This window comes from Ambystoma mexicanum, chromosome 14 (genome assembly GCF_040938575.1).
Source record: "Ambystoma mexicanum isolate Mex_15411 chromosome 14, UKY_AmexF1_1, whole genome shotgun sequence".
NCBI classification, from domain to species: Eukaryota; Metazoa; Chordata; class Amphibia; order Caudata; family Ambystomatidae; genus Ambystoma; species Ambystoma mexicanum.
In genome coordinates, this window is record NC_090940.1 from 371,222,349 (window position 1) to 372,375,781 (window position 1,153,433).

General features: G+C 46.1%; 1 long non-coding RNA gene across 4 annotated transcripts; it reads right to left on the minus strand.

Annotated features, from left to right (window-relative positions):
* Positions 1 to 224,584: 224,584 nt before the first annotated feature.
* LOC138527299 (uncharacterized) lies at positions 224,585 to 845,470 on the minus strand. Of its 4 annotated transcripts, none has more exons than XR_011283874.1 (5): positions 845,352 to 845,470; positions 844,950 to 845,034; positions 547,272 to 547,424; positions 367,565 to 367,623; positions 224,585 to 225,938 (listed from the first exon to the last, which is right to left on the minus strand). It is a non-coding gene; the product is annotated as an uncharacterized lncRNA (long non-coding RNA). The 4 variants fall into 4 exon arrangements; XR_011283872.1 differs by lacking the exon at positions 845,352 to 845,470 and adding an exon at positions 845,152 to 845,265; XR_011283871.1 differs by lacking the exon at positions 844,950 to 845,034.
* Between the last annotated feature and the right edge of the window lie 307,963 nt (positions 845,471 to 1,153,433).

Here is a 1,153,433-nt window from a genome sequence, read left to right on the forward strand (position 1 = left end):
AAGGACCTGAAAGCATACTTTTGCAAATCTGTCTTGTGTTTTATTTTTCCAAATTGTCCAAATGTAAGTACAGAAATAGTGCTATAACTTTGGTGCATGGACATTGAGCCTGGCCATCGGCAAGTATGAATGTGTACTCTGATTTGCTTATTGGGGCATGCGGCATGGACAAAGCTTTAGATTTAAATGGGGAAAAAAATTCTGCTTGCGGCTGCAGCCTGGAGTGCTGGACGGGATTGCAGCAAACCTGCGGGAGTAGCATCAGCAAGAACCTGAAAGCAGGGTTTTACAAATCTGTCCTTTTTTTTTTACTTTTTTGAAAGTGTCAAAAAGTAAGTAAGAAAAATTGTGATAAGACTTTGCTGCCTGGGCTGTGGGCCTGGCACTCGGCAAGGACAAGTGTCTATTCTGATTTGCCTATTGGGGAATGTGGCATGGCCGAAGCCCATGCCCCATGAATTGCAGAGACTGGCCATGCAAGCCATGAGCACTGGCCATTGGTAACACTATGAGGGTATAGTGGAAAGTGAACGAGGATACCTGATAGGTGCAGTGGATAATGGCGGTGGTTTGGTGGGGCTGGGGACATGGTTGAGCCTAATGTCCTAGGCAATTCAACCATGACTTGCATCCCCAGCAGGCGCGGCTGATAGTGACACACATCAGCATGCGTTCCAAAAATCATGTTCGTTAAAGGAGGTTTACAGTTCTTTCATTTATGTTAAAAGAGGAATTAATAATTACTTATACACAGAACATCATGAAACATTTTCCCTCATAAAAACCTATGAAATTCACAGAAATAATTTGTTAAAGGGACGTTATACTGAAGTTGCACTAATAAAAACCTATGAAATTCAGTGGAAAACTTTGTTAAAGGGATGTTATGGTTAAATTGCACTAATAAAAACCTATGAAATTCAGTGAAAAAACATTGTTAAAGGGACGATATGGTTACAAGTAAAAACGAAAACCCCCCTGAAATTCAACAGTTATGGTAAGCTAAGCAAACATAACTCGCACCACCACTGTGCACTGCTAAGACTATCACCCAGAACATCAAAGATGGCATCACAAATGTCATTGATGACATCACGGGTGAAATCACATATCCGTGACTATCAATGCATAGACTCAGAGACAATGCTAATCAGAAGATAATTACCAAGCGTGCCGAACCAGGTGCCCACGTGGTCACCAGGCCACCACTTGAAATCATTACCCACCCTTGCGACCATAGTGTGACAAGATATTGGGATTGGATGCTGGACTCATTTCCACAGCCTCTCAGCAATGACTGGCCCACAATCCACATGCCGTAAGAAAGACTGTTTTCTGAGTTCTAACAATAACTGTAGCATCAAGAATGGTTTTGAAGACTGCTTTATTAGAACAACAGTTACTTATTGAATAACCCAGTGCTGAGGTGAACAGGGTTCACTCTCCTATTGCAAACCTAGCACTTGAAGAAGGAAGGGGACCTTCACAAAATAACCCCATCACCAACAGCAGGGTAATCTTTTTAAAGTACTAGATGAAGTGCAGTGATCTTCCCATTCTAAAGCCCTTCAATTACTTGATAATCGTGTACTCTGATTTGATTATTGGGGCACGCAGCATGGCCGAACCCTAGATTTGAATGGGATGAAATATTTTGCTTGCGGCTACAGCCTGAAGTGTTGCGGCTACAGTCTGAAGTGCTGTACTGAATGACAATAAACCTACACGAGGACCATCAACAAGGACCTGAAAGGATGCTTTTGCAAATCTGTCCTGTGTTTTATTTTTTTGAAAGTGTGGAAAGTGTGGATACGCAAGTACAAAAAATAGTGATATAACTTTTCTGCCGTGGGCAGTGGCACAAAAAATAGTGATATAATTTTGGTGCGTGGACAATGGGACTGGCCCTCGACAAGGAGGGATGCCTATTATGATTTACTTATTAGGGCATGCGGCAGGGCCAAAGATGTAGGTTTAACTGGGAACAAAAATCTGCTTGCGGCTGCAGCCTGGAGTGCTGATGGGAATGCAGCAAAGTTGTACAAGGGGCATCAGCGAGGACCTGAAAGGATGCTTTTGGAAATCTGTCCTGTGTTTTACTTTTTTTGAAATTGTCGAAACGTAAAACCACCTGGCCTAGACAAGTCATTGAACAAAAACACGTGGCCCAGTTATGTGATATTATCAATGACATTTGTAATGATATGATAGGTTATTTATAACATGCTTAATACCCAGAGGTTTCTAAGCGCGGACCCGCGGACCGAACCTGTGTTGCTCCGTGTTGTCTTGCTTCCAAGGGGAGCACGTTGCACCTGAGCTATCCTCCCGAGACATCTTTCATGTACTGAGTGTTTGTTTTAGCAGTGCACAGTGGTGGCGCGAGTTATGGTTCCTTAGCTTACCATAACTGGTGAATTTCTGGGGGTTTTCGGTTTTACTTGCAATCATAACGTCCCTTTAACAAAGTTTAGTTATTGAATGTCATAGCTTTTTATTAGTGCAAACGAATTGAATGGGTTTTTATTAGTGCAATTTAACCATAACGTCCCTTTAACAAAGTTTTTACAGTGAATATAAATATATCTATTTTGCAAACTCTAGCAGCTAGCGCAGTCATACACTTTGAACAGGAATGCAACACCGAGCACCATAGGGACACCAGCGCTCGTATGGACCTGATGCACTGTCCAAATCTCACACAGACTGTTTCAATGTTGCTGGTTTAAACATCCACCAGCCTTTATGACTGATAAAGTCACTAATGGAGTCAGTATACAGCGCCCCTACCTGTTAAGTCATCTTAAGTCATCATTTCGCGTTCTGAAACACTTGTGTACGAGCGCGATAGAAATAAAATATCAATCAACCAATCAATCATATTATGGGCTAGCGCAGCAACGCGCTCGCTAGTCACTTAGCGCCACCACCTGGTCTCAGGGGGATAGTTGGAAATATAACTGTTATGTTCCATACATAGGCAACCGTCCCGAGTTCTTCCTAGCAGAATTGTGACCTAATTGGGGCGTCTACCTATACATACCGTGATACTTTTGGCTAAATGTAGTGTATTTTTGTACTTTTCATTTTAGGTGGTCCACCCCACAACAATTATTGTAATGTATGACTTCCGACTTTCATCCACATGGTTACTCACTTTAACCCATTGGGCACCAGGCACACCCGTGACCTTTGAGTGCCTATCCATGTATATGTACCTAATATGTTTTATGAACACTTAACAAGATGAAAAACTTACCATGTGTTAGCTCTTGAACACTGGTAGTGATTCTGTTCCCTTTGATTTCCCTTAACGTTCTGAATAAATGTCTCTCTAAAGCAATTGGAGGTGAGACCATTCCAATATATACTCTAGTTTGGAAACGCTTTAGTAGAGGCTAATTGAGTTTTAGCCACTCAATGTAAGCAGATAAACCTTTCAACAACATTCAAAGAAGACAGTCCTGAAGAAGGTGGCATTAACCACATAGAACACCGAAACCGGTTGACACACATGTTGGGATGGAAGGAGGCTTCCGTCCGGCCACATACAATGCCAGAACCATAGGGAGACTTAGTAACCATAACTTCCACCCCCCTGGTTCAGTCTTCACAGTACCTTGCACTTATTTTTAGTTATACTTATAATTGCGGGTCAGTTCCCTCCAGTATGGGCTAACAACACTGTTTTTGCCATAGTACTGATTGGGAAATTGCTTTACCGCCCCCCCCCATTTTTATATTTCATTGAAGTGAGGCTTTATGGGCTGGTCATCCTGCCCTTACCACGATTCACTGCGGGAAATGTAATACCTAGGCTGTCAGATGTCAAATTACTACAAAATGAGAAAAACTATGTAAAAAATACAGCTTTATAATTCTTATTCTATCCACTGAAAGATAGGCGTCACACCAGCACATACTAGGAACACTGTGTAGGACCGAACTTTATCTGTCCTTCTGTCTTTCTTATCAGGACTTGCCCAGGTAAAAGTCTAGCTCCTTTCATGACCTAGCAGGGAATCGTCTCTCCAGATCCAAACCTGGATGGAACCAGCCTTTTTTACCTCTTGAGACATCGTATTACACATGACGGATTACGAGTACCACCCTTGCGCGGTTGAGCCTGATGTTTGGGTTTGACTGCCCTTCTTTGTGTTACAGAGTACCAAGGAAGGAGCCAGGAGCAGCAACTACTACCTCTCGTGAGCCTCAAATGACGTCCATGACCTTATCCCAAAAAAATGAATCTGTCCGGCAACTCCTTGTTTTTGTCCCATGATCGAGGATTCATAGGATAATGCATTCCATGAGGCCTGCCTTGTTCTGTGTAGGATGTCGCATTGTAGGTCTTTTTTTTGGTGATATATCCTTATCACTTTAGGAGGTTTCTGTTAAGCAATCGTAAATTGTTGTTTTTGATGGTGAGATATCTGTTTAGTTTTCATTTAAATCATAACACATTTTAGATTGCTTTATCCGCTGGTTTGTAAAATCATGTATTTTGCGTGATGACGGTATATTTGGTTTGGTTTAATCCTTAAGAAATGTTTTACATTTCGTGTAACTTATGTTTCATTGTATTATGTTGTATGGTCTGGAAAAACTGAAATAAACTTTATTATTATTTTTATTTGGATGTATGACAGTATAAATGCGGACAAATAAGGTCACACACTAGCTCAAATTACAGCTTAGAATAACCTGGTAAAAGAAATATGGACATGTGTTTTTACAGCTATGTTTGCAGATATTCAAGAGTGCTACCTCATCTCCATAAAAAATAAACCACAATAATAAAGTAGAACATTTCTGCAAGGCCTGAAAGGAATGTAAAATCTACCATCAACAAAAAATACATAAAGATACTTGCAACGGTGCTCAAACAAAAAAAAGAATCATGCAAGGCAGCAAACAAATGGAATCCAGTTAGCACGGTTTAACCTGCCCTTGTGTGTAGCTTGCTGTGTTGTGGGGGAACTGTATTTTTGGAAACAGAACAACACTGCATAAATGCTATATTAATGTCTGCAAAGTGCATGGGTAATCATGGTGACTTAAGGCATCAGAGACACACTGGTGTCAGTGTTAATGTTTACTGAATTGAGGGAGGCAAGAACGTTTGGTGAAAGGAATAAGACCCAAAACATGTAAAGTGAATAATAGCTCAAATGGAGACTCCACAAGAAAGGAGGTGCTTATGTCCTCCTGTCCTTAATAAATATGGCCACCAATACATGCTGATTGGCAGACAGAAAAATTAGATTCTGGTAATAGCTATCATAAGAGTGGAAAGGTGACTCTTGTTCACAAAACGCTAAAGAACATTTCCCCCAATTTGAGTGGCCAACCAGGTCCAATGTTTTCAATTCAAAATTGCACTCAAATTCAAATAAGGAGATGGACTTTTGGCATCTGCTAGAAGAAATGGTAACTATCATTTGCTAATAGGAGTGCTTGGTTTGTGTGATGAAATAATAATTTGACTCACAGTTGCCTTTGTCTGAGGTCCGCACACGCAGTTCCCTTTGACAGCACAATTGTTCAGCAGCACTGCTCCCCTGGCATCTCTGCTGGCAGTAATCCGGCCATGTCAGCACAATTGTTCAGCAGCACTGCTCCCCTGGCATCTCTGCTGGCAGTAGTCCGGCCATGTCAGCACAAATGAGTGGTAGCACTGCTCCCATTGCATATCTGGTGGCAGAAGGGTAGCCAGAACAGCACAATTGGGTGGCAGCACTGCTCCCATTGCTTTCTCTGTTGCCCGTAGGCTGGCCATGACAGCACAATTTAAAACTTCTGCCATTTCCCCCTGACCTACAATTCTCACTTTCCCCCTTCACATCCGATGCCTCATCCACCAACACTGCCTTCTCCAGCTTCTAATCGCTACTATATGGGCCTCATTACGACCCTGGCGGAACGGGTTAAACGGCGCCGTAAAAGGCTGCGGTGCCGTTCAACCCGTTCCGCCACATTACAAGGTCCCCTCGCAGGACACGTAAAGCACGCCTGGGAAAACCAGGCGTGCATACCGGGTCCCGCGAGGGGAAGAGGGAGCAAACAACGGGCCATCTCGTAATGGCCCGTGGTTTACTCCCTCTCCCATTCCCATTCAGCCCTATGGGGGCTGAAATGGGAATGGGGATGAACCATGTCCGTGTCCTCGAGTGAGGAATTACCGGGCCATCCGAACTCGGAATGGTCCGGTAACTCCTCATTCTGAGGACACGGATGCGGTTTTGCCGGCAGCCATGGCGCAAATTGCGGCATGGCTACCGGCAGAACTTGTAATGAGGGCCTATGTCTCATTCTCCTCTCACTTCCCACTGGTTACTTTCACCCCTAAATCTCAGCATCCTCAACCATGGGTCACCCCATTCATAAGTTCTCTGTGCATAGACATGCGTCAGCTGCTGCGCAAATGGAGACATTCCCACTCACATGAGGACCTGCACCTCTACATATATGCCCTGAACTCCCGCAAGTTCACTCTCAATAGAGCAAAAAGGGAATTCTACCAAACCCTCATTTACTCTCACTCCAGCCATCCTCGCCGGCTACAGGGCACCCTAAATTCACTCCTTCTAAGTCTATGACTATCAATTACCTCTCACAGCTAATAACCTAGCTGAATACTTTGCTGAAAACATTTCCAAAATTAGAAAATCTCTGCTGTCCTTCCTCACAATCCCTCCTCTTACAATGTGCCTTCCACCTACTCTACCATCATCCACTGGCTCTTTCTCCTACTTTAGTAACATTAATACTGGTGAAGTGCTATCTCTACTGATGAAGGCTAACTCCTCTTATGCCCCATCAGACCTTCTTGCTCCTGTGCTAGTTAAGCCTATTGCCCGTTTAGTCGTCTCTCACCTTGCTGAACTCTTCAACCTGTCCTTCGACTCAACTTACTTTCCCCCTGTTTTCAAAACCGTCACTGTCATCCCTCTCCTAAAAAAATAAGGGACTGACCCGAACTTACCAGCTAACTTTTGCCCTGTGTCTTTAATTCCACACTTGCTTGAATGGGTTGTGTTCAACCGTCTTACCAATTTCTTACACATCCACAAACTTTGAGACCCCCTACAAGCAGGTTTCTTCTCATGTCACTCCACAGAAACTGCTCTCATGAACGTGTCCAACTTCATCGCCGCTGCACAGCACTCCAACCTATCCTCTATCCTAATTCTCTTTTACCTGTCTGCTGCCTTTGACACTGTTGATTACTCTGATCTCCTTAATGCTCTCTTTCTTCTTGTGATTCAACTCACTCCTCTAAATATTGGTGTTCCACGAGGCTCTGTCTTGGGTCTGGTCCTGTTTACACCTATTGGGAAGCAGGGGAGAAAGTCCCAGGCCCCCAGGCAATATAGGACGAGTTGGTTGTAGAAGGAGATGCTGGAGGGGAGCTGGGAGAATGTAGGCAGGAGGGGGCCCACTCATAGAAGCTGGATTGTAGTGGTAACGTAGTGAATTGTAACATTAGAAACATGTGTGTAGTGAAACTCCATTTTAGAAGTTAGAACTTGGAATTGAGGTCTAGTGCCATGGCTATGCTAATACACTTACATTCAGTCACAAGGGTTAGAAGGGTGTGCATGTGTTCTTTGCTCGCAGCCCTAGTAGCTTCGCTGAGGGTTAATTTCTTGAAAACACACACACACCGAAGTCTTTTCTTGCGTCTTATCGCCTGTGCATGTAACCCAGGAAGAATTGGACCTGCAAGGCCCAGAGAGGACTGGAATGGGTCTTTGGATAGTTATCCTGCAAGAAAGGGGTGAGGGCTCTAGGCCTTCACTTTTCACATCTATAAGTTATAACCCTCAACCCCCCAGACACAAACCTTTGAGTGCATTGATCGGCCCAAGACCCCTGGTCATAAAACTGCAAAATAACCAATGATCAGGAAGATAAAAGAGCAGGGGCAGCCTGCCCCCACTATTAGTTCATGTGGTTTGTGCTGCAAGGTCCCATGAGAGAAGGTAACAAAGCTATGCCACGGGTGGGAAAGATGTGGAGGCGTCATTGTGTCTGGGAAAGAAGCAGGGGTTCACGTAGTCCTGTGAAGTTATCATGACATCAAAAAAAGCTATCTCGCTCATGTCCTTGGTACCAGGTGCACTGTAGAGCTGTGAAATAATAAATTGTGCAACTGAATTGCCAATTACTGTCTCTGTACTTGATGACGACAGAAGAAGATCCCCACGTGGAATAAAATGGACAGAAGATGCTGGGACCAATCGCCTGTCATCCCGTGTGGAGCTGTCTATATGTGTATAGGGTCATACCAACCAGCTACCTGGATTTATAACCTATGTGATGTACGTCAGTTGTGATGCTGTGCACCTTTAAAATCTATTGCTTATGCTGTTTTTGCCAGAGCACACCATGGCAGCAAAGTTCTTTGCTTGCGCTTACTTGTATTTTTTGTGAGATTAGACCTTGTTCTCCTTGCAAGAGGTGTGCTGGGCCTTTTTCCCTAGTGGGTTGTATATTTTCTGGTGTGAGCATTTACGGGTTTTCTACAAATTTGGTGACCCCAACGTTGTCCCAGATTTTCCACATAGACAGAGGATTCCAGCCCGCACATATGGAGGGGCTACACCAACCTGCAGTGACCAGTACCATGTGTGCAACCTGTAGTGGAGTACAGGAGTCGTTTTGACAGAATTCCTGTCTGCTCTTTGGAGCGGGGCGCGGCTCCTACCATGATGCAGTCCGTTAATAGAACCCCATGACAGAGGAGCTTGGGTGAACACGCTTATGTTGTAAGTGCACCTCTTGCAGGTGAAAACAATGGTAACAGATGTTGAGAGGGAAGTTGGGGGAATGAAGAAAAGTGTGTGTGGGGTTGTATGTGTTAAAGAGGGGGAGACAGGGTATAAGGTGGAATGGTGTGTAACTGAGTTGAGTAGTGTGTAAAGACCACATGGTGGTTATGTATCTTTTTATTAGAGAAACAGAGAAGGTAGGGAAGAAGATGGCCCCATATTTTGAAATAAGATAAGAGAATACAGAAGTAGGAGCCCCGTATAATTAGTGGACTCTAATTCCTGTGCCCAATATTTCCCGGGTTGGAGAATAAGGTGAAGTAGGGGTTGTTATTTTAGTTGATTGTTTTAGCTTGTTGTTTTAGTGTTTTAACGTGTATTGCGCAGGGAGTGGGGGCCAAGGGAGGGCTTGTGGAAGAAGTAGTGTGGGTGTTGTGCATAGGAATACTGTGTGTGTGGATGTGTGGAGTGACTGGGAACGCGTAAAATGAACTATAATTTGTATATGGTGTGATATTTTGTGTAGAAGGCTTTCAATCTGGGGGTAGCTACACTTTTATAGTATAAGTGTAGCGCATTGCCGTTCTATAAGGATACAATTGAGAAATATCACAAGCATTGGTTGGCAGAAACACAGGGAGGAATGTTCCGCCCACGGCCAGAACAAGATGCAAATAATAAAGAGACACTGGAACACATGTACATGTTTATGGCTGCTAAATATAAAGGTAAGAAGCTTCAGAGGAGGAAAGAGATTTTAGAGTTATGGAAAATGGTGGAGGACATAGAGGACAATAATGAGTGTAAACTTAGTGTTGCAGTGGCCCAGCCAAGAGTGTAGTCAAAACGGCCATGCCTGAGGAAACACAGTCACCCCTACTCCCAGTGGGATGTTACCCAACCAGTCCTGCCACAGGATATACTAATCCAACATATGTGTCCCCAACAGCCACAGCACCACCCCCATCTGTGTTACAACCCCATATCAAATAAGTACTAACACTGCTGTAGCGATGGATAGGAAACCACAGAAGGAGTTAGAAGAGGCTTTAATAGCAGCGCAAACTGAACTGGAGTGGTTGAGGGCTCTCTGTAAAGAAGGGAGCAAATCACAGTGTGGACTAAGGTGTGGACTAGATGGATGGAGGGCTGGAGACATTTTATTTAGATTAGACAGTACTGCGATCAGGGATGTGCATATTGAGAAGGGGAAGAGTGATGAACGAGGAGCGGGAGTATAGATTACGGGACAGTGAGGTCGGATGGAGATACAAACAGAGAGTTGCGGGAGGATGAGTGGGACACAGTGGATGAATTGGAGGATGAAGAAGAGGCACCGGTAGTTACCCCATGGGTAGAGAGTGTGTGGGGTCCGCAGTAGAGGATCAGATTTGGGCGGGCAGCAGTGGCAAGGAAAAAGGCAAGTGGCAGTAAAAAGGCAAAGAGGGGAATGGGCACACAGCTGCCATTATTGCATAAAGGCCCCGGAGGGCGCAATATGTACATTTGGCCCAGATGGATAAAAGGAACGTAATTAAAGTGCTCCTGCCCTCACTGTAGGTGCTGGGAAATGGATATACGCTTTTGTGGAAGATGAGGCAGGGGATGTTTTGATTAAGGCTGGATATCCTGAAGTAAAAATAGATGATGATGTACATGATGGGGTTCATTTTAACGACATCAGAGCACAGGTGTGGGCTGCACTGAGGCGGGCATATCCCGATACACTAGACTTGCAGTCCATAATGCAGTACACATTGGATGATGATGAAGACCCCGCTCAATATATTTTGTAGGTGCAGGAGATATGGAGGGCAGAGATGGGGGAACAGTGATCAGTTCTGTTTTTCTGTTTTGTTATCAAAAGGGGATTTCCCATGAGGTACAGAAAGTTCTCGAAATGATTGTGGGTAGAGAAGCAAAAGGATGGCCCGAAATACAGACTATTATTATACATCACTGTAAGAAAATCAAAGAAATAGAAAAGGAAATGGCACAAAGGTTGCAGGATGAGGAAGCAAATATGGTACACGAAAAATTGGCAAAAATAGCAGTTAAATGGGCAGTAGTGGCAGTTACTCAAACGGATGCAGCAGAGCAGGCAACTGTATGAACGGATTCAAGAATAGCAGCGTTTTGGTTAGGCGGGGCAGTGGAACAGTGGATCTCAGTCGCTGTATCCTGAGTGGTACCAAGAAGGTCAGCAGTGGGGAAGAAGAGGGTTTCAAGGAGGAAGGGGGAAGAGGTGGATTCAGCGGTATGGGGTCGAGTGGTGGAGCGGAGCCAGTTAGTTTTTGGGGATTTTTTAAAATGGGTCATTTTGTGAGGGAGTGCCCCAAATAGGTAAAGCATGTTGGCGGATACCACCTGATTTTATCTTCAGACCCGTTGTGCCCCCAGAGCTCGTGGTGTGGACCATACTCTCACTGGACCTAAAAGGGTTGGTGGTGTCAGAGAAAAGGATTGTTGTAGTTGGGACTGGTTCAGATGAATGTGAGTGGCGCACTGTATTGTGTATTGCACTGACAGTACACCTAAAAGAAGAAACAGATGCAGAATTGTTTGAGAACCAGGTTGATGATGGAGAGATAATGTTGGCTATTTGCCTACCCTGTGTGATAATGGTGCAATATCGAAGAGTCCAATGTTCTTTGATGGCCCTTGCAACAGTGCCCTCTTTCACTGAAAACGATTTAGAACAAGTTCCTGAGAGGTTGTGGGCAACCAGTGCCCACAATGTCGGTCCCTTACAGGGAGTGGCATCCATTCAAATCAAACTCAAGCAAGGTGCAGTGTTGCCCCGGCTGAAAAAGTACCCACTGTCCAAAGAAGCAGAGGAGGGAATAGGATATACAGTTTCTGCACTCCTACATCAAGGGATTATTGTGCCCTCCAACTCTCTATGTAACACAGCCATATACCCAATAAAAAAGGCAAGGGCGTGAGGTGAAGCTGGAGGATGATCCAGGATCTCTGCCCTTTGAAGGACATTGTACCTTTCAGAATTTCCAATAGTTCCTAATCCTGGGTCCTAGTGCGCATAGCTGTTTAGTATTCTTCATTAAGGTACTCAGTACTTGGGGCTTAATTGATGCATTGATGATAGCGCCGTAGTTAGACTCCTCTCCGACCTCTCTCACCACATGGATATTAGTTATATGATCGTGCCAAGATTCAACAGCTATTAATGCTAAATTCTATTTATGAAATTAAGCACACTCTAAGGGTGCCACACACCACACCAGAATTTCTTACCCTTGTCCAGTGATACTTGCACCTGTTCTAAAACATTATATATTTTCATTTAATCAAGTACGAATTTTCATCTGCAGAATTTAAATGATGTGCAAAATGCAAAATGCATAAGAGGCCAATTTATAAAGAGCACCTGTGGGTGGGCATCTGCAGGAACGCACCCAGAAGCTGCGGAACCTGTCACAGTGGAAATATGTGCTCAAAGGGGCGTGAGCAGCGGCTAGTATGGATCAATGGCAACGCAATCCAAATTCAAGTGGGAGAAGGCTGTCTTTAAACAAACACCTGTGCCAGCACATACTGGGGCGGTAGAATTTGTAAGGCGATTAGAGGTAATTACTTATCCCACTCTGCCTAGCTCTTCCATTGCACAGCTACGCGTATGTAAAGCACGAAGGCTGCAATGTAATACCAATGATTTGTAACCTAGTCCTCCTCTTGTGAAATTAAGGGGACTGCCCCTTTAAGCATGTTATCACCCTTGAGCAGTTTTAGGCAAAACCAGTGGTTCTATATACAGATACAAATTGCAGTTGCTATCGGTATTTGGTCATTGCAACGACAACCAAACCATTTAATGCCATACCATTGAAAAAAATGCATGGAAAAAGAAAGCATTGAATGCATTTTTTTAAATGGTAAAGGGTTTAGTTTAATAAAAATGGGTTTTAAAGGTTACAAAAGTGGAGTTGGGGGACACCCCCCCCATTTAAAAAAAAGAAAAAAAATGCATTTGATGCTTTTTTTCTGTGCATTTTTTTCAATGGTATGGCATTCGACGGTTTGGCTGTCGATGCAATGACTATGAACTGTTGCTATCCTATATCTAATGGTTAGTCCTGCTTAAATCAGTTTGAGGAAAGCTTGAACCACCTGAAATGTAGGTGGTTTGATGCCATTCGGACTTTTGAGATTTTTCTGTGGTTCTGCTGAAAAGGTGTCCAAGATTTAAACAGGGCGCTGTTTGGGATTTCAGGCCACCATCACTAACAGGAATCTAAAACAGACTCTGCTGTCCTGCTGGGTCTAGCCAGACCTCCTCCCACCCCTCGCAGGACAATAGGACGTGTCTTCTAGTTCACCACACTGAAAATAAGTGAAATACATATTGTTGAAGTTTCAGAGCAAGCAGTCCCATTAGCTCAAGAAAAAGGAAAAATATCTTTGCTGTTTGAAGTGCAAATGGCATACTTGTGCTCAAGGGTGGACTGGGAACCAAAAGTGGACCTGGAAAAGTTTTTCAAAGTGGTCCCATTTGGCACCATGTGAGCAAATGTAGCGAGCAAGCCCAAGCTCTGCAATTAGGGTTAGAGTGATGGTTCTCTGCCCAAGACAATTTCCAAAAAGGGTTCCACATAGTGCATTTTAAAGCATGTTTGTCCCTTTACAGGGAGTTATTTATTTATTGAGCATTTGTTAGGCACCTATGCAACAAAACAGTGTTTCAAGGCGCCACAAGGCAAAGTGGGGAGGGAAAAAGGCAAGTGAATAACAATGACAAAAACAGCAAATATACAGTCATGGTCCTACTAGGCCTTTTGGCATTCGGACGTGCAAGTGCAATGAAGAGAAGTGCAGGAGATAGGGATGGGTGGTGGGGAGCGAGGGTTGGACAAGTGCTGGTGGGGACCCGGGAGGCAAGTGCCAGGGGACCAAAGGTAGGAGGCCCCAGCATAAGTGCTTCAGCGGATGAATCCCAGGATGGGATGCACAGCCACCAGGCAGGAGACACGCAAGGGCAGTGCTGAGGGGGCGAGGGAGGAGGGGGTGCTGGTGATGACTGGGTAGAAGGCCAGGTATCCTGTGAGAGACAAAAGGACCAGGCCACCAGTCTCAGTGGCAGAGGGGTGATTAACAAGGAAGGGAAAAAGAGAAAGAGGTAGAGAATAGCAAAGATTTGAGAAGTTTCCAGAACTTAAGGAGGTCCGGCTCAAGTCTGAGAGGGACAGGGAGGCTGTTCCAGAGGGAAGTACCAGTCGAAGAGCGAGATCTGTCCCCCACTCTCTGCTTGAGGAAGCATTTGCCAATCAGAGAGTTGGAGTTAAAGGAGCAGAGGGCTCTAGAAGGGGAGTATTTAGGGAGGGAAAGTTGGAGATAGCATGATCCCAGGCCCCAGAAAGCCTTGTGGATGATGCAGATGGTCTTGAATTTGATCCTCGCGGCTACTGGGGAGATTTTAGGGCTGGAGAGATACCATCCATGGGTTTGAGGCCAAGAATAAGTCTTGCAGCCCTATTCTGGATTAGCTGAAGGGGGCGCAGGGAGGAAAGGGGACAATTGAGGAAGATGATGTTGCATAGTCCAGCCTAGCCCAAGCTAGTCAAGGGCGGGCCAGATCTACCTGGCTGTTCGGCTGTTTGCTGGGTCGCTGAGTTGCGAAGGTGGAAACCGCACAGCGGCACGAGAGGCTGCCATAGCGAGACCTGACCTTGGTGTAAACACAGGAGGAGCTGCACGACTTGCTTCAATGGGTTGTCTGATAAGCGATCCGACCGAGCTTCAGATAAGAAAACGACTGGCCTCACACCCGGCCATTTATACCTCGCCTTCACCACAACGCCATTTGAAAGATAAACAAACTACGTTTTTAAAGCAGCTCAAGCTCCCTTTTAAGAAAGATCAAACTTTGCTAGAACAAGACTCAATAAATCTCTCGCAAGATTTGCAACAAAGTCTACTAATGCCACCTACCACATCACAAGGAGAGGAAGTAGCCATTGAAGGAGATCCTGTGTGCTCACCGCCGTACCCCACACAAATGATATATATGACACCTGGGACAGCGGGTGAAAACCAGGAGGTTTTTTCCCCACAGACAGCGACAAGGGAGGCACAGGGGGATAGCCCTGGAATGGATACCGTGATGGCAGAAAAGATTCCTATCAAGCCAACACAGAATCTAGCCGAAGCAGATAATCCTCTGCCTCCACCCAAACCCGAGCTCCCCGCTCTGCCTCTGGAGAGCAGTCAGTCTATGAATGAGGATCACTCCTCCTATCCCACTACTGCTGACTCATTCATTCTATTTAGTGGCTGGCCCTCTTCCTCTGGACGATCAACTGTGTGTGGAAGCTCAGATAATAGAAGAGCACTGCTTAACGAGCAAGGTGGCGGGGGATCAGATCTGACGCTACCCTCTCCTCAGACGACAAAACAGAGCCCAAAGCCATCGGAACTTGACTATTCCATTCTTGAAATAACTTCAGAAGTAGAGAATAACGTGGAAGAAGAACCCTCACCTCTGGTAGAAAAGAAAACCCTGATAGAAGAGGTCGGTCAAGTGAAAAGTAGCGAGATCATTAATAGAAATGTTGAAGTACAATTAGAAAACAAAGATACTTCTCAGGCACCAGGACACAGGAAATTCGAACAAAACTTGACGATCCACCAGTTTTTGCAAACCATGAACATCGGCCGCTAAATCAGTTGAGGACTGCACGTGAGCAATTGCTTGCCCGGACACAGAGAAGGTGGGCCTATGAATCTAGTACAGGTGAGATCAGTACCAAAGACTTAGAAATTTGGCACAATGAATCTCTCTGGGCTGAGAAGGAATGCCCTGGAGAATCTCTGCCCACCTGGGATAGTAAAAACAAAAAATATCTAGATGACACCACTCTAAGTGAGCAAAATCATATTCCCAAGTGGGGCAACCAGATATCCTAACAGGGAAAAAGAGAGTGGAACATAGGTGCTCAAAGATAGCACCTCAAAGTAACTTAATCCTGGCTGAAAAACTTATACAGGACATTTTCGATTCTAACTGGGAAAATTACATCGGAAAAAAGGAAAAGTCTATCATTTATAAAAGAAAAAATAGACGCACTCGATGTGGAGACTTTACCCGTGAATCTGAATCAAAGATCCTGTAGAGACAAGGAGATTGCCTCCTCCACCCCAACAAAAAACCTCGCTAATAAGAATAAAGAGGACTCCATCCAGAGACCCAAAGAAAATACGGAAATGAAGATTGATGAAAACTCGCTGGACAAAATAAGGGAGTTATGTTGTAAAGAGAGAATGGAGGACCTTGGAAATGTAGTGATGGCAGCTTTAAATATTGCAATTGCTCCTTATATCAAGCTCTATGAAAACATCAATGATTTTCTGCAAACAGTTCTCGCAGTAAACTCCAAAACAAGGGAGCAAACACTAGAGACGGTGGAGTGTCTAAAAAGATTTGAGCAAAGGATGGACCTGGAAGCAGAAAAGTCCAATGAATGGCAGGATAGGCTAAGTGAGATGGCTCGTAGGGACTCCAAGGACAGGCAATCATTAATGGAGGCTATATTGGAAGCCCATAAGTGGCAAAATTCATCCATTCAACAAGTGCTCGTTAAAAACACAAAGCCTGATGACGATAGAATGGAAACAGCGGAACCATGCGTACCAGAAGGTCATTCCTCAGTACCATCAGAAGGAATTACACAGAGACCAGTGAAAAGAGCACCACTTGTCCTAGGGAAGGGCCTAATAAAACCTAAAAGAGGTCACAAGGAAAACAAAACTGCCTTGTCTAATAATCCTCTACGATCAACGGAAAAGGTGCAAAATGATGAGAACCTTAAACCAAGCTATGAAATATTTCAAGATGTTCAAAAGGAAAGTAAACAAGTAGCTACAACAGGTGGAAAGACAACTGCAAAAGATTTGCAGAATAAATTGGGGAAAAAATCGAAGAACCAAGTAATGAAGAGGAAGGAATGCGGTTCAAGAGCCTTCCTAAGAAATATTAAATTACCAGACAGAGAACTACTAAGTAACCCAGCAAAGAAACCAAGGTTGGAATTGAAGATAGTAACTTCTGACAGCGAAAAGGAAATCTTAAAAAATCAGACACCACTGGAAATAGACAGTAAATCAGAGACTGAAGGGCATCTAAGTGACTTGATTGAAGTTATTGAAGAACATCAGGAGGATGAACGCTGGCAAAATATAAGTCCATCAGAGTGGCAGAACATTGATAGCCAGCTGTACCATTATGAACAGGAAGAAAAAGCAAAATACGAGCAAAAAAGGAAAAGATATAGAAGGAACAGTGGTAAAATGGAAGAAAGGAAGACCAATGAAGCAAGGAAATGCTGGAGGAGTGATGAAAATCAAAAAGAAAATACAAAAACAAGAGCAGATGCCACTGAAAAAACAGAAGAAACAAAGGGAAAATTGCAGAAAAAGGACACTGTGAGGAAACGCCCAAGGAGCGAAGATCCAGAAGAAAATCACTCAAATCCAAAAGTGGACTTCTGGAAAAAATTGGAAGATCGCCGTAGTCTCAGATGGCATGCAGCGAGATCGATTAGCAAAGCTGACCTTAGTGACAAACGGAAGTTGCAAAGACACACTAATAAGGGCTGAAATGATGAACAGTATCACAAGGCAGCAGGAAGCAGAAAGCCCTCACAAGAGATGCCCACTCTAAGATTGGAAAGAGCGGCAAAGAACTTCAAAAGAATAATTCTGAATAGAAAAATGTGATGTCCATTTTCAATCAATTGACTATCTTCAGAAAAATCTCAACGGATGACATTCTGATCATTGAATTTCCGGAAGAAAAAAGACCAGATGTGAAGATACTACATATTATTTCACAAAGGATAAAAGAAACTATCTGGAAAGCCAGGGAAAGATTAGCTGAAGCAGGTTTCAGACTATCGGAATCCGATCCATTGGAAAGAAGGAGAAGAAAGTCAACAAATGAAAACTCAAGAAACGAATACGAAAACTTCGGGCCGAAAGCTCCTCATAAAGAAAGCAAGAACTACGGCTACAATACATCAGAAAGCGAAAATATCGAATCGAGATATGAGGATAATAGCAAGGGAAAAAGCCGGTTTTATGGAAAAGCTGAGGGAGGGATCATAGCTCCCAATTATACTCCGGTCCCTAAACGAATACAGTATATGAACAGAGAACATCAAAAGTACCGAGAAAAGGCTTCTCAGGATGGCAGGAACAAAAGTAGAGAGGGTCATAGGCCCAGGAATGACTCCTGGTGGGAAAAAATGAAATTCACGGTGAACAATTAAAACTCAAGAAATACACCACAAACGTCTATGACGGAAGCGTCGAAACTGAAAGAAAGAGCGAATAGAAGTAATGCTCATGACCAGAAGAAAAAAGGGGAGAGTGACCTAAAATCTGAAAAAAAGAGGCAATAGGCCGGGAATGAGGCAGAAAGGGGACAATCCCTTCTAGCCTCATGGAACTCCAGGGGTTTTTCTAATCTCTTTTCAGGGGACTGTGCCTTCCTGGGGAAATATGATATCGTATGCTTGCAGGAATAATGGATAAGAAGACTCCCAATCTGTGAAGGCTACGAGGTGTACATAAATCCAGCAAAGAAAGGTTTATTAGGCAGACCACGTGCTGGCCTCTTGACACTTATAAGAGAAGGAAGTGACCTCCAGGTGCTGCGACACCATACCCCCAACCCTTATGTCCAGATTCTAAGGCTAAAGAAAAAAACACAATTACATGAAATTGGAATCCTAATAATTAACACCTATTGGAGGCAAATGGACTGTGTAATTAACACCTACTTGTCTGATATTAAGTTGGAAATTGACGAATCAATGATAACGGAAAAAAATCAACTTATTCTCCTTTGTGGAGATTTGAATCTGAAACTACTGGACACAACTGGGAAACTAAAGCTGAACTCCGCGTTAGAGAGGAATGCCAAAAGATGGATGGAGGAAATGGAAATAAGAGAAATGAGAATCTTAAATGGTCAGACAAAAGGAGACTTAAAAGGAGCCCCAACTTGGTTCAATGGCTCTAGCAGTGCTGTGTTAGACTACTGTTTTGTAGCGGAGAATACTCTTAGCTGGATAACGGCAATGAGAGTAAAGAAGAAGAAAACCAGTGACCACGCCTTACTCGAAATTGAACTGAATTGGGACTCTGAAAGGGACACAGGTCCTCCTCAACCCCTTCTAGAAGTAACAGGGGGCAGAAATCGTCTGAGAATGAAGCTACCAACAATAGTCAAACTCTCGGACAATTATAAAAATCATGTTGAAAAATATGCAGAGGAGGTTGAATATAAATGGCTTCTCAAAGAGTTTGAAATACAACAAAAGGGGAAAAATAATCTCACCATAATAAGAAAACATGCATATAATGCTGATCTGGTAGCCAAGAGAAAGGATCATCGAGCCTTACTCAGAAGTCTAAAACAAAGTGCCCAACCTAATAAAGAGGAACAAATCCGGCATTGTAAACAATCCTACAAAAACTGGCTGTCTGCTTCAAAGGCATGGCGAGCACATGGCGATGCAGAAACAATGCTAACAGCGCTGCAAAAAGCAAACACACGTAGTTTATGGGGGATTGTCAATAAAGGAGAGGACTTCCAATCAGCTCTCACCATCTCGCAGGTTTCGACAGAGAATTGGGTTAAACATTATACCAATCTCTTCAAATCAACTGCTGGAGAAGAATCTAGTTTATGCCCTCAGAATCGGAATAAAACACCTTGGAAAATTGACTTTGATTATGAGGACATCTTGGGGATCATTAAAAAGCTTAGCTCCTCACGAGCTGCCGGGCCAGATGGCATCTCAAACCAACTACTGAAAGAGAATGGAGAAGAATGGGCAAAATGTATCCTACGGCTCTTTGAACAAATAAAGAAGAATAGAAGTATTCCGTCAACATGGAAGGAGGCGTTGGTAGTCCCTATATTTAAGAAAGGTGATCGGGAAGACCCGAAAAATTATAGGCCTATCGCCCTCCTGGATTCTATAGGTAAAGTCGTTGCCTCCATCCTCCTAAGAGACCTGAAAAAATGGGCAACACAGGCAGGTTTACCAGACAAGCGGCAAACAGCCTTTGTGAGCGGGGTCGGCACCACCCTGAACTTATTCATCTTGAACCTACTAAAGCTTTGGGCACTTGAAAAAAAAACAAATCTGTATTTGGGCTTCATAGACTTGGAGCAAGCCTTTGATGGAGTTAATAGAGGTATCCTCTGGGCAAAACTGAAGAGCTGGAATTGCCCGGGCGACCTCCTGAAAGCAACTCAGGAGCTGTACACGGGAACATCCATCCAAATAATAACAACAAAAGGAGGAACCACCACGGAAAAAATCAACACATTTAAAGGAATTAAACAAGGTTGTGCTCTAGCGCCATTTCTATTCATTTTGTACCTGGCAGACATGGCAGAGTCCCAGAGCAAGATCCGGGCTTTCCCGCCGAAAATAAATGGCGAGGAATTAGCTTGGATCCTCTACGCTGACGATGTGGTCTTTATTGATCAAACTGCTGTAGGTCTGCAACGACGCATCACTGAGTTTAAACAATACCTGGATAGAAATCAAATGAAGATAAATATAAAGAAATCGGTTATCCTAGTAATGAAACATCCAGAGGGCCAAAACCAAAAAGAATGAACTTCGTCTGGACCATTGATAACCAATATTTGGATACAGTGGAGTCCATGATATACCTGGGAATAAGAATCAACAAAAATGTAAATGAATATGCCCAATACTCTCTCATCAGAGAAAAACTGCTAAAACTAACGAATCAGGAAAGAGCCTTACACCGAAGATATGGAAAATTTTCAACAACGCCAATATTAACTTTCTACAAACAAAAAGTGGTAGCTATTCTGTCATACGGCGCTGAATCCGTGCTAAATCTGCGCTGGGAAACCTGGAACATTGTAGAAGCATTTTCTGGCGAAAGATCTTAAGACTACCTAATTGTCTGGCAAACTCGACAATAAGGCACGAATTAAGACTTCAATCTCTGAAATCAACAGTCCTATGGAAGACCATTGCTTTCTACAGGAAATGTATTCTGGAACCTCCTCCTGCGCCTTTTGAGATCTTGGCTAAAACATCATTGGAGGAAAGAGACAAGATTCTCCAATTGTGGAAAACAAAATGTCAGATGGTCTTAATACATTACAACATAAATGAAGAGACCCTTAAAACAAATCCAAACAAAGCAAAGAAGATCCTGCAGGAAAATGACTGGGACGAAACGAGTACCCTAAAGCAAAGCAATAAATTATGCCATAACATTGTTTGGGAACGTAAAACCCTAAATGTTCCCCCATCTTACCTGAGGAAATTTTCATCGTCCCACTACAGAGACCTCTTGATGCGCTGTAGGCTCAATATCCTATTAACCAAAGAGGTCTTACTGCAAAGAAAATTGATAGCCCCTCTGGATGCCAAATGTCGATTTTGTGGAAACTCTAATTCTATGGAAACAACAAGGCACCTGGCGCTATCCTGTCCTAAATTAACATTAGAAAGAATGCAATGGCTGGGGGACTATGTCTTGCATATTAATTCAAGCACGGAAGAGGAATACTGGGAGAGACTGATGACAGTGGAAAAGCTTGGCAAAACGCTTGACATGCTAAAGTTCATTGAAGACCTCTTAGGAAGATCCGACCAAGACACGGCCCCAGGATCCCTGGGAGGACAATGGTCTGGCCCACCCACAAGTAACAATGTCACTAGTGCCCTGGAAGCACGAATTTTTGGCTCTCATTAGGCTAGTAAGGAAGGACTAAACTGGTCTAAATGCGGACAAAGATGTTTGGGAGTATTACCAAAGTGATGACAAGTCATGCTGTATTATGTTAAAGGTTAAAAAAATATAACTAATAAAACATATAATAATAAAAAAATAAAAAATAGTCCAGCCTAGAGAGGTCCCGAACTCTGGAGAAATTGAGCTTTTGGGAGAAGGTGAGGAAAAGGAGAATGCCTCTAAAGAGTTGAAGCTGGAAGTGGGCCTTCTTGGCAAGGGCCAGGATGTCAGGGGTGAAGGAGAGAGTAGAATCGAAGGTGACCCCGATGTTTTTGACCTCACAAGATTGAGAGGGCAGAGGGCCCACAATGAAGTTGCATATCGCAAAAGGATTGTAATAAAACAGGTGTTCATAATTAGGAAAACATATTGGGAACTGTATTAAAGCTTTATGACAAACTCTTTGCTTCAAAGGGATATGAGGAATGAAGACAGATGAAAGGTGGAGGGCTGGTGTGACAGAAGGAGGGTAGGAATACCAGGGTACCCACACAAAAGAGGCCCAAGGTGTAAATACCCACCGGGAAATTTCCAGCGTTCCCTGTACCAGTCCACCATTGCTTGTGCTTGAAATAGAAAAAAAAGATATTTCACAAAAAAGTTATTTCTAGGGTGTCAGTGTGCTTCACCGTAAGAGCAGCTGGAGCAGTGACTCACAAATGTCTGCCGGTCGCTTGTGGGATGGGTTGAGCAGACCTACTGCTGCTTCAGTCAGGGTATTTGGGTTAATAGGCTATCAGTGTGCAGGAGCAGTGCTAACAGCATCAATAGGGGTGTACAATAGCAGCTTTGATTCCCGTTCTGACATTACAGGTGTGCATACCTTTCCAGGCTTTTTGCTGTCGTTTATAAGTTTACACTGGACAAAGAGCACCAAAGAATTCCAGGCATCTTGGTTACATTTCTTTCTTGTCAGCTGGCTGATATTAGGGTGTGTGCCAGGATGATATTTGCAACACATATCTTCCTGCTTCTTCACTCTCATGGTGGTTGGGCTGTGACGCATGGCTTGCTCTCTGTTGGATTTGTTCTGTGATCGTGAACCAATAGACTATTTTTTGTTTTGCTTGATATGATGGTGCGGTTCTTTCATCAGGATCATTCAATACCCAAACTGAACTTTTGGGAGTTCATTTAAAAGCACCCGTTGTGAAGGATTGCCATCTGGCAAGAGTGTGGAAGCACTAGCTTTCTTTTTTTTATTGTATGTAAAATGATGCAGGTAATTTTCAGGGAGGGGGGTCTACTGGCCAGACCCACCTCTCCACAAACTCTATGCTTAAACAATAGTATGCATCTGTACCCTGCTGAAACAGTTTATGGATCTGCAGCCCCTGTTCCCTTGTGGCACAAAGCAGTCTCAGTGGGTACAGGTCCTCCCTGACAGCTGAAATGATACCCAAATTGTTGCAGCACAGGGGCTGTATTAAAGACATGCACCTCTGTTCCCAAACCTCTTAGTTATGAGAGTTGTTATCCTGGTAACAGTTGTACATTTTAAATGCAAGCCATACCCGTGTTAAGGTATGGTGGCTACCATCTCTCATACTTATCACAGCCATATCAATTTGATATCTTATATGTGTCAGCTCTGTGAGTACAGCTCTGCTGTGGAAGGGTTGTGTGTTTTCTGGTAAAACGGCCCGACCCTGCCAAGTGACATGACAGAAAAATAGATATGCCACTCCTTTTGATCCTTTGTGAGGATGGGTAACACCTGTCTCCAGTGATCCAACATCCCCGCAGGAGCTGGTCTGGGAAACAGGAATCAAAGTGCCCACCCATCCCAAAATGGCTAGCCTCAAACGAGGGTACTGCCTACCAAAAGGGACTTTGATGCTATTGATAAGAGAAGGGGGGCAGAGTTAGTGTAGACAGGGGGGGAGCTCAGACCACCTGGAGGAACATTCCACCATCTTATTGTTTCTCTTTATCACTCTTCCTTGCTGTCCCTTCCATTTCCTTTAACACAAAGCACTTTGGATATGGTGTCAGAAGGCAAAGTCAGTGGGCCTCATTACGAGTCCGGCAGTAACCGAGCCCGAAAAACCGGCAGGTTACCGTCGGACCCGTATTACCATTCCGCCTCCGTGATTCCCAGAATCACCGGGGCGTTATTACCCAAGTGACCCGGGAATTCCGGAGGCAGAATTGTGTAAGTCCCCATTCCCAAGTAGCCCCATAGGACTCCATGGGGATGGGGCCAATGGAAACACTGGTTCCGTCTATGACAGAGCCGGTGTTTCCATGTCCGCCTGCAGGCGGGTGGTGTTAAACCCGTCATGTCAGACTTGGCGGGAGTGACACCTCCCGCCTGCAGGACTCTTAATCAGCCGGTCCCAAAAGAACGATGGCAGCGGTTTTACCACCACCGTTCTTTCCGGACCGGTAGGGTCGTAATGAGGCCCAATGTCTCCTAAGGACAGAAATTCGACCCCTAAAGCAGGTTCGCTTTATTCAAATCACCTCTAGACTTTTGACTTTAAAAGAAGAGGTCTCCCACTCCTTCATTGATTCACTTTGGACCAAACACTTCAGGAAGAATTTGTTGAATCTCTGTTGAGAGAGTTGACTTTTCAAAGCCCTCCACAAGTGAGGTGAAGACTGATTATCCAAGGCAGAGACAAGCTCTGTTCCCTACCCATCCCCATGGCACAATGGGAATGATCTGCTGCTGGAACAAGACCTGCATCTCTGCCAGTCACGCTCAACTGCAGCAAGACCCACATCTAGTGGGGTTCTTTGTCTCTGAGGACACACATTTTTTGTTTCCCCCCCCCGTCCTTCTTCTTTGCACTAGTTTTCTTGAAATATATGTACACCTGTAACATTAGGACTCGTGCACCCAGATGAGCTGGAGCTCATTGCACACTGCAGGAGCAGTGCCCGCCTTCACCCCGAGAACCCAGTGCGCCAGGTAAGCCTCAGGGCCCTGCGCACCCGTCTCAGTGAATCTCCTGCTTATCTCGTTTGATAAGAGACCCTACAGGGGAGGTGACTATATGAGGACCCTTGCACAAATGGAGATGTTTTGGATAGATTCCCTAGACACAATATCACCTAAGGGACTCAACGAAGAGTTTTCACTTAACTGCTTCCTATAAAACTACCTGGTATGGGCATTTGGACCATTTTGTAATTGGCATATTGAGTTAATTTGGGTCGTGTGGTTAACCTCATTTGTGTCCATACATGCTATGTATGGTTTGACTCCATGTTTTATTAGTTTACAGTGCACCTATAGTTTTTTGTGCAGTTTATGGTATAGGAGGCCAGTATTGATTTTCTCGTTTCACTATATTTTTTATAATTTCTCGATTTATAAATTGAGTTTTCTAGATGATCCTCCGGTGTATATTCATTACAGGTCCTAGTGACCCTAGATCAAGTGTTTTCTTTTCTTCCGCTTACAGTTCAATAATTTTCCTTGAGTTGACTCTTTATTTGTACTACGTTTCCTGATTTTTGGTAATCCCCTCAGTTTACTGTTTGGGGGCTCTATCCGGTTGTATTTACAAATTACGTCAACATTACACTTGTGATGCTACATGATCATTACACTTGTGAGGTTGTTACCCCCCCCCTCCTTTCTGCATGGAATGCATCATTAAGTTTACTAGTAACTGATAATACGGCTACAGAGCTCTTCGTGGTGTAGCGGTCTAGTTGAATCGTGTTGCCGCACGCTTTTGATGTAGTCACGTCATGTGCATCGGTCACATGACAGGAAATACTTGCATAGTGTATTCAAAATAAGACAGCGCTTAGCGTTCCGTATGCCGTAGCCAGCAGTCACCTGTTACGGAGTCCGTGTGTACCCGTTTAGGTAAGAAATATATATTGTTTGCTTCAGGAACAGTGCATGTTAACTCTAACTAATATATGCCCACAGTTTGACGAGAGTGCAGCTTTTTACATGCTTATTTGGTTGATATGCTGTAAGGTTACCATAGTGAGTATTGTGGCCAGGCCAGACTCTTCATTGTCTGTGTGCAGTTGTGGATATAAGCATAACCTATGTGTTATAAATCCTGTGGCCTGATTAGAGCTTTCATTGTTCGTGGACATTCGTGGATATTAATATAACCTACGTGGTAGAATTGCAGTCACAGAAAGTATTTAAGTCGTTAATGGGATGGCAGTGTGTCGTCTTGATGATTCACTACAGGGGACTTTAATCGATGGGGGTTTTGTCTAATGTTTCATCACAAATACCTATGTATGGTGATATACATTGATGGGACTTCTGTTTACTGTTTTTTACTAGCATCCCAAAACATTTGTGCACAGTTTATGCTGTACTATGCACTATTAAGGCATGTGCATATCGATACAGGTTCGTCAATTGGTTGGTGTAATATCCTTAGGGTGCTAGCGTCCCCTCTAAGGACATCATTGTTAGACTATTGTCTAGTATCAACAGATTGAAGCTGCCTAGGTAAGCACTCCATTTGGACAAGAGTGTTTTTTTTTGTCTACTTTACACACAGTTAGGGTTAATCAATTGCCTTGTGTATCTTTTCTGTACAGCTGCCTGCAGATCGTTTCTGGGTACGAGTTACCTCAGATTTGACATAACACTTGGAATTCACCTTTAAGGGGTTCTACTTTATACCCTATCTAGACCAAGTTTGGGAAGTAAGCATCCTTGGAATAACTTTAATTATCTGATCTCCGCTTTTAGCAAACAAGGTACACTTCATGATTTTGTTTTTCTTTTGAGTTCTATCACATGTTTCTCTTCTAATTGCATTTTTTGGAGTCACACCAAATGTATGTTTGGTCACATTTTACATTGAGATGTTTCTCTATCACAATATGAATCAGATCCATGCTAGTATGCGTGGCACATGCTCGGGCATGTTCCTTTAATATTTACTTTTGCAAATACATGTTTAGTGATTTCTCTGTTTCTTGGAAAATAACCTTTAAATATTCCACTCATGGATTCTCCATATGTATGTATGATTACAGATCACTTCGCTCCTGAGGAAGGGGATGTTCCCCGAAACGCGTAGAGCTTGAATCTTCATTTAATCACAAGAATATTGTATATATATATATTCCTTTGCTTTATGATGGCCGTTAAAGAATTTTATTTTGTTTATCTACATGGAAATGTTAACCAGAAGTCTCTGAATGTAATGAGTTTTGTTTACCTTTCTTTGTGTACAACTTTATTACATTATTGTAAAAATTCAAATATTGTCTTGACTGATTTTTCATCAGCTTTGATTGGTTTGCAGGGGACGGGAGTGTCTTTGGAAATAGACACTTTTTTCTTGTTCATTACCCACCAACCCACCATTCCTACCAACACCACCCACACATGTAAACCTCAGCTGCATACCACAACAGAGCTCCCTGCTGCCCCCAATATCAACATACTCAGGCCCTTCCATGCCACCTGGGACACAACGCACGCACCTACTCACCCCCCCAACTGTGATACCAGACTTTTCAGAATCCGAACACGCACAATACCAAGGCACAATATCGCCCTTCCCACGCCCACTACGCTTAGAAATCTAAGACTAGGAACCCGCACCACTGTGAGACACCCCATTCACATCACCTGCTTACATACCCCTAAAGCCGAGCTAACCCAGCCACATAACACCAGGCCCTCTCTCAATCGTATTAAGCCATCCAACTCTCCACCTAAAGCATGCCTATCTAAACTTTGTTTAGACAGCCACTCACAATCACTGCATTACAAATGCGCCCTGCTCAACGTTTGCTCTCTACCCGCTCACGCTCTTTAAATAAATGACCTCATACTTAGTCAAGATTTAGATATATTAGGCATCACTGAAACCTGGCTTCACGAGGCATCTGGCCCTGCCATCAAGCTAGCCCTGCCTGCAGGTTACTCTATCCTTAGACAAGATAGGCCATCTAAAATAGGATGGGGTTGCACTAATCTACAAAGATGCCCTATCCATCAGGCCCATCCCTCACCCCTGGGAGGGTAATGCAGACATCCTATCTACCAAACTGTCACTGTCACCTAAAAACACCATCAATATTCACGTCATATATCGGCCACCAGGACTCCCCACAGATTTCTAAGGACACCTCATCTGCTTACTTAGGGACAACATTAAAAAATCCACAAAAACTCTACTCCTAGGGGACATTAACTTAGGATTCAATGACCCTAATGATAAAGCCGCTACCACACTCGCCAAAGACTTCGCAGACCTAGGATTTATCCAACAAATTATAAGCCCCACCCATACCAAAGGCTGCACCCTTGATTGGGTTGTTGACCACAATTGTGCCTCCTCCATCACTTCCAATCTTGCCTATCAATGGACAGACCACAATTGCATTTGATTACCACCCCCAAAGCCCCCTGCACCAAGACCACCACACCTGCCCCTGCTACACTAGTACGAAGCGCTAAAAAGCTTACTGCAGATAACCTCTGACCCTATCTTGACATCCCATACCTATCACCTCCCATACCTATCACCTCCTTTCTCGCAAGACCCCAACGTTTTAGCTGATATATTTAAGGACATCCTCACCAACGCAGTAAATTCCATAGCCCCATTAGAATGCAAGAACGAAAGAAGTCTCTTCACTCGAACTCCTGGTTCACAGAAGAGCTCCAAACCTTGCGTGCCAACAAACGTCAGGCTCTCAAGATCTGGCAGTCTAACCCTAGTGATGCATCTAAAGAAAATTTCAAATTGGCTGCCTTGCAGTATAAAGAGGCCATATTCACTGCTAAATGTAATTCATTCAATCTACTAATTTCTAATGCCAACTCCCAATCCAAAGAACTATTCACCATCTTCATTGAATTTACTGCACCTCATACCAGCACTGACGAGATCATCAAAGATGAAGCTTGGTGCACAAGCATACAAGCCGCAATGCTCAATAAAATAGACCTCCTACAAAAGCACTATAAATCCCTATTTAACAAGAACCCACCCCCACAGATCCTGCCCAACCTCAAAGTACTCAATCTCCCTAAATGCTCCTTTCATGGCATCTCAGAATCAGAAGTTATAACCTTTTCAAACACCTTAAACATCGCTGTGCAAGGGCGATATATGCCCCCCCCCAAGATCATCAAGGACTGTGCCGTGGCCATTGCCCCACTCCTAACGGCCTTTATCAACTAAAACAGGCTTGGGTGCGCCCTCTCTCGAAAAAACCTACATTAGATCCTTCCCAGCCTAACAACTACTGGCCTATAACCGCGTCCCATTTCTTCTCAAAGTATTAGATAAAGCGGCTCATAGCCAGATCAAACTATACTTGGAAACAAACTCCATCATAGGAAAAAGAAAGTCCGAGTTTCGCAAAGGGCACGTTACCAAAACTGCCTTATTAGACCTAAAAAATCAAATCACTCAAATCTTGGACAAAGGCAAGCCTGCCCTCCTCCTCCTTCTAGACCTCTCGGTGGCCTTCGATCTTGCAGCTCATAAAACCCATACCGCCCACCTTACGCAAGCAGCACATTTCTCCAATCAAGCAGCTTCCTGGATCACCTCCTTCTTAGAAAGTAGAGCAATGAAAGTATTCTCAAACATAGCACCCAATATCATTCACTGCAGAGTCCCAAAGGGATCATATACCGCACCAACTCTATACAATCTCTTTACAAAGCCCCTTTTTGATAAGCTTGATGCACTTGGGATTGCATATACAAACTATGCTGATGATACTCAAGTACTCCTACAGTAACTGGCTCATACGACCAAGACGCAAGACGCAACAGCGCTATGCCAAATCTACGCCACCATCCAAGCTTGGATGATGGCAAATGGCTTATGCCTCAATGGAGATAAGACATAGATTCGTATTCTTGGCCAAAAGACTACACTAACCAAGCTAGACCGTCTCTACTCCAATTTTAGCATAGATAACGGCATCATCCAAGTTTTATCATCTGTGAAGACATTAGGGGTTCACATTGATGCCTCACTATCTATGAACAAGCAAGTTAGCGCCATTGTCTCGGCTTCCTCCTTAAGCACTAAACTTATTAATGCCATAAAACCATTTCTAACCAAGTCTAACTGTCTCTCAATAGCCAGAGCCACCATAGGTGCCAAGCTAGACTATTGCAACGCTCTCTTAGCAGGCACCTCCATGAAAGACATACACAGGCTCCAAATGACTCAAAATAACTCGCTAAGAGCAGCTTTAAGCATCCCAAGAAGAGACCACATCTCCCCAGCTAGGCAGGCTGTTCACTGGCTCCAGTCAAAGACTGCATCACCTTTAAAATCCTCACTACCACACACAAGTGCATCAACTTTACTGCACCCTCCTACCTTTCAGAAACATTATCCAGAACAATCTCAGCGTGGCCCACCAGAACAGGATACACTAATCAACTCACCATGCCGCACATCAGCAGGGCTAAAGCAGGAGGGATATGCTTCCCGTATAAAGCCCCCAAGCTTTGGAATGCGCTCCCTACTGCCCTCAGAGCTGAAGCCTCGCTCCTTGCCTTTTGGAAAAATCTGAAAACTTCCCTCTTCAACTAACACTCACCGATGCATACTTCCCAACTAACACTATACCTCCATCCCTCTCTCCTCTGTTTCACCTTAATGTCCTATGTAAATTGTTTTGTAGAAAATGTACAAAAAGTATACCTGCTATCATTGTAACTAAGCTCTTTTTCACTCTCTGTAATAAGCGCCACGATGCCCACGGGCTGTTGCGAGCTTTACAAATACGAATAAATAAATAAGTAAATAAATTATGTTTACTGTACATGTGTATATGTCTATATTGGCCCTCAATCATGTGATGCACTTGCCTCCACTCGTAATATGATCAAATTCAATGTGGAGCTTGAAATTGTTGTTTATTTAAAAATGTCTGGCTCATTACAAGTCTGAGACTCATGCTCTGATTCACGTTTTGATCTACGGCAAACTGGTATGTACCACCTTTATTGTTTTACAACCAGAACTATGATGAACATGAAATAAATCCCATGTTTGAGCCACGTGAACAATGCTAACAGCAATTGTGTAATTTGTTTATGAACTATAATCTTTGTCGTTGCACCTTTACCCCTGACCAAAGTATAGGTCACTGGTGATTTTCTGAACACCACCACAATCCTTGATGAATAGGAAATCATGCTTTTCTAATAGTATGATATAATTTGGACCAGCGGTTACCCCTCCTGTGCCACACATTCCTGCAAAGCACCCCGTCATGGAAAAGGACTCCTGAACATGTGTGCCAGCCTCCGCTGTGTTGGGAGCCTAAGAAAAAGGACTACACTTGTCCCTGAGAGCCCGAGAGGGAATCACAGCACCTGAGAGCCAAGAAATCCAGAATTCCTTCATTTACCACCATCGAACCACTTTGAGTCATTATTTTAACTGCTTCACCACATTGCATCATCAGGACCCTCCAGAGCTGCCTTTGGTAGTCATCCAATCTTTGAACTGCTGAACTGCACTTTTGAACCAGTTCACCACCACAATGTACTAACTGAGCGCGTCTTTGCCTCAGGTCCAACTCAAAGCTCCTCATTGCACTTGCTACCTTCGAACCACCATTTGACCCCCCCCGGACCTTTGCTGCCCATCTTCATCAATGTTGAACTAACCCTGGTGGTACCATCAAACCACCCAACTTAAATTGCGTATCCAGTCACCATAATCTTCACTGTCGAACTGACCATCAAACGAACCCTGTTGCCCCTCACTACCCACCCTTTTTGAAGCAACACTTCGAACCACAATGAACTTCAGTTTGACCCCTGCTCGAAACTCCTCTCTGCCCAGCATAACGTGACCACCGGTTTCGAGCTGCTATGAACTGCACAGACAGCCCCTAGAAGCCTTATTCGTCATTATCGAACTGCCAAAACCAGAAAAAGGGTACTTTGTTTGATACCTGCTCTCTTGGTCCATCGTTAGGGTCCCAGAGACTAGATAATTATCCCTTTTCGCTCAAGTTCATATCCTTTTAACTATCATTGTAGTTAATTATTGCCTTTTCTCATCCTGCTTCATTATTCAGATTGCCGCATTTTCCATCTTTGCATATTCCCTGCTCTTACCACAGCGGTGGGTTTTGTACAGTGTTTTTCTATTTAGCTTTCTTGAAGATCGTGTATTTAAATAAAGTGTATATATTTGTATAGAACCTTGGTTGGACATTCTCTTTAATTTAGGCTGTCATACTCTGCTGTTTGGGTTGCTACTGGATCACATTCACACCCCTCTTGGCAGTATAGCTTTCCCTCGGCATACATTATGACAAAAAGGCAAAGGAGGTAAATCTCTTAACTCTGTCTGTTTTACATTTATGATTGGGATCACTCTTCTGTTGTAGAAGTGTGAGGTCTGAGCAGGTGATTTAGCCACTACTCATGCTTATAATGCTAAAGGGCAGAAGTCATTTCATCATATTGTATAATTGCATCCAATAGCAACTGTGAGTTTCCCTATGATTGCTGGCATCTCATGATTACAATATCGTAGGCTTCATAGTAACTGGGTGACAGTAAGTTCTGAATTTTGCAACATAAACCTAGTATTTGTGATGGTGTACTTAAAGTAAAGACTGGGGGAATTTTTGAGGCACAAGGATGATGCTTGTAAGAAGGTGGCTGATTTCTTTACTTTTATGGGTCATGATTAGGAGTTTGGATTTTCTTAAAACTCTGGGAAGTCATGGTACCATATCACAGTATGACCTTATACAATTTCAGATCATTGAAACAAAGACATTGAAGCAGCTTCGGATGGAATAGATCTTCTCCTCTGAAAACAGCAATAATATCATCCCTTCTCTGATCGAAACTTGTTCCACACTAGGACAGCTTCAAGTAGGAACCACCACTTCCCAAAGCTGAGAATGAGTGTAAGAACATGTTTTTTTAAAACAGCATACTAAATTGTATCCGATCTATAATAATGGATTAACAGAAAACGACCCTAAATTCCATTCCTCCGATTGCATTGTTGCAATAAGGATGTAATAACACTGACCATTGCATTTTAAAAAGAATGCTTATTCCCCAATGTGTTTGCCGGGAATATCTTGCTAACAAGATGTGGATGTATGTATTTTGGCATATTTAAAGCTATTCCATGGGGAAATGGAAAGTGTGCTCAGTAGCCCAGAGACAAAAGGCCTTAAGAGTCGAAACACATCACCCTTCCGAGGGTTGTAGAATAGTCTTGAGTCTGACTGCGGCGGAATAGCCTCTTATCGAAAAGATGAAGTTGGCTTCTGATTCACCAACTACTTATTCACACATTTTGAAACTGGTTTCTTATTCTACCAAATTCTTTTTAACTGGGTAAAGGAAAAACTGCTTATTTTTTCACTGCCTAAAGCACTTTGGGTCACCTGAAATGATGGTGTTGGCTATTAACATTGCCGTATTAAACCCTGTGGAGTCCCCTAGGCAGTCAAAATATCACCCGCTCTCCAAAATGATCTCCTAATACGTTTTTAATTTTCTGCACCGCTTTATTTTGATCCTTTATCACGGGGCCCCTAAAAGGAGTGGGGCCTGTAGGCCGGTGCCTACTTGGCCTAACAGGTAATCCTGCACTGGGTATTAACCCATTGTGCGTAGAAACTGATCTCTTCCATATTTCCGTAATCGCTTAGGTTTCTTATCAAATGACCTCGAGAATATTCAATTGATATCATTTTAGGATGTTGGATTATCAGTCGCTAGACGTTTTAACCAATCTTGGGGATCAAAGGTCCTGCAACGTGCTCCTTATATCTCATAGGTTTGTTTTTGCAAAATAGCTTAAGCACATTCAATTTACTTCATATTATGGTTTCTTGGCATCTCATTCAACTGCAGCTTTAACACATTAGAGCTCATTTTTGTTTTGGTGTTACGTGGTTGAAATCTTAAAACTAAGAAAAAATGCTTCAAATACATTCCTATGGATAAATATTTGAATAGGTAACTTTATGTTGATCCACAGATGACAGCATTTAAATACTACTCCAGCCTATCCAAGTATATGTTGCCTGGTCTGAATGCTTTTTCTCCAAGAAATGGGAATAATGTGCTCTACCAATTAATTCCTATGGAGAAATTTTTGAATAAGTAACTGACCATTTGAGGTCATGAAATCTGGTAAAATGAGAAATGATGGCCTCTTGTGTGTGGAACAAAAACTCAACTCACAGGGACCTCTGGGTACAGCCTCAGTAAGCCACACCCTGATTTACAATAATAACCGGACACAGGCTCACTTAGTAAATAACTCTTGCAAGAATAATTGACAAGCAAATTATTACTTATTGCAACTCAATAATACAATTACACAAAATCTACAATATTACATCTAGGGCAACAGCACATAACCATAATTCAAAAATCATGTTTAAAAAAAAATACTTTCAATGACCCCACAGACCAAAGACCAAATCTGATATGTTAAATATAGCATCACTCTTTCTAGGTGTAGACTCTAAATATAGAGAAGTCCAATAACAATCAAAACATGTCAGCGTTACATAAGGCCCTAATCACCCAATACACAAAAAAAGGCCCTGCATGTTTTGTACCTCCTGGCTTATCCTGGACCTCCATCAGGGACTACTAAGGGATCAAATGCTATGTTGTCCTTTTGGTATATATTAGACGTTCAACAACAACATCCGTAACATTTTGGCATAAGTCTCAGTAATCCTGTGCCATACACTTTGGATGTTTCTTTATCCCTTGTTGAAAAGTATTGCACCTTTATATCCTGCACACATGGCCCGTTTGCCCATCTAATCGTAACTTCTCAGTCATTTATTGCACCATGCCCATCTTTATACTGTGCACAATTATCGTGACATTCTTTATCACTAATTGATTGCACATTGCCCACCATTACATTGTGCACAATCATGTGTTCCTCATCTTCAAAAATGTAATTTGGTCCACTCCTACTACACATTGCGCATCTATTATGCATTACAAGTATGTTGAACTGTAGTTTAATTTCATTTGTGAAAATCTATGGGAAAGCAATGCCTTTTTGGCACAACAATGCTTACAAAATGTAACACTGATAATGAAGCAGAGGACATGAGTCCTTTACAATGGATGAGAGAGTGTGACTAAAAGACCAGCAGGGTAATTCATAGAAATTCGCACAAAAGTGGCGCACGCGACTGGCGCACAGCGTGCCCGTGCGAATGTCTGGGCCAGCCGCGTGCGCTAAAATCGATTTCCGCGCACAGCGTATTCATGGATTTTCGCATCCAAAACCAGCCGTGGCGCAGCGTGGCGCAGCGACCCTGCAGCAGCGCCAGTTACGCCCCCAAGAACGCCCTCGCGCAAGGAAAAGCCTTCAAAATCCCCAAATAATCGCAAAGGGCTGCGCTAACCCTGGACCAGTTCACAGGGCTGGCAAACAGCAAACGCCAAGCGGGGAACGTGTATTTCAGTGGTTCGCGGGAAGTTCCACACGCGATTGTCCTGTGTACGTGTGCATCAGGGGTGCGCGGGAAGTATCACACGCAAAATCAGCAGGGTTTGTGTATTTCAGGGGTGCGCGGGAAGTATCACACGCGATTCCAGCAGGGTACGTGTATTACAGGGGTGCGCGTGAAGTTCCACACGTGATTTCAGCAGGGTACGTGTATTTCGGGGGTGCGCAGGAAGTATCACACGCGATTCCAGCAGGGTATGTGTATTACAGGGGTGCACGGGAAGTTCCACATGCGATTTCAGCAGGGTATGTGTATTTCAGTGGTGCACGGGAATTTCCACACACGATTGGCCCCGTGCGAGCAGGGTACGTGTATTTCAGGGGTGCGTGGGAAGTTCCACACGCGATTGGCCCCGTGCGAGCTGGGTACGTGTATTCCAGGGGTGCGCGGGAAGTTCCACACGCAATTTCAGCAGGGTACGTGTATTTCAGGGGTGCGCGGGAAGTTCCACACGCGATTGGCCCCGTGCGAGCAGGGTACGTGTATTTCAGGGGTGCGCGGGAAGTTCCACACGCGATTGGCTCCGTGCGAGCAGGGTACGTGTATTTCAGGGGTGTGCGGGAAGTTCCACACGTGATTTCAGCAGGGTACGTGTATTTCAGGGGAGCGCGGGAAGTTCCACACGCGATTGGCCCCATGCGAGCAGGGTACGTGTATTTCAGGGGTGCGCGGGAAGTTCCACACGCGATTTCAGCAGGGTATGTGTATTTCAGGGGTGCACGGGAAGTTCCACACGCGATTCCATCAGGGTACGTGTATTTCAGGGGTGCGCGGGAAGTTCCACACGCGATTGGCCCCGTGCGAGCAGGGTACGTGCATTCCAGGGGTGCGCGGGAAGTTCCACACGCGATTTCAGCAGGGTACGTGTATTACAGGGGTGCGCGGGAAGTTCCAGACGCGATTTCAGCAGGGTACATGTATTTCAAGGGTGCGTGGGAATTTCCACACGCGATTGGCCCAGTGCGAGCAGGGTACGTGTATTTCAGGGGTGCGCGGGAAGTTCCACATGCGATTGGCCCCGTGCGAGCAAGGTACGTGTATTCCAGGGGTGCGCGGGAAGTTCCACACGCGATTTCAGCAGGGTACGTGTATTTCAGGGGTGCGCGGGAAGTTCCACACGCGATTGGCCCCGTGCAAGCAGGGTACGTGTATTTCAGGGGTGTGCGGGAAGTTCCACACGCGATTGGCCCCGTGCGAGCAGGGTACGTGTATTTCAGGGGTGCGCGGGAAGTTCCACACGCGATTTCAGCAGGGTATGTGTATTTCAGGGGTGCGTGGGAATTTCCACACGTGATTGGCCCCGTGCGAGCAGGGTACGTGTATTTCAGGGGTGCACGGGAAGTTCCACACGCGATTTCAGCAGGGTACGTGTATTTCAGGGGTGCGCGGGAAGTTCCACACGCGATTCCATCAGGGTACGTGTATTTCAGGGGTGCGCGGGAAGTTCCACACGCGATTGGCCCTGTGCGAGCAGGGTACGTGTATTCCAGGGGTGCGCGGGAAGTGCCACACGCGATTTCAGCAGGGTACGTGTATTGCAGGGGTGAGCGGGAAGTTCCACATGCGATTTCAGCAGGGTACGTGTATTTCAGGGGTGCGCGGGAAGTTCCACACGCGATTTCAGCAGGGTACGTGTATTTCAGGGGTGCGCGGGAAATTCCACACGCGATTTCAGCAGGGTACGTGTATTTCAGGGGTTCTGGGGAGTACTACACGTGAATTGGCCGTGTGGGTCCTCCCAGGTGTTCGCTCTACAACCTCCACGGCCCCTGCAGGCAGCCCACACCACGGGGGACTACCCTGCACCCCTGCTCATGTCCCGCAGGGAGCCCATCCACCATGCACATGCCCCCCAGCCAACCCACATGTCACCTTGCACTACTGATCAACAATGCATGTCTCCCACCACCGCCACCCCCCAGCAGTGCAGGGGCAGCCTCCACCAGGCCCCCACCCATGTCTACCACCACCCACACCCCCCAGCCACCAGGGGCAGCCTCCACCAGGCCCCCACTCATGTCTCCCACCACCCCTAGCCCCCAGCAGTGCAGGGGCAGCCTCCACCAGGCCCCCACTCATGTCCCCCTGCACTCCCTTCCCCCAGCAGTGCAGGGGCAGCCTCCACCAGACCCCCACCCATGTCTACCACTACCCCCACCCCCCAGCCACCAGGGGCAGCCTCCACCAGGCCCCCACTCATGTCTCCCACCACCCCCAGCCCCCAGCAGTGCAGGGGCAGCCTCCACCAGGCCCCCACCCATGTCTACCACCACCCCCACCCCCCAGCCACCAGGGGCAGCCTCCACCAGGCCCCCACTCATGTCTCCCACCACCCCCAGCCCCCAGCAGTGCAGGGGCAGCCTCCACCAGGCCCCCACTCATGTCCCCCTGCACCCCCACCCCCCAGCAGTGCAGGGGCAGCCTCCACCAGGCCCCCACTCATGTCTCCCACCACCCCCTACCCCCCAGCAGTCAGGGGCACCCTCCACCAGGCCCCCACTCATGTCCAACTCATGTCTCCCACCACCCTCAACCCCAGCCACCAAGGGCAGCCTCCACCAGGCCCCCACTCATGTCTCCCACCACCCCTACTCCCCCAGCAGTGCAGGGGCAGCCTCCACCAGGCCCCCACTCATGTCTCCCACCACCCCCACCCGCCCAGCAGTGCAGGGGCAGCCTCCACCAGGCCCCCACTCATGACTCCCACCACCTCTGTCGCAATGTTCAGGTTCACTGATGCAGCCTAGTCATCCTTGTATCCACTGTATCTGTGGTGTACGAGGCCAAATGGATGAAACTAGGGTGAAGTGTGTGCATGTGATAGGCATGGCACATGATGCATGTGAGTTCCAAAACAACAGTGTATGTTTCAAGAATCACTTGGACATGTATGCTAATGTCCATAGCATGCGCCATGCCTGTTACCGCATGTGTTTTACCTGCACTGAGCCATGTGTTGTGGAGGGACATGATGGAAGTGATCTTTGACAGTGCCACTCATCTGCTATTGCTTCCTGTCTAGGGGACCATTGTACAGTACCCTGATGCTTGTGTTCTATGTCTCCCTCTACACAGCGCCACGTGAAGAAGAGGGCGGAGACGGCTCTGTGGAGCAAAGCGGCGGGGATGCCCTCACGGCTGCAGTGGAAGGGGTGGGTGAGCCCCCACAGGGGCTTGCAACGGCGGAAGACAGGGTGGAGCCATCCAGGTTGGTGGTTTCCACAGAGGAGGAGGAGGCCGCTACTGAGGCGCACATGGGGCCTGGTGGGGGCATCCCTGCTGGTGCAAGTGTTGCAGTCCAGGGGCAGGGGTAGGAGGCAGCACAGGTCGCCGTGGAGGGGCCTGTGCATGTCACTGCCCCTGACACTGTGACTGCACCACCATGCACCAGCAGGGATGCCCCATCCCAGGCCCATCCGCAGGTAGGGGGGATGTCCATGTCATCTGACTCCCCTCCACCTGTGTACGAGGGGACCCCTGGCCGTATGGAGAAGGTCCTGATTGGTGTCGCGTTGCGCACAGGTGCAATTCGTGATGAGGTGTGTGCTTCCCGGGAGGAGCATGCACGTCATCACGGAGAGCACCGTGCCGACGTGGCCCAGTTGGGAACGGCCATGGTCGGGGGTTTCCTACATGTGTCGGCCAAGGGTGGGCCTCAGCAGTGCAGGGGCAGCCTCCACCAGGCCCCCACCCATGTCTCCCACCACCCCCTACCCCCCAGCAGTCACAGGCGCCCTCCACCAGGCCCCCACCCATGTCTCCCACCACCCCCACCCCCCAGCAGTGCAGGGGCAGCCTCCACCAGGCCCCCACTCATGTCTCCCACCACCCCCAGCCCCCAGCAGTGCAGGGGCAGCCTCCACCAGGCCCCCACTCATGTCCCCCTGCACCCCCACCCCCCAGCCACCAGGGGCAGCCTCCACCAGGCCCCCACTCATGTCTCCCACCACCCCCACCCCCCAGCAGTGCAGGGGCAGCCTCCACCAGGCCCCCACTCATGTCTCCCACCACCCCCTACCCCCCAGCAGTCAGGGGCAGCCTCCACCAGGCCCCCACCCATGTCTACCACCACCCCCACCCCCCAGCCACCAGGGGCAGCCTCCACCAGGCCCCCACTCATGTCTCCCACCACCCCCACCCCCCAGCAGTGCAGGGGCAGCCTCCACCAGGCCCCCACTCATGTCTCCCACCACCCCCTACCCCCCAGCAGTCAGGGGCAGCCTCCACCAGGCCCCCACCCATGTCTCCCACCACCCCCTACCCTCCAGCAGTCAGGGGCACCCTCCACCAGGCCCCCACTCAAGTCTCCCACCACCCCCACCCCCCAGCAGTGCAGGGGCAGCCTCCACCAGGCCCCCACTCATGTCTCCCACCACCCCCACCCCCCAGCAGTGCAGGGGCAGCCTCCACCAGGCCCCCACTCATGTCTCCCACCACCCCCTACCCCCCAGCAGTCAGGGGCAGCCTCCACCAGGCCCCCACCCATGTCTACCACCACCCCCACCCCCCAGCCACCAGGGGCAGCCTCCACCAGGCCCCCACTCATGTCTCCCACCACCCCCACCCCCCAGCAGTGCAGGGGCAGCCTCCACCAGGCCCTCACTCATGTCTCCCACCACCCCCACCCCCCAGCAGTGCAGGGGCAGCCTCCACCAGGCCCCCACTCATGTCTCCCACCACCCCCACCCCCCAGCAGTGCAGGGGCAGCCTCCACCAGGCCCCCACCCATGTCTCCCACCACCCCCTACACTCCAGCAGTCACGGGCACCCTCCACCAGGCCCCCACTCATGTCTCCCACCACCCCCACCCCCCAGCAGTGCAGGGGCAGCCTCCACCAGGCCCCCACTCATGTCTCCCACCACCCCCAGCCCCCAGCAGTGCAGGGGCAGCCTCCACCAGGCCCCCACTCATGTCCCCCTGCACCCCCACCCCCCAGCAGTGCAGGGGCAGCCTCCACCAGGCCCCCACCCATGTCTACCACCACCCCCACCCCCCAGCCACCAGGGGCAGCCTCCACCAGGCCCCCACTCATGTCTCCCACCACCCCCACCCCCCAGCAGTGCAGGGGCAGCCTCCACCAGGCCCCCACTCATGTCTCCCACCACACCACTCCCCAGCAGTGCAGGGGCAGCCTCCACCAGGCCCCCACTCATGTCTCCCACCACCCCCTACCCCCTAGCAGTCAGGGGCAGCCTCCACCAGGCCCCCACCCATGTCTACCACCACCCCCAGCCCCCAGCCACCAGGGGCAGCCTCCACCAGGCCCCCACTCATGTCTCCCACCACCCCCACCCCCCAGCAGTGCAGGGGCAGCCTCCACCAGGCCCCCACTCATGTCTCCCACCACCCCCTACCCCCCAGCAGTCAGGGGCAGCCTCCACCAGGCCCCCACCCATGTCTCCCACCACCCCCTACTCTCCAGCAGTCAGGGACACCCTCCACCAGGCCCCCACTCATGTCTCCCACCACCCCCACCCCCCAGCAGTGCAGGGGCAGCCTCCACCAGGCCCCCACTCATGTCTCCCACCACCCCCACCCCCCAGCAGTGCAGGGGCAGCCTCCACCAGGCCCCCACTCATGTCTCCCACCACCCCCTACCCCCCAGCAGTCAGGGGCAGCCTCCACCAGGCCCCCACCCATGTCTACCACCACCCCCACCCCCCAGCCACCAGGGGCAGCCTCCACCAGGCCCCCACTCATGTCTCCCACCACCCCCACCCCCCAGCAGTGCAGGGGCAGCCTCCACCAGGCCCTCACTCATGTCTCCCACCACCCCCACCCCCCAGCAGTGCAGGGGCAGCCTCCACCAGGCCCCCACTCTTGTCTCCCACCACCCCCACCCCCCAGCAGTGCAGGGGCAGCCTCCACCAGGCCCCCACCCATGTCTCCCACCACCCCCTACACTCCAGCAGTCACGGGCACCCTCCACCAGGCCCCCACTCATGTCTCCCACCACCCCCACCCCCCAGCAGTGCAGGGGCAGCCTCCACCAGGCCCCCACTCATGTCTCCCACCACCCCCAGCCCCCAGCCACCAGGGGCAGCCTCCACCAGGCCCCCACTCATGTCTCCCACCACCCCCACCCCCCAGCAGTGCAGGGGCAGCCTCCACCAGGCCCCCACTCATGTCTCCCACCACCCCCTACCCCCCAGCAGTCAGGGGCAGCCTCCACCAGGCCCCCACCCATGTCTCCCAACACACCCTACCCTCCAGCAGTCAGGGGCACCCTCCACCAGGCCCCCACCCATGTCTCCCACCACCCCCACCCCCCAGCAGTGCAGGGGCAGCCTCCACCAGGCCCCCACTCATGTCTCCCACCACCCCCACCCCCCAGCAGTGCAGGGGAAGCCTCCACCAGGCCCCCACTCATGTCTCCCACCACCCCCTACCCCCCAGCAGTCAGGGGCAGCCTCCACCAGGCCCCCACCCATGTCTACCACCACCCCCACCCCCCAGCCACCAGGGGCAGCCTCCACCAGGCCCCCACTCATGTCTCCCACCACCCCCACCCCCCAGCAGTGCAGGGGCAGCCTCCACCAGGCCCTCACTCATGTCTCCCACCACCCCCACCCCCCAGCAGTGCAGGGGCAGCCTCCACCAGGCCCCCACTCTTGTCTCCCACCACCCCCACCCCCCAGCAGTGCAGGGGCAGCCTCCACCAGGCCCCCACCCATGTCTCCCACCACCCCCTACACTCCAGCAGTCACGGGCACCCTCCACCAGGCCCCCACTCATGTCTCCCACCACCCCCACCCCCCAGCAGTGCAGGGGCAGCCTCCACCAGGCCCCCACTCATGTCTCCCACCACCCCCAGCCCCCAGCAGTGCAGGGGCAGCCTCCACCAGGCCCCCACTCATGTCCCCCTGCACCCCCACCCCCCAGCAGTGCAGGGGCAGCCTCCACCAGGCCCCCACCCATGTCTACCACCACCCCCACCCCCCAGCCACCAGGGGCAGCCTCCACCAGGCCCCCACTCATGTCTCCCACCACCCCCACCCCCCAGCAGTGCAGGGGCAGCCTCCACCAGGCCCCCACTCATGTCTCCCACCACCCCCACCCCCCAGCAGTGCAGGGGCAGCCTCCACCAGGCCCCCACTCATGTCTCCCACCACCCCCTACCCCCTAGCAGTCAGGGGCAGCCTCCACCAGGCCCCCACCCATGTCTACCACCACCCCCAGCCCCCAGCCACCAGGGGCAGCCTCCACCAGGCCCCCACTCATGTCTCCCACCACCCCCTACCCCCCAGCAGTCAGGGGCACCCTCCACCAGGCCCCCACTCATGTCCAGCTCATGTCTCCCACCACCCTCACCCCCCAGCCACCAGGGGCAGCCTCCACCAGGCCCCCACTCATGTCTCCCACCACCCCCACCCCCCAGCCACCAGGGGCAGCCTCCATCAGGCCCCCACTCATGTTCCCCTGCACCCCCACCCCCCAGCACTGTGGGGCACCTGCCAGCAGGCCCCCACTCATGTCCAACTTATGTTCCCCTGCACCCCCACCCCCCAGCACCGTGGGGCACCTGCCAGCAGGCCCCCACTCATGTCCAACTCATGTTCCCCTGCACCCCCACCCCCCAGCACTGTGGGGCACCTGCCAGCAGGCCCCCACTCATGTCCAACTCATGTTCCCCTACACCCCCACCCCCCAGCACTGTGGGGCACCTGCCAGCAGGCCCCCACTCATGTCCAACTCATGTTCCCCAGCCAACATGTCATCACAATCTAGATCCCCGGTCCCTATGGTCAGCCTCCAAATGCAAAACACCCACCCGAGTATTGCATCCACCCACTCAGAAATGGCAATAACATGATAGAACTGCAATTGCAAGTTTGGAAACGAACACATGTCCCTCACATACACCCAATGGGTGTCAGTGAATCTCAAAACCCATATCATGATATGCATGAAACCAATGAGATGATACTACACATTGAAGTTTGATCAAAAAATATGTATTAAAGAAAACATGAATTGAATCAAAAATAAACTAACAGAAATGGGAATGTAAAAAAAGTAAAAAGAAGCATGTCCATGAAAAAATGCAAAACCAAAAATCAGAATCCAAAGGAATGGTGTCCAAAGTCACAGTCCAGAAAAGAAAATCCAATGGGAAATTATAATTGAAAGCCATTGCTCCATGGGTAAATTGTAAAAAGAAAAGAAAATCCAACAGTGAACTATGTACAGGTGAACAAGCCAGGGTCCATATTCCCAACAAAAGAAATGAAACCTATCTAACAACACTACCTAATAAAAAATAACCATATACAAAAATGTGGCCCATTGTCCAAAAGGTCCAAAGAAAATGCAAAAACAAAGGAAACCTAGCACTAACTACATAACTATTTACATGGGCAGCGGGCTAGTCCAACGGCTCACTGGATGTTGTCATGGGCCAGGGCATCATCGAACTCCTGTTTAATGGCTTGGATGCGGGCATGTTCCCTGGCCCCGAGGTCTCGCAGGGATAAAGCAGTGTCCAGCTCCAACTCCCTGCGAAGACCCTCGAGGCACTCAGCCCGCCTCAGCGCCCTCCGCATGGAGTTCTCCGCCCTGACCATTGTGAGCCGTTCCTCCTCTGCCCGCTGCCGCTCCGCACCTATCTGCTGGCCCAACCGCTCCCACACTGAAGCCACTCCCATTCCAAGGTTCTCCTGCCCTCCGGCCGATGCCTGCACCCCTGATGTTGATGGCCCCGAGCCATGATGCCTCCCACGTCGAGCCTGCCGCTGCCTCCGATGCAACTTCCTGTGCCAGCACGACGGCATCCAGGCTGATGGTATCCACCGACGCCGTCGTGCACGTGCCCTGCCCGATGATGCCGTCACATCCTCCATCTGCTGGGGTCCAGTTGCTGGTGTGTCCACCCCTGCTGGACCTCCGACTCCCGACTGTGGCAGGGATGGGATCCCCACCGAGCCGGCTGCATTGGTCGGGGCAGGTCCACAGGGGGCCCTGGTGGCATCTGGGCCGGAAGACAGCATGGAGAACGACTGGTGCATAGTCTCCACAGAGGAGGAGAGGGTCGCCAGATTGGCCGACACATGTAGGAAACCCCCGACCATGGCCGTTCCCAACTGGGCCACGTCGGCACGGTGCTCTCCGTGATGACGTGCATGCTCCTCCCGGGAAGCACACACCTCATCACGAATTGCACCTGTGCGCAACGCGACACCAATCAGGACCTTCTCCATACGGCCAGGGGTCCCCTCGTACACAGGTGGAGGGGAGTCAGATGACATGGACATCCCCCCTACCTGCGGATGGGCCTGGGATGGGGCATCCCTGCTGGTGCATGGTGGTGCAGTCACAGTGTCAGGGGCAGTGACATGCACAGGCCCCTCCACGGCGACCTGTGCTGCCTCCTACCCCTGCCCCTGGACTGCAACACTTGCACCAGCAGGGATGGCCCCACCAGGCCCCATGTGCGCCTCAGTAGCGGCCTCCTCCTCCTCTGTGGAAACCACCAACCTGGATGGCTCCACCCTGTCTTCCGCCGTTGCAAGCCCCTGTGGGGGCTCACCCACCCCTTCCACTGCAGCCGTGAGGGCATCCCCGCCGCTTTGCTCCACAGAGCCGTCTCCGCCCTCTTCTTCACGTGGCGCTGTGTAGAGGGAGACATAGAACACAAGCATCAGGGTACTGTACAATGGTCCCCTAGACAGGAAGCAATAGCAGATGAGTGGCACTGTCAAAGATCACTTCCATCATGTCCCTCCACAACACATGGCTCAGTGCAGGTAAAACACATGCGGTAACAGGCATGGCGCATGCTATGGACATTAGCATACATGTCCAAGTGATTCTTGAAACATACACTGTTGTTTTGGAACTCACATGCATCATGTGCCATGCCTATCACATGCACACACTTCACCCTAGTTTCATCCATTTGGCCTCGTACACCACAGATACAGTGGATACAAGGATGACTAGGCTGCATCAGTGAACCTGAACATTGCGACAGACATGTGTCATGCATCCCTGGCATTCACAAGTCACAGACACGCAGGTCAGACACACAGACATGGACAGCATACATGTACATGGCATCAGCACCCATGCCTCACCCCCACCCATGTCCAGGAACAGAGACTGGCATGCTTTCATGTGGCCATTCCTCATAGGGCAACCCATGTTGCATTTGAACACATGCACCAAGCGTGTGGTTCACACATTACTGGTCTCACATGCATGACGTCCCTGCACACACACATGCATACATGGCCTATGTCACACATACAGGCAAGTATCAGACAACCAGCACACTGCGACATGCCCTGTCTCACACAGCAATGCTTGGCCACTTACCGCTCAACTCCAGACGGGTCTGCCTCTCAAGGATCTGGGCGTGGAGCGCTGGGCCTACGCGTTCCAGGACCCTCATCTGGATGGTACTCATGCGGCCCCGGCCCCCCTCCACGAAGCGCCGGGCCTTCAAGAGCGTCCTGGACCTGCAGTCATCCCAGCGCTTCTTGACATGTTGGTAGTCGCGGACTGCCACCCCCTCCGCGTGGATGGCAGTCATGATGTCCGTCCAGATCCGAGTCCGTCCTTCCTTGTTGGCTCGCTTACTTCCGAAGAGGGCATCATACTGCCCCAGGACTTGCTCCACCAGGATACCAACTTCGGTGGCAGTGAAGCTGGTGCCCCTCTGCCTCTCTGGCCGGGGGTTGCCAGTGGTGCCAGATGTTGCAGTGCCCGACATGGCAACCCCAGAGGCAGGAGTGGGTGGGCAACTGGGTCCTGGGGCTGGGCTGTGGAGCGATGGTATCCCAGTCGGGAGTCTTCTGTTCCAGCAGGGGTGGACACAGCAAATGGACCCCTGCAGATGGCTGATGTGCAGGCACCAAATGGCAGGGCACGGTGGCATCAGGCAGGCAGGCAGGCAGCAGCAGATGGCTCGTGGGAGGCTGCTCGGGGCTCTGGGGGGCAGTACTTCAGCCTTTTGGGCAGGAGCGTGGTCTTCCGTGTGCTTACACGTGGCCAGCTTGATACGGAGTTATTTGGCACGTGAAAATCCTGCACGTCTGCGTGTAAATCGAGGAAAGGCCCTTAGCGCGTATGCACGTCAGCACGCATATGCGATTTCATTGGACCAAAGGCCCTTAGCGCGTGAGCGCGTCTGTGACGTGAGGCGCGCGGGTGTTTCCCTCATTACACGTGATGACAGAGCACACGTGGATTTCCACCAATTGCGTGTGGAACTTCCTGCGCACCCCAGAAATACACGTACCCAGGCCAATCGCGTGTACGCTCACTTCCCTCCGATTACACGCGATGACACTCGGACGTGCAGTTTTACCACGTGTGCTTGCACATGCGATTTCATTGGCCCAAAGGCCACCATGCGCAGCTGTGACGTCACGCGCATGGCCGTAGAGAATGGCGCGTGTACAAATGAAGAGATACATGTCCGAGTGTCAAAGCGCGTAATTGGTGGAAATGGCCTCATTGCGTATGCGCGTCTGTGACGTGTGTATAAAAGGTACGTGTAGAATGCCATTTCCTTGTACGTGCTTTTCGTGGAGAGCGAGTGGGTGAAATCTGTACTTCTTGTCGGTTCACACGCGATTTACTTCACAGCATTTCCAGTTCGTACTCCCTGTTACCTCTGACAGCTTTTTCTCTTTTCCTCTTTTTCCTGGGCCTGTTTCCTCAAACAGCGTTCCCTACTACTGTTGTCCTGTCTCCTCAGACAGCGTACAATTCTTCTTTTGGCGGGGGTGTTGCCAACGCGCACACGCGCATATTTTTCACGCTTTTGTTCCTGGCGGACGGTGAGTCGCGCACGTATTTAACATCTGTGCTTGCCCCGTGTGTTGCGTACCCCTTCAGAGGTCATTCTAGGCTGCGTGTGACACGCATATGTTCATTCTTGTGTTCCTGGGTGCCACAGCGTAGTGCAGGTTTATTTTTCCACGCACGTGGTCTAGGAGGGGTTGCGTGCACCTTACTTCGCTTTTTTGGGGTGCCTGTGCGTTGCGTGACCCGTCATCTATCACCAGGGGTGACATACAGCCTTTCTAGAGCACTAGGGTACGATTACCATCTGGTACCCAACCCCTTTGACCCCCAATTGCCCAGGACAATAGTTCACATCGACTCCCATACGCACAATAACATCAGTGCCATGGCTGGGAGGCGAACAAGCCGTAAGGGTGGCAAAGGTGGCCGAGCCCCAAGTGGTGGCCATGGGGGATCCGGTAGGGGATGTGGCCGTGACTTGCAGGGTGCCCCTACCCCCCCATGTGTGGAGGAGCAGTCAGGGACACCCATGCCCCCCCCCTTTTTGAGGTTACTTTGGCTGACACCATCCATGCTCAGCCCTTGTTGGACCAGCCCACTGTGGAACCAGACCTGGCACAGGGTGACTCCATGGCTGACTTCCAGGTCCGCAGGTCTAGGACACGTGCGCCGGTGAACGTTGGTGTCATCAGGCCACGTGGATCAGGGGCAGCTAGGTCATCTGCTGCCCCGCGTAGGCAGGCTGGGGAGGCTGCAGGGGCAGCTGCAGCTCCATCCACCCCACCTCTCACACACCCATCCAGGACAGTGTCGGTCCAAGTCCATCATGCTGACATTCCCCCTGACACCATCACACTTGAGATAATGCCTGCACCAACTCCCATGCTGAGTGTGCAATCCCACGCTCCTGCCCCTAGTGTCCAGAGCGGTGCAGGACACTCTGGATCCCCACCACCTTCCAAGCGGAAGAGGAAGAGTGCTCGTCCAGTAGAGGCTGATGCCCCACACAAGGCTACACAGTCCGGCCCGTCAAGGAAGCCCAGCTTCAATGAGGCCGAACTGAATGCACTTGTAGAGTATGTGTCCGCACATGACCGCGAAATGGTGATTGTTGCAGGATCCAAGACCACACCTGCACAACGTCAGGCACACTGGCAGACCATTGCGGACATCATAAGTGCCCTTGGAATCGTGAGGCGCACAGCTAATGAATGCTACAAGCTCTGGAATGACCTGAAGCGCAGGGCAAAGAATAAGCTGGCCTCAAGCCATGCCGCAACTCTAGTGACTGGAGGTGGGTCTCCAGCAGACGACATAGAACTCACTCCACATGAGCAGGTTGCTGGGACCTACGTCACGGAGGAACAGATCCAAGGCGTGGGAGAAGTGGCAGATTACGAGGCATTGTCCGGTGAGTGCACATGCATGTGTGTGTCATCCATGTGCATGGTGTGTGTGGGAGGGCTTCTGTTTGGGTGCCAGGGGAGGGTGTGTGTGCCTGAGTGGTTCGGCTGACCCATGTGCCTCTTCCTATACATTCTTGGCAACAGCATTTGGGTACAGCAGCATCCCTTCTGCCAACATTAGACATCCAGCCCAACACCACGCCAGTTGCCCTTGGAGTGTCATCTTGCCACAACACTGTTGCTTATTTACCTCTGTTTATTCAGGCAGATTGTTTGCATACCACCACTTTTACTCGGGATTTCTCAGTCCTATTGTCACATGTCTGACATGGCTATGGTACAGTGGACTGGCTCAGTTTCGTGGACATGATTAGTTTGGACATGTCCCTGTGCTATAGGACCATTTTTGACTGGCAGCTGCAGGTTAAACATTTGAACCATTACAATGAAAATAATCAATCATATGAACAAACTGGACTGAATGAACAATTGGTGACCTCCTCTCCCTCTTCACTTCATGGCTAGGGTACATGCCATCTGTGTGATGACATGTGTATTTGACCTGCCAATCACTGGCCAATGTGTGATGCCACTGCTAGGCAGCATGCAGCAAATGTGTTCATCTTCCATCTTGGTGTCATCAATGTGTGCCATCTGCCTCCCCATCACACGCAGTGACGGTGCATGCATGGGAGTGTTTTAGTCATGTGGGACATGTGTCAATCAAGTACTGTTTCTGTAGCCTCTCAGCCCTCATTGTGTGCCATAGTGCTAATGCCTGTTTCCATTTGTTTTCTTTTATGTCTTTGCAGGGGAAGACGCACCTGATACTGCTGGGGTTGTGGAGATGGTGCAGACCCAGGAGGGGTCTGAGGGCCGACCGACCACCAGTGAGGGACGTGGTGTGGTGGTGGGTGAGAACCCACAACTGCTGCAGGTCGTGCTCTCAAGGGGTGTCTCTGGCTGCACCTCCCCCGAGCTGTACTCAGGTGTTGATTCGGATGATGAGACCTACGTGCCGTCGCAGGTGAGTGTTCCTGGGAGGGATTCTGTTCTGTCCGACCCACCTGCACCAGGGTTAGAACCCTCAATGGGGATGTCAGTGTTGGCAGGTACGCCTTTGGTGGTTACGGATGCAGGGTCACACTCCGCGACATCTGATCCTGTTCCTGGGCCAGCAGATCAGAGGGGGAATGCAGTCCTGCAGCCTCAGGCAGTGCCGGCACAGCAAGGCGCAGTTCACCTTGCCCCAGACAGGTGTGGTGCCCGCCGACATGGTGGCCGTACGCCACCTGGCAATACCGCATGGGAGCAATCCATTTACGGTATGGCAACCCAACAGGCAGCATCATCAGAGATGATGGCTCAGGCCATGGATAGGGTGGCCACTTCCATTGTCCCCTCCGAAAGGCTGATGGAGCGACTACAGCAGGCAACCGACTCCATCTGCCAGTCACACAGGGAGGACATGTTGGCGTCCGACAGGGACAGGCGGGCGGCACTGGCGACTCTGCAGGAAGCCATCTCCATAGAGTCCCAGGGCCACGGGGAAGCCCTGAGGCTGGAACTCCTTCACCTCAGGATGACTCTTGTTGAGCTTGAGGCTTCAACAAACCGAAGGACAGAACAGCAGCTGGAGCGTCTCACCCGTACGCTCTCAGCTGAGATGCAGGCAACTAGGGCGGATGTCCGGGCATCCCGTGAGTTGTTGCATGGGGACCTCCGCACACTTATCCTCCAGAACGAGACCTACCACACCCGCATGCTTGCAGCCATGGAGGAACAGACTAGGGCTTTGCGTGGGCTGCCTCCCATAGTGCCACCACCTCCGGATGCAGCTGCAGAGGGTGAGGATAGCGACAGCAGTGATACTCCCACAATAGGGTAGCCGTGTAGGCCATGAGCCCATGGAGGTGTTTTTTTTTCGCAAGATCCACACAGGTGGGTTTTGGTGTGCACCCTGTCCTCGGACCTCCTGGGTGGCCTCCCCAACCCCCCCCCCGGGCCCATTAATGGGCATTTTTGATTTTTTTTTTTTTATTGATTTTTTTTTTTTTTGTTGGGACAGTGTGTTGCCTTGTGTGGCTCCCGTGGGCATACGCTGCATTGTGGCTGGGCACATGCAGGCTTGTCATGGATTTGGTTCAGATGCTTGGGTTTTTGTCACACACACCCCTCCTGCTTCCCGTTTCCATGGGCTTGCAAAGGGTGTGCCCAAGTGACATTGACGTACATGGTGACATTGGACTCCCATGAGCTGTGTGGGCAGTCTGTAGTCAATACTGTGTATACATTCATAGTGCATATTGTTGTTGTATTGTACACTGCGTGGTGTATTGATATGTGCCTCTGCATCCATCTCATCCTCCATATTTGCAGGTCCATTCCTCATGTCTTCACAATGCGGTCCACCTTGGAACTGGAGTCCATGTTGTAAGCAGTGCACCTACACTCTTGCGTGGCGCTTACACTGTATACTTGGAAGTGTTCGGAGGGCTGTCATCATCAGGTGGTGTGGCTAGCTAATTTTTAAGTCTGTAATGTCATGTTTAAGGTAGGTTGGAGGTTGTGTAGGTGATTGGTATTCTTGGTAAGTATTTGGTAATGTGGGTTGTAGGTCCTGCATTACTGTGAGCATTTCATGTGTGGACATGTTTCCATTAGGGACACTGTAGCTGCTGACACTTGGGGCATGTTGTGGGGATTATATTCTTTCCTCTCACATTGCATGACATGCCATGGTGTGTTGTGTGGCCGTGCCGGGGAGGGGGTGGGTGACATGGCACTGTTTTCATGTAGTATTTTGGAAGTGGGTATTCATTTCTGCAGCATGGAAGTGTCTTTTCATGACACTGCATTGGTGGTGTTTGTGTAGGTAGGGATGCACACATTGTGACACTTCCACATGAACAATCTCAGGCTGCTATGGTTCTGACAGTTGGCATTCCCTTTGTTCGTCTTAATTGTCAGGTCGAGTCATCATTGCTTATCAGATGGTATGTGCCAGGCCTGTGTGCACTCCACTGGGGTGTGATTTCTATGTGAAGTAATTAGCCACCAGCTGCGTACGGGCTGCCTCACCCCGTGCCCTCTCCCCTCCCATGCGCAGCGGGTGTGCGTGTGGTTGGGGATGTGGGGGCACCTCCATGTCCACGGCCAGGCCCCGGCGTGTTGCAACATTGTGCATGACACATGCTGCCACTATGAACCTGCACACTACTGGGGGCGCATATAACAGCTGCCCGCCCGAACGGTCAAGGGAGCGAAAGCGTGACTTGAGCACTCCGAATGTGCGCTCCACTATGCCCCGGGTTGCAACATGGGCTGTGTTGTATCTTACCTCTGGAGGCGTGGTGGGGTTCCGAATTGGCATCATCATGTGGGTGCTCAGAGGGTAGACACTATCCCCTGGTGAGGAGGTGATGGGTATCATTAGTGGGGTAGTGACATAACTCTGCATCTGACATGCATGCATGTGCAGTGGCATTCATACTCACCAAGCAGCCATGTATCGCTATGTCGCCCAGCTTCTAGGTCCCGGCTTATGGTAGACATTCAGTAAATGAAGCTGTCGTGGGTGGACCCTGGATAGTTGGCATATACTGAGGTGATGATTCCCTTAGCATTACATACTACCTGCACGTTGATGGAATGCCAGTGCTTGTGGTTCCTATAGATGTGCTCAGACGCCCTGGGGGGACGTAGTGCCACATGGGTGCAGTCAATGGCACCTAGCACTTTTGGGAATTGTGCCACACCGTAGAAATCGAGGGTGGCAGCCTGCCTTTCTGCAGGTGTCCTGGGCAGGTATATGTGCCTATGGACTGATGGGCGTGCAGTGATGATGTTCAAGACCTGGTGTAGGCAGCGTGACTGCGTGGCCTGTGACACCCCACCCACTATGGCACTTGTCCGCTGAATTGATCCTGTGGCCAAGAAGTGCAGTACATTGAGGACCTTCTCCAGGGGGCTGAGTGCTTGGGAGCACAGGGTGGGTGATGTGAGGTCATCCTCCCACTCACTGACCAGGTCCAGTATAATGTGTGGGGGAAACCTGTACCTCCCATACACCTGGTCATCAGGCATCCCAAAAAGGCTGGTTCTGGGAGTGAAAATTCTGGGCCTCACTATCCTCTTCCTCCTCCTTTGGTAACCCACAGCCACTGCTGCTAGGAATGGTATATTCATCCTGGCGTATGAGCTTGTTTGTTGTTTGCGCGCACTTTTATGCTGCACGGGTCGACGTACGCCTGCTTCATGCTGGCGTACGTGTCTCAGGATTGGACCATTTTTCGGCACGTCGTAGGCAAACGTGTGAATCTTCCCGCCCACCCCAGGAATACACGTAGCACGCTCTCACAGGCACAGTCGCGGGTAAATATTCCCGCCCACCCCTGGAATACATGTACCCCACTCTCACAGGCCCAATCGCGTGTGGAAGTTCACGTGCACCCCGAAGTACACGTACCCAGGCCAATCGCGTGTGGGACTTCCCGCGCACCCCGAAGTACACGTACCCAGGCTAATCGCGTGTGGACCTTCCCGCGCACCCCGTAGTACACGTACCCAGGCAAATCGCGTGTGGAAGTTCACGCGCACCCCGAAGTACACGTACCCAGGCTAATCGCGTGTGGAACTTCCCCCGCACCCCGTAGTACACGTACCCAGGCAAATCGTGTGTGGAAGTTCACGCGCACCCCGAAGTACACGTACCCAGGATAATCGCGTGTGGAACTTCCCGCGCACCCCGAGGTACACATACCCAGACCAATCGCGTGTGGAACTTCCCACGCACCCTGAAGTACACGTACCAAGGGTAATCGCACGGCTGGGGGGTGGGGGTGGTGGGAGACATGAGTGGGGGCCTGGTGGAGGCTGCCCCTACACTGCTGGGGGGTGGGGGTGCAGGGGGACATGAGTGGGGGCCTGGTGGAGGCTGCCCCTGCACTGCTGGGGGGTGGGGGTGGTGGGAGACATGAGTGGGGGGCTGGTGGAGGCTGCCCCTGCACTGCTGGGGGGTGGGGGTGCAGGGGGACATGAGTGGGGGCCTGGTGGAGGCTGCCCCTGCACTGCTGGGGGTGAGGGTGCAGGGGGACATGAGTGGGGGGCTGGTGGAGGCTGCCCCTGGTGGCTGGGGGTGGGGGTGGTGGTAGACATGGGTGGGGGCCTGGTGAAGGCTGCCCCTGACTGCTGGGGGGTAGGGGGTGGTGGGAGACATGAGTGGGGGCCTGGTGGAGGCTGCCCCTGCACTGCTGGGGGGTGGGGGTGGTGGGAGACATGGGTGGGGGCCTGGTGGAGGCTGCCCCTGGTGGCTGGGGGGTGGGGGTGGTGGTAGACATGGGTGGGGGCCTGGTGGAGGCTGCCCCTGCACTGCTGGGGGGTGGGGGTGCAGGGGGACATGAGTGGGGGCCTGGTGAGGCTGCCCCTGCTGGCTGTGGGATGGGGGTGGTGGGAGACATGAGTGGGGGCCTGGTGGAGGCTGCCCCTGCACTGCTGGGGGGTGGGGGTAATAGGGGACATGAGTGGGGGCCTGGTGGAGGCTGCCCCTGGTGGCTGGGGGGTGGGGGTGGTGGTAGACATGAGTGGGGGCCTGGTGGAGGCTGCCCCTGCACTGCTGGGGGGTGGGGGTGGTGGGAGACATGAGTGGGGGCCTGGTGGAGGCTACCCCTGGTGGCTGGGGGGTGTGGGTGGTGGGAGACATGTGTTGGTGATCAGTAGTGCAAGGTGACATGTGGGTTGGCTGGTGGGCATGGCCATGGTGGATGGGTTGCCTGTGGGACATGAGCAGGGGTGCAGGGTAGTACCCTGTGGTGTGGGCTGCCTGCAGGGGCCGTGGAGGGTGTAGAGGGAACACCTGGGGGGACCCACATGGCCAAATCACGTGTAGCATTCCCCGGCACCACCGAAATACACGTACCCTGCAGAAATCGCGTGTGAAACTTCCCGCGCACCCCAAAGTACACGTACCCAGGCCAATCGTGTGTGGAACTTCCCGTGCACCCCCACCTAGCCAGGCCAATCGCGTGTGGAACTTCCCGCGCACCCCGTGGTACACGTACCCAGGCCAATCGCGTGTGGTACTTCCCACGCACCCCCACCTACCCAGGCCAAACGCGTGTGGAACTTCCCGCGCACCCCGTAGTTCACGTACCCTGGCTAATCGCGTGTGGAACTTCCCGCGCACCCCGAAGTACACGTACCCAGGCTAATCGCGTGTGGAACTTCCCGCGCACCCAGGAACACGCGCACACGCTATTTTTCACACAGCGGGTGTCTGTGTTTGTCGGTGCCCCTTTGCACCTCATTTGTCCTAGAGGGCCACTGTATGGCCCATTCATCATGGCAGTCTATGGGTGCTTTTTGTTAGCGCACATTTTGGAGCACATTTCTTTCTGTCGCAGGGACACTACCGCCTGCTTTCTTGTGGCGTACTTGTTTGGCCCTGTGCGCGTCTTTGACCGTGCGCTGGTTTGCCCTATTCGATTCCATGAATACGGGTTGTAGGCGAGCGTTTGGGCGTTCCGCGCACTTGCCTCCTGTACTTCCCCCGTGACGCCCATATTTTCACGCGTTGTTCCCCATTCAGAGTGTTACGCCCCGTGTTCCGCCTACTTTTGTGATGTGCGCCGCGCTATGTGCGATTTCGCAGTGGCCGTGGCGCACGCTGATGGATGACCTGTGCGCACATCCAATGTTTTTCTCGCGCACGGACTTCCATGAATCGCTGTGCGCTGGTTTTCCTGCGATTTTCGCACTTGCACTGCGATTTTCGCACTTTTCCTGCGATTCGCACGTTTTGGCACCTCTGCACGGGAATTTTCGGCGCACATTAATTTCATGAATCGACCCCCAGATATTCCAGGGGAAGGTGGAAACATAAACCAGGGGCGAGGACAGGGCAGAATGACATAGGAGAAGGATGGTGGAGAAAACATTAAATTAAGGATGAATGGGTGACGGAAAAGATCTGTAGGTCTGTCTGTGCAGGGTAGGGAGAAAGGAAAACAGGGTAAAGCAGTAGGGTAGAGTACTAGGAAATCAGCACTTCAGAAAGAAGGTGAGCTTTGAGGTTGGATTTAAATAGTGGTAGAATTGAAGTAGTACTGAGATTCCAGAGTAGGGGAAGGAGGAGAAAGAACTAGCGTAAACGACGGGGAGCACAGGGGGCTTGAGTGGTGGCAAAGAGGTGACCCGAGGATGATAATAATGAGTGAGGAGTAGAGTAGGGAGGGATGAGCAGATATATACGATGCTGAGAGTCCATGGATAGTTTTGAAGATGATGAAAATAAGTTTATACTTAACCCTTTGTTTCATGGATAGCCAGCAAATCTGGAGATGGCCAGAGGAAGTAGAGGGAAAGCGTGAATGGTTGAAAAGTGTGCAAACCGCAAACTTGATGGCTTTGTTAAGAGGTGAAAAAGCATATTTGGGAAGGCCATAGAGGAGGCTGGCACAGTAGTCAGATCTAGAAAGGACTAAGGAGGAGATTAGATGTTTACTAGTATTGAAAGTAAGAAGATGACAGATGTTTCTGATATTGAGGAGGATGAGTCTGGCTGCAGTGGTTTTAGGCAAAGTTTGTATGTAGTACCCTCTGGGACCACTAAACACAACTATGACTACAGGTGTAAGCAAAACCAACCTTTATTATAAGTCTGTACCACACAGTTTTTGGTAGTGAGCTGAGCAACCAGGCTTATCTCAAGACAGAATGTGAGCTGGAAGGATGTTACACAGAGGTCTATAATAACACGTTTTCAAGTAGACTCTTACACTCAAGGTTTCTTGGTAAAACACATCTTAATTTATTACACAGTTAGTTAGAAAACATTCACTAAAAGTAGGCAATCAATATTACACAAAAATATACTACAGTACTTCACACCATCAGGTTCTGAGGCATTTAAACTACTTTGAAGGAGGAGCAAAATGGCATTCAGAGCATTTGAAGTAGGAGCAGAAAGGCATAGGATTATAAGACGAATATTACAGTTACTCTTAAACAGTGCAAATAGTTTGAGTTCACCAGAGGAGTTAATACATGCAATAGGTAGGCCAAAGTCAATGGGCTAGAGTATTGTATAGGTAAAAACGGTTCTGGTAGTTAAATGGAAAAGTCTTTGCCACGGTTCTCAGAAGTAGTTAATAGAAGAAAGATTCATATGTCGGGTCACAAGCTGACTAGGCCTGCAAGTTGCCAAAGTTTCACGCAGTTTCGCAGTGAGAGTTAAGTTATCTCTGTCGGGTTTTCACAGTAACTTATTTTGAAGAAAAAGATGCAGCTGAAGACTTCTGTTCCTGGCAGTTCCTGCAGATCTCGCTGTTGCTGAGCCTCAGTCGTGGGGACAAGAGGCAGGACGTCGGGGGACTCCTGCACTGCACGGGGGCTTGTCACAAAGCTGGCAACCTGGCAAATCTTCGATTCCGGTAGCTGTAGTCAAGCACACAAACTAATGTCCTTCTCCCTGGTTATGCAGTTTCCTGCAGCACTCTGAGGAAAATACAACCAGCGCCGAGAATGGTGTTCAGGTGGCTTATGAGTTGATTGGTCCCACCAACTCAAAGGGAGAAAGTCATCCTTGAAGACCTTCTCTATCGAGATAAACTTGGCAATTAGGACTTGCAGCAGGGCTTCACCGGGCAAACCAATGGTCCAGGAGTTGCAGCAGCTGTCCTCTTCCAGCTCATCTTAAGTTCTTCCGTTCCAGTGGTCGACTCTGCCTCCCAAGCCAAGAGACTCACCTTTTATCCAGTTGTCTCCCATTCATTCCAGCCTAGCTGCCACTCACCCAGCAGGGTGGCTGTCCTTGCCGGACAGTCAGCCAGCCAATCATGCCAGAGTGCATTTGGGTCTCCTAGGAGACTAAGCACAGGGAATTTCGGGCACCTTCCTCACTTCCTGCCCACCCCAGACACTCGAGCACCAGAGGCGGTCTTCAATCCTGAAGCCCGCCAAAGGCGTAGGAACAAAGGGACCAGACCTGGTTTGGCGCGCAGAGACAAACTCTAGAAGGACCTTTCCAAAAAGAAATGGCGAAAAAAGAAGACCACAACCTGTTTAAACAAAGGGGGCTCAGATGTCATCTTGAAAAACATGGCTTCTGCGATTTTTAGCTACCGGTGTTCGCGGTCGGGAAAAATCATGGTAGTACATTGTAAAACCACTGCCACCAGCCGTTTCAATAGGAAAGGGTAGCATTTGAGTGCTACATGAGTTTCTAGACCGAGGGGATACTAGGTAACCCCTCCAGCACTCTATTGTAAGATAGTGTGTGCTGGGTCTAGGAATTTGAAAAGAATAGTAAAGTAATGTTCACTTTACTTTCTCTGGGAAACTGTAGTTTATCCCAGAGAAGGTATTTAAACCTTGGGACAGCCTAAAAGGCTTCCCTGTGTCACTGCACTAAGGGTGCTGTGTGACACACATGAAAGGATGATGCCTATGGAGTTGTCTAAAACTCCATAATCAAATAACACAAGAGTAAAACACATCAAAATACATGAGAGAGTGGGAGAAAAGGCTCACACTCCTTCCAGGAAAAAACATCAAGTCCTTACATTTATGAGAATTCTCACTAACAAGGAGCAGATTTGGAGATGAAGAGCGAGAAGCTGTGTGATGGGTCAAAGATGACACAGAGGTTAAGAGTGGAGAAAGAGTAAGGAAGGTATTTAGGAGAAAGGACAGAAGAGGGAGAGAGGAAGAGATAGCCTGTTTGGCTGGGAAGTAGAGAACTTTACTCTTAGTGAGCCATCCAATATTTGATGCCAGAGAGACAGTTTGACATTTTTGACAACAATTTGTTGGATAAGGAGTGAAAGGTGAAGAATAGTTAAGTGTCATCAGTGAAGAGCCGATAGGAGAAGCCGCAAGAGGAGATCAGGGTGTCAAGAGCTGAAGAACAGAGAGTGAAAATAATTGGACCAAGGACAGACCCATGGGAACTACGACAGTAAGTGGGTGAGTGAGGAGGTAAGGTTGTTCCAAGACACCTGAAAGTATGAAGCAGATCAAGTGAGTGCCTTATCTCTGATGCTAAGGAGGTACAATATAGAGAAAAGGTCAGAATGGTCAACAGTATTGAAGGCAGCAGACAGGTCAAGAAGAATAAGAATAGATGAAAGGTTAGCTTGACAAGTGGAAGAGATGAAGATGCTGACATTGAGGAGAACTGTTTTGGTAGAAGGCAAAGGCCGGAAGTCGGACTGAAGAGGGTTTCAGAGGTTGTGAGCATTAAGGAATGCTTATGAGTTTATTGAATATTCTCGCTCTAGGATTTTGGAATAGTGTGGTAGAAGAGAGACAGGGTGAAAGTTGGCATGACAGTTAGGATCTAATCCAGGTTTCCTAAGGAGAGGGATGACAGTATCTGTCTTATATAATGAGAGAAAAGTGGCATTATCAAGAGAGGCATTGAAGAGGGAAGCAAGATGTGGAGCAATACTGGGAGCGATATGATTCACAATGTGCGGGGACAGTGGGTCAGTCGGGGCACAGGAAGGGTTAGCCTTGAGAAGTAGGGCAAGAATCCCATCAACGTTGGTGGGGGCAAAGGAAGGCATAGTAGTGGCGCGAGAGGAGGGTAGGAGTGGTGGAGACAAGTGAGCAGGAGGAGGGGATAGAAGGTAAGCAGGGAAGGTATTATGAATGGTAGAAATTTGAGAATCGAAGTAGAGAGCACAGTCATTTGCAGAAAGAGTAGACGAGTTAGAGGTGGGTTTAAGGGGTGAGAGAATTGCATTGGGATATATTTGGAGGTGCCTAGGTTGGGAGGATTGAGATGAAATGAGAGAGAAATAGTCATGTTTGGCAGAATCAAGAGTAGAGTAGTAGTTTTAATGAGCTGTGAGATAGTGTTGGAGATCAGAGGAGTGTCTTGACCTCTGCCAAGTGCAAAGCTTTTTCCTCATTGTTGTTTTCAGGGTTTCCTGTGGCCATCTTAGATCAGACCATTCTCCAGCTTCACTCCCAGCGTCCATGTAAGATTGGTGAAATCACTTCCTGTGACCATCTTAGATGGATGACATCACTTCCTGTGGCCATCTTGGATCATCCCAATCTCCAGCTGAAGACCACAAGCGACTCCTCTGGAAACACCAATCAGAAAGAAATCACCTCATCCCAGCAACACCAGGGACAAAATGAGTGAGAGCAACCATTGATGGACTAGGTGATCAGGTAATGGGAGTGTATGTCATCTCTTCTGAACTCCCTAGGGGCATTCAGCCAAGGGTGTCCCAGTTAAGGGCGGAATGAACAAAGGGTGCAAATCAGGTATTCACCATCCTCTTTACCTCTTCATCTATGAGCCTTAGGTGAAGAAGTAAAAAGTCTGGTCATATAAACGGTCTCAGATGTTACCACAACCCTCATTCATACAAAGTCTTTTGTCAGTTGTCATATTTCCACACTCCATCCGGAAAATGTTGGGCAGTCCACTTGCAAGAGTATTAAATCTACCATTAATCATGCTTCTAATCCACATGTTTACCTAATTTGATGCAGTCAAAACCTTTTTGTCATTCATTGAACCATAGCGGTTTATCAGTCTGCCACTGTGTATCCAAATCACAGCAAGTCTCATAATAATTCTTAACCACTTAATCTATGATATAGCTAAAAGATTTGAACACCAAATGACTCTTCAGATACACAATTATCCCCTTGCAAATTCTTATACCCTCCAGAGAAACTAAAAATAGCAGTATCATACGGTACTCTCTTCAACACGTGTAAACGGTAACATCTTAACTCCAGGCATGAATCCCAGCTCTCTGCTACAAACCTTGAGGACTTTACACTCCAACTGGCCACTGAAAATCAAGCCCTGCATGCCGGAAAACAATTTCAGGTCTGCTTGCCAGGATTTTAGCCATCTCGCACCTGAAAGGTGGAATGCCCTTTCGAAGTCCTTCTGGCGACTACCCTGGCACCCCTCAGTTGTGTCCTACATGCTGCTGCATGGCTCATCAAAACACTACGCAAATTCGACCACGCCACCCTGACCCTTATCAAACTGCACTGGCTCCTGCTATAAGCATGTATCATCTTCAAATTCTGCTGTATCCTCTCAAGGCTGTTGCTCCGGAAATCCCCAAACTACTGCACTAAGCTGCCAAAATGACCTCCTTCCCTCTCCCCCGTTGTTAACCACCCACTATCTTGTATCTCTTCTTCCCTCACTGTGTTCTTCCCCCTATGACTTGAAAAGTGCTCCATTGCTCCCTGAAGCTAGGTCTGCACTCAATAAATAACTTAATAATAATCATAATAATGATAATTACAATAATAATAATTAGTGCTAATTCCATAACAATGAAAGCCAGCTTCCATTCCACAACTGTTCCCCAGCTTTGAGGATTGCCTCCGCAAGGTCCTCCTGCTTCAACCATGAGAAGACAGGAAAGCAGCTACTCATCTTTGCTTGGCCCCAACACACCTGCACAAACCACCCACATCAGTATCTTGAAGATGATCAATCCAAGAAACACAGTGGAACCAGTTAGAACAACACCCACAAACTGTTTAAAGCTCCACATGCCATAAACTGTACCAGAAAGTCCCACAAAAGGATGTTTGTACTATGACAAAGAAACTGTGGAGACACCAGACAACAATGACAAAAGCAGGATGCAAGAACTTCAGCCAGCTGAAAAAAACATTGCGCTGCCAGGCCAACAACTTCATCAATATGCTGGCCCAGGAAACTGATTGTACAGTCAGATCCTACACTTTGGAGGGGAAATTGATCGTTATTCATTGCCAAACCCATGCAGCCCCCTTCAAATACGTGTTCTAGGATATTTCTAACCCATTTTCAATGTAGTCATGGAAGTCATGCACTTTAATTTACAAGCAAGAACCCCACTTCATTTCTGGTAAATCAAGAGTAAACAATTGTAGACATAAGGTGACAGCACAACAGCACATCTTTCGAACAGCCATTCACCTCCTAACTGCCACTCTCAAAAGCACTCTCTCAGCACTCAATTCAATTCACCAGCACCACTAATGGCATCACTCAAGTATTCTATAGCAGCATCAATGCCCAACAAGAAAGGATTTTGGTGTCACAGTACTCATACTTAGTGGTCTGCTTGTTGATGTTACAAACAGGTGTGGCCACCACTAGTTTGTAGGATTTAAAGCTGACAAAGAGTAGTTCGGAATTTCACTGCAGTCAATCCATCTTCGGGTTCCCTCCTTAATCCTCTTTCCTTGTCCCTCTTTCCTTTTCATTTATCATCTTTCCTGTTATGGTCTCATATTGTTTTCTGTATTTCTTACCAGAATTTGGGTGACTAACAGTAGTTTGAGACTGACGAAAAGTGAATGTTGGGCTCGAACCCCTGCATTATTATTTTAAAAAAGGTCTAATGAAAAATTGATCAAGGCTTTTGAGGGTGCACCAGACTTACTCCATTTAACCTAACTGAAAGAGAGAGAGCACTTTTTAAATACTTTCTCTGCAGTCAAACAGCGTGAATTACTCAGTGGTTCAGTAATATGTATTAGTTACACTGTTTATTGGTTACGGAACTCTTCTAGAATTTATCATGAAGATCAGCATTCAAACGCAGATTGCAAACTCCTTGTGCACATTCTGGCTGCCAAAGTAAAGGTACTGCTAGACCGTCAAGAGCAGCCTCATGGATTTCCGGGAAGTCCATTGAAGGTTACCTGTAACTAGAGATGGTGGGAACCAGGAGCATATGTCGCATGTATGATAGAGGTCTGTTCAGTGAGTAGTGGTGCCATTTCGTGTGAAACATGCGCTTTGAAACACTTGTGTATAAGCGCATAATAAATAAATAAACAATCAATCAATCAGGGAAATTAATCAGCTTGTCTGATTGTGTTCTTAGTGCATAGATGCTGACAAATGATTGCTCCTATCAGTGTAACCCTCAAAGATGTGATTTATTTATTTATTTTTATTTATTATTACATTTGTAAGGCGTGCCTAACCCTTGGGCATCTGGGCGCAACAATCTTAAGAACATGGTTACAGAGACAACAATTTAAGAGATTGGTTACAGGTTTGACTTAAGGAAGTGGTTACATGAAATGCAGATCATAAATAAGCATGATTAAAGAATATGGTTACAGGATAGACCTAGTAGGCCTTTGGTGGCTAGGTAAACAGACTTACGGATATGGATGCAGAAATTGTATGCTTGAGAGATTAGTAATGGATTTTGGCAGGCTTAAGAATATGGTTACAGGTAAGGCAGATCATAGAGAGGCATGCTTAAGTATATGGTTGCAACATTGCGTGGCAGAAGTTGGTCTGGGCTTAGTGTTGCCACATTGTGTCATTTTAAGCGTATGGTTGCATGTCTTGTGGAGACTTACGAGGGGTGTAGGTCCTGGTGCAGGTAGGTGGGTACCGGCAATAATGGGTTACTTACAGGAGGGAGGGTGTAATTTGATGTCTATAGTAAAGAAGCAGGTTTTTATTTTTTTTACGAAAGGAGAGTAGGGCTTGGTCCAGTTTTATCTCCAGTGGCAGGGTGTTCCAGTATTAAAGAGGTTATGTGCACTAAATTGGATTAGGATAAAACTGGAACATTTTACAATATACTTTTTAGTAGGATATTTGCTCATGTAATTATAACACTCTGTTATCATTTACCATAAAACACCTTTATGAACAATGTGAAATGAAAGAGTGATGAATTTGATAAAATATGTGTTTGTCAAGAAAGTTGCCCAGCTTCTCTAATCACTGACAATGGGGTGGGGTCTAGTTAGTATCAAATAAAATGGAAGTAGGCATATCTCCACCTGGAATATAACAACACAAGACAGCCTTGCATCAAATCTGAGGCCGATAGCCTTGTAAATAGATGTATACTTTTAGCAAAAAGTGTACAACTATATATCAAGAACAGCTTACTAGCATGCAAAGGTTTGAGTCCATTATATAGCAATCACCCCTGAATCTGGGGTGTACATGGCCAGTAACTGCCTGCCTGCCCGGGCCTAGGCAGGCCTTGCACAGACCAGACTCGGGTGTGATAACTATTCCCAGCCTGAGGTTTAACGGGTTGCATATAGTATCATTTGTTTTTTCGGGAGATGGGCTGTATGCGTATTGCGCAATGCCAATCCCCCAACAAAAAAGAGATGACCACCACCATAAGAAAAGGGACTTAGTCTTTCCATTTGTATGGTAGCAGCCATGGGCAGGAGGAGCGCCAGGACTGGAGCACAAAGCTCTGGTCCAGCAGGTAAGTGGAGGTGGGAGAGGGGGGTAAGGAAAGAGTATTTTCTGGGGGTGGCGGTGAGTTGGGAGTTGGGGGAACAGGGAGAGGCTCCATGTTGTCTCCCCACAATCAAGATGGCACCTCCCGGGGAAGATCCTCAGGTGGCTGGAAAGAGCAGGCAGTAAACAGTGTATTTATGCCTACTCTTCAAGCGACCTGATTAGCTGAGCTCCCTTTCCCAGAGTGCGAATATGAGATCACGCTTGACTATGGGGTTACATCATTTCAGCTCTTGTATGTTCTCTACAAACCTTGGATAGTCTACTCTACAGAAATATCTGGAGACATTGGTGGGGATTAAGCTGAAATTCCAAATAAATTGATCTCTTTCAGTTCATAATTGGACTTTACCTGTCATCATTTTAAAACAAATGATCCAAGTTTTCGTTAAGCAGGGGTCAAAGTAGAGACCATCGGTTGACAGAACTCCAGCTGATCTGTATAACTATAGTGTGGTGGTACAGACCCTATGACTAAGCCCCCTCATGTCGCTGGGGATATAGGGCTAGGTTTATTTTAACAGTAATGTAACAATCAAAAAAAATAAGAAAGCAATATTAAGAAAATATAAAAAGAAACAAACAAATAATACAAGATTTGTTACCAGCATTTTACATAAATAGAAAAAGCTGTTGTAAATTTTTCTGGCGTTAGATTTATCAATTGTCAAAAAGGAGTGTCAACTCACTGGAACATCGCTTCATAGAAAAACCGGTTACAAACTTGCAAGGCTAAAACTAATCTTTTGGCAGAAATTGTCTGACCAATTTAAGTGTTCAAAAACAATGAATGAGCCATATCTCGTAACAAGTAAGAGTTACCAGGGCAAGTCTGAATTGGGTAAAACCTCTATTGTTTATTAAAATTGGAAAATTGTTTTTCTAATTGCCTTATGAACAGGACCTACACATGTGGGTATTTGAGGGAATGAAGGACACAGCTTTTCAGTATTAAACAAAAGTTCCTTTTTTCAGGTTGACAAAATTAGATCTTTGTTGAGTCTTGCTTTAGACTACCAGCGGTACTTCAAACGGGCTACAGGCATGTAAGGATGTAGTCTCCTAACTGTGGCTTTCTCAGTCCTCGTAAGCCCACGTCTGGTCAGTGACTCTTCCGATGTCGGTCTCCTGTGAAAGGGAGAACAGTTAGTCTCTGTAGCCCTTTCATCACTCGTATTTACCTGTGCTCCATGTACTGCCCCGCCCCCCTCAGTTCACGGCCCAGCACCCCTGCCGTGCTGACCACCGACTGTCCCCAAAGTCATCGAGTGGAGGAAGGCCAGAGAGAGAGACATCGGTAGGTAAGAGTTCATGATTCGACCTGCCATTCGGACTCCTGGAAAAGTCTAGTAGCATCGACCCGACTGACATGAAGGGCCGATGTGGATGAAGGGTTCCTTGGGTGGAAAACGGAGTGCCGTAGTGCCGATCCCCACAAAGCACAGAAGTAGGGGTTGCAATACTCTGAGAACCAGGCAGGTCTTCGGATACATAGGGGGGCCTGGCTGCCCCATCACAAACCCCCTCCAAGGGACCAGGCCATTCGGGCAGGTCCAAGGCTTGGGACGAGTATAATCAACAACCAACTGGAAGGCAGCAGGCTTATGCACAGTCTGAAACACAAAGGACTGCAAGGTCAGGAACCACTGCATCACTCAATGGTTGGAGTCGTTCTGCATGGCCAGCCACTGGAGAGGAATATGATCCATAAATATGGAGAAAGATCGACCAAGTAAATGGTACCGGAGGGCTTCCACTTCCCACTTGATGGGCAGGCACTCTTTTTCAGTGGTGGAGTATGGCAGTTTGTGCGGTTGCAACTTATTACTGAATAAGGTGACTGGGTATAGACAATCTTCAGAACCCTGGGACAACACAGCACCCAATCTGTTCCCTGACATGTCAGTCTGTAGATAGAAAGGCTGATCCAACTCTGGACATTGCAGAGCAGGTAAGCCCAAGATGACCTCTTTCAATTTCTCAAAGGCATAGATAGCAGTTCCGTCCGTAGAGAGGTCCCCTGAGTGGGAAGCTTTGAGGTAGTCGGTCAAGGGGGTGCTATGGTAGAAAACATAAGTAGCCGACAAACCCAAGAAAGTGCCATATATCTTTCTTGCTACTGGGGAGAGGGAGTCGGAGGATGGCCTCCACTTTGTCGAGCTGTGGTTTGATCAATCCCCCTCTGACGGTGTATCCCAGATAACGAGTCTGGGTAGAACCTAGCATGGTTTTCCATGGGTTGATGTGAAGACCGGCAGCCTGTAAAGCTCTGACCTCATTTTGCAGATGTAACAAGTGTTCTGACCAGGTTCCGCTGAAGACAACTATGTTGTCACGGTACGTGGAGCTATATTCTGTGCGAGGGTCCAATATCTTATCCACAAGGGAGTATAACGTGGCAGGCGCGCTATGCGGCCCAATGGGGAGAACTATGGATTGAAAGAGTCTGCAAAGAGTGGTAAAGAAGGTCTTTTCACGGTCTGCTTCATGTAAGGGAATCTGCCAATATCCTTTGGTAAGGTCGATGGTACTCAAATAGGAGGCGGAACCTAGGCCTTTCAGAAGTTCGTTGAACCTCTGCATTGGGTATGCTTTGTAGCTAGATATCTGGTTTAACTGGTGGAAGTCCATACAAAACCTTGTAGTTCCATCGGGTTTTGGTACCAGAACTATTGGGGAGGACCAAGGGCTGTCTGAGGGTTCTATAATGTTCAGTTTGACTATCTCCTCCAGCTCTGCCTGGACTGCACCTCTTCTTGTTTCAGGTATCCTGTGGGGCCTTACCCTTACCGTCTGGCCCAGGATGGTATCACCTAGGGTTATCCAGAAGTGGACCCCTTACTAACTGTGCTCAGAGAGGCACAGCTCCACCTCAGTGATGAGGCCTGACTAGGCCAAAACATGTGTCTGGGGCTGCTATTGGTACTCTTGTTCAAAAGAGGACTGCCTAGCATTTAGATGCTGGACAGCTCAAGTGAGCGGAACAAAGACTGATATACAAATGGATAGTCCTCCGTTGTGAAAGGTACAATGAACTAAAATGTGCCTGCGGACTCTCAGGTGGGTACCTTCCCATAGAACGGGTCATTAGGCCATGTTCGTTCTCGCAGAGGGGCGTCCGTACCTTTTTTTCTATGTTCAAGGAACTTGGAGTTGTCACCCTAAGTTACCTAGGGTTATCCAGATGTGGTCACCTTGCTCAGAGAGGCACAGTTCCACCTTACTGATGAGGCCCGACTAGGCCGAAACACATGTCTGGGGTTGCTATTGGTATTCTTGTTCAAAGGAGGATTGCTTAGCATTTCGGTGCTGAACTGCTCAAGCGGGCGGGACATAGACTGAAATGTAAATGTATATTCCTCCTTTGTGAAAGGTAAAGTGAGCTCAAATGTGGCTGCAGACTCTCGAGTGGGTACCTTCCCATAGAACAGGTCATTAGGCTGTGTTCGCTCTCACAGAGGGGCGACTGTGCCTGTTTTTCTTTGTATAATATTATATGGGTGAATTCAAGAGAAGCTATTGTTCGAATGTTTTTGAACGGTATAAAGCATATTTTTTTCAATTTTAGCATAAATCAGACAATTAGGGTTTTTATACAAGAAATGTACAAATGAAAAAACGAATAAAGAAGAAAAAGAAAAGAAAAGCAGTTCTCAGACAATACAATCCATAAGTAACCATCGCTAAAACCATTTTAACATTGTTCCGCATTTTTACCATGCGATAAATCAGACTAACATTACTGCCACCAAAGAATGTAGCGAGGATGAACCACACATTTACTAAGCATCACTATGGGATTTAGTGGTAATGTCAACTGTAATCTGCTCATAGTCAGTAGCCTAACAGGCATTTAACAGAAGTTATTATTGTATTGTGCTGAAACTGTGGTAAGTTGGGATCCATGAAAGAACATCCTTTTGCTGCTGTTGAAAACTCTTTTAAGTTGCATAGTGTTAGTTATTTAGTTGAATCCTGCAAATATATCTGAAAACCCCTACTTGAATCATATCCCTCTGTGTTGCCTGGTGCAAATCTTACTAGCATTGTGACAGGCCCTTTCCTACTTATTGTTTACAATACCATCTTAGAAGTCAATTTCATTACATTATCTTTGCAAACAGTGGTGGCCATTGTGGGCTAAAAAGACAGCCCCAGAATGGCCAAGATAGTGAGGCAATGCAAGGCCATACGAGAAGAGCAAAGCTGGCTTGTGCAAGACCCATTGGAGTATGCAGGCCAGTCCAAAGCACTTCTTTTCCAACATGATGCCTAGTGAAGGAGCGGGAATGGGCCTCCCGCCATTTTGTTAGAATGTACAGGCACTCAGTTGAAGAAGAGTGCAACTCAGAACTGTAATATTACTAACATTGTCCAATGGATTCCAAAAAGACATGTAGCATTGCAGATGCTGACTTCATGTAAAAAGGGAAAATGCCCACTTTGACAGATTCAAAACTGCAAAAGTATACATGGAAAGAAAAGATACATTGTAAACACTGGGCATTTGGAAGCTAAAAAGGAAGAATGAAGCCTTACATTTAAGAAATAAAGTCGAATGACAGGCTGCCTTTTCAGGAATAAAGAGACTTAATTTCATCATATAAAATGACAGCATGTAACGAGAAAAGCCTATTTCGTGTTTGCGTAGATTAACATTGGTTCTCTATGTTAACTATGGCCTATCTGTGTGCAGGAAACCAAGAAGTAATCCACCTCTGTTCTAATATAGTAGAAAAGAAAGATTGTCTTTATGAACAACAGGCTTAAGTGTGATCCACAATTCAATATGGTAAACACATTGTGCCAATATAAAAGGTTATTCTTGTAGAATTATGCATGTAACTGGCTACTGTTGTTGTTCTCCATGTAACTGAAATGGTTGTATCTGGAACTGTGACCCCCAGATCTTTGGGCTGGATTTATCAAGGACACAGGCTTGGAGCTTCAGTTCAAAATATAAGAAATTTTGCAAGAGAGATCAGGACTTTGGCGATTTACATAAATTGTGCATTAACTCCGAGCAAAGACCTTTGAAGCACAGGAGGGGCGGGCAGAATCACATGGGTTGAGCCAGATATCTCAGTGATGTGGTTTGGAGAAAATGAAACTGCTTGGGTTCGACCTGAAGTAAATCTAGGAGCACCTATTGTGCAGTGCCATTGATCAACATTTGACTCCTTTTTCCCTAATAAAAAGATAATTGTGTGTCCCAGTGAGCCCAGCACAGATTCATATGAAAGGGTATAAGGAGCCTTTTGAGACCATATAAAAACAAAATGTGTGTGATGGATGTGATTTAAGTTATGATCAAAATTATGATTCTGACATTTTCATAAACTGGAAAAATGGATAGAGTGATAGATGGTGAAATAAATGTTGGAAGTATGTAGTGTCAGAGTTGTAACTATTATGGCACACCACAAAGCATGAAAAAAATGATATCTCCGCCCAGGAAGGGCATGCCAAAATAAAATTAATACTGTCACCTTGCCATAAAATGTAGAGTCCAAAGATATATAGATTCATGTAGTTATCTAACAAATTTGCATATCTGCCATGTTGTTAGATTATCAGAACCCAAAAAGGTAAAACCTACCTGTCTTTTTGAAATGGTATATTTTTACTCTTGCCTCAGCCTACATCATACACACAGCCCCAACTCCTGGTCCTATCAACAGGCAGTGTGCGTCTTGGTGGGAGATTAAGGGAGGATGCTGGTCAATCCTTACCATAGGAATAATGATAATGTAGGAGTGTCATCAGCCCTATAAGAGGTACATTTTGTATCAGAACAGAGCTTTTTCACTTCATTCCTGGAGGTTTTTCACTGCCAGACTCTTGCAAGGAACAACTAGCAGAGATGTCTCAATCCATGCATTGGAGACAATGACAGGGAAATCTAGAAGCTAGCTGGGACCCCTCGTCAGAGGAGCCAGAGCCAGTCTGGGTGCAGGAGAAAATCCTTGACTGAAGCCCTAAACCAGATCTGTGCTGTCCTCAGAGGAGCCCTGCTGCTGTTTCCCTGGATTCTCCATATCAAGGCCTCCCAAGTAAGTAGAGCAATCTAAATGCCATTAAAAGTGTGAGGGGGAAACTGCCAGCCTTAATCTCCATCTCACATAGCGGGTAGGAGGTGGTACTCAGAAGACCCTTGACACATTTTATTAAGTCTAATTCTAATTATTTCCACTATAGAAAATCATTCTATCCATTTAAATTCAATTGTCTTGGGAACCGCCTGCCTTAATCCTTTCCATTAAATTGTGGAGAGGGGAAGCTGTGCATTGAATTGAAGTTAAATCAGTTAATTTCCATATAGAAAATCACAGCATGAGTGTTGTTAGAGTTCAAAAAGAACAAAGGTCATGCCCAGTGTGTTAGAGCTGGTATAGACAATGAAGATGTGGGTGACTGTCCTTCTGAAACCCCTGAATTCTGTCCAGAAGGAGGGTCCTGAATCCCAAAATAAGTAACCCCAAAACACTGCTATTCAAGTGAATATAGATGGTGAAAAACGAAATTTCCCATTCATTTACTTGCACCCCAAAATGATTTTCCCAAAGCCCTGCCTTTCTTGCAAATAAAAAGCCCAAAATTATTTTCCCATTGAGTTCCTTTCCTGACTTTGCTTTTCATGCATATAAAGAGCCAACACGATTTTCCCATTCAGTTTTATTCTCAAACATTGCCTTTCTCAAAATAAAGCCAAAACGATTTTTCCATTGTTTTGTGAATGTTTTCTATTGGTTAATTTGCAATTAAATCTGATGCAAATTGTGACCGACAAATTCAAAGTGTTGCCTGTGTGTTGTAAAATGTATAATTAATTAGAAATATAAGCCAGCCAATTGGTGCAACAACTTTGAATTTGTGATCTTGTGTAGTGCCACAGCATTGGTGGTTGATCTTTTGGTTGCTATTCCTTTTTGCCAAACCTTAAATAAATATATATATTCTTACTATACACCGGCCTGGTTCCTAACTCATTTGTGGTACATAGGGTATTTGTTGGAGTGGTGCAAAAGAAGTGGGAGGCCTCAGTAGGGAGGCTTCAGTAAATGTTAATCTGTATAAGCGCTTTGGGTGTGCGTCACTTTACTTGTGGGGGAACGGAACTCCCTGAGTTGAGAGTGACCACCTACTATAATGTGACAAAGCTGGGGGCTCCTGGCCGGGGTTTGGTTGAGAGTCTTCACTTGTGACAGTGCAGTATCAGCAGACTATTCATTTGGGTGTAATTGCATTGCAGTGGGTGGAAAGTTGTTTTGCATTGTGAAGGTGCCATTCAGACCTGTACCCTTGGTTCCAGGGCGTTGTATAGATAAAACAGTGTGGATTTTGAGTTGTCATTGTGAGTGGAAACTAAGCAGGGACAGGGTTGATATTTTTGCCCTTGCATAGAGAGCATATAAGGTGCAGAACACATTTCAGAATGAGCACCCTAGAAATCAATATGGCCAGGAAGCACCTCCTATCCAAATTGTTTATTAAAGATGAATGGGTAGAACAAGAACATGAAATGTGGCAAGCCAGAATGATGCAGGATGTTACCTCTGCAAATGTTGACATGTGGCATAATAATGGCCCGACAAACATTTACATGACACGAACTGGCAAAGATGAGCAAATTAAAATGGCTCAGCTCACAGCATGTATGTATTTCCATGTGCTGATCATGGAAGAAAGACACCAGGAAAGTGTGGCAGTTGTGCAAAACCAGGCTGAGCTTTTGAATCAAGCCCAGAAAGAGCTGAAACAATTAGAAGCAGAAGCGCAACAGAGCCAAATCTAAGAAAATATTATTGAACAGTTAAACAATGAGTTGAAAGCACAGTCACAAGAAAATGGATAGCAGGATTCTCAATTTTCTGCACTGCAAGGGGAGTATAAAGAATGTGTTGAAAATCTGAGCACAAGTCAATACAAATAAAATGAGCAGGTTGTTCACAATAGAGCCTGCTTAGAGCACATTTTCACATTTCAAGCACAGGTTAGTCAACTGAAAGCTGAAAACAGCCAATTGATTATTAACGAAGTTAATTGTCAGGCTCAATTCGATCAGATGCACCAAGATCTGAACACCGTAAAACAGCAGAGAGAGAAGTTGAGGGAAGAAAATAACAAATTAAGTCAAGAGAATAGTGCCCTGTTTCGGGAAGTGAGTCAGCTAAGGGTAGACATGGAGAAAAGTGAGCTATGTTCTCAAGAACTGACTGACATGAGGCTAGAAAATGCAAAATTAATGGAACATTTGAGGCAAGCAGAGGCTGACATAGAGCAGGCACCACCAGCCAAAATTGCACAAGGGGAGTTGATTACTCTCCTGAACAAGAAACAATCTGAATATGCGCAGATGATGCAAGCCTGAGAGAAGGGAAACGAGTCCCACTGTCAAGAGAACAAGGGACTAAGAGACTGATTCATGGCACAAAGTAAAGTGTTAGAAGCCACTCAAGCACTGGTGTCAGAATTAAGAACTCAGGTCTCTGTACACCACCAAGAGATAGGGACTGAGAAAAACAAACGTGAGAGGTTGGAAACTGAAAAGACAAATATAAACAGTGTTTGAGGCACCCTGACCAGTCAGGGTATGGAAAAGCACCCTCTGATTAAGGAGTGATGACCTCCTTACCAAGGACCTCAAGCCAACTCACTGCCTCATATGTACAGAGTGCAGCTGACTTCATACCTACCACTTCTCAAGAACAGGGAAACATGAGGCAGCTGGACTCTCCAGCGCATGGTCAAATTGAGCCAGAAGGCCAGTCCTTATCAGATGTTGATGAATGTATGAATATTCACCTCTAGCAAGCAGAAGGGAAGGTGGCCGGACCGGTGGCCTCTGGGAATTTAAAAATACCCTGGCAGGTACTTCTGACTGGAGGGATACTATGATGAAAATATCAGGGAGTTAGACTGGCAGAAAATGAAGTTACAAAGGGACCACCTGGTCCGCTTTGCAGTCAGAAATAAACCAGAATTTAGGCCTCAAAAGAGCATCTCAAAAACCTCCAAACATTCAGGGAGGCGGGGAGAATTCTCCACCATACCCGGAAGGAGGGATGAGAAGGATGAGTACTTCCCAGTGCGAAAAGGGGAGTACAAGGGAAATGACCCTGAGAGCCCACAGCACAACAGGGGAAAAGAGTCCAGACCCCGTAATTCTGGGAGGTATTCCCAGTCTCACAGAGGTAGGGAGCATCTAGAGGATAGGGAATGGACCACCAATAGCAGCAGCTCTGAGTCAGAGGGTGAGTGGATGTCGGTGCAGTTGAAAAGAAAGCCTGTCCAACAGAAGAGAGGTCTTGTGAAAGACCCTATTCAGCAGATAAAGGCCATAAAGAGCTTTATGACTCCCTACCATAAGAACGCCAAATATTCAATATGGGAGCATCTAGAGCTTTATGACCAAATGATGACTTCATTTGGTATTAAGAATGATAGAAATTGCATGGAGATTGTCAAATGGACATTTTCCCCTGAATACACCAGCTTTTTTGCAGGGCTGGAGGACCAAGATAACCACAAATGGTCCACCTACAAGGCGGTTATTCTGAAACACTTCTCCATTCACAGGAACCCTCAGGAGGCCCGCAAGGTGGCCTGCAACCTGCAGTGTGGGGAAGACCAAGTGCCTAGCTAGTTTGTGCAGGAGCTGAAGCAAGCATTTGCACATACCTCTAGGCGGGTGAACACCAATAGCCGGGAGTTCATCAACACATACTTCCATCACTCCCGAAATACATTATGTTCCAACTAGTAAGGGATTTCCATGAGCGTAGGACCCTGGTTTGGGTGAAAGAACAGACCACCCAGATTTATGAGGTCCAAAAGCCCTCTGAAAGCAAGAAAAATCAACAAAAACAAATACATCATTCACACCTGCCTCTGCAAAGGTAGCAGAGGTGGAAAATATTCCCCCATTGGACTTGGAGACGGGGGCCTAAAAATACTCCTGCCACCAACAAGGAAAATGAGAGGCATAGGAGACTCTTGGATCAACCCAATTAGGTGGTAGCCAGGCAGGGTACCAGACCAATGCTCCATCTGACCCTGCCACCTATATCAATGCAAGATACAAGGGTAACAGACCCTTCCTGGGGTATACATGGTCTCCGTCGGCACAAGGGAGGGTCCAATCAGGTAAGTACTGCCCCAGGAAACCTTCCTAAAAAAATCCCTCAGAACGGCTCTCAGGAGGGAAGAAATACTCCACCCCCAGCCTAAGTTTCTTTCCCAGATACCCTTCGAACCCCAATTTCCAGAATAATCCTCCTCTCTCTCCTCGCTTTCAGGACAATAGATTCCAGATTCCTGAATCCGGAGAAGGGAGACCTAGGAAGGAAGGTTATCAGGGAAACTCCTGATACCCAAGCTACTCCAGGAGAAGAGACAGCTACCCCTTACGGGAGCAGCAAAGGTATGAATCAAGACTTCCCTACCAACCAGAAAAACAGTCACAACTGGAGTAAAAAGTCTAACAACTAAGTCAAGACCTAGGTTGCATGTTGAGGGCTCAGCAGAACCTTCCACTGGAAACTGCTGTCCAGAATAACTTGACACCCGGGTCTGGTTCCCCAGAGCAATGACAGGAAGAAACCGCAAGGTTCCAGAGAAGGGGGCCCGGGTGCAAGGGAGATGCGAAGCGCTAGAGGAAGCTTTCGTTCCTACCAGAACAAAACCCCTGGAAAACTCCGAGCCTGAACATAAATCTTCTACCCCCGAAAAGCTGGAACCTAAGGAACTGAGGGTAAGTATGAGAAATCGAAAGCCAAAGACAACCCACTTTGTGGAGGAAGTCTGCATAATCCCTTTTGAAGGAGAAGATTCCCTGGAGGATTCAGGGAAGAAAAGCTTCTCTTTCAGAGATGGAGGGAGCCTCCCAGGGAAACATAGGTCCCAACAGACCCTGATTTTAATGTGGTAAGTATGGAAATGACCCAGACCAAGAAGCTCTTAAACCTACACAATGTTACCCATAGCACCCAGAAAACACAGAGGTATCCTCCCCCAAACAGGTTCGGCTAACTGGCTCCAGGAAAAGGGGGACTGCAAAGAATCCGAGGCAAAAGAGGACTTCCCAAACCCACCTGTTTCTGGGTGCAAAATCTTTTTTACAGATTCTGGACTCCGACACAGAAAACTGTCCAAGATCACACAGTGTCAGAGTTCAATATAAAACATTTAAACGCCAAGCTGGCACATAATGCACATTTTCTTTGCAACCTTGAGGAGAGAGAAGGAAGATTCTATGTTTCTGTCAAGGTATAGGGTCAGTGTGCATTGTCAGCACAGGTGGACATTGGATCCAAAGCCACCCTCCAGTCCAAAAAGGCCTTCGACCAACTAAATTCAGGAAGGGGGAGAGTCCCCAAATTCCACACAAACCTCTTCCCGGACAACTCAAAAACTTTGATAGGAATGATATTTCCGTCAAAGGGACTGCAAATCTGGAGATAAAAATTGGGTGACACAGGGTGAAATACCCAATGATAGTCGTGACTCCAAAGGGCACACCTTGACTCTTGGGGAATTACCTCCTTTGGAGGTTGTCACCCCTGATTGACTGTGTGAACAAGGTCCTCTGGACTCAAACTAACCAGCTAATGAAATTAAAACAAAGTACAAATTATTTGAGTTTAAATGGCAGATGTCACATGATTGACCAGCGTTCTGACAAAATAGAATTCCATTTTAGGAAAAATCAAGTCCCAGACATCACTGTCATCTCTGTAGGAGAACAAACTGGTGATGGGAACCTTTCTCCATCTTTTAAAATCAACCTCCCTCCCAGTTTTAAGTGGCATTCCACAATAGAGGGAAATACTCTGATGTTTTATACCAATCCACAATCAGAGGAATACCCAAATCCCATAACAGAAGATGATGAAAAACCAGCTCAAATTTTGACCGACCTCCAGATAAAGAGTGAACAGCTATTTTTCACCATTCAGGTTAATGAGGGGGAGGAGCCTGTTCTCGCCAGAGTTGCCTGAATAACAGAAGAAGCTTCATCAGTGAAGCATTATTCAGGAAACTCCCAAAGATCAGACCATTCCCACATTTAAATTGATTGATAAGTGGGAAATGGGCCTGAAAACTCCAACTTCTAAGCATCTCCTGCCTAGCAGGTGTATACTAAAAATGGCCATTGGTGACCAAAGTATAGAACATAATTGTTGGCTTGTGAGAGATTTCCCTTCCACCTTTTACTTAAGCAGTGACATTCTGTCATGTCACGCGGGAGACTGGGGTCTGCCGCTCCCATTTCCTCCTGGCGAGTCTACCCGCGCGTTCGCGTCTGGGGACTCGCCGGGAGGGGAGCGACGGGTTACGGGGCCGGCGGCCTTCGGCGCATGCGCGGAGGTCCTCTCTCTCTGTTCCGCGCATGCGCCGTAGGGGCTTGCCTCCCAAGCCTCGCTCTGGGTTCGCCGGCGCCCGGAAACGGAACGGTTTGCGTTCCAGGCCTCTCGGGCGCCGGCGGCCCATAAAAGAGGCCGCGAGTCAAAGCGGGCCGCGTCTCAACGCGGTTCGCTTTGCTCACCTCGTTGTTCCTGCCCAGCCTTACCTGTGGCCTGTCCTGGGCCTGCCTGCCTCCAGCCTTACCTGTGGCCTGTCCTGGGCCTGCCTACCTCCAGCCTAACCTGTGGCCTGTCCTGGGCCTGCCTACCTCCAGCCTTACCTGTGGCCTGTCCTGGGCCTGCCTACCTCCAGCCTTACCTGTGGCCTGTCCTGGGCCTGCCTACCTCCAGCCTTACCTGTGGCCTGTCCTGGGCCTGCCTACCTCCAGCCTTACCTGTGGCCTGTCCTGGGCCTGCCTGCCTCCAGTCCTTACCTGTGGCCTGTCCTGGGCCTGCCTGCCTCCAGTCCTACCTGTGGCCTGCCCTGGGCCAGCCTGACTCCAGTCCTTACCCGGGTCCTGTCCTGGACCTGCCTGCCTCCAATCATCACCTGGGTCCGGCCCTGGGCCAGCAAGCCTCCAGCTACTACCTGGGTTCTGCCCTGGGTCAGTCTTCCCTCAGCCCATTCCGGAGTTCTGTCCTGAGTCATCATTGAGTAGATGGGACTTATCCCACACTAGCCTGCGTTCCCCCTGTTCCATCTTGGGCACGTTCCTACAATTCTCTAATTGGCCAGATTGCTAGTTCCAACTGTCCTCACTCTTTCCTGTCTTGCCTGACTCCGAATCTCATCCTGTGTACCATTGGAACCATCTGCACCAGCCAAGCTCCTTTTGCCTACTGCGAATACCTTTCTGCTACACTGGTCTATCTATCAACTGTCGCTGCACTGAGGTTCTTGGAAGATTCATGGTCTTGACTACAAGCTCAACCTGGACTATGGTTCCATCCATCTGAGCCTACATCCTCTTGTCACGCTTACCTGGGAGAGTGCCTTCGTGACATTGGGGGTTGGTCCATCCTTCACCCAGTTCCTCTTTTGGGTGGTGGAGAGGCTGATTCCTCGTGCCGCTATCTCATCGGTTCCTGGACTCCAGACTGGCGACCTCTGCGAGACCAACCACCAAGACTACAGGTACGCGGTCCTCTCGGGCCAATCAGCTTGACAGATTGAGACGCCTTCCTCCTGATTCAGAGATGGATGAATCGCAGGACATGAGGAACGAGTTGCTAGCGCTCAGGGCCGAGATGACCGCCCTGCGTCAGGAGAATCAAACATTACGACAAATGATAACGCAAGGAGCACCTAGTACCTCTCAAGTAGAAGGATCATTGGCTCATACAACACCCATCAAATTCGACGGAGACCCTAGACGGGTGGCAGAGTTTTGTAACCACTGCAGGATACACTTTCTCTTCCGGTCTACCTACTTCAACAACGATAGGGCCAAGATTGGTTACATCTTGGGGAACCTAATTGGGAACGCATTAGCTTGGGCAACTCCGTTTGTGGTTACGAACAGTCCTATTTTGAATGACTTTGCTGCCTTTGAAAAGGCCTTTCTTGAGGTATTTCAGACGCCGAACCTGGCCTCCGTTGCACAGAATCAATTGATGGACTACAAACAGGGAAGCAATGACGTCATCACCTACATCAGCCGTTTCCGACTTTTGGCTACCGACTCCCAGTGGCCCGAAATTACACAGAAGACACTGTTTCGTCGAGGCCTGAGAGAGGAGTACAAGGATGAGTTACTTCACATCCCTGAACCAGAGAGCCTTCAACTCTTGATTGATCAAGTACTCCGTATTGACCAAAGGCTAGCCGAACGAAAGGCTGAGAGACGTCGGCTTGACAGAAGCGGTCCCCGGACAACCAACACACCCGCTGGTTCGTTCGGGTCGACCGAGTCCGGACCTGAGCCCATGCAAGTAGGAGCCATGAGGGGACCTTTGACGGAAGAAGAGAAGAAACGAAGGAGGTCTTTGCGTTTGTGTCTTTACTGTGGAGCAGCTGGACATTATTTGGGTACGTGTCCTTTGCGTCCGCAGAAGAAGAAGTCGGGAAACTAGGAGACCTGTCGTATACAGGAAGGGCAACGACAGGTCCCATTCCTTCCTCAGACCCTTCTGTTATTTGTTCTATTCGTCTGCCCATGCAACCAGCGGTGCTACAGACCCTGAAAGTCCGAATTAAACTGCCAGACAAGAACCTGGAAGTATCCGGTCTACTGGACTGTGGGGCTTCCGGCAATTACATCGACGAAACGTTCGTCACCAGACATAAGATACCACTCGTTTCCAGACACACGCCCCTGTCGGTGGAGCTTATTGATGGTACTCCCTTGTCTTCTGGACCCGTTAGTCAGTTCACAGTTGGACTGGCCCTTCTGATTGCTGATCATTACGAGGAACTAGCCTTTGATGTTATTAAGTCACCAAACTACAAGATGGTCTTGGGATTACCTTGGTTGCAACACCACAATCCGTTGATAGACTGGAGAACCCAGACCTTGACCTTTTCATCTGAAAGGTGTGCCCAAGAATGCAAGCTACCGGTTCCCACCAGGACCGTCTCGACTTCTCTAGTAACGGACAGCAATGGGGTTCATCTATGTTCCACGTCTCTGGTCCCACAGGAATATTCCGAATTCAAACAGGTGTTTTCTGAACCCGGCAACATACCCCTTCCTCCACACCGTTCTTTTGATTGCTCCATTGACCTGCTACCGGACCACGTTATTCCCCATGGGAAATGATATGCTTTGACACGTGACGAGAAGCTAGTTCTTCAGGAGTATTTGTCGGAGAGTCTAGAAAAGGGGTACATTGTGCCGTCAAAATCACCTGCAGGATTCCCCCTGTTTTTTGTAAAGAAAAAAGAAGGTACATTGAGACCCTGTGTCGACTACCGGCAGTTGAATGACATAACAGCCAAGGACCGGTATCCTTTACCCTTAATTCGCAGTATCCTTGAAACCCTGCATACTGCGCGAATCTTCTCCAAATTGGACCTCCGCGGAGCTTATCATTTGGTGCGCATCAGGAGTGGGGACGAGTGGAAGACAGCTTTCAAGACATCTTTTGGGCATTTTGAATACAGGGTTATGCCTTTCGGCCTATGTAATGCCCCCGCTGTTTTTCAACGATTCATGGACTACATTTTTGGTGATCTGTTAGGATTATCCGTTTGGGTTTATCTGGACGACATATTGATATTCTCTAAATCCTTAGACGAGCATGTGGAACACGTTCGTGAGGTCCTTCATCGGCTGTCCGTCAATAACCTGTTCGCCAAAGCGGAGAAATGTAGCTTTCACCAACCCAGCATTGAGTTCTTGGGATTTGTTATCAATCAAGAAGGCATTGGGATGGATCCCAAGAAGGTGCGAGCCATACAAGAATGGAGACATCCACACGATATCAAGGCTCTCCAACGCTTTCTGGGATTCGCAAACTTTTACAGGCGCTTTATCCCACAGTTCTCACAGATCTCGGCGCCCCTCACCAGGCTAACCAGCAGCAAGATCACGTTCGAATGGGATCTTGTGGCTTCCCGGGCTTTCGACGTATTGAAGTCGGCCTTTATGGCTGCCCCGATCCTGCGCCATCCCCAGGAAGAGTTGCCTTACATAGTGGAGGCCGATGCTTCCAGCTTTGCGGTAGGAGCAGTCCTTCTTCAGAAAGATCCAACCACGTTAGTAGAACATCCAGTGGCCTATTATTCTCGCAAGTTGAGTCCCAGCGAACGAAACTACGCGGTGATTGAAAGGGAACTGTTGGCCATCAAGACCGCATTCGAGGAATGGAGACATTTTCTCCTCGGAGCACGCTTTTCTGTGGAGGTGCGGACAGACCATCGCAATCTGCAATATCTTCGCTCTCTGCAATGTCGGACTCCTCGTCAAGCCCGGTGGGCCTTCTTCTTCTCTCCGTTTGAGTTCCATGTTACTTATATCCCGGGAACCTCCAATACAAAGGCGGATGCGCTTTCCAGGTCCCTGGAAAACGTAGATGGAACGCCTTGTCCTGAACTGCCACTGATTTCTCCTCGCCATTTTCTGCTGGCCTTGTCCTCTCACCTTAAGTCCATCGCGGAAGCCACTCGGTCGGATCCAGAAAGAACGTCCCTTCTTAGTCGGCAATTGGTTTCAGAACGAGATGGACTGTTGTTTTTTCAGAGAAGACTCTACATACCTAGAGGAGCCATTAGAAGGGGCATTCTACATGGATCCCATGATTCACCCATAGGAGGACATCGCGGGGTCAGAGCCACTCTAGAGTTGATATCCCGACAGTTCTGGTGGCCTGGTTGGGCGACCGAGGTCCAGAAGTACATCGACAGCTGTCCAATTTGTGCCCAGTGCAAGGTTCCCAGAAGACGACCATTGGGTTTGTTAATGCCCACCGAAGTGGCTCCCTATCCATGGCATACCATCGCCACCGATTTATTGTGGATTTGCCTCCATCTGAAGGGTACACCTGTATAATGGTGGTTGTGGACAGCTTCACCAAACTGGCCCATTTCATCCCATTCCAGAAAATCCCTACAGCTACTCAAATGGCTTCAGCGTTTCTGCACGACATCTACCGGTTGCACGGCCTACCGGAGAAAATCATATCGGATAGAGGTACCCAGTTCCTTTCATCATTTTGGAGACAGGTGTGTGGTCATCTGGGAATACATCGAGCTCTAAGCTCAGGCTACCACCCACAGACAAATGGGCTAACCGAAAGGACCAATCAGACTTTGGAGGGGTACCTCCGCTGTTTTGCCAATGCCACACAGTGTAATTGGAAAGGTGGGTTAGATCTGGCCGAAGTATCCTACAACAACACTGTTCATGCTTCCATTGGAGTCAGCCCATTTTTCTGTTCCACTGGTCTACATCCTCGGTTAATGCCTTTTCAACCAGTTCCATCTAGTACTGTTCCCTCTGCTGATGGTCTGGTCTTACACATCCGGGAACAGCAAGAACTTGCACGCAAGATCTTAAGTGAAGCCAAGGATCGGATGAAGAGACAGGCAGACAGGAAGAGGACTGCAGAACCTAATTTCCAGGAGGGCGACAAGGTGTGGTTGTCCTCAAAGAACCTGCCTCTCCGCAATCTGCCCGTCAAACTGGCCCCTCGATATTTGGGTCCCTTTGTTATCACCAAACGGTTGTCCTCTGTAGCCTTCCGTCTTCGCCTACCCTCTTCCTGGCGTGTACATCCCGTTTTTCACGTGTCCCTGCTAAAGCCCTATGTGGTCGATGATTACGGCCGCACCTCTCCTCGTCCGGCCTCTGTTTTGGTACAGGGCGCCCCTGAGTTTGAGGTACACGAGATCTGTGATGCCCGGTACCGTAGAGGGGTGCTCCACTATTTGGTTGACTGGAAGGGGTACCAAGCCTGTGATCGTACCTGGGAACCGCGCCAGCACGTGCATGCTCCCCGGCTGATACGTGAGTTCTACGTACGGTTTCCCTGGAAACCTGGGGCCCCGGGTCTTCCTGGGAGGGGGCATAGTGTCATGTCACGCGGGAGACTGGGGTCTGCCGCTCCCATTTCCTCCTGGCGAGTCTACCCGCGCGTTCGCGTCTGGGGACTCGCCGGGAGGGGAGCGATGGGTTACGGGGCCGGCGGCCTTCGGCGCATGCGCGGAGGTCCTCTCTCTCTGTTCCGCGCATGCGCCGTAGGGGCTTGCCTCCCAAGCCTCGCTCTGGGTTCGCCGGCGCCCGGAAACGGAACGGTTTGCGTTCCAGGCCTCTCGGGCGCCGGCGGCCCATAAAAGAGGCCGCGAGTCAAAGCGGGCCACGTCTCAACGCGGTTCGCTTTGCTCACCTCGTTGTTCCTGCCCAGCCTTACCTGTGGCCTGTCCTGGGCCTGCCTGCCTCCAGCCTTACCTGTGGCCTGTCCTGGGCCTGCCTACCTCCAGCCTAACCTGTGGCCTGTCCTGGGCCTGCCTACCTCCAGCCTTACCTGTGGCCTGTCCTGGGCCTGCCTACCTCCAGCCTTACCTGTGGCCTGTCCTGGGCCTGCCTACCTCCAGCCTTACCTGTGGCCTGTCCTGGGCCTGCCTACCTCCAGCCTTACCTGTGGCCTGTCCTGGGCCTGCCTGCCTCCAGTCCTTACCTGTGGCCTGTCCTGGGCCTGCCTGCCTCCAGTCCTACCTGTGGCCTGCCCTGGGCCAGCCTGACTCCAGTCCTTACCCGGGTCCTGTCCTGGACCTGCCTGCCTCCAATCATCACCTGGGTCCGGCCCTGGGCCAGCAAGCCTCCAGCTACTACCTGGGTTCTGCCCTGGGTCAGTCTTCCCTCAGCCCATTCCGGAGTTCTGTCCTGAGTCATCATTGAGTAGATGGGACTTATCCCACACTAGCCTGCGTTCCCCCTGTTCCATCTTGGGCACGTTCCTACAGTTCTCTAATTGGCCAGATTGCTAGTTCCAACTGTCCTCACTCTTTCCTGTCTTGCCTGACTCCGAATCTCATCCTGTGTACCATTGGAACCATCTGCACCAGCCAAGCTCCTTTTGCCTACTGCGAATACCTTTCTGCTACACTGGTCTATCTATCAACTGTCGCTGCACTGAGGTTCTTGGAAGATTCATGGTCTTGACTACAAGCTCAACCTGGACTATGGTTCCATCCATCTGAGCCTACATCCTCTTGTCACGCTTACCTGGGAGAGTGCCTTCGTGACATTGGGGGTTGGTCCATCCTTCACCCAGTTCCTCTTTTGGGTGGTGGAGAGGCTGATTCCTCGTGCCGCTATCTCATCGGTTCCTGGACTCCAGACTGGCGACCTCTGCGAGACCAACCACCAAGACTACAGGTACGCGGTCCTCTCGGGCCAATCAGCTTGACACATTCTCAATCGATTCGCAATTAATTTGGACCTAATTAATAACAACACCTAGTCTCGACTGGGGGGGTAACCCCATGGGCTTTGACAACAATGAGAAAGCATTCCAGTCAGATCAATTGCTGCCGTATGCGGTTGAAGTTCAAGTGAGAGAAAAGGTTACCATCCCAGGACAGGTCTGACAATTTAAAATTCCCCTAAAAATTAAGCGAGGACAGAACCTCAAAAACCAGGATGCCTATATAAATTTGCATTATCATCACCAACAACAAGGTTTGTATTTACATCCGACACCCCTAGCTGACCTAGAACATGACACCATTCAAATATGGGTGGACAACAGTGACCGTCGAAGTATCACTTTGGGCGCAGGCACCTTTATTGGAATGGTGGTTGATGCCCAACATTATTCCATTGATTTAGGTGATGAGATCATTGGACCGATTCCAAATGACTGCTTCCATATCGACGACAGTATCTCTCCAGAAAAGATTTTCACCAGGCAAGGGGTGAATTTCTTGATGTACTCTTCTTTCCTTATGGAAGATGTGACCTGTGGCATCAGGAAGGATGAGGTGGTATTCCGAGTCAACAGTGACTACCTCCCATACTTGGAACCTCACGTCCAGGCCAACAACATAACAAGAGATCTCTCCTCCCAACCGGAGGATACCACAAAAATTGCCACCCGCGAGGCCTTTTCAGGCTTTAAGCAGATGGTCGAAGAACAAATCAATCTCTCGGATGGCTGTGAGATTGAGGAGCAAAAATAGAAGCTGAAACAGGTGTTTCTTGACTTTCAGGATATGAGTTAGAGAAAATTACAGGGGGAAATATGTTAGCAGTAGGGGACATTAAGGATCTTCTAGCAGCCATTCTTGTGGAAAGGGCTGATGACATTTGGACGAGAGCAGGATACGCAAGTGTTACAGCACAGAACACAGTGCACAATGGAGCGCCATTTAGCACTTGTAGAGCAGTATCTGGAGAGCGCTCAGGCTAGAGTATCCTGATACATCAGATATGGGTGCAATTATGGCACGTAAGATGAAAGATGACGAAGATTTGCTTGCTTACATTCAGAGTATTCAGGAACGGTGGACTCTTGAAACAAGGGAGCCGTGGGGGAAATCAGTGGCAGTATTTTAACACATTTTATGTCAGGGATTGCCAGAACAGCTACAACGGCGACTCAAGAAATTAGTGGGAATGGAAGCAAAGCCATGGGCAGAGACACTGTTAGTCTGCATTTATCTATGATAGTTTAGCATGAGCTAATCCATTCATTTTTGCATCCATTTAGTATGCATTATAGTTTGTTTGGTTCATACATTAGTAATTGCTGAAATCTATGTATATATATTTAGCTTGTTATTTTGTATAGCACATTCTGTGTTTCTAGGCGCTAGATATGGTCTGCTTTCTGTCGATATGAATGAGGTTTGCTGAGCGCAGAAGAGCAGCCAAACACAGTGTAGATGTTTTCACAACAGAGTGTCTCTTGGCAGACAACCAGCTATTTTCAAGCACAGGGAAAAAACCTTGAATGCTGCTCTGCTTTTGTTGGTTCTGAATGCGACTGCATCAATGTGCGAAGATAGGAATGTTACATGATAGCTTGCTGTTCTGTTCTTAGAATAAAGGACATATCATTGTGAACTAGTAAGTTGTGTAGAAATATGCACATACGTAGGTAGACACATGCTGTTTTCCATGAAATGCTTTATACACATGAAATATATGTAATGTGTGTCATAGCCACAATCCTAATGTATAACATAGCTTTTCTGTTCAGTAGAAGTGTTTGTGCGAGTGAGCTCTCAGAGGAGGATCTCTGGGTGTGTGCTGGAGGGAGCAGGCTGGTGAGCTTTTTTGCTAAGAGCCCCATTGCTGGGTGCTTTCATTACTAGATTAGTTTTCATTGCTAGATTTACATTCTGCTTCCATGCATAAATAAACGTGCATTCAGCTTATTGCGATTCGTGTGTCTTGTGATCTCTCTGTCTCTTGTTATATTTTGTTTCCATAGCATAGCATTTTTAGAACTCACAATACAGTTGACTATAGTGCATCACTTTCGACTGTTGCAAGAGAAAAATAGGAAAAAGGAAGATGCTAGAAAACTTGAGGAAGCCAAGTTAGTTCAGAAGAAATTGTCAAAGTCTGCCATAGAAGGGGAGGTACTGACAAGCGGAGAAAGATTGGGAATGCAGCAAGCAGTGGCTACATTGCAGGTGAATAATCAATGCCAAATGGATCAAGGATCTCTCTTCCTAAATATCTTCCTTCTCTGTCTCTTCGCTCATCTGCCTCCAACTCCCTCAAGGTTAGTCGCTTCTCCCAGCAGCGAGTTGGTGGTAGATCTCTTTCTTCTGCTGGGGCCTCCCTCTGGAAGAGCCTCTCTGCCTCTCTGAAACTTGAGGAGAACCATCTCTGGTTCCGGAAGCACCTCAAGACCTTCCTCTTTGCTTCTGCTTTCCTCCTCTCCCCTGCTGATCTCCTGGCTGAATCTGAAACTGCACTGGTTTACCTGGCTACGCTCTGATCTCGGGCCAGGGTCTCCTCCCCACCAGCTGCACAACTGCACTGCCCCCCTGGCATCCCTTGCACTCGAGGATTGTTTCTGTATCCATACAGCCCCTACTAGCACTTGACACCTGATGTCTGCACTTACCCCTGCACTTTCCACCAGCTGGCCGCACTTTGTTTATTTATTATTTATTGTCTTATTTATTTAACTGTTATCCTATGCACTGCTCTTTCACCTGCTCTTCTGTCTGCACTTTTCCCCTTCCCCATCCCTTGCACTTGCGCAATCTTGATTTCACCTGGCCTAGTAGGATCACTGTCTCTGTCTTCCCTCTGTTTCCCCTCCTTTGCCTCATTGCACCTTGAAACACTTGTGTATAGGTGCGTTATAAATGCCATATCATATCATGTCAAGGAGGGAACGGGTTTATGGTACGAGGCAGAGGAGTGGACCACAGAGAAAGGGGTTATTTTCAGAATAACCAAGACAGTTTTGAGAATATGCAGAATGATAATCAGAATGTGCAAGGAGGATTTAATCAAGGGGGACAAGTCAGAAGAGCTCCTCCTCTATGTTGGACATGTGGGATGACAAGGCACATTGCACGCACATGTGGAAGCCAGGGGTATGTACAGAATGGGCAATTCTCAAGAGGGGGGACAGCTTAGCCTCCAGCTAGGAATGGGCTTGCCCAAGATCAAACAGTGTATCAAGCACAAGCACCACAAATACAACAGGCATTGCAGCCACAGCAAGCACCGTTGAATCCCCCACAAGGACACACCCCGCATGCACCCATGCAGATACAGCAGAATGCAAACACGGGACAGCTATTGACACCTAGAGTAGGTGGTGTCACTGTGGTAGGAGGAAGTCATTTCATGGGTACAGGGATAAGTATGTATTCACAAAAGGACAGCTCACAGAGGGACATCATGTGTTCAGTACTATCGGTGACACCAGACACTGTAGCTACTCGTTCATGTATACGAGAGGGCAAGTATCCAATGTCGGGAAATGCCATGAATGCACAAGGATTCTCTGGAGCTACAAGTCGAGTTCCTTTTACTGATGAACTACCAGTCTCCATAGGAGAGTGTGACATGTCTGTTCCATTATTGTATTCAAGACAGACACCGGTTAATGTTCTAGGACGAGATTTAATGACGATACTTAATATGACGATTTCTTTTACTGATGAGGGCCTGGTGTTTTCTACTCCAGGGATACATTATATGAATGTGGGCGAATTTATATTGGTATTTACAGGGCAAATGGCTCTGTGGGGAATGCCATTAGAGCTAGAAGTCTTTCTTTATGGAGTACGCATTTTGTTGACATGGCCACCCGGTTTAGTGGGAAAATATATGAGAATACCTGATGAGTTTTTTTTTCAGGCCACAGATACCTATGGATGAAGAGGGGGGACAGAGTGTTCCCCTAGAGTTAAATGCAGCCATAGTGCGAGGGGAGAGGGCCATGCTCGAAGGAACCAATGACTAGGGCAGGCCATGGAGAACAGTTATTGCCATTGGGGAAGGGTATAGATTGACTGACGTCACAGATGAAGACATGTTCAGAGATGATCCATCAGACGTTGAAGTGATATTCGAGATGAGTATTACTTATTGGATCAGAATAGAGAAAAGAGAGATCCCACAGCGAATGGTGATAGTATGACAGCGTCCAGCCTTTATTTATGAAGATTTGGAAAAAGTGCCAATCTTTTTATGTACTACAGGCCCCTATGATGTAGGCCTATTGAAGGGGCTAGGGTATGTTCAGATTAAGTTGAAGCCAGTATCAATTTTACCTCAAGCAAGGCAGTACCCAATGTTTCGAGAGGCAGATGAGGGTATTTTTTTTTTTGTACCAGCCCTGATGGAACAAGGTATTTTAATGACATCAGAGTCCCTGTGTAATACTGCAGTGTATCCTATCAATAATTCGAAGGGAGGGTCGTGGAGATTTATTCAGGATATGACACTGATCAACCTGATTGTAGAAGCAGAGTTTCCTTTAGTTCTTAATCCGGCGACGTTCTTGTGCAGTATCCTAGTAGAAGCGTGATATTGTACGGTGATTGACTTGAAAAATGTGTTTCTCTCAATCCCTTTGCATAAGGAATCCCAAGATTTTATGTCTTTTACATTTCATCAAACTAAACTGAAGATCACTTGTTTGCCTCAAGGGTACTGTGAGTCTCCATCAATCTTTAATCGGGTCCTTCAAACGGACCTAAGCAATATAGATTTGAAAAGCGTTGTGATACAGTACAGTGATGGTATTTTGGTTTGTAGCACAACAGAAGATGACTGTGAACAAGACTTGATTCAGTTAATGACTATCCTAACAGACAAGGGATATAAGGTAGACAAAGAGAAATTGAAATATTGACGAGAAGAAGTGCTGTATGTAGGCCAGTTGATCTCACATGAGGGAAAGAATGTCATACCTGAAAGAGCTGAGGCAATTATGAAAACAGCAAAACCACACATGGTAAAGCAGATGTAACAGTTTTTGGGATTATGAACTATGTTAGAGTGTGGGTGTTTGTTTATAGTTCATATACAATACTCCTTTTGCGGGCTCTGAAGAAAGCACAAGTGAACAAGGAACAAATAGAATGGACTGAGGAAATGGAGGAATGGTTTGAAGAACTGAAAAAAGCAATTTGTACAGCTCCAGTTTTAGAAATTCCCAAATATGATGAGGAGTTATTTTTATTTTCGCACATGAATGGGACAGTCATGACAACAGTGCTTACACAGAGAACTACATTAGGGTACAAACCTCTGGCCTATTATAGTGGGATTCTGGATCCAGTTATGAAAGGGCACTTTCATTGCGAACAATCACTGGCAGCAGCCGTGTTTGCAATAGAGAAATATACTAGTATTGCGATGGGGTGTTCTATGACATTATTTGTTGAGCATGCTTTGTTTGCTATTTTGAAGAAACCTAAATAGTCAGGTCTAAGATAGTGAACCCTACCACGTTTTTAGCTGAGCCTGTGGCAGAGGGTGAGCACGTGCATGATTGTGTTAACTGCAAGGAATTTTATGATGACATCCTGCGCGTAAAAGAAAATGTGTAGAAGGGGGATTCTCTTTATTGAGGGTTCTTAGAAAATCAATCAAACTAGTGGGGAAAGGCATTCAGGTTCAGCTGTGGTAAAACACAGAGCCAATGGTGAAGTTGAAGTGGTAGCAAGTACAAGACTGCCGTCTCACTTTTCAGCGCAAGCAGCAAAATTGGTAGTGCTTATTGTCGCACTTGAGAAACATGCAGGGCAGGAAGTTATGGTTTACAGTGAGTCCCCCTATGTGATGTCAACCGTGCATGCAGGGCTAGCACTTTGTAAAAGGAGGGGCTACCTCTGAGCGGATGGCACTCCAGTGCAACACGCAGCATTATTGGATAGGCTTCTTAAGGCACTGCAAGTCCCAATAACCATTGCAATAGTTAAATGCGCAGCACATACTAAGCAAACTGACTTTATCTCTTGTGGGAATGAAGCTGCAGATGAAGAGGCCAAGAGGGTTGCATATTGGCAAGATATTTCAGATATTTTAAGTTTTGCTACTCTGGATGTAAAGGAGAACGTAGTCATGATTATGACAGTAAATGAAGGGTTTTATCATTTGTCATGAACACAGTTCATGGAAGTTCAAAGCAGTGCGCCACAGGAAGAGCAAGAATTGTGGAAATGAAGGGGGTGTTCTTTCCCCCCTCTGAAGCATTATGGCGACAGGACAGTACTGGAAAGCCGGTGATGCAAGTAGCATTATTAAAGGTAGTGTGTGAAGAGTTGCACTACCCCGCGCATGTAACTAAGGAAAGCCTTGCAGCAGCTATTACGGAGAACTGGTTTGTACCAAACCTGTTAGAACACGTTGCATTTTATGTAGTAAACTGCATCGTATGGCAAAGGTTTACTGCTGGGCATACACTGTGAACAATCAGAGGAGTGATTCCTTGACCAAATGGTCCTTTTCAGCATTTACATATCGATTATGTTGATATGCTGTGAGTGTCAATCTGGAAAAGTGAATACCCTTCATTTGGATGACAGACGTAACTTGATGGCCGAAGGCCAACCGTCTTATGCACCGAATTATAGAAATACAGACTGCTATGCTTGACCAACAAGCGGCCATTTTAAACGTAGCAAGAATCGCCATTTTGCTTGTTAACCATTGCTCATTGCTTTCTGTATAAACTGCTTTGCAGCTTGCAATTCTTGCGAATTCTGCTTACTCTGCTCAACTGTTAACATTGTTGTCTGAATATGAAAGGGCAAGGTTGCGGGACTGAGGAGTTCGTTGAAACTCTTCATGAGTAGCCCAGAAAGGAATGCACACGCTCCCTCTCTGTAGCCTTGATGGAGAGCTGCAGGGCATTTAATCATTTCACAGCTGCCAGCCAGTCTCGTACTGTGGTAGAATATGTTAGAATAAAACAACTAAAGGCTTGAATTATGCTCTTCTTACGGCTCCCCTTCGCAAAACCCTTTAGAGCGTGTCGGCTCCCAGGACACGAATAGTACCTCATAGATAGCAAAGCTTGGAATGTGGCTCTTCCCCCGTGTGCAGCTTGCTTCCAAGAACAGAACCACTGTGTTCTGTTCAACAACTAGAAGATGCCTCTGCACTTTCTAATTGCACATTGTTACTAGAATAGACATCGAAAGTGTCATAATTGTCATACCCGTCGGAAATGTCCATCGTCATCCCGAGTTCAAAGAAACTTAATAAAGGGGGGTGTTAAACATGACATAGCTGATTGTGTGATATGCATTTTGTATATATGTAACTGATGTACGTAATTCGCTCTCTTGCGTCCCTCGAGGTCTAGAAAATACACGTTGCGGGGCGTGAGACCAGAATTGGCCAATTGGGACTATTTTGCTTGTAATAAACCCTAGCATTGGGAATTTGAACCTCGTGTCTGGCGCATCTTTTCGTGTATGGTTATTGCCTTGTTTCCATATCTCGAGGGACCCCTAGGGGCCCCTTTCAAGATGGCGCCCGAATAGGGACCCTCCCCCACTTGCCCCATCGTATACGTTGTAACGGAGTAAAGGCGGAAGAACGGCGAGGATGGGACGATCGAGCCGGGATCAAGAGGTGTACAGGGCGCCCTGTAGAAGTGAGGAGAGATTCCTTCTGCAGATCTGCACACATCTGATCCCTGATCGACGTACCGGGCCAGAGGGCAAAGGAGGCGACGGTCCCGAAGCAAGGCAGAAGCCAGAGAAGCGCAGACACGACGTTGGGAGAGGTTGCGTCAGGACAGGCGACTTGTTTTATCAAGTGAGTCATTCCCCGATTCAAACAAAACCCTGTTTTTTGGTAGAGTGTTGATTTTGCAAATTAAAACGTCCAGGTAAAGGTTAAGTTAACCAAAGGGGAAGGTTAAAAACATGCCTGGAGTACTGTCCACTTTAGCGGGACTTTTCCGCTGCGGTAGACAGTCCTTGGAAAATGGCCAAAGTGCACCGCCTGGAGGAACGCCGGCTTATGACATGTATGCAAAATATGGTGTGGGTGCGATAATATTTTGTGAAATTTGGCATAGGCAAACTAGAAAGCAACAGGACCATCAGTGGCCGATTAATGGTAGTTTTGAGATTGCGAGGATAGATAACCTAGAAAGGGTGCTGATTAGGAAAAAAGCGCAACCCGCAGCTTTTGAGACTGTCAAAGATTGGAGGAGGGAAGCAATGCTCCGACTTAGGAGTAGAGAGAAGCATGCGCATAGGCACAAATCGAAGCTTGAGGTAGCAGAAGAAAGGGAGGAGGAGGAGTGGACGGCAAGTCTAAGACGGGAAGGGAGACGTGAGCAAATGAACATAGAAGGAATATACCCGCAGCGGGAACTACACATAGCAGACGAATTAATGGAACATTTGTTAACTAATACGGGTCGAGGCCCAAAACCAGGATCGAAACCAAACACGCCAGTAGTGACTGCGCAGGCCCAACGAGTAGCTCTCATACCCCCTCCCGTAGCCCAAGCACTTCCCCTCATGCAAGCATTAACCCAAGCCCCACCCACAGCTCAAGCCCTCCCACAAGCGCAGACCGCAGACGCGCAATTTCCCAGCACCCAGCAAGGCCCTTCACAGATGCCATCTGTGTCACTTGTCCCATCCGCACCTCCCGCTCCAGAGACAGATTCAGCACCATCCACCCCCCCTGAAGTCGAAATTGAGACCGGGGAAGCGAGAGGCGGGGCTGAGGAACAGGATTCGTACGGGTAACTCAAAGCGCGATCAGCAAAGAAAGAAAGATTGAATTACAGCAAGAGGCAGAAATGTACATAGAAGGAAATGATGGGACGGCAGCATTGGCCTCATTGTATGGGTACCGAAGAAGCAACGAGTGACAGGTAACATTGGAATGCATGGGGACATTTTTGGTGGGAGAATGGAAAAAGTTACTTGAGAAATTACCGCCACAACGATTGTTAGATTTGAACCAATTAGCATGTTGTAGAATAAAAGATGAAGAAGTAAAGGAACATGTGAATGGACTTTTTGATCTTAAAAATGAGTTGGATAATGAGTATGCCGAAATGTTTGCTGCACCTGGATACAGGGATTGGGATATTAGAAGAGATGGGAGAGGGACGGTAGAACCATACATACAGTGGAGACATTCAGGGGGTAATTCATGGATTATTTGCGCCGAAAAAAAGGGATTTGTGCGCCATTCTGCCCGCAAATCCCCATTTGTTAAACAGAGATTTGCGGGCAGAATGGCGCACAAATACCGTTTTTTTTGGCACAAATAATCCATGAATTACCCCCTCAATGTCATCTGTACAGAGGGGCGACAAGCTGAAAGTATGTATGCGGGAAGCGATAAAGTGGGTGTCGAATCCTAGTATCCCAACAATGGTCATAACTGACATATTTGACGAATATTTCATGCCAATGAAAAGAAAGGCACTGCAATCGATGGCTGAACATTTGATAGAGAAGGATATAAAAAACAATAAGGCTAGCCCACCTGAGATACTAGCGGTACACAAGAGAGCATTCAAGCGAAGTACAGGAGAAACGGGCCTATCACTGGACTTAGGACTACTATTGAACCTAAAAAAAGGGGGAGGGATTGTGAGTGGGGCATTTCCAATGAGAGAGGTTCCGCCCACGTTTGTACCAAAAGTAGAGATCCCTGCGACAGGAACAGTAGGAGCGCAGGTAACACCAGCCCATTTCACCGCCCAGTATGTGCATGTCCCCTTTTCCAGGCAAGAGGTGAATACTATAAAACAGACGATTCCCGATATAAGAAAGAATCCAGCAGGTTTCTACAAGGAAGTAGAGTCAACCCTGAGATCAGCAGTGCTTACTATGAGCGATATAGATTTGATTTTCCAAGTCATATCCAGCAGATATATGGAAACAGATAAGGACGGTAGATGACGTGGGGGCTTTTGGCGCCACATGGGCGGAGTTACTATTGGAGGACAAAAATAAAAAAGTAGGGGAAAATCCGGGAACCCGCATGGCAGATCTACCAGAACGGATAATGCGGAGATTGAGGGAGGTAATTCCAGAAAAAAGGATTCAGTGGGACAAATTAACTACATGTGTACAGGGCAAGGATGAGCCAGTAACGGATTATTTCAATAGATTTGAAGGAGTATTCACAGACTTCAGTGGGCAGGATGTGAGCACAGAGTCGGGGAAAAGGCTATTTGTTGATAAATATGTGAGGGCACTAATATTATCAATTCAAGATATGTTAATGGCGTCGGAAAGTGCCTGGGCAGCAAAACCGGTGAGTGAGATATTACACATAGCCCAGTATTACGAGAACAGGGTAAATGTGGCGAAAGAAAGAGAGGTGAAGGATAGAGTAAATTTAAAAACGAGGGTGTTCCTGCAGCTGGTAATTGGATGCAATAGAGGTAGAGGAAATGCTCAAGGCAGAGGAAATTTGAATAATATGCACGGGGTGTCATTGGGATTAAATCAATGTGCGTACTGTAAGGAGGAAGGACACTGGTGAGCGCAATGCCCGCACCTACAGAATAGAGGTGGTTTTGGCCAGAGAAGGCCTCATAGAGGACATCAGGGGTCAAATGGCCCAAGCAGAAATAGCATGCAGCAGCAGCAAGGATATACCAATGGAGGTACTCAAAACCAATCCTATGGTCAAAATCAAGCTCAACAGAACCAGGCATTGAACCAAAGTGTTCCGAACCAAAATCAGGGTGGGCAGGTCCAACAGAGAAATGATCAGAGTGGAGGGCACCGAGGGGGAAATGAGAATATTTTTGATACACAGCCAAACACGTATTATAGCAGCAGCGGTGACTACACGTCGGACGATGTGTTATTTTCGCAATAGGACAGCCCACGGCAGGGGTCGGAACCAGTGTCTATTCCCGTGAATCAGAGAGGACCCTACGTAGAAATGAGAGTCAGGAATAAGGAGCACCGTTTCCTTGTAGATACAAGGGCACAAAAGTGTTCGATAGACCACCACTTGGTTTCGGAGATCCCACTGTCAGGGCAAAATAATGTTTCTGTAGGGTTCGCAGGTACACCAGTAATTAACCCCATGTCCGAAGCTGTCCCAATTACAATAGGACCATTTACGGAACAGTGTCCATTTCTTCTGACAGAAAATTGTGGGGAGAACTTGCTAGGATTAAATTTGTTGAGAAAATTGGGGGCAGTTATACATTGTACGGCAGATGGGGTGTTCCTCATGATGTGGCCTCACGATGCACCGGTGACAGAATTTATGTCAAAAGCGTTACCAGAAGAGCTAAGTAGAGTACCAACCCGTCTGTGGGCAATGCATGATAACGATGTAGGATGCTTGAAAATAGAGCCAGCAAAAATAACTTTGAAAGAAGGTGTTACATTACCACGAATTCCCCAGTATAAAATTTCTGTTGAAGGTGAGAAGGGATTAAAGAGTATTGTTACTGACCTGGTGAGATTGGGGGTGGTTGAAGAAATTGCAGGTAGCACGTGTAACAGCCCGATTCTTCCAGTGTACAAGAAAGGAGGCAATGAAGTACCATATCGTTTCATAATTGATCTGCGCGCATTGAACAAAGTGGTAGACCCACAATTCCCTTTGGTCCCAGATGTCACAACAATACTGACAATGATACCGGCCACTGCAGAATACTTTAGTGTAGTTGATTTGAAGAACGCGTTCTTTAGTATTCCAGTGGATAAAAGCAGTAGATATCTGTTCGCGTTCACTCTAGGAGGTCGATCATTCACATTCACACGCATTCCACAAGGATACACAGAAAGCCCGAGTATTTACAGCAGAGCGCTAAAAGAGCAGCTAGACATGCTAGAATTACCCGAAGGTTGCGTACTCTTGCAGTACATAGATGACTTGTTACTAGCTGCTGACACAAAAGAGATCTGCAAAGAAAGTACTATATTACTATTGACACACCTAGCGACCCATGGTCACAAGGCAAGTTTGAAGAAATTCCAGTATAATCAAAAGGAGGTGTCTTATTTGGGTTACCTACTTTCGAAAGAAGGGAGAAGATTAACACCAGAACGCATAGAAAGTATTTCTAGTATGCCTATTCCAAAAACTCAAAAAGGAGTGAGAGCTGTAATAGGCATGACCTCTTATTGTCGGCAGTGGATCCGTAATTTTGCGATGATTGTAAAGCCGATGATAAAATTAACTAAAAAGGATGCAGTGATGCCTTTACAGTGGGATGAGGAATGTCAGAAAGTGTTTGAGCAAGTGAAAGCTGCATTGTGTGCTGCGCCAGTTTTAGGCACTCCTAACTATAAAAAGATCTTTAGACTATTTGTGAGCAGAGTGAAGGATGTGCATTGGCGGTTTTGACACAGGAACAAGGTGGAAGAAATAGGCCGTGCGGCTATTATTCTTCCCCGCTAGACCCTGTAGCGCACGCACTACCACGATGTTTGCGATCCATCGCAGCGGCTGCTGCGTCAGTGAAACAAACGGAAGGAATGGTATTGGGGCACACTTTAATTCTGATGGTGCCACATGCCATAGACGTTCTATTAAACAGAACACAGACGCAACACCTCACCTCTGCTAGACTAACAAGATATGAGCTCATCTTGTTTGCACCCCACATCCAAATTATGAGGTGTAGCGCATTGAATCCTGCAGAATTAATGCCACTGCCCATAGCAGAAATTGGTGACAACGAATCACCACCCCATGATTGTTTAATGGTCACGGAAGAAGAAACAAAGGGAAGGGTTTACTTGAGCGACATCCCACAGAAAGAGCCAGATGGGGAGTTATTTTGTGACGGCTCTTGTTTTAAATTACTTGATGGCACATCAACGGCCGCATATGCAATTACTACCCTAGAGAGTGTTGTAGAAAGCAGAAGAATCCCCTACAATTCGGCGCAAGCCGCAGAAATAATAGCACTGACCCAAGCCTGTGAACTCTCTGAGAATTTGAACGTGAATATTTATACTGACAGCCAGTACGCCTTTGGCGTGGTTCATAACTTTGGCCGACTCTGGGCTGAGAGGGGCTTCTTGACATCACATGGGGCCAGGATTCAGCATGGGCCTTTGATTGTGTGATTGTTGTCTGCACTCACGTTTCCAAAGCGCCTAGCTATAGTGAAATGCAAGGCGCATAAAAAAGTAACATGCAAAGTGGGAGAGGGAAACGCATTTGCAGACAGGATTGCGAAACAAACAGCCACAGATTTGGAAAATAAAATGATGACAGTACAGACTGAGGAAGTACCTTGTATGATAGAGAATGGAGTTGCCACAGTCAAAGAAATGCAGGCTGAGGCCTTGACCGAAGAGATTCAGGGATGGGCTGAGGGCTCTGCTGTGTTAGATTTGGAAGGATGTTGGGTGGACAAGGAAACAAAGAACTGGATGTTGCCAAATTGTTACATGACTGCAATGGTTACGATTGCGCATAGCCCTACCCACATTTGCGCAAAGAAAATGGTACAGCATTTCTCCACAGTATGGAAAAATGAGCACATAAAAAAGAATGCAGAAAGGCTAGTGCAGAATTGTATTACGTGCCTGCAACACAATGTAGGGAAGGGAACCGTGACTCCAGTAGGTAGTTTTGGCCCACCTTCTATGCCATTTGAGGTGATCCATTTTGATTTCATAGAAATGGAAAGGTGCCAGAACTACAAATATGTGTTAGTGGTGATTTGTGCATTTAGCAAGTCGGTGGGGCATATCCTTTAAAAGACTGTACTGCCATGTCAACGGCAAAAGTAATGTTGAAAGAGTATTTCTCCCAGTTCGGGCTGCCCTGTGTCCTGTGGTCAGACAACGGCCCACACTTTGTGGGCGCAGCAGTACTACAGATCTGTGCAGGTCTGCAGATAGAGAAACGATTCCACTGTTCCAGGCATCCCAGTTCTGCCGGGCTTGTTGAGAGACATAACAGTATCTTAAACTCAAAGATAGCTAAAATCTGTGCTGGGAGCAAGTTGAGTTGGGTGGATGCATTACCCCTAGCGCTATTGTGCATGCGCACGTCTGTGCAGGCTAAAACTGGGCTCTCCCCCTATGAAATTATAATGGGGAGACCGGCAAATATATGGTGCGCAGCGCAGCCCAAAAAATTATGTGAGGTCGAGCATCCTGTGTTAAGCACGTACTGTGACCTTTTAATGCAGAAGTTGCGTTTGATTCATAAGCAGGTGCAGGAGGCGTTACCAGTGCAATACACCGGACCAGGGCACTCGCTGGAGCCTGGAAGCTGGGTCCTGATTAAGAACTTTGAGCGGAAGACAGTATTAGCACCCAGGTGGCGAGGCCCCTACCAAGTACTTTTGGCGACGCAAACGGCTATTCGAGTGGACGGTCGGAAGGCATGGATCCATGCGACACATGCCAAAAGATTCCCAGGACTGCTGACAACTTCCGACGACCAGAGAAAGGAAACGGTCGCGGAAACGAAAGAAACTGTTGCCAGTCCACTGCCACAGCATCAGCCTGAGCGAGAAGTGAAAGTTGAAACAAAGCCCAAGCGAGAAGTCAAACTCGAAACAGAGCCTGAGGAAGCTGCCAGTAAGGGGGAAGGGTGAAAAGTGCCCCAACGTTGCTCAGCAGAAACAACATCACTGCCGAGCGACACAAACTCTGCATTTCAAACACAAGCAGAAACAACGCGTGTACCCCTTTGGCGCCCACTAGTTTCTGCAAACGCACCAAAGCCAAAGAAAGAAACTACATCATTGCCACGGCGCTCATCGCTACCCATCATTGTGCCACAGGCTGACACTGAGCCTGATATTGGAAGTGCAACGGCACTATTCACGGATCATACAATCCCAGGAGTGAAACGGTATAATTTGCGGCCTCGACAGGCAAAGTGATCCACAGATCTTTGGTGCTTTTCTTTTGCCTTTGGTTCCACTCACGGTCGGAGTAGGAGCCAGGGGCGTAGAGGAGAGAAGTGTGAGAGTTGTGCAAGTCGGACAATTCAAGACTCACGGCTCCTCGGGGCACTTATAATAAAGTACATGTGTCAGGAGCCAGAGCAGGACAAGCTGGACGCACATAAGTACTAAGGCTGATAGAGTGCATGTGTCCTACGTCAGAGCAGGACAAGCTGGATGCACATAGTACTCTATCAATAAAGAACTGTTCAGAAATCGTCTGAGCAGTGGGAGAAAGAACAACTAATCTTGCTCGGAGTGGATAAGTGATCCAGGCTGTGAAAGGGCTGGCAGAATTGAACTGTGACATTTTCGTTGAACTTTTCTGGCATCAAGAACGAGAGACATTTGCGACGAACTTTGCCAGAAAGAAGAAGGACGATGAAGAACAAATCAAGAGGTGTTTCAGCCTCCTCCTGCACCCCTGCTGAAAAGATGATAGTTTTAGAGACTATAAATTTAGGAAAAAAGCATGGTAAAAGGAATAAGGTACTGATTTGGACATTGGTCCTGTGTTCTCTAAGTATGGTAGTACCAACAATAATAGCTATTACACTATGGTTCCTGGAGTCCGCGCACCCATTAGAAACACTTTTGCCAAAAGCAGCTACTGAAAGCCCGGTACATGTAATCACTGGTACTTTGTCCCCAATGGAAGAAAGACATAGAGAAGGATATGGCAACAATACATTGTTGCTCATCATGAACATGACCCATGCGGTTTTAAAGAAAAAAGATTGCTGGGTTTGTGCCCATTTACCACAGCACGGTGGGAAAGGGATAGGCTGGTATGTACAACCGTTACCATTGGTTTATTCATGTGAAGTATCGTTGAGTGCAATGTTCTTTGGGAAATGGAACAAGAGTAATATGGGTCAGCTAGATGAGACCAATATGAATGAATTTGAGGAAGTGATCATGAGACCTGTGGGTTGTTCCATATTCCACAAAGCTCGCGTGTTTTCACCAGATCCCATGAGGAAGAATACACGAAGGAGAACAAGACTAGATAGATTACATAGGCAGAATAGACCAACCCCGCCAGCAGAAGAAACATCAGTAATGACATTTCGAATGAGGGATGAATGGAATAAAGATGCTGTGCCCCCTGCCTATACAGTGGATCACAGCCCTGAAACTGCTCCCCTATCTTTACAGAAAAATGGTTCCTATAAAGTAGGAACATTTAGCAGCTGCCTGAACACAGTGGTTTTAAAGCACGAAATAGAACCTGTGTACGTAGGGGACCCTGTTTACTTTATAGGTGGGGAAAAAGCATATCCATGGTTTCCTAGGAACTGGGGAGGTACATGCTAACTAGGTCTACTGTTTCCAGGAGTGTTCCTCTTGGAAACAGCAGAAGTAGCCAGACGAACAAAAGGTAGAACTCAAAGGAGTAGCGAGGATGGAATGATGGCAATAGATATAGCCAAATCATTTATACCATTCTTGGCCCAAATAGAAAATTCCTACAATATAAGAAAACTGTCTAGAATATTCAAAAATACAATAGATTCAACAACGGATATTTTATTGAATATGACGTTAGAAGAGAAAGGAATAAGACTAATGGCACTATAAAACAGGATGGCTCTCGATATAATATTAGTTGATCGTGGGGGAGTTTGCAAACTCGTAAAAACTGCATGCTGTGTGTATATAGATGATTACTCCCCTACAATATTTAAAGAAATCCAGAACATACATGTCCTAAGTTCCACACTCTCTACTGAAGAAGGGGGTTGGGGGATAGGATCCTGGTTGTGGGGACTATTGCAGTCCTGGGGATGGAAGTTAATTTTGATACTAATGGTGGTACTTGGTACATTCACAACATGTTGCTGTTGCATACAATGCCTACCAATAGTTTGCACTGAGACAACTGAGGGATGTACTAAGGGATGTATGCATATGGTGTCGAGAGGAAAACAAACGCATGGCCGAAATAACAGAGACACTGATGAAACAAAAACAGTAAAACAATTCATGGCTATAGACATTAATGATGAAGATGATGCTCATGATAGCATGAAAGGTTCAGACATAGATACCCCAGTCTTATCCTCATTGGAGGAGGATACAATGAATGAATAAGATGTTTGGCATTCGGCCAAAAGGAGGGTTTGTCAATCTGGAAAAGTGAATACCCTTCATTTGAATGACAGACGTAACTTGATGGCCGAAGGCCAACCGTCTTATGTACCGAATTATAGAAATACAGACTGCTATGCTTGACCAACAAGCGGCCATTTTAAACGTAGCAACAATCGCCATTTTGCTTGTTACCCATTGCTCATTGCTTTCTGTCTAAACTGCATTGCAGCTTACAAATCTTGCGAATTCTGCTTACTCTGCTCAACTGTTAACATTGTTGTCTGAATATGAAAGGGAAAGGTCGCAGGACTGAGGAGTTCGTTGAAACTCCTCATGAGTAGCCCAGAAAGGAATGCCCACGCTCCCTCTCTGTAGCCTTGAGGGAGAGCTGCAGGGCATTTAATCATTTCACAGCTGCCAGCCAGTCTCGTAGTGTGGTAGAATATGTTAGAATAAAACAACTAAAGGCTTGAATTATGCTCTTCTTACGGCCCCCCTTCGCAAAACCCTTTAGAGCGTGTCGGCTCCCAGGACACGAATAGTACCTCATAGATAGCAAAGCTTGGAATGTGGCTCTTCCCCCGTGTGCAGATTGCTTCCAAGAACAGAACCACTGTGTTCAACAACTAGAAGATGCCTCTGCACTTTCTAATTGCACATTGTTACTAGAATAGACATCGAAAGTGTCATAATTGTCATACCCGTCGGAAATGTCCATCGTCATCCCGAATTCAAAGAAACTTAATAAAGGGGGGTGTTAAACATGACATAGCTGATTGTATGATATGCATTTTGTATATATGTAACTGATGTACGTAATTCGCTCTCTTGCGTCCCTCGAGGTCTAGAAAATACACGTTGCGGGGCGTGAGACCAGAATTGGCCAATTGGGACTATTTTGATTGCAATAAACCCTAGCATTGGGAATTTGAACCTCGTGTCTGGCGCATCTTTTCGTGTATGGTTATTGCCTTGTTTCCATATCGTGAAGGACCCCTAGAGGCCCCTTTCATGAGTATGTAGTGGATACAGGTATATGATATTGGTGGTGTGTCCCTTTTCCAGGTGGATCGAAGCAGGTCCTTGTACACACCCTAATGCCACTTTGCACAGCAAAGCGTTTAGTTCGAGAACTCTTTCCCACATGGGGAGTATGTGAGGTGCTGAGATCCGACAATGGGTCCCATTTTGTTAATGAAGTATTTGAATAGATTTGTTTTCTTCTGTTTATCACCCACAAGTGAACGGGTTATGTGAGAGACTCAATGGTCTACTTAAAGGGAGAATTGCAAAATTAAAATTGACACTGAAGAAGGGATGGCTGTACTGACTGCCCCTTGCATTGTATTCATTAAGGAATCAGCCTGGGTCGGACCACCACCTCACATCCCACGAGATAGTGACAGGGAAGCGTACGAGAATGACTTTGTCTCCTTCATCGAGGAGCAGAAGTGATGCCCAGAAGACTTAAGAAATGTTAGGAAATGAGTTACGTGCTTATTTGACATGTATGACCGCTAGTATCTCTGTCATTTCAGATCAACTCAAGCGTAAGGGGGGGCCGTCTCAGGACACAGATGAAGACCATTCAGCAACCAGAATTCAAGAACTACTTCCTGTACCTCGACTTTTTATTGGAGACCCAGATTTAGTGCGTAATTTCACTCAGAAGTGGCACGAGCCATGCTTTAGTGGTCCCTTTTTAGTTGAGAACATTACTCCCTCAGCAGTAAAAGTCCAAGAGAGACATGCCTGGATCAACTTAAGTGATGTAAAGACATACACTGGTGAGACCGGCACACCCCCAATGATCGATTCGGAAGCAAGGCAAGAAGAAGAAGTTCAGCATGTGCAGAGTTTGGGAGTGTTTGACCATATGAAAAGGGACCACGGCAAATTGACCAAAAAAAAACAGCCTGCATGTGGTTACTTCATATGATCAAACACCACCACCCACACCCCCTAACCCCCTTCCCTACTTATCCGCTCGCTCGCCACCTGATCCGCTTCAACCCTGTGGCATCAGATTCATTCCTCTAACGCAGGTCGGATCTGATGTCGCAGGGTCCGCTTTTTTTTTTTTTTCTTTTTTTTTCTTTTTTCATCCCCTGCCTCCAATATCGAGGAAGCGGGGGACACCCCTGCAACCCCCCAGGCCAATACACACTGAACATGGGGAGCGGGGGACACCGCCGCAACCCACGCTCCACATGTTCGGTATGTATTAGCCAATTTTTTTGAATATATTCGGTCGAATGGTACAGGCCAAATTCGGTCAAACGTACCATTCAGCCAAATATATTCGAACAAATCTACTAATACCCCTGTGGAGACCCGATTGATGACGAGGAAGAAGGATGCTAAGATTGCTGATTAAATAAATGCAAGTGTGCAATTTGACTGTGGCTCACCCCGGAAACTCTTTATAGATATTATAGCAGGAGTGCAAACCAAGTTCTTGAGCCACAAGAATATCTGAGTTGGACTTAAGAAAGTGTTGACGTACCAAAAATGCCAAACCTGGAGTTCTAACTTGATGACTGGAAACATGAGCAGTTTCCAGTTTCATTCCTCGTTGAGTTTCTCTTTGGTTAAATCAAAGGGTCTTAACAAATGTTGATGCCCATAGGCTGCTTCTCGCTGTTTTTGTTTACATACTTGGAGCTTATCCTACTCTTGTAGGGCATAGCACTAATATACATGTTTTTCTGCAAGATCCTAAAAATGGCCCTGCAATTACGAGGCTGCTTATGGCGATAGTTGAACAGATCCTACAGTTACCTGACCATTTAACAAGGTTGCCTGATTAAAAAGGTGTTTTCCTTCCTTAAAAGCACTACACAGGCACAATGAGGAAAGTCGATACTGGTACAGTTCTGGAAAGCGAGCAAGTTCAACAACGTGTGGAGAATCGTAAATGGTGGGGATTGATGTATTGGTGCATAATATATGCATCCTCAGCATTTAATATTGTTTTCCTGATATTGTTGGTCCATACTATTTATTTAATTTGTCCAAGTAAGGTAGAAGTCCCGTTGAGTCTTCCAACTTCAGTGATTCTCACTGATTAACTATTACTGAATGGCCAAGACCATTTGTGATTGTCCCCACACGAGTGGTGCGTGTGATGCCTCCCATCTCTCTGACAAGTGTTCCTATGATTCCTCCTGTAGGAAGGACCCTCATTGATATAATTCATGAGCATTATGCGTGCACCCTACGTGCAAGAGGGAGACACAAGAGAAGCACAAGAGAAGATGATTATGAGTTAAATAATGATCTAGACAGCACAGTGCACTTGGGTAATAACATGTGGTATTAGCACATGAAAAAGGTGGGAGAGAGAATGCCCAAGGCGAGTTGCTATGTTTGTGTTCTCATACTTTAAGCCATGGGGAATTCCAAGATATTCATATCTATAAAAGTAGCAGTCCAGAAAGCTCACTGCCTGAAGCACCTTGCACTCTGCCATATGAGAGGTCAGTTCCAGGGTCAAACAGCATCCTTGGTATGGGTGACCGAGAAGACAGCTCTAGAAGAAGATGATTATGTGCAAGATTTAGAGACAAGAGAGAGAGACCATACCAGAGATCACATGATAAGATATGAACAGCCTGGAATGAATGGAGCAGGAATCAGATGGCAAATAAACAAAAAGATCAATTGTCAAGGAAAAGACCCTGAAGAAATACTAAGATGCAAGGAGAGAGGTCAACTGCAAATCAAGGGAACAGTACTTACTTCAAAGAGATGGATGGAAGGCCTGATTGTGTGTAAAGCACCAGCCCTAACCGGACGTCCTGAATCAATTGTGTGGCATGCAGAAAATGAATTCAAGCATCATTGGCCGAACATTGCAAAGTTGCTGACATGGGTCAATGATAAAGGAGGACCATTGCAACAGTACCTCTAGTGAATGCATCCTTGTGTTTCATAAACAATGGCACCAGGAAGGTTGGAAGGAATCTGCAGTACAGACAAGTTTTTGATGTACCAGGTATGAAGGATGGAACAGTAGTGATAATGGACCACTACTGGGCCTGTGGATCTAGAGCATATATGCCATTGCCCAATGACTAGGGAGGGCTGTGGACTGTGGAGGGCTGTGTTCCATAGTTCTTATTCATGTTCCAGCATTGGTGATTCCGAAGAGTGACCTGAACATTGGAGAGTTTTCAAAAGCAGATGCTCACCTAAGGAAGAAGAGATCAGTCGGATTTCTCAATCAAGCAAAGAGGGAGACTACTTTTCAGCTAAGTCGATAGAAGCTTTTGATTCAATCCCGTATGAACACAGGTTGTTCAGTCAAACTGCTGCAGTATTCACGACTATCTTCATGCCAGGGATCCAGAGGATGGCAAATGCCAACTGGTTACAGATTACCAGATGCAAGATGAGACAGAAGATATTGCAGATGACAGCTGGTTTGTATCGATCTTCTCATGGGTTCCGCATATCTTCAGGATCCTCAGAGCACTATTGGTGATGAACATGTTTGGTTTCTGTGTGATTAGAATAATGATCACAGAGTGCAAGAAGACAGCAAAGAATGCAGAAGATCATGATTGATGTTGAGTCTGGGTTTGGACCCAAAGAACTGAAAGATGAAGAAATCAGATAATATATAGAAGCAAGCATTCTAGCACCTGAAGGAACGAAGTTCCTGTATCCAAGGAAACACAAGACGTATGTGGGAAGATGGATCTACTGCAGTATGAATGGACAATGTAGTTCCATGACCTGGAGTGTTGATGAACATGTAAAATCGGCAGAATCTCTGAAAGGAGTAATGAAGATATGGACTCCAAAGAGGCACTTTTTCAGACGAGGATGTCTAGATGAAGACTGATGGGAAAGTGGTCGATGAATCAACCAGAGGGGGGAGTGTAGAGGAGGAGCCAAATGCCTCTACCAGAAGTCCCGCCCCCATTCTTCCTATATTTTGGAAGCCGAAAATTGCTACTTGCCCGTCACCAATAAGGGTACCTATCCCACGAAGAAGCCTCGAAAACAAGATGTCCATTGAGAAAGTCCTATATGATGTATCCACGGAGAAATGACAGTCTTTTAAAGGAGGTTCCTGAAGAAGTATGACGTGACTAAGGCAAGAGACTGGTGACGCCACATGAAGCAGAGATGCTAAGGAAGAAAGTATATGAACCTTATAGAATCTGATGACAAAGAATCGATTAACATTTAATGTGCGGGAATGAAGATTGCACCTGCGAAGAGCACTGAAGAAAATGCAAATTGCTTTATAACTGTGCAGATGCTGTAATGCAAGAAGACTAAGTAATCATAAGGCTGGCTATACGTAGTGAATAGACTTCAGGCGGTGCCACCAATAAATATATATACATATATGTGTATAGAATCTTGATGTTCCACGTGGTATTTGAGCAAACTAGGACCCTACGAACAGAAAAGTGAAAGTGTGGCGCAGCAAAGAAAGATGGTTGATGATGAAGGAAGATTTGAGAAGGCTTGTCTGGCCCAGTGTCCAGGATTGAGGCAACCAAGAAACTGGTTATCTATTTGAGAAGATGCAATGACCGTGAGAAGCGAGGCAAGCTCCTGTTGGAGGTGCAATGGGAAAACACTATTTGTGCCAAGTCTTATTCATTTACTTTACTTTACTGTATAACACTTGTATAGCGGAGCCATGGACCCGTGGGCATTAGGACGCTAACTAAAACATAAAGCAAGAGTGAGCCTTACGGGAGGGCAGGGAGAGAGCAGAGAGCCATCAGTAGAAGGAACCAGTTAAGTAAACAGTCAGGTTTTCAGGTTATTTGTAAATGACTCTAGGTTAGGCTGAGCTCTGAGATCTGGGGAGGTTATTACAGGCCATGGGGGCTGAAAGATCAAAGGCTCCCTTTTCAGCCCTTTTAGTTCTGCTTCTGGGAATGCGCCGAAGTTTCAGGTTACTAGAGCTCAAGGATTGACTTTGGATTTTGTCGGTAGTAAATTGCCTCAGATAACTTGTGTTAAGATGGATTTCTGAACTCTGACCTGGAGGGGGAGAGGTTCAGGAGGCCAACACCCTCTTGTGGTACCTCTCTGTAGGCAAACAGTAAGCATGGTAAAAGGAGATCCCATTTTCTTCTTTGCGGTTCTTCCAATCATACTTTTCAAGGTCCTGTTAAACCTTTCCACCAGACCATTGGTCTAGAGGTGGTATGCAGAAGAAAACGTAAAGGTGATCCCACATTCCTTCCCCATAGCCTGCATATACTTTGACATAAAGTTGCTGCCTCTGTCAGACACAACTTCGTTAGGGAAGCCAACCCTAGTAAAGATGCCAAGTAAACCTTTTGCAACTGACTTGGCAGTCACAGTTTTCAATGGGATGGCCTGGTGGCATGGTCGACCAGCACCAGGATAAACCTATTGCCTGAGGATGTTTGGGGGTCAAAGGGACCAACAATGTCGATCCCTACCCTCTCAAATGGTACCCCCACAACTGGGAGTGGTACCAATGGAGCTTGGATTGTTGAACCACGCTTACCAGATAACTGGCAGGAGGCACAACTCCTGCAGTGACTTTCTACTTGCACCCCCACCTTGGGCCAGTAGAAGTTCATGGATAATCTTTGCTTGGTCCTCTTAATACCAAGGTGACCAGCAAAGGGCACTTCATGCGCCAGCTGCAGGAGGAAGGGTCTTACAGCAAGGGGAACCACCAACCTCCTATGGTCTCCTTCTGTAGACTCTGTAGGCTCACTATACAGGATCCCACCTTCCCAATAAATCTGATGCTTCCCAGGAGGTTCACCCTCAGGCTAGGAGCAGGCCTGTCTCCTTAGGCCTTCCAGAGATGGGCACTCACGTTGGCCTTTACTGAATTCTTCTCTGTCAGGACTACCTTCTACTAACAAATCGTTTAGTTCAGGATGGTCATTGGGGTCAAATACTTCAGGCCTCACCACCTTCTCGTCAGGTCCTGGTGAATGAACAACTACCTCCACCTCAGTGGTAGATGAGTTAGGGGGAATATTTTGTTTCCCTCTTTTTACTTTTCTGACTGCTTTAGCCTTGGGTTTCCCCTTTGGCTGGGGCAGGGCATTGGTCTTGGCCAGTGCTGCCCTCGTTTGAGACCTTGTGCAGGGTCTGTCAGCAGTGTCTCCCACAAGCCCTAAAGCTCGGAGATCATTGCCCAGCAAGACCATTCCTGTGACACTCCTCTGAATGCTCACTGGAATCCTGACTGCTGTACCATTGATAGTAAGATTTACAGGTATTATTGGGAACAGGCGAGGTGGGCCGTCAGCCAACTTAGTGGGCATCAGAGTAGCTCTGGCAACTTCCTCTGGGTCTACCAAGGTAGAATCTACTACCATCTGACTGCACCCACTATCCCTAAGAGCTGGAGTATGTACTCCATTGATCAGCACACTGTCCTTAAAGCAGTGCTTGGTGTTATCCGGAATCCTAGCACAAGCCTCTGAGACTTTAGGCTCCCAGGAACCCAGGGAAACTAAAACTACCTCAGCCTCGATCCCACTGGGGAAGGAGTCTGAGGAGAAGGATGCTCCGGTAATCTTTTCTTCCTCGTAGGAGGAGAAGCCCAGATTAGCAGAGTGGACCCTCATGGTTTTGACCTTACATCTGCGATCCACCTTCACGTGGTCACTTGCTCCACAAGCAAAACAAGATCTATTGGGTCTGTTCACATAGGGATGCTTACTATAACCAGAGTTCTGTTTCGGAATCTGACCTCCACTACCCTTTGAGTTCTCTTGTGTCTTACCCTTATTTTTCTTTTTGTGGCCCTTTTGGGAAGAAGATATATCAGTTTCCCCACCCTCCTTATCTTTGGACTTTTTCCCTTCCTCCTGCTTACCAGGATGAGTCTTGTCCTTATGGGACACTCGATGTGACACCCACAAATCTGCTGCAATTGCTAGTGTGAGGTTTTGCACGGGCCCTGAAACCGACCAGCAGAACGTATCACGCGGGAGGCAGAGGTTGGTTCAACTGCTCTTTATTTTAACTTGGCAGGAACTGCCGAACTCACCCTCAGCCCCCACCCTAGCCCAACGTCACTTCCCCTCAATGGGGAATAGGACCGCAATGGCGGTCCGCCCACACAACGATGTGGGTGGGCTATATGCCCGGAGGGACGACCTGACATCCCCCCCCTTTTTAACAAGTATGACAATTGCAGCTCCTCACTCCATCTCTTCTATAAATCGGTGGGGCTTTATGCGACTTCTCTGGGGTCGACCGCTGTAGCACGGTGTCCTCTCTGCCAGTCCATGTGACGTCAGATTGTCCTCACTTTCCGATGCCTCCCACTCTCCTAGGTAGGGGGCGTCTTGACTTAGGTCATCGTCACTGTATCCAGCTCTGTCCCGCTCGTTCTCCATGTGGCTCCTTCGGGGCTTGAAGTACGATACATTCCGAGTGACGGAGGATTGGTCAGTTCTCTGGGCCGTGATCATCGTCCCTTTTCTTTGTGTGACAATCAGCGGTTCTTGTGCGAACGTGGCGTCCTCCTTTCTTTGTTTGGGTTGCCGCAACCACACTTGGTTCAATGTTTGACTCCTGGGCTTTCCTTTTGTGGTCCGTGGTCTCTTTCATTTTGGTCTTCGCTGTGTCATCTTTGTCTCGGGCCTCCTGTTCCAGTGGTGTTGCCTCTGCCGAGTGTGTGTCTTCCGGCAGTCGTGTTTGGATCGGTCTTCAGAACATCAGGTCGGCTGGGCATATGCCTGTCATGCTGTGAGGTGTGTGTCGATAGTCCCTGAGGAACTGATAGAGGGCTTGTTCGAAAGGTTTGTTGAGTATGGTGCTATTTGTAATGTTCTTTTAATGTTGGCCATGAATCTCTCGACCATGCCGTTTGCCTGTGGCCATCGGGGTGTTATTCTTCGGTGCTGGAACCCCATGTATTTCGAAAAGTTCTCGAAGTCCCTACTCATGAATGGTGCTCCATTGTCCGACTATATGACCCTGGGTATTCCGTATGCAGACAGCATGCGGTCCAGTGCTGAGATGACGCTGGAGGCTGAGGTGCTGTCAATGAGCTTCTTAGGATCTATCTCCTTTGAATCTGCCAAATGCTGCTTAAACTCAGAGGAAGAAGATGCAAAAATATGTTCCAGCATGGCAAGACTTATCATACCTTCAAAGGTAGAAACCTTATACCCTTCAACCCAGCCAGTCATGTTTTTTAAGGATTCAGTTACATAAGATACCCAAGTACCACCTTCTTTTTTCTTATACTCTCTGAATCTTTTTAAGTATTGGGCAGGACTCTTTCCAAACTTTAAGATGAGAGTTTGCTTCAACATTGCAAAATCTGCTCTCTCAGCTTTTGACATTTCCATAATGGCACTGCAGCCAGAATGGGGCAGCCTGCTAAGTATCCAGGCAATTTTATCAGCATTGTCAACTTGTTGAACTTCACATGCATACTCAAATGTATTCAGCCAGTCCATAATGTAATTCTTTCCCTCATACACACTGAGCAGATCTTTTGGAAACCTTGGATGAGAAGAGGCCCCAGACTTATGTCCAGGACCCTTGGATCCATTGGCAACTTGAAGCTTGGCCAGTTCCAACTGGTGATCCCTGTCTTTTTGTTTTTCTGCCTGCTCTTTCTTTAGTTTGGCCATATTGAACTCAAGCTCCTTCTGCCTATCAGCAGCTCTTGATTCTTGAATTCAAGTATGGCCTCCCCATCAGCACTGGCAGAGGAAACATTTGACATTACATTCTCCATGTCCTCATGGTCGCTGTGGATCAGTGCAGCGGTAGAACCATCAGTTCTACCAGTGAGAGCAGCCCTATCTCCTTCTGCACTGTCCTCGGAAGCTATAGCTCTAAGCTGAGCTTCTTGCCAGTCCATGATTCTCTGGATCATTTCTACTTTTGTGCCTTGAGAGGAAATACCTCTCTCAGCACACATCTTTCTTAATGTGTCAGATTTCGAAGCATTTAAAGTTAACAAGGTACTTGTTTCCATACTGTTAGATAGGACTATGGCCTTTTAAAAGTTATACTACAACAATTCACTATGTGTCCTGGTAAGAATAACTCGAAAATGCTTTCACTCGTGTGCAACACTGGATTCCTTCAGTCCTATCGCACTGCTGTACACCAATTTGTTAAAATGGATTTCTGAACTCTGACCTGGAGGGGCAGAGGTTCAGAAGGCCAACCTAGTTTCTTGGAACAGGGTAACCTCTGGACAAGCCAGACCAATCAGGGTAGCTATGGCAGGCGGTCAAGACTACGGGCCTCATCACGACTTGGGCGTTACCGCCGGCGGTATTACCTACGGTATTAGCCCTACCGCCGAAATCCCCAGCGCTAATAGCGCCGGATCACGAGTTTTGCGGTAATGTTAATCCCCATTCCCCATTGAGCCCATTCGGGAATGCCCCATTCCCCATTGGGCTCAATGGGGAATTTTCACGCTCTTACCGCCGGCGGATTTCCCGCCGGCTGTAATACCGCAAATTTTCTGCGGATTTCCCCACAGCTCAGAGCTGGGGCGAAATCTGCCAAAGCCCTGATTTGGCGGACCCTGAAATCCAGCGGTAATAGCGCGACTGCCGGATTTAAGGGTTACCGCCAAAGTCGTGATGAGGCCCTAAGTCTCAAGAGGGGTGAAGGTGACTGAAAACCTCACTGAGCACACGAAGCAAGGACACTTACAAATTACTCCAGACAGGTGTTATATTAAAAATATAGACACATTTATTACAAGGCCTTTGTAATATAGACCATAGCAAAGAATCACCATAATACTAAAGTAAACCAACACATCACAATCAACACGATATATATACAAGACCAGAGGGGTCTAACGGATTAAGAAGCACGAAATGTGTAGACCACCTAGATGGGGAGCAAAAGAGGCAGTGCAAGTAATCTTTAGACCCAATTCCACATCAAGAATACACCTAACTAAGAGGCAGTCCAAGCCCTACGAAAAGAGGAGTCTTATGCTCAATTGTACATGCACGCGCTTGTGCCAAGGGACAAAATAGGGTCTCTAGCAGCTCAGGAAGGTGGATACGGTCGATGAAGAACAAGTCCCCACTATTCAAGCAGGACCTCCACATGCGTGCAGAGGCAGGTTGAGAGCGCGGGATGAAGTCGCGATTTCACAATAGCTGTGGAAAGGAAAGGGGCCCTCGGGGGCCACTTCATGCGTAAAAATGGGCTCCTGCGCTAGGGGCCACCGGTTGGGGTATGGACTACTCACCGGTTCCCGATGCAGGCGGACCCAGATTTCGCCAGTACAGTCCACTTCGCTAGCAGGTTCGAATGCGACAATCAGGACCTCTCGGCTCCTTATCCTTTGTTCGTATAAACTCAGGAAATCGACATGAAAGTGGTGTTCTCGGCCTCCTCTTACCCAAAGTTCCCTTCGCGCCAAAACAGAGAGGACCCAATGGGAGATCTGCTCACAAACACTCACTCCATACGTGGACCAATCACGGACCACAGTGGTCCCAGGCATTCAGGACACTCCAGACTCTCTGGCACCCAGGATGTGTATTGGTAACAGACATCCCAGCCCACATCCTGAAAGCACACACAAGGCATGCAGAAGCCCGCAAAAGCTTTGGGTTTCGTGGGAAAGTGCATGACCAAATAAGGACTGACCCGGGTCGGCTCGACCTGGGGAGGGTGAAAGGGCAAAATGGCCAAAGGACAGGACAAAGAACCTCGTGGCATGGCCATTTTGGAGCCGGGCCACCTATTTGTGCCAAATGCGGTAAGCGCTGATAACATGTCAAAAAAGGGTTCAAAACATAAGATAAACGATAGCTGCCACCAGTCCTGTCCGTGACACATCTGCACAGTTCATAAAAAGTCCAGCGAGAGTTTCTGGGGCCTTTGAAATGACTAGAGACCCAAGGGTGCGGTAAAGTAAGTTACATTGCACTCTTGTTACATGTTTCACAAAAGCTGCAACATGAGGAAAGGACTAAGGGAAACAAAGTCTCCCAGTACTGACTGTCTTAAGGGCATGTCAGTTTCCCCATAAGAAGTGAGCGAAAGCCCAGAGGAGTGCGTCTGAGGGCTGCGCTTCTCTGGCAAAGGTTAGATCAGGGTGTAGAACACCAGCAAAAAGTTTGGGGGTTGACACATGGAGGGAAAATTACATTCGAATATGGAATCTTTCCTAACAACTTGGCATAGTGCCTTTGATATATTTGAAGGTTATCACCAGTAATCAATACAACATTCGAGCCTCCACAGGGAGCCAATGCAGGCCCCTTCTTTCAACAGTGACATAATCCTGGCCCTTAAGCCCCATCACAACACGGACAGCACTGTTCTGAATAACTTGAAGTCTATTCATTTCTGTTTTATTCAGGCCCGCCAAAAGACTACAACAGTAGCCAATTTTGGCTCCCATAATCACACAAGCAATAGTTTCCGCATTAGTCTGATTAATAAAAGGCCTGAGATAAGCTAGCAATTTTATATTAAATGATGCGGCAGAGACCAAGCTTCCCATGTAGGCCTTCATCGATAACTGCTGATCTAATACAACCCCCAAGGTTTTGACCTTTTTCAAGGGTGCTAACCTAACCTCACCCAGTGGGAAGCTAAGATAAGTCGAGCCCAACTTAGACAGTGAGGATGACAAGCCCACAGTCAGGAGCTACGTCTTACTCTTATTAAGAGCAAAATTGTTCCTCAGCATCCAGTCCTCTATGGAGGAATAAACACGATTCAGTTCTGCTTCGTCCACTGAATGAGTACCCGCCACCGGGATGCCACACTGAGTATCGTCCGCGTAGCTGGTGAACATGATCCCCTCTTGGTCCAACAAGGCAAAGAAGGGGACCATGAATATGTTGTAAAGGCAGAGGGATATACAGGTGTGTGATAATATTAAACTCAAGGAAGGAGCTAAAACATGATCTCCTGTCACCCTGTCACATGCAGTAGATGGAAATAGACGTTGGGCAAGCCACATCGAGACTAGAGACAAGACTGTGCTTACACTCCCCTTTATTCTCAGGCACAGTGATACTTTGCAAGGCCGAGTTCAAAGACAATTCAAATGGCAGACAGCAGGAATGATGAAGGATGGTGGGATAATTAGGTGGCAAGGCATGGTCAAGTCTACCCACAAGCACCTGGGATAACAGCATGCATGCTGCTAAGGAGTGGAGTATTCCAGAAGGGTACAAGCGTGGCAACCAATTATAGTGGGCCATGTAGTAAAGAGCCCTATAGTTTAAGAGCCAATGAAAGATTGTGTATTTTATGACAACGAAGATGACTTACACTAGGGGAGGCATAAGTTGCCCACCTGACCTGACGCTAGAGATCCAATCATGAACCTATCCCCCCTAGAAAGTATGCCTAGATGTTACCCTTAAACCTATCACAACCACAAGTAGGTTTTCTTATTTTGTCACGTAGTATGACATCACTAATGATGAGTTTTTGTTTTAAATATGTGTTTTTTTCATGTGAAATATTGAGAGACTTCAGCGAACGTCCATTGATGTCCGTTGTACTCCCTGTTTTAGACAATTGTAAATAAAATAGCTGCGTTTTGCCAACTTCCTGATTCGGTTTTATTTTTGGTGTATGAGTAACTTCTGCGTCCCCATCCATCCTTCACACCCCTCTAGATCATTAAGACCAGTACTGATCCCAACATCCTGCACCCCTCCCCTCTTCCCCACGATCGGATGTACACCACCTCCCCACGCCCCTCACCCCTCACCCCTCCTGCCCATTCTAATATGGATTTCCACTCCAGAGCACAAGATCAATCCTATCCATGGACCCAACCCTCAGTTAGTCCCCCAAGTCCCTCACTGAGACTCACCCACCCAAATTAGCCCTCACAACCAGCCTTCCCCTACCTCCCATCACGCCATTGCTACTCACCGCAAGGCGTTCAACTCCCTGCCTAAATGTCACACGCTTATGCAGACTCACTTCCAGACTGGCTAAACCCTTTATCCCCAGGCACCCCTCACCACCTACCCACCCACCCTTGCACAAAACCCCCACACTCTCACCTGCACAGGCACCAACAGACTACATAGCCTCCACTCCCAAACTCTGGGGCCCACAGCACCCTCACTAGGCAAATCTACTAAACCCCACCTCATCTCCCCCTTCTCCCCCATCACCACACATGCATCAAAGACCACCCCTATACCCCCAACACTCACCCCAACTCCCCCATCAAGCCCTTCCATCTTGCTTGTGCATTGATTAATACACGTTCAATATGCACACATGCACTTGACAACCATGACCTCCTATAGGACCTCACCCTCGACCTGCTCACCATCACGGAAACCTGGCTGCATGATGCAGCAGGCCCGTTACTATCCATAGCCCTACCCCCAGTTACTATCCACAGCCCTACCCCTGACTATGCGATCTTCAGAACTGATAGAGAAGGCTCTTCTGGTGGCAGGTTGCCATCATATCCAAAACTACCTTCCCCATCAGAGCCTATCCTCTTACACCCTTACCAGGTTATGAACTCCTCCTAGCCAATTTAGAACCCCACCCTCAAATAACCATCAACCTCCCTCGACCTCTACCTACAACCTAACAACCTCAGCTCACCAGATATTGACATACCGTCGCTCATCATCCCGGTACTAAAACCCAAAACCAAGCCCCTGCTCCTGGGTGACTTTAACCTAGGCTACAATGATCCCACAGACCAGAAGTCCTGTGCCCTCACCACAGCCCTCGGTAAGATGAATCTCACACAAGCGGTCTCCACCTCAACCCACGCCAAAGGCAGAATCCTTGATTGGATCCTATCAACCAAGATCCCCGCCCAAGTCACCTCCATTAATTCTGTACCCTGGACAGACCATTCTGTGATTCAATTCTCCATCACCCTCACGCCCGAAACCTCACAAAATACTGATGTACCACCACTCATCACTGCCATACATACAACGAAATTAACTAAGGAAATATTAGAACCCACCCGTTGCACCGCCCTAAAGCCAGGGTGCAACAGTACTGACCCCAAAGTCATTCTTAACGCCTACAAATCGGCCCCCCTAAATGCTCTGGACCAGCATGCCCCCCTCAAAACCTCCTCTCGCAAAAAAACCTTCACCGCAATTGGTTCACTGAAGAACTCATCACCATCCTCAAACTGAAACGCGCTTAAGAACACCTCTGGAGAAAAGACCCGAGCCCCCACAACAAGGAAGCCTACTCCAAACTAGCCTCTGCATACAAAAAAGCCATCATCACCACCAAAGCCAGCATCTATAACAATCGAATCAGCGAAGCTAGCTCCAACACTTCAGAAATTTTCAAGATCCTCAAAGAACTCGAAACCCCAGCCCCCCCATCCACCACCTTCCCCAAAGATAAAGCCTGGTGCTCCCTTGTCCAATCAGCCCTTTTAAACAAAACTCTCAATCTTCGCAATAAAACCATCGCCAAAAAATCCCTGCTCACCCCCACCAATGACACTCTTCTACCCACCACCCCACCGTCCCCAAATACCCCCCTTTTAATTTCTCCCCTGTTTCCCTTCCTGACGTACTTACCACCATTCAACGCCTCAACGCCTCTAACTGCACATGTGACATCTGCCCGGCCAACATCATCAAAATCTGAACAGAACCCCTTGCCCCGACCATCAAAAAATTAATCAATGCTTCCTTCAAATCTCGCTCTGTCCCTAACTCCATCAAATAAGCATGGGTCACACCACACTTGAAAGAACCCTCCCTTGACCTCACCCTTCCCACAAACTACCGCCCCACCATCACTGTGCCTTACCTTCTGAAAATCCTTGACCGCACCACCTACTCCCAGCTCCAAACCCATCTAGAATCAAACAACTTACTTGGTTACAGAGAATCTGGATTCAGACCCAGACACAGCACAGAATCTGCCCTGCTCGACCTCAAGATTCAGCTTGATCACATCCGCGACACTGGAAAGCTTGCCATCCTCCTTTTACTGGACCTATCGGCTGCTTTTGACCTCGTTGATCATGACATCCTTTGCCACTCGCTGTTCATCCCTAGTACATCCCTGGCTGTTCAACCAGTATCTGCCACTTCTTGCCCACCGCATCGCCGCTCTCTGCCCCAACTTTCAGTGCTATGCGGATGATACCCAGCTCATTTTCAGGCTACCCTCGGCCTCCTCTTCTCCTTCCCTCTTCTCTGACTGTCTTTCTGCTACCCAGGAATGGTGTGCCGCCAACGACCTCTGCCTTCATGCCAGTAAGACTGAGATTCTACTCATTGGCACACCCACTCCCTCCTTCCCTGCAGCTCTCTGGCCGGCCTCTCCTGGCCCTCTTCTTGCTCCTACCTGCAAGGCAGAAAACCTTGTGGTCATCTTCGACTCCACACTCTCCTTCTCTCCTCACATATCCGCTGTCTCTAAGAAATCACACTACCAACTACACCTCCTCAGAGGTATCCTTCCTTTCCTCTCCTTCCCCCAGAAGCTCACTGTCTCTAGAGCCCTGGTTCTCTCGGAGCTGGACTACTGTAACAGCCTCTACCTAAATCTGCCCGCCTCTACTCTCCGCCCTTTGCAACTCACCCAGAACAGGACTGCGAGACTTGTCCTTTGCCTCAAGCCCAGGGACCGTATCTCTCCAGGACTGAAATCACTACACTGGCTCCCAGTGATTGCGAGGATCAAGTTCAAAACCCTTTGCATTGTCCTCAAGGCCGTCTGGGGCCTTGAACCAAAATACCTTCAACTCTCTCTTCCTAAATATCTTCCTTCTCGTGCTCTTCGCTCATCCCCCTCCAACTCCCTCAGGGTCAGCCGCTTCTCCAAACAACGAGTTGGGGGCAGATCTCTCTCCGCTGCAGGGGCCTCCCTCTAGAACAGCCTTCCTGCCTCCCTGAAACTTGAGGAGAACCATCTCCGGTTCCGGAAGCACCTCAAAACCTTCCTCTTTGCCTCTGCTTTCTCTCCCCCTATTCCCTGCTAAAATTACTGAAACTGCACTGAATCTCAACTGGGCCACTCACCGTTCTCGGTCCTTGGCCCAGCCACTCTCCCCTGCACTGCCTCCCTGTCAACCCCTGCACTGCGGGACTGTGTCTGCATCCCTACAGCCCCTCTTCCCAGCACTTGTCTGCACTTACCTCGCACTTGCCACCAGCTGGCCCTTGTTATTTATCCTGTATGCTATAACCCTGTACTGCACTTTTCCCTCTACCTTTCCCCCCTGCACTTTTCCCTTCCCCTCTACCCTTGCACTTGCGCGATCTGAATGACACCTGGCCTAGTAGGATCGTTGTCTGTCTCCCCTTGCTCCGCCCCGCCTCGTCGCGCCTTGAAACACTTGTGTATAGGCGCGTTACAAATGCCATATCATATCATATCACTACCTTAAAGAGCCATTTAAGCTCTATATCGAAGCAGCTGACTGGATAAGGTCCTTCCTAAGTGAACGTACTTCCAGAGTCTTCGCAGGGTCTGAATCTGCAAAACCCATCGCCGTCTCCTTCGGTGTCCCCCAAATTTCATGCCTTTCACCCACATTTTACCACATGTACACTAAGCCACTCTTCGACCAATTGGACGAACTTAACATCCCCTACACTAACTTTATGGCTGACACGCAGGTCCTCCTCAAACTCACTGGCAACTATGAACTTGACTCCGATAATGTCAACTGTGTCTTCAGCATCATTCAGACCTGGATGGCTAACCACCATCTCTGCCTCAATGATGATAAGACAGAACTACTCATTGTTGGCTCCCCCCACCACCTCAAACACCATGACCCTGCCTTCGCCTCCTTCTGCATCAATTGCACTACCACCCCTGTATCCGCCCATATCAAAACACTAGGGTCTACCTTGACAGCGAACTTAACATGCATAAACACGTCAAGTATGTTGCCTCATCTGCTGCCTACTCAACAAAACTAATCAATCCATCCAGGAAGTTTCTCACTAATGACAACTGCCTTACACTGGCCAGAGCCATCATAGGCAGAAAACTTGACTATTGCAACGCCATCCGTGCAGGAACCTCATCAAAGAATCTTAAAAAACTGCAGCTCATCCAAAACAATGCCCTTAGAGCAGTGTGGGGGGTGAAACGCTCTGACCACATATCCAGTGTGAGACGCGATGCCCATTGGCTTCCAGTCCAGGCTCGCATCGAGTTTAAAATCCTGTCCATTACTCACTGCTGCCTTCACAACACATGCCCCACCTTACCTCTCCCACCGCATCTAAAAAAAAAAACATCTCACGTAACTTGCGCTCTTCCTCCACCACCTTAATAACTACCCCAAGATTCATCAGAAAAAGAGCAGGAGGAACCAGCTTCACAGTCATCGCTCCCACCCTCTGGAACACACTTCCTCCCTACATCAAAGAAGACCCCTCCTATCTGTCCTTACGCAAAAACATCAAACCACTTCTGTTCATCAAATATGATTGATTGTGCCATCCTTGTTCTGTTATATGTCTGCATGATAACTACCTATGCTACGACGTTGAGGCCCGATTCTCTAATGTACTGAATAGTTGTAACCTCTAGCGCCGTGATACCTTTGGGTCCTGGGCGCTACCAACAAATGCAATAAATAAGTACACTGACTAATCACTGAATAAATTCCCTTTGGCTTGTGAAAAGCTCACTAAGAATTGTGCTTACGCATTTCTGTGCGCTGGTATCGAATGTACAGAACATCGGTATGTTTTCTTGATACATTTAAAAAAATTATAAAAATCTTTAGCGCAGGCAATTTCAGGAATCCTGATCTTTATTTGTTAAACTTGCTTGCTGGGATAAGGTTCTAGTGTGAACTGCTGAGTGCATTTACACTGATGGCAGTATGAATGTCCACCCCATACAGATATGACTCTTCATTCTAAAGGGTCCCCTGAAAATGAATCTTTCTGTTGGGAAGACTCCTATCTCGCCAGTAAAGTGGAAAGTGAATCAGTCATTCAAGTGCTGATGGCATTCTGGGACTTGTATTTTCGTGAGAGATGAAACTACAAGTTTCAGTATATAATGCCCACTATGACAATTAGATGCAGGCACCTTGGCCGCTAATAGTCTATAATCCACCATGAATGTTCCACAGGGCCTCGTTACAATACAATTAATTTAGGAGTGAAGTGCAGCACCAGACAATGGCATGCAAATTGAATCTTGCGACATACTTTAATATAGACTTACACAGTGCAGAGACATCTTAAATTGTGGATGTGCTAACTGCGGTTTTGACAGGTGCATTGAAATTGTGATGTTTCCCGTAAGGGTTGCAGCTTGCTGGATTTAGAGTTTTTTATGTGCGTACAAAAAAAGTCCCTTTGCAGTGACGCATAGGCTATTTGCGACTATGCATGGATATGGCTGAAGAGGCACTTAAAGGAATGCTGGCGACGGGGGCAGAGCGGGTATGATGGCATCCCTGGATATGAGAAGCTGTACCTAACACGTGTTGACTATAGGCAGTAAATAAGGCGTTAACTGGCATTAGCTGGCAGTACTGAGGCATTTGAGGCTGTTTTATCTTATATATATATTGAGCCTTATATATAGTGAGTCACCTAGATTATGTTATCTTAAGTTAGGTGGTATTTGCATAGCACCTGCTGCCATTGGTATGGCCTCGAAGCGCTGTGAGGATGAACACCCTTTGGAAGACGTATTCTGTGTAGAAAGTAATGAAAGGAGTGGCAAAATGCATGCATGCATGTATTGTCAAATCGAAGGTAGGTAAAGAATAGCTAGGTCTCTAACAACAGCCTATTTTACAAAGTCATCAGGAACGAGTGCTGTGTCAAAGTGACAACTTCACGCAGGATTTGAAATTGAGGGGAGCTGGGAGCTGTTTAGCTCCTGCTTCTAGCAGAGGAGAACCTGGTTAGCATGTAACCGACAGATACCAGGAGCTATATTGGGCTGCCCAGGCAATTGGTGCCTTGCAAACATGCATATGTTACATTAACTTTGAGTATTTGAAAATGCTGATACAGAATAATTAGGGCACATCTTCATATTTAAACTTAATGAAACATACATAATAGACAAAATATTAGTGTGCATCTCATGTGCAAATTAGATTTGTGGTGCACTGGGTATTTGCTCCTGGTTCCCAACCAATTGTTCTTGCCTACTGGGGGATGCCAGTCACCTGAGAGCTGGTTTTAGCTCCTTCTCATTGAATCTTAATTTCAAACCCTGAGTCAAGCTATTTGAACAGCTCGACCAAATTGTGCATAGCAATGTATGTTTAGGGCAAAGTATTAGTAAAATAGAGTAAATCTCAAATGTGTACGGCTATCTGAACAGCTGGACCACATTTTTTCGTGGGATTCAGATGTATTCTGTCAGCGAAATTAACATGCAGCAAAAGAGATGAGATCGAATGTAAGTGTGGCAGGACGTTGTAGTGGCAGGACTGAATGTAGCAAACCTAAACTGGGAACACTCCAGAAGCAAAAGCAAGTGTGGAAAAACATGGCAGTGGTGAGATTAAAAGTAGCAAACCTACATCTGGAACACTCTGGGAAGCAATATGGAAGCATGGCAAAATATGACAATGGTGAGATTCACAGTAGGTGTCCCTTGCCTGAAAATAGCTATTGATTGAGAGCATGACATCTGGCGGTGCTAGGGTGCCAGGTGAACAGACAAACAGGGAGGGAAGGTGCCCTTAGCCTGTGTCCTTCGCCGCTGGCCTGGGCAAGGCTGCCCAGGGAGGGACACGGAAGAGTGCTGTTCTGTGTCACGTGATCCCAAGCAGCACCATTCAGGGCCTGGGTAGGGCAGGCATTTGAAGGGTTGGTTGTGGGGGTGAGAGTGGGTGTTGGTCTTTTTTATTTATTTAATTATTATTATTTTTATTTTTTTCAATTAAACCTAAGGGAACTGGGGGGAATGGAGGACGGGGCTAATGAAGGCCTAAGGCTTAACTTATCTTGGTCTTCAATCCACAAGTATCATAGTAATTGGTAATAGAAGGCACTACTATTTAACTTGAGGCTGCACTTGTCATATGATGGCAGTCCTTGGACATTTAAGGCTCCGCTTACATATGGCGAATGACTATACAAGGCTTGTGAGGATATAACAGGCATACGATAGCAGTGCCCAAATAGAGGAAGTTATGTCTGGCATTAGCTGGCAGTACCTAGGCATTTGAGGCTGCACTTTATATATAGTGAGTCTTATATATAGTGAGTCCACGTAGTATCTGACACAGTAACTAGCAATAGAAAGCATTACTGGTAAACGTGAGGCTGCATTTGTCATATGATGGCAGTCCCTGGACATTTTAGGCAATACTTACATATGGCATCTATATGGGGCTTATGAGGATATAACAGGCTTGCAATAGCAATACCCAAATAGAGGAGGCTACATGTGGCTTATTGTGCCAGCACATATAAATATGGGACTCTGGGGCGCTTTTGAACATCTGAGCCATGATGGCAGAGCTCTCTTAAGCTTTGTACAGAGCAGGTAGAAGTTTAGATGTGGGAGACTGCTGGGCACATTCTGTCTCAATACTGGGACTCCTCATGTACATTTCCCTGAGATATCGACGTGGAACACTAACGGCCTGCAGAGGAGTGGCCCGTTCCCAGTGGTGCTTGCCGCACCGACTCTGAGTAAGAACAAACTGGACAGCGGACTCCCCGGTCTGGATGATGAGGTGCATATGCCGGATTGATTGGCCTGCATGAGGATGTCAGCAACCTGTGGAAGCTCATGGAGGACGGGCCTGTGGCCATCAGGTCCTGCGGGCCTCTCCGTGAACAGCAAAGACTGAAGGGGAGCTGCCACGTTACTGGCGGTGGAGGTGGGCTGGGCGGTTATCTAGCCCAATGTGTGTCTGCAGGACATGTGCTCCAGAGTGTGGCATATCGGGGTCTCGTACCGGCATAGTTATACAAATTGCAGCAAGTGAGTGAGACGTGCTGGCTCTATTGAGGTCGGTGTTGGAGGCCACCCCTACCGGGGGATACCGTTGGCTGGAAGCACACCCAACCTCAGATGGGACACAGTGGAGTGTCTGGTGAGAGCGAGTGTGATTGGAGTCCCACGCTGACGCTGTACCTGTAGGACTGAGCAGTAGGTCCTGTGGTGGGCCTGGTAATATATGAGCCTAGTCCTGGTGAGGCCTATTGCAATTGCTGTTTGTTCCTGTCCAATGTGGGTAGCCAATGCTCCCCCTCCTGTGGCGGGTTGACCAGGGGTGTGGAGCCCCTGAGGTGACAAGCTGGCTGTCCACACACCCAAACACCAGCTCCACTTGGAGGCAGCCTCATGAGGGGCTACCATTGGGTGGCAGTACACCGAACCCAAGATCGGACACAGTGGAGGTGCCTGGTGAGAACGGGTGTGATTGGAGTCACATGCTGAGGCTGTACCTGAGGGGCTGAGGATTAAGACCTGTAGTGGGCCCGGCAATATAGGCTGGTAGGCCTGGTCCCATTTGCAGCCTATAATAACTGTACTGCAGCGGTGTGCTTGGGGGTGTGAAGCCCGTGAGAAGTCAAGTGGGCTGTCTGCGCACCCATACACCAGCTCCACTTCCACTTAATGCCTGATCCGTGGCTGGTGATTCACAGAATGACGAAGGGCGCTGGTACCAAGAAAGGGGGCAGAATGGACTGATTCGCAAGGCCTGCCCCGCACCCACCTGATGCTTCCGAGGATAACATCCAGGCTTTAGGGTCTCCCCCAGGCTCTGCCACAGGAGTGCTGCCGAATATGCAGTGCATGCTTGAAATGATGTGTCCGTAAATGTGAAACTGGATGGTATCAATGTTAATGTGGCATCCATGCAGGCAGAGCTAAATAAGTTGATGCAGAGCATAACAGAGGCAGAGGGACGAATAAGCACAAAGTAGGATAATGTTGCAGGCTTTCAAACAGCGGTCACTGCTTTGACCAGGGACATGAAATAGATAAAATCCAAGTGTGAAGACCTAGAGTTCAGATGCGAGCAGAATAATATTCGCATTAGAGAAGTGCCAGAAGACGCTCTCCATGCAGACATGGAGTCAGCGATTGAAGACCTGCTGCATAACCTCCTCGATAACCCGGGATGGTCACCACACTTCACAGTCGAAGGAGCTCATAAGGCACTAGTGGCGAAACCTGAGCCTGGTGACTACCCCCCACCAATCATTGCTTGTATTATGAACTACCAAGACAGAGATCTGAAACTATGGCACGGCCAGAGAAAAGCGTGAGCTCCAATTGGGTTCCAATACTGTCCATATTTATCCGGACTTCACGGTTGCAGTGCAGCAAAAGCAATGCACTTTTCTGGGCATGAAGAAACAGTTATAAGAGATAGAAGTATCCCATACATAATGTTGTTCCTTGCATGACTTAAGATCCAACAACAAAAGAGCCTACTTCTTCACGGTCCCGGATGAGGCGGTATGGTTCATCGATTTGCAGATTCTGCTGGCTGCCCCTATGGCCGGGAGTTCCTCAAGTTTTGAAAGAAAAGTTTGTAATGTTATTTGCCGACTGGCTGCATGCGTGTTAATGGTAACATATGCTAATGTGGGCTAGTGTGTACATACTTGCATCCTGACATCCATGTGACATGTGATGCATTGCCAGTGGCCCGCTCTGCACGGTAACAGTTGTCCCTGATGTGAATGCAAATGGTTTGTTTTGTGTGGGATTTGAGGGGGGTGGGTTCCGCACAGCCAATTTTGCGGTGGCTATGAGTTACGAAAGCTCAAGGGTGGGGTTGTTGTTAAAATTAACTTGGTGTGGATTGGTAGAGGATGGTCTGAGGTAACCTGTGCAGTCGCTACTTGCAGTGACACATATCTACAGTCATGTCACACACTAGTGGGATGAGACAAATCGTCACTCTCCTCAGCTCGAACTTTTGTGGACTGCGGAACGCAATTAAGCTTGTAAGATAGTCGCAGATGCAAAAGGGAAAGGTGCCAAGATTTTGCTCTTGCAAGAAACACACATGCAGGATAGGCAGGCAGTGAGCTTTGCACAGGGGTTGGGTGTGCAAACGTATTTTACATCATACTCGACGAAAACCAGAGAGGTTCTGATTCTGGTAAAGACAAGCCAGAATTTTTCGATGAGGTCTTCGGCCACTGAGCTAAATACCCTATGGCCTCGATAATCTGTAAAGGAGACTTGAATACCATATTATGCACAAAACCTTACTGTTCCTCTGATACGCTGACAGCGCTCACTATAGCAGCACAGATGATCATTATGAATATGTCAGCATTGAACATGCTTGAGGTGTGGTGCTCGCTGAATACTGTGAAAAGAGAGTATACGTTTGATTTGTTGGTACACAACACACACTCCCGTATTGATACTTAGTTGGTGTCTAGATGATTAGTGTGGGGTGGAAACCAGTTTTGTACTGCCATGATCCTTGTCAGAACACTTCCTCATCATGCTGGCTATACAACTAGCTCTTGTGGGAGGTGTGCGTGCACTATGGCATTTCAAACCGGCATCCCTGCAGGGGCCAGCCTTCTCCTTGAACCTACATGAGCACATATCCTCCTATTTTGATGATAATGTGGGGTCGGTCTTCTCCGTGGCAACACTGTGGCAGGCCTTCAAGGCGCATATCCGTGGGATAGCTATGTCTACTGAATTCAGAGTCCTGAAAAGCATTAGGAGTGAACTGGACATAGATGTTTGCAAGCTCCAACTACTGCAGCAGCGCTATGCTCTGAATCTCTCTTCTGCGATGCAGCCGTAATAGATGCATTTAGATCGGCAGCAGATAGGGAATTGAAACACCCTGGCTAGGCCTCTGGCTGCGAGGCGGTATGGTGAGGCGGATCGACCCAGACGGATGATAGCTCATGCTATCAGGACCAAAACAGGAAACACACACCTCTCACACGTTAGAAGGCAAGATGGGTCGGTGGCTCACAGGACATCACTGATGTGTTTGACCAATTCTACTCAGCCCTACATCAGCCGATGGGACAGCTACTGCCAGAGAGATAGAGCATATCTGGGAGGGACTACTATGACCCTACTAGAGAGGCTAACGAAGCGCAAGAGGTACCGATAACAGTGGAGGAGACTGCAACAGCCCTTATGGACCTCCCCAATGGCAATGTGCCGGGCTCTGATGGGCACTGTGCTGAATTCAATAAGGAATTTAGAGGCTTGCTGGCTCCATATAGGCTGCAGCTATGGGAGGAAGCAATCCTGAAAGGGGTATGACCGGAAACCACACGAGAAGCTATTATTATATTTCTGCTCAATCTGGATTAGGTGACGGATTAGTGTGGGTCCTAAAGGCTGTTCATTGATACCAAGATTTATGCTACTAAAGTTATCGCGTCCAGACTTTCCCCTTTGAATGGTCCACATGGTACATCTGGATCAGTCCGGCTTTATAGCAGGGCGCTCCACAGCAGGTAAAACAAGGAGAGTTTACAGTGTATTAGCACAAGTTCCATCCATTGAGCAGGCAGTGGCGCTTTCTCTTGATATGCAGAAAGTATTCCATACAGGCTTGTGGCCATTTTTATTCCAGGTACTGTCCAATTATGGGTTCGAGCCCAACCTTCTCATGTGGGTTAAGCTATTGTATACCACAACCGCTTGCCCGAGAGCACAGAAATAGGAGGTTTTCCCCAGTACTGAGGTTGGGAGGTGGAACCAGCCAATGGTGCCCCCTTTGACCATTACTCTTCTCCCTACTCATTGAGCCATTAGCAGATAGGATTTGTGATAAATACAGAGGAACAGGCAAAAGACTGGTTGGAGGATTCAAAATTATATCACTGTGCGCTGATTACATCGTTTAATATATTAGAAACCTCGAGGTAAATCTGCTTAAGGTGTTGGGGGCGGTTTTGGATTTTGGCTAGTGTTCTCGTCTCCGTCTCAACAATAATAAATCCGAGATATTCCCCCTGACCTATGCTAATCAGACATTTTCTGACACGTTGGGCCTCACATAGCCTCCACTACTTGGGTATCCAGGAGACTAGATTGGCTACACATGTGTGATTTGAATTACAGGTCCTACCTCTCTGTGTTAAAAGCCAAGCTCTGGAAATTGGGGCAGGTCCAGCTGTCGCTGGTGGGGAGACTGTTACTGTTAAAGATGGTTATATTACCCAAACTATTATATATGTTCCATAATATCCCACTATAGCCGGGCTGTGCTTTCTTCACTAAACTCAACGGAGCATGCTTCTCGTTCCTCTAGGCCGATGGTAAGGTTTGCATGGGGCGGGGTCATCTGGCCCGCCTCTATGAGGTGGGGGGGTTGACTGCCCCTGATTCTGAGCTATATTACCTGTCAGCACAGATACACAATGCAACACATTGGGTCAATGAGCAAACTACTGCACCACATGTCAAGCTGGAACATTTACACGTGGGTCCCTCGTCCTTACTGCTGCAGCTAGCAGGTGACGCGTGTCAGTGCTCACACCCACTTGCCCCAGCGGGGGTAGCCTGGAAAGCTTAGGGGAAAGTTAAAAAGAAGGCTGGATGTTACAGCCCCATATGACAAGCACCTCCCACTTTGGGGTATGTGGGCATTGGCACCCACCATTGACAAGTGTGGAGTCGGTCTGGAGAGGAGCTTGCATTAACACAATCGTTGAGCTCTTTGTGGGGGAGCAATTTATTACCTGGGATGATATTACGGTATACATTGGGGACACCCTGTTACAACCGCTGAATTATTTTCATCTACGGGAGCGGCTATCTCCGCATGTTAGCCGGTATACCTGGCAGAAACAACTTCTCATGTATGTCTGGCATGTGTTCTGTCGAGCAAAGCAACCAGGAAGATTATACACACACTTTACAAACTGGCTCAAACTGCGGATGCCGAAGTGGGATCTAACATCAGGGTGAGGAGGTGGGCGATATGGGTACAGTATTTGCAGATTTGCAACGGAAAAAGATCTGGAATTTAATAAAAGAGGTACCACTTAATTCAAAATATCACCTTATACAGTCCTCAATAGAGTGTACTACACCCCAGCCAGGCTCAATATGATTCGGCCAGACATGGCCAAGGGTTGCCACAGATGTTGTGGCATGCAGGCTACGCTGATACACATGCCATGGGGCTACCACAGGCTGAGCGATTATTGGTCTGAAATGTGCCATCTGCTGGAGGAAAGACCGGGCAGACACTGCGTTTTATGGCACAGGATTGCCTGCTGGGATACACTAGCAAAATGGCGATTGTCCCGCGAAGATTTCTTAAGCAAAAAGGGCCGTTCCAATGCAATGGACCTGGAAGGCGCCACCGATATTGGTAAACTGGTTGAATGATGTAATATGCAGTGGAGTAACTTTGCTGAAAATGTTGGGGGGGACATGACAACTGAAGAAAAAGGTGCCCCAGTCAAATGAATGGGGACAAAATAGTGTGCCATGAAAGTTGGGGGTGACGGGGGTAATATGGGCTAATATGAAGAACGTATGTCTCTCTCACTAGTGCCTAGTAGCTGTCGTCCTAAGGACATATGGCAAGATTTTCATACATATTTGACAAAGGATGCAGTTTTCTGAACTTTGAAATGCAGATGTGTTTGGTTTGTAACACATTCTGCTCTGTGTTTGTATATGTTGTTGTTGCCTTCGACTACAATGTCACTGTAGTTAAAGGATAGTTCCGGGATTTTTTTTTTATTGTCCCTACGGTTCGGCCATGTGTTTTTAAGCATAAATCGGTAGATCGTAGAAAACTTTCCTATGGACCTTACCCGACTTTTCGTCCATTAACGCACTCGAAATCAGCCGCCATTTTCTGATAATCCTATCATTTCCCCCCATCGCCCTGGCTCACCTGCTTTTGCGGCACTAAATCAAATCCCCCGCCCCTGAGCCTGACATCAGCAGACGCGTACCGCCCATTTCCCAACGCCAAAGCACGTTTCGTGTCAACAATCGCTGCGCCTCAGCTAATGAAGTGTCGCCATGGAAATGGCAGGACGCCTCTTTCCTCTATAAGTATAAACACACCGTTTCACAACACACAGCAGCAGATTTTCGATTCCATTACTCTCTCTGTGTTACTTTGAGTATTCTGTGACTCGTTTCTGTGCTCTGGTCAGCTACCTTCGCCGCTTCTAGGCCTTGTGAACACCTGTACCATCTCTGTAAATTATTTTACTTTCTTTACCACACAATGGCTACAATAATGCCGTATATGTACGAGCCCGAGTACACCGAGGAGGAACTACTGGAAAGGCAAGCACGCGAAAACGATGGGGATTCGGACGGCAGTTGGGAGGACCAGTCAACGGATGAAGAGCCAGGACCATGTCGCATGGACGGCGTCTCCACCTGGTGCACGTGCAATCGGTGCGAGCTAATGCCAACTGAGGAGGAGAACTGCTGCTGCCGTGAAAATTCCGGGTGCTTGGCCTACATTTCGGAAGGCGAGCCAAGTCCGCAATGCATCACCGAGCTGCCAGAGTTCAGGGAAGCCTGCCTCTCACGGACCGTGTTGAGGATGATGATGGTGCTTATACACGAACTTCGCAGCACTGTTCGTCCGCGTAATCCGAGTAACGAGTAAGTATACTGTGGTTGTGATGTCAGTGATGCCACTACTATTTCATGGTCGTCTCCCACATATAAAATTACATCTACATATCATTCGAATGCATGTAAATTGGTTCCATGTTGTGCATTTTCTAGATAGAATTTTTTTCAAAGCAGAATGACATTTTTTACCTGAATCGACAGTGATAAGAAAGTTTTGTCATTTTAATACAGTTTGCATCTTTCATTTTCACAGGTGGTACAGGCTGGTGGCCTATCGTTGCTTCACTTGGTGGCTTCACGGGAGGCTCGGACACCGCGTTCGGAGAGTAATACCTGCCTGTGCGGTACTTGCCATTAGACAACATTTCCCCAGCGACAGTGGACAATACCGCGGATTTTCCCTGGATGTGCTGCAACCGGAACTTTACAATGTGTAATGTTTATTATTTATGTTCAATTGAAATTAAGATCTAAAATAAAACCCAACATATATTTTAACAATGGTTGTTTTGATTTTTTGAATGAATCTAGTGTGTCTCCATTGAATAGTCTTCCTGTGCCTTGTCTTGTCACACCACATGTCTCCGGCCAGCATCCTCCCTCACGCTGGCCGCCCACCTTCAATCCACGCATCAAGCCTCCCGGCCTTGCCTCCTCCCCCAAAAATACTTACCACACCACTTTGTTCAAGCGTTGGCAATAAAAGGAAGGCCGTTGGATTTTATTGATACAAAACATGGTTATAGGTAAATAATCCATATGGTTGATCATAATAAATCATCCTTTTGGGCACCGGGTACAGAGATGACCCCCTCTGGCCCGTGCCGCCTTGCCACCACAGGCCAGCCTGCTGCTGACTAACTGCCTAGGCATCCAGGGTCTCCAGGGTGAACTGCACCCATATATTCTCCTGGGAGGGTGAGGTATTTATAAACTCACACCCCTGCCTTCCATGTACTAGATCCTGCAGCCTGCCTCTTACATGCAGTTAGATGGCCTCTCCTTGGTGAGGCCCTGCGGCAAACGAGTCTTGTCTGCACGACCACCGCCACAATCCATCCCCCCCTGCCCTATCAAAGGCAGTTCACACCGGGGTACTTGTGCTGGCAAGTGGAGCTGTCAGGGAGCGATAAAGGCCAAGAGGTGCCAAAGACCATATACACTTCAAAGTGGTCTATAGAGCATGGGTTGTTGTTCCCATGTCTACCTCCAGACCCCGTGTCTCCTGCCAAGCATCCCCCCTCACGCTGGACGGCCCCCTGCAATCCACATAAGTGTGTCTCCATTCACGAGTCTTCCTGTGTCTTGTCTGCACGACCACCGCCCCAATCCACCCCCCCCCCCCGCCCTATCAAAGGCAGTTCGCACCGGGGTACTTGTGCTGGCAAGTGGAGCTGTCAGGGAGCGATAAAGGCCAAGAGGTGCCAAAGACCATGTACACTTCAAAGTGGTCTATAGAGCATGGGTTGTTGTTCCCATGTCTACCTCCAGACCCCGTGTCTCCTGCCAAGCATCCCCCCTCACGCTGGACGGCCCCCTGCAATCCACATAAGTGTGTCTCCATTCACGAGTCTTCCTGTGTCTTGTCTGCACGACCACCGCCCCAATCCACCCCCCCCGCCCTATCAAAGGCAGTTCGCACCGGGGTACTTGTGCTGGCAAGTGGAGCTGTCAGGGAGCGATAAAGGCCAAGAGGTGCCAAAGACCATGTACACTTCAAAGTGGTCTATAGAGCATGGGTTGTTGTTCCCATGTCTACCTCCATACCCCGTGTCTCCTGCCAAGCATCCCCCCTCACGCTGGACGGCCCCCTGCAAACCGCATAATGCCACGACATATACACGTCATTCATTCACAAACACACCCCTGTTTCGAATTCTTTATAACCCACTTCATATTCTAATGAGAACTTCTTTGCGCTTTGCTAGTCAACCCGCGAAGGTGCTGGTTATCTGCTCTTCGTCTCTGTGAACTTCCGTGACCACTTTGAGGAAACTCGTCAGTTTGCAACCTGTGAACTGCTCCCTGTTCTACGACAAGAAACTACTCTGATCCCTGCATCTAACTGTTTGTTCGTCAAGGTAAGGCCATGTACCATAATCATTTTGCGTCCAATTTCTTTTCGTTCAAGACAGTACATGCAAGGAACTAGTCACATGTTCTGAGTTTAGTCAAATTATCTTTCTATTTTTTTAAAGTTATTCAAATACTTATCCGCATGTGAATAACGTGTATAGTTCCAAGAACCAAAACGAACCTTGCATTGAACCTTTTATGTGTCATTTAATTTTTTAACACATTGGTATTCATAGAGAATTGTTGATCTTTACTTTTCAGAACTTTCCACAATGCCTGCCTGTTCCATTGGCGGTTGCCCTTCGAAGACCCATAATAAATCTGAAGGTACTATAATGCATGTTTTCCCTAAGACAATAGATCAGATAAGAGAATGGGTCCGATATTGCGGATATCCACCGTCTGAGCTTGAAAGTAGAGTCCTAGAAGTCTTTGCGGACAAGAGGGGTGATCGATACCGCATCTGCAGCAGGCACTTTAGCTCAGACATGTACTCCACATCATTGCTAATAAAGAAGAACACACCCCGAGCGAGGCGAAAATTGCTCTCAACCACTATTCCCACTCTATTCGTCCACATCCCTCCACTGGTGAGTCAAGTTTACGTATTTATCTCTCGGCCTTGCGGTAGTGTGTAGCATTAGCTAACAATAATTTCCCCATTTATGTATCCACTCAATATGAAGGCGGAAGATTCTCCATCCGTGTCGTTATTGCAGTCATCAGCCACTTCAAGCGCCTATCGGGTAATCTTACTTAGCTATTCTGCCACTGACTTGTTTTAGGCATGTAAATCAATAGTTTTAATTTATCGTGTGATTATTTTACCTAATGGTACACCCTTGTACTCGTCCTCTAGTCTTTGTTTTCAGTTATAATTATTGTTATCCAAAATAATGCAAGTACTGTCTTTCAGGGAGATGCTGAGGAGTCCAACGTATTGACGACAACCGTTGATGTCACTCAGATGGTCGAGGTACGTTTCCGGACAGTTCCATCGATGGAGATCATCAGATCTTGCATTCTTGTAGCGTGATTGTTACACACAATGTTTCTTTCGTTTTTAGCCATTGATATGTCCTTCTGTCGTCGCCCTCCTATGTGTCTTCTTTTTTCAATATTGTGTTCATTACTAATGAAAGTCCTATGTTTCAGGGAGTCGATGGAGCATTAGTCCAAGAAGAAGGGGGAGCATGCAGTTACGGGTCGGCGCAACAGCTTGCAGAAGTGTGCACCGCAGTTACATCGTCCCTTGATGTTCTTATGCATTTCGAGGTATGGATACTGACAGTTCGATCAAGCGAAATCATATGACGTGATTACATCCGCTATACTTCCTTCTTTATTAACGCAAGTACTATGTTTCAGGGAGATGACGGAGCTTCTTCTACAAGAACATCACCCCTAGTAGTTGATGCAGATATCTGGGTGGTGACACTTCCAACGATCGAGCAAATCGAATCATATTTAGATATCCATTATTTATTTTAGACAACTGATCATTTGTGCAGGTCTATTTAGATGAGCCGTTGACGCCTGCACAAAGTGTATGTTCTTTTTAACAAAATAGAAAACCATACTAATGCAATTACTGTGTTTCAGGGAGTTACTGAAGCATCATCTTCAATAATATCATCAATGGAAGTCTATGAGGAGCCCGAGGTATGGATCTTGACAGTTCCATCTAACTAGATCAACAATGCGTGAATAATTGTCGTTTGAATGTTCTACACAAAGTGTTCATTCGTGTTTTGCTATTGAGATGTACGTGGGTATTGGTCCCCAAGTACATTTTGTGTTTTCAATATTATTATACATACTAATGAAAGTTCTATGTTTCAGGGAGTCGATGGAGCGTCAGTGCGTGATGGATGTGCTTATCATGAAAATATAGTTGTTGCAGCGCAAGAGGAAGTGGAGACATGCACACACGAGTCGGAGCAACAGCGTCCCGATGTTGAAGTTCGAGGCAAGAAAGTTTCAAAGAAAAGAAAGCAAAAGAAGGTTAGTGTCCTGGTCACTATATTATGTTGTTTTTCACTGTTAATAGTTCAATACTGTAAGTTGTGTTTAAACTGAACATCCCTTTTCCAATCTGTCCTCTAGTTGCGAGTGGGTGTACGAACTAGATCTACACAGACAGTGAAGCGAACGAGAGATGTTGCTTGTCAAACCTTTTGGCAGGGACTTGAGACTGGAGATGCATCGTGCCAATGGGAAGAATATGAAGTGATTGACAACGGAGCTATACCACATCCAGCCATTGATAGTGAATATCCTCCTGGTAGTTCGGATGCAGTCGGAGATCAATTCACAGAATCCACACCCGCAAAAACTAAGACCGCGAGAAAGTTGAAGAAATTGTTTTATTCACCCATCGCCGGAGAAGGAACAGATGTTGCAATGGAAGAGAATGAAGTGGACGACAATGAAACACCATCAATATCACTGAACATAGCGGAAGACGATATCAGAGATTCTACCTTTCATGTGAGTGACATGTCCTCAACGTTACAGGCCGAACCAGCTGGGATGCTGAGTGACAGTATAAGGAAAGAGGCCAAATTCATTGTATTCGATAGTTGTTTGATTGATATTATTATTCGGATGAAATGTGGGCATTCGGTTGGTGGGGAAGTATGTGGGGAGCCATTGATTAATGTGACTCGTGCAATTCGAGGCACTAACCTTAAAATACATGCCACCTGTACAAAATATCATCCTTTCTCATGGTCTGCACAACCCATGCTGGGGCAACTGCCAGCAGGCAATCTACTTTGTGCAGCGGCTGCACTTTTTAGTGGTTCAAGTTTTAAAAAGTTAGAGTCTTTCTTTCAGTTTGTGGGAATCCATTTCATTGCGAAAACTCAGTTCTACAAATACCAAACCGATTATCTATTTCCAGCCATTAGCGAAGCTTGGAGAATGGAAAAAATGTCTATTGATAGTACATTCGCGGGCAAACGGTTCAGGCTAGCCGGTGATGGCCAGTGCGACAGTCCAGGATTTTCAGCCAAGTACTGCACCTACCACTTTCAGGACATGGAAAGTAAGACAATTGTGAGTTCGGTGGTCGTGCAGGTGGCACAAAGTACATCCTCAGTGGCCATGGAGAAAGTTGGCTTTGTAGCATCATTGCAAGAACTACAATCGCGGGGAATCGTGATCGACCTGATAGCCACGGACAGACACGTTTCAATTGCCAAGACAATGAGAGAAGAGTACAAAAATATAAATCACCAATTTGACGTTTGGCATCTTGCAAAAACAATCAATAAAAAAATGTCGGCTGCGGGTAAAAAAAAAGATATGCAAGGTATTTCACAGTGGTCCAAGTCAATCAGCAACCATCTTTGGTGGAGCTCAAAAACATGTGGAGGGTCATTGGAAATTCTACTGGAAAAATGGCGGTCAGTAATGTTACACTGTAGCAACGTTCACCGCTGGACCAGAAACCAACATTTCCACAATTGTGAACATGGCCATTTGTCCACAGAGGAGGCACGGAAGAAGAAGTGGTTGATTCCTTCATCACCCACTCACAAAGCCATTGAAAAGATTGTATTTGATAAAACTATAACAAGAGATTTGAGGGGACTCACGGAATTCTGCCACACAGGAGATTTGGAGGTGTTCCACAATATGTGCCTAAAGTACAGGCCAAAACGATTGCATTTTGGCATGGAGGGCATGATAAATCGGACTCTTCTAGCGGTCTTGGCACATAACCATAATGTTGGCCGTCAACAAAGTAGGACGACCGGAACTTTAGGGACGCTTCGCTACAATAAGGCCTTCACAAAAAGAAGTAAACAATGGGTTATCAAACCAGTGTTTGAGGATATGCAATATGACTTTATTGAGAGACTTATTGTTGATGTCCTAGATAGGCACATACATGGAGTTGTGAACGAACCTGTGCAGGGGACAACTGCATTGCCACCCAACATTGCCTCTGTTCCATGTCCACCTAAAGAAGAGCTCATTGAGAAATACACATCACGGTTTAAATGATTGTAATTTGATTGTCTGTTCTCTCGAGTCTCCTCATGTCGCAGGCCCATTGAATATGTGTAGCTATGTATTGTGTAAATAAAAGTGATTGCTCTGTGAGTCCTGTGAGATGGCCTTGCACTGAATGTAGCTAACTAGGAATGTGTGCTCGTTCAAAGTGAAGGTCAGCTGCTTTGATTATTTTCTCGGGTACCGGAATGGCCCACGACTCAGTATAAGGTTCTATTGTTATTTGACCTTGACAGGCCGGGACCATCCCGAAAGACTTCTTTTTGGGGGTGTAGGGCAATAACGTAAGAAACGATAATGAATATAATTTCAGAAACGAAAGCCATTTAATGTTCGTTCATTAGAAGAAATAACGTCGGCATAGAAGGAGTGGTATTTCGGGGCTGCCCTACGCACAGACACAATGGAAAATGCAAATATAATGTAAGTAACTCTTTAGATGAGTTTATACCGCAATTTAATTACTATACAGTAGCTTTAAAGACGGGTTAAGTTGTACTTGTTCGTTCTATGTGGCATATTGTTTTGTACCGCGCACTATCTTGAGGAGAACCATCTCCTTTTACGGAAGCACCTCAAAACCTTCCTCTTTGCTTCTGCTTTCTCTCTCCCTCTCCCCTGCTACAACTGGTCCACTGTCTGCGACCTCGGTCCTGGGCCCTTCCACTCTCCACCTGCACTGCCTCCCTGTCAACCCCTGCACTGGGGGACTGTCTCAGTATCCTACAGCCCCCCCTTGACGTATAATACCCAGTTGCACTGTCCTAGCTATGAAATAATTTCCCGACCTAATATATAAAATGAATAATTTTAATAAAGATCTGATGGTGAGACTAATTTCATTTTTTATGTTTTTAAAACAGGTACATCCTTCATTATTGTATGTGTCACGAGTACCAGACACCGGCGGATGGCTTTTATAACCGCCAGTTGCTTCTCCGCGTGAACAACGTGAATACCCTGAACATTTTATGGGACGATCGCCAAGTACAAGTATGCCCTTACACGGTACTAACGGCTAGATGCAACATACAGACTGTTGTGGTGGCCTAGTGCCTCGTTGTTGGAACAGCCACGCGATTATCAGTGCGACCGAAGAGCTTATTTTATCGTAAACCAACACCCTGTGTACTGCACACGAACATTGCTTGCCTCAAGACGAACTATTTTGGATCGAGAGCAAAGAAAAACGCAAATCGCAGAATATTCTCTAAACATTTGATGTCCAATAAATGTACTTTGCCAAATGGACAATCTTGCCGTTTGCTTTTAAACCACAGTTTCATATTCCGAATTGTGGCGCTGTATTGTGAGATGATCTAAGACCCTGTGTACAGCAAAGGAACATCGCGTGCCTCAAAACGAACTTTTTGGAACGTGAGCAAATAAAAATGCAAATCGCTGAATATTCTCTAAACATTTGATGTCAAATAAATGTACTTTACCAAATTTACAATCTTGCAGTTTGATTTAAAAGTACAGTTTCATATTCCCAATTGTGGCGCGTTGTGTTGTGAGCTGATCTGTGTTGGTTTCCGGGTTCTGTGTGTAGTCGCGTAGAAGACGCCTGGGCGCGTTTGCCTACGCAGCACAGTCACGTCACGGATAGAGGCGGGGAATATGAATGTTTTGATAAAGTCTTTTTCAGGGGCGGGGGATTTGATTTAGTGCCGCAAAAGCAGGTGAGCCAGGGCGATGGGGGGAAATGATAGGATTATCAAAAAATGGCGGCTAATTTCGAGTGCGTTAATGGACGAAAAGTCGGGTAAGGTCCATAGGAAAGTTTTCTACGATCTACCGATTTATGCTTAAAAACACATGGCCGAACCGTAGGGACAATAATAAAAAAGTCCCGGAACTATCCTTTAAGTAAAGCACGTTGTTTGTTCACCAAGTGCTTAATAAATACAACTTTTTTTTTTAATGTAGGACTCCATTTAGCATATGAAGGCTATACCTGGAGAATAATATAATATGGCATTTATAATGTAGCTATACACAAGTGTTTCAAGGCGCGACGAGGCAAGGGAGGGGAACAGAGGGAAGACATAGACAATGATCTTACGAGATCAGGTGTCCTTCAGATTGCGCAAGTGCAGGGGACGGGGGGAAGGGGAAAAGTGTGGTGGGGAAGGGGGAGGGGACAGTGCAGTACATGGGATAAATAGAGTAAATAAACAATAAGTAAAAGTACGGCCAGCTGTTGGCAAGGGTAAGTGCAGACATCAGGTGTCAAGTTCTGGTAGAAGACTGTAGGGATACAGAAAACAGTCCCCAAGTGCAGGGGTTGCCAGGGAGGCAGTGCAGGTGAGCAACTGGTGGGAGAGGGGACCTGGGCCTGAGATCAGAGGGTGGCCATGTAACCAGTACGGTTTCAGTTGAACTGGCTTTAATGAGGCTCTAAGTAACATATTCAGACATAAACGGATCATATAATGCTGTACAGTCATACGAAGGGCGTGCTGCTGGCATATGTTGCTTCACCTAAGTTCTAGTTCAGTGTCTGTTGTTTCATTCATCTTAAGCACATTCTGATTGTAATTTTCATACATTCACAATGTTACATCCTATGATATCATCAGGGTCAAAGGTCATGTGACACCAATCCCATAATGCCAATGGGTACATGATCTCACCACCTGACCTTCCACTGCCCCAGGCATTTTGATGAATTTACGTCCCTGCAAATGGTCCTGCTCCTTATGTACAAAATCAGCTGGCCTCGTTGGGAAAGGTTACTATTTTCTGCACGTGCACTAATAAAATCTGAACGGCTTGCTTTTTGCGCGGTGTTCAGGTGATTTCCTTAGAGATGTTATATAAAAAAAGACTGGTTTTCAGACGGTTTCTAGAGCTGCTAACATCAATAACTGGGCACCCGTGTATCCTAGAAATGGAGCCATACATTTGGCATTCAGTGTGCTTGCTGGCGGCACACTTCTAATCATACGATGTTAACAATGGAGCAGTGACAAGGTGACCTTATTTGGTGACAGGATTCTGCATGACAAAACCTCAAAAGCCAGGGCCTAAATAGAATTTTCGAGGTCATCAGCCCCTTTCACTTCCGCATTTCAATGCTCTAACCTGGGAATAAGGACGAATGCCCTAAGGATAGTGAAAAGATAAATTTTACCAAACCCTGAGGCGTAGTCAACCCAGCTATTTAAAATATATTGGCTCAATGAAACGCTGTACTACTTTTTAAAAAAAAAAAGGTGTGTGTGATTTAATCACGTTATCAGACTTTTACAGAGCAATTATTATCTAAACAAGGCCTCGACCCAATTTAGAAATGACGCACTTGTAAAAAAGCGATGCATGCACTCGTCTTTTAGGTGCTGCTGGCTTATGTCGTTGCTCGCTGGGTTCCACTATAGGTTGTATTTGTCAGGCAGGCAGAGATGGGTTAAGGCAGGTAGAAATGGCTTAACCGAGGGTCCATTTGCTCCCAGGGCGCGGGCGCATGTTGGAATGCATTTCATAAAACAGTCATTATCTGGAAGCTTTTCAATTATGGGACGTGTGGAACGTTTTTCTGTGGGAATTGCAGCTCTTCCCGCCTCCTCCGCCACCAGCCATCTGCTACCCAGAAGCAATGTCCGGAATGGCGCTGGGAGATGTTGTGTGAGACGCCGTCACGCGATATGTTCTACTGAATGTTTCCTTCATAATGAGAGCTGCCTCCCGTAAGCAAGGGTTCCTGTGGGTGCTCAGGTTGGCATGGCAACAATTTATCGCATAATTGAAAGGCAGAGTCAACATTAAAAAGAAGCTTGGAAGCATCTCAATTTTTTTTTTGTATTGAAAAGTGAAATCTTTCCAAAGCAATCTTGTATGCATTAACATTTTGGTAGGTAATTGATTTAAACGTGTTATAGAAGCTGAATACAGATATTTGAGACTCCTCTTTCTAACCAATGATCAAATCGGGCCAGCCTAATCTGGGATTAGATTGCATGCATAACACCTATAGGAGAGTAAGAGGAAAGGGAGACCCATACACGCCAGATGTTGTGTAAATATTGTTTATTCACTGTGTAGTAGTCATTTCGATTTGCGTACCTTAAGATGTCGGATTGAACCATGAACCCCTCTCATAGGGGGACACTTGGAATTTTGAGGACAATGGAAAACGTGCAGGTCACGCCTCTCTAGAGGTGAACTGGCACAAGGGGCTGAAAAAAGGTAGCTGGAGAGGGGGGGAAGGGGAGCAGCGAGAGTGCCCTAGGTCTCCGGAGAGGGGATGGCGGGGGGGGGGGGGCTGCCCCCTCTATCAGCCTCCAAGAGCATGGAGAGGCAAAATTGCCCTGGGCCAGGTATATCTGGAGCAGCCCGGGCATAGTTGGATAGGGAGCCGGGCCGGAGACATGACACCCCAGGCCGCGGCCCGGGAAAGAGCAGCGGCATAGGCCACATGTGTGGTGCGGCTCGAGCAAATAGGAGCTGGCCTGATTGCAGAGGCGTTGCTAGGGGGGGCATAGGGGCTATAGCCCCAGGCCTTTTGGTTGTAGTCCCCGGATAGAATATGAAGGGCTACAACCAAAAGGCTACCTAGCCTCGAGTCCGGACAGTCCCGACATTAGCGTAGTCCCTGCCTGTTTGGGTAGCAGCCCTCCCTGGGGCCAGGCGGAAGATCTGTGTTCTGCTGGAAGACCCGGATTACATCAGTTATGCAGCCTGCGAGAAGAGGAGGCAGACATTGCAGGACATCTTCCTGTTCCCAGGCCAGATGGGGCAGGCGGGAGCAGAGGAGAAAGATGGACACCACTGCCCAGGTACAGCAAGGCCTGGGCGGGGTGGAAGAGTGTGCCCTCCTCAGCCCTGGGACAGCGGAGAAGAATGCAGAGCGGCATGGGTCGCGTCTCCAGTGCCGGCGTGAGGAGTTCTCTTGTGGAATGGGCTCTCGGAAAAGGTAGAATGTAGCTGTAGTGAAAAGCGGGTGGGTATCAGTCTGCCCCCGCCCATGCTCCACTTCCTTCTTTGCGCCGAGCTCTTGAAAGAACAGTTGGAACAATCAAGAATTCACTGCCATGGAGGTTATTAGTTATAACTCCACTACGGTGGAGAATTAAATAAAACACCACCACGAGGAACATTTAATAAACCACCCCCATAGTGGAACATTCTGATAGCAGTCATTAATTAAGCCCCATGCATCCATCTGAAGGGCTTGGGCTTGAATCAACGACTGTCTCCCACAGCAGAGTAGGTTTGTAGGGCATGGTCAATGGAGGACAACTAGGTAGAGGGTTGTTCTGAAGGAAAAGGGTGCTGCTGGGGCTGCTTGCCTAAGGGTGTCCTCCTATTGACTCCCTTGAGGGTAGGGTGAGCTACCAGAGCAGAGCTCCAGAGTCTAAGGAGGGGTGCGGAAGTGAATTTGAACGTGAACAAGGATGAAATTAAGATGTCGACAGATTGTTGTTTTCAAAGAGAGTTCCCCGCTCGGGGTGAAAATCGGAACTGGTTGTCGTGTGGTTAGTGATGGTAAATCAATACGAACACAAGATGTAACCAATCTTCAGTTCTACTGTCTTCTTATCATTCCCGCATGTTGCCTAACTTTCTTTTCCTTTCTAGCTTTTCTGGGGGTAGAGGGCGGTTACTGTGACCCCTCCCTGGCCTGGGAGTAGATGCGCTAAGGTTGCCAGGCCAGGTTCGAAAACACCCGGCTGCATCTTCTCTCCCCTCCCCCACCCACCTTTTCTTGTAAAAACCTGCTGAAAAGCCATCCTCATTCCAAGCAGCCCTTCCTCTGTGCAGGCCGAGGACGGTGATCGCCTAGAGGAGGTCAGACATGCATGGGTGTTAAATTAGACTTCATTTTGGCACCTCGAAGTGACTGCATTTCACATAAGGGTGCCTTATTACAATTCAATGCAACAGATACAAGTGTTTAAAAATTTCCTGTGGCTGCCAGCTTGACAGAATGGATTTCTTCTGTGGGGGGAATTCAACACAACGCTCAACAGAAGCTTTCTTGCCGCATGTGCCCATGGGGCCTCCGTACGCAAGCGGTGGGAAGCTGGAACTTTAGGAAAAAAATGAATGTGCGCTGCTCTCCCACCCACATGACAAGCATGCGCCGAAAACAACAGACGTGCTTGGCATCTGGCAGGAAACCAAAGTTAATATGAAAAGAAATGGGATGATTAATGAGAAGATTTAAGCTTGCTTCATAAAGGGGAAAATGTGACCAATAGAATGAAAAATCTGCATAAGTCACTTGTTGACTTTTCCTAGCATAAGGCAGTAATTGAAATAACCTACCTGCCAAGTGCCCACCCAACATCACATGCATTTGAATATCTTGATTTAGGTGGTGTGGGCATCTTTTGAAAATGGATCACCTAACAGCTAATTGATCCAGCGGCACACTGTAGGTCGAAGCTTTGTAAGTGTTATTGCCAGGGCAAATAAGGGTAGGAGAGACCATCTGTGTAAATAATATCATACTATCTCTGAGTGTTTCCCATGCAGCCTGATGCTGATCAAAATGTGTTGCCTTTTCTATATCCTAATCTTGAGGTTCGAGAGTCCTGACCCATGCATTTATGTTGGTATCATTAAATGTGCATGGTTAAGACATGGTAAGGGCAACCGTCTCATTGCATTTCCCACCAGATTATGAAAAATAAGGGCAAGTTACGGGCTGCACATGTTATGTATTGTTTAAAGGAATAGTGCGCTCAAAATTGTTATTGTCCCGAGCGTTCGGGCATGTGGTTTTAAGCAAACTGTGAACGATTGTAAAAACATTTCCTATGCACCTTACCATCATTTTCCACACTTTTACACATGCGAAATCAGGCAGCGCGGCGCAGCCATCTTGTGCTAATCTTATTCGTTGCTGCATCGCCCTAGGTTGAACTGCCTCTGCGGCACTAATTCATATCCCCCGCCGCTGAAGCTGACATCACTATTCCTAGGGATATTCTCTGCCTATTTTCATGACATTAGTGGGCAGCGTAGCCAAACGCACCCAGTCATCACCTACGTCTTAACGTTAGTTGACGCAGGACCCCAGAATATTAACACACACATCCTCTCACAGCACAGCGTGTCCCAAATCGGAATAGAAAACACTATTTTTAAAGGCAACACTAATACTCTGCAATTTATAATGTGCTTTTATTTCACAATAAACGCACCGAGAACATCAGCCAATTTCCATTTTCAACAAAAAATTTTATTTCTTTTTTTCGATTGTCAATTGTTTATCATGTGGCACACAGTGTTCATTTCGGTAGGAGAAGCGCATTGGACGCACCATGAATCGCAAGACTTCGGTATCAGGTTCTTGCTAGACCACTGTAAACAATGTCAGGTTGCTCCTGGTCGCTGTTACTGCAAAAGGGCATATCGGCCCGGGGCGATCGTCCCACAACAGCGTGATGGTTAGCAAGCCAATTAGGTGTATCTGCTACTTTCTGCTGAAGAAGCCATCAATTGGTATCTGGAAACAATGACATTCGCAGAATGGTAGGAAGTATCTGTGTAAAAAACATAACAGAAATGTGTCTCAATAACCATCCTTTATTCTAATTTATCCATTTAACCATTAATTCTGCACCGTGTGAAAACCAATGATGAACACAAACCAGAAGCAATGGAAACACAGAGAAAACATAGCAGAAAGTTTGAGTACACAATGTGCTTGAGAGGTTAGTGCTGTGGAGTATGTTTAGCTCGCAATGGGAAGGGTATGCTGAAGGTGACGGAAGAATTAGAACAACACATAGACAGCATTTTAAAGGAATATTAGCAACAAACTTGGCGTTGGTGCAATGCAGGGGAGCCCAGACGTGGACTACATGCATTTCGGTGCTGGACTGCCCATGTGTCTCAGACAAAGACAAATTCATACAGGTTGTGTTTGCGTGTCGTCATAATCTGCCCCAACCAACAACCCATTACAATGTAATCCAGCAATAACAGTCAGAAAATGAAACCTTGTCTCGTTCGTCTATGAACTCGTCGACAGTAAAATGTACATTATATTTGGTATTTCCATACTCTTGGCATAACGCAGGGTGTCCGCTCAGATCAACGGTTTTCACAAAATGAAATTACATGTTACTTTTTCCAGTTTTGAAATGGTGAAGGTTATCATTGTTGTGGCTATTACAAACCTCCTGTCATTCATTCCAAAGCAAATACTCCCTTTCTTCCAAGGACAAACAACAATTGAACCTTCCTAGGAGCGCCCATGCTAACTTTCCTATTGGTGAAGAAAAGACACAAATCAAAAACATACTGTAAATGATGCGGTGGTGTGAACAGACCACAAGCAACTTCAAACACAGTGACCTTCACTCCCATGGGAGCGATTAGCCCTGCCTGCCGACTAATGTGGAATTTGAAATCTTTTCGAGAAACAAATTGTTTGCTGACATCCACCAATGCGGTGCTACCGTGAATACTATTTTACTCTTCTACAGTGATAGTGATTTAGTTATTTTCTGACAACAGTTCCAGTTATTTTCCTCCCCATTGTCACATCTGCGTGCGCCCTGGTTTCACTGGGGAATGTGCTCTGCGGATAACGTGAGACACTGACAAGTCATAAATCCAAGTACCCTTCCATCTCCACTGAACTTCCTGTACACTAACAAATGTTGGAGGAGAGGCGGTATATGCCGCCCCCCTGTGCCATTCTCGTACCTGGCAAATGATGTATAAGCTAAGGTGAGAGACATCTCCACCCCTCAAACACCTATTTTCAACACCCATGTTTCATATAAGTGTATTAATGCTGTGCTAATGTGTATACTTTGAACTCCATTTGTGTCTTTCCTACCTCCTTCTTTTCCCTCTGCCCCTCTGGCGAACTGTTCACTCTCCCTTTCCCAGCACCACACACAGCCAGCCCCCGCGGCCACTGTCAGCTCAGTGTGTGTCCTGTTCTCACGGAAATGCAGCTATTAATTTTTGCAAGTCACGATTATCGAGCCCTGACAAACTGTGCTCATCCAAGAATGTTACACCAAGGCCTGCTTCAACCTTGGTACCCCATTAATCTCTGCTGACTTACTCATCCCATCTCCAACCCCTCCCTGTGAGGCAGCGGTCCCCTGAACCCGTGACCCCTATTTCCTTTTAATGCATCTAGTCAGCAGATCCTACCCCCGCACCACCTCAAATTCACCTACCATATACCTAATCTAGAGTGGTCATATAATTTGGTAACACTAACACCTGTCCCCACTGTGTTTGAAAATTTAAGACTCCAAAGGCCACAAATCAAAGATCAGCCCTTCTGATAAGGCATCCAAAAGCAAACAACCCCTTACATATGGACCCATAAAATTTACTGTCGGAATGCACCTATTTCACACCAATAGTACCCTTTCAAGCAGTGTTTTGCTTACAGTGATTAGTTCTTGCATGCCAAATTTGTTATTTTGCATATTTTTCATGCTGATATCCATCTGACCCTCCCGTGCCCTGATCAGTGAAGGACCCACAAGAGTGGGCCAAAAGTGGGAAGTGGGAATACACAGAGTTACACTGTATGGCATCCCCAACAGGAACTTCTTGCATTGTGGAAGATACACACTGTTGGTAATCATTTAAAAACGGGAAATCAACTATTCAACAAGGTCTTCCTTTGGTGGACAGGGCATGTTTGCAATATTTTGGGGCAATGTATGAGTCCTAAGAATGAAATCATGATCGATTCTGTGAGTGTGCATGTCCAACACAGTCAAAGTGAGATCTTTCACAAAATGGAATTCCATTTCCTGGTACATCGGCTTGACAACCCATTTTTTGCTTCTTTTTGCAAAGGCCATTGTGTAACGAAGCATCCGAAAGTTTCCTGCAGTTCTCGATTGTTGTCTACCTGTGTGTGTCATTATGCGCTAATACCACTAGTAATGTTCGATATTGCATACCGTCTACGCCGAAATGCAACCTCTTGGGCCTGTACTTTAGGCACATATTGTGGAGCATCTTCAAATCTCCGGTGGACAGAATTCTGTGAGTCTCTTCAGGTCTCTTGAAAGAGTTTTATCAAACTCGATCTTCTCAAGAGCTTTGTCTGGAGGTGAAAGTGGAACCAACCACTTCTTCTTGCGTTCCAGTCTTCTGATAAACGACCATGTGCACATTGGTGTAAATGTTGGTTTTCTGTCCACGAATGAATGTTGGAACAGTGGTGCATCAATTAGCGTCATTTTTCTAGCAGAATTTCCACTGACCCATCACAGGTTTTGGACCTCCACCAAAGATGGGTCCTGAAAGACTGGGACCACTGTAAAATATTTTGAGAACACCTTTTTTTTACCTGCAGCTGTGATTTTTTTATTGATTGATTTGGCAATGTGCCATACATCAAATTGATGGTGAATGTTTGGAAACTGCTCTCGCATGGCCATGGCTATCGAAACATGTCTGTCAGTGCCTATGGGGTCTATTTGCATTCCCCTCCATTGAAGATGTTTGACGGATTTTATGAAACCATGTTTCTCCATGGCCACTGAGGATGTACATTCAGACACCTGCACGACCTCCGGACTAACAATTTTTTTAGTTTCCATGTCCTGAAAGTGGTATGTGCAGTACTTTTCTGAAAATCCGTGGCTGTCACACTGTCCATCGCCAGCTAGCCTGAACCGCTTCCCAGAGAATGTCCTTTCGATTGACATTTGTTCAATTTTCCAGGCTTCACTAATAGCAGGAAATTAAAATTCTCTTTGATACTTGTAGTACTGTGTTTTAGCAAAGAACTGAAGTCCCACAAATTCACAGAAACTGGACAACTTAACTAAAATTAGAGCCACTGAAAAGTAGAGCTGCTGAACACAGTAGATTTCCATCTGGCACTTTGCCCAGCATCAGTTGAACGGACCATGAAAATGTATGATGGAGGTGGGCAGAAGTGGCTTGGATTTTGAGGTTAGTGCCTTGTACTACACGAGTCACAATCGCCAATGGCTCCCTGCGTATTTGCACCTCGCTCCATGCACACACTTCAGCATCAGTATAATCTCCACCAGCCAGCTGTCGAATACAATGTACTTATGCTCCTTCATTAACGAATCGTCCTGCATGATTGTGGATTGTGACTCAACTGTGGTGGACATTTCGACCGAACTAGACAAACTGAAGTCGAGATCTTTGGTTCCTCTGACAATTGTGTTGAAGCTTCAGTCTGTGTTAGTTCAGCTGGTGTTATTAGCACATGAATTGGAGAAACTATCAACAATGAATGTTTATTAGGTGGACCTTTTTTTGCTGGTGTAGATTGTGTCAAGTGGTCCTCAAGGAATTGCAATGAATCTTCATTATAATGAGTTTCATTTTCATCCTGTAGAGCTCTCACATTGTAGCAATGGTCCAACAACACTTTGCTGGCTTCGCGGGTCACATTTAATTAATTATCTGGCCATTGGACATAAGCATCTCGAGTCTGCTTATTGTCTGGACCATGCTGCGCCTCAAATAGTAGTTGTTCCATGGTGAAATCTTTTTGGCAAGCTGCATCTTTGGTTTCATTTGTTGTCTGTGCCTTTATACTTCTTTTCCTTCTGGGTCTCTAGGAGATGGGTTGTAAAAACATGTTCAATGTGAATCACACATACAGTAGATAGCACTTTAAATAAAAAAACATGTTATGGAGAAAACACTGGTCCAAAACACTTCAAGAAAATGAAAAAAAAAAGTTTATTTACCCTTGTTTTCTTGATTTTCTGTGAAACCGTGGTCCTCTCTCTAACGACCGCACCAGCAAGCTGGTCCACCACCTCTGATCCATGTGCGTCCTTGTTACTCACCAGTTGCTGAACTGGTCGGGGCGTTGCTCGACCTTGGGATAACCGAAGAGGGAGCAGCTCCGGAAAGTATTCAGTCTAAGCTGGAGTGTACAAAGGTACGATCCAGAATCAGACCTCCTCAACTCGAGGACCTCTTTAAGGCAATGTACTACCCCTCTGCTGAATAACAAACAGTCAGAGGAATCGATTAAGTCAAGTCAAACAACTTTATTCGGCCAAAGAAAAATGACCATCAAAGTACATCCTACAAAAGCATTACTAAGAAAATAAAATAAAAAGTAAAAAATGCAGTTCTGGTACAGCGTTGCATAGAATCAGCCACAAAGAAAAAATCAGGGCAGTACGAGCAATCCACCCCCTCAATGGAGACCATAAGCAGATCTTTAGGGCCAAAATCAGGTCCCACCATCCCCATGCCTCCTCCAACACCCATGGCGCCTCGGGCCCAAGACAGTCAAATTAGCACCAGAAAGGAAGCTGTTACTAGGGAAGACCCCGGTCTTTACTATGGCAGATCTAACAGGGGTGACAGGGCTGAGGAAAGGGGGCATACTGATTGAAATCCCACTCTTCAATAACTTGCCAGCCCGACCACAACCTCCCCAAACCCTGTATGCTATACGATGGTCCCAAAAAGTCAATTTAATGCTGTCCAGGGAGTTTTTGCCCATGCTGGTAATTCTGCTGCACCCTGCCAAAGCCTCTCTTCGTACAAACGGGCAGCCTCCAGTGGTATTTAGCCAGAACAGGCATTTGTTAAGTAAAGCGTCCCTTGGCTCTGGCTTGTCTGCTGCCAGTTTGGGCACCCCCTGAAGAAAGACTATTGTATGATTGGAACTTCCTGATTCCAGCAACTTTAATTGAGCCCCCGATTTCCTTGGACCCTGGACTTTGGGTTCGATACATTCCGAGACCATGGGGGCAGAGCCCTGTGCCTGTATTCGGTCAATGGCAGTCCCGTTGGGGGTGGACAAAACCAAAGGGACCTCTACAGGAAGACAAACTGGGGGACATCCCAGGAGTGGGGGCGTGTGCCTTTCGTCAGCTGGGGTGTTAATCCTGGGCTCCTCCACTTGAACATTTCCATCTCCCTTCTTTTGAGCCTCTAGCAAAGTGTATAACAGGTCCTTAATGATGGCCAGTTCCACCAGTACTTGGGTACACCCACACCCCCTTTGCAAGGGCGCTTCCTCAGTAGGATGGTCAGAGGTCAATTTGGGCTCATGGTTACTCTCAGCAAATGTGTTGTTTTGGATGGGGACCTCGACCGACCGTGAAGGGGACACACCAAGGGCGGAGCTACCCCCTAAACTAGTAGAAGAAAGTATATCGCTCCACGAACTATTATGGGAGCTATTGTGGGAGCTTGAGGAGGAATTGCCCCTTTGAACAGTTTGGGCAGTTAGTGTCAGTCTGTCCCCCACAGCCAAAACAGATGAAATAGGAGAGTCCAGCCGGGGCCCAGAGGGTAAAACAACCCGATTCCGTGCAGGTAAGAGGGAGGACTCTACCCTTGGACTATCCAGAAGATGACGGATCTCATTGAGCAGGAAGTGGGTATCCCCAAGGATTGCGGGTGCTGTGGCCTCATGGGTGGTTCCTGGTGCACAATGTGTCATCGAGGCAGCTAAGGGACCCGCTATCCGAGACCTCTTTAGCTGTCTGAATTTCCTCTTGGCTCCGGTAGGGGGGCCCGGGCCGAGCTCAGGTCCAAAAAACACAAGGGGTGCAAGGGTTGGGGTCCCCCCAGTGGGTTGGGCAAGATGATCCGGCATAAGGGCCCAGACAATTGATTCAAAAATGGGGCAAAAAAGGCGCCAGTAAGGAATTGACACCTAGGTTACCTCCTTTACAAACAGCAGACGGCAACAGCTTCCATACGATGAGCGGCGGTGAGCAGCGGCTTCAAACTCCAACCTCCCTCTGTTCAGTGTTGGAGTAGTATCTCAGCAAGCAAACATGGAGTGCAACGCTCCCCCTCAGCGGTCCGCGAACACCCCTGCGGGACGCAAACACCCCGCGCCCTTTCCCCGCGGGCTTCACCCGGCGGGCTTGAGTGTCCGTGCCTTTAAGGTGGGGGGGGCGTGGCCAAAGAACGAAGGCCCTCCTGGGCCAGACAAAGTCCCCCTGCGGGACGCAAACACCCCGCGCCCTTTCCCCGCGGGCTTCACCCGGCGGGCTTGAGTGTCCGTGCCTTTAAGGTGGGGGGGCGTGGCCAAAGAACGAAGGCCCTCCTGGGCCAGACAAAGTCCCCCTGCGGGACGCAAACACCCCGCGCCCTTTCCCCGCGGGCTTCACCCGGCGGGCTTGAGTGTCCGTGCCTTTAAGGTGGGGGGGGCGTGGCCAAAGAACGAAGGCCCTCCTGGGCCAGACAAAGTCCCCCTGCGGGACGCAAACACCCCGCGCCCTTTCCCCGCGGGCTTCACCCGGCGGGCTTGAGTGTCCGTGCCTTTAAGGTGGGGGGGGCGTGGCCAAAGAACGAAGGCCCTCCTGGGCCAGACAAAGTCCCCCTGCGGGACGCAAACACCCCGCGCCCTTTCCCCGCGGGCTTCACCCGGCGGGCTTGAGTGTCCGTGCCTTTAAGGTGGGGGGGGCGTGGCCAAAGAACGAAGGCCCTCCTGGGCCAGACAAAGTCCCCCTGCGGGACGCAAACACCCCGCGCCCTTTCCCCGCGGGCTTCACCCGGCGGGCTTGAGTGTCCGTGCCTTTAAGGTGGGGGGGGCGTGGCCAAAGAACGAAGGCCCTCCTGGGCCAGACAAAGTCCCCCTGCGGGACGCAAACACCCCGCGCCCTTTCCCCGCGGGCTTCACCCGGCGGGCTTGAGTGTCCGTGCCTTTAAGGTGGGGGGGGCGTGGCCAAAGAACGAAGGCCCTCCTGGGCCAGACAAAGTCCCCCTGCGGGACGCAAACACCCCGCGCCCTTTCCCCGCGGGCTTCACCCGGCGGGCTTGAGTGTCCGTGCCTTTAAGGTGGGGGGGGCGTGGCCAAAGAACGAAGGCCCTCCTGGGCCAGACAAAGTCCCCCTGCGGGACGCAAACACCCCGCGCCCTTTCCCCGCGGGCTTCACCCGGCGGGCTTGAGTGTCCGTGCCTTTAAGGTGGGGGGGGCGTGGCCAAAGAACGAAGGCCCTCCTGGGCCAGACAAAGTCCCCCTGCGGGACGCAAACACCCCGCGCCCTTTCCCCGCGGGCTTCACCCGGCGGGCTTGAGTGTCCGTGCCTTTAAGGTGGGGGGGGCGTGGCCAAAGAACGAAGGCCCTCCTGGGCCAGACAAAGTCCCCCTGCGGGACGCAAACACCCCGCGCCCTTTCCCCGCGGGCTTCGATTAACCAAAAGAGCGGGGAGAACCACACCGCCAAACCCAGGCTGTAAGAAACAAAAGCACAATATTACGTCACTGACTTGGAGACAACTGTGTAAATTCAAGATCAGACCAACAAACAATACCTGATAAAGGTTTGATAGGACTCTAAGGCAATACAGGAGGGGTAGTCGGGAAACAAGAAGACTGAAAATAAGGAGAGGCAGGTAAGAATGGTAGTCTAATGATTATCAAGAAAACAAACCAAATGACTAAAGGCTTACCCAATAGGTGTTTTTCGGGTAGCGAAAGTACTAACCAACTGGAGGAGAAAATAACAAACAGGAAGGTTAGTGTAGGAAAACTACCCCGAACGGCACGAGGGTCGCAAACTGGATCCGGGATGTTGCACTACAGGAAAGCGTTCAAAAAGTGCACAGTTGCTGATTGAAAAGTTCCAAACGCAGAAGTTCACACAATGGTTCCAGGAAGATAGGAGTTGGTCAAAAAGGACTGTTCATGTGTTCATACATTCCCCATAAACAGTGACTACTAAAACGTGGAATGTTGTAGGCTGAGTGTAGTGGAGTATAATAAAGCAATGTGGTGGTCGGTTGAAGGGAAGTGGGCCAGCAATAGGGCTTACCTTATGAATGAAGGCAGCGTGAGGTCTCAGCAGGTAGGCGGAACAGCTGCTGAGGAGACCGCTACAAGGAGCAGCGCGCCGGCAGAATGGCTTGCCTGAAGGAACGAAGGCAGCGAGGAGTATCGGCAAACAGGAGGAACCGCTGCCAAAAAAGCCACTGCAAGGATGCTGCAAGCCAGGATGGTACGTCAAATCCAAAGGCTAATCCAATAGAAAGGTCAAAAAACGTTCCGAGTTCAGTGTGGAAGAGATTCTGGATCAAAGGAATTGAAGTAATAACGCTAATTAGAAGCAGTGTTTACTCCTTTGGCACTCGTATTTGAAGAGGAAAAGGAGGCGTCACTGTGCGCGTATTGCGCGTAAACGTTGTGTCACGTGACTACCCGAAACACGGGCAGCGGAAAAGCCACGTCTCCATGGTAATCTCCAGCGTTGCCAGATCGGAGATGCCTGGAGACGGGGAACGCGGTGGTGGTTCATAACAGTATCCACCAACAAAGGCCACGGCAACCCCCTGGCAGCATGGAAAGCACGCATCAAAGTAGGTGAGTGTATATTAGACAAGGGTTCCCATGTGCGGTCCTCCGGACCATAACCCTTCCAATCCACCAAATAGTAGAGCGACCCTCTGGATAACTTAACATCAAGGATGGCAGAAACCTCAAATTCCTCCTGCCCGTCAACCTGAATGGGCGCCGGGCATCGAAACAGACGAGTAGCCGGGAGACAGGGCTTAACCAGAGCCACATGAAACACCGGATGGATCCGCCATGCAGACGGTAGGGATAACCGAACTGCCACAGGGTTGATGACCGCAGTGATCTCATATGGGCCAACATATTTAGGCAGGAGGGATTTTTTTCCCGGGATCTTCAAGTTGCGAGTCGACAACCACACTTTCATCCCCGGTGTATATACCGGGGCGGGGGTTCGGTGTGCATCAGCGGACTTCTTAGCGCTAACCTGGGATCGTAGCAAGTGCAACCGGACATCTCGATGTAGCTGATCCATGATCCTTATACTAGCCAAAGCCGCAGGGTTGTCTATGGGCAATGAAGGATCCAAAGGTAAGGATCGCGGGTGGAAACCATATAAGGCAAAGAAAGGAGACACCCCTGTGGCGGTATGTAATGAATTGTTGTATGCAAACTGAGCCAGTGGTAAGGCTGTTAACCAAGAAAACTGAAACTGGAGACAAAGACACCTCAGATATTGTTCCATAGTAGTGTTAAGGCGTTCTGTCTGCCCATCCGTTTGAGGAAGGAAAGCCGAGGAAAATCGGTCATCTATAAGGAGAGACGAAGTAAGAGCCCTCCAGAATCGCGAGGTAAATGTGTTCCTCTGTCAGAAACAATGATAGAAGGCAAACCAAATTGTTGAAAGACATGTATACGCACCAACTCAGCCAGAGTAGGGGCATTAGGAAGACTGGCACAAGGAATGAATACTGCATACTTGGTAAAGTAATCAATTACAACTAGAATAGTATTCATTCCTTTAACGGCTGGAAGCTCCACCACAAAATCCATGGATATCATTTGCCATGGTTTGTATGGCACTGGTAGAGGCTGCAGAAGACCTACAGGTTTGGTTCTAGAAGTTTTGCACTGAGCGCAAATGGCGCAAGCAGAGATGTAATCCATGACATCTCTGGACATGGATGACCACCAAGACCACCGGCGAAGGGACTCTACCGTTTTTTGGTGGCCAGGATGTGATGCCACCACTGAGTCATGAGCCCAGCGCAGGGCATGAACACGGGCAGGGCCAGGAGGTATGTAAACACACCCTTGAATGAAAGGTAGCCCCCCTTGGACGTCCAAGTTGAGTGATGTTACTTCGGATGAGTTAGAACTCACCCAATCCTCAATGATGGAAAGTAGAGAAGGCTGGACAGTGCACCCACATAACACCTTTTCCCCCAGTAACGGCGCCGGATTCTTGGAAACCGTTTTATCATCGGACGTCTGCCTCGACAAGGCGTCTGCAGGAACATTCTAGCGTGCTGGGCGGTAAGTGATGATGAACTGAAATTGTGAGAAAAACAAGTGCCAACGAGCTTGTCGGGCGGTAAAGCACTTCATGGTCTTGAATGCCAGCAAGCTCCTGTGGTCTGAATAGACAGTAACCACATGTTTGGCGCCTAAGAGATGGTGTCGCCATTCCATGAAGGCATCTTTAATGGGTAGCAGTTCTCGTTCCATGATAGGGTAATTCCTTTCATAGGTTGATAGTTTCCGAGAAAAGAAGGCAACAGGATGTATTTCCCCTGTGAGGGAACAGGGCTGAGAGAGAATGGCACCTATGGCATACCCTGAGGCATCGGCTTCAACAAAGAAAGGTATGTCCTGATTGGGATGTTGTAATAAAGGAGCTGAGGTGAAAGCCTCCTTCGGAGATTCAAAGGCTGACTGAGCATCGTCATTCCACATGTAACGGACCTTCGAACTAGTCAGGGCCGACAGTGGAGCAGTAAGAGCCGAAAATGAATGAATAAAACGCCGATAAAAATTGGCGAAGCCAAGAAACAATTGAAGTTCCTTGACTGTCTTCGGGATAGGCCATTCTAAGACTGCCTTGACTTTGGACTGGCTCATCTTGATACCTTGGTTGGTGATGTTAAAGCCCAAAAATTCAACCTCGGAGGAGTGAAAGACACACTTTTCGGCCTTGGCATATAGATGGTTTTCTCTTAGCCTCTGTAGGACCATGGAAACGTGTTGAACATGCTCTGCCATTGAGGCAGAGTAAATGAGTATGTCGTCGAGGTAAACCACAACAAAACGGTCTTGGATGTCATGAAACACGTCATTCATAAATGCCTGAAAGGTGGCAGTGGCGTTACAGAGCACGAACGGCATCACTAGATACTCAAATAGGCCAAAACGGGTTTTGAATGCAGTCTTCCACTCATCACCGTTTTTAATACGGACGAGGTTGTAGGCCCCTCGAAGGTCCAGTTTGGTAAACACGCTGGAGTTGCCCAATTGATCAATAAGAGTGGAAATCAATGGTAAAGGGTATTGGTTCTTCACTGTTACCTCATTCAATGCTCTATAGTCTATGCAAGGGCGTAGGTCTCCTTCTTTTTTGGGAACAAAAAACAAGGGGGATGCTGCAGGGGACTTGGATGAGCGTATAAACCCTGTAGCAAGTGCTTTGTCCAGATATTCTTTAAGGACCTGATCCTCCTTAATGGACAATGAGTAAACTCGTCCCGAAGGTATCTTGGCCCCTGGTACCAGATCGATTGGGCAATCATAAACACGATGTGGAGGCAATGTCTCCGCCTTGCATTTGTCAAACACATCGAGAAACTGCGTATATTCGATTGGGACCGGAGGGCCAGATGTCTTGGTGATTGCCCCTATATGAGCGGACAAACCTGATAGAACCCGGCTTGGATTGTCGTCAACAATACCTAATGAGGAGAAACAAGTGCCGTTACAAAAAACAGATGGAAATTGAACCAGGCTTAAGGACCAATCTATCAGCGGGTTATGTAGTTTAAGCCACGGGATGCCCAAGATTACTCTGTAGGCGGGGGCTTGGATAACATCAAAGCATATTTCTTCTGTATGGCCTTCGGCCGTGGTCATGGTAATAGGTAACGTCTGTTGAACCACCAATCCTGAAACGAGTGCTGATCCATCGACTGCACTAACGTTTTCCGGTTGTGATGTTTTTGTTAATGCTATTTCAGCGGAGGTCGCAAAGCCTTGATCGATATAGTTACCGGTGGCTCCGGAATCGATCACCACTTAGATCGGAACAGGATTTTTCAAGGCACCTGTGAAGGCGCCGGGCAGCTTGATTAAGGTAGTCTGGATTTGGGAGGAACAGAGGGAGTCTTCTCATGCCCGGTGTATATACCGGGGCGGGGGTTCGGTGTGCATCAGCGGACTTCTTAGCGCTAACCTGGGATCGTAGCAAGTGCAACCGGACATCTCGATGTAGCTGATCCATGTCCCTAATACTAGCCAAAGCCACAGGGTTGTCTATGGGCAATGAAGGATCCAAAGTGAAGGATTGCGGGTGGAAACCATATAAGGCAAAGAAAGGAGACACCCCTGTGGCGGTATGTAATGAATTGTTGTATGCAAACTGAGCCAGTGGTGAGGCTGTTAACCAAGAAAACCGAAACTGGAGACAAAGACACCTCAGATATTGTTCCATAGTAGCGTTAAGGCGTTCTGTCTGCCCATCCGTTTGAGGATGGAAAGCCGAGGAAAATCGGTCATCTATAAGGAGTGAAGAAGTAAGAGCCCTCCAGAATCGCGAGGTAAACTGTGTTCCTCTGTCAGAAACAATGATAGAAGGCAAACCAAATTGTTGAAAGACATGTATACGCACCAACTCAGCCAGAGTAGGGGCATTAGGAAGACTGGCACAAGGAATGAATACTGCATACTTGGTAAAGTAATCAATTACAACTAGAATAGTATTCATTCCTTTAACGGCTGGAAGCTCCACCACAAAATCCATGGATATCATTTGCCATGGTTTGTATGGTACTGGTAGAGGCTGCAGAAGACCCACAGGTTTGGTTCTAGAAGTTTTGCACTGAGCGCAAATGGCGCAAGCAGAGATGTAATCCATGACATCTCTGGACATGGATGACCACCAAGACCACCGGCGAAGGGACTCTACCATTTTTTGGTGGCCAGGATGTGATGCCACCACTGAGTCATGAGCCCAGCGCAGGGCGTGAACACGGGCAGGGCCAGGAGGTATGTAAACACGCCCTTGAATGAAAGGTAGCCCCCCTTGGACGTCCAAGTTGAGTGATGTTACTTCGGATGGGTTAGAACTCACCCAATCCTCAATGATGGAACATAGAGAAGGCTGGACAGTGCACCCACATATCACCTTTTCCCCCAGTAACGGCGCCAGATTCTTGGAAACCGTTTTATCATCGGACCACTGCCTCGACAAGGCGTCCGCAGGAACATTCTGGCGTGCTGGGCGGTAAGTGATGATGAACTGAAATTGTGAGAAAAACAAGTGCCAACGAGCTTGTCGGGCGGTAAGGCACTTCATGGTCTTGAATGCCAGCAAGCTCCTTTGGTCTGAATAGACAGTAACCACATGTTTGGCGCCTAAGAGATGGTGTCGCCATTCCATGAAGGCATCTTTAATGGCTAGCAGTTCTCGTTCCATGATAGGGTAATTCCTTTCATAGGTTGATAGTTTCCGAGAAAAGAAGGCAACAGGATGTATTTCCCCTGTGAGGGAACAGGGCTGAGAGAGAATGGCGCCTATGGCATACCCTGAGGCATCTGCTTCAACAAAGAAAGGTATGTCCTGATTGGGATGTTGTAATAAAGGAGCTGAGGTGAAAGCCTCCTTCAGAGATTCAAAGACTGACTGAGCATCATCATTCCACATGTAATGGACCTTCAAACATGTCAGGGCCAACAGTGGAGCAGTAAGAGCCGAAAATAAATGAATAAAACGTTGATAAAAATTGGCGAAGCCAAGAAACGATTGAAGTTCCTTGACTGTCTTCGGGATAGGCCATTCTAAGACTGCCTTGACTTTGGACTGGCTCATCTTGATACCTTGGTTGGTGATGTTAAAGCCCAAAAATTCAACCTCGGAGGAGTGAAAGACACACTTTTCGGCCTTGGCATATAGATGGTTTTCTCTTAGCCTCTGTAGGACCATGGAAACGTGTTGAACATGCTCTGCCATTGAGGCAGAGTAAATGAGTATGTTGTCGAGGTAAACCACAACAAAACGGTCTTGGATGTCATGAAACACGTCATTCATAAATGCCTGAAAGGTGGCAGGGGCGTTACAGAGCCCGAACGGCATCACTAGATACTCAAATAGGCCAAAACGGGTTTTGAATGCAGTCTTCCACTCATCACCGTTTTTAATACGGACGAGGTTGTAGGCCCCTCGAAGGTCCAGTTTGGTAAACACGCTGGAGTTGCCCAATTGATCAATAAGAGTGGAAATCAATGGTAAAGGGTATTGGTTCTTCACTGTTACCTCATTCAATGCTCTATAGTCTATGCAAGGGCGTAGGTCCCCTTCTTTTTTGGGAACAAAAAACAAGGGGGATGCTGCAGGGGACTTGGATGAGCGTATAAACCCTGTAGCAAGTGCTTTGTCCAGAAATTCTTTAAGGACCTGATCCTCCTTAATGGACAATGAATAAACTCGTCCCGAAGGTATCCTGGCCCCTGGTACCAGATCGATTGGGCAATCATAAACACGATGTGGAGGCAATGTCTCCGCCTTGCATTTGTCAAACACATCGAGAAACTGCATATATTCGATTGGGACCAGAGGGACAGATGTCTTGGTGATTGCCCCTATATGAGCGGACAAACCTGATAGAACCCGGCTTGGATTGTCGTCAACAATACCTAATGAGGAGAAACAAGTGCCGTTACAAAAAACAGATGGAAATTGAACCAGGCCTAAGGACCAATCTATCAGCGGGTTATGTAGTTTAAGCCACGGGATGCCCAAGATTACTCTGTAGGCAGGGGCTTGGATAACATCAAAGCATATTTCTTCTGTATGGCCTTCGGCCGTGGTCATGGTAATAGGTATCGTCTGTTGAACCACCAATCCTGAAACGAGTGCTGATCCATCGACTGCACTAACTTTTTCCGGGTGTGATTTTTTTGTTAATGCTATTTCAGCAGAGGTCGCAAAGCCTTGATCGATATAGTTACCGGTGGCTCCGGAATCGATCACCACTGAGATCGGAACAGGATTTTTCAAGGCACCTGTGAAGGTGACGGGCAGCTTGATTAAGGTAGTCTGGGTTTGGGAGGAACAGAGGGAGTCCAAAACCGACTTTCCGACGTATGGACCCCATTTACTCTCGGGATTTGGCGTTTCCCGCCTTCTTCTTTGGTTTTTTAGAACATTCTGGCAACAAGTGTTCTGAGGAACTGCAGTACATACACAAATTGTGTGTACGACAGTGTTCACGTTGTGCCGGAGTCAGCGGCCCAATCTGCATAGGTTCCGGGGTGGGAACCCCCACTGTGGGGATGTCTGGGACAGAAAGCGGAATGCTGGGTCGTTTTTCTCCTTTGGGTTCAGCCCTTCTGGCATCTATTTGAAGAACCATGTCTAATAGTTCATTAAAGGCGCTGGGCACCACTGGTACAGTAGACAATGTGTCCTTTAGTTCGTCGGAGAGACCGTGATAGAAAACTGCAGATTTCTTTTCTTCAGGCCAGTCTGTTTCTGCAGCTAATTGGTTGAAACGGGCCAAATAGGCAAGCAAAGGCGTGGATCCTTGTCTCAATTTGAGTAATTCAAGATCGGAAGCTTGTGAGGTGTAATGGGTATCAAAGACCCGACTCATAGCGGTCAGGAGGGCATCACAATTGTAAAGAACATGGCTGTTCGATTCCAGCAATGGATTTGCCCAAGAGGCGCCCATCCCTCCCAAGTGTGATAGGACGAAAGCTGCCTTAGTGGTTGAAGTCGGAAAGGAGGTAGGACGACACAAAAAGTGTAATTTGCACTGGTTAATGAAGGTCCGGTAATGTTTCGGATCCCCCATAAACCGTTCAGGAGGAGCCAGCGGGAAATGGGGTGAGAGCACAATGGAAGGAGGCTCTGGAGCAGGTATAGGAAAACCTGAGTCGGAGGGGACCCCAGCTCCTCCCTCTTGTCCAGGAGGAGCAGATATGAGTGATTGGATCTCATTAATCCTCTGCTGGAATTCGGCTTTCATGGTAGCCATTTCCATTCTCAATCCTGCAAGGTGGTGCAGGATTTCTGCCATGGGCTGAACCGGCTCCATGGCTTCTGCCATGGGCTGGTCGGGTTCCATGTCTTTCGGCTTCTAATTCTGTTACTCACCAGTTGCTGAACTGGTCGGGGCGTTGCTCGACCTTGGGATAACCGAAGAGGGAGCAGCTCCGGAAAGTATTCAGTCTAAGCTGGAGTGTACAAAGGTATGATCCAGAACCAGACCTCCTCAACTCGAGGACCTCTTTAAGGCAATGTACCCCTCTGCTGAATAACAAACAGTCAGAGGAATCGATTAACCAAAAGAGCGGGGAGAACCACACCGCCAAACCCAGGCTGTAAGAAACAAAAGCACAATATTACGTCACTGACTTGGAGACAACTGTGTAAATTCAAGATCAGACCAACAAACAATACCTGATAAAGATTTGATAGGACTCTAAGGCAATACAGGATGGGTAGTTGTTAGGAAAGATTTCGTAATTGTGGGTAATTTTCCTTCCATGTGGCAACCCCTAAACTTTTTGCTGATGTTTTTCACCGTGATCTAGACTTTGCCAGAGAAGTGCAGCCTTCTGCCGCACTCCTCTGGGCTTTCGCTCCATTCTTACGGGGAAACTGACATGCCCTTAAGACAGTCAGTACCGGGAAACGCTGTTTTCCGTAGTTTCTTTTATCATGTTGCGGCTTTTGTGCAACATGACACAAGAGGGCACTGTAAGCTAAGTTACTGCTCTCTTGGGTCTCTAGCCTTCTACAGGCCCTAGATACTCTTTTTGGATTGTAACTGATCGGTGCAAGTGAATCACGGACGGGAATGGTGGCAGCGATCGTTTCTTGTGTTTTGAGCGCCTTTTGGCGTTTTAAGCGCGTTTCTCGCGCTTAGCCCAAAATGGTGGCCTTGCTCCCAAAATGGCCAGACCACGAGGCTCCTTTGTCCTGTCCGCTGACCGTCTTGCTCCCTTCAGCTTCCCCAGGTCGAGCCGACCCGGTGCCTTCCTTATTTGGGCATGTACTTTCCCGCGAAACACAGATGCTTTCGCGGGCTTCTACAGGCCTTGTGTGTGCCTCCAGGATGTGGGCTGGGATGTCTGGTCCCAATATACATCCTGGGTGCCAGAGAGTCTAGGGTGGTGTGAATGCCCGGGACCACCTTGGTCCGTGATAGGTCCACGTATGGTGTGAGTGTTGATGAGCGGATCTCCCATTGGGTCCCCTCTGTTTTGGCGCGAAGGGAACCGTGGATAAGAGGGGGCTGGAAACACCACTACCATGTCGATCTCCTGAGTTCTCACGAACAAAGGAATACAGGAGCCAAGTATCCTGCAACCACGAGGCTGAACCGAGGAATCAATGGTGACCCGCTGAAGGACTGCTCCTCTGCACTGCTGTCGCCTTGTGAAACCCTTTTTACCTCTGATTGAACTAGAAGGCCTGTACTGGTACTTCGACCCTTGGAATAGCGGGAACAGCTATTCTCGGCATCTTCACCATCTCCTGCTCGTAAGCCTTCGGAAGTGTTTCTGGGCCATCCAGCAGACTGACCAGCCTACGCAGGAGTCTTGCTCTGTAACCGCCGCCAGCTTGTGTAGTATTTCCAGTCCTTGTCACTCTCACATGATTCGTACACTTGGCGTTCCCAGGTCTGAATTGAGTAGTGTACATTTGGCTGAGATACACACGGCCGCTCCGTTGCCCTGCTGTGGTAACAAACTGTGCGGGTTCACTTCATTTGGGACATCTTTAACTCATCTCTGCTGCTGCAGAATCTACATGACGACGAGACGTCCCCTGCTCTCCCGAACCTGCCAGCGAGTGAAACTGACGCGGAGAAGCCTGGGTCTGCTTGCATCGGGGACCGGTGAGTAGCATAGCTAGGAACTGGTCGCCCTCCTGCAGGAGCCCATAGCTTTTCCCCGCTGTGTCAAAACAGCACGCCTTTCCGTACTCGCGCTCTGCTTCTGCCCACAGTGGAGGCTGCGCTTGAGTCGCGGAACTCTGTTCTTCTTCATTTGTGCACTAAACCGAACTGCCTGATTCCCTCAAAGAGACTCCTCTTTTTGCCCGTTGGCACCAGCGTGTGCAGGTACTTTTGAGCACAAGGCTCCACTCTTCGTAGGGCTCGGACTTCCTTTTAGTTAGGTGCCTCTAAAGGCGGACTGGGTCTAAGCATTATTTCGCACTGCCTGTTTTCCTTCCCTTTTAGGTGGACTACACATTTCGTGCATCTAACGCTATAGACTTGTTTGTATTTGTATATATATTGTATTGGTATGGTATGTGTTGGTTTACTAGAGTTGTATTGTGATTTCTCGCTACGGTCATTGTTTTAAAGGCCTTGGAATAAATGTGTATATATTTTTAATATAACACCTGTTTGGAGTAGTTTGTAAGTGTCCTTGCTTTGTGTGCTCATTGCGGGCTTTCAGTCAACCCCACCCCTCTTGAGACCTAGTCTTGACCGCCGCGATCGCTACCCTGATTGGTCTGGCTTGTCCAGAGGTTACCCTGTTCCAAGTAATTAGGTTGGCCTTCTGAACTTCTGCACCGCCAGGACAGAGTTCAGAAATCCGTCTTAACAAATTGGTGTACAGCGGTGGGATACGACTGAAGGTATCCAGTGTTGCGCACGAACTAAGGCATTTCAAGTTATTCCTACCAGGACACGTAGTGAATTGTTATAGTTTGACTTTAAAAAGGCCATAGTCCTATCTAACAGTATGTAAACAAATACCTTGTTAACTTTAAATGCTTCCAAATCAGAAACATTGAAAAAGATATGTGCGGAGAGAGGTGTTTCCTCTCAAGGCACGAAATTGGATATGATCCAAAGAATCGTGGCGTGGCAAGAAGCGCAGCTTGATGCTATAACTTCTGAGGACAGTGCGGAAGGAGGTGGGCTGCTCTCACTGGTAGAACCGACGGTTCTTCCGCTGCACTGATCCACCGCGACCACGAGGACAGGGAGGATGAGATGTCGAATGTTTCCTCTGCCAGTGCTGATGGGGAGGCTATGCTGGAATTCAAGAAGCAAGAGCTGCGGTTTAGGCAGAAGGAGCTTGAATTCAGCATAGCCAAACTAGAAATCGAACAGGCAGAAAAACAGAAAGACAGGGATCACCAATTGGAACTGGCCAAGCTTCAGGTTGCAAATGGGTCCAAGGGTCCTGGACATGGGTCTGGGGCCTCCTCTCATCCACGGTTTCCGAAAGATCTGCTCAGTGTGTATGAGGAAAGGAATGACATTATGGACTGGCTGAATGCGTTTGAGTATGCCTGCGAAGTTCAACAAGTTGACAATGCTGATAAGATTGCCTGGTTACTCAGCAGACTGCCCCATTCTGGCTGTAGTGCCATTATGGAAATGTTGAAGGCTGAGCGAGCTGATTTCGCAATGTTAAAGCAAACTCTCATTTTAAAGTTTGGAACGACTCCGGCCCAATATTTAAAACGATTCAGAGAGTATAAGAAAAAAGAAGGTGGTACTTGGGTATCTTATGTAACTGAATCCTTAAAAAACTTAACTGGCTGGGTCGAAGGTTATAAGGTTTCTACCTTTGAAGGCATGGTAAATCTTGTCATGCTGGAACACATTTTTGCATCTTCTTCCCCGGAGCTTAAGCAGCATTTTGCCGATTCGAAGGAGATAGATCCTAAGAAGCTGGCCATTGCAGCAGACTTATGGGTGTCACATTGAGTGTCCCATAAGGACAAAACTCATCCTGGTAAGCAGGAGGAAGGGAAAAAGTCCAAAGATAAGGAGGGTGGAGAATCTGATATATCTTCTTCCCAAAAGGGCCACAAAAAGAAAAATAAGGGTAAGACACAAGAGAACTCACAGGGTAGTGGAGGTCAGCCTCCGAAACAGAACTCTGGTTACAATAAGCCTCCCTATGTAAACAGACCCAATGGATCTTGTTTTGCTTGTGGAGCAACTGACCATGTGAAGGGGGATCCCCGGTGTAAGGTTAGACCTTTGGGGGTCCACTCCGCTAATCTGGCCTTCTCCTCCTACAAGGAAGAAGAGATTACAGGAGCATCCTTCTCCTCAGACTCATTTTCCAGCAGGATATAAGCTGAGGTAGTTTTAGTTTCCCTGGATTCCTGGGAGCCTAAAGTCGCAGAGGCTTATGCTAGGATCCCAGATAATACCAAGCACTGCTTTAAAGACAGTGTGCTGATCAATGGAGTAGATACTCCAGCTCTTAGGGATAGTGGGTGCAATCGAACTGTAGTGGATTCTACCTTGGTAGACTCAGAGGAAGTTGCCAGAGCTACTCTGATGCCCACTAAGTTGGCTGACGGCCCACTCCGTATGTTCCCAGTAAAACCTGTAAATCTTACTTTAAATGGTACAGCAGTCAGGATTCCAGTGAGCATTCAGAGTAACGTCCCCGGAAAGGTCTTGTTAGGTAATGACCTCAGAGCTTTAGGGCTCGTAGTAGACACTGCCGAAAGACCCTACACACGGTCTCAAGCACGGGCAGCATTGGCCAAGACCAATACGCCGCCCCAGCCGAAGGGGAAACCCAAGGCGAAAGGAGTAAACAAGTCAAGACGAGGGAAAGAGAATATTCCCCCGAGCTTGCCTACCACTGCGGTGGAGGAAGTTGGTCAATCGCCCGGGCCTGACGAGGAGGTGGTGATGCCTGAAGTATTTGACCCCAACGACCATCCTGAACTAAAAGACTTGTTAGTAGAAGGTGGTCCTGATAGGGACGAATTCAGTAAAGGCCAACATGAGTGCCCATCTCTGGAAGGCCTAAGGAGACAGGCCTGCTCCCAGCTTGAGGGTGAACCTCCTGGGACGCATCGGATTTATTGGGAAGGTGGACTCCTGTATAGTGAGCCCACAGAGTCTACAGAAGGAGACCATAGGAGGTTGGTGGTTCCCCTTGCTGTAAGACCCTTCCTCCTGCAGTTGGCGCATGAAGTGCCCCTTGCTGGTCACTTTGGTATTAAGAGGACCAAGCAAAGGTTATCTATGCACTTCTACTGGCCCAAGATGGGGGTGCAAGTAGAAAGTCACTGCAGGAGTTGTGCCTCCTGCCAGTTATCTGGTAAGGTTGGCTCGACAATCCAAGCTCCATTGGTACCACTCCCAGTTGTTGGAATACCATTCGAAAGGGTAGGGATCGACATCGTTGGTCCCCTTGACCCGCAAACATCCTCAGGCAATAGGTTTATCCTGGTGCTGATCGACCATGCAACCAGATATCCTGAGGCCATCCCATTGAAAACTGTAACTGCCAAGTCAGTTGCAAAAGCGTTACTTGGCATATTTACTAGGGTTGGCTTCCCTAAAGAAGTTGTGTCGGATCGTGGCAGCAACTTTATGTCGAAGTATATGCAGGCTATGTGGAAAGAATGTGGGGTCACCTACAAGTTCTCTTCTGCATACCACCCCCAGACCAATGGTCTGGTGGAACGTTTCAACAGAACGTTAAAGAGCATGATTGAGGCTCTGGAAGAACCTCAGAGAAGAAAATGGGATCTTCTTTTACCATGCTTACTGTTTGCCTACCAAGAGGTACCACAGGAGGGTGTTGGCTTCAGCCCCTTTGAACTTCTGTTCGGTCATCCTGTACGGGGACCCTTAGCCATAATCAAAGAGGGATGGGAGATGCCCACTCCCACTGTTACTACCAATGTAGTAGATTATGTGCTGGGGCTCAGAAAACAGACGGTACTTCTGATGGGCTTGGCTAGTGATAAATTGAAGGCAGGACAAGCGCTGGTGAAACATTGGTACGACCAGAAAGCTTCCCTCATCAACTTTACACCTGGTCAGCAAGTCCTGATCATGAATCCCATAAGGCCTCGAGCTTTACAGGACAAATGGTCAGGCCCTTACACAGTGGTGGAGCCCGTGGGTGAGGTTAACTATTTAGTGGACCTTGGAAGGCCTGGACAGGCTCCAAAAGTGTTTCACATAAATAGGCTGAAGGCTTTCGTCCCAAGAGTCGAAATCGCAGCACTGCTACTGGCTTCAGATGTTGAGGAAGACGAGTCTGAACCTCTCCCCGACCTGTTCCAAAGCGGTCCTTCAGATAGCTCCTTTGAGGGTGTCCGAGTGGCCCCTCACCTGACTTCTGATCAGCAGGCTGAGGTGAAAAGTTTGCTTAGGCAGTTTTCCCCCCTGTTTTCACAGTCGCATGGTTTGACACCTTGGTGCAAACATAACATAGACACAGGAGACAGTGTACCTACCAAAGGTAGGGGATACAGGATGTCAGACAAAGTACGGTCTTATATTAAGACCGAGGTCAAAAAGATGTTAGACCTTGGGGTGATTAAACTCTCTAGTAGTCCTTGATCCAGCCCTGTGGTTTTGGTTCCAAAGGCAGGCACTTCTGAATTGAGGTACTGCATGGATTACAGGGCTCTGAATGGTGTCACCAAGACAGATGCACACCCCTTGCCTCGAACAGATGAGCTGGTGGATACTTTGGGTGCCTCCAAGTACCTCAGCACGTTTGACCTCACTGCTGGCAATTGGCAAATAGCTTTAGCAGAATTTGCCAAGGAGAAGACAGCGTTTTCTACTCCAGACGGCCTTTACCAATTCAGGGTAATGCCGTTCGGGTTGAAGAATGCACCTGCCACTTTCCAGAGGCATGTGAATCATGTGTTGAATGGGTTGGACGAATTCTGTCTTGCATATCTGGACGATATAGCAGTTTTCAGTGCCACCTGGGAAGACCATGTGAAACACCTCGGGATTGTGCTCCAGGCTCTTCAGAAAGCACACTTGACCATAAAGGCTAGTAAATGCCAGATTGGGCAAGGCTCAGTGGTTTACCTTGGACATGAAGTAGGTGGAGGGAGGATACAGCCTCTTCCCAGTAAAGTACAAGCAGTACAAGACTGGCCTACCCCCACTACACAGACCCAAGTGAGAGCCTTCTTAGGACTCACGGGGTATTACCGCAACTTCGTGGCAGACTATGGCACCATAGCTGCCCCTCTGACTGCCCTCACCACTCTGAAGAAACCCAAGAAGGTAACTTGGACCGACGAGTGTGAGAAGGCCTTCAACGGCTTAAAAGACTCCTTGTGCCAGGCCCCTGTCCTCAGGGCCCCTGATTATCAAAGACCTTTTATCGTGCAGACGGACGCCAGGCCCCTGTCCTCAGGGCCCCTGATTATCAAAGACCTTTTATCGTGCAGACGGACGCCTCTGACACTGGGATAGCAGCTGTACTATCACAAGTAGATGAGAAGGGTAAGGAACACCCTATTGGTTTTATTAGTCGCCAGCTTAAGGACAGAGAGCTCAGATGGTCCACGGTAGAGAAAGAATGTTTCTCTGTTGTGTGGGCCCTACGGAAGCTGAGGCCCTACCTCTATGGGACCCACTTCACTGTGCAAACTGACCATAAGCCCTTAAAGTGGCTAATGAACATGAAGGGGAAGAATCCAAAGTTGCTTAGGTGGTCCATAAGTCTACAAGGCTTCGAGTTCACTATTGAGCATAGGCCAGGTGTCCAACATAGCAATGCTGAATGGTTGTCCAGAATGTTTAACCGACCTGAACAAGAGACTCATCCAGGGGTGGATTAGTTCCCCCTGTCCATAGTCTGGGAAGGGCGAGTGTTAGGAAAGATTTCGTAATTGTGGGTAATTTTCCTTCCATGTGGCAACCCCTAAACTTTTTGCTGTTGTTTTTCACCGTGATCTAGACTTTGCCAGAGAAGTGCAGCCTTCTGTCGCACTCCTCTGGGCTTTTGCTCCATTCTTACAGGGAAACTGACATGCCCTTAAGACAGTCAGTACCGGAAAACGCTGTTTTCCGTAGTTTCTTTTATCATGTTGCGGCTTTTGTGCAACATGACACAAGAGGGCACTGTAAGCTAAGTTACTGCTCTCTTGGTTCTCTAGCCTTCTACAGGCCCTAGATACTCTTTTTGGATTGTAACTGATCGGTGCAAGTGAATCACGGACGGGAATGGTGGCAGCGATCGTTTCTTGTGTTTTGAGCTCCTTTTGGCGTTTTAAGCATGTTTCTCGCTCTTAGCCCAAAATGGTGGCCTGGCTCCCAAAATGGCCAGACCACGAGGCTCCTTTGTCCTGTCCGCTGACTGTCTTGCTCCCTTCACCTTCCCCAGGTCGAGCCAACCCGGGGCCTTCCTTATTTGGGCATGTACTTTCCCACGAAACACGGATGCTTTCGCGGGCTTCTACAGGCCTTGTGTGTGCCTCCAGGATGTGGGCTGGGATGTCTGGTCCCAATACACATGCTGGGTGCCAGAGAGTCTAGGGTGGTGTGAATGCCTGGGACCACCGTGGTCCGTGATAGGTCCACGTATGGTGTGAGAGTTGATGAGCGGATCTCCCATTGGGTCCCCTCCGTTTTGGCGCGAAGGGAACCGTGGATAAGAGGGGGCTGGAAACACCACTACCATGTCGATCTCCTGAGTTCTCACGAACAAAGGAATACAGGAGCCAAGTATCCTGCAACCACGAGGCTGAACCGAGGAATCGCTGGTGACCCGCTGAAGGACTGCTCCTCTGCACTGCTGTCGCCTTGTGAAACCCTTTTTACCTCTGATCGAACTAGAAGGCCTGTACTGGTACTTCGACCCTTGGAATAGCGGGAACAGCTATTCTCGGCATCTTCACCATCTTCTGCTCGTAAGCCTTCGGAAGCGTCTCTGGGCCATCCAGCAGACTGACCATCCTACACAGGAGTCTTGCTCTGTAACCGCCGCCAGGTTGTGTAGTATTTCCAGTCCTTGTCACTCTCACACGATTCGTACACTTGGCGTTCCCAGGTCTGAAGTGAGTAGTGTACATTTGGCTAAGATACACTCGGCCGCTCCGTTGCCCTGCTGTGGTAACAAACTGTGCGGGTTCACTTCGTTTGGGACATCTTTAACTCATCTCTGCTGTTGCAGAATCTACACGACGACGAGACGTCCCCTGCTCTCCTGAACCTGCCAGCGAGTGAAACTGATGCGGAGAAGCCTGGGTCTGCTTGCATCGGGGACCAGTGAGTAGCATAGCTAGGAACTGGTCGCCCTCCTGCAGGAGCCCATAGCTTTTCCCCGCTGTGTCAAAACAGCACGCCTTTCCGTACTCGCGCTCTGCTTCTGCCCACAGTGGAGGCTGCGCTTGAGTCGCGGAACTCTGTTCTTCATTTGTGCACTAAACCGAACTGCCTGATTCCCTCAAAGAGACTCCCCTTTTTGCCCGTTGACACCAGCGTGTGCAGGTACTTTTGAGCACAAGGCTCCACTCTTCGTAGGGCTGGGACTTCCTTTTAGTTAGGTGCCTCTGAAGGCGGACTGGGTCTAAGCATTATTTCGCACTGCCTGTTTTCCTTCCTTTTTAGGTGGACTACACATTTTGTGCATCTAACGCTATAGACTTGTTTGTATTTGTATATATATTGTATTGGTATGGTATGTGTTGGTTTACTAGAGTTGTATTGTGATTTCTCGCTACGGTCATTGTTTTGAAAGCCTTGGAATAAATGTGTATATATTTTTAATATAACACCTGTTTGGAGTAGTTTGTAAGTGTCTTGCTTTGTGTGCTCATTGCGGGCTTTCAGTCACCCTCACCCCTCTTGAGACCTAGTCTTGACCGCCGCGATCGCTACCCTGATTGGTCTGGCTTGTCCAGAGGTTACCCTGTTCCAAATAATTAGGTTGGCCTTCTGAACTTCTGCGCCGCCAGGACAGAGTTCAGAAATCCATCTCAACAGTAGTCGGGAAACAAGAAGACTGAAAATAAGGAGAGGCAGGTAAGAATGGTAGACTAATGATTATCAAGAAAACAAACCAAATGACTAAAGGCTTACCCAATAGGTGTTTTTCGGGTAGCGAAAGTACTAACCAACAGGAGGAGAAAATAACAAACAGGAAGGTTAGTGTAGGAAAACTACCTCGAACGGCACGAGGGTCGCAAACTAGATCCGGGATGGTGCACTACAGGAAAGCGTTCAGAAAGTGCACAGTTGCTGATTGAAAAGTTCCAAACGCAGAAGTTCACACAATGGTTCCAGGAAGATAGGAGTTGGTCAAAAAGGACTGTTCATGTGTTCATACATTCCCCATAAACAGTGACTACTAAAATGTGGAATGTTGTAGGCTGAGTGTAGTGGAGTATAATAAAGCAATGTGGTGGTTGGTTGAAGGGAAGCGGACCAGCAATAAGGCTTACCTTATGAATGAAGGCAGCGTGAGGTCTCAGCAGGTAGGCGGAACAGCTACTGAGGAGACCACTACAAGGAGTGGCGCGCCGGCAGAATGGCTTGCCTGAAGGAACGAAGGCAGCGAGGAGTATCGGCAAACAGGAGGAACCGCTGCCGAAAAAGCCACTGCAAGGATGCTGCAAGCCAGGATGGTATGTCAAATCCAAGGGGTAATCCAATAGAAAGGTCAAAAACGTTCCGAGTTCAGTTGTGGAAGAGATTCTGGATCAAAGGAATTGAAGTAATAACGCTAATTAGAAGCAGCTTTTACTCCTTTGGCACTCGTATTTGAAGAGGAAAAGAAGGCGTCACTGTGCGCGTATTGCGCGTAAACGTTGTGTCACGTGACTACCCGAAACACGGGCAGCGGAAAAGCCACATCTCCATGGTAATCTCCAGCGTTGCCAGATCGGAAATGCCTGGAGACGGGGAACGCGGCGGTGGTTCATAACAGTCCTCTTCTAATTCCTGACCTTGTACACATTCCTTCAATAGAAGATTGATAACAAAAAAAAGGAAACAAGCAATTTTTAAATTCAAATCTTTCATCGCACACTTGGCTTACATACATAACCTCGTGAACAGTGTACGGCATTTAGTCAAAATATACATTTGGATTATCACCTGATTTATAGCAACTGTACTCGATCTGAGATAACTGTGCCAAACATAGTGATTCTAATGTTGACCTCAAACATTTTGTAATCCATTCAGCATTAGGGAGAATTAGTAACGTTGGGACTGTCATGATAAAAGGATGAAAGAATGCACTTTTATATGAATGTTACTGTCTGATAGTATTGTATGTAGGATTTACTTTCTTTCATTCTCGGGAACTGTCAGTACGTATGCCTCATACTCTGGACAAGCTACAAAGGATGATGAGATTGTAGTCGAGGTACCAGCATCCCCCTGTAACACAGCACTTCTTTCAGTATAGATGAAAACCACGAAATTGAACAGAGATAATGGGATGCAGACAATGGAACATATAAAGAGAGACACTTCAATGACGCATAGTGTAAACAACTGACCAGATACATAAACAATTTCATTTATTTGAAATTCAAAGCATAATGCATTCTCGTAATTGAAAAGTAAAAAGAAAATACTGGGTAGGCGCTAGAAGCTATTGTTGACTCAGGAAAGGAAATGGATGCAGTTTCTTGCTCCTTCATTTTCAGTGCATTGTCACGAAGTCGCAAAAGGGAAAATTTGATTTGCATTAGACATGTGGGAAGATCCAACTCCTGATGAGATGATCTCCAGCAGATCTGTAGGGCTCACCATTGGTATACTGGACATGTCGGTGTTGTTGTCACTTGTTTGTTTGTTTGTTTATTTATTTGGTAATGCGCACCAAACCCTTAGGTAGCTGGACGCAGCAAGTACAAGAATACTTAAAGCTTAGTTACGACATGGAATAGTTACATTAAATTCAACAATAGTGCAGGTATGTACATTGAGATAGACCTTATGATCACATACATACTTGCATATATACATAAAAGCGGGTGAATAGGTCTAAATAGCGGAGTAGATCATATGTCATTAGAGCGCAGCCAATTGAGAGTGTTACGTCTGAAGCTGTAGTAGGACTGGTCAGTTCTGAGGGCTAGGGGAAGTGAGTTCCATGATTGTGCAGCTTTAAACGGAAAGCTGCTTCCTCCTGACTTTGTTAATTTAAATCTAGGTATCTCTAGACGGTGGGAGTTGGCTGCTCTGGCAGGGCGAGTCGACGTTCTCCCAACCATTCTCTCTGAGAGGTATGGGGAGCTGCGTTGTTGGGGCATTTGAAGGTGAGTGAGACTGTTTTGAGCAGGATCCTGTAGCTTATCTTTAGCCAGTGGTGTTCTCTTCTAATGTTAGAGATATGCTCTCTGTTAGGAATGTTTAGGGCAGCTCTCAAGGCATTATTTTGTAGTGTTTGTATTTTTTCGAGGATATTTTGTTTTCTCCTAGGTAGAGGGCATTGCAATAATCCAGTTTCGACAATATTAAGGCATTGGTGATACAGCTGGCTTTGGTTAAAAATGGTCTGCAAGCCCTGATGAGTTGGCAGGTATAGGCAGTAGATGATGCCATAGCGTTGACCTGCTTCCTTAGGGTAAGTGCGGAATCAAGGTAAAAGCCTAGCGTTTTTACTTCAGTCACTACTTTGATTGTGTTACCGCCTATGCTGAATGCAGTGTAGTTGGAGTTGAATTTTTTTAGGTTGGAATCGAAGCCGAGAATCAAGATCCCAGTTTATCGTCATTCAGGCAGAGGCCATGGGATGCCATACATGCCTGAATGAGGAGGTATATCCTATTTACCAAGGCTGCGTCTTCGTCAAAATTGCCCGAAAGGGGAATGAGGATCTGGGTGTCATCTGCATAGTTTGTGTAGGTGACACCCAGTCTGTCCAATTTGTCACACAGGGGCTTGGTAAATATGTTATACATTGTGGGTGAGACACATGATCCATGTGGGATGCCACATGTGGTCAAAATCGGGTCTGCCGAGGTGGAAAAGACTCTCATTGTTCTATTTTCTAGGAAGGACTGTACCCAGGCTATTGCAACACTCGAGAAGTGGGCTGCAGACACCAAATGTTTACATAAAACTGTGTGGTCCACCAATTGCGAGGGTCGGTGCTCCAGTCAGTATGCTCTCCTAAACAAAAGGACATGTCAAGCATGCGATTTCGAAAAGATTATGCTTCTTTTGAAGGGCACTATGGCATTGTTTTCTATAGTCATAATGACTTTCTATAATGATCCATAAACCAGGGGCAGATGTGTAGTAAACTGTGGTATAGTTACAAAGTAATACCATATGATAAATATGCAATTCATCATCCGGGATTCACCTGAGGCAACGTGTGCATGAATAGAGTTGGAATTGCATTGGGAAGCAATTTACAAGACGTTCTGAGTCGATGCTTTTTTGTGTACTGCGATTGGTCGTGCATATCCGGGGTAAAATGCAAGCTGCAATTGCAGAATTTTGCCCTCGAGTCTGCCAAGACATCCTCGCCTCTACTTTCAAGCTCGTCCACTGGAAATCCACACCGTCAAACCCATTCTCTTATTAAATCGATATTTGTTGGGAATTTATGCATGATAGTGCCCATAATTTTGACATGGCTCCTAGAACCGCAACCAAAAACCATACAAGCAGGTTTTTTTGGGAAATCTGTGTGAAAAAAGTACACATAATTACAAAACAATTCTACAGAATGCATGAGATTGATGGGATTATATCAAACTTTTCTATAGACATTGTTCGAGAAAGATGCTATTCTATCAGTACTGACACTGCCGAAATTTGCTATATATCGAGATCACAACACTTTAAACAGTAGACAATGGTAAAGTAATTCCGATGAATGAACGTTACACTACTAGGTACATTCATCTGAAGTAGGTACAACTTTTGAGATCAGAAAGAGCTTATTAGGTGACCTGCTCTTTCCTTGACTAACAAACAATTAGCTAGTAGCAGGAGAACAGGTAGCACGATCTCAAGTTGACTTCCCGTGCTCACAGATGTTATCAGGATAACTATCAAGGGGTTTATAAAGAATTAGAAAAGTGGGTGTGTATGTGATGCAGAAAAGGGCCGGAACACTGTGGAAGGGAGACACACTTATGTGGATAGCAGCGCACGGCCTGCTTCAGGGGAGCCTGGAGACACTAGGTCTTGCTAGGTCATGTGAGCAATGGCCCCTGTGCGGAAGAGACCTTTGAAGTTTACATGGTGTTTGGCACCTTGGCCGTTCCCACCCTGCCAGCCCTCTTGGGAGGGCACAGCCACAGGTGCAAACTGCCACTGACAGTGGAGGGGGTATGGAGGGGCATGGGGCATGCTGAAAAGGGCCAGAACACTGCTGAATGGAGACACACTTATGTGGATTGCAGGGGTGCGGCCTGCTTCATGGGAGCCTGCCCGGAGACACTGGGTCTGGTGAGGCCATGTGTACAATGGCCCCTGTGCGGAAGATACCTTTGAAGTGTACATGGTGTTTGGCACCTTGGCTGTTCCAACCCTGCCAGCCCCCTTGTGAGGGCACGGCCACAGGTGCAAACTTCCATTGATAGTGGAGGGGGGATGGAGGGTCATGGGGCATGCAGAAAAGGGCCAGAACACTGCTGAATGGAGACACATTTATGTGGATTTCAGGGGTGTGGCCTGCTTCATGGAAGCCTGCCTGGAGACACTGGGTCTGGGGAGGCCATGTGAACAATGGCCCCTGTGCGGAAGATACCTTTGAAGTATACATGGTGTTTGGCACCTTGGCCGTTCCCACCCTGCCAGCCCCCTTGGGAGGGAACGGCCACGGCTGCAAACTGACATTGATACTGGAGGGGGATGGAAGGGTATCGGCATGCAGAAAAAGGCTGGATCACTGTGAATGGAGACACACTTATGTGGACTGCAGGGGCGTGGCCTGCTTCATGGGAGCCTGCCTGGAGACACTTGGTCTGGGGAGGCCATGTGCACAATGGCCCCTGTGTGGATGATACCTTTGAAGTGTACATGGTGTTTGGCACCTTGGCCGTTTCCACCCTGCCAGCCCTGCCAGGACAATTGAGCTTGTCCTTGATTCAATGAAAAAGCTAAACAACTATTCGTAAAAGATGATTTTTTTTTTGTTGCTGATGTTGATGGCACAACTGTACTACAAATTGTATACTTCAGATTGCAGCACAGTGTGAGAAAATCCCCTGTATTGACCGCTGTCACTGGGGAATTTGGCTCGAATGACACCGACACAGGTGGGTATTACTTGTCGAACGTGGTATCCAAGCCTCCCATGAAGCCACCATGTAAACGCACGATAGGCCACCAGGCCTGTACCACCTGTGGAAGTGAAACATACAAACTGTATTTAAATGAACATGATAAGTGTACAAACCTTAGTTGAAAATGCAATCTTGTATACGATGGCATAGTTGCCAGTACAAATGTGACTTCATGGATCAATCAACTTGGGCTTCAAAGTGTAGACACTTCACAAAAGTGAACACCCATGCAATCCATAACGTTTGGAGGACACATAATGTGACCAGTATGATTTCCCCAAATCGCGAGAGATGTATTGAGTTGCCAGACTACATTTATTTGGAAGTGATAGATCAAACTTACGATAATATAGGAAACAAACCTAAAATGGTATGTTTCCTAAGTTACATCAGATCTAGAGTACACTTACTTGTTACTTGGATTGCAAGGGCGAACTGTTGCGTGAAGTTTGTGCATAAGCACCATCATAATCCTCAAGACGGACCTTGTGAGGCAGGCTGCCCTGAAGTCATGCAGCTGGGTAACGCATAGCGGCCATGTCTCGACTTCCGATATGTAGGCCAAGCATCCAGAGTTTTCTCTGCAGCAGCAGGTCTCCTCCTCGATAGGCATGACCTCGCACTGATTGCAGGTACACCACGTGGAGACGTCGTCCATACGACTAGGCTCAGGCTCATGATCCGGTGATTCGTCCTCCCAACTGTCGTCCGATGCCCCATCGTTTCTGCATCTTTCTCTTTCAACTAATTCCACCTCGGAATACTCTGGCTCATACTGGTAGGGCTGTATTGTTGCCATTATACGACAAAATTAAAATTGATAGTAATGCTAGTACTAGTATTGGTTAACACAGGCTACGAGCAACGAAGATAGCTGAAGAGAGCAGAAACTAGTCACAGGATGAACAAAAAAAAGACAGTGAAACATTTGAAGAAGCAACTCTGATGTTGTCTGATGAGAAGGGTCTGTTTATACTTATTGAGGAAAGAGGCGTCCTGCCATTTCCATGGAGACGCATCATTAGCTGGTGCACAGAGACCGTTGACACCAGACGTGCATTTGCGTTGTGAAATGGGCCGTACGTGTCTAGTGATGTCAGCTTCAGGGGCAGGGGATATGAATTAGTGCCGAGAGGGCAGTTCAATTTAGGACGATGCTGCAATGGATAAGATTAGCACAAGATGGCTGTGCCCCGCTGCCTGATTTTACATGTGTAAAAGTGCAGAAAACTATGGTAAGGTGCATAGGAAATGTTTTTACGATTGTTCACAGTTTGCTTAAAACTACATGCCCGAACGCTCAGGACAATAACATTTTTGAGCGCACTATTCCTTTAAGTTCAGTTTGATCAAAAGTACAGCCACTGTACAGCCACTATAATGTAAATGGAAGTGAACTTAATAGTGTTCCTTTAAAAGGATTTTTCATAGTTTTACTAAATAAATCTTGAGTGGGCAATAACCAGGTCTGCATGAAAAATAAAACAGAAATGGATCTTGTTTTAACTTAAACTCTGAACTCAGTTCAACCTTTGCAAATCTAAATTGTGTAAACATTTTCTGAAACTCATAAACCAGAAATTCAAACTAAACAGGACTCTAGGAAATTCATTGTCTGAATAATTCCTCCAGGAAAGCATTATCGAGCACTCAATCAGATCATCTTTATTGTGATGGTTAAAAAACAAAATCATGAAAGAAGAAAAAAAGGTCAAATAATAAAAACTATTAATCAGTATAGAACAAAACTAAAAATGACAGCGATGAAAGAGGAAAATCAAGTCACATGTTAAAATGAGTAAACTAGGTAGGACAAAATGATACTACATTACAATGCTTCCTTGGCACTAGGACACTTTCATTAAAGGAGTACAATGCAACCTCACTACATCTACCGGGACGAGATCAATATGATATGATATGGAATTTATAACGCGCCTATACAAAAGTGTTTCAATGAGCAACGAGGCAAGGGAGGGGGAACAGAGGAAAGACAGAGAAAATGATCTTACTAGGCCAGGTGACATTGAGACCGCGCAAGTGCAGGGGAGGCGGGAGGGGAAAGTGCTTCGGGAAAAGGGGACGGGGCAGTGCAGTACATGGGATCAACAGTAAAAATAAATAAAAAAACAATCAATACTTTAAGCAGCTAGGATTTGCCTGAGACCAAGGCCCCTCACGGTCGGGATTAGAGGCCTACTCACAGAAGCGTTTTATAAAGGGAAACACCCAGTGGTCGAAGTGAGCGGGAGCGGTCGGGAGCGGTGCTCCTCTACTTTTTTAAAGTACCTTTTACAGCTCCTATACTTTTATTTTAAAAAGAAACCGTTCCGGAATGGTTTCGTTTTAAAATAAAAGTGTAGGAAGAAGTTGAAAGTTACACTTTCAGTTCACTACACTGAACCTTCCCTTAAACAGCAGGTGCAAGTGTTTCGGAGTGTGTATTGTGTGTGGGATAGGACGTGGTGATGGGGTTTGTGGGGAGTGGGTGCAGGCCAGCAGGGAACATAGTTCCACTACTTCTTTTCGTACTCTTCGACCACTGGAAACACCCCATTGGAAAACGCTCTGTGAGTTAAGCCCTAAGTATCTCCTACTCCAATGGAAGACGATGACTCCTACGAGTAAACAGCACAGGCCGCTGATGAGGAAAAGAAAACCACGTCAGATAACCAACCATCTGTAGGATGACCAAAAATAAAGTCAAAATGACGGAATGAGCATTGTCCTTTCTCAATGCTATCCCGCTGTCCATTCGTAGGGTCACTGCTGAAGTTTTGCAATTTGTGGCGGCTGCATCAGAAGCATCTAAACAGACCTGCGAGGGACTCAAGTTGGTCCATTCGTTTTTCACATAAAGCAGCTGTGGGCTGTGGAAAGCCGTTGTCCGAGCCCCACACGAGCCCCCGTGGGCGCGATTGCTGTTTTCAACAATCCGACCATAATTGTAGGGGTCTGCGGTTATTTAGACGAGTCACATAACGTAGTCCATCCTGAAGGTGTATGAGATGTTAAGTGGCACCATGTTCAGATCAAGGATGGAGCAGAGGAATTGATTTGCCCTCGATTAAATAGGAAGAGCAACATGGCTGCAAACCTTTGCTCCATGGCTAGCAACCAGAATTGGTTTTGCGCGAAAGAAAGGAACCATTAGGTCTGGAGTGAAACTACCCATCTTTCTCCAAAGTCTGGAAAGGGCACCATAAACCAGAGCCACGTTTTAGACACATAAGGCTGTGGGGGGCGCAATTAGGTCGCTCTAAAAAGAATCACTATATAGCAGAATTAACCAATTATGCTATATAGTGATTACTTTTCTAGTGACCTAAATTGGGCACCCATATGAACAGCCTTATAAGTCTAAAAATTGGCTCAGGTTAAGGGTGCCCTTTTCAGACTTTGGCGAACGATGGGTAGTTTCACTCTACTGTGATGACGCATGCGCATTATGTTTGAATTGTCTGCATCCATGCATAGCTCGCAGGTGGCCATGTAATCGACATAGCCATGTAATTGACAAGCGGCTGTAAGGCTACCCGGGTGCAGGTTAATAGAACAACATCTGCATATGCTGTGGCAAAAATGTTCCAGGCAGCTATTTTCGGGGTATCTGCAGTGATCCTTTTTAGAATGCTGGGTAAGGAGTTGGCATGAAGATTAAATAAACAAGAAGGGGAGCCAATATGCACCCCTGCTTTACCCGTCGAATTGATGGAAATGCAAAATTCAAATTAACCACCTGATCAAAGTGTGCCCTGGCAGACAAATCGTGATGCATTTCCACCAGGATAGCCAGGAGAGGGCAAGGCGCCCACGTGTTTTCCAGGATTTGGGATGGCTAACACAGTGGAAACTGAATTCAGATCTATTTTTATTTATTTATTCAGCATTTATATAGCGCACCAAGCCCAGGGGCATATAGACACTTTTTCCTAAGTGATTGGTTACAAGGTAAACTTAAAACAGGCAGTTGCAGTTAGTCATAGACATGTGTAGAACAATGGTAACAGATTACAGGTTACAGCCTTATCTTACATTATTTACAAGTCTACTGAAGCAGTAGGTCGTTGCCCATATTGTAACTATTACTTGTCGCATATTGCAGCAGGTAAGTAGGTTACAACAGGTAAGTAAGTTACGACATACAGTATGCAGACAGTAAGCTCCGAATAAGCAGTTCTTGTGTAGCCCATACTGTATAGATCAAGAATTAGCTTAAGATGTAAGGCTGCTCAGTGCTTCCCACTCCCTCCCAGAATCTAAACTGCCCCTCTCAGAGGATTTTGTGTGTTGTACCCCAGTCCATCACTCGGTTATTAATCAATCTGCCAAACCATTTGACAGTAGCATATAGGATCCTGACCCCCTCTCATCTTGGCTATAGACAATAATTGCTTTCTTCAAGCTCCTCGGCATTGAATGCTCTGCGATAAGTGAGTTCAAGATTTTGGTGAACACCGGGACCCAAACAACAGGATTGTATTTAGCCAAATATCAGATTGGGGCTAGGAGCTTTCTCGCTTCAGGAGCTGCCGGTACCTCATTACAAGTGAATTTGGCAGAGCCCCAATGAAACTGGGTCAAGTTACTACCTGCTGCTGTGACAGCTATTCAGAATTATATAGAGAAATAACACGATTACCCTGGAGGCATGCTGTTACCATTGATCGGCGGGGGGCTGGACCAACTCATGAGAAGCAATTCACCACAAGCCAATCTTGTTCGTGATTCACAGGGCTTGCAATAGATCTTGCCAGGTTTCCCAGTTCCGGGGCTCACTATTTTGTAATTGCACCTGCGCCGTACCACAGCACTTTTGTTCCTCTTGATTAATTAATTAATGAATGTATCTTTTATTACGCGCTTAATACCGGAGACCAATCTCTAAGGCAATGCTTAATTTGTGCCGATGTTTGGCGGTGCTCAGCCCGGGTCATTATTTGGAGGCGGGGCTGAGCACCGGCACTTCCTGCAGTGTTGCAGTGATTAAATGCTCTCACTAACCTAACTACTTGGTGCAGAAATATGTATTATCTGACAAGTGCAGCGCGCTCCTATATGTTTTGGTGGTGGCAGTAAGGTTTCTGTCCCCTCTTCACTGTAGCTCGAGGCAGCCATGCACACAACACACGGTGTGCCATACATACACAAACCCCTCTATCATATCATGATATGGGGCACAGTTCTCCACCTTGTTTGATGAATTACAATGTACTTTACAAAACTGGTTAGGGTTTTTAGCGCACACTTAGCAGTTTTGGAAAGTAAAATATATTTGTAAGCAAAGCAGGAACGTCATTTAGGGGTCGCAGCTGCGGCCCCTGAGGTCTCCTTTGCTACCCCTGTGGTCTTCCTTGCTACCCCTAAGAAAACTATTTTTTTTTAATTGAGGATCCTGAGCTGTGGCCAGCAGCATGTGGCTCTTTTCTGGAGTGTCTTGTTTTCTAATAGCTATAGCCGGTAAGATAGCTCAGTGGGTTGAGCGCACGCTGCTGCAATGTGTGTGTGATATGTATTATCTGACTAGTGCAGCGCGCTCCCATATGTTTTGGTGGTGGCAGTAAGGTTTCTGTCCCCTCTTCACTGTAGCTCGAGGCAGCCATGCACACAACGCACGGTGTGCCATACATACACAAACCCCTCTATCATATCATGATATGGGGCACAGTTCTCCACCTTGTTTGATGAATTACAATGTACTTTACAAAACTGGTTAGGGTTTTTAGCGCACACTTAGCAGTTTTGGAAAGTAAAATATATTTGTAAGCAAAGCAGGGACGTCATTTAGGGGTCGCAGCTGCGGCCCCTGAGGTCTCCTTTGCTACCCCTGTGGTCTTCCTTGCTACCCCTAAGAAAACTATTTTTTTTTAATTGAGGATCCTGGGCTGTGGCCAGCAGCATGTGGCTCTTTTCTGGAGTGTCTTGTTTTCTAATAGCTATAGGCGATAAGATAGCTCAGTGGGTTAAGCGCACGCTGCTGCAATGTGTGTGTGATCACACATTTCAGGTTCAATTCCCGGAAAGGTCAACACAGCCTTCCATCCTGCAGAGGTTGAAAAATGAGCACCAACATAACTGAGGGAAGCAAGCAACTTTTGTTTGTAGCAATAGTGTTACATTCTGTGTCTGGCGCCTACTTGCCAGGCCGTCCCTTTTTTAATAAACACTCACCAAACTAAGGTTCAATGTGGGTTTTCTCTCCGTATGGAACAAACACAGTTGCAACACCTCCCTGCAGCTGAGAGGCACGTTAAGTGCAACAGACAGTACAAAGGACCGCCAAAATCCAGGTTCCGCTTCCGTAATTACATTTTGATTTCGCAAATATAGATATTAATCTGAATAACACATTACAGTTGAAGGTTCCTGTACACATGCGCAGTAAAATAAATCTGCAGGGTCCTGGTTTTTTTTTTGCCGGATAGAAATGTGCTGGTCAAGCGCTTGATCGAATACAAACATTTTACACCTATGCAGCAATATGCAAAATTCTGAATGTAGTCTATTGTAGAAGTATATTTGTTAGCCAGGAAAGTAACCCCCTCACCCACCAACTCTACCACAGGCACCTGCCCGGGACATTAGAAAGAAACCACCCATTAACAGACTGAAAACCAGTTTCAATAATTAAGCAATAGAACCTGAAGGGGGCAGGGGGCATTACCAGTCTGGTAATGCCCTGGGGCGTCAGTTACAAGCCTAAGTGAAGCGAAGGCTTTAAAGTAAGCCACAGGCATTACCAAACTGGTAATTCCAGTCCTATGAGGGTTCTATTGCTATTAGTACCCCGGCACATTGTACCTGGATGCTAATCGTTTTTTTGCTCGAGTCGCAAAACGCTGTGAAAGCCGTTTCTCAACTCGAGAAAAAAAAAGCAAATAAAATGCCTGCCATGGATCGGGGAGAAGGGACTATACATAGTACTGTCTCCCTTTCCATGGTGGCCATTAAAAAACGCTTTAAAAAAAGTAAACAAAGAAAATGGCCACGAGGGAACGGGGAGAAGGGATTACTCATAGTCCCTTCTCCCTTTCCATGGTGGCTAATCACGCAGTATATATGCACCAGGAACAGTACTGTTCCCGGTGCCAGCAAGGTACAAGCAGCGCAGGTTAATGGAGTTGCGGTAGGGAGGGGTACAGATATGTAGAAGAGGGGTATGGGCTGGGAGGTGAGGAGAAGGGGCAGAGGACACAGGGAGCACATTTACCTTCATTCCCATTGAGGGAAGATGGCGGCCTCCTGCTCTGAGCAGGTTCAGAGGAGGGTCTTTGCCTGTGTGGTAAAGACCCCATTCCAAGTCTCCTCATTGGCTGGGAGACGGCCACACCACCCTCGCGGGGTACTAACATAGGATAGAAACAATGTTCTTCATTTACAAATAGTAGGATTCTGCAGCAGTGGGGAAGGAGTATTAAAAGAAAGATCTTCCACCAAGATGGTGCATCCTCTCTTGACCAGTCCCCCTCTCCGAGGTTAACATCCCCCAAATAGAAATCACAGGCTAAGGGGCACCAATTTTAGAAGGGTCTAGGCTAGAAGCCAGTGTTCCTATTAAAGATACAATGAGAGAACCCAAGCCATTTTTGCAATGTGCATTATAAACATTCATAAAATAGAAACTACTTCAAGGGCCACCATATTAATAGTAATGGTCATACGTGTTTCTGTTGAGGATTCAAGCTTCGAAATGGCACATATTCTTAGCTGACTTTGACCACACTCCTAAATGAGAGAAAACCCTTGTCTCTACTTGCTTTGCATTCTAAGTGGTTTCATAACTATTCATCGTGATGTCAGTGTTTCGTGTACGTCATTTAGAAAATACAAAAAGCCTAATTTTCGGTCCATGGGAACATTACAAAAGGTGCCATAGAAAATCATGAATGTGCTAGGTCTCTTAGCAACATTTTCATGCTGGCGTTAAAAACAATGAATTCATCTGGAATTCTCCTGTTTTAGCACCTCCATTGCAATTGCTGCCCACTTTTTCAACAATATTGCAGAAAACAAGTATTGGCAAAGCCAAATGTTTTTGATAGACATGGGATAGGCTCTTACCAGGCACTGCCATAATGGTACAAACTACGCATAAGAAGGCAACAGCTGGACAATGATGTGAATACCTTGGTATAGGATTCCAGTGCCTTTCAAAGATCTATTTAATACCTATATACAAGCCAAAACTGTTGGCTTTGCCAATGCTTCTTTTTAACAGGAATCAGTACAAGGAACAGGCGCAAGGACAGACAAATGGCGTTTTGGCTGCAGGCACACTTGGTTAAGACATTTACAGCTGCAATTTAGCCATTAACTCTCAGAAGTCCTTTTAGCAATAACTCTAGCAGGCCCTATACAGCACAAAGTTCAATGTTACTGCATGATAGTCCTAGCTCAATGAGATCCCAGGAGGGATTAATTTGGTCAGCGAGGGGCAATTAGTCAGGGTAAATGGACATAGGGATTAGCATGGCTATGGGGGATAATGACTGGGTAAAAAGTAAAAAACCCCTAAGGTGTATTTCCCTCCTCACTTCCCATCTCCTTCCTATTCGTGCTTCAAAGCAATAGTTTTGACTTGTAGGTGGCACTTTAGCACAACCAACTAGACACAATTTAAATGGTTGTTAAGGCAATTCCAGTAGAACAAAAGAGGTGATGGCTGGAAGGTTTTGAATTCATTTGAACCTCTTGCTTTGCTCTGTGCAACTCTCCAGACCATTGTTATTCACCTGCCACACCATTACATAAAGGGGAAAGACCAGATTAAAATCAGGCCTGGCCCCACCCCAAAAGGGGCAGTCCAACCCAAACTGCTTGTTCACATCCATTCTGCACGAGAACATAAGTGTTAGGAAAGATTTTCTTTACTGCACCTTTCCTTCCATTTTTATGGAACCCCTAAACTTGTTGTTTTTATTTTAGAATCTGACCTGTACTTTTAGCAGTACAGTGAAGCCTAAAGCTTCACTGTACTGGCCTTTGCACATGTTATGGGGAAACTGATATGTCCTTCAGGCTATCAGTGCTGGGAAATAGTGTTTCCGTAGGTCGTGTTACTATGTTGCTACTTGTGGTTACTTTTGTGTCAGTTGTAGTATGATATGATAGGTTATTTATAAGAAGCTTAATACCCAGAGGTTTCTAAGCTCGGACCCGGGGATCAAACCTGTGTTGCTCTGTGTCGTCTTGCTTCCAAGAGGAGCACGTTGCCGCTGAACTATCCTCCCGAGACAACGTTTATCATTGCACAAAGCAGCTTACACTGCAGTGCAATGGGGTGCATTTTTGTTTTGCCCTAGACTAACACTCAAAAGATTTTTTCCGTTCCTCTAGATGTGCTTAAAAGATGGGCTGGTGGCAGCAGCGACTTTTCCCCACTTTTTGGGGAATTTCGGTTTAGCTTTACAGTGTTTACCGCGTTTGGCTACTGACTGTGGCTACTGGTCAAACATGGCCGTGCCACAAGGTTTTTCGCCCATTCTTTTTACATCTTGTTGTTTAGCCTTCTTCCTGGCCTCAGAGTTCAGGAAGATCATTATACGAACTTCCAGTGCCCGGGTAAGCAGCAGTTTTTGGTGGGCTTCTGGAGGGCTTTGTGTGTTTGCAGACAGGATGTGGGCTAGGTCGTCTGACCCTAATCTGGGTAAGGCCTCTCTTAACCAGGACTAATGTCTGGCAGACGGAATCCCAGAACCCCCCTTATTAATTGGCATAATTTAAGCAACTTTGGGTCTCACCCTAAGATACTAGGGGAATCCAGACGTGCTCCCCTTGCTAACTATTCTTCGAGAGGCATAGCTCCACCCTACTGATGAGGTCCAACCAGACCGAAACACGTGTTTGGGGTTACTGTTGGTACTCTTGTTCAGAGGAGAATTGGCTAGCATTTTGGTGCTGGACTGGCCCAGGGCAGGACAAAGACTGATATGTTTTGGATATTTATGTTTTGGGAAAGGTAGTGAGCTAAAAAATCTGGATAAGGCTCCCATAACCAGGACTAATGTTTGGCAGAGAGACTCCCAGGACCCCCCTTTTACTTTGCAAAAGGGACCTAGCCAGTCTCGAGGGCCCCAAAATGTGGACCTGGGGACATGATCAGTTCAAAGTACCTTATTCCAAGTTTAGGTGGTTCGACAAAGTCGTGACGGACTTAAAGCTGTTGTGCCTACAGGAAGAATTGGATTCATAGGGGTCTAGTCACGTTGATCCGAGCCGAACATGTGATGGGGCTCTGATGGGGCAATGTAGAGTCAAGCCAGTTTGATGATGTGAGCACAGTGGTTCGAAGATCAAGTAGGGGCCAGAGGCAGCACCAGCGGATCATTGCTGTTAGAGAATGGTTGACACGGCTCAAATGCAGCTCGATTGGTTCAATCTGGGGAAAACAGGGATCCAGCTTGTTCTGGCCCTCAGGATTATGTAAGGCCCACTGCAGGGGCTATAGGACAGTGTGAGACCCTTTAAATTCTGCTCTACAAGTCTAGGGTGGTTTCAAGTAGAGTGTCATGTCCTGGTCCTCTGCAAGAGTCACCTCAAAAGTTCCCTGGGAGCGCAAAGGGAGCAGAGCTTGCCTGTGCTTTGGAACGCTCCTTCTTCACCTCAATGGCTGAAGGCTTTGAAAAGATCAACTGTCCCAAAGGAGGTCCACAATGAATTCTTCCTTAAGTCATGGATAGTTCAAAAGTGAAAAAAGAAGGGGTGGGAGACCTGCTCTTTTATAGGCAAAGGCCCACAGGGGAATGGATAAAAGCAAGCCTGCTTTAAGGGGGCCAATTCCAGTCTGCTGTTACAAGCAGTGTTTCCCGAATCGGCCGAAATGACCAAATCCAATTTACCTACCCCACCAAAAGACCTAAAATACATACCACCAAAAGTTCAAACTACAAAAAGTTCAAACCTTTTGTGGTATGTATCTTTTGGTGGGGTAGGTAAAAATAAAGATAAACAAAGGCTGCGGGGGCTGTGGGTTGTTTATTGAACTCTTAAAGAGGGGTAATAAATGGCTATCTAAACTTCAACCTTAGATGGGAGCAAGCTACAACCATCAAATAATAAAGAAGGCAGTCCTAGTGGAGCCTTGTCAAATAAAAGGAGCCTATGCCAAAAAACCTATTGTCAATCCTTACTACTAGTTACAAAATAGTGTGGGGTGTAATTCAGTCAGTCAGTCAGTCAAACAAGATTATTCGGATGTAAAAATCCATCAAACAACAAAAAACAGTATTACATACATCCAGAAGATTACACAATTCATAAATGATTCCTAGAATTCATGAAAAAAAAGAACTGTTCACAAATGATTTTCAGGATACTCGGGTCAATGGCCTCCCTTCCCCATGTTTTCAGCACGGGGTAAGGCCGTTCACACTGAGCAAAGGCCCACACTCTGGTGTCTACAGTGCATTATGGCAGTTTAAAAATCAGGACCTTCCATGCTCAAGTCTCTCTTTCATCAAAAGTCTCTTGTTCGGAGGGCCTGATGTACAAAACAAGAAAAAAACACAGAAAGTTCCTTTCTTCTTGTAAACAAATAATCTTGGGTGGTTTCTCCCTGGATCCCCCTCAGCCGGGCTCAGATCCCTTCTCCTTATATTATTTCTCAAAACCGTTCCTTCTTGGGTGACTCACAGTTCACCCCGGATCCACCTCAGCCGGGTTCAGATGCCTCTTCACATTCAATTAGTCTCCCTCAGTCGGGTTCGTACCAATTGTATATTCATACGTATCGAAGGCTTTCGATTGTGCACAGGTTTTAGCTCAACCCTCTGCAGGAACTGTTCGATTCTGAAAGTTCCTTTTCTGCTGACGCAATTTCTCTTCAGCTAGATAGTCAACAGAGACCTTTGAATGAGCACCCCCTTGGTGCCGGACCACTCTGTATACAGGCCCGGCTCTAGCAGGGGGGTCAGTGGGGCCAGGCCCCCCCAAGGCCACCTCTTGGCCCCCCCTAGAAAGAGGGCAATGCCAGTGGTGGTAAACAGCACTGGAATCCAGAGGGAGTATGGGCCTGAGGGGTGGATTTTATTCTACACATGCAGCAGCAACCAGGGTCGAACTGGGGCATAATATTGTCTCGGGCACCAATGAAAAAGTGGCCCACAGTGGAAAATGGGAATTCATTCCTTTTGTGACACTGTTTTGAGTAGTACCCAAGGTTTTTTTGTTGATAAAATGTGATGCAAATTGTGCATTTAAATGAATATTTATTCAGCAACACTGGTCAAAACTACAAACCGAATAGTGAAGTAACTCATCAAACTGGCCCACATTGGGCCAAAAACGGACCCACATTGACCCAAAAAAAACTGCCCCACGCCAGAATTTTGCGTTTTTGGTTTGGCAATGGGCCTATTGCCCTATAGGCCAGTCCGAGCCTTGCACCAATTTCAGAGACATCATTCTGAGAGGCTGAACTGCAGGAGGCCCGGCCAGGATTTTGTTTGCCCTAGACAATGATTTATGCTCCACAACATGAAAGCACAAATGACCAGAGAGATGGAGGGCCATTCACATCTTTAAGTGGGGTAGCACACTTATTCAAGCATGCTGCCTACTATTTTCTCAAAACTAAAATCACAATTGCAGTTTCTGTAATTTAAAGTAAGTTTCTCTTTTGTGGGTATATAGCATCTTTTCACATCATGCTTAATAATATGGTTAACCATATCAAACAATCAATGACAGGTGATGTTGCATGAACACAGATTTCTGCAGAAGGTGCATCATCTTTTTTTATTATTTTTAAAAAATGTTTATTTGGTTTATTCAAACCTTTAAAAAGTGAAAGAAACGAACAAGATCAGTCTTGTTACACTCAGACACTTTGCGTCATCTGTTAGAATTAACACCATATTAACTTTCAGTTCAGTTTCCGACCATGCGCTCACGTTGGTGACTAAGTTCAGAGTCTTGTTCAATTGTCATCAAGACATTCCTTCAAGGCCTGCAAGAAGACAACCAGTGCAAACATCAGTTTTCTATCTGCCCCGTCAAACATGGCTTGCCACCAGTCGTCAGCATTCAATGTATGGTGCCTACTGATCACTGGACCCAGGATTTGTGTTCTCAGGTTCCGAAACTTTGGACAAAACAGCGTTAGATGCTTCAGTGTCTCCTTGTGTAGATTGCAGAAGCGACACGTTGGGTCCAGTTCGGCATGAAGCGGCCATGTGCTTAGGCGTTATTTGGTTGTCAACACGTTAAGCCTGAACTGCATATACAGAGATCTCGATTTTTGCTCAGGAAATCGAGATAAAGTAGGCTTGAAGCTCCCGATATGCTCTTGCTTCACTGCAGACCTTATTCAGTCTTGATGTTCGCCTTGAGTCACATGTTTGGCTCCAGTCAGATCTCCATAGCTTCTTCTTGGCCGAGTCCGGGTTGTCAATAAGGGGTTTTAAGGCAATGTCATGTTCTTTCAGGACTTCAAGACATTGCACGTTCCACATTGATAACACAGTGTACACTTTATCATTACCAGGGTTATGCAGTATTTTTACTTGAGATACTGGTGTTGTTACCATCGTTTTCCTGAATAAGTTTAGTAAGTTACAGCATACTCTTGCATGGATTGAGATGAGACCCAATTCATAACATATGCAAACAGTCGAAGTTCCTTTCGGTAATTGTAGGACCCTGACCCAGAAGATGTTTTCCAGTGTGTTCCACAAGTCGTGTGAACACCCAAATGCGTTTTCCACACCATAGATTAGGGCCGGCACTGCCTTTTGTTGATAAAAGGCAATGCTTGGCTTTAGAGAACATTTTCCATATTGTTTAATTATCATGGAAGCTTGACATGTCAGCTGCCGACACTTGCTTTTAGCAGAAGGTGCATCATCTAACTGGAGGCCCTTACAAATTACATTCAAAGTATATATTCTGCTGCATTAACTACTTGAGTTTAAGTGAAAAGATAAAGTTGGCAGTAATAAAAATGTAATTCAGAAGAAGAGAGTGTAGTAAAATCAAATAGTGATAGATGCAAGGCTTTGAATTCAAAATTACCACTAGCGTTGCGCAACATTCCATGCCATTATTCTGTAGTATTTCTGTGCCATTACAGAAGGGGACAAGCCTTTAGCAAATGACTCCTGGTGCTGCCACCAAAAGGTGCAGTCCAATCTCAATTGCTAGGCCATGTCCCCTCTGCACTGGAACACAAGCCACATGCACGTGTAGGCCTTGTGGTCTAGCAGTTTGGGATTAGTGACATGGCCAAGGATGATTTGAAAACAATGGTATGGGTGGCTGGCCAGAACAATGCCAGTGCTTATAATTGATTCAGAGATATTTGCCTACTAGGTACAAGCCAGAACTCATGCAGTGGAACATATATAGGATGGAGATAAAATGTCTGGAGAAACACACATCCTATGAGTGAGTTTGGTCACTTACCCACCCAATGACTAGCCAGGTCTATGTTAATGCTTATGGCATTACCACCAACTGCCTGCCCCTCGCCACCAAAACGTACCCTTTCTGGAACTCGTTGAGCAAGCTCCATCCCAAAGTAACACAACACGTGTTGCTGTATAGTGTCGTCCACTGTTATAGCAAAACATTCTTTTCAGTGTTTTTAATTACTTAATTGCCTCTGTAAATGAGCTCCTGGTGTCATAAAAATCGATTAATGTGTGTCTTCAGCCAGGTGATTTTATAAGCAATATCTTTGTCAATGCCTCTATTCCTTGCACTGAAGCCCTGTCTAAAGCAAGCAACCACAAAGGCAACAGTTTTGGCTTGCAGATAGGTATTAGACCGACATTTGCCAAGCAATGCCATTATATGCCCTGGTACTCGCCGTTTTCCAGCTTTTCCCATCCTATGGCCAGGCAGTACTTGTGATGATTCACAGGTTCTCATCACATCTCCCCAGAGGGTAGCCCTCTCCTATGAGGGTAGGGAGGTGAGGCCCCAACCCACTGGTCCCTCTAGGGGTGGTAGAAAGTGGGAGGACCTCATATGGGGAGACTCCGCTCATGGGGATGAGGACTCCCATCCATAAAAGGCCGCCCTCCACCCTTGTTCCCTGGAGCCATGGCCCTATTACCTCCTTCTTCCTCCCAACCTAAAGCTACTAATGTGTGTTATTGTTAAGTCTCTACTATTGCATCTGTAAGGCCAGACGGGACTGATACGAGGAAGAGCCAAAAAAACATTCAGAACAACAGTAGAAGAAATTACCAAAGAACTGTGATGAGGTGGCCACTGTCAGGCTTGAAAGTAAATTCAAAGGCATTTCGACAAACATTGCCGCTACACTGGGGCAGGCCCGGCAATATAAAGTAAAGACCAAGGAAGGACTAAGTGTGTTCGGGAGCAGGAAGAGTAGTAAGGGACCCTAGTGTCCATAGTGCAGGGTCTGGAAAATTCAAACCCACTCTGCCCGAAGTGCTGAGAGACAGTTGGTCTCCGAAGAAGAAGCTGAAAGGAATTACATGAGCCGGAGCAAACCCGACTTGCTGCTGAAGCAGGAAGAATTCAGCAGTGGTGTGGCCTGGACGTGGACTGTGTGGTCCATAAAACACATCGACAATGCCACAATAACAGCTCAGCAGAGCCATACAGACAAAAGAGGAGCAAAGCAGGAAGACGCACTGAACATGTGTTGAACCGACAGTGACCTGAGACCCTGCGAAGAACCGGTTACGGTCCCCATGAAGATACAGGTAACAGGAGCGAGAAAGCTGGGTGGGGTCCAGGGAGCGCAAAGAGTCAAGTATTCCTCAGGAGTGACTTCTATCACAGTAGTGATACCGAAAGAACCAAGAGACAAGTATTCCTCTGGAGTGATCTCCTTCGTCACACTGGTGACAGAAGACAGCATAAATCTCAAGATTGCCTCAGGAATGAACTCCCACTCCCTCACCACAGTGGGCAACTCAACACATGTGAAAGGTACCAAAAGGATCAAGAACCTGCATGGAGTAATCTCCCCAATAGTCAAGATATACAAATTCCTGACAAAGTGCCAGCAATAAGAAGAAGAGTTCATAAAGTCTTAACTCTGTTGTTCACCAATTATTGGGAGTAAGTAAATAGTCATTTTCCTGGTCTATGTATATTTGGTAAATCAGACCTTGATATAAGAGACTGCGGTTAAGTTAACCTAAGTTCATTGAAACCTTTTCTTCTTGGTTTATTTGTTAGTGTTGGGGATAGAGTAGGTGGTTTGGACAGAGAACAGTATTTTGGTTTCTTTTGACTTACATCCTGATGAGCACTCAAGTTATTTTGTGTTTGAGGTAGGGAAAACCCTTCTTCAAATAGGGAGAGACAGGTTCTTTTCTTTATTTGAATACAAGTCTATAGCCAAAATGATACCACCTTGTCCATCTCCGTACTCCATCACGCAACATACCCCTATGGCAGTGCCTGACAAATGCCTATCCATGCCTAATCAAACCCAAAAGCTGTTCGCTTCACCAATACATGTTGTCTTCAGTTTGTCTGCCTAAGTGAACGTGTATATGCCCAGATGCGGGTGCCTTGCTTGCTACGCCTAGGAAATCAAGCTGTGCCTCACTGAGTTGGTCCAACACGACCCTGCCTGAAAATGATAAGGCTAGCATGGCAAGTATGGACCACTTTCAGATCTTCTCATGATTACATTTCAGTGGGGGTCTGACCTAAATAGAATGTATCTTGGTCTGTGTGGAATCCTAGTTTACTCTGCAGAAATGTTTCATGATTCAAACTGACTTGATAACCTCATACTGTTTTAGTAACTTACGAGTTTGCATTCAAACAGAATACATTTATGGATTTGACATTTGGACAATGTCCATGCCCCCCTGCTTTGCCTTTCTCCCCTCAAATACAAACAGCCAAGGGTGCACAGGCCCACCGAGTGAGGTGTTATCTTTTTAACGTGTATCAGAGGCAGATTATTTACAACAGGAAGTGATTGGAGATGATAAAAGGTAAAAGGCAGTGGCCATTGCTGTGGCAGTTTTTTTATTTAAATTATATAGGGTTTTAACAAGCTATTTAAGTGTGATTGTTGGGTGATTCGAAACTAAGAGGACAAAGAACAAGCGGTGTGAAACAACAATCTTGTCATGCATTTCATTGTGTCTGTATGAGATGTTTTGTATGTTCTCATTGATTTCTATGCTGCAGCTTGTAGGCTTCCATTCAGGATAGGGAAAATAAAGCTACAATCATAGGGGGTCATTTTCCAAGTCAAGCGGAGTGGATGTATTTATCACCACTTGTTATGAGCTGCAGGATTTTGTATGATTTGGCAGGCGAAGTTGGAGAGAAGATGGGAGTTAACAAGGCCCCCCTACCAAATCCGATTGGCTTTCCACCAGCATGTATTTTTAAGTTGGCGGAAAACCAATGGATTCCTATGGGATCTGCCTGACATTTACAACTGGTAAAAGCAGACAGATTCCAAAGGAATTCATTGTGGATGACTCCCGCAATCGTTAATTGTGGAAGTGATTTACACTTTTCCAGACACATGGTGGAAAGGTGAAGAGCAAAGGCGATTTTCACCTGTGTTTTACTCTTTACTTTTCCAGTACTTGGTGGAAACATGAACATTAATGAATGGTCCCTTTTGAAAAAAAGTGGAAACAGGAGTGGTCCCTTCCTGTACAATTTAAGATTCCAAATAAAATGCCCCCTTACTCTTTTCATCAACACGCTTCTACAATGATGAATACATTGTCAGGTTGATTTATCAAGTGACTTGTGCATGTTTTAAGTAATCTGTATCAAATGGAGTATTATTTTAGGCATTCAAAACCAAACTTCAACAAATATTTGTACCAACTTGAGCTTGGAAGATGTGTGGTTGAGAATCTAAATTTCAGGCTAGACTCAAATTCTGGCTTTACCATTTAACCAAAGTGTGTGATCCTGGACAAATTATTTAATTTTACTATGCCTTGCCTGCTAAAAATAGGTAGCCCTAGAAGTGATTCAGTTCGCATTAAAAGCTATTCCACAAAGTCTTGCTAAAGGTTTAATAGATGGGCAGCACAGGCATTAGGACCCACCAACAACACACATCCACATCTTTCTTTGAAAATATCAGGCGACATTTATTGAACACTATGGTGTAATTCAATAACAAATCAAAATAAACACATCAAACAAAAAGTCATCATGGAAAACAGTATTTATATAGTATGTACTAGACAATGATGTACAGGGGCATGTCAGGTGAGCAAGGTAGTCTCCTCCCTGCCACACCCCACCAGGAGCAATACGAAGAGGCTGGAAACACCTCAACCTGAATCGTCTGCCTCCTGATGCAGCTCTCCAAGCCCTAGCATTTTAACCTACATGCCATCACTCCCTCGCACCCTCAACTTAATTAAAATGTGCTGCAAAAATGCAACAACATATAAGATGTTATGTTTAAAATTAAATTTTGTAAGAAACAAAATCTCCTATTCCTTGCTTCATTATTCTAGAGGGGGGGAGGGTCAATCTTTCACAACAAGATGGAGGTAACACAAGCACCTCCTCCTGGGCCTGCTGGGAGCAGCCACAGTGTTCAGAAAGGCATTGTTGGGCGAACGCCATCTGAGATGGTACAAAGACTGGGGCCTCACTGCTCCACCCTTTCAGAGGGGGAGGAGGAGGCATCACCCTCGATTTTCCCCAGCCAAGCCAAGAAAGGCATGCTTGGGGCTGGTGGGAGTAGGGGGGAGTGGAGGTAAATGGGAATGGTGGTTGGAGGACCTGAAGGAAGGTGACGGGGTGAAAGGTGAAGGAGGATTGGATATAATGGAAAGGGAAGAGCAGATGTGAAGGGAAGATAGGTAGCTTGATGTTGCAACACTATGTTCCTTGCTGCTCTTTTTGCTCTGTACTATTTTTTATAGAGGGGTGCAAATGCATTTTTCCAGACTTGGAAATACATTTTTTTGCTGGGTCACGGATGTGGGAATTCTGCTTCAACACCACCACTTTATTTAGGGTACTCCTAGACCCACACCCATTGGAATTTGCGCCCCCCTGGTCACAAACCTGGCCCACCCAGTTAACAATTCCTGGAGCCGGGCCTGTCTTATATGGTATTTGCTTTCAGCTTTTAACAGTTCATTCATTCTATTAAGTTCCAGTTGCTCGCACTTTTTATCAAATGCTTAGTTCTTTGTGAAATTCTTCATACAACGTTGCCGCTTGCAACCTTGGTTCAAATGTAGGGAGATTTTGTATTGGTTTCTCCGACACACCAGCTGTGCGGATTTTACTGGCATGTCTTTCTCGCACGAGCCAAGGACAGTACCACGGCGGCAATCGCTCCTCCCGGCCTGGGTTATTGACATGGGAGTTTCCCCCGGAAACCTTTAATGCACAGCGTAGGTCTCGTCAGCTTCAGTTCCTTGTCTTGGGCTTCTCACTCTCCAAGGCTTGTGAACATAGCAGTTCCTAGAGGTCAAGGGTATTTCCCTCCTTGCAACCCTCTCCGGTTTTGCTGCCTTTCTCCTCATATTAAAAGGGCACCTTGGAACTGCCGCTTCCTCATGTGCTTTTCCTCGCTCAGAGTGTGCCTTCGAGCCCTGCCATTTTTCCATGTGGGGAAGTGTGATGGGGGTCAGGTGTGTGCAATAATTAGGAATTGCCTGATATTGCCTGACTAAGGTGTTGGGACATTTCAGGTATACGGCTCTGGTGTTAGTCTGTTGTTGCTCATGGTAAACTGTCAGTGAGAAAGTGTTTCTGTCAGAAAAGGGGGGGGGTTTGAGTTTCCAAGATTCCTACCTGGTAGGATGGGGAAAAGGTGTTGCGGGAAGGGTAATACTGCGTCTCACCCTTCAGTGTCCCACTTCCACTCCCCAAAGACCCCCCATCCAGGTGATCCTCCCGCACTGGTCCACCCCTAAGAACTGGTTCCAAACGCAAAAACCGTGTCCTGGTCACCTGGATGACAGATCCCTGGGGACTAGCGGGTGAGACACCCTCAGGTTTCTCACATTCCCAAAGTGCTTTGCGATCAAGGAAGTGTAGAAGACAGGAAGGAGTGAGAGGTACAAAGAAAACAAGATGGTCAAATCCTTCCCCAACAGTACTGAGCTCTTTTTGACGGTTTAGGTGTGTTTGCCCGTCTGAGAACTGATCCCGGCAAACTGTTAGAAAAAAACAGCCCACATGCCATAGTTCTCAGAGGATCAAATGCACTCACACCAATCCCCCGCACCCAACTCCCCTTCCCTACTTACCTGTTCACTAGCCGCCTGGTTGACTGCAGCCCTGCTTCATCAGATCTGTCCCTCAAATGCAGGTCTGAATCCGACGCCACAGTGTTCCTTTTTCTTTTTCTTTTCTTTTTTTTACGGTCCCCCGCCTCCAATATTGCAACTCCTCCAAGGCTAATATATACCGATCATAAGAGCGGGGGACACCCCCACAATCCTTACTCCACATGGTCGGTATGTATTAGCCAATTTGTATGTTTTTATTCGGTCAAATGGTGCAGGCCAAATTCCGTCAAATGTACCATTCGGCCAAATAAAAATGAGCAAATGTACTAATACCTTTTTGACTACACTATCCCACCCTCTTCTCAGACCCATAGCATCAAAGGCCCTTTGGTATGCAAGACCCTGGTGTGAGGCAACACCTTTGAGTAGGTGTAGCCAGCTATCCTGCTGGAGAGAGGTTTGACTTGGCCATCAAAGGATCAAAAGAGAGGCAGCCCCATCTGGCTATGGTCAAGGGGCACATGTGACCTCAAGCTTGCTCAGTGCCACTGGAGAGCAGGTGATGCAGCTCAGGGAACTGATGCAGCAGGGCACTGTGCTTTGACATGGCTTTTGATGAAAGGAGCATCTGGTTGGCAGACCTTACTTTTTTAGATGGAGTTACCCACATCATTGTATTATTACTAAAAATCAAAAAATCTAGGGCTTTTGTGTCATTAAAGGGATGGCAGACAAAACACCTGAGAATAAAAACAATCCAAACTACAAAATAACACAGCACCTCTTTGAAAGGGAAAACAAGGTTTATTACATGCAAAGACTCATATGGTCCCGTAGAACCGAACTGACACATTGCTTGTCTTATCTCAAGACGTTACATCTTTTATAGTGGAGAAACCGCAAATTAACAATACTGTGCATAATAATGAATACAGCATAATCCCACCTACCTCATTGGCTACCACCTATAAAACATGCTAATCCCCCTCTTGACTAATTGGCCACATCTATGCTAACCCCATTCCCATAAACACGTGGTCCCCTAGATCATCACTGCCGAACCGAGGTATTAGATTGGTGGGCTCATATCAATAGACCCATACATTTGGGACCATCATGTGATGTGTATCCTCCTGTTCTAGATGAGATCAAAGTAACTTGGTGAGGACAACCCTGCTTTTGATGAGACAATAGCCTTCCTCATTAACCCAGACGCCATGGCATTAGTTAGCACCCTTTGGAGGAAGCAGAAAAGTATTTGGTGTGAGCTGGGAAAAAATTGTTTGCGTTGTCTTGCTGGTCACCCTGTTACTGGCAATAGTGGCAGGGTGACTTGATGGAGGAGGAATTTGCGCTGGCGTGGCTTGGCTGAACTGATGCTCATATACGAGTCATGACTTGGTTGAGCACAATAACTGACACAAGCACTGGAATTTCTTTAAAATATATTTGCGCACTTTGAGGGAAGGAAAAGAAGTGTTTTGGACATGCTGGAAAAACATATTTGCATGGTCTAGCTGACAACGCAGGTATTGGATTAGTGGCAGGCCAATGAGGGTGTGATGTTTTCCAGGGTACTGACTTTGTTGTATGGACTCCAAAGGAACCACTTCCCTAAAGATTATCTTAAGGACATAACAGGCGTATTTGTAAAGCACACGTTCACCCCGAAGGGGCATCTTGGCTGCTAATAACAGATGTTTATTGTTACCCAACTTATTAGTACTCATTTTATTGACCTTGGAAGGATGAAGGGCTGAGTGGACCTGCTGGGTTTCGAACCTGTGAACATGAGGTCAAACACAGGTCCCTGTAGTGGATGCATTAGTCCACTGAGCCACAGACCCAAATGTAACGATGAAATGCCTGACCGTCGTTCTTTGTCTCACCTTTATGTTGTTCTTGAATTTCTGATTTCATGTCAGGGAAGCCTCATGCACATCATTACTGGAAATAAAGCCTCATTGCAAACATGAGGAAAGCCTCTTCGCCCATTAGCTTATTTGTCATGCATTATAGTCTAAACGTAAAGGCAGGTATTTTAGATTATCTGTGGCCTTCCTTAAAAACACGAAGCTATTGTACATGCCACTTTTACGACTTGTGTTTACCCTCCACCTCCCAGCTTGCTTTATTCTAAGGGCCTCAAACCTCCAAATCAATTCCCCAAGAGCCCCAGTCACACCATGGTTACAGAATAACTTATGCAAATAACTACTATTTAGACCCCCTCTGCGATATTACAGAAACTTTGCACCAGTGCAATTGCAGTTAGCATGTGTCCAAAATGTGCCCTAGTGAAAAAACATATTGCTCGCATTTTAGTTAATTTGCGTACCCGAAATGTATTGCCCATCTGTGAACTGGAGGGGAACGTCCAGTGATGCCTATACAGTGGTGCTGTGTTTTGTGTGATGTGACGAATCCAGAGAGTTCGTCTCTTCTTCCCCAGGAAGAGCCACCCTCTTTGGGACTAGGGAGGTGAGCAAAATCCTCCCTAGGGGGCAGGGCAAGCAGGATCCCACTGGGGGTGAAACCCCTTTGCAGAGAAGGAATGCCCTAATGACAACAACACCGTTCCTCACCGTTCCTCAGAGCCTGCCATGTTTGTGGGGTATATAGGACCTGTTGAGGACCATCATGTACAGGGTCCCTTTAAGGTGAGAGGGTAGGCTCATGACCTGCATCTGTGCCTACTTTCACTGATAACCAAAAACAAACCGGATTGTTCTGTCCCTCCCATGGAAGAACTTAAAGCCAGCCGGATAACAGAAGGAGAGAGAAGCATCTTCCGAGCAATGTCCCGTTCAGGATATACACAGAGGGGTGAGAGGAGAAGGCAGGAGCTCTCATGAAGGCAGAGTTCCCAAGTACTATGGGGCTGCTGAGGCAGGTGGCACACCAGTGCTTAATTTGGGCCAATGTTTGCTGGTGGCCAACACCGGCACTCTTTTTTTGGCACCAGCACTATTTAGTCTGCAGGTAATAGCAGGTCAGCAGCAGCAGAGGCCTTGGTGGCGGCGTGCTGTGTGCAGCCACCGGGCCACCACGTTGTTGGCATTTTCTTTAAGAAGAAGATCTGACTGCTCCCAGTGCTCTAATGCCGAGCAGATAGTCAGATCTTCTTCACACAAAAAAATGCCAACAACGAGGCGCGCTGTGCAGCCGCTGGCCTTTTTTTATTTTTGAGTTGAGGTCTGGAGATCTCCTGGGCACTGAGTGACCATGCGCCCCGCTGCTGTACTGCTAGTGCGCTGCGCCGCGGCCGGTACACCGGCACTGCATGGGCCTGGCAGCGGGCCAGCAATGAAATGCTCATTGTCGTCTCCGGGCTCGGCAATATCTAGCAATGCTATAATGCTTGTTGTTGGGGCCTGGGCCCAATGCTATTAGGCTGTCGGGGCTAGGGCCCAACTAAAGTAAGTAATGTTGCTTGTTGCCCCCCCTTGCCCGGTGACTGCCTAATTAATTTAAAACTGCAGCTGGCTGTGCCGCCCGGTGAGCAATCATGTTCCAAGTGGCGTAACAGCGTCTTTCTTTTTTTTCTTCCAACGCTGGGATGCCATGCCGTGTCATCACACGGGTCAGCCAGAGCACCAATTTTTTTAACGTGTGTGCTGCACTGTCCGTCCATGCCAGCCAGGCAGGGTACGCAGACTGAGTCTTTGACACACCGTGGCTGGTTCAAGAACTCGTTCAGTAATAATGTCTTAGAGAGTTTACTTACAAAGAACACAAATTGCATAATAAATCAAAATCCACATTACAGCATGTAAATCCATAACAATGTTAAGCAAAAAGAATATCATTGTGGCTTTAATGTTCACATCCTGAATGGTAAACTGTAAGTCCCAGAAGATAATGCCAACTCCCTTTCATATTTCACGCAGCTGCAAGAAACAACCTCTGTAAATTTAATTTCCCTAAACTGAGGCGATGACAGTGGCAGGTAGGAAATAATGATAGTGAGGGCGATAAGGTCAAAATATGTCTGATCAGTGCATAACATTGGTTTAGATAGTCTTTAGTGCGTTCTCAAGCATTGTCCGTATACGGAGGCGAAGGAGCAGTGAAAAGTGAGCTAAACGCAAACATACTGCACAGAAGAAAGCTGTTTTGTACAGTAGTCCCTTAGCATGACGTGATCTTATTAACGTTTTGCTGGACTTTGACAATTATTACTTTGCATTCTTGTTATCTCAATATAAGGCCGCCATTTTGTGGGCACGTGTTTTCCGAGACATTGCAAGTGTGATTTCATCAGCAAGAAACAGGGACAAAATTGTCACTGCACTATATACTCTCTTATTCCGAACGGTCCTGACATAAAGAAATTGCCACTGCTTTAGGGTTTTAAAGTATATCTTGATTGAAATAGGGGTGCAAATGACTCCATTGGGCTACTTACTCAATTCAGCACCCACCAAGCGTTTGCACTAAACCATTCCCTAGCTAAAGATGGTGGCACCCATGCCAGCAAAGTATTCTCAAGGCCAAATGTGCTTTGATTGGAATGCACAAGGTGTGAGAATATGCATATTTTCTCAAAGTAAACATACACAAGTCAGAGCAATACTTGTAATCAAAATAAGTTTGTAACTTTCAATACATTTCAGTGGGTAGAGTTTGGAAAGGAAAAATACACAAACATTAGCTGGTCTACTTTACTTCTTCTGCCATATTGGGCTTCACTTTATTGTAGGGAACTAATAACTCACTTGAGCCCACACCCTTTTCCCTACCTTCCCCTTCCATTCCTTCCCCCCTTCCATACTGAAGCCTCTGTACCCTCATAGCTGTGCAGCCCAGCCAACCTGAGCAGTCTAGTTAACCCCACAGTACTTTCAGTGAATTAAGACGTAATAAAAGAGGTTGCCTAATAAGCAAAGATAGATATGCAGATTCTTTATTTCCAGCACGTTTTATTTTTGTATTTGCAGCGCACATAACCCACGGGTATCTAGGTGCGAGTTTCATTGAATTGTGGAAGTGCTGGTTATTTATGACACACGTATTTTTCAAGCGTGGATCTGGGATTCGGATCCGGGATTTTGCTTCCAAGACCTGCGCGTTGCCAAAAAGCTATCCTCCCACCGTCGTTATTTGTGATGTTGAAAACATTTTATTAGTAACTTAAAGCAACTTTATTGTTTTGCATATCAAGACAGTAGACCTCAAGGATATAAACACATCTTCAAACAGGCACTTGGTGTTGCTCACCGTAACTTGCCCGGATTTGCAAGGTAACTGGTGTTTTGTGAGCTCTTTCATTTGGAAATGTTCCATTATGCATAAGAAAGGCTCTGCCACTGATAAAATAAATGTGTTTGCAACCTGAACACTTAAATGACCTGCAGAGCCAAGGACGCTGTGTGTGTGTGTCTGCCTAGCTGAGACTTGGGAAACGGGCAGTGCTTGATTCTATATTTGGCTCAGGAGAAAGACAAAGCGTCAAGGACGCGTTTCTTAATCCTTTGAACTAAAGGTAGGTGCTGTAAAAATTAAAAGAACTGGTGGTACGGCGTACCTATGATTTATACTACAATTGCATCTCAGGCCTAACCTGTAAAAATTGCCAGACCCAGTCCCTAATATTTCAAAATGGTCAGTTCCTCTGACTAATTTAAATCTCAGTGTGCGCACTTAAAAAAATATGCACTTGTTCCTTAATTGGTGATAGCACTTCATGTATAATTAATAGGGACCTCTGGCATATACTTCCTCAACCCATGTGTGCTCCTTCCCCATCCATCCCACTACTCGCCCATGCCAGCAGTTCCTGCAGCGCCAAACATGTGACATGGAGCAGCAGCATTGTGATGGGATGGTGGTGGACTACTCCAGCACTGAGCCGGGCTGCCGGCACCGCGGCACCACCAAGTCTACCACTAAGATTTTTGGGCTCTGTCACTTATTTGTTTTACAAACTAAGCACTTGTGGCACCACCATCACCAAAGCCGAAGTGAACCAGCATCTGGAAACGCTGGTGCCACCGTACATACACAGGGAAGCCAACCGAAGTCGTAGCCCACGAGGGGCCAAACGAAGAACTGCAGAGGCGAGAGACGCTGACAGCCCATGAACGGCGAACCGATAATCCACAAGAGCTGAAGAAGCTTGTAGCCCATGAGTAGCGAACCACAAGGGCAAGAGATGCTTGTAGCCCGCGAGGGGCCAAATGAAGATCCACAGAGGTGAGAAAAGCCTACAACCCGTGATGGGGAAACGGAGAAACCACAAGGGCCGAAGAAGCCTATATCCCACGAGGGGCAAAGTGGGAAATCACAAGGGCCAAGAAGCCAATAGTCGACATGGGGCAAATCAAGAAATCACCAGGGGGCGAAGTTGCATGTAGCCTGCGAAGGGCTAACCAAAAAAACCACAAGAGCAAGAGAAACCTACTGCCCAGGAGGGGGTATCAAGAGAGAGAGAATGAACCGGGCTGGAGAATCACTCCGCCGAGCTGGAGCCGAACAACCAGAGACCCCAGGAAGGCTCAGAGAACAGTAATCTGGGAAGTGGACTTACCAAACAACCCCGGTCCAGTTGCATTATCCCAGGAGATGGGATACAACTCAGGTATTAATCAGAGACCTTATCAAGAGAATATCTTCCGTTGTGTTGAAGAAACCATACAAATGAACTTTCAGAGACTTTATTCACCATTGTAGGAGGGTCAGGAACCAGCCTCCACTAAATTCCGAGGTTGAGTAACCCTAAACTAAGTACACGTTTAGGATTGTTTTCTATCTTTTTTCTTTCCACTAGAATAGGTTAGTGAAAGGTATGCTTAGGTTTTTTTTATCAAGGGCTGAATTTGCTTCATGACATCCTGACAAGCATCTGTTTATTGTAGCATAGGGAATCCACCAAGTTAGTGCTAGGGACTAGAGAATGTTTTTCTTTATGTTTACTAATAAAAGGCTGGTTGAATCGTGTCTTTCATGGTCATTACAAGTTTGGTGGTGCAGTAAAAGTGCCAGTAAAAATACAGGTAAATTCATTACAGGCACTTTTACCACATCTTCAAACTACAGGTTTGCCGGTGGTGGTTAATGGAGTTACCTCCAGCCAAGAGCTGGGCGTAAATCAGACCCCGCACCTGCAAAAAACGGCTGGTATTTCCGGTAACGGTAATACCAGTGGCGCTAATACCAGAATTCCCCTCCTTGGAGTCTTATGGAAGGCCAGATGAATGGGGAAAGACTGCCCTTTGTGCCACCTGTAATATCCTGTAAATTCTGGCCTCTCAGGCGGTGGAAACGGTAGGTCAGTTTGACGGTATCCTGCCAGTATTATTGGCAGGATACCGGCAGACTTGTAATGAGGGACTTTGTGTCCGTCTTCATTGAAATTACTATTTGTACTTTCACATGTCCTGTTTATTTTCAAGCCTTTATTAATTTACCATAACTTTGTTGATGTTTGTTAACGTTTCCACATGCCTAGGGCATCAGACTATACTGCACTGATGATCCTTAAGAAGTGTGCAACATATACAATTTTCTGCATATTTGAGAGCTGCATGTATTGGGTTGAAAACTGCTGTGTATAGAACAGCACTGTCCTATTCACTAAGTAATTTCCCTAGAGCAAAGACTTGCATTAGAGCTAGTTTGCATACCCACAATGCCTTGCTCATGTGGACATGATATGGTGGATATAATCACCTCTCGCCAACGTATGCTAAAAGGTTATTTTGCAACACGCTCTGCCAAAAACTAGAGACAAAAAGGCATCTGTACCCATAAAAATATCATCCCATAAAACTGAAAAATCACACAGACGTATCAAAAGGAGAATTCATTGATCATTTATTAAAGCTTGCCCCAATGCGTTTCAGGCCAGAGAAAGACAGAAGCCTTCAGGAAAATCTGGAAACTATGTTTAGAACTTTATATAGATGCATCGAGCATCTACCGTTGAAAGATATCGCAAACGCGCACCACTACTAGCTGCAGGAAGCAATGGAACGCTGTACAAGTCATAAGGGGAAGTAAACAGTGAGGGGAGCAGAGATCCAATGTTTATGTTAATGTTAATGTTAAAGGATATTTGTACTGCACACTATCACCACCAGAGTGGTCCCCTGGCACTCTGGCGACTCTGAAAAGGGAAGTGGGTGAGTTAGTGAGAGCGAGCGAGAAATGTGCAGGAGAGCAGTGATGTGCTGTTGGCTGCCTCAGCCCGGTTAACACTGTTTGCCGGGCTTGGGGTGCTTTTCGGTAAATAGCCGTCGTTTGATGTTGTGCGGGTCTATGGGGGTCATTACGGGGTTGGAGGTAATCGGAAAACGATGCCGGTAAAGGATTACCAGCATCACATACCGCTCTGGGCTATTCCGACCTAAGAACCCGGTATTAGAGGCACTGCTAATAACGGTGCTTCTAATAGCGGCAAGTGCACGAGCACGCGGGCCTTCAGGCCGGCAATACTGGGATGCCGCTAACAGGAGGACATCACAAGTGAGGCGGACATGCAAATACCGGCATCATGAAGGTGCTAATAGGGGATAACGGCATGCCGGCAATACCGGCATCGCAAAGCACCCGTAAACTGCTATGTGCAGTGTTCCCAACTGCCACAGGTGCACACAATCAGCATAGGTGGAGGCAATGGAGTGTGGGCCAGCACAAAAGGAGCACACCCACACACCACACCCCTTCCCACACCAAAATGATTCCACTAGTAGTAGCAATACTTGGGATGGTGGGCATGCTTGCATTGCTACACCAGCAACAACAACAAAAGCAACAGCAGGCACCACAGAGAAGACGCAGGAGGAGACGGAGGGTGAGACAGGCCCAGCATGCCCCACCAGTGCAGCCAGTGGTACCACGCAAGCAGCCCCCAATCCCTCGCATCAGAGCCAGTCCATTCAACCTAACCCCTGAGTAGATCGACACCCTGTACCGTCTGGACCAGACACCATCATCACCATTGTGGACATTATACACAACGACATTGTCAGCCTCATAAAAATACGCACCACCATCCCCCCTCTACTGAAGGTAGTGTCGGTGCTCCACTTCTTTGCCACAGGCACCTACCAGCACAAAGTGGAGCACATGCATGGCATATCACAACCCTTATTTTCTTGCATGCTGAACCAAGGGCTGGATGCCCTCCTGAAGCACACAAGGGCCCACATATCCCTACCACAGACTCCCCAGGAGAGTTTCAACACAAAAGTTGACTTCAATGCACTGGCAGGCATGCCAAATTGTATAGGTGCCCTCGACTGCACCCATGTGGAGTTGGTGGTCCCACATGCAGTGGTATTTGATGCCAGCAAGATCATCACACATTGTTGTGCCCGATATCCTGGATCAACACATGATTCAATGGTCCTGCGGAACTCTACGCTATCAGGCTACAGGGAGCGACATGCAGGATGACGTGCCTGGCTGCTTGGTAAGTTGCATGACAGGCACATGGCAGTGAAATGGGGGGAGAGATGCACACACCACCATGGGGTCATTGTTGATGTGACAGTACGATGTGCACATCACAAAACACTGTGCCCCAAAGCATCCCTAACTGAACATGACGACAAAATCTCATAGCAATGAAGTAAGCTGGACACCTATCACAACATGCCAAACTTAAAAACACCCCACATCCAACAACACGTCCACCACCCATCATCGTACCTCATCCTCTGTAACACAATCCTGGAACATGCTGTGAACATTCACTATGTAAATGACTGCAGCAAATCACTACACAGGACAAGCATCCATGGGAGTGCACTGAACCAAATCACCAAGGGAATCCACTGCTTGTCACAGGGCTGCCACCACCACGGAAGTTCAGCATGTCACCATTGTAATAATCAGCACTGAATGCCTAATATTGCAGAGCCTACTGCCAACGCTGCCAGTTAGAAAATCAGACAGAACACTACACATCACAAATTTGACACAAACACAGCGGTATGCGTCCACAATGCATGAGCAAAATCAAGGCAGTGTACACCGTGTATCAACTTGGAGATGCAACCCTCGGAGATGCAATCCATGGCCCAGAACACATTAAGGGCAAGAAAATTGTGTGCATACAACCAGGGACATGTGCATGTGACCAAGGATAATCTGCAGGCATGTGTGACTAGTACAGCTGTCCATCATGAATCGACTGACATATACCTTTTATTGCCTCTCATGCAGGTGATAGTGGCTATCCCTTGAAGCCGTGGCTCCTCACCCCTGTCCGAAACCCACAGAACAGGCACGAGGAGGACTCCAATCGTTCTCATACCCATACCCGTGTGATCATCGAGCAGACCTTTGGCCTGTTGAAGGCACTGTTTCCCTGCCTTAGCCAGTCGGGTGGGGCACTCATCTACAGGCATGAGAAAGTGGCCAAGATCGTCATGGTATGTGTCATGCTGCACAACATGTGTATCCGACGGAACATGCCCCTGCGCCCTAACATTGAACTGCAACCACCTGGTGATGATGAAGGGGATGAAGAAGATGTGGCTGCACATCATCGCAGTGCCGATGCACAGGAGGGACGTGCTGTGCGTCAGTCAGTGATTGCACAATATTTCTAACACACATGGGTGCAGAAGCTGACATGAAAGTTGGACAGAGGGCACTGGGTGTGGGAGTACATGTACGCTATGCACTGTCTATCAATAAATGACACATATGCAATGAGGAATGTCCACTCAAGGTTTTTTTTTCTTTCACACAACGGGTGTATTGAACTGTCCAATAAAGATTAAAGTGCTCAAACCCTCCACCACACACACCCTCCCCCTCCTCCCCCTGCCCCCACAACTCCCCCACACACACTCATGCCCCTCCCACTCCCCCAACAACTCCCCCACACACCCTCACCCCCTCCCCCCACAACTCCCCCACACATGGTGTCCAAGCAAATGTCTATTGCCTTCATCAGGCTGCCCCGTCTACATCCTGCCACTCCCTGCACCTGGTGGCGGCATGTCCGAGTGGTGCAGGGTGCGTGCCGACCTGCATAGGGGGCTGGTTTGCGTGGAGCTTGAGGAAGATGGGGTGGCCACCTGCTCCATTCTGGGGGCTTGACGCTCATCCGCCATTGAATCAGCAATGCGGGTGAGGACCTGCCTCAGGGCAGACACCTCCTTAGGGAGAGGAATAGGTAGTGGAGTTTTGATGATCAAGTTGCTTGCTATATGGGTGGATCATGCAGGCATCCGTCGGGGTCATTCATGTTGGGGCGGGCGTATGCTATGTGACATGCATTTCTGTTGTGGCCTGCGTGCAGTGTGACTTATGCCATTTTCATATTTGTGTGGTGTGTGTCATGTATGGCATTGCCATGCTGCAGGCATGTGCATGTGTCTGTGCTGCCGAGGACAACTAGGCTGGGAAAGTGTATGTATTGAGCCATGCCTTGCCTCTTTAGACAGAAAAATTGGTGGACTGTCATCAGACTTTGCATTACAGTGTTTTCTTAGGAAACTCACCTCCTTCCGCTGATGAGGTGGCGCCACGCTCCATATCGCCCACGCCTTCGATGGCCTCTATGCCAATCGTGCTGGCACAGATCTCCTCCCACCGGCTCAGCTTTATTGGTGAGCTTGCTCCTCCACCAGTAGCCATGGCCTGGCTCCTGTTTGCGGACAGGATGTTCCTGACTCGCAGGCGCAGGTCATCCCATCTCTTTCGGACATCCTTTGTGGTGCGGGGGGTGTTGCCTACCGCACTGACTCTTTGGGCGACAAGTTCCCAGATTTCCTTTTTCTTGATGACTGCCTCCCTCTTGAGGCTGTTTGCAAATACGACCTCGGCGTTGTCAGCCAGGGTCTCAGCCAGCATGGTGAGCTCATCCTCATTAAAGCGCTCCTTGCGCTGGCGGGAGGTGCCTTTTTTTAACTGCCTTGGGCATGATATAGTTGTTGGAGGTTAATGTATGTACTCAGCAGTATGCTCCAGGTCCTGGGTGCTGAGGATGGCAATGGATTGGGTTTTTAAAGATGGCCGCCATGCTCTTTTCCGTTCCTGTGCGATAACGCTACTTCCGGTTCCGCTTATTTAAAGTGACCGCTAACAGCGTTCACCGCTAAGAGCGGTGACCACTGATAGTGGTCACTGCTAATGACGTTTCAATTGATGCCGGTAGTGCTGTCAGCGCTTTCCATGATGCCGCTAAGGGCCATTTTTTGGACTTTAACAGCATACCGTTAATGTCATTACCGGCATGGCGCAAAGGTCGTGCACACGTACTCGTAATGGCCCTCTATTAGCGGGCTCTTTACTGCACAGACACAGTATTTGCTCCATGCCGGTAAGGACAGTTACTTACCTCCAAACTCGTAATGAGGCCCTATGTGTGGTTTGTTTTGTTGTTGCAGTGTAGTGAAGTTTGTGCAGTTTGTTGTGCTCTAGGGTTTTGGATGTGTTTAGTTGGAGTTTGAGAGGTATTTGCAGAGGGGTGAAATTGTTAGTGGGTTGGATATCGCTGTCTAGAAGTGATATGCTAAATTTCCACATTCTTTCTAGATGTGGGGTGTGAATATCTCTAAATTTCTATCTAGATCCTGGTACTGGCTAATATGCACAATCCTTTTCTATATATGAGGTCCACCAATATTCACAACTGTGTCCAAATGTGTCACTGGCCCACCTTTGAAAATCTTGTCTATATGTGAAGCAAACTAGTATTCACAATTCTATCTAAATCTGGCCTTGATAGTATTCCCAATGCAATATACATGTGGCCCTGGCTAACGATCGCTATTCTATCTGGATGTGGCACTGGCCGACATTCACAATCCTATCTAGTTGTGACGCAGGCTATTTTTCACAATCATATCTAAGTGTGGCACATACTAACATTTGCAATTCTGTCTAAGTGTGGTATTTGCTATCATTCACAATTCTGTCTGGATCCGCCGGGTCTAATGTTCACAGTTCTATCAAAATGTGGTACTTGCAAACTAAGTGTAGCACTTGCTAACATTCATCATCATCATCATCAAACAACTTTATTCGGCCTGAAAGGCCATCAAAGTGCATCCTAAAAAATAGTTGTGATACATGATTACAAAAAGACACATCAAAGAAAAAAGCAACAAGACTGTGCAGGAAACCGGGCCCTTCTTGAGTGCCCGGAACAGATCTTTTGGCCAATGATCGGGAACCATCCTCCCCTTCCCTCTGGTAGCTCCTGTAGTGCCTTTTCCCAGGGCAGTCAAATGTGCCCCTGAAAGGGGACTAGAACCAGAGGGGACTCCTGCGGGGCACACAGGGGCAGATAAGGGAGGTGCACTGACTGTGATGCCAATTGTCCCTGCCCGCCGGTGGCCGTTGCATTTGTCCAAAATGTCCCTTGCCAAATGGGCATCTGCAAAAACCAGTTTGACAATATCCAATTTGGTTGAAAAACTGGACAGTCTAGAGCACTCCAACAGGGAACCCCTCGACACAAACCCACACTCCCCCACCGCCTGCACCCAATGTAGACATTTATTCTGCAGGGCGTCCCTTCGTTCTCCTGTACCAGACAAAAGTTTTGGGACACCATGGAGAAGGACCGTAGAATTACTACAGCCTTCAGAAGTGTGATGCCCCGACCAGGGCCTCCCCTGACCACGTGTTAGGGTACCAGCCTGCCACCCCACGGGGCGCACGTTTCCCTGGGCTCTCCCTACGGAGTTCTGCAAAGGTGGGGGCTTAGCCCTTGAGACTTGGTCGGTGGTCTCCCTCCGTAAGGGTAGCAATGATGGGAGACCTACCTCTGGTCGACTCCTCATGGATGGAAGAGTCTTGACCATGGGAGCAGGGGACGTGCAGGGAATCAGAGGATGAATCCCTTTGTCAAAGGCAAGATTTGGCCCCCCGATGCCAACCCCTGCTAAACTCTCTCCTTCCCTACCTATGTCTTCCTCCCCCCTGTGCCCCCGCATCCCTTTAATCAAGACTAGTAAGAGGTTTTTAATCTCGCCCATCTCCGATAACAAAAGATGACAGGGGCAGCTTAGCAAAGTTGGAAAAACTGGGGCAGGTGGTGCTGGTAGACAGTGATCTCCTTTAGGGGGGGTGGGGGGGGTTAGAAACCCAAAGAGGGCTAAGATGAAGGAAGGAACTTCAGCTTCAGGGAGAGCACGTGGCGACAGTGGGGCTGTGACGTCATGGTTTAGACCAGAAGATGGATGGATAGGGTCCAACAGCAAAATGGAGACAGAGGTTGTTAGGAAGAATTCTCACTTTATGGCTAATTTCCCTTACCTATAGAGTCCCCCAGCAGCTTTGCTGGATTTGAAGGGTGTGTTTCTTTTTACCTGCTAAGAGTGAGACTCTTTTTCCCACTCTTAGGCATTTTTTGCTATGTGTGTTCTAGGTTATTTTTGTGTTTAATGCCTATGGGATTTTCTCTCCCCCATAGGAACCATCTTTATTCACTTGTGTTACACAGCACCCTCGGTGCAGTGACACAGGGGTGTCGTAGCAACCCCCAAACATAGACTGCATACCCTGGGACTGATGACTGTCTCCCAGGGCATGTAACGTCCCCATTGACTTTACCAGTCAATTTCTATGAACTAAACCAGTACAACCCATCTTACTATGGAGGTACTGGAAGGGGTTAATAGTTTTTCCCCTATTTTCGATTTCGAGAGGGTACCGTACAGTACCTCTCTCAAAAGTTTCTGGCTGGTGGCAGTGGTTACTACCGCAAATATTCCTCTATGGGATTTTCCCATTGTTCGAGGCTATACTTTTTCTGACAGCCTCTAACATACCGCCGGTGCATTTTAATATTAACTTTGCTCCGGTGGGTTTTATTTGCCAGAACTTTAATATAACTTCTTTCTCGTGTCTTTCTCTACAATCCTAACCCAGGTCGGGGATCCTTTGTTCGTCCGTTTGGCGGGCTTCTGCCCAGAGCCCTCCTTCCAGCGCCACTGAGTCTGGGGTGGGTCCATTGTGTGGGAGGGGGAGTAGGACCCCTGGACAGGGTTGCCTCCGCAACCCATGTCGCACTCTATCCTGATAGGCTGGAGGGACTCCCGCCAAGATGACCACTCCACTGTGTGAGTGACAGCTAGGCTGTATGAATAGGGCTCTTTTTGCATAAAAGCAGGGTCCTGAGGACTGGAAGAGCAAGACGTCGCCACTGGAACTAAGAAGCCGAAGAGGAGAGAAGCCAAAGACATCTGCAACGACTGCTACAGCGTCTCACCACTTTTCTCCACACGACAAGAGGAGATCTTAATCTGAAAGAGCCTTCTTCCCTTGAGCTGGTGGGGCCAACCAGTTTACCAATCGCCTTCCTGAACCTACTGTGGTCGAATCGCCAGTTCCCTGCACTTGGAGACCAGATAACCAGGCAGCTATCGACCCGGACCGCGATTAAAAGGAGCGTACCTTTTAAACTTCGTTTGGCAGCACCGTGGCTGGTTTCATCCCTGGGTAATGCAGTACCTTGAACCTTCCTCCACGATGAAAGCCTCTATTCCTCTGCTGGACCCCTCGAACTGCAGGAACTACCAGGAACAACCGCCACCGCAGGAGCCACTTCTTCACTTTAAAGGTACATTATTCAACCAGGCTGCCCTTTCTTCGCGGTAGTGCTAAAGGTGTTTTAAATCCTTTACCTACCTGTTGGGTTGGCCGCCCCCCTCTCTTAACATTGTCTTTTCAACTTTTGCAACCACCATTCCAAATATCGTTAAGCGAAGACTTGACTGCAGCTACGGGAACATTTTGCTCCTGGGCCCTTGCCCTGTACCACTGACTTTGGCACAGGCCTATTGACTCTGGTCACATTTGTTAGATCTGCTTTCTCGAGAGTGATTCTCCATTCGAACTGTGTGGTACACCCATTTCTTTTAACTACTCTTTCTTCCCACTGCATAATCGTTGTGAAATACCATTTTGCTCAGTTTTCATTCTAAGTATTGCTTATATTGATGCACTGTCTTGTTGAACTGGTTCACAACTGATGGGAAGTGTTGCTAGGGTGTGTTCAAGGACCTATTTCTTAATAACTTTTGCTTTCCCACCCTTGTGAGGAATTGTTAGAGGATCCCTTGTGTGTAGTTTTCACTGTGCCGTTTTGCTCAGTTTTCACTCTGGTTCACTTGGTCTACAATTCATATAGGGAGTGTGTATATTTTTCCTTGACTTAATTTAACTTGCTTGATACTTGTGATACATGTGTTTGATTAGAGGTGCATAAAATAAATGAACAAGTTACTTCTTACCTGGTAACGTTCTTTCGATGGGATGTTCCTCCAACGTATTCCTTATCTTGATAGATCATCTCCAGCTTGCTTGCCTGGCCTCGGAATTATTTTTTCAGTAGAGGGCGTTGCGCGTCGACGTCCTTCGAGCTGATGTCCCTCGACAGCCTCCGTATCGGCGCCGACGTCATCATGCGTATAAATAGACTCGCGCAGCGTCCGTTGCTCAGCTCCGTTTTGACGTTAACAGTTGTTTTACATGAATTGGTTATTGACCCAGAAGGAGCGTAAGCTGTAACCACAAGGGAAGTTTTACTGAGGGGATGGATGGGAGGGGCGATAAGGAATACGTCGGAGGAACATCCCATTGAAAGAACGTTACCAGGTAAGAAGTAACTTGTTCTTTGAAGGGATTGTGTCCTCTGATGTATTCCTTATCTTGATAGACTCCCATAGCAGTGGTATGTAACTGGAGGTGGGAGTAAAATTGCCATGTTTCCCTTCAAGAATGAACAGAGTGCAACACAGCTTTGCCAAATCTAGTCTCTTGGCTAGAGGAGGAATCCAGGTTGTAAAATCTTGTGAAGGTATGTGCAGACGACCATGTGGCAGCCGCACATATGTCTCAAATCGGTACCCCTCTTTGGAGGGCCGAAGAGGCTGCGATACCCCTGGTTGAATGAGCCCTAAGATTTTGAGGAGGCTCTTTCCCAGCCAGTTTGTAACATTCCAGAATGGCCAAAATAATCCATCTGGAAATGGTCTGTTTTATTATCGGTAATCCCAATTTGTGCCCTAAGTAACCTACAAACAGTAGGTCTGCTTGCCTAATCCTAGCAAGTCTGCTGATGTAAAAGCTCAAAGCCCGCCTTGGGTCCAGCCTATGTAGCCTTTCTTCCTCTTTCCCCGGATGGGAAGGGGGATAAAATGAAGGTAAGGTAATCTTCTGAGTGATGTGGAATTCAGAAACCACCTTTGGGAGGAAATTAGGCTTCACTTGTAGAACAACTTTGTCTTTATGAAAAATTGTATGAGGGGGTTTACAAGATAGAGCTTGTAATTTGTTCACCCTCCTAGCAGTTGTCAATGCCACTAATAAGACAGTTTTAAGGGTGAGAAACCTTAGCGAACAAGAGTGGAGTGGTTCAAAAGGAGTACCCATCAGGAAATTTAAGACTAAATTTAAGTCCCATAAGGGAACTTGGAATGGTCTTGGAGGATAGACATTGGTTAATCCCTTCAGAAATTGTATTACTAAGGGTAACTTGAAATACAATGGTTCCTCTGCAGTGTGCTTGAAGATCGATAGCGCTGCGAGATTGCCCTTGATAGTGCCAACCTGAAGGCCCGAATTTGCCAAATAGAGTAGAAAAGATAACACCAGTGGTGCACCACATGAAAAGGGGTTGATATTCTTTTCTCTACACCAGCTGCAAAATGTGTTCCAACGGCAGCGGTATAAAGTCTTTGTTGCTGGCCTTCTTGCCGAAAGCAACACCTCCATGACGTCATCTGGGAGGTCCCAATCCTTGTATCTCAACCATTCAGATACCAAGCGTGAAGGTTGAGGATTCTGATGTCTGGATGGAGAACCTGACCTCCCTTCTGCGAGAGAAAATTCTCCTTGAGTGGAAGAGGAATTGGAGGGCAGATGGACATGTCCAGAAAGTCCGGGTACCACGTTCCCCTGGTCCAGTCCGGGGCAATTAGGATCATGGCTCTCCGGAACCTTCTCAACCTCCTGATAATTTGAGGAATGACAGGGACTGGAGGAAACACGTACAGAAGTGGAAACTCCTAGTCCACTACGAACACGTCCCCTAGAGCTCCTCTCAGGGGAAATTCCCTTGAACAAAACTGATCGCACTTCCTGTTGATACTGGTGGCAAACAGATCCACTTGAGGGGTTCCCCAAAGAGTGAAGATCTGTTGAAGGACTTCCTGAGCTAGTTCCCACTCGTGGGAGACTGTACTCTGCTCAGAGCGTCCGCCGTCAAGTTTTTCTCTCCGGCTAAGTGAACTGCCGATAGAGAGATTCCTTCTTGGATTGCCCAAAACCAGAGCTGCATCGCCTCTCTGCACAGAGACAGTGATCCTACGCCTCCTCTTTTGTTGAGGTAGTGCATGGCCACTGTGTTGTCCATCATTATCAGGACATTTTTCCCCTGTACAGACGGCAGAAAAGCCTTCAGCGCTAGTCTGATTGCTCTCAGCTCTAACAGGTTGATATGTAGTCTGGACTCCGATGGAGACCAACGACCGCTGATGGTCAAGTCGTTGGCATGGGTTCCCCACCCCGTGAGTGAGGCATCTGTGACTACTGTTATCTCCGGCCATGGTTGCCAAATCAGTTCTCCTTTCAAGATGTTCTCCTGGCAGGCCCACCACTGAAGGTCTCGAGCCACCTTGTCCGGAACCTGTCATTCTCCCTGAGAATTGCGACCACTGAGTTCTTAGTGCCCACTGAAGAGATCTCATTCTCAGGTGAGCCTCTGGCACAAGGAAGATGCAGGATGCCATGAGGCCTAGCAACCTCAAAAAATCGAAGGCTGGGAGACGTTGGGCATTTTGAAACTTGGTGACCATCTGCAGAATATCTTGAGCCCTCACCTCTGGTGGCGAGGCTTTTCCCAGGGAAGTGTCCAGGACCGCTCCAATGAACTGGAGTCTCTGTGATGATATCATCTGTAACTTCTTTAAATTGAGGGAGAAGCCCAGTTTGTGAAGGAAGTGGCAGACATAATCTAGCTGGATCTGAGCTTGTTCCGGAGATACAGCTCTGATCAGCCAATTGTCCAGGTAGGGGTAGACGTGAATCCCTTCCCTCCTTAGACTTGCAGCCACTACCGACATTAGCTTGGTGAAGACCCTCAGAAGGAGGTCAGCCCAAATGGCAGAACTCAAAATTGATAATGCGAGCCGCCAATTGCGAACCTCAGGTATTTCCTGTGTTTGAGATGGATTGTCACATGGAAATAAGCATCCTGAAGGTCCAGAGATACCAGCCCGTCCTGGAGCTGGAGGGCCTGAAGGATCTGAGAGAGAGTTACCATCTTGAACTTGTACTTCCTGAGGAACTTGTTCAATTCTCGTAAATCCAAGATAGGTCTCAGTCCTCCGTCCTTCTTCGGTATTAGGAAGTAGGGGAAGTACCAGCCCTTGTTCCTCTCTGCTACAGGCACCGGTTCTATGGCACCTTTCTCCAGCAGGTCTACAATTTCCTGCAAGAGGAGCGGATCTGGAACTTTCCAAGAGCTGTTCCCCGGTGGATGACTCTGAGGAATGCGTAGAAAAGGCAGGCAGTAACCTTGGCCAACTGTCTCCAATGCCCAAGCATCTGACGTAATAGACTGCCATTCCATCAGATGTTGAGTTAGCCTGCTCCCTACTGGTGTCTTGTGAGGAGAATCCTCAGAGTGATTTAGAGGCAGCTGATGCAGGTGCAGAGGGTAAAGAGGCACCTGCTGCTGCGGCTTTTGTATTTTGACCCCGTCCACCTCAGGTGAATCTTTTTTGACCTCTTTGAACCGACTGTCCTCTGCCTTTTCTGAATGCGGAATAAAAGCGAAAGGACTTACCTCTCCAAGAGGTTCCTGAGGGGCGATATGGCGTTTGACGGATTGCAGCTCCCAGGGATTTTTCTGCTGCTTTGGATGTCTGTAACTTTTCTAGGCTGTCATCCGCCTTCTTACCAAACAAAGAAGAGCCGCCAAAGGGCATATTTAAAAGTCTGGCTTGTACATCTGAAGCAAACCCAGACTTTCGTAACCACGCAAATCTGAGGGTTGTAGTACTTGCCGCCATGGCCCTACTGATGCTGTCAGCAGAATCAATGCCAGTTTGAAGGGATTCGCACATTGCGTCTTTACCATCCTTAATGATGTTTAGAAACATTTCCCTTTCTTCTCCCCCTGGGAGGCAGTCAGCCACTGATGAAGCACACTCCCAAAGTGTATGGCTGAACCTTGCGAGCGTACAAGTAGCGTTAATAGATTTGAATGCCATGCTACATGCAGAAAAACATTTCTTAGCCATAGAGTCGTATCTTTTGTCATCCCTGTCCTGTGGAACAGTAGGGTATGCCGATTTACTGCCTGATGCAGTTGCTGCTTGAACAACCAGACTCTCTGGAGTTGGATGTTTAGACAAAAATTCAGGGTCAGTAGTAGATACCCTATATTTGGCTGATAACTTTTTGTTAACCGCTGGGATAACCTCAGGAGTTTCCCAGTTAGCCAATATTTTTCTTTGTAATGCAGCGTGAAATGGAACCACAGGATCCTCCTGTGGGCCTTTAACTAAAATGTCTGTAAGGTCATCCTGTTGGAATGCAGGTGAAGGTGTAGACCAACCCATGATTTCTATAATTCTTGCCATTAAAATTCTGTAAGGGGTCTCGGCATGTTCCCCTGGGTCTGGTTTGGCAAATTCTATTTCTGGGGAAGTATCTAACCCACTTGCCTCATGTAAGGATTCTCGAAGATCCTTTAACCTATTTTCCTCAGAGGTAAATTCCTCTGGTTCAGGTGTTGCAGATCTCTGCAACCCAAAGGGTCTTTCTTGATCTGAATCCTCCCCTTCCTCATGAATTGAAGACAAAGGTCTGAAATGATCAGAACTTGGAAATGGCTTAAATCCCATTTCCAGAGCAGAAGGGGCTAAATTTGTCATAATTGGTTGAGAAAATGTCGACGTCGTCGACGCGGACGTTAAAGGCTTCGAAAACACTGAAAAAGGCGTCAAGAAGATTGGAAGAGGCCTCGAAGAACTCGAGAGGATCGGAATCCTACTCGAGGTTGTCGATGACATTCTCAAAGTCATGTTAGAGGCCCTGGGTATGACCACTGGCTGTGAGGTAGTGACGGCCGTGGGTTTGTTCTTTTTCGGCGTCGACCTCGGCATCGAAGATGGCGTTGATTCGATCGACCTATGCGTCTATGAGCCCTTCGATAATGGCATCGATAACGCAGATTTATGCATCGAAGGGACTTTCGACGATGGCGTCGATGGCACAGTGCCTTTGCTCGAGGGTTCGTGACGCTCTCGAGTAGTTTCTTTCGCCGGGTGCAACGACTCGCAGCGTTTCGATTTTTTGGGTCTTTCACCTAGGGTATCACCCTCAGCTGTCTTCGAGGGGGTCGAGGCCGACTAGAAGACGCTAAGCATCCTTTTACGGAATTCCTCTCACTCAACCTGAGAGCTATGTTTTTTGGGGCAGGTGACTCTTTCCGGACAAACAGAAGAAGAAGATGAGGAAGGGGATCTTCGACGTCTCTTACTTGAATGCTTGGATCTCGAAGAGTGGTGGGAACTGCTTCGAGACCTAGAACGAGAATGTTTCCTGTGTCGGCGAGGAGACGAATGTCTCGACTCTGCCGAGGAAACTTTCGAAGGAGTTTTAACTGTCTTACCTCTCTCAAGCTTCCCCTTACGCTCCTTCAAGGCTTTCGCCATCATGGACATGCAGTCCTCGCACTCCGAACATTGGTGCTCTGATCCCAGGCACCACAAACAGATCCTGTGAGGATCTGTCAACGACATTTTCTTTCCACAGTCTCGACATTTTTTGAATATATTTTCTGTCTAACGAACTGAGCAACGCGATTCCGAGGCCCACGAAGCGCGGAAAAACGGATCTGAGCAACGGATGCTGTGTGAGTCTATTTATACGCATGATGACATCGGTGCCGATACGGAGGCTGTCGAGGGACATCGGCTCGAGGGATGTCGCCGCGCAGTGCCCTCTACTGAAAAAAAAATTCCGAGGCCAGGCCAGCAAGTTGGAGATGATCTATCAAGATAAGGAATACATCGGAGGACACAATCCCTTCGAAATATATTTACTTTTTAACTACAAAGCTTTGGTCAGTGTGTCCTTGTTCCATATTCTAGTGTGCCTAATGTGTAAACCCTGAATACTGCTTATCTCCCTCTTGAGATAAGCAGTATTCTAGGCTCCCTCTGTTGTATCTGATGTGGTAATGGAGTTGGGGGAGGTGGATAGGATGGATTATGAATGTGTAAAGCTAGCTTTGAAAGCTAGATTTGGGAAGACTCCTTCCCAGTACCTTAAGAGGTTTAGGACCCTCAACAAGCATGATAGTACCCCTTGGGCTACTTGGGTGAATGAATGTTTGAAGAACTTAGAGGGATGGATTAAGGGTTATAGAGTTAACACTTATGAAGGAATGAGAAATCGTGTCATGATGGAGTCTATCTATGATGCCTGCACTCCTGAGCCCAGACAGCACTTGGCTGATTCAAAGGAACTACATTCTAAGAAACTAGCTAATGCTGCTGACTTGTGGGTTGCCAACAGGGCTACTCACAAGGATTCAGGGGTAACTCAGAAAAAGGATGAGGGAAAGCAGCCAAAGAAAGAGAACACAGAGAATTCAAATAATTCCCAATTCCAAAGAGGGCCCCAAACAAAATTCTAAGGGTAAGCCACAAGGGAAAATAAATCAGGCTAGTGTACCTTCTGGTCACAGACCAGAAGGAGGTCCAAACAAGCCAGCATTCATAAAGACATTTGGAAAATGCTATGTTTGTGGCTCTACTGATCATGTGAAAGGGGGCCCAGATGTAAGGGTAAACCTTCAGGGGTCCACACTGTCTCCTTAGCCTTTGCTAAAGAGGAAGAAGTACATATGGTTAGTGGAAACTTTCAACTACTGGCTGATTATCCCATTAGAGTCTCAGCCAGTGTATCTTTAGTTTCTCTAGGGTTGTGGGAACAACAGAATTTAGATGTGTATAATTCTATCCCTCCCAATACTAAAGAGTATTATAAAGACAGTGTCCTAGTCAATGGTCAGGAAACCCCTGCCATTAGAGACACTAGGGCCAGCATAACTGTGGTAGATGAATCTTTTTTCAGGGTGGAGGATGTTGCTAAGGCACCAAACGCCTCACCAATTTAGCTGGAGGGCCTGTGCAGATGCTTCCCCAATTACCAGCTCTCATCCAGTGCAATGAAATTACTGTCAGGATACCTGTGAGTGTACAATCTGAAGTACCAGGAAGGCCGCTATTGGGCAATGATTTGAAAGACCTGGGAGTAGTGTCAAGTACTCCCAGACCTCCTAGTAAGAGATTACAGGAGCTTACCATACTTGCAAGGGAGAGGACCTTGAGGGGCTCTCCTGAGGAGATGATGGAAAAAGAAATCACTCCTACTCCACTGGAGTTACTAACTGCTATCTCAAAGCAACCAGAAACAAAGGGGAAACCCAAGGCTTCCAAGAAGAAATCAGCAGAAGGCACTCCAGTTCTGCCAAGCAGGAAATTTCCTAGGTTGACCAAAATCACACCTGTGATTCCTGCTCCAGCTGAGGCTGCGAGTGAGGTACAGCCCTGTGTGGTTGAACTAAAGCCTTAGGAGTCAGACCTAGTAGGAGGCCAGGAACTCATTGGAGATCTTGACCCTGTGGACCATCCTGAGCTGCAGTCTTTACTGGCAGAAGGTGGACCCCAAAGGGCAGGCTTCAGTAAGGGACAAAGAGAATGTCCAACTCTTGAAGGTCTTCACCACCAGGCAGCTTATCAGCTTGAAGGGCAAGAGCCTGGGAAGTATAGGTTACACTGGGAAGATGGCCTCTTCTATAGTGAACCAACAGAGGCACTCCCTGGGGACTACAAGAGACTTGTAGTACCAAAAGCAAACCAACTCCAATTCTTTCAACTAGCCCATGAGATACCTTTGGCTGGTCACTTGAGCTTCAAGAAGACCAAAGAAAGGCTCTCTCTCTACTTGTATTGGCCTAAAATGGGGGCTGAGGTACATAAGTATTGCAAGAGTTGCCACACTTTCCAAACCTCTGGTAAAAGTGGCTCCAAGAACGTGGCACCTCTGGTGCCTCTCCCTGTGGTGGGAGTAACATTTGAGAGGGTAGGAATCAACATTGTTGGTCCCCTTGATCCTCTAACTTCTTTAGGCAACTGGTTTATACTTGTTGTAGTAGACCATGCTACTAGGTTCCCTGAAGCCATTCCTATGAGGACTGTTACAGCTTCGGCTTTAGCTAAGGCCCTCCTTGGTATTTTTTACCAGGGTTGGGTTTCCTAAGGAGGTAATATCCAACAGGGGGTCAAATTTTATGTCCCACTACATAAAGGCCATGTGGAAAAACTGTGGAGTTACCTACAAGTTCTCAACAGCATACCACCCTCAAACAAATGGATTGGTAGAAAGGTTCAACAGAACCACGAAGATCATGATAGGAGCTTTAGAGGATCCCCTTAAGAAAAAGTGGGATTGTCTACTGCCATGCCTTCTCTTTGCATATAGAGAAGTCCCTCAGGAGGGAGTGGGTTACAGTCCCTTTGAACTTCTCTATGGCCATCCAGTCAGAGGTCCATTGGCTCTGATCAAGGAAGGGTTGGAGAGTGCTTGTTCCCCTACGCCAGTCAGAGTCACTGACTATGTGATAGGACTCCGGAGGAGAATGTTACACACAATGGCTGCGGCAAGTGATAACTTGAAAGCAGGTCAGGCTCTGGTCAAACACTGGCATGACCAGAAGGCCAACATGGTTGAGTTTGCTCAAGACCAGCTAGTTCTTGTTATGGTACCAACAAGGCAGAGGACCTTACAGGACAGATGGATGGGACCCTTCAAGGTTGTGGGAAAACTTTGAGAGGTGAACTATCTGGTGGACTTAGCTAATCCTAAGGAGGCTCCTAGAGTCTTTCACATCAACTGTCTAAAAGCTTATGTCTCGAGACCAGAAATGGGAGCTTTGCTTCTAGCTTCAGCTCAAGAGGAGGAGGAGAGTGAACCTATACCTGACCTCCTCAGAGGCAAGCCTCTAGATGAGAAAATAGAAGGAGTTAATCTCTCTTCTAATCTAACACCTGAGCAACAGGAGGAGTGCAAAGTTTTGTTGAATCAATTTGCTTCCCTGTTTTCTCTAGCACCAGGCTTGACCCCTTGGGGCCAGCATGATATTCAAACTGGTGACTGTTTACCTATCAAAAGCAGGAGCTACAGGATGTCAGAAAATGTAAGAACCCACATCAAAGGAGAGGTCAACAAGATGCTTGATCTCGGGGTAATAGAGCCCTCTACTAGTCCATGGTCTAGCCCAGTTGTGTTAGTACCAAAGGCAGGATCCAAAGAGTTGAGATTCTGTGTGGACTATAGAGCTCTAAATGCAGTCACCAAGACTGATGCCCATCCTTTGCCAAGAACAGATGAGCTGGTGGATAGACTTGGTTCAGCCAAGTTCCTCAGCACATTTGATCTCACGTCAGGCTATTGGCAAATAGCCCTGACTGACCATGCCAAGGAGAAAACTGCATTCTCCACCCCAGTTGGCTTATACCAGTTTAAGGTTATGCCTTTTGGATTAAAGAATGCACCTGCTACATTCCAAAGGATGGTTAATCAGGTTCTGAATGGGATGGAGGACTTCTGCATGGCATACTTGGATGACATTGCAGTGTTCAGCCCTACTTGGAAAGAACATGTTGACCACCTAGGATATGTTTTGCAGGCTCTGGAACAGGCCCATCTGACCATAAAGGCAAGCAAATGTCAAATTGGTCAGAGTAAAGTGGTCTACCTTGGGCATGGGGTAGGAGGTGGTGAAATAAGGTCTTTGCTCAGCAAAATTGAAGCTGTGCAAAATTGGACAACCCCTTCTGCTCAAACCCAGGTGAGAGCCTTTCTAGGCCTCACTGGGTATTACAGGAATTTCATTGAGAACTATGGGTCCATAGCTTCTCTACTGAATGTAATCTCTTCTCCAAAGTTTCCTAAAAAGATCAAATGGAATGAGGAGTGCAATCAGACCTTTGAAAACCCTTTGTCAAGCTCCAGTTCTCAGAGCTCCTGACTACCACCAACCCTTCATTGTACAAACAGATGCTTCCAATATAGGTATAGGTGCAGTACTCAGTTAACTGGCTGAGAAAGGTAGGGAGCACCCCATTTGCTTCATCAGTAGGAAACTGAAGGAACCTGAAAAAAGGTGGGCAACTATTGAGAGAGAATGTTTTGCCATTGTGTGGGCTTTGAAGAAGTTTAGACCATACTTGTATGGATCTACTTTCATCATTCAAACAGACCACCAACCCTTGAGATGGTTAATGCAAATGAAAGGGGAAAACCCCAAAACTGCTTGGATGGTCAATCTGCCTCCAAAGGTTTGATTTTACCATTGAGCACAGGTTATGATGTCACCACCAAAATGCTGATGGTCTCTCTAGGATGTTTATAACCGACTAGAGGTAAGAGACTCATCCAGGAGTGGATTAGATCCTCCAGTCCCTTAGTCTGGGGGGGTGATTGTTAGGGAGAATTCTCACTTTATGGCTAATGTCCCTTACCTATAGAGTCCCCCAGCAGCTTTGCTGGATTTGAAGGGTTTGTTTCTTTTTACCTGCTAAGAGTGAGACTCTTTTTCCCACTCTTAGGCATTTTTTGTTATGTGTGTTCTAGGCTATTTTTGTGTTTAATGCCTATGGGATTTTCTCTCCTCCATATGAACCATCTTTATTCACTTGTGTTACACAGCACCCTCGGTGCAGTGACACAGGGGTGTCGTAGCGACCCCCAAACATAGACTTCATACCCTGGGACTGACTACTTTCTCCCAGGGCATGTAAAGTCCCCATTGACTTTACTAGTCAATTTCTATGAACCAAACCAGTACAACCCATCTTTCTATGGAGGTACTGGAAGGGGTTAATAGTTTTTCCCCTGCGTTCATTTTTGAGAGGGTACCATACAGTACCTCTCTCAAAAGTTTCTGGCTGGTGGCAGGGGTTACTACAATAAATATTCGACCGCAAATATTTCTCTGTGGGATTTTCCTATTGTTCGAGGCTACCACTTTTTCTGACAGCCTCTAACATACCGCTGGTGCATTTTAATTTAACTTTGCTCCAGTGCATTTTATTTGCCAGAACTTTAATATAACTTCTTTCTCGTGTCTTTCTCTACAATCCTAACCCAGGTCAGGGATCCTTTGTTCGTCTGTGTGGCGGGCTTCTGCCCAGAAGCCCTCCTTCCGGCGCCACTGAATCTGGGGTGGGTCCATTGTTTGGTAGGGGGAGTAGGACCCCTGGACAGGGTTGCCTCCGCAACCCATGTCGCACTCTATCCTGATAGGCTCGAGGGTCTCCCGCCAAGATGACTTCTCCACTGTGTGAGTGACAGCTAGGCTGTATGAATGGGGCTCTTTTTGCATGAAAGCAGGGTCCTAAGAACTGGAAGAGCAAGACGTCACCACTGGAACTAAGAAGCCAAAGAGGAGAGAAGCCAAAGACATCTGCAATGACTGAACCACCGGTGAAGCCCTGCTGCAGCGTCTCACCACCTTTCTCCACACGACGAGGGAAGATCTTCATCTGAAAGAGCCTTCTTCCCTTGAGCTGGTGAGGCCAACCAGTTTAACAATCGCCTTCCCGAACCTGCTGTGGTCGAATCGCCAGTGCCCTGCACTTGGAGACCGGATAGCCAGGCAGCTATCGACCCGGACCGCGATTAAAAGGAGCGTACCTTTTAAACTTCGTTTGGCAGCACCGTGGCTGGTTTCATCCCTGGGTAGTGCAGTACCTCGAACCTTCCTCCACGACGAGAGCCTCTCTTCCTCTGCTGGACCCCTCGAACTGCAGGAACTACCAGGAAGAACCGCCACCATAGGAGCCACTTCTTCACTTTAAAAGTACATTGTTCCGCCAGGCCGCCCTTTCTTCGCGGTAGTGCTAAAGGTGTTTTAAATCCTTTACCTACCTGTTGGGTTGGCTGCCCCCCTCTCTTAACATTGCCTTTTCAACTTTTGCTACCACCATACCAACTATCCTTAACCAAAGACTTGACTGCAGCTACAAGGACATTTTGCTCCTGGGCCCTTGCCCTGTACCACTGACTTTGGCACAGGCCTATTGACTCTGGTCACATGTGTTAGATCTGCTTTCTCGAGATTGATTCTCCATTCAAACTGTGTGGTGCACCCCTTTCTTATAACTACTCTTTCTTCCCACTGCATAATCATTGTGAAATGCCATTTTGCTCAGTTTTCATTCTAAGTATTGCTTATATTGATGCACTGTCTTGTTGAACTGGTTCACAACTGATGGGAAGTGTTGCTAGGGTGTGTAAGGACCTATTTCTATATAACTCGTGCTTTCCCTCCCTTGTGATGAATTGTTAGAGGATCCCTTGTGTGTAGTTTTCACTGTGCCGTTTTGCTCAGTTTTCACTCTGGTTCACTTGGTCTACAATTCGTATAGGGAGTGTGTATATTTTTCCTTGACTTAATTTAACTTGCTTGATACTTGTGATACATGGGTTTGATTAGAGGAGTATAAAATAAATATATATTTACTTTTTAACTACAAAGCTTTGGTCAGTGTTTCCTTGTTCCATAGTCTAGTGTGCCTAATGTGTAAGCCCTGAATACTGCTCATCTCCCTCTTGAGATAAGTCTGACTACTCAGCCACAGGTACCAACTAAATATTTGTGGTACAGACTGATACCAAAGGGGATTTATTGCTCTCACCTGTAGTCCTAATCTTGTGTAGTGCTCCCTAAGGGAACTGCACGGGATTCTGCCTAACAGAGGTGGAGCCAAAAAAGGGGCCAACGACACATGCCCTCGCGTCAGTTTCGAAATGCCCATTGAGATCCTCTCACAGACATTAGCCAAGGTAGCCAGAAGTCCGGCTGTGGCAACGCAGTCAAGACACCCTCCAGGGGTTAGCAGGTTGACAGGGGTCCCAGGTTCCTCCAGAAAAGTGCTTGCAGAGCCGGTTGTTGGGAGAGGAAGTGAAACAGGACCACAGGAGCTCCCATAAGGCCATGGTGGGGGTCCCATCTGCGGGCTGGGAGGAGCAGGGTAGCTTGAGCAGAAACTCCCCTGGGTTCCCCACTTTAGCACATGCAGTGGCCGAGGATGATTGCACAGGTGCTCCATTCCCGCAAAAGCTCCCAGTACAAACTCCCTCCCCCTGCGTGGCTCCCAGTGCTTTATTCGATGTGCCTCCCCTCAGCCTTCTGCCCATAATAGGCTTCCGGTATAGCAGTGGGACTGGAGTGCCCTGAAGACTCACTAAGATGGAGGATTTGGAGAGGTAAAGGGGGGAGAATGAGGAGGAGATGGCTCCTGTTACCGTGGCTCCAATAGCGACATCCCGAAGAGGGCCAACCATGATGCAGCCTGAGAAGAGAGGGGCTAGAGAGAAGGCTTAGGGTCTTACAGATCAGTTCCAGGTAGGGAAAAAGGGTCTCAACACTCAAAGGTGGGACTAATGGGCTGTTGGGCTGCTGCGCCAGACCTTGAGCACATGGAGGAGAGTGGTTGAGGCCCAGCCCCCACGCTGAACGCTGTAGGCTTTTTGCCCTGCCCACTATAGTTGCCTCAGCCTCATCTCAATGTCCGGGTCATACTCCAAGGTCCAAGGCCACCCCCACAAGTCCGCGAACACCCCCGCGGGACGCCAACACCCCATGCCCTTGTCCCACAGACTTCAACCTGCGGGCTGCAGCAGGAGCAGAAGAAGGCCAAAGGGTGCATGGCCAAAGTCTGTGGCAGGTAAGGAGGCCCTCCTGGGCCAAAACACAACAGCCAGTGTTGCAGGAGTGGGACCCAACACCCCGCGCCCTTGTCCCGCGGGCTTCACATTCACTATTCCATCTAAGTGTGACACTTGCTAACCTTCATAATCCTATCCGGATGCGACTCAGGCTAATGTTCACAATTCCATCTAGGTGTGGCACATGCTCTCATTCACAATTCTATCTAAATGTGACACATGCTATCATTCACAATTCCATCTAAAGTGTGGGACATGCTAACATTCACATTTCTATCTAGATGCGACATATGCTAGTGTTCTTGATTCCATCTAAGTCTGGCAGATGTTAACATTCACGATTCTTTCTAAGTGTGGCACTTGCTGACATTCACAATCCTATCTATTTGTGACTCAGGCTAGTGTTCACGATTCCATCTAAGTGTGGCACATGCTAACTTTCACAATTCATTCCATCTATGTGTGGCACATGCTAACATTCACAATTCCATCTAATTGTGGCATGTACTAACCTTCATAATCCTATCTAGATGTGACTCAGGATAATGTTCATAATTCCATTAAAGTGTGACACATGATATCATTCACAATTCCATCTAAGTGTGGCACATGCTATCATTCACAATTCCATCTAAGTGTGGCACATGCTAACATTCACAATTCCATCTAAGTGTGGGACATGCTAACATTCACATTTCTATCTAGATGCGACGTATGCTAGTGTTCTTGATTTCATCTAAGTGTCGCACTTGCTGACATTCACAATCCTATCTAGATGCGACTCGGGCTAGTGTTCATGATTCCATCTAAGTGTGGCACATGTTATCATTCCCAATTCCATCCAAGTGTGGCACTTCCTAACATTCACAATTCTATCCAGATGCGACTGAGGCCAATGTTCACAATTCTATATAGGTGTGGCACATGCTTTCATTCACAATTCCATCTAAGTGTGGCACATGCTGATATTTACAATCCTATCTAGATGCGCCTCAGGCTAATGTTCACAATTCTATCTAAGTGTGGTACTTACTATTTCTCTAAATTATTTACGAGTGTGGAGCTTGCTAACATGCACAAATATGTCTAGATGCGACGCAAGGCAGAAATTACAATCCTGTCTCGGATAGAGGTAGGCTGATGGGGTATCAGGTAATATTATCCCCACCAAAAATATCGCCGTACATATGGTTGTCGGGAACGGCCATAGGCAATGTTTTTGGTGGGGATAATTTGTGGGGTAAATAGGTGGGGTGTTTGCAGGGGTGTCCCCCGCTCCCTTCAAAAATATATGGGGATTGCGGGGGTGTCCCCCGCAGGTTCCATGAGGTAATATCGCTGCAAAAATATGGTGACATTTTTGTATGGTGATATTTTTGCGGGAATATTATCACATGGAACCGCTGATGGTCACTATCTAAGTATGGGTGTTGTAAGTGATGATCGCCTGGCAGTCTATGTTTTTTCTTAGGTAATGTAGAGTGGCAGGGCTTTTTGGAGTAGAGTGATTGCTTTACTTCCCACCCATGCCACACTTACTTTTTGTTGCTCTCGGTTGACGGCTAGCTTCACTGGCTTCCTCTGCTGACACCTGCGGACACGATCTGGAACCGCCTCTGTTGGAACTGCCCTTTGCCTTGGGGCCCTTAGCTGCTGGGGCTGCCCGTCAGAGGGCTGCCCTGGGAGGGTTCTTGATATGGGGGCAGGGGCCATTCAGGTCACGTGGGAGGGCTAGGGAGGCGGGATTGGGCTTGGGAGGGAGGAAGCATGGGGAATGTAGGCCTACAGGGCCAGGTGCGCTGAATGTGCATTTTTTTAAATATAAAATAAAGTACATGACAGGATTTGGAAGCCCCTGGGCTCCAGTGTGCAGCACAACTCACCTAATAAATGTATGTATTTATTTTTATTTATTTCATTTGTTACTCGCCCAGACCCTTAGGTATCACAGTGAGGTTACAGACAGCTTATAATTTGCTTAAACAAAGTTACAATTGTACAAATATGATAACATTTAGCCAAATGGCTCTAAAAAGAAGTATAGTTACAGATTTAGAGAACAGAGTAGTTCTTTGGAAGACCTAAGCCGCATGGCGGGTTGTAATGGTGCCGGCAAGGACGCTGCGCACCTCCTAGTTATTTGGATGGGGTTCCTCGGCCAATCGGGTCATGTGGGAGAGCTAGGGAGGCGGGATTGGGCTTGGGAGGGAGGAAGCATGGGGAATGGAGGCCTACAGCACCAGGCACGCTGAATGTGCATCTTTTTTTTATAAAAAGTAAAGCACATGACAGGATTTGGAAGCCCCTGGGCTCCGGTGTGCAGCACAACTCACCTAAACCGCATGGTGGATTGTAATGGTGCTGGCAAGGACGCTGCACACCTCCTAGTTGTTTGGATGGTGTTGTTCGGCCAATCGGGTCGCGTGTGAAGGCTAGGGAGGCGAAATTGGGTTTGGGAGGGAGGAAGCATGGGGAATGGAGGCCTACAGCACAAGGTGCACTGAATGTGCATATTTTTATAAAATGTAAAGCATATGACGGGATTTGGAAGCCCCTGGGCTCCGGTGTGCAGCACAACTCACCTAAGCCGCATACAAGGGAGCGGGGAGCTAGCAATGGGGAGGGGAGCATTGGTAATTTGGCAGCAAAGGATCTACAATCAACCAGGCCAGGAAATAGGGTGGAGCCGATTACCCAGTCTCAGGTAGAGTGTAGAGTGCATGGTATGTGGTCCTAGGTGTTAGGGAGGAGCTATTCCTTCGTGAAGAGGTTATTGAGATCTTTCCGAAATGTAGAAGTGATCAAGTACTTTTCAATTTGTATTGTGTTTAAAGTGAAAAACACCAGTCTTAAGGGACAGCAAAACATGGCACAGATAAAGCAGCTTAACAACCGATAAGCAATATTCAAAGTAACATTAATCTAGAAGATTCAAATGGAAAAACATGGGTTGAGGAAAAGCACATTGCAGGTGTGCATCTCAAAGCACTGATGTGTGTTAGGTAGTCTGCTTTGCTTAGTGTTGTATTGTGGTTCTTTTTTTAACAATAATGAAAATAAAATAAAACAACAACCAGGCCCACACCATCGAAAATGCTGACTGTGTTAGGGGCCTGGAACTGGAGCACATCCACCGCGTTGCTGAGGAGACCCCCGGGTGTACAATGCGGCGAAGCAATCATTCATCATTTTAGCTGCACATGTGTTGCATCGTTTGCTGGGATATTTGAAGCTCTGCTGTAGTCCCAGGAGGCAAAGCTTCAAAAGGGGAGAGGAAAAACAAATAAAAAGTTAAGCGTCGAGTAAGGGGCGGGGGTAGATGGCTCATAGATTCTGTAAATACAGATCGCACAAAATATTACACTGGTCCAATAAAAAGGAATTGAAATTTAACACCATTTCCACCACTCTGCCATCACTGTAACAAACTAAGATATTTGTTGATTAGTTTACCGCGCCACAATCAGACCACTCTTTAAAATCTTTATATTATGTATTTAAAACATTATTCTTGCCAGCAGCCCCATGTTGTTGTACCTGATTTCTTTAGACAAAGTATTAACATTCAATGTAAAGGTAGGTACAATGCTCACCCTAAGCTTACTGGATGAGCTGTATAACTTGGCACAGCATTACTGTGAGTCAAACCAGGCTGTCCACCATTCATCTGTCACACGCCTTTCTGTTCGTACCATGCCATACACCACCAGCTCGCACAGAGGAAGCCTTTGTTCTGGGGTGACTTGATTGGACGCATGCTCACATATTAGTCACAACTTGGTTTAGCACAAAAGGAATTTGTTCTGAGGAGGCTTCATTATTGAAGTACTGCAGTTTGTTTTTGGAGCTTGGCACAGAAGCAAGATCGCACACAGAACAGCACTTGGACATTTTAAAAAATGCACTGTCAAGCCTGTCTCTATCTGACCTTTGTGAGGCAATAAGAAACTGCAAATAAGATCTTCCCAAGGCAGCAGACAACCATAGAAGAGGAACAAAAGGTGTGTAAATATTGCACTGATTACATTAGAAACCACTGCAGCTTCAAATGGTTCCATGTGTTAATATCCCCGCAAAAATATCGCCATACAAAAATATCGCCATATTTTTGTGGCAATATTAAGACATGGAACCTGCAGGGGACACCCCCGAAACCCCTGCATTATTTTTAAAGAAGCGGGGGACACCCCGGCAACCCTTGCTCCCAAAAACCCCAAATGTTATCCCCCCAAAAATATCGGCTATGGCCGTTCCAGACGACCATATATACTATATATACGGTGATAATTTTGGTGGGGATAATATGTAGTGATACCCTTCAAAAGTTGGGGATGTGCGACTCATGGTTGGCTGCATAGAACAGCACCAGGTTGCAACCACACGTAACACATTCACACAGCTTCAAGTATTCCAAGGATTAAAAACACAGTTGCAATGGCTACTAGTGATTCTAACATCATCAATGGCTTGGTAGTATCAGACACTTCAATACTTCCAGCCTAAAGCCCACCTTCCCTAACATCTGACTCTAGAGCAAGTGAGATGTATTCCATCTCCCAAGTTGCAACAGAGTAGGGTACACGTCCAAGTTGTGCAGGGTGTTGCTGTGGTACCAGCAGAGGAGTCGCCATTGAATCTGTTTGGGAAGGGATTATCCTTAATGAAGAGGATTTGGAGTTGCAGCTCTCAGAAGTAGGTCAAGGGGAGCAAGGCCATTGTCTGTTGCCCATATTAGAGTTCCAGTGCATTTTGTATCCCAGTATTTCCTATGCATCACACCAATAGCTGCATGTCACTTAGTGGGGTACGTCCATTGATATACTGAAAGTGACCCTTTCCTAAAAGGTCATGACGATAAAGGCAAGGGTAAGTTAGACATTGTGCAGCTGGTGAATCAACTGATGTAAATCAACTGTGGTGATCCACACAGAACATTCACAAAGGAAAACATTGAATATCTTTGGGCATCTGTCCTTTAAGATTAAAGAGGCTGAATTCTAGATTCTGGAAAGTATGATGACATATGCACAAGGCAAAGTGTAAATAGGCAAGGTGGCACCCATGAAGTGTTTACAGGAAAATTTACTTACAGAGCAGCAGTATGAAAGGCAGACAACAGCTGGCCATCCCCAACATCCAGTAGGAAGTCTGGCATTTGGTAGCCCCTCCTAGAAAGTGAACTCTTATTGGGTACAGGGGAACCTCATGTAGGGCATGCAACTCTCACACATGCACGCCTATGGGACTGCCTTCCCGAGTCTGCATTCCTCAATATGTTTGGGCCTAGGAGGTAGATTGTCTACAGCTGCACATATGGTTAGTGCATTTTTGAGAGACACATGCAAACTCAGAAAGTATGATGACCCCCTGCAATATTGCGTATTGGTTCTGCAAGCCGCATCTATGACTAGCAGCACTTTTCCGTGTTGCCATTGACATCCTAAAATGCCTCACCCAGCTTGTGTGTGATCAGAACATAATTTCAGTGCTGCTGGTGTAATTGTCTCTGACAAGAGAAGTCTGCGTACATCATGTCAATTAACTAACATTCTTAACAAGTGAATGAGCACCATGCCCCAGTAGACTATGGCAAAATCCCCAAAGTCACTAGCTGTTCATAGTCGAGTCAGAGTCAGAGGATGACCTCTGTCCCAGTGGAGGGTAGGTCATACAGGGTAGTGGGGTGGTGGGTGGGTGCTACTGTTGATATGAATCCTACTAGGTCAAGGTCTGAAGTTTAACTGCTACTCTAAAAGAGGTGATGGTGGTAGAAGGCAACTCTGGTGGGGAGGATGATAACACATTTTGTTGTTGCCCCACAATGTGAAGTAACAAGTCTTTCATGCTCTTTTATTTTTTTTAAAAACTTTATTTATATGGTGCTTGACATTACAACAGAAGACAGAAGTAGCAGTAGCGGAAAAAGGGTTGAAACATGATCTTACATTTGTTATTGCTCACACTGGTTCGATACAGGTTGAGGCATAGTATACATTAGATAGTGGCATAGGTACATACATGTTGTCTTAAAGGGGATATGAGGGGAGAAAAAGTCTAGTAACTGTTCAGTAAATCCCCATTGTTTCGAGCGTTCGCTTGCATAGACATTAGATAATTACGAAATGGTGTCCAAATGTCTATTGGTTTACAGTTCATGGGCTGTAGCCAGGACCAACGTTCTTCCTGGTCAGAGGTCCATGTGATGGTCCGTAGCCATTGTGTCATGGACGGCAGGGTGGGGCGTAGCCATAGTAAGAGTATACATCTAATTGCCAGCAACATAAAGAGGCTCACCAGTTTATGGAAACCACGTTGCAATCGCTCAAACCTGTGGAATAAACAGTTCAGTGGGGTAGGCTTGATGAGGCAATCAAATATCACAGACATGGTGTCACATACCTCCCCCCAAAATGCTCTTAGTTCAGGGCAGTCCCATAGCATGTGGAGATATCCCGCCCTGTCCATGTGACATCTGGGGCACTGGGCGGAGTGGGTGCGGGTGAAGAATTGTAGCCTGGCCGGGGTGTAGTGGAACCTATGAAGTACCTTAAATTGTATTAGGCAAAACTTGGAGTTGAAGGAAACAGCCTGAGTCTGTAGGCACATAGCTTCCCACATCTACAGAGTTTCATGAGCAGTTTATTGCCACAGCTCTGTAGTAAATCATATAGTCTGGCCACACCGCCACATGCCGAGGTTCCTGCCATAACAACATTCATAATTACATAATGGTAAGTCTCCATGGAAGGGGTGGGGGTTGTCCCACATACTCCATATTTTGCCCCAGGTCAGTGCTGTTGCAGTGATGGGGTTGCTAGTTGTCATGGTTTTTCCATTAATATTAGTGAGCGCACGTCACGGGTGCCCGCAGCGTGCCAGTCAATCTTAACATGTGGTTGGCATGTGTCAGCATTGAACCAGTATGCTGCATAGTACCCTTGTGCTGCCACCCAAGTCTGGGGCGGCAAGCCCACCCTGTGTATAGGGTCTTGTTAGTGTATCCCATTTTAGTCTGACCACCCCTGCGTGTCATAAGAAGTTGTTAATTGCTTCCTTCAGTGTCTCAAAGAAATTGGCGCCAGGCCACATTGGTATATTCAGAAAGTAGTACAAGAGCTTCGGGAAGGTGATCATTTTAAGAAGCACCACACGGCTGGCTAACGTGATAGGGGATTCGCCCAGGAACAGGGTCTAGCTGTAAATTGGGGTAAGTATACCCCGTAGTTGCGGGCATAGAGCGGTGCTGGGGGTCATATCACGACAATCCCAAGGTATTTGATTTCAAGGGGTGTCCAGGTCAATCCCATTGGTCAGGCAGGGTGACTGTAGCGTTATTGAGAGGGAATAATTTGGATTTAGCACAGTTGACCTGAAGCCCGGATAGGATTCCGAAAGATGGGACTTCCTGCATGATTGGGGCTAGATTCAGTGTAGGGTCTCGTACAAATAGAAGTGCATCATCTACGTATAGCGGGATCATTTCAGGCTCCCCCAGGAGTCTGATCCCCCTTTGAGCATGTCTATGTCGGATCGCATCTGTAAGGGGTTCCATCACTATAGCAAATACTAAAGGAGACAATGGGCATCTCTGTCGGGTCCCACTGCAAATATCAAGGGGATCCGAGAGTGTTCCATTTATATTTACTCTAGCAGTAGGTGACGAATATAGAAGTTGTACCCATAATATGAATTGGGGTCCAAAGTTACATTTATATAGTACTGGACACCAGAATTGACAAGTATACTGAATCAAAGGCCCTTCGTACATCATGGGCTGCAGCGACTACTTGTGCTTCTGGGCTTATGTGGGACAGGACTTTGAAAAGACGTCTTAAGTTGAGCACCGTGGAGTGGCCCGGGATGAAACCAGAATGGTCTGGGTGGATAATGTGTCTCATGTAAGGGGTGAGTCTAAGGGCAAGGAATTTGGTGAATATTTTAATGTCTGAGTTTATGAAAGAGAGGGGACGGTAGGACTAACATTTCTTGGCTGACTTGTCAGGTTTCATCAGGACTGTGATCACAGACTCGCGAAGTGTGTGGGGGGGGTGTTTTCGATGTGCAGGAGTCTTCCCAGAGCGCGGTCAATCGGGGGGCAAGGCAGGAGTTAAAGTGCTTAAAGAAGTCCATAGTGAGGCCGCCGGGGCCTTTCCAGGGGGGAGGGATTCAATGGCAGTGAAGATCTTGTTTGAGGAGATGGGTTGGTTGGGGAGGGTTGCCGTGTCTGATTTGGCATATATTGGCATATATTGTCTGTATTGGCATATAGTGGGGCGTAGAAGGAGTGGAACACTTTGGCCACATCAGGGGAGCTGTGAGACAGTGCCCCATTGCGCCCCGCACAAACAAAATATGACGGTGCCCCCAGCTTGTCGTGTCATCATAGCTAGCAGCCTGCCAGGGTGTTCACCTTCCCCATATTGTCTTGCCAGAGCCGGATTGTCAAGGAATTTCAGTTCTGGATCCGCGAGTGCCCGGAATTTGTCAAGCTCTGCCTTAATGTCTCCCAGAGTGACGTCACCATAGTTTCGCTAGTATGGATATCTCGTCGTATGACCTTGAGTAATCCGACTCTGAGGCCATTGCCATACCCCGCACGTAGACTTTAAAGACCTCCCACAGTGTTTCCTGTGTGTCAACCGAGCCAGTGTTTATCTCGAAGTACTCATCCATGAATTTCTCCTTTTCAGCTTTGAATATGGGGTCTATTAATGCCTAAGGTTTAAATCGCCATACCCTTTTAGCACCCAGTGTGCCCCCCATTGTTATCGTCAGTGTAATTGGGGAATGATCTGATAAGGTGGGTTAGGAGGTTGCCAGATAACCAAAACATGTCTATTTGGGAGTGGGAGTCATGTACTGTAGAATAATAAGAGTATTTACGGGATATCGGGTGGAGCATCCTCCATGCATCTACCATTTCAACGTCAGCTAAGCCCTCTTGTATCGACTGGGCATATCTGGATAGTTGTCGAGGCCTATTTCTGAACATATCTATATCTGTGTCCACTATTGTATTAAAGTCATCACCCCACAGGACTGGCTTTAGGGGGTATAATGCCTGCAGCTCAAACACATCGAAATAGAATTCAGGGTCGTCCACGTTAGGCCCGTATGTGTTCAGTAGGACTATTTCTTGCCCTCTCAGCACGCCCCACAGTAGTACATAATGCCCAAGGATATCTAAGTGTGCCCGCTTGTGGACATATGGTATGGACTTATGAATAAGGATCATTACTGCACTACTTTGGGTTGAGTAAGTGGTAAAATATCGATGTGGACTCCAACTTTTGGCGAACCTCTCGCATCCCACAGCCAGTGCATGTGTTTCTTGTAGAAACAGAATACGCACCCCGTGCCTTTCAGTATATAGCTGCGAGCGCCACATTTTAGTCGGATTGCTCAGCCCACGTACATTCCAGCTCATGCATTGCAAGGGCTCAAACGCCATTCAACCAGCAAATAAGATGATCCATGCGCTCTATAGGGGCCAGTTTCAGACTGTGCAATGAAGCCATAACTATATAGTGCTGATTTCCGTCAACGAACACCGGCATGTCAAGCATTTTCTGTTTAAATAACCCACAACTCCCCACCACCTCCCCGATCCCTCCCGCACATGTGGAATGATTGCCCCAATTCCAACATCCCAACAACATCGGCAACTTTGCATGGGGTGCTGTCTGCCGACATCTACACGGCCTAGCTTTACATTTTTGACGAACAGGTTACAGGTGCATACTTCCCAAGTATACAAAACTAAGCAATGTATTTTTAATAGCAATTTTGGGGGAAATGCAATTGGATACACAGTTGGTTAATGCCCACTGATAGAGACCCCTCAGAGAGCGGTCAATAAGGGAACCCGGGGATCCAGGAAGTGTTTAATCTGGGGTCAGTCAGGAAAGTGGTCAGCAAAAAACTTCATGACCTCTTTGGCTATAGTGAAGAAATACACCTTGTTGCTGTGATCAAGTCTCAGTTTTGCCGGGTATAGCATGGCACATTTCATGTTGAGGTCACAGAGTCTATTTTTTGGGGCCATAAAAGTTTTGTGTTCTGGCTGAACAGTGACCGAGAAGTCAGGGTACAAGTGTATCCGGGTGGAGCCCAATAGTAGCTTGCCCTTGGCCCTCGCTGCCTGCAATAGCGTGTCCCTGTCTCTGTAGTTAAGCACTCGGGCTATGATTGGGCGAGGTGGAGTGCCAGGTTTGGGCTTGGGGACAAGCGTGCAGTGGGCCCGTTCTATTGCAAATTGTGGTGACAATTTTGGGATGTCCAATAAGGAGAGTACGGTGTGTTCAATAAATTCCTCAATTGACCCCTCGATATTTCCTTCCGACATACCAATTATCCGTAGGTTGCTGCGTCGTGATCAGGATTCGAGGTCTTCATTTTTCTTACCTATGGATAGCACTTGTTTCGAGAGTGAGGTGACATCAGCCCTAAAGCCAGCAACTTCATCTTCAGTAGTGCCCATTCCTGTTTCCACTTCAGTTATGCAGGTGTCAGTTATGTCCATCCAGGATTTTATTGACCTGATTGTACCACTCATGTCATCCAATTTTGTGCGAATGGTGGTGAACCCCTCCTGCATGTATTCCATCACCCTGTGGAGTTCACTAGGCTCGCCCAACTCTGGCTCCCCACCCGTTGCGCCCTCCACTTCATCAGTGCCCTCAGGCGCCTTGGGTGTAGCTTTGGCGAACATGTTTATCGAGCTCTGTTCTTCCCAGTTCCTTTGGTCATCGTTGCCTTATTCTGCAGGTCGGGAATAAGGAGTGAAAACCATTAAGAGTGGTGGGCCCGGCTGCAATGATAATGGTCTTAGTCCAATGAAAACAGGATCCGTCAGGGCCCCCTGTTCTGCAGGAGTGTGTCTCAGCTGCTGGAGGCAGTGGTGAGGATGGCTGAGTACACCGTGCAATGGGTGTCGCAAAAATGATTCGAACAGTAGGGGCAACGCTGAGCTGGCCCAAATAGATTTATTTTCCAGCAGATTTGTAGTGGCTGCAGGGTGTGCTCCACCCCCATCTCTGAGGTCAGTGTAACTTTAGATAGTGAGCATGGGCAGGAAGAGTAGCGTTGCACCCTGGCAACCAGTGGGCACAGCGCAGTCATCACCACTTGCAGGGCCTACTCATCCATCGGTTCTGGGTAGGTTATGTCCCGGAGCCTATTGGTGAGATCGAGAAGCTGCAGCAATACACCCCGCAGTGGTGGGCATGGGGTCCACGCAGAGAATGGCATGTGTTGGGGCTATTGGCCAGTGTTTGCTGGTATCTCTTGCAGTATACAGACTTCGTCCTGTCTTCTATGAGCTATGGTGGCGGTGAGGGTGCTGGGAGTATTGCGGGGCTAAGGACCGCAATGTTAATGCAACCGTGTAGCAGGTGGTCACTTGCAGAGTTCAAGAAGAGATAGTTCAGGGAAATTGTGTGGTTCGTTGCACTTAGTGAAGTGTGATATGCTGCGACCTTGAGTGATCAATGCAGATGAAGTTTACAATGTGGTACATGTAGCAGCAAGCTGTGCACGATCTCCCTGTTTGCGAAGGCGCAATGTCCTGTGGTGCAGGGTAGAGCCTGGGTAGCAAGTTCACCAATGAGGAGGGGATGTGTGGCACGGCACTTGGTGGGGTGCGGTGTGTTGCAGTGGCCAATGGTTGATTTCAGCGCAGCACCTTCTGTAGCGAGATGTGCGTGGACTCCCTTTTTTATGTCGAGGCAACATCCTGCAGTGTAGAGAATGTCCAGTGGGTTACCTGTGATTGGGTGAGTGGCAGAGATCAGGTGCAGCTGTAGGCTGCACTGGTGGTAGAGGGCAGTAAGCCCCTATGACAACTGAAGAATATCAGGGATAGTAACTCAAATGTCTCGTTGCTCCTCATAGCACGTAGGCCACGTCTCGTACTCATGGGTACCTCAAGCAGTAGAAATGCAGGGAGCAATGTGCAGCCTGCAGGACGCGGTGTCAAGGCGGTCGCTGAAGCAGAGGCCCAGTGATTCAGCCCTGCGGCACAATACAGCAATGCTCGCTGTCCGGAAGGGCGGGTGGCAGTCCAGTCGTTGTCTGGAGTGGTAGCAAGGCGCACAATGTTGAGCAGCAACACTGCTCCCTCTTCCATGTTCTATCTCTGAGATCACAATGTAGCACAGGATCATGTGAGAAATGTCTCTGCTTCGACATGTCACTGTACCAAGGGAACTGACTGATTCACTCACACATGCTGTTCTCCCTCAGGAAATGGGGCACACATCGAATTTCTGGTGCACTCCTATAGTGAAGGGGCGCATAATCCCATAGGAAGGTGGTGCACATAAAAGCTTGTCTATACTTTTGTAAGGAAGGAGCCACATGCAATTAACTGTTGCCACTCTCCCACAGGAAAGGGGTAAATACTCCCAAATTCCACTGCAGTCCTGCATGGAAGGGGATGCAATACATATGCCTTTTGCTGTACTCTGCAAGGGCAGGTGGCACACAGACCCAATTTGTGGTGCACGCCCTCAGGGAAGGGGCACTACACATGCATACTTTCACAGAATAAGGTGTACATATACCTAGGTTTTACTGCACTCCTGCAGAGAACGGGCCCTTGCACCTAATTTCTGTCACATGTTCGAGGGGAGGGGGCGCACATGCAATTGTTCAGCACTCACACATGGTATTTGGGCACACACAATTTTTACCACTCCTCTCCAGGCAAGGTTGCACATACACCTAATTTATGTTGCACCGCCACAGGAACGAGGTGAACACACCACATTATTCAATCAATCACTCAATTCTTCGTTAATTCTCAGGTCAAAGTCCCACAAAGCAATGCATAAAGCAATCATTAAAGCATACAACCAATAGAACCTATCTTGCCATTAAGAAATACAGCATGAATACATAAAAGACAAAACACATAGTTATTTCATCACAAACCTGATTTATTTAATCTAAAAATCAGTTTGTTAGAGTACATTTACAGTGCAAGTGCAGTTTCAAGTGGTACCATTTTTAAAGCAGATGTCCAACCACTTTCTTGCACTCCCTATCTAACAAATAGCACAGCCATTTTCAAGAACTATAAGAAAATCTTTGTGCCAAGTTCTGGTATGTGTTCTCTCATTCTATGCCCTACCTAAAAAGAGTAATAGTGCAAGAAACACCTGAATCAAAGATGTAGACTTACTCCACTTTACCTCCAAATACGGAGGAATTACCATCGCGAATTACCACTGGCAGTAATTCCTCAAACCCCCCACTGCAGCCCATTGGAGTCCTGTGCAACTCCATTATGTGGAATGAGGTAAACGAGTTTGGTGGTATTTTCACTGTAATTACTGTCAAACTCATAGGGGCTCATTGTGTAATAAATGTAAATTGAATGAAGAAGTGTGCCTATGTTTGCACACACGTGCTGTGGGGTGCCCAGCATGTAATTTTCATCACTTTCAAAGTGCAAGATAAAACTAAAGAGAACAATTAGGCGAAATCGCTTTTCCTCTTCAGTTTAAGTCTCTATTTTAAAAGATATTAAACACTGTCTGCAAATACGCTTCACAGGTATCGTTTTACAATGGATTCCAATGGAATCCGCCTGCTCATTAGCAGCTGCTAATTTGAAGCGTATTATATTGGAAATGAATCCATTCTGTTTAAGCCTGCATGAAAATCTCATGCAGTCATAAAACAAAGTCCTCTACTGAGAAGGAAGAGTAAAGAAAAGCAGAGATGCTATCTCCACTTTCCTGCCGCCAGCCCCCCATCACCCCACTATGCTTCCGGACAGCTGGCAAATGAGCTGGAGTTGAAATTGAAATATAAAGTCAATTTTACGGTTTAATTTTCCACACTGCTCATTAGAAAATCAGCACCATAGTGAGACTTTGAGCCTCATTACAAATGTGCCGGTCTGGTAACAACGGTGCCGGTAAGCCTACCGGCACCATTGTTACCGGACCGGCACACTATGGTTCTGCTTTCCGGAGTTGCTGTGCCCGTCAGGTCGGACCCTGCCGGGCACAACGATCACAGTAAGCAGACCTACACGGAAGCGTCGACACCGTTATTAACGGTGCCAGTGCTTCCGTGTTCCCCATTCCCATAGAGTCCTATTGGACTCTATGGGAATGGGGAATTCCTTTTTTCCGGTGCCTGACTATCCGGACTGGCAGGGTTAGAATCCCCCGCTGTTATCGGCACGCCAGGTGCTGGAAAAATGTACAAGTCCGGCGGCAGCATGCCGGTTTTAACGGCATGGCTACCGCCAGACTTGTAATGAGGCCCTTTGAGAGGAATCAAGATTTTTAGAAATGTGCTTATGTGGGGGGAGGAGCCACCACTACACCATGGACCCGTAGTGAAGGTCCACCACCTATATGATAATTTCAGTGATCCGTTTTTTGGTGTGATTTGTAGGCTCCAATCAGGGAACTTGCCTGCTTGTGTAAACATTAAGAGCGGGTGTAGAGAGCTCCTTAACCAAACTGAGGTGGCAGTTGAGAACTATGCGCCAGAGAAAGTTTCAAATTGGTTTGAGTGTTGGTGTTTGGTATATGCAGTGCTGTGAAGACAGTGGTGCATTAGTGGAGATGCCTGGGATGTGCAGTGGTTGTTGCACTGGGACAGGAGCTCCACCACCTTCAGTGCCTGAAGGGCAGGCAATGGGAACAGAATTGTACTGGAACGGTGCAAGACTGGAACCCTTAATGAGAGTTATTGTCATACATGAATAGCAGTCTCGTCTGCAGGTGCCGCAGCAGTCTGGCCCCAAGACATCTTTATGGCAATGTGGAGCTGCTAGTATTACAGGTGTGCAAACGACATGTGTCGGGTGAACACAACCAAGAAGTGAGATGTAAGGTCAAGTGTGGTCAATGACCGTGTTTCTCACAGGTGCAAGGCTGCAGAAGTATGAGTCTGGCACAATGGTGGCATGGTGGTTGGCAAAGACTTTTATTAAATGAAAATAAAGGAGGAAAAACCCAAACTATCCTTAATACTAAGAGAGGTTTCTGTCAGGATGTCCAAAGTAAAGAGTACACCATCCGGTGTCAAATCCTATTTCCTTCTCTTATACATTGAACTAAACTAAACAACTGAGAGCTTTTCAGCGGCTCTACGTTCAGACTGTGGTCTAAGGGGATGTCTCTGTTCCTCAGGTTAAAGTGCAGTTTGTAAACAACATAAAGTTTCAGGTTCACCAGGGTGCTCCAAAACCCAGTTCACAAGAAATGTTCCTTTTTTCATCATAGTTGTCTTCACTGTGATTTCTTTGGCATGTAAGCTTCTTCAGCTCTTTGGCCAGGGGTGTGACTCCCTCCCCTCTTCTTCCAGTGTGTGGTTTTGGGCGGATTGCTCCCTTCTCCTAACCTTTCTCAGGTTTCTGATCGCTGAAGTCTCTGTAGGTGTAATGTCTCAGTTCCCTGACCTTCCTCAGACTTCTGAAATAATATAATACTTGCGGGGGAATGTTTCCCTTCCCCAGGCCTTTCTCAGGCTTCTTGATTGTTCATGTTGTCAGGGGGAATGGGTTTTTCCCTCGGGCTCCTTTACATTTTGTTATGCACAGCCCACCGGGCTTGTCACTCTGCCAGGTACTGTCACTATAAAGAGGTACTGAGGATCTTTATTCCTTTTTATGGGTGCGGGGCCCAGACTCACTTATTTTGTGGGGCCTTCCTTCTGGATAGACTTTGTTCACACTCCAGCTAAATTACTTTTGAGCGGCCAAGGTAGGAAAATGTCTCGGTTCTTCCTTCTCATGATGTCCCGCTGTAAGGAATGCCTGGAACGTCTCTTCATGGGGCTGTCGAGTGGTTCTCCCACTCCAGACTGTCCCCATGGCTTCCCACTCCCTTCTCTGCGTCCTGGTTTGCTTTCTTATCTCCTGGGCCATGCTGGTTCTCACAGGTCCTCCAGGGAGGATCGGATGTCTTTTGCAGTCCTTCTTTCCTTTGTATATGTTTAAAGTGTTCACATTGAATGGAGTGTATAACTTGGCTCTGCGGTAAGCTCCTTATTCCTCTGCACATCTTCTTCGTCCCAGTGTTATCAGGATTACTCTCCACTGGGTTAGGTGAGTTCTTCTTTGTCTCAGTTTCATGATGTACTCCATCTAGATAATCCCTACTCTTCCTCAGCACAGTATGTTTTACTAGGATGGGATCCTCTACTTTACAGCAATAAATAGAGGTATTGGGAAGTGCAAAAGTGGGTCTAGGGTAGGAGTATAAGGGAGGTAGGGGTGGAGGGTGGAAATACAGCATTCTCCCATAATAGTCGTCACTGGTCCCAAAGAGCGTTTCCCTCCCCATGATATCCTCCCACTCAGTACCACCCCCAGGCGGGCTATGGGGTAACCGCCTTGCCTCCCTGGCCTCATGGGAAGGGGCTCCCCCCATGGGAGCAGTGACAATACCCTGGGAAAGTGAAAGGAAGGTGCTGATGTAATTTGACAAAATTAACTATCAGAAGAAATATCTCTATAACATTAAGAATATCCAAAAAAAAAGATGATCATTTGACAATCAAACCCGCCGACAAAGGGGGAACTATAGGTATAATGGACTTTTCATACTGTCATGAGTGTTGTTTACGACTATTGAGGGATGAATCGACGTACATTGAGTTAGCCCATGACCCCATTGTGGAAATTAAGGGATTAATACAAACTGTGATATATAAGGCTTTTGAGAATAACTGGGTCAGTGAAAAGACAGGGAGATTTCGCATCAATCGATTTCTCATCACTTCGGTTTTTATGGTCTTCCCAAAATACACAAACTCCTCCTCCACTGAGACCAATTGTGGCAGGCACAGAAAGTATTTTTGATTCAATCGCGATCTATGTGGGCAGAATCTTGCAACCTTTGGTGCAAAGAATACCAACTTATTTACCTGATATGACAGATTTCCTGGAGAGCATTGGCACGATAGACAATCTGGATCAGGAACATATCCTTTCTCATTGGACGTGAACAGTTTGTATACATCTATTCCTCACAATGAGGGCATTGAGGCTATCGAATGGATACTCCTGCATTCAGACAATATGCGAGTGAATAAAACATTCATCATTGAACTTACTACCATCGTTCTGTTTAACAACTACTTTAGGTATCAAGGGAAATGTCATGCTCAGGCATCAGGTACATCAATGGGGTCTGCCATGGCCCCAGCATATGCCAATATCTTAATGCATTGATTTCAAAAAACGTTTGTTCTTATCAACCCTGAGTGGTTGGACAGACTTATAATTTGGAAACATTATATCGATGATATTTTTGGTATTGGAGGGGAAACAAACAAGAATTGCCATATTTTCTTAACCATCTAAATACAATATATTCACACATCAAATTCACTTTGGAAATCGGGGATGTAGAGCTGACAATTTCAGACAACAAGATAATCATAACATCATCTCTTCTTTATGACCTGAATCGCTGGAAAGGCGACCTCATTGATAAGGAAGTGGTAGATTTAGAATCTGCTCTATCCGGTAGTTACCACAAAGTGATCAACTCAGATCCAAACATGGCCTATCAACATATACTTGACTGGATTGTGACCAGGAAGCTCAAATCCCACAATGTTGTTACCACCCTCGGCATATGGTCTGATCACTTTATTATCACTTTCACTTTGCAACTCCGGGAACCTTCGCCTAGGCCTATTAACACCACAAAACCTGTCACAAGGCAGAATTTTAAAAAGGTGCGTCCATCTGACCTCCAGCTCTGTTTAGAGTCCATTATGTCCAACTCTTCCCCCACCGATCAAGTGGAACACTTAGTGCCCTCTTTCATCAACACCTTTGCCAAAATGTTAGATATTTCTGCTCCCATCAAAACAAAATCAGTTAGGCACCAGAATTGGTTCACGCCAGAGTTAGTGGACTTGAAAAGGAAAAAACTGGCACTGGTACTTCACTGGATAAAACATCCTTTAGCGCCTCCAGGAATGAGTGGAAACAAGTGGATAAATCATATAAATCTCTAATTCTAGATATGAAAAAACACATTTCACCTCCCAAATACAACAGTCTTCAAACTCGACTGCTAACCTCTTCGATATATTGAAATTCTTGGAAAAACCCAAAGCTTCCGAGTCTCCTTTTATACCTACCAACCTAGACTGCACTCGGACGTCAGAAGCCTTTAAGGAGAAAATCTCCAGCGCCCGGAACAAGATATTACTAGCCCTGGCTAATCCATCGCTACTTGAGCTCTACCCACATGACAGAGAAAGGCTTGACATCTCCTAGTTTTTCCTTCTCTCAGATCTCACTTGTAGGCATGACTAGTATGCTTTCTTCCATGCATGTATGCTACTTCTTGTCACTTTGATCTTCTGCCCTCTAAACTTATTTTGGAACATAAAGACCTTTTTCCACCCTTCCTGACTCTTTTTGTAAATGCCTCGTTCAGAGACCGCCAAGTCCAAACGGAACTTAAGAAAGTAACTATTACCACAACTCCAAATATAAAACCTTGACCTCACGGACCCTAGTAACCTAAGTCCAATTACCAACAGCCAATTCCTTTTCAACGTTCTAGATAAGGTTACAACTGCCCAATTGCAAGCCTTCACCCAACATAACAACAATCTTCATAGCCGTCAATCAGGGTTCCGCCCCTCTTTCAGTACGGAGACCACTCGCGTGGATCTCCAGTCCCATCTCTTGAAAATCATTGAGAAAGGGAAAGCCGGGATGTTGATATTATTAGACCTGTCCGCGGCTTTCGACCTCGTCGACCACAAGCATCTCCTTCTGTGTCTGCGGAAACATGGCTATTGTTTCATATATGCAGTGAACTGGGTCCAGTCTTTCCTGACCAATCGTGAGTCGAATATTCTATGGGGTTCGGCTTTCTCTTCTGCCTCTCCTATTATGTGTGGTGTCCCCCCGGCCCCTCCATTTTGCCGCTGCTTTTCAATCTTTACTTGCATTCCTTCTGCTCGCTCTTGGAAGACCTGGGAGTATTTTTACCAATTATGCCAATGATACACAGTTGATCATCAAGCTGAGTGGGGACCACTCTCAGGATTCCTTGACACTCAACAACATCTATGATTCAATCGAGGGCTGTATGTCCAAGAACTGGCTGTGTCTTAATGGCAACAAAACCGAGCTTCTCGTATTCGGCTCCCCTCAGTCTCGTTCTATACTCGACCCTTCGTTCGACAACTTCCTGCTACAAGATAATAAAATTGTGACCCACAAGAAAGTTAAAACCTTAGCGTCTACCTGGAGGCCTCCCTTAATTCAGATGCCCAAGTTCACCATCTTCGTCGGATCTGCAACTACCATCTCAGGCTTCTCCGGAGCATTTGCCATTATCTTAGTGAAGAGAACTCAGTGGCTATAGCCCAGGCCACAATCCTATCCAGATTGGACTATTGTAACGTCCTGTTATATGGAGCTTCAATGTCCAACATCCAGACTTGTCAAACCATTCAGAATAACGCGGTTCGCGTGGCCCTGAATATCTCCAGAAGATCCCATATTTCCAATTTCAGGAGAGATCTTCAATGGCTCCCCGTGCAGGAGCGAATCCATTTCAAAATAGGTTCTTTAGTGCATCAGACTGTTTATAGCAGCAAAGCTCTGGATTATCTTAAAGCCCTGGTTCTAATTTATCAACCTACAAGAAAGAAATCTCAGAAGATTTTTCCCGATCATTGCGTCTTCCTTTTGGAACGCTTTACCTCCAACTATTAGATCCACGCCTAACCTGGAGATTTTCATGAAAAACCTGAAAACACATCTTTTCAGGTACATTCCTTGGCCCTGCTAGATATGCCTTCCAGTGACTCTTGACATTTTTACAGATGAGCTCCGTCCTGTCCTTTTTTTTGTCCTGTTGTGTTTTTGTTGCACCCCGATGCCTGCAGGCTGTCGGCACATTACGCATTTATAAATAAAAATAAATAATTCAAATAAATTATAAATAAAATATCAGAAACCCACGATGTGAATAATTTATTGGAGTATGCAAGTTTTCATCCAAGAGCAATGACAAAAAGTCTTCCCTATAGCCATGGAGGATCATCACTGAACCTGAAACATCGATTACAAAATGTTCAATGTTGAAGGGCTGGTTTTCAGAAAAGAGGTAAACCTGAGGAAGTGTTGAGAGAAGCGGCCATGAGGACCGAACAGATCTACAGAGAGTCTCTATTAAGACCTAAACATTGAGAAAAGGGTCTTCACTCCAATATGTTTCAAAATATTCTCGGCAAAGCTTTCAGATTGAGAGGATTCTGAAAAATAATTGGCACATCCTCCATTATGATCCTCAATTACTTAAAGTATTTCCAAAGGCACCGATGATGGCTTACAAGCATGGCACCAACGGGAGGGACAGGTTGGTATGAGCAGAAAAAACTCCAAGAGATAAACAAACAGTTTTGAACACTAATAAGAAGGGGACCTTCCCATATTTGGGATGTCACAATTGTAACAACGGTATGAAAGGCAACACAATCAGGCACCCACACACAGGAAAATACATCACATTACGTGATTAATCCACATGCATGACTGCAGGGGTTATCTAAATTATTAAATGTCCATGTGGCCTACTTTGTTGTGGGCCAGACATTAAGAATGGCAAGAGATAGGTGGACAGAACACAAACGTCAGAACGGGCCATGTGAAATCACCAGCTGCACGTCTTTTCAACAAATAGCAGCACAACATTGCACAAATGCAGTTCAAAATAGTGGAGGTGATCAAACCACTCCCTAGAGGTGGTGACTACAATACCTGCTGACTTCAACAGGAAAATGTACTGGATGCATTTATTGGACACAGTTCACCCTAAGAGTATGAATGAGAAATTCTGCCTAAACTGCTTTGTTTAAGATCCAGCCCACTTTTGTTACTCTACATTTGGTGGGGTTCAAAACATTGACATTCTAGGCAAATGCTTTTTATTTTCATCATATTATTCATTAAAAAAATGGTGTACATATTTACATAGGTTGTGTCTGCGGTGGTTTCAATACCCCGGGAACTGGGCTCAGAATGTTAAGTTTGTCAAAAACATGCCTTGTGGGCAGGGCTATGATGTTAACTACACTGTAGATGGAAGTTACAACAGTAAAAAAAAAAATTGTTAGGAGAGTTGTACATATGTATAAAGAGATGCAGGTTGATTTGGATAGATACATCATACACTTAGTGTGGTGTAACACAATAATACATATGTTAATCTGGGGTTATCCATGGGTTCATGAATCTAGTACATTGTTGCCCCGACCCGTGTTGATTAAAAATATTTTTCTGTACATGAGTCAAACCTGAGGGTAGATTGCGAATGTTGCTGCATCATTTTATATACTGTGTACACAAATCTTTATATTGAGATATGATCCGATTTTGAGGATCAACATGACTTAGTGTAGACATAATGACAAGGAGAAATGGGTCCCATTTAAGATGGCCGTTAGGTTCTCTGACACGGGGTAAACACTATTTGGAGGTCCAATTCCGGTCACGTGATATGTTCATGTTATTATTTGATAGTCCTCCTTGCGGGATTACATCCCAGATGTGTCCAGGTTACGTGCAACTACATTTGAACTATTACTCATCGACCGTAAAAAGTATAGGGAAGAAAGGAGGCTTGGTATGGGTTCTGTATTCCATACAGGAGGGTTTCCTAGCCTAAAAGGGGTATTTACTACTCACACCTATACCGTGCTTTATATTTGTAGATCATCAAATGCTTTCTTCACATAATTGTCGGAAGAATAGGTACCATGGGGTACCAAACGCACAAATAGCAATACATCTAAGGTAGGCGTGAATTCTCCAGTCTGCAGTACATTTGACCTTTGAGTTAACCCTAGCATACGATCTTATTCATCTTTTATTTCAGTACCGTTGAAAGAAAGAGGTTGTATCTCACTATATTTGTGACAATTGAACTGTGACATGGAAGTGCCTGTAATGATTGGTTTCCATTACAAAAACATTGGTTCTAGGTATGTTAAACACAGTCCCCATGTCTATCAATTAAGAAGCTCTGGAGGGGCTCTTGATGTATGTCTTTAAGTCTGGAACCTGGATGTTTGTATACATATCTCTAGTCACAAGAACGTAGAATTCCCATTACGTGACTCTGGCATGAATCATGGGTGTTAGTGGTAGCACTGCTTTATACCTTTGTTTTGAATTCTTCTACAGTACAGCATGGATTGTGAACCAATGGATGACTCAGATAGTGGCACATTAGTCTTTGAACCCTTGTCATGTTTATTTGCCTACTCGTAACTGGTGTGGTGGTGACGGTTATATTTAATCTATTATGAATTTGGCATTATATATGAAATTGTTTTTTTTTGTTTGATATTTACAGTTTAGCTCCTGAAGAAGGGGATTTTCTCCGAAATGTGTTGAGCATTGACTGCAATGGGCCCCGCACGCTCTGCGGTGCGGGGAGCCCCACCACCACATGTCCTGGGAGAGGGAACCCCTGTGTACTAAAAAAATAATTGTTTTTTTATTTACTCTGCCTTCGTATATTTCTTTTTGAAGTCTGAGGGCTCCCCCCACCACATGACATGGAAGCTTCTAGGCTGGAGGCCTCCATATCATGGAGTAGGGAAGCTCCTTGACTTCAAAGAGAAATAGTTTCATTTTGAAGTCACTCTGCCTTCATAAAGAAATTATTTCAATTATGATTCCGTCCTTAACAAAAATAATTTCTTTATGAAGTGGGACTGACTTAAAAAAGAAACCATTTCTTTTTGAAGTAATGGGGCTCCCCTCAACCCCATGACACGTGCGTGTGTAAGTGTATGGTGAAAGAGTTCTCACTTAAATGTGTAGGTGGCTGCCTGTGTGAGTTTATGGTGAAAGAGTGCACACTTAAATGTATGGGTCGATGGGTGTACGTGTCAAGTATATGGTGAAAGGGTGCACACTTAAATGTATAGGTGGCTGCCTGTGTAAGTATATGATGAAAGGGTGCACACTTAAATGTGTAGGTGGCTGTCTGTGTGAGTGTATGGTGAACGGTTGCACACTTAAATGTGTAGGTGGCTGCCTTTGTGAGTGTATGGTGAAAGGGTGCACACTTAAATGTATAGGTGGCTGCCCATGTGAGTGTATAGTGAAAGGGTGCACACTTAAATGTATGGGTGGCTGGGTGTGTGTGTCGAGTGTATGGTGAAAGGGTGCACTCTTAAATGTATAGGTGGCTGCCTGTGTGAGCGTACACGCACACTTAAATGTATAGGTGGCTGCCTGTGTGAGTGTATGGTGAAAGAGTGCACACTGATATGTATGGGTGGCTGCCTGGGTGTGTGTGCTGGTATGGTGAAGAGATACACACTTAAATGTATTGGTGGCTGCCTGGGTGTGCCTGTATTTTGAAAGGGTGCACATTTAAATGTATGGGTGGCTGGGAGTGCATGTGTGTGTGTGGTGAATGGTGTGTGTGCTTGTGTTCAGGGGCGCAACAAAACTTACATTTGGTGCTAACCCTTCAAATGTTGGGAGAGGTGCTAACTTCACGGGCGGTGCAGGAGGGGCAAACTTATTTTTGTGGGGCATCTAACTTCTTTATGCATTCTAATGAGATTATTCTAGTGCAGCTTCAATGTTACAAGCAGTTAACTCTCTCCTTTAAGTCTGAAAGCACCCATGTATGGACTGCTGTGAGAATAAGCTGTCTTCTGTCCCCTCTCTACCCATCCAATCACATCCCTGGCATGCAAGTACTAAACCCACATCAAGATTTCAATTAACAGTGAAATGCTTTACTTTAGTAAGCGCTGGGCCTTTGTTAACAGGGAAATCCCAGTGCTGTTTAACATCTGTTTCCTGTTCTATCTGGTAACGGCTCTGTAGGTCAGCCAGGTCGAGTCAACATAGCCTGAAACTTCAAGGGGGCGTGGGGAGAAGGGCTGAAGCCCAGTCAGCTCAATAGTGTTGTGCCACTACTTGTGTTTAATCCTGTGGTTACTTATTGGCAATCTTCATTACTCATAGACATATTCTTCCTCGTCCCAGTACTTGTGTATGAGGCACTTTAACTCAAACACAAGTACTGGGAAGAAGTAGAGGGACATGGAGGTAATGCCTGGCTTAGTTACCTGTAATCTTCATTATTCCTAGTCCCACTCTTCCTCATCCCAGTACTTACCTATGAGGCACAAAGCCTCATACTCAAGCACTGGGACAAGGAAAAGGGATGTGGAGGTAATTCTGGGTCGAGAAGCTGAATTTGGGGGTTGGGGCACCTGGAGGGAGGGAGAGGGGTTAAGTGGGTGGGTGGGGTGGGTCGGGCGTTGTGTGATAAATCCTAATGGCCATCCATGTCCTGGCTAAGCAGCCCTGATATGTGGTATTAGTGGCTATAGAGGGATTTTGGTGCAGCCAGTCTACTCATTTCTTAATTTGGCTTGACTTTTTTTTAACTGGGTATTTCTGATAAGGCAGTCCTGCTGAGTGTAATTACCTGGCTAGACTGGCATTTGGGTGCTGCCAGTCTAGCCATTTCGTACTGCAGCATTGTATATTTTTCTTGGCATCTGTGATAAAATAACCACGATAACTGTTAGTGCTTCGACTGGCATTTTGGTGCAACCAGTCTAGGTATGCCTAAATGTGGCTTGGCATGCTTTACTTTAATATGTTATTACGTGTCTAAACTGGTCTACATTTTACAGCCAGTTGGACATGTTTTCATTGTGTCATGGTATTTTTAATAACAAACCATTATATTAATTAAAGCATTAATGTTCCTGTGCACTGTTGGTGACTTGCATGGATTGGATTTTTGGATTGGCGTTACCCTACGAAACAATTGCAAATGCTCTGGCCTTTTATCCAATTTTTCACAGAAAGTGTGCTGTATAATGCATTAAAACACATATTTATATCTTTCTCCGAGTGTAGTGTGGGCGTACCCCTGCAGATACATGTTTGTGCGTATTGTGCAAGAGTGGTAATCTAGGCCGTCTTGAGTGTGGCACGACCCATGATTTGTTGCTGATTTGGCGGGGGACCTCAGGATGTCGTGCAGGGGGGCCTCCACATTTTGTGTTATGTCACTGATCGACTGTATTTGTATATTACACATTCATTTGGAATAGTGGAAGATTAAAAACCAACTATTTGTTTTACAACCACATGATGTTTTCTGTGTATTTACATTTTGAAGTCTTTTCAGCCAGTAATCTGGCATTAAGGTGTGCAGTGGACGGGAGGGCTCATAGATTGGGCTATTTCCCTTATATGTTTATATTGGCCGCTTTGTGTCAGGGAGGCTATTCCTCCTCTGCACCTAATTGGTTTAAAGCATTTTCTATTCAGTTACTAAGAATATTTTGGAACAGATTGAGTGCACTGTAGCCTCCCATTGTATTCCTATATACTACCCTGGGATTCGTCCCATAGGGCAAACGATAAAGGAGACAAAGTGTGGATAATCCCATGGTAGACTTAGATGCCAAGCAGGACCCTGATATGATATAATGATATGATATGATAAGTCATTTATAACGCGCCTGTACACAAGTTTTTCTAGGTGCGAAAAGAAAAGGTAGGGAGGACAGTAGGAGGACAAAACAACAAACCTAATAGGCCTTGTGTAATTCAGATTGCGCAAGTACGGCGGGAGGGAGAGGGAGAAGTGACAAGGAGGCAGGGGGGACGGGAGAGGACAAGCTAACTCATAAGTGGTGCCGGGAGGTGGGAGGGTAGTGTGCAGAGTAACTCGGAAGTGCTGCCGGGAGGTGGCTCGTAAGTGCAGAGAGTAATGGGGCTGTAGGGTTACAGATACAGACCCTTAAGTGGTTGGGAGATCCAGAGGCAGGGCAAGGGCAACTGGCCATGCAGGAGCCTGGTCCCGTAAGTTCATTGGGTGGCCAGGTAACCAGTATGCACAGCAGACAGGGACATCAGCAAGGGAGAGAGAGAGAGAGAGAAAGCAGAAACGAAAAGGAAGGTCTTGAGTTGCTTCCGGAACCTTAGAGGCAGGGAGGGTGTACAAGAGGGAGGCCCCAACTGTCGACAGAGCTCTACCATCCACTCTGTGCCTGGAGAAGCGTCTGACTCTCAGAGAGTTAGAGGTGGATGAGCGGAGGGCTCGAGAAGGAAGATGCTTAGGAAGAGACAGTTGGGGATAGTGTGGTCCCCGGCCCCAGAAAGCCTTGTGGACAATGCAGAGTGTCTTGAACTTGATCGTCACAGCCAGAGGAAGCCAGTGGAGAGATTTCAGGGCTGGAGAGATACGACAACCACGAAGCAGGCAGAAGCTTTGAAGGATATCTAAACAGGATACAAAGAACTGTTAAGTGCACCATCTTTAGAACATCCCTTTCCATCTGTAACATTTTAGCTGCTTTGCCTGTGGTGTGGATGTTTGCCCTTGCTCTTGTACTAGTCTGTGGCACTTATGGAGTTTGTTCCCAATTTGCTCAATGTATTGTTAGAAATCAAGGTGCTATGTTCACATGAGGTGAAAATGCGGGTTGAATTTACCCCACGCCACTGGTTACACAATGGTCTAATCAGGTTTAGTTGTCTTGGGTATCACATGTTTACTGTGCTTACAAAAATACTGAAGGCAAAAATGTTGAACCTTTTTGGGGGATTTCACTGCAATTATTTGTGGGTGGTGAGTTGGGGTAATTAATTATGTAAGAGAAGTATGGGGGCCTATGCGGGTCTCCCCTTACATATCATTGTGGGAAAAAGAAAAAGAAATTAGACATTTTTGCATTCAGTATTTCATTTAGTGAACCATGATTTGTTAATAAAAAGGCTTGCAGAGGTAGGGCACTGTTCAGAAGCAGTAATTAAATGGATGGACTCATTCCTCAGAATGAGAATGTCCAACATCCATTCGGGAGAGGAAAACTCTGAGCCAGAATGAATTAGCTGTGAAGTTCCACAGGTGGCTTGTCTTTCTTCGGCTTTATTTAATGTGTTCTATCGCCCTCTATGTGACTTACTGGATGAGCTGGGCATCCGCTTTACAAACTATGCAGATGATACCCAGCGTGTCATGGAACTAAGTGGGAATTATAGTAAACATTCAGAGTAGGTTTCCTTCATCTGTGAGCCAATTAAGGTGTGGATGACGGTCCACAGATTGTGTATTAATGGATCCAAGACTGAGTTTCTCATATTTGGGTCCACACAATCATGAGCGAAACTAAATGCAGAATATATAGGCTTCCAGATCGAACAACAATTGAACCTCACCGCCATGGAAATTAAAACACTCAGCATTACGCTTGAACCCTCCTTGAGTTCAGAAGCTCACACCAGCAATGTTGTGAATAAAGCGCAATACCATCTAAGATTGCTCTGGTTAATTAAACCTTTTCTTCCTCAGGCAAACTGTATAACCTTGACTAGAGCAGTGCTCATGCCAAGGTTGAATTATTGTAATGCTATCTTGGTGGGAGCAAATAAGCGATGCATCCATAGGATGCAGGTACTGCAGAACGATACATCCTGCATTGTAAAAAGTATCTCAAGAGATTTCCACATCTCTGAACACAGAAGAAATTTGCATTGGCTGGCTATTGAAGAGAGGATCAGCTTCAAAATCAGCACAATTACTCATAAGTCCTTATATGGTTAAGCCATGGTATATCTCCGGGATGGATTCCAGCTGTAGCAATCTGGCAGGAATACTAGGTCTAGTGACTCTATGATTCTTTGTTGCCCCGTATTAGACGATTTATGGGTGGCGGTCATTCCTTCCCGGTGTAAGCAGCCACAGCATGGAATAAGCTGCCTATTGAGCTGAGGCTGACTTCAGATTTGCATCATTTTAGAAAACGCCTGAAGACACTTCTGTTTAAATGAATTGAATAACTTCAATATCATATCTGTCTCACTCCCATTAGCCTTTTTCCGCCTTGATGCCTGCGACTCTGGCGCTTTATAAGCATATAAATAAAATAAATAAATACATTCCCGCAATGATCACATAGATCCGTTGTCTTACAATGTCTGTGCATGTTTTTAAATGTGGGAGTGGGGTGTTGTGAAAATCATGGCCACTCTGTTGAGGTTTTCTCTTGCTTTTACAATGTTTGAGCCAGATTTAGTTATAGTGAAATGTAGGTGTCATGTGTGGCATGTGCAGATACATATTGATTGGTGAGAAAATGGTGCACATGCCCTGGGCCCACATCAGGCTGTCTAATGCAAAAAAAAACAGAGCATATTTTTTACAAACATTAATAGCATGTCAGGATATTCAGGCTCTCCAGTTTGTAGCTGTTTGCCATCAGCCAATAAAAGCTGTACATATTTTCGCCATAGTTAAACCTCTCAAGGAGAGGTTGAACAGGTTGGCTTCCGATTTGTTTTTTAAACATTTGTCAATTTAGCCCTGTCATTCTCTGAGCTCTCTCGGCACTGACACACCAGCATCTGAGAGAAACCAGAAAACAGTGTTTTCAGGCTGCGAGAGACCATTTAGAAACAGGGTCTGGGCGCTACGAACCCTGCGGGTTTCATTTGTCTTCCCCCTTCGTTCCTACGTCCTTTCCTCAGTTCCGCCATGCCCCAAGAGAAAGCCACCAGGTCTTCCATAGTGCTCCCTTCTTCTCTCCTGCGTCTCCTGCTGGCACTCAGTACTCTTTGCACTGCCTGACACATCCTTATGCCACTCATGTGTGGGCCTTCTGAGTCTTCATCTGAGTATCTACTCATAATCGAGGCTGTGCTGTGTGCCTTGTCTTTATGCAGTTTGCCTGGGATGCCCCCATCAGCTAGGCAGGTCTAATCTCAACTTTTTCAGTATTGCTTGGGACTGGGCCCGTCAGAATATATATGTATAAAATATACAAAGCCTCGCCTCCTCCTTAGGGCAATCATTTTTTCCTGTTCAGCAGTTTTTCTTGGGATTGTGCCTGTCTGTCTCCGCCTGCACCTTGCTGCAGTTGTTGCTGCAGTGCACTCTTGAGGCCACTAGGTGGCATGCTATAGATTCGCTCATCTGTGCTCTGAGGAACGTATGATTGAAATATGAGCTCTTCGCTCGATCACTTCATTATAAAGTATCCCTTTGATCTCTCTGCGCTTGTTATACTCCTCTCACTATGCCCACGGACATTTGCAATGGCGTTGGAACCCTCTGAGGGCCCGTTGCGGCCGGCGCGAATATCCGTGCAGCACTGCCTCCTACAGAGACTTAGAACGCCAGAGCATTTTGCCCCATCGCGTTCCCTAATGCGGATAAGCTCCGCCAAGTAGTAATTGTGACGCGCACCCGACATAGCGCTGCACTTCCTAATCACTTCCAGTCACTAATATCTTAATCAGTCACAATCGCACACAAATAAATAAATGTAAATGTCACTTAGCTCAGTTGCTCAAGCAGCAAAGAAAGAGGAGGAATTAAGGAAGTTGATGGTGTTTATAGTGGACTGTGGAACGTGTTTGGACTATAGGGATCACGTGAAAGAATAAACCTATGAAAGACAAACTACAAATTCACTCATGTTAGCATGGTTTATGTAGTTCATTGTCAGTTTGTTGTTCATTGAAGTTTTATTGTTGGCTGCTCGAGAAGTAAAGAGTAGAACTGAGCATAATCAGAGCCTCAGAGTCATGACATGAATCAGAATTGTTTTTGATTCTGTGCTCTTTTGGCTGCCGTGTTGAAATTCTGCGCTTGCCCTCATATGTATAGAACTACACATGTCCAACATCATGAAGAACTATTATCTACATTTTATTAAAAGTTGAAAAATTGAGACACAAACTGAGTGAGTATTTTTGAAATACAGCACATGTAGGATCTCAGCACTTGCCTTATGAAATTACAATAATTCATAAAATCACAGAGCATGTTGCTATTTGTACGGCAATGTTCACTATTATCGGGGATGTGCAACATGTTGTCATGGATAGCGTGTGGCACAAGTGTTGGCAGATTTTTGATCAAATTGGAAAATGGTGCAGATTATCGCATAGTGCATGGAAAGTCTTTTGTACCACCACATTCTGTTTCAATAAACATCAATGCATTGAGCTTTTCATCTTGAAAAATCTGTTCATCCGCAAAAAATCCACACATTAATTTGACCTAAAACTTGTAAAATAAACATTCCCAGCCTCTTGATTGACATTATAAATCCAGACATCCATAATAAAGTGACAGCGCTGGTCCAATAATGATCCGGTCAACATATATGTAGTATAACTGTAAAATGACAGTGCTCTACTTTACACATGCTCTTTGGCAACTCTTGATAACCATTGTGAATCAAGAAGTCCATAATAAAGTGACAGTGCTAGTTCAATGATTGTCTAGTCTCAATGTATATTGTATGACTATAAAGTGGCAGTACTTCATATTGCACATGCTCATTAAAAACAGATTATTCCTACATCTTATATTACTTCAAATTATGCTTTGGAACAAACAGTGTTCACATTATTAAAGAATTGTCAATATTCTGTTATTAAAGACATTCAGGATAAAGTGACAAGGCTGTGTATCATAATATTTGATTTTCTTACATTAAGTGCATGGAAATGCAAGAGAAAATAGGGAAGAACAGTACAGTATGTGAATGTAGAACATAGACAAGCTTAAAACTATCTTCAAAAGTAATGTGGGCCATCTAGCTTTGGATCATCACTTCTCTTCTTATGTCTAAGAATGATCATGCTAATTAAAGATAGTTAAACCACCCCTAACAGACATTTCAAATTAACAGGAACAAATATCATCCACTTGGTCCTTAGCCACTATTTATTTATTTATTTTTGCATTCATAAAACCGCTCTGAACCCTGGGGCAACAAGGCGCTGATTACATTGAATATTGTACATGTAAGATAGTAAGATGGTTCCATGTAACAATGTCCCCTCAAAAATAACGGCATGCAAACAATCGCTGAAAAATGGCAGTTTTTTGTGGGGACATTATTAGAAGGGAGATGCAGGGGACCCTCCCGTAACCCCCACACCCTTGCTCCCCCTGTCCCTATATATATGGTCACCAATATAATGTTGCCACAACCTTTTCCCGGCTACATTATATACGGCGATCATATATATAGGGATATTATCACCTGATACCGGTAAGATAGAGTGTGGTCAAAATAGACACATTAGATGAATAACCATGTTTTAGGTGTTTCCTAAAGGTCCAGTATGATGGTTCCGCTTGGAGAGGGGGAAGGAGATTGTGCCATAGCTTGGCCACGGTTGCCTGGAAGCTTGAACTTGCTGATCTGGAGCATTTAAATCTGGGCACTCTGAGACGTGGGAGTTCATTGATCAAGTTGGCTGCAGTGGATTGTATTCCTCAAGTCTTTGTGCCAAGTAAGCTGGGGCTGTATTGGTGAGGCAGCGGTGGACAATGGAGAGGTTTTTTAACTTGATGTGTTCTCGTATTGTGACCCCTTGCACATTTCTTCTAGTTTCTGAGATGTGGTCATGATAAGGGAGCCCAAGCGTGGTCCAGTGGGCGTTGTTTTGGATGGCTTCAGTTTGCATTTGTTTTGTTCAATGGGGCCTGCCGCTAGGGCATTGCACTAGTCAAGTCTGGAACCGATGATGGCCCTGTTGATGATGAGGCGGTTGTCGGTGGAGACAAAGGATTTTCTAGCATTCAGAAGTTTTATGGTGTAGGCGGTAGAAGAGACAATGGCATTTACTTGACGAGTCATGTCTAATGTGGCATCTAGGTACATTCCTAGGGCTTTTACAGCTGGGGAGACAGGAATCGTGTTTCCATCTTTGTTGAAGGAACTGTAAACTGGGTCAAGTTTGTTGAGTGCAGTTTGAGTACCAACAAGAAGGATTTCGGTCTTCTCAATATTTAGACAGAGAAGATGGGAGGCCATCGATACTTGGATGATTTATCAGATAGTGTTGAGAGTTTAGATGTCTTGTGAGCAGTCGCGTGATACGGGAGAAGGATAGGCATGTCATCCACATAGTTTGTGTAGGTGATACCAAGAGTGTCTACGTGGTCAAGGAGTGGTTTTGTGTATATTTCATATAGTGTGGGGGATATGCACAAACCTTGCAGGACACTATAGGCGACTGGGGTGCTAGGGGCTGCGTGTTCCCTGGTGAAGACATGGATGGTTCTGTCAGCGAGAAAGGAGGAGATCCATTCAGTGGTGGCTGGGGAGAAGTTTGCTGTTGTGGAGACGTGATGGCAGACTGTTTGTTTGTTTATAAGGTTGAAGGCGGTGGAGAGATCCAGCAGAAGTATGAGGGCTAGCTTGCCTGAGTCTCTAATGGTATCAAGTTGATTTTTGAGGTCGAGAATGGTGGTTTCTGTGCCGTGGCTTGGACGGAAGCCTGATAGCCGGAGCCCTATGATGTAATTTTCTTCAAGGTATTCTTGGATTTGGAGATAAGTTGCTCGGTCTATGATGTTTAACTTGAAGGGGACAATGGTGATGGGGCGGTAGTTGGTTGGTATGGATGGATCCAGTGATGGTTTTTTGAGTAGTGGTAGGATCCATGCTTTCTTGAGGCTGGTTGGGACTACACTTGAGAAGAAGGAGGTGTTGATGGTGGCGGTGATGAAGGGATTGAGTGCTTCAGCGCAATCATTGATAACTGGTGCAGTACAGGCATCTCCTTTGCAACACAAGGGTTTTAAGCAATTTACTCTGTTTGCCACATCCAGTTCTGATAGGGAGTGGATGTTGAACAGGGGGAAGGGATGTGGAGGAGGTTGTGGGCAAGGGTGGGTGTTGTTCTGTGTTTTGCAGCAATTGGCAAGCTGTTTGGCACACATTTTTTCTTGTAGTGAGAGGATTTATCCTATGAGGGCGTCTTATACCTTGGTGCACCAAGAATCATCTTTGGTGAAGTTGACAGGGGGTGTGGATGGGGTTTCAAGTTCCTGCAAAATAGTGAAGAGTTTATGTGTGTCAGATTTTGCATTGTCTATTCTGGTTTTGTGTGAGGAGGCTTTGGCTGTATGTGTGGCTTTCTTGTATTCTTTGGTGTTAGTGGTAAAGAGTTGTTTGTTAGCATCAGAGGAGATTTTTATTTAGGCTGCTTCAGTGGTGTGTTTTTTAGCATGGGTGGCTAGGAGCTTGGGGGTGAACCATGAGTTTTGTGAGTAGAGGGTTTGGCCTTGCATTGTTTAAGGGGTGCTAGTGTGTTCACTGCTTGCAAGCTAGTGCTATTGTAGCGATCGGTGGTCAGTTATAATTTCGAAAAAAGCTACTGCTGCCTGTTTTTTTGTAGCCTGAATCTCGGTGTCTGTAGGCAGTAGGAGTTGGAAGCTCTGGTAGGACGGGCCGATGTTCTTCTCACTATTCTCTCTGCAAGGTAGGGGGAGCTGCGTTATTAAGGCATTTATAGGTTAATGAGGCTATTTTGAGTGAAATCCTGTCGCTAATTTTTAGCCACTGTTGTTCTCTTCTTAAATTAGAGGTGTGTTCTCTGGTAGGTAAGTTGAGGGCAGTTCTAAGGGCGTTATTTTGCAGGATTTGCATTTTGTCAATGATGTATTTGTTGGCTCCCGAGTACAAAGCATTGCAGTAGTCGAGTTTGGAGAGTATTAAGGCGTTAGCAAGGATGATACAGCTTGCTTGTGTGAGGAAAGCTCGGCATGCCCTGATGAGCTTGCAGTTATAGGAGGTGGAGGATGCTAGGGGGTTTACCTGTTTTTTCAGTGTCAGGGTAGAGTCAAGGTGAAAGCCTAATGTTTTCACTACTTTAGCTACTGTAATTATGTTGCCGTCAATGTTGAATGCAGAGTAGTTGGGGCCAAGTTTCTTAAGGTTAGCAGCAGAGCCGAGGAGTAGGATTTCAGTTTTGTCATCATTCAGGCAGAGGCTGTGATTGGCCATCCATGCCTGAATGATGAGGTATATTTAATTTACCAAAGCCGTATCAGAGGCAAAATTGCCCGAAAGGGAAATGGGGATCTGGGTGTCATCTGCAGTTAGTGTAGGTGACACCCAGTCTGTCCAATTTGTCGAATAGGGGCTTGGTAAATATATTGTACATGGTTGGCGAGACGCAACAGCCTTGGGGTACACCACAAGCTATTTTAATGGGATCTGCTGATGCCGATGTGGAGAAAAATCTCATAGTTCGGTTGTCAAAAATCATTGGACCCAGGCTATAGCCTCACTTGAGAAGTGGGCCGCCGATGCCAAATGTTCACACAAGACTGTGTGGTCCACCGGGTCAAATGCTACTGACAGTTCAAGGAGGAGTAGCATGGCAGTGTTTCCCTTGTCGTTGAACTCGTCAATTTGGGGTTTGAGATCAATTAAGGCTGTCTCTGTGCCATGATGTGTTCTAAACCCAGATTGGCGGACACCTAGGAGTTGGTTAGATTCATGATAACGCTGAATTTGAAAGTAAGCTACTCTGTCTCTTATCTTGAGAAGGAACGGTACCGTTGTAATGGGCCTGTAGTTGGTGGGGACGGAGGGGTCTAGGGTTTGTTTCTTAAGGAGAGGTAAAACCCGTGACTCTTTTAAGTTGCTTGGTATAGTGTTAGTAGAGAAGGAGGCATTGATCAGTTTAGTTATGCACGGGCCAGGTCTCTTGCTGCATCCTTAATTAGTTGGGCTATGCAATTGTTGCCCTTGCAGTTGGAGGGCTTAAAGGATGCAATAATCTTTTCAGTTTCCTGGATGGAAACTTTGGCGAATTTAAACAGAGCCGGGCTGGGTATGTTTGTGGTGGGGCTGGTAAGTGGTGTCTCGTTAGGAGGCAGGGAGGCTTTTTTTGGGGAAATTTTAGTTTGAAGTGTTATCATTTTATTAGCTAGGGCATGTTGGGCGCTGGTGCACCATTGTTTATCTTTAGGTGTATTGTCGGGTGGGGGTACAGGGGATTCCAGTTCCCTTAAGAAAGCAAATAATTCCTTGGTGTTGGAACTTGCGTTAGAGATCCTTTCGTTCAAAAGGTTTTTTTTTTTAGTGAGTAGGATTTCTTTTTTGTAGTTGTCGGTGAAATGTTTGAGTAGCAATTTGTTTTCTTCAGAAGGGGTGTGACGCCATTGAGATTCTAATTACCTTTTTTGCATTCTTAGTTCTTTTAGGTGAGGGGTGAACCAGGTATTGAGGTTGGCTTGTTGTATGCTTTTGCGTGACTTCAAAGGTGCAATGGTATCCAGGGCTTTATTCATAGCGTTATTGTAGCTCTCCACAAGGTGTTCAGGATCCAGGTTATCGGGGAGAGCATTGATGGTAGAGAGTAGGAGTGGCAGGAGGCTGTCCGCTGTGATGTTTTTTTTAGATCTAGTAGGTAGGGGAGGAGCCATGGCTTTAGCTTTGGTAATTTGTTTATCAAGAGTTAAGGAAAAGTCAATAAGGTAGTGGTCTTTCCACTGTTGAGGGGTAACTTTATTGATAGTGGTATCGCAGTTCAAAGTGGCAACCCAGTCAAGGGTCCTTCCTTTGTTGTGCATTGGGGTGATTACTTTTTGGGTTAGGCCATGTTCAGCTAGCAGGTAGCTATAGATTGGGCTGGTTTGTCTTCGGGGTCATTGAATCCTAAGTTAAGGTCTCCTAGTAATAGGAGTTGCGATGAATCTGTAGTATTATTAGCTATGAGGCTAGATAGGTCCTCCTCAAAGGTGCCGGTGGGGCCAGGTGGCCTATATATCAGATAAACAGTTAAGGTGCGACAGTTAGAGATGGGCATTTTGGCTGTGAGTGGTTCACATGATTTAAGGGGGGGTTGAGTAAGTAGTCTTAAAGCAAGTTTAGTTTTTGCTATAATGGCAAGACCGCCTCCTCTACTGTTAGGTCTTTCCATTTTAATTAGTTGGTAGTTTTCTGGAATGGCTAGGGAGACCGCTGGGCCTGCTGCTTTGTGACTGCCAGAAGGTCGAGGTAATCAGATGAAAGTATGTCAGCAATTTCTGTGGTGTGTGCCACTAAGGATCTGGTGTTGATCAGGGCTCCAGATACTGTAGTAGGATTAGGCATATTCTGGAGTTTTATAGGAATGAGTTTAGGACTGGGGAGTGGCTCAGAGTGTGCTAAATTTGTTTTATGGTGGGCATTAGAGACCTTGTTACTGTGGGCTGCGGGCTCGCAAATGCGAGGTAATCTAGCTCGGAGGCATTTCTGTCCAAAGTAGGGCATGGTACATATTTACAGAGGGACATGATTAAACAGATTAGTGGTAAGGTGAGGCAGAACAGACGGGTCACCTGGGTCTTTCTAGGGCACATAGTTGTGGCTAGGTGAGGATAGGTAGAAGAACATGCTAGTTCAGCAAGCTCAGTGGACGTGATGGTAGGCGGAAACAAAGGGTTCAGAGGAGGTATAGTAGGCACAGTATGCTATTTGAATCAATACAATGGGTGTGAGAGGCAATTTCAAATCAGAACAGTGTGCACGAGAGGCAAGTTCAAATCAAAGCAGTGGGCACAGTAGGCAATTTCAAATCAGAGCAGTGGGCACAATAGGCAAGATCAAATCAGAGCAGTGGGTACAGTGGTAGGCAGAGTTGGTAGTCTAATTTTACCACTAGGCTAGTCATCAGGGCAGGTTCAAGTTAATGCTGGCTAGTCGATACAAAAGAAAAGACTAGTGCAACTTGTCATGTGCTAGAGACATAGGGCTTCATTACGACTTTGGAGGCAGTCATGCCCTTAATAAGGGCATGGCTGCCTCCAAAATCACGTCCGGGTCCAGGTTCCCTGAATGGGGAAATACTGGGCCATTCCGAGTATGGAGGGCCCGGTATTTCCTCCTCCAGGGACCCAGGCCCGGTCCTTCCCCATTTCCATTCGAGCCCCCATAGGGCTCAATGGGAATGGGGAGGGAGCTGACAACGGGCCCATTACAAACGTGCCCGTTGTTAGCTCCCTGGTCCCCTCGCGGGACCCGCTCTGGACATCTGGATAAACCAGACGTCCAGAGCGGGTCCGTCCCACGAGGGGACCTCGTAATAGTGCACAGTGGGTTTAATGGCACCGGCACCATTAAACCCATTCCACACTAGTCGTAATGAGGCCCATAGTGTGTCATTTTGATTTGCCACAGTGCTAGACAACGCAGTTCTGTTATAATGACAAAGTAGTTTGGTTTCTGCAGTATGATATGCAAAGGTGCAGAAGGCCGCTCAATTGTCATGGCATAAAGGTTGGTTTATAGTTTGCAATAGGGTATACAGGTATGTGATGGCCTAGAGCATGGTGGGTAATTCAGTTTCAAGCAATGGTTGCAAAACAAGGTTATGATGGTACTCACTAGATGCAGTGCTCATGCATGGTATTCATGCGTAATTGTGAAAGTGAGAAAACTATGCAGTGCAATCATATAGAGTGCAAATCACAGGAGTGGTTATAGGCAAGTAGAGAGCGTTACTGTAAGGCATGTTAACTACTGCGCAGTACTAGTTTGCATGAGTGGACAGTTGCAAACTTGCTGGATGGGTCTGCTTACCGGTCACGCGGGATGAACATGGGTTCACTGTTGAGCACAGCAACTTGTTGAGGAGCAAGAGTACATAGCCAGTGTCTGGGTCAGGGATAAGGGGTGCAGTCATGTCCCACGGCCCTCCCAGCTCCGACAGGCTTGGGACAGGAAGAGAGCCTTTGTGTTTGTGCCTTCATGTTGTGGGCTGGCTTAGAGCCTGCCGGCTCACGATTGGTGCAGAAAAAGCACTGAGCAGCCAATCAGGGACTGGCAAGAAGGCTTGCATCAGAGTCAGGAAGAAGGTGCACCTCAGATAAGTCGAGCGGCCATCTTTGAGGTTACTTGCTTGATAATGTCCATTCAGTGCTGAAGCGCCCAGTAGAATCTTTGCTATGCCAATCTCAAGGTTTCTGTTTGAGCCTGCTACCTTTTAATATCTGCATGAAGTCACTGGCGGGACTTGTTCATTTGCTCTTCTATTTTGCATGTAAGCCAATGACACCTAACTGCTTCTTCAGCTAGGTAACTCTCAGGACAATGTTGCAGAACGGTTCAGACTTATTTTCAACCAGGAGTGGGAGCCGGTTGTTAATCTCCATGGCCTCCCACGGAACACTGCAGACCACACTTGCCTGCACTTCAATGCCCGCTCTGTACTGGAAGTTTGTTTTTATAGGACAGCTACTCCTTTTCCATTAGTAATGTAAAAGTGCAGCCACATTGAATTGTTCATTAGAGCCAACGTTTCCTGCATCCTACTGCACTGCTTCCCTTGCTCCTATAAATGCACATATGCATTGTGCAGTGACAGAAATGCATAAATAATAGGGGAAGTATGGATGGACAAGTGCTCATGGGAGCCCAGGAGGGAAGTGCCAAAGGATCCCAAGGTGGTAGGCCACTAGCTAACTGCTGGGGCAGAGGAGTCCCAAGGGTGGGGTACATCTTAACCGTAACGTCCCTCTAACAATGTTTTTTTTGTCAATTGAATACGTTTTCATAAGTGAAATTGTTTCATAATTTTACATCACTTTATGTAAGTTAATAATAATTCTTCTTTTTACATATATGAAACAACTATAAACCGCCTTTAAAAAGCATATTTTTCCAATGCATACTTATGTGAGTCGTTATCAGCAGCCTATACCCCAATAGGCAAATCAGAGTAGACATTTGTCCTTGCCGAAGGCCAGTCCCTCCGCCCACGGCAGAAAAGTTATATCACTATTTTTTGTAGGTTTTGACAATTTCAAAAAAATAAAACACAGGAGAGATTTGCAAAAGCATCCTTTCAGGTGCTTTCTGATGCTCCTCGCACAACTTTGCTCCAATGCCGCCCAGCACTCTGGGCTGCAGCCGCAAGCAGATTTTTCTTTCCCCACTTAAAGCTACAGCTTCGGCCATTCCGCATGTCTGCAACTTTGCTGCAATCCCGTCCAGCACTCCGGGCTGCATTTGCAAGCAGATTTTGTTTTCCTATTTAAAACCTTCCGCTTCAGCCATGTCGCATGCCCCAATAAGTAAATCAAAGTAGGCATTTGTCCTTGCCGAGGGCCAGGCCCATTGTCCAGGCACCAAACATATATCACCATTTCTTGTGCCACTGCCCATGGCAGAAAAGTTATATCACTATTCTTAGTACTTGCATTTCCACACTTTCAAAGAAATGAAACAAAGGATAAATGTGCAAAAGCATCAGTTCAGGTCCTTGCTGATGCCCCTCTCACAAATTTGTTGCAATCCCGTCCAGCACTCCAGACTGCAGCCGCAAGGAGAATTTGTTTTCCCATTTCAACCTAGAGTTTCAGCCATACTGCATGCCCCAACAAGTAACTCAGAGTAGGCATTTGTCCTTGCCGAGGGCCAGGCCCATTGTCCATGCACCAAACCTACATCACAATTTTTTGTGGTTACATTTGGACACTTTGGAAAAATAAAACACAAAACAGATTTGCAAAACCATGCTTTCAGCTCCTTGCTGGTGCTCATTGCGCAGGTTGGTTGTCATTCAGTAAGCACTTCAGGGTGTAGCCGCAAGCAAAATATTTCTTCCCATTCAAACTTAGGGTTCAGCCATGCTGCATGCCCCAATAATAAAATCAGAGTACACGATTATCAAGTAATTGAAGGGCAGTACAATGGGTAGATCACTGCATTTCATATAGTACTTTAAACAGAGTACCCTGCTGCTGGTGATGGGGATCTTTTGTGAAGGTGCTCATCTTCCCTTCTTCCCTGTCACCTCAGCACTGGGCTATTCAATAAGCAACTGTTGTCGTAATGAAGCAGTCTTCAAAACCATTCTTGATGCTATATTTGTTGTTAGAACTCTGCCGACACGTAATTCGACTGTAGAGTCTTTCTCAAGCCATGTGGATTGTGGCCCAGTCATTGCTGCGAGGTTGTGGAAATGGGCCCAGCATCCAATCCCAATATCTTGGTCGCAAATAAGGGTGGGTAATGATTTCAAGGGGTGGCCTGTGGACCACATGGGCACTTGGTTCGGCGAGCTTGATAATTATCTGCCGATTAGCATTGTCTCAGAATGTATGCAGTGATAGTCATGGTGATCTGTTGATGCAATCCTGGACAGCACTTCGGACTGTAGCCATGGACAGAATTTTAGCCATGGGCAGAATTTATTTTCCCATTGAAAACTATCCCGGTTTTGAAAAACGTCACTACATAGCCAGTCCCTGGTGACCATGCCCACTTTAACCACATTGCCAGTCCCTCGTGGTCATGGCCAGGTGCCAGATTATCTGAGTCATGGCCTTTGGCCATGACTCAGACAATCTGGCCACTGTCCATGGCTACAGGCCATGGCTCGGACAATCTGGCCACTGCCCATGGCCTCAGTCACCAATAGTACATCACTATTTTTTGTACCTGCATTATGACACCTTTCAAAAAATAAAACACTGACACAATTGTACAACCATGCTTTCAAGTTCTTGCCAATGCTCCTTGCACCACTTTCCTGCAAATCCATCAATGTTTTATTTTTTGAAAAGTGTCAAAATGTATGGATATAAAATAGTCATAACTTTGCTCCCAGTTGACAAAATCCATTCAAATTTTGCAGGAAAATTCAAGGGTCGGTCTATAATCTTTCTAAAATCTTTTGTGCACATTCGTCAAATGGCAACAAAGTTATAACCCATCTAAAAATGTTGAAACCCCCCTCTAACTTTGCCCACTCTACACAAACTCCCACCACACTTTGCAAAAACATTCAAATCTGGGTCTTAAATTATTTTGCAGACTTTTGTACAGATTCGTGAAACAGCACCACATTTATAAGCCTTATAAGCCTTTCAAATATTTTGGGACTCCCACCTCTAATTTTGTTCCCTCCTTGCAAACCAGCACTAAGAACCATTCCAGGTCACATCTAAAATAATATCATAAAATGTCATACACTTTCATTGAGTGGCTCCAAAGTTATACACCATCCAAAAACTGCTTTTCACCAACCCTGCATTGCAAAAATATGTATGGATGCCCCGAACATCAGAGATGTTCGCAAACATTACAGGGATGTCCCGAACTGGTTGCAAACATCAAAGGTGGAAAACAGCCCGGTTTTGGGTTTGTATGGCCATATGGTATCCCATCCTCATCACCCCTTACTTCCCAAGAGATTGTTTCATTAGTTTGACAAGTGAAATTTAGTTTTTTTAATATGTTTTTACTGCAATGTTCACAGACAACGGGCGATGTCCGCAAAACCAACATGGCGTTTCCAAAAAATATGACGTACCCCACGCTTTTCACCATCCAATGAGCGGGTGCGTCTGATGTCGCGGACATCACGCAGCCCTATGGACAAACCGCAGACCGAACAGGGAAGTGAGTCTGTGGACCAAACCCAAATATCACACATATTTTCTTACCTACTTTTTGCCTGTTTTTATACTGAACAGATTTACATCAAATTTACAAAAGCACACTTTCGGGGCCATGCCACCGCGCTGGCGTAAATCTGGTGAAAATCCGTCCAGCGGTTTGGGCTGTAGTCCATTGCGTCTATGGGAAAAACCACACACTTTGGGACCCCCCTATAACTTTGCCCCCCCTGCCCAAAACATCACCAACCTTTGCAGAATCAATCTGACAGGGCCGTAACCTATTATTTGCAACGTTTCTTGAGGATTCGTCCATGGGGTGAATATATAAGCATCCCAAAAAGCGCTCTTCCTATGGGTACAGCAACTTAAGCTTAACTACAGGGCCGCTACCACAGGCCCTGTAATGTAATTGGTTGATTCAACCAAAAGTTCACAATCAATTTAAAGACTTTCATAAGAAAGTCTTTCAAAACACAGGCAGGTTCGGACTGGCCTATAGGTCAAGAGGCCCATGGCCAAACCAGAAACACAAAATGTTGGTTTAGGGCAGTTTTTTGGGTCAAAGTGCGGCACTTTTTGTATGGTCAATTTTGTCCAGTTTGATGAGTTAATTCACTCTGCGGCTAGTAGTTTTGACCAGTGTTGGTGAACAAATATTCTTTAAAATGTACAATTTGCATCACACTTTATCAAAAACTCCCCCTCGGTTGCTATTCAAACAGTGCCATAAAAGGAATGAATTGCCATTTGCAACTCAGGGCCACTTTTTCATTGGTGCCCGAGACAATTGTATGGCCCAGTCCGACCTTGAACACAGGACTGCTCGTTACCCAAAATATACAATGGTTACAATTATTTCAAAACCTTGAATACATCAACCTTCCGTTTTGCCAGTGTCACCCCAAATGGGATGGCTGTGACCAAACGTTGGCCCCCTTGCAGCTGTCCCGAGAGCCCATGTTACTGTGAATGATGTCACAGGTTGCTTGTTGTCTTGTGCAAAAGGAATGTGATTTAGCAGCTGGAGCTGGGCAGCCCCTTTTTGGGTGAGACCCAACTCAATTTGCAACTCATATTTCTCCTTCTGTAGCAGCATGGAAGATTGAAAAATAATAGTGTAGGGGGTAGACTACAACAATGGAAATTAATATGATTAATTCAAAGCCTTCCTTTCATCAACCTTGGGAATTGTTAATGGCATGTATGATCCATTCTTCTCTTCTCTCACATGATGATCATTTATCATGTGTGTTCCTGTACAGCAATTACTGCCAGATTTCTCATGCTTCCAAGCCCTTTATTAAAGGTTCTATTAGGGATACACTCTTTATATCAAAAATGATATATCGAATCACTTATATATCTAGACATATACCTTGAAAACCCTTATATCGAATATATTTATGGTGAGGTAAAGGGTTAATTTTTTGGGGAAAATTAATATTCAGGTTTTCAAGGTATATGTTTTGATATATAAGTGATTTGGTATATAATAGCTTGGTATAAAGACATGTAACCTATTATTACCTAATTTATTTTTTATTTTATTTTAATGTGTTTCAGTTCATTGAACTTTTCACATGAATTCACATATATAAAACAAAACAACTTTGGCTTGTTGACGGGAAAAAAATGGATTACTCCCACTTACTGGAATCCACAACCCATATCTGATAAAAATTTCCTATTGAAAATAGTACATGAAATCGACGAAACATACGCTGATAGGCAAGTTACCCACATCATCATTTGTGGAGATCTCAATGCCCTATGCTGCAGAAAAAGGGTAACCCATACCCACGAAACTCCTAAATCAGCGCCAGAAAAGCGAGGCCGCCTCTGGCAAAATCTAATGAATTCTTGGAATTTCCATAACATCGATCAAGTCTTCTTTTTCCCTAACCTGATCCCAACGTGGGAAAGGGAAAACACAGCAGCTACCATTGATTATATCTTTGTGTCACAACCAATGCTGCAGATAATTACCTCTTTCGAGGTGATTTAGACAAAACCCAGTGACCACAACCTTTTGACAATGACTTGGGCCTCAGTAACAGTCAAGAAACCAACTGTAATGGCAAAAATAGAAAGCAATAGACAAGGCAACCGCTTAAGGCTCACGGCAAAAAACATAGAGGAGTTAACCAACAACTATAGAAGACAGCTCAAACCAACCACAGCTGGAGAAATCCAACCAGAGACAGACCATCGACCTCTTCTAATGGTCTATAAGGCAAGGGGACCAAAGTAAAACTTACCGCAACGAGCGAAAACTCACAACTTTGACAAAACACTGGCAGAAAAACTACATCACCTCAGGCAACTAAAAGCTGGTAAATCAAAATCAAAGTCCCTGCGAATCCTGCTTCTTGATGAAACGAAAAAATTCAAGTCCTGGGTAAAAGGCTACAGAACAATACTTTACCAACAAGTCTCAGAAGCCACGTTAAAACTGGTGACGCAGCAAAATTCTTGTGATTTCTGGTCGCTAATCAAAACCACAGGAAACCAGATTGCTTCCACCATGTCAAATAGCGTTAGCAAAGAAACTTGGAAAAAACATTTTACAAGTTTATTCCAAGCACCATTTCCAAAAACAGTCTTACAGACAAGAACCCTTAATACTCCTTGGGAAGACGTATCCAACAAAGAAGATATTGAAACAACTATTAGGAAATTGAAAACATCAAGAGCGGCGGGCCCGGACGGTGTGACAAACCCTGATCTAAAGAACTACCCGACTGAGTGGACCAACCTTATCAGTCTGGTTTTCAAAAAATGCAGGGATTCGAACTCCATCCCAATACCATGGATGTCTTTGCTGGTGGTCCCACTCTTTAAAAAGGGAAATAGGGAAGACCCCAGAAACTACCACCCGATTGCCTTGCTTGATACCATCGGGAAGGTCTACGAGTCACTCTTACTAACAAAATTCCAGTCATGGATAAAGTCATCACCATGTGTTGACTCCTTCCAGGCGGGCTTTAGGAAAAGTTCCGACATCTCAGTTAACATCATGCTCTTGACCATCGTAAAAAGCAAAATCATGGAAGGTTGCCCAAGGGCGTTCCTTGCATTTATCGATCTGACGCAAACATTCGATCAGGTAGACAGAGAAAGATTATAGACAAAACTCTTGGCCTGAAGTGTCCCAATGCAATCCTTGAACCCATAAGGGCGTTACACTCAGACACCACGATGAGAGTTAGACTGACTCAACAAGGCCTCCTATCGGATGAAATAACAACCAAAAGAGGAGTAAATCAAGGGTGCCCTCTGCCACTGGATTTATTCATTGCCTACCTCAGTGACTATAAAGACTCGAGTTGCATCATCAGATCTTTTCCTCCAAAAATAGGAGCGCCCCCAGTCCCGCGCCTGCTTTATGCAGATGATATAACACTCCTGGACCAGACCCCAATCGGCCTACAAAGGCAACTTAAAAACTTGTCTGATTACATCCGCAAGAACAATCTCGAAATCAACAAAGAGAAAACCAAGATAATGATCTTTGAAAAATCTACGAAAAGGTCCAAAAGAAAGAGCTGGAACCTCGAGGGAGTACAAATCGAAAAGGTTCAAGATATCAAATACCTAGGAGTAACACTAGACAGTTCAAGATAGGAGCCTAAAATGCAACAGCATCTATGGGACAAAACCTGAAAGCTCACCACTCAGACCCGAGTGATGGATAAAAAATGTGGACGGTTTTCTCTTTTAACGTGATAAAATTCTATAAGGCAATAGTAGTCCCTTCTTTAACTTATGGCGGTGACGCAATGCCTACCATCCCCACTGAATAATGGCAAAAACTGGAAGGTCATTTCTGGAGGTCAGTCCTAAACTTTCCCAAATCTACCTCGATCCCAGCAATAAGAAGGGAGCTGGGGCTGCTGTCCTTGAAAGCCACCGTAAAATCAAGCAGAATGTCACTTTTTAGAAAAAACTATTCTCCCAGACAGTCCCCCTCTCTACCATCTGATAAGTAATGAAGCAAAACTTGGTTGCTCCAAATTAGAGACTAAATGAGTGGTCACAAAAAAAGTCTCAACTGGCATCAATATTATGCACTGAGGAAGATCTTATTCAGAACCCACAGAAAATGTAAAAAAAAATGGAAGAGCTCGACTGGATCACTACGCAGGAACTAGCTGGGAAAAAAAAAACTCGTAAACCATCTTCCGGTGCATATAAAAAGGCTGAAAGAAACTCAGGAATTCATCAAAAAGTTTCCAAGCAAACCACCAAAACAAATCTTTTTAAGAGCATGCTTCAATTTGTTACTTACAAACGAAATTCTACACATCAGAGGACTATCAAATTTTAGCACTTGCAGACTGTGTAATGAGGAGACACAGACAGAGACCGTAAGACATCTACTGATGACATGTCCAGCTACACAATCCTTTAGAAATGTGTACTTAAAACGAATAACATCTCCATACATCCTATGTGAAGAAGAAACCTGTTGATGAGCGGAGAAAAAACATCATGGACCATGGCAACAGCAAAGATTTTGCAAAATGCCATGACCGCTATCGACAAGCTTCAAAGAAACGACCCACGATAAACTATTATGTGACAACGTGTAGTATCGACATGTCATAGATGTACTATTTCTCTCTCTTCGGCTTACTTTTAGATCTCATTTGAGGAAAACTCAAACTTAAAGAAGATGTAATGAACTAACAGAAGCCTTGTAAAATCTTTAATTGATGCATACAAGTAATATAAAAATAAAACAGTAAATATACAAAACAATACATAAATGATCCAATCTATGATACAATAAAATTTCATAATCTAATCAACATAAGAGAAACAAACTCAACACTAACTAACATAGTATGTAAGAATGCCTTGTCATATATAGAGGGCTATTTGAGCGGCACTCTGTCAGAATATGTTGAATATTTTCTTCTTTGTCTTTCAGTGTACATATTCGGCACATTCTATTCTTTTTTTCAATAGAGTGCCAGCTACCTATGTTCGATAGCACTAGTAATTTGTTTAGTCTCAGTAGCAATAAAAATCTCTGCAAAGTAGGTGAAGGGCACATCATAAGGTAGCCCTGTGGTACCTTACATGTATGCGTCACAGTTTTAAACGTTTCATAGCTACTGAGTTGTGCCATGTGTTTGTAATTCTGTAACCAGCCCCATCTCTCAAATTTAAGCACAGATTTCTCTGCCAGTAAGAAAAAGTTTTGGTTCCACTCAGGCTCCCAGGCTATTACTACCTAATGTAATAATACCCAGTGGACTACAGATTTTCTTCCCCTGGACAGATTAGTGATGGTGGGTATATCTGTTCTTTGACATGTTTGTTTCAGCTGGTAACTAGTTCTACTAGGTGGTATGTGCCATGCTACAAAAAATACACTGATGTAAACCTATTGTTTATACTGAGCAGAAGTAACACTATATTCTGCTTCAGTAGAAGATCACTGCTAGGTACAGCAGTGGCACTTGTTAAAGGACTGTGTTGTTTTACAAGCAATTAACATCACAACCATCTCTAATAATAATGCCTTAAAATAAAGCATTAGCAATATATTTTGATAACAATTCTCAGGGGGGGTAAATTGCACCCTGCCTCAAGAGTAGATTTCTATGCTGTTGTCGGTCCCAACAAACATATATACTGCTGGCAAAGGCTCTCTTGCAGTGTCATCTAGGTAAGACCCTGAGAAGGCCTGATCGGTTGGGGCCCCACACCCATCACTCTTTGGAAGGTACGCAGAAGAGGCCGAAGGGAAGCACAGAGAAATGAAATAGGCCCAAGGACGTGACAAAGGTTGTCTTTTCTCTATCCTCAGAGATAAGCGTGAGCTACCAATAGCCTTTTATGAGGTCCAGGGTACAGATGCATTTAGTGGACCCAATCCACTCAATAATTTTGTCAATCATGGGCATTGGGTAGGCATCAGTGATCTCACTCACCTTTTTATATTCGATATAGATTTATCAACTGCTATTTGGTCTGATACGCGCACTAGGGGTGATGAACAGTGTCTTTGCGAAGGTGCTGTTTCAATTTGGTGAGCAAAGCTGTGAGCCTGCTCAGGTCATTCACAGAAGACATCCAAACAGTGATGCAGGTAGTATCTGGGTTCCCAGGAAGATACATCTAGGAATTAGCTCTGCCAAATTGCGCTGTATCAGCTGGAGTTACCGGGGAGATCATCAGGAATTGCTTGCTGGGTTGCAGCCATGCCATTTGCCAGGTGATATGATCAAACTGGCTAGTTCTTCATCAGCAATCCTGGTGAACTCAGGAGGTGTGGTCACTGATCTCCTGTTTAATCCTATAGGGTTGATTACACTGGCAGACCATTTTCTTTCCTGTTTTTGGAATTAAGAACAATACCTGGTTGCCTCTGTTGAACCTTCTCAGCTGGGTGCCACTGTTCTACATTCTCTTCTGATTCTCCTGGCTGTCTTACAGTTGTGTTGGACAAGGACGCTGATGATGATTCTTAGTTGCTCTTGTGTTGCTTGAACAGAATCTGCAGTTCCCACTTCTATCCACCCATCGCCTTCCAATCCTTCCCTCAGAATTGCCAAGATATCACCGGGCTTTCTCCCATAGGTCGACTGGAAGGGAAAACAACCTGTAGAGGCTTCAGCTGTTTCCCTGTCAGCAAGGAAGGCCCAGGTTAGCAGTTCATCCCATCTTCCAGTGTTATCTGATGCCAATTTCCTGAAAATGTTATTTGTTTGATTAAAGCACTCCATCTCAGTTTACATTATTGGTGGCCCAATACATGTTCTCCCTCTTCTTCATGAAGTAAGGATAAAGTAAGGTTCTCTCAGGGCAGTAGTCTCCTCTGCAAAGATATCTGTACCAGAAGACAACCTTAATGAAGGGCCATTGTGGTGAGCAGTAGCTAAATCTTCCCAGGATGTGGAAGTGGCCTGCCCCTAGAGCTCAGAGGGTATGGTGTGGTGGGATTCCAGGTTCTGAGTGTCTCTAACTCTTTGCCTAGAAAGTGGTAAGACATGCCCCACTCATCTCTGTCCAACACAGGAGTCTCTGCTATGTTGGTGAAGGTGCAATCTTTGCAGGTTGATTGGGCCATTGGGTCTCCCTCTTGCACTAGGAGGTTTGATGATTAAAGAAGAGGAATTTAATCACTCCTCTATAGACTGGCTTAATGTATCTGGCCCCGGGTGTCTGGAATATCTAGCCGCTCATCCCACCTTCAGGGCCAGGGGCCGAGAGGACCCCATCTGAACTTTACACATGGAGATAATAGGGGGCGGCCTCTGCGCTATCTCTACTGTGTTCAAACAATCGGCCTAATTCTAAGTCGTCTGGTCCGGTAAAAATGTGCCAGTGTTCGTGGATACCGGCATTTTACCAGACCGGCTGACTATGGTTTTGCCGGTGGAGCACCTGCAGCTGGAGGTAAGACAGGCGCCCTACCCGTAAAAAAATCCCCCATTACCGGCAATGACAGTGGCTGTAATGATGGCAAATCCCCTCATGGAGTCCTATGAGACTCCATGAGTAGGGATTTACACCGTCACTCCGGCACTCCGAATCCGGTGGCAATGCTGCTGGACCAAGTGCCTGAAACGGTCTCTACATTTGCCAGTATCCTGGCGGCTCTACCACCAGAATACCAGCAAAGTCAGAATGAGGCCCAATGCAAGTCACATCCTCCAGTGCCTGGTGTGGCTCGGGTGGATAGGCGAGCCATAGCCCTGGTGTGCATTCATTTCTAATTTAGGAGCAACTCCAACTTTCATTGCCATATTGGTGCATCCCACTTTTCACACCACCTGTCAGGAGACACATGTGCAGTACATGAATGTCTGTACTCAGGAAGGATAGTTTATGAGCTGTTATTTTCACTGCATTAAATCAAAGCAGGCTAAAATCAATGGGTGTTGCTGAAGTTGAAAGAAAATCAAGTCTTTCAGACTTAATTTAATAACAAACCTCCTAGTGGCACTGTGGCTTTTCCAGGTTCTTGCAGGTGTGGCTCATTCTGGTTGTTCCCCAAAACAGAAGGTCTGTCAATTAACTGGATTATGTCTCTGATCAGCTGATGGCATAGCAGAAGAAATCCATCATAGATTGGAGGGCCTAGGGATTTCCACCACTGTCTCCTAGTGCTTCGCCTCACCCCAGGGTTGGGATCCCCTGTTTCTCAGGATTTGGGCATATCCCACCATTGCCATGACTACTCCTCAATGCCTGCGCATCGTTTTGATTCCCATCACCTTCACCATCGTAGGGCAAATGCAGTTTCCTTGTGCCTACCTTTTTCCTTCTGGCAAGGGGTTTGCCCTACTTCTTCTTGGATATTTTTCCTTACACTTCCTTAATACTCCTCACACCACTTTCCAACACTCTCCAACCAGCTGTGACAACCTTATGCAACCTTCTCCAACAGCCCACACAAACTGACTGGGTTCCCTGCATTTTATACATTCTTTGCCCACCCCCTGGATGGGACTCTGGTCTCCATCTTTGGTGCTGTCTGTGCCACGTTTAATTCCCTTGCTCCCACTGCATGAAATATGGAAGCAGGAAAAACATTGCTAGAATGCTTAGGTTCTGTTAGAATATTCCCTGCACAGTAAAATTGTCACATTATGTCACTGGTGTGAGAATATTATGCTGGGGAATACTGCTTTTACAACTTTGTTTCAAGGTCCTACATTCAGCAGTCAGAAAGCCACAGACAGCCATCTTTCAATCAAGGAGGTTTCTCGGTTCAGCATGTGCTCTTCCATCTCAGTGATAAGACATTGTTGATGTTATAAGTGATCTTAGAATTGTATGAATACACACACTACCAATGTCAGATCAATGGAATTGTTTTCCCTTAAAGGGAAATCATTTATTTCACTGACTGGAGGTTTGGGTCTGCCTAGAGAGAGCTTAAGACTCTCTTAACTGGGAAGGGTACATTCATTAGATTCCTATGACTATCCTGTGCCATGAGTTGTTGACCAAGGGCTGGTGATAAGGGGAGTCACCCAATATCTCCTTCAGGGGCCCATCATCCGCTGGATCAAAGAGGGACATGACCCATTACTCCATAGCCTGTTGATCCATACAGCCAGATAGGAGACTTTCTAGATGTATACTAACAAAGATACAACACATCATAAATATGGATATGCCCAAAGTTTGAGATAGTGTAAATTCAAGTACAAATGCAGTTGGCACTTTTTGTGGCCAACCAGTAGCTAAATCAGTACAGGTATAAAGAAGACTATATTCAAGAATCAAGTGGATAGGGAGACATGGAGGAGAGGATGCCAACCGACACCTGACCACGGTGGGTTTGGGAGGGGTTGAGGTACGAGCACACAGTAAAACGTTGAGGAGGTAAAGAAGGAGAAACAGACAGGAGAGGGCAGGAGGTGCAGGCTAAGGTCCCCTTAGCAATGAGATTATTGCAGACCACCAAGGAGGAAGGTGAGAATGAGGCTTTGGGGATTAAAGCCAGTCCCTGAGACAGGAAGGTTGTGAGAAAGTTGACATAAAGCCTCTAGATAAACTCAGTTCATCAGCCTCTTGACTGAAGCTCTAGGGGTTTGCCGTAGATTCTGTTCCGGTTCAGCCTTGCATGAGAGACCTTGCAGGCCCCAGAGACCAAGAAATAAGGGACTCCCTTGAACTCCTGAAACTGAGTATGACACACATAGGATTACAGTCTTCTGACTGAGGAGACAAGTCGCAAGTGAGAGGAACACTTACAAATTCCAGGACTGTGAGTGACTGTGAATCGATCACCTACAGAAGTGAGGAAATCTGCACTGAGATTTAAAAGCTGAGGCTAGAAGATTCTTCTGTTTAGAATTTAAAGTAGGAGGGGCCATCCTGTTGTTGAAGTTTTATGTTGCATTTTCCTTGTGTGGCCCAAACCTGTAAATATCCCTAATAAACCTTTGTTTAAACCTAAAACCTTGTTCCTGGCAGGGGTTGATTCTATTCTGCTTCTTTATACCCTCCCTTTATGCTCCCGACATAGCACCTAAAAGCAGACCTGCACACAGAGCTCAGGGTACCTCCAGTCTGCAGTATCAACACAATAGAAAACCCATCTTGCATTGTCTCACTTTCACAGACTTGTGCGATGTCCATAACATTTTTTTCTGTGGGCAGTATTAAAATATAATAAAGAAAATAGGGACGCCTGGAGGGCACATGCCCAGCTCTGTCTTTGCCCAGCCTTTGCCCCCCCCTATTTACGTGCCCACCAATTTCCCCTTCTCAATCTTTTAAGTCTGTACCTCAACAGACTCTATACTGAACCAACTGTAAGGGAGCAGGGGATTCGATGACCAGGCTTGCCTACGAGGAAGTGCTACACAGGATGTAGGCATACTTCCTGCATAGCACTTTTGTAGTTGGGGATGTACATGGTGAAAATGTTCAGACAAAGCTACATGCCATTTGATAAAGCAACTGGTTGCTCCTCCATTATACTCACCAGACTCCATATCTTGCTCGCCTCACCCTCATCAGAGTAGATCAATCAAGTTATCTTGATAGACATGATTAATGGGATTTGAGTACTTGGACCAGTGTACACCACCCTTCATCCCTCCTACTTTTGCACTTCTCTTCACTGCACTTGCACGATCCGAATGCCACAAGGCCTAGTTAGACCGTTATTGTTGTATTACTTCCCCTTTTCCCTCCCCTTTTTTGCCTTGTAGCACTTGGAAAGACTATTTGATGCACAGGCGCCTTATACATATTCAATAAATAAATAGCTGCGACCAGTTTATAGACTATCAGACTTGATGGAAATCAAGCAAGGGGAGTGTATGTAGATGCCAGCACATACCTTGCGTAAATGTATCATACAGGGCCTGATTATCCATTGGACACCCTAGGCCTACACGACTCAAGCTTAACAAGCTGCAAAGCCACATGGATTGCAAAACTCACTTTACTTGACATTTATGTTGTGCAATTGTACATAGATTGTTGTTTCAAAATCCCTTGAAGCACCGTCCGCATTTGTTTGGGAACTGTTTTGGCCCTCGGTAAAATCCTGCCATTTCATGCATTTGTTTCTTTTTTTGTATCCTTTTATGCAGGCTGCAAGCCAGATCTGAGGCTCATTATTGATAGGCACATCTGAGATGCTGAAATTAAAATAAAGCTTACCAGTCTACAGTGTTAATTATTTTAATGGTGTGTGGTGTAAGGGTGCTGAAATATGAGTCAGACACAAAGGCTTGTATTAACACAAAAAGGTTGAAAAATGACCCCTGTATCCCAAAATGCAATGAGGGGTTTCCAAGTCTCAAAGTAAACAAATGAAAACGTCAGAAAGTCCGAAAGTAAAATGTCTGTTCCCAGGTTCGCTAGCAGTAAAAGGTTGAAAAGAAATGTTCAAAAACACAAAGTTCCAAGACTGGGGTGGTGCTCCTTTCCACTAGACGTATTCTTCTTTTAAAATGCTGGATCACAGATTATGTAAAGTCGCTTTTATTTCCAGTCTTTATATCCCATTAACTCGGGATCTCTCTCCGCTAAGTAAAGGATTCATTTCAAATTCCCAGGGTCTTTTTCCCCCTGGTTGCCAATAAGGAGGGCAAGGAAAACTTCTTTGTCAACTAAATGTTATGTTTCTGCCTATAAAATATTCAAGGGGAAGTTTCAGTCGTGGTTAAGACAAAAACAATACCAAAATAAATTAAATCAATGGCAAGAGACCATAAGGCTATTATGTACTAAGAACGCACGTAACATCTGGGCACTACTAGGAGAAGTGAGAGGTAATAGGACCAATTCAGTCCTTAATCCTATTGGAGCTCATAGATGAGAAAGATTCCTGAGACATCGCAATATGCCGATTAATGCTGAGGCAAAGGAGGTTGATAACATTATTTCCCCTGGGCCTCCTTTTAGATTAACGTTCGCTGCGCTTGTGGAGAAGATAAATAAGCTAAAACCATCTACGGCACCTGGCCCTAACGGCCTGGCTAACATCACACTTAAATGTAACCATAGATTGTGGGCTGAATTATTAAAGATTCTCTTAAAAGAAATCATGTTTGAAGGTACAATACCCCCCTCATGGGAAACCACCAAACCTATACCAGTGCATAAGAAAGGCGATAAGAGAGATGCTAGCAATTATAGATTCCTATCGATATTCAACTGCACCGGTAAACTCTTTGCGGGCCTAATTCTAGATAAACTACAAGAATGGGCGGACAACTATTTTCAAAGTGGCTTCAGGATGGGTTACTCTACGACACATAATCTGATTATTTTAGACACCTTGCGTACCGCTGCCAGGGAAAAGGGGAGCCCGCACCTGTATGTGTTATACGTAGATTTTCAAGCGGCCTTTGATCTGGTTTGCAAAGATATTTTATGGTCAAAATTAGAATCACTTGGTTGCTCCATCAGAATAACACAGTTTCCCTTAAATTGGATCTTCAAGGGAATATGACCACCAAAATTGTACAAAATAGAGGAGTCAAGCAGGGCTGCATGATGGCCCGACTCTTTATAATTTGTTTACCTATGACCTAGCTGCGGCTATTGAAAAGGTACATAACTGTCCCCCTAAAATTGGTGACAAACACTGCCGAGTCCTTTCTTACGCTGACAACTTAGTGATATTAGATCATACACGTAGTGGCCTGCAGAGATCCGTGGAAGCCTTATGGCTCTACGCTAATAGCAATGGACTAATAATAAATCTACAGAAAACCCAATTGATGTTGTTCACAAACAAAAAGGTTGCACGGACCAGTCTAAATGTACAGAAGCTGGAAATCTTGTATACCCCGAATTATAGATACTTGGGAATCGAAATCGAAACTAAGGGGGATTATCTCCAATGTAAGCAGACTAGAAAGATCAGGGCCGCCCAAATAACTGCTCTGGTATTCCGCTTTACTATTACACATCGCGGTTTTACCATATGGGCTGCTCGCTTGTTATATCAACAGGCCTTAGCCCCGATGATGACCTACGGTCTCGAAGCCCTACAAACTATGGACCTGAATTGGCTGCAGGTTGTGGAAGGTAAATATTGGAGAAAGATTCTGGGCCTCCCAACCTGCATACCGATGGCCATCATTAGGCTTGAATTAGGGCTGACCTCATTAAAACCTCAGGTACTCAAGAAAAGGGCTGAATTGTACTTGTTGATGCAGAGTAAATCGGGCAATCTACTAATTGACACCTTACTCGGTCCTTCCAGCTTGGACCTATGTCAGGCTTTCCTCTACCTTGCTCCGTGGCTTCCTGTTCAACTTCCATCTGTACGCCCGGTGGATGGAAACCGATGTGCCTCCTTAGAGACCCGTTCTCCCGAGGCTCTTTCTCCCGAGGCTCGTCTCCTTCAGGCTCCTCTCTCACCTGTTCGACTGCCTTAGTTCCTTTTGAACTCCCGCGTCGGCCAGCTGCCTTCATTGCAGCAATTGACATCTTGAGATAAACTAGACTGCTCACTTTGTTTCCTCAAAGTGATCTTCTTTATCCCAGTACTAGTTTGCCCCTCTGAAGCGAGATACTTAGGGTTCTTGGATATTTCAGGTTTGTCAAGTATATCAAGATGGTAAACCTTGCAACAGAGCATATTAGGGCTCCTTACAAGAGAGGTGGGGTGGATTCGGTATTAAAGAAAGGGCTGGGGTTAACAATGCAGAGGAATACCATGTTCCCTGAGAATAATCGTCCCTAATTCCTCAGTGGGCTTACCTTCCCATGTGATCCTCCCAACATGCTCCACCCCGAGGGGGATTAGTGTACTATGGATGCACCGCTCTGGCCCCATGGAAAAGGTCTCCCCCTAGGGAAGAAGGTACGACATCCTCAGATTCGTCAGAGCGGCTATGATTTCAGGAGTTAAAGATATTACTGCTATTTTTTCTCATGAGCGACCTAAATCCAGACCTTGCCCTCAATCCTTGCCCAATTTACTGCCTGTGGGTATAACAATGTTTTTAAGCCATACAGTAGTGAAGGAATGATCTTCATTTTATAATATCTTATTACAGGCATCATTGAGAATTTACAATGACAATTGAGGAGCTTTTTCAATTGTGCTACCAAAGGTACCAGTTTAAATATCCACCTCCAGTTGTTTAAGAGACATGGAGGAACGTACTTTCAAACCCAAGTACGTAATTTACTTTCCCCCGGGAACTGATAGACCCAAGAGTTGCCAGTTAACTTAAGGAGCCATCCTTTACGGACGTTTAAAGATAACAATGCAAGATTTTTTAGGGTTTATCAACAGATCATTTTCCAAAGCAAATTTACCAAATGCGTTCAACAGATGTTGTAATCCAATTGGAGAATGATTGAGTAAAACAATATCATCTGCATATGCTATCCAACTAATTGATTGTTCACCGATCTTAGGGCTTATCAAACAATGCGATTTTAGCGAAGGTTCTAAGTCATCCATGTATAACTTAAATAACGTTGGCGCCACCATACAGCCCTATCTGACTCCTCTTTCAGTACGGACCACCTCTAATAAGTCCCATTTGTTGTTCAGCGTTACTTTCAGATTAGAATCTTTGTGCATTCCAATAAGTATGGCCAACAGGGAGCTGGGCATACCCCAACTTTCCAATTTCCACCATAGCCGTTTCGTTAATAGTGTTGAAGGCTTGTGACAGATCCAACAGGCTCCATATAATATTGGGCCTTTTTTTCCCAGGACACATTCGATACTACAGACATGATCAATTAATTTAAAGTCGAGGAAAAACCTTACCTAAAACCAATCTGCTGTTTGGAAAGAATTTTGGCCTTACACGCCCAACTTTCCACCTCGCACAGTACCGCCCCAGCAAAAATCTTACTATCTGCATCCAACAAGGCAATTGGTGGTAATTAGCAGGAATCACTCGATCGCCTTTCTTACAAATTGGGATAACAATCGCCAACCGCCAGGTGGAATCATCCTTCTATCTGGAATCTCTTTGAACATAAGCAGCAGAATCTTTGACCACCACTGTGGATTGAGCTTAAATATGGAATTTGTCAGGCCATTAGGGCCCGAAGCTCTAGATGAAGATGCTTTTTTAATTAGATCTACAGTTAGATCCTCATCCCTGGGCAGTTCCCATTTTACTTTGCAACTGCTATTAAGTATGCTCCCTGGAGTAGATTTATACATATATTCCGAAGTACTCACACCAAACTGCTTCTTGAATGAAATTACATTGCACTAGATTTTGAGTGTCATTTGTCCTATTATCTAGTGCCCAGAAACATCGCAAGTTTTTATTTATCGTTCTGCAGTTGAGAGTATTTTTTAGAAAGGGACCAACCTCTATAATTGTTCCTTAGTATTCTAGACTCCCTATCATATTCTAAAGAGGTTCTGCATAGAAATTTCAGATTTCTTAACTTCTGTCTCAGTTCACACTTTTATTGACTAGCCTATTTGTTATAGGCATGACAATGGTTCTTATACTTGGGCTTGTATAGGTTAGCTGGCAGATCTGATTCAAAATATAATCTATGAAATTCAATGGACTGCATAGGGTCTCTAATTCCATTTCTGAGAGAGACTCGGTAGACCCCGTCAGTTTAGCATTTAGACAGGTACCATTCTGTCTAAATTTCATAATTCTATTCTTAGCCTGATTTACTGCTAGCCTTTCATCATACACACCCTCCCCATCCCCTTGGACAATATTGAAATAGCCCACCAGAATTTCATGATCACTAAAGCCCTTATTAAGTCCCCAAAATTCAAAGCACTCTGCAAACACATTTCTTGAAAGTAGTAAGTAGTCAAATGTGGACCCAGAATTCCCACAAAGCCGGGTGAAGGAAGGCAGAATATCTGTGCACACATTACCATTTGCCATCTGTAGATCCCAACTAGTCAAAAATGTCAACCACCTCTCACCATTGGCGTTAGGTTCTTTAAAGCGAGCAGGGCTGTTTGCTTTCGCTGACCGAATGCATTGTGAATTTAAATCACCTGCAAGTATAATTTCTATAGGGCCACGCAACTTCTTAATCTCTATGAGAAAATCAGACAGGCCTGACTAAAAACAGCTAGATTGGATGAGGCGGAATTCCAATAGACATTCACAATCACCAATGATCATATAGAGCCTAGGCCCTTCAAAGAGACCTGCACTGCCAATAAACTCTCAACCACAGATGGTATTATTTCAAACCTTGAGGTTAAGGCTGATTTAATTGGTATAAGCAGTCCACCAGCTGGGCGACCACTTGCTCTGTTGATGGCTAATGGTTGTGCAATCAAAAATCCATCAAGATTTAAACGATGGGTCAGCCATGTTTCTTGAAAAAGAATAAGGTCATGATTACCAAATATAAAGGCCCTCATACCCTTAGTAGCAAAGGCTGAGGAACCCAGCGTATTCCAATCCAGCAGCTTTAAGTGACCACATGCTAGAGCACATTTTCACATGATCGCAACTTCTCAACAATTTGACTAATGATGCCTGGCAGCAGGGATCAAATCTCCTTTTTTGAGTGTGAGGGTCCAGACCTCTTGTTGGAACCACCTAGCAATGTCTCAGGGTCAGGGCTATAAGCACTCTTGCTTTGCTGTTTTAATCCTGACCTTTCCAATAAATTGACTTCCTCATTTTTTCTTCCTTGAACAATACTGCAGACATTTCTATGCCCAAGCGATTAAGATCTTCGCTAGCCAAAAGTAAGACTTCAGCTCACTGGTGTGACTTTAATCCAAGTTCAGTGATGCAATGACAGTCATATTAGGGAAAAGGGACATATTCAATCTCTGTGCGTGTGAACAAATAGAGCTGAGGAATTTTCTTTGTGACAGATAGGAATCTACTCCGAATCACAGCAGCAGTGTTCCCACCAACATTCTTTGCCAACTTAACCCATACACTAGGAATTATGAAGGGATTGTCCTCTGGAGGCTTTTGAATCTCACTACTGAGTGATGGACTGGTAGGCTTCTGTAATCTACTACTGCCTTCAACTATATTTCCTTTTGGTGTATTATCAGTAACAATCAGACTTTGGTCCTTTGTTCTAGACCCCTGAGACGATACATGTATATCCAACAAGGCTTTGCTGACAAACCCCTCTTGCTTTTTGGAATATTTGATGGATTTCTCTTCAGGCTGAGAATCTTAATATTTCTTTAAATTATAGAACATCCAGTTTTCCCAAAGCAACCTTTTCCTCTGTTTGTGTCCCAGAGGTACTGATAACAGTTCTTACTGAAGCCAAATCTTCAGGGTCCATACGCTTAGAAGCTAGCTTGCCTGAGTTCTTGGCTACTTTTTTCAGATCAATCTGATTTCTTCTTCCCCTACCAAAAATAGGAGCCAGTTTTAATGTATCCTTTATGCTATTCGATTGAGTGGGCATGCTCAAATTAGGTTGAGCCCTAGGACCCTCCTTAAGCGACGAACTATGTACCCCATTGCCCTAAGGGGCATTCCTTCTCGGCTCACTTTGATTTTGAGTCAGGGGAGGAGTAGAAAATGACTGTATCAATTGAGACCTAACAGAATTTTTATCCTCTTCACCTTAAAATTCTTGGATTTGGCAATTAGATTACCATTTGAACCCTGTTTGTCATAATTTCTCTTCTTCCTCTTGATCCTCTGTTGGACTTTGTCACCTCTCAGCATGGTGTCTAAATGAGCTGTGACCTCTTGACAATCTGCTTAATCTGACATTGCCAGATTCTGATCAGAGGCAACGTCTATAATGTCATTGTTAGCAATGTGAGCCAGTCTTCTAACTTCTTCCAGGACAGACTCAGAAAGAGGGGTGTCATCCATATCCAGGGCAGCATTCATCCTATGTTCCTCATCGATATAAATTTGTCCAGCAGCCAATGATTGATTGAGACAGCCTACGTTAACAGCATAGCCGAGCCACTCTAGTTGACCTTGTTGTTCATCCTTGGGCCATTCTTGACCTTCTTTAGATCGCCTATGCTCTGTTCTTGCCGCTCAATAACGATTTGTAAGTCGTTAACCGCATCGAAAATAGTTGCATTTATGGTTGTTTTTAATCTTACCAAAGCCGATTTGGTGTTAGTCATGTCCTTTGTTAATTCCAAAAGAATACCAGAGTGTACCTGGACAGTGGAGTAAATTTTCTGAAAATGTTGGGGGGGACCTGACATCTGAAGAAAAGGTGCCCCAGCCAAATGAATGGGGACAAAATTGTGTGCCTTGAAAGTTGGTGGCGACAAACACCCCTGTCCCCCCGTAAAATGACGCCCATGTACCTGGACCTCACTGTTCAACATTTCACAATCATTCACTAGAGACATGAGCACGAAATTCAAAGCCGTTTAAGTGGCAGCAGATTCAAGAATTCTTCCTGAGCTGGCAGTGTTCGACAGTCCAGCATAGTCCAGTGTGGTTTGAATTTGACCCTCTACAGTCTCATGAACTCTCTGATTGGTAGGTAGGGATTTAATTGAAGGAAGTGAAGGGGTTATTCATGGTCCTGGAGAGGATCCCAGACTAGAATCCTCCAGCCTCAGTGCTCCTCTCTCTGTCACAAACTCGCCCTACAACACTACGCTGGAATTAGGTATTGGCTCAAAACGATATGCATTACCCAAACTCCAACATTTCCTTGCCATGAAACATTCATTTATTTTCTTCTGAATGTTCATCGTAGTTATTATATATTCCAAACCACCAACAAAAGCTGAATTCTTATTGCATAAAGAGTTAGAAGGAGTGTGGGGGCAGAGAGTGGATAGATGTACCCAATGGTAATTTATTTTGAATATTTTCACTATCAATACAAATTTGTGCGACTGTTACTCTTTTTTTTAGTAGTTGGTGCAGACTCCTGTGTTCCATCTATCACTCCATATTTTGCTGAGGTTTCCCTATCACAAACAAAAATAGAGTCAGTTCTGGAGCCCTTAAGTCATCAGTAAGGGATCCACTGTGTAAATAGCACATTTTAGCCATTTTAGACATCTGTTTTTAAGTATTTAGATTTTTGTCCATCTCTAGTTGCGCACCTACTGAGCGATACAGCAATACAGGAAGGGACTACAATCTCAAAGTTTCAATAGGGCGGTAGGGCAATTTTCAATAGGGCAATGCCTTCCAGTCCAGCAAGCCACAAACCGCAAAAACTGCCTCCCCCCCCTGATTGCACATAACAAATATTGACTGTGAGAGAGCTTATATTCCTTACCAGCATTTTATATGGCTTACAAACCAGTTTACAGATCAGGATTAGCTTTCCTTCCAAGTCGCTAGTCACTGGGACACAAGGGTCATACCCCCGTCTGCCACCCAGAGTCTCGGAGCTCGGAGTCTGCTCTCTCTGCTTCTCAGAAAGGGCTAGAGAAAGGCTTGGGGGAAATCACCTCTAAGCATGCACTCCAAAGAGTCAAGCCGCACCGTTCACAGAACAAACCAAAGCCACAGAAACCATGACTGCTTCCGACAAAACATTTCCTAGGGAAAGTTAGGGAGGTTGGTTAATTCTCATTTCCATCCTTCTCTTATACAAATAAATACTGTGTTTGGTAACACAGAGTTTTCAATGTATGAGTCACTGGCGTAATGGGGACCCTGCCGCCACATGTCCTGGGAGGGGGACACCCTTAGACTTTAAAAAAAAGTATTCATTTTTTTTCTGAAGTACAAGGGCTCCCCCCGACCCCATGACATGGAAGCCTCTAGGCTGGAGGCCTCCATGTCATGGGGTGGGGGAGCTATATGACTTCAAATAGCTTATTTTTGAAGTCACTCTGCCTTCATAAAGACATTATTTCCATTAGGGTTCGGTCCTTAACAGAAATAATTTCTTTATGAAGGCAGAGTGACTTCAAAAAGAAACCATTTCTTTTTGAAGTAATAGGGCTCCCCTCAACCCCATGACATGTGTGTGTGTGAGTGTATGTTGAAAGGTTGCACAATTAAATGTGTGGGTGGCTGAGTGTGCGTGTCGAGCCTATGGTGAAAGGATGCACACTTACAATTATGGGTGGCTGCCTGGATGTGCCTGTATGTTTAAAGGGTGCACACTTAAATGTATCGTTGACTGTCTGGGTGGGCATGAAAGATGAAAGGGTGCACACTTAAATCTATAGGCTGATGCCTGTGTGAGAGTATGGTGAAAGGGTGTATACTTAAATGTATAGGTGGCTGCCTGTGCGAGTGTATGGGGAAAGGGTGCACACTTAAATGTATGGGTGGCTGTCTGGGTATGTGTGTCTGAATGATGAAAGGGTGCACACTTAAATGTATGGCTGGCTGGCTGTGTGTGTATGGTGAATGGTGTGTGTGCTTGTGTTCAGGGGCACAACGAAACCTACATTTCGGGGGGAGGGCTAACCCTTCACATTTTGGGAGAGGTGCTAACTTCACGGCGGTGGGGGAGGGGCAAACATATTTGTGTTGGCGCATCTAACTTCTTTATGCATTCTAATGAGATTATTCTAGTGCAGTTAACTCTCTCCTTTAAGTCTGAAAGCACCCATTTATGGACTGCTGTGAGAATAAGCAGTCTCCTGTTCCCCTCTACCCCTCCAATCACTTCCCTGGCATGCAAGTCCTAAACCCACATCAAGATTTCAATTGTCTAAAAAATGATGCATTTGCATGCAGGTACTAACATTGAAATGCTTTACGTTAGAAATTGCCAGGCCTTTGTTAACAGAGAAACCCAGGTGCTGTTTAACATCCGTGTCCTGTTCTATCCGGCAACAGCTCTGTAGGTCACACAGGTCAAGTCAACATAGCCCACAATTTCAGATGGATGGTCGGAGGGAGAGCTGAAGCCCAGTCAGCTCAATGCTGTTGCGCCACTACTGGTGTTTAATCCCTTGGTTACTTATTGGTAATCTTCATTACTCATAGACCTATTCTTCCTTGTCCCAGTACTTGTGTATGAGGCACTTTGCCTCATACACAAATACTCGCATGAGGTAGAGGGACATGGAGGTAATGGCTGGCTTAGTTACCTGTAATCTTTATTACTCCTAGTCCCACTCTTCCTCATCCCAGTACTTACCTATGAGGCAAGGAACCTCATGTGGAAGCACTGGGACAAGAAAAACAGGGCATGGAGGTAATTCAGGGCTGAGAAGCTGTTTTTCGGGGTTAGGGCAGGGGTGGGAGGGAGAGGGGACGTGTGGGGGCGTGGGTTGGGATGACGATTGCTCAATATATCGTAATGGTCATCCATGTCCAGGCTAAGCAGGCAAGATATGTGGTATTAGTGGCTAGAGAAGCATTTTTGGTGAAGCCAGCCTAGTCATTTCCTAGTTTGGCTTGACTTTTTTTTAACTGGGCATCTCTGATAAAGCAGTCCTGCTAAATGTAATTACCCTGCTAGACTGGCATTTGGGTGCTGTCAATCTAGCCTTTTCTTCCTGCGCCATTGTATATTTTTCTGGGCATGTGTGATAAAATAACCATGATGTGCTATTGCTTCAACAGGAATTTTGGTGCAACCAGTCTAGGTATGTCTAAATGTGGCCTGACATGCTTTACTGTAATATATTATTACATTTCTAGTCTGGTCCACATGTGCAGCCAGTTGGACATATTTTCATTGTGGCATGACATTTTTAATAGCAACGCATTATATTAATTAAAGCATTAATGTTCCTGTGCACTGTTGATGATTTGTATGTATAGGGTTTTTGGATCCCTACAAAGCAATTGCAAACACTTGTGCCTTTTAGACAATTGTTCTCAGAAAGTGTGCTGTATAATGCATTAAAACACATATTTATATCTTTCTCCAAGCACACTGTGCAGCATACTCCCGCAGTAGCACGTTGGTGCGTATTGCACAAGCGTGGTAATCTAGGCCGGAACAGAGCGTGGTGTGATCTATGATTTGTGGGCGGAGGAGGGGGCCCGCAGCATGGCTCGCAGGGCCCCCCCCAAATTTTGTGTAACGCCACTGGTATGAGTAATAATGCTTATTATATTCTGTATATTGTGGGTTCTCTAGAAAAACTGTTCTTGTTTTGAAAAGGATTACAAAACACACCCACTTTCATAATACCAATCCGCATCCAACCCAAGAGATTTACCAGGACACCACATTTTCAATCATGAACAAGGCACTTCAGATCCATGCAAATTAAGATGATTGCCTTCTGGCTCTGCCTGACCTCTCTGCTGCCTTCAACACAGTAAATCACACAATACTTCTTAACATCTGGGCCTCAAGCTTGGCTTTCGACAAAGCTGCCTTCAGATTTTATTGGCATACCATGGGAATCCAACTTCTCCCCATTTATCTTCCATCTTTACATGAGCCACTGACGAAACACATATCAATCTACACCAAACTATACAAACGTGCAGACAACACACACTTTTCTCTGAAGGTGAACTGCTTAAAAGTCATTCACAGGATCTGCCTTTCTCTCAGAATAGCCTGAATATAAATTGTCTCAATCTGAACCCCTTGAAACTGAATTCAACCTACTGAGCAGCGCTCCCAAGTAAGCCTAAATTCGAAATTTTCTGACAGAACTGAAGCTTGATGTACCGCCTAGCTTGCTGACAGTGCCTAGTCAATCTACTACTTCATCATAAATATTTGTGTCAGCCTCAAGGATCACATTTACAAGAATACTCAAATGGCATGGTACCAGCGTGCTTTCCTGCACAGGAGAAAGGTCGTAATTCCAAACTCAGACTTCAGAACTTTCATCCAAGTTCTCATCCCTTTCCAACTGGACAGTGGCACTGCCCTTCGTGTCTCATGGCTTCACCCTTGGACCTTGTGAAAGCCATCCACATGGCTCAGCCAATCCCAAACAAACTAGCAAAGAAATCTGACCACATCACAAACATCCTCAAAGAGCTACGATGGCAGCCAGTGCAGGCCTGAATCACCTCCATGATCTTGAGTTTACTTTAAAATAAACAACTATTGTGATTTTGAAAATAAATATAAATTGACTGTGAAAAAAAAGCCAATTAAAATTCTTACTATTTATAAATATGTAGGGAGTAATATTGATATCAATGTAAATTAGTATTTCCCCCAAACAATCTATTAAACTTAAAACCTTTCTTTATTTAAAAAATGTTTAGGAAGTTCGAAGAAATATTTACTTCAAGTGGAGGAAATGGATGCTTAAATTATAGGTTTTCAAAATGATCCAACGGGTAACTTTTATCGTCTCTGCTTTCTTAAAGCAAGTAGTGCCATGGATTGATGAAACTGAAGATTTGATCCTAATAATTAAATGCTACAAGTGATAGAAATACCAATATACCACCTACTAGGGTTGTAATGAGTATTATAAGGATTAGAAAAATAATTGTGATTGAAATACTACATGAATGGTATTCATTCACATGCTCCAAGGAAGGATGTCTAAAAAGATTCCTATATACAAATTTGAAAATAAAATTGTGGCCTAGAGGCAAGGAAAGCATTCTAGTCTAACACTTAACATAGAAATTATGAGAGAGATTAATATTGTCATTTCAAATCTTAAAGAAAATCTTTCTGACTTGGGAAATTAATTAGACCAACAGTCAATTTTGACAAAGTATTATTATAATAAGGCAATTGCACCACATTATTAGATATGCTTATAAATATGTGAATTACCCAATAAATGATGTATACAAATTTGATTGAATGTCTGCCTAAACCAAACACTAGTGTGGGAAGTGGAGGGAGGTGGAGGGAGTGTGGAATGGGATAATAAAAAAAGTGTTGCTGTGTCGACATGGCAATTGCATATAGAATCGCAAATGGATGTTTTTAAAAATGTGTCATGCATTGGAAGTTAAAAGACATTTAGGGTTGGGAGACTTTTTGAAACAAAGTCCACCTTGAAATTTAGAACAGAGAATGGGATATTTGTATAGAGGTGAAAGTAATACATTGGGCCTCACTAGGACTGTGGTGGTCCGGTAACAACGGTGCCGGTAAGCCTACCGGCACCGTTGTTACCGGACCAGCCCAGTATGACTGTGCGTGCGGGTGCCATCCTGCCCACCAGGGTCAGACCTGGCGGGCGGAATGGCATCCGCCCGCAAAGTTTCACAGAAGCACCGGCACCGTTATTAACGGTACCGGTGCTTCCGTGGTCCCCATTCCCATTGAGTCCTATGGGACTCAAATGGGAATAGGGATTTACAATTTACCGGCGCCTGACTTTCCAGAATGCCGGGGTTGTAATCTCCTGTGGTTACCGGTAAACCAGGTGCTGATAAATCATGCAAGTCCATCGGCAACCCGCCCGTAGCACCGGCAGGGTTACTGCCGGACTTGTAATGAGGCCCATTGTGTATTTTCTACATAGATAATTTCTAACTTTTCTATGGAAAATGAATGGTGCATTGTCATGTATTGTTTTATAGATGATTTATGTACTACATTTCTTCATTGAGATGTATTCTTCTTTTGTATAATTGATGATTGTATGGTTTAAAAAAATATGCTATCATTTTAATACATTAAGTGAAATAACACTCTCAAGATAGCCTGCATAATATTCTATGCAATGACGATCAAGGGACCACCCCACCTGACTGATGACCTCATCATCTCCAGAGGCCAGCACCAGACAAAAATGCATAACATTTCCAGTCCAGACAACAGCAGACAAACATAAAATACAAAAGCAGACATTCTTCAGCTATATTACCATACTCTGGAATTTCAACCAAAGGTACAATAGGATGGTCCTGTCTATTGTGCTATTTAGGAAGGAAATAAAGACAACACTCTTCAATGAGCACCCCACCAAATTATTTTCTGGAGACCCAGCAGGTCCCATTCCCCTGATCTTTATCCCCCCATGCTATTACCCTCTTTACCATTGGTAGTACAGTGCAATGCTTCCCAGCTACATTTGCTCTATAGAAAATCCCACACATAGATACAAATGATCTCCTTCAGAAACTACTAGCTCCTATGGCTAGTTATCCAATTTCTTCTGAAATGTATCATTGCTACATACTATTTGATACATTTGCTTTGGAGGAGAAGCCCCTAATCCCACCTAAAGCCATCAAACTGGATCCAGTCTGAGATGGGTATCTAATTACATAACAATGATTTGGAAGATAACAGATTGCCTTTTCAACCTTACCTACCATCAGGAAAACCGATATCCCAATGGGTTTTATTCCAGCCCTTCATTGTTGTTGTAGCTACCAGGTTTCATGCTTGTAAACGGAAATGTGCTGGGCCAAGACCGTCAAAACAAAGTTGCCAGTGTGTGCATGTCTACTGTGCCTGTGCCAAAAACTGTCCAGATTGGTGATGAGACATGCACACAAGTGGTTAATATGATACCGATTTTAGCTGCCATAAGAACACTAACTGATTTTTGATTGTCATTAAACTGATTTGGGTGACACAAGCGTCATATCTTCAACATAACAAGGGCAAAAAATAAATACTTTAATATTGAATAGGACGGTTCTCTGTGGGGTTTATGTAGCAAAAAATGTTAATTGCATGCAAGGGATAACAAACGTTAGCACTTACATGCTGTTTGCTGCCCTGCTAGTAATTTTCAACTTTTACGAAACAGAGTTTAAAAGAAAAGTGTAAAACTTGACGAAATCACCTATACTCCTCACTTTTACTCTCTCCGTTTTGTAAAAATTGTAAACGCTGCCTGTAAAAGATGCTTTGCATATGGCATTTACAATGAATTCCTAACAAATACGCTTGCGTTTATCAAGTGCTAAAAACAGACGAATTCCATAGGAATTAATTGGTTTAACGCCTGCATAAAACCTCACGCAGGTGTTGTACCATATCCTCTTTGAAAACGAAGATAGAAATGTTAAATACATCTTGTGCTCCTTCTCTGCCTACAAATGGAAATAAAATGCCCTATAATGTAATAGTAAGGCGTACATGGCTAACACCCTAATTTTACACCATACTTTTGCACTCCAGAGTTTAGAAAATGACCCTGCCTGAGAGTCTTACTTGAAAGAAGCAGGCATGCAGGAAACAGGTGTCGCTCCATGAGAATGCATGTATAGGTGGTGAAGTTGATGTCATTGCAAGTAAAAAAAAATAACATGGATTGTACGGAAATATTATCCCTCTCAGGAGAAGGTGAGTCAGAAGATCACACAAGTGCATCAGCCAATCAGAGTGGTAGATAGTAGATGCATAGATGAGGCCATGGGGATTAGAAAGGCCAGCTGCAGTAGGCCAGCCAACCACACAAGCTCCTACATCGCATGATCACAGAAGTAAAAGATGAGTGAGTAGATGACAACTCTGTGTAGAAAAAGGGACAGCTGTAGAAGGGGGCCAGCCATGCCACCTCCTGCAACACTTCATAGGCACCTCATTGTGCATTCCCCTACCATCCACTCAGATGAGGAAGGGCAGATAATGGGTGGTCAATCGCCTCAATTCGGCCCTCAACCCATGGCATCACAGTGGACAACACATGTGGTTGTTCTATGCTCATGCTTCTACCCAAGGAGCCTCTTTAGAAATCAAGGAAACTATCACAGGCTCTGTCCAATCCAAAATGTCTACATTAAATTATGGAATATGGGTGGAGATTGCTGTGTGTACAAAGTTAAACACAAAGAAGGAAACAAAAAGTCTTTGGTAAAGCAGCAAAGAAAGAGGTCCTGTCTGACAAGAGAAAAGCGCACTGGGTTTAAAACTGGAAGTAGTTGATGAAAAATCTCTTTAAGAAGGCCTTTTTCCATAGCGACCTGAATGTAGATCCCTTTCCCAAGAAAGAACCAGATTGCCTGAGAAGAATTTGGGAGCAGGAGGACAAACTTAAGAATGACTTGCCTGGAAGAGATGCCATGAGCAAGTTGACATCTATACCTGTCCTGGGCCTTTGAAAGACAAACACAAAGTGAGTAAAATAATGCCACAGCATTACAAAAAAACTCCCAAAATGTAAATATATCTCAGAGGGTTCTTTAAAGTATTTTGGAGGGGATCATGTTTGCAAGCTAAGTCACTGAAAGGGGCCTGTAAATGAAAATTGAATTCTCACTTAAGCCAGTCATATCTGTATATCTGAGTTTATAAACCCTGTGTACAGCGTGTCACAGATTTACAGGAATTGAGAAAACCTCTTGACATGTGAAAACCTTAGATTACATATATGAAAAATCCTTAATATAGTTTTCTACTCCTCAAAGTGTAATATTAAGGATGTTAGTTGTTCCCCTTCATTATCAATAAAATACAGTAATCATCATTTCTCCCAAGAAGTTTTAAGTAGACTGCTCGTGCCAATTAAAGTTAACTTGATAACTCCCTTTCCATTTCACTGTTACAGTCTTGTTGGGATGCACGTTCAATGTCCCAAGGCGGGAAAGAGGTTCACGTTGTGCATGTTGTATTAGATCAATGGTGCGGCTGGGATAGATGCAATGTTGAAATTTAGTGTGTGTTTGCTGTAGTTAGAGGAATTAGGGTAAGTGCTACTTGTGTTTAGTTCTGGATAGATCTTAGATTTGCATCATGTAATAACATAATCAGAAGTCGTGTGGGGGCAATGTTATTGTGCGATGTACAACGTGTAGTGCGTAGAGGTGGGACGTGAGGAGCTTTGCACATGCAAGAATAGAAGTCCGCTGAAGGCAACACCACTGTGAGGAGATGTGTTAGTATTGAACAATGCATATGTGGGACTCGACAATGGCTCAGATTGAAGGCATTTTTTTTGGGATATGATGAAAGTAGGGGGTTGTTCCGAGTAATATGGAAATATTGCAAATCACAGTTCTCTCATAGCTGGAGTTTGTGTAGGCCGCAGAGTCTTTGGTTTATGGTGATGAACTTTGCTTGGCCTGGAGAGCTGGATGACCGGGTCAAGGAAGGGGGAAGGAAGCAGACTAAATTTGGGCAGAGGTTAATAACATCAAATGGTCACTTGAGGCGAGGATGAAATGAAGTGCCATTAGGTTGTGGGTTTAGGACTAGATGGGTTAGTTGATCAGGGAATAATCTTCCTGGGAACACAGAGTCGTGTTGTTAAGTCTGGCCAAATGGTGGGTCGATTTGGGGTTTGTGAATAAAATACATGGAATGCGTGCTGGAGGGCAAAGTTTTCCGCTGTTTTATGGGTTTCGTTTGGGCACTCAGCAAGATAAGCAGGATGTGTGGTAGAGGCTGTATGATTTGAGATGGTAGATGCAAATAATGTGATGTGAAGGAATTTAGAAGGAATAATGTCGGGCGCCAGAACATTTGGGACAATAAGATGTGTATTGCTTGATCAAGTGAATGATTATTTGTTTCTGTCCCTCGTCTTGTTTTGAAGCAATCTGACAAAAGGCTTGCAAATCATGTATGGGATTAAAATTTCTCTGATAAATGGGACACGTTAACTGTTCTGAGTTAATAAACTGCTTATGTTTCAAGATGTCAGAGACAATGTGGAAAGGGAATTGTGCTTAGTAACATGTATTCAATGGGATTTGAGAATGTAAGGGATAATTAGATGTTATGTATGGTATTAGCCAATGGGGATCGTGGGATAACGTAACTAATATATTTAATTATGTAAATCATGTAATTCTGTGTATAAAAGCTGTAAGTGTTTTGAGCCTGGCAAGGAATTGTTAGTTTTCAGCTTCATGAAGCTGGCTAACCCCTTCCAGTCGTGTGCATTAAACTTGATTGTTCTGACAAAGTGCATTCAGCCACCTTTGGAGCTATGTTTTCATATTGGATTTGTGAGTTGCCTTTCTACAGTCTCATGGTTTTAATACATCAAGATAATGTCCTCTGCAAAAATAAAAGCTTCTACCCTGAACCCAGGCCTATGGAATAAGAGTAAACTAGTCCACCCTACCAAGCATGTATGTATTTATTTATTTATTTTAGCATTTATAAAGCACACTAAACCCATAGGCATGAAGGCGCTGGTTACATCAGATACTTGAGTTACAACAGTACAGTAAATACAATAACCAGAGGCACATAAGATAGGTCATGGGTGGTAAAATCAGGAGTGATTCAAATACCTCAGAGAGACTAGAGGTAATCTTTAGATGGACCACTTTAGAACAACCCTCTCAAAGTAGTAATACTAACAATATAATTTGTTCAAAGGGTCACTTGCTTCCCCATACCCAATTGTGTTTGCCACACTAGTATGCCTCTATTTATATTAAATTACAACATACATCTTATTTATTTTTGTATAAAAAAATATCAATTTATTTCAAATTTTATAAAACACAGTGTATCACATTTCACATATCATAAAGTTCAACAATATTCTAACAACCACTTTATGATTTATACAAAAGCCGTGCAACACATCAAGAACAATTTGTCTGGTACTCCAATTCATTGGTTAATATTTCGTACAGGAAACAAATTCTCATCAAAGATCTATTGTGTCACTCCATCTCTAATCATGGTGTTTTACACAAGTCTCCATACCTTCTCGCACTTCGTGCATCCGTCACTCATTCACTCCTCTCATTCATCATTCATGATACACCCAACATGTTTCTTTCCTTATATTTTTATACAGTTGGATTGAAAATTCATCAGGGGCGAGTACCACAACAATTTGTAATGTGCACACTAATCTTGTCTTTTCAACTTCATAAGGGGATGGTCAACTGTTCCAAACCCTTTATTCTTTCTGCTTGGCAAACAACACTGAATAGGTATCTTGCATCTAGATGTACAAGCTCACAAGTCGATTAGAGGTATTTGTTTTCTTACATCTGTCTGTCAATCCACCGATAATATATAACGATGTCCCTGCGTCTACTCAACCAGGTTTCGTTGTCTATGCAGCCTGATGTTATATGGTTGTGATCAGGCTATCCAGAGCCTATTCCTTCTAACCACCTCAGGTTTCTGTCGGTTTGTTGACCACAGCAAGTGGCGAACCTCTCCTTGAGTCTTAGAGACGCACTATCTGCAATATCTTGGGCACTCTATGGGTGGGCGCTCCGTAAAAACAGAGTCATTGCAGCTCCTCGTGGCTGTGCTGTCTTCCACCAGACTCCTACAATGGCGAGTGCTGTACGATCTGTCCGTGCATCGACTGGCAAATCAGGAGTGATACCACTACTTCACAGCTCTTGGGAGAACAACCAAATTTTGAGATGTTTTCCGAAAGCCCAGTAGGATTGCTCTGGTGTTAGTGGTAGAGGGAGGGCATTTCAGTTTTTTGTGGTGATCACCAGGAAGCTGGGGCCACCAATGTCCAACATTTTATCGTTGTATCAGTCCTAGAATAAATAACATATTAAGCCAATATTTTTCTTGAATGCCAACACTCATCGATGGTTTCAGAGAAAAATATGTGAATTGTTCTATTTCCTTGCCTCACTGACCTTGAGCGCCCCACCACTCCCGTCCCCCCCACTACCCCTAACGCACCTCCTACACACACCCCAACAACTTCCATGACCACACCCCACTCCGAAGTCAAGTGCATCGTTTTTAATGCCCGCTCTGTAGCGAAAAACAGACACAGCATCTTCAACCTCCTCTCCTCTGACAAACCTGACCTAGTCTTCATCATTGAAACCTGGTTCTCGGATGACTTTGCCCCTGTTGCCCACGAGGCATTGCCCCCACTCCCGGCTACTCCCTCATCCCGCTCAACAGACCCTCAAGAGGAGGCGGCGTGGCAGTCCTTTCCAAATCTCACTTCTCTGTCTCACTCGTTGATTCTCAGACATGCATTCCATCATGCAAATCCCTCCTTGTAAAACTCTCACTACCTCCGACTTTCTCCCACAGCTTCCTAATCATCTACAGACCTCCGGGTTATGATAGACATTTCACAACCAACCTCTGTGACTCTGTAGCCACCATTCAAGTAAATCACCCATCCCTGACTCTCCAAGGAGACTTCAATATCTGGTTGGACAGCCCCACCAACCCCATGAGCCATTCACTGGTCAACAGTCTTGATGCGCTCAACCTCTCCCTTTACATGAACGGTCCAACCCATTCTAAAGGGCACACCCTAGATGCTATTGTCACACTTACCTGAGTCTTTGCAAGAGCAATTGAGTCCTCCGGTTCCTTCTCTGGTTCCACACCACCCTCAGTTAGTGGGAAGTCAGGCATGCCAAAAGAGTGAATAGTTAGGATTGATTTAAAGGGATTGCCTGACCCTCCTCCTCCACCAACCCACTTAGATACCTAATTCACTACAGTGCATGTCTCACCTGTGTGTTTATTTTGGTGCACACTCCATCCTGCTCGTGCAGGGGCGCTATTTTCTGGGTGATGCCTCAGATGTTGCTGTTCTTGAGAACTGCCTCTAGTAGTTCGCTGCTTTAGTTCCAAGAGTTTGTGGTTACCCAGTTGCTGCACTGGGACTTTCAGTTCAGGTGAGTTCAGGTAAGTTCAAGTAAGTGGTCTTGTAACACCACTAGTGCTAGGTTTGTAGAGTCACCAAGTCTGTGACTGCCCAGTTACCTCACTGGGGTTATTCAATGCAATATTTCATATCTGCCGTAACGCTTGCTGACTTGCGTGCCAGTTACAGCACTGGGCTGCAGCAATAGTGGTGAGTGGAGATGGCAGAAGAGTTCTAATTGCTTTTCTCTTTCCTTGCAGGGTTCCCGGAGTCGGGTGAATGGTGCAAGAAATGATGGGAAAGATGGTTCCTGCTCCAAGCGATGCGCCAGGTAAGTTTACAGTTCTGCCTTAAAGTGTGCTGAGCGGAGATTTGCATGCACATGAAACTCACTGCCAAACTAACTGCTTTCTCGCTCTTCTTCTCGTTCCAGTATTGGATTTGTTGATGCGAGCACTGACTCTGGCCACGGAAAAGAAGCTGGATCAGGAAACTGAAGGCTGAATACTGAGCGGCGGTAAGCGTGTGCTCTTAAGCTTACAGGAAGCACACGAAGTACGGGCTGATCTCCGGGCGTGGCTTTTAAAGGCGGCCACGCCCAAAGACTAGAAAGCACTGTAGCTTTCAGGATGTCGGGATGTCACATAATGTCCATATTGGAGTGGCAGGAATTGAAGTAAAACCATGGTTGAACAGGAACAAAGTGTGCAACTTCCTATGTGATGGGAGTGTCAGTTCTGAGTAACTGATGTGAGTGTTTTAACTGCCAAGCCTTCACCCACATGGCCCCTACCTGACTTCCCCACCTGCCTCCACTTGCCTGTGCTAAAGGGGAGAGGGGTTTATATGGGAGCCCAAGGTTAGTAATAATGACAGCTATCTTCAGCTCCCATGACCTGATACATCCAGCCCCCCCTTACTACTCATCTGGTCCGACCACTTTGTCGTCCTTTTCTCCATCCTCTCCCCTGCCCCTACCCCCCAACCCGCCTCCCCCCTTCATCACAAATGCTGGAACAAACTAAAGATCGTCCCTGACCTAACTGAAGCCCTACTTCTCAGACCCTCTACAACACCGCCTATGACGGATCTTTAACCATCAACTCCTTCGACTTGTGGCTCAATGATTCACTAATTCCTCTCACCTCCGCGCGCCCCTCTTCCTCATGCTTCGGACCATTTCCCAAATGGTTTACTCCTGAACTGAGGAATGCCAAAAAACTAAATAAATAATGCAAGCAGAAATCCTGTAAGCCAAAAAAGCCCACTACAACAATCGGATTCTCAACTGTGGAAACCGCAGCAAAGAACTCCACAGAATCATATCTGAATTTGTCAAACCTATTTGCATTTCTTCCCAATCTGCCCCATAACAATTGCTTTGCGACTCTCTCTCCCTCCACTTCTACACCACTGATCTCGACAGACCGACTTCCCTTAACAACATAGCTGTCCCTCCTCTGCCTGCCGCAAATACCGACCAATCAACAACCACCCCCCCACGCCGCCACAAACCCCACCTTACCCACCTTCGACTCCTTCAAACCGATCTCCAGAGAAGAGTTTCTTGACCTTGTATCTGCTCACAAACCATCTGGTTCCCCCCTAGATCCATGCCCCGCTTCAGTCCTCAAAGAAATATTCTCATCCACCTGCACAGGAGAGCATGCAAGAACCATCCTAAATGACTCCCTCTGCTCTGGAATTTTATCTTATTCCTTCAAAATTGCACATGTCAAGCCTCTTCTTAAAAAACCATCCCATGACCCCAAAAACTACCGACCCATCTTGAACACCAGATTCCTTGCAAAACTCATTGACCGAACAGCATACTCCTAACTTAACGCCTTTGTCGAATCCAACAACCTCCTCGACCCCGCCCAATCAGGCTTCAGACCGCGACATGGAACCGAAACCACTCTGGCCTCAATCTGGGACGATCTTAAGATCACCGCAGACACTGCAGGATGCGCTGCACTAATTCTCCTCGACCTGTCAGCAGCCTTCGAGACGATTAACCACTCAATCCTCCTTGACCACCTCCACTCCCTTGGAATCCGTGGAACTGATCTCAAATGGATTGTCTCCTTACTCAACAACAGGAAACAAATAACCCTCCTCTCCCCTTTTGTCTCGGCTGCTCGCTCAGTTAATACTGGAGTACTGTAAGGCGCATATATATCTGCTCTCCTATTCAACCTCTATATGTCCACCCTCCCTGGAATCATCCGCCTGCACAAAATCTTGTGCTACAACTATGCCAACGATACCCAAAACATCCTTACAATCCACAACTCAGATTCCAACTCCCAGCCCGACCTCGCAGCCTGCCTTGGGCCAACCCCCACTCCCTCCATCATAGTAAAAAACCGCGGATGCACTTTGGACTCTGGCTTAACCCTCTCCCGACAGGTCAACAACGTATCTAAATGTTGTCACTACCATCTCAAAATTCTCAGGTGCATTTTTCCCTACCTCTCCTTCCCAAACAGACTTTTCGCTGTTATGTCTATTGTAATGTCGAGATTGGACTATGTCAACTCCCTTTACCTAGGAGTCCCGGCATACCACCTTAATAAACTCCTAAGAGCGCAAACGCTGCTGCTAAACTGCTCCTCACCCTGGGTCCAAGATACCACAAATCTACAGCTCTGAGAACCCTCCACTGGCTTCCAGTCGGATGAAGGGCCACTTTCAAGACCCTGTGCATCACTCATCGTGCAGTGCACAAGACCGGCCCTCTTTACCTGCAAGATAAGTTAAAACCTTACCTCCCACCCGCACCCTAATATCAAGCTCTGCCCTCCTTTTAGTGATCCCAACCACTAACTCCGTCAGGATCGGAGGATGCTCTTTCTCAGCATTGGCCCTGACTCTGTGGAACTCGCTTTCACCGCAAATCCGACACACCCAAGACTATATGACATTCCGCAAATTATTAAATGCATGGCTCTTTCCATAACACCAACAACAACCTTAAAGATGTGTCTGAACTCCCAACAACCCAATGACTAAATACACAATGGGACTCTCAACCTTGTCTTCAATGAATACACCCTCTGATTCGGCTATAGACAACCGGATATGAACACTGAACAATGATCTCTGATCCTACCGACAGAATAGAATGGATGGATGGAGGGAATGGATGGATGGAATGATGGAGGGAATGGATGAACTAAATGGATGGATGGAATGGATGGTGTAGATGGATGGAATGGGTGGATGGAATGAATGGATGGAATGGATGGAAAGTATGGAATGGATGGACGCATGTGAAATGAATGGATCGAATGTATAGCATGGATGCAAGTGGAATGAATGGAAGGTATGTATATGGAATGGATGGAATGGATGAAATAGATAGAATGGATGAAGTAGATAGAATGGATGAAATTAATAGAATAGATGGATGGAATGAATGAATGGATAGAATTGATGGCATGGATGCATCTGGAATGAATGGAAGGTATGTATAGCGAATTGATGAATACAATGGATAGAATGGATGGAATATATGTACATGGAATTGATGGATAGAATGGATGGAATGGATGGTGTGGATGGAATTGGATGGAATGGATGGATGGTATGGATGGATGAAATGGATGGATGGATGGAATGGATGGATTGGATGAAATGGATGGAACGGATGAAATGGATAGAATGGATGAAATGGATAGAATGGATGAATTAAAAGAACGGATGATATGGATGGATGGAATGGATGGGATATATTTAAATGGAATCAATGGATGGATGGAACGGATGGAGTAGATGGAATGGATGGAATGGATGGCATAGATGGATGAAATGGATGGATAAAATGGATGGAATGGATGTATGAAATGGATGGATAGAATGGATAAAATGGATGGATTGATGGAATGAATGAATGGGATGGATGGATGGATGGATGGATGGATGGATGGATGGATGGATGGATGGATGGATGGATGGATGGATGGATGATGGATGGATGGATGGAATGGATAGAATGGATGAAATGGTAGAATAGATTAAATGGATAAAATAGACAGAATGGATTAAATAGATAGAATGGATGAAATGGATAGAAAGGATGAAATGGATAGAATGGATAAAATGGATAGAATGGAGGAATCGGATGGAATGGATGAGATGGGATGGATGGAGGGGATGGATAAGATGGCTGGATGGATGGAACGGAATGTATGGAATGGATGCACAGAATGGATGGATGGAATGGATGGAAAGGATGGAATTAATGCAATGGATGGGCACATGTGGAACGGAAGGATGGAATGGATGGCATGGATGCATGTAGGATTAATGGAATGTATGTATATGGAATTGAACAGGTTATCATGCCGTGTTCTTTCGAGAGATGGGCGCCTGCTACCTTTTTTGTATTTTTGGAAGGAACTTGGGGTTGGTCACCCTAAGTTACCTGGGGGCAACCAGACTTGGACTCCCTGCTCACTGTGCTCAGAGAGGCACAGCTTCACCTCACTGATGAGGCCCAACAAGGCTGAAACATGTGTATGGGGTTGTTGTTGGTACTCTTGTTCAGAAGAGAATTGCCATAGCATTTCAGTGCTGGACTGCCCATGTGGATGGGACAAAGACTGATATGCAAATGGATATTTCCCATCTGTGAAAGGTACAGTGAGCAAAAAGCAGATGGCTGTGAACTCTCAAAGTGGTTAATAACCACTGAGCAGGTTATCATGCCGTGTTCTTTCGAGAGAGGGGCGCCTGCTACCTTTTTTGGAACTGATTGATGGTATGGATGGAATGATTGGAATGTATGTTGTGGTGTATTTTTACCCATGCCGATGCACCCCACTGCACCCCTTTTCCAATGGGGAAAGAAACAGACAAAAATGGATGCGCTAACCCCGCAGCGCGCAAAAATCTGTAAAATTGCGCATGGTTCATAAATCACAAAAGGCTGCACACCCCTGCCACACACAGTCAAAGTTGGTGTAAAAACAGAACTCATTGCAGAAGAATGCCAGTGGGTGCTGTTACATGTATCACGAAGCAAGGCCACAGAAGTGGGCTAAAAACAGAAAACGCCTTTTAAAATGCAGCTTTCCCAACCAATTGCAACCTTCAAAGTGCTGCTTTGGTGCTAAATTCAGTCATTTTCCATGTGAAATTAAAAGTGTGCTGAAACCACAGATCATCCAGTGCAGTCAGAAGAAACCGGGCCTCACTGACTGACAGCAACTAAGAAATGTATTTCATGCAAAATAAATCCCAGCACTCATAGACAGAATAATGCAGTGTTAAATGTGTGTATGCTGCAAAGGAAACTCCGATGTAAAAGGCCCAGTTTAAATGTGTTTTTTCTCTGAAGAAGTGCAAAATTCGCCTGTTTAAGGCATGTTTTTTGTGAAGGGCTTAATTCCTTTAATTGTCAACATCCCATATAAACTGTTCATTTTATATCTTTTAAATGAAAGATTGTAGGTGAATCTTAAAGTAACCCAGTTGGAGTTAGCTGGTTAATTCTGATTGGACAGTACCCAGCCTGGGAAAGATGACACTTCATGTTGACACTAAGCTGCTCCCAGGAAGGCTTAATGGATGCTTGAGGTTCCTGCATATTTAGAACAAAGACCTCATTAGCCATTCGTCCAAGGCAGGCTTGGACACCCATTCTCCCAGAGGGGCAGGATGTGGAGGAGGTTTCTCAGTGAACTTCAAAGGACTGGCCATTTGCTCACTTGGGAATTAAGAAAAGAAAACCTGCCATCGATTTTGAATGGAAATTACTTATTTTTCCTCAGAACTTTATGACATTTAACATGGCAGCCAAAATAAGTAGACGAGTTAAAAATACATACTTATAAATCTGAACTCATGCTAGACATTTGAAGATTTGGTAGGCGTTCTTACTACATAAGGAACCAAAGTTACACCAAAACCCTAATTGTGGCAAAACTATTAATGTTGCAAATATGCTATTGTATGCCCATGTTCTAGGGGTCATCGCCCATATGTATTGAATTAGAAATTGTTAGGCCAAACCGTTATGATCAAAATTGACAAAATTCCACAGAACAACAAAGGTAGCTCTTACTGAAAAGGGAGTTCGATGCCAGGATAACCCATAACATATGTAATGCATGTGCCTGATTTTAGTAGAGGGCATGATTATAAAAAAATATGTATTTATGGGAAAATTAAATTGAGGTTCAAATCAATGTGGGAGTTCCTAAATTGCATCATAAAATATGACAGCTCTTTCTGACTGTCAACCAGAACAAGGTAAGTGCCTTTGACCACTCACAGCATGGGGGGGTGGTTTGAAATTCTGCCCTACCATTAATGTTGTGATGTCACTTGGTAGGATAAATATAGGAACTTCACCACACATAGACACACACTGCTTCCTGACCAGATCCTGATTTCCGCGTAGCGCTTCGTTCCAGAACTCTTCATCTTGCAGCTGATTCCAGACTTCTTTGCAAAACCCAGGCCTTAGCATTTGCTGAACTCTTTTTAGCTAGGCCCAAATCTAACCATCCCAAACTTAAGGAAAATTATTTCTGATCCAGTCTGGCTTGCTACCATCAAGCTTGCCTGCTGAAACTCGCCATCACGCTAATCTACCGTGTCCAGTGACCAGAAGGGCCAAACCAAATCCAGTCTGAGGTGCAGTCCAAATTGACCAGAACCACACAGCTGACCCAATTCTGCCAGAAGTGCCCTGCTGCGGTAGACCCGATCCGATGACCAGAACCCTGATGGTCCAATCTTAATTACAGTGGACTGTAAGTATCAACAGGAAGAATAGTAACCCATAGTATATTGTCTTGTCCTATCCCAATCTCAACCAATCCTCTTTTTAACTTACAAACTTATAGTAGTGTCACACCAGTCTGAAACCTTGCTTTGATTTCTTGTAATATTAATAATTTCTGGACAATCCCTTTGTTTTTTTTGAAAATCCCAAACCCTTAATATCATCCCACTGGTAATCCGACTGAGTCCTCCAAGACGGACACGGAGGTGCCGGGGTTGGCTTCTGCAGACCACTCTGGGGCTTACTGTGTTTCAAACTGGTAACCAGCCTGAATACCCTAATTTAGAGCATAATTGTCATTGTAAGAACTGATTTCTGTTTTCATTTTTGAACCTATTATTCAAAAACGCCTCTTATTAAAACGTACATAACTTCCTCAATTTTATAGATAGAACCCTAATTTCAACTCTCAGTTACACCTTAGACCTGTAGCTACCGCCACAACTAAACACGGAACAGTGTATTTGACCCGTTTTTATAAATAAATCACATAGTGACATTTTGCAGCTAATTTACATTTAGCTAAAGTTTTACATGTGTCTTTTCCCATCCAAAGTGTTTCTCAACTCCCATTCTGATCCAAAGTGTATACTGTTATTTATCTTGTAGCTCATGTGTGTTAGGACCTGTTTAGTTTTGCTCTCACAAGAATTTCTATCAATTTAAGCACACTTTTCCTTGTTTCACAAAACCATTTCCAACTGTCAGTTTAAAAAGTGTCAATTTCCAAAAACGTTTTTCTCTCTTGTTTGGGGAGGGAAGATTGCATTAAAACTCTAGACACTGTCTTTCATTCCTGAATACCTGCTGCTTACTTACATCTGTGTAAGATTGCTCATTTATGCCTTAAGAACTTTTTTAGGGGGAACTATTAACTTAAACGCTATCTGTTAACAAACCAAAATTGTTCTTTTTCCTGTGTTTTCTATTCTGCATAACTATAAGTGAATTCAATTGCTTTACTTATTTCCTGAATTGTTTGTCTTGTCACCACTTGGTGATTGTTGCGCCATATATATATATATATATATATATATATATATATATATATATATATATATATATATATATATATATTCAGTGAAAAAACATCGTTAAAGGGACGTTATGGTTCAAAGTAAAACCGAAAAACCCCTGAAATTCGGCAGTTATGGTAAGATGAGCAACCATAACTCGCGCTGCCACCGTGCACTGCTAACACTAACACCCAGGACATCAAAGATGACATCACAAATGTCATTGATGACATCACTGATGACATCACATGCCTGGCTCCCTCTTTTTTCCTTTACTGATATATCTAGGCCAGTTACAATCAGGAACTAAAAATTCACTATACTATAATACAAAGTACTATGTTTGTAGACTTATACTACAAATATGTTCTAACAGTAATTCACTTAGGGTCCACTCAAAGCATATGAACCATATACAAGGGAGAAAACACAGACTTGGAAGACAACAATGCTTTCTATGTATGAAGATGATTAGTACGGTTATCAACACTGTGTTATAGTTCTGTTGTTTTTTTATTACTGTACTTTCCCTGAATATGCTCATATTTGTACACATTGCACGTAAACTACTTTCATTAGGGTCTAGTCACAATATGTGATAGTTATACATAGGGAAGTAGTAGCTTTGAAGCAGAGCAATCATTTCTGTACATGAAGATAATCAGTTACGTTATGAAAATTGTTGGGTAATGCTGCTGTTTTTTTGTTTACTTCACTTTCCCTGTATATGCTCTATTTGTATGTGTTATTGTCTGTTTGTGTTTGGTGTGCAGTAATGCAATAATGTAGTAATTGGGTTTTATTAGCTATCTATTACATGTTTCACATTAGGCAAAACTCTAATAAAAAAGCAGTTGTCATTTCAGTATTCAACATGGCAAGATTATGAATATTGCACCTTCATCATTTATGCTGCACACACTGCTTATGTTTCTGCATGAATAGCTTAGTATACTGGATAGAACTTCATAATAGAATTCTATGTATATCAACACATTCCTTAATGCACTAATTAGCTCATGATATTTATTCCAATTACTTTTTTGTCAATATTACAATAAGAATCCCTTCTACAGAGTTTTCATGAAAAGTAAATGCACATGTGATGTCATCAGTGATGTCATCAATGACATTTGTGATGTCATCTTTGATGTCCTGGGTGTTAGTGTTAGCAGTGCACGGTGGCGGCGCGAGTTATGGTTGCTTATCTTACCATAACTGCCGAATTTCAGGGGTTTTTCGGTTTTACTTTGAACCATAACGTCCCTTTAACAACGTTTTTTCACTGAATTTGATAGGTTTTTAGTAGCGCAACTTAACCATAACGTCCCTTTAACAATGTTTTTTTACTGAATTTCATAGTTTTTTAGTAGCACAACTTAACAATAATAACTTTGACTTTATGTATATATAATATGGAACATACTGAACCCTTTCTACTGAATTTGACGGTCCGCAGACATGTTTGGACAACAGTACCACCACCTAAAAACTCTGGTGGGGTATGTGTAATAGTTATATCCTAACATAGGAACATTTAACAAATTCACAAAGCAGAACACATACAAAGTATATGTAGTAATACTTAAAAAATGTTACCCATATATGTAACACACTAACCATTCATGTAAATACAATGGGGTCGATTCATGGAGCAAACGTGCGCCGAAAATCCCAGCGCAAGCAGGCGCAAGGTAGCGCAAGCGCGAGAAACGCCACGCACGCGCACGTGTGCGATTCAAGGAAGACGCTGCGCGTGTTTCCCGCTGTCCGTGCGCCCAATCCTGCCATGGCGCACGCAGGCACACACGGCATGTGCTACGCGCACAGCAAAAGCGCACGTAGCGCGGCGCACCCAACCAAAGTGGGCGGAACAGTGGGCGTAACACGCGGGATGGGGAATAACGCGTGAAAAAGAAGGCGTAACTGGGGAAGTACTGCAGGGAACTACACGAAATGCTCACACGCACGCCAACAACCCGTATTCATGGATTCGAATACGGGAAACCCGCGCACGGCAAAAGACGCACACAGGCGTCAACGCGTCCGCCACACGAAGGCAGGCGGAAGCATCCCCGCGCACAGTATAAAAGTGTGCGCAAACAACAAACACGTATATACAGCTACGATGAATGCCCCATTTGTCGCAGCGCTGATCGTGGGACACCGCAGGAGGAGGAGAGTAGCCAGGGCACGCATTTTCGCACCACGGACAAGCCTTTTTGGGATGCCTGACGACAAGGTCTATGGCAGGTATAGGTTTCCACCCCACATCATCCTAGACCTGGTCAGGGAGTGGGAAGATGACCTTACATCCCCCACCCTTTGCTCCCAAGCATTGAGCCCCTTGGAGAAGCTGCTCAATGTCCTGCATTTTTTGGCCGCTGGGTCATTTCAGCGGACTACTGCCATAGTGGGGGGGTCTCACAGGCCACGCAGTCACGCTGCCTACACCAGGTACTGGCAATCATGACAGCGCGCCCCTCAGTCCGCAGGCACATATACATGCCCAGAACACCTGCAGAAAGGCAGGCCGTTGTCCTGGATTTTTTCAGGGTGGCACACTTCCCCAAAGTGCTCGGTGCCATAGATTGCACCCATGTGGCCCTACGTCCACCTAGGGCCACTGAGCACATCTACCGAAACCGCAAGCACTGGCATTCCATCAATGTACAGGTGGTATGCGATGCAAAGGGAATCATCACCTCTGTCTATGCAAACTACCCTGGCTCCACCCATGACAGTTTCATATACAGAATGTCCGCCCTGAGCCGGGCCCTGGAAGCTGGGCAGCATGGAGACACTTGGCTCCTAGGTGAGTACAAATGCCCTTGCACATGCATGCATGTCACACACACACACACAAATAAACAAACCCCAATAATGACAACCAATTACAACTCCCCAGGGGACAGTGCCTACCATCTGAGCAACCACATGATGACGCCAATCCGGAACCCCACCACACCACCCCAGGTAAGATACAACGCCGCCCATATTGCAACCAGGGCCATAGTGGAGCGCACATTCGGAGTGCTCAAGTCACGTTTCCGCTCCCTTGACCGCTCTGGCGGGCAGCTACTCTATGCACCACCAGTAGTGTGCAGGATCATTGTGGCAGCATGTGTCCTGCACAATGTTGCAACACGGCAGGGCGTCCCGGTGGACATGGTGGGGCCCTCACATCCCCAACCACAGGCACAGGCGCTGCCCATGGGAGGGGACAGGGCACGTGGCGAGGAAGCCCGGACCCAGCTTGTGGCCACATTTTTCACCTAAACTCCCACCCCTGCGGAGTGCACACAGGCCTGGCACATACCAGGTGACAATCTATGTTGACAAAGAGACAGTCAACTGTCACAACCCTACCACCCTGAGATAGTTGCCATGGAAGTGCCACATTGTCTGCATCCCTGGCTACTTAAACACAAGCTATCCTGTGTGACCAAAAGGCACACATATGACATGACATGATATGGCCTATACACAAGTATTTCAAGGTGCTATGAGGCAGGGAGGGGGGAACAAGGGAAGACAGACAACGGTACTACTAGGCCAGGTGTCATTTAGATTGTGCAAGTGCAGGGGTAGGGGGAAGGGAAAAGTGCAAGGGGAAGGGGAGGGGGGGGAGTGCAGTACAGGGTAAGTAGACCAAAAAACAAATACATAGGCCAGCTGGTGGCAACTGCAAAGGTAAGTGCAGACAAGTGCTGGGAAGGGGGGGGGGCTGTAGGGATAGAGAGACAGTCCCGCAGTGCAGGGGTTGCCAGGGAGGCAGTGCAAGTGGAGAGTGGCTGGGCCAGGGACCGAGGTCGGTGAGAGTGACCCAGTTGCAGATCCAGTGCAGTTCCAGTGAAGAATTTAGCAAGGGAGAGGCAGAGAGAAAGCATAAGCAAAGAGGAAGGTCTTGAGGTGCTTCCCGAACCAGAGATGGTTCTCCTCAAGTTCCAGTGAGGCAGGAAGGCTGTTCCAGAGGGAGGGCCCTGCTGCGTAGAGAGATCTACCCCCAGCTAGTTGCTTTGAGAAGCGGATGACCCTGACATGCAAGGTGTGAATCACACACACCTGCAAAACAGGCCATGGCCATCACTGTTATGTCACTCAAACCCTCCCAAACCACAACATGACATGGCAAGCAATACTCATACACCAACACAGTAACAATAAGGTGCACATTGCCATGTCCAAAATGTACAGTGGCATCAGACAATGATGCCTGACCTGGAATCAGATGAAATGACTGACCAACAACCTCCCACCCAAAATAAGTCATTTCCAAATGCATTACAAGAGTTGTAGACGTAACATAACAATGAATGCCTGTCTACATGCACATTGTGCATTGCAAAATCAACACTGCAGCTTCTGTGCGCTGTGTCCTACTCCTGCAACACCCTTCTCAGCGCACAGCACAGTGAGCAGCCATTGTGTGTGATGCACACCCAGAGCATCACATCTAAGTGACAGACCACATCAAAAAGCAAATTAGGCATGTACAGGATCCATAATTGGTCACAGAAGATGTGCTGCAGGGACACAGTGGGCACCAGAAGGCAAACAGTGTACACATGGATATGCAAGGGTGGTTGTACATGTAGTGCATCAGAGTGCAAGTGTGTGGGTCAGCAAGGACATGCACTCAACATATGCATGTGCAATCAAGTGACCATCAGTGTTCTCTACACATCACATGTGAACATTCACCATGTGTACACCCCAGCATGTCAAACCACAACTATCCCCTCGCACCTGAAAGGTAAACACAACACATGAACAGGCATTGATCAGCAGAACACAACATGTACATAGGATACCACCATTACAATATCAGGGTTCCCATGACACTGCAGGGCAAGGCAACTATCAACAACAACCCCCCCCCCTCCCTCACAAATGACCATGACCCACTGAACAACTGCACCTGGGTCATGGAGCCTTCAACCCCCAATTCCACCTGGCCACAGGATCACCTTTCCCCTTCGTCACCATCTTCCACCTTGTGTGTAAAAAGGTGCATGCACCCTCAGAATCCACACTCATTTCCAAAATCACAAAATCCAAGCCAGAAAAACGAACCAGAACACCCTCCAGTAGATGACTCGACGTAGCAGTACCTCACAAAGGCCAAGTACTACCACAATGATGCAACAACCAAGGTAGCACAGTAAAACAATGTCACAACAGGATGTGAACCATGTGTGGTACATAACATAGAATGATGCACCATGAACGGATGTGTACTGTCACAGGTCCCGTGTACAGGCGCGGGAGTGTCACGAAACAACCACCCCCACCGTGTCCCGGGTGCCTGCAAGGTCAAACTCACACAGGCCCCTGAGACCCTGGTGGGGAAGGAGGGTCAGGGATATGCAGTCGGGACAGGTGTTGGCACACTGGATAACTGGAATGAGTGGCAGGAGAGGGGAGGAGGAATGACACATGAAAGTAGGGAATGCACGAAAATGTACTACCTGCATGAACACATACACAATCCAAACAAACTTGGACATCATTGTCATGGCCTTCTGTAGTCCAGGCTTAGGAGTGGCACAAACCAACCACCCCCTCTAGGGTTTTGGCGCCTGCAAGTTTGGGGCTTACACAGGCATCCGCAACCCCAGCAGGGAAAGAGGGTTAGGGAACGTTGCTTGGATAGGTACGGGAAGCAGGAACACCGGGTAGAGGCTACAGGGTTCAACATTGCATAGGATTCCGGGTGATTAGGGGGAAAAAACATACCAAATTGAATTACACATTCATCCATGCATTAGTGCACCCCCCAGCAAGCCTATGCAGAGCAGTTTGAACGAAAAACAACAAGACACTTAGCTCTGGTTTTGAGTGCTGGCCTCCTGCCTGCGCACTCTCAGGTCCGGTTACAGGAGCACTGCAATGCTGCAAAGAGAGCCACAGTCAACAACCTGTACGTGCCAATTACACAAAACACACCACCAAACATGCCCCATAGCAACAAACTACTCTACAAACAGGCAATCTGGTGTAGATGCTTTGTACCCATATATAACATTACCCTTGTGATGGGTCATACACAGTCAATGCAGTAAGTCAGCTGCCGGTGGGTGCATGGCAAATGGAACACCAATGTGTCACAATTCACACAACATGCAATGTTCCCTGGGTAAGCAGACATACCCATATAGCAAGCCATGACTTCAGAGCAAGTTGTGTACCACCATGACCGAAACAAAGTTGGCAGTGCATTTATCAAAATGTACATGGAAATGAAATGCACTGCACCCGAGTATGTCCCTTGCTGTATGTCCCTGTGAGCTGCCCCTTTCCATGTCTCGGAAAACTACATGGTTGATACAAGTGCCTCAATGGACCTTGGTGTACCGGAGGGTATGTGCCACTGCCCCTGCAGGTGTCCCAGACAACCTTACAATCAACAGCCATCAGTCCACCAACACATCTGAGCTGCATTGTGTGCTTCAACACCAATATTCTTCCAAGCTCACCCTCAGTGCTGTGACTAAGCCTGCATGTGCAACTCGCCTGGTGCAAGCTTTGCTGTGTTGTGGCCCCCCTGTGCTGCTCACCTTGCCTGGAGTTCCTTGGAACACATCAGCAGTTCTAGGATGTAGGTCTGCAAATCCCTGTGCCTCTGCTTGTGCACACATGTGCATGTGGGCACCAACAAACGTGTCAAGAATTCCGACGTCCAATGGGCCATGTCTGCTGGCAAAGGTGCTCTGGAGGCTCATCCCCCTGCAGAAAGGGCATGAAACATATGATTAATGCTTCAAAGTCATCTGTGTGTGTCTCTTCAGGCATCTCATTACTTGACCATGTCAGAGAGTCACATCAGAAATCACACCATCAGTCCGTCTTTCACATCCAAAGTGTGGAACACTATCTACGGCATGAATTGCAACAAGCACGTGTACAGTAAAGATAAGAAACATACTACACAATGCATAGCAATGAATGTACACATTAATCATGAAAAACCCCATCTAGCAAAAGCTGAACAGTGGACAATAACACCAAAATCATCCCCACTAGGGGTGTAAACACAAGTCACACAGCACCAGACATGCCACAGATATGACAGTCCAAATCCCTTGTGTAAAAGGTTGTGACACCGAACCATCCTTGCGAGCCCATGGATAAGGGAGGCAGGAGTGGCATATGTGAGTCAAGGACCCCAAGCAGCAAACACATACACAAGATAAGCCTGAAGGGCCCAGCTGGAACAGACAGTGAATGCCTTCAAAAGCCACAAAGCACCGCACCGTCACATGAAAGCACAATAGACAAGCAATTTTAAACTATATTAACTAATTACACTAACTATGGAAAACCTACATTACCTAATTAAACTAACTATCAAACAGAAACTTAACTAACTAAACTAAAAGAAAAATCAAAAATGGCCACATACGACCCGGGGGAGGGGAGGCACTCAGGAGGGGGGAGGTACGGGGTGCTGCTCAACATCCACATGCAATGATGCTGAGCCAAAAAAAAAACCTCCATGGGCTCAACGCCTGCACAGCCCGACCTATGTGGGAGATAGATGGTCGTCCGAGTCTGGCTCATCCTGGAAAGGAGGACATGGCACAGTAGCCTGGCCACGCCTAGCCGCAGCTTGCCCCTCGTCGGCAGAAAGTCTGCCGGACGGGTGAGCCTGGTTCTGTGTGGCGATGTGACGTAGGTCTTCATGCAGAACCTCACGTGATACACGTGCTTCCTCTTGCAAGGTAGCACGTGTAACACGGAGTTCCTCCTGCAAGGCCTGGCTGGACAACCGCTGCACCTCCCAGCAAGCCTGTAGCTCAGCCGAGATGGTAGGCTCAAACTGTGCAAACCTCTCCTCTGCCCGCTGCCTCTGGGACATCATAAGGACACCCAGAGTGGATTTGAGGGAAGCATACTCCTCCCTCAGGGCATCCATGTGCGCCTCTGCGTGAGCAGCAATTGCTTGACGCAGAGACGACATTTCACCCTGGCGTGCCCTGTCTGAGGCCGCCATGCCCAGCCTGAGCGAGCAGGCCGTGGACCGTGCCGCCTGCTGCTGGAGAAGCACCTGCCTAGCAGGGGGGAGCACAGATCGGGCCACACGCTCCATGCTCTCAGCGATGTTCTCCATTGCTGCCCCCTGCCGTTTCGTAATTGGCAGTCATGTCTTGCTCCCACTCAGTATACTGCGGTTGCGCACGGCGACCGCGTTGCCGGGCTTGACCCCTGCGAGACCCAAGGACCGGGGGTCCTCGCTTTGTTGGCACCTCCCGCGGCTGCACGACTACATGCCCCCGTCGACGTGATGTCCCAGGCACATCAGTGACTGGTGTGGAGGGTGACCCTGCGTCCCGATCCACCACGGGCGGAGGAACCAAGACTGTCTGATCCCTCAGTGCAGGTGTCGCGGACAGAGGAGTGTCCACATCAGAATCACTCACCCCTGACACATGGACTTGATGCTCATCCAACTCAACATGGACGTCAGAGTCGTCATCAAGGCTGGACTCATAGGCAGCCAGAGGCAAGATGGACTGTAGCACTTGGGGGTTTTCGTGGCCTACCACCCCACGACCCCCACTAGTGCCGGGTTGATGTAGTGGTAACAACCCTGTGTCTGCCATGACAACACCATCCTCTGCCTCCATTGCGTCATCACCTGAAAAATAGAGAGAAAAAAGATCACTACACATGTCAGAAGCACACAACACACACACACACCGACAGCAAACACATCAGGCAGACATGTGACACACAACATATAACCTGGCATGCATGCTGGGTCAACTTTGAATTGCTTCTGTGATCAGACCTGTTGAAAGGTGGCAGTTTCCATGGAAGTGGGTCTATGCAGTGCAGAAAATGTGTACGCCACTCACTACCTACATGTACAAGGACTCCATGGTGTGTGCCAGGAAATGTGAAGGCAGTGCAATGTCAAATTCAGACATCACGTGCATTGTGCATTCAATGTGTACCATATCTAGAAGCCAAGCACCCCTCCACCCCAGTACCAAAGCAGGGATGCCTAGCATGGTATCAAAAGGCTGACCATACACCTGTGAATTGACAGGCAGTGTTGACTGGCATCAACAGCTTAATGTGATTCAAGTGACAACACTGCAAATGATGCTGGGACAGTAAGCAGGACACATGATGAAAACTCTGGATGCCGCCCATGTGTGAAGAAGACACAACAACAGTTGGACAGAGTCATTGGCCATTGAACAGGCTGAGGCCTGTGAGCCACACAGATTGTCAGACCCTAAACATGTGTCCAACGCAGGACTGAGCCACAGTTGACATGGGAAGGCTGATGAGATGCCAGGCAATGTATGTAACCAAGGACTTGTATTACAGTGATCATCCAGTCAAGGACACATAGGGGCATGCGTGCAATGCACATGGAGCATGAATGGGCACTCATGTCCCTGCGGGACATCTGACCTATGCACAGTACAAGTGAGATACCCTGCATCAAGTACTAAGGCTATACCACATGGCATATGTCTGGCAGATTCTACACTGGAAGTTAGCATCTACACAGGACGCATGAACAAGAAAGTACACATTGGCAAGATTGAAACAGACCAGTGCAAAGGTGGAACTGGGGTGCAGAGTGGCGGAGGAGGGGCAAGGGAGCATGCCTACATGGAGTCCCTGCATGCAGGCAGAGGAGACATGCATCACGGAAGCATTGCATTACTTACACATCAGAACCATGTACACGTCACAAGTAGTGGCAATCATGCACAACACATCCCACAAGTGAAACACACACGTCCTCAACAAACACGCATCAACACTCACTGGACTGGGCATCAAAGTCCAGCATCTCTCCCACTCCTTTGACCAATTCAGGTGGTATGAACTCTGCAACGAGTGCCTCATGTGGAGTGAGCACTTCCTCCTCTGGTGCAGGCCCACCGCCAGTCACCAGAGTCAAGTTGTAATTAGAGGCACGCTTAGCCTTAGTGCTGAGTTTGATGTCATTCCAACGCTTTTTGCACTCTTGCGCCGTGCGCACCTCATGGCCGAATGAACTGACATGTTCCGCAACATGCTTCCAGTGGGTGTCACGTTGGGCAGCCGTAGTCTGACTATTGGCCCACTAGCATGTCACGGCTGTGGCCCCGGACGTAGTCCACGAGGAAGTCCAGTTCCTGCTTGCAGAAAGGCTTCTTCCTCGACGTGCAGGAGGTCGTGGCTGTGTGTGGGGTCCCAGCCTGTGCTGCAGGTGCAACCTTCCTCCTCTTGGACTGTGGCGCAGACCCTGGCTGGCTAATGCCGCCCTGACCAGTATGGCCAGTGGGTTCCGTGGATTGAGTCATGAGAGTGGCAGGTGGAGGGACGACCAAAGGCCTGACTTGTGTCAGTGGCAGCTGGGTGCCCTCTAATGGACCCTGCGCAGCAACATCAGCTGTGGCAGGGTCATTGACCGCAACAGTCCTGGTTGGCAGACTCACAACCGGGGTGTTGTTGGGTGCATCTGCCCCTGCACTTGCCAACACCCGGCTGTTCGGGGCAGCAGATGACATGACTGCCCCAGGGACACATGTCTTGGTCTGAGCAGCCCGGCCTGCCCCTATGGTTTCCCTCCTGGCCTGTTGGAGATCTACCAAGGGCTCCACAAGTGCCAACGCAGCCTGCGCTGGCAGACCCTGAGCCTGGGTGGCGGTGTCCACAGCTGCACCTGCAGCTACCACTACCCTTGGGCCCGTGGCAGACGATGGAACAGACGGCCGGGTCACACGGGCGCCAGTGCCAGATGCAGAAGCTGCATCCCCCAGAACCACAGGGTGTGGTGGCATGACTGCACCGACACATGGCACAACATTGTGCTCAAGTGGCGCACCCCTGCCTCCTCCCCCTCTGTGGCCGCCCTGGACACCCTGGAGTCCCCCTACTCCCTGGTCACCACGGCCACGTCCCCGACCACGCCCGCCAAGAGGAGTACGCCCAGCTGAGGCGCCCCTCACCTTTGGTGGCCTCCCAACCATGGCACAGATGTAGTAGTGCCGGCACAGATGGAGTGGTGCCAATGGGAGGTGTACACCACAATTGACCTGGGCAATTGGGGTGAAGGGGGTGGGAAGCAAGATGTTAACAGCCCCCCTGCACCTGCAAGGCTGTATGTGACCCCGGTGATGTAGTGACGGGTCACGCAACGCTCAGGCACCCCAAAACTGCAGTAAAACCGTGCACGCAACCCTGCAGCCTACGTGCGTGGATTCAACCTCCCGCAGTATGCGGTGGCACCCAGTAACACGAATAACGCGTACGCATGGGACACGCAGGCTACTATGACATTGAAAATGGGTGCGATACACAGGGGCACCCGCAGTGGGAAAAGAACGTGTGCGACTCACCGTCTGACTAGCGCGATGCAGAAAAACACGCATAGCCAATACCCCCGCCAAAAGAAGAGATACGTCCTTGATAGCTGTGAAGTTGTGATGGCACGCGAAACAACAGGAAGCAGCAACACACGTCGGTCTCCACGAAAGGCACGTACAGCGAACTGCTGGGCCGCTGACCTTTAACCCGTGCTGAGGGAAACGCCCGCGCGCGTCACGTCACTTACGCGCATGGGCCCTTTCCTCGGATTACACGCGGACGTGCAGTTTTTCACACGCGCTGAAATGCCCATGCACGCCTGCGCGCGTCACGTCACAGGGGCGCTTGCGCTTGAGGGGCCTTCTGTCCAATGAAATTGCGTATGCGTGCAGACGCGCTTACACGCTAAGGGCCTTTCCTCGAATTACACGCTGACGTGCAGAATTTTCACGTGCCAAATCACTCCGTATCAAGCTGGCCACGCGTAAGCACACGGAAGACCACGCTCCTGCCCAGAAGGCCGAATTACTGCCCCCCAGAGCCCCGAGCATGCTCCCCCCTGCCATCTGCTGCTGCCTGACTGCCTGCTGCCCACGTGCCCTGCCATTTGCTGCCTGCACATCAGCCAGGGGTGCTGCTGCTGTTACCACCCCTGCTGGAACCGAAGACTCCCGATTGGGATTCCATCGCTGCACAGCCCAGCCCCAGGACCCAGTTGCCCACCCACTCCTGCCTCTGGGGTTGGCATGTCGGGCACTGCAACATCTGGCACCACTGACAACCCCCGGCCAGAGAGGCAGAGGGGCACCAGCTTCAGTGCCAGGGAAGTTGGTGTCCTGGTGGAGCAAGTCCTGGGGCAGTATGATGCCCTCTTCGGAAGTTCCCGCGCCGACAAGGAAGGACGGACTCGGATCTGGACGGACATCGTGACTGCCATCAACGCGGAGGGGGAGGCAGTCCGCGACTTCCAACATGTCAAGAAGCGCTGGGAGGACTTCAGGTCCAGGACCCTGAACAAGGCCCGGCGCCTCTTGAAGGCAGCGGATGCTAAGGGGCGCCGGGGCCACTTGTCGCAAGATCAGATGAGGGTCCTTGAACGCATATCCCCAGCGCTCCACGTCCAGGTCCTTGAGAGGCAGACCCGTCTGGAGTCGAGCGGTAAGTGTACATGCATCGTGATTGTGAGCTGTGCGTGTGGTGATGTTTCAGTAGCGTGCAGGTTGCACATCTGTTTGTATGGGGTCGAGTATGGGTGGGGGTGTACAGGGCCGTGAGGCTAACACATGCGAGGGCTGTAATGTGTGAGACATGGATGGTGCTTGTGTGTGTAGGCTTGCATGCCAAATGCAGTTGTGTGGGCACATGTTTGGATGAATGTGTATGTAAGTAGGCATGTTCGTGATGTCACGCATGTATGTTGTTTCCAGCTGCATGTATCAGCACTGTGTACATGTGCATTTGTGTGTATTTAACAAGGGTGCAACAGTGATGCAACATGGATGCATGTGACAGCGGGATGTGGAAGCCTGATTGGCAGATGTGACATGGATGCCCATCTGAACACTGCAACACTTGGCAGAGGTGTACACATGCATGCAAGTGTGGTGGTGTGTGTACATGTGTAGTGCACTTCCTGTGTTGCATGTGATGTCTGGCTCAGCTTTGCCTGCTCATGCTGTTGTATGTGTATGGATGGTGCTGGCAGTTGCGATATGGCTGTGGTATGGCTCATGTGTGCGAGTTGAAATGACATGTGTGTTGGGGATTGTGAGGGCATGTCTGAGGTTTGCCAATCTGTCATGTGTGTATGTGTCCATTGTACAGTGCCCTGATGCCTGTGTTTTATTTCTCCCTGTCTGCAGCGTCAACTGATGAAGAGGGCAGAGAAGGTGCTGTGGAGCACAGCGGCGGGGATCCCACCGGCAGCCGGAGACGCAAGGCCCGGCTCCCCTCGCAGGTTGTGATCTCGTCGGGGAGTGAGGAGTCCGGTGCCGCGTCCCAGGCCGCAGTTGCCGGAGGGAGGTCCAAGAGGCGGAGGTTGGAGTTGGACTCCTCGGCAGCAGAAGGGGCAGCTGGGACCCCACAGGGCCCAACGGGGGAAGATGGCACGGAGTCACCCAGGTTGGTGGGGGGTTTGGTGGAGGAGGAGGCCGTGCAAGCAACAGAGACGGGGTCTGGAGGTAGGGATTCCACTGGTGCTAGTGGTGCAGTGCAGGACCACGGACAGGAGGCAGCACAGGCCGCCGCGGAGGTGCCTGTGTGCAATCCTGTCCCTGATCCTGTCCCTGCATCATCTTGCACCAGCAGGGATGCCTACGTCCAGACCCGTTTTCAGGCAGGAGATGAGCTCACGACAACTGGCCTTCCTCTGCCTGCGGACGTGGCTATCCGGGTCCGGGTTGAGCCTGTCCTGACTGGTGTGGCGTTGCGTCAACAGGCCATGCGAGGTGACCTGCAGTCTTTTCATGAGGAGACTGCACGTCCTCTGGAATGGCTCGTTGACCGCGTCGGCCTACTGGGACAGGTCACCCAGGCCGGATTCCTCCGTTTGATGGGGCTTGCTGCGACCCCCCTCCTCAACTGAACCCCCTATGCGCCAGTCATCCTCCCTGCCATCTTCCCACACATCAGTCACCTGGGTGCCCTGTGGAGCTGCCTCTGATGGTGCGGCCAGGCTGGTGGAGGAGGAATCCCTGCCACAGTCGGGAGTCGGACGTCCAGCATGGGTGGCCACATCAACGACTGCACCCCAGCCAGCAGAGGATGTGCAGGCAGCAGGAGGCAGTGCACGGGCAGAGGCACAGCAGCAGCAGCAACGTGGTGGGAGCCATGAAGGCTCGGGGCCTTCGACATCGGAGGGGCAGGCATCGGCCGGACGGCAGGAGGACCCAGGACAGAAAGTGTCTTCCGTGTGGCAGCGGTTGGGCCACGCCATAGATGCGGAGCGGCAGCGGGCGGAAGAGGCACGGCTCACGATGGTCAGGGCAGAGAACTCCATGCGGAGGGCTTTGAGGCGGGCCGAGTGCCTCAAGGCAATCCGCAGGGGGTTGGAGGTGGACACGTTGACGGCCCTGCGGACCCTCGGGCCATGGAGGAGGACCGCCTCCGGGACATTGAGCAGGAGTTCGATGATGCCCTGGCCGGGACATCCAAAAGTGAGCCGTCGGACTAGCCTGCTGTCCTTGTACATAGTTCTGTAGTTAGTGTTAGGTTTCCTTTGGTTTTGCATTTTTTTTGGACATTTTGGTCAATGGGTCACATTTTTGTATATAGTTTTTTTTTTATTAGGTAGTGTTATTAGATAGGTTTCATTTCTTCTGTTGGGATCATGGACCCTGGCTTGTTCATCTGTACATAGTGGACTGTTGGATTTTCTTTTTTTTTTTACAATTTACCCATGGAGCAATGGCTTTCAATTATAATTTTCCATTGGATTTTCTTTTGTGGACTGTGACTTTGGACACCATTCCTTTGGATTATGATTTTTGGTTTTGCATTTTTTCACGGACATGCTTCTTTTTATTTTTTTACATTCCCATTTCTGTTTGTTTATTTTTGATTCAATTTATGTTTCCTTTAATACATATTTTTTGTTCAAACTTCAATGTGTAGTATCATCTCATTGGTTTCATGCATATCATGATATGGGTTTTGAGATTCACTGGCACCCATTGGGTGTATGTGAGGGACATGTGTTCGTTTCCAAACTTGCAATTGGGGTTCTATCATGTTATTGCCATTTCTAAGTGGATGGATGCAATACTCGGGTGGGTGTTTTGCATTTGGAGGCTGACCATAGGGACCAGGGATCTAGATTGTGATGACATGTTGGCTGGGGAACATGAGTTGGGGTCTGGTGGAGGGTGCACCACAGTGCTGGGGGGTGGGGGTGATGGGAGACATGAGTGGGGGCCTGGTGGAGGGTGCACCACAGTGCTGGGGGATGGGGGTGATGGGAGACATGAGTGGGGGCCTGGTGGAGGGTGCACCACAGTGCTGGGGGGTGGGGGTGCAGGGGAACATGAGTTGGACATGAGTTGGGGCCTGGTGGAGGGTGCCCCACAGTGCTGGGGAGTTGGGGTGATGGGAGACATGAGTGGGGGCCTGGTGGAGGGTGCACCACAGTGCTGGGGGGTGGGGGTGCAGGGGAACATGAGTTGGACATGAGTTGGGGCCTGGTGGAGGGTGCCCCACAATGCTGGGGAGTTGGGGTGATGGGAGACATGAGTGGGGGCCTGGTGGAGGGTGCACCACAGTGCTGGGGGGTGGGGGTGCAGGGGAACATGAGTTGGGGCCTGGTGGAGGGTGCACCACAGTGCTGGGGTGTGGGGTGCAGGGGAACATGAGTTGGACATGGGTTGGGGCCTGGTGGAGGGTGCCCCACAGTGCTGGGGAGTGGGGGTGATGGGAGACATGAGTGGGGGCCTGGTGGAGGGTGCACCACAGTGCTGGGGGGTGGGGGTGCAGGGGAACATGAGTTGGGGCCTGGTGGAGGGTGCACCACAATGCTGGGGGGTGGGGGTGATGGGAGACATGAGTGGGGGCCTGGTGGAGGGTGCACCACAGTGCTGGGGGGTGGGGGTGCAGGGGAACATGAGTTGGACATGAGTGGGGGCCTGGTGGAGGTTGCACCACAGTGCTGGGGGGTGGGGGTGCAGGGGAACATGAGTTGGGGCCTGGTGGAGGGTGCACCACAGTGCTGGGGGGTGGGGGTGCAGGGGAACATGAGTTGGACATGAGTGGGGGCCTGCTGGCAGGTGCCCCACAGTGATGGGGGGTGGGGGTGCAGGGGAACATGAGTTGGGGCCTGGTGGAGGGTGCACCACAGTGCTGGGGTGTGGGGTGCAGGGGAACATGAGTTGGACATGAGTGGGGGCCTGCTGGCAGGTGCCCCACAGTGCAGGGGGGTGGGGGTGCAGGAGAACATGAGTTGGGGCCTGGTGGAGGGTGCACCATAGTGCTGGGGGGTGGGGGTTATGGGAGACATGAGTGGGGGCCTGGTGGAGGGTGCACCACAGTGCTGGGGGGTGGGGGTGCAGGGGAACATGAGTTGGGCATGAGTTGGGGCCTGGTGGAGGGTGCCCCACAGTGCTGGGGGGTGGGGGTGATGGGAGACATGAGTGGGGGCCTGGTGGAGGGTGCAACACAGCGCTGGGGTGTGGGGGTGATGGGAGACATGAGTGGGAGCCTGGTGGAGGGTGCACCACAGTGCTGGGGGGCGGGGGTGCAGGGGAGACATGAGTGGGGGCCTGGTGGAGGGTGCACCACAGTGCTGGGGGGTGGGGGTGCAGGGGAACATGAGTTGGACATGAGTGGGGGCCTGGTGGAGGTTGCACCACAGTGCTGGGGGGTGGGGGTGCAGGGGAACATGAGTTGGGGCCTGGTGGAGGGTGCACCACAGTGCTGGGGGGTGGGGGTGCAGGGGAACATGAGTTGGACATGAGTGGGGGCCTGCTGGCAGGTGCCCCACAGTGCTGGGGGGTGGGGGTGCAGGGGAACATGAGTTGGGGCCTGGTGGAGGGTGCACCGCAGTGCTGGGGGGTGGGGGTGCAGGGGAACATGAGTTGGACATGAGTGGGGCCTCGTGGAGGTTGCACCACAGTGCTTGGTGGTGGGGGTGCAGGGGAACATGAGTTGGGGCCTGGTGAAGGGTGCACCACAGTGCTGGGGGGTGGGGGTGCAGGGGAAAATGAGTTGGACATGAGTGGGGGCCTTCTGGCAGGTGCCCCACACTGCTGGGGGGTGGGGGTGCAGGGGAACATGAGTTGGGGCCTGGTGGAGGGTGCACCACAGTGCTGGGGGGTGGGGGTGCAGGGGAGACATGAGTGGGGGCCTGGTGGAGGGTGCCCCACAGTGCTGGGGGGTGGGGGTGCAGGGGAACATGAGTTGGGGCCTGGTGGAGGGTGCACCACAGTGCTGGGGGGTGGGGGTGCAGGGGAACATGAGTTGGACATGAGTGGGGGCCTGCTGGCAGGTGCCACACAGTGCTGGAGGGTGGGGGTGCAGGGGAACATGAGTTGGACATGAGTGGGGGCCTGGTGGAGGGTGCACCACAGTGCTGGGGGTGGGGGTGCAGGGGAACATGAGCGGGGGCCTGGTGGAGGGTGCATCACAGTGCTGGGGGGTGGGGGTGATCTGAGACATGAGTGGGGGCCTGGTGGGGGGTGCACCACAGTGCTGGGGGGTGGGGGTGCTGGGAGACATGAGTGGGGGCCTGGTGGAGGGTGCACCACAGTGCTGGGGGGTGGGGGTGCAGGGGAACATGAGTTGGACATGAGTTGGGGCCTGGTGGAGGGTGCACCACAGTGCTGGGGGGTGGGGGTGCAGGGGAACATGAGTTGGACATGAGTGGGGGCCTGCTGGCAGGTGCCACACAGTGCTGGGGGGTGGGGGTGATGGGAGACATGAGTGGGGGCCTGGTGGAGGGTGCACCACAGTGCTGGGGGGTGGGGCTGCAGGGGAACATGAGTTGGACATGAGTGGGGGCCTGCTGGCAGGTGCCACACAGTGCTGGGGGGTGGGGGTGCAGGGGAACATGAGTTGGACATGAGTGTGGGCCTGGTGGAGGGTGCACCACAGTGCTGGGGGGTGGGGGTGCAAGGGAACATGAGTTGGGGCGTGGTGGAGGGTGCACCACAGTGCTCGGGGTGGGGGTGCAGGGGAACATGAGTTGGACATGAGTGGGGACCTGCTGGCAGGTGCCCCACAGTGCTGGGGGGTGGGGGTGCAGGGGAACATGAGTTGGGGCCTGGTGGAGGGTGCACCACAGTGCTGGGGGGTGGGGGTTATGGGAGACATGAGTGGGGGCCTGGTGGAGGGTGCACCACAGTGCTGGGGGGTGGGGGTGCAGGGGAACATGAGTTGGGCATGAGTTGGGGCCTGGTGGAGGGTGCCCCACAGTGCTGGGGGGTGGGGGTGATGGGAGACATGAGTGGGGGCCTGGTGAAGGGTGCACCACAGCGCTGGGGGGTGGGGGTGATGGGAGACATGAGTGGGAGCCTGGTGGAGGGTGCACCACAGTGCTGGGGGGCGGGGGTGCAGGGGAACATGAGTGGGGGTGCAGGCTAGTCCCCCGTGGAGCGAACACCTGGGAGGACCCACACGGCCAATTCATGTGTAGTACTCCACGGAACCCCTGAAATACACGTACCCTGCTGATATCGCGTGTGAAACTTCCCGCGCACCCCAAGATACACGTACCCAGGACATTTGCATGTGGAACTTCCAGCGCACCCCTGAAATACACGTACCCTGCTGATATCACGTGTGAAACCTCCCGCACGCCTCGTAATACACGTACCCAGGACATTCGCGTGTGGAACTTCCAGCGCACCCCTGGAATACACATCCCCTGCTGATATCGCGTGTGAAACTTCCCGCGCACCCCGTAATACACGTACCCAGGACATTCGCGTGTGGAACTTCCAGCGCACCCCTGAAATACACGTACCCTGCTGATATCGCGTGTGAAACTTCCCGCGCACCCCGAAATACACGTACCCAGGACATTCACGTGTGGAACTTCCCACGCACCCCTGATATACACGTACCCTGCTGAATTCACGTGTGAAACTTCCCGCGCACCCCTGATGTACACGTACCCTGATGGAATCGAGTGTGGAACTTCCAGCGCACCCCTGAAATACACGTACCCAGCTGAAATGACGTGAGGTACTTCCCGCGCACCCCAGTAATACATGTAGCCCGCTTGCCGTGCTGGTACAGGTTAGCGCAGCCCTTTGCGCTGGATTGGGGATTTTGATGGCTTTTCCCTGCGCAAGGGGCGTTCTTGGGGGCGTAACTGGCGCTGCTGCACGGCTGGTTTTGGTGGCTGGAATCCATGAATACGCTGTGCCCGGAAATGTATTTTGGTGCACGCGGATGGCGCAGGGATTCGCACGCGCACACTGTGCGCCAGCCGCGTGCCCCACTTGTGCGCTGAATTCTATGAATTACCCCCAAAATGTTTTAAAATGGAATATACCAAAAGAAGTTAAAGTGGCTTCCACCGTAATTACCTCACAGACGCTCCACAACCAACAGCAAGACCAGACGTATACACTACTGATTACATATCTCTCCAGACATAGTAAGTGCACTTCTTTTTACTCATATATTTATAAACTTTCTATATTAGAAAAAAAAAACATATTACTTTTTTGTTTTCTCACAGAAATGTGTACTACTCTCGACTGGCTAGAGGAGCATTTCCCACGAGAGGAAATGTTAGAAAATAGTCCACCTAATGGTACACACTTTACTATATAAACCAATTAATAAATATTATTCTGTATACATTTAACATATACATTTTTTTTATTACAGACCATACAAAAATTCCAAGCATCTCACAACAACAATCAGAGGATATCACTCTACAGCAGATTAATCAAAAAATGGACGACCTTATGCAAAATTTTAAGGATTTGAAAAACTTTGTGGAAAATTATGTGAAACCCCCAACAGCACACCATTGTCCAACCTGCACTTGTCCCCCCTCACCCTATCCCACGCAGTTAAACCCAAACCCTGTCTATGGATCAAAGCGTTTCGATGAGCTTTCCTTCCCTTCTTCACCTGATCCCAGTTATCTAGAAATCCCTAATTCTCCTGTTTTTGTTTCCGTTTCTGCCCCACCTTCCCAGTCATAATTGTATATATATATGAAATAAAGTTACTTTTCTTATATTGTGTTGTAATTACTTTCAGTTCCTTGTGATAAAACCAATTTAGGTGTCCACGGACACCGCGGTTGTTCGGAAATGTTCGTAAAGAAACGAAAATGTGACTGTCCTAAGGACGCTACATCTGTCCGTAATGTTCTCATGCAAGTTGAAAATGTTCTAAGAACACTCGTAGTGTCCTGAAATGTTCGTAAATAAACGAAAATGGAGGTGTCCTTAAGAACACTATGCCTATTCGTAGTGTTCGATAGCAAACAGAAACTGTTCTAAGAACACTCGTGGTGTCCTGAATTGTTCGTAAATAAACGAAAATGGAGGTGTGCTTGAAACGCTATGTCTGTCCGTATTGTTAGCAAATAAATTAAACTGTGCTAAGAACAAACGGCTGTCCGTAACTGTTCGTTTTACATGTGACGCACTTTTAATTAGTTCAGGACCCGAACACTGTCCGCAGAACATCAACACGCATGCGCAAAACAATGTCCGTACATTGGGTGTCCTGCGGACGACCGCTACCTTAGCGAACATGCTCACAAACAATCATGTGACTGCGCCCACGCTCATCTCGTGCTCTAAATGCGGACACTGTTCGTGTCCCCGACCAGTTTAAAAGTACATTTCCAAGTAATCCACAATATTTCTCATTACAAAATCACCATACCACAAATCCCACATACTAATCCTAACTTTCCACATAGTTTTTGTGACTTTTTGAACCTTTTTTGATATTCGATCTGTCTTGCGGAAGGCGCGCATGTCCCGACCCGCGCACAAGCACCCCGATATAAGACCACGCCATAGAGCGCATTTTCATTGTGTTTCTGACTATTCCACAGAGCACACTGCATTTGGCTGCATACTTTGCAGATTTTGAGATTTCCATCTCCAAGCCTATGACATCCATGGCTCGACTATTACCACATGGTGCTACATCTGCCTCAGCACCACCCCCACCCCCTTCACCACCACCATTTCCCCAAGGGCCTGAAGAGGGGAACAGGAGTGAGAATACAGAGGAGGAAGAAGAGGATGACGAGAATGAGGTAGAGGAAATCCCTACTACCCGCCCTCGGCGTGAATCTTGGGTGTGGCGATTGTTTACCGTTCATGGAAATGGTCCTAAGTCTCATGCAAACCGTGTCACCTGTAATGAGTGCAAAATGGTACTCAGTCGCGGGAAGCATGGTTCGTATAGCTTTGGGACCACTACCATGAAGTGACACCTGCGCTCATTCCACACTGGGGCCATTTGCAAGGTTGTACCTTGCCAGAAGCGTAGTAGGTTGATTGCCTCTACTTCATCCTCCGTTCCTGATCCTGTCACCACAAGGAACACCTCTGTGGGACAGCGTCTTCCTCAAGCTGCCTCACAGGCCATACAGAATTCTGTTGACCCTTACCTTTCGAGGGTCACAGTTGTATGTGTGTACTGTGACACAGTACTCTGCAGGGGGGAACGACTTCGGAGTGCTTTTGAGACGATCGTCTCAGAGCACCAGAAGACCTGCTCACTACCCAAATAAAACCCACTCTACATCTTCCTCTCTCAGCTCGCCCTTTCTTATCCCTGTGGTTAGTGTCCCCCTCCCTTTACCCTCCTTTCCCTCCTCTCGTAGTGTGTCGTGTATAAAAAAGAACAAAAAAATACAAAATAAAAAAAATCAAAAAAAAAAATAAGGCTCTTTTCAGAGCCGCCTTTCACAGTTAAAAAATAGAAGTGAAGATACATAAAGCATAGCCATTTCCATTTCGTGAAAGTCCGCGGACGGTCCGCGAACAGAAAAACAATTGCATTGCTACCCTATTGAAACCAATGCATTTTTCTCTAACAGGAAGTGGTGGCTCTGAAAAGAGCCTTTGGGAGGTGTTTAAATGTAAAACATTTTAACTACGTAAGACGTACTTCAAACCGAATACTGTATTTCTAAAAAAGGTCGAAATGCATTTTGTACATTTCTCAGAAAAATCTGATTGCCAGCATAAGTAAGATGGACTCCATCTTTGCGAAAAATGTATGTACTACGAAACAAAATATTTTCATTGTTAAAAGAGGACATGCCAAAATCTCTTAGGAAGGCACAGACAGCCTTATTAACATTACGCCTTGCTTTCTCCATTTGTGGAGCACATGAGAAAGAACGAAGCCACACTTGTCTCTGCGCAATCCGTGAAAACATTATTTTAGAGTTTGGAAACATGTCCATTATCTTCTGAAGTCCTTCTTTCATTGCAAATTGCAAAGAAATGCCAGACACATGTCCTAAACTGTTCCCTCCACAATGAATTACAATTATGTCTGGATGTTCCTCTATCTTTAAAGTTGCACAGAGAGGTAGCAAGTCCAACCACTTCATTCCACGCACTCCATGCCAGTGGACTTCCACATGTGGGAATCCAAGATCTATAGATACTCCACAGCTTTCTGCATGCACCTTCAACCAATGAATCCACGAGTCTCCCAAAATCCATACAATCTGTGTTTTGAAACACTCAACCATAGCTATCTGTTCTTCTCTCTGCAAAAACAATATCTGAGAAAACCTCTCCTAGCACAACACACTCACTAAACTTTACTGACCAATCCCTTGCTTCATCCAATCTCATTTCCATACCTCCCCTCCCCAAATTCCCCGGATGTAATAGGCGGTGTCCTAGAACTACCGCCATGTCCGCGAACGTATCGTAACATGTACAGCCCTTCTACCATTTCGATTTCACTCTCTGTGCCATTCCCTCATTGGATGTAGCTAAGCAATCACATGACCATCCACCAATCAAATCCAATAACTCTACATGTAACTGCATCATCATAGAGCAGCACTACAAATGTACGGTGTATCTCTCGGAGTACAAGTCTCATACCATTGACAACCACGATCTACGAGACGTACTATACAAATCTCCAATATTTCTACTTGCAACTTGGTCCATATCCATATACATGAACAGAAAGTACAGGTATGCATATTTTCTACACATAACATGAACACATTTTCTAACCGACTTTTACCTTCTATAATCTGAAAAATGAATGGACGATCATTGTTTCATTGTCCTAAAATGACCTGTCACTTACAAAACTTTATATCGTTTAATTTCTTCATACACACACACACATGCAAATACTATTAAACTAACATTTTTGAAATAAAATATATACACGACATATAATCACACAAAATAACATACACACTCTATGATCAAATCTCAAACAATAATATTTGTACAAACACATAATTGTTTTTAATTTTTTTCGTTTATATACGTACTTACATACATTTATATAGGACAAGCAGACTATGACATTCACTCACTGTTACGTGCAAAAGCAGGCTATGACAATGACTCACTATTACGTGGAAAAGCTTAGTTACAAGAATAGTGGTATACGTTGGTAGATTATGAATTCCACAAACCATAGTAAAGATATTTTCTTTCCTACTCTTATTCATAATATCGTTTTAATGGTTTTCAGGAAGGCGCTGAGCATTTCAATTAAAAAAAATCTATGTCTAAAATGAAAACAGTGCTATATAGCAACCAAATTACTAATTTCTTTCTTTTACAATTGCAGTGAAGCCCATTCTCCTGAACAGAAGAAGCCGATTTTGATTTACAAAGAACAACTAAGAAGCAAACTACTCATTTTTGAAAAAAAAGTAAGTAGATTGTTACCATAATATTTGATTTATAACTCACACGCACTGTACGGTGCATTCATGGTATTTCTTTGCCTAAAAATAGAGATTCTGCACCATTCTGACCAAAAATCCCCCCCGTCTTAAACAGTGATCTCCTGTCAGAATGGCCCTCAAATTCCTATTTTTCGGTACACAAATTACCCAACTCAGCCGCTAGAATGTAGATGTTGTAGAACAAACAACTGTTTTAATTGTATAGCTTTACCTATATTATTTATTCTTCTTCACACCACCGGCTTACTTTTTTCTGTCATCTGAACCCCAGTTTAGTAACACATTAATTGAAGAATACCCATCCCTGGTAGTTCAACTTCCCAATTCACAATCACACACCATTACATACATCTTTATCCTCTTACTCGAACAATCACGCACACAACACACATGCATTGCAGAAAACCCCAACCCATACCTTCTGTATTTTTTTCAACAGACGCTACAGAATGCCCACCAAAAAGCAACTCCGTAGAAAGGGACGCAGAAGTAGAGCAAATGAAAAGAAAAGTCTCCAACATAAACACCCATCTATAGCAGAATTTGTAAAAAACGTTGAAACACAACAGCTAATACAGTCATGTTGTGAAACAGAAGAAGTTTCTAGTGCAAAAACTTTGCCTCCTCTATCACAAAGTAAAACGACCCAAAAAACTATTAACAGAAAATCAATTATCACTACAAATAAAACGTCTTCTATAAATCTTCATATAGTACAAAGTAAGCATACCAAGAAAAGTATATTAGCCAAAATGTTCCGTCACAAAGTCCTTCAAAATCTGATAAAAACAGGAGAGAAACCAGGTTCAACACTTCAAACCTATCGTAGGAAAGTAATCTTAGAAGCGTTGATAGACAGTGCAATTCTTCTCAAAAGAAACTTATTTATTGTTGTGTTAAACAGAATTAAACCACTAACAAAACCAGGAGTGGACTGGGAACCAAAAAAGGCCCTGGAAAAATGTTCAAAGTGGCCCCATATTACACATTTTCAGCAACCCCAACCCATTTACAATGCGAACATTTGGAAATAAAATAGGTTACCACACAAAAGAGGCCCATGGGGCAGAGGGCTACAGGGAAATCTCCAGAGTTACCTATAGTCCAGTCCAGTCCTGGCAACAATGGGGCAGGAGAAGGGATTAACCTCTTATATAGGCCTCTCTTCTCCACCACAGTGAATGTTCCTCTCCCCCTGTGTGACAACACCGGTGCCTTTTGCTGGCTCCTGTTTCCTTGCTTATCTCTCCCCTCATGTGCCTTTCTGCGGTTGCTCGGTCCCTGTTGGTATACTCGATCCCAGTGCATTCTCCTCTGCAATTATCTTCACTTATCATAGCTGCCTGATCAAATCTCTGCTCCCCACTTTCACACTGTGCCATTTCGTCTTTGTCTCAATCCATCTCCCTGCCTCATCCTCGTCCGCACCATAACCTTGGTTCTTCTTTTCCTGTGCTTTCCTCCTTGGTTTTAACACTTACTCCAGTGACTGCTCTGTGTTCTGGCACCCCTAAACCTTTTCTCTATCTCCCAGACACGGCCTTCTATTTCACCCAACTCCGTAGTCCACCGGTCTCCTGTCCGACTCATTCTCCGCTATCCAGCCTCCCACCATTGCAATCAGTGGCATGCAGCCAGTGCACAGGTTAGTGCTGCTTTACTTTGGACACATTTAATGGCTCTTACTTAGATTTCTTTTCATCCTCGTCATTTTTTGGCCATGTGGCTAGTATTTCCCAATATCACAGTGACATTCTAGCCCACTAAGGCTAGGCTGGATGGACAGTTCTCAGCTCTTTCACCCTCGTTAAGTGCCCATATGATTTGCCTCAGGCGCTTAATTTGGGAGCTGGCTGATAACACTCATTGGAGGTTTGGAACCTGTCAGCATCCGTAAGACATTACTGACTGTCAATAATCTCTATTAGTACCCGGCAAGAGTCAACCAGAAGGTAAAACACATTCTGATTGGCTCTCGCCAGGTCATTACCGGGTGGGAATCCCTCAGCTAGGATTCCATGGCCATTGTTCCCAAAGGGGGGCCGTGCTGCCCCTCAGCCAATGAGGAGGCTCAAGGCGGGGCTATCCCCGCACCAAGCCTCCACACGGCTGAGAAGCTGCCATTGTCCCCCGCCAGGGACTCAAGTATGTTTTTTTCCCTTTCCTCACCCCTCCCCACCCGTACCATCCCTCCCAACCCCCCCACCAACCCCACTTACCTTCTGATTTCTCTTTTTCAGGAGTGAACGCGCTGGGAACACTTCTGTTCCCAGCCCATCCGCTCCCGAAGGCCACCATGGAAGGGGAAAACGGACTTTGTTTTCCCTTTGCCGGCGGCCATATTCGTCATCATTTTTTTTTCTTTTCCGTTCGGAAACACTGCAGCGTTTCAGGACATAAAAAAATGCTTTTAGTACCCCAGTCTTGTGGGCCGGGTTACTAATATCAATAGACCCCTCACGGCGGGGTCATTACCGAGTCTGGTAATGCCCCGGGCCTTCAATAATGCCCTTGCTTCGCTCAGGCCTATAACTATGGGCCCCGAGGCATTACCTGACTCGGTAATGCCCCCGCCGCTCAGGGCATATTGCTTAATTATTGACCTCCTCGCACATATGTTGACTTCAGCAGAAGCCTAACAACTAACATTAAATACACTGTTTTGTTTTAGTTTACCACAAAGTGCTAATACCCTTATCAACTAGGATAATGCTCTTGCCCAAAATATTGCCCTCTGCTATGCCAGCGGCAATAACTTGGTGTTAGGCATTAACCCACAATAAAAACACTTCCCTGGTATAAAGGGGTTAATGGTCATTTCAACCTACAGCAAGGACAAGACGTTTTTTTAATTCTAAGATTTTGTTTTTCTAATTCCACCTAAACCTCTAGACAATTTTTATTTCCTGTTTAACTTCATTGTTTATTATGCTTGACAGACCCTGTTGTGTAATTGCTGAAATTAGCGTGTCAGCGATGAAAGAAGTTAGGCTCGAAAAAAAGAGACTGATGATTCAGTCGGTTCTCATTTATACCAGACGTCCAGGGAATTGCGCCATATATCACAAAGAGAAAACTTTTATGGAACTGTGTTACATTTCTGTGGCATTTTGGGCATCACTGTTGATTAAAAAGTACAGCTTTCAGCTGAAAATGTAACCGCCATGGTGCACATAGCGGATACGAGGTACTGAAACATGGCATACCAAAACACCCCCTCGCCCGCCCCCGTGTCACCACCACCAGCTTCACCATTATAACATGAACCGTCGTCCCGGGATAATATCTCAGCGGCAACGTGCTCGCCTTGGAAGCAAGACGACACGGAGGAACACAGGTTCGATCCCCCGGTCCGCGCTTGGAAACCTCTGGGTATTTAGGCGCATTATAAATACACAACTAAGATAAACAACTATGCAACTAAGATAAACAACTCCTGTAAGCCCCCGGGCTGTGTGAGAGCTTTAAAAATGCAAAATAAAAAATGAACACCGGGTTTGTGGAATTAAGGACGTCAATTTACCAGAATACAAGGGGTAGTGAAAATGACATCTTACACCTGATGACTTCACTGGAAGGGCCATCTGGTGCCCCTTGACCACCCCACCCACTCCTGATGACCCTACAGGAAGTGATATGACAAAAGTAAAAGCGCCTAAAATATGTGTGCACAATTAACAGCAAATATATCTAAAGCAGAAAAAAGGGTATTTTAGTTGGCAGCTAGATGTTAAATAAGATGCTATAGCGATATTCCATGAGTGCTGTCAAGATATGCCAAGGGCACACCTAGGGCACACCTAGGCGAGCAATCATACCATATGCTAGTCCTGCCGCTGTGCCCGGTTACTATCAGGTTATGTCAGTTAAAACCTCAGATGCCAGTTATAGTCATAAAATGCTAAATACAGCTTCACTTGCCCAGCTGCTTTCATAATATGCCAAATTTAGCCTCGGGGAGTGCCAGTTTATAGTCATCTTTTACAGGGTACAGGGTACCCTCTCGTGCCTTGATGCTGCCATCATATGGCAAGTGTAGCCATATTTGCCTATGCAGCTGTGCTAGTGGGTCTACCATGGTTCAACATCACTAGCATAAGCAAGATAAAGGGCACCATAGGCAAACATTGTAAAAATGGCCTGGGCGTAAAGGGCGTGGAGTTGGTGGAGTTGATACGAGTGTGTTTAGGGCGTGCAGAATTTCAGTGATCTGGGGCGTGACAATGGTGAATTTAGCAATGAAGGGTTTAGGGTTTTTTATATTGAAAACTGAAATTAATCACTTCTCAGTGATCTATCTTTAGCCGTTAGGACAATTGGTCCATTTGGGTAAAATTAATCTGACAATTTAGCCAAGTCTGGAACCTGGAATTGTATACACGGTGTGTGGGTAACTCAGTCTCCAATGTTATACAGCTATGCACATTACCTCCCATCCGTCCATGAAATGTGCATCAACATATATTAATGTCTTCATTGTTATCTGTCAAGACTAGCACCATGGCTGTGTGTTTAATAAGGCTGATTTGCAGAGCACAAACCACATGCTAAATAAACCCACAACATAAAACATTAGGAAAAACTGTTGGTTGAAAGGAGACTGATTCATTCACTTGTTGTGTATCTAGTGCTTGCTACTGCTTCTCAGCACTGTAAAATCCCATCTTACTGTTTTCCAACATAATAGTACTACATTTATCAACATTAGAAGGATGAGAGTTTGAGTCGGCCTTGCTGGCATTCAAGCTAGAGCAAGAACAATGGTTAGCAGCAAGCATTCTTGCAAAGCTCCCTCCACCCGACACAATGTATGAAAAGGGAACATTAAACAACACAAAGGTAAATGCTGTGCACATTTTGTGATAAAGGGACACTGACAGATTATGATTATCATTATTTTTTCTCAACATAAAATGTTAAACCGAATGTTTTCTTTTAAAAAAGCACCAAAAAAAAACCTTTTTATGAATGTGAAAATGGGTGTAAGATTGCAGAGAGTCTCTGAAGGGCATAGCAAAAAGGGGAGTTAACACTCAAAGGCTAACAGATCACAGGCTCGGAGGAGAGGGAGCACAATGTGAGCGAAATAGAACATGGGTGATGGCAGCTCAGGGCCTTGGGTCAATGTATTTCATTTCCATCTGCGCACTCCCCCTTTAATGCACATACTCTCCTTCTCATGCACTATCTTCCCTTTGCGTCCAGCCCCCTCTTCCTCACGTATCCCTTGCTTCCGCTCATGCAGCCCCTGTCCCTCTCAAGACAGCCCTATCTTCATCAACTACAGCCCCCTCTCCATCTTGTGCACCATCCCCGTCCTGCACCCTTTGCTTGGACACAGCCTCTCACTCGATAGCACCCTGGCTCTGTCGTACCCTCGCACACTCTCACTCTTTCTTGCACAAGGGTTCTCTTGAACCTTCATGGATGCACTATTTTTCTCACGCCTTGTCTTTCTCTCTTGCACCCTGGCTCTCTTGCACCTTTGCGCACACACCATCTTTGTTGCACCCTGGCTCTCTTCCACCTTCGTGCACACCCTCTTTTACTTGTGCCCCGTCTTCCTCTCTTGCACCCTGGCTCTATTGCACCTTTGCACACACACCTTCTTTGTTGCACCCTGGCTCTCTTCCACCTTCGTGCACACCCTCTTTTCCTTGCGCCCTGTCTTTCTCTCTTGCACCCTGGCTCTCTTGCACCTTTGCATACACACCCTCTTTGTTGCACCTTGGCTCTCTTCCACCTTCGTGCACACCCTTTTTTCCTTGTGCCCTGTCTTTCTCTCTTGCACCCTGGCTCTCTTGCACCTTTGCACACACACCCTCTTTGTTGCACCCTGGCTCTCTTCCACCTTCATGCACACACTATTTTCCTCACGCCCTGTCTTCCTCTCTTGCACCTTGGCTCTCTTGCACCTTTGCACACACACCCTCTTTGTTGCACCCTGGCTCTCTTCCACCTTTGTGCACACCCTCTTTTCCTTGCGCCCTGTCTTTCTCTCTTGCATCCTGGCTCTCTTGCACCTTTGCACACACACCCTCTTTGTTGCACCCTGGCTCTCTTCCACCTTCGTGCACACCCTCTTTTCCTTGCCCACTGTCTTTCTCTATCTTGCACCCTGGCTCTCTTGTACCTTTGCACACACACCCTCTTTGTTGCACCCTGGCTCTCTTCCACCTTCATGCACACACTCTTTTTCTCACGCACTGTCTTTCTCTCTTGCACCTTGGCTCTCTTGCACCTTTGCACACACACCCTCTTTGTTGCACCCTGGCTCTCTTGCACCTTCGTGGACACACTCTTTTCCTTGCACCCTGTCTTTCTCTCTTGCTCCCTGGCTATCTTGCACATTTGCACACACACCCTCTTTGTTGGCCCCTGGCTCTCTTGCACCTTCGTGGACACACTCTTTTCCTTGCGCCCTGTCTTTCTCTCTTGCTCCCTGGCTCTCTTGCACCTTAGCACACACCCTCTTTGCTGCACCCGGGCTCTCTACCACCTTTATGCACACACTTTTTTTTAGCACACACTCTTTTTCTCACACCCTGTCTTTCTCTCTTGCACCTTGGCTCTCTTGCACCTTTGCACACACACCCTCTTTGTTGCACCCTGGCTCTCTCCCACCTTTGTGCACCCTCTTTTTCTCGCACACTGCCCCCCTCTCTCTTGCACCCTGGCTCACTATCGCATCATCGGTCCATGAACGATGTGCAACCAAAATCCTGCAAAAATACCGTTTTATGGCACAAAATGACCCATTCCATGATGCATCGCCAACAAGCCATGAGAAAGTCACTTAAGCAAACAGAATTGAACACTCACTAAGAGTATGCAGACATGCACAACTCCTAAAGTAATAATAGTTCTGAAGATAGAAATCCAGATTGAGGAACACGCTTCATTTCCCTGTGCCCCTGGATGCAGCGCGCCCTGCTGCATGTGTTACTTGTGGCTCCCACTTTGTACAAGTCATTTTGAAAAGGGGGAACTGGAGAGCACGCAGAGTGTCACAGCCACTGTGATCCATTTCAGGCCAACACATGTTGCGCACCTTTGACAATTACCCCTACACGGTACATCCCCCTAGTCTTGACAACAGCTAAACGTTATTTACATGGCTGAGCAACATAAAGAGGGCCCTAATTTGCGCAAGCGAGGACTAGGTGATGCACGTTCGGCGTTATGGACTTCTGGAAAGATTGTTAACGGGCATGAGTGATCGACTGTTCTGAAGATTAGCCCAAAATAAAAAAATAAAAAAATGTTCTAATAGTAATCGCACCTGAAATGGCAGCGCCTAATGTCGCTTACTGCTCCCCTCCCTCGTGGGCTGGCGGGCGGAGCATGCAACACTCACCAGCAGCAGAGGCACTGAGTCAGCACTGAGGTCAGGTCGGCCCGGACTGCGCTGCACCTGCTCATGTGATACAAGCACAGCAGAGGGCACGTGCAGTCGATTCCCCTCACAAAGGAACAGGCGCAAGCCACAGGGCAGAAAAGAAATGCTGCAGTCAGTGGATAGCGAACTATTCTGGCTGGCCTGGATGTTCATTCCCAGTCATTTATTTATGTATCCTTCCTCCAAAAGAGGCCCTATGACCCCAAGGCCCACCGGGGAAAGTCCCGGTGTCCCGGTAGGCCAGTCCAGGACTGAACAAAACTAATAACTAAACTTCAAAAAAGACTTCTCAATAAACGAAATGTGAAAGGAAATAACTTCTTAAGTATCTGTGGAGGTGAATGGAGTCACACTACAAGCACAGAACCATACTTTAACGAAAAAGCATACAAACAAAAGCAAACAAATACAATTGCCATACATAGCAGTGGTCGAGGTTATGAAAAAGTTAATAATACCATAATGGAACAAGAAGTACTCCTTACAAAAATACGCCCTGAAAACTTAGATTTACCCCACCATTCGAATGAATCAGAACATCTAATTTACACATGGCCATGCACGTCAATGTGTAACATTCCCAAAAAAATGTTCCAATCTTTACGCCTATTCCTCAATCAATGTGTGAAAAGCAAAGACAAAATCAAAATTAAAATACTGCAAAGTATGGATGCTTGTCCAGTACGCAAGCACACAGGACTGCAAGGACATTCGTTGGCCTGCATATCCGGAGCTACTTGCAAAACAACCTTCCATGATATCAAAAGGATATCAACACATCATGCAAGTATAGGAAATCTAGTTTATAAACTGTACTATGCAAAAAGTCCTGCTTTAGCACTAGCCAATTTAAATAACATTCTTCTACATGGTACACCAAAAGACCTACTATAGAAGAAAACGAGTATATACAGAAAAAATATTTTGGAAATGAAACCCACTTACAAGATGAAATAGCTGTCAACCAACTTCGTAACAAATCTGCACATGGCAACCTTTCACTACACACATACAAAAAAGAAATACTAAAATTTCAAAGCACTTCAGCTGAAGTACCAAACCACGTGTGTGTATGTTGCCGCAGAACGTGTTATAAAAGTAACACAAAAACTATAGACCTTGCATACAAAATAGAAGACAATGAAGATTCTAAATGGTTTGAATTAGCTCTCTACCTTATAGCAGAAAACAAATACGAAATAACTGACCCCATAATACTTTGCAGTTACTGCACTACCAAACTTGACAACAACCAAACTCCTTCACGTGCTATCTCAAGTAACTTGGAATTACATCCACTACCAAAACTCCTTCAACAACTTAATTTATATGAGAGCATCATAATTCAAACAGTTCATCCATTTCAAGCAATAATACGACTTCAACCAAAAACTGCAAAATTACCTCCCTCTGAATTATTGAAAGGTATTCGTGGAAAGGTACTGTATTTACCATTAGATCTAAAAGAAAATGTGCACACTCTAGGAGTGCAACGTCCAATGGAACAATCTTTAATTATCTTGGTAAATGGAGTACCTACAAAAGACAAAATAATTTGGCAACAACTGGTAGATTTACATAAAGTTAGAGAAGCCCTGCAATATCTCACAGAGAATAATGATTATTACAAAGAAATTAATATCGAAGAAAACTTGAAAGATACAACTGAAATAATTCAAGAGACACAAGAAACTGGTCAATTTGTCAATTTGAGCTCCTAGATCCTGCTACAATAGCAAACACTTTAGACCATTATACAATTCACCCTTTGCACTCTAATGACACCATAGAAGATGCACTGGAAACGTCCCAAATGCATCAAACAAAAGGATCACCAATCAGCATATGGAAAAAAAGTATACAAGCACGTGCTTTTCCTATACTCTTTCCTACTGGCAAAGGAGGAAGATACGATGATAGACCTGTTCAAATATCAGCATCAGAATATCGCTCATTACGAATGTATTCTGAAGATCCCAGATTTCGACAAAATGTGGAATACATATTCCACCTACTCTTTGAAAGTGAACTAGCAACTTTATGTTACGGAGTTGCACACATATTAAAATCAGGATCACACTTTCAAAATATGACAGCCACACAATTATTACAAAAAGTTCAACAAAAAGATGAGGTTTTACAGACAAATCTTACAAATCTATTAGCAAATATGCGAGGTACTAAAGAGTACTGGTTTCGACGCCATGGAGATGTACGTTGTATGATCAGAAACCTTGGCCCACCCACTTGGTTTGTTACATTAAGTTGCGCAGAATATGCATGGGAAGATTTACATGCTTTCCTACGCATATCAAACGAAAACAAAACAAACATAGATATACTAACACCTGGAGAACTTTGTTCTCAGGATCCTGTTAATGTTTCTAGATATTTTTACCATTGCTTCATTGCTATGCTACATTTTATTTGTAATAAAACTGTTCCTCCACTTGGAGAAGTGCAACACTTCTTTTGGAGAAAAGAATACCAAGCCAGAGGAGCGCCACATGTCCACATGCTTTTATGGATTAAAGATGCAAAAACAAAAACAAAGGGAAATATTACACCAAATGCCGATTTGGTTTCCCTAGACCAGTTACAAATACAGATCAAGTGAACAACCTCATGTCTTCAGTTAGACATAGTGTTAAAGGTAAGTCACCTAAAAATACATATTGCATAAAAAGAAAAGAAGAAGAAAAATATATCAATGATTACAATGCAATCATTGCCCACTTGTGGAATACAAACACAGATGTGCATGTACATTGCAGACAATTCTACTGCAGTTGCACCATATGTCACAGCATACTTAACCAAATCAGAAATGAGAGAGCTCCAAGACCTCTGGAATGACCTGTCATCAGATAAAACAGTGTCTCAGAAATTATACAGCTTGGGTATAAAAATGCTGCCCATAGAGAATGTGGATCCTATGAAGCAGCTGATCGATTAACTGGTACTGCATTGTATGGTAAATCTGTAAATATAGTTTGGCTAAATCTTGTTCCAGCTAAATCTAGAAAAAGAGTTCTAAAATCATACAAAGATATAGAAACAATAGCCAAACATGATCCCAACAGCCAAGACATTTTAAAAAACAATTTATTGGGCACATACTACCCAAACAGGAGTACCACTTTGGAAACCATGTCTCTATACCACATAGCCCAAAACTACACATACAAAAATAATATAAAACTTGATGAGCAAAACCGTAAATACAAAGTGACAAACTGTGATGGCAGCTTAGTAAAACTCACCAAACCAAATGTAATTAATCATATCAAATTGTCATTAAAGACTCCTCAACATAAAGAAATATATAACATGTCCCTGCTACAACTCTTCAAACCATGGAGAAAAGAAGAAGAAATACGAGATACCTATGACTCATATGAAGACGCTTTCAAAGCCGATGAAAGCAGTATAACTGATGTAAACTTTGCACAGTACAAAACAATGTTGCACAATGAACAGCAACACGAAGAGGAACTCCAGGCCCAACTAGATAAGGACACTCCTGACAGTAGTCAACCTTCTGTCACAGGAAGCCAAGAACCACTGGGAGAACCACTAATAACAAATGAGGCAGAATTAGCTATGATAGAAGTAGAAAACACCATGTGTCACTATGAAGTTAAAGAAGACCTAACTACACTACAATCAAAACTAAACAAAGAGCAACGTAGCATTTTTCAAGAAATAACAAAAGAAATTGCACATGGTGTGCAACATGAAAACAAAGAATGCACCTGCCAAAATTACAAACCTATACTATTGTATGTCAGTGGTGAAGCTGGTTCTGGCAAAACATTCCTAATCAAAATCATCAGTAAGTTCCTTCAACAATTGACAAACAACAAACTGTCAGCTGTTGTCACTGCCCCCACAGGTTTAGCTGCCAACAACATAGGTGGTGTCACTTTAAACCGATTACTACTCCTGCCAGTAGAACACCAAAACAAGTTAGATTATTACAAACTTTCTGCAGAAGGTGCAATGGAAGTACGCAGAGTATTGAAACAAATGAAAATGCTACTAATAGATGAAGTGAGCATGATGTCCAACCTAATGTTGGCTTTAATTCACCTCAGATTACAAGAAGTACTCAAAACAAACTATGAAGAGCTATTTGCAGGAAAACACATCATTGTTTTCGGAGATCTTCTTCAATTGACACCTGTAAAAGGTGAGCCTATTTTTAAAACATTAGGACACAAACTCTGCCGCATTGCAGCATTGGAAATGTCAACCTTTGGCAACATTTCCAATACAGAGAATTAACAGAAAACATGCGCCAATATGCAGATCTCACTTATGCCAACATCTTAAAAAGTATCAGAGTTGGTATACTTTCTAGAGAAGCAGAAGCAATATTGAAAACCCGGCACATTCATGCACCTTATGGTGATAATGCATGTGCTACAGATGTTATGGAACAATTAGCCCACAAAAATGGTAATTGTATGGCCTTAATGCCAACTCTTGCAAGCTGTTTCAAATTCCATGAAATAATGTTAAGCAAAGAAATGCAACCAATTACGGAAATTAGCGCCACAGACAAACTAGATGTACATGGAATGACACTACCCATGTGTGACCAAGCCACAGCAAGACTAAATAGTTTAGAAAAATCAATCTCAAACACAGCAGGCTTGGAAAAGATATTAAAATTATCCTTAAATTGCAAAGTAATGCTTAAACGTAACCTTGACGTGGACCAAGGACTAGTTAATGGAATACTGGGTACAGTTGTTGGCTTTCAAACATACCCACGTGACAACAAAATTCAGTTTGTCAATATTGTCTTTGACAAACTTTCAGAAGTAAAAAGAATAGGACACTCAACAGCTCGATTCCTTTTCTTCAAAGACATGTATGTACGCAGAGAACAATTTTCTCTAACTCTTGCATATGCAGTCACCATTCATAAATCACAAGGTCTTACTCTAGACAAAGCAATGATAGACATTGGTAACACAGTCTTTAAAGAAGGCATGAGCTACGTAGCACTGTCACGTCTACGTACAATTGATGGTCTATTTCTAATAAACTTTGATGCAAGTAAAGTAAAAGCTGATATTCCTTGCATTTTAGAATACAATAGACTTCGTTCACTACACACCCGCCATCTACAAACATATCCTATTCCACAAAAAGGAAAGTTTTCTAAAAGAAAACTAAATCAAACAGAAATGCAACAGGATGTCACTGCAAATCCTTCAAAGAGGCTAAAAGAAACTAAAACTTCATCAAGTACCACAAGCAAAAAAGAATCAATTAGGGAAAGTAAACCAGGTGCTTCTTTAAAGAAGGAAGACAAACTCCAAAAAAAGCAGTTAGATACAGAACTACCTGGACCATTTAAATTCTCAAATATAGTTGGTGTAAGTTGCTATGCAAATGTAGCAATGAATATTCTATTTCAATTACCACCAATTGTTGACAACATTTACTTACACAGTACAGACCCATTGTGTTTGCAAATGTTAGTACTTCACAGAAATGCAGCAAACAATCCTGAAAACACGTATAGTGTTTTTGGAATAAGACGACAATTGGACTACTGTGCTGGAATGGTGAAATTCACTATAAACTCACAGGAAGATCCACAAGAATTTCTAATGTACTTACTATTAGTACTGGAAAACAAAAACATACCTATAAATGAAATCTTCCAGATTTCATACATGTGGAAACATACATGCACTCTCTGCAACAATGTGACACAAGAACAAAACCCCAATGAGCGCTTTGTCTATATATCAATACCTAATTGTGAATCCGTTCCATTTCAGCAACTTGTACAAAATGCAAACCACGGTAGATTATGTTCTACCTGCAATTCGGATAATTGCTCCACGTTACTAATACAAACACATAGTAAATACGTAATACTAATGCTTCTACGTTACAATGCAGATGGTACGAAAAACAACTGCAAACTGACTGGATTCACACATGGTCAAATTTCACTTGGTAGGAAAACCTTCACAACAATAGGTATAATGTACCACCCAGGAGCCACAACCAACTCAGGGCACTACACTGCATATATAAAAAAAAGATGTGGATGGTTTGAATGTAATGATAGTACCGTTACTCTAAAGCAGAGATTACCAGCTAATCTTACAAATGCGTATTTAATGTTCTTAAAACCAAAATTTGATAACTGAACTGTACTTAAACCTTAAGTACACTTGTAGTAAAAGAATATAAACTGTCACAATATTTCAAAACCTATTTAACTGCCCAAAGATTCTACAACAACTAAGCAGATAAATTAATACCATTCAAATAGAGCAAAAAATAGATAGTTAGAATACACCAATTGGTATCTAACTGTCCCAAAATTTACAAATATGCAAACAAATAAATCAATACCACGAAATTATATCAAAACATAAACAGTTAGAGTACGCCTACTGGTATCTAACTGGGCCAAAATTTTACAATATCCAAACAAATACCTAATATCTTACTGCTCACAAAAACTGGAACAATCCAATGCATAAAGCATTAGGCAGAAAGAACAAGTAAACCTGGAAAACAAACAAATAAATAAACTGTAGCATAACAGAAAAAGGTTTTTTGTTTTTATGCCAACAAGGATTTTTTTTCTCGCACAGACCCAATGATTTTAGCAACAAACACAGAAACTTTGCACATTGCACAGTACTCTGGTTTGTAATCTACTAAATATGAGGGTCAATAAAAAGAAGAAAATGTTGATTGTACAATGTAATAAGTCATTATAAAATACTAATACTAACATGCTATTTTCTTTTATTACAGAAATGAACAAGAAAAACATGGACTCCCGTTACTAAACCAAATAGTACGTATAACAAGATAAATACAACCATCGCAGCATATCACACCCATACAAGCTTATAACATTGTTCCTTATAAATTAGTTTTTGACCCAAAGTTAAAAGCCACTATGGGTGTGATATGCTGCGGTGGTTGTGGCCTGGGCATACACTTCGGGTGCATGGCCAAATGGCCATGCTCCCAACATTCTATACCCTGGAAACAACCACCCCAGCATATCACACCCATAGATGCAAACATTGCAACCATTGTTATGTCCGCGGACAGGGGGAAGGTCCTAGGACACATTCAACTTGCCAGAGGACAATACAAACAGCGTCCTCAGGACACCCCCATTTTCTTTATGTACGAACATTTGTGGACACCGCGATTGTTCTTAAAACATTTTAATATATATATATATATATATATATATATATATATATATATATATATATATATATATATATTTATGTTTGATTTGAATATTAAATAAATAAATAAATATTTACTTTTAACAACTAGCCTGATTCCTGGTCCACGGTGACCTGGGGGGTATTTTGGGATGGGTGTGATATGAGTGGTATATCACTCAGAATATTGAACCTATAGACATAATAAATAAATATTTCATTTGTGCATTACATGCTAGGTGAGACCCGGGTGTGTGCCTGACTGAAATCCTTAACAATGTACATGGAATCGGTTGATGAAATGGACAGAATGGATGGAATAGATGGATAAAATGGATAGAATGGTATAGACTTGGATTGATGGAAGTGATGGAAGGCATCCGATGGATGGAACGAATGGATGAAATGAATGGATGAAGAAATGAAAGAAATGTATGGATGCACTGACAGAATGGATACATGGAATGAATAGATGAAGAAATTGATTGATGCATCAATGGAAACAATGGTCGATGGAATGAATTGATGAAAAAATTGAAGAAATGGATGGATGCAGTGATGGAATGCAGGGATGGACTGAATGGATGAAATAACCCTACCCAAGAGTTCCTGTGTGTGCCCACCACGCACGTGTCTCTGTGTACCCTGCTTTCTTATTCCCCATGCGGTTGTTGTATATCCCTATGTCTTGTCCCCCACGGTGTTGCTATATATCCGTATGCCCCTCCTGTCACCATAAAACCAACCCTGCGTCACTGTGTGTCCGAGTGTCGATCTGTTCCCTGCCAGCCTGTTCACATGCGTGGTCGACAAGCTGATTCCAGTAGGTCAAGCACAAACATCAACCTGACAGCTGCGGAGGAGTAAGTGTCCTCATTGATCTGTTATGATGCAGTATTTATGGGTGTCCGGACATTTCATCGAAAAAAATTCATCGACAGGACATTTGGTCGACGTAATTTCATCGAAAACCAAATGGTCGAATTTTTTTTTTATTTATATATATATTTTTAAGGTTGTGGTTAAGGGAAAAAAAGGTTTTTTTAGAAAAAAAGGGGTAAAAATAAAAAAAATAAAAATTCGACCATTTGATTTTTGACCAAATTGTTTCGACCATTTGTCCAGTCGACCAATTTTTTTCGATCAAATGTCTGGTAACCGTATTTATGATGATGCAGGTTCATTAACGTGCCGGTGCTACAGGCTTGCTGTGCTCGCGGGTACCTTTCATTCCGCCAGGCGTGGCAGAATTAAAGGCACCCGCAAGCACAACTCGGAGTTTGCCGGTCCGGTAACAGCGGTACCGGTAAGCTTACCGGTACCATTGTATCCGGACCGGCAACCTCATAATGAGGCCCATTGACTTGCAGTGTGTTAAATTTTGCTTAATGTGGGTGTATATGTAACAATGTATTTAGTGTATGAATGTTCTACTATGTAAAACTGGGAGGCTTCCTCCTGAATATGGATTGGTGGCACGCAGGTATATGCAGAAGTATTTAGCTATTCATGACAAACACGTGTGCAAACATGCACATTCCTATGAACTTTGGGTCTGAAACCTCCGGCTCTCCAGATGTTTTGGAGTACAACTCCCATAATCCCTAGCCAGCATAGTCAATGATGTTTAGGGATCATGGGAGACATTGTCCAAAAATATGGAGAGCCAAAGGTTGCAGACTCGAATAACCCTTCCCTCTATCACATATATGCTGCTCCTCTGGACACATTCAATGAGGACACATGTGGGGACATTTCCACCTCTTGAGGGAGAAGGTATGGAGGAGGAGCCAGTAAGGCCAAACATCTCCACAGAGGCTGGAAGAACAGCCTGCTACCATGTCTGAGGATAGCACAGTAGAGGACCTTTGCCTATCCTGGAAGATGGGGCCAACCACATTCAATCATAGAGACGGTCACCTCAGTCCCAGAGACAAGATGGGTGCCAAGACGGGCATGCACCAATCAGCGTGGCAGAGGCCCATACAATGACTGGGAGGCTGGACATGTCCGTCTCATCTGCCAATGGATTGCTAATTGTTCCGGGCTATATGTTCTTTCCATTCTTCTTCTCTGCCTCCAGAGATGGCGCTGCAGTATGATGCTCCATGGATGAGCCATTTTGGATATGTCCACACAATTGAATATGCTAACATTTCATCCTGGGTTTACTGATGTGATTGGTGGGAGATGTCTCACTTGTTTTGGATGACTCGTGACTTGCACACTTTCCTGGAACGCTTCTTGCTCCACTATTTTAGAACACATAAGTGTCTCCTCTTGTCAATAGGGTTTTTGGCGCATCTTTGCAGATCACTCCCCTTTTGCATATGCATCATGCAGCTGATGCACATGCTTTCTGCCCACTTTGAGTATCTTTTGCCCAGATTTCACGCATGTTCTGTGTGCTTGCGCATCTCAGAGATGTGCATGTCTGAGAATACTGCATATCTTTTTCTTGCTAATTTCTTGCATAGCTCTGATTTACGTAGAAAAAATGTTTTGAGATTATGCCGAAAAGGATTTAAGCACCAACATATACTGCAATTCTTTGAATGTGCCTTCCGGTGTATTCTTCCGCACTACTTCGCCAACAGTTTAGTCTTTACAACACCTATCTGTCCTGCGGGAGGTGTTAGATTTGAACTGCAATGATACTGCAGTGTTTAATAGTAAAATTAACCACGTACATTATTCAATAGCAACTGTAAACAAGCATTGGTAATGCCAACAGTTTGGGCACTTGCAAGGCACAGCTGTAGTCCGATTAACTTCCCATTAATAGTAGCAGGTGCAAAACGGTGTGAGTATCTGGTCATCGAATAGCAGTGCCTGGCAAATGCCTAATACTTGTACACAAGCCAAAACTGTTGGCTTTGCCAATTCCTGTTTTTAACAGGACTTCAGTGAATAAATAATGAGTAAATTGAGCAGCTGAAAGCAAACCTGGTTAAGCCATTTTTATTACATCATTAGCGGTTTTACAACTCCAATTATTAAATCTCAGAAAACTGCTTTGAAAAAACAATGGCAGCCACATTGAGTGCAGAGTTTGATGGTAAGGGTTGAGTAAAGGGAGCTCAAAGAGTTCCCATGGGGAGATGTTTTGGGAGGGGAGGGGGGAGAACTGGGTGGGAATGCCCATAGGTATTAGCATGGCCATGTGCAGTTAATGGGTGGGCAAATAACCAAACAACACCTACAAGCTGTGTGTCCCTCCTCATATTACATTTCTCCCTATTTGTTCTCGAATGCAACAGTTTCGGATTGTACGTGACACAAGTGACACCTAATAGCCCAAACTAAAAAGCAAGGATGTCCAATTATGCACTGCAAAAGGTTTATTCTGGCACTTGTGAGGACATCTTCTCTGTTGGCCTGTTAAAACGAAGACAGCAGAACAGAGCCAGGAAGCCCTTTACTTTAAAAAGACTGTGGGTCAGTAAAATGCTGACTGCTGACGCCTGGCACTGCAGGTACTCGGGCGCAGCCATTGTATAGATTAAGATGAAGGCCGCATCCAGCAGATAATTACAGCGAATGCAACTTTGATTATTCCTCGGGAATGGCGTGAATCAGAAGCCTGGCAATGTGCATCTCCCGGGCACAACTAAACATATAAGGGGGTGGTTATGTTATTTTGGCAGAATTCAGGACGTTAGTAAATCAAATTCAATTTGCGGCCGAACGAGGGAGCACGGAGCCGAGCAGACAAGCTGTGTATTTCCAGAAAGCACCTGATTACCACTTTCGAAAGGTCACGAGCGACTCGGCTGCTCTTTCTGGACCATGACGAACGTCAGTTTGAATATTTTGGACAGACTGCCCCTCGGCAGCAATGCAAAATGGAGATCATCTGGGGATACTGAAAGTGCATGCCTCGAGGAAGCGAAAGGCGCGCAATCAGGCTGTCAACAGCAAAAAAGAAAATGCAACCGCAGCCCCTGCCTAGTGGAAGAAAGTGATTCGCGAAGCACGGCTTCAACTAAATCCAGCCTGGCTCTGCTATCTTTCCAATTCACTCTTAATGTACCTTCACAGAATGGAGCATTCCAGCTACTGGAAAAAAAATGGTCTGTCAAAAACCACAGGGACTTGCTTTTCAGACATTTGCCATTGATATACTTTGCAGAAAAATGAATCCTTCTGCAAATCCTCAAGCCCAATTATTTAGGCGCTGCATGCATGGGACCTAATGAAATGCATGCTGTGACTCCCAGCACTATTACAAAGACAAAAGAGTCTTTAATATGGAGGATGTGAGACAGGAATGGTGTCAAGAGAGATGACACAGACAACAGATATATATTTCTAAACTAATCAGGATGGTGTAACGCCCAACTAATCCTATGCTATGGTGGGATTTTCCCTGGCTAAAGAAATCTAAGGAAAGTCTGGGTCCACAAGTCCAAACCAAAAGTCTGTCTGTGCCACAACCTATGCATGTCCTCACAACTACAACAAAATCTAGTGGGGAAATGTTCTCAACCTAATATAAGCGCTCAAGTTCAATACAGTTCCAAAGTAACTTCCTTTCAAGGAGGTCTGTTCACATTCTGAAGTTACCTTCTGTAGGTTCACTGGCATCACAGCTTGCATCAAAAGGAGGTATTGGGTTTCCCTTCCTCAAGTTCAAATGAAATCAAGTTCATACAACACTGTGAACTCGGGACTCTCTTCCCCAAGATAAACATTCTCAAGTTCTTTGGTTCTCAGGGTTCCCTTCCCCAAGATGTATACTGAACAGTTGACTTCCGTCCTCTGTTCACAAGTTCACAAGAGAATACATGGCCCGTTTGGCCCGTCCTTTGGTTAGCTTCATCAATGACACACATTTCTTAGTTGCTTTTCCAATATATAGTGGATTTTGATCTAGGCGCAGTTGTCAGACCACACGGTCCACCCATTAGAGGTCACACAACGAGCAACCACATGCCTTACCTGTGATTTGACTCTTGATGTTGGTAATGTCAGTGTTAGGAAACGTCCTGGTCTAGGCGCAGTTGTCAGACCACACGGTCCACCCATCACAGGTCACACAACCATACGTTTTTCCAAAGCCGTTGTTCAATAATATTCAACAACTCTTCACTTACACATTATTCTTAAGGTGCTTTTCTGGTATTAGGTGACTTGCTATATTTGATTGTCCCAGAATGATCATGCAGTCTTTAGCACTTCATAGTCTGATCAAGTATCAGCTTTCTTTTCATTCAAAACCACGACTTTCCTGCCTCTCAAGATTCAGTAAATGTACTGTTGTGTTGTATTCATCAGGATAGAACATTTCATTCAGTGCGGCTGTCAATAAAGTAACTTTAATTTGTGCCAACTTGAATAGCTCCTCTTATGCAGTTTGGTATACAATAAGTGCAGTTTTCACTTATGTGGGCTTAAGCAGCACCTTTCATGCAGTGCAGTATTCAACAAATGCAGTTTTCACTTGTGTGGGCTTACGCAGCACCTTTCATGCAGTTCGGTATTCAATAAATGAAGTTTTCACTACTTCTGTGGACCATTACCAATCCCATGGTCCCTTGGAGCGCTGCAGTGATCCTAGTGTCTCACAACACTTACCGGGTCTCTCTAGCTCTGTTCGGCAGCTTCTCCCAGAGTGGGAAAACCAACTTGCTAGTTCGCTGTGTGCTCCATTCAGCACACGCCGGCCTTCGTGCTTGGCTCCACTTCTGCTCCCTGGCAGAGCCTGCTGAACATCTTCCCTCACATGGGCTCAGAGGCCTGCACAGTAACCTCACCAAGACTCTCAAGATCTTCGTCAACGTGTCAGCGTCACGGCTTCTCACTCGTTAGCACGGCAATTCCTCGGTTCTCTTCTCCTTCTGCGATTGCATGTGCTTTTGGATTCCACCTTTTATATTCTCCCTTCTTACTAACAGGCTGCAGGTGAAATGAGGTGTATTCAATTGCCTGACCCTCCTTGAGCCTATTAGTGTGAAATGCCTGATCTTCATTGCCACATGCCTTGAGACCACTCTTCCTCGTCCCAGTACCAGAGTGGTGTTTATAATAGGAATTCTGCACTACTCCTAGTTGCCTCTTCTTAGTACTTAAGGAAAATTATTGGGGAAGGTGGGATGAGATTGGCAATAGCCCATAAAGGCTAAGGCATGGGAGGTTAGGTCAATATCAGGAAAGGGGGGATACCATGTCTCACCTTCAGGCACCCTCTCTCTAATCCCTAAAGACCCTCCACTCAAGTGATCCTCCCTTGCGTGTCCAAACCCAAGGTCGGGATCTGGCAGCCTTACCTTCCTCTTGGTTATCTGAGGGGTTTTTCGAAAAGGGCTAAATGTGATAATGCCCTCATATTTCTCACAATGAGAATACCCTTTTTTTGGGCAGCATACATTGATAAACTGCACAGAATATTTGTCTCTTTTTAATGCATAATTTGACAGTGTGTGACAGTCACGCATTTAAGATATGTGTGACGAATTGGATCCTGCCCTGCAGAAGTACAAAGATGAGTAGAGGCTAAAATGCCCATTCAGCCCTCAGGCTGCTACAAACCAAGAGCCAACACAATCATAAAGGTAAAACAGGCACCCCTAAGAGATGTACTCCCTTTCCCTTTTGTGGTAACGTGGGCCTATTGAAGGGTATGTTCTTAAGCGGGTTGTGAATGTGACCCAGTAGTGACCCAAACAACACAGTAACACAGTACTAAATAAAGGGAATGCAAAATCAAGTTTCTATAAAAATATATATACTTTAATCAAGCACACCAGAAAGAGAAGATGCAACAGAGAGAACAATTTAGCACTCTGAGTATGAATATAGCGGTGATAGGCTCACTGTTAACCTCAAAAAGGGTATGTCTTTGGGTGAAAAAAGGTGCAAAAGTGGCATAACCAGTCTCTAGGACCCAAACGCACCAAGGGGGCAGTTACTGGTTAGCAGTACCTCATTGTGTGTCTTTGGCATGTCACCAGCATCAAACCCAGCATTGAGCAGTGATGTGAGCAGAACAAGCTCAGTGCAGGCATGGTGGATTGTGTGGGCCCAAGCAGCAAGCAGGTATTGAGCAGGTTGAAATGCGGTAGCCCTGTGAAGTTGAAAGGCAGCTTTCGGCGACGAAGGTCGCGGAGCACACTGGGATCTCTTCGAAGTCTGGCTGAGTCTAGTCGGGTTGTAACCACCAGGAAGGGTCGATGAGTGATGGTCCAGCAGTTCGTGTCAATGGGCAGCAGTTATCAAAATGGTGATCGTGTTGCTCCGATGTGCGGTTCAGCGAAGCGGCAATTCGAGGGGCCAGTTGGGTCGAGTCACGGTGTAACCCTCAGTCTGAGTCAGCAAGTGACTCTCCAGTGGTTGAGTCAGGTCCTGGTAGTGAGCAGTTGATTTGAGCCAAGCAGTGATGGACTCAGTGAGGACACGATGCAGTGTCAAGCGGTTCAATGTACAAGCAATTATTCAAAGATTTGAAGCAGTGCTAGAAAGTAGCACCGGCTGGATCCATCAGCGTTGATGCATCAAATTTGATTCGATGGCCATCCGACGGGTTTTGAGGTGGCGTAAATGGAGAGCCTTAGCAGATCTTGTCTTCCAGGTGCCATGAGACCCACAGCAAATGTCATCCCCAATGTGTCCTGGGATGGGGTAGGGGGCAGAGCTCTCCTCTGCCTTGGACTTCTCCTTATTCACCTCAAGGTTTGAGGACTTTGAAAAGTACAACTCTCCCAAAAAAGGTAAAGTAAATCCTTCTCAGGTGTTGCTCAAGAGTGAAACCAAGAAATAGTGGGAGACCCCTTCTTTTAAAGGTAAAGGTCCACGGGTCATTGGACTAAAGCTAGCATGCCTTAGTGGTCCAATCCATGTTCTTGAAAGAACTGGACTTTGGTGCCCTTCTGACATCACACTGAAAGTGCTTTGCTCCAGAGGAAGTGAAGGGGACAGGAAAGAGAGAGGAAGGCCCAGAGAAACAAAATGCTGGACATTTCCTTTTACTGTACAAAGCCCTCCTAACTACTCTAAACCGGCCCCCTTTTTTTGGCAGTAGGAATAAAGACCTTTAGAAATGCAGCTCCCTGGTGTGAGGCTACTCCCTTTGGGTGGGTGTGCTCCTTTGATACCTGGGCCCAGGGCAGCGACCTTCTGTGAGGCTGTCCCTGGATGGGTGTTACCTCCCCTCACAAAGAGACCAAAGAAGAGGCATGGTCATTCAGCTTCCTGTCCTGTCATTTGGCAGGCTTAACCCTTCTGGTCAGAAAATACATCCCCTTCTGCAGCTAAGCTTGGCTCACAGGCGCTGACATGTGTGATTTCAAATTGGATGTGATTCCAATGACCATAAGTAGTGCCATGCACTAGGCCTTAACTCGGGCATAGCTTTATTCTTAGAGTTTATACTGCCACCATCATGGGTTACTTATGATTGTCATCGGTTTGGTACAAGGGGGTATAGCTTAAATGCAACTCCTGTGCTGCTGAGACCTGGCTGCCATTGCATCTGTCAAATGGGCAACTGTGACCTCTGACCCTGCTCTTTGTCACTGGTAGAGCAGACACTGCAGGACACTGATGCAACAGGACACGGATATGCTTTTGGCATGGAGGTTATAAAAGGGGAATCTAATCAGCAGATTATCCTTTCAGAGATGAAATTACTGCATCCTTGTATTAATGAATAAAAAAAAAGAGCCAGGGTTTTTACACCCTTGCCAGGTGACAATTGCTCACAGTATGCTACCGAACACTGGTGCCACATACATAAATGAAAGCAAATGAGCAACGAAATGCGCAATCTAATTTACTTTTATTTGAGTGCACATAATATTCCTCATGTTAGGTCCAAACACACAACAAACCCATTCTGATCCAATGGGCAGACAGTGAGCTTCCTTTAAATGCACAAAAAAGGTCTGGGAGCCCTTCTACCGAGAACAAAAAGGGTCACATAACCTGTCCTATGGGGAGGTGCCCACTCAGGGGCGTCTACAACCACGTTTTAGCTCACTTTACCTTTCACAGAGGAGAAATAACCATTTGAATATCAGTCTTTGTCCCACCACAAGGGCAGTCCAGCACCGAAATGCTAGGCAATTCTCCTCTAAACAAGAGTACCAACAGCAACCCCAGACACGTGTTTTGGCCTAGTCGGGCCTCATCAGCGAGGTGAAGCTGAGACTCTCTAAGCACAGTGAGCAAGGGGATCTGGATTACCTTGGGTAACTTAGGGTGAAACATAAAGTTCCTAAAAATGCACAAAAAAGGTCTGGGAGCCCCTCTACCAAAAACTAACATGGCCAAATAACCTCCTTTGCATTGTTTTGCCCCAACAGCTACAAACCTAATTTTCTCTGGGGAAGGCCCAAATCCATTTGTGCTATTTTTCTACAGATGTTTGGCTCATCTTTCTATGTGGAGGTACTTTTGCATGGTCCTGTTTTTGTAGCAGTAAGCAAATAGTTGCAATATTTTTTGTATATTGTACAATTGATATCCTTGTCTTGTACAAGTGGATTTCTAGATATTCGGGTGAGTGCACTCTTTAATCTTCTGGCATGCCATGAATCCCCAATGTGGGCCATTTCAGTGATGCACTGTGACTTTCCGCATATTTCTTTTAAATTGTGGCTCTTCTGAAAGTAATGATATCTAATCCACATTACTTTATTACTCCATCTTTCTTTCCTTACTCAGGTTATTGTGGTCCCCCTCTATTTCATCACAGACCTTCAACAACATCCCTTACCTTTTCTGTCACATCGTTCTACAGGGTTGGCCCACTAGTCTCTAGAACAACGGCATGGAAAGGGCCCTGGGCGGACTTTCTGGACTTACCCAGGGACGTATCCCTCTGTGACCCTTATGTGCCCAGGCAGGAAGGATATGAGTAAGGTGACCAGGTCTAAGACATATACTGCTGCAGATTTTTCAATGAAATCCTGCTATTACCTCTCTGCCACCTCCACCATCACCTTCCTCACTCAATTTGGGATGTGCCCAATAGATCTTTCAAAGGTTGCAATATCAAATAAACTGACTTGAGGGAAATGCATGATGTGTCACTCATGATTAATGTATGGTTCTGTTGATGCAGATTAAGCACTGCCAAATAAAAATACTGGGAATGCATGCAGTTAGCACGTGGTAACGGGCTGGGTCCCCATTTAGAGTAATCCAGGACCTTCTGCTCTTCCCCATTTTGGAGTCCACAATACTCCATTGAGGAAATGTGTCATTACTGCATACGGCAATACTGCATGTAGAAATGCTTTTACGTTGAGTCATTTTCTTCGATACAAGAGCAGCCAGAAAAGAAATATTCCAGTACAAAACTGAATTTGACAGAATGACAAAACAAGCAGTGTTTCCAAATACTGCATATTTTTCCAATAATGCCAAACTCATAATGACCCCCTCTGTACTTACTGTGCCACTGCGGAAGCCACACCCAAATCAGGGAGTTAAAGCTTTTTGGGCCTTATAGTAAGACAAGAAAGCCTGAATGAGTGCGTACCCTAGTGCTGCTCAACATAGGAGTACGTCGCTAACACCTATACAGTACCAACATGAGTTTTGGAACAGATCTGCCTGTCACCACCTGTCAGTCTTCGCCAAAACAATCTGGCCCCTCAATAAGCAGGGAGATACCACACTCTTGACAGGCACTGTAAGCTCAACAGGAACAAGGTCCCCCAGGAAAACTCACAGCCACTCAAACACACCACTATGCTAACTCTTGCCTCTGCACCAACAAGCAATAGAAGGCAGCTACATCCCTCAATTAATTTGGCCTAGCTGCACACATACCTACACACCTCCACGTTCACCTCAACAGCCTTTAGAACACAGCTGAACCCCTTGAAATCGGCCTAGCTGCACACATAACAACACTCTCAAACACCAGTGCCACTAGAATGCAGATACCATAATCCATTGGTCTTGCTGCACACATTCTACTGTTCTTACACAACCATCGCACCACACCTAGCACTAGTATGCAGCTACACGCCACCTATTGCACACTGGCTGCACACATACTGAGTGCACCCAAGCACATTTTACTACACTACTCTCTCTACTGACCTGGACTTAGGTCCGCGAGGGAGTTCAACCCACAGCGCTTTGGAATCATAACAATGGTAGAAGGCGCTATACAAATGCCCAATAACATAACATATGTCTAAAATAGGTACTCCTGATAGGTCACCCATGAGTCTGCTACCGCCCTGTGGTTTTTCCATGGACCAGAAGTGGTAGAGGAGTACCTCACAACTGATAACCCCTGTGATACGTTCATGGCTATTCTGCAGATATTTAAAATGATTGGCATGTCCTTAACATTGTCAACCCAGCCTCTTGAATCCAAGTATTTTAAAAGGCCCTAAGAAATGGTTGTAATTTATGGAATTCTCTTTTGCTTTGTTGAAAAATGTCTCTCAGTTTCACATGCAGTTATTTGTACCTCTCAGGTGTACCCCTTCCCATCACAGCAGTGAGTAAGCAACATCCAACAAAAGAACGTGTTTGAACAATGCCTCCATCCCTCTATAGAAAGACTTTCTGTTCAAATTATATTTTACCCCAAAATCCCTTACAGCTGAAAATAAAACAGTTTGAAGAGGTTCACATGAAGAATCATGCAAGGCTCTTGGTACAGAAGGAACATCCCATGGTGGCACCATTATGTTTCATGGAGGATTGAGAACAATTGTACCCTTCAGCAACTTAGGTACTAGCTCTTCAATGACTTCTAGACCACCCCAAGGTTTTCAGAAGGCTTGAATCGCTTTCCACTGTACTTGCACACATGCTGCAACAAGAGGCTTACTAAATCCCTCACATAAAAAGCTGGAAGTACTCTTAGTAATGGGCATTAGCACTGCCAGTAGGGAGCCTATGAGAGTGCTTACTACCGCATCAGATTCCATGGGCAAATCTAATTCCTATAGGTCCTGCGCCTCAAAATCGATGCTGAGAGAATAAGATGGTACCATTTATTAAACGGTAGCCATGTGGACCTGATAGGGAATGGAAATAAATACAGTTTCAGAGCTGGCCTCTGATAAATCTCTTAATGGCTTGTGATACAAGGTCCACTAGGCCAAAACGGAACTAACTATATCATCTCTGTCTGTTTCCTCCTTCTGGATCTTGCCAGCACTTTGGAAATTAAAGGGACCAGAGGGAGCGTATGTATGGTGACTGTTCCATTTACTCCACTCCACAAGCTGGTCAGAATGTCCCTCAAACCCACCCCACTATAAAAAGCACACTTCATCCTGTCAAATCTGATTTCTATCAATTGTATGTTCTTTTGTAATCAAAAGAGCATTGTTCCTCCTGTATATATATATATAAAAAAATACTTCCCCACAGTTTCCCAGAATTTCTGTAACAATTGCTCTGTGTGTGTGGCTCATAATGTGGAAAAAGCTGTAAAGACTTTGCCGTCTGCACATCCGTCCTCAAAAGGACCCTTTCTAAATGTGCAGGTTGATTTCATGCAGCTTCCCAAATCTCTCAACTTCGAGTTTTACCTTGTTATAGTGGATCTGCTTGCAGGGTGGGTTGAAGCTTACCCTGCCAAAAAAACAGACTCTATTACAGTGGCTAAGAAACTTCTTACAGAGCTTATTTCCAGGTTCGGTCTACACAGTATCATTGATAGTGAAAGAGGTTGACATTTCAGTGGGCAGGTGGTCATATATATCTACAGGGCTTTAAACATTTCTCAGCAATTGCATTGTGTATATCCCCCCCCAATCTAGTGGAGCAGTTGAACACCGTAATGAGGATATAAAGAATCGCCTCTCCAAGGTGTGTCAATAGATTGGACTCCGATGGCCCAATGCCCTGGCCCAAACCGCAGTATTGTTACACATGTGAAATAACCCTAACAAGAGATATGGGTTGTCACCTTATGAGATGTTGATATGGATTCGTATGTGTTTGAGTAAAACCACTATTTTGACAGAAAAATGTCTCCATTTGGAAGATGAGAATATTTTGAACCACAGTCCTTTGGAATGGCTATCATATCTCTCCATTTGCAAGTCAAGAAAGCACTGCCAGAACCGGCTGCGCGACCCTGCCATTCTCTAAAACCAGCTGCTTTTGTGTACACCAGAGGAAGTCAACACTGAAACTTTGTTGCCAATGGCCGTGCCAAGCCCAGTTCAACAACCAGATGGCCCTGAAGTGTCATGGGCATCTGATGTGGGTCCACGCCTCTAACTGCCAGTGAGTCACAACTCTGCTGCGAAGATAATCTGACACCGTCCATGTCTGATCAGGTCGATTCTGGAGAGGTGACACCAACCAACTCCTCCACATCCACCTCTGTAAATGTATGCAGTGATCCTGAGACAAGACCCACAGCTTCTTCATTTCCTCAGGGTCATCCTAATGCTCCAGTAGAGTATTCACAGGCAGCTCAAACCAGTTGTGGATTCAATCAGTATGTCAGTGAGTGCTAACTTCGACATAATAGGAGAGCAGCCTGAGCCGGTTTCTGCTCTTCAACGTTAGGATTCACCAGCACATGGTGGATATAATCCCGTGCACTCTGTGGACAGTACAGAGATTAAACTGTATTTTGACAAGATGTCTGTCTGATTTTGTGTACAGTGTATCAGAGCATTACGACTCCTCCAAAATGTGAACAAGTTGAAGGAGACATTCAGAGAAGCTGCAAAGATATTGTTTGTTCAAAGTCTTTTTGGCTTCCTATCTGCATGTGTGCTACTGCATTGTTGCTATTCGTACTTGGCCTTCTTGTGGTGATTTGCATGTATGGGAACCTCTAACTATGCCAGACCCAGCTGATCTTTCAATTAATCTGTTAATCGATATGAACGACAACTGCTGTTGCATGTTTGCTTTGCTTTTTCTCTAACTTCTAGCCTTATTGTCATGCCCGCGCTGCTGGCGCATGCATTGGCAACCATCATGGACTACTTGGTACTCATTTATCCTCCTAATACTCCTTGAACAACTCCTTTTCACGCCTTGGTCTTTTATTTCCATTTGTTCAACTTTGGTTCTTTCTTATTTTATTCAATTAACTACATTTACCATAATGCACCTGGCTACAGTCCTCAATTCCTGGCTATTCTCATTCATCGTTATTGGGACCACAATCCCCAGAAGCCCTAGCGGCCAGTGCTGCTTCCACCTGCTCAGGACCAGAGAGGGAGGAGGCAGATTGTCTTCAGGTGTGCTGCTCCAGGTGCTGTCAATTAGCCTGCCCCAGAACAAGGCAGGGCTGTATATAAGCAGCTGCCTGCAGGAGCACAGTGTCTTGCATCTTGAGATCTCCCTGCTCCTGTTTGCCTTGACCCTCTACTTTGTATGCTGTTCCTGTTGCTAATTATCCTGTTTTGACCCAGTGCCCTTTCCTGGCTCCCTGCCTTGCAGCCGATCACGCTCCGCTGCCTTCTACCAACAGCCCTTGTACTCTGGGCTTCCTGCATTGCAGCCTACTACAGTCCTCTGCAGCCCTCTACAGTCAGCGGCCCTGCTCCTCTGGGCTTACTTCTTGCTGCCCTGCTCTTCTGGGCTCCTTGCCTTGCAGCCTGCCTCACTCCGGCTGCCTACAGTCCTTGTCCTCTGGGCTCCCTGCCCTGCAGCCTGCCTCACTCCGGCTGCCTACAGTCCTTGTCCTCTGGGCTCCCTGCTCTGCAGCCTGCCTCACTCCGGCTGCCTACAGTCCTTGTCCTCTGGGCTCCCTGCCCTGCAGCCTGCCTCACTCCGGCTGCCTACAGTCCTTGTCTTCTGGGCTCCCTGCCCTACAGCTGCCTCACTCCGGCTGCCTACAGTCCTTGTCCTCTAGGCTCCCTGCCTTGCGGCTTGCTACACTCCTCTGCCTTACAGCCTGTTTTACACTTAGCTGCCTACAGCCCTGCTCCTCTGGGCTCCCTACCTCGCGGCCCTATTCTTTTGGGCTCTCTGTCTGTCGCCTACTACTAATCTCTCTCTGTCCTGTTCTTCTGGACTCCCTGCCTTCCAGCCTACTACAGTCCTCTGCAGTCCACTACAGTTTGCCTGCACCTAGTGCCACTCTTGACTGCAGACCTGCTTCCTACTTTGCAGCCCTTCTGTTTTCCTGACTGCTGCTCCCTTGTTCTCTTCCTTGAGTCCTCTGTACTCCACCTTAGGTTATCTATTTCAGTCTAACTGCCTTTCCTTCATTTCTTTCTGCTAGATTGCTCATTGACTTCCTTTTCGCTGGATATTTCTGTTGTCTTCTCATGTGTTTTATGTAATCCCTTTGTACAGAGCTTGCCTGTTGGTTTCCGGCAGGCAACCTCTGCCCCTTCCATTGTCGCGTTTTCAGTGTTACAGACACCCACTGCTGCTGTTCCCAGCCATGAACATACAGCGTGGGCCTCTGTTATAGCAATCTGTGCAGAAGGCTGGAATTTCCTAAGGTTCGTGGAACACTCTTTCCCATTTCAGCATACACCCCAAGAGGGAATCCAGTTTGTTTGTACCTTTGTATCTTTTGTCCCTTTTGGCTCACAGCTACAGTTTCCTACTCTTCTTTCTTGTTGAACTTCCTGCTGTGTGTGCTTATCTGCTACCTTACTTCAGCACAGCCACCCAAACCCTACCTGGGTACCCTGTGCCACTCTTGACAGAGTGCCATTCCTGACACTTATATTCAACATACCAGTTTTTTGAGAATTTGTAACAACTGACTGAATCCTGAACTTTATCTGCCATCTAATATCCTGAGAAGTTTCAGATGGGATAGTAAATGTTTCCATAACTGATAAAAATGATGCTTCTATACCTTTTGATGTTGTCTTTTACAATAACAGTTTCAGCTATCAACACCTCTTGCCATGAATCATAAGGTCATAATGCACATCATTGGATTTAAAATAAGAACACTTTTTTGCATGCTACATGACAGTACACTCGCATTCAGAATATTTATGATTGCTGTGTCTCCGTTCACCTTCCACATAATCTAGCTTCTGGCTTCCCTGTAAGCTCTGTTCATTGTAAATTGGGGTGACATCTTCCACAATCTTAGATTGATTTCTAGAACAAGGAGTCTTAAGCCCCGCTTCAGTCATTCCTCACAGATGGGATTGTCAGTTCCTCCAAACTTTTCCCCTCCAGATCAGATTCAGAAGAAACCTACTGAAATACATCTCTCTTCATCTGCCACAGGCCTTCTTTGCTGCACTAATAACGGTTCTAAATGTATGGGTGTGAGCCGATGCAGATATTTTCTATCCACTAGGGCTAGTGTGGGTATAAAATTGTTACTCTTTGCATTGACAAGGGGTTCTCATTTGTAAATTCTGGGTATGCCACTTACCAGAGGACCTACCTTATAATGTAACCAGTGTTATAGCTGGTTACCCATGGATTGGAGTGGTAGTTGCTAAATGGGGTATAATTTACCTGCCATCAGACACTAATCTAAATTGCCATCCCCACCAAGAACAAAGAGAACATTGAGTTGGGAAACTTTCATTGATATCATGGGAAACAAAATGGCTGGAGTAGATGTTAAACTGAATTGTGATAAGATCCTGAAATTGTCCCGATTGCTTGAGAGAGGGACACCTGAGACTACAATGTGCCTTTCACTGATTACTCATGAACCAGTGGCTATACACGCATTGATACTGCACAATTGAAACCCTAGGCACCATATTAACCTTTAAGGGAGGTAGGTGTCTGTGTTTTCATATAATCAGAATACTTTACATGTAAACTAAATGATGGCACCAACATCACTGACATCATTATTCATATTACAAAGCATGAAGCCATATTACACAACGAAAATACATATACTGGATGGTCCCTATCATTCTGGTTGACTGGTTTGATTAGATTATTAGGGGCTTACATATTATGTGGGATACGGCTGTTTTTTGTAGTTCTGTTGCGTTTGCACTGTTCATACCGGCGGGTTAAATGTACATTGAAATGTCTGGAGAAGAAAACTGTAAATGCACTGAAGGGTCAGGACATTCTTTGGGGATACAAACTTCTGAAGAAATATTGAGTTGGGATATTGGCATGTTTGAATTGTTTATTCAAATGTTTAAAGGTCCAAGATTAGTGGTATTAGTCTGAAAGATGAGGATTGGGGAAGGGAAAAAAATATGGATGAAATGAGGAGTCAAGGGAATGTTAAGTTGCAATTTATATGTAAGTGAAAACGTTTGAGAAAAACAAATAATGGAAAAACTCTCAATTATGTTTAAGACTGCTAGGTCATAGAATTCCTTTGCCAGCCTGGCACAGTTAGAAGTCTCGATCTTGAAATATATATGCTTGCTAACATTATGAATTTCTATTTTGGCATGCAAAAGCATGAATATATCCACACCCTTGATAATGGCTAATGGAGGCACATGACTTTTAGCCTCATCAGGATTCTGGCGGTATCCTAGCGGTAATACAGCTGGGATAATGCCTGTGCAAATAGCATTACCGCTACTCGGTTCAGCGCTATTAGCGATGGATCACGAGTAGCGGTTCAGTGGTTATTGCCCAGTTCCAATTGGGTCCAGTGCTAATTGTGTCGAAAATGGCCAAAAACATGCAGTTAGTGGACATTTTTACCTGCAGCTTTTTGCTGGAGGTAAAACTCCAATTTACCGCCCAATTCGAGATTGTGCCAGCTCTTAAATGCAGCAGTAATAGCATTACCGCCGCATTTAAGGGCTCCCACCCAACTCATGATGAGACCCTTTGTTTATGTAACTGCACACACAACTAATTCCCAGCCCAGGACAAGTTGAACAAGCTTCAAATGGAACTCTGATAAGGGAGTGCAAGTCCAACTGGAATTAAACTGCACAGTTGTACTGATATCATCCAGAAGGTGTAGGGAGGGTTCCGAGAGAGCTCTGCATTTGGCTGCTTTCATAGAGGAATACTATTGTGATACAAATGTGTGAAAAATCTCCTTAATTAAGTCATAAGTTATCTTGCTGTACTCATATATTGCAATGCATTTGAAAGTCTATATAAAGTGCTGTACTTGGGTGGGGGTAAACAGTATCGGAATTCGTCTGAAGAGTCATGTTGGTGTATGTTCCTATATCATTCTTCACAGCTACTGCTATTAAATATCTGCTGAGCTAACCTCGCCCACATTGGATTCAAATTCTGAGTTTTCTTTGACACATTTAGCAGGAAGTTTACAGATATGTCAGGAAGCAAATATAAAATCCATTTATCACTGCAGTAGTCTGGTTAAGCAGGTAGGTACACCTGACCAGTTTCAGTGCCCAGAGATCACAAAATGTGCACCCAGAAAGGGAAAGGTGTTCATCTACTGCAGGTGAGTGCTGCCCATAATCGACTGGTGCCTAATGGCCTTACTGGGCATTGTGGTGCTGCCCCTTTAAGGGTTCAGCACACGGCGGAGTGACGTTGTCCTCCACCGTGTGCCTTTAAATAAACAGGGCATTCCCAGCCGCGAAGAGTGACCGGGGAGCCCGAACTGTGAAGACCGTCTCCTGTGTGGTTATGTAGCACGAGGGGGCTCACTGCAGACAACAGGGCCAGTGAGCGACTCACAACAGTGGCAACAAGGTCGATTCCACACCCGGGCACGGTGGTGAACAGGAAATCTTTTTTTTCCAAACAAGGTGATTTTCATCTCGTTCTATGCCGCGGAGAGGGAGAGGAACACACGGCTCAGCAGCCATTGTGTTGGTAAGGCTTAGGATGGTCACGGCCCTCTAAAAGACTGCCTGGGCGCCATCCAGACCAGATTTGAGGAAATACCAGCAGCGGGCAGCTGTCTCTGCACGCACTGCACATCAGAGGTCCCAATTTCTAATTTTGAAGTGCATTATCCTAAAGTTGAGGTGAGGTGCTGGGGGTGGCCTGCTGTTTCTTTGTTGGTCCCACTAGGCCTGCCTAGCTCAATTTTTGGAACCACTGGGACAAATTGTTTATATCCTGTGGGTTTTCTGCCATACACTGTCTGTGTGTTCTGGCGGGAGTGCCCCAAGACTTCATTTTGACTGTTTGTGGTGGGGGTGAAGATCAAGGGAGCCTGCTACTGACTCCATTTCAGCTGGAAGAAGACTCCCTGGGTGAGTTGCGGCCCCATCTGTAATTTAGGTGGGGTGCCTGTGCACTCATACCCATGAATGACCAGGCTGTTTTGCGTAGTTTTTTTTTTTCAAAGTGTATTTCTCTTGCCAAGTGCCAATTTGCCAAGGACAATTAGCAAGACTTGGCACACATAAAACACTGAAAGCTATTGCAATGCATTTGCACAGTGAAATACAATGTGGGCATAACTGTTACTCTTTATAACTTGCATATTTCTATTTTACGATTAAAAAAACACATTTCAAAGTAACTTGTAGTCTTATTGCAGCTACGCTGCATTTAGTCCCTTTTATTTAATATGAATAAAAGGCAGAAGTGTGATAAGAGGTATCTCAAAACAAAGTAGCTGCCGTGAGCTGTTTTGCTTGAGAAATTGAATGAATGTGCGGTATTTCAATTGCATGCTTCTCAATTGTTAAAATTCTGCCAAAATGGTGTAGTGTGGTATTGTACATAAGGTACCACAAGGCGGCATTAACCATTCATCCAGAGTGGATCAAGTCCAGTATTTTGCTTGTGATTAGTGACTCTGGTAAAAACACTTAGGCAATATTCTGAATTTAGTCTCACCACTATAAAAAATACCCCAAGGAGTTACCACAATATATTACCAAGCATTATAAAATACCACCATAAACAAATATCACAAAGTAATATACATAATGCCAAAATATATCCAACAGAAGCTAGTAAGCTTGCAATTGTTTTTGGTACCATCTGTGTTGTACCTTAAAAGCATTAGTATCAGATATTGGCTATGTGAGTTTATGTGCAAGGTGGAACGATTGTCTGAATTACAAAGAGTGCACAATATGGCCTGATTTGCATTTTGTAGCAGCTGATGAAATGGAATGCATTCATAATTTGGTATAGATACAACCACAAATCGCTCATTAGGGATGTGCTCTTGTGAAACATGGTTGCAGAGACTGCATGTATGTTTCCACATGTATGAAATCTGGAAGATTTCATTTATAGGTATGTTTGTGGTTTCCAGTACTTTGTACATTAGACATTCTTGTGGATCTTCTTGTGTGTTTAATGTGAATTGTATTGGTCCTGTACAATAGTCCAATTCTTGCTTAATTCCTGTGACACTTTAAGGATTATGTGTGGCATTTCTATGAAGGACGAGCATTTGCAAACAGAACTGGTCTGAGCCGTTCAAGTAAAATATTTTGAACAATTGGCGACAATTGGAAGAGAAGATTGGTTGCTACATTTGCATAGCAATTCACACCAGTTGTGTTGGAACATTTGAATGGACCAGAAAGTTCTGTATCTGTGGCATTTGCTAGACCTCCACTTGTTTTTTAGAAGAAATATTTCTCTTTTGATCTTCTGATGGATGTGCAGTTCTGTTTGCACTAGACAGTTTTGTGGTTGAAGTGCTTGATGGAGTAGCAGTGTTTTCTGTTTTTTTGGTGGTATTGTTGGGAGATCTTTTACAAGTTATGTTTGCATTAATTTTCTTTTTTAAACTTTAGCTTTTTGAGGAACAGGGTACATATTTAGGGTGAAGAGTGTGCGTAGTCTGTTGTACTCTAGGTTGCTAGGAATGTTAGCCATGATTTTGTTTGCATCAAAATTGACTTGTAATTACATAACTCATACCTTCTTGAAAGACTTTGCTGCAAATATCAATCAATGCTTGATCTAGGATTAAACTATGTAATTTTTGAATAGCGGTAGCTTAGGCAAGAGACAGAGAAAATTGTTCTCTGTGTACATACATGTCTTTGAAAAGAAGGAATCGTGCTGTTGAAAGCCCTATTCTTTTAATTTCTGCAAGTTTGTCAAAGTGGATGGTGACAAACGGAATGTTGTTCTCATGTGGATATGTCTGGAAGCTTACAATTGTACCAATTGCTCCATTGACTAAATCTTGTTCTACGTCATGGTTACGTTTAAGAATTGCTCTGCAGTTTAGACACAAAGGGCCTCATTACAAGTCCAGCAGTAACCCAGCTGGTGCTGCCGGCGGGTTGCCGCCGGACTTTCAATATTTTCCGGCGCCTGGCTTGCCGGAAACACCAGGGGATTATGACCCCGGTGTTCCTGAAAGTAAGGCGCCGGAAAATCATGAATTGCCATTCCAATTTGATTCCCATGGTACTCAATGGGAATGGGCATGATGGAAGCACCGGCACCGTTAATAATGGTGCCGGTGCTTCAGTGAATGTCTGCGGGTGGCTACCATCCCACCCGCGAGGTAAGACCTGGGTGTGGGATGACAGCCACCTGCAGATTCGGAGTGTGTTGGTCCGATAACAACAGGGCCGGTAGGCTTACCGGCACCATTGTTACCACATACTCCTAATGAGGCCCAAAGTCAATATTTTCTCCAAACCAGTTGTGTTGGAGATAGATTTTTATAACCTTTTTAGTCGCACTGTTGCTTGTTGACACATAGGGAGTGTCATGCCGTGTACTTCCAGTTTGTCTGAGTTAATATGCAGTATGGATTGCATTTCTTTTTTAAACATTGTCTCATTGAATTGACTACAGCTTGTTAGGGTTGGCATTAAGGACATGCTTTTTATATTTTGTTGAGTTGTTCCATGACATCAGGAGCAGATGTGTTATGCCCACATAGCTCATGGATTAGTCTACTATTTAAGATGGATTTTGCATCTTGAGTAAGCTGACCAGTTCTAATGCTTTTTAAAATATTAGCATAGGTGAGGTCTGCAGATTGACGCATGTTTTGAGTTAGTTCTTTGTACTGAAAATGTTGCCAGAGATTTACATTTCCTATGCTGCCGAGTGTGTTGCGGCATTGTTTGTGTCCTAGTGTTTTGAAAATAGGTTCACCTTCTACTGGTGTTAACTGTGGGAGGTCTCTGAAAACAGTAACATGTTTTCCTCCAAACAGTTCTTCATAGTCTGTTTTAAGGACATCTTGCATTCTGAGGTGAATTAAAGCCAGCATAACATTGGAAACCATGCTTACCTCATCTATTAGGAGCAATTTCATTTGTTTCAGAATTCTGCGTACTTTGGTAGCAGCTTTTGATGATAATGTGTAGTATTCTAATTTCTTTTGGTGTTCTACTGGAAGGAGCAGTAGTCGGGGTACAGTTGCACCTCCTACGTTGTAGATAGCTAAACCTGTGATAGCTGTTCCAACAGCTGAAAGGTTGTTTGCTAAGTTTTGAACAAATTTGCTGATGATTTTAATTAAGGATGTTTTTCAAGAACCAGCCTCACTACTTACATAGAGGAGCAGATGTTTATAATTGTTAAAGCTATACGTTTTAGTTTCATGTTTAAAACCATGTTCAATTTCTTCAGTGACTTGTAGATAAATGGTGAGTTCATTCATCATTTAGTTGTGATTTCAGCAGTGAAAAGTCTTCTTCTGATTGTTTATATTGATACATGGTATTTTCTAATTCAATCATGGCTATTTCTGCTTCATTTAATATGAGTGGTTCTCAAAGTGGTTCTTGGCTTCATGTAAGGGAAGGTTGACTGGCTTCAGGAGTGTATTTATCTAGTTCAGCTTCAATGTCTTCCTCTTGTTGGCGTTCATTGTCCAACATTTCTTTGTATTGTTTGAAATAGAAATTTGTTATACTGCTTTCATTTGCATTGAATGCAGTTTCAAATGAGTCATGGTTACCTAATAATTCTTCTTCTTTTCTCCATGGTTTAGAAAGCTGTAGTAGGGCCATGTTATAAAGTTCCCTATGCTGTGGAGTTTTAAATGATAATTTAATGTGATTAATTAGGCTGGGTTTGGTAAGTTTGACTAGGCTTCCTTCACAAGTTGAGACTACATATTCGCCAGTTATCTCATCTGATTTGAAACTATTTTTGTAGGAGTAGTTTTGTACTTTGTGGTACAGGCACATGTTTTCCAAAGCAGTACTTCGTTTGGATAGTATGTGTACAGTAAATTGTTTTTTAGAATGTCCTGGCTGCTTGGATCATTTGTGGCTGTTGTTTCTATCTCTTAGTTGGATTTGAGTACTCTTTTTCTGGATGAAGCTGGACCAAGGTTTAGCCAGACAATGGGTTCAGATCTGCCATATAAGGCTGTACCTGTTAAACCGTTTGCAGCTTCGTAGCGCTCACATTCTCTATGAGAGAGCATTTTTATACCGAAGCTGTAACATTTTTGTGACAGTGTTTTATCAAATGATATATCATCTCAGAGGTCTTTTAGCTCTGTTTTCTCAGATTTGGTGAGATAGGCTGTGACATATCTTGCAACAGCAGTGGAATTGTCTGCAATGTATTGTATATCTATATTTGCATTCCAAAAGAGGGCAATGATAGCATTGTAATCATTGATATACTTTTATGCTTCGTCCCTTTTACTACTGTATGCGTTTTTAGGCAATTTGCCTTTTACACTGTGTCTAACAGAGAACATGAACCTATTTACTTGTCCTTTTGCGCAAAGTGGTGTAGGGAAGCAAAACTGACATTTGCTGGCTCAATCATGAGTTTGGCGGTAACCCTTAAATGTGGTGGTAATGTTATTACCACTGCATTTAAGGGTCCAGCAAAACACGGGCTTGGCGGATTTACCCCGAGCTCTGAGCTGGGGGCAAATCTCCTGCGATTTTGCTGATTTTCGGCACTATTACCACCAGCTATAATACCGCTGGCGGTAATAGCGCTGAACATTCCCATTGGGCCCAATGGGGAATGGGGCCCATTGGGGAAATTCCCCAATGGGCCCAATGGGGAATGGGGACTTACTGTTTCGCCAAACCTGTGATCCGGCGCTAATAGCAGCATGGGGTTTGGCGGTAGGGCTAATAGCCCCAGCGGTAATACCACCAGGGTTAGCACCCAACTCGTGATGAGGCCGTTGGTATAGTATTTCCCTTTTTTTTATATCTCTGTCAGCAGTATTTGCCACACTTATGTTTTTGGAAGTGTAACATATGTGTACGTAGGTCACTATGTGTGGTTTCTGAAGAGATGTTGCAGGCTATGCATTTTTCTATAAACCGTAAAATGGTGGCATCAGTGTCATGGCCACATTTAAGAGTATCTTTTATCCACAAAAGCATGTGGATGTGTGGTGCTCCTCTAGATTGATATTCTTTTCTCCAAAAATAGTGTTCTACTTCTTCGAGTGAAGAGGTACTTTCATTGCAGATGAAGTGCAGCATGGCAATAAAGCGATGGTGAATGTATCTTGACATATTGACAGGGACAAGAGAACAGAGTTCTCCTGGTGTTTTTATATCTATTCCTTCTTTATTTTGGTTTAGTATGCGTAAGAGGTTGTGCAGGTCATCCCATGCATACTCTGCACAACTTAATGTAACAACCCATGTGGGTGGGCCTAGGTTTCTTAGCATACAACGTACATCAGCGTGACATCGGACCAGTATTCTTTTGTACCACTCATGTTTGCCAAGAGATTTGTGATACTTGACTACAAAACTTCATTCTTGTCTTTTACCTTTTGAAGCAGTTGGGTAGTGGACATGTTTAAACAATTGGAGCATGTTTTTAATGTGTGTGCAACTCCATAACATAGAGCTGCTAGTTCACTTTCAAACAGAAGGTGGAAAATGTATTGTACATTTTGTCTGAATCAGGGGTGTTCAGAATACATTCATAAAGAGCGATATTCTGATGCACTAATTTGTGTGGGTCTTTCATCATATCTTCCTCCTTTTTCTATAGGAAAGAGTCGAGGAAAAGAGCGTGCTTCAACACTTTTCTCCCATATGCTCATTGGAGCTCTTTTGGCTTGACGCATTGGATATATTTCTAATGCATCGTCTCTGGTATCTTTGGAGTGCAGTGGGTGAATTGTATACTGGTCCAAAATGGTGGCTGCAGTAATAGGATCTACACGTTCAAATTGGTCAGTTGGTGGTGAATCCTCAATTAATTGGGTGGTTACTCTTACGTTCTTGTCTATGTTTATATCGTTGTAGTATTCATTGTTTTCTTAAAGATATCATAGGGCTTGTCTGACCTTGTTTAAGTTGACTAGTTGTTGTCAAATTTGTTTGTCTTTTGTTGGTACACCATGAACTAGGATAATCAAAGATTGTTCTATTGACCGTTGTATTCCCAGAGTTTGTACATTTTCTTTACGATCTAATGGCAAATATACTACTTTGCCACAGATGCCTTTTAGTAATTCAGAAGGAGGCAACTTGGCTGTAAAGCAGGTATTCTAGCATAGTATAGTCTCTGCACAAGATTCTGTATAGTGGAATGGTATGTTGCTAACATTTTGATGTGGTTCAAGGTGTTTTTGCAAGCAGTTCCCGAAATGCAGGCTAGTGAATGTCCTTGCAGTCCAGTGTGGTTGCACACTGGACAGGAGTCCACCGTCTGTACAGTTTTTATTCTACTTTTGTATTTTAGTTTAACATACTGATTGAGTAATTGTCGTAAAGATGTGAATGATTGTTGGCGTATGTTACACATTGAGCTGCATGCCTATTTGTACACTGGGCTGTCAATTAGAGCTTCAAGGATTAGTTCTCTGCAGTAATTTTTAAGGGGGGAGTGTGTCTTTTCAGCTGTTTTCATAAGATTGTGAAGTACTCTACAGTGGAACATTTTTATAAAATTAATTTTTGGAATGCTTTACTGGGGCTACATTACCATTGTTAGATTTAGGGTTAGGTTAATTTGTAGGTGTGCTTTACTTTTTTTAGTGGTTGCTGGATTAGTTTTGTTGAGTGATGTTATTAGCAGTTTTGTTTGAATTTTTTCTATACATTGATGTGGATGACTATATTGCCAGTTTTTATTCTTATCTGCTCTATGTTTTCTTTATGTTCTCTGGAGTTGCTTTTTAGTAGGTATTCTGTTCTGTCTGTTGGAAAAAAGAAACTGTGGGTTTAAAAGTTGTGGAATATACATGGATGTATTTTGTATGGGTGTGTGAATGTGATGGTAGAGATTAATACAGGGTTGTGTGTTTGTGTAATGGGATAATAGTTGTGGGTGGGAAGTGAGTAGGAGTTACTGTGTGTGTAGAGGTGCGAAGGGCTTGGGGTAGTGAGTAAGAGAGTGGTGGTGTGAATGAATACGTAGGGACATTATGGTGTTTTGAAGAGAGTAGTGGGTGTTATAATTATGTTGTTTAGATGAGAATGGAAAGAGTGTGCATACTGAAATGTAATGAGTAAGAGTGAAATAAATGTTGATGATTTGAAAGGAATACTGTAGGCTAATATAAAAATGCATTGGTACCATAATAAAGAGATTAATAGTACAGTAATGTACTTACTTTGTAGGATGTGAAGTGTAATCTTCTTCTGGCTGGTGTCTTCAGTAATATTCTTTTTGCTGTAAGAATAAAAGAAAGTTAGTGGGTATATATGGTAATGGTGAAGTACTTTCAGTAAGAGAGGTTGTTATTTATGAATGTAGGAGGAGTTGTTGGGAAATAGAGTTAATAACGTTGTGTTTTGAATAGTGTAGTGAAGTATGTTAACTATGTTGTTAGAAAAATTGAAGTATGAGTAGTGCTGTTTGAGAGATTAGAAGGAAAGAGGAACAATGGTTGTAAGGAAAAGGTGTATGTGTAGATTACTTTAATGCTGCTGAGTTTAATGAAAGAAGTGTTGTGTTTGTGGTGCAATGTATTTGTAATGTGTTGCAGTATAATTAACAAATAGGGACACTGTTGCCTAGTGGCAATGTAATGGTGGATTGTTGTTGCAGCAGTGTTTGGTGGCTTATAGTAGAGGAAGGAAAAGAAGAGTACTTTATATGTAAGGTGAAGTGTCTATATAGATACTTTGGGAGGAAATACATAAGTGTAATCAGGTTGAGAATGGTGGCAGTGCAAGGGTTGTAATACATGAGGTTGGAAAGTGTGGCAATAATATGGAATGAAAAATGGAAAATGTTGACCATGTAAAAAGGTATGTTTGTAGGAGCATTTTCATGAAAGATAACAAAAAAATTCATATGAGCATTTATAGCAGCACTGTGTGTAACTGTTTTGTGAAATAAAATAAAACTGAAAGTTAAAGATTTGTAGAACATGTTTAAGGGGTACTTGGTGTGTGGTGGTTTAATATGTTGGCAAACCTGATGTGTTGCAATATGTGGGTGATTATCAAGTCTTGTTTTTTGCTTTGCATTCTGGGAGTTGTAGTTAGTTATTTCATTAGAAAAACTGGGCTATAAGTCCTGGAATGTAGAGAAAGAAATAGAACTGGATAAGCACCTGTAGATTGGAACGGGTTATGTTATCAAGTATGCATGTACTGTCAAGATACAAAACATGCACACAGGGAGAACGGTGGGACACATGCCTGACATTGGAGTGCCATACTGACGGTAACTCCCCCCTCCCTATTGAGGGCTGACATTGAAAATTGGGGGAAGAGTTGGATCCTGACTGGTTCTACGATACAGATACCAGTATTGCTTGCTGGTACAGACTGGTACTTCCCAGAGGGATTCAACCCTGAACTACTGAAACCAATCAGCCTCCCTAATGATTGCCGATGCATGAAAACTTGCTAGGAGTAGAAGATCACTGGACTGTTGAGTAGATTGCAGCTGGAACCCAGAGTTGCACCCCTCGAACCTCTCTTTTTGCTTGCACATGTCACTGGAGACTGGGGCTCCAGAGGGCCTGCCCCCGGGATACACATGCCTGACTTTGGAGTGCCACACTGTTGGTAATGCCCCCCTCCCTATTGAGGGCTGGTATTGAAAATTGGGGGAAGAGTTGGATCCTGGCTGGTTCTACACTGCAGATACCAGAATTCTTTGCTGCTACATACTGGTACTTCCTAGAGGGAGTCAACCCTGAACAGCCGAAACCAATCAGCCTCCCTGATGATTGCTGAGGCATGAAGGCGCGCTAGGAGGAAGAAGATCTTTGGACTGTTGGGCAGATTGCAGCTGGGATCCAGAGTTTCGTCAATGCCACCCCCCCCCCCCGGTTTTTTAGATTGCACATGTATTACAGGTCCTGCGGTAGCGGCATTGTGGTTATGGTTAGGTTGCTCAACCCATAGGAAGAGCACTATTTGGGAGGCTTATAACTTCACCCCTCCTAGACAAATCCTCACGAAACTTTGCAAAGAAAGTATATGGCCCTGCCAAATTGAATCTGCAAAGTCTGTGAGGTTTCATTAAGGGGGGCAAAGTTATAGTGGGGTCCTGAAATGTGGTTTTTTTCTCTTAGACACACTGGTAAAAAAATGTTGCTCACGCCTACAACCCAATCCGCTGGACGGATTTTCACCAAATTTTTAAAGCTTACCTTTGTAAATTGTATGTAAATCCGTCCAGTATTTCTTTTTCAAACGACCAAAAAGTCAGTTAAAAAATGAGTGATATCTGGGTTCGGTCCGCAGACTCACTTGCCTGTTCGGTCTTGAAACGGGCCTCCGATTGGTCCAGAGGGTGGCATGCAATCCTCAGACATCGGACGCGTACGCTGCTTGGATGGTGAAAAGCGTGAGATGCGTAATATTTTTGGGAAACGCCCGCCATGTTGGATTCGTGGGCAGCTGCCGGTTTCCACGGACATTGAGGTGGAAACATATTAAAAAACACAACATTGTACTTGTCAAACTAATGAGAAAAACTCTGGGGAGCTGAGCGGTGATGAGGATGGGGTGGGATATGGCCATAAAAATCCAATAAAACGGGCGTTTTTCTTCGCCGATGTCCACAAACAGTCAGTGGCATTCCTGTGGTGTTCGCGGACATCTGAGATTATCGGGGGCATCTATGCTTATTTCTGCATTACAGAGTCGGTGAAAAGCAGATTTTGGATGGCTCATAACATTGGCACCACTCAATGAAACTACATGAAATTTTGGAATTTAATTCTAGACCTGATTTTGAATGGTTTTGCAAATTGTGGTGCTATTTTGTCAAGAGGGAACAAAATTAGACAGGGAGTCCCAAAATGTAAATGCTCATAAATGTGGTGCCATTTGATGAATCCGCACAAACTTTGCAAAAATATTTTAGATGTAGATATTAATTTTTTTGCAAAGTTTGGTGGGATTCTGTCAAGAGGGAGCAAAATTAGAGGGGGTCTCAACATTTTTAGATGGCTTATAACTTTGTCGCCGTTGAACGAATGTGGACAAAAGTTGTCAGAAAGATTATACACCCAACCTTGAATGTCTGTGTAAAGTCTGAATGGATTTTGTCAAGTGGGGGCTACGCTGTATGATTATTGTATGTACGTACATTTTGCCATTTTTGAAAAAATAAAAGATGGCTGGATTTGCAGCAAACTCGTGACCTGAAAACATGGTTTAATTTTTGAATAGTGTTATAATGTAGATACATAAAAATAGTGATATACCTTTGGGGACTGAGGTATAACCTGTGGCCATGGGTAGTGGCCAGATTGTCTACGAGGGACCAGCTGTGTGGTAAAAAAATTTAAAAATTGGGATAGGTTTGAAAGGGAAGAAAATGTGCTTGTGGGTACAGGTTGAAGTGCTGAATGGGATTGCAGTAAATACGCATGAGGAGGGTCAGCAAAAACTGGAAAGCACGGTTTTGTAAATATGTCCTGTGTTTTTTTTAAAGTGTAAAATGTAAGTACACAACACAGTGATATAACCTTGGTGTCTGGACAATGAGCCTGGCCGTAAGCAAGGAGAATTGTGTACTTTCATTTGCTTATTGAGGCCGAAGCGGTAGGTTTGAATGGGAAAAAATATTCTGCTTGCAGTTACAGCCTGAAGTGGTGGACTAGACTACAACAAACGTGCGCAGTGAGTATTAGCAAGGACCTGAAAGCATGTTTTTGGAACTATGCCTTGTGTTTTATTTTTCAGAAGTGTAAGAATTTAATTAGAAAAACTATATATATATATTTGGCGTCTGGGTAATGGGCCTGGTCCTCAGCAAACACAAATGTGTACTCTGATTTGCTCATTGTGGAATGCGGCATGGCCGAAGGCTATGCCCCATGGATTTGGAAACTGGCCATGGTTGCAAGCCAGGAGCACTGGGCATTGGTTACATTATTAGGCTATAGTGGACACTGAGCTAGGATGCAGGGTAGGTGCAGTGAATAATAGGGGTAGTTTGGTTTGGCTGTGTCCATTGTGGAGCCTAATGCCGTAGGCAATTGAACAATGATTTCCATCCCCAGCATGCGTTGCTGATAACGACAGACATAAGTATGTGTTGCAAAAAATATGTTTCTTAAAGGAGGTTTATAGTTTTTTCATATATATGAAAAAAATAATTATTAATAACTTACATACAGTGATGTAACACCATGAAACATTTTCACTTCTAAGAAAAGCATTGTTAAAGGGATGTTATGTTGAAGATGCATCCTTTCTTGGGACTCCTCTGCTCCAGTAATTTGCCAGTGCAGTTCCACTTTGGCATCCCTTGGCATTTTACTCCTAGGATCTCATGAGCACTTGCCCATTCGTACTGCCCCTTCTATTTTTGCACTTCTCTCACTGCACAATGGATATGTGCATTTATGTGCATAGCCACTCAGATAGCACAGTGAGTAGAGCACTCACTTCGATATCCGTGCAAAGACTGCTGACGCAGGTTTGAATCCTGGCAGGGCCAAACTCCACCTTTCATCCTTCCGAGATCGATAAATGATCACCACATACCGTGGGTAATAATAAGCAGCGCACAGATGCCTGAGGGTTTGTAGCAGTATATAAATGCAAATCATAGGAGTATTGTGTACAATTTGCTTGTATAAGTTTGGGAAATGTAGATGCAAAAGATTTGTAAAAGTTTGTTAAGTGGCAGTTGGTGTGTGTAAGCTTCATATTGTCATAGGGTTATATGTACAGTTTTTGGAAGTGATTGATGGGTGGATGTGTGACTGTTTGAAAGGAGGCATTGAGGGAGTGTTACAAATATAACATTAAAACTGGTAAAAAGGCTTCCCTGTGCAATGGTGTGCACGTGTCATCCGGGTTGTTTAATGATCCATGGCATGGAAAAGGTACTGTGGAAACTGTGGATAGTTATAAAGGTCCATTGATTATGGTCCTTATTGTATGCTAGAGAAACCTATTTGGGATAGAAAATAGTTTCTGTAATTTTATATTTTTTACTAATATACAATTGTACATTAGCACTCTGGGTGAGGGAGCCAGCCAATCAGGTTGGTAGGAATGTGGGCTTTCCCTGCCGCCATCTTCCTCCCCACCTCTGTCCCATTTTTATTGTTCTTTTTTCACCCCCTACCACCTACTTACTTCATTTCGGCTGCCGCTGTATTTGCTCCTTCTCTTTGTCATGGAAAGGGAAGAGGGTCTGCATATGGAGCCCCACCTTCCCTTTCCATGGTGGGCATCTTCGAAAAGGATTTTCCTTCCTACAGTGGGATGACGTACGCGTCCTGCGGTACGAAGGAAAATCATTTTTTTTTAGCACCCGGGTTACTGCTTTGGCAACCACGGGTGCTAATGGCCTTCATCCACCGTTGCAGGTGGTGGAACGGGGGATAACGGTCCGTGAGTCCTTGTTATCTGCCCTCGCTTTGCATGGGCCAAAAATTTGGGCTGCCGGGCCGTTATCCCCCGTACCAGCCCCTGGTTCCTCCTCACAGCCCGGAGGTTGGATTTCTTTCAATTTCACATCAGCACGCGTACTGCGTGCTGACATGAAACTGAAAGTAATTTTCACTGCAGGAGCCATTTTCGACTGCCGCAGTGAAAATGGAAGGTGAGTGTCCACCTTCCTCTCCCTCGATCTGCAGCACTATTGTGCCATTCAGATCGAGGGAGGTGTCGTTGGAAAGGGGAGACTCTCCGCGCCCAGCAATGCCACTAGACCACCAGGGATCTGATTGTGAAGCAGGGGGAGAAAGGGCTGCTTACTATGTAAGCGGCCCTCTCCCCCCGGCCACCAAAGCATGGGTCCACACATATTTGCCCCCCTGGGTGCCCATCTGCCCCTAAGGAAGGGGCCAACAAAAGAAAAATCTGATTTGTGGTTGGGGGTGGGGGGCCACTAGACCACCAGGATGTTTTTATAATGAAAGGGCGTTGTACCTCTCCCTCCCGCCCCCCCACCTTAAGTGGATGGGGGGCACCTCATGTAGCCCTCCCTGGGGGCAGATGGTTGGGGGAGAGGACCACCAGAAATCTTGGTACAGGCCCTTCCAAGCATGGGGAAGTACATTTTATACAGTTAATGTGGCCATCTGCTCCTAGGGGGCGGACAAAACAAAAAATATCAAAAACATAAAAGTTGTTGGTGGGGTGTGGGGGCACCCTAAACCACCAGCGACTTATGTAATGAAAAGGGGAGTGGCCCTCCCCCCCCACCCCAAATGGATGAGGGGCTCTCATGCAGCCCTCCCTGGGGGCAGATTGCTAGTGCAATCTTGCAATCTGCCCCTAGGAAGGGGCAATTGTGTTTTTACGGGGGTGAGGTTCAGTAGACCACCAGGGATGGCTTGAAAGGGGGGCTGTGATCACAGAGTAGTAGTTATGATTTGTTTTCACTGGAGTGACCATAGGTAACACATGGTTTTGTTTTGTTTATGGGGACATCACCTCCAACCGTCCTGGAGTTCTTGCTAGCCTGTGTTACAGCCTGGTGAGGGAGTCCCGGCAGTGTGCCAATACCTCCCCAAAGGGAAAAGCTGTAACGCAGCCCAGACAGAACTCAAGGACGGTTGGAGGTGATGTCTTGGTCCTTGGACATCCATTTACCATGTGAGTGTTTGATCCCCAAGCACAGCGGCAGCTACGGGGAGCCCCGGCAGGGTCCCCTTCCCGCCCCGAAGGGAAATTCTGAAACGCAGCCCCGCCAGCGCTTCAGGATGGTCAGGGGTGATGTCCCTGACCTTGGCCAACTGACTCCCATGTGGTTTGACTGTCCGCAAGCCCGGCAGTGGTTCCAGGGAGCCCCGGCAGGGTCCCTGACCTTTCCCAGAGGGAGAAGCTGTAACGCAGGCCAGCCGCCCAAGGCTAGGGATATGACCCCCCCATACCACCCTGGAGCTTTGGCTGGGTTACGTTACAGCTTCTCCCCTCTGGGAAAGGACGGTGACCCTGCTGAGGCTCCCTGGGACTGCCGCTGCACTTGGGGATGGTCAACCCACATGGGAGACAGCCGTCCAAGGCCAGGGACATTACCCACGACAAATCCTGGAGCACTGGCTCGGCTGAGTTACAGAATTTCCCTCAGGGAAAGGTCATGGACCGTGCCGGGGCTCCCTGGAACCGCTACTGGACTTGGGGATGGTCAAACCACATGGGAGACAGCCACCCAAGGCAAGGGACATCACCCCCGACCATCCTAGAGCGCTGGCTGGGCTGTGTTACATAATTTCCCCCTAGGGAGGGAAGGGTCACCTGTCAGGGGCTCCCTGGCGCTACCACTGTGCTTGGGGACGGTACACCCACATTGGAAATGGATGCCCACAGCCATGGACATCACCTCCAACTGTCCTGGAGTTCTTGCTAGCCTGTGTTACAGGTGTATCATCCCCAAACACAGCGGCAGTTCTGGGGAACCCCAGTAGGGTCCCCTTCCCTCCCCCAAGGGAAATTCTGAAACGCAGCCCAGCCAGCGCTTCAGGATGGTCAGGGGTGATGTCCCTGACCTTGGGCGACTGACTCCCATGTGGTTTGACCATGGGGTTTCCCATCCAAGGGAAATTCTGTAACTCAGCCCAGACAGTGCTCCAGGAAGGTCTGGGGTGATGTCCCTGACCTTAGGCGGCTGTCTCCCATGTGGGTCGACCATCCCCAAGCCCAGCCTGGAGCTCTGGCTGGGCTGCGTTACAGCCTTTGCCTCTGGGGAAGAATGGAGACCCTGCCGGCACTGCCACTGGAACGTGGGGTCGGCCGACCCACATGGAAGACAGCCACTCAAGGCCAGGGACATCACCCCCGACAAATCCTTGGCTGCATTACAGAATTTCCCTCGGGGAAGGGATGGGGACCCTGCCGGTGCTCCTTGGGACAGCCGCTGCACTTGGGGATGGTCACCCCGTATGGGAGACAGCCCACCAAGGTCAGGGACATTACCGCCAACTATCCTGGAGCTCTAGCTGGCCTGCGTTACAGCTTCCCCTGCAGGAAAGGTTGGGGACCCTGCTGGGGCTCCCTCGGAATGCTGAAGAATTTGTGGACGGTCGACACTTTTTCTTTTCCACTCAGGTAGATGCACCCACAAGTGAGGTACCGTTTTTTGTTGGGACACCTGTGGGAACGCGGGAAGGTAGGACATGTGTTGTTGACGGCGTGTTTCGGTGGGTGGGCAGAGGAAATGTCTGAAAATTGTGGGGTTTTTCAGAAAGGTTTTGACTTTGCCAAGGATTGTGTGTAATAAATTCTGTGGCGATTTGCGCAATTCAGACCTCTGTGGATTGTCACGGGGTCTTCTTTTTGGAAATGTATGGGGTTCCCTGTTGTTCTTGGTGGCTTAGACACCCTAGGCCCAAATCTGTAGGTTGTCCACAAAAGCGAAATCTGCAAAATCTGCTCTGCCGAAAGAGTTGCGGTGACCAGTGGTTTAGCCTTTTCCCTTAGCTCCCAGGTAGGTGCACCCACACGTGTGAGGTACCGTTGTTGTCAGAGCACCTGTGGAAATGCGGGAAGGTAGGAGATATGTTGTTGGCGGCGTGTTTCTGTGGGTGGGCAGAGGGAAATGTCGGAAACTTTTGTTTTTTGCCCAGATTTTTGGACTGTGCAGGGATTGTGGGTAATAAATTCTGGGACGATTCGCGCAAGCCAGACCTCTGTGGATTCCCACGAGTTAGTTCTTTTCGGAACTGCATGGGGTTCCCTGTTTTCCTCTGTGTCTTCGGCACCCTTGGCCCAAATCTGTAGGTCATCCACAACAGCGAAATCTGCGAAATCTGCTCTGCCAAAAGACTTGGGGTGACCAGTGGTTTAGCCTTTTCCCTTTGCCCCCAGATAGGTGCACCCACACATGTGAGGTACCGTTTTTGTCAGGACACCTGTGAAGGTGCAGTAAGGTGGGACATATTTTGTTGGCGGTGTGTTCCGGTGGGTGGGCAGAGGGAAATGTCTGAAAAGTGTGTTTTTTTGGCCAAATTTCAGACTTTGCTGGGGATTGTGGGTATTCAATTCTGGGGCGATTTGCGCAAGTTAGACCTCTGTGGACTCCCACGGGTGAGTTCTTTTCAGAAATGCATGGGGTTCCCTGTGTTCCTTGGTGGCTTCGACACCGTAGGCCCAAATCTGTAGGTTGTCCACAACAGAGAAATCCCGCAAAATCTGCTCTGTCGAAAGGCTGGGGGTGACCAGTGGTTTAACCTTTTCCCTTTGCGCCCAGGTAGGTGCACCCACACATGTGAGGTACCGTTTTCATCGGGACACCTGTGGGAATGTGGGAAGGTAGGACATGTGTTATTGGTGGCATGTTTCGATGGGTGGGCAGAGGGAAATGTCTGAAAATTGCGTTTTCTTCACCAAATTTTGGACTTTGCCAGGGATTGCGGGTAATACATTCTGGGACGATTCACGCAAGTCAGACCTCTGTGGATTTCCACGGGTGTCTCCTTTTCAGAAAAGCATGGGGTTCCCTGTTTTGCTTGGTGGCTTCGACACCCTAGGCTCAAGTCTGTAGGTTGTCCACAAGAGCAAAATCCCACAGAATCTGCTCTGACGAAAGACTTGGGTTACCAGTGATTTAGCCTTTTCCCTTTGCGCCCAGGTAGTTGCACCCACACATGTGAGGTACTGTTTTCGAGGGGACACCTGTGAGAATGCAGGAAGGTAGAACATGTGTTGTTGGCTGCGTGTTTCGTGGGTGGGCAGAGGGAAATGTCTGAAAATGGTGGGTTTTTTGCCAAATTTCAGACTTTGCCAGGGATTGTGGGTATTACATTATGGGGCGATTTGCGCAATTTAGACCTCTGTGGATTCCCACAAGTGTGTTCTTTTCGGAAATGCATGGGATAACCTGTTTTCCTTGGTGGCTTCGACACCCTAGGCCCAAACCTGTAGGTTGTCCACACCAGCGAAATCCCTCAAAATCTGCTCTGCTGAAAGACTTGGCATTACCAGTGGTTTAGCATTTTCCCTTTGCACCCAGGTAGGTGCAACCACACATGTGACGTACAGTTTTCAACGGGACACGTGTGGGAACGCAGGAAGGTAGGACATGTGTTGTTGGCAGCGTGTTTCGGTGGGTGGGCAGAGGGAAATGTCTGAAAATTGTGTTTTTTTCACCAAATTTTGGACTTTGCTGGGTATTGTGGGTAATACATTCTGGGGCGATTTGCGCAAGTCAGACCTCCGTGGATTCCCATGCGTGTTTTCTTTTTGGAAATGCATGGGGTTCCCTGTCTTCCTTGGTGGCTTCAACACCCTAGGCCAAAAGCTGTACATTGTCCACAAGAGCAAAATCCCTCAAAACCTGCTCTGCCGAAAGACTTGGGGTTACCAGTGGTTTCTCCTTTTCCCTTTGCGCCCAGGTAAGTGCACCCACACATTTCAGGTACTGTTTTTGTCGGGGAAACCTGTGGGAACGTGGGAAGGTAGGATATGTGTTGTTGGCGGTGTGTTTCGGTGGGTTGCCAGAGGGAAATGTCTGAGAATTGTGGTTTTGTTTGCCAAATTTCGGACTTTGCCAGGGATTGTGGGTAATAAATTATGGGGCAATTTGCGCAAGTTAGACCTCTGTGGATTCCCACAGGTGTGTTCTTTTCGGAAATGCATGGCATTCCATGTTTTCCTTGGTGGCTTCGACAGCCGAGGCCCAAATCGGTCGGTTGTCCACAACAGCAAAATCCTGCAAAATCTGCTCTGCCGAAAGACTTGGGGTGACCAGTGGTTTATCCTTTTTCCTTTGCGCCCAGGTAAGTGAACCCACTTTTGAGGTACCATTTTCGTTGGGACACATGTGGGAACACAGCAAGGTAGGACATTTTTTGTATGTGCATTGTTTTCGTACGTTTTCGAACATTTGCTGCTGCACTTTGTCGCACAACGATTTAATTTCCCAAATGTGACCTACATTTAGTCGCTGCTTTATGCACTATACACTTTTGCAACCTGCACTAGTCACCTACCCTTCTAAAGTTCTGCCTGTGCTCTTTCAAAAAATGTATGCTTGCCATTCCTCACCACATTTGTTTTCCTTACTTACACATGCTAAGTACGTCTGTTTATTCCCCAAGCATAAAAAACCTGTGTACCATAGCTCAGTTTTTGGCTTGTGGTATTGCTTGTTTTGTGAAACATTATGAAACATTTTTGATTTCCAAACTGAAAGAGTCAGGCGAATGTACCAGGTTATTGCTTTCCTCAAAATTCACAGAAGCCATTGCCTTACCGGGCCAACCATGTCCATCACATACCTTTTTCTATGTCATTTTTCCCCAAACTATGGAATTTTCCCCGTCATAGTTGTTGCCTGACCTGCGCAAATCACCCCTTCCTAAACTTGGAATGTTGTCTACATTTCAGAAATGTATGCCTTTCTGTCTTCCCATTCAGCTTTCCTATCCTCAGCTTCCATTCCCTCCCCTATTGGGAAAAAAGGGCAAAATCGTCCACCTCTCCCAAAACAGCTGGTAATCATATCAAAATATGTTTTTTTGGTTTCCACTCAGCCTGTTCTTGAAAGCCTGGATAATGGCGAATTTAGCACAGCAAACCATTTGTTCCTAGCTCTTACAAGAAAAAACCACATGCTTCTTTGTACATCAGTGTATTGGCATTTTCTGAAAAAACCCACAATGTTCTCCCTTTTTGGTTATTTTCTCTCACCCGCCTAGAGCCAACTAGGATTTATTGGTGGCATTATGACCGCCTACATGTGGGAAGAAAAAGGGCCAAATTCGGCAGAGATATCTCATGCAACAAAAAGTTGCAAGGGATTGAATGGTGACGTACCGAAATCACCAAAAAAGGCCTTGGCACTGGGGCGGAAACCCCTTGGTAGTTCAGGGGTTAAAGGGACGTTATAGTTAAATTGCACTAATTAAAACCCTATGAAATTCAATGGAAAAACTTTGTTAAAGGGACGTTATGGTTATAAGTAAAGCCGAAAAACATCAGAAATTCGGCAGTTATGTTAAGCTAAGCAACCATAACTTGCGTCACCACCATGCACTGCCACGACTAACACCGAGGACATCAAAGATGACATCACGCATGTCATTGATGACATCACTGATGACATCACATATCTGGGCCACTCGTTTTTAATCACTGACATATCTATGTCAGGCGGTGTGTTTACTGGCAGAATATAAAAAGTGAAAATGTGTTATAGATCTAAACATTAACCATCTTAATGTAAGAAGGGGTGCATACATTATTCAATATATATCTCGTGGACCTTGCTACATCACTGGCCTCTAACAAGGCCCATACACTGAGACTCGGCTTCCACCATCTGCAGTGGCTTGGCTATGCAGATGACTTGATACTTATGGACTATACCCCCAAGTGTCTTACAACAGCTAAACAAACTGGAGCATTACTCCAAAATTAATGGTTTGATAATTAATATTACAAAAACAAAATGATGATCTTCCATCCACACCCACAAACAAAATAGCTTCACCTGGAAGATTGGCTTACAAGATGTTGAAGTAGTCTATAATCATGACCACTTGGGCATAACTGTTGACGATAAATAAATTGTTCTGGCAACCGCAGGTGGACAAAGTCGAAACTAAAGTGCAACAACATTTCGGGAGCATTTGTAACTTTGCCCACACTCACTGTGGTTATTCTCTATATGCTGTTATTCAAGTTTACAAAGCAAAGATTCCACCCGTAATCCTATATGGCGCTGAAATCTGGGCACATAAACTTTTGAAGAAAGTAATGAAAATAGAGGGGAAGTGTTTAAAGGCATTCATAAAATGTCCCGGCAATCTATCAACTGGATATTTATACTCTGAGTTATCCCTCATTAGCACCGTAGGACAGCTAAAATTGTGCTTATGCGTCTTTATTTGAAAATAGTCAATAGCCGTGAAAATACCCAGCTAAAAATGACTATCTAATGTTATCCATATGAACATCTAATCTCCCGTTTAAGCAACACCAGTCTAGTTCTCTTGGGTGGTGGGATATCTCGAGGTGTGAATTCCACGCAATCACTCCCACGTTACAGAGGTATGGTTAGAAGAATCATTCATGAAATAGATAAGGAATAAACCATGATTGATATTGCTGCTCTGTCTCATAGGGTAGAGTAGACCCAACAGCGTGCAAAGCGTATTGCATATCCATGTTAGTTGATTCACTTTCCTAAAAATTGGATTGTTTATTACGTCTTAAATTCAATCTGGTCAACACACTACAAATAATGGGCACTCGACTGGACTTGGCTAGTGGCAAGAGAGCTTGTAGCTTATGTGGTGGCACTATGCTAGAAACTGCCAAGCATCTCTTGCTTGAATGTGAGGGCGAACCCCAAGGGCCATAGGTATCCCTTCCTCCACTGATGGCATTGAACAGATCTGGGAAACATTTGACATGGGAAATCATCCAGGCATATCACTAAAATGCGGTGCTGTATGTGTGACATTCTAGAAATCCAGGCTATATAACTGCTTCAATTATCATGAAGAAAATGTATTGGGTGAGGGCTCATAGTGTTTTGTTCTCCACTCTTCTTCTGTATTAGTTTTATGATGATTTTGATTTAACCACGTTTTATCATGTAATATATATCTGTTATTTCTCCTTGTATACAAAGCCTTAAGTGGCTACTTTTATACTAAATAACATTTTTAAAAAAGAAAAATGTTTCTTCTTTTTTCATATTGTCTCTGAGTGATTCTTACCTACTCATCATTTTGTAAGCAACAAATCACAACATTAGTTCCTTGCCTCAACACATATAGGTCTATAGGTCTATTGTAAATTCTTGGACTCAGTGGTTTCTGCATGTATCCAATACTTACAGCAGGTATCATATAGCCCCATTTTTATGCCACCCCCAATTATCTATATTTCTTTTCAGTATGCAGTCAACTTAGCTTTTTCCCCACACATGTTTTTATTAGTAAAATATTGTTTATTACTCACACAGGCAATACACAGATGAAGACTAAGCATGCTCTGTTAACCTGAACTGTGTTGCATCAGGAAATGTTGATTCTTAGTAATACGTGAATAATGGAAATTTAGACCACGACACATTTTTTGCATCATTGTAGATCTCCCCGAAGAAATGTTGTGGGCACATTATGACAAAACGTGTCAGTCTTTTAATATATATATATATATATATGTATATATATATTCAGTGAAAAAAACTTTGTTAAAGGGACGTTATGGTTAAGTTGCACTACTAAAAACCTATGAAATTCAGTGAAAAAACTTTAAAGGGACGTTATGGTTCCAAGTAAAACCGAAAAACCCTTGAAATTCGCCAGTTATGGTAAGCTAAGCAACCATAACTCGCGCCACCACCGTGCTCTGCTAAGACTAATACCCAGGACATCAAAGATGACATCACAAATGTCATTGATGACATCACTGATGACATCACATGTGCATTTACCTTTCATGAAAAGTCTGTACAAGGGTTTCTTATTGTAATGTTAATTTTAAAAAAAGTGTCAATGATCATTGGAATAAATATCAAGGGCTATTTAGTCCATCCAGTATACTAAGGTGCTCATGTAGAAACATATGCATTGTGTGCAGCAAAACTTAACAATAATGACTTTGAATTTATATACATGTAATATGGAACTGACTATGAACTTGATGTCCGCGAACTTATTTAATGTTCGCGGACTTTGGTGGGGGGGGGTATGTTTGATTGTTATATCATAATATAAGAACATTTAACGAATTCAAAAAGCAGCACACAAACACATTATATATAGTAATACATAAGAAATGTAACCCATATATGTAACACACTAACCATTCATTTAAATACAAAATGTTCTGAAATGGAATATACCACAAGAACATAAATTGGCTTCCAACATAATTACCTCACAGACACAACAGAACTGAGAACAAGACCAGACCCACTGAATACATAGGACTTATCTTACCAGAAATAGTAAGTGTACTTCATGTTACTCATATATTTATAAACTTTCTGTATTAGATTAAAAAATATATTATCTTTTCTTTTTTTTCTCACAGAAATGTCTAGTACTCTGGAATGGCTAGAGGACAATTTCCCACATGAAGAAATGTCACAAGATAGTGAAACTAATGGTAAACACCTTATAATATAAACCATTTAAATATTATTATTTTGTATACATTTAACATATATATATTTTTTTTATACAGAGCATAACAAAATAGAAACTACCTCTGAAGAAGCTGTTATGGAAAACACGCTTGACAACATAAAAGAAAAAATTGATTTACTGTTGACCAATTTTAATAATTTGAAAACTTTTGTTGAAGATCATTTTAAAACAAAAACGTCATACCACTGCCCCACATGTACTTGTCCCTCCTCACCATATCCCAGTCAATTATCCCCAAACCCTCTCCATAATCCAAAACGTTTTGATGAGATTTCCATCCCTTCCTCACCTAATACCAATCATGTTGAAACCCCAAATTCTCCTGTTTTTGTTTCCGTTTCTGCCTCACCTTCTCTGCCATAAATTATTAATATATGTTAAATAAAGTTTAATTTTTATATTGTATTGTGAACAGTTTCCGTTTTTTAAAAGTGTCCGCGGACAGTGCGAGTGTTCTGAAATGTTCGTACATAAACGAAAATGGAGGTGTCCTGAAGAACACCACACCTGTTCGTACTGTTCGCTAGCAAGTTGAAACTGTTCTAAGAACACACGTTGTGTCCTGAAATGTTCGTAAAGAAACAAAAATTAAAGTGTTCTAAAGAACACTATATCTGTCCGTAATGTTCGCTATCAACTTAAAACTGTCCTAAGAACACAATTGCTGTCCTGAAATGTTCGTAAATGATGTTTCCTGAACAACAGTACAACTGTTCGTAGTGTTCGCTACTCAATTGAAAGTGTTCTAAGAACACAATTGGTGTCCTGAAATGTTCCTACATAAACTAAATTACACGTGTCCTGAAGAACACTATATCTGTCCTTACTGTTCGCTACCAAGTTTAAACTGTTCTAAGAACACATGCGGTGTCCTGAAATATTCGTTTCACGTGTGACGCACTTTTAATTACTTCAGAACCTGAACAGTGTCCGTAGGACATCAATGCGCATGCGCTAACCAATCTCCGTGCACTTGGTGTCCTGCGGACAGGCGCTTCCTTCGCAGACTAGTTCGCAAACAGATCATATGACCGCGCCCACGCTCATCGTGTGTCCTGAAATGCGGACACTGTTCGTGTCCCCGAACAATTTAAAAGTACATTTTCAGTTAATCCATAATATTTTTCAATAAAATCTCACCATCCCACAAGTCCCACATAGCAATCTTGACTTTCTATATACCTTTTGAAACTTTCCGATCCTTTTTTTGTGTTCGATCTGTCTGCGCACAGTGCGCATGTCCGCGGACCGCGCACAAGCGCCCCTATAAAAGACCACGCCCAAGAGCTTATTCCCATTGTGTTTCTGGCTATTCTTCAGAACACAGTGATTTTTGCTGCCACCTGCAGACTACACCATCATCGACATGGCATCCTTGGCTGCTGAACTGCCACTTGGTGCTGCACCTGCTTCAGCACCACCACCACCACCCCCTCCACCACCACCACCTCCCCAAGGGCCTGAAGAGGGGAACAGGAGTGAGGATGCGGAGGAGGAAGAAGAGGATGTTGAGAATGAGGTAGAGGAAATCCCTACTACCCGCACTAGGCGTGAGTCTTGGGTGTGGCGGTTATTTACCATTCATGGGAATGGTCCTAAGGCTTGTGCGAACCATGTTACCTGCAATGAGTGCAAAATGATACTCAGTCGCGGGAAGCACGGTAACTACAGCTTTGGGACCACTACTATGAAGCGACACCTGAGGTCATTTCACTCTGGGGCTATTCGCAGGGTTGTACCTTGCGAAGAACGTAGCAGGTTGATTTCCTCTACTTCATCCTCTGTTTCTGATCCTGTCACCACAAGAACCACCTCTGTGGGACAGCGTCTTTCTCAAGCTGCCTCACAGGCCATACAGAATGCTGATGACCCTTACCTTTCGAGGGTCACAGTTGTATGTATGTACTGTGACACAGTACTCTGCAGGGGGGAGCGACTTCGGAGTGCTTTTGAGACTATCGTCTCAGAGCATGAGAAGACCTGCTCACTACCCAAATAAAACCCACTCTACATCTTCCTCTCTCAGCTCGCCCTTTCTTATCCCTGTGGTTGGTGTCCCCCCCTTTACCCTCCTCTCCTACTGTGTCATGTCTGAAAAACCAAAAAAAATACAAAATTACAAAAATAAAAAAAAAATAAGGCTCTTTTCAGAGCCGCCTTTCCCAGTTAAAAAATAGAAGTCAAAATAAATGAAGCAGGGCTCTTTGTATTTTTTAGAAGTCCGCGAACAGTTCGCGAACATTAAAAAAAACTGGGTTACTACTCCATCACAAACATTGTAATTTTCTCTGGAAAGAAGTGGTGGCTCTGAAAAGAGCCTTTGGGTGGTGTTTGTAAGTCAAAAATTGTAAATGCTTAACATCTACTTCAAAATCGTTGTTGTAATTCCAAAAAAGGTTGCAATGCATTTTGTACATTTCTCAGAAAAATCTGATTGCCAGCATAAGTAAGATGGACTCCATCTCTGCGAAAAATGTATGTGCTACAAAACATAATATTTTCATTGTGAAAAGAAGACATGCCAAAATCTCTTAGAAAGCCACAAACAGCCTTATTAACATTGCGCCTTGCTTTTTCCATTTGTGGACCAAATGAAGAAGAACAAAGCCACATTTGTCTCTGCGCAATCCGTGAAAATATCACTTGCGAATTAGGAAACATGTCCATAACCTTCCTCAGTCCTTCTTTCATAGCAAATTGCAAAAAAATTCCATAACCTTCCTCAGTCCTTCTTTCATGCAAATTGCAAAAAAATTCCAGTCACATGCCCTAAACTGTTCCCTCCACAATGAATTACAATTATGTCTGGATGTTGCTCTGTCTCCAAAGTAGCACAGAGAGGTAGCAAATCCAACCACTTCATTCCACGTACTCCATGCCAGTGTACTTCCACATGTGGGAATCCAAGATCTACAGCTACTCCACAGCTTTCTGCATGCACCTTCAACCAATGTATCCACGAATCTCCTAAAATCCAAACAAGCTGTTTTCTGAAACACACAGCCATAGCTATCTTTTGTTCTCTCAGCAAAAAGAGTATCTCAAAAAATCTCTCCTGGCACAACACACCCACCAAACTTTCCTGACCAATCCCTTTCAGTGCTTATTCTCATTTGCATGACTTCTGAACCCAAACATCCCCGGATGTAACTCCCGATGTCCTGGAACTACCGCCATGTCCGCGGACATATCGTAACATGAACAGCCCTTCTACCATTTCCACTACACTCTCTCTGCCATTCCCTCATTGGATGTACCTCAAAAATCACATGACCATGCACCAATCACATTCAAGACCTCTACATCTAACTGCATCATCATAGATCAGCACTGCAAATGTACTCTGAATCTCTCTGAGTACAAGTGTCATATCATTGGCAAGCAGCATCTACCACAAATACTGTACAAGTCTTCAAGATTTCTAATTGCAGCTCTATGCATATCCATATGCATGAACACAAACTTCAGGTATGCATATTTTCTGCATAGTACATGACATAGCTCTCAACCGTTTTTGTTTTACAGGTGGGTGAAATCAACCTATTTTTGTTTTTAGCGGGTGAGACGCCCATTGGAATGAATGGGCGTGCAGGAGGCTTGGCGGGTGAGTCTGCCCTTTACAAGGCGTGTGACACCCGCCAAAACCGTGTGACTTGAGAGATATGGTAGATGAACACATTTTCAAACAGATTTTTACCTTGTAAAATCTGTTAAATTAATTTACTGTACTTTTTTCAATTTCCTAAAATCAACTACCACTTATACACCTTTATACTTTTTACTTTCTTTAAACACACACACTCAAATCATGTTAAACTAACATTTTTTAAATGAAATATATAGACTACATATATTCAAACAAAATTGCATGCAAACACAATCTATGTTTAAACCTTTATAAAAATACGTATACAATTTCATATTTTTTGTTTTTATTTATTTACTTAATTACTTTAAATTAGACATGACATTGAGGCGCTATTACCTAGAACAGTTTACTTACAAAAATAGTGGTATTCACTAATATATTATAAATTTCACAAGACATAGTAAATATATTTTATTTTTGCTACAGTTAGTCATTCAATACAATTTGTTCATTAAGAACATATCATATACACTGAACTGATGCAATGTATCTTATGTAAATAAATTAGTTTAATAGTTTTACAGAAGGCACTGAGGATTTCAATTAAAAAAATCAATATCTAAATTAAAAACAGTGCTATATACAAACAAAGTTACTAATTTGAAGCTTTCACAGTTGCAGTGAAGACCAGTTTCCTGAAAAGAAGCAGCCGAATTCGAAGAAGAAAGAAAAACTAAGAAGTTACCTGTTAAATTAAAAATAAAAGTAAGTAAAATATCACCATATTATTTATATTATTAATGACATATACTATAACATTAATACCAGCTATTTTGGTTTCTTAAAATAGAGATTTTGTACCATTTTGTCCAAAAATTTCCATGTCGTAAACAGCGATTTACAACCAGAATGGCCCACAAATGTCTATTTTTGGACACACAAATTAGCCAACTGAACCACTACAATTTTCATATTATAGAACAAACAACTGTTTTAATTCTATACATTACATTTACTATTTGTACTTTTCCACACCACTAGCTTACTTTTTTTTTGTCATCTGAACCCAAGTTTAGTGACACATAAATTCAAGAATACCTACCCCTACTAGTTTTAGTTCCCAATGCACAATCACACACCATTACCTACATCTTTATCATCTTACTCAAACACTCATGCACACAGCACACATACATTCCAGAACACCCCAACCCATATCTTGTTTATTTTTTTCAACAGACCCTAAAATATTCCTACCGAAAGACAACTCCGTAGAAAGCAACGCAAAATTAGAGCAAATGAAAATAAAGGTGTCCAACATAAGCATCCATCTCTAGCAGAATTTGTAAAAAAAAGTTGAAACAAAACAGCTAGTACAATCATTTAGTGAAACACAAAAAGTTTCAAGTACAACAACTTTGCTTCCTCTATCAAAATGTAAAACAAACCAAAAAACAATTAACAGAAAATCACCTATCAGTACAGATAAAACTACTTCTTCAAATTTTAATATAGTGCAAAGTAAGCATACCAAGAAAAGTATTTTAGCCAAAATATACCGTCACAAAGTCCTTCAAAATCTTATAAAAACAGGAGAGAAATCAGGTTCAAAGCTTAAAACCTATCGTAGGAAATTCATCTTAGAAGCATTGATGGACAGTGCAATTCTTCTCAAAAGAAATGTATTTATTTTACTGTTAAACAAAATGAAACCACTAACAAAACTAATAACTAAATTACAAAAAAGACTTCTCAATAAGCGAAATGTCAACAGAAAGAACTTCTTAAGTATCTGCGGAGGTGAATGGAATCACACTACAAGCACAGAACCATATTTTAATGAAGAAGCGTACAAACAAAAGCAAACGAATACAATTGCCATAAATAGCAGTGGTCGAGGTTATGAAAAAGGTTATGAAAAAGTGAATAATACCATAATGGAACAAGAAGTACTCCTTACAAAAATATGCCCTGAAAACTTAGAATTACCCCTCCATTCAACTGAATCAGAATGTCTAGTGTACAAATGGCCATGTACGTCAATGTGTAACATTCCCAAACAATGTTTCAAATCTTTACACCAATTCCTCAATAAATATGTAAAAAGCAAAGACAAAATCAAAATTAAATTACTGCAAAATATAGATACCTGTCCAGTGCGCAGGTACACAGGACTACAAGGAAATTCATTGGCCTGCATTACAGGACCTACTTGTAAAACCACTTTCCATGATATCAAAAGGATATCAACACATCATTCAACTATAAGAAATCTAGTCTATAAACTGTACTATGCTAAAAGTCCTGCTTTAGCACTAGCAAAGTTAAATAACATCCTTCTACATGGTACAGCAAAAGACCTACTTGAAGAAATTCACTATATCCAGAAAAAATATTTTTGAAGTGAAAGCCATTTACAGAATGAAATAGCTTTAAACCAATTAAGCAACAATTCTACACATGGCAACCTTTTGCTAAACACATACAAAAAAGAAATACTAAAATTTAAAAGTACATCAGCTGAAGTACCAAACCATGTATGTGTATGTTGCCGTAGAATTTTTTATAAAAACTGTAGACCTATCATACAAAATAGAAGACAATGAAGATTCTAAATGGTTTGAATTAGCTCTCTACCTTCTAGCAGAAAACAAATATGAAATAACTCAGCCCATAATACTTTGCAGTTATTGCACTACAAAACTTGACAACAACCAAACTCCTTCACGTTCTATCACAAATAATTTGGAATTATACCCAGTACCAAAACCTCTACAACAACTTAATTTATATGAGAGCATCATAATTTAAACAGTACATCCATTTCAAGCAATAATACGCCTTCAACCAAAAACAGCAAAATTACCTCCCTCTGAATTGGTAAAAGGCATTTGTGGAAAAGTAGTTTATTTACCATTAAATCTAAAAGAAAATGTGCATACTCTAGGAGTGCAACATCCAATGCACCAATCTTTAATTATATTAGTAAATGGAGTACCTACAAAGACAAAAAATATGGCAACAGCTGGTAGATTTATATAAAGTTAGACGAGCCTTCCAATATCTTAAAGAGAATAATGAATATTACAAAGAAATTAATATTGAAGAAAACTTGAAAGATACAACTGAAATAATTCAAGAAACACAAGAAGCTGGTCAATTTGAGCTACTAGATTCTGCTACAATATCAAATACTTTAGACCAGTATACAATTCATCCTTTGCACTGTAATGACACCGTACAAGATGTACTGGAAACTTACCAAATGCGTCAAACAAAAGGATCGCCAATCAGTATATGGGAAAAAAGTATAGAAGCACATGCTTTTCCTCTACTCTTTCCAACTGGCAAAGGAGGAAGATATGATGATAGACCTATTCAAATATCAGCTTCAGAATACTGTTCATTACGGATGTATTCTGAAGATCCCAGATTTAGACAACATGTGGAATACATATTCCACCTACTCTTTGAAAGTGAACTAGCAACTTTATGTTACGGAGTTGCACACATATTAAAATCAGGATCACACTTTCAAAATATGACAGCTACACAATTATTAGAGAAAGTGCAACAAAAGGATGAGGTTTTACAATCAAATATTACAAATCTATTAGCAAATATGCGTGGTACTAAAGAGTACTGGTTTCGACGTCATGGAGATGTACGTTGTATGATCAGAAACCTTGGCCCACCCACTTGGTTTGTTACATTAAGTTGTGCAGAATATGCATGGGAAGATTTACATGATTTCCTATGCATATCAAATAAAAACAAAACACACATAGATATTCTAACACCTGGAGAACTTTGTTCTTTGGATCCTGTTGATGTTTCAAGATATTTTCACCATCGGTTCATTGCTATGCTACATTTTATTTGTAATAAAACTGTTCCTCCCCTTGGAGAAGTGCAACACTTCTTTTGGAGAAAAGAATACCAAGCCAGAGGAGCACCACATATCCACATGCTTTTATGGATTAAAGATGCTCCTAAATTTGGTCAAGACAGTGATGCCACTGTTTTACAGTTTATTGAAAAATATGTCACTTGTCAAATTCCATCAGAAGCCACAAATAGTGATCTTTGTGCACAAATTTTACAATTTCAAAGACACAAATGTGGAAAATATTGTCGTCGTAAATACAAAAACAAAGGCAAATACTACACCAAATGCCGATTTGGTTTCCCTAGACCAGTTACAAATGCAGGTCAAGTAAACAACCTCATGTCTTCAGTTAGACATACTGTTAAAGGAAAGTCACCTAAAAATACATGTTACATAAAAAGAAAAGAAGAAGAAAAATATATCAATGATTATAATGAAATCATTGCCCACTTATGGAATGCAAACATAGATGTGCAGTACCTTGCAGACAATTCTACTGCAGTTGCACGATATGTCACAGCATACTTAACTAAAGCAGAAAAGACAGAGCTCCAAGACCTCTGGAATGACCTGTCATCAGATAAAACAGTATCTCAGAAATTATACAGCTTGGGCATAAAAATGCTCACCCATAGAGAATGTGGATCTTATGAAGCAGCTGATCGTTTAATTGGTACTTCATTGTATGGTAAATCTGAAAATATAGTATGCCTAAGTCTTGGTCCAGCTAAATCTAGAAAAAGAGTTCTAAAATCATATGAAGATCTAGAAACAATAGCCAAACATGATCCCAACAGCCAAGACATTTTAAAAAACAATTTATTGGACACATACTACCCAAACAGAAGTAATACTTTGGAAAACATGTGTCTATACCAAATAGCCCAAAACTACACATATAAAAATAATAAGAAACCCGATGAAAAAAAAGGTAAATATAGAGTGACAGACTGTGAAGGCAGCTTAGTTAAACTCACTAAACCAAATTTAATTAATCATATCAAATTGTCATTGAAGACTCCTCAACATAAAGAAGTATATTACATTTCCCTGCTACAACTCTTCAAACCATGGAGAAAAGAAGAACAATTACTAGATAACTATGACTCATATGAGGATGCTTTCAAAGCAAATGAAAGCACTATAACTGATGTAAACTTTACACAGTACAAAACAATGTTGCACAATGAACAGCAACATGAAGAAGAACTCCAAGCTCAACTAGATAAGGATACTCCTGACAGTAGTCAACCTTCTGTAACAGGAAGCCAAGAACCACTGGGAGAACCACTAATAACAAATGAGGCAGAATTAGCTATGATAGAAGTAGAAAACACCATGTGTCAGTATGAAGATAAGGAAGACTTAACTATACTACAATCAAAACTAAACAATGAGCAAAGTAGCATTTTTCAAGAAGTAACAAGACAAATTGCACATGGTGTAAAACATGAAAATAAAGAATGTTCCTGCCATAATTATAAACCTATACTACTGTACGTCAGTGGTGAAGCTGGTTCTGGCAAAACATTCCTAATCAAAATCATTAGTAAGTTCCTTCAACAATTGACAAACAACAAACTGTCAGCTGTTGTCACTGCCCCCACAGGTTTAGCTGCCTACGGCATAGGTGGTGTTACATTACACCGATTACTACTATTACCAGTAGAACACCAGAACAAATTAGACTATTACAAACTTTCTGCAGAAGCTGCAATGGAATTACGCAGAGTATTGAAACAAATGAAAATGCTACTAATAGATGAAGTGAGCATGGTCTCCAACCTGATGTTAGCTTTGATTCACCTCAGATTACAAGAAGTACTCAAAACAGACTATGAAGAGCTCTTTGCAGGAAAACACATTATTGTTTTTGGAGATCTGCTTCAATTAACACCAGTAAAAGGTGAACCTATTTTTAAAACATTAGGGCACAAACTCTGCCGTAAAACTGTTGGCAGCATTGGAAATGTCAACCTTTGGCAACATTTCCAATACAGAGAATTAACAGAAAACATGCGCCAATCTGCAGATCTAACTTATGCCAACATTTTAAAAAGTTTGAGAGTTGGTTTACTTTCTAAAGAAGCAGAAGCAACATTGAAAACCCGGCACATTAATGCACTTTATGGCGATAATGCATGTGCTACAGATGTTATGGAACAATTAGCCTACAAAAATGTCAATTGTATGGCCTTAATGCCAACTCTTGCAAGCTGTTTCAAATTCAATGAAATCATGCTAAGTAAATAAATGCAACCAATAATGGAAATTAGCGCCACAGACAAACTAGATGTACATGGTATGACACTACCCATGTGTGACCAAGCCACAACAAGACTAAATAATTTAGAAAAATCAATCTCAAACACAGCAGGCTTAGAAAAGATGTTAAAATTATCCTTAAATTGCAGAGTAATGCTTAAACGTAACCTTGACATGGACCAAGGACTAGTTAATGGAGCACTGGGTACAGTTGTTGGCTTTCAAACATACCCACATGACAACAAAATTCAGTTTGTCAATATACTCTTTGACAAACTTTCAGAAGTAAAACGGATAGGACGCTCAACAGCTAGATTCCTTCTCTTCAAAGATTTGTATGTACGCAGAGAACAATTTTCTCTAACTCTTGCATACGCAGTCACAATTCATAAATCACAAGGTCTTACCCTAAACAAAGCAATGATAGATATTGGTAACACAGTCTTTAAAGAAGGCATGAGCTACGTAGCACTATCACGCTTACGTACACTTGACGGTCTATTTCTAATCAACTTTGATGCAAGTAAAGTAAACGCTGATATTCCTTGCATTTTAGAATATAATAGACTTTGCTCACTATACACTCCCCATCTAAACACATATTCTGTTCCACAAAAACTAAAATGTTGTAAAAGAAAACTAAATCAAACTGAAATGCAACAGGACGTCACTGGAAATCCTCCAAAGAGAGTAAAAGAAACTAATACTTCATCAAGTACCACAAACAAAAAAGAATCAATTAGAGAAAGTAAACCAGGTACTTCTTTAAAGAAGGAAGACAAACTCCAAAAAAAGCAGTTAGATACAGAACTACCTGGACCATTTAAATTCTCAAATATAGTTGGTGTAAGTTGCTATGCAAATGTAGCAATGAATATTCTATTTCAATTACCACCAATTGTTGACAACATTTACTCACACAGTACAAACCCATTGTGTTTGCAAATGTTAGTACTTTACAGAAATGCAGCAAACACTCCTGACAACACATATAGTGTTTTTGGAATAAGACGACAATTGGACTACTGTGCTGGAATGGTGAAATTCACTATAAACTCACAGGAAGATCCACAAGAATTTCTAATGTACTTACTACAAGTACTGGAAAACAAAAACATACCTATAAATGAAATCTTTCAGATTTCATACATGTGGAAACATACATGCACTCTCTGCAACAATGTGACACAAGAAGAAATCCCCAATGAACGCTTCATATATATATCAATACCAAATTGTGAATCCATTCCATTTCATCAACTTTTACAAAATGCAAACCATGGTAGATTATGCTCTACCTGCAATTCAGATAATCGCTCCACGTTAGTAATACAAACACATAGTAAATACGTAATACTAATGCTTCTACGTTACAATGCAGATGGTACCAAAAACAACTGCAAGCTTACTGGATTCACACATGGTCAAATATCACTTGGTAAGAAAACCTTCACAACAATAGGTATAATCTACCACGCAGGAGCCACAACCAAATTCAGGGCACTACACTGCATACATAAAAAAGAAATGTGGATGGTTTGAATGTAATGATAGTACCATTACTCTAAAGCAGAGATTACCAGCAAATCTTACAAACGCTTATTTGATGTTCTTAAAACCAAAATTTGATAAATAAACTGTATTTAAACCTTTAAGTAAATTTGTGTTACAAAAATATAAACTGTTAGAATTCTCCAAAAGCTATCTAACTGCTCAAAGATTCTACAACAACTAATCAGATAAATGAATACCACTAAATTAGACCAAAAAATACACAGTTAGAATACGCCAATTGGTATCTAACTGTCCCAAAATTATAAATGTGTGTTAAAATAATATAAACTGTTAGAATACTCCAAAAGCTATCCAACAGCTCAAAGATTCTACAATAACTAATCAGATAAATGAATACCACTAAATTAGGCCAAAAAATACACAGGTAGAATACGCCAATTGGTATCTAACTGTCCCAAAATTTAACAATATCCAAATAGGTAAATGAAAACCACTACAATATATTAAAAAAATAGACAGTTAGAATACGCCAATTGGTATCTAACTGCTCCAAAATTTTATAATATCAAAACAAATGAAGAATCTGTTACTGTTCCAAAAAAAATACAACAAAGCAAAGTATAAAGCATTAGCCAGAAACAACAAGTGAACACTGAACACAAACAAACAAACAAATAAACTGTAGCATAACAGAAAAAGGGTTTTTTTTAAATCCAACATGGATTTCTTTTTCTCCCACGGACCCAATGATTTTAGCAACAAATACAGAAACTGAGCAAATTGCACAGTACTCTGATTTGTACTCTACTAAATATGAGGGTCGAAAAAAAATAAAAGTATATTGCTTATACAATGTAATAAGTCATTACAAAATACTAATACTAACATGCTATTTTCTTTTATCACAGAAATGAAGAAGAAAAACATGGACTCCCATTACTAGACCAAACAGTAAGTATACAATAATAAGAACAACCATAGCAGCACATCACATCCATAGTATCTAATACCTTTGTTCCTTAAACATTTGTTTTTCACCCAAAGTTATAAACAAATATGAATGTGATATGCTGCGGTGGTTGTTGCCAGGGCATAGAGTCTTGGGTGCATGGCCAAATGGCCAAATGGCCATGCACCCAAGACTCTGTGCCCTGGCAACAACCACCGCAGCATATCACATCCATAGAGTCAAACATTTCAACTATGATCTATGGGAAACTTTTAATGTCAGCGAACAATGTGAGTGTTCTTAGAACACTTTGAACTTGCCAGCGAACAATACGGACACCGTTTTCAGGACACCGCCTATGAACATTTCAGAACAACGCGATAGTTCTTAGAACACTTTCAACTTAACAACGAACAATACGGACAGCGTCCTAAGGACACCCCCTACGAACATTCCAGGACACCGGGAGTGTTCTCAAAAACGTCTTCAGAACACCCCCATCTTGTTTATTTGCGAACAATTCAGGACACCGCAAGTGTTCTTACGACACATTCAACTTGACAAAGAACAATACGGACAGCGTCTTCAGGACACCCCCTACGAACACTCCCCGGACACCGCGAGTGTTCTTGGAAGCGTCTTCAGAACACCCCCATTTTGTTTATTTGCAAACATTTCAGGACACCGCGCGTGTTCTTGGAACACATTCAACTTGACAGAGAACAATACGGACAGCGTCCTCAGGACACCACCTACGAACACTGCCTGGACACCGCGAGTGTTCTTAGAACAGTTTCACTTTGCTTGCGGACAAAACGGACACATTTTGACTCCTTAGAACACCCCCTAGTCAGTTTATTTAGAAAATTTCAGAACACCCGTGATGTCCGCAAACAAATCGAACACAAAAAGAACGTCTAACACATAAAAAACAAAACTTTCATCCTATCTCACACACTCCCACCCTCCCCAAACACTCCTACACACCAACACACTCTACAAAATACACATTTTCAACAAAGTTTCACTGCGCTGTCCGGGGACGTCCGCGAATCCAATATGGCGGGCGCTACCGAAAAATCTGACGCACTTCACGCTCCACGCCGTCCAATCAGCGAACACTTTGCATGTCTGCGAACATCACGCAAGACGATTGGCCAATCAGGACACTTTCCGCGGAGCGAACAGGGAAGTGTATCCGCAAACTGAACACAGATATCACTAATTTTTTTTTACCTACATTTTGGTCATTTAAAAAAAAACTACTGGACGAATTTTCACCAAATTTGCAAAAGCACGCTTTCGGGACCAAGCCGCTGCTCCTGGTCCAAATTTGGTGGAAATCCGTCCAGCGGTTTGGGCTGTAGACACGAGCAACATTTTTTTCCCATTCACTCTATGGAGAGTGAGTATAATGTATACAAATATGAGCATATAGAGGGAAGGTAGAGTAATAAAAATAAAACTATGAGAAAGTGCTGATAACCATAATGATTATCTTCATGCACAGAAAGGATTGCTCTCTTTCAAGCCTGTATCTTCCGCTATGTACATGTTTCATATATGATGTGACAGGACCCCAAGTCTACAAATATAGTACCTTTTCAATTTTTACTTCCTGACTGTTACTGTAGAAAACTATGTGGCTTCGATATGTCAGTAAAGGATAAAAAGGGAGAGCCAGCCATGTGATGTCATCAGTTATGTCATCAATGACATTTGTGATCTCATCTTTGATGTCCTGGGTGTTAGTGTTAGCAGTGCACGGTGGCACGAGTTATAGTTACTTATGTTACCATAACTGGCGAATTTCAAGGGTTTTTCGGTTTTACTTGGAACCATAACGTCCCTTTAACAAAGTATTTTCACTGAATTTCATAGGTTTTTAGTAGCACAACTTAACCATAATATCCCTGACATGTAACATAGAACATACTAACCCCCTCGTAGTGATTTTCATGTCCGCGGACTACCGCCATATCCGCGGACACATCGAAAATCTGAGCGTGGCGAATGTAAATTTAAATAGTGTGCCCCATTTCCCCTTTGAAGTTGGCTCTGAAAAGAGCCGTTTTTTTTTTTACAGATGCTTGACAGACACCTGTAATTTTATATTTTTTTTCTTGTTTTTTTTTCTTACTTTGCTCCTAAAATTTTCACATAACCTTCTCCAAAGCAACCCTTACATTCCAAAATAAAAAGGCATTTCCGGTAAAAGATAAACAAATGCCATCTTCTTTAAAATTAACAGCATTACTGGCATCAATATTCTCATTGTTACAGAAGAACATACCAGCTCTAAGCATGAATGCACACATGCCTCCGTTGATGACACACCTAGCAATGTTTTGCTGAGGACAAAAAACTGAACTATTGTCCCATATTGCCCTAGGTAGTAATCCAGAAAAAATTACTTTTGCATTTGGAAGGATCTTCACTACGGCTTGAACCAAGCGTTCCAAATCAGCCAACAAAGTAGGGGCACTGACGTTGCCCAAATGGAAAGCACCATAGGGCAAAACTACCACATGCGGACTGTTCATCGTGGCCATATCCGCACAAACTTGTACAATTCCCTGTACATTGCAATCAGGCACAGTGCTCCACACCACCTCCACTCCTTTGACATCAAAGGTCTTTGTAACATGCCTGCATTCAGCGTACTGCTGTAAACCATGCACAAACATATCTCCGAGCACCAACACCCTGACTTTCTCCACTTCTGCCATCTTCACCACACACAGTCTCTTTCAACACAAATCCACAACCTCGACATCTGATTGGCTGATCCGTACAGTCTTCTTTCCATGTTGAATTTCCTGGAAAAACCCGGATTTACCACGCCTTGTCCACGAACAGCCGCGGTGTCCGCGGACGGCGTCCACTTTACTCTCTGTACCATTCCCTCATTGCATACAGCTAAGCAATCACACAATACGAATAACGTCCTCAGAACACCCCCATTTTGTGAATTTTCAAACATTTCAGGACAATTATCATTTCATTATTCTACATATTAACATTACAAATATTATACTTTTATGTTGTACTCTGCACACAATGCTATCTTTCTCCATTAGCAGCTCAGTATACTACATAGAATCCCATAATACAATGCTATTTATTGATATAAATGCATCGTTCAAAGCACTAATAACGGTATGATATTTATTGCAATATCCTTGACACTTTCTTCGGAACATTATAATGAAAATCCCTAGTACACAAATTCCATGAAAAGTACATACACATGTGATGTCATCAGTGATTTCATCAATGACATTTGCGATGTCATCTTTGATGTCCTGGGTGTTAGTCTTAGCAGTGCATGGTGTTGGCGCGAGTTATTTTTCATAGCTTACCATAACTTGCTATTTTCAGGGGTCTTTCGGCTGTACTTAGAACCATAACGTCCTTTAAACAAACTTTTTTTAATATCACGCAAACAATATACAAACATGGCGTGCAAAAACCAACTTCTACAGATGGCTTTACACAGAATGTTGCAAAGTAAGAATTTATGCTCATTCACAGTGAAGGTCAGCTGCTTCCATTTTTTTCTCGGGCCCCGGAGAGGCTCACAAAGCAGACTATAAGGTTGTATTGTGTTTTGACCTTGACAGACAAAGATTGTGATGAAAGACTTCTCTTGAAGGAGTGTTGCTAAAACGTAAGAGAAGATAAAGATGTAATTTCTGAAACGAAACCACTTTTACATATTATATCACTATGCGAAAGATCGTTTGCACACGCGGAGTCGTATTTTGGGACTGCACCACTCATAGACAATGGAAATTGCAATTGTACTGTAAGTAACCCTTTACATTACTTTATACCAAATATAATTACAATAGCATAGCATTAAAGACCGCTGAAGTTGAACTTGTTCGTTGAAAGTGGCATAATGTTTTCTACCGCGCACTATCACCGCCGAATTGATCCCCTGTCGTTTAGAGGGCTCTGAAAAAGGCAGACGACACAGAGTGGGTTAATATAAATAATGTAACCGGTCTATAGGCGGTCAAGCTCTCTACTCGCTGTGCCACTTCACTGTAGCCTGTCAAGTGGCACAGCGAATACAGCGTCAAGGCCAAACTCAGCCTTTCATCCTTCCGTGGTCAATAAATGAGCACCACACACCGTGGTTAATAATAAGCACCGCTTAGATACCTCACAGTTCTTAGCGCTATATGAATGGGAAAATATTATTATTTTATTATTAACATACTCTGTTGCACTATCTTCGATAGCAAATAGTTTCACGCCCTAATAAATAAAATGATGATTTTTAATGAAGATCGGCTGGTGAGACTAATTTATGTTTTTTAAAACAGGTACGTGGCCCCGTTTTGTCTATGTCACGATTTACAGACTCCAGCGGATGGGGTCTTCAACTGCCAGGTGCAAGTCCAAATATGCAACTTCATGACCCTCACCATTTTATGGGACAATCGCCAAGGACCAATATGCCCTTACGCAGTACTAGCGGCTACAAACAACATACCAACCAATACGGTGGTCTAATGGCTCCTTGTTGGAGCAACCTTCCGATTATCAGAAAGACCATTTACTGCTTTTATCATAAACCAACAGCCTATCTACCGCAAAGGGACAACGCGTGCCTCCAAATAAACTTTTGCTGATCGACAGCAGAGACAATAGCAAATCGCTGAATATTCACTAAACATTTCATGTGAAATAAATGTACTTTACCAAATGTACAATCCTGCTGTTTACTTTTAAACCACAGTTTCATATTCCGAATTGTGGCGCACTAAGTTGCAACCTGATCTAACACTCTCTGTACCGCAAAGGAACATCGCGTGTCTCAACATGAACTTTTGCGGATCGACAACACAGACAAATGCAAATTGCTGAATATTCTCTAAACATTTGATGTCAAATAAATGTACTTTACAACATTTACAATCTTGCTCTTTGCTTTTAAATCACAGTTTCATATTCTGAATTGTGGCGCGCTGTGTTGTGACATAATGTGTGTTGTCTTCCGGGTTCTGTGTAAAGTCGCGTAGTACTGGAGACGACTTGGCGCGTTTCATTACGCACCCTGTAACGTCACGGAGAAAGGCGGGGAATATGAATGCTTTGATAATATCAGGCTTAGTGGCGGGAGATATGATTTAGTGTCGCAAAAGCAAGTCAGCCAGGTCAATAGCGCCAGTCATAGGATTATCACATAATGTCGACGCACACCAGCCGGATTTATCGTTTCTTTACTGGACAAAAAGTCGGTTGACGCCCCTAGGAAATTGTACTATTAGCGAACAAAAGGAGTGCTCTTAAAACACTTTCACCCTGACAACGAACAATACAAACAACGTTCTCAGAACACCCCCATTTTGTGTAATTGCAACCATTTCGGGACACTGCGAGTGTTCTTAGAACACATTCTACCTGACAGATTACAATACGGACAGCGTCCTGAGGACACCCCCAGTTTGTGTATTTACGAACAATTAAGTACACCGCGAGTGTTCATAACTCATTTTTATCTTCCTTGCGAACAAAAATGACCCATACTCCGTCCTCTAAACACCCCACCATTTAGTTTATTTACAAAATGTCAGAACAGCCGAGTTCTCCGCGGACAAATCGAACGCAACAAAAAGGTCTAGCACATAAAAAAACAAAGCATTGAACCTATCTCATACTCCCCAACCCTCCCCAAACACTCTTAAACACCAACACACGGCACTAAATACAATTTTTCATCCACGTTTCACTGCGCTGTACGCGGTCGACTGCGAATACAAGATGGCGGGCGCCACAGAAAATCTGAGGCGCTCCACGCCCCTCGCCGTCCAATCAGCGAACACGTCGCATGTCCGCGGACATGATGCAAGCCCATGGGCCAATCGGGGTGCTGTCCGCGGAGCGAACAGGGAAGTCCGTCCGCGAAGCGAACGCAGACATCACTAATTTTTTTGCCTTACATTTTGGTCATTTTAAAAAAACTACTGGACAGATTTACACCAAATTTACAAAAGCACGCTTTTGGGACCAGGCCGCCGCTCCTGCCACAAATTTGGTGTAAATCCGTCCAGCGGTTCGGGCTGTAGCCGTGCGCAAAGTTTTTTCCCATTCAGTCTATGGGAAAAAAAAGTTTTGGGACCCCCCCTATAACTTTCCCCCCCTGGACAAATCCTCACCAAACTTTGCAAAAAAATTCAGAGTGACCCAACTACTTTTTTTGCAAAGTTTGGTGAGGATCCGTCCTGGGAGAGCGAAGTTATAAGCCACCCAAAAAGTGCTCTTGCTATGGAAACAGCAACTTAACCATAACTACATGGCCACTACCGTAGTATATATATATATATATATATATATATATATATATATATATATATATATATATATACATACATACAATTTCTCCCCTATACATTTTTGTAACTTAAAGGTGGAGTCATGTTTACCCATACTGCATATCATTGAATTCCATTTTGGCTACAAACATTTCTTTATCATTTTTTAATGCTCTTTTTTTCTCTTTTTTGTGTAAATTTCAAATTTAGGCAAGTATGTCACATGAATGATTTTAATGATGTTCTTGTTTGGTTAGTCAATTAGGTGTTTATTTACATTACATAAATGTAGTAGTTGTTCCCACATTTCCTAAATGTCATTCCTTTGTTGTCATTACAATTTATTTTCAAATATGGGCTTATTTTCATGATATAAATAAAGAAAGCATGTGGAACTTATTATTCTAATTTCTTTGTAAAATATGCATTGGTAGGAATGCATTTCCTTTCTGTATCATTATTTGACCACAGTTCCTAACGTATATATGGGTGACACCGCTCTCTGTTTCTTAAAAAATAATTGCACAACCCATGAGCTGTTTGAGTTGTTCTCAGAGAGGTTTTGTTAAAGTCAAATTAGACTCTAATGTGTCTGTCTTTGAATAATATTGCATACAGGGATGCATTCAAGTACACAGAAAAATACATTCTGGATCTCATACGTCACAGAATCCCAACTCACACATCAGTATTGGGTAGCAGCAGATCAGAGAGAGCTTAATTGTCTTACAAGACAAGGACCAAAGCGTACATCTTCATTGTACCAGATCAAAAGGCAACAACCTGATCCTCCCTACAGACCTTCGAGTTTATAGGTCAATGTAAAGTGAGCAAACCGTACACTATCAAGAACCTTCAAGAACCTTCAATACTAGGCCTACGCTCGGTAAAATGACCTTGGAGAAGTGGGTGAAAAAGTGGTCTGTCATGGTCACTAACTGCAAAGTGGAAGTCTGCTCACCACTTCCATTACTCAGAGGCGGAGACTCAGTCTCACTGCAAGAGGCAACAGCTACAAAATCCCATTTCCAGCACGTGCTGAGAAGTAGATGGAAAAGTGGTCCATCGTGTGACGGAGCAAGGAGTACGACCCACCGGACCAGCCCTTGAAAATTAAATCCAACTTCACTGTGTCACAACCATTTCTGGTACCAGACTGAACTTGGCCGATTGAAGAAAGAACACAGTGAGGTAAGAAAAACGGTGGGCTGAGAAGCGTCTGGGGTAAAGTATACTCTGAACCTGCCATGTGTGCACAGAGTTAAGCAGTAGTCAGTTCTCACCCCCCCCCCCCCCCTTTCCCTTGAACACCAGATATGGCGGGGAGGCTTCCCAGGTCCAACACCAGCAATATATCTCACAAAGAAGAGAAGGACGCCGCATACGAAGCTCACGCCTGAGACAAGACGGTGAGAAACTGCAAGTGCACTTGCCATCTGACACTCTTGACAGAACTGTCATAAATAATCATCAGGTACAACATAAGCATGTGGCTGGAAGTATGAAAGATCTGCAATATCTGCCACAGCCCATAGAACACATAGCCGCAACAAGGGCTACAAGTGTCGTGAAAACATGAAAGCAAATCTCACCACCTGCAATGGACGAAGCGAGGTTTGACGAGCAGGAAACACGGTCTCCGTTGGCCTCACGGGTCTCTCAGATGCAGGCGAGCACCCCGCTGAACCACGCAACAGCGGTCATCTTGCCTGCGGCCTCCGGACAAGGGACGAGACAGGACGATGCAGGCTGCCATGGAGCGAAGAATGGACCGGAGCTGGAGGCTCGGATTGTGACCCATGGGGAATCCACACGGAGCGGCTTGAAGGCAGCACAGGGGTCTCCGCGTAACATGTCGGTGGGGCGGCACAGAGTCTAGGGGCTCAGCCACGAGCGCGCTCTGACATCGACGGTCACGTGATGGTAAGCAGCACGCCACCACAAGCCAGAAGAGGGGCTATCCAGCCTGATGGGCAGGCGGCAAGTGCAGTGACGACAGCACAGATTCATGCCTGCCCTGAAGGTCTGTGTCAACAAGAATCACCTTTAGCAGCCACAACACAGCTAGAGGGAGCTGTCATAGCTGCATCAACTACAATAGAATTCACAATACTGATACAAAATCCAAAAAAACAGTCAAGATAAAGCACTGAAAATGTTGAACAAAACAAAAAAACAAATATTTTTTTAAAAACACAATGTAATGCATCTGCATGGATAATTGAAAGGCACTGCCTGAAAAGCTGCCCCGGCCTCGAAAGGCAAACGTGGAGGAAGTGACAAGCGTAAGAAACGCAGGTTCCACCAAGCCGACAGCAATGCGCATTCTGACTGAGTTTTTTCAGTCACTGATGTCCTCGAAGAACAAGGACTTCACAGAGCTCTCTGATGCCGAAAGGTTGACAGCCATGAAAGAAAACTTTCCTTGTGCTAAACAACGAAAGTTAGATGTTTCACCAGGAATGTGTCAAGCACCCCTGGAAATTGTAATCGAAAACCCAATCGCTCAGACAGAGATTAGGGAGGAGGGTTGTAATCCAAGGCAGCTGGAAGACTCACCAGTCAGTGCTGGACCACTGACAGAGCCAACAACCATGCCGGCGATGATCAACCAAAATCTCCCGCAGAAAACATCGTTCACCGCAGAGGAGGGGGACAAAGATGATGCAGAGAAGGGTAACCAAAGTGGAACCTCAGATAAAATGAAGGAGCAAATACCAGCGAAAGTCATAAGGCAAACAGAAATATCGGAAGGGCAGCTCACACCAGCACCAGATGAAGGCAGGCAAGCGTTGCAGTTTGTAATGTCACCAGCTCGATTAGACAAAGACCCTGAAATGGGCACAAATAACCCGAAGGCTAGCCTCTGTGAAGAGTCTCCACCAGTGGACCTGTCTGGAACCTTTACGTTGCCGGAACATACACAGCCGCGGGCCATTAACAACTTTGCAACAATTCCAACACGTGATCTCAGGCTCTGTGTGGAACCACGGATCCATCAGAGAAGCTCATTGGATGCCTTCTCCAACATGAAAACTCACAAAGCCCACTTCACAAGCGACAGGTATTCAACCCCGAAGAAAAAGAGCCTCCGCTCATATAGCGCCAGTAGCTACTGAGACGCCCTCCAAGAAACCAGACATGGTAACCATCATGTCTGCGATCACAATAGCGCTCGCCCCGTTCTGCAAATTATGCGAGTCAATCAATGACACACTGAAGGACCACTCATCCATTCAAACCATGATCCTCTCCAAGTTGATCTACTTAGAGGGCTACATCTCAGCTCGAGAAGAAAGAGATACTCAGGCCATTACAACAGAACAACTCGTGAACCAACTGATGTCAAAAATAACATTGATTACTGAGAGCCAAGCATTATCACATACAGCTGAGAAGAATACTAACCTTATCAAAGACAAAAGTTCACAAACGGCATGCACTAATGTCTTAACATCAGACACCAAAATGATGCAAGAAAAGGGGAAGAAGAGCACAGAAAGCTCCAGGCAAACTGTGAAAAATGCCGTTATGATCCCCCAACAAAAAATGGTATTGATCGCAGTTGAAAAAAACAGCACCGAGTATCACAATCGCTTCTGAAGAGCCAGAACTTGCATATTCAATATTTGACAAATCAAAGCCAAGAGCGGTGGTGATTTTTGGAAATGCTAGATTACTGCCATACGATGCGACTGCTCAGCCAAATAACAACACAAGCAACTACACCATGACACCAGCCTCAAAAATAACTAAATAAAATGGTTCTATACACAGTTCAACAAACTTGGACTTTGAGAATTTACAGCAAATAATCGTAGTACCAGATGACAACAAAAGGCCAGTCTCCCCAAAGTCAGTTGAAGACTTTCTCAGAAATGACCCATTGATGAACATAGTGTGCACTCAACTGGTGAAACTCCACCTTCTATCTTACTGGATGCCAGCCATGTAGACGAAGATCTAATGCCAGAAGTGGCATCTCAAGGCACTGGAACCACAAGTAAGACGATATGTGGTGATCAACCCAAATCGAGACGCAAAGCGCCAATGGACAATACTGAAAGGCAGTTTCAAACACTGGAGGAGAGGTGTAAAAGATTAACACAAACAACAAACTGGAACTCTCAAAACATGTAACAGGAATTAATGAAACTTCACACCGAGACACATACTTAAAAAGTAAAAAGACCATTGAAGCGAAGAAATCCACATCAGAGAAAACTGAGGTAAACGATCTTAGAAAACAACATTTGACAAATACAGGTCGATCTCCCAAAGAAGTTAGGTCAGAAGAAACATCAAAAACTCATTATAGATCGAGAACAGAGATCTATAACTCAAGAAGCTTAAGAGCACAAGAAGTAAAATGGACTTTCAAAATGGGGCAGAGATCAAGCAATAGGAACGACCTAGCCCTGAGCAGAAGATCAGTGATGGCGATCTTTCATCAAATTCCGAAGCTCTGCGCAATAAAATCAGAAGATCTGATAATCGTTGAACCATGGCATGATCATCATAGAGCATTAACACGTCTGTACATCGGCTCATCAACAGTACACAAACTCTTATGCAATGAAATATCTGAAATTTACAGCATGGGATACAACCTGTTAGAAACAACATTGCACGATGATAAGTCACATAGAGCAAGGAAAAGCAGCCAAGACAACACCAAAACTAAACATAGTACACAGGAACATGGTGACGACATTAAGCGGAAGACCTCCACAATTTCAATGCACAAAGCTATGTACGAAGCATCCCTATACAAGCAGATGAAAGAACCATCTGAAAACGAGCTAGTGCATAGGGAAAACAGCCTGAGAAGAACAAAGGAAAAGGCTTGCACTACAACTGGAACCATTACTCAAGTAGAACAGATTAAAACAGACCCAGTTGGAAACAAAAAATAAACCTGAAAACAAACAAGGTATCTGGTCATGGCTACCAAAAGAGCTATCCTCACACCTGAACAAGTAGCAATTTGTGAGTGAAGATTACAAGCAGTCAACGAAACATCAAAAAGAAGTCCTGCAGCCTAAAGTGAAATTGTGCTTGTGTAACACAAGAGGACACCTTCATTTAACTTTTCCGGGAGATGTAAACTTGGGAGCATATGACATTTATGTCTGCAGGAGACATGGCTAGGACACCCACCATCCTTAGAGGGATATGAAATTGCAATTTCCAGGGCATGCAAAAGGACGTCTTGGTCGCCCATCCTCAGGCCTCCTGACGGCGTGTCAAAATGGTTGTGGACTATCCATGGACAAAATCTTGATCACAAACCTATCGGTACTGGCAGTCACAGCAACTTGGGATCAAAAGATCAATGACAATTATTCAGCAAATCGAAACACAGTAGTGATTTTTAACACCTACTGGAATCCAGCAGTCATTGACGCAGAAAAATGTATCACTATGTTAGAGCATGTGATTGATGAGACTATGGCAACGCTCATGGCGCCCTTTTTACTCATTTGTGGTGACCTAAATGCATTGTGTCAAATAGACAAGTCCAAGCAAGCCAAATCTAAGACATCACCGGCAGCACGCAGAGGGAAAGCCTGGCTAGACATGACACAGTCATGAGAGCTCCATAACCTAGATGCCGTCTTCACGCAAATAAATAGACCACCAACATGGTAACGCGCTGATTCGTATGCCACAATTGACTACAACTTTGTCATAAAACCCTTGTTGCATTTAACGACTTCTTTTAAAGTACTGCGGACAACTGCCAGCGACCGCAATCTGCTGGAAATGTGCTGGAAGATCCCTTGCAAGAAAAACGAAAGGATGAACACGCAAATCGAGACCAACTCGCAAGGCTCACTAATTAAATTAAGCGCAAATGCAATTAAAGAACTGATGACAAAACATTAAGCACACATAACGCAAGAGATTTTTGGGCTTTGCTGAGATCCATCGACTCGCCAATGGAAGACACCATACCTAATAACATTGGGCAGCAGACTTGGGAAACACACTTCAACTCAGTGTTCAAATCCGTCTGGGATGAGCGCAAAGAAGACGTGCTTTATGACAGCCCAGAGTGGATTAACCTCGAAAACAGAGAGGACATCGAGGATGTAATTAAGAAGCTCAAAACTCCAGGGCCACGGGACCCGATGGTATTGCAAACTTTGATCTAAAAACCCACCCTGGAGAATGGGCTGCCATACTAAGCATAATTTTTCGTCGATGTGCAAATACGAGGTCTCTTCCACCATACTGGACCTCCGCGATTGTGATTCCGATCTACAAAAAAGGGAACAGAAATGACCCTCACAATTCTCGCTCGATAGCATTGATCGATGCTATCGGGAAAGTGTTTGGGTCCCTACTGACGAAAAAATTCCAAAACTGGGCAGAATCTGCAAAGTGCAACAACAGTGCAAGCCGGATTCAAGAAAACTGCTGGGACTACCGGTAACATTCTCTTCCTCAGTATTCTGAAGAGTAAGGCTCTACAATACGGACATCGCCTCTTTGTTGTATTCATCGACTTCACACAGGCGTTCGATCAAGTTGAAAGACACCGCCTCTGGCAGAAACTCTTAGACTGGAATTGCCCAAAGGAAATACTGGCACTAATACACGCCTTACACTCCATAACTACAATGAGAGTCCGACTAAATCGACAAGGTGACTTATCGGCTTAGATCCCAACCACATGTGGGGTAAAGCAGGGGAGCCTGTTAGCATCAACTCTATTCCTGGCTTGCATAGGTGATTTTCAGAACACAGAGGCGACGGTGCGTGCTTTTCCACCAAAAATTGGAGATGCTATGATTTCACGGCTCCTCTACGCCGATGACCTCACACTATTTGACCAAACGCCCATCGGTCTACAGCGGCAATTGAACAATTGACTTCTGTATACAAAAGAAAACCAGCTAGAGATCAACAAAGAAAAAACAAAAGTAATGATCTTGCAAAAATCCATCAGAAAATCAGACAATAATAAATGGTTCTTGGCAGACACCCAAGTACAGACAGTCCGGACCTTCAAATATCTGGGAGTCACTCTGGACAGCTCCAAACGTGCAAAAGTCACTTTACAAGGAAAAATCTAAAAGTTGGCGGCTCAGGCAAAAGTGATCGATAGAAATATTTGGTCGATACTCACTAATTCCAACAATACATTTCTACAAAATGAAGGTGGTCCCTTCTGTGACTTATGGGGCGGAGGCCATGCCAACAATTCCGAGCGAGCTCTGGCCCAAATTAGAAGCCACCTTTTGGAGATCTGTCTTAGGGATTCCTAACTCTGCATCCGGAGTTGCTATCAGACGGGAACTGAGCCTCCTATCACTTTAGTGCTCTGTCAGCTGCAATTCCATAATGCTGTTTAGGAACTGCAGAATGACAGATAGTAACCCAATCTCCAAAATTATTAATAAAGAAATGCAAGGTGACAGATGTGAACTGTTAACAAACTGGAAAAAGGAAAATGAATTGCTACTGGACGCAATTGTCACCCAAGAAGATGAGCTCATCCAGAACCCGTGTAGGGTGCTATGAAAAATAAAAGATCTGGATTGGGCAAAGACTACAGAAGTGGCGGCAAAAAATAAACTGATCTCACACTTACCGCATAACACAAAAAAGCTAAATGAACTACAAAACTACATAAGGAAATTTCCCAACAGGGTGGCGCAAGACCTAATTCTAAGAGCGAGGCTAAACCTAATATAAACTAATGAAATTCTTCACATTAGAGGTCGCTCTCGGACAGCCACTTTCCGCTTTTGCCAAGAGACATCGCCCCACCACAAAGAAACCATTAGACATCTGTTGCTTGCATGTTCAGGAACCCGCCTGATCAGATTACAAAACTTAACCAAACTGTTTGGAACCGATATACCACCAAATGAAGAGACATGGTGGTACAGGCTCATCGGCGGCGACAAAACCAGTTGGCAAATTGCGACGGCAAAAATTCTTCAGCACATTGTGAACAATTTGTTTCAGCAGAAAGCGTTCCCACAGAATGCAAGAGACTCATGAATAAGGGACAAATGCTGAAAACTATTCACGCCATTTACAACTGTCCTCATCTCTCTCTTTCTTCTTTTTTTGTTGTAAAAATCTCTTGTTGATTAAACAAATAAATACAATTTTAAAAAAACAATGACCTCCCACAACTATAAAGTTCATCCTATTTTTTCGTGGCAGTCCTTCGTTGACATGGATGACTGTGCAGTCAATCAAGTGACAGGGCCTTCAGAATGCTGCCACCAGCCAGGCTTACCAAACCTGTCTCTCATAACATCACCTTGTGCTACTCCTTCGCTTAATGTAATGTAATGTGCCATACTTGTAAAGCCCAGACTATAGCCCAAAGGCATCTAGGCGCTGAGAAGGGAGAGCCGTAGTGAGCTGCAAGATCACATAAAATGCTAAAAAATAAAAGTGTTCTGGCGTTTCAGAACTGAAGGTGGTCTCCATTCTTATGCATTGAGGCTGGTAGCGCATTTCACAAGGTAGGGTCAAGGACCATGAAGTAACTGCACCCTAGCTGAGATCTCTGATAGCGTGGAACTTTTAGTAACTCTTGCTAAATTGGGCAACGAGACCTAGTAGGCTGATATCGTTTCAGTTTAGTCTTCAAATAAACCGCCCCTGTCTTATGAAGAGACAGGTGAGAGATACATAGGATCTTAAACTCAACTCAGGCCTTCACGCGCAGCCAATGAAGCTACTGCAGTAGACCAGCAGAGGGGGTAAGCCTTGGTGTATCCAAAGCCAGCTGCGCCACTGACATTTTAAGAACTTGCAGCCATTGCAACTGATACGTCGGCTGGCCTAGGTATACCCAATTACAATAATCCAGCAATCCCATGATCATTGAGGTCACTAGCTTTTTATGACAGTCAGCAGGAAGCAAAGGGAGGCTCTTTTGCAGTACTTTAGGTTTTGCAAAACCAGCATTGCAAACTGGCGAGATCTGAGCCTCTCTGGAACCAGTGGGGAGAAGCCTCACACCAAGACTTTTTATAGAAGCACTGGGGATAGGACATGGGCCCAGGGAGTCTGGCCAGTACTCAGAAATCCAGATGGGGTTAGCTGGCTGGAAGACAAACACCAGGATCTCTGATTTCTCCCCATTGAGTTTTAGCCAGATGGCTGACATCCAGCTACCTATTGGGGACAACCAATCTCTCAGTTTGCATTGAGGGTTCGATGAGCTATGTGTTGTCAGCGTATGTATCAGAAGTGAACCCTTAAGTCAGAAATGAGGTCCACCAACAGACACAAGTAAAGCTTAAAAAAAGCAGTGACAAAGTCGATCCTTGGGGCATGTCGCAAGAGAGAGTGGAGAAAGGAGAGCGACAGGAATGAAAGGAGACTGTTTGCATACGTTATGCAGGAAAAGCTGCAAACTATACCAGTGGAACACTGGAGATACCTGCTTGTTCCAGACGACCCAGGAGAATGTCATGATCCACTGCATCAAAGGCCTGGGAGAGGTCGAGCAGAATCAACACACCACCCCCTCCGTGGTTCTGAAGCATTGCTAGATTGTCCAGAAGTGAGATCATAACTTACGCCGGGCCCATCAGGGGGCTGAAACGTGATTGATATGGATGTAGGCAATTCTTTGTTTCTAAGAATCAGGAACGTTGCGGGGTGATAATATTCTCCATAAGTTTTGTTAATACCGGAAATATAGATATGGCCGGTAAATACTTGCCGCAGAAGGATCTAATTGTATTGCTTTTTCAAAAGCGGGGTGACCAGTGTGTGATTCAACAGGGTGGGAATCACCCCAGGTGTGAAAGAGTAATGAAGAGCCACAGTGAACAGAGAAATGGCTTTCTGAGGAAGAACCTGAGGAATAAGTAAGGGCACAGAGTCCAGTGTAGATGCTGATTTACGTTGACTCAGGGCCCTAAACACCATTGTGTCATCAACCAGTTCAAATTGAAATGGTTCCAATTGAGACGGTTCCACTAGTATGATAGAGGACCTTATCCTCTTGTTAACAGCAGCTGGTGTCTGATTATCATCTACAACAGTTCATCGGATCAAGCAGATCTTTGCTGCAAAAAAAGCATTGATAGCATTGCATTGAGTCTGCGTGCAATACAGTTTGTCCTCCACTGGGCTGAAGGAGGATTTTTAAAAGCTAATGCGTGGAGCAAACCACAGCATAATACGCTCAGAGTAGGACCGTGATTTAGCCTCTGAAATCATCTTGTGGTAGTGTATTACTGCTTCTTTGTAAGCCTTTCGTGCTTCCTGATTGTAGTTTACACACCACCTAAACTCAAGACGATGACAGGCTTGTTTGCAGGTATTCAAGCTAGGGGTAAATCAGGGTGTGGACGGTTTAGACCATCCAAACTGTGTTTCCACTGGGGCACAGAAATCAGCTACTTCTGTCAGGGCACAAAGTAAGGCAGTCCAGTGCTCTTGACCATCACATACTACAGAATGATTGGTAGTAGCCACCAACCGGTCTGCCAGTGTACAGGGGTCCACCCCACTCCAAAAACTGTGTGTTTGAAAGCCATTAGAAGACTTGCGGGTGCAGCCTGGTAAAGCAATACAAAACAGTAACAAAAAGTGGTGCGACCATAGCACTGGAAGGGGGTTAAACGTGGCCACAAGTGCTTTTTCAGAAACGACAAGGTTGAGCGTATTTACATCATAATGGGTTGGAAGATGGTTCTGTAATAGAAAAGAGGAATCTGCAAGGCTGGTCACCAAATGTTTTGCATGCAGGTCAGAAGAATTGTTCAGATGAATATTAAATTCCCACATCAGAATCGGGTTAGGGTGGATAAGGGCTAGGTCTACAATAAGCTGTGAGAACTCAGTTACAAAATTAGCTAGACCTTGAGAAGGTGCACGATATACTGATAAAATGTGAACAGAACTGAGATATAGGAAATCAAAGGACATTTCCTCCAGTAAACTGTGAATGTTGGTGCGATGTAGCCCCACTGATCTAGCATTAATCCGGAAACCCATGAGGACAGGGCAAGGGGCAACTTCCTGTAAGGATATTTAGCAAACAGCACAGAGTACAGCGCTACTGCACAAGTAGCAACATTTTTTTTTTGCAGCACCACCACCACAAGGGTGCGGTGCATTGCTATATGGGTTAGCAGATTAACAAGGAAAGACAGACTATTCAGTCAAAAACGATTTTAACATATAAGATGCAAATCTATTTTTACAGTTAAAAGCACACGTGTTCATTTAAAAATGCACACTATTTTTCACCTGAAATGCCTATATTGCTAGAGACACATTTGAAAATTAACAGCTAACCTATTAACCATTAACCTGACTAATAAAACCTTATTTTAATATAACCCACTAATAAAATGTGTTCTCCACTGCAGAATTAGGCATACTCTGAAAACCATTTAAATGTGTGTGCAGATTTTTTCTCTTCTCTTCTCTGCCTGATTCTCCGTGTTTTTGTGCACAGTAACTGCAGGAAGGAGGAAGTCAGATTTGCAACAATCGCAAATGTATAAGCGAAGCTATTGTTGAAGAGTAGGAGGATGAGAGATGATGGATTTCATTGGGACACGTCATACAGAGGGCTGAGAGGAAAGTTTTAGTGGGCAGTATCAGGGAAAAAGACAGGCAGACATCTTTCTGCACTACTGGGGAGAAGACCTGGCTGTGGGGTCCTGACTGAATGCAGATTCCTGTGTCCTGCTGCAGTCGAGATTGGGGAGAGCTGAAAGAAAAACCTTTCCACTGGCTGAGGCATTCCTATCTGAAAAAGCTGAGAATTCCAGGCAATGACCCCGGCTTGAGAAGGCAAGCGTTCCTTTTTGCTGGAGTTAATCCAAGAGAGCCACATTCACAAAGAGAACAACTAAAAAGATAAGGTAATGAGAAGTGTGGGAGCTGAGTGCGTACGGTAATATGCAGTCAGTATAGGATTCCTGTGCGTGTCTTAATCAAATACCAATGTTGCAATTTGAATTCTGTTCTCCGCCACGCTCTTTGCAGTGTGTCATAGACAATGCTTTGACTGTACCATTTTATTTATTTCTGTAAAGAATGAGATCGTGTCTAAATGCAGCTTTTATAATACAGAAAATATTTGAAAACAGACGGGTGTTTTATTTTCTATTTACCATTACAATGCCGATGATGTGGGGAGATTTTTAAACAGCGCAATGGTCATTTTAAGACAGATGTGTGCATGTCAGAATCAGTATGAATAATTGTGAGTGACTGTAGCATAACTTGTTGGAGGTACATGAGCCAACGGGAAGAGACACTCTCTGAACATAGCTCCCTACCGTATATAAGGTAGTGGAAATTACCACAAGACTACCACATATAGCTCTCTGTCGTAAATAAGTCAGTGAGTTCGCCCATGGTGGCACACCAACACTATCACTGGAAATGTGGTATTCCTAGAATGCAGGTCTGAGGTCTCTCTAGTGATCACACGAAAAATCTAAGCAAAGATAAGGGATTCTGGACATTGGGGCCACAAATAAAACAAGGGAATTATGCTCACCAAAATACCACCAACCACGTATACCAAATATGCAGGTCTGGGTGCTGAAATAATGCATGTCCATTGTATTATTGTTGCACATGGCCAAATCTGAATACAAAGAGTGATTATTGCTAAGTTATTTTTCGGCGGTAATAAAATACCGTCAGGCCCCAAATCTCCACAAAATACCCTACATATTTATGGTGCGTTGGCCGGGAAGTCGGCATCGAAATCGACGACGAAGTCTAAGGGCTCGACGACGACGTGCTCGTCGACCTCGGTGTCATTGACGATGCCTATTACCGTTCAGGCAGCAGTGGTTGGGATTCCTTCGTCGACGGAGACTCAGTCTATGGCTTGGCTGCCAGAGGTCTATGACCCGATCCCCCCTGAGGTCTTACTGCAGCCAGACACGGCCTGCTCGGCGGAAGGAGAAGGCGACACGGTTCTGCAGCCATCGGATTTAGGCTTACGGCCTTCCACGTCGGCGACGACGACGATGAGTGCGAGCGGGGGTACGGTACCTATATCATCCACGCTACTGACTCCCCAGACGGTTTTGTCTCTGGATGTGCTTAATACTCTTCAGAAGCTCCTGCAACGGCTGGATACGCAGTTCCCTCAACCTGGGACGTCATCGTCACTTTTTTCTGTACCTTCCGTCGACGAGCAAACTTGTACGGCTCGCTCGACGACTAAACACCCATCGGCTCCCCAGGTGGTAAAAGATCGTCCTCGAGCTCAGGAGGAGGGTGAGATGTCGGAGTCCGACTCTATACCGGGTGACTCGGGGTCAGACATCTCCCTGTCACCGTCGAGGGACCCAACATGGAATTCGGATGTAGAGTTAGAGTCTACGAGGAGCCAGACACAGCCATCTCCCCCGGATGATGTGGGAGCCTTCCATGCAATGATGGGAAAAGCTTGTTCCGAGTTCGGCTTGATTCCTGAGGAGCAGAAGAAAGACTGTTTCCTTTTTGACCACATGGGTCAAAGGAGAAAATCGGTATTTGCCATCCCAATCCTGGACCACGTGTGGCAAGAAGGTCTCAAGACGATGCGCCATCCGTTCTCAGAGCCAGCCATAAAGGGACGGATCGAGAAAAAGTTTAAAGCTCCGGAGTCCACTCCAAAATGTCTAACATCACAGCCTCTGTCTGACTCGGTGGTGTCGGCGGCAGCGGCTAGGAAGGCCAGGGTACAGCAAAAATGTTCAACGCCACCAGAAAGCGAGGCTAGGAGGCAGGACGCCTTTGGAAAAAAGGTGCTCTCGGTCGGAGCGACGACAGTAAGAGCAGCCAATTCCTTAGCGATCGTGTCACGATATGATAGAGAAATGTGGCACAAACTAGCCCCTATCCTAGAACACCTGCCAGACGAACACCGGAAAACAGCTATGTTACTGGTGCGGGATGGCGAAGAGGCCTCGAAGCACGCTATTAATATCGCAGTTGACCTAGCAGAGTCTGGCTTCAAACAAATCAACCATGGAGTAGTGCTTTGTCGACAAGCGTGGCTCAAATGTACTACTTTCCGTCCTGAAGTCCAGTACAAAGTCCTTGACATGCCATGCGAAGGGGAACACCTGTTTGGCGAAAAGGTTGATGAAGCGTTGAAAGGGATGAAAGAAGACACGGATACTGCTAGGTCCCTCGGCGCCCTTCAAACGGGTAGAAACTTTCGCTCTTTTCGCCCCTTCAGGGGTGCTTCTGGAAACTCCTGCTTTGGAGCCTCGAGGGACCGTGGATTTAACAGGCCCTCGTACTCTTCACAAGGGTTCAGACGAGCGTCCCAGTCGGCACGTAGAAGCAGGGACTATCAAGCCTCCAGGCGGCGAGGCTCGGGTCCGTCGTCAACGAAGAACAAGCAAACCAGCAACCAATGACGGCCTTCGGAACGTCCTGGGGGGTCGAGTCTCTCATCACTTCGACCGATGGAAATGCATCACCACAGATCGATGGGTTCTAGACACGATTCGCATGGGTCATGCGCTACAATTCAAAGACAAGCCTCCGCGTCTTCCTCCTTTATTCTCGACACAGCCCCACCTCCGAATCCTACGACAAGAGGCGGCGCTTATGTTGCGAAAAGGGGCGGTAGAGAGAGTTCCTGTGGCACAGGAAGGACAAGGAGTTTATTCCAGGTTCTTCGTTGTCAAGAAGCCAAACGGCAAATGGAGGCCCATTCTCGACCTGAAGGTACTCAACAAGTGGCTAAAGAGCCTAAAATTCAAAATGCTAAAGCTCCAAGAGGTTATCAGGTCGGTGCAACCCATGGATTATCTATCATCACTAGACCTTCAAGATGCTTATTTTCACATCCCAATACGCCCACGACACAGGAGATATTTAAGGTTCGTTGTCGGGAGAAAGCATTTTCAGTTCAAGGTCCTCCCGTTTGGGCTCAAGTCCTCCCCCAGGACGTTCACCAAGTGCTTGGCCCCTATAGCGGCTCATTTAAGAAAGGATGGTCACCATGTCTATCCATATCTAGATGACTGGCTGGTCAGAGGTTCGTCCAAGGAACAAACACGAGACAGTCTAAGGGCCACAATGTCCCTCTTACAGGAACTGGGCTTCGCAATAAACTTCAACAAGTCCTCCGTAGAGCCTTCGAGGACCTTGGTCTTTCTAGGTGCGGAGTTTCATACACACACAAGCCTGGTGAGACCATCCAGCGAAAGAATTCAGAAACTTCAAAGCAAGGCGTCGGAATGGAGAGGCGGTACCAAGGTTTCAGTGCGCAAGTACATGTCCCTGCTAGGGACCATGTCGTCCTGCATTCCGTTGATAAACAACTGCCGTCTGTTTATGAGACCTTGCCAGGAATTTCTAGCGGACCGTTGAGCGCAGAGCCGAGGTCGCTGGTCCGGCAGACTGGTCGTCGACGAACAACTAGTTCAAGCACTCTGCTGGTGGAGAGTGTCTACTCATCTAACAAAAGGAATGCCTCTACTGGAACCAGAGTTCCAAAAGACGGTGGTGAAGGATGCATCGCTAAGCGGATGGGGAGCTCATCTGGATACGTTACAGGTACAAGGCCAGTGGTCGTTGCAGGAGTCCTCCCTGCATATCAACCTGCTAGAACTGAGAGCAGTGCGATGGGCTCTGAAATCTTTTCTTCCTCAACTGAGGGACTCGGTGGTGCGTGTCATGAAGGACAACACCACTACGATGTTCTACTTGAGGAAACAAGGAGGGACACGTTCCAGGTCCCTATCGACGGAGGCACAGAAAATCTGGCATTGGGCCCTGCAACACAACATGCAAATCTTAGCGTTCCACTGGACAAACAAATTCCTGTACGCATTCCCTCCATTTCCCCCTGTACGGAGGACGTTGCAATGGATCCTCAGGTACCCATGTCGGGTAATTCTGGTGGCCCCGTACTGGGCCAGACAGGTGTGGTTTTCAGACCTGCTACACTTAGCGGTGGCCGAACCGATGAGATTCCAGAAGACCCCCGACCTTCTGTCTCGACAGGAGGGTGTCGTTTGGCATCACGACCCGGACAGCCTCAAGTTGACGGCCTGGCTCCTGACTTCGCTGAATTTGGTCGGCTAACGATTCCGGAGGACTGTCGGCGTATCCTGCAAGCGGCAAGAGCACCTTCCACAAACGCCTCATACGCGTACAAATGGAGGAGTTTCTGTCAATGGTGTGAGGATCAACCAGGTTTGGCCCCGCAATCGATTAAGCCGGAACAGCTCCTTCCATACTTGCTGTTCTTAGCTCAAAAGGGCCTGTCGGTATCGTCAATAAAAGTACACCTAGCAGCCATTTCCAGGTTTACTCGTCAACGGCATTCGGCACCATTGTTCAACGACCGCCTGATTAAGCACTTCCTTAAAGGCCTCTTTCGGAGTTTCCCTCCAGAGAAGAAATTTCCGCCGGAGTGGAGCCTCAATCTGGTCTTAACGTCTCTTATGAAGCCTCCTTTTGAGCCAATGTCATCATCGTCTCTAAAGTTTTTGTCGTGGAAATTGGCCTTCCTGGTGGCCATCACTTCAGCCCGACGTATTTCAGAAGTTCAGGCTCTAATGGTAGACCCACCATACTTAGGATTTTTCAAGAACAAGGTAGTCCTAGCCACTAACCCGCAGTTCATACCAAAAGCTCCTTCGGTGTTCCATAAACACTCCTCTATTGTGTTGCCTACGTTTTTTCCGGAGCCATGCTCGGGAGCGGAGCGCATGCTACACACATTGGATGTAAAAAGGGCTCTCAAGTTTTATCTTCATCGTACGCAACCGTTCAGAGAAATGAGACAGCTGTTCGTGGCCTATGGTTTGGGTGCTAAAGGAAAAGCCATTTCGAAGCAAGGACTGTCAAGATGGGTGTCATCTACCATTTCGTACTGCCATTCCAGGGCAGGGAAGCCTCTTCTACGACGGCCAAGAGCTCACTCAACTAGAGCAGCGGCATCGTCGACGGCACTGTGGGCCGGAGTCCCTCTGGGGGACATCTGCATGGCGGCTACCTGGGCGGCTACACACACCTTTACCCGCCATTACTGCCTGTCGCAGCAACATGCCGAAGATACCCGGATGGGACAGGCGGTGCTTCGACACCTATTCCAATAAGGTAAGCCCCGGCTGAGGGGTTGCATCCTATGGAATTTATGACTGTATGTGGTTCGTTTTCCTATGTTAACGATTACTGATGTATACATGATCATAGGGAATGGGCTTTGCGAACAAAGTATATGGGTTTGCATGCACGCCTCCTCTTTGGGGGTGGTACTGCTATGTAATCTATTCTAAGCATGTGAATCCATGAAAGATCCAATGCTGGAGAAGGGAATAGTTTCTTACCTGTAACTCCATTTCTCCAGCATTGGTATCTCTCATGGATTCACATGCGCCCACCTGCCTCCCCTGAACATGCAAACCGGTTCCCCCACTACTTTGGGGGCCGAAATCTGAGGGAGCGCGGGGGCGGGGCCTGCATCCACACCATGACGTCCCGACGGTGCGCTCGGCGGAAGGAGAAGGCGACACGGTGCTGCAGCCATCGGATTTAGGCTTACGGCCTTCCACGTCGGCGACGACGACGATGAGTGCGAGCGGGGGTACGGTACCTATATCATCCACGCTACTGACTCCCCAGACGGTTTTGTCTCTGGATGTGCTTAATACTCTTCAGAAGCTCCTGCAACGGCTGGATACGCAGTTCCCTCAACCTGGGACGTCATCGTCACTTTTTTCTGTACCTTCCGTCGACGAGCAAACTTGTACGGCTCGCTCGACGACTAAACACCCATCGGCTCCCCAGGTGGTAAAAGATCGTCCTCGAGCTCAGGAGGAGGGTGAGTTGTCGGAGTCCGACTCTATACCGGGTGACTCGGGGTCAGACATCTCCCTGTCACCGTCGAGGGACCCAACATGGAATTCGGATGTAGAGTTAGAGTCTACGAGGAGCCAGACACAGCCATCTCCCCCGGATGATGTGGGAGCCTTCCATCCAATCAGGGGGAAAACAACCAATATCGACCTAGGCCACAGAAAGAGGATCCTAGAGAGATGGAAAGGTTCCAGTGCCTTGAGGCCCAAGTGAAAATGTTAGCTGAGCAAATAGGAAAGCTCTATACAGCGCAAAAACAACCTTCCAAAGAGGGGGCTGATGGCCATAGCAATGACCGGGGGGCTTCCGAAAAGTGACTAAGTACTCATGATAATCGCAGTGCCAAAATGACAGATTGCTCTGATATAATTTTGCATGACAACTCTGAGGTGACTAATGGATTAAAAATGAAAGTACCAGTAAATGAAATTGTGATAGAAAGTGCAAATACTTCTAAAAAAGAGGTACGGTTTAACTTAGAGCTAAATAAAACAGTAAAGATTTGCACAAATGAAAAAGAAACATTAGGAATTCCAAAAGAACAAAGGAACAGATTTAAGAAAAATGACTCATGCATGGGGAATACCAGTGAACAGGGAGTAAGTGGGGATGCCATAGCTCCTTCCCTGGGCAAGCAAAACAATGACCAAACACAGACAGAAAAAGGAAATACTCACAAGGAGGGTACAAGTCAATCACCTGAAAAATTCTTTGAGCCACATATTTTTGAAGAGGCTGAAAGGGCTGGTATTACACTAAATGATCACAAATGCACAGAATTAAAAAATGACAAATTGCTGAATGATGTTGTTACACATGTTCAGTTGGGAGGTTGTAATGTGGTCTCTGATGTTACCCAGATGGATGGGCGAACAGTGGCCACACTCCAAAAAACTTCTGATCATGGAGAAATGAATAAAATATCTCACACAGAAATGGGTAAAAAGGAGGGAAAAATGTCTTTTCATTTACCAATGTGCTTAGCCAAAAGTGAAAAAGACCTGAGAAAGGTGAGCCCTGAAATCAGTAAGAATTCACATTTCTTATGTGTATTAGAGGAAGTTGAGGACAGATATTATGCACCCATCACTGTAGAAGAAAAATGCCACACCTTCGCTATGATTGACACTGGCGCACAGGCCACAATTATGTCCAAGGAGCTGGTAAAGAGTATCAATGAAGGGAGGCCTCCACAGAGTCAGATCACAGTGAAGGCAAATCAAGGCCCAGTGCATAACTTTAATGGGGAGGAGGTGCCCATCATAGGTGTAACTGAGGTTGACATAAAAATAGGAAAGCACAGAATGAAACAAGAGGTATTGATCACATCTATTTGTGAAATTCCATTTCTGATGGGGACAGATTGCCTGAAAAGATTGTCTCCTCTCATAGATGGGGTGAATGGAGTGCTGTGGTCCTTAACCAAAAAACCATTGAGGCCTAAGAAACTAAAATCACAAAACAGCAATATAAAAGAATGTCACACCGTTGCCAAAACAAATGATGTTGTGGAGGTATATCTCCAGAATAGCTGCATACCTAGTGTCACTGTTATATTAATGTGTCAAGACAAAGATCAGAGCGACAATGAAAAACTACCTGTACAAATATACTTGGACCCAAGGAAAGATTGGCAGACTGCTATAGATGAGCACACATTACGTTTTTACTTAAAAGAGAATACATGCAAACAGAATATTGTTCCTAAAACAGATTCAGAAAAACACATTACCACTCTGGCAGAAATACACATGAAAGATGAGCAACCATGGGTTCACGTTGGTATAAATGATTATCTTAAAACAATAAAAGCCACTTTAGCGCTTGAACATGAAAGGAGTTTCATTAATGAGAAATTGTTGCAAAAAATTATGGAGAGGGAAGAAATCCCGAAATTTAGGATTAAAAACCAATATGTTTCTGGGTTGGACAGTCCAGACTTTGAAAACCGAATTGCAGGCAGATGCATGCTTAAAATTAGCATTGGGCAGAAAATAATTTACCATAATGTATGGATAGTGAGTGGAGCACAAAATGAATTTTACATGGGCAATGACATCATGCACAGAATGTGTATGGTGTTAGATTTCCTTAATCAAAAAATATGGTCACGCCTAGGTGGGCCGGCACCTGAATTTGAAGACAAAAGAAGGGCTTATCATTGTGCACAACTGGTTCCTTATGCCATCGAATTACAAATAAGGAAAGATACTATTATTCCTGCATTTACAAAACAGTTTGCAATAACACTGAAATGCAAAAATGGACAGCAGATGAAAGGCTCTGATGCATTTGTATGCCTGAATGAATCCATAAAACAGCAAGGCCTGGATTATGAATACATTCCATTGGTAGACATTGGTGAGGGATCTGTAAAAATCATGGTAAATAATAAAGGTTGTCAGGATATTCATTTAGAGGAAAACTCCCCATTAGGAATGGCCATACAAAAATCACATTATACGGCAGATTTAAATAACATGGTGATTGGGAATATTCCTGAAAAATATGTAGATGCCAAGGGCGAGTTGCCAGAACACCTGGACTCTCAGCCCAAAGGAATATTTAAAATTCATTCTGTGTATCCTTATGATTCAAATGAGACAGTGTGCTGCCATCAAGAGGATTGCATAATATTTAATTTAAATGAAAATGAAACAGGAAATCAGCCCATTGAAGTGGAAGCTGATATGCCAAAATATTTGAAAGTGGCAGCTCTACAAAAAGACACAGCCACACAGTTAGAGGAAAGCGCTGAGATTCCTTTACCAGAAGAGTTTCCAGAATTTTCCAGAATGGTAGAAGAGCAGATCTCCTTAGCGGATGCATGTGACAGCGATGGGGATCGAAACGACCTGAGGGAAATATTTATGGAGTTTAAGGATGTATTTGCAAAAGATGCTTATGATTGTGGTTTAACTGATTTACATGTGGCCACACTACCAGAAGGTTGTAGCAGAAATCCAGTGTTTGTACGCCAGTATAGACTACCGCTGGCATGTTTAGAATCATTGGCAGAGATTATTAAAAATTTGGAATCACGGGGAATAATTAGGCCCATTCATAGCACATCCAATACGCCTATTTTAGGTGTGTTAAAGCCAAATGGTCAATGGCGGCTGTGTGCAGACTTAAGAGAGTTAAATAAAAGAGTACCAGTATCTAGATGGCCACTACCATTCATTGATCAGGGCCTAGCTCAGATACATGGTTCAAATGTATTTACCACATTAGATCTCACATCTGGATATTGGTGTGTGCCATTGGCAGAGGAGATACAACACCTATTTTCCTTTACATTTGACAGGACTCAATATGCCTGGCTTAGAGCTCCGTTCGGGTACATCAATAGTGGGAGTGAATTTGGCATATTTTTGAGAAAGGCCATGCCAGATGCAGCGGAAAGAGGAACAATAGTTTATGTGGATGATGTCCTGATAAAAAATGAAAACCTTAAAAGTCATTTTGATGAAATAAGACATGTGCTTGGCCAATTGCAGAAAGCAGGCGCCAAAGTATCTTTGCAAAAAGCACAATGGTGCAAGAAAAAAGTGAACTTTCTAGGGCATGAAGTGACTGAACATGGGCTAAATCCACAAAGGAAGAAAATAGAGGCCATACAAAGATTAAAAGATCCTAAAAATGTGAAAGGAGTAAAAAGTTTATTAGGGATGACAGGCTATAACAGAAAGTTCATTGAGAATTATGCTGAAATCACTCAACCATTGACTAAACTGCTTAAACTAAATACTCCCTGGAGATGGGAAAGAGAGCAGTCTGATGCAGTGGCTAGATTGAAGGAATGTCTTGTAAAGGCACCATGTTTAGCATACCCCATAAAGGACAGGGATTTCTTTATAGAAATAGGCTTTTCTGAACATTGTATGTCAGCAGTGTTATCACAAAAACACGATTTGAATCACAAAACCATTGCATATGCAAGTAAGGCATTTTCCCAAGTTGAAATGAAATTTAATTAATGTGAAAAGGCCCTATTAACCACTGTGTGGGCGCTACAACATTTTCGCCCCATTGTTCAGGGAGAAAAGGTGATTATTGAAACAAATCATCAACCTTTGCAATTTTTAGAGAGTAAAAGAATTAGATCAGGCAATCTAGCGCAATCCAGAATCACTTCATGGACGCTGGCATTACAAGGTTTTCCCGTAGAAGTAAGATATGGACAAAATAAAAAGAGCCCAATTGCTCAAGGGTTAGCTGACTTACATGACTGTGCAGCTGAACAAATAACAAATAAAAAGGATGTGGAAGCTTGTTTACAGGAATTTGAACAATCACCACACAAAGCTTTTGATGAAAAAACATGCAAGGATTTGCCAACTGTATATGTGGACGGTTGTGCTTTTCACATTGAAAATGACAATAATAAACAATTAGTGGCAGGAATAGGAAATGTCTGGTTGAAATGTGAAGGCGTTCCTAGTATAGGGATGAGGATTGGAGATAGGAGCAGTCAGGTGGCGGAATTGGCAGCCATCTATAAAGCAATTGCTACTGCAGTTGATAAAAAGTTCAGTGAAATCGTCCTGGTGACTGATTCTGACTATGCACGGAATAGCTTTGTGGAGTATTTGCCTGGTTGGAAAGCAAGAGGCATGGTTACATACAACAAAAAGCCACTTAAACATGGAAAAATGATACAAGCCATAGACAAATTGGTGTCAGAAAATAATTTAACAATATACTGGAGAAAAATTCGTGGGCATTTAAAAACACCAGGAGAGGATAAGGAGGGAAATGATAAGGCAGACCATCTGGCTAAGATTGGGGCTGTGATGGGAGAATTGCTACCTATTGATTATTTAATGGGTGAAATACAAATTGATGCAGTCACACGTTCTAAAGCACCAAAGGAGGTAGATCAACCGGTGGTGCAGTGGAGTCATGACACGCCAGACCAAGATTTGATTGAGGCACAAAAGAATGATCAAATTTTGGGAATCTATTATAATCATTTGATAGATCCTGAACAAAATCCTTTAACAGAAAATGATTGTATGGGAAAAGAAGAGTTGAGGGTGTTATTAAAGAACAAAACACGAATTAGATTACAGGATGGACTCATGATTAGAGAGTCCATAACAGGGCAAATACAGTGGGTAGTACCCCTTTCATTCAGAGGACTAATGCTACACCATGCACACGATGCCATAACTGCAGGCCATAGAGGTTCACAAAAAACATTAGAAATACTAAAAGATTATGCTTACTGGCCTCATATGTCCCAAGATGTGGAATTATATACTAGAGGATGTCTAGTATGCGCCCAATTTAAACCTGCTTCACCAATGCACAGAGCACCATTGATGAAATGAGGCCTAACTCTCCCATGGTCAGATTTGCAAATAGACTATGTAGGTCCTTTAAAAAGGTCGAGCAGGGGACACCGTTATATTTTGAGTGTGGTATGTTTGATGTCAAAGTGGATTGAGTGCATTCCTGCACCAGATTGTAGTGCGCAAACAGCAGCCACATTGCTGGTGAACCATGTGTTCTCAAGGTTTGGGTTGCCGCAAAGAATTGAGTCAGACAGAGGAAGTCATTTCACAAGTACTCTAATGAGCAAGGTATGGCAAATACTAGGTGTGAAAAGGAAACTACATATCGTATATCGGGCGGCGTCTTCAGGTACAGTTGAAAGAAGCAATAGGTCTGTTGTGGATATTTTAAAGAAATTTGTGGCAGAAGCAGGTTCCAGCTGGGATTTGCGTTTACCGTTGGTTCTGATGGCAATCAGGTCGACTCCTGCCAAAGCAACAGGTGTTAGCCCCCATGAGGTCTTAACAGGTAGGAAAATGGTGTTACCACAACACCTACTATACAGAACACATGAGCAAACTCTAGTGAGTGCATCCACGGTTCATGAATATATTGATGAACTGAGGAGGCATTTGCAACATGCATTTGCTTTTGTGCAGAGAAATCTGGAAAGAGCTGCAGACAGTGCAAAGTCATATTATGACAAAAAGACATCAGTAAAGGAATACAATGTAGGGGATCAGGTGTACAAGTTTCATTTTGGAAAAAGTAAACAGAAAAATTCTAAATTTCTAGCAGCCTGGCAGGGGCCATTTCGAATTATAGATAAGGTCTCTCCTGTAGTGTATAAAATTTTGAAAATTGAAGGTGAAACAGCAATAGAGCAGTTTGTCCATGTAAATCAAATCAAACCATGCCATCCCATCCCAGGCATGAGATCAGGCAGCTTGAGCATGTAGAAACAGATAGAGTCCCTTGAGAAAATAAATGGGTGTAATCAGGTGACAAAGAAGTTAAAAAAAGTTGATTGTTATGATGGCACATAAACACTGTAATATATGTAAAAATATATAATATAAATAAATAAATAAATAAATAAATAAATGCACATATAACGGAAGCTCGTGGTTGGTGTGCAGAGAGAAAGTGTATTAAATATTGAATGCTGTTTTATATGTGTTTGTTTTCTTTTAACTTGTGTTTAATTTCAGAAAAAAAAAAAAAGAAAAGAAATATTTTACCAAGCATGTTTTATTTTTGGCAAAAGGATGAAGTTAGTATTGTGCTATGTACTTAATCTGTTTATTTTCTATTTTGATTTAGACAATTAACATTATTTGGTCGGAGGTTCCGGGATCAGAGGCCACGGGAGACGATGGAGTCCTGGAGTCCCCTGGATGAAAACCAAAAGATGCCTGCCTCCAGGTGGAGGTGAAGACAAAATAACCGGAATGCCAAAAGAGATGACTACTGTGGATTCAAGATTGCCAAGATGAAAGAGTACTCGAATGAACCGAATAACATCGCTGGTCGGGACATACCAAAAGAGACAAAACAAAAGTTCCGGCATATGAAGTTCCACGTATTTATTATTTTAATTATTTATTTTAACTTGTTATATTACTTATTTGTTTTAGTTAGTTGTTTTATTTCATTGTTTTTAATTGACTTGGAAAATTTAAACTTAAAGTAATGCCACTTCCACTGAGAAGGCAAATGTGGAACATTTTATGAACTGATGGACTCAGATGAAATGTTGATTGCAAATTTTCATTGATGCACATGAATATTCATTTTGTTGGATTGCTATATTGTAAAAAAAAATAGAACAAGTTGTTTTTAGGAATTGGCTTGGATTATAGCCAAGTTCTAAAAACAAAAGGAGGGTATATGTAAGGATATTTAGCAAACAGCACAGAGTACAGCGCTACTGCACAAGTAGCAACATTTTTTTTTGCAGCACCACCACCACAAGGGTGCGGTGCATTGCTATATGGGTTAGCAGATTAACAAGGAAAGACAGACTATTCAGTCAAAAACGATTTTAACATATAAGATGCAAATCTATTTTTACAGTTAAAAGCACACGTGTTCATTTAAAAATGCACACTATTTTTCACCTGAAATGCCTATATTGCTAGAGACACATTTGAAAATTAACAGCTAACCTATTAACCATTAACCTGACTAATAAAACCTTATTTTAATATAACCCACTAATAAAATGTGTTCTCCACTGCAGAATTAGGCATACTCTCTGAAAACCATTTAAATGTGTGTGCAGATTTTTTCTCTTCTCTTCTCTGCCTGATTCTCCGTGTTTTTGTGCACAGTAACTGCAGGAAGGAGGAAGTCAGATTTGCAACAATTGCAAATGTATAAGCGAAGCTATTGTTGAAGAGTAGGAGGATGAGAGATGATGGATTTCATTGGGACACGTCATACAGAGGGCTGAGAGGAAAGTTTTAGTGGGCAGTATCAGGGAAAAAGACAGGCAGACATCTTTCTGCACTACTGGGGAGAAGACCTGGCTGTGGGGTCCTGACTGAATGCAGATTCCTGTGTCCTGCTGCAGTCGAGATTGGGGAGAGCTGAAAGAAAAACCTTTCCACTGGCTGAGGCATTCCTATCTGAAAAAGCTGAGAATTCCAGGCAATGACCCCGGCTTGAGAAGGCAAGCGTTCCTTTTTGCTGGAGTTAATCCAAGAGAGCCACATTCACAAAGAGAACAACTAAAAAGATAAGGTAATGAGAAGTGTGGGAGCTGAGTGCGTACGGTAATATGCAGTCAGTATAGGATTCCTGTGCGTGTCTTAATCAAATACCAATGTTGCAATTTGAATTCTGTTCTCCGCCACGCTCTTTGCAGTGTGTCATAGACAATGCTTTGACTGTACCATTTTATTTATTTCTGTAAAGAATGAGATCGTGTCTAAATGCAGCTTTTATAATACAGAAAATATTTGAAAACAGACGGGTGTTTTATTTTCTATTTACCATTACAATGCCGATGATGTGGGGAGATTTTTAAACAGCGCAATGGTCATTTTAAGACAGATGTGTGCATGTCAGAATCAGTATGAATAATTGTGAGTGACTGTAGCATAACTTGTTGGAGGTACATGAGCCAACGGGAAGAGAGACTCTCTGAACATAGCTCCCTACCGTATATAAGGTAGTGGAAATTACCACAAGACTACCACATATAGCTCTCTGTCGTAAATAAGTCAGTGAGTTCGCCCATGGTGGCACACCAACACTATCACTGGAAATGTGGTATTCCTAGAATGCAGGTCTGAGGTCTCTCTAGTGATCACACGAAAAATCTAAGCAAAGATAAGGGATTCTGGACATTGGGGCCACAAATAAAACAAGGGAATTATGCTCACCAAAATACCACCAACCACGTATACCAAATATGCAGGTCTGGGTGCTGAAATAATGCATGTCCATTGTATTATTGTTGCACATGGCCAAATCTGAATACAAAGAGTGATTATTGCTAAGTTATTTTTCGGCGGTAATAAAATACCGTCAGGCCCCAAATCTCCACAAAATACCCTACATTCCCCCACCTGAGCTTTATCCTTTCCCAAAGAATTAACATTGACTTCATTCCATTTGGTAGCCATGTTTGTTTGCTCAATTAAATATGACTGGACATTTCTCAGCATACCCATAGGCAATCTGGAGTCAGGCGGAGCCAGCGCAAGAAGTTCCATACATGTGTACCTTCTTTGTGCAGCATTCACCTTCTCATTTTAAAGCATGGGGAAAAATCTATATTCTGGCATAAATCCCTGTACCATGGTCCATCCAGCACCCGGACGCGCCCAGACACGCTTGCCTTTCGCTTGATGTTCAGTTTGCTGTATGATGGATAAGCAAATATAAGAAAATATATATTTTTTAACATTCTCCCATTTTGCAATAACATGTAACCTAATGACACCATCTTTCTGGCCCATTGCCCTGTTATGTTATTTAATAGGTTTCATGGGAACTGGGACTATACAGACAGACCTTTACTAATCCCCTCAATACACCCTAAATTTGGATTCTCATCAGGACATCATTTTTATTATATATATATATTTTTTAAAATAATAATCACAGGGAAAGTATTGCATTTCTGGCACAAAAACGTGTACAGAATTTACTATTGATAACAGTGCAGAGGACATGGGTCCTTTACAAGGGGTGAGGGAATGTGACTTGAAGATCAGATGTTGCAGGGGAAAGTGGAAACATAAACCAAGGACAGGACAGAATGACATAGTCATGCGATGGTGGACAAAGTGCTGAAATAAGGACAGAGGAGTGTCGGAAAACTGCTGTAGGGTTGTCCAAGAAGGGTATAGATAGAGGGAAACAGGGTGATGCAGTAGAGTATGGTGCTAGGAAACAGATTCCTCAGAAAGGAGAGCTTTGAGGTTGGATTTAAATAATGGTAGAGTTGGATTAGTACAGAGAGGGAGAGGAAGAGCATTCCAAAGTAGGGGAGCAAAGAGAGAGAGAGCAGAAATTAGAGGGAGCACAGGAGGCTTGAGTGGTGGCAAGGAGGTAAACTGAGGATGATATTAATGAGCGAGGAGGAGAGTAGTGAGTGAGATGAGCAGATAGGTAGGGTGAGACAAATCCATGGATAATTTTGAAGATGATGAAAAGTTTATAATAACCACTTTGTTTCATAGATAGCCACTGAATCTGGCGACATGGCAGAGGAGGAAGATGGAAAGCAAGAAAGGCTGAAAAGTGTGCGGACCGCAACGTTAAGGCATTTGTCCAGAAGTGAAAAAGCATAGTTGGGAAGGCCATAGAGGAGATTGGCACAGTAATCAGATCTAGAAAGGATGAAGGAGATAAGGTTTTTAGCAGTAATGAAAGGAAGAATATGACAGATGTTCTGATATTGAGGAGGTTGAGTCTGGCTGCAGTGGCAGATTTGGAGAAGAAGTTGTGTGATGGGTCGAAGATTACACCAAGGATAGGAGCGGAAGCACAGTAAGGTAGGTAGTCAGGAGAGAAGAGAAGAAGAGGAGGAGAGGAAGACATAGCCTGTTTGGCTGGGAAGTAGAGAACTTCAGTCTTAGTTGAGTTGGATATGAGTGAGTGAGACGCCAACCAATATTTGATGACAGAGAGACAGTTTGACATTTTTGACAACAGCTCGTTGGATAAGGATTGAAAGGAGAAGAATACCTGAGTGTTGTCAGTGAAGAGTTGATAGGACAAGCCGTAAGAGGAGATCAGGCTGTCAAGTGCAGAAGTATATATAGTAAAGAAGAGTGGACCAAGAACAGGCCTTTGGGAATGCCAACAGTAAGGGGGGGGTGGAGAGGTATGGTTCTTCCAGGACACCTAAAAGTGTCCGGAGGCAAAGTATGAAGCAAACCAAATGAGGACCTTATCTCTGATGCCAAGGAGAGATAATGTACAAAGAAGGTCAGAATGGTCGACAGGATCGAATGCAGCAGAGAGGTCGAGAAGAATAAGAATAGATTAAAGATGTGCAAGTCATGCGGAAGAGATTATGTTGCTGACATTGAGGAGAGTTGTCTTGGTGGAATGCAGAGGTCGGAAGTTTGATTGAAGAGGGTCCCAGAAGTTGTGAGTATCAAGGAAGTCAGTGAGTTGATTGACTACAACTCACTCTCGGATTTTGGAATAGTGTGGTAGGAGAGAGACAGGGTGAAATTTGGCAGGACAGGATCTAGACAAGGTTTCTTAAGTAGAGAGATGACAGTAGATGTCTTATAGGATGAGGGAAAAGTAGCATTGTCAAGAGAGGAGTTGAAGTGGGAAGTAAGATGTGGAGCAACTCTGGGAGCCATGTGGTTCATACTGTGTGGGGAAAATGGGTCAGTGGGGGCACAGGAAGGGTCAACCTTGAGGAGTAGGGCAATGATCTCATCAGAGTCGGTAGGTGCAAAGGCATGTATAGTAGCGGGAGAGGAGGGTAAGAGTGATGGAAAAAAGTCAGCAGGAGGAGGGGTTAGAAGGTAATAAACTAGGATATTATGAATGGTAGAAATGTTAGATGCAAAGTAGAGAGCAAGAGTAGAGGAGATCGAGGTGTGTTTAAGAGGTGAGAGAATTGAGTTCAGAGATTTTTGGAGGCACCTAGTTTGAGAGGATTGAGACAAAATGAGAGAGAGAGATAGAAGTCACATTCGGGAAAGTCAAGTGAAGATGAATGGTTTTAAAGAGCAGTGAGGGGGGGGGTTCAGTGGAGTTTCCTGACCTTTGCCAAGTGCAAAGACTTTTCCGCATTGTTTTTTTCAGGGTGCAAATGAGAGATATAATCCAGGGCCATTGAGTGGGGCATTTAGGAGTGTAGTAAGAGGGTGGTGAGAGGAAAAGGGAGCACAGAGAGCAGTGTTAAAGTTAGTGAAGGTTTCTTCAGTGGACGGAAAGTTGAGTTCAGTGTAAGAGGAGAGGGAGAGTGGTGTAGGTCAGAGAGGTAGTCAGGAATTTGGAGGAGGGAAACCTGCACTAGTGATAGTTGTAGCAGATGAAGAGAGTGAGGAAGAAGCAGGTGTGGCAATTGAGGCAAAGATGATAGAGTGATCAGAGGGAAAATGCGCAGTGGAGTTATTAGAGGCATCGAGTTGAGAGGAGATGAGAATAAGGACAAGGGAGTTTCCATTTTAATGGGTGGTGTGAGGCAGGCATGGCATCAAGAAATGAAATTCAAAAGTAGAATCTGTATTAAGTATCAGGATGGTGTAATGCCTAACTTGCCCTATAACTATGGTGGAATTTTCCCTACCTAAGGAAACTAAGAAATGTCTATGTCCATAAGTCCAAATCAAAATCTGTCTGTGTCAAAACCTATGCTTGCCCACATGTCTAATACTAAATGTAGTGTAGGGTTATTCTAAATTAACTAAATAGTGTTCAAAATAAAGTATGTAGCGGCTTCCTGCTCTCTTCCCCAAGTTCAGGATACAGGTCCCACAATTGCTGGTTGCAAATATTCCACCAGGACTTGGGTTTCCCTTCCCCAAGTTTAAAGCACACAATGTTCAACTGGGTTTGCACTATTCCAAAAGGAGCTCTGGTTCCCTTCCCCAAGCTCGAAGTACTAGTTCACAAAAACAGTCTCACAATGTTCAGCAGGAGCTTAGGGTTTCCTTCCCCAAGCTTGAATTACTGGTCCGCAAAAACAGTCTCATAATGTTCAACACGAGCTTAGGGTTCTCTTCCCCAAGCGTGAAGCACTGTTAGACCAAACAGTTCCATAGTATTCAACTCTTTCTTGCTTTAGGGTTGCTTTCATAATTATCCTAGATTTGTTGGGGCACCCTGGTCTAGACACAGTTGACAGACCGCATGGTCCACCCACTACGGGTTGCGCAACCAGTTGCCCTTGTTCAAGCTTTATATCCTCTTGACTTGGGTTTGTTTGACTGTTCACAATTAATGCAAAAGACTCATAAGTTCATGGTTGTTCATTTATCTTTCTTGGCACCTCTTGTAATCTCTCTGCCAGTTTTTACTTTTTTGGCTTTCACTTATAGCCTTTTCTTCTATTTATTCAATTTTAGTTTTGCCAGTTTGACATTTTGCTCACACTTCACTGCTCCCCTCGGCTGCCTACTCACAGCTTTCATAACCTATTTTCCATAGTATTGACAGTTTGTGTTACTTTCTAATTGTCCTTAATTATTCAGAGACTTTTGAACACGTGTAACTTTCTCATACGTGACCACTCTGATACATAGTTTCTAGACAATCCATTATTAGCTTTGCATTCATTTGTTTCTTCATTCCCCTTTGTTCGGAGACCTTCAAGAACGTGCCGATGGCATGCGACCACTCCGATACAATGTAGCTCAGCACCTTTTATACGCACAATTTGTTTCTGGCATTCTCTGAAACTCACCAGTCACGTTGCTGTTTCCTTCAGTTTCCTCGCTCACACGAATTCTTAAACTTGAGTTCAGGGTCTCACCATCTGCCCATCAGATGCCTCAGGGCTGATTTCTCCACTCAGAGGAATGAGCACTGTTCTCCCATAATGAAGGGGACTCTCCACGTCTCCCTTCTCCCGCCTTCACTGGCTCCCTGGAACACGGCTCCATCGCCACGCATCCACACTCTGCTTCGCCTTGCAGTCTTTCAGTGTCTCAGCGTTCTGTTCTCCCTTGGCTCATTGCCGGTTGGACTGGCCTTCCTGCTGCTCGCCCTTTTTGTTCTCTTCTGCTCCACCTTTTATACACCATAGCCCTATCAAGGGGTTTCAGGTGGGAGTCTTTCACATGGTTTGCCTGACTCAATTCAAACCAATTACTGGGACATACCTGACTTTCAGTCTTGTATTCTTCAGGATACCTCTTCTTATTCCCAGGAGGATAGCTCAGGATGTCTCCGGAGGATAGATCAGGGGCAACGTGCTTGCCTTGGAAGCAAGAAGATGCGAAGCAACACAGGTTTGATCCCCGGGTCTGTGCTTAGAAACCTCTGGGTATTAAGCGTGTTATAAATAGCCAATTACAAGTACTATAGTGGTGTTTCCTATAGGAAGTCTGCATTACTCTTGGAGGCATCTTCCTCTTCTCCGTACTTAGTGTGAATTCAAGGGGAAAAATAGGACATGAACAGTAATATCCTATAAAAGATGAGGGAGGGTAGGCCAGGTCAGTGTTAGGAAAGGGGTATACCATGTCTCACCCTCCGGCACCCTCTCCCCAATCCCCAGCGACCCTTCACTCAGGTGATTCTCCCTCACTTGTCCGCCCCCAGGGTCGGGATACAAATGTGATGGCCCTTCCTAGGCCACCTGAGCAGAAGATTCCTGGGGAGTAGCTGTGAGAGTGCCTTCAGATTTTGCAAAGTGGGAAGAGAGGTATCACGTAATATTATCCCCAACAAAAATACCGCCGTATAAATGGTCGTCAGGAACAGCCATAGGCGATATTTTTATTGGGGATAATATTTGGGATTTTTGTGAGCAGGGGTTGCGGAGGTGTCCCCTGCTCCCTTTAAAATAATACAGGGGTTGCAGGGGTGTCCCTCGCAGGTTCCATGCCTTAATATCTCCGCAAAAATATGGCAATATTTTTGTATGGCAATATTTTTGCGGGGATATCAACACATGGAACCGGAAGAGAGTGGACATAAGATGGTGAGTAGTCAAGTAGAAGAGAGTTAAAGTCAGTAGATAAAGCAGCAGAGGGAGAGGGGACGTTGAAGACACCGATAACATGAGGTGATGATCGGGAGGGATATAGTCAATTAGTTGGGAGAGGTGGTCGAAGAATTGACCTACTGGATCAGGTGGCCAGTAGAGAGAGCTAATGTGTATGCCATAGGGGGCAGTGATTGTGGAGATAGTGTATTTGAATGAGGGAGATTTAGCAGGAGACAGGGGAGTTGGAGAGATATGAAGTTGGGAGGATGGAAACAGTCCTACACCACTACCCTTGCCAGTGGGGTGGAGAGAGTGAGTGAAGGTGTAGACAGGGCATGAAGAGCAGCAAGGTTTGCAGAGTCAGAGGGAGAGATCCAGGTTTCAGTAAGGGTAATAAGGTCAAGAGAAGGAGAATGAGAAAGGAAGTCGGAGTTAAAGAAGGTTTCATTGCAGACATACTGTGCATTCCAAAGAGCAATAAAGAGTTAGATGTAGAAGCATTTCAAAGTTGAGTTTGAGAAATAGTGAGGCACTGGTGGTAGATGCGAGAAGAGGATGTGTAATGGAAGTTAGGGTTGGAGTATGGTTTGTGAATAGAAAGAGAAGTGGAGTGTTGGGAAGCAGGGTCGAAAGTCCCAGGCTCCTCATTGATTCAGGATTAAGCGATTGTAGGAGGAGATACGGTGGGGAAGTTCAGAGAATTGGGGGGTAGGGGGCTCACCTATAGAAGCTGGATCATAGTGGAGTTGTAATGTATTTCTATATCAGTATCACGTGTGTAATGAAACTCCATTTTAGAAGTTAGGCAGCATTTTTTAAATTGAGGCCCAGTGCCATGGCTATGCTAGTACACTTACATTCAGTCCCGATGGTTAGAAGGGAGTGCATGCTTCCTTGCTTGCAGCCCTGGTAGCTTCTTTGCAGAAAGTTATGAATACACACACACACACACACACAGTAGTTTTTTATTATGTCTTATCAGTAGTGCATGCAACCCAGAAGGAATGTGCCCTACAAGGCCAAAGGAGGGCCGGAATGGGCCTTTGAAGAGTTATCCCATGAGAAAGATGAGAAAGGGGAGTGAGGGCTTTAGGCCTTCATTGTCCAAATCTATAAGTTATAGCGGCGGAGACCCCAAAACCCTTGGAACAAACATTTATGTACACTTACCAGCCCAAGACCCCTTGCCATAAAACTGTAAAGTGATCAATTGATCAAGAATATCAGAGAGCAGGGACGGCCTGCCCCTCCCCCCCACCATTAGTTCATGTGATTTGTGCTGCAAGGTGCCAGGGGAGAAGGTAACACATTTATGCCATGGGCGAGAAAGTTGTGGAGCCACCAACGTGTCTGGGATTGGAGCAGGGGTTCATTTAGTTCTGAAAAAGTTATCACAACCTCCAAAGTATCCACCTCACTCATGTCCTTGTTACCAGGTGCACTGTAGAAACTAAGAAATAATAACTTGTATAACTAAAACTGCCAATTAAGGCTTTTTGTACCCGACGACGGAAGACCAAGATCCCCACGTGGAACAAGATGGACATAGGATGCTCGCACCGATCGCTTGGCATCCTGTAGGGCGCAGGCTATATGTGTATAGGGTCGGAACAACCAGCTACCTGGATGTGTAACCTATATAATGTATGTCACTTATGACTCTGCGTACCTTTAAAATCTATTGCTCATGCTGTTTTTGTCAGAGCGCTCCATGGCAGCAGAGTTCTTTGCTGGCACATACTTGTATTTTAGCGAGATTAAACCTTGGTCTGCCTGCAGGAGGTGTGCTGAGCCTTTTTCCCTAATGGGTTGTATTTTTTCTGGTGTGAGCATTTAGGGGTTACTCTGCAAATTTGGTGACCCCGACGTGATCCCAGATTTTCTACACAGAGGAAGGATTCCTGGCCGCACATCTGGATGGGCTAGGCCCACCTGCAGCGACCAGTCCCAGGTGTGCAACCCATAGTGGTGTACAGGAGCTGTTTTGACAGAATTCTTGTCTGCCCTTTGGTGCGGAGCGCAGCTCCTATTATGGTGCAGGCTGTTAATGGGACCCTGATGTAAGTACACCTCTTGCAGGTGAAAACGAGGGTTGAAACTGAGAGGGAAATTGGGGGAATGGGACTAAGGGTGTGCAGGTTTGGGTGCCGTGGAGAAGAGGGGGCGAGGGTGTATGTTGGAATGGTGTGCGACTGAGTTGAGTAGTGTGTAAAGACCACGTGGCATAATACATATATGTGTCCCCTTCTGCCACAGCACCACCCCCATCTGTGCTACCGCCCCCCAATTGAAACAAATAGTAACACTGCCATACCGGTGAATAGGAAACCACAGAAGGAGTTAGAAGAGGTTTTAAAGGCAGCGCAAATGGAATTGGCGTGGTTGAGGGCCCTTAGGGAAGAAGGACGTAAACCGGGGTGTGAATTAGACGAGTGGAGGGCCAGAGACATTTTATTTAGATGTGACAGTACCCTGATCAAAGATGTTCGTATTGAAAAGGGGAAAGATGAGGAACGAGGGCCGGGGAGTACAGATTACGGAATGGTGAGGCCGGATGGAGATACAAACAAGGGAACTGCAGAGGGACGAGTGGGACACGATAGATGAATTAAAGGATGAAGAAGAATCTCCGGAAGTTACCCACAGGTAGAGAGCTTGTTGGGTCCATAGTTGGGGAACAGATTCGGGCAGGCAGTCGTGGCTAGAAAAAAGATGAGTAGTGGCAAGAAGGAGAGAAGGGGAGTGGGTACGTAGTTGCCGTTATTGCAAATAGACCCCGCCCCTCACTGCAGATGCTGGAAAATGGATATAAGCTTTTGAAAAACAAACAGATGGGATCCCTTTAGCAGTAGGAGATATAAAAAGTTTGCTTGTGGCAATTGTGGGGGATCAGGCAGGGGATGTTTGGGCTAAGGCTGGATACCCAGGATTTAAAATGGAAGAAGATGACTATTACTATACATCACTGCAAGCAGATCAAATAAAGAGAAAAGGAAACGGCACAGAGGGTGCAGGATGAGGAAGCAAAACTCGTTCCGAAAACATTTGCGAAAATAGCAGATGAAGGGACAGTAGTGACAGTCACACAGACTCAGCAGAGCAGGCAGTAGCGCAAACAGATGCAAGCATAGCAGCATTTTGGCCATGCGGAGGCCAATGGAATGGTGGACCTCAGTTGCAGTACCCTGAGTGGTACCAAGGCGGTCAGCAGTGTAAAAGAGGGGGATTTCAAGGAGGAAGAGGGGTCAGAGGTGTATTTGGAGGAATGTGGCCAAAAGCGGGAACCGGGCCAGTTCAATGTTGGGGATGCAGAACAATGTGTCATTTTGTGAGGGGGTGCAGAAGTAGAATGGGAGCGGGATACAATCCATACACTTCTGCGGGCCCAATACCACTGCAGCACCACTTCCCCAGGCCCCTGATGCCCACGTCAATACTATATGAAATACACCAAGCATATACACAGCTGCCACCACAAACCCCTCAGACACAGTTGCCTGCCACGCCCGGCACCTCAACACAAGGCACCCCGCTGAGCCAATCATACGGCACCCCAATGCCTGGAGGCAATGCCGTTCCTAATGAAACAGTGACACACTATCAGGAGTGAGTACACTGGGAGGCAATCCTTTTTCATTCCCCTGTACAAATACATATCCTGACTAGGACAGTCCACAGAAAGCTCTTGCGTGCCCAGTCCTGTCCGTGACTACCCACCCAGATGAGGAACCCTTGGTGGGCGCTGAGATAGGAAATAAACAATTCATCTGTATGGTGGACACGGGTGCCACTAAATCGTCCATTAGTGAAGGAAACATCCCGCTATCAAGTGAAACTCTTGACACGCAAGACTTCTCTGGGACTGTGGCAACAGTTCCTTTTACAAAAGATGTAGCAATCAAAAGAGGAGGCAAAGTGATGCGTTCACCTCTATTATATTCGGAAACCTCAACAGTAAATATGTTAGGGTATGACCTTGTAAGTAAATTAGACATAACCAACTCCTTACAGATCAGGGAACAATATGTGCTACCCCAGGAATGTGTGATATGAGAGCAATGGTGATAATACATGCCAGAGAAGGGGAGGTGGTGGTTTTCAGCACTCCTGTTCATCCTAAAAGGTTTGTGTATGGGTTTACAGTCTTACTTGATGCAGTGCCCCAAATTGGTAAAGCTTGTTGACGGATACCATCTGATTTCATCTTTAGACCCGTTTTGACCCCAAAGAGTGTGCCAGGGACAATACTCTCAGAGAAAAGGATTGTTGTAGTTTGGACCGATTCAGATGGATGTGAGAGGCACACTGTATTGTGTATTGAGCCAACAGTACCCCTAAAAGAAGTATTAGATACAAAATTATTTGAGGATTAGGTTGATGGAGAGATAGTGTTGGCTGTTTGCATTCCCTGTGAAATAATGGTGCAGTGTTCCCCGATGACCCTTGTAACAGCGCCATATTTCACTGAAAACGATCTAGAACAAGTGCCTGAGAGGTTATGGACAACCAATGCCCACGATGTAGGACTCTTATAGGCAGTGGCACCCATTCGAATCACACTCAAACAAGGTGCAGTGTTGCCCGGGGTGAAACAATATCTACTGTCCAAAGAAGCATAGGAGGGAATAAGAGATACCATGTCTGCACTCTTAAACCAAGGAATTATTGTGCCCTCCAGTTGCCCATGCAACACAGCCATATATCTGATAAAAAGGTGAAGGGGTCAAGTTGGAGAATGATCCACAATCTCCACCCCTTGAATAACATTGTACAGGCACAATTTCCAGTAGTTCCTAATTTTGCTACAATTGTGTCTAGCATCCCAAAACAAACAGCACATTTTACTGTTGGTGACATGAAAAATGCCTTCTTTTCCATAACTCTGCACCCAGACGCTTAATACCTCAAAGCGTTTACGCATGGCAGACAGCGGTACAAGCACACAAGACTCCCACAGGGGTACTGCGAGTCCCCTAGCATCTTTAACAGAATACTACATGCAGGTTTAGGAAACATACAGGTACCCAGCACTATCATTCAATATGTAGACAACTTGCTAGTATGCAGTGACAGTAAACAACAGTGTAGGATGGACTCTGTCATGCTTTTGCAGCTGTTAGCATATAAAGGGTACAAGATGAATAGAGCAAAGTTACAATACTGGCACCAGGGAATTCTTACTTGGGACAATTAATATCCATCCATGGAAAGAAAATAATACCTGAACGCACTGCATCGGGGCACAGTGCTCCCCAGTCAAAAACTGTCAAAGAAATGCAGAAGTTTCCCGGGCTGTGTAACTATTGCAGGTTATGGATCCTAGATTATGCTACATACACTAGGCCCTTGTTGCAAGGCCTTAAAGAAGCACAGAAGAGAGATAATAAGATAAAATGGAAAGAGGACATGCTTACAATGAATTGAAAGTGGTCATCTTCACAGCCCAAGCGTTAGCAACCGCTGACTACACTCAAGAGTTTTACTTGTTCTCCCATTCTAATGGTCAGATGATGATGGCAGTACTGACCCAAACGAGTACTATGGGCCACAATCCATTGGCCTACTGCAGCGGGATGCTATACTAATTAATGCAGGGACAGTTTCCTTGTGAGCAGGTGCTTACCGCTGCTGCATTCGCGATTGAAAAAAGCTCCACAATCACCATGGGGTGTTCCATAAAATTGTATGTGGAGCATGCAGTATTTGCCATTCTCGAACTATCTAAATCCACTTTGACCACACGGCAAGCATCTGCGTATGTGGTTATTCTATTCAGCCCAAACAGACGGTAGACCCTGCTACTTTTTGACAGAACTGTGTACAGAGGAAGACATTGCTAGGCATCACTGTGTAACTTTTGAGAGGGAAGAGGAGGACACAGCCAGTCAAGGAGGGGTGCTTTTCATTGATGGGTCATCAACTATTGACTAGGGGACAGGCTTGAGACATACTGGTTCATCAGTTGTCCACCTAATGGACAGTGAATATGAGGTGGTAGTGCAAAAAAGGCTGCCCATATATTATTCAGCTCAAGCAGCGGAGCTCATAGTCAGCATATGTCACCACAACGGTGCACTGGAGACTTGCAAGATGGAAAAGGAGAGGGTTCAGAAGGGCTGAAGAGTTCCCAGTTCAACATGCAGCATTATTGGATAAATTAATCAACGCCCTTTCTGAGGCCCCATGATGGTGGTGGTTTAATGCACCGCCCATACCAATTACACAGATGCAGTTTCACTCAGCAATGCTGCCGCTGACGCGGCTGCCAAGCAGGCCACGTATCTTCCTGTGCCTGTCATTTCAGAGTATGCAGTAATGCGGAGATGGGAACAGTTGCCGGCCCTGTACACTTCCTTTCTGATACCACAGATTAGTGAACTACAAGGTCAAGCCCCACAGGAGGAGAAAGACCTGTTGCAGAAGCGAGGATGTACACAGATTTGCTGTGGTGGCAGGACAGAACTAAAGCAGGAGGTATAGGCTTCCCCTTCCTCGCACCTAAACTCTGGAATTCCCTTCCTACTGACCTCAGAGCTGACACATCTCTTTTCTCCTTCCGAAAAAAGCTCAAAACTGCCCTGTTCAACTAAACCCGTTTTCATGTACGCCTGCTGCACTTGCATATCTGTAAAAAAGTATATCTACATGAACTGAATGTAACTAAGTAAGCAACACTGTAACTAGCGCCACGATGCCTCCGGTCTGATGTGCGCTCAACAAATGTGAATAAATAAATAAATAAATAAATAGCACGGGTAAAGTTGTTATGCCGCGCAAACTGTTGCTGATTGCCTTCAGCCAGTTGCATCACCCATCTCATTTGTCAAAAAAACATATTGCTGCAGATATACAGGAGTCCTGGTTTGTTCCCAATCTCCAGGAAGTTCTTACTAATTTGGTGATAAATTGCATCACATGCCAAACTTACAGTAATGGACACACCCTACGAACAAATGAGGTGTCTTACCCTGCCCTACTGGGCCATTTAGGGATCTCCATATTGATTAGGCTGACATGAGAGAGCGCTGCAATGAGTGTAGATATTTGATCATTGTGGTATGTCCCTTTTCCCGGTGGGTCAAGACTGTTCTTTGTGCACACCCAGATGCTAAATGTGCTGCCAAATATTTTGTGAGAGAAGTCTTTCCTCGTTGGGATGTCTGTGATGTGCTGCGGTCAGAGAATGGCACCCATTTGTTTAATGAACTCTTTAAGGAAGTGGCCGCATTGCTAGGCCTCAAGCATTGGATGGGCACAATTTACCACCCCAGGCTAACGGGATTGTAGAAAGGATCAATGGTTTGCTTAAACCAAAACTTTCTAAGTTATGTGTCACCCTAGAGAGAAACGGGGTGCATGGTCTCCCCCTTGCTTTAATGAGTTTGCGCACACAGCCCTGTAAGGATCATCATTTATCACCACATGAGGTGTTAACAGGCAGGCGGATGCATACTCTATCTCCAGTAAGGAAGGCCGCTGATGCTTACAGGGCAGCGTCCGTTTTGGATGAGGAATTTAAGGAGTAACTGACTGTTTTGACTAGATCCACTAAATGTATCTCTCAACAGATAGCAACACGGTGATCTGAAGAATCAACCATTGCTGCACCTACTTTAACGACTACACAGTCTCTTCTATTGTCACCGAGTGATCAGGTGTTCGTGAGGAACTTTGTGCACTGGTGGAGTGAACCTAGATACAGTGGGCTTTTTACCGTTGTCTATGCCACTCCATTTGTGGTAACGGTCCAGGAGCTGCAATATTGGGTACAACTTCTGATGTCCACAGGGCTCCCAAAGCTGTGCCACCCACTAACGAGCATGACATTAGTACATCAATAGTGTCTATTAGGACGGGACTTATATTTGCAGAGTGATTTACAGCCTTTATGTCAAGCTTCCCTCACGCTTCATGGCAGCCCGGGCTTTACCCTATAAACACCGTAATCCAGGCGTCCCTGTGTATAGTAAACAAAGAATTCCACGTTCTCAGCCAGGCGCCTGGAAGTTGGCATGGCAACGCTGGCAGTCTGTTTTCCGTCACGTGACACGTTCGACTCGAGCGTGGTTGCCGGTTCATGTGACTTAAGCACCTCCCATTGTTGTTTCGGTGCTTCTGAATCTCGTTGCGAACAGTTAGCGCTATTCTGCCTCGGTCCCTTGAAATTCCTTGCTTCCTGTTTTCCCGTTTTTGCTCCTGTTCCTACCCGTCCTTATCCTGCCCTCCTACCTTCCCTGCCTCTTATCCAGCTTGCTCACGGAGTGTCTCCGGACACGTTTTGCCTTCTCTGCTGCCTGCCTCCTGCCGACTACGGAACTCCAAACGGACTGCTTTTGGACACGTTTTGCCTTCTCTGCTGCCCGCCTCCTGCCGACTACGGAACTCCAAACGGACTGCTTTTGGACACGTTTTGCCTTCTCTGCTGCCCGCCTCCTGCTGACTCCGGAACTCCAAACGGACTACTTTTGGACACGTTTTGCCTTCTCTGCTGCCCGCCTCCTGCCGACTACGGAACTCCAAACGGACTACTTTTGGACACGTTTTGCCTTCTCTGCTGCCTGCCTCCTGCCGACTACGGAACATATACGGATTGCCTTTGAACTTCCTGTTAGGATTCACAAAACCAATCAGTGACTTTTGGGTTTTCGGCACACGGACTAGAGACTTCAAATTGGTGTGCCATAAGTCTAGAGGCGTCCTCGTGCCGTCGGGAATAGCCAGTTGGGGTTTTCAGCATAACTGGAATTACTTGGACATTTCTTTCCTGCACATCTTTTCTCTACACCATCCAGACAGGAAACTATTGCACAGACGTCAACCTACCTGGTTATTTCCGCATCTTGTGTGTATCAGGTCAGTGGTTACTTGAATTACTGTGTGGTTACGCTTGTTTACCAATCAGTCTTATTGTCTTGTGATGGTAAACATCTGTTGATAAATTTATTATTTGTAACAGCGGAACCGCGGTATCCCGTGTTCCAGGCCTGCGCCTCCTGTGTCTCGTCTTGCATCCTGTCTTTCATATAGTGAATCCCTCAGCTTGTCTATTTGCCTTGTCAAGTTAGAGGGGTACATTACAGGGAAGACCTCTTCGGCTACACGACGGGGCTAGTCTCGGCTGGACATAACACTTTATATATGTTTTTAGATTGTACATACAATTTCGTAAAGGGTTCGAAGGTTTTTTGAGTAATGTTTCAGTATATTTTCACTATTTTGAGTAAAATTGTTTCTTTTTGTATTTTCATTTTTATTCAATTTTATTTTTGTTTATTTGTCTTTTTCTCTCGCAATGTCAGTAAGATTGATTTTTGATCCGCTTGTTTCTAATGTACGATGTGAAGTTACAAAAAGTTCCCATATTGCCATGCTTTTGTCCATATATATGTGTGAGATGTATTTTACACTTAAAGTGTTCTGTATTTTTATGTTTGGGTTAGCAGTATATCTAGTGTGCAACAGTATATGGTTGGAACATATAAAAAGTGTGGATACCCGAGGAAGGTGTACCTAGGTGGGTGTACATATCAGAATGGGGACAATAACACAATATTGGGAATTCACACTAATACCACCACTAAATGGGAATACGAAGGCACAAAAAATGTACATATATATATATTATCAGATGCAAAATCATATGTGCCATATGCAAGAATATTAAAGCGTTTTAAAAGCCACTCTAAGAAAAAGTACAAGTATAGAGGTTTAGGGTTTGATATGATAGAGGACGTGAACCATCCAGAGATGAGTAACAGTTGGTATGCGGACATGAGCTTGGTGGGGAAACAGAGGGTAAATGGGAGCTGTTATATTTGCTATTTGCTACTTAATACCACACACACCAGGAGCCCCCAAGGTATTAATATTGCACAGGTCTGCTTTTGGATGCTCAATGTCTTGTCCATCTAGTACTATGTAGGTTACAAAGTATGTTCCAAGCGCATAGCATACTTTTGTGATGATAGACCCAAAGACCATACATGCAGCTAGGAGTGAGGTTAGTGGCCAATTGGTGGGAAGAGACCAGGATAAGATGCATGGCAGGAGGACTTATAGACCAAAGAAAAGAAGTAATCCAGAGCGTAAACAAAGCATGCCAAGAGTACTGGGGGAAGCACGTGGCAAAGCTAACAGGGATTGAAGCAAAGGAGAAGCCAGTGAAGGTGCAGAAACAAGAAGGATATCAGCTGTGCTTCGACAATGCAGGAGATGTCTCTGTGGGTACTAATGACAAGTGCAATGTGACAATAAACATTCAAGACCTCAAGAAAGGAACAACAATAGTGATGGATATGTACTGGGTCTGTGGCCAGTAGTCGTTCCTGCACCTCCCACCATCATGGAGGGGCGTATGCTCGCTGACCACGTTGCACTCGGCTCTTCTTGTGGTCCCTGAAGCACATCTAACTATGGGAGCAGGGAGCTTGGTTATCCCCACACCACCGTCAGGGTCTACTGCCTTTGTGTCGCCACTAAATTCCCTGTTTTCTAGATCTTGCCAGAGAAAAAGTAGAACATACTTTTAAAAAGAAAAAAAGAGAGAACTAGCTGTAAAAAAACTCAGCTGAATTACTTAAAGAAATACCTTACAATATTAAAGAAATACCTTACAATATATACGGTACAATAAAGAAGATAAATGTTTCGCTTCTCTGTTACTGCCAAGAGTACAAACAGCAGCCAATGCCAAATGGCTGCAAATTGTCAGGTGGTATCTGATACAGCTTGTGAATGACACTGAACAAGGCTTCAATGTGGTCAAGGTCGAACTTGAAGCCATCCGGTTGGTGACGCTGCAGAACCTGCATGTGCTTGATGGTTCTATGTGATTTTAACCAAGAACCCAAGGTGGGAACCTCAACAGTCACTGGCACCTTGAGGTAGGGACATATAATACAACAACAGTGGTACCAGGAGAACAAGAAAAACTGAAGAAGGATGGCAGAAGGATGTAAGGATCAAATCATTATTTTCATTTTATTTAGATTTGTATAAAAAACATAGAACCTTTTAATCAATTCTTAAAAAACAATTTTACTAATCATGCACTTATACATTCACTCACTAATTGAATATCTAAAAAATATAAATGTGCTAAGATGTTACAAGAAATACAATTCATTTCATTAATACAATTCTTTACCATTATACTATTAATGGATCTGAACAACCTATCATTGTTGATAACAGTTCCTTCCAGACAAAATATCGACTATTGGTGCCCAAAAGTATCGATCTTCTTTACGAAAAAAGGGCTTCCCAGTTGGTAAAAATAGTTTTGACTTGACAAATTATGTGTGTCTTCATCAGGATAGGATGAGCATTAACAACATTCTAAAAACAAACAAACAAACAATGAAAACATTGTTTAAAATACATACTGCTGTTAACCTTCTATCAGTTTACCTCTCTAACAATATAAACCAGACATTAGCGGAAAGAACAAATCTGTCTCTAAGTCCACATGGAAATCCCTTTGTCCACGGTCTTATAAACATATTTAAATGTTTAAAACTCAAGTCTAATGTCGCCAATTTAGAAAAGACCACAACCAGCCAAATCGGTCTAGTTTCGTTTACCCATCTAAGCCCTAATTTTGTTAGGGGCTCCAGGGTTCAAAAGGAGTAAAATTACTCCCATGTTCCTAATCATCAGCACTTACCCTTTGTGCTAAACAGCCCACTCTATTCACACCCACCGCCCGCACTAGGACATGCTTCAGAAAACAGTTTAAAATGGAATCATACCTGCAAACCCCATTTGGTTCGCCTAGTGGCTTGTATTCCAGTAGCCTCTGGTTTGGGTCTAGCCCTCCCAAAAGAGAAATCTAAGGCCAACGGACCAAACTGGTACTGAGGTCCTGAGCTAGAAAAAGGACTCCAAAAACCTAACAAAAAATATAGTGTTTCCGAGAAAGACAGTCACTGACAAGCTGCGAGTCAATAAGGCATTCAATGCAATGAAATTAAAAAAATTAACTGTGCATTTCAGTTCTAAATTTCTTTTTCTTTAATCGTAATATACTGTCACTAGTTATATTCAGATAATCACCAGTCACATTATCTAACTGCAATTTGTCAAAGAACGAAGGAATCTTAATGGCCCCCGCTAACTGTTCTTCACTAAAAGAAACTGAATCTGAAGCCGACATAGTGAGACCGAGGTGCGACAGAGGGCAAAGCAGTCCAAAAACAAGTGGACTAATAGCTCAACAGAGGAAGAAAGTCAAACTTCCGCAACGTCAAAAGAGAAAACCCCAATAGACCCTGTTCCCCAAACAGCAAAGTGCTGCACCTAATAAACAAGAACCCAAGGTAGGAACCTCAACAGTCACTGGCACCTTGAGGTAGAGACATATAATACAACAACAGTGGTACCAGGAGAACGAGAAAAACTGAAGAAGGATGGCAGAAGGATGTAAGGATCAAATCATTATTTTCATTTTATTTAGATTTGTATAAAAAACATAGAACCTTTTAATCAATTCTTAAAAAACATTTTACTAATCATGCACTGATACATTCACTCACTAATTGAATATCTAAAAAATATAAATGTGCTAAGAAGTTACAAGAAATACAATTCATTTCATTAATACAATTCTTTACCATTATACTATTAATGGATTTAAACAACCTATCAATGTTGACAACAGTTCATTCCAGACAAAATATCGACTATTGGTGCCCAAAAGTATCGATCTTCTTTACGAAAAAGGGCTTCCCAGTTGGTAAAAATAGTTTCGACTTGACAAATTATGTTTGTCTTCATCAGGATAGGATGAACATTAACAACATTCTAAAAACAAACAAACAAACAAACAATTAAAATATTGTTTAAAATACATACTGCTGTCAACCTTCTATCAGTTTACCTCTCTAACAATATAAACGGGACATTAGCGGACAGAACAAATCTGTCTCTAAGTCCACATGGAAATCCCTTTGTCCACAGTCTTATAAACATATTTAAATGTTTAAAACTCAAGTCTAATGTCGCCAATTTAGAAAAGACCACAACCAGCCAAATCGGTCTAGTTTCGTATACCCATCTAAGCCCTAATTTAGTTAGGGGCTCCAGGGTTCAAAAGGAGTAAAATTACTCCCATGTTCCTAATCATCAGCACTTACCCTTTGTACTAAACAGCCCACTCTATTCACACCCCCCGCCCGCACTAGGACATGCTTCAGAAAACAGTTTAAAATGGAATCATACCTGCAAACCCCATTTGGTTCGCCTAGTGGCTTGCATTCCAGTAGCCTCTGGTTTGGGTCTAGCCCTCCCAAAAGAGAAATCTAAGGCCAACGGACCAAACTGGTACTGAGGTCCTTAGCTAGAAAAAGGACTCCAAAAACCTAACAAAAAATATAGTGTTTCCGAGAAAAAATTAAAAAAAATAATTGTGCATTTCAGTTCTAAATTTCTTTTTCTGTTGTTGTATTATATGTCCCTACCTCAAGGTGCCAGTGACTGTTGAGGTTCCCACCTTGGGTTCTTGTTTATTAGGTGCAGCACTTTGCTGTGTGGGGAACAGGGTCTATTGGGGTTTTCTCTTTTGACCTTGCAGAAGTTTGACTTTCTTCCTCTGTTGAGCTATTAGTCCACTTGTTTTTGGACTGCTTTGCCCTCTGTCGCACCCCGGTCTCACTATGTCGGCTTCAGATTCAGTTTCTTTTAGTGAAGAACAGTTAGCGAGGCCATTAAGATTCCTTCGTTCTTTGACAAATTGCAGTTAGATAATGTGACTGGTGATTATCTGAATATAACTAGTGACAGTATATTACGATTAAAGAAAAAGAAATTTAGAACTGAAATGCACAGTTAATTTTTTTAATTTCATTGCATTGAATGCCTTATTGAGTCGCAGCTTGTCAGTGACTGTCTTTCTCAGAAACACTATATTTTTTGTTAGGTTTTTGGAGTCCTTTTTCTAGCTCAGGACCTCAGTACCAGTTTGGTCCATTGGCCTTAGATTTCTCTTTTGGGAGGGCTAGACCCAAACCAGAGGCTACTGGAATACAAGCCACTAGGCGAACCAAATGGGGTTTGCAGGTATGATTCCATTTTAAACTGTTTTCTGAAGCATGTCCTAGTGCGGGCGGGGTGTGTGAATAGAGTGGGCTGTTTAGCACAAAGGGTAAGTGCTGATGATTAGGAACATGGGAGTAATTTTACTCCTTTTGAACCCTGGAGCCCCTAACTAAATTAGGCCTTAGATGGGTATACGAAACTAGACCGATTTGGCTGGTTGTGGTCTTTTCTAAATTGGCGACATTAGACTTGAGTTTTAAACATTTAAATATGTTTATAAAACCGTGGACAAAGGGATTTCCATGTGGACTTAGAGACAGATTTGTTCTGTCCGCTAATGTCTGGTTTATATTGTCAAAGAGGTAAACTGATAGAAGGTTGACAGCAGTATGTATTTTAAACAATGTTTTAATTGTTTGTTTGTTTGTTTTTAGAATGTTGTTAATGTTCATCCTATCCTGATGAAGACACACATAATTTGTCAAGTCGAAACTATTTTAACCAAATGGGAAGCCCTTTTTCGTAAAGAAGATCGATAATTTTGGGCACCAATAGTCGAAATTTTGTCTGGAATGAACTGTTATCAACAATGATAGGTTGTTTAGATCCATTAATAGTATTATGGTAAAGAATTGTATTAATGAAATGAATTGTATTTCTTGTAACATCTTAGCACATTTATATTTTTTAGATATTCAATTAGTGAGTGAATGTATGAGTGCATGATTAGTAAAATGTTTTTTAAGAATTAATTAAAAGGTTCTATGTTTTTTATACAAATCTAAATGAAAAGAAAATAATGATTTGATCCTTACATCCTTCTGCCATCCTTCTTCAGTTTTTCTCGTTCTCCTGGTACCACTGTTATTCTATGTGATTTTAACAACATTATTTACAGATAGGTTTGTTATAACGAAACAATAATAATGAAAAAAACAGTGAAGTGTTTAATTCTTTTATTGGGGGTTCCCCCAAATCCCCATTTTCCCTATGCTTTTTACCCTACCCAACCCCCTCAACCCCTTACCCCACCCCATATGTAAAAGAATTGTTTTTTTAAATTATTATTGTTTTGTTATAACTTACCTTGCTAAATGATCTCGTTAAAATCACTGGATACTGTGCTCGATCTACCATGGAAGGAGGCAGTTGTAAAAAAGATAGGAGACTCCTGCTGCATTTACATGCCCCCAAACGATGCTGCGAACAGATATCTCATGCAGATAATAGAGGCTGTGCACACCCTAGTATAACATATTCAGACAGAAGTAGGGATTCATAAAAGTGACTGGTTCGATGATCTCTTCTCGTGGGCACCATCGTGGATGGAAGCCGTTGGAAAGATACTAGTGCCAGTGGTAGTGTTGGTGCTGTTGATCTTCTGCACATGCCAATTGGGATTTTGATGCTTTGCTAAAGCGATCCCTAATAGTGCAGTGATGATGGTTTCAATTGGGGTAAGCAGTGCCCCTTGTGGTACAAACGATGGGCACGTACGAACAGAAGACCCAAATAAACCCTGCATGGTGAGGATAGAGCAAAGTATTGATCCCCCTGGAACAGTTACCACAGCCCCACCAGATCCTGAAAATGATGTGGAACACTGGTTTGACTTAGAAGGAGATGGGCCTGTTTATATCTTACGTGCATCCCAGAGCAATATGGCCAAACAGGAGAAAGTTTGCGTTCAGTATGTAGAGTATGGCTGCCTAAGAAAGGAACAAGGAGGCATGAGAAGGCTTAAAAGATGGCAAGGGAATTCATTAATATGGAATTAATGAAAGGGGGTGTACAGAAGGTAGCCCCCTCCCCTTTAAACTGAATGTATTGGAGATAGAACCCACCCTCCTCAAACCGAATGCAGATAACTTGCCGGATTGATCAATGACTCAAATACTGTGAAAATCAGAAATGTAGAGCATTTCAGAAAAGCACTTTGAATGGCGATCTATTTTGTGGGGTCAGAATGCCTTGCACAGTAGAGAATATGTCGAGTAGTACATGCTTATTATAATTACTAAAAATCTAGATTCAAATCCTAGCAGGGACTGAGCTATAAGTAAGAATAGGGTGGTGCACCATTTTGTGACAACTAGGCATAGTCAGGCAATTTCTAAGATGGTGGGCTTTTGCAAAATCATGCTGAAATAATGAAAGAATGACCTCATGCCAGTTCATTGGTAGTTAAGTAGACAAGGACATAATGTCTGGACTTCTCAGCTGTAATCTTAACAGTGACGGGCCGGGGGAGCCATGTAGTGTTCAAGGAAAGATAGCAAGAGTACAGACATCTGGTCAAACTAGCAACAATTGCTAAGTTCACAGACAGAACACAGAGCTGACACCCATATTTGGGCTTCTGAGACAGGAAGACGTGATGTTGCTGGCTAAAGATAGCTCAGAATTGACGTCAGAAATGTTCTCTCTTGATACTGTAAATGATTCATTGAAATGGTCAAGTGTATCACACAGAAATGTAATTAGTTGCATGCATAGGTATGACATGGGAACTTGGGAGTCACAGTTCCGTCAACCAACCCTAGAAGGGGAAGGGGCTTGTCTTTGAGTGCCTAATCCTATGAGAGTGAACTGCATCATAAAATGGGGAGATGAGCCAAATAATAACATATATAAGGAGGGAAAATTCAGAGCTTAATTGAGAAATTCTGGAGTCCTGATGTATGATGACTGGTGGATCATGCCATGCTGTACCATTGAAGAATAAAGATGTCTTTTGAAATCCAGCCTGAGTGTCCTGATGTGTCTCAGCCTGCTTTCCTGATCTAGGGGTGCCAAGGCCCAGAGAGAGTGTGATTGGACCTTCTCTTCAGGGGGAATTTTGGGAAGCAGGAGCGAAAGTCCCAGGTCCCTCAGTGATTCAGGATAACATGATTGTAGGAGGATATACAGTGGGGAAGTTCAGAGAATGGAGGGGCTCACCGGTAGAAGCTGGATTGTAATGGAGTTGTAATGGATTTCATTATCACATGTGTAATGAAATTCCAGTTGTGGGAGTTATATGCTATTTTTGAAATTGAGGCCTGGTACCATGGCTATGGTAGAACAATTACAATTCAATCCCGTGGGTTAGTAGGGTGTGCGTGTGTTCTTTGCTCAAAGCTCTGATAACTTCACAGACCACGGACTGCATCTCTCCTGCCCTACAAAGTTTTCATTGGCTCCTGATAGCAGCACAGATTAATTTCAAATTCCTCTGCTTCATCCTCAAGGCTGTCTGCGGCGGGGGACCACTCTATCTGCAACTCGTTCTGACTAAATATTCCCCCTCTAGACACCTTAATTCCTCTTGCACTAGCTCCTTGTGTGTAAAGCGGTTTTATAAACAGAGAGCAGGTGGTCGATCGCTTTCCTCAGCGGGCTCCCTTCTTTGGAACAGCCTTCCCCTCCCTCTTCATCATGAGCAGGACCTCCTTAAGATCCGGAAAAGCCTCAAGACCATCCTCTTTACCTCTTCCTTCCCTCCCTCTCTCCCCTGCTAATCGCACAGTAGCTTTATTGGTTTGCATGGCCCTGCCCTCCCACATCTTATCATCCCTGTTTCTGTCTATCCTCTGCACTTGCCTCGGCTCACCATCCACCACTTGAGGTTACACTTATTTTTCTTCATAGCACTTCACCTGCTGCTCTCCATGAGCACTACTGCACCTATCCAACAGCCCTCTCCCCTCTGCACTTGCATGCTCTGAACACTCACAAGGCATAGTAGGTTTGCCTTCCCCTGCCCATTGTCTCTTCTTATATTGTTGTATTTAATTATTTAACATTGTTGTAATTTCATTTTCTATCATCCTCTGTCTCCTCCCTGGTGACCTGTGGGTGCTTTGAAACAGCATTTGCTTCCTGTACAAGCGCCTATCAAGTGAACAATAAATACATAAAGATTAATTTCTTCAATACACACACACAGCTTTTTATTAAGTCTCATCGGTAGTGCGTACAACCCAGAAGCAATGTGTCCTGCAAGGCCAGAATGGGTCTTTGAAAAGTTATCCCACGAGAAAGGGGGTTGAGTGCTTTAGCTTCACCGTCCAGATCTATAAGTCATAGCAGCCCGAGACCCCCAAGCCGCAGACAAGAACATTTATGTACACTGACTAGCCCAAGACCCCTGTCCATAAAACTGTAAAGTGACCAATCGATCAAGAAGATCAGAGAGCAGGGGCAGCCTTCCCCCCACCATTAGTTCATGTGATTTGTGCTGCGAGGTGCCAGGGGAGACGGTAACAAATGTTTTTTTTTTTAAATTGGGTTAAGTATAAAACAACATACATAAAAAAATTACATTGCATCCACATACACAAAACCACATTTTGTTTTTTCCTTCCTCCCTCCCCCAGAGCCTACTCTCCACTTTCATCCGCCTCAGTCGCTTTTACAGGCGTTTCCACAATTTCATCACTTGAGGAGACTTCATCCTCCGAGTTTCCCAATCTACCCTCGAACAGAGATGTCACCAAGTGTCTCCAGGCCACCAATGTGTTTGCCTCTTCCTCCCCACCCCTGTTCGTGGCCTCTTGCCATACTATTGTTTCGGCTCTACTCTCGGGCTCCTATTTGCCTTCCAATTCATAGCAATCCTGCGCTTGGCCAGTATGTACTTCTTGGTTCAAATGACAGAATTAGAAAAAGAGTGCATGGTAATGGGAGAGTGCCTATGTGTAACTTTATAAAGGGTGCCTGCATACAAGTGGGCTCTATCTCCTCCAAGTAACACTCAAACCCAGTTTTTCTTTTAAGAGACCGATATAAGCTAGCAAGAGATGTGGTACTGCACTGGGCTATAACCTTCTCTTCTGTCAAAGTACCATATGCTTTTTAAAATCACTTTGGTCTTGTTTACTTTCTTTTGGGTGTTATGCTATAGGTGTATCAGCCCTAGTGCTCTTAAATGTGTTTTTTTTTATTATTATGTATTCATTTGCATTATGGTTAACAAATAATCATTTGCAAAAATAAACCATAAATTCACTTCGCAGCAAAATAATACAAGGATAAGAACATAAAATCATGCAGTTAAACAACTTTTAAAATCAAATCAATACAATTTATAACCGATGTACTTAAAGATATTTAATTAGAATTTAAAGTGTGATTCCATAAATAATGTTGTGTCAAAAGAACATCTTAATTCATACATCTAGCAAACAATTACTTTCTCAAAGGGATTAAAACTACACATACCACCACGAGATGTTTTAGTGTTTGTACCTCAGAATGGCAAAATCTATACAATCTCTCGCATCTTGGGACCCCCTTCTTGCACCCTCATTAGTTAAAAGTTTTGTTAGCCGGAATCTTAAAAACTTTGCTCTAAAAACACTGGAGGGGTGTTTACATAAGTAGAATGGTAATACACTGAAGGGTGTAATGTCATACATTGAACAATAAAACAGGTGGTATTCAGAGGACCTGGCTCTGGTGTTAATCCAATCGAATTCCAACTATTTTTGTTTAACCTTAGAAGGAGAGAAAATCAGATCCACAGCAGAACAGCCCGTACCATCCAGAATAGTCTTACATGTATTTGCCCAACACCTCAGCACTTTGCAATTTTCAGATTCCAATTGACCTTTAGGATTTCCAAATAGCAAACAAGTTGGTGGGAATAGTAGTTTTGCATATACTCACAGAAAGCAATGACCTTGCAGACCACTTCAATAATAAAATAAGCAACATCCACTGAATCATACAAAGCAGACCAGTCAACCAAAACACACAACCCACACCGCCAACTGAGGAAACACAGAACAAACTCCAGGGCTTCCCCCAAACATCAGTAGAGACATTCATCAAGCTGGTAAGATATAGCAATAAAGCAGGCTCTCCCATGGACCTCTGCCCTCCAGACATCTACAAACCAATACTCGCACAGGGCAAACTTTTGCAATGCTACATAAACCTCTTTAACCTCTCACTCGCAACAGGGAAAGTACCACGATCATTCAAATCTGCATACATCAAACCACCCCTCAAGGACATGGCAGTGAACGTGGAAGACCTCTCTAACTACTTGCCTTTTCAAACATTCCCTACCCAGCAAAACTACTGGAAACATATGTCTATGGATTAACACAGAAGCACGTAGAAAAATACTAGCTGCTGGGCCAGGCAAAAGTCGGCTTTAGGCCTAAGAGATGGCCAGAGATGGCACTTCTATCTGGGATGGCAAAAAAAGCAAATGCAGACACCGACACAAACTCAGCTCTGATACTACTGGACCTCTCTGCAGCGTTCGACACAGTCAGCCATGACTACCTCATAAAGACACTAAAAGAAATAGGAATAACCGATTTAGCCCTGCTCTGGATTAAATCATTCCTAACTGATAGAATGGAAACTGTCTGGATAAAACCTTTCAAATCCACTCCACGGGACACCAACTGTGGAGTACAACAAGTATTGTCCCTATGCCCACTGCTCTTCAATACCTACCTGACTCCATTAATCATGCTCATCAAAAGACACAGCCTTATGTGCTACAACTACCTGGATAAAAGACAATTCATCTACAAAATCGAAGACGCATAAGAAGAGAATACAACGCTGGAAGACTGTCTAAAAGAACCCTACGAATGGATGAACACAAATAGCCTCAAACCTAACCCAGGCAAGACAGAAATCATGGTAATACCCAAAAACCAGGAAAATAACCATTACATCCCATGGCCCACAGAACTAGGAACAGCACACACACTGTTGAAAACAGTCAAAAAGCTTGGAGTCCTAATGGACAATGAACTAAGACTAGCACCACAAGTAAACGCATTAATCAAGAAATGCTTCTTCCTCCTACACACAGTAAAAAGGATCCTACCATTCCTCTCCTTCATTCATAAAACACTTACCATCATCGCCTTCATCATGTCCAGAATAGACTATGCCAATAGCCTATACCTCGGAATGCCTGAACACCTGCTCATGAAACTGCAACATATCCAAAATGCAGCAACCAGACATCTCCTCAGACTACCACGGAGAGACCACATCACCGCAGCATTAAAAATTCTACATTGGCTGCCTTTAAAACAATTATTCACATTAAAAACAATGTGCATAACACACAGAGCAGTCCATGGCCATGGAGCAGAATTCCTACAAAAGATAATAACCAATTTACATACCGACAGGAGCACGCCGATCAAGCAATGACAAAAACCATAAACAAGAAAAAACATGGGGCATCGTCATTCTCCCACGTGGCAGCAAAAACGTGGAACACCCTCCCAAAAGAAATACGCAATACGAAGGATCACCTAAAATTCAGAAAATTACTTAAAACTTGGCTCTTCACCTCAGAATCAGGCGGGAATGATTAGAAAAAACAAGGGCACCACTGGAAATAGAACACGCCTCAACAAGCGTACATGGAAAGAAGAAGCCAGGGAGGGAGGGAGCCCAGGAAAGACCCATTCCCAACAAAACCCCCACGTTAGGCATCACCTAAGGGAGAGGCACCATAGCTGCAGACAAGGGAGCATTAACCAATAACTGGCACCCCAGGAGGCCTTAGAGAATCGGGATTTCAGAGTGTGGAGACCCCGCCCTAGGAACTCGGAGAAGCAATGGTAGGAACACTCCTTGACAACCTAAGAACAATCCCTTCAACCAAACCCATATCCAGCCACTGGGGAGGCCTTCACCACCTACCTGCCCACAGACCGCTAGACAGTTACAGAGACAAGCCACCACTATGCGCAAAACCCACCGAATGACCCACCACAAAATGTCCTAGTGTATAGCCTGAGCAGAGACGTCTAACACAGATGTCCAAAGCAACGAGGTACGAACAAAGCCTGACTAACCCAACCACTAAAACCTCAACTTCTGTATACACCTCTCACACGCTAAACAAATGCAACCACATCTTTGCACGGCAATCTGCATGCACTTCACTACACTGCAACAACGCAACAAACCACATATAGTCCCGCACAACAGCACATGGGAGTCCATTGATCTGTAAATCGCACCTATGCTCAGCGAACAGTGTGAACCGAACTGAAGCTGTCAACACGACATCACAACTCTCACTTAACCTCTTCCCGCTATGCCCTACTAACCCATGCCACCCATGCCATCCTCTTATCTTTCAGATCTGCCAGAGCACCAGGGGACCATTCCGGTGGTGTTAGTGCGTGGTGTAAATGACCTTTAATATTAACATTAACATATACCTGTAGCAAATGCCAGTTTAAACAAGTCCTAGTTCATGACGGATCAGACTTATCGAAACCCCCTGCGGGAGTGCCAGGGTGCTTCTCCATATGATGGCCTCAATCGTGGCCCAGTCCAAATAACATCCTGGGTTTGGGCCCCATTAATAAGCCTTGGAAGACTTTTCTGATGGTAGCACTGCAAAAGAGGAAGAATTGAAAATCTCCCGAATTGATTATCTAAAAGCTTAATTGGGCTGAAGCAACCCTGGCCTACGATTGCATACTTTGCTTTAGATCCTTCTTGATCAATATATCCTGCACCATCACCCCCAGATATTTATATAAAGCCACAGTCTCCACCTTTACATTATCCAATTTAAAACTAAGCAGGTTGCCCTAATTCGAAATTAGCTATTAGATGCATGGTCGGACTGGGACAAGAAATAGGCCCTGACACCCTAAACAAAAAAAAGTGGCCCACCGCTCGCCCCCAAACCATCATCCGTGAATCGCGTCAATTCACGACTTTACGGAAAATGTAACTAATGCAGGGTTAATGTGTTTGTTGCATGTCTTGATTTGTGTAAACGCTTGAGAAAGTGATAACATTCGTTTTGTTCTTTTTAAAAAAAAACATCATCACATAGCTAAATACTTATTTTGCAGAACCAGACTCAAGGCATTTCTACTAGTTGCCACCAGTAATGAAAATAGAATTGCATTTGATAAGCAGTACAGCCAAATTATGACACCGGAAAGTGCCCTCCCACTTGTATTTATGCTCAAATAGTACATCACAACACAACTCATAAAATAACATAACTTTGCATACTTACAGTTCTGTGACAGATTGAATGATTTCAGTAATGAGTTCAGAGTAAGCAGGTATGCATTCAATGCGTACACTGAACTCATCGCTTGAATCATTCAATCTGACCTTTCACCTATATGCTGATGACCCCTTAGCTCTTGTTCCACCACAACAAGAATGTTTACTTGTGGGATTCCACAAGGCTAGAGTTTCAGCTGTGACATGACAGGGCCCAGCAACTGTTGGAGGTACGGATCAGAGAGGAGGCAATCCAGGTCTTCTGTTCCATGGTTGCCGAGTAGGTGTTGGACCCAAATAGGAGGCTTTTCTGGTCAGTGGTATCTTACGCCAAGGTCAAGGTTATGGAGAAATCACTAAATACCCTTTGTGGACTACAGGTCACAGAAAGATCACAAGTTAAAACCCCATGAAGAGTCCAGAAGGCTCTAAACAGCCATACCCTAGGACACCTCTCTGATGTTATCCGGCTATACTTGACAACAACACACCTTTCACAACCTGCTTAACATCCACAAGGCAAATAACAGGTGATTAATTAGCAGATCATGCCACATCCAGAGCTCTAAGCTCTGAATTTCCATCCCTCCCGACCTATGAATTAACGGAGAGTTTGTAATGTTTTGGAGCGGTCAGGAGGCTTATGCTGCCATGTTAACAGACTATATGAAATACCCATCAGTCTCTAGCCTCTTCTTTTCCTCTGGCACATCAATTTGTAGTCATCAGTCCTTAACTAGTAGTCTATGCACCTAAAACAAATATTATTACCAAGTCATTGCTATAATAAATCACCTTCATCTGATGGACCACACAATATGGATTATCCATCAAAAGCCCCTCCATGTAATGAAGGCTTTGTTGAATCATCATAGAAGCCCCCCGTCCACACAACAGATTACAAGAATTAATTGTAGAGCAGCTACAGAACTGGAAGGATTTCTGCTGGGTTTGTGTACTTGTTTCAGATATTACATATTAGTATAAACTTAGGATAGAATTTTATTCATGTTCTGAACTAGAGTGTTCCACTTATCTGTGTATGTGTACTGGATGCATTATGATATCACATTGTTCTACTCCAGAGTGTTTTCCTTTATGAATGATTGCAACTTGCTTTGATGATTGTGACTGCATACTTTAACATTGGCGACGAGGATTCGTTAACTGGACCCACCTTGGAGTGTTGTCAGGTCTTTTGGTAGCACATCCAGCCCTCCGTGCCTTTCGTCAGCCGGGCCCCGCTCCTCCCTGCGTGCGTTTGGTCAGCAGGCGGCCAGGCAGGGAGATGAAAGAGGTCGGCGGAGCTCCCCGTGTTCTGCGGTGACCAGGCAAGTCAGGGCACTTATTACTGCAGGGAAGGGAAGAGGCGTGCACAACGGGGGCTGCTTCGAAAGCCTTGCGAGGAGGTCCCAACGGGTCTATTGGACCGTGCGCGAGCAGTGCCCCGTGAGCCCCATGATCCGCCTCCCGCTACGTGCCGTGACGTGCACGTCATTGGAGGTGTTGGCCTCCACAAGCCCCGGTCTCCATTGTGACACGTTACCTAGCAACGAACTTTCATGGCTGGGAGCGGCGTAAGGAAGCGCTAAAGTGATAAAGTTACTTTGTTGCCTAGAACGAGCGGCCAGCACAACATTCTTCCTTTTGTTCTTCGCTGCGCCTCACAGATTGGAAAGGCTGATTCCTTTCCGTTGATACTATTCGGCGCAGTCAATTGAGGAACTTCTGGCGTGAATACTTACTGGGTCAATAATCTTCTACCACGTTGAATTTTGCACGCCGGTATTAGTATATGAATTAACACTTCATGTCCTGCCTCCACATGTTCTTCCATATATAAGGAAAGAAAACAGGAAAAGAATAGGAGGATATTTTTTTTTCTTTTTCTCTCTTTCTTTTTTCTTTGGTGTTTTTCTCTTATATATTTAACATGGCTGCATCCATCCCTCCCCCCATGTCCTTCTTGAATGAACCAGGCCGTCCCCCCATCAGGTGGGACAGGTGGAAGGACATCTTTGAAAACTACTTGGTGGCAATGGGGGAGGTGAGAGGTTCTGTTCTGCACGAAAGAAGGCTCTCTTGCTCCACAATCTGGGTGTGAAGGGGCGCAGGATCTTTGATGGTTTAGCTAGGAACCAGGTACCAGAAGCTGGTGATGCAGATGAATACACCTTAGCCCTCAAGCAACTGCAGGACCATTTTGAGCCATGGAAGAATACCAGTTTTGAAAGGCACAAGTGTTTCCGCGGGTTCAGGAACTGTCGGAGTCAGTGGAGTCTTATGTTGCCTGTTTGAGATCCCTGAGTTATTCCTGTGACTTTGAGCATCTGACTGACTCTGATCAGGGATCAGTTGGTCAGGTGCACCAACAATGCCAGAATTCAAGAAAAACTTCGGAACAAAGACATGAAGTTGGAGGAGGCGATTGAGTTGGCCAGGAGTATTGAACAAACGTCCCAGTATGTCAAAGAACTCAGGATTGACAAACAAGTCTCCCCAGCTGTCTCTGTATGTACTGTTGATCAGAGGAAAAAGTCAAACACTCCGACAGGGAGAAGGGGAAGTTGGAATGCGAGGAATTCATGTAATGTATGCTCTCGTTGTGGTAATCCCAAGCATGGTACAAATTTCCCATCTTGTCCCGCCAGGTTAGCAGAGTGCTTCAAGTGCAAGAGAAGAGGGCACTTTGCAAATGTTTGTAAGGCCACCTCCATAAACCTTGTAGAGTCCAGAATTGAAAGCAGACCCAGCAATGAAGAGAGCATTAGGAGAAATTACAACATACAAGAAGTCTTGAGCACTCAGGAACCAGGCCCTAAGTATGCATTTGAAATTTCGGCCATTTCTGGGGAGACCAAGGGACCAGCTGACACATTCTACATAGATTGTTGCAGACTAGTCATGAAAGTTGACACTTGCTCTCCCTGGACTATAATATCATATGACACTTTGGTGAATACTCTAAAGAAGTGTGATACAATACTTTGCTCTACTGATATTAGAGAATGTGGCTATGGGGAATCCACAATAGAGATTTTAGGTGAATTTTCTGCAAAAGTGATTTACAAAGAAAGAGAGTGCCAAGCCAACATTCTGGTAGCCAAGAAAGGGGCTTCCTTGTTGGGTTGGGAGGAAGATAGGAGTTTGGGCGTTAGAGTACAGGCAAGTGCGCCCAACCCAGTGACAATTGCAGAAATCGAGGATGTTTGGACCAAGGAATTTCCTGAAGTATTTTCTGATAAATTAGGGTGACTCAAGAGTTTCGAACATCACATAAAACTTAAACATGGTGCGCAACCCGTAGTGCACAAAGTGAGGCAAGTGCCACTGCATATGAGGGGTCAGCTTCGAGACGAGTTGGATGGTCTTGTTGGCAAGGGTGTGATTGAACCAGTGACAATCACTGAATGGCTATCTCCTATTGTACTGGTGGCTAAGGCCAATGGAAAGTTAAGATTATGGGTTGACCTGCGCAGTCTAAATCAGAACATTGTTGTTGAGAGGCATCCACTTCCGAACATTTCTGAGACTCTTTCCACCCTGGGCGAACCAAAGATGTTTTCTATCATCGACCTGTCAACGGCTTATCATCAGGTTCCATTGTCCAAAGAATCTCAGCACCTCACTGCCTTCATCACCCCTGAGGGTATTTTCAAATACAGTTGCATGCCATTTGGCTTAGCTTCTGCTGCGTCTGTATTTCAGAGGGTGATGGAGGAGGTACTTAAGGGTTTGAAGAAAGTCACCGTCTTCCAGGATGACATATTGGTGTTTGCTAACGATGAATTTGAACACAATGAGACTTTAAAATCTGTTTTAATCAGACTCAGGGAAGCTGGTTTGACTGTGCAGAGGGACAAATGTAAAATTGCTGTGGGGGAAGTGGATTACCTAGGCCACAGAATTTCTAGTGATGGTATCTCTCTGAAGAAGTCCCTTGTGGACAGTATTAGTAGTGCTTCCCAGCCACAGGACAAAGATCAATTGCGGTCATTTATGGGGCTGGCGGAGTACTACCATAAATTTATCAGTGGTTTTGCCACCATTTCCTCTCCGTTAAGGGAGTTGTTAAAGAAGGGTGTGAAGTATGAGTGGTCGAGTGAGTGCCAGAAAGCTTTCCAAAGGATCAAGGAGTGTATCATATGAGCGCCCTCTTTAGGGGGGTTTATTGCAGGTAGGAAAACAGTTTTGGCTGTTGATGCAAGTACTTTGGGTCTTGGTGCTGCACTATCCCAGTATGATGCTGGAAAAGTTAAACATAACATTGCTTTCGCATCTAGACCCTTAAAGGGGGCAGAGGAAAATTACTCTGTTATAGAAAGGGAAGCGTAGGCTGTTTCTTGGGCTGTGGCACATTTTAAGTTTTATATCTGGGGTCAAACTTTTACAGTTAGAACGGATTACAAACCTTTGGTACAGCTGTTGGGTAGTGTAGAGTGGGCAAAAGGATCTCCCAGAATTTCAAGATGGCTGATTGAACTGTTGGCCTATGATTTCAGGGTGGTGTATATACCGGGCAAGGACAATGTAGTAGCAGATTGCCTGTCTAGGTTACCTGTGAAAGGCAAGGATACTGGGGAGGCACCCCTGGAACAAGGTCTGAGTATCTCCGAAATTGAATATGAAGCCATAGGTAAGGATGAGTGGGAGGTTGCTGATGGTGAAGATGTGGTGTTAACGCAGGTCAAGGCGTGGACCAGAGCAGGGTGGCCTCATAGGAATTTGGTTGAAAAAAAATGTGACTCTTATTACAGAGTAAAGGATGAATTGAGTCTATCAGAAGATGGTCTTAAGCTCAGGAAAGGTAGTAAGGTGGTTTCTCCCAGTGACATTAGGTCCAAATTAGTGGGCATAGCGCATCAAGGACATTTAGGCATGGGAGGCACAAAGAGATATCTTAGACAATCCTTTTGATGGCAAGGAGTTGCTGCAGGGAGTGTGAGAGAAGTGATAAGAGCAAGGTTGTTAGAGAAGCTCCCATAAAACCTGTGAGTGTTCCTGATTAACCTTGGAAAAAGATTGCTGTAGATTTGGTGGGCCCGCTACGGGATCTGGGGGAAGATCTCAAATATTTGGTTGTCCTAGTTGATTATCACTCAAAGTGGATTGAGTGGAAGGCGATTCGCGAAGCTACCACCTCCCAAATGATTTTATTTTTTGAGGAAGTATTCTATAGGGAGGGTTTCCCCCACAGAATTGATATCGGATAACAGTGTTCAGTTCTGTTCTGATAAAATGGTGGAGTTTTTCAGGAAATTTGGTATAAAACATTATGGAACGGCTCTTTACCAGCCCAGGGCAAATGGTCTGGTGGAGAGAGCCAATAGGTTCGCGAAAGGAGGCTTACAGGTGGCAATGGCAGCGGGTTTGAACTGGCAGAAGGTATTGAGAGAGATGATTTGGAATTATTGCACGACCCCAGATACAGTTACTAAGGTCTGTCCTTTCATGTCACTCAAGGGTAGATAGCCAGGCACGAAACTTTGCCCAGATTGGCTAAACTTGGCAAGGAGTGTGTATGTAGACAGAGATAAGATCATGACGCTGATTAGAGAGGCCCAAGATGAATATAAGGAAAGGTCCGATATGGTAAGCAAATCTAAGGATATAGTCTGGAAGGTGGGTGATCTGGTCTATGTCAAGAATCCCAGGTTATCTCCCAAATGCATTGGAAGTAAGTTCATTGGCCCAAAGAAAATTGCTGTGGTAAGAGGCAATGTAGTTATCATGGAAGGCGGAGAGTGTTGGTCCATGTCCAGATTGGTAAAGTGCAACAATGATGGGATGGCAGCGGATATGAGACAAATGCAAATGACAAGGTCAATGAGCAGATGTATGATTCAGGAGCAGGCAAAAGTGTGCAGGGAGACAATGTTATGAATACAAACTCAGAGAGGATAAGAAACAAACCTCTCTGGTTGAAAGACTATTGTCTTGAGTAATTCTGATAATATCGTAAGGGAGGAGATGTGTTGGGTTTGTGTACTTGTTTCAGATATTACATATTAGTATAAACTTAGGATAGAATGTTATTCATGTTCTGAACTAGAGTGTTCCACTTATCTGTGTATGTGTACTGCATGCATTATGATATCACATTTTTCTACTCCAGAGAGTTTTCCTTTATGAATGATTCTTACTGTGAGTTGGTGTTTTGCCTTGGAGGGCAGCGCCTGCTGTCACGGTCTCTTTACTTAATAAATACTTCAACTTGCTTTGATGATTGTGACTCCATACTTTAACTATTTCCTTGAAAATTCACGCCATGAAGTCATTATCTTCCTGAAGATTTGATAGGAAAACCTTTCTCAATGTCAAAGCCTATGAACAAATCCCACTAGTGAAGCCAGTGAATTCATAATATAGGAGGTCTCTCAGTAGTAAGATTCCTTTCAAAATTCCAACCATGAAGTGACTACTTTCCTGACAGTTCTTTAGTTAATCCATTCTCAATGTCGAAATCTACAGACAATTCCCAGTAGTAAATCCAGTCAATTATTACTCCCCCATTGGCCTTTTCTTTGTTGCACCCCCTCTCCCAAAACTCACCTAAGCAGCTGGAAACAGCAAAGAGCTCTTTGGAGAATAAAATGAAAACACAATATATAAATAAAATGAAGCAGAGCACTATTGCATATTAGTACCCAGCAGGGCATGGCTTAGCCCTCCCAGCTAAGTAGGAGGCTCGGAGCGGGAGCATTAACATACGGTAATCCCACCACTCTGAGCCTCCTCCGTTGCTAGAGGCCACCATCCTCTCCACTGGGTTATGAAGGAAGTGCTTCCCCTCGCCCGCCTCCCCCGTTTATTATGAATATTTATTATTTAATTATTTATAGAGCACTGAGACAAGACCCAGAGTTATAGGAGCACTGACAAGACAGACTGTACTAAAAAAAACATCAGACTGTGGGGGGAAAGCAGAGAGCAGGTGATAGGCCAGAATGGTTACTGGAATAGCAGTGTTTTTAAGCCACACTTAAACCTGGTAAGAGAGCGGCAGGACTTCAGGTCAAGTGGAAAGGTGTACCAGCATTCAGGTGCGGCATAGGGGAAGGACCATTGAGCAATTTAGCCTTCGGGGCATGCAGAAGAAAAGAGTTGTTCGATCTGTGCACTCTTGTGTGCTGGTATCCAGAGGATCCTGTCAGATAGATATACTGTGCTAGTTCCATAGACCATAGACCCACTTTTGTGTGATAGTCAGCACACGGAAGGTGGTTCTGGATCCCAAAGGTTGCCAGTGTAAAGCCTTCCTGGCCTCTGAGATGTGATTTTTTTAAATCCCCCCATAGCCCGGACTGCGTTATTTTAGATGGTCTGTCGATGAGCCAGCTCTCCTTTGCCAATGCCTTGTAACAAGCTGGAACAATAGTTTGGCACCTATGTTAGCTCTGGCAATGGTGGCTCAGTTATTCTGAGTAAGAAATGGTCTGAGTTGGGATATGAGTTTGAGGTAGTATGAGGTGGAGGAAATTAGGTAACTGTATGCGCCTTCATTTTTAGTTCCTGATCCAGGAAGAACCCAAGAGTCTTGGCTTTGGGCAGAGGGGCGATCGAGCAACCAGCAATTTGGAATTTGCCAAAATCCTGGCTAAGCTTGTTTAGCTGCGGACTTATGCCCATAACCATAAATTCCATTTTTTAGTCATTCAGGGCGAGGACGTTCTCCATCATCCATACCTGGTTCAGGGAGTAGACTGAGTTGATAGTTTTGGAGTCTTTGGAGTAGTCCCCTGACAGAGGTATAAGGCATTGAATATTGTCTGCATAGTTGTGCTTCAGGGCTGAGCTGTCTCGTATGCGCGTGAAGGCAAATGGAACCATTTCTATGAACAGTTGGATTGAGAGCAGAGTCAAGAGACACTGAATTGACATATCTACATTTATGAGGCGTTCACACGCATACGAGACAGCTCAGCCCTGAAGATGGTGCTAGACACTGAAATGCATTGGCAAGAGCTGTGATTTTGAGTAGAGGGATTGGGAAAACGCCTAATGCATTGTGTGATTTGAACACAATCTCCTGAGTAAAAGCTATGATAAACCAAGTGGCTAAAATCGCATTTTTTTGAGAGAAATAAATCAAATAATTCCTCGGATTCTTCAAAAACCAATTACCTAATTTAACAAAGAATGGAATTGAGCTTCAAGTACTGAATTTAGCCTCATGATACGAGGCAAGCAGTGAGCGCTGGGTGCTACAGGGTGGTTTCCACTCTGTTTTTAAAATCATTACAGGTATTAAGGCCCGAGTGTCATTGGACCTTTTTTCGACCCAGTGAGCTCCATTTAAGCACATTTTTTTGGGAACAGTACGAAATTTGAGAACTACATGAAAATATAATACTCTTCGTGGTGCCCACCTATTCCGCATTCAGTGTTGCAGCCTGTCCCAGTCCCTTCTGAGTCTGGCCGTGGTATTATGCATTGTGAGGAATGCATGGTATCAAGTAGTAGGCACAGAGACAATTTATACGAGTTTTGAAAACCTTTATTCAAAGTTTTAGTTGGGTTGGTCAAATTCCTAACTAGCCATAACTCTAAAATGGGAGTAATGTCGACCATTACATAATAACAAAACACATCCAAGTTAGTCTGGACAAAATAAAAAGGCCTATACTAAGAAAACCTAACCTTGCCCTCCTACCAAATGTGTTAAGGGAATACAAAATGAAAATAGTGTTTCAAAAGGAAATGTCAGAATGGCTTCAGCACCAACTCCCTTCCCCAGGTTCAACCCCACGTGTAAAGAACTTCAGATCACGCCCCTTTTGGACCTCCTGGTCCTTGTCTCAATGGGGCTTACATTCCATACTACTTCCAACATGGCCGTCCAGAGCTGAAGCCCTTGCTCGCTCCATGCGCTGAAGGCGGCGTGTTCTACTTATAGACCACGCCTTCCGCGTCTTCGCACATCTCAATGCTATTGGAGAGTAGCCTCAGACGTGTGTTCGTAGCTCGCGGTATTGTTTTCTTTGTCCCAGTGCTATTACCCGCTCCTGACCCTTCCCCCTTCCTGATTCCGAGCATTACTAGCTTTTCCAAGACTCCCAGATTCCTGGACTCCTCGTTCCCAGAACTAAACGCAACCTGGAACCAGATGAGACTCGAGCAGCACTGTTCAAGACCAGGAGCGTTTGCAAGAAGGCAGCGATCGAAGACACCGGCAAACACCGGACCTAGGTGAGAAGGGGGGAACTCCTTGAAAGTTTGAGACGCCACCCGATCGAACCTTAAAACGAGATGGAAGCCGCCGTGCAGGACTTAATGCGACGCATGCAAGAATGATCAACCGCGGTCCAAAATCTTAAGGCGGAAAACACTGCGCTCAAACAGTTGGTCTTATCCCGGGATTCTGCTACAAAGGAGAGTGCCCTGTTGGGCGGTATTGTTGACAAGTATGATGGTTCGGCAAAAACACTTCCCGGATTCCTGGATTCATGCCTGGTCCACTTTACCTTTAAGCCCTATTATTTCTCGACTCCTAGGGCTAAAGTGGATTTCATCATATCCCACCTTTCTGGCAACGCCTTAACTTGGGCAACACCCCTTGTTAATGATAATGATAATGATAATGATGTTAACTCCGGCGATGCCCTCCTAGATGTCTATGATGGGTTCATACAGGCCCTTAAAGGCATGTTTGACCGTCCAGAGCAGGTCTATACTGCCCAAGAACGCTTGCTGGACTTTCAACAGGGCTCCCAAGATATGCTCACTTATGTGACCAGATTTAAACAATTGGCTAAATAAGCAGACTGGTCCTCTGAGGCTAGTTTTACCCTGTTCAGGAGAGGCCTGAACGATGAGATCGAGGATGAACTGGCCAGGGTGGCTAGACCAAATTCATTCCAAGCACTAATGGACCTGGCCTTGCAAATAGACTTTCGCATCCAGGAAAGGAAGGCTGAAAAGAAGAAATCCAAAGGAAACCCACCCAAGACGTCCTTTGAGAGCACAGCCAGAACGGACGCAAACCCAAGCCCAGCCCCAGAACCTGAACCCATGCAAATTGGAGCCTTTCGTGGACCCATATCACCTCAAGAAAGGTTGAGAAGGATCCATACGGGTTTGTGTATGTATTGTGCTTCAGACAAACATTTGGTCAGGGAATGTCCTCTGGCACCTCCTCGGCATTCGGGAAACGCCAGCTCCCGATCTTAAATGGAGCAGAGATTCAGGAGAGAGATGTTTGCTCCACATCAATTCCATCCTTGAACTCTCCTGGACAAAACAGACTGGTCGTTCTCCAGGCATTTCTTTCACCCTCAAAGAGTAAGGTCTGCCCCATTCTGGCCTTGGTTGACTGTGGAGCTATTGGAACCTTCATAGATCAGGAATGGGTTGTCAGCCATCAAATCCCATATGAGGCACGAAGCACCATGCAGCCTGTGGAAGCCATCAATGGAAGACCCCTCAGTTCAGGGCTCATAAGCCTACATACCAAGGAAATCCAGCTCTCAATAAACCACCATCAAGAGCTAATCAGATTCGATATCATTAAGTCTGCCCACTACCCCATGGTATTGGGTATGCCCTGGTTACAAAAACACAATCCGTATATAAACTGGACAGCAGGATCACTATTCCTAGGCTCAGAGTTTTGTATTTCTCATTGTCTATCCCTGGAACTTCCTTTAACACCCCCTGAGGAACCACCTAAGGAGCAAGAAACTCCACTCATGGTTTCCAATATAATACAGGTTCCGGAGGCCTACCAAGGATTCGCTGATGTCTTTTCCACTGCCATAGTCCAGGCTTTACCTCCACACAAACCCGAAGACTGCGCAATTGAAACGGAAACCTCGGCAGTGATCCCTTTCGGTAGGATGATTATCCTTTCCGAACCTGAGAAAAAGGCCCTCAAAGAATATCTGGATACAAACCTTGAAAACGGTACCATAAGACCTTCAAAGTCACCAGCAGGCGCATCATTGTTCTTTGTTCCTAAGAAAGACACCCAGGAACTTAGACCTTGCCTCGATTATCGTGGCCTAAATCAATGCACTCTTAAGGACCGATACCCACTACCCTTGATATTGTATATCCTAGAAGCAGTGAGAGGTGCTGTAATACTCACCAAATTGGATCTCAGGGGTGCCTACCATTTGATCCGTATCCGGGAAGGAGACGAGTGGAAGACCGCCTTTAGAACACCCTTTGGACACTACGAGTACCTGGTCATGCCATTTGGACTAGCCAATGCCCCAGCAGTATTCCAAAGTTTTATGGATAGGGTGTTCTCTGACATGTTGTTTCTCTTCGTCATTGTCTATCTGGACGACATATTGATTTTTTCCAAGGACACTCTGAAGCATGGAGGACATGTTAAGGCAGTTCTACAAAGACTCCGGGAACATCACCTCTTAGCCAAGCCTGAAAAATGTTTGTTTCACGTTACCTCTGTACACTATCTGGGATTTATCCTTAGTCCAAAAGGGATTGGCATGGACCCTTCAAAAGTAAAGGCCATTCTCGCATGGCCTACTCCCACGTCCGTGAAACAAATCCAATCCTTCCTAGGACTAGCCAATTTCTACCGAAAGTTCATAGCCACCTTTTCCGAGATTGTACAACCTATAGTGGCTCTGCTAAAGAAGGATACCCCATTTGTCTGGTCAACATTACAAGAAACTGCATTCCAGCGTTTGAAGACCGAGTTTACACAAGCTCCCATTTTGGCTCAACCCGATACAAGTCGACCCTTTTTAGTGGAAACGGATGCCTCTAATTATGCTATAGGAGCAGTATTGAAGCAGAAAATGGAGGACGATTTGGAACACCCCATTGCTTATCTTTCAAGAACCTTAACTCCGAGTGAAACAAACTACTCCGTCCTGGAAAAGGAACTGTTAGCCATTCGCCAAGCCTTCACTGAATGGCGGCACCTACTTCTGGGAGCCAGACATCCTGTCCAAGTCCGTACTGATCATCGAAACCTTCAGATTCTACAGTCACTGGAGTGCAGGAACAGTCGTCAGGCACGTTGGGCCTACTTTTTTGCCCAGTATCAGTTCCACATTACTCATGTCCCTGGATCACAGAATCTGATCGCTGACGCTTTGTCTCACCGTCCTGACTACATGACTACTGAAGATAAGGCATTTCCTAAAATGTTTTCTCAAACGATCTTCGTAGCCCAAGCAGTTGATCTCCTGGAAGAAGACCAATCGCAAACCCAATCCTCGGAAATATGGAAGGACATCTCAACAAGAAACCACTGGAAATTAAGAGCCAAGGAAGGCTACTTATTCAAGGACCATGCACTACTCATTCCTACACGGAAGTTACAGCAGAAAATAATAAACCTTTGTCATGAAACACTATATTCCGGGCACCAAGGTATCACCAACACCCTCCGTCTTATACAGGGACAGTTCTGGTTGCCTAAAATGAAGTCTGACGTACAGCAATAGATCCAGGCTTGTATGACCTAGCCCAAAATAAACATGATAACAAAAGACCGGCGGGTCTTCTTCTGCAGCCCACTCTACCCTCTAAACCATGGGAAATCATCGCTACAGATTTCATAGTGGAGTTACCACCTTCCCGAGGATATACTACCATCACGGTCACCATAGATATATTTACCCATATGGCCCATTTTACGCCACTGATGAAACTACCCTCCTCTTCAGAGCTAGCTGGAATATTTCTGGAACACATATTCCGACTACATGGGCTTCCTTCCAAGATCATATCTGACCGGGGTCCCCAATACATTTCACAATTCTGGAAACACCTCTGTCAAGTTCTAGGAATCCAACGTGCCCTCTATTCAGGATATCACCCAAAACCAACAGAGCCACAGAAGTGCAAACCAGACCCTGGAACAATATCTCCGATGTTTCGCCACCAAGGTCCAGGATGACTGGTCTCTCCTGATACCCGTTGCGGAATTCGCTTATAACAACTCCGAACACTCAGCGCTACAGACCAGCCCCTTTTATTGTAGTCACGGGTTTCATCCATCGGTTTTACCCTCGGTTCTTCCTTACCCTACACCAGTACCTACTGTTGACTCCTGGATCGAAACTCTTATCAACATTCACCGGGAGGCTAAAGAACACTTGGAGAAAGCCAGATTGCAGACCAAGAGGTATGCGGATTCCAAGAGAAGACCAGGTCTTTCCTATACGGTCGGTGACCGAGTGTGGTTGTCATCAAAACTACTTCCCCGACACTTGCGACCAAACAAGCTGGCTCCCCGCTACTATGGTCCATTTCCCATCAAGGAGATTATCAATCCTGTCTCATATCAAATCAAACTACCTGACTCCTGGAAAAGAATTCATCCAGTTTTTCACACATCCCTATTGAAGCCCTACATCCAACCCTCTTGAAAATCCAGTAGACCTCCTCCTCTACTGGTTGACAACCAACTGGAATATGAGGTGTCCCGGATTTGTGACTCCAGGTATAAGCGGGGCCATCTTCAATACCTAGTGGAGTGGAAAGGATATCCTCCTAGCGAAAGGACCTGGGAACCTGTTTCAAATATCAAGGCTCCGCGGTTGCTCAGAAGATTTCACCTAATACACCCGGGCAAACCTGGAGGAAAAGGCCTTCGGAGGAGGCATGCTGTCATGAACTTCAGATCACGCCCCTTTTGGACCTCCTGGTCCTTGTCTTAACGGGGCTTACATTCCGTACTACTTCCAACATGGCCGTCCAGAGCTGAAGCCCTTGCTCGCTCCATGCGCTGAAGGCGGCGTGATCTATTTATAGACCACGCCTTCTGCGGCTCTGTGCGTCTCAATGCTATTGCAGAGTAGCCTCAGACGTGTGTTCGTAGCTTGCGGTATTGTTACCTTTGTCCCAGTGCTATTACCCACTCCTGACCCTTCCCCCTTCCTGATTCCGGGCATTACTAGCTTTTCCAAGACTCCCGGATTCCTGGACTCCGCATTCCCGGAACTAAACGCAACCTGGAACCAGACGAGACTCGAGCAGCACTGTTCAAGACCAGGAGCGTTCGCAAGAAGGCAGCGATCGAACACACCGGCAAACACCAGACCCAGGTGAGAAGGGGGGAACTCCTTGACACCACTGGGTCTAGATAGTCTCTAAAAAAACAACAGATGTGTAGATGGCAAAATGATATCAGTCTTTCACACTTTGGCTTACTGGTACAATTGAACAGTTAATTCTTAGGCTTTCAATTTCTGGTAGCTCAGTCACATCTTTAGGCTTTGCCCACCTTGCCATCAATACACAGTTCATATGGTTCCATGTGTTAAAATCACAGCAAAAATGGCTGTTTACATAAAGAATCAGGGCAAAAAGGCAGTGGTTTTGACCAACTGCAATCAATGTAAAGGATGCGAGGGACACCCCGCAACCCTCAGCCCATTATACCACTTAAGGGGAGCAGGGGACACCCCCACAACCCCTGCTCCCCTTAAATGGTCTAATGGGGTACACCTTCACCGGGTCAAACCACAGCATTTTTGCAGCAATTTTTTTGTAAAGGTGACATTTTTGCCACGATTTTATTATTGCATACCGTTCATATAGTCTCAATGTCTCACAGTTCGGCACAGGATTCCCACTGCCGGCTCGAGCCTGTCTCTCCTTTGTGGGGGATCCCTTCCCCACATTTTATCGCATATCTCTTTTCTCTGTCAAAGACTTTTGAGACAGCAAAGAATTTACATAGACCTCTGCATGACCACTTTGACCTCTCTTTCAATAATTCTTTGTTTCACAATATTCTCTGGTTGCACCAATGCCTCTCGATACTTGTAGCTCTTATTCTCTCTAACTTGCCTTCTTGGCCTTTCTCCACAGTTCTTATAATATTCCTTTGCCCTCTTGGCATAGTTCATTTTAGTTTTGCCCTCTTGGCATATTTCAGTTCATATATATCCCTTTCCTCTTATTCAACCTTCTTTCCTTATTGCGGTTTCCTGTGACCACTGCTTGCAATATCTTTCACATTCCATAAACATTTCACAGAGACTTTCGAATGAGTGACTTTCTCTGGCAGGACCACCCTGCTACTATGTATACTTGTCTTTTATCAATTGTTCGCTTCATTTGCGTTTTATCGGCACACGCGCAACCTTCAACTTTCAATTTATAGTCACTTTCCCTTTAACATCAAACAGACTTTTGTTTCCCTCGATAACTCACCGGCTATGTTAATTGGATTTCTTTCATCTGTTTTCTGCAGCTCAAGGCCATTAACAATGCCTCTTCTGCTCCTCCTAATCTCTGCCGTTCAACCAGGAGGGTCGCGAGCCGCTTTCTGGCAACTTGAAGGTTTCTTTCCTCTGCTCGGTCGGCTTTGCTTTTCCAACGTTCAGCGCCTCCCTAAAGCATGGAAATCTTGACTGGCTTTCTCTTGATCCTCTCCACTGTCGATCAGACCGTTGGTCATCCACCTTCCACAACCTGGCTCGCAACAGCCTCGGAAGAGCTGTTCCTTCTCGTACCCAGCCTCGCTCAAAGTGTGCTTGTGTCAGCCATCTTTTATCTTCACACAGAGTGTTAATCAGTGGAAGGTGTTTATTGTTGTGGTCAAATGCCTGCTTTCCCTGGCCTCATTACAGGGACAGGACCAATGCAAGTCAGGGGAGGTAAGCCTTCTAACCTCATTCCTCATCTTTGGTGCAGTACTTTTATCAGGGAGAAGAGGGGAGGAATTATGGGAGTTGTAGTTTCCCATAAAATAAGCAGGGATAGGGGTTAGATTGGTTGTGGAATAAGAAGGATACTTTCTCCCCCACTTCTTGAGGACACCCTACCCAAGTGATCCTCCTTCGCTTGTCCACCCACGGGGTCAGGATCAAAAGCGATGGCTTTTCCCTGACCACCTGAGTAAGGTATCTCCGGGGACTAAACTGTGAAACACCCTCTGGTTTTTCGCGAGCCTGCAGCATGTTTATTGGCAATATCCTTCTGGATATTTTCAATTTAATTGGCCATAGCATCCTGAATGGATGTACACCAACCTTTGTTTTTATTGACAACTGGTGCTAGCGGACATGGATCTTCTAGTTCTTTAAGAACTTTGAAGAGCTCTTTAGTGTTGGAGCAGGTGTTTTTTGATCCTATGGTTGCACATCTTTTTCTTGGCAAATATAATAGCTGTTTTATGTTCCTTACCTGCGTGATTATAGCTGTTCCTATGTATTTAAGGCTTTACGTTTGAGTATCTTAAGATTGTGGATTTCGGGAGAATACCAGGGTTTGAAGTTCTTGTCCCTGATTAACCCAGTTTTCTCTGGAGCCACAGTGTCGGCTGCATAGAGCATCATGTTTTGAAATAACTCAGTCAGCTCCATCGCCGTCTCAAAGTGAGCCAGTTTAACCAGCATATTTTTAAAGATGTATGCTAATGCTTCCTCAGTCAGCCTGTGCATGTTTCTTGAATGGATACATATCCTGTCTACTTTGACTTTATTTTTCTGATGTGCAGGGCACATAACTCCAAAGTGGATTAAGGAGTGATCGGACCATGGGCATGCAATTAGTTCTAAGTCTTTGACTACAACTTGATAGCATGCAATCCAGTCCAGCGTTCTGCCTTTTACGTGTGTGACCTCTCAGACCTGCTCGGAGAAGCCTAGATCAGCCCAAGCAGCCTCAATGGCTTCTGCAGAGGAGTCAGAGTTGTCCCGCATGCCCAGATTGAGATCACCCAAGATGAGGAATTTAGATAGTGGTTTGAGTAGGGCATCAACATGCCACAGAATTGTGGCTGAAACGCTGGTATTGTGGATGGAGGGTGATAGACCAACATAAAATTGATGGTGGTATGGTCATTGGCCAACCATTTGACATGCAAAATCTCGCAGCCAGAAGGGCCTGTAATGGTTGCTTCATGTAACTGCAGTGAGGCCTCGTAAATTAGGGCAACCCCTCCACCACATCCAGTTTTGCAATCTGCCCTAAGCATAGGGTATCCGGAAAGAATTGCCAGGGCAATTTAACAATGTGTCTGTGACAAACATAATATCACTTCTATTACTCAAAACGTAATCCGCCACCTCCGTGGCATGCTTTATCAGGGAACGGGTGTTCAGGAGTATAGGGTGCCCCCGACTAATGGCTGGCATACTGTCAACCCTTGCAGAATTGGTTCTATCGACCTTGAGGGCACTAGACCTGTGATTCCCATCACTTTTTAATGGAGTGTCTTGGCCATGCTCAGCTATAATATTGCGGTCATAGGTGTTTTTCTCAGTGTTTATGCTGTAGTTAGTCATCTTTCTCTGTTTCAGGGCGCTAGGTGGAAAAGGTTTGTCGGGTGATATCACAGACGTGTGGGTCATCAGATATGTATACCTTTCCTTCAATAGGGCATCAGTTAGAATAGTTAGGAAGGGATCAGACACTTGGGCCTGTATGGCCATGCGTGGGCTGGGAAAAGCTTGCGCACCCTCCCATCCCGATCCCAGTGACCTTCTTTTTCCTTCACCTGCGCCAGGAATACTACGGGTCCCAGCGCATCCCACTGTGTGACTCGCCGCCAGGGAAAGTGAGAAGGGACTACTTAAAATCCATGGGGCACACATTTTCTTTTCTTTTTGTTAAAGTTGTGAAACTTTTAAAAAACTATTAGTACCCCGGTTCAACGGGTCGGGCTGCAGGTGCATTACTGCTTCAGGTAATGCCCCAAGCTCGGGGCTTATTGCTTAAAAACTAGAAGTGCTGTTTCTGGGAAATTCTGTCGGTTTTGGTGACTGATATTTTATTTAAAAATGTATACAAGGCATAAGTGTTGCCAAAGCACTGTATCCTAAGAAAATGTCCATATACAATCAACTATGTATCCCATTCTGCAGTTACAGTGATAGCTGCCATGTTTAGCATCTTGGTTTAGATATGTTAAAGATTATCTGTCTACATGCCATAAGGTTGTGGTGTCTGTGATGTTGGAAATGCATCAGAGGGACAGGGCCTCCATATCCTTGTCCTTTACTGCTTTTTACCATGTGTCCTGTCATGTTTTCCATGTAGAAGTTATTGTGGAACTCCTGGTGGTGCAGCTCTCTTTTGGTTTGGTGTACAGACCTATGGGATACCCTTATGGCACCCTTGGGTGGGGGTACAACCCTGGGCCCCTAGTGTATGTTTTTGGGCACCTGTGTGTGGCCCACAGAGCAGGGTACGGGCTGGGGGCAGCCCTGTGCTGAGTTGACTGGTGCCCTGAGTGTCCTCCATTTTGGGATGCCCAGGCCCTGTCATTGGAATCGGTAGGTTCCTGATGGAGGCAAGATGGCTCCCGTGGCCTCTTGCCTTCCATCGCCTGTTACCTTGATCTTCCCGAAGTCCCGGGAAGCCCTGACTCTGTCCCTTCCCTCTGACTGGCTGTTGGGTGGAAGTTCCATATATGTTAGTGTGGGGAAGTACCGACCAGACTGGCTGGAGCCTTCCCAATGACCGTATGTTGTGGGTACACCTGTGGGTGGGACCTGGGTGAATGGAGTGTGTAAGACGAATATGCACTTCTTGTTGTGGATGTCTAGTTTCTGGTGTTTGACACAATGACTGAGACAGCCCTGCCCGAAAATGGTATGAATGCAGTATGGAGTGTTGAATGGCTGGATACTTGTCCCAATACACATAACTTGTTGTGAGTGTCTGGAGAGAAGTGAATGACCTGAATGCACTATGCACCTGATTGGCTGCCTGGCTGCATGAATGCCCTTCTGACCAATTGGTTGCCTGAGTGTGACCCAGCAGAATGAATGGGAGATCAACTAGTATATCTGGGGGCCTCTCACTGCTTGAATGTGTGTTCAGAAGATGAAGAGAAACTGGAGTTGAAACTGAAGCTTAACCTTGAAGCCCTGCTGGAAGAGAAGTCTTTCTGCTGCTCTACTTCGTCGATCTGAAAGCTGTTGTGTCTCCAAGGACTGACCCAGAGAGGACCTGGCTAGGTGCCGTCTTCCCGAGCTATGAGGGACCATTGTGCACTGCTAATCTTTGCCAGTGCTCCCTGGTAGACAGACCTACGAAAGGCTGCCGACCAGAGACGGGGACTGCCACATAATCACAAGGAGAAGCACCCGGACACTGTTGTTCATCACTGTCGATGATTGCCGTTGCTGACCGGAGCCGCCGTGCTCCCTTTGCCTAAGTAACATTTGATCCAAGGACGCTCTCGCCTGCACCATCGAACTCTTTGTCCCGCCGGCGAAAATCGAGGCCGCTGACGCGCCGAGGAGCATCTGTCAGTGGGTTTCCTGCCACCTAAAGACCACAGAGATGCCGACGACTCGATGCCCTTGCTGGGCCACAGTTCTTTGAACTCTTTGCAGTCCTGAACTATCGTCACCGAGGTGCCCCGCACATCTCATCCTTGCAGGACGTCAACGCTCTGTCATCGACGAGCACCGCTAGGAACAAAGCTGCTACCTCACTGTCTTCGTTCAACCCTTTTCCTCGTGGGATCTCGATGATCCGTGGCTCCTGCCTTAAAGGGAGCCGCTCAAGAAGGATCTGTCATCGACCCGACAACAAACTCTGCTATTCCAGGTACATTGGTGTAGTAGAACTATTTTAGAAGGGAATAAGATTCTTGTGAACAATATATGAACTGGGCTTGTACGATTTCTCTTTATTTACAGGTTGCCCAGGTGGGGGGATCTCCACACAGAATTGAACCTAGGTGGTAGGGGCCAGTAGTCTGGCAATTGTTCAAACCAACTGCTTTCCTCCTATTTCCATTGTTGGTTTCCTTTATTGAGTGATCTGTGTGACATTTGACCATAGTATAGTTGATGCACTTTAATGAGATCTGATAATAATTGTGGTACCACTTAGAGCTGTATGTATTTCCCATTATAGATTAACTAAGCACAAAGTGAGTTATTGTGATTGAATATAACCTTGAACTTAATTATATAAAGACTGTGGTTTAACTAATACACTGTGTGGACATTCCTTTGGGGGTTTGGGGCCTACACTGTACTTAAGAACCAGCCTGCATCACCTCCTGAGAAGCTAGGCCTTGATTGTTCGACCAGCGCTACCTGTTAGGCAGAATTGGTACCTTTGGTACAAGCCCATACTACACAGTTATAGTGGTAGCAGTAGCGGAACAGCCAGACTTATCTCAAGAGTAAGTGAGCAGTACAAATAGTTACACAAAGGACAGCAATTACTATGATTCAGGCAAACACTGACTCAAGGTTTCTAAGTAAAATATATATATCTTTTTTTTTATTGAATTTTAGCTGAATTTAATCAACTTTTTTCAATTTACAATACAAACAATACTTATTTCATTTTACATTTTTACATGGAATTATTTACATAAATAGAATCACAAATAAATTTTCAGTATAAAATCAATATAAACAAATGACATTTTAAGATAATACAATTGTACAATATTATACCCATCTTGTGGTACAAGGAATGATAGTTTTCTAATTGTATTAATTCAAAATTCAAATGTTTTCAGCTTGACGATAATTCATTATCATTTTTATTCAAACGTAGAGATTTAAGAAAGTTCACCGTGGCTATTCTTAAACTCATATTGGGTGAGCTAATATTGAAGGCCCATCTAAGCTTGAGCATCACATTTGCAATTAGAAACATATGTTTCTCAAAAAACATATTTCTCAAACAGACAAGTACTAAATATTCTGTGATAATATGTTTGAGAGTTTCTTTCAATGCAGAATTTTTATAAAATCTACAAAAAATTCTCTGCATCACCGATTTTCCTACGCTGAGCTAGAACATCACGCGTAAACCACAAGATAAATCGCAGTCTTAAAATAGCCAAACGTATTTGCGGGGAAGGGGCTTTAATTTAATAAGACTATGCAATCCCTATTTTCTTGTCACCAAAACATTGGCTATTAAAATGTTTGTATTGAAGACATATTGCATGTGTATTAATTCAATCTTGAAAAAAGATTTTCTTTTTGGCTCTTTCAGGATTTGTGATTAAAGTTTCCAGAGTGATATGCGCCGAGGCCATAAATTGATAGACATATTGGTAGTTGAAAACATATAAGATGACAAATCTGTGAGAATTTTGAATCCTTAATGTAAACAATACATTTACGAAATAAGGCACATAGTTGCCAGTGGCATTTTGCCTGTAGAGAAATTAGACATAGCTCATATCTCAGCCACGGACCTGGGGTGGATTGAGGGACATTTAAAATGTTTCTCCAAAATGGAGCCTCTAATTTATTAAGAAAATCAGATGTAATAATGAGGTTTGTTTCCAACCCATACAATAAAGTGGGCGAAACCTTTTGTCGCCAGAAAAGTAAGGCAGCATTAATTGTAAATTTGCAATATTTGTATTGAATGAGTCTCATCAGAGATATGGTGGAGGTTAGTTTATTCAAAAAGTTTGAAACTGTAATCCGAATGAAGAACTCCCATTGAAAGGCAAGCCTAAATATTTATAATTAGGCACAATGACTAGATTGGTATCTTTAATTCTCCATTCGAATGTGTTTCTAATAGTACATTTTGGAGTGTGAACTACTATTTGTGATATTTTAGATTCATAGTAAGTTCATTGTCTCAAAATATTTGGTTAATGCAGATAGTAGCTTTTGTAGCCCTGTTGGAGTTTTTGAAATTAAAAGGTCATCTGCATACCATAAGGCTTGAAATGCCACTATGCTCAGTTTTGGTGAATCAGAAGATATGGTCACAAAAACGTCTCTTACATCATGGATATAAAAGTTGAATAGGGCCGCGGCAAAGATACAGCCCTGCTTCAACCCTCTTGATGTTTTTATCACAGCTGAAAGTAAGCCTAGGATAGAGAGTCTAACCTGTATTGAAGTGGAAGAGTGCAACATGAAAATGATGTCAATAAGACTTAAAGGGCATTTTGCTCTAATTCATTTTTCAGTCAATTTAACTCTAGAGACCGAATCAAAAGCAGCATTCGGATCAATGAATGCAAAGAACAATGAGGTTTTTGTGTTATGTGCTTGTTCTTTCGAGGCATTGAGCGACATTAAATTGACTGCTGTGCCTATTCCTGCCACAAAGCCTGTTTGATTTCAGTCCTGATGCTTATTAATTTGTGACCACTTGTTGAGGTCTCTCAGCACTAAACGAGAGAAGATCTTTCCGTGCGAGTCCAATAAGGCAATCGGGCGGTAATTTGAAGGCATTCCTCAATCACCCTTCTTAAAAATTGGAACTATAAGGGATGAGCGCCATGAGACCGGCATCTTTTGAGATCTGAGAATGTGTTGGAAGATATTATTAAGGATGGCCGCCCACTGCTTTGGATGTTGTTTCAGCATGTAATTTGTGAGGCCATCGGGTCCCGCAGCACGTGAAGACGATGACTTGAGTATGAGTTCCTCGATTATAGATTCAGAACATTGTAAGCACCATGGTGAATCAGATCTGAGTTTATATTGGTATTGATCAAAGGACTTGTCAGCATATAACTCTGAGAAATGTGTTACCCATTGATGTTCTGGGACACCATTTAACTGTGATTGTATTTGATTATTTCCTGATTTTTCGTTTAACAATTGCCAAATTTGTGAGGAACTTTTATTATTTATAGCGCAAAGAAAAGTGTCACTGTCTTGTTGGAACATATTTCCCTTATGAGCTCTTAACCAATTTCTGTACCGACATTTATTCGATTTTCGTACATGTATTCTGTCGGCTACAAGGAGTTGATTTGAGCATCTCAGTTCTCTTCGATATATGCTTCTTGCTTGCTGGACTTGGAAATCAAATACATGCGTATGCTTCATCATGGTTGAATTCTTAGGAACGTATACATTTCTAAACGAAGTCAAAGCTCCCACATATGATTGAAAGCGAGACCATGTTTGGTGCGTACTCAGTATATGATTCAATGATGATAAATTATTGGGAGTCCATCTAAAGCAGGATTTAGCGTTATTAATGATGAGAGAGTGGGTCATCCATTGTTGATTTTGCTCATTGGTAAGATCACTCGAAGACCATGTTATCGTTAACATATGATGATCGCTCTCTGTTTGTGTTGTTATTTCAAGCTTTTTTGCCAGCATAAATAATTTTTCGGAAAGATATATATAATCAATGGTGCTCTTACAGGAACCCCTGTGCCATGTTGAACATCTCCTGGTAGAGATCCATTTGCCATTCTCATATTTACATCTTTCATGAAATTATTCCACTTCACCACTTCTTGCAGTTTTTTCACTTTGGTTAATTCAATACAGTCAAGATTAAAGTCTCCAACCAAAATTATTGATGTGATTTCATGAGTTTTTGCAATAAGTTCAAACAGCATAGATAAATCTCTGTAGAAGGTCTTGTCCGAGATGGCCGCAGGATTTCTGTACAGATTAATAAGTGCTAAAACTTCGGGGCCATTTGTAATTCTGACAAGTTGGATAAAGTTATTAGGACATGTCCAGGGATGTAATTTTAGGCCTGAACTGATTTTGACTGCAACTAAAAGGCCAGCCATGGGTCGACCGTTCTGACCTGGTATAGCCGATCGAAGGGTTATGTCCTGGTCATCCCACGCTGGTGTTGTTGTTATCCATGTCTCCTGTAGTGCTACTATAACAGCTTCGTTCAGGATTGAATTCGGTCCCCATTGGAGATGGCTATTTCCTCTTGTGTTCCAACTTGTGAGCGTGAAGGAAGTTGCTTTGTTGGTCTCGTGGAGTAATGGTTATGTTTGCATAATGATATCACTTCCCATCTGGATTTTATTTTGTCCCAGGTCACAATATGAACTTTGGCATTCTGGTTGATTGATTTTTTTTTATGTATGTTGATCTACTGGTTTTACCAGATTCATATATTCAGGATATTGGGCTAGAATGAAACCTCTTCTAAACAGCTCCATTTTGGCTTGTCACAATGTGTTCAAAACCAAGCCTGATTTCATCCACAAGCGTACAATTGATAAATTCATGTCGCATATGAACTCAACTTGATCGATATCTGCAGACGTGATGTCCTCTAATTCATTGATGTCATTAAATATATTTAGGACACTTGTTCTCGATAGATCATAGTGTTGATAGGGGCTGCACGACATTTCAATATCAACGTATGATGTTGTGCGAATTTGTTCTGTTTAATGTCTGTTTTTTTATTTTTATGATTACAATCCTCCACTGAGTCATAATGATTAGATTCTTTCATCGTGACAGTTTTCTGATGAAGCTAGTCTGATGCTGAAGTTCTCAGTTGCGGTTGATAATTACTAGAACACCTTGCAGATTTTGTATTAACCGTTGTTTGTCTATCTTTATAAAGGTTACAGTCTTCATTTCTTTTTCACGCTGAAGGAGATAGTTTTCCACTGCCATTTTAATTGAAGTGGTCTGAGTATTTCTGTTGTCTAAGTTTTCATTTTCTTTTGAAACTGGGGGCGAAAGATACCCTGTGGTTAGTTGTTTGGGTCTCCCAGGGAGTACGTTCGAGTTCAGTTTCATTTGACAATCAGAATTGTCAGATACACAATGACAGGCATGTGGTGCTGTTAGCCCTGCTTCCTTTACTGGGGCGACAATCTTTGAATCTGTAGCCCGTTGGGAAAGATAAGTTTCGACAGCTGTTTTGATTGTATCAATCTGCTCATTTTAATCTGTTGTCACTTTTGATTGGATAAACGGCACAGCACGTGGGTCGAGTGAAGATAATTGTTTCGATTGAACAGGAACTACAACTTGATTTAATCCATCCGGAATGTCAATTTCATCAATCTCTAATGCTGTTACTAGTTGGTTTAAAGGTGAATGATTCACCGGTTGAGATTGGAGCATTTCCGTTTGTTGTAAGAAGGTAGATCCCGTAGCTTCTTTTAATGATGACTTGTTTTTTTAATGTTCTTGTGAGGCTATTGTGAGATCAATCACCTGCATATGTAAATGTTGATTAATTGATTTATTAGGTTTGTTGCTTGTTTGATAGGGCTTCGTTATCAGATGTCTTGCCCGCCCTTTATTACGGGTTCATTTATTGAAGACTTCATAAGCCTCTTTAGTCAACTTCTGCGGATAAGCAGCTGGCTGATTCTCGACACTTATCCAAGATGAATTAGGGTCCACTGTGAAAGGTGCATCACTTTCATTCGGACGGATAACATGGTCAAAAACCGGTAGAGCTGGTACTTGTTGCAGGTAGGATCGTCTCTGCAGTTGGTTTGTCAGCATTCTTCGTAAAATCATTAGTTAATGTTCTTGCAGAGGATGATAGATGATGGTGAGTATGAGATTCGATCCACATCGCTATCTGTTCTAATTTAGCAGACTGTTGGTTAATTTTTAGTTCGAGTGCTTCAAATAATTTAAGTAGGCTGTGTATTGTCGCGTTTACTGCTACCAAGGTAATTTCAATTAAACCTTAGTTAGCTGAAGATGTTAGCTGTTGGAAGAGGTTTGATGTCTTGGTGTTGGTAGAATGTAGGATGCAGCGAAAGAAATAGAGGAGTCCATTGAGCAGCGCTGGAGATAATCAGGGGACACTGTCCGAGGAGAAGATACCACACCTCTACTACTGGCATGAATCGAGATTTCTGAAAAAACGTCATCATTTTCCTCAATTCCAGAGGTCTCTTCGATTTGAGTCAGCTGAGTCCTATGATCTTTATCTTTTTCTTTTTCAGCTATCTTTAAAGCTTGCAAAATGGTAGTGTCAGACACACGGCATTCTTCGAGCTTCTGAATCTCTTCAGATTGATCAACAGTAGTCGAAGAATCTTTTTCAGCAGTTTTTAGTGAGGGACAGAAACTGCGAATATCTTTGCTGGGAATTGGAGTTCTGAGCCTCAGAGTAAGAGTGATAGATTTACTTGTAGAAGCTCGTTTTATTTTTTCCGTTGATTTAGGCAAATTCGAATTTGAAGGTGTGCCTGAGGGTGTACCTGAGGGTGTATCTGGTTGCTTAACTGCACTGGGCATGCTAGATTTCACTGTGTAAGGCTGCATGCTCATAAATAACCTTGCACCTTAATATGAATGACCAGGAGTTAGTTTTAACAACAAACATTAACACCTAAAATAGGATATCATAAATAGTGGCACACAACAATACAATACAAGCAGTTAGGCAATATTTAGAAGGTCATATCAGCCCAAAAATCAAAAGAAATCCCCCAACGCATCTCCGCTGCTCAGCGGCTAAGCGGCAAAGCGGGACTTGAGGGGACTTGCTTGGGTGCAAGATTATATAGGCACCGCCTCCAAAAGGTGCACCGCAAGCCTAAACAGTAGAAAAGTATGCGTTTAGTATGCAAGTTTAGTACAAATGTGCTAATATTAAAGTCAATGTGAAGATGTTCACCTTGTGGGAGATGAAGTTTAGCACAAAGTCCAAAAAAAAGCGTTCCAAAAGTCCAAAGCACAGGAGGAGCACAGGATCAGCACAGCGTCTCGTGGCAAACCGGGACTTGAGGGAACTTGCTTGGGTGCGTGCGTAAAAGAATATATATTTATTTACTTATCAGTTGTATAACAGTTCACCTTCCTAAGCAAGTTAAAAATCACAATCATAAATACACCACACCACTTCCCTTAAATTCTAGACAAGTTAGGCTCACAAAATGAAGTGGGAGCAAAATGGCACTCGAGCAATTTAAAAGGGAGGGAAAGACAAAGTTATTAGAAATTAGGCAATACCAACAGGTAAGTAATCAGAGCAATTGAACAAGAGAGGCTAAAAGGTTAAAATCAGACAGAAAAGGATTAGGGCCAAAATCAATGGTTCAAAAGTCTTTTGCTCAAGATAATAGGTTCAATGTAGTTCGCGGTAAAGTTTGTGGCACAGCTTCCGGACGAGGTTGGTTGGTAGAAAAGATAGTTCGAAGAGAAGGACAAGCCCGCGGATTGGAGAAAGAGTTCAAACACTTTCAGCGCGGCTGAGCGAAACGCACAACCGGATTTGCACAGTACCTTGAAACGGAGAGGGGGCTGTGGCTGAGGCAGACGTTCCTGGTAGTTCCTGCAGGCTCACGGTTCCTCAAGAGACTGTCGGACTGATCAGAAGTAGGAAAACTGGAGGGTCCTGCACTACCCAGGGAAGAAACCAGCAGCAGCGCCAAACAACGAATAAAAGGTGCGCTCCTTAAAACCCAAGCAGGGTCCGACCTTCCTGGCTATCCGGCCCACTGTAGCTCTGTACAGCGAATTTGACCAGAGGAGGGACCCTGGCTTGTAGTTTGGGCAAACTAGTTGGTCGCACCAGCTCAAGGGAAGAAGTTTCCTGGAGGATCTTCTTTATCGGATTTGGAGATTCAGACCTGCAGCAGGGCTTCACCGGGAGGTTCAGTCGTTGTAGGGGTCCTCTTCTTCCAGATCCTCATTGGTTCTTTCGTTCCGGTGGCGACTCTGTCTTTCCAGTCCCAGAGACCTGCTTTTTATGCAGCTTTCCCCCATTCATACACCTTGGCTGTTAATCACACAGCAGGGTGGCTGAACTGGCAAGGCCTGTCTCCTTAGCCAATCAGACAAGAGTGTGACTTGGGTTACTAAGGCAACCCATGGCAGGGATCCAAAGATCCCTCCCTCACATCCTGCCTACATAGACTATCAGGCGCCTTAAAGAGAGCTTCTGTGCAAAAGCCCACGAAAAGACAGCGAACAAAGGTGTCATCCCCGGTTTGGCGGGCAGAGTAAAACACGATAAAGACTTTAACAAAAAGAAATGGTGACGAAACCCAGCCGGAGCCAAAATAAAATGTATTTGGTCAAGCGGGTTTATATTCAAGGCTGATATAATAGCCTAAAACATTACCACGTTATGTAAGATAATCGCGGTACAAAGGTTAGGCTAGATACCACTGCCACCAGCCAAGTCTTAATGTTAAGGGAGCGAAACAGTGCCCCAAGAGACAAAAAGGGATAGGAGTTAACCCTTACCAATATTCCATGTAAGATGGGGTGTATTGGGTCTGTGGTTTAAAGTGACGCTATAAAGTTAATGGCAACTTTACCTGTTTCTGGGGGACAGTAGTCAGCCCCAGAAAAATGGAGTCAGTGGGAAGTCTCAAATACAACCCTTTGTCACTGCACTGAAGGTGCTGTGTAACACACACAAAAAGTGGTGCACATGGAGTGGGTGAATACACATAGCAAAACACATGTAAGAGTGGGAAAAAAAGGCTCACACTCTTACCAGGTGAAAAAAAATAAAAAATAAATCCTAGAAATCCATCAAAGCTGTTGGGGGACTCTTTAGGTAAGGGAAATCAACCATTTATGAGAATTCTCCCTGACACTACCCTATAGAGAATCTTGGCTGGGGTCCCCTGCGCCTCTCTGCCATATAGAGAGCAGGAGTACAGACACCCCCCTCCAGTCTTTACATTGTCACAGCCTCAGATGGAGGTTCTTGCATTGGGGCATGAGTCATGTGGATGAACGCGTATATTAACAGTACTGCTGTCAAATCTGTTAAGCGACTTCAATTCAGCACTCCAACTAAGTCAATTCCGAGTCTGGGATGCCCAAGGGAAGCCCTTAATTATATATTTTTATGACAGGTTCCTAGATCTGGATGATAAACACTTGTATAACGCCCCTCTCTTTGAATCCCCCTGACCTCACGGAGCCAAGAAGTAGGTTTGTTTTGCAAATTAAAAGATTTATTTGAAAAATTAAACAAGATATATATCACACTTTTATAAATAAATTAATATTTGATAGCACACTTATGAATATGACAGTGATCAACAATGGATAATATTACACTAGTACACTTTTTTAATTGCTTAGGAGTTGGTAGAGAAAGGATAAGTGTCATGATCTCTGCTTCCAAAAGGTCAGGGTTTTCCCAACTCCCTTGGAAGCAGATCCATAACCTAGGTTCCGAGGGCCAACCAGTCCCAATTGGGACCTTTTGGACCCAGTCCTGGCGCCAGTGGCACCAGGCTCATAAATGTGCCCAGTCCCAGCGCTGGAAGCGCCGGGCTCATAATGCTTGGGTGGACTTACCTGCAGCAGACCATGCTGCTTACTTGCCTGCCAGCTGAGCCTCTGATCCTCTTCTGTTTGGAACTACTTTTCCTGTTGGGTGGGGCAGGAGCCACTCCCTAGATTCAGAACACTGGAACTCTTCTGGAAAGCAGGAACTCTTTTCTTACCTAGGCGTGGCTGTGGAAGGAGACACCTAAGCACTACAGGAGGCTATTTAAACCACACCCGGTGGATGAATCTTGCTTTGCGTTATTCTGCATCCTCTGCAGCAGAACGCTCATCGTGTCTTCTGCATCGGATCCTGGGCCTAAGGAAAAAGGCTTACCATCCTGAATCCAGTCTTCAGCAACACCTATAAAGACAAGAAAGAACAGGTTAGCATTCCGGCATCTGAAAGACAAAGGCTTACCTACTCTTCGTGCGCTCCGGAGGTCTTCACACTGCATTCCGGCATCTGAAAGACAAAAGCTTACCGACTCTTCGCACGCTCCGGAAGCCTTCGGCGCTGCATCCTGCATCTGAAAGACAAAACAAGGTGCCTTTAAAGACATTGGGGAACTTTAATACTCACGTGCCATTACTCCTTTCCACATCAACCCCAGTGGGTTTTCCGGCACCCTGCAGCCGCTCCGAACTCGTACCTGCAAAATAAAAGACAGTTAGAGCGCATCGTGAAGCAGGCAACAAGCGCTTACTTACGTGCTTCCAGGCGCTTCTATTCATCATACGGACTCCATCTTCAACTCACTTCAGCCCGTCATCCGCCATCGCCGGAAACTGCAAAACAAGAGACATCATTGCTAAAGACTTTAAAGACAATAGAATTACTCGAAACTTACCGTTCGTGCAGTAAACGACGGACAGCAGTCCTCTGAAGTCAAGAGGCCTGCGCTCAGTGAAGAAACTGGTTACAGCACCCTGCCCCGAGGCAGATGGAGAGCTCGGCATTCACTTACCTAAGGTGAGAGCGTTAACCTTTGGGGGTCTACAGGAGAGCAAAAAAGGGAAGAGATAGGGACACCCCAATAACCCCAGTTCATTAATCCCATATTTTCTGTCTGCAGACATCTTACTCTTGAAGTCAGGCATACAGTGCACAGAGGTCCAGCCCAAAGAGCCAACCGGGAGCTACACATCACCTTTGAAGATACGGTAGTCACCCAGTCAAGACCGGCGCCTCTGTGAGAATCAGGTGAGCGTTACAATAAGGTAGCTGAGAATACTTTTATGGTTTCAAGGAAATGCAATGATGGAAAAGAATGCAGCGCAGGAATAAACTGATATGGTTTCAACAGGAGATAATACGATCACTTTTTCTTTTGACAATTCACTCCCCCCTAAGCAATATAAGGAGATGGAAGGAGAGCACACAATGTTCAGGAATACAATCAAATGCAATACCAATTCAGTTCCCCCCTAGCAAGCTTAGAGCAACAGGGATGATTTTAAAACACAGGCAAAAATACTTAAATGTGATTTGCAAAGAAGTGAAAATATGCTAAAAATGATTTTAATTCCCTATAGGAGATTCAGAGTAGGTGATAGCTACTTAAGATTGGTTCAGGTCAACACTATCAGTGATTCATGAGGGATTATCAGGTTGAAATCGGATTTCAGCAGTTGCCAGCAAAAGACAGCGATTTTGACAGGTGGAGAAATTTGATTCAAATTGCAATTCGCGGCACTTTTTCCGAGTGCATCGAGCGCGATTACAGAAGAACTATAAGAAGTAGAAAGGGCATGTTGGAAAGCTGAGGATCTTACCTTTAAAATGGAAGTTAAATCTCGTTCCTAGCATACGCGGTTCAAAAGATACGGACAATATAGTGGAGGTAGATTCTCAAAAATAAAGTAAAGCTCGGAATGACAAATGACACTTTCAACGGTTTGAAATCACAGAATGGACACACGATTTCTATGCAGTTCTAAATAGGTTGAAATGGTTTGAATTTGATTATTTTCAAACTAAGAGATTGGTTTGCACAGCTCTGGCTGGATAATCACTCCTAATTTTGGAAGGAATGGGCCTCGTCACAGATCTGGTCAACAGGTTTAGCTGCGGTTCTCTTTGCTCTGCTGGTCTGGATCTCTGATTCTGGCAAAAGTTCTGGCACTGCACAGCGGTCTGGTCTGGGTCTGGTCTTCTATCGGCACTGCACGGCGGTCTAGATGCAGCTCTGCTTTCTGGGTTCTGGCACACGGTTCTAGCCAGAATCAAACAGCTCGCCCGGCTGTTGAATAGTTTGTTTAGGTGGCTAGATTCTGAGGCCTGCTGAGAAGGATTCAGCTTTTGGACTAGGCCTCTCTGCTGTAAGTTCTGAAGTCTGGATTCTAAGTTCTGGTTCTGGAGTCTTCTGGATATTGTCTGGTCCGGCAAAGTGCTTCGCAAGAAATCAGTTTGAAGAGGAAAGTGAATGTCCCTAACTGGGTTTCAGTGGTCCTTTTTATGTCTTTTGAAAGTGGGTGGAAAGGCTGACTTTCTATGCCCAACCCTCTAAAGATCCTGATAGGTTAGCAGATTTTCTGTGCTCTCACTGGAGAACAGAGTTGTGAGTCATCCGGTATCATTTTTATGGCATACAGAAAGAACACTCCCCTTGTCACTTTGCACACAAATCTATTTTTGATCCAAATGTGTATTTATCTATGTACAATTTTTCTAATATTATATGTCCAGTTAACATATTTTCTGTAGCACCAAACCATTTGATCCCTGTCTTTGTAAGATGTTGTGTCCACTTCTGACGGAATTCTGCCCTTTTCATCCAAAACACAACCTCTAAACTTTTCCAGAATTTACACAAATGTGTGCAAGGAATATGGGCATCAGATGATGAAGTGTCAGATTTTTAACATACAGACACTTGGAGTAACACCCTATTTTCCGCTACTACTCCCCAGAACATACCAGATTCCTAACACCTCTTAAAATGTGCACAGAAAAATCACAGGAATAATGATATTATTTACATAATTTTGACACTTCCGTACTATGAATTATCCATCTTTTTAAAATTATGCTCTGGCCCAGATGGGTGTGGTTTAGGTTCCAAAGCACATGGGGAATTTCTGTCTGTCCCCGCCTCCAGCTCAGGTGGCTCCCAGAGGCAGTGCCCCTCCCATTTCCTTCCAAGAGGAAGCCATTTACGACCCCTGATTTAGCATTTGCCTGAGCCAAGGAAAGTTCATTGTTCTGTTTTCCTGCAGCCCCAGGTACCCCTTCCCTAATTCAATCAGAGAAGTGTAATCTCATTTTGGTGGGGCAGGAGAAGACAGGCCATGCCTGGGAATGCAGTTGTTGGGCAAGTTTCAACTCCTGTCAGGGGTAGTTGCCGGGCAGAATTCAATCTCTTCAAGCCAGGCTTCAGCTAAATGTCACTTTTGTTCCAGTTTTCTTCATTCAAATCAAACTTACAATTTTTACACATGCAGCTAGAATGCTGATTCCAAGTTCAAAACTATGACATTTAAACAGTTGCAACCTATGTGACACTCAAAAGTAGGTCACTCATTTATTTTAAACATTTCGATTTTAGTGGTTTTAAATCCAATTTCACTTAAGCTGCTGACATACACAGCTCAGCCAGTTTTGTTATAAACATTGTTTTAGGCTCTTCATCTTTCCAGATGTTGTATGCACACAAGACTACATTCTGCCAAATGTCTGCTGGTGTTCAGTGAGATTTTTGAATATCTTGCAATGTTTGAAATAGGCATTTTGAGCTTGCATTCAGAGAAACAAAAGTGATTTCAAAGCGCTTTTTGAGCCAACAGGCACTGCTGTTTTTCCTTTGGCACCATGTTTCACTCATGGCGCTTCTGGCCCATCACGCTCGCACTGGTGGGTGGCAGGTCAGACGATTTTCTAAGCCCACCGCACCAAATGTTGCAGCATAATAACTTGAACGTGGGTCAAGACACCTGACAAGCCCCCCCGCCCGACTGCGCTTTGATTTCGAGTCGAGGGGGAGTCGGGTACAAAGGATGTTTTGATCCACGCGCTGGGATGTCTGCATCATCTTCTTCCGATTCCGCAGATGGCACAGTTCAGCATCTTTTCCTCCATCAGGGTGGATTGGTTGGTTCTCCTCGCTGGTCCTGCTGGGAGTTTCGGGCGGTACCTCGGGCCCCTCGGATCTTTGCTCCCGGTCCCCAGGATGTCCTCCTTGGTCAGTCTCCATGGTTTATCTCTCCTAGGATGACAAAGCAAAGCGGCAGAAACATATTCGTAGACATTTCCCCACCACTATCAATGGTGGGGCGAACATATACATTTTATACATCAGGAGACATTTGCATTCAAGAATCATAGAATTTTATAGGCTATATGTGGAATATTTTAGGGTTGGACTTGTATTACTCTGGATCGGCCCCCTCTGGGATTGCAGAGGACTCCTCCAGTTGCTGCAGAGTGTGCCTGGGATGGCAACACTTTAGCTGATTAATATGGACCCACTTGTCTTCCCCTTCCGCCGAACTCTTGTAGGCGACTGGGGTGATCTTGTCTACAATTTCAAAAGGTCCCTAACATGTAGGCAGAAATTTCCGCTGTTGGGCCTAGTTCCTTTGGAAATTGTATAGATAAACCCGGTCCCCTACATTGTATTCTTTCCTAGTAGTCTTCAAATCATAGTGAGTCTTCATGCAATCGGCTGATCTTTCTAGATTTCGCTGAGCATAGGCAAAAGCATGTTGGAGGTGTTTCCTTAAATGTTTCACATACTCATGTGTTGTGGAGGCATTGATCAAGGTTTGTTCTTGGGTCCTGTAGAGTAAATGCTGGGGAAGTACCATCCTGCGTCCAGTCATCAGCTCAAACGGTGACATTTTAGTTGCAGATGAAGGGGTAGATCTGATGGCCATTAGGACCAGAGGTAATCGGATATCCCAACTTGGCCCAGAATCTGCCACAAACTTTTTTAAGATGCTCACAATGGTTCGGTTGTAACGTTCTACTGCCCCAGAAGAAGCTGGTCGGTAAGCAATGTGTAGCTTCCTTTTCACCTCCAGTATCTCCCACATCTTTGTCATTACTTCGCTAGTGAAATGGCTCCCTCTGTGTGACTCAATCCTTTGGGGTAGACCAAAACCGGAAAAGATGTGGTTGATCATCAGGGCAGCTGCTGTTTCTGCCTTGCAGTTTGGAGCCGGGAGACATTCCACCCATTTAGTAAATAAGCATGTCACCTTCAACATGTACTTATTTCCCCTAGAGGAGCGAATCACAGGGCCTATGAAGTCGACTTGCAAATCTGACCATGGCAGTGTCATCCCCCTCTTTTGGAGACGCGCACAGTGTGTGAGGGATGTTGGCTGAGATTGTGCACACACAAGACACCCCTTCAAGTATTGGTCGAGGTCCTGCCCATGTGTGGCCAGTATGCAACCTCTCTTAAGATCTCAAGTGTTGTATGAAACCCCCTATGACCGGCGGTGGCCGCATCATGGGCGTGACTTAACATCAGGCTTCGGAATGAGGTAGGGACCACCCACTGATCATGGCCAGCTTGGGATTTCCTTACCAACAAACCATCTTGGATTCGGAACATTTTTGGACATTTCATCAACACTCTAAGGTCCTCTTTCCCAATGTAATCGGTATCCGTCAGGGGAAAGTTCTCAGGGTCCTCAATGTGTTGGTAAAACTTACCAATTATTGGATCCCCCTTCTGAGCTGTAATCAAATCAGCATCTGGGGTCTCCTTACTCCATTGTGCAGTTGAAAGATCATTGTGAGCATTTGTCTGGGACCTAGTGATACCAGTGACCTGGATTTCCCCCAACAGGGACTCAATCTCTATTAGATCCCCTTGGATGGCCCTGGTTTTGGCCAGCAGATCAGCTAAGTAATTTCCAGTTTTGTCTGGTCCCTATACTTTGGAATGACCCTTGATCTTCTTCCAGTAGATGGTCATCCCATTCACGGTGACCAGATCATCAATGTTTTGAATTAACTTCCCATGTTTCAAGGGTTTGTTATTAGCACATAACATGCCTCTGGTTTTCCAATTAACCAGGTGTTCCACGAACCCGTTCCGTACATAATCTGAATCTGTGATTATGACCAGTTCGTGGAGTTGATGTTGGACAGCAGTGAGGATGGCCTGATGCACAGTCATCAACTCTGCCACCTGACTGCTTCGGGGACCAATTTTGTACCCAGCGGAGGGTTCTGGGGACTTAGTCACCCATGCATTCCGTACGCCGGCCACCAGTTCTTTCTCCCCATTGTTGTCAACATGGTAAGAGCATCCATCCACATAGACAGTGGGCATTCCCTCACACTTGTCTTCTTCATAGACTTTGTGTGGGGAATTAAGGTATGCCTCCATGTTGTCCTTGATCTTTAGACTTTCGTCCTCGAGACAGTTTTCTCTGTCACAATCATGCAAGTCAGCCAGACCTTGCGCGAGGGGACTCTTCTTGTTTTGGCCATATCTGACCTCCACAGGAAACCCTTGCGTTGACAGAATCCAGGAAGTAATTCGGGAATTACTCACATTTCCGGCCCGGATTCTGTCACTTTGGAAATATTGCAGAGGCTGGTGTGGAGTCTCCACTATGATGTGTTCCCCCTGGATAAACGGGCGGTAATTCTTCAATGCCCACACCGTTGCCAGGAGTGCCTTCTCACAATGGTTGAATTTTTCCTCCACAGAGGATAACGTTTTGCTCGCATAGGAGATTACTTTATTGACCTTGTCATGCTTTTGATATAATACTGCAGTCAAGCATGTATTAGAGAACCCTGTCTCCAAGAAAAACTCCTTGTTTCTGACAGGGTAAGCTAGGCAGGGCGCTTGTGAGAGGCTTCTTTTGAGCTGTCTTACTGCCTCGGATTGTTCTGGACCCCATTCCCAGTTGACCCCCCCTCAAGAGATGAATCAGGGGTCTGGTGATCTCTGCGTAGCTCTCAATGAACTTTCTGCTGTAATTAGTCAGTCCAAGGAGGGTCCTTAGTTCCCGCAGAGTTGTGGGGTCTTTCAGTTTCTGGAGTGCTTCCACTTTCTTTTCCTGGGGACAGAGACCCTGAGGAGTAATCTCATGCCCCAAGAAATTAACACGGGTTCTACACCACTGTGCTTTCTGAAAGGAAAGTTTTGCTCTGACGGCCCTCAACTGTGTCAGAACATAACGGATCTACGCTATGTGTTCCTCCACAGATGAACTTTTGATGAGGACATCATCTACATAAGCCAGGTTACCCCTTGCACCCAGGTCAGGCATGGACTTGTGTAGGAAAATGTTGAATTCATTGCCGGAGTTGAGGTATCCAGAGGGAGTCCGGGTCCATGTGTACTGCTGGCCCCCAAAGGTAAAAGCCAGTTTGTATTGGTCTCCTTACTGACAGGCACGGTCCAGTATCCATTGGTCAGGTCTATTGCAGTGAATACCTGTGACCCCTGGATCTGTGCCACCCTTGGTCAATGTAGGGAAGAGGCCATCGGGAAGTATGGACCCGTTTGTTGAGCTCCCTAAGGTCGGCGCAGAGTCTCCACTGGCCGTTTGGCTTCAATATTCCCAGCAACGGATTATTGAAGGTGCTGTGAACTGGACGGATTATCCCCCGGGACTCAAGGTTCTTAATTATTTCAGTAAGGGACTCCATGGATGTGAGAGGCAAGCGATATTGCTTCACAAACACTGGAGTCATGTCAGGGTCTGTGGGAATTGTTGTTGTGTGGATGTCGGTGCGACCACAGTCATATGAGTCTACCGCAAAGAGATCTTGGAAATCCAAGAAAACTTGTTTCAACTTTTGCTTCTGCTCCAGAGTCACACAGGCATCAGCTAGGTTGACTCTCTCTTCCACCATCTGCCTGAAGCCTGGAAAGACTTCTGGTTTTGCTATCTCAGCGGCCTCCTCCAGCTGGGTGGAGAAGTCCCTGCTCAGAGTGCTGATTTGGACTGGAGGCTTCAGGTGGGAAAGGCAGCCCTCATGGACCTGGAAAATCACCTCATCCCTTCTGAAGTCACAAGTCACATCTTCCTTACCATAAGGGCAGGAAGTGTACACCAGGAAGTTCCCACCATGCCGGATAAAGATCCTGTCTGGTGTTGTGTTGTCATCACTGTCACTGTCAAAACAGTCCTTGGGGATTGGTCCTAACAGTTCATTTCCTAAATCAATGGAAAAATGTTGGTCATCAACCGCCATTCCAATAATGGTGCCTGTGGCTAGAGTAATACTCTTTAAGTCGCTGTTATCCACCTCTATTGGAATGGTGTCATGTTCTATGTTGACTAATGGTGTTGGGTTTACCCCCAACCCTTGCTTTTGAAGGAAGCATTTAGATGAATACAACCATCAGGGTTTTTCAATTTTTGTCCTCTTTTAACTTTCACTTCCAGGGAGAATTGTCGGGTCCTTTCTGGGATGGTGACTTCCTCTTTAATCTGAATTACAACTGCACAAGGTAGCAATTGAGCTCACCTAAATGCTTTTTCTGGATCATCAAAGCCCATGGGATTATCCGCTAATCGGGACCAAGCTTTGAAGTTTATTAGGTCCAAACTAATGGCAAAGCGATTGAGAATATCACTCCCTAAGTAAAAGGCGGCAGTGACGTCTCGCACGACCCAACAATTATGGACTATGCTTTTGTTGCCAATGGAGATTTTGAGCATACACCTGCTTGGCAGGAGTTGTTTGGAATTGGGTGCTTCCAGATCCATTTCCCATTTGTCTATCAGTTTGAATGTGGGAATGGCTGGATCTTTTGGGCGTTGGTGGAACATGGCTTCGCTGATGAAGCTCTTACCGTTGTTCACACACACTCGGCTGAGAACAGAGTCCTTCCCATCATTTAACTGAACAGGGATGAACAACTGCTCTCCAATTTAATGAATATCAGCCAGGCTCTGAGCTGATTTCACATCTTTCTGGACTATTGGAGTGGGAATGTCTGATTGTGGATTAGTAAAGAATTTCAGCGTGTTTCCTTCCAGTGTCGAATACCACCTTAAACTGGAAGGAAGATTTATTTTCAGAAATAGAGAGGACCCCCATCAGCAGTCTGTTGTCCTACTGCTATTACTGTCATGTCTGGAATTTGGTTGTTCTAGAAGTGAAATTCTACTTGGTCAGATTTTTGTTCAACCATGTGGCAGGTGCCGTTTAAACTAACATGGTTGACGCTCTGTTTTAATTTCATTGGTCGGCTAGTCTGGGTCCAGAGGACCTTGTTTACGCAATCTATTAGGGGTGACAACCTTCTCAGGAGGTCATTCCCTAGTAAACAAGGGATGCCCTCGGGAGTCACTACTATGACCGGGTGTTTCACCTTGTGTCGCCCAATTTTAATGTCCAAATCTGCAGTCTCCTCGACGGGAATTCCCTTCCCGTCAAAGTTCTGAAGTTGTCCAGGAAGAGAGGTGAGAGGAATACGGTAATTCTCCCCCTTCCTGCATTTAGTTCATCAAAGGCCCTTTTGGACAAAAGGGTAGCTTGGGATCCAGTGTCCACCAGTGCCAAAATTGTTCCCTGCCCCTGCACTTGTACCGGGGCATAGTATCTTCCCTCCTTCTCCTCAAGGGGGCACAGATAATGCACATTTGTGGACAACTGGTGGGCTAATTTTTTAGTTTTGGACATTGCAAGAGAAGAGATTTGGGCAGAATTCTGTGGAGAGTCATGGGAATCTGCAAGAAAAAGTTGGCAACTGGAAATCAGAGCCATTGTGGGTTCCCCTGGTTCCGGTTCTGGGCCACCCCCCCTTTTTGGAGGCAGTCACCAGGATGGGTTTGAACCAGGGGATTTTGATGAAGTTGGTTCTGGGATGAGATGATGGGCGGCGCTAGCTCAGTCCCCACATCTCCCCAGTCGGGATGTGAATCCCTTGGGACCCATTTTTCTTTGGGAGGAGTTCCCCCATATCTGAAGGAGAAAATCCATTTCCCAGGATCCTCTGAGGATCCCTCTCCCTCAAATTGGAAGATCTGTACCTCCTCCACAAACTGGGTCTATTTGGGTCCTTTGTTTCTCCTACCTCCTCTCTGCTCCTTGGGTGGCAGACTTTCAGGGGTAGGCGATTTTGTTTCCGGTTCCTGGGTTTCCAAGGGCTGTTTACAAGAGGGGAAGGAAGCTTCCTCCAAGGCTTTACACCCCCCTTCCCCTTGTGCCTCCTCCCTGGGAACCGGTGGGTGATCGGGGTGCTGCCCCCGTCATTGTTCTGGAGCACCAGGCCCAGAGTTTGGGGCATTCTGCGCCGGCATGCTCATCTGAGAGTTCTGTTGAGCCCTCAGCATTTGACCCAGATCCCGTGCCATATTTTGGACCTGGCACTCTAACTGTGAAACCCGCTCAGGCTGATACGGGGTTCTATTTTCTCCCCTGGGCTGATCCCGGGAAGGGTAGCTATTCCTTCTCTGGTAGTACCCCGGGTTGGGAAGATTTGGGTACCCCTCCACCCTTGGCCTCCCCTCTCCCGGATTAGGTGGTCTGGTCTCAGGGAATTGGGGAAAGAAGGATGGATGATTTTGGGGCTGGAAATTGGGTGGATACCTGGGAAAAAGCAGTGAGACTCTGGAATTCGCTCCCAAAGAAAATACGGACAACAGAAGATCGCCTGAAATTCAGGAAACTGTTAAAAACATGGCTCTTTACCTCACAAAGTTAAAGAGAGAACACTGTCAAAGGAAAACCACCAACGCAACACAATAAGAATCTCCAGACCAGAGCACCCAGAGAAATAAAACACTCGACCCCAAACACCATAGAATAAGATTAACCCAATAGATCAGCCCTACACAGAGAGAAAGACTCAGACAACTCCCTACTAACTGTACTAAAAACTCTCCAATACTCTGCATACCCACCACCCAACACTGAAGAAACAAGAAACAAGACACATATCTTTCGCCGAAAAACACTGCAAGCTACAAGAACTCTACTGACTCACCACAACACCCAAAACGCACATAAAACACCCACATATAACCACCCACTAAACACCACACACCATCGACCAACTAAAAACATACCAGCACACAGTGACTGTTTTTTTCAAACTGAAGCCACCAACCGCATATGAAAGCTCAATTGCACTTTTCCCTCTCAATCCCACTAATTAACCCATCCCAAACCCCTTTCCATTTCAGGCCCACCTAGGCACCTGCAGACCATGAAAATGGCAGCGCTGAATGGTATAAATCACAATAGCATAACATACACAATACCAAGAAGGGACATTTCTAACCCTTATTTGCATTGTTGTCAACTTGGAAAAGCAGTGGTATGAACCAACGTTCTGTGACTTGCATTTCTATCTCCCAAACATGGATAGAAATGCATCTTTCCTTTTTAACTATTTTATCATGACATGCCCACCACCAATGGGTGCAGGGAGCCTATCGGACAACAGTGTTGGGTGTGCACACCCTCAAGTCTGCAATAGCAGTCCCATCACAGAGCAGGATGTTTAGGTGCAACCATTTCAGCGCCTGATGTTCTGAAGCGGTTGCTTTGATGCAGGTCCCCTTTCGTCACAACCCTGTTTAGGCACCAATATGTTTCGGCGAACATTTGTTTTCAAATGAGTGGGTCACCCTGAGACTCTTGATTACATTTGCAATTGCTTTTGCTAATCGTGTTAAAACTGGCGGAGTGAAGTGGGGACAAAGTAGTCTGTCGTGGTCCACTATCGAAGTCTTTTCGCTGTTTCTATTGCAAGGAGGAGCTGCAGCAACAGACACTACAAAACAACATTTGACGCGGAGCGCGTGCGCAGTGAAGTGGGAACTAAGTGGTCTGTCGTGGGCCGGCGGCAGCCTCGGACCGTGGAGGACAACCACCCAACAGGCGTTTGCGGTAAGCAAACACGCCGTAAATAATACATTGAAATCTAGAAGCTGAGAACAACGTCTCTCATCATATTCTATCTTCCTTTGTATGGAAGAAGACATGCGCCTACGCAGTTCGAAACAAGGGGGTGGGAGTGCACATAATGAGGACACGAGGCCCGCCACAAAGCGTGTCTCACGCCCCCATATTTTGCTCACGCCTAGCCCACAGGCGCAGAGAGCGGCGGACGGCGCCCCCCCCTATAAGAAATTGTAATTCAGCTTCCCTCCCCAATGCCCTAACAAACTTATCGGCAGCAGAGGCAGCGAGCATAGGGGAGGTGAGGCAGCTGTCGCCGGAGAACATGGTGAACGAAGCGTACACCGTAGCTAGGCACGGCGCAGCTGTATTAGCCAAGCCGCGGTCCCCCGGAGGGGAGACCGGACAAAGCAATAGCTGTGACCTTGAGCCTGCCGAGGTGCGAGACACTCTCGAACATGATGTAGGCACTAACGAAGCACCATGTGTGAACAATGATGCCCCCTTGCAGTTCGACAGGATGACAGTACACATGTCGCAGGAGGTGGTCCAGGCTCAGAGTCATGAACATGGACGAACAGCCGCACAACAGACTTTGTTGTCTAGTGCTGAGCTCATAGAGGCCAAACGAAGTGATGAAATCAGACCTGCATCACCATCATCACAAATAATCATGGCCCAAGTTCACGCTCTGAGTGAAGTAGACAAGTCCCAAGACACGGCAGAGCGGTCATCGTCATCGCCAGAACAACAAACAGGCACCTGTCCAGAAAGTACTCCAATAACTGCTCAAAACTGTAAGAAGAGAGCAAGAGACACATGCGCAAAAACCACCAAGAAGGATTTGTCACATGCTAAAAAGCATCTAAGCAGGAAACAAAATGAACACATAAAAAATAAAGCAAACACATACAAAAGAAAGATACAACCATTCATGAGTGGCAACATGACCAAAAATCTAAATTACACAAAGCTACGGAAAGACCACACACTGCGAATGCTGACTGACTTTTTTGAAATTCAGCCGCAAACAAAATGTAACCTTTTCGCCGAAGTCTCCGATGCAGAAATGCTTGCTGCAGTGATTGAACAGATGCCTCCGGCAAAACAAAGAAAACTTGACCATGCAAAGATAATCGAGTCAGAATTGGCAGAAGAATCCAACTCCCAGTCTGCAGAAGTATTTAAGCAACTAACTCCAAACGAATCAGATACATCGAGAGACGAAGTTGCTTTATGCAACCCACAATCTCAAACGCAACTCCTGGGTATAGAACAGGAACAGCTCAACATGGAAAAACAAAGTAAAGCTGAGCACCAGATGGAAAAGGGGCCGGAACTGAGTGAAAACTCCATCGAGCGGATTACAGAAACATCAACAAAAGTCAGCCCTAATGAGACTCCATCGTCAAGGGAACAAATTCCATCAAATCAACAGTCAGCTCAAGGCGACTGCGTGCCAAAGACACTAAACATATCTCATCACTCTGTTGAAGCTAACATCGAGGAATCCAATGATGAATCTAACACAGCCCCTGCAACCCCTACCATTACTATAGAGGCATCGACCCATACCACAAAACCCAACAAGTTAAACGGTGCAAATTCGAAGGAGTATGAGGAAGTAGCTGTTGAACCTCCACCTCAAGATCAACATCAACTTCTAGAGTCACCAATGCTAGATATCCATAAAAAGAGGGCCTGCGCAGGACAAGAGCACTTATGCGCGCACTGCAACCCTTGTGTGACAAAAACCATGACACTCAACGATAGTCTGATAACGGCAGCAAGAGAAGCTGCATCTAATCCGCAAAGGCCAAATGCACAGCGATCATCGGCAAGAAATACCTTGTCGCCATTGCAAACGGGAAGAGCTATACACCTGACGCAAACGGTGATCAAAAGGCATTCTGCCTACGGGCACATGCACAATGAAAACATGGCCCCTCAACCACCAACTGCTACACAAGACTCAGCGTCAAAGAAAACGGATCTGCAAGGCATAATGTCAGTTATAAATATCGCCTTGAACCCTTTTTGCAAATTGTATGAAACTATGAACGAGTCTGTTAAAGATCAACAGGTCATCCTAGCCATGATTCTGTCTAAGGTCTTGCACCTAGAGGGCTACATAACAGCAAAAGAAAATGCCGCAAACATTAAAGACAGGAGGGATCAGCAATACACCAATACAATTAAAGCTGTCCCCTCTCATGATAACGTACCAACGCCCAAAGCCAAAGAACACACTGCAAACGAAGTTGGAACACAAACTAATATAGTTATTGATCTCACAGCAGAAAAGAGTGCAATTGGCATTGAGACAGTTCCGACAAAAGCTCAAGATCCAACTGACAAATGCAACCACAAGGCGAAGTTGTCCTTGAAGTCACAAAATCAGGCAGCCAAAGTGCTGCTGGTCCTAAACAAGGCAACTGTAAACACCCATACAGCTGCCAAAATAAGAGAATCAACATATGCAATCTTTGAACCTACTAACTGCAAAGACAAAATGGGTGCGGGATTTGCCTCAGCAACCTCAAACAACAATACCACCTCTCAAGAAAACAACAATGCACCTAAAAAAAGTAACCCTAATAGCGATACCTCAGGCAGAAGGCAAACATCGGGAACAACATTCTCGCAAGCAGAAAAAAGTCAAAAGGCTTTCATTGATAATGCAGCATTTTCAAGAGAGAACGAGACAAATGAAGGACGCAACGTTAGAAAGAATTCAGCGGCAAGAAACTACTCAGAAGGTTCAGACACAGTAGATGCACTACTGAATCTTAGCGTATACCCCGACGATGACCCAAACCCAAAAGCTACACCGGAACGAGCCAGCAAAGATAAGGAAAGTAGACATCTCACAAACCAAGAAGTAACCACACTTACGGGAGAGAATAACAAAGATCCAAAGGAGCGCGATTTTGAAACCTTGGAAGAAAAACGTAATCGTTTGGAATATCACTTTCAAACCACCGAGTCAGACAAGCGTCATAGAAAAGCGAACAACAAGACGAAGACGCCTGACAAAGAAACCAATTACAAGAAACCAAACAGAAACAATACTGAAACTAACCTGGACAGGAAATCCAGGAGGGAGAGAGATGTCTCAGACTGGCAACAAAGTGAAAACCCTGCAAAACAAAAGAAATCACAAACATCACGTCAAGACTCACGTTCCACCACTCGTGATGACCAGAATGAGGAACATGGCAGAAACACAACGAAAAATTATTATAACAGAGATCAATATACACAAACAGCTAAAACAGAAAAAAACAGATCAAGCAGGAGAAATCGCGAGGACCACAGGGTCAGAGGACTAACACCAAAAGACCTGCATAGCAAATCTAACAGACAAACGAGTTACAGATGGATAATAAAGATGACACAAAGAAGGTGCAATACTGACGACGTCATCCTAAACAGAAGATCCGTCATGGCCACATTCAGCTTAATTGAGAAACTGCAAGATATACACTCGGCAGATATAAAAATTGTAGAGCCATGGCATAAACGATCTGGTGCAGCTACCTTACTTCACTTGAATTCCTACACGGTATACAAAAAGATTCTAAAACACAAGCATGATATCCACAGTTATGGATTTCATATTGAAGACTCATCGGTCCACCAGGCTCACAATAGTCTGGATACCTCATCACGCAGACGAAAAGTGTAACTAGAGTCAGACATGACAACTCCGCACACAGGGTTCCCCTGTATAAAAATGCAGAGGCAAATCACCAGAAAAACTTTGGTCCTAAAAAAGTTGCCGACTCAGATTCACAACATCACAAGGCCCGCCACGATACAATTAAGAGAGAGCAGCAAATTTCTGTACGCAAACAAGTATCTTCCAAACTAAGAGAGAGAAGCAGAGAAACAAAAGAGCAAAGAGCAGATAACATCAGAAAGCCAATGAAAAAAATGAATTTGCAAACAACAGAGGTACCTAAGAGCGCACAAAATAAAAAAGATGCACCTCTCAACAACAAAACAGGGCTATGTGCTTGGCTGCCGAAAGTTCTTACTACACAACGTATGAAATAGCCATCCCTGAAGGTTGGCCCAGCGACAAGCGACACGACCAAGGAATGTCCAACTCAACCCACCCTTTGCTTCTGGAATACCCAAGGCCACTCCCATCTGACGGCGCCAGGTGGGCCTAACCTAGGCGAATTCAACATCATCTGTCTCCAGGAAACCTGGCTCCAACAAACACCAATGATGGAAGGATATCAGATCATCCTAGCCTCAGCAGCCAGGGGAAGCAAAGGGCACCCAACATCAGGTTTGATGACAGCCTGCCGTAACGGATCCGGAGTTCTAGTAGAGAAAACGCTCATGGCAAACCAATCAATGCTAGCAGTACTAGTCTCTTTGTAAGACATGACTAAGTCAAATCTAAGATCAAGCTATGTTATCATAGTCAATTTATATTGGAATCCAGCAACAATTACCGCAAAAAGATTCATCGATCTATGTGACAATCTGCTTGTTGCAGTCACGACTGAACATCCCGCCACTGCTGTCCTAATGTGTGGAGACCTAAATGCCATCTGCAAAGAGCCAACAAAAGCAACGGCAGTCCATCAGGCGTCTGCACAATGAGGCAAAGAATGGCTAAAGTTCAGCAAATCGCATGGGCTGCACACCTAGATGATGCATTTCCGGCATCAGATAGAATACCAACGTGGGAGCGCCCACCCGCGGCCACAACTATCGATTACATCTTCATTTCACAGCCACTACTCCTCATTATCAAATTTTACAAGGTGCGTCGCACATCAACGAGCGACCACAATCTACTCGAAACTACTTGGAACTTAAAAAGCAATAAGAACATGAAATTCACTACCCAAATTGTGCCCAATGCGCAAGGCACAAGGCTAAGAATAAATGCTTTAGACATTAGCAACGTGACTAACAAATACAATGAACACAGACACTCAGCAGCCTCTGATGGCATTGACTATCAACCATTACTGATCCCGTACATCCGACAAAAAAGGGGAAATGGGCTTGCATCAAATCAGATCACCAAACATGTCTATAACAAAGAACTTGTCGAGAAAAGGCGTGAATACAGAAGAGCGCTACGAGCAGCTCGTAAGATCACGACCCCAGACGTGTTAAAAGATATCAAAGATATAAAGAAAAGGTACATGGACTGGGTAAGATTTCAAAGGCACAAATTACATCAAGCAGACGCCGAACATATAACCAAAACCCTCGTCAGCAACAACAGTAGAGGTTTCTGGACACTAATACGTGACGCAGATAAAACGTTGGATAACCATATTCTAAACAACATCAGTCAAGATACTTGGGAAAAGCATTTTACCAAAGTATTTCGGTCAGCTGTCAGTCCTCCGTCGCAAGAGCAACAAGAAAATGGTGTAACGTGGATCAATCTAGAAAAAGAAGAAGACATTCTTGACGACATCAAGAAACTAAAAAACTCCGGAGCTCCAGGCCCAGATGGCATTTCAAACACAGAATTGAAAAGCCATCCTGAAGAATGGGCAAGCTTGATGAGCGCCATCTTCCGCCGGTGCAATGAAACACAATCTATTCCACAATCATGGACCAAAGCCATAATCATTCCGATCTATAAGAAAGGTAATCTAACAAATCCCGAGAACTTCCGACCGATTGCCTTACTTGATGTAATGGGTAAGGTATTCGCTTCATTACTCATGACCAGATTTCAAGAATGGGCAGCCGGAGCCAAATGTAACGATCCCTTTCAGGCTGGTTTAAAAATAAATGCAGGCACGACCTGTAACATCCTGGCATGTAGCACGTTAAAAGCTAAGACTCTACAAAACAAATGCCATCTGTTTGTTGTATACATTGACTTCACTCAAGCTTTTGATCGGGTGGAGAGACAGGTGCTATGGAACAAACTAAAAGCTTGGCAGTGCCCAGAAGCAATACTCGCCCCTATTCAAGCATTACACCACTGCACTTCACTGAGAGTACGACTGAATCGAGAAGGCGTACTATCAGACAAAATTCACAGTGAACGAGGTGTAAAACAGGGGTGCCCGCTGGCCTCAGTGCTCTTTCTCACCTATATTGGTGACATCAAATGCATAGAAGACTCAACTAGGGCCTTCCCACCAAAATTAGGTCCACTGCAGATCGGTCATCTACTGTACGCGGATGACCTGACAATATTTGACCAGACAGAAATAGGGCTCCAGCGGAAAGTTCTCTTCAAGTGTATGCTACAAAAAATTACCTTGAAATCAACACGAGTAAAACGAAGGTTATGATTCTCCAACACTGCGAGAAAAAACAAAAAAACAACTTCAAATGGCATCTGGGAGAAACCAGCATTGAGACCGTTACAAAATTTAAATACCTAGGAGTGATTATGGACAGCTCAGGAAAAGAGACCGCCATGCAAGCAGAACTATATTCAAAGATCAAAAAATTAGCTGCCGAAGCCAAAGTCATCGATGGCAAATTTGGAAAATTTTCCTTAGTGCCAACGCTACATTTTTACAAAATGAAGGTGGTGCCGACAGTGACATATGGCGTAGAAGCAATGCCCACGATCCCAAAACACCTATGGTCCAAACTGGAAGCACTGTTCTGGCGCACAGTGCTACACCTACCAAATTCAACACCAGGACCTGCCATCAGACGAGAACTAAGTCTACTATCATTAGAATGCACAGTGGTCTGCAATTCTATTATGTTGTACAGAAAATGTAGAATGGCCCACAGCAATGAGGTTTTCAGGTTGCTAAAATGTGAAATGGACAGCAGAAATTGTGACATGCTAAATACCTGGCAAGACCAAAATCAAGTGGTTCTAAATAACATTGCATCAAATGATGAAGAACTCTTAAGCAACCCATGTAAAATCTTAAGGAAAATAAAAGATAATGATTGGGCCTCCACGATAGACAATGCCGCAGAACTAAAACTTACCCTCCAACTACCTAGCAACATATTAAAAAGAAATGAGTTGCAACCCTATGTAAAACAATGCCCAAGAAGACAGGCATAGAATCTAATTTTACGAGCACGGCTGAACTTATTCAAAACGAACGAGATCCTACATATTCGAGGACAGGCATCAACTAATGGTTGCCGCTTTTGTAAAAATGATCTTTCTCCATCAAAAGAAACTTTAAGGCACCTGATCATGCTCTGTCCAGCCACAAGTGCCATCAGGCAACAATATCTATCACGAATGGCAGGCTTTGACATCATGGCCAAAGAGGGCACTTGGTGGTGCCGACTGATAGGAGGCGAGAAAACTGCATGGCAAATTGCGATGGCCAAAATGACTGAATACATTGAGAATAACCTACTAAATGACAAAGGTGGTCATTAAATGGATAAATAATATCTAAACCAACGCACTCAGCTGAATTGAGACACAACGTCGAAGACTGTTATGGCCTTTGCAAAGCCGTGTAAAAGTCTTAAAGTCCGGTCTTGCGCTGATCGTCCGATGAAATGCTTAAAGAAATAACGTATTGTAAAATCTCATTTTGATTAAACAATAAATAAAAAAAAATAAAAAAATAAAAAAACTGCTACAAATGTGTTTACTGTTTTTAACGGCTGAGGAGAAGGTACTGCCACATGTTATACTTTTGTGAGCAAAACGTTTGAAGCAATAGATAACACAGCAGCAATCTTTTTTTTTGCAGACGCACTTGCGCACATTCAGAGCTTCTGCTCATTGTGACATGCATTTGTTTTTGTAATAGGTAGTGCGGCCTCAAGGTTCAGATGTCCCCATATATGCATCAGCACCATGCATCTTCATTTTTACAACTCCCACCTGGATGCTGTTGGCTGTATATCATGCTTACACTAAGCAGCACTGAAAATGACAGCTGTTACTAACTTCTATGGTGCTAAGTCTTGCAAACGCCCAATGATTAAAGGTTTCGGTGAGTCGGCTCCACCTGTGAACGGTTGCTACCTTCCCGGCTAATTTTCTTAGTCCCGAATCTATCAGTTTGTCGATTGCAATACCATGAAGTTGCTTTGCAGGGAATATTCTGCATTTGCTTTCACATTGTTTGTTTATTGAATTTGTAGGCCGCACCAAACCCTTAAGTAACATTGAAATACTCCACCCCTCCAGGCCCCTGATTGTCATTAACACTTCTCTTGCCAGGTTATTTGCAGTTTATGGTGCTCCTTTGGCAAGAGGGCCGTTTAATCATAGGCTGCAATGTCAGCCGTGTCTAAAAGGCCGTCGCACCAAATGACCGAGCCGAGTTGGCTCAGGAAGCACAGTACAGCATCGAAATGGCGGGTGCCAAAACGTGTTACAGGTCCCATCATCTGTACTGGAAGGTTGCCTCCATAAAACATGCGGGCCATTCTCGTGACTGTGGTGAGCAGTGAATATCATATTATGGCTGATTAAAAAACAGCATATTCTCTGCTCTTTTTTTGCACAACAATGCTTTTATTTATTTTATTTATTTATTTTATTACATTTGAATACACGCCCAGACCCTTGGGTATCACGGCATACACAGCTTTGTAAATTGAGCCCCAACCTAGTATTTGCAGGGGACCAGATATAATAAAGCAAAGGTCCTTTGATAAAAATGAATCAATGTAGAATTGGTCCCATTACTTTTTAGCTGATAATTTTTATTTTCAATGTTTTCATTCAACTATATTTTTTATTAATATCATGTAATACATTAAACAACATAACGTTAGTCGGTGAAATAATTAAACAGTGGAAAGAGTTAAGCGAATTTCTATAGGAAAAACAACATTAAAACAAATATGTTGTTGAAAGGTTTTAGGGCAATACAATGGGCAGATGCGGGAGATAGAGAAATGATGTAACTGCACGTCATAGGAGGTTCAATCAGATGGGTGACAGTGGGGCATTTATCTTACTGACTGTGTCATTTCATGGCATCACAATCACATTTAGGGCTAATAATAGATTTTACTGTCGTGCAAGCATAGAAAGTGGGCTAGGCAATCGCCCACAAGTTCAGAACATTGTATATGAAGGTGACGACGGAAAAAAACCCAAAAATGGAGGAGGCACCCCGATAACCCGGGCGGTGTCCTCCTCATAAGTCTCCCTCCTCCATAGGCTGGAGGGGAGGTGCCAGCCGAAGCACGGCAAAGCAGGGGAAAAGCCTGCGAGACGGCACAGCGCGCCTAAAAGGGAAAAAGCCCGCGAAGGATGCAACAATGGAAAGGGGAGGGGCTACCCCCCTTTATAGTGAGAGGGCTTCCCACTGCAGGCAGCATCCAGCCTTGGCAGTGGAATGTCCGCCGGACAACAGAGGACTTCGTTTGTTTGATGCCACATTTTCCCACACCTGGGTAACTGTGGCCGCTGGCAGGTCCTCAATGGGGTCTGTGGTGTCTTGGGACCTGATCAGGTTGTGGATTGTCCTTGGGTTCCACAATGCAGGCACCACCCCCTGAAGGCCAAAATCTGCGATGAACTTTTCCATCTCCCTGTAGTACCAAGGGAGCGTCCAGTTGTACGGGGCCGTGTTTTCCCACTTTTCCCAGCCTAGCCTCCTCCATGTTGGTGTGAGGAAGAAGTGGAAAAGGAGGTAGGCTGAGTGGGTCTTGTTGGCGTTGCCCAGGGAAATAACGACGCAGGTGCAGGCGAAGCAGGCCCGCAGTCTTGTAGGGAGGTCCGGGATTCCTTTCCCTCCTTTGCGCGGTTCCTTGTACATGGATGATCTCTTAACTATGTCCATCTTTGAGCCCCTGACAAAGTGGAAGACCATGGCGTTGATGGCCCGCGCCTCACTGGCTTGGAGGGGCCACGCTTGGGCCACATACTGCAGGACAGGCAGCGCATCATTTCTCAGCACCAGAGCCTTCCCTTCCATGCTCAGTTTGCAGAGACTCCAGAGACCCAGTTTCTGTTTGACCTTGGCCAGGCGTTCCATCCAGCTTTTCAGTGCTGCCCCCTCCTTCCCATACCAGACCCCAAGGATCTTGATGAAATCCTTCTCGATTGGGAAGGGAAGGGGCTCCTGGTTGCTATCCCAGTGTCCAAACAGATGGTTTGGGATTTTGCTGCATTTATCTTTGCGCCTGATGCCTGGCCAAAGTCTTCGGAGGTCCTCAGAAGCTCTGACACCGATTGACTGTCTGCACAGAAGAGGGTGACGTCATCCATGTAGAGAGAACACTTCACCTCTCTTCTCGCGTCTCCTGGTGCCGGGATGCCTCTGATGTCTGGGTTATTCCGGATGTACTCCGCCAAGAGCTCTATAATGCAAACAAACAGAGGGGGCGAGAGAGGACAGCCCTGCCTAACCCCAGACTTTACTGGAAAGGGGTCTGTTTTCCAACCATTCACCATGACTGAACTGAATATGTCTTTATACATTACTCTAACATAACTGCAGAAGAATTCCCCCAGCCCAAACCCTCTGAGGACCCTGTCCATGAATTCATGGGAGATGCGGTCGAAGGCCTTCTCCTGGTCAAGGCACACGAGCGCTGCCCAAACCTTGCGGTCCGTGACATACTGGATTGTGTCCCTGATCAGGGCGAGGCTGTCAGCGACCCTAGGTCCAGGGACCCCACAGGTCTGGTCGGGGTGGACAATCTCACCGATAGCACCCGAGTCTAGTCGCCATTGTCTTTGCCAGAATCTTGTAGTCCACGTTTAGGAGAGAGATGGGCCTCCAGTTCTTGAGGTCACACTTCTCTCCCTTCCGTTTGTACAAGAGCGTGATGATAGTTTCTCTCATAGACTGAGGCATGCTACCACCTGCGACCATCTCTTTGTACACCTCGAGTAGGTCTGGTCCTACTATGTCCCACATAGTGACGTAAAATTCGGCTGGGAAACAAACTCCTGAATATTCACAAGGACATCGCCTGGCTGACGGTGAGGGGGGCACTATCTGTGCGAGCATTCATGAACAGGCGGGGCCTCTGCCCACACAGGAGCTGCCCAAGGGGGTGCCCGGCAGAGGAAACAGCGTACCACCTCTTCTGGGCATGCCCCTTTGCAAGGAAACTGCGCAGGGCCCTGAACACTGAGTTGAGTGCTCACATCCCGCCCCAAGACATTATACACCAGTCTGTGCTGTATGGACTCTTTGCACAGACCCACACAGTAGAGGCAATCCAGAACTGCTGGAGGATCCTCTGCTGCCTGAACGACATTCTCCTTTACGCAAGGAAATGCCTGGTCCTCAATGATGAGCTGCTGACAACCGAAGCCTGCCGCTGGATGGTCCACGGCCTGCTAAGAGACTACGAAATCAAGGACAGCCTGGAAGATGGGGGACCTGAGTAAAACCCCCAGCCCAGGCAATCATCCAAAAAATAAAATAAAAAAAAAGGGAACTCTTAGCCTACTCAGGCAAAACACGAACACTTTGTAAACCACAGACTCTGAACAGAAAATATATATGTACCCACCCAAATGCCCAAAGTAAAATTGAAACTACCCCTTCTGCTTTGAGGGGGGAATGTAATTGCCACAAAAGTCTTCTTATTGAATTGAATTTATTACCCTTGTATCATCTTTAAGCACTTAATAAAGATATTTTTTCGTTTTTAAGAAGGAACTGCGTTTTACCTGGCCGGTTCGTGTTGCTGTGACCATGTGAGGAGGTTGTCTCAGTGAAGGAAGGGGTCCGGTACTGGAAGTTCCAGAGGTTCCGGAGATGGTGTTGCCCAGTTCAAGGGAGAAGAAATCGTAGATTGCGCGGCTTTTACAAGGAAAGAGGTAAAGAGGCGGGCAGGTAGGGGTTGCGGTTCGTGCAGATTAATTGCACGGGCGGACGTAGGAAATTAAGGATGCGTGAAGAGAGGGCCACATCAGCAGTCACATACTGCTATGCACTTCAGGGATTGGGTAAGGGTTGATGTCGGAAGTATGACTTCGAATGCACCAACATCGAGTTGGGGGGGAATTCCGGCAAATGTCTGTGTTCACTTTGTGAAACATTTTATGGTTAAGGCCGGGAAAAGTATGTCGGAATACGTGGTTTGCTTTCCTCATAGGTGGCCCCACCGGGGGTTAGGAAGCGGCATGGAGACACGTTTCCAGGCGATCCATTGAGCAAAGTTGATTTAAGGAGAGAAATTTTGGCTGCTGGGCATGGGCGACGTACGCAAATAGGGGTGTACGCCGTCGGGGGTTCATTACTCTCGCAAATAACGCATTAAAATTATTTTAGTAAGTTCAAGGAAACTACATGGATGCGCGAGTTGGGAGGTGCATCCGGCATATGTCTGTTTTTACTTTGGGAGACATTTTATTGTTAGGGCCGGTAAAAGTATGCCGGAATGCGTGGCTTACTTTCCTCATGAATGGTCCCAGCGAGATTTAGGAAGCGGTCACGGAGATGCGTTTCCATGCGATCCATTGTGCAAAGTGGATTTAAGGGGAGAAATGTTGGCTTCTAAGCAGGGACGACGTACTCAAACATGGGTGTACGTAGTCGTGGGTGTGTTACTTTTAAATGGAATGCATGAATATTGTTTGAGTAAGTTCAAGGAAACCACATGGGTGCGGATATAGGTAATAGCATGGATTCAAGGAGGTGTCGGCTAGGGCTTGGTTGCTCTGTGGGTAGGCAGCCACAAGGAGCGGTGCGTCACGGGGGTGATAAAGTGGCAAATGGATGGTAGACGGACATTTGCAGTTGATGACATACTGTTTACATCATGATGAGAGGCACGCACAAATAATGCAGTCGCTTGGGGGGTGTTTCACATGCACAGGGTAACAGGGCGCTTGCAATTGGCAAGCCAAGTGGGTAGGCGTTTTTTTTTTTTTTTTAATTTCGCGCCTCACGATACGCCACACGATGGCATTGATAACACGCCTATGCACAAGGGTTTCAGGGCGCGTTTTTCTATGGTGATGTAACCTACTGGTTTTGGGCGGTGCAGCCATTATACATGTTTATGCTTGGGGCGTTTGGCGGCTTTGCGTGCGACAGACGCAGGAGTAATTTCGGAGTATGTGTCCAGGGCCTCAGCGCCTTACGTGTCTGAGCATATTATGAGTAATTTACTGAGCAGGGTTACAGGCAAGGTGGGGTTCGGGACCCGGCGGGATGCTTTATTTGTGAACAGACTGTGAAGTAGGAATAGGCTCATGCAGGGCCTCTGCGTAACATGTTTCCCTTCCATAGTTTGATGCAATCGAGTTGTTCACAAAGTGTTGTTTATTTGGTTGCGGCACGAGGAGGAAAGGGGCCGCACACAGCAGTTAGCTAGCTGGCAGGCGGTTGGGTGCACGCGAGGATTGGGCTTCACGGCCATTTGGTGCAGTTCAAGTGCGGGCTAACCCGACTCAGAAATAAAGGTTATAATCCGTCTGGGGGAAGTGGCTGGGAGGTGGTGTGCCACAAGTTTTATGGAAAGTTCAGGCATCACCTGGTGCAGTATTAGTGTATGTTGCCGATCAAGGGGCACAGCGAGTAGAGCGCTCGCTTTGACAGCTGTGCAGAGCCAGCTAACGCAGGTTCGAATCCCGGCAGGGCCAAACTCAGCCTTTTCATCCTTCCGAGGTCGATCAACAAGCACCACACACTGTGGGTAACAATAAGCAATGCGCAGATACCTGAGGGTTCACGCAAGTAGGAGGTGCGCGCGCATCCGGGAAAGGTGCAAATTCCAATGTTGTAGAATTAATACTATTTTATAAGGCTGTTTGGGGGTGAAGAGGATAGTGGGGGTACCACGAGTTAGGCACAATATCAGGCTTTGCCTGGTGCATTAGCATCGGGTACACAAATTGGTTAAATACTTTTGGTGAAAACACCAGATCAAACCAACTTGCCTATCAAGTGGGCGAGTTATGTGTGCGGCTCGGTTGGTTTTAGACCCACAACTTGTTACGTGGTTACAAGTGCGAGCGCCGGTGGCAACATTTTTGCAAGAGAATAGGTTTCGCGCAGATACGCCACGGGGGTGCATTTGGGTGATGCGGATGGTAGTGTGCTGCCCAGTCACATGGGTTGGTGTCATGGCAGGGAGATGGTGGACGCAAATTCTATGGCAAGACAGGAGGCTCATATTATGCATTTCAATCTTTACTCTGAACCACAGCAGAAACGTTATAACAATGCAATGGGAAACATCCCAGTCCAACATGGTGGGCAGGTCATGCCCTGGAGGTAGCCAATAGGGAGCGAGCCAGTCCCAATATAGGTCCATTCCTTTAGTAACTCCCCCCTCTTTCTTTGCTGCTGACCCACAGCTAAGTCACACCTATGGTTTTCTCTTAGACTGTGTGTTTGAAGTGTTACTTGTATCACTTGGTTTCAGGAAGCAGCGTTTGAGAGAACGTGTTTCTTTTCTTGTTACATTGTATATATACTGTGAATTTCCTCAAGCAGGCAAGCGGAGCGTTTGTTTATTTCGCCCGCGTTCGCCTGAGGTGATTTCTTCCAGCGTGGCGTTAGCTCGTTAGGCCCGCTCTGTAGTACAGAGGTGTTGCGTGCAGCCCAGAGGCTTCGCGCATTGTTGGTGAACTGTCAGTGACCTTTCCTTGTGGAACGCTGCAGCGTTCTATTTACTTGTGCGCCTGCTGTAAGGCCGCGAGCATTTTGCTTTGTTTGTTGCGCGCGTCGACTGGCTCAGAACAGTTACTTTCTGACGGACGACGCGCGTATGCTAGGAAGCTCTCTGGCACACGCGGTAAGCATGCTGCTCGACAAAGGCAGGGTTGGCAGTTCGAGCCTGCTCTCCGCCAAAAATTTATATTTTTCGAAATATGTTCCCATTTTCTTTTGTATTTCAATAATAATTATTACAGTGTTTTTTGTGTGTTAAATTTCGCCTTTTCTTTGCCCTCACACGCTGCTCGCTTGTTTGTCTGTGGGAATTCAGACATTGCCTATGTACTGCCTGGGTGGCCCTTCCCTAAGGTTTGTGGCACACTATTGAATTGAGAAGTTACAGCCTGCTTGGCTTGTGTTGGTACAGCATTGACCCTGCTGTGTATTAATAACACTTATATATATTTATATATATATTTTACCAAAAAATTGGTGCTGTCATGGATAAAGGAGTGCTTCCCTCCTCTGCAGATGCCAGCACTCAAGTACGCACTGCCAAAAAAAGTGAGAAGGTGGTTGAAAACATTGGGGATCAAGCCTGTCATTCCCAGCCTTTAGTGGCGCAAGCTATTCAGTCCTCTTTGGACTCCGCTTTAACTGATTGGAATAACACTTTGGCGTCAGCCTTTGACAGGTTAATTACCCGCATTGCGGATTTTCATCCCTCCCAGGATGCTGCCCCATCTACGACATCCCAGGCACCCAGAAAATGTAAGGCCAAAACTAAACATACCCAGGGACAACTCAGTCCCCTAGTGGCCATATCTCCTATTTCTTCCCCTAAGGGTAATTTAAAGCGTGGGTGGGAAGAATCTCGGCCTATCTCTTCCACCCCCTGGCCGGCCCCGGCGCCTTTCGCGCCGGTGGAGCCCCCTATTGATGTCTCATCCTCTGACAGTTCAGATGATTCTGATTCGCCCCCTAAGAGGCAAAAAAAGGAAGGTGACCTCAGTAGCCCCTCAGGGGGGCCCCCTGCTGTATGGTAGTGGAGTACCTTTCTTTGATCCTACCCTGATACAACACCCCAGGTCTGCTGAGTGGCAACCCTCTGAGGAGGTTTCCTCTTTCCTCAAGTTCTGGATCAGGCGCCCTATGGCCAAAGAGGATCGTAATAAATAACGGTTGGAATGTCCCAGACCGTTGCTCGCCGACAAGGTGGCTCTAGCGCGAGAAATAGACCAGTCTATGGCGGCTTTTCTTTCCCAGAAGGGGAAAGACCCCAAGAAGGGGGTCGATAAAGCGTGGCGTAGTTGTCAAGACAGACTGTTGGGCATCCTGGGTCCAGTCACGCAGATTTTTGAAATGGCAGAAGAGGCGGCGTCCTCTAATACCCCGATAGATGTTGACGCATTAAGGGGTTGGATCCAACGTACGGTATGCCTGCTCGGCAATGCTAATGCCTCCATATGTAGGGAGAGGAGAAAATCATTATTAATGAGGTTGGATTCCAAACTGGCAGACATGTCAGAGAGGGAAGGTGGCCCTTAAGCTCAGGGTAATTTGTTTGGGGATTCTTTCCTGAAAGATTTGTCTGCATATGTTCACACATTTACAGCGCTGGACAAGGCGCAGGTTAATATAAAAAAGGTTTTTGCCCCAAAGGTTTTTAACAAGGCTGGACGAGGTAGGGCCCGCTCCTCCGGCTGCTTTTCCCAGGGCTCCTCCCGCCCCCGCCAGTTTGCGCCCCGTGGCGCATACCATACCTCCTCTGCTCGAGGAGCACATAATCAGTTCTACCCGCAACAAAACTCCAGTTGGAGAGGACGTGCCGGCAGAGGAGACGGAAGATCAAGAGGGCCATCAAGTAATTTCCGAGGTGCTAAAAGTTTTTTCCCTCAAAAGTCTAGGTGGCAGACTAGCCAGGTTTCTTCCACAGTGGGAGGCTCTCACTTCGGATCCTTGGGTGTTACAAACGATGCAGGGTTATCAGATAGAATTCTATGCCCCTCCTTGCCAGTTGTCCTTTCCCCTTCCTTTGGTGTTCGACGAAGTCAAACAATCCCTCATAGATGTGGAGGTACGGGATCTCATCTCCAAAGGGGCGGTAGTCCTGGCCTCTTACAGGGCCTCTCAGTTTCTGAGTACCATTTTTCTAGTCCCGAAACCGGACCAGGGGTTTCGCCCAGTAATCAACCTGAAAGCCCTCAACTCTTTTGTGGTATATCACCACTTCAAGATGGAAGAAATTCATTTGCTCAGGGACACCCTTCTCCCTGCAGACTGGATGGTCAAATTGGACCTCAAAGACGCTTACCTAGTGGTTCCCGTCTTTCCCCCACATTAGGAGTTTCTTCAGTTTCAGTGGGGGGGTCAGGTGTGGCAGTTTGCATCCCTTCCGTTTGGCCTGTCCTCGGCCCCATGGTGTTTCACCAAGCTCATGCGACCTGTGATGGCTCTTCTCAGATCCAGGGGGATTCGGATCATAATTTATCTGGACGACATGTTGCTCCTAGCCCAGAATTATCAAACTCTGTGTTCTCATCTGAAATTCACTGTGAGTCTCTTACAGGATCTAGGTTTTGTGATAAATGTAAAAAAATCCATATTGAAGCCTACGCAATGTATCCAATTTCTGGGCTTCAATATAGATTCAAAGCTTTGCATCCTTCTTCTCCCAGACAGCAGACTGTCCAAGATAAAGAAGGAAATTTGTCTACTCCTCAGGGGAGGGAGGATCTCCCTCAGGCAGTTGGCCAGAGTTGTGGGGATGTTGTCGGCATCCATTCAGGCTATCTTCCCTGCTCCCCTACATTACAGAGCGCTGCAACGCTTAAAAGCCAAGCATTTGCACAGGTGTCTCTCTTACTCCCAAATGGTGGAATTGCCGCCAGAGGCCAGGTTGGAACTTCTGTGGTGGCTCAGGCACATGGAGGCCTGGAATGGCAAGGCAATATTTGGCCCATCTCCGGATGTCGTTCTGGAGTCAGATGCGAGCAGATCGGGTTGGGGAGCCAGATTGGGTCAGGTTTCCACAGGTGGGAAATGGTCGGAGTCAGAGAAACAACTTCATATCAATTGCCTAGAGTTGTTAGCGGGGTCCTTTGCTGTTCGGAGTCTCCTCAAGGATCAGGGGAATTGTTGTGTTCTCCTCTGCATGGACAACATATCTGCGGTGAGGTACATCACTCACCTGGGGGGTACCAGGTCCAAAGTTTTGGCGGATTTGGCGAGAGAGTTTTGGCATTTTTGCCTCGACAGGGATATTCTATTGAAAGCGGAATACCTCCCAGGAGTCAGCAACGAGGTTGCAGATTGGAACTCCAGGCACCTGCAGGACAGGAGCGATTGGATGTTGAACAGGTCTCTTTTCGCCCGCATAGCGTCCCTCTGGGGTCCTCTGATGATAGACTTGTTTGCCTCCAGACTAAATTGTCAAGTTCCCAGGTTTTACAGTTGGAGACCAGATCCGTTAGCTCTGGCCACCAACGCTTTCCTCCAGGATTGGTCGGGTCAGTTGGGGTATGCCTTTCCTCCCTTTGCAATGATAGCTCGGGTTCTGGTCCAGGTTCGCACTCAGGCGGTGTCTCTGGTTCTGGTTACCCCCTTTTGGCCTTCTCAGGTTTGGTTCCCGGCCCTTCTAGAATTGGCAATAGATATTCCCCGTCTTCTCCCTCGCGATCCCCTGTTGCTGGTGGATCCGGAGGGTCTCCCTCACGAGTTGGTCTTGCAGGGACACCTTGCCCTTATGGCTTGGAAGATTTCAGCTCTTCCTTGTGCTTCAGAGGACTTTCGCAGGACTCTATGGCGGTCATCAGGGACTCCTGGGCGCCCTCTACTAAGGCGGGGTATTCCACAGCATGGAACAGATGGGTTAGCTGGTGTGTGGCTAGGCACCTCAATCCCGTTTCTGCCCCTCCTGTAGAGGTGGTTAATTTTCTAGTAGAATTGTTTAAGGAAGGGAAAGCCTACAGGACTGTTAATGGTTTTCGTTCAGCTATTTCAGCCGGTCACCTTTTGGTTAAAGGGGAACCAGTGGGTAGGCACTTTTTAGTGCGAAGGGCCCTCAAATCTATCCGTATTAAGGTTCCACCACAACCGAAGTATTTGGTTCTTTGGGATGTTAATATGGTGCTGCAGCTCTTCAGGTCCTGGCCTCTTAATGAAGAACTGTCCCTGCAGCAGTTATTTGCCAAACTTGCTATGTTACTATGTCTGGTGTCTATTAAAAGGGTCTCTGATATCAGAGCTCTTGATGTGGATAATAAGATGTTCACCCCTCAAGGGGTTACTTTCTTTATCTCACGAAGGACTAAATGCATGACTTCCTCAATATCCTATCCAGCTTTTCCTGAAGATTGTAAATTATGTGTGGTCAACTGTTTGACATGTTTTGAGATTAAAACTGAAGGTTTTAGACCTCCCAATACCTCTCAGCTGCTGATTTCCTACAGGAAGCCCCATAAGCCGGTCTCCCCTTCTACTTTGGCCAGATGGATCAAGTGGGTTATGCGGGAGGCGGGGGTTGACACATCCTCTTTTGGTCCCCACTCAGTCCGAGGCGCTATGGCCTCTAAAGCAGCCTTTCTGGGGGGTAGTTTGGAACAGATTTTAAAAGCAGCTGACTGGTCAAGGGAATCAACTTTTAAGACATTTTACCATAAGCGTATTGCTCATGTAGCGGTGAATGTAATGCAAGGGCTTTGAACTTGCATAATATGAGCCTCCTGTCTTGCCATAGAATATCTAATCCCCCACACTAGCGTGAGATGGGGGTTTAGATTCTATAAAAGACAAGGAGGCGAGTATTATCCCACCCACCCACCCTTACTGGTGTCGGTTGTTGTTTCAGAGTTCAGTTGATGGCTTCGATGCAGGAGGAAGTGGGAGATTCAGCTCCAGGTTGCAGAAGGTTTCAGCCCCGGCGTCTCCATGGGAGTTTGTTCTTCGTTCTACGTGGAGAATGTGTTCGGTGGTCGTGTGAAAAGGATCAGCGTCAGAAAGAGGGGGAGTTACTAAAGGAATGGACCTATATTGGGACTGGCTCGCTCCCTATTCACTACCTCCAGGGCATGACCTGCCCACCATGTTGGACTGGGATGTTTCCCATTGCATTGTTATAACGTTATGTTTATTGGAAAAAATTTCGTTTTACAAAGTTTTTATTCTTTGCTGCTGTGGTTCAGAGTAAAGATTGAAATGCATAATACTCGCCTCCTTGTCTTTTATAGAATCTAAACCCCCATCTCACGCTAGTGTGGGGGATTAGATATTATTAAATGCACAGCAAGCAACGCTCCCGCGCTTAGAAGCCTCTGGGTATTAAGCGCGTTACAAATAATAAAGGAAATAAGGGGTCAGCTTAGCCCAAACGAGACTGCATTAAGTATAGAAGGGTTCGAAACTATTAGCGAGTAAGCCAAGGTTTTGGTCATATTGTATTATTTAGGTGGGGAATTTGGTTGAAAATGCCAGGGGTCTAACACGAGCGGAGCCCTCTGGAAATAGGGATCCCACTAGCCGGGGGAAGACGGGGCTCCCAGGCGTAACGCTGACATTACGGGGTAAGGAAATTGAATCAGTCAGGGGGGAGTGCTGGCTGCACAGCGATAATAAGGGATACGTTTAGAGCTTGAGTGGGGCTTGGTCTGGAGCGGCCTAACAGGAAAGGAAGTAAAGACAGAGCTGGAGGGGCGCTGAAGCGTCGAATACTCTGTGAAAGTTGACTCATTCAAAGGCCAGATGACAGCTTTGGGGGGAATAACTCCACGGGCTAGGGGAGGGGCACTGTGGGTTAAGTGGTTAAGCCAGTTTTGTTAAGTAGGAGCAAGGGAGCAGGAGCAGAAATGAAGTCATCAGGCGGATGACACAGGGGCTAGAGGGTGGCTAAAGCTATGACTGGGGGGTCATGTGTCCAACATTGACAAAGCTGCAATTGAAAAGGTGGAGGAAACTCCAAAAGGCGGGCATTTTTAATCTCCAAGAACCAATACAAAGGTTTTCCCCGAAACTTGCAGTATCGAAAAGGGATTTGGCACCTTCACTTATTTATAATTTTCATCATGTTATATAGTGAAGTGGTGAGGTTTCTGGCTGCAATCCTAACAACCACGGTTCGAAACCCGAGGCCAGCGTTGATTCATGGGTTTTAAGGTGGTAAGCAAGGCACGCGATACGCTGGGAAAAGTTGGGGCTCATTTGAAAGACAGATGCCTATTTAGAAGGGAATAACGCAGCGGACTATTGAGGGGCCCCTGGGGGTACATTGGTTAAACTAGTTTGATCAGAGGGGAACAAAGGAGCATGAGCAGAAATGAAGTCATCAGGCAGATGACGCAGGGACTAACGAGATTGCTAAAGTTATGGCTGGGATGGTCATGTGTCCAGCATTACCAAAGATGCAAGGTAAAAGGGGGTAGGCATCATTCTCAGACCAGCGCCCCTTGGGAGCCTAAACGGCAGTGGCGTCTGGGGAGAACAACAAGGGCTCAGCTTCCCCAAGGAAACGGCACTCTCCCAGCCCACGAACACCTGCATGGGCAGGCAAGGCTCAGGCGCAAAGGGTTGGGAGAGTTGGGCCTATGATGGACGGTTCGAAGGAAAGGGGGAAGCAGGTGTTGTACATGGAGCAATCGCCGCATCTTCCGAATTATTTCCACTAATGTGTGCAATGTGTTATGATATTGTGGAAAATAAAGCTGCGGCCTTTTTATGGGGGTTTGGCGATGCATTCAGGGACATCGTTAGCATGGGAGCTGGGGTCCTATGGGTGAACAGGTCGGCAAGTCCAACCCAGCCGTTCAATCCTTAGCAGGGGCCGGGGGACGTCTGGTGGATAGTAGCCGGGGCATGGATAAGTCGCTATTATAGCTGGGGAGCTTTGGCCTTCATAAGGAACTGAAGAGAGGAAAGGGGTCTGGTTAAAGGTAAGAGGTTGGCCCAGCAGATCTCGGTCATGAATGGAGAGGAAGCTACTTTGTTGAAAGGTAGGTTTGGGTTCATGTAGCAGGCGTTACAGGTCACAAGGAGAAATAGGAGAGGCTCCAATTGCTAAAACAAGGGGTTAAGCAAGACACTGGGGTCATGGTTGTCACTAGTTTCGGGGGTTATGAACAGGATCAGCAAGGCCAATCCATCCTTCATCCTCCCGGGCGCAAGTTGCTGGGGGAGCTTGTAGCCGAATAAAAGAGGGAGAGGAACCTACTGCGGGTACAGTATAGTGAGCAAATGGGCCAGACAGCCGGGTGAAAAACAGGAGCCGGTGGAGGAGCCATTGCATAGCCGGAAGGGTCTTCACTCTTTTGGACCAGCGCCTTTTGGGAGCCTAAACGGCGGGGGCGTCTGGGATGTTAGCAATGAGGGCTCAGCTTCCCCTCTCCCTCGGCCCAGGGACACCTGCAGGGGCAGGCGGGTCTCGGAATGTGAAGGGCTGGGGGAGTGGTGCCTAGGATGGACGTTGGGAGGAAAGGGGGAGGAAGCAGGAAAGTACTGGCGGCACGGGGTGCCAGGGATGAAAGGGGCCAGCCGCAAGGGCTTAATCACAGGTTGCTGGGTGAGCAGCAGAAGCCCTAAGTATTCAGCACCCAAACTCCTTCTGATGTGGAGAAATGTTGTTCTCTCTACAGGGACTGGCAGGACAATTGGGATAAACAGAAGGCATTTGGTCAGAGATAATGCCTGGGGCAGAATGGAGGAGCGCGGATAAAGGGGGCAATGGCAAATTCTGCAGGGGCGGGGGCTTTGGCCAGAATAGGCACGGCTTGATTAATCTAAATTCTCCAGACTATTTTGTAATAAAAAAAAAACATTTGTCACCACAGGGATTGGAGCTATTCTGACAGAACCTTTGCACTAAAATCCTAGAACGGAAGGTAGGAGGCAGGGGGGAGCCACGGTGGGCGGTAACCCACCGGTGGCGTGGTGGTGTTTGGGCAACCAAACACAAGAGACAGACTCTGGATGAGCCAGGAGAAAGCTGGAAGGGTCTTCGCTCTTCTCAGACCAGCGCCCCTTGGGAGCCTAAACGGCAGGGGCGTCTGGGGGGAACAACAAGGGCTCAGATTCCCCCAAGGAAACGGCACTCTCCCCACCCACGAACACCTGCATGGGCAGGAGAGGCTCAGGCGCAAAGGGTTGGGAGAGTTGGGCCTATAATGGACTTTTGGAAGGAAAGGGGGAAGCAGGTTTTTGGACACGGAGCAGTCGCCGCATCTTCTGAGTTATTTCCACTAATGTGTGCAGTGTGTTATGATATTGTGGAAAATAAATCTGTGGCCTTTTTATGCCAAAAAACAAAGCAAGACTCATGTTACACTTTTCTGGGGGGGGGAAAGAGGAATGAGTTACTGCGATGTAATGGGTCCAAAATGGACGGATGCACGGGTTATGGGGCTCACATCATACGCAGAAGGCAAGCGTGGCCATATAGGTCACGTCCATCAATGCACTGCAGGCAAGGACCCAATTAGGAGAAAACTGCGTTCCTTTCACGGTGAGAACGTGAAAATAGTTGTGTCGATACCGAGTTCTGCGAGCGGGAGTAAAAGGTCAAGACACAAAACCTAAGTCTACGAAATGGCACAAAATCACTACAGCAGGAACCTGTGATTTTAAGCTTAGTGAATTCAGAACCCAAACCCAAGTGTTCCTATGTCATATTATCAACAAGATAAAGTTTTTATATTAATTATCGTGTGCGACATGCACTTCCCTGCTTCTCCTCATCCAGCGAGTCAATGTTACCTTAAAGTGATCAAGGGGAAATAAACAGCAGTTTAAAACAAACCACAGCACGGGTAATGGAAAGGCGAGTCACCTCTCCTGATAGTAAAGGTCAGCAGCGCGGCGGCCATTTTGTCATATTGATCGACGAAGAAAGTACCTCTGCGGGTCGATGAACTACATACACACGGCACAGGCGGAAGGTCCTCAAGGAGCAGCGCATCGGGTTAAGGGGTGAGGTCTTTCTCACAAATCTTCTCTTCACTAAGAAGCAGCAACTCCAAAATTGATCCCTCTGGGACTGCTTCCGACCTAACTACACTCCATTAATCTCCACTAATTGCTGTACACCAGCATCTCGCTGACCCCGGCTGTGTTCTTTTTATGTGTTGCTCTTGAGAGAGTCACGTTTTCTGAATTGCTGATTTAATAATCTGCAGAGAGCAACAATGAGGGAAAAAAAAGACGTTTAGGGAAGGCGAGGACAATGAGAAAAAAAATACGCGTAGAGAAGGCGAGGACAAGGAGATTAAAGGATAAGGGATACATTTGCTTGTTGTCCATTGAAGAATTTTTTGTATTCCATGCTCTGGTATATCTTCCTTAAACAGGCATAGCATTAGGCACTGAGGGTGTCACTTTGCACTATATGTTAATTGCAGGCAGGGGACAACCATTGCTTACACGTACTTACACTTACTTGTTGCTGGTCCCCTGCATGCAATTTTCAACACTCACAAAGCGCAGTATAATAGTGAAGAATAAATGAAGGGGAACTTGCCATGTTAGGCACTTGCCTATGATGCGCAAATCTTAGAGCGGCAAAACCTCCACTAGAGTAGATATTTGGTTTAGGCATTGCCTTGTTGCCCTATAGGCCAGTCCGAGCCTAGAATGGGGACATGAAAGTATGAATGTAACATGGAATGGGTAGAGCATGGAGATGTGACTGGGGACATTGAGGACATGACTAGCACTTGTGAAAGGTGATGAAATCAGATGGGCAGTGAACAGAACATGGAAGGAGCGAAGAAGAACATGGAGGTGGTAACCACAGCAAAGCCTGGTGAATGGGAACATGGGTGGCAGTGTATGAGATTATCTGAATTAGGGAGCTGGGGGGGGGGCGGTGGCGTGTCTGTGTTAATAATATAGATGGGGTTTATTAAGTCGTTGGAAGCCCGTCATCCAGCATTGCACACATTTGTTTGTTTAAGGTGTTTTGCACAGCACCAGCTCCCAGAGAGAATTGCTTAATAGAGCCTCCATACTTCAAAAGAGGGAATGGGATTAAAAGCAGACTTTCTAAATATATTCTAAGCATGGAGGGTGTCGTTTTTTGTAGATCGTACTACATTTAACACATGGGCAGATGTCGTCTGTAACTCTCCTTCTCTCACCTCCTGCCCCCACCAATGAAGCTGCCCTGTTTGGCACCAAAACCCAGCTCATCCTAGCAGACTTGATGCCAACAGGACTTTGTTCCCAGGACTGCTAACTGTGCAATAACGTCATGTTTGCCAGCTGTGCGCAGAGAGATCGTGGGCCTGGGGCCAAGAGCCCGGAGTGAGGGGGCGCCAATCTGACAGTTCACATAGGGTGGCAAAAATCCTTACACCGGCCCTGCTTGCCATTGCTTTCCACTTTACTCTCCACTTTGTGAGAAATAAAAAACTGCCTGTAAATAACGCTTTGCCGGCAGCGTTTACGAATGGATTCCTATTGAATCTGGCTACTTTTTAGCAGGTGAAAATTGAAGGCATATTCCATAGGAATCCTTTGGTTTTCATCCTGCATGAAAATCTATTGCAGGCGTAAAAGTAGGTGCTCTTTCAAGATGGAGGAGGAAAACAAAGCAGAGATGCAAAATCTGCTTTGCTGCTCTCCTACACCTTGGAAAGGCACACAAATTATACGATATGATAGGTTATTTATAACGCGCTTAACACCCAGAGGTTTCTAAGCACAGACACGGGGATCAAACCTGTGTCGCTCTGTCATCTTGCTTCCAAGGCAGGCACGTCGCCCCTGAGCTATCCCCCTGAGACAATCAACTGCAGCAGAGAATGGATGCATAAAAGGAATACGCCTTGCTTTTATACTTTCAATTACCTCCCACTGATTTGAAAATGACACTTCTATTTATTTATTGCATTTATGTAAAACCCATACCCGAAGGTATCACAGTGCTTGTGCAGAGTAGGTAGAGAAGATACATAGTATAAATACATAGGGGGTCATTCCGAGTATGGCAGTAGGGGGTTAACGACACCAGTAAGGATGCTGGTGCCGTTAACCCCCTACCGCCACATTCCGAGATCCCTTAGCGGGTCCCACCAGGACCGGCTGGTTTGACCAGCTGTCCTTAGCGGGACCTGTTAAGGGACCATGGAGCTAATAACGGGCCCACTATTTGCGGGCCCGTTATTAGCTCCTTCCCCATTCCCATTGAGCCCTATGGGGGCTCAAATGGGAATGGGGAATGGGTTTCGAAATGGGAACTTACTGGGTCCGCATAGGTCGGAATGTCCCGGTAAGTCCCCATTCCGACTAACCGGACCCGAGTTTGGAGGCAGCCATGGTGCTAATGGCACCATGGCTGCCTCCAAACTCGGAATGACCCCCATAGTAAATAAAGGACACGAAGTAGAAGGAAGCTTAATCATATCTATTGAGCAACAGGTCTTCAAGAGTTTTCTGAAAGTATAGAAGGAAGGTCTGTTTCTGATCATTCTGGGGAGTGAGTTCCAAAGAGCTGGCTCTGTGAAACAGAATCTGGAGCCTCCTGCTCATTTGCGAATATACCTGGGGATGCGGAGAGCGATACTGGCTGATGAGCCGAGAGGGCGCGCTGGGGTTTTGTTGGTAACCAGTGGACCCATATGCAGACAGAGTAATACATACGAATAACCTGGGTTTCCCCGTGTGTTCTCCCCCACCCCACCTATCACACTACACATTGCTTTGGTGTTGCCAAATAAAAGGCTGTGGAATTTTTATTTGCACAGTTATGGTCATAACAAACATAATCATAATTACATAACCATAATATGCTGTACTTTTGGGCACCGGGTCCTGAGGTTACCCCCTCTGGCCTGTGCCGCCTTCCTCGTCCCTCGACGTGTGGTCACCGTATGGTGGCCTGTCTTCTTTCTCCTTCTTCTCTCCCTTTTTCTAGAGTGGGAGGGTTCTGGCAAAAAGAAGAGAGAGACTCTGCGTACGCAGTGAACTCTTTTGTCCGGGTCCCCGTGCAAGGTCCCAAACTGATTCTGTTTCTTAGCTGAAAGTCAACTCCTTATATTGGACCCAGGGGCTGGCCCTGGGTCTTTGTTGTCATGTGTGCGGGGCCGTGCTGCCAGCCCCCCAGCCGGCTGGCGCTGCCGGCATCAGCACCCTAGGGTGCTTTCCCTCAGTTTGCCATGCCTGTTTCCTTCCTGTCCCTCCTAGGTGCTTAGCAGCTCTTTGGGAGGATGGGCAAGGTGTTGCTTAACACCTTGCCCTTCATTCTTCTTTTCCCGGGCTTGGCGACTGTGTGTCGCCGTGTGGAGGGGAGAGCGGGAGAAGGGGAGCGCCGCCCATTACTGTTGGGCTGGTGCTCGGCCCTCTCCCCTGCCTGACAGCCATGGGGCACTGGTTACCCACCCCCTCTTGGTACTCTTGCAACGTTGCCCATAACCAGTGGAGCCATATGCACACAGAGTAATACATACAAATAACCTGGGTGCCCCCGTGTGTTCTCCTCCAGCCCAGGTAGCACACAGCACATTGCTTTGGTGTTGGAAAATAAAAGGCAGTGGAATTTTTATTTGCACATTTATGGTCATAACAAACATAATCATAATTACATAAACATAATATGCTGTACTTTTGGGCACCGGGTCCTGAGATTACCCCCTCTGGCCCATGCCGCCACACCTGGGCGGGTTGCCGGCTGTCCAGGTTCCCTCAAAAGTTAGTTAGTGACATCCCCTGTTAGTTAGGGTATCTGTTATCTCTCTGTGGAAATGCTCCATTCCTATTCCTGATAGATGTGTTCCGTCCTTGTGAAACAGGTCTGGGTTGGCCAGGCTTATGGCGCTGTGCCTTATGAAGCCGAGCCCCCTGGCTGTGCAACATTTTTCCACCCCTCTTTTTAGTTTCTTTCTAGCCGTGTCCACGGATTTGTAGGAATTTGCTCTCAGCCAGGTTTTTCTGGGTAGTATGGAGGAGAAGAAAATGTCTGTGTCCCTCCAATTGTGGGCGATTCCTGCTAATGAGGCGCCTATGTCTTCATATAATCTTCTCCTCCCCATGGTTACTAGGTCGTTTCCCCCAAGGTGGATGACAAAAAAAAAGGGCGGGTCCCTTTATCAGCCAGTTATTCATGGATTTCAGGCCAGCAGAGAGTTGACCCTTCTTTTGTTTCTTCAGCCCATCACCCTGTTCTGAACACATAAGAGTGTCCAACTATCCAGGCAGATTTTAAAGGAGCATCCTGATCTGTTTGGGTGGGGGGGGGGAGAAAATCTATATTAGTTCAGGCCTTATGTATTTCTTAAAACAGTCTGATTTCCATCCCCCTATGTTTTTTACCTGCTGCAAACCCAAACCCCCCTGCCATGCCATGGTTGCTGCGCCGATGCTGAAGGAATTGGTGCCAAACTCTTTTGAATCCCATCCAGCTTTTCCTATGGCTTTCAACAGTATCCCTTTGAACTGGTAAGCTCCAACAGGAGCTGTTGTTTTACACATACAATAATAAGACTTCAAGTTCATCTTCTAGGCAAACAAAATGTGTATTTCAACAATGATAACATACAATTAGCTGCAGAAAAGGCCTGAGATAAGGATACCACCTTGACAGCATACTTCAAGTTGCATACACTAAGAAACTATAGGTATACATTCTTTGCTGGTATTGCACTTCATCCATCGATAATGTCACTACTTTATTTAGTTTCAAATTATGCCATTTAATATTTTAATAGTAAATACATTGTTGAAGTGTATCAGAGTTTGCCTGTTTGTTTTGACCCTCAGTCGTTTTCAAGGCATTACACTAATACAGTTAATCTATGTGTTTAAAACAGATGATTTTGTGGATTACAATTGAATCATAACAATGAAAACAATTCTTCAAACCATTACCATTGAGGATGTTGAGAAGAATGATGGGTAACAAAAAAAGGAAAAAGGGGGGAAAGCGAAAAGAGAAAAAAATAATAAATAAAATATGTAAACAGTTTTATCAATATCCATGTTCAGAACGGAACATTTCTCTCAAACTTTAAACATGTGACATAGACAATCGGTGTCCCAAAGTATTCATTGGTCCATATTGTATATTTTGACAATACAGCATGATTGTCCTATTAATGCTATCAAGCGAGATAGGGTTGACCACCCCCATCTGTGTCCATTAAAAGTATATCAATTACACCAATGATATATTCACGATTTTAGTGTTGGATGATTGGTTTCCCCATGCAAAGTGCGGCTTTAGTGCTTATTTGATAATAAACTGTCCCTTTATGGAGGCTCTCCAAATTCACCAGTGTTTAATCACAATGTTGGTGTTAGAGGATTGGTTTCCACATACAAAGTGCATCTATTAGTGCTTATTTGATAATAAACTGTCCCTTAATGGAGGCTCACCAAATATATTCTCCCTTTTGGGGGCCTGCGTTCGATTTAATGTCTCTGAGAGCAATTAATGAAACATCGCTTGTTAGCTAATTAATTATTAACTTCATGTTTCAATATGTAAAAAATAAAATGTTATGTTAATCTCACCTTACGTTCCGTAAGGACATAACAGATCTTGGAGCGAATGTATAATGTTTCCTGGTGTCTGTTTGGGTTATTATCTGATAATTATCAGTATCTAGATGTGTTAAAATTGCTGATTGTTGTTTGTTAAGTCAATCATTTTAAAGATTGAGTATAGAATGAATATAGCAGTGTACTAAGAATTAATGCCCTGTGAATCTAAGCATTTACCTGTGTCATTATTAGTCTTCCATGCAGTGTTTTAAACCGGTTGGTTCAGCGTTCGGCGTGGCAGTCGCTCGCGATCGCCATTCTTAAACTTTATTTAAACTTTTCAAGTCATCGGACAGCATAGTGACGTTCACTGAACGTGTTCGACTCTCTTAAATTGTCAACTTCTTAAAAGCAATTATATTGTCACGAGTATCTACTGAGGGATATCCGATGCAATTAGCTTATCCGCTGACAATAGTAAATAATTAAAATGTATTTTGCAATAAATTATAAATCGAAGCGTTCCATCTGTCTCATTCTAAAGTGTTACAATACACTGTCCACATTGAGTGTTTGGCTGTGATTAGTAAAAGTATGAGAATAGTATTACACTGTCAAAAGCAGTTGGACGCAGGTACGCGAATAACCCAGATTCTATAGTGTTTCAAGATCCCTTACTGTATGATGGTTACTAGATACCATATGTTATACAATGTCCGAGATTACTTGTAGTGGATGCCAAATAAATGATAAATGTCACATATGTGTGCCTCCGTTGATTGATTGTACATTATACCTTAACATGTTGGGGTCATTGACTTATGTGTCTTTATTTATAGGTATGGTTTGGGTGAGGAGCTGTATCTCAGATGTATCTATTATTACATTTCTCTATACGATGAAGTACCAACAACATTCAATATTACACTTCAAATTCAGAAAGGAAAATGTGTGCGTGATAGATGCTCCATTTAGCAATGTGTTATGCATAGTAAAATAAATGCATCATGAGTTTCTAATGTTCCCATATTCAGTTAATCTCAAATTCCTTATTTCATCTGTGCTTGTTTGAGGTCACATATAAGAGTTGACTAATGCCTCACATAAAAATACATTCATTTCATGTTCTCGATTGAGTCCAGTTCTCAAACAGCATAGGTAACATATAAGTTTTGATTCTGCCCGTCTCAACAAAAGCTTCCTACCTCCCCCATGAATACCAGTCACTACTTTACCTAGTCCTATAAAGCATATGTCATCTCTGTTGTCAATTTGGTGATTCCAGAGGCAGTCGCATGTCCCATGAATTTAAACTTGACAAATGTTCCCTGATATGGATGCATAGCTCCCTTATGGTACTGCCCACATAAATGCGATGACACACACAGATGATGGCATCTAAGAAAAGATATACATCTAAAAAAGACATATAAACAGAAATTCATTTGATTAAGCCGCTCAATGGAAATTTAACAAAAACAACACAACTTTGAACCGTGTAGACAGGCTTTGGCACTAGTACTTTTATATTTTAGTATTAAAAAAGCTTGATTTTCAACTCATGCTGGAAGAAAAAGACTTGGAAGGTAGATGGGTTTTGCTAGAAGCTATTTTCAACAATATCCCTATATCATCTCACTTCTCAGTATTTCATTGTGTCATGGTATTAGGCAAACGTTATTTCATTATAACTTTAACCATCATATAATTAATGCTGACTGTATTCAAATTACAGACTGCTTTAAACCATGTTCTGCAAGATTTGTCAATCCCGAAATAGGTTTTTACATTTTATAGCTGACTTAAATTTAATAGAAATTTAGTAGAAGTGAAGCAATGGCATTGTGCATACTTGAAACTGATAAGACTAAACAAGTAAGGTGTATTGGTTGCATGACCTGTAATGGTGGACCATGTTGTCTGGCAACTGCACCGAGACTGAGGACACCCACCGACTGAAAAGCCACGTAAGAGACTTGCTGAGAAACCTGTGATTGAATATAAAGGAAGTTTGATGTGAAACAGAAAGTAAGGAACTGTAGTTGTGAAACTTGTAAAGAATAACCAAACCAGAGGCGCTGGGAAGTGTCCCTGAAAATTGTGTTGTGAAGAGGAACCAGAAAGCTAGGGGAAGGGAACCCCTTGGCATTGTGAGCGGTCTTGAAACTAGGGGAAAAGAATCCCCCTTTGCAAGCCCGGAGCTGGAAGAAGCTCAGAGCATTTCTTTTGAACATTTATTCCTTTTCAAGCTTGGACCTGGAAGAGGCTCGGAACGCTTACTTTGAACATTTATTCTTTTGACTTTGAGAATCCCACACAGTGCATACAAAGGATATGAAGGCATTTGTAGGTTTTGGAGGAAGACATTTATTTTCTTTGGACTTCCTGATGCAAACTATCCTTAGTTTCATTTAGGTAGGGACATCCCACCTTAGCATAGTGCAAGGTAGGCCTTTTTTCCAACCCTTAATTGTGAGTTAAATAAAAAAAAACTATTACAAATGTTACTCTGTTGTCTGTGTCTGTCTTCATGATGCCTTCACGGGACTCAAATAAGACTGACAAATTGCAGCTTTATTTCTCAAGCAAAAAAAAGAATAATCACAAATTATTTCAATCTTTAATTTGGAAAATAGACTTCTAGAATATGAAGCAGGTATCTGTCAAACATTATTTAAATTTGTATAGAAACCTACATTTTCCTGACACTTCTGCATCACAAACTGATATTGCACAATGTCTATCAAAAATTCATACGCCCTTATTCAGCTCTCTTGAATTATCTTTCCTTGAAACGTGTGTAATCATTGAAGAAATCAATTCATGATTTTCAATTAGCTAAAGCTCCTGGTCCAGCTATTTCCCCCATCATCATCTTAAACCGATTCTGTGGCACCCTTATTGCCTCATCTTTATATGAACTTTACTCTCACCGTGATCATTTAGGAAAGAGCTGTGGCCCTTTTCTGATGTCATAATAGTTATTATCCCCCTTCATGTCAACAATCATTGCTCCATTTCTTTCATTAATTCAGACCCCAACAGTTTTGCAAAAATCCTCTCCAAGCATCTTGATAACATGATGTCCTCCATTTTGCAGGAAGATCAAACGATTTTTATCAAACGTAGATTTGCCTCATCCAATACACAACTTGTATGCAATGTTCTGGCTTCAGCAAAAAAAAATTCACATGATCCTTACGTTTCCATTTCACTTGATGCTGAGAAAGCTTTGTGCTGTATACAATTGCACTTTATGGTTGCAGCTTTTGCATGGTGTGGTATTGGTCCTTAATATATATCACTCCTTAGCATTCCCTATTCCTCTCCATCCATACATTAGGTTAACTGTCTGCTCCCTGCTATAGATGAACCCTTTCTCCTTTACTTTTTCTTTTAACTTTAGGAACTCTGCTTCAAAGTGACAGATTCTCATAAAGTAGCACAAATGAAAGAAGCGCATAGAAGGTGCTGGTTTCATTTGAGCTTCTTTAGGAAATGCTCAGCTCACCTTATTCTCAAAGGTGACCTGAGCATGTCAAGAGGGGCTGGACAGGGGACACTTTCATACATTATTGTCTGGAATCCGCTCACACCACTAATGTACGACAGGCTCCCAGCAACCACGTGGTTCCTGGGAGCGCATTTCAATGAGGCAGGCCTTTAGAGGGCCTGCCTCAGTGACATGCTTGAGAAGAAAAAAATCATTTCCATCGCTTGGGGGTGGAATGGCTAGTGTGACATCCACCTTTAAAGTGCAACTGCCACACTTCAAGAACAAATCATCACACGGCCAGAAGGGCATTTAAAAGCGCTTCCCATTTTGAATTCAGGATGCGCTTTGAAAATTTGCAGAAACAAGCACTTATTTGCACATATGCTCAAAGGGGCCAAAAAGGGCATCTGAATGAATGTCTTTATGAAGCATTGAATTCTCAAAGGGCGCTCACTCAGAAGCACTTTCAGGAATTGGGATGCTCCTTGTTTTGGCATAAGTGAGAAGATGCTTGCGAATATGGCCCAAAGTATTCAAGCGTGCATATATTGCAGCTGTTGATCTTTCTAAAAACACTTTCGTCACAGCATTAAACAGCCTAGACCCTCTAGAGAATATTCCATTGTATACCTTGGAACAAAAAGTTCAATCATTGACTATGCACGGGTCCCTTTAGAAGGGACATACTATTTCCAGGGGAGCAATATTGAATGGCGTATTGAAAGTTATTGCAACCCCTTGATAGTGCCCTAGAAACAGTGGTCAAAGTGGGTGGGAGCGGTGCTCCTCTACTTTTTAAAATTATTTTTTACTGTTCTTGTACTTTTATTTTAAAAAGAAACACTTCCGGAATGGTTTTGTTTTAAAATAAAAGTTTAGGAAACAGTTGACATTTGCGCTTTCAGTGCACTGCACTGGACGTTTCCTTAAACAGCAGGCACGTTTGTTTAGGGGTTTGTATGGCACTTGGGAGGGGGCGTGGTGATGGGGTTTGTGGGAACCGGGGGCAGGCCAGCAGGCAACATAGTTCCACTTCTTCTTTTCATACACTTCGACCACTGCCTAAAAAGCTCTGGATTGGCAGCACATGTTTGTAGACCATCTCAAGGGACACTGCAGGGACACTGCAGCTAATCTGCTGGTTTTCCTCCTCGAGTACTCCTGTCTAGTTACAGCAAAATATGCTGCAATGTCTCCCACCCTCAGTACAACCTATTAATGAAAATGCCAACTGCAAAACAAAAAAATACTGTCAAGAGAGCTAGTTCAACTTTGAATGTGCAGATATTAAAATCAAGCAATTCCAGGCCCTTAACAGTGGTAAAGAGCCAACAGATATATCTTCTCTTAGGTAGATCGATAGAAATGATAATGAAAAAGAAAAAAGCCTTCTGGGACAGGAGATTGGGACTTCCTGCATACTTCAGAGGATAACAATACGACAAAGTTTTGGGAGCAGGTTACCAGAGGCATAAACAATCAACACTAAATATAGATGTAAAATCATGGCAGACATATGGACCAGCACCTGAAAAAAGCTAATTTCATGATGAAAGTATGGAAGGTAACTAGTTGAAGAAAGAGAGAACCAAAGTAGACTCATCCTAAATAATTACAAAGTATAAATGAGTCAAGCTCTCTAAACCCACCAAAGTCTCCTGATACCAACCTCATGCCAAGTGAATTATTCAAACCAGAACCCCAGTGGTGGCCAACCACTGGGGTGTAGACTTTGTGGCTGATATATGAGATGAGAAACATTCCAGATTCTTGGAGGAAGAACACCATATTTCAATATACATAAAAGGATCAACATCAATAGAATGTGATATGGGACTTGATTTGGCAGAGCTGCAGGCTTGGATGAAAGACGGAAACATGGTTTCCTGTTTTAGAAGGATTTGGTGCTGGCCACTTGACCATTGTTACCATATTTGTACTCCACCATATCTTCACCAGAACCACACTGGAAGCAAACTCATCCTTCTGTGTTGCATTCCTCCACTACAAAAAAAAGACTATCCACCGGGATCTACTTTACGCAGCCATGTCAATGCACGGGAGGAATATATCATAAGGATGGGTTTCTCTAGTAGGAGAGCTATTAGCCCATTCCAGCTAAAAGAGTCAAGCAAGGGTGGCTCCTAAAGCCACCCAACTTCAACTTGTATGTAACATGAATGATGAAATGCTTAAACCTAACCTGCATATGCATATTTCGTGAGAGTTATTCAGACCTATTAACTCCAGCCTATGTGCGTACCCTATTTACCAAATTCAGGATTGGCACCTTCCAGGTCGCAACTTTTACTTATGGCTGGAGGGCTGTAACTCTGAAGTTTGCCCGGCCGGTGGTATGGGCCCCGAGTCTGTTGTACATTTGTTGCTCTTCTGTGAATGTTATAATGAATTGAGGAGAATGTACCTGTTCCCACTATTTAGGAAGAAACATGCCAGAAATACTGTGGATGCACTTGCCCTATGCCGATCGACGGACATTTTAAATTATATTTATTTTGTTGCCAAATGTATTCATCGTGCTTCACTTTGTGTAGGAATCTCTTGTCTGTTGTGTAACTGTTTTTTATGTATTGTGCAATTAACTGGCTTTTATGGTACGCTTATGCGTATTTTAATGTTAGCTTTGTCCTGGATTCAGGGTGTGAGACTTGTGCAGCAATGTTTTAAAATCTTTTGTATGCTAATGGCAAAAGTGCGAATAAAGCATTTTGACTGACATATTTCTACAGCCATCGAAAAAACCGAGAGAGCTTCCAAATTGATCCCGATGTTTGCAACCTATTGTGTCATGATTTCCTTCTCTCTGGCTTGTCTGTGCCAAACTCCACTGTGAGGCTGTGATGTCATGGAATGCTCAGGCTGTGCTGATGCAGGTGCTCAGAATGTTATGCCTTGAGAGTGGGTTTAAATGATTAAATGGAAATGTGTAGCCATAATCTTGTTGGGGTGACAGATGGCTCACTGCGTGGAGATGGCACAGTGAATGTGTGAAAGATGCTTACAGCTGATGTTAGACATTTTGTAGTTAACAACCATCTTGAGGAATTTCAGCAAGGTATTTTAGACTTCAAGAATTTGACAATGTGAAAGTATTATGTCCAATGGGCACACCGTTTTATGCCAGTGGCGGGTTTCAAATGCTGAGAACTAACTCATTTTGAGGAATTTCAGCGTTATGCTGCACTCCTATGCAGCAATAGATTTTTTTTTTTGCAAAATCAATGCAATCCCTAATGTGTTTTTAGCCTCAAACCAGAGCAAAAAGGTCTCTCAAGAACTCAACTACGCCTTGACAAAGGCAAACTGTCGAAACACGTGTTGTCTGAAGGGCTGAAGTGTTTGATTGCATAGAAAAACACAAAAGAATTACAGATGTACATCTGACTGATTATACGTATGATTATTTCACTCATCATCACTTTGGATAGCGTAACAATCCAGAACCACCCTGTTTTTCCATATTTACCTTTTGAGGTCAGGAGTAGAGCCTCTAGGCTCTGGTTGTGCAGCAAGCCACCTTTACAAATCAGGACGTGAAGCGCACTCTTATCTGGAACTACTCACTCAATATGAATCCTAATGTGTTTATGATGTGTTTAATGATCATACAAGAATGTTTTTGTGCAGGTCCTGCGTTTATATTGAACTGCTTGAGTAGGAGTGTGTTGATTGTTTCACTGTTTGTGGTCAAGTGGAATGAGAGTGGTGTTATGGTCATGGCGGAATAGAAACACTGGTGGTGTCAGGAGTAGGACATCACTGCAGCGGACATGTGGAGATACATGCCATTACGAAATTGTGATGTAGTGTTTGTATGGTCTGAAGAGACACTCTGAGGCCACTATGTCTTTTGGTTAAGTCTGTGTGTGGGCATGCGTCAGTGAGGATGTAGTAAGGCCTTATGGGACAAGCATCATGGGGAAAGTGTTAGTGTTTTTGGAAAGTGTAAGCCATTGCGAAGCCACGGTAGCACTGCGATGTAGGCATGCGTCAGGGAGGATGCTGTAAAGCCTCATGGGGCATGTGGCAGAAGGACAAAATTTGGCACTACCAAGTCGTGGTTACATTGTTGCGTAGGCATGCATCAGGGAGGACGCTATAAGGCCTCAGGAGGCATTCATAGGAGGATGCTGCAAGGCCCCACAACGAAGTGTTAATGTTTTGGGAAGTGTAAGAAGGGCACTGTGAAGCCACCATACATTTTGGTAGTAGTCCATGGTTGTTTCACATTGGAATTGAGATGTTCGCTGAGGTGCTCACAGTGATTCCGAGTTAGGGTCCAAACATGTGGTCCACAGTTGCCTCAGATGGTAAGGGAAGCTATTACTGGCACCTTTGAGTTGATGGGGATCAGAAGTGCGGTACACGGTCATGGTCAGTGTTAACGATGCAGTTTACCGATCTCGGTCATGCATGGATTTTCATTCTGTGTTTGTGCTGATCAACAGCTCAACCCTGCTGCATTCCTTGGAGGTTGAGCACTGTGATTGGCCAGTCTGGTGACAGGTTCCATCTTCCCTTTGAGTTCTCAGCAGTGCATGGTGCGTTGCGTAGGTGGGTTCTCAGTTGCCTGGCCAGCAGCTCTGAGCTCAGATTGTCAACAGTCTGGAGGATTCTTTTTGGGTTTGTCACCACCAGGACACTGTGTTGGTGAGAAGTAGTCAATCTCTGTTTCACTTGTGTGTTGACAGGAATGTTCTGCTCCACCGTGTTTCCTTCCAGTATGTCTTGTTCGGTGTTCCATCCGCCTTTTTGAAATCTATGCATATATTAGTTCAATGTCTTTGTGATTTCCAGGAAGGAGCGGGAGGTTGTGTTGTGCCTGTGTCTTCCCCTCCTGTTCTTCCTGCTTGTTGTCTTGTGCAGATTGTTCCTGCTTGTTGGTTGGTTGAAAGAGAGAAGGTGTGTTGTGTGTGTTTCTCTCTTTGCTCACCTGCTTTCTTGGTGTTTGCAGTGTCGGCCTTGTGGGTTGTCTAATGGAAGGAGGTGTGTTGTATATTGCTTTCCTGCTCTCTTGCTTTTCTGTGCCATACTTCACTGCATGGCTGTGATGTCATGGAATGCTGAGGCTTTACTGATGTACTGATGCAGGTGCCCAGAATGTTTTGCCTTGAGAATGGGTTCCGCCCAGGGACAGTTTGAGTGAGATGAAGGCTGGGTTGTGGGAGCCAGTGGGCTCTCACTGTAATACTTTAGATCCTGCCTACCATCTCCTGTACCTGATGTTCCAGATGTAACCTTTATGCGGGCATTGTAATTAAGTAACCTAAGGATTTACCATGCTGTCTCAAGAACTAACATTATAACACAACTCAACATAGAAACAACAAATTCTAACGTTCTGGATTGCATATTCCAGGAGAAAGCAGGTAAGATCACCTAGTATGGGTGGAGATATGGTCTCACTGATCCACAAGTGCCAAACCAGGTATCCTAGAATGCACATTTTCAGAAGAAAAGCCATAACGCAACTTGTGATGAAGTTGCAGCTCTTAGTGTTCCTCAGGCCTTCTTAATAGGGGATCAGATCACTGTTCTATTCAAATCAAGAACAGGGAGGGGTGTTGTAAAGTTTATTCCATATGGGACATTGACCAGATTTTGTCTTTATTACATTCCCTCCCACCTTTAGCTCACAGGGTATTCTCAGTTCTGATTCAGTAGGATGGAAAGTGTCCAGCCTGTGCATTCGAACCAGAGCAACAACTAGGCGATCAGGTCTTGCTCCCTCCAGATTCACTCCATGCCTCCCAAACCATACACATCAGGAGTCCAAACTATGCTCTCTGTAACTGACCATCATAGGCAGAAAATATAAAACAACCCCCTACCTTATCCCCAAACATGTTCCCTAATTCCCAGTGAGCCACCCTGAGAGAACCACTTCCCATTTCTCATGTAAACAATTCTAGGGCTTCACAGACCTAGAAGGGAAACAACTGGCAGCTACCACTTGAACAGAGACTCCACCCACTTCATGCATGCCTTAGCTTTTTTCAACTCCACTCTCAGAAGCAACTTATCTGCCTCAGGACCTCATCTCACAGGAGAGCAGCAATAGGAGTTACAAACTGTGCCAGCGAGCACTTCCGGCTAATTTCAAAATGGTGGAGCACATTTTTAAACATGTTGTCACAGCCAAGAGGAGAATCATTGCAGCCAATAAACTTGGGGTGGGGCGGGGCGTTGTTGAATACCCACAATTAAGACACCTAAAGGGAAACTGGGAAATAACCAAGGAAACACACAGGGAACCAGGGTAGGGCCAATCATGAGACATGGTGGATAATCAGGGCCATCAGGAGTACTAGTAAAAGAAATAGAGAACAGGAGGTACTTGCACAGCCTGGACTACCCTCCTGGCCAGGAGGAGCAAAAGGCATCCCCTGTTAGCTTACTGAGAAGTGTGATGAAAGGCTACTGTGGGTAATACATTCTACTAAGCCCTGTCAAGCTAATGCTGGCTTAATATTATGAGGGGAATTCTGACATGAAATGGTATCTCACATGTTGCTCCTACCCTGCAGGACAGAATGGGTGAATTCCCATGTCAGATTATTCAGTATGCACCAGTATACGTTGTGCTCTGACTCTCTTTGGCACTCTCCAGATGGCCGCCTTGTGGTGCCCGAAGCACTCCTACTATAGCTTGCCCGACTAGCACACTCTGTTGCACACACAGTTAAAACTGCTATAACTACCTTAGTGAACCGTGATTTGTGCTCCCCCTACCTTTGCTACGGTGGCTCAAGTATATTGTGAAAATTGCTCTGTATGTTTACCTCATAATGTGGGGGGAGCCGTGAAAATGAGGCAATCTGCTCATCGTTCCTGAATGTGCAGATTGACTTCATCCAACTCTCCTTTGCATAAACCTCGAATTCTGCCTGGTCACGGTCGCTATTTTTTCAGGATGGGTAGAAGCATACCCACAGAAAAAGAAGGAGCACAGGAGGCTGTTGAGGGCTGAAAACTAGGATAGCATCACGCGTCAGGTGAGTGAGAATGTTACAGCCTGGCTGTTAAAATGGGTTTCCAAAATCCACCCTCAGGGTGGATTTTGGGAGGCCAACCTATTATGGTGAACAGGAAAGACACTAAAGTCTAGCCAAATGTACTCCAGGTTGATAGCAGAGCTGTAAGGCTTAGATTTATGAAGTGGTATGATAGTGGTCTAGGGCTACAATTAATCCACACAGAACATCAATAATTTGAGTTAGACAGGTAAGTGCAACAATATACAATGGTTTATTAGTCCTTTAAAATACACAGTAACCAAATTAAACCTCTAGGCAAATATTGCCACACACTTACAATAAAAGGGATATATATATATATATATATATATATATATATATATATACACACACACACACACTCCTAGGAGAAGACACAAAGCATTTGATTCAATAACTAGTATAAAATAGGTAAATATCCAAATGCATAAATTTCAGTAGAAACCCCTCAGAACATCCATAAAACAATTGCCTAGCAATGGGGGGTGATTCCTCCCCTTAGAAGGCAGGAGATCCCTAGAAATTGATATTAGTTACCTTCCTTATGCTTATGATTCCAGTACTCCCTTTGTTAGCTACATGGGAGTTAAAATATCTAGTATCTCTAAACATCCTATAAGGATGTTGGTGTGGTTTCTGACCCTCTGAGTGCACAGGATCAGCAGAGTTTGAAAGAGCCATGGAAGGTCCCAACCTCTAACAGAGAAATAAACAGCCAATCATCCTTAGAACGAAGGACAAGACATCCACAGAGCAGCATATTTTTTTAGAGTCCTCCCACTAGAAGGTGTGGCAGGAAAAAAATAGCACCAGCCAAGCGTGGTGGTCCCCGCCGATGCTGAGACTGAAGAACACTGACAAACCAGCTGGAGGAGAAACCGGGAATGCCCAGTCAAGAGCCCCAGCGTGGGGCCAAAGTCATGCAATGACAGGCGGATGGAGGAACGGACATCACAGCACCGCAGGAAGCCCAAAGAAGAGCAGCGCAAGTTACCATGGTAGAGGAGGCACCCAAAGATGCTGAACCTACCCATTCACCCGAGGAGCACCGCAAGGTGCGATGCAGCTCTGGGAAAGAGGTGGGCAAGGCCCAACCTTGCCCTGAAGCAGGATAAGACTAAGAAAACCCCAAGAGTGGGTGAAAGAGGCAAGAGCCCAAGGCAGGCTACAAAAGACCGTACCCCTGAACAGGGCAAACAAAACCACACCGCAAGGCAAGGTGAGACCGAGCCAACCCCAAGACAGGGTGAGAAAGGCAAGAGCCCAAGGCGGGCTGCAAGTGACCATAACCAAAGATGGGGCAAGCAAGACCATACCCCAAGGCAGGGTGACACCAAGCAAACCTAAAGATGGATGAGAGTGTTTAGAGCTCAAGGAGGGCTGCAAGAGACCATACCCAAGACAGGGTAAATAAAACCAGACCCCACATTGGGGGTAGTATCAAATAATCCCCAAGGCAGGAAGAAAGAAGCAAGTGCCCAATACGGTCTGTAAAAAGCCATATCCCCAGATGAGGTGAGAGCACATAACCCCAAGGCTGGGTGAAACCAAGCAAACCCAAACAGGCAACAGGCAGTCTTCAGTGGATGAAAAAAGGAGCAGGAGCTGCATGGCTTCGATTGATGCAAGAAGGCTGAATATCAGGAGCAGGCATCTTGTAGTACAAGCTGAAGATCCTTACATTTCTAAGGCTGCATTTGGAACAGTGATGGCTGCAGCAATATAGCCCAGTAGAACACTGGCTAGTCGAATTGGTTGGTCTAGGGACACTCCTGAAAGCTCCTGAAGGCTCAGAAGGGAAGGTTGTTCCTACTGGTCCAGCGGTCGAAGCACTGATGAGGGTCTTCTTGATCTCAGGCAGATGAGCAGGGCTTCACTGGGACTTCACTGGAGTTGTTGCTGGTCAGCTGCAGGAGTCGTCCTCAGGTTGGGTCGTCAGTGAGCTGCACTTCTGATTTGTGGAATGGCTACTGGAGTACTCCTTTATCCAGGATTTCCACTGGAAGCTCGCCCAGGTCCACCAATGCTAAGGATATTGTCAGGAATCACCCTTGCTCCTGGAAACTCTGGAACAAATGGAGGTTACAACGCATTCCATTCTGTAACCAATCACTACACTCAAGATGGCTGCCGAGGCTGGACGAATCAGGAAGTCTTCAGGAAGATAAAAAACTGTATAGTTTGCGCCAGGCAACCATCAGGGCGACTGGCGGAATTCAAAAGCAGCACAAACCACGGATTGCTGCGTTGCTACTTCCCTGTGGATTGCTACCTGGACCCTTCTGTTCGCTCTATTCTTTCGTTGCTGCAGAATCCTCTCTTCAAGCTTCCATGTCCCGGTAATTCTCTTCCCGCTTTCCCTCTTACATTAGCCGGTCCCCGTACCAGTGTCCTTTTTTCACGCAACTTGCGCATTTCCTGTTCTTCCCATCCCGCCTATTCACTGTCCTCGTTACAGCACTCCCTTTTGAGTTTCACTCCAACATCCTGCCACAGCATTTCCTTTGCACCTCTCGGCTGCTGTGATTCCCTTCCTGCTGTAATCCCATGCCCAGCACTGTCAGTCTTTCTTCTTTGTACTGAAGCTGTGCTCCTTGCCATGGTTGCTGCTCAACACTATCATCCCGCTCCTCGCATACCAGTCCATGTTTCCGGTTAATACGAAGTTAACATTCCTTTCTTGTTTGTTTGTTTGCTTGTTTGTTTGTTTGTTTATTTATTTGTAGCGCGCGCCAGACCCCGGGGTAACCGAGTGCATGTTCAAGAATACTTTAAGCTTACAGGTTACAGTTACATACAGTTACAGATTCCAAGTAATTACATGGTGCATTGACAGCAAAAGGATGACGATATACAAGGTTATATACACAGGTATTTGTACACAGAGGTGTATACACAATATACATTGAGAGTTAAAGGAGCATGTTGGTGTACGTTCAGTTGCAGGTTGACAAGTGGGTCAGGCGTAAGTAGTCCTAGTGTCGGTCAGTTATAAGTAATTTTCTTTGAGCCATTTAATACAGTTGAGTCTGAAGTGTGGATAGGATTGGTCAGACCTTAAGGAAGATAGGAGGGAGTTCCACAGCCGGGCCGCTTTGACAGGGAAGCTGTTGCCTCCGGCTGTGCTCAATTTAAATGGGGTACAACTAGCTTGTTGGTATATGCTTCTCGGGTGGGTCTGTTAGAGGTTCGTCTTTTGAATCTTTCTGTTAGGTATTTGGGGGCTAGGTCATTGATACTTTTGAATGTTAGCGATACTGTTTTAAGTTTAATTTTGTCTGCTGTAGAGAGCAAGTTAGATTGTCTTCTGATATCTGATATATGCTCTCTTCTTGGGATTCCTAGTGTGGCTCTAAGGGCGTTGTTGTGCAAGGTTTGGATTTTTTGCAGTGTGTGTTTATTGGACACTATGTATAGTGTGTTGCAATAGTCCAATTTGGATAATACCAGAGCTCTTGATAGGGTGAGGCAGCTGGTAGTGGACAAGTATGGTTTAGCTCCTCTGATCAGCTTACAGGTGGATGCAGTGCTAGAGGCCATCGCACTCACCTGCTTTGTTAGGGAGAGGCAAGAGTCGAGGTAAAAACCTAATGTTTTTACCTCTTTTGCTACTTTGATGGTGTTACCAACTATAACAAATGATGAATAGTCATTGTTCAGTCTTTTGATATTTTGTGCGTTCCCCAGCATGATGAGTTCCGTTTTGTCATCATTCAGGCATAGACCATGACGGGCCATCCATGCCTGGATGATGAGGTATATCTTGTTCACCAAGGCCAAATCCTGTTCGTAATCCCCCGAAAGTGGGATGAGAATCTGAGTGTCATCTGCCAAGTTTGTGTAGGTGACACCGAGAAGGTCCAGATCATCAAACAGGTGCTTTGTGAAGATGTTATGCATGGTCGGAGAGACACAGGATCCCTGGGGAACGCTGCATGTGATGGGTACTGATTCAGATGCTGCAGAGGTAGAGAAAACCCTCATGGTTCTGCCACTTAAGAATGACTTGATCCAAGCAATGACATGTGTGGAGAAGTGGGCCGCAGATTCCAGGTGGGAGCAGAGCACATCATGGTCCACCAGGTCAAATGCCGCTGAGAGATCCAAAAGGAGGAGTAGGGCAGTTTTTCCACGATCTCTCAGCTCATCAACTTGGGTTTTGAGATCGATCAGTGCAGTTTCGGTACCATGTTGAGGCCTGAAGCCTGATTGTCTGCTACCTAATAGTTGATGCAGCGCTAGGTATTTTTGGATCTGTAGATAAGCCACTCTCTCTAATATATTTAGCAGGAATGGTACCATCGTGATTGGTCTGTAGTTGGTCGGGATGGAGGGGTTCAGGGTTTGCTTTTTAAGAAGGGGGAGGACCCATGATTGTTTAAGGTTGTCTGGTATTGTGCCTGATGCAAAAAAGGCATTGATAAGTTTGGAAATAAATGGGGATAGGTCTCTGGCCGCGTCTTTTATCAGTTGTGCTGGGCATATGTCACCTCGACAGTTGGTTGGTTTGAGCAAAAGTATTATTTTTTCAATCTCTGAAATGGTTACTTTGTTGAAGCTGAATTCATGTTCTGGTTTGGTAGAGGTAGGTGGTTTACCATTTTGATAGGTTGAAGGAGGAATATTTTGTTTCTTATTCTCAATTTTGGTTTGGAGTGTGGTGATTTTGTCGTTGAGAGTTTTTTGGATGTTAGAGCACCATGTTTTATTTTTGTCTCAGTTGTCAGGAATAGGGGTGGGGTTTTCCAGTTCCTTTAGTATAATGAACAGCTCTTTGGTTCCGGATTTGCCTGTAGTATTCTGTTGTTAAAATTCTCTTTTTTTGCTCTCCTTATTTCATTTTTGTAAATCTTGGAGGCATTGATGAGAGCTGCTTTATTTGTCTCAGATGGAGTTAGTCGCCAGGAGGATTCGCATTTGTGTTTTTCAATCCTTAGGGATTTGAGAAGAGGGGTGAACCAGGTGTTTAGGTGTGCTCTGGGCTTACTTTTTCTCATTTTCAAAGGGGCGATAGTGTCCAGGGATTTGGCCAAGGTTGAGTTGAATTTGTTTACTAGAACTGATGGATTTGGCGAATCAGGTAAGGAATTTAGAGTTGGGAGGATAAGTGGTAGCAGTTTTTCCGTAGTTAAGTTTTTTTTATTTCTGGTTGGTAAGGGGGGTGCCAATATAGTTTCCTTAGGTTGGTCAGTGTTTTCGTTTATGAGGAAGGTTATTAGCGCATGATCTGTCCAGATTTGTGGGCAGACATCAGTAATTGTTACATTACAGTTGTGGTTGGCTACCCAGTCGAGTGTTTGACCTTTTTCGTGGGTAGGTTGTGATATTCTTTGGATAAATCCAAGTTCTGTAATGACATTGGCGATAGTGATCGCTTGCAAGTCGTTGTGGCCATTGAAGCCTAAGTTCATGTCTCCCAGAAGGATGGCTTGCGATGAGTTTTTTAGATTATTTGAGAGGATCATAGAGATGTCGTCCTCAAAGGTTCCAATGGGGCCAGGTGGCCTGTAGATGAGGTGTATGTTGATAGACTGAGAGGATGATGTTTAGAGTTTAGTGGTTAAGGATTCGACGATTTAGTATTGAAGGCGTTTCTATTTTTATGGTGAGACTATTTTTAGTGATGCTGGCTAAGCCTCCTCCTCGAGAGTTGGTTCTATCTTCTCTGCAAATGTTGTAGTTAGGGGGCAGGGCAAGCATCAGAGCGGGTCGGGTCCTGCTGCTTGGTGCAGCCAGGTTTCTGTTATGGCTAGGAGGTCATAATTACCTATTTGGATGAGATCGGTGATTTCGGTGGCATGTGCTATTAATGACCTGGCATTAATAAGGGCACCCTTCAGGGGTGTATTTGGTTTAGGTGTTGCGGGAGTGACACAACTTTTCTTTTTGGTAGGTTTATTGCTTGACGTCCGGTGATTGTTGATGGGACTGTTAATGTGGGAGTCTCTTTTGGTGGGGGAGGTGTTTAATTTGGGGGCATTACGTTGGATGTCTCTTCTATTACTAGGTTTGGTGACTAGTCTGACTAGAGGTTCATAGATTTTAGGTAATCTTGACCGTAACTTTGCATTTCTGCTTAAGGTGTCGCACGGGATATTTGTTAGAGGGTGGTGGAGGATAGGTGTCTTTATAGACTGTGGGTTAGCGTCTGGGGTGATGGAGGGTCGGTGCTCGTCAGAATTCAGTGTCACAGTAGGCATAGATTGTGGTGGGTGGTTTCCTGTTGTCATAGTGGACCAGAGGGTGGACAGGAAGATGAGGGTGGGGATCATTCTGTCCTAGGGATAGTTGTCTATATCTGGTGTGGGGGGGCGCAGTAACATCTAGGAAAGTCACTAGTAGGTTGTTGAATTCGTGATTTCTAACATTGTAGTAGCATCATATTGATAGCAGCAGCAGTGGGCTAAGATATAGGCAACACAGGGCTGGGTATAGTCAGCACAATGGCTAAGTATTTCAAAGTATAGGCAGCACAAGGCTAAGTATAGGCAACACAAGGCTAAGTATGGGCAGCACAAGCTAAGTATGGTCAACACAAGGCAGAGTATAGGCAGCAGCAGGCTAAATATAGGCAACACAATGGCTAAATATGGGCAACGCAGGCTAAGTGTGGGCAGTTAGCGCTATTTTGCAAGATAGCATCCGCAATATTCAGGACGCTTAGCATTGGTAGGTTAGATGCAACACATACATACTAGGCTGAAATAGACTAGATTCAACACAGGCACAGCAGGCTGAGATGGGCTAGAGATAGCATAGGTACGGTGCAATGAACTGAGTACAGGATAGGCACAATCAGCATTACAAATATGGCAATATATTTTACTTATTGCACTAGGTCAGGACAGGGTAAGCGCATGGGTATGCGGCGGCCTGGCATAATAGAGGTGAGCAGTGGGCCAGTTCAACTTTGTGGGCAGAGGGCTCAGTATGCACAGTACAGTCTTGATCTCATCCCTTTCATTTTCATGTCCTGTTCTGTCCCTCCTTCCTCCTTCACCCATGATTGATTGCTGTTCCTCATTGAGATTGTTAAACAGAAACCCGTTACCCCGCTGGATAATCCAACAACACTTCTACTCATCACATTAGAGTTCGGACAGCGATGGGGATCATCCTATTATTCTCCTTAAGAACTCCTTCTACAACCTCAGATTAGTGCATAGGGTAATCTTTATAGATATGCACCATTCAAACTGAGAGTGGCTATCCACATATGGATAGCCACTGGCCACACAATCTGGCTCGCAACAGACATTCAAGTGCCAGGATGTGTACTGGGATCCGACGGTCGCAGCCCCTACTTCCAGCCACACATACAGACCACCCCTTTTCCCAAGATATCCACATGAATAGTGGTCATCCCAAGCGAAACAAGCCAACGGACAGTTGTGCCTCTTATAGTCCAATCCCGCTAATCAACTGGGAGGCAAAAATCCTGGCAAGGGTTCTCGCAAAACTGCCTGCTGCAAGTTATAGGGTGCATAGTTCACACGGACCAGTGCAGGTTTATGTCAACTAAGCCTACTCGCATGAATTTGCGAAGGGTACAATTGGAATTATGTCAGGCTAATACAATCCCAGATCTGCTAGCACGGCTGTCAGTGGAATTTGAAAAAGCATTTGATTCTGTGCACTGGTATTCGTTATGGAGAACTATGGAAAGCATGGGATTTAAGGGCAACTCCCTGAACTAGGGCGCCTACTGTATAAGTCACCGGTGGTGGAAGTACAGGTCATTGGGGTGTGCTCGAGGATATTTGCCCCCTCTCCCCTCTGCTTTTCACCCTGGCAGTGGAACCGCTGGCCGTGAGACTTAGGACGAGTACAGAGTGGCTCGGCTTCAGGTGGCCCTGGGGAGGTGAGGAGAGGAGAGGATTTCTCTATACAAGGATGACCTTCTGATATATATGTCCTTCTGATATATATGGGCAACCGGCGGTATCCTGTCCCAGGGTGACAAAGATACTAAGCGATTATCAGGGCACCAGTGGCCTTCAGGTCAACTGGCAGAAGTCGGTCCTCTTCCTCATACAAGGCAGGGATGCAGCGCTCCCACAGGATTGCCCATATCGGATATCCACAACTGGCTTCCGTTACCTGCGAATCCAATTGGGCGAACATCTCCCAAGGTTTCTCAACCTTAACCTATGCCCGGTAGTTGATAGTTTCAAGTCCGATGTGGTGCACTGGCAGTCCCTTCCTCTGAGCCTGATGGGCAAAGCGTCCCTTTTCAAAATGATAACCTTGCCCAAGTTCCTTTACGTACTGCAGAACACCCCACTCCAGGTCTCTAGGTGGGTGTTTGAGGGTATAGATGGGATTCTCAGGGAACTGCTATGGGGGGGGGGGCAACAAGGTCATATCGCCTTAAAAACTCTTAAGCGGTTTGTCTGGGAGGGGCGATTGTACTGCTGTACCTGCGACAGTACTACCGGGTGGCACCATTGGGAGTCGTGAATGTCTGGCTGCATGGGAACCCTGAGTTGCCTCACATTGCATCTGAGTGGGGATGGATGGGGGGGAGGGCTCTGGTACAGGTCCTGTATGGGAAACAGTGGGGTGTGGTGCTCCCACTTATGACAAAAGACGTGCAGCAGCTATGGATGGAGGCACACAGGCATATTGGCTAGATGGGGAGGTCGTCTTTGATGAGCCAATCTCTATACAGCAACTCTCATTTCCCTGAACGCCTTAAGATTAGTTACTTCCGGCACTACGAGGGTAATGGAATTATGCATCTGTCAGACATGGGACAGGAGGGCTGCCTTCTTCCCTTTGAATCCTTGCAGGAACGATTTACCCTAGGCTAGGGGAACACTTTATATAAATATGCAGCCATTGCATGCAATGAGAGCCCAGTTTCCCATTCAGAGTGAAATTACCCAGAGCTCCCCCTGGAGGTAGACCTATTTGCAGGGCAGATTAAGGCAAAAGTCACGTCTATGTTGTATCAATTCATTTTGGCTTACGGTGCTCAGGAAATGTCCAGCCTCAGGGAAAAATGGGAGTGGGACCTAGCCCCATGGAGCCAGAGGAGAGGGTGGAGGTGCTGATGTTCCTGCGGGAGATGTGGGGGACTGGGATACACGTACTTTCACACTCTATGGGAATGTCCGCAAATTCAATTATTGTAGAGGAAATGTATATGCAAGTTGTCAACAGTACTGAATGTGGAGGTCCCCAGAGAGCTGAAAATTGCACTACTTGGGGTTTGGGGAGAGGAGGGGCTCACTAAGCACAAGAAGGTCTTTCTGGCTGTCGCCCTGGGACTAATTAAGAAAGGTCACCGGAATACCCTTGGATGGCCAGTTGGGCTGCCGATATGGACATTTGTATGACCTTGGAATGGTGTGTGTATAATGCAATGGGGTGTCCGACAAAGATTATGAAGGTTTGGAGAAAATGGGAGGAAGGTGGTGGTGGGTAAGGGAATTCTATGGGCAGGTGGAGATGTTGGATTCTGCCGTGTTTGATTGTCACGCCGGACTTCCGCAAAATTCCCAGCAACTTTATTTTTGGTTAACTGCTCAAAGCTATTATGTCAAGCAATGCACGTTATGTGTATGGGGGGGTTCTCTGCCCTTCTTTCTGTTTCTTGTTTTTTGTTATAGAAAATAATAACAAATGTTTTATTTAAAAAAGATTCAGCAGGTTCTGAAAACCATCTTGTAGTGGACACAGTTGTCCTGAACCACATGCAGATAAGCAGAGCATCAGTCACATTCACTCATTAGAAACATGCAAATACTCCAAAAAATAAAAACAGGGCGTAAAAGTAATCCTAATAAAAAAAGAGTAAACAACTGACACAGAGGCGTCAGCCCCAGGCTTCCAACCAAACTATTCATTTTACTCCCAACTTCAAAAACCCTGGAGTACAATACTCCAACTTAAAAATTTGATCTGGAAGACTATGCCCTAATTTTGGTAATGAGTTTTGTACAGTATGATTTGTCACGATTTTGAGCAAAAGTAGAAACACAAAGCTATACTGGGATTATGTTACCTTTGTAGAGATTCCTGTCAATAACCCAACAGTGCTAAGGAGAGGTGTTCTTAATAAGTGAAACCAGGGCCAGGTTGAGGGCCTCATACACAATTTTTCTTTTACTATAGTTAGTTCTTTTGAGATAAATGAAACCCGTAGCCCAGTAGGATTTTACCCGCCTACCCTGTTATTTTTACCAGCAATGGTGCTGACCTTCATTTCTGTCTTTTGTGTTCTGTTGGTTCATCATCGCACACCACAATGTGCTCTTCCCATTCTGCAGGAAATCAACGTTGCCTACAAGAATTTGGGAAAATAATCCACACAGGCTGCCTTGTTCTATGCTTGAAAGAGATGCAAATCTCATAAACCAAACTCCACCAACCCACCATTGATTCAAGTCAAAGGAACCGGGCCAAAATGTCCGATGTTTATGTTTTCGCCTGTAATACCACAAGGCTCAAACTGTGGCACATGTTTCAAATAAACCACTACAGTGTATCAACTCTTCATTTTATTATTTAAGTGTTTCAATTGCAAAATGATTCAGATTCAAACATGTTAAGCATACAAGATTGAAGCCATTTGAATATTGTTTAATGGGAGTGTTTACATTTTGTCACTAAAATAGAAGTTTATAAGCCTTTCATGCACTTAACATCAGTAGAGGCATTGAGATGACTTTCATACTACCTGTTTTGTGTTTTCTTGTGAACTAACCAAAGGGCAAAACTTCACTTCTAACCTGTATAGAGATTTTGATGGGATTCGCTTCTGTTCCCAGGATGTTGGACATGGGCCTCTTGGAGTGGAGCAATTCATGGCCAGTAGTCAGGCAAACCCATTATGAGCACATGGAAAGAAGTGAACATCTGGACAAGGCCGCTCCGACAGGCGCCTAGTTTGAGAGTAAATATTAAAAATGTCATCAATTTGCATTCACTTAATTTGAAAATCATGGTGTGTGGCATGATCATTATCTGGTCTGTTTTTTCTAGGGCTGAGCTTCAATCACACCTTCTTGCACTTAACAGATCACCTTTAAAATCAATTAATGCAATTATGCTGACCAGATACAATCTAAAGTATATTTAAACAATAGAAACCCTTTGTCAGCAAAGTCTATCCGCTTATTGGCTGAGGACAAGCCTGAACATTTGAGCCTTCATTAATTTAAAAAGCTCATAATAATTTGCAAATGCAAGTTAAAGCATAGAAAAACTATTTTCCTTATAAACACACAACCATACCAGTTACAAACAAGTTGAACGTGTGTTGTAAAGCAATGAACCTCCTCTATTTCATCATTATAAATTCAATTGTATATGCTAATCAGAAATTATTAAAATTATACAAATTCATAACTTTATGAATGAATATGCGGAATAGTGATGCTGCATGCCTAACTATGCGTGTATCTAGGCCAAAGGAGTATAGTAATCCATATGTGATCAATGTAGCAGGTTGGTACCATGAATTATAAAATAAAAACAAATTATTTTGTATTTATTTATATTTAATGTGCTACAGTTCTACAGAACTTTACACAAATCTCACATATCATTACATCATTAATGCACAATATATACAAGAAAAATACCATTAAAAATCCATAATAAAAAGTCACTAAAATAAATAATTATCCAAAGATTATTTAAATAAAAGGAAAACATATGTAGTCACAAATTCATCCAATCAAAATTCATAAATTGGAAGTGATTACTCCTAATTTCATACTAACACACTTCCACACTCCATACAGTGAAAAGCTCAGAGCTCTAGTTGTGGAATCCAGGCAATAGAACCACAATTCATCACTTCCTATTGAGGCATAGGACTACATATACAATTATCAAAATGTACCATATAAATCTCACCCATTTTTTAACATTCATTAAAAACATGTCTTTGGGTTTCAAGCATGTGTTTCATTTTACAAATCTGGCAATATCTTCTATCAGATGGAATACAATACGTTAAGATGTCAATGCTGAGAAGAGGTAACTGCCTAATATGAAAAGGTACCAGGATGCGCCTCAATTTAACAGCGAGAGAAATCAACAGATATATTTTGGCAGGGACATATATCTGTGCTGTATTTCCATAATGTCTGTATATATCTTCAGCCCCCTTAAGTGGGCATAATTCACATTCCAGTCCCAGCTAATTACCTTCTTTTTCTAAACTCAAAGTAATACATACAGACAAGTCAAGGTCTCCTGACAGGGAACAGCCAACCTAATCAAACAATCTAGTACACTCAGAATCTAGAGAAAAGGTTCTGTTCCTACTGCACTCATTCTTTCCTGTAAGGGACCCCATCAAATTTAATACAGGGCATATAGGTTCATTGTGGGTTTAATGAACAGAGAGCCTTTTTTCAGCAACACCAACTCCTCCAACGAGGGCAGCCCTAATTCAAGACATAATATTTCAATGGAGACACTAATTGTGAGCGCAAATATTCACTGCCAAAATGTGCCCTCCAAGATCCTAAGCCATTTCAAATTAGTAATAGTTATGTTATGTTAGGTTATTTGGCATTTATATAGCGCTTTATATATCACTGGTATGACCTCAAAGCGCTGGTAGGTTGAACGCCCTCGGGGACTGTAGTCCAGGTCAGTTGAGAGAGTAGGGTGTCGTATGGTGCTTGTGTGCACCAGTTATGTGAGCAGCTGATGCAATTGCCTGATGTTAGCTGCATCCTAGCATTAAGTGTAGTGGTATTTATATTGGTAGAATGTGAGCATACTTTGTCAATGCTTCAAGAGAGTGACTAAGCCCTCCGCAAGTGTGATCAAAGATCAGTAGATAATGAGGGTGCTGCTGAGCAGCTGTAGAATGCAGATGTGAGCCCTTAATACTCCGAGAGGCCACCAGTATCCTACAGTGAAATCTTAGTTGGGAGGGGACTGTTTTTTGAAAATGTGAGTGTCGCGAGGTAGTGGAGTGTCCCCACTCCACTCCACTGCATTTTGGCAGCAGATCAGTGGTGGGAAGCCTGTAAATGAGGACAGCCTTTGGTGGCACTTGGGATTGGGTGCCATTTTGGCCCAAGGCCACCAATGTCCCCCATCACGTCACATGGATGCACTTGCTGAAAAGGAGCCGAGCATGGATTGGGCAGCCACTGGAGCTCTGTGACTGATTTGCGGCTGAAGACAGGAAGTTGATGGAGGATCGGGGCTATGCACTCGCTGCTCATAGATGAGCAGTTCAGGAGTTCAGAGTGGGCGGGCAGATGCTACCTGGTGAAGAACCAGTAGGGGCCATATTGTCATGACCCGGCGAAATTGCCCCTTCTGGACCTCATGGTCATTATCACGAAGGGCTAGTACTCCTTGTTCCTCCCAACATGGCCGAACCAAGCTCCGTGCTACGCACTAGCCTTCACGTCGTGGCACGTACTATAAATTGGTCACGCCCCTGCGGGTCCGCGCGTCTCAACGCTATCTTTGGAAGTGACCCGACGTGTGCTTACTCTCTGCTTTGATTCCCTTTTGATCCTCTTACTTCCTTCCTTGCCTTTTATCCTGTTCCTGGAATTTCCCCCGCTACTTACTCGTTCATCGATAATCCTGGATACCCTGGAACCACGAACTTCCCGGAACTCTGAACGCGTCCTACAACCTGACAAGGCTCGGGCGAGCCTGTTCAAGACCCGAACCATCCACAGGAAGAGTCCTGCGGCCGAACAAGGGAGATCCCGATCACAGGTGAGACGGGGGGAGATTTACGACAGTTTGAGATGCCAAACAATCAATACGGATTCTACCATGGAGAATGCTATTCAGGACTTGATGCGCGGAATGCAAGAACTTTCCACAGAGATGCAGAATTTAAAAGCCGAGAATGCGGCGCTAAGACAGCTTGTCTTGTCACGTGACTCCGCGAACAAGGACAGCGTATTATTGGGAGGAGTGGTCGATAAATATGACGGTTCCACAAAGACCTTACGTGGATTCCTGGATTCTTGTTTGGTACATTTTACCTTCAAGCCCTACTATTTCTCAACTCCTAGGGCTAAGGTGGGCTTCATAATATCGCATCTTACCGGCAATGCCCTTACATGGGCCACTCCTTTACTCAATTCAGGGGATGCTCTCCTGGATGATTATGAAGGCTTCATCGCGGAACTCAAGACCATGTTCGAACTTCCAGAGCTGGTCCACGGTGCTCAAGAGAAGTTACTTGACTTCCAACAGGGATCCCAAGACATGTTGACCTACGTTACTAGATTCAAACAGCTAGCCAAAGAGGCGGACTGGCCCCTGGAAGCCAGTTTTACCTTGTTTCGCAGAGGTCTAAATAAAGAGATTAAGGACGAATTAGCCAGAGTGGCACGTCCTAGTTCATTCCAGGCCCTCCTGGACTTATCTATGCAAATAGACTTCAGAATCCAAGAAAGAAAGGCCGAAAAGAAAAAGAATAATAAAATCTCAATTCAAAGGAATTCCCCAGAGAATACTACCAGGTCTGAATCTGCCAAGAATTCAAGCACTTATTCTGAACCCATGCAACTTGGAGCCTTTCGTGTACCAATTTCCCAGCAGGAAAGGTTAAGAAGGATACACACAGGCTTGTGCATGTATTGTGCCTCAGATAAACATCTTGTTAAAGAGTGTCCTCTGGCTCCTCCCCGACGCTCGGGAAACGCCAGCTCCCGATCCTAAATGGAGCAAGGTTTCGGGAGAGCGATGTTGGCTCCACATCAATTCCATCCTTGAACTCTCCTGGACAAAACAAATTGGTGGTATTACAGGCCTTTTTATCGCCATCCAAGGACAAGGTCTACCCCATACTGGCCTTGGTGGATTGCGGAGCAATGGGAGTCTTCATTGATCAAGATTGGGTCAGAAGTCATGACATTCCATATGAAGCAAGAAGTTTTTCACAGCCAGTAGAAGCAATTGACGGAAGACCTCTTTCATCAGGTCCCATAAGTCTGCAAACAAGGGAGATCCACCTTTCCATAAATCATCACCAAGAAAGGATTGTGTTTGACATTATAAAATCAGCCCATTACCCCTTGGTTCTGGGCATGCCCTGGTTACAAAGGCACAATCCATATATTAACTGGACGGCCGGATCCTTATTCCTGGGCTCGGAGTTCTGTTTGAACCATTGTTTAAACCTGGATACCTCAGTCACAGCTCCTATAAGTCTACCAAGGTGTCCAGAGACACCACTCATGGTTTCCAATATTGTACAAGTTCCAGAGATCTATCAAGGGTATGCTGATGTATTTTCTACTGCCATTGTTCAAGCCTTACCTCCACATAGACCCGAGGACTGTGCCATAGATACTGAACCCTCAGCTGTGATTCCCTTTGGTAGGATGTTTATCCTTTCAGAACCCGAAAAGAGAGCCCTCCGGGAATACTTAGACAGTAATCTTGAGAACGGCACCATAAGACCTTCAAAATCACCAGCTGGTGCTTCATTGTTCTTCGTTCCTAAAAAGGATACCAAAGAGCTCAGACCTTACCTGGACTATCGGGGCCTAAATCAATACACCCTGAAAGACAGATACCCACTACCCTTGATTTCGGATATCCTTGAAGCTGTGAGAGGTGCAGTGATATTCACAAAACTGGATCTCCGAGGTGCTTACCATTTGATCCGTATCCGGGAAGGAGACGAGTGGAAAACAGCTTTTAGAACACCCTTTGGTCACTTTGAATACCTCGTCATGCCCTTTGGTCTGACTAATGCTCCCGCAGTCTTCCAGCGTTTTATGGATAGGGTGTTCTCTGACATGTTATTTCTTAACGTTATCGTTTACTTGGATGACATATTGATCTTCTCCAAGGACTCCTTGAAACATGAAGAACATGTAAAAGCAGTACTTCAACGTCTCAGTGAAAATCAACTCCTAGCCAAACCAGAAAAATGTTTGTTTCATGTTACATCAGTTCACTATCTGGGATTTGTCCTCAGTTCAGAAGGAATTAGTATGGACCCTTCAAAGTTGAAGGCCATACTGAGTTGGCCCGCCCCAACCTCTGTCAAACAAATACAATCTTTCCTGGGACTAGCCAACTTCTACCGGAAATTTATTCCCACCTTTTCCGAGATTGTTCAACCCATTGTTAACCTCCTGAAGAAAGACGTTCCGTTTAACTGGTCTATACCACAAGATAAGGCATTCCAACGCTTGAAAGAAGAATTCACTCAGGCCCCCATCCTGGCCCAACCTGACATAAATCGTCCTTTTCTAGTGGAAACTGATGCCTCCAATTACGCCATAGGAGCAGTTTTAAAACAAGAATCCGATGAGAAGTTGGAACATCCCATTGCTTATCTTTCACGGACACTGACCACCAGCGAAACTCACTACTCAGTTCTGGAGAAGGAGTTATTGGTTATCCGTCATGCCTTCATTGAATGGAGACATTTACTCCTGGGTGCTAAATATCCAGTTCAAGTACGTACTGATCACCAAAATCTTCAGGTCCTACAATCCATGGAGTGCAGGAACAGTAGACAAGCTCGATGGGCCTACTTCTTTGCTCAATATCAATTTCAAATTTTACATGTTCCTGGATCGCAAAACTTGATTGCCGATGCCCTTTCTCGGCGTCCCGACTACGTTCCCCTGGAGGATAAGATCTATCCCAAAATGTTTCCACCCACAATCTTTGTAGCTCAAGCGATCAATCTCCTGGAAGAAATCAGAGCACAGACTCAATTATCTGATCTCTGGAAGGACATATCGAAGAAAAATCCCTGGCGTCTGACAATCAAGGAAGGATATTTATTCAAGAACAATTCAGTGGTCATTCCGACAAAAGAACTTCAACAGAAGGTAATGAATCTATGCCATGATACTCTCCACTCCGGCCATCGAGGAGCAACCAACACCTTCCGCCTTATACAAAGACAGTTCTGGTGGCAGGGATGAAGGCCAGTGTAGTTCAATACATCAAGACCTGTGCTATTTGTAGTCAGAACAAATACGACAATCAGAGACCGGCGGGTCTGCTTCTACAACCTACGTTGCCAACCAGACCCTCGGAAGTTATTGCCACGGACTTCATTGTTGAATTACCACCTTCCCGAGGATATACAACCATCATGGTAACTATTAACTTGTTCACTCATCTAGCTCATTTTACACCATTGTATAAACTACCATCTTCCTCAGAACTTGCAGGAATTTTCCTGGAACAAATTTTTCGTCTTCATGGTCTTCCTTCCAAGATTATTTCGGATCAGGGACCTCAGTATATTTCACAATTCTGGAAACATCTCTGTCGTGTTCTAGGAATCCAACGTGCCCTTTCTTCCGGCTATCATCCACAAACCAATGGGGCAACGGAACGAGTGAATCAAACCCTGGAACAGTATCTTCGTTGTTTTGCCACGAAGGTTCAAGACGATTGGTCTCTCCTTATACCTTTAGCCGAATTCTCCTACAATAACTCAGATCATTCAGCTCTCAAGATCAGTCCTTTCTATTGCAGTCAAGGTTATCACCCGTCTGTTTTACCATCAGTTCTTCCAGAATCTACTCCGATACCTACCCTTGACTCTTGGATTCAGACGCTGATCGACTTACAAAGAGAGACGAAGGATCAATTAGAACAAGCCCAGACTCGAACCAAAAGATATGCGGACTCTAAGAGAAGACCATCACTTTCCTATTCAGTTGGCGATCAAGTCTGGTTAGCCTCGAAAATGTTACCTCGACATCTACGACCAAACAAATTAGCTCCTCGCTATTATGGTCCATTTTCTATAAAGGAGATTATCAATCCTGTCTCCTTCCGACCTAAGCTCCCGGATTCCTGGAAGAAGATACATCCAGTCTTCCATACTTCCCTGTTGAAACCCTACATTAGTTCTACTCGAAAACCCTTCAAACCCACACCTGTTGTTGTGGACGACCAGTTGGAATATGAGGTGTCCAGGATATGTGATTCCAGGTATAGGAGGGGTCGACTACAATATCTGGTCGAGTGGAAAGGCTACCCCCCTTAGCGAGAGAACATGGGAACCAGTTTCTAATTTAAAGACCCCTTGTTTGCTCAGAAGATTCCATCTTACTCACCCAGGCAAGCCTGGAGGAACCAGTCTTCGGAGGGGGCATGCTGTCATGACCCGGTGAAATTGCCCCTTCTGGACCTCATGGTCATTATCACGAAGGGCTAGTACTCCTTGTTCCTCCCAACATGGCCAAACCAAGCTCCGTGCTATGCACTAGCCTTCACTTCGTGGCACGTACTATAAATTGGTCACGCCCCTGCGGGTCCGCGCGTCTCAATGCTTTCTTCGGAAGTGACCCGACGTGTGCTTACTCTCTGCTTTGATTCCCTTTTGATCCTCTTAGTTCCTTCCTTGCCCTTTATCCTGTTCCTGGAATTTCCCCCGCTACTTACTCGTTCATCGATAATCCTGGATACGCTGGAACCACGAACTTCCCGGAACTCTGAACGCGTCCTATAACCTGACGAGGCTTGGGCCAACATGTTCAAGACCCCAACCATCCACAGGAAGAGACCTGCGGCTGAACAAGGGAGATCCCGATCACAGGTGAGACAGGGGGAGATTTACGACACATATACTATACCTGGACCCCAGGGCACAGGGCCTTTTTCAACTTCTTGCTTTTCTTCTCTCCTCACCCCCCAGCTTCCCTCCCTCAGCCCTGGGCTCAGTTGAATTATGGACTCGGCTCCCTTGACCGGAACTTTCATTTCCTGCTGTGGAGGAGCCTCACTCTACTCAACACCTAATGTGACATTATAGGGAGCTTTTTTCGGAGCTATGAAATCATTTATGTCAATTATGACTGTGATAGTGTGATACCGATAATTAAATCAGGTGGTAACAGTGTGTGCTAACCACGTCCAGTGACATGAGGAGGTAGGTCACAATCTATCTCGTCAGTGTCTCATATATCTCTGGTATCATAGACATTATGGGAGGTGGCCTGGGCAGTGGCTCATGTGCGCTTTGAATGCATCATGAAGTAGACACAGACAAGAGATGTATAGTTTTGGCTATAAACTTTTATTAAATGAAAAGAAAGTTGGAAAAAAGGGCTAACTGGCCCTATACTAAGGGGAATTTTACCTACCTAACAAAAACTAAGGATGTCCAAATTAAACGTTCTGTCTGTGTCCAAACCTAACCTGGCCCTCACTTAATACTTGGAAAAATGTGTCCAGGTTAAAATATCTAAATAATAAGTGTTCAATAACTGTTCAGAGCTTCTCCCAGCTCTGGACTTGCAACTGGGTTCTCTTTCTCACACTTGAAGACAGTTGACAATGCCAAGGGATTCCCTTCACCAAACATCAAGACAGTTCGCAATGCAAAGGGGTTCCCTTCCCAAAGCTTTCAAGTCTCTCAACTTCATCAAAAGACAGTTCTCAGGGATACATTCCAGCTTTTCTGATTTGATGACTTTTTACCAGTTTCACAAAGGTACATTTCACAGGATTCACAAAGCAAAGGATTCTTTACTTGAAACCCCAAACTTCTTTATATTGAACCACAGGTTTCTCTGTCGTTATTTGAGTGGTTTTTCAATAGGTATGTGTCCTCGGTCTAGGTGCAGTTGTTGGACCACATGGTCCACCCATTACAGGTCACGTAACTGATGCACATTACTTGACACTAATCATCAGTCTGTTGTATACACGGTACTACTGCCTTCATAGATATAGAAAACGCAGTTTCCAAAAACTCCTCTTTACATTTACTGTGGAGTATTTTAAATGGTTTCACAATTGCTCTTTAATATCTTCCCTTTAATTCGGTATTCCAAAAGTGATTTCTTTTGTTCGAATCAGTATTCAAAAGTACTGGCTCAAAAAATAATGTCCTCATGGGCTTGAGAGCCCATCTGCCATGCCGTGTGTCTCCTCCTAACCCCACTTACCTTTTTGCTCCTGCGTCCCTTCTGGGCAACGATAGCAGGCTCCAGTAGTGTGGAGACTCGGAGAGGGCCATCCCTGCTCCGCGCCTCCAAATGGCTGGAGGCTTCCATCGTCCCCCAGCGGGGACGCAGGTACGTTTTTTTTTTCTTCCCCTCCCTTCCACCCTCCCAACCCCACTTACCTTCTGCTTCTTTTTTTTTTCGGGAGCGGACGCGCTGGGAACCCTTGTGTTCCCAGCACGTCCGCTCCCGATGGCCGCCATGGAAAGGGAAAACGGACTCCCGTTTTCCCGTTCCCGGCGGCCATTTTTTTTTTTTTTCTGTTTCGAAACGCTGCGAAACAGAAAAAAAAATGGCATTAGCACCCCGATCCAATGGGCCGGGGTGCTAATGGCAATAAGACCCTCGGCGGCGGGCCAATACCGTCGCAGGTAATGCCCGGGGGCTTCGTTAAGGCCCTCGCGACGGCCCCGGGCATTACCTGGGGCGGTATTGGCCCGCCGCCTCGGGTCTTATTGCACATGAAAACCACAAGAGAAAGGAAAAAGAAACGATTAGAGGCAGACCTTAGAGCAGTAACTCAAGGAATTAATCCAAAGAATGGAAAACAATTCAGGAGCAACAATCCAAAAAGAATATAGGAACATAAGGAGTAAATTAAAGCTGCTCCAAACAAAAAAAGCAGAAAAAGGGCTCCTATATATGCGACAGAAATTCTATGTCAAAGTGAATAAGGCAGATATGCTGTTGGCTAGACAACTGAAACAAAGGACATCAGCAAAAACTGTTCTGGGGATCAAATACCCTCAGGGGATGCTGGTGACCACCACGCTGGACATGCCAGTGCAGATGACAACATGTTATTCTACCTTATTCACATCAGATTCCCCCAACCGTACCCTACAAGACACTTACCTGCACTATATCCTGCTCCAAAAGATCACGCCATTAGAGTGGGAGCATCTGGAGGCTGAAATAACCACAGAAGAAGTGCTCGGTGTGATAAGGGCCCTCCCAGTCAACAAGTCCCCAGGTCTGGATGGGTATCCGGCAGTGCTTTACAAAGCCTTCCAATCAACGTTAGCTCAAAAACTGGGCACACTCTACAAATCTTTCGGGAAAACATTTCCAATTACTCCCATGATGGAAGAAGCTAAGATGGTCCTTTTCCCAAAACCAGCTAAGGATCAATCTTTTTGCGGATCACATAGACCTACAGTCCTCATAAACAAAGATGCAAAAATCTAGGCAAATAGATTAGAAGATATCCTCCCAGGATTGATTAAGCCGGACCAATCAGGGTTCATAAAATGTAAGCAAACCTTTTATAATACACATATGGTCTGCCACTTAATAGAAAAAACTTCTATGAAAGTTCTCCAACATATATTGCTCTCGTTGGATGCTGAAAAAGCACATGACCAAGTTGAGCGGTGGTTCCTTTTCCGCACTATGGAACTCATGGGTTTCGACATAACCTTTTTCCAAAAAATCCAGGCCAATTACAGTGACAGAGTACTGATAAATGGACAACTTTCCCAAAAAATACCTCTACGGAGAGGCACTAAACAGGGATGTCCTCTATCCCCACTCCTATATACATTCTATCTGGAAACGTTTCTAAGCCAAATCAGGACCATGGGGTTAATTAAGGGCATCCCATTTGCTGGGGGAGGTCCAGAAAGTGATGGCCTTTGCTGATGATATGCTTCTCTCACTCACGGATCCTGTATGCTCACTAACAGGGGTCATAAGAGAAATAGGGGAGGTCGGATCAGTGGTGGGGCTAAAAATTATTACTTCCAAATCAGAAATTCTCCATTTGTCATGGAGTGGGAACTTTTGTTGTGTGTAAAATAGTACTCCACCTTCGGGTGGGCACAAGGGGATAAAACATTCTTAGTTGTTACGATCACAAGAACTCTGGCAGGTTATACGTTGCAAACTATCAACCACCGTTTGAATCCATTCAAATACAGCTTCGCAAATGGGGGCCAATGTCCATCTCTTGGTTAGGGAGAATCAACACCATCAAAATGGTAGTTTCAACCAGAATACTATACTTTTTTTTCAAGCACTCCTAGTGACGGGGCCTCTAAGAATGCTCAGATTATCACATAGCATGCTCTCTATATTTGTATGGAACAACAAAACCCCAAGGGTAGCATTGAAAATACTAATGGTATCCGTACGCAAAGGCAGACTGGGCCTTCCAAACTTTCAATGTTATCATAGGGCGGCCCAACTAAGGGTGATTAAGGAGTGGTGATAGGGTCTTCTGAGAAAATGTGGGCAACAATGGACAAAGCAGTAACAAGGATTCCCTTAAATGAGGGTCTCTGGTTGAACAAGACAGACAGATCCCAAAATATGCATAAAAGCACAATTACAGAACTAGTGGAGAATTCATGGGACACTTTAGTGCAAAAACATGGGTTTGCTTCCTTCCCAACCCCTTTACCTCCATGTTCCACAATCCGCATTTCATCCCAGGATTAGAACGAGGGACGTTCTCTCATTGGAAGGCTGCTTGGTGCATTAAATTTAGGGACATGTTTACTAATCAGAATATAAAATCGTCTGAAGACTGTAAAACTGAATTGGGGATATGCAACAATATTAATAACTGTGACACTGGTTAGCGGAACCGAAAAATAAAGAGCCTGCCACAGGTCTATGACGCCCTCTGAGAAATACAGCATTACAAGCTGAGGGGATAAGAATCAACATTTAAATGGCATACAAACGAATGTCTGACAGTACCCCACGGATGGCAAGAGCATATAGAAAAATATGGGAGATCCCAGTTAGGGGGCATGGTGGGGGACATTCCAGAAGATGAATTGGAGAGGCTTTGGAAAGATATTCCCAAACTAATTAGGGCTAAACAAATGAGGGAAATATGGTACAAAATTATAGGACGATGGCATTATACTCCAGAGCGGTTACACATAATTAATACTACGATACCCCAAAGATGTTGGAGAGATTGTAACGGAATAGGTAATTGAGCACATATCTTGTGGAGTTGTCCAGACCTAGCAAAGTTCTGGTAAACAGTGAAAGGAAATATGAAGAAGATCTTTGGTTCTCAGATCAAAAGGAACAGAAACAAATGTTTACCAGGGATACATGATCCAGAAAGCGGTTCACGGCCAAAGCTGAAGATTAAAGCATACACAATATTGAATTTATCGGCTCTGTTGGTAATAGCAAGAAAGTGGAGACAAAAAGATCCTCTGGGTGAACAAGACTGGATTCTAAAAATCTGGAGCATTATAGCACTTGAATGGATTACATATTCGTTGTAGGGAGACCACACCAAATTTCCAACCAAATGGGAGGTGATCCTAGCCTTCCTAAAAGATGACTTTCATGAACCACAGTACCCTCAGAGGTTACAGATGCTGGGAATTGAATAACTCTAACACATACAGCTGCAGCTCAAGAAGTAGTCGATGGTGAGGAATGGGGTTCTGGGAAGGGGATTACGGGAGGTTTGGTTATAATGTCTGATGTTCATTTAAACAAAAATGTCAATACAAACACGTTGGGGAAAAAATGCATTCTTTTATATTCCAATATATCCAGATTCCCAGTATCTCACTGCGTTTACCAACCACAGCACCAGATTTTAACACACGCTCTCTGCCACAATGGTATTGCGAATCACAGATTGTTTTTAACTGGGTGTCAAGAATAGACTTGATTAACTTACATTTGCACAGCACAGTAGTACATTATGGTGATGATCTTTCTGTGTGCAGTTTAACAGAGGGCCAATGTAGGGAAGATTTGATTACACTGCTCACATTATTGGCAGAAAAGGGATACAAGGTGGACAAGCTGCAATATTGTCAAAAGGAAGTAGTGTATGCAGGATAGATAATATCATCAGATGGTAAGAGGGTCACTCCAGGAAGTAAAGCAGTAATACAGCACACACCACAACCAAAAACAGTAAAGGAAATGCAGCAATTCCTAGGATTATGTAACTATTGCACGGCTTGGAAATTTGATTATTCCACACATACTAAACCCCTTCATCAGGGACTGAAGGAAGCACATAAAGCAGAGAGCCCCTTGGTCTGGACCCTGGAGATTATTGATTTGTTCAGGGAATTGAAAGGAGCACTTAGCAATGCCTTTATTCTGGCAATGTCAGATTATAAACAGATGTTTTATTTGTTTGCCCACTCCAATGGCCAAGTGGTGGTGGCTACCCTCACTCAGAAGAAACTGCAAGGCTACAAATCTTTGGCCTACTACATCAGTCCCTTAGATTCAATGATGCTGGGGCACGTTCCATGTGAACAGTCTCTCGCAGCAGTGACATTCGCACTACAGAAATCAGCCATGACTACAATGTGGTGCGCAGTGACACTCTATGTAGAGGATGCAGTGTTCATCATATCGGACAAATCAAAATCTACTCTGACCACCCAATGATCTTTGGGGTATAAGGTCATATTGGCAAATCTGGCTATCCAAAATTAAACCTTTATAGCACTACCACTTAACAAAGGAGATTATGGGGGTCATTCCGACCCTGGCGGTAGGGGGTTAACGGCACCGGTAAGGATGCCGGTGCTGTTAACCCCCTACCGCCCTATTAAGAGGTCCCTTAGCGGGTCCCTCTAAGGGCGGCTGGTTTTACCAGCCGCCCTTAGTGGGAGCCGCTAAGGGTCTAACGGGCCCGTTATTAGCTCCCTCCCCATTCCCATTGAGCCCTATGGGGGCTCAAATGGGAATGGGGATTGATTTTTTGAATGGGGGCTTACCGGGTCCTTCTAGGTTGGAATGACCCGGTAAGTCCCCATTCAAGGAACCTGGACCGGACCGATTTTGGAGGCAGCCATGGTGCTAATAGCACCATGGCTGCCTCCAAACTCGGAATGACCCCCTATGTGTATGATTCCGCCATGTATATGGATAGAACAGAGGGAGACACAGTGACCCTAACATGCTAAACTGCATATAAGATGCAAATTGGGTTTTCTTTGAGATATTAACATATAGCTTGTTCTTAAAGTTCCAAACATAAAGGTATAAGGACACAAAAGGAAAAAGGAATACTGTTCCACCAGAAAACAGGGGTTCTCCCTTCCCCTATGTTTCTCCTGGTTTCTTTCAATCACTCCGGTAGTTCTGGTGCAGCCAATAATGTTCCAATGTTTTCCAAGGATAAACCCCCTGCCTTGAATCATCCTCTTCATTCACGTTGTTATTTCACAGTTGTAATGAGGGGTTGGGGGAGGACAACTCCACGCCTGAACCTCTTTCATCTTCACTGAATTTAAAGTCTTCATGGTTCTTGAAAGTACTCATATTTTCTCTCTCTCTTGTTCAAGAAGTATGGCTTCCCTCCTTTGTTGATATTCCAAAATGTTAGTTTTCTTCACTAATCTTTGTACCCCTGATTTACTTAGCTGCCAGGGCTCCACTGTTTTGTTTCTTCTCTTGAGACTTTGGTCGGATAAGCCTCCTCCCTTTCTGCTTAGTTCCTTTGGTTTTATCTCTGGAATTCTGTAAAGAGGCATGAATCTTCCCTTGTCTATTACACGCTTTCATATATAGGGGTGTTGACCCCTTGGGCTCTCTCAATGCTTCTTCCTTTCCCTGGTATACTCTCCTATCATGGTATTGTTCCTTCTTCCTAAAAAAAAGGGGAATGAGCCTTCTCTTGTTATGCTTTATCCTTGTTACCCCTGGTTTACTCGCTTGCCAGGGTGTCATCACTTTCTTGCTTGAGTGTGAGTCCCAGACTCAGGGCCCTCTTAAGCATTTTTGGGGCCCTGGGCATGGACATCTTTGGGGACCCCCCTCCACGAAACCAAAGGAATTAAGTGATCAAGAATATCTGGTGGCAGCCCCCCCCACCCCCCACAGTGAGCATGACCCATAGGTTGATATGCCACCTTGCAGAATTCAAAATAAGCATGTTTACTTCCTTTACCCTCTTCATCCTTGCTCTAATCAGAATGATAAACAAGTAGCATTTGAAGGCCAACATTAGCAATCTACGAAGAGGATACTTTTTATCAATAGCACGCGTGATGGTATGCAGCCTGTAGTATTAAAGCAGGATTGTATGTAAAAGGTACATGTAACCCAGAATAAGCAGAGAACTCACATTAGCTGCATCAGAGAATGCAAAAGTGCTCAAGCATGGATAGAGCAGACCAATTGTAAGGAAGGAGAAAGCTAAACATAGCATAGCATGGATAGTGAATGCAGATTAGAAGCTACCAGGAAGGGGTCTCTATCCAGACAAACAGCGATTAGAAATGGGACATGGTTTCAAATAGTGTTGCCATTAGAGATCAAGGGAAAAAGTGCCTGTGGTGTGCAGTAAATCAATGCTGACTATTATAGTGGAAGCAACCCTATAGCCAGTAAAACCATGAGTGAGCCTTTTATGAAGATCATACCCCGAGAAAGAAATCACTCTGAGGGCTGACAATTTTGAAAGGTTTAGGGACTGGCAATTCTGAGAGGTTAGGCAATACAAGATAAAATGAGATGCCCAGGATCACACATTGTTTTTTTTTTTTTTGTTAAAATCTTTTTTTTACTGAAGGTCAACACAGATTAAACTCATTGCACCCGCATGCGTCGGTACATACAGTTCAATAATTGTCAAAGGCATAGATCAGAAATCATAAAAAACAGTTTACACAGGCATTTCCTCATCAGAGGCCATTTCACATAAGTACATTCTGAACGGGGCCCATATGTCCTTGGGGCGACATCTCGTTGTCACAGTCATAGTGTATTGTTCCTCACATTCGTTTGTGTAGGCCAGATCGCGAATAAAATGTTCAGTTTTTGGCGGAGAGGTACTTGTGCAACATCTCAGTATGCACCGTTTGGCCACAGCACATGCTACATTGAATAGTCGTCTTATCTTTTCACCTTGTTTGCCTATATCTCCGAACAAATATTTCGGTGGATGCATGTCAGCGGGGATTTGTGTAATGTCTTCAAGTATCTCCGCCACTTCTCTCCAGAATGCAGCCACTGGGGGGCACTCCCAATACATGTGATATGTTCCCGCTTGGCTAGCCTTGCATTTAGGGCAATCCCCCGAGTGAATCGTTGAGAACTTGGCCATTTTTGCAGGAGTGTAGTGCAGTCTATTTAAGATCTTGAACTGAATAAGTCTGAGCCCTGCGTTCATGGATACAGCTTTGGTAAGCATACAGTATTTCGCCCATTTTTCTTCCGGGATATTCAAGTTCAGATCTTCCTCCCATTTGGCTTTTACCTGGTTTGTGGTGGGTACATGTAGTTGTACCAGTGCATAAAGTTTGGATGCTCCCAGCCCCGTACCAGATGTGGCGGCTTGTATGCAGGGATGGGATGGTGGCTCGTCCGGGAAGAGTTGCCAGCGTGCACTGAATGCAGATTTCATCCTGTGGTATTCAAGTGTTTTGGTTGGCCCCCCTCCTAATGCCTCCCTGAGTTCCTCGAGCGTTACGAATCTGCCATTCGGGAACATATCCCGCATCTGGATTTCCCTGTCTGGATCCCAGTGTCTTTGTATCGTCTTATCCAATGTGGGTGGTATGCCGGGATTTTTCCAAAGGGGTACATCTGGGTCATATGGGTTATCTATCTGCAGTTTTTTATATAATGCCTTCCATGCCCGCACCGTGGTCCCCGCTGGATCGAAGGGACAAGGATCTTTGTATTGAGAATGAAATATTATAGAACGGAGGTCTATGGGATGCGCTGCAAACTTTTCAAGCCATATATGGGGTGATCTATCCTCGAGGTCATACCAATGTTTTGCGAACTGCACCTGTGCTGCAAGATAGTATAGCTCGAAATCCGGCGCGGTTAGCCCCCCTGTACAATAAGGTTCAGTGAGCTTTTCCCATTTCATTCTAGGGGTTCATACACAAAAGAGACCACCATTGAACTTATTTTCTCAAAAAACGTTTTGCCTGGCCAGATTGGTATATTAGTAAATAAATATAATAATTTAGGGAGCACGACCATTTTTCGGATCGCAACCCTGCGATTTAGGGATATGGGTAGTTTGGCCCACGTTTGCAATTTTGCCTTCAACGTCTGCATTATCGTTTCATAGTTGTCTGCAAAGAGTGTTTTTTTGTCTCGAGACACTAGCACGCCTAAATATCGGATGTGTCCGGTTGCCCACTTAAGGTTTCCAGTGGATCCCGGGCATGTGGTTTGAGGTGTCAGTGGAAGTATTTCGGATTTTTCATTATTTATTTTATATCCCGAGTATTTAGCAAATTCATTTATATCTTGCATTACAGGCGCCACGTTAGTCTCAGGGTTCCTAAGGTATAATAAAGTATCATCCGCATATAAAGAGATCGATTGAGGTGGGCCGGACATTCTTATTCCTTTATCCCCGTGTTTTAGCCTAATCATTATGGCCATTGGTTCAATAGTCAGTGCAAACAATATTGGTGAGAATGGACACCCCCTGCCTGGTACCTCTGCGCAGTGCAAAGAACTCAGAGACCACATTGTTTGTAAGGACCCTCGCCCCGTTTTTTTTGTACAGCAATTTGACATAACTAATGAAATTGGGACCCATTCCAAATCTTCCCAATACTTCAAATAGGTACACCCAGGACACTGAATCAAATGCTTTCTCGGCGTCCAGTGACACCGCCACAGCTTGGGCCTCTGGGTCGATCTGCGCCATTATTGCAAATAGTCTGTGCAAGTTGAATGCAGTGGATCTTGTAGGGATGAATCCGTTCTGAACCGGATGGATCAGTGCCGGCATGCTTGGTAATAGTCTATTTGCCAGGACTTTGGCGAAAATTTTAGCATCAACGTTAATGAGTGATAATGGTCTATAAAATGACATATCCTGTGGGGGACGGCGGGGCTTCAGTAATACTGTTATTACAGCTTCTCGCATGGATCCGGGGAGCTCCCCAAGTTCTAGCGCTTCCTCCCATACTTTTGGCAAAATTGGGGCCAGTTCCTTTTCAAATTCTTTGTATAGTTCCACCCCTAGTCCATCAGAACCCGGGGCCTTTCCCGAATGCAATGCTTTTATGGCTTCTATGATTTCCTCCTCCGTGATTGGGCTATCGAGGGCCAGTTTTGTATCTGGTGGGAGGATCGGGAATTCCAGGTTATTCAAGTATGCCTGTATTTCTGGTACCGTTTTCTCGTCTGCATTTGAGTATAGTTTCTGGTAAAATTTCAGGAATTCAAGATTAATGGATCTACCCCCGGTCACCATTCCACTCTCCGTGCTTTCAATACATGTTATCGGAGTGTGTTGGCGATCCGCCCTGATGATGTTCGACAGAGCTTTCCCCGCCTTGTTCCCTTCCCCGTATCTACGAGCCCTGGCTGGGGCTGCTATGTATTGCAGTTCTCTCGTGGCCAGCTTATTAAATTCCTTCAGGAGATGATTTATTTCAGCTAACGTATCCTTATTTCGGGTCTCGTTATAAGAGTTCTCTAATTGCCGGAGTCGCGTTTCTGTTTCAGTTAGTTCCTGTCTCACCGCTTTAAGCAGCCCTGAGGATTTGGAGATCAGAGTTCCCCTAACCCAGACCTTGAAAGCCTCCCATACTGTTGAATATTTATCCACTGTTCCCATATTGTTGTTAAAGAATTCTTCCATTTCTATGTGTAGTGCCTCCGCATTATTAGGGTCTTTGAGTATATGTGTGGGCATTCTCCATCTCTTCTGCAGTTTCGGATCACCCCCAAACATCAAGTCCAGGGATACTGGGGAGTGATCAGATAATGTTTGTGGGTATATTTCACAGCTTTCTAGCCCTCCCAGCATGTCTTCCGACACCCACCAATAATCTATACGAGATTCTGAGTTATGTATGCTCGAATAGTATGTGTACTCCTTCGCATCCGGATGCAGTGCCCTCCAGGCATCCCGTAGCATCAGCTGTGGCATAATCTGATCTAGGACTATAGATGCTTTGGACTGCACCCGCTTGGCTTTGGAAGATCTGTCCAGATTTGGGTCTAGTATTAAATTGAAATCTCCTCCCCAGACAATACTAGTAGTATCAAGTGTAGTCAGTAATTCCAATATACTGAGATAAAAGTCTGGGTCATCTATATTGGGGCCTTAGGTGTTGACCAATGCGATTGATTTCCCCGCAACCTCCCCCCAGATCAGTACATATCTCCCCAGGGGGTCTTCTTTATGGCCTTTGGTCTGGAATCCCAGTGATGGATGTAGTATGGTTATGACTCCTCGTGCCTTTGTGGAATATTCTGTGTGGTATCTTTGCTTGCCCCATGCGGCCAGTATACTTGTGTTGCTGGGGCCCTGTGTATGTGTCTCCTGTAACATGACTATGTGGGGTGAGTGTCTATTAATGTAAGTTCCTATTTTCCTAGTTTTGGAGGGTTTGTTCAGTCCCCCGACGTTCCACGACAGCAGTCTGATTTTCATTCCTTTGCTATTGTCAGTGCCACCCGCCATCGTATCTGTTCACCATTACATTGTTATCCAAATACCGTTCAACATGCATGGCGCAATTATCTGTTCGACCCTCAACAAAACAACTTTTCAACAAAAGGACCATTTTCTCCCCTTCCCCTCCAACCCCCACCCCCATCATCCGCCCCAACTGGATGATTTAACCTTACAAACTGCTGGAGATCTCCTGGGGTTGTCATGTTGTCGCTGTGTGGCCGCCCGGTCAAGCTCGCAGTGCGACTTCCACATTTTCCTGTGGCGCACCACCGCTCATTTTGTTTCATTCCAGTTCCGTCTCTGTGGCAGGCATATGCTTTGGTTCCCCCTGCATCAGGGTATCATCGGTCCGCCTCGGGGCGAGGTCTGCCATTTTGATCCGGGCCCCGGCCTACCGGGGGAAGTGGTATATGTGACTCGATATAGGCCATTGCAGCCGCTGGATTTTCCAAAAAGTGTGCTCTCCCTCCGTGCTGAATACGCATTTTGGCAGGGAATATTAATGCATACTGGACCTGACCTGCTCGTAAAAGTTTTTTCACTGGTTCGTAGGATAGTCGGTTGGCCTGAACACCTGCCGAAAAATCCGGGTATATATGGATACGGTTCTCCTCATAGTGTAGCGTGCCATGCTCACAGGCTTTTTTAAGAATTGCATCTCTGTCTCTGTAATTTAGGAGGCGCGCTATGATCGTGCGGGGTGGCGCCCCTGGTTTTGGTGTCAGAGCCAGTGTGCGATGTGCCCTTTCTATCAGAAAGTGTTCCGAAAAAGTTTCAGGTCCAAAGAGGGTCTGTAGGAGAGCTTCTACTTGTTGTTCCATAGCTCCCTTGCCGAATTTTTCGGATACCCCGACAATTCTTATGTTATTTCTTCTTGAACGAGATTCGAGATCCTTGCATTTAGACTGTATCCGGAGAAAGTCGTTTTTCAATTGCGCTATGTCTCGAGCATGGCTTGCAATAGTGTCTTCGTTGTTACTGATTCTGCCTTCGGCCTCTGTTATTCTGGAGCTTTCTTTATCCACTCTTCAATGACCCAATAGTTGAGACAATGTCATCCAGTTTCACGTTTATCGCAAGGAAGCCATTTTGTACAATTGTGGTTAACTTGTCGACCTCACTTACAGCTTCAGTTCCGACGTTAGGGGCAGCGGATATGTCCGCCATCGACTCTGTCCCTTGGCTCTTGGTGAACGAGTCCATTGGGCCCCTTTTCCTAGCCCCCGCTCCTTTCGTCGGTTTATCAGGCATAAGTGCTGTCCTCGTGGCCAGGGCCAGCAGTCTCCACCGCACTGTCTCCTCCCCGAAGCACTCACAACACGCAGCTCAATGACGGGCTCGGTACGTGTCGCTTGGGTTACTGTGCCGTCCACACCTCTCACCCGTTCCTGCCGTACCTTCGCTCTTATTCTTCCCGCCACAGACACCACAGTGGTTGCCTCAGCTTGTGGGAAGCGGCCTTTGGTTCATTCGCTTGTCGGCGTCGGATCGCCGGACCTTTATGGTCTGCCGGCTAGAGCGTCTGCGGTTGCTTCCAATATCTGCGTGGATCTAAGAGGCGGCCCGCGTCCCCTACTCTCACCGCCAACAGTTGCATGCGCTCTATTTCTGTCCTACAATAGCGTTTTTCTTCCGGATTTCTGCCGTTGAGTGCAGGATTGTTCAGCTGCAGCCTCCACTCTTCAAAATCCTCTGCGGGGCGCTCCAAGTTAGGATCGTTTTATTAAGGATGTTTGTCGGAACTGAGCTCGCGCTCTAGGCGGCCATCTTGTATCGCGCTCAACAGCACCCCCCCCCAGGATCACACATTGCTTAAGGGGTGAAGCTGGGATTTGTACCAACTCTGCAATGTCTGCATTTGAACACTTTCCTTTCCAGCTCTTAGCATGTACTAAAACAATCTCATTTTATAAAACTGACCTGTAAAGTACAGAAATCACATTTCCAAACCTGACAATTTTTAAAACCAAAATATTACAGAAGGGTGTTAAGCAAAATGATTCTAGCTTCATTCTCTCCATCATCAAGGGAAGTATATAAGTACCAGCATAACAATGTGATTTAGCAGATTTAAAAATCTAGCTATGTCTTCTGTACTTTCATGCCTTAAATACTTCCAAAACAACGCTTGTGAAATGGGCATTCATAAACGTGCACAAAAACCTTTGACTTTTATACAAAAAGCAAAACTTTTCTTGTGTCAAACGAGCAGACCTTAAAATATGCTTGCCCAAGGCCTACAACATCTGGTCCGCTCTCTCCTGGCTACCACCCCTCCCACTCAAATGGCCTACATGAGAAGAACGATCAAGTAATGAGCTAAACGATGCCACCAGCATGCAAGAAGGCAAACGTCACAGAAAACAGCACAGTAAGGCAAGAGATATTGTATCATTTGACCAGGATCGCTGTATCGTCTGCTGCCAAAGCCAGGATACAAGCATGAACACTTTGGTTCCACTGTCTTTTATTCATGTCTTGGACTAATAGTTTATGCTCATCTTTAGAGGAGATTGCCTAGCTTTTAGAACGCCCCATGTGAACAAACCAATTTGTAGACCTTCACCATAAGAATTACATTTTAGTTTTAATAGCAACCCCTATCTGGTGCATGAACATTGCTGATAATAGCACCTCTTATGCTGCAAAACCAAGTACATATGCAGGTTTGTTTATAAACTTCAGACATGGGAAAGGTTCCGCTAGCCTTGCTGAAATGTGCTCTTCTAATCTTTCATGTGAACCCATATCTCTGCAATGAGTGCTTAACACACTGAGCTAACTTCTGAAGCATTGTGGCACTCAATTTATCAATATGGATTTCAACTTTGGCTATTGCACCTTATCAACATAATTCTCACAAGAAGGAACAAATGCTACAGAAGTTGTGCCGTATGAAACACACAAACACAGGGCCTCATTACACAGAAGGCAGTGAGCCATGGCACTATTAGCGCCATGGCTCATGCCGGTAAAATACCGGCACCGCCTTGGCGGAAAGGGGATTTACCGCCCCATTCCAAGGTTGGTGGGGCGGTAAATCCCCCTTCCGCCATTGCCCTTCCCCATTCCCATTTCTGCCCCATAGGGCTCTATGGGAATGGGGAATGCGCTAATTACGGCACCGCAATTTTGCGGTGCCGTAATTAGCTCCGAGGTCCCTTAGCGGGTTGGTTTTTAACGCCTGCAAAAAGCAGGCGTTAAATCACCAACCCGCAAAGGGACCTCGTAGTACGGCGGTAAGGGTTAACGGTCACCGTTGCCATTAACGGTGACCGTTAACCCTTACCGCCGTCCGTGTAATGAGGCCCATTTATTCCACAGTGAACACAGAAAGCATTACATGATTAATTGATCAAGGCAGAATATAATTGTCAAAACAGACAGGCAATAGGTTTAGCGCCTCTGCAGCATGCCATAAAATCTCCTGACGTGTGCTATTTAAGTCTGGTGAACAGTGGAATCTTACTTTAAATCAGGCAGTCTTGTGGGGGCCCCCTCCAAGGTGGGGACCCTGGGCAAGTGCCCCTTTTGCCCTCCCACAAAAGCGTCTCTCCCCAGACTCACTGGTTGCCTGGTTCCCTAACCTGCCAGGGCTTCTCCACTCTGCTTCACCTCCTCTTGTATCCAATTTACAACAATGTTCCAATATCATATCAGCAACCCTTTTTACTTCCATCGCCTTTAACACTGCTTGTACTTGCAATGATTTCACTGTCTTCACTCAGGTTCTTTCTCTTAACAAAGCTTGTATTATTGGTAATACTTGCACTGCCTTTACTTAGGCTCCTTCACTCCAAATGTTTGTATTGGTAATACTTGCACTTCCTTCACTTAGGCTTGTTCCTTTAGCAATGTTCGTATCAGTAATATTCACATTGCCTTTACATAGGCTCGTTCCTTCAACAATATTTGTATCAGTAATATTCACTCTACATTTACATAGGCACATTCCTTCAAAAATGTTTGTACCTGGAATATTCACTCTCCATTTACTTAGGTTGTTAAACGGGATATTATATCGTGCCTCCTTTACTGTATATATTGGCCTAAGCCCAGTCGCTCTGCGAAGAAATCCGCGTTGCAAGGTTCTGACCTTACGTCAATTTAGCCGCCATTTTAGGTTCATCCGCCATTTTGATTCTCGCTCCAAAGTCACCCTGTGTTCTAAAATGGTGGACAGTATTCTTCTGTTTGTAACATGGCCGTCTTGACCCCTAAGTGCAAGTTAATGCCTAAACTGCCTGTAGGCCAAATGTTAGGGTCATGTAATGAGACCTTGTCCTTCGTTGACCTGTAGATCGAGGATTACCTGTGCCAACGTAACTGATCCGCGAGCATATATTAAGCACAATGTTGTGTAAACACTAAACGTGAACACTTGTTGAACTGCATTGTATTAAAATATGTACTAAGGCTTATGTTAAATCAGAGAATATACTGTTGCCATTGCGATTTGTTGAACAGGTAAACTGAAGATGATCCGTATGCATATAGCTGGGCGAGTCAGAGGTGAACTCGACACGAACCGTAGATTGGTAATTATTAACATACAGAGGGGCTGGACATTAGGTTAGAAACTGTAGAAAAGAGCGAATATTCTGATGTACAGCCCCACTCACTTCTCACACCGAATGGGCTGGTATTCGTTGTGATGTACTGAAGGCCAGATAGCTATCTGATACTTTGTTCCTTTGAAAACTGTTCAGTTACTTTGAACAAAGATCTGTGTATCTTTGTAAACCGCGTTTGGTGTATTTCCTTTTGGGGCACTCAGCCTCGATATTCTCTTTTTGCTTTTACAGATGGCGCCCGAATAGGGACCCTCAAGATTGATGCCAGCTTGTTGAAGGTTGGCGCAGCTATCGGACCGGGATCTGACGGTGTAAAAGGGGGCCCCTTTCTTGGATGAGAAGCGACACCTCAGTAGCACTGCACGGCCCAATCCCTGGACGGTGAGCACGTGGTCCGAGTCAGCATCTTGACAAGGGTCCATATATCGAGGCGGGCAGATTTGCCGAAATCACCAAACACGAGGTAACCTTTGTTAGAAAATTTTGAAATCCGATCGGACCTCCTTAGGATTGATCAGGTGAGTCGTGACCCGATTCTTAAGTATCCTGATAATTTGTTTTGGCGCATTGCACTCGCGAGTTCAATTATTCACCATGTAACACCAGTATTCTGATATGCCTGGGAAATTGTCTGCCTGCTTCAGGGCATTATTCCGAAAGGACAGACAATCTTTGGAATTTGGCCGACCGGCACCAATGGAGGGGTCACTGGCGTGTACTATGTACTGTAAGCACGGCATTGGTAGTATAGTATTTAATGATATTTGGCACAGACAAACTAGACATGCTTCCGAACTTCAGTGGCCAATCAATGATAGTTTTGAAATCCCTCGTATTGAATACTTAGAATCTATATTATTGAAGAAAAAGGCTAGACCTGCAGCATTTGACGTATTACAGAATTGGAAGAAAGAAGCTTTGCAGCAACTTAAGAGTAGAGAAAAGCATGCGCGCCGTCATATGACAAACGCCGAAAAAGCGTTGTTGTATGACCAAAATAAACAGTCTGAATCAGCTAGGAATATGGATAGGGCTTTCTCACTTGGTATCCAGAAAATCTGTCCTTGTAAAGACTTTCATGTTTCTGATGAACTTATCGATAAACTGTTAAACAAACGAAGGCCTGGTGCCACTGCGGCACCTCTGTATGTTCCTCTTCCTGCTGCTTTGCCTCTTCCTGCTGTTATTCCTCCTCCCATAGTCCCTCCTGCTCCTCCTATTGTTCCTCTTGCTGTTCCTCTTCCTCCAGTTGTTATGCCCCCTCTTGTCGTTGCTCCTCCACCTGCTCCTCCACCTTTGCCTGCTGTACCAGTAATAGCACCTCCGTTCCTTGATGTTCAAAACTTGCCTACTCTTCCTCTTCCAAGTGGTTCTACACCGCTTGTAGTAGATCAGGGAGCAGGATCGAGGGTTGGTACTCATAATACTGTGTCTTCAGAGAAAAAACGTGAGTTAACTGCGTGGGCTAAGCATTGCATGGAGAAGGGTGAACAAGCTAATGTTTTCGCCACACTTTCTAATATAGACAATCTTCCTGAGAAAAAATGTTTTTATTGAAAGATTAGGAATTCATTTATGTGTAATGTGGAACAGGCTAAATAATACAGATCTCCCACAAGGGTTGAGGGATCTGAATACTTTAGCGTTTTCTAGAGATACTGCAGAGAAGGTACAAGAGCATGTTGAGAGGGTTCTTGAGTATAGAAGGGAGCTGGAAAGGTTACGGTATGATGATGAAGATGGTGATAGTTTGGACGTTATGTTCGTACAGAAACGGTTTCTTCCTGGTCAGAAATCGATAACTGAGGAAACACAAATTTGTGTGAAAGATGCGATTAGATGGATCTCAGATATGTCAATAACTCCCATAGAAGTATATGACATGTATAATCAGTATACGCCAGAAATGTTCTCGAGACAGGAAGTGAACATCATCAAGCAATCTATTCCCGACATTAGGAAGAATCCGACAGGGTACTACAAAGAAGTAGAGTCTGTTTTGCAATCATCGATATTCACCTTAAGTGATATCGACCTGTTATTTCCCATACTCCTGCCCGCCGACTTGTGGAAACAGATTAGAACTGTAGATGATGTACCAGGGCTAGGAGATACATGGACTAACATGATTAGACTCGATGGAGAAAGGCCAGCTGGCGAATGACCACCTCAGGTAATACTAACTTTGCCTAAAAGGATAGTTATGAAATTGAAAACTATAATTCCCGAAAAGAGAATTATTTGGGACAAGCTTACTGCCTGTGTCCAAGGGAAGTCTGAGGGTGCTACCGAGTTCTTTAATCGGTTCGAACAGGTATTTTCAGATTTCAGTGGACATGATTTAGGCACAAAGTCCGGGAAAAGATTATTTGTGGACAAATTTGTGCTTGGATTGCTGCCTGACAAACAGTCGCAAATTATGTCCTCCGAGAGTGCTTGGCAAGCGAAGTGTCAGTCAGAAGTATTGCACATGGCTCAGTACTATGAGAATCATGTCAATAACGAAAAAGAAAGAGTTGAAAAGAGAAAAGGAGACTTAAAGATGAAAGTTCTATTGCAGCAAAGGATTAGAGGCCCTAGAGGGGGTAATTCACAATTTAGAGGTCAGTATGTTCCACAAGGAAATGCTCCCTTGGGTCCTGTAAACATTAACACAATGCCTGATCCTCCAAGAGAGGTCAAATAACACATTTGGGAATATGGGTAGACGATCCAGAGGTTGCCCAGGTGTAGCGGGTCCTGGTAGAGGTCAGTTTTCACAGGATTCACAGCAACCTTTTTCGCAGGACAATCAGGCATCGAGTGTGGATAATAGAAACATTTTTGACCATCCTTCTGCTGCTTAGCTCTCTGAAGAACTTCCTTTTGATGACATTCTGTTTCGCTATGATTGCCCGAAACAGGGTTTGGAACCAACGCCTATTCCCGTTAATCAGAAAGGTCCCTACGTTGAGATGTTAGTGGGAAATAGGAAACATCTATTCTTGATAGATACAGGGGCACAGAAGTGTTCCATTAATCATTCACGGGTTCCAAACATTCCACTGTCAGGGCAAACCAATGTTTCTGTAGGGTTTTCTGGCACACCAGTTGTTTGTCCGGTTTCTTCGCCGGTACCGATTACCTTGGGTCCATTTACGGACCACTGTCCATTTCTTTTGACTACGAATTGTGGAGAGAATTTGTTGGGGTTGAATCTGTTGAAGGAATTAAATGAGGTAATTCATTGTTCTTCTGATGGAGTGCGTTTGACGATTTCACCACAGCAACTTTCTGTCTCTCAATTCTTGACCAGACCTTTGCCGCCGGAATTTAATGATGTTCCGGGGTGTTTGTGGGCTATTGATGATAATGATGTCGGTGTTTTGCAAATTGAACCTGTTAAGGTTGTCTTGAAACATGGAGTAAAGCTGCCACGTATCCCACAGTATAAGATCCCGGTCGATTGGTGAGCAAGCTTTGAAATGCATCATCTCCAATTTTGTGCATCGAGGGGTGATTGAGGAAATTGCAGGTAGTTTGTGAAATAGTCCGATTTTGCCTGTGTACAAAAAAGGCGATAATGCAATTCCTTTTCGTTTCATAATTGATTTACGTGCCATCAATAAGATTCTTGCTCCACAATTTCCAATTGTGCCTGATGTGACGACAATATTAACTATGATCCCGGCTTCAGCTACTCATTTTAATGTCGTGGATCTAAAGAATGCTTTCTTTAGCATTCCAATACACAAAGACAGTAGATACCTGTTCGCGTTCACCTTAGGGGGACGATCGTTTACCTTCACTCGTGCACCACAAGGTTACACGGAAAGTCCTAGTATTTATAGTAGGGCTTTGAAAGAGCAGGTCGATACCCTTGAGTTGCCCTCTACTTGTACACTACTTCAATATGTTGATGACTTGCTTTTAGCTGCTGACTCAGAGAGTGCTTGTAAGGAGGGCACTGTGTTGTTGCTTATTCAATTGGCTAAACATGGACACAAAGCTTTGCTTAAAAAAATTCAATACTGTTGTCAGGAGCTTGCCTATTTAGGCTATCTCCTATCAAAGGAGGGAAGAAGGTTGACGCCTGAACGGATAAAACTCATTTCTAGCATGTCTGTCCCAGATACGTAGAATGAAGTTAGAGCCTTGATAGATATGTCTTCTTACTGTAGGCAGTGGATCCCCAATTTCTCACTAGTGCTTAAACCAATGTTGGCTTTGACGAAGAAGGGCATTTCTTCGCCATTACCGTGGAACTTGGTACACCAGCATGCATTTGATCTGTTCAAGACTGCATTGTGCTTGGCACCAGTTTTGGGCACACCAAACTATGAAAAGGCCTTTGTGTTGTATGTGCATGAATGTGATGGATGTGCTTTGGCTGTATTAACGCAGGAACATGGAGGGAAGAATAGGCTGTGTGGCTACTTTTCTTCCGCCCTTGATCCTGTAGCATTCGTGTTGCCAAGATGTTTGCGAGCTGTCGCTGCTGCTGCCGCGTCTGTAAAACAGAACGAGGGAATGGTCCTAGGCCATGCTTTAACCCTGATGGTACCTCACTCTGTAGATGTTCTATTAAACAGAACACAAATGCAACACCTCACCTCTGCACGATTAACAAGATATGAATGGATCTTGTTTGCACCGCACATACAAATTAATAGGTGTTGTGTTCTTAATCCGGCTGAACTTTTACCTTTCCCGCAAGGTACTGCTTGCAGTGACGAAGAGTCACATGCCTGCCTTTACACTACCGAACAAGAAACAAAAGGTAGAATCAATCTGAAAGATACTCCTTTGAACAATCCGCAAGGGGAGCTGTTTTGTGATGGCTCCTGCTTCAAACTTCCAGACGGTACATCCACAGCTGCTTATGCAATCACTACATCGTGGAAACCAAGAGAATCACGCATAACTCTGCGCAGGCCGCAGAGATTATAGCATTGACCAGAGCTTGTGAACTTTCCGAAGGGCTTACAGTAAACATATATACTGACAGTCAATACGCCTTTGGGGTGGCTCACAACTTTGGTAGACTTTGGGCAGAAAGAGGTTTCTTGACTTCACATGGTACAACAATTCAACATGGCTCCTTGATAGTATGGTTACTCTCAGCGCTTGCACTCCCTATCCAGCTAGCTATCAGAAAATGCCCAGCACATCAGAAGATTGTAGATCATGTAGGAAAAGGCAACGCTTTTGCTGACCAGATAGCCAAACAGACTGCCACTGATCTCTCTACAGGAATATATACTTCAAGGGAAGCCACAAATGCCCGTACTTTGGACAAAGGTATTGATTCCGTAAGGGATATCCAAGCCGATGCCACATTAGAAGAGTCTAAGAAATGGGCTGAGGGCTTGCGAAAACTGGATGATGATGGGTGTTGGGTGGACAAAGTTGAAGGGAAGTGGTTACTGCCTGACGCACATATTATGATGATGGTTGCTATGGCTCATGGTCCCACTCATATATGTGCTCGTAAAATTACTAAAATGTTGCAAAAAGTATGGGTAATTGACAAAATCCCTAAAGTAGCTAAACGCTTCATTCAGGGGTGCATGATTTGTTTGTAGCACAATGTGGGAAAGGGCACATCAACTCCTAGGGGTAGTTTTGGCCCACCTTCTGTTCCCTTTGAGGTTATTCATTTTGATTTTATTGAGATGGAGCTTTGCAACAATTTCAAGTATGTATTAGTCGTCATCTGTGCTTTTAGCAAATGGGTTGAGGCTTATCCTGTCAAAGATGCCACGGCAAAGACTATGATAAAGGAATATTTTCCAAGATTTGGGTTGCCGAGAGTCATGTGGTCGGATAATGGTCCACACTTTATCGCTGCTGTAATACTGCAGATATGCGCAGGAATACAGATCGATAAACGGTTCCATTCGGCTAGACACGCTCAGAGTGCTGGTCTAGTGGAAAGATACAACAGCATCATCAAGAACAAGCTCACTCAGACGTGGGCCGGCACCAAACTAAAATGGCCACACGCCTTACCGATCGTGTTGTTATCTATGCAAACAACCCCTCAAACTAAGACTGGGCTCTCTCCCTTTGAGGTTGTTATGGGGAGGCCAGCTAATATTTGGAATGTTCCGAAGTCTCGCTCTTTACGAGATGTCGAAAATGTACTTCTCTCTGATTACTGTGGCCAGTTAACTAAAAATCTGTATTTGATTTATCACCAGGTGCGAGAGGCTTTACCTGTACGGTACGAGGGTCCCGGTCACAGCATACGACCGGGGGACTGGGTCATCATCAAAGCATTTGGGCGATCTTCTTGCCTCGCACCACGTTGGCGGGGCCCCGTCCAAGTTTTGCTGGTCACACAGACTGCGGTGCGGGTAGCAGGACGGAAGAATTGGATACATGCGACGCACACCAAGAGGATTCCACACCCAGTGCCACACGATACAGAAGATACAGAACCCCTCATCAATGCTGTAACCAACAATCACGAAGCAGCAATCAGCATCGAGAGTGCATCAGAGACTCTCCGTGAGCCCGTGAGGCCTGGGGAAACAGCCATTTTGTCTCCACATTCTCCAACAGTTCTGTCTTTTGAATTTGTTCCGGATCTTGCATTCGATCCTGCTTTGGATTTGTCGCTTCCAACAGGAAGTGACGACACGTTGTTCACAGATCACTCAGTACCAGGAACCACAAGGTATGATCTGCGTCCGAGGAAATAGACTTACTGCACGGTTCGGCTGTGCCATCGAGGGAAACCATCAAAGGGCTTGCCTCTTTTGGCACAATCATTTGTACAGAAGGGGATTCTGTTGGCTAGGGTTTGTGGAAGGACTAAGAAAACGCTCGGCCTGGAGGTCGCCAGCAAAGAACATTGGTGCTTTTCGTTTGAAGACTACGATGCCTGCAACCGCTTCCGCTCGTACAGAACTGATAAAAGAACGTGTGACCAGCTGCGAGAATGGACAATCCACTTTGTGGGCCCTGAAAACGTATTGCTGTCTTGTGATAATGTTAATTGGTTTCGCAATAGTCATTGTTTTGGGTTTCTGGTATTTAGAAGAAGTACATCCGTTTGAGAATTTGTTACCTACAATTACCCAGGGATTGGCAGGGAACTTGTTATTTAGGAATTCTGTTACCCGGGGTATTCATTGCTAGTACTGTAGAAATCTCAAAGGCTTGTCCGCGGTGAGACGAGAATGGCACTTCAGCACAAGTTCTGGGTGATGTAGCTAAATCCTTTGTGCCATTTTGGGGACAAATAATGAACTCTGAAGATATCAGGAGACTTGCGAGAGCACTGGAGAGGACCATTTACCGGACCACTGACATAGGGCCTCATTACAACCCTGGCGTTAAGGGGTTAACGGCGTCGTAAAAGGCTGTGGCGCCGTTAAACCCTTAACGCCCGATTCACACTTTAACGCCTGCTTTTTGCAGGCGTTAAAGTACAACCCGCTAAGGGACCTTGGTGCTAATTACGGCACCGTAATTTACGGTGCCGTAATTAGCGCCTTCCCCATTCCAATTGTGCCCTATGGGCCAAAAATGGGAATGGGGAAGGGGCCATGGTGAATGGGGAATTACCGCCCCACCAACCTTGTAATGGGGCGGTAATTCCGCCATCCACCGTGGCGGAATCCGGCATGGACCATGGTGCTAATAGCACCATGGTCCAACGCCAGGGTCGTAATGAGGCCCATACTCTATAATATGACTCTAGAACAGAAAGCAATAAGGTTAGTAGCACTTCAGAACCGGATGGCACTAGATGTCATCCTTGCTGAACGTGGTGGAGTATGTAAATTAGTGGGGTCCGCTTGCTGTGTTTTCGTGCCAGATTCCTCCCCAACTATCTTCAAGGCAATACAGAATCTGCATGTCCTAAGTTCAGAAGTGCATGTTCCCGAGGGAAACTGGGATCTTAGCGCGTGGTTCTGGGATTACTTTCGGTCTTGCTGAGTATTTTAGGTATTCTGTTGTTTCTTTGCTGTTGTATACAATGTCTTTCTGGTATGTGTTTGATGCTAGGAAGATGTTGTGCACAGGCAATGGGTTGATTAGGACACAAGCTATACGCTCCAGATAAGAACTCCAACGAATATGTGCTGAAAGAAATCTTAGTATCTGACCTTATGGCAATTGGTATCTCCAATAGTGATTCAGGGTGTATGGACATTGAGACGTGGAGTTACTCGTGAAGTGACTTGAAGTAGTTTAGTGCTTGGCTTAGGCCAAAAGGAGGGTTTGTTAAACGGATATTATATTGTGCCTCCTTTACTTTATATATTGATCTAAGCCCAGTCGCTCTGCGAAGAAATCCGCGTTGCAAGGTTCTGACCGTAGGCCAATTTAGCCGCCATTTTAGGTTCATCCGCCATTTTGATTCTCGCTCCAAAGTCACCCTGTGTTATAAAATGGTGGACAGTGTTCTTCTGTTTGTAACATGGCCGTCTTGATCCCTAAGTGCAAGTTAATGCCTAAACTGCCCGTAGGCCAAATGTTAGGGTCATGTAATGAGACCTTGTCCTTTGTTGACCTGTAGATCGAGGATTACCTGTGCCAACGTAACTGATCCGCGAGCATATATTAAGCACAATGTTGTGTAAATACTAAACGTGAACACTTGTTGAACTGCATTGTACTCAAATACGTACTAAGGCTTATGTTAAATCCGAGAATATACTGTTGCCATTGTGATTTGTTGAACAGGTAAACTGAAGGTGATCCGTATGCATATAGCTGGGCGAGTCAGAGGTGAACTTGGCACAAACCCTAGATTGGGAATTCTTAACGTACAGAGGGGCTGGACATTAGGTTAGAAACTGTAGAAAAGAGCGAATATTCTGATGTACAGCCCCACTCACTTCTCACACCGAACGGGCTGGTATTCATTGTGATGTACTGAAGGCCAGATAGCTATCTGCTACGTTGTTCCTTTGAAAACTGTTCAGTTACTTTGAATAAAGATCTGTGTATCTTTGTAAACCCGCGTTTGGTGTATTTCCTTTTGGGGTACTCAGCCTCGATATTCTCTTTTTGCTTTTACAAGGTTTGTTCCTTCAACAATGTTTGCATCAGTAATATTCACTCTGGAGCCATTTAGGGTAGTACGAAGTACACAGCATTCACTTAGACACTGCCCGTTAACCCGGCTCACTCTCTCCGGGATTACCGGTTGTGGATGGTGTCTTCAATGTTCCTTGTGATACCCCAGCATATGCGCTCTCAGTCCATTAACTGGTCTTGCGTCTGGCAACCTGTTCACTTCCTGTTTCACCTTCCTCTGATTTTGGCAGCTCTGGCTACTGTGAGAAACCTGATGGTATCCTCATACCTACTCCCCTTAGATCCTCTTCTCAGGTGACCAGAGAAAGGCCATTGCTTTTGGATCCTGACCCTGGAGGTGCAGGTGCAAGGGAGGATCACCTGGGTGGATGGTCCTTGGGGATTGTGGAGAGAATATCCCCAGGCAAGACATGGTATCCCCCCTTTTCTAGTGAGAACCAACCTTGTCCTCCCCCTGACTTCATAGGCTGTTGTAAACCATCTCCCCTTATTTTTCCTTATTCAGACCATCATAGTACTGGGATGATGAAGAGGCCTGAGGACTGCTGTAAGGTTCAGGCATGTACCAATAACTATGGTGTGACAATTGAAACTATGGGCCTCATTACTATCCTGCTGGTCCGGAAAGAATGGTGGCGGTAAAAACGCTGCCACTGTTTTTCTGGAACGGCTGATTTAGAGTACTGCAGGCAGGAGGTGTCACTCCCGCCAGGTCTGACCTGGCAGGAGTAACGCCACCCGCCTGCAGGCACCGATGAAAACACCGGCTCTGTCATAGACGGAACCAGTGTTTCCATTGTCCCCATCCCCATGGAGTCCTATGGGACTCCATGGGAATGGGGACTTACAGAATTCCGATTCCGGAATTCCCGGGTCACCGGGGTCGTGTGCCCCAGTGATTCCAGGAATCACAGAGGTGGAATGGTAATACGGATCCGGCGGTAGCCTGCCGGTTTTTCCGGCACGGTTAACGCCGGACTCGTAATGAGGCCCTAAGTGTTCACACCTGAAACCCGTTAAATGGTTCGAGGTGTATAAAAAAAGTCAGAAGCAGCAGAAAAGGGAGCCAGTTAGTCCGGAGAGCATGAGCAGGCAGAGTATGGGCCGGTGAAAAGGACGCAAACAGTAGAGAAGCCAGGAAGACACTGAGGCCACTGTGGGCCAGAGAGGGTCTGGAGCTGTGCAAAGCTTGTTGCCTTGTGTTCCTCATTGGTAGTGGGGAACACAGAAACGCTGCCGACCGCTGCAGGATGAACTGGTGGGGGCGAGTGCTGCTTGCCAGAGCTCCTCTGAAGTGAGAGAGGAGTGGGCGGGAACACAGAAGCGAGACCAGAGCACCCGGAGGAGCAGCCGCACACCGGTGAGTGGCAGGGAAGGTTCACTCAGACCGGGTGCTCTAGGAGGTATTAGCCTATTTGACTCAAACATTTGACCTAATTACCAAATTGACTTTTTTTGAAAGGTCAAAATTTACCTTTTTTTCTATTTGGTCGAAATTTACCTTTTTTTAGCTTTACTGTCACTTACCTTGCTTGTTTCTTTTCTTCTTTTATTCAAATTGAATGATCTCTGAAACATCTATATATGAATAATATTCAAAAATATGTTGTCCCTTTGTTTTTAATTACTATGCGTAGTACATGCTAATGTGGTGTTCTTACAAGCAATGACTTACTAAGCTGTATTAATGAAAGCAGACAATTTTGATTTCAAAGAGTTACATTGCCTACACTGATTGAACCTCTAATTACAAGAGAAACAATGCATTTATTTTTGTAATCTAATTTCACTTATTTATGTGACATTTGGCTTCATTATGACCCCGGCGGCAGCCGTGCCGGTAAAAACAGCACGGCTGCCGCCAGAGTCATTTTTTTTTCCGGCGCCCGTCAATGGGGTCTTCCTCATTGTCCCGGCAGTTGTTAGGAAAGATTTCATAATTGTATGTAATTTTACCACCATGTGTCAACCCCCAAACGTGTTGCTGCTGTTTTAACACCAATGACTGACTTTGCCAGAGAAGCAAAGCCCTCAGCTGCAATCCTCTGGGCTTTCGCTCACTTTTTATGGGGAAACTGACATGCCCTTAAGACAGTCAGTACTGGGAGACTTTGTTTCCCTTAGTCCTTTCCTCATGTTGCAGCTTTTGTGCAACATGTAACAAGTGTGCAATGTAACTTGCCTTACAGAACGCTTGGGTCTCTAGTCATTTCCAAAGGCCCTAGAAACTCTCGCTGGACTTTTTATGAACTGTGCAGATGTGTCTCGGACAGGACTCGTGGCAGCTATCGTTTTCATATATTTTTTAACCCTTTCTTGCCATGTTAACCGCATTTACCGCGTTTGGCACAAATAGGTGGCCTGGCTCCAAAATGGCCATGCCACGAAGTTCTTTGTCATGTCCTTTGGCCATCTTGCCCCTTCACCTTCCCCAGGTCGAACCGGGTCAGTCCTTATTTGGTCATGCACTTTCCCCCGAAACCCAATGCTTTCGCGGGCTTCTGCATGCCTTGTGTGAGTGCCTCCAGGACGTGGGCTGGGATGTCTGTTCCCAGTACACATCCTGGGTGCCAGAGAGTCTGGAGTGCCCTGAATGCATGGGACCACCGTGGTCCATGATTGGTCCACATATGCAGTGAGTGTTTGTGAGCAGATCTCCCATTGGGTCCTCTCTGTTTTGGCGCAAAGGGAACTTTGGATAAGAGGAGGCTGAAAACACCATTACCATGTCGATCCCGTGAGTTGACACCGAACAAGGAATAAGGAGCCAAGTATCCTACAACAAGAAGCCGAGCCAAGGAACCGCTGGTGACCCGCTGGAAGGTTTGGCACCCTGAGCCAGCTGTCGTCCCGTGGGACCCCTCTGCATCTGATCGTCCTAGAAGGTCTGCGAAGATGCTTCGACCCATTGGAATAGTTGGATGAACTATTCTCGGCACCTTCAACAAACCCTGCAAGGAAGCCTCTTCGGAAGTGTCCCTGGGCCAACCAGTGGGCTGACCAGCTTACACGGGATGTTTGCTCAGTTACCGCTACTGTTTCGAGGAGGCCTTCGAAACTTGGCATACTGCTTGCTCGGTGTCCACGGCACCCTCACACCAAATTTCATACACTTGGCGTCCTGTGGCAACGACCTGTGCAAGTTCACTGCATTAGTGACCCTCTTGTCCATGAAGCTGGCTGCAGTGGAATTGGGCTGATTCCTCCACCCGGAGCGGAGAAATCGACACTGTCCCATTTGGGAATCCTCGCTGTATCTCGGGAACTACACAGTGTCGAGACGTCCTGATTGTCGCATCCGAACCTGCCAGCAAAGTGGACTGTACTCACGAAGTTTCGGTCTGCCTGCGTCAGGGACCGGTGAGTAGTCCTTACCCCAACCGGGTGCCCCTAGCGCAGGAGCCCATTTTTATGCATGACGTGGCCCCTGAGGGCCCCTTTCCTTTCCACGGCTATTGCGAAATAGCAACTCCATCCCGCACTCTCAAACTGCCTCTGCCCTCATAGTCGGAACTTGTTCTTCATTGCCTTATCCACCTTTCTGAGCTGCTAGAGACCCTTGAAGAGACCCTATTTTGTCCATTGGCGCATAAGGCTCCTCTCTTCGTAGGGCTTGGACTGCCTCTTAGTTAGGTGTATTCTGAATGTAGAACTGGGTCTAAAGATTACTTGCACTGCCTGTTTTCCTGCCCATCTAAGTGGTCTATATATTTTGTGCTGTTAACCCCTTAGACCCCATTGGTATTGTATATATATTGTGTTGATAATGATGCATTGGTTTAGGTTAGTGTTACTGTGATTCTTTGCTATGGTCTATGTTACAAAGACCTTGTAATAAATGTGGCTATATTTTTAATATAACACCTGTCTGGAGTAATTTGTAAGTGTCCTTGCTGTGTGTGCTCATTGAGGTCTTTCAGTCACCCTTACCACTCCTGAGACTTAGTCTTGACCGCCTGCCATAGCAACCCTGATTGGTCTGGCTTGTCCAGAGGTTACCCTGTTCCAAGAAACTAGGCTGGCCTTCTGAACCTCTGCCCCTCCAGGTCAGAGTTCAGAAATCCTCCTTAAGAAATTGGTTGCAGCGGTGGGACAGGACTGAAGGTATCCAGTGTTGCATACTAGTGAAGGCATTTCAAGTTATTTCTACCAGGACACATAGTGAATTGTTGAGTATAACTTTTTAAAGGCCATAGTCCTATCTAACAGTATGGAAACAAGTACCTTGTTAACTTTAAATGCTTCTAAATCCGACACATTGAGAAAGATGTGTGCTGAGAGAGGTGTCTCCTCTCAAGGCACAAAAGTAGAAATGATCCAAAGAATCATGGAATGGCAAGAAGCTCAGTTTATGGCTATAGCTTCTGAGGACAGTGCAGAAGGAGGTGGGGCTGCTCTCACTGGTAGAACTGATGGTTCTGCTGCTGCACTGATCCACAGCAACCATGAAGACATGGAGGATGTAATGTCTAATGTTTCCTCTGCAAGTGCTGATGGGGAGGCCATTCTTGAATTCAAGAAACAGGAACTGCTGTTTAGGCAGAAGGAGCTTGAGTTCAATATGGCCAAACTAAAGATAGAGTAGACAGAAAAACAAAAAGACAGGGATCACCAGTTGGAACTGGCCAAGCTTCAAGTTGCCAATGGATCCAAGGGTCCTGGACATGGGTCTGGGGCCTCCTCTCATCCAAGGTTTCCAAAAGATCTGCTCAGTGTGTATGAGGAAAAGAATGAGATTATGGACTGGCTGAATACATTTGAGTATGCATGTGAAGTTCAACAAGTTGACAATGCTGACAAAATTGCCTGGTTACTTGGCAGACTGCCCCATTCTGGCTGCAGTGCCATTATGGAAATGCCAAAAGCTGAGAGAGCAGATTTTGCAATGTTGAAGCAAACTCTCATCTTAAAGTTTGGAAAGACTCCTGCCCAATACTTAAAAAGATTCAGAGAGTACAAGAAGAAAGAAGGTGTCACAAGTCTCTCCCCTTCTCACCTGCTTTTGTTGTTTGCTTGTGACCTTCTGTGATGTCTTCTTTCTCACGGTCCGGGGTTTGTACAAATCCGTGCGCTGGGCCTCAGATTCCAGCGTGATGTTCGCAGTTCAATTGCCAGGTACGTTCAAGTGTCCAGGGCGAATACCAGGAAGGAATGCTGTTCGCACTCGGAGGCACAGAAGGCCGTGACCCGAGCGTGCGTTGAAAATCCAGGACGATCGAAGGTAAGGTAGAGGAATGGGAGGAAGGAAGGAAGGAATTCAAGGAGCTGTGAACCAGGAATCAACAGAAAGCCCCAAGCGAACTCCAGCAGCACACGTCCAACTACAGCAAGCGGTAGCGTTTAGACGCGCAGAGCCGCGGGGGCGTGTCTGTTTTGTAGAGCTTAAAGCGTGGAGCATAGAGACTGGTAAGCAGCGTTCCGTTTCGAGCAGCCATGTTGGAAGGTTCACTGTATTCAATCACCGATGGTTCAGGGACTAGGAAGTCCAGAAGGGACACAGACTAGGGTTCATGACAGCATGCCTCCTCTGAAACCCAGCTCCTCCGGGCGTGCCCGGATGGATAAGATGGCATCTTCGAACCAGTCTGGGGGCATTCATGTTTGACATGGGTTCCCAGGTGCGATCACTGGGAGGGTATCCTTTCCATTCGACCAAATATTGTAGTTGACCACGTCGATACCTAGAGTCACAGATTCTGGAAACCTCATATTCGAGCTGGTCATTGACAATTACTGGGGTAAATCTTGGAGCTGTTCGATATGATTGTAGATATGGTTTTAACAGGGAGGTGTGGAAGACTGGATGGATCCTTTTCCATGATGCTGGTAATCGGAGTCGAAAGGCCACTGGATTGACGATTTCTTGTATAGATCAGGGACCATAATACCTAGGAGCCAATTTATTAGGACGCAGATGTCGGGGAAGAAGCTTTGAGGATAACCAGACTTTGTCGCCCACTGAGTAGGAAGGTCGTGGTCTTCTTTTGGAGTTAGCATGATGTTTAACGTCTCTCCGGGCCTTTTCTAAGTGTTCCTTAGCTTCTTTGTGTACATTAATAAGGGTTTCGATCCAGGAATCAACCGCAGGAACTGGGGTAGGGTGTTGTCATGATTCCTGCCACTCATGTCCCCAGCCCTCCAAGATGTCAGGCTGGATCCAGGCCACGATCGCCTACATGGCCCTCAAGGGCCTCTCCATCCTCTAAAGACCCACTTGGAGACAGACTTGGCGCTTGTGGCACCAGACTCACTCACTCCCATAGGATAACATTGGTGATTGGACTTGTAGTGCATTGATGGGGACAAGATGGATACCCCCACATATTTCGGGTTCCAGAACTGCATGTGCAGTCTAGTCTTTTGGGTGTGGCTCAGCCCAAAGACACCTGGGATACCCAGAGACTATTTAAGCCACGCCCAGGCTGAGAAACATGCTTTCTGTTTTCTGCACCTGCAGCGTGACACTCACTGTGTTCGGATCGGTCTCCAGTAGGCCTGCATCTTTCTTCTGCGCACAACTCCTGCAAGAACAAGAACACCGTTAGGAACAGCCTTACCTTGCTGCGCTTCTACCCATCATTCATCGCTCCTTCTGTTCTGCAGGCATCTTCGGCGGTGTCATTCCCATCCCGGCACGCCGCTTCCTAAGGAAAAGGGAAAAGAACAGAAAAAAGGCATTAGTAAGCAGTCAGCAAATCTTTGCTTATTTTTTAAAGACTGTACGAGCTTCAAACGCTTACCTGAATCCCAGCCGTTCTGGGGGAACTCTGTCTCTGGAACTTCTCATCCATCTGCAAGAGGGAAAAGACACTCCAGGTTAGTGTGGAAACATCTAGAGGTCCTGCATACCGCGCTTACTCACCGCATTTCTTCTTCATAACCGGCATCCACGCTGGAAACGTCGCGGCACCTAAAAGACACAGAAAAAGAACTCAGTTCAATACAAATACGAAAGGGTTGCATCGCCCATCGCGCTCTCACTCACCTTCAGCGCTACTCATCTCAGCAGCACGTCGCGATCCCTGGACGCCGGCCATCATCTAAGGAAGGAAAGGAACGAAGTTAGAGAACTGTTCAAAAGACTCATTATACTTACCTGTCGGACTCTTGCCAGTGAAGTAACTAGGCAGCAACGAGCCTGCATCAATCAACGGGCCCCTGCGCGCGCCCCTGCGCTGAAAGCAGGACGGAGAGCCCACTTTCTAAGAAAATAAAGTGAGCTGTGGATCAAACGGAGGGGTTGGACCCCGGGAAAGAAGGGGTTCGAGCACACAGAGACAATAGGGAGTTAAACTCTACCAATCCTGTGTTTCAGGCCCAGTCTCCAGTCGAGTAGACTCCAGGGAAGGATTTGAGGTTGTAAGAGGTCAGAACAGGCTGAGTGACGTCCCCGTGGATGCCAGGTGAGCGTTACAGAAAACAAAGCCTCACATCAAAATCCACCTGGGCGTCATGGAAACGTCAGAAACCAACCAGTTAGCCCACATGCTGGGGCAGCTATGTTCCAAAGTACATGCAGGCAGGCAGGAGACCAACACCCTGAGGAGAGAGCTGATAGTAGCCAAAGAACGCACTGATGATTTAAGCCGGCAACCTCTCCAGTCACAAGCAGGGCATGCACCATTGCCGGGAAGCGTGCCCTTGATGCCAGCACCATCAGCCAATCCCGTTCAGATAACCCTTCCTGGGGCAGTTCCCTTGGCCCCGCCCGAACGATTTACAGGGGATCCCAAGAGGTTTGCAACGTTCAATAACCAGTGCCGCCTGCACTTCCTTTGTAGTCCAGGGGCCTTTCCGAATGACCAATCACGGGTCGCTTTTGTGGTATCCTACCTGAGTGGTAGTGCCGCGGACTGGTCTGTACCCTTTGTGGCCCAAGACGATCATTTGATGCATGACTTCAGGGGCTTTCAGCAGGAGATGGAAAAGCTGTTCGCCCGTCGTACTCATGGGCAGGCATTAGACAACGTACTTCTGTCCCTATGCCAAGGGAATCAAGACCTATTAACCTACAAAGCCACGTTCAATAGACTCGTAGTTGAAGCAGAATGGCCAGTGGAGAAGAGAACCACGTTATTTCATCAAGGGTTGCGGGGGGAGCTCAAGGATGTTCTCGCACAAGTGTTGAACCACCTGAAAGACTGCTCAGAATTCATTGACCTTGTTTTGTTGTTCAACTGGATCATAGGTTGCAGGACCAAAGAGCAGATTGAACCAGACCGGACCCTCGCCCTATGTATGTGCGTTCAAAGGACAATATTGCCCGCACAAAGGAAGGTTCAGGAGAACCAATGCAAATCGGGGGGGTCAGATCCCCCTTGACTAAAGCAGAAAGGGATAAAAGGAGACAGCAGCAGTTATGTCTGTACTGTGGAAGGTCAGGTCATTTCCTTAAAGAGTGCCCTGTGAAGCCACCGAGGAGGACGGTAGGGGCCACGGACAAGGAAGATACCATCAAGGAATCGGAAAATTCCCCAGCCCAGCAAGTGTAGGGGTCCACTTGTCGAGCGAAGAAAGTGAACTACAGACCTTCCATTTTGCAATATCTGTGGTCTTGATCAATCACCAACAACCATCTCGGATGCACACAGTAGGAGCGTACATTGACAGTGGAGCCGTTGGGAATTACATCAACCAGGATCTTGCGGCAAAGATGGGGCTCCGTTACGCTCTAAATCAACCACCGACACTGTTACCACTGTCGACGGCATGGAAATAGCTTCTGGTCCAGTATCCCAATGCACTGCAGCTTTAACCCTTCTGTGCCAGGATGGACACCAAGAATCTATCGTTTTCGACCTCATTAAGGCACCACAGTTCCGGTTGATTTTGGGAATGCCATGGTTGGTAGCTCACAATCCTCGAATCGATTGACGAGCAAAAGAATTGGCCTTTCCAGAGACTTGCGCCCACACATGTTATTGCCAAGAGAAACAACCAATAGACACCAGAACCTCCACACTTGTGACTGTGGCAATCGGCACCCTATCAAAGTGAATACCAGGACTTTCAAGATGTCTTTCAGAAAGAACAGGCTAATACCCTGCCACCGCATAGACCATACGATTGCCAAATTGACCTGATACCTGGTGCACAAATCCCTTGTGGGCGAATTTACGCACTCACGGAACCAGAAAACCAGCACCTGAAGGCCTATCTTTACCAATACCTGGCCAACGGGTTCATCCGTCCCTCGAAGTCTCCAGCAGCCAGTCCTCTATTCTTCATACCGAAAAAGGAGGGGGACTTGAGAACATGCATCGACTATCGCGCACTGAACCAGCTTACCGTAAAAAACCGCTACCCCCTGCCACTGATCCCTGAATTGCTTGATCAAGTCAAAGATGCCCAAATCTGCACAAAACTAGACCTGAGGGGGGCATATCACCTTGTTCACGTAAAACAGGGGGACGAATGGAAAAATGCTTTTCGCACCAAATACGGCTTGTACGAATATCAAGTAATGCCCTTTGGCCTTCGCAACGCACCTGCAGCATTTCAATACTTCATGAACGATGTCCTACGGGAATCGATTGATGTCTGTGCTCTAGTGTACATCGACGATATTTTAGTATATTCCACATCAAAGCAGGACCATGTTAAACACGTCTGATCCGTATTGGAGAAACTCCGTCAACACCAGCTCTACGCCAAGCTCGAAAAGTGCTCATTCCACATCTCCGAAGTGGAATTCCTGGGCTTTATTCTCAGCCCGAATGGAATCCGAATGGATGTACACAAGGTAGATGCTATCCTGAAATGGCCATCCCCAAATTGATTCAAGGGGGTTCAAAGTATGCTGGGTTTTGCAAACTTCTACCACCGGTTCATCCCAGGATTTTCGCAAATTGTGCATCCCATCACGTCATTGCTAAGGAAAAGTAACAAAAAGTTCCAGTGGACAACAGAAGCCGAGGAAGCTTTCCAGGAACTCAAAGCAAGATTCACATCTGCCCCAATCTTATGCCACTCTCGCCCTGATCTCCCATACCTGGTGGAAACGGATGCCTCAAGCATGGCTATGGGAGCCGTCCTCTCACAAAAGGACCCCGAAATGGGCCACTTACACCCTGTTGCCTTCTGGTCCCGTAAATTCACACCCCCTGAACTCAATTATGCTATCACAGACAAAGAACTCCTGGCCATTAAGTCAGCCTTTAAGGCATGGCGGCACTACCTCTTGGGCACCAAACACACAATCACCGTAATAACTGACCACCGGGACCTCCAGTACCTAAAAACGGCAAAGGCCCAATCCTCACGACAACTACATTGGGCTCTTTTTTTGCTGAATATGACTACGTGATTACATTTCGACCAGGGGTGAAAAACGGGAAGGCTGATGCCCTTTCCCATATGGGGGTGGAAGATCAAGAGTATCAGACCGCTGACCCAATAGCAATCATCCCAAGTGACAAGCTCCTAGGAATCACAGCAACCATAACTCAGAAAGAATTACATGAAGAAATCCAAAACCTGATGAGTCCGGAGCAATTACAAGCGTGGAGTGCGCAAGGAGAACATTACATGATAAAAGATCAGTTGCCCTACTTCAGGAATCGTTTATTCTTACCAAACCAAGAAATACGAGAACAAGTCATGTCCGGTTATCATGATTCCTTGATTGAGGGCCACCCCGGAATCGCTAAAACCCTAGCCAAGGTAAAATTAAATTATTGGTGGCCCATGTGGCGTAAAGACATTATCCAATTCATCCTATCTTGTAGAGTGTGTGATCAAAACAAGTCATCCAAGCAGAAACCTACTGGGCTATTACAACCATTGGAAATCCCACCAGCACCCTGGCACACGTTGTCCCTCGATTTTATTAATGACTTACCACCCAGTCAAGGGTTTAACACTATTCTTGTGGTCGTGGACCTATTTTCAAAAATGGCATATTTCATTCCTCTTAAGGGGCTCCCAAATGCTTCCACTCTGGCGAAGGTATTTCTTGAAGGCATTGTACGGCTCCATGGGTTTCCTTCAGTTTTGGTCTCAGGCTGAGGTACTCAATTCGTATCTAACTTCTGGAGAAAATGCTGCTCTATAGGCCAGATCGACATCCGGCTATCCACCAGTCACCATCCCCCCTCCCACTCCTCTTTTCTCCAGCTGAGCGTGGAGAGCGGTCGCCGGTGGCCTGAGGGGAACAGCAGGCCTGGGAAGCCCTGCCTAGGCCTCTGTGAGTGCTTTGTTTTTTGGAAAAAGTGTTTAATTGTCCTTCGCGCTCCTAGCGCGGTGTTTGGCCTGGGCCTGCTCCTGCTCCCCCCTCCCACTTCCTGGTCTTCCTCTCCCTCCCCGCCTCCCTGCCCGCCCACCCCCCCCTCTAATTGGCTGTGTGCCTGCCTCCCCTCTGGCCTACTCGACGGCCGTTCCCCCCGCTCGCTTCTTTTCTCCAGCTGAGCGTGGAGAGCGGTCGCCGGTGGCCTGAGGGGAACAGCAGGCCTGGGAAGCCCTGCCTGGGCCCCCGTGAGTGCTTTGTTTTTGGAAAAAGTGTTTAATTGTCCTTCACGCTCCTAGCGCGGTGTTTGGCCTGCTCCTGCTCCCCCCTCCCACTTCCTGGTCTTCCTCTCCCTCCCCGCCTCCCTGCCCGCCCACCCCCCCTCTGATTGGCTGTGTGCCTGCCTCCCCTCTGGCCTACTCGACGGCCGTTCCCCCCGCTCGCTTCTTTCTCCAGCTGAGCGTGGAGAGCGGTCGCCGGTGGCCTGAGGGGAACAGCAGGCCTGGGAAGCCCTGCCTGGGCCTCCGTGAGTGCTTTGTTTTGGAAAAAGTGTTTAATTGTCCTTCGCGCTCCTAGCGCGGTGTTTGGCCTGCTCCTGCTCCCCCTCCCACTTCCTGGTCTTCCTCTCCCTCCCCGCCTCCCTGCCCGCCCACCCCCCCCTCTGATTGGCTGTGTGCCTGCCTCCCCTCTGGCCTACTCGACGGCCGTTCCCCCCGCTCGCTTCTTTTCTCCAGCTGAGCGTGGAGAGCGGTCGCCGGTGGCCTGAGGGGAACAGCAGGCCTGGGAAGCCCTGCCTGGGCCTCCGTGAGTGCTTTGTTTTTGGAAAAAGTGTTTAATTGTCCTTCGCGCTCCTAGCGCGGTGTTTGGCCTGCTCCTGCTCCCCCCTCCCACTTCCTGGTCTTCCTCTCCCTCCCCGCCTCCCTGCCCGCCCACCCCCCCCTCTGATTGGCTGTGTGCATGCCTCCCCTCTGGCCTACTCGACGGCCGTTCCCCCCGCTCGCTTCTTTCTCCAGCTGAGCATGGAGAGCGGTCGCCGGTGGCCTGAGGGGAACAGCAGGCCTGGGAAACCCTGCCTGGGCCTCCGTGAGTGCTTTGTTTTTGGAAAAAGTGTTTAATTGTCCTTCGCGCTCCTAGCGCGGTGTTTGGCCTGCTCCTGCTCCCCCCTCCCACTTCCTGGTCTTCCTCTCCCTCCCCGCCTCCCTGCCCGCCCACCCCCCCTCTGATTGGCTGTGTGCCTGCCTCCCCTCTGGCCTACTCGACGGCCGTTCCCCCCGCTCGCTTCTTTTCTCCAGCTGAGCGTGGAGAGCGGTCGCCGGTGGCCTGAGGGGAACAGCAGGCCTGGGAAGCCCTGCCTGGGCCTCCGTGAGTGCTTTGTTTTTGGAAAAAGTGTTTAATTGTCCTTCGCGCTCCTAGCGCGGTGTTTGGCCTGCTCCTGCTCCCCCCTCCCACTTCCTGGTCTTCCTCTCCCTCCCCACCTCCCTGCCCGCCCACCCCCCCCTCTGATTGGCTGTGTGCCTGCCTCCCCTCTGGCCTACTCGACGGCCGTTCCCCCGCTCGCTTCTTTTCTCCAGCTGAGCGTGGAGAGCGGTCGCCGGTGGCCTGAGGGGAACAGCAGGCCTGGGAAGCCCTGCCTGGGCCTCCGTGAGTGCTTTGTTTTTGGAAAAAGTGTTTAATTGTCCTTCGCGCTCCTAGCGCGGTGTTTGGCCTGCTCCTGCTCCCCCCTCCCACTTCCTGGTCTTCCTCTCCCTCCCCGCCTCCCTGCCCGCCCACACCCCCCTTCCTCTCCCTCTGCCTATAACCTCCCCCCTCCTGGGCAGCCCTCTTCCCGGCAGCCCCCGCGGCTAAGGGCCCCAGGCCAAGGGCGACTCCTACAGTGCGGCTCCCTGTGTGTCTGCAGGTGTCCGCAGGGGACGCCAGGCGCCAGTTCCACCTGTTCTCCGTTCCCCGGCCCACCCCTCCTACTCCTGGTTACATCCGCATGGGGCCTTGCCTCACTGTATTCACAGTGTGGTAAACTAGGGTGCTTTTTTTCTCCCCTCGCAGGATTCTCAAACTTAGGTGGCCCGGTACCTAATACGCATTACTTTTTTTTGCTCTGAACTGTGGTAAACTAGGGTGCTTTTCTCCCCTCGCAGGATTCTCAAACTTAGGTGGCCCGGTACCTAATACGCATTACTGTTTGCTCTGAACTGTGGTAAACTAGGGTGCTTTTCTCCCCTTGCAGGATTCTCAAACTTAGGTGGCCCGGTACCTAATACGCTTTACTGTTTGTTTGCTCTAATTGTGGTAACTTGTGCCTGCCGCTCACTTCCTGTCTGCGTGCTCTCGTTTCGTCTGTCTCCCCCCCCCTCCCTCCCTCCTACTCCATGGTGCTCTCCGTCTCGCCTATCTTCTCTAACTGCTTCTCCATTGACTATCCTGCTCTCCTCACTAAATCTGGTAGGAAAAAGTTTAAAAAGGACATCCTGGTCTCCAACCCAGGCCTCCCTATCGCTGACACCTACACTAATGCCTGCTCTAAGGAAACTCTCACTGACATCCTCTTTTTCGTGCCTTCGCCTGACCTATGGACCCTTCATATGGTCTCTGTGCTCTCTCCTTTCTCCTCCTCTCCCATTAATGGTGGCACCCGTTGGGATGTCCTCTTGGCCCCCTTCCGCTCCTCTAAGGCCATCATTAATGTCTACGCTAATGGGACCGTCTTGGTCCAAGGCCCTCAGGCCAACCTTCACCTCTTCGATAGACGCTTCCCACACCTCATCAACTTCCTCTCCTCTCCTGCTGTCCCCTCTCCTCTATCCTTGGCTACCTTGCCTCTACCCTCCCTCCCTGCCCCCTCTCGTGCTCCTTCTTCACCTCCTTCTTCAATACCTCCGCAGGGCGTACCTCTGATCTGTACCTCTCCCCGGAAGTTCTTCAAGGATGGCAGCCTTCTCCACATTGCCACACTAAACACTCGCTCTGCCATCAAGCACTCCTCCAATATCTGTCACCTTCTTGAGGAACTGGACCTCGACGTCCTTTGTCTCACTGAGACATGGTTCACAGCCAGCTCTGCCACCAGCTTTGACACACTCCTACCTGACGGTTACAAGATCCTCTCCATGCCCAGGCCTAACCGTGCAGGGGGTGGTGTTGCCCTTATCTTCCCTGAGTGGATTCCTGCCACTGTCACTCCTACGCAGACCTACTCCTCTTTTGAATGTCTTGTCTGCCGACTCTCTCTCTCTCCTAGCCACTCCCTTACCGTGGCTACTATCTATCGGCCACCTGGTCAAATTTCCTCCTTCCTCTCTGAGTGGGCTGACCTCTCCTCCTCACTCCTGTCCTCAACCACTCAACTCCTCTTTCTTGGCGACTTTAACATCCACCTTGATGCCTCCAGTCCCCCCACTGGTCTCTTTCGTGACCTCTGCGACTCTCTCTCACTCTCTATTCTCCCATCTGGGCCTACTCACTCTGCTGGGCACACTCTTGATGCTCTGATCTCTTCTGACCTTCCCCTCTCCGTCCCTCTCTCCACTCCTCTCTCCTGGAGTGATCACTTTCTCCTATCCTCCCACCTCACCCTCCCTACCCCACAGGCAAAGCCACCCTCTTCACTGCCACCCACCTTCTCGGTCATCCGACCCATGAAGCGTGTGTCAGTTGAGGCTTTCGCTGCTACCTTCTCGCCCCCCCTGCCCCCTCGGCTGACTCCCACCCTGACACAGCCCTCTCCATGCTCCACTCTGCTATATCTGTTACTCTTGATATCCTTGCCCCGTCATGAGAATCCGCCTGAAGCCCAAAGCCAAATGTAACTCCTGGTATGACTCGGATCTCGTCACCCTAAAACGCAAGTGCAGGGTTGCAGAGAGGAAATGGCATGCTTCATGTTCATCCTCTGACAAACTGGCCTGCCGCCTGCTCCAAAGGCAGTACCGGCTCTCCGTTCTCACCAAGAAGAGAGCCCTTATCCAAGCCCGCATCTCTGCGGCATCAAACAACTCCGCCGAACTCTTTAAAATCTGCAAGGAGCTGGCCAACCCTGTTGCAGTCTCTACCTCTCCTGTCCCCTCCCAGGCCCTCTGCACTGCACTGGCCTCTCACTTCATCTCTAAAACTCAGGACATCCTGTCCTCGCTCTCCTCCTTTCACCTCCCTCCCTCCCTACCCGGCCCCTCCTCTGGCCCTTCTGCGGTCACCCCTCCCCCCTCTTTCTCTGCCTTTCCACCTTTCTCTGCTGACGAGGTTTCCAGACAAGTCCGATCAATGAAAGTCTCGTCTAAACAGGTTCACCCCTGTTCCTCCAAAACTATCAAGGACCACATCGACTCCCTGGCTCCTGCCCTGGCTGACTTTTGCAACCACTCCTTCGCCTCTGGAGTCTTCCCTTCCCCCCTCAAGCACTCCCTTGTGCACCCTCTTCTCAAGAAACCCTCTTCCGACCCCTCCTGCCCGGCTAACTATCGCCCTATCTCCATCACTCCCTTCCTGGGCAAGCTCCTGGAGAAACTGGCCATCTCCCAGCTTAACCTCCATGCTGAATCTGTTGGTAGTCTTCACGACCATCAATCTGGCTTCAGATCTGCCAGAAGCACGGAAACTGCTCTCCTGAACATCCGTGAAGACCTGCTCTTGAACCTCGATTCCAACACTCCGTGTGTTCTTATTCTGCTCGATCTCTCCTCTGCCTTTGACACTGTCAACCATGCCATCCTGCTCAACCGTCTCCGGGAAAACCTGGGTATCACTGGTCAGGCTCTGGCGTGGCTGACCTCTTTCCTTTCAAATCGACCCTCCCAGGTTCAACTGGGGTCCTTCCTCTCCGACATCTTTTACTCCACCTGTGGTGTCCCCCAGGGATCTAATCTCTCTCCCTGGCTGTTCAACCAGTATCTGGCACTCCTTGCCCACCGCATCGCCGCTCTCTGCCCTAATTTCCAGTGCTATGCGGATGATACCCAGCTCATTTTCAGGCTACCCTCAGCCTCCCCCTCTCCTTCCCTCATCTCTGACTGTCTGTCTGCTATCCAAGAATGGTGTGCCGCCAATGACCTCTGCCTAAATGCCAGTAAGACTGAGATTCTACTCATCGGTACCCCCACTCCCTCCTTCCCTGCAGCTCTCTGGCCTGCCTCCCTTGGCCCCCGCCCTGCTCCTACCTGCAAGGCAAAAAACCTTGGGGTCATCTTCGACTCCACACTCTCCTTCTCTCCTCATATCTCTGACGTCGCCAAGAGGTCACACTACCAGCTGCACCTCCTCAGAGGTATTCTTCCCTTCCTCTCCTTCCCCCAGAAGCTCACTGTCTCCCGAGCCCTGGTTCTCTCGAAGCTGGACTACTGTAACAGCCTCTATCTTAATCTGCCTGCCTCCACTCTCCTCCCTCTGCAACTCATCCAGAACAGAACTGCGAGACTTGTCCTTGGCCTCAAGCCCAGGGACCGTATCTCTCCAGGACTGAAATCTCTACACTGGCTCCCAGTGGCTGCGAGGATAAAGTTCAAAACCCTCTGCATTGTCCACAAGGCCTTCTGGGGCCTGGGTCCTAAATACCTTCAACTCTCTCTTCCCAAATATCTTCCTTCCCGAGCCCTTCGCTCATCTGCCTCCAACTCCCTCAGGGTTAGCTGCTTCTCGAAGCAAGGAGCTGGGGGTAGATCTCTCTCCGCGGCAGGGGCCTCCCTCTGGAACAGCCTTCCTGCCTCCCTGAAACTTGAGGAGAACCATCTCCGGTTCCGGAAGCACCTCAAAACCTTCCTCTTTGCTTCTGCTTTCTCTCTCCCTCTCCCCTGCTGAACAGCTAATCAATTCTTCACTGAAACTGCACTGATCCTGCAACTGGACCACTCTAAACGGCCTCGGTCCTGGGCCCAGCCACTCTCCACTTGCACTGATGCCCTGGAACCCCTCTGCACTGCGGGACTGTCTCTGTATCCCTACAGCCCCCCCCCTTCCCCAGCACTTGTTCTGCACTTATCTTGCACTTGCCACCAGCTGGCCCTATTTATTTATTACTTTACGCCACTTACCTTGTACTGCACTTCCCCCCCTCCCCTTCCCCTTGCACTTTCCCCCTTCCTCACCCCTGCACTTGCGCGATCTGAATGACACCTGGCCTAGTAGGATCGTTTGTCTGTCTCCCCTTGTTCCTCCCCTCCCTGCCTCGTCGCGCCTTGAAACACCTGTGTATAGGCGCGTTACAAATACCATATCATATCATATCATAAACTGAGAGGACAAATCAGACGCTCGAGCAGTATCTGCGTTGCATGTTACACCAAGCTGAAGGAAGCTGGTTTGACCTATTATGGATAGCTGAATATACTTATAATAATTCCCTACACATCAGCACTGGGCAGACACCCTTTTATACCATGTATGGCAGGCACCCACGTACTTCTGAGTTGGACATTCCTACAACCCTGGAAATGCCAGCAGTCAAAACCTTGCACACGACCATTTCTCAAACCTTTAAAAGGGCAGCTGAACACCTACTTCAAGCTAAGAATCGCCAAAAGAAGTTTGCTGATCAACACCGAGCAAAGGCCCCCATCTACCAAGTGGGAGACAAAGTCTGGCTGGCGTCTAAACACGTGTCCATTAAAGGAACCCAAACTTTCCGTCTAAGATACCTGGGTCCATTCACCGTCACCTCCGTGATAAATCCTGTGGCGGTCAGACTAGCTTTGCCGTCAAACATGCAGATTCATCCTGTGTTCCACGTGTCTCTCCTTAAACCTGTTCAACCTGGGACCCGGGTAGCAACGCCACCGCAGCCAGTAGTAGTCGCCGGGGAGCCAGAATTCGAAATCAAGGACATCCTGGATTCAAAGTACGTCAGATCCAAATTATATTATCTAGTAGACTGGAAGGGGTATGGTCCACAAGACAGGACATGGGAGACTTGTGAGTACATCCATGCACCTCGCTACCTTAGACGATTTCATAAAAACCATCCAAAGAAACCAGGACCAGACAGAAGAGCCACCATCTAGAGGCGCCGCATACCGTGCTTACTCACTGCATTTCTTCTTCATAACTGGCATCCACGCTGAAACGTCGCAGCACCTAAAAGACACAGAAAAAGAACTCAGTTCAATACAAATACGAAAGGGTTGCATCGCGCATCGCACTCTCACTCACTTTCAGCGTTACTCATTTCAGCAGCACGTCGCCATTCCCCGGACGCCGGCCATCATCTAAGGAAGGAAAGGAACGAAGTTAGAGAACTGTTCAGAAGACTCATTATACTTACCTGTCGGACTCTTGCCAGTGAAATAACTAGGCAGCAACGAGCCTGCATCAATCAACGCGCCCCTGCGCTGAAAGCAGGACGGAGAGCACACTTTCCAAGAAAATAAGGTGAGCTGTGGATCAAAGGGAGGGGTTGCACCCCTGGGAAGAAGGGGTTCAAGCACACAGAGACAATAGGGAGTTAAACTCTACCAATCCTGTGTTTCAGGCCCAGTCTCCAGTCGAGTAGACTCCAGGGAAGGGTTCGAGGTTGTAAGAGGTCAGAACAGGCTGAGTGACGTCCCCGTGGATATCAGGTAAGCGTTACTGGTGTGGAAGAATGGATGGTAGAACTGAAGGATGAAATCCTTGACTACAGAAGAAAGGACTAATTTTGATAGCTGAATGATCTGAGTTGTTATAGGTGAATTCAGCCACAGGTATTAAGAGTGACCAATCATCTTGGACCTTGGTAGCGAAGCAACAAATATACTTTTCCAGAGTTTGGTTAACACGTTCAGTGGCTCCATTGGTCTGTGGGTGATAACCTGAAGACAAGGCACGTTGCATTCCCAGTATACGACATAATTGTTTCCAGAACTGAGATATGTACTGGGGTCCTCGTCAGAAATGATCTTGGAGGGTAGCCCATGAAGCCGGAATATGTGTTCCAGGAAGATTCTGGGAAGTTCAGATGAGGATGGCAGTTTGTATAAATGTGTAAAATGAGCCATATGAGTAAACAAATCAATAGTAACCATGATAGTTGTGTAACATCTGGAAGATGGTAGTTCCACGATAAAATCTGTGGCAATGATTTCCCAGGGTCTTGTTGGTATTCCTGTCTGGAGCAGGAGACCTGCCGGTTTATTATTATCATTTTTGTTCTGATTGCAGACTGCACATGTCTGGATATGGATCCTGATATCATCCTTCATCTTCGGCCACTAGAACTGTCTTTGTATAAGATGGAGGGTGTTGGTAATGCCACGGTGTCCTGAATGAAAAGTATCATGACATAGGCTTGTGATCTTTTGTCTCAGTCTAGGAGTGGGAATGACCAGGCGATTGTCCTTGAACAGATATCTGTCCCTTGTTTTGTGTTTCCATAGGTTGTTTCTCTTAAACTCCTTCCAGATTTCAGAGGATTGAGTCTGAATTCGAATATTCTCCAGGAGGGTAACTGCTTGGGCAACAAATATAGTGTGGGGAAACATTTTAGGAAAAGTCCGATCTTCAAGGGGTTCGTAATCAGGACGTCTGGATAAGGCATCGGCTATTATGTTGTGTATTCCAGGGACATGATGGATTTGAAACTGGTATTGAGCAAAAAAGAAGGCCCAACGTTTTGACAACTGTTTCTACATTCTATGGATTGCAGGACTTGAAGATTCCGATGGTCCGTGCAGACCTGCACCGGGTGTTTGGCTCCCAGGAGGAGATGACGCCAATCAGTGAAGTCTTGACGGATGGCTAGTAATTCCTTTTCCAGAACGGAATAATGAGTTTCACTGGGAGTCAAGGTGCGAGAAAGATAGGCGATGGGATGTTCTAACTTGTCACTCAATTCCTGTTTCAGGACTGCCCCAATCGCCTAGTTGAAAGCGTCAGTTTCAACAAGAAAGGGTCTATCAATGTCGGGTTGAGCTAGGATGGGGGCTTGCGTGAACACCGACTTCAACCGTTGGAACGCCATATCTTGGGCTGAGGTCCACAGGAAGGGAGTATCCTTCTTTAACAGTGTAACAATAGGATGCACAATCTCCGAAAAAGGCTGGTATAAATTTCCAGTAGAAGTTAGCAAGCCCCAGGAAGGATTGAATTTGTTTTACCGTAGTTGGAACGGGCCAGGATAAAATGGAGTCTACCTTCGAGGGATCCATTCCAATCCCCTTTGGGCTAAGAACGAACCCGAGGTAGTGAACAGTTGATACATGGAAAAGGCACTTCTCGGGTTTGGCCAGAAGCTTATGTTCACGTAGACGTTGTAAGACTGCCTTCACATGCTCTTGCGTTTTAGATGGTCCATGGAATATATCAGTATGTCGACCAGATATACAATGACGAAGATGAACAGCATATTAGAAAACACTCAGTCCATAAAACGTTGGAAGACCGCTGGGGCATTAGCAAGTCCAAAGGGCATAACCAGGTATTCAAAATGACCAAAGGGAGTTCTAAAGGCTGTTTTCCATTCATCACCTTCCTTTATTCGAATAAGATGGTAGGCACCCCTTAGATCTAATTTTGTGAAGACTACTGCACCTCTGACTGCTTCCAGGATATCCGAGATGAGAGGCAATGGGTAGCGGTCCTTGAGAGTGCACTGGTTAAGGCCACGGTAATCTAGGCATGGCCTGAGCTCCTTGGTGTCTTTCTAGGGAATGAAAAATAATGAAGCACCCGCTGGGGATTTAGATGGTCGTATGGTGCCATTTTCCAAGTTACTATCCAGGTATTCCCAGAGGGCCCTTTTTTCAGGTTCTGATAAAATGAACATCCTCCCGAAAGGGATCACTGCTGAAGCTTCAGTATCGATGGCGCAGTCCTCAGGTCTGTGAGGAGGGAGTGCTTGAACTATAGCAGTCGAAAATACATCTACGTAAGCCTGGTAGGCCATGGGAATCCAGATGATGTTAGAGATGGTAACCGGACTTGGCAGAACCTCTTGCGAGTCTTCAGTAGATTTGGGTAAGGGATCTAGGGATAAGCAGTGGGACATACTGGGCCTCATTAGGAACCTGGCGCTAAGTGTTTAACGGTGCTGTAAAAGGCTGCGGCGCCGTTAAACACTTAGCGCCTTACTACAAGGTCCCTTTGCGGAACCTGACCTGAACGCCTGGTCTAGACCAGCCGTTAAAGTAGGGACCCGCAAAGGGACCTTCGTGCTAAGTACAGTACTGCAATTTGCGGTACCGTACTTAGCGCCTTCCCCATTCCCATAGAGCCCTATGGGGCGAAAATGGGAATGGGGACGGGCCATGGTTCAATGGGGAATTACCGCCCGGCCAACCTTGGAATGGGGTGGTAATTCCCCATTGAACCATGGCGGACCCGTTACAACACCGGCACCAACCATGGTGCTAATAGCACCATGGTTGTAATGGGGGCCACAGTGTTCAGAACCGAGAAACAAGGAGCCTGCTGCCCAATTGATGTAGGGGTTATGCTTCTGTAACCAGGGCATGCCCAGAACCATTGGATAGTGGGCAGATTTTATAATGTCAAATTTGATCCTCTCTTGATGATGGTAAATAGAAAGCAGGATCTCTTTAGTTTGAAGGGTTATGGGTCCTGAAGACAGAGGTCTCCCATCAATAGCCTCTACAGGTTGCATAGTGTCTCAAGTTTCATGTGGATTGTTGTGAGTAGTAACCCAATCAAGATCAATGAATATGCCCATGGCTCTGCAATCTACTAATGCCAGGATGGGATAGGATTCTTTCTTGGAAGGCGATAGAAAGGCCTGTAAAATCACAAGATTGTTTTGTCCAGGAGAGTTCAAGGATGGAATTGATGTGGAGCAAACATCTCTCTCCCAAAAACTGTGCCCCATCTAGGATCGGGAACTGGCGTGGAGGAGCAATAGGGCATTCTCTCACAAGGTGTTTATCGGAGGCACAATACATACATAGACCAGTGTGAATCCGCCGCATCCTTTCTTGTGGGGTAATAGGTCCAGGGAAGGTGCCCAGTTGCATGGGTTCTGGGTCCGGGGTTGGAGAAACGGATGGTCTGTGGTGGCCCTTTGGAAAGTCGATTTAGTCTTCTTTTTTTCCGCTCTTCTTTCCTGGATTCGGAAGTCTATCTGTAAGCAAAGGTCCATGAGAGCCTGGAAGGAGCTTGGGCGAGATACCCTAGCTAGCTCGTCCTTTATTTCTTCATTCAGACCTCGTCGGAAGAGGGTGAAGCTGGCTTCTTGAGACTAATCTTGCTCCTTCACAAGTTGTTTAAAACGAGTCACATAGGTAAGCATATCCTGGGATCCTTGTTGAAATTCAAGTAAACGTTCTTGAGCACTGTAAACCTGCTCTGGGCGATCAAACATGCCCTTTAGTGCTTCCACAAACCCATCATAATCATCCAGGAGGGTGTTGCCCGAATTAACTAGGGGAGTTGCCCAGGTCAAGGCATTACCATTGAGGTGCGAGATCATAAAGCCCACCTTGGCTCTGGGAGTGGAAAAGTAGTAGAGCTTAAAGGTGAAGTGCACTAAACAAGAATCAAGTAAGGCACGGAGGGTCTTTGAAGAACCATAATATTTGTCCACTACTCCTCCCAATAACACGCTTTCCTTAGTTGCAGAGTCACGGGCCAAGACTATCTGTTTTAATGCAGCATTCTCAGCCTTAAGGTTCTGAACCTCTGTGGTCAGTTCCTGCATGCCTCCCATGAGGTCTTGGACTGCGGCTTCCATCTCTGTATCTGTATAATTTTTTAGGTGTCTCAATCTGTCACAAGTCTCTCCCCTTCTCACCTGCTTTTGTTGTTTGCTTGTGACCTTCTGTGATGTCTTCTTTCTCACGGTCTGGGATTTGTACAAATCCGTGCGCTGGTCCTCGGATTCCAGCGTGATGTTCGCAGTTCAATTCCCGGGTACGTTCAAGTGTCCAGGGTGAATACCAGGAAGGAATGCTGTTCGCACTCGGAGGCAAGGAAGGTCGTGACCCGAGCGTGCGGTGAAAATCCAGGAGGATCGAAGGTAAGATAGAGGAATGGGAGGAAGGAAGGGGAATTCAAGGAGCTGGGAAGCAGGAATCAACAGAAAGCCCCGAGCAAACTCCGGCAGCACACGTCCAACTACAGCAAGCGGTAGCGTTGAGACGCGCAGAGCTGCGGGGCGTGTCTGTTTTGTAGAGTGTAAAGCGTGGAGCGTAGAGACTGGTAAGCAGCATTCTGTTTCAAGCTGCCAAGTTGGAAGGATCACTGTATTCAATCCCCTATGGTTCAGGGACCAGGAAGTCCAGAAGGGACGCAGACGATGGTTCATGACAGAAGGTGGTACTTGGGTATCTTATGTAACTGAATCCTTAAAGAACTTGACTGGCTGGGTTGAAGGTTATAAGGTATCCACCTTTGAAGGTATGATCAGTCTTGTCATGCTGGAACATATTTTTGCATCTTCTTCCCCTGAGCTTAAGCAGCATTTGGCAGATTCAAAGGAGATATATCCTAAGAAGCTAGCCATTGCAACAGATTTGTGGGTGTCACATAGAGGGTCCCATAAGGACAAGACTCATCCTGGTAAGCAGGAGGAAGGGAAAAATTCCAAAGATAAAGAGGGTGGGGAAACTGATACATCTTCCTCCCATAAGGGCCACAAAAAGAAAAATAAGGGTAAGACACAAGAGAACTCACAGGGTAGTGGAGGTCAGCCTCCAAAACAGAACTCGGGTTATAGTAAGCCTCCCTATGTAAACAGATGTTTTGCTTGTGGAGCAACTGACCACGTGAAGGGGGATCCCAGATGTAAGGTCAAAACCTTGGGGGTCCACTCTGCTAATCTGGCCTTCTCCTCCTATGAGGAAGAAGAGATTACAGGAGCATCCTTCTCCTCAGACTCCTTCCCCAGTGGGATAGAAGCTGAGGTAGTTTTAGTTTCCCTGGGTTCCTGGCCGCCTAAAGTCTCAGAGGCTTATGCTAGAATTCCAGATAACACCAAGCATTAGTTTAAAGACTGTGGGCCTCATTATGAGTCCGGCGGTAACCGAGGCAGTAAAACCGCCTGGTTACCGCCGGACTCGTATTACCATTCTGCCTCCGTGACTCCCGGAAATACCAGGGCATTACGACCCTGGTGTCCTGGGAATTCCAGAGGCGGAATTCGGTAAATCCCCATTCCCATTGAGTCCCACAGGACTCAATGGGAATGGGGAAGTGGAAACACCGGCACCATCTTGTGATGGTGCTGGTGTTTCCACGTCCGCCTTGAGGCAGGCGGTGTTAAACCCGCCAGGTCAGACCTGGCGGGAACATCACCTCCCGCCTGCAGGAGTCGGGATCGGGCGGTCCGGAATTAACATTGGCGGCGGGTTTACCACCACTGTTATTTCCAGACCGCCCAACCTGTAATGAGGCCCAGTGTTGTTACGCTCACCTGGTTCCCACGGGGGCGTCGACCGGAACTGGGCCGCTGTTGTTTCCACCAGCGTGACGTGTAGCGCCGAGATGACTGACTGGACTAGCCCGCTCCGCCTAGTTTGTCTGGCTCGCAAGAATATTCTTCTGCAAAGGAGAAGAGGAATTAACCACCCGTGGAATTTGAGTGTCAACCCACCTTCCCCACTCCCGTTGTCTTCCCACAGATCACTCTTGATGTCCCCTCCTTAGTCTCACCTGATGGTTTGGAAGGATGAGCTCTCCATCCTGCGTCGACCGCAGGGGCGCGTTGATGACCAGTTACTTCACTGGCGTAGAGGAATTGGTGAGTTCCAGTATTGACTCTAAAGTCAATTGTTCATAAGAGTTCAAATGTCTGATCTTCACTCTGTCCGATTCCTTGCAGGTTGCCGATTAATGCACTCGAAGATTTCCAAATGGCACTTGATAAGATTAGATTCAGGTAAGTCTACTGTGGTTTTCACCTTAGGGGCCGGGGTACGGCGATGAAGCAGAGTTGACTGTGCCGACCCGAGATGAGGTGAGACCCCCGTGGTAAATCAGGTAAGTTTTGTGGGGGGTAACTGGTATTGTCTTTGCTTTCTCCCCTTAGGGACCGGGGTACGGCAATGAAGCAGAGTTGACTGCGCTGACCCGAGATGAGGTGAGTACCTCCCGTGGTAAATCAGGTAAGTCCTTGGAGGTAGCTTGTATAGCCTTAGAGAGTCCCCTTGCTCACCTTGCTGTCTTTGTCTCCTTAGGTGTCGGAGGGCGGCCGCAAGATGGAGAGAGCGTGATGGAATGCTGAAGTACCCTGTTATGATGTAAGTGTAAGTTAAAACAAGTTCATAAAAATGTATTACCAGATCCTAGTTAAACATTGAGCTGCACTATGAGCTCATTGAGTTCTAAGAATGTTATTCTAAGAATGTGGAGGAGAGACAGTAGAGACTGCAGGGAGAGAGCCATGTTGGCACTCGGCTCTCATAGGCCGCTGTCGCTGTAATGAAATAAATTACTGTTTCTTCATCACTGCTGCCTGGAGCCCTTATTTCCTCATTGGCGACGAGGATGGCTCTCAGCAGTGTCTCCCTACGCCTTTGAAGTCTCGTCATAGCGCGGCCTGCATTATTCCACACTCCCGTGCGACAGCGGAAGCTGCAGGAAGGTCAGGAGGAGCGGAACAACAGGTCAGCAGGCGCGTCCCCTGGGGGGTAATCTTGCCTTCCCCATTACTGTATTGACTCTGTCTCAAAGCAACAGTGTTTACTTTCAAGGATCCCTAGCATTGACATTATCGTTGCTGAGCAACCTGCCCATGCAGTTCTGGCAAGTTTCAGGAGCCAGCCATTATGACATGTATCCATTCTGTGGATGAGCAGCCATCATGTTCCAATTCAGACTGATGTAAGGAGGATTGTGACATCATACACAAAGGATTGTACTCATACAAGACTGATCCCTTTGTCTGCATAGCACAGCACTGTCACTGCTCAGTCTGTGCATCCACTGGGCATACTTGAACTGATCCAGAGTCTATTGGTTGCATCCAGCAAGCCCACTCTTTACCACCTTTTTACCGCTTAAGACATGGCAGCTTCAATACCTCCGCCAATGTCATTTTTGAATGAACCTGGACGCCCCCATGTTAGGTGGGACAGGTGGAGAGACATGTTTGAAAACTACCTTGTGGCAATGGGAGGAGAGAGATTCAGCTCAACTCGCAAAAAGGCATTATTACTTCACAATCTTGGTGTGGAAGGCCGTGCAGTGTTTGATGGCTTAGGCAGTGCACAAGCTGGTGAAGCGGAGGACACAGATGAATATGCCCTTGCGATTAAACAACTCAAGGATCATTTTGAGCCTAAGAAAAATATTACATTCGAGAGGCACAAGTTCTTTCAGCGTACGCAGGAGTCCTCAGAATCCGTGGAATCGTACATAGCCTCATTAAGAACATTAAGGCACTCCTGTGAATTCGAACATCTATCTGACTCGTTAATTAGAGATCAGTTAGTGAGGTGCACAAATAATATTAGGATACAGGAGAAATTGTTGGCAAAAGACATGAAGTTGGATGAAGCAGTGGACCTAGCCAGAAGCATAGAACAAACCTCACAATATGTCAAAGAACTGAAGTCTGACAAACAGAGTACCCAAGCTGTGTGCGCAGTTGATCACAGGAAGAGACTTAATGTCAATACAAGCAGGAAAGGAACATGGGGTGCGAAGTGTACCAGATGTGGCAGTGTCAAGCATTGTCCGAATTACCCTTCGTGCCCAGCAAGGAATGCTGAATGTTTTAAGTGTAGGACCAGAGGACATTTCGCTAATGTATGCAAGAGGTCATCAATAAATCTCTTAGAAACCAGAGACAACCAAGAAGAAGGTGCTCACTCAGCTTACAACATCCAGGAGGTGTACTCCTCGCAAGACAACCCCAGACATGTCTTCGAGATTTCGACCATTGGAGGAGGAGACAGCAAAGGTCCAACAGATGTTTTTGTAATTGATGGTCAAGAAATACTCATGAAAGTTGACACATGTTCCCCATGGACCATCATTTCTAAAGAGACATTTAAAGATGTTCTAAAAAAAGATGAATCAATGCTGGATCCACCAAGAATTCGGCCCTGCGGCTATGCGGAATCCCCTATTGAGATGCTGGGACAGTTTACTGCAAGTGTGCAATACAGAGGTGGGGAATGCATAGCTGACATTTTGGTTGCAAGAAAGGGAGCCTCCCTTTTAGGTTGGGAGGAACAAAGGAAGTTGAGAGTCAGGGTGCAAGCTAGCACCACTGAGCCTGTCATCATTGCCGAGATTGATGATATGTGGTCAAGAGAGTTCCCAGAGGTCTTCACCGAAGGTCTGGGCAGACTCTAGAACTTCGAACACCATAATAGACTAAAGAAAGAATCTCAGCCTATTGTTCATAAAGTGAGACATGTGCCGTTAAACATGAGAGCGCAACTACGCAGTGAACTCAATAACTTAGTAGATAAGGGTGTCATTGAACCTGTTGAGGCCACAGAGTGGTTGTCCCCCTTTGTTTTAGTGGCCAAAAATAATGGTAAATTAAGAGTGTGTGTAGATTTGCGCAGTCTTAATCACAATATTCTGGTGGAGAGACATCCCCTACCCAACATTTCCGAGACACTCTCCACTCTTGGCGAACCCAAATTGTTCTCTGTCATTGATCTCTCTGCTGCCTATCACCAAGTTCCCCTTTCCCGAGAATCGCAACATCTCACTGCCTTTATCACACCTGAAGGCACTTATAAATACAATCGCATGCCATTTGGGTTGGCCTCGGCCGCATCTGTGTTCCAAAAGGTGATAGAGGAAGTGTTAAAAGGGTTGGAAAATGTTAAGGTGTTTCAAGATGACATTCTGATTTTTGCAAGTAATGAGCATGAGCATAACAGAGTACTTAGGGCAGTACTATGCAGACTGAAAGAGGCTGGGTAAACGGTCCAAAGAAGCAAATGTAAAATAAGTGTTGAGGACGTGGAGTATCTGGGACACAAAGTTTCGAAAGAAGGTATTTCTCCCAAAAAGTCACTCATAGAAAGCATTAGTAATACTCCTCAGCCCCAAGACAAGGATCAACTACGTTCTTTCATGGGACTAGCGGAATATTACCATAAATTTGTGAATGGCTTTGCATCCATCTCATCTTCATTGAGGGAGTTACTAAAAAAGAACGTGAAGTACACATGGTCCAAAGAGTGTCAGGAAGCATTCTTGCAAATCAAAGATTGTATAGTCAAGGCCCCATCCTTAAGTGGATTCATGTTTGGCAGGAAAACATTGCTTTCAGTTGATGCTAGTACCCTTGGCTTAGGAGCAGTTTTGACTCAGTTTGACTCAGGTAAAACTGAATACACAATTGCATTTGCATCCAGGCCACTTAGAGGAGCAGAAAAAAATTACTCGGTCATTGAAAGAGAGGCACTAGCAGTATTTTGGGCAGTCACGCACTTCAAGTTCTTTCTATGGGATCGACCTTTTATTGTCAGATCAGATCACAAGCCTTTGGTTCAATTGATGAACGGTTCTGAGTGGGCCAAAGGGTCTCCAAGAGTTTCGAGGTGGATGGTAGAACTCTTGGGTTATAATTTCAAGGTGTGTTACATTCCCGGGAGGGAGAATGTGGTACCAGATTGTTTATCCAGATTACCTGTGTGTGATGGTGAATTGGAGGGAGCACCTGAATTTCAAGATGTGAGCATTGCAGAAATTGAGCATGATGCCATTGGTAAAGAGATGTGGATAAGAGCTGGTGAGGAGGATTTAATATTGAATCAAGTTATGATTTGGACCAGAGAAGGATGGCCTCACAAGAATATTGTGGGAAAAGAGTTTGACAGATATTTTGGTGTGAAGGACGAGTTAAGTATGTCTGAGGACGGATGTAAACTTAGAAAAGGAAATAGGATAATACCCCCCAGTGGAGTCAGATCTCCTTTAGTGAATATAGCACATCAAGGTCACCTGGGCATGGGAGGAACAAAGAGATATTTGCGGCAATATTTCTGGTGGCCCGGGATTGACAGCGATGCAGAGAAGTGTGTTAGGGGTTGTAGAGAGTGTGGTAAGAGTGACAAGACCAAGATGGTTAGAGAAGTACCAATAAATCCTGTCAAAGTACCGAGTGAACCATGGCAAAAAGTTGCAGTTGATTTGATGGGACCATTACAAAACCTTGACAATGGGTATAAATACATTGTTGTGTTAGTAGACTACCATTCCAAATGGTTTGAATGGAAGGCTTTGCGTGAGGCAACCACTGCAGAGATGGTGTTATTCTTCGAGGAAGTGTTTTACAGGGAGGGTTTCCTGACATAATTAATCACTGATAACGGAGTACAATTCTGTTCTGAAAGGATGTTAACTTTCTTGAAGAAATTTTGCATCAAACACACTAGAACTGCTTTATATCATCCAAGGGCCAACGGCCTCGTTGAGAGAGCCAATAGGTTCATAAAGGGTGGTTTGCAATTGGCCATGGCTTCTAATCTAAGATGGTTTGGTGTAGTAAGAGAAATGATATGGAACTACTGTACCACACCACACTCAGTTACAAATGTATCTCCGTTCATGTCATTGAAAGGGAGACAACCTGGAACAAAACTATGTCCAGGGTGGATGGACTTAGCCAAGAGTTCCAACATTGATCGCAAGAGAATTATGGCTCTCATCAAAGAAGCACAAGATGTGTACAAAGAAAGATTTGATGAGGACAAGAATGTCAAAAGTAATACCTGGAAAGTGGGAGATTGTATTCTCATAAAGAACCCTAGATTCACTCCCAAATGTGTAGAAAGCAAATACATTGGTCCCAAGAAAATATCTGCGGTAAGAAACAATGTAGTAATTGTAGAAGGGGGGAGTGTTGGTCAATGTCCAGAATTGTGAAATGTCCAGAATGCATGAAGGACAATGAACATGATAAACATGACAATGGTGAACATGACAATGGTGAATTTGCTAATAACAGTATCAGAGACTCTAGTGTCATAGATAAGTGCTCCAAGGATGACAACAATTCAAGGTCTGCAGCAGAGACACATTCAAATAGAGTCAAGAACAAACCCGGCTGGTTTAAGGATTATTATGTGGAGTAAACAGCTGTATGCACATAAGGGATGAGATGTGTTATGATGTAAGTGTAAGTTAAAACAAGTTCATAAAAATGTATTACCAGATCCTAGTTAATCATTGAACTGCACTATGAGCTCATTAAGTTCTAAGAATGTTATTCTAAGAATGTGGAGGAGAGGCAGTAGAGACTGCAGGGAGAGAGCCATGTTGGCACTCGGCTCTCATAGGCCGCTGTCGCTGTAATGAAATAAATTACTGTTTCTTCATCACTGCTGCCTGGAGCCCTTATTTCCTCATACCGCCAAGCAGGTGAGTTCAGCACGGCGCCGTAGGAATGCGAAGCAATGCTTCAAAGACTTCTGTCTTTCAGTTCCGTGGCGAAATGGATCAGGATTCAGGTAAGAATTAAAGTTAAAACTCCTGTTCTAACCTTTATCCTTCTTTTCTTCTTGTTTCAGGAGTCCCAGGACTGAAGCGGGCGTGGCTGAAGACTGGAGCTGCTGAAAACACGGTGAGCGTTACGCTGCAGCAAGCAGAATAACGCGAAGCACGTGTGGCTGTCCGGGCATGGTTTAAATAGCCTTGGAAGAAGATCCAGGTAAGTATTCTTCCACAGCCCCACCCAAGTAACAAACTAGTCCCTTCAGTAAAATAGTCCCTCCTAAGCCTCATTTGGCTTGAGTCTTCATGCAGCATGGTCTGCCTCAGGTGAGTATGCAGCATGGTCTGCTTCAGGTAAGTTATCAATAATGAGCCTGGCGCCCATGGCACCAGGACTGACTTTATCTTTATGAGCCTGGCGCCATAGGCGCCAGGACTGCACCCAAACAGCCCCTAACTGGGGCTTTTGGGCATGCTCCAAGTGGCATGATGCCTGCTTCCGGGGCTTCTGGGCCTGGTCTGGTCTTCCGGGGGCAGGCATCATGACAGCACTCCCCCTCAAGGCCCCTCCTAAAGTCGTTCTCCCCCTTGGCCGTGGTTTGTCTGGAAATTCCCGATGGAACCTCTTCACTAAACGAGGTGCATGCACGTGGTCACTAGGTTTCCAAGACCTTTCCTGCGGACCATAACCTTTCCAGTCAATTAGGTAAAAGAGTTTTGATCTCACTCTTTTTGAGTCCAAAATATTCTTGACTTCGAACTGGGGCTCCCCGTCTATGAGGATAGGTTCAGGTGGAGTAGTTATCCTAGTTCCTGGTTGCACTGGCTTCAAAAGAGACACGTGGAAGACGGGATGGATTCGCATATGAGGTGGTAGGTCCAACTTGACGGCCACTGGGTTAATAATTGCCTTGACAGAAAAAGGTCCTAAATACCTGGGGTTAAAGGTCCGAGTCCCCTTGAGTGGTAAGTGCTTAGTGGCTAACCATACTTGGTCCCCTATTTGGTATTGAGGAGCTTCACTTCTGTGCTGATCCGCATCCTTTTTGTATTTTTCCTTAGCCTTTTGCAAATGGATGGTTGCTTCTTTAAAGGCTTGTGTAATAACAGCGTGGAGATGGTCCACTGCGGGCATCTCTAAATGCTGGGGTGAGTCCAAATCCGAGGTTCGAGGATGGTGCCCATAAATGGTAAAAAAAGGACTATGTCCAGTTCCTGAGTGTACGGAATTATTGTACGCATACTCTGCGATCCACAGAATGTCTTTCCAATTCCCCTCAGACTGATGTAGCATACATTGGAGGTACTGTTCAAGAGTCTGGTTGGTCCTCTCCGTTTGACCGTCGGTCTGAGGGTGGTGACTGGTCGAAAGCCTAACATCAATTTGTGCCAGTTGGCAGCATTTCCTCCAAAAATGTGAAATGAATTGACTGCCCCGATCTGAAATTAACACTGAAGGAAAACCATGCAGGCGGACAACATTTTCAAGGAATTCCTTGGCCAGGATTGAAGCTGAAGGTATCCCTTTTAAAAGAATGAAGTGGGCCATTTTAGAAAAAAGATCTACAAAAACTAGAATGGTATTGTAACCTTGGTACGGGGGTAAATCCGTGATGAAGTCTAATGACAAGGTATGCCAAGGGGTAGGTGGTATGTCTAATGGTTGCAATAATCCAGCAGGTTTTTTCTTTTGCCCTTTATTTTGTGCGCAAATGCCACAAGACATGACAAATGACTTGACATCTTTTCGCCAGGTGGGCCACCAAAATTGCTTCCTAATTTTAGCTTCAGTTTTTGCAATACCCGGATGCCCTTCTATTAAGGTGTCATGGTAATGGGAAATGACAAGTTCCTGTAGTTCCTTTTGCGGTAAAAATAGCCAGCCTTGGTAATAAGGTAAATCATCGATGACAGAGTACTCTGGACCTTTCTTTGCCCAGTCCTGTAGGGCAACGGAATCAAAGAGTTGGTGGATCTTGTTTTGAATGTCCTCCAGTGTCTGTATGGATGTCAGGCCAAGGATTCTCTGTTCCGGAATTATAGGTACGGGTTCTAAAGTTATTTCTGCTTCTCCCATTCCAATCCGGGACAAGGCGTCTGCTTTACCATTCTTACAACCTGGTCGATAGGTTATTACAAAATCAAACTCGGCGAAGAACAAAGCCCAACTGAGTTGGCGCGAAGATTGGGCTTTGGCTGTCTTTAGGTATTGTAAGTTGCGGTGATCGGTGATGACCGTGATGGTATGTCTGGGACCCAGTAGATAGTGCCGCCAAGCCTTGAAGGCGGACTTGATGGCCAGCAGCTCCTTGTCGGTTATGGCATAGTTTAATTCGGGGGCTGAAAATTTTCTTGACCAAAATGCCACTGGGTGAAGCTGGTTCTTTTCGGGATCCTTTTGGGAAAGGACTGCTCCCATGGCTGAACTGGATGCATCTGTTTCCACTATGTAGGGAAGCTCGGGGCGCGGGTGTCTTAATATGGGAGCAGATGGGAATTTAGCTTTTAACTCTTGGAAGGCGTTCTCGGCTTCCTCTGTCCACACAAAGCGTTTGTTTTTTCGCAATAGCGTTGTAATGGGATGTACAATGTGCGAGAAGTCCGGGATAAACCTGCGGTAGAAATTGGCAAAGCCAAGCATGCTTTGAACTCCTTTGATTGAACCTGGCGAAGGCCAATTAAGAAAGGCATCCACTTTTCGTGTATCCATCCGGATTCCTCTCGGGGATCAGAATAAATCCAAGGAATTCCACTTCCGTAGTGTGGAAGATGCACTTTTCCAGTTTAGCATATAATTTATGCTGGCCTAACTTCTCTAGGACTGCTCGGACGTGTTTTACATGCTCAGATTCTGATAAAGAGTATACTAAGATGTTGTCGATGTAAACGACCACACAAACATCGATAAGCTCTCGGAGGACATCGTTCATGAAGAACTGGAAGGCTGCTGGTGCATTGCATAGTCCGAAGGGCATCACCTGGTACTCAAATAGTCCGTACTTGGTGCGAAAAGCAGTCTTCCATTCGTCACCCTCTTTGACACGTACCAGATGATATGCCCCCCGAAGGTCTAGTTTCGTGTATATACAAGCGTCCTTCACCTGGTCTAGTAGTTCTGGGATCAAAGGCAGTGGGTATCGATTCTTGATGGTTATCTGATTCAGTGCGCGGTAGTCTATACATGTTCTAAGGTCGCCTTCCTTTTTCGGTACGAAGAACAAAGCTGAAGATGCAGGGGACTTGGACGGGCGAATGAAGCCATTAGCAAGGTACTGGTCTAGGTACTGGCACAAATGGAGATTTTCGGGTTCCGTAAGGGCATAGATTCTGCTGCAAGGTGGTTGTGCCCAGGTACAAGATCTATTTGACAATCATACTATCTGTGAGGTGGTAAGGTGTTTGCCTGTTCCTTTTGGAAGACATCCTGAAAGTCTTGGTATTCAACAGGTAATTGTATGGCTACTGGAATTACTGGGGCCAGGACTGAGTTTTGAGTTTTCCTTGGGTAGCAGGTGTGAGCACATTCTGGGAAGGTTAGTCTCTTCTCTCGCCAATCAATACAGGAATTATGTTTTTCCAACCAAGGTATCCCCAGTATCAGCTGAAACTGTGGGGCCTTGATTAAGTCAAACATCATAGCCTCTCGATGCCCATCTTGACTCAACAATGTCATCTCTGCAGTGGAATGAGTTACGGGTCCAGAGGCAATTTCCGTTCCATCTACAGTGGTGACAACATCGGCCGTGGTCTTGCGGGTGAGAGATAGATTCATCCTGGTAGCCAATTCCCAGTCCAAGTAATTTCCTATGGCTCCACTGTCTACGTACGCCTTTACCGCGTGCATGCGTGATGGCTGCTCTGGATCTACAAGGACCATGGGTATGGTGAAATGCGAGGTCAGAGTGTCCTTCTTTAAGCTCGGCAAGCGGACCTCTACGCTTGCCGGGCGTGGTTGTTTCCCGAGTCAGATTTCACATGGTTTTCGTCTGCTGCTCCTATAACTTTCTTGGGTGGTTTTACAGGGCAGTTCCGAAGAAAATGACCAGTAGTTCCGCAATATAAACATAATTGCAGTTGCCGTCTTCTATCTCTCTCCTTTTGGGTTAAGGGTCCTTTAACTCCCCCGATTTGCATAGGTTCTGAGACATCTACTCCCTTGGAGCTTACGTGGGTTTTACCCAACACCCTGTTCTCAAACTTGGTTCGATCAGCCTTCCTGGTTTGAAGTCTGTGATCGAGCTGGACCACTAGATCTATATATTCAGCACAGTCTTGAGGCGGGTTCACGATTTGGGCCAAAACATCTTTGAGTTCTCCCCGAAGTCCTCGATGGAATAATGTGATTCGCTTGGCTTCAGGCCATTCGGTTTCCACTACTAATCTATTGAAAGTTGCAATGTAAGATAAAAGATCCTGGTTACCTTGACGTAGGGATAAAAGTTCTTTGTCCAAAGCCTGTCCTCGGAGTGTCGGGCGAATAGTCTTTCCATGCTTGTTCGAAAACCCTGGAAATCTCGAAGAGTCGGGTCATCCTGGTTAACTAGTGGAATGGACCAATCTGCCGCACTGCCGCTGAGATATGACAGTACAAAGGCTACCTTGGCCTGATCGTTTGGGAAAGCTCCAGGTCTACATAAAAAGTGCAAGCGGCATTGATTCATGAATGTTGCAAACCCTTTTGGGTACCTGGCAAAGCGTTCAGGCGGAGCCAAAGGAACGGCTCCAGGTAAATTTATCTGCACCGGGTTACTCAATGGTACAGGAGCTGGACTTGCCCCAAGTCCTGGTAGAGGTGTTTGTCCAGCCTGGCTCTGTAATAGTTGTCTGGCCAACACATCAGTTCGTTCTTTTGACACTATCAGTTCTCTCATGAGGGCATTGGTTTCTTGGCGGGCGGAATGCACTTTGGACCTTAATTCCCCTAATAATTGGGCCAACTGATCAGTTTCCGAGGTCTCCATGACGCCCAGGTGGGTATTTGTGGATAGGCTTCGCGTTCTGTTACGCTCACCTGGTTCCCACGGGGGCGTCGACCGGAACTGGGCCGCTGTTGTTTCCACCAGCGTGACGTGTAGCGCCGAGATGACTGACTGGACTAGCCCGCTCAGCCTAGTTTGTCTGGCTCGCAAGAATATTCTTCTGCAAAGGAGAAGAGGAATTAACCACCCGTGGAATTTGAGTGTCAACCCACCTTCCCCACTCCCGTTGTCTTCCCACAGATCACTCTTGATGTCCCCTCCTTATTCTCACCTGATGGTTTGGAAGGATGAGCTCTCCATCCTGCGTCGACCGCAGGGGCGCGTTGATGACCAGTTACTTCACTGGCGTAGAGGAATTGGTGAGTTCCAGTATTGACTCTAAAGTCCAATTGTTCATAAGAGTTCAAATGTCTGATCTTCACTCTGTCCGATTCCTTGCAGGTTGCCGATTAATCCACTCGAAGATTTCCAAATGGCACTAGGTAAGATTCAGGTAAGTCTACTGTGGTTTTCCCCTTAGGGGCCGGGGTACGGCGATGAAGCAGAGTTGACTGTGCCGACCCGAGATGAGGTGGGACCCCCCGTGGTAAATCAGGTAAGTTTTGTGGGGGGTAACTGGTATTGACTTTGCTTTCTCCCCTTAGGGGCTGGGGTACGGCAATGAAGCAGAGTTGACTGCGCTGACCCGAGATGAGGTGAGTACCTCCCGTGGTAAATCAGGTAAGTCCTTGGAGGTAGCTTTTATAGCCTTAGAGAGTCCCCTTGCTCACCTTGCTGTCTTTGTCTCCTTAGGTGTCGGAGGGCGGCCGCGAGATGGAGAGAGCGTGATGGAATGCTGAAGTACCGCCAAGCAGGTGAGTTCAGCGCGGCGCCGTAGGAATGCGAAGCGATGCTTCAAAGACTTCTGTCTTTCAGTTCCGTGGCGAAATGGATCAGGATTCAGGTAAGAATTAAAGTTAAAACTCCTGTTCTAACCTTTATCCTTCTTTTCTTCTTGTTTCAGGAGTCCCAGGACTGAAGCGGGTGTGGCTGAAGACTGGAGCTTCTGAAAACACGGTGAGCGTTACGCTGCAGCAAGCAGAATAACGCGAAGCACGTGTGGCTGTCCGGGCGTGGTTTAAATAGCCTTGGAAGAAGATCCAGGTAAGTTTTCTTCCACAGCCCCACCCAAGTAACTAAATAGTCCCTTCAGTAAAATAGTCCCTCCTAAGCCTCATTTGGCTTGAGTCTTCATTCATCATGGTCTGCCTCAGGTGAGTATGCAGCATGGTCTGCTTCAGGTAAGTTATCAATAATGAGCCTGGCGCCCATGGCACCAGGACTGACTTTATCTTTATGAGCCTGGCGCCATAGGCGCCAGGATTGCACCCAAACAGCCCCTAACTGGGGCTTTTGGGCATGCTCCAAGTGGCATGATGCCTGCTTCCGGGGCTTCTGGGCCTGGTCTGGTCTTCCGGGGGCAGGCATCATGACAGCTGTGCTGATCAATGGAGTAGATACTCCAGCTCTTAGGGATAGTGGCTGCAGTCGAACTGTAGTGTATTCTACTTTGGTAGACACAGAGGAAGTTGCCAGATCTACTCTGATGCCCAATAAGTTGGCTGATGGCCCACCTCTCATTTTCCCAGTAATACCTGTAAATCTTATTATAAATGGTACAACAGTCAAGATTCCAGTGAGTATACAGAGGAGTGTCCCAGGAAAGGTCTTGTTGGGCAATGATCTCAGAGCTTTAGGGCTTGTGGGAGACACTGCTAACAGACCCTGCACCAGGTCTCAAACAAGGGCAGCACTGGCCAAGACCAATGCCCTGCCCCAGCAAAAGGGGAAACCCAAGGCTAAAGGAGTCAGAAAATCAAAAAGAGAGAAAGAAAATATTCCCCCTAACTCACCTACCACTGAGGTGGAGGTAGTTGATCAATCACCAGGACCTGATGAGGAGGTGGTGATGCCTGAAGTATTTGACCCCAATGACCATTCTGAACTAAAAGATTTGTAAGTGGAAGGTGGTCCTGACAGGGAAGAATTCAGTAAAGAGCAACGTAAGTCCCCATCTCTGGAAGGCCTAAGGAGACAGGCCTGCTCCCAGCTTGAGGATGAACCTGCTGGGAAGCATCGGATTTACTAGTAAGGTGGGCTCCTGTATAGTCAGCCTACAGAGTCTACAGAAGGAGACCATAGGAGGTTGGTGGCTTCCCTTGCTGTAAGACCCTTCCTCCTGCAGCTGGCGCATGAAGTGCCCCTTGCTGGTCACCTTGCTATTAAGAGGACCAAGCAAAGGTTATCCATGCACTTCTACTGGCCCAAGATGGGGGTGCAAGTAGAAAGTCACTGCAGGAGTTGTGCCTCCTGCCAGTTATCTGGTAAGAGTGGCTCATCAATCCAAGCTAAATTGGTACCACTCCCAGTTGTGGGGGTACCATTTGAGAGGGTAGGGATCGACATTGTTGGTCCCCTTGACCCCCAAACATCCTCAGGCAATAGGTTTATTCTGGTGCTGGTTGACCATGCCACCAGGTATCCTGAGGCCCTCGCATTGAAAACTGTGACTGCCAAGTCAGTTGCAAAAGCTTTACTTGGCATCTTTACTAGGGTTGGGTTCCCTAAAGAAGTTGTGTCTGAGAGAGGCAGCAACTTTACGTCAAAGTATATGCAGGCTATGTAGAAGAAATATGGGGTCACCCATAAATTTTCTTCCACATACCACCCCCAGACCAATGGTCTGGTAGAAAGGTTTAACAGGACCTTGAAAAGTATGATTGGGGCTCTGGAAGAACCTCAAAGAAGAAAATGGGATCTTCTATTACCATGCTTACTGTTTGCCTACAGAGAGGTACCACAAGAGGGTGTTGGCTTCAGCCCCTTTGAACTTCTGTTTGGTCACCCTGTAAGGGGACCCTTAGCCATAGTCAAGGAGGTATGGGAGATGCCCACTCCTGCCATTACTACCAACGTGGTAGACTATGTGCTAGGGCTCAGAAAAAGGATGGTACTCCTGATGGGTCTGACTAGTAACAAGTTGAAGGCAGGACAAGTTCTGGTGAAACATTGGTATGACCAGAAAGCTTCCCTCATCAACTTCATACCTGGTCAGAAAGTCCTGATCATGAATCCCATAAGGCCTAGAGCTTTACAGTATAAATGGTCAGGCCCTTACACAGTGGTGGAGTCACTGGGTGAGGTCAACTATTTAGTGGACCTTGGAAGGCCTGGACAGGCTCCAAAAGTGTTCCCTGTAAATAGGCTGAAGGCTTTCATCCCAAGAGTTGAAATTGCAGCACTGCTATTGGCTTCAGATAGAATAGTCTATCTTTTCTTTCTTCAGAAGAATAGTCTGAACCTCTTCCTGACCTATTCCAAAGCAGTCCTGCAGATAGCTCCATTGAGGGTGTCCGAGTGGCCCCTCATCTGACTTCTGATCAGCAGGCTGAGGTGAAAAGTTTGCTTAGGCAATTTTCTCCCCTGTTTTCACAGTCCCCTGGTTTGACACCTTGGTGCAAACATAACATAGACACAGGAGACAGTGTACCTACCAAAAGTAGGGGATACAGGATGTCAGACAAAGTAAGGTCTTACATTAAGATAGAGGTCAACAAAATGTTGGATCTTGGGGTGATTAAACCCTCCATTAGTCCTTGGTCCAACCCTGTGGTTTTGGTTCCAAACACAGGTACTTCTGAATTGAGGTTCTGTGTGGATTAAAAGGCCTCTGAATGCTGTCACCATTACAAATGCACACCCCTTGCCTAGAACAGATGAGCTGGTGGATACCTTGGGTGCCTCCAAGTACCTCAGCACGTTTGACCTCACTGCAAGCTATTGGCAAATAGCCCTTGCAGAACATGCCAAGGAGAAGACAGCTTTCTCAACTCCAGAGGTCCTTTACCAGTTCAGGGTAATGCCTTTTGGGTTGAAGAATGCCCCTAACACCTTCCAGAGGCTTGTGAATCATGTGTTGAATGGGTTGGATAAATTCTGTCTTACATATCTGGATGATATAGCAGTTTTCAGTGCCACCTGGGAAGACCATGTGAAACACCTAGGGATTGTGTTACAGGCCCTTCAGAAGGCCCACTTGACCATAAAGGCCAGTAAGTGCCAGATTGGACAAGGATCAGTGGTCTACCTTGGACATGAAGTAGGTGGAGGGAGGATACAGCCTCTACCGAGTAAAGTACAAGCAGTACAAGACTGGCCTACCCCCACTACACAGACCCAAGCAAGAGCCTTTTTAGGACTCACTGGGTACTACAGAAATTTCATGGCAGACTATGGTACCATAGCTGCCCCTCTGACTGCTCTCACTACTCCAAAGAAACCCAACAAGGTAACTTGGACTGAAGAGTGTGAGAAGGCCTTCAATGGCTTAAAAGACTCCTTGTGCCAGGCCCCTGTTCTCATGGCCCCTGATTACCAAAGACCTTTTCTTGTGCAGACAGATGCCTCTAATGCTGGGCTAGGAGCTGTACTATCACAAGTAGATGAGAAGGGTAAGGAACACCCTATTGGCTTCATTAGTCGCCAGCTTAAGCACAGAGAGCTCAGATGGTCCACAGTAGAGAAAGAATGTTTCTCTGTGGTGTGGGCCCTCAGGAAGTTGAGGCCCTACCTCTATGGGACCCACTTCACTGTGCAAACTGACCATGAGCCCTTAACGTGGCTAATGAACATGAAGGGAGAGAATCCAAAGTTGCTTAGGTGGTCCATAAGTCTGCAAGGCTTTGACTTCACTATTGAGCATAGGCCAGGTGTCCAACATAGCAATGCTGATGGGTTGTCCAGAATGTTTAACCGACCTGAACAAGAAACTCATCCAGGGGTGGATTAGTTCCCCCTGTCCTTAGTCTGGGGAGGGCGAGTGTTAGGAAAGATTTCATAATTGTATGTAATTTTCTCTCCATGTGTCAACCCCCAAACTTTTTGCTGCTGTTTTAACACCAATGACTGACTTTGCCAGAATACACAGCCCTCAGTTGCACTCCTCTGGGGTTTCGCTCACTTTTTATGGGGAAACTGACATGCCCTTAAGACAGCCAATACTGGGAGACTTTGTTTCTCTTAGTCCTTTCCTCATGTTGCAGCTTTTGTGCAACATGTAACAGGTGTGCAATGTAATTTACCTTACAGCACACTTGGGTCTCTAGTCATTTCCAAAGGCCCTAGAAACTCTCGCTGGACCTTTTATGAACTGTGCAGATGTGTCTCGGACAGGACTGGTGGCAGCTATCGTTTTCATATATTTTTAACCCTTTCTTGCCATGTTAAACGCGTTTACCGCGTTTGGCACAAATAGGTGGCCTGGCTCCAAAATGGCCATGCCACAAGGTTCTTTGTCCTGTCCTTTGGCCATCTTGCCCCTTCACCTTCCCCTTATTTGGTCATGCACTTTCCCGCAAAACCCAATGCTTTCGCAGGCTTCTGCATGCCTTGTGTGTGTGCCACCAGGACGTGGGCTGGGATGTCTGTTCCCAATACACATCCTAGGTGCCAGAGAGTTTGGAGTGTCCTGAATGCCTGGGACCACTGTGGTCCATGATTGGTCCACGTATGGAGTGAGTGTTTGTGAGCAGAACTCCCATTGGGTCCTCTCTGTTTTGGCGCGAAGGGAACTTTGGATAAGAGGAGGCTGAAAACACCACTACAATGTCGATCTCCTGAGTTCACACCGAACAAGGGATAAGGAGCCAAGTATCCTACAACAAGAAGCCGAGTCAAGGAACCGCTGGTGACCCGCTGGAAGGTTTGGCACCCTGAGCCCGCTGTCGTCCCGTGGGACCCCTCTGCATCTGATCGTCCTAGAAGGTCTGCGAAGACGCTTTGACCCTTTGGAATAGTGGGATCAACTATTCTCGGCACCTTCAACAAACCCTGCAAGTAAGCCTCTTCGGAAGTGTCCCTGGGCCAACCAGTGGGCTGACCATCTTACACTGGATGTTTGCTCTGTTACCGTCGTTGTTTTGAGGAGGCCCTCGAAACTTGGTATACTGCTTGCTTGGTGTCCACGGCAGCCTCACACCGAATTTCGTTCACTTGGTTTTCCCAGGTCTGAAGTGAGACGAGTGCGCCCAGACTGGAGTAAACACGGTTACTGTGTTGCCCTGCTGTGGCAACGACCTGTGCAAGTTCGCTGCATTTGTGACCCTCTTGTCCCTGAAGCCGCGCGCAGTGGAATTGGGCTGATTCCTCCACCCGGAGCGGAGAAATCGCCACTGTCCTGTTTGGGAATCCTCGCTGTATCTCGGGAACTACACGGTGTCGAGACGTCCTGATTGTCGCATCCAAACCTGCCAGCGAAGTGGACTGTACTGACGAAGTTTGGGTCTGCCTGCGTCGGGGACCGGTGAGTAGTCCTTACCCCAACCGGTGGCCCCTAGCGCAGGAGCCCATTTTTATGCATGAAGTGGCCCCTGATGGCCCCTTTCCTTTCTAAGGCTATTGCGAAATAGAGACTCCATCCTGCACTCTCAAGCTGCCTCTGCCCTCAAGTGGAGGTCCTGTTTGAATAGTGGGAACTTGTTCTTCATCGCCTTATCCACCTTCCTGAGCTGCTAGAGAGACCCTGGAAGAGAGCCTATTTTGTCCATTGGCACCAGCGTGTGCAGGTTCTATTGAGCATAAGGCTCATCTCTTCGTAGGGCTTGGACTGCCTCTTAGTTAGGTATATTCTGAATGTAGAACTGGGTCTAAAGATTACTTGCACGGCCTGTTTTCCTCCCCATCTAGGTGGTCTACATATTTCGTGCTGTTAACCCCTTAAACCCCATTGGTCTTATATATATATTGTGTTGATAAGGATGCATTGGTTTAGCTTAGTGTTACTGTGATTTTTTGCTATGGTTTATGTTACAAAGGCCTTGTAATAAATGTGGCTATATTTTTAATATAACCTGTCTGGAGTAATTTGTAAGTGTCCTTGCTTTGTCTGCTCATTGAGGTCTTTCAGTCACCCTCACCCCTCCTGACACTTAGTCTTGACCGCCTGCCATAGCTACCCTGATTGGTCTGGCTTGTCCAGAGGTTACCCTGTTCCAAGAAACTAGGTTGGCCTTCTGAACCTCTGCCCCTCCAGGTCAGAGTTCAGAAATCCTTCTTAACAGCAGTGCCGGTAATTCCCCATTGCTGGGCGCCGGAAAAAATGACTCCCCATTCCCATTAGAGTCCCATAGGACTCAATGGGAATGGGGAGGATGGTAGCATCGGCACCATTCATGATGTTGCCGGTGCTACCGTCAAGTTCTGTGAGCTGGTGCCGTTCCGCCCGTCAGGTGAGAGACCTAGCGGGCGGAAAGGCACTTGCTCGCAGAACTCGGAGTACGCTGGTCCGGTAACAACAGTGCCAGTAGCTTACTGGCATCGTTGTTCCTGGACCGGCATACTCATAATGGGGCCCATTGTTTTAAATTGGGTGTGGAAAATGGCGGTCAAATGCTTTTTTTGTTTCAAACATCACACTTACCTTTCAGTCTTTCCTGCTAATTGTTTTTATTACATTAGACTACACGGATTCACGATGGAAATAATATTTATATTTTCAGATATAAGGGCACTTTCTCTTCAGCAATGTTTTCATATGCCTTGAATGAACACCACTGACCATTTAGATTTCACTTAAAATCTTGCAAGAAGCCTTTCATATGGCCTTTCTTCTAATCTCGCGTTCACTTCCTGATTTACTAACGCATATTAGACTTCAGCTTCTTCACTTGCTCTGCGACCAATCCTTTCATCATGCATGAGCATGATTCATCAATTCATCATTGATATGAGCATTGGGCTAGCAAAACCTGGGAAATCAGTATCTATATTACAATAAGCCATGTATGAATGTTGCAAAGGCACGTGGTTGTCACTGAAAGGTATTTATTTATTTATTTTGCAATTTATATAGCGCACCAAGCCCAAAGGCATCTAGGCGCTGTTCTTGGAAGTAAACAATGGTGATGTTATAGGTTCCATAATGGCATACACATGGTTACAAAGTTACACAAATTACATGGTTACATGGTTGCAAAGGTGAAAGACATCAAATACAGTAATTGTTTGGTAACATATGTAAAGTGGTGCCCAGGATAATGTATAAATGGTTACGCGTTCCATGATGGCGTATACCTGGTTGCAAGGTTTAACAAATTACTAGGTCACAGGGTTACAAGGTGAAAGAAATCAAATACAGTAGTTCTTTAGTTACTTATGTAAAGTGGTGCTCAGGAGATTGTGAATTAAGTGAGGAGTACATTTGTGCAGTTATTTTTGTAGCTCCTGTGTAAATAGCCACGTTTTAAGGTGTTTTCGGAAGATCCAGTAAGATGTTAGTGCTATTGGTATGTTGTTCCATAGTTTGGCCGCTACCACTGGGAAGCTACTGCCACCGGCCTTCTGCAGCTTGAATCGTGGGGTGATGAGGCAGTGCTCATAGGCTGAGCGTGTGTGTCTGGTGGAGTGCTTGGGCGTGAGTTTATCCTGAGGTATTTAGGGGTTTCCTTAAGTAGGAATTTGTGGGTTAATGAGAGTACTTTGCAGCGGATTCACTCCTGTATACGTAATCAATGAGTGTTCCGTCTGATCAATGAGATGTGGTTCGTTTTTGGAATGTTGAGAGCGGTTCTCAAGGCTATTTTGGATAACCTGCAATTTTTCGATATTCTGGGTCTTAGAACCCGCATAAAGGGCATTGCAGTAATCCAGTCTAGACAAGATAAGAGCTCTTGCTAGACTGATGCAGCTGCCGGGTGAGAGGAAGGGCCTACAGGCATTGATGAGCTTGGATATGTTCTCTGCAGCCGAGGCCGTGGCATTAACTTGTCGCTTTAGGGTTAGGGTAGAGTCAAGGTAAAAACCTAGGGTTTTTACTTCCTTCGAAACCTTGATGATATTGCCGTCAATGTTGAAGAATTCGACTGATTTAGAGAGTTTGATGAGACGGGGTTGGGAGCCAGCGAGGAGAAGTTCAGTTTTATCATCATTCGGGAACAACCTGTTTTAGCGTTTTAGACCAACCATGCTTGGATGGTTTGATAGATGGTGTTGAGTGAGTTGGTGTCAGTGTCGTAGGAACCAGAGATGGGTATGAGGCTTTGTGTGTCATCTGTGTAATTCATCTAGGTGACACCCAAGTCATCAAGCCCGTCAAACAGAGGCTTCATAAAGATGTTGTATAGTGTGGGTGATACACAGGAGCCTTGAGGTGTACCGCAGGTGACCAGAGCTGGTGCCACCGCTGAGAGAGGTAAGAAGACTCTCATGGTTCTAGCTGAGAGGAAGGTGTGCTAAGTTGCCATTGTCTTTGTTAAGATGGATTTCTGAACTCTGTCTGGGAGGGGCAGAGGTTCAGAAGGCCAGCCCAATTTCTTGGAACAGGGTAACCTCTGGACAACCCAGACCAATCAGTGTAGCGATCGCGGCGGTCAAGACTAGGTCTCAAGAGGGGTGAGGGTGACTGAAAGCCCGTAATGAGCACACAAAGCAAGGACACTTACAAATTACTCCAAGCAGGTGTTATATTAAAAATATATACACATTTATTACAAGGCCTTTGTAACATTGACCGTAGCGAGAAATCACAATAAAACTCAAGTAAACCAACACATACCAAACCAATACAATATATATACAAATACAAACGAGTCTAACGCGTTAGATGCACGAAATGTGAACACCACCTAGATGGGGAGGAAAACAGGCAGTGCGAATAATAATCAGACCCAGACCGTCTTCAGAGGCACCTAACTAAAAGGAAGTCCAAGCCCTACGAAGAGTGGAGCCTTGTGCTCAAAAGTACCTGCACACGCTGGTGCCAACGGGCAAAAAGGGGAGTCTCTTCGAGGGAATCAGGCAGTTTAGTTCGGTGAACAAATGAAGATGAACAGAGCTTCGCGACTCAAGCGCAGCCTCCACTGTGGGCAGAAGCCGAGCGCAAGTACGGAAAGGCCTGCTGTTTGACACAGCGGGGAAAAGCTATGGGCTCCTGCAGGAGGGCGACCAGTTCCTAGCTATGCTACTCACCGGTCCCCGATGCAAGCAGACCCAGGCTTCTCCACGTCTGTTTCAGTGCTGGCAGGTTCAGATAGGAGCAGGGGGCGTCTCGTCGTCGTGTAGATTCCGCAGCAGCAGAAGTTGAGTTGGGGACGTCCCAAACGCAGTGAATCCGCACAGTTTGTTACCACAGCAGGGCAACGGAGCGGCTGAGTGTATTCCAGCCAAATGTACACTCCTCACTTCAGACCTGGGAATGCCAAGTGTACGAATCGTGTGAGAGTGACAAGGACTCGTAATACAACACAACCTGACGGCGGTTACAGAGCAAGACTCCTGGGTAGGCTGGTCAGTCTGCTGGATGGCCCAGAGACACTTCCGAAGGCTTACGTGCAGGAGATGGTGAAGATGCCGAGAATAGTTGTTCCCACTATTCCAAGGGTCGAAGTACCAGTACAGGCCTTCTCGTTCGATCCGAGGTAGAAAGGGTTTCACAAAGCGACAGCAGTGCAAAGGAGCAGTCCTTCAGCAGGTCACCAGCGATTCCTTGGTTCAGCCTCGTGGTTGCAGGCTACTTGGCTCCTGTAGCCCTTTGTTCGTGAGAACTCATGAGATCGACCTGGTAGTGGTGTTTCCAGCCTCCTCTTATCCACGGTTCCCTTCGCGCCAAAACGGAGAGGGCCCAATGGGAGATCTGCTCACAAAACACTCACACCATACGTGGACCTATCACGGACCACGGTGGTCCCAGGCATTCATACCACACTAGACTCTCTGGCACCCAGGATGTGTATTGGGACCAGACATCCCAGCCCACTTCCTGGAGGCACACACAAGGCCTGTAGAAGCCCGCGAAAGCATCTGTGTTTTGCGGGAAAGTACATGCCCAAATAAGGAAGGCCCCGGGTCAGCTCGACCTGGGGAAGGTGAAGGGGGCAAGCCGGTCAGCGGACAGGACAAAGAGCCTCGTGATCTGGCCAGTTTGGGAGCCAGGCCACCATTTTGGGCTAAGCGCGAGAAACGCGCTTAAAACGCCAAAAGGAGCTCAAAAACACAAGAAACGATCGCTGCCACCAGTCCCGTCCGTGATTCACTTGCACCAATCATTTACAATCCAAAAAGAGTATCTAGGGCCTGTAGAAGACTAGAGACCCAAGAGAGCAGTAACTTAGCTTACAGTGCCCTCTTGTGTCATGTTGCACGAAAGCTGCAACATGATAAAGAAACTACGGAAAACAACGTTTCCCGGTACTGACTGTCTTAAGGGCATGTCAGTTTCCCCGTAAGAATGGAGCGAAAGCCCAAACGAGTGCGGTAGAAGGCTGCACTTCTCTGGCAAAGTCTAGATCCTGGTGAAAACAACAGCAAAAAGTTTAGGGGTTGCCACATGGAAGGAAAATTACCCACAATTAAGAAATCTTTCCTAACAGTCTTTCAACTTATCCATTTGTATTTTAATATCAAGTAGTGCTGTTTCTGTCCCATGTCTAGGACGGAAGCAAGATTGCTGAATGCTGAGTAAGTTGTTTGTTTCAAAGTGGTTTTGAATCTGGAGATAGGCTGCTCTGTCCAGAATTTTGAGTAGGAACGGCACTGTAGTTATCGGTCGCTATTTAGTTGGGACGTTAGGGTTTAGTGTGGATTTTTTTAGGAGCAGGAGGACCCAGGCATCTTTGAGGTTGGTAGGGACTGTGCTGCTTTCGAAGGAGTTATTGATTAATTTTCGTGATGTAGGGTTTCAGTTCAGTCGCAGAGTCTTTAATGAGTGAGGCCGGACAGATATCTACCTGACATCTTGAAGGTTTGAGACTAGACATTATTTTAGCGGTTTCAGTGTTAGAAACCAGTGAGAATTCAAAGGGTGAGTCTATATAGCTGACGACTGAACTATGCGTCAGTTGCGATTGGGCAGGTTTATGCTAATTCTTTTTGTTTCAATTTTATTTTGAAGTAGGGCTATTTTGTCAAGTAAATCTTTTTGAATGCCAATGCACCAGCTCTCGTCTTTGATGCAGATTTCTGGTAGAGTTACTGTGGATTCAAGTTCTCTCAAGATTGCAAAAGAGCTCCTGGGACTCTGATTTGATGTTCAAGATTCTTTCATTAAACGTGGCACTTTTAGTCTGGATGATTGCCTGTTGCTAGTTTTTTGGGGCTGCTGAGAAGGTTGCTTTGTTCCGATCTGAGGGGATTTTTTTCCAATAGGATTCTTTTCATGTTACGCACATTTTTCAAGTTAGGAGTATACCATGTGTTCAGGTGGGCTAGTGATTTGGCTTTGTGCAGTGATAGGGGTGCTATTTTGTTGATGGCTGCTTGGAGAGTGTGGTTATACAGATCCACCATGTCTGATGGGTCATTCATTTGAGTGTTAAGGTGTGTAGAAATGAGGTGGAGTAGGGGGAGGATGTTATTTACTGTCATACTGCGTGAGTTTCTCGATAATGCAGCTGGAGCCATGGGACGGGTGGATTCAGACCCCGGGTTCTTGGCTATGTTGAACATGATAATGTGATGGTCGGACCATGGCCAATGGGCATTAGAGGTTATGTTTATATTGCAGTTGAGGTCCATTAACCAGTCAAGGGTGCCACCTTTGGTATGAGTAGGGTCATAGATTCAGTGACTGTAGCCTAATGCTGATATACTATTGGACAAGGCAAGGGCGTAGTTGTCCTTTGGGTCATTGAAACCCAGGTCTCCTAGTAGTAAGGTATGGGGACTGGGCTTGGTATTGGTAGAGAGGAATTCAGCTACATCCTCCTCAAATGAGGAGATAGGACCTGGAGGTCTGTAGATGAGGTGTATATTCAGCGTGTTGGTTGGTGACGTGGTCATTTTGATAGATAGTAGTTTGCCTGCTTGGAAAGTGAGATAGTGAGTTTCCCAGATATTCAGGTTGTTTTTAGCTATACTTGCTACTCCCCCTTTGGTATGGGTCTATCAGTCCTGTAAATAGAGTAGTTGTCTGGAACGTCCAGTAGGAGAGCTGGGCCTGCCGCAGCATGGAGCTAGGTTTCAGTAATGGCCAGGAAGTCTAGTGCATTGGCAGTGATCAGGTCAGCAATATCTAATGCTAGTGCAGGGAGTGATCTGGCATTGATGAGGGAACCCTGGATTAGGGTGGCTTTTGCCTTAGTGTGATGGTTAGCAGCCCAGGTAATGTCTGAGTTATGCAATTGGTATGAGGTTTGATATCTGCTGTGGTTCACCTTGGAGGGCTCTCTAACATGGGTCAGGTGTGCTGTGATCCGCGGGTAAGTGGCTATGGAGATGCAAATAGGGTTTTTGGCAGAAGCAAAGGTATGGGGAGGATTCTGGAGTTCAGGTGTGTGTTTCTCCAAAGGGTTGAGTGGATGGTGGTTGGGACAAGGAGCACTGGGATCTTGTCTGTACAGGTTGCCAGTCTGCTGTTTTTGGTGGAGGGCGGATTTAGGGCGCCGTGGCTGGGAATAGGGCAGGAGGGGGACTGCTGATTAATATCTGTCTGTTGTCTCGCTGTGACGAACATCAAGGTCTCCATGCTGTTGGGGTGGGCTCAGAAGGTGTGTGTAGGCAGAATGTAGGAAGTGGGTCGGTGGAATTGTAAGGGAGTCTGGAAGGTTGGGAGACATGGTGAGTGTGTTAGTGCGAGGGAGATGAGCCAAGGTGGTGGAGGGTCTAGGCTTAGGTTTAGACATAGGGGTCATCAGATGGCTCCTCTCCTGGTGAAACGTAAGGTCTGTAAGGCTGGTTGCCAGTGCTATGTGCTAAGATGATTTAGGTTTCTAGCTGCCACTGGAAGTCAGGTGTGGGTAATCTATGTGCAGCTAAGAGGATTAAGAAGCTGATGGTACTAGTTAGACTCCTCAGACAGCTAGTCAAAAACTGGGGTTACGGGTCTGGAGTGTGGTCTAGCGTGGTACTATGTAGACTGTAGGTACACAGGCCAGTGATACAAGCTAAATACAAATGGTTGTGCGAAGCATATCAGCAAGTTACAGACACTGTGAGAAGCGTTGAGTGTACAGGACGTGCAATGCTGTGCTGCGTTGTATGCTTGGTGTGAGGCGAGTGGGTGGCTAGGCAGAGGAGCGATTTCAAACACGCTAGGCCGGTTCAGAAGGTGAAGTAATAAGACTAACCATGATAATCAGGTAGTATGTGCAGGGTCCAGTGAGTCACGTTAAGTAGTAAATCATGGGCTAGGCATGGTTAAACAAGCACAGAGTGCATGGTGCAGCCAGTTGCGTTAATAGCGAATCGCGGGCCGATCAAGATTAATCAAACAGAAAGGTACATGGTGCCACAGGTCGCATTAAATAGAATATCACAGGCTAGGCATGGTTAAGCAAGCAGAGAGTGCATGGTGCAGCCAGTCACGTGAATTGCAAATCACGGGCTGAACAAGATTAATCAAACCGAAAGGTATAACTGAAGGGTTATCTTGACTTATTCTCTTTCTGTCTCCCTGGAGCTTGTCCTCATCCATGTAGTCCTCCCATACATGGTCAGAGTCATGTGGCTTCTGCCTTTCCCTGGCCATGTAAGAGAGACGTCCTTTCAGGGAATGAGTGACAAAGTTGTCAGATTCGTCACAAAGGGTTTCCGGAGCAGAGATGGCTCCTCAGTAAAACATGCAGAGTTATTGTCAAGACTGATAGTGGCACTGCCTCTTCCTGTAGCATTAGCAGTAGTGAAATGCGCTGCCCATACTAACGTGACAGACATCATTTCCGAATGGAATGACAGAGCCAAAGAATGACCATGGCCAAAGACGCAGCATGTATACCATTAGTCACCACAGATAAATGCCTCACAGAACAAACAAAGTACCCATGCTCGCACAAACACACCCACCCACATCACACCCAGAGCACTGCAACTATTCGTCCTTGACCCAATTAATAGATGTGCATTGGGGTGCTCCTGCAGAGGAGCAGGAGCTGTGGACCAGGAGAGGGGGCTCTTTATTACCCAATGATCTGATATAGAATCAGAATAGCACAGGAAAACCACTGATGCCCCTGGCACTGCTCCACATAGCACTGGGCCATTTTGTATTACCGAGCACACACCGCTAAGGAATATGTCACCACAGAAATTCAAGAACAATGGTTCATACCCAATTTACAGGAGCATGTGTCTCAATTTGTGAATATTTGTCTCAAGACAATAAAAGCTATGTTACCTCACCCATCAGGGCCATTTTGGCATTTGCACATGCAATACATATAAAAGACACCCAGGTGCAGTTTGTATCATTATGGCTTGAGGCTGGTCCATGTGCACACAACAATGCCAAAACTGCAGCCAAATGTTTTGTGTGCGAAGTATTTCCAAGATTGGGAGTCTGTCAAGAACTACGATCCGATAACGAACCACACTTCACCAATGAGTTGTTCAGGGAAATCACATCTTTACTGGGCATCAACACAAGTTGCGTTCCACGTACCACCCTCAGGCCTACGGTGTTGGAGAGCCTTTAAATGGCCTGCTCAAAGAGTGTGTTTCAGAATTTTGTGACACACTGCACAAGAGCTGGCTTCATTGCCTGGTGCTTGCTTTATTTGCATTATGTAAAACGCCTGGCTCCAACCACCATCTCACCCTACATGAAATACTTATAGACAGGAGAATGCATGCACCTTTTACTCTGGAACATACTACTTCTGATGCACAGTTTCAAGGGTCACTTAAACAGCTTACAAATTCCCTGTAATATATTTTGTGTCAGTTACAGCCTCGTCAAAACCATCCGGCCACCACCTCGGGAAAAATACCATCCCCACAGGAGGAAGAGGACTTATTATCACAGCCTCTCCTTTATCCAGAAATAAGGGCTTCATTAAGAACTTAACGAGGAAATTGTACGATCCCAGGTTTAAGTGTCCCTTCACAGTCACCTACTGCACCCCATCGGCGGTAAAGGTAGATGATAGGCAATCATCGATTCATCTATCCGACGTCTGCCGAGACAAGAGCAATGGGCCACTTCCCAGGAGAAGATGGCATGGGAGAGTGAAGGGGAGTATTGCAGAAATTTCATGTACTTTCTTGTCCTTTGCCACTTGTGTCAGAGACCTAAACATTTTTGCAGCACCACAACATGGAGGACTAGCATCAGTACAGTATAAATATATATATATATATATATATATATATATATATATATATATATATATTCAGTGAAAAAACATTGTTAAAGGGACGTTATGGTTAAATTGCACTAATAAAAACCTATCAAAGCCAGTGGAAAAGGTGTGTTAAAGGGATATTGAGGTTACAAGTAAAATCGAAAAACCCCAGAAATTCACCAGTCCTGGTAAGCTAAGCAACCATAACTTGCGCTACCACCGTGCACTGCTAAGACTAACACCCATGATGTCACAAATGTCATGTGTTTTTTTTATATTTTGTTTTTTAGTATTACAAGTGTGTGGTAAGTGAGGAATCATTAGCTAGTTATTACATGTTTCACAGTACGCAAAAGTCTAATGGAAGCATTCATTATTTTACTATCCAACATTGCAAGATTTGATAGGTTTTTATTAGTGCAATTTAACCATAACATCCTTTTAACAAGGTTTTTTTCACTGAATTTCATAGGTTTTTATCAGCACAACTTAACCATAACGTCCCTTTAACAAAGATGTTTCACCGAATTTCATAGGGTTTTACTAGGATATCCTTAATTTGTGTACATGTGCCATAAACATACTGACCCCCTGGCCCAACATGATAGCCACAGAGTCCGCAGACTATGCAACTGTCCGCGGACATCAGGCAGCATACACACTGCCCAAAAGCACAGGGGTTATCTTACATTGTTGTAGCATGCAGCGAACAAACAGAAGATGTTTAAAGGGCAGCCTATGTATACTACAAGCAAAAATGCAGTAAGTCTACAAACTCTGTACTTATGAAAGCAGAACTGCAATTGTATGGGTTGTGCAACATAATGGAATGCACCAAACACAAAAATAACCTGTGCATCTAACAATATTACCTCAGTGCTGCTTTGCATACACAGTGAGAAGCAACTGTCACAAGGAAGTCCAACATACTAAGAAGAGAAGCATACCAAAAATAGCAAGTGCACTATATTTCTTCCTGTAACAGTGAAGTTTGTTGTATATACATGACTAGTAAAAAGCACAGAAATGTCAAACACTCGGGAGTGGCTAGAGGAAAATGTCCCCATGATGAAATGAGTGATGATAGCAACTCTAATGGTACACAGTACAATTTTTAAAGTAGGAAAAGTAATGCACGTTGTTTCATATGTCACTGAAACATGCTTCTTTTTTTAACAGTACATACTACAAATGAATAAAATGAGCCGGAAGCACCAGCAAATGTGCAAGAAGATGGGGACAGACAGACCCAAAGTGCAAATGTAGGAAATTAACCGATAACCCTGTGTGCAAAAATGGATCAGCTGAACACCAATTTTGCACAGTTGAAGACATTTGTAGAAAGGCATATGATGGACAATATTAAATACCACTGCCCCACTTGCATCTGTGCCCCTTCCCCCTGACCCACCCAACCATCCACACAAATTCGCTTTAGTCAAAGACGCTATGGTGAGACCCCAATCCCTTCCTCCCCTGATGAATAGCCTGAGCGAAACCTCAATTGCCCTGTATATGCTTCCCATTCCGTTACCCCTCCCTTTCCTAATTGAGTGTATTTGTGTATGTTAATACATTTCTATGTGTTTACTGTTGCTGTGTGTTTTTTTTTAGGGATAGAATGGATATATTATTAGAAATAGTAATGTTGAACAATAAAGGATTCAAATTTGAAAATGAAACAGAAATAGCCTGGATTCCCGGGCATGCAGGAATTTCAAGTAATGAGATAGCAGATATGGCGCCAAAGATTTCAATGAGCATAGAAAAAATTGATGTAACAATTCCTTTAAGTGAGGGTGAGATGAAACCAATATATATATTTATTTTTATTTATTGTATTGGTTAATATACATCAACCTTTACAATTCTCATACCATAAACAAATAATAATACGACTTAAAAAACGGTTGTATACTAATTGACCTTTTCGCAATTGACCTCGGGAGAATTGACCTCGGGAGAATTTACCTAATTTAGAAGGTCAATTAGGACATGCATGCGGGGGGAAACCCCCCGCAACTCCCCCACCCAATCCAAAACCCCCTGCAATCCCCCACCCAATCCCCTTATATTATTTATAATCCAAAGCCAACCCAATACAAATATAAAATAACTAAAATAATATAAAGGTCAATTGTGCGGAAGGTCAATTAGGACCACTATAATAAGGTCAATTGTGCAAAAGGTCCATTGTAAAAGGTCAATTTGGGTAATACCTAAAAAAAACATCAATTCAACATTTCCCTTCAAACAATTGAAATAGAACAACATAAATTAAAAATTACACATAGTTCATCATTATTTCTCTACAAAATCTCACAGGGAAAACTCAAAGGACGTCATTATATCTATATACAACATGGTATAGGTTAATTGTATTGTATTGTATTGTATATAGATTTATATAGCGCGAACAAGGCCCAAAGCGGTCTCAAGGCAGTAGCAATCACTGGCAACTATTTATAGCAAAGAAGCTCAGAAGAAATGTGTTTTCAACTTCCTTCGAAACTGCAAATCGTCAGCAGAACCTCTTAGATGCACTGGCAGGGCATTCCACGTCATGGGGGTAAGGACAGAAAAAGATTGTCCTCCCGATCATGCCCTGCTGTATTTATTTATTTATTTATTTAATTTGTTTTTATTGCATTTTCTTAAACATCAACAATGGGACATTCCCCCATGCCTCATACACTTTCCTTCCCTTTCCTTTCCTTCGCTCCCCATACTGGAGTCAATGTTCTTGTGTCCATGAATGCGAGCCATCTAGGTTCTATTAGTTTATGTTAACAAGTCCATAATACGTATTTTATGTGGGCACCACTGTACCATATAGTCGCTCTGTAGATATTCCAGGGCCGTTCCCCAATCTGTTGTAAATGTTTGGCGGTCCCCCTGGATGTTGTAGGTGATGCGCTCCATCTCCAAAAGGGACCAGACTCTTTGGAGCCATTCCAAGTTGGATGGTGGTGTTTTCTGCTTCCATTTCTGGGCTATTGCAAGCCAGGCCGCTGTTAGGAGCCCCATAAAGTTCCTTTTCTGTGTTTTCGTCAGTGTCTTGTCTCTGGGACTCCACATGCCACACATCCATTCCTCTTCACTCAAGTCTTCCGCTCCCTAAAACATCACCTGCATCTGGGTCTTTACCTCCATCCAGAATTGGAGCAACTTCGGACACCAGATGTGTCTCCAGTTACCTTCGACATTGCATCCTCTCCAGCATTTATTCTGGGTGGTGCGGTACATTGTGTGTAGTCTTTCGAGAGTGAAATGCCACTGAACAAGGATTTTTGTCCATGCCTCCCTTATCTGTATTGCCCTCGTCCATTTGGGGATGATGAGCCAAACGTATTCCCATTGTGTTCTCGTTACTTCTCTCCCCAACTTTGTTTCCCACCTCTTCATATATTGCCACTTGATTTCTTCTGTCGGGGCGTTGAGAAATTTGTATGTGGCTGAGACAAACTTTTTCAACCTTGACTGTGTCATAATGTATGTCTCAAATGGGGTGAGAACTCTGGTTGCCACCTGAGTGATCTGCCGGGAGGATAGCCAATGATGTAGCTGGTCGTATTTGCATCTATCTTTTTCTGAGAGTCTGAGAAGTTCTTGCCATTCAGCGAAGAATCTAATCTGTTGTTCTTTGAACATGTCTCCTACCTTTGTACGTTCAGCCTCCTCCCATTTTTGGAATGCTCCTTTCTCCATTCCTGGTTGGAATTCTGGATTCCTGAGTAGAGGCATAAAGGAGGCTGGGTCTATTGTCAGTATTTCTTTTCTGGTTGTCTGATTCCATTTTTCCAGCGATGCTTTCATGACCTCACTTATTCGAACATTCTGGTGTCTGTGTTCGGGGCTAATCCATAAGAGATTGTGGAGTCGGGTTTTTGCCACTGCCCTCTCTTGTGCTTCCCATATTTTCTGGGAGGCGTCCGATATTCATTTCTTCAGGACCCACATTTGGGCTGCTTCGTAATATTACCGGAAGTGTGGGAGTGCCATGCCTCCCGTTTCCTTCTGCACAGTGAGATTATCAAGCTTGAGAGTCTTGGTGGCTTTTTCTGTCAAATGTACGCCGACACCGCTTTGGTAAGAGTTTTAAAGGATGTGGGGGTTAGTTGGATGGGGAGTGCTTGGAAGGAGTACAGTAATCTGGGTAGGACTGTAATTTTTATCACCGTCATCAGGTCCCACCATGAGATCGACAGCGAGTTGCACTTTTCCAGGTCTCTTTTGGTCCTTTCCAAAAGGGGTGGAAAGTTTCCTGCATAAAGGTTTTTAATTTTGCTCATCAGGACCACTCAAAGGTATTTGACCCCTTCTTTTGCTACTTTTAATTGGAGCTCCTCTGCTTGTCTGTGGATCTCTTCTCTGTTTCCGACTAGGATTAGGATTTCAGACTTCTGCTTGTTGATTTTTAGTCCTGAGATGGCGCCATAGTTCTCTATTTCTCGTATGAGGGATGGTAGGGTCCTCGTCGGGTCCGACAAGGCCATCAGCATGTTGTCTGCGTAAGCCATCGATTTGTGTTTAATCCCTCCCATGTCTATGCCTTTGATGTCAGGGGACTCTCTGATCCGCGCCAGGAGCGGCTCTAGGAAAATTAATTGTAGAAGTGGGGAGAGAGGACACCCCTGTTTGGTGCCTCTCCCTGTCCTGATCTTGCCTGAAAGTTCACCATTTACCAGTATTCGGGCTGATGGTGTGTTGTAGTTTGAGCGAATCATGTTAATAAAGTCTTCTTCCTTGCCCATCTTCCCCAGGATGTGGAATGGCATTGACCACTCAACGCGGTCAAACGCCTTCTCCGCGTCTATCGCCAGTAGTATGGCCGGGTGTGTGTGTATCCAATCTTTTCGATCAGGTGGATTATCCATCTGATGTTGTTGTGGGTCATCCTATTGGGTATGAACCCTGATTGATCTTGGTGGATTAGTTTAGGCAGCACCATTGTGGGTCTTTTGGCCAGGATTTTAGTGAATAGTTTGACATCCAGATTGATTAGAGCGATAGGGTGGGATTGCGGGTTCTTCCCTTGCTAATGGAAGACCAGGATTTTCACCTCGTTCATGGATGGCGTGGTATTGGCTGTGTCTTTAAATGTATTAAATAATTCTGCTAGGATTGGGGCCAGGTCTCCTGCATATGTTTTGTAGAATATCGCTGTGAATCTGTCCGGCCCCGGGGCTTTGTTGTTCGGCAGATCCCGGAACGCCCTGTTCACCTCTTCTTCTGTAATGGGTCTGTCCAGCTGTTGTTTCTCCTCCTTTGTCAATGACGGGAGAGTAATATTACTCAGATATGTGGATTGTTCTTTTTTCACTAGGGTTGTCTGACGTGAATAGTTTTTGGTAAAATTCTTTGAATATTGTTCCCTTCTCAGTCGACAGAGCTTTTATTGTTTGCTTTTGTAGTTTTCCTTTTATCTGCCTTGCGGAAAGGTTGTCGGCTTTATTCGTTTTTAGTGTTTCAGGTATAGTAAGTGTTTCTCCGCTCGCTTGGTCTGGAGAGATTCCAGTTGTCCCTAAACGTGTCTATAGGCTCTCTTCAATTTTGAGGAGTGGTAGCGGGTCATTTCCTCTGTTATCTCTGTGCTCTTTGCTTCTAGCTCGGCTTCCCATTTACTGCTTAGCTTGTCTCTTTGGGCTTTGGATGCCATTATGTGACCACGTATTACAGCTCTGAAGGCCTCCCACAGGGTAGCTTTTGTTATTTCCGGTGTATCATTGTCCTTGAAGTAGTCTACTATGCGCTCTCTGATTGCCTCTCTCATGACCGGGTCCTGAAGTATTTCCCCCAGCATCGTCCATCGCCAGAGGCTAGATTGTTTACGTAATGTGGGGAGCGATATACATTGAGGCGCATGATCTGAGAGTGAGATGTTGCCCACTTCAACCTCTCGTATCTTCCCCAGCAGTCCTGTGGATGTCCAGATGTAGTCTATCCTGGAGCTTGTGCCATGGACAAGTAAGAAGTGAGTATATCCCGGGTTCAACCCCTGGATTTTCCACCAGGTATCCTCCAGGGCTAGCCTTTCCATGGGCTTCTGCAGGGCCTTTGATGGCGTTCCCTGCCACAAGGATTTGGGGGTTGATCTGTCCTTGCAAAGGTTTCCAGCTTATCTATGCTGTCCCTTATGAAGCCGTAGTGCCTTGTTTTGGGGGCATAGATAGTCGCCAGTGTCAGGGGGAGGCCTTCAATTTGTACATTCACGAACAGATATCTGCCTTGTTTATCTGAGAGGGCTTCCTGAATTAGTTCGTTGAGGGAGTTGGCAAAAGCGATTAGTACGCCTCTTTTCTTCTCTTTGTCGTTTGCTTGGAGGATTTGATTAAAGCCCTTTATGCATATCTTTCCCTTATCTTGTTTCTTTACATGCGTTTCCTAGAGAATTATTATGTTGAACTTCTCCTTGTGTAGAAAGTGTTCCGCCTTCTTCTTTTTTACAGGGGAGTTTATCCCTCTGATAATATATGTTAAGACTTTCAGCCCCATCTCCTTAAGGTTGTGTCTTGCCCTTCGTGACTCGCTTGGGCTAGTTTGCTTGGCTCCTTCGCATTCCAGTAGGTGATCACTCCCCCCTCCCGGTCCCTTTCCCCTGCGTCCCAACAAAATCCCTCAACTTCACCCCTCCACTTTTCCTCCCCCGTAACGTCCCTGAGGAGGGCTCTGGGCCCTATGATCGCTTTGGCGTGTTGCCCTTCGCCCCATGCCCTCTCTGACTCAGGTATAACTAGGACGTGGGGAGTCCTAAACCCCACTTAAAGGTCTCTGAGGATCCCTGGAGAGCCCTCAGCTCTCGCCGCCTCTGGGGGTCTGCCCACAGTTGCGTCTACGTCTCTGTAACTGTTCCTGTCGGTATCCCTGGTGATCTCCCAACTGTTTCTCTCCAGATGTCAAGAGTGGTTGCTAATTGGTCTCCGGGTTCTTCGTGGGGCGATTGGGTTTTGAGTTTATAGTTTTCCACCCTCTCGGGGATCTCTGCCATAGCATGGGTTCTCCGCCGCTGGCTTGTTCCCCATCCTTTTCTTGTATGTTCATAATCCGTATTCCTTCCTCGCATGTGGTGACTCTCTGTTGCTTCCCCTCCCATGTAAATAGCAGGCCAAATGGGAACGTCCATTTATATCGAATTTGTCTCAAGGTCAATTTTTTTATTATTGGTGCCATCTCCCGGCGCTTCTGGAGTGTCATTTGTGCAGGTCCTGGAAGAGGTGTATTTCTACCCCGCTCATCCTTATATGATCCATCGTCCTCGCTTTACAAAAAAATCTGCTCCTTTTACGTGTACGACTTCCTCATCCTCTGCTAATATGTCTCTGAAGACCTGTTGAACTGCTGTCCTGAGGTCCTTCTCTTCGACTGTCTCTACCATATTTTTAATTCTTATGTTGGATCTGCGGGACCGATTTTCTAGGTCCTCACATTGGGTCTCTAGGTTGTGGGACAGTCTGGCCAAATGTTCCTGTACTTCTGCATGATGCTGTGCTTCCTCATCCATATTCTGCACTGTTTTCTCCAGTATGTCGGTTCTCTCTTCCAGATTCCCTACGTTTGTTTCATCTCGCCCTTCATTGTCTCGAATTGGGTGTGAATGGAGGCCATAAATTGTTCTTGAAATTCCCTAAACAATACTCTCATATCCTCTTTTGTGGTCATGTCGGCTCTCTCTTTCTCCACTTGTGCGTGCTCTTTCTTACCCTTCTGCGTTGTGGCCTTTGGGTTCACCGGCGAGTCCGTCCCCCAGAGTTGTACTAGATTCTGGTCCTGCTTCGCTTTGGTGGCTTGTGACTGGCGTCCCCTGGATTTGGACATGTGTGCTACCCTGGCTCTGGTTGTGGCCTGTGGGCGTTCTGGTTTGGCCCTGTTCCCTTAGTTAGGGTCTAGCTTGTCAAGGTGGGTGCAATCACTCTGCTGGATCCGGGTTGCGCTTCTTACTGTGTCAGCCCAGGGGTCCACTGACAGATTTGCGTGGTTTTTTGAGTCCCCGGGGCGAAGTGTCCCGTGTGTTTTAGTCACACACTTCTTTATTTGCCCTTCTGGCCTTCTAAAGTGTCTGTCTTGTGTCTCTCCGTGCTTCCTAATGTTGTGTTTCGGGGGTCTCCCCGCCTATTTTGGCCGTTATCCTTGGGGACTCTGTGGGGTTGTGCAGCACCCACCGCTCAAGTCTCTCACTCTGAATCGTCCATTTATGTTGCCCCGGGGCTAGGGGTGGGGTATCTCGGATCTGATCCCCGTTAAGGATCTGGGGAGTTGTGTTCTCCTATAGTGTCCCAGGGGGCCCCTTTTTGGGTAATATGGAAGGGGTTTTCTCGAGGTGTGTGAGTGTCCCCTGTGGGCCCTTTCCATGCTGTCTCCTCACCTTGGATGTTCTCATGAAGAGTCTGCAGGCCTGACACTCCGGGGGTGCTCCGGCAGTCTCCCCGCCCGATCTTGTGTGTGTCTTTGGGAGCTCTGTGGTATGTGCTAGGATTGGTGTGCCTCGCTCGCCCCCACCTGGGGAGCCGCTCTGTCTCTTTGCTCCGTCGCCTGGGTTGCCTCAGAGTCTGGCCCTCGTGTCCTCTCTGACCTCCTCCGGTAGCTTGTGCAGGCGTTCCTTCTCAACTCTGTCCACCCTTACCCCCTGCGTGTTGATGCTCTCGGGTTGCTGGATCCCTCAGTCTACAGGGTGAGTTGCTGGCAGTTGTGTCGGCTCGGAAGATGGATGCTCCACTTCACCGGGTCTCTCGCCCGCTCCTGGCTATGTTTGCCTCGACGGGTCCTCCCCCGGTCCTCGTCTCAGAGGGGGTGTTCTCTCTGCTCACTGGCTGTGTATCCACGGCCTGGGCGGGCCTTTGCTGTCCCACTGGATCTGCATTGGCTGGAGGCTTGTGCGGCGTTCTATGCTTTCTCGCCGGTCCACGGACTTCCTCTTGTCTCCTGTTTACTTCCACCAGGGATCTGATTTCTCCTGGGGCCGTGCCAATGCTATTTGTCGTGCTTTATTATTGAGCTGGAGACGGAGCACCGCTCATGCACGTCTGCCCGGTTCGGCCACCATCTTGGAATCCTGTTTTTTTTTAAAAGCCCCATGTGGAGTCTGCGGACAGCTCGACTATCCGGCCTGTCCATGATCAAAATGCAGGTACCCCCGAACAGCGCACCTGTCCAGACATGTCTGCAAAATCATGATGCACCTTTAAATGATTCAGAGCCCCAGACCCTGTCCTGCGGACACCTGGGTGGATGCGCATCTGATCCCCTCTGTCCTCCGAACACTTCACCTGTCTGCAGATGTCCGTAAACTTGTGGCATACTTTTAAATAGTTTGGGGTCCCACCCCTGTCATGCGCATCCAATCCCCTGTGCCGTCCGGATACCGGTCCTGTCCACAGATGTCTGTAAACTTTGGCATACTTTAAATTAGTTTGGGGGTCCTGCCCCTGTCCTACGGACACCTGGGCGCATGTACACACCGCATCCCATGCAATAGGTGTCCTACCGACAGCCGTCCCATCCGCGAACATTCACAATGTCATCATGTGACCACACCTACCCTGAGCATTGGTCTGTATCTGCGGACACTATTTGTACCCCTTGATACCCAAAAAGTGCTTTTTTGACCAATCCAAGGTGTTTTAAGCTGAAACTTCACCCTTGCAGAGGTCCTAGGTCATGTCCTGGTCGATTTGGAGACTTGTTGCAACTTTTTGAGCCCAAACTGAGGCTCAAAGTGCACGCGGATTGCACGATTGTCCACAGAGCGCTCCCCTGCACCCCTATAAAAGGCCACATCCCACTGCTGCTCCTCATTCTATTTTTGGCTACCCAGGACAGAGCACTTGGCTGACATTGGGATTGCTGTTGGGGATCAAGAAGAAGAAGAGGATGAGGTAGTGGAAGGCCCCACTACCAGCTGCCAGTGAGAGTCTTGGGTGTGGAGGCTCTTTACCATTGTTAGGGGGTTCCCAAGGCACGTGCAGCCAAGGTTCATTGCACTGAGTGGTACTCAGTCGCGGTAAGCCTGGGCTGTACAGCTCTGGGACTACCTCCATGCGGCGACACCTGAGGTCGAACCGCAAGGCAGCAATTCAGAGGGTCGTCCCATTCAAAGGCAGTAGTAGGTTGAGTTCCTCTGTTACAGCCTCAAAATCTGCTCCTGTCACCACAAGAGACTGTCCTGTGTGGCAGCGGATCCTCTAACATGCCTCACAAGCCATACAGAATGCAGTGGACCCTTGCCTTTCGAGAGTCACTGTACTTTGTATGTACTGCGATGCAGGACTCTGCAGGGGGGAACAATTTCAAAGTCCTTTCGCGCCTACAGTCCGGGAGCACAAGAAAGACGGCCCCCTACCTAAGTGACCCCCACCCAACATCTTCCTCTCTCCACCTGCCCGTTTGTCCCTGTGGTTGATGCCGCTTCCAAACCATTCCTTCCCTTCCCTCCCTTCTGTGTCATGTCTAAAAAAGCCAAAAAAATGTACAAAACACAAATATAAAAAAGCTGCTCTTTTCAGAGCTACCTTTCACAGTTGAAAAATAGAAGTACCAAACAAATGGTGCAGGCCCCTATGCAACCTGTGAAGTCCACCGACAGCGCGGTAGACCGCGATTATCCAAAACACGTGGGTGGTGGCAGCATCTAAACCATTGCACTCTTTTGCGGGATAAAGTGGTGGCTCTAAAATAGCCTTTTTTGTTGTTTGTTATGTTTTTGAAAGTTTTTGTTCAAGGTTTTGAGTAAAGTAGGCAACACCTACTGTAAAATTCTAGCTATAGTGGCAAAAAAAGCTGATTCCCAACATCAGTAAGGTGGACTCCATCTATGTGAAAAATATTGGTGCTACGAAATGTAATGTTTTCATTCTGGAAGGACGACATGCCAACATCTCTCAAAAATGCGCAAACAGCCTTGTTAACATTGCACATTGCTTTCTCCATTTGCAGACCAAATGAACTGGAGCGCAGCCACATCTGTCTCTGGGAAATGCGAGAAAGAATTACTTGAGTGTTTGGAAACATGCCCATGACTTTCCCAAATGCCTCCTTCATCGCAAACTACAGTGAGATTCCGGTAACATGGCCTAAACTGTTCCCTCCACAATGAACAATAATAATGGCTGGAGGATGGCAAATCACCAAAGTGGCACAAAGGGAGAGCAAGTCCACCCACTTCATGCCACGCACTCCATCCCAGTGCACATCAACATGATCAAATCTAAGATGTGCGGCCACTCCACAGTGCTCTACATACACCTGCAACCAGTGTATCCACGAATCCCCCAAAATCCACACACTCTGCCTCCTGAAATACACAGCCATAGCCATAGCCATCTGCACTCCTCTCAGCAAACAGACCTTCTGCCACAGTCTCTCCTTGCACACCATGCCCAGGGAAACTTATTGGTCAATCCCCTGGCCTCCACAGTCACATTTCCATGCATACCATCCTCAAAAGCCCTGGATGCGGCATGTGTGAACCGCGGACTAACGCAGTGTCTGCAGATAAATCATCCAATTCAAGGGGATGGGGAGAGAAATTTAACCCAGGGTAGGAGATTTCCTCTTTAGTGGTGGCTCTGAAAAGAACCTTTTTCTTTTTGATGGTGCTTGTAAACAAACACTTTTTGTTTTGTATTTTTTTGGGGCCTTTTCTCTTATTTTCTTCCTTACAGTCTTACATGAACCTTGTCAAAGCATCGATTAGATTGTAAAAGAAAATTGCATTTCCAATGGTGGACAAAGAAATACCATCTGCAGTGAAAAAGTTCACACTAAGATAATTAATGTTCTTATTGTGGAAAGAGACCATCCCAGCACTACACAAAAATGCAGACATAACTTTGTTTACAAGACACCTTCTGGCATTTTGCTGATGACAGAGGACATTGGGGTTGTTCCATACTACTCTAAGTGGTATGTGTGAGAAAAACATCTTTGCACTGGGAAAAAAGCAGTATCAGTAACTTCACCAAGTCTTTCAGTGCACTGAGCAAACTTGGAGCACTAATGTGACCCAAATGCAGTGCTCCACAATGCACCACTACAACATCAGGAGTACTGAAAGTGGCCATATCTCTGCAAAGTGCAAGCACTACTTGCAAATTGTGACCAGGCACACCGCACCACAAAGCCTCCACTCCCTGAAATCCAAGATTGGCAGAAATGCCTCTTCTCTCTGCATACCTCTGCAGATCACTTACAAAGGAATCTCCCACCATCAACACACTGACTCTCTGCATCTCTTCCATCTTCACTGCACACAGCAATGAAAACAAGTATTACCCTCTCTTCCTCTAAAGTACAACCTCAACACCTGATTGCCTAATCCCCACAATCCCATACCCATGCCAGGCATGCTGAGAAGACCCAGATGTGGCACGCCCTGTCAGTGGTCGACCTCGGCTTCTGCAGACCTCGTAACACTGGGGCAGCCCATCTTCCCTTTCCAATTCACTCTTTGCAGCACTCCCTCATTAGCTACTGTTAAGCAGTCACACACCCATCCACCAATCACAGCCAAAAACTCTACATCTAACTCTGTCATCACAGTTCAACACTTCAGATTTACTGTTCAACATTCAGAATACAGGTCACCTGTTATTTCCAAGCACATGCATCAAAAACCTCTGTGCAACTCGCCAAGATTTCTACTTCCAGATTCATCCACATCTGCATTCATCAACACAAATTACAGGTATGCATATGTTTTGTGCAGTACATTTGCAACTCTTTTACAAATGCATTTGAACAGTGTTCCTGCCACTTACCCTGCATAACCTACTCAATAATCAAACTCTCATTTGCCCCATCTCCTGAGTCAAGTGGCAGTTACTTACAATAGTGTGTGCCTTAAAAGTCTTCTTTTAATGCCCATGTTCATAACAGTTTCAAACCACACATTTCAATTTTAGCAGCACACTCTGTGATGTTTTTGTATAAAAAAAAGAAAACCACATTGGGAACATTTCCACAGCATGTTTAAGTGTCAGATTCTATGTGAAAATTCAATATATTACCATGACATGCATGCTTGTCCATATCACCCATTTTAATGTGCAAACTCTTATTTTCTTCTTTCATTTTGTCACTTTTAAAACCACTCCGCCCACTAACAGACTTGCAATAAAATGCCCACAATGCACACAGAAAACAAAAAGTGGGGGCGCTGTTGAGCAGCCAAGCATGATGGCCGCTTAGCTTTGGAGCTCCATCGAGACCCACCTGAATCCTTGCCATATCAGCGCTAATCCTATCTGCCTGCTGCAGCCACGGCAATGATTTTTCTGACGGCATCGTCCTCTACACCCTCCTGTAATTTTGGGCCGAATCGGTGCCCGGGACCCGCACTTCTGACATCCGAGGCCTCCCGGAATCACTTGAGGCCGCTGGCCCCGCCGCCGCCGTGAGGTGCTGTGGCTCCGAGGGCCTCCTGCGCTGCTGCCTGCGGCCGCCCCCGGTTCCTCCTCTCGCTGCTGCCCGCAGAGTCTGCACCCCGGGACTTCCTGTCACCTGCATCTCCATTGTCGGGAGGAGCTGTGGCTCCCGCTCCGCCCGCGCTGCTGCCTGTGACTGACGGCGGCGCTTCCCAGCTGCTGCACCTGTCCTCCTTGTTGCGGCCCTGCGGGTTGCCCGGCTGCTGCGGGCCCGCGGCGCCTGGTGAGCCCCGTACGCCAGGGCTGGGTGGTGACCCGCTACCTCCGTGGGAGGGGGACGGACCTCTCGCCCGCTCCTGAACTGAGGGGGTTCTGCTGGCTGTGGTGCTGGCGACTGCCTGGGCTGGCTGCTCGGGCCGTCTGTTGAGCATGCGGTCGCTCCCCTGTGGAGGGGGGAAGCCAACAAACACATCCTGTGGGCGCAGCCGCTGGGACCCCCATCAATCACCTTCTCCAATCTGCCACGGGGATCACCCCGACGAACTGCTGCCAGCTGTGGGCCTGTACCCATTATTCCTCAGATGACGAGCGGGCCTAGCCACCCCAGAGGCCGCAAGGTGGGTGCTGGGGGCTACGCCTCACTCTCCCTGCTGCCTGCTTGTGCAGGCCCCTGCTTCCTCCGGCCACTTCTACCCTTGCCTGGGTGTCTTCTTCGCTCGCTGCTGGGCTGCCTGCATAGGGGCTTGGCCCCCACCTGTCTTTTTCTACTCTGTGAAGTGGGGCTCTGCATCCTGCCTCCCCTCTGGCGCTGCGGCCCACCTAGGGGTGGTGATTGCGTGCCCATTTCCTTGCCTCTCGCCACATCTCGCTCTGGATCTCTTGGGGCCGGGGCTGTTACAGAGGACCGACACACTGCGGGGTGCCATTGCAGGTGGAGTTGCCCCCGCTCACTCTACTGTCCGACAGCTGGTGGTGTCACTCCCTGGGCGGTGTGGGGTCTCCTCTCCAACTGTTTGTCGCCTGGTTGTCGCCTCAGCGCTCTGGGCCCAGCCCGGTGTGGGTGATCCTACGCCCGCACAAGATACGCTGGGCCCCTAAGCTCCCTTGACCGGCGAGGCCTCCACCTCCCACGAGACCCGCACTGTCCTGGACCATGCATACCCCCTGCTGGCCTACATCATCTCTGCTGCCACGCTGTAATCCGCCTTCCCCACCCTGCCGGCGCACTATCAGCACCCCTGGGCCTACAATACTAGGGATTGGCGGCTACAGCCCTGTCTCCGTCTCCTCCGGCGACTTCTCAGCCATTGCCCATCTCTGACTCTGCCAGATTTGCTGGAGACCCCCCACCACTATAATGTCCAACAGAGTGCGGGGGGCTAACAAAGTGGGCGCTATGGACAAATTTGCCAAGGCGGCCCCTCGGGCGGATCCTGCGTCCTCCTCTGCGACACAGGAAGACTGCGAGACATTGCTGGATCCCCCACAACCAGAGCTCACCACCATGATGGAGTCCATGGCCAAAAACTTTGCATCCTTCCATGAAAAGCTGGACGACATCAACGCCAATGTCGCCTCCCTACGCGCTCAAATCGACCAGCACGGGTCCAGGCTCACGGAGACAGAGCAATGGATAGGTACCAACGAAGATCACATTCATACCCTCCAGACCACAGTTACAGAGCTCGTCCGCGACATGAAACAGGTCAAGGCCAAGAACGATGACCTCGAATCAAGGTCACGGTGGAATAACATTCGAATAGTGGGGGTTCCCGAATCAGCACTCAAGGGCAGAATGGAGCTCGCGGTTGAGCAGCTCATCAAAGATCTCCTGGGTAACCCTGAGCTCTCACCATTCTTCACGGTTGAAAGAGCGCACCGCTCTCTGGCGCCCCGCCCTAAACCTGGAGATTTCCCCAGGCCAATCATCGCAAAATTACTCAGCTACAAAGACAGGGATCACATTCTCCGTTTGGCCAGAGAGAGAGGGGAACTGAGGCTTGAGTCCCAAATCATCAGAATTTTCCCTGATTTTTCGGTGGGGGTCCAGATGGAGCGACGCCGATTTAGCGGGGTTAAGAAGATGTTGAGAGATAGGAAAACTGAGTACTCTATGCTTTTCCCTGCTCGCCTGAAATTTATTCATCGCAACAAAATCTATTTCTTTACGGTCCCGGATGAGGCCGTTAAGTTTATTGAAGCACAGATCCCCCTGTTGAATCCTCCGGAGGAACAAATGGAAAACGATTGACCTTGCACTCTCTAGGTTCCTCCGCTGACCTCGGGCGGATGATGAGGCCGTGACACTGTTCACCTGGTGCAATGTGGCCCGCCCCCCCCCTGTCATCCCACTTGCTGGCCGGCCGCGGGCCCCTGGCACCTTAGCTAGTACTTCTCATCCTGTGGGTGCCGCCTCTCTGTGTTTCATGACTTTATTGCCAAAACCCAGGCCACTACTCCAGAAACCAGGCCGCACCGTCGTCCACTGACCTGCGGTAGACCCAATTTCGTCCTTGCTATTCTGAAAACCATGGATATCCTTTATTCGTAACCTCTACTCTAATAGTCGAACAATGCTGGAAAATGCGTATGTTGTTATTCATCCAAAGTTTTAATATTGGTGGGCTAGACGGCAGCAGCAGCCCCCACTGCAGCTGCAATGCCGTTTATGGCGGTAAGTTTGTGTTCGAGCCCCGTTTGGGCTATTTGTCAGGCGTTGCCGAGTTGGGGTTGGCACGCAGTTTCGCTTCAGGGTGGTTGCTTATACACTGCTAGTTATTACTGGGCGGTGAGGGTAGGGGGAGGGACAGTTGGGGTTTGTTTTTCACAAAATGGCGGGTTGGTCTTGACCGGTGCGGCAGGGTGGCAGGCCTGCCTCATCACAGCGCTCCAGTTAATGTTCAAAGTGAGAATCCACATCTGGGATGTCCCTTAACTCTTTAATATGGCTATTAGGATATTGACGTGGAATGTACGGGGGTTGACCAATTTTACCAAATCTCGTAGAATTACTGCGTATGCACAGAGGCATGGGGTCAAGATTCTCCTGTTGCAGGAGACACACGCTAAGAAACTCTTGGCTTCAAACCTCGCACAGTCCTGGTGCCCCAACAGGTACTATACTCAGTACTCCATTCAGTCCAGGGGAGTCCTCACTCTCATCCACAAATCAATCAGATTCACACTTTACACATCCCACATTGATCCTGAAGGCAGATTTGTGATCCTACACTGCACCTTAGCCGGCAAAGAATGCCTGCTTGTGAATTCGTATGCTCCCAATATTGATTCTCCCGACTTCATGGATACGGTGTCTTCCATTCTCATGAAATATGTTAATGTCCCCATTGTATGGGGCGGCGACATGAATCTCATACTTGATATGGCCCTAGACAGGACAACTACGGCCCGGAGGCCTATAACCCGAGCGGCCAAGCGGCTGCTAACCCACATGAGCTCCTTGAATCTACATGATGCTTGGAGAACACTCCACCCCCAGGAGAGGGACTACACCTTTTACTCCACGGTACACGATAGTTCCTCGAGAATAGATCTATTCCTCTTGTCAGGTAGCCGGATGGGCAGGGTTTCTGATGTTAAGATTCTGGCGCGCACACTCTCCGACCACTCCCCCGTGCTACTTCAGATCCAGCTGGGTTTCGCCTCGGGGGCTCGCTCCGCCTGGCGTTTCAAATCAGACGCCCTATCAGATATCGTTTTTAGGGCGGAGATACTGGCTGACATAAACCTGTTCTACGAAAACAACAAGGTCTCCGACACGTCCGAGGGGACCCGCTGGGAGGCATTCAAAGTTTACATCAGAGGAATGTGCATCTCTAGAGAAGCAGGGGTCCTCAAATCCATAAAACAGGCCTTAAACCTCTCTGAATCCAAACTTAAAACTTTAGAACAAGAGTATACCTCCAAGCCAGCACCTGCCACCCTAGCGAAAATTAGGATGGAACTGGAACTATTTGAAGCACATGCCCTTAGCGAAGTGAGATACTATACCTGCCATGTGGCTGCCCGAAGATATGGCGAGGGGGACAGGCCGGGTAGAACCCTGGCCAGGCTTTTCCGGTCTGCGGGAGGTGGGACTCGTATAGATAGTATTATCGATGATAATGGGTCGAGACACTGGTCAGACCATGCTATCCATGACACTTTTACCAAATTGTATGCCACCCTATACGGCCCCCAACTAGAGCACACGGCCCGTGACCTTGACGACCTGCTAGAGTCCATCCCTATGACCTTGATCTCTCAAGGCACCAGGGAACTTCTCGATGCCCCGTTTTCATTAGACGAGATAGTCCAGGTGATCTCGGATCTCCCCAAGGGCAAAGCCCCAGGACCCGACGGACTCACATCTGAGTTTTATCAAGAGCATGTTGCCATATTAGCGCTGATACTGCATGGGGTCTGGACCGAATCACTCCGCTCACACACCCTCCCCCCCTCTTTAAGAGAGGCATTAATCCTCCCCAAACCAGGGAAACCTCCAGACGAATGTGGTTCCTACAGGCCCCTGTCCCTCATTAATACTGATATGAAGATCTTTGCTAAAGTAATTGCCAATAGATTCCTCCCACTCATGCCTCACTTAGTCCATGCCGACCAGAGCGGATTTGTCCCTGGCCGCTATACGGCACTTAACGTCCGGCGCCTATTCAACGTACTGGGCCTCATCACGACCCAGGCAGTAAGTTACCGCCTGGGCCGTGACTTTACCACCATGGCGTAAACTACGTTTACGCCATGGTGGTTGGCGGACTTACCGCCCCATTCCGACCTTGGCGGGGAGGTAAGTCCCCAATCCCCATTTACCCTTCCCCATTCCCATTTTTGCCCCATAGGGCATAATGGGAGTGGGGAAGGCGTTAATTACGCCACCGTAAATTACGGTGGCGTAATTAACTCCATGGTCCCTTAGCGCCATGGATTTTAACACCTGCTAAAAGCAGGTGTTAAAGTCGCCATGGCGCTAAGGGACCTCGTACTCAGGCGGTAAGGGTCGGCGCTGTTTACGGCGCCGAAAACCCCTTACCGCCTGGGTCGTAATGAGGCCCACTGTCTAGAATCGACCCAAACGCGGACGCAGTGGCAGTCACACTAGACGCCCAAAAGGCGTTCGACATGGTCTCGTGGCAATACTTGTGGGCTGTCTTGGAGAAAATGGGAATTGGGCCAAACATGATTGCCTACATAAAACTGTTGTACACGGGGCCGTCGGCAAGGGTGCTAGTTAACTCCGTCCCCTCTTCCCCTTCGAGTTACACAGGGGTACCCGACAAGGCTGCCCATTCTCCCCCATCCTCTTTGAGCTTGCCATTGAACCCATGGCGATCATGTCAGAAATCGACATACTCATAAGGGCGTCCGGTTGCAGGGCACACCGGAAATCATCTCGCTGTACGCGGATGATGTACTCCTCTACGTCAGACAGCCCTCCATATACTTGGACCCTATCATTCGAGATATATATCAAAAATAGGCACCTATTCGGGCTTCAACATAAACTACTCAAAATCTGAAATCTTCCCCCTCACTAAAACAACTCATTAACCGTCCTGCGAGTTCCCCCTATGCTGGTCCCCGGCTGGGATCAAGTATCTCGGGGTTCAGGTGTCACGGCTAAAGTTTCCCTGCTGGCAGACAATTATGAAGCAACGGCACAGCTCATTGAATCCAAGATGCTTAGGTGGCGCAATCTCCCTCTATCCCTCACTGGTAGACTCTCCCTAATAAAAATGATTGCGGTACCTAAGCTACTCTATATATTTGTAAATGTGCCAGTGTGGCCAAGCAAGCAATATTTCAAGAGGCTCCACGCGTCGTTTGCTCAATTTCTCTGGCATTCGGGGGCGGTCCGCAAGAAGTGGCAACATATGACCCTGCCCTATGAGAAGGGGGGCTTTACTGTCCCCGATTTAACTTTCTACTGGAACGCTGCACAGGCCCAACATGCTACCCATTGGTACACACACCCCAACCCGCCCCCACATGTTAAATTGGAAAAAATGGCGGGTGACGGTACGCACATCATGACCCTCCTATTACACCATGGCTTCCGCGCGGATGCCCCATGGGACCCGGTAGCTTCCACGTTTAGGGCATGGAACAATATCCTTTCCCCCAGTCCAGTACAGTGCCCATACTATAAGTGGCTCCGATTATGGCAATTTCCCGGCCTCACCCCCACACATGACCAACACCTCTCTCAACGCTGGGAGAGCCTGGGATATCGTGCCCTGACTGACCTGTACCCTGATGGCTTATTCATTACCCCTCGAACATTGCGCCCCGGGCACTCCAGCTCCGCGCTTGACTTGTTGCAGTACTACAGATTGAGAGAAGCGGTACGGACAATGTGGCCCTTCTTCCCAGAGGAGCCTCCTGACTCACCTGAACTCCAGTACATAGCGAACTCCACAGGCTCTAGGGGATTAATATCCTCCCTGTATAAAATGCAGATGGGCAAAATAGAGAATACCTCCCCGGCACCACGGGAGTCATGGGCCAGTGAGCTCGGAACAGAGATCACTGACGAAATGTGGGGCAAAATGTGTGCACACACGCGCAAAGTATCACTCAGTGCCAGGTTCCGCTGCATCCAATACAAATTACTCAACTGGCTCTACTACACGCCGTACAGAGTGGCAAAATTCACGCTTACTTCGACACATAAATGCCCGAAATGCGAATCAAATGAAGCAGATCATGCTCATATGTTTTGGTCCTGTGCTGCGCTGCGCAGGTTTTGGGGGGAGGTGACAGAGGCGCTCTCTGAGATAATTGACGCCCCGGTAGAAATGGACCCATTGGCCTTGCTGTTTGGCATTTGGACGGGAGAAAATGTGAGGAAACTGTCAAAATTCTTGAATGTTAGTGCTATTGTTGCCAAAAGATGCATATTACAATGCTGGAAGCGCCGCACTCCCCCCACCCTCAACATGTGGTTGAAGGCCCTCACATGGGTACAAACATGCGAGGAGGAGTACATCGGCACCTTGCCCGCTCCATCCCGCCCTGCAAATGTGTGGACTGAATTCTGTAGTTACCTAAACAGCAAGGATGGGACCGAGTGGACCTCCGCCCCTTCACCGGTACCACCGGACTCATCTTGACACTTGCCGCATGAGTACTATTCTACTGTTCCACTATGTTCTCCCCCCTAAAATGTGAAGTTGACATTATTTGTGAGGCAATGTATATTGATGCTGTCATGCTGTTTTTTCTCGCTTACATGCTAACTGTGCTGTACCTGTCTTAACCACCTGCCAATAAACAGAAGTTTAAAAAAAAAAAGAAAACAAAAAGTGCATGTATGTTACCAAAGCATGCCAAGTACATGGATTGTAAAATTCTAAAAAATTACAAAATGCACTGCATTTACAACTACTCATTTCAGCACCATTTGAAGGGAACCAAAACAATGCATGTGTACATATGCAACAGTGCTATCTGTACATTGTAATAAATAAATGAAAGGAACAGGAAAGGATTTCTCCAACATACTGCAAGGGCACTCATGTAGCAAGCATCTACGTGTGAGAAAGTTCATAAAATTGCACACACTAACATTCTTCTTTCTACTCTGTACATCTTTCTGGGATTCTTCCTTTTTCTCAACCTTCTAGGGCTTACACTACTTCATTTCCAATACTAATAGTGCAACAGCAACTCTCACACTTGGAAAACTGCAGCCCGTTGGGCAGACTTATTAGATGACCACTGGCCCCAGTACCAACGATGCTAATGCTCCCAAGTCCCCATTGCTATACAGTGCTGTACAATTGCACACAAATACAGACTAACATTTTCCAACACCTGACCTTCCAGACCAACATGGCCTGTAATATCCTAGTGACACTGGGAAGCTTGCTGCCAAACAAGTATCTTGAACTTAGTGGCCATATTTGTAATCACGTGCAATTTTACTGACACTTCTTCCCAGCAAATCCTCCTACAGTATAAAATAATGTGTTCTCCTAGTACAATTATTTTGCCATTACCACACAAACCCACTCATTTTCTTTGTTTGCAATTGCAGTGAAGGACAACCTTTTGAAAGACAGACATGTCTCTACTAGAAGATAAAACCCAAACTACTCTTCACATCCAACAAAGCAAGTACAGTAGTGCAGTATTATTCTTCCTGTTACTCATAAAGTGCACTGTTTTTGCACAGTAGTCTACTAAATTCTATCCAATCCAATAGCATTTCCTTCACTCTTACTTATTGCACCACAGCAGGTGCACTCTTTGTATTCTCATGTGAACACCAGTATCGTAACACCTACTAGAATCGTGAAAACATTGTAATGTCCTTACTTCTTCATGCACAGTGCACTGTCATACACACTGAAGCAAACCTTTCACAGGTCAACATACACAGCTCCTAGTACAACCTTCCCAACCAGACCTAACAGCCCATTGCACAATCACAAAGTGAACCAGTTAGCAGGAACAGGAAAAGAAATATGGCCCCTCTTCCAAAATGTAAAAATAAAAAGAAATGTGTTAAGAAGAATAAAACGACCAGTAGCACTAACACTGCATCTACCAATGTTAATGCAGCCACAGTTAAGCATTCCAAAAAATGTATTTTACAAAATATTTTCCACCGTAGAGTCCCTCAGAATCTTATCAAAACATCAGAGAAATTACACTCAACCCTTAAAACTTACCACAAAAAATGGATCCTCAAGCTCTCATTGACAGTGCAATGTTCCTCAAAAGAAAATTGTTCAAATTAATTTTAAACAGAATGAAACACTAACAAAATGAATCAGTAAACTACAAAATGTACTTCGCATCATGCACAATATCAACATAGATACCTTTGCAAACTTCTGTGCAGGTGAGTGGATTCACACAAGCAGCACAGAGCCATATTTCAATTAAGAGCCATACAAACAAGAGCAGACAAACCCAATTGCCGTACATAGCAGTGGCACAGAGTACGAAATGGTAGACAACACCAATATGGCAGAAGGAACTCTCATTGAAAGAATGTCCCCAACAAACTTACAATCAACTCTCCATTCCACCGAAACAATCAGTCCTGTCTACAAATGGTCCTGCACCTCAATGTGTAACGTATGAAAGCAATTCCTCAATCACTATGTGAAAGTGAAAGAGAAAATGAGAATGAAAATGTTGCAAACCATGGATTCCTGTCCAATGCGCAAATACACAGGACTGCAAGGACATTCATTAGCCTGCATTCCCGGACCTGCTTGCAAAAGCATCTTCCACCACATCAAAAATATTAGCGACACACAATTACACCATACGGAATCTTGTCCAGAGACTGTACTATGGAAAAAGTCCTGCTTTAAAACTGGAACATTTTAATCACATTCTCCTACATGGCACAGCCAAAGAACTCCTTGAAGAAATAGTCCACATCCAAAGCAAATATTTTGGAAGTGAAGAGCAGTTAGAAAATACAGTAACTTTAGAGAAGAGTAGCGACAACCTTACAGATGCCAACCTTCTAATACACATGTACTGGGTTCAAATCCCGGACGAGCCCCCAGATAGCGCCGACATACGAAATACCTTTAGACAAGGGACTAGCAGAAGCCTCAGTTGTACTCTTATTGAGAGCATACTGAACAAAAGAATTCAGGATGCAAAACAAGCCACATCAAGAGATGAGGTGGATATGCTGAGGCATGTCAAAATGGATGACCATCCAAATAATGAACAACACACCTCAATAGAGGAAATACCTCATACTCAGGGGGAAAGGGATTTTACTGCAGCAAACAAATGGAGTCAAAATCAAAATCTCAACGGCGCAAGAGGGGCAACTGAGAGACCGGCGTCTAACACACTGGATAGAGACATCTGTGAACTGTTTAAGGGAACCAGTATACCCTATTGAGCCAAGCTTAATACTCTACTATGTGTTTGAAGACGGCGGTCCTAGGTCTCTCAATAGGCCATACATATTAAAATTATTTGGAGACATACAAGAACTCAGCCTTATATGATCAGCAGATATATAGCTGGTTGATTTCATCCATAATCGCAGATATGACTATGTAAGGCTGTTAATTTCTTCACCCCTTGTTCGGTCTGTAATTATGAAGGAAGCTGGCTCCCTTCAGAAGAAGGGATTTGATGTTATCCCATACCAAGCACCTATAATCATGAAACCTGATTACAAGTCGAACTTAGGAAGAGTTGAAGAATGTATTCCAAATCAATGATCAGGACTCTCGATCATTGCAGAAGCAAGAACTCAATTGAAAGACATGCAAGAATGGCGTTTGTTAGCCCTTTCATTAAGAGAGTCAATCGAGCAATTAAAATCTGTAAGTAAACCTCTTTAGTGATGAAATATCTTACAGCGTGGTCTCTTGGAATTCGAGAGGCTGTTCTCATTTAGTCTCAAACAGCAAAACTTGTAAAATATTGGAACAGTTTGACCTTAGCTTGTTACTAGAAACTTGGGCAAAAAGTCATCTGCTGTGGGATGGCTTTACCACTATTTGTTTGCCAGCAAAAAGTAGTATTAGGGGACGACCCAAAGGTGGCCTTGCTCTGGCTTATCTTAGGGATACATCAATTGAGATGGAGTCTAAAATGACGATTATGGTCATGATGATAAAAGTGGCACCATATATGCCACTTTTAAAGTAAGATTCAAAGGAGGCTTTGATAAGATCACGATGATAAACATCTATTGGAATGCTGCTGAACTCAAAGACGAACAGTTGATGACTTTGCAAGGATTGGTAATTGGCTTGATATGAAGCCTGGGGGATACCTTATTCTAGCCGGGGACCTGAACGCGGAATGTAATTTGTCAAGCAGTGAGATACTATGGGGGCTCGCTACCATGGAGACCTCCTCTAATCCATCTACAAACAAAATGTACAGAGGAAGCTTATGGCTGGCATTTGCCAGGAGCTGGGCTTTGCAATTAATGTTTAATACCTCGTCCACATGGCAAGCAAGAGGGGCAAGTTCAATAATTGATTATATATTTGTGATTGAACATTTACATGACCTCCTGAGTAATATGAGAGTTCAGAAATCCTCCGTCAGTGATAATGCGATGATCTCTATTAACTTAGCTTGGTTTAAAATATCTGACACAGAGAAGACATTTGCAGAGAGTATTGAGGTGAATAACTCAGGTACACAGGTTAAATGGACCCCCTGATAAAACCGCCACATTTAATAATATGCTGTTACTTGACTTTAACTCATACTCCTATGAACTCAAAATCTAAACTTATTCAGCTACCTCAATAAATGATTACCTTGGAATAATGTTACTGAGAGCTTGAGTGATGAATTCCCCTCAACATAGTCAGGAGATAACCCATAAACATACATTTGATTTAGAATTTCAAATTTCGAAAAGCACAACTCAGTAAAGATATCTGTCAAATAAAAAAGGCAATGAGGAACTAAGTGTAATAAGGACTAAGTTCAAACACTGTAGACAAGCATACAACAATTGGTTGATTGCACATCGATCTGCTATTGATCAACAAGACGGGGAAGTGATGTTAGATGCTATGAGAGGTCATAACTCATGTAACTTCTGGACTACTATAAATAGTTTAGAAACTTCCCAGACCAAATTGACCATGAATCCAATCAATGGAAAGATGTGGAAGGAGTACTTTGAGAAATTATATCAGAGACCTGGTGCTTGAGATGAGCAAAAAACAAGGGCATAACTTATTGTGGACTCTGGACATTTCTGTAAGTAACATCTTACACCACATTAGAATGGCAAAATCAACTACTACCCCGGAGTCAAATAACCTATCATTTATAACTTTGAAACAGAACTTGTCTATGTGGGCACGGCTATTACATTTTCTTTTTGATGATATCATTTAGTAAGTGTATTACAGTATCCCTGAAGATGTCCTATGTTCTACCAATTTTTAAGAAGGTCAATCGATTGTGTCCGATGAATTATAATCCCATAACTCTAATCAATGTGGAGTCCAAGATATTTGCTGCTATATTACTCGACAAACTTACTAGCTGGCTAGATCCAAAAGTATTTTGGATTATAGACAGATTGGATTTAGGAAAGCGATGGGAACAGAAATAGGGGTGCTTCTTGTGACACAATTACAGAGTATTGCAAAGGTCAAAGGTCAACAGATACTTTATATTGCTTCAATGGGTCTGACAATGGCGTTCGACCTACTCTATGGAGAACACTTCACGATTTAGAAAGAGATAATGGTTTACTCAAACTGATAATGCATTTGTATTCAGAGACTGTGATGCGTGTCAGACTAAATAACAAGGGTTTCATGTCTATTGAAATATCAACTTACAACGTACTCAAGCAAGGGTGTGCATTGGCGCAACCCTTTTTAATTGTATGTATCCCAAGCAGGTTGTGCATTAAACGAGAGTGGCCTAATTGCCCCGAAGATTTGTGGTACAAAGATTAAGTGGGTTGCATATGCCAATGATTTTCTACTTTTTGATTGCACTAAGGTTGGTCTGCAAAGAATGATTGTCACATTTGAGAAATTCATTGAGAGGAAACTGATAATAAACCCCTTAAAAACAGTAGTATTCCCCACAGGTGCTAGTACGAACAAACTATCAACACATACCTGGGGCTGTGGAGGTTTCAGGATTAAAAATCAAACTGCTTTACGTTACCTAGGTTACATATTCACGATTTCCCATTCACTTACCTTTATTAAAAACAGCTTCAGGCTGAAAGCTATTGACGCTTCTAATCAAATAAAAGCGCTAGAAAGAAAATATGGTAGATTCTCACTGGCTCCTTCTACTGGTTATTCCTCGCATTTCTTATTGCCTACAGTTTCTTCCTGATGTATTAACATCGTACCTAAATATAATTGAAGCAATTGTCTGGCGTAATGTTTTGTTCTTTATCCCCAAATGTATCCCTATCGAAATGATACGTTATGAACTTGGATTGCAATCAATCAAAAGCAGTATTTATTGGAAAAAGTTGTCTCTATTGAGAAAATGTTTATTGAGTGAAACATATTCCATATATTATCATTTTGGGAATAACCAAAAAGGGAAATGTATGTGGTCACTCAAAAAGGAAGCTGAAATAATCCTAATGAATATGGGGCTTTTATTAGCTATTCTTATTAAAAATCCTGTTAAGGTAAAGGAATTAGTAAAAGCTTTTGATTGGATTGAAAATAGCATAGTTATTCTAAATTCTAACCTGTATCTCAACTCATTTCGTTCTGGAAATGGATACCAATACCTGAAAATTACATAGTGCAATATCCCTCATGGTCCTTTAGGAATGACACCATGAGGTTTAGATGTAATGTCCTAAACACAAAGGAGATTTTATATATTCCAGCTAAAGCCTTGGAAGTGTTAAAATACTGTTGGTTTTGTCAAAAAGAAGGAGTAACAGAGTCACTGATGCATCTGTTATTGATATGTCCAAATATGATGACTCAAAGAATTGAACATTTCTTGAAATTTGTTAACAACATTTCAGATGCGAATAGAGAAAATGTATGGTATGAAATGTTACATGTCAACTCAATTGCACTGAAAAATAAGAGTAAATGCATTTTTGAAAAATATCGGTTCTTTAGTCTGATGTCAGTAATGCTAGGAGAGTAAAAAAAACTGCTTGATTTGTTCCTGTAATCTGTTTTTAACATTGTAATGATAGAAATAGACCATATATCTACTTATAGGGGGTAATTCATGGAATAAATGTGCACCAAAATCAGTAGCACAAGCAGGCGCAAGCGTGAAAAAAGCCAGCGCACGCGTGTGAATCGCACGCGTGCAAGTCATGGAAGGACCTGCGCGTGTAATTTACGGGATGTGTGCCAAATCCACGTGTGGCGCACACCAGTCATTTCCACATCCCGAACGCCGTGCACGACGTGCACAGCGAAAGCGCACACATCAAAAAGCGGGCGGAACAAGGGGCAGAACATGCAGAATGGGGAACAACGCGTGAAAATAAGGGCGCAACTGAGGAAGTATCGCTGGGAAGTACACGGAACACCCACACGCACGCGAACTACACATATTCATGGAATCAAATAGGGAAAACCCGCGCACGTCAAACAGACACACACGCACAATTACGTCTGCCAGACGAAAGCAGGCGGAAGCGCCCTTGCGCAGCATAAACGTGCACGCAAACAACAAACAAGCATATACAGCTACGATGAATGTCCGTTCCTCGCAGCAGTGATCGTGGGACACCGCAGGAGGAAGAGAATAGCCAGGCCCTGCATTTTTTTTGCCTAGGACCAGCCTTTTTGAGATGCCTGATGACCAGGTCTATGGTAGGTATAGGTTTCCACCTAATATCATCCTAGAGCTGGTCAGGGAGTGGGAGGATGACCTCACATCGCCCACCCTATGCTCCCAAGCATTGAGCCCCTTGGAGAAGGTGCTCAATGTACTGCATTTTTTGGCCACTGGGTCATTTCAGCGGACAACTGCCATAGTGGGGGGGGTCTCACAGGCCACACAGTCACGCTGCCTAAACCAGGTGTTGGCAATCATCACTGTGCGCCCCTCAGTCCGCAGGCACATATACATGCCCAGAACACCTGCAGAAAGGCAGGCCATGGTCCTGGACTTCTACAGGGTGGCACACTTCCCCAAAGTGCTCGGTGCCATAGATTGCACCCATGTGGCCCTACGTCCATCTATCGAAACCGCAAGCACTGGCATTCCATCAATATGCAGGTGGTATGCAATGCCAAGGGGATCATCACCTCTGTATATGCAAACTTCCCTGCGTCCACCGATGATAGTTTCATATTCAGAATGTCCACCCTGAGCCGGGCCCTGGAAGCTGGGAAGCATGGCGACATATGTCTCCTAGGTGAGTACAAATGCCTGTGCACATGCATACATGTCACACACAGACAAATACAAAAGCCCCACTAATGACAACTATTATCACCTTACCAGGAGACAGTGCATACCCTCTGAGCACCTACGTGATGACGCCCATACGGAACCCCACCACACCAGCCCAGGTAAGATACAACGCAGCCCATATTGCAGCTTGGGCCATAGTGGAGCACACATTCGGAGTGCTCAAGTCATGCTTTCGCTCCCTTGACCGCTCTGGTGGCCAGCTACTATATGCACCCCCAGTAGTGTGCAGGATCATTGTGGCAGCATGTGTCCTGCACAACGTTGCAACACGGCATGGCGTACCGGTGGACATGGTGGTGCCCCCACATCCCCAACCACACGCACGCCAGCTGCGCATGGGAGAGGAAAGGTCATGTGGCAAGGCAGCCCGTACCCAGCTTGTGGCCACATTTTTCACCTAAATTCCAGCCCCTGCAGAGTGCACACAGGCCTGGCACATACCAGGTCACAATCGATGATGACTAAGGGACAGTTAACTGTCACTACCTTACAACCCTGAGAATGTGTCCATGGAAGTGCCACATTGTGTGCATTTCTAGATACTTAAACACAACCAATCCCATGTGACCAAAGGGAACACGTTCAAGGCATTCCCCCCCCCCCCTTGCTAAACAGGGCATGAAAGGACTGGCATGCCACCCAAACCCTCCCAACACTCCTCAACCCTGACTGCCACACCATACCATGGCATGCAACGTGAAAACATCCAACCATATGCACAACACATGACACAATAGTCATGAAGTGCCATGTGAGTAATGTAAGTAGTCACCAAACAATTATACCTCACATGGAATCGGAAGAAAGGAGTCTTCAAAACCTCGCACCCTGAAAATGGTGCCACAAATGCATGCCACCAGTCGTTCAAGCAACAAAAGTCTGAACACCTTTCGCCATGCACACTGGACAATAGCAAATGGCCATATCAAACACTGCACACTGCACAGCACAGTGAGTGTGCATTGCATTTGTGAAAACCCCTCTGCATCATTTCAAAAAATGGCATACAACCAAATATCACCCTTTCATGCATGTACATGAATAATGACTCGGAAGTGAACATGCATTGTCGTGACACAGCATGCATGAGAAGGCAATCTGGGTGCAATGTATCCGGGGGCCGTGTTGCCTAAGTGTATTCGTCCATATGGACATGTCTAGAATACATGCAAATGAAATGAAGTGAACGCCAGTGTCCCGTACACAGCACATATGAACATAGCACCAAGGACCCCCCTGTGTCTCAAATCACACCCCTCCCCTAATACGTCAAAATAAATCACTACATTGCATCAGCCATTGACCAGCAGAACATATCATGTACAGAGTACACCACATCGGCAATGGCAGACAGTGACCCATCACTGAATCATAGAAATCAATGAAATGAACAACACACAAACTTCATCAAAGTGCATCAATGAGGGAGTGAATAAGGGAGAAGAACAGTACATTCCTACATGTCCTTCAAACAGTCCACAGTGTGAGAATGAACTGGAAAAGCAACGTACATATTATAAATGCCAGGACCAATAAGGGAGAGCCTAGGGTGGGAATGTAGGATGACATAACTAGCATCAACATTCCTATGCCTGACAGGAATAGTTGCAGTGCAGGAGTCACATAAGGAGGGGAGTGACGGAAGAGGATGGAAGAGGTGAGGAGAGTAACAAAACAAGTGGCAAACTATGGTAGGTCTACAAAGAATCAACATAGTGCTGGGGAGGCGGAGAAGAAAGACAGAAGGGAAAGGGGGAAGAGATGACCTGTAATCAGTGGTGGAGGGAATAAAATAAACTGTCAAAATAATACTTAAAATGGTGAAGGTGGGGCGTGGAAGGACGGAGGCAGAAGGGCAAATGTCTGCAAAGAACAAGCGCATATGTATAACCATGGTCAATGGCAATCGGGCTAGTGGTTGAAAATGACAGCCAGAGTACAAGGAGGAGGCCAGAGGGGGGTGGAGAAGGAGAGGGGGGAGAGAAGGGAGGAGGGGGCCAAGCTCAAAATGACCAATGAGGAAGATGGTGAAAGAAAGCACACACAGGGGACAGAGGGAAACCTGCCGGTAAGGAGAGTAGGGGATGTGATGATTAAGGGGGGGAGACAGAGGGACACTGACAGGGGCAGGGGAGACAGGGGGGTCTTCAAGTGACTGAGAAGGCATGTGGACAGGTCTAGATAGGGGCACCTTAGTGGGCTTTTGATAGTGGTGGCAGGCTCAAGCATCCTGGTTGGCCGGATTGTCACAAGGGCCAAGTGCGAACAGTGGGAGGGGGGGATCAGGTCCAGGACACAAACAGAAAATTAAAATGACAAACAATGTAGTCATAACTCAGATGTCACATCCAAACACCAGGAACCAAGAAGAGTTAGTACTTCTACTGACCAGGTGTGTTCCCATATGTTATCAATAAATGAAACAATTATATCCTAGTGATGGGAATCCTGGTATTTGTGGTACTAATGGAAAAAAAACCTCTAAGTTTCTACTCCATGGAAATGTCCAGAAAGAAGATAAGGGTTAAAAAAGGAAAATCACATACAACCATGATGGTGAATAAAAGTGGTTTGTATTAGAATAAGAAACATTCAAACATGAACATGGAGACATTTATAAATAATTTGTGTGTGAAAAACTCAAATAATCTGAAAATAAAGGAATAAAAAAAAATCACAGTTTTGCTTCAGTACATGAATCTGTTCAATGTCTTCGGTCATGTAACCTGGCATAAATCACTGGTGAAATCATAAAGGCTATGCTTCAGTGCAAGGGTGGGTGTAGGGTACTACCCGTGCACCGTATTCAATAAAGCATCTCATCGTTCAGATGATATTACAGGTGCCAACGTGACAGGGGGACCGTAGTCAAATTTCTTGGTATCGAATGTAGGCCTGGCAATAAGTAGTCCATAGGCCCCAAAACATCCTTATTGATGCAAATGACCCCCTTGCGTATGGTGCCCGTTTCGGCGGAGGAAGTATCCAACTCCAACTACATCAGCCGGATCAGTATTACTCTATATGAACCACCTTCATCAGGGAAAATAGGAGGCCCCTGTAGTAAGAAATCAAAACACAAGAAAACAGTAATAAGTAGAATATTCTTGTGTGTTAACACCTTAGTTCTTTCTGGACATAACTGGGTTTAGTAGTACCCACAACTAAATTGTGTAAAAACGAACCGTGTGTGTCGTGCTATTGGAAACATTAAAAAACGGGGATAAAGGGCACAGAATCTGCAGTAACAAGGAAGTCAACACATGGTGATAGAGTTATTAAGTAGTGGTGGGAAGAATATGCCTGACTCACCACTGGAGCCTTGTCATGAATCTCGCTTGTGGGGCAGGCTCCCAGGACAGGTCGAACCGGTTAATCAGCACTGCTGTGTCACTAAATGTGAAAGGGCTGGAGCCAGTCTCTGAACTTGAGTAGCCAGATGGGCGGCTTGCTTTGAAAATGGAGGCAAACAAGGGGGAGTCAAAGCTGGGTAAACTGTGTGTGTGAGAAGTCACAGTTGGGTGGGAAGTAGACTTGATGGGAACCATAAACTATGTTGAGGCCCCCGTTAATGTTGGATCTAGAGCATGTTACCATTTACAGCGACCTGCTAATGTACCGGAACAGAGAGAAAGTATCTCAAAACATTAGGGTCCCTGAAAGTACCTGGGCTAAAAGGTGGATGGCTCCTGGGTAACGGATGCTGGTCGTGGGGTGCGCCGGACTGGAGCCTAGCTGTGAGGATGGCCAGAGCGTGGCTCTAGCTGTGCGAACGAATCCTGTTCATCCTAATGTGAAAAAGCAAAAAGGATATTATAATTGGGGCAAGCGTTTCCCCGGTTGCTGCAGCTCAAAAAGTGAGCAGGTACATAAAGTAGGGCTGGACAAGCGAACACCCGCGTTACCTGGGATCTATTTAGAGAGGCACTGTCTGCGTGGTGCTGCCAGAGCGGATGAGTGTGTTCGAGGAGCGCACGTCCGCTGTGCTGTAGCGAGTGTCTAATGGTCAGCGTAGGCTGTAACCAAGACATGTATCAGTGTGGAGGGTGTGTAGGTTGGCTGGCCAGTGGGTGCGTGCTACGTGGCGGAGCCGGATTGGCTGTCACTCTGGCATATGTCATGCTGGAGGGTGTACAAGCAGGCTGGCCAGTCGGAGCGTGCTGCTGGCGGATCCGGATTGGTCACAGCCGTGGGAATGCGGAACCAAGTTTTTAAGTTGCATCACATCAGTGGGGGCGGAGTCCTCCATACGTGCAGGTCCTGCCAGTGTTTTGGGAAAAAACCCAAAACTAAGGCGGAGGGAGAACTCGAACTGCTGGATGTGTACCTCCGTGATGGGGGTCGCATGGGGATGTTTAGCTACGGCCTGCAACTGTCGTGCCGTAGTACCGATGCCGTAGCATCGGGGTTCCATTGCTAAAATGGAGCCCCCGTGGGAAAGTGTGGATGACCCGATGTTAGTCTGTGGTCGGAAAGGCAGCGCCATCGCACAGAGTTCCCAGAGTGGAAAAGGAGCCGGAGGGTGTGCGGCTCCAAACCAATCGTGGTGGACTGAACCTCCACCCGATTGGGAGTCAGAGCCAGTAGGAAAGGAAGAGGAAAGGAAGAGAAATGTGATCTGCTTATATCCCAATGTATGTGCAGAGCCACAAACCGGTGTTGTGGAACAATATATTTGTTGAATCTCTGTGAATCATCGTAGTCATGTAGTATTCTGGAAGTGTGGGAAGGATCTTCCCACTTGGTAAATGGCAAAACTGGATGTCAGTACGACCCCTTCCCTCTGGCTAGCGCCTGTTATGTAACAATGTGAAGGTTCAAAGGAGGACTCCACCACAAGATGGCCAGAAGCAACCTCATGGTTCTCTGGCGGTGGTTGACGTACTCACAAGCAAATGAATGACGTCTTATAGTGAGGGTGTGCCTGGAATACCTGGCTCTCACTGAGATGGAAAAATCTGCTGTTCATTGAGGCCCTGTTGCACCGAATCCAATCTATGGATCCATCTGCATTCAAGGTTCAGCAGACGTCCTTGAATGTTAGGACCATCCCGTACTCTTTCAAGAACCCACCAGCTGATGTCTTGCGTGGTATGTTTTTTCTCCAAATAGTGTTGTACAAGGGGGGATGTGAGGTTTTTACACCTTATCTGTGACCGGTGTTCCGAGATTCGTGTGCATACGCTCCGCATAGTCTGCCCGACATATCGGAGTATACAAGGGCATTCTATGCAGTACACCACTTGCTTGGTCTTGCAGTTGGAGATGTCGTTAAGAGACCATGTTTTTTGTCCTACTTGAAATTGTTGAATTTTGGGCGTAAACTGGCAGACCGAACACGACCCGCAGGGATGGTACCCTCTAAGTGGTCTAAGGACAAGCCTGAATGGGCCGAGCAGGAACATACAGTGGATGCCTTCCGATGCCACAAAGCACCACACTGTCACATGTATGCACAATAGACAAAATAACATTGAAAAAAATAGAATTCTAAAGAAAATACAAATAAAATAAAATAATCTTTTGAAAGAAATAAAATGAAAAGAGTAACGAATGAAACAAAAGCAAAATCAATAAAATAGAAGAAAACCTGAAAAAAACATAACAAATAAAAAGCGAAGTGAAATAATTGAAAAATAACAGCAAAATAATGGAAAAATTAAATCAAATGAAAAATTAAAATGAAAAGATAACATACTTACCAAAAACCATACAAATTTGATGAAAAATCAGAAATATTTTCCAATTAAAAACTGCTGGAAAAAGAAAAAACATTTGCAGAAAAAAATAAATCTAAAATGGCCATATATGACCCGGGGGGGGGGGCACCCAGGAGGGCGGAGGTACAGGGTGCACCTCTACACCCACATTTGTAGATGTCAAGGTAAAAAAAAAAACTCACTGGGCTCAGCAACTGCACGGCCCAACCTATGTGGGAGATAGTTTGTCTTCTCCCTTCTCCCTCTCCCCCTTGCACTTTTCCCCTCCCCACTTCCCTTGCACTTGTGCGATCTGAATGACACATGGCCTAGTAGGATCGTTGTCTGTCTCCCCTTGTTCCCCCCCCCTGCCTCGTCGCGCCTTGAAACTCTTGTGTATAGGCGTGTTATAAATGCCATATCATATCATATCGTCACCCTCTGGATCTGAATCAGAAGGTGGAGGTGGTGCAGTTGACTCACCACACCTAGCCACGCGTTCCCCTCAACAGCAGCAAGTATGCAGGTCTGGTAAGCCAGGAACTGGCGGACAATGAGACTGATGCCAGCATGCTTACCTCACGTGTCACACGTGCTTCCTCCTGCAGGGACTGACGTGTGAGATGGAGTTCTGCTTGCATGGCCTCACATGACAAATAAAGTGACTCCCGGCTTGCACGGAGTTCAGCCGAGATGGTTCTTTCAAGCTGTTCAAACCTGTCTTCTGTCCGCCTACTCTGATCCATCATGAGGTCAGCTAGAGTAGATCGGAGGGCTTGTTGTTCCACCCTCAGGGCCTCACGGTGTGCCTCTGCTTGAGCATTAAGTGTTTCACGCAGCGCTGCCATTTCATCCCGGCGCGCCTTGTCATAAGCCGTCATGCCCAGCCTGAGTGAGCGGCACGTGGACTGCGTAGCCCGCTGATGGAGCACCATTTGCCTAACAGAGGGGAGGATGGAATGGGCCACACTTTCCATACCTTGAGCAATCATCTCAACTGCTCCCCCCTGTTGCTGTGCTATGGCAATCATGGAACGCTCCCACTCAGTTGACCCCGGTGGCACATGGCCACCGTATCACCGGACACCACACCTGCTGGGCCCAAGGAGACGTGGTCCTTGCTGGGTTAGAGCCGCCTGCAGCTGCAGGACTGCATCCTTCCATCGACCTGATGCCCCAGGAACATGGCCAACTGGTGTCGAGTGTGACCGTGCACCCGTAACCACCACAGGTAGACATTCCAACCCTGAAACCAAAACAAAACAGTGTCCTGACGGGTTGACTAGACATACATATACATTCTATTTATAGTAGTCTCCTCAATGCCAAGAGTATGGCACAAACTATCTGAAATAGTTCCTAGGTATGATTTGTATAACTTTATGTGTCCACCTAAGTCTTTATTGGGATAAGTCTTTCAAATCCACCATATCCAACATCTGTTTAAGAATTAATTCAAAAGTAGCTTTTTTATTATTTTTTGTTATTATTGCTCACAAGCGAGATCTATAAGTTACCAAGCACAATTGACTAAAAGTAAATTCCAGAGCAAGCACAATCTGTACACAAATGGAACAGATGGGTGTCCATATTAATGTACACAATTTTTCATATAAAACAAAATACAATTATTTATACGCATTTGAAAAGAGCATATGAAAAACAAAACTACAATTATTTATACACATTTGAAAAGAACATATGAAAAAAGGGAAACTTTTTCTCTAAACAATCAACACAATGTGAATGTTGGAAATGAAGGGCCCCCTCTCGATGTTTGAAGCCATATGTAGCTGAATCTTAAATTTTCAGTTCAGTTGGGGGCATTTCCAATTTGCTAGCTAAGCTCAAAGTCTACTAGCTGAACTCGGGGTCTACTTGTGACACCAGGATGGATCTAAAGGGTGTCGTACTCGTACAAGTATGAGTTCAAAAGTACAAGTAATCTACGTTTCAGCGGAGTAGGCAATCCCGCCTTCCTCAGGACCAGTAGAAGTCATGACCCCTGAGGAACAGAAAAAATAATAACAGGGAAAAAAAGAGAGAGAAAAGACATAATCCCACTTAGAATCTCGGACTCGCAATTTAAATACCACAAAATAATGTGAATCCCGTGACTCTATGGGCAAGCAACTACAAGTCCCACAAGGCATTGGGCTCATAAATCTGTGAAGGTAGAGAGATGAAAAAGAAACCAATCCCTCAGTTGCCTTTTGTGCAGAAACCAGGTTAAAATGAATAAAACCAATGTAAAACCATTAGTGATGTGTCATAAACCTAACACATTTACATAGCATGAAGAGAGCCTGACCACTAGGCCACAAAGTGTGGTTAATCAAAGCCATGAGTTACAGCCAGACAGCAGTAGGGTGCAAGGCTGATTTCCATAGTACATCGCCCTATGTGTGTCTGTGCTGATGAGAAGTATCACACCAAGAAGTGTTAAGTGCCAGGTGTATGCACTCACATGTCTGGGGCTCAAGATCGAATTAGCCACTTATTGTACGGTCAGTAGAGTGTATAACACGACCATCCGTCACCTCTATCCACAGGCGTTTTTAAGTCAAAAGCAGAATCAAAAAGTAGAATCAATATATACGGGTCGACATTAGCATAGTAGTAAGAGAATAATTAAGATGCAACAGTGCAGCATTAGGTCATTGGCTGTACCTTTAACTAGCAGAAACGACTTTGCAGCCGTCACTTAGCATCTTTAAGCGTGCAAAACACTGGGGTGCCATTAGGAAGCCATGCGTAGTTCGGACTCGCGGAGGTGCCCAGGATGGACTGCAACCTTCCGAAGTTGTGTAAGTCAATCTACAAAAGGTGGTGTGGTCATGAGCGTGTCCGTATTAGAACATAAACAATACTAAGGCTGGGGCATATGTAACCTGCATTTAATACCTGTGTGCTGGAGCCTCAGTATGCAGGTTGTTGCTCTCTCACAGGACTACGGACGACTGTGAGTCGGCGAGTCATGCGAGCGTAGTCATGGAAACCTCCTGCCATTCGAGACCCGGCAGGGGAAACCCTTGCCTAGCAACAGCGCCATGGGAGCTGTGTGGTGGGAGGTGGAACAGCACCCAAGCTGGAGCTGAGCACGGAAAAGCACGAATATAGGAATGCATATATTCCGTGCCAAAGGAAATGAAGCAAACACACTACAAAGGTGTACATGTGAGGACAGGTGGGTGTAGAGACGTATCACTTTTAATGCACAGAGTTAAGGGAATACCATGCAGGGGCGCCTCAGTGTAAGTCACCACCAGTGTATACACGTGCCTATCCTAGTGCCTACTGCAGGTAATCCCTCTATGCATGCGTCGCTGTTCTGAACTTAATCTCACACATGGAGGTATTACTGTACCCACCTAAAGGTTGACTCCTCATTTAAGCCTTTGGTTTTATTCAAAGAGTCAAGTCTGTAAATCCATCTTGCCTCCTTATATAATAGGGTTTTTTGTATATTCATGCTGTTTTTTACAACATCGATCACCCACCATTTGAGGTCATCTGGAGAATGTTGCATTTCCAAAAAGTGTGATACCATCGGAGCTGCATGGTTGCGACATCTTATCTTTGAACGGTGTTCACCAATCCTTATAGAGATGGCGCGAGTGGTCTGGCCTACATACCTAAGGCCAGAAGGGCACTCTATACAATAAATCACATTGCATGTTTTGCAGTTGGACATGAATCTGATGTCCCATTGTTTTGTGCCAATCTGGAATTTTGTAGTTTTGCTCGTGAATTTGCACACCCTGCAGTTTCCGCAGGGGAAATGCCCCATAATGGGGTGTAAAACTCGTTGGCTGATATTAGTCCTCTGTTCGGATTTGGCATGAACCAATTTGTCACGAAAGTTCTTAGATCTTTTAAAGGCGAACAGGGGCCTTCCTAGATTAGGCAGGCAGGTGGAGATCATGGGCCAGTATTTCATAAGGGCCTTTTTTACTGCAAAGGATTCAGTACTGTAGGTAGTGACACAAGCAACCCTCTCTTGTGTTGAGATTTTAATTTTCGGTGTCAATAAGCTCTCTCTTGTTGTAAACCTGGCCCTTTTAAGGGCTTTCTTCACAAGTTTTTTAGGGTGTCCACGTTCTCTCAAGTCTCCAGCTAGTTGGTCCGCATGTTTATAATAGTCTGAGACTGTAGTACAGTTCCGTCAAAGCCTAAGGAACTGACTGTATGGCAAATTTTCCTTCAGTGCCCTCGGATGAAAACTGGAGAAGTGTAATGCGGTGTTGCGATCTGTAGCTTTTTTTTAGAGAGAGCAAGATAAATGGCCCATATTGGCAGTAATTTGTAGATCCAAAAAATTGATTGCATGGTGATCATGCTCCATAGGGAAAGTGATGGTATCGTGTAGCCCATTGAGATATGTTGAAAACTCTCCAAGTAGTTCAGTGTTACCTTCCCAGATGAAGATGGCGTCATCTATGTATCTATACCATTTAGAGACGTGCGAGATGAAAGGGTTAGTGTCGCTAAGTACAAATCTGTCTTCAAAATTAGCCATGAATAGTATCGCCAAACTCGGGGCGAATGCTGCCCCCATCGCCGTGCCTCCAATTTGAAGGTAAAATTGGTCTGCATACTTGAAGAAATTCTTCTGTAAGGCAATAGCCATAAGTTCTACAATGAATGCTGCTGGCACCCTTTGTTGGGTGGCATTATGAATGAGTTGCTGGTGTATGATGTCTATTGCTTCCTCCTGTGGTATATTGGTATACAGTGCCTGTATATCCATTGTCACTAGTAACTCCTTCTCATTGTCAAAACTTATCCCTTCAAAAATGTTAATGGTTGCAGTAGTGTCTTTGAGATATGTTCTAGTCTTCTGGCTAATCGGTTGTAGAAATAGGTCAACAAATTTGCATAGTGGTTCCAACAGGGAGCCACAACCTGACACAATAGGTTTCCCTGGTGGTCTAGAGGGGTGCTTGTGTATTTTAGGGAGGGCATAGAAAGAGGGGATCCTTTTTTCCGAATTATTAAGGTATTCTAATTCTTCTTGGGACATCCACCCTCTTTCTGCTCCAAGTTGTGTGGACTCTCGGATGAGCTCCTGAATATTTGCTGATGGATCCTTCCGTAGTGGTTGGTAACTCTGTCTATCTTCCAGGAGGTCCAAAACCATCCTATTATATGTCATCTGGGAGAAGACTACTATGCCCCCTCCCTTGTCAGCCGGTTTTATAACCAACCTTTGGTCTGCCATTAGTTCTGACAATGCTTTTCTTTCTTCGTTGGAAAGATTATTCCTATTGTTTTTCGTTTTGCCTTTAAGTCTTTGGAGATCACCCAAAACACATTTTTCAAATAGTACAATTTCATTCGCCACTTGGTTGTCCATCGGAGTGAAAGTAGAGGGGATCCGAAGACCCGTATCTTGTATGTTTTGTCCTTCATCTCTATCTTGGAAATAATGTCTTAAACTGAGTTTTCTAAAGAATGTTTTGATCTCCATTTCTGTAGTGAACAAGTCCGTGTGGTTTGTGGGGACAAACGAAAGACCCATGCCCAATATTTTCATCTGGATAGGAGATAACTCAATCCCCGAAAGGTTGAAAATGGGATATCCGATGGTTGCTGAATGTCAAATCCTGGGCGAATCAATGGTCTATCTATAGGATCTATTAGAAGAAACCCCTCCTCCACTGGCGTTGCCGTCTCCTGCCTGACCAAGGGTCCCATACTTGGTTGTAAAATTCTCCTTGTGATCCGTGGAATTGGCCTCTCCCTAAAAAAGGCCTTTGTCCTCTTGATCTATATATTTGTTGTTGCTGTCCTGTTTGGTACGAGGTATCGCCAGAGGAGTCACTGCTTGTATCAGAGAAGGTTACCCCCCTTCGGTGTCCCCTTCTATTGTTTGGTGTTTGCTGTTGTCTAGGCTGATTTTTTTGTCGTAGATATTCAGCAGTTAGATAGGGGTAGATAGTTTCAACTCTAAACTCTTGTATATCTTTGCTTAATTTCTTTGTTTTTTTTAGTTAGAGTGGCAGCCTTAAATTCCTCAAAAATTCTTTCTATTTCCCGGATTTTCTCGTTAGCATTAGTATTAAGCCTGTTCGTAGTGGATTTGCGTTCTTCTGCTTCCAATTCCCTCTGTGCTGTGATTGCTAGACATTCCAACCCTGCCTACTGCAGGTGTTGCAGAAAAAAGACCATCCGACACAGGATCACCTACCGGCGATGACACATAATGATGCAGATCCGGCTCAACATAGTGGTCAGAGGATACATCAGAGCCTGACTCAGAGTCAGCTCTGGACACGATGGCCTGGAGCACCTGTGGGTTCTCGTGGGCTGCCACCCCACGACCAGCACTGGTGCCTGGTTGGTCATGTGAACTGACCACCGTGTCTGGTATGACATCTTCATCCTCTGCCGCCAGTGCGTCATCACCTGCAACATAAAAAAGAAAAACAAGAACACGCATGTCAGTAGCACATACCACACACATACAGTTCACAACATTGACAGACAAATAATGAAACAGCCATGTCACAGGCAAATCAAACCCCAACATGCATCCAGTAGCATTGCAATGCAGGGCCATTCCAAAAGCAGTAAAGGATGTGTGCAAAATGTGAATGCAACACATATATTGCATGTTGCACATCACCTGCATCACACACAACCTCTAGAGGGCATACATGCAGTTAAAAAATGAGAGATGGTAACAAATAGTCGGGACCTAACATAAGCATGTGTTACCATACAGACAGACACAGCTAGAAATGCAACCGAACACACCATGATACATGTAACATGCATGTTCATGTGCAGCACTCAACTACAATCAACTATGCACAGTACATGTGTCATAGGAGGCATCTACGCTAATGCATTTCCAAACTGTGATGGGAGGGACATGGTTACATACATGTCAGGTCAACATCACACAGCATCATCATGATTGCACATTGAAGGGCTTAACTTGGCACAGGAGTGGGTGTGTGTGTTGCAGTGCATGTGTAGCCCCTCAATTTACAACATCAAGATGTACGTAGTGATGACAATATTCAAACAATATGGCATTTTAATGGCAATTGCAGCCATCATGTGCAAATGGCATGCACCATGTAGTATGGTTTCCGTGACACACTCACCCTATGGCCAATAGCAGGGAGGTACTGCATGGCAATGACATGTTCCATGCAGAACTGTGCATTGCCAGAAAGTGTAGGTGTACGTTTATTGCATTTCGTCAGTCAAATGACTCTACAGCCAATGAGAAGTGAACATGATGGAGGAGAGTTGAGGAACCATCCATAGTACAACCATGCATGTTGAAGACAACACCAGTTGGAAAGTGGTCATGGGCCTGTAACTAGGGGGGGGGGCATGGCCATGATACAAATGTGCACAGCTCAAAGACGTGGGTGATGACACACAGACCTACAATATATTGACATGGCTGTCCTAATGAGATGACACTTTGATCATCCTGGAAATATACAACAATGAGCTGCTGGTGAAGGACACCTAGGGGCATACATGGAATGCACATGTAACATGATCCTGCACATATGGGCATGGGGAGCCACTGCCATCAGCACACTTAGAGTGAGCCACACTACACCAAGGACAAAGGATGCGTATGACATGATGTGACATCTCATCATGATTGCACATGTACACAAGTGGCTCAGAGCACAAACAAGCAAAGGGAGTGGAACAAGGGAGAAAAGGAATTCAAAACAACTACCATACTGGGCACAGTGACATACAGAACACGCTAGTGCATGGAGAAGGGATAAAGGATTGAAGACCAAGGAAGGGGGAGAAGGGGACCGTGCCAAACAGAACAGACCAAAGAAGGCAAATTAAGTGCAAAGATAGAATGTCCATTCAAATAGTGGTAGTGCAGCCAGCAAGTGGCAAGTGCAAGATGATTTGGACAGGGCAAATCTAATGAGTGCAGACAAAGAGTGCTGGACTGTATGGGGACAAGCACTGTACCCATTGATATGGGAGGCCTGTAGGCAGTTCAGCAGGGAGGCAAAGTGAGCAGGTACCTGATCCGATGGACAGAGTGTGTGCAGGGACACAGTGCCAACAGAGGAAACTGTTCAGCTGGGTAGAAGAGGGGCGTGTTGAGGTGCTACCAGAAGCAGATATATCTCCCCTCAAGATTCAACATGGCCAGTTGGCAGTTCAAAAGTGAGCTCCCAGCTGTACACAGAGATCTGCTCCTACCCCATTCATTAAATTAACAACTGAGGGAGTGTGGGGTAGAGGAGCAAAGGACTCAAGGGGGGAGGAATTGGTAGAGGGATTGTCGAAGGAATTTTCTACCCAGCCCCAAAGAAACCTTGTGCACAATGCAGAGGGTCTGAAGTAACATCCTTGCATCCACTAGTAGCCAGTGAAGGGGTCACATAACTGGAATGATGGGATCTCAGGGCTTGTGGCCAAGGATAAATCTTGCAGTCCTGTACCGGATTCGTGGTGGAGGGTGGAGGCCGGTCGATTATTGAATGATGCTGTCACAGTACCCCAACCTTGAATGAACCAGAGCTTGACAGACTGTGAACATGTAGGAGGATGTTAGGGAGGGCACAGTATCCTTGAGGTGGTGGAGCAATAAGTTAATCCATTCCATGATACATCACAAATGTGTGTGTAAAAGGGATGTGTTGAGTCAAAGGTGACACAGAGGTTCATGGCCTTGCAGGTGGAGGCAGGAGGAGGGCCAAGTGGGGCTGGCCAGAGATTGATTGCAAAGGATGGAAAAGGTGCATCAATGAGGAGGATGTCAGTCTTGCTGGCATTCAGACAGAGAATGTTGGTAGTACACCAAAAGCAAATGGCAATAAGGCTATCTGAAATAAGGGAGGGACAAGAGGTGGCCAAGGACAGCCAGGAAATTAGTTGTTTGTCATCAGCATAGCACCAGAACTCGTACAAAAAAATGATAATGCAGTAGTTAAGAGCTGCCAGGTGCTCTTTGTGAATTGAAGCCGAAAGTTCAGACCCCTGGTGAACAGGTGGAGAGGGAGATTGAAGATAGGTAAGAGCCAACTTGTAGCTGGGTGGGTCACACATGCCAAACACACATGTCATTGAGTTTCACGCATCAATACTCACCAGATGATGTATCTCCGGGATGAACTCTGAAGCGATCTCCTCATGCTGAGTGAGTTTATCCTCCTCTGATGGTGGCCCACCACCAGTCACCAGAGACATGTTGTAATTGGAGGCACGCTTTTGCTTAGCACTGCGTTTGAGGTCATTCCAGCGCCTGTAGGAGTCCTGAGCTGTGCGCACCTGGAATCCCATGGATGTCACACCATCCGCAACATGCTGACAGTGGACCCACCGTTGGTGATGTGTTGTATGGCACTGTGGGCCCACAAGCATATCGCGTTGGTGTTCCGACACATAGCCCACAAGGAAGTCCAGTTCTTGATTGCAGAAAGGCTTCTTCCTTGACGTGCCGGAGCTGTGTTTGGGGTCCCAGCCTCTTGTGCAGGAGCACGCTTCCTCCTTTTGGACGGTGGTACTGACCCTGAGGGGGCAATGTGGCCCTGATCAGTGGGGGCAGTGGCGCTGGTGGACTGGACCAAAGCAGTGGGTGTTGGTATGAGGACAGAAAGTCTTGCTTGGGTCTGAGTCACTGCCGGGGTAGTGTTGGCTGCATCTGCACATGCAGTTAACACCACCCGGTTGCTTGGGGCAGCAGATGTTAGTACTGCCCCAGATATGTGTGCCACAGTCACAGCGACAGTGGACGCACATGAGCCCACCTTCCAGACAAGATGGAAATCGTCCTGGGAGTCCTCCTCACACAACGAAAAAAATGCGCTGCCTAACCCAGAGCCCGGGTGGAGGTGTCCACAGCTGCACCTGCAAATACCACCACCGGTGGGCCTGTGACAGCAGATGTAAATTACTGTTGGGTGATATGGGCGCCAGGTTGTGATGCAACAGCTGCATCACCACGAACCACAGGGGGTGGTGGCATGTCTGCACCAGCACATGACTGTGCATCCCGTCCCAGAGGGGCACCCCTGCCTCGTCCACCCCTGTAGCCACCTTGGCCACCCTGGACTCCCCGTCCTCCCTGGTCTCCACGCCCATGTGCCCGACCACGTCCAGCCCTTGGAGGACAGCCAGCTTTGCCACCCTTAGCTTTTGGTGGCCTCCCAACCATTGCACCGATGGAAAATGGGCTATGGGAGGTTCACTCAACAATTGTCCTGGGCAATCGGCTAGAAGGGGGCAGGGTACTTGATGGTATAGGTACCCAAGTGCCCCTGCAAGGCTGTCTGTGACCCCTGGGGAGAAATGACGGGTCACGCAACGCTCAGGCACCCCCTAAAATAAAAAAAATAAAAAAAATAAAAAAAAATCATGAATAAAAATGAATTTAAGCTCACAAAATTAGAATTAAAAAAATTCATGCACGCGACCCCGGTAGCCCACGTGCGTGAATATTACCTCCAGCAGTATGGTGTGGCACCCAGGAACACAAAAAACACGTATGTGTGGAACACGCGGGCTACAATGACCTCTAAACGGTACGCATGCACAGGGGGAACCACAGTGGGAAAAAAGCGTATGCGACTGACCGTCTGCCTTGCGTGGAAAAAAAAGAGGTACAGACTTCAGACGCTGTGAAGTAATCGCGTGTGGTTCCAGCAGAGTAAACACATGCGTCGGTCTCCACGAACAGCACGTACAGTGTTTTGCTGGCCGCGCTCACTTTTAACCCGTGCAGAGAGCAACACCTGTACGCATAACGTCACATACGCACTTACGCACTTGGGCCCATGCCTCGAATTACACGCATTCACACACTGACTCACTGTTTTTTCACGTGTTGAACCACTATGCACCCATCACGAGGGAAACGCCTGTGCGCGTTACGTCACAGACATGCTTACGCGCTAAGGGCTAAAGGCCTTTCCTCGAATTACACGCTGACGTGCAGTTTTTTCACGTGCCAAATCACTCCGTATCAAGCTGGCCATGCGACAACACACGGAAGATCACGCTCCTGCCCAGAAGGCCATTTTCCTGCCCGCCCCCCAGATCCCTGAGTAGCCTTCCACGAGCCATCTACTGCTGCCTGCCTGCTGCCACTGTGCCCTGCCATTTGGTGCCTGCACATCTGCCATCTCCAGGGGTCCAGTTGCTGTGACCACCCCTGCTGGAACAGAGGAATCCCGACTGGTATTCCATCGCTCCACAGCCCAGCCCCAAGACCCAATTGCCCACCCACACCTGCCTCGGGGGTTGCCATGTCTGACACAACACCTTCCGGCACCAGTGGCAACCCCCAGCCAGAGAGGCAGAGGGCTGCCAGCTTCACTTCCAATGAAGTTGGCATCCTGGTGGAGCAAGTCCTGGGGCAGTATGATGCCCTCTTCACACCATCGCGTGCCGGCAAGGAAGGACGGAGGAGGATCTGGACGGACATAGTGGGTGCCATCAACGCGGAGGGGGTGGCACCACGCGACATCAAACATGTCCAGAAGCGCTGGAAGGACTACAAGTCCAGGACCCTCAAGAAGGCCCAGTGCCTCTTAGACACAGAGGATGCAGTGGGGCGCCGGGGCCAGCTTACCAACCAGCAGATGAGGGTCCTGGAGCGCATTTGCCCAGTGCTTCACCACCAGATCCTCAGGCTGCAGGCCCGTCTGGAGTCGAGCGGTAAGTGGCCATGCATTGCTGTGTGAAACAGGTCATGCTGCAGTGTGCTGGTAGTCAGCTACCTGCCTGTATGTGTGACATAGGCCATGTATGGATGTGTGTGTGCAGGGACATCATGGTGCTGCATGTGAGACCAGTCATGCGTGAACCAAATGGATGGTGCATGTGTTAAAATGCAACATGCGGAGCAGCATGCGGAATGCACACATGAATGCATGCCTGCAGCTGTTCTTGGACATGGATGGGGTGTGAGAGATGGGTGCTGCTGTCATGGAAATGTATGATGTACATGTCTGTGTGTCTGAGTAGCATGTGTGTGACTTGTAAACACCATGGATGCATGACACATGTCCGTGACGATGTTCTGATTCACTGATGCAGCCTAGTCATCCTTGTATCCACTGTGTCTGGGGTGTACGAGGCCAGATGCATGAAACTACGGTGATGTGTGTGCATGTGCTCAGTATATCCATGATGCATGTGAGTTTCAAACCACCATTGTATGTTTCAACAGTTCCTTGGACATGTATGCAAATGTTCTTTGCATGCGCCATGCCTGTTTCTGCATGTGTGTTGCCTGCACTGATCCATGTGTTGTGGAGGGACATGATGGAAGTGACGTTTGACAGTGCCACTCATGTGCTATTGCTTCCTGTCTAGGGGACTATTGTACAGTACCCTGATGCTTGGGTTCTATGTCTCCCTCTACACAGTGGCGAGTGAAGAAGAGACGGCGCTGTGAAGCAAAGCGGCGGGGATGCCTCCACCGGCTGGTGACGCAAGGCCCAGTCACCCTCCCAGGAATTACCAACATCCGGGAGCGAGGGGACTGGTGCCGCGTCTGCCACTACGGGTGCAGCGGAAGGGGTGGGTGAGCCCCCACAGGGGCTTGCAACGGCGGAAGATGGTGTGGAGCCATCCAGGTTGGTGGCTTGCACAGAGGAGGAGGAGGCCGCTACTGAGCCGCACATGGGGCCTGGTGGGGATGGTATTTATTTTCTATTTATTTATTCACATTTGTTGAGCGCACAGCAGACGGAAGGCATTGTGGTGCTTGTTAAAGTGTTGCTTATACTTAGTTACATACAGTTCAGGTCCGTAGGTGTTACATTGGACGATGTTCTTTTTTCTTTTTTTTTTACATACATACAATGAGGAGCAGGTAACTAGGAGAAAAAGGTTAGTTGAAGAGGGCAGTTTTAAGTTTTTTGCGGAAGGAGAATAGTGATGTTTTAGCTCTGAGGTCGGTGGGGAGGGAGTTCCAGAGCTTCGGTGCAAGGAAGGGGAAGCCTATGCCTCCTGCCTTTGTCCTGTTGATGCGAGATATCATTAGTTGATGGGTGTATTGTAATCTGGTCAGTCTGGTGGATTGTGATCTACATAATGTGTCAGATAGGTATGAGAGTGCTGAGAGGTTGATGCATTTATGAGTAGTTGTGAGAATTTTGAAGGAGATACGGTCCTTGACTGGGAGCCAGTGAGCTGTCTTCCTAGCTTGAGTGATGTGGTCTCTTTTCGGTATGCTGAGGGCTGCTCTGAGAGCGTTGTTTTGAGTTGTTTGGAGTCTAGATAGGTTTTTTGGAGGTGCCGGCTAGGAGCGCATTACAGTAATCTAGTTTGGCTCTTATGGTAGCTCTATCGATGGAGAGGCAATTATCTTTAGTTACGAATGGTTTTATTGCGTTGATAAGTTTAGTACTCAGTGCAGACGCCGAGACTATGGCGCTGACTTGTTTGTCCATAGATAGGGTAGCGTCTATGTGAACCCCCAGTGTTTTGACTGAAGATAATACTGGGATGACACAGTTATCTATGTTGAAGTTGAGGTACAGCGGGTTGAGGTTGGAGAGAGTGGATTTCTGGCCTAGAATGAGAATTTCGGTCTTGTCCCCATTCAAGCAGAGGCCGTTAGTGGCCATCCATGCTTGTATGGTGGAGTAGATTTTCTTTAGTGTAGTGGCGTCTTGATGATAATGCCCCGTCAGGGGAAGGAGAACATGTGTGTCATCAAAGTAATTTGTGTATGTGTCCCAAGTACATCCAGTTTGTCAAAGAGAGGCTTGGTAAAAAGATTATAGAGCGTAGGGGCAGTACTAGAACCTTGTGGGAAACCGCAGTGGATGATGGAGGGTGCTGCATGAGCTGTGCTAGAGAACACTTTCATGGCTCTGCCCTCTAAGAAAGAGGTTACCCAGGACGCTGCGTCCTTAGAGAAGTGCGCAGCATGCGTCAGATGACTGGTAAGTGTGTTGTGATCTACCAGATCAAATGCTGCAGAAAGGTCCAGGAGGATGTTAGTGATTTCATTTTTTAGGTCTAGAAGGGCTGTTTCAGTTCCGTGCCCTTTGTGGAACCCAGATTGTCTTTTTCCTAAGATTGCGTTTGATTCAAGGTATAGTTGAATCTGTTTGTGGGCGGCCTTGTCTAGTATTTTCAGGAGGAATGGAACTGTTGTTATGGGTCGGTAGTTATTGGGGTTAGCTGGGTCTAGCGTTGGTTTTTCTAAGAAAGGGCGCACCCATGCCTCTTTAAGGCTGTCTGGGACTATGCCCATTTTGAATGAAGCATTGATGAATGCTGCGAGAAGAGGGGCGAGCGGTTCTGTGCAGTCCTTGATTATTTTAGGGTGGCACACATCACCCTTAGATTGTGAAGGTTTGAGGTGTCTGAGGATGTCAATGACATCTGCTTCGGAGATTTCTGTGAATGCGAATTTGGGCATGTTTCTTGTTTTTACATTTGGATGAGACTGTACATGAAGGCTCTGCTTAGGTAAGGTATTGTAGTGGTGAGATATCTTATTTTGGAGGAGGTTTATCATTGCAAGCATGGCTGATTGAATGCTTGTGCACCATGCTTCGTCTTTGACGATCTCATCTTGGCATGTGGGTGGTACAGTTCATTCTTTACAGATACTGAAGAGTTTGTTAGACTGGTAGTTGGCAGTGGAGATACGTTGGTTGTAGGCTTCAGATTTAGCAATGAAGATGGCATTTTTGTATTTTTTGGCTATGGATTTGAAGTTGCCTTTTGTGGTGTCACAAGGATTACACTGTCAGAGCGCTTGGAGTTTGTCTTTGCGCAGAGTCTGGAGTTTCTCTGTGAATCAGGAGTTGGAGTGGAAGGTTTTTTTTTCTTTTTTGGTTTCCAATGGGGCGACGGCATTGACAGCTTTGGTAATGGTGTCTTTGAATATTTCTGTGAGGATGTTCAGGTCAGAGGAGAAGGGGGGTGCTAGGCATGGCAGATTAAGGTGTGCACTGACGTTGTCCGCGGTGAGTTTTTTGGCACTTCTGGCTAATGTCACCGGTGCTGTGGTAGGCACTTTAGTGCATATAGAAACTGGGATGTCAAATTGGAGAAGGTTGTGGTCTGTCCAGGGGAGGCTAGTATTGGATGTGATGGCTGTGTTACAATTATGGTCTATGATCCAGTCTAGGATGGGTGCTTTTGCGTGAGTAGGCGCAGTGATTTTTTGTGAGAAGCCTAAGTCGTGAAGGTCTTTGGCCAGTGAGGTAGCCATTTTATCCTTGGGGTCATTGAATCCTAGATTGAGGTCTCCTATAAGTAATGATTTAGTGGATTTCTTAATATTGTTTCCTAGGAGGTGATTGACTTGACCTATGAAGTTGGCGGTGGGGCCAGGTGGTCGGTATATGATATGAATATTTAGTATGCTGTTTGGTGAGAGTGCTAGTTTGACTGATAGAATGTCAACATTCCCTTACTCTTGGCGGGGTATGGTTCTGATAGATAGTGTTTCTTTGTGAATAAGTGGTGCAGTCCAGGGGAAGGGACAGGATGCAGCACTGGTCGCAGTGGAGGGACCTGTGCATGTCACTGTCCCTTACACTGTGACTGCACCAACATGCACCAGAAGGGATGCCCCATCCCAGGCCTGTCCGCAGGTAGGGAGGAGGTCCACGTCATCTGGCACTCCTCTACCTGCGGATGAGGGGACCCGTGACCATATGAAGACCGTCCTGATTGGTGTCGCGTTGTGCACGCGTGACATTCGTGATGATGTGCGTGCTTCCTGGGGGGAGCACGCACGTCATCACGAAGAGCTGCGTGCCAACGTGGCCCAGTTGGGAGGGGCCATGGTCGGGGGTTTCCTACATGTGTCGGGCACTCTGGCGGCCCTCTCCTCCTCTGTGCAGACTATGCGCCAGTCGTTCTCCATGTCGTCTTCCGGCCCAGATGCCACCAGGGCCCCCTCTGGACCTGCCCCGACCAACGCAGCCAGCTCGGTGGAGATCCCACCCCTGCCACAGTCGGGAGTCGGAGGTCCAGCAGGGGTGGACACCCCAGCAACTGGACCCCAGCAGATGGAGGATGTGGCGGCATCATCGGGCAGGGCACATGCAGGTGCACAACGGCGCTGGTGGATTCCATCAGCCCGGATGCCGTCGTGCTGACAGAGGCAGTTGCGTCGGAGGCAGCGGCAGGCTCAACGTGGAAGGCATCATGGCTCGGGGCCATCAACATCAGAGGGGCAGGCATCGGCCAGAGGGCAGGAGGACCCTGGAATGAAAGTGTCTTCCGTGTGGCAGCGGTTGGGCCAGGGGACTGGGGGGTGCAAGTGGACATGAGTCGGGGCCTGCTGGCAGTTGCCTATCAATGCTGGGTGGTTGGGGGTGCAGGTGGACATGAGTCAGGGCCTGCTGGCAGGTGCCCATCAGTGCTGGGTGGCTGAGGATGCAGGGGGACATAAATTGGGGCCTGCTGGGTGGGACATGTGTTGGCGCTCACAAGTGCATGATGCCATGTCGGCTGCCTGCGGGGCATGCCCAGGGTGGATGGCCTGCCTGCGGGGCATGGCCAGGCAGGATGGGTTGCCTGCAGGGCATGGCCAGGGGTGTAGGGTAGTCCCCTGTGGTGTGGGCTGCCTGCAGGGCCTGGGGAGAGGGGAGGGTACACACCCGGGAGGACCCACACTGTCAAATCGCATGTAAAACTCCCCGCGCACCCCTCAAAATACACGTACCCCTCTCGCGCTAGCGAAATCGCATGTAAAACTCCCTGCGCACCCCTCAGAATACACGTACCCCTCTCGCACTAGCGAAATCACGTGTAAAACTCCCTGCACACCCCTCAGAATACACGTACCCCTCTCACGATAGCAAAATCGCGTGTAAAACTCCCCGCGCACCCCTCAGAATACACATACCCCTCTCGCGATAGCGAAAATCGCATGTAAAACTCCCGCGCACCTCTCAGAATACACCTACCCTACAATATCTTAAAGAGAACAATGAATACTACAAATAAATAAACATTGAAGGACAGCATGCTAGAGTCACTGATCATACCCATACTAAAACTAGGGAAATCCCCCCTAGAGTGCGGATCATACAGACCACTCTCTATGATCAATCAGGACAGTAAGATCCTCACAACAATTCTAGCAAACAGATTAAAACAGATCATACATACATGGTACACACAGACCATACGGGATACGTCCCTGGACGTAATATCACATGGAACCTAAGAAGACTCCATCATGTTATCGACCAGACCAACCACAGGCAGTAAAAGAGTGCAGTCGCATCCCTAGACACGGTCAAAGCCTTTGACTCAGTGAACTGGGACTGGCTTCTGCAGGTTTTTGAACACTTTGGAATGGGCACTAGTTTTCTGCGATGGGTCAGATTGATATGCACGGAACCCAGAGCTAGGGTCAAAACGGGAAGCCTGTCTCGGCAGCATGGAGAATATACTGAGGTACAAAACAGAGAATATACTGAGGTACAAAACAGGGCTGCCCGTTGTCACCAATGCTTTATATAATGACCCTGGAACCACTAGCAGCCTTCTTGAGGACAGAATATAGCGATATGGGAATAAGCATAAATAACACCACCGGCCTAGTCTCGCTATACGCTGATGACATACTCCTGTATGTCAATAACCCAGAAGACAACCTGCCGTATTTGTAACAGTAACAGCATTCGCTAGGCTATCTGGAATATGTATCAATAGAGAAAAGTCTTCCCTCTACCCCTTGGCAACATTAATGGGGAGGAAACATAGACTGTCTGCCTTATCTGGGATTGAAATGGGCCCCGGTTTCCTTCTGCTATTTAGGGATAGAGATACATCACGACCCAGCAGCATAGCATCAGGCTAACATGCTGGCAGTCCTAAAAAATGTCACTAAATCCATGGTGTTCAGGAAAATACTCCCCCTAGCAATGCCAGGTAGAGCAGCCCTGCTGAAAATGATAGTGCTCCCCTGCCTACTATATCACTTCACCGATGTACCCTACATGATACTGAAGACATTCTTCACCAACAGTATACAATGGTGAGGGAATTCCTCTGTGGGGGCGGCAGGAATAGATGAGCATTAGGTACACTACAAAGAGATTAAGACTCAGGTGGGATAAAATTACCGAACTACGATTTGTACTACCTAGCAGGACAGCTGCAGTTTGTGGCACATTGGCTGGTAGACAAGACCTCCATAGACACACTAATCTTACAGCCTGCCCTACAACACTGCTACCTCAGGGAGATCATATGGATGACACAGCCCAGGCATCAGAAGCTCCCCATGGTCATCACATTGGGCCTCTCCATTGGGCCAACACAGACTGTTGTCCTCCACAATGCAAGGAATGTCAGCCCTGACTTTGTGTATATCAGCATTGACTAGAAATAGTCCTTCGAGTGTAAGTAGCTGTTACAGTGAAACGTAACCCATACCTTCTTTAAAGACTGTGCTGCCAATGTCAATCAATGCCTGATCTAGGGTTAGACCTTGCGATTTATGAATAGTGACTGCATATGCAAGAGAGAGAGAGAACTATTCTCTGCGTACATACGTCTCTTTGAAAAGAAGGAATTGTGCTGTTGAGCATCCTATCCTTTTAACTTCTGAAAGTTTGTCAAATTGGATGTTGACAAACTGAATGTTGTTGTCACATGGGTATATCTGGAAGCCAACAACTGTACCAAGTGCTCCATTAACTAAAACTTGCTCCACGTCAAGGTACGTTTTAGAATTACTCTATAGTTTAAGCACAATGTTAACATTTTCTACAAACAAGCTGTGTTGGAGATACAGTTTTCTAAGCTATTTAGTTGTGCTGTGGCTTGTTGACACATAGGGAGTGTCATGCCGTGCACTTCCAGTTTGTCCATGAAGTCAATTTGCACTATTGGTTGAATTTATTTTAGCATTGTCTCATTGACTTGTGTACAGCTTGCTAGGGTTGGCATTAAGGACATGTATTTCACATTTCTGTGTGCTAATTGTTCCATGACATCAGCAACAGATATGTTATGCCTGTATAGCTCATGAATGAGTCTATTATTTAAGATAGATTGTGCATTCTTAGAAAGAAGACCAATCCAAATGCTTTTTTAAATGTTAGCATAGGTGAGGTGTGCAGACTGACGCATGTTTTGAGTTAGTTCTCTGTATTGGAAATGTTGACAGAGAGTTACATTTCCTATGCTGCCAAGTGTGCTACAGCAGTTTGTGTCCTAAGGTTTTAAAAAATAGGTTCACCTTTCACTGGTGTTAATTGTAGGAGATCTCTGAAAACAATAACGTGTTTTCCTTCAAAGAGTTCTTCGTAGTTCATTTTAAGGACCTCTTGCAATCTGAGGTGAAACAAAGCCAACATTAGGTAGGAGACCATGCTCACCTTATCTATTGGGAGCATTTTAATTTGTTTTAGAATTCTGCGTAGCTCCATAGCAGCTTCTGTTGAAAGTTTGTAGTACTCTAATTTGTTTTGGTGTTCTACTGGAAGAAGCAGCAGTCAATGTAAAGTAACACCTCCTATGTTGTAGGCAGCTAAACCTGTGGGGGCTGTTACAACAGCTGAAAGCTTGTAGTTTGTACATTTTTGGAGGACCTTGCTGATGATTTATATCAAGAACATTTTGCCTGAAACAGCTTCACCACTTACATACAGAAGTAAAGGTTTATATTTTTGACATCTACAAGTTTCAGTTTTTGTGCTGCACACCGTGTTCATTTTCTTTAGTTACTTCCCAGAAAATGCAACGTTGCTCATCATTGAGTTGTGATTTCAGCAGAGCAAGGTTTTCTTCAGATTCCTCCTATTGACACATGGTGTTTTCTACTTCAGTCATGGCTAATTCTGCTTCATTTACTAAGAGTGGCTCTCCAAATGGTTCTTGGCTTCCTGTAACAGAAGGTTGACTGCTCTCAGGAGAGTCTTCATTTTGTTGTGCTTGAACTTCTTTCTCTTGTTGGCGTTCATTGTCCAACATGTTTTTGTACTGCTTGAAAATGATATTTGTTATGCTGCTTTCATTTGCATTGAAAGCATCTTCATATGAGTCATGGGTGCCTAATAAATCTTCTTCTTTTCTCCATGGTATAAAAAGTTGGAGTAGGGACATATAGTAAAGTTCTCTATGTTGAGGAGTTTTAAATATTGCTTTATATGATTAATCATGCTGGGTTTGGTAAGTTTAACAAAGCTGCCTTCAAACGTTTTGACTATGTATTTACCTTTTTTTCATCTGGTTTAATATTATTCTTGTATGAGAAATGTTGGGCTATGTGGTATAGGCACATGTTTTCCAAAACAGTACTCCTGTTTGGGTAGTATGTATCCAATACATTGTTTTTCCAAATGTCCTGGCTGTTGGGGTCGTTTTTGGCTATTTTTTCTATATCTTGGTACAATTTGAGCACTCTTTTTCTGGATGCAGCAATACCAATGCTTAGCCAGACTTTGTTTTCAGATTTGCCTTATAAGGCTGTGCCTGTCAAACGATCTGCAGCTTCGTAGCAACCACATTCTCTATGGGAGAGCATTTCTATGCCAAAGCTGTACAATTATTGTGACAGTGTTTTATCAGATGATATTTCATCCCAGATGTCTTTCAGCTCTGTTTTCTCAGCTTTGGTTAGGTAGGCTGTGACATATCATGCAACAGCTGTGGTATTGTCTGAAATGTACTGTATATCTATGTTTGCATTCCAAAGGGGGCAATGATTGCATTGTAATCATTGATGTACTTTGAAGCTTTGTTTCGTTACCGCCAAAGTTGTGATCAGGCCCAATATTATGTTTAAACTGTAGAGTAATTCTAAAACGTAACCTTGAAGTGGAGCAAGGTTTAGTTAATGGAGCACTTGGTACAGTTGTTGGCTTCCAGACATATCCATGTGACAACAACATTCAGTTTGTCAACATCCACTTTGACAAACTTTCAGAAGTTAAAAGGATAGGACGCTCAATGGCACGATTCATTCTTTTCAAAGACATGTATGTACGCAGTGAACAGTTCTCTCTGTCTCTTGCATATGCAGACACTATTCATAAATCCCAAGGTCTAAGCCTAGATCAGGCATTGATTGACATTGGAAGCACAGTCTTTAAAGAAGGTATGAGTTACGTAGCACTGTCACAGCTACGTACACTCGAAGGACTATTTCTAGTCAATTTCAATACAAACAAAGTCATGGCTGACATTCCTTGCATCATGTAGTACAACAGACTATGTGCACTCTGCACACCCCATCTCAATATGTACCCTGTTCCTCAAAAAGGAAAACTTTTTAAAAGAAAAGTAATGCAAACAGAACTTATAAGAGATCTCCCAACCGACCACCAAAGAAAGTAAAAGCAGCTGCTACTCCCTCAAGTAACACAACCACAAAGGTACATAGTGCAAATGCAAGTGCACATCAAACAGCACAAACAAAGCGAAATATGTCTTCTAAAAAAACAAGTGGCGCTCCAGCAAATGACACAGACACAGAACTCTCAGGGCCATTTAAATTTTCCAACACAACTGGTGTAAATTTGCTATGCAAATGTAGCAATCAATGTTCTGTTCCAATTGCCACCAATTGTTTAAAACATTTACTTGAATGGCGCAGACCAATTGTATTTGCAAATGCTCCTCCTATAGAAATGCAACAAACAATCCTGACAACACTTACAGTGTCTCAGAAATAAGGCAGGAATTGGACTACTGTGCGGGAATGGTGAGATTCACCATAAACACACAAGAAGATCCACAAACATTTCTAATGTACTTACTGCAAGTGCTAGAAAGCAAAAATATAGCTATAAATTAAATCTTCCAGATTTCATATATGGAAACATACATGCACGCTCTGCAACCAAGTTGCACAGGAACAACTCCCTAATGAGCACTTTGTGTATGTATCTATACCTAATTGTGAATACATTCCATTTCAGCAGCTGGGGCAAAATGCAAATCACGGCATATTATGTACCATTTGCAATTCAGACAATCGTTACACCTTACAAAGAAACTAACTTAGCCAATACATAATAGTAATGCTTTTAAGATACAATGCAGATGGTACCAAAAACAACTGCGAGTTTACTAGCTTCACACATGGGCAAGTATCGCTTGGCACAACAGTAGGCATCATCTACCACACGGGAGGCACAACCAGTGCAGGTCACTATATTGCATACATTGGAAGAAATGTGAGTGGTTTGAATGCAATGATACTTCCGATACACCTGAAACATAGTTTACCAGCAAATCTAACAAATGCCTACTTAATATTCCTGAAACCTAAATTTACTCACTCACCTGTAAAAGTAGCATAAGCTACTACCCGATAGACACCAACAGGTATGTAAGTGCAAAAGAAAAATACCCTTCTGTCCTGTAAAGTATAACAATTTAGCATACACTGGTATGTGAGTACATCCATAGCACGACAATGCTGTTTCTGAAATGGAAAGCATTTTCAGTATGGCAACAGATGTGCATGTTGTACATTTATCATAATACTATACATTTTTTTGCCAATAGCCCAATGATTATACAACACAGAAACAACAAAGCATGCACTAATATTGTTTAACCCCTAGTACTTAAAATTAACTGATTATGAGGGTCTACAAACTGTAGTCACTAACCTGTAAAACTAGCAACTGTTAGAATATGCCAACTGCTGTCTAACTGCACCCATACCACTGCAATGAATACAGCAACTGGCATCTAACTGCACACATAATACTGCAATATCACTTGCCAAATAGTGGAATACTTTAAATCCACCAACAGAAATGAAAGTGCTTCGAAACATACCCTGCTAAATGGTCAAACTGTGAACAGTTAGAATATGCCAACTGGTATCTAACTGCACACATAATACTGCAATATTACTTTCCATTACTATGAAAGTTAAAATTCACCAGCAAAAATGAAAGTCCTTCAGAACATACCCTTCAAGACTCTTAAAATATCAACTGTCAGAATATGCCAACTGGTATCTGAGTACACCCATAGTAGTGCAATATTACTTCCAGTAGTGAAACTGCTAAAATCCACCTTCAGGAATCAAAGTGGTTCAAAACATACTCTCAACAACTGTAAAACTAGCAACAGTTATAATACGCCAACTGGTATCTAATTGCCCCCACCGTACTACAATATTATTTTTCAATAGTAAAGTACTTGGAATGCACCAACAAGAATCAAACTCATCAAAGGATAGTCTTAAAAAGTGAAAAACGATAAACAGTTAGAATACGCCAACTGGTATCTAACTACAACCATAGCACCACCACTTCCGAAAAAGAAAACACATACACCATTTCAATTCCTCCTACTGCAGCAGTGCTTGTAACAGCAAAACCACATATTTGTGCACCTTAAACATTCCTGTAAGTACTGCACACTTGTGTCAAACATCGTGTGACACCTAACGTCAAATGAATGTTTATTTTATCCTGCATGGATTTATTTTCCCACAGGCCCAATGATTATGCAACCGAACACAGCAACTGTGCACATTGCACAGTAATGTTGTTTGAAGCATAGTGCCTGTAATGCGCTAATTATGAAGGTATACACAGTACATGAATATGTGACATTGTGTACAATACAAAATTATAAAGTACATTGCCTAACAAATTATGCTGTTATTTTCACAGAGAAAGAAGCAAAAATTTCTCCTGCAGTACCATGTGCAAGAAACAGAATGTGTGCACGCAATGGCACATCAATGAAATGTGCCATTTCCACTTCAATGGTAATGTGTCACTGTGTTCCAAAAAGTATGCAGTGCCTGGACAGTATGTATAATGAGTACACACATATTATTGTGATGCTTTGTTCCAATGGCCAAATTACGTTTCTGTACACATATTAGTGCAATGCTTGTGCCAGTGGGCACATTCTTGGGTGTATGCCCGTATCATGCTGTGGTGAATGTGGCCAGTCCCTAGACTCTTGGGTGCAAGGCAGGAGCCAGTCCCTAGACTCTTGGGTGCATGTCCTATGGCCTACGGCCATGCATCCAAGAGTCGAGGGACTGGCCACAACCACCACAGCATAATACGGCCATGCACCCAAGAATCAAGGTCAGTGGCCAACACCCACACACACAAATGTGCCCTTACCATCCCAATTTCAACACCATCTGCAGATATTAAAGTAGACTGCCAACCCTTTTTTTCCCCAATGGCAATATCACCATATTATCCAGACTCCACCCCCCTACTGTAAGAAGCCCTCATGCAGTCACCAAATAAGCCCAAACATGTTTCTCCAACTGCCCACCAAACACTACCTACTGCAGTTTTGTGGGTAAAGTCTGATACTGCAGTTGCTCTGCCAGTTCCTACATTCTTGGGCTTATGGCCTATTTTTAACCTATGCAAATATCCTCCTATCATCTGCATTCCACTCCCCTACACTAATAGAGCCTGCCTGCAGTGACCACATAAGGTGTCCATCCAAGGCCCTGTCTATGGCCACGGCCTCCGGCCATGCACCCAAGAGTCTAGGATCTGGCCACACCACCACAGCACAATACGCCCATGCACCCAAGAATCTGGCAACGGACCACAACCAACACACAACAATGTGCCCTTTTTCACCAATGGCAATATCACAATATCATCTAGATTGCACTCCCCTACTCTAACAAGCCAGTATGCAGTCACCAAATAACCCCAAACCTGTTCCTCCAACTGCCAACCAAACACTACCTACTGCAATAGTTGTACACAAATTCTTGGTTGCATGGCCGTATGATACTGCAGTAGTTGTGCCAGAGACTAGACTCTTGGGTGCATGGCCTATTTTTAACCTATGCAAACATCCTCATATCATCTACATTCCACTCCCCTACCCTAATGAAGCCTGCCTGCAGTCACCACATAAGCCGTCCGTCCCAGGCCCCGTCCGCGGACTGCCACGCAACACACGCTCTTCTTCCACCTAAACAAATACATGCTATCAACGATCCTTCACTCCCCCACTCTTCCCAGCCCCTCTTCCCAACACCAGCTGCCCCAAACCATGTTTGCCAGCCCTGTTCCCCACTGCGCTATCCAAGAACAGCCGTGGCTATCCGCAGATAGAACATGGTGGGCGTTTCGGAAAAATGTGACGCACATCACACTTTTCACCAGCCAATCTGCGGGCGTGTTGGGTGTCTGCAGACATCACGTCCCCATCCGGATCAATCAGAGTCCTATCCACGGAGCGGACCCAGATATCACTAATTCTTTTAGACCTACATTTTGCCTGTTTTAAAGAAAACTACTGGACGGATTTATACCAAATTTACAAAAGCACACTTTTGGGACCAAGCCGCCACTCCTGCCGGAAATTTGGTGAAACTCTGTCCAGCATCTATGGAAAAAATACATTTTTTGGGACCTCCCTATAACTTTGCCCCCACTTGATGAAACCTTGCCAAACTGGGCAAAAAAATTCAGAACGTGCCATATACTTCTATTTTTGAAACATTTGGTAAGGATTCGTCCAGGAGGAGTGAAGTTATAAACCGCCCATAAAGTGCTCTTCCTCTGAGTTGAGCAACTTAATCATAACTACATGACTGCTACCACAGGCAATGTAATATATATATTCAGTGAAAAAACTTTGTTAAAAAGACAAAATGGTTGCAATTAAAATCGAAAAATCCTTGAAATTCGACAGTTATGGTAAGCTAAGCAACCATAACTCCCGCCACCACCGTTCACTGCTAAGACTAACACCCAGGACATGAAAGATGACATCACAAATGTCATTGATAACATCACTGATGACATCACATATCAAATAAATTCTGATGCAAAGTCACTAGAAGGGTTTGTGTGTACAAAGTTGGTAACAACATCTCACGGATACTCGGGGGACCTTGTGCATTATACACCTGCTACTTTGCAAGATTCAAGGGTTGTTTCAGGGACACAGGGTACAAGCAAAATGGGTGGAAAAGGTAGACCCGATCTATGAGGACAATTATATAAATATTAAAAAGATGGCAGAGGCAGAAGAATCAAAAACTATTGTCCTAGAATATCAAACCATAGTCCAGAGAAGGGGCAGCAGCACTTTACGACTCAGCGCACTCTCTCATGTCTGAATGATACAGGACACCCGTTATCTTGGTGCAGGATGAGACCTCAGCTGCACATAGAGGGATCAGTGTTCCACAACAAGCAATGGGTGGATGGGTTAATAGGGTGCAGGGAAGAGGGATTGGTGGGACTTGCTGATGAAGTAACAGTGATGATGTATGATAAATGTCACACTATTTGCAATGACCACGTCCAAACCTTCGCCTGGATCGATGATAGACAGCAGCCATTACACACTAAGGCACTCACACAATATTCTTTATGTTTCAGATCCACAGAAACAAAAGGTTCCATTAAATTGGGAACCAATCTTGCCTGCCAGTGGACACTTGAGCTGCTGAATACACTGGTTGGAACCACGTCCCTCAGGAACTATTTTTGGGCCTGTGGGTCACAAGCATATGCCCAATTACCACTGAAATGGAGTGGTTAGTGCTCCCTGGTCACCCTACACAACCCAGCCTGAGCAGTGCCCCATTCCGACATTTTGCCTTTGAATGATCGTTCAGACCTGCCAAAAGGGGCATTTAACTGTGTTAAGAGAAATGTGGACATAGCAAATCTGAATCCACACGTCACTGCAAATATTAAAGGGGATAGGAACCCACGTGCCAGATGAGCATTGAATTTGCAAAGGAGGAGAATAAACAACAATTACTGATACCAACAGAGTGTGCACCTACTGGATGCTATCCCGATGGAATTCAGGCTTTTCAGCAAAACTGCTATTTTCTTTACATCATTGTTCATCCCTGTTATTCAAACTGCAGCCAATGCCAAGTGGTTGTAAGTCACACCCTACAAACCTTTACAATTGGCAAATGGGACAGGGCTGAATGCAGTAAGGGAGGAGTTAAGGACTTTATTGTTCTTGGTTTATCACAAACCTTTACAAACAATTTTATTTTACATATTAAATTTACAATTCATATACATTAAAAATATAATTTCCTAAAAGAAGAATAAGAATATTTACATGCAATATTTTAAATATCTCAAATAGTTCATTCATGGTTTATACAGCAGAAATTGAGTTTCCATATATACAATAAATCTGTATAAAGCATAAGTCAAAGATCTATATGTCCTTTTCATTAGTCTAGCCCACAATAAATCGAAAGAATCTGGGAGTAAAGGGTTAACAAAGTTCAAAAACATCATAGATCTTTCATTTTTAAAATAGACACATTCTAGAATAATATGTCTTAAAGTTTCAGTAGAAGCATTGCAACCCGGAAATCTACATTCTTTTCCCCCACTTATTTCGGTCATGTTGGCCCACAAGGATACACGCTCGCGAGTTGCAAATTGATTAAATTTAAACCTCAGAAACATATTACGAACAGTCTTACAAGGGCAAGATATGATGTACAGCAAATGAGGCATCCTTTTCCTTGGAACCCTTGCATATTCCGAAAAGGTTTTCTAAGTTGATAACATTTCAATGGTTTGAATCCAATCATATTCATAGATTTTTTTCTTAACATATGAAGGTCTAATGATTAGATCATCTTTGGATAGATCCATTTCTATCAAAAACGATTTCATCCATTTACAATACATTTTAAAAGAGTTGCAGTATGTGTCAGATTGCGTGCTATGCAGATGACTATGTAGAGAATTTCTAGGTGGTACCAAAATCTTGGAATAATTACACAGCATACGCCAGTGGTGGCGGCTAGACCATGATAACAGTCCAAATTCATGACGGATTATCAAATTCGGGATGGACATAGCCAAACCTAATGCAGCCTTCATCATACGACCTTTTAGAGAATTTAGAATCAAATCTATGTTCACTAGACATATGTCAATTGAATATAGAATCACTGCTTCAAACTTTTTTGTTAAGAATTCTACTAGTGGAAGTAGCGAATATTTACAGAATTTGTAATGAATAAATCTCATTTGAGCCAGTAGAGGACGTGCTTTCTCTTCTAAATGATCAGACCAGTATTTCAGCGAAGCAAAATGACAGATGTTATATCCCAAATAGGTCAAAGAAGAAGGTTGATTGATTACTGTGTCATTCATCTTCCAACTGTATATTTTGGGTTTTTCTTAGATGAAAAGACATACATTTTAGTTGTGTCTACATTAGCACTCAAGTTGTGCGCTGCAGCATAATCTGAAAAGGCATGTAACTTACATTGCAACCCATAAGGAGTTGAATCTAGTAAAAGGATATTGTCAGCGAATGCCAACCAGTGCAAACATGACGTACCTGTTTTCACAGCAAATGAGGATATGACATCCCATTACCGATCAAGATCGCTAATGTAAAGGTTTAACAAGATGGCTGCTAATGTACAGCCCTGCTTAAGTCCAACTGAGGTGGTTATCACATTAGTAATACCGCTTTCCTTGGTAATTCTAATCTGATATGTCATGCCCAAATGAAGTTTTTGAATCCAAGATATTAGATAAGAAGGGACACCCATATGAGCCATTTTCTTCCAAAGAATATTCCGGACCATTGTATCAAATGCAGAAGTCATGGCAGTGGAAGCAATGTATACAGGCATACCGTTACTGGATTTAGAAGCAGCTAAAAGATGGGAAAGATAATTCACATTAAGCGTGGTTCCCATGCCTTTTCTAAAACCGACCTGAAATTTGGAATTGAGATCATGACTATCAATATACTTCTCTAAATGAGATAGGAGAATGATGGTAAATACTTTAGATGTCACATCCGTCAAAGCAATAGGTCGATAATTATTTGGGTTATCGGATCACCTTTTTTATGAATCAGTATAATTATCGCATAAGTCCAAGACTCAGGTATAGTGGATGTCTTTAGGACGAGGTCGAATTTCACTTTGAGTATATGGGCCCAAAGAGCGGGATCACTCTTCAACACACAAGGGGGAATACCCTCTGGTCCAGCTGCTCTTGATGGATTAAGTCTCTCAATAGCCCATAGAATATCTGATACTTCTATCTTCAAAGAAGAAGTATTGTCACATTCAGAATCGTTATAGGTAATATGTTTAAATTCAGATGGTAAACTAAATTTAATCCCAATATAGAGCTCCCAGGTGGCAGCCGGTATACAGGAGTCAATCATTGGTTTATAAGGCTTGGCTTGCTTCAATAATTTCCAAATTTCTTTGGACTTCTGAGAACAGATAAACTTGAGCATTTCAATATTATCTTTATTATGAGTTTCTATGCGTTGCCACTTAATCCGATTTCTATACCTTTGAATAATCAATTTCTTTTTTAGAGAGATAATCATTAAATTGATTTGAGGAATTCAAAAGAATACTAAGTTCTTTATTTCTAGCAGATTTAAGGTTTTTGATTGCAAGACTAAATTGGGAATTCCTTATGGGTTTGGCTTTACATTGCGTACCATATATTTCCGCAATAATCTCGGAGATAAGAGACGAAATATAAGATTAATATCTAATAGCTTGAAATAAATTAAAAGATTGATAGAACGCAGGCTTCATACGCCAAGAAAGTTACCTGGACAGCCTATCACAACTGACCCGATTCCATCGAAAGGATAGATTACATCTATCTGATCTTAACAGACCCAGGTGCTCAATAACTGGCAAGTGCATGGATTCATTAGTTAGAACAAGTTCAATAATCGCATGGTCCCTGCCTTGCAGAGAGTATATAGTCATGTCTGATGCACAGTGTGAAGCACTTTTTGAAATTCAAAAGAAATCAATTGTGGAATAATATGAACCTTGTTTCCATGTGAAAACTACATTTTCTTTTCAAAGGGTATAAATTTCAGATCCCATCCAGAGAAAAAAGAAACCCATCGGTCACTGTTAGCAGTCATCAGAGTATCTATTCCAGTACCATCATTTTGTCTATACTTCTTTATAGTACAACAGCAGTTAAAAGCACTGCCTATAAGAACAATGCTAGACGGATAATATAACAAAACCTGTTCCAAAATTTCATCTAGGTCATTGAACATAGTATCTAGAGCAATCTTCGCAGGATTCCAATAGATATTAATCAAAATCAAGGACCATTGAACATTTTAACCAGAAGTTAATAAGACAGCCAATATGTGATCAAAGGAAAACAGTATCTTGGTAGTGCATTGTAAAGCATTATTAACTGCCGTGACCAATCCTGCTGATGGGCGATCGTATTCAGCTTTGATAGCCTTAACACAAATGGTTTCATAGCCAGGAAGTAAAAATGTAGAGACCTTCATGGTCTCTTGTAGCAAGACCACATCAGGACACTGGGCCTCATCACAAGGTTGGCGCTCCGGTAAGAATGGCACCGGTAAGGCAATACCGGCATCCATTATCGGGCCAGTGTATCATGACCCTAGATGCCGTTGTTACCGGCATCGTCAAGGACCCGCTGTGGCCGTGCACCACCGTACCGGCATGCGGGCACGCGCGCAGTTGGGGAGGCCTTAATACCGGCATGCCGCAAAGAAGGGAACACCACGAGTCACACGTACAAGTACATACCGGCATCGAGATGCCGTTAAGAAGGGCCACCATGATGCCGGCTATACCGGCATCGCAGACCACCCATAAACAGCAGACTGCTGTGTAACCAAGTGCCACAGCTGCACTCAATCAGCACAGGTGGAGGCAATGGAGTCAGGGTCAGCACAAAAGGAGCACACCCACACACCACACCCCCCTCCAAGGCAAAATGCTACCACTTGTACTTGCCATACTGGGCCTGGAGGACATGCCTGCACTGCTACTCCTTGAGCAGGCAGTACAACAGGAAACACAGAGGAGATGCCGGAGGAGAAGGAGGGTGAGACATGCCCAGCAAATCCCACCAGTGCAGGCAGTCGCTCCCCACAGACAGCCAACAATCCAATGTATAAGGGCCAATCCATTTGACTTAACCCCAGCACAGATCCACACCCTGTACCGCCTGGACAGAGACACCATCACCAACATAGTGGAATTAATACAGGATGACCTTGTCAGCCTGATCAACATCCGCACAGCCATCCCCCCTTTGCTGAAGGTGGCATCTGTGCTCCACTTCCTGGCCACAGGCACTTATCAACACACAGTGGGCCAAATGCATGGCATGTCCCAATCATGCTTCTCTGTTGTGTTAAACCAAGTGCTGGATGCACTACTGAAGCACGCAAATTCCTAAATATCCTTACCAAGGACTCCACAACAGGCAAATGCCACCAAAATAGCATCCATGCACTGGCAGGCATGCCCAATGTAATTGGTGCCCTCGACTGTACCCATGTAGAGTTGGTAGTCCCACATGCCGTGGAGGCGGTGTACCGCAATCGGAAGCTATACCATTCCATCAATGTGCAGATGGTGTGTGATGCCAGCCAGATAATAACACATTGCTGTGCCAGATACCCAGGATCCACGCATGATGCCATGGTGCTGCGGAACTCCTCACTACCCCACTACATGGAAGGAGACATTGTACGAAGTGGCTGGCTGTTGGGTGAGTCTGCCCTCTGGGCCATGGGGGCAGATGGATTGGGGGGGAGGTACATGCATATGCTAGGGGAATGCCCTCTGGGCCATGGGGGCAGATGGATTGGGGGGAGGTACATGCATATGCTAGGGGAATGCCCTCTTGGCCATGGGGGCAGATGGATTGGGGGAATGGTAGTTTCTTAAGTCATCCGCTGACACACAGCCCTCACATTTGCATGCAAAATGCCCCTAGCCAAGACATACATTGCCTGGTGCTTTAAAGTCCTAGGACCCTAGGTCATGTATGTCACACAAGGCTCCCTCTATGGATTGGCAAGCACTGTACAGGGCTGACAGTCATGTGGATGTGGCTGCCAATGACACCTGTCAACTGAGCCTCATCCTCACACATACCTCCTTCTGCTCCCATGTAGGTGATGTTGGATATCCCCTGAAGCTGTAGCTGCTCACCCATGTCAGGAACCCGCAGAACAGGCACGAGGAGGACTTCAATCGTGCACATACACGTACACGTGTGGTCATTGAGCAGACGTTTGGCCTTTTGAAGGCACGGTTTCGCTGCATCAGGAGGTCGGGAGGGGCACTGATATACGGGCCTGAGAAGGTGGACAAGATCATCACGGCATGTGTAATGCTACATAACATGTGCATCCGGCGGAACATACCCCTGCCACCTGACGTGGAGCTGCCACCACCTGGTGAAGTAGAAGGAGAGGAAGGAGTAGAAGTAGGACATAGGCCAGGACGCGAAACCCGTGAGGGTCGCGCAGTGCGCAAAATGGTCATAGACCAATCATTCTGATGTACTTTAATGCAGAGGGTGCCATGTGTTGTGTACTGTGGGCACTGGTTGTGTGGGTACATGTGCACGAATCACCATGAAGCAATAAATTGACATACAAAAAATCAGCAATGTCCACTCATGTGATGCTTGTTACACAACTGGTGTATTCGTGAGAAATTAAGTACAACATGATTCAACAATCCACGCCCCCACCACCCCTCCACCTCCCCCAACCTACTCCCATGCCCCCAAACACCCCAGTACTACACACTACACCCACCACCACCCTCCACCCACCCCCTAACACCCAAAGTCAACTATGGCACGACATGTGTCTGGATGTATGCCCAAAGGGATTATGCAGGGTGGACCTGCTACTGTTGAGCCCCCTTAGGAGGTGGGGGTTGGATCTCTGAGCAGCGCGAACTTCGCAGGGACATGCGCACGGGGCTGGTCTGCTTCGAGCCCGATGGCATGGATGATGCGGATGACCCAGATGGTTGTGATCCAAGGGGCAGGGTTTGCCGTTGGTCCATGCGGTCAGCAATCCTGGTGAGGATCTGACCCAAGGCATTGAAGCCATCACGCACTTGCTGTGCACTTGAGTTAATGGCCTGGATAACGGCCGCGGTGCTGTCCTGGATAATACAGCGTGTTGTCTCCCCTTCAGCAAGGTACTGCTGCACATAGCCTTGCATCACCTCCTGTCGGGCCTCCATCCTGGAGAGACGTCCCTCAAGGTCCCGTATGGAAGTGTGGGTTGTGGTCGGTGGGTGATGTGGTGGCACAGCATGGATCATGGGGCTGTGCATGGCCGGAGACCACTGTCCATGGCTGCCCTGGTCAGATGAGTCCCGCTGAGGTGTGTCCTGTGGGGTGGCCTGCGGGCTTGGTGTGTGCACTACAGGCTCTGAGTGGGCAAGTCCTGCATCGCCCTCTTTGTCCGGCCTAGCTACCTCATCAACACTATGATCTGCCGATGCAGCCATCTCCCCAATTGTGCTGGCAGCAGCAGAATGTGTGCCATCCTCCATGCCTGCTGTGTCCTCAGCCAGTGTGGATGGTGTGACCACGGATGCAGGTGCAGGTGTCAGCTCGTCCTGTGTACTTGTCTGTGGTGCTGTTTTTGCAACGGTTCTTGGCCCGCTTCCCGCATGGCCCATCCTTGGTCCACTTGAGGTTGATGCACCTGTGCCATCAGATTGCCTCCTAGGCCTTTTGGCTGGTGTTGTGCATTGTGCACTCCCTTGCGCTTCATCACTGTCAGCATCCCTACCTGTGGGGGACAGAGAGTGGCAGGATATCAGTGATTGTTCCGCTTGCATTGCGCATGCATTAGTCATTGGACATGTGGCGCCATCTGATCAGTTGCATTTGTGGCTCTGTAGGGGACTGTGTACATGCAATGTTGAAGAGTGGATTTTGATAGCGTAGTCGTGTCCACATGTACGCATTGTTGGGTGCAGTTGGACATTGATGTGTTTTGGGAGGGTCGTGCTGGGTGGCACATGCCCATGAAATGTGTCTTGTGGGTGTATTCGTGTATGACCGCAACATGCATTGGGATGGGATGGTGGTAGACCCAGAATGTGTACATGGATATGTGTAGGTGTGCATGATGGCCCATTTGTTGGCTGGTGTAGCAGCCACATTTGGGGGAGGATGATTATGATTATTTTTACTGTTTCAGTAGGGACACTCACCTTCATCTGCCGATGTTGGCACGTCAAACTCTGCTTCACCGACTCCTTCGATGGACTCCACGTCTATGATGGAGCTGCAGGTCTCCTCCCATCTGGCCAATTTCAGTGGGGAGTGTGGTCCTCCTCCTGTTGCCAGCCCCTGCCTCCGATTAGCTGACAAAATGTGCTGGACTCTCAGCCTGAGGTCGTCCCAACGTTTTTTGCAATCATGCACTGTGCGTGCGGTGGTGCTGACTGCACTTACTTTCTGGGCAACTTCTTCGCAGATGGCCTTTTTCTTGAGCTGGGCTGGACGCCTGAGGTTGTTGCAGAACACCACTTCTGCATTTGCCACAAGGGTGTCAGCCAATATGTTCAGCTCATCGTCTGTAAAACGTGGTTTGCTCAGGCGGGACGTGCCTCTCCGGGTGGTCTTCGACATGTTGTCCGTGGTGGCCTGGGAGTTGGGGTGTAGAGGGTCCTGTAGGTGGAGGATGGCAATGGATTGTGTTTTTAAAGGTGGCCGCCATGGCATTTCCCGTTCCAGCGCGATGACGTTACTTCCGGGTCCGGTATTAACGCACCCGTTATTTGCACTATGTTAATAACGGTAACGGTATTTAGGTGTTGCCGAGGGCGGAGCCGTTCTGTGCGTATTGTCGATGCCGCTGTGTGGGGGTTTAGGGGTCGTTACCGGCATGCCGGTATGGCCGTAACCGGCATGCAGGGATGCGTGCGCCCGCGCATTCTTGATCGTCCGCAATTTGCGGGTTGGTGCCAAGCCGGACATGTTATTACCGCCATGCCGGTACGGCCAGATTTTTAGCGCCAACCGTGTGATGAGGCCCACTGAGCAGGATGGAGATTGGAGAAAAATTGAACCAAATTAACATACCCACATGAATTCCAGGACAAGAATGTAAGCTCAGAACAACATTCTGGTCAGAGTTTTTTGGATTCAAATGGCATTTTAGTAATCTTCTTCATTAATGGTTCAAGCCAAGACCAGTCCAGTCTTCTTTGATTGAGCCAACCATGGATAACAAATTAGCTACTTCAGCATGTTTTACTGATACATTCTCAACATCTGCCTTGTTCAAGTCAGACTCATTTATACTCATAGGCAGTTCGAAATTCAAAAATTCTAAAGCATCTTTTTCGGAATCAAACAAGTATAACTCAAAGCCCAAGTCATATAGGTCCGAACGATTCAACCATAACATTTTTTGGATGATAGGAGTTTTTAGATAGCTCACCATTCTGTAGTTATTTGCTCTCGTTAATGATATTCTGTCGAAATCGTCAGATCTCAAATTACGTAAAGCAGGTATCTGATGAATCACGTTCAGAATTGCAAGGCGATTTATTGAGGAATTTCCTGAGAGGCCTCGACAGTCTGTCCAACCAATCAGTTTACAAGGATTTTGTTTTTTAGAATCAGCCTCCTCATTTGAGGTCTTTGTAATCAGTGGAGCACTATTTGTTAGACCATATGACACATCACCTTTGTGACGTAATTTAGATTCATCTTGTAAGGTAGCAACAGTAGACTGGTCAACAATGCATTCAAATTTTTCATCGTGTTCAAACCTTCTTGCAATGCATGTTTGAGATCAAAAAGCATCGATGAATCTTCTTTTGATCTATCGCAGACCTGTGTATTATTAGTTTGTACTATGGGATATTTTGAATCTGGGATAGACAATTGAACAGTATTCAGTTGAGATATAGTATGTGGCTGTTCGGTATCGAAGGGAATACTGTTCACAGACATCAGCTTGGAGCAAGGATCAGATGGGTTTAAACCCGAGACAGCTGGCACTGTTAGTTTAAGATCTAAGGAGTTTGTAGCAAGAACATCAGCATAAGTTTTAGTATTTTTATCTAGGATCGATAATTCTATTGATTCTATTGGTGCCCCAACCTTCTTAGATTTGTGAAGAGGGCCAGATTCATTTTTGGAAACGTGTCTTAACCCTTTACTTGCAAAGTATGCAGCCATACCAGGTTGTATTCCATTCGATAGCGAAGTGTGTTCTATTGCTTCATTCAAAAAAGTAACACCATTCCCCACTACACATGCTATTTTTGTTCTTTTTTAAATTTTTTATTTAGGATGGAATTTTTATTAGAAGGAGAGTCATTCTTCAATAAAAGGTGGTGGCGACTCTCCTCCGATAATTGTGTTAAATCAATAACCACATCCTCTAATACTATGACTTCTGAACTCTTTGATATAGAGTATTGTGCTATGTCGTGGAAAGAATCAATATCCTGTGCCAATGGTGCAATTTTTTAATTTATTGTTTTTTTTTTGTTTAATTCAATTTCTTGTATTTCGACATTTTACTGCTTTTCTTAGTAAGCTGTTTTGACGTCTCGACATTGGAATATACGAGTCATTCTGTTTGGCTTCTTTATTTGTCTCACTTTCGATCAGATCGGTAAGTGGTGTCGGGCTATTCGGATGACAGTTGTCAGTCTCCTAACATCGTACTGCACCAGATTTTACCTCAGAAATACGGGAATTAAATAGCTTTTTGATATCTTTCAAATCTTGTATGGTATCATATAAATCCTTGGACAGCCCTTGAACCATAGATCGCAGTGGCTTCAGATCAGCTATGTGCTTCCCCATACAAGTATGGGGTATGGCATCAGGAGTATCCCCATGAATATATAATCTTTCAGTTTGGGAGCTTGTATCAATATGTGCTAGTCTTGAGTGCATATTACAGAATTCAGAAATGCATTGTTTGAGATCAATTCGAAATTCTTTATCATGTTGTAAGCACAACTCGCTTGCAGTCATAAACCCTCTAGATGATTAATTTTAGCTAATATGTCGGCAATAGAGTTTTTCATTTCCCTAAGTTCTAAATGTGTAACCTCATGGCCTTTATCAAGAAGGTCCAAGATCTTTATTATCACAGGGAAAGTGTACGGCTCCTCTGTATTTTGTAAATGAGATAACTCATTACTATTTAATGGGGTCCGCGCATCATCCACATTTTCCTGTGAGCCATGATTTTGCGAATTTTTCAATTCGGAATGAAAGCTGTGTATATCATTCGTGAAAGAGGAATTCCTAGGCCTTTTTAGCTTAACTATTGGAGAAAGCTTGTTTTTATTGTCAATAAGAGATAAATCCGCGTGGTCATGCTTAGGAATCTGAATTGCGGGATGTGGAATATAACATTCACTAGATTCCAAAATTTTCTCTGCCAAACTTGCTCTTGGAGTTTTGATGAATGGATGATCACGTGAATAAAGAGCTACTTCATCAATTCTGCGATAAGGAGATTGATAAGGGGTGGCATTGCCTAGAGAAAGCCTAAGAGGTTTATCAAGTTCCTCTACGACTACAGGACCTAAAATAGAACAATCACTTGCAGGATTGAGATGGTGATTATCCTGTAAGTTATTAGGCATATTATATTGGTTTGATTTTGAAATTATATTACCACCTTTAGCCAGTTCTTCTAAATTAACTTCTTTGATGGAATAGTTGTAAGGATTTACTAAACCATCTATATCTGAATAATGAGTGGATGGTTGACAAATGGATGCCTCATGAATCACACTAACATAGGCGGATGTTTGTTGTGAAAGGGCCCCTATATCACAATGCGTAACCAATGAAGTCTCGCTAACTAAAGGGTCACCTTCATTCACCGGAGGATGATCCAGCTGGATCGTATGCAAGGCACCTGAATCTAAAGATGAATGTCGTCCAGTGACTTTAGGAGCAGAAGAAGTCAACATACAGCGATCACTACGAAGTCGGCCCCGCCTACCATTATTAATAGAGGACTGGACAAGTGGCTACTATTAACACAACAGTGAGTTCAAGCAACCATACGTTTCAATCACAAAAGAAATATGTGTAAAAAGTACAAAAGTTCAAACTGAATTGTTCGAATATTCAATTAATACAAATATGCACAAACCTTAGTGCCTTGCGAGCCGTACCGCCGCTCCGCTGAACAGCCAAACAGCTTGTTATACTTACAGGCACTTATGGTGCGTGTGCGGTGCACGTAACCTAGGGTTTTGAAATTATGAAAGCCAATCCCATTCACTGTAGTGCAGGGGCGGGGCTGTTGGGGGTGCAGGGAATTGTGGCTGTGAAGAGAAGTAAATATGTCAGTAACATGACTAAAGCACAAACACTAAATCCCAGTCACTAGATCTGAAAAAGAAGATAGTATCTTCTATCAAAAGAAGCAAGCTATATTTACTTCTAGGAGTCCCAATGTCCGTGTGTGTTGTATGTTGTGCGCAGAGAGCTCTTCTCCTCTCAGACAGCATCCTAGGAGGAGATGGTAGTTCAGTCCAAAAAAACCAACAGCGGCTCCAGCCAAACAGCCTGTTACACTTACAGGCACTTACAGTGCGCGCGCGGTGGGCGTAACCCAGGGTTTTGAAATCATGAAAGCCAATCCCATTCACTGTAGTGCAGGGGCGGGGCTGTCGGCGGTGCAGGGAATTGTGGTTCTAGGAGTCCCAATGTCTGTGCGTGTTGCGTGTTGTGCGCAGAGAGCTCTTCTCCTCACAGACGGCATTCTAGGAGGAGATGGTAGTTCAGTCCAAAGAAACGAACAGCGGCTCCAGCCAAACAGCCTGTTACACTTACAGGCACTTACAGACTTTAAGGTTGGTCGCTCTGCAGAACCGATATCTATTAGATCTATTAAATGCCATGGAGGGCAGAGTTTCCGGCAAGATAGGAAGCAGCTGCTGCAATTATGTGCCCGCAAATGACACCGCAAACGGCACACCCACAATAGCAATAGATGCGTTGCATGCCCTCCAAGAGACTATGGTTCACGAAAAACAAGCAGAGTGACCCGACAAGAGTGGATTGAACAAATGTTTGCTTGGGTACACAAGTGGTTATCAGAGCTCGTGAAAATTGCAAATCCAATCCTCATATTGGCTCTCAGTTCCTTTTGTGCATGTCAGTTGGGATTAAGGTGGTGCCAGTGGGGTGGGAATATGGCAAATATATGATGACAATGGGGACAGCCAAAGTTAGGGAAGCAATACCAGCAACCAGACACATCCAAAAATGATTCCTGAAACTAATATGGTATGAGGGGAGGGGCTTTGTGGTGTGAAAAACCAGAGGGTGTTTCACAGCCTAGTCCTCAGGGATACCGTACTCAGTTGGCCAGGGAAAGGCCATCGCTTTTGGATCCTGACACCTAGGGTGGACAAGCGAGGAAAGATTACCAAGGTAGGGGGTCCTCAGGGAGTGGGGGAAAGCACCTGGTGGTGAGACATGGTATCCCCCTTTTTCTGCAACACATCTAAACCCTATCCCTGCTTATTTTATGGAAAACTAAAGCTGCCATAATTCTTTCCCACTTTACACTGACACCACTACGGAGACAAGGAAGATGAGGAATTAGACCAGGAAGATTACCCCTACTGACTTGCATTGGCTCTGTCCCTTTAATGAAACCAGGCAAAGTCAGGCACATAATCCTAACTATGCACACCTGCCACTTGTTAACACTACCTGTCAGGATAAAAGGTGGCACGGACAGGAATACTTGGAGCGAGGCTGTGTACGAGAAGGAGCAGCTCTTTTGGGGCTGATGCGAACCAGATTATGGAAGTTGGAAGGTCAAGGGGCTGATCAGCGAGTGGGAAGAACGGGAGAGAGACATTCGAGAATTCCACACTTTCGGGAAGCCATAAGCATTCCAAGATTGAGGGCAAGTGAGCACACGGGAGAAACCATCAAGATGCTTCAAAGTGGCCCACTATCCTCCCAGGTAAACTACAGAGTTGTGGAGGAGCAGAGGAGGAGTTGGTAATGGCCTTGACTGCTGGGTGAACTGCGATGAAGAGAGAAGCCTGATTAACATGACTAGTGAATTATCGAAGACAACAAAAGCCTGGTCTGTGTTAAAGGCAAAAGTAACTGTAACCAGAAGTTGAAGGTTGTGCGTGTACAGATAAAACGTATACTGAAAAGGACAATTACTGATTAACCCATAGATCTGGGGCCCTTTAAGACAAGGTAGCAATACTTAGTGATAAATGGGGATCCAGAATTTACTCAAACATCAATAATGAAAACCGACTCAGGAAGTTGGCAAAACTTTGTTCTGTTTTATTTACAATTGTCTAAAACAGGGAAGTTACAACAGACATCATCCTATGTTTACTCAAGCTCTCAATACATTTCATAAAAAACATACATTTTTATAGTCAAAATTCATCATCAATGACGTCATACTATGTGGAAAACTACAAAAACCTACTTGGGGATATGATAGGCTTTCAGGGAACATCTAAGTATACATTACATAATAATGGGGGGAGTGATTGGGTCTCTAACATCAGGTGGACAACTAAGCCCTGCTCTATTTCGAGTCATCTTCATTGTCATAAAATACACAACGAGTCATTGTTTACACAAACTATAGGGCTCTCTTAATACATAGCCCTCTACAATTGGTTGGCACGCTTGTACGCTTCTGGAATATTCCACAAACTAGCAGCACGCAGGCTACCACTCCAGGTGCAGGGAGGGTAGGCGTGGTCATGCCTTCCCACCCAATTTTCCCAACATCTATCATCACTCTTGCCGTTTGCCATTCAATTAAGGTTTTGAACTTGGCCTTGCAGAGGCTCTCTGTGCCTGAGAATGGCATGGTTTTATCTTTTAATTTCGGGATAGCTCAACCCAATGTCTATTTTCATCAGACCATGTGACTGGAGACCATGTTTTCAAGCTCTTGGCTGCATATAATACTATTAAATGATGAACTCTTGATGTCTTTAGTGTTTTTCCATTCCACCTCGAACAGAAGTGTGTTTCTTTCTCACGTTCCTGTAACTACTTGATGGACAACCAGGCTCACAGTGGCCTTGATGCTTGGTGCTGGGCCAGCCACGCCTTTCTTGAATTTCTCCTTCACCATTAGCTGTTTTCCAACTACACCACACTAAGAACCCTTTCCAATCATGGGGTTTCAAGCCTTGCTAAAGTGCATCGTGGAACATCCAGGTTCTACACATTCCCATGTATATACATTGGCGCATTGCTGCAAACTATTCGCTACGTAGCCAGCCTTAAGATCCCTTTGTCTACTTGCGTTACTACATATGTACAAGTGTAAACTGGTTTTGCATTTTGTACAGCGTTTTTTTGCATGAGCATTTTCATCTCGGGCCAGAAATGTTGCTCATCTTCGACACCTCCTCTTTAGATCTTATAGAAGTTTATGTTCTTTCATTTTGCATATCTTTTCAGGGTGTGTCAGTTCTGCTTCACCAGTCTTCATTCTCACTAATTTTCATACTTCTTCCAGGACTTCTTCCAAAAGAGCATTATTTCTTCGTGCATGCATGTAGGGCTTTCTCAATGGATACCTTATTTCAAGGATTCTTTGCGGTACAGGCATCCTCACTGGTACTGCACGTGTTGCAATTTCCAGTTCCCAACATATAGGCAAAATGGGGCAGAGCTTTTGATATGGGTATTTGACTTCTCCTCTACACTCCCCCCTCTGGGCACTTCATCGACCACTCTCTCATCAGTCTTTACATCAAGACATCCTCATCTGAAGAAATGCTTCTTCAGAACCCATATCTTTATGACTCCTGCTGATTTTACATGTTCATCAACACTCCAGGTCATGAGCATACAATGTCCATTGGGACTTAAGTAGATCCATCTCCCCGCATACTTCTTGTGGTTCTTCGGGTACAGGAACTTCGTTCCCTCGGGTGCATGAATACTGGCCTTCAGGTAGTCTCTGATTTCTTCATCTGTTAGCTCTTTGGTTTTGAATCCAGATTCAACATCAGTCGTAATCTTCATTCCTGCTGCTTTCTTCGCATTCTTCTTGCATTATCTGATTATTATTCTGATCACACAGAATCCAAACATGATCAGCACTAACAGGACTCCAAGGAGCTTGAAAATGTTCGCGATCCATTGTGGAATCCATGAGAAGATCGACCCAAACCAGCTGTCATCAGCAATATCTTCCCCTTCGTCTTCCATCTTGACGTATAGGTTTGTCAGCTTCGTTATGGCCTCCATCAAGATGCCATTCTCCTCATCGTGAGAAGGTATAAATGTGCAACATGATTCACCTATTTAGGCACAAACACCTTGATCCATAGCTGAAATCATATCCAGGACATATCTATTCTGGAGATTCATCAGTCGTATGGCTCTCAGTTCCTCCTTGATTGCATTGAATCCCTTTATAGTGGTGTTGATTGTTTGCAGAAGCTCCCATCTGGTTATCTGTAATCAATTGGCATGCATCATCACCTGGATCCTAGGCATAAAGATTGTGGTGAATATTGCTGAAGTCTGACTGAACAATCGGTGCTCATATGGAATGGCATCAAAAGCTTCTATCAATTTGGCAGAGAAATAATGTTCCCACTTCATTTGATTCAAGATTTCAGCAGATCTCTTCCTCCTCAGGTGAGCATCTGCTTTTGGAAATTAGCCAATGTTCAGGTCACTCTTTGGAATCACCAATCCTGGAACATGAACGATTACTATTGTACATAGTCCTCCCCAATCTCTGCGCAGCTTCATGTAAGCTCTGGATCCACAGGCCCAGTAGTGATCCATTATCACTACCGTCCCATCTTTTATTCCTGGTACATCAAAAATTTGGCCATACTGTTGATTCTCTCCAACTTTTCTCATGCCACTGTTTCTGAAGCACAGTTCTGCACTAGCCAAAGGCAGTATCTGCAAAGGGCCTCCTTTGTCTTTGACCCACGTCAGAAGCTTTGCAAGCCTCAGCCATATAGGTTTTCATCCTTTTTCCACTCGTTCAATAACTGGCTTATTGAGACACGGACGCTGAAGACAAGGAACAGTCTGTGGACTTAATGAATATGAGTCTATATACGATAGAAGACTCTGAATCAGAGCTGACACCTATGCCCCCAGTGAAAAGAAAAGCAGAGGTTTTGACGGACGTAGGCCCAACTCAGGAACCTAAAAAGAAAATCTTCGTCCGGGATGCCCTGTCGCCGATTTTTCTAACAAACGCCGACAAACGTAAATTAATACATGGTGATCACTCTCCTTCGGTGCGCAAGGAACATAGAGTCAGGATCGACAAATCCCTTCACCATGCTAAGTTTGAACGCCATTTGGAGAATAGACGTGGACGAGAAAGGGAAAGCCACAGATCTACCTCTGAAGAAATATTGGCAAAAAATAAAAAGTCCTCAAAAGATCACCCTGAGAACACAAGTAAGCGACAAGATCAGCGGGACTGGGATAGAAGGGAAACTCGTAAATTGAGAACACTTACACTATCACATCAAAGAAATAAGGAAGACGAAATAACACATTCCTCAAGAAAAAAAGTGATAGAGAGAAGAGAATACAGGACACGAGAACATTTAAGCTGTAAAGAATTTCAAGTAGCAAGAATATTCTGATTTTAAATCGTCATACTTTAATGAAGTTATGTGTCCACGTTCCAAGTCTGAGACATCTACATCCTGACGACATAAAGATTGTAGAGCCCATGCATGAAGGACGTAAAGATTTTTCATATCTTCATATTGATGCACCAAAAGTAAAGTACCTACTGTTAAAAGCCACAGAGAAATTTAGAGCCCTGGGATATGACCTCATGGAAATTAACCCAGATGGGTTTAAAAGAAATCACCAAATTGAAGAGAAAAGAGACTGTGATAGTAGGGCTCACTCAAGATCCTACTCCTCAAGTACAACTAGGAAGTTCTCAAGATCCCCAAGGCGGGGGTACTCGCCAGATTCAAGAGCCTTGAGTCTGATCAAAGTCGAGCATATTTAATAGAAAAAAAGAGAGAAGAGTCACATGACATGTGAGCAACCAAAAACTGAGAAGACAAGACATAGAAAATACTCAACAGACTACGAGGAATTCGAAACATGCAGCAGTGATATGGAGAGATACCCAAAAGTCCCGCTTTAGATAATCTTTGATCAAGACGTATCAGAAGTGAAAAAGACGTTTCAAAATACCTTAGCGACCGAACTGCAAGTTAAAGATCCTCAAAAACAGCAAAAAAATTGGACCTGGATCCCCAGGGTCCAATACAACCAAAAATCCAACTAGCCATTAAATATGGGCAATACCGGAGGCTCGGTGTTGGGAAGCAAACCAATGGCTACCTCAGCAGAGGAAGTGAAAATCATAATGGGCTCCTGGAACACTTGAGGCTTTGGTCACCTCACAATTCATACTGACGTCAAACTGGAAGTGTTTGATGTATTATGTCTACAAGAGACCTGGTTGACTTCCAAACCGAATCTCGATGGATATAAATTGGCTTTTTCACCTGCCGTTAAAGAACCAAAAGGTTGTCCTTCAGCGGGTCTCCTCACAGCCATTAAATCCAGCAGTGGTTTACATCTGGAGAGCATCATATTGACAATGCAACTAATACAAGCATCTTTGATTTCCTGGCAAATTCCCAATAAGCTAAAAGAGACGATGAAAGTGGAAAAGATCCTTTTTATAAACACGTACTGGAATCCTGTAGTAATCACCACTGAGAGCTACATAAAAACCATGGAAAATATATTAGAGGAGGCAAATGATTCCTACAAAATTGATTATACAATAATCAATGAAGATCTAAATGCTGTTTGCATTGAAGAGGGCGGAGAACACCTCCTACGAAAACTGCATCCATCAAACATAAGAGGAAGCAAATGGAACCACTTGATGGATTTAAACGATCTTCACAATCTACACAGAACGATAGCTAAAGCAAAAACAATAATTCCGACATGGGAACGTAATGGCACGGGATTGACATTAGATCACACTTGTGTCCCACGTGAACTTCTGGCTCTAATTGAGAGCTTTGAAGTAGTCAGGACCAAGAATAGTGTTCATAATATACTGATCACAACCTGGAAATCCATTCCCTCAAACTCCACACATATGTCGGCAGAATTTGAAAGCTGCAATGGCAATGCCCGCCTCAGATTAAATGAACATGCCATTAAGTCCCTTACAGAGAAATACCAGAGGCAAGCGGCAAAAGAGAACCCTGAGAGGTTGGAAGATATAGACTATCATTTACTACTAGTAGTCTATAAATCAAACAAGACACAAGCCTCCGACACCTTAACGCCAAACCTTCACATGTACAACCAGATGTTAGTGGATACGAGGAGAGCCTTGAGACATATGAAACAGGTGGCTTAAAAATCAAGCAATCCAAATCTAATAACTGATGCCAAGGCAGAGGAGAAAACCTATAAAATCTGTTTACACCATCAACGACACCAACTTTACCAAGCAGATTCGGAAGACATGCTTCGTACTCTGAGTGGGAAGAAATCAAGGGACTTCTGGGCTCTTATAAGATCATGTGCAAAAGAGACAAATACAGCCATACAGAACAATGTGGCTGAACACACATGGGTAACCCATTTTACAGAACTCTACAAAAAATCTGAAAGTGAAACATCAAACTGCCCCTCCCACACCGAGTGGGAATGGAAAATTCCATTCGACAGGGATCAAATTGCAATAAAGATCAGAAGTTAAACAACTCAAGAGTGGCAGGCCCTGACGGGATAACCAATTCTGATCTGAAAAAGCACCCGGAAACCTGGGCTTCTTTCATAAGTGCAGTCTTCCAGAACTCCATAAAAACAAGAGAGATTCCACCCTCATGGAGGAACGCATATTTAGTTCCCATCTTTAAAAAAGGTGCCATAGATGATCCGTGTGATTATCGGCCTATTGCACTGTTGGACACTATTGGGAACATTTATGGATCCTTTGCCCTTGACAATTTCCAGGAATGGACAAATCAAACAGAAAATTACGACCCCCGGCAGGCGGGTTTGGTCAAGGGCATGGGCACCACAGCGAATATTCTGCTGCTAAGCTCTCTGAAGGCAAAAGTAATGGAGGGCAAATGCTGTGTTTTTTTAATATTCGTTGACCAGGTCCAGGCATATGACCAGGTCAACAGGGAAATCTTGTGGAAGAAGCTGGACCAACGAAAATGTCCAGGTTCAATTCTTGAGCCAATAAAGGCCCTATACTCTCAGATGTCGATGAGAGTGAGACTGAGTAGAGCAGGCCTTTTTCAAGATATATAACCACAGCACGTGGTGTTAAACAGGGCTGCCCTTTAGCTCCAGCCCTGTACAACTGATATACAGAAGACTTCATGGATTCCCTGAAGAAGATTAGAGACTTTCCCCCCACGCTAGGAAATTTAAAACTCCCTAGATTACTCTACGCAGACAACATCATATTAATAGACCAAACACCAGTGGGCCTACAGAGGCAGCTGAACAACTTGATGGGCTATTTGAAAGAAAACAATTTGAAACTGAATAAAGCAAAAACAAAAGTAATGTAATTCGAAAAGCTAGGGAACATAAAGAAAAATCAAAAACTGTTTGCCGACGGGATCCAATTGGAGAAGGTCAGGAGCTCTAAATACTTAGGAATTATACTAAACTACAGCAGAATTGAATTACTGATGCAAGAACATCTTTACGCGAAGATTAGAACTCTGACAGCCCAAACGAAAGCAGTGAACAGAAAGTTTAGTCGCTACTCATTGCTACCAACACTAGACTTTTTTAAAGCAAATGTTGTACCTACTCTAATTTATGGAGTGGAAGCCATGCCATCCATCCCGGCCGCCATTTGGCAAAAACTGGAAGGCTTCTTTTGGCGTCGAGTACTAGCTCTGCCCCAATCGACCCCTGTCGTCCTAATCCGTCGAAAATTAAGTCTGACTTCCATCAAAGCAATAATGAGATCATCAAAAGAGAAATGGAGGTGGAGCAGAATTCAATTGCTAACAGCATGGAGGTTAAGAAACGGGCAGATGTTGGACAAAATAGGAAGTTTAGAGGAAGAGTTGGTAGCAAATCTAAAAAAAGTTAACCAGAATTTAGTGGAATTCGACTGGATTGAGACTCAGAAAGCAGCAGACCGCTATACACTCATTAAGGATCTTCCGGCACAACCAAAAAAACTAAACAAGGTTATACCCAATTTAGTAAAATTTCCAGATCAACAAACCCGACAAAGTTTTCTTCAAATTCATCTAAACTTGATTAGCACAAACGAGATTCTAGCAATAAGAGGATAAGCAAACTCCAACAAATGTTGTTTCTGCGGTCAATCAAATCAAGTGGAGACCATAAAACATCTTCTCCTAGCATGTCTAGGAGTGAATGAAGAAAGAAACATCTGGCTAGGCCACCATTTTAAAGACCTCCACATCTACAGTGAAGCTGAATGGTGGGCCCACTTAATGAGTGGAAAAAAGACCCATTGGGTGATAGCAGTGGTCGGTTTCTTTAGACTGATTGGTCCGGATTGTTAAAGGAAAAAGGCAAGTAACCAGCCAAATTATTTTGAGGAGGAGTGAGTTATATGAAGAAGTGTCATCCTCATCCAGTGCCCATTACTAAGAGATCCGCAGGAAAATATCTACTTGAAAACACCTTAGACAGCTGGACTGTACTTCTGGCTTAATGAACTGAGAACATTGATGTTCTTTTTCTTTTCTTTTGTAAAAATTGTCTTGTGCAATTAAATCAAATTTAAAAAATAAATTAAAAAAAAATAACTGGTTTATGATGACAAGTTACTGCCACAGCTCTGCATATAACTACACCTTCTTCACATCTGCCTGTAGAAAGCACTGTTCCTCATATCTGCATTTGGCCTCTCTCCTTGCAACTTCGAATTTCTTCTTCAGTCTTCCCCTGACAATTGAGTCTACTGTTTAGTTCCCATCAAATTCCTGCTCCCTTCATACCATATGATTTTTGGTGTATGCTCTCGCTCTTGTATTTATATTTTGTACATTATCATCTTCATCCAGTGCTGTCCATTCTGTCACCCATATCAAGGATGCCGTTCGGCCCTGGAACTGACCTCTTGTATGGCAGCATGCAAGGTGAGCAAGGCAATGAGCCGTTTGAACATCTATTTCAGTAACTATGAATATTTTAGACTTACCCATAGCATAAGGCAGGAGTGCACACACTTAACAGTCCCCCTTGGCGGTTTTTTCCCACCTTTTTCATGTGCTGATACCACATGTTGTTCCCCAAATGTGCTGTACTGTCCAAATAATTATATAATTCATAATCATCCTCCCTTATACTTCACTTAGGTCTCTTTCTTGCCAAATGATTCTGACTACAATTACCATAAAGTAGATAAAAAACAGACCTCCCTCCAAAGGGAAGCCTTGGGTCACTTGTCATAGACATATGCACCTCTAGGTGAGCTACTATAGTAGGGACAATCACATAAGGCCTTGGCTTTCTCACAAAGTCTAATTCTGCCACGGTCACTGGAGTGGGAAGGATCAATGGCACACCTTCCTTCTTAGGACCAATAAAATACAAAGTGTGGATTAGCATAATCAGAAAAACAATGATAAATGTGGAATAGGCATAGATTATGCACCAATACATTATGCTCCACCATCGATGATTCTCCATACGTCGTTGACCTTGTTCACTTTCTGGAACAGCTATGTGCTCATTGGACCACATGATTGCCTGTAATTACTTTTAAGGAAGGAAAAACTTGTTTTTTTTCAGGCAATCTCATGACATGCTCCGGGGTAGCTATCCAATTTGTTCTACTATCTCCACTAGTAGTCGGCTGATTGCTGGACGATTTATAGGATCTCGCATAAACACAAAAGTATTGGTGTGTCGCCAAACAAGATAAGGATGAACTTGGAACAAATAATAAAATATCATAGCAAGTAGTTTGCGGGCATCGTTAGATCGAACCATCTGTGCATCTGGGAAGATGTTCAGGTATCAGGTGATCTTCTCTATAATTGCTGCCAATAAACGTCTTATCGTTGGGCTATTCTTAGGATCCTGGATAAAAGTATGTATGTCAGTGCTCCTCCCAACAAGAGCAGGGTAAGCTCTGAGTATAAATATGAAGACAGCAAGAACTAGTTTGTGTACATCAACATCAGATAACACCATGGGCACCTCCAAAGAGAAATTCAGTGAGAAACGAGTCGGGGAACTGCTTCCTCTTCCAGTCGTCGAACAGAAAGTCCAAATTTGGCATGTTTGGTTTACTTACCCACTTCACAGTCCAATGTCAGCAAACTCCTGTGGCTCAAGAACAGTAACTTGCTCACTCCTTGCTTAGCAGCTACAAAGAGTGTTTCAGGGGAGCCACAGTCCAAATGTACACTTTTATCTGTCTACTGGACAGTCTCTGTGTCCTTCTTCCTCGCCATCGATCTAGTCTGCACATGCTGAACTTCTTCTCCTTGGCTTGCTTCCGAATGGGTTGGGGATATATCAGCTTCTCCAGTCTAGACTTTCACATCTCCTTGGTGTATCCAAGCTCGTCTCCCTAGGACTTTGACTGCTGACGGAGTAATATCCTCCACAATGAAAGGGCCGCTGAAACGGTGTTTGTGCCACTTTCTTGTGAAATTCCCAATTAAAACCTTATCTTCAGCAAATCATTTTGGTAAAAATAGTTCTTTAACCCTGGTATGGTTGCTGTATGGTCTTCATCTGTGTTCTGAGACCGACATCCCGTCCACTTGACTTGATCTGAAATGACAGAGATACTACCCGTCATACATGTTAAGTATGCACATAGCTCATCTCCTAACAATTCTGCAGTTGTCTGGGCATCACTTCTAGTCCTCGATGGATGATTCAGAGGTGTTCTCATTCGCCTCCCTGTAACTAATTTGTGGGGTGTGAGGTGGTGGTCAGAGCCAGGCTGAGGCCGGCAATGCAGACACCCCTTTTTCAGTGTTCATTTCAACTTAGCTATTCTCTCTTTGAGCAGACCGTTGAGTCTCTCAAATAGCCTGTTTGCTTGCAGGTGATAAGCAGAAGAAAACTTGTGTTTAATGCTAAGCAATAAGCTCAACTTTTCAATTACCTAATTCACAAAATGGTGGCCATTATCTGATCTCAACACCTCATATACTCCCCATCTAGGAAATACTTACCGGACTAAAAACTTTGCAGCGCAAGTGGCATGAGGGTGTGTGCATGGACGAGCTTCAATCCACCTTGAGAAGGGGCACACTACCACTATCACATACCTATATCCATTACAGACCTGCAGCATATCAACATAATCGATATGTAAATGCTAAAAAGGACCATTTGGTCAAGGAATTACTCCTCTAACTGTTCGCAGCGTGTGCCCAGCAGTAAACTTTTGACATACAATACAATTTCCTACATAAATAGCTACATGTTCTAAAAGGTTCGGTACAAACCAGTCCTCCGCAATGGTTGCTGCAAGTCTCTCCCTAGTGACATGCGCAGGGTAGCGTAGCTGTTCTAATGCCACCCTTAATAAGGCTACAGGCATTACCGGTTTACCAGTGCTGTTTTATCGCTACATTGCTTTGGAAGGGGATAAAAAACATACCCTAGGCATCCACAGTTCTTTCTCTTCCTGTGGAGCTCCATCTTGAACTTATGTTAACTGTGCTTGTGATAAATGATTAAAGCTTTCATTCACAACCATCATCACAACCATTTTCTCTTTCACATCAGGAACATCAAAACTCATTATATCAGGTAAATACGCAACCCTTTTTGCCTCTTCTTCTGTGGCTTGGTTTCTGCGTGAAGTAAAGTCAGTTCTCTTAGTATATGCTGCGCATTTAAATATGGTGATGACTACTGGGAGTGGTAGTGCTTTAATAAGCCTATCCAATAATGCAGCATGTTGCACTGGAGTGTGGTCCGCTCGGAGGTAGCCCCTCCTTTTCCAACATGCTAATCCTGCGTGCACGGATGAAGTCACATACGCAGAGTCACTGTAAACTGTCACTTCCTGGTCTGTGGGATTCTCGAGTGCGACAATAAGTGCCACCAATTCTGCAGCCTGTGCTGAAAAATGAGACATAGTCTCGCACTTGCTAATACTTCAAATTGCACATTGGCTCTGTGTTTTACCACAGCAGAGCCTGAATGTCTTTCTCCAACAGCTTGATCGATCTTAGAAGAACCATCAATAAAGAGAACCTCCCCAGCTGTTAGAGCATTTTCCTCCACTCTCGGGATCTCGTTATAGAATTCCTCATAGTTCGAGCAATCATCCTCTGCCACTGGTTTGGCTACTAATGTGGCAGGGCTCACCATTTTACATCTGACTATTTTGACCGCTGGATTCGATATGACCGCCTCATAAGCAGAAGCTCTTTGAGACATCAGCGTACCCTTAGGTTTCTCCAAAACAACAAACACCCCATCAGTAGCCCATAGAGAAATTGGCACTTTATCCATGTCTTCCTCAAAAATGTGGGACGCTGCCGTTCTATCATTTTTTGTGGGACCTCTCGTCTTTCTGGCCTGATCTAGTATGTAATGCTCATTTCGAACACTACTTCATCATCAGACGTGTCGTCTCTAAACATATCCTCATCAGTAACATCAGTCAATCTACATCCTTCCCCAAAAGCAATCACTGTTCTCCATGGCCTTCCCTTATCCCAACATTCGAGCATGGCCAATTCCCCTCGTATTATGGCTGCCTGTAACTCAAGGGAAAAACCTGTCCCCCCACTTCGTCCGTGTTCTGTGGCCTAAACAGAAATTCATCAGGTATTCTCACAATCTTTCCCACTAAACCGGGTAGCCATGTTAACAAAATGCATTACCCATAGTGAAAAAACTTCGGGCTCTAACAGTGTTCCCCACAGAGCTATTTGTCCTGCAAATGCCATCATAAATTCACTGACGTTTAAATAATGTATTCCTGGAGTTGAACACACTATGCCTTCATCAGTGAAAGAAATAGTCATATTTAATTACGTCATTAAATCTTGGCCCAGTATATTAACTTGTGTCTGCCTTGAATACAACAATAGGATAGACATGTCATATTCTCCTATAGAGACTGTCAATTTAGTAAAAGGAACTCTACTTGAAGCTCCAGAGAACTCCTGAGTATTCATGGCATTCCGTGATAACGAAAATGTTCCCTCTTGTATGCATGAGCGAGTTTCCCCTGTGCCTACTAAAAAAGAAAAGGATTTGCTTCCTATTGTAACGTCAACCCTCGATTCCTCTTGAGCATTGGGCGTCACTGATAGTACTGAACACATCAAGTCAACCTATTAGCAAATAGTTTTTTTTTTAGGCAATGTGCAGTGAGATTCAATTATTGGCCAAGGATCACCCACTTCGGCTAAGCAGAGTGCTACAAGTCTCTTGTTTTGTGGCTGGTCTCTTGTTTACTGTTGTGATACATCGCATGACCCCAACTAACCGCAATTAAGCAGCACGGAAAAGAGAAAAAAATGACCGGCTGCAAGAATAACATATGTCAGGGTACTTTTGCCCCCATAGCAAAAATCAAAAGCTGGCACAGATGAAAATATGCACAGTAAGTGAACAAATAGCTTAACGTGAAATATACAAATGCAATTCAATTGACCTTGCCCTTAGATGAAAGTGCGCAAGACAAAATTGAATTGGACTTTTAAAAAGAGTAATGAACACCAGAAAAATAACCTAAGAGAGGAAATGTTGCAATAAATATGCTGGCAAAATATAAAAGGTGCTCACCTTTTAAACCCAGCAACCTGTAGTGAAATATTCCATGAAAAACAAAATCCCAAAAAAAGATAAGTGCTTGTGGTCTTGTGGGTAAGCATCCGAACTGGGAACATGACAACCTGAGAAAATCCTGGTAGCCAAATGCTTGAGTAAGCTTGCCAACCTCAAGATACACTGGGGCATACACTAGATTGGGTGGCCAGCCATAAGGAAAGGACTAGGAACATCTCTGTATCGCCTTGCCCCTGGTCAGATCATTTTTTTGTAGAGTTTAATGTGCTAGCAGAATTCCCTAGGAAACGGAAGGAGAGGAGAAGGCTAGGGGTAATGACCAGAAATCTTAAAAATGTATGGGTGGAAACGATAAAACCTCTTCTTACTCCCCTGATAAATCTAGCAGATGCTGTTCCCCTGGAGGAGCTGTCAAGAGAGATCCCCTCGAACCTAGATATGGTGGCAAATACTCTAGCACCACAAAAGAGAAAAAAGTTAATTGAAGGCAGGAGAAACAACCGATGGTTTACCCCAGAACTGAAGAAACTAAAAACAACAATGCTTAAACTCTTTTATGACTGGAAATCACACCCTACCCAGTCAGCACTGACAGCATATAAGACTGCTGTAAAACATTATAGGCTAGCAATTAAAGAACAAGAATCTGTCAATCATACTGTCCTGGATCTTGTGGTTAAGGATGAGGCATGGTGTGAAGCTATTCGGGATGCCACGCAGGACAAATTAAGAAATATTAGGGCTGATATTGCCCTTAAGAAAGGTGAGTTACCTGGTGTAGAAGCTGGAGCTCCTGGAGGGAACTTCTGTAGGTGCCCCTCTATCCCGGTGTTTAAATTCTCTTCTATCTCATTGGTTGAATTGGCATCTACCATTGAACACTTTATGGCCACCAAGTGCAATAATGACCGTGCTGCGGCCATCATTATAAAGACATGACCGCCTACCTTGCTTACTGCTATCTGTAATCTTGTGAACCTCTCCTTTGCTATGGGGACTGTGCCACAGCACCTGAAAAGTGCAAGCGTCACACCTATTCTCAAAAAAACAGGCTTGTCAGCGGATATTCCAAATAATTTTAGGCCTATCACTAACACTCCCTTTCGTCTAAAAATTCTTGACCAAGTGTCGTACGGGCAAATCGCTGAGCACCTAAAATAATTCCCTTTCCTAAATGATCATCAGTCAGGTTTCCGGGCAGGATTTGGAACCGAGACGGCTCTTCTAGAACTAAACTCTAGACTTTTAGATCGAATGGAGAACAATGAAGCCTCTCTGCTGATGTTGTTGGATCTGTCCGCTGCCTTCGACCTGGTGGACCACTCCATCTTGTGCACCAGGTTGGGGGATGTCGCGAATTTCGCACCTTTAGCAGCTCAATGGATCTCGTCCTTTCTCCGTAATTGGGAAAGCAGAGTTTTTTTATAAAGAAGCAAGAGATTTGTTTCGTGGAGTCTCAGAGCTCGTGCACCTCGCCTTGTTTATACAATATTTTCACAGTACCTCTATTTGTCATGCTGGCCGATGAGGGAGTGATGTTTACGAACTACCTGACGATGCACAGGTCGTCATCCCTCTTTCCGGAAACCATGACCTAGATGAGGCCCAGATTAACAGAAGTTTTGCCTTGATCAAGACCTGGAAGTACACAATAGGCTTGCGTTACTGAACTGCTGGTTGCAGGATCGCCCTATATGCTACAGAAACTGAGTTCAGTTAATGAATTTTTTTATATAGGTGCTACCAAAATATGTGCTCTTAAGAAAGTTAAAACGTTGGGGGTGACACTTGATCAGCATCTCAGTATGAAATCCCATGTGGGTAGTTTGGTATCGTCATGTGCATACTATATCAAATTACTAGCCCACCTAAGACCCTTCATCTCTCGGGCAAATGCAGAGGCTATAGCTAGAGCGATTGTTGGAGCTAAAGTTGAGTACTGCTCCAGTCTTCTCATAGGTATTAATAAAGCTACTTGTAAGACGCTACAAGTTACTCAGAACAGAGCTGTAAGAGTGGTTCTGGGTCTCACTCGGAGAGACCACGTATCAGCAGCAAGACAAGCTCTTCATTGGCTCCCGGTTGAGGCAAGAATCCAATTTCACCTTCTGGTAATAACCCAGAAATGCAGGCTGGGAAGAATGCACTTGTACTTACAAGTGCTCTCATAAAATAAAGCAAATGGAAGATTGCTAAGATCGGGACATGCTGATTATCCCCAGGTGCAGGACTGTAAATACTACAAAGGGAGCCTTCTGTGTCCCTGCTCTTATGGCATGGAATGATCTCCCTTTGGATCTAAGAGGCATTGAATCAACTGATGTCTTCAAAAGAAAATTGAAGACTGTTATTTGCTTAAATTGAGCTCTGCCTGTGTTGCTTCTTTAATCTGTCATCATCAGTGGAGCGTTTCTTGTTCTTTGTTGTCCTGTTGCGCCCTCAAGCCTACGGTCCATGGTTAACGCATTATAAATGTCATAAAGTAAAGTAAAGAAACCCAAGGGGTTGCATCCACTCTCTGAAAAAGAGTTACACTGTCACACCCCGTTGTGCCCTAAAAAGCAGCCACAATCAGGCATCAGGGTACAATAACTGCACCAGTGCCCATGGTTGCAACCTTCCTTGCCAAATCCTGGGCAAATACTCATGACTTACTTGCCCACTCATCATTTCCCCTCTTCACGCCCATGTCTGGCTTTCAACAATACTCTGCTAGGGGCTATGATCTGAAAAACACACTAAGCAGACCTGTGCTTTCGAGACCGAATACCATTCCACTCGGGGAAAAGGCTCATAGTTGATACTCTTCAGCCGAAACCTCCATAGACAATGTTGAAGCAATGTCACTGTGTCCCTATTTATGGTCTGCTTGTGCTATGAATTTAACTTCCTGCTTGTTTTGTCAGATCCTAAATCCCCCATTGTTTAAAGACTGTGCCTTGGGTCTGTTGTATAATTTGTTCAAAAATTTACTGAATGCTCCCTATTTATTTATTTTTTGTCTTTTCTCTTCCCTTCCTTTTATTTCCAATAATTGTACTGTTCTTACATGTTTTGCAATACTTTTATGGCTCAAATGCCGAAATAGTTATTGACTGACTCTGCCTTATAAAATTAACTTGAACATTTTCGTTTTATAGTTGTGGAAAAACAGCAGAAAATAAAATGCTTTTATGCCCCCCCAGGCACTTACCAATTACCCCCCTCATCTGTGCCAGCTTCCCCTGCTCCCCGATGATCTCCCCAGCGCCCCTGCCCTCTCCCACTCCCCCCCTGTCTGTGACACAGTTTGCTTTGAGATGTTGGCAATTTGCGGCTATACCCCACGTTATAGCCGAGGGTATGCGAAAACATTTTGAGCCTTGTGTCGCAAACTTGGTCCCTAGCCCCCCAACAACTCCCAAATTTCACCTAGTGTCCTCTTGCTGCCCCCACCTCTAACAAGATGGGATTTGCATGTTTTTTTACCTGCATTTTTTTCTGCATTTTATTTCCCGAAACCCTCGGCTATAACCTAGGGTATACCCACTGCTATCTCTCACATCGAGAAAAGAAAAAAGATGGCAGCTGTTTAATTTATAAACAACTGGGTTCTTCTCAATTTACCCTTGATATAGCTATCTATTTTGGAGAAGGGAGCACCTCCTTCTACGCCAAATACTAAAGAAAAGTACTGGATAGAAAAATCCCAAATCTCAAAAGGCAATGCTTCATGCCCAAGTTATTTTGGACCTGATACAAATCTGTCCAGCGGTTTTCGCTGTGCGGTCTGTCAAAAACGGACCTTTTTGGTCTATGGGAAAATGAATGGGGACTACGCCAAAACTGAGTTTTTTTGTTTTCGTAATAACTTTTTGATTTTTCAAAGACTCTTACTGAAACTTTCCAGTCGGGGGAGATGGGAGGTGGGCCTGTGACAACATGTTGTTTGCAAAATATAAGCCAAATCCGTCACAACACGAGTCAAAAGTTGTTAACAGTTAATTTTTTTCCATTTCCTATGTAACTCCGTTTGGCGTTAACTATAAGGCAGTGACCACCGCCCTATTATATATATATATATATATATATATATATATATATATATATATATATATATATATATATATTCAGTGAAAAAACATTGTAAAAGGGATGCTATGGTTAAATTCCACTAATATAAAGCTATGAAATTCAGTGAAAGAACTCTGTTAAAGGGACGTTATGGTTACAAATAAAATGAAAAGGCCCAGACATTTACCAGTTATGGTAAGCTAACCACCGATAACTTGCACCACCATTGTGCACTGCACTACACTAGCACCCAGGACATCAAATATGACATCACAAATATAATTGATGACATCACTGATGGCATCACATATCTAGGCCACTTGTTTTGGTTCACTGATATATCTAGGCCAGGTGTTTTTTTTCACTGACAATCATAATATAAAAATTCAAAAGGTGCTATATATCTAGACGTTAACCTTGCTGTATGTTCTTAAAGTACTTTCCTTATGTTTAGTATCAGCTTATGGTGTACATACATGAGGCAATAAGCAGGCCTCAAACACAAATCATTTGTATACATGAAGATGAACTTTAATGTTACTTACATTTCTGGTGATGTTGTTTCTTTCCCTGTATATGTCTCTGATTTGTATGCATTGTGGGTCTTCATATGTATTGTTTGAACTAGCACAAGTGTGTGGTAAGTCATGATTTGTTAGCCATTTTTTCCATGTTTAACTATACTGAAAACTGTGATAAGATAGCATTCATTATTTTACTATTGAAAATTACCAGATTAACAATATTGTACTTCTATGGTGCATGCTGCAGCCATGGCCTATGTGTATGTATGATTACGTTCCTGTATTCACAACAACACTCCAAAATAATATTTTGTTTAGATTAGTCAATTCTTTAATACATTAAGTAATTCATGATAGGTCACTAATCACCTCTGACATGTTGCTACCAATATTGTGAACACAACCCCTTGTAGGAACCTTTTATGAAAATGTATTTAATATGTGATGTCATCAGTAATTTCATAAATTACATTTGTGATGTCATCTTTGATGTCCTGGGTGTTAGTGTTAGCAGTGCACAAGTTATGGTTGCTTAGATTACCAAAACTGCCAAATTTTGGGGGGGATTTTGGTTTTACTTGTAACCATACCGTCCCTTTAACAAAGTTTTGTACTGAATTTCATAGGTTTTTATCAATGCTCTTAACCATAATGTCCCTCTAACAAAGTTATTTCACTAAATTTCATAGGTTTTTACCAGTGTACCCTAATTTGCTACAACTTCCTAATATCGTACTCACCCTCAATAGAGGGCATACTCGGCCAATTTAGGATGTTTCAACTAAAAACTGTGCCATTCCCCACCTCCTAGCAACATTTTTAACACTTCTATAAACGTTCTGCAACTTTTTACACACAAAAAAAGTTTTTTGCCCCAGGAATCACCACCACCACCATTACCACCAGCTGCAGTGCCTAAACAACAGAAGAAGCGCAATCATTCAGAAAACAATCAAGAGGTCCAAGAAGATGCGGTAAATGAAATGCCGACCCCTAGCACCCAATGAGAATCATGGGAGTGGCAGTCCTTTACCACCTTTGGGGGTGTACCAAAGGCTAAAGCTACCAAGGTAAAATGCACAGAGTTCAGTCTAGGACAACCTGGGCAGTACTCTTACGGGACCACCTCCATGCGCCGCCAGACCAAATCCAACCACTGGGATGCTCTGAGAAAGGCAGTTCCTTTCTCAGGAAGTAGTAGGCTGTCTTCCTCTACCTCATCTTCCTTAACCAATACTGCCACCATACAGGCTACTGCTGTGAGGCACAAGATCCCACCAACTACCTTGCAAGCTATAAAACAGACTGTTGATTTATATCTTTCAAAGACAACTGTACTCTGTATATACTGCAACACACCACTCTTCAGGGGGGATCAGTCTCAAAGTACTTTCAAGGCTGCAATTGAGGAGCATCAGGAACACTGCCCCTACCTTAGATTTAATGTACGCCCAACTTCTTTCCCTGTCCGCCTACCCCTCTATAGCTGTGTTTGCTGCCCCTTCCAGCTAGTTTACATTTTTCAGAAAAGTAGTTAGACTCAATAAGATTCGGTAACATTCCCATAAGCATGTTCTACTATGCTAATGGAAATAATGGACAATAGTATACTAGAGAAAAAGAACAAAACACAGAAACAATTTTATGTCCCAAATACTTTTCTCTAGCATACAATAAGGACAATAATCCATGGCCTTTAATGACTATCCACAATCTCTGCAGTCCCCTCTCTAGGCCATGCTTTATGGGTTTTTTTCGCAAGACAGCCCTTCTACTCTTTTTACTGTTATGTTTGTACCACTCATTTCCTGCTTTGAAACAATCACACATATCCACCAATTAGTTAAAAGACTCTACTGATAACCCTATCACATATTGCTATGCTATGTGTTGCCAGTGGCCACAACCACCAAAATAGATTTCAACCAACCATTTAATAAGTGCATACACTACAACCTTAAATAACAAAACTCACCCAGAACCCCCAGCTATCCATATCATGTATAGTAATATGTGTATAGTAATTATAGGTAATGCAGGGGAGTATGCAGTATAAGTAGTATGGTGGAATGATATAATCAAAGTGTATATTATATTTATGATTGTACTACAACTGAGGATAGTGCTTATGGAATATGTATGTGTTTATACTTGGTATGGTTACTTAGTTGTATACAGTAATAAAGCTTGAATCTCTGGTTCTTTTTCTGTGAAAGAAATACAGTATAATTTGTTAAGCAGGATAGTTTAAAAGCTTTAATCGCATACAATTTTACATATACATTGACTTTTTTTGACCCTCATAAATAGTACATTCTATGTACTATGTTTGGTTCAATATTAGTGTGTGCTACATTGTTGTTGTATTGACATTAAATAATCATTGGGTCATGGGGGAAAAATACATTGGGCCTCATTACGACCCAGGTGGTAAGTTACCGCCTGGGCCGTGACTTTACCACCATGGCGTAAACTACGTTTACGCCATGGTGGTTGGCGGACTTACCGCCCCATTCCGAGGTCGGCGGGGCGGTAAGTCCCCAATCCCCATTTACCCTTCCCCATTCCCATTTTTGCCCCATAGGGCATAATGGGAGTGGGGAAGGCGTTAATTACGCCACCGTAAATTACGGTGGCGTAATTAACTCCATGGTCCCTTAGCGCCATGGATTTTAACACCTGCTAAAAGCAGGTGTTAAAAGCGCCATGGCGCTAAGGGACCTCGTAGTTGGCGGTAAGGGGTCGGCGCAGCTAACGCTGGCGTTAACCCCTTACCGCCAGGGTCGTAATGAGGCCCATAGAGTATTAAAGGAAAAATATTATAAGTATGTGAGTGTAATTGTGATAGTATGTTTGTTTGAAGTGTGTTGTGACTAAGGGAATGTTTAAAGTAGTTAAATACCTTTTGGTGTATTATAGCTATATTGGATGTTAGAAGAAGGTTTGTAGTAACAAGAACTGTGATGGCATATTTCAAGTGTATTGCAATGAAGGGTATTTTTGAAATAGATAACTGTTGGCATATTCTAACTGTTTTTTGTGCTACAGTTTAGTGAGTACATTTGGGTGGAAGGAATATTAAGTAGGCATTTGTTAGACTTGCTGGTAACCTATGTTTTGGAGTAACGGAGGTGTCGTTACATTCAAACCAACCACTTCTTTTTTTTACATATGCAGTAAAGTGACCTGAAGTAGTTGTGGCACCAGTGTGGTATATTATGCATACTGTTGCAAAGGTTTTCTTGTCAAGATATACCTGGCTGTGTGTAAAGCTAATGAGCTTACAGTTATTTTTGCTATCATATGCATTGTACCTAGCAGCATTAGTATGACATATTGGCTATGTGAGTTTATTTGTATGCTGGAACGATTGTCTAAATTGCAAAAAGGGCATAATATGCCATGGTTTGCATTCTACAGAAGCTTGTGAAATGGAATGGATTCACAATTTGGTACAGATATATACACAACATTTTCATTAGGGATTGTCTCTTGTAAAACATGGTTGCAGAGAGTACATGTATGTTTCCACGTGTATGAAATTTGGAAGATTTCATTTATAGGGATGTTTTTGGTTTCCAGTACTTGTAGTAAGTACATTAGGAATTTGTGTGGATCTTTCTGTGGGTTTATCGTAAATGTTACCATTCCTGCACAGGAGTCCAATTCTTGCCTCATACCTCAGACACTGTAAGTGTTTTCAGGATTATTTGTGGCATTTCTATGAAGGGTGAGCTATTGGAAACACAACTGGTCTGAGCCGTTTAAGTAAATGTTGTGAACAATTGGTGGCAATTGGAAGAGAAGGTTGATTGTTACATTTGCATAGCAATTTACTCCAGTTGTGTTGCTGAATTTAAATAGACCAGAGAGCTGTGCCTCTGCATTGTTTGATGGCCCTGCAGATCTTTTTTGAGAACAGATATGTGTTGTTTGTCTTCTGATAGAAGTTTATTTTTTTGAGGAACAGGGTACATATCTACAGGGTAATTCGTAGAATTTCGCAGAAAAGTGTCGCAAGCGGCTGCGCAGAGTGTCGGCGTGCGATTGTCTGCGCCAGGCGCGTGCGCCAAAACCGATTTCCGCGCACAGCGTATTCATGGATTTCAAGCTCCCAAACCAGCCGTGGCGCAGAGTATCGCAGCGACCCTGCAGCAGCGCCAGTAACGCCCCCAAGAACGCCCTCGCGCAAGGAAAAGCCATCAAAATCGCTAAATCATCGCAAAGGGCTGCGCTAACCCTGGACCAGTTTACAGGGCTGCCAAACAAGAAACGCAAAGCGGGTAACGTTCATATCAGGGGTACGCGGGAAGTTTTACACGCGATTAGCCAGGGTACGTGTATTACAGGGGTACGCGGGAATGGTCACACGCGATTTGGCTGGGTACGTGTATTACAGGGGTGCGCGGGAATAATCACACGCGATTTGGCTGGGTACGTGTATTACAGGGGTGCGCGGGAATTATCACACGCGATTTGGCTGGGTACGTGTATTACAGGGGTGCGCGGGAAGTTACACACGCGATTAGGCTGGGTGGGTCCTCACAGGTGTTTCCTGTACACCCTCCACGGCCCCTGCAGGCAGCCCACAAAACAGGGGACTACCCTGCACACCTGCTCATGTCTCCCACCCCCCACGCCCCCCAGCAGTGTGGGGCACCCTCCACCAGGCCCCCACTCATGTCCCCTATCACCCCCACCCCCCAGCCAACATGGGCAGCCCCAACCAGGCTCCCACCCATGTCTGCCACCACCCCCACCCCCCACCCACCATGGGCAGCCTCCGCCAGGCCCCCACTCATGTCTCCCACCACCCCCACCCCCCCAGCAGTGTGGGGCACCCTCCACCAGGCCCTCACCCATGTCTCCCACCACCCCCACCCCCACCCACCATGGGCAGCCTCCGCCAGGCCCCCACTCATGTCTCCCACCACCCCCACCCCCACCCCCCCAGCAGTGTGGGGCACCCTCCACCAGGCCCTCACCCATGTCTCCCACCACCCCCACCCCCCACCCACCATGGGCAGCCTCCGCCAGGCCCCCACTCATGTCTCCCACCCACCCCCACCCCCCCCAGCAGTGTGGGGCACCCTCCACCAGGCTCCCACCCATGTCTACCACCACCCCCACCCCCCAGCACTGTGGGGCAGCCTCCACCAGGCCCCCACTCATGTCTCCCACCACCCCCACCCCCCAGCCACCATGGGCAGCCCCCACCAGGCCCCCACTCATGTCTCCCACCCACCCCCACCCCCCCAGCAGTGTGGGGCACCCTCCACCAGGCTCCCACCCATGTCTACCACCACCCCCACCCCCCAGCCACCATGGGCAGCCCCCACCAGGCCCCCACTCATGTCTCCCACCAACCCCCAACCCCAGGCAGTGCAGGGGCAGCCCCCACCAGGCTCCCACCCATGTCTACCACCCCCCCACCCCCCAGCCACCATGGGCAGCCCCCGCCAGGCCCCCACTCATGTCTCCCACCACCCCCACCCCCCCAGCAGTGTGGGGCACCCTAAACCAGGCCCCCACCCATGTCTCCCATCACCCCCACCCCCCACCCACCATGGGCAGCCTCCGCCAGGCCCCCACTCATGTCTCCCACCCACCCCCACCCCCCCAGCAGTGTGGGGCACCCTCCACCAGGCTCCCACCCATGTCTACCACCACCCCCACCCCCAGCACTGTGAGGCAGCCTCCACCAGGCCCCCACCCATGTCTCCCACCACCCCCACCCCCCACCCACCATGGGCAGCCTCCGCCAGGCCCCCACTCATGTCTCCCACCACCCCCACCCCCCCAGCAGTGTGGGGCACCCTCCACCAGGCTCCCGCCCATGTCTACCACCACCCCCACCCCCCAGCACTGTGGGGCAGCCTCCACCAGGCCCCCACTCATGTCTCCCACCACCCCCACCCCCCAGCCACCATGGGCAGCCCCCACCAGGCCCCCACTCATGTCTCCCACCACCCCCACCCCCCAGCCACCATGGGCAGCCTCCGCCAGGCCCCCACTCATGTCTCCCACCACCCCCACCCCCCCAGCAGTGTGGGGCACCTTCCACCAGGCCCCCACTCATGTCTCCCACCCACCCCCACCCCCCCAGCAGTGTGGGGCACCCTCCACCAGGCCCCCACCCATGTCTCCCACCACCCCCACCCCCCACCCACCATGGGCAGCCTCCGCCAGGCCCCCACCCATGTCTCCCACCACCCCCACCCCCCCAGCAGTGTGGGGCACCCTCCACCAGGCCCCCACTCATGTCTCCCACCACCCCCACCCCCCCAGCAGTGCAGGGGCACCCTCCACCAGGCTCCCACCCGTGTCTACCACCCCCCACCCCCCAGCCACCATGGGCAGCCCCCGCCAGGCACCCACTCATGTCTCCCACCACCCCCACCCCCCCAGCAGTGTGGAGCACCCTCCACCAGGCCCCCACTCATGTCTCCCACCACCCCCACCCCCCCAGCAGTGCAGGGGCACCCTCCACCAGGCTCCCACCCGTGTCTACCACCCCCCCACCCCCAGCCACCATGGGCAGCCCCCGCCAGGCCCCCACTCATGTCTCCCACCACCCCCACCCCCCAGTAGTGCAGGGGCACCCTCCACCAGGCTCCCACCCGTGTCTACCACCCCCCCACCCCCCAGCCACCATGGGCAACCCCCGCCAGGCACCCACTCATGTCTCCCACCACCCCCACCCCCCCAGCAGTGTGGAGCACCCTCCACCAGGCCCCCACTCATGTCTCCCACCACCCCCACCCCCCCAGCAGTGCAGGGGCACCCTCCACCAGGCTCCCACCCGTCTCTACCACCCCCCCACCCCCCAGCCACCATGGGCAGCCCCCACCAGGCACCCACTCATGTCTCCCACCACCCCCACCCCCCCAGCAGTGCAGGGGCACCCTCCACCAGGCCCCCACTCATGTCTCCCACCACCCCCACCCCCCAGCATCCAGGGGCACCCTCCGCCAGGCCCCCACTCATGTCTCCCACCACCCCCACCCCCCAGCAGTGCAGGGGCACCCTCCACCAGGCCCCCACTCATGTCTCCCACCCACCCCCACCCCCCAGCCATCATGGGCAGCCTCCGCCAGGCCCCCACTCATGTCTCCCACTACCCCCACCCCCCAGCCACCATGGGCAGCCTCTGCCAGGCCCCCACTCATGTCCCCCTGCCCACAGGCCCTGACAATCCTCAAGCATGTGCCTCATGGCCAGCCACCACAGCCCAAAGACACAACCAAGTATTACATGTGCCCATGATACTACTCCAATGGAAACAATGTAAATCAACACATGTGTCTCACACACACACAATGGTTGCAAGTGAACCTGAAAACCCATATCATGACATGCATGAAAACAATGAGATGAAACCACACATTGAAGAATGAAAAAATCCAAATAATGTATTAAAAACAACAGCAATGGCAATCAAAATGAACCAAAATACACAAGTAAAAAAATAACAAAATTAAGCTGGCTGTCCCTTTTCAAATTAAAATCAATAAATGATAATCCAAAAAAATATCTTCCAAAGTCGAAGTCCATGAAAAGGAAATGAAGGGAAAAAAGAAATAGAAAACCATTGCTCCATGGCAACAAAATATTCATAGTAAAAAAAATATCCAAATCCAAAGTCCAACTATGTACAAAGCATTCAGGGTCCATCATCCCAAGAGAAGAAATGAAACCTACCAAAAAACCTATCTAAAATGGAACTATATACAAAAGGTGGAGCAGTGTCCGTCGACTCCAAATAAAAATAAACTATAAAGGAAACCTATCACTAAATAACTATATACAATGGCGGCGGGCCAGTCCAGCGGCTCACTTAGTGGTGTTCCGGGCCAGGGCATCATCGAACTCCTCGTCTATGTCCCGGAGGCGGTCCTGTTCCATGGCCCCGAGGGTCTGCAGGGACGCCGACATGTTCACCTCCAACTCCCTGCGGATTGCCTCGAGGCACTCGGCCCGCCTCAGGGCCCTCCGCATGGAGTTCTCCGCCCTGACCATCGTGAGCCGTGCCTCTTCCGCCCGCCGCCGCTCCGCATCTATGGCGTGGCCCAACCGCTGCCACACGGAAGACACTTCCCGTCCAGGGTCCTCCTGCCCTCCGGCCGATGCCTGCACCTCCGATGTTGAAGGCCCCGAGCTATCGTGGCTCCCACCTACAGCCTCCTGCTGCTGCAGCTGCTGCTGTCCATGTGCCCTGTCCGATGGTGCCTGCACATCCTCCTCCAGCTGGGGTGCAGTCGTTGATGTGGCCACCCCTGCTGGACGTCCGACTCCCGACTGTGGCAGGGATCTGTTGTCCACCAGCCTGGCCGCACGGTCGGAGGCAGCTCCACAGGGCACCCAGGTGACACATGGGTGGGAAGATGGCATGGAGGACGACTGGGGCATAGGGGGTTCTGTGGAGAAGGGGGTCGGAACAAGGTCCAGGAAACGGAGGAATCCAGCCCTGGTGAGCTGTCCCAGTGGGTCAACGCGGTCAACGAGCCATGCGAGAAGACGTGCAGACTCATCATGAAAAGACTGCAGGTCAGCTCGCATGGCCCGTTGACGCAACGCCACCCCACCCTGGACAGGCTCAACCTGGTGCAGGATAGCCACATCCGCAGGGAGAGAAAGGCCAGGTGTTGTAAGCCAATCCTCTCCCTGAGATCGGGTCTGGAGGTAGGCATCCCCGCTGGTGCAAGATGATGCAGTGACAGGAGCAGGGACAGGATTGCACACAGGCACCTCCGTGGCGGCCTGTGCTGCCTCCTGTCCCTGATCCTGCACTGCACCATTAGCACCAGTGGAATCCCCACCTCCAGACCCCGCCACTGTCGCTTGCACGGCCTCCTCCTCCACCAAACCCCCCACCAACATGGATGACGCTGTGCCATCTTCCTCCGTTGGGCCCTGTGGGGTCCCAGCTGCCCCTTCTGCTGCCAAGGAGTCCAACTCCAACCTCCGCCTCTTGGACCTCCCCTCGGCAGCTGCGGCCTGGGATGCGGCACCGGACTCCTCACTCCCCGACGAGATCACAACCTGGGAGGGGATCCGGGCCTTGCGTCTCCGGCTGGTGGTGCGACCCCTGCCGCTGTGCTCCACAGCACCTTCTCCGCCCTCTTCATCAGTTGACGCTGCAGACAGGGAGAAAGAAAACACAGGCATCAGGGCACTGTAAAATGGACTCATACACACATGACAGTTATACATGAGTGGCATTGGTAAACCTCAGACATGGCATCACAATCCCCAACACACATATCATTTCAACTTGCACACATGAGCCATACCACAGCCATATTGCAACAGCCAGCACCATCCATTCACATACAACAGCATGAGCAGCCAAAGGTCATCCACACATCGCATGCAACATAGGGAGTACACTACACATGCACACACAACACCAAACTTGCATGCATGTGTACACCTCCGCCAACTGTCGCAGTGTTTTGATCAACATCCATGTCACACCTGACAATCATTCCTCCACATCCTGGGCCATGCAAGCCCACACACACAAGCACCATCCATGTGTCACACATGAGACCCCTCGCATGTGTCACCCTCACGGCCCTGCACACCCCCCCTACTTGGCCACATAAAAATACATGTTCAACCTGCACACTCCTGGCACACCACCACACGCACAGCTTACAATCAGTATGCATGTACACTTACCGCTCGACTCCAGACGGGTCTGCTTCTCAAGGACCTCGATGTGGAGCGCTGGGGATATGCGTTCCAGGACCCTCATCTGATCTTCCGACAAGTGGCCCCTGCGCCCCTTAGCATCCGCTGCCTTCAGGAGGCGCCGGGCCTTGTTGAGGGTCCTGGACCTGAAGTCCTCCCAGCGCTTCCTGACACGTTCGTAGTCGCGGACTGCCACCTCCTCCGCGTTGATGGCAGTCACGATGTCCATCCAGATCCGAGTCCGTCCTTCCTTGTCGGCGCGCAACCTTCCGAAGAGGGCATCATACTGCCCCAGGACATGCTCCACCAGGACCCCAACTTCGGTGCCCCTCTGCCTCCTTGCCAGATGTTGCAGTGCCCGACATGGCAACCCCAGAGGCAGGAGTGGGTGGGCAACTGGGTCCTGGGGCTGGGCTGTGGGGCGATGGAAAAGCAGTCGGGAGTCTTCGGTTCCAGCAGGGGTGGTCACAGCAACAGCACCCCTGGCTGATGTGCAGGCAGCAAATGGCAGGGCACGTGGGCAGCAGGCAGTCAGGCAGCAGCAGATGGCAGGTGGGAGCGTGCTCAGGGCTCTGGGGGGCAGTAATTCGGCCTTCTGGGCAGGAGCGTGGTCTTCCGTGTGTGAACGCGTGGCCAGCTTGATACGGAGTGATTTTGCACGTGAAAATCCAACACGTCTGCGTGTAATTCGAGGAAAGGCCCTTAGTGCGTAAACGCGTCAGCACACTGTACATTCATTGGCCCAAAGGCCACCAGCGTATGCGCATCTATGAAGTCACGTGCATGTTGAATAGGGCACACGTTGGAAATGTTGCGTGTTAAAAAAATTAAAGACACGTCCGAGTGTCAAAGCGTGTAATTGGTGGAAATGGCCTTAGCGCGTACACGCGGAAGTGACAAAGTGTGTAATTGGTGGAAATGGCCCTACACGCAGAAGTGACAAAGCGTGTAATTGGTGGAAATGGCCTTAGCGCGTAGACGCGGAAGTGACAAAGCGTGTAATTGGTGGAAATGGCCCTACACGCAGAAGTGACAAAGCGTGTAATTGGTGGAAATGGCCTTAGCGCGTACACGCGGAAGTGACAAAGCGTGTAATTGGTGGAAATGGCCCTACACGCAGAAGTGACAAAGCGTGTAATTGGTGGAAATGGCCCTAGCGCGTACACGACGCGTAAGTGATGCTGGACGTGTGGGCCTGCATAAAAGGTACGTGTAGAACACCATTTCCTTGTACGTGCTTTTCGTGGAGAACGAGTGGGTGAAATCTGTACTTCTTGTCGTTTCACACGCGATTTACTTCACAGCGTTTCAAGTTCGTACTCCCTGTTACCTCTGACAGCTTTTTCTCTTTTTTCTCTTTTTCTGCTTTTCCTGGGCCTGTTCCCTCAAACAGCGTTCCCTTCTACTGTTGTCCTGTCTCCTCAGACAGCATACAATTCTTCTTTTGGCGGGGGTGTTGCCAACGCGCACACGCGCTTCATTTTCACGCTCTTTTTCCTGGCAGACGGTGAGTCACGCACGTATCTAACATCTGTGCTTGCCCCGTGTGTAGCCTACCCCTTCAGAGGTCATTCTAGGCTGCGTGTGACACGCATACGTTCATTCTTGTGTTACTGGGTGCCACAGCGTAGTGCAGGGTTTTTTTTCCGCACACGTGGTCTAGGAGGGGTTGCGTGCACGTCATCTCCCTTTTTTGGGCTTCCTGTCCATTGCGTGACCCGTCATCTTTCCCCAGGGGTCACATTCAGCCTTGCTAGAGCACTAGGGTACAATTAACATCTGGTACCCAACCCCTTTGACCCCCAATTGCCCAGGACAATAGTTTACAGCCACTCCGATACGCACATTAACATCAGTGCCATGGTTGGGAGTCGAGGAATCCGTAAGGGTGGCAAAGGTGGACGAGCCACAAGTGGTGGCCGTGGTGGATCCAGTAGGGGACGTGGTCGTTACTTGCAGGGTGACCCTGTCCCCCCATGTGTGGAGGACCAGTCAAGGGCACCCATAATCACCCCCCCTGGTTGAGGCTGATGTGGCTGACACCATCCATGCTCAGCCCTTGTTGGACCAGCCCATTGTGGCACCAGACCTGGCTGACTCCATGGCTGACTTCAAGGTCAGCAGGCCTATGACACGTGCGCCGGTGCACGTTGATGTCATCAGGCCACGTGGATCAGGGGCAGCAAGGTCATCTGCTGCCCCAAGTAGGCAGGGTGGAGAGGCTGCAGGGGCAGCTGCGGCTCCATCCACCCCAGCTCTCACACACCCAGCCAGGACAGTGTCGGTCCTAGTCCATCCTGCTGACATTCCCCCTGACACCATTACACTTGAGCCAATGCCTGCACCAACTCCCATGCTGAGTGTGCAATCCCACACTCCTGATACAGAGTCCACCAGGGCTCCTGCCCCTAGTGTCCAGAGCGGCGTAGGACACTCAGGACACCACCACCTTCCAAGCGGAAGAGGAAGAGTGCTCGTCCGGCACAGGCTGATGCCCCAGACACGGCTACACAGTCCGGCCCGTCGAGGAAGCCCAGCTTCACGGATGCCGAACTGAATACACTTGTCGAGTATGTGTCCGCACATGACAACGAGATGGTCATTGTTGCAGGATCCAAGACCACACCTGCACAACGCCAGGCACACTGGCAGACCGTTGCGGACATCGTAAGTGCCCTTGGAATCGTGAGGCGCACAGCCAATGATTGCTATAAGCGCTGGAATGACCTAAAGCGCAGGGCAAAGAATAAGATGGCCTCAAGTCATGCCGCAACTCTAGTGACTGGAGGTGGGTCTCCAGTAGAAGACATGGAACTCACTCCACATGAGTCAGTCGCTGGGACCTACGTCATGGAGGAACAGATCCAAGGCGTGGGAGATCTGCCTGATTATGAGGCATTGTCCGGTGAGTGCACATGCATGTGTGTGTCATCCATGTGCATGGTGTGTGTGTGAGGGCTTCTGTTTGTGTGCCAGGTGAGGGTGTGTACGCCTGAGTCGTTTGAGTCACCCATGTGCTTCATGCAATACATTCTGCGCAGCAGCATTTGGCCATAGCAGTATCCCTTCTGCCAACAGTAGACATATAGCCCAACAGCACGCCAGTTGCCCTTGAAGTGTCACCTTGCAACAACATTGTTGCTTATTTTTCTCTGTTCATTCAGGCAGATTGTTTGCATTCCACCACTTTTACTAGGCAGTTCTCAGTCCTCTAGTCACATGTCTGACATGGCTATGGTAAAGTGGAGTGACTTTGTTACCTGGATATCATTTGTTTAGACATGTCCCTGTGCAATCGGACCATTTTGGACTGGCAGCTCCAGGTGAAAAATCAGACCTGTTTGAATTAGAAAAGCTATTACATGAGGGAACTGGACTGAATGAATAAGTGCTGCCCTCCTCTCCATCTTCACTCAATAGCAATGGTACATGCCATCTGTGTGATGGCATGTGTGTTTCACCTGGCAATCACAGGCCAATGTGTGATGCCACTGCTAGGCAGCATGCAGCAAATGTGTTCATCTTTCATCTTGGTGTCATCAATGTGTGCCATTTGCCTCCCCTTCATACGCAGTGAGGGTGCATGCATGGGAGGGTTTTAGTCATGTGGGACATGTGTCAATCAAGTACTGGTTCTGTTGCTTCTCAGCCCTCATTGTGGGCCATGGTGCTAATGCCTGTTTCCATTTATTTGCTTTTATGTCTTTGCAGGGGAAGACGCACCTGATACTGCTGGGGTTGTGGAGATGGTGCAGACCCAGGAGAGGTCCGAGGGCCGACCGACCACCAGTGAGGGACGTGGTGTGGTGGTGGGTGAGAACCCACAACTGCTGCAGGTCGTGCTCTCAAGGGGTGTCTCTGGCTGCACCTCCCCCGAGCTGTACTCAGGTGTTGATTTGGATGATGAGACCTACGTGCCGTCGCAGGTGAGTGTTCCTGGGAGGGATTCTGTTCTGTCCCACCCACCTGCACCAGGGTCAGAACCCTCAATGGGGATGTCAGTGTTGGCAGCTACGCCTTTGGTGGTTACGGATGCAGGGTCACACTCCGCGACATCTGATCCTGTTCCTGGGCCAGCAGATCAGAGGGGGAATGCAGTCCTGCAGCCTCAGGCAGTGCCGGCACAGCAAGGCGCAGTTTGCCTTGCCCCAGACAGGTGTGGTGCCCGCCGACGTGGTGGTAGTACGCCACCTGGCAATAACGCATAGGAGCAATCCATTTACGGTATGGCAACCCAACAGGCAGCATCATCAGAGATGATGGCTCAGGCCTTGGATAGGGTGGCCACTTCCATTGTCCCCCCCGAAAGGCTGATGGAGCGACTACAGCAGGCAACCGACTCCATCTGCCAGTCACACAGGGAGGACATGTTGGCGTCCAACAGGGACAGGCGGGCGGCACTGGCGACTCTGCAGGAAGCCATCTCCATAGAGTCCCAGGGCCACAGGGAAGCCCTGAGGCTGGAACTCCTTCACCTCAGGACGACTCTTGTTGAGCTTGAGGCTTCAACAAACCGAAGGACAGAACAGCAGCTGGAGCGTCTCACCCGTACGCTCTCAGCTGAGATGCAGGCAACTAGGGCGGAGGTCCGGGCATCCCGTGAGTTGTTGCATGGGGACCTCCGCACACTCATCCTCCAGAACGAGACCTACCACACCCACATGCTTGCAGCCATGGAGGAACAGACTAGGGCCTTGCGTGGGCTACCTCCCATAGTGCAACCACCTCCGGATGCAGCTGCACAGGGTGATAATAGCGACAGCAGTGATACTCCCACAATAGGGTAGCCGTGTGGGCCATGAGCCCATGGAGGTGTTTTTTTTTTGCAAGATCCACACAGGTGGGTTTTGGTGTGCACCCTGTCCTCGGACCTCTTGGGTGGCCTCCCCAACCCCCCCGGGCCCATTAATGGCCATTTTTGATTTTATTTATTTTTTTTATTTTTTTTTTTTTGGGACAATGGGCCTCATTACACGGACGGCGGTAAGGGTTAACGGTCACCGTTAATGGCAACGGTGACCGTTAACCCTTACCGCCGTACTACGAGGTCCCTTTGCGGGTTGGTGCTTTAACGCCTGCTTTTTGCAGGTGTTAAAAACCAACCCGCTAAGGGACGTCGGAGCTAATTACGGCACCACAAAATTGCGGTGCCGTAATTAGCGCCTTCCCCATTCCCATAGAGCCCTATGGGGCAGAAATGAGAATGGGGAAGGGCAATGGTGGAAGGGGGATTTACCGCCCCTCCAACCTTGGAATGGGGCGGTAAATCCCCTTTCCGCCAAGGCGGTGCCGGTATTTTACCGGCATGAGCCATGGCGCTAATAGCGCCATGGCTCACCGCCTTCCGTGTAATGAGGCCCAATGTGTTGCCTTGTGTGGCTCCCGTGGGCATACGCTGCATTGTGGCTGGGCACATGCAGGCTTGTCATGTATTTGGTTCAGATGCTTGGGTTTATGTCACACACACCCCTCCTGCTTCCCATTTCCATGTGCTTGCAAAGGGTGTGCCCAAGTGACATTGACGTACATGGTGACATTGGACTCCCACTACATGTGTGGGCAGTCTAGTCAATACTATGTATACATTCCTAGTGCATATTGCTGTTGTGTTGTACACTGCATGGTGCATTGATGTGTAACTCATCATCCGTGTCTACCTCCTAATTTGCAGGTCCTTTCCTCATGTGTACACAAGGCCCTCTACTTTGGAGATGGGGTCCATGTTGGCAGCAGTGCACCTACAACTCTACATGGCGGCAACACCATACAGTTGGAAGTGGTGGGAGTGCAGGCATTTCCAGGTGGTGAGACTACTAATTCCTTACATTCGTAATGTCATGTTAATGGTAGTTTTGAGGGTCAGTAGATGATAAGTGTTTTTGCTAAATACCTGCTCAAGTGTGTTGTTGGTCCTGCATTACTGTGAGTATTTCAGGTGTCGCGAGTTTCAATTAGGGACACTGTACATTGTGACACTTGTGTCATGTTGTGGGGATTACTTTGTTTACCTGCACATAGCATGACATGGCACGGTGTGTCGTGTGGCGGTGCTGGGGATGGGTTGGGTGACATGGCACTGTCCTCATGTTGCATTTTGCAAGTGGGTATTCATTTTAGCTGCATGAATGTGTTTTTTCACAAAACTGCATTGGTGGTGTCTGTGTAGGTAGGGATGCACACATTGTAACACTTCCAGGTGAACAATCTCAGGCTGATATGGTTTTGACGTTGATTCTCCAGACATTCAGGATCAGTGTCAGGTTGAGTCATCATTGATTGTCAGATGGTATGTGCCAGGGCAGTGTGCACTCCACAGGGGTGTGATTTCTATGTGAAGTAATTAGCCACTAGCTGTGTACGGGCTGCCTCCCCCGTGCCCTTTCCCCTCCCATGCGCAGCGGGCGTGCATGTGGTTGGGGATGTGGGGGCATCACCATGTCCACAGGCAGGCCCCGGCGTGTTGCAACATTGTGCAGGATACATGCTGCCACTATGATCCTGCACACTACTGGGGGAGCGTATAACAGCTGCCCGCCAGAACAGTCAAGGGAGCGAAAGCGTGACTTAAGCAGTCCGAATGTGCGCTCCACTATGCCCCGGGTTGCAATGTGGGCTGTGTTATATCTTACCTCGGGTGGCGTGATGGGGTTCCGAATTGGCGTCATCATGTGGGGGCTGAGAGGGTAGGCACTGTCCCCTGTGGAGGTGGTGATTGGTATCATTGGTGGGGTTATGACCTTGCTCAGTATCTGACATGCATGCATGTGCAGTGGCATTCATACTCACCAAGCAGCCATGTATCACCATGCCGCCCAGCTTCTAGGTCCCGGCTTAGGGTGGATATTCGGTAAATGAAGCTGTCGTGGGTGGACCCGGGATAGTTGGCATATACTGAGGTGATGATTCCCTTGGCATTACATACTACCTGCACGTTGATGGAATGCCAGTGCTTGCGGTTCCTATAGATGTTCTCAGATGCCCTGGGGGGACGTAGAGCCACATGGGTGCAGTCGATGGCACCTAGCACTTTGGGGAATCGTGCCACACCGTAAAAATCCAGGGCGGCAGCATGCCTTTCTGCATGTGTTCTGGGCAGGTATATGTGCCTGCGGACTGATGGGCATGCAGTGATGATATTCAAGACCTGGTGTAGGCAGCGTGACTGCGTGGCCTGTGACACCCCACCCACTATGGCACTTGTCCGCTGAAATGATCCAGTGGCTAAGAAGTGCAGTACATTGAGGACCTTCTCCAGGGGGCTGAGTGCTTGGGAGCACAGGGTGGGTGATGTGAGGTCATCCTCCCACTCACTCACCAGGTCCAGTATTATGTGTGGTGGAAACCTGTACCTCCCATACACCTGGTCATCAGGCATCCCGAAAAGGCTGGTTCTGGGTGTGAATATTCTGGCCCTGACTATCCTCCTCCTCCTCCTTTGGTAGCCCACGGCCACTGCTGCTAGGAACGGTATATTCATCCTGGCGTCTGAGCTTGTTTTTTTTTGCGCGCAAATTTATGCGTCACGGGTCGACGTATGCCTGCTTCCTACTGGCGTACGTGTTTCTTTGCGCGTGTTGTAGGCGAGCGTGTGAAACTTCCAGCGCACCCCTGAAATCCAGTACCCAGGCCAATAGCGTGTGGAAATTCCCGCGCACCCCGGAATTCACGTGCGCTGATGTACTCGCGTGTGTAAGTGCCCGCGCACCCCTGAAATACACGTACATAGGCCAATCGCGTGTACGCGCACTTTTGTCCAATTACACGCGATGACACTCTGACGTGCAGTCTTTCCACGTGTGCTCCGTCATCACGTGCTATGAGGGAAGCACCGTGCGGGTCACGTCACAGACGCGCTTACGCGCTGAGGGCCTTTGGTCCAATAGAATCACGTATGCGTGCTGACGCGCTTACGCGCTAAGGGCCTTTCCTCGAATTTCACGCTGACGTGCAGGATTTTCACGTGCCAAATCACTCCGTATCAAGCTGGCCACGCGAAAACACACGGAAGACCACGCTCCTGCCCAGAAGGCCGAATTACTGCCCCCCAGTGCCCCGAGCAGCCTCCCACGTGCCATCTGCTGCTGCTGCCTGCCTGCCTGCCTGCCTGCCTGCTGCCACCGTGCCCTGCCATTTGGTGCCTGCACATCAGCCATCTGCAGGGGTCCAGTTGCTGTGTCCACCCCTGCTGGAACTGAAGACTCCCGACTGGGATAACATCGCTCCACAGCCCAGCCCCAGGACCCAGTTGCCCACCCACTCCTGCCTCTGGGGTTGCCATGTCGGACACTTCCACATCTGGCACCAGTGGCAACCCCAGGCCAGAGGGGCAGAGGGGCACCAGCTTCACTGCCACCGAAGTTGGTGTCCTGGTGGAGCATGTCCTGGGGCAGTATGATGCCCTCTTTGGATCGTCGCGCGCCAGCAAGGAAGGACGGGAGAGGATCTGGGCCGACTGTGTGGTTGCCATCAACGCGGAGGGGGTGGCAACCCGCGACGTCCAGAAGATCAAGAAGCGCTGGGAGGACTTGAGGTCCAGGACCCTCGTGAAGGCCCGGCGCCTCGTGGAGGGGGGCCGGGGCCGCATGAGTTCCATCCAGAAGAGGGTCCTGGAACGCGTACGCCCAGCGCTCCACGCCCAGATCCTTGAGAGGGAGACCCGTCTGGAGTTGAGCGGTAAGTGGCCAAGCATTGCTGTGTGAGACAGGGCATGTTGCGGTGTGCTGGTTGTCTGATACTTGCCTGTATGTGTGACATAGGCCATGTATGCATGTATGTGTGCAGGAACATCATGGTAATGCATGTGCGACCAGTGATGTGTGAACCACATGGTTGTTGCATGTGTTTAAATGCGACATGGGGAGCCCTATGCAGATTTTACACATGAGAGCATGCCAGTCTCTGTTCCTGGACATGGGTGGGGGTGAGGGATGGGTGCTGATGCCAGGTACATATATGGTAGCCATGTCTGTGTGCCTGACCTGCTTGTCTGTGACTTGTGAATGCCATGGATGCATGATACATGTGTGTGACAATGCACAGATTCACTGATGCAGCCTAGTTATCCTTGTATCCGCTGTGTTTGGGGTGTATGAGGCCAGATGGATGTGACTGAGGTGTAGTGTGTGCATGTGATAGGCATGACCCATGATGCATGTGAGTTCCATATCATTGTATGTTTCAAGAGTCCATTGGACATGTATGTAAATGTCCATGGCATGCACCATGCCTGCTACTGTGTGTGTTTTGCCTGGACTGACCCATGTGTTGTGGAGGGACATGATGGAAGTGTACTTTGACAGTGGTACTCATCTGCTATTGCTTCCTGTCTAGGGGACCATTGAACAGTACCCTGATGCTTGTGTTCTATGTCTCCCTCTACGCAGCGGCTAGTGAAGAAGAGGGCGGAGACGGCGCTGTGGAACAAGGCGGCGGGGATGCCCCCACGGCTGCAGCGGAAGGGGTGGGTGAGCCCCCACAGGGGCCTGCTACGGTGGAAGACAGTGAGGAGCCATCCAGGTTGGTGGTTTCCACAGAGGAGGAGGAGGCCGCCACTGAGGCACACATGGGGCCTGGTGGGGGCATCCCTGCTGGTGCAAGTGGTGCAGTCCAGGGGCAGGGGCAGGAGGCAGCACAGGTCACCGTGGAGGGGCCTGTGCATGTCGCTGTCCCTGACCCTGTGAGTGCACCACCATGCACCAGCAGGGATGCCCCGTCCCAGGCCCATCCGCAGGTAGAGGGGATGTCCATGTCACCTGACTCCCCTCCACCTGCGGACGAGGGGACCCGTGGCCGTATGGAGAAGGTCCTGATTGGGGTCGCGATGCACGCGGGTGCAATTCGTGATGACGTGCGTGCATCCCGGGAGGAGCACGCACGTCATCACGAAGAGCACCGTGCCGACGTGGCCCAATTGGGATCTTCCATGTTCGGGGGTTTCCTGCATGTGTCGGCCAATCTGGCGGCCCTCTCCTCCTCTGTGGAGGCTATACGCCGGTCGTTCTCCTTGCCGTCTTCCGGCCCAGATGCCACCAGGGCCCCCTGTGGACCTGCCCTGACCAATGCAGCCAGCTCGGTGGGGATCCCATCCCTGCCACAGTCGGGAGTCGGAGGTCCAGCAGGGGTGGACACCACAGCAACTGTACCCCAGCAGATGGAGGATATGCCGGCATCATCAGGCAGGGCACGTGCACGACGGCATCGGTGGATTCCATCAGCCTGGATGCCGTCGTGCTGGCAGAGGCAGTTGCGTCGGAGGCAGCAGCAGAGTCAACGTGGGAGGCATCATGGCTCGGGGCCATCAACATCGGAGGGGCAGGCATCGGCCGGAGGGCAGGAGGACCCAGGACAGGAAGTGTCTTCCGTGTGGCTGCGGTTGGGCCAGCAGATAGCTGCGGAGCGGTGGCGGGCGGAAGAGGCGCGGCTCACGATGGTCAGGGCGGAGAACTCCGTGCGGAGGGCCCTGAGGCGGGCCGAGTGCCTCGAGGCAATCCGCAGGGGGTTGGAGGAGCAGATGGCGTCGTCCCTGCGGACCCTCGGGGCCATGGAACAGGACCACCTCCGGGACATAGACGAGGAGTTTGATGATGCCCTGGCCCGGAACACCACGGAGTGAGCCGCTGGACTTGCCCGCCGCCCTTGTATATAGTTCTTTAGTTTTAGGTTTCCTTTGTTTCTTTTTATGATTTGGAGTCGATGGACACTGCTCCACTTTTTGTATATAGTTGCATTTTAGTTAGGGTTTTTTGTAGGTTTCCTTTGTTCAGTTGGGCTCATGGACCCTTGGATGTTTTGTACATAGTTCTTTATTGGATTGCTTGATTTTTTTTTTATTTTTATTTATTCACCATGGAGCAATGGTCTTTGCATTTATTTTTCTCTCTCTGATTGATTTTATTTTTAATGTGACTTTGGACAACATTTTTTTGGATTTGGATTTGTATTTTTGATTTTTTTGGACGGACATGCAGCTTATCTTTTTTTCATTGCCATTGTAGTTTGTTTAATTTCATTTGCATTCAATTTTTTTTAATACAAATGTTTGTTTTCATACTTCACTGTGTGGTATCATCTCATTGGTTTCATGCATGTCATGTTGGGTGTTTTCCCATTCAATTGCAACCATTGTGTGTGACGGACATGGGTTCATTTGCTTTATGAACATTGGGGGTGTAACATGTAATTTCCATTTCCATGTGGGTGAATGGGTTACTTGGTAGGGCCTTTTGGCTGTGGAGGCTGACCATAACGCACATGATTGGGGATTGTGAGGACCTGGGTGCAGGGGGACATGAGTGGGGGCCTGGTGGAGGGTGCCCCACACTGCTGGGGGGTGGGGGTCGTGGGAGACATGAGTTGGACATGAGTGGGGGCCTGGTGGAGGGTGCCCCTGAATGCTGGGGGGTGGGGGTGGTGGGAGACATGAGTAGGGGCCTGGTGGAGGGTGCCCCTGGATGCTGGGGGGTGGGGGTGGTGGGAGACATGAGTGGGGGCCTGGTGGAGGGTGCCCCTGCACTGCTGGGGGGTGGGGGTGGTGGGAGACATGAGTTGGACATGAGTGGGGCCCTGGTGGTGCTGCCCCTGCACTGCTGGGGGTTGGGGGTGCAGGGGGACATGAGTGGGTGCCTGGTGGAGGGTGCCCCTGGATGCTGGGGGGTGGGGGTGGTGGGAGACATGAGTGGGGGCCTGGTGGAGGGTGCCCCTGGATGCTGGGGGGTGGGGGTGCAGGGGGACATGAGTGGGGGCCTGGTGGTGCTGCCCCTGCACTGGTGGGGTGTGGGGGTGATAGGGGCCATGAGTGGGGGCCTGGTGGAGGGAGCCCCTGGATGCTGGGGGGTGGGGGTGGTGGGAGACATGAGTGGGGGCCTGGTGGAGGGTGCCTCTGCACTGCTGGGGGGTGGGGGTGGTGGGAGACATGAGTGGGGGCCTGGTGGAGGCTGCCCCTGGTGGCTGGGGGGTGGGGGTGGTGGGAGACATGAGTGGGGGCCTGGTGGAGGGTGCCCCTGGATGCTGGGGGGTGGGGGTGGTGGGAGACATGAGTGGGGGCCTGGTGGAGGCTGCCCCTGCACTGCTGGGGGGTGGGGGTGGTGGGAGACATGAGTGGGGGCCTGGTGGAGGCTGCCCCTGGTGGCTGGGGGGTGGGGGTGGTGGGAGACATGAGTGGGGGCCTGGTGGAGGGTGCCCCTGCACTGCTGGGGGTGGGGGTGCAGGGGGACATGAGTGGGGGCCTGGTGGAGGGTGCCCCTGGATGCTGGGGGGTGGGGGTGGTGGGAGACATGAGTGTGGGCCTGGTGGAGGGTGCCCCTGGATGCTGGGGGGTGGGGGTGGTGGGAGACATGAGTGGGGGCCTGGTGGAGGGTGCCCCTGCACTGCTGGGGGGTAGGGGTGGTGGGAGACATGAGTTGGACATGAGTGGGGCCCTGGTGGTGCTGCCCCTGCACTGCTGGGGGGTGGGGGTGCAGGGGGACATGAGTGGGTGCCTGGCGGAGGGTGCCCCTGGATGCTGGGGGGTGGGGGTGGTGGGAGACATGAGTGGGGGCCTGGTGGAGGGTGACCCTGGATGCTGGGGGGTGGGGGTGCAGGGGGACATGAGTGGGGGCCTGGTGGTGCTGCCCCTGCACTGCTGGGGGGTGGGGGTGATAGGGGCCATGAGTGGGGGCCTGGTGGAGGGTGCCCCTGCACTGCTGGGGGGTGGGGGTGGTGGGAGACATGAGTTGGACATGAGTGGGGGCCTGGTGGGGGCTGCCCATGGTGGCTGGGGGGTGGGGGTGGTGGTAGACATGGGTGGGAGCCTGGTGGAGGGTGCCCCACACTGCTGGAGGGGTGGGGGTGGGTGGGAGACATGAGTGGGGGCCTGGAGGAGGCTGCCCATGGTGGGTGGGGGGTGGAGGTGGTGGGAGACATGGGTGGGAGCCTGGTGGAGGGTGCCCCACACTGCTGGGGGGGTGGGGGTGGGTGGGAGACATGAGTGGGGGCCTGGCGGAGGCTGCCCATGGTGGGTGGGGGGTGGGGGTGGTGGGAGACATGGGTGGGGGCCTGGTGGAGGGTGCCCCTGCACTGCTGGGGGGTGGGGGTGGTGGGAGACATGAGTGGGGGCCTGGTGGAGGGTGCCCCTGGATGCTGGGGGGTGGGGGTGGTGGGAGACATGAGTGGGGGCCTGGTGGAGGCTGCCCCTGGTTCCTGGGGGGTGGGGGTGGTGGGAGACATGAGTGGGGGTCTGGTGGAGGGTGCCCCTGCACTGCTGGGGGGTTGGGGTGCAGGGGGACATGAGTGGGGGCCTGGTGGAGGGTGCCCCTGGATGCTGGGGGGTGGGGGTGGTGGGAGACATGAGTGGGGGCCTGGTGGAGGGTGCCCCTGGATGCTGGGGGGTGGGGGTGGTGGGAGACATGAGTGGGGGCCTGGTGGAGGGTGCCCCTGCACTGCTGGGGGGTGGGGGTGGTGGGAGACATGAGTTGGACATGAGTGGGGGCCTGGTGGTGCTGCCCCTGCACTGCTGGGGGGTTGGGGTGATAGGGGCCATGAGTGGGGGCCTGGTGGAGGGTGCCCCTGGATGCTGGGGGGTTGGGGTGGTGGGAGACATGAGTGGGGGCCTGGTGGAGGGTGCCCCTGGATGCTGGGGGGTGAGGGTGCAGGGGGACATGAGTGGGGGCCTGGTGGAGGGTGCCCCTGCACTGCTGGGGGGTGGGGGTGGTGGGAGACATGAGTTGGAAATGAGTGGGGGCCTGGTGGGGGCTGTCCATGGTGACTGGGGGGTGGGGGTGGTGGTAGACATGGGTGGGAGCCTGGTGGAGGGTGCCCCACACTGCTGGGGGGGTGGGGGTGGGTGGGAGACATGAGTGGGTGCCTGGCGGAGGCTGTCCATGGTGGGTGGGGGGTGGGGGTGGTGGGAGACATGGGTGGGAGCCTGGTGGAGGGTGCCCCACACTGCTGGGGGGGTGGGGGTTGGTGGGAGACATGAGTGGGGGCCTGGCGGAGGCTGCCCATGGTGGGTGGGGGGTGGGGGTGGTGGGAGACATGGGTGGGGGCCTGGTGGAGGGTGCCCCTGCACTGCTGGGGGGTAGGGGTGGTGGGAGACATGAGTGGGGGCCTGTTGGAGGGTGCCCCTGGATGCTGGGGGGTGGGGGTGGTGGGAGACATGAGTGGGGGCCTGGTGGAGGCTGCCCCTGCACTGCTGGGGGGTGGGGGTGGTGGGATACATGAGTGGGGGCCTGGTGGAGGCTGCCCCTGGTGGCTGGGGGGTGGGGGTGGTGGGAGACATGAGTGGGGGCCTGGTGGAGGGTGCCCCTGCACTGCTGGGGGGTGGGGGTGCAGGGGGACATGAGTGGGGCCTGGTGGAGGGTGCCCCTGGATGCTGGGGGGTGGGGGTGGTGGGAGACATGAGTGGGGGCCTGGTGGAGGGTGCCCCTGGATGCTGGGGGGTGGGGGTGGTGGGAGACATGAGTGGGGGCCTGGTGGAGGGTGCCCCTGCACTGCTGGGGGGTGGGGGTGGTGGGAGACATGAGTTGGACATGAGTGGGGCCCTGGTGGTGCTGCCCCTGCTCTGCTGGGGGGTGGGGGTGCAGGGGGACATGAGTGGGTGCCTGGTGGAGGGTGCCCCTGGATGCTGGGGGGTGGGGGGTGGTGGGGGACATGAGTGGGGGCCTGGTGGAGGGTGCCCCTGGATGCTGGGGGGTGGGGGTGCAGGGGGACATGAGTGGGGGCCTGGTGGAGGGTGCCCCTGCACTGCTGGGGGGAGGGGGTGGTGGGAGACATGGGTTGGACATGAGTGGGGGCCTGGTGGGGGCTGCCCATGGTGGCTGGGGGGTGGGGGTGGTGGTAGACATGGGTGGGAGCCTGGTGGAGGGTGCCCCACACTGCTGGGGGGTGGGGGTGGTGGGAGAAATGAGTTGGACATCAGTGGGGGCCTCGTGGAGGGTGCCCCTGGATGCTGGGGGTGGGGGTGCAGGGGGACATGAGTGGGGGCCTGGTGGAGGGTGCCCCTGGATGCTGGGGGGTGGGGTGGTGGGAGACATGAGTGGGGGCCTGGTGGAGGGTGCCCCTGGATGCTGGGGGGTGGGGGTGCAGGGGGACATGAGTGGGGGCCTGGTGGAGGGTGCCCCTGCACTGCTGGGGGGTGGGGGTGGTGGGAGACATGAGTTGGACATGAGTGGGGGCCTGGTGGTGCTGCCCCTGCACTGCTGGGGGGTGGGGGTGATAGGGGCCATGAGTGGGGGCCTGGTGGAGGGTGCCCCTGGATGCTGGGGGGTGGGGGTGGTGGGAGACATGAGTGGGGGCCTGGTGGAGGCTGCCCCTGCACTGCTGGGGTGGGGGTGGTGTGAGACATGAGTGGGGGCCTGGTGGAGGCTGCCCCTGCTGGCTGGGGGGTGGGGGTGGTGGGAGACATGAGTGGGGGCCTGGTGGAGGGTGCCCCTGCACTGCTGGGGGGTGGGGGTGCAGGGGGACATGAGTGGGGGCCTGGTGGAGGGTGCCCCTGCACTGCTGGGGGGTAGGGGTGGTGGGAGACATGAGTTGGACATGAGTGGGGGCCTGGTGGAGGGTGCCCCTGGATGCTGGGGGGTGGGGGTGCAGGGGGACATGAGTGGGGGCCTGGTGGAGGGTGCCCCTGGATGCTGGGGGGGTGCAGGGGGACATGAGTGGGGGCCTGGTGGAGGGTGCCCCTGCACTGCTCGGGGCTGGGGGTGGTGGGAGACATGGGTTGGACATGAGTGGGGGCCCGGTGGGGGCTGCCCATGGTGGCTGGGGGGTGGGGGTGGTGGTAGACATGGGTGGGAGCCTGGTGGAGGGTGCCCCACACTGCTGGGGGGTGGGGGTGGTGGGAGAAATGAGTTGGACATCAGTGCGGGCCTCGTGGAGGGTGCCCCTGGATGCTGGGGGGTGGAGGTGCAGGGGGACATGAGTGGGGGCCTGATGGAGGGTGCCCCTGGATGCTGGGGGGTGGGGGTGGTGGGAGACATGAGTGGGGGCCTGGTGGAGGGTGCCCCTGGATGCTGGGGGGTGGGGGTGCAGGGGGACATGAGTGGGGGCCTGGTGGAGGGTGCCCCTGCACTGCTGGGGGGTGGGGGTGGTGGGAGACATGAGTTGGACATGAGTGGGGGCCTGGTGGTGCTGCCCCTGCACTGCTGGGGAGTGGGGGTGATAGGGGCCATGAGTGGGGGCCTTGTGGAGGGTGCCCCTGGATGCTGGGGGGTGGGGGTGGTGGGAGACATGAGTGGGGGCCTGGTGGAGGCTGCCCCTGCACTGCTGGGGGTGGGGGTGGTGGGAGACATGAGTGGGGGCCTGGTGGCGGCTGCCCCTTTTGTCCAATTACACGCGATGACACTCTGACGTGCAGTCTTTCCACGTGTGCTCCGTCATCACGTGCTATGAGGGAAGCACCGTGCGGGTCACGTCACAGACGCGCTTACGCGCTGAGGGCCTTTGGTCCAATAGAATCACGTATGCGTGCTGACGCGCTTACGCGCTAAGGGCCTTTCCTCGAATTTCACGCTGACGTGCAGGATTTTCACGTGCCAAATCACTCCGTATCAAGCTGGCCACGCGAAAACACACGGAAGACCACGCTCCTGCCCAGAAGGCCGAATTACTGCCCCCCAGTGCCCCGAGCAGCCTCCCACGTGCCATCTGCTGCTGCTGCCTGCCTGCCTGCCTGCCTGCTGCCACCGTGCCCTGCCATTTGGTGCCTGCACATCAGCCATCTGCAGGGGTCCAGTTGCTGTGTCCACCCCTGCTGGAACTGAAGACTCCCGACTGGGATAACATCGCTCCACAGCCCAGCCCCAGGACCCAGTTGCCCACCCACTCCTGCCTCTGGGGTTGCCATGTCGGACACTTCCACATCTGGCACCAGTGGCAACCCCAGGCCAGAGGGGCAGAGGGGCACCAGCTTCACTGCCACCGAAGTTGGTGTCCTGGTGGAGCATGTCCTGGGGCAGTATGATGCCCTCTTTGGATCGTCGCGCGCCAGCAAGGAAGGACGGGAGAGGATCTGGGCCGACTGTGTGGTTGCCATCAACGCGGAGGGGGTGGCAACCCGCGACGTCCAGAAGATCAAGAAGCGCTGGGAGGACTTGAGGTCCAGGACCCTCGTGAAGGCCCGGCGCCTCGTGGAGGGGGGCCGGGGCCGCATGAGTTCCATCCAGAAGAGGGTCCTGGAACGCGTACGCCCAGCGCTCCACGCCCAGATCCTTGAGAGGGAGACCCGTCTGGAGTTGAGCGGTAAGTGGCCAAGCATTGCTGTGTGAGACAGGGCATGTTGCGGTGTGCTGGTTGTCTGATACTTGCCTGTATGTGTGACATAGGCCATGTATGCATGTATGTGTGCAGGAACATCATGGTAATGCATGTGCGACCAGTGATGTGTGAACCACATGGTTGTTGCATGTGTTTAAATGCGACATGGGGAGCCCTATGCAGATTTTACACATGAGAGCATGCCAGTCTCTGTTCCTGGACATGGGTGGGGGTGAGGGATGGGTGCTGATGCCAGGTACATATATGGTAGCCATGTCTGTGTGCCTGACCTGCTTGTCTGTGACTTGTGAATGCCATGGATGCATGATACATGTGTGTGACAATGCACAGATTCACTGATGCAGCCTAGTTATCCTTGTATCCGCTGTGTTTGGGGTGTATGAGGCCAGATGGATGTGACTGAGGTGTAGTGTGTGCATGTGATAGGCATGACCCATGATGCATGTGAGTTCCATATCATTGTATGTTTCAAGAGTCCATTGGACATGTATGTAAATGTCCATGGCATGCACCATGCCTGCTACTGTGTGTGTTTTGCCTGGACTGACCCATGTGTTGTGGAGGGACATGATGGAAGTGTACTTTGACAGTGGTACTCATCTGCTATTGCTTCCTGTCTAGGGGACCATTGAACAGTACCCTGATGCTTGTGTTCTATGTCTCCCTCTACGCAGCGGCTAGTGAAGAAGAGGGCGGAGACGGCGCTGTGGAACAAGGCGGCGGGGATGCCCCCACGGCTGCAGCGGAAGGGGTGGGTGAGCCCCCACAGGGGCCTGCTACGGTGGAAGACAGTGAGGAGCCATCCAGGTTGGTGGTTTCCACAGAGGAGGAGGAGGCCGCCACTGAGGCACACATGGGGCCTGGTGGGGGCATCCCTGCTGGTGCAAGTGGTGCAGTCCAGGGGCAGGGGCAGGAGGCAGCACAGGTCACCGTGGAGGGGCCTGTGCATGTCGCTGTCCCTGACCCTGTGAGTGCACCACCATGCACCAGCAGGGATGCCCCGTCCCAGGCCCATCCGCAGGTAGAGGGGATGTCCATGTCACCTGACTCCCCTCCACCTGCGGACGTGGGGACCCGTGGCCGTATGGAGAAGGTCCTGATTGGGGTCGCGATGCACGCGGGTGCAATTCGTGATGACGTGCGTGCATCCCGGGAGGAGCACGCACGTCATCACGAAGAGCACCGTGCCGACGTGGCCCAATTGGGATCTTCCATGTTCGGGGGTTTCCTGCATGTGTCGGCCAATCTGGCGGCCCTCTCCTCCTCTGTGGAGGCTATACGCCGGTCGTTCTCCTTGCCGTCTTCCGGCCCAGATGCCACCAGGGCCCCCTGTGGACCTGCCCTGACCAATGCAGCCAGCTCGGTGGGGATCCCATCCCTGCCACAGTCGGGAGTCGGAGGTCCAGCAGGGGTGGACACCACAGCAACTGTACCCCAGCAGATGGAGGATGTGCCGGCATCATCAGGCAGGGCACGTGCACGACGGCATCGGTGGATTCCATCAGCCTGGATGCCGTCGTGCTGGCAGAGGCAGTTGCGTCGGAGGCAGCAGCAGAGTCAACGTGGGAGGCATCATGGCTCGGGGCCATCAACATCGGAGGGGCAGGCATCGGCCGGAGGGCAGGAGGACCCAGGACAGGAAGTGTCTTCCGTGTGGCTGCGGTTGGGCCAGCAGATAGCTGCGGAGCGGTGGCGGGCGGAAGAGGCGCGGCTCACGATGGTCAGGGCGGAGAACTCCGTGCGGAGGGCCCTGAGGCGGGCCGAGTGCCTCGAGGCAATCCGCAGGGGGTTGGAGGAGCAGATGGCGTCGTCCCTGCGGACCCTCGGGGCATGGAACAGGACCACCTCCGGGACATAGACGAGGAGTTTGATGATGCCCTGGCCCGGAACACCACGGAGTGAGCCGCTGGACTTGCCCGCCGCCCTTGTATATAGTTCTTTAGTTTTAGGTTTCCTTTGTTTCTTTTTATGATTTGGAGTCGATGGACACTGCTCCACATTTTGTATATAGTTGCATTTTAGTTAGGGTTTTTTGTAGGTTTCCTTTGTTCAGTTGGGCTCATGGACCCTTGGATGTTTTGTACATAGTTCTTTATTGGATTGCTTGATTTTTTTTTTATTTTTATTTATTCACCATGGAGCAATGGTCTTTGCATTTATTTTTCTCTCTCTGATTGATTTTATTTTTAATGTGACTTTGGACAACATTTTTTTGGATTTGGATTTGTATTTTTGATTTTTTTGGACGGACATGCAGCTTATCTTTTTTTCATTGCCATTGTAGTTTGTTTAATTTCATTTGCATTCAATTTTTTTTAATACAAATTTTTGTTTTCATACTTCACTGTGTGGTATCATCTCATTGGTTTCATGCATGTCATGTTGGGTGTTTTCCCATTCAATTGCAACCATTGTGTGTGACGGACATGGGTTCATTTGCTTTATGAACATTGGGGGTGTAACATGTAATTTCCATTTCCATGTGGGTGAATGGGTTACTTGGTAGGGCCTTTTGGCTGTGGAGGCTGACCATAACGCACATGATTGGGGATTGTGAGGACCTGGGTGCAGGGGGACATGAGTGGGGGCCTGGTGGAGGGTGCCCCACACTGCTGGGGGGTGGGGGTCGTGGGAGACATGAGTTGGACATGAGTGGGGGCCTGGTGGAGGGTGCCCCTGAATGCTGGGGGGTGGGGGTGGTGGGAGACATGAGTAGGGGCCTGGTGGAGGGTGCCCCTGGATGCTGGGGGGTGGGGGTGGTGGGAGACATGAGTGGGGGCCTGGTGGAGGGTGCCCCTGCACTGCTGGGGGGTGGGGGTGGTGGGAGACATGAGTTGGACATGAGTGGGGCCCTGGTGGTGCTGCCCCTGCACTGCTGGGGGTTGGGGGTGCAGGGGGACATGAGTGGGTGCCTGGTGGAGGGTGCCCCTGGATGCTGGGGGGTGGGGGTGGTGGGAGACATGAGTGGGGGCCTGGTGGAGGGTGCCCCTGGATGCTGGGGGGTGGGGGTGCAGGGGGACATGAGTGGGGGCCTGGTGGTGCTGCCCCTGCACTGGTGGGGTGTGGGGGTGATAGGGGCCATGAGTGGGGGCCTGGTGGAGGGAGCCCCTGGATGCTGGGGGGTGGGGGTGGTGGGAGACATGAGTGGGGGCCTGGTGGAGGGTGCCTCTGCACTGCTGGGGGGTGGGGGTGGTGGGAGACATGAGTGGGGGCCTGGTGGAGGCTGCCCCTGGTGGCTGGGGGGTGGGGGTGGTGGGAGACATGAGTGGGGGCCTGGTGGAGGGTGCCCCTGGATGCTGGGGGGTGGGAGTGGTGGGAGACATGAGTGGGGGCCTGGTGGAGGCTGCCCCTGCACTGCTGGGGGGTGGGGGTGGTGGGAGACATGAGTGGGGGCCTGGTGGAGGCTGCCCCTGGTGGCTGGGGGGTGGGGGTGGTGGGAGACATGAGTGGGGGCCTGGTGGAGGGTGCCCCTGCACTGCTGGGGGTGGGGGTGCAGGAGGACATGAGTGGGGGCCTGGTGGAGGGTGCCCCTGGATGCTGGGGGGTGGGGGTGGTGGGAGACATGAGTGTGGGCCTGGTGGAGGGTGCCCCTGGATGCTGGGGGGTGGGGGTGGTGGGAGACATGAGTGGGGGCCTGGTGGAGGGTGCCCCTGCACTGCTGGGGGGTAGGGGTGGTGGGAGACATGAGTTGGACATGAGTGGGGCCCTGGTGGTGCTGCCCCTGCACTGCTGGGGGGTGGGGGTGCAGGGGGACATGAGTGGGTGCCTGGCGGAGGGTGCCCCTGGATGCTGGGGGGTGGGGGTGGTGGGAGACATGAGTGGGGGCCTGGTGGAGGGTGACCCTGGATGCTGGGGGGTGGGGGTGCAGGGGGACATGAGTGGGGGCCTGGTGGTGCTGCCCCTGCACTGCTGGGGGGTGGGGGTGATAGGGGCCATGAGTGGGGGCCTGGTGGAGGGTGCCCCTGCACTGCTGGGGGGTGGGGGTGGTGGGAGACATGAGTTGGACATGAGTGGGGGCCTGGTGGGGGCTGCCCATGGTGGCTGGGGGGTGGGGGTGGTGGTAGACATGGGTGGGAGCCTGGTGGAGGGTGCCCCACACTGCTGGAGGGGTGGGGGTGGGTGGGAGACATGAGTGGGGGCCTGGAGGAGGCTGCCCATGGTGGGTGGGGGGTGGAGGTGGTGGGAGACATGGGTGGGAGCCTGGTGGAGGGTGCCCCACACTGCTGGGGGGGTGGGGGTGGGTGGGAGACATGAGTGGGGGCCTGGCGGAGGCTGCCCATGGTGGGTGGGGGGTGGGGGTGGTGGGAGACATGGGTGGGGGCCTGGTGGAGGGTGCCCCTGCACTGCTGGGGGGTGGGGGTGGTGGGAGACATGAGTGGGGGCCTGGTGGAGGGTGCCCCTGGATGCTGGGGGGTGGGGGTGGTGGGAGACATGAGTGGGGGCCTGGTGGAGGCTGCCCCTGGTTCCTGGGGGGTGGGGGTGGTGGGAGACATGAGTGGGGGTCTGGTGGAGGGTGACCCTGCACTGCTGGGGGGTTGGGGTGCAGGGGGACATGAGTGGGGGCCTGGTGGAGGGTGCCCCTGGATGCTGGGGGGTGGGGGTGGTGGGAGACATGAGTGGGGGCCTGGTGGAGGGTGCCCCTGGATGCTGGGGGGTGGGGGTGGTGGGAGACATGAGTGGGGGCCTGGTGGAGGGTGCCCCTGCACTGCTGGGGGGTGGGGGTGGTGGGAGACATGAGTTGGACATGAGTGGGGGCCTGGTGGTGCTGCCCCTGCACTGCTGGGGGGTTGGGGTGATAGGGGCCATGAGTGGGGGCCTGGTGGAGGGTGCCCCTGGATGCTGGGGGGTTGGGGTGGTGGGAGACATGAGTGGGGGCCTGGTGGAGGGTGCCCCTGGATGCTGGGGGGTGAGGGTGCAGGGGGACATGAGTGGGGGCCTGGTGGAGGGTGCCCCTGCACTGCTGGGGGGTGGGGGTGGTGGGAGACATGAGTTGGAAATGAGTGGGGGCCTGGTGGGGGCTGTCCATGGTGACTGGGGGGTGGGGGTGGTGGTAGACATGGGTGGGAGCCTGGTGGAGGGTGCCCCACACTGCTGGGGGGGTGGGGGTGGGTGGGAGACATGAGTGGGTGCCTGGCGGAGGCTGCCCATGGTGGGTGGGGGGTGGGGGTGGTGGGAGACATGGGTGGGAGCCTGGTGGAGGGTGCCCCACACTGCTGGGGGGGTGGGGGTTGGTGGGAGACATGAGTGGGGGCCTGGCGGAGGCTGCCCATGGTGGGTGGGGGGTGGGGGTGGTGGGAGACATGGGTGGGGGCCTGGTGGAGGGTGCCCCTGCACTGCTGGGGGGTAGGGGTGGTGGGAGACATGAGTGGGGGCCTGTTGGAGGGTGCCCCTGGATGCTGGGGGGTGGGGGTGGTGGGAGACATGAGTGGGGGCCTGGTGGAGGCTGCCCCTGCACTGCTGGGGGGTGGGGGTGGTGGGATACATGAGTGGGGGCCTGGTGGAGGCTGCCCCTGGTGGCTGGGGGGTGGGGGTGGTGGGAGACATGAGTGGGGGCCTGGTGGAGGGTGCCCCTGCACTGCTGGGGGGTGGGGGTGCAGGGGGACATGAGTGGGGCCTGGTGGAGGGTGCCCCTGGATGCTGGGGGGTGGGGGTGGTGGGAGACATGAGTGGGGGCCTGGTGGAGGGTGCCCCTGGATGCTGGGGGGTGGGGGTGGTGGGAGACATGAGTGGGGGCCTGGTGGAGGGTGCCCCTGCACTGCTGGGGGGTGGGGGTGGTGGGAGACATGAGTTGGACATGAGTGGGGCCCTGGTGGTGCTGCCCCTGCTCTGCTGGGGGGTGGGGGTGCAGGGGGACATGAGTGGGTGCCTGGTGGAGGGTGCCCCTGGATGCTGGGGGGTGGGGGTGGTGGGGGACATGAGTGGGGGCCTGGTGGAGGGTGCCCCTGGATGCTGGGGGGTGGGGGTGCAGGGGGACATGAGTGGGGGCCTGGTGGAGGGTGCCCCTGCACTGCTGGGGGGAGGGGGTGGTGGGAGACATGGGTTGGACATGAGTGGGGGCCTGGTGGGGGCTGCCCATGGTGGCTGGGGGGTGGGGGTGGTGGTAGACATGGGTGGGAGCCTGGTGGAGGGTGCCCCACACTGCTGGGGGGTGGGGGTGGTGGGAGAAATGAGTTGGACATCAGTGGGGGCCTCGTGGAGGGTGCCCCTGGATGCTGGGGGTGGGGGTGCAGGGGGACATGAGTGGGGGCCTGGTGGAGGGTGCCCCTGGATGCTGGGGGGTGGGGTGGTGGGAGACATGAGTGGGGGCCTGGTGGAGGGTGCCCCTGGATGCTGGGGGGTGGGGGTGCAGGGGGACATGAGTGGGGGCCTGGTGGAGGGTGCCCCTGCACTGCTGGGGGGTGGGGGTGGTGGGAGACATGAGTTGGACATGAGTGGGGGCCTGGTGGTGCTGCCCCTGCACTGCTGGGGGGTGGGGGTGATAGGGGCCATGAGTGGGGGCCTGGTGGAGGGTGCCCCTGGATGCTGGGGGGTGGGGGTGGTGGGAGACATGAGTGGGGGCCTGGTGGAGGCTGCCCCTGCACTGCTGGGGTGGGGGTGGTGTGAGACATGAGTGGGGGCCTGGTGGAGGCTGCCCCTGCTGGCTGGGGGGTGGGGGTGGTGGGAGACATGAGTGGGGGCCTGGTGGAGGGTGCCCCTGCACTGCTGGGGGGTGGGGGTGCAGGGGGACATGAGTGGGGGCCTGGTGGAGGGTGCCCCTGCACTGCTGGGGGGTAGGGGTGGTGGGAGACATGAGTTGGACATGAGTGGGGGCCTGGTGGAGGGTGCCCCTGGATGCTGGGGGGTGGGGGTGCAGGGGGACATGAGTGGGGGCCTGGTGGAGGGTGCCCCTGCACTGCTCGGGGCTGGGGGTGGTGGGAGACATGGGTTGGACATGAGTGGGGGCCCGGTGGGGGCTGCCCATGGTGGCTGGGGGGTGGGGGTGGTGGTAGACATGGGTGGGAGCCTGGTGGAGGGTGCCCCACACTGCTGGGGGGTGGGGGTGGTGGGAGAAATGAGTTGGACATCAGTGCGGGCCTCGTGGAGGGTGCCCCTGGATGCTGGGGGGTGGAGGTGCAGGGGGACATGAGTGGGGGCCTGATGGAGGGTGCCCCTGGATGCTGGGGGGTGGGGGTGGTGGGAGACATGAGTGGGGGCCTGGTGGAGGGTGCCCCTGGATGCTGGGGGGTGGGGGTGCAGGGGGACATGAGTGGGGGCCTGGTGGAGGGTGCCCCTGCACTGCTGGGGGGTGGGGGTGGTGGGAGACATGAGTTGGACATGAGTGGGGGCCTGGTGGTGCTGCCCCTGCACTGCTGGGGAGTGGGGGTGATAGGGGCCATGAGTGGGGGCCTTGTGGAGGGTGCCCCTGGATGCTGGGGGGTGGGGGTGGTGGGAGACATGAGTGGGGGCCTGGTGGAGGCTGCCCCTGCACTGCTGGGGGTGGGGGTGGTGGGAGACATGAGTGGGGGCCTGGTGGCGGCTGCCCCTGGTGGCTGGGGGGTGGGGGTGGTGGGAGACATGAGTGGGGGCCTGGTGGAGGGTGCCCCTGCACTGCTGGGTTGTGGGGGTGCAGGGGGACATGAGTGGGGGCCTGGTGGAGGGTGCCCCTGCACTGCTGGGGGGTGGGGGTGGTGGGAGACATGAGTTGGACATGAGTGGGGGCCTGGTGGAGGGTGCCCCTGGATGCTGGGGCGTGGGGGTGCAGGGGGACATGAGTGGGGGCCTGGTGGAGGGTGCCCCTGGATGCTGGGGGGTGAGGGTGCTGGGTGACATGAGCAGGTGTGCAGGGTAGTCCCCTGTGGTGTCGGCTGCCTGCAGGGGCCGTGGAGGGTGTACAGGGAATACCTGGGAGCACACAGCCAAATCGCGTGTAGAATTTCCCGCGTACCCCTGTCATACACGTACCCAGCCAAATCGTGTGTGGAAATTCACACGCACGTACCCTGCCAAATCGCGTGTGGGACTTCCCGCGCACCCCTGAGATCCACGTACCCAGCCAAGTCGCGTGTGGAAATTCCCGCGCACGTACCCGGCCAAATCGCGTGTGGTACTTCCCGCGCACCCCTGAAATCCACGTACCCTGCCAAATCGCGTGTGAGACTTCCCGCGCACCCCTGAGATCCACGTACCCAGACAAATCGCGTGTGGAAATTCCTGCGCACATACCCGGCCAAATCGCGTGTGGAACTTCCCGCGCACCCCTGAAATCCACGTACCCTGCCAAATCGCGTGTGAGACTTCCCGTGCACCCCTGAGATCCACGTACCCAGACAAATCGCGTGTGGAAATTCCAACGCACGTACCCGGCCAAATCGCGTGTGGAACTTCCCGCGCACCCCTGAAATCCACATACCCTGCCAAATCGCGTGTGAGACTTCCCGCGCACCCCTGAGATCCACGTACCCAGACAAATCGCGTGTGGAAATTCCCGCGCACATACCCGGCCAAATCTCGTGTGGAACTTCCTGCGCACCCCTGAAATCCACGTACCCTGCCAAATTGCGTGTGTGACTTCCCGCACCCCTGAGATCCACGTACCCAGACAAATCCCGTTTGGAAATTCCCGCGCACGTACCCGGCCAAATCGCGTGTGGAACTTCCCGCGCACCCCTGAAATCCACGTACCCTGCCAAATCGCGTGTGAGACTTCCCGCGCACCCCGGAATACACGCACACGTTATTTTTCAGTCAGCGGGTGTCCGTGTTTGTGGGTACCCCTTTGCACGTCATTTGTCCTGGAGGGCCACAGTATAGGACATTCATCATGGCTGTATATAGGTGCTATTTGTTGGCGCACCTTTTGGCGCACATTTATTACAGACGCAGAGACGCTACCGACTGCTTTCTTGTGGCGGTCGTGTTTGTGCCTGTGCGCTGGTTTGACCGTGCGCTTTTTTGCCCTATTCGATTCCATGAATACGGGTTGTAGGCGAGCGTGTGGGCGTTCCGCGCACTTGCACCCTGTACTTCCCCCGTGACGCCCACATTTTGGCAAGTTGTTCCCCATTCCGAGTGTTGCGCCCCATGTTCCGCCTACTTTTGTTGTGTGCGCTGCGCTATGTGCGATTTTCGCTGTGGCCTGTGCGGTTTTCGCTGTGACCTGGTGCACGCCGTTAGATGGCCTGTGCGCCAACGTGCGCTGCGTACTTTTTTAGCGCACATCCGATGGTTTTCTCGCGCACGGCCTTCCATGAATCGATGTGCGCTGCTTTTCGTGCGATTTTCGCACTTGCACTGCGATTTTCGCTATTCCACTGCGAATCGCACGTTTTTGGCCACTTGCGCCACGCTAATTATTCCATGAATCGGCCTGCTAGTTGGGGGGTGTACAGTGCACATAACCTGTTGTGTTCTGCAATGCACTGAATGTCCGCGTTTATATCAAAGTTAACTGGGAATACACCATTGAATGTACAAAGACTTGAAAATGCTACTTTATTCCTACCTTCTTTAAAGACTGTGCTGCCAATGTCAATCAATGCGTGAGATAGGGTTAGACCTTGCATTTTGTGAATAGTGACAGCATATGCAAGAGATAGAGAGAATATTTCTCTGCTTACATGCATGTCTTTGAAAAGAAGGAAAAGTGCTATGGTGCAGCCATTTTATTTAACTTCTGCAAGTCTGTCAAAGTGGATGTTGAAAAACTGAATATTGTTGCCATGTGGATATGTTTGGAAGCCAACAACTGTACCAATTGCTCCATTGACTAAACCTTGTTCTATGTCAAGGTTATGTTTTAGAATTACTCTGCAGTTTAGACACAAAGTTAAGATTTTGTCCAATCCAGCTGTGTTGGAGATACATTTTTCTAAGCTATTTAGTTGTGCTGTTGCTTGTTGACACATAGGAAGTGTCATGCTGTGCACTTCTAGTTTGTCTGTGGAGCTGATATGAAATACAGGTTGCATTTCTTTTTTTAACATGGTCTCATTGAATTCACTACAGCTTGCAAGGGTTGGCATTAAGTACATGCATTTTATATTTTGTTGAGTTAATTGTTCCAGGACATCAGGAGCAGATGTGTTTGCCCACATACCCATGGGCGAGTCTACTATTTAAGATGGATTTAGCATCTTTAGTAAGCAGACCAGTTCTAATGATTTTAAAATGTTAGCATAGGTGAGGTCTGCAGACTGACGCATGTTTTGAGTTAGTTCTCGGGAGTTAAAATGTCGCCAGAGATTTAAATTTCCAATGCTGCCGAGTGTGTTGCTGCATTGTTTGTGTCCTAATGTTTTGAAAATAGGCTGAGCTTCTACTGGTGCTTACTGTAGGAGGTTTTCAAAAACAACAGTGTGTTTTTCTCCAAACATTACTTTGTAGTCGGTTTTAAGGACGTCTTGCATTTTGCAGTGAAATAAAGTCAACATGATTTGTTAACCATGCTTACTTCATCTATTAGAAGCACTTTCATTGGTTTCAGAATTCTGCCTACTTCAGTAGCAGCTTCTGCTGATATAATTTGTAGTATTCTAATTTGTTTTGGTGCTCTACTGGAAGGAGCAGTAGTCAGTGTAAAGTTACAACTCCTATGTTGTAGGCAGCTAACCCTGTGGGGGCTGTTACAACAGCTGAAAGACTGTTGTTTGTAAAGTTTTGTCGATATTTGCTGATTATTTTAATTAAAACCTTTTACCAGAACCAGCTTCACTACTTATTTACAAGAGCAGAGGTTTATAATCTTTACAGCTACAAGTTTCTAGTTTCATGTTTAAAACCATGTTCAATTTATTCAGTGACTTCTAAATAAATGGTGAGTTATTCATCATTTAGCTGTGATTTTTGCACTGACAAGCCTTCTTCAGATTGTTTATATTGATACATGTATTTCTTACCTCAGTCATGGCTACTATTGCTTCATTCAGAATTAGAGGTTCTCCAATTGGTTCTTGGCATCATGTAAGGGAAGGTTGACGGCCCTCAGGAGTGTCTTTATCTAGTTCAGCTTCAATTTCTTCCTCTTGTTGGCGTTCATTGTCCAACATTTCTTCGTATTGTTTGAAATTGACATTAGTTATGTGGATTTCATTTGCTTTGAATGCAGCTTCAAATAAGTCATAGTCACCTAATAATTCTTCTTCTTTTCTCCAAGGTTTAAAAAGTTGCAGTAGGGCCATGTAATAAAGTTCTCTATGTTGCAGAGATTTAAATGGCAAATGTATATGACCAATTAGGCTTTGTTTGGTAAGTTTCATTAGATTCCTTCACAAGTTGAGACTGAATATTTGCCAGTTGTCTCACCCAGTGTGACATTGTTTTTGTGGGAGTACTTTTGGGCTATGTCATACAGTCACATCATTTCCAAAGCAGTACTTATGTTTGGGTAGTATGTGTTAATTAAATTGTGTTTGTTTTAAAATGTTCTGGCTGTTGGGAACATTTGTGGCTATTGTTTCTCTATCTCTTGGTAGGATTTTAGCACTTCTTTTTGGGATGAAGCTGGACCAAGCTTTAGTCAAACACTGTGTTCTTATTTACAATATAAGGCTGTACCCGTTAGCAGTCTGCAGTTTCATGGCATACACATTCTCCTTGGGAGAGCGTTTGTATACCGAAGCTGTACAATTTTTGTGACAGTGTTTTATCAGATGAAATGTCAGCCCAGAGGTCATTTATCTCTGTTTTCCCGGCTTTGGTGAGATAGGCAGTGACATATCTTGCAACTGCAGTGTAATTGGCCGCAATATATTGTATGTCTATGCATTCCACAAGAGGCCAATGATTGCAGTGTAATCATTGATGTACTTGGATGCTTCGTCCCTTTTAATGTTGTATGCGTTTTTAGGGGATTTGCTTTTTACACTGTGTTCAACAGCAGACATCAAGCTATTTACTTGTCCTTTTTTGCAAACTGGTCTAGGGAAGACAAAGTGACATTTTGCATAGTATTTACCTTTGTTTTTATATCTGTGTCAGCAGTATTTGCAACACTTATGTTTTTGGAAGTGTAGGTTTTGTGTATGTAGGTCACTATGTTTGGTTTCTAAAGGGATGACACAGGTAATTTATTTTTGAATAAACTGTAAAACAATGGCATTGTGGCATTAGAATCCAAGATGTCCGACTACAGGGGAGGACGTGCTAATCACAGCTTGTCCCCGGGCCCCAGTCTAAAAGCGAATAAGGTGAATTAACAGCTGTTCTTTTTTTATTTTTATTATTAGCATATGGTTATAGAACACACCTGTTGCCAATTTAATACAGTAGCAAGATATTTCATGTAAAATCATGTTATATAAAAGACATCTTAAGAAGATAAAACAATACAAAACATCTAATGCTCACAATTCCTCAGATGAATCTTAAAATAGTTGTTAAAATACAAAAGGTTAACTTGTATTTCCTAAATAGTCAATACACCATCCAGTCACTAGCTGTTGAAATTCGGTACACGGCTACTTTCCACACATAGTAGGCTGCAGCCGTCATGACCGTTCTTTCAGCGCTGAATAATACATTCCAAAATTGGTCACCCTGGATGGAACATATATTGTTTACTAAGCAGCTGTAATTAGCATTATAATAAGGTGTAAGTGCCTGGCATTGTGTGAGGAGATGGTGTGCAGTCTCGGTGTGCACATTACACAGTCTACAGCTTCTTTCATTTAATGCCAATTTGGCCCATTTCCCGTTATGCTCTTGAGTTAGGAGTATATTGAAATGGGGGTATATAATAAACCTGCATATATTGCTGGACAATAATTTAATTAAATACATCAGGAGATGGTACCGTAAGAAACCTTGGGTACTATATACACAATACATGGACTTATTACTAAAATGACTGATATTAGCAATAAAATCAAAAAAGCTGTTCTTGTTCCCCAGACCTTCGAAAATTGATGCATTTGGGAAGCCCTCATTATGGCAGCAACAGCGAGCGCAGCACCAAACAGTGAAAAAATAACTGCAATGGTAAAAGAGACAACTGGCAGACCGCAGAGGGAACTGGGCATGGTGGCTGCCCTGAGCAGCTGACTTTTCTGAGCTCCACCTGCAAGGAGGCGGAGTGCCCCATACACCCCAGCAGTGCCTATAATGGAGGACAACAGGAGAACAATAGGGATTGGAACAAGCGATTTTGGAGGAGGAGTCCTCTTTCTCCATGGTCCGTCTGCAGGAGCAGCCTTGGAGACACGACCACTGGTAAGGAGGGCGGCAGGCAAAGCAACATCTCGGAACAGGTGGGAGCCTTTCTGGCAGATTGGAAGGTGAGATGGGGCTGCGGCCTCCCAGAGAAGTTTAATGTGGTAGGCACTGCAGTGGCACTAACAATTGCAGACCGGATGGAAGGCGATGCCTACCACCCCCAGTTTTAACATAACATTCACTGCCCAAAGCAACACTGAGGAAGGCTGGAGGTAGACATCGCAGGGCCCCGCTGTGACCCAGGAGGGTGCCGCCTGGGAGTGCCATAAACTGCAGGTCACAGGTAGGGAGGAGTGAGGGGGCACCAGACTACCATGGCATCATATTAAAATAAGTGGCACACAGGTAGAGGGATCCATTCCAGAACTGGCAGCAGGCTTCGAGATCACCAATAAGAAGGAGGGCCCACATCACAGTGAGATCTGTAATTGAGCAGAGTCTGAGACATACCAGGCACTCTGTGGTGAGGAGGTGACTCTCAAGTTAAGTGACTACATGACAAGTGGGATTGCATCACAAAGTGGAGAATCGCCCCGCTGGGTGAACTGTGAAAGGGGCAAGATAGTGCTGGAGTCCAAAACTTATTTTTAAGAGACCTGCCAAGCCCAATGCGAGGACACTATTTAATCTAGGGTTGGGCACCACCAATGTAGATACAACACAGACTGGACCCAACTGTAAGCAGCAAGCCAACAGTGACAGGGAGGGGCCCACTTTGGGACCTCAGAGTTTGGGGTCCATACAGAAGGGTGCACAGATCCTAGGCAACAGAGGGCTAGGAATTATCAGGAAGACAACCCTACAGGGGCACACATTGAAAACTAAAGGAAGAGGATGGAATAAGGCTGCCACAGTACATCCCACGGCAAACGTTCAGGGGGTGGAGGGCACGATCAGTAAGTGCTGGCAGACAGAGGCACAGAGGTTCCAAGAACTGTCCAATCCCCACAAATTGCAACTCGAGAAGAGGACACGCCAGAGCATTATGTTACGCTCACCTGGCTCCCACAGGGGCGTCGGTCAGACCCGGACAGCTGCGGTCTCCACCCACGTGATGTGTAGTGCAGCGATGACTGACTGGATCTGCCCTTCGAATCTTGTCTGCTTAACCCGTAGAAATATTCTCCTGCAAGTGGAGAGATGGATTTAGCCACTTGTGTATTCAAGAGATGGCACTCCCACAGTCCTCCCCAACTAATCACCTCCGAAATGCCCTCACAGCAATCTCACCTTATATTCTTGAAAGATGAGCTCTCCATCCTGCGTGGATTTGCAGGGGCGCGTCGATTCCAGTTACTTCACTGGTTTGAAGGCTCGGGAGAGTTCGGGAGAGTATTGACTCTGAGGTTCCTGGTGAGGACCAGTAAGTATTAAGGTTATAGAGTTCAATATGTCCGATGTTCACTCTTGTTCCCCCCTTCCTTTCTTGTCTTGCAGCTGGTTCGTGAAAAGATGCTCTTGTGGCAGCTGGTGGCGCTCAGGTAAGAGTCTGTATTACACGGCGCTATCTGGTAAATGTTGCACGAGGAAAACGTGTTGTTTTCTCTCTCTTTACAGATGCGGCACGTGAAAATATGGAGAGTCACAAAAGGATGCCTCCGGTGGTAAATCAAGTAAGTCTATGGTGGTAAGAATTATATTTGTTGGTTCCCTCAGCTCACCTTGTGGTTTTCTTTTGTCTCCCAGGTGCCGAAGTTCGGCAAAGAAATGATGGAGGCAGCGCCGACCCGAAGGATGCTGTGAAGACTGGTGAGTATGGCGCGGCGCTGCAGCTGGAGGTGCGGCGCGTGCAGAAATGATGTTCTTTACCGGTCCAGAGACAAGATGGATCTAGAATCAGGTGTGGAATAGAAATAAGTTTGTTTTCTAACCTTGTCCCTTTCTTTCCTCTTTGTTTTAGGAGCTCCGGATTCGAGGCGGGCGTGGCAGAAGACTGGGTGCAGGCTGCAGGCATGGTGAGTGTTACGCTGCTGGATGTAGAATAACGCGAAGCGTGTGTTGCTGGTCGGGCGTGGTTTAAATAGCCTCAAAAGTAGTCCCAAGTTAGAAGTCCCTAGAACCACACACGAGTAAAAAATAGTCCCTGTAGAAAAATAGTCCCTTTCAGGCTTTATGTTGGATTGGAGTCATTTGCAGCATGGTCTGCCTGAGGTAAGTAATGACTATGAGCCTGGTGCCTTAGACGCCAGGACTGATTCCTACTATGAGCCTGGCGCCTAAGGCGCCAGGTCTGAACCCAGATAGCCCCTAGCCGGGGCTGCTGAGGTTTTACTCAATTTCTAGATGCCTGCTCCAGGGGCTGATGGGCTTGGTCTGGATGCTTGGGGGTAGGCATCATGACAGCACTCCCCCCCAAGGTCCCTCCTAAAGTTGTTCTTCCCCTGGGCCCTGGTTTGTCTGGGAAGTTCCGATGGAATCTTTTCACCAACCGAGGTGCATGGACGTGGTCACTAGGTTCCCATGACCTTTCTTGTGGTCCGGAGCCCTTCCAATCGATTAAATAAAAAAGTTTTGATTTAACCATCTTGGAGTCCAGGATATTTTTTACCTCAAATTCAGGTTCTCCGTCTATCAAGATGGGGTCGGGTGGTTTGGTTAATCTTGTTCCTGGTTGAACTGATTTTAAAAGTGACAACTTGTGAAGAAGGCCTTAATGTGGTGGCACCCGAGAGCAGCGACCAGACCAGGACACAGGACAAAGGAGGCCGAACCAACCATGGGAGTGGTCCATGGTGATGCAAGAAAACAAAAAATGTCGGGCCCCGAGAGCCTGGGAAAAGCCGGTGGACACGCCACGCATTGAGGGGTACTAGAGGGGGGCTCTGACACACTGGTGAGTGAGGGCAGTGTTATCAGACTTGGTGGGGGTTGAGCAAGGGTAGTTGTTGTGGGGGCAGGGTAAGGTTGGGGTTGGGTTAGGGGCCAGACCGGAATCTTAGGCAGAGTGTTAGTATCACCTCTTCACAGTTCGTTGGATCCAGGTAGTTTACCAGTACATGGTTAGGGATTTCCCTGTAGATGTCTGTAGGACCCATGAACCAGCCAGGGTTGTTGCAATAGGTTTGTGGGGCTGAGAGGGAATGGGAGGGGGAGCTGCTGGGCATCCAAGTTGGAGTGGGTTGGGGAGGCGGGCACAACAGTCAGAGGAGCAAAGATCCGAAAACAGGTTACCCACATCCACAGAGGTGAAGGATCCCTGTGGGGGGCAGTGATGAGGGGCCAAAGGAGGAGATGGACATTGGAAAGGTAAGGACTAACGATGGGTTTTAAAATCACCACATACAATATTAGAGGGTTAAACTCACCGGTTAAGCAATGTACTCTGGAATATTTTTTGAGGCATGAGAAACGGGACTTTCTCGCACTCCAAGAAACCCACATATGCAAGAAGAATGCATTATGAATTCGATTGCGACGGTACCCTCAGATCTTTCAGGCCAATGCAAAAGATAAAAAAGCAGGGGTTTTGATAGCGTTTAAAACCAATCCTGATATGGTGGTTCTGGGTTCCAAGGAGGATAAGCAAGGAAGATACATCTTTGTTAAGTTTCACATTAAGACAGAGGTATTTACTGTGGCGAAGGTGTACGCACCTAACTCCGGACAGGATAGATTTCTCAGGGCTACGCTGGCGGCACTTGAAACATAGGGGATGGGTATGTCATATTAACAGCTGATTTAAATATAGCCTAGGATTCAGCGATAGATAGAAGTAGAGTATTTTTTTTTATTATTTAATATGTTCATAGCCAACACTGGCTTTACATATATAACACCCATACATCTTTAAGTTTCTAACAACAATTCTAATCAACAAAATTATCATACATAAATACCAACAGACAAATATTTTAAAATAGTTAAAATCAGCTCATAAATGTCATCATATAAAATATCAAATTAATATCATTCCCTTCTATCAATCTTTGCCATATAATTTCTACATTATGAGATAAACAGGAGTTCTTGTATCTTTTCAAATATTTTTCACGGAGCTGGTTAAGACTTTCACAATGGCATAAAAGGTGTTTTGCAGTCTCAATGTTTACCATTCCACATAGTCTACATAGTCGCAGCTTTCTTTTAATGCCAATTCTAGCTCCTAATATCTCCATTGTGTCACGTTTATTGAATTTGAACATAAGATAAGATCTGACTATGGACTGATGGGGAAACGCATATTGATATTTGGGTTTCTTTTTCTCAGTAGTCCCGTGTTCTAAAAAAAAGTCCACTAGTTGATTGTGTAGCAAGGTGTATCATATCTCTTTCTTTAGAATGTCCATAGATGGATGTTTGAAGTAGCCTTTTCACCTTCACGTGCAAAAGATGTAACCATATAGAGGCATTATCTTTTGCCCATTTAACATATGATGAATATAGTAAATTCAACGTTTTAAAATATCTACAATTCTCACCCTTCTTAAAACTTTTCATCAATTCTACCACAAATGTATTAATTGTCAGGGTACTCAGCTTCACAAACAGCATTGCAGATTTATATTCTAAAATGTCTCTAGCATATCTAAAATCACATCCCAATAAAATATATTCACAAGTTACAGCAGTAGGTAATCTGAAAAGCCATCTTAGAATTTTTCCTTCCAACTTACTTATTTCATTTAAAAACGTAGTCCCCCATATCTCTGCCGCGTATAAAAGACATGATACAATTTTACTAGAATAAAGTAGTTGAATAGTATTAACCGAGAAACCTTCTTGTCTTCCGATAAATTGACTCAAAGCTCCTGCTATTTTTATACATTCAAGTTTAGTCTCCAGCCAGTGTTGTCTCCATGATAATTTATGGTCCACAACCACTCCTAGGTATCTATAACATTCAGCAATTTCAATAGATTAATTTTTTACATACCACTTATATTTATTGGAGCGTGTTTGTTTTGTTTTACCTAAGAATGTCATCACCTTCATTTTAGCAATATTTATTTCCAAACAATTACTTTCAACAAATTGCACCAAGCTATTTAACCTATTTTGGAGTCCAACTGGCGTTTAATCTAGCAAAACAAAGTCATCGGCATACCCTAGCCAGGATAACTGCATATTGGCAATCCTCACAGCATCAACAGATAGCATCCCAAGCTTGTTCTGATAATCTGCCAAATAAAGATTAAATAGCGTGGCTGCTAGACTACAGCCTTGTTGACTCCACATATTGTAGGGGTTACCTCAGATAGTCGGCCTTTGCCATCCAGTCGGATTCTGACTGAGGTATCAGAGTATAACAACTAGATCATATAAAGTAAACCCGGCGGAATCCCCCATTTAGTTAGTTGAATCCATAATTTTTCTCTCACAATGGTATCAAACGCAGCTGTTAAATCAATGAATACAGCATACACAGGGAGTTTTCGCACCGTCCATGAATACTCCACTGCAGATGCTAGATTTATAATATTATGAATCGTGGAGGATTTGACACGAAAACCTGTTTGATTGATAGGAATGATCATATTGTCAGAGGTCCACTCGTTCAATTCCTCCAACAATAATTTAGCAAATATTTTTGCTGGTATATCCAACACAGCGAGCATTCTGTAATTTTTAGGGTCTTTTCACTCTCCCTTTTTATGTATCAGGAGAATGATACTTTCTCGCCAAGACTCAGGAATCATCCCAAATTCACCTATCCACCGGAACAAAATAACCAATGCTTTTTCCCATTCCTCAGGCGCATCCGGAAGAGGACATTACAGGTCCCATCAGGGCCAGTGTCCCTAGAGGTATGTAATTGTTCTATCATTCCTGTTAAGGTAACCCCAGTATAGTTACCATACCATTGAGACTGGATTACTTCATATCCTTCACCTTCTACTGCATGAGAACCAATTGTGTTTTTACGTGTGTGATCCAATCACTTTCTACAACACTATTAATGGGTAAACCTCTCCTTTTAGCACCATTTATTGCCTTCCACATACCCTGATGGTTATTTCTCAGAGCATAGGCAGCAATATTCTGCCATACTTCAGTAGCCTTGTCTATTTTGGGGCAGTGTAACCACTTTAAATATTGTTGTTTTACCCATTTTATCTGAACTGTGGGGTCACTCTTCTGAGAATTTTACAATAGATTTGATTGATTGCCTAAGTAAACTTGTGGTTTTATTTATTTCCCAATCGTAGGAATTATACTGTCCATGAGAAAGATTCCATCTTTCACTATTGATGAGATATTTCAGTTTGTTGGTAGAGACTACTTTAATGTTGTTGACCAAATATTCAAATTTACCGATAATATTGTTTGAGGCTTCATCTGATATATTCGCCAATTGGTCCATAAAAGCTTTCAATCTGTTTACTGCGATCACTTTAGCTTTCTCTAATTTTGTAGGATTCCAAGTTATCCGATTAGCAGCATTATTGATCTCAATGTTACCGTTCAAATGATATATAGTCTCTACCTTTGAATATTCCAGCATCACATATAGTGGTAGATGGTCCCTTTCCTCTGTATTACCTATCGCCATATCGATTACCAGATAGTTAGCACTTTCATTCACAATGATATAGTCTATAGTAGATAGACTACGACCTCCAACACAGGTAACACTACGGTTGGCATCACCTTTAGAATTACCATTTAACATTATCAAGTGGTGTTTCAAGATCAAATTAACCCAAGGTCTGCCGTATTTATTAGAGAAACCGTTTTTAATAGGTCCTGAGCATATCTCATTAGTTTCAATAACATCGGGAAGGATTATTTTAGCATTAAAATCCCCAGCAATTATAATGGGCATCTCAGACTTCATTTCCTTTAGGATTTTCGCTATTGTGGCCAGATTGGCTTTATTATATGTTCCATTAAGTGGATTACATATGTTTACAATCATTAGACAAGGAAATTCAGATAAGGTAGTTTTAACCATCACGGCTAGCACCATATCAGTAGACCAGCTAGTATTAACTCCAGACCATGGATGTTTCATGGCTGTTAATAGGGTGCCTTTAGGGTGTCCTCTATTCCCTTTCAGCGCCAAACTTTGTGTGCAGCACCATCCATCAAGATCACATGGTTTATACAGCCACATTTCTTGTAGTGCTATCATGCAGAAACAGTGTACATTAGCTAATAACCCATCATCACCTTCATAATGCAAGTTACCACGCGTATTCCAGGATAACATCATATCCAATTCATCAGGGACGTTGTTCAAATTGGGATTTGAATGCCACCGGTAACCACTGCCAATAGCCTTCAACCTTACGCTCACTTCTTGGCACAGATGCCTGATTATTATTAGGATTAGTTAAGATTCCAGATCTTTTGTTGGCTGGCAGTTTTTCATTTGACACAGGACTACTAATTGTCAGAGGCTGCAGTTCAATGCTGATAGGCAGAATCTCTGTAATGACAGTACTATTATTATTTTTGTTTTTGATATCAATCACCAGCCTCTGATTCTTAACCTGACGCATAGATGTTTCTTTACATGTGTACCCTAACTTATTAAATAAGTTGTGGTGACTAAGTATTAACTCCAAGATAGCATTATCTGCACACCACACATTTGTCGTCACTAGCATAGGGGTGACTAATTGATCCACTATCTTGAAGTCACTAGATGTCACCATCCGCAGAGGAGTCAAGTTAGCACATAGCTCAAGAATACGAGGTCTAATAAGAATCTCTATCGAGCCTGACTTTTTGATAGCTTGAAATTGCAGTGCTCTCACAAAATTCTTCGGATATTTCTTTTAGGTGGGTTAATTTTCATCTGCCCCTAGCTTCTCTTGGAATCGCACCAATTTATTTGTTAATATCTCGGTTTAGCTACCTATTGTGGCTGCTTCTGGGCTACTCAAAATAGTCTGCTCGTTAACATTCTCTGAACACTGTTCATGAAATAAAGTTTTGATATCTTTCAAAACTTTAGTGAAAATCCCCCAACTTGATTTATCTTTAATTTCTTCACTTTCTTTTTTTTTGGTTATTACTACCCAATCATCTAGTGTTGGGGTAGAAGTCTTAGAGGGGAATTCAACCAACAGGCCGGAGGTTGTGGTTTCATAATTTTCTTGGCTAGGATTTTTGGTATCAATTTCTCTGCAGAAGCATGAATTGCTACTGTGTGTATGCCCACGACATTGGGCAACTGGTGAGTAGGGTTGGGTCTACCAAGCTCCGGTTGAGTGGCAGTTGGTAACCAGGAAACTGGTTCTTCAACAATATTGAGGTTGACAGCATCCTTTACAATACAGCCATTCTTACCACTTCCCACATTTCTGCTAATATACATTACGGCTTGTGACACTTTCTTGTTCTGTTGTTTCCTAATCTTTTTCTCCTTTCTATGCCTTCCCCTGAACACCTCTGTATTTATATCGACAGCTATGGTATAACCCGGGGAAATATAATTTTGCGGATTATCGACAGCCGGCGAAACAAAGCCACATATCGGTCCAGTTGAAACACCTGCTGGATAAGCAACGCCTGAATTACTTCCTACTTCTCTGCATGTTTCATCCTTTATTAATACTCTTATGTAAGAGGACAGAATGGATTATGACACATTAAGACAGAGGTATTTACTGTGGCAAAGGTGTACGCACCTAACTCCGAACAGGATAGATTTCTCAGGGCTACCCTGGCGGCACTACCAAATTAGAAAATAACAGCCAACAAAGCTCTCCCTTGCCGACAACTTGTATAATTTTCTGAAAATAAACAATTGTTAATTTACTGTTGTTGTCAACAAGAATAGTTCCCAATAGCTTTGTGGCTGCTACACAGATTCAATATAGGAAATCTTGGAATTGGAAAAGGTTTACTCAAATGCGCCAACTTTTTGGCAAATTGTTCTGAGGTGAGTCAAAGTCATAAATGATGATATCCAAATCTTCTTTATTGTACGACTTTAATTCACATCATGTTCTACCAGTGTTAGCTTCACACCTTGTATACGTTTTTCAATTCAGTATTTAAATTGTATTCAGTCAGTGTTGACTTCACACTTTTCATCAATAATAAGTCCTTGTATTTTAGTTGCAATACCAACTCAGTTTCCATACAGTTCCTAGCTCATGTGAATTTCAATACAATTCCTAGCTCTATTCAGTCAGTGTTAACTTCACACTTCTCATCAATAATAAGTCTGTGTATTCTAGTTGCAATATCAACACGTGTTTCCCCATTGATAGTGCCAATTGTTCACCAGGAGATGGAACTAGATTCTATCAGAAAAGTAAAACAAAAAGCACATTTGAAATTAGTTAATTCATCTAGGGTACTTGACCAAAGATTGATATTTATTAGATTATGTAATTACATTCATGTTGTTTAGCGTTTTCCTATATGTAGATTGTATAAGATTTATTGACTCACCCTGTTTGTAGATTTTATTTTAAGTCCTTTGAATAATAATAGCTTTGCATAATGTCTTAATCCTTTTAGAACAAAAATAGATTTGCAATCCAATTTCGCCTGCTATTTTTAATACTTGTCTGTGTCAAAAATCACTAAAGGAAAAGAGAAGTAGAAAATAAATAATCTTTTTTTAAAATAGTCTTTGCTTCTAGTAAAATTAGTGGTCAAGGGTGGAGATGCAAAAGAGAATATATTGTTAAGGCTTGGAGTCCCATCTTTTAAATTAGAGGGTATTTTACCTTCTTAATTTTCCTGTTAGACCATGATAAACTGACAGGGGTAACCAAATCGAGTGATCCGTGTTGTTTTGTAATCTCGCGCTATTTATATGGTTCTGGAGATGTGGTGACATCATCACGCCGCATTCCACGTGATCCCGCGTAGCGTGATGATGTAATCACATTGAACCCCGTTACTGTCGGCCATTTTTGAATGGGAATCATATTCTGAGATTCCTTTTTCGTAGAATTAATAGAAAACAGCAATTGTGTAAAACTTGCGTGTTTTCCTGAGCTTAATATGCCTCACAAACGGGAAAAAAGTGTTGTTCTTTAATGAAGAGGAAATTATCCTACAAATAAGTATTGAGATTTGGATAACATCATTTATGACTTTGACTCACCTGATAACAATTCACCAAAAAGTTGGCGCATTTGGGTAAACCTTTTCCAATTCCGAGATTTCCTATATTGAATCTGTGTAGCAGCCACACAGCTATTGGGAACTACTCATGTTGACAACAACAGCAAATTAACAATTATTTATTTTCAGAAAATTATACAAGTTGTCGCCAAGGGAGAGCTTTGTTGGTTGTTATTTTCTAATTTAGTAATTACTCCATAAGCCCCCAGGCTGACACCAAATTGAATCTTAGAAATCAGAATAGAAGGAGTATTCAACTTAAGAGAAGCACAAGCCAATGAACTTTTTCTCAGACATCGCCAAACTGGCCCCTCCACCCCAGCACAAAAAAACGATTCATTAAGACACTTGTTTGAACAATTGGAAAACTTAAGCAAACAGGAACTGAACAAATGGTGGGAGATCAAAACTCTTAAAATGTACTTAGAGGTCAGTCACATTCCAAGAGGCCTTCGCATTTGTATCTTCCCATCATTTGAAGAGGATGACACAACAGCTCTAAATGATTGGGTAGATTCACTTCACAACACATCAAAAGAAATGATGATACGATTGATAAATCAAGTGGCTCTTACACATGAAAGAATAATGAAAGATATCGAAGATACCAAAGAAGCAATCAAAGATTTGGAATGTCCAGAGATTACTTTTAAAAATTATCAGATTCTTGATGACTATCTAGGCAACTATGAAAAAGAACTCAAAATCAAAAAACAAAGAACGTTTATCAGGGATGAGGATGATTATATTAATAACAGAATTTTCACATTTCAAGGAAAATATGATGTCAATACGAAACAACTACCTAAAAAAAGCCAAACTCCAACTACTGGAAGTAATCTTTCTACACCATCTTCTTCAGATATAGAAACATCTAGTGATAAAGAAGCACCTTTCAATGAACCAGCTTCAGCTACACACACCCCTATTAATGATTCAACACCAGAGGTTAATAACACACCTTCTAAAGCACGAGCTTGTCCTTTTTTGGAGGAAGTTCTGAGACACAGAAAAAGTTCAAGAATGATCAATTCAACAAATCGTGGTGCACCACTAAAACAAGTAAAATCTCAAAATACCTCTCACCAAAACACCACAGAGGCAAGAGAGGAGGAAACAAAACACGGAGAAGAAAATCAAGGAGTAGAGGCAAGAGCTCAGAGACAAGGGAAGAGAAGATAAACCTTATCATTAACCTTTCTGATTATAAAGTTACACCATCCTTAATTTACGCTCTTAGCAAAGGGCTATATTTTAGCCCCACAAATAAAGGAGACTATTTCCAGACACAATTGAACCTTTATAAATTTTGCAGAAAGTTGAAGTTGAAAAAACATTTTGAGGTAACTCAGACCAAAAAATAGCATAAACTAACATTATTTCCATGACAACTCTCAGAAAAAATGGTCGAAGATACAGTGGATCTACTTAACCTTGAAGAGGATCAGTATTAGACCAAAGAAATGTTTTTGGAAGAACAAGGCATATCCACATATTTAACTGAAGAAACGAGTCCTAGACCGAAATCAACCTTTGTACCTATTCTCTCATCTGAAAATGTAATAGACATTTTTCAAAAAGTAGTAAGCAGCAACTTAAGGAATAACTATTTCAGCAATAAACAAACAAAATTAATTCACAACTTAACCAAGGAAGAAAAATTTGCTCTCAAAGAATTGACAGATGACAAATCAATAGTAACAAAGGCAGCGAACAAAGGAGGACAAATTGTTCTCTTTAACAGAATAGACTACATAAAAGAAGGTTCCAAACATCTTCACATACAAGAATGTAATGATAAACTAGCCCACAATCCTATACCGGATCTAGAAACAGAATGGAACGTAAAACTGAAATCACGGCATGAACAAGATCTCCTCAATGACAAAGAATGTTATGACCTGATTTGTAAAAATTCTATTATGGCAACAATATATTTTCTACCTAAAGTTCACAAAGCTTATCAGGATTTTCCACCACTTCGACCGATAATAAATGGAATTGGTCCTTTAACTGAAAAAACTTCCCAATACATCCCAATGAACTTCAGTTCCCAAGGGCGTTCAACCCACCAGTGCCTTCAGACCATACCAATGGTATATAAGGCGCTATATAAGTGCAAAATAACAATAACAATAACAATAACATCGACTCACATCTACAACCATTGCAAGCAAGTTTTGAAAGGGGCCCCTAGGGGTCCATAACGTCTATGGAAACAAGGCGAGTCACCACACACAATAGATACGCCAGACACAAGGTTGTATTCCCAAAGCTAGGGTTTATTGCAAAGCAAAAAGTCTCAGTTGGCCAACTCGGTCTCACGCCCCGCGACGTGTATCTCTAGACCTCGAGGGACGCAAGAGAGTGAATTACGTACAACAGTTACATATATACAAAATGCATATCAAACAATCAGCTATGACATGTTTAACACCGCCCTTTTATTGGGTTTCTTTGAACTTGGTGTGATGATGGACATCTCCGACAACTATGACACCTTCAAACATCTATTCTAGCAACAATTTGCAATTTGTGAGTGCGAAGGCATCTTTCAGTTGTTGCATAGAACACAGCGCTTCTGTTCTCGGAAGTGAGCTACATACGGGGGGAAGAGTTGCATTCCGGACCTTGCTATCTATTAGGTGCTATTCGTGTCCTGGGAGCCGACATGCTCTAGCGGGCTCAGCAAAGGGGGGCCGTAAGAGAAGCATAATTCAAGCCTTTAGCTATATTATTCTAACATATTCTACCGTATAACGAGACTGGCTGGCAGCTGCGAAATTATTAAATGCCCTGCAGCTCTGCTTCAAGGCTACATTCGGGAGGGAGCCAGGCATTCTTCCTGGCGCTGCCTACGTTTGTGTTTCAACGAACTCTTGTTATCCTCTCGGCCCTGTGGCCTTGTCCTTTTTACGTAAAGACAACAATGTTTTACAGTCGAGCAGTGTAAGCGGAAAATATACTGCGAAGCAATAGGAACAGAAAGCAATGAGCAATGGTTAGAAAACAAAATGGCGATTCTTGTTACATCAAAATGGCCGTTCATTGGCAAACTCGAAAACCTATATTCTGTCATATCGTGCATGAGACGGTTGGCCCACAGCCACCAAAATACGTTTGCGGTCACAAAGTAGAGGTATCCATTTTTGTAGACTGACAAACCCTTCTTTGGCCGTATGCCAAACGTCTCATCTATTTATTGAAAGTTCCTCTAGTGATGATAAGTCTGAAGTACTTATGTCTGAATTTTTTATGCTTTCGTAAACATCATCGTCTTCATCAATATCTATTGCCATCAACTCTTTTACTGCTCTCATCTCATTTGGGTCTTGGTCAGTTCGACCATGAGGTTGTTTTTTCTTTGTCATCATATGCATACATCCTTTCATACATCCCTCAGTTACCTCAGCGCAAACTATGGGTAGACAATGTATACAACAACAGCACGTTAGGAATATTCCAAACACCACTACTAGTATTGAGATCAACTTCCATCCCCAAGAACGTAGTATTCCCAAAAACCAAGATCCTATTCCCCAGCTTCCTTCTCCAGTAGGGAGTTCAGAGCTTAGGAGGTGCATTTTCTTTATTGCTTCAAAGATCGTGGGGGAATAGTCATCGACATAAACGCAACACGCTGAACCCACTATTTTGCCAATTCCCCCACGATCAACCAGGATCACATCGAGAGCCATTCTATTTTACAGCGTAATTAACCTGATTCCTCTTTCTTCCAACGTCATGTTAAATAGTATATCTGTTGTTGTGTTTATTGTATTTTTTAGGATTCTGGACAGTTGCCTTATATTATAGGAGTTCATTATCTGCCCTAAGAATGGAATTAATGATTTTGCTACATCAGTTGCTATTAAAACACCCTTGTCAGTCCTTTTGACTCTAGTTCTGGATAGTCTCTCCATGTCTGCTATTTCTAAGAGGAATACTCCTGGGAACAGTAGACCTAGGTGACATGTACCTCCCCAGTTTCTGGGCAACCAAGGATATGCTTTCTCTCCACATATAAAATAAACTGGATCACCTACATACTGGTTCTATTTCCCATTTTCATGCATCCAGTATATGTTCAGACTGAAAAAGAGCCTTTCTTTTTTAGACAAAAGGGGACAGTTCTTGGGCTATAATTCACCGTGTAAAATGGGGGGATTGCATCTTTGTCCCCTTCTGTTCTTACACGAAACATCATTACAGATGTTTTTTCTGGTGGGGACAATCTATCTCGTCTATTTTGTCGTGTTATCTTTCGTGTACTTTTCCTCGTGGGCTCTGGGGCTATTACTTGTGCTTTATGGTAAATGCATTTCTTATCCCAGAGGCTAATCCGATGAGAGTTAATGGTGTGACTGTTGGTTGGCTTGCCTATGCTGACGACCTTCTGTTACTGGATTATACTCCGGCGGGTCTTCAGCATATGCTTGACTCCCTGGTCACTTATTCCTCTGAAAATAGATTGACCATTAATATTGACAAGAGTAAGATAATGGTCTTTCAAATAAACGTAGAACTAAGAAACACTCATGGAATCTATCCCTCAAAAGAGTTGAACAGGTAAAATCCTACAAATATTTGGATGTTATCATTGATGAAAGGTTGAATTGGGATGAACAGTGGCCTACAATCAAAAGCCGTTGCACCGTGGCGGCAAATGCTCTGGGTGTATTCATTGGTAGAATTTGATGTTTTTCTGCCATTGCAGTTCTTAATATCTACTTGGCAAAAATCAGATCAATGCTCCTCTATGCTGTTGAAATGTGGGATCACAAGTTTGTCAAACGTGGCGTGGTTTTTGAATCCAAACTTTTAAGAAAACTCTTGCGTCTACCCCGAAATGTGAGTGTTGAATACCTATACTTGGAATTTAACATCAGAAGTTATTTGTATGCATATATTTGTCAATGCGTTTTGTCGTATGAGAAAGCTGTGACACTTTCTACTGATACAATTTTTGTCCCATATGTTAAAGCCTACCTTAGTCTTGAAGGTAATGTGCTGATTGGTACTATTGGTACTATCCAAAGGCTCCATCGCACATGGTCTAATGGGTCTGTACCAGGAACTATGTCTCTACTAGCCTTCAAAATGAGACTTAAAAAAAAAGTCCATGATTACTGCCATGAACTTAATACAGTAAATTTAGCATCTAAAAGGTTCAGTGGCTGGTTTTTAGATGAGTATTCGAGTAGAGTTTCATCTCCTCAATACATTATAGCCTATCCCAATACAGGTACTTTTCGCACTTACCTTATGATGAAATTCAACTCGACTGTTGCACTAGAGACTAATTGTGTCAAAATGGGGTCTCCACTCACGTCAAAGTATTGTTGTCTATGTGGAATAAATGTTGTTGAGTCCCTTCACCATCTTATTATGTGTTGTGAAAGCTTAAATGAACTACGAACCACGTGTTTTAAATCCTATAATAATGGCATTGTGATGACTGATATATCCGACCAATGGATGATTTTTATGAGAGGAAATGATATTAATCTGATATATTTTATTGTTGTTTTTTATCTGAAGATTGTGGCAATTTTAAAATGTATTGTATAGGATATATTGGAAATGTAATATGTTTTTAGATTTTGTGTATTTATGTTGTTTGTTTATGTGTTATACAAAGCCTATTGACTAGATGTATATCTAATTAATTAATAAATAAATAAATACATTTATGGAAAATGGAACAACCGACAGGCTTCATTATTATCTCCTCAAACTCATTCATGTTGGTTCTGTCTAATTGACCCGTACTACTCTCATTCCATTTCCCATAAAACATTGCACCTAAAGATGCACTACATGCAGAACTTAATGGTAGTGGCTGTACATACCACCCTATTCCTTTCCCAGCATGCTGTGGTAAATGGGCACATACCCAGCAATTTGTTTTCTTCAGAATTGCATGTGTCATGATCAATAGCAATGTATTATTTCCAAAACCTTCCCTGTGTCTTTCTTCCATTGGGGGCAGGGTATAGGTAATCACCTGAACCGGGCTTTCGGTAGTGGATATATTAATTATTGGTAAATACATTTCTAATGGGTGTATTGCTTCCACATACCATAATATTAGGGCTGTCTATATTGGTGCTACCACGCTCATAAAGCACATTATTATTGTCAGTACCAGCATACAATTAGTTTTACCATGCGTTTTTCTTAAGCTTACAGTCTTTATAATTGACTCATTCTCAGCAGTGGTGGTGCAGGAGGAGGCTGGAACCGGTCCAAGCATGTTTCTCGTCGTCCTTCTTCTTTCTTATCACAGTTCGGTGTGGATATCTCTCTTCGTCGCGCTTGCTCTGATGTCAATAAGTTCAACGGAATTGTCACAGTTCAGTTCTGCTTGTCCTTTTTAGCCTGGATTTGTTTATTCGTTTTTAGGCAAGATCACTTGTCCTTTCTTAGACTGCTCAGAGGACCATTGATCAGTTATCTTATTGCCTTAGTACCATGTGCGCCCAGCTTGTCCGCTCTGGTTCCTGACACATGTACTTTTAATCAGTTATCTCATTGCCTTAGTACCATGTGCGCCCAGCTTGTCCGCTCTGGTTCTTGACACATGTACTTTTATGATCGCACCGAGGAGCCGCAAGTCTTGAATTGTCCGACTTGCACAATTCTCACGCTTCTCTCCTCTATACCTCTAGTTCCTTCTCCGTCCATGAGCTGAACCAGAGGTTGACATAAACATCAAAAAAGAACTGCGGATCACTTTGTCTTTCGAGGCCGCAAGTTGTATCGCCTCACTCCTGGTATCGTGTGATCCGTGAACAGTGCTGGTGCACTTCCAGATTCAGGCTCAAAGTCAGATTGTGGCGCTACTGCAGGTGCTGGTGTGCGCCGCGCCAATGATGCAGATCCGTTCTTTGGCGTGCTGGCAAGTGCTGGTGGGTGCCAACGGGGTACACGATTTGTTTCTGCTGGTATTTGCAAGACAGATTTCGTGTCGGCCAGCAGTGATGTCGATTCTGCTGGGCAATGTTTGGGCACTCTTTGCCCTTCCCCCTCTTTGGCAATCGTCTCAGGCTTTGTTTCGAGTTTCACTTCTCGTTTTGGCAGATTAGGTGGCTGCTTACTGGCAACAGTTTCCTTCGTTTCTGGGACCGCTGTCTCTTTCCGGTCATCAGTGTCAGGCAAGTCTTTCAGTGCAGTTGGAATCTTCTTGGCATGGGTGGCATGGATCCACAACTTCCTTCCATCCACCCTTATTGCCGTCTGCGTTGCCAAGAGTACTTGATAAGGCCCGCGCCACCAGGGTGCTAATGATGACTTTCTTTCAAAAAATGTTAGCAGCACCCAGTCGCCTGGCTCTAGCGCGTGCCCCGGAGCGGTGTATCTCACTGGTAATGCCTCCTGCACCTGCTGATGAATCAAACGCAATTTCTGCATTAAAAGGCCACAATAAGTACTAAGCACAGGATGTTCTACCTCACTAAGTCGTTTTGGCTGTGGTGCGCACCATGCATCTGCCGGCCTCCCCATCACGATCTCGTATGGGTAGAGCCCAGTTTTAGCCTGTACAGACGTACGCATGCATAATAGTGCTATTAGTAATGCATCCACCCAACTCAACTTGCTTCCCGCACAAATCTTGCTAATCTTTGATTTAAGAATCCCGTTGTGCCTCTCCACAAGACCGGCAGAACTCGGATGCCTTGAACTATGGAATCTCTTATCAATCTGAAGACCAGCACATATCAGTAATACCACTGCACCCACAAAATGTGGTCCATTATCGGACCATAGGACAAGGGGCAAGCCAAATCTGGAAAAGTACTCCTTAAGCATTACTTTTGCCGTGCTCATTGCTTTGCAGTCCTTCAAGGGATATGCCTCCACCCACTTATTGAATGCACAGATCACCACCAAGCCGTATTTTAAGTTTTGGCACCTCTCCATCTCTATGAAATCAAAATGGATCACCTCAAATGGCATAGAGGGTGGGCCAAAACTGCCTGTTGGAGTCACTGTTCCCTTCCCTACATTGTGTTGCAAACACGTGATACAGTTCTGCACCAACCTCTCTGCATTCTTTTTTATGTTTACATTCTGCCAAACTGTAGAAAGGTGCTGTATTATCTTCTTCGCACAAATGTGTGTAGTGCTGTAGACCATTGTGACCATTGCAGTCACGTACGAATTTGGCAACATCCAGTTTCTAGTTCCCTTGTCCACGCAACAACCCTCCAGATCCAACTCAGCAGATCCCTCTGCCCACCCCTGTATTTCATCGGCCGTAGCTTCGGACTGCATTTCTTTGACAGTGGCAACTCCATTTTCTTTCATACAGGGTACTTCCTCAGTCTGAACCGTCATCATTTTGGTATTCAAATCAGTGGCAGTTTGTTTCGCAATCCTGTCTGCAAACGCTTTTCCCTCTCCTACTTTGCATGTTTCCTTTTTGTGTGCCTCGCATTTCACTATTGCTAGGTGCTTTGGAAGCGTGAGTGCAGACAGTAATCGTACAATCAAAGAACCATGTTGAATTCTGGCGCCATGTGATGTCAAAACCCCTCTCTCAGCCCAGAGTCGACCAAAGTTATGAACCACTCCAAAAGCATACTGACTATCAGTATATATATTCACATTCAAATTTTCAGAAATCTCGCAGGCTCTGGTTAATGCTATTATCTCTGCAGCTTGTGCCGAATTGTAGGGAATTATTTTGCTTTCTACAACGCTCCCTAGGGTAGTGATAGCATATGCAGCAGTTGTCGTGCCATCTGGTAATTTAAAACATGAGCCGTCACAAAATAACTCTCCATCTGGCTCTTTCTGTGGGATATCACTTAAATCAACTCTCCCCTTGGTTTCTTCCTCCGTGACCATTAAGCAATCGTGGGGGGGGGGGTGATTCATCCTTCCCAATTTCTTTTATGGTTGGTGGCATTAATTCTGCAGAATTCAACGCGCTACACCTCATAATTTGGATATGGGGCGCGAACAAGATAATCTCATATCTTGTCAATCTAGCAGAGGTGAGGTGTTGCGTCTGTGTCCTATTTAATAGAACGTCTATGTTATGTGGCACCATCAAAATTAAAGTGTGCGCCAATACCATCCCTTCCATTTGTTTCACTGACGCAGCAGCCACCTCGACAGATCGCAAACATCGTGGTAGTGTGCGCGCTACAGGGTCCAGCGCAGAAGAAAAATAGCCGCATGGCCTATTTCTTCCACCTTGTTCCTGTGTCAAAACCGCCAATGCATATCCTTCACTTTCACACACAAATAGTCTAAAAATGTTCTCATAATTCGGCGTGCCCAAAACTGGAGCCGAGCATAATGCAGTTTTCAATCCATCAAATGCTTTCTGACATTTCTCATCCCACTGCAAAGACATAACCGAACCCTTCCTAGTCAAATTCACCAACGGCTTCACAATTAACGCAAAATTACCAATCCATTGTCGGCAATATGAAGCCATGCCTATTATGGCTCTGACTCCTTTTTGTGTCTTTGGAATAGGCATACAAGAAATACTTTCTATGCGTTCTGGCTTTAGTCTTCTCCCTCCTTTCGAAAGTAGGTAGCCCAAATAGGTCACCGCCTTTCGATTATATTGGAATTTCTTCAAACTAGCTTTATGGCCATGTGCCGCTAGGTGTGACAGTAGTAATACAGTGTTTTCTTTACAAATCTCCTCTGTGTCTGCAGCTAGCAGTAGATCGTCTATGTATTGCAAGAGTACACAACCCATGGGTAATTCTAGCATGTCTAGCTGCTCTTTTAATGCTCTACTGTAAATACTTGGACTTTCCGTGTAACCTTGCAGAATCTGCGTAAATGTAAATGATCGTCCTCCTAATGTGAACACGAACAAATATCTGCTGTCCTTGTCCACTGGAATACTGAAGAACGCATTTTTCAAGTCTACTACACTAAAATATTCTGCTGAAACAGGTATCATTGTCAATATTGTAGTGACATCTGGCACTAGAGGAAATTGTGGATCTACTACCTTGTTCAATGCGCGCAAATCAATTATAAAATGATATGGTACCTCATTGCCTCCTTTTTTATAAACTGGAAGAATCGGGCTGTTGCATGTACTGCCTGTAATGTCCTCGATTACCCCTAATTTCACCAAATCTGTAACAATACTCTTCAATCCTTTCTCACCTTCAGCCGAAATTCTGTATTGGGGTATTCGCGGTAGGGTAACACCTTCCTTCAAAATGATCTTTACTGGCTCTATCTTTAAACATCCTACATCATTGTCATGCATTGCCCATATACAGGTTGGTACTTTACTTAGTTCACCTGGTAACGTTTCGGATATTAATTCTGACACAGGAGCATCGTGTGGCCAAATCATTAGAAACACTCCGTCTGCAGTGCAATGTATAACGGAACCTAGTTTTTTCAACAAATTTAATCCCAACAAGTTCTCCCCACAATTTTCTGTTAAAAGGAAAGGACAATGTTCAGTAAATGATCCTATTGTAACTGGGACTGGTTTGGACACTGGGTTTATGACTTGTGTACCTGTGAATCCTACGGAAACATTCTTTTGCCCTGACAGTGGTATATCCGGAACCAAGTGGTGGTCTATTGAACACTTCTGCGCTCCTGTATCTACAAGAAAGCGGTGCTCCTCATTCCTGACTCTCATTTCTACCTAGGGTCCTCTCTGATTCAGGGGAATAGACACTGGTTCCGACCCCTGTCCTGGGCTGTCCTATTGGGGAAATAACACATCGTCCGATGTGTAATCATTACTATTACTGTAATACGTGTTTGGCTGTGTATCGAAAACGTTCCCACTCTTTCCTCTATTTCCCCCACTCTGGTTTCCATATTGTTGATTTTGCTGTCCCTGACTCTGGTTTGGGGCATTTTGGTTTTGGCCTTGGTTTTTATTACCTCCGTTATTGTGATGCTGCTGCATACTATTCCTATTTGGTCCATTCGCTCCTGGGTGTCCTCTATGCAGTCTCCTCTGACCAGACCCATTTCTATTATGTAGGTGCGGACATTGACCTCACCAATGTCCTTCCTCCTTACAATACGCACACTGATTTGGTCCCACTGTTCCCCCATGCATATTCGAATTATTCCTTCCTTGAGCGTTCCCTCCCCCTCTATTATGTCCTGCTACTTGCTGCATTAATACCTGTGTTTTCAGATTTACCCTATCCCTCTCTTCTTTTTCTTTTCCCACAATCACTCTGTGCTCCTAATATTGGGCCATATGTAATACTTCGCCCAACGTTTTTGCTTGCCATGCACACTCTGATGTCATTATTAGATACTGAATTGGAGTTTTAACCCCCTCACATATTTGTCAACAAATAACCTCTTTCCCGCTTCCGAGCCCACATCCTGCCCACTGAAGTCTGTGAATACTTCTTCAAATCTATTAAAATAATCTGTAGCCAACTCATCCTTGCCTTGTACACATGCAGTCAATTTGTCCCATTGAATTCTTTTCTTTGGGACAATTTCTTTTAACTTCTGCACTATACGTGCTGGTAATGCCACCAGGTTCGCTCCTGGTGTCCCTCCAACCGCTTTATTCCTGTCTTCTTTTATCAAGTCCGCCCATGTGGCGCCAAAGGCTGTTGCATCATCTACCTTCCTTATTTGTTTCCATATGTCTGCTTGCAGAATCACCGGGAATATTAGGTCTATATCACCCATGGTAAGCACGGATGATTGTAGGCAGGACTCTACTTCCTTGTAAAACCCTGCAGGATTCTTTCTTATTATCAGGAATCGTCTGCTTTATGTTGTTCACCTCCTGCCTGGAAAAGGGGACATGAACATATTGGGCGGTATAATGGGCTGGTGTTACCTGCGCCGCTACATTGCCCACTGCTGGAACCTCTACTTTGGGCACAAAGGTAGGTGGGACCTCTCTCATAGGAAATGCCCCACTTACCGCCCCCCCCCCTTCTCTTAGATGTAACAATATTCCCAGATCCAACAATAGGGCTGTTTCTCCTGTCCCTCGCTCTAATGCTCTTCTATATACTGCCATTATTTTGGGTGGGCTGGCCTTATCGTTTTTTATATCTTTGTCTAATAAATATTCAGCCATCGACTGTAGTGCTTTTCTTTTCATGGGCATGGAATATTCATCAAATATCTCGTGTATCCCCATTGTGGGAATACTGGGATCCGACATCCATCTAAACGCTTCTCGTATCCATACTTGTAATTTGTTGCCCCTTTGCACTGACAAAATTGAATTTCATTATTGTATATATGGCTCTACAGTTTCCTTCCTATTTCTCCCAATATCCCTACTCCTGTACCCAGGTGTAGCAAACATTTCGGCATAATCATTATCTAATTCATCTTTAAGTTCAAAAAGTCCATATACATGTTCTCTCACTTTTTCATCCCTCTCCCTACAGCGTGCTAATGCATTCAAATCTAACAATCGCTGCGGTGGAAATTTCCCAATTAACTGTTTCCATTTCTCCACCAAATATTCACCCATGCATTCCAACACTACCTGTCTTTCGTTCTTTCTTCGGAAGTCATACATCGAAGCCAATGCTGCCGTCCCATCATTCCCGTCTATATACATCTCTGCCTGTTGCTGCAATTCCACCTTCCTTTCTTTGCTGATCGCACTGCGAGTTACCCTCGTGCATCCCCGTTGTTTAGTCCGTCCTCTTGCCCCCGTGGTTTCAATTTCAACCCCAGGAGGAACGGATGGTACCGAGTCTGTGTATGAGGTGGGAGGTGCGGATGGGACAATGGGAACAGGGAGTGTCTGTTGTGGGCCTGGTTGGCTAACAGGAAGTGTTACGTGCGCGGTCTGTGGCTGTGGGAGGGCTTGAGCTACCGAAGGGGGAGCTTGGGCTACGGGCGGGGTCTGGGCAATAGCTACTGACGTGTCTGGCCTCACTTCTGATCTTGGGCCTTGTTTTGTATGGGTTAATATATTTTCTATCAATTCATCTGCTATGTGTAATTCTCGTTGTGGATATATCTTTTCTATATTCAACTGGTCTCGCCTAACTGCCCTTCTTAGACTCTCAGTCCACTCCTCCTCTTCTTTCTCTTCCGCTACTTCACCTTTCGATTTATGCCTGCGCGCATGCTTCGCTCTGCTTTTAAATCAGAGCATTGCTTCCTTTCTCCAGTCTTTAATAGCCTCAAATGCTGCAGGATGCGCTTTCTTTCTTATCAACACCCTTTCCAGGTTGTCTATCCTCGCTATCTCAAAACTACCATTAATCAGCCACTGATGGTCTTGTTGCTTTCTGGTTTGCCTATGCCAAGTCTCACAGAATATTATCGCACCCACTCCATACTTCACATATATCTCATACGCCGGCGTTCCCCCAGGTGGTACAATTTGGCCATCTTCCAAAGATTGTCTACCACAGCGGAAAAACCCTGCTAAGGTGGACAATACCCCAGGCATGTTTCAACCTTCCCCCTGGTTAATCAACCTTACCTAGGGCGTTTGATTTTGCAAAGTCAACTCTGAACCAATATCAGGATTACTTTGAATTGGGGAATGACTCACCTGATAAATCAAGTCGTCTGTATACTGTTGCACCAAATGGATGTCGTGTCTGCGTTTCTTGGCTTCCGCCTCATTTCGGGACCTTCGCTTCCTTGTTCTCTAGCCAGGCACGTCGATCAGGGATCAGATGTGTGCAGATCTGCAAAGGAGTCTCTCATCACTTTTACAGGGCGCCCCGAACACCTCTTGATCCCGGCTCGATCGTCCCGTCCTCGCAGTTCTCCACCTTACTCAATTACAACGTTATGCGATGGAACAAGTGGGGGAGGGTCCCTATTCGGGCGCCATCTTGAAAGGGGCCCCTAGGGGTCCCTAACGTCTATGGAAACAAGGCGAGTCACCCCACACGATAGATACGCCAGACACAAGGTTGTATTCCCAAAGCTAGGGTTTATTGCAAAGCAAAATGTCTCAGTTGGCCAACTCGGTCTCACGCCCCGCGACGTGTATCTCTAGACCTCGATGGACGCAAGAGAGTGAATTACGTACAACAGTTACATATATACAAAATGCATATCAAACAATCAGCTATGACATGTTTAACACCCCCCTTTTATTGGGTTTCTTTGAACTTGGTGTGATGATGGACATCTCCGACAACTATGACACCTTCAAACATCTATTCTAGTAACAATTTGCAATTTGTGAGTGCAAAGGCATCTTTTAGTTGTTGCATAGAACACAGCGCTTCTGTTCTTGGAAGCGAGCTACACACGGGGGGAAGAGTTGCATTCCGGACCTTGCTATCTATTAGGTACTATTCGTGTCCTGGGAGCCGACACGCTCTAGCGGGCTCAGCAAAGGGGGGCCGTAAGAAAAGCATAATCCAAGCCTTTAGCTATATTATTCTAACATATTCTACCATATAACGAGACTGGCTGGCTGGCAGCTGGGAAATGATTAAATGCCCTGCAGCTCTGCTTCAAGGCTACATTCGGGAGGGAGCCGGGCATTCTTCCTGGCGTTGCCTACGTTTGTGTTTCAACAAACTCTTGTTATCCTCTCAGCCCTGTGGCCTTGTCCTTTTTACGTACAAACAATGTTTTACAGTCGAGCAGTGTAAGCGGAAAATATACTGCGAAGCAATAAGAACAGAAAGCAATGAGTAATGGTTAGAAAACAAAATGGCGATTCTTGTTACATCAAAATGGCCGGTCATTGGCAAACTCGAAAACCTATATTCTGTCATATCATGCATGAGACGGTTGGCCCATGGCCACCAAAATACCTTTGCGGTCACAAAGTAGAGGTATCCATTTTTCAAGACTGACAGTTTAGCTTCATTTGTGAAAGATTCGAAGCACATCATTCAGCAGATTGATCTCATTCCATGGGAACAAAACTATCTATTTGTCACTCTAGACGTTGTTCAGCTGTATACAAGTATACAACATGATAAAGGCCTGGAAAGTACAATGTTCTTTCACAAAACAAGATCAGTCTCTTTTCTTGAGCAGAACAACATGATCATTGAAATGTTACATGTTTGTCTCCATAAGAATATTTTCATTTTTGACAATAACATATACAAACAACTCCAAGGTACCGCAATGGGGTCCAAATTCGCCCCAACTATGCAAATTTATTTATGTTTTTTAAAAAAAAATAAACATGCTTGGAAACATCCCCTTTTTCAAAGTAACATCAAATTTTGGGGTCGATTTATAGACGACATCTTAATCATTTGGGAAGGCAACACCCAAGACTTAGAAATGTATGTGACTTATCTCAACAACAACCCATATAATCTTTCTTTCACTAAAACAGTGAGTGCAACCAATATAGAATTTCTTGACTTGGAACTATTTTTGGAAAATGCGCAAATACAAACTAAACTATTCACCAAGCCGTCGGCAGGCAATAGTCTCCTTTATGCCACATCTCATCATCCCAAGCACACCATCAACAACATTCCATATGGGGAGATCCTCAGAATTAAAAGGAATAGCAGCACACCTCTCACCTTTCAAGACAACCTTAAGCAAACTTACCACAAATTCAAACAGAGAGGCTATGGATCAAATATCATTAAAACCGCTATCAACAAAGCAGAGAAAGTTTCAAGAGACTCCTTACTGATCCATAAACCAAAAATTGGCACTTCAAGACCTAAAACCCAGTTCATCACTACTTATAGCAAAGAAGCTAAAAAAATCAAACGTATATTAACTAACCTTTGGAATATACTCCTTAAAGACCCCAGTCTGCAACAACATCTGGATACATTTCCTAGTATCTGCTTTCGGAGAGCACCAACTATTAGAAATTTAGTCAGTCCGAGCTTTATCAGTCCAATATCAAATGAAAGAAAAATCTTTTTTCAAACTAACATTAAAGGCACCTTTAAATGTGGACATGCCCATTTATACATCAAGGAAAAAAGGAAATTCTTCTCCCGAATGGAAAACAAAAACAATTCATCAAATGATAAACTGCAATTCAAAATTTGTCATATATGGGATCGAATGTACATGTGGGAAACTGTATATTGGAAGTACAATCAGAAAATTTAAGGTGAGAATTTTTGAACATATACGAGCAATCCGTAACAAGGACCTCCGATCCCCCATCTCAACACATATCATCACAAATCACCCAACTTTTGATTTGACAAAACTAAGAGGGTAATTCATAGAATTCGGCGCACATGTGGTGTACGCGGCTGGCACACAGAGTACACGTGCGGCAGTCTGCGGCAGTCTGCGCCAGCCGCGTGCGCCAAAACCCATTTAGGCGCACAGCGTGTTCATGGATTAAAACATCCATAAGCAGCCATGGCGCAGAGTGGCGCAGCGACCCTGCCGCAGCGCCAGTTACACCCCTAACCCCGCCCCGTGTGCCAAAGAAATTGCACAAATGCAGTACCTGGCGCAAAGGCCAGTGGACCAGCTCACATCCCCCCAACCATGAAAACGTGTGTAAAACTCCCTGCACACGCCCCAGAATACACGTATGTTAAGCAGAAACCTGTGCAGTTCCCTCTGGGACCACTGCAAAAGATTTAAGATTACAGGTGTTGGCAGTAAACCCACTTGGTAGCAGTCTGCACCACACAGATTCACTGTGGTAGCTGTGGCTGAGCAGTCAGACTTCCCTCAAGACGAGTTAGGCAGTATATAGAGGATACAGGATAGGTACAGAGGCACAGTAGTACAAACAAACACTGACCAGAGCTAGGTGTAAAAGTATATACTTATTTATTTTAAAGGCACACTCATAAATTACACTAGCACAGAGAAAGGTAAGTAAGTCAAAACACAGTCACTATTACTTATATGTACATCCCTAGTCATTTGTTGGACAAGTCTAAGTTAACACCACTTATTTCCAAACAGAGGTGAGCGCTTAACGTCAGATGGCACTCCAACAAGTTATTAGAAAAGGGAGGGAAAAGCAGAAGTAATGAAAGCAGCAAGGTAAAACACTTCCCACATAAGGTTAGCAAAGGCAGTCAACTGTGGAACAAGGAGAATTGGTTCGTGGCCCGCTTCAGAGAGAGCCAGGCGAAAATATGCCCAAGATCACACAATGTCACAAGTCTTTGCAGGGAAGTAGAAAAGGTTCTACTGAGTTTAGAAAAAGTTTAGTTAGGGTGTCCCAGGCTTACCCAGGGTCGAGAGCTGAGGGCTAAATCTACCCCGTACAATTGGTGGCAAGGGAAGCCGGGCGGAACACAGTACCTTTAAAAGTGGAAAGGATCCTCCAGCGGTGGTAGTTGTTCCTGGTAGTGGGTGCAAGTCGCTGCGTCGTCCAGGGGAAGAGGTGATCTCGACGTGGAGGAAAGCTGCAGGTCGTTGCACTACCAGGGATGAGACCAGCCGTGGAGTTTTCCGGTCACCAAGGAGTTTACCCCTCTTTCGCGGTTGAGGTGAAAAGTGGTATCGCGGTTGCCGGGGTGCTTGGCACAGGCAAGGCAGCCACGAGATGCTTCGGGACGGCGAAAAGAAGGCAGCAACTGGTTGTCCCCACCAGTTAAGGGAAGGAGACTCTCCGGCGGGAGATCTCCTCTGTCGTCGGAAAAAGTGGTGAGACGGTTCCGCAGGGCTTCACCGGTGGTGTCGTCTTGGCAGGTCGTCTCGGCTTCTCCCTCTTCGGCTTTTTAGGTCCTGTGGCGACTTCTGAAGAACCAGTCCCAAAAACCCTGCTTTTATGCAGCAAACCCCCATTCATACAGCCTAGCTGTCACTCAAACATGCTAAGTGGTGAGCGGGGTGGCTCACCACTTGGGCCAATCACACCAGAGTGCGACATGAGTTGGCAAGGCAACTCAGTCCAGGGTGTCTAAACCCCCTCCCACACCCCCTGTGGTACCCAGACAGAATGGCACCACTGTGGAGGGCTTCTGTGCAGAAGCCCGCCAAAAGTGGAACAAAGGCTCGACTCGGGTTCAGGGTTACTGAAGTGAACCTAGACGCCATTTTGGCGGCGAGTTCTGGCAAAAAATCCCAACCGGTGAATTTATATTAAATAAATAAACCGGCGGTATCTTTAACATTGCACCAAAAAGTGGTGCATTAAAAACAATGGGAAATCCCATTGGGAAATATTCCGGGGGAATATTTCCGTGGTATCCACTGCCACCAGCCAGAACTCGGTGAGGAGGGACGGGACAGTACCCCCTCGACAACAGACCCAGGGGCAATCTAATTGCCCCTACCAGTACTTCCACAGTAGGGTGGTTTGTACTGGTCAAGTTCCTAAGTTAAGACTAGTAAAGTCAATGGTGACTTTACAGACCCAGGGAGACAGTAGTCAGTCCCAGGGTGTGGAGTCTATGTTTGGGGGTCTCTATGACACCCCTGTGTTACTGCCCTGAGGGTGCTGTGTAACACACATTCAAAAACCAATGATAGCCTATGGGGAAAAAAATACCCCCTAGCCCATAAGCACATAGCAAGTCACAGAAACACTCTCAAATCATGTCCAAGAGTGAGGGTAAAAGGGTCTCACTCTTGGCAGGAGAAAAAAATAAACCCCTAAAATCCAGCAAAGCTGCTGGGGGACTCACTAGGTTAGGAAATTCAGCCTAAACAGAGAATTCTCCCTAACACTCGCCACCCCCCCCCCAGACTAAGGGACAGGAGGATTTAATCCACTCCTGGATGAACCTCATACCTCTAGTCGATGACAAACATCCTAGAGAGTCCATCAGCATTTTGATGGTGACACCCTGACCTGTGCTTAATGGTGAAATCAAACCCTTGGAGGCAGATTGACCGTCTCAATAGTTTTGGATTTTGGATTTTCCCCTTTCATTTGCATTAACCATCTCAAGGGTTGGTGGTCAGTCTGAATGACAAAAGTAGAACCATACAAGTATGGCCTAAACTTCTTCAGTGCCCACACAATAGCAAAGCATTCTTTTTCAATTGTTGCCCACCTTGTTTCAGGATCCTTCAGTTTTCTACTGATGAAGCAAATGGGGTGTTCCCTACCCATCTCATCCAGTTGGCTAAGAACTGCACCTATACCTACATTGGAAGCATCAGTTTGTACAATGAAAGTTTGGTGGTAGTCAGGAGCTCTGAGTACTGGAGCTTGGCAAAGAGCTTTCTTCAGGTTTTCAAAGGCCTGATTGCATTCCTCATTCCATTTGACCTTTTTAGGGAATTTTGGGGAGGAGATCACATTCAGAGGAGAAGCTATGGTCCCATAGTTCTCAATTAAATTCCTGTAGTACCCAGTGAGGCCTAAGAAGGCTCTCACTTGGGTCTGAGTAGTAGGTGTTGTCCAATTTTGCACAGCTTCAATCTTGCTGAGCAAAGGCCTTATTTCTCCACCTCCTACCTCATGTCCAAGGTAGACCACTTTACTCTGTCCAATTTGGCATTTGCTTGCCTTTATGGTCAGATTGGCCTGCTCAAGAGCCTGCAAAACATGTCCTAAGTGGGACACATGTTCCTCCCAGGAGTGGCTGAAGACTGCAATGTCATCCAAGTATGCCATGCAGAAGTCTTCCATCCCAGCTAGAACTTGGTTCACCATCCTTTGGAATGTTGCAGGTGCATTTTTCAGTCCAAAAGGCATAACCTTGAATTGGTATAGGCCAACTGGGGTAGAAAATGCAGTTTTTTCCTTGGCATGGTCTGTCAGGGCTATTTGCCAATAGCCTGACGTAAGGTCCAGTGTGCTGAGGTACTTGGCTCCACCAAGTTTATCCACCAACTCATCTGTCCTTGGCAAAGGGTGGGCATCAGTCTTGGTGACTGCATTAAGAGCTCTTAGTCCACACAGAATCTCAACTCTTTGGATCCTGCCTTTGGTACTAACACCACTGGGCTAGACCATGGACTAGTAGAGGGCTCTATTACCCCGAGATCAAGCATCTTCTTGACCTCACCTTTGATGTGGGTTCTGACATGTTCTGACATTCTATATCCTCTGCTTTTGACTGTCAGACAGTCACCAGTGAGTATATCATGCTGTCCCCAAGGGGTCAAGCCTGGTGAAAGTGAGAACAGGGGGGCAAACTGATTTAACATCGCTTTGCACTCCTCCTGTTGCTCAGGGGTCAGATCTGAAGAGAGTTTAACTCCTTCAACCTTTTCGTCCAAAGGTAAGCCTCTCAGGAGGTCAGGTAGAGCTTCACTCTCCTCCTCCTCTTCTGATGAAGCTAGGAGCAAGGCTCCTACTTCTGGTCTAGAGATATAGGCTTTGAGGCGGTTGGTGTGGAAGACTCGGGGAGCTTCCCTGGGTTTGCCCAGATCCACCAGATAGTTGACCTCTCCAAGTTTTCCCACAACCTTGAAGGGTCCCATCCATTTGTCTTGCAAGGCCCTCTGCCTTGTTGGAAGCATAACTAGAACTAGCTGGTCTTGAGTAAACTCAACCATGTTAGCCTTCTGATCATGCCAATGTTTGATAAGAGCTTGGCCAGCTTTCAAGTTGTCACTTGCTTCTGCCATCAGGTGTGACATTCTCCTCCGGAGACCTATCACATAGTCAGTCACTCTGACTGGCTTGGGGGAAGGAGAACTCTCCAACCCCTCCTTAATCAGGGCCAAGGGGCCTCTGACTGGATGGCCATAAAGAAGTTCAAAGGGAGAATAACCTACTCCCTCCTGAGGGACTTCCCTATAAGCAAATAGAAGGCATGGCAGTAGAAGGTCCCACTTCTTCTTAAGGGGTTCTTCTAAAGCACCTATCATGCTCTTCATAGTTCTGTTAAACCTTTCTACCAACCCGTTTGTCTGAGGGTGGTATGCGGTTGAGAACTTGTAGGTGACTCCGCAGGTTTTCCACATGGCTTTCATGTAGTTGGACATAAAATTTGACCCCCTGTCAGAAATCACCTCCTTAGGAAACCCAACCCTGGTGAAGATACCAAGGAGGGCCTTAGCCACAGCCTGGGCTGTAACAGTCCTCATAGGAATTGCCTCAGGGTACCTAGTAGCATGGTCTACTACAACAAGGATAAACCTGTTGCCTGAGGAAGTTGGAGGATCAAGGGGACCAACAATGTCAATCCCTACCCTCTCAAATGGGACTCCCACAACTGGGAGAGGCACTAAAGGTGCCACATTCTTGAAACCAACCTTACCAGAAGTCTGGCAGGTATGGCAGCTCCTGCAATATCTATCTACTTCAGCCCCCATCTTTGGCCAATAAAAGTAGAGGGAGAGCCTTTCCTTGGTCTTCTTGAAACTCAAGTGACCAGCCAAAGGAATCTCGTGGGCTAGTTGCAAGAACTGTTGTCTGTTCTCTTGGGGCACTACCAGGCATTGGTAGGCTCCAGGTTCAGATTCAGTGGGTTCACTGTAGAAGAGGCCATCTTCCCAGTGTAACCTATACTTCCCAGGCTCTTGCCCATCAGCCTGAGAAGCAGCCTGTTGGCGGAGACCCTCCAGAGTTGGACATTCTCTTTGTCCCTTACGAAAAGCTGCCCTGCTGGGTCCACCTTCTGCCAGTAAAGACTGCAGCTCAGGATGGTCAGCCGGGTCCAGGTCTCCAATAAGTTCTGGGCCTCCTACTAGCTCTTCTTCAGAGTCTAGTTCAACCAGACAGGGTTGTACCTCCCTCTCAGCCTCAGCTGGAGGTGGAGTTACAGGTGTAACTTTGGACAACCTCGGGGAAGTCCTTGTTGGAAGCACTGGGGTGCTTGCTGTAGGCTTTTTCCTAGGAGTCTTGGGTTGCCCCTTTGCTCCTGATCTGGTAGTTACTGCAGTAAGTTGCTCCAGTGGGAGAGGAGTGATTTCTGTCATCATCTCCTGAGATACACCTCGCAGGGTTTTCTCTCTTGCAGGTTTGGTGAGCTCCTGTAACCTTTTACTAGGAGGTCTGGGGGTATGTGACACAACTCCAAGAACTTTCAGATCATTTCCCAACAGAACCCTTCCTGGCACTTCACATTGTATACTGACAGGTATCTTCACAGCCATATCATTACACTGGATGAGAACTGGTAACTGGGGACACATCTGCACAGGCCCTCCAGCTAACTTGGTGAGGCATTTGGGTGCCTTAGCAACATCCTCTGCCTTGAAAAATGGTTCATCCACCACAGTTATGCTGGCCCCAGTGTCCCTGATGGCAGGAGTCTCCTGACCATTCACGTGGACACTGTCCTTATAATACTCTTTAGTATTATCTGGGAGAGAATTATACACATCTAAATTCTGTTGTTCCCACAACCCCAGAGAGACTAAAGAAACACTGGCTGAGACTCCAGTGGGTTCATCAGCCAGTTGTAGAAAGTTTCCACTTGCCATAGTGACTTCCTTCTCTGGAGCGAAGGCTAAGGAGACAAGTTGGACCCCTGAAGGTTTACCCTTACATCTGGGATCTCCTTTCACATGGTCAGTAGCCTTACAAACATAACAGGCCCCAAAGGTCCTTTGGAATGGAGGCTTGTTCTGATCTCCTTCTGGTTTAGCACCAGAAGGTATACTACTCTGCTGTGGTTTCCCAGGTGGCTTACCCTTATGGTTTGGTTTGGGGCCCTCTTTGGAATTGGAGTTATTAGAATTCTCTTTGGAGTCTTTCTTAGGCTGTCTTCCCTCATCCTTCTTCTGAGTTACCCCAGAATCCTTGTGAGTAGCCCTGTTGGCAACCCACAAGTGAGCAGCCTTAGCTAGTTTCCTAGGGTCTAATTCCCGTGAATCAGCCAAGTGCTGTCTGAGCTCAGGAGAGCAGGCATCATAAATTGACTCCATCATTACAAGATTCCTCATTCCTTCATAAGTGTTCACTTTGTAACCCTTAATCCATCCCTCTAAGTTTTTCAGCCCTTCACACACCCAGGTAGCCCAAGGGGTACCATCATGCTTTTTGAGGCTTCTAAACCTCTTAAGATACTGGGAAGGGGTCTTCCCAAATCTAGCTATCAAAGCTAGTTTCACACATTCATACTCTTTCCTATCCTCCTCCCCCAACTCCATTACCGCATCAGTTGCAACAGGGGGAAGCCTAGAGAACAACCAGGTGAGTAACTCATTACCTGTGATGTTCTGGAGCCCATGATTGTACTCAAACATAGACAACCAATCCAACACATCCAACTTAGGTTCATACATACCAATCAATTCCTTAGGCATCCTGGGTCTTTTAGGACTGGAACTTCTAGAGGAGCCAGAGAGAGAAGCATTCTCAACAGACAATTTTTTAATTTCTAGCTCATACTTAAGCTCCATTTCCCTTAGCCTTAGTTCTTTGTCAGTTTGAGCACTAAGTTTCTGGTACTCTAATTCAATTTTCATTTTCTCTAGTTCAAAGTATTGAGGGTTAAATGGGGGACCTGGCAAAGGTCCAGTAGGTACAGCTGGTAGAGCAGACAGAGGCCTAGAGGGAACATCTACAACAGTTTCATCCTCCTCTTCTGGTTCTGACCCAAGATCATCAATACTTTGTTCAATATCAATATCATTGCTGTTCTCTACATTTGCTGGAGTGATAGGTTCCTCTGAACCATCATCCAGACTTTGGTTTTCTAACAACCTTTCTATTAGCTCCATTTTCTTTCCTTTAGTCATGAGATTCTTATGCTTACAGAGAAGTCTTAGACAATCAGCAGTTTTTGTAGCAAGGGATTCTTGACTATAACTTTCCATAGTAGACAGGTTAGAAAATGACTTTTTTTTCTTTCTTGTGCTTAAGCTTTGTGGTTAGTTGCACTAAGGTATCTCAAAAGTACACTAAAGTGTATACTCAATACAAATCCTCACCGCTGTACACCAGTGTTAAGCAGAAACCTGTGCAGTTCCCTCTGGGACCACTGCAAAAGATTTAAGATTACAGGTGTTGGCAGTAAACCCACTTGGTAGCAGTCTGCACCACACAGATTCACTGTGGTAGCTGTGGCTGAGCAGTCAGACTTCCCTCAAGACGAGTTAGGCAGTATATAGAGGATACAGGATAGGTACAGAGGCACAGTAGTACAAACAAACACTGACCAGAGCTAGGTGTAAAAGTATATACTTATTTATTTTAAAGGCACACTCATAAATTACACTAGCACAGAGAAAGGTAAGTAAGTCAAAACACAGTCACTATTACTTATATGTACATCCCTAGTCATTTGTTGGACAAGTCTAAGTTAACACCACTTATTTCCAAACAGAGGTGAGCGCTTAACGTCAGATGGCACTCCAACAAGTTATTAGAAAAGGGAGGGAAAAGCAGAAATAATGAAAGCAGCAAGGTAAAACACTTCCCACATAAGGTTAGCAAAGGCAGTCAACTGTGGAACAAGGAGAATTGGTTCGTGGCCCGCTTCAAAGAGAGCCAGGCGAAAATATGCCCAAGATCACACAATGTCACAAGTCTTTGCAGGTAAGTAGAAAAGGTTCTACTGAGTTTAGAAAAAGTTTAGTTAGGGTGTCCCAGGCTTACCCAGGGTCGAGAGCCGAGGGCTAAATCTACCCCATACAATCGGTGGCAAGGGAAGCCGGGCGGAACACAGTACCTTTAAAAGTGGAAAGGATCCTCCAGCGGTGGTAGTTGTTCCTGGTAGTGGGTGCAAGTCACGGCGTCGTCCAGGGGAAGAGGTGATCTCGACGTGGAGGAAAGCTGCAGGTCGTTGCACTACCAGGGATGAGACCAGCGTGGAGTTTTCCGGTCACCAAGGAGTTTACCCCTCTTTCGCGGTTGAGGTAAAAAGTGGTATCCCGGTTGCCGGGGTGCTTGGCACAGGCAAGGCGGCCATGAGATGCTTCGGGACGGCGAAAAGAAGGCAGCAACTGGTTGTCCCCACCAGTTAAGGGAAGGAGACTCTCCGGCGGGAGATCTCCTCTGTCGTCGGAAAAAGTGGTGAGACGGTTCCGCAGGGCTTCACCGGTGGTGTCGTCTTGGCAGGTCGTCTCGGCTTCTCCCTCTTCGGCTTTTTAGGTCCTGTGGCGACTTCTGAAGAACCAGTCCCAAAAACCCTGCTTTTATGCAGCAAACCCCCATTCATACAGCCTAGCTGTCACTCAAACATGCTAAGTGGTGAGCGGGGTGGCTCACCACTTGGGCCAATCACACCAGAGTGCGACATGAGTTGGCAAGGCAACTCAGTCCAGGGTGTCTAAACCCCCTCCCACACCCCCTGTGGTACCCAGACAGAATGGCACCACTGTGGAGGGCTTCTGTGCAGAAGCCCGCCAAAAGTGGAACAAAGGCTCGACTCGGGTTCAGGGTTACTGAAATGAACCTAGACGCCATTTTGGCGGCGAGTTCTGGCAAAAAATCCCAACCGGTGAATTTATATTACATAAATAAACCGGCGGTATCTTTAACATTGCACCAAAAAGTGGTGCATTAAAAACAATGGGAAATCCCATTGGGAAATATTCCGGGGGAATATTTCCGTGGTATCCACTGCCACCAGCCAGAACTCGGCGAGGAGGGACGGGACAGTACCCCCTCGACAACAGACCCAGGGGCAATCTAATTGCCCCTACCAGTACTTCCACAGTAAGGTGGTTTGTACTGGTCAAGTTCCTAAGTTAAGACTAGTAAAGTCAATGGTGACTTTACAGACCCAGGGAGACAGTAGTCAGTCCCAGGGTGTGGAGTCTATGTTTGGGGGTCTCTATGACACCCCTGTGTTACTGCCCTGAGGGTGCTGTGTAACACACATTCAAAAACCAATGATAGCCTATGGGGAAAAAAATACCCCCTAGCCCATAAGCACATAGCAAGTCACAGAAACACTCTCAAATCATGTCCAAGAGTGAGGGTAAAAGGGTCTCACTCTTGGCAGGAGAAAAAAATAAACCCCTAAAATCCAGCAAAGCTGCTGGGGGACTCACTAGGTTAGGAAATTCAGCCTAAACAGAGAATTCTCCCTAACAACGTACCAAACTCGCGCCAGGCCCATCGCGTGCAAAACTCCCAGTGCACCACTCGCAATACATGTACCCCGCTTGTGCCAGCAAAAACGCATGTAAAACTTCCTCTGCATGCCCCAGAATACACGTACCCCGCTCGCGCCAGGTAAATTGCATAGAAAAAGCACCCCCCCTGTGGTGTGGGCTGCCTGTGGGGCATGCCCAGGGTGGATGGGGTGCCTGCATGTATTTAGGGGGTGCGCGGGAAGTTTCACACGCGATAGGCCTTGTGGGAGCGGGGTATGTGTATTTGGGGGTGCGCAGAAAGTTTCACACGCGATAGGCCCTGTGCGAGCGGGGTACATGTATTTGGGTGGTACACAGGGAGTTTCAAACGCGATAGGCCCTGTGCGAGCGGGGTACGTGTGTTTGGGGGGTGCGTGGGAAGTTTCACATGGGATAGGCCTTGTGGGAGCGGGGTATGTGTATTTGGGGGGTGCGCGGGAAATTTCACACATGATAGGCACTGTGCGAGCAGGGTACATGTTTTTGGGGGGTACGTGGGGAGTTTCACACGCGATAGGCCCTGTGCGAGCGGGGTACGTGTATTTGGGGGGTACGCTGGGAGTTTCACACGCGATAGGCCTTGTGGGAGCGGGGTACATGTGTTTGGGGGGTGCGCAGGAAGTTTCACACGCAATTTGGCATTGTGGACCCTCCTGGGTGTGTGGTTTCCCCCCTCCCCAAGCCCTGAAGGCAGCCCACACCACAGGGGACTACCCTACAACCCTCCCCATGCCCTGCAGGCAGCCCACACCACAGGAGACTACCCTACAACCCTCACCATGCCCTGAAGGAAGCCCATACCACAGGGGACTACCCTACAACCCTCCCCATGCCCTGCAGGCAGCCCACACCACAGGGGACTACCCTATAACCCTCACCATGCCCTGCAGGCAGCCCACACCACAGGGGACTAGCCTACAACCCTCCCCATGCCCTGCAGGCAGCCCACACCACAGGGGACTACCCTACAACCTTCACCATTCCCTGCAGGCAGCCCACACCACAGGGGGCTACCCTACAACCCTCACCATGCCCTGCAGGTAGCCTACACCACAGGGGACTACCCTACAACCCTCACCATGCCCTGCAGGCAACCCGCATGGCACCATGCACTTGTGAGCACAATTGTGAGCCCGGACTCATGTCCCCCACCCATGCACCCACCCCCAGTGACAGGCACCTGCCAGCAGACCTTGACTCATGTCCCCCTGCACCACCACCCACGCAGCAGTGATGGGCACCTGCCAGCAGGTCCCGACTCATGTCCCCCCACCCACTCACCCACCCAGCAGTGAAGTGCACCTGCCAGCAGGCCCCGACTGATGTCCCCCCACCCACTCACCCACCCAGCAGTGACGGGCACCTGCCAGCAGTCCCCGACTCATGTCCCCCTGAACCCCCACCCACCCAGCAGTGATGGGCACCTGCCAGCAGGCCCCGACTCATGTCCCCCTACACCTACACCCACCCAGTAGTGACGGGCACCTGCCAGCAGGCCCCGACTCATGTCCCCCCCACTCACCCACCCAGTAGTGACAGGCACCTGCCAGCAGGCCCCCACTCATGTCCCCCTGCACCCCCACCCACCCACCAGTGACGGGCACCTGCCAGTAGGCCCAGACTCATGTCTCCCCACCCACTCAATCACCCAGCAGTGACAAGCAGCTGTCAGCAGGCCTCGACTCATGTACCCCTGCACTCCCACCCACCCGGCAGAGATGGGAACCTGCCAGCAGGCCCCGACTCATGTCCCCCACCCACTCACCTACCCAGCAGTGACGGACACCTGCCAGCAGGCCCAAAATCATGTCCCCCTACACCTCCACCCAACCAGCAGTGACGGGCACCTGCCAACAGGCCCCAACTCATGTCCCGCCACCCACTCACCGCCAAGCAGTGACAGGCACCTGCCAGCAGGCCACGACTCATGTCCCCCTGCACCTCCACCCACCCAGCAGTGACGGGCACCTGCCAGCAGGCCCCGACTCATGTCCCCCCACCCACTCACCCACCCAGCAGTGACGGGCACCTGCCAACAGGTCCCAACTCATGTCCCCCTGCACCTCCACCCACCAAGCAGTGACGGGCACCTGCCGGCAGGCCCAGACTCATGTCTCCCCACCCACTCAATCACCCAGCAGTGACAAGCAGCTGTCAGCAGGCCTCGACTCATGTACCCCTGCACTCCCACCCACCCGGCAGAGATGGGCACCTGCCAGCAGGCCCCGACTCATGTCCCCCACCCACTCACCTACCCAGCAGTGACGGACACCTGCCAGCAGGCCCAAAATCATGTCCCCCTACACCTCCACCCAACCAGCAGTGACGGGCATCTGCCAACAGGCCCCAACTCATGTCCCGCCACCCACTCACCGCCAAGCAGTGACAGGCACCTGCCAGCAGGCCACGACTCATGTCCCCCTGCACCTCCACCCACCCAGCAGTGACGGGCACCTGCCAGCAGGCCCCGACTCATGTCCCCCCACCCACTCACCCACCCAGCAGTGACGGGCACCTGCCAACAGGTCCCAACTCATGTCCCCCTGCACCTCCACCCACCAAGCAGTGACGGGCACCTGCCGGCAGGCCCTGACTCATGTCCCCCCACCCACTCACCCACCCAGCAGTGACGGGCACCTGCCAGCAGGCCCTGACTCATGTCCCCCCCAATACCTCATCACGATCCACACTCATGGCCCTCATGGCCACCCAAATCCCACCCCATGCCACCCCAGTCCAAACACCCAACCAAGTATTCCATCCACTCCACATTGAAATCACCATGTCATGATAGATCCCAAATGACAAGTATGCACATCAACACATGTCCGTCAGACACACACAATGGGGGCAAGTGAATGAAAAAACCCACATCGTGACATGCACAAAACCAATGAGAGAATACCACACAAATGAAGTATGAAATCAAAATGTATTAAATACAAAATCACACAATAAAAAAATGATGTCCAAAATAAATGAAAAATATATGAATGATAAATCCAAAAAAAATGGCTAAAAAGTGTTCATCCTTCAAACCAAATCCAAAGGTAAAAATGAATAGAAAACCATTGTTCCATGGGAAAAAAAAAATCAATGAAGTCAAATCCAGTCCTAAACTATATACAATGTAAAAATTCAGGGTCCATGAGCCCAACAATCCAAAGGAAACCTACAAAAAAACCCTACCTAATAAATAACTATATACAAAAAGGTGTGGCATGATCCATGCGCCCTAAATGAAAGAAAAATAGAAAGGAAACCTAACACTATGAACTATATACAATGGCGGCGGGCAAGTCCTACGGCTCAATTGTTGATTTCCCAGGCCAGGGCCTCATCGAACTCCTGTTCAACATCCTGGAGGCGGGCCTGTTCCCTGGCCCTGAGGTCTCGCAGGGATAACGCCATGTACACCTCCAACTCCCTGTGAATTTCCTCGAGGCACTCAGCCCGCCTCAGCGCCCTGCGCATGGAGTTTTCCGCCTTGACCATAGTGAGCCGTGCCTCTTCCGCCCGCTGCCAATCCACATGTATTTGCCAGCCCAAACGCTGCCACACATAAGACACTCCCAATCCAGGGTCCCCCTGCCCTCCGGCCGATGCCTGCCCCTCTGATGTTGATGGCCCTGAGCCATCATCGCTCCCACCTTGAGCCTGCTGCTGCCATGCATGTGCCCTGCCTGTTGATGCCTGCATGTCCTCCTTCTGCTGGGATCCAGTTGTTGGGGTGGCCACACCTGCTGGACCTCTGACTCCCGACTGTGGCAGGGATGTGTCCTCCACCAGCCTGGCTGCTGGCTCAGAGGCAGCTCCACAGGGTGCCCAGGTGATACTTGGGGCAGAAGATGGCACGGAGGACGACTGGCGCATAGTGGGTTCATTTGAGGAGGATGCCGGCATAAGGCCCAGCACATGGAGGAACCCAGCACCGGTGATCCCTCCTAGCCAGTCGACGCGGTCAACGAGGCATCTGAAGTAACGTGCAGCGTCCTCACGAGTACCCTGCACGTTATCCCGGATGCCAAGTTGACGCAACGCCACCCCAGCCAGGACAGGCTCAACACGGTCCCGGATTGCCACGTCCACAGGGAGAGGAAGGCCAGTTGTTGTTAGCGGATCCCCTCCCTGAAAACGGGTCTGGACGAAGGCATCTCTGCTGGTGCGCAATGATGTAGTCACAGAATAGGGGACAGGATTACACACAGGCCCACACCGCGGCCGCCTGTGCTGCCTCCTGTCCCTGCCCCTGCCCCTGGACTGCACCACTAGCACCAGTGGAATCCCCCCTCCAGACCCCGTGTGTGGCACTTCCACGGCCTCCTCCTCAACCAAACCCTTTACCAACCTGGATGACTCTGTGCCATCTTCCTCCATAGACCTCTGTGGTGTCTAAGCTGCACCTTCTGCTGCCGAGGAGTCCACCTCCAACCTCTGCTTCTTGGACCTACCCTCGGCAGCTGCGGCAGGGACGCGGCACCAGACTCTTCACTCCGCGACAAGATGACAACATGGGAGGTGAGCTGGGCCTTGCGTCTCTAGCTGGCGGTGGGATCCCTGCCGCTGTGCTCCACAGCACTGTCTCTGCCCTCTTCATCAGTTGACGCTGCAGATAGGGAGAGACAGAACACAGCCATCAGGGCACTGTGCAATGGTCTGATACACAGATGACAGTTGCAGATGAATGGCAGTCTCAAACTTTACACATGGAATCACACTCCCCAACACACATATCATTTCAACCCACACACATGCGCAAATTAACTGGAATGTTGCAGCAGGCAGCACCATCCATACACAGTATACCAGGGAATGAATCCAGAACTCTGCGCCATCGATTACGTGTATGTTTGATTTTATTGATCAACCATAAATCTTCTCTTTAGACTCTTCAATGCCTTGTTCAATATGTTGTCACCAAAATGTAAGGGTTAGATCCCTCTTCCTCACTAGTTCGATCATTCTGCTTGACCTGGGGATTTGGCCCCGTTATTATCTTTGGGACAACAGTCTTTTTGAATTGATCCTAACATCCACGGCCCAGATTTGAAAAAGGCTCAAGGTAGCCGAAACACGTGTCATCTACAGTATATGGGCTTAAATGACATATCTGGTTGACCAATAAAACCAAACATACACGTAATCGATTGCGCAGAGTCCTGGATTCATTCCCTGGTATACTATTTCTGATTGATGGTTAGGTTTTTCTGCCGTCTGAATCCAGTGACCTGCGACACTTACAGGACTAGTCATATTCCACTATGGCCAACAATCTATCAATTCAATTGACAGCATTCAAGGCATTGTAAGGAGTCGCCTGCCAGAGCAACTATTACTAAAGCCATTCTTTGCAAATGCCATCCATACACATACAACAGCATGAGCATCTGAAGGTTAGCCTGACGTCACATGCAACACGGGGAGTGCCAAACACATGCACACACGCCACCAGACATACATGCATCTGCACATCTCCACCACCTGTCGCAGTTATATCATCAGCATCCCTGTCACATCTGCCAATCAGCCTCCTACATGTCGGTGTCACATGCATCCATGGTGTATCACAGTGGCACACTTGTCAAATACACACACATGCACATGTACATTGTGCACATACATGAAGGTGGAACCAGCATCCATGCGTCACACCACAACCATGCCACAGTTCATCCACATAATTCAAAACATGCGTGTATCGACACATGCATTTGGGCACCATGCATTCCAACACATACACCATTGATGTGCCTCCCACATGACTGGACTCACATACGGCAGGCTTATGTCCCTGTACGTACACATCCATACATGGGCCTTCCAAGACATATGTCCAACCTGCACACTCATGCCACACCTCGACATGCACAGCGTCCAATCAGTAGGCATGGTCACTTACCGCTCGACTCCGGACGGGTTTGCCTCTGAAGGATCTGGCGGTGGAGCGCTGGGTTCATGCATTCCAGGACACTCATCTGGAGGTTGCTAAGGTGGCCCGGCACCCCTCTGCATGCTTTCCCTTCAAGAGGTGCCGGGCCTTGTTGAGGGTCCTGGACCTGAAGCCCTCCCAGCGCTTCCGGATGTGTTGCATGTCGTGGGCTGCCACCCCCTCCTCCTTGATGGCAGCCACAATGTCCGTCCAGATCCTCTTGCGTCCTTCATTGTTGGCGCATGAACTTCCAAAGAGGGCACCATAATGCCCCAGGACTTGCTCCACAAGGATACCAACTTCTGCGGCACTGAAGCTGGTAGCCCTCTGCCTCTCTGGCTGGGGGTTGCCAGTGGTCTCCGATGGTGTTTCCCCCGACATGGCAACCCCCGAGGCAGGTGTGCGTGGGCCACTGGGTCCTGGGGCTGGGCTGTGGAGCAATGGAATACCAGTCGGGAGTCTTCTGTTCCAGCAGGGGTGGTCACAGCAACTGGACCCCTGCAGATGGCTGATGTGCAGGCACCAAATAGCAGGGCACGTGGCCAGCAGGCAGGCATGCAGCAGCAGATGGCAGGTGGGAGCGTGCTCGGGGCTATGCGGGCCAGGAAAATGGCCTTCAGGGCAGAAGCGTGGTCTTCTGTGTGTTGTCGCGTGGCCAGCTAGATACAGAGTGATTTGGCATGTGAAGAAAATTGCATGTCAGCGTGTAATTCGAGGAAAGGCCCTTAGGGCGTAAGCGCATCTGTGATGTTATGCGCATGGGCGTTTCCCTCGTGACAGGTGCATAGTGATTCAGCACATGAAAAAACAGCACGTCCGCGTGTTAATGCGTGTAATCTGAGGAAAGGGCCTAAGTGCTTAAGTGACGTGTGTGGGCGTTTCCCTCAGCACGGGTTAAAGGTGAGCGGGCCAGCAGTTCGCTGTATGTGCCTTTCGTTGAGACCGACGTGTGTGTTGCTACTTCGTGTTCTTTCGCGTGCCATCACAACTTCACAGCGGATCAAGGACGCATCTCTTCTTTTGGCAGGGGTATTGGCTACGCGTGTTTTTCATTATCACGATAGTCTGACGGTGAGTCGCTCACACTATTTTTCCCACTGCGGGTGCCCCTGTGTATCACATACCTGTTTTTGAGGTCATAGTAGCCTGCGTGTCCCACGCGTATGTGTATTTCGTGTCCCTGGGTGCCACTGCGTAATGCAGGAGGTTAATTCCACACACGTTGGCTACCGGGGGTTGCGTGCACAGTTTTACTGCAGCTTTGGGGTGCCTGAGCGTTGCGTGACCTGTCACTTTATCACTGGGGTCACATACAGCCTTGAAGGTGCAGGGGTGCTGTTAACATTGTATCCCACCCCCTTCACTCCGATTGCCCAGGACAATTGTTGTGAACACCTCCCATTGGCACTACTACATCTGTGCCGGCACTACTCCATCTGTGCCATGGCTGGGAGGCCATGAAAGGTGAGGGGCGCCTCAGCTGGGCGTACACCACGTGGCGGGTGTGATCAGGGACATGGCTGGGTGATCAGGGAGTAGGGGGACTTCAGGGTGTGCAGGGTGGCTGCAGAGGGGGAAGAGGCAGGGATGCGCCAGCTCAGCATGATGTTGTGCCACGACGTGTTGGTGCAGTCATGCCACAGCCCCCTGCGGCTCCGGGAGATGCAGTTCTTGCATCTGGCACTGGCACCCATGTGACCCGGCAGTCCGTTTCTTTGACTGCCACGGGCCCAAGGGTAGTGGTAGCTGCAGGTGCAGCTGCGGACACCACCACCCAGGCTCAGGGTCTGCCAGCGCAGGCTGCGTTGGCACTTGAAGAGTCCATGGAAGACCTCCAGGAGGTCAGGAGGCACACCGTAGGTGCACGCAGGGCTGCCCTGACCGAGGCACATGTCCCTGGGTCAGTAATGTCATCTGCTGCCCTGACCAGCTGGGTGTTGGCAAGTGCATGGGCAGATGCAGCCGACACCACCCCGTTGTGAGTCTACCAACCAGGACCGTCCCGGTCAATGACCCTGGCACAGCGGATGTTGCTGTGCAGGGTCCATTCTAGGGCACCCAGCAGCCACTGACGCAAGTCAGGGCTTCTGTCCATGTTCCACCTGCCACTCCCTTGGCTCATTCCACCAGCACCACTGCCCATACTGATCAGGGCGGCATTTGCCAGCCAGGGTCCAGAACAGCGTGCAAGAGGAGTAAGGTTGCAACTGCAGTAGAGGCTGGGACCCCAGACACAGCTACGGCCTCTGGCACGTCGAGGAAGAAGCCTTTCTGTGTGCAGGAACTGGACTTCCTTGTGGACTACGTGCAGGAACACAACCGTGACATGCTAGTGGGGCCGAATTGTCAAACTATGGCTGGCCATCGTAATACCCACTGGAAGCAAGTTGCGGATCATGTGAGTGCATTCGGCCATGAGGTGCGCGCAGCTCAAGAGTGCAAAAGGCATTGGGATGACCTCAAACGCAGCACTAAGGTGAAGTATGCCTCTAATTACAACATGACTCTGGTGACTGGCAGTGGGCCACCACCTGAGGAGGAAGACCTCACTCCGCACGAGTCAGTCGTTGCAGAGTTCATACCGACAGGAATGGTAAAATGAGTGGGAGAGATGCTGGACTTTGATGCCCCGTGCAGTGAGTGTTGTCGTGTGTTTGTCGAGGCCATGTGTGTTTTGCTTGTGTGATGTGTTGTGCTTGACTGCCACTACATGTCATGTGTACATGGTTCTCATGTGCAAGTCATGCAATGCTTCACTGATACGTGCCTGCTGTGCAGGATAGTGGACATGTAGAGCAGACGGGGACTGTCCTCATCACCACACTTGCACCCTACTCACATGCTAGTCACTCGGCTTCCCCTCCGGTCCATGTTCCAGCTCACTGGCCCTTCTGCATGTAGCCTGGGGTGTCTTTCCTCTCAACACTGGGACTATGTCATTGGATGACTGACGTGCATGTGTCCTCTGCCTGCATGCGGGTACTCCACGTAGGCATGCTCCCTTGCCCCTCCACCCCCCCTGCACCACAATTTGACCATGGCACTGGTATGAGTAATGTTGGCGTACTGCCCTGGCCTGTTCAAGGCTTCTGTGTACATGCAAACTTCCACCAGCCAACCTGCCCGACACATGCAGTGGGGTACATCCTCTGTCCTTGATGCAGGGTGTCTCACTTGGACTGTGAAGATGGCAGATGCTCCGCAGGGACATGAGTGCCCATTCATGCTCGATGTACATTCCATGCATGCCCCTATTTGTCCTTGACAGGATGATCACAGTAGTACGTGTCCAGGCTGACCTACATTTCATGGCATTTGATCATCAATTCCATGCCCACTCTGGCTCAGGCCAGCATCACCCACAGGTTTAGGGTGTCACAGTCTGTGTGGGGCACAGGCCTCACCCTGTTTCTGGCCCACTGACCCTGTTCAACTGGTGTAGTGGCTTCTGCACACATGGGTGCACTACTGACGGCTCAACATGTATCCTGCTTACTGTCCCATCATCATCTGCTGTGTTGTCAGTTGACTCAGATGATGCAATTGACGCTAGTCAACACTGTCTGGCAATACACTGGTCTCTGGTCACCCTTTCACTGCCATGCAATGCCTCCCTGCATTTTCAGTTCGGGGGTTGGGTGGTTTGCCTGTAGCCATGCAACCAATTGCATGCACATTGCACGTGATGCCTGAACGTGCCCTTGCACTGCCTACATGTGTATTGGTAGACTTCATAATGTACTTGTTCATGTAGATAGTGGGTCACGTACACATGTTCTGCACTGCATCAACCCACTTCTGAGCCGGGTTACACCATTCTACATGACAAGTTACTGATGCTATGTCAAAGTCACCTGACATGTATGGACTGTTTTTCATCCCTTCTCTGTTATGTATGCGACGGGCACAGGTGCATCCTGTGACACATGTACTCAGTGTTAGGGCTAACTAGTGGTTGTTAAGATGAGTTTATTGGTCAATGTGCAACCTATTACAACTGGCATAGGGCACTGATTGGATGTAGCCTGTCAATTGGGTTGTGATGACTGTGGAGCATCCTTCACGTGTGTATGTGTGCACTTCCACATACATCAAAGCAAGCAGTGTTTTAGCTGCTTGCTTTGGTGTATTGGATGCTGGTCATGTTCACAATACAGGTGTATGGGGAAATTGGTGTTTTTGAACGCTTTCACATGCACATATGCAAGCAGCTTCAATGTTGTGTGGTGCAACATTGCGAGAACTCACTTATATGTTTGTGAAAGTGTCCATTTACACATGTGTCTTCCGCAGCTTTATTGCTGACAGAGTAATATGTAGTTGGTAGATGTTTCTGCTGGTGAGATTTCTGCATTGCGCACGTGATGTGGAACTGGCATGATCCCAAAGGTTCACTGTTGTGCATTATGTGTATGCCCAGGCCCACTTAGCTACTATGGTGGTTCCTGGCATGTAGATTTCCACAGGTAATGATGTAAGAGGGCACATTCATAGCCCAATGTGGAAAATCAGGACCTGAGGGGTGTTGTGGAGGCCTCATGTCCTGCAGCTCGGACAGTACAGCGCGTTATGGTTCCTCATGCCTGGTTGCAGGCCCTTGCTTTGCTTGTGACATTCACTATTTCTACATGGCCCATGCCACCCGGTACGGGGTGAGCTGCAGATGGATGTAGTTATATTGATGATGATGCTTCAGTGATGCATGACTACATGCATGTTACCTGTGTCATTGTGTGTTTGGATTCACTTGCAGCAGTGGTCAATTTGCAGTTCAGGCATGCTTATGGTGTGTTGCATCTCTTAGTTGCCATCTGTCTTTTCTGCCTGTGACATGTGCCGGACAGAGGTGGTGTCTGATGGAGTTCATATACAACATTTTGTAATAGTGTAGGCTTTTCTATTTACACACATCCATTTCTGCTTTTGGGATGTGTTTGCATATCAAGTCCACTGGATGCATGCTAGGTTCTCATTTGTGTGTGACATGTCTGCTTCATGTGTTGGCTGTGTATGTGTTGTCTATGTGTGTGTGTTTCATGTGCTTCTGACATGTGTACTAATGTTCATCTTTTCTCCCCTTTCCAGATGATGACACAATAGAGCCAGAGGATGGTGTTGTCATGCCAGACACAGGGTTGCTATTACACCAGCAATCCAGCACAAGTGGGGGCCGTGGGGTGGTTGGCCACGAGAACCCACTTGTGTTCCAGACCATCTTGTCTACTGCTGGCAATGAGTCTAGCTTGGATTATCACTCTGACGACAATGTCGAGTTGGATGTGCATCGGGTCCATTCATCAGGGGTGAGTGATTCTGATGTAGACGCTCCTCTGTCCAAGACACCTGCACTGAGGGGCCAGACGGTGGTGGGACCTCCGCCTGTGGTGGATCGGGACACAGGGTCACCCTCCACTCAAGTTGCTGATGTGCATGGGGCATCAGGTCGACGGAGGAATGTAGTCCTGCAGCCGTGAGCGGTGCCAATCCAACAAGGAAGTCAGCTCCTTGGGCCCCGCAGGTGTCAGGGCCAGCAACACGGTGGCCGCGCACCACTGGGATATACTGAGTGGGAGCAAGCCATGGTTGCCAATTCAGAACACCAGGGGGCAGCAATTGATAACATTGCTGAGAGCATGGAGCATGTGGCCCAAACCGTGCTACCCCCTGCCAGGCAGGTGGTACTCCAGCAGCAGGTGGCACAGTCCACGGCCCGTTTGCTCAGGCTGGGTTTGGCAGCCTCAGACAGGGCACGCCGGGCTGAAATGGTGTCTTTGCGTCAAGCAATTGCTGCTCATGCACAGATGGATGCCATGAGGGTTGAGTATGATTCCCTCAGATCAACTCTCGGTGTGCTCTTGATGTCCCAGAGGAAGCAGTCAGAGGAGAGGTTGGAGCAGCTAGAGAGTACCATCTCGGCTGAGCTACGTGCTTGCCGGGAGGTATATCAGTTGTCCAGCCGGGCCATGCAGGAAGAAATCCGTGTTACACGTGCTACCTTACAAGATCACGCGTGGTTCTACATGCTGACCTACGTGTCATTGCCGCACAGAACCAGGCTCACCCGTCCCACAGACTAGTTGCCGACGAGGGGCAAGCTGTGCCTAGGCCTGGTCAGGGTACTGTGCCATGTCAACCTTTTCAGCCAGAGGGTGATTCGGACGACGAGATATCTCCCACACAGGTCGAGCTGTGCAGGCGTTGAGCCCATGGAGGATTTCTTTTTGTCTTAACATCATCGCATGTGGGTGTTGAGGTGTTGAGGTGCACCCTGTACCTCCCCCCACCTGGGTCGTATGTGGCCATTTTTGATTTTTCTTCTTAGTTTAGTTAGTTAATATGGCTTTTGATAGTTTAATTAGGTAATGTAGGTTTTTATAGTTAGTTTAATTAGTTAAAATAGTTTAAAATTGCTTGTCTATTGTGCATTCATGTGACGATGTGGTGCTTTGTAGCTTTTGAAAGCATCCACTGTCTGTTCCAGCTGGGCCCTTCAAGCTTGTCTCGTGTATGTGTTTGCAGCTTGGGGTCCTGACTCACATAGGCCAATCCTGCTTCCCTTATCCATGGGCTCGCAAGGATGGTTTGGTGTAAAAAACATTTACACAGGGGCTTTGGACTGTCATATCTGTGGCCTGTCTGCTGCTGTACTACTTGTGTTAACACCCCTAGTGGGGATTGTGGGGGTTTTATCCACGGCATGTCTGTGATCAATTTGGGTGGGTTCATGATTGATGTGTCCATTAATTGATCTAGATTGTGATGTATGTTATTTTCTTTCCTGTATATGTTCTTGATGCACTTCATGCTGTAGACAGTAGCCTGCACCCTTTTCCTGTCAAAGTCACACTGATGGTGGGAGTAGTTCTGATGTAAGTCTCTAACATGGCCCAGTGACAACCAGCATGAAGACACACACACAAGCGTTAGTTATATATTTGATGCCCTTTCTGCAGGACAATGAGCCTCCAGACCACCTTTGCCAGCAGACGCAGGGCAAAGTACTACAGAAACCTGGCTACGTTTGGTGGTGCAGACATGCGCATGTGTGCGCAAGCAGTAGCACAGGGCTTGTGCTCAGACGTCCAACAGAAGCAGACATGTTTCCAGGAGCTCCAAGCAAGGTGAGCAGCACAAGGGGGCCACACCGCAGCCAACCTTCCACCAGGCCACTTGCACACGCATGCTAAGTAGCGCCACTGATGGGGAGCTTGGACAGATATTGTTGTAGAAGCGCACAGTTAGGCTAAGATGCGTTGAGGGACAAATGCCAAGTAGCTTTACAAGTTGTCAGGGGCACACGCAGGGGTTGTCACACATATCCTCCAGTCCCCCCTGCTCCATAGAAGCTGAGTTATGAGCGCAGTAGCGTTCCGAGCCAGAAACGTATACAGCGCACAGGGACACCCAGCGAGGCACATACTTGTGTGCAGTGCATATCATTTGCATGTGCACATTTCCACTTACACTACCTATTGTAATCCACGGCTGCCAGAACATGACTTGTACTGAAGTCGCACCTCGCTATACACGTCTAGCAGGTCACCCAGGGACCATTCTATCATGTGTGATTCTTGACGCATTGGTCTTCCATTTACCGCGCGCCCACGTGCGCCTGCCTTACTGTATTGACAGTGTATTAACCATCACAGAGGCAAGCTAACGTATACATACATAGCAGTAGACAAGGGTGTTTGTTTGTGGAGAAGTCACATACTTTGGGGCAGGAATGTTGTTGTGTGTGTGTTGTAAACAAACACAGATTAGTAACTCACGCTCTCTTTGCAATATTGAACTGATCCTGTTACTGGACCTGAGAGTGCGCAGGCAGGAGGCCTCTCTTTGTCTTGCTTTTCACTGATTTTGTACTATGTGCATGTAGAACATGGTTTCTCTGATTGAGTATGTGTTATTGTCAATAGTTGTATTTTGTATTTTGCCTACTTTCCCTTGCAAATCCAGCTCCCCTCTCCTGCCCCTCTTTCCAGTTATCCTGAATACCAATGCCTGTCCAACCAACAGATCCCTGACCCTCTTTCCCTGCCGTGGGCTCGGAGGCCTGTGTAAATTTTACCTCGGAGGAGATGGTTGGTTCATGCCACTCCTGCGCCTGGAGACCGGAGCTGTGACACTACCCATCAGTTGTTGCATCCTCATTGTATGTTGTTTCTGGAAAAAGGTACCCTTCCTGTTGAACCATTGTTGAACTGTGCTACCTTGGTAGTTCGATCATTCTGCTTTTACATGTGCCAGGACTTTTTTTCCACTTCAAGTAATCTACTGGAGACTCTTCCAGGGTTCTTTTGTGCCGAGAGGCTTTTTACCTGGTTTGGGGGTTTGGCTCCTTGGAATTCTCTGCGATTTGGTATTTTTACCAGTCAAGGAGGCCTCTGAGGGGGCTGGACCTTATTTACATGCAAGGTGGAACATGAAGACCAAGGGGTAGGGGGATCCTGTAACCAGGTAAACTAAAAGGGAGAAGGCTACATACCCCAGACACAGTTGTTCAGAAGGTCAAGGTGATGTGTAAATGAGGGAGGGCCTTTTGTTGTTGGACAGTAAGCCTGGGCTACAGTGTTTGGGCACTCTCTGACAATGTCATTGTGGGGTACTATGTACATGATGTGTTCTGCTGGTCAATGGCTTTTCCTGTGTTGTATTTACTTTTCAGCTTTCAGGAGATTTTTGTGGTTTGACATGCTGGGGTGTACACATGGGCAATGTTCACATGTGATGTGTATAGGACACTGAGGGTCACTTGATTTGACATGCATATATTGAGTGCATGTCCCTATTGACACACACAGTTTCACAATGCTCCACCACACGTACAACCACCCTTCCATGCCCACAGGTGCACACATATTGCCTTCTCGGGCACGCTGTTTCCCTGCAGCGCATGATCAATTATCATTTGGGGGTCCTGGACATGCGTCAATGGGAACCTTTGTTAATTTGTCCTTTTGATGTGATGCTCAAGGTGTATCCCCAACACAATGGCTGCTCACTGTGCTCTGTGCCGAGCAGTGTGTAGCAGGAGACACACACAGCACACATGGGTTTGGGAGTGGCGATTTTGCCTTGCCCAATGTGCATGAGAACAGGCATTCAGTGCTGTGTTGAAGCTACCACTGTTGGACAGTATTTGTGTATGACTTGGTATGTGTGAGAGGTTGTTGTCAGTCATTTCATCTAATTCCATGTCAGGCATCATTGTCTCGGGCCACTTTCCATTCATCACATGTCACTTTGTATATTATTGGTCACGTGTTGGCCTTTTGCTGTTGCATGCCATGTCATGGTGTGGCAGACAAGGGTGATGTGGTTTGGGAGGGTTTGGGTGACATACCAGGGATTGTCATGGCCTGTTTTGTGGGGGCGGGGTGTGATACACACCTTGCATGTGTTCCTTTTGGTCACACGGGATTGGTTATGTTTAAGTAGCTAGGGATGCACACAATGTAGCACTCCCATGGCAACATCCTCAGGGTGGTAAGTTTGTGACAGTTGACTGTCTCTTTGTCATCATCGATTGTCACCTGGTATGTGCCAGGCCTGTGTGCACTCCGCAGGGGTGGGAGTTTAGGTGAAAAATGTGGCCACAAGCAGGGTCCGGGCTGTCTCGCCACTTGCCCTTTCCCCTCCCATGGGCAGCGCCTGGGCCTGTGGTTGGGGTTGTGGGGGCACCACCATGTCCACCGGTACGCCCTGCTGTGTTGCAACATTGTGCAGGACACATGCTGCCACAATGATCCTGCACAGTACTGGGGGTGCATATAGTAGCTGGCCGCCAGAGCAGTCAAGGGAGCGGAAGTGTGACTTGAGCACTCTGAATGTGCACTCCACTATGGCCCTGGTTGCAATATGGGCAGTGTTGTATCTTACCTGGGGTGGTGTGGTGGGGTTCCGGATTGGAGTCATCATGTGGTTGCTCAGAGTGTAGGCACTGTCCCCTGGGGAGGTCGTAATGGTTGGGATTAGTTGGGTTTGTGTATTTGTCTGTGTGTGACATGCATGCATGTGCACAGGCATTTGTACTCACCTAGGAGCCATGTGTCGCCATGCTTCCAGGCTTCCAGGGCCCAGCTCAGAGTGGGCATTCTGGATATGAAACTGTCATGGGTTGATCAAGGGTGGTTTGCATGGACAGAGGTGATGATTCCCTTTGCATCGCATACAACCTGCACTTTGATGGAATGCCAGTGCTTGCGGTTTCGATAGATGTGCTCAGTGGCCCTAGGTGGACGTAGGGCCACATGGGTGCAATCTATGGCACCAAGCACTTTGGGGAAGTGTGCCACCCTGTAGAAGTCCTGGACCACGGCCTGCCTTTCTGCGGGTGTTCTGGGCATGTATATGTGCCTGCGGACTGAGGGACGCGCAGTCATGATTGCCAACACCTGGTGTAGGCAGCGTGACTGCGTGGCCTGTGAGACCCCCTCCACTATGGCAGTTGTCCGCTGAAATGACCCAGTGGCCAAAAAATGCAGGACATTGAGAACCTTTTCCAAGGGGCTCAATGCTTGGGAGCACAGGGTGGAGGATGTAAGGTCATCTTCTCACTCCCTGACCAGGTCTAGGATGATATGAGGTGGAAACCTATACCTGCCATAGAACTGGTCATCAGGCATCCCAAAAAGGCTGGTCCGGGGCAAAAAAATGCGGGGCCTGGCTATACTCCTCCTCCTGCAGTGTCCCACGATCAGTGCTGCGACAAATGGGGCATTCATCGTAGCTTTATATATGTGTTTGTTGTTGCACGCACTTTTATACTGTGCACTGGGACGCTTCCGTCTGCCTTCGTGTGGCGGACGTGTTGACGCCTGTGCGCGTCTTTTAGTGTGCGTGGGTTTCCCGTATTCGATTCCATTAATACGTGTTGTTCGCGTGCGTGTGGGCGTTCCGTGTATTTCCCTGCAGTACTTCCCCAGTTACGCCTTCTTTTTCACGCATTGTTCCCCATTCTGCGTGTTACACCCCGTGTCCCGCCCCCTTTTTGGTGTGTGCGCCGACGTTGTGCGCTATATCTGTGCGCATCGCGCACAGCGTTCGGGATGTTGGAATGACGTGTGCTCCCGTGAGCGCCACGCAAGGATTTAGCGCACATCCCGCAGTAAACACACGCAGGCCCCTCCATGAATCACACGCATGTGCTTGCTTTCTCATGCTTGCGCCAGCTTGCGCCAAGATTTTTGGCTGACATTCGTTCCATGAATCGGCCCCTAAACATTTTTGACTTAAAGAAAGTTGTGCTACCTCCCAGAGGAGGGAATAAGGAAGAACTACTGCAGAAAAAAGAATGTAAATGGATCTGTATCATGGACACATGTGTGTCAGATCTAAATTGTGATACAGAAATGTATAATTGGTTATAAATATAAATGTTTGAAATACTAGCAAGGTGGAACATTGAACTAAGTATGTTAAATATGTACATTTTACTCATATTGATCAAAAAAGTTAAAATGAAAATTAGGAATTATTCAAAAGCACTCAACTTTACAAGTGATGACATAAACTATAGTCATCAAAACAGACACAAAAAAAATAATTATTTTCTCATCTTTATTGCATTAAAATATTGAAATCTATGTAATTGGAACAGTTTAATTAAGATAAATAACAACACTTTTTTCCCCTTTGCGAGGCATATTAAGCTCAGGAAAACATGCAAGTTATACACAATTACTCTTTTCTATTAATGTTACGAAAAAGGAATCTCGGAATATGATTCCCATTCAAAAATGGCCGACAATAATGGGTTCAACGTGATTACGTCATCACGCTATGTGGGATCACGTGGAACGCGGCCTGATGACGTCACCACGTCTCCAGAACCATATAAATAGCATGAGATTACAAAACAACACGGATCACTCGATTTGGCTACCCCCTGTCAGCTTATCATGGTCTAACAGGATTTTTGGAAAAGACAGAAAATCAAGAAGGTAAGATACCCTCTCATTTAAAAGATAGGACTCCAAGTCTTAACAATTTTGCATCTCCACCCTTAACCACTAATTTTACTAGAAGCAAAGACTATTTCAAAAAAAGATTATTTATTTTCTACTTTTCTCTTCCTTTAGTGATTTTTGACACAGACAAGTATTAAAAATAGCAGGCGAAATTGGATTACAAATCTATTTTTGTTCTAAAAGGACTAAGACATTATGCAAAGCTATTATTATTCACAGGACATAAAATAAAATCTACAAACAGGGTGAGTCAATAAATCTTTTACAATCTACATATAGTAAAACGCTAAACAACATGAATGTAATTATATAATCTAAAAAATATCAATCTTTGGTCAAGTACCCTAGATGAATTAATTAATTTCAAATTTGCTTTTCTTTTTACTTTTCTGATATAATCTAGTTCCATCTCCTGATGAACCATTGACACTATGAATGGAGAAACACGTGTTGAGTTAAGAACTATATGGAAATTCACATGAGCTAGGAACTGTATGGAAACTGAGTTGGCAATGCAACTAAAATACAAGGACTTATTATTGATGAAAAGTGTGAAGTCAACACTGACTGAATATAATTTGTGTATTGAATTGAAAAACGTATACAAGGTGTGTAGCTAACACTGGTAGAACATGATTTGAATTAAAGTTGTACAATAAAAAAAGATTTGGATAACATCATTTATGACTTTAACTCATCTGAGAACAATTCACCAAAAAGTTGGCGCATTTGAGTAAACCTTTTCCAATTCCAAGATTTCCTACCCTGGCGGCAATTAAAAACATAGGGCATGGGCATGTCACATTAACAGCTGATTTAAATATAGCCTAGGATTGAGCGATAGATAGAAGTAGAGTAGGATATGTGCCCAGCAGCACATCGTCCTTGAGACTTAAAGAGAAGTTTACACAATTGGGGTTAGTCAATATCTGGCGCACTTGCAGGGGAATGGAAGCTGGATATACATTCTATTCGCATGTTCGCAGAATACAGTCATGCATAGATTATATCTGGTCTCTTCTCAATTGGTGGGATGCATCCGGAGGGTATCGATGGGTGCAATCGCTCTCTCGATCATGCACCCCTGGGCGCAGTGTTGGACATGACCTTCTCGAAGGAGGGGGCTTTGGCAGTGGGCATTACCGGAATGGATTTTAGTGGATACGGTCTTGTCTGCAGAGGTAGAGGTGAGGATTCAGACTTATTTTAAAGAGAATTAGATGTCTGATACCTCCCCGCTATACAGTGGGACGCCTTAAAAGCAGTAATGAGGGGGGAATTGATTGCATACAAGGCCTTGAAGGAAAAGCAGAGTAAGCAGTTAGAGGAGGACTTAGAGGCACAACTTAAGGATATTATTTCGAAGATGTTTAATTATCCAACAAGGGATATGATGAAAGCCCATAGAGCAATTGGAGGGCAGCTCAAGTTAATAAGGGCTAAGAAGGCGGAGAGGACCCTTCTTAGAGCTAAACATTACTATTATGTACACAGGAATAGAGCAGGGAGGCTCCTAGCATGACAATTGAGACAGAGGGGGCTGCCCAAATGATCTTAAAGGAGAGTTCCGGGACTTTTTTTTTATTGTCCCTACGGTTCGGCCATGTGTTTTTAAGCATAACTCGGTAGATCGTGGAAAACTTTCCTATGGACCTTACCCGACTTTTCGTCCATTAACGCACTCGAAATCAGCCGCCATTTTATGATAATCCTATCACTTGCCGCATCGCCCTGGCTCACCTGCTTTTGCGGCACTAAATCAAATCCCCCGCCCCCGAGGCTGACATCAGCAGACGCGTACCGCCCATTTCCCAACGCCAAAGCACGTTTCGTGTCAACAATCGCTGCGCCTCAGCTAATGAAGTGTCGCCATGGAAACGGCAGGACGCCTCTTTCCTCAATAAGTATAAACACACCGTTTCACAACACACAGCAGCAGATTTTCGATTCCATTACTCTCGCTGTGTTACTTTGAGTATTCTGTGACTCGTTTCTGTGCTCTGGTCAGCTACCTTCGTTGATTGTAGCCCGTGTGAACAGATACCAGTACCACCGCTATAAATTATTTTACTTTCTTTACCACACAATGGCTACAATAATGCCGTATATGTACGAGCCCGAGTACACTGAGGAAGAACTACTGGAAAGGCAAGCACGCGAAAACGATGGGGATTCGGACGGCAGTTGGGAGGACCAGTCAACGGATGAAGAGCCTGGACCATGTCGCATGGACGGCGTCTCCACCTGGTGCACGTGCAATCGGTGCGAGCTAATGCCAACTGAGGAGGAGAACTGCTGCTGCCGTGAAAATTCCGGGTGCTTGGCCTACATTTCGGAAGGCGAGCCAAGTCCGCAATGCATCACCGAGCTGCCAGAGTTCAGGGAAGCCTGCCTCTCACGGACAGTGTTGAGGATGATGATGGTGCTTATGCACGAACTTTGCGGCACTGTTCGTCCGCGTAATCCGAGTAACGAGTAAGTATACTCTGGTTGTGATGTCAGTGATGCCACTACTATTTCATGGTCGTCTCCCACATATAAAACTACATCTACATATCATTCGAATGCATGTAAATTGGTTCCATGTTGTGCATTTTCTAGATAGAATTTTTTTCAAAGCAGAATGACATTTTTGTACCTGAATCGACAGTGATAAGAAAGTTGTCATTTTAATACAGTTTGCATCTTTCATTTTCACAGGTGGTACAGGCTGGTGGCCTATCGTTGCTTCACTTGGTGGCTTCACGGGAGGCTCGGACACCGCGTTCGGAGAGTAATACCTGCCTGTGCGGTACTTGCCATTAGACAACATTTCCCCAGCGACAGTGGACAATACCGCGGCTTTTCCCGGGATGTGCTGCAACCGCAACTTTACAATGTGTAATGTTTATTATTTATGTTCAATTGAAATTAAGATCTAAAATAAAACCCAACATATATTTTAACAATGGTTGTTTTGATTTTTTAAATGAATCTAGTGTGTCTCCATTGAATAGTCTTCCTGTGCCTTGTCTTGTCACACCACATGTCTCCGGCCAGCATCCTCCCTCACGCTGGCCGCCCACCTTCAATCCACATAACCGTTGAACCCATAGGCAGCAGACATACATGTGTTATTTTGCGGGTTGGCATCAAGCCTCCCGGCCTTGCCTCCTCCCCCAAAAATACTTACCACACCACTTTGTTCAGGGTCTCCAGGGTGAACTGCACCCATATATTCTCCTGGGAGGCTGAGGTATTTATAAACTCACCCCCCTGCCTTCCATGTACTAGATCCTGCAGCCTGCCTCTTACATGCAGTTAGATGGCCTCTCCTTGGTGAGGCCCTACAGCAAACGAGTCTTGTCTGCACGACCACCGCCCCAATCCACCCCCCGCCCTATCAAAGGCAGTTCGCACCGGGGTACTTGCGCTGGCAAGTGGAGCTGTCAGGGAGCGATAAAGGCCAAGAGGTGCCAAAGACCATGTACACTTCAAAGTGGTCTATAGAGCATGGGTTGTTGTTCCCATGTCTACCGCCAGACCCCGTGTCTCCTGCCAAGCATCTCCCCTCACGCTGGACGGCCCCCTGCAATCCACATAAGTGTGTCTCCATTCACGAGTCTTCCTGTGTCTTGTCTGCACGACCACCGCCCCAATCCACCCCCCGCCCTATCAAAGGCAGTTCGCACCGGGGTACTTGTGCTGGCAAGTGGAGCTGTCAGGGAGCGATAAAGGCCAAGAGGTGCCAAAGACCATGTACACTTCAAAGTGGTCTATAGAGCATGGGTTGTTGTTCCCATGTCTACCGCCAGACCCCGTGTCTCCTGCCAAGCATCTCCCCTCACGCTGGACGGCCCCCTGCAATCCACATAAGTGTGTCTCCATTCACGAGTCTTCCTGTGTCTTGTCTGCACGACCACCGCCCCAATCCACCCCCCGCCCTATCAAAGGCAGTTCGCACCGGGGTACTTGTGCTGGCAAGTGGAGCTGTCAGGGAGCGATAAAGGCCAAGAGGTGCCAAAGACCATGTACACTTCAAAGTGGTCTATAGAGCATGGGTTGTTGTTCCCATGTCTACCGCCAGACCCCGTGTCTCCTGCCAAGCATCTCCACTCACGCTGGACGGCCCCCTGCAATCCACATAAGTGTGTCTCCATTCACGAGTCTTCCTGTGTCTTGTCTGCACGACCACCGCCCCAATCCACCCCCCGCCCTATCAAAGGCAGTTCGCACCGGGGTACTTGTGCTGGCAAGTGGAGCTGTCAGGGAGCGATAAAGGCCAAGAGCTGCCAAAGACCATGTACACTTCAAAGTGGTCTATAGAGCATGGGTTGTTGTTCCCATGTCTACCTCCAGACCCCGTGTCTCCTGCCAAGCATCCCCCCTCACGCGGGACGCCCCCCTGCAAACCGCATAATGCCACGACATATACACGTCATTCATTCACAAACACACCCCTGTTTCGAATTCTTTATAACCCACTTCATATTTCTAATGAGAACTTCTTTGCGCTTTGCTAGTCAACCCGTGAAGGTGCTGGTTGTCTGCTCTTCGTCTCTGTGAACTTCCGTGACCACTTTGAGCAAACTCATCAGTTTGCAACCTGTGAACTGCTCCCTGTTCTACGACAAGAAACTACTCTGATCCCTGCATCTAACTGTTTGCTCGTCAAGGTAAGGCCATGTACCATACTCATTTTGCGTCCAATTTCTTTTCGTTCAAGACAGTACATGCAAGGAACTAGTCACATGTTCTGAGTTTAGTCAAATTATTTTTGTATTTTTTTAAAGTTATTCAAATACTTATCCGCATGTGAATAACGTGTATAGTTCCAAGAACCAAAACATACCTTGCATTGAACCTTTTATGTATTTAATTTTTTAACACATTGGTATTCATAGAGAATTGTTGATCTTTACTTTTCAGAACTTTCCACAATGCCTGCCTGTTCCATTGGCGGTTGTCCTTCGAAGACCCATAATAAATCTGAAGGTACTATAATGCATGTTTTCCCTAAGACAATAGATCAGATAAGAGAATGGGTCCGATATTGCGGATATCCACCCTCTGAGCTTGAAAGTAGAGTCCTAGAAGTCTTTGCGGACAAGAGGGGTGATCGATACCGCATCTGCAGCAGGCACTTTACCTCTGACATGTACTCCACATCATTGCTAATAAAGAAGAACACACCGCGAGCGAGGCAAAAATTGCTCTCAACCGCTATTCCCACTCTATTCGTCCACATCCCTCCACTGGTGAGTCAAGTTTACGTATTTATCTCTCGGCCTTGCGGTAGTGTGTAGCATTAGCTAACAATAATTTCCCCATTTATGTATCCACTCAATATGAAGGCGGAAGATTCTCCATCCGTGTCGTTATTGCAGTCATCAGCCACTTCAAGCGCCTATCGGGTAATCTTACTTGGCTATTCTGCCACTGACTTGTTTTAGGCATGTAAATCAATAGTTTTAATTTATCGTGTAATTATTTTACCTAATGGTACACCCTTGTACTCGTCCTCTAGTCTTTGTTTTCAGTTATAATTATTGTTATCCAAAATAATTCAAGTACTGTCTTTCAGGGAGATGCTGAGGAGTCCAACGTATTGACGACTACCGTTGATGTCACTCAGATGCTCGAGGTACGTTTCAGGACAGTTCCATCGATGGAGATCATCAGATCTTGCATTCTTGTAGCGTGATTGTTACACACAATGTTTCTTTCGTTTTTAGCCATTGATATGTCCTTCTGTCGTCGCCCTCCTATGTGTCTTCTTTTTTCAATATTGTGTTCATTACTAATGAAAGTCCTATGTTTCAGGGAGTCGATGGAGCATTAGTCCAAGAAGAAGGGGGAGCGTGCAGTTACGGGTCGGCGCAACAGCTTGCAGAAGTGTGCACCGCAGTTACATCGTCCCTTGATGTTCTTATGCATTTCGAGGTATGGATACTGACAGTTCGATGAAGCGAAATCATATGACGTGATTACATCCGCTATACTTCCTTCTTTATTATCGCAAGTACTATGTTTCAGGGAGATGACGGAGCTTCTTCTACAAGAACATCACCCCTAGTAGTTGATGCAGATTTCTGGGTGGTGACACTTCCAACGATCGAGCAAATCGAATCATATTTAGATATCCATTATTTATTTTAGACAACTGATCATTTGTGCAGGTCTATTTAGATGAGCCGTTCACGCCTGCACAAACTTTCTGTTCTTTTTATCAAAATAGAAAACCATACTAATGCAATTACTGTGTTTCAGGGAGTCACTGAAGCATCATCTTCAATAATATCATCAATGGAAGTCTATGAGGAGCCCGAGGTATGGATCTTGACAGTTCCATCTAACTAGATCAACAATGCGTGAATAATTGTCGTTTGAATGTTCTACACAAAGCGTTCATTCGTGTTTTGCTATTGAGAAGTACGTGGGTATTGGTCCCCAAGTACATTTTGTGTTTTCGATATTATTATACATACTAATGAAAGTTCTATGTTTCAGGGAGTCCATGGAGCGTCAGTGCGTGATGGATGTGCTTATCAGGAAAACATAGTCGTTGCAGCGCAAGAGGAAGTGGAGACATGCACACACGAGTTGGAGCAACAGCGTCCTGATGTTGAAGTTCGAGGCAAGAAAGTTTCAAAGAAAAGAAAGCAAAAGAAGGTTAGTGTCCTGGTCACTATATTATGTTGTTTTTCACTGTTAATAGTTCAATACTGTAAGTTGTGTTTAAACTGAACAACCCTTTTCCAATCTGTCCTCTAGTTGCGAGTGGGTGTACGAACTAGATCTACACAGACAGTGAAGCGAACGAGAGATGTTGCTTGTCAAACCTTTTGGCAGGGACTTGAGACTGGAGAAGCATCGTGCCAATGGGAAGAATATGAAGTGATTGACAACGGAGCTATACCACCACCAGCCATTGATAGTGAATGTCCTCCTGGTAGTTCGGATGCAGTCGGAGATCAATTCACAGAATCCACACCCGCAAAAACTAAGACGGCGAGAAAGTTGAAGAAATTGTTTTATTCACCCATCGCCGGAGAAGGAACAGATGTTGCAATGGAAGAGAATGAAGTAGACGACAATGAAACACCATCAATATCACTGAACATAGCGGAAGACGATATCAGAGATTCTACCTTTCATGTGAGTGACATGTCCTCAACGTTACAGGCCGAACCAGCTGGGATGCAGAGTGACAGTATAAGGAAAGAGGCCAAATTCATTGTATTCGATAGTTGTTTGATTGATATTATTATTCGGATTAAATGTGGGCATTTGGTAGGTGGGGAAGTATGTGGGGAGCCATTGATTAATGTGACTCGTGCAATTCGAGGCACTAACCTTAAAATACATGCCACCTGTACAAAATATCATCCTTTCACATGGTCTGCACAACCTATGCTGGGACAACTGCCAGCAGGCAATCTACTTTGTGCAGCGGCTGCACTTTTTAGTGGTTCAAGTTTTAAAAAATTAGAGTCTTTCTTTCAGTTTGTGGGAATCCGTTTCATTGCGAAAACTCAGTTCTACAAATACCAAACCGATTATCTATTTCCAGCCATTAGCGAAGCTTGGAGAATGGAAAAAATGTCTATTGATAGTACATTCGCGGGCAAACGGTTCAGGCTAGCCGGTGATGGACAGTGCGACAGCCCAGGATTTTCAGCCAAGTACTGCACCTACCACTTTCAGGACATGGAAAGTAAGAAAATTGTGAGTTCGGTGGTCGTGTAGGTGTCACAAAGTACATCCTCACTGGCCATGGAGAAAGTTGGCTTTGTAGCATCATTGCAAGAACTACAATTGCGGGGAATGGTGATCGACCTGATAGCCACGGACAGACACGTTTCAATTGCCAAGACAATGAGAGAACAGTACAAAAATATAAATCACCAATTTGACGTTTGGCATCTTGCAAAATCAATCAATAAAAAATTGTCGGCTGCAGGTAAAAAAAAAGAATTGCAAGGTATTTCACAGTGGTCCAAGTCAATCAGCAACCATCTTTGGTGGAGCTCAAAAACATGTGGAGGGTCATTGGAAATTCTACTGGAAAAATGGCGGTCAGTAATGCCACACTGTACGAACGTTCACCGATGGAACACGAACCAACATTTCCACAATTGTGAACACGGCCATTTGTCCACAGAGGAGGCACGGAAGAAGAAGTGGTTGATTCCTTCATCACCCACTCACAAAGCCATTGAAAAGATTGTATTTGATAAAACTATAACAAAAGCTTTGAGGGGACTCACGGAATTCTGCCACACAGGAGATTTGGAGGTGTTCCACAATATGTGCCTAAAGTACAGGCCAAAACGATTGCATTTTGGCATGGAGGGCATGATAAATCGGACTCTTTTAGCGGTCTTGGCACATAACCATAATGTTGGCCGTCAACAAAGTAGGACGACCGGAACTTTAGGGACGCTTCGCTACAATAAGGCCTTCACTAAAAGAAGTAAACAATGGGTGATCAAACCAGTGTTTGAGGATATGCAATATGAGTTTATTGAGAAACTTATTGTTGACGTCCTAGATAGGCACATAAATGGAGTTGTGAACGAACCTGTGCAGGGGACAACTGCATTGCCACCCAACATTGCATCTGTTCCATGTCCACCTAAAGAAGAACTCATTGAGAAATACACATCACGGTTTAAATGATTGTAATTTGATTGTCTGTTCTCTCAAGTCTCCTCATGTCGCAGGCCCATTGAATATGTGTATCTAGCCAACCTTGTTCATTTGCGCATTAAATTAAACCAAACAGTAATATAAATCATTTTTCAATAAATATAGAATCTCTCCGTATTTATGGTTCTGTGTGGCTGCAAAGCACGCAGACAAAATGCAAAGATGGAGTGTAAATTTCAAGTCCTGTGAGAATGCCTTACACTGAATGTAGCTAACTTGGAATGTGTGCTCGTTCGAAGTGAAGGTCAGCTGCTTTGATTTTTTCTCGGGTGCCAGAATGGCCCACGACTTAGAATAAGGTTCTATTGTATTTTGACCTTGACAGGCCTGGACCACGTAAGAAACGATAATGAATATAATTTCAGAAACGAAAGCCATTTCATGTTCGTTCATTAGAAGAAATAACGTCGGCATAGAAGGAGTGGTATTTCGGGGCTGCCCTACGCACAGACGCAATGGAAAATGCAAATATAATGTAAGTAACTCTTTAGATGAGTTTATACCGCAATTTAATTACTATACAGTTGCTTTAAAGACGGGTTAAGTTGTACTTGTTCGTTCTATGTGGCATGTTGTTTTGTACCGCGCACTATCTTGGGGAGAACCGTCTACTTGGCCCCCTTCCCGCCCCTACCTGCAAGGCTAAAAACCTCGGGGTCATCTTCGACTCCACACTCTCCTTCTCTCCTCATATATCTGACGTCTCTAAGAAGTCACACTACCAGCTGCACCTCCACAGAGGTATTCTTCCCTTCCTCTCCTTCCCCCAGAAGCTCACTGTCTCCCGAGCCCTGGTTCTCTCTAGGCTGGACTACTGTAACAGCCTCTATCTTAATCTGCCTGCCTCCACTCTCCGCCCTCTGCAATTTATCCAGAACAGAACTGCGAGACTTGTCCTTGGCCTCAAGCGGGCCCTTTTTATTTATTATTTATTATTTATTATTTTATTACGCTACTTACCTTGTACTGCACTTCCCCCCCACCTCCTCTCCTTGCACTTTCTCCTTTTCCCCTTACCTCTGCACTTGCGCGATCTGAATGACACCTGGCCTAGTAGGATCATTTGTCTGTCTTCCCCTTGTTCCCCTCCCTCCCTGCCTCGTCGCGCCTTGAAACACTTGTGTATAGGCGCGTTACAAATACCATATCATATCATATCATATCATACTTTTACGGAAGCACCTCAAAACCTTTGCTTCTGCTTTCTCTCTCCCTCTCCCCTGCTACAACTGGTCCACTGTCTGCGATCTCGGTCCTGGGCCCTTCCACTCTCCACCTGCACTCCCTGTCAACCCCTGCACTGGGGGACTGTCTCAGTATCCTACAGCCCCCCTTGACGTTTAAAACCCGGTTGCACTGTCCTAGCTATGAAATAATTTCCAGACCTAATATATAAAATGAATAATTTTAATAAAGATCTGATGGTGAGACTAATTTCCTTTTTTTATGTTTTTCAAATAGATACATCGTCCATTATTGTCTGTGTCACGAGTACCAGACACCAGCGGATGGCTTCTATAATCGCCAGTTGCTTCTCCGCGTGAACAACGTTAGCACCCTGACCATTTTGTGGGACGATCGCCAAGTACAAGTATGCCCTTACGCGGTACTAACGGCTAGATGCAACATACAGACCGTTGTGGTGCCCTAGTGCCTCGTTGTTGGAATAGCCATGCGATTATCAGTGCGACCGAAGAGCTTATTTTATCGTAAACCAACAACATGTCTACTGCACACGAACATCGCTTGCCTCAAGACGAAATATTTTGGATTGAGAGCAAATAAAAATTCATTTATCTAAGACCCTGTGTACAGCAAAGGAACATCGTGTGCCTCGAAACGAACTTTTCGGAACGTGAACAAATAAAAATGCAAATCGCTGAATATTCTCAAAACATTTGATGTCAAATAAATGTACTTTGCCAAATGTACAATCTTGCCGTTTGCTTTTAAACCACTGTTTCATATTCCGAATTGTGGCGCTGTATTGTGAGATGATCTAAGGCCCTGTGTACAGCAAAGGAACATCGTGTGCCTCGAAACAAACTTTTTGGAACATGTGCAAATAAAAATGCTAATCGCTGAATATTCTCAAAACATTTGATGTCAAATAAATGTACTTTACCAAATTTACAATCTTGCGGTTTAATTTAAAAGTACAGTTTCATATTCCCAATTGTGGCGCGCTGTGTTGTTTGAGCTCATCTGTGTTGATTTCCTGGTTCTGTGTGGAGTCGCGTAGAAGACGCCTGGGCGCGTTTGCCTACGCAGCTCAGTCACGTCACGGATAGAGGCGGGGAATATGAATGTTTTGATCAAGTCTGTTTCAGGGGCGGGGGATTTGATTTAGTGCCGCAAAAGCAGGTGAGCCAGGGCGATGCGGCAAGTGATAGGATTATCATAAAATGGCGGCTGATTTCGAGTGCGTTAATGGACGAAAAGTCGGGTAAGGTCCATAGGAAAGTTTTCCACGATCTACCGAGTTATGCTTAAAAACACATGGCCGAACCGTAGGGACAATAAAAAAAAAGTCCCGGAACTCTCCTTTAAGAATTAGGGAGGGGAAAGGGGTGGATGTGGTAGACGCAGAGGGAATCATAGGGTGTTTTGAACGCTTGTATGGGGCTCTGTAATCTTCCGATAAGCCTCAAACTGCAGGACACTTATCTGGAAGCATTAACTCTTCCGAGGCTGTTGAGAGAAGATAGGGAAGATCTAGAGGTGGATATCACAGAGGAGGAAGGTAGTGTGGCTATTGGCAAACTCCCCTTGAGCAAGGCTCCAGACCCCGAAGGCTTCATGTCCACTTTTTATAAAAAAAATATCTGAAGACCCTTATCTTCCATTTAACACGACTATATAATTCTTTTGAAAGTACAGGAAACATTACAGCCTCGATGGACCAGGTGAAATTGGTGGTATTCCCCAAACCAGGCAAAGACCCAACACAGTGCGGGTCATATCGTCCAATGGCAATAATTAACATCAAGGCTAAAATATATATTAAGATGTTGGCTTCTAGACTGGAGGATATGATATGATAGGTTATTTATAACGCACTTAATACCCAGAGGTTTCTAAGCGCGGACCCAAGGATTGAACCTGGGTTGTTCCGTGTTGTCTGGCTTCCAAGGCGAGTGTGTTGCCCCTGAGCTATCCTCCCGAGACAGCTAGACTCCAAGCCCTAATGGGCCCCGATCAGGTGGGATTTATTAAACAACATAAAAACATTTGATAATGCAAGAAAGAAGTGCCATTTAATTGAGAACTTCAGACAGCGGGGGATCCCAGCAGCTCTCCACGCCCTAGATGCTGAAAAGGCATTCGACCGGGTGGAACTGTCATTTCTCTTTTGGACTACGGCACCTATGGGCTTTGGGGAACGTTACCGCCAGAGAAAACAAGCCAATTACCAAACCAGCACTTTGCGTCTGTCCATTAATGGACAGCTCTCTGGCCCTATCTATTTGGAGAGGGGGGCCAAGCAGGAGTGTCCGTTGTCTCCCCTACTGTATGCAATCATTTTGGAACCCCTACTGCAACGCCTAGGAGAAGCTTCAGGAGTGAAAGGTATTCATTTTGGGGAGTGAACAAAAAAAATGGCATTTGCCGATGATATGCTGTTGGCTCTCTCTGACCCAGCAGAGTCCTTTAAGGTGATAGCCTCAGAGTTGGCATTGTTTGGTGAAGCATCAGGCCTAAAAATTAATACACATAAATCAGAGTTATTAAATCTCACATTACCAAAGGAAATGCTGGGGGAAATTTGGGAATACACACAATTTCAGTGTGCGGAAGAGAATATCAAATAATTAGGGATTCACATTACAAAGTCCATGGCAACATGGTATGAGGCGAATTATCCACGCTTACTTGGCACCCTTAAAACAGACTTACGCCATCTGAACCCTCTACACATATCGTGGATGGGGCGGATGGCCTCGATTAAAATGATGATCCTCCCACGTCTCCTTTACTATTTTCAGGCCCTGCCAGTCTCCCTGCCCAGGAAATTCTTCAAGTCACTCAATCCGCTAATATCCACGTTTACATAGCATAATAAAAGGCTGAGGGTGGTCCTATGAACCCTAACGGCACCAAGGAGCCGGGGAGGACTGATTGTTCTTGATCTCAGACAGTATTATCGCACGGCCCAACAGAGGGTGCTGAAAAAAATGGCTATCGGGTGACACTAGTAATCTCTGCGTCTCCATGGACAGAGCAGTGGTGGAAGTTCCACTAGATGTAGTACTATGGTTAGCCAAGGAGGATTGGCCTCCTAGTATGAGGCATCAGAGGTTACTACACTTGTTGGAGAGGTGTGGGATAATGTGGTAAAAGAAGGGCATATTTCAACATTTCCAGGTCCATTTATACTACTATTTGGGAATCCTCAGTCAATGCCAGGGATGGAGGCAAGAGCCTTCGGGAAGTGAAGAAAGGAAGGATGCTTAAGGCTCAAGGATTTGATATATGGACAGGAAATCAAATCTTTTGAACAGTTTAAACAGTCTTTTGGCCCTACGAAAGGGGGTACGTTCTGTTATTACCAGTTGCGGCACAGGGCAATATATCCCGTCAACAGATTAGCTACAGGCAAACCACCTACTGCATTTTAGAAATATATCACATCTCACTCAGGTGATACACATCTGATCTCAGCATTCTATGCATTAATATCTGAGGTGGGCACCCGGGAAAAATTGACATACATAGGTACGTGGGAAAGTACCCTTGATCGACAAATATCAGAGAAGGAATGGGAGGCTTTATGGGGAAATATTCCAAAGCTCATTCGGTCTATACAATTAAGGGAGATGTGGTATAAAACCCTCACCCAATGGCATTATACCATGTAGCGCTAAGATTTATGTACCCAGAGATGTCCTCAGAGTGCTGTCGAGAATTTAAGGCGTGGGGGGATTGGGTGCACATTTGGTGGTCCTGTCTGTCTTTGAAAGCATTTTGGGGCCAAGTATGCATGACAGTGAAGGAGGTGGTACGGATTGATGTACCCATGGGGATAGGGGAATGTCTTCTGCATGGCACCACAAGGGAGAGCACGCTTCAAGACATGTATGGTTTTGACATTGGCGATGCTACTAGTGATTACCCGGAATTGGAAGAAGGAAGTTGCTCCTACTAACCATGAATGGCTAAATAATATTTGGCACATACTGGCTATGGAAACACTTGTGTATAGGCGCGTTATAAATGCCATATCATATATCATATCATGGAGTGGCTCACCTACAATATACAGGGGGACAACCTAAAATGTAGGCCAGATTGAGGTTTACTGTTGGGATACTTAAGGGATGATTATCGGATTCAAATGTGTCCGCAGAACATTTGGATGATGGACATTATCTGGAGTCTGTAAGCAATTGACATAAATTAAGGATTTTGTTGTACAATCCTGTAAATCAAAAGAGAAGCAGCTGGGAGGAATGGGGGGGGGTAGCGGACAAAGGCATGGGAGTGGTATGGGGAGGGCTAATGTGTGTTCAAGCTTGTAAAATGCCAATAAAAATAAAAAATAAAAATATTTGTAAAAAAACAGTGGCATCACTCTCATGGCCAAATCTGGGAGCATTTTGTATCCAAAAAAGCATGTGGATGTGTGGTGCTCGTCTGGATTGATATTCTTTTCTCCAAATGAAGTGTGGCAGTTATTACAGATGAAGTGCAGCATAGCAATGAAACGATGGTAAAAGTACCTGTATACATTGACAGGGTCAAGAAAACAGAGGTCTCCTGGTGTTTTTATATCTATTCCATCTTTATTTTGGTTTGCAGTGTATAAGAAGTTGGGCATGTCATCCTATGCGTACGCTGCACAACTTAAAGTTACAAACCATGTGAGTGGGCATAGGTTCCTTAGCATACAACGTACATCAGGGTGACGTCGGAACCAGTATTCTTTTGTACCATGCATGTTTGCCAGGAGATTTGTGATACTTGACTGCAAAACTTCATCTTTGTCTTTTATTTTTTGAAGCAGTGGCGGACATGTTTAAAAAATTAGAGCCTGTTTTTAATGTGTGTACAACTCCATAAAATAGAGTTGCTAGTTCACTTTGGACCAGGAGGTGGAAAATGTATTTGACATTTTGTCTGAGTCTGGGGTCTTCCGAATACAATCGTAAGGAGCAATATTTTTATGCACTAATTTGTGTGGAGCTTTCATCTTATCTTACTCCTTTTCCAAAGTAGAGGAAAATAATGTGCTTGTACACTTTTTTCCCATATGCTCATTGGGGATCCTTTGGCTTTACGCATTTGATATGTTTCTAATGCATCTTTGTTAGGAAAGATTTCTTAATTGTGGGTAATTTTCCTTCCATGTGGCAACCCCTAACATTTTTGCTGTTGTTTTCACCAGGATCTAGACTTTGCCAGAGAAGTGCAGCCTTCTGCCGCACCCCTCTGGGCTTTCGCTCCATTCTTACGGGGAAACTGACATGCCCTTAAGACAGTCAGTACCGGGAAACGTTGTTTTCCGTAGTTCTTTTATTATGTTGCAGCTTTCGCACAACATGACACAAGAGGGCACTGTAAGCTAAGTTACTGCTCTCTTGGGTCTCTAGTCTTCTACAGGCCCTAGATACTCTCTTTGGGTTGTTAATGAACGGTGCAAGTGAATCACGGACAGGACTGGTGGCAGCGATCGTTTCTTGTGTTTTTGAGCTCCTTTTGGCGTTTAAGCGCGTTTCTCGCGCTTTGCCCAAAATGGTGGCCTGGCTCCCAAAATGGCCAGACCACGAGGCTCTTTGTCCTGTCCGCTGACCGTCTTGCCCCCTTCACCTTCCCCAGGTCGAGCCGACCCGGGGCCTTCCTTATTTGGGCATGTACTTTCCCGCGAAACACGGATGCTTTTCGCAGGCTTCTGCAGGTCTTGTGTGTGCTCCAGGATGTGGGGTGGGATGTCTGGTCCCAATACACATCCCGGGTGCCAGAGAGTCTAGTGTGTCGTGAATGCCTGGGACCTCCGTGGTCCGTGATAGGTCCACGTATGGTGTGAGTGTTTTGTGAGCAGATCTCCTATTGGGAACCGTGGATAAGAGGGGGCTGGAAACACCACTACCATGTCGAACTCCTGAGTTCTCACGAACGAAGGAATACAGGAGCCAAGTATCCTGTAACTACGAGGCTGAACCGAGGAATCGCTGGTGACCCACTGAAGGACTGCTCCTTTGCACTGCTGTCGCTTTGTGAAACCCTTTCTACCTCTGATCAAGCGAGAAGGCCTGTACTGGTACAACAGGAACAACTATTCTCGGCATCTTCACCATCTCCTGCACGTAAGCCATTCGGAAGTGTCTCTGGGCCATCCAGAAGACTGACCAGCCTACCCAGGAGTCTTGCTCTGTAACCGCCGTCAGGTTGTGTTGTATTACGAGTCCTTGTCACTCTCACACGATTCGTACACTTGGAATTACCAGGTCTGAAGTGAGTAGTGTACATTGGGCTGAAATACACACGGCCGCTCTGTTGCCCTGCTGTGGTAACAAACTGTGTGGGTTCACTGCGTTTGGGACATCCTCAACTCTAACTTCTGCTGCTGTGGAATCTACACAACACTGAGACGTCCCCTGCTCGTATCTGAACCTGCCAGCACCGAAACTGACGCGGAGAAGCCTGGGTCTGCCTGCATCGGGGACCGGTGAGTAGCATCGCTAGGAACTGGTCGCCCTCCTGCAGGAGCCCATAGCTTTTCCCCGTTGTGTCTAACAGCACGCCTTTCCGTACTCGCGCTCTGCTTCTGCCCACAGTGGAGGCTGCGCTTGAGTCGCAGAGCTCTGTTCATATTCATTTGTTCATCGAACTAAACTGCCTGATTCCCTCGAAGAGACTCCCCTTTTGCCCGTTGGCACCAGCGTGTGCAGGTACTTTTAAGCACAAGGCTCCACTCTTCATAGGGCTTGGACTTCCTTTTAGTTAGGTGCCTCTGAAGGCGGACTGGGTCTAATTATTATTCGCACTGTCTGTTTTCCTCCCCATCTAGGTGATCTACACATTTTGTGCGTCTAACTCGTTAGACTCGTTTGTATTTGTATATATATTGTATTGGATTGGTATGTGTTGGTTTACTTGAGTTTCATTGTGATTTCTCGCTACGGTCAATGTTACAAAGGTCTTGTAATAAATGTGTCTATATTTTTAATATAACCCCTGCTTGGAGTAATTTGTATGTGTCCTTGCTTTGTGTGCTCATTGCGGGCTTTCAGTCACCCTCACCCCTCTTGAGACCTAGTCTTAACCGCCGCGATCGCTACCCTGATTGGTCTGGCTTGTCCAGAGGTTACCCTGCTCCAAGAAACTAGGCTGGCCTTCTGAACCTCTGCCCCTCCAGGACAGAGTTCAGAAATCCATCTTAACAAATTGGTGTACAGCAGTGGGATACGACTGAAGGTATCCAGTGTTGCACACGAGCGAAGGCATTTCAGGTTATTCCTACCAGGACACCTAGTGAATTGTCGTAGTATAACTTTTAAAAGGCCATAGTCCTATCTAACAGTATGGAAACAAATACCTTGTTAACTTTAAATGCTTCTAAATCCGAAACATTGAAAAAGATGTGTGCGGAGAGAGGTGTCTCCTCTCAAGGCACCAAAATGGATATGATCCAAAGGATCGTGGCGTGGCAGGAAGTGCAGCTTGACGCTATAACTTCTGAAGACACTGCGGAAGGAGGTGGGGCTGCTCCCACTGGTAGAACCGACAGTTCTGCTGCTGCAATGGTCCACCGCGACCACGAGGAAAGGGAGGATGAGATGTCTAATATTTCCTCTGCCAGTGATGATGGGGAGGCCATGCTTGAATTCAAGAAGCAAGAGCTGCTGTTTAGGCAGAAGGTACTTGATTTCAACATGACCAAACTAAGAATCGAACAGGCCGAAAAACAGAAAGACAGGGATCACCAGTTGGAACTGGCCAAGCTTCAGGTTGCAAATGGATCCAAGGGTCCTGGACATGGGTCTGGGGCCTCCTCTCATCCACGATTTCCAAAAGATCTGCTCAGTGTGTATGAGGAAAAGAATGACATTATGGACTGGCTGAATACGTTTCAGTATGCATGTGAAGTTCAACAAGTTGACAATGCTGATAAGATTGCCTGGTTACTCAGCAGACTGCCCCATTCTGGCTGTAGTGCCATTATGGAAATGTCGAAGGCTGAGCGAGCAGATTTTGCAATGTTAAAGCAAACTCTCATTTTAAAGTTTGGAAAGACTCCTGCCCAATATTTAAAACTATTCAGAGAGTATAAGAAAAAAGGAGGTGGTACTTGGGTATCTTATGTAACCGAATCCTTAAAAAACTTGACTGGCTGGGTCGAAGGTTATAAGGTTTCTAGCTTTGAAGGCATGATAAGTCTTGTCATGCTGGAACATATTTTTGCACCTTCTTCCCCGGAGCTTAAGCAGCATTTGGCCGATTCGAAGGAGATAGATCCTAAGAAGCTAGCCATTGCCGCAGATTTATGGGTGTCACATCGAGTGTCCCATAAGTACAAAACTCATCCTGGTAAGCAGGAGGAAGGGAAAAAGTCCAAAGATAAGGAGGGTGGAGAATCTGATAAATCTTCTTCTCAAAAGGGCCACAAAAAGAAAAATAAGGGTAAGACACAAGAGAACTCACAGGGTAGTGGAGGTCAGCCTCCGAAACAGAACTCTGGTTACAATAAGCCTCCCTATGTAAACAAACCCAATGGATCTTGTTTTGCTTGTGGAGCAACTGACCACGTGAAGGGGGATCTCCGGTGTAAGGTTAAACCTTTGGGGGTCCACTCCGCTAATCTGGCCTTCTCCTCCTACGAAGAAGAAGAGATTACAGGAGCATCCTTCTCCCCAGACTCCTTCCCCAGCGGGATAGAAGCTGAGGTAGTTTTAGTTTCCCTGGGTTCCTGGGAGCCTAAAGTCACAGAGGCTTATGCTAGGATTCCAGATAATACCAAGCACTACTTTAAAGACAGTGTGCTGATCAATGGAGTGGATACTCCAGCTCTTAGGGATAGTGGGTGCAGTCGAACTGTAGTGGATTCTACCTTGGTAGACTCAGAGGAAGTTGCCAGAGCTACTCTGATGCCCACTAAGTTGGCTGACGGCCCACCTCGCATGTTTCCAGTAATACCTGTAAATCTTACTTTAAATGGTACAGCAGTCAGATTCCAGTGAGCATTCAGAGAAACATCCCAGGAAAGGTCTTGTTAGGCAATGATCTCAGAGCTTTAGGGCTCGTAGGAGACACAGCCGACAGACCCTGCACACGGTCTCAAACACGGGCAGCATTGGCCAAGACCAATACGCCGCCCCAGCCAAAGGGGAAATCCAAGGCGAAAGGAGTAAGCAAGTCAAGACGAGGGAAAGAGAACATTCCCCCGAACTCGCCTACCACTGCGGTGGAGGAAGTTGGTCAATCGTCCGGGCCTGACGAGGAGGTGGCGATGCCTGAAGTATTTGACCCCAATGACCATCCTGAACTAAAAGACTTGTTAGTAGAAGGTGGTCCTGACAGGGAAGAATTCAGTAAAGGCCAACGTGGGTGCCCATCTCTGGAAGGCCTAACGAGACAGGCCTGTTCCCAGCTTGAGGGTGAACCTCCTGGGACGCATCAGATTTATTGGGAAGGTGGACTCCTGTATAGTGAGCCCACAGAGTCTACAGAATGAGACCATAGGAGGTTGGTGGTTCCCCTTGCTATAAGACCCTTCCTCCTGCAGCTGGCGCATGAAGTGCCCCTTGCTGGTCACCTTGGTATTAAGAGGACCAAGCAAAGGTTATCCATGCACTTCTACTGGCCCAAGATGGGGGTGCAAGTAGAAAGTCACTGCAGGAGTTGTGCCTCCTGCCAGTTATCTGGTAAGAGTGGTTCAACAATCCAAGCTCCATTGGTACCACTCCCAGTTGTGGGAATACCATTCGAAAGGGTAGGGATCGACATTGTTGGTCCCCTTGACCCACAGACATCCTCAGGCAATAGGTTTATCTTGGTGCTAGTCGACTATGCTACCAGATATCCTGAGGCCATCCCATTGAAAACTGTAACTGCCAAGTCAGTTGCAAAAGCGTTATTTGGCATCTTTACTAGGGTTGGCTTCCCTAAAGAAGTTGTGTCTGACAGAGGCAGCAACTTTATGTCAAAGTATATGCAGGCTATGTGGAAAGAATGTGGGGTCACCTACAAGTTCACTTCTGCATACCACCCCCAGACCAATGGTCTGGTGGAACGTTTCAACAGAACGTTAAAGAGCATGATTGGGGCTCTGGAAGAACCTCTGAGAAGAAAATGGTATCTTCTTTTACCATGCTTACTGTTTGCCTACCGAGAGGTACCACAGGAGGGTGTTGGCTTCAGCCCCTTCAAACTTCTGTTCGGTCATCCTGTACGGGGACCCTTAGCCATAGTCAAAGAGGGATGGGAGATGCCCACTCCCCCTGTTACTACCAACGTAGTAGATTATGTGCTGGGGCTCAGAAAACGGATGGTACTTCTGATGGGCTTGGCTAGTGATAAATTGAAGGCAGGACAAGCGCTGGTGAAACATTGGTACGACCAGAAAGCTTCCCTCATCAACTTTACACCTGGTCAGCAAGTCCTGATCATGAACCCCATAAGGCCTTGAGCTTTACAGGACAAATGGTCAGGCCCTTACACAGTAGTGGAGCCACTTGGGTGAGGTTAACTATTTAGTGGACCTTGGAAGGCCTGGACAGGCTCCAAAAGTGTTCCACGTAAATAGGCTGAAGGCTTTCGTCCCAAGAGTCGAAATCGCAGCACTGCTACTGGCTTCAGATGTTGAGGAAGAGGAATCTGAACCTCTCCCCGACCTGTTCCAAAGTGGTCCTTCAGATAGCTCCTTTGAGGGTGTCCAAGTGGCCACTCACCTGACTTCTAATCAGCAGGCTGAGGTGAAAAGTTTGCTTCGGCAGTTTTCCCCCCTGTTTTCACAGTCGCCTGGTTTGACACTTTGGTGCAAACATAACATAGACACAGGAGACAGTGTACCTACCAAGAGTAGGGGATACAGGATGTCAGACAAAGTACGGTCTTACATTAAGACCGAGGTCAACAAGATGTTAGACCTTGGGGTGATTGAACCCTCTAGTAGTCCTTGGTCCAGCCCTGTGGTTTTGGTTCCAAAGGCAGGCACTTCTGAATTGAGGTTCTGCATGGATTACAGGGCTCTGAATGCCGTCACCAAGACAGATGCACACCCCTTGCCTCGAACAGATGAGCTGGTGGATACTTTGGGTGCCTCCAAGTACCTCAGCACGTTTGACCTCACTGCTGGCTATTGGCAAATAGCTTTAGCAGAACATGCCAAGGAGAAGACAGCGTTTTCTACTCCAGACGGCCTTTACCAATTCAGGGTAATGCCGTTCGGGTTGAAGAATGCACCTGCCACTTTCCAGAGGCTTGTGAATCATGTGTTGAATGGGTTGGACGAATTCCGTCTTGCATATCTAGATGATATAGCAGTTTTCAGAGCCATCTGGGAAGACCATGTGAAACACCTCGGGATTGTGCTCCAGGTTCTTCAGAAAGCACACTTGACCATAAAGGCTAGTAAGTGCCAGATTGGACAAGGCTCAGTGGTTTACCTTGGACATGAAGTAGGTGGAAGGAGGATACAGCCTCTTCCCAGTGAAGTACAAGCAGTACAAGACTGGCCTACCCCCACTACACAGACCCAAGTGAGAGCCTTCTTGGGACTCACAGGGTATTACCGAAACTTCATGGCAGACTATGGCACCATAGCTGCCCCTCTGACTGCCCTCACTACTCCGAAGAAACCCAAGAATGGTAACTTGGACCGACGAGTGTGAGAAGGCCTTCAACGGCTTAAAAGAATCCTTGTGCCAGGCCCCTGTCCTCAGGGCCCCTGATTATCAAAGACCTTTTATTGTGCAGACAGACGCCTCTGACACTGGGATAGGAGCTGTACTATCGCAAGTAGATGAGAAGGGTAAGGAACACCCTATTGGTTTTATTAGTCGCCAGCTTAAGGACACAGAACTCAGATGGTCCACAGTGGAGAAATAATGTTTCTCTGTTGTGTGGGCCCTACGGAAGCTGAGGCCCTACCTCTATGGGACCCACTTCACTGTGCAAACTGACCATAAGCCCTTAAAGTGGCTAATGAACATGAAGGGAGAGAATCCAAAGTTGCTTAGGTGGTCCATAAGTCTACAAGGCTTCGACTTCACTATTGAGCATAGGCCAGGTGTCCAACATAGCTATGCTGATGGGTTATCCAGAATGTTTAACCGACCTGAACAAGAGACTCATCCAGGGGTGGATTAGTTCCCCCTGTCCATAGTCTGGGAGGGGCGAGTGTTAGGCAGGGTTTTCGCTCCATTCTTACGGGGAAACTGACATGCCCTTAAGACAGTCAGTACCGGGAGACGTTGTTTTCCGTAGTTCTTTTATCATGTTGCAGCTTTCGCGCAACATGACACAAGAGGGCACTGTAAGCTAAGTTACTGCTCTCTTGGGTCTCTAGTCTTCTACAGGCCCTAGATACTCTCTTTGGGTTGTTAATGAACAGTGCAAGTGAATCACGGACGGGACTGGTGGCAGCGATCGTTTCTTGTGTTTTTGAGCTCCTTTTGGCGTTTAAGCGCGTTTCTCACGCTTAGCCCAAAATGGTGGCCTGGCTCCCAAAATGGCCAGACCACGAGGCTCTTTGTCCTGTCCTCTGACCGTCTTGCCCCCTTCACCTTCCCCAGGTCGAGCCGACCCGGGGCCTTCCTTATTTGGGCATGTACTTTCCCACGAAACACAGATGCTTTTCGCAGGCTTCTACAGGTCTTGTGTGTGCTCCAGGATGTGGGCTGGGATGTCTGGTCCCAATACACATCCTGGGTGCCAGAGAGTCTAGTGTGTTGTGAATGCCTGGGACCTCCGTGGTCCGTGATAGGTCCACGTATGGTGTGAGTGTTTTGTGAGCAGATCTCCCATTGGGTCCCCTCCGTTTTGGCGCGAAGGGAACCGTGGATAAGAGGGTGCTGGAAACACCACTACCATGTCGATCTCCTGAGTTCTCACGAACGAAGGAATACAGGAGCCAAGTATCCTGCAACTACGAGGCTGAACCGAGGAATCGCTGGTGACCAGCTGAAGAACTGCTCCTCTGCACTGCTGTCGCTTTGTGAAACCCTTTCTACCTCTGATCGAACGAGAAGGCCTGTACTGGTACTTCGACCCTTGGAATAGTGGGAACAACTATTCTTGGCATCTTCACCATCTCCTGCACGTAAGCCTTCGGAAGTGTCTCTGGGCCATCCAGCAGACTGACCAGCATACCCAGGAGTCTTGCTCTGTAATCGCCGTCAGATTGTGTTGTTTTACGAGTCCTTGTCACTCTCACACGATTCGTACACTTGGCATTCCCAGGTCTGAAGTGAATAGTGTACATTGGGCTGAAATACACACGGCCGCTCTGTTGCCCTGCTGTGGTAACAAACTGTGCGGGTTCACTGCGTTTGGGCCATCCTCAACTCTAACCTCTGCTGCTGCGGAATCTACACGACGCAGAGACGTCCCCTGCTCGTATCTGAACCTGCCAGCACCGAAACTGACGCGGAGAAGCCTGGGTCTGCCTGCATCGGGGACCGGTGAGCAGCATCGCTAGGAACTGGTCACCCTCCTGCAGGAGCCCATAGCTTTTCCCCGCTGTGTCTAACAGCACGCCTTTCCGTACTCACGCTCTGCTTCTGCCCACAGTGGAGGCTGCGCTTGAGTCACGGAGCTCTGTTCATCTTCATTTGTTCATCGAACTAAACTGCCTGATTCCCTTGAAGAGACTCCCCTTTTGCTCGTTGGCACCAGCGTGTGCAGGTACTTTTGAGCACAAGACTCCACTCTTCATAGGGCTTGGACTTCCTTTTTGTTAGGTGCCTCTGAAGGCGGACTGGGTCTAATTATTATTCGCACTGACTGTTTTCCTCCCCATCTAGGTGGTCTACACATTTTGTGCGTCTAACTCATTAGACTTGTTTGTATTTGTATATATATTGTATTAGATTGGTATGTGTTGGTTTACTTGAGTTTCATTGTGATTTCTCGCTACGGTCAATGTTACAAAGGCCTTGCGATAAATGTGTCTATATTTTTTAATATAACACCTGCTTGGAGTAATTTGTAAGTGTCCTTGCTTTGTGTGCTCATTGCAGGCTTTCAGTCACCCTCACCCCTCTTGAGACCTAGTCTTGACCGCCGCGATCGCTACCCTGATTGGTCTGGCTTGTCCAGAGCTTACCCTGTTCCAAGAAACTAGGCTGGCCTTCTGAACCTCTGCCCCTCCAGGACAGAGTTCAGAAATCCATCTTAACAATCTTCAATGTTGTTTTGAGTGTAGTGGGTGTATACACTCAAATGTTGACTGCATTAACAGTTTCTACACGTTCAAATTGGCCAGTTGCTCGTGAATCTTGAATTATTTGGGTGGTTTCTCTTAGGTTTTCCTCTATGTTTATATCTTTGTAGTATTCATTGTTTTCTTTGAGATATTGTAGGGCTTGTCTAACTTTGTTTAAGTCGACTAATTGTTGCCAAATTCTTTTGTCTTTTGTTGGTACACCATTAGCTACTACAATCAAAGATTGATTTATTGGCCAATCTACTCTGAGAGTTTCAAAATTTTCTTTAAGATCTAATGGCAAATATTATACTTTGCTACAAATGCCTTTTAGTAACTCAGATGGAGGAAATGTGGCCTTTTTTCGGTTGAAGGCGTATTATAGCTTGAAATGGGTGTACTGTTTGGATTATAATGCTCTCATACAAGTTAAGCTGTTGGAGAATATTTCTAAGTTATTAGTGACAGCACGTGATGGCATTTGGTTATTGTCAAGCTTTGTATTACAGTATGTGCAAACTATTGAGGGGTCAGTTATTTTGTATTTATTTTTTGCTTTTAGATATAAAACTAATTAGAACCATTGGGATTCCTTGTTGTCTTATATTTTGTAGGCCATATCTATTATTTCCTTGCTTTTCTTATAAAAACGTTCCGTGAAAACAGACACATACTTGCTCTGGTATTTCAGCAGATGTGTTTTCTAACCTAGCTATTTGTTTTTGTATGTGCTTGTTAGGAGGTTGGTGTTTGTGAGGCTTTTGCTAATGTTTTCTAAAGTTACTGAATTTTCTACATCAACTTCAGTTCCAAAATATTTACTTTTTATGTGCTCTATTTTTCAAAGGAGTTCTTTAGCTGTTTCATGTAGGAGATGTTATGTAAATTTTGCGTTCTACAGTAGGACCTTTTGCATAGTATAGCCTATGCACAAGATTCCATATAGTGAAATGGTTTGTTGCTAACAGGTTGATCTGGTGGAAGGTGCTTTTGCAAGCAGTTACGGAAATTCAGGCCAATGAATGTCCTTGCAGTCCAGTGTGGCTGTGCACTGGACAGGAGTCCATGGTTTGAAAAGATTTGATTCTACTTGTGTCTTTTAGTTTCACATAGTGATTGAGGAATTGTCGTAAAGATTTAAAGGATTGTTGGCATACGTTACACATTGAGCTGCATGCCCATTTGCACACTGGACGGTTTGTTTGGGTGAAAGGGACATTTGGTTGAAAGTTTGTTGGGGAACTTTTTTCTATAAAGGTTTATTTTGCCATAATGGTGTCTCCTACCATTCCATACACTCGACCATTACTGTCTATGGCAAATGTTTTTTTTCTTGTTTTTTTTCTTGTTTGTGTGAATCCATTCACCTTCTCAAAAGTTTGAAAAGGTATCTATATTGACATTCTGCATGTTTAGAAGTAGTCTTTGAAATGTATTTATTAATTTAGTGATTTCATTCTGTTTATTATCAATATAAACAACTTCTTCTTTAGTAGAATAGTGCTGTCAACTAGAGCTTCGTGGATAAGTCTTCTGTGGTAGTTTTTAAAGGTAAATAGTGGCTTTTCAGCTGTCTTCATAAGATTGTGAAGAACTCTGCAGTGGAACGTTTTATGCAAAATTATTTTTTTGGAATGCTTTACTGCAGCTACATTAACATTGGTAGATAAGTGTTAGGTTCATTGGTAGGTTTGCTTTTGTTTATACATCTTTTTCTACCTTTAGTTTTTGGAAGAGGAGCCTTACTTGTTTTAGTGGCTGTTGGTTTAGTTTTGTTGAGTGAGGTTACTAGCTGTTTTTTTAATGCTTTCTATACATTGTTTGAGAGGTGAATGACTAAATGGCTTGCTTTTATTCTTATATTCGTATATTCCTATTTACTTTGTTTTCTACACAGTTGCCTTTTAGTAGGCATTTTGTTATGTCTGTTGGGAAAAATGAAAGTTTGAGTTTGAAAGTTGTACAATTTACATTTATGTATTGTGGATGGGTCTGTGGGTGTGTTTTTAGAGATGAAGAGGGTGCTGTGTGATTGTGTATGGGATGATAGGTGTAATTGGGAAGGTTGTAAAGATAATAGTCTGTGCAGCTGTGATGGGCTTGGGTTAGTAAGTAAGGAAGTGGTGGTGTGATTGTACAAGTAGGGACATTATGATGGTTTGGAGAAAACAGTGGATGTTGTAATGGTGGTGTTTCAATCAGAATAGAAAGAGTGTGTGTTGCAATATAATGAGTAAGAGAGAAATAAATGTTGTTGATTAGAACAAATACTCTGACTAATATATAAAGCAAGTAGGTATATGTGGTAATGGTGAAGTACTTTTAGTCAGTGCGGTTGTTATTTATTAAGATAGCAGGATTTGTTGGGAAAAAAGGTTAATGAAGTTGTGTTATGGGTAGTGTACTAAAGTGTGTTAACTATGTTGTTAGAACAATTGCAGTATGAATACTGCTGTTTGGCACATTAGAAGTAACAGGGCAGAAATGGGTGTGAGGAAACGGTGTATATCTAGGTTATTTTATAGGGAAAATGTGGCCTACTGGTACTGCAATGGTGGATTGTTGTTGCAGCAGTGTGTGGGGTCTTGTAGTACAGGTTGGGGAAGAAGAGTACTTTATATGTAAGGTGAAGTGTTATATATAGATACGTTGCCGATATACAAGTATGCGTGAGCAGGTGGAGAATTGTGGCAGTGTAAGGGATGTAATGAGTGAGGTTTGAGAGTGTGACATTCATATGGAATGAAAAATAGAAAATGCTGAGCATTTAAAAATGTTTTTAGGAGCATTTTCATGAAAGGTAAAACATGCATATGTGCATTTATAGCAGCATTGTGTGTACATGGTTTGTAAAAGAAAGGGAAAGCAGATGGAAAAGATCTGTAGCACATTTTGGGAGTTGTACTTGCACTTTTTCAATTAGAGAACTTGGAGTGCAAGCCCTAGAATGCATAGAAGAAACTAGGACTGGATAAGAACCTACAGATTGGAATGGTTGATGGTAGCGGTAATGCATGTACTGTGAAGATATTGAACAGCCCCACACTAAGTGGCACTTACAAATGTTGGATAAATGTTTTGCATCTGCTTTTTGTTTGTTTAGAAATAGTTATATACTTGAAATTTGTGGGTATATGGCCCGTCATAGGGCGTTCTGCTCACTCAGGAATATTCTTACTAGGCTGAGCCGTGGTGTATAGGTCATAAAAATGGTGTACCCACTTCCACCAAATATATAGAATAAATAGCAATAGTATGACTTGTTCACTGCGCTCTTCCCTTGGAAATCAATCCATACTATTGTTGAAATTGTTATATTAATATAGAAACAATCCAAAGTTCCATCCGTGTGCTTTTTTTATTTTTGAAGCAATAAGTCAGCCGACACGTGTTTCGACTTGATCATCGTTCTCAAGGCTGACAAAACATTTCCCATCCCAGTGTAAATACAGTGCATGCAAATGTATTTGGTATCATATACAAATTCAAGGACCATAACCCAAGTTCATAATGGTACAATATTCAATTAATGTATATATTGCACATACCCATATTGTGGTCGATATTGCAGGAGGTTGGAGGGTTGAACAGCGAAGATCAAAATATAAACAAAAGAAAAATTACCCATAAATTGTCAAATAATGATAATGTCCGATCTATCTCAGTTTTGTTATGTTGGTAAGTTACAGCAGCACCCCACAGTGACACCGCACCAGGAATAGAAAAGTGATCCCAAAGTGATAATAGTTGCATCATATGATTGGTGTCACTAATTGGTTGAAATTAGAAATTGTGAAATGGTGATACTAGCAATGCAGTAATGTTAACTTAAAGTAAACTAGCATTCCGTGTCATTAACTATATGAAATGGAACAAGTCTCACCTATCTTCATTGAATTCCATTCAGATATGGATTTTCGAATTGAGATGATCAACGAAAATGTTTTCTATCTTTCTGATGCAAATATCTGTTTATGCAAAATATTTTATATGAGGCCTTTGTCAATAATATATGAGATAGCCATTAATATGCAATGTTCATTTTCGTTTTAATACATGTTATTATATTGCTCACACGGACTCACCAGAAAGTTACTTGCACATGTTGACAATACTAGGAGTCATATGTTAATTTCTATGATGCGGCTATTCTGATACAGCCGGCTCGCCGTTACGCATACGATTGTATCATGTATCCTGATAAGCAAAGAAAAGCGCTTATTAAAATAACGCCTGTAGGCCTCCCCATTGTTATTTAAAGTGCAGTTCCCCCTCGTAAGCTTACCTTTATTGTGGGCTCGATCCCTTCGCAGCGAGGTTCCAACTCGCAAGCGTTCATTCTGTGTCTATTTATCCTTTGCTATTGTAGTGCGCTATCCTCCCATTGGTGCCTGTGTACCAGGTTATCGCTCATGCTCCGATTTAGAGGCACTGTCATTGGGCGCATGTCTGTTGGTAATTAAACTGGTCTTGCGCGCATGCGCAATATCATACAATTGAAAGTGAAAGTACCAGTGTACGATGGTTCATTCCATGGTTTTAGTGCATGGTCACCCATCTGTTACACGTATCACCGATTCTGAATTCATTGTCTCATAAAAAATCAATGTTAGCTTCCTCAATACTTATATAAGGACTTAAACCAAGTATAATTTATATATTCTAATGATTTATATGTGTGCGATGGAATTAAGTGTTAGAAGTGTCATTGGGATGGATTAGAAGGTACAAATCAAGTTTCTAGCATATTGGTATATATACTAAGTGTATTTGAATAGAAACCATTATAAAAACTATTGCTAATGTAAGATTTCCCAAGTAGCACACGGTCAGAGGGGGTGCCGCCACAGCACACCAACATTGTTTAGAGGTTTCAAACAGATTGATTGTACAAGTGCCAATAGTGCAACTTCATTCTAATATCCTGACAATTCCTTTTTTCTGGCTAGCTCTGTTCGTTGAAGAAAAAATCTTAAAAACACATACATCTCATTATCCGTGTTCAGCCCATCCTGAGTACAACGAAGTTAACAAATGCATTTAGCCTCTAATTGTCATAACTTCAAAATAGTGTCACCACCTCTTTTCCCTTTTCTAACTTTCATTAAACCTATAAATCGGAAGTCTTCCTTGTTACTAGCTTGATGCATAGCGGTGGCAGGGTTGGGGGCTTAGTTTACCATAACTGTCGAATTTCAGGGGGTTTTCGGTTTTAATTTGAAGCATAAAGGGGAGGTGGAAAGTATTTTTGTAGTGAAGTGTACAGGTCTTTGTTAGGGCAACGTAACCATAACGTCCCCTCAAGAAATTTTTTTTAGTGAATTGTACGGGTTTTTAGGAGTACGATTTACATATAAGGTGTACCTAAGAAAACCATTTTGTACTGCATGGCACAGATATTCAGTAGTGCAACATAACCAAAAGGTTCCTTTAGGAAGGGTCGTTTGGTTAACAATATGTAGCTTCCGAAGAATGCCACATGAAAATATATTGTCGTACAGCACTGTGACATTTCCCAGAAGCAGTACACACTTACCTGAACAAAGGATGCCAGTTGGGCAATGTGGAAATAGATTTTATATTCATGTAGGAACGTATACCTTCAACATTTGCCTTAAACAACGCCAACACATACTGGTATGCAGCGACTGCGAATGCACTACACATTATATATTGGTAGGGAAAGTTGTACTTATCTGAAAAAGACATCAGCTAAATGCAGCCTTCCTCCCTAAGAAACAGCAGCAGTGGTTAATGCAAAAGCATAAGAGACTGTGTTGCTATGTAGCACATAACAGACGGAAATAAATTGTTGCCACACATACAGTCACTCATATTACCGTTTGATGCCTTTTTGCTCAATGCCGGTCGCATATTACCTTATTGCCTGCTGTGGCAAAAAATAAAGATACCCGTAAACAAAGTTAATAATGGGTTAACAACGACCTTTCACAGTATAATTGAAAAAAAAATAAAACTTGAATACACTTCACGCACTCCTTATTTCTCTGTGAAGTACATAGGCGCAATAATCTTTGCCAGCAATAGTCTAAATTACGAATGCAGTAACGTGTGCTACTAAAAAGGAAGGACGTGTACTTGTAATCCCAGGTGACTTTGGCAGTAAGGATCACAAAAGAAAATCCTCTTTCAAGATGGCCGGCCATAGAAAAGGAAGGCGTTTATTGCATATATAGGCCCTCTTCCCTTTCCATTGTATGTTGCAAAAAGCACAAGGACGTGGCGTGATGCAGAACCTGTAAATAAACATTCAGCGACGTACAAGCTAATAAATGACATTTGCAAATAAAACAGAGGAATGGTAAAGAACATGTGACCATTTTACAGGTTACAAACTAGATTTATTTAATAATCCCAGGCGACTTTGGCAGTAAGGATCACAAAAGAAAATCCTCTTTCAAGATGGCCGCCATAGAAAGGGAAGGCGGTTATTGCATACATAGTCCCCCTCTTCCCTTTCCATTGTAGGTTGCAAAAAGCTCAAGGACGTGGCGTGACGCAGAACCTGTAAATAAACATTCAGCGACGTACAAGCTAATAAATTACATTTGCAAATAAAACAGAGGAATGGTAAAGAACACGTGACCATTTTACAGGTTACAAACTAGATTTATTTAATAACAAACTTGCAGAGACCATCAGAATAATCGCATAAGCAATGCAATTATTACAATGCTGGTTAGGGAGGCATTGCAAACGTTGAAGATAAGGAGGCTGTTTTCTTGGTGCAAACAAACATTTTGGGGTCTTCGTTGAAGCAGTCGTTTTGTTTTGACAGTTATTTCCCAAAAGTCGTCATGACGTAGAGCTTACAGCACCATAAATGATCACGTTGCTCTGAATAACGAGTTCAGTGAACGGACAAAGCAGGCTTACAGTGTCATTCCACATTATTGTTATGGACAGGCAACCGCTCGCCAGCAGTTGTATTTGCCGTTCGAAGAAGCCCTCACTGGGGATTTGAAAACAAGGGCACGCACAGTATGGCAAAATATACCTAATCGGGAAAAGTTACAAAAGTGTCAGTAACCAACCTGTACCAACATTTTTTAAAAAATCAAATCGAAACTGTGCAAAGTGGTACACAAAAGTACATGCTCAAATTTGACATTTTAGTAATATGTTACTAATGTCCAAATTTACCTTTAGGTGGAGGTTAGAAACGGCGAGATTTTGCATGCGCCGTGAAAGAAAATAAACTGCCAAGTACACAGAAAGACGATAATGTAGGTATGAAACAAAAACGAGTGGACAAATAAAAAGAAATTACGTCTTGTCATTTCAAAGAAGACCAAAAAAACGTGCAAAGTTATACACAAACCTATGTGGACAAACTAAGCGTTTCAAATTAGGAACATAAATAGTAAAAAAAGGTTGAGTGCAGTCATACCCTGCAAATGAGCAACGTGTGCACTCTGCAACATTACAGGAAAATTGTACAAGGGCAGAAAAATAATACGTAAAGTATATTAGCACAATTAGATGGGCAGTTATGTAAAAATAAAACACGGATTGCTGTACAGTGGGCTAAAGTAAACTTACGAAATATTTATAGCTTCCATTCTTTTTCGGCAAGTCAGTCACGAATGTGTTTGCAGTGAAGAATCTTCCTTGACTGATATGCATGTCACTTACAAACTTTTTAATACATAACCTTAACAATTGAGTTTTTTTTTTACCATTTCATTCCGTGAATAGCGCGCAAGTTTGTCTTGGGCTCAGGGTCAAAAAACAATTGCCCCTTTACTTTCACTCGGATGCGCGGGCGTACTGAGCGGTCAACCAAAAAAGCAACTCGTGTGGCCTCCACTCAGAAGGCAAATATATTCTTGCTTTGAAGCAACATAACAAAATCTAATTATAACAACCTGTACTCCCATACAGCTTTAGAAGCGCTGTTTCAAGCAAACAGTGCAGATGATAGCCTTAGTCCTCAAAGCTGTAGAGGCCAATCTGAGGAAAATATTAGTGCAAAACACATTTTAATTCACACGCTATAATTGGTCATGGTTCAATGAGCATGAACTTCCATTTAAACGTATCATTTTGCAGAGAAGAAAACTGCACTTTGTCACTTTGTGCTGCCACAGCTCATTGGGTCCCCTGAAATGTCATCTTGTGAAATACTATTACTTGAGTGTGAGGATGATAATGCTGTCTTGTTTTGGAGCTGTTTCTGGTGGTATCCGCACACACGAAAACATTAGTAGAAGAGAGGGGGCCACCGAACAAAGGTACCTTACTGCATGCTATTTTGCAAACAATCTGGGAAAGAGCCACATGGTCGTGAGCACAACCTTTTCCCCCCGTTCAGTGTAAGGGGAAAAAAGACGTTTTGAGAACCCCTCCCCCTTATAACTTTCGCCCCCCTCCACCAAACATGTCCAAACTTTCCAACCAAAGTCAGAGTAGGCGATATATTTTTTTTCCAAACTTTGGCGACGATTAGTCCAAGTGTACGACAGTTATAAGGCAGCCAAAAACAGTTCTTTCTATGGAAACAGCCACTCCACCAAAGCAACAAAGTCAGTAACGTCCCTCTCGAATGTGCTGCAGTGGGTGGCGCCAGGACCTAGAGGTTAAGATATATGTCCACGTACTTTTGAATGTACACGTGTACAATGGCTTATGCCTCCACCGCTAACAAGGTCGTTACTGGGTGCATGGGCTTCGGCCATGCAGCCAACACTGTACACCCTCCCCAGAACCATCTGACATGCTAACCTATAGGACGAGTGTATGCACTGCAGTAATATGAAGTGGTGTTTCTTTTCAGGGCTTAGGGTTTTACGACAATGATGTATGGGCTACGTGCTGCAGCCATGGAAGCAAAACTCTACATCCTGCCCACAATCACCTCAGTGATGTACAGTAGTACGGGTGTATTGATAGGTGTGCTATGCTTCACTTATTTTTGCCAGACACTGCACTCCTACCTGTTTGTACATAAACATTATTGCAATTTGTTGATGTGCACTGGCTTATAACTCCAGTGCTTATAACTTTCTTACACTCTCCCCTCAACCATGTAAGCGAGAATGAATACTACACGTGTAGCCATGGTTGTGACATGCAGCGGTGGTTGTGGGCCGGGCCTACAGTCTTGGAAATATGGCCTTCGGCCTACGGCCTACGGCCATGCATCCAAGACTCTAGGCCCCTGTCCACAACCACTGCATCATGCCACGACCATGGTGGTGTACTACGGAATAACACACCCATAGGAAAATGTAATGTAATTGGGAAATACACTCAAAATTAATGGTCACTAATGACACGCGTGTCCTGCAAACATTTTACAATGGCTTATGCCGCCACCGCTAACAAGGTCGTTACTGGGTGCATAGGCTTTGGCCATGCAGCCAACACTGTACACCCTCCCCAGAACCATCTAACATACTAACGTATAGGACGAGTGTATGCACTGTAGTAATATGAAGTGGTGTTTCTGGGCGGGCCTAGGGTTTTACAACAAAGATGTATGGGCTACGTGCTGCAGCCATGGAAGCAAAACTCTACATCCTGCCTACAATCACCTCAGTTTCCTATGGGTGTGTTATTCCTTAGTACACCACCATGGTCGTGACATGCTGCAGTGGTTTTGGGCAGGATTCAAGGAAATGACTACAGCTGCAATCACCTCAGTGATGTACAGTGGTACGGGTGTATTGATAGGTGTGCTATGCTTCACTTATTCTCGCCAGACACTGCACTCCTACCTGTTTGAAAATAGATATTATTGCAATGTGTTGATGTGCATTGGCTTATAACTCCAGCGCTTATAACTTTCTTGTTGGGTGCATGGCCAAAGGCCATGCACCCAACACTGTACACTCTCCCCTCAACCATGTAAGCGATAATGAATACTACACGTGTAGCCATGGTCGTGACATGCAGCGGTGGTTGTGGGCCGGGCCTACAGTCTTGGAAATATGGCCTTCGGCCTACGGCCATGCATCCAAGACTCTAGGCCCTGTCCACAACCACTGCAGCATGTCACGACCATGGTGGTGTACTAAGGAATAACACACCCATAGGAAAATGTAATGTAATTGGGAAATACACTCAAAATTAATGGTCACTAATGACACGCGTGTCCTGCAAACATTTTACAATGGCTTATGCCGCCACCGCTAACAAGGTCGTTACTGGGTGCATGGGCTTTGGCCATGCAGCCAACACTGTACACCCTCCCCAGAACCATCTAACATGCTAACGTATAGGATGAGTGTATGCACTGTAGTAATATGAAGTGGTGTTTCTGGGCGGGCCTAGGGTTTTACGACAAAGATGTATGGGCTACGTGCTGCAGCCATGGAAGCAAAACTCTACATCCTGCCCACAATCACCTCAGTTTCCTATGGGTGTGTTATTCCTTAGTACATCACCATGGTCGTGACATGCTGCAGTGGTTGTGGACAGGATTCAAGGAAATGACTACAGCTGCAATCACCTCAGTGATGTACAGTAGTACGGGTGTATTGATTGGTGTGCTATGCTTCACTTATTCTCGCCAGACACTGCACTCCTACCTGTTTGAAAATAGATATTATTGCAATGTCTTGATGTGCACTGGCTTATAACTCCAGTGCTTATAACTTTCTTTTTGGGTGCATGGCTTTTGGCCATGCACCCAAGACTGTACACTCTCCCCTCAACCATGTAAGCGATAATGAATACTACACGTGTAGCCATGGTGGTGAAATACAGCAGTGGTTGTGGGCATGGCCTACAGTCTTGGAAATATGGCCTTCGGCCTACGGCCATGCATCCAAGACTCTAGGCCCTGTCCACAACCACTGCAGCATGTCACGACCATGGTGGTGTACTAAGGAATAACACACCCATAGGAAAATGTAATGTAATTGGGAAATACACTCAAAATTAATGGTCACTAACGCCACGCGTGTCCTGCGAACATTTTCAAGGTGCCTATACACAGCACGGACTCAAATAGTAGCCTTATTAGATCCTTCATTTTCTGCAAGTACAAACATCCTGAAGAAGGCGCCAATGCAGGTTATATAGGCTCTGGCCACAACCACTGCAGCATGTCATGACCATGGTGGAGTACTAAGCAATAACACACCCATAGCAAACTTTAATATGATAGGGAAATACACTCAAAATTAATGGTCACTAACGCCACGCGTGTCCTGCGAACATTTTCAAGGTGCCTGTACACAGCACGGACTCAAATACTAGCCTTATTAGATCCCTCATTTTCTCCACGTACAAACAAGTACAGTATTTCATCCGTCTCTTACTCTGTGATCCTCCCCATGCACTATAGGAGAGCAAAACAGTTTCGAAAACAGCATTTCGCCTCTGGTAAGTAGCGCGCTGTCTTCGAATCCAAGATGTCGGGCGCATCCACACATTCTGACGTACATCACGGCTCACTGTAGCCAATCGGCGCACACGTCGTGTGTCCGCGGTGATGGCGCCACCCCCCCTGGCCAATCAGTATCATGTCCGCGGAGTGAACAGGGAAATGTGACCGCGGAGCGGACATAGGTATCACTAATTTATTCAGACATATTTTTTGGTCGTTGTAAAAGAAAGTACTAGATGGATTGTCACCAAATTTACTAAAGCACGCTTTTGGGTCCAAGCCCCTGCCCCTGGCACAAATTTGGTGAAAATCCATCCAGCGGTTTCACCTGTAGCCATGAGCAAAGTTTTTCCCCCTTTCAGTCTATGGGAAAAAAAGACATTTTGGGACCCCCCTATAACTTTGCCCCCCCTGGCCCAGACATCTCCAAACTTTTCGAAATAATTCAGAATGACCAATATACTTCTTTTGCAGAGTTTGGTGAGGATTCGTCCAGGGGGAGCAGAGTTATAAGCCACCCAAAAAGTGCTCTTCCTATGGAAACTACTGTATTAAACATACCGAGGGGAGAATTCTATAGAGCTCGGAAAAATTGTAGCAGGGATGAGGATTTCAATTAAGAATGTGAGCTCCTTACAGAGAGGTTTATACAAAGAGGTTATTCGAAAGAGAATGTTAGAAGTAGCTTGAGTAGATATCGTACAATGGACAGATCAGATACACTACAACTATCGAAGCGCACTTCAAAATTGCATAACACCATGGGCTTTATCACCAAGTTTTCAAGATACTCTGAGTATTTATACCAACTACTGCACAGGCATTGGAATATTCTTTTATTGGATAAAGATATTAGACCCTTTTTAGCAGAAAAGCCTCAAATTGTATATACCAAAGCGCCAACGATTCGGGACAAAGTTAGTCCTTCATTTCAACAATCTAGAGGGGATACACACCGAAAAGAATCGACTTGGCTAACTCCAGTTCAGGGATTTCACAAATGTGGAAATTGCTCAATGTCTAAATATGCGTATGGACATGCTACAAAATACGAAGATGCAAATGGACATGAGATTGTGATTAGAGATTTTATCAATTGTCGTACTATCTATGTTGTTTACGCCTTGAGATGTGTCTGTCAAAAGACTTATGTTGGTTCAACTATCAGACAATTGCGAACTAGAATATGTGAACACATAGCAAGTTTAGGCAGTCAGGATTTGAAACTGCCACTCGCCATCCATTGGCAAACTATGCATCAAGCTAGTAACAAGGAAGACTTACGATTTATAGGTTTAATGAAAGTTAGAAAAGGGAAAAGAGGTGGTGACACTATTTTGAAGTTACAACAATTAGAGGCTAAATGCATTTCTTTACTACATTGTACTCAGGATGGGCTGAACACGGATAATGAGATGTATGTGTTTTTATGATTTTTTCTTCAACTAACAGCTAGCCAGAAAAAAGGAATTGTCGGGATATTAGAATGAAATTGCACTATTGGCACTTGTACAATCAATCTGTTTGGAACCTCTAAACGATGTTGGTGTGCTGTGGCGGCACCCCTTCTGACGTCGTGCTACTTGAGAAATCTTACATTACCAATAGTTTTTATAATGGTTTCTATTCAAATACACTTACTATATATACCAATATGCTAGAAACTTGATTTCTACCTTCTAATCCATCCCAATGATACTTCTAACACTTAATTCCAAGGCACACATATACATTATTAGAATATATACATTATACTTGGTTTAAGTGCTTATATAAGTATTGAGGAAGCTAACATTGGTTTATTATGAGGCAATGAATTCACAATCGGTGATACGTGTAACAGATGGGTTACCATGCACTAAAACTATGGAATGAGCCATCGTACACTGGTACTTTCACTTTCAATTGTATGATATTGCACATGCGCGCAAGACCAGATTAATTACCAACAGACATGCGCCCTATGACAGTGGCTCTAAATCAGAGCATGCGCGAAAACCTGATACACAGGCACCAATGGGAGGATAGCGCCCTGCAATAGCAAAGGATAAATAGACACAGAATGAACGCTCGCGAGTTGGAACCTCACTGCGAAGGGATCGAGACCACAATAAAGGTAAGCTTTCGAGGGGAACTGCACTTTAAATAACAATGGGGAGGCCTACAGGCGTTATTTTAATAAGCACTTTTCTTTGCTTATCAGGATACATGATACAATCGTATGCGCAACGGCGAGCTGGCTGTATCAGAATAGCCGCATCATAGAAATGAACATATGAGTCCTAGTATTGTCAACATGTGCAAGTAACTTTCTGGTGAGTCCGTGTGAGTAATATAATAACATGTATTAAAACAAAAATGAACATTGCATATTAATGGCCATCTCATATATTATTGACAAAGGCCTCACATAAAATATTTTGCATAAACAGATATTTGCATCAGAAAGATAGAAAACATTTTGTTGATCATCCCAATTCAACAATCCATATTTAAATGGAATTCAATGAAGATAGGTGAGACTTGTTCCATTTCATATAGTTAATGACACGGAATGCTAGTTTACTTTAATTTAACATTACTGTAGTGCTAGTATCAACATTTCACAATTTCTAATTTCAACCAATTAGTGACACCAATCATATGATGCAACTATTATCACTTTGGGATCACTTTTCTATTCCTGGTGCGGTGTCTCTGTGGGGTGCTGCTGTAATTTAGCAACATAACGAAACTGAGATAGTTCGGATATTATCATTATTTGACAATTTATGGGTAATTTTTCTTTTGTTTATATTTTGATTTTCGCTGTTCAACCCTCCAACCACTTGCAATATCAACCACAATATGGGTATGTGCAATATATACATTAATTGAATATTGCATCATGATGACCTTGGGTTATGGTCCTTGAATTTGTATATGATAAGAAATTAATTTGCAAGCACTGTATTTACACTGGGAAATGTTTTGTCAGCCTTGATAACGACGATCAAGTCGAAACACGTGTCGGCTGACTTATTGCTTCAAAAATAAAAAAAGCACACGGATGGAACTTTGGATTGTTTCTTTATTAATATAACAATTTAAACAATAGTATAGATTGATTTCCAAGGGAAGAGTGCAGTGAACAAGTCATACTATTGCCATTTGTTTAGAAATAGTGCTGCTGTAAATGTATATGTGCATTTCGTAACTCTAATGATAATGCTCCTAGAAAGCATGCTCCCGTTAGTACAAGTTGTGTAATGGAAGAAGTGGTATTAGAAGTCACAGAATGCAAAGAAAGAAACCAAGACATGCTAAGCAGCTATAGTTTGGAATGGGTCATGATGGCAAGTATGCATGTGCTGCCAACATGTTAAACTTGCACACACCAAGTGCCCCTTAAAAATGTTGTTTTATCTGCTTTTCCTTTCCTTTTAGAAAAAAGTTACACACAGTGCTGCTATAAATTCACATATGCATTTATTTACTTTTATGAAAATGTTTCTAAAGGGAAACATTTTTAAACATACAGCATTGTAAGTAACTGCCACCTGATGTGAGCAGGTGCTAAATGCTGCAATGCACAGCATTTGATAGAGTGGTAAAAAAAAAGAGGACATGCTTATTGAAAAGCTTATTATAGGGTAAGTGGCAAGAACCCCGCATACATACATTTGTGAAAGAGTTGACAAAAATACTTAAAAAATAAAAGCATACCTCTACTCTGTCTTGTTAGATGCAGATGTTGTTGAATGTGCAAATATAAATCTTGTCGAGTTTTACAGTAATTGTTGATGCAGGGGGCTGTAAGTAACAGGAGATATGTACTCTGAGAGTTCAGGAGTACATCTGAAGTGTTGAACTGAGATGGCAGGGTTACATGTAGAGTTTTTGAATGTGATTAGTGGATGGCTGTGTGACTATTTGAAAACAGCCAATGAGGGAGTGTTGCAAACATAAACGTAAAAAGGCTAAAAGGGCTGCCCTGTGCTACCGCGTCCATGGACAGTGCGGTAGTCTTCTGATGGCACGTGCCACATCTGGGTCTTTTGAGGATGCCTGGCATGAATTGGGGAATGCGGAGACAGTGGACAGTCTGGGGTGTTCGTGGACATCGGAGGATCAGCCAATCAGGTTTCCTGGCTGTGATGCACGAGAAGAGAGGGTAGCAGGAGTTTTGTTTGGTGAGTGCAGTGAAGATGGCTATGGCTATGGCTTTGAGGAAGCATACTGTCTGGATTGTGGGAGACTCATGCATCATTGGCTGAAGGTGTATTCTGAGCACTGTGGATTGTCTGACAATCTTGGAGTTGATGAATTTCAAGTTTCATGGTACAGAGTTTGAGGCATGAAGTGGGCAGAATCCCTCCCATTTTGTGAGAATATGGTTAACTTGAAGCATCCGGACATCATTGTAGTGCACTGTGGAGGCAACAGTTTGGGTTATGTTACCGGATTTTCATTACAATGTGCAATGAAGGAAACATTTGGAAAGTTGATGGAAATGTTTCCACATTATAAAGTTCTATTTTCACGGATAGCTCAGATATAAATGTGGATGTGTTCGAATTTATTTTGTCCACAAATTGAGAAAGCAAGGCGCAATGTCAATAAAGTTGTATGTGCTTTTTGGGATGTTGGACTGACATCTTTTCATAATGAAAATATGCAATTTGATATTGTCAACATTTTTCAACGAGATGGAGTGCATCTCCCTGATGTGGGCAATCAGATTTTTCTTGAAAACGTTCAAAATGCATTGAATCAGCTTTTGTGAACATACAGAATATGGATTGAAGTATTCTTGTTACGCTCACCTGGTCGCTCACCTGGTATCCACGAGGACGCCACCCAGCCCTGGTTGGATGATTTGCACTTTCAAACCCTCTCCCGGTCCCTTGGTAAGGCCTCTAGTTAAAGATTGGTCTGCAATATAGGAGAGCTGGATTCAATACCAGATTGTCTTTATGTTTTCCCACCTCCCTTGGCCTCAACTCCTTCCTCCCCCTTGGGCCCTCTCCTCACCTTAATACTGGAAAAGGTGGATTCTCCGTCCAGCTCCTCGTGGCAGGGGTGTGTAGATGTCGGTAGTGAGCAGCGACCAAGTTACTTCACTGGTGCAAGCCCCCCTGTGGGAATCCAGGCCTGCTGCGACTCCGTAGGTTTGCTGCTTTACAGTCTTTATATGCAGTTCTTATGCTCCTCTTAGATCGAATAATAATGTCTTGCTTCTTTCCTTTTAGGTATGGAAAGTTATTTTGGTGTTGTCATGCAATTTGAAGATGAGCATGGACCAGTAGGCGAAAGCGGGGTGTGCGCGATGCTGTCCGGTGAGTAATGCGCAATGCGTGGCACTGTTTTGTCTTTTATATTGCTAACCTGTGTCTTTTCTCTCCTTGCAGGTTGCGATGTTCCTCGCCGAGCGCTGTAATGTTCCAGCAGTGATACTGACCAGGAGATGACTAACCAGGTAAGAATTGTGTGGCTTTCTTCATTCAGGAGGAAACGTGAGTAAACGCTTACTAATGCTGTCTTTCTTTCTCCTCTTTCCAGGTTATGGTATTCCAGGATGCATGCGGTGCCGGATGATGGAGTTCGTACCTTCAGGTGAGTGGAACTGAAGACGGCGATGGATTGAAGACAGGATACTGCTCCAGGTAAGTTTCGTAGTGTTCTTTCTCTATCTACAGGTCCTTGGTTCCAGGTAAACTGGCATCAAAGAACTGGGCACATTGAGTGTTACGCTGCCCACAGTAGAATAACACAAAGCATGTTCTGCTGTTTGGGTGGTGTTTAAATAGTCTCAAGTAAAGTAGGACAGGTAAAATAGTCCCAGGCCTGCCACACCCAAAGTAGTCCAGTTAAAGTAGTCCCAGGCCTGCCACACCCAAAAGACTAGACCGCATAGCTCAGTTCCTTGTAACTGAGCTATGTGTGTGCCTCCATGTTGGCTGAACCCCCCCCCCCAAGTTACATGATCCCAAGTAAATAGTCCCATTCTAATGTTGGTCTTCATGATGGTTATGACCCTGGCGCCAAAGGACTGACTGACTCCAAGAGAGTCTTGGATGAGGTTTTAAGGCCTTTGACCTGGCCCTAACTGAAAGGCTGACTTGCCAGTGAGGGCCAGGGGCAAGGGTCATGACAGCACTCCCCCCCAAGGCCCCTCTCACGGTGGCACTTCTGCCTGGTCCTGGTTTGGCTGGGTAATTCTGATGGAACATTTTAATTAAGCAAGGTGCATGGATGTATTCACTAGGTTCCCATGATCTGCCTTGAGGGACGGATCCCTTCCAATCAACTAAGTAGTATAGTTTGGATCTGGTGTATTTTGAGTCTAGTATATCCTTTACTTCAAACTCTGGTTCTCCGTCAACTAATACTGGTTTTGGTGGTGTTGTAACCCGAGTACCGGGTTGCACCGGTTTCAGGAGTGATACGTGAAACACAGGATGAATCTGCATAGTGGGTGGTAGGGCTAATTTAACTGCCACTGGATTTATTATGAATTCAATAGAATAAGGTCCCAGATATCAGGGACGAAAGGTCCAAGTCCCTTTCATAGGCACATATTTTGATGCTAACTAGACCTTGTCTCCAATTTGATAGTCGGGGCTTTACTACGATGTTGATCAGCGAATTTCTTTTGTCTGTTCTTGGCTTGCAGTAAATGTTCTGCTGCTTCTTTGAAGGCCTGGGAAATAGTTGTATGTAGGGTTTTAACCGCTGGCATTTCCAAAGGGGCTGGGAGATGCAATTCTGAAGTATGTGGATGTCTACCATATATAGTGTAGAAAGGGGTTTGTCCAGTGCTGGTGTGTAATGAATTATTATAAGCATATTCAGCTATCCATAACAAGTCCTTCCAATTTCTTTCCACTTGATGTAACATGCAACGTAATTATTGCTCGAGGGTTTGGTTTGTTCTTTCTGTTTGGCCATCTGTTTGAGGATGGTGACTTGTGGATAGTCGAATGTCAATTTGGACCATTGAACAGCATTTCCTCCAGAAGTTGGATACAAACTGACTACCTCGATCTGAGATCAAGACCGATGGAAAGCCATGTAGCCGTACGATTTCCTCCAGGAATACTTTTGCTAAATTGGATGCATTTGGAAGACCCTTGAAAGGAATAAAGTCTGCCATTTTAGAGAACAAGTCTACAACTACTAAGATGGTGTTGAATCCCTGACTGGGAGGTAGATCTGTAATTAAATCAAGGGACAGTATGTGCCATGGTGCGGAAGGAATTTCCAATGGTTGGAGAAAGCCAGCTGGTTTCTACTTTTGGGACTTGTTTTGTGCACACACAGGGCAAGATTGGATAAATTGTATGATGTCTTTACGCCATGTGGGCCACCAACAGTTTCGTTTTACTTTGGCTAGAGTTTTGGCAATTCCAGGATGACCTTCAATCAGGGAGTCGTGATAACCCGAAATAACCTGCTCTTGTAAATCTTTACTTGGCAAGTATAGACGGTTCCTAAAATATGGTAACTGGTCTTTAATGGTGTAATGTTCTCCTTGAGTACACCACTCTTGTGAGAAAGTGGGATCCATTAATAGTTGGATCTTGTTTTGGAGTTCACCCTGTGTCAATTTTGTCCTAAGACCCAGGAGTTAGTCTTCTGGAATGATGGCTACTGGATCTAGAGTTATGTATACCTCTTCATCAACACCCATGCAGGACAAGGCGTCAGCCTTTCCGTTTCGGACTCCTGGCCGGTAGGTGATCACATAGTCATATTCAGTGAAGAAAAGAGCCCACCGCAGTTGATGGGATGATTGAGCCTTTGCTGTTTTTAGGTATTGCAGGTTTCGATGATCAGTTATGACTGTGACAGTGAGCCTCATTACAAGTCAGGCGGAATGGGTTAACAGGGTCCGCTAATGGATGCGGACCCGTTATTGCCATTCTGTCTGATTACGAGGTCCCCTCGCGGGACCCGGTAAGGACACCTGGTAAAACCAGGCGTCGTTACCGGGTCCCGCGAGGGGACCAGGGAGCTAACAACGGGCCGGTCGTAATCGGCCCGTTGTTAGCTCCCTCTCCCATTCCCATTGAGCCCTATGGGGGCTTGAATGGGAATGGGGAAGGTCCGGGTTCGGGTTCCCTGAGGGAGGAAATACCGGGCCCTCCGAACTCAGAATGCCCCGGTTATTCCCCATTCAGGGAACCCGACCCGGTTTTGGAGGCAGCCATGCCGCTAATAGCGGCATGGCTACCGCCAAACCCGTAATGAGGCCCAGTATGTCTAGCACCAAGGAGATAGTGTCGCCATGCCTTGAAAGCTGATTTTATAGCCAAGAGTTCTTTGTCTGTGATAGCACAGCTGAGTTCGGGAGGTGAGAATTTTCATGACCAGAAGGCTACAGGGTGTAACTGCCCATGTCCTTGGTCCCTTTGTGAGAGAACAGCTCCCATAGCCATGCTAGAGGCATCTGTTTCAACTATATAAGGGAGGTCTGGGCGAGGATGCCGTAGAACCATGCAGAAGTGAATTTTTTCTTAAGTTCTTGAAAGGCCTTCTCTGCTTCTTCGCTCCAATGGAACTTTTTATTGTTTTTTCTCAATAGTGATGTAATTGGATGCACTATTTGGGAAAAATCTGGGATGAATCGGCGGCAAAAGTTTGCAAAGCCCAACATACTCTGGATTCCTTTAAATGAAGTTGGTGACGGCCAGTTAAGAATGGCATCCACCTTGTGCCTATCTATTCTGATACCTTTTGGTGTGAGGATAAAACCGAGGAACTCCACTTTGATGACATGAAAAGAGCATTTTTCAAGTTTAGCATACAGTTTATGTTGGCAGAGTTTAGTTAGGACAGAGCAGACATGCCTGACATGGTCTTCTTTTGTAGCAGAATACACTAAGATGTCATCAATGTAAACCAGGGCGCAAACGTCGATTAACTCCCGCAAGATATCATTAATAAAGTACTGGAATGCAGCAGGAGCGTTGCAAAATCCAAAAGGCATTACCTGGTATTCATACAAGCCGTATTTGGTGCGAAAGGCGGTTTTCCATTCGGCTCCTTTCTTCACTCGAACAAGATGGTACGCCCCCTTAAGGTCCAGTTTGGTATAGATTTGGGCGTCTTTGACTTGATCCAATCATTCAGGAATAAAGGGCAGTGGATAACGTTTTTTTACTGTGATCTGGTTTAATGCGCAATAGTCGATGCAAGTCCTCAAATCTCCTTCCTTCTTGGGTACAAAGAATAAGGGACTGGCTGCCGGTGATTTAGATGGGTGGATAAACCCATTTGCCAGGTACTGATCAAGATAAGATTTCAAATGGAGGTTTTCTGGTTCAGTAAGTGAATAGATTCGACCACAAGGAATTTGCGCACCAGGTATGAGGTCGATCTGACAATCGTAGGGCCTTTGCATTGGTAGAGTATTGGCTTGTTCTTTCTGGAACACGTCTTGAAAATCTTGGTATTCATTTGGTAGAGTACTAGTCACACCTAGTACAATCGCTGCCGCACTGGGAGTAGCAGATGTACATAAGTCTGTTTTCCCCTTTTCTTGGTAATAACAGGTGCGAGCACAAACATTGGAAAAGGCCAACTTCTTGGCACGCCAATCTATTAGAGGGTTGTGAACTACCACCATGGCATCCCTAAGATTAGTCAAAACTGAGGAGCTTTGATGAGATCGAATGCAGTAGATTCTCGGTGTCCATCCTGGCACAGTAGGGTTAGTGCTGCTGTGCATTGGGTTACTGGTCCGGAAGCTATTTCTGTCCCATCAACAGTAGTAACTTTTTCAGTAGTTGACTTAGAGCATAAGGGAAGCCCCATCTCTGCTGCCACATCTTGGGCTACATAATTCCCAACTGCTCCGCTGTCTATGTATGCTTCGACAGCATGCATCCGAGACGGTTGTTGGTGATTGATCAAAATTACTGGTAATGCAAAGTGTGAGGTCTGTGGCTCATCCTTCTCGCTCGACAGGCGGACCTCTACGCTTGCCGGGCTTGGTAGTTTTCTGACTCCTTATTATTATCTTTCTTCTCTGTGGCTCCAACAGTTCTCATTGGTGGTTTCACTGGACATTCTTTGAGGAAGTGGCCTGATTTTCTTCAATATAAGCATAATTGCTGTTACCTTCTCTTGTCTCTTTCAGTTTTAGTTAAATGGGATCATACACCTCCGATTTGCATGGGTTCTACTGTGTTGTCCAATGTACATGGAACATTATCCTTTGACCGGACATACACAGCTCGAGTGTCTAACCTTATTCGGGCCGCTTTTCGGTCTTGTATTCTGTGATCTAATTGCACCACAAGGTTGATGAATTCTCCACAGTCTTTAGGTGGATTAACGACTTGAGCAAGGACATCCTTTAGTTACCCTCGTAGACCCTGATGAAATAGTGTGGTCCTTTTTTCCTCAAGCCACCCAGCTTCAACAACTAGTCTGTTAAATGTTGTTATATTTGTAAGCAAGTCTTGACTTCCTTGATGGAGTGACAAAAGTTTGTTGTCTGATGCTTGGCCTTGGATGTGACGAGCAAAGAGTTTTTCCATTTCCATTTGGAAACCCCCAAAGTCATGTAACAATGGGTTATCCTGACTTACCAATGGTACCGACCAATCCGCAGCACTGCCACTCAGATATGACAAGACAAAAGCAACCCACGCTTGGTCGTTAGGAAAAGCCCCAGGTCTGCAAAGGAAATGAAGACGACACTGGTTCATAACGTTGCATACCTCTTGGGGTCCCCCGTAAATCGTTCAGGTGGAGCTAAAGGAACTGCCCCAGGAAGGGTTATTTGTACTGGATTGGTGGAAGAAGTTGGTAAAGGTGCTGGTGGAATGTTACCAGGCAATGGGATCTGTCCTGCTTGTGATTGGAGCAATTGTCTACTTATTTCGTCGGTACGATCCTTAGTAACAATCAAATCCCTCCTAAGAGCGTTGGTTTCTTGCCTGGCTGAATGTACTTCAGCGTGTAATTGTCCCAACAATTGAACTAACTGGTCAGTCTCTGAAGTCTTCATGACGCCCAGGTGGATAATATTATTGAGGCTTTGCGTTCTGTTACGCTCACCTGGTATCCACAGGGACGCTACGCAGCTCTGGTTGGATGATTTGCACTCTTGAACCCTCTCCCAGTCCCTTGGTAAGGCCTCTGGTTAAAGATGGGTCTGCAATATAGGAGAGCTGGATTCAATACCAGATGTCTGTGGATTACTACACTGTCCGCAAACAATGTAGGCTACAAAGGCGCCTGTGAGGTTTTTTTTTCAGTTCTATCTTTTAAGTGTGAAAGGTGTCTCCTAAAGGAACAGTTTTTTTAATTTAGTATTTTTTGGCTTTTTTCATTTTTTTAGGAGAGGCAAGGTAAGGTGGGGGAGGGAAGGGAGAGAAAGGGCACCAACCACAGAGAGGGAGGGGCTGGTGGACATGGGAAAATGTTGGGTGGGCCTTAAATTTAAGGTGGGGGCAGTGTTTCTCATGCTCCTTAACAGCAGCCTTGAAAGCAATACGAAACTGCTCCCCCCTACAGATCTGTGCTTTGCAGTACAAACATAGCACTGTGACCGCCAAAAGGTAAGGGTCTATAGCGTTCTGTATGGCCTGTGAGGCGGCCGCTGCGATCCTCTGCCCCAAAGGAGTATCCTTTGTGGTGACAGTAGCGATCGAGATAGATGGGGTAGATGCCGTCAACCTACATTTCTCTGAGAAAGGTATCACCTTTCTCAGAGCACCTGGGTGGTTGGATCTGTTTAAGCGGCACATGGAGATGGGCCAATAAGAGTACAGCTCAGGTTTTCCACAACTGAGTATGACATGGTTGCCCGAGCCTTTGGTACACCCCCAACAGTGGTGAAAAACCACCACACCGAGGACTCACTCCATGCGCTGGAGATAGGAACTTCCTCTATCTCATCTTCATCTTCCTCTTGATCCTCATCTGTATCTCTGTGCCTGTTCCCCTCTCCAGGCCCTTCAGGTTGTTGTGGTGGTGATTGTAAGGATATTTGGCGTGTTACAGTACACAGTACAGCAATACTGCACAAGTAGCACAAAATTTTTGCAGCACCACCACCACAAGGGTGCGGTGCATTGCTATATGGGTTAGCAGATTAACAAGGAAAGACAGGCTATTCAGTCAAAAACGATTTTAACATATAAGATGCAAAGCTATTTTTACAGTTAAAAGCACACGTGTTCATTTAAAAATGCACACTATTTTTCACCTGAAATGCCTATATTGCTAGAGACACATTTGAAAATTAACAGCTAACCTATTAACCATTAACCTGACTAATAAAACCTTATTTTAATATAACCCACTAATAAAATGTGTTCTCTACTGCAGAATTAGGCATACTCTGAAAACCATTTAAATGAGTGTGCAGATTTTTTTTTTCTCTTCTCTGTCTGATTATCCGTGTTGTTGTGCACAGTAACTGCAGGAAGGAGGAAGTCAGATTTGCAACAATTGCAAATGTATAAGCGAAGCTATTGTTGAAGAGTAGGAGGATGAGAGATAATGGATTTCATTGGGACACGTCATAAAGAGGGCTGAGAGGAAAGTTTTAGTGGGCAGTAGCAGGGAAAAAGACAGGCAGACATCTTTCTGCACTACTGGGGAGAAGACCTGGCTGTGGGGTTCTGACTGAATGCAGATTCCTGTGTCCTGCTGCAATCGACATTGGGGAGAGCTGAAAGAAAAACCTGTCCACTGGCTGAGGCAGTCCTATCTGAAAAAGCTGAGAATTCCAGGCAATGACCCCGGCTTGAGAAGGCAAGCGTTCCTTTTTGCTGGAGTTAATCCAAGAGAGCCACATTCACAAAGAGAACAACTAAAGAGATAAGGTAATGAGAAGTGTGGGAGCTGAGTGTGTACGGTGATATGCAGTCAGTGTAGGATTCCTGTGCGTGTCTTAATCAAATACCAATGTTGCAAGTTGAATTCTGTTCTCCGCCACGCTCTTTGCAGTGTGTCATAGAAAATGCTTTTACTGTACCATTTTATTTATTTCTGTAAAGAATGAGATCATGTCTAAATGCAACTTTTATAATACAGAAAATATTTGAAAACAGACGGGTGGTTTATTTTCTATTTACCATTACAATGCCAATGATGTGGGGAGATTTTTAAACAGTGCAATGGTCATTTTAAGACAGATGTGTGCATGTCAGAATCAGTATGAATAATTGTGAGTGACTGTAGTATAACTTGTTGGAGGTACATGAGCCAACGGGAAGAGAGACTCTCTGAACATAGCTCCCTACCGTATATAAGGTAGTGGAAATTACCACAAAACTACCACATATAGCTCTCTGTCGTAAATAAGTCAGTGAGTTTGCCCATGGTGGCGCACCAACACTATCACTGGAAAATGTGGTATCCCTAGAATGCAGGTCTGAGGTCTCTCTAGTGATCACACGAAAAATCTAAGCGAAGATAAGGGATTCTGGACATTGGGGCCACAAATAAAACAAGGGAATTATGCTCACCAAAATACCACCAACCACGTATACCAAATATGCAGGTCTGGGTGCTGAAATAATGCATGTCCATTGTATTATTGTTGCACATGGCCAAATCTGAATACAAAGAGTGATTATTGCTAAGTTATTTTTCGGCGGTAATAAAATACCGTCAGGCCCCAAATCTCCACAAAATACCCTACATATTTATGGTGCGTTGCAGGCCGGGAAAGTGATCATAGAGTACCTACTGGGCGTGGCAAGCGTGTCTCACACTGCCATTTGCACATTAAAGGGAACCCATTTTATAATAGCAGTGTGCCACTAAAAACGAATTTCAGAATGTCACAAAGGGAAACCACATTCTCAGATCTAGTGCAATATTTAGAGGCAAAGTTATTTGCACATGGGAATTGGTCTTCGAACAGTACCTTAGAATGGAGTAACCGCATTCAGGGTGAGGTGCAGAAAGAAAAACTAGACAATATTTTTGCAGAAGGCAGCATAATTCAGGTCTGCCTTACAAGATTATTGAATGCAGCCGATAAAAGTGCAGAGAAAGACTGTTTAATACGGCTATGCGGCAAAATATGGTTTATTTTAAACAAGTCCCTGCGAATGCAAGAGAATGATACTCAGCTAATTAACAGGTTAAAGACTGAATTAGATGGGGCAAGTAAAAATCAGGAAATGTTGAGAGCAGAATTGGATGTATGCCAAAAAGACATGCAATTAAAATGCAGAGACTTTGATACTCAGTTATCCAAAAGCAAGAAACAATTTGAAGATAGTGAGCAAGAATTGACACACTTAAAAGCCTTAGTGGATCACATTAGGCAGGATAAAGATGAGGTTGTTTCAGAAATGCAGATTTTACAAAAAGAACATTGCGAAAAAGAAGGTGATCTCCAGAGTGCAGAACAAGAAATGATTAAAATGATCCAAGAAAGAGACAAGAGAAATAAAGAGTTCAATGAATGCCAAATGCAAATGTGCGATATGCAGGAGGCAATTAATAAAATGAGTGATGAAAATAATTATTTGCATGATGAAGCCAACAGACTCCTTAAAAAGTGTAGGGACTTAGAACAGCAAATGTGCATTCCCAGGTCCCAGGAGAGGCGGCAGGGTACCACATTCAATGGAGTGGAGGTGAATTCTAGCTCTGCCCAAAGAGCTAGTGCCCCAGTGACAGGACCGGTGACTGAACTTGGTTGCAGTGCCCTTGGGGGATTTGATACTCCCATTGGGGGCAGCCACCAATCTCATACACCTGAAAACAGGATTGAATCACAAAATAGTGCAATTCCATGCATTTCAACAAGTAGCCCCATAAAAATAATGAAATCCATTAAAGCCCTGATCAAACCATTTAAAAAGGGAGGTGAATGCTGCATTGAGGATCACTTAGAAGCGGTGCATGACATTTTTAAAGCACTCCAGATACCTAAGGAACAGTACAGACAATATTTTCATTTAACTTTAGATGCCCCGACGGCCAGCATCATAAGGGGATTAAATGAACAGCAGAATATGACATGGCTGGAGTTTGAAAAAGAAATTAGGCGTCATTTTTCTCCTTTTCAGTCATTGCAGGAGGCAAAGAAAGTCGCGTACACTATTACTGCTGGACCTAATACATCACCTCGCCAATTTTTACAAGACTTAAAAAGAGCATTCTCTCGCTTTGATGTATCTTTTGACTCAAATTCCAATGAGTTTAAAACCGCATACTTCTATGGGCTACAGAAAGACATCATATCCCAATTGGTCAGTGAATTTGACCGTGACAAGTCCCTTGAATGGATTGTACATCAAAGCACTAAGCTATATGAGGTACTCTATTGTCAGGGTAGAGAAAGTGATAAAATGAAAGATACTAGGCCTAAATCTAAAGAACCCTCAGCCACAGTAATGGAAATCAGGTCAGCCAAAATGTCCCTTGAGTCTGCTCAAAGCCAAGGTAAAAATAATGTGACACCTGAACAAAGGGGTAATCAACAAAGATCGCCATTTCCTGTACCAATGTTCCAAACACATGATCCTAGTAATAGAGAGAGCTACATCAGCCCTAGATATTTAGGGGATAGACCCCGGGTAAGATATCGGCCTGATATGGCAGGTATGAACAATAACCAGAGACAAAATCAAGATCAAAGAAATGATGGTCCCTACCAGTCATTGGGGACACAGAGTAGGTTTGATCCCAACACCATGATATATGGTAATCAGGATAGGCCCCGATATGTGGATCGATTTACTGATAACGGAAATCAACATAGGGGCCAGTACCCACAATCTGAGAGACAGGACATGAGGCAAAACGTGAACTACAGTCCACGCCAGTACAATGATTCCCCACCAGGGGACTATAATCAAAGGATGGGTGCAACCCGCTCCCCTCCACAAATGAATCAAGAGTTCAGAAACCATCCCAACCGGTATCAATCACCTGAGAGGTATCAGAATAGATCCAATCAGGGGGAAAACAACCAATATCGACCTAGGCCACAGAAAGAGGATCCTAGAGAGATGGAAAGGTTCCAGTGCCTTGAGGCCCAAGTGAAAATGTTAGCTGAGCAAATAGGAAAGCTCTATACAGCGCAACAACAACCTTCCAAAGAGGGGGCTGATGGCCATAGCAATGACCGGGGGGCTTCCGAAAAGTGACTAAGTACTCATGATAATCGCAGTGCCAAAATGACAGATTGCTCTGATATAATTTTGCATAACGACTCTGAGATGTCTAATGGATTAAAAATGAAAGTACCAGTAAATGAAATTGTGATAGAAAGTGCAAATACTTCTAAAAAAGAGGTACGGTTTAACTTAGAGCTAAATAAAACAGTAAAGATTTGCACAAATGAAAAAGAAACATTAGGAATTCCAAAAGAACAAAGGGACAGATTTAAGAAAAATGACTCATGCATGGGGAATACCAGTGAACAGGGAGTAAGTGGGGATGCCATAGCTCCTTCCCTGGGCAAGCAATACAATGACCAAACACAGACAGAAAAAGGAAATACTCACAAGGAGGGTACAAGTCAATCACCTGAAAAATTCTTTGAGCCACATATTTTTGAAGAGGCTGAAAGGGCTGGTATTACACTAAATGATCACAAATGCACAGAATTAAAAAATGACAAATTGCTGAATGATGTTGTTACACATGTTCAGTTGGAAGGTTGTAATGTGGTCTCTGATGTTACCCAGATGGATGGGCGAACGGTGGCCACACTCCAAAAAACCTCTGAACATGGAGAAATGAATAAAATATCTCGCACAGAAATGGGTAAAAAGGAGGGAAAAATGTCTTTTCATTTACCAATGTGCTTAGCCAAAAGTGAAAAAGACCTGAGAACGGTGAGCCCTGAAATCAGTAAGAATTCACATTTCTTATGTGTATTAGAGGAAGTTGAGGACAGATATTATGCACCCATCACTGTAGAAGAAAAATGCCACACCTTCGCTATGATTGACACTGGCGCACAGGCCACAATTATGTCCAAGGAGCTGGTAAAGAGTATCAATGAAGGGAGGCCTCCACAGAGTCAGATCACAGTGAAGGCAAATCAAGGCCCAGTGCATAACTTTAATGGGGAGGAGGTGCCCATCATAGGTGTAACTGAGGTTGACATAAAAATAGGAAAGCACAGAATGAAACAAGAGGTATTGATCACATCTATTTGTGAAATTCCATTTCTGATGGGGACAGATTGCCTGAAAAGATTGTCTCCTCTCATAGATGGGGTGAATGGAGTGCTGTGGTCCTTAACCAAAAAACCATTGAGGCCTAAGAAACTAAAATCACAAAACAGCAATATAAAAGAATGTCACACCGTTGCCAAAACAAATGATGCTGTGGAGGTATATCTCCAGAATAGCTGCATACCTAGTGTCACTGTTATATTAATGTGTCAAGACAAAGATCAGAGCGACAATGAAAAACTACCTGTACAAATATACTTGGACCCAAGGAAAGATTGGCAGACTGCTATAGATGAGCACACATTACGTTTTTACTTAAAAGAGAATACATGCAAACAGAATATTGTTCCTAAAACAGATTCAGAAAAACACATTACCACTCTGGCAGAGATACACATGGAAGATGAGCAACCATGGGTTCACGTTGGTATAAATGATTATCTTAAAACAATAAAAGCCACTTTAGCTCTTGAACATGAAAGGAGTTTCATTAATGAGAAATTGTTGCAAAAAATTATGGAGAGGGAAGAAATCCCGAAATTTAGGATTAAAAACCAATATGTTTCTGGGTTGGACAGTCCAGACTTTGAAAACCGAATTACAGGCAGATGCATGCTTAAAATTAGCATTGGGCAGAAAACAATTTACCATAATGTATGGATAGTGAGTGGAGCACAAAATGAATTTTACATGGGCAATGACATCATGCACAGAATGTGTATGGTGTTAGATTTCCTTAATCAAAAAATATGGTCACGCCTAGGTGGGCCGGCGCCTGAATTTGAAGACAAAAGAAGAGCTTATCATTGTGCACAACTAGTTCCTTATGCAGTCGAATTACAGATGAGGAAAAATACTATTGTTCCTGCATTTACAAAACAGTTTGCAATAACACTGAAATGCAAAAATGGACAGCAGATGAAAGGCTCTGATGCATTTGTATGCCTGAATGAATCCATAAAACAGCAAGGCCTGGATTATGAATACATTCCATTGGTAGACATTGGTGAAGGATCTGTAAAAATCATGGTAAATAATAAAGGTTGTCAGGACATTCATTTAGAGGAAAACTCCCCATTAGGAATGGCCATACAAAAATCACATTATACGGCAGATTTAAATAACATGGTGATTGGGAATATTCCTGAAAAATATGTAGATGCCAAGGGCGAGTTGCCAGAACACCTGGACTCTCAGCCCAAAGGAATATTTAAAATTCATTCTGTGTATCCTTATGATTCAAATGAGACAGTGTGCTGCCATCAAGAGGATTGCATAATATTTAATTTAAATGAAAATGAAACAGGAAATCAGCCCATTGAAGTGGAAGCTGATCTGCCAAAATATTTGAAAGTGGCAGCTCTACAAAAAGACACAGCCACACAGTTAGAGGAAAGCGCTGAGATTCCTTTACCAGAAGAGTTTCCAGAATTTTCCAGAATGGTAGAAGAGCAGATCTCCTTAGCGGATGCATGTGACAGCGATGAGGATCGACGCAATCTGAGGGAAATATTTATGGAGTTTAAGGATGTATTTGCAAAAGATGCTTATGATTGTGGTTTAACTGATTTACATGTGGCCACACTACCAGAAGGTTGTAGCAGAAATCCAGTGTTTGTACGCCAGTATAGACTACCGCTGGCATGTTTAGAATCATTGGCAGAGATTATTAAAAATTTGGAATCACGGGGAATAATTAGGCCCATTCATAGCACATCCAATACGCCTATTTTAGGTGTGTTAAAGCCAAATGGTCAATGGCGGCTGTGTGCAGACTTAAGAGAGTTAAATAAAAGAGTACCAGTATCTAGGTGGCCACTACCATTCATTGATCAGGGCCTAGCTCAGATACATGGTTCAAATGTATTTACCACGTTAGATCTCACATCTGGATATTGGTGTGTGCCATTGGCAGAGGAGATACAACACCTATTTTCCTTTACATTTGACAGGACTCAATATGCCTGGCTTAGAGCTCCGTTCGGGTACATCAATAGTGGGAGTGAATTTGGCATATTTTTGAGAAAGGCCATGCCAGATGCAGCGGAAAGAGGAACAATAGTTTATGTGGATGATGTCTTGATAAAAAATGAAAACCTTAAAAGCCATTTTGATGAAATAAGACATGTGCTTGGCCAATTGCAGAAAGCAGGCGCCAAAGTATCTTTGCAAAAAGCACAATGGTGCAAGAAAAAAGTGAACTTTCTAGGGCATGAAGTGACTGAACATGGGCTAAATCCACAAAGGAAGAAAATAGAGGCCATACAAAGATTAAAAGATCCTAAAAATGTGAAAGGAGTAAAAAGTTTATTAGGGATGACAGGCTATAACAGAAAGTTCATTGAGAATTATGCAGAAATCACTCAACCATTGACTAAACTGCTTAAACTAAATACTCCCTGGAGATGGGAAAGAGAGCAGTCTGATGCAATGGCTAGATTGAAGGAATGTCTTGTAAAGGCACCATGTTTAGCATACCCCATAAAGGACAGGGATTTCTTTATAGAAATAGGCTTTTCTGAACATTGTATGTCAGCAGTGTTATCACAAAAACACGATTTGAATCACAAAACCATTGCATATGCAAGTAAGGCATTTTCCCAAGTTGAAATGAAATTTAATGAATGCGAAAAGGCCCTATTAACCACTGTGTGGGCGCTACAACATTTCCGCCCCATTGTTCAGGGAGAAAAGGTGATTATTGAAACAAATCATCAACCTTTGCAATTTTTAGAGAGTAAAAGAATTAGATCAGGCAATCTAGCGCAATCCAGAATCACTTCATGGACGCTGGCATTACAAGGTTTTCCCGTAGAAGTAAGATATGGACAAAATAAAAAGAGCCCAATTGCTCAAGGGTTAGCTGACTTACATGACTGTGCAGCTGAACAAATAACAAATGAAATGGATGTGGAAGCTAGTTTACAGGAATTTGAACAATCACCACACAAAGCTTTTGATGAAAAAACATGCAAGGATTTGCCAACTGTATATGTGGACGGTTGTGCTTTTCACATTGAAAATGACAGTAATAAACAATTAGTGGCAGGAATAGGAAATGTCTGGTTGAAATGTGAAGGCGTTCCTAGTATAGGGATGAGGATTGGAGATAAGAGCAGTCAGGTGGCGGAATTGGCAGCCATCTATAAAGCAATTGCTACTGCAGTTGATAAAAAGTTCAGTGAAATTGTCCTGGTGACTGATTCTGACTATGCACGGAATAGCTTTGTGGAGTATTTGCCTGGTTGGAAAGCAAGAGGCATGGTTACATACAACAAAAAGCCACTTAAACATGGAAAAATGATACAAGCCATAGACAAATTGGTGTCAGAAAATAATTTAACAATATACTGGAGAAAAATTCGTGGGCATTTAAAAACACCAGGAGAGGATAAGGAGGGAAATGATAAGGCAGACCATCTGGCTAAGATTGGGGCTGTGATGGGAGAATTGCTACCTATTGATTATTTAATGGGTGAAATACAAATTGATGCAGTCACACGTTCTAAAGCACCAAAGGAGGTAGATCAACCGGTGGTGCAGTGGAGTCATGACACGCCAGACCAAGATTTGATTGAGGCACAAAAGAATGATCAAATTTTGGGAATCTATTATAATCATTTGATAGATCCTGAACAAAATCCTTTAACAGAAAATGATTGTATGGGAAAAGAAGAGTTGAGGGTGTTATTAAAGAACAAAACACGAATCAGATTACAGGATGGACTCATGATTAGAGAGTCCATAACAGGACAAATACAGTGGGTAGTACCCCTTTCATTCAGAGGACTAATGCTACACCATGCACATGATGCCATAACTGCAGGCCATAGGGGTTCACAAAAGACATTAGAAATACTAAAAGATTATGCTTACTGGCCACATATGTCCCAAGATGTGGAATTATATACTAGAGGATGTCTAGTATGCGCCCAATTTAAACCTGCTTCACCAATGCATAGAGCACCATTGATGAAAAGAGGCCTAACTCTCCCATGGTCAGATTTGCAAATAGACTATGTAGGTCCTTTAAAAAGGTCGAGCAGGGGACACCGCTATATTTTGAGTGTGGTATGTTTGATGTCAAAGTGGATTGAGTGCATTCCCGCACCAGATTGTAGTGCGCAAACAGCAGCCACATTGCTGGTGAACCATGTGTTCTCAAGGTTTGGGTTGCCACAAAGAATTGAGTCAGACAGAGGAAGTCATTTCACAAGTACTCTAATGAGTAAGGTATGGCAAATACTAGGTGTGAAAAGGAAACTACATATCGCATATCGGGCGGCGTCTTCAGGTACAGTTGAAAGAAGCAATAGGTCTGTTGTGGATATTTTAAAGAAATTTGTGGCAGAAGCAGGTTCCAGCTGGGATTTGCGTTTACCATTGGTTTTGATGGCAATCAGGTCGACTCCTGCCAAAGCAACAGGTGTTAGCCCCCATGAGGTCTTAACAGGTAGGAAAATGGTGTTACCACAACACCTACTATACAGAACACATGAGCAAACTCTAGTGAGTGCATCCACAGTTCATGAATATATTGATGAACTGAGGAGGCATTTGCAACATGCATTTGCTTTTGTGCAGAGAAATCTGGAAAGAGCTGCTGACAGTGCTAAGTCATATTATGACAAAAAGACATCAGTAAAGGAATACAATGTAGGGGATCAGGTGTACAAGTTTCATTTTGGAAAAAGTAAACAGAAAAATTCTAAATTTCTGGCAGCCTGGCAGGGGCCATTTCGAATTATAGATAAAGTCTCTCCTGTAGTGTATAAAATTTTGAAAAATGAAGGTGAAACAGCAATAGAGCAGTTTGTCCATGTAAATCAAATCAAACCATGCCATCCCAGACATGAGATCAGGCAGCTTGAGCATGTGGAAACGGATAGAGTCCCTTGAGAAAATAAATGGGTGTAATCAGGAGGCAGTGACAAAGAAGTTAAAAAAAAGTTGATTGTTATGATGGCACATAAACACTGTAATATATGTAAAAATATATAATATAAATAAATAAATAAATAAATAAATAAATAAATAAATAAATAAATGCACATATAACGGAAGCTCGTGGTTGGTGTGCAGAGAGAAAGTGTATTAAATATTGAATGCTGTTTTATATGTGTTTGTTTTCTTTTAACTTGTGTTTAATTTCAGAAAAAAGAAAAAAAAAACGAAGTATTTTTACCAAGCATGTTTTATTTTTGGCAAAAGGTGGAAATTAGTATTGTGCTATGTACTTAATCTGTTTATTTTCTATTTTGATTTAGACAATTAACATTATTTGGTCGGAGGTTCTGGGACCAGAGGCCACGGGAGACGATGGAGTCCTGGAGTCCCCTGGATGAAGACCAAAAGATGCCTGCCTCCAGGTGGAGGTGAAGACAAAATAACCGGAATGCCAAAAGAGATGAATACTGTGGATTCAAGATTGCCAAGATGAAAGAGTACTCGGATGAACCGAATAACATCGCTGGTCGGGACATACCAAAAGAGACAAAGCAAAAGTTCCGGCATATGAAGTTCCACGTATTTATTATTTTAATTATTTATTTTAACTTGTTATATTACTTATTTGTTTTAGTTAGTTGTTTTATTTCATTGTTTTTAATTGACTTGGAAAATTTAAACTTAAAGTAATGCCACTTCCACTGAGAAGGCAAATGTGGAACAGTTTATGAACTGATGGACTCAGATGAAATGTTGATTGCAAATTTTCATTGATGCACATGAATATTCATTTTGTTGGATTGCTATATTGTAAAAAAAAAAAAAATAGAACAAGTTGTTTTTAGGAATTGGCTTGGATTATAGCCAAGTTCTAAAAACAAAAGGAGGGTATATGTAAGGATATTTGGCGTGTTACAGTACACAGTACAGCAATACTGCACAAGTAGCACAAAATTTTTGCAGCACCACCACCACAAGGGTGCGGTGCATTGCTATATGGGTTAGCAGATTAACAAGGAAAGACAGGCTATTCAGTCAAAAACGATTTTAACATATAAGATGCAAAGCTATTTTTACAGTTAAAAGCACACGTGTTCATTTAAAAATGCACACTATTTTTCACCTGAAATGCCTATATTGCTAGAGACACATTTGAAAATTAACAGCTAACCTATTAACCATTAACCTGACTAATAAAACCTTATTTTAATATAACCCACTAATAAAATGTGTTCTCTACTGCAGAATTAGGCATACTCTGAAAACCATTTAAATGAGTGTGCAGATTTTTTTTTTCTCTTCTCTGTCTGATTATCCGTGTTGTTGTGCACAGTAACTGCAGGAAGGAGGAAGTCAGATTTGCAACAATTGCAAATGTATAAGCGAAGCTATTGTTGAAGAGTAGGAGGATGAGAGATAATGGATTTCATTGGGACACGTCATAAAGAGGGCTGAGAGGAAAGTTTTAGTGGGCAGTAGCAGGGAAAAAGACAGGCAGACATCTTTCTGCACTACTGGGGAGAAGACCTGGCTGTGGGGTTCTGACTGAATGCAGATTCCTGTGTCCTGCTGCAATCGACATTGGGGAGAGCTGAAAGAAAAACCTGTCCACTGGCTGAGGCAGTCCTATCTGAAAAAGCTGAGAATTCCAGGCAATGACCCCGGCTTGAGAAGGCAAGCGTTCCTTTTTGCTGGAGTTAATCCAAGAGAGCCACATTCACAAAGAGAACAACTAAAGAGATAAGGTAATGAGAAGTGTGGGAGCTGAGTGTGTACGGTGATATGCAGTCAGTGTAGGATTCCTGTGCGTGTCTTAATCAAATACCAATGTTGCAAGTTGAATTCTGTTCTCCGCCACGCTCTTTGCAGTGTGTCATAGAAAATGCTTTTACTGTACCATTTTATTTATTTCTGTAAAGAATGAGATCATGTCTAAATGCAACTTTTATAATACAGAAAATATTTGAAAACAGACGGGTGGTTTATTTTCTATTTACCATTACAATGCCAATGATGTGGGGAGATTTTTAAACAGTGCAATGGTCATTTTAAGACAGATGTGTGCATGTCAGAATCAGTATGAATAATTGTGAGTGACTGTAGTATAACTTGTTGGAGGTACATGAGCCAACGGGAAGAGAGACTCTCTGAACATAGCTCCCTACCGTATATAAGGTAGTGGAAATTACCACAAAACTACCACATATAGCTCTCTGTCGTAAATAAGTCAGTGAGTTTGCCCATGGTGGCGCACCAACACTATCACTGGAAAATGTGGTATCCCTAGAATGCAGGTCTGAGGTCTCTCTAGTGATCACACGAAAAATCTAAGCGAAGATAAGGGATTCTGGACATTGGGGCCACAAATAAAACAAGGGAATTATGCTCACCAAAATACCACCAACCACGTATACCAAATATGCAGGTCTGGGTGCTGAAATAATGCATGTCCATTGTATTATTGTTGCACATGGCCAAATCTGAATACAAAGAGTGATTATTGCTAAGTTATTTTTCGGCGGTAATAAAATACCGTCAGGCCCCAAATCTCCACAAAATACCCTACATGATGGCCGGAGTGACAGTGGAGGAGGGATGGCCATAACAGATGCCATTGATGCCAGATAAGGTCTCCAAGAAGGTCTCCTAAATAGGTCTCCAAAGCAGGTGCTCTCTCCTGGAATGCCAGATTGAGAATTACTAAAAGCAATGGGTGTGTCCCTTCAGAGGAGCCTTCAAAAGTTGTAAAGAGTTGTCAGATCAACTAAGATTGAGTCTAGGAGCTCTGGAAGGGTAAACTTCAAACTTGAAACACCCTAAATTGACTGAAAAATCCAGTTTCAAACTGTCCGCGGTCACGGACACTGTCCACGGACAGGCCATCCTATTGTATGGGTGTGGTCACATGAAGACGTCTGGGGGCGTCTGCAGCCCTGACGGATGTCCAAAGCCACCTATCGGGTGGGGGAAGCTGGGAGCATGCGTTTGACTGTCTCTAGAACTGGCGCGCTGTCCGCTGACTAATTAAAAGTGCATCATGCGAAAACAGACATGTACAGACGTCAAGCTCTGTCTGTGGACACCCCCATTTTACAAACGGACACCCCATACATTCGTATAGTCTGCAGACTATTCATTAGGGTTTAAAAAAAAAATGATGGGAGAACAATATACAAGATATTTATAGTATACAAAATAAAATGTACTTATGAAAGCGATGTGGTATCAGAAAGGGTAACATAAATGGGAGAATTTGGAATTTCTATAGAATGATGATCAGGGGAGGGAGGAAGTGAAGTTTCATCAAATCGTCTTTCATTTATTTTGGGGGAATTTGATGGGGATGATTACTGGGGACAAGGGGGACGGGTGCAAGAAGGACAGTGATAATCAACATTTTTAATAACATGGTGTTTAACATAATTTAAAAGTTCCTTAAAGTCATTACTAAGTTTATCCAATTTTTCAGACAACATCATGATTTAATTATGTACAGTTGGGGATATGACTCTTCTTTGTGAATGTTCGTAGTCTCCATAATTAAACTGGGGTATTGTTTCTTCATGTTAACTATGTACTATTAGAAAAAATAATATTATTTCACTGAGGTCTGTAAAAATTACATTGTTTACATTAAAAGATGTATTGTTTACAGATGTTAACATCACTCATTTGTTCTGATTGAAAGTTTTCTTCCAACCACTCAAGTGTGTTTGCCATTTATGTTAAAATTTAAAAATTGTAATATCTGCTTATAAAACAAATCTCCACATAATGAATGGTAATAAAAAAGAAATAAATACAGTGAATTATTGTTTGGTGAGTGATAGTTTTTGAATAAGCTCTTTGTGTATGTGAGTCTCTATGAACAGTTGTACTAAACTGTTAATATGAGGTGTACATTTATGATTTATTATTGGTGAATTCCATTATATTGTGTAATAAATCAAAATAAATGTGTACATTTTTAAGTAATCATCCGTCCCAAAAGGTATACTTGTATGCAATTAATACAAGTAATGTTGTATTATAGATTCTATTCTATTCAAATACATTTTTATAAAGTGCCCTTTCGCCAGCAGGCCTCAGAGCGCTTGACAGACTATACAGTCAACAACAAGTAACAGAAAATTACAGAGAAGTAACACTCTGTCAGGGTCCGTTAGGGAACAGTGTGGCAAAAGCCTACATGCCACCTCCCTGTAACAGAAGGGTTTTAAGCGCTTTCCTAAATTGACCAGACAATGGCAGTTGTCTGATGGGAAGGGGAGACTGTTCCAAACTCTTGGTCCCCAGGCATCAAAGCTCATATCCTCAAGGTTCTTCTGTATGGCAATCTGTTGATACGTGACTGAAGGTACCTTGGGGCAGTGCCTGCAAGGTGCTTATAGACTAAGCAGGATGCTTTAAACTGGACCCTGTCATGAACGGGAAGCCAATGCAGCTTCCTCCGAGCATGGGATACATGGTCTCTGTGTCCTAAGCCACAGACTGCTCGAATGGTACCATTTTGTATTCTCTGAAACTTTTTTACATTAGCCGCTGTAGTGCCAACCAGTAGGCCATTCTAATAGTCGATCTTTGAATTGATAGTTGCTGTTGCTATTATGTCTCTATTGTCTTCTGAGAGGTATGGTCGAATCTGCCACAACAGATGTGTAGTATAAGTGCACTTGGAACTTATATTGGCAACCTGTTTTTCAAAAGTTAAGTTGCTGTCAAAGACCACGCCAAGTGTCTTGAAGGAACTAGAGACCTGAATAGTGGCTCCTCCCACTAAGAATGTTTCATATTGAGATCCGAGGGTCTTAAGTTTGGCCATATTGCCCACAATCAGGATCTCTGTTTTCTTGTCTTTAAGTGCCAAGAAATTGTCTCGCATCCAGGTCTTTATGACGTCAAAGACTCTGGTGACCAGCAGGGAGTTGGCCTCATAGTAGCCTGTAAGCTCCATGACGATCTGGGTGTCATCCGCATAATTTGCAAATGTGACGCCCAGACCGTCCAATACATCAAAGCAGAGCTTTTAATAGATATGGTAGAGCAGTGGGGACATGCTGAAACCCTGAGGGACACCAAAACTAAGAGCCACCTCTTCTGACTTAAACTCCCTGTAGACGACCTTTGCTCTCCTGGGACCCAAAAAAGATCTAAACCAGTTTGTTGCTGAGTTGAAACATCTGCCCACCTCAATTAGCCTGTCTGCCAGCCTTTCATGATTAACAAGATCAAACGCGGTGGACTGGTTTAACAGCAACAGCATTGCCACTTTACCCTCTTCAACAATTCTAGTTAAAATAGATTTGACATCTACCAACACCATTTCTGTACCATGATTTTTCCTGAATCCGGATTGTCTACCAGATAACAGGCCCTTCTCCTCCACAAAAGTGTATATTGTGTACAAGCAGCTTTATCAATAATATTGAGGAGAAAGGGAATGTTGGTAATAGGGCGATAGTTCAGAGGTTCCTGTGGATCTATCCCTTCCTTTTTCAATAGGGGGGGATCCAGGCTTACTTAAGGCACTCTGGAACTATCCCTTCTTGAAATTAGCAGTTTATGAATGTCGTGACGGGGCAGCTATGCTGGTGAAATATTTATTAAACAAGGGCACCAGAAAAATGTCACCCCTACATGAGGTGGGTTTAAGATTTTCAACAATTGTTGATATTTCATCTACTGCCATCTGCCTAAATGAAAACGCCTCCATGTCTCTTTCCACCTTGCTTCTAACCATCCTGGCTTCTACATCAGCCTCCAAGTATCTAGGGGGGTTTATTAGAGTAGTCCCTTGATTCTGTTTGACCTTTTGTACAAAGGTGTTGTGAATTTTCTGACACCAAGCATCATTCAGAACTAGCTGAGATTCTTGAGTTTTACCCTAAAGTTCTCAGAAAATATGAAACGGTTCTCTGGTGCTAGATTTAGCTCCCGGGAAGCGCTCCTCTAATTTAGCATTTTTTTGCTACAGGGATAATAGCTTTGTAATGCTTGGCTGCCTCTTTATAGAGGGCCAAGGAGTTGGATGTGGGCAGCTTCCGCCAGCCTCTTTTGGCTGCTAATTTGAGCTTTTTTATATAGATACTTATATACTTTATTACACTGTATTTAGTTTCAAAGAAACTTTTACAATCATACTTAAATGAACAGACATTTCATTAACATATCAAATCAGATATCAGAGTTATACTTTACAACTTTCAATTCATTACATCAGTTCATTGCATCATACTTTTCTAAAACCTTTTTAAAAGGTGTACATGATGTGTGGGTACTTCTCCACTAAAAACATAATCAAATCCATGGTATCCTAAAAGTAATACAGTACCATAAAGTTCTTAACAATTTTCCTCCCAATGTTTCAGTATGTTCGGCCACACCATGTAAAGTGATGTGTGCATTGTATTGGAATCCATATTGATACTTTAAGCCCAGAATTCCGGCAATTTTCTTGACTCATAGTTGTGTGTCATTGGGCCTCATTCCGACCCTGGCGTTAACCAAGGCGCTATTAGCGCCTTGGTTGACGCCGTTATTTTTCCGACTCCGCCATGGTGAATGGCGGAATTACCGCCCCATTCCAAGGTTGGCGGGGGCGGTAATTCCCCATTCACCATGGGCCCTTCCCCATTCCCATTTTTGGCCCATAGGGCTCAATGGGAATGGGGAAGGTGCTAATTACGGCACCGTAAATTACGGTGTCGTAATTAGCTCCTAGGTCCCTTTGCGGGTTGGTTTTTTAACACCTGCAAAAAGCAGGCGTTAAGTACCAACCCGCAAAGGGAACTCGGAATAGGGTGGTAAGGGTTTAACGGCACTGGTCTCGTTACCCTTACCGCCCTATTAGGAATGACCCCCATTGTCCCTAAAATAGTCTTGTATGTGGTGCCCAGCCTCCACATTCTGTCAGGAGGTGCTTTATAGTTTCATTACTAAACTGTAGCTTACAGATTCTGCAGAAGTGTTCTTCTGTGGATAACTTCCACGCTGTCCGACAGGTTGCCCATAACGGCAGTTGTTGTTTTATGTAGATCTGTCTGGTGGTTGATGGGTAGGACATTTCTGTTGTCCCCTGTGCTTTATGAATGCTGCCTTCTGTCTGTAGACTACTGCACTGTCCAGTGACTCTACAGCTGCTACATTGGGGGTGACTATAATATAATGAACTTGTAGCAAATTAAGGGTGTACTGGTAAAAACCTATGAAATTCAGTGAAAAAAAGTTTTTAAAGTGACATTATGCTTATTAGTAAAACTAATCCCCCCCCAGAAATTAGCCATTTGCGGTGAGCTAAGCAACCATAACTCACTCAACCACTGTGCGCTACTAGGACTAACACTCAGGATATCAAAGATGACATCACAAATGGTATTGATGGCATCACTGATGACATCACTTATGAAATTAATTTTGATGAAAAGTCCCTACAAGGGGTTGCATTTATAATGTTGGTAACAAGATGTCAGGGCTGATCGGGAGACCTATGATGAACTACTTAATGTATTAAAGAATGCACCAAAATAAAACATTATGTTGGAGTGTTGTTGTTAATACGGGAACCTAATAATATATACACATAGGCAAAGACTACAGCATGCACCACAGACGTACAGCATTTTTTATCTGGTGATATTGGCCGGTAAAATAATAACTTCACCCCTATGAGAATTTATACTAACGTTAATTATGGAATAAATAGCTAACAATTCAAGATTTACTACACACTTGCGTTAGTAAAAACAATACATTTGAAAGGTCAAATGTATAGAAATCTGAGGCACAAACATGGAAACTCCATTAAGAAGGAAAGTATCAACATCACCAGAAAATGACAATAACATTAGAGTTCATCACGGGGGGCGTGGCTACAAGGGCCATGTAGGAGGACGCGATCTGGAGGAGCTCCCGAGATCCTGAAATGATCCTGGCGAAATAGTGCATAACAACGTGCCTATGATTGCTGAAAACACACATGTCGGTGTGTGAACTTTTGGAATGCGTGGGAGGAATGGCGGCGGAGTTTTGTGTGAAAAAGATAAGGAGCGCCGGAGACGGAAGACGAAACAAAATGGCCGATCAACGACCGGAACAAAGGAAGGAGCAGGCCGCACGGTGGTCGGGCGACAGGAGCGGACTGTGTCTGTATTTGTAACTCGTGCGGAACGCAGGTCCCCTATGTTGGGATACTAACACAAATCGGCCTGTATTTCTAGAATGTTCTACTACTGGCGTAGGCCTTTGGGCATGTGATAGAGGGCTGAGGCCGCACTACGACGCATCGAAGTAGCGAGACACTGTGCATGGAAAGCTCGGCGTGAGAAGCTCACAGAGTTTGTGGACTGTGCGTGCCCCCCCACTCCGTGGAGCTGCCGGAGTGGGGCTTATGCGGCTACATAGGAAAGCACGACCCATGATAGCGGACAGGTCTCGCCTGGGGGTGGCTCGAGAGTGGCCCCCTGGAAAGTGCCCAGCGGCTGCAGAATCATGTCTAATAGAACCGTGAGACCGAAAGCGAAGCAGCCCACGTTGGACGACTTCGCCAAGACGTCCCCTGGTCTGGAAAGTTCCAAGAGCAAGGATAAGTCGCCTGCAGGCGGCATGCCTGTGACGGGCACTAACCAGGAGGTCCTGGCTGCGATTGCAGACCTGAAGGCGGCCAGGGAGGCTAAACTTGAACTGGCTGTTACTGAGCTGAAAACGGCATTGGACCTTAAGGTCGGTGAGGTGCAGGAAGAGGTGAATTTACTTCGACAGGACGTCAGGTCTCTGGCAGAGCGCACTGAGACCCTCGAGAAAGAGGTTAGCCCGAACACCGCGGATTGTGCCTCCCATAAGGCCGAATTGTATGCCCTGGTGCAGAGAGTGGGCAACTTGGAGAACAGGGCGGAGGAGGCGGAAGGACGCGCCTGACGGAATAACATTCGCATCGTGGGCCTGCCAGAAGGATCAGAGGGCCACAATCCCATGGAGTTCATCGAATCTATGCTGTTGCAGGAGATACCCGGAGGAGCTTTATCTCAGGGATTTGCGGTGGAACGTGCGCATAGAGCTCTGACAAGGAAGCTGCCGTCGGGAAACCCACCTAGGCCAGTAATTGCCAAAATCCTTAATTACCAGGATCGGGAGAGGATACTAGAACACTTCCACAAGGGTGGAACGATTAAACGAGGGGAGGCAAACATAACGGCCTACCCGGACTATACCCTGATTGTGCAGCGTAGCCGTATGAACTTTGGAACGGTAAAGCGGAGATTGAGAGAGGCGGGCCATAAATACATTTTGCTGTATCCGGCGAAATTGAACGTTTTTCATAAACACATGACTTTGTTTTTTGACACTCCGGAGGACGCCATGGGATGGCTCGATGCGCAGCGATGCCCCCAGGAGCCTGACGTTCGGACGGGGAGAGGAGATGGAGAAGATAAGTAGTGCACGAGGAGGGCGCTACAAGATGGCACGGAATAGGACTCTGGGACTTGATTATAGTCATTTGAGCGGCCTTAGGCAGAGAAGGCCAGACCGCTAAACAACATGTTATGAGCACTGTGACTATTGCTGTTTTTAGGGGAGCCTTGCAGAGCGGATCTCTTTACCCCACTTAGTAACCTTAGTTAAGTGGCCATTAGGGTGACTTCACCCTACTGAGCTCTGGGCATTGGTTGGTGCGTGCGGGGCTAGATGTGGGGGTGCCTGAGTTCCATGGATGGAAATGGGCAGCAGTTGGGGAGTGTGGTGTTGGGGAAGGGATGGGTGGAGGGTGGGGAGGGAAGTGGGGAGTTTGGGGCGTACATAGTTATGGGGAGTTCGAGTTTGTACATGAGGCTACAAGAAAGAGCTAGAGGGTTGTATCTGTATCGCATGGGCATGTGGGATTGGCTGCACGGAAGGGGGGAGGATACTTTTGAGCTATGGGGGATCTTAAGATCGTAACGTGGAATGTCAGGGGACTCAATAGTTACCTAAAGAGGAACAAGGTCATGATGTATTTGAAAAGACAGAAGATTGATATTGCACTGTTGCAGGAGACGCATCTGACGCGGGAAAAGTTGGAGCTGGTGGGGAAGAAGTGGAGAGGTATTGTAGTGGGTTCTCCGTATTCTGCCTGCGCTAGGGGAGTGTTGATCTGGGTGGCACTGCACGTTCCGCTCCAACTTACACAGGAGGTGGTGGATACGGAGGGGAGGATGGTTATATTGAAGGCGCTGGTGGAGAATAAAGAGGTGTGCATTGTAAATACGTATGCCCCCAATCAAAATACGGCGGCATATTTTAAGACTCTGTGTACCAACCTGGGTACGTGTGTGGGTGGGGCGGTTATTTGGGTTGGGGGTTTTTAATTGTGTGCTGAACCCCAGGGTAGATAGATCGATGATAAGATTGATAGGCCCACCCCAGCAGCCAGGGCGTTGCAGACGCTGCTCGACGACTTTGGGCTGGCAGATGTTTGGAGACTGAAACATCCTAATGGGGAGCAGTATTTGCATCACTCAGCCCCGCAACAACTGCATACGAGACTTGCTTATTTTTTTGCCACGCCAGATGTGGTGGTAGAGACCACCCAAATAGAATACAAGCGAGGGTCCTGTCGGACCACTCGCCTCTGGTCCTGGGGTGGCAGTACTGCCGCCCCAGGGCGCGGATACCGACGTGGCGCCTCCAGGCTGAGGCACTCAAGGATCCAGTCTTCAGAGAGGATATCAGAGACGAGATTATACATTATTTCAAGGAGAACACTGGCAGTGTGGACTCGGCGGGCACGCTCTGGGAAGCCTTTAAGGTGGTGTTGCGGGGTGCTGCCATGCTAAATCAAAAGGCCTGCAGGGTGGGGTCCTGAGGGAGTTAGGGGGAGCTGAGGATGAACTGGAAAGGGAACTCAATAGAGGAGGGGGGATGCGGGGCTAGTACTTGAACTACAGCAGCGGTGTGCGGAACTTTGGGAAAGGCTCTGCAACCTTAACTATAAGAAGTATGTTGAGACGCAGCATGCAGATGTAACGCTCACCTGACTCCCACGGAGGCTCTGGCCTGGTTCGCGCTGCTGTGACCTCTTCTAAGGTGATGCGCAGGGTTTCGGAAGACGGACTGGACCGGGCCCCCAAATCTGGCTTGTCTGGCTCGCAGAAGTATCCTTCTGTAGGCGAAAATAGGGGATTAACTGCCTGCGGGGTAATGCAATCGGCCTCCCACTTTCCCCTCTCACCCTCCTCGAAACCCTTCTGTGATTCCCCGTAGCGTCTCACCTTAGGGTCTGGAAGGACAAGCTCTCCATCCTGCTTCTGATGCAGGGGCGCGTTGGTATCCAGTTACTTCACTGGATGTTCGGATTGGTGAGAACCAAACTTGCTTGACTTCCAGGTAAGTTTTTTGATAAGAGGTTCCCCTTGTGTCCATGCATTAATGTACTAATGCTAGTGTCTTTTTCCCCATAGGGGCAGGGGTACGGAATGCCGGTGAACAGGCACCGACCCGAGATGAGAGGTGAAATCCTTGTAGAAATCAGGTAAGTCTTTAATGAGCGTTTTTTGGTAATGTCTTTTCATTCGCTCATTAACGCTGATGTCTTTTTTTTCCCTTAGGGGCCGGGGTCCGGAAATGCCAGGATGTGGCGCGGACCCGAAATGAAGAGGGAATGAATCAACAGGTAAGTCTTAACATGGAGATTTAGCTTTCCTTATTCCCTTCTCTCTCTCACCTTTTGTTCTTGTCTTTTTCTCCCTAGGCGCTGGGGCGTGACTGCGAATCCGGATGATCTGCTGAACATGGAGGCGCCCTGTAAAGGTGAGTGGAATGCGGCACTGCAGCGATCGACGCGATGAGCTGCTAAATAAAAGTCTTCCTTTTCAGGATTGTCGGTGAGATGTCTCCGGGAAGCGGATTTAGCAGGTAAGAACTTTTCCTTCTTCTATTCTCTTCTTCTCTTCCTTTGCAGGTGATCCAGGATGCTGGCAGGCGTGGCAGAAGTCAGGATGCAGGAGCAGACACGGTGAGCGTCCAGCTACTAGATGCAGAACAACGCGAAGCACGTGTGGCTGTTCGGGTGGGGTTTAAATAGCCTTGGAAGAAGTTCCAGGTATGTATCCTTCCTCCAATCAGGTATGTATCCTTCCCCGACCACGCCCGGATGGTAAATTAGTCCCACAGGTAAAGTAGTTCCTTTCAGGCCTCAAGGAGGCCGGGATCCTGCAGCATGGTCTGCATCAGGTAAGTGCACCCAAACACTCCCATAATGAGCCTGGCGCCTATTGCGCAAGGACTGATGTCTTTTATGAGCCTGGCGTCATAGGCGCCAGGACACTGTCCAAACGGCCCCTATATGGGGTTGCTGGGTCCTTCCTTGGGGACTGGATGTCCGCTTTCGGGGACGCAGGGCTTGAACCGGCTCCCCGGGAGCGGGCATCATGACAGCACTCCGCCCCAAAGCCCCTCCCAAGGTTTTTCCCTCTGGGGGTTTTTTGTTTGTCTGGGAAGAGTCAGTGGAATTTCCTGACTAATCGAGGTGCATGCACATGGTCGCTGGGTTCCCACGACCTCTCCTGAGGTCCGTACCCCTTCCAATCAATTAGGTAGAACAGTTTTGACCTAAACATTGTTGAGTCTAAAGTGTTCTTCACTTCGAATTCGGGCTCTCCATCTATTAGAATAGGTTCTGGAGGTTTGAGTAGTCGGGTTCCGGGTACCACTGGTTTCAGAAGTGACACATGAAAAACAGGGTGAATTTGCATACTAGCTGGTAAATCAAGTTTAACAGCCACTGGGTTAATTATTGCCGTAATAGAATAAGGTCCCAGATATTTTGGGTTAAAAGTTCGAGGCCCTTTGAGTGGTAAATGTCTGGTAGCTAACCACACTTGATCCCCAATCTGATACGAAGGTGCTTCACTCTGATGTAGATCAGCATTCTCCTTGTATTTTCTCTTGGCTTGTTGTAAATGCGTAGTTGCCTCTTTGAAGGCTTGGGTAATTGTAGAATGCAGATGTTCTACTGCAGGCATTCCGAGGTTCTGAGGTGAGTCAAGGTTTGAGGTTCGAGGGTGATGCCCAAACAAAGTATAAAAAGGACTGTGGCCAGTTCCAGAGTGTACCGAATTATTATATGCGTATTCGGCTATCCAAAGAATGTCTTTCCAGTTGCTTTCAGATTGCTATAACATACACCGTAAGTACTGCTCAAGGGTCTGATTTGTCCTCTCGGTCTGACCATCGGTCTGAGGGTGGTGACTGGTCGATAATCTTACGTCGATCTGCGCCATTTGACAACATTTGCGCCAGAAGTGGGAAATGAATTGGCTTCCCCGGTCAGAGATTAGTATAGATGGGAATCCATGTAGCCGAACAATATTTTCGAGGAATTCTTTGGCTAGGACAGAAGCTGAAGGTAAACCTTTCAAAGGAATAAAGTGGGCCATTTTGGAAAACAAATCCACAATTACCAGAATAGTATTGTACCCCGAACAAGGAGGCAGGTCCGTAATAAAATCCATTGATAGGGTGTGCCAGGGTGCTGGCAGTATGTCTAGAGGTTGAAGGAGACCGGCTGGTCTTTTCTTTTGACTTTTATTTTGGGTGCAAACACCACAGGACATCACAAAAGATTTAACATCTTTTCGCCAAGAGGGCCACCAAAATTGTCGTTTCACCTTTTCCTTTGTCTTAGCAATACCGGGGTGTCCCTCTATTAATTTATCATGATAACCGGTAATAACTAGTTCGTGTAATTCCTTATGTGGCAGGAATAAGCGTCCTTGGAAATAAGGTAAACCATTATCTGTGGTAAAGTCTGATCCCTTTTGTATCCAATCCTGTAAGGTTGTAGGGTCCAGGAGTTGTTTCACTCTGGCTTGAATGTCTTCAAGCGTCTGCAACGAAGTCATGCCTAGAATCCTCTGTTCGGGAATTATTGGTACTGGTTCTGAGTTTGTATCAGATTCTCCCATTCCAATTCGGGATAAGGCGTCTGCTTTGCCATTCTTGCAGCCAGGTCGATAGGTAATCACAAAATCAAATTCAGCGGAAAACAAAGCCCATCGGAGCTGCCGTGATGACTGAGCCTTGGCGGTTTTCAAATACTGTAAATTCCGGTGATCAGTGATCACTGTGATGGTATGTCGAGCGCCAAGCAGATAATGCCGCCAGGCTTTAAAAGCAGACTTAATGGCTAACAGTTCTTTGTCAATGATTACATAATTAACCTCGGGTGCCGAGAGTTTTCTGGACCAAAATGTTACGGGATGCAGTTGGTTGGTTTCGGGATCTCTTTGGGACAGGACAGCTCCCATGGCTAGGCTGGATGCGTCAGTCTCGACGACATAAGGGAGATCTGGACGCGGGTGTTTCAATATAGGTGCGGAGGTAAACTTAGTTTTTAAGTCCTGAAAGGCCTGCTCGGCTTCTTCAGACCATTAAAAACGTTTATTTTTCCTCAAGAGTGCAGTAATGGGTTGTACCACGAGTGAAAATTCCGTGATAAACCTGCGCTAGAAATTGGCAAAGCTGAGCATGCTTTGAACCCCTTTTACAGAGCTAGGTGATGGCCATTTGAGGATGGCATCCACTTTTCTTGAGTCCATTCGGACTCCTTTGGGTGTCAGGATGAAACCTAGAAACTCGACTTCTGTGGTATGGAAAACACATTTCTCCAATTTAGCAAATAGTTTGTGTTGGCGCAGTTTTTCAAGTACTGCCCTGACGTGTTTTCTGTGATCAGATTCCGAAGAGGAGTACACCAGAATGTCATCGATATATACGACTACACAAACATCGATGAGTTCCCGAAGGACATCATTCATGAAGTATTCGAAGGCAGCCGGCGCGTTACACAATCCGAAAGGCATCACCTGGTACTCGAATAATCCGTATTTAGTACGGAAGGCAGTTTTCCATTCGTCGCCTTCTTTAACTCGTACCAGATGATAAGCCCCCCGGAGATCTAACTTGGTGTATATGCAAGCGTCCTTCACCTAGTCAAGGAGTTCAGGGATCAGAGGCAGAGGATAAGGGTTTTTAACCGTTATCTGGTTCAATGCGCGGTAATCGATACAAGTTCTAAGGTCGCCTTCTTTTTTGGGCACGAAGAACAAAGCCGAGGATGCCGGGGACTTTGATGGGCGAATAAAACCATTAGCTAGGTATTGATGCAAATATTGTCTCAAATGCAGGTTCTCAGGTTCGGTAAGGGCATAAATCCTGATACAAGGGGGTTGTGCACTGGGCACCAAATCGATTTGGCAATCGTACGATCTGTGAGGAGGTAACGTGTGTGCCTGTTCCTTTTGGAAGACGTCCTGAAAGTCTTGGTATTCCGGAGGTAGTTGCGTGGAGGCAGAGGTTACAGATGCTAGATTAATCTTCAGGTTTTCTGGGTAGCCGGTTTGTGTACAATCCGGGAAGGTTATTCTCTTAGCTAGCCAATCAATTCGAGGATTATGTGTCTCTAACCAAGGGATTCCAAGAATAACCTGAAACTGTGGAGCCTTGATTACATCAAACACAACACCCTCCCGATGGCCGTCGGGACCAATAAGAGTCACCTCAGTAGTGGAATGTGTTACCGGTCCAGAGGCAATTTCAGTTCCATCGACTGTGGTGATGACATCTTTGCTGGTTTTAGGACGGAGAGGGAGGTTAATACTAGAGACCAATTCACGATCCACATAGTTTCCAATAGCCCCACTATCGATGTATGCCTTTATTGCATGCAACCTGTTCTGGATCTACGAGAACCATTGGCACAATGAAATGCGAGGTCTGAGAGTTAGTTTTCAAGCTCGGCAAGCGGACCGCTACGCTTGTCGGGCGGAGTCGTTTCCCGAAACAGAGTCTTCATGGTTTTTATCAGCGGCTCCTACCGCCTTTCGGGGCGGTTTTGCCGGGCAATCTCGTAGAAAGTGTCCAGAATTCCCACAATAAAGACATAATTTTAACTGCCGCCTCCTTTCACTTTCCTTTTGAGTTAAGGGTCCTTTAACCCCTCCAATTTGCATAGGCTCAGAGACATCAACTCCCTTGGGGTTAGCATGGGTCTTGACCAACACCCGGGTCTCAAACCTGGACCGATCTGCTTTTCTGTTTTGAAGTCTGTGATCCAATTGGACCACTAAGTCTATATACTCTGTGCATTCTTGGGGTGGATTTACAACTTGGGCCAAGACATCTTTAAGTTCTCTGCGTAGGCCTCGATAAAACAACGTGACTCTTTTATCCTCTGGCCATCCCGTTTCCACAATTAGACTATTAAAGGTTGCAATATAGGATAGGAGGTCCTGATTGCCCTGTCGCAGGGATAGAAGTTTGTCATCCAGAGCCTGCCCCTGAGAGTGTCGAGCAAATAACCTTTCCACGCTTGCTTGAAACCCTTGAAAATCACGGGGAATCGGGTCATCTTGAGTAACCAGTGGAACTGACCAATCGGCAGCGCAGCCGCTGAGATATGACAATACAAAGGCTACCTTGGGCTGATCATTAGGGAAGGCCCCAGGTCTGCATAGGAAGTGCAAACGACACTGATTCATGAATACTGCAAATCGTTTGGGGTCCCCAGCAAAGCGTTCGGGTGGGGCCAGCGGCATGTTTCCAGGTAGATTAATCTGCACAGGGTTACTGGAAACCACAGGAGCGGGGTTCCCTCCGGAACCGGGTAGAGGAGTTTGCCCAGCTTGACCTTGCAAAAGCTGTCTGGCCAGGTCATCAGTTCTTTCCTTTGATATTATTAATTCCCTCCTGAGGGCATTAGTCTCTTGGCGAGCGGCATGTACTTCGGCCCGTAATTCCCCCAGTAATTGGGCCAACTGATCCGTCCCAGAACTTTCCATAGCGCCTGGGTGGGAATTTGTAGGAAGGCTTTGCGTTCTGTAATGCTCACCTGACTCCCACGGAGGCGCTGGCCTGGTTTGCGCTGCTGTGACCTCTTCTAAGGTGATGCGCAGGGTTTGGAAGGCGGACTGGACCGGGCCCCCAAATCTGGCTTGTCTGGCTCGCAGAAGTATCCTTCTGTAGGCGAAAATAGGGGATTAACTGCCTGCGGGGTAATGCAATCGGCCTCCCACTTTCCCCTCTCATCCTCCTCGAAACCCTTCTGTGATTCCCCGTAGCGTCTCACCTTAGGGTCTGGAAGGACGAGCTCTCCATCCTGCTTCTGATGCAGGGGCGCGTTGGTATCCAGTTACTTCACTGGATTTTCGGATTTGTGAGAACCAAACTTGCTTGGCTTCCAGGTAAGTTTTTTGATAAGAGGTTCCCCTTGTGTCCATGCATTAATGTACTAATGCTAGGGCCTTTTTCCCCATAGGGGCCGGGGTACGGAATGCCGGGGAACAGGCACCAACCCGAGATGAGAGGTGAAATCCTTGTAGAAATCAGGTAAGTCTTTAATGAGCGTTTTTTGGTAATGTCTTTTCATTCGCTCATTAACGCTGATGTCTTTTTTTCCCCTTAGGGGCCGGGGTCCGGAAATGCCAGGATGCGGCGCGGACCCGAAATGAAGAGGGAATGAATCAACAGGTAAGTCTTAACATGGAGATTTAGCTTTCCTTATTCCCTTCTCTCTCTCACCTTTTGTTCTTGTCTTTTTCTCTCTAGGCGCTGGGGCGTGACTGCGAATCCGGATGATCGCTGCTGAACATGGAGGCGCCCTGTAAAGGTGAGTGGAATGCGGCGCTGCAGCGATCGACGCGATGAGCTGCTAAATAAAAGTCTTCCTTTTCAGGATTGTCGGCGAGATGTCTCCGGGAAGCGGATTTAGCAGGTAAGGGCCTTTCCTTCTTCTGTTCTCTTCTTCTCTTCCTTTGCAGGTGATCCAGGATGCTGGCAGGCGTGGCAGAAGTCAGGATGCAGGAGCAGACACGGTGAGCGTCCAGCTGCTAGATGCAGAACAACGCGAAGCACGTGTGGCTGTTCGGGTGGGGTTTAAATAGCCTTGGAAGAAGTTCCAGGTATGTATCATTCCTCCAATCAGGTATGTATCCTTCCCCGACCACACCCGGATGGTAAATTAGTCCCACAGGTAAAGTAGTTCCTTTCAGGCCTCAAGGAGGCCGGGATCCTGCAGAATGGTCTGCATCAGGTAAGTGCACCCAAGCACTCCCATAATGATACTGGCGCCTATGACGCAAGGACTGATGTCTTTTATGAGCCTGGCGCCATAGACGCCAGGACACTGTCCAAAGGGCCCCTATATGGGGTTGCTGGGTGCTTCCTTGGGGACTGGATGTCCGCTTTCGGGGACGCAGGGCTTCAACCGGCTCCCCGGGAGCGGGCATCATGACAGCAGGTGGGGATGAAACGGGCCGCCTCTTGGCGTGGCTATACAAGAGTGAAATCCCTAGGCCCCCGATTAGGACGATAACCAGAGAAGATGGAGAGGTAGCGGACACCCAAGAAGGAGTCAATGAGGCATTCTTGGATTATTACAGGGCACTATATGAGGACAAAGGGGGGGGCAGCCGAGAGGAGATAAGGGAAACTTTAAGAGATATTGGATTACCTAAGATTAGTGCCGAAGAAAGAGAAGAGCTGGATGCATCGATTACTTTGGAGGAATTGGATGAGGTGGTGAGGCAGCTGCCCACCAGTAAGACCCCGGGAGCGGGCGGACTTCCTAGCGAATTATATAAAGCATATAGAGAGGAGGTACTCCACCCTATGCTAGAAATGCTTAATGAATCGTTTGAGGTGGGCCGGTTGCCGGAATCGCTTAGAGAAGCGATCATAATACCGCTCCCTAAGCCCAACAAACCAGGGCATAGCTGTGGCTCCTCCAGGCCTTTGTCAATGCTGAATCAGGACGGCAAGATGTTGACGACGGTCCTGGCTAATAGATTGCGGAGAGTTATTAGTAAATTGATACATCCGGACCAAACAGGTTATGTCCCCAACAGGAATATAACCCACAACCACAGGCGACACCACCGTGTGGTCGAATGGGGGAGCAAGAGCGAGGGTGAAATGGCGGTTGAGGCCTTAGATGCAGTCAAAGCTTTCGATGCAGTCAGGTGGTCGTGGTTGCTGGAGGACCTGTGGGAATATGGGATGGGGCCGGGCTACATTAGGTGGGCGAAGTTGCTGTACAGTGAGCCGCTAGCTAGGGTTCGTACAGGAGCGGTGATATCCGAGAGGTGGCAACTTAGCAGAGGCACCAGACAAGGGTGCCCCTGGTCCCCGATGTTATATATTCTGGCCCTGGAGCCCCTGGCAGTGTACCTTCGGCAACAATATGACATGATAGGCATCGAGGTAGGGGGTGAGAAACACCTAATATCCCTGTATGCTGACGATTTGCTATTAAATTTGAAATATTCGGAGGAAAATCTTCAATATATCCTGGAGGTAATGGAAAGGTATGCGGAACTGTCTGGTATATCGGTGAACCCCCAAAAATCGAGCATATTCCCATTGGGTAGCTACAGAGGAACCCTTCCGGAGCGGTTGCCAGTGTTGCCGATACCATGGGCGGTTGGTTCCTTCCGCTACCTCGGAATAGATGTGTATCATACGGTAGAGGAGGAACATTTGCATAACACCGAGGCGGCTGTGGGAAAAATCCATATAAGCATGAAGTTTTGGGAGAAGTTGCCCTTGGCAATGATGGGACGGGGGGCGATGCTTAAAAAGGTGGTCCTGCCTAGGCTCTTATATTTTTTCAGCAATATTCTGTATATGATACCTAAGAAGTTTTTTGCCAAGCTGAATAGTATGTGCAGAGACTTCCTATTGCATGGCACACGGAATAGAGTGGCGCTATGGAAGTTGCAGAATTTCCATGAGAGGGGGTATTAAGCTGCCTAATTTTGAGGCCTATTATGTAGCTGGTCAGTTGCAATATGTGGTCAAATGGCTCTCTGATGAGGCAACTCCCGAATTTAGGCTGTTTGGACAGGACTGCACTCCGTTTTACCTGAAGGAAATATTTGGTTGCCTAGTTCAGAAATGAAGGAGTGCCCGGGAATGATGTTGCTGGGGTGGAAGATGTGGCATAGAGTATGTCGAATGATGGAGGACCCGTACCCGTGTTCCCCGCAGGTGCCGTTGGTTGCTTTAGCAGGGGAAGACAAGCAGCTAAGGATGATAATCAGGACCTACTGGAAGTCGGTCGGGCTGGTTACATTGGGGGATGTTTGGCAGGAGGGGACCATTAGGGATTTTGAAGGACTAGGGGAAGAGACGGGCTTGCATAGGGGCCACTATGTCACGTACCTAAGGCTGGTGCAGAATATTCGTAAAATCTGGCCTGAGACTGTATTGGCGGAGGACCCAGACGCCACTATGGGGACAATATATGACATATCAGACAGGGGGCATGAGATCTGTAGATTGTATGAGATGGTGATGACCCGGGTTGGGAAGGAGTTGACGCATTTGAGGTTGGATTGGGAAACAGAGGTGGGAGCACAGATGGAGGATGGGATGTGGGAGCGTGCTATGGGATACCACAAGAAGGTGTCAAGAAATGCTAGATTACAACAAATACAGTTGTATATAACGCACAGAGCTTATATGACCCCGATGAGAATATCTAAGTTCGGAAATGCGGGACGACAAGCGTGCCCAAAATGCGACAAGGAAAATGCTGATATGACACACATGTTTTGGTCTTGCCCAGTGATTGAGAGTTTCTGGGGAGCAGTGGTGCAAAAACTAGCGGACAAAGGGGTCACGCTCATTATAGATACGGCCTGGGCCTGCCTGTTGGGAGGGTTTCCCAGACCACGGAAACTTAAACATGTTGGGAAATTGAAAGACTTGGCATATGTGCTCGCAAAACGGAGGATTGCCATGGGATGGAAGCAGTGTCATAAGCCACGGGTGGAGGTATGGTGGCGGTAATTGCAGAAATGGGCGGAGGCTGAAACGGTGGTATGGCAGGAGGCATGTAGCATGAGTGGGGAAGAAGAAGTGGGTACCCTGATGGCATGGAGAGTATTAATAGCAGGACTGTTTGGGACAATAACAAATTCTGCAGACTCAGAAGGAGGTGATACCCTGCCACACATAGCAGATACGGAAAGTGAAGGACAAACAAGCTCTTGAGGGGGGAGGGATTGGGGGAGCAGTGGTCTTGACTAATTGATGTTCATGTGATTGTTGCAAAAAGCGCTGCCAGTTTGGTTTGTATTGTTTGTTTGTTTTAAAAATTAATAAAAACTGTTTAAAAAAAAAAACATTAGAGTTCATCATCATGTATACAAATCAATTGTGTTTTTGAGGCATGCTTATTTCCCCATGTATGTGCACCATGAGCTGAGGCCAAACCCTAAGGAAAGTACCTTAACAACATATGGCAATGTTAATGTCTACATATATATCACCTTTAGAATTTAAAAAACACAAACAACTGGCCTACATATGTCAGTCAACAAAAACAAGTAGCACAGATATGTGATGTCCTCTTTGATGACCTTGGAGGAGTTAGTTGTAGCAGTGCGTGTTGGTGGTGCGAGTTATGGTTGCTTAGCTTACCATAACTGGCACATTTCTGGGGCTTTTCGGTTTTACTTGTAACCATAACGTCCCTTTAACAAAGTTTTTTCACTGAATTTCATAGGTTTGTATTCGTGCAACTTAATCATAACGTCCCTTTAACAATGTAACAATGTTTTTTCACTGAATATATATATATATATTTTTTTTTTATTGTAACATATAGTTTATTACAAACTTTTATTACAAAAACCAAATCCTCAGTACTCATTTCATTTGTTCCAGTTAAACTTCAGCCCTTAGTCTTTCATACGCATGACTACGCATTTTCATATCCAGTCTCACTTTCATTTAGCCCAGAATTTTGTCTATATAATTGATCACAGAACATGTTAATTGCACAGAACTCCCACTTAATATGCGCCACAACCAGTCGTCGAGATTTCTGTTTAGCGGAACAAATTTGCCGAGGTGCAGGGTTCTCAAATCTCTCAGATCAGTGCAGTCAATTATTAAGTGTCTTATTGTTTCAGTTTCCTCCTGACAATATCTGCATAAATTGTCTTTGGTGTCACGATCGTGTCTCATCAGCAACATTTCCTTCGTTTTAATTGCGTTCACACGTGGGAGCAAAAAGCTGTCACGATGATGGCGTGAAGGAAATTGTAGCAGGTAATTCGGCAATGTGTTTAGTTTATTTTTAGTTGCTCCTAAATTAGGAGCTGTTGATAGGCCTTCAAGCCTGTCCAAATTTTCAATCCATGCCCATTCTTTCAGTTTTATTTTTGCTATTTGTGGTTGGTCCAATAACATGTTGCAGTTTATCTCAGCGGCTTGTAAAAGCATCTTTAGTCTTTGTACCAATTGCATTAAGATGTTCTCATATGGTTGCATGTTATGTTCAGCAAATATTGCATACGCAGGTTCCGGATTTGGAGTTATCATCTTTCTATAGAGCGACTTCGACTTCCAGATGACATTTACATACAATTCTTCAAGAGCGAGTTCATGCCTGATGACAATGATTGAAATGTATTTTGGTAATTTCAGCACTCGCTTTCAAAATAATCCTTCCAATTTTGCCCATATTCTGTAATCCAGATTCCACCCTGCTTCAGAGCCAAATGTTATGGCAGGTATTACCTTTTGTAGATAGAATGTACGTATAGGTATTAGGGTGTATTTTTGCATATAGGTTATGGATTAGGGCTCCTTGTATGGCCAATGTTTTGGTTCACCGCACAATGTCTTGTATCCAACTCCATTCTCTTACAGATTTACTAACCTGGACACCCAGATATCTGATTTCAGTAATCTCTTCTATGATGGTGTTTTCAATGTACCAACGGAAATTTTTGTTCTTATGTCCTTTGCGTGATCCAATTTGCATAATTTCTGTTTTGCTGACATATATCCTTAGCTCATTATCATTCATGTAATGTTGTAACTTTGTCAGCAGCCGTTGCAGCCCTATTTGTGTGGTGTCAACCACAACTAAATCGTGTGCGTAAGTCATGCAATTAATATGATGGCCATTTATCTTCGGTGGAAAACATCTCACATCACTCAGATACTCCGGCATGTCAGCAATGAAGAGTTTGAAGGGACAAGCGGCTATCGGACAGCCCGGTTTCACTCCTTTTTGCGTGTTCATTGGTTCTGATAACTGGCTTTGTTAATTTATTCTGATCCTAATTGTTGTTTTTGTATGTAGAGCTTTTATTGGCTGCAAAAGGCACTCCGGACAATCCCAGTTTTTTAAATTTTTGCCACAACAGTTCTCGATTGATCATGTCGAAAGCTTGATGCATGTCAATGAAAGCTAGGAACAGATTAGACCTTTTATTCAAGGAGTTCAATTTTAACAAGTTTACCAAGGTTAGATTGATTTCGGTCCCAACACCTTTAGTAAAACCTGTTTGACGCAGATCAGTTATTCCCTTCATGACTGCCCATCTTGTTAGTTTCTGCTGAAGAGTATTTGCAAAAATCTTGTGTCGAGTAGGGCTATCGGGCGATAGTTGGCAGGATCAGCCCGATTGCCCTTTTTAAAAATTGGAACTATTATGGCAGATGTCCGGGATTGTGGTATTTCTCTATATTCAGCAATTTTTGCAAATAGTTTCCCAATGAAGGTTGACCATTCCTGTTTATGTGTCTTCAGCATCATATTAGTGATGCCGTCGGGCCCTGCTGCACGTGAATTGTTCAGTTTTGTAATTATTGCACTGATGTCTTCATCTAGCACTATACAGTCCCATTTTGTCTCCACTACTTCATCAACTTGGATTGTTGTTACATTATTCTGGGTAAATACTTTGTTGTAGTGTTTTTTCCACGCACTTTCAGAAACTCCACTGGCCATCGTACCTGTCTGATTGATGGTACATTTGTTCAAAATACGCCAGATTTCTCTGCAATTGTTTGATTTAATTAGGCCCAACATTGTCTCTCCTCAGTCTTGATCTCGCAAAGAGGCAAACGCTTTTATCCAGTTTCGATATTTTTGCCTCCGTTTTTTGATTTTATCTTGAGTCCCCGTACCTCCTTGAGATTTTAAATTTCATATATCTCTGTTGACCTTCTTTTTTTCTTCCTTTACTGTCTTGCTCCAATCGTGTGTGTGTTCTTTAGTTGTTTGTTTTTGCCATAACGGTCTTACTTTACGTTGTGGGAGCAATTGAAGGTAGTTTACAGACCTTCCCTGTGCCTTGGGTAGTTTTTGGAATTCATTGGTCAGAGTGACTATCTGAGTATTGGATATTCTGAGCCTATTTAGCCCATTATTTATCTCCAGGTATTGCTCTATTCTTACGATGTCTGATTTCCTCGGTAGTTTCATCGTCATGATCACTGCATCGTGGTCGCTGTTTTTTGTACAGATTATTCTCAGCCCCACGATTTTGTGCCAGAAATGGTTTGATAGCCAAATATAGTCCAAGGTATTCTCAAAACCCATATTGTGCCAAGACTTTTTGGGCGGTATGTCGCCCACCACTTGACCATTAGCCATATCACAATCACGTGCCTCCATTTCACTTTTCCATTTATTTCTTCTGGATAGGTGCGATGGTGCTTGTTTCTTAACTTCTTTAATGCGATCTCCATTTGCATTAAACCATGTTATGTTCATGTCGCCACATGTTATGATAATGAGGTCGTGATAGGTTTGTTGATGTTTATCTATAATCTCTGTTACTGATGACACAAATTTTCCTGAGGTTATATGGGCCAGATTCCAGTATACGTTAATCAATAACAGATAGCACGTGTTAGAAGTTATTTCAGATCGATGTTGCAACAACGTGCTTTGTACAAAGATGTTCAGATTTTCCGATTCCAGCACTTCCCAGTTTGTCCTACTTTTATCATTGTTAGCAAGCCTGAAAAAGATCGACCCTTAGCATTTTTCCCTGCAGGATTTAACATGGTCACATATCCGTCTTTTACTGGCAAACTCCTCAACCAGGTTTCTTGAAGGCATATTGCAAGATTATTGCTCAGGTCCACGGGAAATTGATCGTACAAATGTTGGAAACCTTGTGTATTTCAAGATATTAAAGACAGCAATGTGTCCTCAGGGAATTGGTCTAGCTAATGCTTGTTCCCACCGTAGTTCCCTTTTCCAGACTGTTTTTGTGTCTTTGAGACGGTAGACAAATTTTGCCTTATTTCATCTCTAGGTTGCTCTTGGGAAGTCCCCTTGTATTGGCTCTGACTAGCTTTAGGATAGTTTCGTTGTAATTCAGTTATTTCTTCTGAAACCTCAAAACCAAGCAACAGTAGCTCTTCTTTTATATATATATATATATATATATATATATATATATATATATATATATATATATATATATATATATATATATATACAGCAAAATGAAATGCTTTTACAAATGTTGGAATTTTGTCTTTCATGTAACGTTTTTCTTTTTGAAGGTGAATATTTTAAGCAGACAGTTGGCACAGCCTTGGGTTCGTTCATGGCTTCCACATATGCTATCCTTTACATGGGTTGGTGGGAAACAATTACAGCATGAGCAACATTATAAATATGTTAATCATGTGGTGTATCAATATCGGTTTATAGACAACCTGTTTATCATTTGGGACAGACCGATGACCCTTTTATATGAATATCTTGATTGTTTTAAGAATAATGCATTTAATTTGAAATTGACTATCACTGTTGACCAAAATAATTAAACTTCTTCGATGCTGATTAGTGTCCATGGTAATTGTTTGAGATCTTGCTTGAAAATCAAGCGGACTGCGTTAAACTCTATTTTGCCATCACCTGCTATCTCGGAAACCTAGCATTCCCTATAGAGAGATGTTGCGAGCAAGGAGGAATTGTTCTAGAGACAAGGATTTTAAATTGGCTGCTAGATCTATTGGAGAGTGCTTCCTAACAAGAGATTACTTGTAAAACAGTTGACCAAGCTTATCAGAAAGCTAACATGAGAAATAGATTGGATTTGTTGAAAACTAAATCTAAAACTAAAGAACCATTGATTATAAGTTGTATTACTCAGTTTAATGCTCACTTCAGTGGTATGAGGAAGATTGTAACTAAACTTTGGCCTAAATTATTGAGTGACAGGGATTTTAATCATGTGTTAACTAATGCTACCTCAATAACATTTTCCAATGCACTGTCTTTGAAAGACACACTTACTCCTAGCATGCTTAAAGATTCAATGCAGAGCCAAAGGACCTGGCTTAGTAAAATCAAAAAGGTGTTTGGTTTCACAAATGCAACATATGTAAAATGTGTCATTTAACTCAGGTGGGTGATACTATAGAATATGATCAGCAGAAATTTTGGGAAATTGGGAAGGTCATCACACGTATTACTAAGTTCACTGTATATTTTACAGAATGCCCTTGTGGTTTGAAGTACATTGGTTCAACGATAGGACCGTTCAAATTGAGAATTTCGCAGCACTTTAGAGCCATCAAAAAAGTAGATGGAAATGATCTGCTTGCCTGCATTTTCAATAAACTCATAATAGTGATGTTTCCTTGATTTGGAGCACTAGCGCATGTTACAGAACATAAACGTAATGGAGAGAGACAATTAAGACAATTGGAGTCAAGGTTAATAATACAATTGGGCACAATGAAGCCGAATGGGCATAACAGCGATGAAGAACTTTATGTAATTCTGTACTGAATCTTAACTGTGCGGGCTGATGTTTTGTCTGACGCTGTCTCCGTTTATTATGTTAGAATTACTTCTTCTGTAGACAGATGTTGAAATCCCCTTTACACTGATGAGGCAAAGCTGGTTTATGTTGGTTAGCCCACTAGGTTAGAATCAGCAGTCTCTTAAACATTTTTCTGCTAGCCAACTTGGGCATTAGATGATGTTGAGTTCTCCTGTACAATAATAATGAGGTGATGCTAGTCAGTGTTCATTAGCCCACTAGGGTAGTACTAGCAGTCTCTTAAACCATTGTTGCTGCTAGCCCACACATGCATTATCAGTAGTCATTTCAACTATTATTGCTGCTCTCATTCACGCTTTCACTTTTTTTGCTCGTATGTCACACATTTGCACCTGATGTAATGTGTGATTTACTGTACTTGTTTGCACTTGCACTTTAGCTCATTAATATTTTTAATTATATTCCTTGATAGGTCAGTGCCTTTGTAGTATGGTCTAAAAATTAATTTGTGGCTATTAGCCATGCATATCAACTGTAAATAACTGTGTTGTAGTATTGGGACCCCATTTAAAGATTGCACTTGTATTTGAGGTGGCAATATTAAGTTGTATTGTTTCTGGTCACCTGGCTTGTAATTCACGTGATCTGAAGTGAGGGTTCTGTTTTTTGTTTTACATTTTGAGCTTTTGAATCTGGTAGCTGAAACTGCCTCACGGAGTCCCTGAGAGAGCAAAACGTGCAGCATCTTGTAACCTGTTTTCACAGGTTTTTGTTTGGTCAATGGATTGATTTGTGTCCAGCCGATCCTTTGCTGGTATTTTCTTCAATAAAATTATACAGCACTAGAGCACTTTAAGGAACGAGTACCCAGGTGTTTCATTTGAGTGAGTAACGATGTTGTAGACACTTGGTATTCGTTTATGGGCTCATTCTTTGTGAATGTGTCCAGGAACTGCTTTTGCTCCAACCCGAAGGCACCCACTGTGGTTTGATGAGGTTGAGTGCTCTGAAACTGAAATCAAAGTTCTGAAGGACATATTATATATATACACCAGCTAAATTGTGGTGGGTTTACAAAGGCTTGCAAAAAACCTTTGATCTGAAATGTGAAAGTGTAATATTCCATTTGAGCCAATTCACACATTTCAAAATGCCACCTAGTAACCATCGCTGGAAGTACACCTCCAGTTCAAAGCCAGCCACACTAGCAAGGGATTATGGGTATAGGAATTAGCTCAAAAACAAGCCATTTGCTCCAGAATATTGCCTTTGTCTTACACGGCAGTGCTACTTTAAACATAGCTTAATCAACCCAAGACGGGCATTTTTTAAGACTGCATCATCGGTCTAGTATAGTCTGACAGTCTTGTAGTTGGAGTGTTGGGGCATGTTTTACAAACATTTGTATATATTTCTTTTCAATAATTGAAATGTGTGCTTATGCGTGAAATAGTGGGATAAATGCAGGCAGGTTATTTTTGCTTTTGTAGACCAGCTGCCTGTGATTGTTAAGCATTGTGGCGACTTCCCCCTACATAAAGCTGGAGAACACATTTGTGGCGAGTTCATCTCTGATTTTTGTCAGGACGTTAGGTTGATGGCACATGCATGCATTGAGTAACACAAAATGTGTGCATGCTCACACATGCATGTGAAGTTGCATTAGTGCATGGACTTACATGGTCCATGTTGTATAGTCTAAGAATATACAAGCAGTGATTGTGAATTGGTATTTGTGGAATTATAGGAAGCAAAATAGTGGATTTTAAAGTGAAATTCAAATAGATTATTTAATTGGTTACAGGATTTGTCATACTTGTGATCAGATATACAATCTGGCCCTGACATCATAGGGCATTAGGGCAGATTCTGACATGGCTCTTGACCATGTACTAACCAAATATTTCCTTCATGGCCACTGGCCGACACAAGACATTGAAATATGGAAAATTACAATGAAAGATATGGTCTAAAATATTGGAACAGATATTTAGGGTCCAGAAGGCCTTCTAGATCAAGCCTTACAGAACCGTTATTTAACTCCAGAGATGATAGGTGAAGAAGATTATTGTTTTTTTTTTACATGCTTTGGTTATCAAAAAAAACTTTTGCACGAACACAAATTAAATTACATTAATACATACATATATCATTATATAAACATTGAAATCATCACAGTAGATTAATTCATCATATCACATATTTTGCAAGTAATACAAACATTTCTAAAATACCAATCATTAAAAGTGTATCCTTGATTTGATTTATATTCTAAAACAATTACACCCACATTCATTAAAACACACTTGCAACATACAATTACCATAAGTTCATCATAGAAAATATGAGGTAGATCAATTGATTATAATAATATATGCAGGTAACCTAAATATGTTAATAAGTTAAAAAAGCAAGGTCACTATTTTCCAAATATGGTAGGCTCCCCCGGTTAGCACCAAGAAACTTGCAGAGTATATTGCAGCCCAGAATTGATCTTGGGAGATGTTAACGGGGTAATTCATAGAATCCGGCGCACAAGTGGCAAACGCGGCTGGCGCACAGTGTGCGTGTGCGGCAGTCTGCACCAGCCGCGTGCGCCAAAATCCATTTCCGCGCACAGCGTATTCATGGATTTTAACATCCATAACCAGCCGTGGTAACGAGTAGCGCAGCAAACTTGCAGCAGCGCCAGTTACGCCCCCAACCCCGCCCAGTGCGCCATGAACAGCGCACAAATCCCGTAGATGGCGCACAGGCCAGTGGACCAGCATACAGCCCCCCAACCATGAAAACATCTGTAAAACTCCCCACGCACCCGTCTGAATACACGTACCCCGCTCGCAGCGGGGTGCGCGTGGAGAATCATGCGCGATTGGCCTTGTGCGAGCGGTGTACGTGTATTCTGAGGGGTGCGCGGGGAGAATCACACGCGAAAGGCCCTGTGCAAGCGGGGTACACGTAGTCTGAGGGGTGCGCGGGGAGAATCACACACGATAGTCCTTGTGCGCCGGGTACGTGTATTCTGAGGAGTGCGCGGGCAGAATCACACGCGATAGACCCTGTGCAAGCGGGGTACGTGTATTTTGGGGGTGCGCGGGGAGAATCATACGTGATAGGCCTTGTGCGAGCGGGGTACATGTATTTTGAAGGGTGTGCGTGGAGAATCACACGCGATAGGCCCTGTGCGTGGGGGCTACGTGTATTCTGAGGGGTGCGCAGGGAGAATCACACGCGACAGGCCCTGTGCGAGCGGGGTACTTGTATTTCGGGGGTGCGCATGCAGAATTATACGTGAAAGGCCCTGTGCAAGCGGGGTACGTGTATTCTGAGGGGTGCGCGGGGAGAATCACACACGATAGGCCCTGTGCGAGTGGGGTACGTGTATTTCGTGGGTGCGCGAGTTGAATCACACATGATAGGCCCTGTGCGAGCGAGGTATGTGTATTTCGGGGGTGCACGGGGAGAAACACAAGTGATAGGGCCTGTGCGAGCGGGGTACAAGCATTTCGGGGGTGTGCATGGAGAATCACACGCGATAGGCCTTGTAGGCGGGGTACGTGTATTCTGAGGGGTGCGTGTGGAGAATCACAAGCGATAGGCCCTGTGCGAGCGGGGTACGTGTATTTCGGGGGTGCGCGTGGAGAATCACACACGATAGGCCTTGTGCGAGCGGGGTACGTGTATTTCACGGGTGTGCGTGGAGAATCACACGCGATAGTCCTTGTGAGCGGGGTACGTGTATTCTGAGGGGTGTGCGTGGAGAATCACACGCGATAGGCCCTGTGCGAGCGGGGTATGTGTATTTCGGGGGGTGCGCGGGGAGAATCACACGTGATAGGCCTTGTGCGAGCAGGGTACATGTATTCTGAGGGGTGCGCGTGGAGAATCACACGCGATAGGCCCTGTGCGAGCGGGGTACATGTATTCTGAAGGGTGCGTGGGGAGAATCACACGCGACAGGCCCTGTGAGAGCGGGGTAAGTGTATTTTGGGGGTGCGCATGGAGAATCACACGCGATAGGCCCTGTGCGAGCGGGGTACGTGTATTCTGAGGGGTGTGCGGGGAGAATCACACAAGATAGGCCCTGTGCGAGTGGGGTATGTGTATTTCGACGGTGTGCGGGGAGAATCACACGCGATAGGCCCTGTGCGAGCGGGGTATGTGTATTCTGAGGGATGCGCGGGCAGAATCACACGCGATAGGCCCTGTGCGAGCGGAGTACGTGTAGTCTGAGGGGTGCGCGGGGAGAATCACACGCGATAGTCCTTGTGCGCGGGGTACGTGTATTCTGAGGGGTGCGCGGGGAGAATCACACGCGATAGGCCCTGTGCAAGCGGGGTACGTGTATTTTGGGGGTGCGCGGGGAGAATCACACGTGATAGGACTTGTGCGAGCGGGGTACATATATTCTGAGGGGTGCGTGTGGAGAATCACACGCGATAGGCCCTGTGCGAGCGGGGTACGTGTATTTTGGGGGTGCGCATGGAGAATTACATGCGCTAGGCCCTGTGCGAGCAGGGTATGTGTATTCTGAGGGGTGTGCAGGGAGAATCACACATGATAGGCCCTGTGTGAGTGGGGTACGTGTATTTTGGGGGTGAGTGGGTTGAATCACACACGATAGGCCCTGCGCGACCGAGGTACGTTTATTTCAGGGGTGCATGGGGAGAAACACACTCGATAGGCCCTGTACAAGCGGGGTATGTGCATTTCGGGGGTGCGCATGGAGAATCACACGCGATAGGCCTTGTGCGCGGGGTACATGCATTCTGAGGGGTGCGCGTGGAGAATCACACACGATAGGCCCTGTACGAGCGGGGTACGTGTATTTCAGGGGTGCGCGTGGAGAATCACACGCGATAGGACTTGTGTGAGCGGGGTACGTGTATTTCGGGGGTGTGCGTGGAGAATCACACACGATAGTCCTTGTGCGCGGGGTATGTGTATTCTGAGGGGTGCGCATGGAGAATCACACGCGATAGGCCCTGTGCGAGCGGGGTATGTGTATTTCGGGGGTGCGCGGGGAGAATCACACGTGATAGGCCTTGTGCGAGCTGGGTATGTGTATTCTGAGGGGTGCGCATGGAGAATCACACACGATAGGCCCTGTGCGAGCGGGGTACGTGTATTCTGAGGGGTGCGTGGGGAGAATCACATGCAATAGGCCCTGTACGAGCGAGGTACGTGTATTTTTGGGGTGCGCATGGAGAATCACACGCGATAGGCCCTGTGCGAGCAGGGTACGTGTATTCTGAGGGGTGCGCGGGGAGAATCACAAGTGATAGGCCTTGTGCGAGCGGGGTACATGTATTCTGAGGGGTGCGTGTGGAGAATCACACGCGATAGGCCCTGTGCGAGCGGGGTACGTGTATTCTGAGGGGTGCGCGGGGAGAATCACACACGATAGGCCCTGTGCGAGTGGGGTACGTGTATTTCGAGGGTGTCCGGGGAGAATCACACGCGATAGGCCCTGTGCAAGCGGGTACGTGTATTTCGGGGGTACGTGTGGAGAATCACACGCAATAGGCCCTGTGCGAGTGGGTACGTGTAGTCTGAGGGGTGCGCGGGGAGAATCATACGCGATAGTCCTTGTGCGCGGGGTACGTGTATTCTGAGGGGTGCACGGGGAGAATCACACGCGATAGGCCCTGTGCAAGAGGGGTACGTGTATTTTGGGGGTGCGCCGAGAGAATCACACGTGATAGGCCTTGTGCGAGGGGGGTACATGTATTCTGAGGGGTACGTGTATTTTGGGGGTGCGCATGGAGAATTACATGCGATAGGCCCTGTGCGAGCGGGGTACGTGTATTCTGAGGGGTGTGCAGGGAGAATCACACACGATAGGCCCTGTGTGAGTGGGGTACGTGTATTTCAGGGGTGAGTGGGTTGAATCACACACGATGGGCCCTGTGCGAGCGAGGTATGTGTATTTCAGGGGTGCACGGGGAAAAACACATGCGATAGGCCCTGCGCAAGCGGGGTACGTGCATTTCGGAGGTGCGCATGGAGAATCACACGTGATAGGCCTTGTGCGCGGGTTACATGTATTCTGAGGGGTGCGCGTGGAGAATCACACACGATAGACCCTGTGCGAGCGGGGTACGTGTATTTCAGGGGTGCGCATGCAGAATCACATGCGATAGGACTTGTGTGAGCGGGGTACGTGTATTTCGGGGGTGTGCATGGAGAATCACACACGATAGTCCTTGTGCGCGGGGTATGTGTATTCTGAGGGGTGCGTGTGGAGAATCACACGCGATAGGCCCTGTGCGAGCGGGGTATGTGTATTTCGGGGGTGCGCGGGGAGAATCACACGTGATAGGCCTTGTGCAAGCGGGGTATGTGTATTCTGAGGGGTGCGCGTGGAGAATCACACACGATAGGCCCTGTGCCAGCAGGGTACATGTATTCTGAGGGGTGCGCAGGGAGAATCACACGCGATAGGCCCTGTGCGAGCGAGGTACGTGTATTTTGGGGGTGCGCATGGAGAATCACACACGATAGGCCCTGTGCGAGCAGGGTACGTGTATTCTGAGGGGTGCGCGGGGAGAATCACACACGATAGGCCCTGTGCAAGCGGGGTACGTGTATTTTGGGGGTGCGCGGGGAGAATCACACGTGATAGGCCTTGTGCGAGCGGGGTACATGTATTCTGAGGGGTGCGTGTGGAGAATCACACGCGATAGGCCCTGTGCGAGCGGGGTACGTGTATTTTGGGGGTGCGCATGGAGAATTACATGCGATAGGCCCTGTGCGAGCGGGGTATGTGTATTCTGAGGGGTGCGCAGGGAGAATCACACACGATAGGCCCTGTGTGAGTGGGGTATGTGTATTTCGGGGGTGAGTGAGTTGAATCACACACGATAGGCCCTGTGCAAGCGTGATACATATATTTCGGGGGTGCACAGGGAGAAACACACGCGATAGGCCCTGTGCGAGCAGGGTACGTGCATTTCGGGGGTGCGCATGGAGAATCACACGCGATAGGCCTTGTGTGCGGGGTATGTGTATTCTGAGGGGTGCACGTGGAGAATCACATGCGATAGGCCCTGTGCGAGCGGGGTACGTGTATTTCGGGGGTGTGCGTGGAGAATCACACACGATAGTCCTTGTGCGCGTGGTATGTGTATTCTGAGGGGTACGCATGGAGAATCACATGCAATAGGCCTTGTGCGAGCGAGGTACGTGATTTTGGGGGTGCGCATGGAGAATCACACGCGATAGGCCTTGTGTGAGCAGGGTACGTGTATTCTGAGGGGTGTGCAGGGAGAATCACACACGATAGGCCCTGTGTGAGTGGGGTACGTGTATTCTGAGGGGTGTGCAGAGAGAATCACACACGATAGGCCCTGTGTGAGTGGGGTACGTGTATTTCAGGGGTGAGTGGGTTGAATCACACACGATGGGCCCTGTGCGAGCGAGGTATGTGTATTTCAGGGGTGCACGGGGAAAAACACATGCGATAGGCCCTGTGCGAGCGGGGTATGTGTATTCTGAGGGGTGCGCAGGGAGAATCACACACGATAGGCCCTGTGTGAGTGGGGTATGTGTATTTCGGGGGTGAGTGAGTTGAATCACACACGATAGGCCCTGTGCAAGCGTGATACATGTATTTCGGGGGTGCACAGGGAGAAACACACGCGATAGGCCCTGTGCAAGCGGGGTACGTGCATTTCGGGGGTGCGCATGGAGAATCACACGTGATAGGCCTTGTGCGCGGGTTACATGTATTCTGAGGGGTGCGCGTGGAGAATCACACACGATAGACCCTGTGCGAGCGGGGTACGTGTATTTCAGGGGTGCGCATGCAGAATCACATGCGATAGGACCTGTGTGAGCGTGGTACGTGTATTTCGGGGGTGTGCGTGGAGAATCACACACGATAGTCCTTGTGCGCGGGGTATGTGTATTCTGAGGGGTGCGTGTGGAGAATCACACGCGATAGGCCCTGTGCGAGCGGGGTATGTGTATTTCGGGGGTGCGCGGGGAGAATCACACGTGATAGGCCTTGTGCGAGCGGGGTATGTGTATTCTGAGGGGTGCGCATGGAGAATCACACACGATAGGCCCTGTGCCAGTGGGGTACATGTATTCTGAGGGGTGCGCAGGGAGAATCACACGCGATAGGCCCTGTGCGAGCGAGGTATGTGTATTTTGGGGGTGTGCATGGAGAATCACACACGATAGGCCCTGTGCGAGCAGGGTACGTATATTCTGAGGGGTCTGCGGGGAGAATCACACACGATAGGCCCTGTGCAAGCGGGGTATGTGTATTTTGGGGGTGCGCGGGGAGAATCACACGTGATAGGCCTTGTGCGAGCGGGGTACATGTATTCTGAGGGGTGCGTGTGGAGAATCACACGCAATAGGCCCTGTGCGAGCGGGGTACGTGTATTCTGATGGGTGCGCGGGGAGAATCACCTGAGATAGGCCCTGTGCGAGCGGGGTACGTGTATTTTGGGGGTGCACATGGAGAATTACATGCGATAGGCCCTGTGCGAGCGGGGTATGTGTATTCTGAGGGGTGCGCAGGGAGAATCACACACGATAGGCCCTGTGTGAGTGGGGTATGTGTATTTCGGGGGTGAGTGAGTTGAATCACACACGATAGGCCCTGTGCGAGCGTGATACATATATTTCTGGGGTGCACAGGGAGAAACACACGCGATAGGCCCTGTGCGAGCAGGGTACGTGCATTTCAGGGGTGCGCATGGAGAATCACACGCGATAGGCCTTGTGTGCGGGGTATGTGTATTCTGAGGGGTGCGCGTGGAGAATCACATGCGATAGGCCCTGTGCGAGCGGGGTACGTGTATTTCAGGGGTGCGCGTGGAGAATCACACGCGATAGGCCTTGTGTGAGCGGGGTACGTGTATTTCGGGGGTGTGCGTGGAGAATCACACACGATAGTCCTTGTGCGCGTGGTATGTGTATTCTGAGGGGTACGCATGGAGAATCACATGCAATAGGCCCTGTGCGAGCGAGGTACGTATATTTTGGGGGTGCGCATGGAGAATCACACGCGATAGGCCCTGTGCGAGTGGGGTACGTGTATTTCGAGGGTGTCCGGGGAGAATCACACGCGATAGGCCCTGTGCAAGCGGGTACGTGTATTTCGGGGGTACGTGTGGAGAATCACACGCAATAGGCCCTGTGCGAGTGGGTACGTGTAGTCTGAGGGGTGCGCGGGGAGAATCATACGCGATAGTCCTTGTGCGCGGGGTACGTGTATTCTGAGGGGTGCACGGGGAGAATCACACGCGATAGGCCCTGTGCAAGAGGGGTACGTGTATTTTGGGGGTGCGCCGAGAGAATCACACGTGATAGGCCTTGTGCGAGGGGGGTACATGTATTCTGAGGGGTACGTGTATTTTGGGGGTGCGCATGGAGAATTACATGCGATAGGCCCTGTGCGAGCGGGGTACGTGTATTCTGAGGGGTGTGCAGGGAGAATCACACACGATAGGCCCTGTGTGAGTGGGGTACGTGTATTTCAGGGGTGAGTGGGTTGAATCACACACGATGGGCCCTGTGCGAGCGAGGTATGTGTATTTCAGGGGTGCACGGGGAAAAACACATGCGATAGGCCCTGCGCAAGCGGGGTACGTGCATTTCGGAGGTGCGCATGGAGAATCACACGTGATAGGCCTTGTGCGCGGGTTACATGTATTCTGAGGGGTGCGCGTGGAGAATCACACACGATAGACCCTGTGCGAGCGGGGTACGTGTATTTCAGGGGTGCGCATGCAGAATCACATGCGATAGGACTTGTGTGAGCGGGGTACGTGTATTTCGGGGGTGTGCATGGAGAATCACACACGATAGTCCTTGTGCGCGGGGTATGTGTATTCTGAGGGGTGCGTGTGGAGAATCACACGCGATAGGCCCTGTGCGAGCGGGGTATGTGTATTTCGGGGGTGCGCGGGGAGAATCACACGTGATAGGCCTTGTGCAAGCGGGGTATGTGTATTCTGAGGGGTGCGCGTGGAGAATCACACACGATAGGCCCTGTGCCAGCAGGGTACATGTATTCTGAGGGGTGCGCAGGGAGAATCACACGCGATAGGCCCTGTGCGAGCGAGGTACGTGTATTTTGGGGGTGCGCATGGAGAATCACACACGATAGGCCCTGTGCGAGCAGGGTACGTGTATTCTGAGGGGTGCGCGGGGAGAATCACACACGATAGGCCCTGTGCAAGCGGGGTACGTGTATTTTGGGGGTGCGCGGGGAGAATCACACGTGATAGGCCTTGTGCGAGCGGGGTACATGTATTCTGAGGGGTGCGTGTGGAGAATCACACGCGATAGGCCCTGTGCGAGCGGGGTACGTGTATTTTGGGGGTGCGCATGGAGAATTACATGCGATAGGCCCTGTGCGAGCGGGGTATGTGTATTCTGAGGGGTGCGCAGGGAGAATCACACACGATAGGCCCTGTGTGAGTGGGGTATGTGTATTTCGGGGGTGAGTGAGTTGAATCACACACGATAGGCCCTGTGCAAGCGTGATACATATATTTCGGGGGTGCACAGGGAGAAACACACGCGATAGGCCCTGTGCGAGCAGGGTACGTGCATTTCGGGGGTGCGCATGGAGAATCACACGCGATAGGCCTTGTGTGCGGGGTATGTGTATTCTGAGGGGTGCACGTGGAGAATCACATGCGATAGGCCCTGTGCGAGCGGGGTACGTGTATTTCGGGGGTGTGCGTGGAGAATCACACACGATAGTCCTTGTGCGCGTGGTATGTGTATTCTGAGGGGTACGCATGGAGAATCACATGCAATAGGCCTTGTGCGAGCGAGGTACGTGATTTTGGGGGTGCGCATGGAGAATCACACGCGATAGGCCTTGTGTGAGCAGGGTACGTGTATTCTGAGGGGTGTGCAGGGAGAATCACACACGATAGGCCCTGTGTGAGTGGGGTACGTGTATTCTGAGGGGTGTGCAGAGAGAATCACACACGATAGGCCCTGTGTGAGTGGGGTACGTGTATTTCAGGGGTGAGTGGGTTGAATCACACACGATGGGCCCTGTGCGAGCGAGGTATGTGTATTTCAGGGGTGCACGGGGAAAAACACATGCGATAGGCCCTGTGCGAGCGGGGTATGTGTATTCTGAGGGGTGCGCAGGGAGAATCACACACGATAGGCCCTGTGTGAGTGGGGTATGTGTATTTCGGGGGTGAGTGAGTTGAATCACACACGATAGGCCCTGTGCAAGCGTGATACATGTATTTCGGGGGTGCACAGGGAGAAACACACGCGATAGGCCCTGTGCAAGCGGGGTACGTGCATTTCGGGGGTGCGCATGGAGAATCACACGTGATAGGCCTTGTGCGCGGGTTACATGTATTCTGAGGGGTGCGCGTGGAGAATCACACACGATAGACCCTGTGCGAGCGGGGTACGTGTATTTCAGGGGTGCGCATGCAGAATCACATGCGATAGGACCTGTGTGAGCGTGGTACGTGTATTTCGGGGGTGTGCGTGGAGAATCACACACGATAGTCCTTGTGCGCGGGGTATGTGTATTCTGAGGGGTGCGTGTGGAGAATCACACGCGATAGGCCCTGTGCGAGCGGGGTATGTGTATTTCGGGGGTGCGCGGGGAGAATCACACGTGATAGGCCTTGTGCGAGCGGGGTATGTGTATTCTGAGGGGTGCGCATGGAGAATCACACACGATAGGCCCTGTGCCAGTGGGGTACATGTATTCTGAGGGGTGCGCAGGGAGAATCACACGCGATAGGCCCTGTGCGAGCGAGGTATGTGTATTTTGGGGGTGCGCATGGAGAATCACACACGATAGGCCCTGTGCGAGCAGGGTACGTATATTCTGAGGGGTCTGCGGGGAGAATCACACACGATAGGCCCTGTGCAAGCGGGGTATGTGTATTTTGGGGGTGCGCGGGGAGAATCACACGTGATAGGCCTTGTGCGAGCGGGGTACATGTATTCTGAGGGGTGCGTGTGGAGAATCACACGCAATAGGCCCTGTGCGAGCGGGGTACGTGTATTCTGATGGGTGCGCGGGGAGAATCACCTGAGATAGGCCCTGTGCGAGCGGGGTACGTGTATTTTGGGGGTGCACATGGAGAATTACATGCGATAGGCCCTGTGCGAGCGGGGTATGTGTATTCTGAGGGGTGCGCAGGGAGAATCACACACGATAGGCCCTGTGTGAGTGGGGTATGTGTATTTCGGGGGTGAGTGAGTTGAATCACACACGATAGGCCCTGTGCAAGCGTGATACATATATTTCTGGGGTGCACAGGGAGAAACACACGCGATAGGCCCTGTGCGAGCAGGGTACGTGCATTTCAGGGGTGCGCATGGAGAATCACACGCGATAGGCCTTGTGTGCGGGGTATGTGTATTCTGAGGGGTGCGCGTGGAGAATCACATGCGATAGGCCCTGTGCGAGCGGGGTACGTGTATTTCAGGGGTGCGCGTGGAGAATCACACGCGATAGGCCTTGTGTGAGCGGGGTACGTGTATTTCGGGGGTGTGCGTGGAGAATCACACACGATAGTCCTTGTGCGCGTGGTATGTGTATTCTGAGGGGTACGCATGGAGAATCACATGCAATAGGCCCTGTGCGAGCGAGGTACGTATATTTTGGGGGTGCGCATGGAGAATCACACGCGATAGGCCCTGTGCGAGCGGGGTACGTGTATTCTGAGGGGTGCGCAGGTAGAATCACACACGATAGGCCCTGTGCGAGTGGGGTACGTGTATTTCGGGGGTGCGCAGGGAGAATCACACACGATAGGCCCTGTGCGAGCGAAGTACATGTATTTCGGGGTGCACAGGGAGAAACACACGATAGGTCCTGTGCGAGCGGGGTATGTGCATTTCGGGGGTGCGCATGGAGAATCACACGCGATAGGCCTTGTACGCGGGGTACGTGTATTCTGAGGGGTGCACGTAGAGAATCACATGCGATAGGCCCTGTGCAAGCGGGATATGTGTATTTCGGGGGTGCACATGGAGAATCACACGCAATAGGCCTTGTGCGAGAGGGGTACGTGTATTTCAGGGGTGTGCATGGAGAATCACACGCGATAGGCCCTGTGCAAGTGGGGTACATGTATTTCGGGGGTGCGCGTGGAGAATTACACGTGATATGCCCTGTGCGAGCGGGGTACGTGTATTTCGGGGGTGCGTGGGGAGAATCACACGCAATTTAGCTGTGTGAGTGTGGTATGTGTATTCTGAGGGGTCCGTGGGGAGTTCCACACCTAAATTGGCAGTGTGGGTCCTCCCAGGTGTGCCCTGTACCCCCTCCCCAGCCCCTGCAGTCAGCCCACACCACAGGGGACTACCCTGCACCCCTGGTCATGTCCCTTAGGCAGCCCATCCACCATGGCTATGCCCGCCAGCCAGCCCACATGTCACCATGCACCAGTGAGCACTGAGTCATGTCCCCCTGCACCCCCACCCACCCAGCATTGACAGGCACCTGCCAGCAGGCCCCGACTCATGTCCCCCTACACCCCCAACCCCCAGCATCGACAGGCACCTGCCAGCAGGCCCTAACTCATGTCCCCCTGCAATTCCAACCCCCCAGCATTGACGGGCACCTGCAGCAGGCCCCGACTCATGTCCCCTTGCAGCCCCAGCCCCCCAGCAAACACTGCCATCTGCCAGCAGGCTCAGACTCATGTCCCCCTGCACCCCCACCCACCCAGCATTGACAGGCACCTGCCAGCAGGCCTCGACACATGTCCCCCTGCACCCCCACCCATCCAGTATTGACAGGCACCTGCCAGCAGGCCCCGACTCATGTCCCCACCCAACATGTCATAAAGATGCACATTCATGGGCCTTATGTCCACCAAAATCCCACTGCATGCCACCCCAGTCTTGAGACACAATAAAGTATCCCATCCACCCCACACTGAAAGGCCTATTTCTTGTTACAAACTAAAAGTCAACTATGCACATCAACACATGTCCGTCACACACACACACTGGGTGCCAGTGATTGTGTAAACCCACATTGTGACATGCAGTAAACCAATGAGCGAATAACACACATGGAAGTAACAAATCAAAATGTATTGTGCACAAAATGAAGCAAATGGAATCAAAGCATGAAAATAATTTTAAACAAGAAAAAAATGCATGTCCAAACATGAAAAAATATATAATGAAGTCACAATCCAAAGTAATCCAAAATAAAGTTAGTCAAAACTCCTTGTCCACCAAAGCAAATCCAAAGGAAACCTAAATTTAAAAATCCATTGATCCATGGTGATGTAAAATAATATTTTCTCAAAAATCCACAGTCCAACTATGTACAAATATTGAAACCAGGGTCCATGAGCCCAACAAATGAAATGAAACCTATAAAAAAACCTACCTAATTAAGAACTATATACAAAAACGTGGGGCATTGTCCAAGCGTCCTAAAAGAAAAGAAAAGAGAAAGGAAACCTAACACTAACTAACTATATACAATGGCGGCGGGCAAGTCCTATGGCTCACTCTGTGATGTTGTGGGCCAGGGCATCATCGAACTCCATGTCAATCTCCTGGAGGCGGGCCTCAGCCCTGGCCCGAGGTCTCGCAGAGATGCATCCATGGCCTGTTCCAACTCCCTGCGAGTTGCCTCGAGGCACTCAGCCCGCCTCAACGCCCGGCGGATGGAGAACTCCGCCCTGACCATGGTGAGCCGCGCCTCTTCCGCCCGCCACCGCTCCGCATCTATCCGCTGGCCCAACCGCAGCCACACGGAAGACACTCCCATTCCAGGGTCCTCCTGCCCTCTGGCCGATGCCTGCCCCTCTGTTGTTGATGGCCCAGAGCCATCATCGCTCCCACCTAGAGCCTGCTGCTGCTGCTGTCCATGTGCCCTGTCCGATGATGCCTTCACATCCTCCATCTGCTGGTCTCCAGTTGTTGGGGTGTCCACCCCTGCTGGACCGCCGACTCCCAACTGTGGCATGGATGGGATCACCACCAAGCTGGCTGTGTTGGACAAGGCAGGTCCACAGGGGGCCCTGGTGGAATCTGGGCTGGAAGACGGCAGGGAGAACGACTGACGCATAGTCTCCAGAGAGGAGGAGAGGTCCGCCAGAGTGCGCAACACATGTAGGAACCCACCGACCATGGCCCCTCCCACCTGTGGCACGTTGCCACGCAGCTCTTCGTGATGTCGTGCGTGGTTCCCCCAGGAGGCGCACACTTCATCATGAATGACACGCGTGCGCAACGCGACACCAATCAGGACGGAGCCCATACGGTCATGGGACTCCTCATCCGCAGTTAGTGGAGAGCCAGATGACGTGGGCCTCCCCCCTACCTGCGGACGGGCCTTGGACGGGGCATCCATCCCTGCTGGTGCCCCTGTGTATCGCGTACCCATTTTCGAGGTCATAGTAGCCTGCGTGTACCATGCGTACGCGTTTGTTGTGTTCCTGGATGCCACCGCGTACTGCGGGAGGTTAATTCCACGCACGTAGGATGCAGGGGTTGCGTGCACAGTTTTACTGCAGTTTTGGGGTGCCTGAGCATTGCGTGACCTGTCACTTAATCACCGGGGTCACATACAGCCTTGCAGGCGCAGGGGTGCGGTTAACATCTTGCATCCCACCCCCTTCACCCCAATTGCCCAGGACAATTGTCGTGTATACTTCCCATTGGCACTTCTCCATCTGTGCCGGCACTACTCCATCTGTGCCATGGTTGGGAGGCCACCAAAGGTGAGGGGCGCCTCAGCTGGGCGTACTCCTCTTGGTGGGCATGGTCAGGGATGTGGCCGGGGTGACCAGGGAGTAGGGGGACTCCAGGGTGTCCAGGGAAGCCGCAGAGGGGGAAGAGGCAGGGGTGTGCCACTTCGGCAGGATGTTGTGCCATGTGTTGGTGCAGTCATGCCACCACCCCGTGTGGTTCCGGGAGATGCAGCTTCTGCATCTGGTATTGGCACCCATGTGACGCGGCAGTCCATTTCATCGACTGCCACGGGCTGAAGGGTAGTGGTAGCTGCAGGTGCAGCTGTGGACACCACCACCCAGGCTCAGGGTCTGCCAGCGCAGGCTGCGTTGGCACTTGAAGAGTCCATGGAAGATTTCCAACAGGGCAGGAGGAACACCGTAGGTGCACGCAGGGCTGCCCTGACTGAGACACGTGTCCCTGGGGCAGTTATGTCATCTGCTGCCCCGACCAGCCCAGTGTTGGCAAGTGCAGGGGCAGATGCAGCCAACAACACCCTGGTTGTGAGTCTACCAACCAGGACAGTTGCGGTCATTGACCTTGCCACAGCGGATGTTGCTGTGCAGGGTCCATTCGAGGGCACCCAGCAGCCACTGACGCAAGTCAGGCCTTTGGTCGTCCTTCTACCTGCCACTCCCTTGGCTCAATCCTCTGCTGCCACTGCCCATACTGATCAGGGGGGCATTTGCCAGCCAGGGTCCGAGCCACTATCCAAGAGGAGGAACGTTGCACCTGCAGCACAGGCTGGGACCCCACACACAGCCATGACCTCCTGCACGTTGAGGAAGAAGCCTTTCTGTGTGCAGGAATTGGACTTCCTCGTGGACTACGTGCGGGACCACAACTGTGACATGCTAGTGGGGCCTAATTGTCAAACTACGGCTGCCCACCGTGATACCCACTGGAAGCAAGTTGCGGAACATGTGAGCGCATTCGGCCATGAGGTCCGCACAGCGCAAGAGTGCAAAACGTGTTGGAATTACCTCAAACGCAGCGCTAAGGCTAAGCGAGCCTCAAATTACAACATGACTCTGGTGACTGGCAGTGGGCCGGCACATGAGGAGGAAAACCTCACTCCGCACAAGTCACTTGTTGCAGAGTTCATACCACCTGAATCGGTCGAAGGAGTGGGAGAGATGCCGGACTTTGATGCCCAGTCGAGTGAGTGTTGCTGCGTGTTTGTCGAGGACATGTGTGTTTTACTTGTGTGATGTGTTGTGCATGACTGCCACTACATGTCATGTGTACATGGTTCAGATGTTCAAGTAATGCAATGCTTCACTGATGCATGGCTGCTCTGCAGGATGGTGGACATTTGGAGCAGACGGGGACTGTCTGCATCACCACACTTGGACCCTACTCACATGCTGGTCACCTGGATGCCCCTCCTGTCCAGGTTCCAGCTCACTGGCCCTTCTGCATGTAGCCTGGGGTGTCCTTGCTCTCAGCACTGGGACTATGTCATTGCATGACTTACATGCAAGTGTCCTCTGCCTGCATGTGGGTACTCCACGTAGGCATGCTCCCTTGCCCCTCCACCCCCCTGCACCCCAATATCATCTTTGCACTGGTCTGCATCATTTTGCCGTAATGCAATGGCCTGTTCATGCGTCCTGTGTACATGCTAACTTCCACCAACCAACCTGCCAGAAACATGCAGTGGGGTTCATCCTTTGTACTTGATGCAGGGTGTCTCACTTGGACTGTGCAGATGTCAGATGCTCCGCAGGGACATTAGTGCCCATTCATGCTCCATGTGCATTCCATGCATGCCCCTATGTGTCCTTGAATGGATGATCATTGTAGTACGTGTCCAGGGTGACCTACATTTCATGGCATTTCATCAGCCTTCCCATGGCCACTGTGTCTCAGTCCTGCGTCCCACAAGTTTAGGGTGTGACAGTCTGTGTGGGTGACAGGCCGCAGCCTGATTCAGGCCCACTGACTCAGTCCAACTGGTGTAGTGTCTTCTGCACACGTGGGTGTACTACTGAAGGCTCATCATGTGGCCTGCTTACTGTCCCATCATCGTCTGCTGTGTTGTCAGTTTACTCAGATGATGCAATTGATGCTAGTCAACACTGTCTGCCGATACACAGGTCTCTGGTCATCCTTTTGATACCATGCAAGGCATCCCTGCATTCCCACTTAGGGGAGGGGTGCTTTGCTTGTAGCCATGCAACCCATTTTATGCACATTGCACGTGATGCCTGAATTTGACCTTGCAGTGCCTTCATGTTTTATGATACACATCATGAAGTACTTGTCCTTGTTGATAGTGAGTAACGTACAAATGTTCTGCAGTGCATCGAGCCACTTCTGAGTAGCATAACACCCTTCTACATGCCTAAGCACAGTAGCAATGTGAAGTTGACCCGGCATGCCTGGCAGGTTCTCTTTTGTGTGTGATATGTCTGCTTCATATGTTGTCTGTCTGTGTGATGTCTATGTGTGTGTGTGTTGTGTTCTTCTAACATGTGTATTGATCTTTTCTCTACTTTTCAGATGATGATGCAATGGAGCCGGAAGATGGTGTTGTCATGCCAGGCACAGGGTTGTTATCACTGCAGCAACCCAGCACAAGTGGGGGTCGTGGGGTGGTAGGCCACGAAAACCCACATGTGCTACAGTCCATCTTGTCTTTGGCTGGCAATGAGTCCAGCCCAGATGACCACTCTGACGTCCCTGTCGAGTTGGATGTGCATCAGCTCCATACGTCAGGGGTGAGTGATTCTGATGTAGACACTCCTCTGTCCGCGACACCTGCACTGAGGGGTCAGAAAGTGGTGGGACCTCTGCCTGTGGTGGATCGGGATGCAGAGTCACCCTCCACACCAGTCGCTGATGGGCCTGGGCCATCACATCGACAGGGGCATGTAGTCGTGCAGCCGCGGGTGGTGCCAAACCGAGGACGGCCGGTCCTTGGGTCCCGCAGGTGTCAAGCCCAGCAGCGCCGTGGCCGTGCGCCACCGAGGTATACTGAGTGGGAGCAAGACATGACTGCCAATTCAGAATGCCAGGGGGCAGCAATGGAAAACATTGCTGTGAGCATGGAGTATGTGGCCCAATTTGTGCTCCCCTGCCAGGCAGCCCGCTCTCTCAGGCTGGGCATGGCGAGCTCAGACAGAGCACGCCAGGCTTAAATGTTGTCTTTGCGTCAAGCAATTGCTGCTCACGTGGAGGCACACATGAGGCCCTGAGGGCTGAGTATGAGTCCCTCAGATCCACTCTTGGTGTCCTCTTGATGTCCCAGAGGGTGCGGTCAGAGGAGAGGTTTGCCAGCTTGAGCGTACCATCTCAGTTGAGCTACATGCTTGCCAGAAGGTGCATCAGTTGTCCAGCCAGGCCTTGCAGGAGGGACTCTGTTTTACACGTGTTACCTTGCAAGAGGAAGCACGCGTATCACGGGAAGTTCTGCATGCAGACCTACGTGTCATCGCTGCACAGAACCAGGCTCACCAGTCCGGCAGACTTGTTGCTGACGAGGGGTAAGCTGCGGCTAGGCAAGGTCAGGCTTCTGTGCCATGTCCTCCTTTTCAGGAAGAGCCAGACTCGGATGATGAGGTATCTCCCACACAGCTCGGGCTGTGCAGGCGTTGAGCCAATGAAGGTTTTATTTTTACTCAACATCATCGCATGTAGGTGTTGAGCTGCACCCTGTACCTCCCCCCTCCTAGGTGTTCCCCCCCGAGTCATATGTGGCCATTTTTGATTTGGTGCTTTGTGGCTTTTGAAAGCATCCACTGTCTGTTCCAGCTGGGCCCTTCAAGCTTGTCTCGTGTATGTGTTTACAGCTTGGGGTCCTGACTCACATAGGCCACTCCTGCTTCCCTTATCCATGGGCTCGCAAGGATGCTTTGGGGTTACAGTCTATTTCACAAGGGCTTTGGACTGTCATATCTGTAGCCTGTCTGCTGCTGTTCTACTCGTGTTAACACCCCTAGTGGGGATTGTAGGGGTCTTATCGACGGCATTTCAGCATTAGGAATGGGTGGTTTCAGGAATCAGGTGTCCATTAATTGCTATGCATTGTGTTGTATGTTTATTTTCTTCAATGTACATGTGTTTGATGCACTTCATGCTGTAGGGAGGGTCCGCCATAATTTGCTTGTCAAAGTCACACTGATGGTGGGATGGAATCTGATGTATGTCTCTGACATGGTCCAGTCACAACCAGCATGAAGAGACACACACAGGGGACTTTCCTGCATTAATTTTGTGTTTTGTGCCCTTTCTGCAGGAGAATGTGCCTCCAGACCACCTTTGACGGCAGACATGGGCCAATGTACGTCTGGCAACTGGCCACATTCTGTGGTGCAGACATGCGCATGTGTGCGCTAGCAGTGCCACAGAGGTTGTGCTCATACATCCAACAGAAGCAAACATGTTTTCAGGAACTCCATGCACGGTGAGCAGCACAAGGGGCACACACCACAGCCAACCTTCCACTAGGCCTGTTGCACATTCATGCTTAGTAGCACCACTGATGGTGAGCTTGGACAGTTATTGGTGTTGAAGCACACCGTACAGCTAAAATGAGTTGGTGGACACATGGCAAGTTGCTTTCCAAGTTGTCAGGGGCGCATGCAGGGGCTGTCGGACACATCCTCCAGTCCAGCATGCTCCATTGAAGCAGATGTATAAGCCCATTAGCCTTCAAAGCATGGAAAAACTGAGCTGCGCACAGGGACACCCAGCGAGGGACAGACTGGTGTGCAGTGCATATCATTTGCATGTTCAAATTGACGCATGCACTACCTCTTTTATTTGGGGGATGCCAGGACACTACTTGTACTGAAGTGGTACCTCGCTATATGCGTGTAGCTGTTTACCCAGGGACCATTGCATGATGAGTGAATCTTGACACATTGCTCTTCCATTTGCCACGCGCCCACGTGTGCCTGACTTACTGCATTGACAGTGTATGAACCATCACGGGGGGAGTCTTAAGTATAGGTACGAAGCAGCAGACAAGAGTGTTTGTTTTTGGAGGAGTTACTTGCTTTGGGGCATGCATGGTGGTGTCTGTGTGTGTTATGGACACACACAGATTAGTAACTCTTACTATCTTTGCAGCATTGAACTGCTCCTGTTACCGGACCTCAGAGTGCGCAGGCAGGAGGCTAGCAATCACCCCAGAGATAAGTCTCTGTCACCAGCTTTGACACACTCCTACCTGACGGTTACAAGATCCTCTCCTTGCCCAGGCCCGACCGTGCTCGGGGGGTGTGGCCCTTATCTTCCCTGAGTGGATTCCTGCCACTGTCACTCCTACGCAGACCTACTCCTCCTTTGAATGCCTTGTCTGTCGACTCTCTCTCTCCTAGCCATTCCCTTACCGTGGCTACTATCTATCGGTCACCTGGTCAAATTTCCGCCTTCCTCTCCGAGTGGGCTGACCTCTCCTCCTCACTCCTGTCCTCAACCACTAAACTCCTCTTTCTTGGAGACTTCAATATCCATCTCGATGCCTCCTGTCCTCCCTCCGGCCTCTTTCGTGACCTCTGCGACTCTCTCTCACTCTCTATTCTTCCGTCTGGGCTGACCCATTCTGCAGGGCACACTCTCGACGCTCTGATCTCTTCTGACCTTCCCCTCTCTGTCCCTCTCTCCACTCCTCTCTCCTGGAGTGATCACTTTCTCCTATCCTCCCACCTCACCTTCCCTACCCCACAGGCAAAGCAACCCTCATCACTGCCACCCACCTTCACGGTTATCCGACCCATGAAGCACGTGTCAGTTGAGGCTTTCGCTACCACCTTCTCACCCCCTCCTCCCCCTTCAGCTGACTCCCACCCTGACACAGCCCTCTCTACTCTCCACTCTGCTATATCTGATACCCTCGATATCCTTGCCCCTGTCATGAGGATCCGCCTGAAGCCCAAAGCCAAATGTAACTCCTGGTATGACTCGGATCTCGTCACCCTTAAACGCAAGTGCAGGGTGGCAGAGAGGAAATGGCGTGCTTCATGTTCATCCTCTGACAAACTGGCCTGCCGCCTGCTCCAAATGCAATACCGGCTCTCCGTTCTCACTAAGAAGAGAGCCCTTATCCAAGCTCGCATCTCTGCAGCATCTAACAATTCAGCCGAACTCTTTAAAATCTGCAAGGAGCTAGCCAACCCTGCTGCAGTCTCCACCTCTCCTGTCCCCTCCCAGGCCCTCTGCACGGCACTGGCCTCCCACTTCATTTAAAAAACTCAGGACATCCTGTCCTCACTCTCCTCCTATCACCTCCCCCGCTCTATTCCCTGCTCTCCCTCTGGCCCTTCTGCAGCCACCTCTCCTCCCTCCTTCTCTGCCTTTCACCTTTTTTCTGCTGACGAGGTTTCAAGACAAGTCCGATCTATGAAAGTCTCGTCAAAACAGGTCCACCCCTGTTCCTCCAAAACTATCAAGGACCACATTGACTCCCTGGCCCCTGCCCTGGCTGACTTCTGCAATCACTCCTTTGCCTCTGGAATCTTCCCCTTCCCCCCTCAAGCACTCCCTTATGCACCCCCTTCTTAAGAAACCCTCTTCCGACCCCTCCTGCCCAGCTAACTATCGCCCAATCTCTATCACCCCCTTCCTGGGCAAGCTCCTGGAGAAACTGGCCATCTCCCAGCTTAATCTCCATGCTGAATCTATTGGTAGTCTTCATGACCATCAGTCTGGCTTCAGAGCTGCCATAGCATGGAAACTGCTCTCCTGAACATCCGTGAGGACCTGCTCTCTAACTTTGACTCTAACACCCCTGTGTTCTCATTCTGCTCAACCTCTCTTCTGCCTTCGAAACTGTCAACCACACCATCCTGATTAACCGTCTCCATGATAACCTGGGTATCACTGGTCAGGCTCTGGCGTGGCTGACCTCGTTCCTCTCTAATCGACCCTCGCAGGTCCAACTGGGTTCCTTCCTCTCTGACATCTTTCTCTCTACCTGTGGTGTCCCCCAGGGATCTAACCTCTCCCCCTGGCTGTTCAACCAGTATCTGGCACTTCTTGCTCACCGCATCGCCGCTCTCTGCCCCAACTTTCAATGCTACCCAGATGATACCCAGCTCATTTTCAGGCTACCCTCAGCCTCCTCTTCCCCTTCCCTCATCTCTGACTGTCTCTCTGCTATCCAGGAATGGTGTGCCGCCAATGACCTCTGCCTTAATGCCAGTAAGACTGAGATTCTACTTATCGGTACACCCACTCCCTCCTTCCCTGCAGCTCTCTGGCCAGCCTCCCTTGGCCCTCTTCCTGCGCCTACCCGGAAAGCAAAAAACCTTGGAGTCATCTTCGACTACTCACATATCTGACGTCTCTAAGAAGTCACACTACCAGCTACACCTCCTCAGAGGTATCCTTCCCTTCCTCTCCTTCCCCCAGAAGCTCACTGTCTCCAGAGCCTTGGTTCTCTCGAGGCTGGACTACTGTAACAGCCTCTATCTAAATTTTCCAGAACAGGACTGCGAGACTTGTCCTTGGCCTCAAGCCCAAGGACCGTATCTCTCCAGGTCTGAAATCACTACACTGGCTCCCAGTGGCTGCGAGGATTAAGTTCAAAACCCTCTGCATTGTCCACAAGGCCTTCTGGGGCCTTGGGCCAAAATACCTTCAACTCTCTCTTCCGAAATATCTTCCTTCTCAAGCTCTTCGCTCATCCACCTCCAACTACCTCAAGGTCAGCCGCTTCTCCAAGCAACGAGCTGGGGGTAGATCTCTCTCTGCAGCAGGGGCCTCCCTCTGGAACAGCCTTCCTGCCTCCCTGAAACTTGAGGAGAACCATCTCCGGTTCAGGAAGCACCTCAAAACCTTCCTCTTTGCCTCTGCTTTCTCTCCCTCTCTCCCCTGCTAAAAACACTGAACCTGGACTGAATCTGCTACCGGGCCACTCTCCGATCTCTGCCCTTGGCCCTGCCACTCTTCCCTCAACTGCCTACCTGCACTACGGGACTGTCTCTGTATCCTACAGCCCCTTCTCCCGGCACTTACCTTGCACTTGCCACCAGCTGGCCCTATTATTTATCTTGTATTCTACTAACCATGTCCTGCACTTTTCCTTGCACTTGCCACCAGCTGGCCCTATTATTTATTTTGTATTCTACTAACCATGTACAGCACTTTCCCCCTCTCCCTTTCCCTCTCACTTTTTCACAGTCCCCTCTACCCTTGCACTTGCGCGATCTGAATGACACCTGGCCTAGTAGGATCGTTGTCTGTCTCCCCTTGTTCCCCCCCTGCCTCGTCGCGCCTTGAAACACTTGTGTATAGCACGTTACAAATGCCATATCATATCATATCATGTCTCTCTTTGACTTCCATTTGAGTGATTTGGTACAATGTGCATGATGTACATGGTTTTTCTGATTGAGAATGTGTTATTGTCAATAGTAGATTTTTGTCTTTTCCCTACTTTCCCTTGACAATCCAACTCCCCTCTCCTGCCCCTCTTTCCGGTTATCCAGAATACCAATGCCTGTCAAGTCAACATATCCCTGACCCTCCTTCCCCACCGTGGTCTCAGAGGCCTGTGTAAGTTTGACCTTGCAGGTGCCCAGACCACGGAGGGAGTGGTTGGTTCGTGCCACTCCTGCGCGTGGACACCGGGGCAATGACACTACCCATCAGTTGGTGCTGCATCATTGTATATTATGTAGCAAACATGGTACACATCCTGTTGTAGCATTGTTTAAGTGTGCTAACTTGGTTGTTCCATCATTGTGCTTGTACATGTGCTTTGAAATTTACTGCTACTTCAAGTCATCTACTGGAGACTCTTCAAGTGTTTTTTGCTGCGTACAGGCTTTTTGGCTGTCTTGTGTTTTTGGCTCCTTTGAGTTCTCTTCAATTTGGTATTTTTGCCAGTCAGGGTGGCCTCTGAGGGTGCCGGACACTACTTACACTCAAGGTGGTAGATGGAGACAAAGGGGTAGGGTGATCCTGTGGCCAGGTAGACTTCAAGGAAGAAGGCTACATACCCCAAACACAGTTGTTCAGCATGTCATGGTGAGATGTGAATGAGGGAGGGTGTTTGGTTGCTGGACAGTTGTCGTGGCCTGCAGTGTCATGGGCACCCTGACATTGTTATTGTGGTGTCCTATGCACATGATGTGTTCTGCTGGTGAATGCCTGTTCCTGTGTTGTGTTTACCTTTCAGGTGTGAGGGGATTGGTGTGTTTTGCCATGCTGGGGTGTGCACATGGGCAATGGTCACATGTGATGTGTAGAGGACACTGATGGTCACTTGATTGGACATGTATGTATTGAGTGCATGTCCCTACTGACAGAACACAGTTGCACTATGCTCCACCACATGTACATCCACCCTTCCATGTCCAAATGTGCACACAGTTTGCCTTCTGGGGACCACTGTGTCCCTGCAGCACATGATCTATGACCATTTGTGGATCCTGTACATGTGTCAATTGTTTGTTTATTTGGTTATTTTGTCCTTTTCATGTGATGCTCAAGGTGTGTCTCTGTCACAATGGCTGGTCACTATGCTGTATGCTGAGCAGTGTGTTGGAGGAGATGCACACAGCACACGTATTCAGGAGCAGGGATTTTGCCTCGGCCAATTTGCATGTGAACAGGCTTTGATTAATATGTTCATGCTACTACTGTTGGAATGCATTTGGGTATGACTTGTTTTGTGTGGGAGGTTGTTGGTCAGTCATTTCATCAGATTCCATGACAGGCGTCATTGTGTGAAGGCAATTTCCCTTTATCACATGTCACTTCGTGTATTATTGGTAATGTGTTTGGCCTTTTCCTATTGCTTGCCATGTGATGGTGTGTCAAACAAGGGTGATGTGGTTTAGGAGGGTTTGGATGACATTCCAGGGATTGTGATGGCCTGTTTTGCAGGGGTGTGTGATGCACACCTTGCATGTGTTCCTTTTGGTCACACACAATGGTTCGTGTTTTAGTAGCTAGAGATGCACACAATGTAGCCCTTCCATGGCAACATTCTCAGGGTGGTAAGGTTGTGACAGTTGACTGTCTCTTTGTCATCATCGATTGTCACCTGGTATGTGCCAGGCCTGTATACACTCCGCAGGGGTGGGATGTTAGGTGAAAAATGTAGCCACAAGCTGGGTCTGGGCTGCCTCGCCACGTGCCCTATCCCCTCCCATGGGCAGCGCCTGTGCCTGTGGTTGGGGATGTGGGGGCACCACCATGTCCACCGGTACGCCCTGCCATGTTGCAACATTGTGCAGGACACATGCTGCCATAATTATCCTGCACACTACTGGGGGTTCATAGAGTAGCTGCCCGCTAGAGCGGTCAAGGGAGTGGAAGCGTGTCTTTAGCACTCCGAATGTGCGCTCCACTGTGCCCCTGGTTGCAATATGGGCAGCATTGTATCTTACTGTCATGATGCCTACCCCCCGGAATCCGGACCAAGCCCATCAGCCCCGGGAGCAGGCATCCAGGTGCTTACTAAAAGCCCAGCAGCCCCGGCTAGGGGCTGTCTGGGTACAGTCCTGGCGCCTTTGGCACCAGGCTGATAGAGGAAATCAGTGCTGGCGCCATAGGCGCCAGGCTCATGTACATTACTTACCTCATGCAGACCATGCTGCAATGAAGTCAAGCCAAAGTGAGGCCTGAATGGGACTACTTTACTTCAGGGACTATTTTTTACTCGGGTGTGGTTCTGGGGGAACTTCTTATCTGGGACTACTTTGAAGGCTATTAAAACCACGCCCGAACAGCAGCACATGCTTCGCATCATTCTGCATCCAGCAGCGTAACGCTCACCGAGCCTGCAGTCAGCATCCAGTCTTCTGCCACGCCCGCCTCGAGTCCAGAGCTCCTAGAAAAAGAGGAAAGACGAAGGAAAGGTTACAACACGGACATTTTTTAATTCCTTACCTGATTCCGGATCCATCACGTCTTCGAACTTGGAAAGGACATTATTTCTGCACGCGTCGCATCGCCAGCTGCAGCGCCGCGCCATACTCACCAGTCCTCACAGCATTTTTCGATTCGGCGTTGCCTCCATCATTTTCTTCGCCGAACTCAGCATCTAGGGGAAAAAAGAAATATAAGGTCAGCCGAGAGAGCCAAAAAATACAATCTCTTTTTCACCACCATAGACATACCTGATTTATCACCGGAGGCATTATTCTTTAATATCCTGCAACTTCTTGCGCCGCACCTTTAAGGAGAGAGAAAACAACAAGTTAAATACATGCATCTTTTACCGGACAGTGTTGGGTAATACAGACTCTTACCTGAACGCCATCAGCTGCCACAAGACAATCTTCTCTTGGACCCAGCTGCAAAACAAGAAGGGAATGGGACAAGAGTGAACATCGGATATATTGAACTCTTTGGACTCTATACTTACGGTTCTCGCCAGGAACCTCGGAGTCAATATTCATCCGGAACTCTTCCAACGCCTTTGAACCGGTGAAGTAACTGGTATCTACGCGCCCCTGCATTCCACGCATGATGGAGAACTCATCATTCAAAAACATAAGGTGAGATTACTGAAAGGGAAGATCGAAGGCGATTAGTGGGGAGAACAGTGGGGTGCCATTACTAGAATCCACGGGTGGCTAAACCCCTTTCTCCACTTGCAGGAGAATACTTCTATGGGTCAAGCAGACGAGATTAGGCGGGCCAGTCCAGTCTGTCATCTCTGCACTACGCTTCACGTTGGAGGAGACCGCAGCTGTCCGGGTCCTATCCACGCCCCTGTGGGAGCTAGGTGAGCATAACAGAACACAAAGCCTATCTACAAATCCCCACCCGGGCGTTATGGAAACCTCAGAAACTGACCAACTAGCCCAATTATTAGGGGAACTTAGGGCGGAACGGTACTCTGCATGCCAAGAAACTAATGCCCTCAGGAGAGATCTGATTGTGTCAAATGAATGCACTGATGATCTTGCTAGACAACTGCTGCAAAACCAAGCTGGGCAAACACCCCTACCTGGACTCGGGAGGAACCCAACTCCTGTTTCATCAAGCAATCCTGTGCAAGTAATTCTACCAGGGACGATTCCTTTAGCTCCACCCGAACGCTTTGCTGGGGACCCAAAAAGGTTTGCAGTGTTTATGAACCAATGCCGCTTGCACTTTTTATGCAGACCTGGAGCTTTTCCAAATGACCAAGCCAAAGTAGTCTTTGTACTATCATATCTTAGTGGCAGCGCAGCTGATTGGTCAATTCCACTAGTCAACCAGGATGACCCTCTTCTTCGGGATTTTCATGGTTTTCAAAGGGGCATGGAAAGACTATTCGCCAGACATTCACAGGGACAAGCCCTGGATAACGAACTTTTATCCCTACGACAGGGTAACCAGGATCTACTAACCTATATCGCAACCTTCAATAGGTTGGTGGTGGAAACCGGATGGCCTGAGGAGAAACAAATTACATATTTCATCGTGGACTTCAGGTAGAACTCAAAGATGTTTTGGCTCAAGTTGTGAACCCACCTGAGGATTGCGCAGAATATTTAGACTTAGTGGTCCAGTTAGACCACCGACTTCAGAATAGAAAGGCTGATCGAGCTAAGTTCGAGAATCGGGTATGGGTTAAGCGCAAAGTTACCCCCAAAGGAGCAGATGCATCAGAACCTATGCAGATCGGGGGGGTTAAAGGACCCTTAACTCAAAAGGAAAGAGAAAAGAGACGGCAGATGCAATTGTGTCTGTACTGTGGAACCGCAGGACATTTTCTACGGGATTGCCCTATAAAACCACCCAAGAAAGTAGTAGGAGTTGCTGACAAAAGCTGAATAGAGCCTGATTCGGGAAACAACCATGCTCGACAAGCGTAGAGGTCTGCTTGCCGAGCTTAAAGAAGGACACTCAGACCTTGCACCTAATCATACCAATGGTCCTTACTGATCCAAGGCAGCCATCACGTATGCACGCAGTAAGGGCATACATTGATAGTGGGGCCGTAGGAAACTACATGGACCACGAATTGGCCTCAAGGATGAATCTACCCCTTTGCAAAAAGACCGCTTCGGATGTCATCAACACAGTCGATGGAACTGAAATTGCCTCTGGGCCCGTAACTCATTCCACTACTGAGATGACACTGTTGGGTCAAGATGGGCATCGAGAACTATTGTGTTTGATTTAATCAAGACCCGCAATTCCAAATAATTCTGGGAATGCCATGGTTGGAAACACATAATCCTTGTATTGAATGGCGAGAGAAGAGAGTGACCTTCCCGGATTGTACACACACCTGTTACCCGGAAAAAACCTTGAACAAAGGCCTGGCCACAGTCACTAATCCAGTCGTGGAGTTACCTCAGGAATATCAAGAATTTCAGGATGTTTTTCAAAAAGAACCTTACCACCTCACAGATCCTACGATTGTCAAATCGACCTCTTACCCGGTGCACAACCTCCATGCAGTAGGATCTACGCCCTTATGGAACCCGAAAATCTTCAACTACGACAATACTTGGACCAATACCTTGCTAATGGCTTCATTCGTCCATCCAAGTCTCCTGCATCCTCAGCTTTATTCTTCATGCCTAAAAAGGAAGGTGACCTTAGAACGTGCATAGACTACCGCGCATTGAATCAGATTACGGTAAAAAAACGATACCCATTGCCTCTGATCCCCGAATTACTAGACCAAGTAAAGGACGCTTGTATCTACACTAAGTTAGATCTCCGAGGGGCATATCATCTGGTACGTGTAAAGAAAGGCGATGAATGGAAGACTGCCTTTCGCACCAAGTACGGGTTATTTGAATACCAGGTGATGCCCTTCGGGTTGTGCAATGCACTAGCAGCCTTCCAGTATTTTATGAACGATGTGCTTTGTGAATTCATTGACGTCTGTGTTGTCGTATACATAGACGATATTCTAGTGTACTCCTCCTCAGAACCAGACCATATTAAGCACGTTCGTGCAGTCCTTGAGAAACTGCGCCAGCACAAGTTATACGCAAAATTGGAGAAATGTGTTTTTCATTCTACAGAAGTTGAATTCCTTGGATTTATCCTGACTCCAAAAGGAGTTCGAATGGACTCTCGAAAGGTGGACGCAATCCTCAAATGGCCATCACCCAGTTCAGTTAAAGGGGTACAAAGCATGTTTGGATTTGCTAACTTCTATAGCAGATTTATTCCTGAATTCTCACATAGTGTACACCCCATCACAGCACTTTTGCGAAAAAACTAACGCTTCTTGTGGACTGAAGAGGCTGAAAGAGCCTTCCAAGAGCTAAAATTGAAATTCACGTCTGCACCTGTCTTAAAGCATCTACGCCCTGAGCTTCCATACATAGTTGAAACCGATGCATCCAGTTTAGCCATGGGAGCTGTCCTGTCCCAGAAGGATCCTGAAACCGGTCAACTTCATCCAGTAGCATTCTGGTCAAGAAAGTTCTCGGCACCCGAGTTAAACTATGCAGTTACTGATAAAGAGTTATTAGCCATCAAATCTGCCTTCAAGGCTTGGCGGCATTATCTTCTCGGTGCCAGGCATACCATCACTGTAATCACCGATCACAGGAATTTGCAGTATTTGAAAACAGCCAAGGCCCAATCATCGCGTCAACTTCGATGGGCATTATTCTTTGCCGAATTCGATTTTATGATCACTTATCGACCAGGTTGTAAAAACGGCAAGGCAGATGCCTTATCCCGAATAGGTATGGGAGAAGCATATTCGAACCCAGAACCGGTGCCTATAATTTCAGAACAAAGAATTCTTGGCATAACCACTCTACAGACTTTAGAAGATATTCATTTAAAAATCCAACAACTTTTCGATCCTGCAGCCTTGCAGGACTGGTTAAATAAAGGCAAAGATTATTCAGTCAGCAATGGCCTACTCAAGGGCGTCTATTTCTACCACACAAGGAACTACAAGAACTAGTTATCTCCAATTATCATGATGCTCTGATGGAGGGACACCCAGGTATCGCAAAAACTGAAGCTAAAATTAAAAGACAATTCTGGTGGCCCACCTGGCGAAAAGACGTAAAGTCATTTGTGCTATCTTGTGGTATCTGCACCCAAAACAAAAGTGAGAAGAAAAAAACAGCTGGTCTTTTACAACCTTTGGATATTCCACCTACACCATGGCATACTTTGTCTTTAGACTTTATCACTGATCTACCTCCATGTAATGGATTTAACACCATTCTAGTTATTGTAGATCTTTTTTCCAAGATGGCCCACTTTATTCCCTTAAAGGAATTACCTTCCGCTTCAATTTTGGCCAAGGGATTTCTCGCAAACATTGTTCGAATACATGGATTTCCTTCTGTATTGGTCTCTGACCTAGGTAGTCAATTTATTTCGCAATTTTGGAAGAGATGTTGTCAATTAGCGCAAATCGACGTGAGGTTATCAACCAGTCACCATCCCCAGACTGATGGTCAAACGGAGAGGACCAACCAGACTCTTGAACAGTACCTACGTTGCATGCTACACCAAACCGAAAGCAATTGGAAGGATATTTTATGGATTTCCGAATACGCATACAATAACTCTGTACATTCAGGAACCGGACAAAGCCCCTTTTATACCATATGTGGACATCATCCTCGAACCTCAGAACTCGATTCGCCTCAACACTTAGAAATGCCTGCAGTGAATCATCTGCACTCTACTATTACACAAGCCTTTAAGGAAGCAACAGAACATTTGAAACAAGCGAAAGAGAAATACAAGAAAAATGCTGATCAACATAGAAGTGATGCTCCACAATACCAGATTGGGGATCAAGTTTGGCTGGCTACAAAACACATACCCCTAATAGGGACTCAGACTTTTAATCCTAGATATTTGGGAATTACACTATTAAGGCCATTATCAACCCGGTGGCCGTCAAATTGGAATTACCCTCTAATATGCAGATTCATCCTGTCTTTCATGTTTCACTCCTGAAACCAGTTCAACCCGGGACAAGGCTAGCCAAACCACCCGACCCCATCCTAATAGATGGGGAACCCGAATTCGAAGTAAAAAATATCCTGGACTCTAAAATGGTTAAATCAAGGCTTTTTTATTTAATCGACTGGAAGGGTTACGGACCACAAGAAAGGTCATGGGAGCCTAGTGACCACGTTTGGTCCTCAGTTGGTGAAAAAATTCCATCGGAAATTCCTTTAGGAGGGGCCTTGGGGGGGAGTGCTGTCATGATGCCTACCCCCGGGCATCCGGACCAAGCCCATCAGCCCATCAGCCCCGGGAGCAGGCATCCAGATGCTTACTAAAAGCCCAGCAGCCCTGGCTAGGGGCTGTCTGGGTACAGTCCTGGCGCCATTGGCACCAGGCTGATAGAGGAAATCAGTCCTGGCACCATAGGCACCAGGCTCATGTACATTACTTACCTCATGCAGACCATGCTGCAATGAAGTCAGGCCAACGTGAGGCCTGAATGGGACTACTTTAATTCAGGGACTATTTTTTACTCGGGTGTGGTTCTGGGGGAACTTCTTACCTGGGACTACTTTGAAGGCTGTTTAAACCACACCCGAACAGCAGCACATGCTTCAGGTTATTCTGGATCCAGCAGCGTAACGCTCACCATGCCTGCAGTCAGCATCCAGTCTTCTGCCACGCTCGCCTCGAGTCCAGAGCTCCTAAAAAAAGAAGAAAGAAGAAGGAAAGGTTAGAACACGGACATTATTTAATTTCTTACCTGATTCCGGATCCATCACGTCTTCGAACTTGGAAAGGACATTATATCTGCACGCGTCGCATCGCCAGCTACAGCGCCGCGCCATACTCACCAGTCTTCACAGCATTTTTCGATTCGGCGCTGCCCCCATCATTTTCTTCGCCGAACTCCAGCATCTAAGGGACAAAAGAAATATAAGGTGAGCCGAGAGAGCCAACAAATACAATGGCCCTCATTACAAGTCCAGCGCTGGACCATGGTGCTATTAGCACCATGGTCCATGCCGGAGTCCGGCATGGTGGATGGCGGAATTACCGCCCCATTCCAAGGTGAGTGGGGCGGTAATTCCCCATGCACCATTTGCCCTTCCCCATTCCCATTTTTGCCCCATAGGGCATAATGGGGATGGGGAAGGCGCTAATTATGGCACCGTAAATTACGGTGCCGTAATTAGCACCAAGGTCGCTTAGTGCCTTAGACTTTAACGCCTGCAAAAAGCAGGCGTTAAAGTGTGAATCAGGCGTTAAGGCTTAACGGCGCCGACGGCGCTGTTAAACCCTTAACGCTTGACTTGTAATGAGGGCCAATCTCTTTTTCACCACCATAGACTTACCTGATTTATTACCGGAGGCGTTATTCTTTAATATCCTGCAACTTCTTGCGCCGCACCTGTAAGGAGAGAGAAAACAACAAGTTAAATACACATATCTTTTACCGGACAGTGTTGGGTAATACAGATTCTTACCTGAACGCCATCAACTGCCACAAGACAATCTTCTCTTGGACCCAGCTGCAAAACAAGAAGGGAATAGGACAAGAGTGAACATCGGACATATTGAACTCTTTGGACTTTATACTTACGGGTTCTCGCCAGGAACCTCGGAGTCAATATTCATCCGGAACTCTTCCAATGCCTTCGAACCAGTGAAGTAACTGGTATCTACGCGCCCCTGCATTCCACGCAGAATGGAGAGCTCATCATTCAAAAACATAAGGTGAGATTACTGAAAGGAAATATCAGAGGCGATTAGTGGGGAGAACAGTGGGGTGCCATTACTAGAATCCACGGGTGGCTAAACCCCTTTCTCCACTTGCAGGAGAATACTTCTACGGGTCAAGCAGATGAGATTAGGAGGGCCAGTCCAGTCTGTCATCTCTGCACTACGCTTCACGTTGGAGGAGACCGCAGCTGTCCGGGTCTGATCCACGCCCCTGTGGGAGCCAGGTGAGCGTAACACTTACCTGGGGTGGTGTGGTGGGGTTCCGGATTGGCGTCATCATGTGGTTGCTCAGAGGGTAGGCACTGTCCCCTGGAGAGGTGATAATGGTTGTGATTAGTGGGGGTTGTGTATTTGTCTGTGTGTGACATGCATGCATGTGCACAGGCATTTGTACTCACCTAGGAGCCATGTGTCGCCATGCTGCCAAGCTTCCAGGGCAGACATTCTGTATATGAAACTGTCATGGGTGGAGCCTGGGTAGTTTGCATAGACAGAGGTGATGATTTCCTTTGCATCGCATACCACCTGAACGTTGATGGAATGCCAGTGCTTGCGGTTTCGATAGATATGTTCAGTGGCCCTAGGTGGACGTAGGGCCACATATGTGCTATCTATGGCACCGAGCACTTTGGGGAAGTGTGCTACCCTGAAAAAGTCCTGGACTACGGCCTGCCTTTCTGCGGGTGTTCTGGGCATGTATAAGTGCCTGTGGACTCAGGGGCGCGCAGAGATGATTGCCAACACCTGGTGTAGGCACCGTGACTGTGTAGCCTGTGAGACCCCCCCTACTATGGCAGTAGTCCGCTGAAATGACGCAGTGGCCAGAAAATGCAGGACATTGAGCAGCTTCTCCAAGGGGCTCAATGCTTGGGAGCAGAGGGTGGGGGATGTAAGGTCATCTTCCCACTCCCTGACCAGGTCTAGGATGATACGAGGTGGAAACCTATACCTGCCATAGACCTGGTCGTCAGGCATCCCAAAAAGGCTAGTCCAAGGGGAAAAAATGCGGGCCCTGGCTATTCTGCTCCTCCTGCGGTGTCCCACGATCAGTGCTGCGACAAATGCGGCATTTATCGTAGCTGTATATGCGTGTTTGTTGTTTGTGCGCACTTTTATACTGTGCGCAGGGACTCTTACGCCTGCCTTCGTGTGGCGGACGTGTTGACGCGTCTTTTAGCATGCGCTAGTTTCCCGTATTCGAATCCATGAATACGAGTTGTTTGCGTGCATGTGGGCGTTCCGTGTATTTCCCTGCAGTACTTCCCCAGTTACGCTTTCTTTTTCAGGCGTTGTTCCCCATTCCGCGTGTTACGTCCCGTGACCCGCCCCCTTTTTGTTGGGTGCACCGACGTTGTGCGCTTTCCCTGTGCGCGTCGCGCACAGCGTTCATGTTGTTGCAATGACGTGTGCGCCCGTGTGCGCCACGCACGGATTTGGCGCACAACCAGTGGAAGACACAGGCAGGCCCTTCCTTGAATCGCACGCATGCGCTTGCTTTTTCACGCTTGCGCCACCTTACGCCAGCTTGCGCTGAGATTTTCGACGCATGTTTGTTCCATGAATCGGCCACTAAGTCTCTTACCAGAGTTGTGTAACCTTTTATACAATATTGTTTCAACTTGGGGCAGCCCGTCAATAGGTGTCTTGTTGTTTCCAGACTAGTTTTACAGAGTCAGCACTTTCTATCTTCTAGTGGGGTACCTTCCCAAGCTCCAAAGTATTTGTAACAAAGCAGTATGTTAAATCGAAGCATTATTATGAATTGCTTGAGGTCGTAACTGCTATATTTTAGGAGGTAGTCACATGCACTTCCTATACTAAACTCCTGACTGGCCTAGACTCTATGTCGCTTTTTTGTACTCAGTCCACATTCAGTGATATGTCCCTGTTTCTGTCTTTTGTCGGAATTTATAGTAAAAGTTGCCCAACAATTCTGGGTTCTGAAATGGGGGTTCAAACATAAGGATTCTAGCAGTTTTTTCTGATGATGTAGTTAAGTTTTTCATTCAGGGGTTGTTATTTTTTATTTTATTATCTATTTCTATCAGACCTATCATTGTATCCTCTGTTGGATTCAGCATCTTGAGCTTAATATGTAATTTACACCGTTGGACCTGCCAGAGGTGAGACCTAATTCCCATCTAATGGCCTCTATGTGTGCCGATCTAGGTAGTCTCAGAATCGGACACCAGAACTTCCCCTCTAGCCTGTTGAACCACTGTATGTGTTCTTCACTTAGCACCTCAAGCCCATATAAAATGTTTGTAATTAGGCCTGTCCGGTACATCTGCAAATAACCCTCTAATGAGTGACCACCCCTATTAGCCGGAAAATGTTTTGTAATATTCCATTTCCTTATTACCTTTTTTATACATACTTCTTCATACTGTTTTATAGTATGGTTTGCAAAAATGGTCATGCCAAGATATACATATCTCGGAAACAATACATGTTATTTATTTATTGTTTACATGTTAGGAGCTTATACAGGAAGCAAATACTTTTTCAAAGCACACACAGGACAACAGGGAGGGGACAAGAGATGAAAAACAAATTACAATACATACAAAATAAATATAAGTACAGTGCTGAGGGGAAAACGAACCTACTATGCCTTGTGAGTGTTCAGAACATGCAGGTGCAGAAGGGAGAGGGAATGGGATAAATGCTGGGGTGCTCATGGGGGAGCAACACGGGAAGTGCAATGAAAAGTGCAATCCTGCGAGGATGGAGAGTGAGCTGGGGCAAGTGCTGAAGATAGACAGAAGCTGGGGTGATTCAGTGTGGGAGGTCATGGCCCAGAGGATGCATAAGGGTCATGAACACCAATCAAGTGACTGTGAGATTAGCAGAGGAGAGAGGGAGGGAAGGAAGAGGTTAAGATGAGGTTCTTGAGGATCTTCTGGAATTTAAGAAAGTCCTGCTCAAGATGAAGAAGGAGTGGGAGACTGTTTCAGAGAAGGGAGTCACCTGAGGAAAGAGATTGATCACCCGCCCTCTGTTTAGCAAAATGCTTTACATATGAGGAGTTGGTGCCAGAGGAGCGCAGAGGCCTAGAGGGGGAATATTTAGTAAGAAAGAGTTGCGGATAGTGTGTTCCCTGGCCCCAGACAGCCTTGTGGATGATACAGAAGGATTTTAATTTAATCATTGAAGCAACCGGAAGCCAATGAAGACTTTGTAGGGCAGCAGAGCTGCAGTCCATGGGCTTGAGGCCAAGGATAAGCCTTGCTGCCCTATTCTGGAGTAGGTGGAGGGGTTGCAGAGTGGAAGAAGGTAGATTCAGGAGGATGCTATTGCAATAGTCAAGCCTAGAGAGAACCAGGGCCCGGATAACATTGACCCTCTGGGGGAAGGTGAGAAAAGGTAGAATTCCTTTGAAAAGGAAGAGCTGAAAGCAGTGGCGGCTGCTGAGTTTGAAAGCTGGTGGGGCGTACATTTTCCAGGGCGAATTTAGTAGCGAGCGCGCACAGCGCGCAAGCCCACCACCCCAAGGGGGTTGTGGGGTGGTTCTCCCCCCACTAAATTTTTGGAAAAATGGCCTGCAAAATGTGCAATTTACTGTCCAAAAAACCCACCAAAATATGAAAAAAGCATTCGGTTTTACATATTAATGGTGGTACACTATTCTTACGTGTGCAAGTGTGATGGTGTATTTTACAGCAGCTTGTATTGAGAATAGCTGGTACTATGGTGTATGCATAAAGAAATTCATTATATAGTCAGTAATGATGAAAACATATGTTTGTCATGCTGTTCCGGGCATTCACATGCGTTCATCCTCTTACTAAGGTGGGATTTTAGGCATTTTCTGAAAGGGGGAAACTAAGCTAAAATATTACTTAAGTTTTTAACCACTTAATTAATGCGACATTTGTCCTACCTCTAATGGCTGTCTGCCTCGCTGAGTTGCCATTGCTTCAATTGCTCAAAGTTGCAAGACGTGGAATGCACAGATCTCAGAAATAGCACATACATATTGCATGGAGAAAAATGCAACAGAAATAGTTTACTAAGTTTATTATGTCGAGTGCTTTATAATCAACCAACAACCATAACATCTAAACATACTTCACATTTCTCACTGTTCTGTCAAATAGATCACTGCAACCTTACACAAAATCCTAACATATATAAGGCCATTGAAACAAAGAATTCAAGGTAACCCACAAAATAACTGCAAATAGCTTATTTGTAACAGAACATTCACTGGTCAATCATTTTGAAAGTTTGTACACAAATTGTGCACGTCTATTTTTCAGAGAGGCAAATTTATCAATAATCCGTGTATTGATGTCAGGAATCTCTTGAATTAGTTGTTTTTCCATGGATAGCATGGCCAAAGCATTCAGACGATCCTCAGTCATTGTGTTTCTCAAGAATGTTTTAATTCGCTTCAGGGTGGAGAAACAGCGCTCAGACTCAGCTGTTGTCATGGGTGTAGTAATCAGAATTTTTAATAAATGCATTGTCTCACTAAATGCTTCTTCGAGATTGTTTTCAACGAACAATTTTAATAAAGAAATTGCCCCACTTGAACTACAGAATTCTGGTCTCTCATAAACAATTGAAAGCTCAGTGCGCAGTCTTTCCTTGTTTAACATGGGGTACGCTTGGACAGTTGCATTCAGTGCATCATTGGGAAAAGACTGTCCATGTGTTTGAAATAGGTCACTCTGCAACAAATTTGGCCCCCTCCAAGTGGTTAGTAAATGCAAAGCGTTCTTGAGCTTGTGTAAATATAATATCACATACTTCTTTAGCCAAACGATTCAAATTGTTCATATTTGCATTGCGACCTGAAAAAGTTGCCTCTGATGGAAGTTTAGCTTCCAGATTGTCAGTGCTTCCACGTACTCTGCCAATGCACTTGATAAAAGTTGCAGTAGCTTTCTGCACATACACAGTCAATGGGCCTCATTACGAGTCCGGCGGTAACTGAGGTGGTAAAACTGCCTGGTTACCGCCAGACTCGGATTACCATTCCGCCTCCGTGATTCCCAGAATTACCGGGGCATTAAAACCCCAGTGTCCCGGGAATTCCGGAGGCGGAATTGTGTAAATCCCCATTCCCATTGAGTCCTATAGGACTCAATGGGAATGGGGATCATGGAAACACCGGCACCATCTCGTGATGGTGCCGGTGTTTACTCGTCCACTTGCAGGCGGGCGGTGGTAAACTCGCCAGGTCATACCTGACGGGAACGCCGTCTCCCGCCTGCAGGACTCAGGATCAGGCGGTCCGGATTTAACAGTGGCGGCGGGTTTACCGCCACTGTTATTTTCGGACAGCCTGACCTGTAATGAGGCCCAAACTCTCGCTTCTGAAGCTGGTTATATAGCATGTCGACATCGGGCATTATGTCATTGAACAAAAAAAGGAAGAAAAGGAACTCCTTCTCTTTCAGAGTTCAAATGAATCCCTGGGCCTCATGCACAGTAACCCCCTCAAAATCAGTCCGTCGTTCAATAATGAGCTCAAAGCATGTACGGAGTGCTTCTCTGTGCTGATATATGGCTTCCACTACCCGAATATGGTAGCTCCAGCGAGTGCAAGTTGGTTTTGGAAGTCATTGATCTGATACCTCATCTAAAACTGCGGTTCTTTTTGGAGAACGAGAAAAAAATGTACAGAAGCCAGAGATATCACAAAAGAAAACTCAAGCTTCTGAGATTTTCGAAACAGCCTGTTCAATGATGAGGTTAAGCTGGTGTGCATAGCAATGTACATAATGTGCATTTGGATACACTTCAGCTACTTTCTTTTGGACACCACCAAACACCCCCCTCATTACACTCGCACCATCATATGTTTGTGCAATTACTTGTTTTTGTGGCAATCTTCAGGGAATTCTTTGTCCAATTTTTCCATTATGGCGTAGCAATGTCTTTCAGATGAGAGAATCCATAAAACCTTTCAACAATTCTGTATTGTTCATCAATGTAGCAATAGACTAGCACAGACTGAGTCTTAGTGGCAACATCAGTTGTATCGTCTGCCTGCATAGCCACATAATCTGTGCATTTTAACTGCTCTACAATGATCTCTCTGGTGACCGTGAGCATGCAGTCCAGCAGTTCATTCTGAATTGTTTTTGAAGTGCCCTTGAATACTGTTGCATTTTTTAAGTGTAGTTCCATTGCACTGTCTATGCTGGATACAAAATCCACCAGGCCTCTAAATACACCAGGATTTAAAGAGTCTTCAGTTTCATCATGGCCACGTAAAGCCAATTCAAACGCACCACAAAAACGCACATAGTCTATTAACTTTGACAAGATGTATCGGTTTTTATCCACATCCTCATTATGCCTCATCACGCTCCGGCGAGGCGATAGAAATCATCCAACTGTGTTGCAATGTTTACACTTCCCAACATGCACAGCTGTAATATATCCTCAATATGAGATTTGCACGATTCATGTCTCTTGCTTTTTTCAGTCAGTCAAACAACTTTATTCGGCCGAAAAAGGCCATCAAAGTGAATCCTAAAAAACAATACTAATACAAAATTATATTAAACTTGGCGAAAGGAAAAAAAGAAAAACAGCAATGCAAAGTCCCACAGAATGCTGCACCATCTGAAAGTACCCCCGGGCAAACAGATAGACCCAAGATCATGTACCACCGACCCCTTGCCTCTGGAGTCTTCCATAGCACCTTGGACCCAAGGCAGTCAAATTTGCCCCTGAAAGGGGATTATTACTGGGGAAAACTCCTGTGGGACACGCAAGGGCAGGAATAAGGTGTAGGCTGACCCTAATAACACTTTTCCTTGACCACCCGGGGCCATTGCATTTTTCCGCAACAAACTTTGCCGTATGGGCATCCCCAAAGACCACTTTGACAACATCCGTGATGGCTGAAAAGTTGGACAGTCTGGTACAGTTCAGCATGGAGCCCCCGGATACAATTCCACATTCCCCAACCGCCCGCAACCAATGAAGGCATTTGTTCCATAGTGCGTCCCTTGGTTCTCTAGAGGCAGTAGATAGTTTTGGGACTCCATGAAGAAATACAGTTGAGCGGCCACTGCCCTCCGAGGAGTGATACAACGAAATCCTCTCCTGACCCGAGTGGTTCTACGTGATTTCATCGCCGCACTTTTCATCGCGGGGTTTTTTGCCGTGACTTTTTTTTTCTTTTTTTGGTGGGGTTTACCCCGCAAACCACCCATTCTTTTTTTTTCTTTTTTAAACATCCCGAACACCCAAACCCATTTTTTTTAAAATGTACCCCCCAAAAAATTCAATGTTTTTTATCTAAAAAAAATTGCGGCAAAAAACCCTGCGATGAAAAGTGCGGCGATGAAATGACGGTATACCACCCGAGTTTGGAGCAATTTCCTCCCTGCCCACTGAGCACATAATGCTCTGGGCCCTCCCGAGAGTAAGCAACGATGGTAAAGGATTGGCCCCCAGGGCTAGGGACTCCCTTCGTGAAGATGGCACTGGGGGAACAGCCACCTCTGGTTGTCTCCTCAAAGAAGGTGGGGAAGGAGGGGATGGACAGGAATGTGAGGGATATGGCCCTTTGTCAGAGACAGAATTCGCCCCCCCTGGGCCAACCTCTACCGAGCTCATACCACCCCTTCCCACAACTCCCCTCCCCCTGGCTTCCAGCAGCCCATTAATCAGAACAAGTAAGAGGTTTTTTACCTCGGCCATCTCAGAACAGAGGTAATGACAGGGGCAGCTTGATGGAATGGCTGATGCTGTGGATACTGGGGCTTCCATGGGAGCATCAAGCATAGGCTCACTCCCAATACTAGATGGGGGACTGGACTTCGCTCCCATACCCAAACCCACTGAACCCCCACCCCTGGAGGCCGAAGGCAAAGGCATATGAGAAAGGGGGGCGCGAACCTCAGAGAAAACCAGTGACGTATACAGGGCTGATACATCAGAGTTTGGGTAAAATAAGGGATAAGAAGGGGCTGAAGCCAGTAGAGGAGTCAAAGGTTGGGCCAGCGGGACAAGCCCTCCAGACAGTTTCGAGATGCCCTTGGAGATCTTCTCGCAACCATTGGCCAGGGTGTCGAGAAGGACGGCTGTGGCGACGGAGTCGAAACCCCCTCCTGGGGTTAACAGATTTGCAGGGATCCTCGATTCGTCCGAAAAGGGGCTTGCCAAATCCGAGATAAAGTGAGCAATGGGAGCATTGCCACAGGTAGACCCAGAGAGCTGTGATGTTGTTGCCCCCACCAACGGACCAGTCTTACAGGATAACAGGGGTAATTTAGGTGTATGTGCCCCGGGATCTTCCTCTCTGACACATGCCGAGGCCGGAGGCAGTTGGACAAGTGCTCCATCCATGCCAAGGCATGTGGTGCCTACTGCCTGAATAGCCACCGGAGCTTTGCTGAACAGGCCCTCCCTCCGTCTTCTGCCCAAAATAGGCTTCCGATCTCCCGATGGAGCCAGGGGTCCCTGTAGTATAGATAGGAGTGAGGATTTGGAGAGATAGAGGGGTGAAAAGGGAGATGAAATGTCTCCTCCCTCCATGGCTCTAGAGTCAGTACCTCGGGGAGGGCCAACCATTTGCGGGCCAGATAGGAAGAGGCCTTGCGGATTGGGTTACCGATTAAAGAGGTCACACCTCACCACCCTACATGAGTATCTTGTTGTGGGCTTGTCTGTTAAAAAGGGCCTCATGCGCTCTGAGGAGAGGTTGGAGAATGGTTGGTCCCCCCCCTTCCTCTGCCCCTTCCCAGGAATGGCAGGTAGGTAGTGGCTGGCTTTTGCTTACTTTGCTGACTCACGGTGCAGTCCAGGTGCAGTCCAGGTCGTTGTAGGCCAGTCTATCTGGCCCCCCACGGATCTGCTAACAACCTCTGCAGGACGCCAACACCCGCGCCCTTTCTCCCGCGGGCTTCACCCTGGCGGGCCTGCCGTCCTGGGTTGAATGTATGACGGGGCATGGCTTGCGAGCACGCAAGTATGGAAGCCCTCCTGGGCCAGTACGACACCCTCCGCGGGATGCCAACACCCGCGCCCTTTCTCCCGCAGGCTTCACCTTGGCGGCCCTGCAATCCTGGGTTAAATGTATGAGGGGGCATGGCTTGCGAGCACACAAGTATGGAAGCCCTCCTGGGCCAGTACGACACCCTCCGCGGGACGCCAACACCCGCGCCCTTTCTCCCGCGGGCTTCACCTGTAATATATTCTCAATATGAGATTTGCACGATTCATGTCTCTTGCTTTTTTCTGACAAGTGCTTTAAGTCAGTGACTCATGTTTTTGTCCAGGCCGTTTCACCTTCAAACAGCAGGCAAGGGAAGCAGAACAAAGACCGCTTAGCAATGCTTAGCAATGCTACCAGTAAGCCATGTCTTCTTTTCATACCACACCATGGAAAATGTGCGTGTGTAAGCCTTTCCCCTATCTTTTGCGGACAGTTCAATTTTTACATCTGGCCGATCAGGCCCTAGTCTTTTCACCTCCAGTTTTTCACTGTGTGCGAGTCCGGAAAATGGTTTTGAGAGTAATTGGACCACGGAATTCATTTTTGGCAACAGTGACACCTGTTAATAAGCAAAATGATTATGTACATGTATATGTATATGGGGTCATATAGTCATTGTTAGGTATGCCAGCCACAGAGTACGTATTGCAGCTTGTTTGGCACATGAGTACTTAAGGAAGAAATGAGGTAAGTTTGTTCTGTTAATACCTTTCTAAAAAATTTTGTTTACAAATGTAGGGAGATTTTTCTGTCTGCATCACACAACCCCAACCCCTCCCAAGCACTGTGGGAGCAATGGTGAAGATTAGAAAGAAGGTATTCTGATGTTTGAAAGACTGTGGGATTTTACAGCGGTAAAACAAATTACTGTATACCATTCAACTGGAAGATACCAGGACATCATGAGGTAAGTGGGAACCACCACCCAATCCTATCCTTCAAAAAACAGTTTCCAAATGGACAGGTTTGCTTCCGTTGAACAATAAGCAGGCCTTTTTGCATTATATGTATGACTTTCCATTTTCACATGCCACCCTCTCAGCTAGTCATAGATGCCATTCTGTAGTCTGTACTGTTCATCAGATTTTCCCCCACCTCATTCATCCCCACAAACATAGGCTTCTTTTAAAAAAAAAATAGCTCACCTCATTCTGGAGAATGTCACTGCAATGAACTCCTTCACAGGCTATGGGAAATCCAAAATCCCGGAAGGTGCACTGTGGAGGTTGAAGGCCGATGTTTTTAGTTTCACAATTACCCTGGACTGGTTGGATTTGTTCTTGTAAGGTGTTGCTGATGGTCTGTAAAGAGAAAGCAAGAGACTGTTCTGAGAAAGGACAACATAGGCTCAGAGCAGTATTAAAATGGTTTTCACACATGAAGGAGAGAGAGTTAACTGCTTGTAACATCGAAGCTGCACCAGAATAATCATTAGTACAATGTGTAAAGAAAGTACCAGCAACTACCACCATGTGCCAGTCATCAGTTGTATAACGCTGCAATATATACATTTTTGTAATGTTTTTGTTCTGGGGCTTTAAAAGTGCGCTTTGCGGAGCTCACATTTCAAAATTAATTTGCTGCAGCCCTTCAGGCACCCGATTTATAAGCACTCTGCGTGTCCTTTGCTGAAGTCCTGTTAAAAACAGCATTGGCAAAGCCACTGAGATCCTGTTCAAACACAAGCATTGACAAAGCCAACATTTTGGTCTTCTGCATATGGTGTAAGCTTCTGCCAGGGACTGCTATTAGATCATGATGTCCAGGAACTTGCACCATGTTGCTGCTTCTACAACAACGGTTAGTTAATTCTGCTACAGCTGTGCCTGGCAAGTGGCACTGTGCCTGGCAAGTGCCTGGCAAGTGTAGCTGTGCTACAGCTGTGACTGGCCACAACAAGGGATGAAGGGGTGAAGGTAGACAGATCAAGCACAACACAAGGCAGAGAGGTGAGGTCAAAGGGGAAGGTGGGTAAACAGCAAGAAGAAGCAGCACAGGCTGACAGTTAAATACCAGGGGGACAGATAAGCAAGAAGGAGAAATGGCAAGTCAGAGAACTGGTTGTAGATCAGAGAGAAGAGGGGCAGGGAAGGGGGTAACAAAGAACATGGAGGACAGAAGGCAGATAAGGGGGGAAATCAAGGAAAGCGGTGCAAAAGTCAGATCAATGGATGCAAGTAGGTTCAACATTGCACAGCCCAGGAAGCAAAGTATCAACCAGATGGTAAACAGCAGAAAGGGCAGTCAGCTAAGTAGGGTAAAGGGGTAGTAAAGCGCAGGGTTGGGAAAGACAGACAACATGGGGGTGCATAACCTTGAGGTGCATAATTATTTACACAGGGAAATACCTCTCACCATGTACTGTTTCCAGATGATTCTTATGTTGTTTTAAAGAAAGGGGATTACAATTCATATCTGCAAATGTGGCAGTGTTACAGGTTGAGGCGGCATATTACATGAATATTAAGTGCTGTGCACATATTGTCATGAAGCCAAACATTGCAAGGCAATTATATGTTAATATACTGCTAGTGTTCTGCCAATAATTAAATCTGAGTAGGGCATCATCGATATTTTACTGGATGTAAATCTGATATACATTATATTGTAACAGCTGAAATCATCTTGCAAACACATTATGCTACACTATATTTCAAAACTGTGAAAGCAGAGCAGCGAAAGCAGTGTTTCAACAAAGATATTGTTTGTTTTTGTCCAAATATGATATGAGCGCACACCACAACCTGATTCACCTCTAGGTGCATGCACGAAATTAGGGAGTAGTGCACACGGATTAAGGCTAAAACGAGAGTATTGCGAACTGAAATGCTGCACGGAAGTGAGTGCCCACTCCCTCTGCACTCCAGTGTGCAGGGAGCATGTGCTGACAGGGGACCAGATAGGTTACGTTGCAAGCTTGCCCCTTCCACCCTAGGCCTCTCTGCTGAGAGTGCCCATACATAGAAATGGGGGCTCTCTGACGCATGCAAAGCTGCCCGGCCGGAGTTGGACTGAGACTGCCAGCTCATGCACATTTATATTATGGGATAAACCAAGGCACCTGGCTTAGTTTAAAACCATTCAGCTATTGGCAAAATGCCCCATGTATAACATTCAGCCCTGTAACCATTGACAATGCCCGTGTGGTGCTCCAGGTCGACAACGCCAGGCTGGCTGCCGATGACTTCAAGCTCAAGTGAGTATTATGGTTGGTAGGGTCGGACTGGGCCATACAATTGGGCACTGCACCAGCAAGTACGGTGATATGGGCCCGGGCCATGCAGTGAAAAGTGAGCACCCAAGGGCATTCCACGCACCCAACAATCCCCCACAGTGAAGATACCGAGCTGCCACTCAGTGCATTCATTAGTGGCTGTCTGGGACCATTCACCAGATGACCACTCTATAAGGGGCATTTACTGGAGCCAAAATACCCAAGGTCCATCGTCCATACCGGCCCCACCACCAACACACCACAACCATAGGATTACAGAGTGTGCCCGTGTTGGATGGCGTTGGTTGGGTTTTGAAACCTACTCCTGCTCAATGCACCAACACAACAGGGAAATCTGCATCAAAGTGGCATGAATAAGTGAAAACAGGCAGAGAGGTTGTCTTGTCTCTGCTGGGTTTACCGATCCATACGGGGTTTACGCTTCTATCAACGTGTTCATAGGCACAGAAATAGAGTTTATGATCAACTGCTTGCACCTGGAATGCTGAAGAGAGAGCTACAATATAATTCTACGTCAGGGCTGGACACGATACATGGGACAGTTTGAAGCCCGAACAAGGTTATTCTTCTGATTAAATGTCAGTGGGAGATCCCAACAGTTCTTCATGACTATGTATTATATAATATTCAGACTATTAATTCCACACAGTTGTCTACAAATGATTGGCTTGTGCAGGAATGGACACTTTTACAAACTTTTAAATTTGACGACTATTATGAAATATATGTTTTCAGAAAGGAAATTGTAAAACATAGATACGTAATATTACGTCTTTTAAGGTTGATATATACAATTAACTTGTATGGATAGTGCTGGGCATGAAATATAACATAACTGAAGAATTAAAAGTGGCTTTGCCCGGGTGAGTAGATGTATATGCAGTTGTGAGCCATCCCTTCTAGAACAAGCTGTCAGACTCAGCCGCGGCCCGCGACCACTCCCGCATCTGCTAATTGTGCCGTTTTATATTTTCGGCATTTTTCGACAAAAAATGCCGAAAATATAAAACAGGAAACGGCACAAGTCACCAGGGGGAGCCCTGGCAGGGAGAGGGCCTTTTTGTCGAAAAATGCTGAAAATATAAAACGACACAATTAGCAGATGCAGGAGTGGTCGCGGGCCGTGGCTGCAGTATGGGCAGCAGCAGTGCACGCCTGCCTGCCCTGGGCCTTGTTTGCGTACCAGTCCGGCGTGGCCACAGGCAGGGCGCTTGGGCCACGCACGGACCGGTCACGAGGGGTAAAAAAAGTAGGCTAGGCCCAGGCCTTGGTGGTAGCGGGCCGCCCGCTACCACCAAGGCTCGCCCCAAGTTGACGGCTGTCAGCTCGGCAGCAACACTGAACAACGTGTAGGCCCTGGCCTACACGTCGTTCAGTGTTGACTGGGCCTGGGCCGTGGTGGACCACATAGTTTGGGCCCGGGGACGGGAGTGTAAGTGTAACACTCCCGAGTCCCCGGGCCCAAACAGAGAAGAAACAATGGGGTACTTACTGCGGCGCCGCTGGGCTTGTCACTGTGCAGCAGGACACTTGTGTGTTGTTGTTGACTCGTCGTCGGGCTGAAAGAAAGAGAAACAGTCAACAGACGTGTGAAGGTGGCGCAGGCGCACGCACCCACCCTGCGCCGCCAGTCATAGATACAGTAATGTCATTAGCTGTTTGCCAGCCAATGACATTACTGTATCCATGGCAGGGGAGGGAATAAGTGCGCTATTTGCGCACATTTTATACTGGCGGGGCCACCCCTGAAGCACCGCACCAGGCTTCTAATTAAAGGGGCTACGTAGAGTGCATGGAGCTACGAGCTCCACGAACTCTACTATAGAAATAAATATACTAAATTGGGACCCGCCCCGGCTATAGGGCCGACCTATACGCTATTGTTTCCTTGCCACAGCGCCCCGCGCTGTTGGCAAAGGAAATGCAGCATCTTCTAAGCTAAAAGAGATTCAATTAGAGAAGTTCTCTGATTGTATCTATTTTAGCTTATCTCTTTTTTTCTGGTAGCAGCCGCCACTGGCTAAAAGTGGGCCTTCTTGCCAATGTCCTGAGTGTGAGGGTGCAAGGAGAGAGAGGAGTTGAAAAAGACTCAGAGGTTTCTGGCTTCTGAAGAGGAAGCAGGGGGAGAGCCTGTCAAAGGAGGCCAGAGTGAAGGGAAGATGTCAGGTGCATGGGTCCCAATAGGAAGGGTCTCTGTTTTGTTAGCATTGAGGCAGAGATCATTGGAAGTGCACCAGGCCTGAATGGCTGAAAGGCCTTCAGGGATGATGGAAGGTGCAAGGGGATCAGCAGGAAGTTTGAAGAAGAGTTGTGTGTCATCAGCGTAGCACTGGAAGTTGGGGGAGAAGGAGGAGACAAGGTGTGCCAGCAATGTAAGGTAGATGTTAAAAATCTAAAGTGAAAGAATAGAGCCCTGGTGGATATCACAGGTGGAGAAGGAGGAAGGAGAGGAGAAGGTGCCCAGGATGACTTGGGAGGAGGGGTCCATTAGGAAGGAGGTCAGGCAGTCCAGTGCCCACACCGAGATACCAAGGCTGTCATGGAGTCTTTGTATGAGGATGGAGTGCTTGACCGTGTCAAATGCATAGGGGAGATCAAGAAGGATGAGGACAGCAGGGGAGTTGGAATCCAGGGATGTGACCAGTTCTTCATGGGTGTTCAGAAGAGTAGTTTCCATGCCTCTGGATGCTCAGAATCCAGACTGATGGTCATGGAGACCGCCAAAAAGTTAAGTGTGGGAGTTGAGTTGGGACAGGGCGAACTTCTCCAGCAGTTTCCCAAGGAAGATGTGATGGAGATGGGGCAGTAGTTAGCTGGACAGGAGGGGTCTGCTGATGTTTCCTTTAGGAGGGGGCACAAGGGAGTGCTTCATGGATGAGGGGAAAGAGCCTGTAGCAAAAGAGTGGTTACAGAGATCAGCAAATGAATGGGCGAGAGAGAAAATGTTGTCCTTGATGGTTCTGGATAAGTAAGGAGAAACCTGTTTGGAAGAGACCTTCATGGAGCGGAACATTCTGGTGACTTCTTCCAGAGAGACAGGGGCGAAGGAGGAGAAAGAGGAAGGAGGAGGGTGGGTAGACAAGGGTGGCAGAGGGTGAGGAATGGGTTGAGAGAGTGAGTGACAAGACTGTTCAGGATGTCCTAGGTTTTAGTGGTGAAGTGAGTGGGTAGTGCGTTGTAGAGGGCATGAGAAGGAGTAAGGGTGGAGGATACTGCTGTAGGGTTGGCAAGGTCTCTGCAGATTTTGAAAAGTTCAGCTGTGTTGTTGGCAGCGCCAGATACCCGTGCCTGAATGTGGGCCCATTAGCGATAGAGTCTGTATTGCCTTTGGAGCAGGCAGCAGGCCATTTTGTCAGAGGGTGAGCCTGAGGTTTGCCACTTCCGTTCTGCAGCTCTGCACTTTCGTTTCAAGTCTGCAAGTTTGGAGCCGTACCAAGAGTTACACTTAGTGGCAGGTTTCAGGCGGATTCTCATGACTGAGGAAAGCAGGTCAAGGGTGTTGGTGATGGATAGGTAGAAGTTGCTGAGGGCCGAGTCAGTGGTAGCATCTGAGTTGGGAGCGAGAGGGGGGATGAAGGTGGAGGAGAAGGCAGCAGCTGACACTTGTTTCAATGGATGGATGTTAGTGAACAAGGTTGGCAGGGCTTTTGCAGGTGTGGTCAAAAGGCGATAGGCACCCAAGTGGGAGGAGAGAAGAGAGTGGTCAGACCAAGAGGGAGGGGTGACCAGGGGAGATGAGAGAGGAAGATCGGAGTGGATAAAGGCATCCAGAGTGTGACCAGGCGAGTGGGTTGGACCAGAAATTAGAATGGAGAGCGATAGAAGAAAGGAGAATGGAGACCGATAGAGAGGTGCAGAGGCCAGTGAATAGAGTGGATACTGAGCCCGGGGTGTCCAATAGATTGTTAAAGTCACCCAGGTGCAGCAGGCTGGAGGTGGTTGAGAGTAAGGAGGAACAGAAGTCAGCCCATTCAAATAGGAACAGGGAGGTAGCGTCTGGAGGCCGGTAAAATGGTAGCAATGATCAGGGTGGTGGAGGGAGAAATAACCAATTTGCATACCAGGCTCTCAAAGGAAGAGTAGAGCTAATTGGGTAAAATGGAAGAAGGAACCCACTCAGGGAAGATTAAGGCAACCCCACCGCTAGCACAGGGAGGTTGATGAGGCTTGGAAATGATTTTAAAGCCGTCAGGTAGGATGGAGTCAAAGGCAATGCCTAAGCTGGCATTGAACCAAGTCTCAGTGAGTGCAAGAATGTCAAGGTCAGTATCTTCAAGAAGGAGGCAGATTTCAGCAGAGTGTTGGCTGAGCGGGCGTGGAGAGAGGCGAGGTGGAGATGATCTCTGCCTTTGAAGGCTTCCTGAGTTGGAGTACGGGGCGTGGTACTTCAGACAGAGGTGGAGGGACAGAGTGAGTGGTGGGGGAGAGGCAGGAGAAGGAAGGAAGCTAATGAGCGGATCCGGTCAGAGAGAAGGAGGTTAGCCTGAGGACCCTGAACCAGGATGGTGCCAGTGTGGTAGACATTAATGCAGCAGCGAGAAGAGAAGAAGCCCGCCAAGATGACTTCCCACTTGGTGCTGCCATTACTGGGAGAGGATGAGAAAGGGGAGAGAGTAGAGATGAAATGAGAAGTCCATAGGTCTGGAGAGGGGACAAAGAAGAGGATTTCAGTGAAGACATCTCTGGAGGATACACTGACATAGGTGTCTGCGATCGGGAGGCCAGGATTTGCACCAAGGATGTATTTTTTATGTTTTTATCATCCAGATTTTGTGAGAGAGGAAGAAAAGGTGATAGTGTAGCAGTTACAGAAAATTGGAGCGCTGAAGAGTGCCATCAGTGGCAGATGATGGATGTGAGAGGGAAGAGAAAGATATAAATGGGGGTAGGACGTTGGGTTGGGGCCACAATGCACAGTCCTGGCCCTAACTCACAGGTGGCCTAGTAGTGAAGGAGGGCACAATACAATGTAGAGCAGTAGGTGGGGTACAGGAGTCAACGTTTTGTAAAAAGGAATAGGTGCAAGATGTGAAAGCACACCACCTAGATTCAATTTTAAACAACAGAACTGCAATGCAAAGCAACACACGCATGTGCAAGATGTGATAGCACACTATCTAGATTTGATTTTTAGAAAACAACAGTACAATGCAAAGCCACACAAGTGGGTGCAAGATGTGAAAGCACACCACCCACATTCGATTTTTAAAACAACAGACGTACAATGCAAAGCAGCACAAGTGGGTGCAAGATGTGAAAGCACAGTGTGCACAGGGATGGAAGAGGTAAGGCTGAGAACACAACAAGAGATGTATTAACCATGTGGCACACAGGTAACAATGTCATGATGAGATGGTTCAAGGAGAGGCAGTCAGGAATGGCACAGATATGGTGCAAGGGATAGCTGGAGGGGGCAAGCAGAGAGTTCAACCTTCTCTCACGTTTTAGCTGGTAGACACAGGCCATCGACCAGGTTCAGGAGCAGAATGTGGCCAGGTGGTTTCTGAATTGTTTGTGGGCCTGCTGCAGGGTGAGGGACCCATCCAGGCTCTGACAGGCACAGACAGGATTCTTAGTAGGGGGGCCTTTGCCAGTGGTCCGGCTAAGCCTGCCGTCTTGGTAACCAAGTGGAACAGACTGCCCAATCTCAGCTCCAGCTGGTTGGCCTGCCGATGCACATCTATTGTGCTGGAATGACGACCATGCTGGAAGGTGCAGACCCAGCCATGGTTTGAGGTGGCCAGATGGGATAGATACCAGAAACGTGCATTTCAGCAATGTAGGAGAGTGGCTATGATGTGGTCCCCACACAAAAAAAAGTGGCACAAGCTCAGATCAGCGCAAGGGATTCAAACGCAGCACGTACCACCTTGGGCCAGCATCAGAGTAACATTGCACTTTGGCCCGAAACACAAAATAAACCGAAATCAGGACCAACTCTGGGCCCACACAAGAATCATGGACATATGCGAAGGGGGGAAACCGCAGGCATTCCAAGACACGTGCGCAATACTAGGCCTGAACGAAGGTGACTGGTTAACATACCATTCAATTTGCGCCGCTATACTATGCCAAAACACATCCGCTCATAGCTCCAGCCCCCTGTGAGACCGAGATGGGGCAACACATCAGAACCTACCCACACCTCCGCACATTCTACCTAATGACTGGCCCGCAAAATCTGGATCGTATCCACATGATTTCACCCATCTGGTCAGAGGATCTAGGTACCCATATCAAAGAAGCTGACCTCAGGGAATACTTCGCGGACATACTGCTAGTTTCGATAAAGCAGAGGCATAGGGAGGTACAATACAAAATAATACAGAGACTGTATCGCACCCCCACCACATTACACCAGATGCGGATAATTCACTCAGACAAATGTTGGCGGGATTGTGGAGCCACAGGCACTTTCGGACATATACTTTGGCACTGCCTAAGATCACCCCATACTGGAGGGATGTCCACAATCAACTAAACGACATCGAAGGGGCCACAGTTGCATTTACACCTGAAGCGATGCTCCTCGGAGTGGAGGCCAATGGTCAGCATGAAGAGGGGCTCACATACAAACTCGTAAACATAATTCTGTTCACTGCACACAAGCTTCTCATCACCCATTGGAAAGCAAAAACTCTGTCGCCCCCGTCAGCACGAAAAGCACTTTTAGCCAAAACTTGCAGAATGGAAATGGCGGCCCTTACGCGACACCAAACTCACAACCCCACAAGAGCTCAGAAATTTAGAGAATTAACAGAACCATACATCCAGAGAAAAGTAGGGTGAATGAGGGAAACATCAGCATCGTGGGTAGGCATGGGCCAATGAAGGAAACACACGCTAACAATATGAGCACTATCATTCAGCAGCTCCTCACCACAACACAGACAGATCGCCTGCCAACGCCACATGGAAGCAACTCAGTTTGTGGGGGGGGGTAGTTGTTGGGGAAAACTGTTAGCGAGACTGCAGAGCCGGAGCATGGCAAGATCTACCCAGAGGGAGGGTGGAAGGAGTTGACCTCAGAAATGTCATGGAGCAAATTGAAGGACCCCACCGATCCCGAACTAGAATTGTGTTTTAAGATCTCTTCTCATAACCATGCATGCGCCAGTATTTAATTTCAATCGACTGTTATTCTGCCTAACAAATGCTAATAAAAAAATGTTACAAAAAATTTTAAAAAATAAAGATATTGCTCTCAAAGCCCTTCTGTGCTTAACTGCTTGTCGCCCTGTGGCACACAATGAGGAAGAGGAGTAGTGGAGTTGATCTCACAGAGCAGAGGCTCTGTGAAAAAGCTACAGCCTTGAATAGTGCAGCAGAAGGAAGGTGCCTATTTTAGTGCCTATTTCTTCTTCAACCTTACGTCGGCAGAGGGCAGGCTAGCTGAAAATCTAGATAATTTGCACCAGTTTACAGCACATGCCCAAAAAGCCTCAGCAGAATTGATAATCATGCAACAAACTAATGATCAGTTTGAACAAGAGATCAAAATAAACTGCAAGTAGGAGTGGTGGAATTCTCAAACAGAGGCTGTGAAACAACTCAAAAAGTCTATCACAAGCTTTTATCCGAACAGAAATAAGGATTTCTCCCTGGAAACAGCATTTTCCGAACCCTTTGTAACCGCAGTCTTATATCAAAAACATGACCAGGTTAATAAAGTAATCTCTTACAAAAGCAAAACTTTATCAACCATTGATTTTTTTTTTTTTTTTTTTTTTCCCAGGCTAGGGGTAGATACGATCTTGATGTAACCTCCCCTATCTACCCCTCCTTGCACTGAAACTAAGTCATTATCTTGCAACAGCGCCCCGATGCCTCTGGGCTGTGTGGCGCTTTACAAATGTAAAATAAAATAAAATAAAATAAAATTGAGATCACATTTAATGAACGTGAGCAATCACTTCTAGCAAAGATATGGGCATTAAAAAACTACCGTCCGTTGAACCATGGAGAATACATAATAGTTGATAACATCCACCAGCCGCTACAATATTTACAGAGTGAAGGAATACAAACTGGGAATGTCTCTAAATCTACCATTTTCCACCACATCTGTATTGGTGGCACATTGCAGGGTGGTTTACAATGGTTCCTTGGTGGATGGCCCCTCCCATTATCGGCGAATACACATCCTCCAGAATATAGGCTGATCAACAGATTTGCAAAGTGGACATGCGGTGTTCGTTACAATGTGTGGGCTCCACTCATAATAGGCAAATGGATGACAAATTATTTTCCAACGGCTTTCCACCACACTCTGAATGAGGCACTTATCTATCACATCAGTTTTACTGATAACTAGTGATGTTGGTAAGGTTTTTCCATATTCCAGTGTATACAGCTGGTCAAGTGGCACAGCGAGTAGAGTACTCGCTTTGATATCCATGCAGAGCCTGCTAACGCAGGTTCAAATCCCAGCGGGGCCAAACTCAGCCTTTCATCCTTCCGAGTACACACCGTGGGTAATAATAAACAGCCCTCAGATACCTGAGGGTTTGTAGCAGCTATATAAAAATACCAAATATTCCCTCATAGTAGTCCAGTCAGGGATGACAAACGCAATCATCATTGTCTTACTCTTTTATTTATTTATATTAAATGTATAATACACCGGTAGCCCGCAGGCCTCGGGGCGCAGAAATAAAGACACGTTACAAATGGACGGTGCTTTGAGAGACGGGACAAGTGAGCAGAGGGCCTAAAAGTAGTTTCAACAGGGAGATTATTTAAAGCAGAGAGTTTTCAATTGCTTGAGGAAACTCATGTAGTTGGTTTCCAATCGAATATGGGTGGGGAGATTATTCCAAATGCCGGCTGCCAATATAGGGAAGGATCTGCCAAGACCACATTTAAGTTTATGCGGTGCAACTGTGATTTTATCAAGATGGGTAGATCTTAGTATTCTGCCTGGAACATAGGAATGAATCCTGTATTTCAAGTAAGCCGGGGCTTTTCCATGGATACATTTATGCACGATTGTTAAGGCCTTGAAGTGAACCCTATCCTCTATTTTCAACCAGTGTAGCTCTCTTCTGGAGTCACTGATGTGCTATGATTTGGTTTTATGCTTCATAATCCTTACCGCTTTATTCTGGACAACCTGGTAGCTGTGTATGCATTTCTTCGAAGCACCCAAGATCAGGGCATTGCCATAGTCCAAACGGGACAGTATGAGGGCTCTGGCAATGGTGGCACTTTTGTCCTCGGATATGTATGGCCGGATGGATTCTAGTAGCCTGAGGTGATAAGCACAGTTTTTCTTTATATATTGTGCCTGCGCATTTGTCCCCAATGAAGCTTCAAGCATCATACCCAGGGTGTTAACTTTACTTAGGACCTGACTCTGTGTATCTTTTATTTTAAAGGATTTGTACGAGGTGGATAGTTTGGCTGTGACTGAAGGGGAGCCGAAAATCATAAGCTCGGTTTTTTGTCCATTGAGGCACATCCAATTGGAGTCCATCCAATGTTCCACGTTGTTGTAGATCAAGGAGAGCTGGTCACTATCTTTCTGGTAGTCTCCGCTTAGCTCGATCACCAGCTGCGTATCGTCGGCGTAGTTGGTAAATAATGCATTGATGTAATCGAGGACGAGGCATAGGTATCTCAAGTAGATGTTAAAAAGTAGCGGTGACATACTTGCGCCTTGAGGAACTCCACAAATGATTTCCTTTTCCATGGAGAACTTGTCGCCCCAAGGGACCTTAGATATCCTGTCTTTTAGGAACGACATAACCCAGCCGATGGCTTCCTCTGAGCAGTTAGCTGTTTTCTTTAGAGCGGACTGGAGTAAGTTATGGTCCAGTAGGTCGAACGCAGCGCTTAGGTCGAGGAGAATGAGGAGACCTGCCTTTCCTTTATCGATAATGCTAAGGATCTTGGATTGTAAATCAAACATTGCCGACTCCGTGCTGTGAGCTGGGCGAAAACCCGATTGTTGGGGATGTAGTGAATTTGTGGATTCTACATGTGCCTGTAGCTGGCTAGTGGCGAACCTGTCCATGATTTTCAATATAAAATTACACTTCGTAATGGGTCTCAAGTTATTGGGGTCTCTTTGATCGAAGTTCGTTTTTTTGACCAATGGTGTAACCGTAACTTTTTTAATGGCCTTAGGTACCTTCTGATCTCTGAAGGATGCATTGATGATTTTGGTTAACATCGGTGCGAAATTGTCCGCATTGTCCAAGATTATTTTAGGGGGGAGAATGTTCTCTGCACAGGAGGTGGGTTTCATGGAGGTAAGGGTTTTAGTCATGTCTTCCACCGTGATTTCTGAAAACTTGAAGGTTTCTGAGAGTGGAAAGGTAGTCTCCGGGGGCATAGTCATTGATGTAGTTTTATTCATTAATGCTTTTAGGATAGTGTCTCTGGCTTTCGAGATTTTATTTAAGGAGGCGATCTGAGTGGCATCATATTCTTCTTGTGTAGGTGAGAACGCGGGGGCGGGTGAAAGCAATAGGTTTTTCCATTGATTTTAAGATATTAGAGAGTTTACTAGTGGAATTAGCAGCAGCTTTGATTTGGTTGTTATAATAGTTTTTCTTGGCTTCTAGTATCATACATTTGTATTTGGATTCACTTCACTTCATTTTACAGCAGCATCAACATTACAGAAAGTGTCTGATGCTTGGTTCAATAAGTTACCTTGTTGCACATGATCTTCATTATACAAGAAACATACACATAACAGCTCTAGCAATCTACAGGATTGTACTTCAGTGACCTACACGTACTGGATTCGGCGCCTGATTTCCCCATTTTCAGAATCTGACTAAAATGGACTCTGTGAATTCCAAATCCAGGGAAACAAAAAGCCCATGCCTTTTCCCAGCAGCTGTAATACACTACACGCACAGTGATCAGCTGTTTTGATTGCTCAAAAACATTCCCGAGCTCAAAGGAACTCTGCTCTGGCTTATTGTTTTATAGTTTTTTGTTTTTTTACCTTAAGCACATTAAAGGGCTTTTAAGTTTATATGGCTCTTTTAGCAAGCCTGCGACTGTGACCAGAAGTGACGTGATCTGTGTGTGTTGCTCCTGAGCAATACATGTGTTTTCTGTATAGCATAGATGACCAGAGGTGCGCAGTATGTTCCAAGTAAAGTGTAATGTGCTTTCTCTCCCAAAGACAGTAGCTGTTCTATTTATAGGAGAAGCTACTGTGCTAAATGACATTTATAGAGTGATGCTTGCTGGTGCTTGCCTGTCTCAAAAGCGAACATTAAGTAGTTATTGATGGACTGCTCTGACATTGTGTCTATCTGAAGAAGTGAGCGCGTGCTCTACGGAGCTAAACATGAAAGTGTGATTCATGGAGACAACGGGCTACGTGCTGGTAATAGCAAATGACTCTAAGGTACAGCGCAAGGCAACGAGTAATCCTGAAACAGTGCTGCATTTTGAAATTGTATGCAGTGCATCAGACAAATGTCCATATTGTTTCTGAATACGTTTTCACCTTTTTTGTTTGTTATTGTATCACGCAATATCAATTATTGGAGCCATGTGGAAAGAAATATTCTTCCATGAGCAACTGTCTCTATTGTATCATTATCAGTTAGCCCATAGTGATAAAAACAAGCTGTAGTACCGTTACTGGTTCTTTTACTAATCCGGCTGATTGGAGTTTTGAAGCCAATGGGCCACATTATAAGTCAGCCAGTTCGGTATTAAAGTTTCGGAATTAATGTATACCAGCACTTTACCGAACAGGCCGACTACAGGTTTGCCGGTGGGGCTCCTGAGTGACCTCCAGCAAAAAAGCTGAAGGTAAGGCAGCCACCTTACCAGCAAAAAACACGGTGATTACCGGCACCAGTATTGCCAGTGCTGGCAATGACATCAAATCCCTGCATGGTGTCCAATGGGAATTTATACCATCACACCGACACTCGTAATCTGGCGGTAATACCACCAGACCGAGTGCTGGAAACGGTAATAGCATTTGCCGGTCTCCTGGCAGATTTACCGCCAATGTACCGACAAGGTCATAAAGAGGCCCTCTGAGCTAGCACACCACCTTTTTGTAAGTATTACCTCCACTTACATTAGCGGTAATGGTGCTGGCGGCATTGCCACATGCAGAAATACCAGCACACTCTGATGAAATTCCATGGGACTTCTGAATAAGGAGTAACAAATACCCATAATCAGATGCAGAATAATCTTCACCACGGTCGATAAAGGTCGTTCCGTTTGGTGGTACTTAGCACTGCAAACAGCACCAGATTCATAACGAGGCACAATGGGAATACACGTGGGGCTGGGTGCACCTTGATGATGAAGAACAATGCCTGTAAATGGTAATTTTGATTGAATGGATTGAATTCAAGCTAAAGTTTATTTATATAGGTATTACAACACCTCCACTAAGGGTGTCATTATGGGTGTGAATGTAATTATATACCCCCTAATCGGGAGCTGTGAACACATTCAATATTTAGGGCATGTGCAACATCACAAGTCAGACTTGGGCCTGGTTAACCTCTTTTCTCTACAACCACCCATCACAGGTCGAACTTGTTGCCTTTCTCTTGACTATCACCCTCTCAACCTGCGGAGTTCTCCATGGTTCTAACCTATCCCCCTTGTTTTCCAACATCTACATGGCCACCCTGGCATGTGTGATTGCCACTTTCACCTCTAATTTCCAGTGTTACACTGATGACACGCAATTATCCTTCAGGCTACCCTCAGCCTCCTCCTCCTCACTCATACCTGACTGTCTGTCCGCTATACAGTCATGGTGCACTGCAAACAACCTTTGTCTGGTAAAGACCAGGGGAACGTTGATTTCCTTTCTCGGTTTCCTTGTGAAACAGATGTGGGTACATCGCATAGGGGAAGGGCATGTGAGAAACCAGAAGGTGTTTTACCCACTGGTCCCTGGGGAATCTGTCATCCAGGTGTCCAGGACACAGCCATCACTTTTGGATCCAGTTTCTGGGGGTGGACCAGTGCGGGAGGATCAACTGGGTGAGGGGTCTTCGGGGAGTGGGAATGGGACGCTTGATGGTGAGATGTGGTATCACTTTCCCTATAACACCTTTACCCCATCCTACCAGGTAGGATATTTAGGAACTTTACCCTGCTCCGCCCCATTTACTACACAAACACATTCACGTGGACAGCCCGCTATGGGAGAAAACAGACTAACACCCGAACAGTATAGCTGATGTGTCACAATACAATGGTCAGGCAAAGTCAGGCAATTACTGACCATCACACACACCTGACTATCATTAATTTTCCCCACACACATAAAAGGCAGAGCACGAGAGCACACTCAGAGCGAGGCAAAGCACACAAGGAAAGAACCGGCAGCTGAACGAGAGAAGAAAGGTGGCAAAACAGAAGGGGATCGCTAGGAGGGAAGTTCCCTTGACCTTTTCGACAAGGAACCGTTACTTTCTAGAAACCTCAAGAATAGAAAGCGTAAGACCAGGAAACCAAGTTGAAGAATTCTACATTGTGTGTTGGAGATACCCCAGGCCCACCCGAGTCAATAATCAAGACAGAGAGAAGCACCCGCAGCCGGGTACTGTCCTTGGCTCCAAGAAAAAAGCAGCATCAGTGAAATCACCACAGCCGGTGATTTGGAGAGACCGATACAAGACTGGTCTGTGTTGAAGCCAACGTTGCAAGCAGCAACATTGTATGGTGAGCGCTGGAACGAACATTGGTAAAACGCGTGTGATAAGAGACACAAGTAAAGTTGCACTGCGGATGAGTGTTTGTACTTTAAAAGCAAGATACAATACCTTTGACAAAGTGGTCCTGCACCACATGGGTGCTCAATCGAAGGTCTCTGTAAGGTATCCAGCGAAGAAGTGGCAAAAGTGAAAGTGAGAAAAAGGTTATGTCAAGAAGAGAACAAGTAATTGTGAATCAAAGTGGTCCTGCGACGGGTCGGGACAAATCCTGCACATAGTTGAAAGTCTTTGATTTTGATGAAATCGAGAAAGGGTAGAAAAGTAGATAAATTTGGTCTGAGCCAGGTGGAGGGAGACTGATTGAAGGTTTTGTGTTAAAGTGGGTCTGACCCCGGCGAAGGGGGACCCGGGGTGAAAACTAAATCATCAGAGAAGTTGTACATGTGAAATCCTAAGAAGAAAGGAACTTTAATTGTTTGTTGTGTTGCATCAGGCCCTCTGAGATAAGAGACTATGGGCCTCATTGCCTCATTATAAATTGTGCGGAATGGGTTTAACGGCGCCGGTAATGGTGCCGGCGCCGTTAAACCCACTCCGCACTATTACGAGGTCCCCTCGCGGGACCCGCTCTGGACGTCGACGTCCATAGCGGGTCCCACAAGGGGACCAGGGACCTAACAACGGGCCTGTTCGTAATGGGCCCATTGTTAGCTCCCTCCCCATTGAGCCCTATGAGGGCTCGAATGGGAATGGGGAAGGACTGGGCCCAGGTTCCCTGAAGGAGGAAATACCGGGCCCTCCATACTCAGAATTGCCTGGTATTTCCCCATTCAGGGATCCCGGACATGATTTTGGTGGTCGATTCCAAAGTTGTAATGAGGCCCAATGAATGGCAAAGAGACTTTGGCACAGAAGGCTCTGATGTTGAGGTTTTGAATGGCATCCTTGTGCTACAGAAACCAGAGAGTGTGCTAAGCTCGAGTGTGCCGCCTTGTTCTGTGCTGAAAACGTGGGGAAGGGAAGCCAACGGCTTGAATATCTTGACATATTATTTCTTGAACACTTTTCTTTTGCATAACATTGTTTCCCAAACTATTTGTATTTAGGGGTAAGGATTGGCAATAGGTTTATTAGAATAGGCGCTTTAATTTTGACAGACTCGACTCAGACTGCATTATTATTATTGGATGGTCATAGCTTGCTCCCATCTTTAAATTTAGGATTAGATAGGTGTTTTTCAAACCCAATTGAAGTTCAATAAACACCTTTGAACTGTGATCACTCGTGTCTGTCTTACTGTTTATACCATGCCTTCCTTACAGTACTATAGAAGTAAATGCCGGTTTAAACCATTTAAAATGGCATGAGATGAACATCCAGAGATTCAATATGTTGATGTTACAAAATTTTGCACAATGCCCCTTTGAGTCCAAGATGAGAGACAACTCAGTCAATTTACAGAATAATGTCAAGCTACGGAATATTAAGAAAGAAAAGCAAAAATTCAAAAATAGCATGATAGCCTATAGGCACCACTTATACCAACAAAATGGTGAGAATATGTTGGTAATAATGACCACAAGGAAGGAGGCAAACATTTGGTCCTTGATTGATGCAATAGAGTTAAGTCAGGTTAATGTGCAAACAAACCTTATTTTAGAGGATGTGTGGGCTAAGCATTTTGGGCAGCTTTATGGTAAAGGCGAGGGGGAGGTTGTTGGAAGGGTAGCCTTAGCTCCCCAAAATTGGAGCCTTGACTTTACAGTCAAAAATATTGAGAGCAGGATTATTAAAGCAAGTTCCTCTCATGTGGGGGGACCAGAGTTAGTTTAATTTGTTTATTTTTTCGTTTAGTGTATTTGGATATACAAAACCTTTAGCACATAACAACATATAAAACCATAAACACATCATTAAACTTCATGTTTGGCAAATATTAACATAGCAATAAAATGTTAAAACATATTACAAAGCCAATCCTAAATTTACGATTCATTATCAATAGAAATTTCATTTGTTAAAAGAATCAAAAAAGAATCCCTAAAGTGTGTAAACAGGGTGTAACTATCGCCACGCTAAAAGGAGCAAGAAACTACATTAAACCAAATTGATTGATTTAGGAGAAGTGCAATTTTCCATATGTGGAAAGAAGCTGCTATGATCAGGCTAGATTCAGCAATATGGAGGCCACTCCAAAATTGATCAGTCAAAATGAAATCCATAGAAGGTGCAATCGATGCATAGCCCTTCAAATAGGCACTGTGCAATGACAAGCATGGCAATCTATTTATTTATTTATTTATTTATTTATTTATTTATTTATTTTTTGCTTGTTTGGTGCTTATACAATAAGACAATACAATTTCAAAGCACCCACAGGGCAAGGCAGGGAGCAGGGTGGGAGGTAAATTGCAATAGATAAAAACACAATATTTAAGAGCAGAGAGGGGGAAGGAAAAAGAGGGCAAACCAACTATGCCTTGTGAGTATTCAGAACATGCAAGTGCAGCAAGGAAGAGGGCAGGTGGGTAAGTGCTGGTGAGTCTGAGCTCATGGATGAGCCACAGATGAAGTGCTTGGGTTGTTGAGTACAACACAGCCTGGAGCCAAGAGGGGTGGAAGTGTGAATCTCCAGGGCGTAGGGTGTAAGTGCAAGTGTAGAGGATAGACAGAAGCCGGGCCAATTTGGTGTGGGAGGGGTCAGGCCCCGAGGATGAATAACGGCCAGAACACCAATTGCAGCAATTGTGGGATTAGCTGGGAAGAGAGGAAGGGAAGGAGGAGGTGAAGAGGAGAGCCTTAAGGAGCTTCCGGAATTTAAGAAGATCCTGATCAAGGTGCAGAGGGAGGGGTAGAGTGTTCCATAGGAGGGAGCCAGCAGAGGAAAGCGAACAAACACCTGCCCTCTGTTTAGAATAATGCTTTACACACAGAGAGTTGGAGCCAGAGGAGGGTAGTGGTTTAGAGGGAGAGTATTTAGTAAGATAAGGTTGAAGATAGTGTGGCCCCCGGGCTCAGACCGCCTTGTGGATGATGCAGAGGGATTTTAATTTAATCCGTGCAGCAACCGGGAGCCAGTGGAGACTTTTTAGTGCAGGAGAGATGTGGTCCTTGGGCTTAAGGCCAAGGATAAGTCTCACTGCCCTATTCTTAGCAGCAGCGGTCGCAGAGTGGAAGATGGTAGATTCAGGAGGAGGCTATTGCAATAGCCAAGCCTAGAGAGAACCAGAGCTTGGGTCAAATTGCGCCTCTGAGGGAAAGTGAGAAAAGGGAGAATTCCTTTGAGAAGGAAGAGCTGAAAGTGGGACTTATTGGCAATATCCTGAGTGTGAGGGAGGAAGGAGAGAGGGGCATCGAAGATGACTCCAAGGTTTCTGGCTTCAGAAGAGGGCGCGCAGAGGGAGAGCCTAAGGAAGAAGGCCAAAGTGAAGGGAAGAAGGAGTGAGCAGGAGTCCCGATGAGAAGGATCTCAGTTTTACAGGTGTTGGGGCAGAGATCGTTGGCGGTGCACCAGGACTGGGTGGAGGGTCAAGAGTGTTGGCAGGGAGTTTGTAAAAGAACTGCGTGTCATCTGTGTAACACTGGAAGTTGAAGGAGATGAGGTGTGCAAGCAGAGAAAGGTAAATATTTAAGAGCCGGGGGAGAGGATAGAACCCTGGGGGATACCACATGTGGAGAGGGAAGTAGGGGAGGAGAAGGTGTCCAAGATGACTTGGGAAGAGAGGTCAGTAAGGAAGGATGTCAGCTAGTCCAGTACCAGTTCCGAGATACCAAGGGTATCCTGAAGCCTTTGTATGAGGATGGAATGGTTGACTATGTCAAAGGCAGAAGAGAGATCGAGAAGGATAAGGACAGCGGGGGTGTTGGAGTCTAGCGACGTGAGCAGTTCTTTGCAGGTGTTCAGAAGAGTAGGTTCCATGCATCTGGATGCTCAGAATCCAGATTGATGGTGTGGAGACACCAACCAGTTCAGTGTGAGATGTGAGTTGGGGTAAAACCAACTTCTCCAGCAGTTTCCCCAGGAGGGCGTGATGCAAATAGGGTGATAGTTGGCGGGGCAGGTGGGGTCTGCTGAAGGTTTTTTCAGGACTGAGCACACAAGGGGATGCTTAGGGAGGAGGGGAAATATCCTGTGACAAAAGAGTGATTGCAGAAATCAGCGAGAGCAGGAGCAAGAGAGCTGATGTTATCCTTGATGGTCCTGGATGAGCAAGGGGATACCTGCTTAGAAGAGGCCTTCATGGAGCAGAAAACTATGGTAACTTCTTCAGTTGTGACAGGGGTGAAGAAGGCGAATGAGGTAGGAGGAGGGGGCAGGGAGGGGAAGGGCTGTGTGACGGGTTGTGAGGGTGAGTAGCAAGGGTGGTGAGGATGTCCTGGGTTTTGGGTGCAAAATGTGAGACAGTGTATTGCAGAGGGTCTGGGAGGGAGAATGGGAGGAAGAGACTAAGGAGGGGTTGGCTATTGCTCTGCAGATCTTGAAAAGTCCAGCTGTGTTATTGGATGCACCGGAAACCCGTGCCTGAAAGTGGGCTCTTTTCTTGCCATGGAGGAGTGTCTGTATTGCCTTTGGAGCAGGCAGCAGGCCAGTTTGTCAGAGGATGAGCCAGAGGTTTGCCATTTCTGTTCTACAGCCCTGTACTTAAGTTTCAGGGCTGCAAGTTTGGCGTCATATGAAGTGTTACGCTTAGAGGCAGGTTTCAAGTGGATCCTCATGACTGGGGCAGGAATGTCAAGAGTATTGGTGATGGAAAGATGGAGATTACTGAGGGCAGAGTTGGAGGTAGGGTCAGAAGGGGGGGCGAGGGGGATGAAGGTGGAAGCGAAGGCAGCTGCAGACACTTGTTTTATTAGGCAGAGGTTAGTGAACAAGGTTGGTGGGAGTTTCCGGGGGCGGTAAGGGGGCCAAGGGGACTCAAGTGTGTGGAGAGGAGAGCATGGTCAGACCAGGAGAGAGAGTTAACTAGTGGGTGGGAGTGCAGAGGTAAGTGATGAGAATGGATGCAGAGCCTGGGGAGTCCAGTTGGATGTTGAAGTCACCCAGAAGAACGAGGTTGCATGTGGATGAAAGTAAGGAAGAGCAGAAGCAGCCCATTCAGAGAGGAACAGGGTGGTGGTGCTTGGAGGCCGGTTAAGGGTGGCAATGGTCAGAGTGGAGGAGGGAGAGATGACAAACTTGCAAACCAGGCTTGCAAAGTAGGAGTAGAGCTGGGTAGCTAAGATGGAAGCAGGAACCCATTCAGGGGACATTAAGGCAACCCCCACCAATGCAGTGAGGTCGAGGCTTGGAAATGAGCTTGAAGCCATCCGGGAGGAGGGAGTCAAAAAGAGTGACTGAACTGGCATTGAACCATGTCTCTGTAAGAGCGATAATGACGAGGTCAATGTCTTCAAGAAGGAGACAGATGTCAGTGGATTGTTTGTTGGCTGAGCGAGCATTAAGAGTTGCTAGGTGGAGGAGGTATGTGCATTTGAAGATTTTCTGAGGTGTGTGCAGGGATGTGGTTCATCAGTCAGAGGAGGGAGACAGAGGGTAGAAGGCAGAGATGCTGGAGATGGAAGGAAGTTAATGAGAGAAGGCAGGATCTGGTCAAAGACAAGGAGGTTGGGGTGTGGACTCTGTACCAGGATAGTGCCAGTGTGATAGCCAATACGATATGATAAATGGTGTCATCCTCTATTTGCAAAGCCGGCACTTATGGTATTCATATGTAATACCTGTCTAACTGCTGACATGCTCAAAGTTAGGCAGAATATTAAAACACCTACCCGTAGTGAATCTTCTTAGTTGCCCACTGGAAACCCTAGTAAGGTATTTACATAATAAATGAGGCCGGAAACCTTGATAGCTATATTCTTTATAATGCTTCTTGAGAGGTAATGCATGAAAGCTACTGATCAGATCCCATGCCCTGTTTTTCTCCTTTAATATGACCGATGCATTGGGAAGTTTAATCAAATGTGACATTGTTATCCCAAGGTTATCCAAATGAGCGTCAACCATAGCCCATAGTTCAGCAAGGGAGATTGGTTTGTTCAGAATTGTATTGTCTTACAATGAGTCCCAACAACAAATCAGAGTTCAATAGAGGAGAAAAGAAAGACAATACCAAATTGCAACGTAGCAGCATCCATGAGGATCTCAAGGAAGGTAACCCAAGTTGCAAACTTAGTGCTTCAGCTGGGACTGATGAGGGAACTCCCAGGAGGGAATGAAGGAGTTTATCCGCTAGTCTGTCGATCCACCTTATTTTTTGTTCGGGGAGCACCACAAGACCGTAGAGACTTCCAGGTACAATACTCATCTTATAAATATTGACGAGTCCCTCGACATTGTTGCCACCCTTATTGCCAATGCATTTTTTCATGACCAACCACTTCCTTAAAACTCAAGGGACCATGGTGTTACCATAATAATCACATCTAGGACTTGATTTAATAGGGACGCCCAGATAAGTGTAGGACTGGACCACCTCAAGAAGTCTATGATCGATCTTCCAAATACAGTGCAATTTATTTCTGGTCCGGCCTCCAATAATTAGGACATTGGCCTTTGAGATGTTAATTCAGACAGTTTTGCTTAGTGTATGCTGCCAGCACATCTATTGAGTGCAGTAGGCCTATCAGCGTGTAATGCAGCATAAAAGTGTCAAGCGCATAGCTGAACCATGCTAATGGTTCACCCCCAATGGAGAGTGGAAAGTTGCGGGCGGCACTGATAGCTATGTTCACATCTGATATATAGAGATTAAAAAGCAGGTGTGCCAACATTCATCCCTGCTTTATTCCCATATTTGTTACCACTGATTTGGAGATCAAGTCCTCACTACTTAGGTGTACCACAACTGATGTATCTGAATAAAGTTTCTATAGTCTGGCTTCAGAGCTGCCAGAAGCATGGAAACAGCTCTCCTAAACATCTGTGAAGATCTGCTCACCAACTATGACTCTAACATTCCATCTGTTCTCATCCTCCTCTATCTCTCTTCTGCCTTCGACACGTTCAACCATACCATCCTGCTCAACCATCTCCGTGAAAACCTGGTTATCACTGATCAGGCTCTGGCCTGGCTGACCTCTTTCCTCCCAGATCGACCCTCCCAGGTCCAACTTGGGTCCTTCCTTTCATCTATCTTCCTCTCTACCTGTGGTGTTCCCCAGGGGTCTAAGCTCTCGCCCTGGCTTTTCAACCAATACCTGGCAACTCTCGCCCACTGCATTGCCATTTTCTGCTCAAATTTCCAGTGCTACGCTGACGACACTCAACTCATTTTCAAGCTGCCCTCTGCCACCTCCTCTCCCTCTCTCATCTCTGATTGCCTAACTGCCATTCAAGATTGGTGTGCCGCCAATGATCTTTGTCTGAATGCCAGCAAGACGGAGATCCTCCTCATCGGCACACCTTCACCATCCTTTCCCCTCACTCTCTGGCCGGCCTCCCTTGGCCCTCCTCCTACCCCCACCTGCGAGGCTAGGAAACTCGGGGTCATCTTTGACTCCACCCTTTCCTTCTCCGCCCACATCTCTGAGGCCTCTAAAAAGTCAAATTTCCGACTGCACCTCTTCAGAGGTACTCTGCCTTTCCTCTCCTTCCCCCAGAAGCTCATGGTATCTCAAGCTCAGGTTCTCTCTAGCTTGGACTATTGTAACAGCCTCTTTCTAAATCTACCTGCCTCTACTCTCCGCCCTCTGCAACTAATCCAGAACAGGACTGTGAGACTTGTCCTTGGCCTCAAGCCCTGGGATCGTATCTCTCCATCTCTGAAATCTCTCCACTGGCTCCCAGTGGATGCAAGGATTAAATTCAAAACCCTCTGCATTGTCCACAAGGCTTTCTGGGGCCTGGGTCCAAAATACCTTCAGCTATCCCTCCGCAAATACCTCCCCTCTCGAGCTCTTCACTCCTCTACCTTCAACTCACTCAGGGTCAGTCGTTTTTCTAAGAAACGAGCTGGGGGTAGATCTCTGTCTTCGGCTGGGGCCTCCCTCTGGAACAGCCTCCCTGCCACTCTAAAACTTGAGGAGAACCATCTCCAGTTCCGGAAGCACCTCAAGACCTTCCTCTTTTCTTCTGCCTTCGCTCCCCCTCTCCCCTGCTGATCTGTTCTCTCTTGGCACTGTGCACCTGGCCACCCTCTGTCTTTTGGGCCCAGGTACCTGCTCATCCTGCCACCCTCCCGCACTGCCTCCGGGCCACCCCTTGCACTGGGGTCTGTATCTGTACCCATAAAGCCCCCCTTTTTCTTCCTGCACTTATCAGACCTACCCTGTCTGCTGCCTTAAACCTAGCACTTGCAAATTGCTGGCTGCATTACCACTGTTTGTTGCCTTTATTATTTATTTATTGTTATTTATCTGTTTCTCCTCTGCTTTGCACTTTCCACCTCTCCCCCCTTCCATGTACTTTTCCCCTCCCCCTCTCCCATGCACTTGCGCGTTCTCAATGTCTCTGGGTCTAGTAAGATCGCTGTTTTGTTCTCCCCTGTTCCCCTCCCTTGCCTTGTCGCGCTCTGAAACACTTGTGTACGAGCGTAATAGAAATAAAATATCAATCAATCAATAACCAGTGCTGTAGACATTGGTTAATTTAGCCTTTAGACCGAATCGAAGGCTTTTGAGAAATCCACAAAGCAAAGGTAGAGCTTCCTGGGATAATGCAGGAATATTGGGAGCCTCAATATTTGTTTATCCAATTTTGCAGACCGATGCTTCAATTTTTCAACTTACATATACGTTTATAAGTCCAACTCGCCATCAGTTGTTCTAAGGCTGTATAAACTTCAAAACCTTCCTGGGAAAATGGCCTACAATCTTGGCCATGCCGCAATAAAATGCACAGATGTTGTGTGTTGTGCTGTGGCCTTTGCAATATCCCATTATCAGTCCTTTTTTAGTGGCCCTGGTGTTTTAGTAGTAGCGAGGCAAATATCTTTTGTCTGGAATCCATCATGGCAAGTAATCTATAGTTGGCGGGATCAAGCCTGATACCTTTCTTGAAAACTGGGATAAAGATGGATTCCAACCAAGTATATAGCATAATCCCGTTAGTCTTGATATCCAGAAAAAGGTGGTCCAATGTGTACGCCCAAAAAATTGGGTTGACCTTAATCCCTGCATTAGAAATACCATCAGGGTCAGGTGCCCCAGAGTTTTTTCGTTTCTTTATAATAAGGTAGACACCTGTGGAGTCAAAAAACAAATCACTCTTCAAGAGCAGAAAGTTAGCTTTGGGTTCAGTTGTTACAATTGCTAGATCATAGTACAATTCCATAATAACCGTAGTCCATATGGACTCTGAAATGGCATTCTGATCCTGAAGTTCACGCCCTAAGGAGAAAGTCTAATCATGTCACAACATGTTTTTTTATTGTCATTACTCCTGAGTAAACGGCATAAAGTTTCCAATTAACGTTGGAAGTAGAGAATGTACGTAACCTAAGCCAGGTTTTATACTGAGTCGATAGTTTAATTGTGTAACTTTATCCTCAAGTGACAGCCAGCTACTCAATTTGACCCTCGCTCTGCAGCGTCGATATAAACTTTTATTATGTATTAACATATCAAAACGTTTATTGTATGTAACATTCTTAATACCCATCCTTAAATTCAGGACTAACAGTTTCTCTACAGCTTGCATCATGTTGCAAATATCCCAGTTGTTGCACTTCAGCCATTTCACCAAGCAAACACTATTGGTATTAATGTACCACGGTTAGTTTGTTGAAATTGGCAGCAGACCATATGATGCGTTTACCCTTAGATTAAGCGAGGTAAAGATATCAATGTAAAGTGTTAGGCAAGGTCTGTTTAACATATGCGACCATTCAAGAATCGCATGGTCACTCAACTCAGTCCGATGGATGGTCAAATCACTAATACTAGCCCAAGATACTGCATCCACAAACAAGTAGTCCAGGCAAGAAGATATAACATTGTTTGTCCAAGTCATGTGTGGCGTGTTATGTAGAACACCCTTATTATTAAGACAGTACAAATGATGGGAATTTACTAAAGTGCTCCAGACAAGCTCCCTTTCAGGATGTCTAGTCTCCACTTTCTGCTGTGTGACCCCCACCTCAGTATCTAAATGAGTGCAAAAATAATCATATCATTTCGGGCATTAAAATCTCCTGCTAAGACCACATTTCCATGGAGGTCAGCCCAGCAAGACAAGAGCTTATCAACCAATTGCAGCATATTTTTTGTGCCAGAGCCATCAGGGGGGTCATAGATGTTTACAATAAGGTTACAATTTTTCACGCATGATGGATCGTAAAGAATGACAGAACATAAGGGCTAACAGGGCCTGCAAGAAAGGGTTTTAAAAGTGAAATATACACAGGCACCTACAGCAAGGCCACCATAAGGGCAGCCTTTGGTCTTCTGCCTGGCGAATCTACAAACCACCTGACAACCGTCAACTTTAAAATCATTAAGAGCTCAGGTTTCGTGTAAGATAAAAACATTGCTGCTGGTGATGTATGAGTAACCAAGCGGATGGAATAGACATTATCTGAAGCCTCTAGTGTTCCAAGAGATATATTTAATACTATCACACAATTTTCTATGTCAATTACTGGATCTATAAAGAGTGTTGGGAACCCAGTGAGTCACTTCTTAAGCTGATTTAATTAGCTCTCTACTACAGGTCAATGAGGACCGCAGACTAGCCTGCTCAGCCATTGATGAACTTTGTGGTAAGACACAAGAGGGAGAAAATAGTGGAGGTTTCAGAAAAGTATTCTCCGACATATTAGTCGTGAATTTTCTGCATACCGTGATTTGGAAACCCATATTATTTGAAGCTATCATGTTGGTGCATAACAATGCCACTACAGTTTGTGAGATACATTTAATGAGGGCACAGTTGGTGCGACCATCCATTACTAGAAGTTCAATGTGTAGCATGTCTTCTGAGCCGATTGTAGATAGGCCAGGAGTGATGCGCCACAGGTCATTTAATTGGGTTCAGTTTAGGATTGGACTATCCGCTTGAGGGGTTAATTCTTCTAAATTAACCCACCAACTTCATAATGGGTATAATGGCCCCTTACCTTTTGATCCACAAAGTTATGCGCTAAATGTAGGTTTTTCAATATGTTTGGTTGTGAAGGAAAAGTTGTCTCCTGGCTATAGACTTGACCTTGCGACTGAGCAACCTGTATACTCTTGTGAAAAGGCTGTGAATTTAAATCTATAACTGACTCACTACTTGATACAACTTTTGGTACAGAGGGCGGTAAAACATCAACAGATGTAGCCATCGCTGGGTTTACTAGTTTAGATGATGGAATTAGTTGTTCCAGGACTGGAACAAACCATCTGTCCAGATGGACCTGGAGGTAGACTTGTCTTACTGTCCTGTCCCCTTGAGCCCTTGATACTTTGTTTCCCCATGAGTCCGCGGAGGCAGACTGCTGCAGACTATACTGTGTGATCTTAAATGCCCTAGCAGGAGGTGCCAAATTGCCTTTGTTTAGAAGGTTAGATTTGAATGTGAGCCCCCTTTAAAGCTTCCTACTACAGGACCTTCACAGGCGGTCAGAGGCAGAAATTGGCATTTCATTTAAGGAGCCCTAGTTGGACTCAGAGACGTCATTTAGGGGTCGCCAGAGGTCGCAACCGCGACCTCTGAGTTCTCTCTTGCTACCCCTGTGGTCTCCCTTGCTACCCCTAAACAAAATATATATATTTTAAAAAGTGTTTTTTTTTTGGTAATGCAAGCTCCTGGGCTGTGGCCAGCACCATATGGCTCTTTACTTCAGGAGTGGCTGACTTTCTTGTTCAGGCCTTTTAAAAAAGGGAAAGAAAAAAAAGAACAGGGGTGCCACAAGTCTAACACTTTCAGGGCTGACCCCAAATAAGTAAGAATAGGAATACCAAATAATGTGTCTTTCTGGAATCCTATACAATAATTGCTAAAACTCATTAAAGGATTATTTCAGGCACACTTCAGGAGGTGAGTCACTGATTTAGTCTCCTCTTAAACACCTCAACTCAGCCTTTCATCTTTCTGAGGTCGATAAATGAGTAACAACACGGGTTGGGTGATACTGGGTGTATATGTTTTCTATATAAAGCGCTTAAGCATAAGTGCTATATAATAACACATCATTATCATTTGGCCTTGGTCTGCTTGCATTCACAGTAATTTGGTAATGTGGGTCTATACACGCTGATCCTAACAATACATATGAAGATCAATTCTTGTATGAAATGTACATCACATTATAGTGATATCATAACCATATTTTTCATATTATACTTAGGAACAATGCTATGTGATGCCACTTCCTTTTTTGTCAAGGGGTGAAAGGTCGTGTACCATCGCTTCCCGCGATATCACTTCGAGGTGGGGTCAAATGACATCACTTCCTGTGATGTCATCAGAGGCCAAGGGTTGTGTGATGTCACTTCAGCTACCCCTGGCATTTTGGTGAAATGACGTCCCTGGTTGGACTCTAGTAATATTGGTGAAGACAAAGCTTCTGAAGGCACCCAATGAAGTGCAACAGATAGAATCGAAATGGGGGACTCTTGTTCATTTAGTATTTCCTCTGACCTAATTTCATTAGCCACAATGGGCATTTCATTAGGTTGTTCCAATGGAATGGCTGCGTGTGCATCTAATACAATATCAACAATCTTTGCAAAGACACATTTTAATTCACGCTGCTCGTCGGCCATGCAAGCACATAATCCAAATAAAGAATCAGGTTTTGCCAACATAATTTGCAAAGTGTTTGGTGTTTGACACTGATGAATCCAACTGTATTGAACTTTCGTCATCAGTGTTGTATTCAAAGATTCAGAGGAAGACACAAGCCTTTGTAAATCAGGATTTATGGAGAGATTAGTTCCTATGATATTATCACGCCCCTTTGGTGTTTTCAAGTGAGTGGCAGTCCCACCACCACAGATGTTTTTCAGACCAATACACACCTTTAACAATGAAAGATCATTGTCTATCGGAGGAAGGTCAGAAAAGGATTTGCCCAGGATAACTTCAGAGCTGTCCGTAGCAGAATAGAGATCAAACGGGCTGCTTCACTTGTGCGTGCCTGGTTTGCTAGGCGGAAAAAAAAGATGGTAATCCTTGATTGATTTTCGTTTGAGCAGGTCAAATTATCCTGTTTGTCCTTTTTTGGACACAGGGATCCGTTCGATCGTTTCTTTACTTGGGCAGGACTATGTGTCTGCTTCCCGGCACGATTTGCTGAGCTACGTGTACTTTCTTTGGGTAATGGTTTTCATGACTGGCAGCACATAAGCAACAAATCAAAGTTATCAATGGCTGGAAAAGCCAAGCACGGCGCTCACCAATGAGGCAGAAGATATTACGTGCATGAGTCAACTGCAAGTGATGGCACCAGTGTTAGACGGAGTTCATAGCCGACTAAACAGGCAAATTCTGACCAGGCAGCTGGTCGCTCCCCTCGCTGGCCACTGCGGAACACGCAAAACATTGGATGTACATTAAATAAATGTATCCCAAAAGATCAAATTACAAAATCACAGCGCCCACTTCACTGTGATTTGTAATCTGAACTTTTGGGATTTTGCCCGTTTGTCCCCGCACTACCTTTAATGTATACGGGGGACACCCCCGCAACCCTTGCAGCCCATAATACTGAACTGGGGGAGCGGGGGATACCCCCATTCCCCTGTTCAGTATTATGGACAAAAGATCTAATCTACTATGCAGAATGCACACAAAACATGCATTCAGCATTTTAGATTCAATCTTTTCGTTCATTACCCAAAACACTTTCATCTCACTTCCTTAACTACACTTCAAGCAGCTAAAAGCTTAGAGGTCGAAGTAAGGTGCAGAAAAACTTCTTACCAAAATCAAAAAATGGTCCACAGTAAAAGAGAGGTAGACTCAAACCAACAGAGCAGAGGAGCCGCAACATGCAGGTCCTGTAAAGCAAATTCTGCACATGTAACAGCAACCCTCACGCCTAGCTAGGCAACGAAAGCCACGTTTTCCAAAAACAGAGAAAGCAGAGGACACAAGATTGCAGCTCAACCACACGCACGTGGAACGCACAAGCAGTACAGTCAGTATAAGGAGCAAGACATGGTGCACTCGCCCCCTAAATCAGGGCCAATGCTACACCACTTACTTATCTTCCCACTGCAACCCGCTGCGGCCTGCAGGCCTTGATAGCCTCATGGTCCAGGCGAACGCCCCCGCCTTCCTCCTTGATTCACCTCAGCTCTGGGGTCTATCGTCTGTCGCCTGTTGTCAAGGAAGCAACTTGATAAGACCTAGTTAGCTTCTCTGAGACTCCAAGATTCTGAGGTTTCCGAGGCTCTGCAACTCCGCTACTCTGACTCAAGCCTGATTAATCACTCTCCAGCATTGAGAAACATTTGGTGTGAAGCTGCACTTCACAGAAAGGAGCAACTCAGCAGCCTCTTCCGACACCCTGCATTTGAAATGTTCTTTCAAATAAAATATTTAAACAGACATCAGGGGTCTGGGCGAGTAAAATGCTAATCCTATTAAAAGATACTCTGGACACTATGACCACCCCAACCTCATGGAGGACAGCTACTATCATAGCAATACATAAAAAGGGAGATATAATGTCCCCTAGTAACTATAGACCCATAACCCTCATAGATACAAACTCAAAAATATTTGCCTCTCTGATATTGGAGAAGATAGAGAATTGGATTTTAGAGAAATGCATTCTACATAAATATCAAATTGGTTTCTGAAGACAGGTGGGAACATACTGTGGAGGGTATTTAATGTTGTGTATTCAAATGTTAACCTGGGGAGACAAGGCAATCCCAATGTATGCAGTGTCAATGGACTTTTCTGTGGCCTTTGACTTGGTGGACCATCGGATGTTGTGGGTAAAACTAAATAAAAGGGGACTGCTGACTGGATTATTGCATATTTTAATATATATATCCATGAAGGAACATCCATTTGTACAGGTCAGGTTCAATAATGACGGAGCCATGTCTAAACCTATTGAGACAAAAAATGGCCTCTGTCAGGGCTGTATCCTGGCCCCCTGTTTTTTTAACATGTATATAGAAGACATTGGTGATTCTCTGTCAAACGTCTCTGTTTTTATAGCCCCTAAATTGGGTGAGATGTGTATGCCTTAGCTGGCATACGCAGATAATGTTATACTGTTTGATTCCACGCCAATTGGTTTGTAAAGAATAAGTCATGCCTTTGTGATACTTAGTGAAGAAAATAAACTAAGGATTAATTCTAACAAAACAGTGGTTATGACATTTTGCAAAAAGGATAAGAAAAATAATTTTATTTGGTATGTAAATAAGAGTAGGTTGTCTTTTAAAGAAAATATGATGTATCTCGCTTACCCACACCCACTTAAACAAATTTATGGAAACTTTGTAAAGCAAAAAGAGGTAATTTTGGTGACACAAATCACCAAGGTAGATTCAAAATTTGGCAAAGACTCAATGCTTCCAGTTTTAACATTTTACTTTGGGAAGGTGGTCCCGAAATGTTGTGGGGTGCATTTAAAGGCCCAAGACAGAAGCCCCTCTCACTTGAACAGAAGCATTTAAACACTGGAACCAAAATGGCCTTGTTTTGCTCTTATTTCACATGAGTGGAAAGAATTTAAACACTGCCACCAAAAACGGCCTTGCTGTGCTTTCATTTCATCTGAATCACAAGAAGTTCTACACTGCAACCAAAAACGGCCTTGTTTTACTTTTATGTCACATGAGGGGCAAGAATTTCAACACTACAACCAAAAACAGCTTTTGCTCTCCCTTGCACATGAACAGCATCCCTTTAAATACTGCAAATGAAAAACAGCTTGGCTTTTTTCTTTGTGCTCATGTCAAATTAAACAACCGTATGAAAGGGGACCTACCCATCATTGTCACTGCTCACGGGAAATGTCAGAAAACAAAATCTGATGTGGGTGGGGAGACCAACGCAAATTAATATTATGTTTCCCCCACCAGACTACAGTGACAGCTGGAGAGACACTTCAGGAAAAACCAGCTCGGGCTGAGGCAGGAACTTGCCCCACATCCTGCTGAATATCACACCTATCCTATAACCAAGCGCAATAAAATGTGATGCTGCTGAGGGGTCATACATCCCTGCTCTGCAGACATGAAGGCAGGAACCCAGAGATTTCAAAGAAGGCAAAGTGTGGCTAAGGTATGACCAGGATGTGTGAGCCCTTCCTGCACCCACTACAAAGAGCAAACTGCCAATTTCAAAGGGATTCATAAAAATCTCTGGTCACCAGCTGACCCCAGAGGAAGACAATTGGCTGTGGGGGAAACGGGGGCCCTTCCACAGTTGGAAAAAGACACTCCCAGCAGCAATCAGAATGAGGATTAATTTCGTTTTATGCAATTTTCTCATGTCATTTCCAGGCGGTTTTATAAATTGCATTTCCCTAGGACTTTACGGATGGAAATGGCCAGACTAGTTTCTGGCTGATCTGAACAGATGACACATATGACAGTTGGTGAAAAGATGGAAAATGAAATTAGGAACATGCTTGATCATTTGCAGATTCATAACTTTTGTACATTTTATGAAAATGACAAAAAGGAGCTAAATGGCCATGCTACATCGTACGGAGTTGGCGATCGGCTAACATAAGTCCCCATGAGCAGCTAAAACTGCATATCTGTTTCATATGGCGGTGGCTAGTATAAGTATGAAGTTATGATACATAACTAGTGTTTGCCAAAAAGTTGAGCTGAGAATAGCAGGGTGATAAAGGGGAAAGAAATATGGTGCTCCATAATCCCTGATCCAATCATGGCTGGGGGCGGAGAGACAGCGGGAAACTTTCCAATCCTGGTGGCATGGATAATTACAGGGTACTCCCCCTAGATTGTAAAGTTAGTGATGTCTTTTTTGCTATATAAGGAGGACTGTAATAGGAGGGAGACACCAAAACTGGGAGACAGGAGAAGGAGGTCGGAGAGAAGGCTGCTGAACCTTACCATCTTTCAGAGTGCAATGACTAGACCCCTTGCCCTAGCTGTCCAGAGTGTCCTGAGATCCAACTGGCTTTCCTGAATCCTAAACCAAGGCTTGCTTTGTAAGTATCATATAACCCCACCCCTAAATTGCATAACCCCCTTCATTTTTGGAGTAGTACATTTAATCCAATACCCCATTGAAAACCCCAAATTGCCAGTGTTATCCAGTCATCTCCCCCTAGAAGAATCTCTTATTTGCTTACGAGCATATCTCCTTTGAAAAACCTCTCAGTGTATCTGTAAATCAACTAGTTCCCCCATTGAAATTCACAGTTCAATATTTTTGAAATTAGAAAATAACCCTCTTGCACATGGTGTTTGTATTTAATTGTTATATTCATCAAAGTATTGCCTCAAAAGAATGAGTCTCCTTGTAACTAAAAAGCGAATTTGTCCGTGTATTGTGTACATTACCAAACTAATTCCTATTTGCATCTGTCCCATTAAACCCAAACCGTGGTTCCCATTGTGAGCAATCGCTTTTGCCTAGAAGTCTACCTGTTATGTGCCTCTGTCCTTGTCACTGAAAACCGATTTTCCTATTGTGAGCTAAACCCCTTCCCTGAGTTGCCTGTCATTATAAACCTCAGTATGAACGAATTTCCATTTGCCACTGTATTTTCCCTTTGCATTTGCTTATCTCCCAAAACCAATTTTCCCACTTCATTTCTATTGTTGCCCTGGTGTAATGATTAAGGATTCTCTAAACGTTCCCTATCTCCTAAGTGTAAGCAATACGAATTTCCTTCTATTCTGTCTCTAGCAGTTGTGAGAAATAACCAAAACCCCATTCTTCCATTTTTCTCCAAAACAGGTTTTCCCTTTCTTTGCTGACTTCCCATTTTGTGGTGGTGGGCTTTAACCCAAATCCAGTTTTCTCTCTCTATTCCTACTCCTTGCCACTGCCTTCCATTCAAAGGAATCAAGTGTATCTAATGTTTGGGGTGAGTGTTGCAGTGGGGAGAGTGCTAAACCGTTGGTGTTATCACTTGCTGGAAAATTGTTCTTTTTCTGTTTTGCCATTAAAGACCTGAGTGAACTGTAATAGGATATCTTAACCTAGTTGTTCTGTAGAGATCATTGAATTTTGTGTTGCCACAACATTGGTGGCTGTGAATTTGTTTGATTTTCCTTTTTCATTAAATAATACATTAATAAATATCTCATTGATACACAGCGGCCTGGTTCCTAGTCCACTATGACAAGGGGTGTTTGTCGAGGTTGGCTGTGGGCCGGGTTGGAGGCCTACTCAAAAAGAATCTGTAGTATATTAAAAACAAAAAGTGTTTTATTGTGCGCCACATTCATTGTCAGGGAATGAGTCCCTGGCTGGAGGTTGCTGTGTAATAAAACTAATGACAATGTATATATGGTGTGGAGATATTATCATTACGGTTACTGGATGAAATTGGTTGTTTTAAAGCTATACTGTGGCGTGGAGTTCTATTTTATATCCCACAAAGTGTTTCAGTAGTGGCTATCCATCATGAACTGGATTTACAGTCCATGAGGAGCAGAGTTTGGTGGAAACAGTTGGCCCTGTACTTTAAGTTTCTAAGTTCACCCTCATATTTACTGTATGCAGATTTCTGTCAATTGGGGCTAAACCAGGCAAATACGCCGAGTGAGTTTACTGATCATTGCTCTCAGCTTTTAACTCAAATGGATGTCAAAGTGGAACTGTTACTCACTAAACCTGCTAAGGTTAAGGAAATTAACTGACTGAGAGATTGGCAGGGTAATTAATAGAATTCAGCGCACAAGTGGCACACGCGGCTGGCGCACAGTGTGCGCGTGCGACTTTCTGCGCCAGCCGCGTGCGCTAAAATCCATTTCCGCGCACAGCGTATTAATGGATTTTAGCATCCAAAACCAGCCGTGGCGCAGAGTGGCGCAGCGACCCTGCAGCAGCGCCAGTTACGCCCCAACCCCTCCCCGTGCGCCATGCACAGCGCACAAATCCTGTACATGGGGCACAGGCCCCGAACCACGAAAACGCCAGTAAAACTCCCCGCGCACCCCTCCGAATACATGTACACCCCGGCGCGGGGAGTTTCCCACGCGATTGGCCCTGTGTGAGCGGGGTACGTGTGTTACTGGGTGCGCAGGAACTTTCACACGCGATTGGCCCTTTGTGAGCGGGGTATGTGTATTACTGGGGTGCACAAGAACTTTCACACGCAATTGGCGCTGTGCGAGTGGGGTACGTGTATTACTGGGGTGTGCGGGAACTTTCAGATGCGATTAGCCCTGTGCGAGCGGGGTACGTGTATTACTGGGGTGTGCGGGGAGTTTCCAACACGATTGGCCATGTGCGAGTGGGGTACATGTGTTACTGGGGTGCGCTGGAACTTTCACACGCGATTGGCGCTGTGCGAGCGGGGTACGTGTATTACTGGGGTACGCAGGAACTTTCACACGCGATTGGCCCTGTGCGAGCGGGGTACGTGTATTACAGGGGTGCGCAGGGAGTTTCCCACGTGATTGGCTATGTGCGAGCGGGGTACATGTGTTACTGAGGTGCGCGGGAACTTTCACACGCGATTGGCCCTGTGCGAGCGGGGTACGTGTATTACTGGGGTGCGCAGGAACTTTCACACGTGATTGGCCTTGTGCAAGCGGGGTACGTGTATTACTGGGGTGCGCGGGGCGTTCCCCACGTGATTGGCCCTGTGCGAGCGGGGTACGTGTATTACTGGGGTGCATGGGAACTTTCACACGCGATTGGCCCTGTGCGAGTGGGGTACATGTATTACTGGGGTGCACGGGGAGTTACCCAAGCGATTGGCCCTGTGCGAGCGGGGTATGTGTGTTACTGGGGTGCGCGGGAACTTTCACATGCGATTGGCCCTGTGCAAGCGGTGTACGTGTATTACTGGGGTGCGCGGGAACTTTCACACGCGATTGGCCTTGTGTGAGCGGGGTATGTGTATTACTGGGGTGCACGGGAACTTTCACATGCAATTGGCCCTGTGCGAGTGGGGTACGTGTATTACTGGGGTGTGCAGGAACTTTCAGACGCGATTGGCCCTGTGCGAGTGTGGTACATGTATTACTGGGGTGCGCTGGAACTTTCACACGCGATTGGCCCTGTGCGAGCGGGGTACATGTATTACTGGGGTACGCGGGAACTTTCACACGCGATTGGCCCTGTGCAAGCGGGGTACGTGTATTACTGGGGTGCGCGGGAACTTTCACACGCGATTGGCCCTGTGCGAGCGGGGTACGTGTATTACTGGGGTGCGCAGGGAGTTTCCCACGCGATTGGCTATGTGCGAGCGGGGTACATGTGTTACTGGGGTGTGCGGGAACTTTCACACGCGATTGGCCCTGTGCGAGCGGGGTACGTGTATTACTGGGGTGTGCAGGAACTTTCACATGCGATCGGCCTTGTGCGAGCGGGGTATGTGTATTACTGGGGTGCGTGGGGAGTTCCTCACGCGATTGGCCCTGTGCGAGCAGGGTACGTGTATTACTGGGGTGCGCGGGGAGTTACCCACGCGATTGGCCCTGTGCGAGCGGGGTACGTGTGTTACTGGGGTGCACGGGAACTTTCACACGTGATTGGCCCTGTGCGAGTGGGGTACGTGTATTACTGGGGTGCGTGGGGAGTTACCCACGCGATTGGCCCTGTGCGAGCGGGGTACGTGTGTTACTGGGGTGCGCGGGAACTTTCACACGTGATTGGCCCTGTGCGAGCGGGGTACGTGTATTACTGGGGTGCACGGGAACTTTCACATGCAATTGGCCCTGTGCGAGTGGGGTACGTGTATTACTGGGGTGTGCAGGAACTTTCAGACGCGATTGGCCCTGTGCGAGTGGGGTACATGTATTACTGGGGTGCGCTGGAACTTTCACACGCGATTGGCCCTGTGCGAGCGGGGTACATGTATTACTGGGGTACGCGGGAACTTTCACACGCGATTGGCCCTGTGCAAGCGGGGTACGTGTATTACTGGGGTGCGCGGGAACTTTCACACGCGATTGGCCCTGTGCGAGCGGGGTATGTGTATTACTGGGGTGCGCGGGAACTTTCACACGCGATTCGCCCTGTGCGAGCGGGGTACGTGTATTACTGGGGTGCGTAGTGAGTTTCCCACGCTTTTGGCCCTGTGCGAGTGGGGTACGTGTATTACTGGGGTGCGTGGGAACTTTCACACACGATTGGCCCTGTGCGAGCGGGGTACGTGTGTTACTGGGGTGCGCGGGAGGTTTCACACTCGAATTTCCTGTCAGAGCGGGTTACGTGTATCCAGTGTGGTGCGCGGGGTGTCCTACACGTGAATTGGCAGTGTGGGTCCTCCCAGGTGTCCCCTCTACCCCCTCCACGGTCCCTGCAGGCAGCCCACACCACAGGGGACTACCCTGCACCTCTAGACATGTCCCACAGGCAGCCGTCCACCATGGCCATGCCCCCCAGCCAGGCCACATGTCATGTTGCACTAGTGCTCACCAACTCATGTCCCCCTGCACCCCCACCCCCCATCAGTGAGGGGCACCTGCCAGCAGGCCCCCACTCATGTCCTCCTGCACCCCCACCCCCCATCAGTGAGGGGCACCTGCCAGCAGGCCCCCACTCATGTCCCCCTGCACCCCCACTCCCCATCAGTGAGGGGCACCTGCCAGCAGGCCCCCACACATGTCCCCCTGCACCACCACCCACCATCAGTGAGGGGCACCTGCCAGCAGGCCCCCACTCATGTCCCCCTGCACCTCCACCCCCATCAGTGAGGAGCACCTGCCAGCAGGCCCCCATTCATGTCCCCCTGCACCCCCACCCCCCATCAGTGAGGGGCACCTGCCAGCAGTCCCCCTGCGCCCCCACCCCCACCAGTGAGGGGCACCTGTCAGCAGGCCCCCACTCATGTCCCCCTGCACCCCCACCCCCAGCAGTGAGGGGCACCTGCCAGCAGGCCCCCCACTCATGTCCCCCCCTACATGAAATAAAGATGCACAATCATGGCCCACTTCTACACCAAAATACCACAGCACGCCACCCCATTTCTGAGATGCAATGATTTACCAATCAAACCCACACTGACATGCCCATCTCAAGACACAAACCAAAAGTCAACTATGTACATCAACACATGTCCGTCACACCGTCACACACACACACACTCATTGGCATTGATTGTGTAAACCCACACTTTCACATGCATTAACCCAATGAGCAAATCCCACACATGGAACTAAAATATGAAAATGTATTATGTACAAAAATAAATCAATAAAATGAAAGCATAACAAAATAGCAAACATGAAATGAAAAGTATGTGCAAAAGAAAAGTAAATGAAAAGTATAACCAATACAAAGAAATCCAAAAGAAAAATAGACCAAACTCTCCCTCCACCAACGCAAATCCAAAGGAAACGTTAAAAAAAATCATTGATCCATGGTGAAATCAAAAGAAAAAGTTCCAAATAATCCATTGTCCAACTATGTACAATCCATTGTCCAAAAGAAAAATCCACTATAAACTAGTGGATTTATAAACTATTTACAATGGCGACAGGCAAGTCCTGCGGCTCACTCAGTGATGTTTTCAGCCAGGGCATCATCGAACTCCATGTCTATTTGCTGGAGGCGGGCCTCTGTCCTGGCCCGAGGCACTCTGCCCGCCTCAACGCCCGAAGCATGGAGAACTCGGCCCTGACCATGGTGAGCCGCTCCACTTCCGCCCGCCACCGCTCCGCACCTATACGCTGGCCCAACCGCAGCCACACGGAAGACACATCCATTCCAGGGTTCTCCTGCCCTCTGGCCGATGCTTGCCCCCTTGATGTCGATGGCCCCGAGCCATCATTGCTCCCACCTGGAGCCTGCTCCTGCTGCTGCTGCTGTCTATGTGCCCTGTCTGATGATGCCTGCACATCCTCCATCAGCTGGTCTCCTGTTGTGGTGTCCACCCCTGCTGGACCGCCGACTCCCGACTGTGGCAGGGATGGGATCTCCACCAAGCTGGCTGTCTTGGTCAGGCCAGGTCCACAGGGGGCCCTGGTGGAATCTGGGCCAGAAGATGGCAGGGAGAACGACTGGCGCATAGTCTCCACAGAGGAGGAGAGGTCCGCTAGAGTGCGCGTCACATGTAGGAACCCACCAACAAGGGCCCCTCCAAACAGTGCCACGTTGCGACGCTGCTGTTCGTGATGGCATGCGTTCTCCGCCCAGGAAGAACGCACGTCATCACGAATGTCACGCATGCGCAACGTGATACCAATCAGGACGGAGCCCATACGTTCATTGGACCCCTCGTCCGCAGGTAGTGGAGAGGCAGATGACATGGCACTCTCCCCTACCTGCGGACGGGCCTGGGACGGGGCATCCCTGCTGGTGCATGGTGGTGCAGTCACAGGGTCAAGGACAGGGACATTCACAGGCCCCTCTGCAGTGAGCTATGCTGCCTCCTGACCCTGGCCCTGGACTGCACCACTTGCATCAGTCGTACTACCCCTACCAGGCCCCATGTGCGGCTCAGTAGCAGGCTCCTCCTCCTCTGTGGAGTCCACCAACCTGGATGTATCCTTACCGTCTTCTGCCATTGCAAGCCCTTGTGGGGGCTCACCCGGCCCTTCCGCCACAGCCATAGAGGCAGACGCGGCACCAGCCCCCTCGCTCCCAGATGATGGCAAGTCCTGGGAGGGTGGCTGGGCCATGCCTCACCGCCAGTGGAGGCATCCCCGCCGCTTGGCTCGACAGCGCTGTCTCCGCCCTCTTCTTTACTTGATGCTGCGTAGAGGGAGACATAGAACACAAGCATCAGGGTACAGTACAATATTCGCCTATACAGGAAGCAATAACACATGAGTGGCAGTGTCTAACGTCACTTCCATCCTGTACCTCCACAACACATGGGTGAATGCACGCAACACACATGCATAAACAGGCACGGTGCCTGCAATCAACATCAGCATCCATGTACAAGGGCCTCTATTAATCAAAATGTTGCCTTAAAACTCACATGCATCATGGCTCACACTGATCCCATGCAAACACATCACCGATGGGTCATGCATCATGCAGTGTACACCACATACACATTTGAAAGACACACTGCATGCAACGGTGACCGCACTGCATGAGTGAATGTACACATCATCACAGACATGTGTCATGAATCCATGGCGTATCAAAGTCACAGACACACTTCTCAGAAACACACACATGTGCACCATACATGTACATGACAGCAGCACCCATCCCTCACACCCCCATCATGGGCAAGAGCAGACACTGGCATGCCTTCATGTGTGCATTTGCCATACAGCTCCCCATGTTGTATTGGAACTCATGCACCAACCATGTGGTTCGCACATTACTGGTCTCACATGCATGAACATGATGTCCCTGCACACACACATCCATACATGGCCGATGTCACACATACAGGCAAGTATCAGACTACCAGCACACTGCAACATGCCCTGTCTCACACAACAATGCTTGGCCACTTACCGCTCAACTCCAGACAGGTCTTCCTCCAAAGGATCTAGGCGTGGAGTGCTGGGCATACGTGTTCCAGGAACCTAATCTGGATGTCACTCATGCTGACCCGGCCCCCCTCCACAAGGCGCCAGGCCTTGTGGAGGGTCCTGGAACTGAAGTCCTCCCAGCGCTTCTTGATGTGCTTGTTGTCGTGGGTTGCCACCCCCTCCGCGTTGATGGCAACCACTACATCGTCCCAGAACCTCTTCCGTCCTTCCTTGTTGGCACGTGATGTTCCGAAGAGGGCATCATACTGCCCCAGGACATGCTCCACCAGGACACCAACTTCCTTCACACTGAAGCTGGTGCCCCTCTGCCTCTCTGGCTGGGGGTCGCCAGTGGTCTTAGATGGTGTTTGCCCAGACATGGCGACCCCCAAGGCAGGCGTGGGTGGGCAACTGGGTCCTGGGGCTGGGCTGTGGAGCGATGGTATCCCAGTCGGGAGTCTTCTGTACCAGCAGGGGTGACACAGCAACTGGAACCTTGGCTGATGTGCAGGCACCAAATACCAGGGCACGTGGGCAGCAGGCAGGCAGCAGCAGATGGCAGGTGGGAGCGTGCTCGGGGCTCTGGGGGGCAGTAATTCGGCCTTCTGGGCAGGAGCGTGGTCTCCCGTGTGTTGTTCCGTGGCCAGCTTGATACGGAGTGATTTGTTACGTGAAAATCTTGCACGTCAGCGTGTAATTCAAGGAAAGGCCCTACGCGCGTAAGTGCGTCAGCACACATACGCAGTTTCATTGGACCAAAGGCCCTTAGTGCATAAGCGCATCTTGGACGTGACGCGCGCGGGCGTTTCCCTCGTGACGTGGGCATAGTGGCTCATTGCGTGTGAAAAAAACTGCACGTCCGCGTGTGAATGCGTGTAATCTGAGGAAAGGGCCTACGCGTCTGTGACGTGATGCGCGGGCATTTCCCTCAGCACGGGTGCATGTGTACACATCCAAGAACTGCACGTCCGAGTGTCAGCTGTGTAATTGGAGGAAAGGGCTTTAGCGCGTACACGCGTAAGTGACATTATACGTGTGGGCCGGTTTATAAGGTACGTGTAGGACCCCATTTCCTTGTACGTGCTTTTCGTGGAGAGCGAGTGGGTGAATTCTGTACTTCTTGTCGGTTCACACGCGATTACTTCACAGCGTTTCAAGTTCGTACTCCCTGTTACCTCTGACAGCGTTCATTTTTTTTTTGGGCCTGTTTCCTCAAACAGTGTTCACTACTTCTTTTCTCCTGTCTCCTCAGACAGCGTACAATTCTTCTTTTGGCAGGGGTGTTGCCAACACGCACACGCGCGTCTTTTTCACGTTCTTTTTCCAGCCAGACGGTGAGTCGCGCACGTATTTACCAACTGTGCTTGCCCCGTGTGTCGCGTACCCCTTCAGAGGTCATTGTAGGCTGCGTGTAACACGCGTATGCTTATTTTTGTGTTTCTGGGTGCCACAGCGTAGTGCAGGTTCATTTTTCCACGCACGTGGTCTACGAGGAGTTGCGTGCACGTTACTTTTTGTTTTCGGGGTGTCTGTGCGTTGCGTGACCCGTCATCTTCCCCCAGGGGTCACAGACATCCTTGCTAGAGCACTAGGGTACGAATTCCATCTAGTACCCTACCCCTTTCACCCTCAATTGCCCAAGACAATTGTTTACTGCAACTCCCATACGCACAACAACATCAGTGCCATGAATGGGAGGCGACCAAGCGGTAAGGGAGGCAAAGGTGGCTGACCTCCAAAAGGTGGGCGTGGTAGGGGATGTGGCCATGATTTGCAGGGTGCCCCTAGACCCCCATGTGTGGAGGACCAATCAGGGACACCCATGCTCCCCCCCTATTGAGGGAAACGTGGCTGACACCATCCCAGCTCAGCCCTTGTTGGACCAGCCCATTGTGGCACCTGACCTGGCACAGGATGACTCCCAGACTGACTTCCAGGTCAGCAAGTCTAAGCCACGTGTGGCGGTGCAAGTTGGTGTCACCAGATCACGTGGATCTGGGGCAGCAATGTCATCTGCTGCCCCAAGTAGGCAGGGTGGGGAGGCTGCAGGGGCAGTTGCAGCTCTATCCACCCCAGCTCTGAGTCTCCCAGCCGGGACAGTGTCGGTCCAGGTCCATCAAACCGACATTGCCCCTGCCAACATCACACTTCAGCCAATGCCTGCACCAAGACCTATGGTCATTGTGCCTTTGCACACTCCCAGTACCCAGTCCACCGGTGCTTCTGCCCCTACTGACCAGAGCGGCGCAAGCCACTCAGGCTCCGCTCCACCTTTGAAAAAGAGGAAGAAGGGTGCTCTGGCACTACAGGCTGAGACCCCAGACACGGCTACACAGTCCGGCACGTCAAGGAAGCCTAGCTTTAATGACGCCGAACTTGATGCACTTGTGACCTATGTGCCGGCACATAGCCGCAAAATGGTGGTGACTGCAGGGTGCAAGACCACACCTGGTCAACGTAGGGCACACTGGCATACCATCGCGGACCGCATAAGTGCCCTTGGGTTTGTGAGGCGCACAACTGATGATTGCTACAAGCGGTGGAATTACCTGAAACGCAGAGCAAAGAACAAGCTGGCCACAAATCATGCCGCTACTCTGGTGACTGGCGGTGGGTCTCCACCAGAGGACAACAAACTCACTGAACATGAGTCTGTTGCTGGGACCTTTTTCACAGAGGAACAGATCCAAGGCGTGGGAGACCTACCTGATTACGACGCATTGTCCAGTGAGTGCACATGCATGTGTGTGTAATCCATGTGTATGTTGTTTGGGTGACGGGTTCTGATTGAGTGCCAGGTGAGGGTGTGTACTCCTGAGTGTTATGGGTCACCCATGTGCTTCCTCCAATACATTCACGTGCCTTTGATTTGGGTATGACAGTATCCCTTCTGCCCACAGTAGCCAATTAGCCACACATTACTGCTGTTGCACTTGAACTATCATCTTGCAACAACATTGTTCTGATTTTTTCTGTGTTCATTCAGGCTGATTGTTTAGATTATCCCATTTTTCATATGCTTTTTTCATCCCTAATGCCACATATGCGACATGCTTCTGTCATTGTTTACACCCCACATTGTGCCACTTTAGTTACCTGGTTATGTGAATTATTAGACCATTCAGGGCGAGGGAGTACTGGCCCGCTGAAATTTATTTTTAGGGCCTGTTTGTGTGTGGAACATGATAGTTGTTTCCTGTCATGTTGAAGTGACCAACCATTTATGTGTACCTCTGCCTACAATCACTGTCTTATTGTACACTGGATGTGTTGCAGTGTGTTGCACATGCATATTTCGCAGCACTATTCTGCATTAATCTTCTCATCATGTCCATGTGACATGGATGTGTGACAGTACTCATTCACTGACATATCGCTGTAGTTGTCTAATTTACCATGGTTATGCTACATGACATCTGTGTGCTTGCATGTGTCATGTATGTGTATTGGACATGCCACTCACAGGCTGATGTGTGATGCCAGTGCTACACAACATGCTGCAAATGTGTTGCTTTTCCATCTTGGTGTCCTCATTGTCTGCCTTTTTGACTCCCCTTCAAACTCATTGACAGTGCATGAATGCCACGGTTATAGTCATGTGGGACATGTGTAAACCATGTACAGGATCTCTGTCTTGTCAGGCCTATGTGTGTGCTATGGTGCTCATGCCTGTTTCCATTTCTTGTATTTCATGTTTTTGCAGGTGACAACGCACTTGATGCTGGTGAGCTTCAGGAGATGGTGCAGACCCAGGAGGATTCTCAGCCACGACCAGGCACCAATGGGGGACGTAGTGTGGTGGTGGGTGAAAACACTTTGGTACTTCAGACCATACTGTCGAGGGGTGTCTCTGGGTGCAGCTCCCCAGACCTCTATTCAGGTGCTGAGTCGGATGATGAGACTTATGTGCTGTTGCAGGTCAGTGCTTCTGGCAGGGATTCTGTTCTGTCCAACCCACCTGCACCAGGGGTAGAACCCTCTATGGGGATGTCAGTGTTGGTAGGTCCGCCTTTGGCGGTTACGGATGCAGGGTCACACTCCACAGCATCTGATCTTGTTCCTGGGCCAGCAGATCAGAGGGGGAATGCAGTCCTGCAGCCTCAGGCAGTGCCAGCACAGCAAGGTGCAGATCGCCTTTCCCCGAACAGGTGTGGTGCCCGCCGACGCGGTGGCCGTGCGCCACCAGGCAATACTGTATGGGAAAAATCCATGTACGGTATGGCAACCCAACAGGCAGCATCAGTAGAAATGATGTCTCAGGCAATGGAGACGGTGGCCACTTCCATTATCCCCCCTGAAAGGCAGATGTAGCAACAACAGCAGGCAACAGACTCCATTTGCCAATCAACAGGGAAGACATGTTGACGTCCAACAGGGACCGACGGGCGGCACTGGAGACTCTGCGCAAATCCATATCAATAGAGTCACAGGGCCACAGGGAAACCCTGAGGGTAGAACTCCATACCTCAGGCAGAGTCTGCTTGAACTTGAGGCTTCCTGAAATGTTAGGGCAGAACAGCAGCTGGAGCAGTTCACACGTTTGCTCTCAGCTGAGCTGCAGGCAACACTTGAGGAGATCCGGGCATCCCGCGAGGCCATGCGTGCAGAAGTGCAGGCAACCCATGAGGTGCTGCATGGGGATCTCCACACTTTAATCCTCCAGAATCAGACCTTCCAGACCAGCATGCTTGCTGCCATGGAGGACCATACCAGGGCTTTGCGTGGGCTGCCTCCCATAGTGCCACCACCTCCTGATGCAGCAGCAAAGGGTGAAGAGAGTGACAGCAGTTCTCCCACGATGGCATAGCCGTGCAGGCCATGAGCCCATAGAGGTATTTTTTTTTTAGCAACATCCACGCAGGTGGGTGTGTCAGTCTAGAAAAATGGATACCTCTCATGATTGACGGCAAACGTATTTTGGTGGCCATGGGCCAACTGTCTCATGCACGATATGATAGACATATAGGTTTCCGAGTTTACCAATGAACGACCATTTTGATGTAACAAGGATCGCCATTTTGTTTTCTAACAATTGCTCATTGCTTTCTGTTCTTATTGCTTCGCAGCACATTTTCTGCTTGCACTGCTCGACTGTTAAACATTGTTGTCTGAACGTGAAAGGACAAGGCCGCAGGGCCGCGAGGCTAACAAGAGTTCGTTGAAACACAACATAGGCAGCGCCAGGAAGGAATGCCCGGCTCCCTCCCGAATGTAGCCTTGAAGCAGAGCTGCAGGGCATTTAATCATTTCACAGCTGCCAGCCAGACTCGTTATATGGTAGAATATGCTAGAATAAAGCAGCAAAATATTTGAATTATGCTCTTCTTACGGCCCCCCTTTTACTGAGCACTGTAGAGCGTGTCAGCTCCCAGGACACAAATAGCACCTCATAGATAGCAAGGTCTGGAATGTCACTCTTCCCCCGTATGTAGCTCGCTTCCAAGAACAGAAGCACTGTGTTCTGTTCTACAACTAAAAGATGCCTCCGCACTTATTGACATCAGAGCAAGTGCAACGAAGAGAGATATCCACGACGAACTCTAATAAGAAAGAAGAAGGACGATGAGAAACATGTCAGGACCAGTTTCAGCCTCCTCCTACACCGCTGCTGAGAATGAGTTAATTGTACAGACTGTAAGCTTAAGAAAAATGCATGGTAAAAAGCATTGTATGCTGGCACTGACAATAATTATGTGCTTTATGAGTGTGGTAGCACCAATAACGACAGCCCTAGTATTATGGTATGTGGAATTGATACACCCATTGGGAATGTTTTTACCAATAGTTAATATATCCACTACTGAAAGCCCGGTTCGGGTGATTACTTATACCTTGTCCCCAATGGAAGAAAGACACAGGAAAGGGTATGGGAACAATACGTTGTTATTGATTATGAATATGACACATGCAGTTCTAAACAAAACACATTTCTGGGTATGTGCCCATTTACCGCAGCATGCTGGGAAAGGAATAGGTTGGTATGTACAGCCATTACCATTAAGTTCTGCATTTAGTGCATCTTTAAGTGCAATGTTCTATGGGAAATGGAATAAGAGTAGTACGGGTCAATTAGACAGAACAAACATGAATGAGTTTAAGGAAATAATTATGAGGCTTGTGGGTTGTTCCATATTCCATAAAGCACAAGTGATGACCCCAGAGCCTACGAGGAAAAGTATGTGAAAAATAACACGAGAAAATAGACAAGATAGATTGGCCCCACCAGTTAAAACATCTGTGATGACGTTTCGTGTAAGAACAGACAGGAACAAAGATGCAGTTCCCCCTTCTTACACGGTGAATTATAACCCAAGAACTGTCCCTTTTTGTCTAAAAAAGAAAGGCTCCTATTCAGTCGGAACATTTACTGGATGCATGAATACAGTGGTATTAAAATGGAAAATAGAACCAGTATATGTGGGAGATCCAGTTTATTTTATATGTGGAGAGAAAGCATATCCTTGGTTGCCCAGAAACTGGGGAGGTACATGTTACCTAGGTCTACTGTTCCCAGAAGTGTTCCTCTTAGAAACAGCAGACATGGCCAGACTATCCAGATCTAGAGCCAAAAGGAGTAGCGAAGGCGTTCTGATAGCGACTGACATAGCAAAAACATTAATTCCATTTTTGTCCCAAATAGTGAACTCCTATAACATAAGGCAGCTGCCCAGAATACTAAAAAATACCATAAACACAACAACAGATATATAATTTAACATGACGTTGGAAGAAAAAAGAATCAAGTTAATGACGCTGCAAAATAAAATGGCTCTCGATGTGATCCTGGTTGATCGTGGGGGAATTTGCAAGATAGTTGGATCAGCGTGTTGTGTATTTGTAGATGACTATTCCCCTACGATTTTTGAAGCGATAAAGAAAATGCATTTCCTAAGCTCCGAACTCCCTACTGGAAAAGGAGGCTGGGGAATAGAGTCCTGGTTTTGGGGAATATTGCATTCTTGGGGATGCAAGTTGATCTCGATATTAGTAGTGGTGTTTGGAATATTCATTATGAGCATACACTGCCTACCGTTAGTTTGCAGTGAGGTAACTGAGGGACGTACGAAGGGATGTATGCATATGATGAAAAGAAGAAAACAAACTTATGGTCGGGCTGACCGAGACACAAATGAGATGAAAACAGTGAAAGAATTAATGGCTATAGATATTAATGAAGATGATGATGCTTACAATAGCATGCAAAATTCAGACATAAATACTTCAGACTTATCGTCATCAGGGGTGTATACCATGAATGAATGAGACGTTTGGCATACGGCCAAAGGAGGGTTTGTCAGTCTAGAAAAATGGATACCTCTCATGATTGATGGCAAACATATTTTGGTGGCCATGGGCCAACTGTCTCATGCACGATATGATAGACATATAGGTTTCCGAGTTTACCAATGAACGACCATTTTGATGTAACAAGGATCGCATTTTGTTTTCTAACAATTGCTCATTGCTTTCTGTTCTTATTGCTTCGCAGCACATTTTCTGCTTGCACTGCTCGACTGTTAAACATTGTTGTCTGAACGTGAAAGGACAAGGCCGCAGGGCCGCGAGGCTAACAAGAGTTTGTTGAAACACAACGTAGGCAGCACCAGGAAGGAATGCCCGGCTCCCTCCCGAATGTAGCCTTGAAGCAGAGCTGCAGGGCATTTAATCATTTCACAGCTGCCAGCCAGACTCGTTATATGGTAGAATATGCTAGAATAAAGCAGCAAAAAATGTGAATTATGCTCTTCTTACGGCCCCCCTTTTACTGAGCACTGTAGAGCGTGTCAGCTCCCAGGACACAAATAGCACCTCATAGATAGCAAGGTCTGGAATGTCACTCTTCCCCCGTATGTAGCTCGCTTCCAAGAACAGAAGCACTGTGTTCTGTTCTACAACTAAAAGATGCCTCCGCACTTATTGACATCAGAGCAAGTGCAACGAAGAGAGATATCCACGACGAACTCTAATAAGAAAGAAGAAGGACGATGAGAAACATGTCAGGACCAGTTTCAGCCTCCTCCTACACCGCTGCTGAGAATGAGTTAATTGTACAGACTGTAAGCTTAAGAAAAATGCATGGTAAAAAGAATTGTATGCTGGCACTGACAATAATTATGTGCTTTATGAGTGTGGTAGCACCAATAACGACAGCCCTAGTATTATGGTATGTGGAATTGATACACCCATTGGGAATGTTTTTACCAATAGTTAATATATCCACTACTGAAAGCCCGGTTCGGGTGATTACTTATACCTTGTCCCCAATGGAAGAAAGACACAGGAAAGGGTATGGGAACAATACGTTGTTATTGATTATGAATATGACACATGCAGTTCTAAACAAAACACATTTCTGGGTATGTGCCCATTTACCGCAGCATGCTGGGAAAGGAATAGGTTGGTATGTACAGCCATTACCATTAAGTTCTGCATTTAGTGCATCTTTAAGTGCAATGTTCTATGGGAAATGGAATAAGAGTAGTACGGGTCAATTAGACAGAACAAACATGAATGAGTTTAAGGAAATAATTATGAGGCTTGTGGGTTGTTCCATATTCCATAAAGCACAAGTGATGACCCCAGAGCCTACGAGGAAAAGTACGCGAAAAATAACACGACAAAATAGACAAGATAGATTGGCCCCACCAGTTAAAACATCTGTGATGACGTTTCGTGTAAGAACAGACAGGAACAAAGATGCAGTTCCCCCTTCTTACACAGTGAATTATAACCCAAGAACTGTCCCTTTTTGTCTAAAAAAGAAAGGCTCCTATTCAGTCGGAACATTTACTGGATGCATGAATACAGTGGTATTAAAATGGAAAATAGAACCAGTATATGTGGGAGATCCAGTTTATTTTATATGTGGAGAGAAAGCATATCCTTGGTTGCCCAGAAACTGGGGAGGTACATGTTACCTAGGTCTACTGTTCCCAGGAGTGTTCCTCTTAGAAACAGCAGACATGGCCAGACTATCCAGATCTTGAGCCAAAAGGAGTAGCGAAGGCGTTCTGATAGCGACTGACATAGCAAAAACATTAATTCCATTTTTGTCCCAAATAGTGAACTCCTATAACATAAGGCAGCTCTCCAGAATACTAAAAAATACCATAAACACAACAACAGATATACTATTTAACATGACGTTGGAAGAAAAAAGAATCAAGTTAATGACGCTGCAAAATAGAATGGCTCTCGATGTGATCCTGGTTGATCGTGGGGGAATTTGCAAGATAGTTGGATCAGCGTGTTGTGTATTTGTAGATGACTATTCCCCTACGATTTTTGAAGCGATAAAGAAAATGCATTTCCTAAGCTCCGAACTCCCTACTGGAAAAGGAGGCTGGGGAATAGAGTCCTGGTTTTGGGGAATATTGCATTCTTGGGGATGCAAGTTGATCTCGATATTAGTAGTGGTGTTTGGAATATTCATTATGAGCATACACTGCCTACCGTTAGTTTGCAGTGAGGTAACTGAGGGATGTACGAAGGGATGTATGCATATGATGACAAGAAGAAAACAAACTTATGGTCGGGCTGACCGAGACACAAATGAGATGAAAACAGTGAAAGAATTAATGGCTATAGATATTAATGAAGATGATGATGCTTACAATAGCATGCAAAATTCAGACATAAATACTTCAGACTTATCGTCATCAGAGGTGTATACCATGAATGAATGAGACGTTTGGCATACGGCCAAAGGAGGGTTTGTCAGTCTAGAAAAATGGATACCTCTCATGATTGATGGCAAACGTATTTTGGTGGCCATGGGCCAACTGTCTCATGCACGATATGATAGACATATAGGTTTCCGAGTTTACCAATGAACAACCATTTTGATGTAACAAGGATCGCCATTTTGTTTTCTAACAATTGCTCATTGCTTTCTGTTCTTATTGCTTCGCAGCACATTTTCTGCTTGCACTGCTCGACTGTTAAACATTGTTGTCTGAACGTGAAAGGACAAGGCCGCAGGGCCGCTAGGCTAACAAGAGTACGTTGAAACACAACGTAGGCAGCGCCAGGAAGGAATGCCCGGCTCCCTCCCGAATGTAGCCTTGAAGCAGAGCTGCAGGGCATTTAATCATTTCACAGCTGCCAGCCAGACTCGTTATATGGTAGAATATGCTAGAATAAAGCAGCAAAAAATTTGAATTATGCTCTTCTTACGGCCCCCTTTTACTGAGCCCTGTAGAGCGTGTCGGCTCCCAGGACACAAATAGCACCTCATAGATAGCAAGGTCTGGAATGTGACTCTTCCCCCGTATGTAGCTCGCTTCCAAGAACAGAAGCACTGTGTTCTGTTCAACAACTAAAAGATGCCTCCGCACTTGCAAATTGCATATTGTTACTAGAATAGATATTTGAAGGTGTCATAATTGTCGAAAGTGTCCATCATCACACCGAGTTCAAAGAAACTCAATAAAGGGGGGTGTTAAACATGTCATAGCTGATTGTATGATATGCATTTTGTATATATGTAAATGATGTACGTAATTCACTCTCTTGCATCCCTCGAGGTCTAGAGATACACGTCGTGGGGCGTGAGACCGAGTTGGCCAACTGAGACTATTTGCTTTGCAATAAACCCTAGCTTTGGGAATACAACCTCGTGTCTGGCGTATCTATCGTGTGTGGTGACTTGCCTTGTTTCCATAGGCGTAAGGGACCCCTAGGGGCCCCTTTCAGGTGTTGGTGTGCACCCTGTCCTCGAACCTCCTTGGTGCCCCCCCTGGCTCCCACATGGCCATTTTTTATTTTATTTTTTTATTTTTTTACAGTGTGTTGCCTTGTGTGGCTCCCGTGGGCATCCACTGTATTCCGGCTGGGCACATGCAGGCTTGTCCTGAGTTTGAGTTAGATGCTTGGATTTGTGACACACACACCCCTCCTGCTTCCCGTTTCCATGGGCTTGCAAAGGGTGTGACCAAGTGACAGTGACTTACACAGTGACATTGGGCTCCCACGAGCTGTGTGGGCAGCCTGTAGTCAATACTGTGTACATCCCTAGTGGGTATTGTTGTTGTATTGTACACGGCATGGTGTATTGATATGTGCTTGTGCATCCATGTCTTCCTCCTAATTTGCAGGTTCCTTCCTCATGTCTTCACAAGGCCGTCTCCTTTGCAGATGGAGTTCATGTTTTATGCAGTACACTGACACATTTACGTGGCAGCAACACTCTACAGTTGGAAAGGGTCGATGTGCTGGCTTATTCAGGTTGTAAGACTACCACTACTTTGACTTAGTACTGTCATGTTTTTGCAATGTTTCATGGTGTGTTGCTGTATTGTGTTGGTGGTAAGTATTTGTTCATGTGTGCTGTTTGTTATTGTTTACTGGGAGCATATTGTCTGTGGGCAGTTTCCATTTGGGACAGTGCACTTTGTGACACTTGTGTCAGGTCTTGTGCATTGCTTTGTTTCCTTTCACATTGCATGACATGCCATGGTGTTTTGGGTGGCGGAGCTGGGGAGGGGTTGGGTGACATGGCACATGTTGTATTTTGCAAGGGGGTAGTCATTCATGCAGCATAAGTGTGTGTTTTTTTGTGACACAGCATTGGTTGTCTTTTGGCAGGTAGGGATGCACACAATGTAACAATTCCAGGTGACCAATCTCAGGCTGGTATGGTTGTGACAGTTGACTGTCCCTTATGTCATCATCATTGATTGTCAGCTGGTATGTGCCAGGGCTGTGTGCACTCCACCAGGGTGTGATTTTAGGTGAAGTAATTAGCCACAAGCTGCGTACGGGCTGCCTCACCACATGCCCTTTCCCCTCCCATGCGCAGCGGCCGTGCTTGTGGTTGGGGATGTGGGGGCACTGCCATGTCCACCGGCAGGCCCCATGCTGCCACTATGATCCTGCACACTACTGGGAGCGCATATAGCAGCTACCCACCAGAGCGGTCAAGGGAGCGAAAGCGTGACTTGAGCACTCCGAATGTGCACTCCACTATGCCCCGGGTTGCAATATGGGCTGTGTTGTATCTTATCTCGGGTGGTGTGGTGGGGTTCCGAATTGGCGTCATCATGTGGGTGCTCAGTGGGTAGGCACTGTCCCCTGGGGAGGTGATGATGGGTATCATTAGTGGGGTTGTGACATTACTCAGTATCTGACATGCATGCATGTGCAGGGGCATTTATACTCACCAAGCAGCCATGTATCACCATGCAGCCCAGCTTCTAGGTCCCGGTTTAGGGTTGACATTCTGTAAATGAAACTGTCATGGGTGGACCCTGGATAGTTGGCATATACTGAGGTGATGATTTCCTTGGCATCACATACTACCTGCACGTTGATGGAATGCCACTGCTTGCGGTTTCTGTAGATGTGCTCAGTTGCCCTGGGAGGACGTAGAGCCACATGGGTGCAGTCAATGGCACCTAGCACTTTGGGGAAGTGTGCCACCCCGTAAAAATCCTGGATGACAGCCTGCCTTTCTGCAGGTGTTCTGGGCAGGTATATGTGCCTGCGGACTGATGGGCGTGCAGTCATGATGGCCAACACCTGGTGCAGGCAGCGTGACTGCGTGGCCTGTGAAACCCCCCCCCACTATGGCACTTGTCCGCTGAAATGAACCAGTGGCCAAGAAGTGCAGTACATTGCGCACCTTTTCCAAGGGGCTCAGTGCTTGGGAGCACAGGGTGGGTGATGTGAGGTCATCCTCCCACTCACTCACCAGGTCGAGTATTATGTGAGGTGAAACCTGTACCTCCCATACACCTGGTCATCAGGCATCCCAAAAAGGCTGGTTCTGGGTGTAAAAATTCTGGGGCTGACTATCCTCCTCCTCCTCCTGCGGTATCCCACGACCACTGCTGCGAGGAACGGTATATTCATCTTGGCGTCTGAGCTTGTTTGTTGTTTGCGTGCACTTTTATGCTGCGCGGGTCCACGTACGCCTGCTTCCTGCTGGCGTACGTGTTTCCAGATTAGCGCGTCTTTTTTTTGGCACCCACGTTAGCCCCATTCGATTCCATGAATACGTATTGCAGGCGCGCGTGTGGGCGTTCCGCGCATTTGCCTCCTGTACTTCCCCCGTGACGCCCACATTTTCACGCGTTGTTCCCCATTCCGCATGTTACGCCCCGTGTTATGCCTACTTTTGTTGTGTGCTCTTCGCTATGTGCGCTTTCGCTGTGCGCGTAGCGCACGCTGTTTGAAGATGTGTGCACCAGCATGCGCCACGCAGGATTTTAGCGCACATCCATTGATTTACACGTGCACGGATTTCCATGAATCGCTGTGCACAGGTTTTGCTGCGATTTTCGCACTTGCGCTGCGATTCGCACGCTTTCGCACGCTTGCGTGGGATTTTTCAGCGCACATTAATTCCATGAATCGGCCTCTGGATTTCCACAAGACAAACGTGGTTAATTCGCTGCTGTATACACACCTAAGTATTGGCCACAAAAAGGTGGGGGTTTTGGAAGAATACTTCAGAACATTTCCAGACCGGTATTTTAGGAGTAATTGTATGCATTTTAGGTCAAATGTGCTTTTAACAAATTAGATTGTATGCATTAGGTGTCATATACCCCCGGAATTAGGGTTTTGTCAATTTTGTAAAAGCATATGTATGAAAGAAAATGTACATCACCTGCTATTAATTTGTCCCATGCTAGTATTGCTGCGTATTGCACACTTTTGAAAATGTGTCTATAACTTAGCTTGCGTTGATACTCAGAACCAGTGGAATAATATGTTGAAGGGGAATTATGTGGTATTAAAACTCACTAGAGTGAGGTTTTTGCAGCACTGCAAGTTTTATAAACCATAATTGTGATTATTTTAAACTTTTATGACATAATAGTCATGAATTCTTCTTTTATCCTCTCATATGTTCTGGTTTTATAGAAAACATGATGACATATAATGTAAAGGGCTGTATAATATTGGAGATGTTTATGGCTAATTGATTTTATGAGAAAAAGTTATTTATTTTGTTGTTCTTTTGGTTATGACTTTTTGTAAAGGTTTATTTTAAACCATGTACAGATAATTAAAATATGTTTGCTGTGGCCAGCTTGTCTTTAGGTATATATATAAGTGACCAAAAATTCTAAGTGTAAAAGACTAGAGTTATACAACTGGATACCCACTGCACTGCATTGTAAGGCACTGAGTGCACTGTTAAAAAGTTTCCAAAAAGGTAAAATGTAAAAAGACAAAAGGAAAACATAGATTCCCAGCACTGATAGTCTGAAGGACTGATCAGTTTCTCCGTAACAAAATGAGCAAAAGGCCAGGGGAGTGAACCTGAAGGCTTCACTTCCCTGAAAAAAGGTAGGGCAGGTTAAAACACAAAAGCAAAGGGTGTGGTGGTCCATAGCAATATGGAGGGAAAGTTGCCAAAAGAGAAATCGTGCCTAACACTCTCAAGGCTCCCACAGTAAGGGCATCGCAGTGGAGGGTTTCGCAACTGAATTCAAGTGTTCAGGGTTCATGAGAGGTTTTGCTCTCTGATACAAGACTAAGATAAATACTTGTAGATAAAAAGAAGAGAACAAGGGCATCCCCATATATATTTAATGGTGTTTCTCTGTGCCAGGAGGCAACGGAACAGAGTTTTCTTCATTTTGAGAACATTTTGGGTGAAAGGACTTAGTATAATTTTATGTCGACATCCAGGATTGGTTCTTTAGTTTGGTGGTATGAACCCTCATAAGAACATGAGGCGTCAAACCCCCTATTACACTGAAATGTGGAGTACATTCTGTGGGTGCAGTCAAGCACCATTCGTTCTTTACCTAAAAGCAAGAGGATAGATCTGAGCAGGTCTTTGGCAAAGCCTTCTAAGTCTTGATCAGTAACATGATCAGTAACAGAATTTGAGGGATGCCTCAAATTCTGATTTTGTTTCTTCTCCACCATGTCCTCTTGTTTGGTTCAGAGCCTTTCACAAATCAATTCCACAGCTTCAGTTCCAGAGGTGTATGTGTTTTCAATGCCATGCAGCTGCTTTGCCATCTGGAGGACTTGTTTGTCAAGCGACGCAACCTTTTGTTTTAGCTTTGCTGAACTGCCAAGGATTCCCTTTTTAATACCAAGATGCAGATTCTTTAGGTCCAGGTTGGTTGTGGGAGACTCAAGGAGAAGGTTCAAGGTTAGTTGATGGCGGACCTGTGTAGTTGCCAAGGTGTTGTTTAGGCTCCTCAGCTGCTGACATCATTGTTAATATGTCCTCGTTTTTTGCTCCTTTCACTTGTTTAGTCATGTTTTCAAGGCAGACATCAAACTGTGATGATTACAACTCATAGGGCATGTGAATTTCCAGGGACGAAGCTGTATGTGACTCTGCCCTAGTTTGTTTTTCTGTTGTGCTGTACAGATTTGGATTAGATTTTTGGCACCTCAGCTTTCCTAGCATTGCCCCAAGGTGAAAAGCAGTCCGGCACATCTCCGCCAAGAACTCATGAAGTGAGATCAACACCCACAAGGTACAGCCTCGCTCCCACATTAGGTGGGGAAGGGGAAAGCAAGATGAGAAACCCTCTCCTGTCATAGAGGCCCACTGGCAAATGCAATCTCTTTCAGAGGGCTTCAAAAAATATGGATTCATCAGTTATGACGGGACCCCATCCAACTCCACGGGCCATGAAGGTAAGGTCTGGGAGCAGTGGCTCCTCCAGCCCAGGCGAGCCCAAGCTCACTGAGCACTGCATGCCTTCAAGGCTGGATGGCATTCACTTGTTTCACACACATGTATTATATCACCTGATTGGACCTCTGCCAGCTGTCCTGACTCGTCATTCCCGCTTTGCTTACACCAGCCATGACAGCCTTCCCTGAAGAGCACTGGTGGCAAGCACGGACATACACCTGGGCAGCAGGACCACTGGATGGTTGGTTCTGAAGTGGGGATACCACAGTATCTGGACGATGGATCACCAACCCGGTGTACCCCCTCTGCCCCCAGAGCATCTGTGCCCCCACTGGGAGATGGTTAGGAGCAAATGGGATAGCAGGGTGTTTTCACTCTTGAGTACGAACCTAAGCTTGGAAGAACCAGAGGTCCCTGTGACCACCGTCATCGATAGCCAGGCCAAGCCCAGTTCACAGGGTATTTTTACAATGAATCAACAGGCCATGACAAATAGTGAACAGAGCAATTGCAGTACACAACGTACATCACATTTGACATGGTTTTCCTTTATGTTATATGTTCAGACCCCACCCTTTTTTCAGTAAAAGAGGAACATCCCAAGGGTGGGTTTGTGTTTCTCCTGATTTTCCAAGGAGTTGGTATCAATAAGTGACTAGCTCCTTCCCCGGGGTCTGAGTTTGAAATCCAGTTATGCAGGGAATACTTTTGTCAGAAAGCAACCATTTGCCTAATAGTGAGAAAAGATGATCAGTTGAGTCTTTTTTTGACTTTAGAAACAAGTAGTTTCATCAAGATGATTAGATGTAGTGTCATCAAACAATGCACTAATGATTAAGGGGGCAGATTCACCACTCCATTCCAGGAGGGGCCAGGCTTTCTCCAAAAATGTTATCATTGTTTCAATTTGAGATACATTAGAGAAAGAGAGGAGGGTTTGAGAATTTTGCAAGCTATAGTTGCCTACTCGATTGTGACATATTAGAAAAGGGATCGCATTGAGAGAAAGTGTAATAATTCGAAAGCAATTGCCTTTCCTCTCTCAAATGTATAATTGGGTCCATAAAGTAACTGTCAAAGGACAAGAGAAGCTAAGTTAATGTTGAAGAGATCCTTCGACTGGAATCACCGAGTGGATTAATGAAACTCGTTTAATGGGTTCAGGATTCAGAGCTGCATCCATAGGGGTTGGAGAATTGCCTTCAAGGACAGGAGAGAGAATCGATAGACATGAATTGGCGTTCTCAGATTTCAACAACAGTTTCAGCTGATTTCTTAAAATCCGATCAGGAAACAGGCCTCCAGACTCCAAGATCTCCCTTGATATGGTTTTTGTAAGATGTGAATTTAACAAATAGGATTGTTATGACTACCAGAATATCAACCCATCATCCTATTCACATGTCGTAGCAGCAGTGGACAGGTATGAAGCATCATTTTCATTGTGTGTCAAATTGAATTACAAAATAAGCACGTTGACAGGAAGAGATTTGTCATAGCAATGGTAATTCTGAGCAGCCAAACAGCAACATTGACAAAGTAGCCTGTCCTCTTTTGGCTTGTACATGTCTTGCTTATTGAAGGCAATACTGTCTTGTGTATTCCACTATGTTTGGGCCTGCATGGCTCCCCTATGAGGATCAGAGCAGCAAACTGAAATGGCTGCATGAGCAGTAACGTGAGTAAGTCACTGTTCGCTTAACAAAAAAGTCTGTCATCCACACTTGAGTAAGAGAATGACTCCCAGTCATCAAGCATCTCCACACTGGACATTCTATCGGTGCCACTGTGTCAGGCTCTCATTTCCTCCCCATGCTGCAGAGAACATTAAAGCTGATGGCAAGAATGGGGTTTGCCTTACAAACGAAACACACTACCCCTGTGCGGAAGTCCAACAACAACAGAAAAAAGGAAGAAATAGAAAATGACAAAGCAAAGAAATGGGGTGGAGAGAGACGCACAGTCTGGATGCAACACAACATCGAGGTAAATTAAAGAATTAAAAAATATATAAAAGCCAGCCATGAGAAAAGACATGAGAAAAAACATCTTCCAATTGAAGCAAAGGTCTGCTTTACCAGCTTTACCTGAAGGAATGCCCGCCACCTGGGCATATGCCCTGACTGCAGCAAGCTGAACAACTTCAAAAATGACTGTACAATAAGAGGAGATTTGCAGACAGAAAATCCACAGCACAGAGATTGTCACCATTAGAGGAACAAGACATACCAAAAAGCAGCAACAGCTCCCATAACAGGTAAGTATTCTTTGTGTACAAAATTCACAAATATGCAAAGTCCAGACCAACAGACTCAGCATCTATGAACGTCCATCGCCATCCTATATGCATTCACGTTATTGCACCCACCCTGGGCCTACAGCACACCAACATGATAATATTCGCTTATGGCATTCCAATCAAATGCACGTTTGCAGCAACTATCAGGGACACCACACACTGCATCAACAAAGCTTTAGACCTGATGTATTTCACATTCCAGTTATATGCTTTGGACCATGAAGACCTCTTTGAGGCTTTAAACCATCAACTGTTCGCATAGGATACCTCAAAGGCAACCCTATCAAGCTCTGTACAGATCATTCAATTCAACCACAAAGTATTGGACATGTAAGAGTGTTCTCCAACATACACCATAAAGTGAAGGATGAGCTGGGGAAGCTCAAGGATGCTGGGATAATAGAGAAGGTATCAGGAACTACGCCATGACTCTCCCAGATAGTAACTGCATAAAAATCCAAGCAGGTTGGGCGAGTGAGAATATGTGACAATAAGGGGCTGATGGATAAAGCAATTAAAGGAGAACGTCATATAATGCAATCAGTTACATCGTAGCCGGCCAGGGCCAGTACCTCTCTAAAGTGAACCTCAAAGCAAATATCAAGAACTTAAGCAGGACAGAAACTATTGGGTCAGCAATTATACCTTGGTGGACAGCAGGTCTTTAGATGAACATCTACACAGGCTGTGTGCAGTACTTTAAATAATCAAGCACTGCAGCCTCATGCTGCACAAAGACAAAATGTGAGCACTGTAAAACCAATCTGGCATTTTTGGGGTACATCTAGGTCGAACAACTAAAAGAGAGGAACAGGCATTAAGTCAATAGGTGTCAGAGATGACGACCTTTCTAGGGATGGTGAACTATTCTTGCCATTTGATTTTGCATCTGGTTGGAGCCTTTAAGATATCTAACAAACACTAGATAGGAATGGGCTGCCCTTCGGGAGGTGGGATTCGACCAAAGAAAGAATAGCTCCTCATTGACATGCCCATGATGTACTTTGACATGGACAATGCAAGCATGATCCTAGTGGGCACAACTGTGTACAGTGGAGAAATGGTCCTCGTGCAAATTGACAAAGGTGTCTATCATCACACAAAGTGTGTCCAGAATTAGCGCAGGTCTTCTTGCAAATCACTGGCTTCTTGCGTCTTGGTCGTCTCTGAAGGTACCGCAGGAATTAAATCTAAGTTTCATTGTACAAGCCAAGCTTTCAATGGGAAGATACAGCCCACTTGTGTATGCCACAGCCTACAAAAGCACATCCTTCCAATCTTGTGCAGTATTGGTGAATCAAAGCCTGACATTAGCGTACTACAGCAGAGCTTTGACCCTTCTCAGAACAATGTTGCTTTAATATCAATGTCAATGTTAATGTTAAAGGATATTTAAAACATGCACCTTCACCACCAGAGTGGTCCCCTGTCGCTCTGGTGGATCTGAAAAGAAAAGTGGGTAGGTTGGGGTACGTTAGTAGGACAAAGTGTGGAGAAGTAGCAAGGGAGCTTTGCTGTGCTGTTGGCAGCTTCAGTTCGGTCAACACTGTTCGCTGCGCTTTTTGGTGTTATATCCGGTCGGTATCCGTCATGTGCTGTTTTGTAGGGCAATTTGTGGTTTGTTTCTTGTTGCAGTGTTATTGTTATTGTTATTGTTATTTTGCACTTATATAGCGCCTTATATACCATTGGTATGGTCTGAAGGCGCTGGTAGGTTGAACGCCCTTGGGAACCGAAGTTCGGATCAGTAGAGAGAGTAGGGAGAGTCAAAAGGTGCGTGTGAGCACCGGATATGTGTGCAGCTTGTGCGGTACACGTGTAATAGCTGCTTCTTATCGGTAGGTGTGGTGGTTGAGAGATCAGGAGAATGTGTTCGTTCTGGCAGGATTTATCCGGAACGGATGTGGCTGCGTTAGGCCTGAGGAAAACGCCTGGCTGGGGGTGTGGGACCAGCAGTGTTTACATAGAATGATGTGGAGTAAGCGGTGGATGTTCGTATGAGAACAGTTATACCGAATGGTGTCATAGTATCTCTGTGTTCTAGTTGAGTGGTGATGTAAGGAGAGAGTAAGCGTGGGGTGTGGTGTGATGGGTTATATGGTCTTTCAGTGTGCAAACTTCTAAATGCAACTTTCCCAGAGAGGGAACTGGGCGAACTTCTAAGTACAATTTTCCATACAGAGTCTAATGGGAACACTTCTAAATTCATTTCATCAGAGAAGGTATTGGACTCGTATCCGCAGTCATCCGCAGTTGGGAGCTAGATGCAATTGCGAATACTTCTACATGCAACTTTCCTCAGAGAGGCTAATGGGCACAATACCTAAGTGTGGGAACACAGCTAGATGCAATTGTGAATAATTCTACATGCGACTTTCCTCAGAGAGGCTAATGGGCACAGCACCTAAATGCAATTGGGAACACTTCTAGATGCAACTTTCTTCAGAGAGGCTATTGGGCGCCACTCCTGAATGTAGTTGGGAACGGTTCAAAATGCAATTTTTCTTAGAGAGGCTAGTGGGCACAATATCAGATGCAATTGGGATCACTTCTAAATGCAATTTGCCTCAGAGAGGCTATTGGGCGCAGCTCCTGAATGCAATTGGGAACACTTCTAAATGCAATTTTCCTTAGAGAGGCTAATGGGCACAATATCAAATGCAAGTTGGGATCGCTTGCCCCTAGTGTAGTGAAGTTCGTGCGGGTTTCTGTGGTTTTAGAGGTATGGTTGTGTTTGGTTAGAGTTTGAGAGGTGTATGCAGAGGGGAGAGGTTTTAGTAGGGTTCGTTATTTCCACAGATCTCTCATTAATGTGGCAGTGGCGAGTGAAGGTAACACCCACAATTCTCTCCCGATGCGACGCAGGCCAATATTCACAGCTGTATCTCAGTGTGGCATAGGCTAATGTTCACTGTTATCTCCGAGTGTAACGCAGGCCAATATTCATAGTTCTACCTCAGTGTGGCATATGCTAATACTCACAGTTCTACATCGGTGTGGCAAAGGCAAGTATTCACAGTTCTATTCTAAGTGTGGCACAGGCTAATATTCACAGTTCTATCAAAGTGCAGCCTAATCTAATATTCAATAGTTCTATCTAAGTGTGGCATAGGCTAGTATTCATAGTTCTATCTCAGTGTGGCATAGGCTAGTATTAATAGTTCTATTTAAGTGCGGCACAGGCTAATATTCAAAGTTCTATCTAAGTGCAACCCAATCTAATATTCAATAGTTCTATCTAAGTGTGGCCTAGGCTAATATTCACAGTTCTATCTGAGTGTGACATAGGCTAGTATTAATAGTTCTATCTCAGTGTGGCAAAGGCAAGTATTCACAGTTCTATTCTAAGTGTGGCACAGGCTAATATTCACAGTTCTATCTAAGTGCGGCCTAATCTAATATTCAATAGTTCTATCTAAGTGTGGCCTAGGCTAATATTCACAGTTCTATCTCAGTGTGGCATAGGCTAGTATTAATAGTTCTATCTAAGTGCGGCACAGGCTAATATTCAAAGTTCTATCTGAGTGTGGCATAGGCTAGTATTAATAGTTCTATCTAAGTGCGGCACAGGCTAATATTCAAAGTTCTATCAAGAAAAAAAAGCTATTGTCGTTCTATTGGGTATCAAATATTGTCACCTATTTACACATGGCCATACGTTCATGGTCACAACAGGCCATAAGTGGCTACTTCTAAGTGCAACCCCTTTTATTTTAGAAACAGCTCCCAATGTCACCTGAGGTTTTGAAGTACTATTAGTGTATGACCCATACTGTAAATGTACATACTTATAGGAAAATTGCTGGTACCTACCAAGACTAGTAGGTCTGTTATGGGCATTAAAACCACCTAATCAGAGAAGAACAAGTTACTTACCCCTGGTAACGTACTTTCGATTGGATGCTCCTCCCACGTATTCCTCATCTTTGATATTCGTATCATCAGCTTTGCTGCTTCGAAAAGAAAAATTCCATATCAAAGAGCGCTGTGCTTGATGTCGTGGCATCGATGTCCCTCGACGGCTGCCATAAGGAGTCGACGTCTTCAGCAATACCAATAGCTCGAGCCATGCCCATCGGCTTCAGTTCTGTTTTTTCGCTCCCATCAGTGGAGTGATTGACCAGGCGTACCGCAAGACCGCAAGCTCTCAGAAAATCCGGAGTGTAAAGCACATAAATTGTACAGCGGTGTAGGCTGGGAGGAGCGATGAGGAATACGTAGGAGGAACATCCAGTTGAAAGAACATACCAGGGATAAGCAACTTGTTCTTCAAATGGATTGTGTCCTCCCACGTGTTCCTCACCTTTGATAGACTCCCAAAGCAGTGACAATTTGGAGGAGGAAGTACCAATTTATCTAATCTTGGACTGTATGCAGAATGGCCTTTGCAAAAAGACCTCCTTGAGACGGTATCGAGTCCAAACAGTAATGCTTTACGAATGTATGAAGAACGACCAGGTGGCCGCTGCACAAATATCATTTACCTGGACCCCCTCAGAAGTTGCCATGCCCCTAGTGGAATGGGCCCTTAGACCATCTGGTGGTTCTTTACCTGCCACTCTATAACATTCTCCAATTGCTAAAATTATCCATCTGGATATAGTCTGTTTAATCACTGGCAGGCCCAATTTGTGGCCGGTATACCCAATAAAGAGTTGATCATCTTGTCGAAATTTAGCAAGTCTTGAAATATAAAAGCATAGAGCCCTCTTTGGGTCTAGCCTGTGAAGCCTTTCTTCCTCCTTACCAGCATGAGGGGGAGGATAAAAAGTTGGCAGTGTTATCTTCTGCGACAAATGGAAGTCAGAGACTACCTTAGGCAGGAATGATGGTTTGACTTTGAGGATGACTTTATCCTCATGGAAAACGGTGTAAGGAGGCTTACAAGAAAGAGCCTGCAACTCACTCATCCTGCGGGCTGATGTTAGAGCCACTAGTAGGACTGTTTTTAATGTAAGGAGCCATAGAGGACATGAATGTAATGGCTCGAATGGAATGCATATGAGACATTTCAATACCAAATTTAAATCCCAAACAGGCACATGAAATGGGACTGGAGGGTACACATTAGTGAGACCCTTTAGAAATTGCACAATCAATGGGATGTTGAAGTAAGTGACCCCTTCAGAGGAGCGCTTAAAAATGGAAAGCGCAGCCAGGTATCCTTTTATCGTTCCAATCTGGAGCCCCAGATTGACTAAATGCAACAGGATAGAAAGCACTGTAGGTGTGCCACATTGGAATGGATCCAGATTCTTATCTTTGCACCAGTTACTGAACTTATTCCAACAACACCGGTACAAGGATTTGGTTGCTGGCCTTCTAACCGAAAGCAAGATCTCCATTGCGTCATCCGGGAGGTCCCAAACCTTATATATCAGCCTCTCAGAAACCATGCATGAAGGCTGAGTGTCTTGACCTCTGGATGGAGAACCCGACCTTTCTCTTGCAAGAGAAGACCCTCTCTTTGTGGAAGACGTATTGGAGGGCAGATGGACAAGTCCAGAAAGCCCGGAAACCACGTCCTCTCGGCTCAATTCCGAGCAATTAGGATCATGAATTTCCCGAATGTTCTCAACCTCCTTATCAAGTGAGGAATGACGGGGACTGGAGGAAACGTGCAGAGAAGCAGAAATTTCCAGTCCACTACAAACACGTCTCCTAGAACTCCTCTCGGAGGAAATTCCCTTGAGCAATAGTGTTTGCACTTCTGATTGATCTCCGTCGCAAACAGATCCACTTGAGGGGTTCCCCAAAGGGTGAATATCTCTTGAAGGACTTCCTGAGCTAGTTCCCACTCGTGGGAGACTGTGCTCTGCCTGCTCAAAGCCTCTGCTGCCGTGTTTTGCTCTCCGGCTAGGTGAACTGCTGACAGAGAGATTCCTTCTTGAATTGCCCAGAACCAGAGCTGCATTTCCTCTCTGCACAGTGGTAGTGAGCCTACACCTCCTCTCTTGTTGAGGTAGTACATGGCCACTGTGTTGTCTGTCATTATCAGGACATTCTTTCCCCGTACAGAGGGCAGGAAGGCCTTCAGCGCTAGTATGATTGCCCTCAGCTCCAAAAGGTTGATTTGTAGTTTGGACTCTGATGGAGACCAACGACCGCTGACTGTCAGATCGTTGGTGTGGACTCCCCATCCCGTGAGTGAGGCCTCCATCACTACCGTTATCTCCGGCCATGGTTGCCAAAAGTATTCTCCCTTGAGAATGTTGTCCTTGCAAGCCCATCAAATCAGGTATTGAGCAACTATGCATCAGGAACTTGCAGTTGATCCGACATATTCCCTGAAAATTGGGGCCATTGAATTCTGAGAGCCCACTGAAGGGATCTCATTCTCAGACAGGCCTCTGGCAGCAGGAAAATGCAGGATACCATGAGCCCGAGCAACCTCAACAAAATGAAGGCCGGCAGATGTTGGGCATTCTGGAATTTTGCTACCATCTGCTGAATGTAATGAGCTCTCACCTTGAAAGGCGAGGCGCTCCACGAGGAAGTATTCAAGACCGCTCCGATGAACTGGAGTCTTTGGAATGGTATCATATGGGACTTCTTGTAATTTAGGGAGACGCCCAGTATGTATAGGGAGTGGCATGTGATCCTGAGATATTCCTGGGCTTGCTCGGTTGAACAAGCCCTAATCAACCAGTCGTCCAGGTAGGGGTAGACGTGAATCCTCCCTCCCCTGAGACTTGCTGCCATCAGCTTGGTGAAAATCATCGGGCAGAGGTCAGCCTGAATGGCAGAACTCGAAACTGATAGTGAGAACCACCAACCGCGAACCTCAGTTACTTTCTGTGCTTGAGATGAATTGGCACATGAAAGTAAGCATCCTGAAGGTCCAATGATACAAACCAGTCTTTAAGCTGGAGAGCCTGAAGGATCTGAGAAAGGGTTACCATCTGGAACTTGTCCTTCCTGAGGAATTTGTTAAAATTTCTTAAATCCAAGATGGTTCTCACTCCTCCGTCCTTCTTGGGAATGAGAAAGTAGGGGAAATACCAACCCTTGTTCCTCTCCGCTAAAGGTACATGTTCTATTGCACCTTTCTCTAGCATGGTTAATATTTCCTGCACAAGGAGCGGATCTGGAATTTTGACAGAGTTGGTTCCCGGTGGATGATCTTGAGGCCTTTTTTGAAAAGGAAGGCAGTAACCTCGGGCTACTGTTTCCAGTGCCCAAGCATCTAAAGCAATACCCCGCCATTTGTTCAGATGCTGAGAGATTCTGCCTCCCACTGGGGTCTTGTGGGTCAAGTTCTCTAAGTGGCTTAGAGGCGACTGCAGCACCGGCTGAAGGTACAGTTGCTGCTGGTGGGGCTGATCTAGCACCCCTTCCTCGTCCACCACAAGGGAATCTTTTCTGTCCACTTTGTCCAGCCTGTCCTCTTCACCTTCCAAATGAGGAATAGAAACAAAAAAAAAGGACGACCTCTCCAGGAACATGAGCCTGAATAGGATTGTTGTTGAGTTTGACGTATGGAGGCGCTAAGTGACTTAGCCGCCGCCTTGGAGGTCTGAAGCTTCTCCAGACACTCATCTGCCTTGCTTCCAAACAATCTCAAGCGATGAAAGAGCATATTGAATAATCTGGCTTGCACATCCTGTGCAAAGCCTGGCTTGCTCAACCACGCAAACCTGCGTAGTACGGTGCTAGAAGCCATGGATCTGCTGATACTGTCAGCAGTGTCTGATCCTGACTGGAAACACTCTGCCATTGCCTCCTTTCAATCTTTCATTAAAGCCAGGAAGCCGTCTCTTTCCTCGCCTTTCCGAAAAAATGTGCTGAGCTGCCATGCTAACACAGTCCCACAGGGTGTAAGTAACTCTTGAAAGGGTACAAGTAACATTAGCCGATTTCAAGGCCATGCTGCCCGAAGAGAAGATCTTACGAGCCCTGGCATCAACCCTCTTGTTGTCCCTATCCGGGGGAATAGAGGGGTAAACAGACTGCATGGTCGATGTGGCTGCCTGAACCACCAAGCTTTCGGGTGTAGGGTGCTTGGTCAAATAGTCTGGATCAATGCTAGAAAGCCTATATTTTCTGGCAAAGTTCCTATTTACAGCAGGACCAGATTATGGAGTTTCCCAGTTTGCCATGAGCTTCCTCTGAAGGGCTGCATGAAAAGGTAATACTGGTACTTCTGAAGGCCTTGTTTCAGAATATACATCATATCGTCTTGTTCATAGGTAGGAGAATTCCTGCTCCAGCCCATGAATTCAATGACCCTATTCATGATATTCTTGTATGCAGAATCTGCATGTTCAGCCGGATCACGTCTGCCAAATTCGAGCTCTGCCACTAGCCGACTGTAGGCAATCATAAAGATCAATTATCTTAGATTCCTGATCAATAAGTTCCTCAGGAACATTTTGGGTACCATAACCCAAACCAAATGGGGGAGAATCCTCCTCAGAGCCTTGCTCATATACTGAGGCCATAGATTTGAAAAAGTATTTTTTCGATATAGGCTTATATGCCTTCTCTGTATTGGGCAGAGGCTTCAAAATGGTCGAAGTGACCTTCGAAGGCGCCAACACTGGCTTCGACAATGGCGTCGATGACGCGAATGGCTTCAACGCTGTTTTCGGCAATGGCATCGATAACGATAATGGCGTCGACGTTCTCTTCGACAATGGCGTCGATGAAACCTTCGACAAAGGTGTCGACGAAGGTTTCAACACTAACGCCGATTTACTTGGCGTTGCCTTCGATATATGCACCGATAGGCTTGTCTCTGTCGACGGTTTGCTCTTTTTTAGAGGTATCAGAGAAGGGCTATGTTCTCTAGATGATACCCTCGACGATTTCTCGCCAGACCTAGAGCGACTCGCCAATTTGCCACTCGGCTTTGCCTTGGTAGTCTTTGACCTCCCTCTGTCCTCTGACGGATCGGCCGGGGCATGATCTTTGCATAACTCCTTCAAGGGAGTTGAGGCCACATTCTCGAATATACGCAACATTGAATTTCTGAAAGCCTCCCATTTTTTGGGGGAATCATTTTTGGTTGGCCTCCTGATAACCTCAGTAGAGCAATCAGTCAAAGAAGAAGAGGGAGACCTATGGCGTCTTTTCTTTGCCTTCTTCGACCAAGAAGACAAAGACTGTCTCGATCGACTCCTCGATCGACTTCTTCGACTTTGTGTGCTGGCACAAGTCTCTAGACTCCCCGGACTTGTTATCCCTCTTCGAAAAGGTCTTCGAAGCCCCCCTCCACACCACCAGTTTACCTCGGCGCTCGCTGAGAGCTTTTTCTGTCATGGCCTGACAGGCCCTGGAGTCATCGGTCCAATGTTCAGACCGCAGGCACCACAGGCAGACGGTGATAGACATCTTCTTCCCGCAGTCATGGCATTTTTTTAACCCAGACTTTGGGGTAAAAGGGTTGGAAGATTAAGACATTTCTGACGAAACTTAAGCACGCCGTTGAACACTCGAAGCAAAGCTTTCGGAAAAACAGAACTGAAGCCAACGGGCAAGGCTCGAGCTATTTGTATTGCTGATGATGTCGAGAGACATCGATGCCACGACATGCAGAACAGCGCCCTCTGGTGTGGAATTTTGTTTTCCGAAGCAGCAAAGCAAAGCTGATGATACGAATATCAAAGATGAGGAATATGTGGGAACGACACAAGCCATTCGAAATAAGACATTACTAAAGACTGCACCATAAATCTAAACATACTTCAAATCTGTATGTTGGTAATTGTTTTTGTTTAATTATTAAAATGCAGGCTTAAATAGATACAGTCAATATGTGAACAAACTTTATGGTTCAATGTGATTACAGAGAATAAATAACAGGGCATGCTTTTTCAGCGAAAACAACAGTGACAAAATATAAAATGTGTTTTTGTTAGAGGGGTACCCCCACCAAAAGCCCCCTTTCTCCATGTGCTTAAACCAACCCCTACCCCATTCCCACCAATGTTCCCCTTACCACAACCCCATATCTATTTTTTTAAATGTTAGATTTTTTTTCTCCATTTTTGTTTCTCTGTATAGCATTGTCTGTAATTGTATTCTCTATTATCACTGAATACCACTGTTTACATGGGATCATTGATGGGTTAACAAATTCATTAGAGCATTCGTTTAGATATTGTGCATATCTTCTGGCAAGTAGGACTTTCACCAGTGGGGAACACAGGCAATTACAATTTCTATTTAAGGGAAGGAAAAAGCTAAGGGTAATTTTATTTGTTCGCTTTTGCTGTGGACTTCTGAGGTTGAGATGGAAATAATGTTGGTAAGGCCATCGATCACTCTGTAGTTTACGCTTCACTTTTTCATTGTATATCGTTCTCCATCTTTTAGTTTAACCTTGTTCCAAAAAGGCCATTTCCCTACTATTTCGGCCTTAGCTTTGTCACATAATAATTTGTACATTCTAGGTGATTTGGATTTTTGGGCTGATTCTACAAAATGTGCATTAGCAGTTTCTATTTGATCTTGTATGAATAGCTTATCCCTAACCCAGCTCGTCACTAAACCCACAGATACGAAGGGGCACATTTTAGATTTAGTTTTTGCTTCTCCACAACTACAGCATATTTGCAGAAGTCAGATTTCCGTCATTGTTGGCCATTATACCAGGGCAATGTAAGTCTTCAGTCAGTCCTGCCGCCCATATGGGACTGCACATTGTCAAATGGAGTATGCAAACGCCAACAGCCGAACACACTCGCCCAGGAGTGCTGGACCAGTGTGTTTTGGTATTGTGGGGAGTAATGGCTACTGTTCCCTGCATTTCAGACCATAACTCTACAGAGGCCTTTGTTGCAAGGAGGAGCCTAAACCCCAAAACACCTGTCAACAGCAGAGCGTGGCAGAGTACTGGACGAGTGTGTTTGTGTTGTGGGGAGTAAGGACTACTGTTCACTGCATTGCACACTGTAACTCTACAGTGGCCATTGTTGCACGGAGGAGCCCAAACCTGTGGGTAGTAAGGACTATTGTTCCCTGTATTGCAGAACGTAACTCTGCAGTGGCCATTGTTGCAAGGAGGAGCCTAAACACCAAAACACCCACCGACAGTGGAACGTGGCAGAATGCTGGACGATTGTGTTCAGTGTTGTGGGGAGTAAGTACTACTGTTCCCTGCACTGCAGACCGTGACTCTACAGTGGCTATTGTTGCAGAGAGGGGCCTAAACACCAAGACACCCACCAACAGCAGAGCATGAGTGCTGGGTGTGTGTTCAGTGTTCAGCTGTTGGTGGCTGCTGGCTTCATTTGACAACGTGCGGTCTCATTTGGGCAGTGGGACTGACCGCAGACTTACATTGCCCTGGAACGCTGGCGAACAATGATGGAAAACGGCAAAGGTAAAAATTATCTCCTGACGATATAATTGCACTTGAATGGTTTTCTTGAGCTGCCAGAGTGACTTTGGCCTTTCTGTGCCTTGGAGCTCCTGCCAGCTTTCCTTTTGTGTGAAGCCGCAGCATTTGGACAAATTTAACACTGTACTTGGGGCACGTTTCAATAGTTTGCTGCGTGCAGTATCACTGGGTATTTTGTGCCACTAAAATTGTGATTGTAATGATGAAACCCAAAGTACCACGTAGATCTGGACTTTGTAGAGGTTCAATAAAGGTGGGCAAACGCACACGGATCCCTACAAACCATACAAATGGCTTAAAGGATGCACCAACCACTAAGAAGGAAAAGAAAGCAATATAATAACTGGTTCCTCTGGTCATTTTCTGTATAACCCGAAATCTCTGATTGCTGGCTACTTCCCTGCAGTTATTAAATGTAAGACACGTATTGGGACAGAGAGAGTCTCTACAGGATTCCTGACCTAGTCTATACACCAAGATGAGAGTGGCCTAAATAGACAAACGGGGGTGTACCTTTTTCGACAACACCTATAGACCTTTCCTACTGGGCAATTAGAGGACCCGGAAAAAGACGGGTCCAGCTCACTTCTGTCAATTGACAACAACGGTTCATTGCTTGCATTATGTCATAATCTAAAACACTATTTGATGGGCCCATTCATAGAGAACTGTGAAAATATCATAGACTCTAACTTGTCCACTAGTCCTAACTTGACAGCACTGGTCTCCTGTTTGGAGTCTGCTAGTGATGAAAGCACCTGTGATAACGATGGACATGTGCCCCATAGAGTGGACCACCCTATGGAATATGCTTTCCCTGATAAACAGTGTAGTGGCATAAATTGAGGCATTAGTCCTTCTGTGCATGACAATGGCAACTGAACAACACAAACTGAAATCTATAACCACCAAAGTGGCTGACTACATCCTAGCTCCCCATCCTGATCCAGTCCTTCCACAGGGTGATAAAAAAGGAAAAGAGCCAAGGGATGGACGATGGTTGCAGGAGGACGAGTCGACAGACATTTTTTATTTGCTTGTCCGGGTGGAAAGCCCAACTAAAGAGCCAGATCTCGGGATGGAAGAGACAACCCATTTGGACTCCTTTTCATTATGGGGGGACAATTCGTGTTAACATCACAGCCTGTAATGAAGACGATGCTCTAGAGGCACTTTGTAATGAAATTTCTATGATGAAGAGCTTGCCAATTACCAACATGGACCGGATAAGGATCCTTGATGAACAGATGCAAAGTACCTCGGGCAGCGCAGGCATTGCGAGGAGTGAAACTAGATTAAAACTGCCCCCCCCCCCCCACCCACCTAGACCAAAGATATTTTAAAAGGCACATGAGGATGGTACTATGAGGCAAGTTACAATCAGAGGCCTTATGGATAAATGGACATATTTGAGGATTAAAGCATCCCTAACTAAGGAGGAGATTTCCTCAAAAGATGGCCTTGGTAAAGCCATAAGTTTGCCTAATTATAGAAAAATAAGAAACTTGACCGACAATAGCTGGGTAATTCAACAACAGAAGGCCCCTGAAAATGTGATGGACAGTGATGTACCTTACTCAGGAGACATCTGATGGCCAGGCAAGAAAATGCTGAGGCAAGAGCCAAGAGAGGAGTGGCTAAAAACCACTCATATGAACACAAACTTTAACAGGATGAGAGCACAAGGTCAATACGAAAGGCCATTGGCATGTAGCAGGCTTATGGACACATCCATATTGGGCACCTTAGTCAAGATCGATTAATTATTTTCTACATTCAACAGCCCATTCCTGAATCGCTCGTTATTACTTCAGATGCTGTTGAGTATTGCGTGCCTGACCAGGCTCAGTTCTAGAGACCTATTGCAAATTGAATTACCTACATGGAATAGCATGACAAATTAGATGTTGATTAGATTTGTATCACCTCTAGTGGTGTCATTGTTATGTGCATGTGTGGATATTTTGTGGAGCTGGGGTTTTAAACAGAAGGTCAGTGTAGACCATCCCCTAATTAAACAACGTGACCATGGTGGGCAAAATTTATTATGTGTAAAGAGCAGGTACTACCCGGACACTCGACGCCCAGAGAAAATAAACCCCAGTGAGATGTTAGTTACCCGCATGAGAAATGTAAAAGGTAAGCCAGGGTTGGATATGCCCCAGTGGGCCCGAGGCTCAGTGTACCCAACGAGCCTGTGGACCCAACGAGATCAAGGGAATTGAACTTATAATATAGTAAGTTGAACACGAGGGGATCTAGACACCTAATACAAAAGAATATATCAATACACCTATTATCAAAGTATGATGTGTTCCTTTTACAAGAAACCTGGCTCAACACCACACAACATGTAGAAGGCTATCACCTATATGAGACAATGGCACAAAATGGCATTGAGGGGAGACCATATGGAGGACTTATTATAGGTGTCCGACAAGATATAGTTTCAAGACCCTTAGTGCACCCTGTTGGTAGTAGCTCTGTCCTGGCTATTGAACTGGGATTGGATGTCCAGCACAAGAGGGAAACCTTCTGATAGTAAATCTATACATCCCCCCGGATACTCATAGACTGGACGAGATCCAGGCACTCTTAGTTGATCTTTTTTCGGCTTGGGTGGAGGTGCCCAAAAACCATCTAATACCCTTAGGCGGTTATCTCAATGCGCGCTGCACTGACAAACAAGAATGTGCTGGTTATCATCATGTGGCAAAGAAAAGCAAGATGGTACATAAAACAAAGGGTACCCAATGCGTAAACCTTTTTAGAGCCTGGGATATTACATTATTGAATGATCGAATTAGGCTGGATAGTCCGGGGCAATACACCTGGGCACAGAAAAACCATTGTGCTACCTTGGACTACTCCTGTGGTAACAATACCTGCCTCGAAGAGATAGTAGATCTGAAAGGGGCCCAAATGAATTTAGTGATCATGCTATTCTGGTATTGAGCATACATAGGCCTAAGCCAGTAGACTCATATCATAGTGTGCAGGTTTGCAGTCCAATCACTCATGGAATGTCACGACCCGTGACCCAGAACCCCACTGGCATGGTCACATGCCAGGTAGGGTTAGGACTCGGGATGCATTTGGGGCACCAAGGGCATTACAGTATCATCTCGGACGCTCCTTAACTCTGTCCTGGTGCCTTTGGAATGGGACTTGAGGGGACTACTTTTTGTGTGGAAGCCTGCAGCCAACATGGAGACACCCACACAGTCTAGTCCCTAAGAACCAGACTGTGCGGTGCAGTGTTTTAGGGTGTGCTAGCCCGGACTACTTTATCTGGACTACTTTACAGGGGTAGGCTATATAAATCACACCCAAGCTAAAGAACGTGCTTCGCGTTATTCTGCAGCCAGCAGCGTGACGCTCATCGTGTTCAGAGACCAGCACCCGGCGTTCCTGGAATCGCAGACCTGCAGAGGAGACAAAAGAACATCATTAGCAGGTCCATGCTTACCTGCAGCTTTCCATCCTTCGATCCCGGCTGCTCGCGGTCTTCCATCCCGTTGGCAGCATCTTCAGGACATCACGCACGCACCGGAACGAAGCACCTGGAGGGGAGAGAGAAAAAGGGACAATGTTAAACAGGTTACTCACGGCAATCACAGCAGTAACCATAACCTCCTCACCTGGCTGGGCATATCTTGTCCGGCTCCCAGGGGCGTTGCTAGGGGGGGCTAAGGGGGCTATAGCCCATGAACTTTTGGTTGTGGCCCCGGATAGAATCTCAGGAGCTACAGCCAAAAGACTAGCTATCCCCCAGTCCCAACAGTTCCAACATCAGCGTAGCACTGGGTCTTTTCCAGACCTAGCAACTCCGCTGCCGGTTCCGCTCCGGAAATCACTGCACGTCCAGAAAGACCATCGCGACCTGAAAAGGAATAAAGAATACAGGTTAGCCCAAAAAGACATTAGCGCGCCGCACTTCGTGCTGAACCTACCTTTCTTTATACGCTCCGCGTCCATAAATCCCAGCAGGAGCCTGACCCAAGCAGCGCACCCAGCAAACCTCCGCACACCTAAGGGGGAAACAATCAGGGAAAGATATTAATAGCACAAAAGAAAAGCAAAGGCCTTCAGAGATTGCTATAATCAAACTTACCTCCTTAAAGCCACTTGAATGGGTGGGCACCAGTGAAGTTAACTCGGTCGCTTCAACCCGCAGAAAACTACGCGCCCCTGCGCAGAAAGCAGGACGGAGAGCACGCCAGACATCATAACAATGTGAGGATGGGCCATCAGGTCGAGTCCAAGGGGCTGGTGGGAGGAAACGAAATCTGTGCCTAAGTCCAGTCCTTCTGTGTTTTCAGGCCCACCTGCCATAGAAGACATCATCTCGAATTGAGCACATCCGGGGGGAATCCGGCAACCAGAGCATACGGGCGTCCCCATGGATACCAGGTGAGTGTAACAGGAATTGTATTTGCTGAACGAGCAGACATGTAGTGGGGGCAAACCAGGTTATTGCAGAATTTAGTACCTGTGATTACAGAATTCTATGCAGCTTGAAAGTAAACCAAATAGAATGCTAGCTGAGATGACTAGCGTACAAAACGGGTACTCTCCCTGTGGGTCATTTAACAGTTGTGGGCAAATATGCAAGTGACTTCAATCCCTCCTTTCGAGATGCAAAAAGGCAAATGAGAAGGAGGCTGAGAGAACCTACAGCAAGCGGCAGTAGCACAAAGTGAGGTGAACCGAATAACAAAGGTGATTAAGCGAGAATATTGTCAGAATCTGTGGTAGTTGACCCCGAAGTATAGCCGTAGAGTTCTTCCTACCAATGTACCCCTCTGGATGGACACACAAGGTAAGTACAGAGGAGTCAATTAGTCGAAAGAGGGGGAACACCACACGAAAGACCAGGCACTGCAAAGGAACAAGGGCAAGTTACTTGGAGAGTCAAATCTACAGTGTACAATAAACGAGAAAAAACAACAAAGCACTGACCAGTGGCAGTATGAGCTCTATCTATCTTGTCTGTAGTAACTCCTAAGTTCAAGCAGTTGGATTGTAAGAGGATATTCTATGGAGACACAACGTGTATCATGAGACCAAAGGAGAAAGCCAAGAAGCAAGAAAAAGGACCAGTCAGATATTGAAACTTACCAAGATGGATATTGAGATGTATCTGTAGACGAACAGAGCACCAGTGTATTCAATTCCTATTCTGAAGCACAATGGCACGTGGACGCCTAGGCGAATAGAAAAGTCTCTAGTCCCAGCTCTAGTCTCTAGTGCCAGACACCTAACAACCTAAGCGCCAGCAATAGGCAGTCTCCAGTTCAAGCGCTTTACCGGAATACACTAGTCTATGTCGGTGTCTTGCAGGACTTGAAGCAGGTGAAATGCAGGTCCGGGGGTGGACTTGATGGTGGAGGAGTGAGCTAGCAATCCAGGAAGGTGGGATTTGTTGAGGCAAGTGTTCCTGATGGAAGTTTGAAAGCAGATTGGTCAAAGGGCTTCCGGGTTCAGCTTTATGGAGGCAAAAAGTAGATCCAAATCAGTAGGCAGAAGAATAGTCCAAATATCGTTCCGGGTTCGTTAATGTGCAAGAAGTTCGTAGTTGTAATCAGCAGGACATACCGGGGTCTGTACACGTGTAGCAATCAAAGACCGTTCGGCAGGCAAAAGCATAATCGGGTTAACGTTCCGGGTCCGAGAAGAATCACAAGGGTAACAGAAAAACAGGACAAGGGCAAGACAAGAGCACAGGAGACAAAACGTAGCAAAACGAAGCCGCGATTTCTTTCAAAATCAGAAGCGGCGTTTAGCACAACCTGGAAGTGTTTTAAAGGGTTGTCATGGAATCATAACTCCACCCCTCAGCGTCACGCTCTGTAGCAAGAGTGTAGCGGATGCCAAAGCCGCCATGGCAACCCATGGCCAAGGAATCTAGGGAATTGGGTGCGGTGGAGATGGGGTTGGGCATTGGCTGACCGTGAATGTACCACTCTCCTAGTGTGCACATGTCGCCCTAAGATCTGATGCCTACTTTTGGTTGAGAAAGAACGTGTCGGCAGTGACCGGATCCTGACAAATATAAACAATGGTTAAAACTTTGGAGATTATCGATTAACAACAAGAAATGGCAAAATATGATAAGTGTCCTTAAAAGTAAGGACACTAGAAGTATATGAAAAACTCTAGTGCGGGCCAAGGGAGACAGTAAAAAGCACACTTTAAACCCAATTAGGGAACAAGTGTGGCTGGATTACCTAAACCCCAAAAACAATGACCGCTTTCAGGAGCCAGGCCTACAACATTGCCCGTGGGGTGGCCACTGCCGTATACACGGATGGACATTGAGGACACAATTGCTAAACTTAACAACTCCAGAGCTCCTGGCCCAAATGGACTAGCTAGTAAAGTACTGAAACATGACCCAAGAGGGTGGGCTAAGATCTTGGAGATCTTATTTGTCAAAGTATGACAATCACAGATGATCCCAGATTCATGGCAGCAATCAATCCTGCTCCCGGTCCACAAAAACGGAGATCAAATGAAACCAGAAAATTATAGGCTTCTCTCACTATTAAATGAGATGGGCAAAATGTCTCAACGCTCGTCCTGAGGACCTTACAGACTTTGGTTGAGAAATCCCACTTGCTTCAATTTGTTCATACAGGTTTCTGTCTGTGGAGCTCGACCACCCATAACCTGAGGATCTTAGATTCATTGTGTACCAGGGCAGCAACACTGGGAGGGCCCCCGTTATATGTAATCTTTGTACATTTCTGAGTGTCTTTTGATGGTGTAAACCGAGCAAAGCTATGGAAAAAAAATGTAGGAATGGGGATGCACAAAGTGGTTGCTATTGATATTAAAGGGCCTACACCACAACACGGGTGAAAAGTGAGATTGGATGACGCAGGTAATCTGTTGGCTAGAATTGTGATTGGCAGCGGGGTCAAGCAAGGATGCAACTTGCCCCCCCTCCTGTTCAGTTTATACCTGGCTGATCTTCCCTGAAAGCTACTAGCTACTATGGGATGCTGCCCCAGAATTAGAGGTGTCCCTATCCCATGTGTGTTCTACGCAGATGATTTGGTTATCCTCAACCACACATATTGTGGAGAAGAGGGATGTTTGAGGAACTGGTTAAATATGCAGCTGAAAATGATTTGACCATAAACATGGAAAAAACAAAGGCCATGCTGATAACGGCCAAAAACGTTAACCGACCCACATTTTCCACAAGCCTGGGCAACCTGCACTATGTCAACAAATTCCCTTACTTGGGCCTAACGATGAGTGCAAAAAAGGGCTATACACACATAATTGAAGAACAAGGCCCATCGACTGACACACATGATAGCCAAATTTGCAAATCAGACCGCAGGCTACACAATCGAGGAGATAATTGCATTATATAAGCAAAGCTATTGCCTGATGGTTTTATATGGGCTAGAAGCCTTGGACTTGAGAGACGTGGGTTGGCTAGATACATTGGAGGGTTATTTCTGGAGAGAAGTATGGAAACTCCCTCCTTCTACTCCTGTTGAATACGTTCAGCTTGAACTGAGGCTGGTATGCCTTAGGTGCTTGTTTTGGGAACAACAGGGGGTGGTGATTCGGGGCCAGCCTTAGAAAATAGCTGCAGGGGTTTCAAATTGGAAATTGAAAAATGATATTGTGATATAAACTGCCATCCTAACTTTGACTGGGGCACGAAGTTTGTTGTCCTGAAATCCCTATTCATTAGATAAATGAGGCTTTGGATTGGACCAATAACTATACCCAAATACCATTGTTAAAGACCTATCAACATGTCTCAGAGGTTACGCATACATTCTTAAAGATACAAAGCTATTTGACACAGAGCTCTAGCCCGGCAGTCTGGAATCTGAGACTTAGATTGTGAACAAGCGAGCTACCGTTGTTTGTTTTTATGGGTGCATATTCTAATATCCCTTTAGCCCAAAGGACATGTTGTGTCTGTAAATTAAAAGGGAAATAGAGACCCCCAGGCATATATTTACTGAATGTAAAGCAGTGGGTTTCGCACACATGACCATACTGGGAAAATATGTGCACCGCTGCGATTCAATAAAGAGTGACAAGTTGTGGGATTACTGTCTGAATAGTGATTTGCGGACAGGTGCACATAGCTCTGTACTGGGTATGGCGTCAATTTGTTAATCTTTTGGCAAAATTATTAAGAATAAATGCAGACGACAATAGTAGGTAACTACTTAAGACAGGTGGTTGGTAATATCCTACTACTAGCACAATAGTTGCCCGTAGTCTTATGGATTTTACTGGTAAATAACCGGTTGATTTTATTTTATTTTATCCTACATCACTGTTTCACGATTGCGAAATCATGAAAATGTTAATGGTGATGAAATGTTATGTAACATAAGGCAACCACTGCCTTTACTAAAAGAATACCTGTACGTGTTTATGTAAATAATGTAGAATTTTATATCTTTTGTATTAACTATGTTTAAAATGTTAAACGATAAATTGAAAAAAGTTGATTGATTTCAGCTAAATTTCAATAAAAAAAAGAATACCTGATTGATTGATTGATAGATTGATTGATTGTTGCTTAAAATTATGATTATTGTGTAATTGTTATGCAAAATTTGTAAAGGTTCTTTTAGAATCAAAACAAATAAATAAATAATAATAATAAACACGAGTCAGATTTTATCTGGGTTGGATCATCATTTGATTCCTTTTGAGATTTCCCTTACCTCTCCTATTATCAGGTCTGCCAAGCCACACATTTTGTGGAGAAATTGGAACTGCATTGAATCTTCTGCACTTGCTTAGCAAGTAATCTCGAATTATCATACCTCAGCGGTTGGTCCTCTGCCTTTGCCACTACCGCTTACACAGCTTATTACAGTGTGTTCTGCTGCTGCTGAGTGACTAGCCCCTTTAAAGAGGTTTGGGAATTCTACTCACCATTCAGCGCCTTGATTTTGATCGGAAGCCCATACTATTCGATCTGCAGTTCACAAGGCAGAGCGCAAATGGTGAGCAAATTATGATCCTGTACTAAATCTATGCTTCAGGAAAAACTAGCCTCCTATCACACTCCCTTGAAGGCAGTGAAGCAGTCGTATTTTGGGGCTGCCATTCAATCTGCTGCCAATATTCCTAAACAGTTGTTTCAGACTGAAAGATCTTCTTGCCACTAGGTTAGCTTCTGCAGCGTCAGCCTCCCAAAAGGTTGTGTGACTACTTATCCAGTTTTTTGGTAAATAAGACTGAAACTATCAGAGCTAATATTGGCAGCCTAGTTTTATCACCTGTCACTCTGCCGATATCCCCGCGATTTTCTGAGGACAATTCTGTGTCAATCGTGTTTGGATTCTTTCAGCTTATACATCCTGCTGAAGCAGTAGCTGCTCTAATGCGACTCAAATCAGCTTGCCCCTTAGATGTGGTTCCTCTTTCTCATTTCAAATCCATAGCCCAGGACATTGTTGAAGTGCTTGGTGAGGATAAATTCATCCCTCATGCGTGGTTCAATTCTTACAAGTTTACAGCAATGCTCTGCTCATCCCACTGTTGAAAAAGCCAACCTTGGATGCTGCACTCTTATCTAACTATCGCCCTATCTCTTTAGTTGCCTTTTTTCTGAAAGTGTTGGAAGTCATGGTTACGCCTCAGCTTAGGTCTTTTTTGGAAGACCATCATGTTCTAGATTCTTCTCAACTAGACTTTGGCCCTCTCATGGGCACAGTATCAGTGCTGGTGTCAGTTCTAGACGATCCAACCCGGATCAGAGATCAAGGCGGAATAGTGGTCTTATTTTATTAGACCTGTCTACTGCCTTTGATACCACTGACCCTACTACACTCTTGACCATATGGCAACATATTGGCATCACTGGCAGGATCTTTCAATGGGCCCAAGCTTTTTTTGGAATCCCATTGGCAATCAATTTCTCTATCTTCTTTCAGAAGTGGCTGTCTCATGTTTTGTCCCTCATGGCTCCGCCCTTCTCATCTCCTTTTTAACATTTATGTTCAGCCATTGGTCTGTCTTATCTGATCGTTTGGTGTTCGTTATTTTTTTCTCATGCTGACGATATTCAGACCCTATTTTGGCTTGACCTTGAACGTGAGGGCACCGAACAAATGTTTGAGAACTTGTCCGGAAGCGGTGAGCAATTGAATGGGTTAAAATTGGCTGAAGCTAAACAAGAGAAAAACTGATATGTTAGTGCTGGGTCTTTTTACTTCATCTACGTCTTGGTCCTTGGACTACTGGACATCAGTCGTGGGTCCTCTACCCGGCCCTTTGAAAGCAGTCAAAACCCTAGGGGTAAAGATTTGTGCTTCCCTATCTTTGGAAGCTGAGGTCAGTTCCATCTACAGTGCTGGTTTCCTTAAATTCAAATAACTGAAGAAGGTTTACGCTATATCCCCACTTATTTTCATGCTTCAGTCATAGCTGCCATGATTAATGGCAGCCTTGATTATTGCAATGCTGTGCTTCTTGCCCAATCTTTCTGTTTATTAAACCGGCTGCAGGTGTTGCAAAATGCTGCAGTCCATCTGGCCAAGGGTATTCCCCATAGCATGGTGGTATCACCAGCTCGACACAATTTAAAGGTCCGGATTCAACATAAATCACTCTGTGTTATCCATTGCGCTTAACAGGTTAAATGCTGCCAATGATTGGCAGGTTAAATGCTGCCAATCATTGCAAGACAGAATTGTGCCTTATTGTCCTTATTGTCCAAGCCGACCTTTATGCTCTGCTTCTCTTTTACTTCTTGAAGTCCCAACTCACCGTTTGGAATGGTGCGGCAGGCATGCTTTCTCAGTGGCTTCCCAAAACTGTGGAACATGCTCCCTCTCTCTTTGAAGCATTCAGGATTTTAAACTCTTTAAGAAACGGCTGAAAAAGTATTTGTTTGTGCAATCTATAATCCATTCATCTGCATCTTTTAGCACCTTGATGCCAATGGTGATGGTTGAGCTACATACATTCTTGATTAATTGATTGATTGATTGTTCTGGAAACTACTGCAGTATATTGAACCCCAGACATCCACACCAAGACTCACCACTGGGATCTCAAATCTGGATGATGTCTGAACCCTCCTTTCCTAGAATGTCTGAGACTAAACAATAAATAAATGCTGGGGTGTTGCAGGGTGGTGACACCCTCAGCCCTTTGACTCATGTAAACAAGGGACATGCTGAGTGTATTTGTGAGCCCTTAACCTCTGAAACTAAATGCCCTGTGGGAATGTTTAGGGGGCGTGAAACACTTACCATTTGAGTGCTCAAACAGAAATGTACACTACCTCTGGGCATTGTAGGTCTTATAGACCTTTACAGACTGACCAAATATGACAATGGCCATCTACCATCTATGCCATTGTGGGTGAACTTGCTGCGGGAACAGCATCTGCCTCTCTGCCAGCCACAGCTGTGCCCAGGAGCTCACTGTGTTGAAGGAGCCCTGCAGTTGTTTACCAGCCTGCCCTGTGTTTGGAAGCACGAGAAAATAAATCATCTTGTTCCTTAGCCCCTGGATTGGGACTCACAGCATCCTGTGTGCCAAGAAGTCTGATTCAGTGTTGCTGGACAACCAAGAACTGCAAAAAAGGTACTAAAGGTACTATTGACTGTCAAATGCCTCACTTGGCCCATCTTTGAACCCTAGTGACTTGGGTGGGTTTTGACAATGTTTTCTAGCTAGTTATTACTGCACATGCTGTGTTTGCTTAAGGTATATATGTGTATAGAACCTTATTTGGACATTCCTTTATATTGGCCTTCTAAACTTCACTGTTAGGAGCACATCCCTCTTAAGAGCATAGCCTTCTCTCAGCCCACTTTGCCACAAAAGGCAGAGGTACATCTATTGAATCAGAAACCAATGTAGTTATGGCTTTATCTCCATTATTAGGGATAGCTCTACAAATGATACAGAGATATGCACTATTACATGTATGCTATATAAAGGCTATCGTAATAAATAAAGTTAAATAGCATGTTGTCTTGTTCCTACCTGTCTACTGAGACACCCATCTCACCATCAGATTATGCCTATACATGAAACAATAATACTAGTGCTTGTGGGTAATTCAGGGACGGTCTCATGTGCATTTCTTTACACAGTGACATGTTAAGTGCACATCGAATGTGAACCATAGACACTTCTAGAAAAAAAGTGTAAAACATTCAAAAAAGTACCTTTCTGGCATGCTCTGGAGTACTTAAGGTAAGGATAAGTCTGGAAAATACAGCTTCTTATTGTTGAGGGTGTTCTGAGAGAGTAGCCTCATTAAGAGCATAGCTGAATAGAGTTTTAGGAAATGAAAATTGCCCAGGGCTCCCCTTTTTGACAAAAGGATGATTCCTTCAAAGAAAAGTCAACGTTCATGACAACAGAAAGCCATCTGAAAGATCTCCTTGTCAACACTCAACCAGATCATACCCCTAGAGGAAAACCCAGGCAAACGGGCACTTTTCCATGCATGAGCTGTTGTAACAGTATAATCAAGGAGAATATCGTATTGCACCCCAAAACAGAAGAGAATATCATATTGCAAAACTATGCAACTTGTGATACACTTAATGTTATATATGCTATAAAATGTCCCTGCAGACTTAATTATGTAGGACAGACATGCTACAAGGCAAAGATAAGGTGGAATGAACATTGGTCCAGCACCCGATTGCATAATCCCAGCTCTGCGGTAGTCAGGCACTTTCAACAACAAGGGCACCAAATAGCACCATCTTGCCAGATTTTGCAAGTCATAGAGACACGAACCTTAAACATGAATATCACCAAGAAATTAGAACAAATGGAAGCATTTTGGATAGACAGACTTGATTCTGTCTTTCCCAATGGCATGAATTAAGAACTTTGCCTAAGTTGCTTTCTGTGAATCATGTTGACGTAGTATGTCTTGCTATCAATATTGCCTTTATTTTGTCACTGCACAACTACTTTAAGTATATGATGTTGATATACTGTTTAAGGGAACTATTTCTAAAACTGCCTCCTTCTTACGAAGAACTTTGTTAAAATTGTGTTTGTGAATTTTCATGTTGACAATGGTATATTCCCTTGGGATGTAGCATCTTTTATCCACAATGCTATCACTATGACCTTTATTTTGTTGCCACACTACTACATTAAGAACATGATGTTGATATACTTGTTTAATGGGACAATTGCCTAAACTGCCAACTTCTTACATGTACCCAAAAGCAATTGTCGATGTCTGCCTTTAAAACCTATGTGTGTATATATATATATATATATATATATATATATATATATATATATATATATTATATTTTGTACACTGTTTTTGTGTACTTATTACTATTTAGTTTGGAAAAGGTTACTGTACTTGCCTGTAAATTCTGGACTACAATCAGGGGGTTCCATTTACCCACTGTCTAGTCTTATTGATGTGGTGTACTTACCTCACTTAACAACTCTGTCACTACCTTGGTCAGTAGCATCAAAAGATGTGATGTGGTTTTGTTGCTCCTCATGGCACGTAGTAATCATGAGAATATTACCAATAACTAGATTGTGCTCATTTACTGGTTCTGTATTAATTATGAATGTTCGCATTTTGCATCTACATTGTTGTTTTGTTGTCCACATCGGCACATCTGCTTTATCAGGCTGTTATCTGTATTTATTGTGAAGGCCCAATTACCAGTGATAACTGTTTTTAGCACAACCTATGCTGTGAACCTTCATATTATCCCACAAACCTTCCACCTTTACATGGTACTTGTCATTTCATGATCAAACAGGTAAATACACTCTTATAATTGCATTAATATGTTTAAGGTACAGTTGAATTATAATAAAAACTATAAAGCTGTCTATACTAATGCCAAATACAACAAAATGCGATTATAATGACCAATTTGAGAGCCATGTGATGAAGTCATCCTATCACCATGATGTCACACGCCCCTGCCATTTTTGACCACGAACATGCATACAACACAGTCTGCACTACCTCTACTACTGCATTCACTCGTGAACGCTGACTTTTTCTTTGGAAGAAACATCTTTTTGTCAAAAAGGTGATCCATGAACAATTTTCCTTTCCTAAAACTCCATTCAGCTATCCTCTTCCTGAGGCTACTCTCTCAGAACCTCAACACCCTTACCTTAAGTACTCCAGAGCATGCCACATAAGGTACCTTTTTTGCATTTTTTACATTTTTGCTTTAGAAGTGTCTATGGTTCACATTCAATTTGCACTTAACATTTCACTGTGCAAATATATGCGCACAACACCATCCCACAATTACCTACAAGCACTATTTTATTGTTAAATGTATAGGAATAATCCGGTGGTGACATAGGTGCCTGAGTAGACAGGTAGGAACAAGACAACATGCTATTTAACTTGGTTTAATATGATAGCCTTTATATAGCATACCTGTAAAAGTGCATATCTCTGCATCACTCGTAGAGCTAGCCCTAATGATAGGCGTGAAGTCTGAAATGCATCGGTTTCTGATCCTGCTACTTCAGTGTATTTATTGATTGTTTGCTTGTTAGGCACTTATACCGCAAGTAAATACTGTTTCAAAGCGCCACAGGGAAAGGGGAGGGAACAAGGGATTGAAACACATTAAAATACACACAATTTTAAAAACAGTGGAGGCAAGAAGGAAAAAAGAATGAACCTACTATGCCTTGTGAGTGCAGCAAGGAAGAGGGCAGGGGCAGAGACGTTTTTATGGGAGGGCAAAAGGGGCACTTGCCCAGGGCCCCCATCTTGGAGGGGGTCCCCACAAGGCATCATGAAGAAGGAACAAGTTACTTACCTGTAACTGTTGTTCTCCAGCATGGGTCTGGCATGGATTCACATGCTCATGAATATTCCCCGTCGTCAGGCTGGGAATCCTCGGTAAGAAAAAACCAGTATCAGTTTCGTTTCTGATCTGTCTTTCGTAGTAATAACCAATCACTGGTCTCTGCGTCATACTGACCACAGCCAATGACTGCCCTCTACCTAAGCACCGCCTCTGGCAGCCATCTTCAGATTTGGAAGCACGTGAAGTGGCAGTATGACCAAGTGAAGAGCCGCAGAGGGGTAGGAGGGAGGGTTCGCATGTGAATCCATGCCAGACCCATGCTGGAGAACAACAGTTACAGGTAAGTAACTTGTTCCTTCTCCAGCATGGGGGCTGGCATGGATTCACATGCTCATGAATAAAGAATACATAGCAGTACACACATGCACAACCACGGGAGGTGGCAAAGGCTCAACATTAAGCATCACATAAACTCAACATTAAGCATCTTACCTCCTCACCAGGCTCACCTCAGGCGAACAGGTTGCGCAGCACTGCTTGGCCGACCCTGGACTCCTCCCTGGAATCCCGGTCGACGCAGTAGAATTTCGTGAAGGTGTGCGTCGACCTCCACGTAGCAGCCCTGCATATGTCCAGCAGGGGCACACCAGATAGGAACGCCGTGGTAGCTGCGATCGCTCTGGTGGAATGGGCTCTCGGACGGCCAGGCAGCGGTCGGTTTGCCAACCGATGACAGTACATGATACAGCCGGAGAGCCATCTGGAAATGGAAGCCTTCGAGAGAGCCTTCCCCTGATTGACAGGTCCAAAGTTCACAAAGAGTTGTGACGTCTTCCGAAAACACTTTGTGCGGTCTACGTAGAACTTCAGCGCTCTAGCCACATCCAGCGAGTGCAAAGTCCTCTCAGCCGGCGACGAAGGCGACGGGAAGAACACAGGCAACACCAAGGGTTCGTTGAGATGGAAGTCCGACGGCACCTTGGGCATGAAGGAGGGGTGCGTCCTGAGCACTACCCTCGTGTCGTGGAAAGTCAAGTACGGGGCCTTGCAGGAAAGGGCCTGGATCTCTCCCACTCGTCGTGCGGAGGTGATGGCCACAAGAAAAGCTGTTTTCCACGATAGAAACTTCAACGGGGCCGAGTGCAGAGGCTCGAACGGAGGTCCCATGAGCTTGGTCAGCACCACGTTGAGCTCCCACGCCGGGGCCGGGGCCTTCACCGGCGGGAACGATCTGAACAGTCCCTTCATGAACTCTTTCACCAGACGATGAGACCACAAGGACGTCCGCCCCGTGGTTCTGGTGTATCGGGAGATCGCAGCAAGATGAATCTTGATGGACGCGTGTGCCAGACCAGCTTTGGCCAGCGTCAGCAGGTACGGCAGTACTTGGGGAGCCGTAATCCGTAGAGGGTTAATCTTCTGTGCGTGGCACCAGACAGAGAACCTCTTCCATTTGTGTCCGTAGCATTTAAGAGTCGAGGACGCCCTGGCCTTTGCAAGAACCTCTCTGCAATCGGCCGGTATGTCGTATCCTCCAAACTCTAGCGCTGCAGGAGCCAGGCCTGCAAGTTCAGCGACTTCGGGTCGTGGTGGAGGATGGCGCCTCCTTCCCTGGAGAGTAGATCCGCGTCCGCCGGCAGCTTGATCGGCGGGGACGCTGACAAGTCCAGAAGGTCCGGGAACCATATCTGCCTCGGCCACGCAGGTGCGACGAGGATCATCCTGCACCGTGACCTCTTGAGCTGGTTGACGAGCCGGATTAGCAGAGGCAAGGGAGGGAACGCGTAGAGGAACAGGCCCTCCCAGGGGAACGAGAAAGCATCGCCCATGCTCCTCGTCTGGGGAAACCTGCTGGCGAACCTCCGGCACTTGGTGTTCGTTGCCGTCGCGAACAGGTCGATCTGGGGTGTGCCCCACCGTCGGAAGAGGCGATCCACCAGATCCTGCCGTAGTTCCCACTCGTGGCACGAGCGCAGCTCCCTGCTGAGTGAGTCGGCGATGGTGTTTTTTATCCCTGCCAGATGAAACGGCACCAGAAAAATCCCTTGGGCGACGGCCCAATGCCACAGGTCCTGCGCCTCCTTGGACAGCGCTGGGGACCTGGTTCCGCCCTGTTTCCTGATGTAAAACATGGTGGTGGTGTTGTCGGTGAAGATCCTCACCACCTTGCCCTTGAGGGACGGAAGGAAGGACCTGAGGGCCCAAAACACTGCACGGAGCTCCAGGACGTTGATATGCAGGGACTTCTCCGTCGGGAGCCAGAGTCCCCTTGCGTGCAGATTTTCGGTGTGCGCTCCCCACCCTTCCAGGGAGGCATCCGTGGTCACAGTCTCCTGGTGGGCTGGGGTCTGGAAGTCCATGCCCGCCGTCAGATGCGCGCGGGTGCCCCACCACCGTATCGCTCGTCGGAAACTCTCGTCGAGCTTGATCCTTTCCTCGAAGCTGCCCGTCGTCTGGATCCAGCGCGCATCCAGGAATTCTTGCAACGGGCGCATCCGGAGCCTGCACATGGGAATGAGGTAGATGCAGGAAGACATCATCCCGAGGAGGGACTTGATGGACCTCACCTTGGCCGCGTCGGCCACCAACATCCGTTGCACCTTGCCCAAGATGGTCCTGGTCCTCTCCTCCGACGGGGAGGCCAGAAGGGACACTGTGTCGAGCCTCGCTCCCAGAAACAGTGCGACTTGCGCGGGCACCAGGTGGGATTTGGCGTAGTTCACGGAGAATCCCAGGTCCGTGAGGAGTTGGACGGTCCTTGCCGTGTGGACCACGGCGAGCTCCCTCGTCTTGGCGCGGATGAGCCAGTCGTCCAGGTAGGGGTAGACGTGAATCCCCTCGCGGCGCAGCTGCGCCGCCACCGGTGCGAGGCACTTGGTGAATACCCTGGGTGCCGACCGTAGTCCGAAGGGAAGGGCTTTGAACTGGTAATGACGCCCTTGGACCACGAATCTGAGGAATTTTCGGTGCCCCTTTAGGATGGGAATGTGGAAGTAGGCATCCTCCAAATCCAACGACGATAGGAAGTCTCCTTCCTCCAGCTGACCCAGGACGTGCTGGAGGGTGACCATCCGGAACTTCTGCGCCTTGATGAACTTGTTCAGACGTCGCAGGTCTAGGATGGGGCGCCATCCTCCCGTCCGAGTTCGATGGCGCCCTTTCTGAGCATCGCCTTTACCTCCAGGAGAAGTTGAGGGACGTGAAGTTCTTTCCTGGCCACGGGGGGGACGCGCGGGCACCTTCTTTGAAACTCGAGCGCGTGGCCCCGGGCCAGGGCGTCCAGCACCCAACGGTCGGTGGAGATGGACTCCCACACGCTGACGAAGCCCGCCAGCCGGCCTCCCACCGGGGTGCTTCGGTGGGGGCCCGACCCCACGGCCGGTTCAATCCTGCTTGGACGCGGCCTTGCCGCCTTGACCTCCTTGGCGACGACGGCGGGGTCCGCTAGACTTGCCTCGTCCTCTGTAGGCCTCTTGCGACGACGAGCGGGCCGCTTGACGGTAGGAAGCGAAACCGCCGCCGGAACCTTTGGAGGCGCCCTTGCCTCCGCCGCTCCGAAAGGGCGTTCGTCGTTGCTGCAGGACTCCAAGGGCCCTGGCCGTCTCTGTATCCGCCTTGATGGCCTGAAGGGAATCGTCCACTGTCTTCCCAAACAGGTTGTTCCCGTCGAAGGGCATGTCCAGGACTCTGGTCTGGACGTCCTGCCGAAAGTCTGTAGCTTTGAGCCATCCACGACGTCGAAGGCAAACGCCGTTGCCCAGCTGGCGGAACCCAGTGTCGGCGATGTCCGTCGCCACGGTGATGCCGTGGTCCGACGCCACCTCACCTTCCTGCAGGATCTCAAGGGCCTCCGCCCTCTTGTCGTCCGGCAGAAAATCCAGCAGGGGAGCTATCTTGTACCAGAGCTCCCTGTCGTAGCGGGCCATGATAGCCAAGGCGTTGGCCGCTTTAATCGTCGTCGCTGCCGACGAGATGACTCTACGTCCCATAGCATCCAATTTCTTTCCCTCGCCGTCCGGCGGGGAAGTTGATGTGGAGGCCGCACCCCCCCCCCGCTTTCTTCCTGGCTGCCGCGGAGACGACGGAGTCCGGGGTAGGCTGCGCCCGGAGGCATAGGGGGGCCGTGTCCGGGACCCGGTACTTTTTCTCGTACCGGTCTCTTCTAGCTGGCGTCGTGGAAGGGTTCTTGAGGAGGGAAAGGCCCTCATCCCAAATGTCGTCCAACAGAGGCACTGCGAGGACCGTCTTCCTCTTGGCCTCGCGCCGCTGATAAAGGAAGCCTTCCTTTTTCTTCTCCTCAGGGCAGAGTTGGAAAAGCTCGGAAGCCCTGGAGATCATGGAGTGGAAAGATCCGATCTCGTCGGGCGGAGAAGCCCTGGTGGGAGGCGACGACGGAAAATCCTCGTCGTATGCCTCGTCGTCCGTACCCGTCGCTGCCGTGTCAGTCCCCGTATCATCCCCTCGGGTGGACGGGGAGGAGGGCTGGACGGGGCGCGACGGTTGAAAAGGAGGTGGTGGATGGATCCTTCTTTTCTTGGTAGGGGGAACACCAGAAGGTCCCGGTTCTGGATCCCCCGACGGGAGAGGTTCCTCCGTCGGTAACGGTAGCCTCGTCCTTATCTCGGAGCATAAGGACTGTATGGCCAACAAAATGGCCGCCGAGTTGTCTTGCGGCGCTGGCAGAGGGGAATCCGACGGGCGAGCAGGGGCCCCGTCGGTATCCTCGACGATGTCGTCGTCGTCACCTGCGTCGGGGTCCATTCCGGCGGGCTGGCCTTCTTCCACGCCTAGGCCGTGGCTTAAGACCTCGATCAGCTCCTCTTCTGAGGTTGAGGCCGAATCTACGACGACGCCCTGCCCCCCCTTCTTCTTCCCCACGGAGGGTTTCACGGGGGTCCTATCGATGGGCACAAAGGAAGACTCCCTCCGCGGAGGCAGGGAGATTCTGGGCCCTGAGGTCGCCACCACTGGTGTAGCCACCACAGGCTGAGCCAGGGCCGCCGCGACCGTTTCGATAGAGGGCTTGGTCGGATGGATCAAGGCCTTCACCACCTTAGGTGCGCTCACCGCCTTATCCTTGAGGGAGGGGGCACTGCCACGCTCCTCCTCTGCCTTAGAGCTCGACCGGGGCCTCTCCAGGAGCTTCGCCGGGTGCTCGGCCTTCCTCTTACCCGACCCAGAGCGTTGGCTCGTGGTTGATGGTGCCGGGGAGGGTGCGCCCTGCCTGGCGCCCGTAGAGCCCGACCGTTCGGCGCTCCCGGTGCCAGCGGACTCGCGGTGCTTGGCCTTATGTTGGGCCCCCGTCGCCGGGGCGCCCTCAAAGGTCTTAGAAGACCGCTCGGATTTCTTCTTCTTCTCGCCAGACGGGCTCTTACCCTCCAGCCAGTTGGCGAGACGTTGATGGCGGTCCTTCATGGTCCGTTCCGACATGTTGCCGCAAAACGCACAGTCCTTCTCCACGTGCGTCTTGTCCTCATGAAGGCAGTAAAGGCAGAAAGAGTGTTCGTCCTCCTTGAAGACGTTCTGCAGCTGGCATCCAGGGCAGACCCTGAACAGCTTTCCGGGCGTCGAGCTTCCCTTCTCCTGGGCCATCTCCGAGACCGGGCCTGAGAAGCTTCTGGAGTCCTCCGAAGCGTAGCTCGACGAAATCTTCACCCTTGAGGGGCACAGATGAATCCGACACGGGTCCCCGTTGATCGGATGTAGGATCGGTGGAGCTTGAGGCTCTTTTGACCGAAAGAATCGAAGTTTTTTGTGAAAAAGCGCGAAAAATAGCACTAACGCTCGAGAGCAATAGCACGAGGATCCCAACACATGAACGTGCGGTAAAAATCTGAAGATGGCTGCCAGAGGCGGTGCTTAGGTAGAGGGCAGTCATTGGCTGTGGTCAGTATGACGCAGAGACCAGTGATTGGTTATTACTACGAAAGACAGATCAGAAACGAAACTGATACTGGTTTTTTCTTACCGAGGATTCCCAGCCTGACGACGGGGAATATTCATGAGCATGTGAATCCATGCCAGACCCCATGCTGGAGAAGTAAGATTCCATTGTTCACCAGTGTTAAATAGCACACGTCAGGATATTTTATGCGGTGCTGCTGAGGCTCTAAACCCATTGCTTTTCTGTATTGGCCAGTACATTCTGCCTTGATCCATTCTTAATGTATCACTTTCTGTGTACACCGTGGCATACATAGTTTGTGTTCCTTATGGCACAACTCTGCAGCATTCTTTGCTTCCTGTGGGAATTATGTTGATCATGTGCAATAGGCAATGGTGGAATGCATATTGATAAATTGAGTGCCACAATTGTTCAGAAGTTAGCTCAGTGTGTGAAGCACCCATTGCATAGATATGTGTTCATATGCAAAATTAGAATATCACATTGAAGCAAGGCTGGCTGAGCCTTTCCTATGTCTGAAGTTAATAAACCTGCCTGCATATGTACTTGGTTTTGCAGAACAACATCTGCTATTATCAGCAATGAACCTGCACCAGACAGGGGTTGCTGTAAAAACTAACATATCATCCATATGATGAAAGTCTAGAAATTGGTTTGTTCAGATTGGGTGTTGTAAAACCTAGGCAATCGCCACCAACAAAGGCATAAACTGTTAGTCCAAGAGGTGAATAAGTATCCAAATTCAAGCCTATGGAATGAAAGCGTTCATGCTTGTATCCTGGATTCGCCAGCAGATGATACATTGATCATCTAATAAATCTTACTTTACTGTGCTATATTCTGTGAGGTGTGCCTTCTTGCATGCTGCTGGTATCGTTTAGCCCATTACTTGATCTTTCTTCTTATGTAGGCCATTTGGGTGGAAAGGTGATAGACAGAAGAGAGCGGACCAGATGTTGCAGGACTCAGGCAAGCATATTTTAAAGTCTGTTTGTTTGACACCAAAAACGGTTTGCTTTTTTGGTAAAAGTCAAAGGTTTTATGCACGTTTATAAATGAAAATGTCACAAGCCATTGTTTTGTAAGTATTGAAAGCTTTAAAATACAAACGACAAACCCAGATTAAATTTGTCAAATCACATCGATTGGTATGCTGGTACTTATATACTTCCCGTGATGATGGAGAGAATGAAGCTAGAACCATTACTATTTTGCATAACACCCTTCTGTAATATTTTGTTTAAAAATGGTCATGTTTGGTGTGGGATGTATTAACCCACTCATCCAAGCCCTGCAACAGAAGTGTGCATTGCTGGCAGCAGAAACATCAGAATGGCCACTGGAAAGCATGCTGCTCGCTCAAAACCAGCCAAAAATGCGCAGTAAAAATCTGAAAGATAGGCTGCCATCCACTTTTGCCTATCTTAGGGAGCACAGGAGATCACTGCCTAAAACCACCATTGGGCCATCCACAAAGCAGCCTGAAACCACTTGGAAAAAGCAATGCTGATTGCCGAAAGCAACACAGAGCTGTTTGGGAATTCATTTTCTTGATTGTCAAAATGTGCTAAAATCAAGGCTCACAAATCACCAAAAAGATCCAACCTTCTTGTTGGGTGTTCCACATTATTCTACTGCAAGAATCCACATCAAAACAATGTCAGCAAGAATCATATGCTATCAAGCTAAATCTCCTTTTAAAGATAGACAGCTGTCAAAAATGGGTGCAATACCGGTACTCACCACTACCAGAAGCCGGCGTTTTAAAACCATATTCTTTGAAAAACTGAACAACTGAACCCAAACTCTGCCAAAGAAGAGAATTATATCAAAATGCCATATAGAGTGCCACACAGTGATTTCATTGTTGAAAAAGACTTGATTTAAAGATATGTTGCTTATTGTGAGTTTATAAATGTTATTTTTTACAAGGAACTATGTTTCAATTAGAAGGAGTCTGATTTAATTAAAACTTCAAGAGGCCTTCTGTCCATGGGAACCCTTCACACCTTGTCCTTCCTACCAACAGGAGAGGATATCGCATGGACATGTTAATTAGAACTGTTGTGAGAGGAGGAGATTTCCCCTGCTGGCAGGAGGAAAGAGACAATAGACTCTTTCAACAAAATAGAATATGCTGATTTGGGTGTGCCTGGTCAACAACTCCTGGCAGGAAACAAGACATGTGACATCTGAGTCAGAGCCAAGCTTCTGGGGGCGGAGACAAACCGTTGTGTGTATTGAATTGAAAGCAAATGTATGTTTTATGAAATTGCTTTTAACAAATTTTACCAAGCTGACAGAAATGTCAAACTTTGAGATTCTTAAAATGACAAATTCACTCACAGTTCAAGACTAAGCTGGACGCTGTGTGATGTTCTGAGACCAAACCCTGGGATTTATTAATATTGTAGATACGGTGTTTATGCTAGAAACGTAAAAACTTACAGTAATATGCTCAGAGAGGGTGTGTATGTCTGTGTACAATTTGGTGCAGAACCAATCTTGGCAAACCCACCAAAAGTGCAAATAAGTTGTCATTTCTGAACTAAAGCTCTTAGGAAGATCAGAGTTAGACAAGAATGTACCTTAAGTAATATGTGAGGTGTGTATGTATTATGAACCAGTTGTGCATCTTGGAAATATGTTTGTTATGAAAAATTGATTTTCTAAGTAAAAGCAAAGGGGAGTGCTCTTTCCTTAAGCCATAAACATGACACCTGATGACACCGGATGAGACACTACTCCCTTCTCCAGTCAGGCGACAGGAGATTCTCTGACCTACCAAATCCTTAGGGGGTTGGGCATAGAAAGTCAGCCTTCACACCCATTTTGGAAACAGATAAATAGAGACTGCTTAGGACAGATAGGGGACACACCTTTCCACTACTCAACTGATTCCTGCGCAGCACCCTGCCAAAAGACTCCAGAGACCAGAATCCAGACTCAAGACTCCAGATCTAGAACCAACTCTAGGACCAAACTCTAGAACCTTGAAGCAGAGAGGCCCAATCCACAAGCTGAGTCCTCTTCAGCAGGCCTCAGAATCTTTCGCAACCTGATTCTCAACAGCTGGGCTGTGCTGTTTGCTTCTAGCCAAGAACCCTGTGCTAGAACCCAGATCCAGAGAAAGCAGAGCTGTATCCAGAACCCGCTTGATCCAGTCTAAGAGGCTGCACAGACCGCCGTGCAGTGCTGATCGCAGACCAGGGTGCCTGACCTGTCCAGTGGCGAGAGAACCGCAGCCCAATCACTTGACCAGATCTTGACGGGGCCCATTTCCATTCCATTCCAAAACTAGTAGTGAATATCTAGTCTAGAACTGTACAGAACCAATCTCTCAGTTTAAAGTAATCCTCTTCCATTCATTTCAACCTATCCAGAACTGCATTATAGAATCCTGTGTTCATCCTGTTGATGCCAAATCTGTAAAGCACCATCTGTCATTCTGAAATCTTGACTTTATTTCTGAAAATGTACCTTCACAAAAACATCCGTATCTTTTGAACCGCACGTCCTAGGAGCGAAATGTAACTGTCATTTTAAAGCTAAGATCCTAAGCTGTCCAACTCATTCATTATAGTTGTTCCGTAATCACGATTTACGCACTCGGAAAAATTGCCACGAATTGCAATTTGGCTAAATTTCATTTTCTGTCAAAATAGCTGTCTCTTGCTTTCCACTGCTGAATTTCGTTTTCAATCTGATAATCATTCATGAATCATTGCTAGTGTTGACCTGAACCAATCTAAAGTAACTATCACTTGTCCTGAATATCCTTTAGTGAATTAAAATCATTTTAGCATATTTTCCAATCCATTGCAATCACATTCAAAAGCATTTTGACCTGTGTTTTAAAATCATACTTGTTCTATCTAAGCTTGCTGGGGAAACTGGAATTGAACTGCATTCTTGATTGTATTCCTGAAACCTGTTTGCCCTAATTTCAATCTCTTAATATTGCATAGAGGGGGAGTGAGTAGTCACAGGGGAAAAAGTGACCATATTATCTTTGTTGAAATCATATCAAGTTTATTCCTGTGTTACATTCTTTCCATCATGCATTTCCTTGAACCATAAAAGTATTCGCTGCTACCTTATCCTTACTATTCCTACTCCTAAGTGAATAATATTACCCCTTGTTGATTACCGTCAGTATTCATAAGTGTGCTATTCAAATATTATTTTATTCATAAACGTGTGATATATATATATATTGTTTAATAGTTCAAATAAATCTTTTAATTTGCAAAACAAACCTACTTCTTGGCTCAGTGAGGTCAGGAGGATACAAAGAGAGGGGCGTTATATAAGGGTTCATCATCCAGATTCAAAGAACTTTGACATAAAAATATATAAATAAGGGCTTCCATTGGGCATCCCATCCTAAGCCTTGACTTAGTTGGATTGCTGGATTGAAGTCACTTACATTGGTAAAGTGATTTGTGTACTTTCCAAGACCTTTTTCTATAAAAATGAGAGTATTTTAGTTCATGGTAAGAACTGGAAAAGAAAGTGCTCAAATGCAGAAATTGCAGAGTTGCCACAAATCCCGGCTTCACCCCTTAACCAATGTGTGATCCTGGGCAGCTCATTTAATCTTGCATTGCTAAACTCTCAATATTGCCAATCCCTAAACTTTTCAAAATTGTCAGCCATTCCGAGTGATTGCCTTCTCATGGTATGATCTTCATAAAAGCCTTATTCATGGTTTCACTGTGTTAATAGTGAGCATATTTACATTGCACACCGCAGGCATTTGTTCCTTTGATATCTAATGGCAACACTATTTGAAAACCATATCCCACTTCTAATCTCAGTCTGTCTGGATTAAGACACCTTCCTGGTAGTTTCTAATCTGCATCCGCTATCCATGCTACAGTATGTGTAGCTTTCTCCTTCCTTCCCATTGGTCTCCTCAGTCCATACATGAGCACTTTTGCATTCTGGGAGGCAGCTAATGTGAGTTTTCTGTCTATTATGGGTTACATGTACCTTTTACATAAAGTCCTGCATTAATAGTACAGGCTGCATACCTTTCTGGATGTTATTGATAACAATTATCCTGTATGAAATACAATAGTAACCTCTTCGTAGACTGCTGATGTTGGTCTTCAAATGCTACTTGTTTATCATTCTAATTAGAGCAAGAATGAAGAGGGTAGGGGGACTTAAAGGGAGTAAACGTGCATATTATGCTGTGAGACAGCATATCAACCTATAGGTTGAGAGCGTGACAGTGAGTGGCAGGGGGAGCGACCAGTATTCTTGATACCTTAATTCCTTTGTTTTGATGGAGGGGAGCCCCAAAGATGTCTGTGCCCAGGGCCCCAAAAGTACTTAAAATGGCCCTGGGCAGGGGGGGTAGGTGCTGCAGTGCCCATGCTTGTGGGTGAGCCACAGATGAAGTGCATGGTATGGTGAGTGCTACATTGCCTGGAGCCACTTTGGGTGTAGGAACGAGCCTTCAGGGCGGCGGGTCTGCTAAGGCAAGTGCTGAGGGTAGACAGAGGCAGGGCCGATTGGGTGTGGGAGTTCAGGGCCCCAAGGAAGCATAAGGGGCCAGGACACCAATCACAGCAACTGTGAAATTAGCAGAGGAGAGAAGAAGAAGGGAATGATGAGGTAAAGGGGAAAAGTCTTGAGGAGCTTCTGGAATTTAAGGCGCAGTGAGAGGGGGAGGCTTTGCCATAGGAGGGAGCCAGCTGAGGAAAGTGATCGACCTCCTGCCCTCTCTTTAGCAAAAGACTTTACATACAAAGATTTAGTGCCAGAGGAGCATAGAGGTCTAGAGGGAGATTATTCAGTAAAATAAAGTTGAAGATAGTGTGGTCCCCGGCTCCAGACATCCTGTGGATGATGCAGAGGAATTTGAATTTAATCTGTGCAGCAACCAGGAACTAGTGAAGACTTTTTAGGGCAGGAGAGATGCAGTCCATGGGCTTAAGGCCAAGGTTAAGTCTTACCTATTCTGGATTAGGTGGAGGGGTCGCAAAGTGCAAGAAGGTAATCTTAGGAGGAGGCTATTGCAAAAGTCAAACCTAGAGAGAACCAGGGCTCAGGTAACATTGAGCTTCTCGGGGAAAGTGAGAAAAGGGAGAATTCCTTTGAGAAGGAAGAGATGAAAGTAGGACTTCTTGGCAATGTCCTGATTGTGAGGGAGGAAGGAGAGAGAGAAGTTGAAGATTACTCCAAGGTTTCTGGCTTCAGAAGAAGGAGCAGGGGGCGAGCCCATGGAGGAAGGCCAGAGTGAAGGGAAGAAGGAGGGTTCAGGGGTCCCGATGGGAAGTTGAAAAGAAGGCACGGTTTATGCCATTAAAGAAAGTCACCAACAGCCATCAGGGTGTGCAGGGATGAGCATGACCTCCTTGTGAGCTCTGCCCCCACGGGTCTCATAAGTGGAATGAGCCCCCACTTACAGCCCCTCCTACTCCTGAAAAACGGTGCCTGGGTGCTGTGGGAATGCACCCTCCTTCAGATGGTGGAAAACCCAAAGAAAATCAGAGCTAAATTTGCTGAGAAATGAGCCGCAGAACTTTTGTGCTTTGCTGGCGGCCTATCACGACAAGGACGGTCGAAAGTGAAAGTACGGTTATGGTCGTCGGTATGGAGGAGGGGCCCACCGTGAGCACTGCAAGCTGAGCTGAAGTCAGCGCCATCTGGAAGCACCCCGAGGCCAAATTCACAATTACTTGCTGAAATCCCTGCCATTAGATTCCGCGCTGCAATCTCCATTCCATTGCGGGGAAGACTATGGTAAACAGAAGAATTCTGCCATGTCGCAGCGCCTCTCTGGAACACTGATGTGGAGCTTGTAGAACATATTGGGGCCTGCGTGCTACCGCTTCGATCCCCTTCTGATGTAGGTGCGGCCCTGGACATGAGAATCCGGTGAGTGTCCAGCCATTGTGGAGTTGTGTAATGGGGCAGTGTGGCGACTCGGTGCTCATCCAGAGCGCTGAGCATCGCACACATGCTCTGTTCGTTTGCAGCCATCTGGAGGAACCGTTGTGAGCCACGGCCGCATGTGCGGCACCTCCTGCCACTGCAGAGAGTATAAATGTGGAAAGACCCTGCCGGAAACTTCACTGTACTCTGGGAATCCGAACTGAGGTTTGGAATCTCGCACGCAGCCGCGTGGTGCTGCCAACTGTCCATGAGAGACTACTGCCTGCGCAGATCCCTGCTACTGGAGAGATATATAAGCGGAGAAAGAGAAGGTGCGTTCTACGTCTGTGACTGCGCACCTCTGCAAAATTCCAAACGTTGGCTCAGAGGGACCCTACCTCCCATGGCCCGCTCAAGACCACTGCTGTAATGGAGGTTGCCCCAACCTCAAAGACCTAGCCCACAGGCCATCTATCATGCGAAATTGCACTCTGGCAGAAAGAGAAGGCAGGCATGCAGGTTGCCAATACTGCTGAATTTTTAACACGTGCACTGGTCAGAGACATTTAATACCCATGTGAATACTCAGTGAGTAGAGCCCAACCCTGAGCAAAGACCTGTCAACTCTCCCCACTTGTTTAATTTCATATGAAACATGCCATGCCTCACTGAACGTATTTGGACAACTAGCCGACCCTGTAAAAATTAAGGTACATAACGGAGCACCGCATAATCTGCATAATCAGATTGCCATTAATAGGAACGTGCACATCAGTGTTGAGAGGTGTCAGGCGGAGTGCATTGGAAGAAGTTGCAAGGGATATGGGGCTACAGATTGAACTGCAACGTGCTCCTGGAATCATTTTGGAATCACCTGACTCGGACTCATGAGACCCTGACACAAAGACTAGGAGAACCAGGGAGAGGATATATACTATTTAGAGCTCTCCAGGAGGACTCCCCACACAAAGTACCTCTGATTGGGAATCAAGCGCCTCAACAAGGTATACCCTATAGAAAATCCTGCCGGGACCACTACACAATTGATCTGAAAAAATAGACAGTATACATGCTACAAACGCTCAGGACCTAGCTGGGGTGTACCAAAAAGGAGCTGCCTCACACACAGGTCACGAAAGAGCGGAGTTATGTCCTGACAGGCATGAGCCTCATAGCTCCATCGACATTCATATTGATTATTGGTTGTCTCCTCAATATATGGGACATCACACAGAGGGTCTATATGTTCCTCAACTGCTGGAGTGTCCTACACTGGACTCCCTATTAAATAGAGAGCTCCTAGATATGTGTTTATTATTTACATATCTCCCTATGTCCTCGTATCGGTCCCCTCGAACCTAAGGGTCCACAAACACTCAATTCTATTGAGTAATTTCAAAGGTAACTTGTTTATTACTAATACACAAGGTTTATGAACTTGAAACAGCAGTTTAACACTGCATACAATACAAATATAAGAAAAAATTCAAAAAACAAAATATATACAATTTAGACAATAAAATAGAGGATCCTATATACAATTTATATACATAGAAATAATAATGACCTAAAATATTAAAGAAAAGAGTAGCCTACTCTGATCCGTCCCCCTCTCTTAAACATAATCTGGAGGGAACCTGACTACCCGACAATCGAAGGGATTTTAAACCACTACTCCTGAACAACCTCGGGACATTTCCTGACTGCTATTAGTGCTCGGGTCATTTGGAGGACCCGGAGAGGCAGACCCCTCATCTAGTCTATTAATTGAGCCCAGAATCCTAGAACACGAGACCGATTAACGTGCTAAGAAAGGGAGGAGTGCAGATACTCATCAGAAAAGGACTAGGCTTCACGACCACCAAGACATGGGCGGACGTAGAAGGGGGCGCTTTGCCCGTGACAGGCGCCATAGGAAAAGTGAACATTACATTTGCCACCATATACTCCCCCAATACAGGACAATCTAGATTCCTGGGCAAGAGGATCTCCAAAATCATGCTGGAGGCCACCGGTCATGTCCTCATTGGAGGTGATTTTCATTTATGGGCAGACCCCAACTTGGTTAGGAAAGCGGGTAATCCTAATGCTAAGGAGCCAGTGCAGGGAGGGCGCACCGAGGTGGCAAACATTTTTAGTATATATGGCTTGAGAGATGCATGGCGGCAACTCCACCCAGACGAATAGTGGTACACCTTTTACTCCATCCCCCCATAATACTTATACTAGGATTGATTATATATATTTAACGGAGGAGATATATAATGTCACTATGGGATTGGAAACTGTTCTGGTCACCTTGTCTGATCACGATATGGTTAAAGTTAACATCAACTGGGATACTCTCCTAAGAAGGAGGGTCAATGGCATTGTAATAAAACTCTGTGGAAAGACCCAGTCTTCAAAACAGATGGAGAGTGAGATTATCGAATGTATCAAGACAAACAATACTGGGGAGGTTTCCAAATTAACAGTGTGGGAAGCAGGGAAGGCGACCTGGCGCAGAGTCTTGATAAGAGAGGGCGCGGGTAAAAAGAGAGAAAGGAATTTGAAAACAAACTTAGAAATGAGATTTGTCACCTAGACGAAGCAGTAAGGAGGGACGAGAGTGGAAAAGCAGATAAGATACAGGAAGCGAAAAGGAAGAGGGAAGAGCTTCACCTTCTAGAACACGGACTGATAGTCCATAAATTGCAGCTTTTGAGACAAAAGTTCTACGAAAAGGGAAGGCTGATGCCCTGTTGGCGGCCAGATTGTGTGACCAACAAACCGAGCAAAGGGTCCTGGAAATAGATAACCGGGAAACTTCCCAAATTGCAACTGATGCAGATATTCCTGAAGCCTTGGCCACATTCTATGAGACCTTATATAGATCGGAGGCTCAATCTGGTGAATCTGGGACTGTGATTATCTGTCCTCAGTAGAAATGCCGAAGCTGTCAAGGGATGAATCCCTAGTATTAGAGGGTCTGATTACCGAAGAAGAAATCAAAAACGCAATTAAGAGATTGTCATTAGGCAAAGCCCCCAGAGAAGATCCTTGACACTGTGAAGGCCCCAGATTCTTTTGTACGAGCCCTAGTTTCGGTGATTCCCAAAGAAGGACGAGACCCTAAACAATGTGGTTCTTATCACCCCATATCCTTGTTAAATGTGGATGCAAAAATATATACTAGGGTCCTCGCAGGCCGACTAGAGACATACATGCCACATCGCATACACGCACACCAGGTTGGTTTTATATTGGGTAGGCAGGGAGCCGACACTACGAGGAAGACCCTACATTTAATTAATGCATCCCAAACCATGATCAATGACCCCGCCCTCCTGACGGTCGATGCTGAGAAGGCCTTTGACAGGGTTGAATGGGGCTTCCTGATGGCAGTCCTACGCAAAGTGGGAATAGGCCCAAAATTCAGCGGTGGGATTTAGGAGGTATATACATCACCCAAAGCCTCTGTCGTCGTATAATGGGGAATACTCATGATGGTTTCAATTGGGTAGAGGAACATGACAGGGATGCCTTCTCTCCGCAATACTCTTTGCGCTCTCACTGGAACCCCTAGCCCAGAAATTGAGAGATGACTGCCGGGTGGTGGGACTCCGACTAGGAACCAGAGAATATAAGCCAGTCCTGTACGCTGATGACCTACTTTTGCACATTTCAAACCCCACATCCTCCATTCCCAGAGCAATCCAACTGATTAAGGAATACTGTACTCGCTCAGGTTACAAAATAAATGAAGCCAAATCAATCTTATTTCCCCTATATGAGACCACTCTAGAAGACGCTGATAGACTCTCACCATTAGGTCTTGTCCTGGAAAATGTTAAGTTCAAATATTTAGGGATACAGGTAACAAGGGACATTACCAAACTCTATGAAGCCAACTTTCCACCCCTCCTTCTAAGGTTCCATGCAGAGCTTGCCAAATGGAGAAAGCTGACTATACTGTGGTTGGGCAGACTGTTAAGGAGAATTCTCCAAAATAGCTAATTTCCCTTACCTACTGAGTCCCTCAGCAGCTTTGCTGGATTTCTGGGATTTCTCGGTACAAAGACAATTTGTCAAAATCAGAACGAATAGCTTTAAAAAGCCTTGAAAACAACCCATTATTTGTTTTAAACCTGCCGATAAAGGGGAGGGATTGTCCTGTGGGATTCCAATCTATATAATTCAGAGGTGGAAAAGCAATTGTGTGATACATCAGTATACAAACGGATACCAATTGACCCGACTCCTGATATCCTGGAGGAAATAATACGCCTGATGACACAAGCCCTACAACAAGGGTGGATAAATGATGATGAAAAGATGTTCCTTATTAATAGACAGTCATTCCAGCCTTTTATTGTTTACCGAAAGCCCATAAATATTTGAATACACCCATGGTCGCCCAATCGTCTCGGCTATTGGCTCACTGCTTGAACCATTGTCAGTTTATGTAGACATATTTCTCAGGCCTTTTTTTAACAAGATGAAATCGTTTGTACAGGACTCCACTTCGATGATAAAAATTCTTAATGAGCTTAAAATGGAACCACAAGATCTTTTGGTTACATTAGATGTGACGTCCCTCTACACCAATATACCACAGAAAAAATGCATAGAGGTGATGGAAAACTTGTTGGAAACACGTGAGGATAAACATCCACCATCAGCATTTCTTGCTGAGTGCATTCATCTTGCACTAACTAAGAATTTTTTCATATGTAATGGGGTCTTTTTTCAACAACTACATGGCACGAATATGGGGGCTACCTTTGCCCCTGACTTGGCCAATCTGTACGTGAATAATTTTGAAATTACGAACATCTATGCCAATGACAACCCATATCAGGAAAACATCAAGGCCTGGTATCGCTACATAGATGATATTTTCATGATCTGGCGAGGCACTAAGGAAGATCTTTTTTTATTCCCCACATGGCTTAATACAAGAGAAGCTTTGATACAATGCACATGTGTATCTAATTGTAGTAAAATCCCATTCCTAGATCTATCAATTTACCGCATGCCAGATAATAAGGTTGGCACAAGCCTTTACAAGGAACCCACTCAAAAGAACACTTTATTAGAATTCCACAGGTACCATCCACAATCACTGAGGGAAAATTTACCCTTTGGCCAGTTTCTCCGTATTAGGCGCAACTGCTCCGATAAAGCTGATTTCAAAAATCATAGTCAGATGTTGAAAACTAATTTAAAAGAGAGAGGATATCCCTTGTATATTATTAGAAGAGCCTACAAAAAGGCCGCTAATATACCAAGGACAGATTGTCTATTTAAACAAGACAAAACTATACTAGACAAAATTACTTGTGTGTCCTTGCTTACACCAATTAGCAATGATTTAAGAAAAACCATTCTGGCTAATTGGAAAATGATTAATACAGAAGATTTTAATATCCCTCCTCCCTGCTTCACATTCAAGCGCCTGACTAACATCAGAGACAAACTGGTCCATACCTACCCGGTGCCTAAAACAAATTTAAATGCCCAACCTACACTGTGGCAATTACCACCGGTAAAAGGACACTTTAAATGCAGGAAATGCAATATGTGCCAATTTACGAAGAACTTAAAAACCATCGACCTTAAAGGCAAAACGTGTAAGTTCAAGACATTCAGTAATTGAGCCACCAAATCGGTTGTGTATTGTATTGTATGCCCATGTGGCAAAACAAAACGGCCGGTGCGGACTAGAATCGGACAACACCGTGGTTGTATTAAAAACAACACAGCGGATAAGCCACTGGTCGAACATTATAAAAAGGCAAAACACACACATAATGACATCTTCTGGTGTGTGCTGCAAAAGATGGACAACCATACTTGTGGTGGTGATCGTGACAAAAAGCTGCAAAAACTTGAACAAAAATGGATATATAATTTGGACTAAATTTATATATTGAATGGAGCCTATTTCTGCGCAAATAGCACATCAACAGCTCTACTGTGTCAAAACATTCTGGGGCTTATTCACTCTGAAATCCCCATTATAATGTCATTGTCACTTTTCAAATAGTATATGTTGACTTAACACAGTTGAACATATCACAACTTGATTTGTTTGGTGCACAATGCACTGTTTTCTTTTCATTGTGCCTTCTTTAAAATGGCCGGCTCCTTAGCAGATAGAGTTTGCTCCATTGACGAGTATTTCCCGTCATAGGCTGGGTCACATGACCTGGCACATTACGTAAACGTCGAAACAACGGCGAAACCAACCACTGCTCCATGTTTGTTGCCGGGTAGTGATCGCTAATATCTGGGTTGATTGAGAGTGATGCCGCTGCATTGCAAATAGAAACCACACATCACCGCTACACTTACAAGGTAATTTTGGAACACCTATAGAAATGATTCCGTGTACATTTTTCTGAAACGGCCTTTGTCAGTAATCGTGGCCGCACACGTGTTTCTTTCCCCTTGTCCTGGTTGCTTTTGCCTGTAGACCAGCAAATTCGACCTCACTTGGTAGGTCACAGTATTCTTATTTTCCCCTTTTTTGGTGTTGGATATAAATCATAGACACTTTCCTGCAAAATATTTAAAGACCGTCCTGTGTCTTTTTCTTTTAGTCTAAGTAATGTTTGACTAAAAACAACGGCCCGTGGAAGAATTGCCGTCTTAATTTGCGAATGAATATATCGCTTATAAGGAGTCAAAAAAGGTATGCTTCTTTATGTACATTTGCAAAAAATATGCAACCCATTCGCTCATTTTGTGTATTTTAAAAATACGATTAAAGAAAAATATAATAAATATATGAGATATTTTTGTTAGAATTGAGCCTTCCATCTCTTTATATTTGCTAAAAGATTGATGGTGTGTGAACACATGGGCATAGTTTGAGATCCAGTTGTGTTACCTCCGGTGAGGATATCGAAAGGTAGCTTGTTGTTACCCCCCTTCTGTTTCTCTTTGGGATTTATTTTCTTCACCTGGTAAGAGTGTGAGCCTTTTTTCCCACTCTTACGCGTGTTTGGCTGTGTGTGTTTAACATTTTTGTGTTCAGAGACTGTGGAGCCTCACCTACTCCACAGGCATCATATTTTTGATGTGTGTTACAGAGCACCTTCAGTGCAGTGACAAGGGTTGTATTTTAGACTTCCCAACTCGGACTCCATTTTCTGGGACTGACTACTGTCTTCCAGAACATGTAAAGTTGCCGTTGTCTTTATTAGTCTCTTTAAATCCACAGACCCAGTACAAACTAGCTTACATAGAGTACTAGAAAGGGTTAATACTTATCCCTTTTTGTCTGTTTCTCTTGAAGCATTGTTTCGCTCCCTTTTCATTAAGACTTGCCTGGTGGCAGTGGTAACTACCCTATTTTTCCTACTGCGGTTATCTTAAATAACCTTGGAATTGTTTTAAGCTATCTTGGTAGCCTCAAAATTAAACCTGCTAGACAATATTTGTTTTAATTTGGTCCCGGCTGGGTTTATTCACCATTCCCTTTTGTAAAAGTCTTTCTCATGTTTTTCTCTGCGCGCCAAACCAGGTTTGGTCCCTTTGTTCGCCGTCCTTTCGCTGGCTTCTGCACAGAAGCCCTCCTTAGGCGCCAGAAAGTCTGGGTAGGCAGGATGTGAGGAAGGGGTTTTAGGACCACTGCCATGGGTTCCCTTGGTAACCCAAGTCGCACTCCTGTTTGATTGGCTAGGTGACTGCCCCGCCAAGACAGCCACCCTGCTGTGTGATTGACAGCCAGGCTGGGTGAATGGGGGAAAACTGCATAAAAAGCAGGTCTCTGGGGCTGGAAAGGCAGAGTCACTACTGGAACGAGAGAACCGAAGAGGAGCTGACAGAAGAGGACCCCTACCATGACTGGACCGCCTGGTGAAGCCTTGCTGCAGGTCCGAATCTTCAGACTCCAACGATAGAGAAGATCCACCAGGAATCTTCTTCCCCTGAGCCGGTGGGACCAACCAGTTCACCCAAACTGCAAGCCAGGCCTCCCTCCTCTGGTCGAATTTGCTGTACAGAGCTACAGTGAACTGGATAACCAGGAACGTCGGACCCTGCTTGGGTTTTAAGGAGCGCACCTTTTATTTGTTGCTCTGCTCTGCTGCTGGTTTCTTCCCTGGGCAATGCAGGACCCTCCAGTCTTCCTACTTTGTGTCAGTCCGACAGTTGCTTCAGGAACCGTGAGCCTGCAGGCCCTGCTAGGAACATCCGCCTCAGTTACAGCTGCTTCTCCATTTTAAGGTACTGTTCAAATCCAGTTGTTCGTTTTGTTCACCCGCAGCAAAGGTGTGTGAAACCTTTCGCCAAGTCGAGGGCTTGTCCTTCTCTATTCTATAAACTAACTTTTCTGCTAACCAACTTCATTCTGAACTCTTGGCAAAGACTTAACCGCAAACTACCCTAAACTGTGTGATCTTTAGTAAAAGACTTTTGTCCTGTTGACTTTGGCCCTAAGTCCTTTTTGATTTGATTCTCTCACTGTAGTTACTTTTTCTAGATTGCCCTGCTTACTTACCTGTTGGTGTTGCTCAATATTTGTCTAACTTTGTCTTTCCCTCCCTTTTTAAATTGCTGGAGTGCCATTTTTCTCACACTTCATTATTGAGCTTAACTTGTCCAGAATCTAATGGGAGAGGTGTGGTGTATCAAGAGTGGGACTTTTCAACTGCTTTACTTAAGTGAAATGTTTTACAACTGATGTATAAATACATTTATATTCTTTTACTCAGAAACCTTGAGTCAGTGTTTGTTTGAATCATAGTAATTGCTGTCCTTTGTGTAACTATTGATACTGCTCACTTGCTCTTGAGATAAGTCTGGCTCCTCAGCCATTGCTACCACTTTACTGTGTAGTACAGGCTTGTACCAAAGGTGAATTTGTACTGTCACTTGTAGTCTTAATTGTGTGTGGTGTTCCAAAAGGGTACTGCATATAATTCTGCCTAACACTGGTGTACAGCGGTGAGGATCACGTATAGTGATTACACTTAGAGTGCTGCTATTACCTTGGATCAACTAACCACAAGGCTAAACATCACTAAAAAGCAATATTAATCATGTCTGATATGGAAAGCTACAGTCAGGAGACCCTTAGTTACACTGTGGATTATTTAAAAAATCTGTGTAGAGAAAGGAATCTCTCTGTTAAAGGAAAAACGTCGGAATTGATTGAAAGGTTTTTAGAGAAACAAAGTCTGGTGGGTGGGTCTTAAATACCTAACCCCTCAGCAAATGTGGAAAATGATGAGGATGATAATGTGTCCATTATTGATGAGTCAAGTGAAACAAGTGTGTCCCAAAATGTAGGCCTCACTGCTCCTTTACCTGCTCAGCCACCTCAAACTTTGTCGACTGGGACCCCATCAGGTCCTACACTCAGTCCTGAATTCATTGCTCTAGAAAAGATGAGGCTTGAATTGAAATGTAAATGTTTAAATCCCCAAAATGAACAAAATCATCAAGAACTTAAGCTCGGAGAAATGGAGCTGAATCATGAACTAGAAATGAAAAAGTTATCTCTTGAGAACACTTCTCTCCCAGAGTCTTCTAGGTCTTCCAGCCCTAAGAGACCCTTTATGCCTAAATAAATTGTTGGTATGTATGAGGTAAAGCATGATATTTTGGATTGGTTGGCAATGTTTGAATATAACCATGGCATTCAAAACATTACAGGGAATCAGTTGCTTTCTTGGCTCTTCTCTAGGCTACCCACTGTTACATCTTATGTTGTGATGGAGTTGGGAGAGGTGGATAGGATGGATTATGAGTGTATGAAGCTAGCTTTAATTGCTAGATTTGGGAAGAACCCTTCCCAGTACCCTAAAAGGTTTAAGACCATCAAAAAGCATGATGGTACCCCTTGGGCTACCTGTGTGTGTGAATGTTTGAAAAACATAGATTGTTGGGTTAAGGGTTACAGAGTTAACACTTATGAGGGAATGAGAAATCTTGTTATGTTGGAGTCAATATATGATGCCTGCTCTCCTGAGCTCAGACAGAACTTGGCTGATTCTAAGAAGATAGATCCCAAGAAATTAGCTGAGGCTGCTGACTTCTGGGTTGCGAACAGGGCTAGTCACAAGGATTCTGGGGCAACTCAGAAGAAGGATGAGGGAAAGCAGCCAAAGAAAGATAATAGGGAGAATTCAAATACCTCCCATCCAGAGGAGGGCCCAAACCTAACCAGGGTAAGCCACATGGGAAACCAAATAGGGCTAGTGAATCCTCTGGTGCCCTACCAGACGAAGGTCAGCAGAAGTCCCCATTCCAGAGAGCATTTGGTAAATGCTACGTTTGTGGGTAAAATGACTGTGTCAAAGGAGATCCCATGTGCAAGGGTAAACCTGCAGGGATCAGCACTGCCTCCATAGCCTTCTCCCCAGAGGAAGAAGTACAAATGGCTAGTGCCCACTTTGAACCATTTGCTGAAGCACCCTTGGGTCTTCAGGCCACACTATCCTTGGGTCTGGGTAAGAATCAGAATATGGATGTGTACAGCTCCATTCTAGAAAACTCTAGAGGGTATTATATGGACAGTGTTCTTGTCAATGGCCGGGATACTCCTGCCAGGAGAGACACTGGGGCTAGCAGAACAGTAGTGGATGAAAGCTTTTCCAAGCCTGAGGATGTTGCTAAGGCACCCAAAGGTCCCACTAAATTTTCTGGAGGTCCTGTCCAGTTGGTTCCAATTCTGCCAGCTCCCATTCAGTGTAATAATATGACAGTGAGGATTCCTGTCAGTATCCAGAATGAGGTGACTTGGAGAGTCATGTTGGGGAATGATCTAAAAGCTCTAGGAGTAGTATCCAGTACCCCCAGGCCTCCCAGTGAGAGAAAACAGAACCAAACCAAATTGGCTAGAGTGGCAACCTTAAGAGACCACTCCGAGCCTGTGGGAACCTTTACAGAGAACCCCACTGCAAGCCCTGGTGTAGGTAAGTTGACCTCTAACCCAGGCAAATCTGAGGCTGGCATAGTAGGGAAATGGGAGCCCCAACCAAGCTCCGTCATTGCCCACCCAATTGTAAAGTCTTTGACTCCTCCTGCTTCTGAGGAAGAGGTGGATAGACAAATTGGATCCCTCTCTAGGCCTGTGAGAACTGGTAATTCTCAAAGCTGGTGGAAAACCAGAAAATGTAGGTCTAAGGCTAAAAAAAACCTGTTGGATCTTCTACTGAAGACTCCAATGTAAATCCTAATGTTAGGAGAGAAACTTCTACAATAGGTAAGGTCAGATCTCAGAGGAAGTGGCAGCATGTACCTTGCTTGACCACATCCCCTCCATCCAAGATACCTGAGACCCAGCATGCTCACGTGAGAGAGGTGGTGAGGAACCATGGAGGCCCCTCTAGATCTAAGGGATCCCTTTCCAGGAACCCCTTGAAAAAGCTTATCATAGGTTCAGAAGTTGTTTCAACTTCTGAAGGACTGGTCGATCAGATCCCCTATTCATTAAAAAAGAGTGATGTACCTCAACCGGTTTGTAGGTCATATAGTCTACAAATAAAGAATGTCACCACCAAAATGCTGCTGGTCTCTCTAGGATGTTTTTAACCGACTAGAGGTAAAGATTCATCCAGGAGTGGATTAAATCCTCCTGTCCCTTAGTCTAGGAGGGGTGGGGGGGCATGTGTTAGGGAGAATTCTCCAACATGGCTAATTTCCCTTACCTACTGAGTCCCTCAGCAGCTTTGCTGGATTTCTGGGTTTTATTTTTGTTCAACTGGTAAGAGTGTGAGCCTTTTCTTCCCACTCTTACATGTGTTTTGCTGTGTGTGTTTAACATTTTTGTGTTCAGAGACTGTGGAGCCTCCCCTACTCACCCAGAGACATCATCGTTTTACTGTGTGTTACACAGCACCTTCAGTGCAGTGACACAGGGTTGTCTTTTAGACTTCCCAAATCAGACTCCATTTTCTGGGACTGAATACTGTCTCCCAGAACATGTAAACTTGCCATTGACTTTATCAGTCTCTTTAAATCCACAGACCCAGTACAAACTATTTTACATAGAGTACTGGAAAGGGCTAATACTTATCTCTTTTTGCCTGTTTCTCTTGGAGCATTGTTTCATACCCTTTTCATTAAGACTTGGCTGGTGGCAGTGGTAACTAACCTATTTTTCTTACCGCGGTTATCTTAAATAGCCTTGGTATTGTTTTAGGCTATCTTGGTAGCCTCGAACTTAAACCCGCTAGACCATATTTGTTTTAATTTGGTTCCGGCTCGGATTATTCACCATTTCTTTTTGTAAACGTTTTTTAACGTTTAAATTCTCTGCACGCCAAACTAGGTTTGGTCCCTTTGTTCACCGTCCTTTCGCATGCTTCTGCACAGAAGCCCTCCTTAGGCGCCTGAAAGTCTGGGTAGGTGGGATGTGAGGGAGGGGTTTTAGGACCGCTGCCATGGGTTCCCTTGGTAACCCAAGTCGCACTCCTGTTTGATTGGCTAGGTGACTGTCCCACCAGGACAGCCACCCTGCTGTGTGATTGACAGCCAGGCTGGGTGAATGGGGGAAAACTGCATAAAAAGCAGGTCTCTGGAGCTGGAAAGGCAGAGTCGCTACTGGAACGAGAGAACCGAAGAGGAGCTGACAGAAGAGGACCCCTACCATCACTGAACTGCCCGGTGAAGCCCTGCAGCAGGTCCAAATCTTCAGACTCCAACGATAGAGAAGATCCACCAGGAATCTTCTTCCCCTGAGCTGGTGGGACCAACCAGTTCACCCAAACTGCAAGCCAGGCCTCCCTCCTCTGGTCGAATTTGCTGTACAGGGCTGCAGTGAACTGGATAACCAGGAACATCGGACGCTGTTTGGGTTTTAAGGGGCGCACCTTTTATTTGTTGCTCTGCTCTGCTGCTGGTTTCTTCCCTGGGCAATGCAGGACCCTCCAGTGTTCCTACTTGGTGTCAGTCCGACAGTTGCTTCAGGAACCGTGAGCCTGCAGGCCCTGCCAGGAACATCCGCCTCAGTTACAGCTGCTTCTCCATTTTAAGGTACTGTTCAAATCCAGTTGTTCATTTCGTTCAGCCACGGCGAAGGTGTGTGAAACCTTTCGCCAATCTGAGGGCTTGTCCTTCTCTATTCTTTAAACTAACTTTTCTGCTGACCAACTTCGTTCTGAACTCTTGGCAAAGACTTAACAGCAAACTACCCTGAACTGAGTGATCTGGAGCAAAAGACTTTTGTCCTATTGACTTTGGCCCTAAGATCTTTTTGATTTGATTCCCTCACTGTAGTTCCTTTTTCTGGATTGCCCTGCTTACTTACCTGTTGGTGTTGCTCAATTTTGGTCTAACTTTGTCTTTCCCTCCCTTTTTAAATTGTTGGAGTGCCATTTTGCTCACACTTCATTATTGAGATTAACTTGTCCAGAATCTATTGGGAGAGGTGTGGTGTATCAAGAGTGGGACTTTTCAACTGCTTTAGTTTAGTGAAATGTTTTACAACTGATGTGTAAATAAATGTATATTCTTTTACTCAGAAACCTTGAGTCAGTGATTGTTTGAATCATAGTAATTGCTGTCCTTTGTGTAACTATTATACTGCTCACTTGCTCTTGAGATAAGTCTGGCTGCTCAGCCACTGCTACCACTTTATTGTGTAGTACAGGCTTGTACCAAAGGTGAATTTGTACTGTCATTTGTAGTCTTAATTGTGTGTGGTGTTCCCAAAGGGTACTGCATATAATTCTGCCTAACACAGACTTAATGCGATGAAAATGGTATGCCTTCCCCGCTTTCTCTACCCCTTTCAGATGCTTCCAATACAAATGCCGAAGCCTTTTTTTGATGAGGTCAAAAGGGCAATTGCAAGGTTTCTCTGGCAAGGAAAAAGAGCGAGGGTAGCCTATGACACCCTGGCATTATCTAAGGATAGGGGAGGGATGGCGACGCCAGATCTGCAGAAGTATTATCAAGCCACCCAACTAAGAATTCTGATTCCCCACCTTCGAAACCATGAAGAGCCCCAATGGGTTGCAATGGATAATCACTATTTGACCCCAGCAACAGTTTCTGAGTGGCTGTGGGTGCCTAGAGATAAACTATTAAGGCGGTTAAGAGAACACCCGATACTGGGGAACATTTGTTAAATATGGAGGGAGAAAGGTAACATGCAGAAAGTTACTTCATGGCCGTCCCCCCTCAGTCATCTATGGGCCTCGAGTATAAGGGAAAGTATACCTAATTTGGGAAGATTCCAATCCTGGTTTGAGGCAAGACTGGAGAGAGTATGTCAGCTATGGAAGAATGGGTCCTTCATCACAATTTCGGAACTCAGCGAGGCTCTGGGGTTGGGCCCCCTGTCTGTTTTCGAGTTCCTGCAGATTAAGGGAGCTCTGACAAAGAATGAATGGAAAGATAGGGTAGGTAGGGAACTTACCACCTTTGAGAAGCTCTTGAACTCCAGGACAGAAATGAAAGGTCTGATATCCGCCATGTATAAGGAACCGATAGAAATGGGGAAGGGCTCCATGCTACCTCTGAAGAGTAGATGGGAGAAAGATTTGGGCAAGGAAGTTGATCCGAATATATGGGGAAGAATGTGCAGGGCCGCTCCTCAGGTTTCTATATCTAGCCAATACAAACTCCATGAGATCAAATTGCTACACAGGTGGCAATATGACCCCCTTAGACTCTCCAGAATGTTTCAGTCACTGAGTCCACTCTGCTGGCGTAAATGTGGTGGAATAGACGATTATTGGCACATGTACTGGGGCTGCCCCAGGATCAAGGTATATTGGGATGAAGTCCTGGGGTGGATCAAAGGCCTCGATGGCATTTAGAGATCTGCAGACCCCTTTCTGATTCTCTTTGGGTTTGAGAAATGTGATGATGAAAGAAAAAGAATCAAAGGACTGGCAGCTCACCTCTTGTTGGCAGCCCCAGCTACTCAAGTTATTAAGTGAAAGTCTGAGAAAGCACCAAACAACGGTGAATGGATTAATGTGGCGCTGAATATTTGTGTTATAGGGAAAATAACTTCGAACCTGCATGGAAATTCTGCACAGTGTGACATACTGTGGGGAGACTTTGTTTCAATGTATATGCCAGGAACTAATAATTAGAGTGAGGACCGTTTATGAAAGGCTGCAACTATCCTCCTGAGGGGAATATTCGGATTTAATTTGTTGGAAAGGAAGTATATTACGGCCCTGAGGACCTCACGCAGAGACAATCCAACTTATTGTGACTATTGTATGTCTTACATTGCATACCAATCGAATCTATTTTTGAATAAGCACATTAGTAAATGAGTAAGGAAGGAATGTTCCGGGGAGGGTAGAGGTAGGGAGAAGAAAACTTGATTTGAATAAAGGATACACATTTTCTTTTGGGGGGGGCGGAAATGTTTCAGTTGTATTCAACCCATTCTGATTATTCATAAGCATTGCCTTGTATTGCCTTTCTTTATACCCTTTAAATCTTAATAAATTCAAATTAAAAAAGAAAGCCACCAAGAAGATGAAAGAGCATCTCTTTATTCTTTGATCATGTCTTTACAGTGTCTTGATTACGTGCATTTATAAAGCAGTCGTTTAAACTGGAAGGGGAATCAACAGATGTGGTGATGAATATCATCAGTTAGTTCAATGATTCTATGATCCTGGTACAGTGCATGACAGACCTCTGCTAGACACCATACATTGGTTTAATTGTTAATAAAAGTTGTTTTTGGAGCTTGAGGCCCTAGCACATAGCCAATTAGTATTAACTTTGCCTGTTTTACCTTTATGATTGTGTTTGCTCTTGCTTTGTAAAAGTGTGATGGCTATTCAGCCGTGCACTCCTGCAGGGCAGGTGTTAATTCGGCACTCACCCAATCTTCAGTGGGATTGTCTACATGATCAATCATCAACGATCAACGAGGGAGAATCAGCTTCAGGCAAATCTGGGTTCCACCATTCAACCTCGGACAAATATCCTGGATTATAGGATCTAGTCCTCATGCTGCATTAGGTTGTTCCATCTGCTTGGGGTCTCAATTGGTGACCTAAAGTCACCCATCATTGGCACTCCTACCAGTCCCAGTCCTGGGTATGGTAGACTGGCAGTCTATGGATCCACGTGCTGCTTGTCCTTCTGGGACATGGTGTCGTTTTTGTGCCACCTTTGTGCGGCCTCGACAGTATCCCCATATCGTCATGCCGTCCAAAATCACCCTCCTTAACTGGCTCTACCAAGCCTTGCAGCACCGTCAAAGACACAGACTCCCCAAAGCTTACAGTCATGTCTGCCACAGCTTCCTTAATGGCCATGCCCAAGCTTGGTCCAATAGTCTGCTCGCATAACTGGGAAACAGATTTTCCAACAACAGAGGCCGACTGGGATTGCCATTCAGCAGATCCCACAAGCACTTCTATCAGACCAGAGGGCATCTTGCTCACTTTATTCTCTTTGCCAGAGGTCCTCCTTCCTCCCTCAGTTATGCAACAAAAGTGATTTGAACACATAAGTCCTCATTCTATGGCTATGGGGAAATTGGCCATGTGAAAAGTTCTTTCCTCCAAACCGAAGGAAGGGACAAGGACTATGCATGATGGGAGCAGTAGTGTTTTTCTTATAATCCGTATTGCTAACTTGAATGAAGAAAAGAGTTGTGCATAATATACGCCTCTGTGCCTCTAATAGAATCAGGACTGTCCGTCGTAAGCTAAGACTATGGGCATTATTTGTATCACTTCCAAATATGGAATTAATCATTGTAAACACAGGGATACCCGGTAGAATTGACGATGGACAATGAGACACCTGAAAACCCTGCAAAGTACTGCAGCAGACAGAAAGCAGATTCGACACCGAGCTCTCGGTCCCTTGGTGAACCGCAGTGCACTCTTTGCAAACAACACACATGCCAAGGATATAAACAAGAACATTCACAAGGTGACACCATGTCACTCCATTCTGGAAATAGAACTTTAGCACTTTAACAAGGGTTGGGAGTGATCAGGCTGTTTTGTATTCACACGATCTTTGGCACCTTGCTTCAGGGCCGGCCTTAGTGGCGACTGCGTCCCAGGCAGTGAAACAAAAATGAAGCTGCCCCCCCATCCCCTGTGCGCCCCAGGTTAATACTGACGAGGGGGGGTGAAGGCCCCTTTTTTTTATTAACTCCCTGCTCCCAATTGTCATTAAATGTGTCCTGTTCCTGCGATGAACAGCCTGGTGCCAGCACAAGTGCAAGGTGCATTTAATTTCAAGAGGGCGCCTTCAACGCCTTCTCCCATCACGCCAGCTCAGGGGGGCCCTTAAAAGACTCCCTCAAGCTGGTGTGGCGGGGGGCCTAATGGCACTGCGGCCGGTCGCCTGGCCGGCCCTGGCCTAACACCGACACTGCATCCCGCACCAGCAGGCAATCATGCATGCATGCCTACACAAACAGCGACAAACAACAGGTAGAATCACTTCCTGTCAGGGTCACAAAGCCATACTTCCGGAAGCTCCGCAACCCCTCAGACCATTTATTTCACCATTTTAAGACTGCCTTTTCCGAGCAGGCCATGCCATTTGCTGTGAACAGATGTAACATAGCCCTGTGTGCCAGAGCTGGACACGTATCTGCTTTTTAGAAAGTTGTGAGGGACCGGAGGGGGGGTCTGTACTTCCACTCTCTATTTGGTTGAGGAGAGGCACAGAGGACCCCTGCCAAGATTCTCAATATTGGTACATGGTCGAGCAATCAAGGCCTAGCTTCTCTGGAAGGTGATGGGGGCTGGTTCTTAAGTACAGTGTAGTCCGCAAGCACCCACAAAGGAATGTCTGCACACTGTATCGGTTAAAACACAGTTTTTATATAATTAATATTCAAGGTTACATACAATATCATGATAACGCACTTTGTACTCCGTTATCTATAATGGCAACTATACAGTTCTACGTGGTACCACAATTACTATTAGATCTCTTTAAAGTGCATCAACTGTACGGTTAAATGGCACACAAATCAAGTCGTAATGGAAACCAACAGTAGAGAAAAGAGGAAGCAGTTGATAAGAACAATTGGCAGAAATACTGGTCACTACCGTTAAACACAGCTCTGTGTGGAGTTCCCCCCACCTGGGCAACCTGTAGAATAAAGATATAAACCCAGTCCATATATTGTTCACAAGAGACTTCCCAATAGTTTGGCAACCCCAAAGTTCCTGCCGTTGTAGCGTTCCTCGTCGGGGAATCGATGGCCCTTCTTGAGTGTCCTCTGTTTAAGGCAGAAGTCAGGGGTCGTCGAATGTCTGATGGAGAACGGGGTGAGCTACGACGGTGAAGTGGCAGCTTCATTCCTAGCGGTGCTCGTTGATGGGGAAGCGTAAATGTCCAGGAAGGAAGAGGCGTGGTCACCACTTCCCCACACTACCATATATGGAACTTCCACCCAGCAGCCAGTCAGGGGGAAGGGACAGAGTCAGGGCTTCCCAGGCCTTCAGGAAGATCAAGGTAAAAGGCGATGGAAGGCATGAGCCCATGGGGCCATCTTGTTTCCATCAGGAATCTACCGATTCCAATGACAGGTCCTGGGCATCCCAAAATGGAGGACGCTCAGGGCACCAGTCTATTCAGCACGGAGCTGCCACCAGCCCATACCGTTCTCTGTGAGCCACACACAGGTGTCCAAAAACATACACTAGGGGCAGAGGGTTGCACCCCTACCCATGGGTGCCATAAGGGTCTGTTCACCAAAACTAAAGGAGAGAGATGCACTGCCAGGAGTCCCACATGGACTCCTGCACGGAAAACACAACAGAACACACAATAAAAAGCAGTAAAGAACAAAGATACGGAGGCCCTGTCCCTCCGATGCATTTCCAGCATCACAATCGCCCCCCAGACTGACGTTAGGGTGCCTAATCTCCCACGAGATAGATACCCTCATCCAGACGGTCAACATACCTTCTGGAAAGGCCATCTGCATTATCGTGACTCTTCCCTGGTCTATGCTTAATGGTGAAGTCTAGCCCTTGTAGGCTAATGGACCACCTGAGCAGTTTTGGGTTCTCACCCTTCATCTCCATAAGCCACTTCAGGGCCTTATGAAAGGTTTGGACCTTGAAGGTAGACCCAGTGAGGTAGGGTCGAAAATGCCTAAGGCTCCAAACTATACTAAAACATTCCTTTTCAACAGTAGCCCACCTAAGTTCCCTACCCTTAAGTTGTCTACTGATGAATATGATCAGATGTTCTCTTCCTTTGTCATCTAACTTGAACAAGACAGCTCCAATTCCGGTGTCACAGGCATCAGTTTGAACGATAAAGGGCTTGCTGTAATCAGGCGCACACAACACAGGTGCCCTACACAGACTTTCTTCCAAGCCATCAAAGGCCCTCGGACAGTCTTCAGCCCAATTAACTTTCCTATGCTGTTTGGTGAAGTCAGAGCTGTCAGGGGTGCAGCTGTGGTTCCATAGTCTGCCATGAAATTGCGATTATACCCAGTGAGACCCAAAAAGGCTCTCACATGGGTTTGAGTAGTGGGAGTCTCCCAGTCATGTACATCCTGTACTTTACTGGGGAGAGGTTGGATTTGACCCCTCCTACCTCATGACCAAGATACGTGACTTTCCCCTGAGCTATCTGGAACTTGGTGGCCTTGTTAGTGAGGTTAGCCCTTTTCAAGGCCTGAAACACCCTATCCAGATGTGTCAAATGCTCTTCCCAGGTGGAACTGTAGATGGCAATGTCGTCTAAGTAAGCCACACAAAAGGCTTCCAGCCCACTGAGCACATGGTTGACCAATTTCTGGAAGGTGGCAGGGGCATTCTTCAACCCAAAAGGTATGACCCTAAACTGGTAGAGTCCCTCAGGTGTTGAGAACGCCCTCTTTTCCTTGGCATGGTCTGTCAGAGCTATTTGCCAATAGCTTGAGGTAAGGTCAAAGGTGCTCACAAATTTGGCAGCACCTATGATGTCCACGAGCTCATCAGCCTTGGGCTATGGGTGCGCGTCAGTTTTGGTGATGGCATTGACTCCTAGGTAGTCCACACAGAACCTCCAATCCTTGGTACCTGCCTGGGAACTTGCCTTGGGGACAAGGACCACAGGACTGGACCAGGGACTGGTTGAGGGTTGAATAACACCCAGATCCAACATCTTGGCGACCTCAGCCTGGATGTGGTTCTTAACGGCATCTGACATACGGTAGCACCTGCTTTTGACAGGCACACTGTCACCAGTGTCAATCTCGTGCCTACACCACAGTGTAAGGCCTGGTGTCAGTGAGAACAGAGAGGCATACTGCCGGAGAAAAGCCCTGGAGGCCTTCTGCTGCTCTGTCGTCAGATCGGGAGAGAGATGTACTCCCTCCACTGAGCCATCCTGAGGGTTGCTGTGCAGCGAATCAGGAAGGGGCTCACTCTCATCCTCTCTCTTCTTGCTCTGAAGCTAGCAAGAGACATGAGACTTTGTCTCGCCTGTGGAAAGGCTTCAGCCTGTTAACATGGAATACCTGAGGGACTACCCCAGAGGCTCCCATTTCAACCAGATAATTGACCTCGCCCATCTTGGAGATTATCCTGAAGGGTCCAGTCCATTTATCTGCCAAAGCCTGAGGCTTGGTAGGCTCCATCACGAGGACATCCTGTCGCGGAGTCCAATCCACTTGCGATGCTTTAAGGTCATACCAGTACTTATTAAATTCCTGGCTGGCCTTGAGATTCGCTGTTGCCTGACCCATCATCTGTGTCATCCTCCGTCTGAGGCCTAAAATAATAGTCCCCCACTTGCTTGGCGGGACCTGGGGGGGTGGCCTCCAAACCTTCTCTGATCAAGGCAAGGGGCCCCCTCATGGGATGTCCAAAGAGTAACAAAAAGGGGCTGAAACCAACACCCTCTTGAGGTGCCTCTCTGTAAGCAAACAGCAGGCATGGCAGGAGAAGATCCCACTTCTTCCTTAGGGGCTCTTCCAAAGCGCCTAGCATGCCTTTGAGAGTTTTGTTAAATTTCTCAACTAGACCGTTGGTCTGGGGGTGGTAAGAGGTGAAGAACTTACCCCGCACTCTTTCCACATGGTTTGCATGTAACCAGACATGAAGTTGGATCCTCGGTCAGAGACAACCTCCTTAGGGAATCCAACATGGGTGAAAATGCCAAGGAGAGCCCTGGCAATCACCTTGGCAGTAATAGTCCGAAGGGGTATAGCCTCAGGGTACCTGGTGGCATGATCTACCAAGACCAGGATGAACCGATGTCCACCTGACATGGGAGGGTCAAGGGGACCGACAATGTCGATGCCCACCCTCTCAAACGGGGGCAATGACACTGCCTCCAGTCTTGCCAGTCAACTGACAAGTTGGGCAGGGCCTGCAGTGGGACTCCACTTTTACTCCCATCCGAGGCCAGTAGAAATGGCCAGAGAGCCTCTGCTTAGTCTCCTTGGTACCAAGATGACCAGCTAAGGGCACCTCATGCGCCAACAGCAGCAGGAAGGGCCTGTAAACCTGGGGTACCACCAACCTCTTGAGGGCACCAGGTTCAGGCTTAGTGGGCTCACTAACAAGGAGCTCACCCTACCAATAAATCCTGAATGTCCTAGGCACTTCTCCTTGTGCCTGGGACAAGGCCTGTTTCCTCAGACCCTCGAGAGAGTGGCACTCTCTCAGTCCCTTACAGAAGCCCGCCTGGGAGGGTCCCCCTTCAGCTAACAAGCATTGAAGGTCAGGATGATCCTCTGGGTTGAGTACCTCTCCCACGGGAAAGTCTTCTGGCTCTTCTCCCACAGGAGTTGAAACGGGATTCACCACTGGACCCAGCCTGTCCATAGCATGGATCCCAATGGGTGCTGTCGGAACAGCAGGAAGAGTAGGGGCTCCCTCCACAGAGGTGGCCTTCTTACTCCTCCGTTTCCTTTGTGCCTTGGGTTTCCCTATCGTCAAGGATACTGGGCTCGCAGCCGGACCCTGTGTGACCTGCAATCGGGTGACCGCCACAGCAGCCATGGGTAGACCATCCGTGATCATCCCCAACTCGACCAAATCGTTTCCTAACAAAATGTTCGCAGGCACGTTGTCCTGAACTAGGACCGGAAGCTTCGCTGTCTTGTCTCCAATCGTAATGTTGACTAAGGCTACAGCCGATAATTTGGGAAGCCCACCAGCTAACCTGGTGGTTCTCAGAGGAGCACCTACATAGTCCTCTGGCTTGAGCAGGGTCCTGTCCACCACTGTCATGCTTGCCCCAGTGTCTCTCAAACCAGTAGAAGGCTGGCCATTCAAGAGGACACTTCTCAAAAACCTACAAGTGTTCTGTAGGATAGTCGCCAGTACTTCTGCGTACTGGTCCCAGGCCCCAAGGGACTCTAAGGAAATTGGAGGTGGAGGACAGTGGCCTCCACCCCAGGTATGGAGTAGTGGTAGGTCAGGCTGACAGCCTGTACTCCAAGTGCCTTACCCTTACACTTGGGGTCACCCCTTCGGTGATCCAGAGCCCCACAATCCCAACAAGTGCCAGGAGTGCAGGTTATGGTACTGGAACCACTGGGACCCTGCTTTGCAGCAGGCGGACCACTACTCTTACTCCCACCCACAACAGACTTTATCCCCACTAGGTTTCTGGGTCTTCGGAGAGGAAGGTTTTGGTTTACCCGACTGTGACTGCTTTTGGGACTCCTAAGCTTTCTGAGAGGCCCCCTTTTCTTTGTCCTTGTCCTTCCCACTGGAGTCCTTAGGGGACACCCGGTGGGAGACCCACTTGTCAGCCAACCTAGCCAGTTTAAAGGGGTCCAAAATGTTGTGGTCAGCAACATACTGACGCAGCTCTGGTGAACAGGCTTCCGGAAAATGCTCAAAAAACAAAAGGTGGGACAATTCAACAAACATTTTCACTTTGTAACCATCAATCCACCCCATCATGTTAATGTGTGCAGCACTCACACAGTCAATCCAAGACACATTCCCTCGTTTCTTAAAATCCCTGAACGGTTTAAGGTATTAGGTCGGTGTCTTGCCAAACTTGGCAATTAAAGCAGACTTCATGCACTCATACTGACCCCTTTCTTCCACACTCAGTTTCAGAATGCAGTCATATCCAGTCTGAGGCACTCTACTTAACAAACACTTAGCCCAATCTCTCTTATCAACATCATGAATTGCACAAGCCATTTCAAATGCTTTAATCCATTGGAGGATATCAGAACCCTCTGCATACACACCAACCAAATCTTTCATAAACTTGGTTGCTGGGGACCTGACACTCTCAATTGGTTTAGCTGAAGTCTCCACTCAAGCTTTCTCTAACTGGATTCGCTGACATTCAGTGTCCTTGTCTTTGAGTTCAAGATCCCTATTCTTGAGTTCCACTTGCTGTGCCAACTCCTCATTCTTAAGCTCAGCATCTATTTCCAACTTGCGATATTCAAAGGCCAATTGCATCCTTAATAACTCAAGCTCCAAGGAAGTGCTGGTGTTTGGAACAGAGGCAGCAGGAATGGTGGCATTCCCAGAATCGGATTCGGCAACAACCCTCAGGGTACAGTCCTCATTGGTTGCATCCCCCCCTTCAAGAGTTTCACAATCAATCTGGTAGTCGACCAGGGCAGGTATCAGCTCAGCCCTAGACTTATCCACAAAGTCTAACTCCCTGGCTTCACAAGCACTCTGGAGAGCCTCTAAGCTCATCCGAGTCAATTTACCATTCGCAATAGATTCCATTGCTTGCAATGCAGTTATCTTGTACACAGCTAAACCTTATTTAACAAAGTGCAGATATCCTTCGTAAGTGGCACGGTTATACACTGATTCATAAAACCATAAGCATCCCACCGATGCCACCAGTGTGAGGGACCGGAGGGGGGGTCTGTAGTTCCGCTCTCTATTTGGTAGAGGAGAGGCCAGAGGACCCCTGCCAAGATTCTCAATATTAGTACGTGGTCGAGCAATCAAGGCCTACCTTCTCGGGAAGGTGATGCAGGCTGGTTCTTAAGTACAGTGAAGTCCCCAAGCACCCACAAAGGAATGTCTGCATACTGTATTGGTTAAAACACAGTCTTTATATAATTAATATTCAAGGTTATATACAAAATCACAATAACACACTTTGTACTCCGTTATCTATAATGGCAAATATACAGTTCTACGTGGTACCACAATTACTATTAGATCTCTTTAAAGTGCACCAACTGTACGGTTAAATGGCACACAAATCAGGTCGTAAAGGAAACCAACATCCAATCACGACGAAGGGCATTCATGCAGGCAGGCAGCCTAGCAGTGAGAGGTCCCCAGATATACTGTTGATCTCCCATTCATTCCGCTGGGTCATACTCAAGCATCCAATCACGACGAAGGGCATTCATGCAGGCAGGCAGCCAATCAGGAACACGGTGCATTCAGGCCATTCACTTCTCTCCAGACACTCACAACAAGTTATGTGTATTGGGACAAGTACCCAGCCACTCAACACTCCACACTGCATTCATACCGGTTTCGGGCAGGACTGTCTCAGTCATTGTGTCAATCACCAGATACTAGACACCCACAACACAGAATGCGTATTTGTCACACACTCCATTTACCCAGGTCCCACCCACAGGCGTACCCACAACATACGGTCGTTGGGAAGGCTCCAGCCAGTCTGGAGCACTTCCCCACACAACCATATATGGAACTTCCACCCAACAGCCAGTCAGGGGAAACGAACAGAGTCAGGGCTTCCCGGGACTTCCGGAAGATCAAGGTAACAGGCAATGGAAGGCAATAGACCACAGGGGCCATCTTGTTTCCATGAGGAATCTACCGATTCCAATGACAGGTCCTGGGCATCCCAAAATGGAGGACACTCAGGGCACCAGTGAACTCAGCACGGAGCTGCCACCAGCCCGTACCCTGCTCTGTGGGCCACACACAGGTGCCCAAAAACATACACTAGGGGCACAGGGTTGCACCCCTACCCATGGGTGCCATAAGGGTATCCTACGGGGCTGTTCACCAAAACCAAAGGAGAGAGCTGCACCGCCAGGCGTCCCACATGGACTCCTGCGCAGAAAGCACGACAGAACACACGATATAAAGCAGTAAAGGACAAGGGTACCAAGGCCCTGTCCCTCCGATGCATTTCCAGCATCACAGACACGTATCTGCTTTTTAGAAAGTAGAAATCCATCACACATATTATATATGGTAGGACTATACTATAGTACCACGTTGCTTTGAAGACATATGGGCACAGGAAATCTCTGCGGGGGCACTAGAGATTGAAAAGAACCTTTGACGGAATAGCAGTTGGAAATTCCGCAGGTGCATTTTAAATTCTTCCTCGATTTATCATCATCACACCAATATCGGTAGGAACCTGCCAGCTGCTATGTGTCGGATGTCGTAATTTCCTAGCACGGGTCCCGGGAGGGCAAGGATATCATCTCCTTCTGTGCTTTGCCTGGGTTCTGAGTTCAAATTTAGTAACGAGCAATTTTCCAGAGGAGATGTATTTGAACTCAAAGTGGGACCTCGTGTGCAACGGCTTCAGGCGACGCCCTGCGGCTTGCAATCATGACACAGGCAATAGCGGGCAGCCGCTGTATGTTTCCAGACACATAAAAGGGAAACGTACATTGCGCTTTCTGTCAAATGACTCGAGCTGTGCGTGGACGAGCTGTAGCATGGGTGCACTGCGTTAGCCCTGCCTAATCCTGGCGTCAGGCTTGGCCGCAGGAGGGTGCGTTCCACGGCGCCTTTGCCTGCATGTGGACTAGACTCATGCCTGCTTCTGAAGGGACGTGCGACGAGAGAGTGCAACGGATCCCAGGCAGGTGCATATTAAAGGCAAACATACGTAATTGCCCTGAAGATCCGACACTGACACCTCGCTTTTCACATGCTGCTTTTGGCGCGAAGCGCTGCCAAGATTATACATTATTACCCGCTATGACACGACAACATGATTTAGCCACAGGAAATAAGGAGAACACAATGTGCTGAATCACACGGTTAAAAGTATTCTAGCATTTAAAAAAGCAGGTGCAGCAACTGGGAAACAAAATATCTTCTGCCTACAAGCTGGCAAAAGCAACTGGCACACAGAGCTTTGGATTCACACATTTTGATTGGGCTCTTTCGCTCATGGTTTGTTGTCTGTGCAATGCTGGAGCAATAGCGACATCAAGTGGACATTCTTGGGATGCTCAACTGTCCATGTCCATACTTGTCAATACAGGGAACTTCAAAAACAAAACACGTTCGCAAAACGCCAAATACGTATATACAGAAAGAAACAATAAAATAATAAGGATTTAAATACCAGATCTTCATTATATCATCACTGGTATTATTAAATCAAGCTCTGTCCTCCATTTCATTATTTACTAATACTTCCCAGTGTCTGTGTGCGTGGAAAGGACGCTTTCAGGCAGCAGCGTCGTGCAGTCAGTGGACTTCAGTTGGCCACGATCCATTTCAAAGCCAACGCTTTTCAAATACAGCACGTAAAATTACTTCTCTCGTTTAATCATACTCAGCAGACGGATGTATGTGCAGGGCCATCTTAACCACTTTTGGGGCCCTGGGCACAGACATCTTTGGGCCCCCCCTCTACTAAGTGATCAAGAATATCTGCCCACCCTGCCGCGATCACAACCCATAGGATGATATGTTGCCTGAAAGCATTACAAATAAGCATATTTACTCCCTTTAAGTCCCCTTACCCTCTTCATTCTTGATATAATCAGAATGATAAGCAAGTACCATTTGAAGGCCAACATTATCAATCTACGAAGAGGGTACTTCTGTTCTAGAATAAATACAGGAGGCTTATTATCAGTAGCACCCAGGAAGGTATGTAGCCTGTAGTATTAATGCAGGACTGTATGTAAAAGGTACATGTAACCCAGAATAGACAGATAACTCACATTTGATGCCTCACAGAATGCAAACGTGCTCAAGGATGGATAGAGGAGGCCAATTAGGAGGAAGTAGAAAGCTACACATAGCATAGCATGGATAGTGGATGTAGATTAGAACCTACCAGGAAGGTGTCTGTATCCCGACAGACTGAGATTAGAAATGGGACATGGTTTTCAAATGGTGTTTGCCATTGGAGATCAAAGGAGCAGGTGCCTGTGGTGTGCAATATATAAATGCTCACTATTATAGTGGAAGCAACACTATAGCCAGTGAAACCATGAGTGAGGCTGTTTTGAAGATCATACCCTTAGAAGGAAATCACTCTGAAGGGCTGACAATTTTGAAAGGTTTAGGGAATGGCAATTTCGAGAGGCTAGGCAATACAAGATTAAATTAGATGCCCAGCCTTACACACACTGTTTAAGGGGTGAATATGGATTTGTGCCAACTCTGCAATTTCTGTATTTGAACACTTTCATTACCAGTTCTTACCATGAACTAGAATAATCTAATTTTATAAAACTGACTTGGAAAGTACACCAATCACATCACCAAACATGACAATTTTTAAAAACAAAATATTATAGAAGGGTTTAACACAGAATGATTCTAACTTCATTCTCTCCATCATCAGGAGAAGTATATAAGTACCAGCATATCAATCAGTGTGATTTACCAGATTTTATCTGGGTTTGTCTTTTGTATTTTAAAGCTTTACATTGATATTTTATTTGTATCATGCTTGTACACAAGTGTTTCAGAGTGTGACGAGGCAAGGGAGGGGAACAAGGGAGAACAAAACAAAGTTCTTACTAGGCTCAGTGACATTGAGAACGTGCAAGTGCATGGGAGAGGGAAAGGGGAAAGTGCATGGAGGTGGGGAGAAGTGGAAAGTGCTGAGCAAAGGAATATAAATGAATACATACATTAATTTAAAAAAAATAAAAGTAACAAACAGTGGTAGTGCAGACAGCAAACAGTAAGTGCTGAGTTTAATGCAACAGACAGGGTGTGTCTGATAAGTGCAGAAAAATGAAGGGGGTACTGTAGGGTTACAGATACAGACCCCAGTGCAAGGGATTGCCAGGAGGCACTGCGGGTGGGTGGCAGGGTGAGCAGGTACTGGGCCCAAAAGTCAGAGGGTAACCAGGTGCACAATGCCGGGAAAGGACAGATCAGCAGGGGAGAGGAGGAGCGAAGGGAGACGCAAAGAGGAAGGTCTTGAGGTGCTTCTGGAAACGGAGATGGTTCTCAAGTTTCAGAGTGGCAGGGAGGCTGTTCCAGTGGGAGGCCCCAGCTGAAGACCGAGATCTACCCCCAGCTCTTTCTTTAAAAAACAACTGAACCTGAGGGAGTTAGAGGTGGAGGAGCGAAGAGCTCGGGAGGGAAGGTATTTGCGGAGGGATAGCTGAAGGCATTTTGGACCCAGGCCCCAGAAAACCTTGTGGATAATACAAAGGGTCTTGAATTGAATCCTTGCAGCAACTGGGACCCAGTGGAGAGATTTTATGGCTGGAGAGATATGATTCCAGGGCTTGAGGCCACGGACAAGTCTCACAGTCCTGTTCTGGATAATTTGCAAAGGGCAGAGAGTAGAGGCAGGTAGATTTAAAAAGAGGCTGTTGCAATAATCCAACCTAGAAATAACCAGGGCTCAGGAGACAGTGGGCTTCTGGGGGAAGGAGAGGAAAGGCAAAATCTTCTGAGGAGGTGCAGTAGGAAGTTTGATTTTTTAGAGACATCAGCAATGTGGAAAGAGAAGAAAAGCGTGGAATCAAAGATGACCCTGAGGTTCTTAGCCTCGCAGGTGGGGGTAGGAGGAGGGCCAAGGGAGGCCGTCCGAGAGTGACAGAAAAGGAGGGTGAAGGTTTGCCGATGAGGATGGTCTTCGTCTTTCTGGAGTTCAGGCAGAGATTGTTGGTGGCACACCAATCCTGAATGGCAGATAGGCAATAAGAGATGAGAGAAGGAGAAGAGGTGGCCGAGGGAAGCCTGAAAATGAGTAGAGTGTCATCAGCATAGCACTGAAAATTGGAGCAGAAAATGGCAATGCGGTGGGTGAGAATTGCCAGGTATTGGTTCAAAAGCCAGGGTGAGAGGTTAGACCCCTGGGGAACACCGCAGGTTGAAAGGGAGATAGATGAAAGGAAGGACCCAAGCCATCCAAAACACTGGCTTGTGAAATTGTCATTTATAAATGTGCAGAAAAATCTTTGACTTTTACAAAAATGCAAAGCGTTTTTTATGTCAAACGAGCAGACTTTAAAATATGCTTGCCCGAGTCCTGCACCATCTGGTCTGCTCCCTTCTGTCTATCACCCCTTCCACTCAAATGGCCTACATAAGAAGAAAGATCAAGAAATGGGCTAAACGATGCCACCAACATGCGAGAAGGCAAACTTCACAGAAGACAGGACAGTAATGTACGAGATATTAGATTATTTGACTAGGATCACTGTATTGTCTGCTGGCAAAGCCAGGATACAAGCGCTTTGGTTCCACATTTGGATACTTAATTCATCTCTTGGACTAACAGTTTATGCTCATCGTTGGAGGTGATTGCCTAGCTTTTACAACACCCCATCTGAACATACCAATTTCTAGACCTTCACTATAAGGATGACATGTTTGTTTTTATTGTAACCCCTATCTGGTGCAGGTACATTGCTGATAATAGCACCTGTTGTGCTGCAAGACCAAGTATATATGCAGACAGGTTTATAAACTTCCGACATAGGAAAGGCTCAGCCAGCCTTACAGGAATGTGCTATTATAATCATGCATAGGAACACGTATCTCTGCAATGAGTTCTTAACACACTGAGCTAATTTCTGAACCATTGCGGCACTCATTTTACCATTATGCATTTCAAAATTGGCTATTGCACATGATCAACATAATTCCAATAGGAAGGAAAGAATGCTACAGGAGTTGTGCCGCAAGGAACACACAAACTATATATACCACAGTGAACACAGAAAGCATTACATGATGAATTGATCGAGGCAGAATGTACTTGCCAAAACAGGCAGGCATTAGGTTTAGAGCCTTAGCACCATGCCATAAAATATCATGATGTGTACTATTTAAGTCTGGTGAACCAAGGTGGGGGCCCTGGGCAAGTGCCCCTTTTGCCCTCCCATAAAAACGTCTCTGTGTATGTGTGTGGGGGGCGGGGCGGCTGGGATGGGAGGGGCGGGTTTGCGGCGAGTGTTAAGAGTCCCGAATTACTGGCAGCAAATTCAAAGTTTGAAGAACGGTTCCAAATCTATGTGGTTTGCCTGATAAGCATTGCATAGTATGATGTATTTCTCAGCTTCTCGAACACGGCTTGTTGCTTCAGACGTTCAGTTTTAAAGATCTGAGTCAGTGACAACATAGCTTATAGCAGCTGTCAACAATGGAAATAATGTGTTGCCATCTTTTCTCTTATTACCTGATATGAACACTAGGAGCAGTGAGCTGGCTACTAAATCAGGGATTGGCACTAATGGACAGACATGGAGTAGGAGCTATATTATATAGAAACAATGCAGAACTAGGTGGGGGCAATGGAAGGCAGACACCCCCCTTGCGCCCTTCCTCCATGACCATGATCACCCGTTTTGCTGAGCAGAGATCCTGATAGCAGCACCCACTCCCTCTCGCATGCACACGCACACGCACACAGGATACCATTAAAAACAAGCATGCACTTGTTTACTTAAAAAATACCTTTATACATAGTAATATCATCTTCTGTCTTCTATCCGTTCCAGGGTTCACCTCCACTATCAGAACGAATAGCAGAAGGAACACGTGCAGAGTCTGAGGTTAGTCCTTGGTTTGCCAAGCAACCTGTGGGCTGCTGCACACACGGTCTGTGTGCTTCTTCTCTGCTCACCTCTCCTAGTACTGGCGCGCGCGTGTGTGTGTGTGTCTGTGTGTCTGTGTGTGAGAGAGAGAGAGAGAGAGAGAGAGAGAGAGAGAGAGAGAGATAGCAGGAATGTGTTTTACAGTGAAACGCAGGCATATATTATAGGCACTGAATCATGAAAGTGTTTGACAGTGGCAATGCTGGCATATATTGTGGGTATGGCATCATGAACATCTTGTATAGAGGCAATGGTGACATGTATTGTGTGCCACATCATAAACGTGTTTTACAGAAGCAATGCTGGCATATATATTGTCGGTCTGGCATCATGAAAGTGTTTTATAATGGCAGTGATGGTATATGTTTGCAGTACATCATGGAAGAGTTTTAAATAGACAATGGGTGGTATAGATTGTGGGTGCGGCATCATGAAAGTATTTCACAGTGACAAGGCTGACATATATTGTGGGTGTAGCATCCTGGAAGTTTTACAGAGGTAATGATGGCTTACATTGTGTGTCATAAGCCTGTTGCAGCCCATTGCTCCCCCATTGTGGCTGCGCCGCTTATGAGTGGCACTTACATAGGCACTAGGCATCTTGGACTACCATTCCCATGAGACTGAGCATGACCTCACCCTCTCTCTGCCCTGTTACGCTTTGCGTGTGTTAGAAATTGAACTCCGGTGCTTAGCTTCCTGGCTTCCACTGCCTGGTGTTTGAACTTATTTGTTTTCTGACCATGGATCACTCATGGACTTCTGCATTGTTCTTTTGTGCTGCTGCACTCACTGGTTACCAGACTCCTGGATTCCCTCTGGGGGCTGCTCTTGTGTCTCCTAGTATACTTGGCTTCCCTTCACAGGACCCAACTTGTTAAAGGACCTTTCTCGACCACCCTAGGGCCCTGGTCACTCTCCTTCTCTGTGCAGTCCTGTTGCTTAGTGTTTCTTCTATTACCCCTGGCATGCCTGTTCTGATCATCGTCTTTGGGCGCCTCCTCTCCACCCTGCTTGCACCCTTGCACTCATCAGATTCATTCAACTTTTCCTTGGAACCACTTGCCTAATGAGACTGGACCTTTAAGAAAATCCCTCTTGAAGATTGTCCTTTGCATTGCGAACCATCTGTGTACTGGCAGGTTTCTGTTCTTGTGCTGGTGGGTCTGTGCACCCCTGCCTGTGGATCGTTCCCCTAGAAGCCTCTTACCCTCCTGCCACTAGCATACTGAGCACGGGGCAGCGCAACAAACATAGAGCTCCACAATGCAGAAAACCAGAACATTTCAGAGTGGTCCGGGACGTTTTTCCTCGTTAGGAGAGCCCTTTCTCTGGGCGAAAGTGTCCCGGCCGCTCATTCTCCGATTTGATGGGCAGCAGTTTTCAGGCTTCTTTTTTGTAGTAGTAGCGCCCTGCTAACGGGCAGCAGTTCAAGTTAATGGCTGCAGGCACTCTCTTCACATTTAGGCCCATTACTAAAGGGACCTGCTCACCTTATCAGCTGTCAAGAGCAGGCCAACATGCAAATGCCAAAAGGCACCTTAAGAATGGTTTAGTAATTACTGCTGTAAAACATTTCTTTTGTTAGCAGTGTCTTTCTTAGGCACAAGCAGTTGGAAGAGTGATGGGAAATTTCCAGATGAAAGAGTCCCCCACACGCCTTCAGTTACCTTCCAAATCTGGGTCTGCAAGCAAGACAATTAAACCGAGTTACAGAATAAAGCTGCCTTTAAAGGTTAATTTCTATTAATGATGTCTACTATCTTGACATGCAAACATTTTCTGCTTTTATGGGGATAGTCAAAATGTTCTTCAGATCATGTGTAAGAGCAAGCCAATGTTTGTGCCAATCTCTATACCTTGGTGATCTTAATATAACATTTCGTTTAGTGTGTGTCTTAAAGTGCTAAAATGACAGTGGTGAAAATAAGACATATTTGGACTTGCATTTTATATCAATCTGGGACTTGTAGTTTTCCAATCACGATTTATAAAGATGCCTCAATGATATTTATGTTACTTATGTTAATAGTTTTTTTTTATCACATCTGAGTTCGTACTCTAAGCGCGATCCGAACCTCTGTTGCTCTGCATGGTCTTGCTTCCAAGACCAGCACGTTGCTCCTGTGCTACCCTCCCATATTCTTTTGGCTCAACATGTTTCTATAAAGATTTTATGTATCACTAGGTTTCTTTACTATGTGATTTGTGTATTTGGCAAGCAATCACTATAAGACAGTTTTATTGAAGTATTTGGAAGCCAAAACGTAAATATGTGTACCAAGTAAAACTCAGAAAATATGGGGTCCAGTGCACACATTGCAGAGTGGGCTAAAATCCTGGCTTCACTGCTTAACCAAAGTGGGTGATCTTGGGCAAAGGATTTAATCCCACTGCACCTGCACATATTGGAGCCCTCAGTAGTGATTACGTTCACACTATTCAACAAAAAACAACGTAGCAGATTCATTGATTTTAGGGGGGAAAAATTGGTCCCCTCGTGCTCATCTGTTAGTGGCCCCTGAGCTAGAATTGTGTTATTGTTGTACTGGCTCTCCTTCACCCCATACCAATTGATCTGACAAGCAGATATATAGACTCACTATTCGCCAGTCTGTCGACCACAGGTTTTAGTGCAGCAGACTGTCTGCAGTAGAACCAACATTCATTTCCTTTGCTGTTGCTGCTACGCTCAGAAGTTACTTAGGCCTTCCGGATTACTTCCCCAGAGGCGAATGACTCTTTAGTATGCCCTGTGATGTTGTGTTATTTAGTCTTGCATTGCACACCTGCTGCTGTTTTCATGGGTTTTTTGTGCTTCATGATCTGGAAGCGGTGACAGGGGACTGGCATAGGAGTAGCAGGAGCAGGTTAACGTACATTTTTTGCGATGTTGATTTGATAAAATATTTCATACTTACATACCAATCAAGAATAATCAAACACCCAAAAGACTTGGGGAAGGATCGTCAGGCTTGTTGGCTTCAATTAAATATGTTTTGTCACATAACCTGCAGCCAGACTGCCCCACCATCGTGGGAGGAGTTTGTATTCTACGTTTGGGGGATGGCGAGGAGGTGTTCTCTCTTGCGAAAGAAGAGAGAGTTTGTTTGGTTCAATCTGCCACCCTAAATGATCCTACCACCTCTGGCAAAGCACTGTATCTGTAGGAAATACTTGCCGAGTTGGGGTATCGGCAATACGTGGCAAATGTTCCTCCAACACAGCTGGGGATAATACACCTTCGATAATGGTAGGGAATACAGTATTGTTGACTACATTCTGGTACCATTGAGCTCGTGGGGGTGTATATAGGGTTTTGACATTTTAAAAATCCAGAAAAAGACCACAATCTTTGTTCTGTTAAATGGGCAATGAATATGTGTAAACTAGCCAAGCCCGATCAACACTCGGCTGCAGTTACAGTTATGATATGATATGATATTTTATTTATATCACGCTCATACACAAGTGTTTCAGAGCGCGACCAAACAAAGGGAAGGGAACAGGGGAGAACAAATATACAATCTTACTAGGCCCAGTGACATTAAGAACACGAAAGTGCATAGAAAAGGGAAAAAAAGGGGGAAGAATGCAAGGAGGGGGAGAAGTGGAAAGTGCGGAACAGAGGAGAGAACAGAATAAATAAGTGGAATAAATAAAAAATTAAATGTAGTGAAAAGGTAGTGCAGCCAGACAAGTGGCAAGTGCATGATTTGTCAGATAGGGTATGTCTGATAAGTGCAGAAGAAGAGTGGGGGACTGAATGGGTACAGATACAGATCCCAGTGCGAGGGATGGCCCAGAGGCAGTGCAGGAAGGAGGCAGGGTGAGCAGATACCTGGGCTCGAAGGACAGAAGGTGGCCATGTGCACAGTTCCGACAGAGAGACACAGATCCGCAGGGGAGATGAGGGGCAAAGGCAGAAGCGAAGAGGAAGGTCTTGAGGTGTTTCGGGAACCGGAGATGGTTCTCCCCAACTAAGCTCAGGCTACGACGATAGCACTGTGGGAATGAGAATCCTCTGGGAGCTAAAGTTCTCAGGGATGCAGGTGTGGTCCTGATGGTGTGCGTAACATTTGATTCCAAACCAAATCACATGTTTAGGGCATTTGGAGACCTGCCAAGGTATGCACAAATATCTTCAAGCCCTCTGTCGCAGCTACTGGGCATTGCAGTAGATGTCATACAATCGAATGCAGGTGGGCACCAGTACACACTCCTCTCTATAAATAAACTATAAACTAACAAAGACATTTTTAAAACAAATTCTTGTGAGTAGATGTCACCAAACCTGGCTGTCGAAGGATTGCTTAGAGAAGAAAAATGCCTGCTGGGGCTTTAAAGCGCAACCTGGCCAGTCACAAAATCCGGGCAAAACGCTGGGAATCCAAGTTGGCCCTTGCTGAGAGGAGGAGGGAGATTGCTGCAATAAACTGGGGAGCTTTATGCGAGGCAGCACAAAAGCAGGATTCTGAGGCATTCTGGAGCCTCGTGGCAATGAATAACGGAGGTCTGCATAGGGGGCTCTGCTCCTTTCCTGAGGTCCATATTGCGGAGGACACTTGGGTTAATCAATATAAGGAACTAGTATAGACACGGATAGTCATGCCGTAAACGTCCTCTACATGTGGGGATAGGGAACTGCGGGGCCCCTAGACACAGTGAAACTTGGGGAGGTGTTATGTGTTCTTTCAAGGCAGAAATGGTTTGAATTGCTGGGTTTTGATGGTGTCCCCAATGACTTATTTGGTTCTTTGTCAGACATCTGGGGACCTTTTCTGATTCAGGGGTTTAACGCTATCATCCTGACAGAGTAAATCCCTGACAGTTGCAAAAGTGGAATTATCGTGCCAGTCTACCAGAATGGCTGCAAGTCGCTGCCTTCTTCACACTTGATGGGACACTTAAGCAGTTCTCTGGCATCATTTTGAACCAACTTGAGGATTGGTTGGCAGACAATAATATTCTCTCTGATCCACAATCAGCCTTCTGACTCAGTACTGGGATGATACGCCAGTGTCTAAATCTCTAGCTCATCCTTGCTAAACATGCGCAGGTTGTTGACTCACCCATCTACATGGCCTTTGTGCAGGGACGTCATTTCACCAAAATGCCAGGGGGAGTGGAAGTGACATCACACAACCCTTGAACTCCCTGATGGAACAGGACGTGATGTCATTTGGACCCCACCCCCAAGTGACATCACAGGAAGTGGTGTAATGTCATTTGATCCCACCTCAAAATGACATCACAGAAAGTGCTGGCAGACAACCTTTCACCCCTTGACATCACAGGAAGTGGCATCACATAGCATGGTCTTCAGTACACTAAGAAAAATATGGTTACGATATCCCTGTTATTTGATGTACATTTCATACAAGAATGGATCATAATATGTAGCGTTATTATCCCATATTACCACAGGAAGTGTATTAACCCATATCCCCTCTTTATGTGGACCTGCCCTGTTATTTCATCATGAGTACTGAGCGAACTGTCACCGCTCGCCCCTACTAGAGGATTTGGAAGCTGTGATGCTTGCTCCATTAACGTGCCGCCCAAGATCACCCACTTTGGTTAAGCAGTGAAGCCAGGATTTTAGCCCACTCTGCAATGTGTGCACTGGACCTGGCTATCTCTGCAAATCCAGTGCTACAGGACTACAGAGCGTTCATTAAGCTTCTTAGGCAGACCTTTGAGAGCCCTGAGGTCGTCTATATGGCATGCAACTTGTCCAGCAACCCTTTCTGATTTGATTTCGTTAGCCTTACAGATCGCTTTTCGCCTTTCGGAAAGAAGAGCGGAACGGAAGAAGCACCAGCGCAAGTCCTACCCTCCATCCACCCCAGTACCAAACTCTTCCTTCATTAGGGGAAGCCACCAAAGATAAACCGATGCAGATTGGTTCTGTTTGAGGTCCTTTATCTATATCAGAAACACGAAGGTGAAGAGATCTTGGGTTATGCATGTACTGTGGATCAGGAAACCATTTTCTTCGTGATTCTCCTGAAGTACCACAGAGAAGGTCGGGAAATGAAAGACCCTGGTCCGAGGTGGGACCTCATACCGGGGAAAGAAAGATGGTCCCTTGATTGCCACCCACACTTGCTCTGTACAACAGGACTCACATTTATTGGGGTTCTGCTTACTCCTACATTTACAAGAGAGACAAGTTGAGGCACTGACCCTGATCGATAGCGGTGCTGCAGGCAATTTCATGGGCTTTGTCTGGGTGGAGAAACAGGACATCCCAGACAAAAGTGCAAGGAGAACCAGGCGGTTAAAGGGGTCAATGAACATTCTCTCAGTACAGGACTTATTATCCATGCTTCCATTCCTAAGGTTCTCTCCGTGTCTGACCACATTGAGTCTTTTAATTTTTACATCATCCAAGCGGCTCATTTCCCAGTCATACCGGTAATTCCTTAGCTATGGAGGAATAACCCCTTTTTAGACTGGAATAAGAACACTCTTCAATGTGATGCTGACATTTGTGCCAAACATTGCCTTAAGTCTGTTGTGGAAGACCCCTCTCTGGCTAAGTATTCTGTTTCCTGGTCTCCTGTTGCAGGGGTGCATTGCATTCCTAAGAGGTATCAAGGGTTTGTTGATGTCTTCTTGGATAAGATCCACAAGGAACTTCCTCACCATCGGCCAGAGGATTGTGCCATCGATTTGGTTCAGAGTGCTTTGGTTCCCTTTGGCTCCATGTATTTGTTTACCTGAAAAGAAAGCTTTAAAAGAATATCTCTAAGGAAACCTACAGAACGGACTCATCAGCCCTCCCAGGTCACCTGCTAGGGCTCCTTTATTCTTTATACCCAAGAAAGACATGCAAGAACTACACCCTTGTATAGACTATCGAGGCCTCAGCCGGGTCACTATTTGGGATAGATATCTCATGCCCCTGATCAAAGACATTCTTGAGGCTGTACAAGGTGTGATTGTTTTTTCCAAGCTGGATGGATCTCCGATGGGCCTACCATCTTCTACAGATACGAACAGGAGATGAATGGAAAATATCCTTCAGAACCCTCTATGGACACTTCGAGTATCATGTGATGCTCTCTGGTTTAGTCAATGGTCGTGCTGTTTTTCAGTATTTCATGGATAGATTATTATTGGATTTTCTGTACCACTCTGTCATTGTTTACCTCAATGACATCTTGGTGTTTTCAAGGTTTAAGGAGAAACATCAAGGGCAGCTGTCTGAAGTTCTTGACCGTCTGCTTAAGGACCCACTCCTAGTAAACCCAAAAAATGTCTCTTTGCAGTTTCTTCTATTCCTTATCTGGGGTTTGTCCTCACAGATAAGGGCATTGAGATTGACCAGTGCAAGGTCTTGGCTGTGCTTCAGTGGCCTTCACCGACTTCTGTAAAGGACATCCAGTGGTTTTTGGGGTTGATTAACTTTTACCCAAGGTTTATGCCAGATTTTTTCAAAAACCATCCTTCCCATCACTGCTCTACTCAAGGCGGATGTGCCCTTTGTCTGGAATCAGGAAGCAGAATGCGTTTTTCAACATCTCAAGGCCTTGTTCTGTTCCGCTCCCATAGTGAAGCAACCCAACCAGAGTCTTCTGTTTATTGTAGAAACCGATGCCTCAGCAGATGCTCTGGGAAATGTGCTCAAACAACTTATCAGTGGTCAGGAATATCCCATTGGCTACCTCTCCAAGACCTTCAACCCTAGTTAACGTAACTATTCAGTCATAGGGAAGGACCTGCTTGCCATGAAACATGCTTGTGCCGAGTGGTGTCATTTATTGCAAGGTGCAACTCATCCATTCGAGATCCAGACCAACCATAGAAACCTAAAGGTCTTGCAACAGATGGACTGTATAAATGCCAGACAAGCCATATGGGCATATTTTTTGCTCAGTTCGAATTCTTAATCACCTACATTCCTGGGAGCAAAAACATCAGACCACTGTTGTTTCCACCATCCCTACCACTGAGCTGCTCTTTCCTAGGAACAAGTTCCTTTGTATTGTCTCATCTTTTTTGCAAGAAGTCAAGGAAGCCTCATCAGGGTTTAATCCCTTCCATCACAGACATTCTCTTACCAAGAAAGATGCCTTGCTTTTCTATGGAAATCAGTTGGTCATCACCGAAAGCACACTTCAAAGAAGGTTCATGCCATAGTGCCACAAAGGGAAGACAGCCAGTCACAAAGATTATGATGCCACATTGGAACTTTTAAGACACTCCTATTCGCGGCCTACTGTTTGGAAGGATGTCAAGGCCTTTACTCATTCATGTTCGGTGTGCGCACAAAGCAAGTACAGTATCATTAAACGCATTGGGTTATTGGAACAGGGACCCATTACCACCAGACCTTGGAGCCACATTTCCACTGACTTGTCGACCTACCACCTTCACATTGGTGTACAGCGGTGATGGCAACAATTGATTCCTTCAGCAAGATGCCCCAGCTTACAACCCTACCGGGTTTACCAACTGCTTCAGAGATGGCTATGTTTTTTTTTCTGTGAAATCTTTCAATTTCATGGGCTCCCAGAATCGATCACATCCTACTGAAGGTCGCAGTATGCATCTTTATTCTAGAGAACCTAATGCAATCACTGTGGTATAGAATGAGCAGTTTCCTCAAGATATAAACTCACACGAATGGACAGATGGAGAGTCTTAAGTACACCATGGAGCAGTACCTCTGCTGTTTTATCAACTCTTGACAGGACAATTGGGTGGATCTCCTACCGACTGTGGAGTTTGCTTACAATAACACCATACAAACGCAACAGATATGAGCCCTTTCTGTGCACTTATGATCTACATCCACAGTCTCTACCCAGTACTGCCTTTCCCTCTTTAGCGGTTCCCTCGATAGACTCTCTTTTGGCCGTTATCTCATAAGCCCATAGAGACACATCCGAAAGTCAGAGAAAAAGAAAAAGAAAGTACAAGGAACAAGCCGACCGACACAGAAGTCCAGTTCTCAACTGGGAGATTGGATCTAAGGTTTGGCTGTTGACTAGGTACATGCCCAGACAGGTTTGACCCTCCAAGCTCTCACCGAGATACATCGGACCGTTTGAAGTACTTACCAGAATCAATGCGGTAGCATTCAGACTACGGTTACCTACTTCCTTAAGTAATAGTGGACAGTCCTGGTTACCTTGCAATTTTGGCTGCTTCGTGAATCTTATGTATAAAAAGATCCTCAAGTTAGGTGCTGTAATCTCAAGTGTGCATTTTTTTTTCATTAGTGTAGACATATAGTCTATGGTGGTCAGTCGACGGTGTTTCGATCCTTGAAGTGTCCTTCTCAAGGCAAGATAAGTTGTACATTGGGGATGTTGCCCCAGGATTTCTTCATGTGGTCTGCATATTTAAGTGTCTCGCCCAGATTGGGTCTGAAGTATTTCAAGGCTGCTAATATAGAAACTCAAAGCACGCTTTTGGTCAAGTCTGTGCAGCCTTTCTTCCTCTTTTCACGGATGTGGAAGAGGGTAAAAAGAAGGCAGAGTTATTTTTTGGGTGATATGAAATTCAGAAACCACCTTTGGGAGGAAATTAGGCTTCACTTGTAGAACAATGTTATCTTTATGAAAGATAGTGTGTAGGGGTTTACAGGATAAAGCTTGTAGCTTGCTCACCCTTTTGGCTGAGGTTATTGCCACCAAAAATACAGTTTTGAGAGTACGAACTTTCAATGGACCCGAATGAAGGGGTTCGAAGGGAGTACCCATTAGACATTTTAAGACTAAGTTTAGGTCCCACAAAGGAACTTAAAAAGGAGTTGGAGGGTAAACATTAGTTAACCCTTTCAAGAATTGAATTACTAAGAGAATTAAGTATGAGGGTACCTCAGCCGTGCGCTTGAAGATGTATAGTGCTGCTAGCTAACCCTTAATTGTGGCGACTTGTAGTCCTAGATTTGCTAGGTGTAAAAGGAAAGATACCACCATCGGTGTATTGCATGAAAAAGGGTCAACATTCTTATCTCTACACCAGCTGCAGAACTTGTGCCGATGGCAGCGGTATAGTGATTTAGTTGCTGGCCTTCTGGCTGAAAGCAACACCTCCATTACGTCGTCCGGGAGGTCCCAATCCTTTCCTTATACCTCAGCCTTTCAGAAACCATGCGTGAAGGCTGAGAGTCCTGATATCCAGATGGAGAACCTGACCCTCCTCTTGCGAGAGTAGATCGTCTCTTTGTGGAAGACAAATCAGAGGACAGATGGACATGTCTAGAAGGTCCGGGTACCATGTTCTCTTGGCCCAATCCGGGGCAACTAGGATCATGGTTCTCCTGAACCTCCTCAACCTCCTTCTTACATGAGGAATGACAGGGAATGGAGAAAATGTGTAGAGGAGTGGATATGCCCAGTCTGCCACAAATGCATCCCCTAGAGCTCCTCTCGGTGGAAATTCCCTGGAGCAGTACAGTTCACAATTTTTGTTGATGTACATTACAAATAGATACACTTGAGGGGTTCCCCAAAGGGTGAAGCTCTCTTGAAGGACTTCATGAGATAGTTCCCACTTGTGGGAGACTGTACTCTGCCTGCTCAGAGCATCCACCGCCATGTTCTTCTCGCTGACTAGGTAAACTGCTGACAGAGAGATTCCTTCTTGTATTGCCCAAAACCAGAGCTGCATTGCCTCTCTGCACAGTGGTAGTGAACCTATGCCTCCTCTTTTGTTTAGGTAGTACATGGCCACTGTGTTGTCCGTCATTATAAGGACATTTTTTCCTCATAGAGATAGGAACAAGGCTTTCAGCGCTAGTCTGAATGCCCTTAGCTTGAAAAAGTTGATATGTAGTTTGGACTCCGATGGAGACCAACGACCACTCATGGTCAAATCGTTGGTGTGGGTACCCCACCCCGTGAGTGAGGCGTCCATCACTACTTTTTCTCCGGCCATGGTTGCCAAAAAAGTTCTCCTTTCAAGATGTTTTCCTGACAGGCCCACCACTGAAGATCCAGTGAGACTCTGATTGGGATTTGTAGGAGATCTGACATCCTTCCTGAGAACTGTGAGCACTCGGTCCAGAGAGCCCATTGAAAAGATCTCATTCTCAGGCGAGCCTGTGGCACCAGAATAATGCAGGATGCCATCAGGCCGAGCAACCTCAGAAAGTCGAAGGCGGGAAGATATTGGACATTTTGAAATTTCGTCACCATCTGTAGAATGTCTTCAGCCCTCACCTCTGATGGCGGGGTGGTTAGCCCAAATGGCAAAACCCGAAACTGATAGTGAGAGTCACCAATGGCAAACCTCAGGTACTTTCTGTACTTTTGATGGATTGGCACATGAAAGTAAGCATCCTGAAGGTCCAGAGATACAAACCAATCCTGAAGCTGGAGGGCTTGAAGGATCTGAGAAAGGGTAACCATCTTGAACCGGTCCTTCCTGAGGAATTTGTTCAATTCTTGTAAGACCAAGATGGGTCTCATTCTTCTATCCTTCTTCAGAATTAGAAAATAAGGGGAGTATCAACCCTTGTTCCTCTCCTCTACAGGTACTGGTTCTATGGCACTTTTCTCTAGCAGGTCAAGAATCTCCTGCATAAGGAGCAGGTCTGGAAACTTCAAAGAGTGTTTCCCCGGTGGATGACTTTGAGGTGTGCATAGAAAAGGCAGTCATTAACCCTGAGCAATTGGCTCCAGCGCCCAGGCATCTGAAGTAATAGCCTGCCATTCTGTCAGATGTTGAGTTAACCTACCTCCTACTGCTGTCTTGTTATACAAGACCCCAGAGAGGTTTTGAGGCAGCCGACACAGATGCTGAGGATAAGGGGACCCTGCTGCTGTGACTTTAGTACCTTTGCCCCTTCCACTACGGGTAAATATTCTTTGGCCTCTTTGAGCTGGCTGTCCTCTTTGTTTTCCGAATGCGGAATAATAGCAGGGCGCACCTGTGGAGCAGTTTGGAGTTTGTCTTATCGCAGCTCCAAGGGATTGGAAGTTTGTTGGAAGTTTGCAACTTCTCCAAACTGTCATCAGCTTTTTTGCCAAATAGATGGGTGCCGTCAAAGGGCATATTCAGAAGTCTGGACTGTAGTTCAGGTGCAAAGCCAGACTTTCGCAACCACTCAAATCTGTGGATTGTGGTACTAGCTGCCATGGCTCTGCTGATGCTGTCAATAGAGTTGAGACTGGTTTGGAGGGACTCACACATAGCGCCCTTCCAGTCCTTGATAATGTTCAAGAAACTGTCCCTTTCCTCCCCTTTAGGGAGACGGTCAGCCGCCATTGAAGCACACACCCAAAGGGTGTGGCTAATTCTTGCCACTGCGCATGTTGCATTAGCAGACTTTAGGGCCATGCTGCATGCCAAGAAAACTTTCTTGGCCATGGCATCAAACCTTTTATTTATCATCACGATCCTGTGGGATTGTAGGGTATGCAGTTTGTTTACCTGACGAAGTTGCAGCTTGAACAACTAAGGTTTCTGGGGTTCGGTGTTTTGACAAGTATAGGGGATCTGCACTTCTATATTTTGCTGTCAGTTTCTTGCTGACTGCAGGGATCACCTCTGGCGTTTCCCAGTTTGTAGACACCATCTTTTGTAAGGCTTTGTGAAAGGGTACGATCGGATCTTCTTATGGTCCCTGATCAAGTATGTCCGTGAGGTCATCTTGTTCATATGTAGGTGTAGGCCTAGAACACCCCATGTATTCCATCACCCTGTTCATTAATGACCTTTAATTACTTTCTGCATGGTCCCCTGGTTCAGGTTTACTAAAATCTACCTCTAGGGAGGTATCAATTCTGCTTGGTTCCTGCAAAGATTCTTGCAGGTCTTTCAATGTGACCTCTTCTGGGATCAGTTCGTCTGGTATGGGAGGCTTCATACACTCTAGACCAAAGGGTCTTTCTGCATCGGAATCCTCTTCCTCCTCATACATTGAGGATAAGGCTCTAAAGTAATCTGAGCGTAGCAGAGGTGTGTAACCTTTTTCTAGTGAAGAGGGAGCAATAGCAGTCACTACAGGTGGAGATATACTTGTGACTGTTTATGTAGACGTCATTGGCCTCAATGACGTCGAGATTGGCCTCGAGGTTGTCGATGGAATTAAGATTGACCTCGAGGTTGTCGATGGAATCGAGATTGGCCTCGAGGTCATTGATAGAATCGATTGTGGCTTCGACATCTTCGAAGGAGTCGTCGAGGGTATTTAACTGATTGGTGTCAAAGGTGTCAAAGTGAGAGGCGTCGATAACCTCTCCTTCGACTGAGTCACCGATGGCGTCGATGACGCAGCTCTCGGCTTCGACATTTGAGTCGATGATGACGACGTCTTGTGCGTCGTAGAGACTTTTTCTCTATTCCAGGGTTTCTCACACTCTCGAGGAGTATGCTTTGCTGAGGTCAACGACTCGAACACCTTTAACATTTTTTTACGAAATTCCTCCCACTGAGCCGGGGAGCTGTTCTTAGTAGGACATGTAGCTCTCTCCGGTGAACTGGAGGATGAGGTTGAAGGCGATCTATGATGCCTTTTTTTATTGTGCCTCGAAGCGGATGAGTGATGAGATCGCTCCGAGATCTAGAAAGGGAGTGTTTTTTACATCGAGGAGACGGCGGTCTCGACTCGTCTGAGGTGAATTTAGTCAGGTTAATGGATTTATTCGGCGTACCTCTCTTCAACTTCCCTCTGTGCTCCCACAAGGCTTTCTCCGTCATCAATAGGCACTCCTCGCACTCCGAACATGGATGCTCTGCCCTAATGTACCATAGACAGACCTGTGAGGATCTACCAAGGACATTTTTGCCCCACAATCTCAGTATTTTTTAAAGCCAGATCGGGGCGTAGATGGAGCCGATGAAGAGGCTATCTTGATCGAAGTATTGAAGATTTTCTCACAAAAATAAAGAATTTCGATTTCTTGACAGAACCGAGTGTTTCGTTCCCAAAGCTCATGAAGCGCAGAAAAACGGAACTGAGCAAGGGACGCTACGCGCAACTATTTATACCCGTGATGACATCAACGTCGAGACGGAGGCCTCCAAGGGACATCGACTCGACAGTCATCGACGCGTAGCGCCCTCTAGTGAAAACATTTTTTCCCAAGCAGCAAGCTGGATATGGAAATATCAGAGAGATAAGGAATACGTGGGAGGACACAATCCATTCGAAAGAGTAATTGTGGAAAAGTAACCCACTTAGAAATCCATATGGCAGTAATGGAGATTAAGCAGCTGAAAAATGTAAAACCAGGCAAAGCCCCTGGACCAGACCCAAAGCCAAACAGATTGCTGAAATAGTCCCCACAATCTACAATTAGCAGTGTTTTAACTATTCCTTCTGGTCCTCCATTCAGGGCATTTTCACTGAGCATGTTCTGAAATACTCCTGATTGCCATATACAATAAATCTTGGCAAAGCCAAGAGTTTTCACTTTTATTCAGGATTAGGGTAGACATTTGCTAATTATTGGCATCATATTATGTTAGCACTTGTCAAATATGTTTCAGATTACGGCCTACTGAAAAAAAATGTAGGTAGTGCAAAACATGTCCGGATTTTCACTTAGTGATCCATGGCCTCGACCCCAGTCGATTTTAGCGCTTTACAAATACCTGTTATAGTACATTATCTGCAGCCTTTCACCTTCCGCACTTCCCTGAAATCTCTCCTTCTCCATTCCTGCCCTGATACCTTCCCCACCTCTTATTCTCTATCCTTCGCTCACATCACCCCTATGGACCTCTCCCTACCTGCCCCCTTACCCTTACCCTCCCTCATTTTCACCCTTGTAGCCCTTTCTGTTCCCTCCTCCTTCCCTTCCTCACCCCTTCCCTCTACCCTGACAGTTTAATTGCTCTACTTACTGTTTTATTGGTTTGATTCATGATTGTAAATTGCTTCAACTGTTATAATGTTCTATGTATTCTGTTGTTATAATGTCAAGCGCTTTGGATTAAAGCACTATATAAACACAATAAATACAAATACAATACCTTCAGGTGAGAGATTGGGCTTTTCATTTCCCACAAAAACGCATGTAAGGATAATCAGCAGTCAGACGTTTCAACTTAAACACAGGGGGCCTCATTACAACTCTGGCGGTAGCTGTGCTGTTAAAAACGGCACGGCTGCCGTCAGAGTTGCATTTTTTTCCGGCACCCATGAATGGACAAGAACTGGGTCATGCCGAGTTAGGCAGACCCGGTAATTGCCCATTTTCGGGTGTCGGAATCAAGGGCCTCCCATCCCCATTCTGCCCCATAGGCCTGAATGGGGATGGGGACGTCGGATGCACCGGCATATTCAGAGTTGTGCCGGTGCATCCGATGTGCTCTGCTCGCGGGTGCCGTTACACCCACCAGGAAAAACCTGGCGGGTGAAACGGTTCCCGCGAGCAGAGCCCGCAGTATGGCGGTCCGGGAAGTACGGTACCGGCATGCTTACCGGTATCGTACTTCCCAGGCCGCCATGCTCGTAATGAGGGCCAGTGAAGCCCAGAGGCAGAGGGCAAAACTGCAAGGTACAACTTCACCCACAGACCTGAGGAACAGAATTAAACTGGGGATCTACGAATTAGCCAATCCGATTCAATCAATGACTGATTGATTAGCAATCGGATTCAAGAGATGTTAATGAGAGAAAATCAATGAATACCCAGAACATACTTGAGAATAGTAGGGGCCGGGGGTAGGTGGGCTAACTGCGGTTGTAAGAACGGTACATATGCATTTAGAAACGAAGGAATGCACATTTAATGCGTATTGACAATTCCTAATCAATTCTTAATTTAGAATCGTCATCTGCCCTGACGTGTCTTAATTAACAACCACTTTTTACCAACCAATTTTATAAAACACATTATTCATGTCCATGATTTGATAATGTCGTTATTTCCAACCAGTGTTATCCAAACGTTTTCATGCTGAGCCCCGCTGTAAGAAAGTCTTGTAATGAAGATTCCCCCTGCTAATAGCGCAGGGAGCTCTTGATTCTATTAAAGACAAGGAGGCGAGCATTAAGCTTTCTCTTCTCTTTAATTCACTCCCCAGCAGTTTCAACAAATAAGTCATATTTCGTGAAAACATATATTTTTTTTTTCAAAAAACTTCAAGTCCCATCATTCCCTGTAGGCGTAGTCCTTAGTCTCTGTGCCTTAGCCCTTCCTGTTCTTGTGTTCCTCCTCTTCTTTGACTGCTTTAACTGTATTCCTCTGTAACATTAATTTGCCAACGGGCCCAACAACTTTGCCTTTCCTGCTTTCAGCGGAATCGATCTCTTGCTTCAGAACTTGCAATCCGATCGGAACAATCCAACCTCCTCGGGTAGGAATCAACCGTTCTTTTAGTCATCTCCTAGTGTCAGAAAATAACAATAGAGATATGTTAGGGCTGGGAATACACACCCTATTCTGGGAGGAAAATGATCATCATGGTTACTCACAATGCATACTTCCTTCATTACCATAACTTTCCCCATTTCCCTGTGTGTCTGGGTCGGGAATTTAATGCTCGCCTCCTTGTCTTTAATAGAATCAAGAGCTCCCTGCGCTATTAGCAGGGGGAATCTTCATTCTATGTCAAGACGGAGGCGAGCATTAAGCTTGTTCAAAGCTTCTTGCTACTGCTCCTGCTAACGTGTTGATTGGCCTAAAATAAAACGTCCTAAACGTTTTATCACTAGCCCAATCTGCTACTTTCATGATGTCTTGTAGGGCTGCGCCTTGTCCCCATGCCTTTGACGCCATCGCTCCTCTGACTGAATTTGCTCCAAATGTAGATAAATCAATGCCCGCTAGGCCCATGATGACTCTGACCCATCTCGCTATCGTGGCCGATGCTACGCCTTTGTGTGGTTTTCTGCGCGCTATAAGTAGTTGGGTTGTTCCAACTGGTCTCATTTCCGCTGTCCTACTCTCGTACTCTTTAATACACGAGGCCACGCACCATTTCAGATAGTCTTGCATGTATGGGTATGTGATTGTAGATGAGTCTGTTTTAGTTCACTTTGCCAGAATAAAAGTTACTCCTTCCGGTCCATATGTCTTTCTATCTATCTCCAGTGCCTTCACGTCTGCCACTCTTCTGCATGATATCATACACAGTAACATGGCTAGTTTCCCTGATAGTTGTTCTAGAGATAGGTACCTGTTGCTAGGCCAGTCTGCTAGCAGTTTCATCACCACTGATACGTCCCATAGCACTTTTTACTTAGGTTGTGGCGGTTTCCTAAATCTTATTCCTTTCAAGAGTCTAATCACTGCTATGTTCTCCCCCACTGGTGCACCATCAAGTGGTATATGACCTGCTGAAATCGCAGATCTGTAGACTCCTATGGTTCTATATGCTTTGCCATCCTACAGAAGTTCTGCTAGAAAGTTCAGAACTTCGACTAAAGGTGCAGAAACGGGATGAATATCTCTCCTTCTGCACCATGACGACCACTTATTCCAAGCTGCGTCGTAGCTCCTTCTGGTTGACGGAGCCCATGATTCGGCGATGAGACTTTCAGCCTGCGCCGAAATGCCTGGGAGGTTCCAGCGTCTCCTGCTATCCTGCACGCCATCAATGGCAGCGTCCCCCTCACTCTCAGAGGGTGAAATGACCCAACTGGGTCCGTGAGCAGGCTTACGCCTTGGGGTAACATTCTTGGGTAGTCTACTAACATTTCTATGAGTGCTGGAAACCAAACTTGTGATTTCCATATTGGTGCTATTAATATCAGATTCGCCGCTTCTCTGCGAGCTTTCGCCAGGACTCTGCTCAGCATTAGAAAGGGCGGAAAGGCGTACATAATCTGTTCTCTCCAGTCCTGCAGGAAAGCATCCACTCCAGCAGCTGCTGGGTCTAACCTCCAGCTGAAGAACCTCTTCTTCTGTGCGTTCAGTCTGGACGCAAACAGATCTGTATGGATCGGTCCCCAACGTTCTTCCAGATGTCGGAAAACCTCCTGTTCTAGCTTCCAGTCGCTGGAGTCCGAGAGGTACCTGGAGTTCCAGTCTGCTATCACATTCTGTGATCCTGGCAGGTATTCTGCTACTACAGAGATCCCTGATTCCAGGCAAGAGTGCCAGAAATCCTTGGCTATTTCCACCAGGAGTTTGGATCTCGTCCCTCCTAGGTGATTGATGTATTTTACTGCTGAAATGTTGTCCATTTTCAACAGAATACAGGAGTTCACTTTCTCTTTCGTAAACGCCTTGATTGCAAATGATGCTAGTAATTCTAGACAGTTGATGTGAAGTTTGAGTTCCTCCAAACTCCACTTCCCTCCTGTCTGAAGGTCTCCGCAACGGGCTCCCCAGCCTGCTCTGCTGGCGTCCAACTCTATAATCAGGTCTGGGCGATCGCCGAAAATGGCTCTCCCGTTCCATGCTTCCATGTTTGCTAGCCACCACTCCAGTTCCGGTCTGGCTTCCTGGTCGATGCGGACTAGCTGCTGATATTGCAGGCCCTGTTGAAGGTGTCTTATCTTTAGCCTCTGTAGGGCTTGATAGTGTAGAGGCCCTGGGAATATCGCTTGTATGGAGGCTGCTAGGAGGCCTACCACTCGTGCTATTGTGCGTAGCGATATGACTGCTCTGCTGAGACATGTTCTTATCTCTCTTTTTATGTCTCTTATTTTCCTGTTTGGAAGTTCCAGTGTTGCTGATCTGGTGTCTATAACGAAACCTAGAAATTCTATTCTCCTGGCTGGTTTCATTTCCGATTTTTCTCGGTTCACTAGGAATCCCAGTGACTTCAGAAGATCCACTACCCAGCTGGCCTGTTAGCAGAGCGTCTCTCTGCAGCTGGCCATCAGAAGGATATCGTCTAGGTATATAATCATACAAATCCCCTTCTCCCTGATCGCTGCTGCTACTGGTTTCATAATTTTCGTGAAAGCCCATGGCGCTGATGCCAGGCCAAACGGCATGGTAGCAAATTGCCATAATTGCTCGCCCCAGTACAATGCTAGGAATGGACGGAAATCTTTTCGAACTGGTATTGTCAAATAAGCATCTTTGAGGTCTATCCTCACTAACCAATCGTCTTGCCTGAGTGTGTCTCTGAGATGATGGGTTCCTTCCATTTTGAAATGGTTGTACGTTACCCATCTGTTCATGTCTTTTAGGTTTATTACGGGTCTCACTTTGTCCTTTCGATGGACCAAGAACATGTTGCTCACAAATTTGGGAGGGGTCACGCAAGGCTCTATCGCCTGCTTCTCCGCTAACTGCTGCAGTTCTGCGTGCAAAAGATCTATTCTATTCGTGTTTTTACTAGAGGACGTGGCACCTGACTTTGAATGGGAGTCTCTATAAAGTCTATGTGCATGCCTTTTGCTGTCTGCAAACCCCAGGCATCGCTGGAAAGCGCCTGCCAGTTCTCCCAGAATACTGCTGTTCTCCCCCCAACTGGTGGGTAATTTTGGGCTCTCACCTGTGGGGAAGATGTGTCCTCTCCCTTGACCTCTGCCACGTCTTCCTCTCGGGAAGCGACCCCTGGTTGGGAAGAATGCGTCTGGCTGCCTGTTTTCCCAGTAATTACTTCTGTTTCCTTGAGGCCTCCTGAATGCTTGGTAGCGACCGGCCGCTCGGCCTCTAGACCGACCGGTCCCTCCAAAAATTTGTGTCGGGAAAATCTTTTTCATGGATGCTTGGGCCTTTTCTAGGGAGGTGTATGTTCCCACAAACCTCCTCATTTCTTTGCCGAAGGTTTCACCGAATAGAAGGCCTTGTGCAGCTTCGCCCGCTTCATAGGATGACAGATCTCCTAACTTCTGATCAATCTTAAGTAGAAGCCCTTTCCTGCGCTCAGAAGAAATTGCGCAGTTCGCATTGCCTAAAAGGCATAGTGCTCTCTGGGCCCAGTTTGCCAGGACTCCGGGGTCCACTTCTTCCCCCGTGTCCTTTGCACGTTCGGCTAGATCCATGATCTTTGCTAATGGTCCCGCAATGTCAAGCAGTTTCTCCTGACAGCTTTTGCAAGAGCGATCAATGCCTTTTCTTGGGTCCTTGTTCGCTTTTGAGACAAATGACAACATTTTCGGGTCAAGCTCCGGAGCCTCTGCTACCTTCCCTGGTAACTCTGGTTTTGGGCACTCTGCCCTCATCCTCTGCCTGACTTCTTTCTCTAGGTCTTTTCACAGTCTCTGTGTCATGTATTTCGCCACTCTTGGCGACAGTATCCATTCTCAGGGATTCTAATTGGGTTTCTAATATCCTCAGGATTAAACATATCGGAGGTCTCTTCCTCCTCTAAATTGTTGAGCTTTCTGAGTCTCTTCCTCGGTGGAGGTTGGCTGCTCTCGTCCCCTTCGTTGTCTGCCTCTTCTTGTGAAGAGGTCGGGGATCCTGGGATTTCCTCTTCGGGGAAACCTCCTATGTTGCCCATATTAACATCCCCTGGGTAGGGGGTCTCGAGGCTCGGCACCTGTGACTTCTTTATGAACGCTTCTCTTAGCTTACTAAAAGCGTCCAAAGCCTCCGGGGCCTCAGTACTTGCCCCCTCAGGCCCAGGGGGTCAGAAGAGTCCTCGCTCTTCCGGGCCTTGTTACACCCCTTGGGGTCCTTTGCCGCGACCCTGGTGGAGGTGCTTTCTTCGGTGCATTTACCTTGTGTGCTCAGGTATAATTCTATGGTGTGTAGCATGTCTTGCAGGGGTCTCACACCTGCGCTACTGCCTCTGTGAGCGAGTCTCCCAGCACTTCCTTAAAGCTGTAGGCTAAATCCTCTGGATAGGTTGCCTCCTGCTCCTCATCACTTCACTCAAAGTTCGACATTATTGTGCTGTTTAGGTGCCTTTCAAATACCTTTCCAGGTGTATGGGCACGTCCACTGCTCCACTCTGTGAGGCTGCACCTGTCTGTTCTGTTTCCTGCTGTGCAAGGTTCTTCTGAGCTAGGTTCTATGTCCTATTCATGAAAGCATGCTTTGTGTGGCTATATTTCATTTAAATCCGTTCATGTTAAATCAGTGAGCTTATTACTGCTCCGTAGCACGTAACGTGGCGAAATCCCTTCGAACAGGAAATCTCTCTGTGTCGTGTACCTTGCTCCGCCCCCACAAAGGTGGGGGACTCACTGAGCCGAGCGTTCGCGCTCTTAATGGCTCAAGTTCGGGAGCCTCGCTCTGCCCTCACAAAGGTGGGGGGGGCTCTCTCTCTATGGGAGCGTGAGCTTCCGTGTGTGCTCGCGCTCCGCTCCGCCCCCACAAGGGTGGGGGCTATAGTCGGCTCCTTTTGCGCGAGCGGGAACGGAAAAGGTTTCCCGCTCGTGCTGCTTGCCCCGCCCCTCCAAGGGTGGGGGCCGCCCGCACTCGGCCGCTCTGAGAAGCGCTATGTCCTATTCGTGAAAGTATGCTTTGTGTGGCTATATTTCTTTTAAATCCGTTCATGTTAAATCAGTGAGCTTATTACTGCTCCGTAGCACGTAACGCGGCGAAATCCCTTCAAACAGGAAATCTCTCTGTGTCGTGTGCCTGGCTCCGCCACTCCAAAGGTGGGGGACTCACTGAGCCGAGCGCTCGCGCTCTTAATGGCTCAAGTTCGGGAGCCTCGCTCCGCCCTCACCAAGGTGGGGGGGCTCTCTCTCTATGGGAGCGCCAGCTTCCGTGTGTGCTCGCGCTCCGCTCTGCCCCCACAAGGGTGGGGGCTATAGCCGGCTCCTTTTGCGCGAGCGGGAACGGAAAAGGTTTCCCGCTCGCACCGCTTGCCCCGCCCCTCCAAGGGTGGGGGCCGCCCGCACTCGGCCGCTCTGAGAAGCGCTGCGGACTTAAATCAGGAGGTCAGCAGGCCCCTAATGTGTCGGGTAATGCAGCACGGGGCCCCCGATTCTCCTCATTGAATACGAAATAATTGTTACACTGCTGCGCTCTCGCTGGGTCCCACCATGAACCCCATAACATTAAAATTCGTCATGTAAATTAAACACTATACGCTCCTATTTCAATAAATATACAGTTCACGGAGCTCTGAAAATAACGTGTTACTTATCTGGAGAGCAGGAAAAGAAGAGGAGGAACACAGGAACAGGAAGGGCTAAGGCACAGAGACTAAAGACTAGAACTACAGGGAGTGATGGGACTTGAAGTTTTTTGAAAAAAAAATAAATACGTTTTCACGAAATATGACTTATTTGTTGAAACTGCTGGAGAGTGAATTAAAGAGAAGAGAAAGCTTAATTCTCGCCTCCGTCTTGACATAGAATTGCCTCTTAGGGCAAGCAGTGCAGTGACCTTAGGGGCTGTGCCACTACCTGAACTTCAGGATTGTAGTACCAAGAGTGCCACACTCTTCCCTGCTAATCTTACAGCAGCGTGACTGATGTGCAGGGACCTTATGTGTCCTTGGGGCCTTAACCCCCCACATCTCTCAGCCCAGGCGCTGTCTTTCTCTATGCAGCACTACCCACCCATTCATTGATGATTGCACTTACGTTCATCTCCTCTCAGCACTTACCCTGAGCACCATAGCACCTTACCCCTCCCCACTTGCACGTTCTGAACACTCACAAGGCATAGTAGGTTTGTCTTCCCTTCCCTCTATTCTCAATAATTGTTTGTACTATTAATGCAATTTATTTATCCTTACTGTAATTCATTGTTTACCTCCCCCTATTCCCACCCTGTTTGCCCTGCGCCTAATAAATGATCAAAAAATTAATAAATAGCAGGAGGTTGTTACAAGGAGACTATATCCCTCATAATGTCTCTCGAGTTAAGTCAAAAGTTGCAATCTCTGACTTCCCTAATTATGCTGAACGCCAAGGTTCTCATTCCAGAGGAGCACATGGGGATAATAGGGCAACTGGGGTTCAATGGACCTTGAGTGAATCTTCGTTTTAGTTGCTGGAAGGCTGTCTCTTGAGCAGCAGACCAATTAAACGGTGTGTCTGAAGCTGGATAGGAAGCACTGTTGGAAGCGGCGGTAGGCAGACCGTGCGGCTTGACGTGGCTTCCTGCTCGCGTTAGGATTCGCTAGGTCCCTTCCTCTAATCTCCCACTCCTCCGTTGGCGGTGGTGGCGGCTGTGCTGTGTGCGCTGCAGGGGCCGGCGGCGGCGGCTTTGGCGGCGGTCTGTTTTCCTGCGGAGCAGCACCCTTGCTCTCGCCCCCAACCTCGCCCCACATTCAGTTTTCCACCTCCACCTCATACCTCACATCTGGGGCACTGCGGGCAGCCCTGTTTACCTGCTGCAGCAGACCCCTGCACTGTCGGAGAGGACGTGGAGGAGTGCGGACCGGGAACAGAGAGGCTGCAGGGCACCTCCCGATGTGGTAAGAGTCCTGTCTTTTCGGATGTTTTTGATGCCTGCCTAGCGATAGTTTGTCCTGCACGGAGGTCAGGATGACAGACCCCAAGAACCAGGGGGCTAATTTTATATCTAAGCAAACCCTGAGGGGGTCAGCAGACACCATGGCCTTATCCCCTACTACTAATAGGGATCGGGTGCAGGAGGTCGCAACTCTCAGTGAGCGCAGGAGATTGCGAGTGCTTAGCAAGCATAGCAAACCCCCTGCTAAAAAAACAGCACATGTACCTCAAATCAATATAGAAATAACTGGCCCTAAAATCTATTTGACACCACTATTGTCTACCGATGCACCATTTTTAGCAACAGTGGAGAAACCTGCAACTACACAATCCTCCACTCTTCAAGAGAGAGCTATGTCTAACCCATATCAATCCGAACCCATAGGCCTTTCCACTAGTCCTTCCCAATGGGGCGAGCATATGGCTAACATTGCCAAAGAACTTCTGGCATGTAAAGACCCATTCGACCTCGGCATACTGGCAGAGGCTCTGAACAACTGGGCCTCTAGCTCACGGCTGCCCATGGTGAATACAGCCTCCCAGATACTCTGGCCCACCTGCACAGGCGTCTTGCCACAGCTTTCCTTTGTAAATGTTTCTTGTCAAGCCACCATTCAAAAGGAAATAACAGACCAAGGGTCCCAAACCGATTGGGGTAATATGGACACACCCAAACTTATTGGATCAGTCAGTGACTGTAAGGAAAAGGTCCCTAATCCTAAGATAGCGGGTCCACTGGAAAGTTTTCCCGCGATGCCGCGACGTGAGTCGAACATCGCACACAAAGAGGAAAGTCAGCCATTAAATCTGAACTCCAAACTGAAGAGAACCCTTTTTAGGAATCTACAACAGAATAAGCTACAAATGCCAAAAATAAAGGACGCAAATCTACATGATTTCGTAATGGATCATAGAAACTTTATTATAACCAATGTCCAGAGGATCGAAGGCAAAGAATCCAAAAAAGCCTTGCGTAACAAGGTTCTAGCCTGGTTACGTCAAAGAACAGGACCAGGGGTGGTTAGACGCCTGGACTTAATCATCACACGGAGGATAGATCAGAGCGATTGGTGCTCACAATCTAATAGTGATTGCATCCTAGTTGGATGTGGGGATAGCACCCTACCTACCTTTCTTAAACGCTGTAAATATCTGCCCAAAGGTGCCAAAAAATGCAATTTGATTCTCTAAATGCCATAGTCTTTCCCTTTATTGCTATTCTGCTGTTTAATGTATGTTATACAGTCGTCTCTGCCAAGAGTCTGCTTTCTATAGCCATAGTGTTTGGTTTCCTTCAGATGGAATTCGTTGACTTGGTTCTCTCCTGGTACGCAGATTGCTCCTGTATCTTCTCTGTCTCTGTCTTTGTTTTGGGCTTCTTGTTAATCGTCGTGCTGTTTGGATCTCATGCCAAGATGTCTAGCTGTATGTATCATGTAACATTGTTCTGTTTTTTGTGGCGCCTATAAGCCTTCGGCTACCCTGTGCGTGGTATAAATAATAAATCAAATCAAATCAAATCAAACCCACCCATGGGCTCAAATTGGCATAGGTCCCATTAAGGGTCTGACCATATATACACCTGGCCAATGTACAGGTCCCCTTAGACCTCTGTCTGTGGTTTCTGCAGTGAGGATTGAGTTTTGTGGTGTCTACAAGGATTCTACAAGGTCCTCAGACCACAGAAATGAGAAAACACCCTATTTTAAAGTCTGCAAATCAGGGGTCAAAACAGCAAACTCATAATTCTCTGAAGAACTGAGACCCAGGCCAAACTGGGATGTTGAGGAACAAATATAATAGTTTGGGGAGGATCACCATTTCAATGATAGCCACCTTACCAATAAGAGAAATAGCACAGCCCATTGATCAATTTTCCTCTGCAGTATCTCCAAATAAGCCTGTGGGTCCTTCAAAGGTTGCGATCAGGACCTGCACACCTCCCCTCCCAAATACTTAATATGCATCTATTCCCAACAGAACCCCCCAGTCCAAGCGGGTGCCTAGTCACCTCATTCAATGGAAACAAAATCGATTTGGACCAATTGACCTGTAACCCAGAAATGTTACCTAAAAGTTCAACCTCCACTCACAAGTTTCCCATATTCCTCTTTGGGTCCCTTATGTACAAAACCACATCATCAGCGTACAAAGAAATTAGATCCCTGACCCCACTCACCGTCAAGCCTCTGTGCCTATGTAGTGAATGCAGCCGGATTGCAAGTGGCTCGATAGCGATTGCATAGAACAACGGGGACAGCGGAGACCTCTGCCATGTTCCCAGCCCAAATTCAAATGACACTGAGCACATCCCAAAAAGCCCAATCCATGCTGTCACCCCCAAGTACAAGACCTTTACACATTCTATATAATAGGGTGGAAGCCAATTCTTCCTTAATACCAACTGAGTTGAATGCCTCCTCCATATCTAAAAGGGCTCCACCGCCTGCATCTGCAGATCAAGCTGTGTCAACACAGCAAACAATCTTTGCGAATGTAATGCTGTGCAATGCCCGGGAACAAAACCTGACTGATCTAGGTGCACCACAGATGAGACGTACGGCAGCAACCGGTCCACAAGCATTTTGGAAAATATTGTTGCATCCAAGTTAATCTGAGAAATTGGCCGATAAGAGGCACATTGTAGTAAATCTTTTCCCGGTTTTATGAGCAAGGTAATAATGCGATCCCACATAATCCACGGCTACACTCGAACCCTTAACACCTCGTGCCACACCTGAATAAGGTATTGTACCACACTTGGACCAAACTCTTTATAAAACTCTGACGTAATACCGTCCGAGTCCAGGGCTATGGAGGTCACCCTTCAGCGCTACCCTTGTCACGGCCAAACCAGCACTCATCGTTTTATCCACCCCTTCCATTTGCAGTTCCTTCAATTCGGCCTTGGGGCTCAACAACCGCCTCCTGATAGCTTTGAGAAACCCCATTCTCTAGAAAAATACATCTTTCCTGTAGAAACACCCTAAATGTTTCCCACATAACCCCCACAGAAGACACTGACCCCTCTTTGGTCTCAAGAAGGAGGAGATAGCCTTCTGAACCTCACCACATCCAACAACGCCTGTCCCTTGAAACGCCAGTGTGGTCTAGTAATCACTAAATCCGGCAACCAAAACTGTCAATGAATTGGAGAATGGCCCAACAGCGTTATACACTCACTCCTGTCCCACTAGAATATAACATATTCTTGATCTCATATCATGGACAGAGGAGTAGAATGAAAACTCCATGTCATCAGGGTGCAACATCCTCCACAGATCCAGCAAGCCTAGGTCCTCCAGCTACCCCAACCCCCAGTGACAGCATGCGCACCTCAGACATTGGTCTGTCCAAGTCTGGATTCAAAATTGTATTAAAATCTCCTGCCACTATCAACAGCTCAGAGGTCAAAACCCCAATGACTTATAAATGATTGTTAGAACCCCACCGGAATAAGAGGAATACAAAGCATAAAAGCGAGCATCGCCCAATTATTTAGCAAACACCTCACTCAGCCCCCCCCTCCACTAGATGAGTCTCCTGGAGCATCAGGATCATAGCACCATGTTGCTCCCCCATACGCTAACACCTTGCGCCTTTTAGCATGATCATTAACACTGCACATTCCAGCTGAGGAGGGTGCATGACTCCTGTCTCAGCCCCCCAGGTGCCATCCTTGCTGCACACATAACGCAATCATCTGTATATCATGACACGTGACCCACATCCAACAAACCCAACAGAGAGCAGAGCCATGTGAACCCTTTTGACTGGATCCGCTCCCAACCATAAGCAACTAACATGGGAGCCGGTTGTAGGTCAACTGGTCGAATCTAAATGGTCGACAGGACAAATGGTCGACACCAAAAGGTCGACAGGTCAAATGATCGATTATTTTTTTTTTCACATTTTTTTTTTTTTGGGGGGGGTCCCTCTAACCCCCTTTTTTTTGCTAAAAAACCCTTTTTTTCCCTAAACGAAAACCTAAAAAAATATATATAACTAAAAAAAAAATTCAATCATTTGTCCTGTCGACCAAATTGTGTCGACCATTTGTCTGTCAACCATTTGTCTGTCGACCATTTGACTAGACACCATGGGAGCCATATCACACCGAGGTGCAGGGCCCCCCCAAATTACCTTCCCCTCAAGTTTTTGCCAAGGATTTCACAAAATTAACCACTTCCGTTGGATCTGAAAAAAATTAGTCTTACCATGGATAACTTTCAGTTTAGAAGGGTACAGCATAGCATGTTGTAACCCCCGCTCACTCAGCATTCATTTAGCAGCCAGAAATGACAATCTGGCCCTCTGCCCAGTTGGAGTAAAATCCAGGTAGAACGACACTCTGGACTCCTTATATTGCAAGTCCCCTAGTTCTTGAGCTCTGTGCAACATGGCATCATGGCCCAATAGTTGAGCAGTCTTGCAATGACCGGGCGTGCATTTTCTCCCGGTCCAGGTTTCTGCACTGACACCCCGATGAGCTCTTTCAATCAGGAACTGGGAAGAAAGCGGGGCATCTCCCAACCCCTCCCTGATAAAGGATTCAATATGGGAGGGTGCACCACTGGGCAAAGCGTGCCTCTGCACCCGGCCTCCGGCCCTGACAGTCAGTGGCTGGGCTCTGGCCCTTCTGTACACCTCTAACACCGGTGCCTCCAGGCCCTCGGCAGACAAACGTGGTCATCGCTTCCACGCGGTCTCTCTTAGCACTGCTGCTCTCAGCACAAACAGCACATCAGCACCCCAGGCAGGCTCCAAACATGTCTCACAACTGCTCCTTAACTTGCAGCACCATGTGCTCTAGCACCTTGAAGCGTCTTTTTGTGCTAGATGGAATTAAAATGATGATCTCACATGAAATAATCAGACAGACACAAAGAATATGGCAAGGTACTACTTTATTGTCAATTTAATAAAGTAGGTTGAACACGCAGACATAGGACTGATGCATGCAGACTCGCACAGAAGCTTGTTTTATACCCCAATATGCATCATCTATGACGTCATTCTGCATGGCAAAATGCAAGACCTATCAAGGGAAGGGATTGGTTAAGTAAACAGATCTACTTATAGAACATAGAAGGATTAATAGATCATTGGCTACCCCTTATCTGTAGGGCCGGCCTGAACTACCTCTAAATACATATAATACTGATTATAGCAGACAAAACAACAGTGGATTGGTCTATGCTACATTACAGGTTAGGTTGTCTCTCAACCCCACTGATTGGTTGGTCATACTATCCCAACCTTGGACCTTTGGCTCTTTTGCAGCACATACATGAAACAAAACTTAGGTGTTGGAATCCCATCAGACTCCTCCCCATTTTCCAAATTAGACCATCATCTCTTATCGGTAGGCCATCAGCCAAAGTCTTCCATTTGTAGTTGACCTTGTTGCCTGTTCACTGTCCTGGAAAATTGAAGGGCGAGCACACCACTATTGTAGCTTAAGGCGCTAATGAAGAGCCTTTGTTTTCGACTTCTAAGTCATGTGTGAAGAGACCACACATATGTCAATTTCAGCCTTCTATTTATTGTTATTTAATTTAATTATGCAGGGTGCTATTACTCTGCTTGGCCGCTAAAGACTTGCTCACTTCATCTCACATGAACTATTTATACTTTTAATTGACCAGCAGTTTGGCTCTAAAAGATGTTTTCTACTTCTCCCCTCCCATATTCATTGCTTATCCACATACTCCCTTTGTGCTCTGCGCTTATCCTTAAAAAATAGCATCCTTAACTCTGGGCCAACCTTGACTCATTGTTGCCTCTGCACATTGAGCTGTTTTACTGTGTCTCCTTATTCTACATTCTCGGCCTGTCTCTGAGGTAGCGTGGTTAAGTTCAACATTGTCGAGGCGAGTTCCGTTCCACGCAGAAGCAGCACGAACTCCTACCTCCCCTTAGCGGTCTTGGTGCCTGGATTAGGCAAACGCAGGTCACCGCGACCCCCACGGGGAAAGAGGGTTGGGGTCCTTGGATTGGATGGGTAGAGGGTTATTAGGTACACCGGGTTGAGGTTTAGGGAGCGGTTATGGATAGGCAGGGGATTTCTAGGAAAGGCATGCTCCTTGGCTCTGTCCTCGGCTAGCTGTTACAATAGGCAGAGGTATTGCAGCCTTCACGGCTTTTTCCACATCACATGCATTCCCTCATACATGCGTTACCCTTTCCGAGATCAAGACATGCATTCAACATTCATGCATGCGTTACCCACTTGGTGTTGCAGCCCCACACTCTGTTATAATCAGCACAGAGGTGGAAGGTTAGAAACAATAACGTAACAGTATGCTGTTCAGTGTCTCCAGTGGTTTAGGAAAATAAAACAAAATACTGGATTGGAACGAGCACTCCTGCGCGTGCACAACAAGACAGACTGTTTTCATGCATAGGCAAATAACTTATAGGCACTTAGCTCTGGCTTCGCCAAGCGTCCTGCTCCCTTGCGGTTTGGACGGATTCTGTAGGCTGCTAGGGCTGAGGCATTTTCGTTCCTGACACACACAAAAAGAAAACTGTTAGTGCGTGCCCCCCTAGAAGTGTTTAGATCCTGTCTCCCAATCAGCCCAAGCAATGCCCGCAACTGGCGAGCATAACGTAGCATGCAGTTAGGAGTTAGTATGTTGAAGCATTCCGCTATTCACTCGTGGTTGCTTCCCAGAAGTTAGTATTTCAAAACTGGTCAGAAACCCGCTCCGGAAAACTTCTGTAGCAGTAATACTAGAGCGGCACTTATCTCATGAGGCGCGGGGCCTAGGAAGGTGTTGTTCCGGCGAGGATGCGCCCCGCGGGGGAGGTTTTGCCGGAGCTCCGTTGAATGCGTCCTATCCGATGCAATCTCAAGCGCGAACAAGCGTTCGCGGGTTGCGCATGCGCGGTGGCTCGCTCGCGCATGCGCGATGCCTTGGGCGTGGGCTTGGGCGTTGCCTGGGCCAATTGCAGGTCCCGTGTGCCTGGCTTGTTCCAGAGAGTCGGCTGGGCAGCTGGGGCTGTGGTCCTATGCCCGGAGGCTGCTGGGATTTGAAGTCCTGCTACGAGCCTCTTCTTGCTTCTAATTGTCCTGCTATCACACAAAGCACATCTGCAACCTGGACACAAATGACATCTACTTAATGGCTTACCCATACCTGTTCCAGCAGCAACTTTATGCTTTCCTTCATTAGTGTTCGCCTTTACGACAAACATGAGCCAGCGTCCATTTTCCTACTATGGCCGTCCTTGCCACGTTATACATTCCTCTATAGCAAGCTTCTGTACGTTTTCTTTCAACCTTGCGTTACTGCGTATTTACAGTTATTGGTCAGTAAGTTACATCATCTTTAGATCCATATTGATTTTGCATAAGTTCATATCTCTTCTTTATGACATCATTTTGTCCTCATCAAATTTCACTTTAACGTCCATCCATAAGATTCATTGACACCTTCTGACATCTTGGAAGGTGACATCCTTTCACATAGAATTCTTCCATGCAACATCCTTCTACACTTTCAGTGTGAGGGTACATTCTGTATGGCTGTCTGAATGTATACCATCTGTCAAACACTCAATGCGATATGGAAACAATATAGGGGGTCCCATTTATTGCTCTTTTCTGACTGTTCCAATATGACGGTGGCGAGCGGGCAGGAACTGGCAAGATATCATTTACCTGCTCATCTACATTCCCCCCTGTGGTCGAATTGTGACCAAATTCTCCTCTTCATCATTTATCAGCATCTTCTCTACATCCTGCTTCTTTTATGGGATCCAAATCTTTGTCACCACCCTCAGGTGAACAGCATTGTTTGTGTGTTCATCCACACTCCAGGTCATGCGGCAGCACTCTCCAGATAGTGAACAGAATATCCACCGTCATACATATGTCTTCCGATTCTTAGGGTAATGGAACTTGGTTCCTGGAGGTGAAAGTTACTTTTCTTTATATTCTCATGGGTACTAGCTTCATTTTTCATCTGCTCACCCATTCCAGTGTCAATGTAAATCATTATCTTCATCCCAATAGCTTTCTTGACTGTCTTCTGGCACTGTCCCAAGATGATCCTTATGAGACAGAATCCTAGTAATTTGAACACTAGTATTGCTCCAAGCATTTGAAAAGCATTTGCCAGCCAGGTTGGAATCCATGAAAACAGAAATGTAAACCAATCGTCACCTTCAATTTTATCTACTTCCTCCTCCATCTTTGTGTGCAAAGTTGACAACATCGTTATTGCTTCTGTCAGGGTTCCATTCTCTTCATCATGGGTAGGTTTAAGTGTACAGCAAGAAGGCCCAATCTTGGTGCACATGCTTCCTTCCATTGCTCTATTTAAGTCCGGGAGATACCGTTTCTGGAGGGCCATGAGGCTGATCATCCTAATTTCTTCTCGAATTGCATTAAATCCTTTTATCGTTGTGTTCATCATTTGCAGCAGCTCCCATATAGTGATTTATAACCACTGAGCATTCACTGCATGAAGATAGATGTAAATATCACTGCTGTTCTACTAAATAGTTTATGTCCATCTGGAATGTCATAATATGCATCTACTGATTTTTCTGAAAAGTAATTCTCTCTCTTATGTCCTTGTTTGCTGAATGACCTTCTCTTACTCAGGTGTGCATCAATTTTTGGGAACTCTATTATCCGCAAGTCACTTTGTGGTACTACAAAGGCTGGTATGCTTGTTCCTACCAATGAACACAGTTCTCCCAATTTTGGCAGTCATATAATATATGCTCTGGATCCACAGGCCCAGTAGTGATCCATTAGAATTGCTGTTCCTTCTTTCTTGCCTGGGACGTCGAAAACTTGCCCACACTTGAGGTTTTCTCCAACTTTCATTGTGCCATTGTTCCTAAAGCATAAAGATGCATTCTTCAGGGGTAGTATCTGCAAGGGCCCCCCTCATCATTGAATCATTTTAACAATCTTGCAGTCTTAAGCCAGTGGTCTTTGCATTCTTTGTGTTCATTATGACTGCTTCCCATTGTCCGGTTAATGCTAATGCTTTGCACACAACCAAACCATCAGTCCATCCTTCTGGAGTAAGCACTATTTCTTTAATTTGTTGCTGGCCTCTTTCCCAGCATTCTCGTCTTTCCTCCCTAGTCTTGTCTTCACATTGGATCACTTAATTTTCTCCTGTGATAAGATTATGGGGTGTTCAGGGAGATACTTCATGCGACAGGGTTGTAATCCGATGAACAAACTTGGTCTAAACACTTTGTCGCATTTAAAGAGTCAAAAGAGTGTTCTCCATACTCCAAAGAAGCTATAAATTAAAAGGAAACATTGTACGATGCGCCACATGCTCATGTATTGCTTTGGATTTATGCCCATTGGTTAACACGTGTTTCGGCCTTTGGGCCTTTTTAAAAAACGGACATATACCAGTTGAACATAAAAAATGCACCATCCAAAAGTAATATTGTACATCTGTCTCTTATATTGAAGAAAAATATATTTCCAACTGCCAGTATTGGGTTAATACCTTGTTACTCAATAATCACAGAGTTTAGATCCCAGTAGGAATCTTCTCCTGTCTTTATTACTGCTCTATTCATTCCAGTCTGTTCTTATTTTATTATTCCGTGCTTTGTCTCTTGCTTTTCTCTTGACTTTATGTCTTGTACATAATTGCCTTCTCTTGAAAATGTTGCTTTATTATTCGATTTCCTCTTTAGACTCTAAATAGCTTTTATTGCAATGCATCTTTTGCTCCCGAGCCCCCTAAAATGCTGTATGCTGTATGCTGATGATGAAACGGAAGCTTCTGTGTCGCCGCTGAGGGAGGGCTCCAAGACAGTCATGAGTGTTAAAAGTGCTTTGAGGGTGTCGTCGTTCAGTAAACAGGCAGGATCGGAGTCTATTTAGGCAGGATCGGAGTCTATTTACAAGGAAGGATAAACACATGTTGAATGGATGGCAAGTACAGGTTCTTGAGCGTGCAGAGGGGCTTAATATGCATTGAAGATGTCACCAGTATAAATTCAGCCTGCGAACAGTACATTTTGATCCTTCTTTGTGTAGGGAAAAGTTGTTTAAAACATCAGGATTTGAATAAAGAAAAGCACGGAAACCCAGTACAACATGGGATCCACCAGAATTCGCATTAAACAAACCGCAACGAAAAGTAGCATTCTGAAGCTGTTTGCAGGCTGTTTGTCGGTTGGTGGGCTTTTCGAGGCATTCTGGGAGCTTATGTGTTTTTTGGAGCTCATTTGATCATCTCTTAACCTATCAGGCAGTGGTAAGCCTTCCTTCTAGTTTACAGACTGGATTTTGAGCTTTCATGCTCTCTGGGCGTGTTTTGAGCCTGTTTTTTTCCCTTCTGTTTCAATACATTTAGATCCTGCCTCATGTGTTGAGGGCACTTAAGGATTTGCTTCAGAATGGGGACTGGGGTTGTCCACGAGCACTGCATTTGGGTCTATGGATGGGGTGCGAGGAGAGCGGCCTGACTTTGCTGGCCTCACAGATTTATTATTTTAATTTGTTGGATCAAACGTGCAAGTAGATGAATATGCCTGCGAGCAGTCTGTGTAATGAACCTTGAATGTACATAAACTTGACTAAATTGTATGCTATATGCGCCTTCCATAATATGGTTAATATAATCAAAAATGGCTGTCATCTGCAGCAGTATGTACCAACAACCCGCGTGATCACTGTAAGGCTAAATTAGCAAACCTAAAGTATAACAGTTATTAAACGGCATTGAGCGGTCTTGTGGCTGAGTCCAAGCAATAGGTTTAATTGGAGAATGTGAGAAGGTTTAATGGGCTTTGATTGGCAGCTTGTGAAAAGCCCAGAAGTAATAACCACAGAGAGGCTAAGGGTCCATTGTACTTTAGATCTATTCTGCTGTTATTGCTGTTACTGCGTTTTTAGTCAACAGTGCATTTCGTTGGGTCACATTGGACAACGGACAGATCACTAGTTCTGGATTTGATCTGACTTATTTTATTTTTGTGTGCTGGGACTTTTGAACTTCACTCCGCAATTCTGTAAGGGAATTAGATGTATCAACATGACCCAGCTGTTGAGGGCAAACCTAGAGCTTAGCAATGTGTTCTCGCTGACTTCGAATCATTTGTTCTAATGACACCCTGTAGGGGGGCGGGTTGTGTAATAACTTGCAAGTGCAATCTGATGCTTATGGTAAGAGATGAAGAATGATGACCAATATATACCATGTATCTAGTTAATATGGTTTTTAGGAACCAAGGTGGACAGTTTTTAATCCAGGAAGTTTGGCATAAGTGACTAAAATACTATATTTAGGAGGAAGTAGTGCTTAACGAGGAGTGTTCCTGGTTTATTGTTTATTAACATGCATAGGTTGGCCTTAATGCATGGGGACATTATAGAGTTATATTTCAAGATAGGTGTTGACGGAATGTTAGGGCGGGGACGGGAGGTTTGGGTTTGGTGTTTTACTTAAACTTAAGTGTTTTGAGATTTTATATTTACTTGTTGCCTTGCTGCTGCGTCTGTAATTATACTGTAAAAATAATTTACTGTAATTGCATATGTTGTACAATGAATCAAAAAAATAAGAACTGTAGTATGGGCACTAAAATTGTGAAACATCTAAATATCATCTCATGGAACGTTAACGGACTCCATGTTGTGAAAAGGACCAAAATATTATCGCATCTACGTTCAAACTCATGCGACATCGCTTTCCTCCAGGAGACGCATTTAGAAGATCCCGAGGCTGAAAAACTGAAACGGGGGTGGCTGGGGGAAAATGTCTTCTCAACTCATTCATCCAGCAAAAGAGACGTTTCGGTGCTTATTAAAAAAAATCTGCCTATATCAGTCATCACAAGCAAAGGAGATAAAGAAGGAAGAGTTATTTGTGTATTGGTAAAAATTTGAGATGTGGACATTCTCCTATGTAAGATATACGCACCAAATTTAGATGATCCTATATTCTTTCACGAGGAAGCACAGATGCTTCAAAGTTTCAACGTGGACTCAATTGTGATAGGAGGTGATTTCAATCAGGTGCTTGATTCAGCATTAGACGGATCAAATGGGGATTACACCAAAACTCCAAACAAATGCAAACGATCCTTTGTGGGTTTAGTCAGGGAATTCAATCTGGCTGACATCTGGAGACCGAAGCACCCGTCCGATAGGGATTATAGTTTTCATTCTCAATGTCATAATACGTATTCTCGGATTGATTTCTTCTTGACCTCTGGACGGGTAACTTCAAGTTGCAATGATACAGCAATTGGGATTATTGCCCTGTCAGATCATGCACCTGTGTCACTGCAATTATCCTTACAGCACTCTCTGGTTAAATTCTCAAGGTGGAGAATGAACTCTAATATTCTAAGGAATTACCAGATCAGGAAAGAGGTGGTAGAGGAAATTGAAAGCTTTATCCAAATCAATAAAACTGCTGACGTCAAAATCTCGACAGTCTGGGAATCACTGAAATGTTTTGTTCATGGAGTGCTGATTTCAAAAACTGGGAAAGAGAGAAGACTGAGAACAAAAGAGATCCAAAGCCACTCTTCTGAAGCAAAACGTCTAGATAATCTATTTGCGGCAAGCAAGGATGACATAAAATCTGAACTACGGCGCTACAAGACATCACACGGGACACATCCCGGCTTGATTTGAGCACACAGGTATTCTAAACCTTTGAAGGGTTGCTTTAATCTTACATGCCACTTAATAATTGCTGCTGACCTAGAGGAAGAATCGATTATTGACAATTGGTCCTGATTATCTTGAATCATTTACAGTGGGAGGAGCTGCAGCAACGGATACTACAAAACAGCTTTTGCCGCGCGGAGCGCGTGCGGAGTGAAGTGGGGACGAAGTGGTCTGTCGTGGTCCACTAACCAAGTCTTTTTGCTGTTTCCATTGCATGGAGGAGCTGCAGCAACAGATACTACAAAACAGCTTTTGCCGTGCGGAGCGTGCGCAGAGTGAAGTGGGGACGAAGTTGTCTGTCATGGTCCGGCGGTGGCCGCGGACCGTGGACGACAATCATTCATCAGACACATGCGGTAAGCAAACACGCCGTAAAAAGTACATTGTAATCTAGAAGTTGAGTATAACATCCCAGGCCGCATTTCGTCACCCTCATATGGAGGAAGACATGCACCTACGAAGTTCGAAGCAAGGGGATGGGAGCGCATACAATGAGGACATGGGACCCGCTACAAAGCGCACCCCACGCCCCGCATCCTACTCCCGCCTAGACCACAGACGCAGAGAGCGATGGAGGGCGATCCCCCCCCCCCCCCCACACAAAAAACTGTAATTCGGCTTCCTGTCCCAACACCTCAACAAACTTACCGGCAGCAGAGGCAGCAAACACAGAAGAGGTGGAGCACCTGTTGCCAGGGAACTTATCGAATATAGCGCTCACCGTAGCGAGGCTCAGCGCGGATGCATTAGCTCAGCCGCGGTCCCCCAGAGGGGAGACCGGACAAAGCAATAGCTGCGCCCCTAAGCCTGCTAAGGTGCAAGACGCCCTCGAACACGACACAGACATTAACGTAGCACCATGTGCGAACAATGATGCTCCCCTGCAGCCGGACAGGTTAATAGTCCACACGCGGCAGGAGACGGTCCAGACTCAGAGTCAAGAACACGGCCGAACAACCGCGCAACAGACCTCGACGTCCAGTGCTGAGCCCAAGGAGGCTAAATGGAATGACAAAACTAGATCTGCCTCCTCACAAACACAAGAAACGACGGCACAAGTTCATGCTTCCAGTGAAGCAGACAAATCCCAAGACATGGCAGAGCGGTCACTGTTACCGCCAGAACAACAAATAGGCACCTGTCCAGAAAGCACCTCAACAACTACTCAAAACTGTAACAAGAGAGCAAGAGCCAAATACACAAAAACCATCACGAACGATCTGCCACATGTCAAAAAGCAACAAATCAGGAAGCAAACTGAACAGACAACAAAGCAAATAGATACAAAAAAAGACTCAACTACCCACGAATGGCAACATGACCAAAAACCTAAATTATACAAAGCTACGGAAAAACCACACACTGCGAATGCTGACTGACTTTTTCGAAAATTCAGCCGCAAACAAAATCTAACCGACGCTGAAATGCTTGCCGCAGAGATGGAGCAAATGCCTCCGGCAAAACAAAGAAAACTTGGCCGTACAAAGAAAATAGAGTCAGAAAAAGCAGAAGAATCCAACTCTCAGTCTGTAGAAGCCCCCAAACAACCAACTTCACCCAACTCAGGCACATCAAAAGATAAGGCTGCATCACGCAACCATCAATCTCAAACGCAACCCCCGGGTATAGATCAGGAACAGCCCAATATGGGAGAACAAAACAAAGCTGAGAACCAGATGGCAAAGAGGCCGGAACTGTGCGAAAACCCCACAGTGCGAATCACTGAAACATCAACAAGGGTCAGCCCAAACAAAATTCCCTTGACAAGGGAACAAATCCTAACCAACCAGCAGTCAGCACAGAGCGACTGTGTGCCAAAGAAACTAAATATATCGCATCACCCTGTTGACGCCAACATCGAAGAATCCAACAATGACATTAACGTAGAGATACAACGCTCTGTAACCCCTATCATTACTACAGAGGCATTGTCCCACACTGTGAAACAAAATGAGCTAAACGGTGCACAGGAGCATGAGGAAGTAGCTGTTGAATCTCCACCTCAAGTCCAACACCGGCTTCCAGAGTCACCAATGCTAGATGCCTTCACAGGACAAGACCATTCATCCGTGCATTCCAATCCTCGCGTAACAAAAACTATGATGCCCAACGATAGTTTGATAACAGCAGCAAAGGAAGCCGTATCCAATTCGCAAAGGCCACATGCACATCGATTATCGGCAAGAAATATCATGTCGCCACTGCAAACGGGAAGAGTAACACATCTGACACAAACACGATCAAAAGGCACTCTGCCCCTGGACACATGTACAATGAAAATATGGCCCACTAATCACCAGCTGTAACACAAGACTCAGCGTCAAAGAAAACAGACCTGCAAGGCATAATGTCAGTCATAACCATCGCCATGAACCCTTTTTGCAAACTGTATGAAACGATGAACGAGTCTGTCAAAGATCAACAGGTCGTCTTAGCCATGATTCTGATTAAGGTCCTGCACCTGGAGGGCTATATAACAGCAAAAGAAAATGCCGCAAGCATCAATGATAGGATGGATCAGCAAGTCATAAACATAACAAATAAAGCCATATCCTCTGATGATGAAGTACCAACGTCCAAAGCCAATGAACACACTACAGATGAAGTTGGAACACAAACCAATATAGTTATTAACCTCACAGCAGAAAAAGAGTGCAAATGGCACCGCAACAGCTCCGAAAAAGGCTCAAGATCAAACCGACAAATGTAACCACAAGGTGAGGTCACCACTGAAGCCACAAAACCAGGCAGCCAAAGTGCTGCTAGTTCTAAACAAGGCAACCGTAAACACCCACATGGAGGAGGACATAAGTGAACCAACATATGCAATCTTTGAACCTACCAACCACAAAGACAAATTGGGTGCGGGATCTGCCTCAGCAACCTCGAACAATAACTCCATCTCTCAAAAAAACAATAATCTACCCCAAAAAAGTAACTCCATCAGCGATACCTCACATAAAGGGCAAACAACGGGAAGAACATCTGCGCAAGTAGAAATAAGCCAAAAAGCTCTCACTAGCAACGCAGCGTGTTCCAGAGGGAACGAGGCAAATGAAAGACACAAAGTTATAAGGAATTCAGCGGCAAGAAACTTTTCAGAAGGTTCAGACACAGTAGACGCACTACTGAATCTTAGCGTCTACCCCAAAGATGATCTAAATACAACTGTAACATCAGAACGAATCAGCAAAGCCAAGGAAAATGGGCATTCAACAAATCAAGAAATAACCACATTCATGGGAGGAAATAATAAAGATCAAAAAGAACGCGACTTTGAAACCCTGGAAGAAAAACCCAACCGCTTGGAATATCACTTCAAAACCACCAAGGCCGATAAGCGTCACAGAAAAGCAAACAACATGACGAAGACGCCTGACATACAAACTAACCACAAGAAACCAAAGAGTAACAACACCAACTTTGACCCGGACAGGAAAACCAGGAGGGAGAGAGGTGTGTCTGACTAGCAACCAAGTGACAACCCTGCAAAACAAAAGAAACCACAAACATCACGTCAACGCTCACGTCTCACTACTCATGGTGACCAAAATAAGAATCACGACAGAAATACAATGAAAAATCATCATGATAGAGATGAATACACACGTACAGATGAAAAAGCAAAAAACAGATCAAGCCAGAGAAATAACGAGGACTACAGGGTCAGAGGACTAACACAAAAAGACCCGCACCACAAACCGAACAGACAAACGAGCCACAAGTGGCTCATACGGATGACACAAAGAAGGTGCAACACTTACAATATCATCCTAAACAGGAGATCTGTCATGGCCACATTCAGCCTAATTGAGAAACTGCGAGATATCCACTCGGCAGACATAAAAATTGTGGAGCCATGGCATAATCGATCTGGTGCAGCTACTCTACTCCATCTGAATTCCCACACGGTATACACAAAGATACTAAAGCACAAACATGATATCCACAGTTATGGATTTCACATCGAAGATCAATCAGCTTATCAGGCTCATAAAAGTCTGGATGCCTCAGTACGCAGACGGCAAAGTGGTTCCAGAGCCCGACATGATAACTCTGCACACAGGCTTCCCCTGTATAAAAAGGCAGTAGTGAACCATCAGAAAAACTCCAACTTCAAAAAAGTGGACAACCCAGACTTACAACATCACAACACTCATAAGAGAGAGCCGCAAATACCTGCACAAAAACAAATATCTTCCAAACCAAGGGAGAGAAGCCGAGACACAAAAGAGCAAAGATCCGACAACAGTTGAAAACTAAACAAAAAAATGAATTTACAAACAAAAGAGGAATCTAAGAGTGCACAAAATAAGAAAGACATATCTTCAAGTAACAAAACAGGGCTATGGGCTTGGCTACCAAAGGTACTTACCACACATCGTACGAAATAGCCATTCCTGCGGGGTGGCCCTGCGACAAGTGGCACGTCAAAAGAAGCGCCAATTCAACTCACCCTCTGCTCCTGGAATACACGTGGCCACTCCCATCTGACGATGCCAGGTGGGCCCAACCTAGGGGAATTTGATATCATATGTCTCCAGGAAACCTGGCTCCAACAAACACCAACAATGGAAGGATATCAGACCATCCTAGCACCAGCTGCCAGAGGAAGCAAAGGTCGACCAACATCAGGTTTACTGACAGCCTGCCGTAACGGATCCAGAGTTCAAGTAAAGAAAACGCTTATGGCAAACCAATTGCTGCTAGCAGTACTAGTCTCTTTGCAAGACACGTCTAACTCAAATCCAGGACCAAGACATGTCATCATAGTCAATTTATATTGGAACCCAGCATCAATTACCGCAAAAAGATTCATCGATCTGTGTAAAAATCTGCTCGTTGCAGCCACGACCGAATATCCTGCCACCGCCGTCTTAATGGGTGGAGACCTAAATGCCATCTGCAAAGAGTCAAAGAAAGCATCGGCAGCCCATCAGGCATCTGCACAACAAGGCAAAGAATAGCTAAAGTTCAGTAAATCGCAAGGGCTTCATAACCTAGATGACGCATTTCCAGAATCGGACAGAATACCGACGTGGGAGCGCCCACCCGCAGCCACAACCATTGATTATATCTTCGTTTCACAGCCATTACTCCTTATTACCAAATCTTTCATGGTGCGTCGTACATCAACGAGTGACCACAACCTGCTCGAAACTGCTTGGAAATTAAAAAGTAATAAGAATCTGAAATTCACCACCCAAATTGCGTCTAATGCGCAAGGCACAAGGCTAAGAATAAATGCTTCAGATACCACCAATGTGACAAACAAGTACAATGAAAACAGATACTCTGCAAGCACTGATGGTATCGACTATCAACCATTACTGATCCCGTACATCCGCCAAAAAAGGGGAAATGGGTTTGCATCTAATCAAAGCACTAAACACGTCTACAACAAAGAACTTGTCAAGAAAAGGCGCGAATGCAGAAGAGCGCTAAGAGCAGCTTGTAAATCTGCTAACACAGACGTGTTAAATGACATCAAAGATATAAAGAAAAGGTATAAGGACTGGGTAAGATTTCAAAGGCACAAATTACATCAGGCAGATGCCGAGCACATAACCAAAACTCTCGTCACCAACAACAGTAGAGATTTCTGGACGCTAATATGTGACGCAGACAAAACGCTAGACAACCATATTCTAAACAACATTTGTCAAGCTACGTGGTAAAAGCACTTTACCAAAGTATTTCAATCAGCTGCAAGTCCTCCGTCGCAAGAGCAACAAGAAAATGGTGTAACGTGGATTAATTTAGAAAAAGAAGAAGATATTCTTGACACCATTAAAAAGCTAAAAAACTCCAGAGCTCAGGGTCCGGATGGCATTTCAAATGCAGAGCTAAAAAACCATCCCAAAGAATGGGCAAGCTTAATGAGCACTATCTTCCGCCGGTGTACTGAAACACAATCTATTCCACAATCATGGACCAAAGCCATAATCATTCCAATCTACAAGAAAGGAAATTTAACAAATCCCGAGAACTTTCGACCAATTGCCTTACTTGATGTAATGGGCAAGGTATATGCCTCATTACTCATGACCAAATTTCAAAAATGGGCAGCCGGAGCCAAATGCAATGATCTTTTTCAGGCCGGTTTCAAGAAAAATGCAGGTACGACCAGTAACATCTTAGCATGCAGCACGTTAAAAGCTAAGACTCTACAAAACAAACGCCATCTGTTTGTTGTATACATCGACTTCACTCAAGCCTTTGATAGGGTCAAGAGACAGGTATTATGGGACAAACTAAAAGCCTGGCAGTGTCCTAAATCCATACTCGCCCCCATTCAAGCATTACACCATCACACCTCACTGAGAGTACGTCTGAATCGTGAAGGCGTGCTATCAGACGAAATTCACAGTGAACGAGGTGTAAAACAAGGGTGCCCGCTGGCATCAGCACTCTTTCTCACTTATATCGGCAACATCAAATGCATAGAAGACTCAACCAGGGCCTTTCCACCAAAATTAGGTCCACAACAGATCGGTCATCTCTTGTATGCAGATGACCTGACAATCTTTGATCAGACAGAAATAGGGCTCCAGCGGAAAATCAGTTCTCTTCAAGTGTATGCTACAAAAAATCACCTTGAAATCAACACGAGCAAAACAAAGGTCATGATTCTCCAAAATTGTGAGAAAAAACAAAATACCAACTTCAAATGGCACATGGGAGAAACCAGCATTGAGACCGTTGCCCAATTCAAATACCTAGAAGTGATCATGGACAGCTCAGAAAAAGAAACAGCCATGCAGGCAGTACTGTATTCAAAGATAAAAAAACTAGCTGCCCAAGCTAAAGTCATCGATGGCAAATTCGGAAAATTTTCCTTGGTTCCAACGATCAATTTCTATAAAATGAAGGTGGTGCCGACAGTGACATATGGCGTTGAAGCCCACGATACCAACACAATTATGGCCCAAGTTAGAGGCACTGTTTTGGCGCACAGTGCTGCATCTACCAAATTCAACACCAGGGCCAGCCATCAGACGAGAACTAAGTCTGTTATCATTAGAATGCACAGTGCTCTGCAATTCCATTATGCTGTACAGAAAATGTCGAATGGACAACGGAAAGGAAGTTTTTAGGTTGTTAAAATGGGAAATGGACAGCAGAAACTGTAACATGCTAAATACCTGGCAAGATCAAAATCAAGCGGTTCTAAATAATATCATGTCAAATGAGGAAGAACTCATAACAAACCCATGCAAAATTTTAAGGAAAATAAAAGACAATGATTGGGCCTCCACGATAGACAATGCCGCAAAACTAAAACTCACTCTTCATCTACCTAGCAACACATTAAAAAGAAATGAGCTGCAAAACTATGTAAATCAATGTCCAAGCAGACAGGCACGAAACTTAATCTTACGAGCACGGCTGAATCTATTCAAAACAAATGAGATTCTGCATATTCGAGGTCAGACATCAACTAATGGCTGTCGCTTCTGTAAACATGATCCTTATCCATCAAAAGAAACTTTAAGGCACCTGATCATGATTTGTCCAGCCACAACTGCCATCAGGCAACAATATCTATCACGAAAGGCAGGCTTTGACATCTTGGCCGAAGAAGACACATGGTGGTGCTGATTAATAGGAGGTGAGAAAACTACATGGCAAATTGCACTGGCTAAAATGATCGAACACTTTGAGACCAATCTACTAAATGACAAAATGGCGGTCACCAAGCAGATAACTAGTCTCTAATCAAATGCATTTAGCTGAACTGAAATACAACGTCGAAGCCTGTTACGGCCTCAACAAAACTGTGCAAAAGTATCAAAGTCTTGTTCTGCGATGATCGTCTGATGAAATGCTGAAAGAAATATTGTATTGTAAAATCTTATTTTGATAAAACAATAAAAAATTTTTTTAAAAAACATCGGAACTGAGAAAAGCAAAATATGAACTGAACAAACTCATTTCCAGCCAGGTCGACTATGCCCTATTCAGGCAAAAGATGAATTACTTTGAGAATGGTGAGAAAGCTGGAAAATTGCTACCACATAGGCTGAAGGTAGCTGAAAGTGATCGCTTTATTACTGCAGTCAGAGATCTGAATAACGCATTGGAGAAGCAGCCAAAGGGAATTAACAATTTATTCTGTGGTTTTTATGAGAAACTCTATGACTCTCAATTGGCCTGTGAAAAAGTAGAAATTGAGAATTTCCTTGACTCACATAATCTCTCCCGTTTGACAAATGATGAGGCGGCAAGCCTTGAAGGAAGAGTGGAAGTAGATGATATTCAACAGGCGATTTCGAAGCTGACTATAGGTAAATCGCCTGGCATAGAGGACTAACACCAAAAGACCCGCACCACAAACCGAACAGACAAACGAGCCACAGGTGGCTCATACGGATGACGCAAAGAAGGTGCAACACTGACGATATCATCCTAAATAGGAGATCTGTCATGGCCACATTCAGCCTAATTGAGAAACTGCAAGATATCCACTAGGCAGACATAAAAATTGTGGAGCCATGGCATAATCGATCTGGTGCAGCTACTCTACTCCATCTGAATTCCCACACGGTATACACAAAGATACTAAAGCACAAACATGATATCCACAGTTATGGATTTCACATTGAAGATCAATCAGCTTATCAGGCTCATAAAAGTCTGGATGTCTCAGTACGCAGACGGCAAAGTGGTTCCAGAGCCAGACATGATAACTCTACACACAGGCTTCCCCTGTATAAAAAGGCAGTAGTGAACCATCAGAAAAACCCCAACTTCAAAAAAGTGGACAACCCAGAATTACAACATCACGACACTCATAAGAGAGCCGCAAATACCTGCACACAAACAAATATCTTCCAAACCAAGGGAGAGAAGCCGAGACACAAAAGAGCAAAGATCCGACAACAGTTGAAAACTAAACAAAAAAATGAATTTACAAACAAAAGAGGAATCTAAGAGTGCACAAAATAAGAAAGACATATCTTCAAGTAACAAAACAGGGCTATGAGCTTGGCTACCAAAGGTACTTACCACACATCGTACGAAATAGCCATTCCTGAGGGGTGGCCCTGCGACAAGTGACACGTCAAAAGAAGCGCCAACCCAACTCACCCTCTGCTCCTGGAATACACGCGGCCACTCCCATCTGACGATGCCAGGTGGGTCCAACCTAGGGGAATTTGATATCATATGTCTCCAGGAAACCTGGCTCCAACAAACACCAACGATGGAAGGATATCAGACCATCCTAGCACCAGCTGCCAGAGGAAGCAAAGGTCGACCAACATCAGGTTTACTGACAGCCTGCCGTAACGGATCGAGAGTTCAAGTAAAGAAAACGCTTATGGCAAACCAATTGCTGCTAGCAGTACTAGTCTCTTTGCAAGACACGTCTAACTCAAATCCAGTACCAAGACATGTCATCATAGTCAATTTATATTGGAACCCAGCATCAATTACCGCAAAAAGATTCATCGATCTGTGTGAAAATCTGCTTGTTGCAGCCACGACCGAATATCCTGCCACCGCCGTCTTAATGTGTGGAGACCTAAATGCCATCTGCAAAGAGTCAAAGAAAGCATCAGTAGCATATCAGGCATCTGCACAACGAGGTAAAGAATGGCTAACGTTCAGTAAATCGCAAGGGCTTCATAACCTAGATGACGCATTTCCAGCATCGGACAGAATACCGATGTGGGAGCGCCCACCCGCAGCCACAACCATTAATTATATCTTCGTTTCACAGCCATTACTCCTTATTACCAAATCTTTCATGGTGCGTCATACATCAACGAGTGACCACAACCTGCTCGAAACTGCTTGGAATTTAAAAAGTAATAAGAATCTGAAATTCACCACCCAAATCGCGCCTAATGCGCAAGGCACAAGGCTAAGAATAAATGCTTCAGATATCACCAAAGTGACAAACAAGTACAATGAAAACAGATACTCTGCAGGCACTGATGGTATCGACTATCAACCATTACTGATCCCCTACATCCGCCAAAAAAGGGGAAATGGGTTAGCATCTAATCAAAGCACTAAACACGTCTACAACAAAGAACTTGTCAAGAAAAGGCGCGAATACAGAAGAGCGCTAAGAGCAGCTCGTAAATCCGCTAACACAGACGTGTTAAATGACATCAAAGATATAAAGAAAAGGTATAAGAACTGGGTAAGATTTCAAAGGCACAAATTACATCAGGCAGATGCCGAGCACATAACCAAAACTCTCGTCACCAACAACAGTAGAGATTTCTGGATGCTAATATGTGACGCAGACAAAACGCTAGACAACCATATTCTAAACAACATTTGTCAAGCTACGTGGGAAAAGCACTTTACCAAAGTATTTCGATCAGCTGCAAGTCCTCCGTCGCAAGAGCAACAAGAAAATGGTGTAACGTGGATTAATTTAGAAAAAGAAGAAGATATTCTTGACACCATTAAAAAGCTAAAAAACTCCAGAGCTCAGGGTCCGGACGGCATTTCAAATGCAGAGCTAAAAACCAACCCAAAGAATGGGCAAGCTTAATGAGCGCTATCTACCACCAGTGTACTGAAACACAATCTATTCCACAATCATGGACCAAAGCCATAATCATTCCAATCTACAAGAAAGGAAATTTAACAAATCCCGAGAACTTTCGACCAATTGCCTTACTTGATGTAATGGGCAAGGTATATGCCTCATTACTCATGACCAAATTTCAAAAATGGGCAGCCGGAGCCAAATGCAATGATCCTTTTCAGGCCGGTTTCAAGAAAAATGCAGGTACGACCAGTAACATCTTAGCATGCAGCACGTTAAAAGCTAAGACTCTACAAAACAAACACCATCTGTTTGTTGTATACATCGACTTCACTCAAGCCTTTGATAGGGTCGAGAGACAGGTATTATGGGACAAACTAAAAGCCTGGCAGTGTCCTAAATCCATACTCGCCCCCATTCAAGCATTACACCATCACACCTCACTGAGAGTACGTCTGAATCGTGAAGGCGTGCTATCAGACGAAATTCACAGTGAACGAGGTGTAAAACAAGGGTGCCCCCTGGCATCAGCACTCTTTCTCACTTATATCGGCAACATCAAATGCATAGAAGACTCAACCAGGGCCTTTCCACCAAAATTAGGTCCACGACAGATCGGTCATCTCTTGTATGCAGATGAACTGACAATCTTTGATCAGACAGAAATAGGGCTCCAGCAGAAAATCAGTTCTCTTCAAGTGTATGCTACAAAAAATCACCTTGAAATCAACCCGAGCAAAACGAAGGTCATGATTCTCCAAAATTGTGAGAAAAAACAAAATACCAACTTCAAATGGCACCTGGGAGAAACCAGCATTGAGACAGTTGCCCAATTCAAATACCTAGGAGTGATCATGGACAGCTCAGAAAAAGAAATAGCCATGCAGGCAGAACTGTATTCAAAGATCAAAAAACTAGCTGCCCAAGCTAAAGTCATCGATGGCAAATTCGGAAAATGTTCCTTGGTTCCAACGATCAATTTCTATAAAATGAAGGTGGTGCCGACAGTGACATATGGCGTTGAAGCAATGCCCATGATACCAACACAATTATGGCCCAAGTTAGAGGCACTGTTTTGGCGCACAGTGCTGCATCTACCAAATTCAACACCAGGGCCAGCCATCAGACGAGAACTAAGTCTGTTATCATTAGAATGCACAGTGCTCTGCAATTCCATTATGCTGTACAGAAAATGTCGAATGGACAACGGCAAGGAAGTTTTTAGGTTGTTAAAATGGGAAATGGACCCCTTGCTCACTATTCTTAGAGAGGCACAGATCCACCCTACTGATGAGGTCCAACCAGACCGAAACACGTGTCTGGGGTTTCTGTTGGTTCTCTTGTTCAGAGGAGAATTGCCTAGCTTTTCGATGCTGGACTGCCCCAGGGCAGGACAAAGACTGATATGTTTGGGATATTTCTTCTCTGTGAAAGATAGTGAGCTAAAGACTCTGGGTAAGTCTCTCGTAACCAGGACTAATGTCTGTAAGAGGGACTCCCAGGACCCCCCTTGTTAATTTGCATATTTAAGTAACTTTGGGTCTCACCCTAAGTTACAAGGGGAATCCAGACGTGGACCCCTTGCTCACTATTCTTAGAGAGGCACAGATCCACCCTACTGATGAGGTCCAACCAGACCGAAACACGTGTCTGGGGTTTCTGTTGGTACTCTTGTTCAGAGGAGAATTGCCTAGCATTTCGGTGCTGGACTGCCCCAGGGCAGGACAAAGACTGATATGTTTGGGATATTTCTTCTCTGTGAAAGATAGTGAGCTAAAGACTCTGGGTAAGTCTCTCGTAACCAGGACTAAGGGACTCCCAGGACCCCCCTTGTTAATTTGATAATGGAAATTAAGCCATAGGTGCACCCAATTGTCATGAACCCGTTCAGATGGCAGTGGTTAGCACGGTTACGACTTCGCCGCCATTGATTGGTGCCATCACGCCTCTCACGTTGCTGCTGTAACGTTCTAGTGGTTTTCCTGCCCGCCTTCAGCCGGAAGTATTTCTTCCCAGCTTTCTTTGCAGTCTGTGCGTTGCAACCGTCTTAGCTCTGCTCCTACGGTCACACGCTAGTTTTCTCCACTTTCGCTTCACACGGAAGCCTGCCTTTCTCTATTGATTTCCGTACCCGTTCTCTCTGCCCTTCTTTTCCCTTCAGTTCGGCACGCTCGTCTTGCGAGTTTTCTGCTCTTTCCTCCTCTTGCCACGTACCTGCTCAGCTTGTTTTACCCTTTTCTGTTCCTTTTCTGCCACCGCCTTGGATTGCCCCAGCTCGGTATTTCCTTTCCGCTCTGTAGTGGAACTTTCGTGTCAGACACTGCTCCGCACATTGTTGTGCTCTCTTCCTCTTACCGCTACCAGCCTCCGCCTTCACTTCAACAGGGTTCTACATTCGGCGTAGCCTTGGACTACAGATTCAACTGTACCTGTTGGCCAGCAACGAGGGATATTCACAGGGGTTTTTTCCGCCTTTGGCTTTTTCCCCCATACATTTCCAGCTTCCGGGACTGAAGTCGTGGAGTGGTCCAGTTTGGGATCCACCACGGCTACTTCTCGTGACAGGATCCAGGCATCAAAATCGAAGGAGGACTATCTGGCTCACCGACAAAGAATCAAGGAGACAGACTCTGAACAATCAGGTGAGGAGAGTGGTGATTCGAGGGAGGACATTGACAGATTGCAACACCAAAAACCTACGATGGGCACCCCAGAACAGGTTCAGGAACAGATGCAAGAATTGTGGAAGGCAATACAAAGCCTTTCTAAAGAACTACAGACAGTTAAGGCTGAAAATGTGGTATTAAAACAACTGATCTCTAACCGAGAACCGGCACCTCCTGAGCTACCTCCAATTGCCCTATCGTCAGGCAAATTTGATGGTTCTCCGAAGAAGGTCAAGGAATTCCTAATATGATTGGCAATGCTCTTGTCTGGGCTACTCCTTTAGTGACAGGAGGTGACCCAGTTTTGCAGGACTATGGGGGGTTTCAGACCCTTCGTAAAGATACATTTGAGAGACCAGAACTCACGTACACTGCTACCGAGGACCTCCTAGATGTCAGACAAGGGTCCTCCGATGTTCTTTCGTACATCACCACCTTTAAGACCTTAGCTGCAGGTGCCGGATGGGCAGAACAGGCTCAAAATGCCATTTTTCGTAGAGGTCTTAAGGAGGACATAAAGGACGAATTAGCCCGGTTTCCTCGTCCTAAAACATTCTCGGATTTGTTATCAGCATCACTACAGATCAGCTATAAGAACGACGTCATGAAAGAAGATGCTACCGAGGAAGCGTAGCAAGCAATGAGCCTCCGCCAAGTTCTTTCTCACCTATGTCTGCTTCTCGGGATGAACCCATGCAGATAGGAAACACTCGGTCTCCACTCTCCTCTGAAGAAAGAAGACGGCGAAGAGAAAGAGGGTTATGTGCTTACTGTGGTTCAGACAAGCACCTCCTCAAGGAATGTCCTGAACTGCCTCAACGACGATCGGGAAACGAACAACCCCGGAGTTAAAAGGGACGAGTGTCCGGGGGTTTTCAGATGCATCCAGTCCCTATGTGTCTTTGTCTGTTTCTACTAAAGTAAACCAAAAAGATTCCAGGTTGATGGTGGTCAGTGTCAATATCCAGGTTGGAGACAAACTGGTGGATACTTTAGCTCTCCTGGACTGCAGAGCTGCAGGAAACTTCGTAGATACTCTATGGGCTGACAAGGTGGGTTTTAAGAGGCTACCCCGCTTGGAAGATCAGAAGGTGGAAGGAGGGGACGGTACCCCACTTTCCTCAGGACTCATCACGCAGACTACTGAGACCCTGGAAATTAAGATCTTTCAGCATACCGAAAGAATAAGATTTGACATCATCAGGGCGGCCCATTTTCCGGTCATTCTAGGAATAACCTGGCTAAGGAGACACAATCCTCACATTGACTGGGTCTCTAACCAACTAAGCTTCGAATCAGAGTACTGTAAGAAACAATGTCTTCCACACCAGTCTTTCACCAAGCTACAACCCGCTCCGGCTTTATGTCAAGAAACCTCAAGCATACACGCATTGCCACATTACTGTGATGATTTCCAAGAGGTGTTCACAGAGGTTAGACCTGCTGCATTACCACCCCATCGGCCGGAGGACTGCTCAATAGACCTGGAGCCCAACGCTTTGGTTCCGTTTGGCCGGATGTTCTCATTATCCCAGACAGAAAGGAGTGCTTTACGCACCTATCTGGACGCTAATCTAAACAACGGCCTCATTCAACCCTCAAAATCATCTGCTGGAGCTCCATTGTTTTTTGTAGCTAAAAGAGACTCTAAAGATCTGTGGCCATGTATAGATTACCGGGGTCTCAACAAGGTAACGATCAGAGATCGCTACCCTATGCCCCTCATAGCGGATATCATAGAGGCAGGACAAGGGGCACAGGTATTCACCAAGTTGGATCTGCGCAATGCTTACCATTTGTTACGCATAGCTGAAGCAGATGAATGGAAGACTGGTTTTCATTCTCCTTTCGGGTTGTACGAGTATACAGTGATGCCCATGGGTGTAATTTTAGGGGGAGACAGGGGTGTTTGTCCCCCCAACTTTCGTGGCACACCATTTTGTCCCCATTCATTTTGCTGGGGCATCCTTTTCTTCAGATGTCATGTGCCCCCAACATTTTCAGCAAAGTTACCCCACTGGTGATGCCATTCGGATTGGTTAACGCCCCAGCAATCTTTCAAAGATTTATGGACCGCATGTTCTCTGACCTATTGTATGTTTCGGTAATCATTTACCTGGATGATATATTGGTATACTCCATCAACAAGGAATAACATGAAGAACAGGTTCAGAGGGTACTGAACCGTCTCAAGGAAAACCATCTTCTAGCCAAACCCGAAAAATGCTATTTCGGAGTGTTATTATCAGAACACAGTATTTCTATGGACCCCCACAAGGTATCAGCCATCTTAGATTGGCCGTCTCCTTCTTCTATCAAGGAGGTTCAGAGGTTTCTGGGTCTCTAATTTCTATAGAAGATTTATTCCCAGGTTTTCCGAAACAGTACTACCCATAACTTCTCTCCTCAAGAAATCATCCGGACCTTTTGTGTGGACAACATCAGCTGAAGACAGCTTTAAGCATCTCAAGACGCTTTTCTGCTCTGCTCCCATTCTGTTACAACCGGATCAGTCGAAACAATTAATTGTTGAGATGGATGCCTCTTCAGCAGCCATAGGTGCAGCCCTACTCCAAGAAAAGTAAAGAGTCAAACATCCTGTGGCCTATCTCTCTCATACTCTCACGTCTAGCCAAAGGAACTATTCAGTTTTGGAAAAAGAACTGTTGGCCATGAAACAGGCCTGTGAAGAATGGCGTCATCTCTTACTCGGTGCCAACCTTCCGTTCGTCATTCGAACCGACCACAAAAACCTCAAGGTCCTGCAATCTTTGGAATGTCCGAACTCTCGACAGGCCTGATGGGCATATTTTTTTCACAATACAACTTCAAAATTACCTACCTTCTGGGTTCACAGAATGTTTTGGCGGACGCTTTATCTCGCAAAGAGCTTACTGCGGAATCTGATCCGCTTCCTCCAGAACCCATGTTTCAACGACATCAGATTGTAGCTCAAATCAACACCTTTTTACAAGAGGTCAAGGAGGCCACGGAATTGGAGCCTTTGAACCTTAACCAAATGCCTTCACAAGAATATCAACTCAAAGATGGTCTCTGGTTCTACAAGAATCGCTTATATATCCCATCGGGTCATCTTTGCAAGCAGATCATAAATTGGTGCCACGACAGCTTGACCGTAGGCCATAGTGGCCAAGCGAACACTACCGAACTCATTGGACGTTCTTTTTATTGGCCAAACCTCAAGGAGGAAGTCCGATCCTACATATCGACATGCCCGATATATGCCATGTCTAAGAATCCCACAGGCAAACCATTTGGCCTACTCACTCAGCCCGATATTCCTCAACGACCCTGGGGGCATCTATCCACAGATTTTATTGTGGATCTTCCCCTCTCCGAATCTTGTACCTGTATAATGGTGACAGTGGATTCCCTTACAAAGATGGGCCATTTTTCTCCTTTGGAGGGATTACCCACTGCTACTAGAATGGCCAAAATCTTTGCCAGAGACATCTTTCGCCTGCATGGGCTCCCGGATAAGATTACTTCGGACAGAGGGAGTCAGTACGTCTCTAAGTTTTGGGAAGCGCTGTGCAGACGGTTGGGCATTAACCGAGCTCTGTCCTCTGGTATCCATCCACAGACAAATGGGCAGACAGAGAGACTTAACGCCACTCTCGAACAATATCTCAGATGTTACACCAACCGCCTGCAAGACAACTGGGTTCAGCTCCTTCCCACTGCCGAGCTTGCCTACAACAACTCTAAGCACTCAGCTACAGGTATGAACCCTTTCTTTTGCAACTATGGTGTACACCCCAGGGCAATTTTTCCCATCTCTTCATTACCAAGCAATTTCCCTATAGTGGAGTCTATCATATCTGAGATTGCTGAAGCTCATAAGACAGCCAAGAGCAGTTTGGAAAGGAGCCTGAGCGTGTATAAAAGACAGGCTGATGCTCATCGGCGAGAAACCCCGGAATGGGAAAAAGGGACAAAGGTATGGCTTTCTACCAAATTCCTACCTCGATGGATCCGACCCTCTAAGTTGTCCCCCAGATATTTGGGTCCATTTCCTGTTCTGGAGAGGATTAACCCTGTTGCCTATAAGATCAAGCTATTGCATCATCTCAGGCGCATACATCCAGTTTTTCATTCCTCCCTTCTCAAAGAATTTCATCCTGAGATGCGACGTAGACCTGGTCAGTCACAAATCTTGCCACAAGGCGAAACCCAAGACGAATATGAAGTTTCCAAGATCCGTGACTCCAGGGTTTTCAGAGGGCAACTCCAATACCTAGTATCTTGGAAAGGATATCCTAGGTCGGAAGACTCATGGGAACCAGTGCACTTCCTTAAAGCTCCCAGACTGGTGTCTCGTTTCCACCGTTTACATCCCTAGAAACCTGGTGGAGGTGGTATTAAGAGGGGGCATACTGTCATGAACCCGTTCGGATGGCGGTGGTTACCACGGTTATGACTTCGCCGCCATTGATCGGTGCCATCACGCCTCTCACGTTGCTGCTGTAACGTTCTAGTGGTTTTCCTGCCCACCTTCAGCCGGAAGTACTTTTTCCCAGCTTTCTTTGCGGTCTGTGCATTGCAACCGTCTTAGCTCTGCTCCTACGGTCACACGCTAGTTTTCTCCACTTTCGTTTCACACGGAAGCCTGCCTTTCTCTATTGATTTCCGTACCTGTTCTCTCTGCCCTTCTTTTCCCTTCAGTTTGGCACGCTCACCTTGCAAGTTTTCCGCTCTTTCCTCCTCTTGCCTCGTACCTACTCAGCTTGTTTCACCCTTTTCTGTTCCTTTTCTGCCACCGCCTTGGCTTTCCCCAGCTCAGTATTTCCTTTACGCTCTGTAGTGGAACTTGCGTGTCAGACACTGCTCCGCACATTGTTGTGCTCTCTTCCTCTTACCGCTACCAGCCTCCGGCTCCACTTCAACGGGGTTGTACATTCGGCGTAGCCTTGGACTTCGGATTCAACTATACCTGTTGGCCTTTGGCTTTTTCCCCCATACATTTCCTGCTTCCGGGACTGAAGTTGTGGAGTGGTCCAGTTTGGGATCCACCACGGCTACTTCTCGTGACAGGATCCAGGCATCAAAATCGAAGAAGGACTATATGGCTCACCGACAAGGAATCAAGGAGACAGACTCCGAACAATCAGGTGAGGAGAGTGGTGATTCAAGGGAGGACATTGACACCAATCCCATCAGGGAGGGTACATAAGGCACATGCCTTGGCCAAACACACTAGCCAACACCATGTTGCCACTAGCTGTTGTGGATTTGGACATTTAGCTGCTCCTGCTCCGCATTGAGCTGCAGAAGCTGGAAGAGCAGCACAGGGTACAGGGTGCCTAGAGGAGGAGGAGACATGTATCACAAGCTCCCATACTTCGGGTCAGGCCCTTACCCTGGACCCTGACTGATAACCAGATAATCACCCTGTACTAGTAGACCATAGTTGAGCTGCTCACCTTGATCCAGGATGACAGAGAGCAGGATCAACATCAATACAGCCTTACCCCCTGGCCCTGCATGTTTTGGTAACTGGCACCTTCCAGCACACAGTGGGCATGCTGTACAACATGTCCCAGCCCACATTTTCCAATGTGCTTTGGAGGTGCTGGAAGCACTCCTATGCCATGTCTCCCGGAACATCTCCTTGTCAACCACCCCGGCACAATAGAATGCCATACAGGCACGTTTTTATGCAGCAGCCCACATGCCCAATGTGATTTCTGCTCTGGGCTACAGCCATGTGGCGTTGGTGCCCCCACCCAGGCATCTGAGGAGGTGTACCACTGGAAGCAGGCAAACAAGAAGTACTCAACACAATCAAGTTTTGTGCAAATACCTCATTCATCCTGTCCTGAACACGGCTACAATTGCAACAACAGTCATTTTGTGTATTGTCTGATTTTTTCTGTTGCCACTAGCCGAAACATATGTCGACCATCACAAGAAAAACCTAAGGTTGCTAATAGGTTTTGTTTTTTTGATAGAGCTGCCGTTACTAAGTAGCGCTCTACTGTTGTGCTTGATCTTGAACAGTCAGTGTCAACAAGACACAACCAGGTACTAACCCCATCACAATTATAAATGTGTCATATCAGATTCTGCTGATTCGTCTTTGTTTTTTTCTTTTCATTATATGAAGATTTCTTCTTTCTTCTAACACAGAAAGTTTTATAAAACATTTTTTTTACAGAGATTTCAAATAAAATTGTTATTTTTCTTTATCTATGTGTGGCTTTTTATTTAGTTTTTTAGCTATTGTGTCCTCTTCCGACAACAGTTACATTGTGTGCTTGGTTGTAATACTAAGAGACAGGGTCACCTCCTTCACTGTTCTTTCCTCATGCTCATTTTGATCCCTGAAGGTGGCGCTCCCATAAACAGGATCTTCCACATTCTTTCAGACACTGAATTAAACACATCTATACAATAAGAATGTCCTAGTACTGCTTCAAATGAATTATTTTTTAATTTAGAAATGTGGAAACACCTTCCCAACCCACCTCCCCCTCCCCACAATGTCATCCCCAGCACACTCTCTCCACCCACCTTTCCCCTCCCAACAATGCCATCCCCAACACCCACACCTACACACTGCCATTCCTAACGCATCCTTCCCACCCATTTTACCCTCCTCAAAACATACATGATCCCCCACCTACCTTGTGTCCATGTACAGAATGCTGTCTACAGTCACTTGCAGGATCTCTTGCCCTTACAATCCTATGCCAGCACGGTTGGAGCCATATAGCACGCATAGCCGTGCCTTGGGAGGTTGGGGAAAGATCCTTCTGTGGGGATGACAGAGGTGGACTGGTCTGACTCAGGCCCCGGATGCAGTGGAGTGTCAGGAGCATGCTGGCCTGCTTTGCCTCAACAAAAGCTGAAATGTACTCCCTCATCTCCCTCATCTCCCTCACCATCCATCCCATGACAATCAGGGCGGCAGATGTAACTGTAGACTGTCGTCGGTCCCAGTCCATGGACCTCACAATCCTCTGTGACATGTGTCATGGGTTAGAAATGTGAGGCGGACAACTTTGTAAAGAGTTTTCAACTTTAGACATTTTATTAAATAAACAGGTTGGATAAACAGCTCACTATCACTACCCTGGTGAGGATTTCCCTGACTAAAATAAACTAAAGGAACATTAACAAAGGGATAACTGACCCTTACACTTGTAAAACAAATAAAGCAAAAGGGAAATATATGATAATTCAATTGAATAGTAATATATAGCATAGAAACTGATTCACAATATGATCAATGTTGCTTCCCATAACCTGGGTGAGTCTTCTTTCCCCAGATCTGAAGAAAGGTTTTCTCCACAGTTAAAAGGAAACATGGAAATCTGGTTTAGTACAAAGTTCCAACACAGTTCGTAAAGTTTGATACTCAATCACACACAGTTCGGTTGCTTCATTAAAGTGTCTCAAGAAATCAGGACTTCCCACTTCTCCTCCAATGAGAACTGTTTCACATTTGTCTTCTCCAAGCCAGCAACAAAACTTGCGTTTGTTAGGAAAATTGTCACAGTCTTTTGGCTTCAGAAATAAATAAACTATTCCAACTCTTCCCAGAGTAAGAACAGGTTTCACCTTTATAGAAACAATAAATGTCTGACAAGATGATAGTTATAACGTTTGGCTTCAGAAAGAAATAAACTATTGCAACTCTTCCCAGAGTAAGAACAGGTTTCACTTTTATAGAAATAATAAATGTCTTTGACAAGATTATTGTTATAACGTTCTGCTTCAGAAAGAAATAAACTATTCCAACTCTTCCCAGAGTAAGAACTGGTTTAATTTTTGCAGAAACAACAAATGTCTTGGTCACGATGGTTTACTGCAATTTTGGATTTAAAAAGAATTGTAATTTTTCTTTAACAAGCTTTCACAATTCTACTTAATAGGTTATGAGTCAATCATGAGTTGGTGTTAGAATCACAGTTCAGCACTTGCATCTCCTACTATCTTGCTCCTTCCTTTGCTAGACTCTTTGTGGCAATAACTTCTTGCGCTCTAGGTATACTCGCCTGCCCATCTACTTCTCCAACAACAACAACAGATAAGCACTTCCATGGTAACTTCAAACTCATAGTAAAACAAACAACTTCATTAGGCGTTTTCAACATCAGGTTTTAGACAAGTTACGGGGAAACCAAGGAACCACATGCATGCTCCTTAAACTTCTTGGCAACTGTGCTCCTCTCCCTCTGGATAACCTTCTCCAAAAGGGCAGCCTGTTTGCCACCTTTCTTTCCCCTCTGTACCAACAACCGAACAATGAAAAACATGTAGTCTCACTTTTCCTCTGGCTTGGCTTTGGCAATGTATCTTTCCATCACTTGAGGATCTGTATTTCATAGCACATAAGTGGCAAGTCTCACAATCATTAAGCCTCTCAATCTTCCCTTCCTGCCTTCAGTACTGTCTGTTGTATAGATATTGCTGATTGGTAAAAGACTCTAGGCTTGGGTACTGCTTGTAAGCTTTTAAATCATTTACAGCTTTCCCATGGGGTTCTTGGGCCTTCCACACCTTCAGGATCTTATTTGTGCAGTAATTTCGTTTCACCAAGCACCACTTTTGTTGGTTTAGTTTAGTTCAGTATTCAAAATCAATGCTAGTGTTGCTTTGACTCACTCGCGAGTGAAGCAGCCTGCCGTGAATAGCATTAGAGCGCTCCGGAGTCACTTGTAAGCTGTGAACTTACTGGGTAAGTCACTCGATGATGCTCTGCTCGGTGCTCGCAGGTCTTCAGTACTTGTGGCACCTCGTGGCCGGGCAGACAGCTTCCTCTGGTCCACCTTTGCTCATGCCATCGATGAATAGATCCTCTGCTGCTCCGGAGAATGCTAGGTGCAACCCAGACACCTGGAATCTCCAAAGAGGGAATGTTTCCCTCACAACTGTTGCCGTCTGCTGCACAAACTCTGCACAACAAATGTTTACAGGGCAAGTGTCTCCTATACAAGCTTCCCACTGAGCGACCTCTGCAACAGGGAAGAGTCATAGGCTAAGACTCTTGCAAGAACCGCAATGACTTCTGGCATTTCCGTGGTCCTGGCGTCTTCTCTTGCCACAGACTTCCCTATCAGCTGCGATCTTGGCCTGCGCTGCCTCATCTTCCACTGCTCTGCTCCTCTCCTTCTGCCTCTCTAATGCCTGCACTTGAGGGTGATTTTTAAGCCTCTCAGTCCCCTTAAGGTGTAGGTCATTGGCACTAATTAAGAGATCACTACCACAGTAGTGTTCGTCTACATTCTGCATCTCTCTTCCTCGTCCCTGTACTGAGGGAATTATGGGATTTGAAGTCCCTAGTGTGAGAAGTCTCACCCGCTAGTCCCCGGGGATCTGTCATCCAGGTGGCCAGGACACGGCCATCGCTATTGGATCCAGTTCCTGGGGGTGAACGCATGTGGGAGGATCACCTGGATGGGGAGTCTTCGGGGAGTGGAAGTGGGACGCCGAAGGGTGAGACACAGTAGCCCCTTCCTTATGACACCTTTTCCCCATCCAGCCAGTAGGATACTTAAAAACTCGATCTCCCGCTTTTCCAATACAAACACTTTCTCCCACCATGAGCAACAACAGACTAATACCAGAGCCGTTTACCTTACATGTCCCAACACAAAGATGAGGCAGTCAGGCACTGACGACAACTACACACACCTGACTGCCCTTTCCCACTGGGATAAAAGGCGGAGCACGAGAGCACACTTTGAGTAAGGGTGAATGCACTAGGAAACCACTATTCCAGGACGGCAGTTCAAACAGAGGAGAAAGGCGGCGAGACCTGAAAGGACGTCAAGGAAGGAGTTGCCCTTGCCCTTTTCAACCCAGACCCGCACAGCCTTTGATGAAAGAAACATAAGACCGGGAATCACAGCTGGCGAGTGGTGTGAAGGATGTCAGCAGTACATAGAACCATGCCTGCACTGAGAGGGAAGACGCAGTTGCCATCATAGTACCGTCCTTGACTCCAGCGGCAAAACAAACGACAATGAGTTCAGCACAGCCGGTGAGTCAGAAAAAGCTGATAGTGGGCTGGTCTGTGTTAGACTCAAGGTTGCAGTGGCAACAGAATATGAGACAGAGGTCTTGTGTGAATGAACTTGGTATCCCTCTCCTGAACAAAGAGACTGTGTTGAACAAAAAGAGGTAAGAAACTACAAATACCAAGAGACCATAGGGAAGGCCGACATAAGGAGTCAAGATGGACCTGCACTGGCCGAGCAAAACCCCTTGTACAATCGAAAAATCCTTGACACGTTGTAAAAGTTGTGACGATAAACGAATTGTGAAACTGAGATTTTTCACCAGGCTGAGAGGAATGCTGTACGAACTGTGATTTTGTAAAGCCTGCACTTGCCATAGGCTAACAGAGTGACCCAGCGAGATGAGATCGCCCTTTACAACTCTCTGTTTAAGATGGCCAGTGCTTTGGAAGCTTGATGCTAAAGAAGGATCGGACCCCTGCTGAGGGGGATCCAAGGGTGAAGAGTAATCACCCTATGTGAAGGTTATCAGAAGGAACTTTTGTTTTGTTCTTTTGGCCTATCAGGCCTCTGAAGCAAGAGACTTTGCATGAGAAAGGACTTGGGCACAGAAGGCTCTGATATAGTGAAAAGGAACTGTGAACTTGTGTCAGAGAAGCCCAAGAATGTGCTGTGCTCAAGAGTCCCACCTTGTGCCGTGATAAAAAAGTGCAGAAGGGAGACCCGGCCATAACATCCTGACTTAACATTTTGTGAACACTTCTTTCTTTTCTTGTGAACATTATCCCACACTATTTTGTAGCATAGCGGTACAGATTGGCAATAGGTTTTCTTAGTATAGGCCCTTTCTATTTGACTAGACTCCACTAGGACTGCATTCTTAGTATTTGATGGTTGTAGCTTAGATTTAGGTTTAGATTACGCCTTTATCTCAACCACTTTACAGTTTAATAAACATCCTTGAACTGTGATCACTTGTATCTGGCTTGCTTTGAAACCATGCCTTCCTTACGCTTGCAACAAAGTTAGGATTTCTAACTCTTTGTGATTTGCTGATTTGCCTTCTAGCTTCTAGAACATTCTTCAAAGGAATTTCAGGTAATTCAGGGATCTGTCTTGTTTGGAAAGAGGAATAGGGTGTTCTAGGTTTTTGGTGATTCTTATTTACAGACTTCTTTCTATTACCCAATGAGTTCCATGTGATATAATCGTGGAAAAAATTGCTGTGATAACAAAATATCGCGGCAAAAATGCCGCCGTTTTTGCTCCGCAGTCAGTGTAAAACATGCGGGGGACATCCCCGCAACCCCCGAACCCATTATACCATTCAAGGGAAGCGGGGGACACCCCCGCTCCCCTTAAATGGTATAATGGGGCACACTTTTACCGGGTCAAACAGAGGTATTTTTTTACTGCAACATTTTTGCCGCGATTATATTACCTGATACCATCCAATGGCAATGTAGAATGTGCATGCGGTTGTGTTGGGGATCCACTTTGGCACTTTGCCTTTCTCAGCACACATGGATACTGCTCATAGTTGCGTGTGCTCACATGCACATGTACATTCATACTGCATTCATGGGTACGTGCACAGTTGCTCACCTACCCTTTCATACAGGGCCGGCCTTAGCCCTGCCAGTACATGGGGCAAAACAATGTTTGGTGCCCCCCAATCAAGGGGGGGCAACACATTTGGTGTTGCTCTACCACACCAGCATGGGCAGCCTTGCTGCCCCATGATGTTGTTGCTGCGGCACCGTATTGAAATGGAAAGCACACGGTTCCTGTGCAGGAGCAGGGAGTTAATCATTTCAACAGAACACTGCTGCTATACCAGCACGGGGGAGCCTTCCAAAGACTGTCCCATGCTAGTATGACAGTGGTGCTCTGTTGAAATGGTTAACTCCCCACTCCAGCACGGGAGCAGAGCCCTTTTCAATTCAATAGGGAGCCTTAACCACGCCAGCTCGGGAAGCCCTTGTAAGATTCCTTTGAAATGGCATGTCAGAAGGGCTAAGGTGGCACCCCAGGAGACTGCCCGCATCACCTATGCCTAAAGCAGACTCTGCTTACATACAAATTGGGTGACGTTGCCTTTGGGTGCATTGCCATGTGCTGAGGGACAAATACTTGGGATGGTCCTTTGGCCAGTGCGTTGTCTGTGGAAGGGGGGGATACATTCAAACTCACCAGCTTCACCTTGGCTGCTGGCTCCGACCTCAGCACTCCCAAGTCCCTCAATCATCTCAGTGTGGAGGATGGAGCTGGCCTTCTCCTCCCACAAGATCAGGCCAATGGGGTCCACCGAGCCGCCTCCTGTGGCCGATGACTCCCGCTGGTGTATGGACAGGGAGCTGCAAACCCTGGCCTTCAGGTCATTGCACTGATTCCTGCAGTCCTCACTGTCCCGTGGGACTGTGCTCCCAGCCGTGACCTTGTCACGGATGCCTGACCAGATTGCTGCCTTCCTCTGCCCTGATGTCTTGTGATGTCAAGAGCCTTATAACTCATCGGCATGGGCCACCACCTCATCAGTGAGGACCTGCCGATCAACCTCAATGAACCTCTGTTTCCTTAGCCTCAGATCAGGCACCTTTCCCTCCTGACATGATTGGGCTTTCCTCTGTGGGGGGATGGTTCTCCTTTCCGGCGATGAAGCCATTTTAGCCAGCAGTATTTCTGAAAGTGGAATTAACACAAATTGTACAGCGGTAAAAGTAATTCCACTGAAGACAGGCGGATGGAATTATCGTTACCACCAATAGTGAGTGCACGCTCCCGCCAAGTTGTAATACGGTGGCGATTCCGCCAGACACCACAGCGGTAACGATAATTCCACTAGACGCATAATGAGCCTGTATGTCCTGTGTGTGTGACAAAGCAGGCAGCATTTATTTATTTATTTATTGGTTATTTGTAATGCGCACTATACACAAAATTGTGTTTCAAGGTGCATCAAGACAAGGGGGGAGGGGGAAGAGGGAAATGGAATAAAATATAAACAAACGTTCTTAAAAGGTCTTGAAACCTTCGGAACATGCAAGTGCTGTAGCATGAGAGCAGGGGATAGGGGGAGGGTAGGTGTAAGAAGTGGGTAACAGGGAAAAAAACAAACAAAAACATTCTGACTAGGTCGTGAGACGATTTGGAATGTGCAAGTGCTGAAACATAAAAAGGAGGGAGGGGTAGGAAGAGAAGTGCAGGAGGGGACAAATAGGTAAACTGGATTAAGGAAAAGTAATTATGACAAGTAGGTATATATGACTGCAGAATGGGAAACCTTTGCCTCAAAGAACGAGGGGTTACATCAGGCATGCAGCTGAACCGCACCAACAGGAAGGTGGTTACATCAAGTCAGCAGGTACAGATAGGTGAATTGCGACATTGGAACACCTCACTACGCTGTGCAGGGGCTACATCAAGTCAACAGGTGTAGTAAGGAAGGCTGAAGGGAAAAAGTAGCCACAGTGTAATCAAGGCAGAAACATATAAAGCAATATTAGGAGGGCAGAGGGGGGAGATGCAGAGGGATAGAATGGTGCATAAGATATGCATGGAACGAGAGAGGAGGGAGGGGAGAAGGATTCTATATAAGGGGGAAAAAGCTAAGAGAGGTCAAGAGGGGAGGTACAGGGACAAGGTATATTTAAGTCCTTTAGCAGAAGTCATGCTTTTGACACGCACAGGAGGTTACAGTCGAAGCAGGCGATTCAGAGAGGCCCGAGGCAAGAGTAAAGCAATACCATGCTTAGCATTAGGGCGCAGAGGACTAAGGTTCGGTAGTCGCAGTAGAGGATGGAAATCCGGAGGCAGGAAGTTTAAAGTCAGAAGCGCCATGTGAAGCGAACAGCAAGGCACAGTCACCATAATGCATGAGAAAAAGCACAAAACAAAAACGACCAAATAGGGCTGCATGTACATATACAAATGCAAGCACCAACCAAGCCAACACAAATACAGCCCTTCAAAGGCCAATCCCTCAAGTAACGTATAATACGGCGAAATACGGGAACAAGGTTTTATGTATTAACGGGGCATTGGGACCTTTTTGAGATTTCTCCTGTGATAGTGCATAAAGGCACGGGAATTGACTGTGATGCGTAGAGTGCCCTGTGAGAAACGCTCCAAGTTCTCCTCCCTCCTCGATAATTCAAAAACTTTAACAGTAAATTGAAGGGAATCGGAGGAGCCGGGGATGGGAGGCTTTGTCCATTGCGTCGCTCCTATAACCGTTTTAGACTTCTGCTCCTTCTGCCTGTTCGACTAAACTGACGCCAGCTGTCGTTAACAGTACCATCGACAACTTGAGACGTACTGTGATCCCGGTACTATGCCGGCTCACAGGAAGGGCTCGAAGCCTCATTATAATCTGAGGCAGGGAGGGGATGAGGCCTGGCACCGTCGAAACTAATAAAAAGAAAGGCGGTAAGAAGCCAATGGTGCCAAATGAGAGAGGTACCATTCCGGCTTTCTTTCAATCCGGCACCCAGAGCGAAATAAGTATGGCACTAATAGAAGAAGATGCTGTAGCTAGCCAAAATGGCAGCCATCCGCTGGACATTACTAACTACGAGGATATTGATAATAATTCACTGCTATTGATACAAAAATCCATGACTCCAGCTGGAGTTAGGGCCCTGACCAGGTGCAGGGGTACAACTATTGCTAATGCCCAAGTAATACATGCGGAAGAGAGCTTATCATCAGCCCGACTATCTGCATCACCTGATCTACTTAGACTCTGAAGGGGCAGTACAGCTCTAAGATTCTGGTCCTATGGAAACCTCTATTAATAATGCAACGGCGATTGCTGAACTCCAGTCATCCATGGCATCACTGCAATTCGCAATGAAGATACTCTTGAAGCTATGTTATTGTATTCATTTGAACTCTACGCCACAAATGCCTCGAACAAAATCACCTGTTGCAAACAAACAAAGAGAGATGAGTAATACGCCACCGGATATAACTTCAGATCCACCTGCCCGCTGCCTAATCCAGAAAGCAATCAAGATAACATCGATAATTCAGCTACCTTTTTATCTAGGAAACAAAGGCAGCTGTCGAGAAGGGCAGCCACAAGGACAGTACCGTGTGAGATGGCTTCAAATCTTCCGGACACAGCTATACCTGGAAAAAGAACTAAGAAAGCATGCAAGAGGGCAGTTTGAGCTAAGAAGCGCCACCTCAAAGGTGCGGGCAGTCTGACCAGTTGGATTATCCCAAACCAAGTAGATGAAATTTCGATTGCCAGTAGTGGTCATCAAGACTCAGTACTCTCCCAGAATAGGGCTCACCTGGGGAATAACTTTCCCACACCTTGTAGGAAGGTAAAGGCTCGGACACGGGAACAAAGCCCCTCGGTCGAGGAATCTAGTAGCATGGTCTCGAACTGCAGGCCTGAGGAAAGCAAAATATGTACTATTAAGAATCTTAACCAAAAAGACAGATGTAAATGGCTCTCTAGATCTGCGTTACTGGTCAAACTTCACGCTATCCCCCAGCTAGGAGTGCTACTTTCGGAAGACTTTATTTTGGTAGAACCTTTAGAAGTCACCACTCCCAATATTTGGCAGTTCACTGTAAGTTCCTCGCCACAGCGCAACTGATCCGTAAATATAGGAAAAGTTTAATACAAGTGGATGTTGAAATCGATGCAGATCCAGGTCAGGAAGTCTCTTAAGTTACAAATAACTGACAACCCCGGGGGAGGGGGGGGAGATAAAGGCCAGCAAGCCCGAATTTCCAGTAGGAAAGGATGTGCAGATGACGGACATCCAAAATATGTTAAAATGGTTAGCAGAATCTCTACCCATAGTAGTTCAAAAACATTGAGATTGCTGCTACTGTCATGGAACACGCGAGATTTTAACCATTTACTTTCCACTGATGGCTCTTTACCTTTGATTACCTGTCATACTTTTTTCTTCTGCAAGAAACGTGGCTTTTCTCCCCTATCATAATGGATGGGTATCCTCTAGATCAAATGCTAGCAAAGAAGGGTACACGAGGAAGACCATATGGGGTTTGGTAATTGGGCTTATCCATAGACTGAAATCTTGTAAGATATGTACATCCCTGGAAGGTAATATTAATGCAGTAGAAGTGGAGATATTGTTTAAAGACTGTTGGGAAAAATAGTTGTTGGTAAACCTCTATAATCCTTTGGGTGCCAACCTCAGAGAGCCTCTGCAAGAGGCTCTTTATTGTCTATTGAGTTATTGGGCATTTACCACTCATAGCAATTTTATTATCATTGCGGGCGATTTCACCTGCCATATTAAAGGAGGAATGGGTATTACTTCCAATCCTACCCTATTACCTATTAGCAATATGGAACATATGGTTGAGGACCCCGAGGGATTGGGTTGGTTAACCTTTTTCAACAATTGGGAACTTGAAATGGTGAATGGGCATACCCTTAGCGATTGCCCGGGCAAAAGTACCTGGAAGGGTAGCAACATCCATAGCACGCTGGATTATATCTTCACCAGCTGCAAAGTATCTGCATTGATCAAGGATATGAGTATACGTCATAATGGATGGAGTGATCATGAGGCACTGAGTATGAAGCTGGGTGCCTACGTAGATGCCCCTAAGGTTCTAGCAATGAGCAATCTTACAGTTAACCATGCAGCAACCCGCATTATTTGGTCGGAAAATAATATCTTAAACGCCAAGCGGGCGATCTCTCATTTGATTATGGGTAGTCTGCCACCATTTGGGGAAATGACCATTGAGAAAAATTGAGAGATTGATCTCCTCTTTCTCCTGTATACATGCAACATCCAAATCCAGTATCATATTAAGAGAATTTAAGAAAGGGAGGCCCTTTGATAAAGTCATCAGGGAGGCTAAACGAAAATTAAGAGGTGACATCCGTAAAGCTAAGACTGCCTGTAAGTCTCTGATGGCTTATCACCTGGCCTCCAAATAATTGAAAAATAAATACCGGGTGTGGTTAAAATATTGGAAACGTACTAGGAGAGATGAACTGTGGCAACATACGGTCAAAGTTCTATGCACCCGGAACTCCCGCAGTATATGGGCGCTGCTGGGTGAAGCTAGAGGTAACAGGAAAAACCCCTTGATCAATCCCATCAGCGCTCACAACTGGATGGCATTTCTTGGGAAGCGTAATGCAACAGAGAGTGAACTGGCTATTAGAGAGCGGTATCCTAAGCCTATCTTCCCCCCTTTTGAGGTTAGGGTGGAAGAATTACAAAATACAATCATAAGTCTGAAATCCTCCAGGGCCCCGGGTCCCAATGGACTATCTTACGTGATCCTTTAGAAGAACTCTTACTTCTGGGCAAGTCTATTGAAACTATTATTTGATAAATTGTTAGCAGAGGGTCAAATTCCTAGTTCCTGGGAGACGCCCATTCTTATACCAGTTTTTAAAAGAGGCATCAAAACTGATCCGAGTAACTATAGATTACTCTCCATGCTGGACAGCTCAGGAACATTATTTGCCTCGCTACTCCTACAGGAGTTGCAAATTTGGACTAATAAAGAAGGCATCCTAGACAGATTTCAGAGCGGCTTTAGAGCGGGCTATTCCACCTCACATAACCTGCTAATCATGGATACTCTTAGTAGGAGAGCTAGACGCCCGAATAGTCCTCTGTTAGTCCATTGGGCACATGTATGCTGCTACAGAAAGCCCAATGTCAACACATGCAATTCACGTGAGAAGCAGCAAGTCATATACCTATGAAACAAGCATTATTACATATCATGGTGAAACCACCTGCATTCAGCCAATAAGTATGTGCATATTATTATGTGAGAAAAACAAAAAGCAGCAGGGCTGCCTGCTGGAAGGGACAGTCCACCCTGTCTCGGACACCGGTGACTCCTCCCTCTGATCCTACTTACCTCGGTCTCCAGTAGAACTGTCTTGGGTCTTCGTTTTTTTTTTCCTTCGTGTCTTCTTGGTTTCTTCACCTTTACTTTCCTTCTTTCTTTCAAAGAGGTAAGGGCGAGCTCCCCCGGAGGCCACCTTGCCTGGGTTGGGGCACTCCAGGCAATGGGGACTCAGAGGAGCCAACCATGGTCAGGGAAAAAGCCTTGCGGCTAAAAAAAAAACTGAAAGATGTATATGGTCTGAAGAAGTGGTAGCAGAAGGTCTTGTTCTTACTGCTAAAGTCCAGGGTAAGTGAGAACCAGAAGGAGTAAACTTCTCTGTGTAAGCGGTGAACAATCCCCAGGGAATAACTTCTACGGAGGAATGGAGGACTGAGCCCAGCAGCGGTTAGTGGCAGTCACCAAGGACAAAGAAAGGTTTGTGCACAGCAGGGAATCTGGGGAGAAAGGAGAAAAGGCACAGTGTTTACAATGATTGCAAGAGCGAAACCCAGAGAAGGCGCTGTGAGAGAGACTGCAGAAAGGTGCCGGCTCGGAAGCAGCCGCGGAAGCAGGTTAAAACACAATGATAAGGGAGGTAGAAAGGAGTCAGCATATTGGGAGCCCGAACGCCATATGTGATATGATATATGATATTTTATTTGTATCGCGCTCGTACACAAGTGTTTCAGAGCGTGACAAGGCAAGGGAGGGGAACAGGGGAGAACTAACAACTATCTTACTAGGCCCAGTGACATTGAGAACGTGCAAGTGCATGCGAAAGGGAAAGGGTAAAAGTGCATGGAAGGGGGAGAGTGGAAAGTGCGCAGCAGAGGATAAACAGATAAGTAATAATAAATACAAATAAAATAGATAGTGGAGCCATAAAAAAGGGTAGTGCAGCTAGCAAGCACGTGCTGTGTTTACGGCAGTAGAACGGGTAAGTCTGATAAGTGCATAGAAGAAGAATATGGGGGACTATATGGGTACAGCTACAGTCCCCAGTGCAAGGGGTGGCCAGGAGGCAGTGCTGAAGGGTGGCAAGGTGAGCAGGTACCTGGGCCAAGGGGACAGAGGGTGGCCAGGTGCACAGTGCCAAGAGAGAGCAGATCAGCAAGGGAGAGAGGGGGCAAAGGCAGATGCAAAGAGGAAGGCCTTGAGATGCTTCCGGACCCAGAGATGGTTCCTCTCAAGTTTTAGAGTGGTAGGGAGGCTGTTCCAGAGGGAGGCCCCGGACAAAGACAGAGATTTACCCCCAGCTCGTTTCTTTGACAAATGACTGACCCTGAGGTAGTTAAAGGTAGAGGAGCGAAGAGCTCGGGAGGGGAGGTATTTGCGGAGGGATAGCTGAAGGTATTTTGTGCCCAGGCCCCAGAAAGCTTTGTGGACAATGCAGAGGGTTTTAAATGTAATCCTTGCATCCACTGGGAGCCAATGGAGAGATTTCAGAGCTGGAGAGATACGATCCCAGGGCTTGAGGCCAAGGACAAGTCTCACAGTCCTATTCTGGATTAGTTGCAGAGGGCGAAGAGTAGAGGCAGGCAGATTTAGAAAGAGGCTGTTACAATAGTCCAACCTAGAGAGAACCAGAGCTTGGGAGACAGTGAGCTTCTGGGGGAAGGAGAGGAAAGGAAGAGTACCTCTGAGGAGGTGCAGTAGGAAGTTTGACTTTTTAGAGACCTCCGAGATGTGGGCGGAGAAGGAAAGTGTGGAGTCAAAGATGACCCCGAGGTTCTTAGCCTCACAGGTGGGGATAGGAGGAGGGCCAAGCGAGGCCAGCCAGAGAGAGAGGGGAAAGGATGGAGAAGGGTTGCCGGATAAGGAGGATCTCTGTCTTACTGGCATTCAGACAAAGATCATTGGCGGCACACCAATCTCAAATGGCAGTTAGGCAATCAAAGATGAGGGAGGGAGAGGAGGTGGCTGAGGGCAGCCTGAAAATGAGTTGGGTGTCGTCTGCGTAGCACTGGAAATTTGAGCATAGAGTGGCAATCCAGTGGGCGAGAGTTGCCAGGTATTGGTTGAAAAGCCAGGGCGAGAGGTTAGACCCCTGATGAACACCACAGGTAGAGAGGAAGATAGAGGATAGGAAGGACACCAGTTGGACCTGGGAGGGTCTATCAGAGAGGAAAGAGGTCAGCCAGGCCAGAGCCTGGTGAGTGATTCCCAGGTTCTCACGGAGATGGTTTAGGAGGATGGTGTGGTTGACTGTGTCGAAGGCAGAAGAGAGATCGAGTAGGATGAGCACTGAGGGAATGGTAGAGTCAAGGTTGGAAAGCAGATCTTCACGGATGTTCAGGAGAACAGTTTCCGTGCTTCTGGCTGCTCTGAAACCAGACTGGTGGTTATGTAGACAGCCAACAGAATCAGAATGAAGGTTAAGATGTGAGATGGTCAGCTTTTCCAAGAGTTTGCCCAGAAAGGGAGTAATTGAGATAGGGCGATAGCCGGACCGGAAGGATCAGCTGTGGGTTTCTTGAGAAGAGGATGCACAAGGGAGTGTTTCAGGAGGGAGGGGAAGGATCCTGAAGCAAAGGAATGGTTGCAAAAATCGGCAAGGGCAGGGGCAAGGGTGGCAATGTGGTCCTTGATGGTTTTAGAGGAACAGGGATGAACCTGTTTTGACGAAGCTTTCATAGATCAGACTTGTCTAGCGACCTCATCAGGGGAGAAGAGAGGAAAGGAAGAGAAGGAGGGAGGTGGATGGTTAAAGGGGGGTTAGATGGTGCAGATTGAGGGGGAATAGGAGGGGGGGGAGAGGGTGGACAAGATGTCCTGCGTTTTTGAGATAAAGTGAGAGGCAAGGTCATTACAGAGAGCTTGGGAGGTAAGAGGAGGGATAGAGACTGCAGCAGGGTTGGCAAGCTCCTTGCAGATTTTGAAGAGTTCAGCAGAGTTGTTAGATGCCGCAGAGACACAGGCCTGAATGTGGACTCTCTTCTTGGTGCGGACAGAGAGTCGGAATTGCCTTTGGAGCAAGCAACAGGCCAGTTTGTCAGAGGATGAACACGAAGCCCTCCATTTCCTCTCAGCCACCCTACACTTACGTTTAAGTGTAGCTAGGTCAGAGTCATACCAGGAATTACACTTGGATTTGGGCTTCAAGCGGATCCTCATGACAGGGGCAAGAGCATCAAGTGTTTAAGAAATGGAAGAGTAGAGAAGGGATGGGGTAGTGTCCGGGTGTGAGTCAGCCAGAGGACGAGAGGGGGGAGAGAAGGTAGCAGCAAAAGCCTCAACTGACACACGCTTCATAGGTCGGATGTCCAAGAAGGTAGGTGGCAGTGTTGGGGTGAGCTTGGCTTGGCGGGAAGAGAGTGAAAGATGAGAGGAGAGAAGGCAGTGGTCACTCCAGGGGAGCGCAGTGGGCAGGGGGATAGAGAGGGAGAATTCAAAGCAGAGGCTACGGACAGCGAGTAAGAGGGAAAAGGCAAGCGAACTGTAAGAGCGTCTCACCAGTGACAATGGTTGCAACGCACAGAGCTGCAAGCCAGGAACAGGGAAGTAGTGGCGGCGGCCATGTTGGGGGAAACACTAGATCGCTGCTATAACGTTGGAAGGAAAAGCAATGGCACATTCTAATGGAGTCGCCAACATTGCCAGCACTTCCAAGGGTGAAGCATGACACCCTGTGACCACACAGTATAGCCTGTGCTGGGGGGATTATTCCTTACTAAATGGTAATGTCGTAAAAGTATAGTTGTTAGTTGAAGTGTGGACATAATCATTTAAAAAAGATCAAAATGTACAGATTAACATGTTGATTTATTCTGGCCAATGAAGAGATATTATCAATGTAATGTAAAGTGGCCTTACATGGTGCCCTTCTGCCCAAAATGTTGGATTCGATGCACATGGCTCTGTAAAAAAGGAGGGCAGGGTGTGTTAGTTGGGGTAGTGGGAAGGCAGATAAAGAAACCTTCAGGATTGATGGATGCAGGTCAGAAGTACCCATTACCTGTGTGCGGATATAAAAAGCTCTATGTTTTTTGTGGTTGGTACGGAGCAGGCAGGTTAGATATAAGGGCAGCCCAGGATTGTGGAGTGAAAAGAAATTACAGCATGGATGATGAAAGAAGATGGGTAGTGTCTGAATCTGTTAAGTACACAAGAACTGGCTGTAAGCAATAAGAAACCTTTAAATCAAATGTATAAAGAAAGGAATTATTTCTATAGCAAATTGCCACAGGCACAATTGGTGCACGCCACTAAGCACAAAGTGCACATTTAAGGTCTTTTAAATAAATATCGTAAACTACTGTGTGTATATTGTGCAAATTATGAAAGGAAAATTAAACCACAAAAAATGTACATTATCTGCCGTAATCTCTGCATGGATAAGTACCTATGTGAAAACGCTATGTGAACCCTGCACTTCTAAAATGCACACTATTACAACAGAAGAAGTAACCATCTTGTAGGAAATATTGCAAAAGATCATACTGAGGGTTTGTCCATTAAAGTATGCGGATAACCATTAAAAGAGTAACGAAAGTGTAAAAGGAGCTTAGCATTTAGAGTAAAACGTCAGTTACAGCCACTACTTCGTTTTAAAGGGAGTCCTTACATTTCAAATTTAAATTAGCATTCAGGCTGCATAATCGTTTATTTCCACTAGATGGCGCTGGTGCTACATAACTAAAAGTTGAGGACAAAATTGCAGCCATCTAGAACAATTCACATATTTCACGCTGCTGTTTTAGTTTATAAAGTGAACCTTTGAACTCAATATTTGGTTTCTTATTAAGTAATAGGGCCTCACCACGAGATGGCCAGTAGCCCTTAAATGTAACAGTAACATTATTACCACTGCATTTAAGGGTTGGCCCAATCATGGGTGGAAAGTTTGGAGTTTTACCTCCAGCTTTTTGCTGGAGGTAAACATCTCTACTTTACCGTTGTTTTGGGCACTATTAGCGAAGCTCTAATTGCGCCAGCATTAATAGCGCCGGAAAACCCCATTGGGATGGACCCAATGGGGAATGGGGCTTAACCACCTAACTGCTATTCGTGATCCGGTGCAATTTAGTAGCTGTAAAGCTATTTGCGTTGGCGGTATCCCAGCGCTACTACCACTGAGATACCACCACCTTCCTGATGAGGCCCATAGTGTCTTGTGCTATCTTGTTCAGCTGCCTAAGTAACTGGAAGAGGAGAAAATCTTGAGTTTTGTTTCTTTTTCATTGTATATTATCAATAGAGCCTCTAGGCCGCATTTAACAAGCCATTGCAAAGCCAATACGTTTTCACCGTCATATGTCAGGTTCAGTCTCTAATATCCCAATAATGCCATTAAATGCCACTCATAGTCACCATATGGCAAAGTATCAGCCTGCATGTGGGGCTGATGCCTTCATATGTCATCTGCAGCTACAAATGCACCAGTAACAAGCAATATAAAGCTCTCAAATAAATGTTCTCATTATTGGCCGTTTAAAGTTCTGTGTGTTTGCAATGTCACAGAGCTGTGGCCCACAACCGCTAGAGGTATATGCAAATTTGATAGTATATAGTCACTGTGAAGGATTGCCATCTGGCAAAGGTACAGAAGCCCAGACTTTTATTTTTATTAAAATATAACATCATGTGGGTAATTCTTTCTCAGAGAGGTTGCTCTGCTGATCAGAACACCCTGTCTAAACTCCATGCCAAAAGCATAGTATACACCTGTGCACGGCTGAATCAGTAGCCTGATCTGCAGCCCTTGCTCTCCCGTGGTAGAGAGTCAGTTCAGACACAGATGCCCTCACTGTGTCTGAACTGATGTCACTGCAACACAGGGGCTGCATTTAAGATGTTCACCTTTATTCCAAGCCCCCATAATTATGAGCGTTACTGTTTTGGTGGCATGTTAAACTTTAAATATAAGCCATTCCCAAATTAGAGCATGATGGATAGTATTTCTCATAATTATCCAAGCCACCTCAATTCCATATCACACATGTGGAGGGTTTGAAATTGAGGGGAGCTGGGAGCTATAATGCTCCTGCATGTAGCTTAGAAGAGCCTGCTTAGCTGGGCACAAACAGCTACCAGAAGCTACTTTTGGTTCTCCAGGCCAACCGTTGCCGAAAGCGTTTGGGAAAATCTATAAATAAACATTGGGACACACCTATAAGATATGAAAAGCATAAGAGGTCATTAATTATGGACAAGGGACAAGATAAGTTCTTCTGGCAAATATGTTAGCTCTTGACAGATTTCCCACAAATCCTGTATTTTGCTTTGAGGGTACTGTGTTCATTGGAATTAAGTAGCTCTTTCCAGCAGCTGGACTGCACTGCTAAAGCCACAAGCTGGAAGCACTCATCATGCATATAGGCCCCCACCAATTATATCACAGTAATGGAAACTGGGTTTGCAACTGTAGTAAGGTTGACACGGTCATCCACATCACAGTCCTCCATCTTGTCCCTCAACCCACTCTCTGGATGGTGTGACAAAGTGACAAAAAAATCTGCTCAATGAGCAGCTCCAGAGTTGTACACCAATGTGACACTGTACTCCACAACTGTAGTAGTCACCTGTCGATCCTGACTGGAAGGGCACACTTGACATGAAGGGAAAGAACAGTTTGTGGGGAGTCCCAACCAGCACTGACCGTGCACGTATCTAAACACGATAATGGCAGCAACCCCACAGCACAGAAAGGGCCTCCCCATCAATATATGAGTACCACCACTCCATTGGAGTAAAGGCTCTGCTGATATATGCAATTGGGCTTGACTGACATATACAATTGGGAGGGCTTCCTGAGGTGAATCAGTCATGATTCCTCCCAGAAACCTGGCCTTGCACCCTTCTCATGTGGCCAGGGAAAGGCAGACGCTTTCTTTTCCCGACCCTGGAGGTGGTGTACGGCGGTAGGATCACATGGGGGCAGGGGAGAATCAGGCCAGGGAGACTGGGGAAGCCCCCTTGTTAACTTTCCCCATGACCCCTCACTTTTGATGGCTATTTTCCAAACAGCAGAAGCTAAAATAAGTAACTTTGTTGTTTGGGACTCTGAATCCCATAATCCTACGAATACTGGGATGAGGAAGAGGACTGAGGAGGCAGACTGTAGTAGTAGTCAGGCAATTAAGCCTAACAGCCCACACCTGAAGAAACCTGGGAGGCATAAAAGTCCCTCTCTGGTGCAGGCAATGAGAAGGAGCTGGAACTGTACTGTAACTGGAGTGCAGGCCGTAGTAGCAGAGTCAGAAAGAAAACGACACAGTGTTGGCGATCTGTACAGAAGTGGGAGAACCAAAGGGACACAAGTACGCGGAGACAGCAGATTTCACCTGCTTGTTCTGAGAGGGTCCTGTTCCGCCAAACTCTGTGTTGTAGAGACTGCGCAGTGGAAGGCGTGCAGAAAGGCTGCCTTTCCCCATGCGAGCCTGATTGTGAAGATTGCTGTGCCCAAGGGGTGTCGGAGACTAAGGCGATAAGGTGCAGGCAAGACATGGGTCTCTGGAGCGAGAGGGGTTCCTTTTTTGACTGTCTGGAGGGGAGAGACCTTCAACAAGGAAGGGTGTGGGTGCCTGAGAAGCCAGAAGCAGAAGAGGTACCTGAAGTAAGGATTACAGAAGTCGGTGAGTCAAACCTGGCATTGAGATTCATGATGCGAGTACTGCCGGCAATAGTATCCATTCCTGTCTTCGCATGCATATATAAGTGAGTGAGCTGAAGTTGATTGTTAAACCTTTGACAATGAAATAATGGGAAAAGTATCACTCATGTGATTAATAATCCCTTTGCTTCACTCGAGTGAAAAGCTAATGCTACCTGAAAGAAGGATCACTCCAAGGAATAAGTGAACACAGTGTTTATTTTTGTCACACCCCCGCCAACCCGCAGGCCTGATTGGCGGCTTTGGAAGGGCTGGCGCTGGCCCCGCCATTAGAATGTTCCATTCTACCTTTTGCTTCCTGGTTATCGCTCTAGTCTTTTGTCCTGTCTCCTCCTCTATTTAATCCCGCCCCTGTTTCCGGTTCGGTGCGTTGCGTTGCAACTTCGCTACCTGGTGTTGCCGTGCTCCGCTTAGTTTCCTGCTTCCTGGTCCCCCACTCTCTGTTTTTTGGAGCTAAGCCTTTCTCGCTAAGTTCCGCTTCCAGTGATCTCTTTAGGCGGCTTTCGTTCCGCCTGTTTTCCTTATTTCTTTTTTCTCCTTCTCTGTTTCCCCCTTTCTCTCTTTCCCGTTCTCTTCCTGCTGTTTTCCCTGTCCTCCCTCTTAGGATACTTTCCCTCTCCTCTCTGTGTTTTGCCCTTTTTGTTTTTTCTCCGGTAGCGGCTCCGCCCCTCGAATCGCTACCGGCTTCCTCCGGGTGCTTTCCTAATCCTCTGGAGTTTTCTCCGCTGCAGCTAGCGTCTCCGCTCCTCGGATCGCTACCGACATCTTCCAGGTGCTTACCTTTTCCTCTGGAGTTTCTTCCGCTGCTGTTAGCGTTTCCGCTCCTCGGATTGCTACCGACATCTTCCTGGTACTTACCTTCTTCACTGGAGTTTTCCTCGCTGCAGTTCTGGTTCCGTTTGTCAGCTGCTCTCTTCAGACTCTAAATCTGAGGCTTGATCCAACCAATTCCACTCTTCTGATCCTCTCGGTCATGGAACATCTTACCTCACCACACATCAGTGCTTCACACCGCGAGAAGAGTTTTTTTTAAGCTTTGGCTTTTTTTCCTCTTCGTTTGGTTTCTGCGGAAGGGGGTCCCCAGCTTCCCTGTTTTTCAGGGATTCAGGGTGGCTTCCTACCGCGGAAGACCGTTTCTCTTCACAAAAAAGAAGAGGATCAACAGAAGACCCCATCCACACGGAATCTCTCCCGAGGAAACAGGTGAGGAGGAAGGGGAGGTGGAATTGGACATTACTGATATCCAGCCGGCTACAGCCGAGTTTGACAATTTTAGGTAACCACATACAGACCCCCAGCACTTTCTTCCTCCAGGCTGGGACAACAAAACAGTTAGAGAACACAATTCAAGACTAAACATTCCGCCTGCATACATATACATTCTGTACTACATCAGGCCACCTGTGGGGCATTCCACTGAGAACTTGACTATATCATCAGTGGACTGCATAACGAATTATTTACATGCTGCCAAATAACTATTTATATAAGCATCATCATAACATCTCCCTCGTTTATCATACACAACCTCTCCTCACAATGGCAATTCTATTTTTATTCCACACCTGTCCTCCACTCACTCTAACAGCACCCTTCATCACCACTACTACACGCACAGGGTCGGAATATTACAAAATCACCTTTCCTCTATCTTCTCTCTCATGACATACTCTTCCTTCTTTTCTATAAACATTTTCCTTCACACAATCAGAGTCACCTCCTCTCCCTAACCAGGGTGGACATACTTCTGAGTAACCTTTCCGACCCCTCATGAGTTCAAATGGTGTCACACCGGTAACCGAATGTGGTGCCATTCTCAAGGCACACAACCTTTCCTGAACAGCCGCTTTTTTATCTAACCCACATACACCAGCTAATCGAATCCCTTCCATTATGCATCTGTTCTTTCTTTCCATTAATTAATTACCTTCCAGATGGTATAACACAGATTTCTTATGGATCACACTACAGCTTCGCATATAGTCTTTAAAACATCCTCCCATGAATTGTAAAGCGTTATCAGTTAGTATGCAACAGGGAAAACCCTCCCTTGCAAAAATGTCCCTCATAAACATCACAATACTTTCACACTTTATTTCTCTAACAACCTTACATTCACACCATCTGGAAACATGTCCACCACAACAACCAAAAATCTGCAGTTTCCGAACCGCATCTCGACCGGTCCAAGAATGTCTATGGTAACCTCTTCCCACGCCTTCTGCGGGACATCATTTATCATCATGGGTTGCTCTTTTGCCATAATTCCTTTACAACTCTTCAAATAGGGGCAAATAGACACTCACCAACTGTGCAACCCTGCAGCCTCCTCTCTACTCTGTCAAAACCCGGCCACCAGTAATCACTTTGTAACAGAGCTTTGGTTTGACTAATACCTACATGTCCTTTATGGGCAATATCTATGATGCATGATTTCATATTTTCAGGGCACAATAGCGCATCCCCACCAAAACACAACTCCACTTGCCAGACTTAGTTCATTGCGAATTTCCCAAAATGGTCTCTCCCCTTGTGTCAACTCACAATTCTTAGGCCATTCACCCTCAATGTACAACTTGACCTTGGATAAAATACCATTGGTATCCACAGCTCTAATCTAATCCTCCTTATCTATGATAACATCACACGTTCCAAAAATCAATTCCATGTCCTCATTAGGTTGATTTTCTTCCTCACTTTTGGGCAACCTGGATAAGACATTTGGCCTCATTACAACCTTTCTGGTCTGGAATCAACGGTGCCAGTAGCACCGTAAAGGCACCATTTTCCAGACCGGCACATTCTGACCCACGATGGTGGAAACACTGTCACTGCAAAGTGACCCCCACGGTGCTACCGCACCAGGTAGCACAGTGACTGCAAACAGCGGGATGAGTCGCCGGATGTCCCGGAACAGCGGTATACCGGGTACATTAGGAGTTCCACATACACGGAAAGACTGCCATAAAAATGGTGGTAGCACTGTGACCACTGTGTCTGTAATACCGCCACCGCTGACCAGGCATTAAACAATGCCAGGTGAGCAGCAACAGGCCCCAGGTGACCATAACCAGCACAGCTGCACACCATTGGCCACTGGGAATTTACAAAAGGACCACACCCAAAAACAACCCACCTCCCAACACAACCATGCTGGTAAACAGACCACAGGTGTACAAAATTAGCTGAGCTGCACACCATTGGCCACTGGGAACATACAAAAGGACCACACCCACACCCAATCCACCCTTGCTGAAGGTAGTGTCGGTACTGTACTTCCTTGCAACTAGCACATACCAGCACACCCTCGGGCTGTCACAACCCTTTTTTTAAAGGATAATGTTCCAGGTACTGTATGCGTTGCTGCGCCATCTGTCAGACCACATTGCCCTACCTTCAACCCCTGCACAGGTCAATGCCACCAAAGTGGCCTTCCATGCCCTTGCCGGCATGCACAATTGCTTCTTGTGGAGTAGACTGCCAGACATGCCATTGAGGTGGTGTATAGAAATCGGAAACAATTCCACTCCCTCAACGTGCAGATGGGCTGTGATGCAGAACAACTCATCACCCATTGCTATGCATGTTTCCCGGGATCGGCACACGACTTAATGGTTTTGTGGAACTCCCCATTGCCAGGGTACATGGCACATTACATCGGAGAGAGCACCTGGCTGTTGGGTGGGTAGAATTACCAATGCGGGCGCTTTGGCAAGTAGCTTGTGAAGTAGCTGTTAGCTTTGAAGGCTGGATCCTGCTGCCTGACTCTCAAAGTCCTTGGAACACTGGAAACGTTGTTTGGGTTAAGCCCCACCCCCTTTATAAGAAGACTACATTACCCAGAGCCCATGCGCCATTGGCGCGCATGCTTTGGCAAGTAGCTTGTGAAGTAGCTGTTGGCTGTGAAGGCTGGATCCTGCTGCCTGACTCTCAAAGTCCTTGGAACACTGGAAATGTTGTTTGTGTACGGAAATTAACTGCTTTTCAACACGCACATTGAACAGGACATACTGGACTTCTAATGGACTTGCTAAAAGTAATATAAACTCCGTTTTTGTCTTCTATTAGGTTAAGCCCCACCCCCTTTCTAAGAAGACTACATTACCCAGAGCCCACGCGCCATTGGCGTGCACGCTTTGGCAAGTAGCTTGTGAAGTAGCTGTTGGCTGTTTGCTGTGTGCGTGGTGTGGGTAAGACTGGGATTTGTACTGCTTCGCAGGTTGTTTATATACTTTATAACTATAGTGTTTCAGGTGGCATTTCTGTTTTTAATGCCGAACTGTGCTGAAGAAATGACAGATTAAATCTGATTGAATGCGAATGAATGCGATTTGCAAAATACACTTGCATATGTGTAGGTAGAATATACGTTTAGGCTGATCTTTGCCGAACCTTGCTGAGTTGAAAGTGCGTAGAAAATACATAGAAAGTATATAGTCAATGCTGCAAAATACTACCATTTAGTGGTCACAGGTTTAATTCAAAGGTTTGTTAGCTGAAAACGAAGTTGTGTTACACTGTGCATTTGTATTTCTGAAATGGCTGTTAGTGGAAAAGTGTAAAGCGTTTGAGAAGTGCTGACTCTTAATTCTTAGGATATATGCCCTCTTGCACGCTTTATAATGAAGGATTCTATAATGCCTGAGTTGGGCTGTGATACCCTCAAAACATTGCAGGGGCGGCGTATCTGTATGCCCAAGGTAATATCTCACCCTAAAATTTTGAGTAAACAACTAACGGATTTTTACTTCAAATCGGGCATAGCATCCAGTAAGAATGTGGTAGCGGCAAAAGAACTTGCCACTGAGTTAACAAGTGATTTGGGCTGCCTCATTGCCAAATTGCTAGATGATATTATATGTGGAGAAGTACTGCATTCGATTACCAAGTCCGCTGACCGAGTTGTTGATAGTATTGATGAGGGTCATCTTGTTACATTGGATGCAACTACCGTAACTGCCTCTTTTTGTGCTGAAGGTGTGGAAAACGAAATGGATTTACAAGCAGGAAAGGAGAGTCGTATGTTTAATTGCCCGCAATATATAGCGGGTAAAGTAATATGCACTAAAGCACAGATATGCTGTAATATAGATGAAGGGGAGTGTTTAGATCTGCCTCATAATGATTTGGAAGACAATGAAGTGGCTTATTTGAGTCAAGATTTGGCAGCTTCCTTTTGTGAATATTCCACTCCTCTATGTGATATGAAGAAATCACCATCAGGATTGGAATGTTTGCCCTTATGTGTGCCAATAAATTTGGGGTTGGGTGTAGGAGAGAAAAGTGATGAGAAAGTTGGGTTCTTCTTTGGTGATACATCCCGAATGACGTGGGAAATGAAAGTATTGGCGATACTAGCATGTCTTCGTCTATGATGTGTAATGCATTTGAGAATTTATTAACAGATATAGTGGCAAAATGTGCGCACTTAGAGGTGAAAATGGATACCCAGGCACTTATACATAAATGCATGATGGCTCGAGAAAAGGTACTATGTTAACGTAGTACTAGTGTATCTGGTATAGAGAATATAGATGACTTAATCTCTGAAAAGGCTAAAATACAATATGTGTGAAGTCATAAGCCTAAATCTAAAAATAAAACACATCATGTGTTTATGTATGGAAATAAACCCATACTAAGAAAGAACAAAAAGGCCAACAAAAATTAAAGATGAATATTAAGCCTATAATAGTTCCATTAATTAGTGATGTTAATGTTGATGTACTAGCATGTGCTGTTGCTTCTGCAGATTCTACTGCCTGCAGTCCGGAGGGGAATGCCCAACCTATATCAATTCCGCAATTAGAATCTGATCCCACTATACTAAAATTAGCCTTGTCTGAGCCTTTAAAGCATAAACAAGGTACTTTATCAGAGATTTGGAAAGCTAAATCAATTATTGACACACCAACGCCAACCCATAATCACACATGTGAAAAAGTGAACAACAATAAGAACAATAATAGTGATAATATGGTGAAGGTACTGCAATTACAGAAAATATTGCACGATAAGGACCAAGCGCCATTGAACAGAGCTGCAATACTAAATGTATTTCACTGTATTCTACCTTTGAGGTCTATTAAGGCATGTGACATCAAATTGGTAGATCAAATTGAGAAGCCCAACACATACATATCACATCAAATATAAAAAGCTAACTAGAGCTAATTGTCCACCAGACATATTGGACATAATACGTGCTTTACATTCAGGTACATCCATACGAGTTCGACTATCTACCATTGGCCTGCTATCCACAATAATCAAAACAACAAGAGGTCTGAAACAAGGCTGTATTTTGGCATCGGCACTGTTTAACTTCTTTATACACGATGTCCAAGAAGTTTTCATGTCCATCTCAACAGATTCACCTAAAATGAATGGCACAGTAATACAAGCACTGTGGTATGCGGACGATTTAGTCCTAATATCCAAAACACCCATAGGCCTTCAAAGATTAATTTCTGCACTGTCAACCTACTTTGAAGAAAACAAGCTTTCTATGAACATCAAAAAATCTCAGATATTAGTCGACATCCCAAAAGGTTAATCAAGATCAAAGTTTACATGGATGGTTAAAGATATTACCCTAGACATTGTAACTAACTACAAATATTTGGGAACTCAG